Source organism: Ranitomeya variabilis, chromosome 3 (assembly GCF_051348905.1).
Source record: "Ranitomeya variabilis isolate aRanVar5 chromosome 3, aRanVar5.hap1, whole genome shotgun sequence".
In the NCBI taxonomy this organism is placed as follows: domain Eukaryota; kingdom Metazoa; phylum Chordata; class Amphibia; order Anura; family Dendrobatidae; genus Ranitomeya; species Ranitomeya variabilis.
The window spans coordinates 15,452,251-16,605,683 of record NC_135234.1 but is presented as its reverse complement, the minus strand read 5'-3'; the positions used below and the strand labels follow the sequence as shown (position 1 = coordinate 16,605,683).

The 1,153,433-nt window shown below is 43.1% G+C and overlaps 1 protein-coding gene and 5 long non-coding RNA genes across 7 annotated transcripts; 2 read left to right on the top strand and 4 right to left on the bottom strand.

Annotated features, from left to right (window-relative positions):
• Positions 1 to 203,272: 203,272 nt before the first annotated feature.
• LSAMP (limbic system associated membrane protein) lies at positions 203,273 to 1,109,768 on the top strand. Of its 2 annotated transcripts, XM_077293713.1 has the most exons (9): positions 203,492 to 204,183; positions 637,661 to 637,893; positions 824,283 to 824,408; positions 1,044,060 to 1,044,194; positions 1,048,382 to 1,048,502; positions 1,049,149 to 1,049,297; positions 1,069,434 to 1,069,469; positions 1,085,061 to 1,085,093; positions 1,105,666 to 1,109,768. In XM_077293713.1, exons 1-9 carry the CDS (start codon positions 204,026 to 204,028, stop codon positions 1,105,761 to 1,105,763), a joined length of 1,089 nt encoding a protein of 362 aa, XP_077149828.1. In that variant the 5' UTR covers positions 203,492 to 204,025; the 3' UTR covers positions 1,105,764 to 1,109,768. The 2 variants fall into 2 exon arrangements, with proteins under 2 accessions (XP_077149829.1, XP_077149828.1); XM_077293714.1 differs by lacking the exons at positions 1,069,434 to 1,069,469; positions 1,085,061 to 1,085,093 and having other exon boundaries at positions 203,273 to 204,183.
• Positions 373,614 to 374,669, bottom strand: LOC143817890 (uncharacterized). The gene is made up of 3 exons (XR_013224195.1): positions 374,567 to 374,669; positions 374,159 to 374,446; positions 373,614 to 373,907 (listed from the first exon to the last, which is right to left on the bottom strand). It is a non-coding gene; the product is annotated as an uncharacterized LOC143817890 (long non-coding RNA).
• LOC143817889 (uncharacterized) lies at positions 633,738 to 635,718 on the bottom strand. The gene is made up of 3 exons (XR_013224194.1): positions 635,667 to 635,718; positions 633,958 to 634,083; positions 633,738 to 633,870 (listed from the first exon to the last, which is right to left on the bottom strand). It is a non-coding gene; the product is annotated as an uncharacterized LOC143817889 (long non-coding RNA).
• LOC143814971 (uncharacterized) lies at positions 877,471 to 936,510 on the bottom strand. Its single transcript, XR_013223648.1, has 4 exons — positions 936,449 to 936,510; positions 923,707 to 923,780; positions 879,547 to 879,671; positions 877,471 to 878,066 (listed from the first exon to the last, which is right to left on the bottom strand). It is a non-coding gene; the product is annotated as an uncharacterized LOC143814971 (long non-coding RNA).
• On the top strand, positions 882,305 to 889,797 carry LOC143814973 (uncharacterized). The gene is made up of 3 exons (XR_013223650.1): positions 882,305 to 884,110; positions 885,525 to 887,090; positions 887,231 to 889,797. It is a non-coding gene; the product is annotated as an uncharacterized LOC143814973 (long non-coding RNA).
• LOC143814972 (uncharacterized) lies at positions 979,430 to 1,039,072 on the bottom strand. Its single transcript, XR_013223649.1, has 3 exons — positions 1,038,989 to 1,039,072; positions 1,010,794 to 1,010,857; positions 979,430 to 980,054 (listed from the first exon to the last, which is right to left on the bottom strand). It is a non-coding gene; the product is annotated as an uncharacterized LOC143814972 (long non-coding RNA).
• Positions 1,109,769 to 1,153,433: the final 43,665 nt, after the last annotated feature.

Below are 1,153,433 nucleotides of genomic sequence, written 5' to 3'. Positions count from 1 at the left end.
CAGTGGTTTCCTAGCAGCTATTTTACCATGAAGGCCTGCTGCACAAAGTCTCCTCTTAACAGTTGTTGTAGAGATGTGTCTGCTACTAGAACTCTGTGTGGCATTGACCTGGTCTCTAATCTGAGCTGCTGTTAACCTGCGATTTCTGAGGCTGGTGACTCGGATAAACTTATCCTCAGAAGCAGAGGTGACTCTTGGTCTTCCTCTCCTGGGGCGGTCCTCATGTGAGCCAGTTTCTTTGTAGCGCTTGATGGTTTTTGCCACTGCACTTGGGGACACTTTCAAAGTTTTCACAATTTTTCGAGCTGACTGACCTTCATTTCTTACAGTAATGATGGCCACTCGTTTTTCTTTACTTAGCTGCTTTTTTCTTGCCATAATATAAATTCTAACAGTCCATTCAGTAGAACTATCAGCTGTGTATCCACCAGACTTCTGCTCAACACAACTGATGGTCCCAACCCCATTTATAAGGCAGGAAATCGCACTTATTAAACCTGACGGGGCACACCTGTGAAGTGAAAACCATTCCCGGTGACTACCTCTTGTAGCTCATCAAGAGAATGCCAAGAATGTGCAAAGCAGTCATCAAAGCAAAAGGTGGCTACTTTGAAGAACCTAGAATATAAGACATAATTTCAGTTGTTTCACACTTTTCTGTTAAGTATATAATTCCACATGTGTTAATTCATAGCTTTGATGCCTTCAGTGTGAATGTACAATTTTCATAGTCATGAAAATACAGAAAAATCTTGAAATGAGAAGGTGTGTCCAAACTTTTGGTCTGTACTGTATAAAGCCAAAATATATTTTTAAAAATGTATGTAACAAAAAATCTGATTTACATAATAGGTCACATTTGCTATAAACAGATTGTTACCTTCTCCCTCCCCCGCTACTTGCATGTAATACAGAGCAGACTGTTACATGGTGCACACAACACTGTATCATTGCCAGAGATAACATTGCTCCTAAGTAATGCAGTATTTTCCTTCAGGGCTTTTGTGCATCTTCCTTCCTGCTATTGTACAACAGATGGGCTTTTTTTTTCTTTCTTTCTTTTTCTTTTATACTTATTTTATTCCGTCAAAAACCATGGAAGCAGAAATAGCAACAAAAAAAAAAAAGAAAAAGATAATTCCGAGAGCAATGAAAGAAAAGTTTGAATTTTTATGTGAAAAGGAAATCTTCTTACTTGTTATCTGTGCCTTCCACTCCACAATAGAGCAAAGTGGGGGAGACATGAGGGAAAGGAAAGGGCACCTTCCTCCTGTCCTTGTGTCAGCACCTGAGGTTCTGCTGAGTCCCTACTTTTGTATCTCACAAGGTATCCTAAGTTTTGACAGTCATACGGGTTCTTGACACATCGTCTATGGAATCAAGTCAATGAGCGTCTCAGTCTGTAGACGTTAACATCACCGTTAGCTCAGGCCATAAATCTCCACCGCTCAACCCAAGATCTGTCCAGAAAAAATTCTACACAGAGAGATAACTACCATGAATCACCCTAGAAGTCAATCAAACAGAAGGTAAGAGATGGATTTAAGGACCTAGAGGGAATCGGCCAAATCCTCAAATGATGTCAGACAGGTCCAAGGTCGACTAATGGTATCCAACCCCACCGATGTCAGTGGACTAGGCTGTCAGTCTAATGAGGATGTGGGCTCTGGACAAGTGATTGTTGGGAATGTCCGATTCTGATTTCTGACGGACGATTCTTCTTCACCAGAGATGTCTCTCTTAGAGCATGCAGGAGCACTTGGCCAAGTGAACGTTCCGTGTTTAGTAGACACGACCCGAACTATCATTCAGACAACATTTATCTAATGTGATTAACTCAGATAGAAAAAAGTCTTCTGTACTGTAATGATGGTGGACATTTTAGACAAACTGGATGATTCATGGTCTTTCCCAAAACACTGAGAGCAAATGATGGCTGTAGGCTCAACTGATGGTCCATTTCCTTCCATGGCAAGGTTCCAATATGCCGGCAACACAGAAAGTCTCTCTGGAAGGCATCACACAAAGTTGCTTGAGCGGGGTCCATAACTTGGTCACTGGAAGGCAACTGAAGATCCATCTCACTGCAGCATCAAGCACTGGTGGGGTGAAAGGACCGTCGCTGACGTCATGTCACTTGGCCAAGTGAACATTCCTGTGTTTAGTAGAGACGGCCCGAACTATCGTTCAGCCAACATTTATCTAATGTGTATGGCGGCTTTAGAACAGTGTCAGGTCTACGATCTAGAGCACCCACCAATGCTCTTAATAAATGGGTCCTTCCCATCATCCATAATACATGTCTGACGTTGTCTCCACTCTAATAAACCTACAAGACGCTCATCAGTACAGAGAAGTCTTCTAGACGTTGCTTCTCCTTCATTTAGATACATAGTTATTTTTTCAGAAACTTTTGAGCTTCTCCAAAACTTTTTTTGATGTTCCCACCTGTTGCACTTCTTTAACTCCTAAGCGAACCTGGCATTTAGGCTTTGTCTTATCAGGATTGTTGGAGTAGAAGGTTCTGTGTCCAAGTAGTAGGATTATTCTAAAAGAAAAAAATCCCTGGTAAAGACTATGCTCAGGGTATGAGTCCAGTCTTTATTTGGATGGAGCCACCCCTGTGCCGTGTCTGACGCCTCTGCAGGCAGTTAATAGATATAAATGGACGATTATAGCACGGACGTTAGTTATTACCCTGCCATATATTTACAATAAGATGCAAAGATGGCGGCGACTATCGATCTTAATGACGAAGTGGAGGAAGCGATTCATCATCTCTATTGGGATTTATTAGCTGCATGTAGCATCGCCATGATCAGGAGCCGCACTTCGTGAGTTACTCACATTACTGCTCCTTAATGGCAGAACTTAATCATCTTGGAGGCTCATTAACCACACTCCTAGGTTTCCATTGCTTCCTGGATGCATTTTTCCAATTAATTCCTACATTTTAAGCCGAAAGAGAAGACTATGACCAAAGGTTGTAGAAGAGATGGCCGTGAAGTTCCCCACTCCAAAGGTGACATTTGCAATGGCCTGAGATGGAGAAAGCAAAATGGAGGTCAGATGTTATACTGACTTGTAGACGGTCATGCAAGATGTAAAGAAAAATAACTTGCCCTTCTCATCACTACCTGTTATGATCCCAGTGGCTTAGGATCACAAATCTAACCAGCTAAGTCAGAGATAATAAGACGAGCTCTGGGGATGTGGTAACTGGACTGACCGCAAAACCTGATCCTAACCAAACACACTAAAGGTAGCCGTGGAACGTTTCCTGAAATCCTAGACATCTCTTCACGGCCTGAGAAACTGACTACCCCTAAAGAGAAAGTACAGACCTCACTTGCCTCAGAGAAATAACCCCAGAGATATAGAAGCCTCCCACAAATAATAACGGTGAGTTAAGAGGAAAAGACAAACGCAGAGATGAAACAGATTAAGCAAATGAGGATCTGTGCGGTCAGTAAAAAACCCTATGCAAAAATATCCACGCAGAGAATGCGAGAACCCCCACACCAACTAACGATGTGGGGGGAGCAACTCAGCACCCCAGAGCACCAGCAAGCCGGGAAATCACATATTAGCAAGCTGGACTAAACACATCATATACTAGGACACATCTTGAACACAGATGAGCAAAAATAAGCAAACAAAACTTAGCTTCTCTTGGAGAGACTGATAACGGATGTAGACAGGAGCAATCAGAATAGCACTCAATACAACGACAGCAGGCATGAACTGAGAGTCCAAGTGAGCTTAAATAGAAACCCAGACCACAGATAATGAGACAGCTGATGCCGGTTACAAACCTGCAGAAAGACAGCACTCACACAGTACCACTTGTGACCACAAGAGGGAGCCCAGAAATAGAGTTCACAACAACTACCTATCTCAAAAATAGGACAGTATCCTATTACTGGAGATCCAGAATCCGGAACCTCCAACGACCATCTGTTTGCAGCTTCGGAATGGAACTCCACAGCTCCATACACCGCGCAGTGGTCGTTCTCAGGTACTGCAGCTCAGCAGCCATGAAGTGAATGTGATCTGGTCTGCAGGACCTGAGGACGGCCACTACACAGAGTGAGGAGCTTTACTTCTAGCTCCATACAGTGTTTCCTTCCGTCCGTCTCAAGATCTGCAGTCACCAGGCACTCCACCAATCTGGTATTGACCTGTCCTGTTGATAAGTCATCAATAGCTAAGCCGCAAACTATCCCTTTAAGAGCCTCAAATTGCCAACTTCTGCTATAAGGAGTAAGGAGGATAGTCGCATTGATACATTTGTTCTTATAACGTCACATTAACCAATTATCCCTTTTAGGTAGGCCTGTGAAAACAACCACAAGGAGCAGAAGAAACAATTACATAAAATTATAAAAAGTTACAAAGTTGGAAAAGTCACATAGAACTTTGCATCTTACCCACTTTTCAATCCTTTTTACATGAAATGGAGGAAACAAACCTGCAAAAGCTGTGGCCGTGCCCCAAACCGAACCTCTGAGGACATGATGTGCTCTTGTGGGGTCCCAGGGACAATAGAGAGGGGTCTGTATCCAGGGTGATTAACCCATTGTGCAGAGAGCACGGAGCGATCAGAGGTGCTGCAGTCAGGGTGCTCTGGTCCCAGGGTCCTGCGGCTCCAGCACTTCACTTTTTGGCTCATCCATGTTGGTTCCTAGATGTTCCCAGTCGCAGATATCGTTACATGATTAATAACACTGATCTCTTGCACTAAAGGCTGATTTTTCTTCTGCCTCGGTAGCGATGTCATGTAGTTTGATATTTTGTCACTAGATGGAAGCAACATCTTAACCTTTATACCGTGTGTTGTTGATACAGTCTGTTTACCACAACCTGATATGTGAGAGATCATAGATCTACTGTCTATCGGAGTCCTGCAAGACCTACTGCCCATTACCGGTGCCAACGGCCAGACATAGAGACTTCACACCAGTCATTTGTTTATTACATGTATGCTGGGTGTAAAGATAGATAGATAGATAGATAGATAGATAGATAGATAGATAGACAGATAGATAATAGATGATAGACAGATAGATAATAGATACATAATAGATAGATACGATAGATATACTGTATAATAGATAGATAATGGATAAATGATAGGTAATAGATAGATAATAGATAGATAGATAGATAGATAGATAGATAGATAGATAGATAGATAGATAGATTCAAAACCAAAAATTTTCATGATGTTCTTAGGCTTCCAAGCTTCTCCCTTTTTCCTCCAAATGTAACAATGGTCATTATGCCCAAAAAGTTCAAGTTTAGTTTTAGTTGTGTGCTTTTGCAAACATAAATCTGGCCTTTTTTATGTTTCTTTTGGAGTAATGGTTTCTTCCTGGCAGAGTTGATACAGTACTTGTTACACTGAGGATAGTGACACAATCTTACCAGTTCCGCCATCATCTTCACAAGGTCTTTTGCTTTTGTCCTTGGCTTGATCTGCACATGACAGACCAAAGCATGTTCATCTCTGGGACACAGAACCCATCTCCTTCCTGAGCGGCATGATGTTTGAACATTCCCATCTTGTTTGTACTTGTGTATAATTGTTTGTACAGATGAACGAGGCACCTTCAGGTATCTAGAAATTGTACCCAAGGATGAGCCACAATTTTCTTTCTGATATCTTCGCTGATTTCTTGAGACTTTCCCATGATGCTACACAAAGAAGCAGTGTGTTTCAGGTGTGCATTACAATACATCCACGGGTGTGTCTGTAGTTAACTCAGATATTGCCAAAAAAAAACAGAAACTTCCAAACACATGACCTCATCATACCTGCAGTCCCGAATTGGTTAAAGGCATAGTAATCTTAGTGTATGTAAACTTCTGACTTTGCAGTAAGTAATAAAATGCCTTAAACATTCTCTCTCTCTCTCATTATTCTGGCATTTGGCAAATATTAATTACTATGGTAATCCTAATTAGCTTAAAACAGGAAAGGTTTATTCTGATTTAATGTCAGATATTGAGAAACATGCAAATGTGTCTTTATATATAGTGGATGGAAACTTCTGTAGATAATGCAAAGAAATGACGCAGCACTCCAATAATAGTGCAAATGAAAGAACTTTAATGTTCCATGTCATGTGACGACGTTTCGCTCCATAGAATATTTAAGTCTTGATGCAAAAGCTTTTTTTGTACATTACACCCATCACTTGTGGATCTTTGATTGATGACAGGAATGTATCATTATTTCCGCTGTGTCTACAGTTATTCTATCACTGTCCTGAGATCATGGCGGCCGCTCGCCTCGGCCCATCCAGTGCTGCTTCCTATTGGGGTTCCGGCCCCGGCTGTGCCCAGTAAGTGCCCCGATGTTTGGTCTGTACCCGCCCTGGTTGTGGTACAGATGGTCCTATCTTTGCTCCACTTCTTCCCTGTGTTCCTGGATCTCAGTTTTCGCTCTTTCTTTCTCTGCCGTTCTTTGGGTTATCGCCAGCGATCCAGCTGGTCCAGAGCAATGGGGAAGCATCCAATGCTTTTCATCAGCCACCGCCGATGTTTGGATTTTCCCGTTTGCAACTTATTATTATTATTATTGTCAATGTTTATTTATAAGCGGCCAGAAAAGATGAAAGCGGAATGTGCATCCATAATGAATGTGTGAGCTGGCAGGAGCGCGGCCGCGGGGAAGACGCTCCCAAATGAAGTGATTGTCATCTTTTCATATATTAAACGTTGGGTTAAGGAGAACACAGACAGAAGCAGGAGCCGTGATGACATCCTGCAGGAGCCCCTTCCCCAGGTAGAGGCTCTTCGTTTTCCTCATTCATCTTTATTTCTGCATCAGAGGAAAAAAAGTCTGGAACTAAAGATGATTGAACCTTTTGAAATCAAAATTCGAAAACTTTGACTGAATTTTCCCCAAAAATTAGATTGACTGTGAATAAATGTGTCATGAATTGCAGGTACTCTCCAACTGGTCTTGAAAGATGTATGTAACACTCTGAGGTCTCCTAGGACTGAATCCAGCCCCGCTCAAGATCTATACCATAAACAACGCAGCCGAAATAATGTCAAAGTGACTCCAGATTGGTTGTACTAAGGGGTGTCAAAGCTGCGGGTCCTTTTAGGACAGCCCCCAAGGTCATGTCTGAGCTCATGTGAACCTTCGGATGCCATGTTCTGCATTGTGTTAAATAATGGCAGAATTTCTTTTTTTTTTGCGATTAGCACAAGTTGAATTGCAAATTTCCAAAAATTTGACCCAAAGTCAGGTTGCATCAAATTGATTCACTTACCTCTATGTAGCGCACATCCCCCCTCCTGCATGAAGAATAATACAGTGGTCTTCAACCTACAGCAGAACTACAAGTCCCAGCATGCTTCGATAAGACATATAGGAACCAGAAGGTAGCGATATCCAAAATGTGGCTCTAAAGCTATGCAAAAACTATAATTCCTCGTCTGCTCTGATAAAAAGTGGAAGACGAGGGGAATAGTCTCAAAGATGTAGTTTGCAAACTTTTGCAAAATTGATAGTCTTAGTAAACTGTGGCTACAACTCCTGACAAAAAATGTATATGACAACTATAGGGCAGGGCACAGGTGTCTCCACCCATATCTTTCTAAAATCTTCATTAAAGGGGTTGTCCGGTCACGTAATATTGATGACCTACCCATAGGAAAGGAGCTGTTCTGCGATACCCGGCAGTGGCTGCTACATATTGAATGGAGCTGCATTCTTCAATGCCATTCCATGTGTTCACATTAATGTCATAAGTATTATTACCACCTAGCTGCAGAATAGATGATAATATGATTATGGGGGAAGGGGTAATGATTGGGACCCATGTCGATTTCTTAAATTGGACCTTGATATTACCTGTCGGAGCCAAGGTTGTGCACGTGCGCCACCACTCCATTCACTATTGGGCGACAGGAAAAGTCAAGGTAAAACTCTTTGTTCAGCCGTCTCATGGAGAATGAGTAACGTGTGGTGCACAGGCGCTGCCACCGATCCTTCCATCTGGCATTTCAGAGCCTATTCTTTTGATTAGTAGGGGGTCCCAGGAGCTGTACCCTCAATAATCCGCTAGTTATCACATACTCTGTGTTAGGATTAGCATTGAATTTTTACGATAAAAATTCAATACATTGTCACAACCTGCTAGAAAATCCATCACTGGGCTGCAATTCACATGTCAACCACCGGGTGACCAAAGATGGACACGTATGACATAAACATCTCCCAACAGAGTACCCCAAAATCATGTTGTTTTTTTATTTTAATTTCAAAGCTATTCATCTCGAGTCCAAAGTAAAGGTAAGGAAGGACATATCTGTACATAGTTAAACTGTTCACGTGGATCTTCTCAATTACTTATTCTCCTCCAGGGGTTGAACAAACAGGACAACTTTTTAAAGAAAGGCCATCTTGGTCTGTCTAAAGTACCGGCACTTAAATCCTATAAAACTAAGTAGCGGTGACAGGAAGGAAAGAGTTGCAGGAGGATCATGGTGTTTGCTTTCTCTTTTGTTGGTAGTGGCATTACAAGAAGGACAGCAGGAGTCTTCATCCTTCCTTCTGCTCTGGGGCTGCTTGGACCGGACTTGTGGCATCTTCCAGATCCTCCTCGGACTAATGCTGTGTCAGGATCTGTATTTCGGGATGGACTGGCCCATCAGAGCAGAGGAGGATGGTTTGGTCACCAAGACTTTGACTCAATAATGGTCTCCAAAGCACCAGCTGAGGACTGTCCCATTTGGAGGTGACTTTGGGGCAATTATTTGTGGTTATGGTCCACATCTTCTGATACCTATTCATATGCCTTGAGATGAATGCTCTTCAACCTTCTGGTGGGACCTAAGTTGTAGAGACACAGGGGGTCTGTGGGCACCCAGGTCCACTAGCCGAAACCGCATGACCAGGGATCGTCCCGCCTAATGCCGACTCTCCCGATAACGTTGGCAGAACGCTACTCAGACAACACAGGGTGAGGGTAAAACAGTGTGGCAATGCTTTATTGAACCACAAAACAGGCAGATAACACATGGAACAGTCCCAGCAAAATACTCCAAGATTATGCAAATTACAGGGTCTCACCCTTCAGCTGACTCACCAGGATAATGGCAGATGTTTCTTCAGATCTTCCAGGGTCACTACCCCACCTGTGACCCTCACACAGAGAGGAGGTAACAACAAGCGTAGGAAGATGAAGTACAAGGCCAGTTAACCCGAGAGTCACAAACTGGCTTCTCCGAACATCTCCATGGAGCCAGGTGACCAGCGGGTCCCAATCCTGGCTTTCTCCAAACGTATCCATGGTCAGCAATGGTCAGTGGAGCAGATCTGTATCCTTCCAACCGGAGCTGAAAACCCCGAGGTTGTTTCCTGTACAATGATAAATCCGTGTTCCTCGTGACGGAGCCATGATGTAAAATGGCTGCTGTCCTGCTTCTGGTTCTTTGGATGTATGGAAGTCTTGGCAGAATCTCTGGCTGTCTCTCAGTCTCTCTGTCTCTGAGTCTCTTTATACAGAGGCATGTAACCTAATTTTAGATTTAACAAGAGTCCTTCAGTCCAGCATCAAGATAAAGGGAACAATGGTGATGAGATCAAGTAGCATTACTTGATTATTTAAACTATTTGCATAGATGTTCCTCCTGTTTAGAATGCAAACTAACTGGCAGGCAAGGACAATGCATCTAGTTAACATATCAGCAAACATCATTGTTCAGTGACCATGCCTAATTGTTTTGCAAAGATAACAGAAAATACACTGTAAGAGATAATATTATAGGTAAATATTCATCCTACAAAAAGAGTCAATACTCAGTTTATGATTCTGGGCCTACACAATTTACATCTGGCTAATTAAGATACAAGGCTGTGTCTTCACATGAGTCCTTGAGCTTGAGCCCTGTAAGTCCTAAGCCTCCTCACGTTTCAATGTTCAGCCTGTGCCTCCTGCTTCACATATAGAATGTGAAAATTATGGAACTTACAGAAAAACTCTAGGATACGGGTCGCATTCTATTTATGAAGCAGGCGGCTCAGGCTGAACATCGCAATGTGAGGAGGCTTAAAGCTCAGCATTACAGTGGGTTAGAGGGAAGCTCTCGGCCAGGCTCACATGATGCCCAGTCTAATCCTGCTGGTTGTAAACATGGTGGCCATAAGCCGGAGGTCTGTCCTTGCTCTCCCCTCAATAAGATCTCGTCATCTCTTCTATCCCTCGTTCTTCTCCTTCCTTTATTGCTTCTTCTGTAATATTATCCCGGTAATTGAGCGATCACAGAGTCAGAGACGCGGATCCCTGGACAGTTCACACACAGAACCTCAGCTTGCTAGGAAATGGCAGGAGACACATCCAGAGCTGCCCATCACCGGCACAGGCGCTGCCGCCCATCACACCAGCGCTGCCACCCATCACACCGGCCTCACTCACATCAAGTCTTCTCCATTCACATCATCTGCAAAAATGAGAAGACTCTCTGCAGAGCGATGGCGTACTGTAAAGCTTGTGGGGCCAATGCAAGATCCCCACCACGACCCCCCAACTATCACAGGTGTTTAATAGTAATAGTCTTTTCATATGGAGCTAAGGGACCTCTTGGGCCCCCCTAGGCTCCAGGCCCGGGTGTGATCGCAGCCCCTCCTGGAGAGTGATGACTGGGGAAGGGAAAGTTCCGGTATTGTATGGGTCCAGTTCTGGGTACTGGGGGGTGATGATCAATTTCACTCCCAGGACTTTAATGCTGGAGTCATAAACCAGTAAGATATGGAATATTGTGAGTAGTGTGGCCACCACATGGATGTTACCATCCTGACACATGTGTCATCTATGAGTACCAGGGGCGGTCGGAGGGTCCGGTATGGGAGCTGCAGTATTAGGGCTATCTTTCCTGGACTCTCTGATGGACCTCTGTGGCTCAGGCGTTTGTACAGCTGTGCCAGACATCAGTGGTGGGCACTTCTGGACGATACGGGGGGCTGCATTCTCAGGGTAATCTGCATCCAGCAATTTGGGGTGCACCCATAGGGCGCTGCACAGGGACCTCCAATGGTGGTACAGACGTGTCACGTTTTGCTTTTTATAGGATTGTCCAGTGATGTATGAACTCAATGTAGCAGTCATTGTCACTGCAGCGTGGCGCCATATGTGGTCTTCATAGTGCGCCTCTGCACAGTGCAGCACATTTATTATGGATGGTGTGGCGGCACTATGCGGCTGCCTATGAACAATCGGCACGTCACACAAACAATTGTGGCAAATCGGTCATTGGTTTTATCTTTTCTGTAGATGTTGGATTTGCAGCTCAGCCCTTGATAGACTTGTTTTTATAAATTGTGCAATGTCATGTGTGTACATACGACGCTGTGCATGGACGAACCAGGGGGCGTAAGGAGACTTATAGGCCATGCAATGCACCTCTGGAAAATCAAATATACAGTACAAATAGCCTCTTCAGAGACGGGAGAGGACTGGACCTCCAGACCACTCACCCAGCCAAATCCCCAGCCTTGCACTGAAGAGCGGCATAGAATCTGAAACACGTGTCTGCAATTGGCTTCTTATCCCAAGTCATGTAACAAAGGGTCGATACTGACTTTTAGGACCGTCATCATCAATATATGACAATAGAGATGAAATCCTTTTCTCTTCTCTGAGGGGCTATGTGCACGGATGAACCATGAAGCAGTTTTTCTTTTCTGGGGGCCGGGCAGTGAGACCCCTGCTGCATATGCATTGATGGCCGATCCCATGGAATAAGTGATATTTCCTGCTATCTGTGAATCATGGCTGTAATTATAGCACAGATCATGCCTAAGGGACACCTATACTGTAAATGTCTCCCGTTCGGCGGCAGCTGGTGCAGGTTTTGCGTTGCTTCCCGCTCGCCTTCCCTCTAGGATGGAGATTGGCAGAAGTAGAGTTAATCCGATGACATCAGAGCCATTACAGATGGAATGCTAATATTCGGAGCGGCCATTTGTGTGCATAGCCGGCAGCCAAGTAACACTTTATTTTTTTTTTTCATCTCCAAAGCAAATAACCATTGGAGATGTTTTTCCACCTTTTAGATTTAATTGCTGGCCGCGCTTTTCCTTGGTAATTAGCCGGAGCATTGCTAACTGCATGTCAGCCATTAGCGCGGGATGCCAACGTGTCCGCTATTACCCGGTGCCAGGATGGAGGCTCGGCAGACACACAATGTACTCACACGGGCTGATTAGTGACAATATGTATGCACATTGCTGAGGGGCTCCGGTGCCCCCTCGCTGCTCGCGAAAAAGAAATGTTGCTCTGCTTAGTCTGGAATGTCGCTAATAATGGAGGGTTATCTCGCAAATGACCCGCGGACGGAGGAAAACGCCGGTGCCAACTGACTTTCTGCTGACCTAAAGCAGGCAGCAGTCCTATGTAAACACAAGGACATAATGAGGAAATCTATGTACTCCAAGGAACGGCCATGGGGGGAAGCCTGTAACCTGGCAGGCGACTGGAGCTGCTGCATTGTAAGGTTCTAGAATGAGAATAATAAGAAATGATTGATACAAAAGTGACTTCTCTGTCACAAAATTACATTTTTTATTACTGTATCATTCCGTCCATCCCAGAGTGAACACATCCTGGCAGGGGGCGTAGCATTAGGCTGTGTGCACATGGTGCCTTTCTGTGGTGTGTTTATTTCTGCACAAATTTGGTACATAAATTAATCAGCATTTTACAGTAGCAGCAAAGTGAACGAGGTTTCTGAAATCTCATGCAAATGTTGCACATTTTTTTCCTTGCAGATTTGCAATAAAACGAAATATGCAGGCAATTATTTTTGCAGCAGATTTCACCCAAACTTAATAATTGGGGAAAAATACATAAGAATGACGCATCTTAAAAACGAGAATATTTTAGGTAGCGTTTTTCCTGCCAATGCGTCAGGATTTGCAGAGGAATTTTCTTACTGTCTTCTAATCACTGCATTATTTCTTCAGAAATTGTCGTTTTATCCAGTATGTTCTTAAAGTAGCTTGGTGCACCTTAGGTGTGGCCAACAGACCCAGCGCACCGATCCATTCACTGGTTTTGCTTGCACCAGTGCTGGCCTGCCTGGAATAAGCAGTGTCTGCCAAAAAATATCTCAGGTCAATGCTGTCAATCATTAGTGAGGGAGGTGGGACATGCAAAACTATTGGAAAGGTGTCCTAATACTTGATGCACACAAATCTGTCCATTTTTCTTACCTTTTGGCAACATACATTAGTAAGAAAGATATGTCCGGTTTTGAAAAAAAAAACGGATTCTGAGATATTCTGTCTGGAGAGGTATATGCTATATGTGTCTATATGTTGCCACCTAGTGGTTGTGATGTGAGTTACAGTCTATCAAGGATTTTTTTAGCATGTTGAAACAAAGTATTGATTTCATGAGTGGGGACTTAAATGGGCTATCCACCTTTAAGGAAATTAACTTTAACTCAAACACATGCATTTGGGGCTAAAAATAATTTTTGAGATTGGGTTTTCATTAAAACGCTGCCTTCTATAGTGTCTGTGTGTTGCACTTTGTATTGCTGATAGCAGAATGAGTAAACTGAGAATGTGTCAGTGAGCTTGTTCTGATGGAGGAGTTTGTCTTTCTTGTATCCGTGCTTATATATGACCATAGACCACATCAAAGCCAAACTGTGCAAAATTGTTAAGGAAACCTAATTACAAAACTGAAACTTAGACCAAACTACATGTTTTTAAGTTGAAAATAAAATCCCCAAAGGTGAACAATCCCTTAAAGAAAACGTGCAGAAAACGTAATGGTGTAGAGTCTCCGATTTCCAGAGTCACCATGCAAAAGATAATTTGAGAGCTTCACATGCCAGAATTTTGACAGCTGTGCAATTTCAGGAAAGTCCACCTAAAAGTTTTTACTTTTTATAAACTTGATACAATTATATGCTGCAGTTCATATTGCAACCACTGGGTGGCTACATAAAATATTAAACACGTATAGCGCAGACGTCTCCCGGTAGAGTATTGCAAATATATATATTTTTTAAAGCTGGAAACTTTGTGTCATTCATCTATGTTGAATCAAGTGGAAAGTTCCAGGTGGACACAAATGTATTTCACTTTTCACTCCAGGCAGAAAAATGGGAAGATGGCGCCTGCTTGCAGCATAATAGGTGCAAAATTAAATATATGACACAAGGTGAAGGATCGGGTCCAGTCTCTCCGTTCTGTGCGCTCACACTCTGTGCAGTCCGCGCACATTCTCCTTCCAGGATTTTATGAGGAGCGACGCACAGGAGCCGGAGCATTCTGCATTCCAGGCTGTTGAGATTCATCCAAACATCTTTATCGCAACAACAGTAAACATTAAAAATGTTTAATTACTGAAATCCAGACAATATTGTGAATCCACAATTCAACCCACTGACGGCTTCCAAGTTCACATACGATATGACATGAGCTCTGGATAAACAAGAGCCGCATCAGTCTCTATAATTCATGAACTATGTTTGTGGATTATTTTTCTAAAAGTAGCAGCTGATGGTGATTGTTATTAGAAAAGCCGGAAAAGGTTCATTTAATTAGGTGGAAATGGTCAACAAGCAGGCGAGGGCCAGATGATTATTTTATACCTACTAGAATGTACATAGTCGCATTGTAGCACTCGGAGTGCCTGTGGGTGTAATTAGCTGAATATGATGTGGTCTCAATCAAACATCTGCTGGTCTGTATTGGAAAGAGTCAGCATGCATGTCTACAAAGGAGCCGGACAGGATCGCAAGAGCAAATCCCGAAGAATTAATGATATTCTACATATGACTCTACCAGCAGAATAGTGAGTGCAGCTCTGGAGTATAATACAGGATGTAACTCAGGATCAGTAATGTAATGTATGTACACAGTGACTGCACCAGCAGAATAGTGAGTGCAGCTCTGGAGTATAATACAGGATGTAACTCAGGATCAGTAATGTAATGTATGTACACAGTGACTGCACCAGCAGAATAGTGAGTGCAGCTCTGGAGTATAATACAGGATGTAACTCAGGATCAGTAATGTAATGTATGTACACAGTGACTGCACCAGCAGAATAGTGAGTGCAGCTCTGGGGTATAATACAGGAGGTAACTCAGGATCAGTAATGTAATGTATGTACACAGTGACTGCACCAGCAGAATAGTGAGTGCAGCTCTGCAGTATAATACAGGATGTAACTCAGGATCAGTAATGTAATGTATGTATACAGTGACTGCACCAGCAGAATAGTGAGTGCAGCTCTGGAGTATAATACAGGATGTAACTCAGGATCAGTAATGTCATGTATGTACACAGTGACTGCACCAGCAGAATAGTGAGTGCAGCTCTGGAGTATAATACAGGATGTAACTCAGGATCAGTAATGTAATGTATGTACACAGTGACTGCACCAGCAGAATAGTGAGTGCAGCTCTGGGGTATAATACAGGATGTAACTCAGGACCAGTAATGTAATGTATGTACACAGTGACTGCACCAGCAGAATAGTGAGCTCAGCTCTGGAGTATAATACAGGAGGTAACTCAGGATCCGTAATGTAATGTATGTACACAGTGACTGCACCAGCAGAATAGTGAGTGCAGCTCTGGAGTATAATACAGGATGTAACTCAGGATCAGTAATGTAATGTATGTACACAGTGACTGCACCAGCAGAATAGTGAGTGCAGCTCTGGAGTATAATACAGGATGTAACTCAGGATCAGTAATGTAATGTATGTACACAGTGACTGCACCAGCAGAATAGTGAGTGCAGCTCTGGAGTATAATACAGGATGTAACTCAGGATCAGTAATGTAATGTATGTACACAGTGACTGCACCAGCAGAATAGTGAGTGCAGCTCTGGAGTATAATACAGGATGTAACTCAGGATCAGTAATGTAATGTATGTACACAGTGACTGCACCAGCAGAATAGTGAGTGCAGCTCTGGAGTATAATACAGGATGTAACTCAGGATCAGTAATGTAATGTATGTACACAGTGACTGCACCAGCAGAATAGTGAGTGCAGCTCTGGAGTATAATACAGGATGTAACTCAGGATCAGTAATGTAATGTATGTACACAGTGACTGCACCAGCAGAATAGTGAGTGCAGCTCTGGAGTATAATACAGGATGTAACTCAGTATCAGTAATGTAATGTATGTACACAGTGACTGCACCAGCAGAATAGTGAGTGCAGCTCTGGGGTATAATACAGGATGTAACTCAGGATCAGTAATGTAATGTATGTACACAGTGACTGCACCAGCAGAATAGTGAGTGCAGCTCTGGGGTATAATACAGGATGTAACTCAGGATCAGTAATGTAATGTATGTACACAGTGACTGCACCAGCAGAATAGTGAGTGCAGCTCTGGGGTATAATACAGGAGGTAACTCAGGATCAGTAATGTAATGCATGTACACAGTGACTGCACCAGCAGAATAGTGAGTGCAGCTCTGGTGTATAATACAGGATGTAACTCAGGATCAGTAATGTAATGTATGTACACAGTGACTGCACCAACAGAATAGTGAGTGCAGCTCTGGAGTATAATAAAGGATGTAACTCAGGATCAGTAATGTAATGTATGTACACAGTGACTGCACCAGCAGAATAGTGAGTGCAGCTCTGGAGTATAATACAGGAGGTAACTCAGGATAATGCAGGAGGTATTTTTTTCAAGAGCCTCCCAAACTGCCAATCTTGATGGAGAACTTGTGGACCCTCCTCCCTGTGAGATGAGATGTTCTATGTCTCTAAGGAAACTGAAACCTCCATGTTTATAGTAATATTTAATATAACTATAGAGCAGAAGGAAGATGCTATAGAAGCTGTGCCCTTCTCCCCCGAGACTCGTCTTCTGCGCCATGGTCCCTTGTCTGTCACTTCAAAGCATGAAGAGAACTTTCATGTGCAAATATTCTTTGTAGAAGCAATGGAGAGCGGTCCACACAAAGGGGAGGTGTCACCACTTAGCACTGGGTGCCACATGGGATTAGGCAAAAATAAAGACCCAATTTAAGCTGGCAGTCACCTGAAGGGACGAGCAGAATGATAAATATATTTGTTAATTTTATCTAAACAGAACATCACATCTCATTATCTGGTGGGAGATATAGAAGGGTGATATCACAGGCGGCACCGGAGCGGAGGGCGAAGAGGACCAAGATCGCTGATATGGAAATTCTGCCTATTTGGTCTGTAGGCTTCACAAACACTGAAAGTTCTGTACATCTATTATCTATCTATTATCTATCTATTATCTATCTATATATCTATATATTATCTATCTACTATCTATCTATTATTTATACACTGTGTTCCAAATTATTATGCAAATTGGATTTAAGTGTCATAAAGATTTAATTATTTTATTTTTCAAATAAACTCATGGATGGTATTGTGTCTCAGGGTTCAATGGATCACTGAAATCAATCTTAAACACATGTGATAATTAGTTTTCCAGGTGATTCTAATTAAAGGAAAACTACTTAAAAATGATGTTCCACATTATTAAGCAGGTCACAGGTTTCAAGCAATATGGGAAATAAAAAGGATCTCTCTGCTGCTGAAAAACGCTAAATAGTGCAATGCCTTGGACAAGGTATGAAAACATTAGCTATTTCACAAAAAAGAGTGATCATCATATTGTGAAGAGATTTGTGACTGAAACAGAGCACAGAGTTCATGCAGATAAAGGCATAATGAGGAAGGTTTCTGCCAGACAAGTTCATTGGATTAGGAGAGCAGCTGCTAAAAAGCCATTACAAAGCAGCAAACAGATATTTGAAGCTGCTGGTGCTTCTGGAGTCCCTCGAACCTCAAGGTGTAGGTCCTTCAAAGGCTTGCTGTGGTGCATAAACCTACTATTCGGCCACCCCTAAACAGTGATCACAACAGAAACAGTTGCAGTGGGCCCAGACATACATGAAGACTAATTCTCAAACAGTCTTGTTTACTGATGAGTGTCGAGCAACCCTGGATGGTCCAGATGGATGGAGTAGTGGATGATTGGTGGATGGCCACCATGTCCCAACAAGGCTGTGATGTCAGCAAGGAGGTGGAGGAGTCATGTTTTGGGCCGGAATCATGGAGAAACAGCTGGTGGGGCCCTTTAAGGTCCCTGAAGGTGTGAAAATGACTTCTGCAAAGTATATAGAGTTTCTGACTGACAACTTTCTTCCATGGTCTAAAAAGCAGAAACGTGCCTTGAGGAGCAAAATCATCTTCATGCATGACAATGCACCATCTCATGCTGCAAAGAAAACCTCTGAGTCATTGGCTGCTATGGGCATAAAAGGAGATAAACTCATGGTGTGGCCACCATCTTCCCCTGACCTCAACCCTATAGAGAACCTTTGGAGAATCATCAAGCCAAAGATCTATGAGGGTGGGAGGCCGTTCACATCCAAACAGCAGCTCTGGGAGGCTATTCTGACTTCATGCAAAGAAATACAAGTAGAAACTCTCCAAAACTCACAAGTTCAATGGAGGCGAGAACTGTGAAGGTGATAATAAAGAAGGGTTCCTATGTTAACATGTAACTTGGCCTGTTAGGAGGTTTTGGAGTTAAATAGCTTTTTTGTTCAGTGAATGTGACCTCCTAATGCTGCAAATTCCACAAATGAGCATTTTCAGTTCTTTATATTGAATATTTAGAAATTCTACTGAGCCTAATAATTTGGAACAGTGCATTGTGGGGTTTTACTCATTTTGGAGATTATACTGTTATCATTGGGAGGTTTCTTCAATAAAATTTGATGTATACTCTAACGGGTGATGATGACTTTTATTAGACTGACTGTCATTTGCATTTAGGAAAATCCGAGAAAAATATCATTTGTATAATAATTTGGAACATGGTGTCTATCTATGTATCTATTATCTAGTATTTATCTATATATCTATATATGATCTATCTATCTTCTATCTATTATCTATCTTTGTATTTGTTTTTTTTTTTTACCTTTTCTCTTGGCTCAACATATCTTGAGATGCATGGTGCAAGATCACTAGCACTGGGAGAAAAATAAATGATTTTGTGAGATTCTGTCACTGGATATTTAGGTTACAAGGGTTCAGTGGGTACAGAAAGTATTCAGACCCCTTTATATTTTTCACTCTTTGTTTCATTGCAGCCATTTGGTAAATTCAGAAAAGTTCATTTTTCTCATTAATGTACACTCTGCACCCCATCCTGACTGAAAAAAACTGAAATGTAGAAATTTTTGCAAATGTATTAAAAACTAAACCTGAAATCTCCCATGGCCATAAGTCTTCAGCCCCTTTGCTCATTATTGAGTAGAAGCCCCTTTTGATAGTACAGCCATGAGTCTTCTTGGGAATGATGTAACAAGTTTTTCCCCCCTGGATTTGGGGATCCTCGGCCATTCTTCCTTGCAGATCCTCTCCAGTTCCGTCAGGTTGGATGGTGAACGTTGGTGGACGCCATTTTCAGGTCTCTCCAGAGATGCTCAGTTGGGTTTAGGTCAGAGCTCTGGCTGGGCCGGTCAAGAATGGTCACTGAGGTGTTCTGAAGCCGCTCCTCTGTTATTTTAGCTGTGTGCTTAGGGGCATTGGCTTGTTCGAAGGTGAATCTTCGGCCAAATCTGAGGTTCAGAGCACTCTGGAAGAGGTTTTCATCCAGGATATCTCTGTACTTGGCCGCATTCATGTTTCCTTCAATGACAACCAGTCGTCCTGTCCCTGCAGCTGAACAACACCCCCATAGCATGATTCTGCCACCACCATGTTTCACTGTAGGGATTGTATTGAGCAGGTGATGAGCAGTGCCTGGTTTTCTCCACACATACCGCTTAGAATTATCACCAAAAAGGTCTATCTTCATCTCATCAGAGCAGAGAATCTTATTTCTCATAGTCTGGGAGTCCTTCATGTGTTTTTTAGCAAACTCTATGCGGCTTTTATATGTTTTGCACTGAGGAGAGGCTTCCGTCCGGCCACTCTGGCATAAAGGCCTGACTGGTGGAGGCTGCAGTGATAGTTGACTTTGTAGAACTTTCTCACATCTCCCTACTGCATCTCTGGAGCTCAGCCACAGTGATCTTGGGGTTCTTCTTTACCTCTCTCACCGAGGCTCTTCTCCCATGATTGCTCAGTTTGGCTGGACGGCCAGGTCTAGGAAGACTTCTGGTGGTCCCAAACTTCTTCCATGTAAGGATTTTGGAGGCCACTTTTCTCTTAGGAACCTTGAGTGCTGCAGAAATTCTGTTGTAGCCTTGGCCAGATCTGTGCCTTGCCACAATTCTGTCTCTTAGCTCCTTGGCCAGTTCCTTTGGCCTCATGATTCTCATTTGGTCTGACATGCACTGTGAGCTGTGAGGTCTTATATAGACAGGTGTGCGCCTTTCCTAATCAAGTCCTATCAGTTTAACACAGCCGGACTCCAATGAAGGAGGAGAACCATCTCAAGGAGGATCACAAGGAAATGGACAGCATGGGACTTAAATATGAGTGTCTGAGCAAAGGGGCTGAAGACTTATGACCATGTGATATTTCAGTTTTTCTTTTTTAGTACATTTGAAACAATTTGTAAATTTCTGGGTTTCTGGGTCAAGATGGGGTGCAGAGTGTACATTAATGAGAAAACAAATGAACTTTTGTGAATTTACCAAATGGCTGCAATGAAACAAAGAGTGAAAACTCTAAAGGGGTCTGATACTTTTCAAAGCCACTGTAGATAGATAAAAGATAGATCGATAGATAATAAACAGATAAATAGATAATAAATAGATAATAGATAGATAGATAGATAGATAGATAGATAATAGATAGATAATAAATAGATAGATAAATAGGTAATAGATAGATAACACTGGGGAACACAATTTTTTAAGAGTTAGGTCAGACAACTGTTCTTAATTAATTTTTGGATGCTGAATCCAGAAATGATCTCAGTTTTTCTCTATCACGTCAAGTTTTTGAACTATAGGATTTTTGTCTTCTCAAAAATATGTAAACTACTGTACTTAAAAAGTGTTTGTTTTTTTAAATAGTACAAATATGAACAAAAAATGAAATATATAAGAAATAGGCATGACAAATATGTTTTTTAACACTATCATGTTTTTTACAAAGGATATATATATATGCAAGTATTTAAGGTAAAAATGTACATTTATAGCTTTTTCTGGAGTGTTTAACTTGAGGACAATCACGTTTGATGCTCCAGCAATAGTCAGCCATCATATGTACATCCCATCTACCCTGGTAACGGTCTTCCATAACCTTCAAATCTTGGTGAAATCGTTCACCTTGCTCATCGCTAACAGCACCAAGATTTTCCGGAAAGATGGCAAGATGCACTGATGTTTGCCCTTTGAACTGGAATGGTGAAAACACCACAAATATAGCAGAAGGAGTCAGGGTTGTTTAGGCATTTACGACGAGAGGAAATATGTACATATGTAAATAAAACACTGAGATGGAAAGTTACAAGCTTTGAAAACTAACAAAGAAAAAAATCATAAAAGATATATAAATTACAACTAAGCGCCCAATGTAAAGAGAAAAGCTATCACAAATCCTATTTATTCCTACTATGATACATTTTTTGTGTAAAGATATTGATAATTATGACGTATTGGGAGCTGCACACACCTCTCACCACACTGTCTCAGTTGTGACTACTCTTACAAGTTGCCACGTAGCTCTATATGAGTCGAATTGTAATCAGATAATAAGTCTTATTACAGATAGCAGTGCAATTGTGCTTCTCTGGCAGGTAAGTTGTGGAGGAAAAACTTGACGTGCTAGAAAAAAACTGACTACATTTTTGGAATCAGCATGCCAATATTAGTATAAATCAGCTCAAAAACCTAACTCAACAGAAAATGTTTTTCAAATTGTTCCCCAGTGTAATAGATAGATCATTAATAGATAGATGATAGATAGATAAAAGATACATAATAGATAATAGATGGATAATAAATAGATAATAGATAAATAGATAATAAATCGATAGAACTGCATAAAAATAATACTCTGACCAGCTCTTCCATACAGAATAAAACCTATTCAGCAGGGCTTTACACACATCATCATCACTATTAGCAGCCATCCGAGCTTTGCCCTAATCCCCCCTTTTGTCCTCACTTTCTTTGTTTGTTTTTTTCAATGATTTTTCCCCCCCTATTTATTGATTCCAATGTCTTTGATTCCGGTTGATTGAATTAGTGTGATGACTCCTGCAGGATCAGTAATAATGGAGAGTGGGCGCTGAAATACAGAAATCCGGGCTCCCTGCGAGGAGTGACTGCGTCATACAGGAAAACCAGCAGAAACGTCTTTTTCCAACCTCACAATGTGACACTGTATCAGGCCCAGATCTGCTCCATAGATGATAAGAATTAGTTTCTGATCTTCCCCGGATGATTTGCTCGCTATCCCGAGATATTCTGCTGCAATTAATCTTCCTCCCATCTTACGATCCACCCGGTGCGTTAGGCTAAGTGCACACACTTGGCTACACAGGGCGAGGGTGCACACGCACGTCGTTAGCGCGGGCAGAACCGGCGGCCACCGCTCAGCTGCTATGGGGATTAATGCAGAGAGAACAGCAATTATTTAGACTCGTTCTCTTGAAACTGAGAGCGGTGATAAAGGTAATTCTAAGATGCTGTGTACACGGGATGCTGTAAATCAGCACTTAAAGCCTTGGGTCTGGAGAAGTCGCGTGCTCCCGTCATCTCTTCATATTTGCACTCAAGGACCTGGAGCTGTTGAGAAGAGAATAGAGAAGATCATGCAGGAATATTAACTCTTGCAGCCAGTAATGTGCAATAATAAAAATGAAGCCCCTTTCAGGAGCTGCCTGACACAGAGGCACATGGAGCCTCACAGGGGCCCAGCAGGTAAGGGGGCCACTACTGTCTCCAAACCAGAAGAAATGGTGCATTATGGGGACTTGGACTGCAAGGGGCCCGTATATTGTTCTTGCACAGGGACCCTCTTCTGTCTGTGTCTGCCACCAGCCTGACACTCACCCATTTACACCCATTTTCATAACTCTGTGCCGCACCCGTGTAGACCGTACGCCCATGTAGTGTCTCGTAAATTGGCCCCCTATCTCTGCCGCCCCCATATTATCTCTATAGATCTTTTATTGTGTTATTAATAAAAGCCATTTTCTATGGCAAACAGCATAACAGTGTGCAAAACTAATCTGGAACGTTGCGGCACGTTGCGCTATTCAGAATCAATAATGCCAGTGCTGCGGATCTGTCATGGCCACATGTATCTGCCTTATACCGGCATCTTCTTTATATCGGATTCTAAAGCCTTAAGGCAGATGCCAACTTTACTCACATTCTTTATACAGATGTAGCAGCCACCAACATGATAGCGGCCATGCTACTTTAACAGCGGCGATCCGCGCTATGCTCCTGCCATAATACGCCGCAGCCTTCAGGTCGGCCGGCCCTACATCTGTATATCAGGCTCAACTGTAATTTCTTCCATCAGGGCTCAGAGGAAGTGCAGATGACCCTTGAGAAAGTCAAAATCTCTATTTATTTTGCTGGGAGTTTGGGGAGGGGGTGAAATTTACATTAATCGCTGCCACCCGGCTGAGCCCTGCTATTTGTTACTGGTGATAAGTGCGGACAGTTGCTATTACTTCCTCTTCTGCTTAAATGTGCTGGAAGGAGACAGCGAGATTTATGGAGGATGCATTATTCAACACCCAAAGCCTCAGATCAGATGGCGTTGACTTTACAGGAACTTTCTGCCGTCTTTGTTTCTTTTTGTATTTTCTCTATTCTTCCTGACTCTAGAATGTCAGAATCTTACTCTACATTTTCATAGCGAGTGTTCGTCTACAAGACCAAGGCAAATGTTCTTTAGTCTGGGGCCAGGAGCGATCACTCAATCCCATCATCTTCATTGCCCCCCATGATTCACCGAAGCTGCCTCTGCTTGTGACTTGTCCAATCTGTCATTCAAACAGCAATGCACCACCCCTCAGCAAGCAGGAGGCAGAGAAACATTGCCATTCTGAATGTAAAAAAATGAGAAAGCACCTGTAATATGACATGCTCTATTATCATAAGTCATAAATGGTAATTGTTTAGCACATGGAAACTAGACTGTTAGTTTAAGATTCACAGAGACTGTTTATCCTGCCATTCATTGATGTAGGGGCTCACTTTTAGTGCATGATAGGTGGTCTTCCAGGAACTTTTAGCAATACCCGGTAATCTCTTGTCAATTGGCAGGAGAAATTAAAGGGAATCTGACACCACTTTTTTGGGCTACCAGGTAAAAATACCATTCAATTCAGTGCCCCCTATGCATTACACAAGTACTTCTGATACCCCCTGACTCCCCACATATGATCCATAAATACCTTTTTATTCCTCCAGTGCTGTATGTTAATATGGTCGGTCCGGTCCAATGGGCGGGGCTTAGTGTCCGTCTCTCCCCCCCTCCTTGCTTGCTTCTACGCATTTCTTGAGGTGAATTTTGGCGATTTTGTAGTTTTCGCATGTGCGCATTCCAAAGGCATCCCGTACGTGCGCAGTATGCTTTGCCCAACAGTGAGCAAAGCAGAAAAGCTGTATTGTGCATGCGCCAATACTGCATTAGAGACCGTTTTCTGATAGTGCCCTTTAAGAGAATTCAGTAGGTTTACCAATGGAGGACAGAAATAACAATGCCTATGCAATGCATTGGATGATTCTGCTACAATGTATCTGTCCTCCGTAACAATAGGTGTCGAGTAACAATGGCTGCATAGACAGAACATGGAGATGGATGATTGACATTGGACGTTTCTAGAGCTCTCCATACCAGGCAAGGAGTGAGGTTGGTTTAGGAAACTAAGACTTGGAACATCTGACACAATGAATCAATGAATCAAGTGATAAGGAGGCGGCGGATGTATTGACTTCCCTTTACCTGTCAGTCCTGTAATAATCCCACAGTCTCCTATAATCTGCCTGTCAGGACTGATAATACCAGAAGATGCCCGAAGTAAGAAAAACAATTATATACATTTTACAAGTTGATCAAAAAGCAAAAAGTTAATTTTTTTCTCCGGAATGTTGTTTATTTATTTTTTTACCTGCTTGTTGAAGCTTCAAGATCTGACTCTGAGACTTCCATGTGTCGGTGAGTTCCCGTCTTAGGGCCACGCTACGAAAGTCCTTAATTATGTAAATGAGGAGGTTTCTCAGCCTCGTATACTGATGACACTGTGGATAACTCTGTCCATTCGTTTGGAGGAGCCTCCTGACGAGTCTTTCTAGCCTCTCCTCTGACCATGTGAAGATTAGAATTCATTACCCTTAATTAATTTTCTTAAAAAATATCTTAGAAATCATTTTTGAGAACAGACTGTAAGAACGTCTAGTCTGACTCATTGATCCCCTATGTTGTTTTTTTGTGTTGGTGTCATAAAGAAAAAGTACATAATTGTTTATTATATTCGTTACTGACATTCGATAAATTAACTAAATTAACTCATAGTTGACTCTTTGGAAAATGAAAAAGAAGGATGTTTCAATTTTTATTTTTATTTTTTTTACAATTTTTGGGTATTTTTTTCTCATTTTATTATCTACATGAGAAAAGGATAACACAGTCTTGCAGTTCGCACCTTGGTCGCGGAGCATCGGGAACAGACTGACACATCATGTGCTGCAGAGTCATTCATTATATTATCACAGGTTGGATTTCACATTAGAGATGAGAAATTCCCTTAAAATCACCAAAATTCAGTACGTTTTTTTTTTGTGCAATTTGTCTTCTTGCAACCCTGCCAGTTTGCTGGATAAAAGCAGAAAGGAAGTTTTTAAAAAAAAGTACTCACGAGTCCTCGTTTTTTTTTATTTGGTTCCGTCAAAAGTGTGGTGCTCAGTGGGCCATGTTTGGTGTCATCCGTCACACACCATCTTCTGTTTCTTCTAGCATTTCTGGTGTTTCAAGTAGATACTAATCCATGACACATGCTACATGACGGCATAACATGCAACACACAACAGCATAACATCACAGCTTTATCAGAAGATGCTAAGAGGAGACCAAAAATGCCGGATGCCGTAAGATGCCAAATTTGGCCCAGTGAAGACAACGCCAGTGACCGAATGGAAAAAGACAACTGGACAAAATCAGGACAACACAGTAGAACAGGTCAGGAATAGGTGAGTAATTTTTTTTACATACAGTCCCAGAACATTATTACAATTCCCCATATTTTGTTATACACATGTTTCTTTCCTTTGCACAAAAAAAGCAGAGAAAAAAGGCGAATTGGACATAATTTCATGCGAAACTCCAAAAATGATCCGGACAAAATTGCTGGCACCTTTCCAAAATTGTGGGTACACAACTTTATTTCAAGCATGTGATGCTCGTTCACACTCACCTGCGGCAAGTAACAGGTGTTGGCAATATGAAAATCACACCTGAAAGCATATAAAAAGAAGAGAAGTTGACTCAATCTTTGCATTGTGTGGTCGTTTGTGCCACACTAAGCATGGTGAACAGAAAGAGGGAAAGAGAACTGTCTGAGGACAGTATTTCCCCAGAACATTATTACAATTCCCCATGTTTTGTTATACACGTATTTCTTTCCTGTGTGTGCATTGGAACAACACAAAAAAAACCTGAGAAAAAGGCAAATTGGACATAATTTCACACAAAACTCCAAAAACAAAATTGTTGGCACCTTTCCAAAATTATGGGTAAACAACTTTGTTTCAAGCACGTGATGCTCGTTCACACTCACCTGAGGCAAGTAACAGGTGTGGGCAATATGAAAATCACACCTGAAGCCATATAAAAAAAAGAGAAGTTGACTAAATCTTTGCATTGTATGGTCGTTTGTGACACACCAAGCATGGAGAACAGAAAGAGGAGAAGAAAACGGTCTGAGGACAGAACACTGTCACCCAAAATGTTGAAAGGGAATATCACAGCATACTTCCTCTGCACAATGACCTTTGTAAAAATCAAATAGAATCTCTGCAACACTATTCTATGAAGAGTTATAGCCGATGGTCAGAGCTCATCTTCTCTCCCTCCCTGTGCACAGGTCAAAGACTATTTCCACAACACTCTTCCATAGAAGTCGATATGTTATGGTCATAGATAATCTCCTCCTCATCTCTGCACAATGACCTCTGCGCTGGTCACAGAGCATGCCAACATCACTCACTAATAGAAGTCAATCAGTCCTCTCCAGTCTGTTGCTTCCTAATGGTTTATGTGGCTGCCATAAAGCAGACCTTTGAAGTCTGTAACCAGCAGCCCAGGTAAATTGAAACCCTCTCCATCCGTAGCCATGTTCAGAAAATAGAAAAAATTTAAAACATTTTCAATCAGAAAATGAAAACAGATGAGAAAAAAATGACTGTCTAATTAGGACTAGTGGCATTTAGCAAGACTCAGCTGGCAGCCTTCCACAAAATGCCTTGCAGCTATAGCATCACATGGGATAGCACAACCAATCAGGAGAAATATAGACAGTATAAAAGCTGAGGCAGGGAATGCAGCAGCCCTGTGCTGAACCTGGATAGTGAGAAGACATCACTGTTCTCCTATAAACACAGGGTGAAAAAGTCATAAAACACTGAATAAACATTTAGTTTGTGACAGCGCAGCAGTGAACAACAACCATCCATGTACAAATAGCCAGATATGTTACTTTGACATTACTTAGACTGTGTCTGTTATAAAGAGCTTGTAAGGTGTTGGATAAAGTCATGGGAGACCGCAGAATATTACACGTCTTTTATATGAAATTGAAGTCCCTGCAATCACCACAAACTAATTTTTTTAGACTTTGAATTTCATAAGATTCGCTCATCTTTAACCATGCTAAATAAGTAAAAGGGGTTTTTAGAGATCAAATAATAAATTGTCTCAAATGCAAAATTAATACACTTTAGAATGGATTCTTTACTGTTTAGTCATTACGACATTTGGATGTGAAGGCCAGAACTTTCAGTAAAAATTATTATTATTTATTTTTAAGTCTGTAAAAATCTCCTGCAATGGGACACAAAATAAAAAAAAATGTTTGCTATAGGGTTGATTTCCATTTATTGCCCCCTGTCCATCGTGCTTAATTCTGCCCTGTCTATCGTCCCCTGTCCTGGGTGCTGAATTTAGTCCTGTCTCTCGTCCCCTGTCTGTGGTGCTGAATTTTGCTCTGTCTATCATCCCCTGTCCTGGGTGCTGAACTTTGCATAGTTATTATTTATTTTTATCTGTCTATTGTCCCCTGTCCATCATGATGAAATTTGCCCATCTATCATCCCCTGTCCATGGTGCTGAAATTTGCCATATCTATCATCTTGGTCTATCATCATCTGTCCATGGTTTTGAATTTTGCCCTGTTGATCGTCCCCTGTCCGTTGCCCTGAACTTTGCCCTATCTACCCCTATCCGAGGTGCTGAATTTTGCCATGCCTTTTGTCATCTGTTCGAGGTGCCTAATTTTGCCCGTCTATTATCATCTGTCCAGGGTGCTGAATTTTGCCCTTTCTATCGTCTCCTGTCTGTGGTGCTGAATTTTGCCCTTTCTATTGTCCCCTGTCTGGAGTGCTGAATTTTGCCCTTTCTATTGTCCCCTGTCTGGAGTGCTGAATTTTGCCCTGTCTATTGTCCCCTGTTTTGATACAGGAAATATATTTATCTTGGTACCGTGTTAGCCAGTAGATAGAAAAATATTTAGAATTGAGAGTCCTCAGTGGTTGATACCTTTTAATGGCTGGGGTAATCAGATGACAATAAAACATTCCTTATCTAAGAACTGGCCCAATATTTATGGACATAACTGTTTATCACCCATGGTAATTCTGCTTCATGTCACCTGTCTCATCCATGTTTTTTTTTTTTTTGTTCTATACTATGTTGTGTATAAATATGTGATTCTTCAGAATTTCTTTTAGTCTTTGCCTGATGAAGAGACCTATGTAGTCTCGAAAGCTGCAATTTGTTCCCATCTTTTCAGTTAGCCATTAAAAGGTATCAACCACTGAGGACTCTCAATTCTAAATATTTTTCTATTGTCCCCTGTCCATTGTCCCCTGTCCAAGGTACTGTATTTTGCCCAGTCTATCGTCCCCTGTCCGGACTGTTGTACTCTTTATTTCTATGAAAAATCAAAATTGATGGCTGCACCCTGAGAGTTTCTCTGCCTTGTCTCGGCCAGCTCAAATCCTTCCCTGCCTTCTATGTTGCCAGTCACACAGTAAGCGGGTGCATAACTTACTGAGATTCCAATATTTTGTCTGAAAACTGCACATTTGTCATTTTCTACCAGTCCCAAGAGCCGAGATAGAAAAGCTTTTTCTGCCTCATCTATGGAGAGGTTGTCAGCTCTGCTCACTCAAGGGGGTCCGGCTAAAAGACCACCTACAGGGCACACTTCAATGCCACCGATGCCACTGTCACTACTTCAGCATTTTCTGGGAAACAGAATCTTATGTTTGGTGTTTACTTACTTATTGTGTGTAATGATAATTAACACTAAAGACAACAAACAATCCCGGACCGTCACTTTCTGCGACATCCCATGTAACGCCACGGTGCGGCCTGGTGTCTGTAACCTCTGCCAGTAGCTGCCTATTAGATGCACTGGATATTGTGGGACCATTGTGCTTGTTGGGTCTTTTCATCTAATGTCACATAAATTACTGTAAATATAAAAAGTGACCCTTTTATCCTATTAATGTGCAGTTCACGGATTATTATGCATCAACAGGGTCAAAGTCACGGGCGGCCATAGACAGGAGAGACCCCTGTGCAAGAACAGTATATGGGCCCTTAGCTGCCAAATAACTCATCATAATGCACAAGTTCCCCTACTATGGAGCTAGTAGCGGCCCCCTGACTCCTTGGGCCCCTGTGTGGCTGCACAGGTTGCACCAATGATATGTCCACCCTGGTCAAACTGGAATAGTACACCATGTCCCACCCTAGTAGATCTCTATAGCTATGATGGGAAACTCGACATGATACATCTATGATCGTGGCAATACTATTTGTGGAACAAGTGGACAATTCTTCTGGCTTTAATACTAATACTGTATTCACGATATAGAGCTCATACATTCCCTCCTCACAGCATGAGTACCATAGACAGAGAGAGAAAAACTGCAGCTGCATCCCCCTCTGTTGTGAATTTACTTTTTGCTCCCTCTAGTGGTTACTAGTTTTTTGACTCTGGTTTTTCTGTCATTCCTTTTATCCGCACCTGGGTCGTTAGTTAAGGGTGTTGCTATTTAAGCTCCCTGGACCTTCAGTTCAATGCCTGGCAACGTAGTTATCAGAGCTAGTCTGCTGTGCTCTTGTCTACTGATCCTGGTTCCAGTTATATCAGCTAAGTCCGCTTTTTGCTTTTTGCTATTTTGTTTTGGTTTTGTATTTTTGTCCAGCTTGTTCCAAATCTATATCCTGACCTTTGCTGGAAGCTCTAGGGGGCTGGTGTTCTCCCCCCGGACCGTTAGACGGTTCGGGGGTTCTTGAATTTCCAGTGTGGATTTTGATAGGGTTTTTGTTGACCATATAAGTTACCTTTCTTTATTCTGCTATCAGTAAGCGGGCCTCTCTGTGCTAAACCTGGTTCATTTCTGTGTTTGTCATTTCCTCTTACCTCACCGTTATTATTTGTGGGGGGCTTCTATCCAGCTTTGGGGTCCCCTTCTCTGGAGGCAAGAAAGGTCTTTTGTTTTCCTCTACTAGGGGTAGCTAGATTCTCCGGCTGGAGCGTGTCATCTAGAATCAACGTAGGAATGATCCCCGGCTACTTCTAGTGTTGGCGTTAGGAGTAGATATATGGTCAACCCAGCTACCACTGCCCTATGAGCTGGATTTTTGTATTCTGCAGACTTCCACGTTCCTCTGAGACCCTCGCCATTGGGGTCATAACAGTTTGCCAGGCCAGTATTAAATGTTTAATGCATTGCAGAAGAGGGATTATAAGAAAGAAGATTCTGAGTTTTTTTTTTTTCTTTCTTCTTCCCCTTTACCTCAGAGTGGCTATGCTTGCTGCAGACATGAATGTCCAGACCTTGATTACAAGTGTGGACCAGCTGGCTACTCGTGTGCAGGGCATACAAGACTATGTTGGTAATTTGCAACCTAAATTTATTCTGTCTGTAACTTTGATTTGCTCACTGTCGTCTTTTCCTGTCATGGCGTTTGTAGATTCAGGTGCTGCCCTGAGTCTCATGGATCTCTCATTTGCTAAGCGCTGTGGTTTTACTCTTGAACCATTAGAAAATCCTATTCCTCTTAGGGGTATTGATGCTACGCCATTAGCAGCAAATAAACCGCAGTATTGGACACAGGTTACCATGTGCATGACTCCTGAACACCGCGAGGTGATACGTTTCCTGGTTTTGCATAAAATGCATGATTTGGTTGTTTTGGGGCTGCCATGGTTACAGACCCATAATCCAGTCCTGGACTGGAAGGCTATGTCAGTCTCAAGTTGGGGCTGTCGTGGTATTCATGGGGATTCCCTGCCTGTGTCTATTGCTTCTTCTACGCCTTCGGAAGTTCCGGAGTACTTGTCTGATTATCAGGATGTCTTCAGTGAGTCTGAGTCCAGTGCACTGCCTCCTCATAGGGACTGTGACTGTGCTATAGATTTGATCCCAGGCAGTAAATTTCCTAAGGGAAGACTGTTTAATCTGTCGGTACCTGAACATACCGCTATGCGTTCATATATCAAGGAGTCTCTAGAGAAAGGACATATTCGTCCGTCTTCTTCCCCTCTTGGTGCGGGATTCTTTTTTGTGGCAAAAAAGGACGGATCTTTGAGACCTTGTATTGATTATCGGCTTTTAAATAAGATCACTGTCAAATTTCAGTATCCTTTACCGCTGTTGTCTGACTTGTTTGCCCGGATTAAGGGTGCCAAGTGATTCACCAAGATAGATCTTCGTGGTGCGTACAACCTTGTGCGCATTAAGCAAGGTGATGAATGGAAAACCGCATTCAATACGCCCGAAGGTCATTTTGAGTACTTGGTGATGCCTTTTGGGCTCTCCAATGCGCCTTCAGTTTTTCAGTCCTTTATGCATGACATTTTCCGGAAGTATCTGGATAAATTTTTGATTGTTTATCTGGATGATATTTTGGTTTTTTCTGATAATTGGGATTCGCATGTGGAGCAGGTCAGGTTGGTCTTTAAAATTTTGCGTGAAAATTCTTTGTTTGTCAAGGGCTCAAAGTGTCTCTTTGGTGTACAGAAGGTTCCCTTTTTGGGGTTCATTTTTTCCCCTTCTGCTGTGGAGATGGACCCAGTCAAGGTCCGAGCTATTCTTGATTGGACTCAGCCCTCGTCAGTTAAGAGTCTACAGAAGTTCTTGGGTTTCGCTAACTTCTACCGTCGTTTTATCGCTAATTTTTCTAGCATTGTGAAACCTTTGACGGATATGACCAAGAAGGGCTCCGATGTAGCTAACTGGGCTCCTGCTGCCGTGGAGGCTTTCCAGGAGTTGAAACGCCGGTTTACTTCGGCGCCTGTTTTGTGCCAGCCCGATGTCTCACTTCCCTTTCAGGTTGAGGTGGATGCTTCAGAGATTGGAGCAGGGGCCGTTTTGTCGCAGAGAGGCCCTGGTTGCTCTGTTATGAAACCTTGTGCCTTTTTCTCTAGGAAGTTTTCGCCTGCCGAGCGAAATTATGATGTGGGCAATCGGGAGTTGTTGGCCATGAAATGGGCATTTGAGGAGTGGCGTCATTGGCTCGAGGGTGCTAAGCATCGTGTGTTGGTCTTGACTGATCACAAAAATCTGATGTATCTCGAGTCTGCTAAACGCCTTAATCCGAGACAGGCCCGCTGGTCATTGTTTTTCTCCCGCTTTGATTTTGTTGTCTCGTATTTACCAGGTTCAAAGAATGTGAAGGCCGATGCTCTTTCTAGGAGCTTTGTGCCTGATGCTCCTGGAGTCGCTGATCCTGTTGGTATTCTTAAAGATGGAGTTATCTTGTCAGCTATTTCTCCGGATCTGCGACGTGTGTTGCAGAGATTTCAGGCTGATAGGCCTGAGTCTTGTCCACCTGACAGACTGTTTGTCCCGGATAAGTGGACCAGCAGAGTCATTTCCGAGGTTCATTCCTCGGTGTTGGCAGGTCACCCGGGAATTTTTGGCACCAGAGATCTGGTGGCCAGGTCCTTTTGGTCGCCTTCCTTGTCAAGGGATGTGCGGTCATTTGTGCAGTCCTGTGGGACTTGTGCTCGAGCTAAGCCTTGCTGTTCTCGTGCCAGCGGTTTGCTCTTGCCCTTGCCTGTCCCGAAGAGACCTTGGACACATATCTCCATGGATTTCATTTCTGATCTTCCGCTATCCCAGGGCATGTCCGTTATCTGGGTGATATGTGATCGCTTCTCAAAGATGGTCCATTTGGTTCCTTTGCCTAAGCTGCCTTCCTCTTCCGATCTGGTTCCTGTGTTTTTCCAGAACGTGGTTCGTTTGCACGGCATCCCTGAGAATATTGTGTCAGACAGAGGATCCCAGTTCGTTTCCAGATTCTGGCGATCCTTTTGTAGTAGGATGGGCATTGATTTGTCGTTTTCGTCTGCTTTCCATCCTCAGACTAATGGACAGACGGAGCGAACCAATCAGACTTTGGAGGCTTATTTGAGGTGTTTTGTCTCTGCTGATCAGGACGATTGGGTGACATTCTTGCCGTTGGCTGAGTTTGCCCTTAATAATCGGGCTAGTTCCGCCACCTTGGTTTCGCCTTTTTTCTGCAACTCTGGTTTCCATCCTCGCTTTTCTTCGGGTCATGTGGAGCCTTCTGACTGTCCTGGGGTGGATTCTGTGGTGGATAGGTTGCAGCGGATCTGGAATCATGTGGTGGACAACTTGAAGTTGTCACAGGAGAGGGCTCAGCGCTTTGCCAACCGCCGCCGCGGTGTGGGTCCCCGACTACGCGTTGGGGATTTGGTATGGCTTTCTTCCCGCTTTGTTCCTATGAAGGTCTCCTCTCCCAAATTTAAACCTCGTTTTATTGGGCCTTACAAGATATTGGAAATCCTTAATCCTGTATCTTTTCGTCTGGATCTTCCTGTGTCGTTTGCTATTCACAATGTATTTCATAGGTCCTTGTTGCGGCGGTACATTGTGCCTATAGTTCCTTCTGCTGAGCCTCCTGCTCCGGTGTTGGTTGAGGGCGAGTTGGAGTACGTGGTGGAGAAGATCTTGGATTCTCGCCTCTCCAGGCGGAGGCTTCAGTACCTGGTCAAGTGGAAGGGCTATGGTCAGGAGGATAATTCCTGGGTGGTCGCCTCTGATGTTCATGCGGCCGATTTAGTTCGTGCCTTTCATGCCGCTCATCCTGATCGCCCTGGTGGTCGTGGTGAGGGTTCGGTGACCCCTCACTAAGGGGGGGGGTACTGTTGTGAATTTACTTTTTGCTCCCTCTAGTGGTTACTAGTTTTTTGACTCTGGTTTTTCTGTCATTCCTTTTATCCGCACCTGGGTCGTTAGTTAAGGGTGTTGCTATTTAAGCTCCCTGGACCTTCAGTTCAATGCCTGGCAACGTAGTTATCAGAGCTAGTCTGCTGTGCTCTTGTCTACTGATCCTGGTTCCAGTTATATCAGCTAAGTCCGCTTTTTGCTTTTTGCTATTTTGTTTTGGTTTTGTATTTTTGTCCAGCTTGTTCCAAATATATATCCTGACCTTTGCTGGAAGCTCTAGGGGGCTGGTGTTCTCCCCCCGGACCGTTAGACGGTTCGGGGGTTCTTGAATTTCCAGTGTGGATTTTGATAGGGTTTTTGTTGACCATATAAGTTACCTTTCTTTATTCTGCTATCAGTAAGCGGGCCTCTCTGTGCTAAACCTGGTTCATTTCTGTGTTTGTCATTTCCTCTTACCTCACCGTTATTATTTGTGGGGGGCTTCTATCCAGCTTTGGGGTCCCCTTCTCTGGAGGCAAGAAAGGTCTTTTGTTTTCCTCTACTAGGGGTAGCTAGATTCTCCGGCTGGAGCGTGTCATCTAGAATCAACGTAGGAATGATCCCCGGCTACTTCTAGTGTTGGCGTTAGGAGTAGATATATGGTCAACCCAGCTACCACTGCCCTATGAGCTGGATTTTTGTATTCTGCAGACTTCCACGTTCCTCTGAGACCCTCGCCATTGGGGTCATAACACCCCTCCTCCCCGTTGCATGCCGTATATTGCAATCATGTAAATGATTTTTCTAGGGGGAGAAAAGTTGTTGAATATACAAGCTATTCAATATGGGTCACTTCATTATCTTACAATCTGGATACATGTCCCACAAACATCAGACGCACACAATGATCACATGCAACCAGGCAGTTTGTGACAGTATTGTATTCCTCCTCCATACATCTACCACTAAAAGGGTTAAAGGGTTGTGCCGTTATTTTATTTACTTAAATGCACATCATTAGGGCTAAAAATCATTTTTGCAACTAGTTTTCGTTAAAATTTTTGCAACATTTGCCTTCTACAGCTTCTGTGTTTCACTGTGTATTTGCTGGCTGCAGAATGAGTTAACTGAGAACCTGGCAGAGCCTTTAAAAGTCAAATGGTGAAAATGTTTTAATCCAAAAATGATATTTAGCCCCAGATACATGCAAAAAATGCAAAAAAACCTTAATCCTGAAACAATCATAGAGCTACAAAAGACCACTTCTTTCTTCTGCAGACTCAGGAGGACCCACACTTGCATCTCTCCATTATAGACCGATCCTCTCCCCTTCCATTGGGGTCCATAGACGGCTTTGTTTTGTAAGGAATTCTAAGGATTGTGATGAGAAATATATAGATAAGAAATGGTCACATGAGAATTGAGCAACCAATGGGTGAAGATAAGCACCAGGAGGAATTTGACGCTCAAATATTAACAGATACATATATTTGTAGCAACACGAGATGATGACTGCTACTATAAGCCAAGCCTTCGTATAAGGAGATTGCTTATACAGAGAGCGGCTCAAGGAGGCTCCAGTCCTGCTCCAAAGTCTCCTTGTAGCTAAATCCACATGTAATATTCATACATCTCATTCTTCTGTAACAGCAGAGCCGCAATTTAATCCCCACTGGATACAAAGAGAATGATGAAATGCGCTGCCGATGTTCTGTACACAGTGCAATATGGACCCGCGTGTATACAGAGTAGGTCAGAACACGGCTCTTATGTGACTGATAAATATACATGGAGCGAGCATTGTCAGTAATGACGTCTTCTACAGCCGGGGGTGAGCCGAGCAGGTAGCATCCTATTCTCAGCCTCGTCGTGTCACTTCCCCAGTGAAGAGATCCATTAAAGCAGTTATTATGATGATGATGATTGTCGCTTCTTGTATCTATCAGAAGAATCGCTGTGCCCTGTGTATCATATTCCCCGAAGACAGAAGTGCAGCCATTCCCCCATTCCTTGCCAGAAGCAAAATCTTCTCTAAAATAGCTGCTTAAAACCAGGGCGTCAGGCGCCATTATACTGCAGCCGTAAATAGGAAACAGAGAATTAATGGCACCACAAAGACCAATCAGACGATTAAAACAATGCGGCATATCACAAACGTAAAGATACAATGAACAGGAAAAAGACAATACAACAGTCAGAGCGAGAAACAAGGTCACTAAGAGTGATGAAAGCAGTGGAAGTTTACCGAGGCAGTATTATAGTAGTTATATTCTTGTACATAGGAGCAGTATTATAGTAGTTATATTCTTGTACATAGGGGGCAGTATTATAGTAGTTATATTCTTGTACATAGGAGCAGTATTATAGTAGTTATATTCTTGTACATAGGAGGCAGTATTATAGTAGTTATATTCTTGTACATAGGAGCAGTATTATAGTAGTTATATTCTTGTACATAGGGGCAGTAGTATAGTAGTTATATTCTTGTACATAGGGGCAGTATTATAGTAGTTATATTCTTGTACATAGGTGCAGTATTATAGTAGTTATATTCTTGTACGTAGGAGCAGTATTATAGTAGTTATATTCTTGTACATAGGAGGCAGTATTATAGTAGTTATATTCTTGTACATAGGGGCAGTATTATAGTAGTTATATTCCTGTACATGGGAGCAGTATTATAGTAGTTATATTCTTGTACATAGGTGCAGTATTATAGTAGTTATATTCTTGTACATAGGAGCAGTATTATAGTAGTTATATTCTTGTACATAGGGGCAGTAGTATAGTAGTTATATTCTTGTACATAGGGGCAGTATTATAGTAGTTATATTCTTGTACATAGGTGCAGTATTATAGTAGTTATATTCTTGTACGTAGGAGCAGTATTATAGTAGTTATATTCTTGTACATAGGAGGCAGTATTATAGTAGTTATATTCTTGTACATAGGGGCAGTATTATAGTAGTTATATTCTTGTACATGGGAGCAGTATTATAGTAGTTATATTCTTGTACATAGGTGCAGTATTATAGTAGTTATATTCTTGTACATAGGAGCAGTATTATAGTAGTTATATTCTTGTACATAGAGGCAGTATTATAGTAGTTATATTCTTGTATATATGAGCAGTATTATAGTAGTTATATTCTTGTATATAGGAGCAGTATTATAGTAGTTATATTCTTGTACATATGGGCAGTATTATAGTAGTTATATTCTTGTACATAGGGGCAGTATTATAGTAGTTATATTCTTGTACATAGGGGCAGTATTATAGTATTTATATTATTGTACATAGGGGCAGTATTATAGTAGTTATATTCTTGTACATAGGAGCAGTATTATAGTAGATATATTCTTGTACATAGTAGCAGTATTATAGTAGTTATATTCTTGCATATAGGGGCAGTATTATAGTAGTTATATTCTTGTATATAGTGGCAGTATTATAGTAGTTATATTCTTGTACATAGGAGCAGTATTATAGTAGTTATATTCTTGTACATAGGAGCAGTATTGTAGTAGTTATATTCTTGTACATATGGGCAGTATTATAGTAGTTATATTCTTGTACATAGGGGCAGTATTATAGTAGTTATATTCTTGTACATAGGGGGCAGTAGTATAGTAGTTATATTCTTGTATATAGGAGCAGTATTATAGTAGTTATATTCTTGTACATAGGAGCAGTTCTATAGTAGTTATATTCTTGTATATAGGGGCAGTATTATAGTAGTAATATTCTTGTACATAGGAGCAGTATTATAGTAGTTATATTCTTGTACATAGGGGCAGTATTATAGTAGTTATATTCTTGTACACAGGAGCAGTATTATAGTAGTTATATTCTTGTACATAGGAGCAGTATTATAGTAGTTATATTCTTGTAGACAGTTGCAGTAATATAGTTGCTATATTCTTGTACATACGGGACAGTATTATAGTAGTTATATTCCTGTTGTTTGAATGCAGTATTGTAATAGATGCGTTCTTGTCCATATGAGCAGTATTCTAATACTTTTATTCTTACATATAATGGGACATATTATAATGTACCATTTCTGGTTACGAATCATTATTACTGACTTTGTTTCTTTGTTTTTTTAAATTAATGTTCTTATTGATTGTAGTGTAATACTAAGTTCACAAACAATATCTTCTTCCGGTCGCACATCATTATCTGATCTACATATGTTGAATTATATAACAGCGAACTATGGGAAGACACCGCTGTGTACGTATCAGAAGTGTGACTCAGCCGCCTTTGCTCTTAATAATGGCTGTCGCTACATTTTTCCTAAGCGCTCGTCACTGTCATTCTTTTGGTATTGTAGGCCTACGTCTAGATGAATATTTTATTTGTAATAATGGAGGGAAGCAGAGCATGATTTTAATGATCTCGTCGTTTTTGTGTTTGTGATTTTGGAAGAAGAGCTGATTGACAGGTCTACACCCGGCCAGGACAGCAGCCATTATCATAATGTTGTACAGTTTAGATTCAGTCTCACTACAGATGCCTTTGGCTACTGCTCCAATGCAGAGGGATAACTGAGCGGGTGACACACTGAAATAGCAGCTCTTCTCTGCTCGCTGTTCCTCAGCTCGTCTATATTATATTTTATTTTAGAAAACAATACAGAGAAGAATGCGTGCAGAATACAGTATATATAATGAAAGGTCTGAGAGAGAATGGAGATAGAATGATATATTCTTATATATAAGAAAAATAGATTAATGGATAATAGATAGATGGAATATTGATAGATAAAAGATATATAATAGATAGATAATAGATAGATGATTGATAGATAAATAAAAAATAGATATTAGATATATAGATAATAGATAGATGATAGATAATAAATAGATAGATAATAGATAGATGATAGATAATAAATAGATAGATAATAGATAGTTGATAGATGGATAGATAACACAATCTAACAAATTTTATACATTTTTTGGTCCTGGGTCCAAAGTGTGTTTTCCTAACACGTTATGCCTAAAACTAATAGAAAATAGTTGTTGTTCCACAAAAACGTTGCTCCTGTGATCAGGACAATGAAGACTACTCAGTATTGAATACGAATGGAAAATTTTCCCGAAAACAGACAAATTTCAAAATTTCATTGTCCTGATCACAGAAGGAAAGATTTTGTGGAACAACTATTTTCTATTTGTTTTAGGCATAACGGGTTAGGAAAACACACTTTGGACCCAGGAACAAAAAATATAGAAAAATTTGTTATATTGTAATCTCCTTTTTTTGACAATATATACAAAATTGTTCTGCCCTGTGGTCATAAAATCAAAGTTTGTGCTAAATGAAGTCGTTTTTCCATAGTCTTTAAACATAGGTAGCTGAAATATTACACTTGGAAGCCAGGAACAAAAATTGTGTTGCATAATGTAATAGATAGATAACAGATAGATAGATAGATAGATAGATAGATAGATAGATAGATAGATAGATAGATAGATAATATATAGATAATAGCTAGATAGATAATAGATAGATAGATGATACATAGATAATAGATAGATAGATAATAGATAACAGACAGATAGATAATAGATAACAGACAGATAGATAATAGATAGCTAATAGATAAATAGCAGATATACAATAGATATATAGATGAATTGATCTATCAATTATTGATTATTTGAATGTGATCCCTGTGCAGTTCCTGCCTCCTCGCTCTCTCCATTAATTAGACGACCTTTTAGCTGCATTTAATTCTACTCATTCTCCACCATAAATATATTCCTCTCCCTAATTATAGAGGGCAGCCAGGTACAAGCTGAGTGTTTGTCACTAGTGTATAGTATGTAATTATTATATACATATAGATATAAGGGTTTTTGCATTACAAAGTATCTAATCGTTTGGAGAGTTTAAGCAGCATCGATTGACTTATTACTTACTGACTGGAGACTTTGTTCACTGTAAACTCTTCCCCACAAATAGTTCAAAACAAAGTCATTGTATAGTAAAAGACTTCCCTTAAAAAAAAAGTTGGGGGATAGTGGGGGTGGTTGTGGTGCATGAAATGATTCCATTCTGAAAACTTTAAAACCGCAGTTGGGGCATTTTTTATTATCAATAAATTGGTGCACAAAGAGCAGGCGTCAGTAAGATGCAGTAGGAGATGGTGGGGGGTCTATCTGGATAAATCATATAATTGCGAGGGTGAAAGTGTCATTAATCAAAATGAAGGAGCACAAAACCTCACTAATCAAAATATCCCCTATATTCATCCGATCCACTTAAGATACTAGAATGTAATAGGATTGTGTTGTCTTCCAAGCTAAACAATGTGATATTTTATATAATTATCTAATTTGCACTTAGGGTTTAATTACTTGGTATTATATTTCCTGATAATAGCTTTTATATAAATCTATTTTAAAGAATCTGTTCTACCTCTGCCTGGAAAACCTTAGTGTGCTGCAGTGCTGTCGATGGTGCTGATAACAGGGGCATGCCCATTATACTAGTGGTGATATTCTGTAATCTCAGGGCTCCAGCAGGGCTGTCCATGGTGCTGATCTCAGGGGCATTCCCATTATACTAGTGGTGATATTCTGTAATCTCAGGGCTCCAGCAGTGCTGTCCATGGTGCTGATATCAGGGGCATGCCCATTATACTAGTGGTGATATTCTGTAATCTCAGAGATCCAGCAGGGCTGTCCATGGTGCTGATATCAGGGGCATGCCCATTATACTGGTGGTGATATTCTGTAATCTCAGAGATCCAGCAGGGCTGTCAATGGTGCTGATATCAGGAGCATGCCCATTATACTAGTGGTGATATTCTGTAATCTCAGGGCTCCAGCAGTGCTGTCCATGGGGCTGATATCAGGAGCATGCTCCTTATACTAGTGGTGATATTCTGTAATCTCAGGGCTCCAGCAGTGTTGTCCATGGTGCTGATATCAGAGGCATGCCCATTATACTAGTGGTGATATTCTGTAATCTCTGGGCTCCAGCAGGGCTGTCCATGGGGCTGATATCAGGGGCATGCCCATTATACTAGTGGTTATATTCTGTAATCTCAGGGCTCCAGCAGTGCTGTCCATGGTGCTGATATCAGGGGCATGCCCATTATACTAGTGGTGATATTCTGTAATCTCAGAGATCCAGCAGTGCTGTCCATGGTGCTGATATCAGGGGCATGCCCATTATACTAGTGGTGATATTCTGTAATCTCAGGGCTCCAGCAGTGCTGTCCATGGTGCTGATATCAGGGGCATGCCCATTATACTAGTGGTGATATTCTGTAATCTCAGAGATCCAGCAGGGCTGTCCATGGTGCTGATATCAGGAGCATGCCCATTATACTAGTGGTGATATTCTGTAATCTCTGGGCTCCAGCAGTGCTGTCCATGGTGCTGATATCAGGGGCATGCCCCTTATACTAGTGGTGATATTCTGTAATATCAGGGCTCCAGCAGTGTTGTCCATGGTGCTGATATCAGAGGCATGCCCATTATACTAGTGGTGATATTCTGTAATCTCTGGGCTTCAGCAGGGCTGTCCATGGGGCTGATATCAGGGGCATGCCCATTATACTAGTGGTTATATTCTGTAATCTCAGGGCTCCAGCAGTGCTGTCCATGGTGCTGATATCAGGGGCATGCCCATTATACTAGTGGTGATATTCTGTAATCTCTAGGCTCCCGCAGTGTTGCCCATGGTGCTGATATCAGCGGCATGCCCATTATACTAGTGGTGATATTCTGTAATCTCAGAGATCCAGCAGTGCTGTCCATGGTGCTGATATCAGGGGCATGCCCATTATACTAGTGGTGATATTCTGTAATCTCTGGGCTCCAGCAGTGCTGTCCATGGTGCTGATATCAGGGGCATGCCCATTATACTAGTGGTGATATTCTGTAATCTCTGGGCTCCAGCAGTGCTGTCCATGGTGCTGATATCAGGGGCATGCCCCTTATACTAGTGGTGATATTCTGTAATATCAGGGCTCCAGCAGTGTTGTCCATGGTGCTGATATCAGAGGCATGCCCATTATACTAGTGGTGATATTCTGTAATCTCAGGGCTCCAGCAGGGCTGTCCATGGTGCTGATATCAGGGGCATGCCCATTATACTAATGGTGATATTCTGTAATCTCAGGGCTCCAGCAGTGCTGTCCATAGTGCTGATATTAGGAGCATGCCCATTATTCTAATGGTGATATTCTGAAATCTCAGAGCTCCAGCAGTGCTGTCCATGGTGCTGATATCAGAGGCATGCCCATTATACTAGTGGTGATATTCTGCAATCTCAGGGCTCCAACAGGGCTGTCCATGGTGCTGATATCAGGGGCATGCCCATTATACTAGTGGTGATATTCTGTAATCTCAGGGCTCCAGCAGTGCTGTCCATGGGGCTGATATCAGGGGCATGCCCATTATACTAGTGGTGATATTCTGTAATCTCTGGGCTCCAGCAGGGCTGTCCATGGGGCTGATATCAGGGGCATGCCCATTATACTAGTGGTGATATTCTGTAATCTCTGGGCTCCAGCAGGGCTGTCCATGGTGCTGATATCAGGGGCATGCCCATTATACTAGGCGTCATATTCTGTAATCTCAGGGCTCCAGCAGTGCTGTCCATGGTGCTGATATCAGGAGCATGCCCATTATACTAGTGGTGATATTCTGTAATCTCAGAGCTCCAGCAGTGCTGTCCATGGTGCTGATATCAGGGGCATGCCCATTATACTAGTGGTGATATTCTGTAATCTCTGGGCTCCCGCAGTGTTGCCCATGGTGCTGATATCAGCGGCATGCCCATTATACTAGTGGTGATATTCTGTAATCTCAGAGATCCAGCAGTGCTGTCCATGGTGCTGATATCAGGGGCATGCCCATTATACTAGTGGTGATATTCTGTAATCTCTGGGCTCCAGCAGTGCTGTCCATGGTGCTGATATCAGGGGCATGCCCATTATACTAGTGGTGATATTCTGTAATATCAGGGCTCCAGCAGTGCTGTCCATGGTGCTGATATCAGGGGCATGCCCCTTATACTAGTGGTGATATTCTGTAATCTCAGGGCTCCAGCAGTGCTGTCCATGGGGCTGATATCAGGGGCATGCCCATTATACTAGTGGTGATATTCTGTAATCTCTGGGCTCCAGCAGGGCTGTCCATGGGGCTGATATCAGGGGCATGCCCATTATACTAGTGGTGATATTCTGCAATCTCAGGGCTCCAACAGGGCTGTCCATGGTGCTGATATCAGGGGCATGCCCATTATACTAGTGGTGATATTCTGTAATCTCTGGGCTCCAGCAGGGCTGTCCATGGGGCTGATATCAGGGGCATGCCCATTATACTAGTGGTTATATTCTGTAATCTCAGGGCTCCAGCAGTGCTGTCCATGGTGCTGATATCAGGGGCATGCCCATTATACTAGTGGTGATATTCTGTAATCTCTGGGCTCCCGCAGTGTTGCCCATGGTGCTGATATCAGCGGCATGCCCATTATACTAGTGGTGATATTCTGTAATCTCAGAGATCCAGCAGTGCTGTCCATGGTGCTGATATCAGGGGCATGCCCATTATACTAGTGGTGATATTCTGTAATCTCTGGGCTCCAGCAGTGCTGTCCATGGTGCTGATATCAGGGGCATGCCCATTATACTAGTGGTGATATTCTGTAATCTCTGGGCTCCAGCAGTGCTGTCCATGGTGCTGATATCAGGGGCATGCCCCTTATACTAGTGGTGATATTCTGTAATATCAGGGCTCCAGCAGTGTTGTCCATGGTGCTGATATCAGAGGCATGCCCATTATACTAGTGGTGATATTCTGTAATCTCAGGGCTCCAGCAGGGCTGTCCATGGTGCTGATATCAGGGGCATGCCCATTATACTAATGGTGATATTCTGTAATCTCAGGGCTCCAGCAGTGCTGTCCATAGTGCTGATATTAGGAGCATGCCCATTATTCTAATGGTGATATTCTGTAATCTCAGAGCTCCAGCAGTGCTGTCCATGGTGCTGATATCAGAGGCATGCCCATTATACTAGTGGTGATATTCTGCAATCTCAGGGCTCCAACAGGGCTGTCCATGGTGCTGATATCAGGGGCATGCCCATTATACTAGTGGTGATATTCTGTAATCTCAGGGCTCCAGCAGTGCTGTCCATGGGGCTGATATCAGGGGCATGCCCATTATACTAGTGGTGATATTCTGTAATCTCTGGGCTCCAGCAGGGCTGTCCATGGGGCTGATATCAGGGGCATGCCCATTATACTAGTGGTGATATTCTGTAATCTCTGGGCTCCAGCAGGGCTGTCCATGGTGCTGATATCAGGGGCATGCCCATTATACTAGGCGTCATATTCTGTAATCTCAGGGCTCCAGCAGTGCTGTCCATGGTGCTGATATCAGGAGCATGCCCATTATACTAGTGGTGATATTCTGTAATCTCTGGGCTCCAGCAGTGCTGTCCATGGTGCTGATATTAGGGGCATGCCCATTATACTAGTGGTGATATTCTGTAATCTCTGGGCTCCAGAAGTGCTGTCAATGGGGCTGATATCAGGGGCATGCCCATTATACTAGTGGTGATATTCTGTAATCTCTGGGCTCCAGCAGTGCTGTCCATGGGGCTGATATCAGGGGCATGCCCATTATACTAGTGGTGATATTCTGTAATCTCTGGGCTCCAGCAGGGCTGTCCATGGTGCTGATATCAGGGGCATGCCCATTATACTAGTGGTGATATTCTGTAATATCAGGGCTCCAGCAGGGCTGTCCATGGTGCTGATATCAGGAGCATGCCCATTATACTAGTGGTGATATCCTGTAATCTCAGGGCTCCAGCAGGGCTGTCCATGGTGCTGATATCAGGGGCATGCCCATTATACTAGGGGTAATATTCTGTAATCTCTGGGCTCCAGCAGTGCTGTCCATGGTGCTAATATCAGGGGCATGCCCATTATACTAGTGGTGATATTCTGTAATCTCAGGGCTCCAGCAGGGTTGTCCATGGTGCTGATATCAGGGGCATGCCCATTATACTAGGGGTAATATTCTGTAATCTCTGGGCTCCAGCAGTGCTGTCCATGGGGCTGATATCAGGGGCATGCCCATTATACTAGTGGTGATATTCTGTAATATCAGGGCTCCAGCAGGGCTGTCCATGGTGCTGATATTAGGAGCATGCCCATTATACTAGTGGTGATATTCTGTAATCTCTGGGCTCCCGCAGTGTTGCCCATGGTGCTGATATCAGGGGCATGCCCATTGTACTAGTGGTGATATTCTGTAATCTCGGGGATCCAGCAGGGCTGTCCATGGTGCTGATATCAGGGGCATGCCCATTATACTAGTGGTGATATTCTGTAATCTCAGGGCTCCAGCAGGGCTGTCCATGGTGCTGATATCAGGGGCATGCCCATTATACTAGTGGAGATATTCTGTAATCTCAGGGCTCCAGCAGGGCTGTCCATGGTGCTGATATTAGGAGCATGCCCATTATACTAGTGGTGATATTCTGTAATCTCTGGGCTCCCGCAGTGTTGCCCATGGTGCTGATATTAGGAGCATGCCCATTATACTAGTGGTGATATTCTGTAATCTCGGGGATCCAGCAGGGCTGTCCATGGGGCTGATATCAGGGGCATGCCCATTATACTAGTGGTGATATTCTGTAATCTCTGGGCTCCAGCAGGGCTGTCCATGGTGCTGATATCAGGGGCATGCCCATTATACTAGGCGTCATATTCTGTAATCTCAGGGCTCCAGCAGTGCTGTCCATGGTGCTGATATCAGGAGCATGCCCATTATACTAGTGGTGATATTCTGTAATCTCTGGGCTCCAGCAGTGCTGTCCATGGTGCTGATATTAGGGGCATGCCCATTATACTAGTGGTGATATTCTGTAATCTCTGGGCTCCAGAAGTGCTGTCAATGGGGCTGATATCAGGGGCATGCCCATTATACTAGTGGTGATATTCTGTAATCTCTGGGCTCCAGCAGTGCTGTCCATGGGGCTGATATCAGGGGCATGCCCATTATACTAGTGGTGATATTCTGTAATCTCTGGGCTCCAGCAGGGCTGTCCATGGTGCTGATATCAGGGGCATGCCCATTATACTAGTGGTGATATTCTGTAATATCAGGGCTCCAGCAGGGCTGTCCATGGTGCTGATATCAGGAGCATGCCCATTATACTAGTGGTGATATCCTGTAATCTCAGGGCTCCAGCAGGGCTGTCCATGGTGCTGATATCAGGGGCATGCCCATTATACTAGGGGTAATATTCTGTAATCTCTGGGCTCCAGCAGTGCTGTCCATGGTGCTAATATCAGGGGCATGCCCATTATACTAGTGGTGATATTCTGTAATCTCAGGGCTCCAGCAGGGTTGTCCATGGTGCTGATATCAGGGGCATGCCCATTATACTAGGGGTAATATTCTGTAATCTCTGGGCTCCAGCAGTGCTGTCCATGGGGCTGATATCAGGGGCATGCCCATTATACTAGTGGTGATATTCTGTAATATCAGGGCTCCAGCAGGGCTGTCCATGGTGCTGATATTAGGAGCATGCCCATTATACTAGTGGTGATATTCTGTAATCTCTGGGCTCCCGCAGTGTTGCCCATGGTGCTGATATCAGGGGCATGCCCATTGTACTAGTGGTGATATTCTGTAATCTCGGGGATCCAGCAGGGCTGTCCATGGTGCTGATATCAGGGGCATGCCCATTATACTAGTGGTGATATTCTGTAATCTCAGGGCTCCAGCAGGGCTGTCCATGGTGCTGATATCAGGGGCATGCCCATTATACTAGTGGAGATATTCTGTAATCTCAGGGCTCCAGCAGGGCTGTCCATGGTGCTGATATTAGGAGCATGCCCATTATACTAGTGGTGATATTCTGTAATCTCTGGGCTCCCGCAGTGTTGCCCATGGTGCTGATATTAGGAGCATGCCCATTATACTAGTGGTGATATTCTGTAATCTCGGGGATCCAGCAGGGCTGTCCTTGGTGCTGATATCAGGGGCATGCTCATTATACTAGTGGTGATATTCTGTAACCTCAGGGCTCCAGCAGGGCTGTCCATGGTGCTGATATCAGGGGCATGCCCATTATACTAGTGGTGATATTCTGTAATCTCTGGGCTCCAGCAGGGCTGTCCATGGTGCTGATATCAGGGGCATGCCCATTATACTAGGGGTAATATACTGTAATCTCTGGGCTCCAGCAGTGCTGTCCATGGTGCTAATATCAGGGGCATGCCCATTATACTAGTGGTGATATTCTGTAATCTCAGGGCTCCAGCAGGGATGTCCATGGGGCTGATATCAGGGGCATGCCCATTATACTAGTGGTGATATTCTGTCATATCAGGGCTCCAGCAGGGCTGTCCATGGTGCTGATATTAGGAGCATGCCCATTATACTAGTGGTGATATTCTGTAATCTCTGGGCTCCCGCAGTGTTGCCCAATGTGCTGATATCAGGGGCATGCCCATTATACTAGTGGTGATATTCTGTAATCTCGGGGATCCAGCAGGGCTGTCCATGGTGCTGATATCAGGGGCATGCCCATTATACTAGTGGTGATATTCTGTAATCTGAGGGCTCCAGCAGGGCTGTCCATGGTGCTGATATCAGGAGCATGCCCATTATACTAGTGGTGATATTCTGTAATCTCAGGGCTCCAGCAGGGCTGTCCACGGTGCTGATATTAGGAGCATGCCCATTATACTAGTGGTGATATTCTGTAATCTCGGGGATCCAGCAGGGCTGTCCATGGTGCTGATATCAGGGGCATGCCCCTTATACTAGTGGTGATATTCTGTAATATCAGGGATCCAGCAGTGTTGTCCATGGTGCTGATATCAGAGGAATGCCCATTATACTAGTGGTGATATTCTGTAATCTCAGGGCTCCAGCAGGGCTGTCCATGGGGCTGATATCAGGGGCATGCCCATTATACTAGTAGTGATATTCTGTAATCTCAGGGCTCCAGCAGGGCTGTCCATGGGGCTGATATCAGGGGCATGCCCATTATACTAGTGGTGATATTCTGTAATCTCTGGGCTCCAGCAGGGCTGTCCATGGTGCTGATATCAGGGGCATGCCCATTATACTAGGGGTAATATTCTGTAATCTCTGGGCTCCAGCAGTGCTGTCCATGGTGCTAATATCAGGGGCATGCCCATTATACTAGTGGTGGTATTCTGTAATCTCAGGGCTCCAGCAGGGATGTCCATGGGGCTGATATCAGGAGCATGCCCATTATACTAGTGGTGATATTCTGTAATCTCAGGGCTCCAGCAGTGCTGTCCATGGTGCTGATATCAGGAGCATGCCCATTATACTAGTGGTGATATTCTGTAATCTCTGGGCTCCAGCAGGGCTGTCCATGGGGCTGATATCAGGGGCATGCCCATTATACTAGTGGTGATATTCTGTAATCTCTGGGCTCCAGCAGGGCTGTCCATGGTGCTGATATCAGGGGCATGCCCATTATACCAGTGGTGATATTCTGTAATCTCTGGGCTCCAGCAGGGCTGTCCATGGTGCTGATATCAGGAGCATGCCCATTATACTAGTGGTGATATTCTGCAATATCAGGGCTCCAGCAGGGCTGTCCATGGTGCTGATATTAGGAGCATGCCCATTATACTAGTGGTGATATTCTGTAATCTCGGGGATCCAGCAGGGCTGTCCATGGTGCTGATATCAGGGGCATGCCCCTTATACTAGTGGTGATATTCTGTAATATCAGGGGTCCAGCAGTGTTGTCCATGGTGCTGATATCAGAGGAATGCCCATTATACTAGTGGTGATATTCTGTAATCTCAGGGCTCCAGCAGGGCTGTCCATGGGGCTGATATCATGGGCATGCCCATTATACTAGTGGTGATATTCTGTAATCTCAGGGCTCCAGCAGGGCTGTCCATGGGGCTGATATCAGGGGCATGCCCATTATACTAGGGGTAATATTCTGTAATCTCTGGGCTCCAGCAGTGCTGTCCATGGTGCTAATATCAGGGGCATGCCCATTATACTAGTGGTGGTATTCTGTAATCTCAGGGCTCCAGCAGGGATGTCCATGGGGCTGATATCAGGAGCATGCCCATTATACTAGTGGTGATATTCTGTTATCTCAGGGCTCCAGCAGTGCTGTCCATGGTGCTGATATCAGGAGCATGCCCATTATACTAGTGGTGATATTCTGTAATCTCTGGGCTCCAGCAGGGCTGTCCATGGTGCTGATATCAGGGGCATGCCCATTATACTAGTGGTGATATTCTGTAATCTCTGGGCTCCAGCAGGGCTGTCCATGGTGCTGATATCAGGGGCATGCCCATTATACTAGTGGTGATATTCTGTAATCTCTGGGCTCCAGCAGGGCTGTCCATGGTGCTGATATCAGGGGCATGCCCATTATACTAGTGGTGATATTCTGTAATCTCAGGGCTCCAGCAGGGCTGTCCATGGTGCTGATATCAGGGGCATGCCTATTATACTAGTGGTGATATTCTGTAATATCAGGGCTCCAGCAGGGCTGTCCATGGTGCTGATATCAGGGGCATGCCCATTATACTAGTGGTGATATTCTGTAATCTCAGGGCTCCAGCAGTGCTGTCCATGGTGCTGATATCAGGGGCATGCCCATTATACTAGTGGTGATATTCTGTAATCTCAGGGCTCCAGCAGGGCTGTCCATGGTGCTGATATTAGGAGCATGCCCATTATACTAGTGGTGATATTCTGTAATCTCAGGGCTCCAGCAGTGCTGTCCATGGTGCTGATATTAGGAGCATGCCCATTATACTAGTGGTGATATTCTTTAATCTCAGCGCTCCAGCAGTGCTGTCCATGGTGCTGATATTAGGAACATGCCCATTATACTAGTGGTGATATTCTGTAATCTCAGGGCTCCAGCAGGGCTGTCCATGGGGCTGATCTCAGGGGCATGCCCATTATACTAGTGGTGATATTCTGTAATCTCAGGGCTCCAGCAGGGCTGTCCATGGTGCTGATATTAGGAACATGCCCATTATACTAGTGGTGATATTCTGTAATCTCAGGGCTCCAGCAGGGCTGTCCATGGGGCTGGTCTCAGGGGCATGCCCATAATACTAGTGGTGATATTCTGTAATCTTAGGGCTCCAGCAGGGCTGTCCATGGGGCTGATATCAGGAGCATGCCCATTATACTAGTGGTGATATTCTGTAATCTCTGAGCTCCAGCAGTGCTATCCATGGTGCTGATATCAGGGGCATGCCCATTATACTAGTGGTGATATTCTTTAATCTCAGGGCTCCAGCAGGGCTGTCCATGGTGCTGATATCAGGGGCATGCCCATTATACTAGTGGTGATATTCTGTAATATCAGGGCTCCACTAGCGCTGTCCATTGTTCTAATATTAGGAGCATGCCCATTATACTAGTGGTGATATTCTGTAATCTCAGGGCTCCAGCAGGGCTGTCTATGGGGCTGATATCAGGGGCATGCCCATTATACTAGTGGTGACATTCTGTAATCTCAGGGCTTCAGCAGTGCTGTCCATGGTGCTGATATCAGGAGCATGCCCATTATACTAGTGGTGATATTCTGTAATCTCAGGGCTCCAGCAGGGCTGTCCATGGTGCTGATATCAGGGGCATGCCCATTATACTAGTGGTGACATTCTGTAATCTCAGGGCTTCAGCAGTGCTGTCCATGGTGCTGATATCAGGGGCATGCCCATTATACTAGTGGTGATATTCTGTAATCTCAGGGCTCCAGCAGTGCTGTCCATGGTGCTGATATCAGGAGCATGCCCATTATACTAGTGGTGATATTCTGTAATCTCAGGGCTCCAGCAGGGCTGTCCATGGTGCTGATATCAGGAGCATGCCCATTATACTAGTGGTGATATTCTGTAATATCAGGGCTCCAGCAGTGCTGTCCATGGGGCTGATATCAGGTGCATGCCCATTATACTAGTGGTGACATTCTGTAATCTCAGGGCTCCAGCAGTGTTGTCCATGGTGCTGATATTAGGAGCATGCCCATTATACTAGTGGTGATATTCTGTAATCTCAGGGCTCCAGCAGTGCTGTCCATGGTGCTGATATTAGGAGCATGCCCATTATACTAGTGGTGATATTCTGTAATATCAGGGCTCCAGCAGTGCTGTCCATGGGGCTGATATCAGGAGCATGCCCGTTATACTAGTGGTGATATTCTGTAATATCAGGGCTCCAGCAGTGCTGTCCATGGGGCTGATATCAGGAGCATGCCCATTATACTAGTGGTGATATTTTGTAATCTCAGAGCTCCAGCAGGGCTGTCGATGGTGCAGATCTCAGGGACATGCCCATTATTCTAGTGGTAATATTCTGTAATCTCTGGGCTCCAGCAGGGCTGTCCATGGTGCTGATATCAGGGGCATGCCCATTATGCTAGTGGTGATATTCTGTAATCTCAGGGCTCCAGCAGTGCTGTCCATGGTGCTGATATCAGGAGCATGCCCATTATACTAGTGGTGATATTCTGTAATATCAGGGCTCCACTAGCGCTGTCCATTGTTCTAATATTAGGAGCATGCCCATTATACTAGTGGTGATATTCTGTAATCTCAGGGCTCCAGCAGGGCTGTCCATGGGGCTGATATCAGGGGCATGCCCATTATACTAGTGGTGACATTCTGTAATCTCAGGGCTTCAGCAGTGCTGTCCATGGTGCTGATATCAGGAGCATGCCCATTATACTAGTGGTGATATTCTGTAATCTCAGGGCTCCAGCAGGGCTGTCCATGGTGCTGATATCAGGGGCATGCCCATTATACTAGTGGTGACATTCTGTAATCTCAGGGCTTCAGCAGTGCTGTCCATGGTGCTGATATCAGGGGCATGCCCATTATACTAGTGGTGATATTCTGTAATCTCAGGGCTCCAGCAGTGCTGTCCATGGTGCTGATATCAGGAGCATGCCCATTATACTAGTGGTGATATTCTGTAATCTCAGGGCTCCAGCAGGGCTGTCCATGGTGCTGATATCAGGAGCATGCCCATTATACTAGTGGTGATATTCTGTAATATCAGGGCTCCAGCAGTGCTGTCCATGGGGCTGATATCAGGTGCATGCCCATTATACTAGTGGTGACATTCTGTAATCTCAGGGCTCCAGCAGTGTTGTCCATGGTGCTGATATTAGGAGCATGCCCATTATACTAGTGGTGATATTCTGTAATCTCAGGGCTCCAGCAGTGCTGTCCATGGTGCTGATATTAGGAGCATGCCCATTATACTAGTGGTGATATTCTGTAATATCAGGGCTCCAGCAGTGCTGTCCATGGGGCTGATATCAGGAGCATGCCCATTATACTAGTGGTGATATTCTGTAATATCAGGGCTCCAGCAGTGCTGTCCATGGTTCTGATATCAGGAGCATGCCCATTATACTAGTGGTGATATTTTGTAATCTCAGAGCTCCAGCAGGGCTGTCGATGGTGCAGATCTCAGGGACATGCCCATTATTCTAGTGGTAATATTCTGTAATCTCTGGGCTCCAGCAGGGCTGTCCATGGTGCTGATATCAGGGGCATGCCCATTATGCTAGTGGTGATATTCTGTAATCTCAGGGCTCCAGCAGTGCTGTCCATGGTGCTGATATCAGGAGCATGCCCATTATACTAGTGGTGATATTCTGTAATATCAGGGCTCCACTAGCGCTGTCCATTGTTCTAATATTAGGAGCATGCCCATTATACTAGTGGTGATATTCTGTAATCTCAGGGCTCCAGCAGGGCTGTCCATGGGGCTGATATCAGGGGCATGCCCATTATACTAGTGGTGACATTCTGTAATCTCAGGGCTTCAGCAGTGCTGTCCATGGTGCTGATATCAGGAGCATGCCCATTATACTAGTGGTGATATTCTGTAATCTCAGGGCTCCAGCAGGGCTGTCCATGGTGCTGATATCAGGGGCATGCCCATTATACTAGTGGTGACATTCTGTAATCTCAGGGCTTCAGCAGTGCTGTCCATGGTGCTGATATCAGGGGCATGCCCATTATACTAGTGGTGATATTCTGTAATCTCAGGGCTCCAGCAGTGCTGTCCATGGTGCTGATATCAGGAGCATGCCCATTATACTAGTGGTGATATTCTGTAATCTCAGGGCTCCAGCAGGGCTGTCCATGGTGCTGATATCAGGAGCATGCCCATTATACTAGTGGTGATATTCTGTAATATCAGGGCTCCAGCAGTACTGTCCATGGGGCTGATATCAGGGGCATGCCCATTATACTAGTGGTGACATTCTGTAATCTCAGGGCTCCAGCAGTGTTGTCCATGGTGCTGATATTAGGAGCATGCCCATTATACTAGTGGTGATATTCTGTAATCTCAGGGCTCCAGCAGTGCTGTCCATGGTGCTGATATTAGGAGCATGCCCATTATACTAGTGGTGATATTCTGTAATATCAGGGCTCCAGCAGTGCTGTCCATGGGGCTGATATCAGGAGCATGCCCATTATACTAGTGGTGATATTCTGTAATATCAGGGCTCCAGCAGTGCTGTCCATGGGGCTGATATCAGGAGCATGACCATTATACTAGTGGTGATATTTTGTAATCTCAGAGCTCCAGCAGGGCTGTCGATGGTGCAGATCTCAGGGACATGCCCATTATTCTAGTGGTAATATTCTGTAATCTCTGGGCTCCAGCAGGGCTGTCCATGGTGCTGATATCAGGGGCATGCCCATTATGCTAGTGGTGATATTCTGTAATCTCAGGGCTCCAGCAGTGCTGTCCATGGTGCTGATATCAGGAGCATGCCCATTATACTAGTGGTGATATTCTGTAATATCAGGGCTCCAGCAGTGCTGTCCATGGTGCTGATATCAGGAGCATGCCCATTATACTAGTGGAGATATTCTGTAATATCAGGGCTACAGCAGGGATGTCCATGGTGCTGATATCAGGGGCATGCCCATTATAGTTTTGGTGATATTCTGTAATCTCAGGGCTCCAGCAGGGCTGTCCATGGTGCTGATATCAGGGGCATGCCCATTATACTAGTGGTGATATTCTGTAATCTCAGGGCTCCAGCAGGGCTATCCATGGGGCTGATATCAGGAGCATGCCCATTATACTAGTGGTGATATTCTGTAATATCAGGGCTCCAGCAGTGCTGTCCATGTGGCTGATATCAGGGGCATGCCCATTATACTAGTGGTGATATTCTGTAATATCAGGGCTCCAGCCGGGCTGTCCATGGTGCTGATATCAGGGGCATGCCCATTATGCTAGTGGTGATATTCTGTAATCTCAGGGCTCCAGCAGGGCTGTCCATGGTGCTGATATCAGGGGCATGCCCATTATACTAGTGGTGATATTCTGTAATATCAGGGCTCCAGTAGGGCTGTCCATGGTGCTGATATCAGGGGCATGCCCATTATAGTAGTGGTGATATTCTGTAATCTCAGGGCTCCAGCAGGACTGTCCATGGTGCTGATATCAGGGGCATGCCCATTATACTAGTGGTGATATTCTGTAATCTCAGGGCTCCAGCAGTGCTGTCCATGGGGCTGATATCAGGGGCATGCCCATTATACTAGTGGTGATATTCTGTAATCTCTGGGCTCCAGCAGGGCTGTCCATGGGGCTGATATCAGGGGCATGCCCATTATACTAGTGGTGATATTCTGTAATCTCTGGTCTCCAGCAGGGCTGTCCATGGTGCTGATATCAGGAGCATGCCCATTATACTAGTGGTGATATTCTGTTATCTCAGGGCTCCAGCAGTGCTGTCCATGGTGCTGATATCAGGAGCATGCCCATTATACTAGTGGTGATATTCTGTAATCTCTGGGCTCCAGCAGGGCTGTCCATGGTGCTGATATCAGGGGCATGCCCATTATACTAGTGGTGATATTCTGTAATCTCTGGGCTCCAGCAGGGCTGTCCATGGTGCTGATATCAGGGGCATGCCCATTATACTAGTGGTGATATTCTGTAATCTCTGGGCTCCAGCAGGGCTGTCCATGGTGCTGATATCAGGGGCATGCCCATTATACTAGTGGTGATATTCTGTAATCTCAGGGCTCCAGCAGGGCTGTCCATGGTGCTGATATCAGGGGCATGCCTATTATACTAGTGGTGATATTCTGTAATATCAGGGCTCCAGCAGGGCTGTCCATGGTGCTGATATCAGGGGCATGCCCATTATACTAGTGGTGATATTCTGTAATCTCAGGGCTCCAGCAGTGCTGTCCATGGTGCTGATATCAGGGGCATGCCCATTATACTAGTGGTGATATTCTGTAATCTCAGGGCTCCAGCAGGGCTGTCCATGGTGCTGATATTAGGAGCATGCCCATTATACTAGTGGTGATATTCTGTAATCTCAGGGCTCCAGCAGTGCTGTCCATGGTGCTGATATTAGGAGCATGCCCATTATACTAGTGGTGATATTCTTTAATCTCAGCGCTCCAGCAGTGCTGTCCATGGTGCTGATATTAGGAACATGCCCATTATACTAGTGGTGATATTCTGTAATCTCAGGGCTCCAGCAGGGCTGTCCATGGGGCTGATCTCAGGGGCATGCCCATTATACTAGTGGTGATATTCTGTAATCTCAGGGCTCCAGCAGGGCTGTCCATGGTGCTGATATTAGGAACATGCCCATTATACTAGTGGTGATATTCTGTAATCTCAGGGCTCCAGCAGGGCTGTCCATGTGGCTGATATCAGGGGCATGCCCATTATACTAGTGGTGATATTCTGTAATATCAGGGCTCCAGCCGGGCTGTCCATGGTGCTGATATCAGGGGCATGCCCATTATGCTAGTGGTGATATTCTGTAATCTCAGGGCTCCAGCAGGGCTGTCCATGGTGCTGATATCAGGGGCATGCCCATTATACTAGTGGTGATATTCTGTAATATCAGGGCTCCAGTAGGGCTGTCCATGGTGCTGATATCAGGGGCATGCCCATTATAGTAGTGGTGATATTCTGTAATCTCAGGGCTCCAGCAGGACTGTCCATGGTGCTGATATCAGGGGCATGCCCATTATACTAGTGGTGATATTCTGTAATCTCAGGGCTCCAGCAGTGCTGTCCATGGGGCTGATATCAGGGGCATGCCCATTATACTAGTGGTGATATTCTGTAATCTCTGGGCTCCAGCAGGGCTGTCCATGGGGCTGATATCAGGGGCATGCCCATTATACTAGTGGTGATATTCTGTAATCTCTGGTCTCCAGCAGGGCTGTCCATGGTGCTGATATCAGGAGCATGCCCATTATACTAGTGGTGATATTCTGTTATCTCAGGGCTCCAGCAGTGCTGTCCATGGTGCTGATATCAGGAGCATGCCCATTATACTAGTGGTGATATTCTGTAATCTCTGGGCTCCAGCAGGGCTGTCCATGGTGCTGATATCAGGGGCATGCCCATTATACTAGTGGTGATATTCTGTAATCTCTGGGCTCCAGCAGGGCTGTCCATGGTGCTGATATCAGGGGCATGCCCATTATACTAGTGGTGATATTCTGTAATCTCTGGGCTCCAGCAGGGCTGTCCATGGTGCTGATATCAGGGGCATGCCCATTATACTAGTGGTGATATTCTGTAATCTCAGGGCTCCAGCAGGGCTGTCCATGGTGCTGATATCAGGGGCATGCCTATTATACTAGTGGTGATATTCTGTAATATCAGGGCTCCAGCAGGGCTGTCCATGGTGCTGATATCAGGGGCATGCCCATTATACTAGTGGTGATATTCTGTAATCTCAGGGCTCCAGCAGTGCTGTCCATGGTGCTGATATCAGGGGCATGCCCATTATACTAGTGGTGATATTCTGTAATCTCAGGGCTCCAGCAGGGCTGTCCATGGTGCTGATATTAGGAGCATGCCCATTATACTAGTGGTGATATTCTGTAATCTCAGGGCTCCAGCAGTGCTGTCCATGGTGCTGATATTAGGAGCATGCCCATTATACTAGTGGTGATATTCTTTAATCTCAGCGCTCCAGCAGTGCTGTCCATGGTGCTGATATTAGGAACATGCCCATTATACTAGTGGTGATATTCTGTAATCTCAGGGCTCCAGCAGGGCTGTCCATGGGGCTGATCTCAGGGGCATGCCCATTATACTAGTGGTGATATTCTGTAATCTCAGGGCTCCAGCAGGGCTGTCCATGGTGCTGATATTAGGAACATGCCCATTATACTAGTGGTGATATTCTGTAATCTCAGGGCTCCAGCAGGGCTGTCCATGGGGCTGGTCTCAGGGGCATGCCCATAATACTAGTGGTGATATTCTGTAATCTTAGGGCTCCAGCAGGGCTGTCCATGGGGCTGATATCAGGAGCATGCCCATTATACTAGTGGTGATATTCTGTAATCTCTGAGCTCCAGCAGTGCTATCCATGGTGCTGATATCAGGGGCATGCCCATTATACTAGTGGTGATATTCTTTAATCTCAGGGCTCCAGCAGGGCTGTCCATGGTGCTGATATCAGGGGCATGCCCATTATACTAGTGGTGATATTCTGTAATATCAGGGCTCCACTAGCGCTGTCCATTGTTCTAATATTAGGAGCATGCCCATTATACTAGTGGTGATATTCTGTAATCTCAGGGCTCCAGCAGGGCTGTCTATGGGGCTGATATCAGGGGCATGCCCATTATACTAGTGGTGACATTCTGTAATCTCAGGGCTTCAGCAGTGCTGTCCATGGTGCTGATATCAGGAGCATGCCCATTATACTAGTGGTGATATTCTGTAATCTCAGGGCTCCAGCAGGGCTGTCCATGGTGCTGATATCAGGGGCATGCCCATTATACTAGTGGTGACATTCTGTAATCTCAGGGCTTCAGCAGTGCTGTCCATGGTGCTGATATCAGGGGCATGCCCATTATACTAGTGGTGATATTCTGTAATCTCAGGGCTCCAGCAGTGCTGTCCATGGTGCTGATATCAGGAGCATGCCCATTATACTAGTGGTGATATTCTGTAATCTCAGGGCTCCAGCAGGGCTGTCCATGGTGCTGATATCAGGAGCATGCCCATTATACTAGTGGTGATATTCTGTAATATCAGGGCTCCAGCAGTGCTGTCCATGGGGCTGATATCAGGTGCATGCCCATTATACTAGTGGTGACATTCTGTAATCTCAGGGCTCCAGCAGTGTTGTCCATGGTGCTGATATTAGGAGCATGCCCATTATACTAGTGGTGATATTCTGTAATCTCAGGGCTCCAGCAGTGCTGTCCATGGTGCTGATATTAGGAGCATGCCCATTATACTAGTGGTGATATTCTGTAATATCAGGGCTCCAGCAGTGCTGTCCATGGGGCTGATATCAGGAGCATGCCCATTATACTAGTGGTGATATTCTGTAATATCAGGGCTCCAGCAGTGCTGTCCATGGGGCTGATATCAGGAGCATGCCCATTATACTAGTGGTGATATTTTGTAATCTCAGAGCTCCAGCAGGGCTGTCGATGGTGCAGATCTCAGGGACATGCCCATTATTCTAGTGGTAATATTCTGTAATCTCTGGGCTCCAGCAGGGCTGTCCATGGTGCTGATATCAGGGGCATGCCCATTATGCTAGTGGTGATATTCTGTAATCTCAGGGCTCCAGCAGTGCTGTCCATGGTGCTGATATCAGGAGCATGCCCATTATACTAGTGGTGATATTCTGTAATATCAGGGCTCCACTAGCGCTGTCCATTGTTCTAATATTAGGAGCATGCCCATTATACTAGTGGTGATATTCTGTAATCTCAGGGCTCCAGCAGGGCTGTCCATGGGGCTGATATCAGGGGCATGCCCATTATACTAGTGGTGACATTCTGTAATCTCAGGGCTTCAGCAGTGCTGTCCATGGTGCTGATATCAGGAGCATGCCCATTATACTAGTGGTGATATTCTGTAATCTCAGGGCTCCAGCAGGGCTGTCCATGGTGCTGATATCAGGGGCATGCCCATTATACTAGTGGTGACATTCTGTAATCTCAGGGCTTCAGCAGTGCTGTCCATGGTGCTGATATCAGGGGCATGCCCATTATACTAGTGGTGATATTCTGTAATCTCAGGGCTCCAGCAGTGCTGTCCATGGTGCTGATATCAGGAGCATGCCCATTATACTAGTGGTGATATTCTGTAATCTCAGGGCTCCAGCAGGGCTGTCCATGGTGCTGATATCAGGAGCATGCCCATTATACTAGTGGTGATATTCTGTAATATCAGGGCTCCAGCAGTGCTGTCCATGGGGCTGATATCAGGTGCATGCCCATTATACTAGTGGTGACATTCTGTAATCTCAGGGCTCCAGCAGTGTTGTCCATGGTGCTGATATTAGGAGCATGCCCATTATACTAGTGGTGATATTCTGTAATCTCAGGGCTCCAGCAGTGCTGTCCATGGTGCTGATATTAGGAGCATGCCCATTATACTAGTGGTGATATTCTGTAATATCAGGGCTCCAGCAGTGCTGTCCATGGGGCTGATATCAGGAGCATGCCCATTATACTAGTGGTGATATTCTGTAATATCAGGGCTCCAGCAGTGCTGTCCATGGTTCTGATATCAGGAGCATGCCCATTATACTAGTGGTGATATTTTGTAATCTCAGAGCTCCAGCAGGGCTGTCGATGGTGCAGATCTCAGGGACATGCCCATTATTCTAGTGGTAATATTCTGTAATCTCTGGGCTCCAGCAGGGCTGTCCATGGTGCTGATATCAGGGGCATGCCCATTATGCTAGTGGTGATATTCTGTAATCTCAGGGCTCCAGCAGTGCTGTCCATGGTGCTGATATCAGGAGCATGCCCATTATACTAGTGGTGATATTCTGTAATATCAGGGCTCCACTAGCGCTGTCCATTGTTCTAATATTAGGAGCATGCCCATTATACTAGTGGTGATATTCTGTAATCTCAGGGCTCCAGCAGGGCTGTCCATGGGGCTGATATCAGGGGCATGCCCATTATACTAGTGGTGACATTCTGTAATCTCAGGGCTTCAGCAGTGCTGTCCATGGTGCTGATATCAGGAGCATGCCCATTATACTAGTGGTGATATTCTGTAATCTCAGGGCTCCAGCAGGGCTGTCCATGGTGCTGATATTAGGGGCATGCCCATTATACTAGTGGTGACATTCTGTAATCTCAGGGCTTCAGCAGTGCTGTCCATGGTGCTGATATCAGGGGCATGCCCATTATACTAGTGGTGATATTCTGTAATCTCAGGGCTCCAGCAGTGCTGTCCATGGTGCTGATATCAGGAGCATGCCCATTATACTAGTGGTGATATTCTGTAATCTCAGGGCTCCAGCAGGGCTGTCCATGGTGCTGATATCAGGAGCATGCCCATTATACTAGTGGTGATATTCTGTAATATCAGGGCTCCAGCAGTACTGTCCATGGGGCTGATATCAGGGGCATGCCCATTATACTAGTGGTGACATTCTGTAATCTCAGGGCTCCAGCAGTGTTGTCCATGGTGCTGATATTAGGAGCATGCCCATTATACTAGTGGTGATATTCTGTAATCTCAGGGCTCCAGCAGTGCTGTCCATGGTGCTGATATTAGGAGCATGCCCATTATACTAGTGGTGATATTCTGTAATATCAGGGCTCCAGCAGTGCTGTCCATGGGGCTGATATCAGGAGCATGCCCATTATACTAGTGGTGATATTCTGTAATATCAGGGCTCCAGCAGTGCTGTCCATGGGGCTGATATCAGGAGCATGACCATTATACTAGTGGTGATATTTTGTAATCTCAGAGCTCCAGCAGGGCTGTCGATGGTGCAGATCTCAGGGACATGCCCATTATTCTAGTGGTAATATTCTGTAATCTCTGGGCTCCAGCAGGGCTGTCCATGGTGCTGATATCAGGGGCATGCCCATTATGCTAGTGGTGATATTCTGTAATCTCAGGGCTCCAGCAGTGCTGTCCATGGTGCTGATATCAGGAGCATGCCCATTATACTAGTGGTGATATTCTGTAATATCAGGGCTCCAGCAGTGCTGTCCATGGTGCTGATATCAGGAGCATGCCCATTATACTAGTGGAGATATTCTGTAATATCAGGGCTACAGCAGGGATGTCCATGGTGCTGATATCAGGGGCATGCCCATTATAGTTTTGGTGATATTCTGTAATCTCAGGGCTCCAGCAGGGCTGTCCATGGTGCTGATATCAGGGGCATGCCCATTATACTAGTGGTGATATTCTGTAATCTCAGGGCTCCAGCAGGGCTATCCATGGGGCTGATATCAGGAGCATGCCCATTATACTAGTGGTGATATTCTGTAATATCAGGGCTCCAGCAGTGCTGTCCATGTGGCTGATATCAGGGGCATGCCCATTATACTAGTGGTGATATTCTGTAATATCAGGGCTCCAGCCGGGCTGTCCATGGTGCTGATATCAGGGGCATGCCCATTATGCTAGTGGTGATATTCTGTAATCTCAGGGCTCCAGCAGGGCTGTCCATGGTGCTGATATCAGGGGCATGCCCATTATACTAGTGGTGATATTCTGTAATATCAGGGCTCCAGTAGGGCTGTCCATGGTGCTGATATCAGGGGCATGCCCATTATAGTAGTGGTGATATTCTGTAATCTCAGGGCTCCAGCAGGACTGTCCATGGTGCTGATATCAGGGGCATGCCCATTATACTAGTGGTGATATTCTGTAATCTCAGGGCTCCAGCAGTGCTGTCCATGGGGCTGATATCAGGGGCATGCCCATTATACTAGTGGTGATATTCTGTAATCTCTGGGCTCCAGCAGGGCTGTCCATGGGGCTGATATCAGGGGCATGCCCATTATACTAGTGGTGATATTCTGTAATCTCTGGTCTCCAGCAGGGCTGTCCATGGTGCTGATATCAGGGGCATGCCCATTATACTAGGCGTCATATTCTGTAATCTCAGGGCTCCAGCAGTGCTGTCCATGGTGCTGATATCAGGAGCATGCCCATTATACTAGTGGTGATATTCTGTAATCTCTGGGCTCCAGCAGTGCTGTCCATGGTGCTGATATTAGGGGCATGCCCATTATACTAGTGGTGATATTCTGTAATCTCTGGGCTCCAGAAGTGCTGTCAATGGGGCTGATATCAGGGGCATGCCCATTATACTAGTGGTGATATTCTGTAATCTCTGGGCTCCCGCAGTGCTGTCCATGGGGCTGATATCAGGGGCATGCCCACCCATTATACTAGTGGTGATATTCTGTAATCTCAGAGATCCAGCAGGGCTGTCCATGGTGCTGATATCAGGGGCATGCCCATTATACTAGTGGTGATATTCTGTAATCTCAGAGATCCAGCAGGGCTGTCCATGGTGCTGATATCAGGAGCATGCCCATTATACTAGTGGTGATATTCTGTAATCTCAGGGCTCCAGCAGTGCTGTCCATGGGGCTGATATCAGGAGCATGCCCATTATACTAGTGGTGATATTCTGTAATCTCTGGGCTCCAGCAGTGCTGTCCATGGTGCTGATATCAGGAGCATGCCCCTTATACTAGTGGTGATATTCTGTAATATCAGGGCTCCAGCAGTGTTGTCCATGGTGCTGATATCAGAGGCATGCCCATTATACTAGCGGTGATATTCTGTAATCTCTGGGCTCCAGCAGGGCTGTCCATGGGGCTGATATCAGGGGCATGCCCATTATACTAGTGGTTATATTCTGTAATCTCAGGGCTCCAGCAGTGCTGTCCATGGTGCTGATATCAGGGGCATGCCCATTATACTAGTGGTGATATTCTGTAATCTCAGAGATCCAGCAGTGCTGTCCATGGTGCTGATATCAGGGGCATGCCCATTATACTAGTGGTGATATTCTGTAATCTCAGGGCTCCAGCAGTGCTGTCCATGGTGCTGATATCAGGGGCATGCCCATTATACTAGTGGTGATATTCTGTAATCTCAGAGAACCAGCAGGGCTGTCTATGGTGCTGATATCAGGAGCATGCCCATTATACTAGTGGTGATATTCTGTAATCTCTGGGCTCCAGCAGTGCTGTCCATGGTGCTGATATCAGGGGCATGCCCCTTATACTAGTGCTGATATTCTGTAATATCAGGGCTCCAGCAGTGTTGTCCATGGTGCTGATATCAGAGGCATGCCCATTATACTAGTGGTGATATTCTGTAATCTCTGGGCTCCAGCAGGGCTGTCCATGGGGCTGATATCAGGGGCATGCCCATTATACTAGTGGTTATATTCTGTAATCTCAGGGCTCCAGCAGTGCTGTCCATGGTGCTGATATCAGGGGCATGCCCATTATACTAGTGGTGATATTCTGTAATCTCTGGGCTCCCGCAGTGTTGCCCATGGTGCTGATATCAGGGGCATGCCCATTATACTAGTGGTGATATTCTGTAATCTCAGAGATCCAGCAGTGCTGTCCATGGTGCTGATATCAGGGGCATGCCCATTATACTAGTGGTGATATTCTGTAATCTCTGGGCTCCAGCAGTGCTGTCCATGGTGCTGATATCAGGGGCATGCCCATTATACTAGTGGTGATATTCTGTAATCTCTGGGCTCCAGCAGTGCTGTCCATGGTGCTGATATCAGGGGCATGCCCCTTATACTAGTGGTGATATTCTGTAATATCAGGGCTCCAGCAGTGTTGTCCATGGTGCTGATATCAGAGGCATGCCCATTATACTAGTGGGGATATTCTGTAATCTCAGGGCTCCAGCAGGGCTGTCCATGGTGCTGCTATCAGGGGCACGCCCATTATACTAGTGGTGATATTCTGTAATCTCAGGGCTCCAGCAGTGCTGTCCATAGTGCTGATATTAGGAGCATGCCCATTATTCTAGTGGTGATATTCTGTAATCTCTGGGCTCCAGCAGTGCTGTCCATGGTGCTGATATCAGGGGCATGCCCATTATACTAGTGGTGATATTCTGTAATCTCTGGGCTCCAGCAGTGCTGTCCATGGTGCTGATATCAGGGGCATGCCCCTTATACTAGTGGTGATATTCTGTAATATCAGGGCTCCAGCAGTGTTGTCCATGGTGCTGATATCAGAGGCATGCCCATTATACTAGTGGTGATATTCTGTAATCTCAGGGCTCCAGCAGGGCTGTCCATGGTGCTGATATCAGGGGCACGCCCATTATACTAGTGGTGATATTCTGTAATCTCAGGGCTCCAGCAGTGCTGTCCATAGTCCTGATATTAGGAGCATGCCCATTATTCTAATGGTGATATTCTGTAATCTCAGGGCTCCAGCAGTGCTGTCCATGGTGCTGATATCAGAGGCATGCCCATTATACTAGTGGTGATATTCTGCAATCTCAGGGCTCCAACAGGGCTGTCCATGGTGCTGATATCAGAGGCATGCCCATTATACTAGTGGTGATATTCTGTAATCTCAGGGCTCCAGCAGTGCTGTCCATGGGGCTGATATCAGGGGCATGCCCATTATACTAGTGGTGATATTCTGTAATCTCTGGGCTCCAGCAGGGCTGTCCATGGGGCTGATATCAGGGGCATGCCCATTATACTAGTGGTGATATTCTGTAATCTCTGGGCTCCAGCAGGGCTGTCCATGGTGCTGATATCAGGGGCATGCCCATTATACTAGGCGTCATATTCTGTAATCTCAGGGCTCCAGCAGTGCTGTCCATGGTGCTGATATCAGGAGCATGCCCATTATACTAGTGGTGATATTCTGTAATCTCAGGACTCCAGCAGGGCTGTCCATGGGGCTGATATCAGGAGCATGCCCATTATACTAGTGGTGATATTCTGTAATCTCTGAGCTCCAGCAGTGCTATCCATGGTGCTGATATCAGGGGCATGCCCATTATACTAGTGGTGATATTCTTTAATCTCAGGGCTCCAGCAGGGCTGTCCATGGTGCTGATATCAGGGGCATGCCCATTATACTAGTGGTGATATTCTGTAATATCAGGGCTCCACTAGCGCTGTCCATTGTTCTAATATTAGGAGCATGCCCATTATACTAGTGGTGATATTCTGTAATCTCAGGGCTCCAGCAGGGCTGTCCATGGGGCTGATATCAGGGGCATGCCCATTATACAAGTGGTGACATTCTGTAATCTCAGGGCTTCAGCAGTGCTGTCCATGGTGCTGATATCAGGAGCATGCCCATTATACTAGTGGTGATATTCTGTAATCTCAGGGTTCCAGCAGGGCTGTCCATGGTGCTGATATCAGGGGCATGCCCATTATACTAGTGGTGACATTCTGTAATCTCAGGGCTTCAGCAGTGCTGTCCATGGTGCTGATATCAGGGGCATGCCCATTATACTAGTGGTGATATTCTGTAATCTCAGGGCTCCAGCAGTGCTGTCCATGGTGCTGATATCAGGAGCATGCCCATTATACTAGTGGTGATATTCTGTAATCTCAGGGCTCCAGCAGGGCTGTCCATGGTGCTGATATCAGGAGCATGCCCATTATACTAGTGGTGATATTCTGTAATATCAGGGCTCCAGCAGTGCTGTCCATGGGGCTGATATCAGGTGCATGCCCATTATACTAGTGGTGACATTCTGTAATCTCAGGGCTCCAGCAGTGTTGTCCATGGTGCTGATATTAGGAGCATGCCCATTATACTAGTGGTGATATTCTGTAATCTCAGGGCTCCAGCAGTGCTGTCCATGGTGCTGATATTAGGAGCATGCCCATTATACTAGTGGTGATATTCTGTAATATCAGGGCTCCAGCAGTGCTGTCCATGGGGCTGATATCAGGAGCATGCCCATTATACTAGTGGTGATATTCTGTAATATCAGGGCTCCAGCAGTGCTGTCCATGGGGCTGATATCAGGAGCATGCCCATTATACTAGTGGTGATATTTTGTAATCTCAGAGCTCCAGCAGGGCTGTCGATGGTGCAGATCTCAGGGACATGCCCATTATTCTAGTGGTAATATTCTGTAATCTCTGGGCTCCAGCAGGGCTGTCCATGGTGCTGATATCAGGGGCTTGCCCATTATGCTAGTGGTGATATTCTGTAATCTCAGGGCTCCAGCAGTGCTGTCCATGGTGCTGATATCAGGAGCATGCCCATTATACTAGTGGTGATATTCTGTAATATCAGGGCTCCACTAGCGCTGTCCATTGTTCTAATATTAGGAGCATGCCCATTATACTAGTGGTGATATTCTGTAATCTCAGGGCTCCAGCAGGGCTGTCCATGGGGCTGATATCAGGGGCATGCCCATTATACTAGTGGTGACATTCTGTAATCTCAGGGCTTCAGCAGTGCTGTCCATGGTGCTGATATCAGGAGCATGCCCATTATACTAGTGGTGATATTCTGTAATCTCAGGGCTCCAGCAGGGCTGTCCATGGTGCTGATATCAGGGGCATGCCCATTATACTAGTGGTGACATTCTGTAATCTCAGGACTTCAGCAGTGCTGTCCATGGTGCTGATATCAGGGGCATGCCCATTATACTAGTGGTGATATTCTGTAATCTCAGGGCTCCAGCAGTGCTGTCCATGGTGCTGATATCAGGAGCATGCCCATTATACTAGTGGTGATATTCTGTAATCTCAGGGCTCCAGCAGGGCTGTCCATGGTGCTGATATCAGGAGCATGCCCATTATACTAGTGGTGATATTCTGTAATATCAGGGCTCCAGCAGTACTGTCCATGGGGCTGATATCAGGGGCATGCCCATTATACTAGTGGTGACATTCTGTAATCTCAGGGCTCCAGCAGTGTTGTCCATGGTGCTGATATTAGGAGCATGCCCATTATACTAGTGGTGATATTCTGTAATCTCAGGGCTCCAGCAGTGCTGTCCATGGTGCTGATATTAGGAGCATGCCCATTATACTAGTGGTGATATTCTGTAATATCAGGGCTCCAGCAGTGCTGTCCATGGGGCTGATATCAGGAGCATGCCCATTATACTAGTGGTGATATTCTGTAATATCAGGGCTCCAGCAGTGCTGTCCATGGGGCTGATATCAGGAGCATGCCCATTATACTAGTGGTGATATTTTGTAATCTCAGAGCTCCAGCAGGGCTGTCGATGGTGCAGATCTCAGGGACATGCCCATTATTCTAGTGGTAATATTCTGTAATCTCTGGGCTCCAGCAGGGCTGTCCATGGTGCTGATATCAGGGGCATGCCCATTATGCTAGTGGTGATATTCTGTAATCTCAGGGCTCCAGCAGTGCTGTCCATGGTGCTGATATCAGGAACATGCCCATTATACTAGTGGTGATATTCTGTAATATCAGGGCTCTAGCAGTGCTGTCCATGGTGCTGATATCAGGAGCATGCCCATTATACTAGTGGAGATATTCTGTAATATCAGGGCTACAGCAGGGATGTCCATGGTGCTGATATCAGGGGCATGCCCATTATAGTTTTGGTGATATTCTGTAATCTCAGGGCTCCAGCAGGGCTGTCCATGGTGCTGATATCAGGGGCATGCCCATTATACTAGTGGTGATATTCTGTAATCTCAGGGCTCCAGCAGGGCTATCCATGGGGCTGATATCAGGAGCATGCCCATTATACTAGTGGTGATATTCTGTAATATCAGGGCTCCAGCAGTGCTGTCCATGTGGCTGATATCAGGGGCATGCCCATTATACTAGTGGTGATATTCTGTAATATCAGGGCTCCAGCCGGGCTGTCCATGGTGCTGATATCAGGGGCATGCCCATTATGCTAGTGGTGATATTCTGTAATCTCAGGGCTCCAGCAGGGCTGTCCATGGTGCTGATATCAGGGGCATGCCCATTATACTAGTGGTGATATTCTGTAATATCAGGGCTCCAGTAGGGCTGTCCATGGTGCTGATATCAGGGGCATGCCCATTATAGTAGTGGTGATATTCTGTAATCTCAGGGCTCCAGCAGGGCTGTCCATGGTGCTGATATCAGGGGCATGCCCATTATACTAGTGGTGATATTCTGTAATCTCAGGGCTCCAGCAGTGCTGTCCATGGGGCTGATATCAGGGGCATGCCCATTATACTAGTGGTGATATTCTGTAATCTCTGGGCTCCAGCAGGGCTGTCCATGGGGCTGATATCAGGGGCATGCCCATTATACTAGTGGTGATATTCTGTAATCTCTGGTCTCCAGCAGGGCTGTCCATGGTGCTGATATCAGGGGCATGCCCATTATACTAGGCGTCATATTCTGTAATCTCAGGGCTCCAGCAGTGCTGTCCATGGTGCTGATATCAGGAGCATGCCCATTATACTAGTGGTGATATTCTGTAATCTCTGGGCTCCAGCAGTGCTGTCCATGGTGCTGATATTAGGGGCATGCCCATTATACTAGTGGTGATATTCTGTAATCTCTGGGCTCCAGAAGTGCTGTCAATGGGGCTGATATCAGGGGCATGCCCATTATACTAGTGGTGATATTCTGTAATATCAGGGCTCCACTAGCGCTGTCCATTGTTCTAATATTAGGAGCATGCCCATTATACTAGTGGTGATATTCTGTAATCTCAGGGCTCCAGCAGGGCTGTCCATGGGGCTGATATCAGGGGCATGCCCATTATACTAGTGGTGACATTCTGTAATCTCAGGGCTTCAGCAGTGCTGTCCATGGTGCTGATATCAGGAGCATGCCCATTATACTAGTGGTGATATTCTGTAATCTCAGGGCTCCAGCAGGGCTGTCCATGGTGCTGATATCAGGGGCATGCCCATTATACTAGTGGTGACATTCTGTAATCTCAGGGCTTCAGCAGTGCTGTCCATGGTGCTGATATCAGGGGCATGCCCATTATACTAGTGGTGATATTCTGTAATCTCAGGGCTCCAGCAGTGCTGTCCATGGTGCTGATATCAGGAGCATGCCCATTATACTAGTGGTGATATTCTGTAATCTCAGGGCTCCAGCAGGGCTGTCCATGGTGCTGATATCAGGAGCATGCCCATTATACTAGTGGTGATATTCTGTAATATCAGGGCTCCAGCAGTGCTGTCCATGGGGCTGATATCAGGTGCATGCCCATTATACTAGTGGTGACATTCTGTAATCTCAGGGCTCCAGCAGTGTTGTCCATGGTGCTGATATTAGGAGCATGCCCATTATACTAGTGGTGATATTCTGTAATCTCAGGGCTCCAGCAGTGCTGTCCATGGTGCTGATATTAGGAGCATGCCCATTATACTAGTGGTGATATTCTGTAATATCAGGGCTCCAGCAGTGCTGTCCATGGGGCTGATATCAGGAGCATGCCCATTATACTAGTGGTGATATTCTGTAATATCAGGGCTCCAGCAGTGCTGTCCATGGGGCTGATATCAGGAGCATGCCCATTATACTAGTGGTGATATTTTGTAATCTCAGAGCTCCAGCAGGGCTGTCGATGGTGCAGATCTCAGGGACATGCCCATTATTCTAGTGGTAATATTCTGTAATCTCTGGGCTCCAGCAGGGCTGTCCATGGTGCTGATATCAGGGGCATGCCCATTATGCTAGTGGTGATATTCTGTAATCTCAGGGCTCCAGCAGTGCTGTCCATGGTGCTGATATCAGGAGCATGCCCATTATACTAGTGGTGATATTCTGTAATATCAGGGCTCCACTAGCGCTGTCCATTGTTCTAATATTAGGAGCATGCCCATTATACTAGTGGTGATATTCTGTAATCTCAGGGCTCCAGCAGGGCTGTCCATGGGGCTGATATCAGGGGCATGCCCATTATACTAGTGGTGACATTCTGTAATCTCAGGGCTTCAGCAGTGCTGTCCATGGTGCTGATATCAGGAGCATGCCCATTATACTAGTGGTGATATTCTGTAATCTCAGGGCTCCAGCAGGGCTGTCCATGGTGCTGATATCAGGGGCATGCCCATTATACTAGTGGTGACATTCTGTAATCTCAGGGCTTCAGCAGTGCTGTCCATGGTGCTGATATCAGGGGCATGCCCATTATACTAGTGGTGATATTCTGTAATCTCAGGGCTCCAGCAGTGCTGTCCATGGTGCTGATATCAGGAGCATGCCCATTATACTAGTGGTGATATTCTGTAATCTCAGGGCTCCAGCAGGGCTGTCCATGGTGCTGATATCAGGAGCATGCCCATTATACTAGTGGTGATATTCTGTAATATCAGGGCTCCAGCAGTACTGTCCATGGGGCTGATATCAGGGGCATGCCCATTATACTAGTGGTGACATTCTGTAATCTCAGGGCTCCAGCAGTGTTGTCCATGGTGCTGATATTAGGAGCATGCCCATTATACTAGTGGTGATATTCTGTAATCTCAGGGCTCCAGCAGTGCTGTCCATGGTGCTGATATTAGGAGCATGCCCATTATACTAGTGGTGATATTCTGTAATATCAGGGCTCCAGCAGTGCTGTCCATGGGGCTGATATCAGGAGCATGCCCATTATACTAGTGGTGATATTCTGTAATATCAGGGCTCCAGCAGTGCTGTCCATGGGGCTGATATCAGGAGCATGCCCATTATACTAGTGGTGATATTTTGTAATCTCAGAGCTCCAGCAGGGCTGTCGATGGTGCAGATCTCAGGGACATGCCCATTATTCTAGTGGTAATATTCTGTAATCTCTGGGCTCCAGCAGGGCTGTCCATGGTGCTGATATCAGGGGCATGCCCATTATGCTAGTGGTGATATTCTGTAATCTCAGGGCTCCAGCAGTGCTGTCCATGGTGCTGATATCAGGAGCATGCCCATTATACTAGTGGTGATATTCTGTAATATCAGGGCTCCAGCAGTGCTGTCCATGGTGCTGATATCAGGAGCATGCCCATTATACTAGTGGAGATATTCTGTAATATCAGGGCTACAGCAGGGATGTCCATGGTGCTGATATCAGGGGCATGCCCATTATAGTTTTGGTGATATTCTGTAATCTCAGGGCTCCAGCAGGGCTGTCCATGGTGCTGATATCAGGGGCATGCCCATTATACTAGTGGTGATATTCTGTAATCTCAGGGCTCCAGCAGGGCTATCCATGGGGCTGATATCAGGAGCATGCCCATTATACTAGTGGTGATATTCTGTAATATCAGGGCTCCAGCAGTGCTGTCCATGTGGCTGATATCAGGGGCATGCCCATTATACTAGTGGTGATATTCTGTAATATCAGGGCTCCAGCCGGGCTGTCCATGGTGCTGATATCAGGGGCATGCCCATTATGCTAGTGGTGATATTCTGTAATCTCAGGGCTCCAGCAGGGCTGTCCATGGTGCTGATATCAGGGGCATGCCCATTATACTAGTGGTGATATTCTGTAATATCAGGGCTCCAGTAGGGCTGTCCATGGTGCTGATATCAGGGGCATGCCCATTATAGTAGTGGTGATATTCTGTAATCTCAGGGCTCCAGCAGGGCTGTCCATGGTGCTGATATCAGGGGCATGCCCATTATACTAGTGGTGATATTCTGTAATCTCAGGGCTCCAGCAGTGCTGTCCATGGGGCTGATATCAGGGGCATGCCCATTATACTAGTGGTGATATTCTGTAATCTCTGGGCTCCAGCAGGGCTGTCCATGGGGCTGATATCAGGGGCATGCCCATTATACTAGTGGTGATATTCTGTAATCTCTGGTCTCCAGCAGGGCTGTCCATGGTGCTGATATCAGGGGCATGCCCATTATACTAGGCGTCATATTCTGTAATCTCAGGGCTCCAGCAGTGCTGTCCATGGTGCTGATATCAGGAGCATGCCCATTATACTAGTGGTGATATTCTGTAATCTCTGGGCTCCAGCAGTGCTGTCCATGGTGCTGATATTAGGGGCATGCCCATTATACTAGTGGTGATATTCTGTAATCTCTGGGCTCCAGAAGTGCTGTCAATGGGGCTGATATCAGGGGCATGCCCATTATACTAGTGGTGATATTCTGTAATCTCTGGGCTCCCGCAGTGCTGTCCATGGGGCTGATATCAGGGGCATGCCCATTATACTAGTGGTGATATTCTGTAATCTCAGAGATCCAGCAGGGCTGTCCATGGTGCTGATATCAGAGGCATGCCCATTATACTAGTGGTGATATTCTGTAATCTCAGAGATCCAGCAGGGCTGTCCATGGTGCTGATATCAGGAGCATGCCCATTATACTAGTGGTGATATTCTGTAATCTCAGGGCTCCAGCAGTGCTGTCCATGGGGCTGATATCAGGAGCATGCCCATTATACTAGTGGTGATATTCTGTAATCTCTGGGCTCCAGCAGTGCTGTCCATGGTGCTGATATCAGGAGCATGCCCCTTATACTAGTGGTGATATTCTGTAATATCAGGGCTCCAGCAGTGTTGTCCATGGTGCTGATATCAGAGGCATGCCCATTATACTAGCGGTGATATTCTGTAATCTCTGGGCTCCAGCAGGGCTGTCCATGGGGCTGATATCAGGGGCATGCCCATTATACTAGTGGTTATATTCTGTAATCTCAGGGCTCCAGCAGTGCTGTCCATGGTGCTGATATCAGGGGCATGCCCATTATACTAGTGGTGATATTCTGTAATCTCAGAGATCCAGCAGTGCTGTCCATGGTGCTGATATCAGGGGCATGCCCATTATACTAGTGGTGATATTCTGTAATCTCAGGGCTCCAGCAGTGCTGTCCATGGTGCTGATATCAGGGGCATGCCCATTATACTAGTGGTGATATTCTGTAATCTCAGAGAACCAGCAGGGCTGTCTATGGTGCTGATATCAGGAGCATGCCCATTATACTAGTGGTGATATTCTGTAATCTCTGGGCTCCAGCAGTGCTGTCCATGGTGCTGATATCAGGGGCATGCCCCTTATACTAGTGCTGATATTCTGTAATATCAGGGCTCCAGCAGTGTTGTCCATGGTGCTGATATCAGAGGCATGCCCATTATACTAGTGGTGATATTCTGTAATCTCTGGGCTCCAGCAGGGCTGTCCATGGGGCTGATATCAGGGGCATGCCCATTATACTAGTGGTTATATTCTGTAATCTCAGGGCTCCAGCAGTGCTGTCCATGGTGCTGATATCAGGGGCATGCCCATTATACTAGTGGTGATATTCTGTAATCTCTGGGCTCCCGCAGTGTTGCCCATGGTGCTGATATCAGGGGCATGCCCATTATACTAGTGGTGATATTCTGTAATCTCAGAGATCCAGCAGTGCTGTCCATGGTGCTGATATCAGGGGCATGCCCATTATACTAGTGGTGATATTCTGTAATCTCTGGGCTCCAGCAGTGCTGTCCATGGTGCTGATATCAGGGGCATGCCCATTATACTAGTGGTGATATTCTGTAATCTCTGGGCTCCAGCAGTGCTGTCCATGGTGCTCATATCAGGGGCATGCCCCTTATACTAGTGGTGATATTCTGTAATATCAGGGCTCCAGCAGTGTTGTCCATGGTGCTGATATCAGAGGCATGCCCATTATACTAGTGGGGATATTCTGTAATCTCAGGGCTCCAGCAGGGCTGTCCATGGTGCTGATATCAGGGGCACGCCCATTATACTAGTGGTGATATTCTGTAATCTCAGGGCTCCAGCAGTGCTGTCCATAGTGCTGATATTAGGAGCATGCCCATTATTCTAGTGGTGATATTCTGTAATCTCTGGGCTCCAGCAGTGCTGTCCATGGTGCTGATATCAGGGGCATGCCCATTATACTAGTGGTGATATTCTGTAATCTCTGGGCTCCAGCAGTGCTGTCCATGGTGCTGATATCAGGGGCATGCCCCTTATACTAGTGGTGATATTCTGTAATATCAGGGCTCCAGCAGTGTTGTCCATGGTGCTGATATCAGAGGCATGCCCATTATACTAGTGGTGATATTCTGTAATCTCAGGGCTCCAGCAGGGCTGTCCATGGTGCTGATATCAGGGGCACGCCCATTATACTAGTGGTGATATTCTGTAATCTCAGGGCTCCAGCAGTGCTGTCCATAGTCCTGATATTAGGAGCATGCCCATTATTCTAATGGTGATATTCTGTAATCTCAGGGCTCCAGCAGTGCTGTCCATGGTGCTGATATCAGAGGCATGCCCATTATACTAGTGGTGATATTCTGCAATCTCAGGGCTCCAACAGGGCTGTCCATGGTGCTGATATCAGAGGCATGCCCATTATACTAGTGGTGATATTCTGTAATCTCAGGGCTCCAGCAGTGCTGTCCATGGTGCTGATATCAGGGGCATGCCCATTATACTAGTGGTGATATTCTGTAATCTCTGGGCTCCAGCAGGGCTGTCCATGGGGCTGATATCAGGGGCATGCCCATTATACTAGTGGTGATATTCTGTAATCTCTGGGCTCCAGCAGGGCTGTCCATGGTGCTGATATCAGGGGCATGCCCATTATACTAGGCGTCATATTCTGTAATCTCAGGGCTCCAGCAGTGCTGTCCATGGTGCTGATATCAGGAGCATGCCCATTATACTAGTGGTGATATTCTGTAATCTCTGGGCTCCAGCAGTGCTGTCCATGGTGCTGATATTAGGGGCATGCCCATTATACTAGTGGTGATATTCTGTAATCTCTGGGCTCCAGAAGTGCTGTCAATGGGGCTGATATCAGGGGCATGCCCATTATACTAGTGGTGATATTCTGTAATCTCTGGGCTCCAGCAGTGCTGTCCATGGGGCTGATATCAGGGGCATGCCCATTATACTAGTGGTGATATTCTGTAATCTCTGGGCTCCAGCAGGGCTGTCCATGGTGCTGATATCAGGGGCATGCCCATTATACTAGTGGTGATATTCTGTAATATCAGGGCTCCAGCAGGGCTGTCCATGGTGCTGATATCAGGAGCATGCCCATTATACTAGTGGTGATATCCTGTAATCTCAGGGCTCCAGCAGGGCTGTCCATGGTGCTGATATCAGGGGCATGCCCATTATACTAGGGGTAATTTTCTGTAATCTCTGGGCTCCAGCAGTGCTGTCCATGGTGCTAATATCAGGGGCATGCCCATTATACTAGTGGTGATATTCTGTAATCTCAGGGCTCCAGCAGGGCTGTCCATGGTGCTGATATTAGGAGCATGCCCATTATACTAGTGGTGATGTTCTGTAATCTCTGGGCTCCCGCAGTGTTGTCCATGGTGCTGATATCAGGGGCATGCCCATTATACTAGGGGTAATATTCTGTAATCTCTGGGCTCCAGCAGTGCTGTCCATGGGGCTGATATCAGGGGCATGCCCATTATACTAGTGGTGATATTCTGTAATATCAGGGCTCCAGCAGGGCTGTCCATGGTGCTGATATTAGGAGCATGCCCATTATACTAGTGGTGATATTCTGTAATCTCTGGGCTCCCGCAGTGTTGCCCATGGTGCTGATATCAGGGGCATGCCCATTATACTAGTGGTGATATTCTGTAATCTCGGGGATCCAGCAGGGCTGTCCATGGTGCTCATATCAGGGGCATGCCCATTATACTAGTGGTGATATTCTGTAATCTCAGGGCTCCAGCAGGGCTGTCCATGGTGCTGATATCAGGGGCATGCCCATTATACTAGTGGTGATATTCTGTAATCTCTGGGCTCCCGCAGTGTTGCCCATGGTGCTGATATTAGGAGCATGCCCATTATACTAGTGGTGATATTCTGTAATCTCGGGGATCCAGCAGGGCTGTCCATGGTGCTGATATCAGGGGCATGCTCATTATACTAGTGGTGATATTCTGTAACCTCAGGGCTCCAGCAGGGCTGTCCATGGGGCTGATATCAGGGGCATGCCCATTATACTAGTGGTGATATTCTGTAATCTCTGGGCTCCCGCAGTGTTGCCCATGGTGCTGATATTAGGAGCATGCCCATTATACTAGTGGTGATATTCTGTAATCTCGGGGATCCAGCAGGGCTGTCCATGGTGCTGATATCAGGGGCATGCTCATTATACTAGTGGTGATATTCTGTAACCTCAGGGCTCCAGCAGGGCTGTCCATGGGGCTGATATCAGGGGCATGCCCATTATACTAGTGGTGAAATTCTGTAATCTCTGGGCTCCAGCAGGGCTGTCCATGGTGCTGATATCAGGGGCATGCCCATTATACTAGGGGTAATATTCTGTAATCTCTGGGCTCCAGCAGTGCTGTCCATGGTGCTAATATCAGGGGCATGCCCATTATACTAGTGGTGATATTCTGTAATCTCAGGGCTCCAGCAGGGATGTCCATGGGGCTGATATCAGGGGCATGCCCATTATACTAGTGGTGATATTCTGTAATATCAGGGCTCCAGCAGGGCTGTCCATGGTGCTGATATTAGGAGCATGCCCATTATACTAGTGGTGATATTCTGTAATCTCTGGGCTCCCGCAGTGTTGCCCAATGTGCTGATATCAGGGGCATGCCCATTATACTAGTGGTGATATTCTGTAATCTGAGGGCTCCAGCAGGGCTGTCCATGGTGCTGATATCAGGAGCATGCCCATTATACTAGTGGTGATATTCTGTAATCTCAGGGCTCCAGCAGGGCTCTCCATGGTGCTGATATTAGGAGCATGCCCATTATACTAGTGGTGATATTCTGTAATCTCGGGGATTCAGCAGGGCTGTCCATGGTGCTGATATCAGGGGCATGCCCCTTATACTAGTGGTGATATTCTGTAATCTCTGGGCTCCAGCAGTGCTGTCCATGGTGCTGATATCAGGGGCATGCCCATTATACTAGTGGTGATATTCTGTAATCTCTGGGCTCCAGCAGTGCTGTCCATGGTGCTGATATCAGGGGCATGCCCCTTATACTAGTGGTGATATTCTGTAATATCAGGGCTCCAGCAGTGTTGTCCATGGTGCTGATATCAGAGGCATGCCCATTATACTAGTGGGGATATTCTGTAATCTCAGGGCTCCAGCAGGGCTGTCCATGGTGCTGATATCAGGGGCACGCCCATTATACTAGTGGTGATATTCTGTAATCTCAGGGCTCCAGCAGTGCTGTCCATAGTGCTGATATTAGGAGCATGCCCATTATTCTAGTGGTGATATTCTGTAATCTCTGGGCTCCAGCAGTGCTGTCCATGGTGCTGATATCAGGGGCATGCCCATTATACTAGTGGTGATATTCTGTAATCTCTGGGCTCCAGCAGTGCTGTCCATGGTGCTGATATCAGGGGCATGCCCCTTATACTAGTGGTGATATTCTGTAATATCAGGGCTCCAGCAGTGTTGTCCATGGTGCTGATATCAGAGGCATGCCCATTATACTAGTGGTGATATTCTGTAATCTCAGGGCTCCAGCAGGGCTGTCCATGGTGCTGATATCAGGGGCACGCCCATTATACTAGTGGTGATATTCTGTAATCTCAGGGCTCCAGCAGTGCTGTCCATAGTCCTGATATTAGGAGCATGCCCATTATTCTAATGGTGATATTCTGTAATCTCAGGGCTCCAGCAGTGCTGTCCATGGTGCTGATATCAGAGGCATGCCCATTATACTAGTGGTGATATTCTGCAATCTCAGGGCTCCAACAGGGCTGTCCATGGTGCTGATATCAGAGGCATGCCCATTATACTAGTGGTGATATTCTGTAATCTCAGGGCTCCAGCAGTGCTGTCCATGGGGCTGATATCAGGGGCATGCCCATTATACTAGTGGTGATATTCTGTAATCTCTGGGCTCCAGCAGGGCTGTCCATGGGGCTGATATCAGGGGCATGCCCATTATACTAGTGGTGATATTCTGTAATCTCTGGGCTCCAGCAGGGCTGTCCATGGTGCTGATATCAGGGGCATGCCCATTATACTAGGCGTCATATTCTGTAATCTCAGGGCTCCAGCAGTGCTGTCCATGGTGCTGATATCAGGAGCATGCCCATTATACTAGTGGTGATATTCTGTAATCTCTGGGCTCCAGCAGTGCTGTCCATGGTGCTGATATTAGGGGCATGCCCATTATACTAGTGGTGATATTCTGTAATCTCTGGGCTCCAGAAGTGCTGTCAATGGGGCTGATATCAGGGGCATGCCCATTATACTAGTGGTGATATTCTGTAACCTCTGGGCTCCAGCAGTGCTGTCCATGGGGCTGATATCAGGGGCATGCCCATTATACTAGTGGTGATATTCTGTAATCTCTGGGCTCCAGCAGGGCTGTCCATGGTGCTGATATCAGGGGCATGCCCATTATACTAGTGGTGATATTCTGTAATATCAGGGCTCCAGCAGGGCTGTCCATGGTGCTGATATCAGGAGCATGCCCATTATACTAGTGGTGATATCCTGTAATCTCAGGGCTCCAGCAGGGCTGTCCATGGTGCTGATATCAGGGGCATGCCCATTATACTAGGGGTAATTTTCTGTAATCTCTGGGCTCCAGCAGTGCTGTCCATGGTGCTAATATCAGGGGCATGCCCATTATACTAGTGGTGATATTCTGTAATCTCAGGGCTCCAGCAGGGCTGTCCATGGTGCTGATATTAGGAGCATGCCCATTATACTAGTGGTGATGTTCTGTAATCTCTGGGCTCCCGCAGTGTTGTCCATGGTGCTGATATCAGGGGCATGCCCATTATACTAGGGGTAATATTCTGTAATCTCTGGGCTCCAGCAGTGCTGTCCATGGGGCTGATATCAGGGGCATGCCCATTATACTAGTGGTGATATTCTGTAATATCAGGGCTCCAGCAGGGCTGTCCATGGTGCTGATATTAGGAGCATGCCCATTATACTAGTGGTGATATTCTGTAATCTCTGGGCTCCCGCAGTGTTGCCCATGGTGCTGATATCAGGGGCATGCCCATTATACTAGTGGTGATATTCTGTAATCTCGGGGATCCAGCAGGGCTGTCCATGGTGCTCATATCAGGGGCATGCCCATTATACTAGTGGTGATATTCTGTAATCTCAGGGCTCCAGCAGGGCTGTCCATGGTGCTGATATCAGGGGCATGCCCATTATACTAGTGGTGATATTCTGTAATCTCTGGGCTCCCGCAGTGTTGCCCATGGTGCTGATATTAGGAGCATGCCCATTATACTAGTGGTGATATTCTGTAATCTCGGGGATCCAGCAGGGCTGTCCATGGTGCTGATATCAGGGGCATGCTCATTATACTAGTGGTGATATTCTGTAACCTCAGGGCTCCAGCAGGGCTGTCCATGGGGCTGATATCAGGGGCATGCCCATTATACTAGTGGTGATATTCTGTAATCTCTGGGCTCCCGCAGTGTTGCCCATGGTGCTGATATTAGGAGCATGCCCATTATACTAGTGGTGATATTCTGTAATCTCGGGGATCCAGCAGGGCTGTCCATGGTGCTGATATCAGGGGCATGCTCATTATACTAGTGGTGATATTCTGTAACCTCAGGGCTCCAGCAGGGCTGTCCATGGGGCTGATATCAGGGGCATGCCCATTATACTAGTGGTGAAATTCTGTAATCTCTGGGCTCCAGCAGGGCTGTCCATGGTGCTGATATCAGGGGCATGCCCATTATACTAGGGGTAATATTCTGTAATCTCTGGGCTCCAGCAGTGCTGTCCATGGTGCTAATATCAGGGGCATGCCCATTATACTAGTGGTGATATTCTGTAATCTCAGGGCTCCAGCAGGGATGTCCATGGGGCTGATATCAGGGGCATGCCCATTATACTAGTGGTGATATTCTGTAATATCAGGGCTCCAGCAGGGCTGTCCATGGTGCTGATATTAGGAGCATGCCCATTATACTAGTGGTGATATTCTGTAATCTCTGGGCTCCCGCAGTGTTGCCCAATGTGCTGATATCAGGGGCATGCCCATTATACTAGTGGTGATATTCTGTAATCTGAGGGCTCCAGCAGGGCTGTCCATGGTGCTGATATCAGGAGCATGCCCATTATACTAGTGGTGATATTCTGTAATCTCAGGGCTCCAGCAGGGCTCTCCATGGTGCTGATATTAGGAGCATGCCCATTATACTAGTGGTGATATTCTGTAATCTCGGGGATTCAGCAGGGCTGTCCATGGTGCTGATATCAGGGGCATGCCCCTTATACTAGTGGTGATATTCTGTAATCTCTGGGCTCCAGCAGTGCTGTCCATGGTGCTGATATCAGGGGCATGCCCATTATACTAGTGGTGATATTCTGTAATCTCTGGGCTCCAGCAGTGCTGTCCATGGTGCTGATATCAGGGGCATGCCCCTTATACTAGTGGTGATATTCTGTAATATCAGGGCTCCAGCAGTGTTGTCCATGGTGCTGATATCAGAGGCATGCCCATTATACTAGTGGGGATATTCTGTAATCTCAGGGCTCCAGCAGGGCTGTCCATGGTGCTGATATCAGGGGCACGCCCATTATACTAGTGGTGATATTCTGTAATCTCAGGGCTCCAGCAGTGCTGTCCATAGTGCTGATATTAGGAGCATGCCCATTATTCTAGTGGTGATATTCTGTAATCTCTGGGCTCCAGCAGTGCTGTCCATGGTGCTGATATCAGGGGCATGCCCATTATACTAGTGGTGATATTCTGTAATCTCTGGGCTCCAGCAGTGCTGTCCATGGTGCTGATATCAGGGGCATGCCCCTTATACTAGTGGTGATATTCTGTAATATCAGGGCTCCAGCAGTGTTGTCCATGGTGCTGATATCAGAGGCATGCCCATTATACTAGTGGTGATATTCTGTAATCTCAGGGCTCCAGCAGGGCTGTCCATGGTGCTGATATCAGGGGCACGCCCATTATACTAGTGGTGATATTCTGTAATCTCAGGGCTCCAGCAGTGCTGTCCATAGTCCTGATATTAGGAGCATGCCCATTATTCTAATGGTGATATTCTGTAATCTCAGGGCTCCAGCAGTGCTGTCCATGGTGCTGATATCAGAGGCATGCCCATTATACTAGTGGTGATATTCTGCAATCTCAGGGCTCCAACAGGGCTGTCCATGGTGCTGATATCAGAGGCATGCCCATTATACTAGTGGTGATATTCTGTAATCTCAGGGCTCCAGCAGTGCTGTCCATGGGGCTGATATCAGGGGCATGCCCATTATACTAGTGGTGATATTCTGTAATCTCTGGGCTCCAGCAGGGCTGTCCATGGGGCTGATATCAGGGGCATGCCCATTATACTAGTGGTGATATTCTGTAATCTCTGGGCTCCAGCAGGGCTGTCCATGGTGCTGATATCAGGGGCATGCCCATTATACTAGGCGTCATATTCTGTAATCTCAGGGCTCCAGCAGTGCTGTCCATGGTGCTGATATCAGGAGCATGCCCATTATACTAGTGGTGATATTCTGTAATCTCTGGGCTCCAGCAGTGCTGTCCATGGTGCTGATATTAGGGGCATGCCCATTATACTAGTGGTGATATTCTGTAATCTCTGGGCTCCAGAAGTGCTGTCAATGGGGCTGATATCAGGGGCATGCCCATTATACTAGTGGTGATATTCTGTAACCTCTGGGCTCCAGCAGTGCTGTCCATGGGGCTGATATCAGGGGCATGCCCATTATACTAGTGGTGATATTCTGTAATCTCTGGGCTCCAGCAGGGCTGTCCATGGTGCTGATATCAGGGGCATGCCCATTATACTAGTGGTGATATTCTGTAATATCAGGGCTCCAGCAGGGCTGTCCATGGTGCTGATATCAGGAGCATGCCCATTATACTAGTGGTGATATCCTGTAATCTCAGGGCTCCAGCAGGGCTGTCCATGGTGCTGATATCAGGGGCATGCCCATTATACTAGGGGTAATTTTCTGTAATCTCTGGGCTCCAGCAGTGCTGTCCATGGTGCTAATATCAGGGGCATGCCCATTATACTAGTGGTGATATTCTGTAATCTCAGGGCTCCAGCAGGGCTGTCCATGGTGCTGATATTAGGAGCATGCCCATTATACTAGTGGTGATGTTCTGTAATCTCTGGGCTCCCGCAGTGTTGTCCATGGTGCTGATATCAGGGGCATGCCCATTATACTAGGGGTAATATTCTGTAATCTCTGGGCTCCAGCAGTGCTGTCCATGGGGCTGATATCAGGGGCATGCCCATTATACTAGTGGTGATATTCTGTAATATCAGGGCTCCAGCAGGGCTGTCCATGGTGCTGATATTAGGAGCATGCCCATTATACTAGTGGTGATATTCTGTAATCTCTGGGCTCCCGCAGTGTTGCCCATGGTGCTGATATCAGGGGCATGCCCATTATACTAGTGGTGATATTCTGTAATCTCGGGGATCCAGCAGGGCTGTCCATGGTGCTCATATCAGGGGCATGCCCATTATACTAGTGGTGATATTCTGTAATCTCAGGGCTCCAGCAGGGCTGTCCATGGTGCTGATATCAGGGGCATGCCCATTATACTAGTGGTGATATTCTGTAATCTCTGGGCTCCCGCAGTGTTGCCCATGGTGCTGATATTAGGAGCATGCCCATTATACTAGTGGTGATATTCTGTAATCTCGGGGATCCAGCAGGGCTGTCCATGGTGCTGATATCAGGGGCATGCTCATTATACTAGTGGTGATATTCTGTAACCTCAGGGCTCCAGCAGGGCTGTCCATGGGGCTGATATCAGGGGCATGCCCATTATACTAGTGGTGATATTCTGTAATCTCTGGGCTCCCGCAGTGTTGCCCATGGTGCTGATATTAGGAGCATGCCCATTATACTAGTGGTGATATTCTGTAATCTCGGGGATCCAGCAGGGCTGTCCATGGTGCTGATATCAGGGGCATGCTCATTATACTAGTGGTGATATTCTGTAACCTCAGGGCTCCAGCAGGGCTGTCCATGGGGCTGATATCAGGGGCATGCCCATTATACTAGTGGTGAAATTCTGTAATCTCTGGGCTCCAGCAGGGCTGTCCATGGTGCTGATATCAGGGGCATGCCCATTATACTAGGGGTAATATTCTGTAATCTCTGGGCTCCAGCAGTGCTGTCCATGGTGCTAATATCAGGGGCATGCCCATTATACTAGTGGTGATATTCTGTAATCTCAGGGCTCCAGCAGGGATGTCCATGGGGCTGATATCAGGGGCATGCCCATTATACTAGTGGTGATATTCTGTAATATCAGGGCTCCAGCAGGGCTGTCCATGGTGCTGATATTAGGAGCATGCCCATTATACTAGTGGTGATATTCTGTAATCTCTGGGCTCCCGCAGTGTTGCCCAATGTGCTGATATCAGGGGCATGCCCATTATACTAGTGGTGATATTCTGTAATCTGAGGGCTCCAGCAGGGCTGTCCATGGTGCTGATATCAGGAGCATGCCCATTATACTAGTGGTGATATTCTGTAATCTCAGGGCTCCAGCAGGGCTCTCCATGGTGCTGATATTAGGAGCATGCCCATTATACTAGTGGTGATATTCTGTAATCTCGGGGATTCAGCAGGGCTGTCCATGGTGCTGATATCAGGGGCATGCCCCTTATACTAGTGGTGATATTCTGTAATATCAGGGGTCCAGCAGTGTTGTCCATGGTGCTGATATCAGAGGAATGCCCATTATACTAGTGGTGATATTCTGTAATCTCAGGGCTCCAGCAGGGCTGTCCATGGGGCTGATATCAGGGGCATGCCCATTATGCTAGTGGTGATATTCTGTAATCTCAGGGCTCCAGCAGGGCTGTCCATGGGGCTGATATCAGGGGCATGCCCATTATACTAGTGGTGATATTCTGTAATCTCTGGGCTCCAGCAGGGCTGTCCATGGTGCTGATATCAGGGGCATGCCCATTATACTAGTGGTGATATTCTGTAATCTCTGGGCTCCAGCAGGGCTGTCCATGGGGCTGATATCAGGGGCATGCCCATTATACTAGTGGTGATATTCTGTAATCTCTGGGCTCCAGCAGGGCTGTCCATGGTGCTGATATCAGAGGCATGCCCATTATACTAGTGGTGATATTCTGTAATCTCTGGGCTCCAGCAGGGCTGTCCATGGTGCTGATATCAGGAGCATACCCATTATACTAGTGGTGATATTCTGTAATCTCAGGGCTCCAGCAGGGCTGTCCATGGTGCTGATATTAGGAGCATGCCCATTATACTAGTGGTGATATTCTGTAATCTCGGGGATCCAGCAGGGCTGTCCATGGTGCTGATATCAGGGGCATGCCCCTTATACTAGTGGTGATATTCTGTAATATCAGGGTTCCAGCAGTGTTGTCCATGGTGCTGATATCAGAGGAATGCCCATTATACTAGTGGTGATATTCTGTAGTCTCAGGGCTCCAGCAGGGCTGTCCATGGGGCTGATATCATGGGCATGCCCATTATACTAGTGGTGATATTCTGTAATCTCAGGGCTCCAGCAGGGCTGGCCATGGGGCTGATATCAGGGGCATGCCCATTATACTAGGGGTAATATTCTGTAATCTCTGGGCTCCAGCAGTGCTGTCCATGGTGCTAATATCAGGGGCATGCCCATTATACTAGTGGTGGTATTCTGTAATCTCAGGGCTCCAGCATGGATGTCCATGGGGCTGTTATCAGGAGCATGCCCATTATACTAGTGGTGATATTCTGTAATCTCAGGGCTCCAGCAGTGCTGTCCATGGTGCTGATATCAGGAGCATGCCCATTATACTAGTGGTGATATTCTGTAATCTCTGGGCTCCAGCAGGGCTGTCCATGGTGCTGATATCAGGGGCATGCCCATTATACTAGTGGTGATATTCTGTAATCTCTGGGCTCCAGCAGGGCTGTCCATGGTGCTGATATCAGGGGCATGCCCATTATACTAGTGGTGATATTCTGTAATCTCTGGGCTCCAGCAGGGCTGTCCATGGTGCTGATATCAGGGGCATGCCCATTATACTAGTGGTGATATTCTGTAATCTCAGGGCTCCAGCAGGGCTGTCCATGGTGCTGATATCAGGGGCATGCCCATTATACTAGTGGTGATATTCTGTAATATCAGGGCTCCAGCAGGGCTGTCCATGGTGCTGATATCAGGGGCATGCCCATTATACTAGTGGTGATATTCTGTAATCTCAGGGCTCCAGCAGTGCTGTCCATGTTGCTGATATCAGGGGCATGCCCATTATACTAGTGGTGATATTCTGTAATCTCAGGGCTCCAGCAGGGCTGTCCATGGTGCTGATATTAGGAGCATGCCCATTATACTATTGGTGATATTCTGTAATCTCAGGGCTCCAGCAGTGCTGTCCATGGTGCTGATATTAGGAGCATGCCCATTATACTAGTGGTGATATTCTTTAATCTCAGCGCTCCAGCAGTGCTGTCCATGGTGCTGATATTAGGAACATGCCCATTATACTAGTGGTGATATTCTGTAATCTCAGGGCTCCAGCAGGGCTGTCCATGGGGCTGATCTCAGGGGCATGCCCATTATACTAGTGGTGATATTCTGTAATCTCAGGGCTCCAGCAGGGCTGTCCATGGTGCTGATATTAGGAACATGCCCATTATACTAGTGGTGATATTCTGTAATCTCAGGGCTCCAGCAGGGCTGTCCATGGGGCTGGTCTCAGGGGCATGCCCATAATACTAGTGGTGATATTCTGTAATCTTAGGGCTCCAGCAGGGCTGTCCATGGGGCTGATATCAGGAGCATGCCCATTATACTAGTGGTGATATTCTGTAATCTCTGAGCTCCAGCAGTGCTATCCATGGTGCTGATATCAGGGGCATGCCCATTATACTAGTGGTGATATTCTTTAATCTCAGGGCTCCAGCAGGGCTGTCCATGGTGCTGATATCAGGGGCATGCCCATTATACTAGTGGTGATATTCTGTAATATCAGGGCTCCACTAGCGCTGTCCATTGTTCTAATATTAGGAGCATGCCCATTATACTAGTGGTGATATTCTGTAATCTCAGGGCTCCAGCAGGGCTGTCCATGGGGCTGATATCAGGGGCATGCCCATTATACTAGTGATGATATTCTGTAATCTCAGGGCTCCAGCGGTGCTTTCCATGGTGCTGATATTAGGAGCATGCCCATTATACTAGTGGTGATATTCTGTAATCTCAGGGCTCCAGAAGTGCTGTCCATGGTGCTGATATCAGGAGCATGCCCATTATACTAGTGGTGATATTCTGTAATCTCAGGGCTCCAGCAGGGCTGTCCATGGTGCTGATATCAGGGGCATGCCCATTATACTAGTGGTGACATTCTGTAATCTCAGGGCTTCAGCAGTGCTGTCCATGGTGCTGATATCAGGAGCATGCCCATTATACTAGTGGTGATATTCTGTAATCTCAGGGCTCCAGCAGGGCTGTCCATGGTGCTGATATCAGGGGCATGCCCATTATACTAGTGGTGACATTCTGTAATCTCAGGGCTTCAGCAGTGCTGTCCATGGTGCTGATATCAGGGGCATGCCCATTATACTAGTGGTGATATTCTGTAATCTCAGGGCTCCAGCAGTGCTGTCCATGGTGCTGATATCAGGAGCATGCCCATTATACTAGTGGTGATATTCTGTAATCTCAGGGCTCCAGCAGGGCTGTCCATGGTGCTGATATCAGGGGCATGCCCATTATACTAGTGGTGACATTCTGTAATCTCAGGGCTTCAGCAGTGCTGTCCATGGTGCTGATATCAGGAGCATGCCAATTATACTAGTGGTGATATTCTGTAATATCAGGGCTCCAGCAGTGCTGTCCATGGGGCTGATATCAGGGGCATGCCCATTATACTAGTGGTGACATTCTGTAATCTCAGGGCTCCAGCAGTGTTGTCCATGGTGCTGATATTAGGAGCATGCCCATTATACTAGTGGTGATATTGTGTAATCTCAGGTCTCCAGCAGTGCTGTCCATGGTGCTGATATTAGGAGCATGCCCATTATACTAGTGGTGATATTTTGTAATCTCAGAGCTCCAGCATGGCTGTCGATGGTGCAGATCTCAGGGGCATGCCCATTATTCTAGTGGTAATATTCTGTAATCTCTGGGCTCCAGCAGGGCTGTCCATGGTGCTGATATCAGGGGCATGCCCATTATGCTAGTGGTGATATTCTGTAATCTCAGGGCTCCAGCAGTGCTGTCCATGGTGCTGATATCAGGAGCATGCCCATTATACTAGTTGTGATATTCTGTAATATCAGGGCTCCAGCAGTGCTGTCCATGGTGCTGATATCAGGAGCATGCCCATTATACTAGTGGAGATATTCTGTAATATCAGGGCTCCAGCCGGGCTGTCCATGGTGCTGATATCAGGGGCATGCCCATTATGCTAGTGGTGATATTCTGTAATCTCAGGGCTCCAGCAGGGCTGTCCATGGTGCTGATATCAGGGGCATGCCCATTATACTAGTGGTGATATTCTGTAATATCAGGGCTCCAGCAGGGCTGTCCATGGTGCTGATATCAGGGGCATGCCCATTATAGTAGTGGTGATATTCTGTAATCTCAGGGCTCCAGCAGGGCTGTCCATGGTGCTGATATTAGGAGCATGCCCATTATACTAGTGGTGATATTCTGTAATCTCAGGGATCCAGCAGGGCTATCCATGGGGCTGATATCAGGAGCATGCCCATTATACTAGTGGTGATATTCTGTAATATCAGGGCTCCAGCAGTGCTGTCCATGTGGCTGATATCAGGGGCATGCCCATTATACTAGTGGTGATATTCTGTAATATCAGGGCTCCAGCCGGGCTGTCCATGGTGCTGATATCAGGGGCATGCTCATTATACTAGTGGTGATATTCTGTAACCTCAGGGCTCCAGCAGGGCTGTCCATGGGGCTGATATCAGGGGCATGCCCATTATACTAGTGGTGATATTCTGTAATCTCTGGGCTCCCGCAGTGTTGCCCATGGTGCTGATATTAGGAGCATGCCCATTATACTAGTGGTGATATTCTGTAATCTCGGGGATCCAGCAGGGCTGTCCATGGTGCTGATATCAGGGGCATGCTCGTTATACTAGTGGTGATATTCTGTAACCTCAGGGCTCCAGCAGGGCTGTCCATGGGGCTGATATCAGGGGCATGCCCATTATACTAGTGGTGATATTCTGTAATCTCTGGGCTCCAGCAGGGCTGTCCATGGTGCTGATATCAGGGGCATGCCCATTATACTAGGGGTAATATTCTGTAATCTCTGGGCTCCAGCAGTGCTGTCCATGGTGCTAATATCAGGGGCATGCCCATTATACTAGTGGTGATATTCTGTAATCTCAGGGCTCCAGCAGGGATGTCCATGGGGCTGATATCAGGGGCATGCCCATTATACTAGTGGTGATATTCTGTAATATCAGGGCTCCAGCAGGGCTGTCCATGGTGCTGATATTAGGAGCATGCCCATTATACTAGTGGTGATATTCTGTAATCTCTGGGCTCCCGCAGTGTTGCCCAATGTGCTGATATCAGGGGCATGCCCATTATACTAGTGGTGATATTCTGTAATCTGAGGGCTCCAGCAGGGCTGTCCATGGTGCTGATATCAGGAGCATGCCCATTATACTAGTGGTGATATTCTGTAATCTCAGGGCTCCAGCAGGGCTGTCCATGGTGCTGATATTAGGAGCATGCCCATTATACTAGTGGTGATATTCTGTAATCTCGGGGATTCAGCAGGGCTGTCCATGGTGCTGATATCAGGGGCATGCCCCTTATACTAGTGGTGATATTCTGTAATATCAGGGGTCCAGCAGTGTTGTCCATGGTGCTGATATCAGAGGAATGCCCATTATACTAGTGGTGATATTCTGTAATCTCAGGGCTCCAGCAGGGCTGTCCATGGGGCTGATATCAGGGGCATGCCCATTATACTAGTGGTGATATTCTGTAATCTCAGGGCTCCAGCAGGGCTGTCCATGGGGCTGATATCAGGGGCATGCCCATTATACTAGTGGTGATATTCTGTAATCTCTGGGCTCCAGCAGGGCTGTCCATGGTGCTGATATCAGGGGCATGCCCATTATACTAGGGGTAATATTCTGTAATCTCTGGGCTCCAGCAGTGCTGTCCATGGTGCTAATATCAGGGGCATGCCCATTATACTAGTGGTGGTATTCTGTAATCTCAGGGCTCCAGCAGGGATGTCCATGGGGCTGATATCAGGAGCATGCCCATTATACTAGTGGTGATATTCTGTAATCTCAGGGCTCCAGCAGTGCTGTCCATGGTGCTGATATCAGGAGCATGCCCAGTATACTAGTGGTGATATTCTGTAATCTCTGGGCTCCAGCAGGGCTGTCCATGGGGCTGATATCAGGGGCATGCCCATTATACTAGTGGTGATATTCTGTAATCTCTGGGCTCCAGCAGGGCTGTCCATGGTGCTGATATCAGGGGCATGCCCATTATACTAGTGGTGATATTCTGTAATCTCTGGGCTCCAGCAGGGCTGTCCATGGTGCTGATATCAGGAGCATACCCATTATACTAGTGGTGATATTCTGTAATCTCAGGGCTCCAGCAGGGCTGTCCATGGTGCTGATATTAGAAGCATGCCCATTATACTAGTGGTGATATTCTGTAATCTCGGGGATCCAGCAGGGCTGTCCATGGTGCTGATATCAGGGGCATGCCCCTTATACTAGTGGTGATATTCTGTAATATCAGGGGTCCAGCAGTGTTGTCCATGGTGCTGATATCAGAGGAATGCCCATTATACTAGTGGTGATATTCTGTAATCTCAGGGCTCCAGCAGGGCTGTCCATGGGGCTGATATCATGGGCATGCCTATTATACTAGTGGTGATATTCTGTAATCTCAGGGCTCCAGCAGGGCTGGCCATGGGGCTGATATCAGGGGCATGCCCATTATACTAGGGGTAATATTCTGTAATCTCTGGGCTCCAGCAGTGCTGTCCATGGTGCTAATATCAGGGGCATGCCCATTATACTAGTGGTGGTATTCTGTAATCTCAGGGCTCCAGCAGGGATGTCCATGGGGCTGTTATCAGGAGCATGCCCATTATACTAGTGGTGATATTCTGTAATCTCAGGGCTCCAGCAGTGCTGTCCATGGTGCTGATATCAGGAGCATGCCCATTATACTAGTGGTGATATTCTGTAATCTCTGGGCTCCAGCAGGGCTGTCCATGGTGCTGATATCAGGGGCATGCCCATTATACTAGTGGTGATATTCTGTAATCTCTGGGCTCCAGCAGGGCTGTCCATGGTGCTGATATCAGGGGCATGCCCATTATACTAGTGGTGATATTCTGTAATCTCTGGGCTCCAGCAGGGCTGTCCATGGTGCTGATATCAGGGGCATGCCCATTATACTAGTGGTGATATTCTGTAATCTCAGGGCTCCAGCAGGGCTGTCCATGGTGCTGATATCAGGGGCATGCCCATTATACTAGTGGTGATATTCTGTAATCTCTGGGCTCCAGCAGGGCTGTCCATGGTGCTGATATCAGGGGCATGCCCATTATACTAGGGGTAATATTCTGTAATCTCTGGGCTCCAGCAGTGCTGTCCATGGTGCTAATATCAGGGGCATGCCCATTATACTAGTGGTGGTATTCTGTAATCTCAGGGCTCCAGCAGGGATGTCCATGGGGCTGATATCAGGAGCATGCCCATTATACTAGTGGTGATATTCTGTAATCTCAGGGCTCCAGCAGTGCTGTCCATGGTGCTGATATCAGGAGCATGCCCAGTATACTAGTGGTGATATTCTGTAATCTCTGGGCTCCAGCAGGGCTGTCCATGGGGCTGATATCAGGGGCATGCCCATTATACTAGTGGTGATATTCTGTAATCTCTGGGCTCCAGCAGGGCTGTCCATGGTGCTGATATCAGGGGCATGCCCATTATACTAGTGGTGATATTCTGTAATCTCTGGGCTCCAGCAGGGCTGTCCATGGTGCTGATATCAGGAGCATACCCATTATACTAGTGGTGATATTCTGTAATCTCAGGGCTCCAGCAGGGCTGTCCATGGTGCTGATATTAGGAGCATGCCCATTATACTAGTGGTGATATTCTGTAATCTCGGGGATCCAGCAGGGCTGTCCATGGTGCTGATATCAGGGGCATGCCCCTTATACTAGTGGTGATATTCTGTAATATCAGGGGTCCAGCAGTGTTGTCCATGGTGCTGATATCAGAGGAATGCCCATTATACTAGTGGTGATATTCTGTAATCTCAGGGCTCCAGCAGGGCTGTCCATGGGGCTGATATCATGGGCATGCCAATTATACTAGTGGTGATATTCTGTAATCTCAGGGCTCCAGCAGGGCTGGCCATGGGGCTGATATCAGGGGCATGCCCATTATACTAGGGGTAATATTCTGTAATCTCTGGGCTCCAGCAGTGCTGTCCATGGTGCTAATATCAGGGGCATGCCCATTATACTAGTGGTGGTATTCTGTAATCTCAGGGCTCCAGCAGGGATGTCCATGGGGCTGTTATCAGGAGCATGCCCATTATACTAGTGGTGATATTCTGTAATCTCAGGGCTCCAGCAGTGCTGTCCATGGTGCTGATATCAGGAGCATGCCCATTATACTAGTGGTGATATTCTGTAATCTCTGGGCTCCAGCAGGGCTGTCCATGGTGCTGATATCAGGGGCATGCCCATTATACTAGTGGTGATATTCTGTAATCTCTGGGCTCCAGCAGGGCTGTCCATGGTGCTGATATCAGGGGCATGCCCATTATACTAGTGGTGATATTCTGTAATCTCTGGGCTCCAGCAGGGCTGTCCATGGTGCTGATATCAGGGGCATGCCCATTATACTAGTGGTGATATTCTGTAATCTCAGGGCTCCAGCAGGGCTGTCCATGGTGCTGATATCAGGGGCATGCCCATTATACTAGTGGTGATATTCTGTAATATCAGGGCTCCAGCAGGGCTGTCCATGGTGCTGATATCAGGGGCATGCCCATTATACTAGTGGTGATATTCTGTAATCTCAGGGCTCCAGCAGTGCTGTCCATGGTGCTGATATCAGGGGCATGCCCATTATACTAGTGGTGATATTCTGTAATCTCAGGGCTCCAGCAGGGCTGTCCATGGTGCTGATATTAGGAGCATGCCCATTATACTAGTGGTGATATTCTGTAATCTCAGGGCTCCAGCAGTGCTGTCCATGGTGCTGATATTAGGAGCATGCCCATTATACTAGTGGTGATATTCTTTAATCTCAGCGCTCCAGCAGTGCTGTCCATGGTGCTGATATTAGGAACATGCCCATTATACTAGTGGTGATATTCTGTAATCTCAGGGCTCCAGCAGGGCTGTCCATGGGGCTGATCTCAGGGGCATGCCCATTATATTAGTGGTGATATTCTGTAATCTCAGGGCTCCAGCAGGGCTGTCCATGGTGCTGATATTAGGAACATGCCCATTATACTAGTGGTGATATTCTGTAATCTCAGGGCTCCAGCAGGGCTGTCCATGGGGCTGGTCTCAGGGGCATGCCCATAATACTAGTGGTGATATTCTGTAATCTTAGGGCTCCAGCAGGGCTGTCCATGGGGCTGATATCAGGAGCATGCCCATTATACTAGTGGTGATATTCTGTAATCTCTGAGCTCCAGCAGTGCTATCCATGGTGCTGATATCAGGGGCATGCCCATTATACTAGTGGTGATATTCTTTAATCTCAGGGCTCCAGCAGGGCTGTCCATGGTGCTGATATCAGGGGCATGCCCATTATACTAGTGGTGATATTCTGTAATATCAGGGCTCCACTAGCGCTGTCCATTGTTCTAATATTAGGAGCATGCCCATTATACTAGTGGTGATATTCTGTAATCTCAGGGCTCCAGCAGGGCTGTCCATGGGGCTGATATCAGGGGCATGCCCATTATACTAGTGATGATATTCTGTAATCTCAGGGCTCCAGCGGTGCTTTCCATGGTGCTGATATTAGGAGCATGCCCATTATACTAGTGGTGATATTCTGTAATCTCAGGGCTCCAGCAGTGCTGTCCATGGTGCTGATATCAGGAGCATGCCCATTATACTAGTGGTGATATTCTGTAATCTCAGGGCTCCAGCAGGGCTGTCCATGGTGCTGATATCAGGGGCATGCCCATTATACTAGTGGTGACATTCTGTAATCTCAGGGCTTCAGCAGTGCTGTCCATGGTGCTGATATCAGGAGCATGCCCATTATACTAGTGGTGACATTCTGTAATCTCAGGGCTTCAGCAGTGCTGTCCATGGTGCTGATATCAGGGGCATGCCCATTATACTAGTGGTGATATTCTGTAATCTCAGGGCTCCAGCAGTGCTGTCCATGGTGCTGATATCAGGAGCATGCCCATTATACTAGTGGTGATATTCTGTAATCTCAGGGCTCCAGCAGGGCTGTCCATGGTGCTGATATCAGGGGCATGCCCATTATACTAGTGGTGACATTCTGTAATCTCAGGGCTTCAGCAGTGCTGTCCATGGTGCTGATATCAGGAGCATGCCCATTATACTAGTGGTGATATTCTGTAATATCAGGGCTCCAGCAGTGCTGTCCATGGGGCTGATATCAGGGGCATGCCCATTATACTAGTGGTGACATTCTGTAATCTCAGGGCTCCAGCAGTGTTGTCCATGGTGCTGATATTAGGAGCATGCCCATTATACTAGTGGTGATATTGTGTAATCTCAGGTCTCCAGCAGTGCTGTCCATGGTGCTGATATTAGGAGCATGCCCATTATACTAGTGGTGATATTTTGTAATCTCAGAGCTCCAGCATGGCTGTCGATGGTGCAGATCTCAGGGGCATGCCCATTATTCTAGTGGTAATATTCTGTAATCTCTGGGCTCCAGCAGGGCTGTCCATGGTGCTGATATCAGGGGCATGCCCATTATGCTAGTGGTGATATTCTGTAATCTCAGGGCTCCAGCAGTGCTGTCCATGGTGCTGATATCAGGAGCATGCCCATTATACTAGTGGTGATATTCTGTAATATCAGGGCTCCAGCAGTGCTGTCCATGGTGCTGATATCAGGAGCATGCCCATTATACTAGTGGAGATATTCTGTAATATCAGGGCTCCAGCCGGGCTGTCCATGGTGCTGATATCAGGGGCATGCCCATTATGCTAGTGGTGATATTCTGTAATCTCAGGGCTCCAGCAGGGCTGTCCATGGTGCTGATATCAGGGGCATGCCCATTATACTAGTGGTGATATTCTGTAATATCAGGGCTCCAGCAGGGCTGTCCATGGTGCTGATATCAGGGGCATGCCCATTATAGTAGTGGTGATATTCTGTAATCTCAGGGCTCCAGCAGGGCTGTCCATGGTGCTGATATCAGGGGCATGCCCATTATACTAGTGGTGATATTCTGTAATCTCAGGGCTCCAGCAGGGCTGTCCATGGTGCTGATATTAGGAGCATGCCCATTATACTAGTGGTGATATTCTGTAATCTCAGGGATCCAGCAGGGCTATCCATGGGGCTGATATCAGGAGCATGCCCATTATACTAGTGGTGATATTCTGTAATATCAGGGCTCCAGCAGTGCTGTCCATGTAGCTGATATCAGGGGCATGCCCATTATGCTAGTGGTGATATTCTGTAATCTCAGGGCTCCAGCAGGGCTGTCCATGGTGCTGATATCAGGAGTGTGGATAAACGGGGTCAGTGGGTGCTCTTGTCCGCTGGCTTAGCTGTCTTTAGCAAGACTGCATGGACCAGGGCTCATACCCCTGAACGCCCACTCTATCTCCCGGTGGGCAATACACTACACAGACAACACAGAGTTAAGGTAAAACAGTGTGGCAATACTTTATTGAACCACAACACACAATAGCAAACAGAAAAATCTCAGCAATTACCCCAAGATGGTGCACATTACAGGGCCTCACCCTTCCGCTGACTCACTAAGATAATGGTAGATGTTATGTCAGAGCTCCCAGGGTCACTACTCCATCTGTGGTATGCACGCAGAGGGGAGGTAACGACAAGCGTAGGGAGATATCCGAGAGCAGTCCTGTGTTCTTCTGCCGGGTCCAACAGACCCTCGGCTAAGATCCTGAAGAGATTCTGGCTGGTAGCTCTGTATTACTTCAGTCTCCCAGGATGTGATCTCTGAGGCTTTTTATACTCAAGGCAGGTAAGTTATTTTTAGATTTACCCAGGGTCCTTCAGTCCAACATCAAGAAAGGTAAACAATGGTGGTGTGATCATGTAGCACTACTTGACCATTCAGTCACCAAGCTGGTTCCTGGTTTCAATGCGCACTTGGCATATCAGTACACATCAATAAACAAAGATAAACACACACTATGTACAAGTCACTATTACAGACTTCAGTTGGGAAGTCTGTCTTCTTGACCGACCAGCCATAAATACTTAAATTCACAAGCCAGTGTACAGATAAAAAGTCAGGGAAATTAAGATACCATCTGGTTTCTTCACATTGAGCATGCCCATTATACTAGTGGTGATATTCTGCAATCTCAGAGCTCCAACAGGGCTGTCCATGGTGCTGATATCAGGGGCATGCCCATTATACTAGTGGTGATATTCTGCAATCTCAGAGCTCCAACAGGGCTGTCCATGGTGCTGATATCAGGGGCATGCCCATTATACTAGTGGTGATATTCTGTAATCTCTGGGCTCCAGCAGGGCTGTCCATGGGGCTGATATCAGGGGCATGCCCATTATACTAGTGGTGATATTCTGTAATCTCTGGGCTCCAGCAGGGCTGTCCATGGTGCTGATATCAGGGGCATGCCCATTATACTAGTGGTGATATTCTGTAATCTCTGGGCTCCAGCAGGGCTGTCCATGGTGCTGATATCAGGAGCATGCCCATTATACTAGTGGTGATATTCTGTAATCTCAGGGCTCCAGCAGGGCTGTCCATGGTGCTGATATTAGGAGCATGCCCATTATACTAGTGGTGATATTCTTTAATCTCAGGGCTCCAGCAGTGCTGTCCATGGTGCTGATATTAGGAGCATGCCCATTATACTAGTGGTGATATTCTTTAATCTCAGCGCTCCAGCAGTGCTGTCCATGGTGCTGATATTAGGAACATGCCCATTATACTAGTGGTGATATTCTGTAATCTCAGGGCTCCAGCAGGGCTGTCCATGGGGCTGATCTCAGGGGCATGCCCATTATACTAGTGGTGATATTCTGTAATCTCAGGGCTCCAGCAGGGCTGTCCATGGTGCTGATATTAGGAACATGCCCATTATACTAGTGGTGATATTCTGTAATCTCAGGGCTCCAGCAGGGCTGTCCATGGGGCTGGTCTCAGGGGCATGCCCATAATACTAGTGGTGATATTCTGTAATCTTAGGGCTCCAGCAGGGCTGTCCATGGGGCTGATATCAGGAGCATGCCCATTATACTAGTGGTGATATTCTGTAATCTCTGAGCTCCAGCAGTGCTATCCATGGTGCTGATATCAGGGGCATGCCCATTATACTAGTGGTGATATTCTTTAATCTCAGGGCTCCAGCAGGGCTGTCCATGGTGCTGATATCAGGGGCATGCCCATTATACTAGTGGTGATATTCTGTAATATCAGGGCTCCACTAGCGCTGTCCATTGTTCTAATATTAGGAGCATGCCCATTATACTAGTGGTGATATTCTGTAATCTCAGGGCTCCAGCAGGGCTGTCCATGGGGCTGATATCAGGGGCATGCCCATTATACTAGTGATGATATTCTGTAATCTCAGGGCTCCAGCGGTGCTTTCCATGGTGCTGATATTAGGAGCATGCCCATTATACTAGTGGTGATATTCTGTAATCTCAGGGCTCCAGCAGTGCTGTCCATGGTGCTGATATCAGGAGCATGCCCATTATACTAGTGGTGATATTCTGTAATCTCAGGGCTCCAGCAGGGCTGTCCATGGTGCTGATATCAGGGGCATGCCCATTATACTAGTGGTGACATTCTGTAATCTCAGGGCTCCAGCAGTGCTGTCCATGGTGCTGATATCAGGAGCATGCCCATTATACTAGTGGTGATATTCTGTAATCTCAGGGCTCCAGCAGGGCTGTCCATGGTGCTGATATCAGGGGCATGCCCATTATACTAGTGGTGACATTCTGTAATCTCAGGGCTTCAGCAGTGCTGTCCATGGTGCTGATATCAGGAGCATGCCCATTATACTAGTGGTGATATTCTGTAATATCAGGGCTCCAGCAGTGCTGTCCATGGGGCTGATATCAGGGGCATGCCCATTATACTGGTGGTGACATTCTGTAATCTCAGGGCTCCAGCAGGGCTGTCCATGGTGCTGATATCAGGGGCATGCCCCTTATACTAGTGGTGATATTCTGTAATATCAGGGGTCCAGCAGGGCTGTCCATGGGGCTGATATCAGAGGCATGCCCATTATACTAGTGGTGATATTCTGTAATCTCAGGGCTCCAGCAGTGTTGTCCATGGTGCTGATATTAGGAGCATGCCCATTATACTAGTGGTGATATTCTGTAATCTCAGGTCTCCAGCAGTGCTGTCCATGGTGCTGATATTAGGAGCATGCCCATTATACTAGTGGTGATATTCTGTAATATCAGGGCTCCAGCAGTGCTGTCCATGGGGCTGATATCAGGAGCATGCCCATTATACTAGTGGTGATATTCTGTAATATCAGGGCTCCAGCAGTGCTGTCCATGGGGCTGATATCAGGAGCATGCCCATTATACTAGTGGTGATATTTTGTAATCTCAAAGCTCCAGCAGGGCTGTCGATGGTGCAGATCTCAGGGGCATGCCCATTATTCTAGTGGTAATATTCTGTAATCTCTGGGCTCCAGCAGGGCTGTCCATGGTGCTGATATCAGGGGCATGCCCATTATGCTAGTGGTGATATTCTGTAATCTCAGGGCCCCAGCAGTGCTGTCCATGGTGCTGATATCAGGAGCATGCCCATTATACTAGTGGTGATATTCTGTAATATCAGGGCTCCAGCAGTGCTGTCCATGGTGCTGATATCAGGAGCATGCCCATTATACTAGTGGTGATATTCTGTAATATCAGGGCTCCAGCAGGGCTGTCCATGGTGCTGATATCAGGGGCATGCCCATTATAGTTTTGGTGATATTCTGTAATCTCAGGGCTCCAGCAGGGCTGTCCATGGTGCTGATATCAGGGGCATGCCCATTATACTAGTGGTGATATTCTGTAATCTCAGGGCTCCAGCAGGGCTATCCATGGGGCTGATATCAGGAGCATGCCCATTATACTAGTGGTGATATTCTGTAATATCAGGGCTCCAGCAGGGCTGTCCATGTGGCTGATATCAGGGGCATGCCCATTATACTAGTGGTGATATTCTGTAATATCAGGGCTCCAGCCGGGCTGTCCATGGTGCTGATATCAGGGGCATGCCCATTATGCTAGTGGTGATATTCTGTAATCTCAGGGCTCCAGCAGGGCTGTCCATGGTGCTGATATCAGGGGCATGCCCATTATACTAGTGGTGATATTCTGTAATATCAGGGCTCCAGCAGGGCTGTCCATGGTGCTGATATCAGGGGCATGCCCATTATAGTAGTGGTGATATTCTGTAATCTCAGGGCTCCAGCAGGGCTGTCCATGGTGCTGATATCAGGGGCATGCCCATTATACTAGTGGTGATATTCTGTAATCTCAGGGCTCCAGCAGGGCTGTCCATGGTGCTGATATTAGGAGCATGCCCATTATACTAGTGGTGATATTCTGTAATCTCAGGGATCCAGCAGGGCTATCCATGGGGCTGATATCAGGAGCATGCCCATTATACTAGTGGTGATATTCTGTAATATCAGGGCTCCAGCAGTGCTGTCCATGTGGCTGATATCAGGGGCATGCCCATTATTCTAGTGGTGATATTCTGTAATATCAGGGCTCCAGCCGGGCTGTCCATGGTGCTGATATCAGGGGCATGCCCATTATGCTAGTGGTGATATTCTGTAATCTCAGGGCTCCAGCAGGGCTGTCCATGGTGCTGATATCAGGGGCATGCCCATTATACTAGTGGTGATATTCTGTAATATCAGGGCTCCAGCAGGGCTGTCCATGGTGCTGATATCAGGAGTGTGGATAAACGGGGTCAGTGGGTGCTCTTGTCCGCTGGCTTAGCTGTCTTTAGCAAGACTGCATGGACCAGGGCTCATACCCCTGAACGCCCACTCTATCTCCCGGTGGGCAATACACTGCACAGACAACACAGAGTTAAGGTAAAACAGTGTGGCAATACTTTATTGAACCACAACACACAATAGCAAACAGAAAAATCTCAGCAATTACCCCAAGATGGTGCACATTACAGGGCCTCACCCTTCCGCTGACTCACTAAGATAATGGTAGATGTTATGTCAGAGCTCCCAGGGTCACTACTCCATCTTTGGTATGCACGCAGAGGGGAGGTAACGACAAGCGTAGGGAGATATCCGAGAGCAGTCCTGTGTTCTTCTGCCGGGTCCAACAGACCCTCGGCTAAGATCCTGAAGAGATTCTGGCTGGTAGCTCTGTATTACTTCAGTCTCCCAGGATGTGATCTCTGAGGCTTTTTATACTCAAGGCAGGTAAGTTATTTTTAGATTTACCCAGGGTCCTTCAGTCCAACATCAAGAAAGGTAAACAATGGTGGTGTGATCATGTAGCACTACTTGACCATTCAGTCACCAAGCTGGTTCCTGGTTTCAATGCGCACTTAGCATATCAGTACACATCAATAAACAAAGACAAACACACACTATGTACAAGTCACTATTACAGACTTCAGTTGGGAAGTCTGTCTTCTTGACCCACCAGCCATAAATACTTAAATTCACAAGCCAGTGTACAGATAAAAAGTCAGGGAAATTAAGATACCATCTGGTTTCTTCACATTGAGCATGCCCATTATACTAGTGGTGATATTCTGTAATCTCAGAGCTCCAGCAGTGCTGTCCATGGTGCTGATATCAGGGGCATGCCCATTATACTAGTGGTGATATTCTGCAATCTCAGAGCTCCAACAGGGCTGTCCATGGTGCTGATATCAGGGGCATGCCCATTATACTAGTGGTGATATTCTGCAATCTCAGAGCTCCAACAGGGCTGTCCATGGTGCTGATATCAGGAGCATGCCCATTATACTAGTGGTGATATTCTGCAATCTCAGAGCTCCAACAGGGCTGTCCATGGTGCTGATATCAGGGGCATGCCCATTATACTAGTGGTGATATTCTGCAATCTCAGAGCTCCAACAGGGCTGTCCATGGTGCTGATATCAGGGGCATGCCCATTATACTAGTGGTGATATTCTGCAATCTCAGAGCTCCAACAGGGCTGTCCATGGTGCTGATATCAGGAGCATGCCCATTATACTAGTGGTGATATTCTGCAATCTCAGAGCTCCAGCAGTGCTGTCCATGGTGCTGATATCAGGGGCATGCCCATTATACTAGTGGTGATATTCTGTAATCTCAGGGCTCCAGCAGTGCTGTCCATGGTGCCGATGGCAGGGGCATCTAACAGCATGTAAACTGCAGTTCTCTGACTGGCGGTAGTGTTCCTACTGCTGTTCAAAGCCTTTGTTTGCCATGCTGTCATGCAGTTCTGGTACCAAAACCAAAATTTTAGATGTTTGCTGAACCCCCGGACTTGAACATCCATGGGTTCTCCCATCACTCCTAAGTAGTAATATCTGTTATTCCGGTGTTGTCATGCTATAATTCTGGGGATCAGGCATTGCTGTCCATGGTGTTGAACTAAGGAGTAATATCTGTTATTTTGGTGGTGGCGTCATGCTGCAATTCTGGGGATCAGGCATTGCTGTCCATGGTGCTGAACTAAGGAGTAATATCTGTTATTTTGATGGTGGCATGCTGCTATTCTGGGGATCGGGCATTGCTGTCCATGGTGTTGAACTAAGGAGTAATATCTGTTATTTTGGTGGTGGCATGCTGCTATTCTGGGGATCGGGCATTGCTGTCCATGGTGCTGAACTAAGGAGTAATATCTGTTATTCTGGCGGTGGCATGCTGTAATTCTGGGGATCTGGCATTTCTGTCCATGGTGCTGAACTAAGGAGTAATATCTGTTATTCTGGCGGTGGCATGCTGTAATTCTGGGGATCTGGCATTGCTGTCCAAGGTGCTGAACTAGGGAGTAATATCTGTTATTCTGGTGTTGGCATGCTGCAATTCTGGGGATCTGGCATTGCTGTCCATGGTGCTGAACTAAGGAGTAATATCTGTTATTCTGGTGGTGGCATGCTGCAATTCTGGGGATCTGGCATTGCTGTCCATGGTGCTGAACTAAGGAGTAATATCTGTTATTCTGGTGGTGGCATGTTATAATTCTGGGGCTCTGGCATTGCTGTCCATGGTGCTGAACTAGGGAGTAATATCTGTTATTCTGGTGTTGGCATGCTGCAATTCTGGGGATCTGGCATTGCTGTCCATGGTGCTGAACTAAGGAGTAATATCTGTTATTCTGGTGGTGGCATGCTATAATTCTGGGGCTCTGGCATTGCTGTCCATGGTGCTGAACTAGGGAGTAATATCTGTTATTCTGGTGGTGGCATGCTGCAATTCTGGGGATCTGGCATTGCTGTCCATGGTGCTGAACTAAGGAGTAATATCTGTTATTCTGGTGGTGGCATGCTATAATTCTGGGGCTCTGGCATTGCTGTCCATGGTGCTGAACTAGGGAGTAATATCTGTTATTCTGGTGTTGGCATGCTGCAATTCTGGGGATCTGGCATTGCTGTCCATGGTGCTGAACTAAGGAGTAATATCTGTTATTCTGGTGGTGGCATGCTATAATTCTGGGGCTCTGGCATTGCTGTCCATGGTGCTGAACTAGGGAGTAATATCTGTTATTCTGGTGTTGGCATGCTGTAATTCTGGGGATCAGGCATTGCTGTCCATGGTGCTGAACTAGGGAGTAATATCTGTTATTCTGGTGGTGGCATGCTGTAATTCTGGGGATCAGGCATTGCTGTCCATGGTGCTGAACTAAGGAGTAATATCTGTTATTCTGGTGGTGGCATGCTGCAATTCTGGGGATCAGGCATTGCTGTCCATGGTGCTGAACTAGGGAGTAATATCTGTTATTCTGGTGTTGGCATGCTGTAATTCTGGGGCTCTGGCATTGCTGTCCATGGTGCTGAACTAAGGAGTAATATCTGTTATTCTGGTGGTGGCATGCTGTAATTCTGGGGATCTGGCATTGCTGTCGATGGTGCTGAACTGAGGAGTAATATTTGTTATTCTGGCGGTGGCATGCTGTAATTCTGGGGATCCGGCATTGCTGTCCATGGTGCTGAACTGAGGAGTAATATCTGTTATTCTGGTGGTGGCATGCTATAATTCTGGGGATCCGGCATTGCAATCCCAAGGATATAGCAGCACTAGGATTTACATCCCCAGAACAGGTCTCCAGAGAGATCTGCATAATCCAGGAACATATGACACATGTCTATAAATGTCACATAGGAAGAAGCGTCTTCTAAATTTAAAGAATAAACAAGACTTTGTGTACCAAAGAAATCTTCTTTATCCTGAAGCAATAACTCGGGAAGCCTCAATATATTCGCTCCAGCTGACCTCTAGAATTCTGCAGAGTTTCTTCGAATATAGTTCCCCCGACAGAAATGTAATGAAAAACTGAGCTCCATATATTTATTAAATAAACGGTAACAATAATGGCTGAAATACTAATAGAAGAAATTGTTCTAGAGCAAAGGTCTCCACCTCGTGGCTCTGCGGCTGTTGAAGATCTGCATCAAGCAGTGTAAGATTGTAGCATTGCAATAGCTACAATTAGTCTCACCCTATAGATTTAATTATAGTTTCAGATGTTTTTAAGCTATGGGACCTTAGGGTCAAAGACCAACAATCCAGATAAGTCAATAAAACCAGGAAATGTGATATTTCCCCATCATTTAGGGAGCAGAAGGTTAACATTGGCGATGGCAGAACACGTCTTATCATATGTAATTACACTAGTGTTTGCACACTGAATAGTCAAGGCTCTGTGTCCATGTGGTTAGGCTTAAATACATTGCACCCCTATTTATCTTCCATTCAATGTCAATTTGGGCTTAAAGAGGTCTTTTTTGAGCTTTTGGCTATATTTGTTTCTTACAAGTTGTATGAAGTTGGTGCTAAAAATCATTTTTACAATTTGGATTAATTAAAAATGTTGCACGGTTTGCGTTCCACAGCCTTTGAGTTGCACCGTCTATTGCTATGAGCAAACTGAGATTCCATCAGTAAGCCAGCTATTATGATGGTAAATCATGAATAAACCTTTCATATTTCTTTTACTGAGCTCTTTTCAGCAGATTTATGACCACAGACCACACCAAAGTTGAATGTGGAGACAAGCAAAGATGCTCTAAGAGCCACAATGTGAAATTTTTCTTTGGAAACCGAATTGCAAAAATGAATTTTTAAACCACAAATATATGAATTTAAGTAACAAAAAATGTCCCCAAAGGTGGACAACCACTAAACATTGAAAATGAGCAGAAGTATCAATGCCAAGCAGATCGTCATCATCATCACTCATTATATTGCAGGCAGCCATGCTTGCCATCATTAGACATCACTTATAGTTTAGGTACCGGCTCTATGTTTGCTTAATGCATTCCTTCAAATCAGCGAAGAGGAAGAGGAGAGGAAGAAGTGATTGACTGATGGACGGAAGAGACGAGAAGCCTTGGAGAGCTGCCTGCGTGTGGGAATAGCATGGATGAATTGTCATAGGCGTGTGTCAGTGAGGCATGGATATCACTAATTATTATGGAGAGACTCCTTTAAGAAGAGGTTTATAGCCAATGATTAATGATTTGATTGTTCAATGACAATGCAATGATTTATAACACCATTTACATTTTCTGCAGAACATCTACATAAATTCATAGCTGCCCTAGTAACAACTCGCTGCTGTGACCGAGGGGCCACGGACAAGGGGGTTGTACCTGTTCATAAGACTTTTATGTGACTGTTGTCTCATTCATTTACTCTTCTACTTTACAAATGTATAAAGTGCAAAGTAATATGTGCATCATCAACAGTAACGTCTTCCCATCCATTTCATGTTTTATTGTAGCGGCTGGCATGTCTTGGGCAAAATGAGGGTTCTTATAAGTCAACATGTAACATTTATGTGTTCTGCTACATCTGGATACAGTCCTAGACAATGTGCCTTCTTCTAGACTATGTACCTCCTCCTGGACAACGTACCTGCTCCTAGACAATGTACCTCCCCCTAGACAATGTACCTCCTCCTAGACAATGTACCTCCTAGACAATGTACCTCCTCCTAGACAATGTACGTCCTAGACAATGTACCTCCTCCTAGACAATGTACCTCCCCCTAGACAATGTACCTCCTAGACAATGTACCTCCTCCTAGACAATGTACCTCCTAGACAATGTACCTCCTCCTAGACAATGTACGTCCAAGACAATGTACCTCCTCCTAGACAATGTACCTCCTCCTAGACAATGTACCTCCTAGACAATGTACCTCCTCCTAGACAATGTACGTCCTAGACAATGTACCTCCTCCTAGACAATGTACCTCCTAGACAATGTACCTCCTCCTAGACAATGTACGTCCTAGACAATGTGCCTCCCCCTAGACAATGTACCTCCCCCTAGACAATGTACCTCCTCCTAGACAATGTACCTCCTAGACAATGTACCTCCCCCTAGACAATGTACCTCCTCCTAGACAATGTACCTCCTAGACAATGTACCTCCTCCTAGACAATGTACCTCCTCCTAGACAATGTACCTCCTCCTAGACAATGCACCTCCTGCTGGACAATGTACCTCCTTCTAGACAATGTGCTTCCTCCAAGAAAATTTACCTCCTCCTACACAATACACCTCCTGCTGGACAATATGCCTCCTCCTAGACAATGTACCTCCTCCTAGACAATACACCTCCTCCTAGACAATGTACCTCCTCCTAGACAATGTACGTCCTAGACAATGTGCCTCCCCCTAGACAATGTACCTCCCCCTAGACAATGTACCTCCTCCTAGACAATGTGCCTCCTCCTAGAAAATGTACCTCCTCCTAGACAATGTACCTCCTCCTAGACAATGTGCCTCCTCCCAGACAATGTGCCTCCTCCTAGACAATGTACCTCCTGCTGGACAATGTACCTCCTAGACAATGCACCTCCTCCTAGACAATGTACCTCCTCCTAGACAATGCACCTCCTGCTGGACAATGTACCTCCTCCTAGACAATGTACCTCCTCCTAGACAATGTACCTCCTGCTGGACAATGTACCTCCCCCTAGACAATGCACCTCCTCCTAGACAATGTACCTCCTCCTAGACAATGCACCTCCTGCTGGACAATGTACCTCCTAGACAATGTGCCTCCCCCTAGACAATGTACCTCCTGCTGGACAATGTACCTCCCCCTAGACAATGTACCTCCTAGACAATGTGCCTCCACCTAGACAGTGTACCTCCCCCTAGACAATGTACCTCCTAGACAATGTACCTCCTCCTAGACAGTGTACCTCCCCCTAGACAATGTACCTCCTAGACAATGTGCCTCCACCTAGACAATGTACCTCCTCCTAGACAGTGTGCCTCCTCCTAGACAATGTACTTCCTCCTAGACAATGCACCTCCTCCTAGACAGTGTGCCTCCTCCTTATCCAGAAAACTGGAAATCGCGCTTCTTGCAATATTCGGTAACATTGTATTTCTCAGTCCTCATTGTCAAGTGTTTGGGCGCTGCTGGGCTGCAGGACATGGATCCAGTTTCCCTCCTTCATACTCTTTCCTTCTTTCAGTAATCTTCAGCCACTTATAGCCTTAGAGTAGTTTTAATTCTCATTTGCTTTTATAAGACCAGTGATGAGAAACCACCCGGATCATTCTCAGATTTCTTCTTCACTTGTTATACTGTTGCTTCCATTTTTATTTTTCACATTTCAAATTCTCTTATTGTTTTTGCTGTTTTTTTTTAAATGTAGCAAAAATTTAAAAGGCTTTTTACAATGTAAGGGGGTAATTCCCAAGCCACATGATGGGTCATACTGAAAGCTGGGGGTCTGATCACTGGATCCTCAACCACCAATCCTAACAATGAGAATCAGATGCATCTGATCAGAGTGGCCGATCTGCAGGGTGAGCCACGCGGCTCTAAAAGTGGACAATCCCTTTAAGCACTTCTTGTCAGCTCCTCTGTGACACCACGCGCCCTAAGGGTATGTGTCCACGTTCAGGATGGCCGGCGGTTTGGACGGAGCGCCAAACCCGCTCCGCCCTAAGCCCCGCCCCCTTCTGTGACGCGATGATGCCGGATGTGTTCATTGCACACATCTGGCATCATCGCACCCCACACATAGGGCCCTGTGATATACCTTGCAGCGGCACAGCGTCCGTCGCCACAAGGTATACGGACATGCTGCGATCTAAAAAGACGCACCGCATGTCCAGAATCGCAGGGCCGCCGGGTGCGTGTTACCATGCATAGTGGAGAAGGGATTTGATAAAATCCCCTCCACTATGCTGTAACATCTGGACGCTGCGTGTTTGACGCTGCGGCTCTGCACAGCTTCAAACACGCAGCGTTTCCTGCACGTGGACACATACCCTTATACTGCCTGTCTGGTGTGGATGTATCAGTATATATCACCTGCGCCCGTCCTCTGTATACGGATATACAATCCTGGCATCTAACGATGATGCAAAATATAAGAAATGTAACATTTTGAAAACATATTCTGCCGTCTATGAAATAAATAAAGAAGTTTCCGTCTGCTTGGTTTCCAGAGACAGTTTATACTGAAGGTGAGTCTGACTAATGGGCCTGTCATAGGAGCGAGACAACATGTCATCAGTCAGGAGAGCCGCACATGGGCTCATAATGGTCCTGGGGTCCATGCATCAGTTACCCCTCGAATGGGAAGTCTGTCATCACAGCACAGGGTCCGGCCAAGCATGGCAGCCCCCCCACCCTGCGGATGGATGCCCCTCTATACGTTATAATGTATGGATCCGCTCACCCCTCCAGTTATTATATTAACCCTTTGCCTCCACAGCCAGTTTTGCAATTCTTAAGCCATAACTTTTCTATTTTGACATCTACATCGACCATACAAGGGTTTGTCTTTTCTGGGACGAATTGTAGTTTTAAATGGCAACATTCACTTTACCCTATAAAGGACTGAAAAATGGTGAAAAATTCCAAATGGAATAAAATGATGAAAAAAAAATGCAATTACGGCATTGTTTTTGGGGGGTTTAGTATTCACAGTGTTAATAATAATAATAATAATTATTATAATCTGTTTATTATATGGTGAAAAAACCTTGATAATATTATACTCCAGGTCATTACGATTACGGTAATGGATACATTTAAATACATACATGAATACAACTTGAGTACATTTTTTTAAATTTTTTAATTAGTAAAAAAAAAGAGAAGTTTGTAAAGAAAAAAAATAATTTTGCGTTGCCATTTTCCGAGACCCGTAACATTTATATGTTTTTTTTCTAATTGAGATGTTTGAGGTCTTGATTTTTTGCGCGGAGAGGTCACGGATTTTTTGCTACCAATTTGGGATACATAAGACATTTTGATTGCGGGACTATTTATTGCATTTTTTTAGCATGGCATGGTGATAAACAAACACAATTCTAATGTTTCGGTTTATTTTTATTCATGACATTTATCGTAGGGGTTAATTACTTTTATGTTTTGATAGATTCGACTTTTATAGACTCTGGCGATGGGTGGGATCCATCACACGTCACCCTCAACAATCAGCTGTGTGTAGGTGCCATAAACTGCACAGTACTGAGCTGGAGCCCCACAGCTCATACTAGTGGCCGTTCTTGGGTACTGCAGCTCAGCTCATATTCACTTCCATTGGAGCTGAGCTGCAGTACCTGAGAGCGGCCACTGCACGGTGTATGGCGCTGTGCTGTTACACCTCTATGCTGTTCAGTTGATTGATGAGGGTGTTGGATGTCGGACCTCTACCTATACCGGAAATCCTAGGTCATCACTGTCTAAGTACTGGACAACCCATGTAAATGTTAGCAAGAATAACATTTAGACTGGTTCTGCTATAATAGCCCAGCAATAGAAAACATTTTCCTTATCTCTACAGCACCCCCACCAGGAGACATGAAGCATTGCACCATTGCTCCGCAGCCGCTCTTCCCTTTGGCTAATAGATGAGCATCATGCGTCTCTTTATTTTTGTAATAGCGGCTCATGCATCGCTGTAGGGCCCCTGTAGCTCATTACACAAATAATAATAAAAAAAATCGATTAATGTTATGGATGAATTAGAAATGAGCCCTCAGATCAATATGGGAACATGAAAGTGCATTAGGGGATGATACATTCACTTTATTAATTATATTTCTACTGCAGTTATAGGCATATGACAGAATACCAGAGAAATGGAGGCGAGCCTACAGGAATCTGAGCTCATCTGTAAATAATCCGGAATGAATGTTATTGTTAACTTCCAAAGAATTCAAATTGATCTCGACCTTTTCTTGCTGTAAGTGAATAGAAACTCTTTTTTTTTTTAATTATGTCCTAGGGCGATGGCATCGGTGCAGAGAAAATATTCTTCACGTCTGGGAAAGGTTTCTAGCTCCTGAAAACCAACCGTGAGGGTTTCCATTCACTGAAAGCAAGAATAGATTTCAGCAACCTGCGGTCAGTTATTGGAAACTTACCACATGTAGGAACACTTTCTGCTCCTGTGATGATGGCACTGATGCCCGGGAAAGAACCTAACCTCTAAAAGTAAACCATGAGAGGTTCCATTCACTGAAAGCAAGAAAAGATCTCAACAACCTGCGGCCAGTGAGTGGAATCATTTTTGGTAATGTGGTGATGGAACAGGGGCCCAGGAAAAATTATTTTCCTCTAAAGTAAACCATGAATGTTTCCATTCACTGACAGCAAGGCAAGATCTCAGCAGCCTATTATCAGTGAGTGGAATCCTCCAATAAGTAAGAATCTGTTCTGGCCATATGATGATAGCACATCCTTGAAGGTTTCCATTCACTGACAGCAAGAAAAGATGAGGAAATGATCCACAAAGGGTCCTGCAGAACAATGTATACAATGTATCACCTCTGGTTAACCCTTCATTGATTGATTCATTGTATGATAGAACATCTGCTGAGACTGATGGAGGCGCACGGGCAGAAAGTCCTCATTATACCATCAGATAAAGACTCAACATTAAAGGAAACACTGCAGTCCCCAGCAGGGAACCCTCCTAATGAAGCCGGGTCTGCGGAAAATGCTGAAAAGCGGATGACTTCCAGCACGGAACGGGTTAATCGCTTTCATTATCCAGAAACTTTGCTGCTTAAAGGATATTCCATGAGCTCATTTTTGCATTTGGTGTCCGCAGCTCCTCTGCAGACCTATGTGCTCCTCTGCAGACCTATGTGCTCCTCTGCAGACCTATGTGCTCCTCTGCAGACCTATGTGTTCCCCATTCTCCTACCTTCCCGTACAGCTTCCTTTTCATAGTGGAAGGCGGGACCAGACTACACTCTGCCTGCTTGTAGTCTGTAACCATGGAGACACATTGATCTGCATAGGAGAGGAGTCCACAAAACGATTGTTAATCATGGATTCCCTCATGGTTTTCCTAAAACATATAAATGGGGATTGTAAGCTCTTGCGTCCAGGGACTGATGTGAGTGATTATAACCTACCGGTGCTAAATCAATGGGACGTAATGGTTTTGAATTGTCATCGCAGAGGAACAGATAATCTGTGAATCCTCTAGTTGCATTGGGAATGGATTTGCTGGGATTTGTAGTTCCTCTGCCTTGTTTCCCAATGTAAGTGAGCTGAAGGTGCGGTAACGACGGCGCGCGCTTCTCCCGGCAGAAACATTTCATCAGGCGGCCGATATTCCCCATAATTACAGCGTGACTTAAAGAATAACACACAGAAGTGATTAGGAGCAGATGGAAGCGACTTACACAAAAACCACAGAAAATAATTCCCCAACTTAATTCTGCGTCACAGGAATATATCAATCTTTGGAGCTCGTTAGCCGGAGAGTATTCGCCGGGGTCCCTGACACATGCAAAACAGCCGAGAACTGCAAACATTGTTCCATGTCGCCGGAGTCTCCGCGGCTTTAGATTACATTCACTTTATGCTCATTTGCTTGTTTTTGTCGGTTTCCTTTGGAAAATGGAAGGAAACTGTTCCCTGGTCCCAGGTCACGTAAAGAAGACGCTCGGGTGCCATACTAATTGTGGTATTACCTGTGCCACACTACAAGGACCAGCGAGGCCTCCAGTGCTACCTCCTGGGCAAAGGCCCAACTGGTCAGCGTCTCTAACATGGACCTCCTGCCGACCTTTAGCCTACCAGGGCCGTGTGTTCTTTTACTTTGGTCCCTCAAATGCAATTTTTCAAGCTGATCTCTAGTTCATGGCCCCACGGGAAATTACTGCTAGAGTGCTAAACAGTTTGGTAGCAATTCTACTCCCATGATAGTGGTCCCCTTACTTTTTGCTTTGGAGATGATAGTGGTCCCCTTACCTTTTACTTTGAAGGTGGTAGTCGTCCCCTTACTTTTTGCTTTGGAGTTGGTAGTCGCCCCCTTACCTTTGGCTTTGAAGGTGATAGTCGCCCCTTACTTTTTGCTTTGGAGATGATAGTCGCCATCTTACTTTTTACTTTGGAGGTGATAGTCGCCCCTTACCTTTTGCTTTGGAGGTGATAGTCGCCCCTTACCTTTTGCTTTGGAGGTGATAGTCGCCCCCTTACCTTTTGCTTTGGAGGTTGTAGTGGTCTCCTTACCTTTTGCTTTGGAGTTGGTAGTCACCCCCTCACCTTTTGCTTTGGAGGTGATAGTCGCCCCTTACCTTTTGCTTTGGAGGTGATAGTCGCCCCCTTACTTTTTGCTTTGGAGATGATAGTCGCCCCCTTACTTTTTGCTTTAGAGGTTGTAGTGGCCCTCTAATCTTATGCTTCGGAGGTGGTAGTGTCCCCATTACCTTTTGCTTCAGTTTCAGAGGTGGTTGTTGCCCCCTTACCTTTTGCTTTGGAGGTGGTAGTCGCCCCTTACCTTTTGCTTCGGAGTTGGTAGTCACCCCTTACCTTTTGCTTTGGAGGTGGTAGTCGCCCCTTACCTTTTGCTTTGTAGGTGGTAGTCGCCCCTTACCTTTTGCTTTGTAGGTGGTAGTCGCCCCTTACTTTTTGCTTCGGAGGTGGTAGTCGCCCCCTTATCTTTTGCTTTGGAGGTTGTAGTAGTCCCCTTACCTTTTGCTTTGGAGTTGGTAGTCGTCCCTTACCTTTTGCTTTGGAGGTTGTAGTAGTCCCCTTACCTTTTGCTTTGGAGTTGGTAGTTGTCCCTTACCTTTTACTTTGGAGGTGGTAGTCGCCCCGTTACCTTTTGCTTCAGAGTTGGTAGTTGCCCCTTACCTTTTGCTTCGCAGTTGGTAGTCACTTCTTACCTTTAGCTTTGGAGGTGGCAGTTGCCCCTTACCTTTAGCTTTGGAGGTGGTAGTCACCCCTTACCTTTTGCTTCGGAGTTGGTAGTCATCCCTTACCTTTTGCTTCGGAGTTGGTAGTCACTTCTTACCTTTTGCTTTGGAGGTGGTAGTCGCCCCTTACCTTTTGCTTTGGAGGTTGTAGCAGTCCCCTTACCTTTTGCTTTGGAGTTGCTAGTTGTCCCTTACCTTTTACTTTGGAGGTGGTAGTCGCCCCTTACCTTTTGCTTCGGAGTTGGTAGTCGCCCCTTACCTTTTGCTTTGGAGGTGGTAGTCGCCCCCTTACCTTTAGCTTTGGAGGTGGTAGTCGTCCCTTACCTTTTGCTTCGGAGTTGGTAGTTGACCCTTACCTTTTGCTTTGGAGGTGGTAGTCGTCCCTTACCTTTAGCTTTGGAGTTGGTAGTCGCCCCTTACCTTTAGCTTTGGAGGTGGTAGTTGCCCCCTTTCCTTTTGCTTTGGAGGTGGTAGTCGCCCCTTACCCTTTGCTTTGGAGGTGGTAGTCGCCCCTTACCTTTTGCTTTGGTGGTGGTAGTCACCCCCTTACCTTTTGCTTTGGAGGTGGTAGTCGCCCCTTACCTTTTGTTTTAGAGGTGGTAGTCACCCCTTACCTTTTGCTTTGGAGGTGGTAGTCGCCCCCTTACCTTTTGCTTTGGAGGTGGTAGTCGCCCCTTACCTTTTGCTTTGGAGGTGGTAGTCGCCCCTTACCTTTAGCTTTGGAGGTGGTAGTTGCCCCCTTACCTTTTGCTTTGGAGGTGGTAGTCGCCCCTTACCCTTTGCTTTGGAGGTGGTAGTCGCCCCTTACCTTTTGCTTTGGTGGTGGTAGTCACCCCCTTACCTTTTGCTTTGGAGGTGGTAGTCGCCCCTTACCTTTTGCTTTGGAGGTGGTAGTCGCCCCTTACCTTTAGCTTTGGAGTTGGTAGTCGCCCCCTTATCTTTAGCTTTGGAGGTGGTAGTTGCCTCCTTACCTTTTGCTTTGGAGGTGGTAGTCGCCCCTTACCTTTTGCTTTGGAGGTGGTAGTCACCCCTTACCTTTTGCTTTGTTGGTGGTAGTCGCCCCTTACCTTTTGCTTTGTAGGTGGTAGTGGCCCTTTACCTTTAGCTTTGGAGGTGGTAGTCACCCCTTACCTTTTGCTTTGGAGGTGGTAGTCGCCTCCTTACCTTTTGCTTTGGAGGTGGTAGTCGCCCCCTTACCTTTTGCTTTGGAGGTGGTAGTCGCCCCTTACCTTTTGCTTTTGGAGGTGGTAGTCGCTCCTTACCTTTTGCTTTGGAGGTGATAGTCACCCCTTACCTTTTGCTTTGGAGGTGATAGTCACCCCTTACCTTTTGCTTTGGAGGTGATAGTCACCCCTTACCTTTTGCTTTGGAGGTGATAGTCACCCCTTACCTTTAGCTTTGGAGGTGGTAGTCACCCCCTTACCTTTTGCTTTGTTGGTGGTAGTCGCCCCTTACCTTTTGCTTTGTAGGTGGTAGTGGCCCTTTACCTTTAGCTTTGGAGGTGGTAGTCACCCCTTACCTTTTGCTTTGGAGGTGGTAGTCGCCTCCTTACCTTTAGCTTTGGAGGTGGTAGTCGCCCCCTTACCTTTAGCTTCGGAGTTGGTAGTCGCCCCCTTACCTTTTGCTTTGGAGGTGATAGTCACCCCTTACCTTTTGCTTCGGAGTTGGTAGTCGCCCCTTACCTTTAGCTTTGGAGGTGGTAGTCACCTCCTTACCTTTTGCTTTGGAGGTGGTAGTCACCCCTTACCTTTTGCTTCGGAGTTGGTAGTCGCCCCTTACCTTTAGCTTTGGAGGTGGTAGTCACCTCCTTACCTTTTGCTTTGGAGGTGGTAGTCGCCTCCTTACCTTTAGCTTTGGAGGTGGTAGTCGCCCCCTTATCTTTAGCTTCGGAGTTGGTAGTCACCCCTTACCTTTTGCTTTGGAGGTGATAGTCATCCCTTACCTTTTGCTTCGGAGTTGGTAGTCGCCCCTTACCTTTTGCTTTGGAGGTGATAGTCACCCCTTACCTTTTGCTTCGGAGTTGGTAGTCGCCCCTTACCTTTAGCTTTGGAGGTGGTAGTCGCCCCCTTACCTTTAGCTTCGGAGTTGGTAGTCACCCCTTACCTTTTGCTTTGGAGGTGATAGTCACCCCTTACCTTTTGCTTCGGAGTTGGTAGTCGCCCCTTACCTTTTGCTTTGGAGGTGATAGTCACCCCTTACCTTTTGCTTCGGAGTTGGTAGTCGCCCCTTACCTTTAGCTTTGGAGGTGGTAGTCACCCCTTACCTTTTGCTTTGGAGGTGGTAGTCACCTCCTTACCTTTTGCTTTGGAGGTGGTAGTCACCCCTTACCTTTTGCTTCGGACTTGGTAGTCGCCCCTTACCTTTTGCTTTGGTGGTGGTAGTCACCCCTTACCTTTTGCTTTGGAGGTGGTAGTCACCTCCTTACCTTTTGCTTTGGAGGTGGTAGTCGCCCCCTTACCTTTAGCTTTGGAGGTGGTAGTCACCTCCTTACCTTTTGCTTTGGAGGTGGTAGTCACCCCTTACCTTTTGCTTCGGAGTTGGTAGTCGCCCCTTACCTTTAGCTTTGGAGGTGGTAGTCACCTCCTTACCTTTTGCTTTGGAGGTGGTAGTCACCCCTTACCTTTTGCTTCGGACTTGGTAGTCGCCCCTTACCTTTTGCTTTGGTGGTGGTAGTCACCCCTTACCTTTTGCTTTGGAGGTGGTAGTCACCTCCTTACCTTTTGCTTTGGAGGTGGTAGTCGCCCCTTACCTTTAGCTTTGGAGGTGGTAGTCACCCCTTACCTTTTGCTTTGGAGGTGGTAGTCACCTCCTTACCTTTTGCTTTGGAGGTGGTAGTCACCCCTTACCTTTTGCTTTGGTGGTGGTAGTCACCCCTTACCTTTTGCTTCGGACTTGGTAGTCGCCCCTTACCTTTTGCTTTGGAGGTGGTAGTCACCCCTTACCTTTTGCTTTGGTGGTGGTAGTCACCCCTTACCTTTTGCTTTGGAGGTGGTAGTCACCTCCTTACCTTTTGCTTTGGAGGTGGTAGTCGCCCCTTACCTTTAGCTTTGGAGGTGGTAGTCACCCCCTTACCTCTTTGGGTGCTGTGTGGCTGCACAGCTTACACCAGTGATATGTCCACCCCTATGTGGCCATTCTGTGGTTATGATGTGAATTGCAGCCGAGTGGTAACAGACTCCAAATTTTTCCTTAACTTAATCCCCCAAAAATAAAGGTAAGAGTGGACATATCTTTGAACAGGACACACGCCAGTAGCACAAGCTGCATTACTGAAAGGCTCCTTTAATAATGGATGAACTACTCCAAATATAAAGTTAATGACATAAAACCATTATCCGTCTTCCTCAAACATCAAAATCTCCAGATGTATTTATTTTCATTTGGTTCGGGGATGAAATAAAGATTTATTTCAGCTAAAGCCTTAAAGCCGAGCGCTCAGGAAGGCTAAGCATCCAATTCTTATTCAGAACAGATTAACCGGCCCCAAAAAACCATATGATAAATAATGATAGGACGGATCTCAGCAGTAACGAGCGCCCGCTCTGCAGACGATGAACCCCCGGATCCCAAATGACATCAGTTCAGGCCAATAATACTTCATAAATCACAGTCGGCTTTTAATAAATATTTATCTGCTTGTAATCAGCGTCCTTCTGCCGCCGCGTTACACAGTGCGCCGCTCCCGAATTATAGTTATAAAGTAATCGATAAATCCTTATTAATTTCATGTATAGCGCTGCATATCACCAGATTTAATTAAGATTAAGGCTTGTTCTTCACTTTAGGACTTTGACGAGGGTCAGCGGGAGAAAAATAACATTTTTTTTTTTTTTTTTTTAATTCTTGTTTTTTTTATTTTATTTAACCTTTATAGGATTTTTTTTTAATTAGCATTCCTGTTATTTTTATTAGCATAATGCTCAGGAGATTAAAGGAGCGATCACATGAAGATCTCTATAGATCATCATCAGTCATTATTCAGAAACCCCCCGCAGTCTAACACTCATGCACATTCCCTGCAATCTCTGCTGTATAAGAAATGTGTAATAACAACACAGCACAGTTAAGGCATACTTGCCATTTCAGGGAACTGTGTGTCCATGAGGAATAACATTATTTCTGGCCATTGTATGACTTGTATTCTGCATTTTTCACCATCTTTACCCTTTGCAGACTCTATGACTATTTTTAGTTGTCTCTGAGCTAGTGAGTGGAGACTAGTGGCTATGATATCTTCCATACACAGCACACACAAACATGAGGGATTCCTGCTCTCTTTTCCTATGCAGCTTATGTTCTGAGCCAGCAACAGAATGGAGGATATTATATAGAAGTACTGAGCAGTGTAGCTGTGAATATAGCTCCGAGGTGAAATAAACACAGTATGAGTGGAGTCTAGTGGCTATGATATCTCAGATACACAGTGCACACAGACATTAGGGATTCCTGCTCTCTTTTCCTATGAAGTTCATGTTCAGAGCCAGCAGCAGCATGGGATATACTATACAGAAGTACTGAGCAGTGTAGTTGTGAATATAGCTCTGAGGTTAAATAAACACTTAGTGTGAGTGGAGACTAGTGGCTATGATATCTCAGATACACAATGCACACAGATATGAGATATTCTTGCTCTATTTTCCTATGCAGTTCATGTTCAGAGCCAGCAGCAACTTGGAGTATATTATACAGAAGTACTGAGCAGTGTAGCCGTGATTATAGCTCTAAAGTGAAATAATCACGTGTGAGTGGAAACTAGCTGCTATGATTCCTTCCACAATATAAATGAGGGAATACTGCTCTCTTCTCTGTTTCTAACAAACATTCAAGATGTTATATAGGAGTACTGAGCAGTGCAGTAGTGAATACAGCTCTGAGGTGAGACACTTAGAGTGACTAGCTGAAATTTGTAGATTGTAAGCTCTCACGAGCAGGGTCATCTTGTGTTGCTTTAATTATTGTATTGTTAACATTGTTACTTATGACTGTTGTGTTTGAAGCTGTTAAACTGCAAAGCGCAGCGGAATATGTTGGCGCTATATAAATAAAGATTATTATTATTATTATTATTAAATTATGTATTTCACAGACAGAAATGAGGGACTCCTGTTCTCCTCTCTATTTCTAGCACATATTCAGAAGCAACATTGAGTACATTATACAGCAGTACCAAACAGTGTATCTGTGAATCCAACACTGAAGGAGATTTTCTTTCACTTTGTATGTGTATTTCTGCCTTTCTTTTACTTTGCTTCTCCTCATGAGTTCTCCATAGACTTCAATAGGCAAATGTAATCTGATCCCTCAGTTGGCTGTCAGAAAGTCTTGTCTTGAGCAGGACAGATTCTGTTTTTCAGAGTGGATAATGAGTTCAGAAGTTGAGGTTGATGACGAAGTGGATGAAGAAGCATATTTCTCTAATAAGATAGGGACCCCAGGGAGCAATAAAATCAATATTTCATTATAACATATTACATAGTTAAATAGGTTGAAAAAAGACCTTGGTCCATAAAGTTTAACCTTTCTCCACCAATCGTATATATTGTCACTAATTTTAAAAATAACTCACAATGTTATGTGTATCAAGGAAATCATCTGGCCCTTGTATAAAGGCTGTTATAGTGTCGGCCATTACTACCTCTTGTGGTCGGCATTCCATATTCTGACTGCTCTAACTGTTAAGAACCCTTTCCTATTTAGCTGTCAGAATCGCCTGTCTTCTACCCGTAATGATTTCCCTCCGGTCCTTAGTATGGCCTTCGGAAGGAATAAGTCCTGTGCCGTTCTCTGTACTGATCACACATATATTATACATGTGAATTAGATCTCCTTTGATGCATCTTTTTTCAAAGCTAATCAAGCCCAACTTTTCAAACCTTTAATCATATGAGAAGCCTCCATCCTGTGTAATATATGAGAGGCCTCATCCTTTGTAATAATCTAGTTTCCACCTTTGAACTGACCCTAATGTCTGAATATCTGTCACGACCCACACGGGTCGGTCCAGCAGACGGCACAGGAAACACCAACAATGGGATGGAAAGAGGGAGAGGAAGGCCCTAACAGTAGGGACCGAGGGATGGGGCACCTCCTAACACAGCCTGTCCCTTTCCCTAAGCTTGCCTAACGCCCTATGCGGGTCCTTCCCCCCGCTGTCGTCATGTGCCTCATTCCTAGCTGTCACCTTACTATACCCTGGCTAGTGAACTAGCCAGAAAGGACGCTATCCTCACCACTGCAGATGGTGTAAACACAGAGGGTAGTGACAAGCACGAGACAGATAAGGTAAATAAACAAGTAACTTAGCTCCAGGCTCCTCTGCCAAGCTCCACACCACAGAAGATGTGGAAACAGGACCCCGAACTCCACACAAGTAGCAGATACAGCACTGACACCAGGGAGCTGCAAAACTCCTAGGCTGGTCTCAATAGAATAACTCTATTACCAACAGTCAGCTGATGTGTCATGTGATTATTTAAAGGATGGTGGGAGTGGTCACAACCCACATCAGCTGACCAGCATCAAAGCAGCTTCCAGCAAGAAAACTGACATTAACCCTTGCTGGCACGAAAGCTAAAAACAATGTTTAAATTAAAGCAGAGCCAGAGCTGTCATGAATCCACAAATCAATTGTGACAATACCCTTCTTAAATTGTGGAGCCCAAATTTGGATCCCATATTCTAGATGTGGCATCACCGGTGATTTATAAAGGGGTAATAATACGTTGCGATCATGGGATTTTATCCCTCTTTTTATACATGCTAAAATCTTTTTTTGCTTGTGTGGCTGCTGCGTGACCTTCAGTGCTGCTGCTCAGCTTACTTGTAACCAGAATCCCCCGTCCTCTTGTTCTGTGGTCCTGAGTATTTTCCCATATAATCTATATGCAGCTATAGGATTACTCCATCCTCGGTGCATTACTCTACATTAATCTAGATTAAATCTCATCTGACAAGTGTTTGCCCATCAGACGTCTTATCCAGATCGTTCTGTAATATTGTAATGTCAGGGTCAGATTTTATATCCTATATAGTTTGGTGTCGTCAGAAAAAAATAAGAATCAGACTGACACTACTCTCAATCCCATCCAAAAGGTCATTAATAAAGAGATTAAAAATAATCAATCCTAGCACAGATCCCTGCGGTCCCCACTGCTCCCTGTGGTCTCCACTGCTCCCAGTACAGATTCCTGCGGTCCCCACTGCTCCCAGCACAGATCCCTGTGGTCTCCACTGCTCCCAGCACAGATCCCTGTGGTCTCCACTGCTCCCAGTACAGATCCCTGGGGTCCCCACTGCTCCCAGCACAGATCCCTGTGGTCTCCACTGCTCCCAGTACAGATCCCTGTGGTTGTTGTCCTTGCTGCTCTCAGTACAGATCCCTGCAGTCCCCACTGCTCTCAGTACAGATCCCTGTAGTCCTCACTACTCCCAGTACAGATCCCTGTGGTCAGGGCCGGACTGGCCATAGGGCACTTCTGGCAAATGCCAGAAGGGCCGGTGCCAGTGGTGGGCCGCTCAATCCGCCGCCCCCGCCGTCGCATTCAACTATACCGGCGTATAGACGCCGGTACAGTTGAATGCAATGATGGAGGAGAGAGCGTCTACAGACGCTCCTCTCCCATCATTCCCCGCTCTGCCTCTGACACTGCGGGTGCGCGATGACGTCATATCATCGCGCACCTGCTGTGTCCCGGGCAGACTGCAGCTGCTGAGACAGGAGCAGGAACCAGGAAGCAACGCTGGGCACGAGGAGAGGTGAGGAGAGTTTTTTTTTTTTCCTGGACTGTGGGGCCATTCTCGGAGGAGGTGAGGGGAGGAAGAGAAGAGATGTGGGCTGTATATAGTTCTCTGTGGGCTGTGCTCTGTGCTGTATACTGCTGTGGGCTGTATATAGTTCTCTGTGGGCTGTGCTCTGTGCTGTATACTGCTGTGGGCTGTATATAGTTCTCTGTGGGCTGTGCTCTGTGCTGTATACTGCTGTGGGCTGTATATAGTTCTCTGTGGGCTGTGCTCTGTGCTGTATACTACTGTGGGCTGTATATAGTTCTCTGTGGGCTGTGCTCTGTGCTGTATACTGCTGTGGGCTGTATATAGTTCTCTGTGGGCTGTGCTCTGTGCTGTATACTGCTGTGGGCTGTATATAGTTCTCTGTGGGCTGTGCTCTGTGCTGTATACTACTGTGGGCTGTATATAGTTCTCTGTGGGCTGTGCTCTGTGCTGTATACTGCTGTGGGCTGTATATAGTTCTCTGTGGGCTGTGCTCTGTGCTGTATACTACTGTGGGCTGTATATAGTTCTCTGTGGGCTGTGCTCTGTGCTGTATACTACTGTGGGCTGTATATAGTACTCTGTGGGCTGTGCTCTGTGCTGTATACTGCTGTGGGCTGTATATAGTTCTCTGTGGGCTGTGCTCTGTGCTGTATACTACTGTGTGCTCTGTGCTATATATAGTTCTCTGTGGGCTGTGCTCTGTGCTGTATACTACTGTGGGCTGTATATAGTTCTCTGTGGGCTGTGCTCTGTGCTGTATACTACTGTGGGCTGTATATAGTTCTCTGTGGGCTGTGCTCTGTGCTGTATACTACTGTGGGCTGTATATAGTTCTCTGTGGGCTGTGCTCTGTGCTGTATACTACTGTGTGCTCTGTGCTATATATAGTTCTCTGTGGCTGTGCTCTGTGCTGTATACTACTGTGGGCTGTATATAGTTCTCTGTGGGCTGTGCTCTGTGCTGTATACTGCTGTGGGCTGTATATAGTTCTCTGTGGGCTGTGCTCTGTGCTGTATACTACTGTGGGCTGTATATAGTTCTCTGTGGGCTGTGCTCTGTGCTGTATACTGCTGTGGGCTGTATATAGTTCTCTGTGGGCTGTGCTCTGTGCTGTATACTGCTGTGGGCTGTATATAGTTCTCTGTGGGCTGTGCTCTGTGCTGTATACTACTGTGGGCTGTATATAGTTCTCTGTGGGCTGTGCTCTGTGCTGTATACTGCTGTGGGCTGTATATAGTTCTCTGTGGGCTGTGCTCTGTGCTGTATACTACTGTGGGCTGTATATAGTTCTCTGTGGGCTGTGCTCTGTGCTGTATACTACTGTGGGCTGTATATAGTACTCTGTGGGCTGTGCTCTGTGCTGTATACTGCTGTGGGCTGTATATAGTTCTCTGTGGGCTGTGCTCTGTGCTGTATACTACTGTGTGCTCTGTGCTATATATAGTTCTCTGTGGGCTGTGCTCTGTGCTGTATACTACTGTGGGCTGTATATAGTTCTCTGTGGGCTGTGCTCTGTGCTGTATACTACTGTGGGCTGTATATAGTTCTCTGTGGGCTGTGCTCTGTGCTGTATACTACTGTGGGCTGTATATAGTTCTCTGTGGGCTGTGCTCTGTGCTGTATACTACTGTGTGCTCTGTGCTATATATAGTTCTCTGTGGCTGTGCTCTGTGCTGTATACTACTGTGGGCTGTATATAGTTCTCTGTGGGCTGTGCTCTGTGCTGTATACTGCTGTGGGCTGTATATAGTACTCTGTGGGCTGTGCTCTGTGCTGTATACTACTGTGGGCTGTATATAGTACTCTGTGGGCTGTGCTCTGTGCTGTATACTACTGTGGGCTGTATATAGTACTCTGTGGGCTGTGCTCTGTGCTGTATACTGCTGTGGGCTGTATATAGCTCTCTGTGGGCTGTGCTCTGTGCTGTATACTACTGTGGGCTGTATATAGCTCTCTGTGGGCTGTGCTCTGTGCTGTATACTACTGTGTGCTCTGTGCTATATATAGTACTCTGTGGGCTGTGCTCTGTGCTGTATACTACTGTGTGCTATATATAGTTCTCTGGGCTGTGCTCTGTGCTGTATACTACTGTGGGCTGTATATAGTACTCTGTGGGCTGTGCTCTGTGCTGTATACTACTGTGGGCTGTATATAGTACTCTGTGGGCTGTGCTCTGTGCTGTATACTACTGTGGGCTGTATATAGTTATCTGTGGGCTGTGCTCTGTGCTGTATGCTACTGTGGGCTGTATATAGTTCTCTGTGGGCTGTGCTCTGTGCTGTATACTACTGTGGGCTGTATATAGCTCTCTGTGGGCTGTGCTCTGTGCTGTATACTACTGTGTGCTCTGTGCTATATATAGTACTCTGTGGGCTGTGCTCTGTGCTGTATACTACTGTGTGCTATATATAGTTCTCTGGGCTGTGCTCTGTGCTGTATACTACTGTGGGCTGTATATAGTACTCTGTGGGCTGTGCTCTGTGCTGTATACTACTGTGGGCTGTATATAGTTATCTGTGGGCTGTGCTCTGTGCTGTATGCTACTGTGGGCTGTATATAGTTCTCTGTGGGCTGTGCTCTGTGCTGTATATAGTTCTCTGTGGGCTGTGCTCTGTGCTGTATACTACTGTGGGCTGTATATAGTTCTCTGTGGGCTGTGCTCTGTGCTGTATACTACTGTGGGCTGTATATAGTACTCTGTGGGCTGTGCTCTGTGCTGTATACTGCTGTGGGCTGTATATAGTTCTCTGTGGGCTGTGCTCTGTGCTGTATACTACTGTGTGCTCTGTTCTATATATAGTTCTCTGTGGGCTGTGCTCTGTGCTGTATACTACTGTGGGCTGTATATAGTTCTCTGTGGGCTGTGCTCTGTGCTGTATACTACTGTGGGCTGTATATAGTTCTCTGTGGGCTGTGCTCTGTGCTGTATACTACTGTGGGCTGTATATAGTACTCTGTGGGCTGTGCTCTGTGCTGTATACTGCTGTGGGCTGTATATAGCTCTCTGTGGGCTGTGCTCTGTGCTGTATACTACTGTGGGCTGTATATAGTACTCTGTGGGCTGTGCTCTGTGCTGTATACTGCTGTGGGCTGTATATAGTTCTCTGTGGGTTGTGCTCTGTGCTGTATACTACTGTGTGCTCTGTGCTATATATAGTTCTCTGTGGCTGTGCTCTGTGCTGTATACTGCTGTGGGCTGTATATAGCTCTCTGTGGGCTGTGCTCTGTGCTGTATACTACTGTGTGCTCTGTGCTATATATAGTTCTCTGTGGGCTGTGCTCTGTGCTGTATACTACTGTGGGCTGTATATAGTTCTCTGTGGGCTGTGCTCTGTGCTGTATACTGCTGTGGGCTGTATATAGCTCTCTGTGGGCTGTGCTCTGTGCTGTATACTACTGTGGGCTGTATATAGTACTCTGTGGGCTGTGCTCTGTGCTGTATTCTACTGTGGGCTGTATATAGTACTCTGTGGGCTGTGCTCTGTGCTGTATACTACTGTGGGCTGTATATAGTACTCTGTGGGCTGTGCTCTGTGCTGTATACTACTGTGGGCTGTATATAGTACTCTGTGGGCTGTGCTCTGTGCTGTATACTACTGTGGGCTGTATATAGTACTCTGTGGGCTGTGCTCTGTGCTGTATACTGCTGTGGGCTGTATATAGCTCTCTGTGGGCTGTGCTCTGTGCTGTATACTACTGTGGGCTGTATATAGCTCTCTGTGGGCTGTGCTCTGTGCTGTATACTACTGTGTGCTCTGTGCTATATATAGTACTCTGGGCTGTGCTCTGTGCTGTATACTACTGTGTGCTATATATAGTTCTCTGGGCTGTGCTCTGTGCTGTATACTACTGTGGGCTGTATATAGTACTCTGTGGGCTGTGCTCTGTGCTGTATACTACTGTGGGCTGTATATAGTACTCTGTGGGCTGTGCTCTGTGCTGTATACTACTGTGGGCTGTATATAGTTATCTGTGGGCTGTGCTCTGTGCTGTATGCTACTGTGGGCTGTATATAGTTCTCTGTGGGCTGTGCTCTGTGCTGTATACTGCTGTGGGCTGTATATAGTTCTCTGTGGGCTGTGCTCTGTGCTGTATACTACTGTGTGCTCTGTGCTATATATAGTTCTCTGTGGGCTGTGCTCTGTGCTGTATACTACTGTGGGCTGTATATAGTTCTCTGTGGGCTGTGCTCTGTGCTGTATACTACTGTGGGCTGTATATAGTTCTCTGTGGGCTGTGCTCTGTGCTGTATACTACTGTGGGCTGTATATAGTTCTCTGTGGGCTGTGCTCTGTGCTGTATACTACTGTGTGCTCTGTGCTATATATAGTTCTCTGTGGCTGTGCTCTGTGCTGTATACTACTGTGGGCTGTATATAGTTCTCTGTGGGCTGTGCTCTGTGCTGTATACTGCTGTGGGCTGTATATAGTACTCTGTGGGCTGTGCTCTGTGCTGTATACTACTGTGGGCTGTATATAGTACTCTGTGGGCTGTGCTCTGTGCTGTATACTACTGTGGGCTGTATATAGTACTCTGTGGGCTGTGCTCTGTGCTGTATACTGCTGTGGGCTGTATATAGCTCTCTGTGGGCTGTGCTCTGTGCTGTATACTACTGTGGGCTGTATATAGCTCTCTGTGGGCTGTGCTCTGTGCTGTATACTACTGTGTGCTTTGTGCTATATATAGTACTCTGTGGGCTGTGCTCTGTGCTGTATACTACTGTGTGCTATATATAGTTCTCTGGGCTGTGCTCTGTGCTGTATACTACTGTGGGCTGTATATAGTACTCTGTGGGCTGTGCTCTGTGCTGTATACTACTGTGGGCTGTATATAGTACTCTGTGGGCTGTGCTCTGTGCTGTATACTACTGTGGGCTGTATATAGTTATCTGTGGGCTGTGCTCTGTGCTGTATGCTACTGTGGGCTGTATATAGTTCTCTGTGGGCTGTGCTCTGTGCTGTATACTACTGTGGGCTGTATATAGCTCTCTGTGGGCTGTGCTCTGTGCTGTATACTACTGTGTGCTCTGTGCTATATATAGTACTCTGTGGGCTGTGCTCTGTGCTGTATACTACTGTGTGCTATATATAGTTCTCTGGGCTGTGCTCTGTGCTGTATACTACTGTGGGCTGTATATAGTACTCTGTGGGCTGTGCTCTGTGCTGTATACTACTGTGGGCTGTATATAGTTATCTGTGGGCTGTGCTCTGTGCTGTATGCTACTGTGGGCTGTATATAGTTCTCTGTGGGCTGTGCTCTGTGCTGTATATAGTTCTCTGTGGGCTGTGCTCTGTGCTGTATACTACTGTGGGCTGTATATAGTTCTCTGTGGGCTGTGCTCTGTGCTGTATACTACTGTGGGCTGTATATAGTACTCTGTGGGCTGTGCTCTGTGCTGTATACTGCTGTGGGCTGTATATAGTTCTCTGTGGGCTGTGCTCTGTGCTGTATACTACTGTGTGCTCTGTTCTATATATAGTTCTCTGTGGGCTGTGCTCTGTGCTGTATACTACTGTGGGCTGTATATAGTTCTCTGTGGGCTGTGCTCTGTGCTGTATACTACTGTGGGCTGTATATAGTTCTCTGTGGGCTGTGCTCTGTGCTGTATACTACTGTGGGCTGTATATAGTACTCTGTGGGCTGTGCTCTGTGCTGTATACTGCTGTGGGCTGTATATAGCTCTCTGTGGGCTGTGCTCTGTGCTGTATACTACTGTGGGCTGTATATAGTACTCTGTGGGCTGTGCTCTGTGCTGTATACTGCTGTGGGCTGTATATAGTTCTCTGTGGGTTGTGCTCTGTGCTGTATACTACTGTGTGCTCTGTGCTATATATAGTTCTCTGTGGCTGTGCTCTGTGCTGTATACTGCTGTGGGCTGTATATAGCTCTCTGTGGGCTGTGCTCTGTGCTGTATACTACTGTGTGCTCTGTGCTATATATAGTTCTCTGTGGGCTGTGCTCTGTGCTGTATACTACTGTGGGCTGTATATAGTTCTCTGTGGGCTGTGCTCTGTGCTGTATACTGCTGTGGGCTGTATATAGCTCTCTGTGGGCTGTGCTCTGTGCTGTTTACTACTGTGGGCTGTATATAGTACTCTGTGGGCTGTTCTCTGTGCTGTATTCTACTGTGGGCTGTATATAGTACTCTGTGGGCTGTGCTCTGTGCTGTATACTACTGTGGGCTGTATATAGTACTCTGTGGGCTGTGCTCTGTGCTGTATACTACTGTGGGCTGTATATAGTACTCTGTGGGCTGTGCTCTGTGCTGTATACTGCTGTGGGCTGTATATAGCTCTCTGTGGGCTGTGCTCTGTGCTGTATACTACTGTGGGCTGTATATAGCTCTCTGTGGGCTGTGCTCTGTGCTGTATACTACTGTGTGCTCTGTGCTATATATAGTACTCTGTGGGCTGTGCTCTGTGCTGTATACTACTGTGTGCTATATATAGTTCTCTGGGCTGTGCTCTGTGCTGTATACTACTGTGGGCTGTATATAGTACTCTGTGGGCTGTGCTCTGTGCTGTATACTACTGTGGGCTGTATATAGTACTCTGTGGGCTGTGCTCTGTGCTTTATACTACTGTGGGCTGTATATAGTTATCTGTGGGCTGTGCTCTGTGCTGTATGCTACTGTGGGCTGTATATAGTTCTCTGTGGGCTGTGCTCTGTGCTGTATACTACTGTGGGCTGTATATAGCTCTCTGTGGGCTGTGCTCTGTGCTGTATACTACTGTGTGCTCTGTGCTATATATAGTACTCTGTGGGCTGTGCTCTGTGCTGTATACTACTGTGTGCTATATATAGTTCTCTGGGCTGTGCTCTGTGCTGTATACTACTGTGGGCTGTATATAGTACTCTGTGGGCTGTGCTCTGTGCTGTATACTACTGTGGGCTGTATATAGTTATCTGTGGGCTGTGCTCTGTGCTGTATGCTACTGTGGGCTGTATATAGTTCTCTGTGGGCTGTGCTCTGTGCTGTATATAGTTCTCTGTGGGCTGTGCTCTGTGCTGTATACTACTGTGGGCTGTATATAGTTCTCTGTGGGCTGTGCTCTGTGCTGTATACTACTGTGGGCTGTATATAGTTCTCTGTGGGCTGTGCTCTGTGCTGTATACTACTGTGTGCTGTATATAGTTCTCTGTGGGCTGTGCTGTATATAGTACTCTGTGGGCTGTGCTGTATATAGTACTCTGTGGGCTGTGCTGTATATAGTACTCTGTGGGCTGTGCTGTATATAGTACTCTGTGGGCTGTGCTGTATATAGTACTCTGTGGGCTGTGCTGTGTATAGTACTCTGTGGGCTGTGCTGTATATAGTACTCTGTGGGCTGTGCTGTATATAGTACTCTCTGGGCTGTGCTGTATATAGTACTCTCTGGGCTGTGCTGTATATAGTTCTCTCTGGGCTGTGCTTTATATAGTACTCTGGGCTGTGCTGTATATAGTACTCTGGGCTGTGCTTTATATAGTTCTCTGTGGGCTGTGCTGTATATAGTTCTCTGTGGGCTGTGCTGTATATAGTTCTCTGTGGGCTGTGCTGTATATATTACTTTGTGGGCTGTGCTGTATATATTACTTTGTGGGCTGTACTGTATATATTACTCTGTGGGCTGTGCTGTATACTACTGTGTGGACTGTGCTGTATACTTCTACGTGGGCTGTGCTGTATACTACTGTGTGGTCTGTGCTGTATACTACTGTGTGGTCTGTGCTGAATACTGCTGTGTGGGCTGTGTTATCTACTACGCGAGCTGTGCTATAGTATGCAGGCTGTGCTGTATACTATGCGGTTTGTGCTATATAATATGCGGGCTTTGCTATATACTATGGGGAGTATATTATATTCTATGGGGGAGGCTGCGTTATATACTATGGGGGGCTGCATTATATTCTATGGGGGGCTACATTATATATTATGGGGAGGTGGGCTGAATTATATTCTATGGGGGTTACATACTCTGGGGTGGCTGCATTATACTCTGGGGTGGCTGCATTATACTCTGGGGTGGCTGCATTATACTGTATCGAGGACTATGGGGAATACGTTGTACTATATGAAGAACTATGGGGTGCATTATACTATGGGAAGTGAATTGTACTACATGGATGACTGGCGGTGCATTATACTATATGGAGCACTATGAGGATTGTATTATGCTATATGGAAGACTATGAGGATTGTATTATGCTATATGGAGGACTATGAGGAGTGTATTATACTATGTGGAGGACTATGGAGCACATTATAATATATGGAGGACTATGGGGTGTATTTTACTAAACAAGTAAAATGCTGCATATTCGGATTGTTTTTGCTGGAACAAAAAGCCTTGTTGTCAGCAGCACATTGCCAGTGTAAACTGTAGATGTGCTGCTGAAAACATGATACTGTATGGTGATCTGTTAGTGATCTATTAGTGATCGTTCTGTCTCATCATTATTCCTCAGCTGGTGGAAAGAGGCCGGGAAACAAGCGTTGAACAACTTCAGTATTGTCGATCAAACTCGTTTAGCGGCCTGAACTCAGCGCACGTAAATACAACAGAAAGGCTTCTGTGTGATGTGCAATATGTTAGCATTTGGGGACCCATTTTAAACTTTGCCCACTTTGCCTAAAACCGGCCCTGCCTACAAGTGTACAAAGATATTATACAGTCACCATGTGACAAGTGGGCCTGTGTAACTTCAAATGCCAGGGCTGAATTTTAGTCCCAGTCCGGCCCTGCCTGTGGTTGTGGTCCTTGCTGCTCCCAGTACAGATCCCTGTAGTCCCCACTGCTCCCACTACAGATCCTTGCAGTAATCACTGTTCCCAGTAAAGGTCCCTGTTGTCACCACTGTTCCCAGTATAGATCCCTACTGCGGTCTGTCAAGTACTGAGCTAAATTCCCTCAGTATCCGTGGATGAATGCCATCTGGGCTGGGGGATTTGTCAATGTTTAATTTGCTCAGATGCAGGGGTAATTCTTCTTGTGTTAAACTATTTATATCAGGTGGTGAACTTTGATTTTTGCCTTGTGGAACGATCCCTGGAACAATTAGTTCATTGATGATCATGGATGAGACGTGCCTGTTTAATATCTCAACCTTTTCTTTGTCCTCTATAATTATCTTGTTATTATAGTCTTATAAGGAGCCGATACCATCTGGTTTTTTTTGGACATTGATGTATTTATAAACATTGGGGGGGGGGATTTATTTTAATGTTGCTGGTGATTTGTTTCACTGTAGATAACTTTGTAGCTTCATTTTTTTACGTTTCTTGTTTAGATCTTTATACTCCTGAAATGCTATTTCTGTATTCTCAGCCTTCAAGATTTCGAATGCCCTTTCTATTTTGTCTTATTAAACTTTTATAGATTACAAATACGGAGGTTGGTCTTGGGAAATGCGGGATAGCCAGGGTTCTCTATTTTTCTCCTCTTCTACATGTCCTCTGTGGCAATCTCGCAGAAATTCTCCTAATGATATGGGCCATTGGGGTTATTGAGGAACTTTGTGGTGAGCACAGGTTACAATGAGGCATCTGTGTTAGCTTCAGACTAAAAACTTGACCTTCTGCTACTGGAGTATTCTGTAAAGATTAGTAGCTGAGGCCAGTGCTCCGACAACCCCAGTATATAGTCTCATGAACCTTGAATAAGAAAATTAAAGGGGTATTCCCAGAATTGAATGTTATCCCCTATCTATAGGGTATAACTGAGAATAGTTCTCTGAAGTTCGAGACTGAATCTCTGCAGATCTCCATCTTGAATAGAGCAGAGGTGCATATGCTCAAATTTTTGCCCAATGTCTATGGGACGGTTTGAGGAAGCCAAGTGCTTCTAAAGGACAATAAATTGATTTGAGTTTGAGCATTCGCACCCCCATTTCATTCAAGCCTGATCTCAGAGTTTAGAGCCCTGTTCTCAGGATCACCAATAGTGACACAAGTAGAGACTGATTGGCCCCTGGTGCATAATTTGGACCTGGGCCCACACCTGCATGTTGGTCAGATGTATGGGCCGTTGTAGCATTCTAGATCATATAAAGACCCACGTGCTCACTCCCCATGTCATAGTGTCCCCCATCCTGACCCCTTCCTTTAATAATGTGCTACATTCTGAGCCCCTTCCAGGAATAATGTTCCCCATCATGGACCCCTTCCAGTTATAATGTCAACATTGTGGCCCCTTCCAGTGATAATACCCTCATATAATACCCCATTCTGGCCCCTTCTAGTCATAATGTTCCCCATCCTGGGCCCTTCATTTAATAGTGTCCCCCATCCTGTGCCCCTTCCTATAATAATGTCCTTCGTCTTGGACAACTTCCAGCAATAATATCCCATCCTAGGTCCTTCTAGTCCACTGCTATGCACCACCCGCCACTGAGAAGCCGACGACTTCCACATGAACCCGGTTGTGGTCGTACCCTCTGCGACCGTGATCATTATGCCCCTGATCACCACGCTGAGACCTCCAGTGATCACTAATTGCTCCCTATCCAATAAAGAAGGATAACTTTTCAATTCTTGGAATACTCCTTTAAGGTTCTCGGTTTACATTGCCCTAACTCGCGATGAGCCGCATTACATTGTCTGCCTATTATTTTTGCTCCTCAGGGGCCGGTTCCGTTTATTGTGATTGGTTGAATACTTTCCTCCTACTTGATAAATAGTAGCCTGCATAATTATATGCCGGGACGAACCTCCTCCGTCTCTCCATAGGGTTGGATTTTTCCTATGAAATTTACATTCTTAGCTTCGTGGAACATTTTACAAAAGCGCTTGACAAAGTCAATCATTTTTACAAAGAAAATTCAACGTTCGGCTCATGGTGTTATTAAATCAAATTATTATTGCCATAATAACATTACACCAATCAATATTATAACAGCCTAGCAATTATACCGCTGCTAGAGCAGCCAGGAAATGAGTGTATGAGTGAAGAAATGGATGACAATAGCAGTTACACAAACAAAAGCAGATTTTCCCCCTAATTTAGCCTCTCAGGCGGCCATTATGAGCAGACAATCGGCGAGCTTTATCAAACCCGACTAAATCGTACAACTGCCGTGTCACTGAACAGCTTGACTTCTTCTTTCCTTATATATAATGGGCAAGTGTGTCCCGGCCATCATAACGAGCATATTTTTATATATATTTTATAAAATGTCAATCCAGGAGTCAATGCTGGGTGGGGGTGGGGGGGAGCGGAGAGGTTCCATGCAACGAAGCAAATAATTGAAAAATAAGGACTTTTGTTGTATTCTCACAAAACATTAATAACTAAAGTCAAAATGTCATTTTCCGGAAGCACCAGGTATTTGGCACAAGTTTATTGCAATTTCGTAAATTGTGTTGAGTCGACAAAAGGACAAAAGATTTCTCTTTTTTAATAATTTCCAGCAGGGATTTTTGAGCCATTCTAATATTGTTTTAACTCCTGGCTAGTAACATTTTGTATCAGGGCTAAAGAAGTATGAAATACGATAACCATAAGGTTTATCCCTAAACTGTATTTGGGGGAGTCCCACTTTAATAATTCTTTCAACTAACATGGAGATTGAAAGAAACCCCAAAACTTGCCAACATACTTGGCTTGTGTCCACCAATTCTTGTCTCCATTGGGTCCATCTTTGGCCTCATTCATGTAACTTTACGCATTTGTGTCTTCCAATGGCAACCAAATAAGTCTCGTGACTGTCCCTTGAGTGAAAATGGCACAGAGGTCTAGTGTTATCGAGGAACACAGGAAGATCTCTTTTGACAATCAACCCTTGTCCACCGATGTCGGTCTCCTTCACAATCTTAGACATTCCTGTTGTGGTTCTTCATTCAAGTTTTTCTCGTAGTTTTATTACCTCTACTTTTTAGAGGACAGAAGATTTTTGAAGGTGAGTACAAGAAGATTCATGCAAAAGTGACCCAAATATTCTGTAATAACTCTTCTGCAGATATGCAATTTGCTCCTCAGTATAGGAGCATTGAACAAGACTCCTCACCGGAGCGATGAAGTAGGTGCCGTACAGCCGTTATTATGTTTAACCTCCGAAATATGGTGTCTGTGACGTACCCTCCCCACAAAGAGTGCTATTCAGAAGATGATATGGAAACTAGGATGGTGGGATCCTTGATCCCTTCTCAACGTGGAGGTCATCCGTTAGTGTGGCTGACCACTACCCATCACTTCAGGTAAAGGTTTCAGGTCGCAGATGTCACCTTAGCAGCTCCTTACATGTCTCAATGGCACATATAATCAACCATTTGGTAGGTCCCAAACCTTGAGCAAGGGGTCCCGAAACTTAATGTATAGTAGAGCCAATTACTTCTGACTGAAAGAGTTCTCCACCTGTTCATACATCGATGTCCTCAGTAAATCTTCACACATGACTGATCAAATATATAGAAGTGGCATAGATTAAAGTTTCAGTAGTTTGGCAAGTCTTGGCATTGGAAGTTCTGGTAAAATTCTTGACTTCTATCATTAATATTTGGACTATTTATCTAGCTGATTATGGTCAGACCATTGCTAATCATGGCTTTACTCAGTGGCATGTGTTCCTTGTGCTCTGTGTTCTGCTTGCTTTGTGTTCTGCTCTTCTGATCTTTGTTGTCTGACCTTGGACTTTGCCTTTTGACTATTTGTTTGTCTTGCCCCTGCTCTGATCTTTGTTGCCTGACCTCAGACTTTGCCTTTTGACTATTTGTTTGTCTTACCCCTTTGCCTTTGACATACTCTGATCTTTGTTGCCTGACCTCAGACTTTGCCTTTTGACTATTTGTTTGCCTTGCCCCTTTCCCTTTGACGTACTCTGATCTTTGTTGCCTGACCTTGAACTTTTCCTTTTGACTATTCACTTGTCTAGCCCCTTTGCCTTTGATGTACATTCCTGGTATTTGATCCCAGACACCTTTACTCCTCTGTCTCATGGCTTCTCCATGAGAAGTGACTAGCCAGCTTCACAGGAACTGGACCTTTTGGACTGCCAGAAAAATTGTCCCGGGTGCCTCAAAAATCACTTGAAATCTGCTGAGTCGTCCAAATTACTATTTCTAAAAGGATGGGCCTGTCTACAATGCAAGATGGAAGCACCTACATCAGTGACATGATATATAATTTTTTATCTCTATCCAAAAACAGCGCCCCACTTTCTTTGTGTTTGGTATTGTAGCCCACTACAATATAAGTGAGGCAGATCCCTCCTTATTAATCCCAGTCTACCCATGATAGTATAAGTTCATTGTAAATTAGTTAAAAGAAGAAAGATTAGTCTTCTCAACATTGTCTTAAACAGCCGAGACACAAAGTATCCTTCCGATTTGACTTTTCACTCCCCTTCTCCCATCCAGCAGTTGGGGGTCTTGTGTGGTTTATACATGTAGCACAGAATATCCCTCAATCATACACATCGTGGACGGGGTAATAGAAAGTCTAAAATAATTTGTGCTTAACTCCCATTAGCCGGACGTCTGCCTGGGATAAAACGCTCTTGAACAGAGGATTTGAGCTAAATGTTGAATCCAGGGCCGAGAAGGAAATATATTTAATCCATGGAGTTATTTTAAGGCTCAGTCAGGTAATGTTAAAAGAGAAGGGTGGGAAGGGTCAAAGAAGAGCTGGAGATGGAAGATAAGAAAAATGGGAAAAAGACATTGGAGAGCTCCTCTTTACCTCTGCGGGGAATCCGAAGCGAGACAGGTGATCCCAGCATCACACACCAGCAGACTAAAGCACACCAGTATAAAGAAGAACCACAGCTGAATTCATACTGGTCCATCAACAGGGAAATAAAAATGTGTATGAAATAAGAACAATGGAAGATCTTAAAGAGCCGGTCACACAGGGGCTGCGGAGGTTGCTGTTACATCCGGCCAGAGGACCAGCAAGGGTTAAAGAACCTCTAGCACAAAACCTCAGCAATGCAGTAAACTGCAATGGATGAATGGCTCCAGTGCAGATTTTTTTTTATTGGAGCTACATCCTCATAAATTACAGTCGCTGCTTATTTACTGAGCTCTGTGTTTTAGTTTGGAGTCATCTGAAGCTTTCTTCCAGCTTATGATTCCTTCCACAATGCTGCATTTATTTTACTACCAAGATACACATCTGTGTCTTGATAGTAAGATTTTTAGTTTGATTATGCACAGTACCCGGTTTGTGGCCTTCCAGGACGTCACCTGTCTGCCTGCGGCTTCCATTCCCCCAGCTATCTGTTTGCCTGTGCCTTCCAGTACCTCAGCTATCTCTCTCCAGCGTGCCTCACCTGTCTGTAGCACTGATGCCTAAGGCCAGGTGGCTTGGAGGATCCAACTCACCAGGTGTCCCTTAACACTGAAGAAATAGATGTTGGCCACTTAAGGTCAAAATTGTACATTGTTACCTAAGTGCTCATAAACGTTAAATGTTTATAGGTCAAACTTGTTAATGTTTTTGGGATTGGCTATATAATGAGTCACGTGCTGTTCTGACTCCACCAACAGAAGATGTTGGGGGAAAAAAGGGTCAGGCATATTGCATTTCATCATGTCCGATCCATGGTTGCTGTGGGAGATAAAGAAATCTTGCAATTACTTCTTTCCTCATTGAAAAGCATGCAAGATCCATGTACGACGATCAGGAAGAATGGCTGTTGGCTGAAAGAGCATTCGGCAGTCGGCAATGTATGATGCATGACTATCAAGTATCTCAACTGGAGGGCCATAAATTTGGTACAAGGAGTAGTTTTTGCAATCTACAACCCATATTTGTGTGCACTTGGCCTTTGCTATGTGTATTAATGATGCCCCAGTGGTCATTATCAGCTGTAAATGAGCCGATAGTACAGTCTGTGATTTGCTATGAGCCTCGATTGTGCCTATACGCAGAGGACAATGAGCGCGGATGGAGCCACGGACTGTTTTTAGGGTCATGCATCTATTACATCTCTGCGGTCTACGGCAGTGTTAACCTCTCATCCCAACTTGTGTGCACTAGGCAAGATTACAGGTTGAGAACCCCTTGAAGCAAATCTGGTAAATATCATTTTCCTGATACTATTCTGTGTCGCACCAGCAAAAAATGTTCCGTCTATGACTCAATTTGACCATGACGCCTTGGATGATCATTACCACCCAGAAGGAAACAAGCACAGACTAACATTCACTTTCCGACAACGCAGCGACACCCAACCGGCATAATAAGTAGGTTATCCCCCTATGAAATCAGAACGCTCCGGCCCCCAGCTATAATTTATCAGTTATTCTTCCTGCTCCTAATGAGACAGGACGTTTCGACAAGAAAGTCATTAGAACACAAAATTAAATACGCATTCTTCATCAGCTGTAATGTACAAAGAGAAAGGCAGAGTGAAACGGCATGGACGGGTATGGACGCCCGCATTCGAGCACAAATACCCGTATAAGCATGAAATGGGATCAGAATGCCCGATTGTTACCTCAAATTTAAATGGCTATAGATAAGCATTGTAAATGGAATGAAAGTGGGGAACTTAGGAACTCCGACCCTCCGGCACTCCAACCATTGAGAACATTGGTTAAATTTGGTCAGAATATCAGATAATGGCCACAGCCATCTATACCAGTCCCTTACGCATCTACACTGGGCATCCATACGGTCAGAACTAAGGGAGTAGAGTAAGTTACCTCTAAACTCCTCTGTCCCCTCCAGATACCTCTACGTCCTGTAGATACTTCTCCTCTCCAGATACCTCTGTCTCACCCAAACTCCTCTGTCCTCTCCAGATACCTCTACCTCCTGTAGATACTTCTCCTCTCCAGATACCTCTGTCCACCCAAACTCCTCTGTCCTCTCCAGATACCTCTACCTCCTGTAGATACTTCTCCTCTCCAGATACCTCTGTCCACCCAAACTCCTCTGTCCCCTCCAGATACCTCTACCTCCTGTAGATACTTCTCCTCTCCAGATACCTCTGTCCACCCAAACTCCTCTGTCCCCTACAGATACCTCTATCTCCTGTAGATACTTCTCTCACTTATCCTCTCCAGATACCTCTGTCCCACCCAAACTCCTCTGTCCCCTCCAGATACCTCTACCTCCTGTAGATACTTCTCTCACTTATCCTCTTCAGATACCTCTGTGCCACCCAAACTCCTCTGTCCCCTCCAGATACCTCTACCTCCTGTAGATACTTCTCCTCTCCAGATACCTCTGTCCCACCCAAACTCCTCTGTCCCCTCCAGATACCTCTACCTCCTGTAGATACTTCTCTCACTTATCCTCTTCAGATACCTCTGTCCCACCCAAACTCTTCTGTCCTCTCCAGATACCTCTGCCTCCTCTGGACACTCCTGCTCTTTTACAGACACCGCTGTCCCACCCAAACTCCTCAGTCCCTCCAGACAACTCTGGTCTCCTTTAACCCCTATGTGCTCCTTGAAACACTTCTTTTACCTCCAGGCCTCTCTGTCCCCCATCAGATGCCTCTGTCTCCTCCATACCCTTTACTTTCTCCAGACACCTTTGCTCCCTACACACACTTCTGATCTCTACTGACTCCTCAGTACTATGGTTGAGCGAAACGGGTCGGCAATTTTCAGAAGTCGCCGACTTTTGGCAAAGTCGGGTTTCATGAAACCCGACCCGACCCCTGTGTGGGGTCGGCCATGAAGTCGGCGATCTTCTGAATCTGGAATCGGAATTCCGATACCGATTCCCGATATGTTTAAGATATCGGGAATTGGTATCGGAATTCAGATTTAAGTGTAAAATAAAGAATTAAAATAAAAAATATCGCTATACTTACCATCTGATGCGCCCTGGTACTAACCGGGAACCTTCCTTCCTTAGAATCAGCCTTCCAGGACCTTGCGGTGACGTCGCGGTGACGTCGCGGCTTGTGATTGGTCGCGCGAGCGGTCACATGGGCGGCCGCGCGACCAATCGCAAGCCGCGACGTCACCGCGACGTCACCGCAAGGTCCTGGAAGGCTGATTCTAAGGAAGGAAGGTTCCCGGTTAGTACCAGGGCGCATCAGATGGTAAGTATGGCGATATTTTTTATTTTAATTCTTTATTTTACACTTAAATATGGATCCCAGGGCCTGAAGGAGAGTTTCCGCTCCTTCAGACCCTGGGAACCATTGGAAACCCAATGCACTGCATTGGGTTTCGAGTTTCGGCCGACCCCAACCCCGACTTTTTTATAGGATCGGCCGATTTCACTCGACCCGACTTTTGAAAAAGTCGGGTTTCGTGAAACCCGACCCGATCCTATAAAAGTAAAGGTCGCTCAACCCTACTCAGTACCCTCCAGAGTCCTCTGGTCTCCTCCAAAACCTCTCTGTACTCCTCCTGTACCCACTAGACATCCTGCCCCCCCTACAACCATCTTTGTTCCCTACAAACACCTCTGATATCGACTGACTTCTCTGTACTCCCCAGACACATTTACCCCATTCCACACTCCTCAGCCCCCCTCCAAACCTACCTATCTCCACCAGGTCCAGACCATCCTGTCCTTCTCCTGATGCCTCTGACCCCTTCATGTCTCTCTCTTTCCAAACCCTGGGTTAGTATATATATATATATATATATATATATATATATATATATATATACAGTTTAAAGTTCGGACTGGCTAACAGGAAAACAGGGGACTTCCCTGGCGGGCCCTCACTCCACCTATATGAGCTGTAATTGGCACAAAACACTTGTGATTCCCTGTGTATAAAAGACGGAAGCTCATCATTCATTTATCAGACTATATACAGTGTATATACACTCACTGGCCACTTTATTAGGTACACCATGCTAGTAACGGGTTGGACCCCTTTTGCCTTCAGAACTGCCTCAATTCTTCGTGGCATGGATTCAACAAGGTGCTGGAAGCATTCCTCAGAGATTTTGGTCCATATTGACATGATGGCATCACACAGTTGCCGCAGATTTGTCGGCTGCACATCCCTGATGCGAATCTCCCGTTCCACCACATCCCAAAGATTTCATGTTGTTTACGCCAAATTCTGACCCTATCATCCGAATGTCGCAGCAGAAATCGAGACTCATCAGACCAAGCAACGTTTTTCCAATCTTCTACTGTCCAATTTCGATGAGCTTGTACAAATTGTAGCCTCAGTTTCCTGTTCTTAGCTGAAAGGAGTGGTACCCGGTGTGGTCTTCTGCTGCTGTAGCCCATCTGCCTCAAAGTTCGACGCACTGTGCGTTCAGAGATGCTCCTAGGCCTACCTTGGTTGTAACGGGTGGCGATTGGAGTCACTGTTGCCTTTCTATCAGCTCGAACCAGTCTGCCCATTCTCCTCTGACCTCTGGCATCAACAAGGCATTTCCGCCCACAGAACTGCCGCTCACTGGATTTTTTTTCTTTTTCGGACCATTCTCTGTAAACCCTAGAGATGGTTGTGCGTGAAAATCCCAGTAGATCAGCAGTTTCTGAAATACTCAGACCAGCCCTTCTGGCACCAACAACCATGCCACGTTCAAAGGCACTCAAATCACCTTTCTTCCCCATACTGATGCTCGGTTTGAACTGCAGGAGATTGTCTTGACCATGTCTACATGCCTAAATGCACTGAGTTGCCGCCATGTGATTGGCTGATTAGAAATTAAGTGTTAACAAGAAGTTGGACAGGTGTACCTAATAAAGTGGCCAGTGAGTGTATTGTATATATATATATGAAACAAATGTGTGGTGCACACAATGATTTTGCCTGGGACGCCTTCGCATGTTGCTTCTTCTGAACACTCCTCTGCTCACAGTTTCCTACATGACCTTCAGAGTGTTTGGACCTGCTGATTCCAGAGGTAGGTGTCCACATAATGCTGCCGCTACAAATATCTCCAGATTAGACATGGGCATTATCAAGGACAATCCCTAAACAGCAAAGTAGGAAGTTCGCGATCCGCTGTCGGAGCAGCTTCGTGAGTCACAATGCGCCGCGCGACCTTACACTCTCGCTGTGAGTCACAAACCTTGATACATTTTATCCATTTTCCTGGTTAATGGATTCTTTTTGCAAACAAGGTTTTGTTCTTTTGTTGCTTTCACCAAGGAGTCAATTCCATTTTTGTTAAGCTTGTTCCATTTTTATGCATTTTAACAACTGCGACAGAGGGGGGCATGCAGAAATATTTAACCTGTTGTAGACCCTCTATCGGAAAGAGATAGGGAGATTATGGAAATCCTTCCACGGGTCTCAGAGGTTCCACATTAGGGTTCTAAATGTTACGATCTGATACATATACATATACAGTACAAACAAAATTTCACCTATGAGCCCCCCATTATTGTGAGATAAAGCACTGACATAAACCTAGGACCTGGGTGCCTTTAGCTTGTAGGGGGTGATCACTGGGGACTGACCAACACCTTGAGTCTCCTGATTGGAGAAGTACTGAGCATGTGCAACCTTTGCTCTATGTACCGTGTATAGAAGTGTTGGTTGCACATGCTCAGTACTGCTCCAACTACAAAGAAGGATTTTGGATCCTCGATCTGGGAATCATTGGGGGTCCAAGTTTCCAACTCCCAAAGATCATGCACTTATATATCTAGCCATTGGGAACAGAATGTTGTTTATGGGGAGATCCCTTTAATAAATGTCATTGACCCGGTACATGGGTTTTCTAGCATCTTCTAATAAGTCTTAAGGCAGAAGGGGGAAAGAAATGAAGGAGGGTAAGTACAAATATGATGGAATATTGAGTCCAGACGTGGGAGGAATTCTACATGAATTCTATTCAACATTTCTCAAACATCTATCTACACAAGAACCACTGACCCCAGCATTGATTTGGTGGTCCACTATTACAAAACATAGCTGATTTCTTCTAAAACAGAGCCAAACCTGTCTGCAGGTCATACGTAGTGTGCTAGTTGTGCCCCATATTTAAAGGGTACCTGACTTTGCAGCTAACTGGTCAGAAGAAGCTGTCATTTGCGTGCACATGAAGAATAACACTATTTGTAACCATTATATCAATTGTATCCTGCAGTTTTCATCAGTTTCCCCCCTTCAAGTTCTACCTGTACTTTTTTTTAATATCTTTGAGCTGGTGGGTAGAGATTAGGTGCTGTGATCTCTCCCATAAACAGCACACACAGACGTGAGGGATTCCGGCTCTTGTCTCTCTATGTAGCAGATGTTCAGAACCAGAAGCAAAATGGAGGACAATATACAGCGGTACTGAGCAGCGTATCTGTGCCTGCAGCTTTGAGGTGAGATAAACGCTTATTAGAAAGCAGCCTCATGGTGAACATTACACAGCAGGACAACTGAGCAGTGTATCTGTGAATACAGCTCTGAGGTGCAATAAACACTTTCTAGAAAGCAGCAGTATGGAGGACATTATACAGCAGAATTGAGCAGTGTAACTGTGAATACAGCTCTGAGATGATATAAGCATTTATTATAAAGCAACATCACTGGGGACATTATATAACAGTACTGAACAGTGTAGCTGATCATTTAGCTCTGGAATGACATAACCTTACTAAAAAGCAGCAGTGGCATGGAAGACAATTTTACATCATTTGGATATTCATTTCTATTTTTAGTACACTGTATGGTTAAATTAATGGAGTAATTAAAATTATTATTCAGCCCGTAACAAAACACAAGCCCTCATACAGCTTATATTCATGCATAAATATTATATATAGTGAGGAAAATAAGTATTTGATGAACTGCCAATTTAGCAAGTTTTACCACCTACAAAGAATGGAGAGGTCTGTAATCTTTATCGTAGGTACACTTCACCTGTGAGAGACAGAATCAAAAAATAAAAAAACAGGAAATCACATTGCAGGATTTTTATATAATTAATTTGCATTTTATTGCATGATAAAGTATTTGATACAATTGAAAATATTTGGTCCAGAAACCTTTGTCTGTAATTACTGAGTTCGGATGTTTCCTGTAGTTCTTGACCAGGTTTGCACACACTGCAGCAGGGATATTGGCCCCCTCCTCCATACTGATCTTCTCCAGATCTTTCAGGTTTTGGGACTGTCGCTGGGCAACATTGAGTTTCAGCTACCTCCAAAGATTGTCTATTGGGTTCAGGTCTGGACACAGGCTAGGTTATTCCAGGACCTTGAAATGCTTCTATGGAGCTGCTCCTTAGTTGCCTTGGCTGTGTTTGGGGTCATTGTCATGCTGGAAGACTGAGCCACGACCCATCTTCAATGCTCTTACCAAGGGAAGGAGGTTGTTGGCCAAAAATCTTGCGATACATGACCTCATCCATCCTCACTTCAATACGGTGCAGTCGTCCTGTCCCCTTTGCAGAAAATCACCCACAAAGTATGATGTTTCCCCCACCATGCTTCTTTGCTGGGATGGTGTTCTTGGGGTTGTATCATCCTTCTTCTTCCTCCAAACACGGCGAGTGGAGTTGATTCCAAAAAGTTCTATTTTGTTGTCATCTGACCACATGACCTTCTCCCAGGTCTCCTCTGGACCATCCAGATGGTCATTGGCGAACTTCACATATGCCTGGACATGTGCTGGCGTGAGCAGGGGGACCTTACGTGTCTTCCAGGATTTTAACCCATGACGGCGCAGTGTGTTACTAACAGTAATGTTTGAGACTGTGGTCCCAGCTCCCTTCAGGTCATTGACCAGGTCCTCCAGTCTAGTTCTGGGCTAATTACTGACCTTTCTCGGAATCATCCTTACCACATGATGCAAATTAATTATGTAAGAATCCTACAATGTGATTTTCTGGTTTTTATTGTTAGATTCTGTCTCTCACAGGTGAAGTGTACCTACGATAAAAATTACAGACCTCTCCATTCTTTATAGGTGGGAAAACTTGCAAAATCGGCAGCGTCTCAAATACTTATGGTATTTTCCCAACTGAATATATATATATAATATGGCTCAGAAAAAAGCAAAAGAAAAACAAAAACGCAAAAAAACAAAAAATGGCCAAGTGTGTAAGGGGCTCAATATTAATGGCCCACCAATGTTACATTAGACAGGATCCAACAATGTGACCATTGTCCATTGATGAAGGGGTCATGTCTGTAGCCCGCCCAATAGATGTAGCTCCAGAAATTCACATTAATGGGACTAAAATGGACATGTTGGTACTAGGACCCTTGCTGATTTGTGAGGGTCCCAGAACTTCAGAATAAGAAAACCCGTAAGTAAATAAAGAAAATTCTAAATTATAGAGTAGGGCGAGTGTTTTTAGGATCCATCAAAATGATGTAAGTGACTTGGCCAACGGTTCTGTGCGCTTTGGTGCAATATTATCCATAAAATGTCTCAATAATGTAAAACAGTCTCCTGGTTAATAAGAAATGGAAATAGTCCCATATGCCAGTAACACGCAGCACTTCCCCGCTCTCGCGTCTCCGCTCTTTTATCAAATACCCATCGAGAAATTACAGCCAAGACCCTCAGACAATGGATCCAAGGCGAAGGCTCCATACTGAGCAGCATTCACAGCCCTGCGTGCGGCCCAAATACCGCATAAAAGGCCCACGTAGTACTGCACTCATACGCCCAGCCCGAAAATGATAAAGGGCTGAAAGTACAAAGTCGTGTATTTAGAGTAAAGAACGGAACGCTAATGGGAACCCCGCCAGCTCGGGTTAAGGCAGAGCTTTAGTTTTATTGGAGACGATGTCTTAAGCCTTAATTTGTGCTTTATTTTTACCTTGTTAGAAACTTCCAAAGAACAAAGAGAAGGAAGAACAATGCCACAAATCTAAAAAAATGAAGATTCGTATTTCCTACATTTCTAATGCTAAAATAATAAAAAAGGAACATCATCTTATAAAGTGTGAAAGTATGTGCACCTCACAGGATAGATGGATGGATAGATAGAAAGATATAGATAGATAGATATATAGATAATAGATAGATAGATAGATAGATAGATAGATAGATAGATAGATAATATATATATAATAGATGATAGATAGATAGATAGATATAGATAGATAGATAGATAGATAGATAGATAATTGATGATATATAATAGATTGATAATAGATAGATAGATAATAGATAGATAAAAGATAGATGATAGATAATAGATAGATAATAGATAGATAGGTAATAGATAGATAATAGATAGATAATTGATGATAGATAGATAATAGATAGATGATAGATAGATCCTGAGAATTGAGGCCTCATAACTCTATGTGAGTGAAGTTCAAGTGAGTATGTGTGTCCGTTCGCCTCTCCATTCACATCTATGGCAGCAGTAGTGCGCATGCTCGACCGCAGCTGCCACATTGAATGGAGAGGCATGCGCACTGACATCCTATTCAGGTGGAGCCATGAGATACCTGTTCTCAGGATTCATGGGGACCCCATTGGTCAAATCTCCGTTTATATTTAGCATCCTTTCTATGGATAGGTGATACATTTTGTTGGTGGGAAACTCTATTTTTTTACATTCCTGTCATTTCACGTGACTTTTCAGAACAAGCCGTCACGTCTCATATATTCAGTTTGTCTCTGAGCTAATAGGTGGAAACTAGCTACAAGTATGTCTCCCATACACTGAACCCTTCAAAAATAGGAACTCCAACGCTCCTATGTCTCTGAATATGTCTCTCAATAATAGAAGCATAATTATCACGTATTGAGACGTGTAGCTGTGAATCCAGATCTGCAGTGAAATCAGCACTAACTAGAATTAGCAGCAGCACCGTCTCTGCATCTGTGTCTCTCTTGAGCTCTTCCCACCCTCTCTGCTTTTCGTAGACTTCCAGCAAGATGATATGGATAGGAAGGGGCTTTGTGCTGCTAATTGTGGGGTACAATCCCCCTCCCCCATTATTATCCAAATATTGATGTCCTCACATGCAAAACGCAGCTTATTTTTCTGCTGCAGTTTTTAAGCAGGTTCTACAGCAGCAATTTGCTCTTATTACTGTGGTTTTGTTGTGTAATTTTACTACTTTGTCCCGTTTTTTTAAACAATTTTGGTGCAGATTTGAAAATGTGTTTTTCTGAGTGTTCTTTTTTAGCAGTGCAGAAATTCTGCACCCAAAAACGCAAACACGAGCGTTTTTTTTTAGGCTGCCCTTCAAAGCCCTTGTCTATTTTCCTATGTGGCAATAAATAATGCAGTTTTTTTCCACTATATATTTTTTTGCGCTGTGTTTAAGGCTTTGTTCACAAGTCGCGTTTCTTCCATATTAAAAACTGTTCTTTTATAAATGCAGGATCACAGTTTGTGCGCTAAAAAATGCATTAAAAACACAACTTTTAGGGCTCATTTACATGTCAGTTTTTCTTGTGCGGATGCTATCTGTTTTTTTATTCATAGCGATCGTACCTGTCATAGTCTATGGGGTTGTTCACATTTCCCCGGACACAGTAGTTTGCAAAAAATATCGGCGGCATATTCTATTTTGATCTGAGTGTTGGATCAAAATTATCAATGCAAGTCTATGGGTCCGTGAAAAAAAATCGGGCAGCACTCGGATGACATCCGAGCGCAGTCTGATTTTCCCGAACTGTCAGAATATGGAGAAGGTGGATAAACTTTTATTTTTTCACTCCTCGTCTGTGAAAAACTCGGATCAAACTGTGATCAGGATAATGGGGTCGTTTTTCTCGGATGTTGAAAATACTGATGTGTGAATGAGGTCTAAATCTGCACAAAAAATGCCTATAAGGCCGGTTTCACACGTCAGTGTCTCCGGTACGTGAGGTGACAGTTTCCTCACGTACCGGAGCCACTGACACACGTAGACCCATAAAAATCAATGCATCTGTTCAGATGTCATTGATTTTTTGCGGACCGTGTCTCCGTGTGCCAAACACGGAGACATGTCAGTGTTCGTGGGAGCGCACGGATTACACGGACCCATTAAAGTCAATGGGTCCGTGTAAAACATGGACCACACACGGACCTTCTCCGTGTGCTGTGCAGGAGACAGCGCTACAGTAAGCGCTGTCCCCCCCACATGGTGCTGAAGCCGCCATTCATATCTTCTGTGCAGCAGCGTTTGCTGCATAGAAGATATGAATAATAGTGTTTAAAAGAAAGATCTATGTGTCCGCCGCCCTCCCACCCCCTGTGCGCCCCCCCGCTGTTCTGAAAATACTCACCCGCCTCCCTCGCAGTGTTCTGTGCTGGCCGCCCCTTCTACTGTATGCGGTCACGTGGGGCCGCCGATTACAGTCATGAATAGGCGGCTCCACCTCCCATAGGGGCGGAGCCGCCTATTCATGACTGTAAATGATCGGCCCCACGTGACCGCATACAGGAGAAGATGGGGCCAGACCAGGAAGCATCGACAGCCAACGAGGGAAGCGGGTGAGTATTTTCAGAACAGCGGGGGGGCGCACAGGGGGTGGGGGGGCGGCGGACAGATAGATCTTTCTTTTAAACACTATTATTCATATCTTCTATGCAGCAAACGCTGCTGCACAGAAGATATGAATCGCGGTTTCAGCAGGATGCAGTGTACCACACGCGTGGGTACCACACGCTCCGTGTGGTACCCACTCGGCACACGGGCGGCACACGTGTGCCGCACGTATGGCCTACGTGAGCTCACGGGCACACGGACACGGATAACTCCGGTACCGATTTTTTCCGGTACCGGAATTATCTGGACGTGTGGGACAGCCCTAAAGGATAAATGCATAATAAAAAAAAATCTGCAAAAACTGAATAATCAGAGCAGATTGCTATTGTGAATTTTTTTTGAAAAGACGTGCAAAAAAAAAACATCTGTCAGAACACCAAAAATGTGTTTAGCGCAGACTTGGAAAAGAAAAGAGTTAAAAAAATTTTCCAAAAATTGAAACTCAGCACAAAAAGATACAGCAGAAAAAAATGCAACATTTACACTGCATGAAAACATTAATGTGTGTTCCTTCACGCAGAAGGTTATAATGTTACACATTGAATGTGGAGGATACTGGGAGTTGTAGTTCCTGCCCCCCGCCTGGGCTGGCCCTGTATGTTCTAAGAGCTGCCCCTCCGTCTCCGCCATGACTCAGGGGCGGCTCCCATGGCGGCCTCATTTGTATCCGGTTATTATTTGTGAGCGCCGCTCATTTGGGTTCACATTATCCTTTCCTCTGCGCCTTTCTGCAGCTTCCAATTAGTAACACTTAGCAGCTGCTAAATGGCAGAATTGCCTGTTGTTCGCATCCACCCAGATTTTAATTGAATGCAATTTACTGCGCACAAGTCCAAAAAACTCAAAGGAAAGGAGAGAAAATCCATGATCTCCACACAATTTTTCTTTTTGCCAAGCCGGAAAACTCGTTCAATAAAATTGGCCTCCACAGTTCGCTGGAGATGGCGCCGAGGCTGCGAGTTAAAAGAAAGTATTTGCACATGAAAGTTGAAAGGATTTATCTGGTGGGTTTGTGTCGGTGGAAATTTACCAAGCAGATATCGGGGGCCGGCGGTACGCAACTTTCCGAGGGTGGAATTGGATTTGTGTTTTTGTCTTCTCCTTCCCTTGTGCAAACGCGACGTCTGGATGCAGAAAGTTCTTGTTATTAAATTGTGAAATGTCCCACGGCCAAAAGAGACGAATAATAATAAAAAAAGGTAATAAAATATGTTAGAGGTAGTGGTGGAAATATAAGTGTGAGATAGCTAGTGTTAGGAGTAATAGTGCAGTGTTATTATTATTATTATTACTATTACTAGTATTACTATTATTATTACTACTAGGAATGGTAATAATACTAGTCTCAGTATATTCATTATTTTTATATAAAGATTATTTGCAGTAATAATAGCAGTAATAAAATACTGTAGTAGTAGTAGTAGTAGTAGCAGTGGTGGTTGTAGGAGAAGATGTAGAAGTAATATCTTATTAATAATAATAATAATAATAATAATAATTTTATTTATATAGCGCCAATATATTCTGCAGCGCTTTATCTTAGGCCAGTCTCACACGTCCAGATAATTCCGGTACCGTGTGCCGCCCGTGTGCCGACTGAGGACCACACGGACCGTGCAGGAGACAGCGCTAGAGTTAAGCGCTGTCCCCTGCTTTTGGTGCTGAAGCCGGCATTCATTCCTTCTCCCCAGCAGCGTTCGCTGAAGAGAAGGAATTAAAAAATAAAGGTTTTTTTATTTAAATATTAATTTTTTTGTTAAGAATAAAGTTCGGGGTCACCTCCTGCCTCCCACCCCCTGTGCGCCCGCCCGTTTGCATTAAAATACTGACCCAGCTCCCACGATGTCTCCTCTCAGCGCCGGCAGCTTGTCCTGTGTGAGCGGTCACGTGGTACCGCTCATTACAGGGATGAATATGCAGCTCCACCCCTATGGGGTAATTATTATGAATAATAATAAAAATAGCAATACATAATAATAATAATGTCGTGATCCAGTCTGGGCTTTGAGTCCTGTCTGCCCTTTTCCCGGGCTGATCATATTAAGGGTTAACTTTGCTCTGCCTCATGCTGGGTTCAAGTTTGTTATTTAGCTCCGCTGTATCCTGCAGGTGGTGTGAGTTATAGTTTCTGCCTACGGTGTGTGTAGTGTTGTGAATTCCGTTCTTGGGCTCCATCCTGTGGTTACGAATGGTATTTTTGGGAGTTCTGCTCTTGGGCTCCCTCTGGTGGTTTCGAGTGGAACTTAGCAGCTGCTTTCACTAATCGGTTCCCTGGCCTTGTTATTTAACTGGGCTTTTGGCTGTAGTTGATGCCAGCTGTCAATGTTTTTCCTGTGGATTCAGTTCTTTCCTGGAAGTTCTCTGTTGGCCAGTTCATCTCAGCTTAAGATAAGTTCTGCTAGTTTTTGGGTGTTTCCCTGCTTATGACCTTCTGTTCAGTTTGTTATGTCTCTTTTGTCCAGCTTGTCATTATGAAATATTCCAGCTAGTTGGAAGCTCTGGGGTCGCAGATTTGCCCCTCCACACCGTGAGTCGGTGTGGAGGTTATTTTTGTAAACTCTGCGTGGACATTTAGTTTTTATACTGACCGCACAGTAGCCTTTTCTATCTCTGTCTATTTAGATAGTACTAGCTGTACTACCCGGCTTCGCCCGGGTTAATGACTGCTGTTAGCAAAATAGAATGTGTTAACAAAAATTTATTCTGCACACAAAAACCACAAAACAAATAGATAGAAATGTAATTATTAAAAGGCAAAAACTAAGCAAATAGAAGCATTTCACAACATATATTAGCTTTGTTATACTGAGAATGTCTTTGTTGCCTATATTAACCAATCAGAGCTCAGGTTAATTAACTGTAGCAAAATAGAAGCTGAGCTGTGATTGGTTGCTATTGGCAGCCTGATAAATCCCCAGCCAACAGGAAGCCCTCCCCCCTGGCAGTATATATTAGCTCACACATACACATAATAGACAGGTCATGTGACTGACAGCTGCCGTATTTCCTATATGGTACATTTGTTGCTCTTGTAGTTTGCTTATTAATCAGATTTTTATTTTTGAAGGACAATACCAGACTTGTGTGTGTTTTAGGGCGAGTTTTATGTGTCAAGTTGTGTGTGTTGAGTTGCGTGTGGCGACATGCATGTAGCGACTTTTGTGAGATGAGTTTTGTGTGGCGACATGCGTGTAGCAACATTTTGTGTGTTGAGTTGCATGTGACAGGTTAGTGTAGCAAGTTGTGTGCAGCAAGATTTGTGCATGGCGAGTTTTGCGCGTGGCGAGTTTTATGTGTGGTGCATTTTGAGTATGTGCAAGTTTTGTGTGAGGCAACTTTTGCATGTGGTGCAACTTTTGTACATGTGGCAATTTTTCTGTGTGTGCAAGTTTTGCATGAGGTGAGTTTTCCATGAGGTGAGTTTTGCACGTGTGGCGAGTTTTGCGTGAGCCTAGTTTTGCATATGGCGAGTTTTGCATGTAGCGAGTTTTGAGTGGTGACTTTTGTGTTTCGACTTTTATGTGGCGAGGTTGGTGTGTGTGTGTGGTGAAATGTGTGCTGAGGGTGGTATATGTGTTCAAGCACGTGGTAGTGTGTGGCGCATTTTGTGTTTGTGTTCATATCCCCGTGTGTGGTGAGTATCCCATGTCGGGGCCCCACCTTAGCAACTGTACGGTATATACTCTTTGTCGCCATCGCTCTCATTCTTTAAGTCCTCATTGTTCACATCTGGCAGCTGTCAATTTTCCTCCAACACTTTTCCCTTCACTTTTTCCCCATTATGTAGATAGGAGCAAAATTGTTTGGTGAATTGGAACGCGCGGGGTTAAAATTTCACCTCACAACATAGCCTATGACGCTCTCGGGGTCCAGACGTGTGACTGTGCAAAATTTTGTGGCTGTAGCTGCGACGGTACAGATGCCAATCCCGGACATACACACATACATACATACACACATTCAGCTTTATATATTAGATATACCTGTATGTAATCTCCTGTATATAGTATATACCTGTGTGTCATCTCACCTATATATAGTATATATCTGTGTGTCATCTCCTGTATATAGTATATACCTGTATGTCATCTCCTCCTATACATAGCATATACCTGTGTCATCTCCTCCTGTATATACTATATACCTGTAGGTAATCTGCTCCTGTATATAGTATATACCTGTGTGTCATCTCCTCCTGTATATAGTATATACCTGTATGTCATCTCCTCCTGTATGTAGTATGTACCTGTATGTCATCTCCTCCTCTATATAGTATATACCTGTGTGTCATCTCTCCTGTATATAGTATATATCTGTGTGTCATCTCCTCCTGTATATAGTATATACCTGTGTGTCATCTCCCCTGTAAATAGTATATACCTGTGTGTCATCTCCTGTATATAGTATATAGCTGTATGCCATCTCCTCCTGTATTAGCCCTTGTTCACACGTTATTTGGTCAGTATTTTTACCTCAGTATTTGTAAGCTAAAATGGCAGCCTGATAAATCCCCAGCCAACAGTAAGCCCACCCCCTGGCAGTATATATTAGCTCACACATACACATAACAGACTGGTCATGTGACTGACAGCTGCCGGATTCCTATATGGTACATTTGTTGCTCTTGTAGTTTGTCTGCTTATTAATCAGATTTTTATTTTTGAAGGATACCAGACTTGTGTGTGTTTTAGGGCGAGTTTCGTGTGTCAAGTTGTGTGTGTTGAGTTGCGTGTGGCGACATGCATGTAGGGACTTTTGTGAGATGAGTTTTGTGTGGCGACATGCGTGTAGCAACTTTTTGTGTGTCGAGTTGCATGTGACAGGTTAGTGTAGCAAGTTGTGTGCAGCAAGTTTTGCGCATGGCGAGTTTTGCGCGTGGCGAGTTTTATGTGTGGTGCCTTTTGAGTATGTGCAAGTTTTGTGTGAGGCAACTTTTGCATGTGTTGCAACTTTTGTGCATGTGGCAATTTTTCTGCGTGTGGCAATTTTTCTGCGTGTGCAAGTTTTGCGTGTGGCGAGTTTTGCACGTGTGGCGAGTTTTGCATGTGGAGAGTTTTGCGCGTGGCGAGTTTTGAGCGGCGACTTTTGTGTTTCTACTTTTATGTGGCGAGGTTGGTGTATGTGTGGTGAAATGTGCACTGAGGGTGGTATATGTGTTCGAGCACGTGGTAGTGTGTGGCGCATTTTGTGTGTGTGTTCATATCCCCGTGGTGGTGTGATTATCCCATGTTGGGGCCCCACCTTAGCAACTGTACAGTATATACTCTTTGGCGCCATCGCTGTCATTCTTTAAGTCCCCCTTGTTCACATCTGGCAGCTGTTAATTTGCCTCCAACACTTTTCCTTTCATTTTTTCCCCATTATGTAGATAGGGGCAAAATTGTTTGGTGACTTGGAAAGCGCGGGGTTAAAATTTCACCTCACAATATAGCTTTGACGCTCTCAGGGTCCAGACGTGTGACTGTGCAAAATTTTGTGCCTGTAGCTGCGACGCCTCCAACACTTTTCCTTTCACTTTTTCCCCATTATGTAGATAGGGGCAAAATTGTTTGGTGAATTGGAAAGCGCGGGGTTAAAATTTCACCTCACAACATAGCATATGACGCTCTCGGGGTCCAGACGTGTGACTGTGCAAAATTTTGTGGCTGTAGCTGCTACGGTTCAGATGCCAATCCCGGACATACATACATACATACATACATACACACACACACACATTCAGCTTTATATATTAGATTGGCCTCCTTTGCTAAAATCTAGTTTCATTTCTGAGTTTGTCATTTCCCTCTCCACTCACCGTCAATATTTGTGGGGGGCTATCTTCCTTTGGGGGTTTCTCTGAGGCGAGATAGTTTTCCGTTTCCATCTTCAGGGGTAGCTAGTTCTTAGGCTGTGAAGAGGTGTCTAGGCAGAGATAGGAACGCTCCACGGCTATTTCTAGTGTTGGTGTTAGGAGTAGGGATTGCGGTCAGTAAAGCTACCACCTCCTCAGAGCTTGTACATTATTTGTTTTACCCACCAGGTCATTTCAGTGCTGCTCCGTATTCACTAGGTCATATCAGTGATTACTGTCGGTGGAGCTGCTACCTCCTCTGAGCTTGTCCATGATTAGTTTTACCCACCAGGTCATCTCAGTACCGCTCCGTAACCACCAGGTCATAACAGTACAGCTGGCCCACAATGTGTTAAATGCATCTCAAAAGAGGGAAGAGAAAGTTCTGAGTCATTGTTTTTTTTTTCTTGTTGCTTGTTTCGTCTTTTTTCTTCCCCTTGATTTTTGGATGGTGCAGGAGCTTGGTGCTGATATGGAGGTTCAGGGTCTGTCTGCGCGTGTTGATCATCTCGCTGCAAGGGTATAGAGTATCCAAGACTATGTTGTTCAAACTCCTGTTTCTGAGCCTAGAATTCCTATCCCTGATTTGTTTTCTGGGGATAGATCTAAGTTCTTGAACTTTAAAAATAATTGCAGATTGTTTTTTGCTCTGAGACCCCGTTCCTCTGGTGACCCCATTCAGCAGGTGAAGATTGTTATTTCTCTGCTGCGTGGCGACCCGCAGGATTGGGCATTCTCCCTGTTGTGAACTGTGTTTCTGGGCTCCCTCTGGTGGTCACTAACGGTATTGTGTTAGGCATGTCTTGTTGCAGGCCTGAGCTCCAGCTGTGTAGTTAAGCAGCGGGTGTTCCCTATTTAAGTCTCCTCTGGACTCAGTCTCTTGCCTGGCATCGTTGTATCCAGACCTATATGGTCTCCTCCGGATTCCTTTCAGTCTGCCTCATGCAAGAAAAGCTAAGTCTGTTTTGTACAATTTGGATCGTTTGCATTATTCAGTGTTTTTGTCCAGCTTGCTTTACATTTGGTTTTCTGACTCGCTGGAAGCTCTAGGGGGCTGATATTCTCCCTCCACACCGTCAGTCGGTGTGGGAGTTCTTGAATGTTCAGCGTGGATGTTTTTGTAGGGTTTTCTGCTAACCGCATAGTCCACTATCTATTTTCTGCTATTTAGACTATTGGGCCTCACTTTGCTGAATCTAGTTCATCTCTACGTTTGTGCTTTCCTCTTGCCTCACCGTTATTATTTGTTGGGGGCTTTCTATATCTTTGGGGTTCAATTTCTCTAGAGGCAAGTGAGGTCTTATTTTTTCTCTCTAGGGGTAGTCAGTTCTCCGGCTGGCTCGAGACGTCTAGAACCAACGTAGGCACGTTCACCGGCTACTTTTAGTTGTTTGTGTTAGGATCAGGTATGCGGTTAGCCCAGTTTCCACCTCCCTAGAGCAGTATTTATATTTTTGCTATCTTGCCGGAATATCAGAGATCCTCTGCCATTGGGATCATAACAGAATGCCAGACCGAAAGAAAATGTTTAATGCATCGCAGAAGCGGGATTAAAAAGAAGTTCTGAGTTTTTTTTGTTTTTTTTTTGCTGCAGTTTGCCTAGCTTCTTCCATCCCCTTTTTCTCTGAGTGGCTGAAACTCTGCTGCAGATATGAATGTCCAGACTCTGACTTCTAGTGTGGATCAGCTTGCTGCTAGGGTGCAAAGCATTCAGGATTTTGTTATCCATAGCCCTATGTCTGAACCAAAAATACCTATTCCTGAGCCGTTTTTTGGAGATAGATCTAAATTCCTGAATTTTAGGAATAATTGTAAATTGTTTCTGTCTCTGAAACCTCGTTCCTCTGGTGATTCCGCTCAGCAAGTTAAGATTGTTATTTCCTTCTTGCGCGGCGACCCTCAGGATTGGGCCTTCTCTCTGGCGCCAGGAGATCCTGCATTGGTGAATGTTGATGCGTTTTTCCTGGCGCTTGGTTTGCTTTATGAGGAGCCTAATCTTGAAAATCAGGCTGAAAAGATGTTGCTGGCTATCTCTCAGGGTCAGGACGAAGCTGAGGTATATTGCCAAAAATTTCGGAAATGGTCCGTGCTTACTCAATGGAATGAGTGTGCACTGGACGTAAATTTCAGAAATGTTCTTTATGAAGCCATTAAAGATGTGATGGTGGGGTTTCCTATCCCTACAGGTCTAAATGATTCAATGGCTCTAGCCATTCAAATTGATCGACGTTTGCGGGAGCGCAAATCTGTTAATCCTTTGGCGGTGCTGTCTGAACGGTCACCTGATTCTATGCAATGTGACAGAATTCTGACCAGAGCCGAGCGACAAAATCATAGACGTCAAAATGGGTTGTGTTTCTACTGTGGTGATTCAACACATGTTATCTCAGCATGCTCTAAACGTTTAAAAAAAGAAGATAATCCTGTCGCCATTGGTACTTTTCAGCCTAAGTTTATTTTGTCTGTGACTTTAATTTGTTCATTATCTTCTTACTCAGTTATGGCTTTTGTGGATTCTGGTGCTGCTTTAAGTCTGATGGATTTGTCGTTTGCCAAGCGCTGCGGTTTTGTCCTGGAGCCTTTGGAAAATCCTATTCCTCTTAGAGGAATTGATTCTACGCCATTGGCAGAGAATAAACCTCAGTATTGGACGCAGGTGACCATGTGCATGACTCCTGTACATCAGGAGGTGATTCGTTTTCTGGTACTGCATAAAATGCATGATGTTGTCGTTTTGGGTCTGCCATGGTTACAGGCCCATAATCCAGTTTTAGATTGGAAAGCTATGACTGTGTCTAGTTGGGGGTGTCAGGGGATTCATGGCGATTCTCCATTGGTGTCTATTGCCCTTCCTCCTCATAGGGACTGTGATTGTGCTATAGATTTGATTCCTGGTAGTAAGTTTCCTAAGGGACGACTCTTTAATTTATCTGTGCCAGAGCATGCCGCGATGCGGAGTTATATAAAGGAGTCTTTGGAGAAGGGACATATTCGCCCGTCCTCGTCCCCTCTTGGTGCGGGATTCTTTTTTGTGGGCAAGAAAGACGGGTCTCTGAGACCTTGTATTGATTATCGTCTTCTGAATAAGATCACTGTTAAATTTCAGTATCCTTTGCCATTGTTGTCTGATTTGTTTGCTCGGATTAAGGGATCCAGTTGGTTCACCAAGATAGATCTTCGTGGTGCGTATAACCTTGTGCGCATAAAGCAGGGAGATGAATGGAAAACGGCATTTAATACGCCCGAGGGTCATTTTGAGTACCTGGTGATGCCTTTTGGATTATCGAATGCCCCTTCTGTGTTTCAGTCCTTCATGCATGACATCTTCCGAGAATATCTGGATAAATTTATGATTATTTATCTGGATGATATTTTGTTTTTTTCTGATGATTGGGAGTCCCATGTGAACCAGGTCAGGATGGTGTTTCAGGTTTTGCGGGAGAATGCTCTATTTGTGAAGGGCTCAAAATTTATCTTTGGGGTACAGAAGGTTTCTTTTTTGGGTTTTATTTTTTCTCCTTCTACTGTGGAGATGGACCCAGTTAGGGTCCGTGCCATTCATGACTGGACTCAGCCCACGTCTGTTAAGAGCCTGCAGAAGTTCTTGGGCTTTGCTAATTTTTACCGTCGTTTTATCGCTAATTTCTCCAGCGTGGTTAAACCTTTGACGGATATGACCAAGAAGGGTTCTGATGTTGCGAACTGGTCTCCTGCGGCCGTGGAGGCCTTTCGGGAGCTGAAGCGTCGGTTTACTTCAGCGCCAGTCTTGTGCCAGCCGGATGTCTCTCTTCCCTTCCAGGTTGAAGTTGATGCTTCTGAGATTGGTGCAGGGGCTGTTTTGTCGCAAAAAAGTTCTGATGGCTCCGTGATGAAGCCATGCGCCTTCTTTTCAAGGAAATTTTCGCCTGCTGAGCGGAACTACGATGTTGGTAATCGGGAGTTGCTGACTATGAAGTGGGCATTTGAGGAGTGGCGACATTGGCTCGAGGGAGCTAGACATCGTGTGGTGGTCTTGACTGATCATAAAAATCTGATTTACCTCGAGTCTGCCAAGCGCCTGAATCCTAGACAGGCTCGTTGGTCGTTATTTTTCTCCCGTTTTGACTTTGTGGTCTCGTACCTGCCTGGTTCGAAGAACGTGAAGGCTGATGCACTTTCTAGGAGTTTTGTGCCTGACTCTCCGGGAGTCTCTGAGCCGGCTGGTATTCTCAGAGAGGGAGTGATTTTGTCTGCCATTTCCCCAGATTTGCGACGAGGGCTGCAAAAATTTCAGGCTGATAGGCCTGATCGTTGTCCACCGGAGAGATTGTTTGTCCCTGATGGATGGACCAGCAGAGTTATTTCTGAGGTTCATTCTTCGGTGTTGGCGGGACATCCTGGGATTTTCGGTACCAGAGATTTGGTGGCTAGGTCCTTTTGGTGGCCTTCCTTGTCGCGGGATGTGCGTTCTTTTGTGCAGTCCTGTGGGATTTGTGCTCGGGCTAAGCCTTGCTGTTCTCGTGCCAGCGGGTTGCTTTTACCCTTGCCTATCCCAAAGAGGCCTTGGACGCACATTTCCATGGATTTCATTTCGGATCTTCCGGTGTCTCGGAAGATGTCTGTCATCTGGGTGGTGTGCGATCGTTTTTCTAAAATGGTCCATTTGGTGCCCTTGCCTAAGTTGCCTTCCTCCTCCGATCTGGTTCCTTTGTTTTTTCAGAATGTGGTTCGTTTGCATGGCATCCCTGAGAATATTGTGTCTGACAGAGGATCCCAGTTTGTGTCCAGGTTCTGGCGATCCTTTTGTGCTAAGATGGGTATTGATTTGTCTTTTTCGTCGGCTTTTCATCCTCAGACTAATGGCCAGACCGAGTGAACTAATCAGACGTTGGAGACTTATTTGAGATGTTTTGTTTCTGCTGATCAGGACGACTGGGTTACCTTTTTGCCACTGGCCGAGTTTGCCCTTAATAATCGGGCTAGTTCTGCCACCTTGGTTTCACCCTTTTTCTGCAACTCTGGTTTTCATCCTCGTTTCTCCTCGGGCCAGGTTGAACCTTCTGACTGTCCTGGGGTTGATTCTGTGGTGGATAGGTTGCAGCGGATTTGGAACCATGTGCTGGACAATTTGAAATTGTCACAAGACAAGGCCCAGCGTTTTGCCAACCGCCGCCGCGGTGTGGGTCCCCGACTTCGTGTTGGGGATTTGGTTTGGTTGTCTTCTCGGCATGTTCCTTTGAAAGTCTCCTCTCCTAAGTTCAAGCCTTGCTTTATCGGTCCTTATAAGATTTTGGAAATCCTTAACCCGGTGTCTTTTCGCTTGGACCTTCCAGCGTCATTTGCTATTCATAATGTGTTCCATAGGTCCTTGTTGCGGCGGTACGTGGTGCCTATGGTTCCTGCTGTTGAGCCTCCTGCCCCGGTTTTGGTTGAGGGCGAGTTGGAGTACGTGGTGGAGAAGATTCTGGATTCTCGTATCTCTAGACGGAAACTCCAGTATTTAGTTAAATGGAAAGGCTATGGTCAGGAGGATAATTCCTGGGTTGTCGCCTCTGATGTTCATGCGGCTGATTTGGTTCATGCCTTTCACGCTGCTCATCCTGATCGCCCTGGGGGTCTTGGTGAGGGTTCGGTGACCCCTCCTCAAGGGGGGGGTACTGTTGTGAACTGTGTTTCTGGGCTCCCTCTGGTGGTCACTAACGGTATTGTGTTAGGCATGTCTTGTTGCAGGCCTGAGCTCCAGCTGTGTCGTTAAGCAGCGGGTGTTCCCTATTTAAGTCTCCTCTGGACTCAGTCTCTTGCCTGGCATCGTTGTATCCAGACCTATATGGTCTCCTCCGGATTCCTTTCAGTCTGCCTCATGCAAGAAAAGCTAAGTCTGTTTTGTACAATTTGGATCGTTTGCATTATTTAGTGTTTTTGTCCAGCTTGCTTTACATTTGATTTTCTGACTCGCTGGAAGCTCTAGGGGGCTGATATTCTCCCTCCACACCGTCAGTCGGTGTGGGGGTTCTTGAATGTTCAGCGTGGATGTTTTTGTAGGGTTTTCTGCTAACCGCATAGTCCACTATCTATTTTCTGCTATTTAGACTATTGGGCCTCACTTTGCTGAATCTAGTTCATCTCTACGTTTGTGCTTTCCTCTTGCCTCACCGTTATTATTTGTTGGGGGCTTTCTATATCTTTGGGGTTCAATTTCTCTAGAGGCAAGTGAGGTCTTATTTTTTCTCTCTAGGGGTAGTCAGTTCTCCGGCTGGCTCGAGACGTCTAGAACCAACGTAGGCACGTTCACCGGCTACTTTTAGTTGTTTGTGTTAGGATCAGGTATGCGGTTAGCCCAGTTTCCACCTCCCTAGAGCAGTATTTATATTTTTGCTATCTTGCCGGAATATCAGAGATCCTCTGCTATTGGGATCATAACATCTCCCTTGAGCCAGGGAATCCTGCATTGCTCAATGTAGATTCATTTTTTCAAGCACTTGGACTGCTTTATGACGAACCCAATTCTGTGGATCAGGCAGAAAAAATTTTGCTGGCTCTGTGTCAGGGTCAGGAAGCGGCAGAGATATATTGCCAGAAATTTAGAAAGTGGTCTGTGCTTACAAAATGGAATGAGGATGCCCTGGCGGCTATTTTCAGAACGGGTCTTTCTGAAGCTCTTAAAGATGTTATGGTGGGGTTTCCCACGCCTGCTGGTTTGAACGAATCAATGTCTCTGGCCATTCAGATTGATCGGCGCCTACGTGAACGTAAGGTAGTGCACCATATGGCGGTGTCCTCTGGGCAGAGTTCTGAGCCTATGCAATGTGATAGAATTTTGACGAGAGCAGAACGGCAGGAGTTCAGACGTCAGAATGGGCTGTGTTTTTACTGTGGTGACGCTACTCATGCTATCTCTGACTGCCCGAAGCGAACTAAGAGGGTCGCTAGGTCGGTTACCATCAGTACTGTACAGCCTAAATTTCTCTTGTCTATTACCCTGATTTGCTCATTGTCGTCCTTTTCTGTTATGGCATTTGTGGATTCTGGCGCTGCCCTGAACTTAATGGACTTAGAATTTGCCAAGCGCTGTGGTTTTTCCTTGGAGCCTTTGCAGAGTCCTATTCCCTTAAGGGGGATTGATGCTACGCCATTGGCCAAGAATAAACCTCAGTACTGGACACAGTTAGCCATGAACATGGCTCCAGCACATCAGGAAAATATTCGCTTTTTGGTGTTGCATAATTTGCATGATGTGGTTGTGCTGGGTTTCCATGGTTACAGGTACATAATCCAGTGCTGGATTGGAAATCTATGTCTGTGACTAGTTGGGGTTGTCAGGGGATACATAGTGACATTCCTCTGATGTCAATTTCCTCGTCCCCTTCTTCTGAAGTTCCTGAGTTTTTGTCGGATTTCCAGGATATATTTGAGGAGCCTAAATCCAGTCCTCTGCCTCCTCATAGGGACTGTGATTGCGCTATTAATTTGATTCCTGGCTGTAAGTTCCCTAAGGGTCGACTTTACAATCTGTCAGTGCCAGAGCATGCCGCTATGCGGACTTATGTAAAGGAGTCCTTGGAGAAGGGGCATATTCGCCCGTCTTCATCACTGTTGGGAGCGGGGTTCTTTTTTGTTGCCAAGAAGGATGGCTCCTTGAGGCCCTGTATAGATTATCGCCTTCTCAATAAGATCACGGTCAAATTCCAGTGCCCTTTGCCTCTGCTCTCTGATTTGTTTGCTCGGATTAAAGGGGCTAGCTGGTTTACCAAGATTGACCTTCGAGGGGTGTATAATCTGGTCCGCATCAAACAGGGTGATGAATGGAAAACAGCATTTAATACGCCCGAAGGCCATTTTGAATATCTTGTGATGCCTTTCGGGCTCTCAAATGCTCCATCTGTGTTTCAGTCCTTTATGCATGATATTTTCCGGGAGTATCTGGATAAATTTATGATTGTATATTTGGATGATATTTTGTTTTTTTCCGATGATTGGGAGTCTCATGTGAAGCAGGTCAGGATGGTATTTCAGATTCTTCGTGCTAATGCTCTGTTTGTGAAGGGGTCTAAGTGCCTTTTTGGAGTTCAGAGGGTTTCTTTTCTGGGGTTCATTTTTTCTCCCTCGGCTATTGAAATGGACCCTGTTAAGGTCCAGGCCATTCATGATTGGACTCAACCCACATCTGTAAAGAGCCTTCAGAAATTTTTGGGCTTTGCCAATTTTTATCGCCGCTTCATTGCTAATTTTTCTACTGTGGTTAAACCTCTGACCGATTTGACCAAGAAAGGTGCAGATATGGTGAATTGGTCCTCTGCGGCTGTGGAGGCCTTTCAGGAGCTTAAGCGTCGTTTTACTTCTGCCCCTGTGTTGCGTCAGCCGGATGTTTCTCTTCCTTTTCAGGTTGAGGTTGACGCTTCTGAGATTGGGGCAGGGGCCGTTTTGTCTCAGAGAAATTCTGATGGCTCTTTGATGAAACCATGTGCTTTCTTCTCCAGAAAGTTTTCGCCTGCTGAGCGTAATTATGATGTCGGCAATCGGGAGTTGTTGGCTATGAAGTGGGCATTCGAGGAGTGGCTACATTGGCTTGAGGGAGCCAAGCATCGTGTTGTGGTCTTGACCGATCATAAGAATTTGATTTACCTTGAGTCGGCCAAGCGGTTGAATCCTAGACAGGCTCGGTGGTCTTTATTTTTCTCCCGTTTTGATTTTGTGGTCTCGTATCTTCCGGGATCTAAGAATGTGAAGGCTGATGCCCTGTCTAGGAGTTTTTTGCCTGATTCTCCGGGAGTCCGTGAGCCGGCTGGTATTCTCAAGGAGGGGGTGATTCTTTCTGCTATCTCCCCTGATTTGCGGCGGGTGCTTCAGGAGTTTCAGGCTGATAGACCCGATCGCTGTCCTGTGGGGAAATTGTTTGTTCCTGATAGATGGACTAGTAAGGTGATTTCTGAGATTCATTGTTCGGTGTTGGCTGGTCATCCTGGGATCTTTGGTACCAGAGATTTGGTTGCCAGGTCCTTTTGGTGGCCTTCTCTGTCACGGGATGTGCGTTCTTTTGTGCAGTCCTGTGGGACCTGTGCTTGGGCTAAGCCTTGCTGTTCTCGTGCTAGTGGGTTGCTTTTGCCTTTGCCTATCCCTGAGAGGCCCTGGACGCATATTTCCATGGATTTTATTTCTGATCTTCCTGTTTCTCAGAAGATGTCTGTCATCTGGGTGGTTTGTGACCGGTTTTCTAAAATGGTCCATTTGGTATCTTTGCCTAAGTTGCCTTCCTCCTCTGATTTGGTTCCTTTGTTTTTCCAGCATGTGGTTCGTTTGCATGGTATTCCGGAGAATATTGTGTCTGACAGAGGTTCCCAGTTTGTTTCTAGGTTTTGGCGGTCCTTTTGTGTTAGAATGGGCATTAATTTGTCTTTTTCTTCGGCGTTTCACCCTCAGACAAATGGACAGATGGAGCGAACCAATCAGACCTTGGAAACCTATTTGAGATGCTTTGTGTCTGCCGATCAGGATGATTGGGTGACCTTCTTGCCGTTGGCCGAGTTTGCCCTTAATAATCGGGCTAGTTCGGCTACTTTGGTTTCGCCTTTTTTTTGTAACTTCGGTTGTCATCCTCGCTTTTCTTCAGGACAGGTTGAGCCTTCGGACTGTCCTGGGGTAGATTCTGTGGTGGACAGGTTGCAGCGGATTTGGACTCATGTGGTGGACAATTTAACATTGTCTCAGGAAAAGGCTCAACGTTTTGCTAAACGCCGTCGGTGCGCTGGTCCCCGGCTTCGGGTTGGGGATTTGGTCTGGTTGTCTTCTCGTCATGTTCCTATGAAGGTCTCTTCCCCTAAGTTCAAACCTCGTTTTATTGGTCCTTATAGGATTTCGGAAATTATCAATCCGGTGTCTTTTCGTTTGTCCCTTCCAGCTTCCTTTTCCATTCATAATGTGTTCCATAGATCTTTGTTGCGGAGATATGTGGTGCCCATGGTTCCCTCCGTTGACCCTCCTGCTCCGGGGTTGGTTGAGGGGGAGCTGGAATATGTGGTGGAGAAGATTTTGGATTCTCGTCTTTCAAGGCGGAAACTTCAGTATCTGGTCAAGTGGAAGGGTTATGGCCAGGAGGATAACTCTTGGGTTTTTGCCTCCGATGTCCATGCTGCTGATTTGGTACGTGCTTTTCATTTGGCTCGTCCCGATCGGCCTGGGGGCTCTGGTGAGGGTTCGGAGACCCCTCCTCAAGGGGGGGGTACTGTTGTGAATTCCGTTCTTGGGCTCCATCCTGTGGTTACGAATGGTATTTTTGGGAGTTCTGCTCTTGGGCTCCCTCTGGTGGTTTCGAGTGGAACTTAGCAGCTGCTTTCACTAATCGGTTCCCTGGCCTTGTTATTTAACTGGGCTTTTGGCTGTAGTTGATGCCAGCTGTCAATGTTTTTCCTGTGGATTCAGTTCTTTCCTGGAAGTTCCCTGTTGGCCAGTTCATTTCAGCTTAAGATAAGTTCTGCTAGTTTTTGGGTGTTTCCCTGCTTATGACCTTCTGTTCAGTTTCACCAGGTTATTTCAGTGCTGCTTCGTAATCACTAGGTCATATCAGTGATTTCTGTCTGTGGAGCTGCCACCTCCTCTGAGCTTGTCCATGATTGGTTTTACCCACCAGGTCATCTCAGTACCGCTCCGTAACCACCAGGTCATAACAGTGTAGCTGACTCTGTGTACCCTGATTCATCCTGCTGCTTTTGCTGATTGTACCCGTGTTTGTTTATTCCCCTCTTCTCGTCTCGACTCTGTGTTCCCCTCTTGTGTTTGGATTCCCTGGTACCTGACTTGGCTCAGACTCTGACCTGCTGTTTCATTTCTTCTCTTTGGCATATCTGCTCCTGACCGGTATTGACCCATTTGGCTTGTTTCTGACTCTGTGCTTGGATATTCCTTTTGAACTGCGCTACAGACTAATATCGACCCGGCTTGTTTTACTATTCCGCTGCCACCTGGTGGTGACCTCCCTGCAGCGCTGCAGGTCTGCTCCTGCTGTGTGCAGTCCTCCCTCCACTCTATCGCCATCTAGTGGAGCTGCTTCTACCGACATTGCAGCAGCATGACAAATAATAATAATTTTAAAAAAAAGTATACAGACATTACAGCACAGGATTACAGATGATTCTTTTTGTGAGGTAAAACATTTTCCTGCCTGGTTTTCAAAAATGGTTTTACCACAAAAAATAATTTGCGATCCCCGGCTGTAATGTCTGTGTCCTCTTTTCCTTCCTCTCTTGTCCAGGAGCTGTGGTATGATCAGGCCATGCTCCTGCACGGTCAGACGCGGCCATTACACAGTACACAGGGGGGCACATTTATAAGATTATCTCAGCACAGGAACATTTTATATAAACATCCAATTCTGGAAATTATTATTATTCATAACATTTATGGATTAAAATGAACTTTTGTTCCTGGGAAAACCCCTGTGACGGCTGATTGTAATCTTCCCCGATGTAAATAGAAGGTGAAACTGCTGCGCTCTGTACAGTATGGAGATAAGTGAGCGCCACTGACCTAGATTACAGCGTGAATGGCTCCCAGCGGCTCTATTCACATGATGGACTGGCAGCGCGACGCTGCGCAGTATAGACTCTGCATGTCCGTATATAATCACCGAGGACACACTGTGATCATAGGAAAGAAAAGGAAAAGGCCAGGGAGAAAGCTGTGTATTGTATCTGATCTATATACAGTACTATCTACTATCTATTATCTATATATCATCTATTATCTATTATCTATCTATTATCTATTATCTATCTATTATCTATCATCTATTATCTATTATCTATCTATTATCTATCATCTATTATCTATCATCTATCTATTATCTATTATCTATCTATTATCTATCATCTATCTATTATCTATCATCTATCTATTATCTATCTATTATCTATCATCTATCTATTATCTATCTATTATCTATCATCTATCTGTTATCTATTCATTATCTATCTTTCTTTATATCCATTATATATCTATCTCTTTCTAGCTTTATCAGCATGATGTCACTCTGCTCTATCATTATGATGGAACCGGGAAGGAGGTGTCACTCATGCGCTGCTGCTGATGTATCCAATGGAATATATTAAAATATTTATTGTACAGGTTTACAGAGTCAACGAGGACAAAAACCTCTAATGAAGAGGTTCTGCGTGACCTCGAAACGTGTTGACTGTGTAAACCTGTACAATAAATATTTGACTATATTCCATTGGATACATCAGCAGCAGCGCATGAGTGACACCTCCTTCCCGATTCCGTCATCCAGTTTGGTCCATCTAACGACTGGTGTCGTTATATATATATATATATATATATATATATATATATATATATATATACTGTATATATGCCAGCTACATGTTGCTTTGGAGCAACCATTCCAGGTGAGTGGATACATTTCATTTGACACCCCATTGTTATCGGATTAGACGCTCTGCTCCATCATTATGCGGTCACTCTGCTCCATCATTATGAGGACGCTCTGCTCCATCATTATGCGGTCGCTCTGCTCCATCATTATGAGGTCGCTCTGCTCCATCATTATGCGGTCACTCTGCTCCATCATTATGAGGTCGCTCTGCTCCATCATTATGCGGTCGCTCTGCTCCATCATTATGAGGTCACTCTGCTCCATCATTATGTGGTCACTCTGCTCTATCATTATGCGGTCACTCTGCTCCATCATTAAGAGGTCGCTCTGCTCCATCATTATGAGATCACTCTGCTCCATCATTATGAGGTTACTCTGCTCCATCATTATGAGGTCCCTCTGCTCCATCATTATGAGGTCGCTCTGCTCCATCATTATGAGGTTACTCTGCTCCATCATTATGAGATCACTCTGCTCCATCATTATGCGGTTACTCTGCTCCATCATTATGAGATCACTCTGCTCCATCATTATGCGGTCACTCTGCTCCATCATTATGAGGACGCTCTGCTCCATCATTATGCGGTCGCTCTGCTCCATCATTATGAGGTCGCTCTGCTCCATCATTATGCGGTCACTCTGCTCCATCATTATGAGGTCGCTCTGCTCCATCATTATGCGGTCGCTCTGCTCCATCATTATGAGGTCACTCTGCTCCATCATTATGTGGTCACTCTGCTCTATCATTATGCGGTCACTCTGCTCCATCATTAAGAGGTCGCTCTGCTCCATCATTATGAGATCACTCTGCTCCATCATTATGAGGTTACTCTGCTCCATCATTATGAGGTCCCTCTGCTCCATCATTATGAGGTCGCTCTGCTCCATCATTATGAGGTTACTCTGCTCCATCATTATGAGATCACTCTGCTCCATCATTATGAGATCACTCTGCTCCATCATTATGCGGTCACTCTGCTCCATCATTAAGAGGTCGCTCTGCTCCATCATTATGAGATCACTCTGCTCCATCATTATGAGGTTACTCTGCTCCATCATTATGAGGTCACTCTGCTCCATCATTTTGAGGTCCCTCTGCTTCATCATTATGAGGTCCCTCTGCTCCATCATTATGAGGTCGCTCTGCTCCATCATTATGAGGTCACTCTGCTCCATCATTATGAGATCACTCTGCTCCATCATTATGAGGTTACTCTGCTCCATCATTATGAGGTCGCTCTGCTCCATCATTATGAGGTCACTCTGCTCCATCATTATGAGGTCGCTCTGCTCCATCATTATGAGGTCGCTCTGCTCCATCATTATGAGGTCGCTCTGCTTCATCATTATGAGGTCCCTCTGCTCCATCATTATGAGGTCGCTCTGCTCCATCATTATGAGGTCGCTCTGCTCCATCATTATGAGGTCACTCTGCTCCATCATTTTGAGGTCCCTCTGCTTCATCATTATGAGGTCCCTCTGCTCCATCATTATGAGGTCGCTCTGCTCCATCATTATGAGGTTACTCTGCTCCATCATTATGAGATCACTCTGCTTCATTATGAGGTTACTCTGCTCCATCATTATGAGGTCGCTCTGCTCCATCATTATGAGGTCACTCTGCTCCATCATTATGAGATCACTCTGCTCCATCATTATGAGGTCACTCTGCTCCATCATTATGAGGTCGCTCTGCTCCACCATTATGAGGTCCCTCTGCTCCATCATTATGAGGTCGCTCTGCTCCATCATTATGAGGTCGCTCTGCTCCATCATTATGAGGTCGCTCTGCTCCATCATTATGAGGTCGCTCTGCTCCATCATTATGAGGTCCCTCTGCTCCATCATTATGCGGTCACTCTGCTCCATCGTTATGAGGTCACTCTGCTCCATCATTATGCGGTCACTCTGCTCTATCGTTATGAGGTCACTCTGCTCCATCATTATGAGGTCGCTCTGCTCCATCATTATGAGGTCACTCTGCTCCATCATTATGAGGTCGCTCTGCTCCATCATTATGAGGTCACTCTGCTCCATCGTTATGAGGTCGCTCTGCTCCATCATTATGAGGTCACTCTGCTCCATCATTATGAGGTCCCTCTGCTCCATCATTATGAGGTCACTCTGCTCCATCATTATGAGGTCCCTCTGCTCTATCATTATGAGGTCGCTCTGTTCCATCGTTATGAGGTCACTCTGCTCCATCATTATGAGGTCGCTCTGCTTCATCATTATGAGGTCCCTCTGCTCTATCATTATGAGGTCGCTCTGCTCCATCATTATGAGGTCGCTCTGCTCCATCATTATGAGGTCTCTCTGCTCCATCATTATGAGGTCTCTCTGCTCCATCATTATGAGGTCGCTCTGCTCCATCATTATGAGGTCGCTCTGCTCCATCATTATGAGGTCGCTCTGTTCCATCATTATGAGGTCGCTCTGCTTCATCATTATGAGGTCACTCTGCCCAGTCATCATTGTTCCACTTTGTTACAGTACCTAACCTCTTCTCTCTCAGCGGGGTGTTAATTTGTGCCATTTTCTTGTTGTTAATCTTCATTTTTTTTTGTGTCATCCCTTTCTGCTGTCCTGGTGGCATCACAGCATTTGCACTTGTTATCCAACCATAGAAATTATGATACAATTGTGCTAAGTATAAATCCGATAGTGACTGCACCATTAGTAATAATTACAGTCAGCATTATGACATTTGGCGGTATACGCTGCGGACATCGCCCCACGCTCCCGCCCTGGTGTTCCACCCGCCTGATGTCAGCCGCCATCAATATTTCGGACTATCCATTTGTATCATATGCAGGAACTTGTATCCCGTACATTTTGATACAATCGCAAGTCTAAAATAGAGCAATGCATCATACAGACATCTGTGCGGAGATCTCGACTGTTGATCCATCACTTCCTGCAGAAACTGGAGGGCATCACTGAGGGCAATATATCAAGCAGGGCAGCGCAACTGTGCGTGAGGGAACATTAGTATTCTCCTGCTCCTACATTGGGGATAGGGAGATTAACTCTTCCTGCCTGAGAACCTGGAATATGTCAGGAGAGGTGAATGTGGAGATACATGGAGGAATAGTCTATTGTCTGAGGCTGGGGCAGCACATAGCCAAGGTCATATGTCCAAAAGACAGCATGGTGGCCATGGGGTCCTTGGAGAGAAGGGGCCCGGCCCTGGTTGGCCTCATCTCCGTACCCCATGAGTATCAGAAGAACTGTTTTGTTAGTAAATTGACTCAAGAGTCATGTAAAGGAGCATGAAGTGCTTATATGTTTGACCAAAATCATCAGATTGTGTCAATAATTGTGTCAGTATTCCGGGTTTTCCAAATCACCTTGTGAGTGATCTTGCCCTTTGTTAAGATGGAGTTTGCTGTTTTTGTCTGCCCTACTTCCTGTTTGTTTGTTTAAAACCCGGCTCAGGTGTCAGCTTCCTTGCTGGAGTATTCTGCTTCTGTTCTCCTTCAGCTCAGCTGCTTGTTCTGAGTGTGCCTCTACCCCTGGCTCTGGACATTCTCTGCATATGTAAGCTACACTCTCTATGTTATCATTAGTCTGTTGACTTTGGAACTTAACCCTTGAACTCACATTTTCTTCATCATCAACTTCGAGTCACATCCCAAAAACAAATAGCCATAGTTATTATATCCCAGTTGGATTGATTTAAACTTTTGGGGAAACCTAATCCAAAAAAATCAATCTCCAGTGCCATGTTCACATCTGATTATGGGTTGTCACTGCCACTGTAATCCAGACGCTGGACACACCCTATTCAGCTCCATATCCTTAGGCAGGGGCGGGCTTGGTCATATTTACATATTTAATCAGGGGCGGATCTTTTTTTCTGGAAAGCTAGAATGCATAGCTTTTGAAAAGCTGAATGGGCTAATTTGATGATACAAAGAATGGATATGTAAAACTAGACTGTTCTGTCATTCTCGGCTGAAGTGGTGACAACTCCTATCAGAGCAGCTACAATGGTTACCAACTAGAAATCAAGAACAATCTTGTATTAGGGGTCTGCAGATCATTCAGAGAGCTGGGGAATAAAACCTCCAAGCCCCCTTTCACCTGTAGGTGGCGCCTCTGTTCTAATGTCCTGACTGCCCGGCCTGATGACCTCAGTGCTTTTATTTTACTGCTCTGTGTTCCCAGCTGTCCGGTCATATACCATAATAACATCCAGTGAAGTGAATTGTGCTGAGCTCAGACGCGTTTCTCTTCTCTTAGCTGAGTACAGGCCCCGGTGTATATGGAGCTCTTAAAAAAGCAGTGAATGAGTCTGGTGCAAAGCTCTCCACAGTGCGGCACCCCCTTACATCTCCTCCCTCATTTCTGTCTATCGGCCTAGCCGACCACTGCGCTCTGCAAATGACTTTCGACTAACCTCTGCACTAATCCGTACCTCACACTCCCGACTCCAAGACTTCTCCCGTGCTGCGCCAATCCTCTGGAATGCTCTACCCCAAGATATTAGGACCATCCACAATTTGCATAGTTTTAGGCGCTCGCTCAAAACTCATTTGTTCATAGCAGCCTATCACGTTCCCTAATCAAAGTAATTTTATGTTTGTGTGTGTGTAGCCCATTCACTATCCTCATCTACCCCCCACCCCCTGAAGATGGCCGGACCATCACTGTAAATACACACCTGTACTTTGTATCTCCCCACCTCATTGTAGATTGTAAGCTCTCACGAGCAGGGGCGGCTTATTTTGTTTTATTCTGCTTTATTACTGTATTGTTAACATTGTTACCTATGACTGTTGTGTTTGAAACTCTTAAACTGTAAAGCGCTGCGGAATATGTTGGCGCTATATAAATAAAGATTATTATTATTATTATTATTGTGTGCAGTTGTGGTGTCTTCATCATGAGGTATAATTGGCATTAGAATCACAGCGTGAAGCGGAGAGATTGGAGGCCCGTGGACTTAACATTATCGAGCATATTACCATTTACAATCTGCTGCATGGCCGCAGTTATTTTTGCAATCTGCCTGAGATCTTTCCTCCCTTCCCAGTATCCCAGCAGCCCTTGCTTCCCACTATCCCCTCCTTCCCAGTATCCCAGCATCCCTTCCTTCCCAGTATCCCAGCATCCCTTCCTTCCCAGCATCCCTTCCTTCCCACTATCCCTTCTTCCTAGTATCCCAGCATCCCTTCCTTCCCAGTATTGCAGCATCACTTCCTTTCCAGTATTACAGCATCCCTTCCTTCCTAGAATCCCAACATCCCTTTCTTCCCAGTGTCTCAGCATCCCTTCCTTCCCAGTATCGCAGCATCCCTTCCTTCCTAGAATCCCAGCATCCCTTTCTTCCCAGCATTCCTTCCTTCCCAGTATCGCAGCATCCCTTCCAGTATCCCATCATCCCTTCATTCCCAGTAACCCAGTATTCCTTCCTTCCCAGTATCCCAGCATCCCAGCATCCCTTCCTTTCTAGTATCCCAGCATCCCTTCCTTTCCAGTATCCCAGCATCCCTTCCTTCACAGTATCCCAGCATCCCTTCCTTTCCAGTATCCCAGCATCCCTTCCTTTCCAGTATCCCAGCATCCCTTCCTTTCCAGTATCCCAGCAGCCGTTCCTTTCCAGTATCCCAGCATCCCTTCCTTCCCAGTATCCCAGCATCCCTTCCTTTCCAGTATCCCAGCATCCCTTCCTTCCCAGTATCCCAGCAGCCGTTCCTTTCCAGTATCCCAGCATCCCTTCCTTCCCAGTATCCCAGCATCCCTTCCTTCCCAGTATCCCAGCATCCCTTCCTTTCCAGTATCCCAGCATCCCTTCCTTCCCAGTATCCCAGCATCCCTTCCTTCCCAGTATCCCAGCATCCCTTCCTTTCCAGTATCCCAGCATCCCTTCCTTCCCAGTATCCCAGCATCCCTTCCTTTCCAGTATCCCAGCATCCCTTCCTTCACAGTATCCCAGCATCCCTTCCTTTCCAGTATCCCAGCATCCCTTCCTTTCCAGTATCCCAGCATCCCTTCCTTTCCAGTATCCCAGCATCCCTTCCTTCCCAGTATCCCAGCATTCCTTCCTTCCCAGAATCCCAGCATCCCTTCCTTTCCAGTATCCCAGCATCCCTTCCTTCCCAGTATCCCAGCATCCCTTCCTTTCCAGTATCCCAGCATCCCTTCCTTCCCAGTATCCCAGCATCCCTTCCTTCCCAGTATCCCAGCATCCCTTCCTTCCCAGTATCCCAGCATTCCTTCCTTCCCAGAATCCCAGCATCCCTTCCTTTCCAGTATCCCAGCATCCCTTCCTTCCCAGTATCCCAGCATCCCTTCCTTTCCAGTATCCCAGCATCCCTTCCTTCCCAGTATCCCATCATCCCTTCCTTTCCAGTATCCCAGCATTCCTTCCTTCCCAGTATCCCAGCATCCCTTCCTTTCCAGTATCCCAGCATCCCTTCCTTCCCAGTATCCCAGCATCCCTTCCTTTCCAGTATCCCAGCATTCCTTCCTTCCCAGAATCCCAGCATCCCTTCCTTTCCAGTATCCCAGCATCCCTTCCTTCCCAGTATCCCAGCATCCCTTCCTTCCCAGTATCCCAGCATTCCTTCCTTCCCAGAATCCCAGCATCCCTTCCTTTCCAGTATCCCAGCATCCCTTCCTTCCCAGTATCCCAGCATCCCTTCCTTTCCAGTATCCCAGCATCCCTTCCTTCCCAGTATCCCAGCATCCCTTCCTTTCCAGTATCCCAGCATTCCTTCCTTCCCAGAATCCCAGCATCCCTTCCTTTCCAGTATCCCAGCATCCCTTCCTTTCCAGTATCCCAGCATCCCTTCCTTCCCAGTATCCCAGCATCCCTTCATTGCCAGTATCCCAGCATCCCTTCCTTCCCAGTATCCCAGCATCCCTTCCTTCCCAGTATCCCAGCATCCCTTCCTTTCCAGTATCCCAGCATCCCTTCCTTTCCAGTATCCCAGCATCCCTTCCTTTCCAGTATCCCAGCATCCCTTCCTTCCCAGTATCCCAGCATCCCTTCCTTTCCAGTATCCCAGCATCCCTTCCTTCCCAGTATCCCAGCATCCGTTCCTTTCCAGTATCCCAGCATCCCTTCCTTTCCAGTATCCCAGCATCCCTTCCTTCCCAGTATCCCAGCATCCCTTCCTTTCTAGTATCCCAGCATTCCTTCCTTCCCAGAATCCCAGCATCCCTTCCTTTCCAGTATCCCAGCATCCATTCCTTCCCAGTATCCCAGCATCCCTTCCTTCCCAGTATCCCAGCATTCCTTCCTTCCCAGTATCCCAGCATCCCTTCCTTTCCAGTATCCCAGCATCCCTTCCTTCCCAGTATCCCAGCATCCCTTCCTTTCCAGTATCCCAGCATCCCTTCCTTCCCAGTATCCCAGCAACCCTTCCTTTCCAGTATCCCAGCATTCCTTCCTTCCCAGAATCCCAGCATCCCTTCCTTTCCAGTATCCCAGCATCCCTTCCTTTCCAGTATCCCAGCATCCCTTCCTTTCCAGTATCCCAGCATCCCTTCATTGCCAGTATCCCAGCATCCCTTCCTTCCCAGTATCCCAGCATCCCTTCCTTCCCAGTATCCCAGCAACCCTTCCTTTCCAGTATCCCAGCATCCCTTCCTTCCCAGTATCCCAGCATCCCTTCCTTTCCAGTATCGCAGAATCCCTTCCTTCCCAGTATCCCAGCATCCCTTCCTTTCCAGTATCCCAGCATCCCTTCCTTTCCAGTATCCCAGCATCCCTTCCTTTCCAGTATCCCAGCATCCCTTCCTTCCCAGTATCCCAGCATCCCTTCCTTTCCAGTATCCCAGCATCCCTTCCTTCCCAGTATCCCAGCATCCGTTCCTTTCCAGTATCCCAGCATCCCTTCCTTTCCAGTATCCCAGCATCCCTTCCTTCCCAGTATCCCAGCATCCCTTCCTTTCTAGTATCCCAGCATTCCTTCCCAGAATCCCAGCATCCCTTCCTTTCCAGTATCCCAGCATCCATTCCTTCCCAGTATCCCAGCATCCCTTCCTTCCCAGTATCCCAGCATTCCTTCCTTCCCAGTATCCCAGCATCCCTTCCTTTCCAGTATCCCAGCATCCCTTCCTTCCCAGTATCCCAGCATCCCTTCCTTTCCAGTATCCCAGCATCCCTTCCTTCCCAGTATCCCAGCAACCCTTCCTTTCCAGTATCCCAGCATTCCTTCCTTCCCAGAATCCCAGCATCCCTTCCTTTCCAGTATCCCAGCATCCCTTCCTTTCCAGTATCCCAGCATCCCTTCCTTTCCAGTATCCCAGCATCCCTTCATTGCCAGTATCCCAGCATCCCTTCCTTCCCAGTATCCCAGCATCCCTTCCTTCCCAGTATCCCAGCAACCCTTCCTTTCCAGTATCCCAGCATCCCTTCCTTCCCAGTATCCCAGCATCCCTTCCTTTCCAGTATCGCAGAATCCCTTCCATTCTAGAATCCTAGTATCTCTTTCTTCCTTCCCTGTATACCAATATTATGTCCTTGACAGTATCCTATTATCCTTTCGTTCCCAGAACTCCTTTATTCTTTCCCAGTATTTTAGTGTTTCTTTCGTCTCCGAATTCTAGTATTTCTTCCTTCCCAGTATCCTATTGTAATTTCCTTCCTAGTTTCTCAGTATCCCTTTATACCTTTCTATTATCCCTTTCTTCCTTTCAGTAACCATTATCCCTCCTTTCCCAGTTTACCATATTTCTTTCTCATTATCCCTCCTAGATCCTTACTCTAGCCTTCATATCAGATAGCTTCTGCTTGTACCTCCTGGCCTCGATGCTCCTGGAAATACAACTCATCGAATCGCCCTCTTTTTTTATGGGAATGTTGGTTGATGATGATGATGATGATGGCCAATATTGTGGCCATTGCAGCAATGAAGGATTGTCTCCCAGAATAATCAGACCCCTGAAGGCGATCTCAGTCAGTTGTGTGAGCAGAGGATATATCATCTCCAAATCATAGAGTCATATAAAGAGGGGTGACAATCCCTTAAGAGAAGCTATAGTGACTGGACTGGTTGTCATCAAGCTTTCTGAGATGGTGACATTTTAAGAAGCGGAATCAATGATTCATATTTATTGGAGGGTCATTTATATTAAGAATGGGACATCGTCATTGTACAAAGATGCCAGAATCAGGAGGCTGTGCCATAAAAATCCATTTGAAACCTGGAGGGGAACATGTGACGAGGAGGGGATCTGCCCCTTTTGTCTAACCTCTTAGATGATGTGGATGCAATCGACTTTTCTTGCAGCTCGAGTCTTTGCTCGCTGCTGTGGCCACTTCTCAGATTGATAGAGTCGCTCTCCGAGCCGCTGAGTCTCAAGGCTTTTCTCATTCCACTTAGAACGGCCTCCGTGGCTTTCTGTATAACATTCTTTCTTTTTCTATCCGTCTCCTATAATTGTTTAGCCGCCTTCTTGGCTTCATAAGGATGCGATCTGCACATTTTTTTTTACATTGTAAAACATTTGGCTTTTTTAAGATCTTAACAAACCAGAAATAAAAAAAATAAAAAACACGGGGGAAAAAAATACATCAATCTCTCATTAATATTTCTCTTTTGCCTTCATGTGAGTCGCAAGGAACGCAGATTAAAACAAGTGTTTCTTTTGAGATACGTTCTTTGGATTTTATTAATTTTAATTAATATTTATAATCTGTGACTATGGAACATGGCGATCTCTCCGAGCAGCTACCGGGGTCGGTCTGAACCCCTTTTGAAAGCGAAACACAACAATGTCCCCGAATGGGTCAACCACAATGTGCCGGGAAGAGATTATTACACGATGCAAGAAGCAATGATACAATGTTTCAATTTTGTCTTTAAAGGGGCTGTCTACTTTTTGGTAAGGCTACGCTCAAGTGATCATTCTCATTATTTCACTGCACTGGTGGTGGATGCAAGGGATAGAATTGAGACATGACACAATTGTAGCAAGTGTTGCCACCACAGTTCCGTACAGATGGCACACCGCTCTGCTTGGATGTTGAGCCTTGGTGCCTATGCTATTTTACAAAGTGCCGCCGCCAGCCGCTGCAATAACGCAATAGCGCCTCATGCCGGCAATGTTAGCTTTGCATTGGAAGTCAAGAACTTAGACCCAGATTTATCAAGGCTTGTGTTTTATTTGCCAGTCTTTATGAACAATGCTCCAAGTTCATTACGAATTGTGCACATCTTCATTAATTTGGCACATTTTTCACCTGCCTTTGCTCGTCCATGCCCGTCGCTGCTAGTTTCTTCCGTCTGCTCGAAAAGTTGATGGAGTCAAAAGTCACAGAATTTTGTGCACAGTTAAATCTGCAAAAAATTTGCAATATTTCAAGCAGTTTTACTCCAGAAAATGATGAAAAACTAAAATTTAATTCTGGGCTTGTAACGTTTCACGTCTAGGTGGTGACATGGAAACCTTCACTTTTGGCTATACGTCCTGTAGTGAGGGATATCTGTAGACACTTCTAGAGTTGATGCTTTTGGCTAATAGAATGGGATTCTGGCTAGAGGAGACCTGACCATTAGCTACAAACACCCAGTATGTGTAAATGATAAATGACAGACCTCTTTTTCTACGTCCCTATTTTTTTATATATATTTTTTCCATCTCTTCCTCCTAGTTCTATATTCTATCTTTCTAGATTTGGTGATCCAGTCTAATGAGAAGGTCTCGGATCTCTGGACCCGTCATACCCCTTTGTATAAATCCCGTCTGTCAGGGTCATCCTGTTCTCGCTGGTTTCTGTAGCTCTGAGACTCAGCGCTGAACATGCTGTGCAAGATATAATCACCGAGCCTGCGGTCACTGAGCAATGTAAGGAAAGGAAAAATCCAACATTCGGCCTCCTTTGACTCTCTGAGTATTTTTTTTACTCTCTCAAATAAATGCTAGGTTTGACAAAGTCAGTCCGGTACCCCCTCTATCAGCGGGAGCCGTCCTATCGGTCATGGTTCCCTACGGAAAAATCGTCGATGTACAGTCCGCTGCATAAACAAGCGTCAGACAGCTACAATCCCGCGCTCTTTACATAAACACTCCAATAAGAGGCATCCGGGGAGCACAAACAGACTTAAGGCCATGCCAAAGAAACACCGTTTATTTCATCGTTCAGGAAATAATGCTTGCCGGAGAATACGCTATTTAACCGGCCACGGCGTAGCGATAAAACATCCGGCGGAATACAAAAGGAGACGTTTAACTTAAACTTTGTCAATCTAGGAGAATTGATATTGTTTGCTGTGTTGAATTTTATATTTATTTTGTATTCCGTATGCATTATTCCAAAGTCACGGCATATTGCAAGTCTGCAAGAATGAGCGAGCGCTTGGAAGCTCCAGATACGACGCCCTAATCTTACATCCCCTTATGCCACAAAAGCACTTTTAATTCAGCGATAAAGTAGAATGTATTTACCCGAAATGTGCAAGAGAACGGAGAAGGGGAAGCTCGGGCCGAGGAGGAACATAATCCCATCTTTTCATGGGGTCGCTGTGATAAAGAATACCTGCTTCTTTTCACACTTGCTCGTACTTTGCGCTTTATCATTATATTATGTGCACATACCGCGCGCTATACAGGAGGTTAGGAAAGGAGGGGGCTTCTCCATGATGCTGCCCGAAACTGTGTTATTTCTGGAGGGACAGTAAGGTAAAGGAGACTTTGTAACATTGTTGCAAGTTGCAATTGGAAAGGATTGAAAGTAGAGATGAATGAATCGATGAGCCGGATCCTGGTAGTCCATGGTCAATAGGCAAACCACCTGTTACCGGCCGGCATCCCGGGGGCCTATTTGTTACCTAGATCCATGACAACATCATTGTTTTAGCATGAAGATCATATTACGTTTTCCTGGCCTACTGATCAGAGGAGGCACCAGAGACATCTACAAGTAGATGGTGCTTCACAGGGCTCCTCTGCCGTGGATGTACGCTACCGACGTGGAGACGGGGCCAAGGTTTAAATGAAAGCCAATGAAAATGCAAGAAAGTGGAATCTATTGATTCTGAACTCCCCGAAGGATCTGAAAAGATCATATTCTGTCCAAAGGGAAGCCCATGCAGTTCCTCTGGCGTGCCTGAAGCCAGGAGACCCCTCCCTGGTTAGTCTGTAGTGAGAACCTATGGTCTCTGGGTGGTTAGTACCAGGCCGGTGTCAGGCCGCTCCTCGAAGTGGCCACATTTTTATCTTAGCTTTGAGACCCCGTCTCCTCCATGAAGGTAGCTGCTGCTAACCCTACTAAAATACTTTGAAATCTTGTCATTTCTGAGGCTTCCATCATTGGACTATGACATTTCCAGGCAAGCAGTTTTGGAGAACACAATGTCTTATGTTGGTTCCCTGATCAGCTTGGTCTCTTCCCCCCTCGGTCTTTTCTCATTTGCCCTGTTACTCTTTATTCTCTGTCTTTACCTTTCATCCCTCTCTTCCTCATTCCACCCCTCCCTCTTCTCATGTCTTCTCTTTTTGCAGCTCCTCCTCTCTCCTTATCTCTCTCCCTCTCTCTCTCTCTTTACACTTACACATCATAAATCTGTAATCTATTCTCTCTGGTCCTCAATGCTTTGCCTATGTCTCCTGCACACTCTCCTTCCTCCTATGAGCATCACCTTATTTCCCCCTCTTACTTTCCTCATGTTTCCCCATTTTTGTTTCTCCCCTCTCCCTTTCCTAGTCTTTCTCTTTTCTCCTCTCACTTCCTCCCATTTCCTCTTTACCTCTTTCTACTTCTACCTATGGAAATCTTGGTGTTCTCCGTTTTCCCCCCTTTCCGGGATTTCTCTACCTACAAAACTTGTTGCCATTGCCCATTTCTGGATTGGTTTTGGGTATGGCATGGCAGTTTTCAACAGAGAACAATTCAAATTTTCTGGGACTGCATCCCAAAAATCCTGAAATTCCCAGGAAATTTGGGGCAGTCGCAACTAATGGTAACCCCTTATAGTTGCTTTCTCTACCTCCCCTTCTCATTTCTCCTCCCGACTCTTCCAAAACCTATTCTTACTCTGCACCCCTATAACAGCTAGATTACTCCTCCACCCTTGATCCTCTCCCTGCCTTTGCTCTGCCTTTGTTTCCACCCTCCTATACTTACCCTGCACCCCTATAACTACCCTTACTCCCCCACCCTCTAGCCTCTTCTTCCATTTGCTCTTTTCTTGTTTCCCCCTGACTTTTCCACCTCCTATACTTACCCTGCACCCCTATAACTACCCTTTCTCCCCCACCCTCTATCCTCTTCTTCCATTTGCTCTTTCCTTGTTTCCCCTGACCTTTCCACCTCCTATACTTACCCTGCACCCCTATAACTACCCCTTGCTCCCCACCCTCTATCCTCTTTTTCCATTTGCCCTTTCCTTGTTTCCCCCTGACTTTTCCACCTCCTATACCTACCCTGCACCCTATAACTACCCTTACTCCCCCACCCTCTAGCCTCTTCTTCCATTTGCCCTTTCCTTGTTTCCCCCTGACTTTTCCACCTCCTATACCTACCCTGCACCCCTATAACTACCCTTACTCCCCCACCCTCTAGCCTCTTCTTCCATTTGCTCTTTTCTTGTTTCCCCCTGACTTTTCCACCTCCTATACCTACCCTGCACCCTATAACTACCCCTTGCTCCCCAGCCTCTATCTTCTTCCATTTGCTCTTTTCTTGTTCCCCCTGACTTTTCCACCTCCTATACCTACCCTTTACCCCTATAACTACCCCTTGCTCCCCAGCCTCTATCTTCTTCCATTTGCTCTTTTCTTGTTTCCCCTGACTTTTCCACCTCCTATACCTACCCTACACCCCTATAACTACCCCTTGCTCCCCAGCCTCTATCTTCTTCCATTTGCTCTTTTTTTGTTTCCCCTGACTTTTCCACCTCCTATACCTACCCTACACCCCTATAACTACTCCTTGCTCCCCAGCCTCTATCTTCTTCTTCCATTTGCTCTTTTCTTGTTTCTCCCTGACTTTTCCACCTCCTATACTTACCCTGCACCTCTATAACTACCCTTGCTCCCCCACCCTCTATCCTCTTCTTTCCTTTCTCTTTTCTCTCCCCCTCCGACTCCTCCATTACGTGTTCTATCTCAGCACACAGGTACGGCAACACAATAACACACAAGGGTACAGAATCCCCAGTCTGTCTCTGCAGCTCGCCCATTACCCTTCTGCCATTGCTTCAGACCTTCTGTTCTTTGCAGGGGTATGTAATGACTATGGATCTCCTGCGTCCCCCAAACATACGTCTGACAGATTCTCGGGATGCTCTGATGCAAAACATGGTCATTTCACATAGGAGGCAAAAAATAAATGAGGTCTTCAGTCACTTTCTTACTCCGTAGGGCTAAGTACATGTGTGCATCAAATCAATCAAAGAGCATATTTTACCTAGTAAACATTTAAAGGGGAACTCCTGCAAGGAAAAAGCAAAGGATTTCCCAAAAAAATAAAACAGCAGAAAGTCTCCCAAATTTCCTAGGATCTAGCCTGCCACCTCCATCTCCTGGGAGTACCGGACTCACATGTGTCTCCTGTCAATCATCCTCTTTTGATTGACAACAAGGAATCTACACAAGAAAAAGCATCTGTAGGGTTGTCACTCATGAGCCACATCTTGGAGGGAAAGATGGACACTTACTGTAGGAATCTCCATTACTTCCCTTAATACATGGAGGAAATAAAGAGCATTGCTGCAAAACAATGCATCGTGCGAATGCAGACTTAGAGAGAGGGAATAAAGGGTACAAACACTTTTTCTATGGAGGACCCAGCATTAATGAAGAGCCAATTGAATTCATGAAAGGACTGTGTAATCCTCACTATCACCTCTGGGAGTGCTGCAGGGAAACTGAATAGTCTGGTAAAGCCTCTGTAAGACTCGTAATGAAACACTGATTGGATTTCTAGCGACATGTGTTTCCATATTCTGTTCCTGCCTCAATATCAGAATGGATACCAAGTAACCAAAGAAATGATATAAAATCTGAAAGTTGTAGCCGTAAAGACTTAAGTGAGCTGAAAAAGTGCAATTTCCGCCTCTCAAATGTATGCGGGGGAGGGAAACATATCGGCCATAGAAAAAACTCATTCCGAATGTCAGGAAAGGTCGAACTGTTACAATGTGTCATGTTTCCGTGGCAATCCGCTACAAATAAACATCATGTCCTCTATTATTTTGCAAGAGGGATTTCATTAATAATGGAGCCCCATGCGGGCAGCGCGGCCCGGTCTGCACACTCATTACTTGACCTATATAGATTTATTTTAATCCAAACGGTTGAGCGTTGTTACTTATTTATATCGGCGTTCCAGGTAATGAGCTCACCGGGAATAGTGGCCTCGTGCCATTCACTAATGTTAAAGATGAAGGCGACACTGCTGCCACCGCCGGGGAGAGGACAGCCGGAGCGCGGTGAACTGAACAGGGCAAACTTACAGGCAGACAGAAGGACAAGGACACGGCGGGAAGAGCTGGAAATGGCATCAAATCTCAACCATGCGGAGGAAAGATGTCCTTTCTGAGGCGCCATAATACCCATGTCCCTGTGTACAGCATAAAAACCTGTAATCCGCTATCTGGTAATCCAGAACTTCAGATTTCTCTTATACCACAGAGTGACTGTCCCCATATTATATAGGGCCAGCTACAGATCTGCTATGTTCAACCCTGAATATCATTTTTAGATGGATGGATAAATGGGTGGATTGAAGGATGAACAGACCAGACAGATGGACAACAAGAAAATATCTGATGGCTTTAGGCCGGATCTTACCAAGTATCTCTGTATACAGGGAGCTCCCCCTAGTGGTGGCTGCAGACAGGATCTTATCATGTATCTCTGTATACAGGGAGCTCCCCCTAGTGGTGGCTGCATACAGGATCTTATCATGTATCTCTGTATACAGGGAGCTCCCCCTAGTGGTGACTGCATACAGGATCTTATCATGTATCTCTGTATACAGGGAGCTCCCCCTAGTGGTGGCTGCAGACAGGATCTTATCATGTATCTCTGTATACAGGGAGCTCCCCCTAGTGGTGGCTGCAGACAGGATCTTATCATGTATCTCTGTATACAGGGAGCACCCCCTAGTGGTGGCTGCAGACAGGATCTTATCATGTATCTCTGTATACAGGGAGCTCCCCCTAGTGGTGGCTGCAGACAGGATCTTATCATGTATCTCTGTATACAGGGAGCTCCCCCTAGTGGTGACTGCAGACAGGATCTTATCATGTATCTCTGTATACAGGGAGCTCCCCCTAGTGGTGGCTGCAGACAGGATCTTATCATGTATCTCTGTATACAGGGAGCACCCCCTAGTGGTGGCTGCAGACAGGATCTTATTATGTATCTCTGTATACAGGGAGCTCCCCCTAGTGGTGGCTGCAGACAGGATCTTATCATGTATCTCTGTATACAGGGAGCTCCCCCTAGTGGTGGCTGCAGACAGGATCTTATCATGAATCTCTGTATACAGGGAGCTCCTCCTAGTGGTGGCTGCAGACAGGATCTTATCATGTATCTCTGTATACAGGGAGCTCCCCCTAGTGGTGGCTGCAGACAGAATCTTATCATGTATCTCTGTATACAGGGAGCTCCCCCTAGTGGTGGCTGCAAACAGGATCTTATCATGTATCTCTGTATACAGGGAGCTCCCCCTAGTGGTGACTGCAGACAGGATCTTATCATGTATCTCTGTATACTGGGTGCTCCCTCTAGTGGTGGCTGCAGACAGGATCTTATCATGTATCTCTGTATACAGGGAGCTCCGCCTAGTGGTGACTGCAGACAGGATCTTATCATGTATCTCTGTATACAGGGAGCTCCCCCTAGTGGTGGCTGCAGACAGGATCTTATCATGTATCTCTGTATACAGGGAGCTCCCCCTAGTGGTGGCTGCAGACAGGATCTTATCATGTATCTCTGTATACTGGGTGCTCCCTCTAGAGGTGGCTGCAGACAGGATCTTATCATGTATCTCTGTATACAGGGAGCTCCCCCTAGTGGTGACTGCAGACAGGATCTTATCATGTATCTCTGTATACAGGGAGCTCCCCCTAGTGGTGACTGCAGACAGGATCTTATCATGTATCTCTGTATACAGGGAGCTCCCCCTAGTGTTGGCTGCAGGATCGTAGACACTTGTATGAATACTTATGTAAATCTGTGCAGCTTGCAGTGAAATATAGCTTAGCACTGAGCTACTGTAAATTGTCATCAGTAGAAAACATTTAAGAAAAATGATTTTGTACATGAAAAAGTACCATATTTTGATCAGCTGTCACTACACGTAAGGCGATGCTTAGCATTGCAGGGCCAAGCCTGTCTTTATATCCTGCAGGACAGAACCTTTGCGCTACCTGAATATAAGGGTCACTACGCAGGTGAGGAAAAGCAGAAAACATCCGAATAATTGGATCTGGAGGGAGGTACGCGGCTCTCGGCTACTTTCCCGTAAACACAGATTTCGTACCTTCCGGGCGCAGAGGTACTAAATAAGACATTTCCCTTCAAAGCATTGAGTAAGTGAAAGGTCCCGGCATTGGCATCCTAAAGTGCCGCCCCTCATCGCACGGTGCCCATGACGGAATTTTCAAAGAACATTCTATTTTGTTACATTGTTGCATAATTGACGGATGTGTTACTGGTCTGGGTGAACAGTTTGGCCTCCGGGTCTTTGCTGCCGAGTTGATTGGCTACAGGATTTGCTCTCGGTCTCATTATTTTCAGCTAAATTAATAATTTTTTAGTGAACAATGAAATGTCGGCAAGGTTTTTGGGATATCGCAGGAGGAGGTGGAGGAAATATTTGGTATTTAAGTGACTGAAAGGGCAGAAAGCTACAAAATGAAAACGTGAATTACAGGTGAAAATAACACTATAATAGGAGAAATAGATCTGTTCATCCTGGGCCCCCTGGTTCCAGAATATACAGGTGCTTCTCACAAATTAGAATATCATCAAAAAGTTAATTTGTTTCAGTTCTTCAATACAAAAAGGCAATTAGCTGAATTTTGAATGCTGCTCTGGATGAGACTAGAGTATACCGGATGGTTTTTAGAAGTTTTTGAGACATTTCGGTAGCGGATGTGGAAACAAGATTTCAGTTCCTCTATGATTGAGGTTTCCTTTAAGGCCGGTTTCACACGTCAGTGGCTCCGGTACGTGAGGTGACAGTTTCCTCACGTACCGGAGACACTGACACACGTAGACCCATAAAAATCAATGCATCTGTTCAGATGTCATTGATTTTTTGCGGACCGTGTCTCTGTGTGCCAAACACGGAGACATGTCAGTGTTCGTGGGAGCGCACGTTTTACACGGACCCAATAGAGTCAATGGGTCCGCGTAAAACACGGACCTCACACGGACATTCTCCGTCTGGGGTCCGTGTGCGTGCAGGAGACAGCGCTACAGTAAGCGCTGTCCCCCCCACATGGTGCTGAAGCCGGTATTCATATCTTCCCTGCAGCAGTGTTTGCTGTAGAGAAAATATGAAGAATAGTGTTAAAAATAAAGATTTAGGTGTCCGCCGCCCCCCCACCCCCTGTGCGCCCCCCCCCCCCCCCGCTGGTCAGAAAATACTTACCCGCTCCCTCGCTCCTTCCTGGTCTGGCCGCGCCTCCTACTGTATGCGGTCACGTGGGGCCGATCATTTACAATCATGAATAGTCGGCTCCGCCCCTATGGGAGGTGGAGCCACATATTCATGACTGTAAATGATCGGCCCCACGTGACCGCATGCAGGAGAAGCCGCGGCCAGACCAGGAAGCAGCGAGGGAGGCGGGTAAGTATTTTCTGACCAGCGGGGGGGCGCACAGGGGGTGGGAGGGCGGCGGACACATAGATCTTTATTTTAAACACTATTCTTCATATTTTCTCTGCAGCAAACGCTGCTGCAGGGAAGATATGAATCGCAGCTTCAGCACCATGCAGAGTGGGTACCACACGCTCCGTGTGGTACCCACTCGCCATACGGGCAGCACACGTGTGCCGCACGTATGGCCTCCGTGAGTTCCCAGGCACACGGACACGGATAACCCCGGGACCGATTTATTCCGGTACCGGAATTATCTGGACGTGTGGGACAGCCCTAAGACAAATGATCCAGGTGCCTTCTAAGGAAGTCAGGCGTGACATGATACAACAGTGATTAACCCTGTGATTGCAGGGTGCGCCGTACGGACTGTATCAAACCGTCTGCCGCTTTTTAAAATAGATGTTATTAATTTTACTCTGTATAAAGCGACAAGAGAGAAGGCAACAAACAATTAACCTGTGAAGCCGAGAAACTGACATCGCTCCGGAGGACAGCGGCAAACACATTACTGGAAACCAACTGCAGAAAGAACGCGATCTACAGAGGTTATCACAGTCCTGACCGCAAAAGAGAACCACAGATTGTAACACTGCAGACACGCGAGATTACTGAAAAAGAACACGTATGTAAAAGAGCTGCATTCACAATTCAGCTTCAGAGATTAAATCACCAGCCAAGTTCTGCTTGTTCAGTCTCTGCTCTAAGAACTGAAGTCTTTACAGGATCAGTAATGTAATGTATGTACACAGTGACTGCACCAGCTGAATAGTGAGTGCAGCTCTGGAGTATAATACAAGATGTAACTCAGGATCAGTAATGTATGTACACAGTGACTGCACCAGCAGAATAGTGAATGCAGCTCTGGGGTATAATACAGGAGGTAACTCAGGATCAGTAATGTAATGTATGTACACAGTGACTGCACCAGCAGAATAGTGAGTGCAGCTCTGGAGTATAATACAGGAGGTAACTCAGGATCAGTAATGTATGTACACAGTGACTGCACCAGCTGAATAGTGAGTGCAGCTCTGGGGTATAATACAGGGGGTAACTCAGGATGAGTAATGTACTGTATGTACACAGTGACTGCACCAGCAGAATAGTGAGTGCAGCTCTGGGGTATAACATAGGATGTAACTCACGATCAGTAATGTAATGTATGTACACAGTGACTGCACCAGCAGAAAAGTGAGTGCAGCTCTGGGGTATAATACAGGATGTAACTCACGATCAGTAATGTAATGTATGTACACAGTGACTGCACCAGCAGAATAGTGAGTGCAGCTCTGGAGTATAATACAGGATGTAACTCAGGATCAGTAATGTAATGTATGTACACAGTGACTGCACCAGCAGAATAGTGAGTGCATCTCTGGAGTATAATACAGGATGTAACTCAGGATCAGTAATGTAATGTATGTACACAGTGACTGCACCAGCAGAATAGTGAGTTCAGCACTGGAGTATAATACAGGATGTAACTCAGGATCAGTAATGTAATGTATGTACACAGTGGCTGCACCAGTAGATTAGTGAGTGCAGCTCTGGGGTATAATTCAGGATGTAACTCAGGATCAGTAATGCAATGTATGTACACAGTGACTGCACCAGCAGAGTAGTGAGTGCAGCTCTGGGGTATAATACAGGATGTAACTCAGGATCAGTAATGTAATGTATGTACACAGTGACTGCACCAGTAGATTAGTGAGTGCAGCTCTGGGGTATAATTCAGGATGTAACTCAGGATCAGTAATGCAATGTATGTACACAGTGACTGCACCAGCAGAGTAGTGAGTGCAGCTCTGGGGTATAATACAGGATGTAACTTAGGATCAGTAATGTAATGTATGTACACAGTGACTGCACCAGCAGAATAGTGAGTGCAGCTCTGGGGTATAACATAGGATGTAACTCACGATCAGTAATGTAATGTATGTACACAGTGACTGCACCAGCAGAAAAGTGAGTGCAGCTCTGGGGTATAATACAGGATGTAACTCACGATCAGTAATGTAATGTATGTACACAGTGACTGCACCAGCAGAATAGTGAGTGCAGCTCTGGAGTATAATACAGGATGTAACTCAGGATCAGTAATGTAATGTATGTACACAGTGACTGCACCAGCAGAATAGTGAGTGCAGCTCTGGAGTATAATACAGGATGTAACTCAGGATCAGTAATGTAATGTATGTACACAGTGACTGCACCAGTAGATTAGTGAGTGCAGCTCTGGGGTATAATACAGGATGTAACTCAGGATCAGTAATGCAATGTATGTACACAGTGACTGCACCAGCAGAATAGTGAGTGCAGCTCTGGAGTATAATACAGGATGTAACTCAGGATCAGTAATGTAATGTATGTACACAGTGACTGCACCAGTAGATTAGTGAGTGCAGCTCTGGGGTATAATACAGGATGTAACTCAGGATCAGTAATATAATGTATGTACACAGTGAGTGCACCAGCAGAGTAGTGAGTGCAGCTCTGGGGTATAATACAGGAGGTAACTTAGGATCAGTAATGTAATGTATGTACACAGTGACTGCACCAGCAGAATAGTGAGTGCAGCTCTGGGGTATAATACTGGATGTAACTCAGGATCAGTAATGTAATGTATGTACACAGTGACTGCACCAGCAGAATAGTGAGTGCAGCTCTGGGGTATAATACAGGATGTAACCCAGGATCAGTAATGTAATGTATGTACACAGTGACTGCACCAGCAGAATAGTGAGTACAGCTCTGGAGTATAATACAGGATATAGCTCAGGATCAGTAATGTAATGTATGTACACAGTGACTGCACCAGCAGAATAGTGAGTACAGCTCTGGAGTATAATACAGGATATAGCTCAGGATCAGTAATGTAATGTATGTACACAGTGACGGCACCAGCAGAATAGTGAGTGCAGCTCTGGGGTATAATACAGGATGTAACTCAGGATCAGTAATGTAATGTATGTACACAGTGACTAATGCAGTTTTGTAAATGACATAAAGCAGCTCTGAGAATATTTAAGGACAGCTTCACCTATAAGTAATATTTATGGAGGCCGATTTCTCGAGAACGTCCTCGGGATAATGTTTCTGTACAGAATCCAAACATCATCAAGATTAAAGGCAGAACACAAATTTCCTGTGGGTGCCATGAGCTGAGGAGCAGCGTTATGTTCTCTGCACAATTTCTGGACATTCATTCGTTCTGGAGAATTATACTAGTGACAGTGACTTATTCGTGAGGTTTTTATTGCTGGATTTCATGAGAATCTTTTACCAGCTCCAGCGCTCCACACTAGAAAGTGGTGAGGATGTTGGTTTACAGCGAGGAGTAAAGTGCTCCTCCAGGAAGGGGGTCCCTTCTGCTCCCTCTTATAGCACTCGACTGCAGTCATTAACAGCACAAAGACCCCTCAGCTGTACTTTAGACTTGTCTGACATTCAGCAGAGTCAGGGGCTGTTTTCTGTCTATGGATCACATAGAGGGTCTTTCTCGCTCCCTCTAACAGCACTAGACTACAGTCAATCACATACAGAAAACTCTTTGCATTTCCAGACTTTTGTGACTTCACCTTCTAACAGAAGTGTTGGACTGTGAGGGAGTGGCAGGGCCGTAGCCATGGCTGAGACTAAGGGTATGTTTCCACGGTCAGGAAACGCTGCTTGTTTGACGCTGCGCAGAGCTGCAGCGTCAAACAAGCAGCGTCCATATGTTCCAGCATAGTGGAGGGGATTTTATGAAATCCCGTCTCCACTATGCGTGGAAACCCGCACGCGGCGGCCCTGCGACTCCGGACATGCTGCGCGTCTTTTCAGATCGCAGCATGTCCGTACACCTTGCGGGGACGCAGCGTCCCCGCAGGCATATCACAGGGCACTATGGGAGAGAGCGATCATCCCGGATGTGAAGAGTTAACACATCCGGCATGATCGCGTCCCAGAAAGGGGGTGGGGCTTAGCGCCGAGCGGCTTCGCTGCTGCGTCGATACCGCCGGCCATCCTGAACGTGGAGACATAGCCTAATGGCTCTCGTGCACCCTGGTCTCCCACCACATACAAACAATGTCCCTGTTTCAATGCACTTGCCTCTCTGCACCTACAGGGTCTCCTCTGATTTGCTAAAGACCACCTCCATTTGATTGGGCACATACAGAGACACAATCCAATTTCAACTGTGAACAAATAACTTCTTTCTTTTCGCAGCACGTCCATATCAGAGTCAACATCAGTGTAGGGCCCCATACAATTCACAATCTTTGCTTTCCCTGTACTCTTCCCTACGCTTTTCAGTTGGTGCCGGGATCGTACCGTTCCATCCGGTACCGCAGCATCCTCCCTATTCAGCTTTACTGCGTTCACGAATTCTCTCGTCCGCTTCGCGTCAGACAAGAGGGCATCTGCCCATGAAGTAAGCTGCCACATGATGAGCGATCTTTGTCCCTGTACTGCTGTGGCTTTGGCCACAGCATCTATTCCCACTGCTGCTGTCACTGCTGCCCTTCTGGCCCATTGGTTCCTGGACGTCTGGGCTTCTAATGTTGTAGAGGCAACTGCACTGTACGGGCTCTAAGGACCTTCTGACTAAAAACAGGAAAAACCCTCTTTCATATGCACGGTTGGCTCCTCCTAAATAACTATGTTCACTAATGTACCCCCATCTAGTGTAATAACTGAGATACTGCACTTTCCCTATTAAAAACTGTACAAAGAGCTAGATACAGCAATATTACATGCAAGGTAATATATGCAGAAAGGGAGTGGGGCATCACATGGTCCTGGTGCACCCCTTACAGCACACTCCATCTCACCAGGCTCCGGGGCCAAATGGCTCTGCTGACAGCTGCAGCCCCCCTGACTGAGTGAGTGGTGCTGACAGTAATGTAGGAGGTGATAGCACCATCACTGGTCACTAATTCCTCTCTGATCATTTCCCCACCTGGCAACACCTCCTTCTGCATCTCCTCGCACTGAGCCCTCCGAGCTCTCTCCTCGAGGGCCGGACGTGGACTCTCAGGGGCTGGTCACACTTTCCATAATTGCAGTGTTATTTGCTGCACTAAAAAGCTGAGTGATGGCAAGAAAAGTGCTGCAGGCAATATTCGCATTTTGTTGCATTTTTTTACCTGGATCTGTGCAGCGTTCTTAATTGCGTTTTTTCCCAATTCATTTGAAAAGGTGAAAATTGAAGCAAACAAGCTGTAATAATTGCTGTACTGCATCTTGGCAATATCTCAGCAGGGCTCAAAATAAGAATGGAAAAGAAAAAGCAGCTTGATCCCGAGACTTCAGATATCTCATTGATTATGCTGTTACTGTAAAACGCTGATCATGATAAACTGCAAAAAAACGCTGCAAAAACTCTTTGTGTGAATATCCCCTTAGGCTCTTCTTTACCTGCTGATTCTGTCATTTTCTGCATTTTGGGGGTAAGGCTGCTTTCACACTAGCAGCGGCATGGGGCCGTCGCTATGCATCGGCCCGACGTGCCGACGCGCGTTGTGAAAGAAATGCCCGACGTGGGCAGCGGTAGCAGTCTTACGACGCTTCCGCTACCCCATTGTAAGGTCCGGGGAGGAGGGGGAGGAGTTTCGGCCGCGCATGCGCAGTCGAAAATGGCGGACTCGACGCACAAAAAAAGTTACATGTAACTTTTTTTGTGCCGACGGTCCGCCAAAACACGACGCAACCGTTGCACGACGGTTGCGACGTGTGGCCATATGTCGAAATGCGTCGCTAATGTTAGTCTATGGGGAAAAAACGCATCCTGCAGACAACTTTGCAGGATGCGTTTTTTTCTCCTAAACGACGCATTGTGACGTACAGCCAACAATAGGGTTGAGCGAAACGGATCGTTCATTTTCATAAGTCGCCGAATTTTGGCAAAGTCGGCGTCTCATGAAACCCGACCCGATCCCTGTGTGGGGTCGGCCATGCGGTACGCGATCTTGGCGCCAAAGTCGCGTTTCGTATGACGCGTTTAGCGCCATTTTTTCAGCCAATGAAGGAGTGTGGGCAGAGTGATGACATAGGGGTTAGGGGCATGCACGGCTATCATCATTTTATCGCTTGTGCGCAGTAGGGATTTGCAATGTGTAACACGAGATTTTCTGTGCTGGGACGGAGGGAAATATGGGACGGAGGGGGAGAGAGAGAGAGAGAGAAAAAAACAAATATCCCCATTGACGTGCATAGGGTTTCGTGTTCCGGCCGATCCTCGACTTTTCGCAGTAATCGGCCGATTTCGCCCGACTCGACTTTTCAAAAAGTCGGGTTTCGCAAAACATGAGTCGACCCTAAAAAGGTCAAGGTCGCTCAACCCTAGCCAACAACGCTAGTGTGAAATAAGCCTAAGTTAACAATTCCACTGGAAACCTTCTCCACCTGCCCACAGCTACTCACAGGACTCAAACCGGGAGCCTTTGCAGAAAAGTTCATATCCCTGGAAAGGGGCGAAAGGTGGACCCCAAAGCTCTCCCTGGGACATGCTAAATGGAGTGCACTGTTCAAAGTCCGATCGTGGAAATCCCTCCACCTGGAAATCTCCACTCGTCTGGATACATCACACATGGAGCAGTTGTATTGTCCACAATGGTCTTTGGAATGCGGAATGCAATGTACCCTGAAAACGATACACAATGTATCAATCAAGTGAAAAGTTTCTGGAAAGTTTAATCTCCAAAGTGAAGAAAATTTAGAGCAGGAACCTAAATTCTGCCTCAGCTGTGAATAATATTCTGCAGGTATGATGCTATGAAGGTTAACATGCCAGCGTGAATAGTAATTAGCGGCATTATCTCGCTAGTGAGGAGCCAGTCTATCCATACAAGGCCCATTAGCTAAAGTGTTTATTGCTTTATTGATTACACCTTGTAAAAACAAGGGAAGAAGGAGGAAGCCACAGAGCGGCTGTGGACATGTCCTAATGATTCTAGGAAGCACAGAGGAGCCGCTTCCCAGGATCCTCTGCAGTTTTATCCCCGGACTTTATATATAAGAGAACTGAGAGGAGATATCAAACACACAGTGGGAGCAGCAGGAGAAAGAAAGTGACCACGCCAAACCCCGAGAGACCACCCGCAGGAGAAAGACCCCACTAAATCCCGAGAGACCACCCGCAGGAGAAACACCCCACTAAACCCCGAGAGACCACCCGCAGGAGAAAGACCCCACTAAACCCCGAGAGACCACCCGCAGGAGAAACACCCCACTAAACCCCGAGAGACCACCCGCAGGAGAAAGACCCCACTAAACCCCGAGAGACCACCCGCAGGAGAAAGACCCCACTAAACCCCGAGAGACCACCCGCAGGAGAAAGACCCCACTAAACCCCGAGAGACCACCCGCAGGAGAAAGACCCCGCTAAACCCCGAGAGACGACCCGCAGGAGAAAGACCCCACTAAACCCCAAGAGACCACCCGCAGGAGAAAGACCCCACTAAACCCCGAGAGACCACCCGCAGGAGAAAGACCCCACTAAACCCCGAGAGACGACCTGCAGGAGAAAGACCCCGCTAAACCCCGAGAGATGACCCACAGGAGAAAGACCCCACTAAACCCCAAGAGACCACCCGCAGGAGAAAGACCCCACTAAACCCCGAGAGACCACCCGCAGGAGAAAGACCCCGCTAAACCCCGAGAGATGACCCGCAGGAGAAAGACCCCACTAAACCCCAAGAGATAGTGTCTATCAAGCCATATATATTTGTATGAAGATAATGGAGTAACTCTACACTTATATTCATCAATCTTATAATGTAAATCTTTATACAGCGACCTCCCCCAAGGGGCAAAACTAGAATCTGATGGAGCCCCAGTGCAAAATTTTGACCTTGGCCCCACCTGCATGGTCAGATGTGTGGGCCCTGGTGGCATTCTAAAGACGTAAATCCTGTAAAGACGTATGTGTTCACCCTCATGAAATAATGTCCCTCATCCTGTAGTGATATTCCCCATCCTGGGACCCTTCCTGTAATAATGTCCCCCATCCTTGGCCTCTTTTTATACTAATGTACTCCATCATGATCCCATTCCAATAAATGTTCCCCCATTCCTTGTCTCTTCTAGTAACAATGGTCCCATCATGAGCCACTTCCTGTAATAATGTCCTACACTCCCTGACAGAAGTTATGTCGCTTATCCATGTTATGTAAATAAAAGCTTATAACCTGACGTTAAATTCATCCATTGGTTATATAAATTATTATTTTGAAAGCTGAAACCCTCCGAAATGTGGTTTAGGTTAAGAAAATAAATTGGCATCGATGCAGAAATATTGATCAGTTAATGGACACAGAATGGTCAGATTTTGGCAAGACAAAAGTTGTGTCACCCACAGAAAGTAATGTGATACTCAAACAAATAATTAACTTAAAATACAAATGTCTGTTGCATAACATTGGTGAATGAAGTTGTGGTGCTATTAGAGTCATATTTAATATTTTGTGTGACTTCCATGAGCTTGAAGGACTGCATCGATGCGGTTCAACAATGATTCATACAATTTATTAATGAAGTCATCAGGAATAGCACAGAATGCGGTGTTACATGCCTCCCAGAGCTCATCTAGATTCTTTGGTTTTGTCTTCCAAGCTTCCTCTTTCATCCTTCCCCAAACATGCTCAATGATGTTCATGTCTGGTGACTGGGCTGGCCAGTCCTTGAGCACCTTGGTCTTTTTTGCCTGGAGGAACTTTGTTGTAGAGATGGATGGATGAGATGGAGCACCATCCTGCTGCAGAATGTGACCCCTTTTATGATTTTGAATATAAGAGGTAGCTAATACTTCTTGATATTTTAGGCTATTGATATTGCCTTCCACCTTGCAAATGTTTCGCACACCCCCATACTGAATGTAACCCCAGACCATGATCTTTCCACCACCAAATGTAACTGTTTTCTGGGTGTATTTTGGATCCATACGGGCTCCAGTAGGTCTCCTGCAGTATTTGCGGTCGCTGTGGTGTAATTCTACTGAAGATTCATCATAGAAGTCCACCTTCTGCCACTTTTCCAGCATCCATCTGTTTAGCAGGCTGTGGGACTTTGCAAATGCCACACGGTTTTTTATTTGCCTTTTGTTTAGTGCTGGCTTCTGGGCACTGATTCCACCATGGAGGCCATTTCGAGACAGAATCCTACAAACTGTTCTAGTTGACACAGGGACTTGAGGAGACCAGGCCTGTTGGAGCTCTGCTGCAGTGGAAGAAGGGCTTGCTTTGGATTTTCTAACCAGCTCAAGTTGCAGTTCAAGTGAAGGTCTGGGGTGCTGGGTTTCTTTTTATACACACACACTAATTAACCAATCATTTACTGAGCACAGTTGAGGATGTAAACTAGGATTGGGTGCATTGTATAACCGGGCGACAAGACTTTTGTCTTGCCAAAATCTGACCATTCTGTGTCCATTAACTGATCAATATTTCTGCATTGATGCCAATTTATTTTCTTAACCTAAACCACATTTCGGAGGGTTTCAGCTTTCAAAAGAATAATTTACACAACCAATGGATGAATTTACCATCAGGATATAAGCTTTTATTTACTTAACATGGATAAGCGACATAACATCTGTCAGGGAGTGTACATCATTTGTCAATTCCATTATTAATGTTCCCCATCCTGGTCCTTTCCTGTAAAAAGGTCTCCCATTTTGGGCTCCTTCAAGTAATAATACCCCGTATTCTGGGCCATTCAAGTATGAATATCCTCCATCCTGGAGCCCTTCCTGTAATAATTGCCTCCATCATGGGTCCCTTCCTAGTATATTGTTCCACACCTTCAGCCACTTCCAATAATAATGTCCCCTGGGCCCTTTCCATTTACCGTATATGCTCGAGTATAAGCCGACCCGCATATAAGCCGAGACCTTTAATTTTTCCACAAAAAACTGGGAAAACTTAATGACTCGAGTATAAGCCTAGGGTGGGAAATGCAGCAGCTACCGGTAAATTTCAAAAATAAAAATAGGTACCAATAAAAGTAAAATTAATTGAGACATCAGTAGGTTAAGTGTTTTTGAATATCCATATTGAATCAGGAGCCCCATATAATGCTCCATACAGTTCATGATGGGCCCCATAAGATGCTCCATAGGATAAAATGCTCCATATAATACTCCATAGAATAATATGCCCCATATGCTGCTGCAATTTAAAAAAAAAATTACATACTCACCTCTCGTTGCTGAGGACCAGATGCCGGAGTCACCGCTGGCTCAGGCCCCCGACACTTGCGATATTCACCTGTCCCTGTTCCACCACCGCGAGCCGCTCTGTCTTCCGGGTCTCTTCAGAGACTGTTCAGGCAGAGGGCGGCACACACACTAACCAAGTCATCGTGCCCTCTGACCTGAACATCACAGCCAGAGGGACAGGTGAATATCGCAATGCTCACCCTCCCCATCATACTCACCCTTCCGGCGCGGTCACTGCTTCTCCGATGGTCTCTCCGGCGCCGGCAGCTTGTTCCTGTATTCAGCGGTCACATGGTACTGCTCATTAAAGTAATGAATATGTGCTCCGTCTATGGGAGTGGAGTCGCATCCATATTCATTCATTTAATGAGCCGTATCACGTGACCGCTAAACACAGGAAGAGGTGCCGTAGGGACGTGCAGAGACTGCGCCAGGAGCAGGTGAGTATGATGTGACAGCCGCTTGCTCCTGCCGCTCCCCCCTCCAACCCCCTGGGACAACGACTCGAGTATAAGCCAAGAGTGGCACTTTCAGCCTAAAAAAAGGGCTGAAAATCTCGGCTTATGCTCGAGTATATACGGTCTAATGTCCTCCATCCTGCTGCTCTTTTCTATCACATTAAAAATAAACAATTCTTCTTACTTCCCCTACTCCACAGAGGTAGTAAGATTACTTCATTGTGCCAGCCACAGGCACACCGTCGTCATTTCCCGGACTCTGATGGGTCGGCAACACTTATTGCAGTACGAGGAGCTGGCGATTCTATAAGCCGCAATACATATAAGCTGAAAGTGTGTACTCAAATGCAAAACCAGCCGAAAGAGGGACTGGTATCAGCGAGCCCCCTCCCGTGCGAGCGTGGTCATACCCATTGTGACCGCGAACCTTATGCACTAGATCCCCAGACAAAATATTATCCTGTATCTCTGTATACAGGGAGCTCCCCCTAGTGGTGTCTGCAGACAGGATCTTATCATATATCTCTGCATACAGGGAGCTCCCCCTAGTGGTGGCTGCAGACAGGATCTTATCATATATCTCTGCATACAGGGAGCTCCCCCTAGTGGTGGCTGCAGACAGGATCTTATCATGTATCTCTGTATACAGGGAGCTCCCCCTAGTGGTGACTGCAGACAGGATCTTATCATGTATCTCTGTATACAGGGAGCTCCCCCTAGTGATGACTGCAGACAGGATCTTATCATGTATCTCTGAATACAGGGAGCTCCTCCTAGTGGTGGCTGCAGACAGAATCTTATGTATCTCTGTATACAGGGAGCTCCCCCTAGTGGTGACTGCAGACAGGATCTTATCATGTATCTTTGTATACAGGGAGCTCCCCCTAGTGGTGGCTGCAGACAGAATCTTATCATGTATCTCTGTATATAGGGAGCTCCCCCTAGTGGTGGCTGCAGGCAGGATCTTATCATGTATCTCTGTATACAGGGAGCTCCCCCTAGTGGTGACTGCAGACAGAATCTTATCATGTATCTCTGTATACAGGGAGCTCCCCCTAGTGGTGACTGCAGACAGGATCTTATCATATATCTCTGCATACAGGGAGCTCCCCCTAGTGGTGGCTGCAGACAGGATCTTATCATGTATCTCTGTATACAGGGAGCTCCCCCTAGTGGTGGCTGCAGACAGGATCTTATCATGTATCTCTGTATACAGGGAGCTCCCCCTAGTGGTGACTGCAGACAGGATCTTATCATGTATCTCTGTATACAGGGAGCTCCCCCTAGTGATGGCTGCAGACAGGATCTTATCATGTATCTCTGTATACAAGGAGCTCCTCCTAGTGGTGGCTGCAGACAGAATCTTATCATGTATCTCTGTATACAGGGAGCTCCCCCTAGTGGTGGCTGCAGACAGGATTTTATCATGTATCTCTGTATACAGGGAGCTCCCCCTAGTGGTGGCTGCAGACAGAATCTTATCATGTATCTCTGTATACAGGGAGCTCCCCCTAGTGGTGGCTGCAGACAGAATCTTATCATGTATCTCTGTATACAGGGAGCTCCCCCTAGTGGTGGCTGCAGACAGGATCTTATCATGTATCTCTGTATACAAGGAGCTCCCCCTAGTGGTGACCGCAGACAGGATCTCATCATGTATATCTGTATACAGGGAGCTCCCCCTAGTGGTGGCTGCAGACAGGATCTTATCATATATCTCTGTATACAGGGAGCTCCCCCTAGTGGTGGCTGCAGACAGGATCTTATCATGTATCTCTGTATACAGGGAGCTCCCCCTAGGGGTGGCTGCAGACAGAATCTCATCATGTATCTCTGTATACAGGGAGCTCCCCCTAGTGGTGGCTGCAGACAGGATCTTATCATGTATCTCTGTATACATGGAGCTCCCCCTAGTGGTGACTGCAGGCAGGATCTTATCATGTATCTCTGTATACAGGGAGCTCCCCCTAGTGGTGGCTGCAGACAGGATCTTATCATGTATCTCTAAATACAGGGAGCTCCCCCTAGTGGTGGCTGCAGACAGGATCTTATCATGTATCTCTGTATACAAGGAGCTCCCCCTAGTGGTGACCGCAGACAGGATCTTATCATGTATCTCTATATACAGGGAGCTCCCCCTAGTGGTGGCTGCAGACAGAATCTCATCATGTATATCTGTATACAGGGAGCTCCCCCTAGTGGTGGCTGCAGACAGGATCTTATCATATATCTCTGTATACAGGGAGCTCCCCCTAGTGGTGGCTGCAGACAGGATCTTATCATGTATCTCTGTATACAGGGAGCTCCCCCTAGTGGTGGCTGCAGACAGAATCTCATCATGTATCTCTGTATACAGGGAGCTCCCCCTAGGGGTGGCTGCAGACAGAATCTCATCATGTATCTCTGTATACAGGGAGCTCCCCCTAGTGGTGGCTGCAGACAGAATCTTATCATGTTTCTCTGTATACAGGGAGCTCCCCCTAGTGGTGGCTGCAGACAGGATCTTATCATGTATCTCTGCATACAGGGAGCTCCCCCTAGTGGTGACTGCAGACAGGATCTTATCATGTATCTCTGTATACAGGGAGCGCCTCCTGGTGGTGGCAGCAGGAAGCATGTATAATGTTGCTTTGTTCATACAGTAGATTTATAACTATATTTAGTAATTGTAAAAACAAAGCTGATGATTTATAAAGTCTCATGGTTTAGTGATGCAGCAGATGGGTCTTTCGTAGTGCTCTCTGGGAAAACAGAGTTGTATGAAATTAATCATGCAGAATTTTAGTCCTAGAAAATAACAAAATGGAAAAGATGGAGATTTACACTGCATTTCAATTGTTTCACTTTGTATAAGCAGCTGCTTTTCTCCTTCTCTCAAAACACTTTTACATTGCAATAACCAGTTGTATCCCAGCGCTGTGCAGTGGGTTATTATGATGCAATTTCAGCCATTTATAAGATTTAGCCATAACTTGCCTAATCTACTTTTCAGAGTTTCAGTTATCAGTTGTGTAACTTTCTCTGGTTCTTTATGTTTCAATCCTTCATCATTTTCAAGATTTCTTCTTGCTGTCAGTCAATGGGAACATAAGTCAATAATGACATCCCAGCTGAGCTTGTTACAATTGTATCCAGTGCAGGCAATCATCTGTGATCGGCGCAGCGGTTTAGACTCCATGAAGACTATTTACCTTTTCTTATACACTGCAACAATATTCAGACTCCGCTGCTAACACCACACAGAGAATTGTCTTCCCTAGATAAAATTGATAAAGAGGAAGAATTTTTTCTGTATGAGGTCTTTTATTCTATTTATTAATCAACAATGTTTCAATTCACCAACGCCAAGGAGGGATCCTGAAAATAGGGAGCTGCAGAAACGTCAAATGCAATGGCGTATTACAAAGTTGCAAAAGTGTCCAGTGTGTAATAAAAAAAATCTTTAGTTACACAGGACTTGATGCAATAATTCAGCGCCAAATATTATACATTTTCAAAGAAAGGTTTGTTTGCACAGGATTCCAGTCTGGGTGTAATGCGCGCAGCAACCAGCAGATGGCGCCAGACTGAGCCTTAGATTCTTCCTAGAAGGTGTCATGTCTGCTGTTTTCTGGAGGAAGCAGCAAAAACACAGTGATCCTGATAGGAAAGAGTCAGAGCTGCTTCCTCCAGCATCAAATATACCACAGCCATGTAATCAAAGCATAGGGCGCAGCCACAGCTGTCCTGGAGCCTAAGGGGGCCCATAGTGGCCCCTCTGGGATATAAGAAGACACCTGGTGCATGCAGAAAAGACCCAAGATGGTGAAGTTACAGCTCTGCAAACTGTTCTGACCCAGGGAAAGGCACCGGAGACAGGCCAAAGTCACAATAAATCAATGTGCAATGTTCTCTGCAGTATAGCGCCCCCTATGCCATATTATCTGCAGTATAGCGCCCCCTATGCCATGTTCTCTGCAGTATAGCGCCCCCTATGCCATGTTCTCTGCAGTATATCGCCCCCTATGCCATGTTCTCTGCAGTATAGTGCCCCCTATGCCATGTTCTCTGCAGTATAGCGCCCCTATGCCATGTTCTCTGCAGTATAGCGCCCCCTATACCATGTTCTCTGCAGTATAGTGCCCCCTATGCCATGTTCTCTGCAGCATAGCGCCCCTATGCCATGTTCTCTGCAGTATAGCGCCCCCTATACCATGTTCTCTGCAGTATAGCGCCCCCTATGCCATGTTCTCTGCAGTATAACGCCCCTTATGCCATGTTCTCTGCAGTATAGCGCCCCTATGCCATGTTCTCTGCAGTATAGTGCCCCCTATGCCATGTTCTCTGCAGTATAGCGCCCCCTATGCCATGTTATCTGCAGTATAGCGCCCCTATGCCATGTTCTCTGCAGTATAGCGCCCCCTATGCCATGTTCTCTGCAGTATAGCGCCCCCTATGCCATGTTCTCTGCAGTATATCGCCCCCTATGCCATGTTCTCTGCAGTATAGTGCCCCCTATGCCATGTTCTCTGCAGTATAGCGCCCCTATGCCATGTTCTCTGCAGTATAGCGCCCCCTATACCATGTTCTCTGCAGTATAGTGCCCCCTATGCCATGTTCTCTGCAGTATAGCGCCCCTATGCCATGTTCTCTGCAGTATAGCGCCCCCTATACCATGTTCTCTGCAGTATAGCGCCCCCTATGCCATGTTCTCTGCAGTATAACGCCCCCTATGCCATGTTCTCTGCAGTATAGCGCCCCCTATGCCATGTTCTCTGCAGTATAGCGCCCCCTATGCCATGTTCTCTGCAGTATAGCGCCCCCTATGCCATGTTCTCTGCAGTATATCGCCCCCTATACCATGTTCTCTCCTGTATAGCGCCCAGTATGCCATGTTCTCTGCAGTATAGCGCCCCCTATGCCATGTTCTCTGCAGTATAGCGTCCCCTATGCCATGTTCTCTGCAGTATAGCGCCCCCTATGCCATGTTCTCTGCAGTTTATCGCCCCCTATGCCAAGTTCTCTGCAGTATAGCGCCCCCTATGCCATGTTCTCTGCAGTATAGCACCCCCTATGCCATGTTCTCTCCTGTATAGCGCCCCCTATGCCATGTTCTCTGCAGTATAGCGCCCCCTATGCCATGTTCTCTGCAGTATAGCGCCCCCTATGCCATGTTCTCTGCAGTATATCGCCCTCTATACCATATTCTCTGCAGTATAGCGCCCCCTATGCCATATTCTCTGCAGTATAGCGCCCCCTATGCCATGTTCTCTGCAGTATAGCGCCCCCTATGCCATGTTCTCTGCAGTATAGCGCCCCCTATGCCATATTCTCTGCAGTATAGCGCCCCCTATGCCATATTCTCTGCAGTATAGCGCCCCCTATGCCATGTTCTCTGCAGTATAGCGCCCCCTATGCCATGTTCTCTGCAGTATAGCGCCCCCTATGCCATGTTCTCTGCAGTATAGCGCCCCCTATGCCATGTTCTCTGCAGTATAGCGCCCCCTATGCCATATTCTCTGCAGTATAGCGCCCCCTATGCCATGTTCTCTCCTGTATAGCGCCCCCTATGCCATGTTCTCTGCAGTATAGCGCCCCCTATGCCATGTTTTCTCCTGTATAGCGCCCCTATGCCATGTTCTGTGCAGTATAGCACCCCCTATGCCATGTTCTCTGCAGTATAGCGCCCCCTATGCCATGTTCTCTGCAGTATAGCGCCCCCTATGCCATGTTCTCTGCAGTATAGCGCCCCTTATGCCATATTCTCTGCAGTATAGCGCCCCCTATACCATGTTTTCTCCTGTATAGCGCCCCTATGCCATGTTCTGTGCAGTATAGCACCCCCTATGCCATGTTCTCTGCAGTATAGCGCCCCCTATGCCATGTTCTCTGCAGTATAGCGCCCCCTATGCCATGTTCTCTGCAGTATAGCACCCCTTATGCCATATTCTCTGCAGTATAGCGCCCCCCCATGCCATGTTTTCTCCTGTATAGCGCCCCTATGCCATATTCTCTGCAGTATAGCGCCCCCTATGCCATGTTCTCTGCAGTATAGCGCCCCCTATGCCATGTTCTCTGCAGTATAGCGCCTCCTATGCCATGTTCTCTGCAGTATAGCGCCCCCTATGCCATATTCTCTGCAGTATAGCGCCTCCTATGCCATGTTCTCTGCAGTATAGCGCCCCCTATGCCATGTTCTCTGCAGTATAGCGCCCCCTATGCCATGTTCTCTGCAGTATAGCGCCCCCTATGCCATATTCTCTGCAGTATAGCGCCCCCTATGCCATATTCTCTGCAGTATAGCGCCCCCTATGCCATGTTCTCTGCAGTATAGCGCCCCCTATGCCATGTTCTCTGCAGTATAGCGCCCCCTATGCCATGTTCTCTGCAGTATAGCGCCCCCTATGCCATGTTCTCTGCAGTATAGCGCCCCCTATGCCATATTCTCTGCAGTATAGCGCCCCCTATGCCATGTTCTCTCCTGTATAGCGCCCCCTATGCCATGTTCTCTGCAGTATAGCGCCCCCTATGCCATGTTTTCTCCTGTATAGCGCCCCTATGCCATGTTCTGTGCAGTATAGCACCCCCTATGCCATGTTCTCTGCAGTATAGCGCCCCCTATGCCATGTTCTCTGCAGTATAGCGCCCCCTATGCCATGTTCTCTGCAGTATAGCGCCCCTTATGCCATATTCTCTGCAGTATAGCGCCCCCTATACCATGTTTTCTCCTGTATAGCGCCCCTATGCCATGTTCTGTGCAGTATAGCACCCCCTATGCCATGTTCTCTGCAGTATAGCGCCCCCATGCCATGTTCTCTGCAGTATAGCGCCCCCTATGCCATGTTCTCTGCAGTATAGCACCCCTTATGCCATATTCTCTGCAGTATAGCGCCCCCCCATGCCATGTTTTCTCCTGTATAGCGCCCCTATGCCATATTCTCTGCAGTATAGCGCCCCCTATGCCATGTTCTCTGCAGTATAGCGCCCCCTATGCCATGTTCTCTGCAGTATAGCGCCTCCTATGCCATGTTCTCTGCAGTATAGCGCCCCCTATGCCATATTCTCTGCAGTATAGCGCCTCCTATGCCATGTTCTCTGCAGTATAGCGCCCCCTATGCCATGTTCTCTGCAGTATAGCGCCCCCTATGCCATGTTCTCTGCAGTATAGCGCCTCCTATGCCATGTTCTCTGCAGTATAGCGCCCCCTATGCCATGTTCTCTGCAGTATAGCGCCCCCTATGCCATGTTCTCTGCAGTATAGCGCCTCCTATGCCATGTTCTCTGCAGTATAGCGCCCCCTATGCCATATTCTCTGCAGTATAGCGCCCCTATGCCATGTTCTCTCCTGTATAGCGCCCCCTATGCCATATTCTCTGCAGTATAGCGCCCCCTATGCCATGTTCTCTGCAGTATAGCGCCCCCTATGCCATATTCTCTGCAGTATAGCGCCCCTATGCCATGTTCTCTCCTGTATAGCGCCCCCTATGCCATGTTCTCTGCAGTATAGCGCCCCCTATGCCATGTTCTCTCCTGTATAGCGCCCCTATGCCATGTTCTCTCCTGTATAGCGCCCCTATGCCATGTTCTCTGCAGTATAGCGCCCCCTATGCCATATTCTCTGCAGTATAGCGCCCCTATGCCATGTTCTCTCCTGTATAGCGCCCCCTATGCCATGTTCTCTGCAGTATAGCGCCCCCTATGCCATGTTCTCTCCTTTATAGCGCCCCTATGCCATGTTCTCTCCTGTATAGCGCCCCTATGCCATGTTCTCTGCAGTATAGCGCCCCCTATGCCATATTCTCTGCAGTATAGCGCCCCCTATGCCATGTTCTCTGCAGTATAGCGCCCCCTATGCCATATTCTCTGCAGTATAGCGCCCCCTATGCCATGTTCTGGTTTAATAGAAATACGCACTTTCGTTTGCAATCATTGTACTGTGAATTCTGCCATTTTCCAATGTCCGTTCCTTCTAGTGGTCAGTACCTCTGCTTGCTGTCCTTTCTTGGTGACCGTCAGTCATCACTTCTGGAGGAGGAGAATCTTGGATCTATTATTTCTTATTGTAACGACTGATCAGCTACATAGTAACATATAACAGCTTGGAATCTACTTTGTGAACATTGACCTTAGTGCGATGTAGCAGAGCTGAACGTGTTGTTTTTGGGTTGAGGCTGCACAGATCGCATGGAGACCCACAAGGTGCAGCAAATGCAACAAGTATGTGGCGACAAAATGCAGCAGGTCTGACATGTCTGAAAGTTTCTGATGGCGGCCGCCTTGTTTTCTGGCGATGTTCCAGTGTTTCTTGCCCTAATCGCCCTGTAGGCTAACAAGCAGTCCTATGCAAAATGGACGTGACAATGGGGCCAAATAGCAAACTGAGCTCTGCTGCATCTCACAGGCAATGACTAATCCCCTGGCTGTTTTCTTGCATTCTTGGCCATTAAGAATAACCCAGCAACTTGTAGGTGGGGGAAGAGGGAACCATGGCAGCCTAAAACCACTCATCTCTTCCTTCAGGGTGACCCAGGAGGAGGGTCAAGGATTGTTCTCTTGTCAGTGACTATATCCATTTGTCACAGCAAAGGTCGAGAGGTCGGTCTGCGTGACCCCGACATGTCATCAGTCTCCCCCCACTATTGAGCCCTTGTCTGCTGTCTACATGTGCTGAACAGCCCTGATGACTTATAATCAATAGCATCATACTGATCCTGAATGGTGTCATGTCTTACGCTCCAGTCACATCCAAAGCTGCATTCGAAATCTTATTCTAGTTGCTGCTAATACTGGTCAAAATGTATCAGTAGAATTGGAAATGCAGCTATGGATGTATTTCCTGCAGCCACCACTAGGGGGAGCTCACAACATGCAGATTTATCCAGTCCTGTTGTAATGAATTATAAATCCACTAAGTAGCTCCCTCTAGTGGCTGATCCAGGCAGGCAGCATTTTATCATTTACCATTGTGCGCGGCATGATATGAAGGTTATTATGTGGACAATAAGGCAGCTTGGGAATGATGGGAGATTTACAAGATGCAGAAATGAGAATTCAGCTCTGGAAGGGACTAGAGTACAGAATATGATTCATATATCCTGCAGTCACCACTAGGGGGAGCTCACAACATGCAGATTTAAACAGCGCCCTAAGGGTATGTGCACACGATGCAGATTTAGTGCAGAATTGGTGCAGAACTGCGCTGTGATTTACAGTACAATGTAAATCAATGTGAAAAAAAAAAAGCTGTGCACATGGTGCAGAAAAATCTGCGCAGAAACGCTGCAGATTTCAAAGAAGTGCATGTCACTTCTTTTGTGCATTTCTGCAGCGTTTCTGCACCCCTCCATTAATAGAAATCTGCGGTGGTAAAATCTGCACAAAAACTAAACAAAAACCGCACTAAAAATGCATAAAAAACGCACCCGCGGATTCTGCCAGGAGATGCAGATTTAGTGCAGAAAATTCTGCATCACATTTCCTACGTGTGCACATAGCCTTAGAAATTAGCTTCCTCTTGCCGTTGCAGCTGATAGGCTGCGTTTTTATCATGGGCAGATTGGGGGGATGTAAGGATTATTTACTCCACTAGAGGGAGCTGTGACACCACAACTTCTACTGCGCTCCATCAGTAAACTGCAAAGCTCCCCCTAGTGGTGGATGCAGACGGTCAGATTTTTATCATGTAATTCCACAGGAAGCGGAGATGTTGAAAATGGCGAGGAAGTAAAAAGGACTTTAGAAAGTTGCGGATCTTTGTATTATCCATTGATCAAGCTCAATTTACATAGGACTGACCAAGCATAGTAGTAGGAAGACGCCCACCATTACAACCCGACTGGTGAGGGGTAGATGTAGCAGAGCTCAGTTTGGTGGCACCTCACGCCTCTTACCTCTTATCCATGGTGCATTCATAGAAGTCTATCATAAAGTGGGCACATAGTCATCCCATCAAAGCGTGATGCAGCAGAGCTGAGTTGGCTGGGTGTATGTCTTTAGTCTTCCATTACAGTGATATTGAACCAGAACTTAAAAATATGTGGCATCATGTTCCACAGTCCAAGATTGTGTTATCTGCGGTCTTACATGGGACTGCCAACACAATGACAAAGCTATGTATCAATGTTGAATATTCCTTAATTTAGGAGAGTCCTGATGCCCATTCAATGTCGCAGAGATTAAATTGTCAAGCACTTCTTTATATTCTTACATGGGACTGCATATAAGGACCTACCAGATCAACTTGCAAAGAAGCAGAGCTGAATTTGTTGTCCTTCATGTTATTACATAGGACTGCATGCGAACTCTCTGCATTTCCTTTGCTATTCCACTGCAGACGGGACAATGTTTCACAACCTCAAAAAGCATCAGATGTGTGTTTGCATGGGACTGCAAGAGGATCTACTACCTTATTTGAAAAGAGCACGATGCTCCATAACAGCACATAGGTCTGTAGGTGAATCTGATGCTTTAGCTCAGAGCCATCAACATTTACATGTAATGCGGTTGTGATGAGTTTGTCATTTGGCTCAATATTTCCCAATCCATCTTTTTTACATAGGACTGCATCAGAAACTACTTTATTACAGTTCAGAAAGTTTACGCTGCAGGACTGAGTTAATAAATTGGCCACAAATATATCTCGAACATGGTCTGTGGCGCAGTACAGAGCTTGTTATCACTTATATCAGTCCCTGTCCCTATTTGAGTTCATAGTCTGAGATTTATGGATTTTTTTAAAGATCTTTTCCTTGGCTGGATTCGAACCCACAACCTCGGCGTCCAGGTCGTGGGTTCGAATCTGACCGTGGACAATATCCGGATGGAGTTTGTAAATTTTTCTGGTGTTGGTGTAAGATTCATCCTCACATCCCCGGCTTCCTCCCACGCTCCAGAATCCTACAGATAGGTAATTATGATACATTATTTCTGTTTTTACACAGGACTGCAGGCGAAGCTATGGCATAGTAATAGCTGAGTTCTCACGACGCCGCGCAGGTCTCAGATCCACAACAACACCCCAGAAAACGTGCGAGGCACAAGAGTCTCTGGCGCTGCCTTCCTATTGGGAGAAGCAAGTGTTTCCCAATGAATTGGTGGCGGGAGGGGGGTTGTTGTGGGAGAAAAGCCGGATCCAGTGTTCTTCCCCTTACAATCCAGGCAGGTTTCTGCTCTTCTTTATGGAGATCCGCCTCCATCCCCCTCCCTTCCCTTCGCTCTCTCCATCCATCTCTGTGAGCTTGGGAAAGTGGGTTAGTGAAGGAACCTTGTGTACACAATCTCGGTCCTGGCAGCAGCGGCAGCCGCACGTCCCCTCCGCTCCGCTCCTGCTACTTGTAACTCTGGGATTGTTGTTCTGGATTTCCTCCTCTGGATCATCCTAGAAAAACAAAAAAACAAAAATCCAAAAACAGCAAAAACTGCAGAATCCAAACATCCCCCCCTCCTCCATCTCTCCGCTTACTTTGGGAAACTGCATGAAGATCCTGATCTTCTCCGATCCTTGGGATTGATTAACTTTGGGATTTAAAACAAACAAACTGATTTTTGGTTGGATTTTTTTTTTTCATGGTTTTTGGCAAAAATTTGTTTTTTTGGGAGCAAGTTCTAGATATTTTTTTTTAAGTCTTTCTCTAGATTTGATTGTTGTTTTTTTTCTTCTCGCGTTGTGATTGTAAAGTGGTTGACCATGGTTTGGAGGTGGCAAGCAGCAGACAGGAACCAGTTGCCTCTTCTGCTTCTAAGACTCCTTTGCCTTCTCCCAACAGGATTGCCTGTCCGCAGCGTGGATTTTAACCGAAGCACAGATAACATCACTGTCCGGCAAGGGGATACAGCTGTACTCAGGTAGGGGGCGCTCCGCCTGCTTCTTCTTCTTATGCTCTTTTTGTTGACATGTTGGGGGCTACTTGAGTCATCTAAGATGCTGGACTACACAAGAGTGGAGGAATGGTACCAGGAGGTGTCCACCACAAAGGTCTTCTCCTACTTCCCTGCTTACTCCTTGCCCTCCATTCTACAAGGATGTGCAATTGCGGTGCTACCATTGACACCTAACGTCCTCCTCCACTCCTGGTGTCAGTATTTTCTAAAGTCTACCTTGCTCGATTGACTCATCTCATCATGTGAGGATAATCGAAGGTTCATCACGTGCTCATTGCAACCTCCATCCGTCCCTTGCACAGTAGTCACATTGCAGTCCTCCTGGTGGAACGGATGAGGACTTGGAAGCTTCTAAAATGTCCATGTTTATTGAGATGCAGGCATGGATTGGGTTGGGATCCTGTGTGATACGGTTGGAGGAGCTGGCACGGTACCTAGATCTAGTGCGACACTAGATGGCTTCCCAGGCATGGAGGGAGTTAAGCGTTCTGTTGCTGGGAACATAGGCATGCTAGGATTTGCTGACACCTCATAGCTGCTAGCGTTCACGTCAAGGAGCCACTAGTAGTTGTAAGGGCACATCTTCATCATGGCCGTAGGGAATGGTCCATGCCATGACACAGGACTATCTTCAGAGCCAAGCCTGCCCCGTAGACTTCACTATCTACCAGAGCTTACGTCGTGGTGGCTGCAGTGACACCAAGGTACACACTGGACAAGGCTAGGGAGCACTGCAGCATTCTGCGTAGAGGGACACGAGGAGCCAAATTTATTAACTCCATAGTTGTCGTAGGCTCCATCTTCTTCTCTTTGACCAGGTCTAGTCCTTAGAGGCTCCTTAGAGAATCACGTTAAAGACAGTCAGGTTAATTAGTGCTGTGCGTTAACGTCTGCATGTAAAAGGCAGGATAGGCTGGAAACGGGCTGCGTTATTGGTCCTTGGAGGACCGGGATGGAGAAGCAGGAGTTAACCCGTTAAACGTCATGTTCTTGATGGAGCTTGAGGTCTTCTAAAGCTTACTGACCTTGCACATCCCATAGAGCGTCATTAACACACTGAAGCATGCTCCATCCAGGTGTGAGCGCAGTGAAGTGGAGCGAAGGAGCATTGTAACTTGACGAGGGCATGCAAAACGCCACGGTGGCGGTGTCAATGGTGGTTGAGTCATTGTGATGACGGCTCGTGGTCAATTCATTGAGTAGAGCAGGATATTAACCTATGCCAGCGTAAACTGCATGTCATCGTGGTCTATGAAACCAACCCATGCAATGATTAGATGGAGATGCACGTTCATGCTTCCACCCGTGACGATTGTGATACCTTGGCTTCTGTGAAGCCCCATCTAGTGCTACATTTTGGCCATGTATGATGGTCTTCTCGATAGACTATTGCCCTGCAGATACACACATCTCATGGATTGTCATCCATAAAACTGATACTGCAGCTAGTTCAACCTAACACACAGTGTCCTAGTGGTCGTTCTCCAGGTTCTGGAGCAGCGCACTGTGTACTGGGGTGGACAATGCTCGACGCTGAGTGTTTGTGGGATGTCTGGGGATTATCACACCATGTCCCCATCCACTTAGCATGTTGCACTTGGACCTCAGGACATGTCCCATCTACAGGTCATGTGTAAAGACATTGCATCTGTGGAACTTCTAATCTGGTCGGCTGCTTAAAGGGATTGTCTACGTCTTGTTAAAACCTTTCCAAAATTGACAAGAGTGGGATGATCAATGGCGAGGAATCTCTCTGAGAAGATTAGAAAGGTTTTTGCAAAGTCTTGTAAGATCTTAGACTCATGGTATAATTTTCGATGGAATTTATAGTCATCGCGTAAATTGATTTTATGGATTATTCCACATCTTCGACTTGATTACGATAAAGCCCCCAAATTTCTGGCTCTCAAGCTGGTGCAAAAACTGCAATTCCTATGGTGCCCTAATAGATTGTGGCCAGGGAAGTTTTGCAAGAGCTGGAGAGCCATTGTTTGGAGACCACTTGATTATGACATGGTGGGACTTGTAGCCTTACTCTAGTTGAAGAGTCACAGGACCATGATGAAAATTATCGAGGGTCCCTGGAACCAGAATTGTAGATATAAGTGATTGCTTTGTTTCCAAAGACCTTTTAGACCTTCTTGGCTTTAATCAAACACAATGTCGTAGAGTCCTGAAAATACCGGATATCAATGGTTCTGTACTGACTGGTCTGATAGGAGTGAAACATTGTATAAGAATGAGGACACTTAGAACAGAAGAAGGGTCATCATAAATATCACATGAGGCCCAAAAAAGAACGTCTCCTCTCCGTACACCATGAACTTTATGGCTCCCCTAAAATCACCAAGCACCAAGAAGTGGAGGGGGTCCCAGTGGTTATACTGCCCCCCAGTGTCGGAGGCAAGAAATCTGCATGCGTTTTTGCCTCGGTTTTGATACGTTTTTGCTGCGGTTTTGACGCGTTTTTGCATTTTATAGTGGGAAATCCGCAAAAAAACCCGCAAAATTAATGAACATGCTGCGTTTTTTACCGCGATGCGTTTTTTTTGCGGAAAAAAACGCATCATGTGCACAAAAATAGCGGAATTCATTCTAAATGATGGGATGCATATTGTATGCTGTTTTTTTTGCGGTTTGATAGCGTTTTTATGGGGAAAAACCACGAAAAAAACACGAAAAATCAGCAATGTGTGCATTGGGAAATGTCCGGAAAAAAACGCGGCAAAAACGCGTAAAAACCGCATGCAGATTTCTTGCAGATTTCTTGCAGAAAATTTCAGGTTTTTCTCAGGAATTTTCTGCAAGAAATCCTGAATGTGTGCATATAGCCTATAGTCTGACTGCAGCGGTATGAAGGTGCGTATTTATATCTAGCATAAATCCCCCATTTTCTTAGTTGCACGGGGGGGCTACGTAAAGTAAAACTTCAGTCCTAAAACTTTGGCAAGCGCTACTGGTGGGAGTTGGTTACAAAAGGTAAAAAAAAATCGAAACGACGTTTTGGCTGCATGGGGCCTTTTTCAAGCCACATAAATGTATGTACACCTCTTATTATATTTGACTTGAAAAAGGCCCCATGTGGCCGAAACGTTGTTTCCATTTTGTACCATTTTGTAAGCATTAGACGATAAAAAGATTCCTTGGAGGAGAACGTCTGGTGCCTTGGACCTTCTTCCATTTTTAATGATCTGGCGACATTGTGCGCAGCTTCTCCATGACTGCATGGACCATGGAGTGGTGCATGGGAGAAGAAATTTTTCTAAACTGGTGGGAGCCAATTGGAGGTCATCGTCAATACTACAACGGCAGTGGTCAAGGCATAAGAGACTCAGATGTCAGCAGTGGACTTATATATTGTGTCCTATCAGAACATGGGGGTCCGATACCTGGCATCACTGTCTATTACCCAATAGGTCATTAGTCATTGATATATATTGAAGTCCATAGGAGCTGCAGTACCCAATTACACCACTATGCTGTGAATGGAGCTGTGCCATCATTCCATGGCGGCTGGATCTGGTCACGGCGCATCAATGGGGGAGTCATGTGTCAGATCTGGTATTGATGATGGGTCCACCACCATAGTCCTGGACATCCCCTTTAATTTACAGTAATCGCCATTTAAAGACAGTCTCTTAAATCACGGCTTATTATGGGCGACTTGGACAATGAAAGTATCATTTTAATTTTCCCGTCTCTTAAGACTCACGATTTCCTTCAATTCATATCATCTTTCAAAAAGAAAAACATGCGCCATCAAACTCTTAAAAGCCGTAAGCGCAGGTTCCCGGCTCGCGAACACGTCTACTCCAAGGATATTCTCAACTACCTGCGGAGAAAAAGAAGTTTTATCTCACGGATTACTTCAAAGGATGAAAGTGAATATTCTTAATTAAGGTTTTATTGTTTCTGCTCAAAAATGAAGAATCCTGTAAAAAAAAAAAAGAAGAAAAATAGAAAAAAGTCAGATGATTGCAAAAAGTTTCAAAAATGTAAGGGGAAATGCCTGGTTCTGATTACACTGGTCGCCCCATAAGTGTAGCCAATGGCCGCTCCATAGGGCCACAGATCCTTATTGCACATCTTCATTATAAAACCAGTCTGGTGGGCTTCTATTGTGACGTACTGTTCCCAGCAGGAGATTAAACCACCATGAGACCCTCCGGGGGAACCGTCTGGATATTGTTGGACAGTACATAGGATTCCTACCCTGTGTAGTCCACAAATTACATGTGCTGCCAACTAGTGGTCGCAAGTGGAGCTGCAACAATTTTTACATTGCTACAATACTTTACTTGGATGCTTAGAATCATGTTTATTTTTTGTGTTAATTTTTCTTTTCTCTATGTTATGATCTTTATTAAAAATTAAAAAAAAAGAAATCTTGCAATTTTCACAGTGACCATTTTTTAGACTCCTCCGTTTCAAGAAATTCACACGCACATTAGCAGCAATGAACAGACTCATACACTATATAGTCTATCAAAGCATCTAATGGACATGTGCAAACGAGGAGGAGGTGAGCTGTGATATCATCTATTGTGAATGGTGGATCCTGTGTTATCTACTGTATATAGAGGTGTTATCAGTCATTGTACAGGAGGAGGAGGTGAGCTGTGACATCACCTACTGTGAATGGTGGATCCTGTGTTATCTACTGTATATAGAGGTGTTATCAGTCATTGTACAGGAGGAGGAGGTGAGCTGTGACATCACCTATTGTGAATGGTGGATCCTGTGTTATCTACTGTATATAGAGGTGTTATCAGTCATTGTACAGGAGGAGGAGGTGAGCTGTGACATCACCTATTGTGAATGGTGGATCCTGTGTTATCTACTGTATATAGAGGTGTTATCAGTCATTGTACAGGAGGAGGAGGTGAGCTGTGACATCACCTATTGTGAATGGTGGATCCTGTGTTATCTACTGTATATAGAGGTGTTATCAGTCATTGTACAGGAGGAGGAGGTGAGCTGTGACATCACCTATTGTGAATGGTGGATCCTGTGTTATCTGCTGTATATAGAGGTGTTATCAGTCATTGTACAGGAGGAGGAGGTGAGCTGTGATATCACCTATTGTGAATGGTGGATCCTGTGTTATCTGCTGTATATAGAGGTGTTATCAGTCATTGTACAGGAGGAGGAGGTGAGCTGTGATATCACCTATTGTGAATGGTGGATCCTGTGTTATCTGCTGTATATAGAGGTGTTATCAGTCATTGTACAGGAGGAGGAGGTGAGCTGTGACATCACCTATTGTGAATGGCGGATCCTGTGTTATCTGCTGTATATAGAGGTGTTATCAGTCATTGTACAGGAGGAGGAGGTGAGCTGTGACATCACCTATTGTGAATGGCGGATCCTGTGTTATCTGCTGTATATAGAGGTGTTATCAGTCATTGTACAGGAGGAGGAGGTGAGCTGTGACATCACCTATTGTGAATTGTGGATCCTGTGTTATCTTCTGTATATAGAGGTGTTATCAGTCATTGTACAGGAGGAGGAGGTGAGCTGTGACATCACCTATTGTGAATGGTGGATCCTGTGTTATCTACTGTATATAGAGGTGTTATCAGTCATTGTACAGGAGGAGGTGAGCTGTGACATCACCTATTGTGAATGGTGGATCCTGTGTTATCTACTATATATAGAGGAATTATCAGTCATTGTACAGGAGGAGGAGGTGAGCTGTGACATCACCTATTGTGAATGGTGGATCCTGTGTTATCTGCTGTATATAGAGGTGTTATCAGTCATTGTACAGGAGGAGGTGAGCTGTGACATCACCTATTGTGAATGGTGGATCCTGTGTTATCTGCTGTATATAGAGGTGTTATCAGTCATTGTACAGGAGGAGGAGGTGAGCTGTGACATCACCTATTGTGAATGGTGGATCCTGGGTCCCGCTGTAGGTTGAGGTGTTATCAGTCATTGTAGTTTTGCCTTTAATGATAAAGAGCCTGCCAAAAACTCTTCCTGAGTTATGTAGCTTGAGCCTAAATTAGCCCCAGTGGCCAGAGTGAAAATTGCAAGATTACTATTGTTTTCTATTAAATAGCGGGATTTAAACAATAAGCGGTTTTCTAAGTGCACATTCCCTCTATCTACACAGAGCGTGGACCTTTCTTAGTTACATATCTTTGCTGTTCCCATTGTACATACAGGACAGATCATCAATGAGATCTAATGGGGAATCTGTTCTCATCGTACAATAGACACAAAGTCGCCCCCACGCTCATTGTCTTTACTGGATCTTTGGATATTCTGGTGTCAGATCATTGTCCATTGCTGGATGCTTTGTTACTCTGCTGGGTATTTCCATTTTTGAGTTTTTGTTTTTTGCTCCCCTTCTTCCCAGAGCCATAACTTTTTTATTTTTCCATCAATACGGTCATGTGAGGGCGTGTTGTTTGCGGGATGAGCTGTACTTTTGAACAACACCATTGGTTTTAACATATCCTGTACTGGAAAACGTGAAAACGTTACGCCGTTTAACGATTGTTTTTTTTATATTGATAGATTGGGCGATTCTGAATACGGTGATACCAAATATATGTATGTGCGATTGATTCTTTTATTGTTTTATTTTGAATGGGGTGAAAGGGGGGTGATTTGAACTTTTATATTTTTTCAATTTTTTTAAATATTTTTAAAAACTTTTTTTTTTAACTTTTTGCATGCTTCACAAGCCTCTATGGGAGACTAGAAGCTGCCTTAACCCGATTGGCTCTGCTACATACAGGCAAGGCTGCCACTAGGAATTTTGGGGCCCCATACTGGCATAGTTTTCAGGGCCCCCTGGAGACTCCGCCCAGGCTCCACCCCTTGATCTGTCCACAGTCCCACCGCTCTCTCTTGGAAAAACTCCACGTTCTCACCAATCACTCATTATCAGTTCCCATCACTAGATCACACATATATCCAGCAGCTTTTGTTTTGACCAAAAGATTTTTTAAGCCACCACCACAACAAGGTAGACTGTTTTAGCCAGGCCCTACTCTACTCTATCCTTTTAACCATTTGTTAAAATATGCAATACAATTTTGGTATATTTTTATTTATTTTTCAATTTTTAAAATGACCAATAATGTCACATACAAGGGACTAATACCACCGCACCATGACCAGGCACCATATTACCACCACATAGTGACCTATAATACCTCATACAAGAAACAAATACCACCACAATATGTCCAGACCACATATTACCACCACATAGTGACCAAATAACAGCACATACAAGGAACAAATGCAGCCCCACCATGGCCAGACAACATATTACCAACACATAGTGACCTATAATACCACATACAAGGAACAAATACCGCCACACCATGTTCAGACCATATATGACCACCATATTGTGACCAAATAACAGCACATACAAGGAACAAATACTGCCACACCATGGCCGGACAACATATTACCACCACATAGTGACTGAATACTACAGTACTGATCATTAATAAAAAACAATACTAATATCACCATAAGTGCCATTATACACAGGTGATCGGTACTTAGCATGCAGTGTCTGTGTACAGGTAATATAGTGATTACCAGTGACATTATACACACGAGAGCTGTATATATTGTACAGGTTATATAGTGATCAATGACATTATACACAGGAGCTCTGTATATAGTGTCAGTGTAAAGGTAATACAGTGATCAATGGTGACATTATACACAAGAGCACTGTATATAGTATACAGTGTATAGTGTCAGTGTACAGGTAACACACTGACTCACCAGGGACGTCTCTAGGTGAAGTCCTTCATCTTTGCTTTTCATCTTCATCCAGCACAGACTGCCATCACTTCTTCCAGCCAGGGCTCATCTCAGCAGAAAATAACAGTTATCAAGAGCACAGCTTGCAAAACACATTACTTAATTCTATGCCAACTTCTACACTACAGCAGATGAAAAAAAAAAGGTGATATAGTGTCACGCTGCACAGTAACAGGAATGCTCCCCATTTAAAACAGTATCCTCAAAAAAATAAAGTAAATACATGACTGCAGTATAATATCCCTTAATTAACCCCTATGGTAATAATATCTCCCATCCTGGCGCCCGTGTGTCTTATTCCTGGCTTCAGCCATATGTTCTCCCATCCCGCCCTCATCAGTATTCTTTCTGCCCCCATGTGATGTCCCGTGATCCTCCTCATCTGTCCCGTGATCCTGCCCCATCTGCCCCATGATTCTGCCCCATCTGTCTCCATTGTATCCATCCTGCACCATGTGTCTCCATCCTGCCCCATGATCCTGTACCATGTGTCTCCATACTGCCCCATGATCCTGCCCCATCTGTCTCCATCCTGCCCCATGATCCTGCCCCATCTGTCTCCATCCTGCCCCATGATCCTGCCCCATCTGTCTCCATCCTGCCTCATGATCCTGCCCCATCTGTCTCCATCCTGCCCCATGATCCTGCCCCATCTGTCTCCATCCTGCCCCATGATCATGCCCCATCTGTCTCCATCCTGCACCATGATCCTGCCCCATCTGTCTCCATCCTGCCTCATGATCCTGCCCCATCTGTCTCCATCCTGCACCATGATCCTGCCCCATCTGTCTCCATCCTGCCCCATGATCCTGCCCCATCTGTCTCCATCCTGTCCCATGATCCTGCCCCATCTGTCTCCATCCTGCCCCATGATCCTGCCCCATCTGTCTCTATTTTGCCCATGATCCTGCCCCCTGTGTCTCCATCCTGCCCCCTGTGTCTCCATTATAATTCCCTATGTCTCCATTCTTGCCCCCTGTGTCTCCATTCCTGCCTCCTGTGTCTCCATTCTTGCCCCCTGTGTCTCCATTTCTGCCCCCTGTGTCTCCATTCCTGCCTCCCGTGTCTCCATTCCTGCCTCCCGTGTCTCCATTCTTGCCCCGTGTCTCCATTCTTGCCCCCAGTGTCTCCATTCTTGCCCCCCTGTGTCTCCGTTCTTGCCCTGTGTCTCCATTCTTGCCCTGTGTCTCCATTCTTGCCCCCTGTGTCTCTGTTCTTCCCCCGTGTCTCCATTCTTGCCCACTGTGTCTCCATTCCTGCCTCCCGTGTCTCCATTCTTACCCCCCGTGTTTCCATTCCTGCCTCCCGTGTCTCCATTCTTGCCCTGTGTCTCCATTCTTGCCCCGTGTCTCCATTCTTCCCCCCAGTGTCTCCATTCTTCCCCCCAGTGTCTCCATTCTTGCCCCCCTGTGTCTCCATTCTTGCCCCCTGTGTCTCCATTCTTGCCCCCCTGTGTCTCCATTCTTGCCCCCCTGTGTCTCCATTCTTGCCCCCCTGTGTCTCCATTCTTGCCCCCCTGTGTCTCCATTCTTGCTCCCCTGTGTCTCCATTCTTGCTCCCCTGTGTCTCCATTCTTGCCCCCCCGTGTCTCTATTCTTGCCCCCTGTGTCTCTATTCTTCCCCCCTTGTCTCCCATCCTGCCCTCCTGCCGCTTTCAATAAAATTTTAAAAAAACGTTCCCCTTACCTGGCCGCGCTCCTGCAGCGACGTTCCTTCCATGCCGGGCACTCGCCGGCTAATGACGATGACGTGATACGCCGGTGACATGCGCGTGCCTCTGATCGGCTGGCGGCTTTTAACTATTGCCGTGCGTCTCGGATGCAGGTTCAGTTACTGCACTGGCAGAATCCAGCCAATGGGGCCGATGAGCAGAAGAGACGGGGCCTGATGCAGCCCCCTCTGGGCATCGGGCCCCATACGTCAGTCAGGGCAGTAATGCCCTGATAGCGGCCCTACATACAGGTGATGATCGCCTGTATGTAGCAGAATTGGTGGTCGGCGCTCATAGCAATCCGGCAGTGAAAACCATAGAGGTCTGCTGTCGACCTATTGGTGACCCACAATCATGTGACATGGTCACCGCTGGGCAGGATTAGCAATGTGTTTCTGGGAAGTGTGAGTTAAATGCCACTGTCAGAAATTGACAATGGCATTTAAGTAGTTAACAGCCGCAGGTGGATCACGATTCCTCCCGCAGCTGTTGCGGGTACATGTCGGCTGTATATATCAGCTGTCATGTGCCCAGAAAGATGCTGTCTCAGCGCTGGAGCGCGCACCAAACTATTACTATTACGCCCAACATCGGAAAGGGGTTAATATTGTATGCCTCTATACACCTGTGTCCTTTCATACCTTCCTCTGGGCTTAACACATCCCAGGATCCATGGCACAAAATGACGAGCTTGTGAAAATACAAAAAATGATTTTGTGATACTCTGTCAGGAGATGTTTGTGTTATGTGTCTGTCTGCTGCCATCCAGTGTCCGTGTTGTGAATTGCAGCTGAGCGTTTTCTAGCACGTTGCGATGTAGCCAGAGGCGTAGCTGGGGTTTTGGTTCGGGAGGGTGAAGCTTCTGAGTGGGCCCCTAACCCTGACCACCTAACCCTGATACTGGAGGAGAACCTCAGCAGATGACCGCGCTGCTACTGAAGATAATCTCTATATAACGCCCAACATGGATATTACCGCCATATGGTCAGTGGTAGATACCAGCCCTGCAGAACACAGATCACAGCACAGTTACAGATAATGACTTACCGCTGACGTTCATTATGATGGAGTCGTCACTTTTCCCGTCTTTTCCATCTGGCCCAGACCGACATGACAACTTCTTGCAGGTAGGACCTGTCTGCAGAGAATACAACAAAGACATATATCATTTCTCATATTTAACGCTCCTTCTCTCATCAATGTTGTCAGCTGTGTTGCATCCAGCCGCGATGACGGGTGGGAGGGGAGCACTGCTGGCACGGGGGGCCCTCATGCTCAGGGGCCCCATAGCAGCCGGGTGGCAGAGTAGGGAGGTCGATGCAGTTACTGTAGCCAGGCTCTGGATGGGCCCCTCAGAGTGCGGGGCCCGCAGCGACCGCCCCCTCTGCCCCCCCAGTAGCTACACTACTGGATATAGCATCAAATTAGCATCACGAGAAATCAGAACCACTAGCAGAATTCACAAAGGAGGACACTTTAGTATCTTTCCATCTACTTATTCTGGTGCCCGGCTCTCATCTCCCCGATGTCCTATTACTAAAGTTTCACCTCCAGCTTCCAAATAAAAGATTCATTGTTTTCTCTTAGGACAATAACATGTTCACCTCCTGGTCCTGAAAACAAAATCTTTCTCTTTTTTTTTTTTTTATATATTTCGAGATGTTGCATTTTTCTTTTATTTACTCCTAGAAGACGCATTATCGCCTGGTAATGTAACCCCCGGACCCGCCATCTCAATTTATGGATAATTTAGCACTTTCATGAAAAACGAAATGATGGATCAATACCAGCTGTATATTTAATGCCTGGCCGCGATATTGTGAAGCCGTTCCACCATTCAGGAGCTGATGTGAGAAAATAAATTGGCTTAAAATGTGGGGACCTGAGAAATACTATTCCCAGAGAAACAATTACCCAGAATATATATGATATGATTGATTTAATGGCAACTATTTGCCCATCCCAAGAACCGGGTGAACTTTCCAGGCAGCTTAACCATTACTGCGCTGTCTCAAGATGCAACATTGTATCTCATCGCCATGGAAAGTGTCTATTCGTCTTCAGGCTGATTCAGAAAGTTGCCTCTGTCTATAGACACATTGATACATATTTACACTGATGTCCGGGCTGTTACCATGATGGAGAGCCGGCCGGGGGAGGTGGATTTGTAGCCTCTTATCTCTCATAATAGCAGGTTATGTCTGGGAGGAAACAAAGAGACCAAAGTGATGGATTTATGATGGATTCTCCATCAAATGTAACATCTCGGTGCCGACCATAACGAAGATTCGGAAGTGTAGATAAATCAGAGCTGTTCCTGGGATGGAAGAACCATCATGGCTTCATTACTAAGTCAATGGCTTCGACCATGACTCTCAGTATAGAAAAGTTTTCCAAGTTTTTACCAAACTTTTTTGCTTCTCCCAATTGAGCGGAATGTGAGCTGGAATTGAGTCAGTCGATGAGATTTACATTTTCCATTGTTTATGTAAAGAACACTATTTCTATGGGATATTTTGTATAACCTAATAATTATAAATATTATGTGGAAGTAGAGCTAGATGTTGTCACCAAAGTTCCCTTGGTCTATCATCATCATAGACTGAAAAAAAAACGGAAAATGAATTTTAGATGTTGGAGTTTGCCAATGATTTGGAGTTTTGAGGTATAGTTTAAATATTGGACAAGTTGTCGGAACCTCAGTAAAGGATGTCTCATTAAAAAAAGCCATTGTGTTTACCATATTAAATGATTATTCACCCAAAAATCAAGTTATAATCTACTGATGGCTATGAATCTGAACACTGCAATGCTAAGAATTGGGGCTATGGAAGCCTGATAATGGGTGTATGGAGCACCATCATATATGGAGCGGAGATGCATAGGCTCAGCCTCTGCTCAATTCATTGTCTATGGGACTGCCAGAAATAGCGGAGCTCTGTTCTCAGCAGTCCCATAGACAATGAATGGAGCAGAAGCTGCACATGTGCACCTCTGACTCATTCCAAATGGGACCTCACCCTCATGGTTCCATATCCCCATTCTCAAGATCATTGGGGGGCCTAATGGTCAGACCCCTAGCAATCAGCAGATTAAATGGATAGGGAACAATTTGATTTTTTGGGAATAATCCTTTAAGGGACTGAGTCTTTTGACCAAATTTGAGGGCAGTTACAAAAAATGTCTCTCGCTCTAGCAGAACATGCATTTTACAGATAAACCACTAATATCAATGGACGCTGTGTAATACTGCATTTGCCCTGTGGTGGCGCTGCAGGGAAACTGAACACTACAGATCACCGATGATTACTGTAGGACCTTCTGTGATCAACTGCTTGTCACATGACCTTTCCAACAAGTAGGGACTGTGCAAAGTGGAAACATCCTTAAAGATAGAAGGTCTGCAGTTAGATTTCTTAAAAAATAGTTTAGACTTAGCAAATCCTAAATCATGAACTGAATGAAAATTCTTCATGAGAACAAGAATTCCAACATATAAAACCCATCTAGATACTCGGAGGCCCCAGGGGTGACTCTAAGACTCGCCATGTCCACAAGTGAATGATGCTCTACAAGCCGGTGCAATAGTTGTTACTGGGGACAACTTGTTTCTTTCACTGAGAGGTTGGAACAGTTTTGGTCAATATTGCTGTTGGCTTTGAACTATTTTGATCTTATTCTGCTCCTAATTCTGATATTTTCTCCTAAAAAGCCTCACGAGGATCCACTTCTTAGCGCTGAAAATAGTAAAGGACACAGTAGAAGCGAGGCTGTGAGGAGCGGCAGCCACCTCGTGAATGCAGACACCATCCCGGCTCCTAATCCCGGCTTAGTGAAGGGATTCAGTGGCCACAGGCTTCATTCCGAGAGAGAAAATGGGCTTATTTCACAAAGATACAGAAAACACAATGGAGAGGAAACCCCGAGTGTACGGCTTGGTCTGTGCCGGGGTTTGCACCATAGACTCGGGATTTAGTGTTCGCCTCACAAGTTCTATAAGGTTAAAGCAGAGAAATAAAAGTGGGAGAATTAAAATTGTGCACAGTGATAATAGCGAGTGATGCGGCATACTTCATACTTTCTTTCCTACCTTCCTTCCTCTTTATTTCTCTTCTAGCCTTTCTTTTTTCCTTCTTTTTATTTCCATCCAAATTCTTTCACACTTTTATATCATCCTTCTATTTTTCTCCCTTCTTTCCTCTTCTTTCTTACTCCTTCATTTAGCTCTTTCTTCTTTCCTTCTGTTTCCCGTCTCTTTAACTTTCTCTCTTACATCCTTCTTTCCTCTTTTCCTTTATTATTCCTTCCCTGCTTCCTCTTTCTCTTTTTCTCTTTTCATTAGTTCCTTTCTTTTGGTCTCATTTAATTTCTTGTTCTATCTCTTTTTCCTTCCTTCCTTCCTTCCTTCCTTCCTTCCTTCCTTCCTTCCTTCCTTCCTTCTTTACTTCCTTCCTTCCTTCTTTTCTTCCTTTTTCACTCCTTACTTTCTCTCTTTCTCATTTAATTTCTTGTTCTCTCTTTTTCCTTCCTTGCTCTTTCCCCTTTTCACTCCTTCCTCTTTCCCTTTTTCATTCCTTCCTCTTTCCCCTTTTCATTTCTTTCCCATTTCCCTTTCTCATTTCTTCCCTGCTTCCTTTCTCTCTGACTTTCTTCTATATTTCATACTTTGTTCCTCTCTTTCTCTTTATTTTTTCTCTTTCTGTCTTCCCTTCTTTGTTTTTTCTCTCTGCACAGACCACCCAAGATGCGACATATCTCTTTAGATGCCTGCTCTTAATACGTTTGTGGCCCTGTCAGCAGTGCACCATCGGTAATGGCCGCAGTCTGCCCTGGGGTGTTGGGTAAATGCGTTGTCCCATGAGATTTCTCGGCCCCACTTGCCCCTCGCCATTTCCCCTCCGAGCCCTGATTTGCTGTCGGGCAGTAGACGACGTGTTCCGCGGTCTCATGGCGGCAGTGATCGTACCTGTGCACGTCTCTTCGCTTTCCTTTGGCTTTGCATTGGATTATTGACATTGCCGTGGACCCGCGGTGAAGACGCCCGGATCAAAGTCTGTCAGGATATAAAGATGATTCCTTGGCAGTTACTGGAAGGGATTTGTCATGTTTCAGAGACCTGTTATTAACCGCGAGGACTTATTGCGCAAAACCCCTCGGCTGTCAGTCACTCGGCGATCAGCACTAAACTCCGCGAATTCTGTTGGCTGAGTAAAATCTGGTAAATTCAGTGATCGCTCCGTTATTCTCAGATGATTGATGCATCTCAGGCTTCTAAACATTGTAGGCTTAGATGCAGCAACTGAATGGAGAGTATCGCACATGAATGGCTTGGATACAACTCATCAATAGAGAGTATCTCAGATTACAGGCTTAGATACAGTAACTCAATAGAGAATATCCCATATGATTGGCTCGGATACAACACAACATTATAGAGTATTCCACATGATACATTTAGACACAGTAGCACAATAGATAGTTTTTCATATGACTGGCTTGGATACAGCAGCTTAATAGACATTATTTTATATGATTGACTTGGATACATCAAGTCATTAGAGAGTATCCCACGTAATAGATTTAGATACAGTAGCACAATAGATAGTATTTCATATGACTGGCTTAGATGCAGCAGCACAATAAAGAGTATCCCACATGATTGGCTTGGATACAGCACGTCATTCAAGAGTATCCCAATGACATGCTTAGATACAACAGCACAATAGGGCGTATCCCACATGATTGGCTTGGATACAGCAGCTCACTTGAGATTATTTCACATGATGGGCTTAGATACAGCAGATAGTAAAACAAAATCATAGGCTTAAATGCATCATATTAGCAAACAGTATCTCACATTATAGAGTTAGATACATCATCTCCGTGTACGGTTTCTCACATTTGAGGCTTAGATACAGCAGCTCAAGAGATAGTTTAGCATATGATAGACTTAGATAATTGGCACAGTATCAGAGATTTCTGGCTTAGATACATTGAATCAAAATATAGTGTATCACAAATTACTCCCTTGAATACATTGTCTCAAAAGCAAGGTCACAGATGACTGGCTTAGATACAGTAGCTCAACAGCACAATGTCTACGGCAATGTATTTTGGGTGAAACTGGACAGATTTACCCAGAGGAGACTTGGGGATCAGAGGTGACACTTTTAATTCTTGTCGTTTCCTATGATTTTCGTTATTTAATTACTCTTAATTATTTTGAACGTCTTTATTTTTCCCTGGGGGCTCGGAGGCGCGGGGCACTAAATAATGTAAATGTGTACATACTGCTGCACAAGGCAGAATATATGAGCGCATTGTAAATAAATAATACAGTAATAACAAATGCAATATAATCCGGCAAATTTATCCTCCCCGCTCGCTGCCGCAGATAACGCTGCCACTGACAATAAGTCGTTTTGCTTAGCTCATAAAATAGGTCAGCAACAGGTAGAGGCAATCTGTCACTCCCGAGCCGGAGACCACATGGTGCAGGGTCTGTCCACGGAAGAATTCAGCATAAAAGATCACGGCACTGAGAAAAAATAACATTTCCACATTCCCCGTAACATATTATATAAAAAGATATATGAATACAATAGTATATGCATGCAAGCAAAAGAAACGGATCAGAAAGGACAGGAAGCTTAACGGAAAATCCGGAAAGATTACAGAGTTCTGCTACAATGTCATCAGGATAGAACAGTAATGGTGTGCAAGACAAAAGGCTATATCCAGGATATGGTTCAGTTTCAGTTCTAAACATACTATAATAGCTATTATCTGACACAAAGGTCCAAATCTCCTACAAAGACGTAGATAAACTTCTGTATTCAGTCACCACTAGGGGGAGCTCCCTGTATACAGAGATACATGAGAAGATCCTGTCTGCAGTCACCACTAGGGGGAGCTCCCTGTATACAGAGATACATGATAAGATTCTGTCTGCAGTCACCACTAGGGGGAGCTCCCTGTATACAGAGATACATGAGAAGATCCTGTCTGCAGTCACCACTAGGGGGAGCTCCCTGTATACAGAGATACATGACAAGATCCTGTCTGCAGTCACCACTAGAGGGAGCTCCCTGTATACAGAGATACATGATAAGATCCTGTCTGCAGCCACCTCTAGGGGAAGCTCCCTGTATACAGAGATACATGATAAGATCCTGTCTGCAGACACCACTAGGGGGAGCTCCCTGTATACAGAGATACATGATAAGATCCTGTCTGCAGCCACCACTAGGGGGAGCTCCCTGTATACAGAGATACATGATAAGATCCTGTCTGCAGTCACCACTAGGGGGAGCTCCCTGTATATAGAGATACATGATAAGATCCTGTCTGCAGCCACCACTAGGGGGAGCTCCATGTATACAGAGATACATGATAAGATCCTGTCTGCAGCCACCACTAGGGGGAGCTCCCTGTATACAGAGATACATGATAAGATTCTGTCTGCAGCCACCACTTGGGGGAGCTCCCTATATACAGAGATACATGATAAAATTCTGTCTGCAGTCACCACTAGGGGGAGCTCCCTGTATACAGAGATACATGATAAGATCCTGTCTGCAATCACCACTAGGGGGAGCTCCCTGTATACAGAGATACATGATAAGATCCTGTCTGCAGTCACCACTAGGGGGAGCTCCCTATATACAGAGATACATGATAAGATCCTGTCTGCAGCCACCACTAGGGGGAGCTCCCTGTATACAGAGATACATGATAAGATCCTGTCTGCAGCCACCACTAGGGGGAGCTCCCTGTATACAGAGATACATGATAAGATCCTGTCTGCAGCCACCACTAGGGGGAGCTCCCTGTATACAGAGATACATGATAAGATCCTGTCTGCAGCCACCACTAGGGGGAGCTCCCTGTATACAGAGATACATGATAAGATCCTGTCTGCAGCCACCACTAGGGGGAGCTCCATGTATACAGAGATACATGATAAGATCCTGTCTGCAGCCACCACTAGGGGGAGCTCCCTGTATACAGAGATACATGATAAGATTCTGTCTGCAGCCACCACTTGGGGGAGCTCCCTATATACAGAGATACATGATAAAATTCTGTCTGCAGTCACCACTAGGGGGAGCTCCCTGTATACAGAGATACATGATAAGATCCTGTCTGCAATCACCACTAGGGGGAGCTCCCTGTATACAGAGATACATGATAAGATCCTGTCTGCAGTCACCACTAGGGGGAGCTCCCTATATACAGAGATACATGATAAGATCCTGTCTGCAGCCACCACTAGGGGGAGCTCCCTGTATACAGAGATACATGATAAGATCCTGTCTGCAGCCACCACTAGGGGGAGCTCCCTGTATACAGAGATACATGATAAGATCCTGTCTGCAGCCACCACTAGGGGGAGCTCCCTGTATACAGAGATACATGATAAGATCCTGTCTGCAGCCACCACTAGGGGGAGCTCCCTGTATACAGAGATACATGATAAGATCCTGTCTGCAGCCACCACTAGGGGGAGCTCCATGTATACAGAGATACATGATAAGATCCTGTCTGCAGCCACCACTAGGGGGAGCTCCCTGTATACAGAGATACATGATAAGATCCTGTCTGCAGCCACCACTAGGGGGAGCTCCCTGTATACAGAGATACATGATAAGATTCTGTCTGCAGTCACCACTAGGGGGAGCTCCCTGTATACAGAGATACATGATAAGATCCTGTCTGCAGTCACCACTAGGGGGAGCTTCCTGTGTACAGAGATACATGATAAGATCCTGTCTGCAGCCACCACTAGGGGGAGCTCCCCGTATACAGAGATACATGATAAGATCCTCTCTGCAGCCACCACTAGGGGGAGCTCCCTGTATACAGAGATACATGATAAGATCCTGTCTGCAGTCACCACTAGGGGGAGCTCCCTGTATACAGAGATACATGATAAGATTCTGTCTGCAGTCACCACTAGGGGGATCTCCCTGTATACAGAGATACATGATAAGATTCTGTCTACAGCCACCAGTACGGGGAGCTCCCTGTATACAGAGATACATGATAAGATCCTCTCTGCAGTCACCACTAGAGGGAGCTCTGTCATGATCTCAATGGCAAGAGAACATAGCATAAGCATATATAGGAACTAGCTCTTGGAAGATGGGAACTGAGCTGACCATGAACTAAACCTAACGCACAACTAGCAGTGGCCGGGTAGCATGCCTACGTTGATTCTAGATGCCCAGCACCAGCCGGAGGACTAAATAATGCTAGCAGAGGAAAATATTAGTCCTAGCTCACCTCTAGAGAAATACCCCGAAAGGAGACAGAGGCCCCCCACATGTATTGGCGGTGAATTAAGATGAAATAACAAACGTAGTATGAAAATAGGTTTAGCAAATTTGAGGTCCACTTACTACATAGCAGAAGACAGAAAGGACACTTTCATGGTCAGCTGAAAACCCTATCAAAACACCATCCAGAAATTACTTTAAAACTCTGGCATTAACTCATAACACCAGAGTGGCAATTCCTGTTCACAAGAGCTTTCCAGACACAGTAACGAAACTACAGCTGTGAACTGGAACAAAAATGCAAAAACAAACATGGACAAGAGTCCAACTTATCTAGTAGTTGTCTAGGAGCAGGAACAAGCACAGAGAGGCTTCTGATAACATTGTTGACCGGCAAGCAACTAACAGAGCAGCAAGGTTATATAGCGACTCCCACATCTTGATGGGAACAGGTGAACAGAGAAGATGAAAACACCAGTTCAATTCCACCAGTAGCCACCGGGGGAGCCCAGAATCCAAATTCACAACAGTACCCCCCCCTCAAGGAGGGGGCACCGAACCCTCACCAGAACCACCAGGGCGATCAGGATGGGCCCTATGAAAGGCACGAACCAGATCAGAGGCATGAACATCAGATGCATTCACCCAAGAATTATCCTCCTGGCCGTATCCCTTCCACTTGACCAGATACTGGAGTCTCCGTCTGGAAACACGAGAGTCTAAGATTTTCTCCACAACGTACTCCAACTCACCCTCAACCAACACCGGAGCAGGAGGCTCAACGGAAGGCACAACCGGTACCTCATACCTGCGCAATAATGACCGATGAAAAACGTTATGAATAGAAAAGGATGCAGGGAGGTCCAAACGGAAGGAAACAGGGTTAAGAATCTCCAATATCTTATACGGGCCGATGAACCGAGGCTTAAACTTAGGAGAAGAGACCCTCATAGGGACAAAACGAGAAGACAACCACACCAAATCCCCAACACAAATCCGAGGACCAACACGACGGTGGCGGTTGGCAAAAAGCTGAGTCTTCTCCTGGGACAACCTCAAATTGTCCACCACCTGCCCCCAGATCTGATGCAATCTCTCCACCACAGCATCCACTCCAGGACAATCCGAAGATTCCACCTGACCAGAGGAAAATCGAGGATGAAACCCCGAATTACAGAAAAACGGGGACACCAAAGTGGCAGAGCTGGCCCGATTATTGAGAGCGAACTCCGCCAATGGCAAAAAAGCAACCCAATCATCCTGGTCAGCAGACACAAAACACCTCAGATATGTCTCCAGGGTCTGATTAATCCGCTCGGTCTGGCCATTCGTCTGAGGATGGAAAGCGGACGAAAAAGATAAATCTATGCCCATCCTAGCACAGAATGCCCGCCAAAATCTAGACACGAATTGGGTCCCTCTGTCAGAAACGATATTCTCAGGAATACCATGCAAACGAACAACATTTTGAAAAAACAGAGGAACCAACTCGGAAGAAGAAGGCAACTTGGGCAGAGGAACCAAATGGACCATCTTAGAGAAACGGTCACACACCACCCAGATGACAGACATCTTCTGAGAAACAGGCAGATCTGAAATAAAATCCATCGAGATGTGCGTCCAAGGCCTCTTAGGAATAGGCAAGGGCAACAATAATCCACTAGCCCGAGAACAACAAGGCTTGGCCCGAGCACAAACGTCACAAGACTGCACAAAGCCTCGCACATCTCGTGACAGGGAAGGCCACCAGAAGGACCTTGCCACCAAATCCCTGGTACCAAAAATGCCAGGATGACCTGCCAACGCAGAAGAATGAACCTCAGAGATGACTCTACTGGTCCAATCATCAGGAACAAACAGTTTATCAGGTGGGCAACGATCAGGTCTATCCGCCTGAAACTCCTGCAAGGCCCGCCGCAGGTCTGGAGAAACGGCTGACAATACCACTCCATCCTTAAGGATACCTGTGGGCTCAGAGTTACCAGGCGAGTGAGGCTCAAAACTCCTAGAAAGGGCATCCGCCTTAACATTCTTAGAACCCGGTAGGTATGACACCACAAAATTAAACCGAGAGAAAAATAATGACCAGCGCGCCTGTCTAGGATTCAGGCGCCTGGCGGTCTCAAGATAAATCAAATTTTTGTGGTCAGTCAATACCACCACCTGATGTCTGGCCCCCTCAAGCCAATGGCGCCACTCCTCAAAAGCCCACTTCATGGCCAAAAGCTCCCGATTCCCAACATCATAATTCCGCTCAGCGGGCGAAAATTTACGGGAAAAGAAGGCACAAGGCCTCATCACGGAGCAGTCAGAACTTTTCTGCGACAACACTGCCCCAGCTCCGATCTCAGAAGCGTCGACCTCAACCTGAAAAGGTAGAGCAACATCAGGCTGACGCAACACAGGGGCAGAGGAAAAACGGCGCTTAAGCTCCCGAAAGGCCTCCACAGCATCAGGGGACCAATCAGCAACATCAGCACCCTTCTTAGTCAAATCGGTCAATGGCTTAGCAATATCCGAAAAACCAGCAATAAATCGACGATAAAAGTTAGCAAAGCCCAAAAATTTCTGAAGACTCTTAAGAGAAGAGGGCTGCGTCCAATCACAAATAGCTTGAACCTTGACAGGATCCATTTCAATGGAAGAGGGAGAAAAAATATATCCCAAAAAGGAAATCCTCTGTACCCCAAAAACACACTTAGAACCCTTCACACACAAAGAATTAGACCGCAAAACCTGAAAAACCCTCCTGACTTGCTGGACATGAGAGTCCCAGTCATCCGAAAAAATCAGAATATCATCCAGATACACAATCATAAATTTATCCAAATAATCGCGAAAAATATCATGCATAAAGGACTGGAAAACTGACGGAGCATTAGAAAGACCAAAAGGCATCACTAAATACTCAAAGTGGCCCTCGGGCGTATTAAATGCGGTTTTCCACTCATCCCCCTGCCTGATTCGCACCAAATTATACGCCCCACGAAGGTCAATCTTAGAGAACCACTTGGCCCCCTTTATGCGAGCAAACAAATCAGTCAGCAACGGCAATGGGTATTGATATTTAACAGTGATTTTATTCAAAAGCCGATAATCAATACATGGTCTCAAAGAGCCGTCTTTTTTTGACACAAAGAAAAAACCGGCTCCTAAGGGAGATGACGATGGACGAATATGTCCCTTTTCCAAGGACTCCTTTATATATTCTCGCATAGCAGCATGTTCAGGCACAGACAGATTAAATAAACGACCCTTTGGGTATTTACTACCCGGGATTAAATCTATGGCACAATCGCACTCTCGGTGCGGAGGTAACGAACCAAGCTTGGATTCTTCAAAGACGTCACGATAGTCAGACAGGAACTCAGGAATTTCAGAGGGAATAGATGATGAAATGGAAACCACAGGTACATCCCCATGAGCCCCCTTACATCCCCAGCTCAACACAGACATAGCTCTCCAGTCGAGGACTGGGTTGTGAGATTGCAGCCAAGGCAATCCTAGCACCAAATCATCATGTAGATTATACAGCACCAGAAAGCGAATAATCTCCTGGTGATCCGGATTAATACGCATAGTTACTTGTGTCCAGTATTGTGGTTTATTATTAGCCAATGGGGTGGAGTCAATCCCCTTCAGAGGAATAGGAGTCTCCAAAGGCTCTAAATCATACCCACAGCGTTTGGCAAAGGACCAATCCATAAGACTCAAAGCGGCGCCAGAGTCGACATAGGCGTCCGTGGTAATAGATGACAAAGAGCAAATCAGGGTCACAGATAGAATAAACTTAGACGGTAAGGTGCAAATGGAAACAGATTTACCAAGCTTTTTAGTGCGCTTAGAGCATGCTGATATAACATGAGTAGAATCACCACAATAGAAACACAACCCATTTTTCCGTCTAAAATTCTGCCGCTCGCTTCGGGACAGAATTCTATCACACTGCATACTCTCTGGCGACTTCTCAGTGGACACCGCCAGATGGTGCACTGGTTTGCGCTCCCGCAAACGCCTATCGATCTGAATAGCCATTGTCATGGACTCATTCAGACCCGCAGGCACAGGGAACCCCACCATAACATCCTTAATGGCATCAGAGAGACCCTCTCTGAAAGTCGCCGCCAGGGCGCACTCATTCCACTGAGTAAGCACAGACCATTTACGGAATCTTTGGCAGTAAATTTCCGCTTCATCTTGCCCCTGAGATAGGGACATCAAAGTTTTTTCTGCCTGAAGCTCCAAATGAGGTTCGTCATAAAGCAACCCCAAGGCCAGAAAAAACGCATCCACATTGAGCAACGCAGGATCCCCTGGTGTCAATGAAAAAGCCCAGTCTTGAGGGTCGCCCCGGAGCAAGGAAATCACAATCCTGACCTGCTGTGCAGGGTCTCCGGCAGAGCGAGATTTCAGGGACAAAAATAATTTGCAATTATTTCGAAAATTCTGAAACCCAGATCTATTCCCCGAGAAAAATTCCGGCAAAGGAATTCTCGGCTCAGATACAGGTGCATGACAAACAAAATCTTGCAAATTTTGTACCTTCGTGGCGAGATTATTCAAACCTGCAGTTACACTCTGAAGATCCATTACAAACAGGTGGACACAGAGCCATTCAAAGATTAGAAGGAGAGAAAAAAAAAAAAAATTTCAGCAGACTACTTATTTCTCTCCTTTCTCAGCCAAGGATTTTAACCCTTTAGTGGGCCGGTCAAACTGTCATGATCTCAATGGCAAGAGAACATAGCATAAGCATATATAGGAACTAGCTCTTGGAAGATGGGAACTGAGCTGACCATGAACTAAACCTAACGCACAACTAGCAGTGGCCGGGTAGCATGCCTACGTTGATTCTAGATGCCCAGCACCAGCCGGAGGACTAAATAATGCTAGCAGAGGAAAATATTAGTCCTAGCTCACCTCTAGAGAAATACCCCGAAAGGAGACAGAGGCCCCCCACATGTATTGGCGGTGAATTAAGATGAAATAACAAACGTAGTATGAAAATAGGTTTAGCAAATTTGAGGTCCACTTACTACATAGCAGAAGACAGAAAGGACACTTTCATGGTCAGCTGAAAACCCTATCAAAACACCATCCAGAAATTACTTTAAAACTCTGGCATTAACTCATAACACCAGAGTGGCAATTCCTGTTCACAAGAGCTTTCCAGACACAGTAACGAAACTACAGCTGTGAACTGGAACAAAAATGCAAAAACAAACATGGACAAGAGTCCAACTTATCTAGTAGTTGTCTAGGAGCAGGAACAAGCACAGAGAGGCTTCTGATAACATTGTTGACCGGCAAGCAACTAACAGAGCAGCAAGGTTATATAGCGACTCCCACATCTTGATGGGAACAGGTGAACAGAGAAGATGAAGACACCAGTTCAATTCCACCAGTAGCCACCGGGGGAGCCCAGAATCCAAATTCACAACAGAGCTCCCTGTATACAGAGATACATGATAAGATTCTGTCTGCAGTCACCACTAGGGGAAGCTCCCTGTATACAGAGATACATGATAAGATCCTGTTTGCAGCCACCACTAGGCGGAGCTCCTTGTATACAGAGATACATGATAAGATCCTGTCTGCAGCCACCACTAGGGGGAGCTCCCTGTATACAGAGATACATGATAAGATCCTGTCTGCAGTCACCACTAGGGGGAGCTCCCTGTATACAGAGATACATGATAACATTCTGTCTGCAGTCACCACTAGGGGGAGCTCCCTGTATACAGAGATACATAATAAGATTCTGTCTACAGCCACCACTAGGGGGAGCTCCCTGTATACAGACATACATAAGGTTCTGCCTACAGCCACCACTAGGGGGAGCTGTAGATTATATTAGCATTTTTGCTATGAAAGTGTTCACTTTTTCAAATTGCTGTCTTCCCCACTGGTTTCTCTCCCTGGGGAAACTGTGGAGCTCTGCTTCAGTGAAATGGTGCTATAAACAATACAAAAATACATTTTGTAAGTCAATAGCCCATATGGACATTTGCACCACAGAGGCCCAGGCTTTATAGTAGAAGGACCGTGCAGACATGTGACTTTCATTTTCATGTGGATAGATTGTATCACAGAACTCTTCTACAATCAGGCGCGTGACATCACACTGCTGAATATTGAGCCATACATTACTGGATATTTTGATGTCGTGTTTCTGGATAGAATTTATTGTCTGCGATTTTATTCCTTCTCACATGTGCTGATGGAGCCTGAAGCTGAAGCTCAATCATTTTTCCTTCCTGGCATCTTGAATCACTTACTAGGCTCAGGAGCACAGCATGGAATCTGCCGGGTCTGTGGGGAAATTAGGAATCTACATAATGCATAAAGCGAGCGAGCAGCCACTAATGACAAGTGCATATGTTCTGTATATTCATGGGGCGATTAAAACAATAGGGGGGTGATTTATTAAAGTGATACAAATTGTGGTGCACTGATAATAGATGAGGTGACAAGACGACTTCTCAACCTGAACATCAAGAGATGGCACCAGCCAGGTAGATGGTTCACAGACACCATCATTACACACGTTCTCAAGTTCATAGAACACAAAGTGGCAATCACTTAACCAATCTGAGCTAAAACCATTTTTTTAGTTATATTCTTGTATATAGGAGCAGTATTATAGTAGTTATATTCTTGTACATAGGAGCAGTATTATAGTAGTTATATTCTTGTATATAGGGGCAGTATTATAGTAGTTATATTCTTGTACATAGGAGCAGTATTATAGTAGTTATATTCTTGTACATAGGAGCAGTATTATAGTAGTTATATTCTTGTACATAGGAGCAGTATCATAGTAGATATATTCTTGTACATAGGAGCAGTATTATAGTAGTTATATTCTTGTATATAGGGGGCAGTATTATAGTAGTTATATTCTTGTATATAGGGGGCAGTATTATAGTAGTTATATTATTGTACATAGGAGCAGTATTATAGTAGTTATATTCTTGTATATAGAGGCAGTATTATAGTAGTTATATTCTTGTACATAGGAGCAGTATTATAGTAGTTATATTCTTGTACATAGGGGCAGTATTATAGTAGTTATATTCTTGTATATAGGGGGCAGTATTATAGTAGTTATATTCTTGTACATAGGAGCAGTATTATAGTAGTTATATTCTTGTACATAGGGGCAGTGTTATAGTAGTTATATTCTTGTACATAGGAGCAGTATTATAGTAGTTATATTCTTGTATATAGGGGGCAGTATTATAGTAGTTATATTCTTCTACATAGGGGCAGTATTATAGTAGTTATATTCTTGTATATAGGGGCAGTATTATAGTAGTTATATTCTTGTATATAGGGGGCAGTATTATAGTAGTTATATTCTTGTATATAGGGGGCAGTATTATAGTAGTTATATTCTTGTACATAGGAGCAGTATTATAGTAGTTATATTCTTGTACATAGGGGCAGTGTTATAGTAGTTATATTCTTGTACATAGGAGCAGTATTATAGTAGTTATATTCTTGTATATAGAGGCAGTATTATAGTAGTTATATTCTTGTATATAGGGGCAGTATTATAGTAGTTATATTCTTGTACATAGGGGCAGTATTATAGTAGTTATATTATTGTACATAGGAGCAGTATTATAGTAGTTATATTCTTGTATATAGAGGCAGTATTATAGTAGTTATATTCTTGTACATAGGAGCAGTATTATAGTAGTTATATTCTTGTACATAGGGGCAGTATTATAGTAGTTATATTCTTGTATATAGGGGGCAGTATTATAGTAGTTATATTCTTGTACATAGGAGCAGTATTATAGTAGTTATATTCTTGTACATAGGGGCAGTGTTATAGTAGTTATATTCTTGTACATAGGAGCAGTATTATAGTAGTTATATTCTTGTATATAGGGGCAGTATTATAGTAGTTATATTCTTGTATATAGGGGGCAGTATTATAGTAGTTATATTCTTCTACATAGGGGCAGTATTATAGTAGTTATATTCTTGTATATAGGGGCAGTATTATAGTAGTTATATTCTTGTATATAGGGGGCAGTATTATAGTAGTTATATTCTTGTATATAGGGGGCAGTATTATAGTAGTTATATTCTTGTACATAGGAGCAGTATTATAGTAGTTATATTCTTGTACATAGGGGCAGTGTTATAGTAGTTATATTCTTGTACATAGGAGCAGTATTATAGTAGTTATATTCTTGTATATAGGGGCAGTATTATAGTAGTTATATTCTTGTATATAGGGGGCAGTATTATAGTAGTTATATTCTTGTACATAGGGGCAGTATTATAGTAGTTATATTCTTGTATATAGGGGCAGTATTATAGTAGTTATATTCTTGTATATAGGGGGCAGTATTATAGTAGTTATATTCTTGTATATAGGGGGCAGTATTATAGTAGTTATATTCTTGTACATAGGAGCAGTATTATAGTAGTTATATTCTTGTACATAGGGGCAGTGTTATAGTAGTTATATTCTTGTACATAGGAGCAGTATTATAGTAGTTATATTCTTGTATATAGAGGCAGTATTATAGTAGTTATATTCTTGTATATAGGGGCAGTATTATAGTAGTTATATTCTTGTACATAGGGGCAGTATTATAGTAGTTATATTATTGTACATAGGAGCAGTATTATAGTAGTTATATTCTTGTATATAGAGGCAGTATTATAGTAGTTATATTCTTGTACATAGGAGCAGTATTATAGTAGTTATATTCTTGTACATAGGGGCAGTATTATAGTAGTTATATTCTTGTATATAGGGGGCAGTATTATAGTAGTTATATTCTTGTACATAGGAGCAGTATTATAGTAGTTATATTCTTGTACATAGGGGCAGTGTTATAGTAGTTATATTCTTGTACATAGGAGCAGTATTATAGTAGTTATATTCTTGTATATAGGGGCAGTATTATAGTAGTTATATTCTTGTATATAGGGGGCAGTATTATAGTAGTTATATTCTTCTACATAGGGGCAGTATTATAGTAGTTATATTCTTGTATATAGGGGCAGTATTATAGTAGTTATATTCTTGTATATAGGGGGCAGTATTATAGTAGTTATATTCTTGTATATAGGGGGCAGTATTATAGTAGTTATATTCTTGTACATAGGAGCAGTATTATAGTAGTTATATTCTTGTACATAGGGGCAGTGTTATAGTAGTTATATTCTTGTACATAGGAGCAGTATTATAGTAGTTATATTCTTGTATATAGGGGCAGTATTATAGTAGTTATATTCTTGTATATAGGGGGCAGTATTATAGTAGTTATATTCTTGTACATAGGGGCAGTATTATAGTAGTTATATTCTTGTATATAGGGGCAGTATTATAGTAGTTATATTCTTGTATATAGGGGCAGTATTATAGTAGTTATATTCTTGTATATAGGGGCAGTACTATAGTAGTTATATTCTTGTATATAGGGGGCAGTATTATAGTAGTTATATTCTTGTACATAGGGGCAGTATTATAGTAGTTATATTCTTGTATATAGGGGCAGTATTATAGTAGTTATATTCTTGTATATAGGGGCAGTATTATAGTAGTTATATTCTTGTACATAGGAGCAGTATTATAGTAGTTATATTCTTGTATATAGGGGCAGTATTATAGTAGTTATATTCTTGTATATAGGAGGCAGTATTATAGTAGTTATATTCTTGTACATAGGAGCAGTATTATAGTAGTTATATTCTTGTACATAGGGGCAGTATTATAGTAGTTATATTCTTATACATAGGAGCAGTATTATAGTAGTTATAATCTTGTATATAGGGGCAGTATTATAGTAGTTATATTCTTGTATATAGGGGGCAGTATTATAGTAGTTATATTCTTGTACATAGGAGCAGTATTATAGTAGTTATATTCTTATACATAGGAGCAGTATTATAGTAGTTATAATCTTGTATATAGGGGCAGTATTATAGTAGTTATATTCTTGTATATAGGGGGCAGTATTATAGTAGTTATATTCTTGTACATAGGGGCAGTATTATAGTAGTTATATTCTTATACATAGGAGCAGTATTATAGTAGTTATAATCTTGTATATAGGGGCAGTATTATAGTAGTTATATTCTTGTATATAGGGGGCAGTATTATAGTAGTTATATTCTTGTACATAGGGGGCAGTATTATAGTAGTTATATTCCTGTACATAGGAGCAGTATTATAGTAGTTATATTCTTGTACATAGGAGCAGTATTATAGTAGTTATATTCTTGTACATAGCGGCAGTATTATAGTGGATATATTCTTGTACATAGGAGCAGTATTATAGTAGTTATATTCTTGTACATAGGAGCAGTATTATAGTAGTTATATTCTTGTATATAGGGGGCAGTATTATAGTAGTTATATTCTTGTACATAGGGGGCAGTATTATAGTAGTTATATTCTTGTACATAGGAGCAGTATTATAGTAGTTATATTCCTGTACATAGGAGCAGTATTATAGTAGTTATATTCTTGTACATAGGGGGCAGTATTATAGTAGTTATATTCTTGTACATAGGGGCAGTATTATTGTAGTTATATTCTTGTACATAGGGGCAGTATTATAGCAGTTATATTCTTGTACATAGGGGCAGTATTATTGTAGTTATATTCTTGTACATAGGAGCAGTATTATAGTAGCTATATTCTTGTACATAGGAGCAGTATTATAGTAGCTATATTCTTGTACATAGGAGCAGTATTATAGTAGTTATATTATTGTACATAGGAGCAGTATTATAGTAGTTATATTCTTGTACATAGGGAGCAGTATTATAGTAGTTATATTCTTGTACATAGGGACAGTATTATAGTAGATATATTCTTGTACATAGGAGCAGTATTATAGTAGTTATATTGTTGTACATAGGGGCAGTATTATAGTAGGTATATTCTTGTTCATAGGGACAGTATTATAGTAGTTATATTCTTGTACATAGGGGCAGTATTATAGTTATATTCTTGTACATAGGAGCAGTATTATAGTAGTTATATTCTTGTACATAGGGGCGGTATTATAGTAGTTATATTCTTGTACATAGGAGCAGTATTATAGTAGTTATATTCTTGTACATAGGAGCAGTATTATAGTAGTTATATTCTTGTACATAGGAGCAGTATTATAGTAGTTATATTCTTGTACATAGGAGCAGTATTATAGTAGTTATATTCTTGTACATAGGAGCAGTATTATAGTTATATTCTTGTACATAGGAGCAGTATTATAGTAGTTATATTCTTGTACATAGGGGCAGTATTATAGTAGTTATATTCTTGTACATAGGAGCAGTATTATAGTAGTTATATTCTTGTACATAGGGGCAGTATTATAGTTATATTCTTGTACATAGGAGCAGTATTATAGTAGTTATATTCTTGTACATAGGGGCGGTATTATAGTAGTTATATTCTTGTACATAGGAGCAGTATTATAGTAGTTATATTCTTGTACATAGGAGCAGTATTATAGTAGTTATATTCTTGTACATAGGAGCAGTATTATAGTAGTTATATTCTTGTACATAGGAGCAGTATTATAGTAGTTATATTCTTGTACATAGGAGCAGTATTATAGTTATATTCTTGTACATAGGAGCAGTATTATAGTAGTTATATTCTTGTACATAGGGGCGGTATTATAGTAGTTATATTCTTGTACATAGGAGCAGTATTATAGTAGTAATATTCTTGTACATAGGAGCAGTATTATAGTAGTTATATTCTTGTACATAGGAGCAGTATTATAGTAGTTATATTCTTGTTCATATAGGCAGTTTTTTTAGTAAATGTCTTAAGTTTCAGTCACTTACTGACTTTCTTTACATGACACTTCATGGTAACTCTTACAGATATAGCAAAGTTTATCAAGCTTTACATCAGACCGAATTCATAACTTTCTACAGGTTATCTTTACTTAAAGAGGACCTATCATTAAAATTTTCATGCTGACCTGCACTCATGATTTAATAGTCCCTGTAGATCGGAATCGGAATAAGAAATATTATTTATTTTTTATTTAACTTCTTCTTTAATGGGATATAAGCAACTCAAGTTTTTTGGCACCTAATGAGTTAACTTGTTAAGTGGGTGTTTTCAGACAGTATTCACTGGGGGTGTGTATATTTTCTTCCTCTATGATATTGTCCAATAATAACCAGGCAGCAACACAGCAAGAAAAGAGCACTCCCCCATCATAGATTAGAGTGGGTTCGTCAGTGTGTGAGATTTATGACGGGCAGCCCTGATCTCCTGCTCTAACATCCTGCAGGACACAGTGTGGGTTGAGGGGCGGCACAGCTGTGTTTAACTGTATCACATTACAAACCCTTCTGAATAATGGGTCATATGTGTCAAACTCCCAGCACTTTCTACTCATGCAGGAGGTTAGACCAGGAGATCAGGACTGTAGCATTAGGTCTCGCTCACTGAGAATTAAATTACAAACGCCCACTTAAATAAAAAAATAAAAAAAAGTCATTAAGTGTCAAATATTTTGATATCTAAATATCTCAGCAAAAGAGAGGCAAAATAAAAATTAAAAAGCAATTGTATTCTACTCTACATCCTGTGTCCAGTACAATATGAAAAATTTGGCAGAAGGTCCTGTTTTAGAGAATTAGGATAAATTAATATTATAAAAGCCTCTGACCATTGTTAAGTTAGTCGTGAAATTTCACATATTGTTTCGGCAATTTCCTACTGCTGTTTTGCCAGAATCAAGGTTACTTTTCACAGGTCTGTACACAGCTTTATAGTCATCAGGTGACAACAATGAGCACAAGAGAAAGCTCCATCCATTAAATAAAAACAATGAAGCAAATGCTTCACTGAAGATGGGCGACATTATGATGATATTCTAAAAATGTTAAAAAAATAAAAGTGTCAAAGCTTATGGAACGATTGTAGCGGTGTTTACAGTCAGGCCTCTGTCTTTCATCTGTCACATTGGAATCTTTTAATCTGATGCTTTTAATTCAACAATCGACCCTGACACATTGTTACAGAATCATTCAGAAAGAAGCAGTGAGGGACTCATCAAATATTCATTGTAACGAGTTTGTTTTGGAAATGTCTTATGTACGTTTAAATAAACAAGAAAATCCATTTCAGCAGAATCGGAATTTATTTGTCACTGGTGAGAGGAAAGTGTGACCGACCCTGAAAAGCGACACGTGATACTTATCCTGTCAGCATATCGCATAGCGCAGTTCTAATGTTTTTATATTTTACACGATTCACATGATTTACATTATTATCCAGGACCCCGATACTACACAACCATAATGAAAAGTCAATCTCATTTTTTACAGGAAAATTTGAAATCCATTACTTAAATCTTTAAGTAGCTATATTCTTACATAGGGGGCAGTATTATAGTAGATATATTCTTACATAGGGGGCAGTATTATAGTAGTTATATTCTTGTACATAGGAGCAGTATTATAGTAGTTATATTCTTGTACATAGGAGCAGTATTATAGTAGTTATATTCTTGTACATAGGAGCAGTATTATAGTAGTTATATTCTTGTCCATAGGAGGCAGTATTATAGTAGTTATATTCTTGTACATAGGAGCAGTACTATAGTAGTTATATTCTTGCACATAGGGGCAGTATTATAGCAGTTATATTCTTGTACATAGGAGCAGTATTATAGCAGTTATATTCTTGTACATAGGAGCAGTATTATAGTAGTTATATTCTTGTACATAGGGGGCAGTATTATAGTAGTTATATTCTTGTACATAGGAGCAGTAGTATAGTAGTTATATTCTTGCACATAGGGGCAGTACTATAGTAGTTATATTCTTGCACATAGGGGCAGTATTATAGCAGTTATATTCTTGTACATAGGAGCAGTATTATAGCAGTTATATTCTTGTACATAGGAGCAGTATTATAGTAGTTATATTCTTGTACATAGGGGGCAGTATTATAGTAGGTATATTCTTGTACATAGGAGCAGTATTATAGTAGTTATATTCTTGTACATAGGAGCAGTATTATAGTAGTTATATTCTTGTACATAGGAGCAGTATTATAGCAGTTATATTCTTGTACATAGGAGCAGTATTAGAGTAGTTATATTCTTGTACATAGGAGCAGTAGTATAGTAGTTATATTCTTGCACATAGGGGCAGTACTATAGTAGTTATATTCTTGCACATAGGGGCAGTATTATAGCAGTTATATTCTTGTACAGAGGGGCAGTATTATAGTAGTTATATTCTTGTACATAGGGGCAGTACTATAGTAGTTATATTCTTGCACATAGGGGCAGTATTATAGCAGTTATATTCTTTTACAGAGGGGCAGTATTATAGTAGTTATATTCTTGCACATAGGAGCAGTATTATAGTAGTTATATTCTTGTACATAGGAGCAGTATTAGAGTAGTTATATTCTTGTACATAGGAGCAGTATTAAAGTAGTTATATTGTTGTACATAGGGGCAGTATTAGAGTAGTTATATTCTTGTACATAGGGGCAGTACTATAGTAGTTATATTGTTGTACATAGGGGCAGTATTATAGTAGTTATATTCTTGTACATAGGAGCAGTATTATAGTAGTTATATTCTTGCACATAGGGGCAGTATTATAGTAGTTATATTCTTGCACATAGGAGCAGTATTAAAGTAGTTATATTGTTGTACATAGGGGCAGTATTATAGTAGTTATATTCTTGTACATAGGGGCAGTATTATAGTAGTTATATTCTTGCACATAGGGGCAGTATTATAGCAGTTATATTCTTGTACATAGGAGCAGTATTATAGTAGTTATATTCTTGTACATAGGAGCAGTATTAGAGTAGTTATATTCTTGTACATAGGAGCAGTATTAAAGTAGTTATATTCTTGTACATAGGGGCAGTATTATAGTAGTTATATTCTTATACATAGGAGCAGTATTATAGTAGTTATATTCTTGTACATAGGGGCAGTACTATAGTAGTTATATTCTTGCACATAGGGGCAGTATTATAGTAGTTATATTCTTGCACATAGGAGCAGTATTATAGTAGTTATATTCTTGTACATAGGAGCAGTATTAAAGTAGTTATATTCTTGCACATAGGAGCAGTATTATAGTAGTTATATTCTTGTACATAGGAGCAGTATTAAAGTAGTTATGTTCTTGTACATAGGGGCAGTATTATAGAAGTTATATTCTTGTACATAGGGAGCAGTATTATAGTAGTTATATTCTTGTACATAGGAGCAGTATTAAAGTAGTTATGTTCTTGTACACAGGGGCAGTATTATAGTTATTATATTCTTGTACATAGGAGCAGTATTATAGTAGTTATACTCTTGTACATAGGAGCAGTATTATAGTAGTTATATTCTTGTACATAGGAGCAGTATTATAGTAGTTATATTCCTGTACATAGGGGCAGTATTATAGTAGTTATATTCTTGTACACAGGGGCAGTATTATAGTTATTATATTCTTGTACATAGGAGCAGTATTATAGTAGTTATACTCTTGTACATAGGAGCAGTATTATAGTAGTTATATTCTTGTACATAGGAGCAGTATTATAGTAGTTATATTCTTGTACATAGGAGCAGTATTATAGTAGTTATATTCCTGTACATAGGGGCAGTATTATAGTAGTTATATTCTTGTACATAGGAGCAGTATTATAGTTATTATATTCTTGTACATAGGAGCAGTATTATAGTAGTTATACTCTTGTACATAGGAGCAGTATTATAGTAGTTATATTCTTGTACATAGGAGCAGTATTATAGTAGATATAGTCTTGTACATAGGGGCAGTATTATAGTAGTTATATTCTTGTACATAGGGGCAGTAGTAGTTATATTCTTGTACATAGGGGCAGTATTATAGTAGTTATATTCTTGTACATAGGGGCAGTATTGCAGTAGCTATATTCTTATACATAGGGCAGTATTATAGTAGTTATATTCTTGTACATAGGGGCAGTATTATAGTAGTTATATTCTTGTATATAGGAGCAGTAGTAGTTATATTCTTGTACATAGGGGCAGTATTATAGTAGTTATATTCTTGTACACAGGGGCAGTATTATAGTTATTATATTCTTGTACATAGGAGCAGTATTATAGTAGTTATACTCTTGTACATAGGAGCAGTATTATAGTAGTTATATTCTTGTACATAGGAGCAGTATTATAGTAGTTATATTCTTGTACATAGGAGCAGTATTATAGTAGTTATATTCCTGTACATAGGGGCACTATTATAGTAGTTATATTCTTGTACATAGGGGGCAGTATTATAGTTATTATATTCTTGTACATAGGAGCAGTATTATAGTAGTTATACTCTTGTACATAGGAGCAGTATTATAGTAGTTATATTCTTGTACATAAGGGCAGTATTATAGTAGTTATATTCTTGTACATAGGAGCAGTATTATAGTAGTTATATTCTTGTACATAGGGGCAGTATTATAATAGTTATATTCTTGTACATTCGAGCAGTATTATAGTAGATATAGTCTTGTACATAGGGGCAGTATTATAGTAGTTATATTCTTGTACATAGGGGCAGTAGTAGTTATATTCTTGTACATAGGGGCAGTATTATAGTAGTTATATTCTTGTACATAGGGGGCAGTATTATAGTTATTATATTCTTGTACATAGGAGCAGTATTATAGTAGTTATACTCTTGTACATAGGAGCAGTATTATAGTAGTTATATTCTTGTACATAGGGGCAGTATTATAATAGTTATATTCTTGTACATAGGAGCAGTATTATAGTAGATATAGTCTTGTACATAGGGGCAGTATTATAGTAGATATATTCTTGTACATAGGGGCAGTATTATAGTAGTTATATTCTTGTACATAGGGGCAGTATTATAGTAGTTATATTCTTGTACATAGGGGCAGTATTATAATAGTTATATTCTTGTACATAGGAGCAGTATTATAGTAGATATAGTCTTGTACATAGGAGCAGTATTATAGTAGATATATTCTTGTACATAGGAGCAGTATTATAGTAGTTATATTCTTGTACATAGGAGCAGTATTATAGTAGTTATATTCTTGTACATAGGAGCAGTATTATAGTAGTTATATTCTTGTACATAGGAGCAGTATTATAGTAGTTATATTCTTGTACATAGGGGCAGTATTATAATAGTTATATTCTTGTACATAGGAGCAGTATTATAGTAGTTATATTCTTGTACATAGGGTCAGTATTATAGTAGTTATATTCTTGTACATAGGAGCAGTATTATAGTAGTTATATTCTTGTATATAGGAGCAGTATTATAGTAGTTATATTCTTGTACATAGGAGCAGTATTATAGTAGTTATATTCTTGTACATAGGGTCAGTATTATAGCAGTTATATTTTTGTGCATGCATGCATTTTAATACATGATTTTTTTGTCTTTTACATAATGAGCAGTATTTTATTTGATTTTGCTTTGGCTTTAATTAGAAGTTTCATAGCAAAATTCTAATATTTTTACCAGATGATTGTGTTTCTTATTAATTTTACTTAGTAATTCTTTGAAATCAGAATGTTATGGTTCTAACCTTTCCCTACTGCTCATAAACACAAACCTGAACTTGAAAACTCTTATAGGAATTCATTCTCTATCATTGGAGGGAATGTTGCGTCTCTCCCGGTGGATTTGGAGGACTTGCCTTCCTAATTTACTAATAAGCATCTAAATGACTTATTTCCAGCCACCAGACCGGCGCGCAGCATATGTTCCTGCTCCGTAGTATAGAGATATACTTCTGTCACTTGAAGCCTCTGAATTATGGGAACAGATTTGCTTAACAGTCCTAGCATTTCAGAGCAGCAGTTTTCTAAAAACGCCCCAAGGACCGTTCTCCTGGTTCAGCCAAGTTGTGCGCAGCATGTTCTGAATCCTCCTGTAGCCTGCGGGAGAGGGGGTGTCGATATGTTGTGTTCCTGAAGCAGCGTATACCACCCGCGGGGACAACTTACCCTGTGTTTTCTGGGGAGGGCTGGAAACTTTCAGGAGTTTTTGTTTGAACAATGAAGCAGGAAGAAAAGTATTATTCTGTATCATTCTTACATAATAGAAGTGATTCTTGATGTAGCAGAGCTGTGTTTGTCAATGGTAATGTGCTGTAAGGGACCTTGGTTTCTAGCCGCAGTACACACAGGCACAAAGTTCTTGTGATCAACATAGGATAAAGCTTATTTTCTTGCATAATCTTTCAAAACCAAAATAAACATCTTATCTTCAGTCACCTTCTTCAAAACAAAGTAAATCATACTTTCTAAGGGCTGACACAGTCAAATGGCACAGGTAGATAGTTTCCACTCACCTGAGATGTAACAAGACCTGATGAGACACAGTCTGTCCGACATTATCGGTCTTTCCACCTCCCGCACACAGACAGCACTGAAGAGTCCCATCAAAACCTGGAATGGTGGTATTGGAGCGGCCAGTCCCACCAAGCTCTTCTGGTCTTTCCTAAAACCTGGATCCAATAATCTAGGCCCATTGAAAAAGCCTGCTCAGCAACTTACAGCTGCTAGAGCCTTCATTTCCGGTATTGGAGCAGCCAGTTTCACCAAACTCTTCTGGTCGTTCCTAAAACCTGGATCCAGTAATCTAAGCCTATTGAAAAAATCTGCTCAGCAACTTACAGCTGCTGGAGCCTTCATTTCTTGTATTGGAGCAGCCAGTCCCACCAAGCTCTTCTGGTCATTCCTAAAACCTGGATCCAATAATCTAGGCCCATTGAAAAAATCTGCTCAGCAACTTACAGCTGCTGGAGCCTTCATTTCTTGTATTGGAGCAGCCAGTCCCACCAAGCTCTTCTGGTCATTCCTAAAACCTGGATCCAATAATCAAGTCCCATTGAAAAAATCTGCTCAGCAACTTACAGCTGCTGGAGCCTTCATTTCCGGTATTGGAGCAGCCAGTCCCACCAAGCTCTTCTGGTCATTCCTAAAACCTGGATCCAATAATCTAGGCCCATTGAAAAAATCTGCTCAGCAACATACAGCTGCTGGAGCCTTCATTTCTTGTATTGGAGCAGCCAGTCCCAGCAAGCTATTCTGGTCATTCCTAAAACCTGGATCCAGTAATCTAAGCCCATTGAAAAAATCTGCTCAGCAACTTACAGCTGTTGGAGCCTTCATTTCCGGTATTGGAGCAGCCAGTCCCACCAAACTCTTCTGGTCATTCCTAAAACCTGGTTGAAAAAATCTAGACCCATTAAAAAAAACTCTTCTAGGCCCAAATTGTGCTTAGTGACCAACTTAGCTCTGCTACATCTAAGCTCTACTATATTAACATATGTGTAGGAGAAGAAACACAAACTCTCCCAATACACTAGACTAGACATGAATTCTCCTCAGACAGAGGGGAAAACTTATCTAGGCTCAAATTGTGTATAGTAACAATCTCAGCACTGCTGCATATAATCACTGCTTTATTAATATGGGTAGAGAGAGAGTAAACACAACCTCTCCTGGGATAGGAAATTATGGATCATTAACCAATTGGATGTTCTTGAGATTGATGAAGCAGAGCCGACTATGTCACTGAGTTTGCGTTGCTACTTGTGTGTGTGTATCAGATACACAGATATAAGAGCTGAAACCTTCCCAATATACATGGCTTTTCCTGCACTGTTCGCCACACATTCATCTCTGCTACACCAGGCTGGATCCTTGTTATCCCCATTATTCATGGTACTCACTGTTCTGCACACTGTTGTGTAGTCAGCTCACACTGTGATTGTCTGCTGTGTAGCTGTTACTATGTGTCACCTTGTGGTCGGGAACAGATTGATGATTGTGTAGCTGTTACTGTGTGTCACACTGTTACATTCCGTGTATGAGATAATTGTAGCTGATTACCGTACATTGTCTGAACTGTGCCATTACATCAGGTTTATGTTCTGTATAATAGCCGGCTGATTATCTATTGTGCCCTGCATTGTGTACAGGATTTCTATGCGCCGGGTTGTGTTCTGGATTGTGTAGAAATGATCTAAATATCTAGGATTTATCTATAATTTCATCTTTGCTAACCCAGAGAAAACCTTCTATTCCGCGTCCCTGTGTACAGCGCTGTGTATACTGATATCAGACGTATGTGAATGTAGTTTTTTATTGCAGTATGTTTTATAGATCTCGGCATTGTATCCGGCACATCCCTGCGCTGCCCTATTCTTTTCCCATATTCCACATCTGAAATGTTGAATTGAATGGATTTTCTTGCCTGGTATGTACCAGGGACAATTGTGCCTTTTATTATAGATCCATATGGTATAGAATGAAACCTCTTATACTCTATAACTATATTGTGTTACATACTGTTCTGCATTCTGCACCGATATCCTAGACGTGTGCACAGCAGACTATGTGTAGCAGTCATAGTACAGTCATGGCTGAAAGTGTTGGCACCATTGAAATCCTTCCAGAAAATGAAGTATTTCTCCCCCGAAAATTATGACAATTTCAGATGTTTTGTTATACACATGTTAATTTCATTTGCGTGTTTTGGGAAAAAAAAAAAAAAAACTGAGAAAAAAATGAAAAATTTGACATAATTTCACACACAACCGCAACTTAATATTTGGTTGCATCCTTTGGAATAAATAACTGCAATCAATCGCTTCCTATAACCATCCACAAGCTTCTTCTCTCCTATTTGAAGGGTGTTTTCTCCCAAGAGCAATTTTAAGAACTCTCCACAGGTGATCAATGGGATTTAGATCCAGACTCATAGCTATCACTTCGGAACTCTCCAGCACTTTGTTTTCATCCATTTCTGGGGGCTTCTTGAAGTATGTTTGGGGTTTTTGTCCTGGTGACCAAGGACACAATCCAAGCTCTGACACCTGGGCAATAGATTGCCACCTAAGATCCTCTGGTAATCTTCAGATACATGATGCCTTGCACACAATTAAATAGCCAGTGCCAGAGGCAGCAAAACAACCGCAAAACATCTCTGAACCTCCACCATATTTGACTGTAGGTACTGTGTTCTTTTCTCATTCTGTTTTTGGTAAACAGTAGAATGACGTGCTTTACCAAAAAGCTCTATCTAGGTCTCATCTGTTGTACATTTTGGTAAACTGCACTCTAGCTTTTTATGTCTCTGTGTCAGCAGTGTGTTCGTCCTGGATCTCCTGCCATAGCGTTTATTCCATTCACATGTGGACGGATAGTTTGCACTGAAACTAATGCACCCTGAGTCTGCAGGACAGATTGAATTTCTTGGGAACTTGTTTGGGGCTGTTTATCAACCATCCGGACTATCCTTCGTTGCAATCTTTCATCAATTTTTCCAGGGAGATTAGCTACAGGGCCATGGGTTGTAAACTTCTTGACTATTTTGCGCAGTTTGGACAAAGGAACATCAAGATCACCGGAGATGGACTTGCAACCTTGAGATTGTTAATATTTTCCAACAATTTTGGTTCTCAATTCCTCAGACAGTTCTTGTCCTCTTTCTGTGCTCCATGCTTAGTGTGACACACACAGACATACAATGCAAAGATTGAGTAAACATGTACTCCAGACAATAATATATTTTATAACTGCAGCAGTGAAGAAAATGAGAGATATTAATACAGGGAGATATATATAATACAGGTTCCAATAGCAGTGCCAGACTCAGTTTGATGGATCAGTGATATTTTTAGTTGTATCTATCCTGCTACATTAATATAACATTTTTTTTCTTTTTAATGCACTAGAAAGCATCAGCATGGCAGCACAATAGTTTGTACAGAAAAAAACATATTAAAACAGTGTTAAACTTTGTGCTGAATTTTCACTTTTCTTGTGCAATTGTTTTTGTGAAGGGGGTTAGTTGATTGCTAAAAATAAAAAATAAAATTCTTCCAAAATCCAGACCTTTAATCATGACTGTTTATCTCAGAAAGTGTGCGTGTCACAAACATTTTTGTTTGCATATCTATTATATTAGTCAAATTATATATTCATACATGCTATATGGTATTTTTCAACGTGTACCTGCCTAACATTTCTTATTTTGTCATTTTTGGGAAGAAGGTTGAATTCTGTTGACAGTTTTTTAGACCTTTAACTATACATGTCTGTTCTTTCATACTTGTTGTACTAGTCCAATTTGACATCAGTACATGCCACAACTATACTGCAGCCTCACACCGCATTTTGTTTTCTGTGCATGTACCTACCTAAGGCCGGTTTCACACGTCAGTGGCTCCGGTACGTGAGGTGACAGTTTCCTCACGTACCGGAGACACTAACACACGTAGACCCATAAAAATCAATGCATCTGTTCAGATGTCATTGATTTTTTGCGGACCGTGTCTCCGTGTGCCAAACACGGAGACATGTCAGTGTTCGTGGGAGCGCACGTATTACACGGACCCAATAGAGTCAATGGGTCCGTGTAAAACACGGACCTCACACGGACATTCTCCGTCTGGGGTCCGTGTGCGTGCAGGAGACAGCGCTACAGTAAGCGCTGTCCCCCCCACATGGTGCTGAAGCAGCGATTCATATGTTCCCTGCAGCAGCGTTTGCTGCAGAGAAAATATGAATAATAGTGTTTAAAATAAAGATCTATGTGTCCGCTGCCCCCCCACCCCCTGTGCGCCCCCCCGCTGGTCAGAAAATACTTACCCGGGTCCCCCGTCGGCTGTCGCTCCTTCCTGGTCTGGCCGCGGCTTACTGTATGCGGTCACGTGGGGCCGCTCATTTACAATCATGAATAGTCGGCTCCGCCCCTATTGGAGGTGGAGCCACATATTCATGAGTGTAATCGACCGCATACAGTAGAGAAGCCGCGGCCAGACCAGGAAGGAGCGACAGCCGACGGGGGACCCGGGTAAGTATTTTCTGACCAGCGGGGGGGGCGCACATGGGGTGGGAGGGCGGCGGACACATAGATCTTTATTTTAAACACTATTATTCATATTTTCTCTGCAGCAAGCGCTGCTGCAGGGAACATATGAATCGCGGCTTCAGCACGATGCAGAGTGGGTACCACACGCTCCGTGTGGTACCCACTCGCCATACGGGCGGCACACGTGTGCCGCACGTATGGCCTACGTGAGTTCCCAGGCACACGGACACGGATAACTCCGGTACCGATTTATTCCGGTACCGGAATTATCTGGACGTGTGGGACAGCCCTAACGGGCACTTTTTAATATGTCCTTTTTGACAAGGGTTGAGTAACTGGGGGTTGAAAAGATTGTAAAAAGTTTATTATAATGGTATAACAAATGAACGGTAAAAGATAAAAGAAAAGAAATGTCAATGGACAGGGTAGCGTAGAAGACAAAACTCATATTACAGCTAATAACGTGGTAGCTGCTAGCCACATAGCACCATCATCACTATCACTGGCAGCAGCTGTCCAGGCAGTAGTACTGCGAAACACTGGCCAGATTAAGCCTCTTTTGCCTTTGACAAGGATATTATTGGGGAGGAGGCTGCAGAGGGCTTCATGATATACATGGCATATAACGTGTCTCAGTCACAGAAGGATAATGTTACCTCTGGCAACGACACTGTCAGCTTGAGTCAGAGTTTTGCAGGGGGGTTGAATACAGACAGGAGACCTCAAAGTGTAATACATATTTTCATGGAAAAGAGAATCAAATTAAGCATGAGTCATAAATATAAGATTTTGGCTTTTTCTAAATGAGGAAAATAAATGTGTGTGATTGGCACAAATATGTTCTTTAAAGGGAACTTGCCTGTCCTCTGCTAATCCTAAAGGTTCACAGACACCTGAAAATGGATTTTTTTCCTCAATACAAATAGACTTGGAGTCTGATTCATCATTTGCATTTTTTGTCATTTTCCTTTTTTGGTTTGTACTATTAGTTGTTGTTTTTTGCAGCCAAATTGATCAAAAAGGTGCATGTGATTTATGAATTTGGCATCAAGTAAAAAACAAGATTTCTTCCTGTCTTAAAATATGTGCCAAAATTTGGAAGTTGGCACCAAAAAGCTTAAAATTTGCACCAAAATGTTAGCGAACTCAAAAATACACCAAAGGGGGACTGAAGTAAAGTTGTGCCAATTTGCATGACTTTTTTTTTTAATTTTATTAAAACAGGAGAAAAACGAGTCACATTAAGCCTGGATATAATCAAAATATCCTTTATTATAAGACTAGTATCAATTCCATTTAAAACAGATATATAATACAGTACATGAATATGAATAAATTCACTAGGTAGCTAAACGGTGATTATTAAGGTGCAACCCATAAACCGGGACACATGACAGGACATAGGTATTAGGGAGGTTAAAAATTAATACACAAGCGAGTCCAATTCATGCAAACAAAAGTAAAGGCCCAAAATCAGCAGCACATGGCAGAATTAAACGTCCTTGCACGGCCAAAATGCCACAGTATATACCGCCATCATGTGCCACATAATAATGTCCATACTAATTGTGTAAACATAGATAGGTGTATCAATTACCCATTTCTGGTAAGGTGTCCTGAGCTGGGTCCCGGTCCCGTACCCCAACGCGCGTTTCGCGTTTACGTGTGCCGCTTCCTCAGGGGGCGTGGCTTAATCCGGCTCTTCTTCCGGTATAAATACTAATTCAGTGGAGTCCCATGTGATATAAGGGGGCGTACGCGTGCGCTGCGGTGAACCGCAGATGACCATCACGTGCAGCGCCTCAAGCCTCGATCTCAGCAGACAAGCCCGGGTCACATGAGCGGGTTAGCGCCACGCCCACTACATATGACACCGGACCGCCGGCGAGAAAGAGGGAATCAGAGGCAGCTGGTATGTGCGAAAGATAAAGGGGCTATGAATAATAAAGTGTTTGATGATTACACATACTGTTACATATGCAAATAAAAAGTGAAAAGTGCAATAAAGTGACTGGTGCTGGTATAAAAACCTAGTGATTTAACACACTTAAGAGAAATATAACCACTTTATTTATACAATATTAAAAATGTATTGATCACTGCATCCATTAGATATACAACACGGCAGTCATATTGGAGAGGGGAGGGGAGTGGAATCCCGTAATAGCCATATAATATATCCCAAAGCATAAAATTCAAAGATGAAATCCATCCCTTTAACACCAGATGTCATATACTTTTCTTATAGCTGGAACAATCCATGGACAGATGTACCATCACTCATATGTCCCCACGTAGGTAAGTAAAATCCATTAGTGATGTGTTTTGTGCCAAATGTTTTTTTCTCTTTTCCACTGTTCTCTATCACACGAATGCTGACATACCAGTGAACACACATCAAAAAAGCATCAGGATCATCCCAAGATACGTCGTTTAGTTGTGATGGCCATATTTGTCCACGTGCTTTGTAATGTATGTTTAAACTGACTTTTACTGCAGATGTCATCTCCTTTTCTTATAGCTGGAACACTCCAGATGTCACCATCACTCCTCAGTCCCCACATAGGTAAGTAGAATCCATTAATAATGTATTTTGTGCCATATGTCTTTCACCGTTCTCTATCACATGGATGCTGACATACATATACACACCCTAAAATTAAAAGAAAACAAAGAACCAAATTAAAACCAATGATCAGAGGCAAGGACAACAAAGAAACCCTACTACAAATTACAAAAATGATGAGAATCCATGTGCTTCATTGAGACCCTTAGGTGTCATGGTTCCCAAGGTGGAAATCCAACGACATTCCCTTTGCGCCAAAAGCCGCCTAACATCTCCGCCTCTTATACCACATTGTACGTGATCAATCCCACGTACCATAAAGGACCTGGGATTGCAATCATGAAATAATTTGAAGTGTCGTGGTATAGTTTTCAATTTTACCAGATCAATTTCTTTCGCTGAAGCTACTATATCACGTACATGTTCACGCACACGGGTTCCGAGGCGACGAGAGGTGAGTCCAACGTAAACTTTGGGACAACTGCATACAGCATAATATATAACCTGTGTAGTATTACAGGTTATATGATAATTTATGGTGAAAGTCCTCTCACCATTTACTGCATCAAATGAAGTACTGCGGCTGATGTTAGGGCATGAAATACAATTGCCGCATGGAAAGCAGCCCCTCACTGGACCCCTAGACCCGAAGTTATATTCCTGTAGCTGAGGGACATAATGGCTAGATACCAACAGGTCCCTCAGGCTTTTACTACGCCTGGCAGTCATTGAGGGGTATGTATTCAGAAATTTAGAAAGTGATGGGTCACTTTTAAGAATGCCCCAGTGTTTCTGAAGACAATTTCTCATGGTGGACCATTCACCATTGAACGTGGAAATGAACCTAACCAGGTCCTGTTGTTCTACCTTTCTTTTATTCCATCCTTTTCCATGGCCTAATAATTCCTCACGTGATGTATACTTGGCCCTCAAGTAGCCTTTTTTGATACATCGGTTGCTGTATCCCCTATTCTGGAACCTAGACCTAAGATCCACAGCCTGCGCTTCAAATTTACTTACAGAAGAGCAGATCCGCCTCATCCTGAGGTGCTGACCAACTGGGATAGCCTTGATAGTACTTTGAGGGTGACCTGAATCAGCATGCAGAAGAGAGTTGACCGACGTGGACTTTCTGAATACGTCCGTCTGCAAATATCGCTCAGCATCCACCTCAATTTTAATATCCAGGAAGTCCACCTCGGTCTTACTCATCTGATATGTTAGTTTGATGTTATATGAATTATTGTTAAGTTGCCGCATAAACTCGTGCAATGCGTCATCAGGTCCCTGCCAGATAATGAACAAGTCATCTATATAACGCAGCCAGCACTGCACATGGTCCGCGGCCGGTGGGCCCCCCCCGCCAAAAATCTCCCTCTCCCAGTATCCCAGGAAGAGATTGGCGAAGGAGGGCGCACAGGCCGCGCCCATGGCAGTGCCGCGCTGCTGTAAGTAAAAAATGTCCCTAAAGACAAAAAAATTCCTAGTAAGGATAAAGGTTAATAATTCCATGACTAGTTCACAAATGGCACCATCCCAGTTGCTTGCACCCAGGAAGAAGCGGACCGCTTCCAATCCATCATTGTGACCAATGCAGGTATACAGTGCCTGTATGTCTGCCGTAACAAGACACATGTTATCCTCCAACTGTATCCCGTTGATCCGACGCAGGACATCCGACGTATCCCTGGCATAGGAGGGGAGCGACTCAACTAACGGTTTTAGATAGTAATCCACGAATTTACATATGGGGTCACTCAAGCCTCCCATGCCAGAGACTATCGGACGTCCAGGTGGATCAACGGGATTTTTGTGGATCTTAGGTATAAAGTACAATGTAGGTACCTTGGGGGATACAGTAAGCAACCCATCCAACACACGTTTAGGAATTATGCCCCTATCATGGGCATCAATCAAAATATGCTCCAGTTCATCTGAGAATTTCTCCATCGGGTTGGAATCCAGTTTTTTGTATGTGTTTCTATCCCTTAAATGCTTGTTGGCCTCCCTCTCATAGAGTACAGTAGGCCATAATACCACATTTCCCCCCTTGTCCGCCGGTTTAATAACTATGTCCTTGTAGTTCCTGAGTTGCTCCAGGGCTACTCTTTGGTTACGAGTTAGATTATCATGTACCCGTTTGGTGGATATCTTTTTAAAATCTTCGATAACCATCCTGGTGAATATTTCCACAGCAGGACATAGGGACAAGGGGGGAAATGTGGTTGACTTAGGGCGACAGTTATGTGGGAAAGTACTCACTGTATCTGATGTTTGCTCCTCCAGGAGATCCTCCAGTGCCATCAAAGCCTCCTTTTCAGCATCCGCATCACTCAGTTCCTGGTCACCCCTCTCAAATAATTTTTTCAAGATTAATTTTCTTGAGAAGAGGTGGAGATCTTTGGTAGCTGTAAATAGATCAAATTTATTAGTGGGGGAAAAGGTTAAACCCCTTTCTAACACTCTTAATTGATCCATAGTAAGGACATGTTGGGAGAGATTGATTACCTCCAAACCTTTTTTCTCTTTTTTATTTTGTTGATTGGTCAGAGTGTTCTTACGTTTTCCACCATTCCTCTCACGGTTGAAACCAGAGTTACGTAAATCATAGAATCTAGGCTGTGTTTTTGTAGATTCCTCGCTGGATGCAATAGACACTGTGGAGGCAGATCTGGCACGGGAGGATCCCCTCGAGCGATTACCCCTCCTATTCCATCTATAGACGGTGTTGGTCTTCTGATCGTTTACATCTCGTTGGAATTTCCTGGATTTACTCTCACAAATACTTTTTTCCCACTTAGCAAACTCACTCTCCAACTCCATGTTGAATTGGGCCAGTGCTTCATTAGACAAATCTGTTTTTAATTTGATTTGGAGTTCCTCAATATTTTTATCCAGAATTTCCAAGTCATGTTGGTTGTTCTGAGACAAAAGTTCCATAAAGCCTCTGGAACATCCAGTGGCCAGATCTTCCCATTTTTGTCTAAACATGACATCATCTACATCAAAAGAGGGAAATACTTGTATCCTAAGTCCCCTGGGTATAAGACCCCTTTCCAAATACTTATTGAGAAATGCCCGGTTCCACCAAATCCTAAGGCGTTTATTCAAATTGTCCTTTAGTTGTCTGAAGATTTCCTGCTTGTCCCTGCCACTGACCATCAGGGGAGCACCAGGATCATCACAGAATACGTCATTTAGTTGTGATAGCCACGTTTGTTCACGTGCTTTGTAGTCCATATTTAAACTGACTTTTACTGCTGTAAAATATACAGAGAAGAGCATGAACATAAATAAAGCGTCAGAGAATTTCTTGTACATTTAAAGCCACTCGATCATAAGCTTATTAAAACAGGAGAAAAACGAGTCACATTAAGCCTGGATATAATCAAAATATCCTTTATTATAAGACTAGTATCAATTCCATTTAAAACAGATATATAATACAGTACATGAATATGAATAAATTCACTAGGTAGCTAAACGGTGATTATTAAGGTGCAACCCATAAACCGGGACACATGACAGGACATAGGTATTAGGGAGGTTAAAAATTAATACACAAGCGAGTCCAATTCATGCAAACAAAAGTAAAGGCCCAAAATCAGCAGCACATGGCAGAATTAAACGTCCTTGCACGGCCAAAATGCCACAGTATATACCGCCATCATGTGCCACATAATAATGTCCATACTAATTGTGTAAACATAGATAGGTGTATCAATTACCCATTTCTGGTAAGGTGTCCTGAGCTGGGTCCCGGTCCCGTACCCCAACGCGCGTTTCGCGTTTACGTGTGCCGCTTCCTCAGGGGGCGTGGCTTAATCCGGCTCTTCTTCCGGTATAAATACTAATTCAGTGGAGTCCCATGTGATATAAGGGGGCGTACGCGTGCGCTGCGGTGAACCGCAGATGACCATCACGTGCAGCGCCTCAAGCCTCGATCTCAGCAGACAAGCCCGGGTCACATGAGCGGGTTAGCGCCACGCCCACTACATATGACACCGGACCGCCGGCGAGAAAGAGGGAATCAGAGGCAGCTGGTATGTGCGAAAGATAAAGGGGCTATGAATAATAAAGTGTTTGATGATTACACATACTGTTACATATGCAAATAAAAAGTGAAAAGTGCAATAAAGTGACTGGTGCTGGTATAAAAACCTAGTGATTTAACACACTTAAGAGAAATATAACCACTTTATTTATACAATATTAAAAATGTATTGATCACTGCATCCATTAGATATACAACACGGCAGTCATATTGGAGAGGGGAGGGGAGTGGAATCCCGTAATAGCCATATAATATATCCCAAAGCATAAAATTCAAAGATGAAATCCATCCCTTTAACACCAGATGTCATATACTTTTCTTATAGCTGGAACAATCCATGGACAGATGTACCATCACTCATATGTCCCCACGTAGGTAAGTAAAATCCATTAGTGATGTGTTTTGTGCCAAATGTTTTTTTCTCTTTTCCACTGTTCTCTATCACACGAATGCTGACATACCAGTGAACACACATCAAAAAAGCATCAGGATCATCCCAAGATACGTCGTTTAGTTGTGATGGCCATATTTGTCCACGTGCTTTGTAATGTATGTTTAAACTGACTTTTACTGCAGATGTCATCTCCTTTTCTTATAGCTGGAACACTCCAGATGTCACCATCACTCCTCAGTCCCCACATAGGTAAGTAGAATCCATTAATAATGTATTTTGTGCCATATGTCTTTCACCGTTCTCTATCACATGGATGCTGACATACATATACACACCCTAAAATTAAAAGAAAACAAAGAACCAAATTAAAACCAATGATCAGAGGCAAGGACAACAAAGAAACCCTACTACAAATTACAAAAATGATGAGAATCCATGTGCTTCATTGAGACCCTTAGGTGTCATGGTTCCCAAGGTGGAAATCCAACGACATTCCCTTTGCGCCAAAAGCCGCCTAACATCTCCGCCTCTTATACCACATTGTACGTGATCAATCCCACGTACCATAAAGGACCTGGGATTGCAATCATGAAATAATTTGAAGTGTCGTGGTATAGTTTTCAATTTTACCAGATCAATTTCTTTCGCTGAAGCTACTATATCACGTACATGTTCACGCACACGGGTTCCGAGGCGACGAGAGGTGAGTCCAACGTAAACTTTGGGACAACTGCATACAGCATAATATATAACCTGTGTAGTATTACAGGTTATATGATAATTTATGGTGAAAGTCCTCTCACCATTTACTGCATCAAATGAAGTACTGCGGCTGATGTTAGGGCATGAAATACAATTGCCGCATGGAAAGCAGCCCCTCACTGGACCCCTAGACCCGAAGTTATATTCCTGTAGCTGAGGGACATAATGGCTAGATACCAACAGGTCCCTCAGGCTTTTACTACGCCTGGCAGTCATTGAGGGGTATGTATTCAGAAATTTAGAAAGTGATGGGTCACTTTTAAGAATGCCCCAGTGTTTCTGAAGACAATTTCTCATGGTGGACCATTCACCATTGAACGTGGAAATGAACCTAACCAGGTCCTGTTGTTCTACCTTTCTTTTATTCCATCCTTTTCCATGGCCTAATAATTCCTCACGTGATGTATACTTGGCCCTCAAGTAGCCTTTTTTGATACATCGGTTGCTGTATCCCCTATTCTGGAACCTAGACCTAAGATCCACAGCCTGCGCTTCAAATTTACTTACAGAAGAGCAGATCCGCCTCATCCTGCACCGGCCGCGGACCATGTGCAGTGCTGGCTGCGTTATATAGATGACTTGTTCATTATCTGGCAGGGACCTGATGACGCATTGCACGAGTTTATGCGGCAACTTAACAATAATTCATATAACATCAAACTAACATATCAGATGAGTAAGACCGAGGTGGACTTCCTGGATATTAAAATTGAGGTGGATGCTGAGCGATATTTGCAGACGGACGTATTCAGAAAGTCCACGTCGGTCAACTCTCTTCTGCATGCTGATTCAGGTCACCCTCAAAGTACTATCAAGGCTATCCCAGTTGGTCAGCACCTCAGGATGAGGCGGATCTGCTCTTCTGTAAGTAAATTTGAAGCGCAGGCTGTGGATCTTAGGTCTAGGTTCCAGAATAGGGGATACAGCAACCGATGTATCAAAAAAGGCTACTTGAGGGCCAAGTATACATCACGTGAGGAATAATTAGGCCATGGAAAAGGATGGAATAAAAGAAAGGTAGAACAACAGGACCTGGTTAGGTTCATTTCCACGTTCAATGGTGAATGGTCCACCATGAGAAATTGTCTTCAGAAACACTGGGGCATTCTTAAAAGTGACCCATCACTTTCTAAATTTCTGAATACATACCCCTCAATGACTGCCAGGCGTAGTAAAAGCCTGAGGGACCTGTTGGTATCTAGCCATTATGTCCCTCAGCTACAGGAATATAACTTCGGGTCTAGGGGTCCAGTGAGGGGCTGCTTTCCATGCGGCAATTGTATTTCATGCCCTAACATCAGCCGCAGTACTTCATTTGATGCAGTAAATGGTGAGAGGACTTTCACCATAAATTATCATATAACCTGTAATACTACACAGGTTATATATTATGCTGTATGCAGTTGTCCCAAAGTTTACGTTGGACTCACCTCTCGTCGCCTCGGAACCCGTGTGCGTGAACATGTACGTGATATAGTAGCTTCAGCGAAAGAAATTGATCTGGTAAAATTGAAAACTATACCACGACACTTCAAATTATTTCATGATTGCAATCCCAGGTCCTTTATGGTACGTGGGATTGATCACGTACAATGTGGTATAAGAGGCGGAGATGTTAGGCGGCTTTTGGCGCAAAGGGAATGTCGTTGGATTTCCACCTTGGGAACCATGACACCTAAGGGTCTCAATGAAGCACATGGATTCTCATCATTTTTGTAATTTGTAGTAGGGTTTCTTTGTTGTCCTTGCCTCTGATCATTGGTTTTAATTTGGTTCTTTGTTTTCTTTTAATTTTAGGGTGTGTATATGTATGTCAGCATCCATGTGATAGAGAACGGTGAAAGACATATGGCACAAAATACATTATTAATGGATTCTACTTACCTATGTGGGGACTGAGGAGTGATGGTGACATCTGGAGTGTTCCAGCTATAAGAAAAGGAGATGACATCTGCAGTAAAAGTCAGTTTAAACATACATTACAAAGCACGTGGACAAATATGGCCATCACAACTAAACGACGTATCTTGGGATGATCCTGATGCTTTTTTGATGTGTGTTCACTGGTATGTCAGCATTCGTGTGATAGAGAACAGTGGAAAAGAGAAAAAAACATTTGGCACAAAACACATCACTAATGGATTTTACTTACCTACGTGGGGACATATGAGTGATGGTACATCTGTCCATGGATTGTTCCAGCTATAAGAAAAGTATATGACATCTGGTGTTAAAGGGATGGATTTCATCTTTGAATTTTATGCTTTGGGATATATTATATGGCTATTACGGGATTCCACTCCCCTCCCCTCTCCAATATGACTGCCGTGTTGTATATCTAATGGATGCAGTGATCAATACATTTTTAATATTGTATAAATAAAGTGGTTATATTTCTCTTAAGTGTGTTAAATCACTAGGTTTTTATACCAGCACCAGTCACTTTATTGCACTTTTCACTTTTTATTTGCATATGTAACAGTATGTGTAATCATCAAACACTTTATTATTCATAGCCCCTTTATCTTTCGCACATACCAGCTGCCTCTGATTCCCTCTTTCTCGCCGGCGGTCCGGTGTCATATGTAGTGGGCGTGGCGCTAACCCGCTCATGTGACCCGGGCTTGTCTGCTGAGATCGAGGCTTGAGGCGCTGCACGTGATGGTCATCTGCGGTTCACCGCAGCGCACGCGTACGCCCCCTTATATCACATGGGACTCCACTGAATTAGTATTTATACCGGAAGAAGAGCCGGATTAAGCCACGCCCCCTGAGGAAGCGGCACACGTAAACGCGAAACGCGCGTTGGGGTACGGGACCGGGACCCAGCTCAGGACACCTTACCAGAAATGGGTAATTGATACACCTATCTATGTTTACACAATTAGTATGGACATTATTATGTGGCACATGATGGCGGTATATACTGTGGCATTTTGGCCGTGCAAGGACGTTTAATTCTGCCATGTGCTGCTGATTTTGGGCCTTTACTTTTGTTTGCATGAATTGGACTCGCTTGTGTATTAATTTTTAACCTCCCTAATACCTATGTCCTGTCATGTGTCCCGGTTTATGGGTTGCACCTTAATAATCACCGTTTAGCTACCTAGTGAATTTATTCATATTCATGTACTGTATTATATATCTGTTTTAAATGGAATTGATACTAGTCTTATAATAAAGGATATTTTGATTATATCCAGGCTTAATGTGACTCGTTTTTCTCCTGTTTTAATAAGCTTATGATCGAGTGGCTTTAAATGTACAAGAAATTCTCTGACGCTTTATTTATGTTCATGCTCTTCTCTGTATATTTTACAGCAGTAAAAGTCAGTTTAAATATGGACTACAAAGCACGTGAACAAACGTGGCTATCACAACTAAATGACGTATTCTGTGATGATCCTGGTGCTCCCCTGATGGTCAGTGGCAGGGACAAGCAGGAAATCTTCAGACAACTAAAGGACAATTTGAATAAACGCCTTAGGATTTGGTGGAACCGGGCATTTCTCAATAAGTATTTGGAAAGGGGTCTTATACCCAGGGGACTTAGGATACAAGTATTTCCCTCTTTTGATGTAGATGATGTCATGTTTAGACAAAAATGGGAAGATCTGGCCACTGGATGTTCCAGAGGCTTTATGGAACTTTTGTCTCAGAACAACCAACATGACTTGGAAATTCTGGATAAAAATATTGAGGAACTCCAAATCAAATTAAAAACAGATTTGTCTAATGAAGCACTGGCCCAATTCAACATGGAGTTGGAGAGTGAGTTTGCTAAGTGGGAAAAAAGTATTTGTGAGAGTAAATCCAGGAAATTCCAACGAGATGTAAACGATCAGAAGACCAACACCGTCTATAGATGGAATAGGAGGGGTAATCGCTCGAGGGGATCCTCCCGTGCCAGATCTGCCTCCACAGTGTCTATTGCATCCAGCGAGGAATCTACAAAAACACAGCCTAGATTCTATGATTTACGTAACTCTGGTTTCAACCGTGAGAGGAATGGTGGAAAACGTAAGAACACTCTGACCAATCAACAAAATAAAAAAGAGAAAAAAGGTTTGGAGGTAATCAATCTCTCCCAACATGTCCTTACTATGGATCAATTAAGAGTGTTAGAAAGGGGTTTAACCTTTTCCCCCACTAATAAATTTGATCTATTTACAGCTACCAAAGATCTCCACCTCTTCTCAAGAAAATTAATCTTGAAAAAATTATTTGAGAGGGGTGACCAGGAACTGAGTGATGCGGATGCTGAAAAGGAGGCTTTGATGGCACTGGAGGATCTCCTGGAGGAGCAAACATCAGATACAGTGAGTACTTTCCCACATAACTGTCGCCCTAAGTCAACCACATTTCCCCCCTTGTCCCTATGTCCTGCTGTGGAAATATTCACCAGGATGGTTATCGAAGATTTTAAAAAGATATCCACCAAACGGGTACATGATAATCTAACTCGTAACCAAAGAGTAGCCCTGGAGCAACTCAGGAACTACAAGGACATAGTTATTAAACCGGCGGACAAGGGGGGAAATGTGGTATTATGGCCTACTGTACTCTATGAGAGGGAGGCCAACAAGCATTTAAGGGATAGAAACACATACAAAAAACTGGATTCCAACCCGATGGAGAAATTCTCAGATGAACTGGAGCATATTTTGATTGATGCCCATGATAGGGGCATAATTCCTAAACGTGTGTTGGATGGGTTGCTTACTGTATCCCCCAAGGTACCTACATTGTACTTTATACCTAAGATCCACAAAAATCCCGTTGATCCACCTGGACGTCCGATAGTCTCTGGCATGGGAGGCTTGAGTGACCCCATATGTAAATTCGTGGATTACTATCTAAAACCGTTAGTTGAGTCGCTCCCCTCCTATGCCAGGGATACGTCGGATGTCCTGCGTCGGATCAACGGGATACAGTTGGAGGATAACATGTGTCTTGTTACGGCAGACATACAGGCACTGTATACCTGCATTGGTCACAATGATGGATTGGAAGCGGTCCGCTTCTTCCTGGGTGCAAGCAACTGGGATGGTGCCATTTGTGAACTAGTCATGGAATTATTAACCTTTATCCTTACTAGGAATTTTTTTGTCTTTAGGGACATTTTTTACTTACAGCAGCGCGGCACTGCCATGGGCGCGGCCTGTGCGCCCTCCTTCGCCAATCTCTTCCTGGGATACTGGGAGAGGGAGATTTTTGGCGGGGGGGGCCCACCGGCCGCGGACCATGTGCAGTGCTGGCTGCGTTATATAGATGACTTGTTCATTATCTGGCAGGGACCTGATGACGCATTGCACGAGTTTATGCGGCAACTTAACAATAATTCATATAACATCAAACTAACATATCAGATGAGTAAGACCGAGGTGGACTTCCTGGATATTAAAATTGAGGTGGATGCTGAGCGATATTTGCAGACGGACGTATTCAGAAAGTCCACGTCGGTCAACTCTCTTCTGCATGCTGATTCAGGTCACCCTCAAAGTACTATCAAGGCTATCCCAGTTGGTCAGCACCTCAGGATGAGGCGGATCTGCTCTTCTGTAAGTAAATTTGAAGCGCAGGCTGTGGATCTTAGGTCTAGGTTCCAGAATAGGGGATACAGCAACCGATGTATCAAAAAAGGCTACTTGAGGGCCAAGTATACATCACGTGAGGAATTATTAGGCCATGGAAAAGGATGGAATAAAAGAAAGGTAGAACAACAGGACCTGGTTAGGTTCATTTCCACGTTCAATGGTGAATGGTCCACCATGAGAAATTGTCTTCAGAAACACTGGGGCATTCTTAAAAGTGACCCATCACTTTCTAAATTTCTGAATACATACCCCTCAATGACTGCCAGGCGTAGTAAAAGCCTGAGGGACCTGTTGGTATCTAGCCATTATGTCCCTCAGCTACAGGAATATAACTTCGGGTCTAGGGGTCCAGTGAGGGGCTGCTTTCCATGCGGCAATTGTATTTCATGCCCTAACATCAGCCGCAGTACTTCATTTGATGCAGTAAATGGTGAGAGGACTTTCACCATAAATTATCATATAACCTGTAATACTACACAGGTTATATATTATGCTGTATGCAGTTGTCCCAAAGTTTACGTTGGACTCACCTCTCGTCGCCTCGGAACCCGTGTGCGTGAACATGTACGTGATATAGTAGCTTCAGCGAAAGAAATTGATCTGGTAAAATTGAAAACTATACCACGACACTTCAAATTATTTCATGATTGCAATCCCAGGTCCTTTATGGTACGTGGGATTGATCACGTACAATGTGGTATAAGAGGCGGAGATGTTAGGCGGCTTTTGGCGCAAAGGGAATGTCGTTGGATTTCCACCTTGGGAACCATGACACCTAAGGGTCTCAATGAAGCACATGGATTCTCATCATTTTTGTAATTTGTAGTAGGGTTTCTTTGTTGTCCTTGCCTCTGATCATTGGTTTTAATTTGGTTCTTTGTTTTCTTTTAATTTTAGGGTGTGTATATGTATGTCAGCATCCATGTGATAGAGAACGGTGAAAGACATATGGCACAAAATACATTATTAATGGATTCTACTTACCTATGTGGGGACTGAGGAGTGATGGTGACATCTGGAGTGTTCCAGCTATAAGAAAAGGAGATGACATCTGCAGTAAAAGTCAGTTTAAACATACATTACAAAGCACGTGGACAAATATGGCCATCACAACTAAACGACGTATCTTGGGATGATCCTGATGCTTTTTTGATGTGTGTTCACTGGTATGTCAGCATTCGTGTGATAGAGAACAGTGGAAAAGAGAAAAAAACATTTGGCACAAAACACATCACTAATGGATTTTACTTACCTACGTGGGGACATATGAGTGATGGTACATCTGTCCATGGATTGTTCCAGCTATAAGAAAAGTATATGACATCTGGTGTTAAAGGGATGGATTTCATCTTTGAATTTTATGCTTTGGGATATATTATATGGCTATTACGGGATTCCACTCCCCTCCCCTCTCCAATATGACTGCCGTGTTGTATATCTAATGGATGCAGTGATCAATACATTTTTAATATTGTATAAATAAAGTGGTTATATTTCTCTTAAGTGTGTTAAATCACTAGGTTTTTATACCAGCACCAGTCACTTTATTGCACTTTTCACTTTTTATTTGCATATGTAACAGTATGTGTAATCATCAAACACTTTATTATTCATAGCCCCTTTATCTTTCGCACATACCAGCTGCCTCTGATTCCCTCTTTCTCGCCGGCGGTCCGGTGTCATATGTAGTGGGCGTGGCGCTAACCCGCTCATGTGACCCGGGCTTGTCTGCTGAGATCGAGGCTTGAGGCGCTGCACGTGATGGTCATCTGCGGTTCACCGCAGCGCACGCGTACGCCCCCTTATATCACATGGGACTCCACTGAATTAGTATTTATACCGGAAGAAGAGCCGGATTAAGCCACGCCCCCTGAGGAAGCGGCACACGTAAACGCGAAACGCGCGTTGGGGTACGGGACCGGGACCCAGCTCAGGACACCTTACCAGAAATGGGTAATTGATACACCTATCTATGTTTACACAATTAGTATGGACATTATTATGTGGCACATGATGGCGGTATATACTGTGGCATTTTGGCCGTGCAAGGACGTTTAATTCTGCCATGTGCTGCTGATTTTGGGCCTTTACTTTTGTTTGCATGAATTGGACTCGCTTGTGTATTAATTTTTAACCTCCCTAATACCTATGTCCTGTCATGTGTCCCGGTTTATGGGTTGCACCTTAATAATCACCGTTTAGCTACCTAGTGAATTTATTCATATTCATGTACTGTATTATATATCTGTTTTAAATGGAATTGATACTAGTCTTATAATAAAGGATATTTTGATTATATCCAGGCTTAATGTGACTCGTTTTTCTCCTGTTTTAATAAGCTTATGATCGAGTGGCTTTAAATGTACAAGAAATTCTCTGACGCTTTATTTATGTTCACACTTTTTTTTTTAAGTTGCAACTGATGAATCAGGGAAGCCGGGATTACTAGACTCTGCGCACAAAGAGAGCACGCATAAAGTAGACATAAGAAAACGTGCAAATAGTATAACAAATTAGGTGCAAACAAAAAAAAGGGTCTAAAAGCACAAAACTAAATAAAAAACAATTACAACAGCAATAATGTATTGTGGCCAAAGTTAAGTATTTTTTTTAGATTTCGTTCTTTATCTACTTTTCGCACTTGTGTGAAGATCTCATGTAGATTTGGGTCTAATTTTTGCAGAAATGCGGAACATTTGGAAAGGTTCACAAACTTTCAAGCACCCCTGTATATGAGATTGTATGTTCTAGAGCCATCTATTGGTTTCCATATTGTTTGCATATATTGTGTGTGCTAAGAAAACTCCATCCTGGATATGTCTTAGGCCGGTTTCACACGTCAGTGATTCCGGTACGTGAGGTGACAGTTTCCTCACGTACCGGAGACACTGACACACGTAGACCCATAAAAATCAATGCATCTGTTCAGATGTCATTGATTTTTTGCGGACCGTGTCTCCGTGTGCCAAACACGGAGACATGTCAGTGTTCGTGGGAGCGCACGTTTTACACAGACCCAATAGAGTCAATGGGTCCGCGTAAAACACGGACCTCACACGGACATTCTCCGTCTGGGGTCCGTGTGCGTGCCGGAGACAGCGCTACAGTAAGCGCTGTCCCCCCCACATGGTGCTGAAGCCGGTATTCATATCTTCCCTGTAGCAGCGTTTGCTATAGAGAAAATATGAAGAATAGTGTTAAAAATAAAGATCCATGTGTCCGCCGCCCCCCCACCCCCTGTGCGCCCCCCCGCTGGTCAGAAAATACTCACCCGCTCCCACGTTGGCTGTCACTCCTTCCTCTCTGCCCCGCGTCTCCTACTGTATGCGGTCACGTGGGGCCGATCATTTACAATCATGAATAGTCGGCTCCGCCCCTATGGGAGGTGGAGCCACATGTTCATGACTGTAAATGATTGGCCCCACGTGACCGCATGCAGGAGAAACCGCGGCCAGACCAGGAAGCAGCTCGGGAGGCGGGTAAGTATTTTCTGACCAGCGGGGGGGCGCACAGGGGGTGGGGGGGCGGCGGACACATAGATCTTTATTTTAAACACTATTCTTCATATTTTCTCTACAGCAAACGTTGCTGCAGGGAAGATATGAATCGCAGCTTCAGCACCATGCAGAGTGGGTACCACACGCTCCGTGTGGTACCCACTCGCCATACGGGCGGCACACGTGTGCTGCACGTATGGCCTCCGTGAGTTCCCAGGCACACGGACACGGATAACTCCGGTACCGATTTATTCCGGTACCGGAATTATCTGGACGTGTGGGACAGCCCTTATACTGTGTGTTCTAGATAAACTCATAAATATGTAGATCTGGAACATACGGGTTTATCCATAAGGGCTCAGCATAAACAATACAAGCACGGGATATAGAAATCTTTGGGATGGTCTAGAAATAAAGCAGGTACATTTATATATCTGCACCCTGGTCCATTTGACGGCCGCTGGAGCGGGAAGACGACAGATGATACAATTTAGAATGCTGAGGTTGCAATGTTTCTAACCTACATCTGTCTGCGCGGCGAGTTCAATTTCCTCATTTCCATCTCTCGCGCTCATTTCGCATTCTGACTTCTAACAAACACACATTTATATGGAAATGATGCGACGGCTATTGAATTAGACCGGCAATGCGGGAAAATAAATTCTAACTTGTTATTGATAATGTTGCTGTTTGGTGGAGCAGCCGTCGGCGAGGGGAATCGCTTCTGAACTAAGGGAGAACTTTCTGGACAATCCCGGCCGCGCTGTGTCTTTAAATAAAAGGATAATCTGTGATTTACAGCAAGAGGCATAAAGCGGGGAATCGGCGGATCGGTCTACAGGGAACATTGGGCAAATAAAGAAAAGGGGACGGAAAAATCAAACCTGCCCCATCTTTCTGCCATCACTTATTGTAACTCTAAGACCAGCCTCATTTTTATCAAAACGTCACAAGAGCAGATTAACACAAAGAGCAGCAGATTTGTGCACAATTTTGCGGAGTGATCAATGTCTTGTGTTGCGGCTTGGCCATCTTTCATCTTTTTAAATCCTTCTGTTATTCTCTGCTCCCTTAGATCATACACCAGGGAATACATGTGTGGATCGTGCCTTTAAACTTCTAGAAATGTTTATGTCATATCATAATCTGGATTAAAAAAAAGAAATATTGTATATCTCACAATATGTTATATTGTACAATGGGTTATTTGAGACTCACAATTGCTGTCTGTTTAGGAAGTTTACAACAGTCTCATTATCTATACTGGCAGAAATACATAACTGATAACTATAAATAATAATAATAATAGTAATAACACCTCTATATACAGTACATAACACAGGATCCACCATTCACAATAGGTGATGTCACAGCTCACCTCCTCCTCCTGTACAATGACTGATAACACCTCTATATACAGTAGATAACACAGGATCCACCATTCACAATAGGTGATGTCACAGCTCACCACCTCCTCCTGTACAATGACTGATAACACCTCTATATACAGTAGATTACACAGGATCCACCATTAACAATAGGTGATGTCACAGCTCACCTCCTCCTGTACAATGACTGATAACACCTCTATATACAGTAGATAACACAGGATCCACCATTCACAATAGGTGATGTCACAGCTCACCTTCTCCTCCTGTACAATGACTGATAACACCTCTATATACAGTAGATAACACAGGGTCCACCATTCACAATAGGTGATGTCACAGCTCACCTCCTCCTCCTGTACAATGACTGATAACACCTCTATATACAGTAGGTAACACAGGATCCACCATTCACAATAGGTGATGTCACAGCTCACCTTCTCCTCCTGTACAATGACTGATAACACCTCTATATACAGTAGATAACACAGGGTCCACCATTCACAATAGGTGATGTCACAGCTCACCTCCTCCTCCTGTACAATGACTGATAACACCTCTATATACAGTAGAGAACACAGGATCCACCATTCACAATAAGTGATGTCACAGCTCACCTCCTCCTCCTGTACAATGACTGATAACACCTCTATATACAGTAGAGAACACAGGATCCACCATTCACAATAGATGTCACAGCTCACCTCCTCCTCCTCCCTTTTGCACACACTCATTAGATGTTTTAAAGTATAGTGTTTGAGTCAGTAATCTTGCTGCTAATGTACAAGTGAATTTCCTGAAATAGGAGTGGCCGCAGTGCCCGGTGTAAAAATTGCAAGATTTCAATGTTTTATTTTAATCCAGCTTATGATATGGAGAAAAATAAACATTGACAAATTTTAAAAATCAAATTAAATTTAAAACAAAAATGTAACTTAGACAATATTTTCTTTTCTGGAGACGTTCTCTATAAATGCAGATCTGGGCCTCGCAGTCTCTACGTCCGGTTAAATGATCCCATGTATATTTCAGCTTGCTATTGATTTTCTCTTAAGAATGAGACAAACTGTGCAATAAATTGTGGTTGTGTCTGGGAGAGGCAAGGCCGCAGCGGGTGATTTGTGAGTCGTCCTCTCCTGGCTGATGGGCCCGTCTGCTCCCCGCGCTCCGGCTTCTCTCTGAGCGGTTGGGAATACCATTACACATGCAGTAGATGACGGATTTGTTTTGTTTCCCTGGCATTTCACTATGTGTTACCAAGGAGAAGGCTGTGAAGGTGAAAGATCTAACTGAGAAATATCAGTGAGCTCTCCTGTAAAGTCATATTAGAAGATTCTATTGCATATACCACTTAAAGAAGGAGATCACTGGACTTAATGAGGCCATCGTCAGGGAATGTACCCTATAAGGGCACGTAGACATCAAAGAAGGGGTACAGGTCCATTTAAGGGAGATACCCTTATGGTGGCTTCGGTCACGGTCTCGTCATCTGATCCATTCCCACACACAAACAACCCACTGAGATTATCAGCGAAAAATGACATAATAGGCTCCCTTTAATTTCGTTTCACACCAATAATATCAAAATAGTTACTAATGGATAATCAGATACATTGTGAACGACTAATATATAGGGCACGTCCTGATAAGCTGCACTACTGCCTGGCAAATCCCACTGCACTCAGGATGCTGAGGATCATAGCAGCAAGAATCTAAAGGAAAATCATGCCTTATCCACACTTTTGATTTGACTTATGAATTATACCACAATGTAAAATAACATAACTACTATAATAAAGCCCCCTATATACAAGAATATAACTACTATAATACTGCCCCTATATACAAGAATATAACTACTATAATACTGCTCCTATGTACAAGAATATAACTACTATAATACTGCCCCTATGTACAAGAATATAACTACTATAATACTGTTATGTACAAGAATATAACTACTATAATACTGCCCCTATGTACAAGAATATAACTACTATAATACTGCCCCTATGTACAAGAATATAACTACTATAATACTGCCCCTATGTACAAGAATATAACTACTATAATACTGCCCCCTATGTACAAGAATATAACTACTATAATACTTCTCCTATGTACAAGAATATAACTACTATTATACTGCCCCTATGTACAAGAATATAACTACTATAATACTGCCCCCTATGTACAAGAATATAACTACTATAATACTGTCCCTATGTACAAGAATATAACTACTATAATACTGCCCCTATGTACAAGAATATAACTACTATAATACTGCCCCTATGTACAAGAATATAACTACTATAATACTGCCCCTATGCACAAGAATATAACTACTATAATACTGCTCCTATGTACAAGAATATAACTACTATAATACTGCTCCTATGTACAAGAATATAACTACTATAATACTGATCCTATGTACAAGAATATAACTACTATAATAGTGCTCCTATGTATAAGAATATAGCTACTATAATACTGCTCCTATATACAAGAATATAACTACTATAATACTGCCCCTATGTACAAGAATATAACTACTATAATACTGCCCCTATGTACAAGAATATAACTACTATAATACTGCTCCTATGTACAAGAATATAACTACTATAATACTGCCCCTATGTACAAGAATATAACTACTATAATACTGCTCCTATGTACAAGAATATAACTACTATAATACTGCCCCTATGTACAAGAATATAACTACTATAATACTGTCCCTATGTACAAGAATATAACTACTATAATACTGCCCCTATGTACAAGAATATAACTACTATAATACTGCCCCTATGTACAAGAATATAACTACTATAATACTGCCCCTATGCACAAGAATATAACTACTATAATACTGCTCCTATGTACAAGAATATAACTACTATAATACTGCTCCTATGTACAAGAATATAACTACTATAATACTGATCCTATGTACAAGAATATAACTACTATAATACTGCTCCTATGTACAAGAATATAACTACTATAATACTGCCCCTATGCACAAGAATATAACTACTATAATACTGCTCCTATGTACAAGAATATAACTACTATAATACTGCTCCTATGTACAAGAATATAACTACTATAATACTGATCCTATGTACAAGAATATAACTACTATAATACTGCTCCTATGTATAAGAATATAGCTACTATAATACTGCTCCTATATACAAGAATATAACTACTATAATACTGCCCCTATGTACAAGAATATAACTACTATAATACTGCCCCTATGTACAAGAATATAACTACTATAATACTGCTCCTATGTACAAGAATATAACTACTATAATACTGCCCCTATGTACAAGAATATAACTACTATAATACTGCCCCTATGTACAAGAATATAACTACTATAATACTGCCCCTATGTACAAGAATATAACTACTATAATACTGCCCCTATGTACAAGAATATAACTACTATAATACTGCTCCTATGTACAAGAATATAACTACTATAATACTGCCCCTATGTACAAGAATATAACTACTATAATACTGCTCCTATGTACAAGAATATAACTACTATAATACTGATCCTATGTACAAGAATATAACTACTATAATAGTGCTCCTATGTATAAGAATATAGCTACTATAATACTGCTCCTATATACAAGAATATAACTACTATAATACTGCCCCTATGTACAAGAATATAACTACTATAATACTGCCCCTATGTACAAGAATATAACTACTATAATACTGCTCCTATGTACAAGAATATAACTACTATAATACTGCCCCTATGTACAAGAATATAACTACTACTAGACTGTGGCCCGATTCTAACGCATCGGGTATTCTAGAATATGCATGTCCCCGTAGTATATGGACAATGATGATTCCAGAATTCGCGGCAGACTGTACCCGTCTCTGATTGGTCGAGGCAACCTTTATGACATCATCGTCGCCATGGCAACCATTAAGACATCTACGTCATAGAACTTAACACAATTGAATGAAATTATGAAACAGATCATCCAAATATATAAACCACATTACATGAACTGTAACTGTATTTAAATAAATCATCGGACAAAAGAAGGACATTGACACTATAATATATTTATTAACAATATCAAGCCAAAATATTTTTGTACACCACATTTCTTGTGAATACCTTTGTACTACCTATAAGCAACTTTCCTTGTAAAGGGGTAGGAAGAACTTGCACCTTGACGTTGGATCTCATTTTAACTCTTGAAAATGCAACGTAGAGTTGTCCATGACCAAAAACGGGCTGCGGTAGATATATGCCAACACGGTGTAGAGTTTGACCTTGGGACTTGTTTATTGTCATGGCAAAAGCTGGTTTTAGTGGAAACTGTCGACGCCGAAGCCTAAATGGAAGACCGGTGTCTGAAGGACATAAATCAATGCGTGGAATGAACACTTCATCTCCTTTTGCTGATCCAGTGATCACTCTTGCTTGAATGACGTGAGAATGGAGTCCAGTAACAATAAGGCGAGTTCCATTACATAGACCATTTTTCGTATTTAGATTCCGCAGCAACATTATGATTGTTCCAACTTTCAGTTGAAGTCTATGGGATGGCATTCCTGATGGCGTAAGACTATTTAAAAATTCAACTGGATAATGCTCTCGTTCATCTTCATTGTCTACATCCACTGAATCATCACTTTTATACAACTTATAGTCACCAGGCATTCTATCCATCACCTGGGAATTTAGCAGAGCCACGTCATCATTCTTCGGACAGAGAATTGCATGAGAAGAGGCCCTCTCAACACTGCTTTGGTCATTCACATCAATTTCAATGCATTGTCCAAAAACATCAGTTACGATGCAGTCAGTGCACAACATGTCTTCTGGTATTTCAATAATATCTTCTCCAAGGTTGTATTCGTTGCTAAGTTCACCGTTGCCAAGTTTAAGAAGCCAGTTGCTATACTCTGGGTCCGAAGATCGCATATTGTTAATTAGTTGGAGTTTATTGAACTGTTTCCAAAGGTCAGACATTTTTAAGCTGGACTCGATAACATCTGTTCTTGTTCCATTTGGTATGACTGGAAGGCATTGCCTAAAATCTCCGCCGATGACAAAAACTTTACCTCCAAACGGAATTTTATTTTTTTCAGCAACATTTGTAGTCATTACTTCACGCAGAAGTCTGTCAATTAAGCTCAAAGCATATTTGGGTGCCATGGTGCACTCGTCAAGTATGAAAACATGTGCATTTTTTAACAGTCTTCCTGCAAATGTGTCTTGTTTTATTCTGGAAATAGAGATTTCATTGACTGGAACTGGTATCCCAAAGAGTGAATGGATAGTGCGACCTCCTCGTAAAAGGTTTCCTGCAATCCCTGTTGTAGCCGACGGCAATACGACTTTTCCCAACCCTCTAACGTGATGCATTATAACTTCATAGAGGTATGTTTTACCGCTCCCTCCTGGACCGTCAATAAAGAAACATTTTGGCCTTGCATCTGCTTGGTTTTCTATAGCGCTCACAATAGTGTCATATGCAATCCGTTGTTGTTCATTTAAGGAGTTTGTCTTCTCTGTTGCCAACAATAATTCGTAAGCTTCGTCATACTCTGGAACTTGTGGAACTTGAATGGCAGGCTGGGGCAAATTAAAGTCTGAAAACGTTTTTCCATGTAGTAGTAAGATATTTTGGACATCTTGCATGGCATAAGATTCGCAATTTTGACAACTTCCACTTCTGTTGTGAAGACGTAAGCAGTAGTCCTCGATTAGATGTTCTTTAAAATTTGTCCAAAGTTGAGCTGGATTTGTAGGCGGTCCAAATACACAGATGTAGGCAAACAATTCACGAAGTTGCTTAGGCATATGTAGGGTAACTGCATCTTCTAAAGTAAGTTTCCACACAGTATCATCCAATAGAAGTCCTAAAGCCAAAGCTGCAGCTTAAAATGTATCGTGCAATACTCCGTTAACTGTTTTCAAATCGTCATAAGTTTTAGCTCCTTTGATATGTAGTAGTAACAGCCGAAGGCAATATCTTTCTTGATCCTTGACACTAACAGTATACATGCGTCCAATTATTCTGCTAACTCCTCGTTGTCTTGGATTCCAAGTTTTATTCCAAACGTAATGCTCTGGAATCTCTCGGTACAAATACTGCCTTGCGTTTTCGTCACGTTGGTTCAGCAAAAACCATTCCATTAATGTTGATGTCGTGCTTAAAGTTTTTGAGACATCTTTGACTTCAGCATCTTCAAAGAAATAAAGCTGCTGTTGATTTGGTAAATGAATAGCTAAACGTATAATGGCATGGGACTGTGAATGCATTGGAAACGCAAATATCCTCCAAGCAGCTTCTGGAGCACTGACATATCTTGAGTCAACAAAAGTTGATGATTCATCGTGATTGACTGTTTTCTGTTGTATTTCGATGTTAGCTTTGTCATGCCCCTTGTAGATGTACTTGAAGAGATATTTTACACTTTTTATTGAAGCACAGATTTCTACGTTGATGTGACAGTTGTAGCATTTTGATAAGTACGGGTTGTATGGGACTATCCATGAGTTATTTATAATTTTATTGTTGCAAGCTATGTTATCAATGTGTTGTCGCCGATAGGATGGGTAGCCATCCAAGTCTTTAACAGTGTGCTGTTTCAACTCCTTTGGAAACCCTTTTGTACACTTTCCGTTTTCCATGCATGGACTTTTTGGATTTGCTACACCGCATGGGCCATGAATCATATGAGAGACAACAATATTATACAGTTCAGGATACTTTTCTTGGTTAGGAATTTCAGCCCACACTATATTGTCGATTTCTTCCTCCGTACGAATCTTGGAATCCGTGTCTAAGATAATTAGTATATGCGCATGTGGGAGACCTCGTTTCTGAAACTCTATGACGTGTACCATTGCTACGACTGTTCCAAAAAGCCCATTTTTGATGTCTTTCAAAAGGCTGATGAGTTTCAGTCGAAATACGCGTGCGACTAAGTCCGGCCTGTGTTCAACTTTTTGCCAGGGTTCTAGATTTTCGGTAATTTCTGGCCATTTAGGATTACAGGTCATTGTCACAAAAATGTCAGGTCTTCCAAACTTTGTTACTATTGCCATTGCATCTTGATAACGCTGTTGCATGTTGCGGGGGCTACCTTCAAACGACGACGGGAGGATTACTGTTTTTCCAATTGGAATTCCCTTTTCAATTGATTGTTTTTGCAAATGTTCTTGAAGAACGCAGTAGTCTTCGACTTTAAGTTGTTTTTGGCTCATTCTTATGAAATTTAGACGATTAGCTTCAATTTTAACATATGCGTCAACTAAGTACTGTTGTGTCAGTTTCCCACCGTTTAAAATAGGATTGAAGTAATTTCGGACAGACAGACGAAAACTGTAGTATTGCAGTTGTGTAATTCTTCTTGAAGTTCCTTGTTGGTTTAAGTTTTCATGCCACCCTTGTTCACCTCTTGGAAAGAATAGCGGATACAGAAGAGCATCAAGGTTGCTGTGCAAAATGCTAATTCGTTGTGTCTTAGGAACCAAAGGGTTGTTTTGGTCTGGCTTAAGATGGACTAATATATCCCTTTGAAAAGGAGGTTCTCCATCATCGTTTTGAAAAACAACTGCGACCTCACTTACACGTGGTTTGTTGTAAAGTCGAGGATTCTGTTTACGTTCTTGTTTAATGGCCATGACAATAGAAGGCATTTCAGTACCATTTTGTATAGCCCTCTGTTCCTCCTCAGCTTGAACGTCTTTTAGCATGCGATATGCGGCAGCAAATGGGCTTATTTTTTGTAAATGTACAGCAATTTGGTTCATCAGTTCAGCATCACACTTTTCGTTTTCTTTTAGGTTCATTCTTTGTTCTGTAGCCTCATTTGTATCAATGATGTATAATTGTGCAAATTTTGGTGGTTGTCCTATTTCTGGGTGAAGTGTTCCAGTGCGATGGTAGATCTGGCCGTGAATTTTAAAACAATACGGTCCGAATCCAGGGGGCGGTGCAATGTTGGCACCGAATGAAGCAAACGCATGAGAACTGTTGATGCTTCTGATATTTTCCATAAAATTTCTACTGTGTTGATGCATTCCTTTCATTAACTGCTCAAACAGATCTGAGTAGTGAGGTCTCGGTAGCATAACTTTTCCTTTTTGGCAGCATTGAGTAAACTGATTGTCAGATGGTTTTTCATCAATGAAATTCAGAGAGTCGCATTTAGAGCAAACTGCATTCATATTCCCACAGTAGTGTTCATGAATTGTACTTTCATTGTCTGTTACGTAATGTGCAAGTTGTTGAATATTGTCCTGTTCGTGCCTTAGTTGGTAGAGCATTCGTTTTTTATGAATTTGGCGATCATGTTGTTCCTGTCGTACAACAGTTTGTTGTGGTGTCTCCTGTTGGCGAAATTGTCTGTGAGATTCCGCATCCTGGGCTTGTCTGGCGGCGGTTTGTTGTGGTGTCTCCTGTTGGCGACATTGTCTGTGAGATTCCACATCCTTGGCTTGTCTGGCGGTGGTTTGTTGTGGTGTCTCCTGTTGGCGACATTGTCTGTGAGATTCCACATCCTGGGCTTGTCTGGCGGCGGTTTGTTGTGGTGTCTCCTGTTGGCGACATTGTCTGTGAGATTCCACATCCTGGGCTTGTCTGGCGGCGGTTTGTTGTGGTGTCTCCTGTTGGCGACATTGTCTGTGAGATTCCACATCCTGGGCTTGTCTGGCGGCGGTTTGTTGTGGTGTCTCCTGTTGGCGACATTGTCTGTGAGATTCCACATCCTGGGCTTGTCTGGCGGCGGTTTGTTGTGGTGTCTCCTGTTGGAGACATTGTCTGTGAGATTCCACATCCTGGGCTTGTCTGGCGGCGGTTTGTTGTGGTGTCTCCTGTTGGCGACATTGTCTGTGAGATTCCACATCCTGGGCTTGTCTGGCGGCGGTTTGTTGTGGTGTCTCCTGTTGGCGAAATTGTCTGTGAGATTCCACATCCTGGGCTTGTCTGGCGGCGGTTTGTTGTGGTGTCTCCTGTTGGCGAAATTGTCTGTGAGATTCCACATCCTGGGCTTGTCTGGCGGCGGTTTGTTGTGGTGTCTCCTGTTGGCGACATTGTCTGTGAGATTCCACATCCTGGGCTTGTCTGGCGGCGGTTTGTTGTGGTGTCTCCTGTTGGCGACATTGTCTATGAGATTCCACATCCTGGGCTTGTCTGGCGGCGGTTTGTTGTGGTGTCTCCTGTTGGCGACATTGTCTGTGAGATTCCACATCCTGGGCTTGTCTGGCGGCGGTTTGTTGTGGTGTCTCCTGTTGGCGACATTGTCTGTGAGATTCCACATCCTGGGCTTGTCTGGCGGCGGTTTGTTGTGGTGTCTCCTGTTGGCGACATTGTCTGTGAGATTCCACATCCTGGGCTTGTCTGGCGGCGGTTTGTTGTGGTGTCTCCTGTTGGCGAAATTGTCTGTGAGATTCCACATCCTGGGCTTGTCTGGCGGCGGTTTGTTGTGGTGTCTCCTGTTGGCGAAATTGTCTGTGAGATTCCACATCCTGGACTTGTCTGGCGGCGGTTTGTTGTGGTGTCTCCTGTTGGCGAAATTGTCTGTGAGATTCCACATCCTGGGCTTGTCTGGCGGCGGTTTGTTGTGGTGTCTCCTGTTGGCGACATTGTCTGTGAGATTCCACATCCTGTGCTTGTCTGGCGGCGGTTTGTTGTGGTGTCTCCTGTTGGCGACATTGTCTGTGAGATTCCACATCCTGGGCTTGTCTGGCGGCGGTTTGTTGTGGTGTCTCCTGTTGGCGACATTGTCTGTGAGATTCCACATCCTGGGCTTGTCTGGCGGCAGTTTGTTGTGGTGTCTCCTGTTCCCGATGTTGTCGTTTTCTTGCTGCTGCTGCTCCTTTTCTGTCATCCTCATTGGCGTATTTTCGTTTACGACCCATTCTAAGATAGAAACACAGGGAGATGCCGCCTATCCAGGCACTTGACAGCAGTGGAGGACATTGATGACTGTGCCCGTCGCTGATTGGTCGAGGCAACCTTTATGACATCATCGTCGCCATGGCAACCATTATGACATATAGGTCGATACTGTGCCTGTCGCTGATTGGTCGATTCTAAAGCATCGGGTATTCTAGAATATGCATGTCCCCGTAGTATGTGATTCGTGGCAGACTGTGCCCGTCGCTGATTGGTCGAGGCAACCTTTATGACATCATCGTCGCCATGGCACCTATAAGGTATGGACCTTATATGGCTATAGGTCCATACCTTATATGGCTATAGGTCCATACCTTATATGGCTACAGGTCCATACCTTAGGGCTATGCGTCCATACATTATATGGCTATAGGTCCATGCCTTATATGGCTATGCGTCCATACCTTATATGGCTATAGGTCCATACCTTATATGGCTACAGGTCCATACCTTAGGGCTATGCGTCCATACATTATATGGCTATAGGTCCATGCCTTATATGGCTATGCGTCCATACCTTATATGGCTATAGGTCCATACCTTATATGGCTATGCGTCCATACCTTATATGGCTATGCGTCCATACCTTATATGGCTACAGGTCCATACCTTATATGGCTACAGGTCCATACCTTATATGGCTATAGGTCCATGCCTTATATGGCTATGCGTCCATACCTTATATGGCTATAGGTCCATACCTTATATGGCTATGCGTCCATACCTTATATGGCTACAGGTCCATACCTTATATGGCTACAGGTCCATACCTTATACGGGATTTCCAGGACAGACAGACAGACAGACAGACAGACAGACAGACAGAAAGACAGACAGACAGACAGACAGACAGAAAGACAGACAGACGGAAAAACCCTTAGACAATTATATATATAGATACCTTATATGGCTATAGGTCCATACCTTATATGGCTACAGGTCCATACCTTAGGGCTATGCGTCCATACATTATATGGCTATAGGTCCATGCCTTATATGGCTATGCGTCCATACCTTATATGGCTATAGGTCCATACCTTATATGGCTACAGGTCCATACCTTAGGGCTATGCGTCCATACATTATATGGCTATAGGTCCATGCCTTATATGGCTATGCGTCCATACCTTATATGGCTATAGGTCCATACCTTATATGGCTATGCGTCCATACCTTATATGGCTACAGGTCCATACCTTATATGGCTACAGGTCCATACCTTATACGGGATTTCCAGGACAGACAGACAGACAGACAGACAGACAGAAAGACAGACAGACAGACAGACAGACAGAAAGACAGACAGACAGACAGACAGACGGAAAAACCCTTAGACAATTATATATATAGATAATACTGCTCCTATGTACAAGAATATAACTACTATAATACTGCTCCTATGTACAAGAATATAACTACTATAATACTGATCCTATGTACAAGAATATAACTACTATAATACTGCCCCTATGTACAAGAATATAACTACTAAAATACTGCCCCTATATACAAGAATATAACTACTATAATACTGCTCCTATGTACAAGAATATAACTACTATAATACTGCCCCTATGTACAAGAATATAACTACTAAAATACTGCCCCTATATACAAGAATATAACTACTATAATACTGCCCCTATATACAAGAATATAACTACTATAATACTGCCCCTATATACAAGAATATAACTACTATAATACTGCCCCTACATCCAGGAATATAACTACTATAATACTGCCCCTATGTACAAGAATATAACTACTATAATTCTGCTCCTATGTACAAGAATATAACTACTATAATACTGCTCCTATGTACAAGAATATAACTACTATAACACTGCCCCTATGTACAAGAATATAACTACTATAATGCTGCTTCTATTTACAAGAATATAACTTCTATAATACTGCCCCTATGTACAAGAATATAACTACTATAATACTGCTCCTATGTGCAAGAATATAACTACTATAATACTGCCCCTATGTACAAGAATATAACTACTATAATACTGCTCCTATGTGCAAGAATATAACTACTATAATACTGCCCCTATGTACAAGAATATAACTACTATAATACTGCTCCTATGTACAAGAATATAACTACTATAATACTGCCCCTATGTACAAGAATATAACTACTATAATACTGCTCCTATGTACAAGAATATAACTACTATAATACTGCTCCTATGTGCAAGAATATAACTACCATAATACTGCTCCTATGTACAAGAATATAACTACTATAATACTGCTCCTATGTGCAAGAATATAACTACTATAATACTGCTCCTATGTGCAAGAATATAACTACTATAATACTGCTCCTATGTACAAGAATATAACTACTATAATACTGCTCCTGTGTACAAGAATATAACTACTATAATACTGCCCCTGTGTACAAGAATATAACTAGTATATACTGCCCCTATGTACAAGAATATAACTACTATAATACTGCTCCTATGTACAAGAATATAACTACTATAATACTGCTCCTATGTGCAAGAATATAACTACCATAATACTGCTCCTATGTACAAGAATATAACTACTATAATACTGCTCCTATGTGCAAGAATATAACTACTATAATACTGCTCCTATGTGCAAGAATATAACTACTATAATACTGCTCCTGTGTACAAGAATATAACTACTATAATACTGCCCCTGTGTACAAGAATATAACTAGTATATACTGCCCCTATGTACAAGAATATAACTACTATAATACTGCTCCTATGTACAAGAATATAACTACTATAATACTGCCCCTATGCACAAGAATATAACTACTATAATACTGCTCCTATGTACAAGAATATAACTACTATAATACTGCCCCTATGCACAAGAATATAACTACTATAATACTGCCCCTATGTACAAGAATATAACTACTATAATACTGCCCCTATGTACAAGAATATAACTACTATAATACTGCTCCTATGTACAAGAATATAACTACTATAATAGTGCTCCTATGTACAAGAATATAACTACTATAATACTGTCGCCTATGCAGGTGACTACTCCTTTGAGCTTCTGTTCTGTCTCAGTTACCCCTGTCAGGTTACTATTTCTGTCTGTACAGTTAGTTTTGGACTTTCCTCCATCTTTTCGGTTTCCGGCTGTCTCTCTCTTCTCACCTGCTGGATCCATTTAGGAATTAATCTTCACTTTTCAGCGGCTTCAGGAAAGTAATGGCTTGAGCGGATCTAATAGACGACGACTCTTCTTGTGCTTAGGACAGACGAAGTGTGAATATAATTCAGCGAGGGAGACATCCGTTATGATGAGGGAGCGCTATCTCACAGGACTGTGCGGACGCAGAGAGCCAGCGGCGGTCGGGCTTTTATCATCGGTCGTCTGACATCACTCACCTCATCCTTGAAAACCGTTCAGGACAGTTTAGTGAAATCTGGCAAATCTTCAGAATTCACAGCACCCATCGAGGATGTGAACCAGCGAAATACCCAATAATCCATCTTCCCATGTACCGACGGTCATTAAGGAACCCGAAAAAAGTTCACTGAGAGAATTCCACCTAACTAAACCTTTTATTAGTAGCTGTCTTTTAAATCAGTTGGGTAAAGACTGAAGACATACGGACTTTATAGACTGAACTCTTCCGACTTATGGGGCACTCCTTTTTATTTCCAATTATTTTATTTATGCTTTTCTTCCCCTTTTTAGTTATTTTGACAACTATTTTACTTTTTAAAAGTGATTCACAAGTTGCTGAAGTCGTGTCCCTTATATATTTCCAGTGTTATTAAGGATAAAATTTGAGGAACATATTTACGATACTTTGTTTCAGTTTTATTTGTTGCGTCCACATCAGTTTTTAGATTCAACTAAGTTTTTTGCACTGACTTCACCTTTCCACGGCTGCTCTTCTGGTTCAGTGTCTGCTCATATACATTCTGGGTAGTTTGTAGTACGAGCTAATGCAGACGGCTCAGGTTATAGTCACATGGAGTTTTTAGAGGTTTCCTTTTTTTTCTCTCTAAAATCCGTACAAAAACTTACTCAGAAAGATTTTAAAACCTCTTTGTAACTTCTTTGAAACAGATGCTGATAGAATCAACTCCAAACTAAGTACTATCCAATTAAGGCCTGTTTCACATGTCAGTGGCTCCGGTACGTGTGGTGACAGTTTCCTCACGTACCGGAGACACTGACACACGTAGACATGTCCACGTTTCTCTGGCAGCACGGTCCGCAAAATGTCCCGCACACATGCACACGGAGAACAGTGTGCACTCTCCTCCGTGTGCACGTACCGCCGGAGGAGAAACAGCACTAGAGTTAAGCGCTGTCCCCTGCTTTTGGTGCTGAAGCCGGCATTCGTTCCTTCTCCCCAGCAGCGTTCGCTGGAGAGAAGGAATGAAAAATCAAGGTTTTTTTATTTTTTTTTGTTAAGAATAAAGTTCAGGGTCACCTCCCACCTCCCACCCCCTGTGCGCCTGCCCCTTTGCATTAAAATACTCACCCAGCTCCCGCGATGTCTCCTCTCAGCGCCGGCAGCTTGTCCTGTGTGAGCGGTCACGTGGTACCGCTCATTACAGGGATGAATATGCGGCTCCACCTCCAAAAAAAAAACCTTGATTTTTCATTCCTTCTCTCCATCGAACGCTGCTGGGGAGAAGGAATGAATGCCGGCTTCAGTACCAAAAGCAGGCGACAGCGCTTAACTCTAGCGCTGTCTCCTGCACTGTCCGTGTGGTCCTCAGTCGGCACATGAGCGGCACATGGCTACCGCATGTGTGCCACACTCATGTGCCACATGAGCACACGGACACACGGACACGGATAGCTCCGGTACCGGAATTATCTGGACGTGTGAGACTGGCCTAAAAGGCTTCAAAGAACACTACAAGTAAAAAAAAAAAATTCTCCAGACTATTTCAGGAAAAGAAAAACTCTTCTGAAAAAGGAACATTTCCTGAAGTCGTTTAAGCTTGCTAAAACGTTTGTAGTTTACAAACAATTCAAAAGATTCTTTCTAAAAATAGTCTAAAAAGGGTAAAGAAAATATACCAGAATTAAGTGCAAAACTTCATCAAACTGAGCAGAAGGTGTTTAGTTCTTTGGATGCCGAGTAATAGGAAGGAGAATTGTGAATGCAGCTCTGGAGGCAACTAGAAAAGGTGTGACAACTCGAGAACGAGGTAAAGCTCTGTATTGTAAATATTAATAATATGGATTTAAGAGGGAACCTGTCAAGTTTGTAAAATACTCTTTGCTACAATGCTTGTTTCCCGCCATGTGAAGAGTCTTATTCTCACTCTATAAAGCCTTCCTCACCTGTCACTCCTACAACTGCTGCCTTGTTACAATATTTCAGTTTATATCAGGTTGTAACAGAGGTTTATTTCTCATTGATACAATGTAACAAACCCCCAACTAAAAGAGCATTACTCTTGATACAGATATCATCTGCTGCAGCTCGCAGCCACTTTGCCTGTTATTGGCTGTGGGCCCTTTAATTCTGCAGGGGTGCACGCGGACGGCCGCTCTGTGGCCCAACAGCACCCCCATCGCTCATCCAATTCATGCCGATACAGTTGAAAACAGTGATGGAGGAGTTTTAGACGCGCCCTCTCCCATCACTCCCCCTGTGCTTGTGACTCAGCAGACACGCTATTATGTCACTTCATTGTGCGTCATACTGTTCCAGCAGTGGAGCCAATGAAACCAGAGCAGAAGAGCCTGAAGCATCGCGGGGAGCAAAGAGGAGGGGTGACCGTATTGTGTGAGTAGAGGGGCTGCACTATTCTGTGCATTGGGGGAGCTGCGCCTGCATTGTACTGTGTGTTGGGGGGAGCTCCACAATAGTGTATGGTGGGGGAGCTGCACTGTACTGTGTGTTGAGAGAGCTGCACTGTACTGTGTATTGGGGAGCTGCACTATACTGTGTGTGGGGGGAGCTGCACTATATTGTGTATTGGGGAGCTGCACAATAGTGTATGTTGGGGGGAGCTGCACTGTACTGTGCATTGGGGGAGCTGCGCCTGCATTGTACTGTGTGTTGGGGGGAGCTGCACAATAGTGTAAGGTGGGGGAGCTGCACTGTACTGTGTGTTGGGAGAGCTGCACTGTACTGTGTGTTGGGGAGCTGCACTATACTGTGTGTGGGGGGAGCTGCACTATATTGTGTATTGGGGGAGCTGCACAATAGTGTATGTTGGGGGGAGCTGCACTGTACTGTGCATTGGGGGGAGCTGTGCCTGCATTGTACTGTGTGTTGGGGGAGCTGCACAATAGTGTATGGTGGGGGAGCTGCACTGTACTGTGTGTGGGGGGGTAGCTGCACTATACTGTGTGTGTTGGGGAGCTGCTCTATACTGTGTGTGGGGGGAGCTGCACTATATTGTGTATTGGGGAGCTGCACAATAGTGTATGTTGGGGGAGCTGCACTGTACTGTTTGCTGGAACAGCTGCACTGTACTGTGTGTTGGGGGAGCTGCACTATACTGTGTGTGGGGGAGCTGCACTATACTGTGTATTGGGGAGCTGCACAATAGTTTATGTTGGGGAGCTGCACTATACTGTGTGTGTGGGGAGCTACACTATACTGTGCATTGGTGGTGCTGTGTCTGCACTGTACTGTGTGTTGGGGGAGCTGCACAATAGTGTATGTTGGGGGGAGCTGCACTGTACTGTGTGTGGGGGGAGTTGCACTATACTATGTGTGGGCGGTAGCTGCACTATACTGTGTGTGGGGGGAGCTGCACTATATATGCACTGTATTGGGGGAGCTGCACAATAGTGTATGTTGGAGGGAGCTGCACTGTACTGTGTGTTGGGAGAGCTGCACTGTACTGTGTGTTGGGAGAGCTGCACTATACTGTGTGTGGGGGGAGCTGCACTATACTGTGTATTGGGGGAGCTGCACAATAGTGTATGTTGGGGGGAGCTGCACTGTACTGTTTGCTGGGAGAGCTGCACTGTACTGTGTGTTGGGGGAGCTGCACTATACTGTGTGTGGGGTGAGCTGCATTATACTATGTATTGGAGAGCTGCACAATAGTTTATGTTGGGGAGGAGATGCACTATACTGTGTATTGGGGGAGCTGCACTATACTGTGTGGGGAAGCTGCACTATACTGTGCATTGGTGGAGCTGTGCCTGCACTGTACTGTGTGTTGGGTGAGCTGCACAATAGTGTATGTTGGGGGGAGCTGCACTGTACTGTGTGTTGGGAGAGCTGCACTGTACTGTGTGTTGGGGAGCTGCACTATACTCTATTGGGGGAGCTGCAAAATAGTGTATGTTGGGGGAGCTGCACTGTACTGTGTGCTGGGACAGCTGCACTGTACTGTGTGTTAAGTGAGCTGCACTATATTGTGTGTGGGGGAGCTGCACTATACTGTGTATTGGGGGAGCTGCACAACAGTGTATGTTGGGGTAGCTGCACTGTACTGTTTGCTGGGACAGCTGCATTGTACTGTGTGTTGGAGGAGCTGCACTATATTGTGTGTGGGGGAGCTGCACTATACTGTGTATTGGGGGAGCTGCACAACAGTGTATGTTGGGGGAGCTGCACTGTACTGTTTGCTGGGACAGCTGCACTATACTGTGTGTTGGGGGAGCTGAACTATACTGTGTGTGGGGGAGCTGCACTATACTGTGTATTGGGGAGCTGCACAATAGTTTATGTTGGGGGAGCTGCACTATACTGTGTATTGGGGGAGCTGCACTATACTGTGTGTGTGGGGAGCTGCACTATACTGTGCATTGGTGGAGCTGTGTCTGCACTGTACTGTGTGTTGGGGGAGCTGCACAATAGTGTATGTTGGGGGGAGCTGCACTGTACTGTGTGGGGGGAGTTGCACTATACTGTGTGTGGGCGGTAGCTGCACTATACTGTGTGTGGGGGGAGCTGCACTATATATGCACTGTATTGGGGGAGCTGCACAATAGTGTATGTTGAGGGGAGCTGCACTGTACTGTGTGTTGGGAGAGCTGCACTGTACTGTGTGTTGGGAGAGCTGCACTATACTGTGTGTGGGGGGAGCTGCACTATACTGTGTATTGGGGAAGCTGTACAATAGTGTATGTTGGGGGGAGCGGCACTGTACTGTTTGCTGGGAGAGCTGCACTGTACTGTGTGTTGGGGGAGCTGCACTATACTGTGTGTGGGGTGAGCTGCACTATACTATGTATTGGAGAGCTGCACAATAGTTTATGTTGGGGGGGAGCTGCACTATACTGTGTGGGGGAAGCTGCACTATACTGTGCATTGGTGGAGCTGTGCCTGCACTGTACTGTGTGTTGGGGGAGCTGCACAATAGTGTATGTTGGGGGAGCTGCACTGTACTGTGTGTTGGGAGAGCTGCACTGTACTGTGTGTTGGGGAGCTGCACTATACTGTGTATTGGGGGAGCTGCACAATAGTGTATGTTGGGGAGCTGCACTGTACTGTGTGCTGGGACAGCTGCACTGTACTGTGTGTTGGGTGAGCTGCACTATATTGTGTGTGAGGGAGCTGCACTATACTGTGTATTGGGGGAGCTGCACAACAGTGTATGTTGGGGGAGCTGCACTATACTGTGTATTGGGGGAGCTGCACTATACTGTGTGTGGGGGGAACTGCACTATACTGTGTGTGAGGGGAGCTGCACTAGACTGTGCATTGGTGGAGCTGTGCCTGCACTATACTGTGTGTTGGGAGGAGATGCACTATACTGTATGTGAGGGGTAGGTGCACTATACTATGTGCGGGGAGCTGCACTATACTGTGTGTGGGGGAACTGCACTATACTGTGGGTATGGGGAGCTGCACTGTACTGTGTGAGGGGAGCTGCAGTATACTGTGTGGGGGGAACTGCACTATACTGTGTGTGGGGGGAGCTGCACTATACTGTATGTGGGGGGAGCTGCAGTATACTGTGTGTGGGGGAACTTTACTATACTGCGTGGGGGAACTGCACTATATGTGTGTGGGGGAGCTGCACTGTACTGTGCATTGGTGGAGCTGTGCCTGCACTATACTGTGTGTGGGGAGCAGCACTATACTGTGCATTGGTGGAGCTGTGCCTGCACTATACTGTGTGTGGGGGTGGGGGCTGCACTATACTGTGTGTGGGGGAACTTCACTATGCTGTGTGTATGGGGAGCTGCACTATACTGTATGGGGGAGCTGCAGTATACTGTGTGTGGGGGAACTGCACTATACTGAGTGTGGGAGCTGCACTATACTGTGTGTGTGGGGAGCTGCACTATACTGTATGTGGGGGAGGAGCTGCAATTTACTTAAATCTTTGAATCAATATAGTTTGTTAATTTTTAAGTTAATATTTGTATACAGCCCCTGAACGCTATTATAAAATTCCAAATGGCCCTTTGCAAAAAAAAGGTTCCCCACCCCTGCTCTTAATATGAAACAGATGTTTTCATTCACTGATAACAAGCAGAGTTATTAGGTAATACGTTGTACAGTATATCCAGAATGCTTTCTATTTTACAAAATCATTCCTGCAATCAGAAGCATTCTGCGCCGGTATTTTGGGATAAGTTTACATGTGGGGGTGTCATTAATTTAAATGCAGCTCACTTTTATTTTCAGGTCTATATTTATAATTCAGAAGTTCTGGCAAAATGTAGCAGCGAATTGTTAGTGCAGTAAACAGAAATCTGGGTGAATTAATAATGGATCTCAGGGTTTGTTAGCAGCTAGCTAGGGGCCATTGTCTGCCGCAGAAATCCACAGCACAGCACAATGTGCTGTCTAATCATCAGGATTTACAGCGTTTCACTTATCCACAGAAATCAGCGATACAACAAAAACTGCAAAGTGTCTTCTGACATGGAAAATACACACTTAAAGGAACCTCTGACAACTGGGTAGGATCAGGACCATCAGCAATCAATTGTATGCTAGATTGTTAATTTCCCTGCAGCACTCCTACAGGAAAAATGACGTATTACAATTATTTAATTAAATTAATGTAGAGTGAAATTTATGGATATATTGGGGCTAGCAGTGTGAGAGGTGCTCATTATAGCCCCCTAACAAAAAGATGGGGAAAATCGGAACCTTCGGCACTTTTCTAACCCCAAAAAACTTTATGCGATTCTTCTATCACACAGACAGGAAAAATGTAGTGATTCGCACTAAGGGTACTGTCACACAGTGCCATTTTGATCGCTACGACGGCACGATCCGTGACGTCGCAGCGATCGTATGATTATCGCTCCAGCGTCGTAGACTGCGGTCACACGTTGCAATCACGGCGCTGGAGCGATGCCGAAGTCCCCGGGTAACCAGGGTAAACATCGGGTAACTAAGCGCAGGGCCGCGCTTAGTAACCCGATATTTACCGTGGTTACCAGCGTAAAAGTAAAAAAAACAAACAGTACATACTCACATTCCGGTGTCTGTCCTCCTGCGTCTCAGCTTCTCTGCACTGTGTAAGCACAGCGGCCGGAAAGCAGAGCGGTGACGTCAGACGTCACCGCTGTGCTCGCTTTCTGGCTGGCCGGCGCTCACAGTGCAGAGAAGCTGAGACGCCGGAGGACAGACACCGGAATGTGAGTATGTACTGTTTTTTTTTTTTTACATTTACGCTGGTAACCAGGGTAAACATCGGGTTACTAAGCGCGACCCTGCGCTTAGTTACCCGATGTTTACCCTGGTTACAAGCGAACACATCGCTGGATCGCTGTCACACACAACGATCCAGCGATGTCAGCGGGTGATCAAGCGACGAAAGAAAGTTCCAAACGATCTGCTACGACGTACGATTCTCAGCAGGGTCCCTGATCGCTGCTGCGTGTCAGACACTGCGATATCGTAACGATATCGCTAGAACGTCACGAATCGTACCGTCGTAGCGATCAAAATTGCACTGTGTGACAGTACCCTAACAGGAGTGATTCTCAAACAGCAACCCTTCTTTCTGGGTCAAGAGTGGGTGACTCCTCGTTAAGAAATTTCCATCCCCTAATTAGATGTAAGGGAAAGAGTTGTATATACAAGACTAGAGGGATTAGAAGCTTTAATGCCCATCATGCTAGTTGTCATCCAGATTTCCCAGTATTAAAAATAAATAATTAACACCCAAATAGTATTTTCAATAAAATAAAAATTAGGTTGCAGAGGAAAATGCTGTTTAAGAGACATGTAGTCAGTTGGTGGGGTTCCCCTTTAAATAAGCAAATTGATGTAAACACTTTGATACATTGGTAACAGTATGAATAACAATGTAACACATGGAAAGCAAGAATATAAGAGAAGACGAAGAAGAAAGTGACGTAGCACAAGTTGTTGCTATAGTAACTGACAAATATTACATTCGCCAAATAATTAAGATAAAGCAAAATGTAAAAGGTAAAAAAAAGCATATTTGGTGCAGCGTTAATGGATTATCAGATTACGTCGGCATTTGAGGATTTATATTATAAAATTAGACACAGTTAGAAAACGTTCTCTGAGTTCTACAAGGATAATTAGCAGAAAATGTATCCTTCCTTTAAGGCCTCTTTCACGCGTCCAGATAATTCCGGTACCGGAGAAATCGTTACCGGAGTTATCCGTGTCCGTGTGCTCAAGTGGCACATCAGTGTGGCACACGTGCGGCATCCGTGTGCCGCCTGGGTACCACACGGACCGTGCAGGAGAGACAGCGCTACACTAAGCGCTGTCCCCCCCCGCTGTGGTGCTGAAGGCGGAATTCATCTCTTCTCCCCCAACGTTCGTTGGAGAGAAGAGATGAAAGATCATTTTTGTTTGTTTTTTTGTGAAAAATAAAGTTTGCATGTGCCCCCCGCCTCCCCCCCAGTGCGCCGCCTGGCCCCTTGCAGAAGAAATACTCACCTAGCTCCCGCGATGTCTCCTCTCTCCTCTCAGCGCTGGCAGCTTCTCCTGTGTGAGCGGTCACGTGGTACTGCTCATTACAGTCAGTGAATATTCCCACGTGACCGCTCACACAGGAGAAGCTGCCAGCACGGAGAGGACAGAGGAGACATCGCGGGAGCTAGGTGAGTATTTCTTCTGCAAGGGGCCGAGCGGCGTACTGGGGGGGGAGGCGGGGAGCACATGCAAACTTTATTTTTCACAAAAAAAAAACTTTCATCTCTTCTCTCCAACGAACGCTGGGGGAGAAGAGATGAATTCTGCCTTCAGCACCACATGCGGGGGGGACAACGCTTAGTGTAGCGCTGTCTCTCCTGCGGGCGGTACGTGCACACGGAGGAGAGTGCACACTGTTCTCCGTGTGCACGTGTGCAGGACGTATTGCAGTACGTGCTGCCGGAGAAAAACGGACATGTCTCCGTGTTTTGCACACGGACACACGGTCCGTGAAAACACAGAAACATGTGCATAGACCCATTCATTTGAATGGGTCTACGTGTGTCAGTGTCTCCGGTACGTGAGAAAACTGTCACCACACGTACCGGAGACACGGACGTGTGAAAGAGGCCTAAAAGAGTTGTTTCAAAACTATAACTCTCATTATGCTTTGACTTCTTTTGGCTGTCAGAGTAAAAATGGGAAAACCACAGATGGGGAAATGTAAATTTAAAATGCACACAGCATTTGTAAAACCAGTCATCCGACTCTCTTGACAAGACAGACATACATGATAAGATCCTGTCTGCAGCCACCACTAGGGGGAGCTCCCTGTATACAGAGATACATGATAAGATCCTGTCTGCAGCCACCACTAGGGGGAGCTCCCTGTATACAGAGATACATGATAAGATCCTGTCTGCAGCCACCACTAGGGGGAGCTCCCTGTATACAGAGATACATGATAAGATCCTGTCTGCAGTCACCACTAGGGGGAGCTCCCTGTATACAGAGATACATGATAAGATTCTGTCTGCAGCCACCACTAGAGGGAGCTCCCTGTATACAGAGATACATGATAAGATCCTGTCTGCAGTCACCACTAGGGGGAGCTCCCTGTATACAGAGATACATGATAAGATTCTGTCTGCAGCCAACACTAGGGGGAGCTCCCTGTATACAGAGATACATGATAAGATCCTGTCTGCAGCCACCACTAGGGGAGCTCCCTGTATACAGAGATACATGATAAGATCCTGTCTGCAGCCACCACTAGGGGGAGCTCCCTGTATACAGAGATACATGATAAGATCCTGTCTGCAGCCACCACTAGGGGGAGCTCCCTGTATACAGAGATACATGATGAGATTCTGTCTGCAGCCACCACTAGGGGGAGCTCCCTGTATACAGAGATACATGATAAGATCCTGTCTGCAGCCACCACTAGGGGGAGCTCCCTGTATACAGAGATACATGATAAGATCCTGTCTGCAGCCACCACTAGGGGGAGCTCCCTGTATACAGAGATACATGATGAGATTCTGTCTGCAGCCACCACTAGGGGGAGCTCCCTGTATACAGAGAAACATGATAAGATCCTGTCTGCAGTCACCACTAGGGGGAGCTCCCTGTATACAGAGATACATGATAAGATCCTGTCTGCAGCCACCACTAGCGGGAGCTCCCTGTATACAGAGATACATGATAACATCCTGTCTGCAGCCACCACTAGGGGGAGCTCCCTGTATACAGAGATACATGATAAGATCCTGTCTGCAGCCACCACTAGGGGGAGCTCCCTGTATACAGAGATACATGATAAGATCCTGTCTGCAGCCACCACTAGGGGGAGCTCCCTGTATACAGAGATACATGATAATGGCCTGTCTGCAGCCACCACTAGGGGGAGCTCCCTGTATACAGAGATACATGATAAGATCCTGTCTGCAGTCACCACTAGGGGGAGCTCCCTGTATACAGAGATACATGATAAGATCCTGTCTGCAGACACCACTAGGGGGAGCTCCCTGTATACAGAGATACATGATAAGATCCTGTCTGCAGCCACCACTAGGGGGAGCTCCCTGTATACAGAGATACATGATAAGATCCTGTCTGCAGCCACCACTAGGGGGAGCTCCCTGTATACAGAGATACATGATAAGATCCTGTCTGCAGACACCACTAGGGGGAGCTCCCTGTATACAGAGATACATGATAAGATCCTGTCTGCAGTCACCACTAGGGGGAGCTCCCTGTATACAAAGATAAATGATAAGATCCTGTCTGCAGCCACCACTAGGGGGAGCTCCCTGTATACAGAGATACATGATAAGATCCTGTCTGCAGCCACCACTAGGGGGAGCTCCCTGTATACAGAGATACATGATAAGATCCTGTCTGCAGTCACCACTAGGGGGAGCTCCCTGTATACAGAGATACATGATAAGATCCTGTCTGCAGCCACCACTAGGGGGAACTCCCTGTATACAGAGATACATGATAAGATCCTGTCTGCAGCCACCACTAGGGGGAGCTCCCTGTATACAGAGATACATGATAAGATCCTGTCTGCCGTCACCACTAGGGGGAGCTCCCTGTATACAGAGATACATGATAAGATCCTGTCTGCCGTCACCACTAGGGGGAGCTCCCTGTATACAGAGATACATGATAAGATCCTGTCTGCAGCCACCACTAGGGGGAGCTCCCTGTATACAGAGATACATGATAAGATCCTGTCTGCAGCCACCACTAGGGGGAGCTCCCTGTATACAGAGATACATGATAAGATCCTGTCTGCCGTCACCACTAGGGGGAGCTCCCTGTATACAGAGATACATGATAAGATCCTGTCTGCAGCCACCACTAGGGGGAGCTCCCTGTATACAGAGATACATGATATGATTCAGTCTGCAGCCACCACTAGGGGGAGCTCCCTGTATACAGATATACATGATAAGATCCTGTCTGCAGACACCACTAGGGGGAGCTCCCTGTATACAGAGATACATGATAAGATCCTGTCTGCAGCCACCACTAGGGGGAGCTCCCTGTATACAGATATACATGATAAGATCCTGTCTGCAGCCACCACTAGGGGGAGCTCCCTGTATACAGAAATACATGATAAGATCCTGTCTGCAGCCACCACTAGGGGGAGCTACTTCACTTGATCATATTTCTTATATTTCACAAATCTTAATATATTAAAGCAAATTTGCAATTACTTTTTCTGTTTATTACACTGGTCCTTATTGGCAAAATGTTAGATAAATCCTGAGAAATTTACTGGACATTGTCTGCTGGGCACAATACTGGATACTTGTGGATTTGTGTAGGACAATAGGCAGACATATTTCTTAGCCTTCTTGCTGTTCATCTTTCAGTTCATGTCACTGCCCCCTAGTGGTTACAATAACAAGCACTATACCACAATGTTAGCAGAGTGTGGAGCGTCTGGGTGACATCTTCTGCAGGAGCCGCAGTCGTAATTCTTTTCTTTTACTTTTTTCCACACCTTTGAAAATTAGTATCATGTAGTTGTAAAAGCTGAGAATAAATCTCCTCCAGGGAGATTTGACACCACTAATAAGGGGGGATCCACCAAGCCGCTGTCCCCCATGTCGAGGTTCACTCCAATCAATGGGACTTGCAGGAGAATCTCGTAGCCAGAAAGAGTCCGTGAGGAGCGCGGAGGAATACTAACAGAAGCCGCCATTCAGCCGCAGCTTCACAGGGCTCTCTGCTGCCTCAATCCAGGCTTTGTGTTCCCAGCGCCACCATTGTACGCCGCACACAGGCTGCCATTGAGAAGAGGGGAAATAAGAGGAGCAGCCAAAGTAGGAGGGAGAAGAGGAGCGAAGGCTCAACAGCCCCCGGCGTCTCCTCTACACAGGCCTCAGCTCGGCCCAGCACAAAGAGGGTTAATGACGAGCGAATTATTACTGTGTCCTGCATCACTGTGGTTATGCTTAAAGCGTCACAAGGGGCCCCGGGGCCACAGATGGGTGGGTAGGACTCTGACGATGCATCTTGACCCCTAATTAAATTTTTATGTTCTAGGACAGAATGTCAGCGCTACCTGCTGACTGTGATAGTGAAGCCCTCCCTGTATACAGAAATACAGGATAAGATTCTGCAGAATAGTGAGTGCAGCTCTGGAGGATAATACAGGATGTAACTCAGGATCAGTAATGTAATGTATGTACACAGTGACTGCACCAGCAGAATAGTGAGTGCAGCTCTGGAGTATAATACAGGATGTAACTCAGGATCAGTAATGTAATGTATGTACACAGTGACTGCACCAGCAGAATAGTGAGTGCAGCTCTGGAGTATAATACAGGATGTAACTCAGGATCAGTAATGTAATGTATGTACACAGTGACTGCACCAGCAGAATAGTGAGTGCAGCTCTGGGGTATAATGCAGGATGTAACTCATGATCAGTAATGTAATGTATGTACGCAGTGACTGCACCAGCACAATAGTGAGTGCAGCTCTGGAGTATAATACAGGATGTAACTCAGGAACAGTAATGTAATGTATGTACACAGTGACTGCACCAGCAGAATAGTGAGTGCAGCTCTGGAGTATAATACAGGATGTAACTCAGGATCAGTAATGTAATGTATGTACACAGTGACTGCACCAGCAGAATAGTGAGTGCAGCTCTGGGGTATAATGCAGGATGTAACTCATGATCAGTAATGTAATGTATGTACGCAGTGACTGCACCAGCAGAATAGTGAGTGCAGCCCTGGTGTATAATACAGGATGTAACTCAGGATCAGTAATGTAATGTATGTACACAGTGACTGCACCAGCAGAATAGTGAGTGCAGCTCTGGAGGATAATACAGGACGTAACTCAGGATCAGTAATGTAATGTATGTACACAGTGACTGCACCAGCAGAATAGTGAGTGCAGCCCTGGTGTATAATACAGGACGTAACTCAGGATCAGTAATGTAATGTATGTACACAGTGACTGCACCAGCAGGATAGTGAGTGCAGCTCTGGGGCATAATACAGGATGTAACTCAGGATCAGTAATGTAATGTATGTTCACAGTGACTGCACCAGCAGAATAGTGAGTGCAGCTCTGGGGTATAATACAGGATGTAACTCAGGATCAGTAATATATGTACACAGTGACTGCACCAGCAGAATAGTGAGTGCAGCTCTGGGGTATAATACAGGAGGTAACTCAGGATCAGTAATGTAATGTATGTACACAGTGTCTGCACCAGCAGAATAGTGAGTGCAGCTCTGGAGAATAATACAGGATGTAACTCAGGATCAGTAATGTAATGTATGTACACAGTGACTGCACCAGCAGAATAGTGAGTGCAGCTCTGGGGTATAATACAGGAGGTAACTCAGGATCAGTAATGTAATGTATGTACACAGTGTCTGCACCAGCAGAATAGTGAGTGCAGCTCTGGAGAATAATACAGGATGTAACTCAGGATCGGTAATGTAATGTATGTACACAGTAACTGCACCAGCAGAATAGTGAGTGCAGCTCTGGAGGATAATACAGGATGTAACTCAGGATCAGTAATGTAATGTATGTACACAGTGACTGCACCAGCAGAATAGTGAGTGCAGCTCTGGAGGATAATACAGGATGTAACTCAGGATCAGTAATGTAATGTATGTACACAGTGACTGCACCAGCAGAATAGTGAGTGCAGCTCTGGAGGATAATACAGGATGTAACTCAGGATCAGTAATGTAATGTATGTACACAGTGACTGCACCAGCAGAATAGTGAGTGCAGCTCTGGAGAATAATACAGGATGTAACTCAGGATCAGTAATGTAATGTATGTACACAGTGACTGCACCAGCAGAATAGTGAGTGCAGCTCTGGGGTATAATACAGGATGTAACTCAGGATCAGTAATGTAATGTATGTACACAGTGACTGCACCAGCAGAATAGTGAGTGCAGCTCTGGGGTATAATACAGGAGGTAACTCAGGATCAGTAATGTAATGTATGTACACAGTGACTGCACCAGCAGAATAGTGAGTGCAGCTCTGGAGTATAATACAGGATGTAACTCAGGATCAGTAATGTAATGTATGTACACAGTGACTGCACCAGCAGAATAGTGAGTGCAGCTCTGGAGTATAATACAGGATGTAACTCAGGATCAGTAATGTAATGTATGTACACAGTGACTGCACCAGCAGAATAGTGAGTGCAGCTCTGGGGTATAATACAGGATGTAACTCAGGATCAGTAAAGTAATGTATGTACACAGTGACTGCACCAGCAGAATAGTGAGTTCAGCTCTGGGGTATAATACAGGATGTAACTCAGGATCAGTAATGTATGTACACAGTGACTGCACCAGCAGAATAGTGAGTGCAGCTCTGGCGTATAATACAGGATGTAACTCAGGATCAGTAATGTAATGTATGTACACAGTGACTGCACCAGCAGAATAGTGAGTGCAGCTCTGCGGTATAATACAGGATGTAACTCAGGATCAGTAATATAATGTATGTACACAGTGACTGCACCAGCAGAATAGTGAGTGCAGCTCTGGAGTATAATACAGGATGTAACTCAGGATCAGTAATGTAATGTATGTACACAGTGACTGCACCAGCAGAATAGTGAGTGCAGCTCTAAGGTATAATACAGGATGTAACTCAGGATCAGTAATGTAATGTATGTACACAGTGACTGCACCAGCTGAATAGTGAGTGCAGCTCTGGAGGATAATACAGGACGTAACTCAGGATCAGTAATGTAATGTGTGTACACAGTGACTGCACCAGCAGGATAGTGAGTGCAGCTCTGGGGCATAATACAGGATGTAACTCAGGATCAGTAATGTAATGTATGTACATAGTGACTGCACCAGCAGAATAGTGAGTGCAGCTCTGCGGTATAATACAGGATGTAACTCAGGATCAGTAATATATGTACACAGTGACTGCACCAACAGAATAGTGAGTGCAGCTCTGGAGTATAATACAGGATGTAACTCAGGATCAGTAATGTAATGTATGTACACAGTGACTGCACCAGCAGAATAGTGAGTGCAGCTCTGGAGGATAATACAGGACGTAACTCAGGATCAGTAATGTAATGTATGTACACAGTGACTGCATCAGCAGAATAGTGAGTGCAGCCCTGGTGTATAATACAGGACGTAACTCAGGATCAGTAATGTAATGTATGTACACAGTGACTGCACCAGCAGGATAGTGAGTGCAGCTCTGGGGCATAATACAGGATGTAACTCAGGATCAGTAATGTAATGTATGTTCACAGTGACTGCACCAGCAGAATAGTGAGTGCAGCTCTGGGGTATAATACAGGATGTAACTCAGGATCAGTAATATATGTACACAGTGACTGCACCAGCAGAATAGTGAGTGCAGCTCTGGGGTATAATACAGGAGGTAACTCAGGATCAGTAATGTAATGTATGTACACAGTGTCTGCACCAGCAGAATAGTGAGTGCAGCTCTGGAGAATAATACAGGATGTAACTCAGGATCAGTAATGTAATGTATGTACACAGTGACTGCACCAGCAGAATAGTGAGTGCAGCTCTGGGGTATAATACAGGAGGTAACTCAGGATCAGTAATGTAATGTATGTACACAGTGTCTGCACCAGCAGAATAGTGAGTGCAGCTCTGGAGAATAATACAGGATGTAACTCAGGATCGGTAATGTAATGTATGTACACAGTAACTGCACCAGCAGAATAGTGAGTGCAGCTCTGGAGGATAATACAGGATGTAACTCAGGATCAGTAATGTAATGTATGTACACAGTGACTGCACCAGCAGAATAGTGAGTGCAGCTCTGGAGGATAATACAGGATGTAACTCAGGATCAGTAATGTAATGTATGTACACAGTGACTGCACCAGCAGAATAGTGAGTGCAGCTCTGGAGGATAATACAGGATGTAACTCAGGATCAGTAATGTAATGTATGTACACAGTGACTGCACCAGCAGAATAGTGAGTGCAGCTCTGGAGAATAATACAGGATGTAACTCAGGATCAGTAATGTAATGTATGTACACAGTGACTGCACCAGCAGAATAGTGAGTGCAGCTCTGGGGTATAATACAGGATGTAACTCAGGATCAGTAATGTAATGTATGTACACAGTGACTGCACCAGCAGAATAGTGAGTGCAGCTCTGGGGTATAATACAGGAGGTAACTCAGGATCAGTAATGTAATGTATGTACACAGTGACTGCACCAGCAGAATAGTGAGTGCAGCTCTGGAGTATAATACAGGATGTAACTCAGGATCAGTAATGTAATGTATGTACACAGTGACTGCACCAGCAGAATAGTGAGTGCAGCTCTGGAGTATAATACAGGATGTAACTCAGGATCAGTAATGTAATGTATGTACACAGTGACTGCACCAGCAGAATAGTGAGTGCAGCTCTGGGGTATAATACAGGATGTAACTCAGGATCAGTAAAGTAATGTATGTACACAGTGACTGCACCAGCAGAATAGTGAGTTCAGCTCTGGGGTATAATACAGGATGTAACTCAGGATCAGTAATGTAATGTATGTACACAGTGACTGCACCAGCAGAATAGTGAGTGCAGCTCTGGCGTATAATACAGGATGTAACTCAGGATCAGTAATGTAATGTATGTACACAGTGACTGCACCAGCAGAATAGTGAGTGCAGCTCTGCGGTATAATACAGGATGTAACTCAGGATCAGTAATATAATGTATGTACACAGTGACTGCACCAGCAGAATAGTGAGTGCAGCTCTGGAGTATAATACAGGATGTAACTCAGGATCAGTAATGTAATGTATGTACACAGTGACTGCACCAGCAGAATAGTGAGTGCAGCTCTGGGGTATAATACAGGATGTAACTCAGGATCAGTAATGTAATGTATGTACACAGTGACTGCACCAGCTGAATAGTGAGTGCAGCTCTGGAGGATAATACAGGACGTAACTCAGGATCAGTAATGTAATGTGTGTACACAGTGACTGCACCAGCAGGATAGTGAGTGCAGCTCTGGGGCATAATACAGGATGTAACTCAGGATCAGTAATGTAATGTATGTACATAGTGACTGCACCAGCAGAATAGTGAGTGCAGCTCTGCGGTATAATACAGGATGTAACTCAGGATCAGTAATATATGTACACAGTGACTGCACCAACAGAATAGTGAGTGCAGCTCTGGAGTATAATACAGGATGTAACTCAGGATCAGTAATGTAATGTATGTACACAGTGACTGCACCAGCAGAATAGTGAGTGCAGCTCTGGGGTATAATACAGGATGTAACTCAGGATCAGTAATGTAATGTATGTACACAGTGACTGCACCAACAGAATAGTGAGTGCAGCTCTGGGGTATAATACAGGATGTAACTCAGGATCAGTAATGTAATGTATGTACACAGTGACTGCACCAGCAGAATAGTGAGTGCAGCTCTGGAGTATAATACAGGATGTAACTCAGGATCAGTAATGTAATGTATGTACACAGTGACTGCACCAGCAGAATAGTGAGTGCAGCTCTGCGGTATAATACAGGATGTAACTCAGGATCAGTAATGTAATGTATGTACACAGTGACTGCACCAGCAGAATAGTGAGTGCAGCTCTGGAGGATAATACAGGACGTAACTCAGGATCAGTAATGTAATGTGTGTACACAGTGACTGCACCAGCAGGATAGTGAGTGCAGCTCTGGGGCATAATACAGGATGTATCTGAGGATCAGTAATGTAATGTATGTTCACGGTGACTGCACCAGCAGAATAGTGAGTGCAGCTCTGGGGTATATTACAGGATGTAACTCAGGATCAGTAATATATGTACACAGTGACTGCACCAGCAGAATTGTGAGTGCAGCTCTGGAGTATAATACAGGATGTAACTCAGGATCAGTAATGTAATGTATGTACACAGTGACTGCACCAGCAGAATAGTGAGTGCAGCTCTGGGGCATAATACACACAATGTGCTTTGCCTTCTAGCGTTATTATAGGATGGCAGTGAATTGAGTATCTCACGACTATCGATCTTTCTTTGTGTTCCTATGTCAACTGAACCGCAGCAAACCAAATGCCCCTCTTTCTTCTTATGATATCTCGGAGTTGTGTGCGCGTCGCGGTGTCAGGAATGATCTATGACTTTATTTTATATTCCATGAGTTGCTGTTAATGGATCCGGAGCTGTTTATAAGATACTTATTGAATTTTATTTTCCTTCTGTAATGGCTCCTCAGGGTCCTGACCTTTGTCTACAGAACTGACCAACCATCGTGTTCCGTTTCCACAGCTCCTCTGGGGTCCTCCGACACGTTGAGATGTTTTTCTGGCAGACTCCCCCCTTCCATCCTCACAAGACACTGAGCTTCTGAATGAAATGTCTGCCAGATCTGCTGACCTATTACTGAGGCTGGACCCGGAGGAGCGCCTGGGCCTGTCCGCCATGCTGGATATGACTGGGGGCCCTAACTTGGTCTTAACTAATTCTCCAAGAAGCCCCTCCACAGTCTCCGGCCACCTGGGCGTCACAATGACCTCTTCCACCCCAATAGGTGAACACAATGTTTCATTGGATTTTATTTATTTTATTTATTTTTTGAGTGTTTTTATTATTGTTTGTGCTGTTTTTTTCTTTTAGCTTAATTTATTATTTTTCTCCCTTTTTCAGCTTTTTGCCATTTTTTTGTTACTGTGAATTTGATCATGGTTTGTTAGCCAATTCTATTTCTTTTTGCCTAAGAGACTTTTTTTTTTAAAGAAAATATCATTTTTTTCCGCTAAAAAGAAACAGATGAAACAAAGTTAACTTAGAAAATGGTGCAAATGAAATCGTGAATGAGGTACAAACAAAAAAAAAAGCAGCATGATTTTAGTAGTAATGTGGTCCATAACCTTCCTGGTGGAACCTTTGATTTTTTTTTTTGAATGTGTAACATTTTAAAGAATCATGAAACTTTTTACTCTAAAGAGGAAAAAACTAAAGTAAAATCACCTCTGAATTTGCACAAAGCCAATCACACACTGTTTGGATGAATGAGGTGTGAAAAAAGTGATAAAATAATTAAAAAAAAATGAATCAAGGCTTTTCTAAGTCTTTTTTTGTCTTGTCTTTTTCTTTTTTCTGCATTAAATTCATCAAAGCAAACGTAAAGTTTCATGAATTGGCGGAAAATCAAATATGTTATTTTTTGCTGTTTGCTTGGATAAAAAGCTTTAAAATGTTGCACACTGGTCTCTTCACCTCTAGGGTTGAGTGCAATTCCCAATAATAATTTGGGGACATTTAAGAAATTAGGTTAAAATATCTGTGTAACAAAACCAGGCACATAATACCAAACAAAGAAAAACAAAAAAGGCAGACGAATCCAAAAACAAAAATGAGATAATGAATGAGGGGCAAAAAAAACATCTAGAAACATTTTACCCCCAAAAAAGTAACAATGAATCATCCCCAATGTATTCAATGTAACAAATGTCGGAGTTTTCCTTACATGTTGCCCAGTGGCAGATTTTTTTTTATTCTTAGTTGTGCCTGTTCCCACTATGAGTTTTTGCCAAGTTTTTTTGATGTTGCAGATTTTCTGCACTATTTCTGCATCCATTAAGTAAGAAAGGTTACTTGCATTTTAAAAAAAAAGCATCAAAAGCTCATTGTGGGAATGTAGCTTTATACACAGAAGAAATGTATCATTGCTTGCACCACCTATGTATACAACATATGAAAAAAGATCAGACACTCTTAAAGGGGTTTGTTCATCTTATTAAAGGGAATCTGTCAGCAGATTTTTGCTATTTAATCTGAGAGAAACATGATGTGTGGGCTGAGACCCTGATTCCAGGGAAGTGTCACTTATTAGGCTGTATGCTGTAGTTTCAGTATAATCAGTGTTTTATCAGCAGGAGATTTTCACTGCTGGACTAGGTCTCACATGTAGGCCAGTCAGGCTAATTTGTGAAACTCCGCCCACACCACTGATTGGCAGCTTCCTGGGTACATTTTCAGCAAGCTGCCAATCAGTGGTGTGGGCGGGGTTATACAGAGCTCAGCATTTGAGCTCTGTGAGATCTACAGCAGAGAAAACAGAGATTCACTGCAGTCAATGAGGAGCGGCTTGTTTCCTAGGCAAGGAGTGTGAGCTGTTTTACTGGTTCCAGCATGTGTTAGTGCCCCGCACTACTTGCTGCACAGGAGATCACGCAGTTCAGACACACGGCGCGACCATGACACTGCTGATCCATCCCATTGCAAGCAGGAAACAGGGTTGTCCCAAATAATGTAAGTTTCAACAACCCCTTTAAGTGCTGACAATTCTGTTACTGCATCAGGCTGCCCAGGATGAGCACAGTGGATGAGGTATTTTTACACTGAATGGAGGGAGGAAAGAAGAAATAATAAGCCAATCCATTGCATAAAATATTTGCGCTGGTACCTCTACCGTCCCTTTATCTACAGGGTGACAATGTTGCCCTATTATAAGGCGCATTTAAGGAAAATAAAAGACCCTTTCTATCTGCAGAACACAGAACACTGCAGCAGAGTCAGGTCCGGCCCAGACTGGTGCAGTAGCCCATTGTAACGACATCCCAGCACAGGTAGGCAGCCAGTCACCCTTCCCCCGCTTGGCCGGTTTTACTGGGCTGCGTCCCCTGCAGCATAAGGAGATGAATCAATGTGGGCCGACATCTGTCAGACTATTGAGCTCCTCGCTGTCGTTATCGGCTGCCTGCACTTCAGGCAAAGCGTCTGTGTAATATTCAGCCTCATTATCTGCCTCTCTCCACACAGGCGCACCAAGCACAGCGACGCTAAGCTCGCCACCAGCACAGGGGTTGGCAGCCATTCAGCCGCGCTTGCCAACTCTCCTTGAACTTCACTGAGACTTTTGAAAAATTCGTAATGTTCCCCTGGTAATAAAAGACCCAAAACATGAGCTGTTGAAATAATAGCGCCATACCAGACCAACACATAGTGCTGCACAGGGCCAAAAAGGAAACCTAGATAACAGCACCATGCTGTGCAAAAAGGAGACGATGGAGAAGAGCTCAAATCCGTGTCAAAAGGAGTGTAAATAACAGTCTGTACAGTACAAGGAGTGCAAAATAGGGCCATACAGTGCCAAATGTCAGAGCGCCAAACAGTGCCAAAAGGAGTGCAAATAACAGTCTGTACAGTACAAGGAGTGCAAAATAGCGCCATACAGTGCCAAATGTAAGAGCGCCAAACCGTGCCAAAAGGAGTGTAAATAACAGTCTGTACAGTACATGGAGTGCAAAATAGCGCCATACAGTGCCAAATGTAAGAGCACCAAACCGTGCCAAAAGGAGTGTAAATAACAGTCTGTACAGTACATGGAGTGCAAAATAGCGCCATACAGTGCCAAATGTCAGAGCGCCAAACAGTGCCAAAAGGAGTGTAAATAACAGTCTGTACAGTACAAGGAGTGCAAAATAGCGCCATACAGTGCCAAATGTAAGAGCGCCAAACAGTGCCAAAAGGAGTGTAAATAACAGTCTGTACAGTACAAGGAGTGCAAAATAGCGCCATACAGTGCCAAATGTAAGAGCGCCAAACAGTGCCAAAAGGATTGTAAATAACAGTCTGTACAGTACAAGGAGTGCAAAATAGGGCCATACAGTGCCAAATGTCAGAGCGCCAAACAGTGCCAAAAGGAGTGTAAATAACAGTCTGTACAGTACAAGGAGTGCAAAATAGGGCCATACAGTGCCAAATGTAAGAGCGCCAAACAGTGCCAAAAGGAGTGTAAATAACAGTCTGTACAGTACATGGAGTGCAAAATAGGGCCATACAGTGCCAAATGTAAGAGCGCCAAACAGTGCCAAAAGGAGTGCAAATAACAGTCTGTACAGTACAAGGAGTGCAAAATAGGGCCATACAGTGCCAAATGTCAGAGCGCCAAACAGTGCCAAAAGGAGTGCAAATAACAGTCTGTACAGTACAAGGAGTGCAAAATAGCGCCATACAGTGCCAAATGTAAGAGCACCAAACCGTGCCAAAAGGAGTGTAAATAACAGTCTGTACAGTACATGGAGTGCAAAATAGCGCCATACAGTGCCAAATGTAAGAGCGCCAAACCGTGCCAAAAGGAGTGTAAATAACAGTCTGTACAGTACATGGAGTGCAAAATAGCGCCATACAGTGCCAAATGTAAGAGCGCCATGCAGTGCCTAAAGGAGTGCAAATAACAGTCCGTACAGTACAAGGAGTGCAAAATAGCGCCATGCAGTGCCAAATGTAAGAGCGCCAAACAGTGCAAAAGGAGTGCAAATAACAGTCTGTACAGTACAAGGAGTGCAAAATAGCGCCATACAGTGCCAAATGTAAGAGCGCCAAACCGTGCCAAAAGGAGTGTAAATAACAGTCTGTTCAGTACAAGGAGTGCAAAATAGTGCCATACAGTGCCAAATGTAAGAGCGCCAAACAGTGCCAAAAGGAGTGCAAATAACAGTCTGTACAGTACATGGAGTGCAAAATAGCGCCATACAGTGCCAAATGTAAGAGCGCCAAACCGTGCCAAAAGGAGTGTAAATAACAGTCTGTACAGTACATGGAGTGCAAAATAGCGCCATACAGTGCCAAATGTAAGAGCACCAAACCGTGCCAAAAGGAGTGTAAATAACAGTCTGTACAGTACATGGAGTGCAAAATAGCGCCATACAGTGCCAAATGTCAGAGCGCCAAACAGTGCCAAAAGGAGTGTAAATAACAGTCTGTACAGTACAAGGAGTGCAAAATAGCGCCATACAGTGCCAAATGTAAGAGCGCCAAACAGTGCCAAAAGGAGTGTAAATAACAGTCTGTACAGTACAAGGAGTGCAAAATAGCGCCATACAGTGCCAAATGTAAGAGCGCCAAACAGTGCCAAAAGGATTGTAAATAACAGTCTGTACAGTACAAGGAGTGCAAAATAGGGCCATACAGTGCCAAATGTCAGAGCGCCAAACAGTGCCAAAAGGAGTGTAAATAACAGTCTGTACAGTACAAGGAGTGCAAAATAGGGCCATACAGTGCCAAATGTAAGAGCGCCAAACAGTGCCAAAAGGAGTGTAAATAACAGTCTGTACAGTACATGGAGTGCAAAATAGGGCCATACAGTGCCAAATGTAAGAGCGCCAAACAGTGCCAAAAGGAGTGCAAATAACAGTCTGTACAGTACAAGGAGTGCAAAATAGGGCCATACAGTGCCAAATGTCAGAGCGCCAAACAGTGCCAAAAGGAGTGCAAATAACAGTCTGTACAGTACAAGGAGTGCAAAATAGCGCCATACAGTGCCAAATGTAAGAGCACCAAACCGTGCCAAAAGGAGTGTAAATAACAGTCTGTACAGTACATGGAGTGCAAAATAGCGCCATACAGTGCCAAATGTAAGAGCGCCAAACCGTGCCAAAAGGAGTGTAAATAACAGTCTGTACAGTACATGGAGTGCAAAATAGCGCCATACAGTGCCAAATGTAAGAGCGCCATGCAGTGCCTAAAGGAGTGCAAATAACAGTCCGTACAGTACAAGGAGTGCAAAATAGCGCCATGCAGTGCCAAATGTAAGAGCGCCAAACAGTGCAAAAGGAGTGCAAATAACAGTCTGTACAGTACAAGGAGTGCAAAATAGCGCCATACAGTGCCAAATGTAAGAGCGCCAAACCGTGCCAAAAGGAGTGTAAATAACAGTCTGTTCAGTACAAGGAGTGCAAAATAGTGCCATACAGTGCCAAATGTAAGAGCGCCAAACAGTGCCAAAAGGAGTGCAAATAACAGTCTGTACAGTACATGGAGTGCAAAATAGCACCATACAGTGCCAAATGTAAGAGCGCCAAACAGTGCCAAAAGGAGTGCAAATAACAGTCTGTTCAGTACAAGGAGTGCAAAATAGTGCCATACAGTGCCAAATGTAAGAGCGCCAAACAGTGCCAAAAGGAGTGCAAATAACAGTCTGTACAGTACATGGAGTGCAAAATAGCGCCATACAGTGCCAAATGTAAGAGCGCCAAACCGTGCCAAAAGGAGTGCAAATAACAGTCTGTTCAGTACAAGGAGTGCAAAATAGTGCCATACAGTGCCAAATGTAAGAGCGCCAAACAGTGCCAAAAGGAGTGCAAATAACAGTCTGTACAGTACATGGAGTGCAAAATAGCACCATACAGTGCCAAATGTAAGAGCACCATGCAGTGCCAAAAGGAGTGCAAATAACAGTCCGTACAGTACAAGGAGTGCAAAATAGCACCATACAGTGCCAAATGTAAGAGCGCCAAACAGTGCCAAAAGGAGTACAAATAACAGTCTGTACAGTACAAGGAGTGCAAAATAGCACCATACAGTGCCAAATGTAAGAGCGCCAAACAGTGCCAAAAGGAGTGTAAATAACAGTCCGTACAGTACAAGGAGTGCAAAATAGCGCCATACAGTGCCAAATGTAAGAGCGCCAAACAGTGCCAAAAGGAGTGCAAGAAGGACTGCCTAATGATGGCTACAAGCACAGCAGTGCATCGAGTGGTCATGTCGTGTTATTGCACCAATACATAGAACAGAAGGATGTAATTGGCACAAAAAAGTTTTTTTTTTTTTTTTTTATGTGAGCTTATCTTGTCCTACTGCCTACCATCAATAAACATTTTCTATAACTTTGATACTTTCTATAACTTTTTGTATAATGTTACACAAACACAAAAATTCGAAAAAAAAGTAACTTTTTGTATTATTTTTCTCCTACTAGTTCGCTCAGTGTAGCTTTGAAAAATAAAATAATGAAAAACTTTTTTGTGCTGCTTGGAGTAGATTTTTATTCAACAGCACCCCACATGGCCAGACCTGGTACTGCATGTAAAACAGATATTTGGAGTTTATGGGGAACATTCTCAGTCATTACTTGTCTTGGAGCATTTCACATTTGTAGCATGCTCGGATACAATGCATCATATAAATTCCTGAGAGATGACCTTGAGACAAGAGGCACTTTACAACCATAGGAGATGAGAACAGTAGGGGGCTTTATGTCTATTGGGGGGAGACATGATATTGAATGCACACGTGCCTCCCAGAGACAGGCGGTTATAGACTGACTCCCTACTTCATGGATCCCATTATGTTCTTATATAGAAGCCTTCTGTAGTGATGCTGCACAGATGGGGACGTGGCTGCTCGTTTACAGGCCTCCTCTTATAATCCCAGGTCACAATGATAGGAGGATGGGGCAGAGGAGTCACTTCATTCTCCGGGGTCTCAATGTAATGGGACCCCCATCTGCCATGTGCACCTGTCCTGGGGCCTGCCACCCTCTACGGATATCGGGATGGTGGATGCTGGAATCTTCCTTATCCCGGGACTCGGCGCTTGGAGCTCGTCTTACTCTGGAGAACACAATTCTTACTGAGAAAAGACAAATAATGTTCTGCAAACAAGAGGGATTCCATCCGCTGCGGCTGAAGCCGATTATTCTGCCAAGATGTTTATGGCCAAGAATAAGGAGCCAAGATCTCCATGTTTTGGGCTTCACTTGCTTTATGTGGGTTCAGATTTTTTTCATAAAATTCAATATTTATCTTTAGAATCAAAAACATAATTCCTGTAAACTGAAAGGTGGAGAAACACAGGGGCATAGATATTGGGAGATGGGGCAGTAGTCTCCAGGGGTCCCTGTACCATCGCTCTAAGGGGCACACGAGAGGAGGAGGTCCTAGCCCAGATGTACTCGGGCCTAGGAGCTCCGGGTTACATCTTCAAGGATTAATAACGAGGGACGACGAGAGATTTACTGATTTCTATCTACAACTTATGTATTGGCTAGAGTTTAATGAGAATGTCTACGGCTACAGTCAGTGCATGAATGGATAATAGATAGATAAATAGGTAATAAATTATAGATAATAAATAGATAACAGATAGATAATAGATAGATAGATAATAGATAGATAGATAATACATAGATAATAGATAGATGATAAATAATAAATAGATAATAGATGATAGATATAAAAAATGGATAATAGCTAATACAGTAGATAATGTATACAGAATAGATAGAGAATAGATAAATAATAGATGAATAGTTAGATGGACAATAGATAGATAATAGATAGATAAGAGATAGATAGATAGATAGATAATAGATAGATTGATAGATAATAGATAGATAATAGATAATAGACAGATAATAGAGAGATAATGTGTAGATAATTGTCAAAAATCCATTTTGTACCTAGAAATTCTGAACTGACTCTTAGAGAACAATCTGCTTTGTGGTCGGTTTTGTGGTCGGTTTTGTGGTCGGTTTTTTGGTCGGTTTTTGTGGTCGGTTTTGTGGTCGGTTTTTGTGGTCGGTTTTGTGGTCGGTTTTGTGGTCGGTTTTTTGGTCGGTTTTTGTGGTCGGTTTTGTGGTCGGTTTTTGTGGTCGGTTTTTTGGTCGGTTTTTGTGGTCGGTTTTGTGGTCGGTTTCGTGGTCGTTTTTTGTGGTCAGTTTTGTGGTCATCCTGCGGAGCTCGGCCCCAGGTTTCTGTAGCTCCTCGGTGTCGCAGTGACCTCCGGCCGCACACAATCTTTGCCTGTTCAGATGACATAAACCGTCTGACACTACATTTATTATTCCACGTTACTGACCTGCAGTTCTATAAGAAGAACCACTACTAACGTGCGATATCGCTGCTGCACATCTCCCCAGCTCTGCTACATCTGCTTCACTTTAGAACAGACAATAAAGTCCATTTCTTCTCTAGTCTTCGGCTGATCATTTCCTGGCACTGAGGACATGACATTTTCTCGGTCTATAAATGTCACCCTGTGATCCTCCGGACGTGATCCGTAGAGCTGAAGTGTATCAGGCTTCATACAATGGCGGCGCGTTATCTCGGCAGATACAAGTTGTCAGCCTATTATTGGTCAGGACAATACCCGGCCCGCTGCTCCCGCCGAGCACCAGCGCCTGGCTGCTTGTGGTGCGGTGTAAAGCCTTGAGAAAATGTCATTGTTTCTTTGTATCGAGCTGCTGTTGACTTTCTGCTGCTTCAGGTAACAAACAATGATTCCCCGGCTGCTTCCAGATTGTTGCAGATCAGATCCCCTGAGATAAATAAATTAGATAGGTTCCGCCCCTGAGTACTCTGGACACTCCCTTTAAATTGCTACTGCACAAATCCTTAGAAAGGACCTGTCACTAAAATATGTAACTTTTCCATAACAGGTGTTAATGCCGCTGTTCTCCTGAATCCGGCGATGTCTTTCATTCATTTCTGCACCTCCCCATTCCTGAGATAGGACCCTCTCTTCCCTTTATATATATATTAAGCCAAGTGGGTGTGGTCCAATTGTGAGCCTCTTTAGAATCACGCCCAATTGGATAAACAACCAGATTTCTGTACAGGAAAGAGAGTTCCATATCTCAGGAACGGAGAGGCTCAGGAACAAAAGAAGAGCATCGCCAGATTCAGGAGAATAGCGGCAACAATTGCAGCAAGCGAAAGGTCCTATTTAAAGGGGTTGTCCACTTCATAACAAGTATCTTCAAATATGTTTAATGTAGTAAATTGTACCTTTTACTAATATTCTGCTGACTTAGAGGTGCCCGTTTTCAGTTATAAGCGTTGGGCCCTGGAACTCCTGTTAAAGCCCGCTGCTCTCTGTGAAGGGGGCTGGCTGACTGCTTATTTCAAAAACTCAGCCAGCCCCCTTCTCTGTCTATGCATTGTATTGGCTGAGGTGTTGAAAGTAGAAGTCAGTCAGCCCCCTTCACAGCCAGCTCTGGTCTTCATGGGGTGGCCTTGGTGCTGCCCCTATAATCGGGGAATGGTAATGCCACTCCCTTCCTTTGAACTGGGCACACCCCTGCTTATGTGAAACTGACCAATCCCAAACATCATCACATTCTCTACTTACTGATCCTCTCCATCTTCAGCAGGTGACTAGTATGGATGTAACTAGAGTGTAGTAGTGGTTTTATCCCAGTCCTGTAGAAAATGTAAAGTTACCACTAATCCACCATAAATCTGAATTACATGGATGATAAGTGGCTGCCCTAGCTCTACGGTGCCGCCTGTCTGTACAAGGAAGCCTTAGAATTAGACAGTCTTAAAGAAATCAGAAGATCTGGATTATTTTTTGGGGGGGAGATTTTGGGATTTTTTTCCTGTAATTTCTAGATAATATCCATCATATAATAAGTCAGAACCCTGAGATAAAACATCAGTGCTCTTGGAGATTGCGATCGTCCGCTTTGGATGTGTGTTGGGTCCCCCGTCCCTTTAATTTGCTGCAGGTGGAATGGTTACACGGTGCATCCCTCATTCCGTTTTAATCTCGCTGAATACGATGTAACATAATATATTATTTAATGCCTCCTTTTAATTTGGGAACAGAAGAAAACGAGCTGTCTGGGAGGACGCTGCGGAGCTGAACTCTGCAGAGAATTCTCCGGAATAATTAGACGCACGCCGTGTATTGCAGGACGCCGCTTTCTCCCATCCCTCACACATTTTATAAGGTGCCGTTATTACAGTTTTAATATGCCTTGTAAAATTAATTATAATTAACTTTTCAGTTGGAGAAAAAAAAAACCCTGATTGTAATTAGATTTATAGTTTGGTTATAAATCTTGCTCACCTTTATTTTCCTTATGCTTTAGCTGCGTTTTATGGGATTTGATCTTCCTTAGCATTCCTTAGATACTTATCCAGAAATAGCGCCACGCTTCCCTAGTGGTTCTGTCTGGTATTGCAGCTCATTTCCACTGCGGAATCTTTAGCAGTGCCCCACAACTTCATATTATTATTATTATTATTTTTTTTTTAAATACTGCTCATTTCCTCTTCCGTGGCTAAGCGGTCATTTCTTACTTTCTAAATATCAAGGCGGGGGGAGTGACAACAACTTCTGTCCCCTATAGTTGCATCATTGAGTTGAGGACATGGAAATTGTGGGCTTTTCTGTAGATAAAAAAGTGGCTGATTTCTTCAAAAACAGAGCCCCCTTGTCTACAGGTTGTACTTGGTATTGCAGCTCATCTCCATTCACTTCGATAGAGTTGTGCTGCAATACCACACACAACCTGTAGACTGGAGGCGGCGCTGTTTTTGCAAAAAAATAGTAGCCAATTTTTTTTTCTAACTTTTTACAACTCTTTTAAAGAGTTTGTCTTATATCATGTCACCAAACTCTTTTCCTTTTTGTTTTCTTTCTTGACATTGTTCTGCAAAATGACTCGGCAGGCTTTTGCTAATGTGCCTACAGAGGGTTTTTATTTTAAAGGATGTTTTATGAGAATTTCTGGAATATTGGAGGGAGGTCTTAAAATGGTCAATCAATGAATGTTGGGGAAAAGGTTCTCTACTATGGCTGGTCCACTGCTGGGGAAATGATGGCGGACATGGCTACCAGTGAAACCAGTGGGAACTCAATGAAATGCTGGGATATTAAGGTTTCTGCTTTGAAGCAGGGGTTTCATTGGAACCCCCAACTACTAACTTGTCTAGTGAAATGACCAGATCTAAAAAAAACAAGACAAAAAACATGACTTTGTGTCACTCTGTTGGGCGATGTTTCTTCTCTGTGTGTTTTATGTCACGAGGATTGTGGCCTGTTAAGGGTTTTACCATCATGTTGTCATTAATATTTTGAATTTATATTATTAAATATGGAAATCTATAACAAATCTCATGGAAAGGTCACTGGAATAATGGAGGACTCAGATATGTAAACACTATGTCTTATTTCCAATGGTGGAGTCATCAAGGTTTTCTTAGGCTTAGGCTTTTCTTCAAGTGGCTTCATTGTTCCAATACTTTCAAACTATGAGACAAATAATAATAATCTTTATTTTTATATAGCGCTAACATATTCCGCAGCGCTTTACAATTTGCACACATTATCCTCGCTGTCCCCGATGGAGCTCACAATCTACATTCCCTATCAGTATGTCTTTGGAATGTGGGAGGAAACCGAAGGACCCGATGGAAACCCCTGCAAACACGGGGAGAAGATACAAACTCCTTGCAGATAAACAAAGACTCCGAAGAATAAACAAGATACTTCTTGTAACTGTTTCTCAATCCTGAAGCAGTGAAATAAGTAACAAAATGTTCACCTGAAAAACAGATGTTGTGCACAGACTCACATTCCGTCATTTGCAACATTGTAGTCACGGTTTGCAACATTGTAACCAAAACTTCCTATGCTTCTTTCATAAAATGTCTTCTTGTCAGTGTTTAGAGGAACGCCACGTCGCACATTCTTGAGTCGCCCTCGTGACATTGAAGCCGGTGGAGCAGTTGGCAGAGTCCTGGCGGCATCTAAAATTTCGCTTTATCAGTGGGTCCCGGATAATCCCAACAGCAATTAAAGCCTCCCAGTCTCGGCCGGACGGTCACCTTCAATTATTTTGTTTTCTTTTTTATATTTTTGTTCTTCAGTAACTGGAGGAGGAAAATGAATGACAAAAATGGCGGAACAGCGAATCTTGATACAGTGACGCTGAGGACACAAAGGTCTGATGCTTTGATGTTTTTGTGTAGATTTTGGGGGGCTTCACAGACACCCTGTGAGCACATGGAGATTATTTTTACATACAGGAGAGATTCCAATGACTTTCATTCGTTTTATTGATCCGTTTCTGGCCTGGAACCAATTTTCAATGACTATTTTAGCAGCCCTGTTGGACACGCGATATCTAATGGTGGCTTCTCCTCGTAAATGAAGCGTGAGACCTCTGAGTTATACCTGAGCGCCCCACCGATGGTGACCCCCCCGGGTGATCACTGAAGACGGGGTGCCTAGAATAACGCAGCACAGATGTAGCAGGGCTGAATGTATTACCCGCGTTTGGACTGAAATGCATGCATCCATCTTTACAGATCACTAACTGCGTCTATGTGAACTTGAGGTGCTGCACGGTTACTAGTTGTGAAAAATCAGCGATTGTAAATATTACGGCTTGTTTACGACATAAAATTAAAGCAATTAACAAATTCCCTTATTCTCTGAATGTCACAGAGTCTATTGTAGCAATACTGCGCTGTTCTGCTGCAGCAGGGGCGCTGGGCTCAGTGCTTGGGCTACCGGCGCCCGAGGCAAGAATTAAGCTCCCCTAACAATGGACGATTGGCGCTGTCATGAACCCGTTATCCTCCAAGCACAAGTCTTGCAATTTACCTTTTGGCCCTGTGTGTTTTTTCCTGCATTTTGATTAAATCTAGCATGACATTAAAAAAAGTTATACATTGCTAAAAAAAAACCTTTTCACCTTTTATTTTTGTGTTTAATTATTTTATTAACCTAGAACTAACCCTAGCACTAATTCTAGCCCTAACCCTAGGCCTACCCTATAGCAATGATTCTAGTCCTAAATTTAGTCCTAAGCCTAGCCCTAATTCTAGCTCTAACCGTAGCACTATCTCTAGCCCTAATTCTAGCACTAAGCCTACCCTATAACAAGCCCTAACGCAAGCAATAATTCTAGCCCTAAGTCTACCTTATAACAAGCTCTAACCCTAGCAATAATTCTAGCCCTAACCCTAAGCCTACCTTATAACAAGCACTAACTCTAGCAATGATTCTAGTCCTAAATTTAGTCCTAAGCCTAGCCCTAATTCTCACTCTAACCTTAGCACTATCTCTAGCCCTAATTCTAGCACTAAGCCTACCCTAAAACAAGCTCTAACCCTAGCACTAATTCTAGCCCTAATCCTAAGCCTACCTTGTAACAAGCTCTAACCCTAGCAATGATTCTAGTCCTAAATTTAATCCTAAGCCTAGCCCTAATTCTAGCTCTAAACTTAGCACTATCTTTAGCCCTAATTCTAGCACTAAGCATACCCTATAACAAGCTCTAACCCTAGCAATAATTCTAGCCCTAACCCTAAGCCTACCTTATAACAAGCTCTAACCCCAGCAATAATTCTAGCCCTAAATTTAGTCCTAAGCCTAGCAATAATTCTAGCCCTAAGCCTACCCTATTAAAAGCTCTATCCCTAGCACTAATTCTAGCCCTAACTTTAGTCCTAAGCCTAGCCCTAATTCTAGCTCTAACCCTATCACTAACTCTAGCCCTAAGCCTACCCTATTGAAAGTTCTAACCCTAGCCCTAACTTTAGTCCTAAGCCTAGCCCTAATTCTAGCCCTAACCCTAGCACTAATTCTAGTCCTAAGCCTACCCTATTAAAAGCTCTAACCCTAGCACTAACTTTAGTCCTAAGCCTAGCCATAGTTCTAGTTCTAAACCTAGCACTAACTCTAGCCATAACTTTAGTCCTAAGCCTAGCCCTAATTCTAGCTCTAACCCTATCACTAACTCTAGCCCTAAGCCTACCCTATTAAAAGCTCTAACCCTAGCACTAATTCTAGCCCTAACTTTAGTCCTAAGCCTAGCCATAGTTCTAGCTCTAACCCTAGCACTAACTCTAGCCCTAAGGCTACCCTGTTACCAGCTCTAACCCTACCTGTAACCCTGTTGCCAACCCTGGTTTCAATCCTAGCCGTAAGGGAGACATATTATGCTCCCATAGAATTTGGTGACTGAGACGGTCACCTCTGAGCCCCCACTCCACGACTATGCCACTGCCTGGGGCCTTCAGTCTTCAGGGCTATCAAGAAGATTTTTTTAACTCTGAAATCAAGGTTGAGGGGGAACACCACACCTTTTTTTGTTCTAGAAAAAAGAACTTGGCGGAGGGTGAAATAGGCTCACATAAATCTTGGGACCCTGTGAGTGGCATTTCTGCCCCCGCCATAGATGATACTTTTTTTGAGCCCTGGATGAGGGAAAGCCGAGCTACAGCTCATGAGAAGATCTTCTTCACGCATGAGTCTTTTTCACTAGAAGAACCCTGGTACTAGAGTCAATGTCAAGTGCAGAAAAGTCGGCGATGTGCTTCATCTTGAGATTTGAAGAGAAGAAAAGGAAGATGGACAGCGATGGTTGAGCCTCGTAAGGCTGGGAAGTGGGAGCGACGCTCAGGCTGAAGACAGTTGCCTCATTAGGATGTCAGGACTGGAAGTGACAGAGCTCTTTGTCCTCAATTCGAGACAATTGAATTAAGAAGCTCCCTGTCCACCCCATCACTCCTAATTATGATCTATGATGAGACTGTCGCTCTTGTGTCTCCTGGCAGACGCTTCCGTTGGATGTCTACAGCTTGACCTGTTCACTGCTGGAAACCTCTCCTCTCCGGTGTACAGGAGGACTGGCCATCAATGCCAGGCTGGTAGTTAATAAGCCTCAGATTGCTGTGATCCAGAGATGCGGACAACCTCAGCGTTAGTGGGACACGTCTCCCAAATGTACAGTTCTCCTGCTGACACGATGATTGATGAAGGAAGATGAGGTGCTACTGACTAGAATTTTCAATTACCTTTTTTCAGAGGCCCAGAAAGCACCAGGCAAACTATATATAGATCCATCGCCCATGAACGCCTGGTGAGATATTCCGTCATTGGCTTCAGTTTCATCTCCATCAATCAATCCTTTTAGAATAAACACCACAAGCATCAGAAAGAACAGAGGAAATATAGGAGCAGTGAAAAGCAGAAATATCGCAGAACAATCAAGACTTGTTTTGTAAAATGTTGTCGGATTTTAATTTAAAATTCTTTTAATTTATGTATTAATATGGCAGTATTATTGTAGTTATATTCTTGTACATAGGGGGCAGTATTATAGTAGTTATATTCTTGTACATAGGGGCAGTATTATAGTAGTTATATTCTTGTACATAGGAGCAGTATTATAGTAGTTATATTCTTGTACATAGGGGCAGTATTATAGTAGTTATATTCTTGTACATAGGAGCAGTATTATTGTAGTTATATTCTTGTACATAGGAGCAGTATTATTGTAGTTATATTCTTGTAGATAGGGGCAGTATTATAGTAGTTATATTCTTGTACATAGAGGGCAGTATTATAGTAGTTATATTCTTGTACATAGGAGCAGTATTATAGTAGTTATATTCTTGTACATAGGGGCAGTATTATAGTAGTTATATTCTTGTACATAGGAGCAGTATTATTGTAGTTATATTCTTGTACATAGGAGCAGTATTATTGTAGTTATATTCTTGTACATAGGGGCAGTATTATAGTAGTTATATTCTTGTACATAGAGGGCAGTATTATAGTAGTTATATTCTTGTACATAGGAGCAGTATTATAGTAGTTATATTCTTGTACATAGGGGCAGTATTATAGTAGTTATATTCTTGTACATAGAGGGCAGTATTATAGTAGTTATATTCTTGTACATAGGAGCAGTATTATAGTAGTTATATTCTTGTATATAGGGGGCAGTATTATAGTAGTTATATTCTTGTACATAGGGGCAGTATTATAGTAGTTATATTCTTGTACATAGGAGCAGTATTATAGTAGTTATATTCTTGTACATAGGGGCAGTATTATAGTAGATATATTCTTGTACATAGGAGCAGTATTATAGTAGATATATTCTTGTACATAGGGAGCAGTATTATAGTAGTTATATTCTTGTACATAGGAGCAGTATTATAGTAGTTATATTCTTGTACATAGGGGCAGTATTATAGTAGTTATATTCTTGTACATAGGGGCAGTATTATAGTAGATATATTCTTGTACATAGGAGCAGTATTATAGTAGTTATATTCTTGTACATAGGGGCAGTATTATAGTAGATATATTCTTGTACATAGGAGCAGTATTATAGTAGTTATATTCTTGTATATAGGGGGCAGTATTATAGTAGTTATATTCTTGTACATAGGAGTAGTATTATAGTAGTTATATTCTTGTACATAGGAGCAGTATTATAGTAATTATATTCTTGTACATAGGGGGCAGTATTATAGTAGTTATATTCTTGTACATAGGAGCAGTATTATAGTAGTTATATTCTTGTACATAGGAGCAGTATTATAGTAGTTATATTCTTGTACATAGGGCAGAATTATAGTAGTTATATTCCTGTACATAGGAGCAGTATTATAGTAGTTATATTCTTGTACATAGGAGCAGTATTATAGTAGTTATATTCCTGTACATAGGGGCAGTATTATAGTAGTTATATTCTTGTACATAGGGGCAGTATTATAGTAGTTATATTCTTGTACATAGGAGCAGTATTATAGTAGTTATATTCTTGTACATAGGAGCAGTATTATAGTAGTTATATTCTTGTACATAGGAGCAGTATTATAGTAGTTAAATTCTTGTACATAGGGGCAGTATTATAGTAGTTATATTCTTGTACATAGGAGCAGTATTATAGTAGTTATATTCTTGTACATAGGAGCAGTATTATAGTAGTTATATTCTTGTACATAAGAGCAGTATTACAGTAGTTATATTCTTGTACATAGGAGCAGTATTATAGTAGTTAAATTCTTGTACATAGGGGCAGTATTATAGTAGTTATATTCTTGTACATATGAGCAGTACTATAGTAGTTATATTCTTGTACATAGGAGCAGTATTATAGTAGTTATATTCTTGTACATAGGGGCAGTATTATAGTAGTTATATTCTTTTACATAGGAGCAGTATTATAGTAGTTATATTCTTGTACATAGGGGACAGTATTATAGTAATTATATTCTTGTACATAGGGGCAGTATTATAGTAGTTATATTCTTGTACATAGGAGCAGTATTATAGTAGTTATATTCTTGTATATAGGAGCAGTATTATAGTAGTTATATTCTTTTACATAGGAGCAGTATTATAGTAGTTATATTCTTGTACATAGGGGCAGTATTATAGAAGTTATATTCTTGTATATAGGAGCAGTATTATAGTAGTTATGTTCTTGTACATAGGGGCAGTATTATAGTAGTTATATTCTTGTACATAGGGGCAGTATTATAGTAGTTATATTCTTGTACATAGGAGCAGTATTATAGTTGTTATATTCTTGTACATAGGGGCAGTATTATAGTAGTTATATTCTTTTACATAGGAGCAGTATTATAGTAGTTATATTCTTGTACATAGGGGACAGTATTATAGTAATTATATTCTTGTACATAGGGGCAGTATTATAGTAGTTATATTCTTGTACATAGGAGCAGTATTATAGTAGTTATATTCTTGTACGTAGGAGCAGTATTATAGTACTTATATTCTTTTACGTAGGAGCAGTATTATAGTAGTTATATTCTTGTACATAGGGGACAGTATTATAGTAGTTATATTCTTGTACATAGGGGCAGTATTATAGAAGTTATATTCTTGTACATAGGAGCAGTATTATAGTAGTTATATTCTTGTACATAGGAGCAGTATTATAGTAGTTATATTCTTGTACATTGGAGCAGTATTATAGTAGTTATATTCTTGTACATACGAGCAGTATTATAGTAGTTATATTCTTGTACATAGGAGCAGTATTATAGTAGTTATATTCTTGTACATAGGAGCAGTACTATAGTAGTTATATTCTTGTACAGAGGGGCAGTATTATAGTAGTTATATTCTTGTACATAGGGGCAGTATTATAGTAGTTATATTCTTGTACATAGAGGGCAGTATTATAGTAGTTATATTCTTGTACATAGGAGCAGTATTATAGTAGTTATATTCTTGTATATAGGGGGCAGTATTATAGTAGTTATATTCTTGTACATAGGGGCAGTATTATAGTAGTTATATTCTTGTACATAGGAGCAGTATTATAGTAGTTATATTCTTGTACATAGGGGCAATATAATAGTAGATATATTCTTGTACATAGGAGCAGTATTATAGTAGATATATTCTTGTACATAGGGAGCAGTATTACAGTAGTTATATTCTTGTACATAGGAGCAGTATTATAGTAGTTATATTCTTGTACATAGGGGCAGTATTATAGTAGTTATATTCTTGTACATAGGGGCAGTATTATAGTAGATATATTCTTGTACATAGGAGCAGTATTATAGTAGTTATATTCTTGTACATAGGGGCAGTATTATAGTAGATATATTCTTGTACATAGGAGCAGTATTATAGTAGTTATATTCTTGTATATAGGGGGCAGTATTATAGTAGTTATATTCTTGTACATAGGGGCAGTATTATAGTAGTTATATTCTTGTACATAGGGGCAGTATTATAGTAGTTATATTCTTGTACATAGGAGCAGTATTATAGTAGTTATATTCTTGTATATAGGGGGCAGTATTATAGTAGTTATATTCTTGTACATAGGAGCAGTATTATAGTAGTTATATTCTTGTACATAGGGGCAGTATTATAGTAGATATATTCTTGTACATAGGAGCAGTATTATAGTAGTTATATTCTTGTACATAGGAGCAGTATTATAGTAGTTATATTCTTGTACATAGGGGGCAGTATTATAGTAGTTATATTCTTGTACATAGGAGCAGTATTATAGTAGTTATATTCTTATACATAGGAGCAGTATTATAGTAGTTATATTCTTGTACATAGGGCAGAATTATAGTAGTTATATTCTTGTACATAGGAGCAGTATTATAGTAGTTATATTCTTGTACATAGGGGGCAGTATTATAGTAGTTATATTCTTGTACATAGGAGCAGTATTATAGTAGTTAAATTCTTGTACATAGGAGCAGTATTATAGTAGTTATATTCTTGTACATAGGGCAGAATTATAGTAGTTATATTCCTGTACATAGGAGCAGTATTATAGTAGTTATATTCTTGTACATAGGAGCAGTATTATAGTAGTTATATTCTTGTACATAGGGGCAGTATTATAGTAGTTATATTCTTGTACATAGGGGCAGTATTATAGTAGTTATATTCTTGTACATAGGAGCAGTATTATAGTAGTTATATTCTTGTACATAGGAGCAGTATTATAGTAGTTATATTCTTGTACATAGGAGCAGTATTATAGTAGTTAAATTCTTGTACATAGGGGCAGTATTATAGTAGTTATATTCTTGTACATAGGAGCAGTATTATAGTAGTTATATTCTTGTACATAGGAGCAGTATTATAGTAGTTATATTCTTGTACATAAGAGCAGTATTACAGTAGTTATATTCTTGTACATAGGAGCAGTATTATAGTAGTTAAATTCTTGTACATAGGGGCAGTATTATAGTAGTTATATTCTTGTACATATGAGCAGTACTATAGTAGTTATATTCTTGTACATAGGAGCAGTATTATAGTAGTTATATTCTTGTACATAGGGGCAGTATTATAGTAGTTATATTCTTTTACATAGGAGCAGTATTATAGTAGTTATATTCTTGTACATAGGGGACAGTATTATAGTAATTATATTCTTGTACATAGGGGCAGTATTATAGTAGTTATATTCTTGTACATAGGAGCAGTATTATAGTAGTTATATTCTTGTATATAGGAGCAGTATTATAGTAGTTATATTCTTTTACATAGGAGCAGTATTATAGTAGTTATATTCTTGTACATAGGGGCAGTATTATAGAAGTTATATTCTTGTATATAGGAGCAGTATTATAGTAGTTATGTTCTTGTACATAGGGGCAGTATTATAGTAGTTATATTCTTGTACATAGGGGCAGTATTATAGTAGTTATATTCTTGTACATAGGAGCAGTATTATAGTAGTTATATTCTTGTACATAGGGGCAGTATAATAGTAGTTATATTCTTTTACATAGGAGCAGTATTATTGTAGTTATATTCTTGTACATAGGGGACAGTATTATAGTAATTATATTCTTGTACATAGGGGCAGTATTATAGTAGTTATATTCTTGTACGTAGGAGCAGTATTATAGTACTTATATTCTTTTACGTAGGAGCAGTATTATAGTAGTTATATTCTTGTACATAGGGGACAGTATTATAGTAGTTATATTCTTGTACATAGGGGCAGTATTATAGAAGTTATATTCTTGTACATAGGAGCAGTATTATAGTAGTTATATTCTTGTACATAGGAGCAGTATTATAGTAGTTATATTCTTGTACATAGGAGCAGTATTATAGTAGTTATATTCTTGTACATAGGAGCAGTATTATAGTAGTTATATTCTTGTACATAGGAGCAGTATTATAGTAGTTATATTCTTGTACATAGGAGCAGTATTATAGTAGTTATATTCTTGTACATAGGAGCAGTATTATAGTAGTTATATTCTTGTACATAGGAGCAGTATTATAGTAGTTATATTCTTGTACATAGGAGCAGTATTATAGTAGTTATATTCTTGTACATAGGAGCAGTATTATAGTTGTTATATTCTTGTACATAGGGGCAGTATTATAGTAGTTATATTCTTTTACATAGGAGCAGTATTATAGTAGTTATATTCTTGTACATAGGGGACAGTATTATAGTAATTATATTCTTGTACATAGGGGCAGTATTATAGTAGTTATATTCTTGTACATAGGAGCAGTATTATAGTAGTTATATTCTTGTACGTAGGAGCAGTATTATAGTACTTATATTCTTTTACGTAGGAGCAGTATTATAGTAGTTATATTCTTGTACATAGGGGACAGTATTATAGTAGTTATATTCTTGTACATAGGGGCAGTATTATAGAAGTTATATTCTTGTACATAGGAGCAGTATTATAGTAGTTATATTCTTGTACATAGGAGCAGTATTATAGTAGTTATATTCTTGTACATTGGAGCAGTATTATAGTAGTTATATTCTTGTACATACGAGCAGTATTATAGTAGTTATATTCTTGTACATAGGAGCAGTATTATAGTAGTTATATTCTTGTACATAGGAGCAGTACTATAGTAGTTATATTCTTGTACAGAGGGGCAGTATTATAGTAGTTATATTCTTGTACATAGGGGCAGTATTATAGTAGTTATATTCTTGTACATAGAGGGCAGTATTATAGTAGTTATATTCTTGTACATAGGAGCAGTATTATAGTAGTTATATTCTTGTATATAGGGGGCAGTATTATAGTAGTTATATTCTTGTACATAGGGGCAGTATTATAGTAGTTATATTCTTGTACATAGGAGCAGTATTATAGTAGTTATATTCTTGTACATAGGGGCAATATAATAGTAGATATATTCTTGTACATAGGAGCAGTATTATAGTAGATATATTCTTGTACATAGGGAGCAGTATTACAGTAGTTATATTCTTGTACATAGGAGCAGTATTATAGTAGTTATATTCTTGTACATAGGGGCAGTATTATAGTAGTTATATTCTTGTACATAGGGGCAGTATTATAGTAGATATATTCTTGTACATAGGAGCAGTATTATAGTAGTTATATTCTTGTACATAGGGGCAGTATTATAGTAGATATATTCTTGTACATAGGAGCAGTATTATAGTAGTTATATTCTTGTATATAGGGGGCAGTATTATAGTAGTTATATTCTTGTACATAGGGGCAGTATTATAGTAGTTATATTCTTGTACATAGGAGCAGTATTATAGTAGTTATATTCTTGTACATAGGGGCAGTATTATAGTAGTTATATTCTTGTACATAGGAGCAGTATTATAGTAGTTATATTCTTGTATATAGGGGGCAGTATTATAGTAGTTATATTCTTGTACATAGGAGCAGTATTATAGTAGTTATATTCTTGTACATAGGGGCAGTATTATAGTAGATATATTCTTGTACATAGGAGCAGTATTATAGTAGTTATATTCTTGTACATAGGAGCAGTATTATAGTAGTTATATTCTTGTACATAGGGGGCAGTATTATAGTAGTTATATTCTTGTACATAGGAGCAGTATTATAGTAGTTATATTCTTATACATAGGAGCAGTATTATAGTAGTTATATTCTTGTACATAGGGCAGAATTATAGTAGTTATATTCTTGTACATAGGAGCAGTATTATAGTAGTTATATTCTTGTACATAGGGGGCAGTATTATAGTAGTTATATTCTTGTACATAGGAGCAGTATTATAGTAGTTAAATTCTTGTACATAGGAGCAGTATTATAGTAGTTATATTCTTGTACATAGGGCAGAATTATAGTAGTTATATTCCTGTACATAGGAGCAGTATTATAGTAGTTATATTCTTGTACATAGGAGCAGTATTATAGTAGTTATATTCTTGTACATAGGGGCAGTATTATAGTAGTTATATTCTTGTACATAGGGGCAGTATTATAGTAGTTATATTCTTGTACATAGGAGCAGTATTATAGTAGTTATATTCTTGTACATAGGAGCAGTATTATAGTAGTTATATTCTTGTACATAGGAGCAGTATTATAGTAGTTAAATTCTTGTACATAGGGGCAGTATTATAGTAGTTATATTCTTGTACATAGGAGCAGTATTATAGTAGTTATATTCTTGTACATAGGAGCAGTATTATAGTAGTTATATTCTTGTACATAAGAGCAGTATTACAGTAGTTATATTCTTGTACATAGGAGCAGTATTATAGTAGTTAAATTCTTGTACATAGGGGCAGTATTATAGTAGTTATATTCTTGTACATATGAGCAGTACTATAGTAGTTATATTCTTGTACATAGGAGCAGTATTATAGTAGTTATATTCTTGTACATAGGGGCAGTATTATAGTAGTTATATTCTTTTACATAGGAGCAGTATTATAGTAGTTATATTCTTGTACATAGGGGACAGTATTATAGTAATTATATTCTTGTACATAGGGGCAGTATTATAGTAGTTATATTCTTGTACATAGGAGCAGTATTATAGTAGTTATATTCTTGTATATAGGAGCAGTATTATAGTAGTTATATTCTTTTACATAGGAGCAGTATTATAGTAGTTATATTCTTGTACATAGGGGCAGTATTATAGAAGTTATATTCTTGTATATAGGAGCAGTATTATAGTAGTTATGTTCTTGTACATAGGGGCAGTATTATAGTAGTTATATTCTTGTACATAGGAGCAGTATTATAGTAGTTATATTCTTGTACATAGGGGCAGTATAATAGTAGTTATATTCTTTTACATAGGAGCAGTATTATTGTAGTTATATTCTTGTACATAGGGGACAGTATTATAGTAATTATATTCTTGTACATAGGGGCAGTATTATAGTAGTTATATTCTTGTACGTAGGAGCAGTATTATAGTACTTATATTCTTTTACGTAGGAGCAGTATTATAGTAGTTATATTCTTGTACATAGGGGACAGTATTATAGTAGTTATATTCTTGTACATAGGGGCAGTATTATAGAAGTTATATTCTTGTACATAGGAGCAGTATTATAGTAGTTATATTCTTGTACATAGGAGCAGTATTATAGTAGTTATATTCTTGTACATAGGAGCAGTATTATAGTAGTTATATTCTTGTACATAGGAGCAGTATTATAGTAGTTATATTCTTGTACATAGGAGCAGTATTATAGTAGTTATATTCTTGTACATAGGAGCAGTATTATAGTAGTTATATTCTTGTACATAGGAGCAGTATTATAGTAGTTATATTCTTGTACATAGGAGCAGTATTATAGTAGTTATATTCTTGTACATAGGAGCAGTATTATAGTAGTTATATTCTTGTACATAGGAGCAGTATTATAGTAGTTATATTCTTGTACATAGGAGCAGTATTATAGTAGTTATATTCTTGTACATAGGAGCAGTACTACAGTAGTTATATTCTTGTACAGAGGGGCAGTATTATAGTAGTTATATTCTTGTACATAGGGGCAGTATTATAGTAGTTATATTCTTGTACATAGGAGCAGTATTATAGTAGTTATATTCTTGTACATAGGAGCAGTATTATAGTAGTTATATTCTTGTACATAGGGGCAGTATTATAGTAGTTATATTCTTGTACATAGGAGCAGTATTATAGTAGTTATATTCTTGTACATAGGGGCAGTAATATAGTAGTTATATTCTTGTACATAGGGGGCAGTATTATAGTAGTTATATTCTTGTATATAGGAGCAGTATTATAGTAGTTATGTTCTTGTACATAGGAGCAGTACTATAGTAGTTATATTCTTGTACAGAGGGGCAGTATTATAGTAGTTATATTCTTGTACATAGGGGCAGTATTATAGTAGTTATATTCTTGTACATAGGAGCAGTATTATAGTAGTTATATTCTTGTACATAGGAGCAGTATTATAGTAGTTATATTCTTGTACATAGGGGCAGTATTATAGTAGTTATATTCTTGTACATAGGAGCAGTATTATAGTAGTTATATTCTTGTACATAGGGGCAGTATTATAGTAGTTATATTCTTGTACATAGGGGGCAGTATTATAGTAGTTATATTCTTGTATATAGGAGCAGTATTATAGTAGTTATGTTCTTGTACATAGGAGCAGTATTATAGTAGTTATATTCTTGTACATAGGAGCAGTATTATAGTAGTTATATTCTTGTACATAGGGGACAGTATTATAGTAGTTATATTCTTGTACATAGGAGCAGTATTATAGTAGTTATATTCTTGTACATAGGAGCAGTAGTATAGTAGTTATATTCTTGTACATAGGGGCAGTATTATAGTAGTTATATTCTTGTACATAGGGGCAGTATTATAGTAGTTATATTCTTGTACATAGGGGCAGTATTATAGTAGTTATATTCTTGTACATAGGAGCAGTATTATAGTAGTTATATTCTTGTACATAGGAGCAGTATTATAGTAGTTATATTCTTGTACATATGAGCAGTATTATAGTAGTTAAATTCTTGTACATAGGGGCAGTATTATAGTAGTTATATTCTTGTACATAGGAGCAGTATTATAGTAGTTATATTCTTGTACATAGGGGATAGTATTATAGTAGTTATATTCTTGTACATAGGAGCAGTATTATAGTAGTTATATTCTTGTACATAGGGGCAGTATTATAGTAGTTATATTCTTGTACATAGGAGCAGTATTATAGTAGTTATATTCTTGTACATAGGGGCAGTATTATAGTAGTTATATTCTTGTACATAGGGGCAGTATTATAGTAGTTATATTCTTGTACATAGGAGCAGTATTATAGTAGTTATATTCTTGTACATAGGAGCAGTATTATAGTAGTTATATTCTTGTACATATGAGCAGTATTATAGTAGTTAAATTCTTGTACATAGGGGCAGTATTATAGTAGTTATATTCTTGTACATAGGAGCAGTATTATAGTAGTTATATTCTTGTACATAGGAGCAGTATTATAGTAGTTATATTCTTGTACATAGGAGCAGTATTATAGTAGTTGTATTCTTGTACATAGGAGCAGTATTACAGTAGTTATATTCTTGTACATAGGAGCAGTATTATAGTAGTTAAATTCTTGTACATAGGGGCAGTATTATAGTAGTTATATTCTTGTACATATGAGCAGTACTATAGTAGTTATATTCTTGTACATAGGAGCAGTATTATAGTAGTTATATTCTTGTACATAGGGGCAGTATTATAGTAGTTATATTCTTTTACATAGGATCAGTATTATAGTAGTTATATTCTTGTACATAGGGGACAGTATTATAGTAATTATATTCTTGTACATAGGGGCAGTATTATAGTAGTTATATTCTTGTACATAGGAGCAGTATTATAGTAGTTATATTCTTGTATATAGGAGCAGTATTATAGTAGTTATATTCTTTTACATAGGAGCAGTATTATAGTAGTTATATTCTTGTACATAGGGGCAGTATTATAGAAGTTATATTCTTGTATATAGGAGCAGTATTATAGTAGTTATGTTCTTGTACATAGGGGCAGTATTATAGTAGTTACATTCTTGTACATAGGGGCAGTATTATAGTAGTTATATTCTTGTACATAGGAGCAGTATTATAGTAGTTATATTCTTGTACATAGGGGCAGTATTATAGTAGTTATATTCTTTTACATAGGAGCAGTATTATAGTAGTTATATTCTTGTACATAGGGGACAGTATTATAGTAATTATATTCTTGTACATAGGGGCAGTATTATAGTAGTTATATTCTTGTACATAGGAGCAGTATTATAGTAGTTATATTCTTGTACGTAGGAGCAGTATTATAGTAGTTATATTCTTTTACATAGGAGCAGTATTATAGTAGTTATATTCTTGTACATAGGGGACAGTATTATAGTAGTTATATTCTTGTACATAGGGGCAGTATTATAGAAGTTATATTCTTGTACATAGGAGCAGTATTATAGTAGTTATATTCTTGTACATAGGAGCAGTATTATAGTAGTTATATTCTTGTACATAGGAGCAGTATTATAATAGTTATATTCTTGTACATAGGAGCAGTATTATAGTAGTTATATTCTTGTACATAGGAGCAGTATTATAGTAGTTATATTCTTGTACATAGGAGCAGTACTATAGTAGTTATATTCTTGTACAGAGGGGCAGTATTATAGTAGTTATATTCTTGTACATAGGGGCAGTATTATAGTAGTTATATTCTTGTACATAGGAGCAGTATTATAGTAGTTATATTCTTGTACATAGGAGCAGTATTATAGTAGTTATATTCTTGTACATAGGGGCAGTATTATAGTAGTTATAATCTTTTACATAGGATCAGTATTATAGTAGTTATATTCTTGTACATAGGGGACAGTATTATAGTAATTATATTCTTGTACATAGGGGCAGTATTATAGTAGTTATATTCTTGTACATAGGAGCAGTATTATAGTAGTTATATTCTTGTACATAGGGGCAGTATTATAGTAGTTATATTCTTTTACATAGGAGCAGTATTATAGTAGTTATATTCTTGTACATAGGGGACAGTATTATAGTAATTATATTCTTGTACATAGGGGCAGTATTATAGTAGTTATATTCTTGTACATAGGAGCAGTATTATAGTAGTTATATTCTTGTATATAGGAGCAGTATTATAGTAGTTATATTCTTTTACATAGGAGCAGTATTATAGTAGTTATATTCTTGTACATAGGGGCAGTATTATAGAAGTTATATTCTTGTATATAGGAGCAGTATTATAGTAGTTATGTTCTTGTACATAGGGGCAGTATTATAGTAGTTATATTCTTGTACATAGGGGCAGTATTATAGTAGTTATATTCTTGTACATAGGAGCAGTATTATAGTTGTTATATTCTTGTACATAGGGGCAGTATTATAGTAGTTATATTCTTTTACATAGGAGCAGTATTATAGTAGTTATATTCTTGTACATAGGGGACAGTATTATAGTAATTATATTCTTGTACATAGGGGCAGTATTATAGTAGTTATATTCTTGTACATAGGAGCAGTATTATAGTAGTTATATTCTTGTACGTAGGAGCAGTATTATAGTACTTATATTCTTTTACGTAGGAGCAGTATTATAGTAGTTATATTCTTGTACATAGGGGACAGTATTATAGTAGTTATATTCTTGTACATAGGGGCAGTATTATAGAAGTTATATTCTTGTACATAGGAGCAGTATTATAGTAGTTATATTCTTGTACATAGGAGCAGTATTATAGTAGTTATATTCTTGTACATTGGAGCAGTATTATAGTAGTTATATTCTTGTACATACGAGCAGTATTATAGTAGTTATATTCTTGTACATAGGAGCAGTATTATAGTAGTTATATTCTTGTACATAGGAGCAGTACTATAGTAGTTATATTCTTGTACAGAGGGGCAGTATTATAGTAGTTATATTCTTGTACATAGGGGCAGTATTATAGTAGTTATATTCTTGTACATAGAGGGCAGTATTATAGTAGTTATATTCTTGTACATAGGAGCAGTATTATAGTAGTTATATTCTTGTATATAGGGGGCAGTATTATAGTAGTTATATTCTTGTACATAGGGGCAGTATTATAGTAGTTATATTCTTGTACATAGGAGCAGTATTATAGTAGTTATATTCTTGTACATAGGGGCAATATAATAGTAGATATATTCTTGTACATAGGAGCAGTATTATAGTAGATATATTCTTGTACATAGGGAGCAGTATTACAGTAGTTATATTCTTGTACATAGGAGCAGTATTATAGTAGTTATATTCTTGTACATAGGGGCAGTATTATAGTAGTTATATTCTTGTACATAGGGGCAGTATTATAGTAGATATATTCTTGTACATAGGAGCAGTATTATAGTAGTTATATTCTTGTACATAGGGGCAGTATTATAGTAGATATATTCTTGTACATAGGAGCAGTATTATAGTAGTTATATTCTTGTATATAGGGGGCAGTATTATAGTAGTTATATTCTTGTACATAGGGGCAGTATTATAGTAGTTATATTCTTGTACATAGGAGCAGTATTATAGTAGTTATATTCTTGTACATAGGGGCAGTATTATAGTAGTTATATTCTTGTACATAGGAGCAGTATTATAGTAGTTATATTCTTGTATATAGGGGGCAGTATTATAGTAGTTATATTCTTGTACATAGGAGCAGTATTATAGTAGTTATATTCTTGTACATAGGGGCAGTATTATAGTAGATATATTCTTGTACATAGGAGCAGTATTATAGTAGTTATATTCTTGTACATAGGAGCAGTATTATAGTAGTTATATTCTTGTACATAGGGGGCAGTATTATAGTAGTTATATTCTTGTACATAGGAGCAGTATTATAGTAGTTATATTCTTATACATAGGAGCAGTATTATAGTAGTTATATTCTTGTACATAGGGCAGAATTATAGTAGTTATATTCTTGTACATAGGAGCAGTATTATAGTAGTTATATTCTTGTACATAGGGGGCAGTATTATAGTAGTTATATTCTTGTACATAGGAGCAGTATTATAGTAGTTAAATTCTTGTACATAGGAGCAGTATTATAGTAGTTATATTCTTGTACATAGGGCAGAATTATAGTAGTTATATTCCTGTACATAGGAGCAGTATTATAGTAGTTATATTCTTGTACATAGGAGCAGTATTATAGTAGTTATATTCTTGTACATAGGGGCAGTATTATAGTAGTTATATTCTTGTACATAGGGGCAGTATTATAGTAGTTATATTCTTGTACATAGGAGCAGTATTATAGTAGTTATATTCTTGTACATAGGAGCAGTATTATAGTAGTTATATTCTTGTACATAGGAGCAGTATTATAGTAGTTAAATTCTTGTACATAGGGGCAGTATTATAGTAGTTATATTCTTGTACATAGGAGCAGTATTATAGTAGTTATATTCTTGTACATAGGAGCAGTATTATAGTAGTTATATTCTTGTACATAAGAGCAGTATTACAGTAGTTATATTCTTGTACATAGGAGCAGTATTATAGTAGTTAAATTCTTGTACATAGGGGCAGTATTATAGTAGTTATATTCTTGTACATATGAGCAGTACTATAGTAGTTATATTCTTGTACATAGGAGCAGTATTATAATAGTTATATTCTTGTACATAGGGGCAGTATTATAGTAGTTATATTCTTTTACATAGGAGCAGTATTATAGTAGTTATATTCTTGTACATAGGGGACAGTATTATAGTAATTATATTCTTGTACATAGGGGCAGTATTATAGTAGTTATATTCTTGTACATAGGAGCAGTATTATAGTAGTTATATTCTTGTATATAGGAGCAGTATTATAGTAGTTATATTCTTTTACATAGGAGCAGTATTATAGTAGTTATATTCTTGTACATAGGGGCAGTATTATAGAAGTTATATTCTTGTATATAGGAGCAGTATTATAGTAGTTATGTTCTTGTACATAGGGGCAGTATTATAGTAGTTATATTCTTGTACATAGGGGCAGTATTATAGTAGTTATATTCTTGTACATAGGAGCAGTATTATAGTAGTTATATTCTTGTACATAGGGGCAGTATAATAGTAGTTATATTCTTTTACATAGGAGCAGTATTATTGTAGTTATATTCTTGTACATAGGGGACAGTATTATAGTAATTATATTCTTGTACATAGGGGCAGTATTATAGTAGTTATATTCTTGTACGTAGGAGCAGTATTATAGTACTTATATTCTTTTACGTAGGAGCAGTATTATAGTAGTTATATTCTTGTACATAGGGGACAGTATTATAGTAGTTATATTCTTGTACATAGGGGCAGTATTATAGAAGTTATATTCTTGTACATAGGAGCAGTATTATAGTAGTTATATTCTTGTACATAGGAGCAGTATTATAGTAGTTATATTCTTGTACATAGGAGCAGTATTATAGTAGTTATATTCTTGTACATAGGAGCAGTATTATAGTAGTTATATTCTTGTACATAGGAGCAGTATTATAGTAGTTATATTCTTGTACATAGGAGCAGTATTATAGTAGTTATATTCTTGTACATAGGAGCAGTATTATAGTAGTTATATTCTTGTACATAGGAGCAGTATTATAGTAGTTATATTCTTGTACATAGAGGGCAGTATTATAGTAGTTATATTCTTGTACATAGGAGCAGTATTATAGTAGTTATATTCTTGTATATAGGGGGCAGTATTATAGTAGTTATATTCTTGTACATAGGGGCAGTATTATAGTAGTTATATTCTTGTACATAGGAGCAGTATTATAGTAGTTATATTCTTGTACATAGGGGCAATATAATAGTAGATATATTCTTGTACATAGGAGCAGTATTATAGTAGATATATTCTTGTACATAGGGAGCAGTATTACAGTAGTTATATTCTTGTACATAGGAGCAGTATTATAGTAGTTATATTCTTGTACATAGGGGCAGTATTATAGTAGTTATATTCTTGTACATAGGGGCAGTATTATAGTAGATATATTCTTGTACATAGGAGCAGTATTATAGTAGTTATATTCTTGTACATAGGGGCAGTATTATAGTAGATATATTCTTGTACATAGGAGCAGTATTATAGTAGTTATATTCTTGTATATAGGGGGCAGTATTATAGTAGTTATATTCTTGTACATAGGGGCAGTATTATAGTAGTTATATTCTTGTACATAGGAGCAGTATTATAGTAGTTATATTCTTGTACATAGGGGCAGTATTATAGTAGTTATATTCTTGTACATAGGAGCAGTATTATAGTAGTTATATTCTTGTATATAGGGGGCAGTATTATAGTAGTTATATTCTTGTACATAGGAGCAGTATTATAGTAGTTATATTCTTGTACATAGGGGCAGTATTATAGTAGATATATTCTTGTACATAGGAGCAGTATTATAGTAGTTATATTCTTGTACATAGGAGCAGTATTATAGTAGTTATATTCTTGTACATAGGGGGCAGTATTATAGTAGTTATATTCTTGTACATAGGAGCAGTATTATAGTAGTTATATTCTTATACATAGGAGCAGTATTATAGTAGTTATATTCTTGTACATAGGGCAGAATTATAGTAGTTATATTCTTGTACATAGGAGCAGTATTATAGTAGTTATATTCTTGTACATAGGGGGCAGTATTATAGTAGTTATATTCTTGTACATAGGAGCAGTATTATAGTAGTTAAATTCTTGTACATAGGAGCAGTATTATAGTAGTTATATTCTTGTACATAGGGCAGAATTATAGTAGTTATATTCCTGTACATAGGAGCAGTATTATAGTAGTTATATTCTTGTACATAGGAGCAGTATTATAGTAGTTATATTCTTGTACATAGGGGCAGTATTATAGTAGTTATATTCTTGTACATAGGGGCAGTATTATAGTAGTTATATTCTTGTACATAGGAGCAGTATTATAGTAGTTATATTCTTGTACATAGGAGCAGTATTATAGTAGTTATATTCTTGTACATAGGAGCAGTATTATAGTAGTTAAATTCTTGTACATAGGGGCAGTATTATAGTAGTTATATTCTTGTACATAGGAGCAGTATTATAGTAGTTATATTCTTGTACATAGGAGCAGTATTATAGTAGTTATATTCTTGTACATAAGAGCAGTATTACAGTAGTTATATTCTTGTACATAGGAGCAGTATTATAGTAGTTAAATTCTTGTACATAGGGGCAGTATTATAGTAGTTATATTCTTGTACATATGAGCAGTACTATAGTAGTTATATTCTTGTACATAGGAGCAGTATTATAGTAGTTATATTCTTGTACATAGGGGCAGTATTATAGTAGTTATATTCTTTTACATAGGAGCAGTATTATAGTAGTTATATTCTTGTACATAGGGGACAGTATTATAGTAATTATATTCTTGTACATAGGGGCAGTATTATAGTAGTTATATTCTTGTACATAGGAGCAGTATTATAGTAGTTATATTCTTGTATATAGGAGCAGTATTATAGTAGTTATATTCTTTTACATAGGAGCAGTATTATAGTAGTTATATTCTTGTACATAGGGGCAGTATTATAGAAGTTATATTCTTGTATATAGGAGCAGTATTATAGTAGTTATGTTCTTGTACATAGGGGCAGTATTATAGTAGTTATATTCTTGTACATAGGGGCAGTATTATAGTAGTTATATTCTTGTACATAGGAGCAGTATTATAGTAGTTATATTCTTGTACATAGGGGCAGTATAATAGTAGTTATATTCTTTTACATAGGAGCAGTATTATTGTAGTTATATTCTTGTACATAGGGGACAGTATTATAGTAATTATATTCTTGTACATAGGGGCAGTATTATAGTAGTTATATTCTTGTACGTAGGAGCAGTATTATAGTACTTATATTCTTTTACGTAGGAGCAGTATTATAGTAGTTATATTCTTGTACATAGGGGACAGTATTATAGTAGTTATATTCTTGTACATAGGGGCAGTATTATAGAAGTTATATTCTTGTACATAGGAGCAGTATTATAGTAGTTATATTCTTGTACATAGGAGCAGTATTATAGTAGTTATATTCTTGTACATAGGAGCAGTATTATAGTAGTTATATTCTTGTACATAGGAGCAGTATTATAGTAGTTATATTCTTGTACATAGGAGCAGTATTATAGTAGTTATATTCTTGTACATAGGAGCAGTATTATAGTAGTTATATTCTTGTACATAGGAGCAGTATTATAGTAGTTATATTCTTGTACATAGGAGCAGTATTATAGTAGTTATATTCTTGTACATAGGAGCAGTATTATAGTAGTTATATTCTTGTACATAGGAGCAGTATTATAGTTGTTATATTCTTGTACATAGGGGCAGTATTATAGTAGTTATATTCTTTTACATAGGAGCAGTATTATAGTAGTTATATTCTTGTACATAGGGGACAGTATTATAGTAATTATATTCTTGTACATAGGGGCAGTATTATAGTAGTTATATTCTTGTACATAGGAGCAGTATTATAGTAGTTATATTCTTGTACGTAGGAGCAGTATTATAGTACTTATATTCTTTTACGTAGGAGCAGTATTATAGTAGTTATATTCTTGTACATAGGGGACAGTATTATAGTAGTTATATTCTTGTACATAGGGGCAGTATTATAGAAGTTATATTCTTGTACATAGGAGCAGTATTATAGTAGTTATATTCTTGTACATAGGAGCAGTATTATAGTAGTTATATTCTTGTACATTGGAGCAGTATTATAGTAGTTATATTCTTGTACATACGAGCAGTATTATAGTAGTTATATTCTTGTACATAGGAGCAGTATTATAGTAGTTATATTCTTGTACATAGGAGCAGTACTATAGTAGTTATATTCTTGTACAGAGGGGCAGTATTATAGTAGTTATATTCTTGTACATAGGGGCAGTATTATAGTAGTTATATTCTTGTACATAGAGGGCAGTATTATAGTAGTTATATTCTTGTACATAGGAGCAGTATTATAGTAGTTATATTCTTGTATATAGGGGGCAGTATTATAGTAGTTATATTCTTGTACATAGGGGCAGTATTATAGTAGTTATATTCTTGTACATAGGAGCAGTATTATAGTAGTTATATTCTTGTACATAGGGGCAATATAATAGTAGATATATTCTTGTACATAGGAGCAGTATTATAGTAGATATATTCTTGTACATAGGGAGCAGTATTACAGTAGTTATATTCTTGTACATAGGAGCAGTATTATAGTAGTTATATTCTTGTACATAGGGGCAGTATTATAGTAGTTATATTCTTGTACATAGGGGCAGTATTATAGTAGATATATTCTTGTACATAGGAGCAGTATTATAGTAGTTATATTCTTGTACATAGGGGCAGTATTATAGTAGATATATTCTTGTACATAGGAGCAGTATTATAGTAGTTATATTCTTGTATATAGGGGGCAGTATTATAGTAGTTATATTCTTGTACATAGGGGCAGTATTATAGTAGTTATATTCTTGTACATAGGAGCAGTATTATAGTAGTTATATTCTTGTACATAGGGGCAGTATTATAGTAGTTATATTCTTGTACATAGGAGCAGTATTATAGTAGTTATATTCTTGTATATAGGGGGCAGTATTATAGTAGTTATATTCTTGTACATAGGAGCAGTATTATAGTAGTTATATTCTTGTACATAGGGGCAGTATTATAGTAGATATATTCTTGTACATAGGAGCAGTATTATAGTAGTTATATTCTTGTACATAGGAGCAGTATTATAGTAGTTATATTCTTGTACATAGGGGGCAGTATTATAGTAGTTATATTCTTGTACATAGGAGCAGTATTATAGTAGTTATATTCTTATACATAGGAGCAGTATTATAGTAGTTATATTCTTGTACATAGGGCAGAATTATAGTAGTTATATTCTTGTACATAGGAGCAGTATTATAGTAGTTATATTCTTGTACATAGGGGGCAGTATTATAGTAGTTATATTCTTGTACATAGGAGCAGTATTATAGTAGTTAAATTCTTGTACATAGGAGCAGTATTATAGTAGTTATATTCTTGTACATAGGGCAGAATTATAGTAGTTATATTCCTGTACATAGGAGCAGTATTATAGTAGTTATATTCTTGTACATAGGAGCAGTATTATAGTAGTTATATTCTTGTACATAGGGGCAGTATTATAGTAGTTATATTCTTGTACATAGGGGCAGTATTATAGTAGTTATATTCTTGTACATAGGAGCAGTATTATAGTAGTTATATTCTTGTACATAGGAGCAGTATTATAGTAGTTATATTCTTGTACATAGGAGCAGTATTATAGTAGTTAAATTCTTGTACATAGGGGCAGTATTATAGTAGTTATATTCTTGTACATAGGAGCAGTATTATAGTAGTTATATTCTTGTACATAGGAGCAGTATTATAGTAGTTATATTCTTGTACATAAGAGCAGTATTACAGTAGTTATATTCTTGTACATAGGAGCAGTATTATAGTAGTTAAATTCTTGTACATAGGGGCAGTATTATAGTAGTTATATTCTTGTACATATGAGCAGTACTATAGTAGTTATATTCTTGTACATAGGAGCAGTATTATAGTAGTTATATTCTTGTACATAGGGGCAGTATTATAGTAGTTATATTCTTTTACATAGGAGCAGTATTATAGTAGTTATATTCTTGTACATAGGGGACAGTATTATAGTAATTATATTCTTGTACATAGGGGCAGTATTATAGTAGTTATATTCTTGTACATAGGAGCAGTATTATAGTAGTTATATTCTTGTATATAGGAGCAGTATTATAGTAGTTATATTCTTTTACATAGGAGCAGTATTATAGTAGTTATATTCTTGTACATAGGGGCAGTATTATAGAAGTTATATTCTTGTATATAGGAGCAGTATTATAGTAGTTATGTTCTTGTACATAGGGGCAGTATTATAGTAGTTATATTCTTGTACATAGGGGCAGTATTATAGTAGTTATATTCTTGTACATAGGAGCAGTATTATAGTAGTTATATTCTTGTACATAGGGGCAGTATAATAGTAGTTATATTCTTTTACATAGGAGCAGTATTATTGTAGTTATATTCTTGTACATAGGGGACAGTATTATAGTAATTATATTCTTGTACATAGGGGCAGTATTATAGTAGTTATATTCTTGTACGTAGGAGCAGTATTATAGTACTTATATTCTTTTACGTAGGAGCAGTATTATAGTAGTTATATTCTTGTACATAGGGGACAGTATTATAGTAGTTATATTCTTGTACATAGGGGCAGTATTATAGAAGTTATATTCTTGTACATAGGAGCAGTATTATAGTAGTTATATTCTTGTACATAGGAGCAGTATTATAGTAGTTATATTCTTGTACATAGGAGCAGTATTATAGTAGTTATATTCTTGTACATAGGAGCAGTATTATAGTAGTTATATTCTTGTACATAGGAGCAGTATTATAGTAGTTATATTCTTGTACATAGGAGCAGTATTATAGTAGTTATATTCTTGTACATAGGAGCAGTATTATAGTAGTTATATTCTTGTACATAGGAGCAGTATTATAGTAGTTATATTCTTGTACATAGGAGCAGTATTATAGTAGTTATATTCTTGTACATAGGAGCAGTATTATAGTAGTTATATTCTTGTACATAGGAGCAGTATTATAGTAGTTATATTCTTGTACATAGGAGCAGTACTACAGTAGTTATATTCTTGTACAGAGGGGCAGTATTATAGTAGTTATATTCTTGTACATAGGGGCAGTATTATAGTAGTTATATTCTTGTACATAGGAGCAGTATTATAGTAGTTATATTCTTGTACATAGGAGCAGTATTATAGTAGTTATATTCTTGTACATAGGGGCAGTATTATAGTAGTTATATTCTTGTACATAGGAGCAGTATTATAGTAGTTATATTCTTGTACATAGGGGCAGTAATATAGTAGTTATATTCTTGTACATAGGGGGCAGTATTATAGTAGTTATATTCTTGTATATAGGAGCAGTATTATAGTAGTTATGTTCTTGTACATAGGAGCAGTACTATAGTAGTTATATTCTTGTACAGAGGGGCAGTATTATAGTAGTTATATTCTTGTACATAGGGGCAGTATTATAGTAGTTATATTCTTGTACATAGGAGCAGTATTATAGTAGTTATATTCTTGTACATAGGAGCAGTATTATAGTAGTTATATTCTTGTACATAGGGGCAGTATTATAGTAGTTATATTCTTGTACATAGGAGCAGTATTATAGTAGTTATATTCTTGTACATAGGGGCAGTATTATAGTAGTTATATTCTTGTACATAGGGGGCAGTATTATAGTAGTTATATTCTTGTATATAGGAGCAGTATTATAGTAGTTATGTTCTTGTACATAGGAGCAGTATTATAGTAGTTATATTCTTGTACATAGGAGCAGTATTATAGTAGTTATATTCTTGTACATAGGGGACAGTATTATAGTAGTTATATTCTTGTACATAGGAGCAGTATTATAGTAGTTATATTCTTGTACATAGGAGCAGTAGTATAGTAGTTATATTCTTGTACATAGGGGCAGTATTATAGTAGTTATATTCTTGTACATAGGGGCAGTATTATAGTAGTTATATTCTTGTACATAGGGGCAGTATTATAGTAGTTATATTCTTGTACATAGGAGCAGTATTATAGTAGTTATATTCTTGTACATAGGAGCAGTATTATAGTAGTTATATTCTTGTACATATGAGCAGTATTATAGTAGTTAAATTCTTGTACATAGGGGCAGTATTATAGTAGTTATATTCTTGTACATAGGAGCAGTATTATAGTAGTTATATTCTTGTACATAGGGGATAGTATTATAGTAGTTATATTCTTGTACATAGGAGCAGTATTATAGTAGTTATATTCTTGTACATAGGGGCAGTATTATAGTAGTTATATTCTTGTACATAGGAGCAGTATTATAGTAGTTATATTCTTGTACATAGGGGCAGTATTATAGTAGTTATATTCTTGTACATAGGGGCAGTATTATAGTAGTTATATTCTTGTACATAGGAGCAGTATTATAGTAGTTATATTCTTGTACATAGGAGCAGTATTATAGTAGTTATATTCTTGTACATATGAGCAGTATTATAGTAGTTAAATTCTTGTACATAGGGGCAGTATTATAGTAGTTATATTCTTGTACATAGGAGCAGTATTATAGTAGTTATATTCTTGTACATAGGAGCAGTATTATAGTAGTTATATTCTTGTACATAGGAGCAGTATTATAGTAGTTGTATTCTTGTACATAGGAGCAGTATTACAGTAGTTATATTCTTGTACATAGGAGCAGTATTATAGTAGTTAAATTCTTGTACATAGGGGCAGTATTATAGTAGTTATATTCTTGTACATATGAGCAGTACTATAGTAGTTATATTCTTGTACATAGGAGCAGTATTATAGTAGTTATATTCTTGTACATAGGGGCAGTATTATAGTAGTTATATTCTTTTACATAGGATCAGTATTATAGTAGTTATATTCTTGTACATAGGGGACAGTATTATAGTAATTATATTCTTGTACATAGGGGCAGTATTATAGTAGTTATATTCTTGTACATAGGAGCAGTATTATAGTAGTTATATTCTTGTATATAGGAGCAGTATTATAGTAGTTATATTCTTTTACATAGGAGCAGTATTATAGTAGTTATATTCTTGTACATAGGGGCAGTATTATAGAAGTTATATTCTTGTATATAGGAGCAGTATTATAGTAGTTATGTTCTTGTACATAGGGGCAGTATTATAGTAGTTACATTCTTGTACATAGGGGCAGTATTATAGTAGTTATATTCTTGTACATAGGAGCAGTATTATAGTAGTTATATTCTTGTACATAGGGGCAGTATTATAGTAGTTATATTCTTTTACATAGGAGCAGTATTATAGTAGTTATATTCTTGTACATAGGGGACAGTATTATAGTAATTATATTCTTGTACATAGGGGCAGTATTATAGTAGTTATATTCTTGTACATAGGAGCAGTATTATAGTAGTTATATTCTTGTACGTAGGAGCAGTATTATAGTAGTTATATTCTTTTACATAGGAGCAGTATTATAGTAGTTATATTCTTGTACATAGGGGACAGTATTATAGTAGTTATATTCTTGTACATAGGGGCAGTATTATAGAAGTTATATTCTTGTACATAGGAGCAGTATTATAGTAGTTATATTCTTGTACATAGGAGCAGTATTATAGTAGTTATATTCTTGTACATAGGAGCAGTATTATAATAGTTATATTCTTGTACATAGGAGCAGTATTATAGTAGTTATATTCTTGTACATAGGAGCAGTATTATAGTAGTTATATTCTTGTACATAGGAGCAGTACTATAGTAGTTATATTCTTGTACAGAGGGGCAGTATTATAGTAGTTATATTCTTGTACATAGGGGCAGTATTATAGTAGTTATATTCTTGTACATAGGAGCAGTATTATAGTAGTTATATTCTTGTACATAGGAGCAGTATTATAGTAGTTATATTCTTGTACATAGGGGCAGTATTATAGTAGTTATAATCTTTTACATAGGATCAGTATTATAGTAGTTATATTCTTGTACATAGGGGACAGTATTATAGTAATTATATTCTTGTACATAGGGGCAGTATTATAGTAGTTATATTCTTGTACATAGGAGCAGTATTATAGTAGTTATATTCTTGTATATAGGAGCAGTATTATAGTAGTTATATTCTTTTACATAGGAGCAGTATTATAGTAGTTATATTCTTGTACATAGGGGCAGTATTATAGAAGTTATATTCTTGTATATAGGAGCAGTATTATAGTAGTTATGTTCTTGTACATAGGGGCAGTATTATAGTAGTTACATTCTTGTACATAGGGGCAGTATTATAGTAGTTATATTCTTGTACATAGGAGCAGTATTATAGTAGTTATATTCTTGTACATAGGGGCAGTATTATAGTAGTTATATTCTTTTACATAGGAGCAGTATTATAGTAGTTATATTCTTGTACATAGGGGACAGTATTATAGTAATTATATTCTTGTACATAGGGGCAGTATTATAGTAGTTATATTCTTGTACATAGGAGCAGTATTATAGTAGTTATATTCTTGTACGTAGGAGCAGTATTATAGTAGTTATATTCTTTTACATAGGAGCAGTATTATAGTAGTTATATTCTTGTACATAGGGGACAGTATTATAGTAGTTATATTCTTGTACATAGGGGCAGTATTATAGAAGTTATATTCTTGTACATAGGAGCAGTATTATAGTAGTTATATTCTTGTACATAGGAGCAGTATTATAGTAGTTATATTCTTGTACATAGGAGCAGTATTATAATAGTTATATTCTTGTACATAGGAGCAGTATTATAGTAGTTATATTCTTGTACATAGGAGCAGTATTATAGTAGTTATATTCTTGTACATAGGAGCAGTACTATAGTAGTTATATTCTTGTACAGAGGGGCAGTATTATAGTAGTTATATTCTTGTACATAGGGGCAGTATTATAGTAGTTATATTCTTGTACATAGGAGCAGTATTATAGTAGTTATATTCTTGTACATAGGAGCAGTATTATAGTAGTTATATTCCTGTACATAGGGACAGTATTATAGTAGTTATATTCTTGTACATAGGGGCAGTATTATAGCAGTTACATTCTTGTACATAGGAGCAGTATTATAGTAGTTATGTTCTTGTACATAGGGGCAGTATTATAGTAGTTATATTCTTGTACATAGGGGACAGTATTATAGTAGTTATATTCTTTTATATAGGAGCAGTATTATAGTAGTTATATTCTTGTACATAGGGGACAGTATTATAGTAGTTATATTCTTGTACATAGGGGCAGTATTATAGTAATATTCTTGTATATAGGGGCAGTATTATAGTAGTTATATTCTTGTACATAGGGGCAGTATTATAGTAGTTATATTCTTGTACATAGGAGCAGTATTATAGTAGTTATATTCTTGTACATAGGAGCAGTATTATAGTAGTTATATTCTTTTACATAGGAGCAGTATTATAGTAGTTATATTCTTGTACATAGGGGCAGTATTATAGTAGTTATATTCTTGTACATAGGAGCAGTATTATAGTAGTTATATTCTTGTACATAGGAGCAGTATTATAGTAGTTATATTCTTGTACATAGGAGCAGTATTATAGTAGTTATATTCTTGTACATAGGGGCAGTATTATAGTAGTTATATTCTTGTACATAGGAGCAGTATTATAGTAGTTATATTCTTGTACATAGGAGCAGTATTATAGTAGTTATATTCTTTTACATAGGAGCAGTATTATAGTAGTTATATTCTTGTACATAGGGGCAGTATTATAGTAGTTATATTCTTGTACATAGGAGCAGTATTATAGTAGTTATATTCTTGTACATAGGAGCAGTATTATAGTAGTTATATTCTTGTACATAGGAGCAGTATTATAGTAGTTATATTCTTGTATATAGGGGCAGTATTATAGTAGTTATATTCTTTTACATAGGTGTTATGATCCTGGTGGCAAGGATCGCAAACTGACCTGCTAAGTAACAGAAATCCTTAGGACAAGCTCTGGGGATGTGGGAGCTATACTGACCGCAACCCTGATTCTATCAATACACACTATAGGCAGCCGTGGAGCGTTACCTAAAATCCTAGACGCCTCGTCACAGCCTGAGAAACTAGCTACCCCTAGAGAGAAAGCAAAGCCTCACTTGCCTCAGAGAAATCACCCCAAAGTTTAGACAGCCCCCCACAAATAATAGCAATGGTGAGTTAAGGGGAAAACACAAACGTAGAAATGAAAACAGGTTTTTAGCAAATGAGGCCCGCTAACACTAAATAGTCAGAAGATAGCAAGGGATCTGTGCGGTCAGTATAAAATGCTATCAAAAACAATCCACGCAGAGATTACAAGAACCCCCACACCGACTCACGATGTGAGGGGCGCAACTCTGCACTCCAGAACTTCCAGCAAGCGAGAATATTACATATAAGCAAGCTGGACAGAACTCATCATATACAGAGAAACATTTTCAAGGAAATAATGAGCAAACATGAACTAGCAAGACTTAGCTTCTCAGGAGGAGACAGGTCACAAGGAAAGTCCAGAGAGATCAGAACCAGTACTGAATACAACGACAGCAGGCAAAAAGTGAAGGTCCAGGTGGAGTTAAATAGAGGCCAGACTAGCAGAAAACGAGGCAGCTGGATTCCAGCTACAGACCCGCAGTAAGCACTAAAGGCCACCAGAGGGAGCCCAAGAACAGAACTCACACAATACCACTCATGACCACAGGAGGGAGCCCCAGGATGGAATTCACAACACATAGGAGCAGTATTATAGTAATTATATTCTTGTACATAGGAGCAGTATTATAGTAGTTATATTCTTGTACATATGGGCAGTATTATAGTAGTTATATTCTTGTACATAGGAGCAGTATTATAGTAGTTATATTCTTGTACATAGGGGCAGTATTATAGTAGTTATATTCTTGTACATAGGGGCAGTATTATAGTAGTTATATTCTTGTACATAGGGGCAGTATTATAGTAGTTATATTCTTGTACATGGGGGCAGTATTATAGTAGTTATATTCTTGTACATAGGGGCAGTATTATAGTAGTTATATTCTTGTACATAGGGGCAGTATTATAGTAGTTATATTCTTGTACATAGCAGTATTATAGTAGTTATATTCTTGTACATAGGAGCAGTATTATAGTAGTTATATTCTTGTACATAGGGGGCAGTATTATAGTAGTTATATTCTTGTATATAGGAGCAGTATTATAGTAGTTATGTTCTTGTACATAGGAGCAGTACTATAGTAGTTATATTCTTGTACAGAGGGGCAGTATTATAGTAGTTATATTCTTGTACATAGGAGCAGTATTATAGTAGTTATATTCTTGTACATAGGAACAGTATTATAGTAGTTATATTCTTGTACATAGGGGCAGTATTATAGTAGTTATATTCTTGTACATAGGAGCAGTATTATAGTAGTTATATTCTTCTACATAGGAGCAGTATTATAGTAGTTATATTCTTGTACATAGGGGCAGTATTATAGTAGTTATATTCTTGTACATGGGGGCAGTATTATAGTAGTTATATTCTTGTATATAGGAGCAGTATTATAGTAGTTATATTCTTGTACATAGGAGCAGTATTATAGTAGTTATATTCTTGTACATAGGGGACAGTATTATAGTAGTTATATTCTTGTACATAGGAGCAGTATTATAGTAGTTATATTCTTGTACATAGGAGCAGTATTATAGTAGTTATATTCTTGTACATAGGGGCAGTATTATAGTAGTTATATTCTTGTACATAGGAGCAGTATTATAGTAGTTATATTCTTGTACATAGGGGCAGTATTATAGTAGTTATATTCTTGTACATAGGAGCAGTATTATAGTAGTTATATTCTTGTACATAGGAGCAGTATTATAGTAGTTATATTCTTGTACATAGGGGCAGTATTATAGTAGTTATATTCTTGTACATAGGGGCAGTATTATAGTAGTTATATTCTTGTACATAGGGGCAGTATTATAGTAGTTATATTCTTGTACATAGGAGCAGTATTATAGTAGTTATATTCTTGTACATAGGGGCAGTATTATAGTAGTTATATTCTTGTACATAGGGGGCAGTATTATAGTAGTTATATTCTTGTATATAGGAGCAGTATTATAGTAGTTATGTTCTTATACATAGGAGCAGTATTATAGTAGTTATATTCTTGTACATAGGAGCAGTATTATAGTAGTTATATTCTTGTACATAGGGGACAGTATTATAGTAGTTATATTCTTGTACATAGGGGCAGTATTATAGTAGTTATATTCTTGTATATAGGAGCAGTATTATAGTAGTTATATTCTTGTACATAGGAGCAGTATTATAGTAGTTATATTCCTGTACATAGGGACAGTATTATAGTAGTTATATTCTTGTACATAGGGGCAGTACTATAGCAGTTACATTCTTGTACATAGGAGCAGTATTATAGTAGTTATGTTCTTGTACATAGGGGCAGTATTATAGTAGTTATATTCTTGTACATAGGGGACAGTATTATAGTAGTTATATTCTTTTATATAGGAGCAGTATTATAGTAGTTATATTCTTGTACATAGGGGACAGTATTGTAGTAGTTATATTCTTGTACATAGGGGCAGTATTATAGTAATATTCTTGTATATAGGGGCAGTATTATAGTAGTTATATTCTTGTACATAGGGGCAGTATTATAGTAGTTATATTCTTGTACATAGGAGCAGTATTATAGTAGTTATATTCTTGTACATAGGAGCAGTATTATAGTAGTTATATTCTTGTATATAGGGGCAGTATTATAGTAGTTATATTCTTTTACATAGGTGTTATGATCCTGGTGGCAAGGATCGCAAACTGACCTGCTAAGTAACAGAAATCCTTAGGACAAGCTCTGGGGATGTGGGAGCTATACTGACCGCAACCCTGATTCTATCAATACACACTATAGGCAGCCGTGGAGCGTTACCTAAAATCCTAGACGCCTCGTCACAGCCTGAGAAACTAGCTACCCCTAGAGAGAAAGCAAAGCCTCACTTGCCTCAGAGAAATCACCCCAAAGTTTAGACAGCCCCCCACAAATAATAGCAATGGTGAGTTAAGGGGAAAACACAAACGTAGAAATGAAAACAGGTTTTTAGCAAATGAGGCCCGCTAACACTAAATAGTCAGAAGATAGCAAGGGATCTGTGCGGTCAGTATAAAATGCTATCAAAAACAATCCACGCAGAGATTACAAGAACCCCCACACCGACTCACGATGTGAGGGGCGCAACTCTGCACTCCAGAACTTCCAGCAAGCGAGAATATTACATATAAGCAAGCTGGACAGAACTCATCATATACAGAGAAACATTTTCAAGGAAATAATGAGCAAACATGAACTAGCAAGACTTAGCTTCTCAGGAGGAGACAGGTCACAAGGAAAGTCCAGAGAGATCAGAACCAGTACTGAATACAACGACAGCAGGCAAAAAGTGAAGGTCCAGGTGGAGTTAAATAGAGGCCAGACTAGCAGAAAACGAGGCAGCTGGATTCCAGCTACAGACCCGCAGTAAGCACTAAAGGCCACCAGAGGGAGCCCAAGAACAGAACTCACACAATACCACTCATGACCACAGGAGGGAGCCCCAGGATGGAATTCACAACACATAGGAGCAGTATTATAGTAATTATATTCTTGTACATAGGAGCAGTATTATAGTAGTTATATTCTTGTACATATGGGCAGTATTATAGTAGTTATATTCTTGTACATAGGAGCAGTATTATAGTAGTTATATTCTTGTACATAGGGGCAGTATTATAGTAGTTATATTCTTGTACATAGGGGCAGTATTATAGTAGTTATATTCTTGTACATAGGGGCAGTATTATAGTAGTTATATTCTTGTACATGGGGGCAGTATTATAGTAGTTATATTCTTGTACATAGGGGCAGTATTATAGTAGTTATATTCTTGTACATAGGGGCAGTATTATAGTAGTTATATTCTTGTACATAGCAGTATTATAGTAGTTATATTCTTGTACATAGGAGCAGTATTATAGTAGTTATATTCTTGTACATATGGGCAGTATTATAGTAGTTATATTCTTGTACATAGGAGCAGTATTATAGTAGTTATATTCTTGTACATAGGGGCAGTATTATAGTAGTTATATTCTTGTACATAGGGGCAGTATTATAGTAGTTATATTCTTGTACATAGGGGCAGTATTATAGTAGTTATATTCTTGTATATGGGGGCAGTATTATAGTAGTTATATTCTTGTACATAGGGGCAGTATTATAGTAGTTATATTCTTGTACATGGGGGCAGTATTATAGTAGTTATATTCTTGTATATAGGAGCAGTATTATAGTAGTTATATTCTTGTACATAGCAGTATTATAGTAGTTATATTCTTGTATATAGGGGCAGTATTATAGTAGTTATATTCTTGTACATAGCAGTATTATAGTAGTTATATTCTTGTATATAGGGGCAGTATTATAGTAGTTATATTCTTGTACATAGGGGCAGTATTATAGTAGTTATATTCTTGTACATAGGGGCAGTATAATAATAGTTATATTCTTGTACATAGGGGCAGTATTATAGTAGTTATATTCTTGTACATAGGGCAGTATTATAGTAGTTATATTCCTGTACATAGGGGCAGTATTATAGTAGTTATATTCTTGTACATAGGAGCAGTATTATAGTAGTTATATTCTTGTACATGGGGGCAGTATTATAGTAGTTATATTCTTGTACATAGTAGGCAGTATTATAGTAGTTATATTCTTGTACATAGGGCAGTATTATAGTAGTTATATTCCTGTACATAGGAGCAGTATTATAGTAGTTATATTCTTGTACATAGGAGCAGTATTATAGTAGTTATATTCTTGTACATAGGAGGCAGTATTATAGTAGTTATATTCTTGTATATAGGGAGCAGTATTATAGTAGATATACTCTTGTACATAGGGGCAGTATTATAGTAGTTATATTCTTGTATATAGGGGCAGTATTATAGTAGTTATATTCTTGTACATAGGAGCAGTATTATAGTAGTTATATTCTTGTACATAGGGCAGTATTATAGTAGTTATATTCTTGTACATAGGGGCAGTATTATAGTAGTTATATTCTTGTACATAGGGCAGTATTATAGTAGTTATATTCTTGTACATGGGGGCAGTATTATAGTAGTTATATTCTTGTACATAAAAATAAACCAAAAAGCACCAACACCAGCTTTTTTGTCCAAAATAGCAAATAATACTTTATTAAAGATAATAGAATAAAAACAGATAAACGGGGAATATGGGGAAGCATGCAACAGTGCAGCACAAACCGTGCCTACTAAGAGCCGTGGACGGCATATCTCTATAATATAAATGAACAATGCATAGATGGAATAGGCATATTACAGCATAGACAGATATATAGCCACTGTTGGCTTTATTCAGATGCCATAAGGATATAGGGCATTTACCATAAATACATAGGGGGCATTTGGTAATATAACATACAAACTGACGTAAAAAACATACCCAGGTATATGTGCCCGTCACCACGCCGTACACCGCTGACCCCGACGCGCGTTTCGGTTATGTAAACCTTCCTCAGGGGGCGTACATAGTAGGCAGTATTATAGTAGTTATATTCTTGTACATAGTAGGCAGTATTATAGTAGTTATATTCTTGTACACTGTGGCAGTATTTTCATTCTTTTAGCTATGGTCAGCATTGTTGTACAATAGTAGAATATTAGGGTAGGTGCACACAGTCAGTAATTGGCAGTGCTTTGGATGCATTACATGTCCTCTGCGTCCAAGGCGCTGATGGCTTTTGAACGTAGGTGTATCTGCATCTGATGATTGAACCGTGTGGAATGATCGTGTCCAATACATTGTTCTGGTAAAGTTTATCTTGCGGAGGTTTGCGGCTTCGTAAGAGAAATAGGCATGCTGCGGTCTGGAAAGACGCCCCGCATGTCCGACTCCATGGGTAAACCGCAGGTGTTTCTGGATGCATAGTAAATATGGTGATTCTTGAAATCCCATCACTATGCTGTAACCTCTGGATGCTGGGTGAGTACACAACGTTCAGCCCGCAGCGTTTACTGATCGTGCGCACTTACTCTTTTAGTAGCCATACTTGTTTCTATGTGACGTGAAGGTTTATTACATTCAACCTTTGAATTTCTGGAAGGGCAGTATTATACCATTTATATATATAGTTTTGTATTTCCAGATTACTTTTTATACAGTACAGACCAAAACTTTGGACACACCTTCTCAGATTTTTCTGTATTTTCATGACTATGAAAATTGTACATTCACACTGAAGGCATCAATACTATGAATTATCACATGTGGAATTATATAGTTAACAAAAAAGTGTGAAGCAACTGAAAATATGTCTTATATTCTAGGTTCTTCAAAGTCGCCACCTTTTGCTTTGATGACTGCTTTGCACACTCTTGGCATTCTCTTGATGAGCTTCAAGAGGTAGTCACCGGGAATGGTTCTCACTTCACAGGTGTGCCCTGTCAGGTTTAATTAGTGGGATTTTTTGCCTTATAAATGTGGTTGGGACCATCAGTTGTGTTGAGCAGAAGTCTGGTGGATACACAGCTGATAGTCCTACTGAATAGACTGTTAGAATTTGTATTATTGCAAGAAAAAAGCAGCAAAGTAAAGAAAAACGATGCCATCATTACTTTAAGAAATGAAGGTCAGTCAGTCCGAAAAATTGGGAAAACTTTGAAAGTGTCCCCAAGTGCAGTGGCAAAAACCATCATGCGCTACAAAGAAACTGGCTCACATGAGGACCGCCCCAGGAAAGGAAGACCAAGAGTCACCTCTGCTTCTGAGGATAAGTTTATCTGAGTCACCAGCCTCAGAAATCGCAGGTTAACAGCAGCTCAGATTAGAGACCAGGTCACTGCCACACAGAATTCTAGCAGCAGACACATCTCTACAACAACTGTTAAGAGGAGACTTTGTGCAGCAGGCCTTCATGGTAAAATAGCTGCCAGGAAACCACTGCTAAGGACAGGCAACAAGCAGAAGAGACTTGTTTGGGCTAAAGAACACAAGGAATGGACATTAGACCAGTGGAAATCTGTGCTTTGGTCGGATGAGTCCAAATTTGAGATCTTTGGTTCCAACCACCGTGTCTTTGTGCAACACAGAAAAGGTGAACGGATGGACTCTACATGCCTGGTTCCCACCGTGAAGCATGGAGGAGGAGGTGTGATGGTGTGGGGGTGCTCTGCTGGTGACACTGTTGGGGATTTATTCAAAATTGAAGGCATACTGAACCAGCATGGCTACCACAGCATCTTGCAGCGGCATGCTATTCCATCCGGTTTGCGTTTAGTTGGACCATCATTTATTTTTCTACAGGACAATGAACCCAATCGAGATGGTTTGGGGTGAGCTGGACGCAGAGTGAAGGCAAAAGGGCCAACAAGTGCTAAGCATCTCTGGGAACTCCTTCAAGATTGTTGGAAGACCATTCCTGGTGACTACCTCTTGAAGCTCATCAAGAGAATGCCAAGAGTGTGCAAAGCAGTCATCAAAGCAAAAGGTGGCTACTTTGAAGAACCTAGAATATAAGACATAATTTCAGTTGTTTCACACTTTTTTGTTAAGTATATAATTCCACATGTGTTAATTCATAGTTTTGATGTCTTCAGTGTGAATGTACAATTTTCATAGTCATGAAAATACAGAAAAATCTGTAAATGAGAAGGTGTGTGCAAACTTTTGATCTGTACTGTGTTCTGTACTGAATGGCCGTTACACACCCTGTTCTTTTTCTCTTTAGTTTAATAGTCGTCCTTCGTTTGACCATGAAATACGTGTTTGTCATGTACCAGAATAACTGAGATTACCCTGTAGAGATTTACTGATCCTATATTCAGTTTAGGTCAAGAAGCATAAGATTAGGGGGAGTAGGATCTGTCTGTACAATAATCCCATGTAATCATTGCCTTCCTCTTCAATCACACAGGATTCTTTTTTCCTTATTATGTATCTATTGATTATTTTACTTTTGCATTGAAAGGTGAATAATTTACTTTTATACTTTTTGATTCCCACAATATTTCACATATATCTATTATATTAATGATCAATTGACCATTGGGCGTAAGAGCGTTCACTTTGTTACATTTGTGTCCAGCCATTATTATATAAATGTGGGTTTTCCAACCTTTTGGTAGAGTGATACAACCAGTGATACCCCAATAGACACCACACTTAATCCCGCAGTGTAGGATACTGTATGAAGCCACTTTGGTGTCCGTGTGAGTTCTGCTGTCCCTTCTCTTTTCCTCCATCAATGATACATTGAAGTTCCATCATTAACATGGGTAATTATATAATATCCCTATCAAATAGGGGGAGGCGTTGGCAGGTCAGAAATGGAGGCTATTTTGATATGTGGCTCTTAGGTTGGTGTCCTGGTTAAAGAAACCCAATTTATGATGTCTACAAACCTTATTACAGTGCAGTGATCTTAAAGGGGTTGTCCATCACTTAAAGGGGGAGAGGCACAACTGACATGCCGTTCATTTACATTCAGACCCTGGCGTCCCCTTGTAGGGATCAGGAGGTGTCGATGTGTCCGTGGAAGGTTAAGTAACAACTTTCATCGCCACAGAAAAGACACTAAATAACCCCTTTAACGAAGAAACCTCTTTATTAAAAGCCTTTATTGTCACCATCAGGCATAAAAAAATGTCATACAAGGAGCCCCAGAAATTGTGGGGTTCAGTTTAGAAGATGGGAGACTCCATGTTAAAGGTCTATGCGGGAGATTAGAATCCCGCAGAAAGAAGTAATTACTTTAAGCCAAAGACTAAACGCGGGCGCTCCATAAGGGTCAGAGGAAGGCGAGTGCTACTGAGCTAATAATTAATTACCGGGGATTTCACCGGCAATCCGTTTAGCCCTGATCTTTGAGGAGGTGATACAGTAGATAGCTCGGACCAGTCTTAATTAACAGTTGGACCATGCGTCAGAAGGGATTTAGAGGGGAAACTTAAAATTACTTTTTCCAAGCTGAGGAAGATTGACGGGCTGATAATATGTCCGAGATAGAAGATCCGTGTTTATTAAAATCCGTGGAAATATCAATATGGAGATCGTTTAGAAAGCCGGCGCCCCCTGACTGCCGGGACACGAGGCCCGGACTCCCGTAATTCAAGAGCATGAGATTGTGGGTGAAAAAAAGCCGAAAATGTTTGATTATTGAAAACTCCCAGGACACAGGCAGCTTTTTAATGAGATCATTTTCCGTGCGCTTTGAAGGAGTCTGGCAGCGCGGAGCTGATAGTTGGAGAAATAGATTAATTAAACTCGATAAAAAAAAGGGAAAAATACAATTTCAAACAAAGACGTCGAGAATTCATCTCCTTCTGCAGCCATTTTTAATCACAGTTTTTTAGGGGGAAAGGATATTGTGGGGCTGCTGATGCATTGTTTCTGCATTTTAGTCATCATTCGACGCGTTTCTTGGACTTTCATTAAATCTGAGACTAATATGAATTGCAAAAGAGTTTTAATACTAATCTCCTTAGAGCTTCTGCATGCGGGAGCGTTACCGGCCAGGGTGCACTGCGCAATGACGCCTGCTGCACAATACAGTGCACATATAAGGCCTTCCCAGATCTCCGGACTTCGCCATTTGTATGAGGTTACATTTTATTAAATACGTGGAGGGTTCGCTGGATTTGTACCATGGATTCATTGACTTTCTGGTCATTCAGATCTGCTGGCAGCGCTGCAGACATAAAGCATCATTCCCATTGTATCCAGTTATATATATTGTACGATTGCAGCAACCATCAGAGTGATACATTGTAACAATATTCAAAGAGGAAACCAAGGAGTAACTGGCTGACAGTGGACTTCTCTTGGGCTTCTCCTCAACTGTCTTCATTATTCTGTACGTCCAACCTGCCAAACTAACAATATTTCCCGATAACAAACTTCTTCAGATAAGCCCCTACCCCGCTCTAAAGAGGTTCCACCTTCACCTGATACGTCTTGGTCTGCAGGGCTCAGGTCACACTTTCTTTTGCACTTTTCATGTAGAGGAACAATGAAATGGACTTCATATGCGAATTGTATCTGTTGTTACTGATATAAACAGAAATAAAAGGCCCCATTGATTATTACGGGGTTTGTTAGGAGTCTGTTTTTACAACAGAAGGAAAAGCACAGCAATGTTCTAAAAATGGATACAAATTGGAACCCAGACGGATCCTATAATAATGATATTTGTATTAGGCTTCTTTCACACATAAGTTTTTTGCCATCAGTCACAATCCGGCGAATTTAGAAAAAAAAACGGATCCGGCAAAAGCTGGTGCCGGATCCGTTTTTTTTCTCATAGACTTGTGTTAGCCACGGATTGCAACGGATGGTCTCATTTTTCATTCAGATCCATCGAAAATTGGTTTTCTGGCAGCCGCAGAAAATGGACATAGTAACGTTTTTTGTGTCCATCGAAAAAACGGACGGTGGCGGATCCGTCGCTGTCCATCGTTTGCTAGAATGGAACCCTATGGGCGACGGATTCCGTTTTTTTAACTGAGCATTCTCCGATTTTTTTTTCTATCCGATTAGCTGGATCAGCTAGTCGGATCCATTGAAAAAACGGATCCATCGCATCAGTTTTTAACAGTCTGCAACAGATCGTTTTTTTTCAAGATTCGACGGATTCTGCCTGATGCCAAAAAACTGATGTGTGAAAGCAGCCTGAGTGATGTAATGTATTATTTTTGGAAATTAATTCTATTTATTCCTCAAAATTGTACAGACAAACATGAGAGTTTTGGATCAGTATGTCATTAGTGTTTGACCCGTGTGCCCTTTTTGGTCCGTGTGCCCATTTTTACTATCAATGTCACCAGTGTTTTTCATGGATGGACAGATGAATGGATGACAGCTTCTCTTCTCTTCTGCAGTGTTAAATACAGATATCACGTAGATTGCACACTGGTGCCAGCCATGCGCTGCGCATGTTTTTCTCGGAATCGGAGACTTGTATTGGCCCTGGTCATCAATGCTGCCTGCAAAAAACAGTCCAGGAAATAGCATAGACATGTTATTATTACTGTAGATTATAATAGGGAACGTCTTCTATCCATGAAAAGCACAGAACCTGGAGAGGAGAGCTAGGCAGGAGGATATTTAAATACATTTTTTACCCATTAACTTGTTAAGTTGTAATATCCAAAGCAGCCTGTGGACAGGAGTGGTACTGTTGGTGGAGGAAAGAAATCATATTTTTCATATACACAACCTCATTAAATGTTTATTTTTTTAGGGGAGACTCTTTTAAGAGCCCCCAGTGCTGTCAGTATACAAGGTGAATTTGGGTCACCGCCCCTTTAAGACGCTCCAGTTGTTAATGTTCTACGATGGTCTTGAGATCTGCCAGTCATCGGCTCGTCTTCTCACAAAGGCTTGTAGATCAGCGGGGACAGCCAGGAGGCTGAATGTCTTCTTTCCCTTTAATCATCTGGTTTAACCCCCTGCGGTGCAGATGGTCGCCGCACTGCAATGATGACTTGGGCGCTCATCACCTGACAGCTCCAAGAAGCGTCATAGACGGAGATTGAAATGAAATCTTGTTCCCCCTCTTATTCACCCGTCATCCGTCATGTCACTGAATGGACATCAGCTGGAAGAAAAAGAGATTAAAAGGTTAAGATTGGATTACCGGGTCAGAAAAAATCACTTTATCACTGCTGCAGCAGCGCAGAGGGGCCCAGACAATGTGCACAAGAGCCCCCTACTCATGTCTTATGGGGGGGTGCAAAGTCATAAAAAGGCACCGTGCCCCGCAAAGACGAGACCACCGAGGATCGCGAGATGGAAATAAGCTGAAGAACGGCTTTCCTTCCATCAGAAATGACAATTCTCATTATACCTTCATAATCCTAATGGCTACTTTCACTGATTCATCCTATACTCTACTCACATCCGAAGCTGCAGCAAGGAGTGTAAAGCAGTGGTTTACCTGCAAGAATCCACGTGCAATGACTGCTTTGGCCTCCAGTGAGCTGATGACTATTGGGGAAGGTCATGGAGGAGATTAGTGCCAGGGCTGTGTGGGGGCCATTACATTGTGTAGTGGGCTGTTTTGGAGCCATCATACTGTATATGGGGCCATCATACTGTGCTGAGGCCACTGTGGGGCCATCATACTATAAGGATGGCTGTGTGTGGGCCATTACATTGTGTAGAGGGCTGTGTTGGGGCCATCTTACTGTGTGTTGGGGCCATCATAGTGTGTAGAGGCCACTGTGGGGCCATCATGCTGTATAGATGGCCATGTTGGGGTCATTACATTGTGTAGTAGGCTGTGTTGTGGCCACCTTACTGTGTATTGGGGCCATCATAGTGTGTAGAGGCCACTGTGGGGCCATCATGCTGTATAGACGGCCATGTTGGGGTCATTACATTGTGTAGTAGGCTGTGTTGTGGCCACCTTACTGTGTATTGGGGCCATCATAGTGTGTAGAGGCCACTGTGGGGCCATCATGCTGTATAGACGGCCATGTTGGGGTCATTACATTGTGTAGTAGGCTGTGTTGTGGCCACCTTACTGTGTATTGGGGCCATCATACTGTGTTGAGGTCACTTTGGGGCCATCATACCGTATGGAGGACTGTGTGGGGGCCATTACATTGTGTAGAGGGCTGTGTTAGGGCCATCTTACTGTGTGTTGGGGCCATCATAGTGTGTAAAGGCCACTGTGGGACCATCATACTGTATGGAGGGCCATGTTGGGTCATTACATTGTGTAGTAGGCTGTGTTGGGGCCATCTTACTGTGTGTTGGGGCCATCATAGTGTGTAGAGGCCACTGTGGGGCCATCATGCTGTATAGATGGCCATGTTGGGGTCATTACATTGTGTAGTAGGCTGTGTTGTGGCCACCTTACTGTGTATTGGGGCCATCATACTGTGTTGAGGTCACTTTGGGGCCATCATACTGTATGGAGGACTGTGTGTGGGCCATCATACCGTATGGAGGACTGTGTAAGGGCCATTACATTGTGTAGAGGGCTGTGTTGGGGCCATCTTACTGTGTGTTGGGGCCATCATAGTGTGTAGAGGCCACTGTGGGACCATCATACTGTATGGAGGGCCATGTTGGGGTCATTACATTGTGTAGTAGGCTGTGTTGTGGCCACCTTACTTTGTATTGGGGCCATCATACTGCGTTGAGGCCACTGTAGGGCCATCGTGCTGTTTGGAGGACTGTGTGGGGGCCATTACATTGTGTAGTGGGCTGTGTTGGAGCCATCATACTGTATATGGGGCCATCATTCTGTGTTGAGGTCACTTTGGGGCCATCATACCGTATGGAGGACTGTGTGGGGGCCATTACATTGTGTAGAGGGCTGTGTTGGGGCCCATCTTACTATGTGTTGGGGACTCTAGGGGCCATCATACTGTGTTGGGGTCACTCTGGGGTAATCATACTTTGTGGTGGGCACTGCAGGGTCATCGTACTGTGCGAGTGGAGGGTACTGTGGAGGAATTCACTGTGTTTATATCTTACTGTTTTGGGGGATACATTTTTTGGCATCGTACTTTATGGGGGCCATGAAAGGAGTATGGTAGTGAGTGGAAACACAAGGGGCTTCAGTAGGGGCAGCATTACTTTGCAAGGGCTAAAAAGTTGTGCGATATGTTCTTCTGTAAACCCAACAAATGTTTTTTTAGAGCCGGTGGGGATCCCATAAGTTTCCTAGACATTGTGCTGAACACAGCAGCTGCCATTTCAAGTAACATTTTATTATTATTATTATTATTATTATTATTATTATTTGTAAACACTGTTGGTTCCACGTTGCCGCACATGTGAAGGACCTGGCTGGTGACCATTATTTAGTAAAGAGCAGGACACATCGTCATCTCTCTGCAGTCATGCCATTGCTGCCATTTGAATAGTCATGGCGTGGTGGCGTCTTCCAGGAGGGCACTAGATTCCCTTAGCAAGGTGACATATAAAAAATAAAAGTTTAATACTGAGTTAACCCTCTGGATAATTATAGGTCAGAGCCATTTTTTCTCCTCCAATCAGTGATGTGTATGAGGAGGCTGAAAGCAATAACAAAAATGGGGTCCCTTTACAGGAGCTGCTTGACGCTGTTACACTCCGGACACTATCACATTTTATAGAGAGTCCCCAGCAGAGTCAGATTATCTGTGTACGGGGGTCACAGGAGCCAACCCCAAAACCTTACACCCTTCTTGGGTGGAATATTCTAGATGTTGCCATCACTGCAGAGAATTTAGGCTTCTCATAAAAATGGTGCATATCCAATAAGATTATACTGGTATCACTTAAAGGGGTAATCCAGTCTTATGCATAGAATGTGATCACGGGGGGGCCGCCCATGGATCCCGAGTAGAGCACTCAGCTGTTTCCCACTGTCTTCTAGACAATGGGCAGAGTGGTGCTTTATTCTACTGTGGCCTATTAGAGCCCTATTTTGGGCATTATTGGGGGTCCTAGGATTCAGACCCCATCCATCAGTAAGTTAATACCTATCCAGTTAAGTTCCTACAATGGGAAAGTCTCCATCTAAGATCTCTGTATCTACACTACTGTAGCCAGAGCTGCACTCCGCAGTCAGGGTGGGTACAGGGGTGCTGTAGGGCAGAGGTGTCAAACTGCATTCCTCGAGGGCCGCCAACAGGTCATGGTTTCAGGATTTCCTTAGCATTCCACAAGGTGCTGGAATCATTCTGTGCAGGTGATTAAATTATCACCTGTGCAATACAAGGAAATCCTGAAAACATGACCTGTTGGCGGCCCTCGAGGAATGCAGTTTGACACCTCTGCTGTAGGGAGTATGGCGGCAGCAGTTATGGTGCATAAGGGTATGTGTCCACGTTCAGTTTTGCTTCAGGCTTTGGTCAGGATTTTATGCAGGTAAAATCCTGACCAAAACTGCACCTGAGGTCACTGGCAGGTCACCTGCGGTGTACCTGCGTGTTTTGCTCATAGTAGCAACATGCTGCGTTTTGAAAAAACGCACCGCATGTGCGTTTTCGCGGCAAAACCGCATGCGTTTTTTAACGCACAGTGGAGTCAGGATTTCATGAAATCCCCTCCACTATGCTGTAACATCTGGACGCTGCATTTTTAACGCTGCGGAAAAACGCAGCGTCAAAAACGCAGTGTTTCCTGAACGTGGAAACATACCCTAAAGGGGTTCAAGGCTCCTCCGTCTTCCTGTAATTTGCTCGTCTGTTCTGAACATTCTATGGAAATCAGATTTTTCTTCCGATCTTGAGATTTTGGAGACCTGCATCTTGTGAATCTGCACTAATTGCAGTGCAGACAGGCGGCGCAGAAGCTTCCTCTGTGCCCACCTGTAACGTCTGGTCCAACTAATGCCCAGCCACAAAAGTCAGAAGAAGCATATACTGTAGGGCCTGATTAGAAATGAACGGAGAACGTTCCTAAACTGGGGACACTTCCTAAACCGCACGGTGCAGAATGCCGCCCAGCTGTGCTGTCTGCCCACCGGAACATACGACGCCATCACCAGCCGGTCTGGGAGGCCCACAGATCAGCGCGGCGTGCAGGATGCAAAATGTAACCGTTTGTAGGAAGCGATAACATTTATGGGATCCACATAAACACTTTACCTGCAGGAGTCCGGGAGTGACACATGCGCCTCCGCTGCCGGGGCTGGAATGATGGATGGCATCAGTGGGCGACGACCGCACTTGGTGCTGCCCCCGCGGTGACTCTACCCGGGGCAAACTGGCACCGTCCAGACCGTAAAGTGCAATGATGGATTCTATCCCTGAGAACATTCTGTCACTTTGGAAATGATCCATTTTGTCATTAAATGTAGCGAATCGTCTGCACCGAACCTGCATGGCGAAGTTAACCCTTCATGGTGATATATAACAGGCACAATAATCTCCGTGACTGCCTGCAAACTCTACAGTGAAAATTACAGGGATCACAAAACTGTGATTCTCCAGGTGCTGCAAAACTACACACCCCATCATGTCCTGACCAAGCACACTGGGAGTTATGGTTCTGCTATTTACTAACTCAGGATCAGTAATATAATGCATGTACACAGTGACTGCACCAGCAGAATAGTGAGTGCAGCTCTGGGGTATAATACAGGATGTAACTCAGGATCAGTAATGTAATGTATGTACACAGTGACTGCACCAGCAGAATAGTGAGTGCAGCTCTGGAGAATAATACAGAATCAGTAATGTATGTACACAGTGACTGCACCAGCAGAATAGTGAGTGCAGCTCTGGAGTATAATACAGGAGGTAACTCAGGATCAGTAATATAATGTATGTACACAGTGACTGCACCAGCAGAATAGTGAGTGCAGCTCTGGAGTATAATACAGGATGTAACTCAGGATCAGTAATATAATGTATGTACACAGTGACTGCACCAGCAGAATAGTGAGTGCAGCTCTGGAGTATAATACAGGAGGTAACTCAGGATCAGTAATATAATGTATGTACACAGTGACTGCACCAGCAGAATAGTGAGTGCAGCTCTGGAGTATAATACAGGATGTAACTCAGGATCAGTAATGTAATGTATGTACTCAGTGACTGCACCAGCAGAATAGTGAGTGCTGCTCTGGAGTATAATACAGGATGTAACTCAGGATCAGTAATGTATGTACACAGTGACTGCACCAGCAGAATAGTGAGTGCAGCTCTGGGGTATAATACAGGATGTAAATCAGGATCAATAATGTAATGTATGTACACAGTGACTGCACCAGCAGAATAGTGAGTGCAGCTCTGGGGTATAATACAGGATGTAAATCAGGATCAGTAATGTAATGTATGTACACCGTGACTGCACCAGCAGAATAGTGAGTCCAGCTCTGGAGTATAATACAGGATGTAACTCAGGATCAGTAATGTAATGTATGTACACAGTGACTGCACCAGCAGAAAAATGAGCGCAGCTCTGGAGTATAATACAGTATGTAACTCAGGATCAGTAATGTAATGTATGTTCACAGTGACTGCACCAGCAGAATAGTGAGTGCAGCTCTGGAGTATAGTACAGGATGTAACTCAGGATCAGTAATGTAATGTATGTACACAGTGATTGCACCAGCAGAATAGTGAGTGCAGCTCTGGAGTATAATACAGGATGTAACTCAGGATCAGTAATGTATGTACACATTGACTGCACCAGCAGAATAGTGAGTGCAGCTCTGGGGTATAATACAGGATGTAACTCAGGATCAGTAATGTAATGTATGTACACAGTGACTGCACCAGCAGAATAGTGAGTGCAGCTCTGAGGTAAAATAGAGGATGTAACTCGGGATCAGTAATATAATGTATGTACACAGTGACTGCACCAGCAGAATAGTGAGTGCAGCTCTGGAGTATAATACAGGAGGTAACTCAGGATCAGTAATGTAATGTATGTACACAGTGACTGCAGCAGCAGAATAGTGAGTGCAGCTCTGGAGTATAATACAGGATGTAAGTCAGGATCAGCAATGTAATGTATGTGCACAGTGACTGCACCAGCAGAATAGTGAGTGCAGCTCTGGGGTATAATACAGGATGTAACTCAGGATCAGCAATGTAATGTATGTGCACAGTGACTGCACCAGCAGAATAGTGAGTGCAGCTCTGGGGTATAATACAGGAGGTAACTCAGGATATGTAATGTATGTACACAGTGACTGCACCAGCAGAATAGTGAGTGCAGCTCTGGGGTATAATACAGGATGTAACTCAGGATCAGTAATGTAATGTATGTACACAGTGACTGCACCAGCAGAATAGTGAGTGCAGCTCTGGGGTATAATACAGGATGTAACTGAGGATCAGTAATGTAATGTATGTACACAGTGACTGCACCAGCAGAATAGTGAGTGCAGCTCTGGAGTATAATACAGGATGTAACTCAGGATCAGTAATGTAATGTATGTACACAGTGACTGCACCAGCAGAATAGTGAGTGCAGCTCTGGGGTATAATACAGGATGTAACTCAGGATCAGTAATGTAATGTACTGCAATACCCTATGAGTACGGTATATCTGATGGCTGATTAATTTTTTGGTGTATTTGCTCCTTTTCCAGCTTTTTATGATTTTCCCTGTGTCACAGCTGCAGTCTGAGAATAGATATAACAGGGACACAGCGCAGTGATTTTTACATTTCTACGGCCCATTCAGTGCCCTTTATTTAGTAACATGAGGGTTAAGGATTCGGCCCGGGAATAATGTGCATTCTGTGTGATGACACTGGATCTGCTTCATCTTTACCTTTGCTGACAGAGCAGCGGTGAGATCTGAGCCCCTCGGTCCGGACTCTCCGGGGGATCGTGTTCTCCTACATCAGACTCTCACAGAATCCATGAACGGTGCGGCAGAGATCAGAGCTCAGTGTTTCCTGCACCATATAAAAAACAGCAATCAAGACTTTTACAGAAGAGGATTTTTTAAAGATTTTTTTCTAGAGGTTTTGTTGTTGTTTTTTAGATCTCTTTTAAGTTATCACTAGTTTTGTGCATTGTTTTAAGGACATTTATTCTGATGAGAAGGTGACTACTCACATCCACTGTTACTTTTCTTCCTAATTTGGGGAGTTTTACCCCTGATAGACCCTCATCACTTCCTAGGTTGCAGTTCTAGGCCATGAAAACCAATGGTCCCCCATAAATTACATTTGAGAGCTGTCAGGTGCTCCCATTACACAGGATTCACCCACGACCTCCTCTCGGTTTGCAATTTCTCCTCAATATGGGGGTCGACATCATACGGCTCATTTCTGTATCAGAGGGGTAGCTTCTCCCATTTCTGCCTTACCCTTTTCTTGCATGTTCACCCAAAACACCTTGTGACCCCCAAAGTCCAACATTCATTGGATTCTCTAAATCTGACTACTTAAAGGGGTTGACTCACACAAGACATCCCCTTTAATCGGCGGGCTGCATGGGACAGGTTCTTGATTACTGCAAGGAATTTTAGTGATACATGGCGGCCACTCAGATCAAAAGTCACTGTGGCTCAAAAAGGGATAATTAACCCCCAAATTGTGACCTCCAACTGAGATAATAGCGCACATAGACTGTGGGTGTCCTGATGTCCCTTTAAGAAGGGGTATAGGAACTGGGATATCATTTACTTATAGAGCTAAACCCTTGAGTCATGAGATCGTCTCCTTGGGTAATCCTGTATTTGAGGTCATTTCTCCTTTAAATCCCTGCTGTATCCCCAGGTTGCTACATTGTATTTCCTCCTTGTCTGGATCCATGTGACAGTGGACCATCTATGACGCGACACTGTGACCGCGGATCACTAAGTGGTTGTCACATCTCATCTTAGGTGACCAAGTGTAAAAACCGCCGCTATGTCATCTGTACCCAAGTAATAATGGCGGACGCCCCGGTGTGACCCGAATCTGCGCCGATCTACTGCGGCTTCATATTTTATCACTTTGGAGAATACAATGTTGCAATCATCCGTGTAAATAGTCCGAGCTGTCAATACCTGCATTATTCATGGTCACTATAAGAGAGGAGGGGAAATGATGCATTTTTTGGATGTAGCAGAGCTCAGCGGGTCAGATGGGTTTGTCATGACGCACAATTCCTTTTGGGTCTTATGCTCCAGTCACAACCAGAACTGCACTCACAGTTCTGCCAATTTATGGTTACATCTCAATCTGCAAGGTGGGTTACCTCTCTACTGCCCCCTGATGGTTAGTTGTGTGTATTACATAGGTGCTGTCCTTGCAGGATGTGGTGCTGAAGTTGCAGAGACCTTTCCCTTACTAGCAGAATCAGTGACCCAGCCCAGTGACAAACACGGTGCTCAGTGATATGAAATGCAAGCTGGAGAGATGTAGCAGAGCTGAATGTGCTACTTACTGTGCCTCTTTGTGCCTTGTAAGGACTAAGTGATGGAAAATATCATCTGCAGTGCTATAATATTGCATTGGAAAGCGTCAGTGTGCACCTGAGCATGGGTGGACCAGATGACCAGCACAGCTCTGCTATATCTGCTGTGCAGTCTGTAGATTAGTTTTGGGTCAGTGCTCTCTCAGGGAAGCCTCCTCTTTCCTATCCCGCGCTCACTTATGGCGTTCGGTGAGATTCACTCTGTAGTCGGCCATTTCTCGCCTCCTTCCAAACTCAATTCTTGAATAAAAGATGTGGAATCTTCAGGCCATTTACACCCAGAAAACCTTTCTACCAATTACTTGCATGTGGCTGCCCCGGCCCGGGATGCGTTTCGCTGGGAGATTGCGTGATTCCTTTAAGAAAGGGCTCTGCGCTAATGGTGGTCAGGAAGCCGACCGACTATCAATTATTAAAATCAGACTTGGCTGCTTTCGAGAGGGATCCAACAGTAACCGTATGACTGCTGGATGGAAGAAGACAAGTCTCGGGATTCTAAGCCTGAACAATGACACATGCACGACACCATGGGAGGTGTAGTCTTGGGACCAACAGGTGGAAGAGCTTCCAGTGGATGAGGTGCAATCTGGGCCATCGAGAAAGCTTTGACCCTTGAATGTCAGAGGAACGGTATTACATAATAGGGTTCCTTTATGATGTCCAATCTTGCGTCCTCATGATTGCTCTGGTTCTCCCCACACATCTTCATGTTACTCCTTATCTTTCTCTTTTTGTTTCCTTTCTCCATTTAGTTGATTCTTCTCACAATATGCAAGGAATAAGATATTGGGTTTGGTCCATGGTGATCTGGCCCTGTCTTGTGTTGAAGTCTTTAAGAGGAACGACCCTCTAGTCAAGGATTGTTTGGTTCTTTTCCTTTCTGGCTTTGTCAAATCTATGTCAACACCAAAGGTCAATGACTTCATACTTTTCACGCGTTGTCTCTTTATTGTCCGCTTTTAGCATCTATTGTAGATCTTTTCTGTGTTTCTTATGTCTATCATGGGACCAAAGGTTCTCCAAAATGCTTTATCTCATGAATTTTGTTGCTTTCTCCATCCACATTGCTGCCACTTCTGGTCTTCATTTCCTTTCTCCATTATTGTCTTCTCCAATGAGCAGGAGAATTCTCTTGATATATGATGAAGCTTCAGTCAGATCATTTGTGATTTAAGGGAAAGATCAAAGATCCAACCTGATCTTCTTTAAGACTTTTCCTCATTTTCCAACATTTAGATAAGTCTGAGCCAACCCTAAGAGGTCAACTAGGTCAATACATTTTGCTACATTTGGATAAAATATCATTACTATGTTCTATTGTGTTTTCTGGTCTTCAGGCTTTATGACTTCATGATTCCTGATGTTGTCTCCATCCATCTTGTTGCTACGTCTCATCTTAGTTGTTTCTTTTGCTGCCCCTATAAGCTAGACCTAAGTACAATATTTGATGAAGCTTAAGTCTTCTCCTTTGACCTAAAAAAGTAAGCTTACATTTTATCTTCTAAATTATTTTCATGAATTAAAAGGTCAATGACAACACCAGAGGCTAAATGCTAAGTATTTTTTCTCTGACTCCATTATTTTCTAGATTTTGTTTTAATATCACTTGTGTATTTCTGATGAATCCCATAGTAACGATGTTCCTCTAGAATACCCTCCCTTGTGTGCCGAGGTCTTCATGCTTCATCACGATGTCATCATTCTTGTGGTGGTCTTCATCCATTTTGCTGCTACTCTTCCTCTTTGATTTTTTCTTTATGATTGTCTTATTCACTAGAAATGATCTTCTTATTATGTCTAGGAGTAAGATGAAGCTTCATGCTGGTTACTTGAGGAGTTCCAGCTCTATGTGTTCAAGGATTCACCAGTTCCTTTCTCTTGCTCTCCAAGTCTTTGCCAGGTCTACACCAACACCAAAGGTCAACACCATCAATACATTTTTTAGGTTTCATTTGAGGTTACGTACAGGCTCCATAGCCATGATTACTTAATTTTTCTTATTGCTAGTCACTTCATTTTGTTTCCTTTCCTCCTAATTGTCTTCTCCGGTAATCTGGACCTTCTCAAATTCAGTTTGGTCTTGGTTTGGACTTTTGATGTGAAGATCTGTTTGGATGTAGTTAAGAATTTTCATTATCCATGAATTAAAAGGTTAATGATAATACTTGAGGTCAAATACCTAATATTTCTTCCTCACATTTTTCTTTATTGTCCAACACTTAGTTTAACTTCTCTTCTATGTTTCTCTTGGCTCCTTATAGACCAATGTTCCTCCAGAACGCTAAGTATGGTGCTCTGGCATCTTCAAGCTTCTCACTGTCATCTTCTCGATTCCTGTGGTTGTCTTCATCTATCTTGCTGATACTCTTTTTTATTTCCTTCTGTTTCTCTCCTCTGTTGGACTAGATCTTCTTACTATATGTCAAAAGTGAGCAGAAGCTTCATTCCGGTCACTTGAGAAGGTCCAGCTAGATCTGATGAAGCATCTACTTGTTTCTTTCCCTTTCTGTCCAAGACTTTGTCGACTCTACAAAAACACTAGAAGTCCCTGGCTTCTTTTTTTCTATCTTTGGGTTGAAGATGTTCTTTCCTCCTCTAAATACCAGGTGGTGTCGCAGAGTAGAACTTATTGGACACAATGTATCCATGGAGGCTTTCCACCTTCAACTGTAGGACATCCTTCTGTGTCATCTGTGGTCACAATGCAGAAAAGAAACCAAGAAACTTTTACTATTTCTTATGTTCTTACCATTATAACTCTACATAATAAGGTAATAAAGCAGATTTTTCTGAAATCCCATGTAAAACCACAAAGAAAAGGAACTCTTAGGAATGGCAAACTAAGCTTTCCTCCATGGCTGATAAATGCCTCTTTTATAAAGATGTAGCGGAGCTCAGTTTGTCATGCACAGCTCATCATGGCATATTATGGTTTCTTATGGGATTGCAATAAAAACTGTTTCATAGTCTCCAGTTCCTTGACGCAGAGGATAGACCTAGTACGTTCAGCTCTGCTACATCAGTAGATAATAATGGACATTAAGCTCCTGTTCCTGGCTCCGTATAACCATAATAATGGTAGTAATAATAATAATCATGATGAATGATACAAATACCGCTACAAAGTGCCGTAAATCCTAAACTACGGAGCTTTCTTCTCCCCAAGACATCCAGAATTTCCTCCTAACATTTCTAACTAGATCTGGGATATCATCCAGTAATTACGGAGCGCACAACCATCGGATCAGCCTCTCCGCGGCGAGCTAGCCAACAAAAGGGAATTAGCCCCAGGAAGCGGAAAGTGCGGAGCGCTGCACATCCCAACCTCAGGTATCGCGGGCGGTGACGCCGGATTTCAGGCCGCAGATTGAGTGTCAGGACTCAGGACTGATAAAGCGCCATGAAATAAATGGCGCTATAATAATAAATAATAATAACAGAAGCAACAAATTACAAGAAATCGCTCAGTGATGACTCAGCGACCGAAGAACACCGAGAACCGCGCAGATCCCAAACTCCGGCTACCAGAAGGCGCCACATTATTGTAGACACCTATTACACAAGTCAGATGACATAATCTGGCAACAATCAGATAACAATGTCATTCACGTGTCCTCTATCTATCCAGCTCTACGGTATCCAGTGGCGGAACTAAAGTCTGACAGGCCCAAAAGCAAAATTTGGATGTTAGTTCCCACTAGCAAGTTGATCAAAAATAAGGGACCCTGTAATAATGTCCTCCATCTGGGCCTCTATTTTGTAAAAATGTTCTCCCTCCCGGCCCCATCCTGTAATAATGTCCTCCGTCCTAGCCCCATCCTGTAATAATGTCCTAAATCCTGGCCCCATCCTGTAAAAATGTCCTCCGTCCTGGCCCCATCCTGTAATAATGTCCTTCAGCCTGGCTCCATCCTGTAAAAATGTCCTCCGTCCTGGCCCCATCCTGTAATAATGTCCTTCAGCCTGGCTCTATCCTGTAAAAATGTCCTCCGTCCTGGCCCCATCCTGTAATAATGTCCTTCAGCCTGGCTCCATCCTGTAATAATGTCCTCCATCCTAGTCCCATCCTGTAATATTGTCCTCCGTCCTGGCCCCATCCTGTAATAATGTCCTCCGTTCTGGCCCCATCCTGCAATAATGTCCTCCGTCATGGCCCCATCCTGTAAAAATGTCCTCCGTCCTGGCCCCATCCTGTAATAATGTCCTTCAGCCTGGCTCCATCCTGTAAAAATGTCCTCCGTCCTGGCCCCATCCTGTAATAATGTCCTTCAGCCTGGCTCCATCCTGTAATAATGTCCTCCATCCTAGTCCCATCCTGTAATATTGTCCTACGTCCTGGCTCCATCCTGTAAAAATGTCCTCCGTCCTGGCCCCATCCTGTAATAATGTCCTTCAGCCTGGCTCCATCCTGTAAAAATTTCCTCCGTCCTGGCCCCATCCTGTAATAATGTCCTTCGTCCTAGTTCCATCCTGTAATAATGTCCTCCGTCCTAGTTCCATCCTGTAATAATGTCCTCCGTCCTGGCCCCATCCTGTAATAATGTCCTTCGTCCTAGTTCCATCCTGTAATAATGTCCTCAATCCTAGTCCCATCCAGTAATAATGTCCTCCGTCCTGGCCCCATCCTGTAATAATGTCCTCCGTCCTAGTTCCATCCTGTAATAATGTCCTCAGTCCTAGTCCCATCCTGTAATAATGTCCTCCGTCCTGGCCCCATCCTGTAATAATGTCCTCCGTTCTGGCCCCATCCTGTAATAATGTCCTCCGTCATGGCCAAAACCTGTAAAATGTCCTCCGTCCTGGCCCCATCCTGTAATAATGTCCTTCAGCCTGGCTCCATCCTGTAAAAATGTCCTCCATCCTGGCCCCATCCTGTAATAATGTCCTTCAGCCTGGCTCCATCCTGTAATAATGTCCTCCGTCCTAGTCCCATCCTGTAATATTGTCCTCCGTCCTGGCTCCATCCTGTAATAATGTCCTAAATCCTGGCCCCATCCTGTAATAATGTCCTTCGTCCTAGTTCCATCCTGTAATAATGTCCTCAGTCCTAGTCCCATCCTGTAATAATGTCCTCCGTCCTGGCCCCATCCTGTAATAATGTCCTTCGTCCTAGTTCCATCCTGTAATAATGTCCTCAGTCCTAGTCCCATCCTGTAATAATGTCCTCCGTCCTGGCCCCTTCCTGTAATAATGTCCTCCGTTCTGGCCCCATCCTGTAATGATGTCCTCCGTCATGGCCCCATCCTGTAAAAATGTCCTCCGTCCTGGCCCCATCCTGTAATAATGTCCTTCAGCCTGGCTCCATCCTGTAAAAATGTCCTCCGCCCTGGCCCCATCCTGTAATAATGTCCTTCAGCCTGGCTCCATCCTGTGATAATGTCCTCCGTCCTAGTCCCATCCTGTAATATTGTCCTCCGTCCTGGCTCCATCCTGTAATAATGTCCTTCAGCCTGGCTCCATCCTGTAATAATGTCCTCATCCTAGTCCCATCCTGTAATATTGTCCTCCGTCCTGGCCTCATCCTGTAATAATGTCCTCTGTCCTGGCCCCATCTGGTAAAAATGTCCTCCATCCTGTAATAATGACACTCGGCCTATAATACTATCCCCATCCTGACCCTTTTCTTTAATCATGTCCTCTGTCCTGATCCTTTTCATTAATAATGTCCCCTGTGCAGGTCTCTGTCTTGTAAATATCTTCCCCGTCCTGTAATAATGCCTCCATCCTATTAAAATGCCCCCATACTCTAATAATGTTGCTATAACCTGTCCCCACTCCCAGGGTGAGCAGTGTCCGCCTCCTCCTTCATCACCAACTACCAGGCTCGGGGTAGGCAGTGCATGGCAGTTTCTTTTATCCCTCTGTATCTATAGATAGAATTCTATTTTGTATATATGATGTAGACAGAATGGCCGCTTTGCGTTACTTTGTAACCTCTCTGTTATTGCTTTGCTCCTGTGATGCCAGCAGTCAAATTATGTTACAAAGTCTTTAGGGGAGAAGATTAATTCTGAATGAAATTATTCTTACACTTGTGATGCCCCCGATGACTTTGGAGATGAATAATCCGAAATATTTGATTAAATTAAACTTTTCACAGCCTTTTACTTATAGAAATAAAACTGTGGTGCACTTGGACATTTTCATATTAAACTTAGGAAATTCAGGTCTGCCGTTGGAGACACGTATAGGTCATGGAGACGAGCGTCTCAAGATGTTACAATGTAGAAACCATTCTGTAACACAGACCTGTGCAAACTGTGGCCCATAGACTGAGACAGCCAAAGGGCTGAAACAGTGGCCCACGGGCCGCACCATGCCCCAGCCCACCATCCATCCACCGCCACCCGCTGTCATCTGCATCCTCAAGATACAAACAATGGTGAATACATTGGTGGAGGACAGGGCCACCGGCTCCATCTTCCACAAATCAGCGTGAGACAGCAGACACGAGTACGTCATTGCATTGCTCTGCTGCTGAGCCTCAGCGCCCAGGAGTGAGGAGCAGAGCCGGGGGGACGGGCGATAGCTGAGTATGTGGGGATGTTTTTTTCGTCTGTATGGGATATTTGTATGTATATAGAGAGGCTATATGGGGCTCACACTGTATATATGGAGGCTATGTGAGGCTCACACTGTATATATGGAGGCTATGTGAGGCTCACACTGTATATATGGAGGCTATGAGGGGCTCACACTGTTTATATGGAGGTTATGTGGGGCTCACACTGTATATATGGTGGCTATGTGAGGCTCACACTGTATATATGGAGGCTATGTGAGGCTCACACTGTATATATGGAGGTTATGTGAGGCTCACACTGTTTATATGGAGGCTATGTGAGGCTCACACTGTATATATATGGAGGCTATGTGAGGCTCACACTGTATATATGAAGGCTATGTGAGGCTCACACTGTATATATGGTGGCTATGTGAGGCTCACACTGTATATATGAAGGCTATGTGAGGCTCACACTGTATATATGGAGGCTATGTGAGCCTCACACTGTATATATGGTGGCTATGTGAGGCTCACACTGTATACAGGTCCTTCTCAAAAAATTAGCATATAGTGTTAAATTTCATTATTTACCATAATGTAATGATTACAATTAAACTTTCATATATTATAGATTCATTATCCACCAACTGAAATTTGTCAGGTCTTTTATTGTTTTAATACTGATGATTTTGGCCTACAACTCCTGATAACCCAAAAAACCTGTCTCAATAAATTAGCATATTTCACCCGACCAATCAAATAAAAGTGTTTTTTAATACCAAACAAAAAAAAGCATCAAATAATAATGTTCAGTTATGCACTCAATACTTGGTCGGGAATCCTTTGGCAGAAATGACTGCTTCAATGCGGCGTGGCATGGAGGCAATCAGCCTGTGACACTGCTGAGATGTTATGGAGGCCCAGGATGCTTCAATAGCGGCCTTAAGCTCATCCAGAGTGTTGGGTCTTGCGTCTCTCAACTTTCTCTTCACAATATCCCACAGATTCTCTATGGGGTTCAGGTCAGGAGAGTTGGCAGGCCAATTGAGCACAGTAATACCATGGTCAGTAAACCATTTACCAGTGGTTTTGGCACTGTGAGCAGGTGCCAGGTCGTGCTGAAAAATGAAATCTTCATCTCCATAAAGCATTTCAGCCGATGGAAGCATGAAGTGCTCCAAAATCTCCTGATAGCTAGCTGCATTGACCCTGCCCTTGATGAAACACAGTGGACCAACACCAGCAGCTGACATGGCACCCCACACCATCACTGACTGTGGGTACTTGACACTGGACTTCAGGCATTTTGGCATTTCCTTCTCCCCAGTCTTCCTCCAGACTCTGGCACCTTGATTTCCGAATGACATGCAAAATTTGCTTTCATCAGAAAAAAGTACTTGGGACCACTTAGCAACAGTCCAGTGCTGCTTCTCTGTAGCCCAGGTCAGGCGCTTCTGCCGCTGTTTACCTGGGGAATGCGGCACCTGTAGCCCATTTCCTGCACACGCCTGTGCACGGTGGCTCTGGATGTTTCCACACCAGACTCAGTCCACTGCTTCCTCAGGTTCCCCAAGGTCTGGAATCGGTCCTTCTCCACAATCTTCCTCAGGGTCCGGTCACCTCTTCTCGTTGTACAGCGTTTTCTGCCACATTGTTTCCTTCCAACAGACTTACCATTGAGGTGCCTTGATACAGCACTCTGCGAACAGCCGATTTGTTGAGAAATTTCTTTCTGGGTCTTACCCTCTTGCTTGAGGGTGTCAGTGATGGCCTTCTTGACATCTGTCAGGTCGCTAGTCTTACCCATGATGGGGGTTTTGAGTAATGAACCAGGCAGGGAGTTTTTTAAAGCCTCAGGTATCTTTTGCATGTGTTTAGAGTTAATTAGTTGATTCAGAAGATTAGGGTAATAGGTCGTTTAGAGAACCTTTTCTTGATATGCTAATTTATTGAGACAGGTTTTTTGGGTTATCAGGAGTTGTAGGCCAAAATCATCAGTATTAAAACAATAAAAGACCTGACAAATTTCAGTTGGTGGATAATGAATCTATAATATATGAAAGTTTAATTGTAATCATTACATTATGGTAAATAATGAAATTTAACACTATATGCTAATTTTTTGAGAAGGACCTGTATATGGAGGCTATGTGAGGCTCACACTGTATATATGGAGGCTATGTGGGGCTCACACTGTATATGTGAAGGCTATGTGGGGCTCACACTGTATATATGAAGGCTATGTGAGGCTCACACTGTATATATGGAGGCTATGTGGGGTCTCACACTGTATATATGGAGGCTATGTGAGGCTCACACTGTATATATGGAGGCTATGAGGGGCTCACACTGTATATATGGTGGCTATGTGAGCCTCACACTGTATATATGGAGGCTATGTGAGGCTCACACTGTATATATGGAGGCTATGTGAGGCTCACATTGTATATATGGAGGCTATGAGGGGCTCACACTGTTTATATGGAGGTTATGTGAGGCTCACACTGTATATATGAAGGCTATGTGAGGCTCACACTGTATATATGGAGGCTATGTGAGCCTCACACTGTATATATGGTGGCTATGTGAGGCTAACATTGTATATATGGAGGCTATGTGAGGCTCACACTGTATATATGGAGGCTATGTGAGGCTCACACTGTATATATGAAGGCTATGTGAGGCTCACACTGTATATATGGAGGCTATGTGAGGCTCACACTGTTTATATGGAGGTTATGTGAGGCTCACACTGTATATATGAAGGCTATGTGAGCCTCACACTGTATATATGGTGGCTATGTGAGCCTCACACTGTATATATGGTGGCTATGTGGGGCTCACACTGTATATATGGTGGCTATGTGAAGCTCACACTGTATATATGGAGGCTATGTGGGGCTCACACTGTATATATGGTGGCTATGTGGGGCTCACACTGTATATATGGAGGCTATGTGGGGCTCACACTGTTTATATGGAGGTTATGTGAGGCTTACACTGTATATATGGAGGTTATGTGAGGCTTACACTGTATATATGGAGGCTATGTGAGGCTCACACTGTATATATGGAGGCTATGTGAGGCTCACACTGTATATATGGTGGCTATGTGAGGCTCACACTGTATATATGGAGGCTATGTGAGGCTCACACTGTATATATGAAGTCTATGTGGGTCTCACACTGTATATATGGAGGCTATGTGAGGCTCACACTGTATATATGGAGGCTATGTGAGGCTCACACTGTATATATGGAGGCTATGAGGGGCTCACACTGTTTATATGGAGGTTATGTGAGGCTTACACTGTATATATGGAGGTTATGTGGGGCTCACACTGTATATATGGAGGCTATGAGGGGCTCACACTGTTTATATGGAGGTTATGTGAGGCTTACACTGTATATATGGAGGCTATGTGGGGCTCACACTGTATATATGGAGGCTATGTGAGGCTCACACTGTATATATGGAGTCTATGTGGGGCTCACACTGTATATATGGAGGCTATGTGAGGCTCACACTGTATATATGGAGGTTATGTGAGGCTTACACTGTATATATGGAGGTTATGTGAGGCTTACACTGTATATATGGAGGTTATGTGGGGCTCACACTGTATATATGGTGGCTATGTGAGGCTCACACTGTATATATGGAGGCTATGTGGGGCTCACACTGTATATATGGAGGCTATGTGAGGCTCACACTGTATATATGGAGGCTATGTGGGGCTCACACTGTATATATGGAGTCTATGTGGGGCTCACACTGTATATATGAAGGCTATGTGAGGCTCACACTGTATATATAAAGGCTATGTGAGGCTCACACTGTATATATGGAGGCTATGTGAGGCTCACACTGTATATATGGAGGTTATGTGAGGCTCACACTATTGAGGCTATGTGGGGCTCACACTGTATATATGAAGGCTATGTGAGGCTCACACTGTATATATGGAGGCTATGTGAGGCTCACACTGTATATATGGAGTCTATGTGGGGCTCACACTGTATATATGAAGGCTATGTGAGGCTCACACTGTATATATGGAGTCTATGTGGGGCTCACACTGTATATATGGAGGCTATGTGGGGCTCACACTGTATATATGGAGGCTATGTGGGGCTCACACTGTATATATGGAGGCTATGTGAGGCTCACACTGTATATATGGAGGCTATGTGGGGCTCACACTGTATATATGGAGTCTATGTGGGGCTCACACTGTATATATGAAGGCTATGTGAGGCTCACACTGTATATATAAAGGCTATGTGAGGCTCACACTGTATATATGGAGGTTATGTGAGCCTCACACTGTATATATGGTGGCTATGTGAGCCTCACACTGTATATATGGAGTCTATGTGAGGCTCACACTATATATGGAGGTTATGTGAGGCTCACACTGTATATATTGAGGCTATGTGAGGCTCACACTGTATATATGGAGGCTATGTGAGGCTCACACTGTATATATGAAGGCTATGTGAGGCTCACACTGTATATATAAAGGCTATGTGAGGCTCACACTGTATATATGGAGGTTATGTGAGCCTCACACTGTATATATGGAGTCTATGTGAGGCTCACACTGTATATATGGAGGTTATGTGAGGCTCACACTGTATATATGGAGGTTATGTGGGGTTCACACTGTATATGTGGGGGCTCATACTGTATATAGTAATGGTATTTGGGGGTTCATACAGTATATGGTGAGGCAATGTGGGGCACCTGTTTTATATCAGAGGCTATATGCGGGCTCATACTGTATATAAGAGTCTAGGTGGAGGCTCACACTATATATATGGAGGTTATGTTGGTTCTGATACTGTATATAAAAGGCTATGTGGGGGCTTATACTGTATATGGTGGCTATGTGGGGGATCATACAGTATATAGAGGACTGTGTGTGGGCTCATACGGTATATATGGGGTTGTGTGTGGACCCATACGGTATATAGGGGCAATTTAGGGTTTCATGCTGTATATTGGAGGCTATGTGGGGGCTCAATACTGTGCATAGAAGGCTATATGGGGCTTATACTGTATATAGTGGCTGTGTGTGGGCTCATACAGTATATAGTGGACTGTGTGGGCTCATACGGTATATAGGGGAGGTCAGCATACTTAATGCTGTTCAATATTAAGTGATGCAATTAATTTTAATGTAAATAATTCTAATTAATATGTTAATATTAATATTGAGCAGAAAAATAATTTCAGCCTATTAGTCCTCCACAACAGTCATGGTCTTTCTTGTGGCCCCTTGGGAAAACTAATTGCCCACCACTGCTGTAACATCAGGTAGATATAGAACATGGGCATCATCATATCATAGACTGACAAAATTTCACTTGACTTTTCCTTGAAGCATTTTTCTAGAAAAAACAAATGTGATAAACCTGGGCATTGTCTGGATCATCAAAGAGGACCATGGGCAGGTGGGACGGAAAAAGTCAGGACAAAGAAGACAAATTCAGATCTGATGAAAATTTCACTTTAGAGAGATGGCCTTTCTGGAGTTACCTCGCACCTAGCCCATCCATCAGCAGTGGTCGGAGGGAGCTGTCAGCGCCCAACACAGCCGGCGAGAACACAACGTGCCGGACGCATCCTTTGTTTTATAGAGCTCCACACAAGGGTGAAGGAGATGGCGATATTTCTAACCGTGAAAGGTCTGATGAGTTAGGCGAGAAACAGATCCTGAAGTCAGTACATTACCAGAGAGCCCAGAAAGCTGCTCTACCAGACGGCGCTATGCTCACTACACAGCTCATCAGCTACACAGGACCAGAGACCGGGGCCTGAACCAGGAACCGAAACTAGAGACAATGTAAGAAAGGAGAAACCATGAGGGTTTAATAATGGTTTAAGGTGTTTTAATAGGATTTTATGTGATACCAACACAAAGTAGCAAGTATTTGATCATGGAAATTATGCGATACTTTCTAAATAATTTATAAATGTAAATCTGAAAATTGCAAGGTGTATTTGTGTTGAGACCCTGAGTCAGTGCTTTGCTGCCACCATGTGTGACGGTGGGGATGGTGTTTTCAGGGTGATGTGCTGTGCTAATTTTCTGCCACACATAACGTTTTGTATATACATGAAAATGTTCTTCTTTGGTCTCATCTGACCAGAGTTCCTTCTTCCACATGCTTTCTGTGTGCCCTACATGGCTTTTTAAAAAAACTGCAAATGGGGCTTCTTATGGTTTGCTTTCAATAATATCTTTTTTTATTGTCACTCATCCATAAAGGCCAGATTTATGGAGTATACCACTAATAGTTGTCCTGAGGACAGATTCTCTCACCTGAACTGTGGATCGCTGCAGGTCCTCCTGACTGACCATGGACCTCCCAGCTGCTTCATCTTTTAGTGCTCTCCTTGCTTGGGATGTCTGGTTAGCTGGACGGCCATGTCTTGGTAGGTTTTCAGTTGTGTCATACTCTTTCATTTTTGGATGATGAATTTAATAGTGTTCCTTAAGGCGTTCAGAGCTTGGGCTATTTTTTTTTTTTACCTACGGTAGGTCTGCTTCTCTCTTCTTCACAACTTTATCCCTGACCTGTCTGGTGGGCTCCTTGGTTTTCATAACCTTGTTTGTTCTCTAATGTTAATCAAGCATCAGTCTATGCCTCTTATATTGTGGAGGAGATATCAGAGTACCCCGGACTTCATTAGACGATGGAGTCACTGATCATAGCTGTTTCCTTATGGAATAAAACTGAAACTACACATAAAATTAAAGAGTGGAGAAAATTTTTTTTTTGAAATATTCAAAAGCAAATCCATGTGCTGCACATTCTCATATATTTCTGCTGAGGTTTCTTCTCAAATTGCGCCCAGAACACGATTTTCTGCTCGTTATCTGGAATGTGAAGGGTTAATGTGTAGCATAATGAGTCTAAATGGCGTGAAATCTTCATTTAATTGTTTTTTTTTCCTTCCCGCCGTCATAATTGTTGGTTTTGTTCCCGCGCCTGACGCTGCATACGAGGGCTCACTTTTCAGGTGGCGCTTGCCCCTCCGCAGGTTGCAGCGAAATGATGCGGGCAGCGAGAGGGAGGCTAAGTGGCGCTTTTAGATGCCGATATGCTAACGAGCACAAGATGGCACGTAATCAATGTGTGAAGAATGGGTAATTCTCACTAATGCCTGCTAATGTTCTCATAATGATCTGTCAGAGCACCGCAGCTAATTACCATCATGGAAATTTGGCACTCATCCGGTGAAGGTATCGCCAATGCTGTTCAACGTGAAATGCGCATTGTCCTCCGTCTCCCCCGTGGCACCATGTCTCCTCTTCTCATCCTTTTCTTTTGCGCCCATGTTTCATTGTACTGTATCAATAGGTAACTTGTTTCTTCTTATGGGGTCCACCACTCCTGGGCCCACTCAGGAGACACCTGGAGAAATGCAGCCACCCACGAAAGCGTCCAGAATTGTCTTCATGAAGCTCTATAGGATACAATAGAAAAAGGCTTTTTTTTGACCAATGCAGGCGGCTGTATGTAGACCCTCCGGTGGCCATTTCGAGCCTTCACAATGATAAATTAACATCTTCACTTTCTTCAGATGCACAAACGGATGTGACAAGATAATGAGATACAATGTATTCCCAGCAGGTCTCATGTGTTAGTCAAATATACAGGTAATAAGCAAAAGGCACCTGGTTATTACCATCAAATGTGTGATCGAGATGATACAAATGACTGCTGTATCCAATATAGAGAGGAGAACTATGCAAACACCAACGTGAAAGATAAAGGATGGAACAAATGGTCAATGCTTTCAGGGAATGATGACAGAAGTGGTAACAAACCAGCAAATTGTTGGTCTTCTAAACCAAGCCAATTATTTTATCCATATCAGTATTATTATAATGCTGCCTGCCAGTGCCAGACACGGGCAGAAAAGGGCCCCTGTGCAAGAACAGTATATGGGCCACTCTTTAGAAAACGCTGGTTACTGTTTCAGAGTTGGAAGTGAGACCCCTTACGTCTTGGGTCCCTGTGCAGCTGCCAAGTATCACCTATGGTATATCCACTCTGCTGCCAGTATACACAAGCATATATGTTATAGCAAAGCTTAATTTCTATGTATATAACTACTAAGTCATTGCACCCTATATACAAGAATATAACTACTATAATACTGCCCCTATGTACAAGAATATAACTACTATAATACTGCCCCTATGTACAAGAATATAACTACTATAATACTGCTCCTATGTACAAGAATATAACTACTATAATACTGCTCCTATGTACAGCAATATTACTACTATAATACTGCTCCTATGTACAAGAATATAACTACTATAATACTGCCCCCTATGTACAAGAATATAACTACTATAATACTGCTCCTATGTACAAGAATATAACTACTATAATACTGCCCCTATGTACAAGAATATAACTACTATAATACTGCTCCTATGTACAAGAATATAACTACTATAATACTGCTCCTATGTACAGCAATATTACTACTATAATACTGCTCCTATGTACAAGAATATAACTACTATAATACTGCCCCCTATGTACAAGAATATAACTACTATAATACTGCTCCTATGTACAAGAATATAACTACTATAATACTGCCCCTATGTACAAGAATATAACTACTATAATACTGCCTCTATGTACAGGAATATAACTACTATAATACTGCTCCTATGTATTAGAATATAACTACTATAATACTGCTCCTATGTACAAGAATATATCTATTATAATACTGCTCCTATGTACAAGATTATAACTACTGTAATATTTAATATTGTCTTTTATATTCTACCGTAATAATGCTGCTATAATCCAGGAGTACATCATAGCTGACTGGGTTGGATGAGTCCTCCATCAATCTTGCTGGCAGAGAATATATAATAATATAATAGAATGTCAAGGTCTTAAAACGTAATGAATCTGCTCTTGCTTTTTGTGTGTTTCTTTGCCTGATCTTCAGGACTCCTCGTCGCTCTTCATTTTGGTATAATTTCTCCTTTTATGTTCGCTTCTCCTCTTTAGATGGACGTTGCCTCCAGCTTTCTTGGCGCTTCTTCGTGCTTCCCGCTGTAAATTTTCCTAGCAGGAGCCGATCACGGAGGAGACCGCAGAGTGTTGTCTGTTTGAAAATTCACATTGTTGTTATGAAAATTCCTTGTGATTCTCGAATTGTCGAGAGCGACAGGGTCGTAAAATGCCGAGGGGTAATAATCAGAGAATAGAGGATATGTCACCCCCCACTTCGTCATGTGCAGGAAGGGATGGAAAAGTGAAAAATAGTGGAATTTTCAATCACTGGGATAATTTGCGACGTCAGTTCAGTACATAGGAGTGAATTGCTAATAAATGCACAACAAACTTTTCTTTTACCGTTTTTTCCATGTGCCGGTGTTTCCTGGTGCGAGGAGCGGAGATTTGTGCTGTCGTTGACCCCAGCGTCTCTTACACTGTGTCTGCTCTCTGGCGTTGGAGCTCCCAGTAATATAATATTAGCTCCCAGGTAGCAAAGAAGAGCGAATCTGCCAAAAATCAGAGTTTGGCAAATTGACCTCAACTCAGCCAGAAAATTTGATTTGCATCAGATTTATTGGATGTGACTTTAATGAGCTCCGATTGCCATGAAAGCTCTTGTATTTTATACCATGAAGTCTCCTGACACTGGTGGGTTAAAAAAAAAAACAAGCAATTTAGAATTTTTGGTTAATTCGACAAATCCAATTTTTTCTTTATTTATAAGGACCAGGAAAGAGTTAAAATACAATAAAGTAAATTAGTCACCTCGTCCGTCTCCTGTTTCTGCCGCCTCAGCTCCCCGCCAGTTCTCCGCTCACTCCCTACGGCTCCCGTCCGCCTCTGGTCTTCTCTGCTTTCCTCGTCAACCCTAGCCCTTGACGTTCATTTTGATTGTCCCTTTTGACTGTGATGTCATAATGTAATGTAAGAGGAGCGAAGTGGAGACCAGATCCGGAGTGGGAGCCGGTGGAGAACTGGGGGTCACGGCGGTGGCAGAGTCAGGTGAAGATTGAGCGTAGTGTGATTTTTTTATAGATTTTTAATCCACTATGGTCTATAAGAGTCCAGCAAAATTATGGCATTCTGGATTAAGTGATTCCAATTAATCAAAAATTTGTATTTGCAAGAATCCACAAATTTTTGGAAATTTCAAACAAAATTGCCTCTTTTTTTATCGATTTGCTCATCCGTACCTGATACAGTTATGAAATAATACAATGTCAGGAAGATATGAATTAGTTTCCATTGTTTGGGGGATACAACCAGAGCTGGCCTACTCCTCCTCCCATGATTGGTTTCTGTAGGACCAAGACCTACTCTCTCTCTCAGTGAATTTCCACCCCCCTCCCTTCAGGCAAATTGTCAGTGTGGAATTTGAGCTTTTATTAACTGCCAGCTAGCAGAGCTGAATGTGTTTTCCTTCCGAAAATCCCTTTGTCTTCTAGGCATGACACTCAAAGTCCAATTCAATAACACACATTAATCCCAGAAACATGAAAATTAGATTTCCAGGATCTGGGCATTTGGGGTTACGCATGGCAGCGTTTTGCGGCATTTAGGGCCATCAGAAATCTGGGAAATGAATTTATATCCACCAGCAAATCACAGACATATACTAGGTTTGGACTCTAAAGAACGGTAAAATCGCGGGGGGAAAACTAATGCCAATATCGTTGGGCTGTGAGCTTCCAGGCACCAAAGATATGAAGAAAAGGAGTTATTAGTAACTTTCCTAGCTATGTGTACCCCAGAAAACAGCCCATATGTGAGCTCAGCAAAGTGGGAGTACCTAATTTTATGGCCCAAGCACAAAACAAGAACGTCCATCTTTGGCATTTATCCAGAGCCAGGACAGACAGCTAGACACCATCCTGTGGTACTGGATCATTTCTTTGGGATCTTTCCTCCCCTTCATCAACACGTCATACCTGTGACTGAGATTTAGCAAGTTTCGTATTTTCATCCCTTTTATTTCATAACTGTCTGTACATACTTGTATTTTGTCTCTTTTGTATTATCATTTGTATCTTTTGTAAACACTGATTATTTTTTTCTGGAGTAAACTTATAAATTCGCTAGTTTTTTTCTTCTTGCTCTATGAGCGATCTGTCATGTACTTCGTGCAAATTTATACCAACTGGTGTCCGATCCAACTACAAGAGGGCAGTGGTGGCAGCATAGTTTTCGTATTTATGTGGTGCTGGGGGCTTGATGATGACTGGATCGTGGTATGTATATGTTCCAATCAGGAACTGATGGTATATATACATCCCGTCACATCATGCGCCACAATACTCAACATAAATTAGAGCAGCTGCACCCTTTTTCTTATCCTCTGTCAGTACCCTTATTGGCCAGCAGGATAGGGGGGCACCAGAGAACTGCAAGTCCCTGACTAAAAGAGAAGTGTTTCCTGAGATGCAACATTTGTGATACAGTGCTATGTAGAAGACATTGTTTAGGCCCCTCTGACCTTCCTGACGGCCGTCCAGGAAGCTTAGGTTTGGGGTGCTGTTTTGTGCCGTCGTTGTACATGATATCAGGCCGTGCATTCTGAGTTTTCAGCTGTCTTCCTATAGGGAATATAACATAATTCTAGCCCCCTCATGTTGTGGATCGCACTTTCCCCACCCCATTCACTCCAGGCGCCGCTGATCCCCCATCACGTTCCCACGTCAATGTGTAGCAGCTTCATTTTTCCGACATATGTGCTGCAAGGTTACAGAAGGCAGGATTAATATTTGCTCAGCAATGTCATGACTTTGTGAGACCCAACAGAGAGTGGCGCAGCATGGCGCAGCGGGGATTAACCCCTTCCTGCCTCCACCTGTCAGGGGCAGGATTATCCCCCAGCTTCTCCCCACAGGTCACACTGAGGATTAGATTTGACTGTTTATCTCCTGATCTCCGGGGCAGACCCCATCATTCTAGAACAGCTCCTCGGATTAACCCATTTACAGCCCACTGAGTTTTACTCCATTGCAACCCAAAACAAGCAAACGACCTTGGACTTTTTGAGACTTGCTTATTGTGATTGCGGTGCTGTCAGGGTTGCAGCGCGAACCCATTCGCTAGTATTGTGCTGCGGTGGAAGAGTAACACATTGAGGACTTTGACCGTGCGACAGGTCTCATGGGCAAAGTCATCTAACACTTTCCCACCTGTTCAAGGTCAAATTCCCTCATGCAACAAGTTTGCAAAGAGCTGTTTGTTTTTTTTTAGCAGATCCTCTCAAAAATCCATCCCCAAAACTGTTTGAATAACACTTGGATAGCTCTTCCACTTCACTTCCGTGAGAAATCCACTTTGCTTTTCCTACAAAGAGTTCCAGACTTATTTTGCAACTTTTATGCAGAAATCGAATCATCTCTATATCCTACTGTGCAGGTTAACCTTGTCATTTTCAAGTTTTGATGCAGGAACTAAAGATGGAGTAAAAACAGTGATAAATTTAGGTCAGGAATTAACAACAATGAAACGTAAAAGATTATTGCAAATGCAATCGTAAATATCCAAGACTTTGATGCCTTCATAATCATTAGAACCTTCTACTGCTCGTTGACTGAAGTGAAATCTTTGAGATATCCACCCAACATTGCAAGTGGACTTCTAGGAGGAGGTCTTCTAAAAGAACATTGCCAGTATATATATATATATATACAGTCATATGAAAAAGTTTGGGCACCCCTATTAATCTTAAGCTTAATGTTTTATAAAAATTGTTTTTTTTGCAACAGCTATTTCAGTTTCATATATCTAATAACTGTTGGACACAGTAATGTTTCTGCCTTGAAATGAGGTTTATTGTACTAACAGAGAATGTGCAATCGGCATTCAAACAAAATTTGACAGGTGCATAAGTATGGGCACCCTTATCATTTTCTTGTTTTAAATACTCCTACCTACTCTTTACTGACTTACTAAAGCACTTTTTTTGGTTTTGTAACCTCATTGAGCTGTGAACTTCATAGCTAGGTGTATGCAATCATGAGAAAAGCTACTTAAAGTGGCCACTTGCAAGTTGTTCTCCTGTTTGAATCTCCTCTGAGGAGTGGCATCATGGGCTCCTCAAAACAACTGTCAAATGATCTGAAAACAAAGATTATTCAACATAGTTGTTCAGGGGAAGGATACAAAAAGCTCTCAGAGATTTAACCTGTCAATTTCCACTGTGAGGAACATAGTAAGGAAATGGAAGAACACAGGTACAGTTCTTGTTAAGGCCAGAAGTGGCAGGCCAAGAAAAACATCAGAAAGGCAGAGAAGAAGAATGGTGAGATCAGTCAAGGACAATCCTCAGACCACCTCCAGAGATCTGCAGCATCAACTTGCTGCAGATGGTGTCACTGTGCATCGGTCAACTATACAACGCACTTTGCACAAGGAGAAGCTGTATGGGAGAGTGATGCGAAAGAAGCCGTTTCTGCAAGCACGCCACAAACAGAGTTGGCTGAGGTATGCAAAAGCACATTTGGAGAGCCAATTTATTTTTGGAAGAAGGTCCTGTGGACTGATGAAACTAATATTGAGTTGTTTGGTCATACAAAAAGGCGTTATGCATGGCAGCAAAAAAACACAGTGCGTTGTATAGTTGAGCGATGCACAGTGACACCATCTGCAGCAAGTTGATGCTGCAGCTCTCTGGAGGTGGCCTGAGGATTGTCCTTGAATGATCTCACCATTCTTCTTCTCTGCCTTTCTGATGTTTTTCTTGGCCTGCCACTTCTGGCCTTAACAAGAACTGTACCTGTGTTCTTCCATTTCCTTACTATGTTCCTCACAGTGGAAATTGACAGGTTAAATCTCTGAGACAGCTTTTTGTATCCTTCCCCTGAACAACTATGTTGAATAATCTTTGTTTTCAGATCATTTGACAGTTGTTTTGAGGAGCCCATGATGCCACTCTTCAGAGGAGATTCAAACAGGAGAACAACTGGCAAGTGGCCACTTTAAGTAGCTTTTCTCATGATTGCATACACCTAGCTATGAAGTTCAAAGCTCAATGAGGTTACAAAACCAAAAAAAGTGCTTTAGTAAGTCAGTAAAAAGTAGGTAGGAGTATTTAAAACAGGAAAATGATAAGGGTGCCCATACTTATGCACCTGTCAAATTTTGTTTGAATGCAGATTGCACCTTTTCTGTTAGTACAATAAACCTCATTTCAAGGCAGAAACATTACTGTGTCCAACAGTTATTAGATATATGAAACTGAAATAGCTGTTGCAAAAAAAACAATTTTTATAAAACATTAAGCTTAAGATTAATAGGGGTGCCCAAACTTTTTCATATGACTGTATATATATATATAATATATAGTGGAAGTGAATATCTACTGTTGTGAATTTGGATTCTGGGCTCCCCCGGTGGCTACTGGTGGAATTGAACTTGTGACATCATCTTCCCTGTTCACCTGTTCTGATTAGATCTGGGTGTCGCTATATAACCTGGCTTCTCTGTTAGATGCTTGCCGGTCAACAATGTTATCAGAAGCCTCTCTGTGCTTGTTCCTGCTCCCAGACATCTACTAGATAAGTTGGACATTCGTCCATGTTTTGTTTTTGTATTTTGGTTCCAGTTCACAGCTGCAGTTTCGTTACTGTGTCTGGAAAGCTCTTGTTGATCAGGAATTGCCACTCTGGTATTATGAGTTAATGCCAGAGTCCTAAAGTAATTTCTGGATGTGTTTTGTTAGGGTTTTCTACTGACCATGAAAGTATGCTTTCTGTCTTCTGCTATCTAGAAAGCGGACCTCAAATTTGCTAAAACTATTTTCCTGCTGCGTTTGTTGTTTCATCTCATATCACCGCCAATATATGTGGGGGGCCTCTGTCTCCTTTTTGGGCATTTCTCTAGAGGTGAGTCAGGTCTTATATTTCCCTCTGCTAGCATTATTTAGTTCTCCGGCCGGCGCTGGGCATATAGGGATAAAAAGTAGGACATGCTACCTGGCTACTTCTAGATGATGCGGTAGGTTTAGTTCATGGTCAGTATAGTTACATCTTCCAAGAGCTTGTTCCTATTGAGGCTTATGCTAGTTCTCTGGCCATGGAGATCATGACAGTTTGACCGGCCGGCTAAAGGGTTAAAATCCTTGGCTGAGAAAGGAGAGAAATAAGAAGTCTGCTGAGAGTTTTTTTTTTTTTTTTTTTTTTTTTTTTCTCTGTGCTCTTAATTGGATCACTTGCCAGTCTGTCTATGCTGCAGTCTTTCTTTTTTTTCTCTCTCCTTCTAATCTTTGAATGGCTCTATGTTCACCTGTCTATAATGGATCTACAGAGTGTAACTGCAGGTTTGAATAATCTCGCCACGAAAGTACAAAGTTTGCAAGATTTTGTTGTTCATGCTCCGGTATCAGAGCCGAGAATTCCTTTGCCGGAATTCTTCTCAGGGAATAGATCTAGCTTTCAGAATTTTAGAAATAATTGTAAGTTATTTTTGTCCCTGAAATCTCGTTCTGCTGGAGACCCTGCACAGCAGGTTGGGATTGTGATTTCCTTGCTCCGCGGCGACCCTCAAGATTGGGCTTTTGCATTGGCACCAGGGGATCCTGCGTTGCGCAATGTGGATGCGTTTTTTCTGGCCTTGGGCTTGCTGTATGAGGAACCTCATTTGGAACTTCAGGCAGAAAAAACTTTGATGTCCCTATCGCAGGGGCAAGATGAAGCTGAAATTTACTGCCAAAAATTCCGTAAATGGTCTGTGCTTACTCAGTGGAATGAGTGTGCCTTGGCGGCTACTTTCAGAGAGGGTCTTTCTGATGCCATTAAGGATGTTATGGTGGGGTTCCCTGTGCCTGCAAGTCTGAATGAGTCCATGACAATGGCCATTCAGATCGATAGGCGTCTGCGGGAGCGCAAACCAGTGCACCATCTGGCGGTGTCCACTGAGAAGACGCCAGAAAACATGCAGTGTGATAGAATTCTGTCCAGAAGCGAGCGGCAGAATTTTAGACGGAAAAATGGGTTGTGTTTCTATTGTGGGGATTCTACTCATGTTATATCAGCATGCTTTAAGCGCACTAAAAAGCTTGATAAATCCGTTCCCATTGGCACTTTACAGTCTAAATTTATTTTGTCTGTGACCCTGATTTGCTCTTTGTCATCTATTGCTACGGACGCCTATATCGACTCTGGCGCCGCTTTGAGTCTTATGGATTGGTCCTTTGCCAATCGTTGTGGGTATGATTTAGAGCCTTTGGAGACTCTTATTCCTCTGAAGGGGATTGACTCCACCCCATTGGCTAATAATAAACCACAATACTGGACACAAGTAACTATGTGTATTAATCCGGATCACCAGGAGACTATTCGTTTTCTGGTGCTGTATAATCTACATGATGATTTGGTGCTGGGATTGCCATGGCTGCAATCTCACAACCCAGTCCTTGACTGGAGAGCTATGTCTGTGTTGAGCTGGGGATGTAAGGGGACTCATGGGGACGTACCTTTGGTGTCCATTTCATCATCTATTCCCTCTGAAATCCCTGAGTTCCTGTCTGATTATCGTGACGTCTTTGAAGAACCCAAGCTGGGTTCACTACCTCCGCACCGTGAGTGCGATTGTGCTATAGATTTAATTCCGGGTAGTAAATACCCAAAGGGTCGTTTATTTAATCTGTCTGTGCCTGAACATACTGCTATGCGAGAATATATAAAGGAGTCCTTGGAAAAGGGACATATTCGTCCATCGTCATCTCCCTTAGGAGCCGGTTTTTTCTTTGTGTCAAAAAAAGACGGCTCTTTGAGACCATGTATTGATTATCGGCTTTTGAATAAAATCACGGTTAAATATCAATACCCATTGCCGTTGCTGACTGATTTGTTTGCTCGCATAAAGGGGGCCAAGTGGTTCTCTAAGATTGATCTCCGTGGGGCGTATAATTTGGTGCGGATCAGGCAGGGGGATAAGTGGGCGTTTGAGGAGTGGCGCCATTGGCTCGAGGGGGCCAGACATCAGGTGGTGGTATTGACTGACCACAAAAATTTGATCTATCTTGAGACCGCCAGGCGCCTGAATCCTAGACAGGCGCGCTGGTCATTATTTTTCTCTCGGTTTAATTTTGTGGTATCGTACCTACCGGGTTCTAAGAATGTTAAGGCGGATGCCCTTTCTAGGAGTTTTGAGCCTGATTCACCCGGCAACTCTGACCCCACAGGTATTCTTAAGGAGGGAGTTATCTTGTCAGCCGTTTCTCCAGACCTGCGGCGGGCCTTGCAGGAGTTTCAGGCGGATAGACCGGATCGTTGTCCGCCTGATAGGTTGTTTGTTCCTGATGATTGGACCAGTAGAGTCATCTCTGAGGTACATTCTTCTGCATTGGCAGGTCATCCTGGAATTTTTGGTACCAGGGATTTGGTGGCAAGATCCTTCTGGTGGCCTTCCCTGTCACGAGATGTGCGAGGCTTTGTGCAGTCTTGTGACGTTTGTGCTCGGGCCAAGCCTTGTTGTTCTCGGGCTAGTGGATTGTTGTTATCCTTGCCTATTCCTAAGAGGCCTTGGACACACATCTCGATGGATTTTATTTCAGATCTGCCTGTTTCTCAGAAGATGTCTGTCATCTGGGTGGTGTGTGACCGTTTTTCTAAGATGGTCCATTTGGTTCCCCTGCCCAAATTGCCTTCTTCTTCCGAGTTGGTGCCCCTGTTTTTTCAAAATGTTGTTCGTTTGCATGGTATTCCTGAGAATATCGTTTCTGACAGAGGGACCCAATTCGTGTCTAGATTTTGGCGGGCATTTTGTGCTAGGATGGGCATAGATTTGTCTTTTTCGTCCGCTTTTCACCCTCAGACTAATGGCCAGACCGAGCGGACTAATCAGACCCTGGAGACATATCTGAGGTGTTTTGTGTCTGCTGACCAGGATGATTGGGTTGCTTTTTTGCCATTGGCGGAGTTCGCCCTCAATAATCGGGCCAGCTCTGCCACCTTGGTTTCCCCGTTTTTCTGTAATTCGGGGTTCCATCCTCGATTTTCCTCCGGTCAGATGGAATCCTCGGATTGTCCTGGAGTGGATGCGGTGGTGGAGAGATTGCATCATATCTGGGGGCAGGTGATGGACAATTTAAAGTTGTCCCAGGAGAAGACTCAGCTTTTTGCCAACCGTCACCGTCGTGTTGGTCCTCGGCTTTGTGTTGGAGATTTGGTGTGGTTGTCTTCTCGTTTTGTCCCTATGAGGGTCTCATCTCCTAAGTTTAAGCCTCGGTTCATCGGTCCGTATAAAATATTGGAGATTCTTAACCCTGTTTCCTTCCGTTTGGACCTCCCTGCATCCTTTTCTATTCATAACGTTTTTCATCGGTCGTTATTGCGCAGGTATGAGGCACCGGTTGTGCCTTCCGTTGAGCCTCCTGCTCCGGTGTTGGTTGAGGGTGAGTTGGAGTACGTTGTGGAAAAAATCCTAGACTCCCGTGTTTCCAGACGGAGACTCCAGTATCTGGTCAAGTGGAAGGGATACGGCCAGGAGGATAATTCTTGGGTCACTGCATCTGATGTTCATGCCTCTGATCTGGTTCGTGCCTTTCATAGGGCCCATCCTGATCGCCCTGGTGGTTCTGGTGAGGGTTCGGTGCCCCCTCCTTGAGGGGGGGGTACTGTTGTGAATTTGGATTCTGGGCTCCCCCGGTGGCTACTGGTGGAATTGAACTTGTGACATCATCTTCCCTGTTCACCTGTTCTGATTAGATCTGGGTGTCGCTATATAACCTGGCTTCTCTGTTAGATGCTTGCCGGTCAACAATGTTATCAGAAGCCTCTCTGTGCTTGTTCCTGCTCCCAGACATCTACTAGATAAGTTGGACATTCGTCCATGTTTTGTTTTTGTATTTTGGTTCCAGTTCACAGCTGCAGTTTCGTTACTGTGTCTGGAAAGCTCTTGTTGATCAGGAATTGCCACTCTGGTATTATGAGTTAATGCCAGAGTCCTAAAGTAATTTCTGGATGTGTTTTGTTAGGGTTTTCTACTGACCATGAAAGTATGCTTTCTGTCTTCTGCTATCTAGAAAGCGGACCTCAAATTTGCTAAAACTATTTTCCTGCTGCGTTTGTTGTTTCATCTCATATCACCGCCAATATATGTGGGGGGCCTCTGTCTCCTTTTTGGGCATTTCTCTAGAGGTGAGTCAGGTCTTATATTTCCCTCTGCTAGCATTATTTAGTTCTCCGGCCGGCGCTGGGCATATAGGGATAAAAAGTAGGACATGCTACCTGGCTACTTCTAGATGATGCGGTAGGTTTAGTTCATGGTCAGTACAGTTACATCTTCCAAGAGCTTGTTCCTATTGAGGCTTATGCTAGTTCTCTGGCCATGGAGATCATGACAATCTACAGTATCTGGATGAGGAGTTGGTCTCCTGGGGAAATTGCATATTTTTTATCTTCAAAATCAGAGGAGAGATACAATGTATCTTTGTGATTATTCGCTCCTTTCTCTCCTCATTGGCAGTAATAGTAGTTGGTGTTCTGGGACATGATGCAGAGCAGGACCTTCCCCATTGAAGCGGTGAAGAGGCGTCCATATCTACCCTACCGGTGTGTAGTGGACAGATGGATCACTGACCTAGATTTTCTCTCCGATGACGACGATGAGCACAGATGATGTTTGGCCGACCCAATCATTGGCATGTTCATCCCTTCTGTACTGTCAGGTGTGGTGTGACATGTCCTACTGTCAGAAGTTCTGCCAATTAATCTAGGTCACGTTATAAAATAAGCAATTAAAATGAACAAAATCTAAAAATAACTGACTATAGAAAACCATTGGAATGGAGTGACTAAATAATGTTCTCCTTTTCTCCATGCGTATTACTTTGGGCATTCACCATCCTTATCTGCCGGTTTATTATTTGTTTTCCTTTTTTATTTGTTTATTTTTTTCGTTAGATTTACAAACAACGGTTCAAAGCAAAACATAAAATAATTCAATATAAAACAAGCCCCTGTTCTGAATAATGGAGAGAGGAAGATAAAAAAAAATCAAATATTATTGTCCATTTATTAAGGGTCTTACACTAACTTGTGCAAACATGTAGCAACTTTTGGATTTTTTTCTTTTAGCCAAGTAACTTTTCTGAAAAAGTTGATGGAGGCCAACTGCATCCCGAGAGATTCACTATAGATTACGCAAGAAAAAGGCGTAAATTACAGCAAAAAATTAACTCCAGCTCATAGCTGGCACCCAACATAGATTCTGGCATGCGGGAGGCCGGAGAAATACGCTCCAAATTCATTAAGTGGTTTTCGGCTTTTAATAAATTTGGCGCATCATACGCCTGCAGAATATGTTTTATTTTAGATGAATTGGTCCTTAAGGTTGAGAACGAGTAAATGCATCCCCAAATATACACAGAAATGGTCACTTAATTCTGATACATAAAGTACTGACTGCAGATTCGGAAACCCCATTCATCTCCATGTGTTAGTTTTTACACGGATTAAACGCACCACAATGAATCCAGTTTTTAGGTTTAAACATAACGCACATGGACGCTGTAGATTTGTTTAAAAAATAGTTTATGACTCACATTTTGGAAATAGTTTGAATAATGCGCTGCAGTTTACCAGGGAGGAGGGAGATGCAGCTGCAGGAAATTAGACAAGATGGAGATTATCCCATTTATACTGTAAGCATGGACGGGGTCCGAGTTTGCTCAGCGAGAAGTAGTAAATTGTCCACATTATGACATGACTATGGCGCTTATACTATGGAGGGGAATGTCTGTAGTAATATCATAATTCCATCCACCAGAAAAAGTAAGTCTTTTGTGAGCCACCTTGATTCACAGACACTTTTTCCATCCAAGACTATAATAAATGCTGAGGTCAACATACGCCAGGAAATACTACCAGTACAAATAGGGACTGTGATCCCTTTATTTGCAAAATGGGGGACATTAATTGCAATTTTTTTGGAAGCAATTGATGACGCCCATCTAAGAGAAGGCTACATTTTGATTTTGTAACTTTTATCTAACTATTATAGGTCCAAATATGATTCCCAAGTCATGCCTAAGGGATTATCGAATTTATAAAAAAGCTTGTTCTTATACAATATTAATACATTTCGGAGTTAATAGGTCTGTGATCAGGATCCTAATTTTTTTAGACAAAATGTAGAGACGTTGAAAAGACCATCTCTCTGGAGGACCCATACTGTCATTTGAATGGGTGCTGTGTAATACCCGAGTTTGCCTGCGGGAGTGCTGTAGAAAGCGTAACCACTTACTAATTAAAGCTGATTGCAGATGGTCTCAGCAGTTTGACACTTAACGAATAGATTGTTGACGGTGACCCTTCCAAACAGTTGAGATTGTCCAAATTGGAGAATGTCCTTTAACACCTCTGTTAATGCTTGAGATGGGATTTATGGGAATTATCTATACTTCTGAGCAATCATCTTGTACAGAAGGATTAGACCTGTACACGACTCGTGGTATCAACAGGTGCTGTAAGAAAACAATTAAAAACAATCATTACGTGAACAGTGCGCTGCTCTCTGTTCGTTAATTAGCGGAGTTAGTGCGCTGCCGTAGGAGGTTTAAACAGTAGGTGTTTGGTCTTTACTCTCGTCTTCACGAGATATCGTGCCACTTTTGCAAAGAAATAATACCGCACTTCTGCACTTCCCTGCCGAGTTCTGCGATCATCTTCTGGAACATAATCACCATTATCCACTCAAGACCCTCTGTGCAAAATAAAGAGAGAAAAAAAAGAAAAAAAAAAAACAACAACTCTTCCCCGTTCATTTCACAATTCCCTCTCAAACGCTACTTCTCTCTTCCATCTGTTGTCTCTGGCAGATTTCTGCATCCAATTAGTCACATTTAATGCTGCTGTCAAGTTTTCGGAAGGGCTGTAGTTTGGAATAAATTATTAGTAAAGGCTTTACAGACGTTTGGGGCGATTTAGAGTTTACTCGTAACTGTAAAAATAAAGGCTTGTAAAATGCTGGCGAGGAGGAGGGAGAGGAGGAGGGATGTGTGATCATGAAGATGGGGGAATAAACTGGAAAAGTTCATATGTGCAACTAGAGAAGAGATCAAGTGCTGGACAATGGATTATATTCATAGAGGTGATACAGTATAATGATTGTGCTACTATGTAACTGTCACCGTATTGTAGCAGTTATATTCTTGTACATAGGGGCAGTATTATAGTAGTTATATTCTTGTACATAGGGGCAGTATTATAGTAGTTATATTCTTGTATATAGGGGGCAGTATTATAGTAGTTATATTCTTGTACATAGGGGCAGTATTATAGTAGTTATATTCTTGTACATAGGAGCAGTATTATAGTAGTTATATTCTTGTACATAGGGGCAGTATTATAGTAGTTATATTCTTGTACATAGGGGCAGTATTATAGTAGTTATATTCTTGTACATAGGGGCAGTATTATAGTAGTTATATTCTTGTACATAGGGGCAGTATTATAGTAGTTATATTCTTGTACATAGGGGCAGTATTATAGTAGTTATATTCTTGTATATAGGGGGCAGTATTATAGTAGTTATATTCTTGTACATAGGGGCAGTATTATAGTAGTTATATTCTTGTACATAGGAGCAGTATTATAGTAGTTATATTCTTGTACATAGGGGCAGTATTATAGTAGTTATATTCTTGTACATAGGGGCAGTATTATAGTAGTTATATTCTTGTACATAGGGGCAGTATTATAGTAGTTATATTCTTGTATATAGGGGGCAGTATTATAGTAGTTATATTCTTGTACATAGGAGCAGTATTATAGTAGTTATATTCTTGTATATAGGGGGCAGTATTATAGTAGTTATATTCTTGTATATAGGGGGCAGTATTATAGTAGTTATATTCTTGTACATAGGGGGCAGTATTATAGTAGTTATATTCTTGTACATAGGAGCAGTATTATAGTAGTTATATTCTTGTACATAAGGGCAGTATTATAGTAGTTATATTCTTGTACATAGGGGCAGTATTATAGTAGTTATATTCTTGTACATAGGAGCAGTATTATAGTAGTTATATTCTTGTACATAGGAGCAGTATTATAGTAGTTATATTCTTGTACATAGGAGCAGTATTATAGTAGTTATATTCTTGTACATAGGAGCAGTATTATAGTAGTTATATTCTTGTACATAGGGGCAGTATTATAGTAGTTATATTCTTGTACATAGGAGCAGTATTATAGTAGTTATATTCTTGTACATGGTAGGCGGTAATACTAGGGACAAGAGTTAACTCTAATCAGTGTGTAGGTGATTGTCTTCTGACATCTGAGTTCTTGCTGACGGACAGCTCCTGGTGTGTGATTGGCTAATTTATTACATTATAAACCTCCCTGAACCTGAATTTACTCTCCACTGTTCGGTCAGTTAGGGAAATACTAGTGTGCTGGATTTATTTTTTTCTCTGTGATGTTTTGTCATGTTTTCTCGTGTAACATATTATTCTCTCTACAAACAGCAGAGACTGCGTGATAATTACCAGAAAATGGGCAAGTTCCCTTCTGTCCGCTGGATGAGACTCATTAATATTGTAAGGAGCCCAGATGTTTACGATGAGACACCAAGGACCTTCCACAGAGCTGCCGCCATGTGATCACGCACCTCTGTCACTGACCCATCCAGCGTCCTCTACTGTGTGTATAACATGCAATATTCCGCTCATCTAAGGTTCCGTATAGTGTTGAGCAATACCGTCCGATACTTGAAAGTATCGGTATCGGAAAGTATCGGCCGATACCGGCAAAGTATCGGATCTAATCCGATACCGATACCCGATACCAATACAAGTCAATGGGACACAAGTATCGGACGGTATCCCTGATGGTTCCCAGGGTCTGAAGGAGAGGAAACTCTCCTTCAGGCCCTGGGAACCATATTAATGTGTAAAATAAAGAATTAAAATAAAAAATATTGATATACTCACCTCTCCGACGCAGCCTGGACTTTACCGCCGTAACCGGGAGCCTTCTTTGCTTAAAATGCGCGCGTTTAATGGTTTCCGTGACGTCACGGCTTCTGATTGGTCGCGTGCCGCCCATGTGACCGCGACGCGACCAATCACAACAAGCCGTGACGTAATTTTCAGGTCCTGAATGCCTAGAATTAGGCATCAGGACCTGAAAATTACGTCACGGCTTGTGATTGGCGGATGCTTGGCCAAGAAAAAGGGTCATGGTTTCAGCTAATGGTTGTGAGCCGTATGGGATATTAGCACTGATGTCTACAATGATGGTCCAGACTTGGTCGCCTTTAGAAGTGGCATTGCGTAAAATATTGAACACTGATGGTCTGGATGAGTTCACTTTGTGCAGGTTTTTATTTATTTTCTAGAGAATTTAGGGGATTTTTCACCACTGTCCATCTCAAATACAATACTACGCGATTTCCGTAAACCTTTCAATACTAATTGTTGACCAAATATGATTGCGAGTTTTAAAGACATTATGGTCATTGGAGTTGGAGGAGAGAACAATGCTTGTACTACAGAAGCGCCAGACAGCTGCAAAAAGTGTTTATGGGGGGTTTCACGGATTACAAATTGGCTTCATTGGTTAAGAAATGTTACTTCTTTGGTGGAAAGTAGTCTAATATTTGCTTTGGATGTAACCAGAGAAGAATTCAGGATGTAAAAAATGATCAGTTCGAGATCAGAAACACAAAGTATTTGCAAAGTTACTTAAAAGTCATTAATGTAAAGTTCACCTTTAAATTCCCCCGAGGCCCAGCAGCACCGAGGACGTCCAATCCTCGTTTTTGACTTTTGATTTCAGTCCCCTCCAACGTTAACTTCACGGTTTAATTTTCCACCTTTAAATATTTTAATATTCATTTAAAAAAAAAATCCTTAATATTTAATATTCCTCTTAAGTAGCGCAGACTTGTAATATTCATGTTTAATAAGGATTGCTACAATGTATGTTATAGACATTTTAAATGTCTGTCTTTTTTTTTTTAAGGCGAAAGTGCAAAGAATGTAAATCATTTTCAACCTTTTCGGGAAGACGCGGAGCTGAGGAAACTTGTAAAATACCTGCCTGGCTCCAAAGTCACATTGAATAAGAATCGATCTATAAGAAGAAAGTATCAATGAATAGATCTGATTTTTTGGGAGAATTGTTTTTTATAGTGAAATTCCAATGGAATTTTCTCTTGTGTTCAGCAGGAGGGATGATGGGAGTCATGGATGTCTACTCTTAAAGAACTCGCAAATGGGACTCTGAAATGGTGGTCTGACCTCTGAGTCTGAGTTCAACATTATGTGAAAAAAGCACAAAAGTTCTAAAAGTAGTCATCTATGTCGGCTAACACAACAAATATGGAAGAGGGAGGAGGGGGATGAAGCTGCATCTTCTCGGTTTCTCAGCATGTTGTAAGAGAGAAACAAATATAAAAAAGTCTCTGATTGGCTCAAATGGCTGTAAATTGTGTTCGACTTGATGTGGGCAGCAAGAAACAAGATGCAGGTAATGGCAGACAACACTTAAGAAAGTGCTTGACCACTCAGAAAGCATGCTCGGAAAAGTAATCCGAGGTAGGATAGACAAAAGTGCGCAGGCTTGTCTAAAAATCATCAGCTGCCCTGCCACTCCTATACACGTACAGCTGCAAAATGAGGGATTGGGATTCTTCCCGAATTTGTTAACTTTCATGTTGGATTTCTAGAAACTTTGTACTAGTGCAGCGCCCCCACTGCCGCAGGGCCGAGGGGTACCCGGTACCGGGCCTCTGAGTCTCTGCTCCGGGGTTGTCATGGTGGCTAGGCCCGGTCCGTGACGAGGGGCGTACAGTAATTGATGGTAGTGAATGTGGATAGTGGTGGTGGTGCGGTGCAGGAAATAACGAGGACACCAAGTTGCAGTCTCTTTACCTCTTTACTGAAGGTCTCTGGGTCCTCAGTCCGGAATATGAATCACCAGGCTGCGCAAGTCCGGCCGGTCCAATGGCACCTCCAGAGTTCTCTTCGCAGGTGGAGATCTGTGCCTTCCTACTTGCGCTATGTGTTGCGGTCCTCCCCTGCTGTGCTTACGGAAAGTCCCCACAACTGTTGTGTCCATTTCTTAAGTTCCCTCACAACTCGATTAGATGATGCTCTGCTAATCCTCCGTCCCTCCCTGATGTTACGGTTAGGACGGCACCCGTATGACAGGTAGGCTCGGAGCTCTTCCGGGACCCTAGAGTCGCCCCTCTCCACAAGTTGCCCCCCAAGACTGCATAGGTGATTTAGGTGAGACAGCCCGCCTTAGACTGACTGTCCTGCCGTTGGTTTGAAGTATTGCCTGAAGCTGAATATAGTAATACTTCCTCGGCGTTCCGGCCGCCGGTTGTGCGCCTCAGTAGGATGTTGCCTCGGTCTTACAGCACGACTCCTACTGGTATTCTCCTTGTTGCTTTGATCTCGTTTTTCACTCAGCACAATATATCTCGCTTCTGTTCCTTTCTTAGGGCACCACCGCTATACTGAGCAGGCACGGTCCCGTGACGTTCCTTCTTGTAGCCAGGCCTCTGTCAGGGTCCCAAACCTGACAGGGACCCTACCGAATCTTTCCCCACAACACCCCCTGCCACAAGGTGTTGCCTGGTCCAACCCAGTCAGCTTTCTGCCTAACTTCCTGCCTGACCCCCAGTTTTTACCCACAGTGGTGAGGAGTGGCCTAATAAATAGCACCCTTAGCTCCCCCTGGAGGCCCGACTGTGAAATGTATTGGTGTATGTGATACCTGGTCAGATGAACTCCTTCAGTGCCATCAGACGTACCATAGCCCCCCTTAGCGGCGGAGCCACAGTACTGCAACGACCAGGACTCTGGGGCGCTGCACTCCCCCCCGGTTAAATCCAGTACTCCGGGACTGGGAAGAAAACAACAATACATGTCAGCAAAAAGACACACAATTTTTGTGAGTGCAATAACAATAAGCATACTTGAACAGAGCTTCCCTTTATGGGAGGTGAGGACACTTGAACGTTACAAACATGGTTAAATACTTTTAAACAACTTTTCTATAAATAACTCTTCTTACCCAACCGGGTATTCTACTAAGTGCAAAATTTTAAACATTAATTCAACATTGCCTTTAAGGATGTACACTCTAAATCCACTAAAGACCTTCTTATACTCATTATAAGGCTTGAGCAACTGTGCTACATTCTCCTACTTTACATCTGCAGGACCGCCTGTCCTAACGGCTCCAGACCTACTGCCTCTCCTTTCTATTACAGGACCACCCCTTTCCGCCCGAGCCTTCTGTCCTTCCACTACTATACACAGTATAGAACATGTTTTTCTTTCAGTTGGAGATTACTGAGCCATCCCTATATGGCTCCTAAGAGGACTCACCACTAACCCCTACGGGTTCACTTCCTGTCCTCATCCTTCCATTAACATTATTGAACATTTCCTACAATCAACTAGTTGGATACATATAACTTTTACACGTGAGCATCATCATCATTTTCTTTTTGTCAAGACATTATTGCCATCTATCTGTCTTAAAGCAATAACATTCTTTAAGTGCAACAAGTGAACATCCCCTTTAGGAGGGGATCCAGTCTGTATGAGGTAGCACATCTTCTCAAGCTACCAGTCCGTACTCAGCAAAGGCTCCGGTGCAGTATCTTCGCAAAGAGTCCTTCTTTAAGTAAAACCAGTAGGGAGCACCTTTAAGAAGGTGCAAACTATTTACAAGCAGTTTGTATCATGCACTGTTCATGATTGCGGCAGTTCTTGGTAACGGAACAAAAGGTAGAAACACAAACAAAAAGCAGAAACAATAGGGATCCCGGGTCAACAAAGGGATCCCTTTAAGAGTTAACCCTGGACGGGTTTAGCAGCAACATAGCAGAAAAACAATGAACTATTTACAATCATTAAAGCATTCTTGCTTACTCGAACCACTCAGGAGGCAGCACCGGCGGAGGCAACCCCTTTGGGTATTGCGAGCCGCCCGGTACTGCATAAGGGGGTCTGTTGTCCCATCTGGGGGTCTGCGTACCCACATTCTTCAATTCTGGAGCAGCACGGGCACCACCCCCCTGAAGAGGTGCCTCCTTGGCCACGAGGGTGGTGGAGGTGACAATACTGCATGTCGTGGTCTTAAACATAGTGCACGTACGGGTGACCTCGGTGGTCCTGGTAATGACCATGGGCTGACCACAAGGGGGCACCTTGGCTACAGGGGTTAGCTTCATTGGCACCTTAATCGGGGGTTTCACAGGGGTCTGCCTCTTGCGGACATTCAGGGCAAACCACCCCTTTTTCCCAAAGTGCCTGGTGTACGAGACTTCATCCCCCGGGTAGAGATCCCGGTCTGGGTGGCCCTCTCTGAGATGCGACTCGACATCTCTGCGGTTTACAAACACCTCCGCATACAGACCCGGCTCTTTAATGAAGCCCCAGCCTCCGCGGAGCTTGAAGGTGGTGATGATGCCCTGCCTGCGCGGGGCCTGGTGAGCGGTGGGGTCCTTGCGGGCCGGTCCTTGACCGCCACGTCTTTCTGATGGTAGGCCTCCAGCCCGGCCTGGTACTCCTTTTCTCTCTCCTTCCACTGCTGTTCCAGCTGGGCCTGGTATTCTTCCTAGCTCAGAGCCTGCACCATCTCCCCTTCCCGTGTCTTCACCCCGGGGAACCCCATGAGATCAGATCCCGGGTTCACCCAGCGGCATACCGTGCGCTCCGCACGGGTCTCACACAACAGGGTGGTTGGCGCAATCGGGGCCTTCAGGCGGTGTTCCATGCCCGTTGCCTCCTCCCATGGTAACAGGCGTTGGAGTCTATGGGTCCCAGGGAGAGGGGGTGCAGCGACGGGGCCTATCAGCAGGTCCTCTGCTGGCGGAGCAGGGTCGACGGACTCACCAGCCAATGCAAGTTCCTCCTCCGCGGCGGGTTCCGCTAACGGTGTCGGCGAGGGCCTCAGCAACAACTCCGGTAGCGGTACAGGATCCGATGTCAGAGGATTTCCTTCCGGCGCTACCTGGTGCGGAGCCTGGGCCCCCGTGTTCAGCTGAAGGAGCTGGTGAATCAGGTCTCCCATCTCAGCCTGCAAAAGATCAGCGTTGTCTGTGGAGTAGTGGCTGCGGTACTCGTCCGGGTAGTTGGGGGAGACTTCTGCTTCCACCCCGCATTCGGGTTCCGAGCTGCTGGCCATGGCATCATCCACGTGAGTCGCTTCCTGGTTCTTTTCCCGCTCTCTCCTTCGTGGGCGGTTTCGCTTTCTCTGTTTCCGCCCACCATTGAGAATCAGGAGGTGGATCTCTGCTGCTGACGGACACATCCTCACGGTGCAGAAATATTTAGACTGGGCGGCCATTGTCTTTCGCGCTCTCCAGCTTGTCCATGCCTACTCCACGCCCCTCTTCTCCTGCGCTCTCCTCAGCGCTGTAATGGCGGCGGATTTTGGCGGCAAGTGGCACCGCACAGTCTTTTTAATAAAGTACAGTCCAAGCACAGTAAATTACAGTTCCAAGGCACACATGACCCGATTCCTCAGGCTTAAGTAGATCCTGTTCGTGACGCCAAGTTTGCAGCGCCCCCACTGCCGCAGGGCCGAGGGGTACCCGGTACCGGGCCTCTGAGTCTCTGCTCTGGGGTTGTCACGGTGGCTAGGCCCGGTCCGTGACCCTAACGAGGGGCGTACAGTAATTGATGGTAGTGAATGTGGATAGTGGTGGTGGTGCGGTGCAGGAAATAACGAGGACACCAGGTTGCAGTCTCTTTACCTCTTTACTGATGGTCTCTGGGTCCTCAGTCCGGAATATGAATCACCAGGCTGCACAAGTCCGGCCGGTCCAATGGCACCTCCAGAGTTCTCTTCGCAGGTGGAAATCTGTGCCTTCCTGCTAGCGCTATGTGTTGTGGTCCTTCCCTGCTGTGCTTGCGGAAAGTCCCCACAACTGTTGTGTCCGTTTCTTAAGTTCCCTCACAACTCGATTAGATGATGTTCTGCTAATCCTCTGTCCCTCCCGGTGTTATGGTTGGGACGCACCCGTATGACGGGTAGGCTCGGAGCTCTTCCGGGACCCTAGAGTCGCCCCTCTCCACAGGTTGCCCCCTATGTCTGCATAGGTGATTTAGGTGAGACAGCCCGCCTGAGACTGACTGTCCTGCCGTTGGTTTGGAGTATTGCCTGAAGCTGAATATAGTAATACTTCCTCGGCGTTCCGGCCGCCGGTTGTGCGCCTCAGTAGGATGTTGCCTCGGTCTTACAGCACGACTCCTACTGGTATTCTCCTTCTTGCTTTGATCTCGTTTCTCACTCAGCACAATATATCTCGCTTCTGATCCTTTCTTAGGGCACCGCCGCTATGCTGAGCAGGCACGGTCCCGTGACGTTCCTTCTTGTAGCCAGGCCTCTGTCAGGGTCCCAAACCTGACAGGGACCCTACCGAATCTTCCCCCACAACACCCTCTGCCACCAGGTGTTGTCTGGTCCAACCCAGTCAGCTTTCTCTCTAACTTCCTGCCTGACCCCCAGTTTACCCACAGTGGTGAGGAGTGGCCTAATGAATAGAACCCTTAGCTCCCCCTGGAGGCCCGACTGTGAAATGTATTGGTGTCTGTGATACCTGGTCAGATGAACTCCTTCAGTGCCATCAGACGTACCATAGCCACCCTTAGCGGCGGAGCCACAGTACTGCAACGACCAGGACTCTGGGGCGCTGCACTAGCAGAAGTATAAAAACAAAGGAAAAAGTAGAATTTATGAACAATAGTTTGACAATGACATAGTCATAGTCATCCATAGTTAGACAATGGATCTTGTCTCTTTTTAGGAATCTGTCAGCAGATTTTGGTTTGTAATCCGAGAACAGCATGATGTAGGGGCTGCAACAATGTATTACTTGCTGGGCTGCTTGCTGTCATTTTGATACAATCACGGTTTTCTCTGCAGATCTAGCGTTGCTCAGAATGTTGAGCTCTGTGTAACCTCGCCCCCACACCACTGATTGGCTGCTTTCTGTGTACACTCTGCATAGGCAGAAAGCTGCTAATCAGTGATGGGACGGGGTTATACAGAGCAGGAGGACTAGGCGTGATAATCTACTGCTGATAAAATACTGATTGTATTGAAACAACAAAACCAAACCCAGTAAGTGATACATTGCTGAAATCAGGACTCTGCCCCTACATTGTGCTGTTCCCAAATTACGTTAAGTAAAAAAAACCTGCTAACGGATTCCTTCCATTTTTTAATTATGTTTTTGGAGCACAAAACTACAAATCTTGAAGTTTCTACACTTAAAGGTTTGTTGTCATGATATTGTCTTCTCAATCTTAAAAACATAGCAGAGACCACAAGCCCCCTTTACAAAGAGGCAGAATTAAGAAGGGGCATTGATATCACTCCATCATTTGGTCTTGTCCCCAGGATGTCCCACCTGATCTTCCACCACATATTGTCCATATTACTGACGTATATTGGGAGAGCTCAGTAATGGCCGCCGTGTCTTCTCATCACTACATAAAGAACATATAAAAGAATACAATTACGTTCAGGATATTTCTTCCATGTCCAGTAACCTGAGGTCACCATCTTTCGGCCCGTCGGCTTGGTTCCCTTCCCAGTCGATGGTCCGATTCTCCCACTTTGTAGACCACACGTGACTCAGAGATCAGGGTTAATGGTTCCAGCGCCTCGTCTCCGTACAGTCTTGGCATTGGAACGACTGTCACAGCTGTGTTTATGTTCGGGAGGCGACGTGGGTGTCTTCGTTGGAGCCTCGAGACGACTTTGTTTTTGTAGTTTTTTTTTTCTTTCTAATTAACCAGCAGTAAAACTATCCATATGTTACCAAAGTGATAGAGTGAGATTGATATATGTATAAATTACCTCCGAGACTCTAATTAGGCTCCTCAGAAATAAAATATCTTTATAAAGCTATGGAGGCTGACCTTCTGCTTTACGACGTCTCGGAGGCACCTCCCGAGCTCTGCGGGAAGGATATATGGATGCTAATGGAAAAGCCAAGACCATGTGCGGCTCGCAAACGGTTTTCAAGTGTATTGTATTTTATCCCATTACGTCCGTTGATTATTGAGTCATTCGGAAAGTAGACATTGTCCAAGAAAATACATGGTACGAGCCACCGAGGAGGAACTGCTGAGAATGTAGACATGGAACAAGATCCAAGACCCGAGACCTCAGGTGTTGGGAAGTCTCATCTTAGAGATGCTTCCTCGGGAAACACCGTCCATAGAAATGCAATAGATGGCGGCACACCGGAGGACTGCGGTAAGGCTTCTGTAACCCACTCATCTCCTCTACTTTTGAGGTCCTCTGAAATCTAAGTGATGGGCAAAACTTGTTGAATGATGGGGGTCCAACCATTGGGAACCTCACGATTGGCAGAACGAGGCTCTTAAATCCCTGTTAGAACGGAGTATTCGACTGCCGCTCCATTCATCCCTTATAGGACTCTCTACTTAGCTTTTTTACCAGAATGGAGCGATGGTCAAGGGTCTGACCTTCCATGCCATGATGCAACAGAGATAAAATCGCCATCACTCTCCATACTAAACCCCATGGAGTTGAGCTGCAACACCAGTCACGACCTGCGGAGAGTTGTGGCGCTATCTTTTTTTTGGAATATAGCCATTTTGTTTTTATATCTGGACACAATCATTCCATTGATAATTGTCAGATCTCTGGGGTAAAACTGCTTGAACCCCCAACGATCCCGATAAAAGTGGGAATAGACCACTCCACCATATATTATAATATCAATGAAAACAAATAATGAACAGTGACCCCTGTATCATTCAACGACAAACTTTCTCAACTTTACTAAAATCATAGTGAAGAACATGATCTGAGACGTGGTCATCGGGGTCCTTGAAAGAAAATGGAGCAGGATTGGTTGCAAATGTCCTGAGGAATAACAGCACCATGAGGGTTTATGCTGCCGAGACCTTGATGCCCTGGAGACGTAAACCCAAAGACGTTCTGCCATCGAGGCTTCTGGTTCCGCTGGACATAAACAGCCGGTCGTAACTCATCCGTGGAAATGGACACAACGTATCCTGGATGGACGCAGTAATGACAGAGGATTGTTACTAAAGAGACGGATGCAGCTACTCTGTTAACCTTAATGAGCGGCTCCAGCTGAGAGCGATGTCTTAATGCTCCGTCCATCGACTGTTAGGGGGTCAAAGATTATTAATATCGTCATTTATTGACTAAAGATTGTACATTAACAAGGCCTCCTGCAGGGAAAGGACAGTCAATTTATAGCCACGGAATATGACATGTTACGGGATTTATAGGGGTCTTTTTATTGATCAGATGAAATGTAAAGTATAAAAAGGAACCAATTAGAAAATTGATATTCTGCAAACACAGATTGTTACCCACAATTACTCCATGTAAAGGAATCGATGGCTATATATCTTATGACTAAGAAATCTGGGTACACAGTGTTAATAGGTATGCAGAAAAAATAAAAATAATTCTCTGTTAGTGCAATTATAAAACTACTATACTGCCCCTAAGTGTAAGAATATACCTACTATAATACTGCCACCTATGTACAAGAATATAACTACTATAATACTGCTCCTATGTACAAGAATATAACTACTATAATACTGCTCCTATGTACAAGAATATACCTACTATAATACTGCCACCTATGTACAAGAATATAACTACTATAATACTGCTCCTATGTACAAGAATATAACTACTATAATACTGCCCCTATGTACAAGAATATAACTATTATAATACTGCTCCTATGTACAAGAATATACCTACTATAATACTGCCCCTATGTACAAGAATATAACTACTATAATACTGCTCCTATGTACAAGAATATAACTACTATAATACTGCTCATATGTACAAGAATATACCTACTATAATAATACTGCCCCTATGTACAAGAATATAACTACTATAATACTGCTCCTATGTACAAGAATATACCTACTATAATACTGCCCCTATGTACAAGAATATAACTACTATAATACTGCTCCTATATACAAGAATATAACTACTATAATACTGCCCCATGTACAAGAATATAACTACTATAATACTGCTCCTATGTACAAGAATATACCTACTATAATACTGCCCCTATGTACAAGAATATAACTACTGTAATGCTGCCCCTATGTACAAGAATATAACTACTATAATACTGCCCCATGTACAAGAATAAAACTTCTATAATACTGCTCCTATATACAAGAATATAACTACTATAATACTGCCCCATGTACAAGAATAACTACTGTAATACTGCCCCTATATACAAGAATATAACTACTATAATACTGCCCCTATATACAAGAATATAGCTACTATAATACTGCCCCTATGTACAAGAATATAACTAATATAATACTGCTCCCATGTACAAGAATATAACTACTATAATACTGCTCCTATGTACAAGAATATAACTACTATAATACTGCCCCTATGTACAAGAATATAACTATTATAATACTGCTCCTATGTACAAGAATATAACTACTATAATACTGCCCCTATGTACAAGAATATAACTATTATAATACTGCTCCTATGTACAAGAATATAACTACTATAATACTGCCCCTATGTACAAGAATATAACTACTATAATACTGCTCCTATGTACAAGAATATAACTACTATAATACTGCCCCCTATATACAAGAATATAACTACTATAATACTGCCCCTATGTACAAGAATATAACTACTGTAATACTGCTCCTATGTACAAGAATATAACTACTATAATACTGCCCCTATATACAAGAATATAACTACTATAATACTGCCCCTATGTACAAGAATATAACTACTATAATACTGCTCCTATGTACAAGAATATAACTACTATAATACTGTCCCCTATGTACAAGAATATAACTAATATAATACTGCCCCTATGTACAAGAATATAACTACTATAATACTGCTCCTATGTACAAGAATATAACTATTATAATACTGCCCCTATGTACAAGAATATAACTATTATAATACTGCTGCTATGTACAAGAATATAACTACTATAATACTGCCCCTATGTACAAGAATATAACTACTATAATACTGCTCCTATGTACAAGAATATAACTACTATAATACTGCCCCCTATATACAAGAATATAACTTCTATAATACTTCTCCTATGTACAAGAATATAACTACTATAATACTGCCTCTATGTACAAGAACATAACTACTATAATACTGCCCCTATGTACAAGAATATAACTACTATAATACTGCCCCTGTGTACAAGAGTATAACTTCTATAATACTTCTCCTATGTTCAAGAATATAACTACTATAATACTGTCCCTATGTACAAGAATAAAACTACTATAATACTGCTCCTATGTACAAGAATATAACTATTATAATACTGCTCCTATGTACAAGAATATAATTACTATAATACTGCTCCTATGTACAAGAATATAACTACTATAATACTGCTCCTATGTACAAGAACATAACTACTATAATACTGCTCCTATGTACAAGAATATAACTACTATAATACTGCCCCTATGTAGAAGAATGTAACTACTATAATACTGCTCCTATGTACAGGAATATAACTACTATAATACTGCTCCTATGTGCAAGAATATAACTAATATAATACTGCCTCCTATGTACAAGAACATAACTACTATAATACTGCCCCTATGTACAAGAATATAACTACTATAATACTGCCCCTATGTACAAGAATATAACTTCTATAATACTTCTCCTATGTACAAGAATATAACTACTATAATACTGCTCCTATGTGCAAGAATATAATTACTATAATACTGCCCCTATGTACAAGAATATAACTACTATAATACTGCTCCTATGTACAAGAATATAATTACTATAATACTGCCCCTATGTAGAAGAATGTAACTACTATAATACTGCTCCTATGTGCAAGAATATAACTAATATAATACTGCCTCCTATGTACAAGAATATAACTACTATAATACTGCTCCTATGTACAAGAATATAACTTATATAATACTTCCCCTATGTACAAGAATATAACTACTATAATACTGCCCCTATGTACAAGAATATAAGTACTATAATACTGCTCCTATGTACAAGAAAATAACTACTATAATACTGCCCCTATGTACAAGACTATAACTACTATAATACTGCCCCCTATGTGCAAGAATATAACTACTATAATACTGCCCCTATGCACAAGAATATAACTACTATAATACTGCCCCTATGTACAAGAATATAACTACTATAATACTTCTCCTATGTACAAGAATATAACTACTATAATACTGCCCCTATGTACAAGAATATAACTACTATAATACTGTTCCTATATATAATATAACTACTATAATACTGCCCCTATGTACAAGAATATAACTACTATAATACTGCCGCTATGTACAGGAATATAACTACTATAGTACTGCTCCTATATACAAGAATATAACTACTATAATACCGCCGCTATGTACAAGAATATAACTACTATAATACTGCCCCTATGTACAGGAATATAACTACTATAATACTGCTCCTATGTACAAGAATATAACTACTATAATACTGCCCCCTATGTACAAGAATATAACTACTATAATACTGCTCCTATGTACAAGAATATAACTACTATAATACTGCCGCTATGTACAAGAATATAACTACTATAATACTGCTCCTATGTACAAGAATATAACTACTATAATACTGCTCCTATGTACAAGAATATAACTACTATAATACTGCTCCTATGTACAAGAATATAACTACTATAATACTGCCCCTATGTACAAGAATATAACTACTATAATACTGCTCCTATGTACAAGAATATAACTACTATAATACTGCCCCTATATACAAGAATATAACTACTATAATACTGCTCCTATGTACAAGAATATAACTACTATAATACTGCCCCCTATGTACAAGAATATAACTACTATAATACTGCTCCTATGTACAAGAATATAACTACTATAATACTGCTCCTATGTACAAGAATATAACTACTATAATACTGCCCCTATATACAAGAATATAACTACTATAATACTGCTCCTATGTACAACAATATAACTACTATTATACTTGCCAACATGTGAAAGAACATGGATTTTAATTAGTAATTAATTTCCTTTCTAGGTGGGAAATATTATAAAATGATATGCTAATGACATTCTTACATGCGGTGTTTTCAGTCATATTCTCCATGAACTCTATAGGATGACAGTTTTCTGATAGCCCGTGTGGACAGGAGATCACGGTGTATTATCATGGTGTGTATAAAGATTGGTGCTTTGTCTCTCTGAGCTTCTGCAATGTCTCTACACTTTTCTCCTCTCATTATCTTCTTCTTCAAGCCTCACGCTGTTCTCTGTAACTTTGGGCTTAGCTGGTGAGATGCTCTTGGATCTTTGCAGGTAACCTCCAAGGTTTGCCATTGTGTTAATGGTTTGGGATTCTTAGTCTTTGAACCCTTTGTATTTCTTTGGAACTGTGAACATATTAGAACAACACTAAACAATGTTTCATCTGCAACAATGTATCTTTGTCATCTCTGTGATGTTAAATTCCTTAAACTGCCAGGGCCCAATTGTAGTCTGTGAGTCTAGACTAAGAGTTAAAGAGTTTCATTATGGGAATAAAGCCTAATTAGTGCATGTCGACTTCCTAGAGAATGGACCCAACAATGGAACCTAAGTTGAGTTCTGCTAAATTAAAGTTTGAGTGGATGTGACCATACATTGAAAACAATCTTTTTGTTTACCAAGTTAAAAATATTTTTTTCTGGCCCCTTGTGACATATTTGTGGTTGGCTTTGTGCAAGTTCTTAATAGTCTATGGGTACTACCCCATTGTAGATGTTTTTTGAGATTCGGCATGTTCTATTTTAATGTAATTACGATCTAGTCTGTGTTAGGCACAGCAGTGGTCCTTGTGGTCACAGTGGCCATGAGCATTGGTGCAGCATAAGCATTTACAAATATACGAGAGGGTCTGTAAACCACAGACTATAGCAGATGTACTGGAAGCCGCAGGCAAATAGAAGATGTCTTCCTGAATACTGCAGACAGGTTACAGAGTTATTGAGAGCTGCAAGCAGACTGGAAGCTCAAGAACTGGAAGCTGCAGGAAAACAAATATGTCCTGGAGACCGCATACATGTTACAGAGATACTGGAAACCACAGGCAGGCAGGAGACTTCCTGAAGATGCAGACAGGTAGCAGAGATACTGGTAACCACAGGCAGGAGACATCCTGGAGATGCAGACAGGTAACTAAGATACTGGAAACCACAGGCAGGCAGGAGACATCCTGGAGATACAAACATGTAGCTGATATACTGGAAATCACAGGCAGGCAGGAGACATCCTGAAGATGCAGACAGGTAACTGATATACTGGAAACCACAGGTAGGCAGGAGACATCCTGGATATGCAGACAGGTAGCTGAGATACTGGGAACTGCAGGCAGGCAAGATGCATCCTGAAGATGCAGACAGGTAACTGAGATACTGGAAATCGCAGGCAGGAGACATCCTGGAGATGCAGACAGGTAGCTGAGATACTGGAAACTGCAGGCACTCAAGAAGACTGAAGACTGCAGACAAGTACTGTCAAGGTGCACAGACAAACATAGAGTCTTAATAACAAGACCTAGGTGTGTGTCTTTGTAGGCCTTATATAAGCCTAGGAAGCATATTACCTAGAAGCACACAAAGCTACTCGCAAAACCCAAAGTGATGCACAAGAAAGTCTAGAGGACCGGGATAAAGAGTGCAAAGCCCAGACCCAGGACAGATGTGTAATATTTTGGATATGAGTGCATCTAACCTGGCTTCCTGTTTGGTGACACCCTTTGTAAAAGCATTTTATAGGGTATTAAGCAAAAGTAAGCGATGCTAAACTACTCCTTCAAGAATTTCCAAGTTTATACTGATGATCCTCCATTCAGCATTCCATCACACTTTTGTAGAACTTGGGAGGACTTGGCATGTTCCGCTTGTTTTTTAATGACCAAAATGTATGGTTTCACTTCCCCTCTGGAGCAAACTATAAGGAAATTAAAAATTAGCTATAAAGTTCATCCTCCTGGTCAGACTAATTGCTGAAGGTTCCAGCAGCAGCAGGGAATCGTGAGATCCTTTTATCACTTAGGGATTCCTCTCATTCATTTCCCCAACAATTTTATTTATAGGAGTTTTGATATTTTTCCTTCCTTGTATCACCATGTGTTACACATTTACCATCGTCACTTCTTTATTTCTGCACATAGTAAGGCGACCAGGAGCATTTCCTCTCTCAGTTCTATAGAGATACTTTGTGGTTGTAGAGGAGGGAAGGTAATTGTATGCGGGGTATTAACACCTTCCGCCTGATAAATAATTTATACTTTCTCCAGCAGATTTAGCAAATTCAGCACAAGTCAGACCCAGCAGAACCTATTAATTGAAGACCACAGATATTTTGGAAACCAAAGATGGAATAACAAAAATGAACGTGGGATAGAACTGTTTACAGACATCCATTATATTATATGAGAATAAGTCGTTGTGGTCTGGTGTATCGGGCATCTGACGGCACATCACATGTTGGCTTAAAAGGGTTTCCGTCAATCAGAATTGATACATTCCTAGATCCGTTTTGCTCTTTTATCACTTTGGATGTGATTATAATAGATTGATTTAAAGGTAATTTACATTAACTCTTCCCACTTCCTCCTTTACTATACATACACAGGAAAAAGCTCATATCCAGACCTTAACCTTAGATACATTTCTATGATGTAGTAAATGAGATTGGCATTAATGAAGACCAATAAGTTATTTTCAATCTTTTTTTATGTCTCCGGTGACATCGGGTATTACATAAATGGATGACTGTCTTTCAGATAAGTTAAGATCGCGCTGACACTGATGAATAACTTGAACCTGTCATTTCGGATGACAGTTCACACTAAGTGTATATCGTATATATAACAACAGTATTTCTAGTCATTATATGATTTGTAACCTGCATTTTTCACTAATTCTTCACGTTGATGGTTCTATCTCTAATTTTCACTTGTCTCTGAGCTGGTGGGAAGGCACTAGCTGCTGTGATGTCTTCCATACAAAGTGCTCAGAGACATGAGTGATTCCTGCTCCCTTTTCTTTGTAGCACCGTTTCTGCAGCAGCATGGAGGATATGATAGAGCAGCACTGAGCGGTGTAGCTGTGAATCCAGCTATAGGGTGAGATTATTGCGAAGTATCAGCATGGAGGACAATATAAAGCAGTCCTGAGCAAAGTAGATGTGAATCCAGCAATATTCCTACAAGAAAATGGTGAACATATGACAGGATTATTAAAAAACATGCCTGTCCATACAGTGTATGGAAGTCACATTTACTCCATAGGGTCTGTTTAACCTTAAGCTGGTAAATACAGAGGATCAATAACATGTAAAGACATAATACCTCCTGCCAGGGTGGCACAGTTGAACCCATTAAACGCAGCTGCGTGAAACAGCCGCCATTCTCTGTTTATCCACTGAACACTCCATGCCCTTCGCTCTGCTAGTCTCTGTTCCAATGAATTGGAAATAAAGGACTTTTCATACCTGGTGTGTGCAGCTTTTCATTTTTTTCTTGGATGCACTATGTAAACACATAATACCTCCTGCCGTTGAGGCGCAAAGTCCCGATGCAAATTTTGGTACTATACCTCCATCTGCTGTGAGATTGAGATAAAACAGTTCATAAAAAGCAGCAGCTTCAAACTGAAAGACTGAGCAGTGTAGATGTGAAACCAGCAGTGGGGCTAAATAAGCACTTACAGGAAACAGATACACAGAGTGCATTATAAAGCAGTGTTGACTAATGGAGCTGTGAATTCAGCTCTGATTGAGAAATACACACTAAGTAGAAAGCAGCATTTTGGACATTTTAAAGCAGTACTGAACAGTGTGGTTGTGAATCTAGCTTTAAAGTGAGATAATACACTTAATAAAAAGCTTCAAAATGGAGGCTATTGTACAAGAGAACTCTGCTGCGCAGTTGTGAATCCAGCTCAGGGGTGAAATAAAACACTAAGTAGACTAGAACAGCATGGAGGAATAATAAACAGAAGTACTGAGTAGTGTGGCTAAGAATCCAGGACTGAAGTGACATAAAACATTTACTAGAATGCATCAGGGAGGAAATTACACAACAGAACTGAGCAGGGTATGTGTGCATCCTGCACAGGTAATGCAAAGGGCTTACGTGTATTTTTTTCTGTCTCGCCCTTACCCTCTCTCTTCATAGACTTGAGGGGACAGTTTATACGTTGAGGAAGTGGGAGGAGAAATGGCTCATAAACGGAGAAAGAAAGTGATTTTTCTGAACAAAGATATTGTAAAGTCACTTTTATTTGCTTTAATTTATAGTGTTCTACAAGTGAGACAAAAAAAGATCAGAACTTCTGTTTTTCTACACATATCTCACCAAAAGTGATTGTATCTCATTATACAGATCCTGAGTAATGTGCACAACTTGCACAATGTGCCAATTAAAGAGCATGCCCCTCCCCAGCAATCTGTGAGTTGATAACATTTTTTGGATGAGGCGGAGGAGGGGCAGAATGAGACTCATTACAGGTCTCTATGGAATGAAAAAGAATAAAAGTCACACAGACTCCCCGACGCGCGAAGGTCTGCGGATGAAAGTCACTTTGTGAGAGGAAGACTTTCCCGATGCATAATTTCCAGGTCACATCTGCTCCTATACAATCAGCCGAGCGGTTAATGGCTCGTCCTATGGAGGCTGCTCTATATGGAGGCTGAGGACTTTCCTCAATGGCCCTGCAGCCATCACCATTGTATCCCTGCAATGTGCCACATATTATATAGATGGGAACACCAGTGGCCATCAGTGTCCTGATCATCCAGGGATAATAACACCATGTATGAGCCCAGTGTACAATGGAAAGGGAATGTTACAAAACATCTATTAGCAGCAAAAATAAAAAACAGAAAATCCATAAACAACAAGGTTGAATCGCATTGTTAATCATAGACTGCACCCAGACCGCCTGCTGATGCCGTCCATGTGTTAGTGATTTTCACAGATCCATAGACTTATATGGATAATTTTGATTCATGACTTCACTCAAACCCGGACATATCTCTGGGACGCACAGTCCACAGTAAAACACAGATATATGATTAAGACCATAGGCTAGAATGGGAACATGATTTATCCGTGAAATTTACGAATAGAAAACATCAGCGATTTATGGATGTCTGAATGAGGTCTAGGACTGAGGCAGGTGCAACATTGTATCAAAGGTCTGAGGCTGGTGCAACATTGTATCAAAGGTCTGAGGCTGGTGCAACATTGTATCAAAGGTCTTCGGCATGTGCAACATTGTATCAAAGGTCTGAGGCTGGTGCAACATGTATCAAAGGTCTGAGGCTGGTGCAACATTGTATCAAAGGTCTGAGGCTGGTGCGACATTGTATCAACGGTCTGAGGCTGGTGCAACATTGTATCAAAAGTCTTAGGCAGGTGCGACATTGTATCAAAGGTCTGAGGCAGGTGCAACATTGTATCAAAGGTCTGAGGCAGGTGCAACATTGTATCAAAGGTCTGAGGCTGGTGCAACATGTATCAAAGGTCTGAGGCTGGTGCAACATTGTATCAAAGGTCTGAGGCTGGTGCAACATTGTATCAAAGGTCTGAGGCAGGTGCAACATTGTATCAAAGGTCTGAGCAGGTGCAACATTGTATCAAAGGTCTGAGGCAGGTGCAACATTGTATCATAGGTGTGAGGCAGGTGCAACACTGTATCAGGTCTGAGGCAGGTGCAACATTGTATCAAAGGTCTTAGGCAGGTGAAACACTGTATCATAGGTCTGAGGCAGGTACAACATTGTATCAAAGGTCTGAGGCAGGTGCAACATTGTATCAAAGGTCTGAGGCTGGTGCAACATTGTATCAAAGGCCTGAGGCGGGTGCAACATTGTATCATAGATGTGAGGCAGGTGCAACATTGTATCAAAGGTCTGAGGAAGGTGCAACATTGTATCATAGGTCTGTGTCCGGTGCAACATTGTATCAAAAGTCTGAGGCTGGTGCAACATTGTATCAAAGGTCTGAGGGAGGTGAAACATTGTATCATAGGTCTGAGGCAGGTGCAACTTTGTATCATAGGTCTGAGGCAGGTGCAACATTGCATCAAAAGTCTGAGGCAGGTGAAACATTGCATCAAAGGTCTGAGGCAGGTGCAACATTGTATCAGGTCTGAGGCAGGTGCAACATTGTATCATAGGTCTGAGGCAGGTCAACATTGTATCATAGGTCTGAGGCAGGTGCAACATTATATCATAGGTCTGAGGCAGGTGCAACATTGTATCATAGGTCTGAGGCAGGTACAACATTGTATCAAAGGTCTGAGGCAGGTGCAACATTGTATCAAAGGTCTGAGGCTGGTGCAACATTGTATCAAAGGCCTGAGGCGGGTGCAACATTGTATCATAGATGTGAGGCGGGTGCAACATTGTATCAAAGGTCTGAGGAAGGTGCAACATTGTATCATAGGTCTGTGTCCGGTGCAACATTGTATCAAAAGTCTGAGGCTGGTGCAACATTGTATCAAAGGTCTGAGGGAGGTGAAACATTGTATCATAGGTCTGAGACAGGTGCAACATTGTATCAAAGGTCTGAGGGAGGTGAAACATTGTATCATAGGTCTGTGTCCGGTGCAACATTGAATCATAGGTCTGAGGCAGGTGCAACATTGTATCATAAGTCTGAGGCAGGTGCAACATTATATCTTAGGTCTGAGGCAGGTGCAACATTGTATCATAGGTCTGAGGCAGGTGCAACATTGTATCATAGGTCTGAGGCAGGTGCAACGTTATATCATACGTCTGAGGCAGGTGGAACATTGTTTCATAGGTCTGAGGCAGGTGCAACATTGTATCATAGGTCTGAGGCAGGTGCAACGTTATATCATACGTCTGAGGCAGGTGGAACATTGTATCATAGGTCTGAGGTAGGTGCAACATTGTGTCATAGGTCTGAGGCAGGTGCAACATTGTATCATAGGTCTGTGTCCGGTGCAACATTGTATCAAAAGTCTGAGGCTGGTGCAACATTGTATCAAAGGTCTGAAGGAGGTGAAACATTTTATCATAGGTCTGAGGCAGGTGCAACATTGTATCAAAGGTCTGAGGCAGGTGCAACATTGTATCATAGGTGTGAGGCAGGTGCAACATTATATCATAGGTGTGAGGCAGGTGCAACACTGTATCAGGTCTGAGGCAGGTGCAACATTGTATCAAAGGTCTTAGGCAGGTGAAACACTGTATCATAGGTCTGAGGCAGGTGCAACACTGTGTCAGGTCTGAGGCAGGTGCAACACTGTGTCAGGTCTGAGGCAGGTGCAACATTGTATCAAAGGTCTGAGGCTGGTGCAACATTGTATCAAAGGTCTGAGGAGGGTGCAACATTGCATCATAGGTGTGAGGCAGGTGCAACATTGTATCATAGGTCGGAGGGAGGTGAAACATTGTATCAAAGGTCTGAGGAAGGTGCAACATTGTATCATAGGTCTGTGTGCGGTGCAACATTGTATCAAAAGTCTGAGGCTGGTGCAACATTGTATCAAAGGTCTGAGGGAGGTGAAACATTGTATCATAGGTCTGAGGCAGGTGCAACTTTGTATCATAGGTCTGAGGCAGGTGCAACATTGCATCAAAAGTCTGAGGCAGGTGAAACATTGCATCAAAGGTCTGAGGCAGGTGCAACATTGTATCAGGTCTGAGGCAGGTGCAACATTGTATCATAGGTCTGAGGCAGGTCAACATTGTATCATAGGTCTGAGGCAGGTGCAACATTATATCATAGGTCTGAGGCAGGTGCAACATTGTATCATAGGTCTGAGGCAGGTGCAACATTATATCATAGGTCTGAGGCAGGTGCAACATTATATCTTAGGTCTGAGGCAGGTGCAACATTGTATCATAGGTCTGAGGCAGGTGCAACATTGTATCATAGGTCTGAGGCAGGTGCAACGTTATGTCATACATCTGAGGCAGGTGGAACATTGTATCATAGGTTTGAGGCAGGTGCAACATTGTATCATAGGTTTGAGGCAGGTGCAACATTGTATCATAGGTCTGAGGCAGGTGCAACATTGTATCATAGGTGTAAGGTAGGTGCAACGTTATATCATACGTCTGAGGCAGGTGCAACAGTTTATTACGGGACTAAAAAATGTGCAAAATGGTAACAAGTCTGTAAAAGGTGCAGCATTGTATCAGAGGTCTGAGGAAGATGTAACATTGTGTTTCTTAGGTCTAAGGAAGGTGGAACCTTGTATCAATACTGAGCCAGATGCAACAATGTGTGATAAGTCCGAGGTACATAGGTGAGGCAGATATCACATGCACATTACAAAGAATGATCCGTTATAATGAGGAGAGTTATCAGAATTAATACTGATGGCTACGAGGACTTGTGATTTTTGTAGTTCTCCTTGTTTTGCTTCCAGTACACAAGTCATCCGAGCAGCCGGGTGATCAGCCAGAAGCCGCCACCACCGCTGTTCCTGACATGCAGTTATATGACCCACTTCTTGCAGACTCCGAGAAAAAAGGGCCTGTGTTTAGGCCTTTGGAAACTGCCTTTAATAAGACCATTCGTTTCCCCTGTCGCATGGGTCCTACTAAGCCATTGCTCATGTTCTGTGTCTCTCAGCTGAATTCCCTGCAGCCAGCCATTAGTGTGGGAGGTATAGGGGGATAATGAAGCCGTCTGGTTCAGTAAATATTGCCCAGCTCCTCGGAGGCAGCAGGGCCCATTATTTAGGTTGTGGAGTCCAGGAGGAGTTTATATTATTGCATTGGAGAAAGGGAGGTGGAGGACGTGTTGGATTGAGGCCAGGAACCGCTGCTCCTTGTTTAATGCTCTCCAGCTCTCACAGGGAAGATTGAGGCAACTTCTCATGACCCCGGTGTCAGCAGGTGCATTGCAGAACGTATAACTTGATTCATACATCAAGTAGACAAGTAAAGAGCATGGAATATGGAGCTGGGGACAATATATTGAACACTGTACCCATACAGAATGCAGACAAGAAGGGGACTATTGAGTCTCATCGAGGCAAGGAGGTGACCACTGAGTTTTATCAAGGCAGGAAAATGGCCATAGACTTTTATTGTGGCAGGAAGGAAAAACAGAGAAGATATCATTGACCTATCAAGGCATTGAGGTGACCATCAATTCCTATTGAAAAGAGGTGACTATTGAGTCCTATTAATGAAGGGAAGTGACCACTGAGTCCTGTTGAGGCACGGAGTTGGCAATTGAATCTCCTCAAGGCTGGAAGGCAGCACTTGGGCCCTTTTGAGGCAGATGAGATGGTCATTGAGTTCCAACGAGACAACAACTGAGTCCTGTTGAGTTGACCATTGAGACTTATCAAGGTAGGAAGGTGACTATTGAGTCCTGTTGAGTTAGAAAGGCAACTATTGGGTCTTACCAATGTGGTAAGAAGACCGTTGAGTCCTGTTGAAGCAAGGAAGTGACAATTGATTCCTGTTGAGAAGACCGTTGAGTCTTAGCAAGGCAGGAAGGTGACTATTGAGGCCTACTGAAGTAGGAAGGTGACCATTGACTTATATTGAGACAGGCAGTTAATAGTTGGGTCCTATAAATATATTAGTATGACCATTGTGTCCTATTGAGGCAAAGGCGGGACAACTGAGTCTTATTGAGTCAGAGAGGCTACCATTGAGTCCTGTTTAGTTGATCATTGAGCCATTTTTAGGTCATATCAATGTAGTAATATGAACATTGAGCCCTATGAAAGCAAGAAAGTGACAATTGCTCCTTGTTGAGATGACCATTCAGTCTTATCAAGATAGGGAGGTGGCTATTGAGTCCTATTAAAGTACAAAGGTTACTATTGAGTCCTATTGAGGCAAGGAGGCAACTATTGTGTTCAATCAATGCAGTAATATGATCATTGGGTGAGGGTTCTACTGAGGCAAAGAGGCAACCATTGAGTCCTGTTGAGACAGGGAGACAACCATTGAGTCCTGTTGAGACAGGGAGACAACCATTGAGTCCTGTTGAGTTGACCATTGAGTTTTATCAAGTTAGGAGGGTGACTATTAAGCCCTACTTAGTAGGAAGGTGACAATTGAGTGTTATCAAGGAAGAGAGGCAACTATTGGGTCTTATCAGTATAGTAATATGGCCACTGAGCCCTATTGAAACAAGAAAGTGACAAGTGAGTTCTATTGAGATGACCATTGAGTCATCAAGGCAGGAGACTACTAAGATCTACCAAAGTATGAAGGAAGGCAATAGTTGGGTCCTATCAATATAGTAATATGACCATTCGGTCCTCTTGAGGCACAAAGGTGACCATTGAGTCCTGTCTTCATGGATTGTATGCTTCGATAAATGAATTGGTGTCCTCGGACATTCCCACCCCTGATACCTTCAATAGTCTGGATTAGTTTTTGCCACAGATAATTGATAATCTAACCTGCTCACCGGTCTGTTGACATCACTAGCCTAAAAACAAAGGAACTGGTCATCTGCTCTTGTTTTCGGGAGAATGGTGAATGGAACGATATTGCAAAGCAAAAATACAGATTTTTAGGAAACTTAAGTTAAAAGATATATATGGAATAATCATATAATCATCATTTTATATTGATGGTGTAAAGATGTTCACATAAAAACCATTGCCCACGAATCAAATAGTATTAGTGGTGGTTATCTGGTCCTTGCTGATCCGCCGGGACAGTATATCCCATATATCTCCAGCCCTAATAAGATGGAGACAGACTGAGCTAAACCTTTACATCTGTAGTACCCGGTATTTGGGTATTAATTTCTATATTTTTTGTTTTTTATTTTGCAATATTTTTATTATTTTTTTCTATTATTCGGGATTTGAGTTTATCAGCATAGCACAATCTCCTTCTTTACCACCTCTCTTGGGTCTGAGGCAGCGTGACACTCATGAGCATAGGATTTGGCATGGGGGAGGAAAAGCTTCGTATTTTTGACAGGAAAGGGAGGAGGGCCGGAGACTTGTAACCAACCTGCCAAAAAATAATCTCCGGGCCTCCCGGAGTAATCAGTCTCTGTAATAGGTTGGGACTGTCCATGAGATGCCGCGCTCTGCCGAGGGATTCCTCAAGCAGCTGGTCAAGGACAAGCAAAATCTCATAAGAGGAGATGAGAGATCAGATGGAGATGGGATCTTTAATGTTTTGGGCTAAATTTAGGTACTTTTTATAGATGTATTGCCGAGAAAACAGTCCGGGCAGCCGAGCGAGAGGTTTGGGATGGATGATAGAAGAGCCACTAATAATTAATCTATTCTTACATTTTCAGGGTTTAGGCCAAGTTGTCTAAATAAAAAAAAAAAGTCCCCAAATTCCTGGGGGGCTAATTAAGGTTATTTGTAAATCCACTAGTGGACTAAGGGTTTAATGTCACGCTTGCTGATGGTCTAGGGCAGCGAAGAGGTCATTAGTAAATTTAGGTTGCTTCTGAGGGTCCTTTTCTAGATGGGACCCCAAGAAAAAGTGATCCTGAAAATGTCCCAGTTTTCCACCTACGAATGTCGACCTCAATGCGGAGAAAAGATAAAGAAGCAAAGTTGAAAAAAGTGAGGAGAGATTGCAACCTTCTAGAAAGTGAAAGGGTGTCCCAAGATTGGAGATGGTAGAGGTCAACCCGAACATGTAGCACCCCCTTCTTCATATGTAAGCCCTTTTCCTGGAATATGAAGGTTTTTTTATTGGAATAGAGTCCCTCATGGGTGGGGGATCGGAGGAACAGGGGACGGTTGATTGCAGGTTTGGCTCTTGAAGGTGTGTGGATGCAAGAAAGGAGAAAAGGAAGTAAGTCCTTTCTGAAAAAATGCTGCTCACTTGCAGTCGAGATGGGGAACTTGCAGTTATTTTTGGGGTTCGGCTTTCAGATAAATCTTCAGAACATAAGAAAGGTCATTTGTATCAGAAATGTTGTTCTTTGCATTGATTATAAAATAATAACTCAATTTAGAATTAAAGTAAAAAAAAGAGCAAATAGAAAGAACGGATCCACGAGTAGATGTGATAAAAAGGGGAAATTATCACATCATTATAAGTTTTACTAATTATACTTCAACAACGCGCCCACGTGGGCGACGCACTAATTATGCTAATGGGTTTCCAATTGATACAAGATTGCCGAGGTTCATTCACACTTTATATTAAAAGTTAAAAAAGTCTCGATTGAAGAATGTTTCCCACTTGGTCGGATTGTTTTCTGCATTCGCTTTAGGATTAGGATTAGGATATCGCTGCATCCTTTAGAAATGTTTGTCACTAGGTTTGATCGGTTGAGGATCTGGGGGCCGAGATCATGTCTGAGCGCTAAAATGAGGGTGCAGAATCGCTCCTCCAAGTGCTGCTCCTGAAGATGAAGATGGGCGCGTCTCAAGGGAACGGCAAAAGTGCAAAAAAATGTTTTTTTCGGACTGACTGACCTTCATTTCTTAAAGTAATGATGGCCACTCGTTTTTCTTTACTTAGCTGCTTTTTTCTTGCCATAATACAAATTCTAACAGTCTATTCAGTAGGACTATCAGCTGTGTATCCACCAGACTTCTGCACAACACAACTGATGGTCCCAACCCCATTTATAAGGCAAGAAATCCCACTTATTAAACCTGACAGGGCACACCTGTGAAGTGAAAACCATTCCCGGTGACTACCTCTCGAAGCTCATCAAGAGAATGCCAAGAGTGTGCAAAGCAGTCATCAAAGCAAAAGGTGGCTACTGTGAAGAACCTACAATATAAGACATAATTTCAGTTGTTTCACACTTTTTTGTTAAGTATATAATTCCACATGTGTTAATTCATAGCTTTGATGCCTTCAGTGTGAATGTACAATTTTCATAGTCATGAAAATACAGAAAAATCTTTAAATGAGAAGGTGTGTCCAAACTTTTGGTCTGTACTGTACTTCTCAGTACTGATATAGAATATCCTCCATGTTTCTGATTTCTAGTAAGTGTTTGATGTCACACCAGTGCACGATATATAGCTACACGCTTCAGTACTGATATTTAATATCCACTAATTTGCTGGTTTCTAGTAAGGGTTTTATTTCATCCAGTGCAGGATTTGCAGCTACATTGCTCAGTACTGCTGTTTAATATATTCTATACTGGTGGTTTCTGATAAGTATTTTATCTCACTCAGTGCAGGATTATAACTACACTGCTCAGGACTGCTGTATAATATCCTTCATGTTCCTAGTTTTTATTAAGTATTTTATCTCGCCTAGTACAGGATTTGCAGCCACACTGCTCAGAACTTCTGTATAATATCCTCAAGAATGCTGCAAATCAGTAGGTTGAACACAATGGTCTTTTCTCAACCTCAAAACTATGAAGCATGAACCATGTAGGGACAAGACAACAAGAGCCCTGAAAGTCTGTGTGCTGAGCATAGGAGACATTATAGCAACTAGTCTCCACCCACTAGCTCAGAGACAACTGAAAATAGAGCCTTCAGAGGGTAAAACTGGTAAAAAATGCAAAATACAAGGAGCATAATGCTCTTTTATCTCCATTACTTGAAGTAAAGTAATGGGTTTTCCCTTCAGCTAAATTAACATGCATGCTCAGCCGAGCTGAGTGTGCATGTGCAAGGGGATTTTGGGAGGAATAGCTGTCAGATGAACAGCTAAGTTAAATATGAAAAAAGAGAACCTTGGATGATCAACATGTTAACATCCAAACCCCAAGTACAAGGAAGTAATATGTATATTGTGCCGCTATAACATAAGCGCCTCATAAGCAATAGGATTTATAGAGATAATGGGATTATCCATTCAGATCCCAAATAACAACGTAAAATACTTCAGTCACGAAGCTCAGACTCCAGGGCCAATGTCTTATGAGAAGAACTCTATTATAGTACCTTTCATCGGACCTCCTAGAAGAATCCTCAGCGAGCGCCAGAGGAGTTTCTATATCGCCCTCTACTTACCTTTCTTCCCTCGGGCTAAGTGTGTGTGACTTTCAATGAAGTTTTTGCGAGTCCCTGGAGACTTTCTAATGTATTCCTCAGCATTACTTCCATCATCCTATCACTATAAATCTGAAATGTGAGGACCTTATCTGTCCGGTTGTAGCCCTCCGTCTATGTGCATGGAGAGGCCAGGAGGACCCACAATGTGCAGTGATTAAAGGGGGCAACAATATAAAACCTTACAATATAGAATCACTAATTTTACAAAGTTGGTTCATACCCTATAAAACATAATCAGCATTTTATTTATTTTTTTCATAAATCCATGTTACATGTGATAATATGAGAATTTGTAAGATATGTTCATAGAGAAACTTGCTGGATTGATCACGTATTCTCTAAATTCTCAAATCATGGGTAAAAATCTGTCTGAGGCGAATACAGGTTTTCCCATTACTGACATAGAAGCTCACGGTTGGTGCTCATAACATTCTATGGAGAACTGTAACTGTTGCTTGCAGTAGAATGTCTGTATCTGCTCCTCCTCCATAGAATTTTACAAGCACCAACTGTCATCTCCTGTCTTAGGAATGGGACAGCCTGACTTTACTGAACACAGATTTGACTGATTTTACCCACAAATTGATGATCAGTCCGGGAGAAGAAAGAAGCAGATTTCTTTGATGAGATACATTACAAAGTTTCTTATTTTTACTTGTACTATCATTTTATGAACTAAAAAAGTAAAGCGAAGGTTACCCTTGTGTCGGACATGAGGACGGAGCTGTTTATCTTCTTTTCTTACAATTAGAGGGAACGTATAGTCCTAAAATAAAAGCTTAAGTTGCTGAATATTTTTTTGGGACTTTCTATGCCATTAAAATGCTTGGGGGGGAACTTAACCCTTTGAGTGTATGAAAGAATTAGAAGGGGGGATGTGACTCAAATCTTGAAATATGAAGAGTATTTGACCAGAGTTCAGAAGGTCAGAAAGTAGCCGAGGTCGCGAACAAGGAGACGTTGTCTGAGCCGAGACCCGAGTGTGGAGCGAGGAGGCCAATATTCCTGGGTAGTTAGTGGATACTTTGTAACTTTCTTCTCTGGTCACAAAGATGATGCTGAGAATTATGAAGTCTATTCTCAATGTATCAGTTCGCTGTAAATTGCTAATTTGTAACACGCTGAGGTCTCGTATGAATGTATCCAGCCGCCTTCAAGCGTTAAGTCCAACACAGCCTTTGTAATGTCCAAGTTACCTCCACATTTATGGTTTTGGGTCAGTGGATGGCGATGATTTTTCACTGCTGTAATGTTTATTCAGGGTTTTATGGCTTTCTCCTCCCCTTCTCTATTGCTGAGCTGTGACGTCCTCTCACTATGCAGATTCACCTTACAATGGCTGCTGCATTCCCTGCCTTGGTTTTTATGCAGGCTTATACTAGTAGCCCATATAAAAGCTGCAGGGCATTAAAGGATAACCACCCGGCCGCGCCCAATGTTATGTGAGCCTTCTCTGACTGATGGAATCTTCTGCATTTTGTATAATGTTTTCAGGCATTTTTGGCGATTTGTGAAAGTCATTTGAATTCGCCAAATTATCAAAACAACTCAATTTACATCAATCCACCCACCTCCGGTATCTACAGTATAGAGCTGCAGAGGAAGCCGGGCGTCTGTGTCCGATCTATGAAAGCAAAGTAGACGCTCAGCAGTGGCTCATTGCAGGTAGGAGCAGAATTGGTGATTTTTCATTAAGGAACAGTCATTTTTCAGGGGTCCTCCTGAGGAGAGAACCCCCTTATGTCTGATTACAGGTTTCATTAGCTCCTGTTCCTGGAGATTCAAACTGTCCTTGTGTTATGGAGTCTTAGCAAATGTCCTGTCCTGGCCGCACATATAATCCACCCTGAGATACTGTCCGGCCACCGTCGCTCATGGTGCGGAGGTTGGATCTGACATTATGCCCTTGGGGTAACTCACAGGGTATGTTCCTAGGACCAGCCCTCCATAATACATGGACAGTAGCACATCCGGAGCAGATGTCTCATGAGTCATTTATGTGAAGGATCTGATTAACTTTGCTTTCAGCAATTTGTCGTCTCCGTCTCTCAGATTCTCCATTAACGACCTCATAAAAGCGCCTGCTCTGTAACGGTCCGGGTGCTCTGCACAAACCAGTAAAACCCTTTCATTTGCCGTAGTGAAGATGTCATTAATGCGCCATCTCTGTCAATCCTTCTGTTAGTAATTTATGCTCCATACAGAAGGCTACGAGAACGGATTAGGGGTCATTGCACTGGCGAGGTCACATGGTGCTCATTACCTCTGGCAGATCTGGGGACTCTGAAATAGCGGTCCTAACTTCAGTAGAGGTCATCTCATACCACTTGGAACATCTATGAGGCCTCCGCTTCCCAAAAGTGGCAACTGTATGGTGGTGTAATCCAGGATCGGCACACAAATTGACATTTGCTCTGCCTTTCTTGTGAGCATGTTAAACTCACCAGGTAAGGTGGATCCCCAGGTCCAAAGTTTGGGTGGGCACATAGGCCACATGCATTGGGGCAGCAGATAAGTGGGGCACTCGGGATTCAGGCAGCCCAAGGACAAGGACACCACAGGCAGGTAGGCTGAATGTAGGAAACCACAGGCAGATAGATGGGGTGTAGAAAACTGCAGGCAAGCAGACGACATGCAGGAAGCTGCAGGCAGGGGGGAGACGTGTGGAGACTGCGAGTAGGCCAGCGAAGTTCAGGGAACCACAGGCAGTCGGAAGACATCCAGGAGACCACAGGCAATCAGGCAATAGATTTCCAGGAGAACGCAGCTAGGAAGCTGGGAACCGCTGGCAGGCAGGAGACATCAGGCAAGTGGGTGGGAGATGTCCAGGAGACCAAAGGCAAGCAGGCGGGATGCTGGAAATGGCTGCAGGTAATAGACTTCCAGAACACAACAGGCATGCAGGAGGGGGACGTACAGGAGACCGCAGGCAAGCAGGCAGATACTGGAGACTGCAGGCAGGTGGGAGACATCAAGGAGACTGCAGACAGCAGCTGAGCAGGTCAAGGTGTGCAGAACAAGTTGTGTAGCAGCACTAAAGTCTTAATACCAAACACAACCCATAGGAAGAGGAGTCACTGTTTCTGGAAAAAATCCTGGAAAGGAAGGTGAAATTTGCAAATGAGCTTCTTTCTTGTAATTGAGGGGCACTCCCTTTAACCTTCCCAAATGACGCATTATCCGCCGGGCCCCGAGGCTCGCTATGAGGAATCAGCGCCCTCCTCGGCTATAGACCCGTCTATTAAGCTCTGAATAGGTGGTAATTGTGCATGAAATCACCATTTCAATTCCCCAAATCTGAGTTTGCCTGTCGTGTCCCCTGCACCTATCTGAGCGCCCGGATTGTGTAATTTAATTTGTATGCAATTCCGCGACATACATGAGATTGATTGCCGGGGATGCGGGAGGAATAAATATACATTCACAATCGCTTTCCATCTTAGTAAATTGGGCCCATAGTCAGAAATCACAGGATTGGGAAGAATTGTTATTAACCGAGTTCATGTAAATCATCGCAAGTTCCTGAGCGGATTCTGCCGTCGCCTGGATGATGGGATTGACACGTGTCCGGAGCGGCGAGTGATTGATTAAGGGGAGAATAAGCTGCAATAACGCCGAGCGATCAAAGCGCTGCACAATCACAACATCAATAGTCCCTGGAAAGCTCTTACCTGCATTGTCGTAGAATGTCAGGACAGATGTAGCAGATCTAGGTTTGCTTCTAACCAACCTTTATATTTACATTAGGTTTTATCCATCATTAACAATGTAACAATGTAACACATGTATCTACAAAGAAAGAAATATGTCCTTACCCTTCTATACAAATGTATTACTGTGTCTTAAAGTTCAGTGTTTTTCTTCTGCCTTCATAATTAGCCACATTCCCTCTTAATCAGATGCAAATCAATGCAGCGTTTCCTAATGGATACATTCACCTCTGGGTTTGGTTTCGCACCTGCTGTTGTGTCACATAATGTTATCAGAATCAACTCTTTCCCATTATAAACTTTAAAGACTTGGTGTTTATAAACATATAAATAGCTTGATGATTACTTCTAATGACAAGATGACAATGTATCATATGTGACAGAAGACGTCTCTACCCGACTGCTGCAGAGCCAGTTATTAATCACCGCCACTAACAGGAAAGTGCCTGCTCGTTAGACGACACTGGTACTTATGTCGAGTGGCTGGTTGTGCCATTTGTTAATTTGGTGCATGATACATCTCTGCTATGTTTGCACACGTCATTGTATACAGTACATGTACTCTCCATTTATTTTCATAACTTGTGGATTGTGACTTAATACAAATCCGGTGTTCGGGAGACTACACTGAAATGATTGGATCCTAATCCATAATAGTAACCATGCTCTCTACTCCCTTTATTAAAATTGGCATTCACTATTAGGTTTTTAGGTCCAATTTTCTGTGCTCATTCATTTAATAAATCCTGAGTAGATATGCGCGACTAGAGAGTCCACACTGAATGCAAGGTGCTTAGATGATAAGATCCTGTCTGCAGCCACCACTAGGGGGAGCTCCCTGAATACAGAGATACATGATAAGATCCTGTCTGCAGCCACCACTAGGGGGAGCTCCCTGTATACAGAGATACATGATAATATTCTGTCTGCAGCCACCACTAGGGGGAGTTCCCTGTATACACAGATACATGATAAGATCCTGTCTGCAGCCACCACTAGGGGGAGTTCCCTGTATACAGAGATACATGATAAGATCCTGTCTGCAGCCACCACTAGGGGGAGCTCCCTGTATACAGAGATACATGATAAGATTCTGTCTGTAGTCACCACTAGGGGGAGCTCCCTGTATACAGACATACATGATAAGATCCTGTCTGCAGTCACCACTAGGGGGAGCGCCCTGTATATAGAGATACATGATAAGATCCTGTCTGCAGTCACCACTAGGGGGAGCGCCCTGTATATAGAGAGATACATGATAAGATCCTGTCTGCAGTCACCACTAGGGGAAGCTCCCTGTATACAGAGATACATGATAAGATCCTGTCTGCAGCCACCACTAGGGGGAGCTCCCTGTATACAGAGATACATGATAAGATCCTGTCTGCAGTCACCACTAGGGGGAGCTCCCTGTATACAGAGATACATGATAAGATTCTGTCTGCAGCCACCACTAGGGGGAGCTCCCTGTATACAGAGATACATGATAAGATCCTGTCTGCAGCCACCACTAGGGGGAGCTCCCTGTATACAGAGATACATGATAAGATCCTGTCTGCAGCCACCACTAGGGGGAGCTCCCTGTATACAGAGATACATGATAAGATTCTGTCTGCAGCCACCACTAGGGGGAGCTCCCTGTATACAGAGATACATGATAAGATCCTGTCTGCAGCCACCACTAGGGGGAGCTCCCTGTATACAGAAATACATGATAAGATCCTGTCTGCAGTCACCACTAGGGGGAGCTCCCTGTATACAGAGATACATGATAAGATCCTGTCTGCAGCCACCACTAGGGGGAGCTCCCTGTATACAGAGATGCATGATAAGATCCTGTCTGCAGCCACCACTAGGGGGAGCTCCCTGTATACAGAAATACATGATAAGATCCTGTCTGCAGTCACCACTAGGGGGAGCTCCCTGTATGCAGAGATACATGATAAGATCCTGTCTGCAGCCACCACTAGGGGGAGCTCCCTGTATACAGAGATACAGGATAATATCCTGTCTGCAGCCACCACTAGGGGGAGCTCCCTGTATACAGATATACATGATAAGATTCTGTCTGCAGCCACCACTAGGGGGAGCTCCCTGTATACAGAGATACATGATAAGATCCTGTCTGCAGCCACCACTAGGGGGAGCTCCCTGTATACAGAGATACATGATAAGATCCTGTCTGCAGCCACCACTAGGGGGAGCTCCCTGTATACAGAGATACATGATAAGATTCTGTCTGCAGTCACCACTAGAGGGAGCTCCCTGTATACAGAGATACATGATAAGATCCTGTCTGCAGCCACCACTAGGGGGAGCTCCCTGTATACAGAGATACATGATAAGATCCTGTCTGCAGCCACCACTAGGGGGAGCTCCCTGTATACAGAGATACATGATAAGTTTGTCTGCAGCCACCACTAGGGGGAGCAGAGCTTCAGAGAGTAGCAATGACGTCATTGAAGCTGCGCTGACTCACAGCCTGAACTCAAATGAACTCTTGAGAATAGGAAAATCAGCTGGTATATTGTTGGTTTGTTATTTTATCATTTATTACAGGAGATCAAGGGCATCGTTTGGAATGGCAGACGAATAAAGATGGCAAAACTGTGTGTTCTTTCATTTCATTAAAATACTGTATTCTGCATGTGTGTGTTTATGTATCCCTGTACAAACTTTAGGATAAGTAATGGATAGGCGTCTTATTGACTCCTCTCCATTACTAAGCCAGGCTTAATGTCACCTGACAATAGCAAGGTGACATTAACTCCTATTTACCCCATATCCCACCGCTACACAGGAGTGGGAAGAGAGAGGCTAAGTGCCAGAATAGGCGCATCTTATAGATGTGCCTTTTCTGGGGTGGCTGGGGGCAGATGATTTTAGCCGGGGGTGCAATATCCATGGACCCTCTCTAGGATATTAATTTCTGCCCTCAGTCACTGGCTTTCCCACTCTGGTGCAGAAAATTGCGCGGGAGCCCACGCCAGTTTATTCCGTGAATACATTCTTTTAGTAAATACATACAGGTCCCAAATTTTGCACACACAAACTACTAACAGTATAAGACACTGGCATCTATAAATCTAAGTGTTCTGCAATGGTTTACTGTATGTAAACCATGTCTCATATCCTGTGGGGTTCTGCAATGATTTTACAGAAGCCGACAAATGAATTACCGGCTGTTCTACTATTTCTCTATGAAATATAAAGCTATAGATATGTCAATGGCAAATATAGGCAGAGAAAACAACGGATGGTAGGAGCTGCCCCATAGATTAACGTTGTGCTGTGCGATTTCTTATGGCTGAGCTTTCGTCCGTATCCCTCTCTAGTGTGACTCCGGCCTTACCTGTAGGATGATGGTAAGAAAGTTACTATTTGTGAGTCTTTACATATTGGATATCTGCTGACATTAGTAGAAGTATCCAAACCTCCTCTTCAGTTGAAGACGCGACTGAACTTCTTTAGGGCTCCAGTGGAAGGCAGCGTTTTTATAGCTTTTATCTCCTATGTCTGGATTATTGACATGGCCACAAATTTACCTCTCTCCTCAAGAATGAAAACTTCCGCACATTTCCTACAATGATGGCCCGTGGTCCTACTTACACAGATAAAATAAATGGGATTTGTCAGAAGTGGCTGCGCGGAGAGAGGGAAGTCATTTCCTACGCCGGCTCCTATCCCCCCGTGGTGATAATTGTGTGGGGATCTTGATTAGACATTTTCATCTTTGTTTTTACTTGTGATTTTTATGTTCATGTAAAAGAAGCCTGTGAAATCGAAGCCTCCGCAAATCACATTATCTCTAATGGGAAATCTCTGCGCTGGATGACAGAACAGATGCCATGCCGGGAACCTACTAACCTTTCATTTTAAATTATTAGAGGCGTCTTTGTCATCTTCTCAGCAATGAAGGAGTGCGGAGGGGCAAATCCTTCATGTGGAAGCAACGGGGGCAACATCTGTCTCCATGATGAGCTGCTACAAGTGACATTTCTAGCAGAATTATTGGGACCGAAGCTGATCAGACATTGCTAACTATAACCCATCAAGGTGTATTACACTCCCTGCAAGAATATGTAATGAGAGGATATACTGAGGTCGGGGGAGAAAAACCATACAGAGAGGTGGAGGAGAGAACATCAGCCACAGAAACTGCAACGCACTCTATGGAAGGCAATATATGCATACATTACATTACTGATCCTATATTATACTCCAGAGCTGCACTCACTATTCTGCTGGTGCAGTCACTGAGTACATGCATTACATTACTGATCCTGAGTGACATCCTGTATTATACACCAGAGCTGCACTCACTATTCTGCTGGTGCAGTCACTGTGTACATACATTACATTACTGATCCTGAGTTACATCCTGTATGATACCCCAGAGCTGCACTCACTATTCTGCTGGTGCAGTCACTGTGTACATACATTACATTACTGATCCTGAGTTACATCCTGTATTATACTCCAGAGCTGCACTCACTATTCTGCTGGTGCAGTCACTGTGTACATAGATTACATTACTGATCCTGAGTTACATCCTGTATTATACCCCAGAGCTGCACTCACTATTCTGCTGGTGGAGTCACTGTGTACATACATTACATTACTGATCCTGAGTTACATCCTGTATTATACTCCAGAGCTGCACTCACTATTCTGCTGGTGCAGTCACTGTGTACATACATTACATTACTGGTCCTGAGTTACATCCTGTATTATACCCCAGAGCTGCACTCACTATTCTGCTGGTGCAGTCACTGTGTACATACATTACATTACTGGTCCTGAGTTACATCCTGTATTATACTCCAGAGCTGCACTCACTATTCTGCTGGTGCAGTCACTGTGTACATACATTCCATTACTGATCCTGAGTTACCTCCTGTATTATACCCCAGAGCTGCACTCACTATTCTGCTGGTGCAGTCACTGTGTACATACATTACATTACTGATCCTGAGTTACATCCTGTATTATACCCCAGAGCTGCACTCACTATTCTGCTGGTGCAGTCACTGTGTACATACATTACATTACTGATCCTGAGTTACCTCCTGTATTATACCCCAGAGCTGCACTCACTATTCTGCTGGTGCAGTCACTGTGTACATACATTACTGGTCCTGAGTTACATCCTGTATTATACTCCAGAGCTGCACTCACTATTCTGCTGGTGCAGTCACTGTGTACATACATTACATTACTGATCCTGAGTTACCTCCTGTATTATACCCCAGAGCTGCACTCACTATTCAGCTGGTGCAGTCACTGTGTACATACATTACATTACTGATCCTGAGTTACATCCTGTATTATACCCCAGAGCTGCACTCACTATTCTGCTGGTGCAGTCACTGTGTACATACATTACATTACTGGTCCTGAGTTACATCCTGTATTATACTCCAGAGCTGCACTCACTATTCTGCTGGTGCAGTCACTGTGTACATACATTCCATTACTGATCCTGAGTTACCTCCTGTATTATACCCCAGAGCTGCACTCACTATTCTGCTGGTGCAGTCACTGTGTACATACATTACATTACTGATCCTGAGTTACATCCTGTATTATACCCCAGAGCTGCACTCACTATTCTGCTGGTGCAGTCACTGTGTACATACATTACATTACTGATCCTGAGTTACATCCTGTATTATACCCCAGAGCTGCACTCACTATTCTGCTGGTGCAGTCACTGTGTACATACATTACATTACTGGTCCTGAGTTACATCCTGTATTATACTCCAGAGCTGCACTCACTATTCTGCTGGTGCAGTCACTGTGTACATACATTCCATTACTGATCCTGAGTTACCTCCTGTATTATACCCCAGAGCTGCACTCACTATTCTGCTGGTGCAGTCACTGTGTACATACATTACATTACTGATCCTGAGTTACATCCTGTATTATACCCCAGAGCTGCACTCACTATTCTGCTGGTGCAGTCACTGTGTACATACATTACATTACTGATCCTGAGTTACATCCTGTATTATACCCCAGAGCTGCACTCACTATTCTGCTGGTGCAGTCACTGTGTACATACATTACATTACTGGTCCTGAGTTACATCCTGTATTATACCCCAGAGCTGCACCCACTATTCTGCTGGTGCAGTCACTGTTTACATAGATTACATTACTGATCCTGAGTTGCATCCTGTATTATTCTCCAGAGCTGCACTCACTATTCTGCTGGTTGTTGTGAATTAGACTTTTTGGCTCCCTCTTGTGGTCACTAGTGGTATGACTCTGGGATTGTCTTTTTTCTGTTTGGCACTCACCTGGGTCGTTAGTCCAGGGGTGTCGCTATATTAACTTCCTGGATCCTTAGTCCAGTGCCTGGCATTGTTGTAATCAGATCCTTCTGTTGCTCCTGTCTGCTGGTCCTGGCTCTTGCAAAATTAAGCTAAGTCCTGCTTCTTTGTTTTTTGAGTTACTTGCTTTGCTACTATTTTTGTCCAGCTTGTACTAAATGTGATTTCTGACCTTGCTGGAAGCTCTAGGGGGCTGGTGTTCTCCCCCCGGCCGTTAGACGGTTCGGGGGTTCTTGAATATCCAGCGTGGATATTTTAATAGGGTTTTTTGCTGACCATATAAGTCATCTTGCTATATTCTGCTATTAGCTAGTGGGCCTCTCTTTGCTAAATACCTAGCTCATTCTTATGTTTGTCTTTTCCTCTTGCCTCACCGTTATTATTTGTTGGGGGCTTGTATCCTACTTTTGGGGTCTTTTCTCTGGAGGCAAGAAAGGTCTTTCTTTTCCCTTCTAGGGTTAGTTAGTTCTCCGGCTGGCGCGAGACGTCTAGAACCAACGTAGGCACGTTCCCCGGCTGCTTCTATTTGTGGTGCTAGGATTAGATATATGGTCAGCCCAGTTACCACTGCCCTATGAGCTGGTTTTTTGTGTTTGCAGACTTGGTAGTTATTCCTGAGACCCTCTGCCATTGGGGTCATAACAGTATGCCAGGCCAACATTGAATGTTTAATGCATTGCAGAAGTGGGATATAAGAAAGGAAATTCTGAATTTTTTTTTTTTCCTCTCTTCCTCCCCTTTACCTCTGAGTGGCGTGAGCTTGCTGCAGACATGAATGTCCAGACCTTGATTACAAGTGTGGACCAGCTTGCTGCTCGTGTGCAAAGCATACAAGATTTTGTTACCAGTAGTCCTATGTCTGAACCTAAAATACCTATTCCTGAACTGTTTTCTGGAGACCGATTTAAGTTTAGGAATTTCAGGGATAATTGTAAATTGTTTCTATCTCTGAGACCCCGTTCATCTGGAGACTCAGTTCAGCAAGTTAAAATTGTTATCTCTTTTTTACAGGGCGACCCTCAGGATTGGGCTTTCTCGCTAGCGCCAGGAGATCCGGCATTGGCAAATATTGATGCGTTTTTTCTGGCGCTCGGATTGCTTTACGAGGAACCCAATCTTGAGGCTCAGGCAGAAAAAGCCTTGCTGGCTATTTCTCAGGGCCAGGATGAAGCTGAAGTGTATTGCCAAAAATTTCGGAAATGGTCCGTGCTTACTCAGTGGAATGAGTGTGCTCTGGCCGCAAACTTCAGAAATGGCCTTTCTGAAGCCATTAAGAATGTGATGGTGGGTTTCTCCATTCCTACAAGTCTGAATGATTCCATGGCGCTGGCTATTCAAGTTGACCGGCGTTTGCGGGAGCGCAAAACCGCTAATCCTCTGGTGGTGTTGTCTAAACAAACACCTGATTTGATGCAATGTGATAGAATTCAGACCAGAAATGAGCGGAAAAATCATAGACGTCAGAATGGGTTGTGTTTTTACTGTGGTGATTCTACACATGTTATATCAGCATGCTCTAAACGCCTAACAAGGGTTGTTAGTCCTGTTGGTAATTTGCAACCTAAATTTATTTTGTCTGTGACTTTAATTTGCTCATTGTCCTCTTACCCTGTTATGGCGTTTGTGGATTCAGGTGCTGCCCTGAGTCTTATGGATCTGTCATTTGCCAAGCGCTGTGGTTTTGTTCTGGAGCCTTTGGTTAATCCTATCCCTCTTAGAGGTATTGATGCTACGCCATTGGCGGAAAATAAACCGCAGTTTTGGACGCAGGTGACCATGTGCATGACTCCTGAACATCGGGAGGTGATTCGTTTTCTTGTTCTGCATAAAATGCATGATTTGGTCGTTTTGGGTCTGCCATGGTTACAGACTCATAATCCAGTCTTGGATTGGAAGGCTATGTCTGTGTCAAGTTGGGGCTGTCAGGGAATTCATGGTGATTCCCCGCCGGTGTCTATTGCTTCCTCTACTCCTTCGGAAGTTCCTGAGTATTTGTCTGATTATCAGGATGTGTTCAGGGAGTCCAGGTCCAGTGTTCTGCCTCCTCATAGGGACTGTGACTGTGCCATAGATTTGATTCCAGGTAGCAAATTTCCTAAGGGAAGACTATTTAATCTGTCTGTACCTGAGCATACCGCAATGCGTTCGTATATCAAGGAGTCTCTGGAGAAGGGGCATATCCGTCCATCCTCTTCCCCTCTTGGTGCGGGATTCTTTTTTGTGGCCAAGAAGGACGGATCTTTGAGACCTTGTATTGACTATCGGCTTCTGAATAAAATCACTGTTAAATTTCAGTATCCTTTGCCTCTGTTGTCAGACTTGTTTGCCCGAATTAAAGGTGCCAAGTGGTTCACCAAGATAGATCTTCGTGGTGCGTACAACCTTGTGCGCATTAAGCGAGGAGATGAATGGAAAACCGCGTTTAATACGCCCGAAGGTCATTTTGAGTACTTGGTGATGCCTTTCGGGCTCTCTAATGCTCCTTCAGTGTTTCAGTCCTTTATGCATGATATTTTCCGGAAGTATCTGGATAAATTTATGATCGTTTATCTGGATGATATTCTGTTTTTTTCTGATGATTGGGACTCGCATGTAGAGCAGGTCAGGATGGTGTTTCAGATTTTGCGTGAGAATGCTTTATTTGTTAAGGGCTCAAAGTGTCTCTTTGGAGTACAGAAGGTTCCCGTTTTGGGGTTTATTTTTTCCCCTTCTGCGGTGGAGATGGACCCAGTCAAGGTCCGAGCTATTCATGATTGGACTCAACCCACGTCGGTTAAGAGTCTTCAGAAGTTCTTGGGTTTTGCTAACTTCTACCGTCGTTTTATTGCTAATTTTTCTAGCATTGCTAAACCTTTGACGGATATGACCAAGAAAGGTTCTGATGTTGCTAACTGGGCTCCTGCAGCCGTGGAGGCTTTCCAGGAGTTGAAGCGCCAGTTTACTTCGGCGCCTGTTTTGTGCCAGCCTGATGTCTCACTTCCCTTTCAGGTTGAAGTGGATGCTTCTGAGATTGGGGCAGGGGCCGTTTTGTCGCAGAGAGGCCCTGGTTGCTCTGTGATGAGACCTTGTGCCTTTTTCTCGAGGAAGTTTTCGCCTGCTGAGCGGAATTATGATGTTGGCAATCGGGAGTTGTTGGCCATGAAGTGGGCATTTGAGGAGTGGCGTCATTGGCTCGAGGGTGCTAAGCATCGTGTGGTGGTCTTGACTGATCACAAAAATTTGATGTATCTCGAGTCTGCTAAACGCCTGAATCCTAGACAGGCCCGCTGGTCATTGTTTTTCTCTCGTTTTGACTTTGTGGTCTCGTATTTACCAGGTTCAAAGAATGTGAAGGCTGATGCTCTTTCAAGGAGCTTTGTGCCTGACTCTCCGGGAGTCGCAGAACCAGTTGGTATTCTTAAAGAGGGAGTTATCTTGTCAGCCATTTCTCCGGATTTGCGTTGTGTGTTGCAGAGATTTCAGGCTGGTAGACCTGACTCTTGTCCACCTGACAGACTGTTTGTTCCTGATAAGTGGACCAGCAGAGTCATTTCCGAGGTTCATTCCTCGGTGTTGGCAGGGCATCCGGGAATTTTTGGCACCAGAGATCTGGTGGCTAGGTCCTTTTGGTGGCCTTCCTTGTCATGGGATGTGCGGTCGTTTGTGCAGTCCTGTGGGACTTGTGCTCGAGCTAAGCCTTGCTGTTCGCGTGCCAGCGGGTTGCTCTTGCCCTTGCCTGTCCCGAAGAGGCCTTGGACACACATTTCCATGGATTTCATTTCAGATCTCCCGGTGTCTCAGGGCATGTCTGTCATCTGGGTGGTATGTGATCGCTTTTCTAAGATGGTCCATTTGGTACCTTTGCCTAAGCTGCCTTCCTCTTCCGATCTGGTTCCTTTGTTCTTTCAGAATGTGGTTCGTTTACACGGCATTCCTGAGAATATCGTGTCTGACAGAGGATCCCAGTTTGTTTCCAGGTTCTGGCGATCCTTTTGTGCTAAGATGGGCATTGATTTGTCGTTTTCGTCTGCCTTTCATCCTCAGACTAATGGACAAACGGAGCGAACTAATCAGACTCTGGAGGCTTATTTGAGGTGTTTTGTTTCTGCGGATCAGGATGATTGGGTGACCTTCTTGCCGTTGGCTGAGTTTGCCCTTAATAATCGGGCTAGTTCCGCTACATTGGTTTCGCCATTTTTCTGCAACTCTGGTTTCCATCCTCGTTTTTCCTCGGGACATGTGGAGCCTTCTGACTGTCCTGGGGTAGATTCTGTGGTGGATAGGTTGCAGCAGATCTGGAATCATGTGGTGGACAACTTAAAGTTGTCACAAGAGAAGGCTCAGCGTTTTGCCAACCGCCGCCGCGGTGTGGGTCCCCGACTTCGTGTTGGGGATTTGGTATGGCTGTCTTCTCGATTTGTTCCTATGAAGGTCTCCTCTCCTAAATTTAAGCCTCGCTTCATCGGTCCTTACAAGATATTGGAAATCCTTAATCCTGTGTCCTTTCGCTTGGATCTTCCTGTGTCGTTTGCCATTCACAACGTGTTCCATAGGTCTTTGTTGCGGCGGTACGTTGTACCTGTGGTTCCTTCTGTTGAGCCTCCTGCTCCAGTGTTGGTTGAGGGCGAGTTGGAGTACGTGGTGGAGAAGATCTTGGATTCTCGTCTCTCCAGGCGGAGGCTTCAGTATCTGGTCAAGTGGAAGGGCTATGGTCAGGAGGATAATTCCTGGGTGGTTGCCTCTGATGTGCATGCGGCCGATTTAGTTCGTGCCTTTCACGCTGCTCATCCTGATCGCCCTGGTGGTCTTGGTGAGGGTTCGGTGACCCCTCAAGGGGGGGGTACTGTTGTGAATTAGACTTTTTGGCTCCCTCTTGTGGTCACTAGTGGTATGACTCTGGGATTGTCTTTTTTCTGTTTGGCACTCACCTGGGTCGTTAGTCCAGGGGTGTCGCTATATTAACTTCCTGGATCCTTAGTCCAGTGCCTGGCATCGTTGTAATCAGATCCTTCTGTTGCTCCTGTCAGCTTAATTTTGCAAGAGCCAGGACCAGCAAAGTCTTGCTTCTTTGTTTTTTGAGTTACTTGCTTTGCTGCTATTTTTGTCCAGCTTGTACTAAATGTGATTTCTGACCTTGCTGGAAGCTCTAGGGGGCTGGTGTTCTCCCCCCGGCCGTTAGACGGTTCGGGGGTTCTTGAATATCCAGCGTGGATATTTTAATAGGGTTTTTTGCTGACCATATAAGTCATCTTGCTATATTCTGCTATTAGCTAGTGGGCCTCTCTTTGCTAAATACCTAGCTCATTCTTATGTTTGTCTTTTCCTCTTGCCTCACCGTTATTATTTGTTGGGGGCTTGTATCCAACTTTTGGGGTCTTTTCTCTGGAGGCAAGAAAGGTCTTTCTTTTCCCTTCTAGGGTTAGTTAGTTCTCCGGCTGGCGCGAGACGTCTAGAACCAACGTAGGCACGTTCCCCGGCTGCTTCTATTTGTGGTGCTAGGATTAGATATATGGTCAGCCCAGTTACCACTGCCCTATGAGCTGGTTTTTTGTGTTTGCAGACTTGGTAGTTATTCCTGAGACCCTCTGCCATTGGGGTCATAACAGCTGGTGCAGTCACTGTGTACATACATTACATTACTGACCCTGAGTTACCTCCTGTATTATACTCCAGAGCTGCACTCACTATTCTGCTGGTGCAGTCACTGTGTACATACATTGCATTACTGATCCTGAGTTACATCCTGTATTATACTCCAGAGCTGCACTCACTATTCTGTTGGTGCAGTCACTGTGTACATACATTACATTACTGATCCTGAGTTACATCCTGTATTATACTCTACAGCTGCACTCACTATTCTGCTGCTGCAGTCATTGTGTACATACATTACATTACTGATCCGGAGTTACCTCCTGTATTATACTCTACAGCTGCACTCACTATTCTGCTGGTACAGTCACTGTGTACATACATTACATTACTGATCCTGAGTTACATCCTGTATTATACTCCAGAGCTGCACTCACTATTCTGCTGGTGCAGTCACTGTGTACATACATTACACTACTGATCCTGAGTTACATCCTGTATTATACTCCAGAGCTGCACTCACTATTCTGCTGGTGCAGTCACCGTGTACATACATTACATTACTGATCCTGAGGTACATCCTGTATTATACTCCAGAGCTGCACTCACTATTCTGCTGGTGCAGTCACTATGTACATACATTACATTACTGATCCTGAGTTACATCCTGTATTATACTGCAGAGCTGCACTCACTATTCTGCTGGTGCAGTCACTGTGTACATACATTACTGATCCTGAGTTACATCCTGTATTATACTCCAGAGCTGCACTCACTATTCTGCTGGTGCAGTCACTGTGTACATACATTACATTACTGATTCTGAGTTACATCCTGTATTATACTCCAGAGCTGCACTCACTATTCTGCTGGTGCAGTCACTGTGTACATACATTACTGATCCTGAGTTACCTCCTGTATTATACTCCAGAGCTGCACTCACTATTCTGCTGGTGCAGTCACTGTGTACATACATTACATTACTGATCCTGAGTTACATCCTGTATTATACTCCAGAGCTGCACTCACTATTCTGCTGGTGCAGTCACTGTGTACATACATTACATTACTGATCCTGAGTTACATCCTGTATTATACTCCAGAGCTGCACTCACTATTCTGCTGGTGCAGTCACTGTGTACATACATTACATTACTGATCCTGAGTTACCTCCTGTATTATACCCCAGAGCTGCACTCACTATTCTGCTGGTGCAGTCACTGTGTACATACATTACATTACGGATCCTGAGTTACCTCCTGTATTATACTCCAGAGCTGCACTCACTATTCTGCTGGTGCAGTCACTGTGTACATACATTACATTACGGATCCTGAGTTACCTCCTGTATTATACTCCAGAGCTGCACTCACTATTCTGCTGGTGCAGTCACTGTGTACATACATTACATTACTGATCCTGAATTACCGTATATACCCGAGTATAAGCCGACCCCCCTAATTTTGCCACAAAAAACTGGGAAAACTTATTGACTCGAGTATAAGCCTAGGGTGGAAAATACAGCAGCTACCGGTGAATTTCAAAAATAAAAATAGATGCTCCATTCCGTTCATTATTGCCCCAAAGGAGGTTCCATATAAAGCTGTGCCATATATAATGCTCCATACCGTTGATTATTGCCCCATAGATGTGCCATATAAATCTGTGCCATATAGTGCTCTGCACCGTTGCCCCATAGATACTCCACATAAATCTGTGCCATATATAGTGCTGCTGCTGCAATAAAAAAAAAACAACACATACTCACCTTTCTTGCTTGCAGCTCCTCAGCGTCCGGTCCCGGCGTCTCTCTGCACTGACTGATCAGGCAGAGGATGGCGCGCACACTATATGCGTTATCGCGCCCTCTGACCTGCACAGTCAGAGCCAGAGGACGGGAAGACTGAGCGGCGCCCGGCGGGTGGAACGTGGACAAGTGAATATAAAATACTCACCTAGTCCCGGCGCTCCTGACGCTCCCCCTGCCTGACACACTGTCTTCGGGTGCCGCAGCTCTTCCTCTGTCAGCGGTCACCGGCACCACTGATTAGAGAAATGAATATGCGGCTCCACCCCTATGGGAGTGGAGTCCATAATCATTTCTCTAATGAGCGGTCCCACGTGACCGCTGAACAGGGGAAGAGCTGCGGCACCCGGAGACAGTGTGTCAGGCAGGGGGAGCGTCAGGAGCGCTGGGACTAGGTAAGTATGCCTCAGCGCCCTCTCACCCTCACCCGCCGACCCTGCCACAGACCGTGACTCGAGTATAAGCCGAGAGGGGCACTTTCAGCACAAAAATTTGGGCTGAAAATCTCGGCTTATACTCGAGTATATACGGTACCTCCTGTATTATACCCCAGAGCTGCACTCACTATTCTGCTGGTGCAGTCACTGTGTACATACATTACTGATCCTGAGTTACATCCTGTATTATACTCCAGAGCTGAGCTCACTATTCTGCTGGTGCAGTCACTGTGTACATACATTACATTACTGATCCTGAGTTACATCCTGTATTATACTGCAGAGCTGCACTCACTATTCTGCTGGTGCAGTCACTGTGTACATACATTACATTACTGATCCTGAGTTACCTCCTGTATTATACTCCAGAGCTGCACTCACTATTCTGCTGGTGCAGACACTGTGTACGTTCATTACTGATCCTGAGTTACATCCTGTATTATACTCCAGAGCTGAGCTCACTATTCTGCTGGTGCAGTCACTGTGTACATACATTACATTACTGATCCTGAGTTACATTCCGTATTATACTCCAGAGCTGCACTCACTATTCTGCTGGTGCAGTCACTGTGTACATACATTACATTACTGATCCTGAGTTACATCCTGTATTATACTCCAGAGCTGCACTCACTATTCTGCTGGTGCAGTCACTGTGTACATACATTACATTACTGATCCTGAGTTACCTCCTGTATTATACTCCAGAGCTGCACTCACTATTCTCCTGGTGCAGTCACTGTGTACATACATTACATTACTGATCCTGAGTTACATCCTGTATTATACTGCAGAGCTGCACTCACTATTCTGCTGGTGCAGTCACTGTGTACATACATTACATTACTGATCCTGAGTTACCTACTGTATTATACTCCAGAGCTGCACTCACTATTCTGCTGGTGCAGTCACTGTGTACATACATTACATTACTGATCCTGAGTTACGTCCTGTATTATACCCCAGAGCTGCACTCACTATTCTGCTTGTGCACTCACTGTGTACATACATTACATTACTGATCCTGAGTTACATCCTGTATTATACTCCAGAGCTGCACTCACTATTCTGCTGGTGCAGTCACTGTGTACATACATTACTGATCCTGAGTTACATCCTGTATTATATCCCAGAGCTGCGATCACTATTCTGCTTGTGCAGTCACTGTGTGCATACATTACTTATCCTGTACAGAATATATATTTGGTCGTACCAAACACGTAGCTTATGGAGCAGGATACTCTCTTTTTGGAGTGACGTTAGAGTCCCCTTTTCCTTCAGCTAAAAAGAAGTAAGCAGCTATAATTGTATGTTGCTGCACTTGTGGACGGCCGGCACCGGGCGCCGCTCATCTTTCATGGACGTTTTGAATTAATTTCTCCTTATTTATTTTTGCCACATGTAATATAACCTATAATGTTTCTTACTGTATGACTAAGGGCAGATCTGTACTCCGGAGGCCGAGTACGAGATGGTGAGGAGACCTTGGGAGTAATGTGACTCTTTGAATTATTTTCGCACTCGGTCTGTCGGACAAGCACAAGACTTTTGGGATTTTATTCTACGGCGCTGTAGAGGAAATCAGCCACATAATGGAAGGAATGATAAATCCATTGTTACATTCCTGTGTTCTATCGGATATGGCCCCGTGTTTACTGTTCTCAGCCGGGATAAAGATACTTATGTGGCTGCAATGGAGAGGTGTTTGCTCTATGTGATCTCCTGCAGGGTCTGTGCACCCATCTCCTGAAATACTCTGTGCTTCTTTTGACATGCATTGCGAGGACACTGCTTATTTAACTATGTAACTATCAGTCTGTGACTTCCAAAATGATCAGCTCGCAATATCTGTAGAATTGCTGCAGTCTTTATATGCAGTGGATTTTCCTGATATCTGGTGGACAGTCCCGATATCCGGTGGGCCAACCATCCTGATATCCGGTGGACCGTCCTGATATCCGGTGGGCTGAACATCCTGATATCCAGCGGACCGTTCTGATATCCGGTGGACCGTTCTGATATCCAGCGGACCGTCCTGATATCCGGCAGACCATCCTGATATCCGGCGGACTGTCCTGATATCTAGCGGGCCATCCTGATATCCAGTGGATCGTTCTGATATCCGGCGGACCGTTCTGATATCTGGCGGGCCGTCCTGATATCCGGTGGACCGTTCTGATATCCGGCGGACCGTCCTGATATCCGGCGGACCGTCCTGATATCCGGCGGACCGTCCTGATATCTGGCGGGCCTTCCTGATGTCCAGTGGATCATTCTGATATCCTTTGGACCATTCTGATATCCGGTGGAGCATTCTGATATCCAGCGGGCCGTCCTGATATCCGGTGGACCGTTCTGATATCCAGTGGACTGTTCTGATATCCGGTGACCGTCCTGATGTCCAGTGGGCTGAACATCCTGATATCCAGTGGGATGAACATCCTGATATCCGGCGGACCGTTCTGATATCTGGCGGGACGTCCTGAAATCCAGTGGACCGTCCTGATATTCGGCGGGCCGTCCTGATATCCGGTGGACCGTCCTGATATCTGGCGGGCTCTCCTGATATCCAGTGGATCGTGCTGATATCCGGTGGACCGTTCTGATATCCGGTGGACCGTTCTGATATCCGGTGGGCCGTCCTGATATCCAGTGGATCGCTCTGATATCCGGTGGACTGTTCTGATATCCGGTGACCGTCCTGATATCCGGTGGGCTGAACATCCTGATATCCAGCTGACCATCCTGATATCCGGTGGGCCATCCTGATATCCGGTGGACCGTTCTGATATCTGGCGGGCTGTCTGATATCCAGTGGATCGTGCTGATATCCGGTGGACCGTTCTGATATCCGGTGGACTGTTCTGATATCCGGTGACCGTCCTGATATCCGGTGGGCTGACCATCCTGATATCCGGCGGGCCGTCCTGATATCCGGTGGACTGTTCTGATATCCGGTGACCATCCTGGTATCCATTGGACCGTTTTGATATTCATCAGATCGTTCTGATATCCGGCGGACCGTCCTGATATCCGGCGGGCCGTCCTGATATCCTGCAGACCGTCCTGATATCTGGCGGGCCGTTCTGATATCCGGCGGACCGTCCTGATATCCGGCGGGCCGTCCTGATATCCAGTGGATCGTTCTGATATGTGGTGGACCGTCCTGATATCCGGTGGACAGTTCTGATATCCAGCAGACCGTCCTGATATCTAGCGGGCCGTCCTGATATCCAGTGGATCATTCTGATATCCGGTGGACTGTTCTGATATCTGTTGGACCATCCTGATATCCGGCGGGACGTCCTGATATCCAGCAGACCGTCCTGATATCCGGTGGGCCGTCCTGATATCCAGCAGACCGTCCAGTGGATCGTTCTGATATCCAGTGGACCGTCCTGATATCCGGCGGGCCGTCCTGATATCCAGTGGATTGTTCTGATATCCGGTGGACTGTTCTGATATCCGGTGACCGTCCTGATATCCGGTGGGCTGAACATCCTGATATCTGGCGGGCTGTCCTGATATCGAGTGGATATCTGGTGACCGTCCTGGTATCCATTGTACCATTTTGATATTCATCAGATCGTCCTGATATCCGGTGGGCTGAACATCCTGATATCCAGAGGACTGTCCTGATATCCGGCGGGCCGTCCTGATATCCGGTGGGCTGAACATCCTGATATTTGGTGGATCGTCCTGATATCCAGCGGACCGTCCTGATATCCAGAGGACTGTCCTGATATCCGGCGGGCCGTCCTGATATCCAGTGGATTGTTCTGATATCCGGTGGACTGTTCTGATATCCGGTGACCGTCCTGATATCCGGTGGGCTGAACATCCTGATATCTGGCGGGCTGTCCTGATATCGAGTGGATATCTGGTGACCGTCCTGGTATCCATTGTACCATACATCAGATCGTCCTGATATCCGGAGGGCTGAACATCCTGATATCCAGAGGACTGTCCTGATATCCGGCGGGCCGTCCTGATATCCGGTGGGCTGAACATCCTGATATTTGGTGGATCGTCCTGATATCCAGCGGACCATCCTGGTATCCATCGGACTGTCCTAATAGTCAGTGGACCGTCCTGTGAACAAGGCTGCAAAGGGAATTTACTGGTCAAAATTAAGTGGCGCTTCTGCCTAGGAGCCGGACTGGGATCTCGAATTCTAACAACCTCAAATTACAAATACTGGAAAGTATCAGCACATTTCAGAGTATTTCAGGAAAGGAGCGGATTCAAATTCATGTACAGTGGAAGGGGCAGGGTTTTCCCAGCAGCACAGAGTATTTTAGAAGAGCATTGTGCTGATCTTAAGGGATGTGACAGAGTGCAAGAAGCAGGGTCTCCAGCAGCACTATATTATATAACACTATAGAGTATTTTTTGGAGCTGAAATCGCTGATCTTCTGGACAGTCACAGGCTAACATCACAGAGTATTTTAGAAGAGAAGAGTATCAGGATAAAAAAGGAGTTATACAGTGTAATGCAGTCCTAGCAGCACAGAGCACTTCAGGAGAGGTCAGAAATACAGATGAGTGAGCCAGAAAGTAAAAGTTCAGCTAAACCCCGAACTCAGACTTCACCCGGAAGAGAAATATATACAGGTGCTTGTCACAAAATGAGAATATCATCAAAAAGTGAATTTATTTCAGTTCTTCAATACAAAAAGTGAATCTCCTATATTCTATAGAGTCATTACATACAGTGATCTATTTCACGTGTTTATTTCTGTTAATGATTATGGCTTACAGCCAATGAAAACCCAAAAGTCATTATCTCAGTAAATTAGAATACTTTATAACACCAGCTTGAAAAATACTCCTGTTCTGAAATCCTCTGTGCTGCTGAGAATATAATGTTTCTATCACTGCACAACAGTTCTGAATGACAACGTCCATTAATGGTACAAATAAGACAATGTGAATGTGTTACGAGGTTATTTCAGCAGTTATTGATCCCGATAATGATGTGTATGTGATGTATGTGGTTGTGACGCCCACCGATGTGTCAGAAGCCCAACTCTGAATGATTGGTATGAATTATGTGGACGTCAATTATCACCTAACTAAAACCTAATATATAACTCAACCAGGTAACATTGTGTGCATTGGTACGAGCTTGTTTCGAGGAGGAGTAACAAGGGACAATCCCTCTACTAAATATAAATGTTCAGATACAATCACAATTCTGGGCAGAATGTTCCATATCACAGTGGAAGCCGTATTGTGATGTATCAATATTGTAACATGGGTCGTAATGGTAGATATAGGCAAGGGCAATAATGGTGATAATCGAGGCTCTTTCCTGCCATTACAGTCAGGATCATTCCTCCATATCCTGACTCAGCCGGAGCCGGTAATTTGCATCTTGCTCGCTCAATCTTACACTTATCACATCGTCATTAAGTAACTAAAGTTGTGATTTTACTTCTACAGTTTATGGTCTTAAACATTAAGATGTGAAAATAATCCTCTCCAGACAGTAAATACAATTAGATAGGAGCGAATTTGATCGGGTCAGGGCTTATTCGGCAATATACAGCACTTACCGAATAATCTGCAATAATCTGCAGAGGGATCCCGGATATATGGATCGCTCCGGCTGATCCGCTATCTGGTGCTGCAGCTGCACGTGTCGCATCTGTATGACAGTGACAACAAGCAGGCTCTCCATGGATGTCACACGGCCGCGACACATGCAGCTGCGGAGCCGAACAGCGGATCAGCCGGAGCCATCCAGGAAGCCACGTTCCCTCTGCAGATTTTTTGGTGTTATATCGTGCAAATAAGAGAGAACCTGAACAAATTCGCTCACCTCTAAATAAAATCTCCTGATAATCAAACAATATCTGCCACTTCACATGAAAAGCTAATTCATCTTTTTATGGTTTCTTCAAAATTCTCAGAGCTGATAAGCGCAGAACATAGTACTACACAGCACAGGTAAACCGTACATCATACATGGAAGATACTCTTCTACTATGATAAAATAGCTCTCCTTTTCGTTAAAATCAATATGTATCACTAACTACTGCCGTCTGTATAAGAACTTAACTACTATAGTACTGCTCCAATGTACAAGAATATAACTGCTATAATACTGCCCCCTATGTACAAGAATATAACTACTATAATACTGCTCCTATGTACAAGAACATAACTACTATAATACTGCCCCCTATGTACAAGAACATAACTACTATAATAGTGCTCCTATGTACAAGAATATAACTACTATAATACTGCCCCTATGTACAAGAATATAACTACTATAATACTGCTCCTATGTACAAGAATATAACTACTATAATACTGCTCCTATGTACAAGAATATAACTACTATAATACTGCCCCTATGTATAAGAATATAACTACTATAATCCTGCTCCTATGTACAAGAATATAACTACTATAATACTGCTCCTATGTACAAGAATATAACTACTATAATACTGGTCCTATGTACAAGAACATAACTACTATAATACTGCTCCTATGTACAAGAATATAACTACTATAATACTGCTCCTATGTACAAGAATATAACTACTATAATACTGCTCCTATGTACAAGAATATAACTACTATAATACTGCTCCTATGTACAAGGATATAACTACTATAATACTGCCCCTATGTACAAGAATGTGACTACTATAATACTGCCTCTATGTACAAGAATATAACTACTATAATACTGCTCCTATATACAAGGATATAACTACTATAATGCTGCTCCTATGTACAAGAATATAACTACTATAATACTGCCCCTATGTACAAGAATATAACTACTATACTACTGCCCCTATGTTCAGGAATATAACTACTATAATACTGCCCCTATGTACAAGAATATAACTACTATAATACTGCTCCTATGTACAAGGATATAACTACTATAATACTGCCCCTATGTACAAGAACATAACTACTATAATACTGCTCCTATGTACAAGGATATAACTACTATAATACTGCTCCTATATACAAGAATATAACTACTATAATACTGCCCCTATGTACAAGAATATAACTACTATAATACTGCTCCTATGTACAAAAATATAACTACTATAATACTGCCCTCCATGTACAAGAATATAACTGCTATAATACTGCTCCTATGTACAAGAATATAACTACTATAATACTGCCCCTATGTACAAGAATATAACTACTATAATACTGCCCCTATGTACAAGAACATAACTACTATAATACTGCTCCTATGTACAAGAATATAACTACTATAATACTGCTCCTATGTACGAGAATATAACTACTATAATACTGCCCCATGTACAAGAATATAACTACTATAATACTGCTCCTATGTACAAGAATATAACTACTATAATACTGCTCCTATGTACAAAAATATAACTACTATAATACTGCCCTCTATATACAAGAATATAACTACTATAATACTGCCCCTATGTACAAGAATATAACTACTATAATACTGCCCCCTATGTACAAGAATATAACTACTATAACACTGCCCCTATGTACAAGAATATAACTACTATAATACTGCTCCTATGTACAAGAATATAACTACTATAATACTGCCCTATGTACAAGGATATAACTACTATAATACTGCTCCTATGTACAAGAATATAACTACTATAATACTGCCCTCTATGTACAAGAATATAACTACTATAATTATCTTTTTATTTAAAAACTGACAACCATATATTACAGAATATTTACACTGAAATCGCAACATTACCAAATCCCAACAGTTTCCTCCGCTTTTTCATGGTCTATAGAACATAAATGTTTATCTCTCTATAATGGACGGAGTCCACTATAAAGTTCAGCATCAGACAGCGGCCGGACATATCTCCAGGACTCTGTCCACTTGGACTTCCATGGTATTACACAGAATCCACACGCCGTCATTTCTCTCCAGCCCGAAGGACCAAAATGACGGACCCAGTCTTTAATCTCTCTTTGCTGCAGCCACATGGGCATTGTCCTTCAGACACTGTTCACATTACTGGAGCTTATTCTCTGCCACATCCTGGTCACTTAGACTTTCTGGTCTTCTTCCTCCTTCCACTGCTGTCACCTGCAGTGCCCCACCTCTTCGTGGACACGGGAGGGTCAGGATCCATCTCATCAGAGGCATTTTCTATGGTGTATGAAGGACCTTGCTCCATCTGTGCCTCCTCATCTTTGTCTTCTCCCAATACATTGTAACGTCCGGGACTTACCTCCAGCACTGGAGACTCAGAGGTTTTCTGCTCTGCTATGATTTTTCTGATGGAATCCACAAAGGGTTTTTTCCTTCTTACAGTCACATACCCGTCCACAGCCACACTGGACACTGCGGACAGATTAACGGCTTCTACAGATGTACTGGGCTGCTGCTCAGGCGGTTTGGAGACAGGTTTTCTGGACACTGTAGGTCTCTCTTTAGTTACTGGTATTTTAGACCCTACTTTAACCCCTTCCCGACCTTTGACGCCACGTAGGCGTCATGAAAGTCGGTGCCAATCCGACCTATGACGCCTATGTGGCGTCATGGCGGGAATGCTTCCCTGCGGGTCCGGTGACCGGGGTCATTCAAATGTCACCATACCCGCAGGTGCAGGGGGACCTGTACTTCACCCCAGGGGGGGTGGCTTTGCCCCCCCGGGTGTACGATCGCTCCCGGTGACCTTTTTTTAACCCCCTCCAGCTCTGATTGGAGCTAGCGTCCTTGTGACACTAGCTCTCCAATCAGACCTGGAGGGGCGGAGTAAAATAGCTCTGTCCTCGTTCTCCATACTCATCCCGTTGCTGGAAGCTGGAGAACGAGGACCCTCCCCTCATATCTCCCGCCGATCGCCGCCGCTGCCGCTCCTCTTGCCGCGTGTGCCGCCGCCGCTTGTGTTCCTGCCGCCGCCGCCGCTGCCGCCTGTGCTCCTGCTGCCGCCGCCAGGTACTCCCCTCTCTGCCATCTACCTCTGCGCTCTGCTCCCCTGATCACCCTCCCCCCCGATCTTACCCCCTGCCCCCCTTTTCAACCCCCCCCTGCTGCTGCTGCCAGCTCCATCATCCCAGCTCCCCTAGCTCCTGACAGCCCCCGCCTGCCCCCTGGTGATCACCCCCTGCCCCGGTGATCACCCCCTGCCCCCCTGATCACCCCCCCACCCCCCTGATCACCCCCCCCCGCCCCCCTGATCACCCCCCCCTGATCACCCCCCCGCCCCCCTGATCACCCCCTGCTGCTGCCGCAGATTTCATCTGCTCCTGCTGCATTGCTTCAGCCCCCCCGTGCCTGACAGCCCCCTCCTGCCCCTCGGTGTTCACCCCCTGCCCCCCTGATCACCCCCTGCCCCCCTGATCACCCCCTGCCCCCCTGATCACCCCCGATCACCCCCTGCTGCTGCCGCTGATTCCATCTGCTGTTGCATCGCTTCTGCCCCCCCGCACCTGACAGCCCCCTCCTATCCCCCAGTGATCACCCCCTGCCCCCCTAATCACCCCCTGCCCCCCTAATCACCCCCTGCCCCCCTGATCACCCCCCCGTCCCCCTGATCACCCCTGCTGCTGCCGCTGATTCCTTTTGCTGCTGCTACTGCATCGCCTCTGCCCCCCGCGCCTGTCAGCCCCCTCCTGCCTCCCCTGATCACCCCTACCCCCCTGATCACCCCCCGTCCCCCTGATCACCCCCCGTCCCCCTGATCACCCCCCGCTGCTGCCGCAGATTCCATCTGCTGCTGCTACTGCATCGCCTCTGCCCCCCCACGCCTGACAGCCCCCTCCTGTCCCCCGGTGTTCACCCACTTCCCCCCTGATCACCCCCTGATCACCCCCTGCTGCTGCTGCCGCCGATTCCATCTGCTGCTGCATCGCCTCTGCCCCCGCGCGCCTGACAGCCCCCGCGCGCCTGACAGCCCCCGCGCGCCTGACAGCCCCCGCGCGCCTGACAGCCCCCTCCTGCAGTGGAAAGTTTCACCAAACACTCGCACATACACACACGCACACTATAATAAAGTTTATTTTACACACACCACACACACAATGTCCCGCTCATCCCAGTCCCAGTCACAAAGGCTGTACTCAGCTGAGGAGGCATATTCCTTTCTTGCCTCCGAAGCTGATAGTTAGGGTGAGGACCCCACTTTTCTGTATTCCTCCCCCTCTTCCTCCTCCAGTGACACGGACTCGCCACCCCCAAGATGTCGCAGGACGAGAAATCGCCCGGAGCCCAGCGGAGGAGAGCCGGAGCCCAGGGGAGAAGACACACAGCCAAGGGTGAGTATCCCCCAACCTAGTGCTAGTCACGCCCAACCTAGCACTAGTGCCCCCACCTGGACCCCCGTCCCTCAAAACTTTGCTCCACGGATTCCTGATTTCATTCCCCAATCAGGAATCCAATTTGAGACTGCCAACCTCAGGGAAATAGACTTTTTCAAAGTCTTTTTCTCCGAGTCAATTGTCAGTCTCATGGTGGAGCAAACAAATTTGTACGCCCTGCAATTTTTTGCCGAAAACCCAAGTTCATCATTTACTACTTGGAATCCCGTTGACTCCGTAGAAATGATGAAATATTGGGGACTGGTCCTTCACATGGGGATTGTGAAGAAACCAGAAATTCGCCAATACTGGAGTACTGATATTTTATATCAAACTCCAGTATATGGCATGGTTATGATTCGCAAACGCTTTGAGGCGATTCATAAATTTCTTCATTTTAGGGACAACACTGACATCCTTCCCCGCGATGACCCGAATTTTGACAGACTGTTCAAAATTCGGCCTGTCATCGAACACTTCAGCAACAAGTTTGCTGAAGTGTACATTCCCCAAAGGGAAATTTGTGTGGATGAATCCCTCATCCACTTCAAAGGGCGGCTTCAGTTCCGTCAGTACCTGCCCAGCAAAAGGGCGAGGTACGGGATAAAGCTCTATAAGCTCTGCGAGAGTACCTCAGGGTACACTCTCAGCTTTAGAGTTTATCAAGGAAAGGACAGCAGTATACAGCCCCCAGAATGTCCACCCGCTCTGGGGGTGAGTGGGAAAATAGTGTGGGATTTGGTTCACCCACTGCTTGATAAAGGTTACCATCTGTACGTTGATAACTTTTATACAAGCATCCCACTCTTTCAATCCCTCTCTGCCAGAGCTACCGTCGCTTGCGGTACAGTGCGCAGAAACAAGAGGGGTCTCCCTTTGTCGCTAATTGAGCAGGCTCTCCCAAAGGGTGAGAGCCGGGCCCAATCTAGCGGCAACATGCTTGTGGTCAAGTTCAAAGACAAAAGGGACGTCTTTTTCTTGACCACAATCCATGGTCCCGGCACCACGGCCACCACCGTTCGAGGTACCCCAGCACGTTGGTCAAATTTTAACCCTTATAACTTCCTAGCAAAAAAAAATTTTGTTTCCAAAATTGTGCTGATATAAAGTAGACATGTGGGAAATGTTATTTATTAACTATTTTGTGTCACATAACTCTCTGGTTTAACAGAATAAAAATTCAAAATGTGAAAATTGCGAAATTTTCAAAATTTTCGCCAAATTTGCATTTTTTTCACAAATAAACGCAAAAATTATCGACCTAAATTTACCACTAACATGAAGCCCAATATGTCACGAAAAAACAATCTCAGAATCGCTAGGATCCGTTGAAGCGTTCCTGAGTTATTACCTCATAAAGGGACACTGGTCAGAATTTCAAAAAACGGCAAGGTCATTAAGGCCAAAATAGGCTGGGTCATGAAGGGGTTAAGGGCTGAACATTGTTTAGATCTTAGTTTCATGGTCAATGATGGTAATTTACGTCTTTCCTTAACGACTGAATGTACTTTATATGGTCCTTCAGTGGCTGGTGGTACTTTATATGGTTCTTCAGTGGCTGGTGGTCCTAGTAGTGCAGCATCCGTTAGTAATATCCCACTCTTTGGAGCATGTTGGCTGCTACTATGGCTTGTCACCTCATCAGTGCCGGCTTCTTGGACAACATCTGCACCTTTGGTGACTTTCATAATTTCCAAGGAGGTCTGGCCATTATATTTATTGTGTTCTGCATAAGGGCAATTCCGGAACGTATGTCCGGGTCCTGAGCACAAGTTACAGATAACGGGCCCTGTGCATGTATCCCTTGTATGCCCGGACTGTCCACATAATGAGCACGTGATACGAGAGCAGTTCATGGCGAGGTGCCTGCCCCCACATCTATGGCACAGACGCGGCTGACCGGGGTAGTAGCATATCCCCCGCTCTGAGCCCAGGTAGAAGGAGTGCAGCAGATGTCTGGTTACACCATTCTCTTGTAGAAGCTCGATTTTCACAGAATATCCTCCATTCCATATATGCTCCTCATCATAGATCTTCTCGGGATGACTTCTCACCATGCACTGCCGGCTCAGCCAGTGCTGCAGATCCGCCAGCGCCACCACCTCAGACTGGAACAGAACAGTGGCCGTTATTTCCTGCGGCTTAGACAGCTGGATACACTGGAGATAATCCCAGATCTCATCTCCTCTGGTGTCATTATAGATGTTCCAGAACATATCTAGATCACACTGGAGCTTAAAGCTGATGTCATAGATCCTGCTGGATGGGACATGGATCAGAGCATAGACCTCAGACGCCTTAAACTTCATAAACTCTTTCAGGAGAACTTTTCCAATATAGATTCTGGATGGGATCTTCTCCTCTGGTCCTGTGTACTTTATCCTGACTGCGTTCCTCCTCTGAGGTGGAGGGTTCACTAGTCTTGTGACATTGGAGAACAGTCTCCTGAACTGATGTTGGTCAGCAGAAGGGTCAGTGCCGGAGCTTTCCCCAGGTAGAGGTGGATCAGTGCTGGAGCTTTCCCCAGGTAGAGGTGGATCAGTGCTGGAGCTCTCCCCAGGTAGAGGTGGATCAGTGCTGGAGCTTTCCCCAGGTAGAGGTGGATCAGTGCTGGAGCTCTCCCCAGGTAGAGGTGGATCAGTGCTGGAGCTCTCCCCAGGTAGAGGTGGATCAGTGCTGGAGCTTTCCCCAGGTAGAGGTGGGTCAGTGCTGGAGCTCTCCCCAGCCCCATGATTACTGACACCTGTTTGTGCTGCAAAAACGCCCAGATCCACTACTGATTGTTGTACAATGCGGTCTCCATTCACTGACATGGAGGGTTCAGAGTCCATTACCACTGACGACTCACAGTCCATTATTACTGCAGTGTGGTCTCCATTCACTGACATGCATGACATAGACTTCATTATTACCACTGACTGATGTACAATATTGTCTCCATTCACTGACATGGAGGGTTCAGACTCCATTATAATGTTTGTATCTGTTGCAGGCAGGCAAGCACCAGTGAGCGGGGTCTCACACACAGCACTGAGCGGGGTCTCACACACAGCACTGAGCGGGGTCTCACACACAGCACTGAGCGGGGTCTCACACACAGCACTGAGCGGGGTCTCACACACAGCACTGAGCGGGGTCTCACACACAGCACTTAGCGGGGTCTCACACACAGTGTCAGTACAGGGGGCACTTTCTTCATCATACACAGGAGCTGTGCTCACTTCATTGCTGCATACAGAGTCCACTGCAGTTAACCCTTCGTTTGCCGAGACATTTTCCTCTGCAGCGATCCCTGCATTATCTGCTGCCTCAGACCCCTCACATTGTGCGGCTGATATGGGGGCTGCATTTCTTTCTGGACTTCCTTGCTCCACACTCTGCACAGTTTTATTTTTAATGTCCTTTTTATCAATGAAGCTTTTTCCACTCACCTTCGGGGCTCTGGATCGCCTCTTTTTCTCCATAGTGCAAGTTACCTTTCTAGGCACAGAGTTTACATCTTTCACCAGCTTTCGTTTGCAATCATCCAGTCTCTCACTTTTCATCAATTTTAGCTTTGGATCAGTTTCATTCCTAATTTCATCTTTTAATTTGCTGATTTGCAATTTAAGCTTAAAAATACTTTGCCTTGTAACTTCATCACTCAATCCAGCACCATAGCAAGCAGGTCTAGAAGACTCACCAGCCACCATTTCCAGCTTTCCATTACCATCAGGTCCATGCTGCAGGCCACACTCCAGGCTGGGAGCTTCCCCTGGATCATCAGCCCAGCTTCCCTCCCCTCCACCTGGGTCAGAAGCCGAGACCTCCGCCCTGCTGGGAGCTCACAAACACACGTCTATCCTCTCCTATGGACAAGAATAGAACTACTATAATACTGCCCCCTATGTACAAGAATATACTAGAATACTGCTCCAATGTACAAGAATATAACTACTATAATACTGCCCCTATATACAAGAATATATCTACTATAATACTGCTCCTATGTACAAGAATATAACTACTATAATACTGCCCCTATGTACAAGAATATAACTACTATAATACTGCCCCTATGTATAAGAATAAAACTACTATAATATTGCCCCCTATGTACAAGAATATAACTACTATAATACTGCTCCTATGTATAAGAATATAACTACTATAATACTGCCCCTAGCTACAAGAATATAACTACTATAATACTGCTCCTATGTACAAGAATATAACTACTATAATACTGCCCCCTATGTACAAGAATATAACTACTATAATACTGCTCCTATGTACAAGAATATAACTACTATAATACTGCCCCCTATGTACAAGAATATAACTACTATAATACTGCCCCCTATGTACAAGAATATAACTACTATAATACTGCCCCCTATGTACAAGAATATAACTACTATAATATTGCCCCCTATGTACAAGAATATAACTACTATAACACAGCTCCTATGTGCAAGAATATAACTACTATAATACTGCTCCTATGTACAAGAATATAACTACTATAATACTGCCCCCTATGTACAAGAATATAACTACTATAATACTGCTCCTATGTACAAGAATATAACTACTATAATACTGCCCCTATGTACAAGAATATAACTATTATAATACTGCTCCTATGTACAAGAATATAACTACTATAATACTGCCCCTATTTACAAGAATATAACTACTATAATACTGCCCCTATGTACAAGAATATAACTACTATAATACTGCCCCTATGTACAAGAATATAACTACTATAATACTGCTCCTATGTACAAGAATATAACTACTATAATACTGCCCCTATGTACAAGAATATAACTATTATAATACTGCTCCTATGTACAAGAATATAACTACTATAATACTGCCCCTATTTACAAGAATATAACTACTATAATACTGCCCCTATGTACAAGAATATAACTACTATAATACTGCCCCTATGTACAAGAATATAACTACTATAATACTGCCCCCTATGTACAAGTACAAGAATATAACTACTATAATACTGCTCCTATGTACAAGAATATAACTACTATAATACTGCTCCTATGTATAAGAATATAACTACTATAATACTGCCCCTATGTACAAGAATATAACTACTATAATACTGCCCCTATGTACAAGAATATAACTACTACTAGACTGTGGCCCAATTCTAAAGCATCGGGTATTCTAGAATATGCATGTCCCCGTAGTATATGGACAATGATGATTCCAGAATTCGCGACAGACTGTGCCCGTCGCTGATTGGTCGAGGCAACCTTTATGACATCATCGTTGCCATGGCAACCATTATGACATCTACGTCGATACTGTGCCCGTCGCTGATTGGTCGAGGCCTGGCGGCCTTGACCAATCAGAGACGTGGGATTTCCATTATGACATCATCGTCGCCATGCTGTGCCCGTCTCTGATTGGTCGAGGCCGCCACGCCAGGATTTCCAGGACAGACAGACAGACAGACAGACAGAAAGACAGACAGACAGACAGATGGAAAAACCCTTAGACAATTATATATATAGATAATACTGCTCCTATGTACAAGAATATAATTACTATAATACTGCCCCTATATACAAGAATATAACTACTATAATACTGCCCCTATGTACAAGAATATAACTACTATAATACTGCCCCCTATGTACAAGAATATAACTACTATAATACTGCTCCTATGTACAAGAATATAACTACTATAATACTGCCCCCTATGTACAAGAATATAACTACTATAATATTGCTCCTATGTACAAGAATATAACTACTATAATACTGCTCCTATGTATAAGAATATAACTACTATAATACTGCCCCTATGTACAAGAATATAACTACTATAATACTGCCCCTATGTACAAGAATATAACTACTATAATACTGCTCCTATGTACAAGAATATAATTACTATAATACTGCCCCTATATACAACAATATAACTAATATAATACTGCCCCCTATGTACAAGAATATAACTACTATAATACTGCCCCTATGTAAAAGAATATAAGTACTATAATACTGCCCCTATGTACAAGAATATAACTACTATAATACTGCTCCTATGTATAAGAATATAACTACTATAATACTGCCTCTACGTACAAGAATATAACTACTATAATACTGCCCCCTATGTACAAGAATATAACTACTATAATACTGCCCCTATGTACAAGAATATAACTACTATAATACTGCTCCTATGTATAAGAATATAACTACTATAATACTGCCTCTACATACAAGAATACAACTACTATAATACTGCTCCTATGTACAAGAATATAACTACTGTAATACTGCTCCTATGTATAAGAATATAACTACTATAATACTGCCTCTACGTACAAGAATATAACTACTATAATACTGCCCCTATGTACAAGAATATAACTACTATAATACTGCTCCTATGTATAAGAATATAACTACTATAATACTGCCTCTACGTACAAGAATATAACTACTATAATACTGCCCCCTATGTACAAGAATATAACTACTATAATACTGCCCCTATGTACAAGAATATAACTACTATAATACTGCTCCTATGTATAAGAATATAACTACTATAATACTGCCTCTACATACAAGAATACAACTACTATAATACTGCTCCTATGTACAAGAATATAACTACTGTAATACTGCTCCTATGTACAAGAATATAACTACTATAATACTGCCCCCTATGTACAAGAATATAACTACTATAATACTGCCCCTATGTACAAGAATATAACTACTATAATACTGCTCCTATGTACAAGAATATAACTACTATAATACTGCTCCTATGTACAAGAATATAACTACTATAATACTGCCTCTACGTACAAGAATATAACTACTATAATACTGCTCCATATGTAAAAGCATACAACTTCTCATATATTACAGATATAATTGAAGTACTTTTTTCCATTGATTTTTCTTCTATTTCAGGTTTATTTTTGACTTTCACCATACATACTATATATATAATTTTTTTCTTCCCTTCATTATAAATAAATCCCCATTGGAAAGGTAAACAATTATTAGATCGGTTGGAATCCCTCAGCTGAACTCTCTGTGACTTCTCCAGGGTTGTCTCTTTTTCTCTTACAAGAAAGATAAAATTCATTAAATATTTGCTCACATCTTTACGTGCTGCCTGTCGATCATTCCAAGGTCGTCGTCATCTCCTAGGTTTCTGCAGAACGGGGCTGCTCCGGTATATAGAGGACGGGGCTGCTCGGGTATATAGAGGACGGGGCTGCTCGGGTATATAGAGGACGGGGCTGCTCGGGTATATAGAGGACGGGGCTGCTCGGGTATATAGAGGACGGGGCTGCTCGGGTATATAGAGGACGGGGCTGCTCGGGTATATAGAGGACGGGGCTGCTCGGGTATATAGAGGACGGGGCTGCTCGGGTATATAGAGGACGGGGCTGCTCGGGTATATAGAGGACGGGGCTGCTCGGGTATATAGAGGACGGGGCTGCTCGGGTATATAGAGGACGGGGCTGCTCGGGTATATAGAGGACGGGGCTGCTCGGGTATATAGAGGACGGGGCTGCTCGGGTATATAGAGGACGGGGCTGCTCGGGTATATAGAGGACGGGGCTGCTCGGGTATATAGAGGACGGGGCTGCTCGGGTATATAGAGGACGGGGCTGCTCGGGTATATAGAGGACGGGGCTGCTCGGGTATATAGAGGACGGGGCTGCTCGGGTATATAGAGGACGGGGCTGCTCGGGTATATAGAGGACGGGGCTGCTCGGGTATATAGAGGACGGGGCTGCTCGGGTATATAGAGGACGGGGCTGCTCGGGTATATAGAGGACGGGGCTGCTCGGGTATATAGAGGACGGGGCTGCTCGGGTATATAGAGGACGGGGCTGCTCGGGTTTATAGAGGACGGGGCTGCTCGGGTTTATAGAGGACGGGGCTGCTCGGGTATATAGAGGACGGGGCTGCTCGGGTATATAGAGGACGGGGCTGCTCGGGTATATAGAGGACGGGGCTGTCAGGATGTGGCGAAGAGGATGTGTAAAAAGAGAGAAGATACAAAGTATAGACCGGTGACGTTACATAAGTAGGAGGTGATTCGTTGAATGAAACGTTCCATGTTTTCAGAATTCTTTCTGTCTCGTTCCTGGAGGTTTTTCAGGATCTCTACTTGCCATCATTTAAGAGCAACCTTCATTCTTCATCCACACAGGATAGACCCCCGTCCTGGCCATATGGGGGCTCCTGAGCTGTGATCTGTGTGCACAGAACCAGGACGGATTTTAGTTAAATCACAACAAATATTTGGTAAACCTTAAAGGGACCTGTCATTAGGATTTTACATATGACGGTAAAGGAATGGCTGGATTCATATTTTCTCCTCCTATAAAATTGATACTTTTTTGTAGAGATTCCAGGTGCCAGTAATCAAGTATAGAAATCATATGCAAATTAGTCAGGATGTGCACTGGGGGCGTGTCACTATATGCAGGCAGCTACTTACAAGTGCACTGACACGCCCCTTGGGCACTTCCAGCCTCATCTGCATATGGCTCATACATTAGATGACTCAGATCCAATCTCTACAGAAAAGGAATCATTTTAATTAGTGGACAAGGCTTTACATTGTGGTTCTGCATCGCCTAGAAGTGGCCCAAAACCTTTCCAGGACCCGGCTCCTGTGGTCCCATAGCTCGTCCGCTACCTCCGGGCCAGCGCCCTATGAATAATAATGTCATTGATGTGGTGATTGTGTGCTCCGCTGGCTGTCGTTATGTTTGGGGGGTCCTCTTAGTATCACTGATCTGGTGCTTTGGTCTCTGTGATGGTCTCCTTTTGCAGACTCTATTTTGCGGGGTATCCTTGATGTCACTGTTATGGGGTCCAATGGCAGACCCTGTATTCAGCTGTACTCTTGCCATCACTGTTATGAGGTAGCAGTAGCAGACCCTGTATGTGGGGGTCTCCGTTGATGTCACTGTTATGAAGGTACGGTGGCAGACCCCTGTATGTGGGTGTTCCACTGATGTCACCATTATGGGGGTCTAGTAGTAGACCCTATATTTAGGGGTACTTTTGATGACCATTATGGGGGTGTTGTAGTAGACTGTGTGTTTGAGGGGTTCCCTGAATGTCACTTTTGGGGGGTCGAATAGCAGACCTTGTATTTGGTTGTCCCCATTGATGTCACTGTGATAGCTGTCCAATAGCAGACCCTGCATTTAGTGGTACCATTGATGACCCTATTATGGGGGTGCAGTAGTAGACCGTGTGTTTGAGGAGTCCCCTGGATGTTACTTTTGGGGGTCCAGGAGCAGACCTTGTATTTAGGGGTACCCTTGATTATCCTGATATGGGGGTGCAGTAGTAGACCATGTGTTTGAGGAGTCCCCTGGATGCCACTTTTGGGGTGCAGTAGCAGACACTATATTTGGTTATCCCCATTGATGTCATTGTTATAGGGGTCCAATAGCAGACCCTGTATTTAGGGGTACCCTTGATGACCCTGATATGGGGGTGCAGTAGCAGACACTATATTTGGTTATCCCCATTGATATCATTGTTATAGGGGTCCAGTAGCAGACCTTGTATTTAGGGGTACCCTTGATGACCCTGTTATGGGGCTGCAGTAGTAGACCATGTGTTTGAGGGGTCCCTTGGATACCACTTTTGGGGGTGCTGTAGATGACCCTGTACTTGGGGTTCTCTTGATGTCACTGTTATAGGGTTCCAATAGAAGACCCTTTATTTAGGGGTACCCTTGATGACCCTGATATGGGGGTGCAGTAGCAGACCCTATATTTGGTTATCCCCACTGTTATAGTAACAAACCCTGTATTTGGGGTTGATGATCCTGTTATGGGGGTGCAGTAGCAGACCGTGTATTTGAGGGGTCCCTTGGATGTCACTTTTGGGGGTGCTGGTGCAGACCCTGCATTTGGGGGGTCTCTCGCTGTCCCCCTGTTGGCATCACTATTACTGAGTAACATTTCCTCCATGTCACTATTTCCTTTCCAGACAATCTCAGGACCTTTCTCGCTGTGTTCGCTCTTTTGCGGTGACCTTACCCTCCTTGGGACGTCGGCTCTCTAGAGAATCTCTGTGCGACTCTTTGGTGTTGTTTATCAGGTGACATTAACCAACTAATGGACCCAATTTCGGATGACGAAGCTTCTGAGGAACGTTCTGCCCCTCATTTTAGTGTTCCTGTTAGGTGTGCTTTTCCTTTGATCTGCCGCTTTATCTGTTGCTCGGCTCATTTGACCTCGTCGTCTCAAGGTCGGGGATGTTGGATGTCTTGGAGCCTTGTCGCTGTTCCCGTTGGCCGCTTCTTTCTTCTGTCCTTCCGCGTTGAACATCACCAGCTACATAAAACATTACAAATTGCTTTCAGATCTTGAGCGGTTGCGCTCGGCTTTGTGCGTTAGAGGCAGAGAACAGATTGTGCTGATCCCCCGACCTTATCAAGCCTTCAGGATCAGGAACCCAACCGGCCGGCCGCCTTTTATCACTCGCTCCGCCGGGGCCCAAGGAACTTCATCTACATTATCGTGTTTAGTTTCTTTCTTTCGTCATCCTTGATACTACGAATATAAAGAAAAACGCAAGGACAGCGGAAATCTAAGTGGTAGACGTCCGATGGTGCCGCTATCTGTCACTGGCCGGCGGCTCGTCAGCAGCTCTGCGGTAGATCTGTTTAACCACCTAAATGCCATTAAGTTGCGCATTCCAGATTGAGGGTCCATTCCGGCACCAATTTCCCCCCCATTTCACAATGAGAATCTTCTGTTGCCACCATCTTGGTACACCTAAGATGCTCAACCAGGGACTTACAGGTTCGAGTCCCTAATGTGGAAATTAAAGACACAAAAAAGTTTTAAAATCTTCAAAAAATAAAGAAATTAAAAAAAATCAACAAACTTGTTATTGCGCCACATAAGTTTCATCCATCAGCATTTTAATTTAAGACGTCCGCTACATGATTTAAAGGGGTTGTCCACTACTGGGAGAACCTCTTGTCAATCTGTATGTTAGTAACATAATAACGAGGTTGTTCCAGCGGTCGTTTCTTCCAGGGCTCATTGTTACGTCCCTTGTGGCCAATCAGCGACAGTTTCTCTTTCCTCGCCTTCACACTTCATCCAGAAGACAATCCCTTTAAAGAAAATCGAAGGTCAAAATTGTCCCTTTCTTTGTCGCCGCAAATCTCCTAGAAAAGTACAAAATCAAAATGTCATAAACGCTGCAAAATGAAGTCAATAAAAAACTACTGCTCGGTCTGAAAAAAAAAAAAAAACATGCCCGAAAGAAAAATAAAAAGTAACAGGTCTTGGAAAATTGGCAACATAAACGACCTTTTTTATATAAAGTTCAGACATTTTTAACTATTAAAATCTAAAAAAAAATGATACAACCTTGTTCTTGTTATTGCCGTTATGGTACTGACCTGAAGGTTATTTTTACCGCATAGTGAGCACAGGAAAAAATAAAACAAAAGGCATTAAACAATGACGGAATCTTGTATTTGAACTTCTATTTTCATGGCACAAAGTGAAGGTGGCATCTGCTGTAACTGGAGGTGTGAAGGGTGTGATGGTGCCCAAAGATCTCCAACATTGAAGAGAATCTGTCAGCAGGTTTTTCTGTGTAATCTGACAGCAGCATAATGTAGAGGCAGAGACCCTGATTCCAGCGATATGTTGCTTAGTTTTCTGGGTGCAGCAGGTGTGATAGAAAACTCCTTGTTTTCTCTGCTGCTGATCTAGCAGAGCTCAGAATGCTGCGCCCTGAATGACCCCACTTATAAAAGTGATTGGCAGCTTTCTGTGTACATTGTACATTGACAGAGGGAAGCTAACCAGTGCTAAGGGGCGAGGTTGGACTAGGAGGCATGAGACACCTAGTCCTGTACTGATAATCTCCTGCTGATAAAACGCTGATTGTATTGTACCATCGAAACAGCCCAGTAAGTGACACATCACCGGAACCAGTCAATCATCCCTTAAAACATGCTGATCTCAGCTTACACAGCAAACACCTGCTAAAAATGCTAAGGTAAATGTTTTAACCCCTTCAGCATGTGGTCAATGTTTATTTTTTTGTGTTATTTTCCGAAGCTGTATCATTTTTATTTTTACATCTATAGAATCTGGGTAAGGGCTTGTTTTTTGCGAGTCTGCAAATTACTGAACCATCAGAGAGAAAAGAAGAGTCTATGTATCAACACTAAATGACCATGGAGGGGAATGAGTTCCTGAAAATCTATGTACAACTCCTCATATACTGATTAGCGTAGCTTATATGCCGGTGTCTTATGTGATTTCCATCTTTGTTGGCGACAACTGGGCCTCTTGTGTTGGCTTCACTTCTGAGGTGACCTTCACAATTTTGGTGGATTTCCACTTTAGAGGCAATGTGTCGTCAGAAAATTACCTATTGTTTAAATAAGGCTTTTTGTGTTACATTTATTTTTTTTAAATTGCCATCTTTATTAAAAACAAAACTTAGTAACTATCTTGCAATTTTTACAGTGGCCACTGGAGCTTTCTTACACTCATACTTTCCTTTAAGAAAGAGTTTACAACAGGAGCATTATCCTAAGAGGCAGGTTTACAATGATCGGAATTACTTCTACATACAACTGATAGGATCAACATTTACAATAGGTGATGTCACAGCTCACCTCCTCCTCCTGTACAATGACTGATAACACCTCTATATAGAGTAGATAACACAGAATCCACCATTCACAATAGGTGATGTCACAGCTCACCTCCTCTTCCTCCTGTACAATGACTGATAACACCTCTATATACAGTAGATAACACAGGATCCACCATTCACAATATGTGATGTCACAGCTCACCTCCTCCTCCTGTACTATGACTGATAACACCTCTATATACAGTAGATAACACAGGATCCACCATTCACAATAGGTGATGTCACAGCTCACCTCCTCCTCCTGTACAATGACTGATAGCACCTCTGTATACAGTAGATAACACAGGATCCACCATTCTCAATAGGTGATGTCACAGCTCACCTCCTCCTCCTGTACAGTGACGGATAACACCTCCATATACAGTAGATAACACAGGATCCACCATTCACAATAGGTGATGTCACAGCTCACCTCCTCCTGTACTATGACTGATAACACCTTTATATACAGTAGATAACACAGGATCCACCATTCACAATAGGTGATGTCACAGCTCACCTCCTCCTGTACTATGACTGATAACACCTCTATATACAGTAGATAACACAGGATCCACCATTCACAATAGGTGATATCACAGCTCACCTCCTCCTCCTCCTGTACAATGACTGATAACACCTCTATATACAGTATATAACACAGGATCCACCATTCACAATAGGTGATGTCACAGCTCACCTCCCCCTCCTGTACAATGACTGATAACACCTCTATATACAGTAGATAACACAGGATCCACCATTCACAATAGGTGATATCACAGCTCACCTCCTCCTCCTCCTGTACAATGACTGATAACACCTCTATATACAGTAGATAACACAGAATCCACCATTCACAATAGGTGATGTCACAGCTCACCTCCTCCTCCTGTACTATGACTGATAACACCTCTATATACAGTAGATAACACAGAATCCACCATTCACAATAGGTGATGTCACAGCTCACCTCCTCCTCCTGTACAATGACTGATAGCACCTCTGTATACAGTAGATAACACAGGATCCACCATTCTCAATAGGTGATGTCACAGCTCACCTCCTCCTCCTGTACAGTGACGGATAACACCTCCATATACAGTAGATAACACAGGATCCACCAGTCACAATAGGTGATGTCACAGCTCACCTCCTCCTGTACTATGACTGATAACACCTCTATATACAGTAGATAACACAGGATCCACCATTCACAATAGGTGATGTCACAGCTCACCTCCTCCTGTACTATGACTGATAACACCTCTATATACAGTAGATAACACAGGATCCACCATTCACAATAGGTGATATCACAGCTCACCTCCTCCTCCTCCTGTACAATGACTGATAACACCTCTATATACAGTATATAACACAGGATCCACCATTCACAATAGGTGATGTCACAGCTCACCTCCCCCTCCTGTACAATGACTGATAACACCTCTATATACAGTAGGTAACACAGGATCCACCATTCACAATAGGTGATATCACAGCTCACCTCCTCCTCCTGTACAATGACTGATAACACCTCTATATACAGTAGATAACACAGGATCCTCCATTCACAATAGGTGATGTCACAGCTCACCTCCTCCTCCTGTACAATGACTGATAACACCTCTATATACAGTAGATAACACAGGATCCACCATTCACAATAGGTGATGTCACAGCTCACCTCCTCCTCCTGTACAATGACTGATAACACCTCTATATACAGTAGATAACACAGGATCCACCATTCACAATAGGTGATGTCACAGCTCACCTCATCCTCCTCCTCCTGTACAATGACTGATAACACCTCTATATACAGTAGATAACACAGGATCCACCATTCACAATAGGTGATGTCACAGCTCACCTCCTCCTCCTCCTGTACAATGACTGATAACACCTCTATATACAGTAGATAACACAGGATCCATCTATCACAGCTCACCTCCTCCAACTTCCTTCACAATGGCCTTTGCACATGTTTATAAGATGCTTTAATATAAAAGAAAGTCTAAATTTGTTCCTAGCTGATAATTTAAAATAAAATGTCTTCAAACAACAGGAAATTTGAGTCTGAAAAAGCGTCAGTGACCGGGGAGAAAATTGCAAGATTTATATATGTCAAAATTACATTTAACACAGAAAGTTGATTTAAACAATAGGTAATTTTCTGGTGACACCTTCTCTTTAAATTCCCTCCACCTAACTAATATCCATACGCTGTAATCCGGGATATGCGCAGTGCTGGACCGTCACCACATCTCCTCTGGAAGGATCGCTAATGAGCAGACGGAGAACATCTACGTAGATGTCACTTCTGAGAACTTACTTACGGTAATCCGCTTCCATATGTCAAGTATTTAGGCGTTTTCTCCAATTTAATGTGATCGCCGCGATCTTGGGACGAGTGGTGGTAGCACCTGGGACCGCCACAGGAACGTTCTCTCCTCCTTAATTGAGAGCGACTTAACTAATATTTCAATTCTTAATTAGTTCTTGTCAGTTGCTGGAAGGCCAAGTACGCAGCTGGCTCCGCGCCCGCCGCCCTCTTAACTCAACACTTCTCGACATATGTTGGAGAGTAACCCTCTATAGTACAGTATGGTAACGTTGTATTTGGCGAGGGTCCGACCTCAGGACACTTCTCCCTCTATTTATTACACTTTGGGGTCTCCTTCTATCCCAAGAAACGATGAGTCTTAATTAGCGATAAGTGAATCGATTAATAACAAATTCCTTGTTGAAATTCCTTAAAAATTCCAATTTCTGCTGAATCCAAAAATGTTTCCTGTTTGGGGGTCTGGAGAAACCTCCGATTACAGGAAACGTCACTTCATGGCAATCGCGGAACTCAGAGCTTGGACTGAATTTATTCCAACTGGACCAAATCTGCCCAAGATGAATTTTGGGTGATTGACTGATCGCTGAGATCTCTGATCCCTCCTCTGACATTTGTGGACGAGTATTTTATGTTGCGGAATCTGCAGATTTGATTTATTTACTAACAATCATTTCTGGTTTCTTTCTTTTTGATTGGCCAGCAGGTTCTTCCTGTGCCACGTGCTCTGAACCAATGAGATTTTCCCACTGCTGTTACCTCTTCCTTTGCTGTTTACAGTGAAATGTTGCAGCCACATCTCCCTCCTCTCCCTGTTACTCATCCATTATTAAGCTGTAGCCTGCCTGATACTTTATGTATCTTTTTCTCCAGCCCCCACATACACATATATTCTCAGTTCAGCAGAGCATACATGTTTTCAGAATAAGGGAGGGTATATCAGTATTATTTATATACAGTATTTTGGTAATATTCACTTAGTATATCACAGTAATGTTCATGTACAATATTGCTGTATTTATGTACAATACAGTGGAAATATTTCAGTATGTTACGGTGGTATTATCCACATAGAGTATAACAGTAATATTTGTGCACAGTATTGCGGTAATATTCATTTACTGTATAACAAATATTCCTGAACAGTATGATTAAAAAAAAATTGTACAGTATGGTGTTAATCACATATTTAAGTATAGCGGTAATATTTCTGTACAGTATAGTGATAATATTTACAGGCTATAGCAGTAATATTTATGTAGAGTATGGTAATCATTCTTATAAGGTGCAGTTTAGCGGTAATTTTACATAGTATTGTGGTAATATTCATTTATAGTGTGGCAGTAATATTTATGTAGAGTATAGTAATCATTCTTATAAGGTACAGTTTTGCGGTAATTAAACATAGTATTGTGGTAATATTCATTTATAGTGTGGCAGTAATATTTCTGTACAGTATAGTGATAATATTCACAGGCTATAGCAGTAATATTTATGTAGAATATGGTAATCATTCTTATAAGGTACAGTGTAGCACTAATTAAACATAGTATTGTGGTAATCATTTATAGTTGTGGAGGTAATATTTATTTACAGTATAGTGATAATAATCACCTAGGGTAGAGCAGTAACATTTGTGTACACTATGGTGATAATCCCACAGTATAGCAGTAATATTTATGCATAAAATGTGATAATAATTACTTACCGGAGAGCGGTAATATTTATGTACAGTATGGTGATAAACTTCATATGGCTATTGCAGCAATACTTATGTAGTGTATGGTAGTCATATTCATATAAGGTGCAGTATAGCAGTAATTAAACACAGTATGGTGGTAATATTCACTTAAAGTATTGCAGTAATATCTGTGTACAGTAAATTGATAATCTCATGAGGTTGATTATACCAGTAATATTTATAATCAGTATATTGCTATCTTCACACAGGCTATAACACTGATGTTTATGTAGAGTATAGTAATCATAGTCACAAAGTACAGTATGGCGGTATTTATGCACAGTATGGTGGTAGTCACTCACAGTATGGCGGTAATTGTGTACAATATGGTGATGATATTCTCATACAGTATCAGTAATATTTAGATATTGAAAGGTATAATATTCACATTGGGTATAGCAGGAATATTTATGCACAGCATGGCAGTAATATGCACTGATGATGAGGGTAACATGCACAGGCTATTTATGTGTTATCTTTATGAAAGCTCAGAAACAAATGTGCCCTGACAATAATTGCTCAGTGTAAATGAAACTTTCATGGCAATGTATTTGTATTGAACACCCATAGGATGGCGTGTATAGGACAGTTTTTTTTTATTTTATAAATTTGCCAAAATTACTACATTTCTGTTTTTTTTCAGTGACGATACGGTGCAGAGTGAACATTAATGAGGAAAAAATTAACTTTTTTCAATTTACCAAATGGCCGCAATGAAACAAAGTGAAAAATGCAAAGTGGTCTGAATACTTTCTGTACCCACTGTATATGTTTAGTAAATGCAAAAAAAATTCTTCATAAATCTTCAGCTCCGATGCTTTAATAGATTATGTTGTTCCTCTGTTTCTCCTCTTGGAAATGTATGAACAAATTAATATCTAGGTGTAATTGATTATCGGGGTGTCAACTCTTGTCTACCGTAATCTGGGCACTTAATGTGAGACCGTGCAGGAACATAACCCAAACTGCAGGCAGAGAGAGATTAATGTCCTCATACGTTACCAGGAGGAACAGCAGAGGGACTGTGAATAGTAATCAGAAAGGAGAGAGCAAAGTTGTTATTTTATGGGGAATACATATATGCCATTTATTGTGAGAAATCGCGGATCTTAATGAAATTCAAGGCAAATTAAGGAAGAGCACATGTGTAAAGTTTATTTGGGCATATTATGTATATACACTGCTCAAAAAAATAAAGGGAACACTAAAATCCCACATCCTAGATATCACTGAATGAAATATTCCAGTTGTAAATCTTTATTCATTACATGGCAATGGTACCATGGGAATGGGAAAAATGGTAACAAAATTCTCATTGGGGTCTGTTACAAACCCCCAAATATAACAGAAATCATGGAAAGTCTACTTCTAAGGCCGGTTTCACACGTCAGTGGCTCCGGTACGTGAGGTGACAGTTTCCTCACGTACCGGAGACACTGACACACGTAGACCCATAAAAATCAATGCATCTGTGCAGATGTCATTGATTTTTTGCGGACCGTGTCTCCGTGTGCCAAACACGGAGACATGTCAGTGTTCGTGGGAGCGCACGTTTTACACGGACCCAATAGAGTCAATGGGTCCGTGTAAAACACGGACCGCACACGGACATTCTCCGTCTGGGGTCCGTGTGCGTGCAGGAGACAGCGCTACAGTAAGCGCTGTCCCCCCCACATGGTGCTGAAGCCGGTATTCATATGTTCCCTGTAGCAGCGTTTGCTGTAGAGAAAATATGAAGAATAGTGTTAAAAATAAAGATTTAGGTGTCCGCCGCCCCCCCACCCCCTGTGCGCCCCCCCGCTGGTCAGAAAATACTTACCCGCTCCCTCGCTCCTTCCTGGTCTGGCCGCGCCTCCTACTGTATGCGGTCACGTGGGGCCGATCATTTACAATCATGAATAGTCGGCTCCGCCCCTATGGGAGGTGGAGCCACATATTCATGCCAGACCAGGCCAGACCAGGAAGAAGCGACAGCCGACGGGGGACCCGGGTAAGTATTTTCTGACCAGCGGGGGGGCGCACAGGGGGTGGGAGGGCGGCGGACACATAGATCTTTATTTTAAACACTATTATTCATATTTTCTCTGCAGCAAACGCTACTGCAGGGAAGATATGAATCGCAGCTTCAGCACCATGCAGAGTGGGTACCACACGCTCCGTGTGGTACCCACTCGCCATACGGGCGGCACACGTGTGCCGCACGTATGGCCTCCGTGAGTTCCCAGGCACACGGACACGGATAACTCCGGTACCGATTTATTCCGGTACCGGAATTATCTGGACGTGTGGGACAGCCCTAAAGCAGATAGATGAAGCTGCAACCCATAATGAGGTCCTGGTTATGGGGGACTTTAACTACCCGGATATTAACTGGGAAACAGAAACCTGTGAAACCCATAAAGGCAACAGGTTTCTGCTAATAACCAAGAAAAATTACCTTTCACAATTGGTGCAGAATCCAACCAGAGGAGCAGCACTTTTAGACCTAATACTATCTAATAGACCTGACAGAATAACAAATCTGCAGGTGGTCGGGCATCTAGGAAACAGTGACCACAATATTGTACAGTTTCACCTGTCTTTCACTAGGGGGACTTGTCAGGGAGTCACAAAAACACTGAACTTTAGGAAGGCAAAGTTTGAGCAGCTTAGAGATGCCCTTAATCTGGTAGACTGGGACAATATCCTCAGAAATAAGAATACAGATAATAAATGGGAAATGTTTAAGAACATCCTAAATAGGCACTGTAAGCGGTTTATACCTTGTGGGAATAAAAGGACTAGAAATAGGAAAAATGTGGCTAAACAAAGAAGTAAGACAGGCAATTAACAGTAAAAAGAAAGCATTTGCACTACTAAAGCAGGATGGCACCATTGAAGCTCTAAAAAACTATAGGGAGAAAAATACTTTATCTAAAAAACTAACTAAAGCTGCCAAAAAGGAAACAGAGAAGCACATTGCTAAGGAGAGTAAAACTAATCCCAAACTGTTCTTCAACTATATCAATAGTAAAAGAATAAAAACTGAAAATGTAGGCCCCTTAAAAAAGAGTGAGGAAAGAATGGTTGTAGATGACGAGGAAAAGGCTAACATATTAAACACCTTCTTCTCCACGGTATTCACGGTGGAAAATGAAATGCTAGGTGAAATCCCAAGAAACAATGAAAACCCTATATTAAGGGTCACCAGTCTAACCCAAGAAGAGGTGCGAAACCGGCTAAATAAGATTAAAATAGATAAATCTCCGGGTCCGGATGGCATACACCCACGAGTACTAAGAGAACTAAGTAATGTAATAGATAAACCATTATTTCTTATTTTTAGGGACTCTATAGCGACGGGGTCTGTTCCGCAGGACTGGCGCATAGCAAATGTGGTGCCAATATTCAAAAAGGGCTCTAAAAGTGACCCTGGAAATTATAGGCCAGTAAGTCTAACCTCTACTGTTGGTAAAATATTTGAAGGGTTTCTGAAGGATGTTATTCTGGATTATCTCAATGAGAATAACTGTTTAACTCCATATCAGCATGGGTTTATGAGAAATCGCTCCTGTCAAACCAATCTAATCAGTTTTTATGAAGAGGTAAGCTATAGGCTAGACCACGGTGAGTCATTGGACGTGGTATATCTCGATTTTTCCAAAGCGTTTGATACTGTGCCGCACAAGAGGTTGGTACACAAAATGAGAATGCTTGGTCTGGGGGAAAATGTGTGTAAATGGGTTAGTAACTGGCTTAGTGATAGAAAGCAGAGGGTGGTTATAAATGGTATAGTCTCTTACTGGGTCACTGTGACCAGTGGGGACCGCAGGGGTCGGTATTGGGACCTGTTCTCTTCAACATATTCATTAATGATCTGGTAGAAGGTTTACACAGTAAAATATTGATATTTGCAGATGATACAAAACTATGTAAAGCAGTTAATACAAGAGAAGATAGTATTCTGCTACAGATGGATCTGGATAAGTTGGAAACTTGGGCTGAAAGGTGGCAGATGAGGTTTAACAATGATAAATGTAAGGTTATACACATGGGAAGAAGGAATCAATATCACCATTACACACTGAACGGGAAACCACTGGGTAAATCTGACAGGGAGAAGGACTTGGGGATCCTAGTTAATGATAAACTTACCTGGAGCAGCCAGTGCCAGGCAGCAGCTGCCAAGGCAAACAGGATCATGGGGTGCATTAAAAGAGGTCTGGATACACATGATGAGAGCATTATACTGCCTCTGTACAAATCCCTAGTTAGACCGCACATGGAGTACTGTGTCCAGTTTTGGGCACCGGTGCTCAAGAAGGATATAATGGAACTAGAGAGAGTACAAAGGAGGGCAACAAAATTAATAAAGGGGATGGGAGAACTACAATACCCAGATAGATTAGCGAAATTAGGATTATTTAGTCTAGAAAAAAGACGACTGAGGGGCGATCTAGTAACCATGTATAAGTATATAAGGGGACAATACAAATATCTCGCTGAGGATCTGTTTATACCAAGGAAGGTGACGGGCACAAGGGGGCATTCTTTGCGTCTGGAGGAGAGAAGGTTTTTCCACCAAAATAGAAGAGGATTCTTTACTGTTAGGGCAGTGAGAATCTGGAATTGCTTGCCTGAGGAGGTGGTGATGGCGAACTCAGTTGAGGGGTTCAAGAGAGGCCTGGATGTCTTCCTGGAGCAGAACAATATTGTATCATACAATTATTAGGTTCTGTAGAAGGACGTAGATCTGGGGATTTATTATGATGGAATATAGGCTGAACTGGATGGACAAATGTCTTTTTTCGGCCTTACTAACTATGTAACTATGTAACTATGTAACATAGTGGAATGTGTTGAGAACAATAAAACCTAAAAATGATCAACGTAAATCACAACTAATATCCCACGGAGGTATGGAGTTGGAATGATGCTCAAAATCAAAGTGGAAAATTAACTTACAGGCTGATCCAACTTCAGTGGAAATGCCTCAAGACAAGAAATGATGCTCAGTAGTGTGTGTGGCTTCCACGTGTCTGTATGACCTCCCTACAATGCCTGGGCATGCTCCTGATGAGGCAGCGGATGGTCTCCTGAGGGATCTGCTCCCTGACCTGGACTAATGGCAGTCAGGCTACCTCTGGCAAACACATGCAGGGCTGTGCGGCCCTCCAAAGAAATGCCACCCCACACCATTACTGACCCACTGCCAAACCGGTCATGCTGAACGATGTTGCAGGAAGCAGATCGCTCTCCACGGTGTCTCCAGACTCTGTGACGTCTGTCACATGTGCTCAGTGTGACCCTGCTTTCATCTGTGAAGAGCACAGGGCGTCAGTGGTGAATTTGCCAATCCTGGTGTTCTGTGGCAAATGCCAAGCGTCCTGCACGGTGTTGGGCTGTGAGCACAACCCCCATCTGTGGACGTCGGGCACTCAGACCTTCCTAATGGAGTCGGTTTCTAACTGTTTGTGCACACACATGCACATTTTTGGCCTGCTGGAGGTCATTTTGCAGGGCTCTGGCAGTGCTCCTCCTGTTCCTCCTGCACAAAGGCTGAGGTAGCGGTCCTGCTGCTGGGTTGTTGCCCTCCTACGGACCCCTCCACATCTCCTGGTGTACTGGCCTGTCTCCTGGTAGCGCCTCCAGCCTCTGGACACTACGCTGACAGACACAGCAAACCTTCTTGCCACAGCTCGCATTGATGTGCCATCCTGGATGAGCTGCACTACCTGAGCCACTTGTGTGGGTTGTAGAGTCCGTCTCATGCTACCACGAGTGTGAAAGCACAACCAACATTCAAAAGTGACCAAAACATCAGCCAGAAAGCATTGGTACTGAGATGTGGTCTGTGGTCCCCACCTGCAGAACCACTCCTTTATTGAGTGTGTCTTGATAATTGCCAATAATTTCCATCTGTTGTCTATTCCATTTGCACAACAGCATGTGACATTGATTGTCAATCAGTGTTGTTCCTAAGTGGACAGTTTGATTTCACAGAAGTTTGATTTACTTGGAGTTAGATTCTGTTGTTTAAGTGCTCCCTTTATTTTTTTGAGCAGTGTGTATATATATATATATATATATATATATATATATATATATATATATATATATATATATATATATATATATATATACCCCGGTACAGTCACTGCTGGCTCCGCAATAACCCAGGAAAAACTACTAGCTGCCACCACCAATCGTTTATACGGGCCGATTGGATGCCCGTTACAGGTAACGTATGGCTTCAAGGGTGTGGTTCACAGAGCAAAAGGAACAGAGCTGTTACATTTTTATCTACTTAACCTGAAAAGTAGGCAGTGTTTATAAAAAATATTCAAAAGATTTTACAACGGGGACAAAATAGTACGATATATACAATTAAATAAAAAATCATTTTTTTGAGCAGTGTATTTTTGTATTAATATTGATAATATAATGTGTAGTTTATTATTGTTATTATTAATACAGCCGGTAATAAAACACTACTACAATTGATTATAATTACAAATACTATTATTATTAATAATAATAGTAATAATAATACATTATAAATATACATTCGATTATTATTAATACTACTTATTAATAATAATTTGTAGTAGTATTAATAATAATAATAATAATCATCATCATCATCAGTACTAGTAGTGTTTCTATTACCGGCTGTATTTGCTGGACGTGTCATATAACTCTGGATGAAGCATCCCATGGGTGATACACACAGTCCCTATAAATACTGCATGAAACATATCCGCCCTCCGGAAATAATCAATACATGAGAAATCCCCTTTATCAACCATGTAGAAGGGGCTTGTGTATCACGACAACCTGAATTACCGCGCAATGAGCAGACTTGGGAGATGAATACATAACTTCTCGCCGTCTGTAGTCTAAACCCCAGAAATGCTGAGAACATCAGCTTTCCCGGAGAGGAAGAAAAGGCTAATTTCCAGCGAATGTTACACGGTGGCTTTACGTGGCGGTGGAAAGCTCTGACAGATGCTTTAAATTCTCTTTACAGTTTAAGTTACTTATGATGATGACTTTGGAAACATAACGCTGGGATCCGGAGAACGGCAGACAAATAAAACCGTCTACATATGCACGCTATTACCGAGCCGAGCATTATACCTGACACATCTAGGCAAACAGAACGAGAAGTGTTTATGGCCCGAATCATTGCTGGATGTGAGAGCGAATGCTGCTCCTCCATCCTGGAGACTATTACCGCGCTCCCCCGCCATATAAACAGCCACCGCACCCCGCGGTGAGGAAGACTGTAGGTACAAGCGCGCCAGGGTGGGCGCCAGACTAGTATCACCTCATTATGTGATCTGCAGACAGGGCCGTATTTACAGCGCACACAGTGCTAGGTGTGTAATACAGCTATACCGCCATTAGTGGCTCATTTACACTGGACGAATACTACCATGACATTTTTGTTTCTGAGATTTCATAATGATAATATATAATAGAAAAGGATAGCTGCACAGTGAACGTTCCCATCATAGTCTGCATGAATATTACCGCCATACTATACATGAATATTACCGCCATACTGCCCATGAATTTTGCTGCGGTACTGTAGATGAATATTACCGCCATACTGTACCTGAAATTACCACCATGCTGTATATGAATATTACCTCCATGTTGTACGTTAATATTACCGCCGTGTTGTATCTGAATATTACTGCCATACTTTACATGTATAGTTGTGCTCAAAAGTTTACATACCCCCGTAAAAATGTTGCTTTCTTGGCCTTTTTTTATGAGAATATGAATGATAACACCAAAACTTTTCCTCCACTCATGGTTAGTGGTTGGGTGAAGCTATTTATTGTCAAACTACTGTGTTTTCTCTTATTAAATCATAATGACAACCCAAAACATCCAAATGACCCTGATGAAAAGTTCACATCCCCTGGTGATTTTGGCCTGATAACATGCACGGAAGTTGACACAAATGGGTGTGAATGGTTACTAAAGGAAACATCTTCACCTGTGACCTGTTTTCTTGTAATCAGTGTGTGCATAAAAGCTGAGTGAGTTTCTGGGATCCAGACAGACTCTTGCATCTTTCATCCAGCCACTGACATTTCTGGATTGTGAGTCATGGGGAAATTTTGGCAAATTTTAATTTTGATTCTTTCATCTCTAATACTAAGGCTTAGCACAGTGACACAAAATGGTCAAAAACAGGAGGTCTGCGGAGTATTTTCCTTCTGCAGCCTGGACACATGGGATAAAATTAATCTTCGTGACTCTACCCCTCTTACAGTTTCTATTAGTCCAATTAGACGCGCCAATTTTGGCCAGCTGACGAGCACCAATCAGATAAGTTGTCCAATTACTGGCCATTTACACTGATAAATGTGGACTGTATGGGGAAGTACAATGGCTGAGGTTGATACATTTACACTTTACTTTGCCATTCTTCATCCAGACCACAATGGCTGCTTCTGAATATCTTAAAGAATGGGGGGTCCGACACCCCCATTCCTCGGCTGTTCCTCTCTAGATGTATACTCATTAAACAGAGCTGCAAAGTGTTCTGCAGAGCAGTCTCTGTGTCCGGCAGCGGCCACTACACACTGAATGGCGAAAATAACAGCTGATCAGTCGGGGAAACTAGGGGTCGGATCCTACCGATCTCATATTGGTGACTTATCCTGTGCACAGGGTCATAGATATGATGTGACCCCACCATTCCTTTAATCCCGAGGGCACTAATGTGGCTGACTATGATGGATGCCAAAAAGCCAACCTCTTATTCCAAAAAAATTAGGGCTGGAAAATTCTGCGCACAGACAAGTTATGACAATCAAAGAAAAGGAAGACGCTAGTGATGAGCCCCAAAAGCAAAGGGATTTAGGCGGAGGGGGGGGGGGGGCTTTTTTTTCTTTTTCTGTTTCTTTTATTATCTCTGGAAGTGTATGAACAAAAGACATTGTAAGGACTCATCCCCAAATCTGTTACACCCAGTTGTCAATTAATTAAAGAGGAGGAATAGCACAATGCAAAATGATACAAAATGATACTTAAGAATTCCGGGGGGATACAAAGGATAAGTCTGGACTGAGGATGATGGGAGTTGTTGTTACACAATGAGCCGCTTGTTCTCTTTTCATCCCTCCTTCTATGAGGATGGTCAGAATTAATTACAATGTATCTTCCGTTATCTCATTAATAAATGCATCCTAATGAAACGGCTGAGAATTCCGGAGGAATCGCTTCATCTAGGTACGGCCTGACAGCGGATAACAATTAGGCAATTACTGTATGTACCGGTAACGCCACTTAATTGGCCGTGCGGGGAGACAGCCGCGCTCTCCTTTCAGACGCGGGCCAGAGGTCGGCCATATTTCTTAAGAAGCTGGAATTGTACATGAAATTGTTACCCGAGGCCGTGAAGGAATAGATCATAGGACTGTTTAACTATGCCATGAGATTCGATGCAGCGGCGGCCGGCGGGCGCCCGGGGACCAAACGCATTATATAACCGCTAATATTCCTGGGATGTGACCCTATGGTGCATTCCCATGACAGTACGACGCAGCTGGGGGCGCTCTGCTGTAATCATACACTCATGACCAGCACCGCACATGAAATACACCGGTGATCAGCCAGTGGGGCGAGCGGCATATGTGTGCCCGTGACTAGTCAGGGTCAGAGTACCGTATGTGTGCGAGGATCCCAGCGGACAAGGTCCTATAATACATAGGCTACATGAAGGCTATAGAAATATCCAAGATAAAGGGGCGCTCATCTGACCTCCTTGGGTAGAAGAATTGCCCCAACTCCTGCCATAATACCACCCGGCACTGGACACAATCTGTAGTTCTTATGGTAAATTTTCTCTCTTAAACTCAATCTGCACAAGTCCGAGGGGTTACTGGCCCTTATTACGGAGATCCAACAGGTGTATGGAATTCTGGGAAAAAAATATGCTAATGAGCTGCATCCCAGGAGGAAATAAACCTTTCTCTCTAGTGCCACCTATAGGCAACCGCCATGTATGTCGATGTGCAAATAAATCCAAATGTTGGTGAGTGCAAGGACTTTCATGATACAAATTCAATACATTGTCACTATCTATAGGCTGCAATACACATCACAACCACTGGGTGGCCGCATATAGACACATATAGCATAATCATCTCCTGGCAGAGTATCACAGTCATTTTTTTTTATGCAGCTACAGTATCTCAGCGGCACTCATTTTGGAAAATGTTGGGCCAATAACTGGAAAGCAGCTTCCTTTGTAGTCTGGAGGTCGAGCGTCTGGAAGTGTTTTCTTGATACAGTTTTCATTGTTAAGCCTGGTGATCTGGGTGTCATAGAGTCATCTCACCCGCAGAAGCTGTTTTTGTTTTTCTTCTGTATTATTATTAGTTTACTATCAGTCTCTGACTTGTTCCCACCTTTTTTTTGTAGTTCTAGACTACAAAAATAGAAACACTCCCTTACGCTAAAGGAGAGCCCCATCCATATGGATATTTACATAGACAGTCTCTTCTCTACCAAAACTAATTATTTTCCTTAAAGACTTTTATGAATAAGGATTTAATTTAAAAAAAAATCAGAACAGCGCCACCCCTGTCCCAAGGTTGATCTTTGTATTACAGGTCAGCCCATTCCCTACAGTGGAGCGGAGCTGTATTATCAGCCATTGAGTCATTGCTTTTCTAATCCTGGAATGATACAAGATTCCATATATTTGTAATATACTTTATTCTTTATATATACCATTTCCAGTATCTCCGCTTGCTGTCAGTAAAATGAAACATTGTTTACATCCAGAGGCTGAGAATGTTACACTTGACAAGTGGATTCCTCTGTGAGCAAAACATTGTGAACTTCTGCTCCCATCAGATACATTCTACCTGCAGAGATACAATGTAACAATCAGGACAGAAGGGAGATTTGTGCCTTTGATGTGTTTTGCTCACAGAGGATTATTATCAAAACAGGCAACAAGCAATTGTAACGCACCCTCAGCTGTGACAAGTGTTAGGTCTGCACTGATTTTTTTTTTTCTTTTGAATGCAAACAAGATTATTCCCTTTTATTGACAGCAAGCAGAGATCTATAAAATGGTGAGACGTTAAAGCACATATTATGTTAGATAGTTCCAGGACCGGGCAAACATCTCCCGATACATATTTTTCAGAGGAGGCAGAGAATATAATATAATAAAAGGTGTTAGTCGCAGCGCTGAACTTCTCCGCACCCCGCTGTACGCCGCCCTGATGGAAGCAATTTCCCAAATGCAGAAATCCAGCACTCGGCCATCACCAACTTGCTCCACTTCAATAATCTCCCAAAATCGAGGAGAACGGAGAATAGTGATGAGCGCACAGTCATTTCCAAAATGCATTTATTCTGCATTATCCGGGAAAATATTCTTTCCTTCCGCGTTCAGCTCCATCTCCCTCCGAGGAGGAGAGAAGTCTCACAGTCAGCAAATTAGTGATGTAAGAAAACAACCAAAAAATGGCTTCTTATATCGAGGGGCACAGTTGCATCCAGATCCTAGATTTTGGGAACCTGTTCCCTTAGCTTTATTTATTCCGATGCACACATATACAGGACCCCCTCTGCAAAAGAACCTCAAATACCACATTAGTGCCCCCTACATGGTGCCCAAAAAGTAACTCCATATTTCTGATGCAGCAGGCGCCATTTGTATGGATGGGTATACTTAGAGAAATCTCTTCTTGGTGATGTTCCCACCACCCACGGTCACCTAAGTGCTGGCAGACACAGCTAACAGTAATGTGCATATTACACTGCAGAACATCTATGTAATATGTGACATCCATAGAGCATCATCAGCCGCTTAGATGCAGTATCTGACTGGTTATAAAGAAAAATTTATAGGTAGAGATTTTCTTTTTATCAAATACACAAATTGAGCCCCTGCCTTTAATGGCGCTCTAGGCAACTGCCCGCCATGCCCACCCCTTATCTTGAAATTGCATAGAACGCAGTGCTACTTTGGGTAGCGGATCAACTTATTTTGGGTGTTACCGCCCTTATATTTCTGCGGTCTCCGCATCCATGACTTTTCCCCCGTTCCTGAACCATAATGCAGCGCCACCTGCTGGCCGCACTTAGAAAGACAGTGTCTGTTGTAAAAATTAGAAATAGATGATGACAGGCGCCGAATACAACCTCGACACCGGATATATTGGTCTGTGATAATTATGGATAAATATATATATAGCTTCAATTCAGCCTAATGCCTTGTGGGCAGAGAGAAGAGGTGGCTCGATAGCGGATGTGGACCGCCGACAGGCATACTGAGCCAGCGAATTGCTGCCCCATTATTGCCGGCAATGAGACGCTTTACTGTGAGTTTAAAATGGCAAATAAAAAGAGAAGATTCACATCCATCAGATGTAAACACCGGTTCCATCACCCAAAATAATAGCTTTTCTCCAAATACAAATAACGTCGTCCAATTTCGAGAGCAGGTTTGGTGATGGGTTGTGAAGGCTGTTATTAAATAGAGAGTCGATGTATCATCTCTGCATTAAATGTCGGCTCAACTCCAGAGGAACAGTACAAAGCGTAAACCCCCCCAAAAAACAAAAAAGTTTAATAAATAGTTAAAAATACCAAAGGGGTCTGTTATGATCCAAGAATCCTTGCATCCTTCCCGAAGCAGAAGACCTTAATTGTTCCGTGTCCTCACTGTGTGCCATTGCATGTTCTCCGCGTCCCTGATCTGATCGTTGCAATTAACCAACTTAATTAAGCAAAGAGGAAAAGAAAACATAAATCTGGATGGTTTTAGAGAGGGGGCGAAAAAAGACCTCAGAAGATATTACAAGTACGTCTCTGTTTGGGAAGGAGAATAGAGCAGAAGAGACTAATTAGCTGTCACCAGTATAATAAGCGTGAAATCCCCGGGCAGCACATGACCAAACACCGCAGACACATATTCCCTGACACATAGAACTAGGCGCGACAAAAGATCCTCATATGTTCTGTACATTATACACAGCAAAGAAACTCAAGGTCCAAAAGCATGAAAGTGATTTTAAAACTTAAAATCAATTACATCATCATACTGCCCCTATGTGCAAGAATATAGCTACTATAATACTGCCCCCTGTGTACAAGAATATAACTACTATAATACTGCCCCTATGTGCAAGAATATAGCTACTATAATACTGCCCCCTATGTACAAGAATATAACTACTATAATACTGCTCCTATGCGCAAGAATATAACTACTATAATACTGCCCCTATGTGCAAGAATATAGCTACTATAATACTGCTCCTATGCGCAAGAATATAACTACTATAATACTGCTCCTATGTACAAGAATATAACTACTATAATACTGCTCTTATGTACAAGAATATAACTACTATAATACTGCCCCTATGTACAAGAATATAACTACTATAATACTGCTCCTATGTACAAGAATATAACTACTATAATACTGCCCCTATGTACAAGAATATAACTACTATAATACTGCCCCTAGGTACAAGAATATAACTACTATAATACTGCCCCTATGTACAAGAATATAACTACTATAATACTGCCCCTATGTACAAGAATATAACTACTATAATACTGCTCCTATGTACAAGAATATAACTACTATAATACTGCTCTTATGTACAAGAATATAACTACTGTAATACTGCTTCTATGTACAAGAATATAACTACTATAATACTGCTCTTATGTACAAGAATATAACTACTATAATACTGCTCTTATGTACAAGAATATAACTACTATAATACTGCCCCTATGTACAAGAATATAACTACTATAATACTGCCCCTATGTACAAGAATATAACTACTATAATACTGCTCCTATGCGCAAGAATATAACTACTATAATACTGCCCCTATGTGCAAGAATATAGCTACTATAATACTGCTCCTATGCGCAAGAATATAACTACTATAATACTGCTCCTATGTACAAGAATATAACTACTATAATACGGCTCCTATGTGCAAGAATATAACTACTATAATACTGCTCCCTATGTGCAAGAATATAACTACTATAATACTGCCCCTATATACAAGAATATAACTACTATAATACTGCCCCTATGTACAAGAATATAACTACTATAATACTGCTCCTATGTACAAGAATATAACTACTATAATACTGCCCCTATATACAAGAATATAACTACTATAATACTGCCCCTATGTGCAAGAATATAACTACTATAATACTGCCTATGTGCAAGAATATAACTACTATAATACTGCTCCTATATACAACAATATAACTATTATAATACTGTTCCTATGTACAAGAATATAACTACTATAATACTGCCCCTATGTACAAGAATATAACTACTATAATACTGCCCCTATGTACAAGGATATAACTACTATAATACTGCCCCTATATACAAGAATATAACTACTATAATACTGCCCCTATGTACAAGAATCTAACTACTATAATACTGCTCCTATGTACAAGAATATAACTACTATAATACTACCCCCTGTGCACAAGAATATAACTACTATAATACTGCTCCTATGTACAAGAATATAACTACTATAATACTGCCCCTATGTACAAGAATATAACTACTATAATACTGCTCCTATGTACAAGAATATAACTACTATAATACTGCTCCTATGTACAAGAATATAACTACTATAATACTTCTCCTATGTACAAGAATATAACTACTATAATACTGCTCCTATGTACAAGAATATAACTACTATAATACTGCTCCCTATGTATACGAATATAATTACTATAATACTGCTCCTATGTACAAGAATATAACTACTATAATACTGCCCCTATGTACAAGAATATAACTACTATAATACTGCCCCTATATACAAGAATATAACTACTATAATACTGCCCCTATGTACAAGAATCTAACTACTATAATACTGCTCCTATGTACAAGAATATACCTACTATAATACTGCCCCTATGTACAAGAATATACCTACTATAATACTGCCCCTATGTACAAGAATATAACTACTATAATACTGTCCCCTATCTACAAGAATATAACTACTATAATACTGCCCCTATGTACAAGAATATAACTACTATAATACTGTCCCCTATGTACAAGAATATAACTACTATAATACTGCCCCTATATACAAGAATATAACTACTATAATACTGCCCCTATGTACAAGAATATATCTACTATAATACTGCTCCTATGTACAAGAATATAACTACTATAATACTGTCCCCTATGTACAAGAATATAACTACTATAATACTGCCCCTATGTACAAGAATATAACTACTATAATACTGCCCCTATGTACAAGAATATATCTACTATAATACTGCTCCTATGTACAAGAATATAACTACTATAATACTGTCCCCTATGTACAAGAATCTAACTACTATAATACTGCTCCTATGTACAAGAATATAACTACTATAATACTGTCCCCTATGTACATGAATATAACTACTATAATACTGCCCCTATATACAAGAATATAACTACTATAATACTGCCCCTATGTACAAGAATCTAACTACTATAATACTGCTCCTATGTACAAGAATATAACTACTATAATACTGCCCCTATGTACAAGAATATAACTACTATAGTACTGCCCCTATGTACAAGAATATAACTACTATAATACTGCCCCTATGTACAAGAATATAACTACTATAATACTGCTCCTATGTACAAGAACATAACTACTATAATACTGTCCCTATGTACAAGAATATAACTACTATAATACTGCCCCTATGTACAAGAATATAACTACTATAATACTGCTCCTATGTACAAGAATATATCTACTATAATACTGTCCCCTATGTACAAGAATATAACTACTATAATACTGCTCCTATTTACAAGAATATAACTACTATAATACTGTCCCCTATGTACAAGAATATAACTACTATAATACTGCCCCTATGTAGAAGAATATAACTACTATAATACTGCCCCTATGTACAAGAATATAACTACTATAATACTGCCCCTATATACAAGAATATAACTACTATAATACTGCCCCTATATACAAGAATCTAACTACTATAATACTGTTCCTATGTACAAGAATATAACTACTATAATACTGCCCCTATGTACAAGAATATAACTACTATAGTACTGCCCCTATGTACAAGAATCCAACTACTATAATACTGCTCCTATGTACAAGAATATAACTACTATAATACTGCTCCTATGTACAAGAATATAACTACTATAATACTGCTCCTATGTACAAGAATATAACTACTATAATACTGCTCCCTATGTACAAGAATATAACTACTATAATACTGCTCCTATGTACAAGAATATAACTACTATAATACTGCTCCCTATGTACAAGAATATAACTACTATAATACTGCTCCTATGTACAAGAATATAACTACTATAATACTGCCCCCTATGTACAAGAACATAACTACTATAATACTGCTCCTATGTACAAGAATATAACTACTATAATACTGCCCCCTATATACAAGAATATAACTACTATAATATTGCTCCTATGTACAAGAATATAACTACTATAATACTGCTCCTATGTACAAGAATATAACTACTATAATACTGCTCCTATGTACAAGAATATAACTACTATAATACTGCTCCTATGTACAAGAATATAACTACTATAATACTGCCCCCTATATACAAGAATATAACTACTATAATATTGCTCCTATGTACAAGAATATAACTACTATAATACTGTTCCTATGTACAAGAATATAACTACTATAATACTGCTCCTATGTACAAGAATATAACTACTATAATACTGCTCCTATGTACAAGAATATAACTACTATAATACTGCCCCCTATATACAAGAATATAACTACTATAATACTGCTCCTATGTACAAGAATATAACTACTATAATACTGCCCCTATGTACAAGAATATAACTAGTATAATACTGCCCCTATGTACAAGAATATAACTACTATAATACTGCCCCTATGTACAAGAATATAACTACTATAATGCTGCCCCTATGTACTAGAATATAACTACTATAATACTGCCCCTATGTAGAAGAATATAACTACTATAATACTGCTCCTATGTACAAGAATATAACTACTATAATACTGCTCCTATGTACAAGAATATAACTACTATAATACTGCCCCTATGTACAAGAATATAACTACTATAATACTGCCCTTATGTAGAAGAATATAACTACTATAATACTGCTCCTATGTACAAGAATATAACTACTATAATACTGCTCCTATGTACAAGAATATAACTACTATAATACTGCCCCCTATGTACAAGAATATAACTACTATAATACTGCTCCTATGTAGAAGAATATAACTACTATAATACTGCTCCTGTGTACAAGAATATAACTACTATAATACTGCTCCTATGTAGAAGAATATAACTACTATAATACTGCTCCTATGTACAAGAATATAACTACTATAATACTGCCCCTATGTACAAGAATATAACTACTATAATACTGCCCTTATGTAGAAGAATATAACTACTATAATACTGCTCCTATGTACAAGAATATAACTACTATAATACTGCCCCTATGTAGAAGAATATAACTACTATAATACTGCTCCTATATACAAGAATAGAACTATGATAAAACTGTTCCCTATGTTCCGGAATATAATAAATCTTTGAAGGTGATGAGACGTTGTCATGTTGCTGTAGATATCTTTTATTTTTCGAGTTCTCGGTGGTAAGTGTGTGGATTGGTGCAGACTGATCTCCTCCATGGTGAACATTTTTTTAAGATTTCCAGCATCTTGATAAATACACCCTACAGATGTGTCTCCCTTCCAGCAGGGCTGGGGCTCTATAATTGCTTGGCTGTTATCTAGACTCATTAGCGCAATGCGTGCAGGATCTGAACTGTTAATTAGAGATGTGCTGTTATAATTAACTGATTCTTCTATGAGATTCACCCACCACTTCACCCCCACTAAGTGAGTGCTGGGAATATTGATAAACAATTCGATACGTGACGTGCTGCAGAGAAGCTTAAAGTCTTTGCCGAACCATGTCAGGATTTGTGGGACACATCTTTAAGTTTCAATATAAAAAAATGTATATTTTGATACAAAAATATGTATCAATTGCCCAAGGTTTTGGCAGCATTTATTGACTTGTCCTGTGTTGTATGCACCAGAAGGAGAACAGGTTCGCTTCATAATTAAAAGTTCTGGAACATTTCAATTTACTTTTTTGTATTTGTTCCTTTTTTTTCCCTTTGTTTCTTGTATCTTTTATGTCAATGAGTTGAAAAATTCTTACAGTAACTGAATTGTAACTGCTCAAACATCTTTTGTCTCAATGTATCAGGCCAGACAATTTGATTGCTTTGCTTGGTTACAATTGAAACAAACCCTCAGCTGTTAACAGTATTGTGTTTCAGGTTTTAAAGCCTTTGTATGTAAACTAGACTAGTTCCATTCACTAAAATAAGCACAGATATGGAAAATATTTTGCAAAACATCATCACTATCTAGGCAGCTGCAGTTGTATATTATATATAATGCATCATGAAATATAAATGCACCAGTGGGTGGGTTTTCTCTGGGTGGGTGTGATGGAAAAGCTTTGCTGTGTGCTCTGAGCAATCCAATCTTTCCCCATGTATTTAACAGATTGCAGCCTCACTGCCACAGAGAGAGAAAGAAGCTGCAGCTGCATCCCCCTCCTCTCCTCCTGCCTGTCACCTACTAACTGTAGAAAAACAATGCCTCAAAAAATGATGCAAAAATGGCTCAGGCTTCATTCTGAAAATTTGCACCAATGGTGCCGGCAGAGAAATAGGAATTACATGCTGTTGGTTGATATTTTTACAAATGTAACAAAAATGTGATAGGGACAATGTGATTGTCATCGTTTGGGGTGAGGAGGAGCATGAGATCTGAGAACATAAATCCTTCCCTTACATCTATCTCTCTATAACCTTTTGATGTTCTGTAAATACCTTGATCTGTTCCCTTGTGGATACATCTGAGTGATACATGACACTAGGATGTAACCAGTGTATCAGATCTGTGAATGCCCCCGAGTGATACATTTATAGCAGATCGTAATGATTTTCTGTCTTCAAATTCATCATACAGCGAATGTCTAAATTGACTGGATGACAGCGTGTTTAAAAAAAATGTAAATGATATTAGTATCACGTATGTTACACGTCTGTCATGGTATCTATCAGAAAAGAGAATTTGGCCAACGGCAACCTTAGAAATAATGTTTTTTTAAATAAAAAAAATGAATGTTGCAAATATCTATCGTATTGTGTGTCAGTACAGACCTATGCAGTTTTGCCTGTAGCTGCTCTTTGGTTACAGACTACAAACAAACTTTAGTATAATATGAACCTGCAGTTGAAAAATTTCAAGAGCTAAGTTGATTTAATAGTAACACCCGCTGCGGCACAAGCAGCACCTAGAAACTCTGGATAAAATATGCACCTGCAGTCATATATCAGAAGTAGAGCAAATTAATAGGTAACACCCACTGAGCTCTAAACCTGCAGCTCTACATGCATCATTCATGTCCAAAACCTATGTATAGTATGAACATGTAGCTATATACCAAAAGGAAAGAGGGCAATTCCACAGGTTACATCCACCAAACTTTAAACCTGCAGCTCCATAACCATGATGTCCAAACTCTGTTTACATTATAAACCTGCAGTCGTATATTAGAAGAGAGAGTATATTCACAGGTGAAACCCACTGAGCTCTGAACCTGCAGCTTAACAAGGACATATCCAAACCTTGGGCATAGTGTGACCCTGCAGTTATATACCAGTAAGAGAGAGCAAATCCATAGGTACTCCAACTGAGTTCTGAATCTGCAGCTTTAAAAGCAGCAAGTCGAAAACCTGTGTAGATTATAATCTTGCTGTCATATACCAGATGAGAAACAGTATATTTCCAGGTGATAACCACAAAGTTCTAAACCTGCAGCTCAATAAACAACATGTAAAAAACCTTGTGTCAAATATGAGCATGCAGTCATATAGCAGAAGAGAGAGCAAATCCAAAGGTAACAACCACCGAGCTCTGAACCTGCAGCTCCATAAGCATTATCTCCAAACTTTGTTTATAATATAAACCTGTAGATATACAGGTCATACCCACTGAGCCATGAATCTGCAGCTCAACAAGCAGATGGATAGTATGAGACGGCAGTTATATACCAGGAGAAGAGAGAGCAAATCCAGAGGTAATACCCACTGAGTCCTGAACCTGCAGCTCAACAAGCACACGTATAGTATGAGACTGCAGTTATATACCAGGAGAAAGAGAGCAAATCCAGAGGTAACACCTAACGAGCCCTGAACTTGCAGCTCCATAAGCACCATTTCCAAACTTTGTTTATGATATAAACCTGTAGATATACATCAGAAGAGAGAGTTTATTCACAGGTGAACCCACAGAGCTCTTAACCTGTAGCTCAACAAACACATGTATAGTATGAACCTGTAATTATATACCATGAGAACTAGAGCGAGCAAATCCAGAGGTAACACCTACTGAGCCCTGAACCTGCAGCTTCACAAGGAGCATGTTCAAAAAAGGGTATCTTAAGAAACTATTAATTTAATTGTAAGTGTTAACAAAAATGTAACAAGCAGAAAAATTAAGCAATTTAAATTTTTTAATCCATTGTTCCTGTTAGCAGACATAGGGACATCCTTAAAGGGTTTGTCCACCTTCAGTGACATTATTTATAATATATATATATATATATATATATATATATATATATATGTAATAGGGGCTAAAAATAATTTTTGTAGTTGGGTCTCTCTAAAGTTTGGCCCAATTTGCCTTCTACAGACTCTATGTTGCATTATTATTGCTGGCTGCAAAATGAGTCAACTGAGAATCTGTCAGTGAGCCCGCTATGATTGTCTGACAGTGCGTTTGTAACTCTTTTATCTGTATTTTTCTGTGCTCCTCTCAGTTGATTTGTGACCAAAGACCAGGAGGGAAATTAAAAAAATCTTGTAAAAGCCAAACAGTGCAACATTTTTAGTGAGACCCAATAGCAAAACTGATTTTTACTCCAAATACATGCAGATAAGTGAAAGGAAAATGTCCCCTTTAAATCTCTTTCCTACAGTAAACAGTATATCCTATAGGAATAGTAATGTCTGGAATGACCCGCTGTGCTGGATCAATATATACTGCTAATACAAACCACCCTGGGTGTCCTTTCGGGGCTGAAACATCAAGTATAAATTTTCATAATATTCCGTAATCCAGTGAATAAATTTTAGACCCGGTCAGTGGCAAATCCCTTTTTTGTAATCGTTCTTCTAGGAATACTCCATAGTCAATACAATATACTTGAGTCAGGACGTGTTTGTGCTTTACTGTAAAATCCTTTAATCCTGGCAAAAAATAGCTTTAAAATAGGATCATGAAACATTGATTGACCTCCGCGTCCTCCATCGAAGAGGCCCACGTGTCAGGAGGCCTCCAGATGTTATGTAATACCAGATCATCGGGAGATATTTCTGCGTCCACGATGAGCGCAGCTCTTGTCTTACTTTCGGCTCAGTTTGGTAATGTATTGATCCGGCTATTGGAAATGGCAGCCTGTGGAGTCGAAGATTGAGTCTTGGAAGGAGTAACGAGCTCTTCACATATACAGCACAATTACTCAATGCATGAGCGCCGGTGATTATATTGGTGACATTGTCGGCTTCTGGCTCATTTTTAATGACTTCTTGTTACCGCGGCGTATTCGACGCGCTTCAGTCAATACTTTCATGTGAACAGAAGCATTGAGGCTGATAGAAGACCCTATGGGGTCTGGCAACAATGGGATGATTCATTACTGGAGACTTTATACAAAAGAAGTGGATAACAGAAAAAAAAAAAATTGTAGTTTTGCCAATATCCAATTTATTAAATCCTTAATAAAGTGAAATCTGGCCCAGGATTGGTTGCTAGAAAAGATGATCTGTTTAGAAGTGCAAGAAGTGCAATCGCATTAGCCTCCAATTTCACCAAAAATTCTGATTTGCCAGAATTCTGATTTTTAGTGATTCGATTTGCAAAAAACTTCCAAAAAAAAGTGTGTTTGTCCTTTGCTGGATTCAAACCTGGCAAAAAGGGGTTACAAATTAGTGGAAATTAATACTCCTCTGATCCTCATCTGTTTTCTGCTTGGATGGTGGGTCGACATTGGGCCATCTTCACCATCCTCCAGATCACAAGTCAAGTCACCTGCCAAGTTTGCACAGTAGATATTGAAGATGTCGGGTACTGGGAGAGGCTGAAAATGGCCCAGTGAAGACCGGACGGCCGGACAAGAGTCAGTCTGTGCGGGAGACAAGTACTAGGATACGCTGAAGATGGCCCAGTGAAGACCGGACGGCCAGACAAGAGTCAGTCTGTGCGGGAGACAAGTACTGGGATACTATGTACAGGAGAAACACAAGTCAAAAAATGGCTAAGAAAATGAAAAGTACCATGAGATTGTATTTTATTTAGAATCCATTAAAAACACATCATATGCAATAATATGCAAAAAGTGTCAAAAATAGTGATTAGTGACTACATACAAGGTGCATCATATGTTCCAGGAACCATGAACGGAGCATTGAATAACATATTATTGCGGTGCTTTATAGTCTGTATACATGTGCAAACTAGCACTTGGTAGCGATGTGTAGAAAGGTATAGCTATATCAATGGTGCACCCTCGCTGTATCAGCCGCACATCGCATCCCAGCTATCCGCAGAATAAGTGTATAAATAGTGTACAAAAGGTTATTTACCCATAGATATCTGTAACCGTCCGTCCAGGTCCTGGAAACTACCCCGACGCGCGTTTCGCGTTTAAATGTGTGACCGCTTCCTCAGGGGGCGTGGCTAATAAGGGATCAACGTCCATCTTATATAGTGACTACATCCGGTCATGTGACTTTAAAAGAAGTAACCGGTGCGCATGCGTGAACCGCAGAGAGACGCCAACGCTGAATTCCAAGCCTCCCTCCCAGCAAGAGGTCCCCGTCACGTGAGCGGGCCGGTACCACGCCCACACCACGCAGCGGGGAACCGCTACCAAGAGACAGGCAAGCAACAGCGCACGGCGTATATCAGCGCATAAAATGACAAGTGCTTTGTGCCAGTGAAAAGATATCGATCAATAGAACGAAAAGAAAATAATGAAGTAAATGCTGCGCATAACAAATGCATTAATCTAGTATAACACTGCCCGATGACACACATCGTTCAGATAAACCAGATCATATAGAAAATGGGCCGCGCAGCAGATGTCCTAAAATTCTAAATTAGTGAATAAATGATTAAATACGATATCATACATATGATGAGTTACACAATATAAATTATATAAACAACAATTAACAAAACACTAAAATATGCTAAAGACCAGCACATACATATTCAGCATGAGGGCAGTATATGGGGGCAAAAAACTTCAGTAGAACACATCTCATAAATAAATAATACTCAATGTCCATTAATAAATATCTTCTGAAAAGGGAATCCATTTTCATCCATTAATATTCATCCAGAGACTTTTTAAGTATCCTTCCATATTGCATTCTCCCCAATGCCTCCTCCCAACATCGAGAATGGTATGGGCATGATCAGAAACATAAGCACACTAAAATTGGAACAAAGATACCAAATTAAAAACTGACAAGAATGCAACAGAGACAATTAGAACATATTATTCCTGGGCAATAATCTAGAGGAAAGAGGAAAATCCATGTGCCTCATTTAAACCTTTTGGTGTGAGGGTGCCAAGAATAGTAATCCAGCGACATTCCCGTTGTGCCAAAATACGCTTCACATCCCCACCTCTAATGCCACATTGGATGTGATCAATTCCACGTGCTTTGAAGGATTTAGGGTTGCAGTCATGGAATTGCCTATAATGGCGTGGTATAGTTTTCAATTTTGACGGATCCAACACCTCCCTAGCTGCCACTATGTCGCGTATATGCTCCCGTATTCGTGTACCTAGTCTGCGAGATGTTAGTCCGATATATATTTTAGGACATCCACATACGGCATAATATACAACTTGTTGCATTCTTGTCAGTTTTTAATTTGGTATCTTTGTTCCAATTTTAGTGTGCTTATGTTTCTGATCATGCCCATACCATTCTCGATGTTGGGAGGAGGCATTGGGGAGAATGCAATATGGAAGGATACTTAAAAAGTCTCTGGATGAATATTAATGGATGAAAATGGATTCCCTTTTCAGAAGATATTTATTAATGGACATTGAGTATTATTTATTTATGAGATGTGTTCTACTGAAGTTTTTTGCCCCCATATACTGCCCTCATGCTGAATATGTATGTGCTGGTCTTTAGCATATTTTAGTGTTTTGTTAATTGTTGTTTATATAATTTATATTGTGTAACTCATCATATGTATGATATCGTATTTAATCATTTATTCACTAATTTAGAATTTTAGGACATCTGCTGCGCGGCCCATTTTCTATATGATCTGGTTTATCTGAACGATGTGTGTCATCGGGCAGTGTTATACTAGATTAATGCATTTGTTATGCGCAGCATTTACTTCATTATTTTCTTTTCGTTCTATTGATCGATATCTTTTCACTGGCACAAAGCACTTGTCACTTTATGCGCTGATATACGCCGTGCGCTGTTGCTTGCCTGTCTCTTGGTAGCGGTTCCCCGCTGCGTGGTGTGGGCGTGGTACCGGCCCGCTCACGTGACGGGGACCTCTTGCTGGGAGGGAGGCTTGGAATTCAGCGTTGGCGTCTCTCTGCGGTTCACGCATGCGCACCGGTTACTTCTTTTAAAGTCACATGACCGGATGTAGTCACTATATAAGATGGACGTTGATCCCTTATTAGCCACGCCCCCTGAAGAAGCGGTCACACATTTAAACGCGAAACGCGCGTCGGGGTAGTTTCCAGGACCTGGACGGACGGTTACAGATATCTATGGGTAAATAACCTTTTGTACACTATTTATACACTTATTCTGCGGATAGCTGGGATGCGATGTGCGGCTGATACAGCGAGGGTGCACCATTGATATAGCTATACCTTTCTACATATCGCTACCAAGTGCTAGTTTGCACATGTATACAGACTATAAAGCACCGCAATAATATGTTATTCAATGCTCCGTTCATGGTTCCTGGAACATATGATGCACCTTGTATGTAGTCACTAATCACTATTTTTGACACTTTTTGCATATTATTGCATATGATGTGTTTTTAATGGATTCTAAATAAAATACAATCTCATGGTACTTTTCATTTTCTTAGCCATTTTTTGACTTGTGTTTCTCCTGTACATATTATGTGCTATTGAGTCGTGGCATATGGCAATTTACTGACGCCCCTTGTTTATAAGTACTGGGATACGCTGAAGATGGCCCAGTGAAGACTGGACAGCCAGACAAGAGTCAGTGTGTGTGGGATACAAGTACTGGGAAACGAAACGCTGAAGATGGCCCAGTGAAGACTGGACGGCCAGACAAGAGTCAGTCTGTGCGGGAGACAAGTACTGGGATATGCTGAATATGGCCCAGTGAAGACCGGACGGCTGGACAAGAATCAGTCTGTGCGGGAGACAAGTACTGGGATATGCTGAAGATGGCCCAGTGAAGACCGGATGGCCAGACAAGAGTCAGTCTGTGTGGGAGACAAGTACTGGGATATGCTGAAGATGGCCCAGTGAAGACTGGACGGCCAGACAAGAGACAGTCTGTGCGGGAGACAAGTACTGGGATACGCTGAAGATGGCCCAGTGAAGACTGGACGGCCAGACAAGAGTCAGTCTGTGCGGGAGACAAGTACTGGGATACGCTGAAGATGGCCCAGTGAAGACCGGACGGCCAGACAAGAGTCAGTCTGTGCGGGAGACAAGTACTGGGATATGCTGAAGATGGCCCAGTGAAGACCGGACAGCCAGACAAGAGTCAGTCTGTGCGGGAGACAAGTACTGGGATATGCTGAAGATGGCCCAGTGAAGACCGGATGGCCAGACAAGAATCAGTCTGTGCGGGAGACAAGTACTGGGATATGCTGAAGATGGCCCATTGAAGACCGACGGCCAAACAAGAGTCAGTCAGTGTGTGAAACTAGTAACGTCCGGATTAATATATTTATTTATTTATTTTTTTACAGTATTGTATTATAGTCTGGAGAGAGATCAATGTATAATAATGTATATTAGATTGACCTTGAATAAATGTGATATTAATCGACCAAATTAGATCAAGGAATTTGGATTTCGGCAGATTGACTCATCACTGGTTTCTATCAGCAACCTCATATATAATTAATAGTCTCATGAAATGTAAACATTTTAATACCAACAAGTATCAGTATTAATCTGAAGAAATGACGATGCTGCATTGCAAAATTTTGCCTCTAGGCAGTATTATGAGCTAATCAATTTATGAGTATCACCTCCTCTTCCTTCCTTCCTCATCTGGAGCAATGTTAGAAGGTTTCATTTATAGAGTAGTAGTAGCTTGGAATAAGGGCCTTGCTGATGGAGCAGAGAGATCAACAGATTTGTACAGTATGTTTAATAGGAAATCCCAATTTTTTTTGAAGGGTCCTTCAGACGTGAGCTTATAAACTCCAACAGTTTTATACTTCTGCTAGGAATAGAGCAAGTGTTACATTTCCCTACCACCATGGCGGAGTAAGGAATTACACAGGATGCATGAACATGAGTGACCGCTCTGTGTAATGTACAGGTGTCCTGTGTAGTGATGGGCGAACGCCAGGATGTTCGGGTTCTGCCGAACATGTAAAAATAAGTTTGGTTCGGGTATCCGAATAGTACCAAAACCCAAACCTGGACCCCATTCAGACAAATGGGAGGCCCACACATCCATGGTTTGCCACCATGTCATCTCTATGAAAGCGTGGTAAACACTGCCTCTGATTGGTGGCGAAATCAACCCCAAAAATATTAACCCCACTTGCCACCGCCACAGGAAGGCGGGCAAAGCACCAGAATTAGCTAATCTATTAGATGTGCCTTGTCTGGTCGGTTGCGGGCTGCTATTTTTAGGCTTGGGGGGTCAATATCCATGGCCAGCCTGAGAATACAAACCCCCTGCTGTCTTCTTTAGCTTGGTTGGTTGTCAAAAATGGGAGGGACCCCACAGCGTTTTTTAAAATTATTTATTCAAATAATAACAAAATACAGTGTGGGGACCTCTCTATTCTTGATAACCAGCCAAGATAAAGCTGACAGCTGAGGGTTGCAGCCTGCACCTGTCAGTTTTGCCTGGCTGGTTATCAAAAATAGAACAGGCCTCACATCATTTTTTTTTTAAATTTATTTATAACGCAGGCGATAACTGATGGCGTAGGCTAATGGGAGTAGTACTCTCTCATCAGCCAACGCCTTTGTGACCGGAGGTAAACTTTTCACTGACTGGCGATAATGATCTTACAGCAAATCAGAGCCGCCGGTGTTTCTCGCACTATCATGCAGATGAAACACCCGATGTTTGGGGTGCCGAACCCGAACAGTAACACATACTTCCTTGAGAAGGCCGTGTTTGGGGTGTGTGCCCTAAAGGAAGGTGTTCAGTACAGTCCCCAAACTTTACTGTTTAGGTTTGCCCATCACTAGTCCTGGGTCTTCCAAAAGGGGAGAAGTTCTTTGTTTTATCTCCATAAGGGTCTTGAATCCTTCTCAGCTATCATTTTGGCTATGTGAACATCGTTCCTTATTCAGATACTTAAGACCTTTTCTGCATTTCCTTTTTCTCAAGAATAGCACTTAGCAAAATGTAAAACTAAGCAGTTCTCATCCGGAATGGAAAAACACTCGAGCGCGTAAAGCGTAGAAAGAACAGTCCGCGGCATTTTAATTCTCAGAGCTGCATACATTTGATGCCAACTTTCCCGAAGAACCATTAACAGATCGCACAGAGATCAAATACTCAATGTGCGAGGACTTAAATCAGATTCTGTCAAATTGTTTGGAGCAAGGAGGAAATGTATCCCTTTATTTCCAAGCAGAAAAATAAAAAGTATCAAGTTTGAGAAGTCACGGACTCCCGGTACCTCTGCTTGAAGGTCTGCTGCACATCAGGTCTGGGATATCTCCTCTCCCTGTGTCTTTCTTGATGAAAAGGGGGATTATACGATGGCTCTGGGTGTAAGTGGGACACAGTTTGTCTTCTTTTTGACCAAAAAATACAAATCACATGATAGTTGAAAAAAAGGAAACAGACTGAAACTTTTTGTATCAAAGGCTCTAGGGAGAGAGGAAAACAAAAAGGAAAATCATATTGAAACAATAGGAATAGAGAAAATAAACATTCTCTAACTTTTCTTCTTAAAGTAGGATAGAATTGTAGCAAAAGGATGAATGGAAATATTATGTAGCTTCAGTAGAATCATAGCACAAGAAATAGGCAAAGTTTTCCCTAACATTTTAATCAAGAAGAATATAATATCATAAATTCACAACACTAAGTAAAGGGGAAACATTTCTCGTTTGTATTTCTTAAATCAAGGGGTTGATCGTGTGGCAACAAAAGGGGAAGTTCGATTTTTTTTTTACGGTCAATTAAATATAGCATTTTTGCAAAGGAAGAATTGACAAAGTATCTGAGTTTTTTAATCAAAGGGAGAAAAAAATTGTGGCACAAGGGAAAAAGGAAACATTCCCTAACTTTTTGCATCTAAAGGTGGATACAATCATAGTACAGGGAAGAAGAGAAATATTTCCTGGCTTTTAAGACAAGAGCAATGTAATATCAGAGGAGGCAACATTTCCTTATTTTTTTGGATCAAGATAAGGATGATGTGGTAACAAAAGGAAGAGGGAACATATTCCCTAACTATGAGTCTATGAGAACATAGAACGAAGAAGGCAACAATCTCCTGACTTTTCGGATCATAGGGAGGATAGAATTGTGAAACAAAAGAAAAAGAAAACTACTTGAATTTTGGGGTCTAAAGGAGGATAAAAGAAAGGGGGTTTGATTCCCTGACTTTTTGGGTCAATGAGAGCATATGATTGTGGCACAAAGAAGAAAGGAAAAAGTTTTTAGAATTTTTAGATCAAAGGGAGAACAAAATTGTGACACTAGGGAAAGAGGAAACATTCCCTATTTGTTGCATCTAAGGGCCAATAAATCATAGTGTAGGGAAGAAAGGACATATTCCCTGACTTTATAATTGAGAGGAGTTTACTATCAGGGGCGGCATCACTTCTTTGGGTTTGGATTAAGATGAGGACCATTTGTGGCAAAAGGAAGGGGGAACCATTCCCTGAGTATTCGAATCAAAGGAAAGAGGATTGTGGCACAAAGAAAAGAGAAAACTTAAGTTGTTGGATCTAGAGGAGGATACATTAATGGAAGGAAGAAGAAAAGCATTGATTAACTTTTCAGTCAAGTGTAAGGCGAGATAATTCATTTTTGGATCATACGGTGGCAAAAAGAGGGGGAAAAGTTAAGTTTTTTCTTCCGTCTATAATAATATAGATCAGTGGAGGTGCATGGGGCATTTCTTTATTTTTGGAACAAAAAGAAAATCACGTGGTGGTAAAAGGAGGGAAAAAACATTTCCTGACTTTTTAAAGTTTCCATGAAGATAGGATCATGGCGCAAGGAAGGGGAAAACAATCCCTGACATTCTGGATAAAGAAACCCAAGATGGAGGAAAACATTTTCTATATATTTCTTTTATAAACAAGAAGAATATAATATCACAATAATAGGTAACACGGAACCATTCCTCTACTGCTAGATATAGTTGGGGATCATAAATAGGGAAACGTAATGAGGAAACATTTGTAATTTTTTTAAATCAAAAAGTAAAGGGGAAACATTTTCAGAGTCTTTTATCGCTTGAGTGAAAATATCACAGATTAACAGAGAAGGAAAACGTTCAACTTTTTTCGATCAAAGAGAAAAAATGATCACGGCATAATAGAAAGGGAACGCTAGGGAGAAAAAATCAAAGCGGGAACATATTACTGTACGAGGTAAACATTCCTGTCTTTTTGTAGAGGATACGATGATGGCGCAAGGAAATGTTTTTAATCGAGATGAGTATGTAATTAGAACAATACATAATTAATTTTTGTATCACGGGGTGGCAAAAGCTTACAGAGGACTGTGCAATTTAGAGACACCCGGGGAAGGTGTGACTTCATGATAGCTCTATAGGTAAGTCTGCAATGTAGATTTTCCCCAGATCCAGTTATAAGTGGAAGTAAAGGTCAAGGGCAGAACTGAGAAACAGGAAAGAGACCATAGAAAATGTAGCATGTAGTGATGGAGCATGAAGAGCTCTCGGCTCCGTTTAATTCTGATGTTTGAGCCATAACTCAGCGCCATTAATCACCCTGTCATGGGTGCATGTATTCATAAAGCAATCTTATAAAAGACCTTGTCCTCCCGAGTGAAATTAATGTACAATATAAATCATATGATTATAGTTTACATAAAATCCTCACATTCTCGTTGCCATTTCAATGGCCAACAAATAATGCAAGTAGCTCTACGGCATGTGTCATGGTGGGAAGAGTGGAGCAGAAAGGAAAGATACCTACATGGCTAGGCCAACAGAAAAATATATCTATACCCCATGTGATAGAAATCAATGATTTGGATGACCCCAAACTAATCCGGATTCAATCCAGGAAAGAAAGCGCAATCATTGTTAAGTTCATCGGTAAAGGAAACCTCTCACCTGATTCAGGCTGTCCGTGGTTTGGACACACTTGCAACCAGGTATGTTCTTCTCTGAAACTCTCCAATGTTAAAGACCCGGCCAAAATACCATAGCCATAGATGAGACTAGACCAGGTCTACCCCTGGCCGGCTACATATCTGGCCAAATAACTATCACCGGAGATGAGACTAGACCAACTCTACCCCTGGCCGGCTATATATCCAGCTAAAAGACTATAGCCGGAGATGAGACTAGACCAACTCTACCCCTGGCCAGCTACAGATCCAGGCAAAGAACTATAACAGGAGATGAGACTAGACCAAGTCTACCCCTGGCCGGTTCCAGAGCCAGGCAAAGAACTATCACCGGAGATGAGACTAGACCAAGTCTACCCCTGGCTGGTTACAGATCCAGGCAAAGAACTATAACTAGAGATGAGACTAGACCAACTCTACCCCTTGTCGGCTTCAGATCCAGCCAAAGGACTATAGCCGGTGATGAGACTAGACCAAGTCTACCCCTGGCCAGCTACAGATCCAGCCAAAGAGCTATATCTAGAGATGAGACTAGACCAAGTCTACCCCTGGCCGGTTACAGATCCAGCCAAAGAACTATAACTGGAGATGAGACTAGACCAAGTCTACCTCTGGCTGGCTACAGATCAGGCAAAAAGACTATAGCTGGAGATGAGACTAGACCAACGCTACCCCTGGCCGGCTACAGATCCAGCCAAAGGACTGTAGCCGGAGATGAGTCCAGTTGAGTCTCTTTTCTGGCTATAGTCCTTTGGCTGGATCTGTAACCAGCCAGGGGTAGAGCTGGTCTAGTCTCTTTTCCGGCTATTGTCTTTTGGCTTGATCTGTAGCTGGCCAGAGGTAAAGCTGGTCTGGTCTCTTTTCTGGCTATAGTCCTTTGGCTGGATCTGTAGCCAGCCAGGGGCAGAGCTGGTCTAGTCTCTTTTCTGGCCATTGTCTTTTGGCTTGATCTGTATCCAACCAGGGATAGAGCCAGTCTAGATTTTCTTCAGATATGTTCCTTTAGCTGGATCTGTAGCCGGTCAGGGGTAGAGTTGGTCTAGTCTCATCTCCGGCTATAGTCTTTTTGCTGGATCTGTAGCCGGTCAGGGGTAGAGCTGGTCTAGTCTCTTTTCTGGCTATGTTCCTTTGGCTGGATCTGTAGCCGGCCAAGGGCACAGCTTGTCAGGTCTCTTTCCCAGCTAATTTCCTTTGGCCAGATTTTCAAACAATATTAGCTTTGAAACTCTCCGGCATTAGAGAAACTATAGTTTAAAGATTGAGCCAAAGGACTATAACTGAAGCTGTGAATAGACCGACTCTGCCCCTGGCCGGCTTCTCCCAATGCTGCAGCAGGTGAAACATATGTCTCTTGCTATATGAAAGACCTGTCAATCATTTCCTGCAGCACTGTGTGTAGCCGGCCAGGGGCAGAGACGGTCTAGTCTATATTCCGGCTATGATCCTTTGTCCGGACCTTTAAATGTTATTTTCTTAGGCTCAGATACATGCTGCCTGTGTTATTTAACAGGTTTCCTTAAAGTTTTGCATCTTTATAAAGTACTTTGGGGTTCAATTCCTCTCTGTGTTCAAGACCTCTGCCTGCTGTGAATTTGAAGATTTTCTTTTACAAGTAGAAGCTGAAAATCCATGCTGGCCTTCTCCTGCTCATACGGCTGCATGGTCTGTCTAGTAAAGAGATTGTCCGGGATTATTTTAGAATAGGTCATCAACATCAAGTTGGTGGAGGTCCAACACCTGAAGCTGATTTTTTGCCTCCTCTTTCCACAAAAATCCCCTTAGCAAAAGAGTAAAGCAGAAACAAAAACTTTTGCTTCATTAATTTCTTTTTGCCACTTTTCTTGTGCTATGTGGAGCCTAAAGATAAGATATACAGGATCTGTTTTTTCTGCCTCTTTATGTTCCTCGGTAATTACCCAGTCCTCCGGAAACTTGTTTTCCACATCGAGTTTTCCTATTAGTGAACAGTAACTGTAATAATGCATTACTTAACTGAACAAAACACGTCTCCGAAATGTAAGATGTGGTGGGAGGGGGACATCTACCAAGAGGCTGGTAATGAATAGTGTCTGCAGGTGGCTTCTCGGGAGCATTAAAGATTCATCGCTAGCAAAAATCTAAATTAATTACATTTTGCTGCCGATGACTTCCAAAGATTAGAAAGTCTTAAGTTTCTTAGATGTTAAAAGGCCAAATGATTCACTTATTAACATGCTGACACCCGCCGCGCGCCGTTCTGTGATGGGGGTTGTGTGCGTTTGTGTATTTTTCCATATCGGGGGTAATAATAGGGAATCTCTTGGGATGTTTGTCTGTGAGGAACCAACAGGATTAAATGAGGTCAGAAATTCTAGAATAAATTATCACGTTCTATCTACGACTTCACCAAGTAAGTGCAAGATGCATCTCGAATGCAAAGCAAGTCTGGACCCCAAAAATAATGTATTCATCGTTTTATTTTCTGATGTTCTGGCTGCCCATGAACCTTCAAATTATTTTACAAACATATCATGGTGGGTAGGTCTCTCCTTTGACTTTGAGACTTGGTGCCTAAAGAAGACCATTTATTTCTGGTAACTATTTTGAATAAGCCGTCCTGTGTGTGCGCATGAGGAATAATATTATTTCTGGCCATTACCTGACTTGTATCCGGCATTTTCACCAGTTTTCCCCTCTGCAGTCTCCGTCTGCAATTTTCAGTTGTCTCTTAGCTAGTGGGTGAAGATTAGCCACTATGCTGTCTCCAAAAAACAGCACACACAGACGTGAGGAATATCTGCTCCCATGTCTCTATTTAGCACACATTCCTCAACTGCAGTAGGGAGGTAATTATTCAGTAGTACTTAGCAGTGTAGGTGTGAATCCAGCACTGGGGCGAGATAAAGATTTACCAGCAGAAGCATTGAGGATATCAGCATTGAACAGTATAGCTGTGAATCCATCACTGAGGTTAGATAAAACAAGAAGCAGTAGCAAAGAGAACATTATACAGCTGTACTGAGCAGTGCATCTGTAAATCCAGCACTCAGTAGAGACCATAACTTGAAAGCAGCAGCATGGTGTACATTATACAGCAGTACTGAGCAGTGTTTCTGTCAATCAAGCACTCAGTAGAGACCACGACTTACTTGAAAGCAGCATCATGGAGTACATTATACAGCAGTACTAGTCAGTGCAGTTGTGTGTCCAGCTCTGGGATTACATGCATATGGCATGTTTTTTTTCACCCCTGGTCAGAATAACTGTTATTGTGAAGAGTTAAACAAATTGAAGATGCAATTATCTCTAAAAGGCCTAAAGTTACAGATGACACATTTCCTTTACATTTTAGGCAAAAGAAATATGTATTTTCATCATTTACATTTTAAAAATTACAAAAAAGGAAATCGTTTGGGCGCCCTGCAAGGTTAGTACCTAGTAGCGCCTTCTTTTGCAAGTATCACAGCTTGTAAACACTTTTTGTAACCAAACGAGTCTTTCAGTTCTTGTTCTCAAGAACTTCCTAGGAGAATTCCTCCAGTTCTGTGAGATTCCTGGGGTGTTTTACTTCCTCTGCTATTTTGAGGTTTAGCCACAGATTTTCAATGATGTTTAGATCAGTGGACTGTGAGGGCCATTGTAAAACCTTCAGTTTGCATCTTTTGAGGTCGTCTGTTGTGGATTTTTCTGCGTGTTTATGATCATTATCCATTTGTAGAAGCCATCCTCTTCCTCTCTTCACCTTCAGTTTTTTACAGATGGTGTTATGTTTGCATCAAGAATTTGTTGAAATTTTATTGAATCCATTCTTTTTTTCCTGCTTTGCCATTGCTGATTTTACAGCGTACCCATGCGGACTGACCTACAGACCATACTGACTGGTCATCAAACAGTGTATCTTCTTTCAGTAGGGTACTGTTCCCATGTAGGTCACTCAGTTCTGTAGAATTGACCATTATGCCAATCTACATAGGAGGGGGGTGACTTTACTGTTAAAACGAGCAGTCAACCAGCCCCCTTCATCACAGCTCCTGCCATGTTGAGACACAAGAAGAAGTGATTTCTGATATCAAGCACATGACTGAAGATCCATGAGCCCAGATGTAGGAATGCAAAGATACCAGAAAATTGGAGCACCAGAGCTAAGTTCTAAAATTTGTTATTTCAAGCCCCTTTTACAATCCTGCGGCCTGTACTATAACTTGGCATGCGTCATCCATTTATAGGTTACTATATATTGTTCGTCAAGTCCTTCACTAAGTTTAAGTCATTGTCATCTCCAGCTGGAAAAAGATTGATGTCTTCAAACTTTCCTACAAGGTCACTCTTGAAGACCAAGCATGATGTCACGATGTCCTACAACAAGGTTAATCTTCCATAAAATTCTGGGATTTGAGACTGTTGATATAATATTGGATGGAATGCAGATTTTTCTTGAATTCACAAATGTATCAAAATACAGAAAAGTATAACACAGCATAACCTATACAAATTCAATGGTTATTATTGGGTAAGGTGTGAAGCTACCATTTGCCTTGTGTTATCTTGTTTGAGTGTTAGTTTAGGAACAGCCTCATCCATAGTTCTGGCATCATGGTTGACCTCATTGAAAAATGATTGGGTTTCAAATCAATTATATACAATTGAATGATGTAGTAGGACATCAGGACAACATGGCTGACCTCGTGGAAAACTAGGGATTTGAACCATTGATGTACTAATGGATGGTGCACTAAGTGATTGTCACATCTTGGTTGACCATGTAGTAAATTCTTGGGTTTCAAATCATTGATATACTAATGGATGATGTAGTAAGATTCTGATATCATGGTTGACCTTGTTGAACCTTGGATTTGCTAATGGATGATGTAGTAGGACATAAAGACATCATGACCTACCTTTTAGATGTTCATGCATTTTGAAGCATAATGTCAAAATCTCCTTCTACATCATCAAATAAAATATAAATGGTTCTAAGCCTAGGAACATCTACAGAATGAACATGATGCTTTAATGTCCCATTACATCATCAATTAGCCAATCCAAGATTCAAAACCCCAAGAATTTTCCAAAAAGGTCAACCTTGATGTCATAATGTCCAACTACATCATCCATTAGTATATCAATGGCTCAAAGCACAATAGTTTCCTAACAACGTCAGCCATGATGTCTTGATAACCTACTTAATCATTCATTAGTAAACCCAAGGTTGAAAACACCAAGAATTTCTGAACAAGATCAACCATGATGTCACAATCTCTTACTACATCGTCCAACATTATATTAATTGTTTTAAACATATTATTTTCCAACAACGTCAACCTTGATATCATAATGCTCTATTATATCATCCATCTAATTTTATATTAATAGATTGAAACACAAGAATTTTCCAACAAAGTAAATCATGATGTCATAGTCTTCTACATCTCCTACTGCATCATCCAATATCCACCATCAATGGTCTGAAACACAAGAATTTTCCAACAAGGTCAACCATGATATCATAATGTCCAACTACATCATCCAATAGTTTATCAATTATTCGAAATCCCCCAAATTTACTACCTGGTGAACCATGATGTCATAATGTCAAACCACACCATCCATTAGTATTTTAATTGTTTGAAACCTAAGATTTTCCTTTCAAAGTCAACCTCTATATCATAATGTCCCATTATATCATCCATTCAATGGGGTATCAATGGTCCGAAACTCAATAATTTTTTTTAACAAGGTCAACCATGATGGTCATCCAGGGGTGGATTAAGGGTAGCCAGGGCCCCGGGCTGTCCAGACACTGTGGGCCCCCCCCCGGTCATGTGACGGGGGGTCATGTGACGGGGGGTCATGTGACGGGGGGTCATGTGACGGGGGGTCATGTGACGGGGGGTCATGTGACGGAGGTCATGTGACGGGGGGGGTCATGTGACGGGGGGGGTCATGTGACGAGGGGGTCCATATTATACCCGAGCCAGATTATTCTAGAAAAATGGCCGGGCCCTACTCTACTGTAACCTATTAAATATTTGTTAAAATCTGCAATATAATTTAGGTATATTTTGACCAATAATATCACATACAAGGAACAAATACCACCGCGCCATGACCAGACCACAAATTACAAACACAGTGATCGAATAATATCACATACAAGGAACAAATACCACCGCACCAGGTCAAGACCACATATTACCACCACTTGGTGACCAAATAGCACATTCAAGGGACAAATACCACAACACCATTTCCAGACCACATATTATCACCACATAGTGACTGAATACTACAATACTGATCAGTAATAATAATAAAAAAAACCCACAATACTATCACCATAAGTGCCAGTATTCACAGGAGATCTATACTTAGTATGCAGTGTCTGTGTAGAGGTAATACAGAGATCACTGGTGACATTATACACAGGAGCTCTGTATATAGTGTATAGGTAATACAGTGATCACTGGTGACATTGTACACAGGACCTCTGTATATAGTATAGTGTATAGTGTCAATGTATAGGTAACACTGACTCACCAATGATGTCTCTAGGTGAAGTCCTTCATCTTTCATCCAGCACAGACCGCCATCATTTCTTCCAGCCAGGACTCGTTTCTGCAGGAAATAACACAGTTATCTCGAGCTCTGCTTGCAGAACACATTACTTAATTTTTCACAACTTCTACATTACACCACATGAAGAAAAAAAGGCGATATAGAGTCACTCTGCACAGTAACAGGACTGCCCCCCCATTTAAAACAGTATACTCAAAAAATAAAATAAATACATCACTGCAGTAATAATATCCCTTAATTAGCCCCTATGGTAATAATATTCCCCACCCTGGCCCCGTGTGTCTCATTCCTGGCTCCTGCCATATGTTCTCCCATCCTGCACTCATGAGTATCCATTCTACCCCATGTGATCTCCCCATCCTGCCCCATCTGTCTCCATCGTATTCTCCTGCCCCATGATCCAATCCTGCCCCATGTCTTTCATTCTGCCCCGTGTCTACATTCTGCCCATGCCTCCAGTCCTGCCCCCAGTGTGTCCAGCAATCTGCCCCAGTGTGTCCAGCAATCTGCCCCAGTATGTCCAGCATATTGCCCCAGTAACCAGCAATCTGCCGCAGTGTGTCCAGCATTGCCCCCAGACAGTGTCTCCAGCAATCTGCCCCAGTGTCTGACTCCAGCATATTGCCCCCAGACAGTGTGTTCAACAATCTGCCCCAGTATGTCCAGCATATTGCCCCAGTGTGTCCAGCATATTACCACCAGTGTGTCCTGCAATCTGCCCCAGTATGTCCAATTGTCCAGCATTGCCCCCAGTGTGTCCAGCAATCTGCCCCACTGTCTCCAGCATATTACCCCCAGTGTGTCCAGCAATCTGCCCCAGTATGTCCAGCAATCTGCCCCAGTGTCTCTAGCATTGCCCCAGTGTCTCCAGCAATCTGCTCCAGTGTGTCCTCCAGCATTGCCCCAGTGTCTCCAGCAATCTGCCCCAGTGTGTCCTCCAATCTGCCCCAGTGTGTCCTCGAGCATTGCCCCAGTGTGTCTCCAGCAATCTGCCCCAGTGTCTCCAGCAATCTGCCCCAGTGTCTACAGCATTGCCCCAGTGTCTACAGCAATCTGCCCCAGTGTCTACAGCATTGCCGCAGTGTCTCCAGCATTGCCCCAGTGTCTCCAGCAATCTGCCCCAGTGTCTCCAGCAATCTGCCCCAGTGTCTCCAGCAATCTGCCCCAGTGTCTCCAGCAATCTGCCCCAGTGTCTCCAGCATTGCCCCCAGTGTGTCCAGCAATCTGCTCCAGTGTTTACAGCAATCTGCCCCAGTGTCTACAGCAATCTGCCCCAGTGTATCCAGCAATCTGCCCCAGTGTCTCCAGCAATCTGCCCCAGTGTCTCCAGCATTGCCCCCAGTGTGTCCAGCAATCTGCTCCAGTGTTTACAGCAATCTGCCCCAGTGTCTACAGCAATCTGCCCCAGTGTCTACAGCAATCTGCCCCAGTGTCTACAGCAATCTGCCCCAGTGTCTCCAGCATTGCCCCCAGTGTCTACAGCAATCTGCCCCAGTGTCTACAGCAATCTGCCCCAGTGTCTCCAGCAATCTGCCCCAGTGTCTCCAGCATTGCCCCAGTGTGTCCAGCAATCTGCCCCAGTATTGCCCCAGTGTCTCCAGCATTGCCCCAGTGTCTCCAGCAATCTGCCACAGTGTCTCCAGCAATCTGCCCCAGTGTCTCCAGCAATCTGCCCCAGTGTCTACAGCAATCTGCTCCAGTGTCTACAGCAATCTGCCCCAGTGTCTACAGCAATCTGCCCCAGTGTCTACAGCATTGCCCCAGTGTCTACAGCAATCTGCCCCAGTGTCTACAGCAATCTGCCCCAGTGTCTCCAGCATTGCCCCCAGTGTGTCCAGCAATCTGCCCCAGTGTCTCCAGCATTGCCCCAGTGTCTCCAGCATTGCCCCAGTGTCTCCAGCATTGCCCCAGTGTCTCCAGCAATCAGCCCCAGTGTCTCCAGCAATCAGCCCCAGTGTCTCCAGCATTGCCCCAGTGTGTCCTCCAGCATTGCCCCCAGTGTGTCCACTGTCCACCGTTAGCTTATTAAAACACAAAACAAAAAAAAACCAAACAGTCTCCTCACCTTACCAGCGCTCCACGCGGCGAGCTCCCTCCAGCCGCGCACACTCGCCGGCGACTGACAATGACGTCAGACGCCGGCGACGTGTGAGCTGCGGCCGACTTCAGCTGCCAGCCTCCAATTGGCTGGCTGGCGGCTGTTGTTAACTATTGAGGTGCGGGCGCGCGCACGCACCTCAATAGGAAAGCGCCGCAGCGCCGGAAGGGGCCCGGTGAGCAGATGAGAAGGGGCCCGATGCGGACCCCCTCTCTCTGCCCACCGGGTCCGGGGGGCGGGGCACATAAATGGCGGCAGGCCGGGCATTCAGTCACACTCCGGCGGATTATCAGAGGGTCAATCTGCGGTGGCCCAGGGCCCCCCCAAGCCACTGGGCCCTGGGCTACCGCCCATATTGACCCTCTGATAATCCGCCCCTGTGGTCATCTCCTTCATCACCTACTACATCATCCAATAGTATATTGATCTTCAAAACTCAAGAATTTTCTAACAACGTCAACCATGCTGTCAATCTCCAACATCTCCTACTACATCATCCAATAATTTATTGATCTTTGAAACCCAAGAATTTTCTAACAACGTCAACCATAGTTTTATAATCTCCTACTACATCATGCAACAGTTAATTGAGGGTTTAGAAACCCAAGAATTTTCCAAGAAGGTCAACCATGATGTCATCATCATCTCTTACTACATCATCCAATAGTTTATCAATGATTCAAAACCCAAGAATTTACTCAACAATGATGTCATAATGTCTTACCACATCATCCATTAGTATATTAATTGTTTGAAACCCCCAGAATTTTTCACTTTCCTCTTCATGCGAAGCAATTAATGAAGGAAGAGTAAACACCTTTCAATAAACAGTTTCGTACTTACTGGAGAGAATAAACCTTTATCAAACATTTAATCCGAAACCTGGCTTTGAACCAAGAAGGCATACAATTCCATAATTAATTTTTTTTATACCTCCTTTTGCTAATCACTGATAAAAAGCTTAATTCTATTAACAACTCGACTTGACAAATTGCACGGCTCAACAGAACCGTTTAGAAATTAATTACGCATTTTATGGCATTAGATAGGATAGACGCAGGAGTCGGACAGTGTTGGGAAGAGCCTACATATGGATTATGGCAGCATCCTGGACTGGGAAGAATGACAAAAGCAACAGATAAGAAAAGGTTACAAAGATGGCTTCAAACGCCGGCTTTGCGCAGGTGAAGGCTGTAAGTTGTAAATACGGAAATATCTTATGCTTGGGGCAAGTTGAACTGCGCCAAGTAATTAGAGGCTGAGAAGGTATGCTAATGGAGTCTTTAAGACAATGTTTTACATATTTGCTTCCTTAAAGCAAAAGTCTAGAATATTAGACTCAACCATTAGACTTCTCAATCTCACTCAAAACAACTTCAAATGTAAAGTTCATCTGTCCAAAGATGGAGCTAAAAGATGACACTATGCATGCAGTGTGTACTTCTACACTTCATTTTTGGGGGCAATCAGCAGTGTAGAAAGAGCTCACATTAATGTTGACCCCATGGCTGCTTGGCAGAAGTATTTCCAGAAATTACAGATGTCTCCTTCCTTAACTTTCCTCTGGGTTTGACATATTCGGAGGTGAGTGGAGAGAGTTGACCATTTTTGCAACAAAAAAAAACCCAACCCAAAACTTGACTTTGTGATCATGCTTGTAGAGAAGAGGACTTGTAGATCCCAGACTAAATAACTGCATGCAATGTCAATCAGCAGCTTCTAAAGCCAGCAGGATATTGTCATGTACAGGCATGGACTTGTGGTACAACCACTTTACAAAGCGGTAGTACAACCTCATCTGAAATATGCTCTTCAGTTCTGGCACCAGTTCCTAGAAAGGATGCACTGGAGCTCGTAAAAGTACGAAGAAGAGGGTCTTAGTTACAAGGAAAGATAACAGAATTACATTTATTTAGTCTAAGGAGGATATGATTAACTTGTACAAGTACATAAATGGCCCATACAAAAGTGTGGTCAAAGATGGTTCATGTAAAGTCCTCCTCTAAGGACAAGGGACATTGCCTTCATCTCAAGAAAGAAGGGTTCACTCTCCAGAGGATACAATGACTCTTTACCATAAGATCCATTAATCTGAACAATAGTCAGCCTCAGCAAGAACCATGGATGGTTTTTAGTAGAAAAAAACCCCATAAATTCTTATCCTCTCACACAGCCAAACCAGATCTCCACTTTGCACTGACGAGGGGCAGTACCCCGAAACACAGTGTCTGCAAATTGAGATTCTGCTTTGGGTTTTATCCTAAGTCATGTGCCAAGGCTCGTTAAAGGGTCGACATTGACTGTTAGGATCGCTACTTCCAATAGGTGGCACTAGAGTTCTCGTCCTCTTCCTCTCTGAAGAGACAATTTATATATAAAAAGTATAAAATTCTTGTTCTAAATGTTGATCCAGTTGTTTGACATTCAAGATCAGGAGGCAAATATCTACTTGTTTTAGGGTAGACGGGATCATGTACTATAGTTGTACCTATACCCCATGTCTATCCCTTGGTTGAGCTTGATATACATGTGTCTTCATCAGTTGTGCTAATTCTGATACCCAGTGGGTGTGATATGAACGGCTTATCAAACATGTTGCAACAATGTATCAAATTTTTAAATTGACAGACCAGAATTTGAACCAAATTGGTAGAAAGACATGAATGGTCACATGTGTATGGTTCATTGTGGAACGCAACAAATAGTGACACAGAAAATCATCTCTTTCTTCAATAACTATAACTATTGATAGAAGGAATAAATATTTTGTATCACTGATCAATGAGGTTAACAAGGAGTCAGTCGTTCTCTAATATTATAAGCTTAGTTTAATATTTATTTGTTTTTTGTTTCTTTTAAAGTCCATCAAAATAAGGTATTCTCAGAAACCCCCTGGAGATCCAGAAGAAGGCAGGAAGCTACCGATAAAGTAAAAAAAAATTCTGAGATTCCTGGCAATGACGGAGATCTCTGGATCCACTTTCTACATTGGTGACAATAACTCTGTTACTTTATAAATGATAACATATGTTCCATAATTCTCGTACTAAACAGAGATTACACCTCAAAGTAAATAACATGATGTAGGAGGAATCTTGCAGGATCATGAACTTTTTAAAAGGTCAAAACGTTTTCTGGACTCACTTTGTCATTTGCATACTTTCAGTCACATTCTGACTAGACGTGACCAGCGTCTCTCAATACAAAAGAGCTGGGAGAAGTCGAGCACGTCTAGTCAGCATGTGACCGCATGAATGCAAAGTCACATAACCACCCACTCTCACCGGCAATATCAGAGAAGCCTGCACACCACACAGTGTCAGGATTCAGAAGTCTGCAGTCACATAGAGTGTCAGCAGCTGTTTATCACATGACCGGACAACCCCTTTAAGGAAACCGACTGAATATGGGAGTCATCCCCACCCAAAAAAAATTATGCAAATGAGCTTTCTCCAAAACAAAACTATCTCACAAGTGTCATTTAGTAGTGAGGATACCCAACTAATCAATGTCTGACCCTTTACGGTACCTTACAACATCACTGGGAATCAAAGCCATGCCAACAACTCAGCTGCAGGCGTCTGTTTCAGGGCGCTTTCCTCTCACCATAGCGGAGGTTTGGCTGGCTGAATGAGCTGTCCTTGACTCATCTTTGAGGTGAGACTGACTCTCCTTAAGGAGTTTTTCTCTTTTTGGACATTTCTAGAATATCCATGGGATATGCCATTTGGACCATCATTCATCCTCGAAAAAGGGTTCCCCGTTGTGTGTCATCAGATGCTGGTCCTAGCTGTTGGACCTTCAGTCATTTATGGTCTCTGCTGTGAATGTACCGTAAATGCCATATGTGGAACAACACCTTTATAGAGGACCTATCACTTGCCATAAATATGTAATTGTGATGCAGCTGCAGTGCAGTTTAGCGCAACCTCCACCAGGGGGTGCTGGTGAGGGAAGAGAGGTTGCACACTCACAGGGTAGCAACACTGAGCAGCCGCACAGGTGTCACATGTAACGAAAGAGTGGTCAGACGAGTCAGAAACTGTCAGGAGAAGAAGTACCAGAGGTCACAGCAATGCACGTAGTCAGACACAAGCCAGAAGTCAGAGCCAAATGGGAGTGCGGTATCCAAAACGTGAGACGTAAGACGAAGTCGGGGTACAAGTCAGAAGTCAAAGCCGGTAGGGGAACGAGGTATCAGAGATGGAAAGCAAGAGACGGGTTCAGAGATCAGACCGAGTCATACACTGTACGGAAAATCATCAGACGAACACTAAATCAGGGATAGGGAGCGGGTCTCACACAAATACGGGAAGTCAGAGGCAGAAGGATCACCAGGGTATACGGGTCAGCTGCTCTAGCCTGGAAGCATGAACTATCACTGACGCTGGCCAGCAGACTGCAGAGGACTGAAAAAGCCCAGCCAGCTCCAGAATGTGGCAGAAGGGGTTAACCCCCACATGACCAGTCCAGAGAGAGGAAAGCAGAAAACAAACTCTGGACTGGATCATGACAGTAATCTTCTTTATCTGGTGTAAATGCCGCTGTTCTCCTGAATCCGGTGATGTTTTTCTCTTGTTCCTGCCCCTCTCCTGTCCTGGGATACGGCCTCCTTTTTCCTATATCGAAATCTACTTTTGTTTAACAGGGCGTGACCCTGCTCTTCTCTGTGGGTATATTCTTGATGACCACGCCCAGTTGGCTTAAAAGACTAGATTTATATACAGTGAAGAATTGGCCATAATTCCCGAACAGAGAGGCGCAGGAACAATAGAAAAATATTGCCAGATTCAGGAGAACAGCGCATTTACACCGGGTATAAAAATTACATATTTATGGCCAGTGATGGATCCTCTTTTGATTGCACTATTAACCCCGATCATTTTGCAAGGCAACACACATTGACTGAAAGGATATCAAAGGCACTTTAATTCTGGGCTCAGTTTTTAGGAATTATCATCTAAGCTCTCTGCTAGAACATGACCATTGACCTGAAGATCGTACGATCATGACTACTGAAGCAATGAAATTCCAAAATTTGGTCTGAATTGTAAACAGATTTTTCCGAGATGTATTTATTTCCCTTGATAAATGTCTTAATTTCCTGTAAGATCTTAGAATCCTCCTATAAAACATAAAGGGATATGCATTTTATAGCACAAGATACATATTTAATCTCATCATCACGAACAGTTCAAGAGGAACAATATTGTTTCCAGCGACTCAAAGAAACGATGAAGCAGCTTGAGCCGGAAAGGTCGGGTATTAGTGAAGCATGAAATGCGTCAAGATTCCCACGAGCCAAGCCATATGTTCTCCCGAATACTCTAATAATAGCCCCTCGTGACTCATTGTGACTGGATCAGACGATTCTACCTTCTTGATCAGATGTTACTTCTTCATTTAAGCAAATGGTAAATGTTATCATCTTCTGTGAGGGTTGTTTTTTATTGAGGGCATTTGTTTGGTTTTAATACCAAATTTTGCGCCGGCTCCATGTCTGATGGGATTGACTAATGTGTAAAAATGCTGAAAATGGTTTAATGATCTTAATTGTTGTTACCAATTATTTTTTAATTTCTGGAAATGTCCAAGAAGAAACATGAAGCAAGTTAAAAAAAAAAAAAAAGTTTTGAAAGTTTCTTAAAAGTTTCAAACTTTATATTGGTAAACTTAAGTTATTTCCGATTTCTTTGTTTACAATTAGTTATTTCCTATTTATTTATTTTCCTATTTACCTTATTTCTAATTGAAGACAGTAAAGGCTAAAATAATAACACATTTCTTAAGCTTGATTGGTTTCATCAGGTTAAATAATGCCTGGAGTATAATTGATTGATTTGAGATTTTTTTTTGTAGATTTGAGAATTAATTGATTTGAGGGTTTTTCTAATTGGTAAATTAGTAAAAAAAACAAGCAAACAATAAAAACTAAAAATTACATTCTCTAAGGTGTCTTTTTTGCATTATGGTTGAGCGTACATGACAACAGTTTTGCTTTTGGTTGGGCAACCCCAATAAAACAGACCAAAAAATTGCCTGGGATTATATAAATCCTCCCTAAAACTTGGTATTTGGGGGTTTCCTGGTCTCCTGACTTTCTCGTTCAGTCTAGTCTGAATTTATTTGGGGGTTTTCTGCTTCTATACTACAAGCATAACTCTATGGAGTTAAGGGGCATGTGCCCAATATGTCTTGGGGACCCCAAGAAGTCATTTAGCCTTGGCCAGAGTATTTACAGAATGGGTTGGGGTATTGGATTTTTCATGTAGGCTATGACCACGTGATGCCACATTGAGGGGCACCCATCTTATGCCCTTGGATGGGTCAGTAGAGGACACTTGGTGAGCTGTCGTAGAACTAAACACAACCGTAAAACCTCTTCTTGATCTCTATATCCTCCCTGGCCTACATTTCTATGAATAACTCTAAGAACCCAAGGGTCGATCTTACTAAAAAGCATAATTACTATAGCATAAGATATTCTGCAGTAATAGAAGATGTTACAGGAGTGGGAATGAATTTTTGTTCCAGGGAATTATCTTTTCCTTTCTAGCTTTAGGCTTTCTGATCATAGAAGGACAGGCAGCCGAGTAGAAAGCTGATTGGCTACGCTTGATGATCACCGTTTTCTAGGTGTCGCTTGGAGCGAGATGTGCCGAGTCCGTGTCTCTGTTTTATTTAAGTGAGAAATTTTTCGAGCCAATGATCCACATTCTTGGCCAGAGTTGCGCAAACATCATCAGCCACAAATAATGCAGGAATTAGATGTTTTCATAATTTTCTTACAGTTCCCACCCTAAGCTGGTCTCGGAGTAAACATCTTATTTGTTCCGGCAACCTTCATTCTTGTTTTGCGCATTTTCTTATCTTTTTATGGAGTGATTGTTTTCTTTCTCATACTTCCAATTCATAGAATCGAAAACTCTGGGTTGGATTGGAACATCAAAATATCAGAGGGTCCCACATGCATCCAGACTCCGGTATCAAAGGTCCAACATAAAGCAATTCCATTTGTAGTTGACTTACGGCCAATTTTAGACCATGAGTCTGCTTAGGGGGCTTTAAGAATACAAACTGAACTCTGGCAGGTCCAATCCCATTTGGAATTGACTTTGAATCTAATATTAAACTATCTGTCTACTTAGGGGTCTTTGAAAAGAGAAACTAAACTCTGGTAAGGTCAAATTTCATTATTTGGTGACTTTGGAACCCATGCTAGGCCATGTGTTTGCTTTGCGATCCTTGGAAAAAGGAAACCGATCCCTCATAGGTCCAATCCCATTTAGAGTTTACTTTTGAGACAATTCTAGACCATGGGTCTACTTAGGGATTCTTGGAGGAGAAAAACTGAACCCTCACAGGTCTAATCCCATTTATAGTTTACTTTGGAGACAATGTGAGAGCATGTATCTGCTTTGCCATCCATGGGGATGGAAACCAAACCCTCATTAGTCCAATTCCATTTGGAGTTTACAATAGAGCCTATGCTAGATGAAGTGTCTGCTGAGGTGTCCTTGGAAAAGGGAAGCAATCCCTCATAGATTCAATCCCTTTTGAATTTACTTTGGAGCCAATGCTGAACCATGTGTCTGTTTTAGGGTATTTGGAGAAGAAAAACTGAATTTTCATAGGTCCAATTCCATTTAGAATCAAAAAAAGAAAAACTGAACCCTAGTAGATCTTATCCCATTTATAGTTTACTTTAGAAACCGTGCTGGACCATATGTCTGCTTTAGGGTTCTTTGAGAAGGAATAGGTCCAATCGCATATTGAGATTACGTTGGAGCCAATGCTAGACCACATGTTTTCTTAGGGGTCTTTAAAGAATAGAAACTTAACTTTGGTAGGTCCAGTCCCATTTGGAATTGACTTTGATGACAATACTATACCATGTTTCTCCTTTTCAGCACCATGGAGAAGGGGAAATGAACCATCGTAGGTCCAATCCCATTTACAGTTTACTTTGATGCCAATACTAAATCATGTATTTACTTTTGGGTCCTTAAAAAAGGAAAACAAGCCCTCATAGGTCCAATCCCATTTGGAGTTTACTTCAGAGCCAATGCTTGACCATCTGTCTACTTAGGGGTCTTCAGAGAATAAACAATGAACCTTCATAGTTCCAATCCCATTTATAGTTTACTTTGGAGATAGTGCTAGACCATGTGTCCATTTTGGAGTCCTTGGAGAATGGAAACCAAACCCTCATTAGGTCCAATCCCTTTTAGAGTTTGTTTTGGAGCCAATACTAAACCATGTGTTCTCTTAGGGGTCATTGGAGAAGAGAACCTAAACCCTCATAGGTATTTGGAGTTTACCATGGAGCCAACACTAGACCATTTGTCCGATAATGGTAGCTAGAGAAGAAAATCTGAACCCTTGTTGGTCCAATCCCATTTGGAGTTGACTTTGTAGTCAATACTATATCATGTGTCTGCTTTGGGCTCCATGGAGAAGTGGAACCCAATTGTTATAGGTCCAATCTCATGTGGAGTTTATTTTGGAGCCAATGCTAGACCATTTGTCCGATAATGGTAACTAGAGAAGAAAATCTGAACCCTTGTTGGTCCAATCTCATTTGGAGTTTATTTTGGAGCCCATGCTAGACCATGTGTCTGCTTTGGGGTCCTTGGAGAAGGGAAATTGAACCCCCAGAGGTCCAGTCCCATTTAGAGGTGACTTTGGAGCCAATAGGGAGAAATCAAGTCAAATCCTATTTTCCAATGAGGGCAAATATTGAGGCAAGATTCCCCTATACAAAAGAACAAAGAAAAAGAGGTTGGGATTTGGGTCAATTATTGTGGAAAGGACACAATGGGGCAATGATAATTGAGTTTATGGTGCAATGAAAAGTGGATGTGCACAGAGATGAGATTTAAGGTTCATGTACCCATTATAAGATATTTAATGGTGTTCAATCTACTATTTGACCTTCCTGTTACTGGTGGCTGAGTATGAGGCCCAAGGACCCTATTATTATAGCAGAGGGGCTTTGGGCTTCTTAGGAACTAGGGCCCAGATGCAACTTCTACCTTGCCCCCCTATAGTTACCCTACTGTGTGCGTCTTCTGTACAGATGGAGGATTTGCCAAATCAACCCAAACCTGACACCAAGCCTGACCAGCCCGAAGAGAAAGTGTTCATCATTCCTTCGAATGTCGACCAGGCAGGAAAGTAAGGGGTTATACCTCGACTGGAGCTAAAACAGCCTTCTGAATACACTAAAGGGGAGCTACAAGACATGAATTCAGCATTCCCTGAGGCTGTGCATAAGAACTCTGTAATCCTTGGATATGAAAATGTATTTTATCATCATAAAGGATAAAGAGAAAAATAATGCAGACTCAAGCAAAGCCGGCAGTTCCCAGAAGGCTTCATATTGGAAAACCAAGTCTGAAGAACTTGTTCTTGATGATTAAAAGTAAGTTGATTGTGAGAAATATAGGATCGCAGCTGTAAGGGGGAGAGGGATTGTGGTTGTAACCGTGGTTGTACCGTGGTTGTGGGGGAGAGGGATAGTGGTTGTACCGTGGTTGTGGGGGAGAGGGATTGTGGTTGTACCCGTGGTTGTACCGTGGTTGTGGGGGAGAGGGATAGTGGTTGTACCGTGGTTGTGGGGGAGAGGGATAGTGGTTGTACCCGTGGTTGTACCGTGGTTGTGGGGGAGAGGGATAGTGGTTGTACCGTGGTTGTGGGGGAGAGGGATAGTGGTTGTACCCATGGTTGTAACGTGGTTGTGGGGGAGAGGGTTAGTGGTTGTACCCAGGCCTTGCGGATGCGTCCCCATGCGGCGTTTTGATGTGCCCGCCAAACGCAATGTAACGGGGGCCAGGATGGTCGCCGTACCGAGGGATTGCTGCTGCTGCTTCCTCATCACACCCCGACGCTCCGCTACAGAAATATCATGTCCATTTTGTGGTGTGCTGTGTGTGTCACATGTTTCACCAACCTGTGGGTCAGAATCCTTCACAGCATACAGGGCTCCAATCCGTTGCAGACACACACAAATGTTATCAAAGTCCAAGTTCATTTTCAATAAGACTTTACTTAACTCGTGCATCTTCATAACAGTTACAGTCCATCCACTTTCCCAATACATGAGTAATCCATCGCCTGCGTTTTCCCTGGTCTGCTCCCTCAGCTTTTCTTCCTGCACCATAGCTCCCAGGCCCGCAGCTTCCTGAACCATCCAGCTAGCTGATACTGAGTGCTCCCCGTCCACTTTCCCCATCTTGGGTGAAAATTCAGGTTGCCTCCGCAATTCCTGTTTGGACCGTAAGTCCCGGACGTCACGGGAGGTAACCCACAGACTAGCCACTGATTCTTCCAGGCTGCCTTGATCTCTTAACTCTACACTGTTGCGCTCTTCAGCTTTCTGTCACAACTCCTTCTAGAACAATTCCTCTCACTCTGCTCTAGCTCCTCCCACTAACTGAAAATTACCTCAGGGAGGCCCTCTCCCTGCCACTATTTTGGCTCCGCCCCTTTCTCAACTGTCACTACTCTGACTGAAACCAGTTCTCAACACAATCTAATCTCCTACTCTACAGCGCCCCCCTTATCACTAACCTGTAACTACACTGCCATAACCCTTACCAGTGCTGAGCTACCACTGCCACTGACTGTCCCTATTCCTGTCCCTAACACACAGATATCAGAACAATGTCAGCCATTATCATATTAAACAGTGTCAGCTATCATAAACTACACAGGGCACACAGCAAACACAAAACATACCCAGTTTCATTAGGTAGGCATGCACAGGAATGCAGGGCTCAAACCAGCCGCCTGCACACCCCCTTACACACAACATACAACGCATGACCATACATGTCCCTGCGTACACAATTGTTAAAGATAGGTACGCAGGATGGATGCAGATCTGAAGGTAAGAAGTATGCAGCCCTATGCTACGTACACAAACACTACTGTGAACCTAGCCTAACAAAATGTCTTTTTGTTGATTTTTTTTCCTTTAAGAACTCTCCCAAAAGTATTATGGAAGGTATGGCATGGAACTGAAAATCTGTCACTGGAAATTTGGTCTTGATACAGAAGTTAAGTTCTTAATGGTTGGTATTTTGATGGAAATGCCACAAATAGGCTTAGGCTGGCCGACAGGAGAACAGGAGAATCCTCCGGTGGGCCTCTGTGCAGGATTGGACCACCACCTATTTATATGAGCTATATAACCTGACTCCGTATGTACAGACCAAGGCGGCATCTTTGTAATTTCACAATCCACCTGGTTTATTGCTATAATAATTTGTGAGTGATAAAGTGATATTTGCATGTAGCTAAAAAGTGGCTCCCCGGAGTTTGTCACTGGTGGGCCCTCTGGCCACAAAAATCTGCATATCCCACCACATGCATCTCAAGAATGGGTGCTTTTCCTGCACTGGAGAGGTGACCTCTCTACATTCATTGTCGTTGGGGTTCCAAAAATTCCCGTGTCCCATGTACACTTACTTGGAAATCCGCATTCGTGGCTACCTCAGTTCTCAAATCTGGAATCTTTTAGAGAATTGTGGAACATCTTATAAATACGTCATAAATGTCCTTTTTGGGACAACCCCAGTGAGTGACATCGGGACCCGGTCTATGAGCCAGTATGAAGGTCTCTCATTCTGCCAGTCTTAGATACATGGATACCGTTCCTCTAAACAATCGCCGTGTGATATTACATTTTTCTATCCTCAAATGCAGCAGGGAAGATATCTAGCTGTCCGCGGCTTTCAATCGTTAAAATCTACCCTTTGCCCCGGAATAAAACCCTTCAATAGTTTATCGTTACCTTCCAAACTTCGAGTAAACTTTGAGCAAACTTTCTAAACTCTGAGGATACTTTTTTTTTTATCCCATCCAGCCACTTCATAACGCTTTTCAGCTTAGCTTCCCGGAGATTTGCAGAGGATTTCATCTGAAGCAACAAAATAAAAAAAAAAGCATATTATCCTGATTTTGAAGCAGTGCAGGTATCGCGGATAGAAACCTTTAATCTTTCAATGTTGCCAATAAACTCAGCCGGTGGAAGACGCCTTCTGCTGAGCGATATGGAAAGAAATGCAGAACGCGGCTGATTTTTTTCCTATTTTTTTTTTTGCTTCAATCTTCTCTATTGTCGGGGAGATGGCGTCTAACGGCCGCGTCTCCTGCAGAACGTGTAAATATCTCCGCTATGAAGTCGTTTAGTATTTTAGCTCTACATAAGCCCTATATCCAGCGACGTCTATGAGTTCTCTCCACTTAGAGATATAAATTGTCTCCATACACTGATGTGGTGAAAATTGCTCTCGGACCCCCGTGGCTACGAGCAGAGGGAGAGATGAGATAATACCAGCTATGGATAGATAATAAGATGATTCGCAGGTGGGGGATCAGAAATGGCTACAAAATTACCTCTGAGCACAAACTTGTTGTCAGCAGCGCTCATCGGGGAGATGAGTGAATCCGCCATGATCGGAGCGCTGGATCTTTTTACATATGGAACGCAACACTTGCATTTTTTATGACTATGCACAACGTATAAACTATAATTTCTGCTATTTAAAAAGAACGAGTCGGCAGGTCAAAAGTGGTCGATTTTTTTTTTCCTATGTTATTCTCTCTGCTTCCCTGAGTATTAAGATTTTTTTTTTTAATCTTTTATAAATCCACCATATGGTTCCCAAAATAATAGTCTTTTTATGTCTTGCTAAACATTATGGTTTTAAACCAACGGGGTGTGGTTCACAGGGTGAGTATGCAAAGCAGCCTAAAGACACGCCCATGAGGAGCCTCCTTGGTAAAGATGATTAAAAATTAGCACTAGAGTAAAGGAATCATATCTTTGGAAGCGTACGGCGGATATAAAAGAAACAAAAAAAACGGGATACTTGGGGGAGCAGCAGGTTTATAATTGGTCAAAACTTGGTCACTTTTGACCTGTCGACAAGTCTTCTTTAAAGCAGATTTTACACCCTGTTTTGGAGATCGCATGATCATGAAGCAACATCCAATAGTTGCCTTTATAGCAGCAGTGAACGAGCGCATTGTGTTTGCTCAGCCGGTGGATGTGACACAGGCAGAAAATGGAGAGAACAAGGAGGGTTGTAGACAATCACCATGTACCCGGGCGGCAGGCAGGCCGGTACACTGGCACCAAGGCCTCCCGCTTGCCTTCATCTAGGATTCTGTGCTGCAATTTTGAGCTAATTTTCTTTTTCTTGTTTTAAGCTTAAAAGCTGACGGAGCATGGCTGCCATTGACAGCAAGCAAAACGCAGAAAAATGAAAGCCTGAAACATATTTATAGCAATAGTAAATTTTCTGTTTTCCATTGAGATCTACCCATCCGGACGCTCGGCGTCTCCTGCCCCGGTGACCAGATAGAATCAGAGAGCGAGGATGTTACACCGCGACCACCAGAGCTCTGGAGATCCAACATACTATCCTCCTCTCTGATGGCCACCTAACCTACGACTGAGCCGCCGGCAGAACCGTAAGAAGGAACCAGTCGCAACAGAGAATGGGCTTTATGGTTCACTTCATTGGTGCTTTACGCCATCTACAAATGTTGCAATTTGTAATTATTTCCATTCCAATTAGTTTTCTGCAAATATGTCATGTAAATGTGCCGCTCCTTCCAATACTTCCATTGATTTACTGCCTGGTGATAATGGCTACGTGACCAGCAGCCAGGAGAGGGGTCAGGGGACTTCAGTTTTGGAGATGGATGTGGTTACAGCAGTTTGGCCCAAATCTATCAAACATTTATCGCATATTCTGTGCACAGGCCATTTATGTCTAAGGTGGAGATGCCCCATTAAATCCAGTTGCCATTGGCCTCCTATTGATGCTAAGGTGTAATTTCAGGGTCCTCATCCCGGCGCACTTATAATCTAATGCCCTTCACCTACCATGTGATTAGATTACCGTAGATCAGATTAGATTAGGGGGCCATGTGTTCCCCTTAAACACTAGGACTTAGGTGCAACTGTTGCCTTACATCTTTAGCTATGCCAGGTAGGGGGTCGTCAGCGTAAATGAGGTTTTTTCCAAGGTTCCACACTGAGTTCCTATAAATTGGGTCAACATCTTCTAAGAAAGTATCACACCCACCTCTAAAAGATTTTTTTTTGCAGTGGTTTCAAGTTCTCGTCTTATACAAGTCCTATGATGTAAATGAGACTGATGAGAACCCAACATCAAGAACGGCATTTCTATAGACAACTGAGCTGGATACATTGTTCCAAATCATTTAATTCATGAATTAATTAAACATTTAGGACATTGAAAACACAGTGATTAGATCTCAGATGTTTTGGGAATAAAGTAGTTTAACAGGCTCGTCCGATGGAGATGGTTCAATAAGACATGGGTCAGTGAAGCACAGACCTGAGACAGCGATGCACTGGAGTAGGACAGCCGAACATTACAACAGGTAGAAGCAGAGAGGCACAGAGGCAGGTGGATCACTGGAGTTGAAAGTATTAGATGCAGCTGTCACGCAGGCAGGTAGGTGCAGGCTCCACTAGATGGCAGTAGAGTGGAAGCAGGACTGCACCTAAACAAAGCTGGCCTGCAGTGCAGCAGTGACGCTACCACAGGTGTCAGCAGAATAGTCAAAAAATCCGGGTCAGATCCTAGACTGTAGCACAGTACCAAAGGAATAAGCAAACTCACGGTCAGAGGCAAGCCAGGGAGTCAGTAATGGTTAGGAGCGGATAAGACAAAAGACAGAAGCAGGTCAGGATACAAGTCAAGTCAAAACCAGGTAGTCAGCACACTAGCAGGAAACAAAGAGTCAAGACGGGAATAGGGGAATACAGAGACACAGGTTCAGACAGCAACGCAGCAGGATAAATCAGAGCAATCAGAGTCAGCTACAGCAGCACTAGGCAAAAACTATAGCTGACATCGCCTGCAGGAAGCAGCGGCAATAAATAGCCAACCTGAACCCAGACAGAGGCTGAGAAAGGTTAACTCTTGACATGACCAGACTGGGAAAAAAGGAAAACAGGACTCAAAACCCAGTCTGGATCATGACAGCAGCAGAGCCAATACAAGGAGAGCACACAGGAATAGCAGAGTTGAGTAGGCAGTCAGATACCTTGTTACAGGAGTGTGTGAGTATTACGCAGAAATACAAAACCAAGGAAATTAAATCCCTATTTTTCCTTGTTGTATCGTGGACAGCAGTGTGGGTCAGCCAAATCAAACGCATTGTATGTTGTGGTTTCACAGCCCAACAGGGTGAGAAATTCCCTGTACCCCAATATCCTAGTTACCCCGGATAAGACACACTTACGCCATTGTTTTATCACACAGGAATGGCAGTGCCTAGTATGCTGGTAGTTCCTTGAGACAGCAAAAGAAAAGGTGCAGACAGCCACTGGAAATTAGTACGTTTATACCTTCATTTAGAAGAATTTCATGTGTGTACAGCACGAAGAATAGCGGAGAGGAGCTGGTTATCCAGTACCTTGATAGCAGAGATGATGGTGGAAGCATCACCAGGATTAGCAGGACAGAGCATAGAGTAGTTGTCATGATCCAGGCCAGGTTTTGAGTCCTGTCTTCCCTTTTTCCAGTCTGATCATGTCAGGGGTTAACCTTTCTCAGCCTCAGTCTGGTCTCAGGTTTACTATTTATCTCCGCTGCATCCTGCAGGCGGTGTCATTTATAGCTTCTGCCTACGGCATGAGTAGCTGACTCTGGTTATATCCTGATTTGTCCTGCTGCGATTCCTGACTGTTCGCATGTCTGTTCATTCCCCTCCCCCGTTCTGACTCATTGCTTTCTCTTCATCTTTGGACTCTCTGGTACTTGACTCGGCTTTGACTCTGACCTGACTCTGTCTTTTGCTCCTGGTACTTCTGCTTACATCTCTCTGAGTTGATATTCCCCTTTGTTCTACGTTACTCTCCTGGTTTTGATGCGGCTCGTTTGACTACCCTGTTGCCACCTAGTGGTGGCCTCGCTGCAGGTCTGCTCTGGCAACTGTCGCAGTCTTCCTTCCACTCTACTGCCATCCAGTGGAGCGTGCACCTACCTGCATAGCTGCGGCGTGACAGTAGTTGGTTGTAGGTGCAGCTGAGGAGACAGTCAGGTACATGGATGATTTGCCAGATAGGAGGTATGCTTTGCCTTTTGGAAAGTATATAGTAGCAGCATGTACTACTACCTGAATACTGCTGCGGCACACAGCTATCTGAGCCGGCCTGAATAGGTCTTGGATGATGAAATCAGAGGTGCGTGCGGGGTTAGCAGGGTTAGCAAAGCAACCCGATGTGGACTATTAAAGAGGGAGCTGGCCACAGAGGAACAAAGCAAAGACCGATGCTGGAGCCAGGACACGTAAGTAGGTAGGTAAAGTAAAAACAATCATAAGGCATGCGCCTACTTGTCGTAGGGGGTGACAATTTTCATCCAGGACCTTGATGGTGATCAAACTATACCTTGAATGGCTCTATACAGTCACACACTGGTCAGATTGGTGGAGTTCGGGCATCTAGAACATATAAATATTCAGACAAGAAGCTTCCTGTTGTCCCAAGGAAATCGCAACATCAGGTAAAGGTAGGTTAGAAGAGGGAGGAAACACCAGAAGTTCCGTTTTGGAAAGATTCCGTTTTAGATAGAGGGAGGACATGACGATAGCGGACAGACAGACAACATAAGTGAAAAAAATGTAAATAGTAAGTATCTTAAATATGTACAAAACTGACATAAAATACATGAGAGATAAAAAAAAAGCAAATAAAATATGCAAAAAACTAACAAAGATAAATGAAACATCTAAAGAAAACTGGTCAAGACAAAATATAAATAAAACGTATATACAATGTGCCTAAAAGTATGGAAAATTAAGTGTAAAAAATGAAAAGGAATAATAATTAAGTAAAATGATGTAAATAAAGAAGTAAAATGATGTAAATAAAGAAGGGTTAAATGACAATTCAATTCCCAGACAAATGCTGAGTGATTCTGTCATTCTCTAATCCAGTGCGCACTGTCACCTTCTTACGCCTGTGGCTTTGCTGTCTTATTAAGTTCTTACTGTTGCACCTAATTCCCTTTCAATAATTACTATTTTTTGGACTTTTATAAAATTACGGTATGTCTTCATTTTTTTTTTTTTACTAAGCTCCTTAAAATCAGGAGCTCATTAACATAATCTTCTTGCCGTTCAGACTGTTCTAATTAAAATCATTCATCTGTGCTCGTCCGCCTCCTTCCTCGTTCCCCCGCTTTTCAGTCCCAAATCTTGCTTCTGTCTTTGTGGAGATCACAGAGCGTCTTTTCTCCCTCCACATAAATAAAGGTGTGTGATTTCTTCTGCCCGCGCTGCCTTTGATGTATGTCTGCTTGCCACAAAGTTTCCTTACAGAAACTCAATTAAGAATTCCGTCCCTCAAAAAAAAAAAAAAAGAGGAAAAAAACTTAAAAAATGAAATACAAATAATACATCTTCCTTCTCTCTACTGATCTGAAAGCAAAATTAACATCAAACATTGAAAGTAAAAAAAAAAAAATCTGAATGAATAAAAAAAAAATCACAAAAGACATAAATTACAGCTGCATATCCAAAATAAATGAATATTGTCTGAAGATCAAGAAAAAAATGAAATTTCTGTAATCTGCCATTGGGTAATAGAGAAGTCCTGATTGTATGAGAGATATACGGGCGCAAGCTTTTATTCACTGATTGTTTGATCATTGGTCACATATCACAAATGTTCTCACTTTTTTTTTTCCAAATTAAAATTAGGGCAAATTGAGAGCTTTTGCCATTTATAAATGTTTGTATCTCTTCTTGGTTGGATACTATTATAATCGTGAGTGAACCGGTCATATCAGGTGTCTGTTCAGAATAAGCTGTTACATGTGTACATCTGGAATAACATTATATCTGACCCATTACACGACTTGTATCCTGCATTTTTCACCTTAGCAGTTCTTCTCTGAGCTGGTGAGTGGATACTAGCAGCTGTGATGTCTCCTATACACAGCACATAGAGAGAGAGAGGAGCGGGAATTCCTCTTGTCTATGTAACACGTGCAGAAAAAGCAGCATGAAGGACATTATACAGTAGTACTGAGCAGTGTAGCTGTGAATTCAACATTATACAGTAGTACTGAGCAGAGTAGCTGTGAATTCAACATTGGAGTGAGATAAACATTAGCAAGCAGCAGCATGGGAGACATTATACAATCATTCTGAGCAGTGTAGCTGTGAATTCAACATTGGAGTGAGATAAACATTAGGAAGCAGCAGCATGGAAGACATTATACAATCATTCTGAGCAGTGTAGCTGTGAATTCAACATTGGAGTGAGATAAACACTAGGAAGCAGCAGCATAGAGGACATTATACCGAAGTACTGAGCAGTGTTGCTGTGAATTCAACATTGGAGTGAGATAAACACTAGGAAGCAGCAGCATGGAGGACATTATACAGAAGTACTGAGCAGTGTTGCTGTGAATTCAACATTGGAGTGAGAGAAACACTAGGAAGCAGCATCATGGAGGACATTATACAGTTGTTCTGAGCAGTGTAGCTGTGAATTCAACATTTGAGTGAGATAAACACTAGGAAGCAGCAGCATAGAGGACATTATACAGTAGTACTGAGCAGTGTTGCTGTGAATTCAACATTGGAGTGAGATAAACACTAGGAAGCAGCAGCATGGAGGACATTATACAGCAGTACTGAGCAGTGTAGCTGTGAATTCAACATTGGAGTGAGATAAACACTAGGAAGCAGCAGCATGGAGGACATTATACAGTACTACTGAGCAGCGTAGCTGTGAATACAGCTGCGCAGTTGCATCTATCGCTTACCGATATCTATGACCAATCTATAACGTGTTATATCTATTATCTATGACCTGTTTTTTATCTTCTTGCAGAACATGATGTCACATTCACCTTTATTGCAGTGTGCTGCAGCTGCGCTCCGTGTGTAGCCAGAGTCTGACATCCACTCCCGTCTCCCTTCTATCTGTGTATATCACTACTTAATCAGATACTTCCGCGGGTTCATGACTTATCGACACGCGGCAGATATAAGACTCTCTCCATAGTCCTTACATTTAAACATGTGCAATTACCCGTCAGATAAAACTGCAGTTTTACACTTTTTTGGTAAATTGAGCTCGATTTGCTGGGAGGCAGCTCCGCGGATGATGTGAGCACAGACCTGTTATTGTCTTGTCTTCTTCTTGTCATGGGAAGAAACTCAGAGAACAGTGGGAAGGAATGAAATATGCAGCGAGATTAACTGCTCTGAAATTATCCCCAGCCTGTCATGTGGAAGGACAAGCGTACCCAAAAGGAGGAAAAAGCCAGAATATGCCTCGTGTAACCATTGCATGCACCTGTGTCCCCATGATAACACTTACTGTACTGTAGGCTTTCCCAGACTGGATGTGTTCCGGAGTTTAGTCCTGGAATAGTTGTCAGTAAGGTTTCTTGCTTGTTGTGTCAGGGTCAGATATGGTCTCTGAGTCCCTGACTGTAATATTTGGGTATTGTATTATTTGGATACGGTGTAACTATTTTTTTCATCACTATATGATGATGATATTATTTAGGCACTCACTGTATGACTACATTATTGTAGCTCTGTATGACAGCACTTTTTGGACACAGTATTGTTATAATATTTGGAGATTATATGTTTGTTTTATCTGTGCAAGTTAAGATTGTATTAATTGAGCACTATGATTATAATTTTTGGACACAGCATGATAATTTTTAGGCACAATATGATAGTAATTTGGGCACTATGAATGTTATATTTAATTACTGTATAGTTATAATATTTGAGAACTGTATGACTATTATATTTTTACTGTATGACCAGGGCCGTATTTGCCACTAGGCATTCGAGGGCACGTGCCTAGGGCGGGGACGATGCGGGGGGCGGCACCTGAGCAAGTGAGCAAGGTTTTTTTTTTTCACCTCCCGACCGCCCCAACCCCCGCCCGTCCCCCCCCGGGCCCAGAATCCCACCCACCCTCCGACCGCCGCCCCCCCGCCTCCCCCTGACCTCCTTGAAGACGATACTCACCCTGCTCCAGCGATGCCTGGTCTCAGCTTCTGTAGCGCGTCCTGAGTGAGCGGTCACGTGGTACCGCTCATTAAGGCTCATGAATATGCGCATATTCATAAGCCTTAATGAGTGGTATCACGTGACCGCTCACGCAGGAAGAAGGTGCTGCGAGCCTGCGCCTGTGCGCCGGGAGTCGGGACAGAGCCGGAGGGATGTCGGCGCACCCACTCGGTGTGAGACAGCTGACAGGTGAGTATGAGGGACAGGGGGGATGAAGGAGGATGGTAAGCCACCCGCGCCATGGGAGAAGGAGCGGGGAGCGGAGAGCGGAGGGGGGTGGTGGAGTGATCAGCCATGCATGGGGGGGAGGGTGGAGTGATGAGCCATGCATAGGGGGGAATATGAGTCATGCATACAAGAGGTGGGGGGATATGAGCCATGTATACAGGAGGGCTGGGGGGGGATGATATGAGCCATGCATACAGGGGGGGAATTATGAGCTATGCATACAGGAGGTGGGGGGGAATTATGAGCCATGCATAGGGGGATATGAGCCATGCATACAGGAGGTGGGGGGGAATTATGAGCCATGCATACGCGGGGGGATATGAGCCATGCATATGGGATGGGAGGAAGATGAGCCATGCATACAAGATGGGAGGGGGGCATTATACACTATTGAGCATCATATGGGGTCATTATACAGTATGGAGCATCATGTGTGGTCATTACACAGTATGGAGCATCATGTGGGGTCATTATACAGTATTGAACATCATGTGGGGTCATTATACAGTACGGAGCATCATGTGTGGCCATTATACAGTATGGAGCATCATGTGTGGCCATTATACAGTATGGAGCACTGTGTAGCCATTATACAGTATGGAGCATCATGTGTGGCCATTATACAGTATTGAGCATCATGTGGGGTCATTATACAGTATTGAACATCATGTGGGGTCATTATACAGTATGGAGCATCATGTGGGGTCATTATACAGTATGGAGCATTGTGTGGCCATTATACAGTATGGAGCACTGTGTGGCCATATTTTTTTGGTTATAATTATTGTATATGAAACAGTGTGATCAGCAGTGCTAAATGGCTGTGGTTGGGACTTGGATATGGGTGTGACTAGTTGTGAAATGGGTGTGGTCAGAGGCGTGGCCTAAAATTTGCCGCGGCGCACTACGTGCGCCGCAACCTTTATGCCTCTTTCCCTTCAAGAGTTGGGAGGTATGGTACCGCATTTGCCAGATCATGGCAAGTGCCGCAAATCCCATAGGGAATGAATGAAGCCAAACGCAGTGTTGCCGTAAGTGATCCGTTACGCGGCAGATGCGAAAAAACTGCCGGATCTGCTGCAAAAGGCGACTTTCACAACAGCGATTCTTGCCAAAGTCACTGCCGATAGTGTCATACTCACCAAAGGGGGAGGCAGAGCTAAAAGTGCCTAGGGCAGCAGAAACTCTAAATACGGCCCTGGGTGTATGACTATTATTTAGGTAGATAATGATTGTACTATTTGGGGACTATATGGTTATAATACTGGGACATTGTATGACTATTATCTGTTTACTGTATGAATGTAGTATTTAGTTACAATATTTGATTATTATATAGTTATATTTGGGCACAGTGTAAATGTATTACATGAGCACTGTGACTGTATTATTATGGCACTGTATGGCTGTAGTACATGAGCACTGTATGACTATTATAGGAGTACTGTATTGCTGTAATATATGAGCACTGTATAACTGTATTTTATGGACACTGTATGGCTGTAGTATATGAGCACTTTATGACTATTATATGGGTACTTTATGGCTGTAGTATGTAAGCACTGTATGACTTTATTATTTGGGCACTGTATGGCTGCATTATATGAGCACGGTATGACTATTATTTGGGCACTACAGGACTGTATTATGTGAGCACTGTATGACTGTACTTTTTGACCACTGTATAACTGTATTATATGGGCACTATATCACTATTATATGGACACTGTTTTTTTTTGGTGCGTATTTGGTGCGTTTTTTGGGTAAGTTCACACAGGACTTTTTTGCTGCGTATTTTTGCTACTTTTTTTATGCTAATTTAGGTGCGTTTTTTTGGTGCGTATTTGGTGCGTTTTTTGGGTAAGTTCACACAGGACTTTTTTGCTGCATATTTTTGCTGCGTATTTTTGCTGCGTATTTTATGCCAATTTTCAGCTGCTTACAGATGCGTGTTTTGTGCGGTTTTGGTGCGTTTTTTGTCTATTTGTGCATGATAATAAAGTTGAGTGACCCCAGTGGAGCTTAGCATCGCCTTCATCCCAGCGGGGGAACAATTTACGGCGAATTACATGCCATGCATCGGCCTTTTTTTGACGATCACTGTAGTTTGGGCAAGCTACATCCCAAATTACAGGCATTGCTTCCACCTTGGAAAAATAAATGAAAAAGTAATTACCAAATGCAAGATGAAATGAAGCCAACATTCATGACAAGGAAGATACAAACATGCACATGAACATGTAGATAACAGCACATGAGCATCGCAAAGTGTACCACTGCAAACAATCGGATAGATAAATATATCACAAATTAAAAAAAATATTACCTCCATGATTAGTTGGGAAACATTAATGCTCATCCTCCTATACCAAGACATGGCTAACACCTCACTACCAGGAACTCCCTCACAATAGATCACAAACAGGACACCTCACAATGGCTCCTCACACCTCACTAACCACACCCCTAAGCTCTTGGCTGTGAGATCACTTCCTGCTGGCCATGATTTTTCTGCACAAAAAACGCAGCAAATAATGCTACATGCGTTTTTGCAGCGTTTTTTCCATCACCCATTCAAGTCAATGGGTGAAAAAACGCTGCAAAAACGCAGCAAAAACGCTGAAAGAAGTGACATGCCCTATGTCCAAAAAACGCAGCAAAGCAGAAAATACTGATCAAACAAAAAACCCAATGTGTGTGCATGAGATTTCTGAAATCTCATAGGCTTTGCTGGTACTGTAAAAAGCAGCTGAAAATTAGCATAAAAAAACGCAGCAAAAGTACGCAGCAAAAAAGTCCTGTGTGAACGTACCCTATGACTGTATTTGGGCACTGTATGACTGTTTTTGGGCACTGTATAACTGTATTATATGAGCACTGTATGACGGTATTCTATGGCCACTGTATGACTGTATTATATGAGCACTGTATGACTGTATTATATGGGCACTGTATGACTGTATTATATGAGCACTGTATGACGGTATTCTATGGCCACTGTATGACTGTATTATATGAGCACTATATGACTGTATTACATGAGCACTCTATTACTGTATTCTATGGCCACTGTATGACTATTATATGAGCATTGAATGACTGTATTATATGAGCACTGTATGACTGTATTATATGGCCACTGTATGACTATTATATGGACACTGTATGACTATTACATGGCCATTGTATGACTATTATATGGACACTGTAAGACTGTTATTTGGGCCCTGTATGACTTTATTATATGGCCACTGTATGACTGTCTTATATGGACACTGTAAGACTGTATTATATGGCTACTGTATGACTGTAGTATATGGACACTGTATGACTGTAGTATATGGGCACTGTATGACTGTATTATTTGGCCACAGTATGACTGTATTATATGAGCATTGTATGACTGTATTATTTGGCCACTGTTTGACTGTATTATATAAGCAATGTATGACTGTATTATATGTGCATTGTATGACTGTATTATATGAGCACTGTATGACTGTATTCTATGGGCATTGTATGACTGTATGAGGCCGGTTTCACACGTCAGTGTCTCCGGTACGTGAGGTGACAGTTTCCTCACGTACCGGAGACACTGACACACGTAGACCCATAAAAATCAATGCATATGTTCAGATGTCATTGATTTTTTGCGGACCGTGTCTCCGTGTGCCAAACACGGAGACATGTCAGTGTTCGTGGGAGCGCACGGATTACACGGACCCAATAGAGTCAATGGGTCCATGTAAAACACGGACCTCACACGAACGTTCTCCGTGTGGCGTGCCGGAGACAGCGCTACAGTAAGCGCTGTCCCCCCCACTGGTGCTGAAGCCGCGATTCATATCTTCTCTCCAGCAGCGTTTGCTGCAGAGAAAATATGAAGAATAGTGTTTAAAATAAAGATCTATGTGTCCGCCGCCCTCCCACCCCCTGTGCACCCCCCCGCTGTCCTGATAATACTCACCTGCTCCCACGTTGGCTGTCGCTCCTTCCTGGTCTGGCCGCGGCTTCCACTGTATGCGGTCACGTGGGGCCGCTCATTTACAATCATGAATAGTCGGCTCCGCCCCTATGGGAGGTGGAGCCACATATTCATGACTGTAAATGAGCGGCCCCACGTGACCGCATACACTAGAAGCCGCGGCCAGACCAGGAAGCAGCGAGGGAGGCGGGTAAGTATTTTCTGAACAGCGGGGGGGCGCACAGGGGGTGGGGGGGCGGCGGACACATAGATCTTTATTTTAAACACTATTCTTCATATTTTCTCTGCAGCAAACGCTGCTGCAGGGAACATATGAATCCGCGATGCAGGGTACCACACGCGTGGGTACCACACGTTCCGTGTGGTACCCACTCGCCATACGGGCGGCACACGTGTGCCGCACGTATGGGCTACGTGAGTTCCCAGGCACACGGACACGGATAACTCCGGTACCGATTTATTCCGGTACCGGAATTATCTGGACGTGTGGGACAGCCCTTATATGGTCACTGTATGACTGTATTATATGGCCACTGTATGACTATTATATGGACACTGTAAGACTGTTATTTGGGCCCTGTATGACTTTATTATATGGCCACTGTATGAATGTCTTATATGGACACTGTAATACTGTATTATATGGCCACTGTATGAATGTCTTATATGGACACTGTAATACTGTATTATATGGCCACTGTATGACTGTAGTATATGAGCATTGTAAGACTGTATTATTTGGCCACAGTATGACTGTATTATTTGGGCACTGTATGACAGTGTTATATGAGCATTGTATGACTGCATTATATGGGCACTGTATGACTGTATTATTTGGGCACTGTATGACTGTAATATTTGGGCACTGTATGACTGTATTATATGGGCACTGTATGACTGTATTATTTGGGCACTGTATGACTGTATTTGTGCATGTCATGTCCATTTCATCCACCACTCTCCATAATCTAGACTCTAGAGTGTGCTTCTTTGGTCCGGGCTATGGCCCAGTTCCTTCAGACACTTCTTCTGACCTTACGTCCTTGGGATACATGTGTTGCTCTCTACGTCTCTTGGAAGCAATTACTTCAGGGCTTATTTGAATAGTGCAGGAATATTAAAAAGGTCAACTCCGCTGATTACAATTGTCAAATAGATTGCTGCAACTTGGTACTCACTGAACCTTCCCTATCAAAATGTCAGGGAGACTTGCCTGTAGCCCAAAGACAGAAGAAACAAGGGTGAGAAAATGAGCCACGTTGTTCCTCGGAAGGTCAGGAGGCTGCTGCACCTGCGGCAGATACACATGGTGCGGGCGCTGTAATTGCTGCATGCATGAACCGCGTCATTAATGGCTTGTACGTCCCTGATGGGATTAGGCTTCTATACCTGCCGCCATAATGATAAAATACAGATGTAGCAGAGCAGAGATTGTCCTGGGACAAAAGTCATTATAAAACGTAGCAACCAAAATGGCAACATTGTAACCTCTCCAAGACATTGCCATCCACTTAATTATGTGATTTCACATCTATGACCGTACGACTAAATGAAATCTTTATTCAGAGTTCTAGAAAAAAAAAGAATGCTAAATTTTGTTTCAAGATTTTAGGGGTTGGCAAATTAGTAAACTACAACCGTCCAGTATTTAGTACCATTGTGTGGCGGTATTAATATGGAAGCAAATTACTGTTTTTTGTAGCAAGTATCTGCCGGTATGATGTTGGCGCTAACAAGTAAGGAATAATTGTTTAGATTGTTTCGTATATTACTTGTATACTGTATGGCGGTATTCAATGATCTGTATATTGCAGTATTACCTATTCACAATTTGGTGGTGTTAATACAGGACCAAATTGAAAATTTATGTAGGAATTATTTGGCTGTATGATGTTGGCGCTAATAACTAAATTATTATTTTTTTCTTATTTCGGTATATTATTTGGAAATTATATGATGGTGTTATATGAGCTGTATGTTTTACCTTGAGCTTTATGAAGGAAGTATATGGCAGCATGATTTGGGTGCTAAAGAACAAGATCATTTTTCTTATTTATGTGTATTATTTAGCCACTATATGGTGGAATTATTTGAGCTGTATAAGGCAGTATTACTTTTATCAGTTTATGGCAATATTTTATGGTATATATTACCATTGTATGATATGGTGGTATTATATGAGCTGTATATTGCAGCATTAACTTTGCACTATATGGCAGTATTATATCATCTGTATTCTGCAGTATTACCTATGCACTATATGACAATATTATATGATCTGTATACTGCACATTTGCACTGTATGGCAGTATTCTATGATTGCTATTCTGTAACATTACCTTTGCACTATATGGTCGTATTTTATTACCTGTATACTGCAGTGTTATATTTGCACTATATGGCAGTATTCTATGATCTCTTGTCTGCAATGTTATCTTTGCACTATATGGTGGTATTATATAATCTGTATAATGCAATATTAACTTTGCACTATATAGCGGTATTATATTACCTGTATACTGCATTGTTACATTTGCACTATATGGCAGTATTCTGTTATCTCTATTCTGCAGTATTATCTTTGCACTATATGGCGGTTTTATATAATCTGTATACTGCAGTATTAACTTTACACTATATAGTGGTATTATATGAGCTGTGTACTGCAGTGTTACCTTTTCACTATTTGATGGTGTTAGCATAAGATTGAATTGCAGATTTATGTTGGAAGTATATGGCAGTATGATGTATGGCCGAGGGCGTGTTTTTTGGGTTCTGTTTATTATTTAGGCACTATAGGGTGGTATTATATGAGTAGCAATAATAATATGAGCGGCACATGAATATTACCTCTGAACTGTATGGCGGTATTAATAGCTGAAAATGTATATAAGTTGAAAATATGAATAAATGGCAGGTGGTTGCTATAAAATAAGTCCTAGCGTGTGAAAGTTTTTTCCTTCTTGTTTTGGGCAGGGGTCACACAATACACTGTTTGCTGTATACAGCACTTGTTAGATTTACCACGGTGATTATGTCCCAAGAAAACAACAAAAAACCCACTTAAAATAACAAAAGGATCTTTTAGAACTTTCTACAACGTTCGGAAGTTTAGAGCAGAGATAAATAGAAGGTTGCAGCCGCTGACCTCACAAAGGGTAATTCACATTATCAATTCACATCAGAATTGTCTTGTAATGAAATTCCCATCCTGTCCTCTTATAACGCCGAAAACTCTAAGAAATCCAGCAGGACATGACTACAATTACAATGTGATCAAGGCAAGGAAACAAAGTTGGATGGAGTTGATGAGTGCTGATTAAAATGAAGCAGCTATTCCGAAACTGACTTAATTAACTCCTGGGGAAAACGGCTTTCTGCCGAAGGAAAAGTGATTGTTGGCGCGGCTACAGAACCGGCCACCGGGGGAATGTTTCAAAGTTTTGCTTAAGTTTTCAAATCTGGGGTACAGACGGAGGACCGGACCGTGCCGGGCTCCCCAGGGCGCTCCACGTAGATGTTATTATCACCTCTTCTCTTGTCCTGATTTCAAAAACAACAAACTTCTGCTTTGTAGCAAAAATTGCAGTAATTATAAAGATAAAAAAACAAAAACTGATACAAACCTGAAAAAGATACAAATATGAAATATTGATACAAATTCTACATCAATGGTTTCCTGAGAAGCCCGAGGGTGCGACGCCTGGTATAAACATTACGTTTCATGCATACTTGGTGACTCCAATGGTGTACCTTATTACATTGCATTCTAAAGTACATTAACTGGCGCACGGTATGGCGGTACATTATATCAGAAGTCATCAATGCAGGATACTGCACAAGGCTTTCAGTGTGGGAAACTCTTCAGTACTAGTTTTATTGCTCCCTATGTCCTATCAGTAGTTAAGTGGTGTCTCAAGTTTCCAACACCCCATAACTGAATGAGAGGAGGAATTTCTGTCCAGGACAACAATCGGCACTGTAAAGGGAAAACCTATAGAGATAAGCAGGGCTTCGTGTTCTGCTATTCTCCTGATTCAATAAGTTGTCAAAGTATCAAACTGATTTGTCCAATGTAACTAAATGTTGAGTATATGCTTTATTTGCTATATGTTGCAGATTTTGGACCTGAAAATCTTTGCATTAGTCTTGGACTACATATAGTAGTGCGATGTAATTTCTAGATTGCAATGAATCCTCTAGATGTTTTTGCACTATGAAGACATGAGGAGCTATTAGGCTCACTAGTGAGGTGGATCCTAAAAACCCAAAGTCCTGGTGGGCACAAGGGCCACGGGTGAGGCAAGCAAGAAACAGGTAGGAGGGGTACTGGAGACCACAGTCAGACAGGAGACCCGAAACAGGTAGTAGAGGTCTGGAGACCGCACACAGGTGGCAGAGGTCCTGGAAGACCGGGAACAGATAGCAGAGGTCATGGAAGGTGCAGGGTGATGGGAGATATCCTTAAAGCCGCAGGCGGACAAAAGACCAGGAATAGGTAGCAGAGGTCTTGGAAGCTGGAGGTTGACCGGAGATGTCCTGTAAGCCACAGGCAGACAGAAGACTGTGAATAGGTAGCAGAGGTCCTGGAAGCTGCAGGGTGACCGGAGATGTCCTGTAAGGCAGAGGTGGACAGAAGACCAGGAATAGGTAGCAGTGGTCCTGGAAGCTGGAGGTTGACCGGAGACGTCCTGGAAGCCACAGGTGAACAAAAGATCAGGAATAGGTAGCAGAGGTCCTGGAAGCTGCAGGGTGACCGGAGATGTCCTGTAAGGCAGAGGTGGACAGAAGACCAGGAATAGGTAGCAGTGGTCCTGGAAGCTCGAGGTTGACCAGAGATGTCCTGTAAGCCACAGGCGGACAAAAGACCGGGAATAGGTAGCAGACATTCTGGAAGCTACAGATGACCAGAGATGTCCTGTAAGCCAGAGGTGGACAAAAGACCGGGAATAGGTAGCAGAGGTCCTGGAAGGTGCAGAGTGACCGGAGATGTCCTGTAAGCTGCAAGCAGACAGAAGACCAGGAATATGTAGCAGAGGTCCTGGAAGCTGTAGGCAAAAAGATGACTGTTTTTATGCCATGACCATAACTTCGATGTAAGAAGTGGAAGAACAGGTGGATAAAAAAAAATTTTTTTGCACCCATTTGTCTTCCCAGCAATTAGACAACTTTCGATTCAGATCAAATGGAATCTGCTTCAGTTGAATTTTAGGAGTTTTCCTCATCTCTCATCCTGGCCATTCTAGCAGACTGCAGTCAAATCAAAGCCTTAAAATTTGTGACTTGGCTGTGTATATTAGAATTTAGCAGCTGCGGGAGATCTTTCATTTAACGAGCTTGACCTTCAGGTCACCATTTGCTTTGGAGGACCCGGTGTGTGTAATGCTTTATTTAACCTGCGGAGGTGCTACATTGGATTGAACAACCACTGGTAGGTTCTATAATCTGATCGCAAGGGGTTTATTAGGAGGATACCTTGTGATTAGCCTAACCAGTATAACATAAAAGGGACTGGTAAAAAATAAACTCTCCCTTTAAGATGCTAGGCTTACATCTCAACCCAGATAATAAGACTTCTATCAAAACACCAAGTTCTAAAGACGATGTGTGAATATTTATTAACCCCCAACTGCATTGAAAGGTTTGGTCACCTCTACGCCATCGAGGCTTTTGCTGTGGTGGTAATTACTGCCTTTAGCTTTCTAATTAAAAATAATAATTTTAGGACTAGTGGCAGCTGGGAGAATTCATTAAAACGAGATGAATCGCCTTCAGAAAAAACGTACAGACAGAAAGAATATGAAGAATAGAGACAGAAGATAAAGGGAGGTGCAAAAACATGGGAGACAGTTTGTAAAAAGAGACGTATGTAAAAATAGCAGAAAACAGTGGACTGCATCCATAACCAAGGGCCCGGCAGCTGAAGGGCCCCACGACCCTCCCTAGAGCCCCACTGTAAGGTAGTGTGGGTTACTGATTGTTACAATGTTTAACCTTCTTCCCAGTGAGGTTGTAGCACTACCTAGGGGTAACATGTAGCTTACGGGGCCCAATTGGGGCCCCCACAACTATCAGGTGCTATTTATAATGCTGGTTTTGGGGTCAGGGCTTCTTATCTCTCTCTGTAGCTGTCCCTCAAGGTTGGTTTCGCACTATTGTTGTTACTTTTCTGAAATATTAGGAAGGCAGTAAAGCGTCTTATTCTTTACTCTTCAGCATTCTTTCCTTTTGCTTTTCCTGTTTACAGTCTATAAATCTTCAGAAACCTCCTCAGTTGTCATAAAGTAAAAACATATATATATATATTTGTAGGTAGGAGGGAGATGCAGCTGCAGATTCTCTCCCTCAGTGCTGTGACTGCTTGCTGTGAGAGGGGACGAGGAGCAGTCTCCTCTGACTGTGAGGCTGTGAGAAGGCAGGCCGCATTTCCCGCTGCTCCACATCTGATACACCTCCACGTAATGAGGGCATGATGGCTACGCTTTATATGAAGTTGTTCCATTTTTTATTTTCTGCCGTGATTTGCAGCCATTAGACGTATATTTCGCTTGTCAGTTGTGGAGAACCATTAAAATGTATGCATGCACTAATACTTTTTCTGGTTTTAGTCAAGAACTGGAGGAATGAAGATGTAAATGTCACATAAGAGAAAATGGCTTTGATTTATGGATCTCGCGGCAGTCGTAGCTGTTACTCGGGGAAGATATAGCGGTTCGGAGATCTGCTCGCCCTACGTGTGACTGTATTTCTTGTATGTGCAGGAAACAGTTGCACAACGTATATTGGGAAGCTGTGGAGACAGTCAGCGCAGCCAGGATGGTGACCGGAGTATAATATTAGGGGTTGGGTGACTGCGGTGCCCGGGGCGGGGGCCTTCACTGCACATTGACCATTATAATCCGGAAATCTAATGCTGTTCTTTATCACTTACTATTGACACATTATTTACCTTTGTTTTTTTGGTGAATCGGACGAGTTGTTATACCAGGTGCAGCCAGGAGTGGCGCTGTTTCTGACAACAAATCAGACCCTTTTTTTTACGAATGGTTCCCAAAACTGTATGACATGTTGGTCAAATATGGAATTGTCTAAATAACAATGTCTCTTTCTCTGTGCTCTGCAAAAATAATATAATGTATACTGTATACTACATACACAACGCCAGATAAACATACAGTGCTTAAATAATAACGCCATATAGTGCTCTAATAATAATACTGCTCAGTGCTAAAGTACTGCTATCATACAGTGCCTAAATAACACAACTGCTCAGTACTTAAATAAAACCAAACATACAGTGCTCTAATAATACCGCCACTCAGTGCTCAAATACTACTAACATAAAATGCTCAATTAATGCCACTGTTTACTTCCAAATAATGCCATCATACAATATTCTAATACTACCAACATATACAGCTGAAAAATTACCAGTGGTCAAATAACAAAACCATTTAATGCCCAAATAATACCAACATATAGTGCTCAAATAATACAACTATACAGTGCTCAAATAATACAACTATACAGTGCTCAAATAATACCACTATACAATGCTTTAAACAATCTGATCTTGGTGCTGGAATAATATCACCATGTAGTACTCAAATAATACCACCATACAGTGCTTATTAATACAATAATACAGTACCCTAATTATATCACCATATAGTGCTCATATAATACCATTGTACAGTGGTTTAAGTAATACGGTAATACAGTGTTCAAATAATACCGTGTGACCGTCATAGCCTGTCGTGGGTCCAGACTACAGGGTCCTGCTGTTTCTTTCTCATGTTTTTGTGCTCTATTATTGAAGCGCCATATACTGATGGGCAGAGAGTATAGAGAATGTTTGCACGGTTTTCTGTTGTGCCACCATATACGATATATGTATCCCCCAATTCCATGTATATGACCCTCTAAATACATATAACTGCCTGATTCATTATTACACTTGTAAGACTTTTTCGGTTTGGCGCTAATTTCCTCTTTCACTTATAACCCAAAAACATATGAAACAAATTCATAATTTGCAACTATTGTATTTACAAAACTGCAACTTTGTATTCCAAGAGTGGTGTCATGTATGGCAGAAATCTTTGCATAAATGATACAGTTGTATGTGACATTTGTAACAAATCATGCAACATTTTGCTACAAGAAGGTGCAAAAAAAAAAAGGGAAAAATAAAAATTATTTTTGATTTGCACGAAAAACTCATGAGCCTGCATGCGCAATATTGAAGAAGAAGAAGAAAAAAAAAATGATAAATTGGGCTCTAAGTTTTTGACATGAGCCCAGTTTACTGTAGATTGGGAAAAGGTTTTGAAAGTCTTCCAGAGGTAAGAGAGAACAGGTGAAGTATCATTTCATTCCCAGCTCCAATCCCAGCTGAAAGCAGAATAACATTATTTTGACTTGTGGATATTTCCAGTCGGCAAGACTTTAATAGAACCAGGATTTATTGGAAGTCTCTTTATGGTTATAAGTCCAGGTAAAGCCGTAAGAAGAGACCGCGGCAGATGATTTGTTTGACGCGGTCTGAGGGCATTGTATACTGATAATTTCCTCAATGCTGAATATTTCTCTATGCGGCAGAAAAAATTATAACTGAGGAATAAATACTAGAATGTCCCAAATTATCAGTAATTTACAATGTTTCCAACAGTTTGACATTAAGAATGTCCTGGTTTTGATTATATATCTGTAAGTACGAAGCAGGAAAATTAAAGTTATATTATTGTACATAGGAACAGTATTATAGTAGTTATATTCTTGTACATAGGAGCAGTATTATAGTAGTTATATTCTTGTAAATAGGGGCAGTATTATAGTAGTTATATTCTTGTACATAGGGGCAGTATTATAGTAGTTATATTCTTGTACATAGGAGCAGTATTATAGTAGTTATATTCTTCTACATAGGAGCAGTATTACGGTAGTTATATTCTTGTACATAGGAGCAGTATTATAGTAGTTATATTCTTGTACATAGGGAGCAGTGTTATAGTAGATATATTCTTGTACATAGGAGCAGTATTACGGTAGTTATATTCTTGTACATAGGGGCAGTATTATAGTAGTTATAATCTTGTACATAGGGGCAGTATTATAGTAGTTATATTCTTGTACATAGGGGTAGTATTATAGTAGTTATATTCTTGTACATAGGGGCAGTATTATAGTAGTTATATTCTTGTACATAGGAGCAGTATTATAGTAGTTATATTCTTGTACATAGGAGCAGTATTATAGTAGTTATATTCTTGTACATAGGGGCAGTATTATAGTAGTTATATTTTTGTACATAGGGGCAGTATTATAGTAGTTATATTCTTGTACATAGGAGCAGTATTATAGTAGTTATATTCTTGTACATAGGAGCAGTATTATAGTAGTTATATTCTTGTACATAGGAGCAGTATTATAGTAGTTATATTCTTGTACATAGGAGCAGTATTATAGTAGTTATATTCTTCTACATAGGAGCAGTATTACGGTAGTTATATTCTTGTACATAGGAGCAGTATAATAGTAGTTATATTCTTGTACATAGGGAGCAGTGTTATAGTAGATATATTCTTGTACATAGGAGCAGTATTACGGTAGTTATATTCTTGTACATAGGGGCAGTATTATGGTAGTTATATTCTTGTACATAGGGGCAGTATTATAGTAGTTATAATCTTGTACATAGGGGCAGTATTATAGTAGTTATATTCTTGTACATAGGGGTAGTATTATAGTAGTTATATTCTTGTACATAGGGGCAGTATTATAGTAGTTATATTCTTGTACATAGGAGCAGTATTATAGTAGTTATATTCTTGTACATAGGGCAGTATTATAGTAGTTATATTCTTGTACATAGGAGCAGTATTATAGTAGTTACATTATTGTACATAGGAGCAGTATTATAGTAGTTATATTCTTGTACATAGGAGCAGTATTATAGTAGTTATATTCTTGTACATAGGGGCAGTATTATAGTAGTTATATTCTTGTACATAGGGGCAGTATTATAGTAGTTATATTCTTGTACATAGGAGCAGTATTATAGTAGTTATATTCTTGTACATAGGGGCAGTATTATAGTAGTTATATTCTTGTACATAGGGGCAGTATTATAGTAGTTATATTCTTGTACATAGGAGCAGTATTATAGTAGTTATATTCTTGTACATAGGGGCAGTATTATAGTAGTTATATTCTTGTACATAGGGGCAGTATTATAGTAGTTATATTCTTGTACATAGGAGCAGTATTATAGTAGTTATATTCTTGTACATAGGAGGAGTATTATAGTAGTTATATTCTTGTACATGTGGGCAGTATTATAGTAGTTATATTCTTGTACATAGGAGCAGTATTATAGTAGTTACATTATTGTACATAGGAGCAGTATTATAGTAGTTATATTCTTGTACATAGGAGCAGTATTATAGTAGTTATATTCTTGTACATAGGGGCAGTATTATAGTAGTTATATTCTTGTACATAGGGGCAGTATTATAGTAGTTATATTCTTGTACATAGGAGCAGTATTATAGTAGTTATATTCTTGTACATAGGAGCAGTATTATAGTAGTTATATTCTTGTACATGTGGGCAGTATTATAGTAGTTATATTCTTGTACATAGGAGCAGTATTATATTAGTTACAATATTGTACATAGGAGCAGTATTATAGTAGTTATATTCTTGTACATAGGAGCAGTATTATAGTAGTTATATTCTTGTACATAGGGGCAGTATTATAGTAGTTATATTCTTGTACATAGGGGCAGTATTATAGTAGTTATATTCTTGTACATAGGAGCAGTATTATAGTAGTTATATTCTTGTACATAGGGGCAGTATTATAGTAGTTATATTCTTGTACATAGGGGCAGTATTATAGTAGTTATATTCTTGTACATAGGGGCAGTATTATAGTAGTTATATTCTTGTACATAGGGGTAGTATTATAGTAGTTATATTCTTGTACATAGGGGCAGTATTATAGTAGTTATACTTTGTATATAGGGGCAGTATTATAGTAGTTATATTCTTGTACATAGGGGCAGTATTGCAGTAGTTATATTCTTGTACATAGGGGTAGTATTATAGTAGTTATATTCTTGTACATAGGGGCAGTATTATAGTAGTTATACTCTTGTATATAGGGGCAGTATTATAGTAGTTATATTCTTGTACATAGGGGCAGTATTGCAGTAGTTATATTCTTGTACATAGGAGGCAGTATTATAGTAGTTATATTCTTGTACATAGGAGCAGTATTATAGTAGTTATATTCTTGTACATAGGTGCAGTATTATAGTAGTTATATTCTTGTACATAGGGAGCAGTATTATAGTAGTTATATTCTTGTACATAGGTGCAGTATTATAGTAGTTATATTCTTGTACATAGGGGCAGTATTATAGTAGTTATATTCTTGTACATAGGGGCAGTATTATAGTAGTTATATTCTTGTACATAGGGAGCAGTATTATAGTAGTTATATTCTTGTACATAGGTGCAGTATTATAGTAGTTATATTCTTGTACATAGGGGCAGTATTATAGTAGTTATATTCTTGTACATAGGGAGCAGTATTATAGTAGTTATATTCTTGTACATAGGTGCAGTATTATAGTAGTTATATTCTTGTGCATAGGGGCATTATTATAGTAGTTATATTCTTGTACATAGGGAGCAGTATTATAGTAGTTATATTCTTGTACATAGGGGCAGTATTATAGTAGTTATATTCTTGTGCATAGGGGCAGTATTATAGTAGTTATATTCTTGTACATAGGGAGCAGTATTATAGTAGTTATATTCTTGTACATAGGGGCAGTATTATAGTAGTTATATTCTTGTACATAGGGGCAGTATTATAGTAGTTATATTCTTGTACATAGGAGCAGTATTATAGTAGTTATATTCTTGTACATAGGAGGAGTGTTATAGTAGTTATATTCTTGTACATGTGGGCAGTATTATAGTAGTTATATTCTTGTGCATAGGGGCATTATTATAGTAGTTATATTCTTGTACATAGGGAGCAGTATTATAGTAGTTATATTCTTGTACATAGGGGCAGTATTATAGTAGTTATATTCTTGTGCATAGGGGCAGTATTATAGTAGTTATATTCTTGTACATAGGGAGCAGTATTATAGTAGTTATATTCTTGTACATAGGGGCAGTATTATAGTAGTTATATTCTTGTACATAGGGGCAGTATTATAGTAGTTATATTCTTGTACATAGGAGCAGTATTATAGTAGTTATATTCTTGTACATAGGAGGAGTGTTATAGTAGTTATATTCTTGTACATGTGGGCAGTATTATAGTAGTTATATTCTTGTACATAGGAGCAGTATTATAGTAGTTATATTCTTGTACATAGTGACAGTATTATAGTAGATATGATAATAATCTTTGTTTACTGTTTTTCCTAATTCTGGTGCCGCTATCAGTGCCCAACTTCTACCTCCCTCCTTCCACTTCGTACCTCCCAAAACGACCATTTCGGCTATGTGCACACAATGCTTATTTAGTGCGGATCCGCAGCGGATTTTTCCGAGCAGAAAAGCTACAGATCCGCACTGTGATTCACAGTACAATGTAAATCAATGGGTAAAAAAAAAAAGCTGCGCAGATGGTGCGGAAAAATCAATGCGGAAATGCGGCGGATTTAAAAGAAGTGCATGTCACTTCTTTTGTGTGAATCTGCAGCGTTTCTGCACCCTTCCATTATAGAAATCCGCAGTGGGAAAAACCGCAGAAAATCCGCACAAAATCTGCATCAATTCCGCGGCAAATCCGCACAAAATTCGCATAAAAACTGCGGCAAATCCGCAGCTGTGGATTCTGCCAGGAGATGCGGGTTTTGTGCAGAAAATTCTGCACCCCATTCCCTACGTGTGCACATAGCCTTACAGTTTCCTATGTTACAGAATTATAATGTATGCAAAAAAACGGACATTAATCTGTGGCTGTGCACGACATCCGACTACCTCTTGAAGCTCATCAAGAGAATGCCAAGAGTGTGCAAAGCAGTCATCAAAGCAAAAGGTGGCTACTTTGAAGAACCTAGAATATAAGACATGTTTTCAGTTGTTTCACACTTTTTTGTTAAGTATATACAGTAATTCCACATGTGTTAATTCATAGTTTTGATGCCTTCAGTGTGAATGCACAATTTTCATATTCATGAAAATACAGAAAAACCTTTAAATGAGGAGAAAGGATTGTATGCGAAACGGCGCCACGCCATTTGGGCAAATAAACATCACTTTTTTTCTTGAAGTCTTTTGTGCTGTTTTCCCCTTTTTTTATGCTATATATATATATATATATATATATATATATATATATAAATTACAAAAACGGGCAGCACTCCATATTCAAAGGAAAAACAGCAGGTCTTTATTGAGCCCACATCTCCACGCAACGTTTCGGCTCTGACTGAGCCTTTCTCAAGCTTGAGAGTGCTGCCCGTTTTTGTAATTTATATGGACTGAGAGCAACCAAGGGATGGGTTGCTTGGGCTTTGCACCCGAAGATAAGTATAGACTTTGTGCTGTTCCTTCTTTTTTTCCATTATATATATATGTATATATATATATATATATATATATATATATATATATATATATACACACCCCAGTACAGACAGTCACTGCCGGCTCCACAATAACCCAAGAAAAACCACTAGCTGTCACCACCAATCATTTATACAGGCCGATTGGATGCCCATTACAGGCAGCGTATGGTTTCAAGGGTGTGGTTTACAGAGCAAAAGGAACAGAGCTGTTATATTTTTATCTACTCAACCTGAAAAGTAGGCAGTGTTTATAAAAAATATTCAAAAGATGTTACAAACGGGACAAAATAATACGATATATACAATAAAATAATACGATATATACAATAAAATAAAAAGGAATAACAAAAGAAAACGACTAAACTTGGGTCACGGAGATGGCTCAGATTTATGGAGGGAAGCATGGATCAATCCAACACAGCAATGTATCTTCCTAGCACTGAACAAAGATGATAATTTGTTATTTGCCTTTTATTAACACAAGTTACTCCCACACGCCTCCCCTCCGGTTACTTATAACAGGGCTGGACTTCAGAAAAACTATGGGATGGGTCTTTATCATAAAAAATTATGAGATTCTCAGCTTTTATGATATCTTCGCCCCTGAAGGTCCTCGGAGGGAGATCTCACCATCATCTTTCCAATCATGATTTTATATGTTCAGAAAGGGAACATGGCAAATATATTGTCATCTATCTGGCGGCACATCGGCCATCACCCAACCATGCTTGGCGTTCGCCATTACATCACGTTTCCAAAAATATGACTTTGCTACCTATTGTATTGACGTAGTTCATAAAACCTCACTTCATAATTTCTATAAGGTGGGCAAGGGATGCTCTTGTACTAAATGTCATTATATTCATAGTTCAGCATTTAAGCATTTCCTGTGTACAATATGGCGTCGTTATTTGTTTTACTTAATAGCACTCTAATGTATTTTTTGTATGGCAGCACAGTTACTTTGCACTAAGTGTTGGTATTATTTTGGCAGAGCATTTAGGAAGCGTTCTTTCTCATTATTTTCCATTGAGTACGCATTTATATTTTGTCTTCTGCCTAGCTCGAATCTTCATCTGTCCCTAGTGGCAGCAGAACTTCAAATCCTCAGTTCTTTTCATGGTGACATTTTTAGAGAAGGTATAGAATTCCCAATCTGCGGTGAAGACTGACACACAATGGAGAAAGGATGCTCGGACGGGCGGTGTAACTCTGGCTAGAATATAACATAACAATATTCACCCATGCCGATAGCCAAATTCTGAAGCGTTGATCCTCAGGCCTACCTGGAACTTGTAGTTCCCCAAAAACTGATATATCCTCCCCACTCTCCTCCTCTTTTCATTTGCATTAATGAAACTCACATTTCCGACATTAGAAATTAGGTCACATAGCAGTTGGGGAACATTGATCAACATCCCGTTCTCCTTTCATTTTAAATTAGAAAGATAAATATGCAAATTGATAGTGAAATGTTAATAAATGTAATTAAAATGTTATTTTCCATTCCACTGCTTAAGGGGAAAAAAATCTAATTGTTATAAAATAGAATGTGTTTAGCATAAGGTTACGGAGAACGAACGTGATGGAATGAAATAACAGATGAAAGCCGAGAATTCAGTGAAATGAAAGTTTGTTTCCTCATGGAAAACTCCGGACGTCACAGAAGTTACATGGTTACATCGATGATCTCTCTGTGAAGAGTCTGGAGCATTGATACCTCCATGCAACATTTTCTGGTGATATTTCTTAAAGTGATTGCCCTATGATGACAGACACTTATCTATAGATAGTAATCCAGCTTTTAGCACCCTTAATCGGCTACTTTTACTATAAGGATTACTTAGGTTGTGGTCGCACCTTGTCCCTGAAGAACCTGGGATCCAAAAGTATAGTAACTACCATCATCTTACTCCTTGAGGCTTTCAAATGTAGTATCCCAAGACAGTCATTCATACATAGTGGCGGACCCTTAGAGAGGGATTACTGCTGGTGGATCCCTCCATGGAGTCATATGCACCAACAGGATATATGGATTCATATTGTGTTTATGAAACAAAAACCCCTTCAAATCTTCAGACAGTGAACACAGCCTGTTTATTACATGGCTGCATGCACCTGTCCATTAACGCTATTGTGGAGAGAGAGAAAGAAGACCATGCAGTGCTCAAATAATACCAACATACAGAGCTCAAATAATATCACCATACAGTGATCACATAATATCACTATACAGTTCTCACAAAATACCACCATACAGCACTCAAATAATATAACTATACAGTGCTCAAATAATATAACCATGCAGTGCTCAAATAATACCACCATACAGAGCTCAAATAATATAACCATACAATGCTAAAATAATACCACCATACAGAGCTCAAATAATACCACCATACAGTGCTCAAATAATATCACTATACAGTGCTCAAATATTACCACCATACAGTGCTCAAATAATATCACTATACAGTGCTCAAATATTACCACCATACAGTGCTCAAATAATACCACCATACAGTGCTCAAATAATATCACTATACAGTGCTCAAATATTACCACCATACAGTGCTCAAATATTACCACCATACAGTGCTCAAATAATACCACCATACAGAGCTCAAATAATATCACTATACAGTGCTCAAATATTACCACCATACAGTGATCAAATAATACCACCATACAGAGCTCAAATAATATCACTATACAGTGCTCAAATATTACCACCATACAGAGCTCAAATAATACCACCATACAGAGCTCAAATAATATCACTATACAGTGCTCAAATATTACCACTTTACAGTGCTCAAATAATACCACCATACAGAGCTCAAATAAAATCACCATACAGTGCTCAAATATTACCACCATACAGAGCTCAAATAATATAACCATACAATGCTAAAATAATACCACCATACAGAGCTCAAATAATACCACCATACAGTGCTCAAATAATATCACTATACAGTGCTCAAATATTACCACCATACAGTGCTCAAATAATACCACCATACAGTGCTCAAATAATATCACTATACAGTGCTCAAATATTACCACCATACAGTGCTCAAATAATACCATCATACAGAGCTCAAATAATATCACTATACAGTGCTCAAATATTACCACCATACAGAGCTCAAATAATACCACCATACAGAGCTCAAATAATATCACTATACAGTGCTCAAATATTACCACCATACAGTGCTCAAATAATACCACCATACAGAGCTCAAATAATATCACTATACAGTGCTCACATATTACCACCATACAGAGCTCAAATAATACCACCATACAGAGCTCAAATAATATCACTATACAGTGCTCAAATATTTCCACTATACAGTGCTCAAATAATACCACCATACAGAGCTCAAATAAAATCACCATACAGTGCTCAAATATTACCACCATACAGTGCTCAAATATTACCACCACACAGAGCTCAAATAATACCATCATACAGAGCTCAAATAATATCACTATTCAGTGCTCAAATATTACCACCATACAGTGCTCAAATAATACCAGCATACAGAGCTCAAATAAAATCACCATACAGTGCTCAAATATTACCACCATACAGAGCTCAAATAATATCACTATACAGTGCTCACATATTACCACCATACAGAGCTCAAATAATACCACCATACAGAGCTCAAATAATATCACTATACAGTGCTCAAATATTTCCACTATACAGTGCTCAAATAATACCACCATACAGAGCTCAAATAATATCACTATACAGTGCTCAAATATTACCACCATACAGTGCTCAAATATTACCACCACACAGAGCTCAAATAATACCACCATACAGAGCTCAAATAATATCACTATACAGTGCTCAAATATTACCACCATACAGTGCTCAAATAATACCAGCATACAGAGCTCAAATAAAATCACCATACAGTGCTCAAATATTACCACCATACAGAGCTCAAATAATACCACCATACAGTGCTCAAATAATATCACTATACAGTGCTCAAATATTACCACCATACAGTGCTCAAATATTACCACCATACAGTGTTCAAATACCACCATACAGAGCTCAAATAATATCACTATACAGTGCTCAAATATTACCACCATACAGTGCTCAAATAATACCACCATACAGTGCTCAAATAATATCACTATACAGTGCTCAAATATTACCACCATACAGTGCTCAAATATTACCACCATACAGTGTTCAAATAATACCACCATACAGAGCTCAAATAATATCACTATACAGTGCTCAAATATTACCACCATACAATGCTCAAATATTACCACCATACAGAGCTCAAATAATATCACTATACAGTGCTCAAATATTACCACCATACAGTGCTCAAATAATACCACCATACAGAGCTCAAATAAAATCACCATACAGTGCTCAAATATTACCACCATACAGGGCTCAAATAATACCACCATACAGAGCTCAAATAATATCACTATACAGTGCTCAAATATTACCACCATACAGTGCTCAAATAATACCACCATACAGTGATCAAATAATACCACCATACAGAGCTCAAATAATACCACCATACAGTGCTCAAATATTACCACCATACAGGGCTCAAATAATACCACCATGCAGAGCTCAAATAATATCACTATACAGTGCTCAAATATTACCACCATACAGTGCTCAAATAATACCACCATACAGTGATCAAATAATACCACCATACAGTGCTCAAATAATACCACCATACAGAGCTCAAATAATATAACCATACAGTGCTCAAATATTACCACCATACAGAGCTCAAATAATACCACCATACAGAGCTCAAATATTACCACTATACAATGCTCAAATAATACCACCATACAGTGCTCAAATAATATCACCATACACTGCTCACAAAATACCTCCATTCATTGCTCAAATAATACCACCATACAGTGCTCAAATATTACCACCATGCAGAGCTTAAATAATGCCACCATACAGTGCTCAAATAATACCACCATACAGTGCTCAAATAATACCACCATACAGAGCTCAAATAATATAACCATACAATGCTAAAATAATACCACCATACAGAGCTCAAATAATATCACTATACTGTGCTCAAATAATACCACCATACAGAGCTCAAATAATATAACCATACAATGCTAAAATAATACCACCATACAGTGCTCAAATAATACCACCATACAGTGCTCAAATAATACCACCATACAGAGCTCAAATAATATAACCATACAATGCTAAAATAATACCACCATACAGTGCTCAAATAATATCACTATACTGTGCTCAAATAATCTCATCTTAGTGCTAAAATAATCCTACCGTGGGTTAGTTGATTTATTACCCAAAATGGTTGCAAGCCGACCCTTCTTGTTAATAAACCAAATATTTCGCACAAATTTGATGTGAACGTGACCCAATTGCCACTAGAAACTATAAATAATAATCTAAGAATTATAAATAAATACATATTTTAACTGAAAACTAAAAATACAATAAAAACAAATATAAACACAACAGAGCCTGTTAAGAACAGATGTGTAGGCCGACATCTAATTGTGTTATGTATAATTAAAGACTAAATTCACGGCCACAGAAAACTAATAAATAAAACAATCATAAAGTATAATGTTTACATGTGATCCTGTGATCCCAGAATTTTCCTCTTCACCCCAAAGTCTGTTCCCCTTGCCTGAAACAATTAGTGTTGGTGGCGGGTAGCCGGGACTGTCTCCTCCTGTAATTCTGTCGCTTTTTATGAAGCTGATTACAGTATTTTTATTTATTTCTGGCAGATCTGTTCCGCTTAACTGTGATTTATTTTCCTTTACAGCGCGGCATAAATAACCCGTCACTCCATTGTCCTCATTTCTATGAAATATATTCCTGCCTGGCTCCAAACTTTGTAATTATTGTGGCCACAGATTGTGTTTTTATGTCTGAGCCGGGAAAAATGTGAAAAATCCCTTTTATGTTACATTTCTGGATGAATATTTTGAAACAAAGGAAATGTAAAAATCTGAAAGTTATTGCTTTAATTTGTATAATAGGCCAGCTGTGTGAATGAGGCGCTAAATGGTAAATATGGCAGTATACAGTAGTGTGCGGCACTATTACATGGTCACAATATGGCGTTATAAATAAGGCAGTGTACTGTGATCCTATCTGGTCAATGTAGTGTGATATGTTTGCTACATGATGATGTTATAGGACACTATATAGTAATGTTACAATGTTACACGTTGGGATTCCTCTCTTGTGATGCTTTGCCGGCATTTACTGCACTGCACTTCCACCACCCATACTTATCAGACATTGATGACCTATGCTAAGGATAGGCCATCAATGTTAAAGTCACAGACAACCCCTTTAATAAGACCCTCTATGGAGTATTATCAGAGAATTAAATAGTACTTTTATGCATTTACAGATAGCCATCATCAATACTGTTCTATATGGAAGTATTATGAGGGCAATACATAAATAATTGCCTCACACGTCTGCCATATAGTGCCTTATAGATAATGGCACTATATGAAAGTATTTATATTGGCACTACATGGCACACTGTATATAAATATATATTGGCGCTATGCGACATACGTTCATTATAAGGCACTATATGTTACTACAGTGGAGAAAATAAGTCTTGGATTCACTGCCGATTTGGTACATTTTCCCACCTACAAAGAATGGAGAGGTGTGTAATTTTTATCGTAGGTACACTTCACCTGTGAGAGACACAATCTAAAAATAAAAAACAGAAAATCACATTGTAGGATTATTACATAATTAATTAGCATTTTATTGCATGAAATATGTGTTTGATACAATAGAAAACAAAACTTAATATTTGGTCCAGAAACCTTTGTTTGCAATTACAGAGGTCAGACGTTTCCTGTGGTTCTTGACCAGGTTTGCACACACTGCAGCAGGGATTTTGGCCCCCTCCTACATGCAGATCTTCTCCAGATTGTACAGGTCTTGAGGCTGTCGCTGGACAACATTGCGTTTCTGCTCCTCCAAAGATTATATATTGGGTTCAGGTCTGGAGACTGACTAGGCCACTCCAGGAACTTAAAATGCTTCTTATGGAGCCACTCCATAGTTGCTCTGGCTGTCTGTTTTGGATCATTGTCATGCTGGAAAACCCAGCCATGACCCATCTTCAATGCTCTTACTGAGGGAAGGAGATTGTTGGCCAAAATCTCATGATACAGGACCCAATCCATCCTCCCTTCAATATGGTGCAGTTGTCCTATCCCCTTTGCAGAAAAGCACCCCCCAAAGTATGATGTTTCCCCCACCATGCTTCACAGTTTGGATGGTGTTCTTGGGGTTGCACTCATCCTTCTTTTTCTTCTGAAGTAGTAATAGCATTATCTTGGCACTGTGCGGTATATGTTCACTATAAGGCACTATATGATAGTATTATATTGGCACTGTGCAGTATATGTATGCGGTATGATAGTATTATCTTGGCAATGTGCAGTATATGTGCTCTATAAGGCAGTGTAATTAATTCTCTAAATAAGGACAATGTAGCAGTCCTCTGCTCGGATCTTTCCCGATATCCTGAGTAAACATTCCGTTATGTTTAGACAATGATCTGAGAACGTCGTCGGTCCCCGGAGTCCGGTGAGACATTTGCATGTTCTGTTCTCTGCTGAAGTTTGGCTGAACCTGACCGGCGCCTCCCCGGAGGGATCGCTGATGCTGGAGGGGCCGCACACCTGAAAGGAAGGAAACAACACTGACATGTTGATGCTTATCTAGATGTCCGGAACATTCACAGGGAAATCTCCAGAGAGACACAAACGATTTACCAGTCTGGCAGCAAGTTATGGAGAGTGGTAGGATCTGCACAACTTCCCAGGTAGTTCTGTAGACATTTCCACCACATTACAGGTGAGACTCTGGAGACTGCGGAACATTGCGGATATGGCTGCAGAACATTCCGGCTGCAGATCTGCGGAACATTCCAGGTGCAGCTCTGATAGAACATTTCCAAAGCTGAATCGTTCAATGGTGAAAATATAAATTACATTTTCAATATCTCTTGTAGTTACTGAATGAAAGCATCGGGTGTCCGCCTAGAACTAAATCTATGGACATTGGTTACTGCTCACTGTGCAGAAACATCTAGATTGTCGGAGAGAAAATGATGGTGGATGATCCTCCACAATTCACCATGGCCATAAAATGCAGTACTACAAATCTCTGACCACAGACAAAAGGGGCCCATGTGGAAGAACAGTATATGGACCCTGTGCATATACAGTATGTTAGTGCACAGGTTGCATCAATGATATGTCCACCCCTGCTCTCACTACCTATGACTATGGAATATCAAGGATAGACAGACAGACAGATAGATAAATAGATAGATAATAGAGAGATAGATAGATAGATAGATAGATAGATAGTAGATAATAGATAGATATTTGATAGATAATATAGATAGATAAGAGATATATATAGATAGATAATAGATAGATAGATAATAGATAGATGATGGATAAAAATAAATAGATAATAGATATATAATAGATAGATAGATAGAGTACAGAGCAAAAGTTTGGACACACCTTCTCTCTTCTCTTTAAAGGTTTAAGTGTATTTTTCATGACTATGAAAATTGTACATTCACACTGAAGGCATCAAAACTATGAATTAACACATGTGGAATTATATACTTAACAAAAAAGTGTGAAACAACTGAAATTATGTCTTATATTCTAGGTTCTTCAAAGTAGCCACCTTTTGCTTTGATGACTGCTTTGCACACTCTTGGCATTCTCTTGATGAGCTTCAAGAGGTAGTCACCGGGAATGGTTTTCACTTCACAGGTGTGCCCTGTCAGGTCTAATAAGTGGGATTTCTTGCCTTATAAATGGGGTTGGGACCATCAGTTGTGTTGTGCAGAAGTCTGGTGGATACACAGCTGATAGTCCTACTGAATAGACTGTTTGAATTTGTATTATGGCAAGAAAAAAGCAGCAAAGTAAAGAAAAACGAGTGGCCATCATTACTTTAAGAAATGAAGGTCAGTCAGTCCGAAAAATTGTGAAAACTTTGAAAGTGTCCCCAAGTGCAGTGGCAAAACCCATCAAGCGCTATAAAGAAACTGGCTCACATGAGGACCGCCCCAGGAAAGGAAGACCAAGAGTCACCTCTGCTTCTGAGGATAAGTTTATCCGAGTCACCAGCCTCAGAAATCGCAGGTTAACAGCAGCTCAGATTAGAGACCAGGTCAATGCCACACAGAGTTCTAGCAGCAGACACATCTCTACAACAACTGTTAAGAGGAGACTTTGTGCAGCAGGCCTTCATGGTAAAATAGCTGCTAGGAAACCACTGCTAAGGACAGGCAACAAGCAGAAGAGACTTGTTTGGGCTAAAGAACACAAGGAATGGACATTAGACCAGTGGAAATCTGTGCTTTGGTCTGATGAGTCCAAATTTGAGATCTTTGGTTCCAACCACCGTGTCTTTGTGCGACGCAGAAAAGGTGAACGGATGGACTCTACATGCCTGGTTCCCACCGTGAAGCATGGAGGAGGAGGTGTGATGGTGTGGGGGGGCTTTACTGGTGACACCGTTGGGGAGTTATTCAAAATTGAAGGCATACTGAACCAGCATGGCTACCACAGCATCTTGCAGCGGCATACTATTCCATCCAGTTTGCGTTTAGTTGGACCATCATTTATTTTTCAACAGGACAATGACCCCAAACACACCTCCAGGCTGTGTAAGGGCTATTTGACCAAGAAGGAGAGTGATGGGGTGCTACGCCAGATGACCTGATGGTTTGGGGTGAGCTGGACCGCAGAGTGAAGGCAAAGGGCCAACAAGTGCTAAGCGTCTCTGGGAACTCCTTCAAGATTGTTGGAAGACCATTCCTGGTGACTACCTCTTGAAGCTCATCAAGAGAATGCCAACAGTGTGCAAAGCAGTCATCAAAGCAAAAGGTGGCTACTTTGAAGACCCTAGAATATAAGACATATTTTCAGTTGTTTCTCACTTTTTTGTTAAGTATATAATTCCACATGTGTTAATTCATAGTTTGATGCCTTCAGTGTGAATGTACAATTTTCTTAGTCATGAAAGTACAGAAAAATCTTTAAATGAGAAGGTGTGTCCAAACTTTTGGTCTGTACTGTAGATAGATAACAGATATATAGATGATAGATAGATAACAGATATATAGTTATAGGGTCCCACCCCGTAATTCTAGTAGAGAAGAATCCTGCACTCCAATTCTAAGGATATCTTGTTTTATTCTAAACAATCCAGAAATGTGCAGAATGTGACGTTTCAGTAATTATGACCTTTCTCATACATGCACAAGGTTGCTGGAGTTCTGTACATGGGTAAAGCTTAAAGCGTTACAATAACGCGACCTCCGTCACTATAGAAATGTGTGTATTTGGCATGTGAACCAACCCTGTTACTACATTATAAGAGCAGGATGCAGCTTGAGATGTGACTGGAGTATTTGATACAATGTAACTTGTTGAGGGATAAATAGTAAATCAAGCACTAAAATGAGTTAAGAAATAACGATACAGTTACAATTGTATCTTGTGCTGTAGGTAGTCGGGGCAATTTACCTATACACACAAGAATGAACCAGGAGGCTCAGGATGCACAGTAGCACTTAAGCTCCAGGTGCCCCTCCAGACACAACATCCACCATATATTAGGGGCCTCAGCCTGATTCTTCCCCTCAGATTAGATTATGTAGGGGATGATCTGGTGATGGGCCCGTTGACCTTCCGCCATGTGTTAATCCTCCTGGTGCCACCTTGGTTTACGCTGTCACAGCCGGGCCCGTTATGTAAATGTATAGTAGTTACGGTGACAGCATTTCTTCAAGTGTTCGACAAGACAAGCTCTTCCCCTCGGCCCCGATCCCTTTATTTCCTGCAAGCGGACAAATCCCATCATGGAGACATGTACGCGGCCGGATACTGTAATTCTCGCTGCCTCGCATTCTACTTGTTGAGTCCTTGTTCTGTCATTCCTGGGAACGTTGTCGTCGTGTATCGGAGCAGAGGAGTCCGGCAGTATCCTGTGACTAAGATCTTCTGATGGTTTCCCATCTTCATGCTTCCAACAATGAGACTCGATACCCCTTATATTTCGTCAGACGCCTCTCACCGAGTGAACCAGAAACCTTCTTTACACTGATGAGAGGTGAGAACCCCGAAACAGCTGGATGGTGGAGCTTCTGGCTGAGCTGAATCTTCTAAGTCATGTGCAAGGTTCTTTAAAGGGAACCTGTCACCACGTTTTTGGAAGATGGGATAAAAATAGCGTTAAATAGGGGCAGAGGTGGGCGTTACATTAGTGTGTGTGTTATGCGTTTATTACCCACCTAAGTTGCCGAAATAACTTTGCAAAGTCTCCGTTTTCGCCTGTCAATCAGGCTGGTCAGGTCACATGGGCGTGGTGTCTTCACCCAGATTTGGCGTAGTTTTCCGTTGGTGGCGTAGTGGTGTGCGCATGCCCAAAGTCCGGAATCCTCTTCCAGGGGATTTAAAAATAGCGCGGTGTTCGTTATTGCATTGGTGATCGGTGGGCGCGGCCATCTTCCTTTGGCCGCGCGTGCGCAGAAGCGGCGCTCTGCTGGCCGCGGCTTCAGGAAAATGGCCGCGGGATGCCGCGCGTGCGCAGATGGATATCGCGGCGGCCATTTTCCTGAAGCCGCGGCCAGCAGAGCGCCGCTTCTGCGCACGCGCGGCCAAAGGAAGATGGCCGCGCCCACCGATCACCAATGCAATAACGAACACCGCGCTATTTTAAATCCCCTGGAAGAGGATTCCGGACTTTGGGCATGCGCACACCACTACGCCACCAACGGAAAACTACGCCAAATCTGGGGGAAGACAACGCCCATGCGACCTGACCAGCCTGATTGACAGGCGAAAACGGAGACTTTGCAAAGTTATTTCGGCAACTTAGGTGGGTAATAAACGCATAACACACACACTAATGTAACGCCCACCTCTGCCCCTATTTAACGCTATTTTTATCCCATCTTCCAAAAACGTGGTGACAGGTTCCCTTTAAAGAAAACCTGTCAGGAGACTCATGCTGCTCAATGCACGGGCAGCACAAATTGTAGCCTAGCGGCATGATTACAGCCAGGTATATTATTAGATTTGGTCAGAGACCAGACTAGTCCAGTATTGCCTTACTGTGTCTTCCCTGCGCCACTGTAGGTGATTGGCAGGTCATTCCCTCGCAGATGTGAACACAGACAGAAGCACTGGCAAGAGCCGGCTTGGGGCGGCTTAGAACTGTTCTGGCCTTTGCACCCTGATCTTCAAAGTATAATTTTTCTCAAATGCTGGTGACAGTATAAAAGCAGAGGCAGGGAATGCAGCAGAGATTCTGTGGTGTATCTGAATAGTAAGAGGACGTCACAGGTCACAAGGCAGCCATATAGATAAATGGAGAAAAAGCCATAACACATGGACAAATACTTCAGATAGTAATGTTTACCAAACTGCAGCAATGAAGAAGATGAGAGTCTGTGAATAATACAGAGATTTAATTGATAGGTGGAGAGAGAAATAGGAGAGGTGGCAGCAGCATCATTGCAGTACTGTCTGATTACAAAGTAATACAATGTAGCTGGCAGCTGCTGCATGTGAATTACACTTATTTTTCGATCTTTATACACTAGAAAGCAGCAGCAAGACAGCGCAATATAAAGCAAAAAGACTTTGTCGCAAAAAGGACAAATTACTGTACTTTGTTTTTGCATTTTTTTCTTCTATCCTTTTTATGAAGGAGGGGTCTCTAAATGTGTAAAAAAATAAACATAAGACATTTAACCTCAACTGTTTATCCCACAAAATGTGCGTGTCACAAACTGTTACCATCCATTTACCAACAGCCATATATGTGAAGGTCACTTTGACATTAGTAAAGCTGCAGTGGTGTTAAAGAGATTGAAAGGGATTGGATACAGTCATAGGAGACCCTAGAGGGTTCTTTTCAGGCCAATTGGAAGCTTTACAGTATTTACAATTCACAGAAAATCTAATTTTTGTGAAGAATTAGGTGAACTCACATTGTAAACAATTCACCCATCTTTAATTGCTGATAATAATAGGAGACTTTAGAGACAATTCACTTATCCCATATGAAGAGATTGTGTGCACTGCTGATAATAATAATAATAATAATAATAATAATAATAATAATAATAATAAATGTATCAGAACATCGGAACATTCCGAGGCCGCGGTGCCAACCATAAGGTGTCCTAGAATGAGGGGGACCCAGCTGAAGTTTCTTATGTCCTGGTTCACCCTGCAATGTGGGCTCCAAAGAGGTGTAATTTGTTTCCACAGAATAGCTAATAATATAATGATTGCTGGGGCCCCGGATCCAGGGAACCCAATCAACAATAAATTTAAACACCTCAGCAGATGGGATTAGATACACAGCTCAGCAGACAGCATCACACAGGATAGGATTAGATACACAGCTCAGAAGTCAGTATCACACAGGATAGGATTAGATACACAGCTCAGCAGACAGTATCACACAGGACAGGATTAGATACACAGCTCAGCAGACAGTATCACACAGGATAGGATTAGATACACGGCTCAGCAGACAGTATCACACAGGACAGGATTAGATACACAGCTCAGCAGTCAGTATCACACAGGAGAGGATTAGATACACAGCTCAGCAGACAGTATCACACAGGACAGGATTAGATACACAGCTCAGCAGACAGTATCACACAGGATAGGATTAGATACACGGCTCAGCAGTCAGTATCACACAGGATAGGATTAGATACACAGCTCAGCAGACAGTATCACACAGGATAGGATTAGATACACGGCTCAGCAGACAGTATCACACAGGACAGGATTAGATACACAGCTCAGCAGTCAGTATCACACAGGATAGGATTAGATACACAGCTCAGCAGACAGTATCACACAGGGTAGGATTAGATACACAGCTCAGAAGTCAGTATCACACAGGAGAGGATTAGATACACCTCTCAGCAGACAGTATCACATGGGTTACAATTAGATACAGCCAGGGGTGGATTAAGGGTAGCCAGGGCCCCGGGCTGTTCAGACACTGTGGGCCCCCCCGGTCATGTGACGGGGGGTCATGTGACGGGGGGGTCATGTGACGGGGGGGTCATGTGACGGGGGGGGGTGTCATGTGACGGGGGGGGGGGTCATGTGACGGGGAGGTCATATTATACCCGAACCAGATTATTCCAGAAAAATGGCCGGGCCCTACTCTACTGTAACCTATTAAATATTTGTTAAAATCTGCAATATAATTTCGGTATATTTTGACCAATAATATCACATACAAGGAACAAATACCACCGCGCCATGACCAGACCACAAATTACAAACACAGTGATCGAATAATATCACATACAAGGAACAAATACCACTGCACCATGTCAAGACCACATATTACCACCACTTGGTGACCAAATAGCACATTCAAGGGACAAATACCACAACACCATTTCCAGACCACATATTACCACCACATAGTGACTGAATACTACAATACTGATCAGTAATAATAAAAAAAACAAAACACAATACTATCACCATAAGTGCCAGTATTCACAGGAGATCTATACTTAGTATGCAGTGTCTGTGTAGAGGTAATACAGAGATCACTAGTGACATTATACACAGGAGCTCTGTATATAGTATAGTGTATAGTGTCAATGTGTAGGTAACACTGACTCACCAATGACATCTCTAGGTGAAGTCCTTCATCTTTCATCCAGCACAGACCGCCATCATTTCTTCCAGCCAGGACTCGTTTCTGCAGGAAATAACACAGTTATCTCGAGCTCTGCTTGCAGAACACATTACTTAATTTTTCACAACTTCTACATTACACATGTAGAAAAAAAGGCGACATAGACATAGTATCACTCTGCACAGTAACAGGACCGCCCCCCCCATTTAAAACAGTATACTCAAAAAATAAAATAAATACATCACTGCAGTAATAATATCCCTTAATTAGCCCCTATGGTAATAATATTCCCCACCCTGGCCCCGTGTGTCTCATTCCTGGCTCCAGCCATATGTTCTCCCATCCTGCACTCATGAGTATCCATTCTATCCCATGTGATCTCCCCATCCTGCCCCTTCTGTCTCCATCGTATTCTCCTGCCCCATGATCCAATCCTGCCCCATGTCTTTCATTCTGCCCCATCTCTACATTCTGCCCATGCCTCCAGTCCTGCCCCCAGTGTGTCCAGCAATCTGCCCCAGTGTGTCCAGCATATTACCCCCAGTGTGTCCAGCAATCTGCCCCAGTATGTCCAGCATATTGCCCCAGTAACGAGCAATCTGCCCCAGTGTGTCCAGCATTGCCCCAGACAGTGTCTCCAGCAATCTGCCCCAGTGTCTGACTCCAGCATATTGCCCCCATACAGTGTGTTCAACAATCTGCCCCAGTATGTCCAGCATATTGCCCCAGTGTGTCCAGCATATTACCACCAGTGTGTCCTGCAATCTGCCCCAGTATGTCCAATTGTCCAGCATTGCCCCCAGTGTGTCCAGCAATCTGCCCCATTGTCTCCAGCATATTACCCCCAGTGTGTCCAGCAATCTGCCCCAGTATGTCCAGCAATCTGCCCCAGTGTCTCTAGCATTGCCCCAGTGTCTCAAGCAATCTGCCCCAGTGTCTCCAGCAATCTGCCCCAGTGTGTCCTCCAGCATTGCCCCAGTGTGTCCAGCAATCTGCCCCAGTGTCTCCAGCAATCTGCCCCAGTGTGTCCTCCAGCATTGCCCCAGTGTGTCCAGCAATCTGCCCCAGTGTGTCCTCGAGCATTGCCCCAGTGTGTCCTCGAGCATTGCCCCAGTGTGTCCAGCAATCTGCCGCAGTGTCTCCAGCATTGCCCCAGTGTCTCCAGCATTGCCCCAGTGTCTCCAGCATTGCCCCAGTGTCTCCAGCAATCTGCCCCAGTGTCTCCAGCAATCTGCCCCAGTGTCTCCAGCATTGCCCCCAGTGTGTCCAGCAATCTGCCCGTGTCTACAGCATTGCCCCAGTGTCTCCAGCATTGCCCCAGTGTCTCCAGCAATCTGCCCCAGTGTCTCCAGCAATCTGCCCCAGTGTCTCCAGCAATCTGCCCCAGTGTCTCCAGCATTGCCCCCAGTGTCTCCAGCATTGCCCCCAGTGTCTCCAGCATTGCCCCCAGTGTGTCCAGCAATCTGCCCCAGTGTCTCCAGCATTGCCCCAGTGTCTCCAGCAATCTGCCCCAGTGTCTCCAGCAATCTGCCCCAGTGTCTCCAGCAATCTGCCCCAGTGTCTCCAGCAATCTGCCCCAGTGTCTACAGCAATCTGCCCCAGTGTCTCCAGCAATCTGCCCCAGTGTCTCCAGCAATCTGCCCCAGTGTCTCCAGCAATCTGCCCCAGTGTCTCCAGCATTGCCCCCAGTGTGTCCAGCAATCTGCCCTTGTCTACAGCATTGCCCCAGTGTCTCCAGCATTGCCCCAGTGTCTCCAGCAATCTGCCCCAGTGTCTCCAGCAATCTGCCCCAGTGTCTCCAGCAATCTGCCCCAGTGTCTCCAGCAATCTGCCCCAGTGTCTCCAGCAATCTGCCCCAGTGTCTCCAGCATTGCCCCCAGTGTGTCCAGCAATCTGCCCCAGTGTCTACAGCATTGCCCCAGTGTCTACAGCATTGCCCCAGTGTCTACAGCAATCTGCCCCAGTGTCTACAGCAATCTGCCCCAGTGTCTACAGCAATCTGCCCCAGTGTCTACAGCATTGCCCCAGTGTCTACAGCAATCTGCCCCAGTGTCTACAGCAATCTGCCCCAGTGTCTACAGCAATCTGCCCCAGTGTCTCCAGCAATCTGCCCCAGTGTCTCCAGCATTGCCCCAGTGTCTCCAGCAATCTGCCCCAGTGTCTCAGGCATTGCCCCCAGTGTGTCCAGCAATCTGCCCCAGTGTCTCCAGCATTGCCCCAGTGTCTCCAGCAATCTGCCCCAGTGTCTCCAGCATTGCCCCCAGTGTGTCCAGCAATCTGCCCGTGTCTACAGCATTGCCCCAGTGTCTCCAGCATTGCCCCAGTGTCTCCAGCAATCTGCCCCAGTGTCTCCAGCATTGCTCCCAATGTGTCCACAGTCCACCGTCGAGTGTGCGCGGCGACTGACAATGACGTCAGATGCCGGCGACGTGTCAGCTGCGGCTGACTTCAGCTGCCAGCCTCCAATTGGCTGGCTGGCGGCTGTTGTTAACTATTGAAGTGCGGGCGAGCGCCCGCACCTCAATAGGAAAGCGCCGCAGCGCAGGAAGGGGCCCGGTGAGCAGATGAGAAGGGGCCCGATGCGGACCCCCTCTCTCTGCCCACCGGGTCCGGGGGGCGGGCCGGGCATTCAGTCACACTCCGGCGGATTATCAGAGGGTCAATCTGCGGTGGCCCAGGGCCCCCCCAAGCCACTGGGCCCTGGGCTACCGCCCATATTGACCCTCTGATAATCCGCCCCTGGATACAGCAGATAATCACACAGTATAATATTCTATAGAAACTGATCAGATTATATAAAACCTACTTTGCTTGGATACGACGGCTGAACACGTCCCGTTATAGTTCTGTGCAGATACAGGGGCCGGTTTTCAATCAGAGTTTGTCTCTGAGCCGCGTTTAATAAGTTTCTGAAAACATAAAACCTTGAGTTTATGAAGAGCGCAAATGTTTAATTAAATATCACATTAATTGCCTGTAGATCAGGCAGGATTTCATTTGTTTAAAACGGCGGCAGCGAGAAACATTGTTAAGAGGACAACATTTAAAGGAAAGTGTCGGAGGAGAGCGCGGAGCATACGGAAAGAGCGAAATAACACTCCGCAATGATGCTAACGAAAAATTATATTTAATTAAAGGATAATCTTGTTCTGTGTGTTGAATACATAGCAATTAACTACATTTAGGCTCATTAAATACCAAATCTCAGCTAAGACATTATTACTTTTGTACCTGAGACACTTTCTGCTGCATGAGAAAGTCAGAGCCAAGATAATTACTGCACCACATTCTGCTTTACGGTTCAGTCATTTACTGGTTTTAGAGGCAAACATAGAAAATACTGCAGTTCTCATAAATATTACTATAACACTGTCTTCTATGTACAGGAATATAACTACTATAATACTGCCCCTATGTACAAGAATATAACTACTATAATACTGCTCCTATGTACAAGAATATAACTACTATAATACTGCCCCTATGTACAAGAATATAACTACTATATTACTGCTCCTATGTACAAGAATATAACTACTATAATACTGCTCCTATGTACAAGAATATAACTACTATAATACTGCTCCTATGTACAAGAATATAACTACTATAATACTGCTCCTATGTACAAGAATATAACTACTATAATACTGCTCCCATGTACAAGAATATAACTACTATAATACTGCCCCTATGTACAAGAATATAACTACTATAATACTGCTCCTATGTACAAGAATATAACTACTATAATACTGCCCCCTATGTACAAGGCTATACCGACTATAATACTGCTCCTATGTACAAGAATATAACTACTATAATACTGCCCCTATGTACAAGAATATGACTACTATAATACTGCTCCTATGTACAAGAATATAACTACTATAATACTGCCCCTATGTACAAGAATATAACTACTATAATACTGCTCCTATGTACAAGAATATAACTACTATAATACTGACCCCTATGTACAAGAATATAGCTACTATAATACTGCCCCTATGTACAAGAATATAACTACTATAATTCTGCTCCTATGTACAAGAATATAACTACTATAATACTGCCTCTATGTACAAGAATATAACTACTATAATACTGCTCCTATGTACAAGAATATAACTACTATAAGGGTATGTGTCCACGTTCAGGAAACGCTGCATTTTTGACGCAGCGCTGAGCCGCAGCGTCAAAAACTCAGCGTCCAGATGTTACAGCATAGTGGAGGGGATTTAATGAAATCCCGTCTCCACTGTGCATTAAAAAACACATGCGTTTTTCCCGCAAAAACGCACATGCGGTGCGTTTTTTTCAGAACGCAGCATGTTGCTACAATGAGCAAAACACGCAGGAACACTGCAGGTGACCTGCCAGTGACCTAAGGTGCATTTTTTATCAGGATTTTACCTGCATAAAATCCTGACCAAAGCCTGAAGCAAACCTGACCGTGGACACATACCCTCATACTGCCCCTATGTACAAGAATATAACTACTATAATACTGCTCCTATGTACAAGAATATAACTACTATAATACTGCTCCTATATACAAGAATATAACTACTATAATACTGCCCCTATGTACAAGAATATAACTACTATAATACGGCTCCTATGTACAAGAATATAACTACTATAATACTGCACCTATGTACAAGAATATAACTACTATAATACTGCCTCCTATGTACAAGAATATAACTACTATAATACTGCCCCCTATGTACAAGAATATAACTACTATAATACTGCCCCTATGTACAAGAATATAACTACTATAATACTGCTCACTATGTACAAGAATATAACTACTATAATACTGCCCTCTATGTACTAGAATGTAACTACTATAATACTGCCCCTATGTACAAGAATATAACTACTATAATACTGCCCCTATGTACAAGTATATAACTACTATAATACTGCTCCTATGTACAGGAATATAACTGCTATAATACTGCTCCCATGTACAAGAATTTAACTACTATAATACTGCCTCCTATGTACAAGAATATAACTACTATAATACTGCTCCCATGTACAAGAATTTAACTACTATAATACTGCCTCCTATGTACAAGAATATAACTACTATAATACTGCCCCCTATGTACAAGAATATAACTACTATAATACTGCCCCTATGTACAAGAATATAACTACTATAATACTGCCCCTATATACAAGAATATAACTACTATAATACTGCCCTCTATGTACTAGAATATAACTACTATAATACTGCCCCTATGTACAAGAATATAACTACTATAATACTGCCCCTATGTACAAGACTATAACTACTATAATACTGCTCCTATGTACAAGAATATAACTACTATAATACTGCTCCTATGTACAAGAATATAACTACTATAATACTGCCCCTATGTACAAGAATATAACTACTATAATACTGCCCCTATGTACAAGAATATAACTACTATAATACTGCCCCCTATGTACAAGAATATAACTACTATAATACTGCCTCTATATACAAGAATATAACTACTATAATACTGCTTCTATGTACAGGAATATAACTACTATAATACTGCTTCCTATATACAGGAATATAACTACTATAATACTGTCCCTATGTTCAAGAATATAACTACTATAATACTGCTTCTATGTACAGGAATATAACTACTATAATACTGCTTCCTATATACAGGAATATACCCGCTATACTACTCATACTGTACAAATTCAGCAGAGCATACATTTGATAACTCTCCGATATGTATCTGCTGTTTTCTCTTTTACGGGAGCTGTATTTGTATACTGAGATCGCCCCCTAGTGGTAGCCGTTGTTACCTTTTTCACCTCCTCACAACAAGCAGAGGTGACAGTTCAGCGCACAGCCCCCTGGTATTCACCTGTTGTGCTGTTATGTAAATTAGATGCAATCTAGTAAATTCTAAAGCATTTTTGACAAATCTGGGTTTATGGGGGAGGATATGAATCCTAAATAATATCTTTGTCCTTAATATCTGAGATGCAGAATGATTAGCCGTCTTTTACTTTCTTCTACAGGGGGTTGCTTTTACCTATTTCCCTGTGACAGGAGGTAGTCGCTCTGACTGCAGGGATTATTATAATAGGAATATGTATATGCATGAGTTCTCACTGCACATTGAGCACCCTCCATTGTCAGGCCGCGGATACAATGTATCATTCTCTGTAGAACCAGGATTTGTTTGTTTATCTGTTTGAGGAGAAGGTGAAAGAAGTGAATAGGTTCTGATTGGAAGGAGGCGAGGTACAGACCCGAGACTGAGCCCCATTGTAGTGTCACGTAGCGGGCACAATGTGCGTTATGGCTGATGCTTGCCTGCATAGAAAAAATGCAAACTAATATAGAACAAGTAGAAGTTTAGAGACCTAGAGGTTTACGGATCACTGAAAGACATCTGAAGTCCAAGTAGTTATCCCTTACCTTCTCAAAAAATAAAGACAGACTATGAATTCTGGCGCCATGGACCAGGACCCTCCCAACAAAGCGCCCAGGTGGAAATTCTAGTGACTTTGGCGCTACCTACTTCTACTCTATAGATGAAGACCATGTCATCAAGAGCATGGAGATTACCAGGATCACCTTTGCTCATTTCTTGGCATCACTTCCACTCACAAGAAGGGTGACCCTGCTGACCTTCATGATTGACCACGGACGCCTTCTATAAAGTAGAACTTGGTCTTGGGAAAGTGTATTATTTAGGGTATTAGTCTCCAACATGTGGCTCTCCAACTGGAGGATCTGAAGATCCACAGATTAGAGTCCAGAACATTACGGAGTGGAACAGGCGGCCACGAGAGGTGGTGAGTTCTCCTTCCATGGAAGTCTTCAAACAGAGGCTGGACAGACATCTGTCTGGGATGATTTAGTGAATCCTGCTTTGAGAAGGGGCTTGGAGCAGATGACCCAGAAGGTCCCTTCCAACTCTACCATTCTATGACTCTACAAGGAAAAGAGTCTAAAGAGGCTCAAAATTCTTGGGGTAACATTTGGGATATCCTCACACTAATGACATCATACATAATATTACATGACATTTTTTACACAATTGATCATGGGGTGGTGGCCACCAAATGTCTTCAATGGATGTGACAGGTTGGACTGTCAGCTGTTTTTAGGAACCGCCACCAGTGGAAATGTCCATCAACATCCGCCATCACTCCTTTATGGATGGAGCCAGGACCCATCTTAAGTGGTCTACAGAGTCATTAAAGGGTCATTCTACCAGGAGATGAATCTCTGTTTCTCACCTTTACATAACTTTAACCCTTGTTGCATTTTTTTTTACCATGGAGACCAATTTCCATTTCCATATTCTTCAATGCTGTAGTATTTCAATTAGAGTAGAAAAGGAACATGTGCTGCCCGTTTCGTGTCTTATCTGACCAATGGAAGTGATCGATCCTGATTCTGATCTATTCGCTCTTGAACAAATCCCTTTGTAGTGAACCGAACCAGGTCCTTCACTCATTGCAAACTCTTGGAGTTCCTCATGACCTCAGGTCCCATAGGGCCCAAAGGTGTAAAACTGGTTTCAGAGCAATTACTGACTATGGGAATGATAATCACACTTCACCATAGTAGGGTCTGGGGTTATAGGGGCCTCTTTTTACCCAGCTTGCCCACCCCCAGCATCGGCCCTGGTGTTTAGCGTGGGTCATGGTAATTCATGGGTTCCACTCCACCACCAGTGTCAGGCTCCAAGGACCCCTCATTTTCAGGATCATCCTGTGATACTAGTTCTTTGTCGGAGAGCCTCCTTCATTCCCCGTTCCTTTACCATAGTCATGAAGTTCAGGACGAAGATAGGACATTTCTGGCCGGGGCTCTGCTGCGCCGCGGTGACTGCAGAGCGGGGGATGCATTATTTATGTCTCATTTTACTATGCAGATTCATTACAGTATAATGAATGCATTATTAATATCATTGATATTTTATGTCAATACCATTATACATTCATAGACTGTGAAGATGATTGGTGGCTTCTCGGGCTCCTGTGTCACTTACTTAGAGGTCACCACTGTAGCCCAAGTCATAGCGTGAACTACCAGCCATAGAGGATACTAAGGGGTGGAGAGATGACCCAGAGGCGGACTGAATCTAACCCAGATCTGCTCTCACAGCAGAGGGTTTGTTACAATGTGTCCGTTCTGTGCAATTCTGTTCAACTCATCCTTTCTCCTGTTCTAAAAGTCAGTCCAGGTAAGATGAAGCCACCAAAGCATGGCCAAGACCTGATACAATGTAACAAACCCTCACTCCAATCCCAATCCTAATGAAGCTTGACCCTCGTTCCTCCTTTTTCGCAAGAGGGGTGTTTTTATGGTTTTTACCCCCATCATATAGGGCCCCATGGTGGCATATAGGCTTCCTCTATGGTACAGTGTGTAAACCCTTGGTCCCAGGGGGTGCAGAAGGAGTGGTCACATTCAGGTGCCTGATGGAGACAGTGGCGTAACTTGAAGCTCGTGGGCCCCAAGTCAAAACCTCCAACGGGACCCCTAATTATCACAGATCTTTATTAGCCCAAATGGACCTGTAACCCCTGCACCTATTCTGGTTATGCCGCTGTTTGGAGCATGAAAAGATCCCAAAATGATACAGATGTAGCAAGTGCCTCCGAATGTTCATAAATGGTGGCCACTGGTGGGCTTCTTTTCCGCGTTTTGCACTGGGGTCCGGCACTTCATTGTGTGACCCGAGTTGTGATGACCCTGGTGGCGGCCACTTTTCGTGTTTGCTGAGCTCGGCGTTAGTTTGGTAAACTCCTGTTTTCTTCTTTGCCGGCTGCCAGCGCTGATCCAGCAGCTGTAACTCTTCATGTGGCGAGCGAGAAGCTTAGCTTGCAATAAGATTTAATTAGGATACAGCGACCTGAGAATGTCTCAGAAAGTCTCGGAAAGTCTCAAAGTTTCAGAAAGTCTCAAATTCTCAGAAAGTCTCAAAGTCCCAGAAAGTCCCAAAAAGTCTCAGAAAGTCTCAAAGTCTCAGAAAGTCTCAGAAAGTCTCAAAGTCCCAAAAAGTCCCTGAAAGTCTCAGAAAGGCTCAAAGTCCCATAAAGTCTAAGAAAGTATCAGAAAGTCCCAGAAAGTATCTGAAAGTCTAAGAAAGTCTCAAAATCCCAGAAAGTCTCAGAAAGTCCCAGAAAGTCCCAGAAAGTCTCAGAAAGTCTCAGAAAGTCTCAGAAAGTGTGACATTTGTTGCAGCTCCGATACAGCAACAAACGTGGCACAAAATGACATTTTCATTACAATCTCTTTCTCCCCCTATTTATAAAAGACAGAAATATTCTAACAGACGCTATAATGGTCTCCGATAATCACTTTGACTCCAAAGTGGGCACAGAAAATATCAAATGCCTCTTCCATCACAGATCCCTGAGTCAGGATTTCCAAAAGACGCATAAAATAGTCAAATGGAAGATCAGAGCTGACTTTGTCATGGATAACTCGAAGCCTCGGATTCTGACAGCATGGCCTTTACACAATGCCTTACATCTCATTATAAAATGTCACTTTATTATTGATGTAGCTGAGGTGACTATGCCACTGAAGTGTTTCTTTTATGAAACTTTGAAGCCCCAGATTGTGGGAGTGTGACCAAATGATAGTCAGCTCTGATACATGCATACAATTGTACTCAAAAGTTTACATACCCCAGCAGAATTTTTGCTTTCTTGGCCTTTTTTCAGAGAATATGAATGATAGCACCAAAACTTTTTCTCCACTCATGGTTAGTGGTTGGGTGAAGCCATTTATTGTCAATCTACTGTGTTTTCTCTTTTGATGGTGGCCACCCCCTGATGAAGGCAGACGCCGAAACGCGCGTCGGGGTGGACGCATACAAGTAACAGACACTACGTGCACCAGGTAAACCACCTGAGGTCCTTATTTACTTCCACAGCGTTATTTGTTTTTTGTACCTTGTTACTTATCAATTACCATCTGAGGTTGTGGTCCTTTACTGAAAATCCTCTTGCACATTGCACTTTCTGCCCTAATATTTGCACGTATTTATTGTTTTCTTCCTGATAGCCGTACATTAAGCCATCAATGACTATTTAGCACTAAGACACTTTATTCCTTTTTAATGTATTTGTTATTAGTTTTGTGCAGCACTAATTGTACTGGATCTATTGATAGATATTGCAATCATCTTTTTCGTCCCTTGTGGTGCGTCTTTACTTTGTTATTCTTACCCCCACCCTTACCTCACCTGCTGTTATATATCTTTTAATTAATAAAAATATTTATTTCACCTTAATATCGGACTGTTATATCCTGTGTTTTCTTCATTTTTCGGTTACATCCATATGTGCACAATGCATTACATCCCAGTATACAATGACTATTATGATTGATGTAGCAGGGCTGACTTTGTCATTAAGTTGTTTCTTTATTGATCAGTTAAAGCCCCACACTGTGACAGCATGCCACAATCCAATAGGCAGACTCAGCTCTGCTTCATTACACAATAAACTATATTACGCTCCTCTAACAGTACAAAACTGGGTGTAGCAGAGCCGACTATGACTTTGGCTGATTTTGTCCCCTGTGATCACATTATGTTGCAGTTTACATACGATTTCCATTCATACATTTCCACACTGCGCTCTGCTACATCGGTTGATGACTTGTCTGTCTTTTAAGAATGATTGATGTTCACCAAATACAATGATTACTGATACAATACTCTTATAGTTATCAGTCAGTGATATATTGATATAGCAGAGCTGAGTTTGTCATTTATCATTGCACATGCTGAAATTGATATTTAGTATTTGCTGTCTTCCAGTCTAAACTTAACAAAAGTTTCCAACTTGTTTCAAAAGTTTTGAGCACCCCGCCCTTCATCCGCATACTTTATACACAGTAACTTGTGAAGAAATAAGAAAAGTAAAGTAGAGACCATCATGTGAGTAAGGTGCACCTATGCAGAGGGTCTCTATGTCTGGAGGGGTCCACTATACTCCATTGATATTTATAAGCACGGTGTAATACTTTGTTTCTCCTGTGGGGGCACTGTAGGGAAAGCCAACACTTGATGCCAGATTTCTTTGCAGATTACAGTTGATCATTGAGGGTCTCTTCAGCAGGAGGGCATGTGATTAGCCATTTTTGGGGGCAAAAAATAAAGGATTTTCCTTTCCCTATACTACAGCATGTAAAATAAAGGGGAGTCCCTAATTTTAGCCCACTATTGTTTCTAATTCTGTAGGATCTGGTACATGCATCAATTAAACTCCAGCGCACTGAAGATTACGGGCATGTAATACTTTTTTTCTCCAGTGGGGGCACTGCAGGGGAATTGAACACTTGCTGCCAGGTTTCTCTTGCAGATTAGAGTTGATCATTGGGGATCTCAGGATCGGGAACATCTGTGAACAGCTTATATTTGGGAGATCTTTATGATACAAAGGGATGTGTGTCCCTTACCCCTATGTAATTGATGTAGAGTGTAGAAAAATAAAAGGGATTCTATTGTTTGGGTTCACTTCTTATTAGATACGCCTAAATAAAAAGAGTCTCTCTGGAGGACCTAGCACATCTATTAGATTTATTAGCATGTAATTCTCTTTTTCTCCTCTGGGGGAGCTGTAGGGAAATGCAACAAGTCTTTTATAGATTATAGCTAATTGCTGGGGTTCTCAGCAGTGGGACCACCTTTGATCGGCTTATTTATGGAGGACCTATAAACCGACCAATAGATGAGTCTCCTCCTTTGGGTGTCCTCTTTCTCAGTAGAGTTCCCCTGCAGGCTCACCTTGCTGTCAGCCTTGGTTTAACCTCCTGCAGAGTTGACCATTGATTTATTGATGGGAATGTCGAGCTTTGGCAGGTTCCTCATATTCTGTATGATGGAGCCGAGGCTGCGAGGGATGTAAATGTCTCCCCTCCCTCCATTCTTCGTGTCCATAAATGATCTGGTGTTCGGACGGATGGAATTAAGGATGTTTAACCTTAGAGCGGGCTGCCGCTAGTGCTGCTGACTCGATGAAATATTATGTGGGAGCGGACTCCGCTACGCCGCGCAGCGCCGTATTGATTTGCTGCTCTCGTGCTGACTGCAGCGTATTTAATATGAAAGCTGAGATGCGGTTACTCGTGATTTCTGGCGGGATGATGAGCTCCGGGTTATCGAGACTGGACGGGTCTGTGCGGAGGGCAAACATTAATAGGCTACTGCCAAGAACGGGACCAAGATTGGGGCAGAGACTTTAGTAGATGAATAGGACTCCTTAAAGGGGAATTCTACCTATAGCCGCAGATATAAGGTACATTCAGAGGTGCCATCTAGTGGTGACAATGGGTAATGCATCGCCCTTTGTGCTTTTCCGCCCAGCATTCACATTTTCCACTATTTAGGTGATTAAAGACCTTCTCTAAGACTTCTGTAAGATCAGAACACTTCTCTCCTAAAATACTCTGCGCTGCTGGGGTAACTCCTGCCTTTCCCACTACATATCTTAGTCTATGACCTCTGTAAGATCAGAACACTTATCTCCTAAAATACCCTGTGCTGCTGGGGATCCTACATATTTCACTATGTAACTTTTAGTCTATAACCTCTGTAGGATCAGCACACTTCTTGTCATGATCCTATGGTAGCTTTTGGACTGACACGCCAGGGGTTAATTATTGTGGCCTCTTTCTGGATTTGGGAGGGCTTTTTATATCCTCGGTTAGCTCCAATCATTGTCAGTTATACTCCTGCCCTTGGAAGAGTTAGTTGACCCTGGTGTATTTCCGTGCTTGTGCCTTGTGCCTGCTTTGTGAGATTATATGCTGTTGCTGACCCGGTCTGTCCCCCACATTGCTCTTGCCTGTTGATTTGGTACTGTGCTGTTTGCTTCTATAGTTGATTGACTCTGGCTTGATCCTTGACTACCCTTCTGTCTCTGCACTTGGTAACCGTATTGCCCGCTCTTTTTCTGACTTCTGCCTGTACCGGTTTACCCCTCTGTGTGTGTGCTTGTTGGCTTCCTTTCTTCTTCTTCTTTCTTACCTTTCCCGTTAGTCTCCACTGCGTTCCGCTCAGCTATCCGTTAGCTCCTATGGCTGGCCCTGCCTCAGCCCCTCCCCCTTCGGTCATGTGCCACAGGTCCTGCGTGTCGGCGGTCAGGCTACCTCGTCCTCCGGACGCCGCCATCCACGTCCAGCATTGCACCATACCGGACACGTGTACTGTCTGTGACAGGTCGGTCACACAGTCATTGACATTATAACTGACCCGAACATTTTTCTCTTCTGTAGCATGGACCCAATGCATACTCTGCCTGAGCAGGAGAAGCACCTGACTCAGATGCTGCAGAAGTTAAACTTGGAGCAGCGTGCCCTGGCCCAGTCCCACACGCAGGTTGCAGATATGGTTCAGGGGGCTCTGGCCTTGGGGATTCAGACGTTGGGCTGCTGAGGTTTCTTGGGATGATGCAGCCCTCCGGGGTTTCTATCATAGAGGAATGTCTGAACATCTGAAGGATGCCTTGGCATTTCATCCTCCACCTGACTCTCTGGAACCCAAGCAGTTTGTATTGATGACAGACTATGGGCAAGGGGAGTAATGCAACTGAAACACCACTGTTCTCCAGTGGAGGTGAGGCCAGGGCTACTTCTGAGGCTATGGAGGTGGGCGCCATCACCTTTAAGGAAAAAGAGAGAAGATGCCACTGCGAGAAGTAGTTGTGCTTCTATTGTGGGGAATCAGGACACAGGAGGAAGGACTGTCCCTCCTGCCCTTCATCATCCAAGGTGGCGGGAAACGACTAGGTCTGGGTAGTAGTCAAGGAGGCTATCCAGACCTTCAGGTACACTTTTCCTCATGTTTCAAAGATTTGCTGCAGGTGGAACTTCTAGTGGACGATTGTCCTTCTTTTTCTACAGCTTTTGTGGATTGCAGGTCATCTATCAACTTGGTCAGCCCTCATTTGATTTCCCAATGCAAGATAGGGACAGTTAGACTCCAGACTCCTGTTAAAGGGGTGGCCATTGACTCTTCTTCCCTCACCAAGGAAGGGATTTGTTTAGTCTCGGAAGTCTTCTCGTTCAAAGTTGGCTCTGTTCACATTGAGAAAATAAGTTGTTTTGTTTTGGAGAATTTGCCGGCTGGGTTGGTGTTGGGTATGCCCTGGTTACAACGCCACAACCCTATCATCAATTGGGAGACGGGGGAGATTGTCCAATGGGGTCCTAATTGCGTTAACCATTGTGGAAATAGTCAATAAAGTGGCATTTAGGTTGCGTCTCCCCGCCTCGTTTAAAATATCCAATGTATTCCATAAATCTCTGTTGAAACCATTGGGGTCAGTCAAAGAGGATCCTGGGTCCGTGGTTCCTCCAGTGTTGGTGGAGGGTCGCATGGAGTATGAGGTTGGAGATATTGTGGATTCTCAGCTGGTGCATCGCTCCTTGCAGTATCTGGTTCACTGGAAGGGGTATGGGCCAGAGGATCGCTCGTGGGTCCCTGCTCACTTGGTACATGCGGATCGTCTGGTTTGGTCATTTCATGCCTAGCACCCAGGGATGCCTGGGGGTCCTTGGGCCCCCCATTGAGAGGGGGGTACTGTCATGATCCCATGGCTGGCCCCGCCTCAGCCCTCCCCCTGCGGTCAAAAGCCACAAGTCCTGCGTGTCAGCCGTCAGGCTACCTTGTCCTCCGGGCACCACCTTCCGAGTCCAGCGTTGCACCATACCCGGATGTGTGTACTATCTGCGACAGGTCGGTCACGTGGTCCTTGACACTTCTCTCCTGAAATACTATGTGCTGCTGGAGACATTTGTCGTCCACTATGTATATCACAGTCTGCGACCCACCACTTGTCTCCTTCCCCATCCTCCCCCTTGTACGTACAAGACTGACATTGTAATTTCCATGAAACACTCTGTGCTGCTTTGAGATCTCCACTCAGCTCATAGTCCTCTATGATGGCACTCATTGCTCAGGATTCATTTCTGCTCTGTAGTTTATGGATTTATTGGAGCAGAGAGCTGGAAACATACAGAAAAGTAATAAGCGATGGCTGTTTACGAGGGATCAGTGGGACTTGTGCGACTACGGAGCCAAATATTTGTTTTCAGTGATCATGCAGTGAATGTAAAATAAATACTCATCCTCCAGGGTTATGATCTAGGGTTATGCTCTATGGCAGGGGTGGGGAACCTCAGGCCCCAGGGCCATTTACAGCCCTAGATGACCTTTTATCAGGCCCCGGGTAGATTCTCAGGGATCACATTCTTGGGCAGGGAGGTGTATTTTGATTACAGCCAGCTCATTAATTTCTTCTTGCTCTGTTAGCACACATGCAGTGTTCACTACTGAAAACTGAAGTGCATGCAACAAAAGATTATGTCCTGGCACCAGTGCCAGAGTCAGGATGTACTTTGTGGGCGGAGATTGTACGGCCCCCGAAGGATGGTATAAATATCCAAATGACCCTTGGCAGAATAAAGATTCCCCACCCCTGCTCTAGGGTAATACTCCAGGGATATGCTCCAGGGTAATACTCCAGGGTTATGCTCTGATTATTCTCCAGGGTTATCCTCCAGGATAATGCTCCAGGGTTATCCTCCAGGGTAATGCTCCAGAGTTATCCTCCAGGGTAATGCTCCAGAGTTATCCTCCAGGATTATCCTCAAGGGTAATACTCTATGATTATTTTCCAGGGTAACGCGCCAGGGTTATCCTCCACGGTAATCCTCTACGGTAATGCTCCAGGGTTATCCTCCATGATTATACTCTATGGCTTTTCTCCAGTCCAGGGTAATGCTCCAGGAGTATCCTCCAGGGTTATCCTCCATGATTATACTCTACGATTATCCTCCATGGTTATCCTGCAGGGTAACATTTTAGTATTTTGTGGAGCGCCCCCACACCGCCGCAGGGCCGAGGGGTACCCGGAGCCGGGCCTCTGAGTCTCAGTCCTGGGGTTATCACGGTGGCTAGGCCCGGTCCGTGGCCCTGTCTGTCAGTGGGGGACGTCCGATGCGATAAGTGGGGTTAATGGTGGTGTAGCGGTGCAGGTCGCGGCAAATAACGAGGACACCAGGTTGCAGTCTCTTTACCTCTTTACTGGAGATCTCTGAGTCCTCAGTCCAGAATACGGTTCACCAGGCTGCGCAAGTCCGGCCGGTCCAATGGCACCTCCAGAGTTCTCCTCACAGGTGGAAATCAGTGCCCTCCTTCTAGCGCTGTGTGTTGTAGTCCTTCCCTGCTGTGCTCACGGAAAGTCCCCCACAACGGTTGTGTCTGTTTCTTAAGTTCCCTCACAACTTGATTACTTGATGTTCTTCTCTCCTTGATGTACTGCCTCTCCTTTCTGTTACAGGACCGCCCCGTTCAGCCAGGGCCTACTGCCTTTTCAACTACTATACACAGTATAGAACATAACTTTTTCTTTCAGTTTGAGAACACTGAGCCGGCTCTACTTGGCTCCTAGAAGGACTCATTCACTAACCCCTACGGGTTCACTTTCTGTCCTTAGTAACACATTATTAACTTTCAATGGGGAACGCAGGGTCTACCTTCTATCCCCCCCTTCTTTTTCTTACCAACATTATTAACTATCTTCTTTTCATAACGTTAAACTTGCTCTCTACTATGCATGCTGGACACCACATCTACCTCTACGGGTCCACTGCATCCTTCTATTACCTTTCACTTTCTTCTTTCCGAAAACATCATCAGCATTTCTTTACATTTAACTAATTGCATACACATAACTTTTACATGTGAATGTTATCATCATCACTTTTCTTTATCAGCATTATAGCTATTGGCCTTAAAGCATTATCAACAAATGAACATCCCCTTTAAGAGGGGATCAAGTCTTTCTGAGGTAGTTCGTCTTTTCAGACTACCAGTCCATGCTCAGCAAAGGTTCCAGTGCGGGATCTTCGCAAAGAGTCCTTCTTTAAGTATTACCAGCAGGGAGCTCCTTTAAGAAGGTGCAAACTATTTACAAGCAGTTTGTATCATGCATTGTTCATGATTCAGCAGTTTTTATAACATTGTGGAACAAAAAGCAAAAATGAAAGTGAAAGCAAAAATAAAAAGCAATAGGGATCCCGGGTAAACAAAGGGATCCCTTTAAGAGTTAACCCAGGACGGGTTTTAGCAGCAAAACAGCAAGGAAATAAACAGTTAACTATTTACAGTTTCAGGTTTCCGAGGCTTAGTTGGACGGCTCCCAGGGCTGCACCTGGCACTTAACCCTTCTCGGCCTGGGAAAAGTGAGGTCCAGGGTTGCACCCAGTGCTGGACAAACGCCGTTAATCCGTCTTGCATGTATGGTTAAGTCATGCGCAGCGATGGAGATCTGCGCAGCTTGAGTAGGGGCATTTGTTGCAGCAGAGGTAGAGGCTGCTGCAAGATCAGTCACTGGAACGGGGTCAGCAGCTGTGGCACCAGCAGTCACGGGAGTGGTGTCAGTCATCAGGGCAGGGTCGTCCTTCATACCTGCTTCAGATGCGGTCCCTCCGGTGCCGGTCTGCTCCGTCTCCGCTGGGGTCTGGAACGCTGGTTGCGGGACCTTGTGCTGCGGCGTTGTCATCTCTGCTCGCAGCATACCCCTTCCCGGCAGCGCCTTGCTTTCCAGCTTCGGAGCGCTGGGACTTCTTCCCTGCTCCGGACCAGATGAGGCTGCCGACAGATGTCCGGTGAGGCTCCTGATGATGGCCTTCTTCCACCCGGCCTCGGTGCTCAGCTGCGTCCGCCGGGGTCGGTCGCTGAGCTCGTCCACTCCGGCCTGCAGGAATTCAGCATCAGCGGTGGAGGCCTGGTTGCGGTGCCCCTCCGGGTAGCTGGGGGGGTCCTCGGCTCCGACCCCACGCCCCGGCTCCGGGTGGCTCGCCAGGGCGTCCTCCATGTCTCTGACTTCTTCTTCCTGGTCCTTTTCCCGCTCTCTCCTTCGTGGGCGGTTTCGTTTTCTCTGTCTCTGCCCACCATTGAGGATCAGGAGGCGGATCTCAGCTGCTGACGGACACGTCCTCAAGGGGCCGAGATATTTAGACTGGGCGGCCATTGTCTTTCGCGCTCTTCAGCTTGTTCACGCCCACTTCCACGCCCTTCTTCTCCTGCGCTCTCCTTAGCGCTGTAATGGCGGCGGTTTTGGCGCGAACTTTTGGCGGCAAGTGACAATCCACAGTCTTTGCAATAAAGCACAGTCCAAGCACAATAAATCACAGTCTCTAGGCAAATCCAGGAAAAAGATGTGCACACTGTCACTGGGTTGGTGCAGGCATGAACAAAAATAGTCCAAGTATAGGAAAAATCAGCCGCACTCAATTGGTTGAAAGTTCAGCAAACTGTGTAGTTTCTTTATTAACATATACAATAAACATCACCAGGTGCTTTTTTAGGAGGTAAATGGGTGGCGGACTATTCAATTCGGGTAACGTTTCACCCACCAGGCGGACGCGCTTCCACACAACTCCACCAGAGCTGTGAGGTTTTGATAAAGACCCGCTGGGGTCGAAACGTTACCCGAATTGAATAGTCCGCCACCCATTTACCTCCTAAAAAAGCACCTGGTGATGTTTATTGTATATGTTAATAAAGAAACTACACAGTTTGCTGAACTTTCAACCAATTGAGTGCGGCTGATTTTTCCTATACAGTCTCTAGGCACACATGACCCGATTCTTCAGGCTTAAGTAGATCCTGTTCGTGACGCCAAGTTGTGGAGCGCCCCCACACCGCCGCAGGGCCGAGGGGTACCCGGAGCCGGGCCTCTGAGTCTCAGTCCTGGGGTTATCACGGTGGCTAGGCCCGGTCCGTGGCCCTGTCTGTCAGTGGGGGACGTCCGATGCGATAAGTGGGGTTAATGGTGGTGTAGCGGTGCAGGTCGCGGCAAATAACGAGGACACCAGGTTGCAGTCTCTTTACCTCTTTACTGGAGATCTCTGAGTCCTCAGTCCAGAACACGGTTCACCAGGCTGCGCAAGTCCGACCGGTCCAATGGCACCTCCAGAGTTCTCCTCACAGGTGGAAATCAGTGCCCTCCTTCTTAGCGCTATGTGTTGTAGTCCTTCCCTGCTGTGCTCACGGAAAGTCCCCCACAACGGTTGTGTCTGTTTCTTAAGTTCCCTCACAACTCGATTACTTGATGTTCTTCTCGTATTCCATCCCGCCCTGTTATTCAGGTTGGAACGGCACCCGTTTGTCAGGTAGGCCTGGAGTTCTTCCGGGACCCTAGAGACGCCCCTCTCCCGCAATTGCCCCCCAAGACTTCATAGGTGATATGTGGTAGACAGCCCGCCTTAAACTGACTGCCCTGCCGCTGTTTGGAGTATGGCTTGAAGCTGTATGCTATTCCACTCCCTCGGCGTTCCGGCCACCGGTAGTGCGCCTCAGTAGGATGTTGCCTCGGTCTTACAGCATGACCCCTACTGGTATTCTCCTTTCGCTTGATCTCGTTTCTCACTCAGCACAATCTATCTCTCTTCTAATCCTTCCTTGGGTACCGCCGCTACCCGGAGCAGGCACGGTCCCGTTACGTTCTTTCCAATGCCAAGCCTCTGTCAGGATCCCACCCCTGACAGAGACCCTACTGTCTCTTCCTCCACAACACCCTCTGCCACAAGGTGTTGCTTCGTCCAATCCAGTCAGCTTTCTCTCCTAACTTCCTGCCTGACCCCCAGTTTACCCACTATGGTGGGGAGTGGCCTAATGAATAGAACCCTTAGCTCCCCCCCGGAGGCCCTGCGGTGAAATGTATTGGTGTCTGTGATACCTGATCAGACGAACTCCTTCAGTGCCATCGAACGCACCATGGCTCCCCATAGTGGCGGAGCCACAGTACTGCAACGACCAGGACTCTGGGGCGCTGCAATTGTACTCCACAATTATGCTCTAGGGTCTGTGTTTCAGTCCTGTAGTTATACAACACTGTATCACTGGATAATGGATCAGTGCAGCAACTTCAGCTCTGCTATTTCTATTATTTGCTATGGACCGATATTTTGTTGATATCTTATTAGTTCCAAAATGTATCATGAGAAAATATTTACATTTCTGACTCTACAAATAAAATGGTAGAACCTCAAAAATGGAATTCTACAGTTTCTACATCTCCTCCCTGGTCTCAGCCTACCACCCTACCCATGCTCTCCGTTCTGCTAATGACCTGAGGTTAGCATCCTCAATAGTCAGAACCTCCAACTCCCGTCTCCAAGACTTTTCACGTGCTGCGCCAATTCTTTGGAATGCTCTACCCAGGTTAACCTCTTAATCCCCAAGGGTGGTTTGCACGTTAATGACCGGGCCAATTCTTACAATTCAGACCACTGTCCCTTTATGAGGTTATAACTCTGGAACGCTTCAACGGATCCTGATGATTCTGACACTGTTTTCTCGAGACATATTGTACTTCATGATAGTGGTAAAATTTCTTTGATAAGACTTGCGTTTATTTGTGAAAAAATAGAAATTTGGCGAAAATTTAGAAAATTTCGCAATTTTCCAAATTTTTATGCCCTTAAATCACAGAGATATGTCACACAAAATACTTAATAAGTAACATTTCCCACATGTCTACTATACATCAGCACTATTTTGGAACCAACTTTTTTTTTGGTTAGGGAGTTATAAGGGTTAAAAGTTGACCAGCAATTTCTCATTTTTACAACACCATTTTTTTTTAGAGACCACATCTCATTTGAAGTCACTTTGAGGGGTCTATATGATAGAAAATACCCAAGTGTGACACCATTCTAAAAACTGCACCCCTCAAGGTGCTCAAAATAACATTCAAGAAGTTTATTAACCCTTCAGGTGTTTCACAGGAATTTTTGAAATGTTTAAATAAAATGAACATTTAATTTTTTTTCACACAAATTCACTTCAGCTCCAATTTGTTTTATTTTACCAAGGGTAACAGGAGAAAATGGACCCCAAAGTTGCACTGATGTGCCTAAACATTGAAACCCCCACAAGTGACACCATTTTGGAAAGTAGACCCCCTAAGGAACTTATCTAGAGGTGTGGTGAGCACTTTGACCCACCAAGTGCTTCACAGAAGTTTATAATGCAGAGCCGTAAAAATAAAAAATCATATTTTTTCACAAAAATGATCTTTTCGCCCCCAATTTTTTATTTTCCCAAGGGTAAGAAAAGAAATTGGACCCCAAAAGTTGTACAATTTGTCCCGAGTACGCTGATACCCCATATGTGGGGGTAAACCACAGTTTGGGCGCATGGCAGAGCTCAGAAGGGAAGGAGCGCCGTTTGACTTTTCAATGCAAAATTGACAGGAATTGAGATGGGACGCCATGTTGCGTTTGGAGAGCCACTGATGTGCCTAAACATTGAAACTCCCCACAAATTAAACCATTTTGGAAAGTAGAACCCCTAAGGAACTTATCTAGATGCGTGGTGAGCACTTTGACCCACCAAGTGCTTCACAGAAGTTTATAATGCAGAACCGTAAAAATAAAAAATCATATTTTTTCACAAAAATGATCTTTTCGCCCCCAATTTTTTATTTTCCCAAGGGTAAGAGAAGAAATTGGACCCCAAAACTTGTTGTGCAATTTGTCCTGAGTACGCTGATACCCCATATGTGGGGGTAAACCACTGTTTGGGCGCATGGCAGAGATCGGAAGGGAAGGAGCGCTATTTGACTTTTCAATGCAAAATTGACTGGAATTGAGATGGGACGCCATGTTGCGTTTGGAGAGCCACTGATGTGCCTAAACATTGAAACCGCCAAAAAGTGACACAATTTTGGAAAGTAGACCCCCTAAGGAACTTATCTAGATGTGTTGTGAGAGCTTTGAACCCCCAAGTGTTTCACTACAGTTTATAACGCAGAGCCGTGAAAATAAAAATTATTTTTTTGCCCACAAAAGTTATTTTTTAGCCCCCAGTTTTGTATTTTCCCAAGGGTAACAGGATAAATTTGTTGTCCAATTTGTCCTGAGTACGCTGATACCCCATACGTGGGGGGAACCACCGTTTGGGCACATGGCAGAGCTCGGAAGGGAAGGAGCGCCATTTGGAATGCAGACTTAGATGGAATGGTCTGCAGGCGTCACATTGCGTTTGCAGAGCCACTAATGTACCTTAACAGTAGAAACCCCCCACAAGTGACCCCATATTGGAACTTATCTAGATGTGTTGTGAGAACTTTGAACCCCCAAGTGTTTCACTACAGTTTATAACGCAGAGCCGTGAAAATAAAAAAATTATTTTTTCCCACAAACAATGTTTTTTTAGCCCCCCAAATTTTTATTTTCCCAAGGGTAACAAGAGAAATTGGACCCCAAAAGTTGTTCTCCAATTTGTCCTGAGTATGCTGATACAACCTTTTGTTGGGGTAAACCCCTGTTTGGGCACACGGGAGAGCTCGGAAGGGAAGGAGCAATGTTTTACTTTTTCAATGCAGAATTGGCTAGATTGAGATCGGACGCCATGTCGCGTTTGGAGAGCCCCTGATGTGCCTAAACAGTGGAAACCCCCAATTCTAACTGAAACCCTAACCCTAGCCCCAACCCTAACCCTAGCCCCAACCCTAGCCTTAGCCCTAGCCCTAACCCTAATCCTAACACTAGCCCTAACCCTAGCCCTAGTCCTAACCCTCACCCTAGCCCTAGCCCTAACCCTAATGGGAACATGGAAATAAATACTTTCTTTAACTTTATTATTTTTCCCTAACTAAGGGGGTGATGAAGGGGGGTTTGATCTACTTTTATAGCGGGTTTTTTAGCGGATTTTTATGATTGACAGCTGTCACAGACTAAAAGACGCTTTTTATTGCAAAAAATAGTTTTTGCATCTCCACATTTTGAGAGCTATAATTTTGTTTTTTGCGGGACAAGTTGACGTTTTTATTGGTAACATTTTTGGGCACGTTACATTGGCAGAATGACAAAAACCAGCTACTCATGAATTTCTTTTTGGGGGAGGCGTTTATACCGTTCCACGTTTGGTAAAATTGCTAAAGCAGTTTTATTGATCGGGTCAGTACGATTACAGCGATACCTCATTTATATCATTTTTTTATGTTTTGGCGCTTTTATACGATAAAAACTATTTTATAGAAAAAAATAATAATTTTTGCATCGCTTTATTCTGAGGACTATAACTTTTTTATTTTTTTGCTGATGATGCTGTATGGTGGCTCGTTTTTTGCGGGACAAGATGATGTTTTCAGCGGTACCATGGTTATTTATATCCGTCTTTTTGATCGCGTGTTAGTCCACTTTTTGTTCGGCGGTATGATAATATAACGTTGTTTTTTGCCTCGTCTTTTTTTTTTTACACCGCGTTCACTGAAGGGGTTAACTAGCAAGATACTTTTATAGGTGGGGACATTACGGATGCGGCGATACTAAATATGTGTACTTTTATAGTTTTTTTATTGTTTAGATAAAGAAATGTATTTTTTTGGGAACAATATATATTTTTTTCTTTATTTAGGATTTTTTTTTTTTTTTTTACACATGTGAATATTTTTTTTTTTACTTTACAACACTGCCCCATGGGGAGCATCATGTTATAGGGTCAGATTGCTGATCTGACATGCAGGGCTCCTGGCTTACCAGCGACTGCTCTGAGCAGACACTGGTAAGCCACCTCCCTGCAGGACCCGGATGCAGCCCCGCGGCCATTTTGGATCCGGGGCCTGCAGGGAGAAGAAGGTAGGAGACCCTCGGAGCAACGCGATCACATCGTGTTGCTCCGAGGGTCTCAGGGAAGCCCCCTCCCTGCGCGATGCTTCCCTATGCCGCAGGAACACTGCGATCATGTTTGATCGCAGTGTGTCGGGGGTTAATGTGCCGGGGGCGGTCCGTGTCCGCTCCTGACACATAGTGCCGGATGTCAGCTACGATAGTCAGCCGACATCAGGCCGCGATCAGCTGCTTTCCCCTCGTGAGCGCGGCTGATCGCATATGACGTACTATCCCGTCACTGGGAATTAAGTCCCAGGTCACCTCGACGGGATAGTATGTCATATGGGATTAAGGGGTTAATAGGATTAATCCCCAATCCCCACAGCTTTAAGCGTGCCCTAAAAACGCATTTGTTCAGACTGGTCTACCACCTCAACGCATTAACCTAACTATCCCTGTGTGGCCCATTCAAAAAACTTAAACCATAATCAGGTTCCTCGCATCATGTTCTCATACACTTTATGCAGTTAATAGCCCTCTGTGTCTGTAATGTTACATATTTAGGCTGTTAACTGCATACCTCCCAACTTTTGAAGAAGGGAAAGAGGAACAAAGCTTGCAGCGCGCACAGTGCGCTGTGGCAAATTTTAGGCCACACCTCTGACCACAACCATTTCACAACTTGTCACACCCATATCCACGCCCCAACCACACCCATTTAGCACTGCTGATCACACTGTTTCATAAACAATAATTATAAACAAAAAGAAATATGGCCACACAGTGCTCCACACTGTATAATGGCCACACATGATGCTCCGTACTGTATAATGCTCACACAGTGCTCCATACTGTATAATGCTCACACAGTGCTCCATACTGTATAATGGCCACACATGATGCTCCATACTGTATAATGGCTACACATGATGCTCAATACTGTATAATGGCCACACATGATGCTCAATACTGTATAATGGCCACACATGATGCTCCATACTGTATAATGGCCACATATAGTGCTCCATACTGTATAATGGCCCCACATGATGCTCCATACTGTATAATGGCCACGCATTATGCTCCATACTGTATAATGGCCACACATGATGCTCCATACTGTATAATGGCCACACATAGTGCTCCATACTGTATAATGGCCACACATGATGCTCCATACTGTACAATGGCTACACATGATGCTCCATACTGTATAATGGCTACACATGATGCTCCATACTGTATTATGGCCACACAGTGCTCCATACTGTATAATGGCCACATATGATGCTCCACACTGTATAATGGCCACACATGATGCTCCGTACTGTATAATGGCCCCACAGTGCTCCATACTGTATAATGGCCACACATGATGCTCCATATTGTATAATGCTCGCACAGTGCTCCATACTGTATAATGGCCACACATGATGCTCCATACTGTATAATGGCCACATATGATGCTCCATACTGTATAATGGCTACACATGATGCTCAATACTGTATAATGGCCACACATGATGCTCAATACTGTATAATGGCCACACATGATGCTCCATACTGTATAATGGCCACATATAGTGCTCCATACTGCATAATGGCCACACATGATGCTCCATACTGTATAATGGCCACACATGATGCTCCAAACTGTATAACGGCCCCACATGATGCTCCGTACTGTATAATGGCCACACAAGATGCTTCATACTGTATAATGGCCACACATAGTGCTCCATACTGTATAATGGCCACACAGTGCTCCATACTATATAATGGCCATACAGTGCTCCATACTGTATAATGGCCACACATGATGATCCATACTGTATAATGGCCACACATGAAGCTTCAAACTGTATAATGGCCCCACATGATTCTGCATACAGTATACTGGCCCCACGTGATGTTCCATACAGTATAATGGGCTCACATAATGCTGCATACTGTATAGTGGCCTCACATGATGATTTATACAGTATAATGGCCCAATGTGATGCTGCGTACTGTATAATGGCCCACATGATGCTGCGTACAGTATAATGGCCTCACATGAAGCTCCATACAGTATAACGGCCTCACATGATGCTGTGTACAGTAAAATGGCCACACATGGTTACCCCACCCCATCATTGCCCTCACACCCCCATAATTGCCTTCTCCATCACTACAGACACCTACACACACACACACCTCTCACCGCGCTCCCTTGCAGCAGCCGGCAGCTTCCACTCCCACGGTGCTGAATGATGTCATCCAGCCGCGCCATGCCGCTGACTGCTCACGTCGCTGCAGCTCCAGTACACCACTGATAAAGACCTCTCCGTGTCTCCTGTGCCAGTCAGTATCGGAGCGAGGAGCAATATCTGCTCCAATCCGACACAGCTAGCGTCCGCTCCGTACACTTCGTACACACACACGACTCCGCTCCGTACACCTTGCACACACGGCTCCGCACCATACACCTCGTACACACATGGCTCCGCTCTGTACACCTCGTACACACGCGGCTCCATGACGTACACCTAGTACACACACAGCTCTGTGCCATACACACACCTCGTACACACACACGGCTCTACTACATCCACACTGAAACCTCTCCTGACCCCACACATAAATGTACCCTCAACCAGCAGTCCTGCATACACGGAGCCCCTGATCATGTGACCCCTGACTCCTCCCCTCCTGTGACCTCACCACAGGTCCTGTGTGCACAGAGCAGCCATATATGTGGTGGGCTGCTCTGCGGGTGATGGGATGACTTGCAGACCTCCAAACCGTCCCAGATCCAGCAGGGCAGTCCCGATGAGGTTGAGGCTGAGATTCAGTGCGGAAAGACTGCTGTCCCGCCCGTGACCGCGGGGCAGACTATCAAAATCGTGTCTGCCCCTCCGGATCCGGGTTGGTTGAGAAGTATGGTTAAGTGGTTCATGCAGCTTTACATGAACACCCGAGCCTTACACTATGGCTGGTCCGAACAATGAAAGCAATTGTTACCATCCACCTCTCGTGTCTCCCCTTTTCCTCATAGATTGTAAGCTTGCGAGCAGCAGGGCCCTCATTCCTCCTGGTATCTATTTTGAACTGTGAATTCTGTTATGCTGTAATGTCTGTTGTCTGTACAAGTCCCCTCTATAATGTAAAGTGCTGCGGAATATGTTGGCGCTATATAAATAAAAATTATTATTATTATTATTGTTATTATTATTAGAACGTACTATGATACCTGCCAGGAGTTGTGTAATGTGCAGCATAACAAACTCGGCTCTGCTGCATTGGTCAGGGTGAAATCCCCCTTTAATCATTGTTAGATAGAGCAGAGTAGGGACCCTTGGCTCATGCTTTGTCCTCCTCCTGCCATTATGCCTGCACTTTCCATCACCTCCTGGCCGTAGACATAGTGGAGAACACTAATGAAGGTGGACGAGCTGATTACCCAATTACGGGCATGTGCCAAATCCATCCTGGCAAATCTACCGACTCCAGCAGAATCCTGCATGGCAGCCACCGGGCAGAGCGCGGCGCAGACTCCGATAATCACCGAAGAAAAAAGTCATATGTAGTGCGAAGCACAGGAGCGGAGACGTCACAGTGTGACAGTGCCGGTGGCCAGGAAACGGTTAATTAGAAACTTTACCACTGACACTCGGGGTACAGGATAATGACACTGACCCTGGGGTACAGGATAATGACACTGACACTAGGGGTACAGGATAATGACGCTGGGGGTACAGGATAATGACTGACACTCGGGGTACAGGATAATGACGCTGACACTGGGGGTACAGGATAATGACACTGACACTGGGGGTACAGGATAATGACACTGACACTGGGGGTACAGGATAATGACACTGACACTGGGGGTACAGGATAATGACACTGACACTGGGGGTACAGGATAATGACACTGACACTGGGGGTACAGGATAATGACACTGACACTGGGGGTACAGGATAATGACGCTGACACTGGGGGTACAGGATAATGACGCTGACACTGGGGGTACAGGATAATAACACTGACACTCGGGGTACAGGATAATGACACTGACACTCGGGGTACAGGATAATGACACTGACACTGGGGGTACAGGATAATGACGCTGGGGGTACAGGATAATGACTGACACTCGGGGTACAGGATAATGACGCTGACACTGGGGGTACAGGATAATGACACTGACACTGGGGGTACAGGATAATGACACTGACACTGGGGGTACAGGATAATGACACTGACACTGGGGGTACAGGATAATGACACTGACACTCGGGGTACAGGATAATGACACTGACACTCGGGGTACAGGATAATGACACTGACACTGGGGGTACAGGATAATGACACTGACACTGGGGTACAGGATAATGACACTGACACTCGGGGTACAGGATAATGACACTGACACTTGGGGTACAGGATAATGACACTGACACTTGGGGTACAGGATAATGACACTGACACTGGGGGTACAGGATAATGACACTGACACTGGGGGTACAGGATAATGACACTGACACTGGGGGTACAGGATAATGACACTGACACTGGGGGTACAGGATAATGACACTGACACTTGGGGTACAGGATAATGACACTGACACTGGGGGTACAGGATAATGACACTGACACTGGGGTACAGGATAATGACACTGACACTGGGGGTACAGGATAATGACACTGACACTTGGGGTACAGGATAATGACACTGACACTGGGGGTACAGGATAATGACACTGACACTGGGGGTACAGGATAATGACACTGACACTGGGGGTACAGGATAATGACACTGACACTGGGGGTACAGGATAATGACACTGACACTGGGGGTACAGGATAATGACACTGACACTGGGGTACAGGATAATGACACTGACACTCGGGGTACAGGATAATGACACTGACACTGGGGGTACAGGATAATGACACTGACACTGGGGGTACAGGATAATGACACTGGGGTACAGGATAATGACACTGACAGTCGGGGTACAGGATAATGACACTGACACTCGGGGTACAGGATGATGACACTGACACTGGGGGTACAGGATAATGACACTGACACTCGGGGTACAGGATAATGACACTGACACTCGGGGTACAGGATAATGACACTGACACTCGGGGTACAGGATAATGACACTGACACTGGGGGTACAGGATAATGACACTGACACTCGGGGTACAGGATAATGACACTGACACTGGGGGGTACAGGATAACGACACTGACACTGGGGGTACAGGATAATGACACTGACACTGGGGTACATGATAATGACACTGACACTGGGGGTACAGGATAATGACACTGACACTGGGGGTACAGGATAATGACGCTGACACTCGGGGTACAGGATAATGACACTGACACTGGGGGGTACAGGATAACGACACTGACACTGGGGGTACAGGATAATGACACTGACACTGGGGGGTACAGGATAACGACACTGACACTGGGGGTACAGGATAATGACACTGACACTGGGGGTACAGGATAATGACACTGACACTGGGGGGTACAGGATAACGACACTGACACTGGGGGTACAGGATAATGACACTGACACTCGGGGTACAGGATGATGACACTGACACTCGGGGTACAGGATGATGACACTGACAGTCGGGGTACAGGATAATGACACTGACACTGGGGGTACAGGATAATGACACTGACACTCGGGGTACAGGATGATGACACTGACACTGGGGGTACAGGATAATGACACTGACACTCGAGGTACAGGATAATAACACTGACACTGGGGGTACAGGATAATGACACTGACACTCGGGGTACAGGATGATGACACTGACACTGGGGGTACAGGATAATGACACTGACACTCGGGGTACAGGATAATAACACTGACACTGGGGGTACAGGATAATGACACTGACACTGGGGGTACAGGATGATGACACTGACACTGGGGGTACAGGATAATGACACTGACACTGGGGGGTACAGGATAACGACACTGACACTGGGGGTACAGGATAATGACACTGACACTCGGGGTACAGGATGATGACACTGACACTCGGGGTACAGGATGATGACACTGACAGTCGGGGTACAGGATAATGACACTGACACTGGGGGTACAGGATAATGACACTGACACTCGGGGTACAGGATGATGACACTGACACTGGGGGTACAGGATAATGACACTGACACTCGGGGTACAGGATAATAACACTGACACTGGGGGTACAGGATAATGACACTGACACTGGGGGTACAGGATAATGACACTGACACTGGGGGTACAGGATAATGACACTGACACTGGGGGGTACAGGATAACGACACTGACACTGGGGGTACAGGATAATGACACTGACACTCGGGGTACAGGATGATGACACTGACACTCGGGGTACAGGATGATGACACTGACAGTCGGGGTACAGGATAATGACACTGACACTGGGGGTACAGGATAATGACACTGACACTCGGGGTACAGGATGATGACACTGACACTGGGGGTACAGGATAATGACACTGACACTCGGGGTACAGGATAATAACACTGACACTGGGGGTACAGGATAATGACACTGACACTGGGGGTACAGGATAATGACACTGACACTGGGGGTACAGGATAATGACACTGACACTGGGGTACAGGATGATGACACTGACACTCGGGGTACAGGATAATGACACTGACACTGGGGGTACAGGATAATGACACTGACAGTCGGGGTACAGGATAATGACACTGACACTCGGAGTACAGGATGATGACACTGACACTGGGGGTACAGGATAATGACACTGACACTCGGGGTACAGGATAATAACACTGACACTGGGGGTACAGGATAATGACACTGACACTGGGGGTACAGGATAATGACACTGACACTGGGGTACAGGATAATGACACTGACACTCGGGGTACAGGATAATGACACTGACACTGGGGGTACAGGATAATGACACTGACACTCGGGGTAGAGGATAATGACACTGACACTGGGGGTACAGGATAATGACACTGACACTGGGGGTACAGGATAATGACACTGACACTGGGGGTACAGGATAATGACACTGACACTGGGGGTACAGGATAATGACACTGACACTTGGGGTACAGGATAATGACACTGACACTCGGGGTACAGGATAATGACACTGACACTGGGGGTACAGGATAATGACACTGACACTGGGGGTACAGGATAATGACATTGACACTCGGGGTACAGGATGATGACGCTGACACTCGGGGTACAGGATAATGACACTGACACTCGGGGTACAGGATAATGACACTGACACTCGGGGTACAGGATAATGACACTGACACTGGGGGTACAGGACAATGACACTAACACTCGGGGTACAGGATAATGACACTGACACTGGGGGTACAGGATAATGACACTGACACTGGGGGTACAGGATAATGACATTGACACTCGGGGTACAGGATAATGACACTGACACTGGGGGTACAGGATAATGACACTGACACTCGGGGTACAGGATAATGACACTGACACTCGGGGTACAGGATAATGACACTGACACTGGGGGTACAGGATAATGACACTGACACTGGGGGTACAGGATAATGACACTGACACTCGGGGTACAGGATAATGACACTGACACTGGGGGTACAGGATAATGACACTGACACTCGGGGTACAGGATAATGACACTGACACTCGGGGTACAGGATAATGACACTGACACTCGGGGTACAGGATAATGACACTGGGGGTACAGGATAATGACACTGACACTGGGGGTACAGGAGAATGACACTGACACTCGGGTTACAGGATAATGACACTGACACTGGGGGTAGAGGATAATGACACTGACACTCGGGGTACAGGATAATGACACTGACACTCGGGGTACAGGATAATGACACTGACACTGGGGGTACAGGATAATGACACTGACACTGGGGGTACAGGATAATGATACTGACACTGGGGGTACAGGATAATGACTCTGACACTGGGGGTACAGGATAATGACACTGACACTGGGGGTACAGGATAATGACACTGACACTGGGGGTACAGGATAATGACACTGACACTCGGGGTACAGGATAATGACACTGACACTGGGGGTACAGGATAATGACACCGACACTGGGGGTACAGGATAATGACACTGACACTCGGGGTACAGGATAATGATACTGACACTGGGGGTACAGGATAATGACTCTGACACTGGGGGTACAGGATAATGACACTGACACTGGGGGTACAGGATAATGACACTGACACTGGGGGTACAGGATAATGACACTGACACTCGGGGTACAGGATAATGACACTGACACTCGGGGTACAGGATAATGACACTGACACTGGGGGTACAGGATAATGACACTGACACTGGGGGTACAGGATAATGACACTGACACTGGGGGTACAGGATAATGACACTGACACTGACACTGGGGGTACAGGATAATGACACTGACACTGGGGGTACAGGATAATGACACTGACACTCGGGGTACAGGATAATGACACTGACACTCGGGGTACAGGATAATGACACTGACACTCGGGGTACAGGATAATGACACTGACACTCGGGTTACAGGATAATGACACTGACACTGGGGGTAGAGGATAATGACACTGACACTGGGGGTACAGGATAATGACACTGACACTCGGGGTACAGGATAATGACACTGACACTAGGGTACAGGATAATGACACTGACAGTTGGGGTACAGGATAATGACACTGACAGTTGGGGTACAGGATAATGACACTGACACTCGGGGTACAGGATAATGACACTGACACTAGGGTACAGGATAATGATACTGACACTGGGGGTACAGGATAATGACTCTGACACTGGGGGTACAGGATAATGACACTGACACTGGGGGTACAGGATAATGACACTGACACTCGGGGTACAGGATAATGACACTGACACTAGGGTACAGGATAATGACACTGACAGTTGGGGTACAGGATAATGACACTGACAGTTGGGGTACAGGATAATGACACTGACACTCGGGGTACAGGATAATGACACTGACACTAGGGTACAGGATAATGATACTGACACTGGGGGTACAGGATAATGACTCTGACACTGGGGGTACAGGATAATGACACTGACACTCGGGGTACAGGATAATGACACTGACACTCGGGGTACAGGATAATGACACTGACACTCGGGGTACAGGATAATGACACTGGGGGTACAGGATAATGACACTGACACTCGGGGTACAGGAGAATGACACTGACACTCGGGTTACAGGATAATGACACTGACACTGGGGGTACAGGATAATGACACTGACTCTGGGGGTACAGGATAATGACACCGACACTGGGGGTACAGGATAATGACACTGACACTCGGGGTACAGGATAATGATACTGACACTGGGGGTACAGGATAATGACTCTGACACTGGGGGTACAGGATAATGACACTGACACTGGGGGTACAGGATAATGACACTGACACTGGGGGTACAGGATAATGACACTGACACTCGGGGTACAGGATAATGACACTGACACTCGGGGTACAGGATAATGACACTGACACTGGGGGTACAGGATAATGACACTGACACTGGGGGTACAGGATAATGACACTGACACTGGGGGTACAGGATAATGACACTGACACTGACACTGGGGGTACAGGATAATGACACTGACACTGGGGGTACAGGATAATGACACTGACACTGGGGGTACAGGATAATGACACTGACACTCGGGGTACAGGATAATGACACTGACACTCGGGGTACAGGATAATGACACTGACACTCGGGTTACAGGATAATGACACTGACACTGGGGGTAGAGGATAATGACACTGACACTCGGGGTACAGGATAATGACACTGACACTAGGGTACAGGATAATGACACTGACAGTTGGGGTACAGGATAATGACACTGACAGTTGGGGTACAGGATAATGACACTGACACTGGGGGTACAGGATAATGACACTGACACTCGGGGTACAGGATAATGACACTGACACTAGGGTACAGGATAATGACACTGACACTCGGGGTACAGGATAATGACACTGACACTAGGGTACAGGATAATGATACTGACACTGGGGGTACAGGATAATGACTCTGACACTGGGGGTACAGGATAATGACACTGACACTGGGGGTACAGGATAATGACGCTGACACTCGGGGTACAGGATAATGACACCGACACTGGGGGTACAGGATAATGACACCGACACTGGGGGTACAGGATAATGACACTGACACTCGGGGTACAGGATAATGACACTGACACTGGGGGTACAGGATAATGACACTGACACTGGGGGTACAGGATAATGACACTGACACTGGGGGTACAGGATAATGACACTGACACTCGGGGTACAGGATAATGACACTGACACTTGGGGTACAGGATACTGACACTGACACTTGGGGTACAGGATACTGACACTGACACTGGGGGTACAGGATAATGACACTGACACTGGGGGTACAGGATACTGACTCTGACACTGGGGGTACAGGATAATGACACTGACACTGGGGGTACAGGATAATGACGCTGACACTGGGGGTACAGGATAATGACGCTGACACTCGGGGTACAGGATAATGACACTGACACTCTGGGTACAGGATAATGACACTGACACTGGGGGTACAGGATAATGACACTGGCACTGGGGGTACAGGATAATGACACTGACACTGGGGGTACAGGATAATGACACTGGGGGTACAGGATAATGACACTGACACTGGGGGTACAGGATAATGACACTGACACTCGGGGTACAGGATAATGACACTGACACTCGGGGTACAGGATAATGACACTGACACTGGGGGTGCAGGATAATGACACTGACAGTCGGGGTACAGGATAATGACACTGACACTCGGGGTACAGGATAATGACACTGACACTGGGGGTACAGGATAATGACACTGACACTCGGGGTACAGGATAATGACACTGACACTGGGGGTACAGGATAATGACACTGACACTCGGGGTACAGGATAATGACACTGACACTCGGGGTACAGGATAATGACACTGACACTCGGGGTACAGGATAATGACACTGACACTGGGGGTACAGGATAATGACACTGACACTGGGGGTACAGGATAATGACACTGACACTGGGGGTACAGGATAATGACACTGACACTGGGGGTACAGGATAATGACACTGACACTGGGGGTACAGGATAATGACACTGACACTCGGGGTGCAGGATAATGACACTGACACTCGGGGTACAGGATAATGACACTGACACTCGGGGTACAGGATAATGACACTGGGGGTACAGGATAATGACACTGACACTGGGGGTACAGGATAATGACACTGACACTCGGGGTACAGGATAATGACACTGACACTGGGGGTACAGGATAATGACACTGACACTCGGGGTACAGGATAATGACACTGACACTCGAGGTGCAGGATAATGACACTGACACTTGGGGTACAGGATAATGACACTGACACTGGGGGTACAGGATAATGACACTGACACTCGGGGTACAGGATAATGACACTGGGGGTACAGGATAATGACACTGACACTGGGGGTACAGGATAATGACACTGACACTCGGGGTACAGGATAATGACACTGACACTCGGGGTACAGGATAATGACACTGACACTCGGGGTACAGGATAATGACACTGACACTCGGGGTACAGGATAATGACACTGACACTGGGGGTACAGGATAATGACACTGACACTGGGGGTACAGGATAATGACACTGGCACTGGGGGTACAGGATAATGACACTGACACTGGGGGTACAGGATAATGACACTGACACTCGGGGTACAGGATAATGACACTGACACTCGGGGTACAGGATAATGACACTGACACTCGGGGTACAGGATAATGACACTGACACTCAGGGTACAGGATAATGACACTGACACTCGGGGTACAGGATAATGACACTGACACTGGGGGTACAGGATAATGACACTGACACTGGGGGTACAGGATAATGACACTGACACTCGGGGTACAGGATAATGACACTGACACTGGGGGTACAGGATAATGACACTGACACTGGGGGTACAGGATAATGACGCTCACACTCGGGGTACAGGATGATGACGCTGACACTGTGGTACAGCATACTGGCACTGATATTGGGGTCCTTGATAGTGAAATTGAACTTGGGTTAATAAATCACTTGATGCCTCAGAACTTTGTTTTTCGGTTGGACGTTTTCTGGATTCCACAACCTTCTCAATGACGTCCTCTGAGCGGTGCGGAGATCTGATGTGTGATTTATGCCGTGCGATTGTGTCCATCATCAGAGTCTTCCCCAGGACTGGAGACAATGTGATTTATCATCTTGGCCTTAACTCTGTGATTGCCAAAGCAGCAGATATTGACCGTGGTGAGAGCGAGGTACAATGTAAGGACGGACATGACAAGTCTCATCTTCCTGATGTGAGGACACAGCAGCTGCTTAGACCTGATGATCTGAAGAAGCCCCCAGGAGAGATTGTGAAGGGGAATGCCACATTCCTTATCTTCTGACCTGGCACAGAGTCCATCACAAACGGCCAAGACCTGGGACCACCACCGCTCCTCAGGAGATGCCTTGTTATTAGTGTAAGCCCCTCAGAGAAGGTCTGAGATCTTAGGACCCTGGAATCTCTGACGCAATTTTCTGTACAGTCAAATCAATCTTGTTACTTTGGTCACAGATTTTCTTACTGGAGGCATCTGCCCAGTGTGTCCTGCAGTATGGGGGAAATAGCAGACCTCCCAACCGTCCCGAATCCAGTGGGGCAGTCCCGATTTTGAGAGTCTGCCCCAGGGTCACGGCCGGGATCTTACTTGTCCCGCACTGCACTGACTGTGATTCACTGACTAAGAGACGTCGGGAAACTTCCTCTGCAGCTTTTCTTTGTACAACAGATCCGGAATCCCAGATGGCTGCTCTGTGTGCACAGGACCTGTGATGAGCCTAGTCTCCATTGTCTGTAATGTGTGGCACGAAGAATTCATCCGCCAAACTAAAGCGATCAATAAGGGAAGTCAGGTGATTCAGTGTGGACCAGGGGTGGACATACTGTATCGTCGGTATAGCTGCATCGGGGCCCGGTGTTGGAGAGAGGCCCGCCGGCACTAGCAACTATTTCACCTGGAGGTGCGTCCAAGGATGAACATTCAGCTGAAATGTCTTGTGGCGCAAGGAACCTACTGCATAACTGTGCTGCAATACAGCTGACGTCAGCCTGCCCAGGACTGGGCACATGGAAGTGCTGACATGAACCATGGCGAGGAAGCAAAAGTCAGCTGCCGACTATAAAAGAGGACCCCACATGGCAGGATGGGGGACATATATACCAATATGGGGCACAATATACCAGGATGGGGATATACAGTGGGGAAAAAATGAATTTAGTCAGCGACCAATTGTGAAAGTTTTCCCACTTAAAAAGATGAGAGAGGCCTGTAATTGATATCATAGGTGACCACAACTATGAGAGTCACAATGAAAATGCCACGCCGCATTAATGCAGTAATTGATGCAAAATGAGCCACAACCAAGTATTGAGGGCATTTACTGAACATACATTTCAGAAGGGAACATTTCTGATTATAAAATCATTTCTCAAGCTGGTGTTATTAAGTATTCTAATTTACTGAGATAATGACTTTTGGGTTTTCATTGGCTGTAAGCCATAATCATCAACATTAACAGAAATAGATCACTCTGTGTGGAATGACTCTATAGAATATAGGAGATTCACTTTTTGTATTGAAGAACTGAAATAGATTAACTTTTTGATGATATTCTAATTTTGTGAGATGCACCTGTATACACCGGGATGGGGGAACATTATAGCAGAATAGGGACGTGTATTACTGGATGGGGCACAGTACAGCAGGATGGGGACAAATACAGTTGTGCTCAAAAGTTTACATACCCCGGCAGAATTTTTGCTTTCTTGGCCTCTTTTCAGAGAATATGAATGATAACACCAAAACTTTTTCTCCACTCATGGTTAGTGGTTTGGTGAAGCCATTTATTGTCAGACTACTGTGTTTCCTCTTTTGAAATCATAATGACAACCCAAAATATCCAAATGACCCTGATCAACAGTTCACATCCCCCATTTTTTAATGCTGTCTATTGCCCCCTCTAACATCAATGACAGCTTGAAGTCTTTTGTGGTAGTTGAGGATGAGGTTCTTTATTTTCTCAGATGGTAAAGCTGCCCAATTCTTGGGCTGTCTAGCATGAACTGCGCGCTTGAGACCTCCCCAGAGTGGCTCAATGATACTGAGGTCAGGAGACTGAAATGGCCACTCCAGAACCTTCACTTTGTTCTGCTGTAGCCAATGACAGGTCAACTTGGCCTTGTGTTTTGGATCGTTGTCATGTTTGAACATCCAAGTACGTCCCTTGCGGCTTGGCGTTTCATGGGTGATTCCTTGGACCCCGGCTGGGATTTGCCCCCTCCCTCCTCATCTATCTGGATTTCTTCTAATTAGTGACACTATAATAATCAGGACTTGCATGAAGATAATCTGCGGCATTAACACTGATCCGCGACAGGTGACGAGGTGCCGCTCGCTGGCGGCTTTTCCAGGCTTCTGCACCTGAAGGATGTCATTATGCCGTTGATGAAATGGCTCTCGGAAGGCGCTGATGCATTTTAAGTCACAGGTGACAGCGATGGATGCGGTGGAAAGGCGTCATTTTAATGAAAGGTCATGTACCCGTCACGCTACTTACAGGAGGCTTTTATAGCAACACAGTGCAAAATGTTGACAACGCGTAATGATTAGAGAGTGAGAGAGAGTGAGTGAGAGAGAGAGGGAGCGAGACAGAGAGTGAGAGAGTGAGAGGGAGCGAGAGAGATAGTGAGAGGGAGCGAAAGAGAGAGCGAGAGAGTAAGTGGGATCGAGAGAGAGAGTGAGAGGGATCGAGAGCGAGAGGGAGCAAGAGAGAACGAGAGGGAGAGAGCGAGAGAGAGTGAGAGAGCGAGAGGGAGTGAGTGAGAGCGAGAGAGAACGAGAGAGAGCCAGAGAGAGAACAAGAGAGAGTGAGAGAGTGAGAGCGAGAGGGAGCGAGAGAACAAGAGAGAGTGAGAGAGCGAGAGAGAACGAGAGGGAGCCAGAGAGAGAAAGCGAGAGGGATCGAGAGAGAGAGCGAGAGGGATCGAGAGAGAGAGAGAGAGAGTGAGACAGAGCGAGAGAGAGAGAGGGAGAGGGAGTGAGCAAGAGGGTGCCAGAGAGAGAGAGCGAGAGAGAGAGCGAGAGGGATAGAGAGAGAGAGCGAGAGAGAGAGAGAGAGAGGGAGCAAGAGAGAACGAGAGGGAGAGAGCGAGAGGGAGCGAAAGAGCGAGAGGGAGCCAGAGAGAGAGTGAGAGAGAGCGAGAGGGAGCGAGAGAGAGTGAGTGAGAGAGAGAGGGAGCGAGACAGAGAGTGAGAGAGTGAGAGGGAGCGAGAGAGATAGTGAGAGGGAGCGAAAGAGAGAGAGCGAGAGGGAGCGAGAGAGAGGGATCGAGAGAGAGAGCGAGAGGGAGCGAGAAAGAGTGACAGAGAAAGATAGAGAGGGAGCGAGACAGAGAGTGAGAGAATGAGAGGGAGCGAGACAGAGAGTGAGAGCGAGAGGGAGCAAGAGAGAGACTGATAGGCAGCGAGAGAGAGAGCGAGAGGGAGCGAGAGAGAGTGACAGAGAAAGATAGAGAGGGAGCGAGACCGAGAGTGAGAGAATGAGAGGGAGTGAGAGAGATAGTGAGAGGGAGCGAAAGAGAGAGCGAGAGAGCGAGTGGGATCGAGAGAGAGAGTGATGTTAGTAAGGAAGGGTCTGCATGTTACAGGGGGTGATGCAAGGAGGTTAATTCACACAAGTGGAAAGTGTCAGTACTGCAGCACAGAGTATTACAGAGCGCCAATGGGTGGTGTTGGTGAGGCCAGGAACATGGCGCTGCAATGCTAAGATTTTCATATCTTGAAAGTAACATTTAGATAATAGATAAGACACAATAATAACACTGAGATGAGATACTTTCAGGAGATGAAGACAGTTTCACAGAAGAACCTGCCGTCTCATAAACTGTGAGCGAAGGAAGATAAAAACGCACAAAATGTTTTCTATGAAGAACAATATTTCTTTTGCAACATACGACACACAGAGACCTGTTTGATGAGCGGCGCCTTGAGAGAAAGAACATCTCTTTGTTCCTAGAAAAACTGTGAAAATTGCTCCAGAGACTCAGTCTTGTCTGTCACTGAACCTGGATCCTGGAGATTGCAGGAGAAGCTTAATTGACGTAAATGCCACTGATCACACAGGATACACGCACCGCGCACTCCTAATACTACAGAAAATATCACACAATGACATAAAATATTACCAGAAACAGGGTTCATCATGAGACTTATGTGTCTGTTCATAAAAAAATCTAAACTATTGTAGTTTTCTGAAGCTCATTTTTTACCTGTATAGACTGTGCCAATATCAGCAGAGTCCTCTCATTGTTATTAGAAAATCAGGTGAGCAAAATCATGGAGTCTTTATTAGAAAGCAGTCTCATTATCATTACATGACATGGTCAGCAGAGTCATCTCATTATTATTAGAGGGCAGGGTCAGCAGGGTCATCTCATCCTCATTAGAGGGCAGGGTCAGCAGGGTCATCTCATCATCATTAGAGGGCAGGGTCTGCAGAGTCATCTCATTATCATTAGACGGCAATGGCAGAGTCAGCAGAGTCATTTCATTCTCATTAGAGAGTAGGGTCAGCAGAGTCATCTCATTATCATTAGAGGGCAGGGTCAGCAAAGTCATCATTCACATTAGATGACAGGGTCAGCAGAGTCATCTCATTCTCATTAGATGGCAGGGTCAGCAGAGTCATCTCATTATCATTAAAGGGCAGGGTTAGTAGAGTCATCTCATTCTCATAAGACGGCAGGATCAGCAGGGTCATCTCATTATCATTAGAGGGCAGAGTCAGCAGAGTCCTCTCATTATCATTAGAGGGCAGGGTTAGCAGAGTCATCACATTATCATTAGAGGGTGGGGTCAGCAGAGTCATCTCATTATCATTAGAGGGTGGGATCAGCAGAGTCATCTCATTATCATTAAAGGGCAGGGTTAGCAGAGTCATCACATTGTCATTAAAGGGCAGGGTCAGCAGGGTCATCTCATCATCATTAGAGGGCAGGGTCAGCAGAGTCATCTCATTATCATTAGAGGGCAGGGTCAGCAGAGCCATCTCTTTATCAATAGAGGACAGGGTCAGCAGAGTCATCTCATTATCATTAGACGGCAATGGCAGATTCAGCAGAGTCATCTCATTCTCATTAGAGAGCACGGTCAGCAGAGTCATCTCATTATCATTATAGGGCAGGGTCAGCAGAGTCATCTCATTCTCATTAGATAGCAGGGTCAGCAGAGTCATCTCATTATCATTAGAGGGCAGGGTCAGCAGGGTCATCTCATTATCATTAGAGGGCAGGGTCAGCAGGGTCATCTCATTATCATTAAAGGGCAGGGTCAGTAGAGTCATCTCATTCTCATAAGATGGCAGGATCAGCAGGGTCATCTCATTATCATTAGAGGGTGGAATCAGCAGAGTCATCTCATTATCATTAGAGGGCAGGGTAAGCAGAGTCATCACATTATCATTAGAGGGTGGGATCAGCAGAGTCATCTCATTATTATTAGAGGGTGGGATCAGCAGAGTCATCTCATTATCATTAGAGGGTGGGATCAGCAGAGTCATCTCATTATCATTAGATGGCAGGGTTAGCAGAGTCATCACATTATTATTAGAGAGCAGGGTCAGCAGAGTCATCTCATTACCATTAGAGGGCAGGGTCAGCAGAGTCATCTCATTATCATTAGAGGGCAGGGTCAGCAGAGTCATCACATTATCATTAGAGGGTGGGATCAGCAGAGTCATCTCATTATCATTAGAGGGTGGGATCAGCAGAGTCATCTCATTATCATTAGATGGCAGGGTTAGCAGAGTCATCACATTATTATTAGAGAGCAGGGTCAGCAGAGTCATCTCATTATCATTAGAGGGCAGGGTCAGCAGAGTCATCTCATTATCATTAGAGGGCAGGGTAAGCAGAGTCATCACATTATCATTAGAGGGTGGGATCAGCAGAGTCATTTCATTATCATTAGAGGGTGGGATCAGCAGAGTCATCTCATTATCATTAGATGGCAGGGTTAGCAGAGTCATCACATTATTATTAGAGAGCAGGGTCAGCAGAGTCATCTCATCATTAGAGGGCAGGGTCAGCAGAGTCATCTCATTATCATTAGAGGGCAGGGTTAGCAGAGTCATTACATTGTCATTAGAGGGCAGGGTCAGCAGAGTCATCACATTATCCTTAGATGGCAGGGTCAGCAGAGTCATCTCATTATCATTAGAGGGCAGGGTCAGTAGAGTCATTTCATTATCATTAGATTGTGGGGTTAACATACTTATTTTGTTTTCCTCTTGAAATTTCACATGCATGATAATCCCTTCTTCCAAGAGATAAGCATTGCCAAATTTGATTGACTGCTGCTTAGATCAATTTTCCCAAGGCAATAAAAATGCACCATTGTTATTTCTAGTTCGCAGAGCTCAGAAAATTCTACAATAAAGTGTGAACGTTTAGTTGGAGTTTCAGTACATTAATTATCTTCAATTGGAAATGTGTTGCAGGGAATTGGAGGAAATCTGAAGTTCATGGGGCCGTGCTGGGGGCAGCCTGAGATAGTCAACAATTAAATGCTTGCACTATAACCAGAATCAACCTGCACCCCTAGTGGTCATCTGGAATATAGCAGGTTGAATCTTTCATACAATTGATTTTCAGCTGTGACTTTCCAGCTTATTGTGAAACTATTACTCCCAGCATGCTCTGTACACCCTTAGAGATGAATGTTGCTTCAAGTCCTGGAGATATTTTATACTTTGCTCTCAATGACAGGGCAGGGGTGGAGTGGGGCTACTGCTGTGATTCTGCTTATTTCTTATCTCTGTCCACATAATGTAGTAATCTTTGCACAGGCCGCAGCTTCAGAGGACAGAGCGCCTCTAAATCATCGTTATGAACTGCAAGCGCCGCTTAACATAATGAGAAACAACGGCAGCATCTGGATGGTACATTACATTTCATATGTCATCCATCATCCGACGAGGTCAGCACCACCGTGATGCTATGGGGAAGACAGGAGGGAAGTGGCGGAAAACACAGCTGAGGATCTAGGCCTGGAAAACATGGACTTTCAGGACTTACCTAGATATATAGATAATTGATAGACAATAGATAGATGATAGATAAATAATAGATACTAGATAGATAATAGATAGATAGATAGATAATAGATAGATAATAGATAGATAGATAATAGAATAGATAGATAGATGATAGATAGATAGATAATAGATAAATGGGTACATAATAAATAGATAATAGATAGATAATAGATAAATAGGTAGATAATAAATAGACATTGTGCATTGTTCTGATCGGGTTTATTGAGTTGATCTGAGCTGTAGATATTTGTGTTATTATTTGTGATGTTTTGTGTTTCTTTCCGCTCTTCGCGCCCGGGCAGTGGTTCCCAGCACAGATGCCTTGCAGTCAGTGGGACGTGCCTGGACGTTGAATTGTGCTGTTCTACCCCCTGGTGCACTTACTCTACTGGATAAAACTGTCAGAAAAATCAAGTGGGCTTCCTTCAAACCTGACAGATCAGGAACTGGAGGATTGTAAGAAGGCTGAACTCATCTGGAAAGTAAAATCTCGCTCGCAGCATTGTTGGGCTATTTCTGTAGGGACATGTACAGTCCAAGCACCGCAGACAGACATAAGACTAGATGTCTCCTGGATGTCTGGAAAAGGAAAGACTTCAAGTTTCTCATATTTTTTTTACTTTATTTTTGAACAGGCAGTAACAACCAGATATTATTATAGGAATCAGACATAAGAGCAGATATAGCACAATAACAGATACATTGATATAATAGAATGCCACATTGAAAGGGAAACTGTCATTAGAATAAAATGCATATGTCAGCAGCCACTCACACATTTGTCAGTCTGACTTGATGTTTAGCTGCAGGAAGAGATGAAGTTTTATTCTCCCTGCAGCTGGCGGCACCGATGTCAGAGAGCACTGAGATCATTCTGTACATTGTAGATTCTGTACTTTGAGAAAGGTTCACCTCTTGAATCAAAATATTACATAGTTAAATAGTTACATAGGTTGAAAAAAGTCCTATGTTCTTCAAGTTCAACCTTCCTCCAATTGTACATTTCACCGCTAATTTAACTATAACCCAGATCATTGGTGAACACTGATGAAAAGTGCCTGTTTAATATCTGAGCCTTTTCTTTGTCCTCTATAATTATCTTGTTATTGTTTTCTTTTAAGGGGCCGATACCATCTGTTTTTTTCTTTTTGGTATGTTGCCGCATGGGCTAATAAAGTCCACTTATATTGCACTTTATTTGTTGATGTGTTACCTCTATCTATCTATCTATCTATCTATCTATCTATCTATCTATCATCTAACTATTGTCTATTATCTATCTATTATCTATTTATCTATCATCTATCTATTATCTATCTATCTATCTATATCTATCTATTATCTATCTGCCTATCATCTATATATTAATAATAATAATTTTTATTTATATAGCACCAACATATTCCGCAGCTATTTATCTATCTATCTATCTATCTATCTATCTATCTATCTATCTATCATCTATCTATTATCCATCTATTTATCATCTATCTAGCTATCTATCATCCATCTATTATCTATCTATTATCTATCGATTATTTTTCTATTATCTATCTATTATCTATCATCTATTATCTATCTATTATCTATCGATTATTTTTCTATTATCTATCTATCATCTATCTAGCTATCTATCATCCATCTATTATCAATCTATCTATTACACTGGTCAACAGCATTTTTGGTGCCAAAGATATTTCATCGAATTTGGGGTATTTTTGGGGTGCTGATTCTGAATATGTCATCAGTTTTGCCAGATTGGCTCAAGTTTTTGAGATTTTTGGTATCTTATTTATAGCACTTGTTGGTAAATGCGACGCATCATCTCATTAATTTCTTTGGATTAGTACTTGAACTGAGCAGTTCTCAATATAGTTTTGTGTTAATTAGTGTTCTAAAAGTTTGTTCATAGCTTGATTTTTGCACTAACTTTATGTTGTTGTCTGTTTTCCAGTGAAAAGCATGAACTCATCAAGAAGAAATTGTCTTAACGATCCAGACTCATTCTGTTACATTTGTGGTGAATACACACTGCCAAAACATAGAAGAAACATAACAGACTTCGTAAAAAAAGTGTATTTTGCCTATTTTGGGGTTATGCTTGGGGACCAAGACAAGTTTTGGGCACCACACATAGTGTGCAAAGCATGTATCGAATTATTACGAAAATGGAGCAAAGGACAAAGAAAAAGCTTCAAATTTGGTGTTCCAATGGTGTGGAGAGAGCCAAAAAATCATCATGATGACTGTTATTTATGGTAACCACAGGTACAGGCACATCTTCACAATGAGGGACAGGCCTTCTTGCAGATTCCATGTTACTCCCATTTTCGTTTCTTATGCTTATTGAATCCTTGCACTTGCACTGCACAGAAATAACAGTCATCATGATGATTTTTTGGCTCTCTCCACACCATTGGAACACCAAATTTGAAGCTTTTTCTTTGTCCTTTGCTCCATTTTCGTAATAATTCGATACATGCTTTGCACACTATGTGTGGTGCCCAAAACTTGTCTTGGTCCCCAAGCATAACCCCAAAATAGGCAAAATACACTTTTTTTTACGAAGTCTGTTATGTTTCTTCTATGTTTTGGCAGTGTGTATTCACCACAAATGTAACAGAATGAGTCTGGATCGTTAAGACAACTTCTTCTTGATGAGTTCATGCTTTTCACTGGAAAACAGACAACAACATAAAGTTAGTGCAAAAATCAAGCTATGAACAAACTTTTAGAACACTAATTAACACAAAACTATATTGAGAACTGCTCAGTTCAAGTACTAATCCAAAGAAATTAATGAGATGATGCGTCGCATTTACCAACAAGTGCTATAAATAAGATACCAAAAATGTCAAAAACTTGAGCCAATCTGGCAAAACTGATAGCATATTCAGAATCAGCACCCCAAAAATACCCCAAATTCATTAAAATATTTTGGACACCAGAAAATTTTTTTTTTTTGTTGACCTGTGTTATCTATATATTATCTATCTATCTGTTATCAATCTATCTATTATCTATCTATTATCTATCGATTATTTTTCTATTATCTATCTATTATCTATCATCTATTATCAATCTATCTATCTATCTATCTATCTATCATCTAACTATTGTCTATTATCTATCTATTATCTATCTATTATCTATTTATCTATATCTATCTATTATCTATCTGCCTATCATCTATATATTAATAATAATTTTTATTTATATAGCACCAACATATTCCGCAGCTATTTATCTATCTATCATCTATCTATTATCTATCTATTATCCATCTATCTATCATCTATCTATCATCTATCTAGCTATCTATCATCCATTATCTATCTATTATCTATCGATTATTTTTCTATTATCTATCTATCTATCTATCTATCTATCTATCTATCTATCTATCTATCTATCTATCTCTCTCTTTGAGGAGCCCCTATGTAAGCCACTGTAATTAATGTCCCTTTAAAAAACAAAATAACTGTAATGAATTTAATGAAGAACTCAAACAAAGACTCGTTGACCTTTCTCCGAAATTATAGAAAGCAGTCCCCCTCTTTCCCCTCTCACAACCCCCTCTGTCTCATCAGCCGCTTTGAACACATTTAACAAACTGTAAAAAAATGAAATAATTTTTGAAAAAAAAAATCGATTGTGAGAACGCGCGGCTGACATCACCGGCCGTGACCTTCGGAATGTCATGTAAAAAGAGGCGCAGAACAAAACATAACGAGAGCGTGATAATAACGTGCAATTATACCTGTGATTACAGTCATAATAGACAGAACCAGGCGGGAAGTTCAGCTCCGCTCCTCCGAGCCACCATGCAATTTTCAGAAGTTCTGCAGTGGACACAGTGTTGCCAAGTAACTGAAGAAAAAGTTATTTTGTTTGTATTCTATTTTTTTTTTATTACTATTCCTCATCAGCTCAGTGGTTTATGCAACATATTATACAAAACTGTCTGGGGTCCAGGTATATTCATACATTGTGATAATACAGTAAGGGGGGCAGAGCTTAAAAAAAAAAGCAAAAAGATCCCTGGCCCAGTGCCCCATCTTGTAGCCCATGGGAGCAGACCAGAGCCCTTGGCACCTGCTACTACCAGTGACATCCCAGACATTTCTTCTGATTAGCAGGCTGCCTCAATTTAAAGTCTGCACGGCTCTGTTCTGGCAGCCACAGACCAGTGGACGAGGGTCCCACAAATGTTTGCTGGAAAGTTGCAACCTTAACTTAATTACCTTGGTTGCTGATCAGGGACCTTAAATCAATTCACTCTTGTACCTGTAACAAAGAAAAAAACATAAATATTTTATGGCCCTGGTTGCCAGATTTAAAGGGCTTGTCTCCTTGCAAGTCTTTTATCTGGTGGGCTGAGTTTTGTGCAAAATAAAAATCTGAGCGTTTCTCACAGTGCCTGCCTTTGTTGATCGGCTGCAGCTGTGACATCAGCGCTGCAGCCAATCACTGAACTCAGTGGCTTGCGCCATTTACATCAACAGGACATTCTTTTTAAGCCCCTCTCAGATTGACCCTTTAGGCTATGTTGCGTTTTTGCTGTGTTTTATTTTTTTTGCAGGTAAAACAGCTCTCTTGGCAGTAAAGAAACTGCTTAAAAAATAGTACGTTTTGCTGCTTATTTTGCTGCTTTTTTGGTGCATCGTTTAATGCAGATTACATGTGTCATTTGTCTACACTACATGTTTAATAAAATTAGTTTTCTTCACCAAAAGTTAACTCAGGAAAAACACAGTGTTGCGTTTTTTCCCCCAGCATTTTTGCACTTTTTCATCTGTTTTCTAAGGTGAAAAAACGCTGCAAGAAAACGCAACAAAAATGCTGCAAGAAAACACAGCAAAAGCGCTGCAAGAAAACACAACAAAAACGCTGCAAGAAAACAACAAAAACGCTGCAAGAAAACGCAACAAAAACGCTGCAAGAAAACGCAACAAAAACGCTGCAAGAAAACACAGCAAAAATGCTGCAAGAAAACACAACAGAAACGCTGCAAGAAAACGCAACAAAAACGCTGCAAGAAAACGCAACAAAAACACTGCAAGAAAACGCAACAAAAACACTGCAAGAAAACACAACAAAAACGCTGCAAGAAAACAGCAAAAACGCTGCAAGAAAGCACAACAAAAACACTGCAAGAAAACAACAAAAACGCTGCAAGAAAATGCAACAAAAACGCTGCAAGAAAACGCAACAAAAACGCTGCAAGAAAACACAGCAAAAACGCTGCAAGAAAACACAGCAAAAACACTGCAAGAAAACACAGCAAAAACACTGCAAGAAAATGCAACAAAAACGCTGCAAGATAACAGCAAAAACGCTGCAAGAAAACACAACAAAAACGCTGCAAGAAAACACAACAAAAATGCAGCAAGAAAACGCAACAAAAACGCTGCAAGAAAACACAACAAAAACACTGCAAGAAACAGCAAAAACGCTGCAAGAAAGCACAACAAAAACACTGCAAGAAAGCGCAACAAAAACGCTGCAAGAAAACACAACAAAAATGCTGCAAGAAAACACAGCAAAAACGCTGCAAGAAAACACAGCAAAAACGCTGCAACAAAACACAGCAAAAACAGTGCAAGAAAACACAACAAAAACGCTGCAAGATAACAGCAAAAATGCTGCAAGAAAACACAACAAAAACACTGCAAAAAACCACAACAAAAACGCTGCAAGAAAACGCAACAAAAACGCTGCAAGAAAACACAGCAAAAACGCTGCAAGAAAACACAGCAAAAACACTGCAAGAAAACACAACAAAAACGCTGCCAAAATGCTGCAACAAAAACGCTGCAACAAAAACGCTGCAAGAAAACAGCAAAAACGCTACAAGAAAACACAACAAAAACGCTGCAAGAAAACGCAACAAAAACGCTGCAAGAAAACAGCAAAAACGCTGCAAGAAAACACAGCAAAAATGCTGCAAGAAAACACAGCAAAAACACTGCAAGAAAACACAACAAAAACGCTGCAAAAAAGCACAACAAAAACGCTGCAAGAAAACTCAACAAAAACGCTGCAAGAAAACGCAACAAAAATGCTGCAAGAAAACACAACAAAAACGCTGCAAGAAAACAGCAATAACGTTGCAAGAAAGCACAACAAAAACACTGCAAGAAAACAACAATAACGCTGCAAGAAAGCACAACAAAAACACTGCAAGAAAACAACAAAAATGCTGCAAGAAAACACAGCAAAAACGCTGCAAGAAAACACAGCAAAAACACTGCAAGAAAACGTAACAAAAACGCTGCAAGATAACTGCAAAAACGCTGCAAGAAAACACAACAAAAACGCTGCAAAAAAACACAACAAAAACGCTGCAAGAAAACACAGCAAAAACGCTGCAAGAAATCACAGCAAAAACACTGCAAGAAAACACAGCAAAAACGCTTCAAGAAAATGCAACAAAACGCTGCAAGAAAACGCAACAAAAATACTGCAAGAAAACGCAACAAAAACGCTGCAAGAAAACACAGCAAAAATGCTGCAAGAAAACACAACAAAAATGCTGCAAGAAAACGCAAAAAACACAGCAGAAACGCTGCAAGAAAATGCAACAAAAACGCAGCAAAAACGCTGCAAGAAAACGCAACAAAAACGCTGCAAGAAAACACAGCAAAAACGCTGCAAGAAAACGCAACAAAAACGCTGCAAGAAAACACAACAAAAATGCTGCAAGAAAACGCAACAAAAACGCTGCAAGAAAACGCAACAAAAATGCTGAAAGACCAAACGGCAGATTTTAAAAACCAGCAGTTTTCTAATTCATTCAGCTAAAGAAACACAGCAAAAAAAAAAAAAAGCGCAACATGTGAACAAAGCCTTACTCTACTCATAAATTGGACTGTGCTGTCAAAATTAGGAGGGACTTTAGTCTGGCAGACTGCATATATATTTTACACTCACCTTTGCAATGATATTATTTGTGGTTATCAGTTGACCCAAGCTATAGCGTTTCTATAGTTTTCTGCAATTTCCACTTTAGGCTAACATTTTTTTTATACTATCTCAAGATTTCCCTAATTTTAGTACATATTTTGGGATTAATGTTACATATTGTAGCAATCCTGGCCAACTCCGTGCACAAACACTTTTTGGATTTCCATCTTGCATGTTGACCGTCAATATCTAGTTGTATCATTTACTACAACTCCTAATCAAGATTTTGTGCAAACTGGATAATGGAAAAGTAGTTGATACTGACGGTCGCTGATTGACCTGTCATTCTTTATAGGACTGAGGAAGAAATATTCTAAGTATTTCAGATTGCTTCATGGTACATAAGAGACGTAATTTCTGCCCGGACATGACCCTTAACATGAGTGGAGATCAGCGCCACATATCATTTACATATAATCATAATATGTGACCTTTCCAATGAGTATGACCCCCCCACCAATTTCCAGAACAAAAGGGTCTTGTTCTACTTATGGCTCGCCACTCTCCAATGTTGGCTTCTATGCGGTATACACTGACTGTACCTCCTGCCGAATAGCCTATCTGCTCCATAAATCATTAATTCAGATGGATAAAGCAATTATAGGATCGTTAGAGTCAGAAAGCGTCAGCGCTCATGGCCCGTGCCACTAAATGTGACTCCTGCTGTAATTATAATGATATTAACTCAGCCTGTATTATTATCTGAAATCACAAGGATCAGCAGAAATGTGTCATGGATCCAGGCAGATTTCTTCATCAGAAGATCTCCCTGAGGGAAAAACCTGACCTGGAAAAAAGTCCACACTAAATATTAGACAATTAGCGTCAGGAATCATTTTTACATTTTAATTATTTATTTTTTATCTGCAGTTGACACATTCATTTTATTTGTTTATGATTTCATTTATTTACATTCCTCATGTTTTATAAAACTTAATTTACTGATTTATTAGTATCTTTTTTCAGATTTTAAAAGAAATCTTTGTAATACTTTTTAGTTAATTTTTTTAATATGCTGTAATTTATGTTACTTTTTTCCTTAGAAGACAAACCCTTTACACATACTCTGTTTTAGACATATGGATGCCATCAAAGACGTTCATGGTATGGGATCCCTTCATGAACGAGAGCAGTAAGACGATAAAAAAAAGTATGTTTTACTCTGGAAGACTAAAATGTCAGTGGAAAATTCCTCCAGAGATACTTGCTGATTATTGGTAGTTTCTGAGGACGGACTTGTATATCATACAAGTGAATATAAAAGTCTTTATGATGCATCCGATCAGAGAAATTAGCTTATTTCTCCACTTGTGAGCCACTTCTCCCATTTACCTCCTGAGCTCATCTTTTACTCTGAAAAAGAAGCAGAAACCTATCTTGGTCAGGACAAAATAATATCAGCTGATTGAGGGATCAGACTTCAGCATCATATTAAAGTCTATGGAGAGGGCAATCAAATATACCCAAGCTGTTGTTTTTTAGTAAGTGGTTTTATCTAATTCCAGAGCTGGATTCACAGCAACACTGCTTACTATTACTAAATAATGTAATCTAACTTACAGTTGTCTAATAAGTGTTCTATTGTACCTCAGTGCTTAATTCACAGCCACACTGCTCAGTACTACTGTATAATTTCAGGCTAGAACTTTCTTGTAAATGTTCTATCTCACGTCAAAGCTGGAATAACTTATATTGCTCAGTATTTCTACAAATTGTCTTCAATATTGCTGTTTTTAGTAAGTGTCCTTGTCACGGGGCCCTTCTCCGGTACCACACTATCAACAGATTTATTTGAAAAAACTGACCATCACATCCATACATAGACTAAGTGTGAACAGGTGCTAAACCTAGAGTCGCCAACTCCTATATATTCAAGCAAATAAGGCAGCACACTGTAGCGCTGAAACATGCAAACATGAAACATGAAAATTTAACTTCATTACTGCACTAGAAATATGAAAAATCAGAGCGTTTAGCTTATAAAAAAGGCCAATTTTATGTGTACCTGGTAGCCACTTTACGGCATCTCTCTTATACCAGGTCCTACGCTTTCCTTCCTCCCTGAGAATAAACGTCTCCATCTGAATGGGTGCCTATGAAAACCTCTTATGAGACTAACATTCTCTCTCTCTGTGGAGGGGTACTGGACCTGCTGTAATTAAAACACCTGTGACTAGGAGGCGGAGTGCTCGGTCAGAAGGCAAAATAATACATTTGAAAAAACTGACCGTCACATCCAAACATAGACTAAGTGTGAACAGGTGCTGAACCTTAGAGTCACCAACTCCTATACATTCAAGCAAATAAGGCAGCACACTGTAGCGCTGAAACATGCAAACATGAAACATGAAAATTTAACTGCATTACTGCACTAGAAATATGAAAAATGAGAGCGTTTAGCACATAAAAAAGGCCAATTTTATGTGTACCTGGTAGCCACTTTACGGCATCTCTCTTATACCAGTTCCTACGATTTTGCCTTCTGACCGAGCACTCCGCCTCCTAGTCACAGGTGTTTTAATTGCAGCAGGTCCATTACCCCTCCACAGAGAGAGAGAATGTTAGTCTCACAAGAGGTTTTCATAGGCACCCATTCAGATGGAGACGTTTATTCTCAGTGAGGAAGGAAATCATAGGACCTGGTATAAGAGAGATGCTGTAAAGTGGCTACCAGGTACACATAAAATTTATGCGCTAAACGCTCTCATTTTTCATATTTCTAGTGCAGTAATGCAGTTAAATTTTCATGTTTCATGTTTGCATGTTTCAGCGCTACAGTGTGCTACCTTATTTGCTTGAATGTATAGGAGTTGGCGACTCTAGGTTTAGCACCTGTTGACACTATCAACAGAGCCAGCAAAAAATATGAAAGGTCCATATATAATCCACCACACAAAGGATAAAATAGTCCAGAATCCGAATGCAATTCAGTAACAGGATAAAAGTCCAACAATCCAGCAGACAAAGGATAGCATAGTCCATATATTCTTCTTTCTCTCTGAGGTGCTGTGAACACATCATCACTCCACACAGGACTGATCTGAGTCTCACCTCCCCGACATTCTCAAAAGTCTCCCTCCTCATTCACAGGTCAGGAGGGGGAAGGTCGCAGGGGCTCATTGTTTCAACAAGCTAGGTCAACATGTCATTAGCATATTAGCAAACAATACTGTGGGGGCTGATATCAGATGGCAGCAACAGCCATTCATCAATTAGCAAATATCACCTTCTACAAGAGAACACCATGAAAATAAGTAAAATAGAAATATACACAAAAATGATCCACATAGCATATCACACCATCACAACCTCTCCCCCCTCATAATAAGTGAGCATGCTATGAGGTCTACACAGACCTCTGGCCTGCTCACTTTAGTCCACATTGCTCAATAGTTTATAGTTCCTTGTACAGTGGCAGGGGTTGCAATAATCATGAGCACTTGTCCATAAATTCCCGGGTCCTGGCTTTATGGTCATACCAGGCTTTTTGACTGGACTGGGCCGTTCACTGATGTACATTAGCCAAGGTAGATAGCTGGGCAAGACAGTCTCTGAACTCTAGAACGTAGGGAATGATGGGCGTTCCGGTATCTGCGATATCTCCCTCCAATTGTTCTTTCAGAAGAAGGAGAGGCCCACGGACCTTCTGCTCCCACAATATGACTTTGTAACTCCCCAATGTCATTTCCAAGGAGGATATCTGCAGGAAGTCCTCCCATAACTCCAATCCAACACAGTTTTTCTCCAAAACCATAATCCAAACGTACCAAAGCTCGCTGTATATATTTGCGGACACCCCCTGCCAGGACAATGTGAATACCGGGCCCTGGTGAATTGCCTTGGGTCGAACCATACGGGGGTCAGCAATAGTCAGGAATGACCCTGTGTATCTAAATCCTGACACTTTGTATCCATCAATTAAGACATCCTGCAGGTGGCAATGCTGTTGTTCTGTATTTTTGATGGACAAAGGCCGGAGTCCGTACACTCCAGGAGGGGTATCTATGGTGCCGTGGTCGGTGGTCCACTCTGGTGGGGGTGGTGGTAGCTCTTCCTCAGGCGGGATGGAGTGCACAAGATGCACTGGACGAGGTGGGGCTGCGTAGGGCTCCCTCCGAATCCTTGAGGGACAGCCAGACTGCAAATGTCCAGGTTGCCCACACCCGTAACATCTCCTCTCTGTGATACCCCCAGGTCATGGTCGGAACTGTTGGGGCCCAGGATTGTGAGGCGTGATTGTCCTCTGCTTACAACTAGGTGGAAGGGCAGATATAATCGGAGAGGGATGGGGCGCAGGAGAAGGCCGTGATTCATTATCCAGAAGCCTCCTCCATTGCGGTCGGATAGCAAGGGCTTCATCGGCCAGGGCTGCAGCTCTATCCACGGTGCACGGCATGCGCTCCCGGACCCATTCCCGTACCTCTGTGGGGCACTTGGCAAGAAATTGTTCTATAAGGAACGCCTGTATAACATCTTCCACAGTAAAGGCGTTTTCTGCTTCCAGCCATCTCCTACATGCCTGGGACATCTTATGTGCATACATCCTAAACGATTCCCCCGTAGTGCATGGGAGGTCTCGGAACTTGGCCCTATATGAGTCTGGGGTGATACCATGGTAATCCAGGATAGTCCGCTTTATAATATTATAATCCCGATTCCGCTGTGAGTCAATGGTTCGGTAAGCCTCCGCCAGGCTACCGTTCAGGAGTCCCACTAATAAATGCATCCAGCTAGAGTGGGGCACCTCCATCACAGCACAGTGCTGCTCAAAGTCCTTGAAGAAGGAAGGGGTCCTCATCTCCTGGGCTTGTCCTTCAGACATATGGGAGTAGGTGGTCTGGCTATCACCCACCAGTAGGTCAATTAAGGCCTCTTTAGGCCTGGTTCACACTGCGTTATTGGCGTCAGTTAGACGGACTACGTTACACCGCAGCATAACGCGGTGTAACGTAGTCTGTTAACGCCGCCATTAATTCCTATGGCAGACGCATGGCTAGCGCACGCCCACAATGGAGGTGTGCTAGCTATGTGCCATCATTGAGTGACGGACCCTGGGACGCGGGCTGCAGTGTTTCCGGGTCCGTCACTGCTAGTGCAGATAGAGCTAGCAGATGCTCTATCTTCGCTAGCGCGATGACAAATTGGCACTTGCGTTAACAGCAGCTCTTTAACGCATGTGTAGAATGGGCTGCTGTTAACGCAATGTGAACCTAGCCTTAGTCAGTCCCTGGTAGTTCAGGCCCAGGTCTCTGGCTCTCTCCTGTAAACTGGATATAGTCCAATTTCTGTACTCACTCTGTGGGTGGTTCTCCATTAGGTTACACTCTGTTGATCCCGCTGCTTGCCAAAAGTTGTCATGGTGTCCTTCTCCGATACCACACAATCAACAGAGCCAGCGAAGAGTGAACAATCCCAAGACCTTTATTTAGGCAAAAAATATGAAAGGTCCATATATAATCCACCACACAAAGGATAAAATAGTCCAGAATCCGAATGCAGTTCAATTACAGGATAAAAGTCCAACAATCCAGCAGACAGAGGATAACATAGTCCATATATTCTTCTTTCTCTCTGAGGTGCTGTGAACACATCATCACTCCACACAGGACTGATCTGAGTCTCACCTCCCTGACATTCTCAAAAGTCTCCCTCCTCATTCACAGGTCAGGAGGGGGAAGGTCCCAGGGGCTCATTGTTTCAACAAGCTAGGTCAACATGTTATTAGCATACAATACAGTGCTGTGGGGGCTGATATCAGATGGCAGCAACAGCCATTCATCAATTTGCAAATAACTCCTTCTACAAGAGAACACCATGAAAATAAGTAAAATAGAAATATACACAAAAATTATCCCCACATAACATATCACACCATCACAGTCCTATCTAATCCCCAAGCTAGATTCATACTAACACTGCTCAGTAAAATGTTATCAACGCTGCTACTTTCTAGAATGTGTTCTATCTCACACCAGTGCTTTCATAATTCACAGCAACACTGGTCAGTACCTATGTATAATGTTTCTTGATGTTGTCACTTTCTAATATGTGTTATTGCTCACACCAGAGCTTGTGTAATTCACAGCAACACTGGTTAATACATATGTATATGGTCCTACATGCCGCAGCTTTCTACTAAGTGTTCTATTTTATCTCAGTGATAAGTTCACAGCTACACTTCTAGCCATGTATTACTGAGAGACCAGGGAACAGGAATCTCTTGTGTCTGTACATTGTGTATGTGATTCCAATCATTAGCTCATGATTATTATTATTAATAACACCAATAATCTCATACATTTTTGGTTATATTCTTATGTTTTTGTTTTCTGCTCTTCATTCTTAGATCTGCCACAGTTATCATGTATCATTTTTTTTTATTTTCAGAATACAGGGCTTCAAAGTCAATGTTGAATTTCGATATTGCCTTCCAAATATTCATAGCGTGTGCGTGTAGTGTCTATCCTCTAATTTTAGTCAGTAGCACACTGCTCCTCCTGCTTCAGATGAGTCGCAGTATTATTTTTTTTTAAGAGATGCTCCCCATCACTGTGGCCTTTCGGTGACCCAAGTTCAGGTGATTTGGACAGTGAGGGGTCTGAGTGTTGAGAACGTATTACAGACATTACAATGTAGCCACATTACATCCATCAGAATGTAACAGAATGTAAAGTGTCTAAATATTACCTTTCCGGATAAATATGTCAGCTAGTGTGACAATACAGGAATACGAATGTATCACTGCTGTAAACTCCATGTTGCATTATTTACTGTAGAATAAAAATGAAAAAGTAAAAGATGTTTTAGAGTTGATAACTGATAAGGGGAAATAAAGAAACAGAGTCAGCTGTTAGGATTTTAACATAATATGGAAAAACAGGGGTCGGTCCATTTCCAGATCACCCTTGTGAATGATATACAAAGGTGATAAGATGAAGCATATCCAAATCTATAGAGAACTGCAGTAAGAAAAGCAACAAAAATGTCTGCATTCTAAACTGATGAGCAATCTCTAGTTTCAAAAGCAGTTGTTGAATTTTCTCCTCTTACAAAATTTTCTGACTGTACATAGAGAATGTTCTCGTTTGGTCACAGGTCCCAAGACATTGTCTCTGCTGCCTCTATGAGGAGTTTCACACTCACTTTTAAAGGATGAACTAAAGTATGATTTCCAAAATGTCTGCCAGAGGTCAGTCCTAGCTAGATAACCGCAAAAGGAAGAGGGCGGAGGTCAATAATGTCAATACATAGTTAAAGGGATTGTCTAATATTTGGCAGACCCTTTTTCAATTGCCATATTCCCCCCTTCTAAAATAACAATAGCCTATACCCACCTCTGGTGCCGATTGTGATAGAGAAGGATGAGTCTGAGTAATGAAAAATACCTTTAATCTGTACATTTGCATTATAGTAGTAATATTCTTGTACATAGGGGGCAGTATTATAGTAGTTATATTCTTGTACATAGGGGCAGTATTATAGTAGTTATATTCTTGTACATAGAGGCAGTATTATAGTAGTTATATTCTTGTACATAGGAGCAGTATTATAGTAGTTATATTCTTGTACATAGGAGCAGTATTATAGTAGTTATATTCTTGTACATAGGGGGCAGTATTATAGTAGTTATATTCTTATACATAGGAGCAGTATTATAGTAGTTATATTCTTGCACATAGGAGCAGTATTATAGTAGTTATATTCTTGTACATAGGAGCAGTATTATAGTAGTTATATTCTTGTACATAGGAGCAGTATTATAGTAGTTATATTCTTGTACATAGGAGCAGTATTATAGTAGTTATATTTTTGTACATAGGAGCAGTATTATAGTAGTTATATTCTTGCACATAGGAGCAGTATTATAGTAGTAATATTCTTGTACATAGGAGCAGTATTATAGTAGTTATATTCTTGTACATAGGAGGCAGTATTATAGTAGTTATATTCTTGTATATAGGAGCAGTATTATAGTAGTAATATTCTTGTACATAGGGGCAGTATTATAGTAGTTATATTCTTGTACATAGGAGCAGTATTATAGTAGTTATATTCTTGTACATAGGAGCAGTATTATAGTAGTTATATTCTTGTACAATAGTAGTTATATTCTTGTACATAGGAGCACTATTATAGTGGTTATATTCTTGTACATAGGAGCAGTATTATAGTAGTTATATTCTTGTACATAGGAGTAGTTGTATAGTAGTTATACTCTTGTACATAACAGCAGTATTATAGTAGTTATATTCTTTGTACATAGGGGCAGTATTATAGTAGTTATATTCTTGTACATAGGAGCAGTATTATAATAGTTATATTCTTGTACATAGGAGCAGTATTATAGTAGTTATATTCTTGTACATAGGGGGCAGTATTATAGTAGTTATATTCTCGTACATAGGAGCAGTATTATGGTAGTTATATTCTTGTACATAGGAGCAGTATTATGGTAGTTATATTCTTGTACATGGGCAGTAGTATAGTAGTTATATTCTTGTACATAGGAGCAGTATTATAGTAGTTATATTCTTGTACATAGGGGCAGTATTATAGTAGTTATATTCTTGTACATGGGCAGTAGTATAGTAGTTATATTCTTGTACATAGGAGCAGTATTATAGTAGTTATATTCTTGTACATAGGGGCAGTATTATAGTAGTTATATTCTTGTACATAGGAGCAGTATTATAGTAGTTATATTCTTGTACATAGGGGCAGTATTATAGTAGTTATATTCTTGTGCATAGGAGCAGTATTATAGTAGTTATATTTAGAGTTGAGCGACTTTTGCTTTTTTCGGATCAAGTCGGGTTTCGTGAAACCCGACTTTGTCAAAAGTCGAGTCGGGTGAATTCGGCCGATTATTGCGAAAAGTCGGGGGCCGACTGAAACACGAAACCCAATGCAAGTCAATGGGGAATCAAAGTCGGCATTGAGTGGAGGACAGGAACACACCTACAGTGCCCATTTTAATGCCAAAAATATCAATTCTTATTACTGAAGCTTGTCAATCTTAATTTACCTTATAATAATAGTTGAGCATTGGAAATTGGGGGTCATTTGGCTAAAGTTGTGGGGGGGGTAGGGCTGGTTCAAGATTTTCGTGGGCCCAGGACACGCGGACTACGTCACAGCGGTGGAGCAGGTAGAGGTCAGTATTTCAACTTTGCAAGTGCTGTGATCCTGAGCAAGCAGGGGGCCCACTCGTTCGCATTGGCACTGGCACAGGGCCCCTCAAAGTACGGCGGTGTGTTTGACGGCGGGGGTGCCTCCCACCGGCAGCGACACTTTTGCGTACTATAAGGGGCCCTGTGACAGTGACGTCGCCAACGAGTATGCCCCCCACCTGATGAAGAAACCTGCACTTTCATCTGTACCTTCCTCTTTGTCCCCGTGTAAGGTGGTATAGTATGCGGGAAGGGGAACCTGACTTTCAGCAGGGTCAGATTGTGGCTGTGTAGAGTGCAAGGGGAATGTAGTGGTCTGGGTCAATGTACCAGCAGACTCATCTAGCACTGGCTGGGCAGTGGGCAGGATGAGGAGGAAACAGATATAGGCCCAAAGAATAAAGTGGGCTAAATGCAGTTCAAAATTGGTAACAGGACTAACCAGGCGGCACTGCTTTGTTCAGTGGAGGACAACTGTAAGGAGTGTCTGACACAGTGAGTAGGCCCAAATAATAAAGTGAGGTTAATGTCTGGCAAAAAATTGTTCATAAATAAACAGGTGGCATAGCTAGGTACAGGGGTGGGCTCCTCTGCTGACTTGCAGACAGTGGTAGTTGGCGCACAGTATTAACTGGTCTAAATGGAGGCCAGGGCCCCTGAATATTTTTACTAGCATCTATCATGTCAACAAATTTGTATTGGCAGTGCCATTGAAGGATTTAACAGCACAGACTACACAGTGGTGGAGCAGGGAGAGGTAAGTATTGCAAGTGGTAGAGCACTGTTTGAGCTGAGGAGGGGAACACTCTCTCGTGGGCGGCGGTACTGGCCCAGGGCCCCTCATGTTACGACGGTGTGTCTGACGTTGGGTGTGCACCACCACCGCCAGAGACACTTCATTGTACTATGAGGGACCCTGTGCCAGTGCCGTTGCCCAAGAGTGGGCACACCCACCTGTCCAGGCAAACGGCACTCGCACGGGTGCTTGCGCCAGGTGGTGACCACGGCCCTGTGGGGGAGTCAGCCCATTTAGGGAGGTGTAAAAATGGTCTATGGTGGACATACAGCAGCTGCAAATGGAGGAATTGGAGCAGTCAGTAAGAGGAGGCCAAAAGCAAGACATTTTCCAGGCAAGCTAGGTGTCAGCAGGGGAAGGTGGGGCAAAATAATTAGAAATCCATGATTGGTTCATTTTAATGAAGGTTAGATCATCAACATTTTGGGTAGCCAGACGAGTCCTTTTTTCGGTCAGTATTGAACAAGCAGCACTGAATACTCTTTCTGATAGCACACTAGCTGCTGGGCAAGCAAGCTCCTGTAATGCATATTCTGCCAATTCAGGCCAGGTGTCTATTTTAGATGCCCAGTAATCAAAGGGGAATGACGTGTGAGGGAGAACATCGATAAGGGAGGAAAAATAGTTAGTAACCATACTGGACAAATGCTGTCTGTCACTTTGAATAGATGCTGCAGTACCTGTCGTGTCAGCGGTCATTGCAAAATCACTCCACAACCTGGTCAGAAAACCCCTCTGTCCAACGCCACTTCTGAGTTGTGCACCTCTAACACCTCTGCCATGTTGCCCCCTACGGCTCGTGTGAGAACCATCACCGCCGCTGTGTGCTGGGAATGCCTGAACCAAACGGTCTACAAGAGTTGCTTGTTTGGTAGCCAATATTTGCTCAAGGTTCTCATGTGGCATAATATTTTGCAATTTCCCTTTATAGCGAGGATCCAGGAGGCAGGCCAACCAGTAATCGTCATCGGTCATCATTTTGATAATGCGGGGGTCCCTTTTTAGGATACGTAAGGCATAATCAGCCATGTGGGCCAATGTTCCAGGTGTCAATTCACTGCTTGTGCTGGGTTGAGGAGCACTTTCTGGCAAATCAACATCACTTGTGTTCCGCAAAAACCTGTACCTGACCTTGCAACGCCACCAGTTTCTATTGCCCCCTGAGAAGCTTCCTCCTCCCATAAATATTCATCCCCATCATCCTCCTCCTCCTCCTCTTCGTCCACCACCTCGTCCAGGAGAGTTCCCTGAGAAGGCAATGGCTGACTGTCATCAAGGCTTTCCTCTTCCTCGGCTGCAGACGCCTGCTCCTTAATGTGCGTCAAACTTTGCATCAGCAGACGCATTAGGGGGATGCTCATGCTTATGATGGCGTCATCTGCACTTAGCCGTGTGCATTTTCTCAAAACACTGAAGGACTTGACACAGGTCTTGTAGCTTCGACCACTGCACACCAGACAACTCCATGTCTGCCATCCAACTGCCTGCCCGTGTATGCATATCCTCCCACAAATAAATGACAGCACGCCTCTGTTCACACAGCGTCTGAAGCATGTGCAGTGTGCAGTTCCACCTTGTTGCAACATCGATTATTAGGCGGTGCTGGGGAAGCTTCAACGATCGCTGATTGTTCTGCATATGGCTGGAGTGTACGGGCGACCGGCGGATGTGCGAGCAAAGTTTTCGCACCTTCAGGAGCAGGGCTGGTAACCCCGGATAACTTTTCAGGAAGCACTGTACCACCAGGTTCAAGGTGTGAGCCAGGCAAGGAAAGTGTTTCAGTTGTGAAAGGGCTATGGCAGCCATAACATTCCTTCCGTTATCACTGACTACCTTGCCTGCCTCAAGATGTACACTGCCCAGCCATGACTGAGTTTTTTGTTGCAAGTACTCGGCCAGTATTTCCGCGGTGTGTCTGTTGTCGCTCAAACACTTAATTTCCAACACAGCCTGCTGACGCTTACTGCTAGCTGTTTGATGATGGGACACCTCGTGTGCAACACTGGCAGCTGCGGATGGGGTGGTCATGCGACTGCGCTCTGTGCACGAGCTTTGGCTTCTGGAGGAGGAGGGCGAGGAGGAGGAGGGGTGGCGAATGCCTACAGCCAACTGTTTCCTGGACCGTGGGCTAGGCAGAACTGTCCCACTATGGCTGTCCCCTGTGGACCCTGCATCCACCACATTAACCCAGTGCGCCGTGATGGACACGTAATGTCCCTGGCCATGCCTACTGGTCCATGCATCTGTTGTGAGGTGCATCTTTCCACTGACTGATTGCCTCAGTGCTTGGACAATGCGGTCTTTGACATACTGGTGGAGGGCTGGGATGGCTTTTTTCGCAAAGAAGTGTCGACTGGGTAGGTCATAGCGTGGTACTGCATAGGCCATCAGGTCTTTGAAAACTTTGCTTTCAACCAACCGGTAGGGCATCAACTCTAACGAGATTAGTCTAGCAATGAGGCCGTTCAAACCCTGTGTACGTGGATGAGAGGACGAGTACTTCCTTTTCCTAACGAGAGTCTCTTGTAGGGTGAGCTGGACTGGAGAGCTGCATATGGTGGAACTAGCGGTGGTGGTGGTGGTGGACATGGCGGATTGAGAGAGGGTTGGTGATGGTATTCTTGATGTTGGCCTACATACAGTGTTTCCTACCAATAACCTTGTGATTCCCTGACTGCTTTGTCCTTGCGACGATACCTCCACATTTGCTGCTGGTGGTGTCCTAACCAGTGGGCTTACAGTGAGGGAAGCAATGTAGCGTTGCTGACTACCTTCATTCTGAGCAGGTGCACCAACGGTATGGGACGTTTGGTAGTTAGTCCAGGCTTGCAAGTGCATGCTGGTTAAATGTCTACGCATGCACGTTGTATTTAAATTTTGGACATTCTTCCCTCTGCTAAAGGTCTTTGAGCATTTCTTACAGATAACTTTTGACTGATCATTCGGATCTTGGTTAAAAAATTGCCAGACTGCACGCTTCCTACTATCGAATACCTTTTCAGGCATTGCACGCTGTGCTACTTTCACCAGATGGCCACGCTGTCCTAAAACTGTTTTTGTTTTTGACACACGTTTTTAGCCTGATACGGACCTGCCAGATGACAGCTGTTGCTGTCAGTGGCACCCTCTTCCCCCAATGGCTGCCAATCTGGGTCAACAACTGGGTCATCTATCACCTCCTCTTCAATGTCCTGTGCACCGTCCTCTGTGTCACCGTGTAAGGTGCTATAGCGTTCGGGACGGGGCACCATAGTCTCATCAGGGTCAGATTCTGGCTCAGTACACTGCGAGGGCAATGTAGTGATCTGAGTCAATGGAACAGCATAATAATCTAGCTGTGGCTGTGCATCAGTGCACTCCATGTCCGATTCATCTTGTAATGGGCTGTTAACAATTTCCCTTTCTAACCCTGGCACGGTATGTGTAAAGAGCTCCATGGAGTAACCTGTTGTGTCGCCTGACGCATCCTTCACTTTTGGTTTGGGTGAAGGACACAAGGAAGCGACTTGTTCCTGACCGGGAGCATCCACTGACGACACGCTGCTTTTATATTTGGAACTTTCTGAAGAGGAGGCGAAAGAGCTAGAGGCTGAGTCAGCAAGGAAAGCCAAAACTTGTTCCTGCTGCTCCAGCTTTAAAAGCGGTTTTCCTACTCCTAGATAAGGGAGCCTTCGAGGCCTTGTGTAGCCAGACGATGACGCAGGCTCAACACCTCCAGCCTTAGGTGCTATTTTGCTTTTCCCACTACCACCAGATGCTCCACCACCACCACCACCATCATTACCAGCTGGCAACGACCACCCACGGCCTCTTCCACCAGACTTCCTCGTTTTTGGGAAAATCTAACCAAAATAACAACCGTTATATGGTACTGTAAAACAAGGTAGAAGGTGTATATAAACTTGTTGAGAATTTAATTCTCCCTTTTTTGGGGGGAGACTGAACCAAAACTCAGGTCCTGTGCATAACACAACACAATGTAAGTGGCAGACAGTGGCTGGAAGATATATGAAAAAATCCAAGGACTGTAGTACAATTTCAATCTCCTACAATGATCTCAGGACAAGTATGGCAGCAACAAAAAGGACTGCTGCACACAAAAGTGTGGACAAATAAACAAGATAACTGCAGAAAGGAGCAACAGGATTTTTGCTTTTAAAAAAGCAGTTGGTTTGCACAGCGGCGTAAAAACAGCAATGCAGCTATCAGGGAGCCTTATAAGCTACAGAGCTGATGCACAGAAATCGAGCCTCCACTGTCCCTGCAAAGAAAAGGTGGTGTGGGACAGTGGAAATCGCTACAGCACAAGTGGTTTGGGGTTAATCTTCCCTCCCTAACTATATCCCTTCTTCTGACGAAGCTGCAGCAACCTCTCCCTACGCTCAGATCGGCAGAAGTAAGATGGCGGTCGGCGTGCACGCCCCTTTATAGCCCCTGTGACGCTGCAGAAAGCAAGCCAATCAGTGTCATGCCCTTCTCTAAGATGGTGGGGACCGAGACCTATGTCATCACGCTGCCCACACTCTGCGTCCTCCTTCATTGGCTGAGAAATGGCACTGAAAGCGTCATAGGAAACGCGTATGTTTTTAATGTTTGGACTATGACTTTATTGTTTTAATGTTATCTGAAGCTATGGAATAAAAGAAAATGGATTTTATGGACAAACAGCGCTGGACTTATTCCTATCCAGTATTATAGTATTTATATTTTTGTACATAGGGGACATTATTATAGTATTATTCTTGCATATAGGAGCAGTATTATAGAGATACATAGCAATCTCTAGCCACCACTATGTGGAGCTCCCTGTATACAGAGATACATGATAAGATCCTGTCTGCAGCCACCACTAGGGGGAGCTCCTTGTATACAGAGATACATGATAAGATCCTGTCTGCAGTCACCACTAGGGGGAGCTCCCTGTATACAGAGATATATGATAAGATCCTGCCTGCAGCCACCACTAGGGGGAGCCCCCTGTATACAGAGAAACATGATAAGATCCTGTCTGCAGACACCACTAGGGGGAGCTCCCTGTATACAGAGATACATGATAAGATCCTGCCTGCAGCCACCACTAGGGGGAGCTCCCTGTATACAGAGATACATGATAAGATCCTGCCTGCAGCCACCACTAGGGGGAGCCCCCTGTATACAGAGAAACATGATAAGATCCTGCCTGCAGCCACCACTAGGGGGAGCTCCCTGTATACAGAGATACATGATAAGATCCTGCCTGCAGCCACCACTAGGGGGAGCTCCCTGTATACAGAGATACATGATAAGATTCTGTCTGCTGTCACCACTAGGGGGAGCTCCCTGTATACAGAGATACATGATAAGATCCTGTCTGCAGTCACCACTAGGGGGAGCTCCCTGTATACAGAGACACATGATAAGATCCTGTCTGCAGCCACCACTAGGGGGAGCTCCCTGTATACAGAGATACATGATAAGATCCTGTCTGCAGCCACCACTAGGGGGAGCTCCCTGTATACAGAGATACATGATAAGATTCTGTCTGCAGCCACCACTAGGGGGAGCTCCCAGTATACATAGATACATGATAAGATTCTGTTTGCAGCCACCACTAGGGGGAGCTCCCTGTATACAGAGATACATGATAAGATCCTGTCTGCAGCCACCACTAGGGGGAGCTCCCTGTATACAGAGATACATGATAAGATCCTGTCTGCAGACACCACTAGGGGGAGCTCCCTGTATACAGACATATATGATAAGATCCTGTCTGCCGCCACCACTAGGGGGAGCTCTCTGTATACAGAGATACATGATAAGATCCTGTCTGCAGCCACCACTAGTGGGAGCTCCCTGTATACAGAGATACATGATAAGATCCTGTCTGCAGCCACCACTAGTGGGAGCTCCCTGTATACAGAGATACATGATAAGATCCTGTCTGCAGCCACCACTAGGGGGAGCTCCATGTATACAGAGATACATGATAAGATTCTGTCTGCAGCCACCACTAGGGGGAGCTCCCTGTATACAGAGATACATGATAAGATCCTGTCTGCAGCCACCACTAGGGGGAGCTCCCTGTATATAGAGATACATGATGAGATCCTGTCTGCAGTCACCACTAGGGGGAGCTCCCTGTATACAGAGATACATGATAAGATCCTGTCTGCAGACACCACTAGGGGGAGCTCCCTGTATACAGACATATATGATAAGATCCTGTCTGCCGCCACCACTAGGGGGAGCTCCCTGTATACAGAGATACATGATAAGATCCTGTCTGCAGCCACCACTAGTGGGAGCTCCCTGTATACAGAGATACATGATAAGATCCTGTCTGCAGCCACCACTAGTGGGAGCTCCCTGTATACAGAGATACATGATAAGATCCTGTCTGCAGACACCACTAGGGGGAGCTCCCTGTATACAGAGATACATGATAAGATCCTGTCTGCAGACACCACTAGGGGGAGCTCCCTGTATACAGAGATACATGATAAGATCTTGTCTGCAGCCACCACTAGGGGGAGCACCCTGTATACAGAGATACATGATAAGATCCTGTCTGCAGACACCACTAGGGGGAGCTCCCTGTATACAGACATATATGATAAGATCCTGTCTGCAGCCACCACTAGGGGGAGCTCCCTGTATACAGACATATATGATAAGATCCTGTCTGCAGCCACCACTAGGGGGAGCTCCCTGTATACACAGATATATACTTTAGTCATTGATGAAATAATATGTACTCATTTTCTTCGTGATTGACTACCAATAAATATTCATATCACAATGTATCTCAATGCAGGAAATTTGTAGCTTTGTTTGAGAATAACTGGTCCCTAAATGTAATATTAATATAGAGATTTGTCAATGTTTTATCTGCAGATTACATGGCGAGTATTCATTAGGGGGATAATTACTCTGCAGTAGAATTTTTCTCCTTTTTGCCTTTTTTATTTGTTCTTTTTCCTTTCTTTTGTGTATTTGGTGAGTTTTAATCTATTATATGAGACCAAAAGACTGAATTAATAAATTCTAATGAAGGCGATAAATACAAATCCGGGGTCGGTACCGTCCATCCCCCGCTGTGAGTGCCCCCTTAGTCTGTCTGCGGTAAACAGTCTGGGGTCCGGGCCACCTCCTCTCGCCTGTGATCTCCTTCCGTTCTCCGGCAGCCGGCGCACGTCTCGCCATCACTGATCTCCTGTGTTTGTAGCATCAAGGAGGACATCTTTGAAGTTCCCTTTAGCATGTGTGTGTGTCACTCTCGCTGTCGCTTTTATACCTTCTCTTTGCATTTCTAATCTGTCTCTTTATGTTTGGGGCATTTGATGTGCGCGGCGTCTCGTCACTGATCTTGCTCTCGTGTCTTGTTCCTGCCTTTAACCATCTGTCTGTGTTTTACATTTCATGTGCCGCTCATTGGGGAAGCAGAGGTAGCGGTGCTGCAGGAGTAATTGCTGAAGGTTCCTACAGTCACCGCTGATTGCTAATGGTAGAAATGACAGTATCCAGAGAGGTGCTCACCCAGCTTTCCCTGACTCTGAATGGCTAGAGTCCTGCTGAAATCTTGGCTTTATATTGATGACACTTGATGGAAATCTGAATACAGCAGCTATTCTGGATGGCGCATCCTTATAAGAGCTGTATACAGATCGCCCACTAGTGGTCAGCACAAGGAAAAGGAAAAAGAGACACAGTGCTATTAGATTCTTTTAGGTTGTAATGCTCCATAAGTAAAAATTTGAGAAATGATGACATTATTTAAAGTAACATGCATACATCCATGTTCATACTGTGCTCCCCCTAGTGGTGACTGCTGACAGAATGTTATCATGTATCTCTGTATACAGGGAGCTCCCCCTAGTGGTGGCTGCAGACAGGATCTTATCATGTATCTCTGTATACAGGGAGCTCCCCCTAGTGGTGGCTGCAGACAGGATCTTATCATGTATCTCTGTATACAGGGAGCTCCCCCTAGTGGTGGCTGCAGAGAGGATCTTATCATGTATCTCTGTATACAGGGAGCTCCCCCTAGTGGTGGCTGCGGACAAGATCTTATAATGTATCTCTGTATACAGGGAGCTCCCCCTAGTGGTGGCTGCAGACAGGATCTTATCATGTATCTCTGTATACAGGGAGCTCCCCCTAGTGGTGGCAGCAGACAGGATCTTATCATGTATCTCTGTATACAGGTTGCTTCCCCTAGTGGTGGCTGCAGACAGGATCTTATCATGTATCTCTGTATACAGGGAGCTCCCCCTAGTGGTGACTGCAGACAGGATCTTATCATGTATCTCTGTATACAGGGAGCTCCCCCTAGTGGTGGCTGCAGAGAGGATCTTATCATGTATCTCTGTATACAGGGAGCTCTCCCTAGTGGTGACTGCAGACAGGATCTTATCATGTATCTCTGTATACAGGGAGCTCCCCCTAGTGGTGGCTGCAGAGAGGATCTTATCATGTATCTCTGTATACAGGGAGCTCCCCCTAGTGGTGGCTGCGGACAAGATCTTATAATGTATCTCTGTATACAGGGAGCTCCCCCTAGTGGTGGCTGCAGACAGGATCTTATCATGTATCTCTGTATACAGGGAGCTCCCCCTAGTGGTGGCAGCAGACAGGATCTTATCATGTATCTCTGTATACAGGGAGCTCCCTCTAGAGGTGGCTGCAGACAGAATCTTATCATGTATCTCTGTATACAGGGAGCTCCCCCTAGTGGTGGCTATAGACAGGATCTTATCATGTACAATGCCTACAAGTAGTATTCAACCCCCTGCAGATTTAGCAGGTTTAATAAGATGCAAATAAGTTAGAGCCTTCAAACTTCAAACAAGTGCAGGATTTATTAACAGATGCATAAATCTTACAAACCAAAAAGTTCTGTTGCTCAGTTAAATTTTTATAAATTTTAAACATAAAAGTGTGGGTCAATTATTATTCAACCCCTAGGTTTAATATTTTGTGGAATAACCTTTGTTTGCAATTACAGCTAATAATCGTCTTTTATAAGACCTGATCAGGCCGGCACAGGTCTCTGGAGTTATCTTGGCCCACTCCTCCATGCAGATCTTCTCCAAGTTATCTAGGTTCTTTGGGTGGCTCATGTGGACTTTAATTTTGAGCTCCTTCCACAAGTTTTCAATTGGGTTAAGGTCAGGAGACTGACTAGGCCACTGCAACACCTTGATTTTTTGCCTCTTGAACCAGGCCTTGGTTTTCTTGGCTGTGTGCTTTGGGTCGTTGTCTTGTTGGAAGATGAAATGACGACCCATCTTAAGATCCTTGATGGAGGAGCGGAGGTTCTTGGCCAAAATCTCCAGGTAGGCCGTGCTATCCATCTTCCCATGGATGCGGACCAGATGGCCAGACCCCTTGGCTGAGAAACAGCCCCATAGCATGATGCTGCCACCACCATGCTTGACTGTAGGGATGGTATTCTTGGGGTCGTATGCAGTGCCATCCAGTCTCCAAACGTCATGTGTGTGGTTGGCACCAAAGATCTCGATCTTGGTCTCATCAGACCAGAGAACCTTGAACCAGTCAGTCTCAGAGTCCTCCAAGTGATCATGAGCAAACTGTAGACGAGCCTTGACATGACGCCTTGAAAGTAAAGGTACCTTACGGGCTCGTCTGGAACGGAGACCATTGCGGTGGAGTACGTTACTTATGGTATTGACTGAAACCAATGTCCCCACTGCCATGAGATCTTCCCAGAGCTCCTTCCTTGTTGTCCTTGGGTTAGCCTTGACTCTTCGGACAAGCCTGGCCTCGGCACGGGAGGTGTCATGGTTCCCAATGGCAAGGGAACGTCAGAGAACTTAAATAACAGACTAGCTCTTGGGTGATGGAATCTCGAGCTGACCGTGAGCTAAACCTACCACACAACTAACAGTGGCCGGGTGACGTACCTACGTTTTATCCCTAGACGCCCAGCGCCAGCCGGAGAACTAACTAACCCTAATAGAGGAAAAAACAGACCTGGCTTACCTCTAGGGAAATTCCCCCAAAAAGGAGACAGAAGCCCCCCACATATATTGACGGTGAGTTCAGAGGAAAAGACATACGCAGTATGAAGGTATGTTCAGCAAAGCGAGGTCCGCTTACTAGATAGTAAGAAGATACAATAGGGAACTTCACGGTCAGCTGAAAACCCTATTAAAATACCATCCAGAAATTACTTTAAGACTCATGTGTCAACTCATGACACCGGAGTGGTAATTTCGGCCCACAAGAGCTTCCAGCTACAGAAACATAACATAACTGTGAACTGGAACAAAAATGCAAACAAACTTAGGACTAAGAGTCCAACTTAGCTGATAGTAGTCTAGAAGCAGGAACATGCAACAGAAAGGCTCTGGTTACATTGATGGCCGGCACTAGAATAACTGAGCAGCAAGGCTAAATAGGATACTCCCATATCCTGATGGAAACAGGTGAACAGAGAAAGTGAAGCACACAAGTCCAGTACCACCAGCGACCACCGGGGGAGCCCAAAAACCAAATTCACAACAGGGAGGAAACTTTCAAAGGCTGTCCAGGCCGTGGAAGGCTAACAGTAGTTCCATAAGCCTTCCACTTCCGGATGATGCTCCCAACAGTGGAGACAGGTAGGCCCAACTCCTTGGAAAGGGTTTTGTACCCCTTGCCAGCCTTGTGACCCTCCACGATCTTGTCTCTGATGGCCTTGGAATGCTCCTTTGTCTTTCCCATGTTGACCATGTATGAGTGCTGTTCACAAGTTTGGGGAGGGTCTTAAATAGTCAGAAAAGGCTGGAAAAAGAGATAATTAATCCAAACATGTGAAGCTCATTGTTCTTTGTGCCTGAACTACTTCTTAATACTTTAGGGGAACCAAACAGAATTCTGGTGGGTTGAGGGGTTGAATAATAAATGACCCTCTGAAAAGACTTTTCACAATTTAAAAAAAAAAAATAAACAAAGAAATAACATTCTTTTTTGCTGCAGTGCATTTCACACTTCCAGGCTGATCTACAGTCCAAATGTCACAATGCCAAGTTAATTCCAAATGTGTAAACCTGCTAAATCTGCAGGGGGTTGAATACTACTTGTAGGCACTGTATCTCTGTATACAGGGAGCTCCCCCTAGTGGTGGCTTCAGACAGGATCTCATCATGTATCTCTGTATACAGGGAGCTCCCCCTAGTGGTGACTGTAGACAGGATCTTATCATGTATCTCTGTATACAGGGAGCTCCCCCTAGTGGTGACTGTAGACAGGATCTTATCATGTATCTCTGTATACAGGGAGCTCCCCCTAGTGGTGACTGAAGACAGATTCTTATAATATAACACTATGTCAATGTTTTTAGTATTTTTCTATCAGAAAAGTGAAATTTTATGTTTTTTGAGTGATGAACCTAGACTTGAATCCATTTTTGCTTATAACGTATATTCTTCTTTTCTGCACCAGCCTTCTGTCTGATACTAATATCATCCCAGCAGGAACCAGATTAAAATTCCGTTTCAGGCGTCTGGGGGTTGAAACCACCTGCTGTAGCTACAAGGTTGTCCTATATACAGAATAGGGTCAGGTAGGAGACAGGTGTAATGATAGAGCAGCGCTGTCAGCACTTATACCTCACATCATCGCTTCTTATATTATCTTCTCAGCAGTGCCTTCATCTTATGACCTTCTTCTGAGGATGTTGTCAGCAGCTGGATAATGGTCCCATTCCCCTCTATATCTTGAGATGTCCATTGTACTACCATTTATACTTTATAATGTCTATCTTAAGCACTTACGCAGCATCTACAGTCTACTGGGAATTATTGGTTTGGCAACAATGTATCAACATTGAAGAGATATGCTAAGGGGAAATTGCGTTGCTTTACTTTACCATAAAGGAATCAAAGTTTCCATTGAAGTCCACAAATTGTGTGTGTGTATGCCTTTAAAAGAGAAATCTGCATAAAAGGCTCTTTAGGGAGGTTATCTAATGAAATCGGGTTTTCTTCATGGCTCCTGTCCTCATATGTGACTCATTGATCCGAATCTTCTCTATACAATTGATCCTCTGCAATTTCAGTGACTTTTCATATAAAATCCTCAAACCTATTAGTGGGCTAAGTACATGAGGACAGAGCAATTCGTCTGGGTTCTCCTTTATATAAGGTCTGAAGAAAAGTAACTAGTACATTCCGTGGTCTGAAAACAAAATCTGTAACAACCCTCCGTTCCCTCTAAATACTACTAATAATAATGATGTCTTCTTATATGGCAGAAGGGTAATTAATCTCCCCTAAGGCCTGTCCCACACATCCAGATAATTCCGGTACCGGAAAAATCGGTACCGGAGTTATCCGTGTCCGTGTGTCCGTGAGCTCACGTGGCACATCAGTGTGGCACACGTGCGGCAGCCGTGTGCCGCCCGTGTGCTGACTGGGTACCACACGGACCATGCAGGAGACAGCGCTAGAGATAAGCGCTGTCCCCTGCATCTGGTGCTGAAGCCGGAATTCATTCCTTCTTCCCAGCAGCGTTCGCTGGAGAGAAGGAATGAAAAATCATTGTTTCTTTTTGTTAAAATAAAGATCCTTGTCACCACCCCCCTCCCACCCCCTGTGCGCCCGCCCGCTGTTAATAAAATACTCACCCAGCTCCCTCGATGCTTCCTCTCAGCGCCGCAGCTTCTTCCTGTATGAGCGGTCATGTGGTACCACTCATTACAGTGATGAATATGCGGCTCCACCCCTATGGGAGGTGGAGCCACATATTCATCACTATAATGAGCGGTACCATGTGACCATTCATACAGGACAAGCTGCGGCGCTGAGAGGAAGCATCGAGGGAGCTGGGTGAGTATTTTATTAACAGCGGGCGGGCGCACAGGGGGTGGGAGGGGGGTGGTGACAAGGATCTTTATTTTAACAAAAAAAACAATGATTTTTCATTCCTTCTCTCCAGCGAACGCTGCTGGAGAGAAGAAATGAATGGCGGCTTCAGCACCATGCTGGGGGGACAGCGCTTACTGTAGCGCTGTCCCCTGCACGGCACATGGACGTCACACGGACAGCATCCATGTGCGGTACGTGTTTTACACGGACCCATTGACTTTAATGGGTCTGTGTGATCCGTGCACTCCCACGAACACTGACATGTCTCCGTGTTTTGCACACGGACACACGGTCCGCAAAAAATCAATGACATCTGCAGAGACACATTGATTTTAATGTGTCTACGTGTGTCAGTGTCTCCGGTACGTGAGAAAACTGACACCACACATTCCGGAGCCACTGACGTGTTAAACCGGCCTAAGACACCAGGGCTACTGTTACACCCCTGGTCCTGTGAGGAATCGTAAAACGGTCACCGTCATTGCAACAGAATTTACATAAATCAGTGGTACAAACGAATATAACAAGAAATGTTGTAATAGATCTTATAAGAGAAAAAAAAAGTGTTTTCTTTTCTCCACTTATGAGCCACTTCCATCAATTTGGTCAGGAAGTGGTTGTCAGATGACAACTCTTCCATCCGTTCCGGTAAAGAGATGGATGTGGGAGAGTAAGAAAATTGGCTTCCTAGAATAGAAGACTTGAAGTGCCAATGGATTGTTATGGCAGCCAAAAACCTGCTGAAGACCCAGTGTCTGCCAATACGAAACCCAACGAAAGTCCAGGCAATTCTGCATACAAGTGATTGAAGTCCCCTAAAACTAAAAAATAAAGTACCGTAAATGTATATATTTTTTTAAGATATTGAAAATAAAAGATTAAAATAATCTAAATTACCCCATTAAAAATACAGCATTAATACCACTTAATATACACATTTATGGCATCTCAGTGTCTGTTAAAGTCCAATCTATCAAAGTATAAAATGAATGAATATGATCCATATTCGCCTCTGAGAGATAAACGATCAAAATCTCAAATTTACATTATTTTGGTGACTGCAACAGCGCAAAAACTGTAACAAGAAATGATTAAAATGCCATATCTGCTCCAAAATATTATCAATAAAAAACTACAGGTCAGTACACAGAAATAAGCTTTCACGTCGCTGCAAAGAATCATCAAAATGTTACAAGTCTTGGAAAATGGCGACACAAGCAAAGGACTCCAAAGGAGTTTTGTTGCAATTTCCAGAAATTTTTTTTATCACTTACAAAACAAAAAACTGCATGTGTTTGATATTTCGGTAAATGTAGAATTCTATGGTCAGTGTCATGAATCCCAATGGCTAGGGATAGCAAGGGACAAGCAAAGTAATACAAAATATCGGACGAGCTCTAGGGTGATGGAACCTGGGCTGACCGCTGCCCTACGCCTGACAAACGCAACTAGAGATAGCCAGGGAGCGTGCCTACGTTGGTTCTAGACGCCACGCACCAGCCTAAGAGCTAACTAGTACTGCAGAGAAAATAAGACCTCACTTGCCTCCAGAGGAATGAACCCCAAAAGGTATAGTTGCCCCCCACATGTATTGACGGTGAAATGAGAGGAAGGCACACACATAGAGATGATATATATAGGTTCAGCAAATTGAGGCCCGCTGTAAACTAGAAAGCAGAACGATACAAAAGGGGTCTGAGCGGTCAGCAAAAAACCCTAATCAAAAAACCATCCTGAGATTACAAGAACCCATGTGCCAACTCATGGCACATGGGGAGAACCTCAGTCCACTAGAGCTACCAGCTAGCATAGAGACATAATACGCAAGCTGGACAAAAAACCAAACAACTGAAAATCAGCACTTAGCTTATCCTGAAAGATCTGGGAGCAGGTAGGCAGGAACCAAACAGAGCACATCTGAATACATTGATAGCCGGCAAGGGAATGACAGAAAGGCCAGGTAAAATAGGAAACACCCAGCCTCTGATGGACAGGTGGAAACCAAAGGCCGCAACCCACCAAAGTCACCCAGTACCAGCAGTAACCACCAGAGGGAGCCCACAAACAGAATCCACAACAGGTCAGGTCACTTTAATGAATTTTTTTTTTTTGCACACTGTCACCCAACCTGGGTTTTGTTTCTCATTGTCCAACATTGAATGGTAAAATTAATGGTTCATCCTGCAAAAAACAATCTCCCATTTGTCTGTGATAATGGACAAATTATAAAAAAAAGTTCTAGCTTTCGGAAGGAGGTGGAGAAACAATAACGGAAATCATGTAGGGAAGGGGTTAAAGGAACTAACGACAACCCCATCACCCGGCGATGAGACTCTGTCCCGCACATCTCAGGCCCGGTGATCCAGCCGCACAAGTGACATTATGTATCACCGCACCGCTCTGCTACTACTCATGTACACAGGCCCCTAACGAGCTCATGAATATGCAAATGTGCTACATTCAGCCGTCTCAGTCTAGTAAATCAGTGCCACATAGTGTTTATTCTTCTGGACAAAAGGAAAAATCTGCTGACTGCTATATAGAACAACAAAACAAGAAAAAAAATATATTGTGCAGTAAATTCTAGAGGTTTGGATAAAGTCACGGACTACAAACTGCACATAGTCGTATAGTAAGATAAGGCGAGAAATAAAACTCAATCAATAGCACAATGTTACTGCTCTATCACCATAAGATCAAATATTCATACACCAAGAGGAATGGAAAGAAAGTCTGTGTCCACAGATGTACTGGAGTCTGAGCAACAGCAACATAACTGCCCAAATACTGCCAACTATATGCAAAAGAATAACTACTATAATACTGCCCCTATGTACAAGAATGTAACTACTATAATACTGCTCCTATGTACAAGAATGTAACTACTATAATACTGCTCCTATGTACAAGAATATAACTACTATAATACTGCCCCTATGTACAAGAATATAACTACTATAATACTGCTCCTATGTACAAGAATATAACTACTATAATACTGCCCCCTATGTACAAGAATATAACTACTATAATACTGCCCCTATGTACAAGAATATAACTACTATAATACTGCCCCCTATGTACAAGAATATAACTACTATAATACTGCCCCTATGTACAAGAATATAACTACTATAATACTGCCCCCTATGTACAAGAATATAACGACTATAATACTGCCCCTATGTACAAGAATATACCTACTATAATACTGCCCCTATGTACAAGAATATAACTACTATAATACTTCTCCTGTGTGCAAGAATATAATTAATATAATACTGTCCCTATGTACAAGAATATAACTACTATAATACTGCCCCTATGTACAAGAATATAACTACTATAATACTGCTCCTATGTACAAGAATACAACTACTATAATACTGCTCCTATGTACAAGAATATAACTACTATAATACTGCTCCTATGTACAAGAATATAACTACTATAATACTGCTAATATGTACAAGAATATAACTACTATAATGCTGCTCCTATGTACAAGAATATAACTACTATAATACTGACCCTATTGTCATCGGTTTTACTGATTGGACTTGTCCTGTAAATCTATGGGGATCTCTGGAAAAAGTGATATTGAGGAAATAAAAAGAAGCATCTTGGATGACACTTTAGCAAACAATGTTTCCATTTCTCTGTGGTGGCCGCACTTACACGGATGTGTCGCTCTTACAGTGTAGCCTCAACATCGCAGTCTCCCAGCCTGATATTCTCCCATACGTCGGATGCCGCCGGCCATCAGTACCCGTTTCTGGAGATCTCGGCAGGGCCGGCCCGGACGTATAGGCGAACTAGGCGGCCGCCTTGGGCGCTGACCCTAAGGGGGCGCCAGAGAAAAAATAGAAAAAATTATAAAAAATCTTTTCAAAAGGCAAAAGGTGTATGGAGCGGAGCTGAATGTGTATGAGGTGTATGGATCGGAGCCGTGTGTGTATGAGGTGTACGGAGCGGAGTCGTGTGTGTATGAGGTGTACGGAGCGGAGTCTTGTGTGTATGAGGTGTATGGAGCGGAGTCGTGTGTGTATGAGGTGTATGGAGCGGAGCTAAATGTGTACGAGGTGTACGGAGCGGAGCGCGTGTGTAGGAGTAGCTATGTGTGGCCATTATATGGTACGAAGTATCATGTGCGGCCAATATACAGTATGGAGCATCATGTGCAGCCAGTATACAGTATGAAGCATCATGTGCGGTCATTATACAGTATGAAGCATCATGTGCGGTCATTATACAGTATGGAGCATCATGTGCGGCCAATATACAGTATGGAGCATCATGTGCGGCCAATATACAGTATGGAGCATCATGTGCAGTCATTATACAGAATGGAACATCACGTGTGGTCATTATACAGTATGGAGCATAATGTGTGGCCATTATACACTATGGAGCATCATGTGCGGTCATTATACAGTATGGAGCATCATGTGTGGTCATTATACAGTATGGAGCATCATGTGTGGCCATTATACAGTATGGAGCATCATGTGTGGCCATTATACAGTATGGAGCATCATGTGTGGCCATTATACAGTATGGAGCATCATGTGTGGCCATTATACAGTATGGAGCATCATGTGTGGTCATTATACAGTATGGAGCATCATGTGTGGTCATTATACAGTATGGAGCATCATGTGCGGCCAATATACAGTATGGAGCATCATGTGTGGCCAATATACAGTATGGAGCATCATGTGCGGTCATTATACAGTATGGAGCATCATGTGTGGTCATTATACAGTATGGAGCATCATGTGTAGTCATTATACAGTATGGAGCATCATGTGTGGCCAATATACAGTATGGAGCATCATGTGCGGCCAATATACAGTATGGAGCATCATGTGTGGTCATTATACAGTATGGAGCATCATGTGTGGCCAATATACAATATGGAGCATCATGTGCGGCCAATATACAGTATGGAGCATCATGTGCGGCCAATATACAGTATGGAGCATCATGTGTGGTCATTATACAGTATGGAGCATCATGTGTGGTCATTATACAGTATGGAGCACTGTGTGGCCATATTTTTTTGTTTATAATTATTCTTTATGAAACAGTGTGATCAGCAGTGCTAAATGGGTGTGGTTGGGACGTGGATATGGGTGTGGCTAGTTAAGAATGGGTGTGGTCAGAGGCGTGGCCTAAAATTTGCCGCGGCGTGCTTCGCGCGCCGCAAACTTTGTCCCTCTTTCCCATCTTCAAAAGTTGGGAGGTATGTTAAAAGTAGTAGGAGCGCAACAAAATAGTTTTGCCTAGGGCGCCATAATCTCTCGGGCCGGCCCTGGATCTCGGCTTTCTGTGCTGTGGTCGTGGTTGCGGTTTTTCTGCACTTACAGATTCTTTCTTGCTCCACTTTCCGCTTCTGCCATTATTACACCATCCGGCCATTTTACCGCTGGGGATGATTAGTGTAATTTTTCAGTATAAATATTTATTAGGTGACCCGGGTCGCCCCGTTAAAGAGCACACGCTGCCCTCATTTTTGTAGAGTGCACAGGGCGGATCTGCAGAAAACCTAAAATATTCCCTTGGCGACTTTTCTCCTCTTTGTGCTCAGCAGGTGGGACCTAAAATGCTAACGCTGTACAGTTATCAAGTAGAAGGGGCGCCTGGGATGGGGCAGGGGGCTTCTGCATCGACAATGCTGCCAAGTTAAAAAGGCTTTATGGTTCCATCTCCATGACAACCATGGGGAAGCATTCGGCCGGCTTGACCCCGCTGTTTGATAGTTTACTGCTAATGGCGGCCTCGGAGAATTTCACACTTCGTTGATTCCAAATTTTCTTTTTTTTTTGTAACATTTTCCTACAGAACTTGCTGAAATCCGCTGCATAAATTCTTGAATTAAAAGGTACAATATGATACAATGAATCTAAAACATGTAAACGATCACTTACAGGGGAAATGCACCAACTGCGGAACGGTGCACATTAATGGAAAATATACTGTCCACGATCTGCATCCAATAACTGAGCCCCGATCGTGCAGATGGAGGGTTACTCATTGCTTCATAAGTGTCAGGTCGTAAACGTTGGGGTCAGACCTATTAAGCTAAATGCAACGCAAGACTTAGAACTGATGTCCAGACTTTGGGCTTAATTTATTTTATGAGTGGCTTAAAGAAAAGGAAATGGGCTTATGGAAAGGAGCGTGGCTTCAAGGGAATCTGTGCAGGTTTTACTATGTAATCCGAGAGCAGCATAATGTAAGGGCAGAACCCATAAGTGTCACCTACTGGGCTGTTTACATAGAATCAGTGGTTTACCAGCAGGAGATTATCATTGTAGGACTAGGCGTCTCGTGCGTCCTAGTCCAACCACACCCCTACCACTGATTAGCAGCTTTGTCTCATGATACAATGTACACAAAGTTGTGGTGATGGTGGGTTGCACAACATCGCAGCCCTGCTAGATCTGCAACAGTGAAAATTCTGATTCTGTCATAACTGCTTCACTCTGGAAGCTAAGTGACACATCGCTAGAAGCAGGGTCTCTGCCCATACCTCATGCTGCTGTCAGATTTCATAGCAAAAAATATCCTGCTGATAGATTCTATTAAAATTATGCTACATTGAAACATAACTTTTTGATGCAAAAATTGATTGAAAGTAAAGAGCCAACCAAAAAGTGGGAAAAAGACCCTTAAAATGAATAATTTGGGCAACATTTGTAGCATCTAGTTCCGAGGCTATTTTTTTGATTTGTGTTTTTCATTCCATTGTTTTTTGTTTTCCATTCGGAGCAGAAAAATTGACGGCAGCAACAATTTTGATATATCCCAGACATAAATGGCGCCCAATGGACCTCATTGACCATAATTGTGTTAATTGGGTTTCCGTCATTGGAGCCAAAGGGGCAATCAGCCGATCTCAGCGTGTCTCCATAGAAATCTTTACTTCTGCTCAAAATGACTGCCCAGGTTCATAACGAGGGGTCATCCTGAGCCAGAGACATTGAGGCGTCATGTTTGGTCACATGCAGATGTATTTTGATGAGAAAGACCCTTCAGTATTTTCTAGTTCCCTAGAAGACATTATTGATATGGGTAGTGTATACACAGCTCAGTTTGGGGACCCTCATGACCTTCTCAGGTCATCTAATGATGTTGCCATCGAGCTCTAAAAAGTCAGTGGATAGTGCCATGTGAATGGCGCCCAATGTGGCCACAATAGCCTTCTAGAAAGGTCCTTCAGGAACTACATGGTTGAGCACAAGTGTTTAGCTGCCTTTCAAGATATTGCTGGATGGATTTGAGAATTCTTCTGGGGTCTGAGATTTCTTTCCTTTTTCTGGTATCTTTCTACACATTCTGGAACATTTCTGAATAGAGGGTTTGGTGCGGCACATAGCCTTCTAGAAAGGTCCTACAGGAACTACGTGGTTGACCTCAAGTCTTTAGCTGCCTTTCGAGATATTGCTGGAGGGATTTGAGAATTCTTCTGGGGTCTGAGAGTTCTTCGCTTTTTCTGGTATCTTCCTACACATTCTGGAACATTTCTGAATAGAGGGTTTGGTGTGGCACAGGTCCCTTAAACAGATTTCTTACCCGGTGCCCTCCTTTCCTTCACCTTCACTGGAGTTTACCTGGACCCCCTTTTTCTAATTCTCAGCATTTTCTGTTTTTTCTTTTTCCGCACTTTTCCGCTGCTGAGTTTACTGAAAAGATAACAATTACTTTTCTGTCTGCGAGCCGCTCTGCTTGAGTAGGAGAAATATTGATGCGGATATTATCTATAGAAGGCGCTCGGCTCTGGCTTCACTTTCTTCAGAATTAACAAGACGAGTGCAAGTGATGGAAAGGCAGCGAGAACATCAGATAGACTCAACATAAAATATTACAAGCACAAAACAGCCAGAAATTAATCCAGACAATGGCCCCATCCAACAAGAACAACACAAGAAAAAGCGAATGAGCCGAGCAGCGAAGAAAAAAAAAACCTCCCGTTCTTGTGATGTGGGGAGACGGTGATTTATGGTTTCCTCATGGGCGATCTGTCAGTGTCTTGTCTGTTCCGGGGCAGACGCTCTGAATCCACCATAGTAATTAAAGTAACAAGCTTCCTCGGATTGTTCTGTAGATGGAAGAACAAGTCACCATCAACTCATTTATTTATTATCGTGAGGTGCAAAGTGCAGCACTTGTGGGGGAAGAACGTCACCTTGTCTGTGTCCTTGAGATCCTAATGATGCCCAATTATCTTGTGAGATGGAAGGAGTTCTTGTTTTGTAGCCTTTCCATAATGTTCGTCATATCTTGTTATAGATATAGATTATGCATAAAGTTGCTGTGGAGACATAGAAAATATAGAATCCATAGATAGGATACAAGACCTGGCTCTAAGCAAGGTTGGAGATCCATTGTGACAGCCATGTGGCTTGACGTGGGGTTCTTGGGGTTCCACTAAGGCTGTCTACATTCTTATTTCCATAGAGTTCCCATTTCTGTGAACACAGTAGAAACACTAGAAGTTTATGGGACGAGCCTCAGAGCAACATTGTCATTCTCTACTGCACCCCATCTGCTAGGTCCTACACCTCTTCTGCTAGGCCATACACCTTTTCTGTTAGGTCCTACCCCAAATCTATTTTTTTCACATCCCTTTATAAAGTCTTACACAGCTTATATGAATTTCTATACCGCCTCACATATGTTTTACACCCCTTCTGTTAGATCATACACTTCTGTTAAGTCATACATCGCCTCTGTTTGGTCCTACTCCTCCATCAGAGCCTACATATTTTCTTCTAGGTTCTACATCTCTTATGTTAGGTCCAACACGTCTTCTGTTAAGTTCTACATCACTTCTGTTAAATCATATACACCCTTTATTAGGTCCTACTCCACTTCTGTTAGGTCCTATACTCCCCTTGTTAGGTACTACATCTCTTATGTTGTGTTAAGTCGTAAATCCTTTTCCATACCTGTTTTTCTTAGTCCTGACCTCACTTCTCTTAGCTCCTACACCATTTTTTGTTAGGTCTTACTCCTCTTCTGTTAGGTCCTATTCTCCCTCTGTTAGGTCCTACTCCTTTTCTGTTAGGCCCTACATCTCTTCTGTTAGGACCTACATCCCTTATGTTCAGTCTTACTTCTTTTCTGTTAGGTCCAACATCCCTTATGTTAGGTCCTACTCCTCTTCTGTTAGGTCCTACATCCCTTATGTTTGGTCCTACGTCTCTTTTATTATGTCCTATTTCCCTTCTGTTAGGTTCTAAATATCTTCTGTTAGGTCCTCCATCCCTTGTGTTAGGTCCTACTCCTCTTCTGTTAGGTTCTACACCTCTTATGTTAGGTTCTACACCCCTTATGTTAGGTCCTATGCCTCTTCTTTTAGGCCCTACTTCTTTCTGTTAGGTCCTACATCCTTTGTATTAGGTTCTACACCTCTTATGTTAGGTTCTATACTCACCTTGTTATGACGTACTCCTCTTTTATCAAGTAACTAAAGTCTTTGTATAAGGTCTTCTATCTGTTTTTCTTAGTTCCGACATTACGTTTCTTAGCTCCAATGCTCTTTCTGTTACTTCCTACAACCTATAGGTCTAACGCCTCTTCTACTGGGCTGAACTACACTTTTGTAGGTCCTACACCCCCTAGTTTAGGTCCAACCATTTCAATTTGATCATACACTTCCTCTGTTAGGTCCAACCCCTTCTATTACATCCTTCAAGCCTTCTCTTAGGACCAATAACCCTTTTGACGGATTTTGATAACATTGAGGTGCTTGTTATACAACATTCTATCCATGACTTTCATGAAAACTCTTATTCCATGTATCAGTCCACCAGTAATTGTGAGATCTACACGCGATGACTGTAGCCTTTAACTAGCTGTGACATCCCAACAGTTTACTTGAGAGTAACTAACTTATGACGTCACAATACTTGACCAAACTCTTGGTATGTCACGATGATGTCACAGCTGCTTATGTCCTGGTGAAGTCACAGTAGATTACACAACCGAATTGCAGTTTGGATATTGTAGAAGCTCAGAAGACTGAACCTCAATTGTGATGTCACTGCGGCTGACCAGTGTGACTCCTCTTGTGATGTCATAGTTTCTTTGTATACCGCCTCTGATGATGTCACAGCAGTATATAACCCCTCTCATGATGCTGCAGATCATTAGATGACAGTCACACAATGGAATATTACCTATGATTTGTAAACTTCGGCACAAGGCAGGAGATGAGTTTTCATATACTAGCCATTTTATCTCAATGAATAGAAACAACACGTGTCCATCAGGACAGGACCTCTGGTCTAGACGACTCCCTCTGTAACGGTTGCAGTGCCTTATATTGTCTAGTCACCGTGGCCAGGCCATATAATTATATGTTGTTCATCAATGGTGGGCACTGGGAGTGATGCGCTAAGTGCATCCTGTGGAGAACGTCCATGAGCTGCCGCTGCTGGCGGGGGGCATTTACACTTTGTTATGCAGGGACGTATTCTGCTGCTTTTTCGTCCTTTGTATGTCATTTTCCAGCAATTATAGAAATGTTTTTCACAGCAGAGGCAACATTAATATAAAATGTCAGGCCTAATTATATGACATCATCAGGGATGAGGCGAATCGATTAGATGCCAATCAAATTAGTGTTGAATTTTAGAAAAAATAGCTGGACCCGATGAATCAAAACAATTTACTGCATCTGCCACAGAAGAAGGCTCACAACATCTCATGCATGACCGGGTGGGATTCGCCATAATGCCTTGCAGTTATCACAAGATATAGTACAGCCAATCTGGACTTTCATAGCCAGTATAAAAGCCGAGGCAGGGAATGTATAAATGTATCAAAATGGTTCTCTGGTTTTGACAAACAATCTGCAGTTTACTCCTTTCTCCCAGGTCCAGCACCAATTCTCTGGTCTCTGATATTGTCTGCAGTGCTGATGTCACGTTGACAGCACTGCAGGCTATCAGTGAGCTCAGTAGCTCGTGCTGCCAACTGAGACAGAGCCGTTGAGCTCAGTTATTGGCTGCAGCGCTATGAGGTTACAGAAAATACCATACACCAGAGGAAACAATGGTGGAGACCCGGGAGTGATGAGTACACTATAGCTTGTAATTTTAAACTGCAGCCAGGAGATGGGAGTTTTCAAAAACTGGAAAATCTTTTTCAGTTATGTTAATAAAAGACTAGTGTGTATGCTATGCAACAAAAAGTTTACTCACTCTATATGTCTCTTTGAATAGCCAAAAAATCTGAGTTTTAGAGTGCGCATGCTCCAACATAAGAAAGCAGTGCCGATTGGTGGACATATATGGCTATAAGTAAATGGACGGTGACCATTCTTTATTCCTGTCATGTTACACAGAGACATCTGTTTGTTAAATGATTTATGGCTTCTTTCCTATCTCTAATGCTGAGCAGTGATGTCCTCTTAGCCAGATTCACCCTAAAATGGAAACTGCATTTCTTGCCTTGACTTTTATACTGGCTATTGTTCCTTTTGATTGGCTATGCTTTACCATGTGATGTAATAGCTGAAAGGCATGAGTGTTGTACAGGAGGTGTAAATGACAAGGATACCAAATATGTCCTCATTCTTTATTTGTGATATTTATTTTAAAAACTGTATTATGCAAATGTCATTATTGAAATTGTTTTTGTGCCATTATTCTCTAGCAGCCTTATGGAAAAAAAAAATCTGACTTTTCAGCTTTTTTTTTCCATAGATAAATGGCTGTATATACCACTACATTATGCTGCTCATAAGATAGATTGAGGATTTTAGGTAGATAAAAGTCACTCAAATATGCATTAAATATATGAATGATATAATTTTTACTATACTTTTTATATGACCTTTTTATGTCACTTTTCAATATATCTTGTTTCTATTTTTCCTCCAGATGTTTCATAGAAGACAAGAGCTCCAAAGTGGCATGGTTGAACCGCTCAGGCATTATATTTGCTGGACAGGACAAATGGTCTCTTGACCCCCGAGTAGAACTAGACAAGAGAAGCATTCTCGAATACAGTCTCCGCATCCAGAAAGTAGACGTCTACGACGAGGGACCTTATACCTGCTCAGTGCAGACGCTGCATCACACCAGGACAACCCAGGTTTATCTGATCGTCCAAGGTAAGGGCAGACTTCATTGTGGCTTCTTTGTTCATATTTTTTTGAGCGGGTTTCTCCCACTCTGGCCGTAAACAGACTGGAAGTTGTTATTGGCCATGATAGTTGAAGCATTTCTTAGGCAAAAAGTGTAATTGCTTCGGGACTTCTGCCGTTTATAGTCTTCCACCACCCAAGGATTTCGAAGCTGCTTGACCCAAATGGCGCTGGCTGAGGACATTATTTTTCAGGGCAGTGGTATGGTATTACGTTTTGAGAGGTATTATCACATTTGCCTCTTTCCGAAAAGAATCGGGTGGAAGTCCAAAGATGTTTTGTCCAATAACAGGACTAGTATGAGCACTAGGTGCCAGCACCCTCATGGCCTTGGGCAATCATTAAACACAATTGTATAGTATAATAAATAGGGCACCCAACGGTTTACCTAGACCTGGAATTGGCCCATGAGCCTCGAGAGACTTTGATTTAGTATTTCTGGGTATTATTTCTCTTGATTCTCACATTAACATGCCTGTCTATTTGGCAAAAGAGATGTGGTATCATAAAGGGCACCAAGAGGTCCAGATACACCTAGAACTGGTCAATGTGATTAAGTCCATGTTGTTATTATTAATCTTAATCTCCATATTAACTTGTCTGGCAACTTGGTCAATGAGAAGTGGATAAGCAAACAACTAATATACAGGTGCCATTTGGCTTTTCCACCTTGAGAAAAGCACCGAAATGCGTTGGTGTGAATAAAAAAACCTTGCTTATACGCTCTGGATTTTCATCCTTTCCATTGATTTGGTGGTCACACTCGAAAGTGTACAATCCTATTAATTGTCTGCTGCCAAAGCTAGCTTACACATTGTGATAATCTCCGCTGCACCAAAAACAACCTGGAGTTGGGCCATGACGCACCATAGACTGTGATTAAGTCCTTCTGGCAAATATTACTCTTGATCCTCACAATAACAAATCTGTAAACCAAGCCAAAAAGGAACGATATGATACAAGGCACCCTGAAACTGACCCATGAGCCCTGACAAATGTTATTAAGCCCCATTGGTCATCATTACTCGTAATCCTCACAATAATATTCCTGTCAACTTGGCGAAAAGGATGATACGGGACCCTCAGGGGTCCACATATTCCTGGACCTGGCTCATGAGCCCCTACATACTGTGGTTAAGTCAAGCTGGGCATCTAACTGTGACCCTCACATTAACATGCTTGGCCACTTGGCCAAAAAGAGGTGGTTGTCTGAGAACCCCAATCAGAAAATCAAGCGGGGATAGACCAATTCAAACCTTATCCATCAAAAAAAAAAAGAAAATATATATCACTTCCTCAATTTTCAGGCTAAAAAATCATCAATATGGAAGTTTACGTGGGTCTTGTGCTTGGAGAATCTGCATTGTAACTTTTTAGACTTTTTTTTTCTCTTCGGCTTTTCTAATAAAACCCCAGTGATACTTTCTCCGCTACGGATCAAATTGAAATGAAATTTAATCTAATCTAAAATGTAATCTGCTGATTTGGGATTAATATTTAATGGGCAGGAGATGAACAAAAAGACTTTGTGTGGAAAGTTTCTGGCCGGCCGGGGTCCTCTCATTAGGTTTAGAATAATAACCGCGCTGAGAAAAGTTACTTTTTGCCCTAAATTGTTACTTTAATGGAATCTAACTCTCGGAATGCGACAATCTCATTTATCATCTCTCAAGGGAAGGCTTTAAATGTCACATTATCCAACCGGACTGATGTTTTTAGGTCTTGTAACATGAATATTTTACGATAACTCATCAAAAAATTACAACGTTTTGTATTAAAGGGGTTGATTGCCGACAGATGACTTTTATAACTCGTCAATTAGACAGGTCATAAAAGTTAATATAAGTGGTGGTCAAACCCCTGCTACTCCACCATTACCAAAAATGACAGACCCTATATCTCTCGGTACCAACATGTGGTGTCCCTCTACCAAAAGGTGGATGAAAGCGACTGATGCAGCTAAGAGTGCAATCGTTCCCATTCACGTCAATGGAGTTGAGCGGTGCTCATGGTGCGCTCTAGCTGAACCTGTGGATTTAGGTCTCTTTAGTAATGACACTTGTTTTTGGTTTGGAAACGTCAGATCTAATTGCGCTTTTTAATCTATTGTAACCTGTTAATTCTCAGTCAACCACCATAAAATAAAATTTACACTTACAGTGGGTGAAATAAGTATTGAACGCGTCACCAATTTTCTAAGTAAATCTATTTCTAAAGGTGTTATTAGCATGAAATTCTCACCAGATGTCGGTAACAAATAACAACCCATCCAATTCGCACAGGAACAAAGAAATCAAACCATAGTTATACTAACATATGTGTAACGATGAGAAAAGAACAACTCTTCTAATAATTCTTTCCACTCCTCTGTCTGACATCTTGTGGGGAGCACCTGGTTGGGGCTGGTTTATGGTCAAATTATGTTTTTTCCACTTCCAGATTATGGCCTAACAGTGCTCACTGGATCCTTCAACAGTTTAGAAATTCTCCTGTAACCAATGTTTTGTTTTTGCAACAATAAGGTTGTGCAGGTCTTGAGACAGCTCACTGGTTTTACCCATCAGGAGATTTTTCTTGTGTGGCATCTTTGTAATGAGACACCTTTTTATAGGCCATCAGTTGAAACGGCTGATATTATTTATCACTAAGTGGCAGGATAAATAGATTTACTTAGAAAATTGGTGACACTCTCAATAGTTATTTCACCAGCGGGTTTATATAAATATCTCTGCAAGGAATTTCTATGTTCTCCTCGTGTTTATGGTGGTTTCTCTGAGGTTCTCCGGATTCCTCCCTCACTCCAAATACATAGGGTACATAGGGGACAGTGATGATGATGATGTCTATAAACCATTGATGAATTAAATGTCGTTATGTAAGTAAAATAATAAACATTGTGCTGTTTCCTAAAATAGTGTCCAAAAAAGCCCTAGTGGCCAGAGTGAAAATAGCAAGACTTCTATTTTTTATTTGTAAAATAGATTGTGATACGTAAACGTAAAAAAACATTGCCAAATTAATAAAATGAATACATTTTGTTCAGAATTAATAGAAATTTTGAATTTTTGAAGATTACTTTTATTATTGCACATCTCCAGTGCTGTCATCAATCTAAAAGGTTAATATATAAACCTGAAACCTGAATATTGAAGAAATTAACATTGTAGTTTTTGTCTTTCTTAGGAGAGAATATCTGTGTGAGCAGAATTATTGGGCAATTAAATGAAAAATGTAAATTTTCCATCTCAGTTGTTTCTTTCCATCTGTTACAGTGAGAATTAGAACCGAACACCTGAATGTATGAAATACATTTCTGACATTTTCCGTAAAGAATCTCAGTAACAGATATAGCAATATTGTCAGCTTAAACCAGTCAAATTGACATATTATAAAGATAAAATTTGCACTGGTGATTTTTTTTCTGCTGCGTGTGGGTCAGGTTTTGTAAAATTAGTGGCTGCATTTCCACCACGGATCATAACGTTGTGCTGTAGAATGATGGGACCCTCAGACAACACAGAAGTAGGGGTACGACAAGTCACACAGAAAGTGATACAAATGTATCTATATTCCGTCTATAGAATAAGCTGCGATGCATTTCGGGTACAGTTCACAGTCCCCTCGGCTCTCTGCAGTTGGGAGTAATAACATTGGTGTGATTTTTTTTTTCTTTCGTCTTCCTCTTTATTTTTAGTATAATTTTTGCAGGTCTCCCAGGAGTTTCACAAACAAAACAACCCAAGCAGTAGATTATATATATTTTTTAAGCATTGCACAATTTGGCTGAGAACCTCCTCTCACCGGGGCCTTGAAGTTCTCCGGCACAGAATTGAGTTCACCGGCTCCTCTGTACGAGAATGAATTATTAACATTATTATTTCAAGGTAACTCAGTGGCGCTCGGTCATATTTCAAGGCTTGAGATGGATTCATAAGAGCCGCGACTGAGCCCCCGCCGGTGATTACCTAAGAACAATGTATATTGAAAAGTCATCTGTGGTGATGGGAAAGGAAGGGAAATGTGAGCTGGACATTTTGATAAATTCAGACATTGTCAAGTTGAAGAAAGAATTTGAAACAGGACCAAACATAAGCCCAGGCAGGGCTGAAAAAGCCGAATGGGCCTAATGTCACGGAGGCTTAGCTAAACTTCCACTCCACTGAGTGGTGTCATTACACCCAAGTGGTGATGTCAATTCTGCTTCTAGCCAAGTGGTGATGTCACTTCTGCTTCTACCCAAGTGGTGACGTCACTTCTGCTTCTACCGAAGTGGTGACGTCACTTCTGCTTCTACCCAAGTGGTGACGTCACTTCTGCTTCTACCCAAGTGGTGACGTCACTTCTGCTTCTACCGAAGTGGTGACGTCACTTCTGCTTCTACCGAAGTGGTGACGTCACTTCTGCTTCTACCCAAGTGGTGACGTCACTTCTGCTTCTACCCAAGTGGTGATGTCACTTCTGCTTCTATCCAAGTGATGATGTCACTTCTGCTTCTACCCAAGTGGTGATGTCACTTCTGCTTCTATCCAAGTGGTGATGTCACTTCTGCTTCTATCCAAATGCAGACGTCACTTCTGCTTCTACCCAAGTGGTGATGCCACTTCTGCTTCTACCCAAGTGGTGATGCCACTTCTGCTTCTATCCAAATGCAGACGTCACTTCTGCTTCTACCCAAGTGGTGATGTCACTTCTGCTTCTAGCCAAGTGGTGATGCCACTTCTGCTTCTACCCAAGTGGTGATGTCACTTCTGCTTCTATCCAAGTGGTGATGACACTTCTGCTTCTACCCAAGTGGTGATGTCACTTCTGCTTCTACCCAAGTGGTGACGTCACTTCTGCTTCTACCCAAGTGGTGATGTCACTTCTGCTTCTACCCAAGTGGTGATGTCACTTCTGCTTCTACCCAAGTGGTGATGACACTTCTGCTTCTACCCAAGTGGTGATGTCACTTCTGCTTCTATTCAAGTGATGATGTCACTTCTGCGTCTACCCAAGTGGTGATGTCACTTCTGCTTCTAGCCAAGTGGTGATGCCACTTCTGCTTCTACCCAAGTGGTGATGCCACTTCTGCTTCTATCCAAATGGAGACGCCACTTCTGCTTCTACCCAAGTGGTGATGACACTTCTGCTTCTACCCAAGTGGTGATGGTACTTCTGCTTCTATCCAAGTGGTGATGACACTTCGGCTTCTACCCAAGTGGTGATGTCACTTCTGCTTCTACCCAAGTGGTGATGTCACTTCTGCTTCTACCCAAGTGGTGACGTCACTTCTGCTTCTACCCAAGTGGTGATGATACTTCTGCTTCTACCCAAGTGGTGATGTCACTTCTGCTTCTATTCAAGTGATGATGTCACTTCTGCGTCTACCCAAGTGGTGATGTCACTTCTGCTTCTAGCCAAGTGGTGATGCCACTTCTGCTTCTACCCAAGTGGTGATGCCACTTCTGCTTCTACCCAAGTGGTGATGATACTTCTGCTTCTACCCAAGTGGTGATGATACTTCTGCTTCTACCCAAGTGGTGATGTCACTTCTGCTTCTATTCAAGTGATGATGTCACTTCTGCGTCTACCCAAGTGGTGATGTCACTTCTGCTTCTAGCCAAGTGGTGATGCCACTTCTGCTTCTACCCAAGTGGTGATGCCACTTCTGCTTCTATCCAAATGGAGACGCCACTTCTGCTTCTACCCAAGTGGTGATGACACTTCTGCTTCTACCCAAGTGGTGATGGTACTTCTGCTTCTATCCAAGTGGTGATGACACTTCGGCTTCTACCCAAGTGGTGATGTCACTTCTGCTTCTACCCAAGTGGTGATGATACTTCTGCTTCTACCCAAGTGGTGATGACACTTCTGCTTCTACCCAAGTGGTGATGACACTTCCGCTTCTATCTAAGTGGTGATGACACTTCTGCTTCTATCCAAGTGGTGATGACACTTCTGCTTCTACCCAAGTGGTGAGGCCACTTCTGCTTCTATCCAAGTGGTGATGACACTTCTGCTTCTACCCAAGTGTTGATGACCCTTCCGCTTCTACCCAAATGGTGATGCCACTTCTGCTTCTACCCAAATGGTGATGCCACTTCTGCTTCTACCCAAGTGTTGATGACCCTTCCGCTTTTACCCAAATGGTGACGTCACTTCTGCTTCTATCCAAGTGGTGATGACACTTCTGCTTCTATCCAAGTGGTGATGACACTTCTGCTTCCACCCAAGTGGTGATGTCACTTCTGCTTCTACCCAAGTGGTGACGTCACTTCTGCTTCTACCCAAGTGGTGATGTCACTTCTGCTTCTACCCAAGTGGTGATGTCACTTCTGCTTCTATCCAAGTGGTGAAGTCACTTCTGCTTCTACCCAAATGGTGATGTCACTTCTGCTTCTACCCAAGTGGTGATGCCACTTCTGCTTCTAACCAAGTGGTGACGTCACTTCTGCTTTTTGCCAAGTGATGATGTAATTTCCACGTCAAGGTCATGGTGATTCACTACTCGTTGACCAACTTATCAGAGCATAAATAGTCCTGTCAAACTATGGCACACGTGACACACTATTTTGGATACAGAAGAGAACGTTAATTAACTTTTTGCAGTGCCTCAAAAGCAATGGGCCGCTCATATGTATTGTGCCCAGGGGTTTGCCCAGCTTTGCCAGGGTGCTGATGCCATCCCTGTATCTGGCATTCTTCCTACCAAAAGTTAACTGGTAAAAAAAAACTGAAAAAAGCAGATTCCTATCCGGAGTCTAATTTATCCACCTATGTGCCTCGCTCCCTCACCAGATCAGACACATCGCTTATTATTAAATCTGCTGCCATTCAATTAATTTACCGCTGGAAAAAAAAAAACCTTTGTGAAATGAGAACTTTACTTAAGCGTCCATGAAATAATAATAATAGAAGAAGACTGATAATTATTTTCCCCAGAAACCTTCAGATCATCCCATTTTCATTAGTTCTCACATAAAAGTTGAGCCGTCTGGCCTAATTAAACTCCCATCCTGTCTGGTGTACGGCACTCGTGCCCGGCCGGCATTACGTTTCCCGCGCACGCACTCTCATATTATATCGTATATCACTACTGTTTCATGTTTGTAAGAAGGAGGAGATCAGAAACAGGGAATGTTTTAATGATGTGTGAGTCCGGCAGCGGTGAGGGGCAGCAGCCTGATTAATTTGAAGCTCTTCTGAGCTGTCGGTTTTGTCAAGGCTCTTACGAAACCCCTCTAATTTATTTCTCTTTAAAGTTAACCACGTCAAAAGTGACCACGCTGTGGGCTCAACCGGACCGGCATTAGCTTCCCATTACTGCTCCACACCCTTCTTTTATCATGTCGTGGGGGTGCAAATTGTTTTAAAGGGGGCGTTGGTTATGAAAGCATTCCGAATGTGTTCATAGACGGAGTTGGGTTGGTCAACTTAGGAATGACAGAGACTTTTGCTTATGTCATTTACCCAATCAACAAAATAAATTTCCAAGTTTAGAAAATCTGTCAGATCTCAAACTCATGTGAGCCGCTTCTTAAAAGAATTTTATAAAACGTGGCAGGTTTACCAGAAGTGTCAGAAGTGAGAAATAGAGCTGTAATATCATATTGGTTGGATAATATGGGTGACATTGACTGTGATGATATTGGTGACCAGTGGTGTTAGGAGTCAAGTTCCTGCCGCTGCACAGGGGGAATCTCGAACCATGTCTCCCATTCTTCTCCAGCCACAGTGGAGCCTGCTCAGCAGAGACGTCGGTCCCAGCGTCTGGCTCAAGCTGATACTGTGCGCTTGGTTACTGCTGCCTTTCCAGGCTCTACCTTTGTAGCCAGTACTCATCAGCAGCAAGCAGGCGTTTCAGGGACTAACTCCTGCTTTTCCCATACTGAGCGTGCCCACAGGAGGACCTCCCATTGGAGGTCAGGGGTCACACGCTCAGGTCCTGCAGCAGCTCCTATTGGACCACTAGGAAGGTCCTTGAGTGCTACAGCTATAAAAGGTTTGCATGGCTGCACGGCCATGCGCTAGTATAGACTTGATATGTGTGTGTGTAGATGAATGTCTGTCGATGGATGAAAGCTCCTTAATCATTCCCATTCCTTGTGTTGATGACTGCTCGCGAATGGTGGAAGCTACCTAGCGCCCGACAGTGCTACCTGCACATTAAGCACACGTTTCAGTATCTATTTGCAGTGCCCGTCTTTATGGCACCGTGCGCAGTCAGTGCGCTTTCCTGACAGCCGGTCAGAGTAGGGTGGGAATTCCTGCTTGGACTCTGCATCTGACTCAGAGCGTCCTCAGGCGCGGGCTCAAAAGCCACCAAGGGTCAGAGCGAGTCCAATCATCAGTTTAGTGGGGGTGATTCATAGGAATTCCACTAGTGTTTTTCAGCTGCACCCTGTGACTGCTAACAGGGCTCAGCGTAATTACGGCGACTCTGTGAAGCAACAGAGTTCACTTCCATTCACACTGGGTGAGGTCTAACCTACGTGTGAGCAAGCGTCCATCCGCCATTACTCAGCAGCAGGTGCCATCTCTGCACGGTGGACTCCGGACTGCGAACGCACCTCATATTCTTTAATATTATTATTTGGTGCGTTCCGCCAGTCCTAACAAGTGGTGTAACTAGAGTCTGCTGGGCCCCAGTGCAAAATTTGGACATGACCCTCCACCTGTATGTTGGTCAGATATATTAGCAATGTAGCATTCTAAATCCTATAAAACATATGTTGACAATCCACCTTAATGTAATAATGTCCCCCATTCTGGTCCCTTCCTGGTATAATGTCATCTATCCTGTGTCCTTTCTGATAATTATATCCCCCATCCTGTGCCTCTTCCAAAAAGAATGTTTCCATCCTGCTCCCATTCCTGTAATAGTTTCCAACATTCTAGGTCCCATCCTGCTATAAAGTCACCCATCCTGATCCCCTTCCTTCCATAATGTACCTTATTCAGAGTCCCTTCCTGCCATAATGTCCCCATCCAGAGCCCTTTCCTGTAATAATGTCTGTCAAAGATGCACAGCCAGGGAAGTTACACAGATCCACCCGCTGTTCCCTTTTTTGTCAAGGGAATGCAACTCCGATGCCTCTAATGAGCAAGACAATTACGCAATTGACAGAGTATTAACGGACAAGACTGTGGCTGCCTCCACTACTAGGCCGGATTTCAGCTAGCGGAATATATATATATATATACATATATATATATATATATATATATATATATATATATACCCTGATGCAGTCACTGCCAGATACACAATAACAAAAAAGGCACTGCCACTCGCTGCTACCAACAATCATTGATTCAGGCTGACTATGGCTTCAGAGGTGCGGTTTAGAGAACAAAAGGAACAGAACTATTAAATTTATATATTTAGTCCAATGTGATTTTCTGGATTTTATTTTTCATAGTCTATCTCTCAATGTTAAAATTAACCTACCCTTAAAGTTACAGACTGTTCATGTCTTTGTCAGTGCATCCCAAACCCATCAAGGGATCAAATACTGTACTTATTTCTCCCACTGTAGATAACAGATAGATAGGTATATTGATAGATAATAGAAATATATAGACAGATAGATACAGTAAAAAGATAAATATGAGATATAGATATAGTAGGTAGATTGATAATAGATGATAGATAATAGATGATAGATAATAAATATATAATAGATAGATACAGTAGATAGATAAATGTGAGATATATATATGACATAGTAGGTAGATAGATAATAGAGAGATATTTTAATACACAGGACTATAAAGAAAACGATGTTTTGTGATAGTTTATTTTGATCTTTGCCTTCAGTTTTCCTAGCATTGAGTAAAGTGTCAGCCGTGATGTCTGGCTGTGAGGGGTTTTTAGCAAGGGTATAATTTTCTCAGTAAAAAAGCTGTTTACAGACCGGAGAATTAAGTCGCCTTAATGAACTGCGACAACTACTACACCCATTAATAACCTCTCTGCCAACCAGTTAAGTGAATGCAAAACAGCCATTAGTAATGTAGTCAGCGCCAACCATAAGTGATCGCGCCCGTGCAGAATACATCATTTAGTATCGCACTGAGTGCAGAGATTTCCCCGCAATGAACATTTATATCTGATATGTGTTTCCCATTGAAGGACTAATCGACAGAAAACTTCATTTTACAAGGAGTGAAGGACCCATCTTGTCCATCATGGAGACATATGATACTTACCTCTGAATTTTAAGAATTAGGATATTGGAAATACAAGATGTATCTCTTGACTTGATACATTGTAGCGAGTAATAACACAATCATGGTAAATGAATGCGAGACGATTTCCTCCAAAGATCTAATAAAAGCCTTCAAGAATGAAATGTTCCTTCTGTGTACTGCAGATAATGTCTGCAAGAAAAATAAATATTCATCTTCTGGTGACCCCCAATGAAGTTTTCTGATATTAAATGAGTGTGGTAACATACTAATGAGGTCTGTGTCCTTCAGGGTCTAGAGAGTTTATTTTACTGGTGGCCTCCATGATCTACTAAGCATTGACCTTCTCAAACATGTGTTTGATGATAGGAGCAGAGTCTTCCAAGGCATAGATAAGGCAACGAGGATTATCCACCCCATGTTTTCTTCATTTGTCATCGCACAAAACAAGTATGGAGAAATAATATAGATCATAGTGTCTAACTAAACCTCAGCGCACAAACTTCCATGCATGAAGACCCAAAGGTCTTGCCCTATGAAAAGAGAAGAGATTGACTTGACTTCGATCCTTTGGTTGGTAATGTTCTTCTGTGGCTGCCAGATGTCCTTTCTGGGTCTGAATGCCTATTATGAAGCTTTGGTATATATAGAATATGTCTTTTTGGAACCTTTTGTAGCTGCGGAGTGGTCATTATACCCTTGCTAACAAGATACAACTGTGATCCCCTAATGTGAGCCCCTTTGCCATTGAGACCTTATAGTGGTACACATATCAATGATCTATAAACATGGCAGAGACAATATGAGCCAGGAACTGGGGTGGGCTAGTAACATGCCATATGACTCACAGAGGTCTCAAGGTGTTACACATGCCCAAATAATATGCAACAACTTTGATTCCTGTGTGAAATCATAGTACTCCAATCACCATGCACGACCACTGCTGTACAGATGCTCTTGATTTTATTGTACAACCGTAGTTCCACCATGAGGGTGGTATTAAACTGATGAAACTGATGTTCCCTGTTCCTGGACCCTATCGTAGTTGCAGTGCGGCACAAATGCCCTTGGTCAGAAGTTGGGTTGATGAGTAGTGTTGAGCGATACCTTCCGATATCGGAAAGTATCGGTATCGGAAAGTATCGGCCGATACCGTCAAAGTATCGGATCTAATCCGATACCGATACCCGATCCCAATGCAAGTCAATGGGACGAAAATATCGGAATTAAAATAAACCCTTTCTTTCCTTGTAGGTTAATTCTACATGAAGGAAAACAACTAAGAATAATGTAGGATGTATTGGGGGACGTGGCGGAGACATTAAAGGCACAGAGGTTTAGCCCAATGTAATAGAATAGCAGGTTTTTTTGTTTTTTTTATGACGTTCGGCGTTAGAAAGATTTTGACTATGTTTTTTTTTTGTTTTTTTCTTCAGATATTGATGTTTCACTACTTCCACGTCCTTCACTTTCTTTTTTACTTCTCCCACTTTCTTCTTCATTATCCTCATCATCAGCTTCTTTGACATCAACTATCTTCACCTTATTCATCTTCTTCTTCTTCTACCTATATTTTTTTTTTTTTACATTGTTCATATTCTTTTTATTTAACTATTATCTTTTTCATATTCAACTTCTTCATCATATTCTTATTTGTGACAGGCATTCCCGTAGTTGTTATCTATAAAAGTTTGAAGATTACACCTTCCGTTCTGCCTGTCACAAAAGAGTCACATTTGTCCGCGTTCAGATTGGCCTGCAGCATCAGGCTTTATCCAGGGGCACCACGAGGAGGAACGGACTCACCCCCATACACTGCTTAGTCTTCTTCTGCTTATAATTTAGATAATATCTTTTGCTCTGATATTTAGTCTTATGCTTAATGTTCTTCTGCTCTTTGTTCTGCAGCCTCTTGTTCTTCTGCTTCTCGGTCTCCCATGTCGTCGTCGTCTCCAGGGTCGTCGTCTCCAGGGTCGTCGTCTCCGGGGTCGTCGTCATCGGGGTGGTCTGCAGGGTCATCGTCTCCAGGGTCATCGTCATCTCAGTGGTCGTCGTCTCTGGTGTCGTCGTCATCTTTGGGGTGGTCTTCCGGGTCGTCGTCTTTAGGGTCTTGAACTTGGAAATGTAGCAGAAGGTACAAGAAGGCTGAGAAAATGCCGAGAAACAGCTGATGGAACTGGAACTCGGATGGCTACCCGAAGGTCCAAGAGCCAATGGAACTACCGAGGACCAGCTGACGTTACTGGAACCCGGTTACTAAGCAGGAGGTACCCGTGCCTGAAAGCACTACCAAGGACCACCTGACGTTGGTGGAACTCGGATACCCACAGGGAGGCACCTAAGCCAAAGGCTCTGCCCGGACCTAGCTGACGGTACTGGAACCAGGATGGGGAGCAGAAGGTACAAGAGCAAAAGACACTGCCGAGAACCAGCTGACGGTACTGGAACCCGGATGGGTAGCCGAAGGTCCAAGAGCCAATGGAACTACCGAGGACCAGCTGACGTTACTGGAACCTGGTTACTAAGCAGGAGGTACCCGTGCCTGAAAGCACTACCAAGGACTACCTGACGTTGGTGGAACTCGGATACCCAGAGGGAGGCACCTAAGCCAAAGGCTCTGCCCGGAACCAGCTGACGGTGCTGGAACCAGGATGGGGACCTATTCAAGCTTGTCTTCCTAGAGCCCCAACTAGCGGTGTTGGAGCAAAGGGTCAGCAGGGGGAGAAGAGTGTAGGCCGAAGCCTGCACTGGAGGCATTTGTAGGTCTGTTGTGTCTGCGTGGCTGTTGCAGGACACGTTGCCGGCTGCACAGCAGGGGAACAGCTGGCGGTGCTGAACCCCACTGACACATTGGCTGGTGTTTTTCTCTGTGCAGCTAGCAGTACCGGGCCCCAACTGGCGGTGTTAGAGCCCAGGCTCTGCAGGGGGAGCAGAGTGTAGGCCGAAGCCTAATTGAACCAATTTCAAAGGTAACCTTTAACCCCCTGTTGTGAAATTGGATTCTGGGCTCCCCCGGTGGCCACTTGTGGAATTGAACTTGTGTGCATCATCCTCTCTGTTCACCTGCCCCTATCAGGATGTGGGAGTCGCTATATAACCTTGCTCCTCTGTCAGTTTCTTGCCGGTCAACAATGTAATCAGAAGCCTTCTGTGCTTGTTCCTGCTACTAGACAACTCCCAGCTAAGTTGGACTTTTGTCCTTGTGTGTTTTTGCATTTTGTTCCTGTTCACAGCTGCTGTTTCGTTACTGTGTCTGGAAAGCTCTAGTGATCGGAAATTGCCACTCTGGTGTTATGAGTTAATGCTAGAGTCTTAAAGGAATTTCTGGATGGTGTTTTGATAGGGTTTTCTGCTGACCATGAAAGTGTCCTTTCTGTCTTCCTGCTATCTAGAAAGCGGACCTCGATTTTGCTAAACCTATTTTCATACTACGTTTGTCATTTCATCTATAATCACCGCCAATATATGTGGGGGCCTCTGTCTGCCTTTTGGGAAAATTTCTCTAGAGGTGAGCCAGGACTGTCTTTTCCTCTGCTAGGATTAGGTAGTTCTCCGGCTGGCGCTGGGCATCTAGGGTTAAAAAACGTAGGCATGCTACCCGGCTACTTCTAGTTGTGCGGCAGGTTTAGTTCATGGTCAGTATAGTTTCCATCTTCCAAGAGCTAGTTCTCATATATGCTGGGCTATGTTCTCTCGCCATTGAGAAGCATGACAGTTTGACCGGCCCAAAAAAGGGTTAAATTACTGGCTGAGAAAGGAGAGAAAAAAGAAGTCTGCTACAATTTTTTTTTTTTTTTCCTCTAGTTCTGAGTGTGCTCTTAATTGAATCTCTTGCTAGTCTGCCTATACTGCAGCCTTCCTCTCTTTCTCTCCTTCTAATCCTTGAATGGCTCTGTGTTCACCTGTTTCAAATGGATCTTCAGAGTGTAGCTACAGGTTTGAATAATCTCGCCACAAAGGTACAAAATTTGCAAGATTTTGTTGTTCATGCACCTGTGTCTGAGCCTAGAATTCCTTTGCCTGAATTCTTCTCGGGGAATAGATCTCACTTTCAAAATTTTAAAAATAATTGCAAATTGTTTTTGTCCCTGAAGTCTCGCTCTGCCGGAGACCCTGCACAGCAGGTCAGGATTGTGATTTCCTTGCTCCGGGGCGACCCTCAGGACTGGGCTTTTGCATTGGCACCAGGGGATCCTGCGTTGCTCAATGTGGATGCGTTTTTTCTGGCCTTGGGGTTGCTTTATGAGGAACCTCATTTAGAGCTTCAGGCGGAAAAGGCCTTGATGTCCTTGTCTCAGGGGCAAGATGAAGCTGAAATATACTGCCAAAAATTCCGCAAATGGTCTGTGCTTACTCAGTGGAATGAGTGCGCCCTGGCGGCGATTTTCAGAGAAGGTCTCTCTGATGCCATTAAGGATGTTATGGTGGGGTTCCCTGTGCCTGCGAGTCTGAATGAGTCCATGACGATGGCTATTCAGATCGATAGGCGTCTGCGGGAGCGCAAACCTGTGCACCATTTGGCGGTGTCTACTGAGAAAACGCCAGAAAATATGCAATGTGATAGAATTCTGTCCAGAAGCGAGCGGCAGAATTTTAGACGAAAAAATGGGTTGTGCTTCTATTGTGGTGATTCAACTCATGTTATATCAGCATGCTTTAAGCGTACTAAGAAGCCTGACAAGTCTGTTTCAATTAGCACTTTACAGTCTAAGTTTATTCTATCTGTGACCCTGATTTGTTCTTTGTTTTATTACCGCGGACGCCTATGTCGACTCTGGCGCTGCTTTGAGTCTTATGGATTGGTCCTTTGCCAAACGCTGTGGGTATGATTTGGAGCCACTGGAGGCTCCGATACCTCTGAAAGGGATTGACTCCACCCCATTGGCTAGTAATAAACCACAATACTGGACACAAGTGACTATGCGTGTTAATCCGGATCACCAGGAGGTTATTCGCTTTCTGGTGCTGTATAATCTACATGATGTTTTGGTGCTGGGATTGCCATGGCTGCAATCTCATAACCCAGTCCTCGACTGGAGAGCTATGTCTGTGTTAAGCTGGGGATGTAAAGGAACTCATGGGGACGTACCTTTGGTTTCCATTTCATCATCTATTCCCTCTGAGATTCCTGAATTCTTGTCTGACTTTCGTGACGTTTTTGAAGAACCCAAGGTTGGTTCACTACCTCCGCACCGGGAGTGCGATTGTGCCATAGACTTGATTCCGGGTAGTAAATACCCTAAGGGTCGTTTATTTAATCTGTCTGTGCCTGAACACGCTGCTATGCGAGAATATATAAAGGAGTCCTTGGAAAAGGGACATATTCGTCCTTCGTCATCTCCCTTAGGAGCCGGTTTTTTCTTTGTGTCTAAGAAAGACGGCTCTTTGAGGCCGTGTATTGATTATCGACTTTTGAATAAAATCACGGTTAAATATCAATATCCGTTACCACTGCTTACTGATTTGTTTGCTCGTATAAAGGGGGCCAAGTGGTTCTCTAAGATTGATCTCCGTGGGGCGTATAATTTGGTGCGAATCAAGCAGGGGGATGAGTGGAAAACCGCATTTAATACGCCCGAGGGCCATTTTGAGTATTTGGTGATGCCTTTTGGTCTTTCAAATGCCCCTTCAGTCTTCCAGTCCTTTATGCATGACATTTTCCGCGATTTTTTGGATGGATTTGTGATTGTGTATCTGGATGATATTCTGATTTTTTCGGATGACTGGGACTCTCATGTCCAGCAGGTCAGGAGGGTTTTTCAGGTTTTGCGGTCTAATTCCTTGTGTGTGAAGGGTTCTAAGTGTGTTTTTGGGGTTCAAAAGATTTCTTTCTTGGGATACATTTTTTCCCCCTCTTCCATCGAGATGGATCCTGTCAAGGTTCAGGCTATTGGTGATTGGACGCAACCCTCTTCTCTTAAGAGTCTTCAGAAATTTTTGGGCTTTGCTAACTTTTATCGTCGATTTATTGCTGGTTTTTCTGATGTTGTAAAACCATTGACTGATTTGACTAAGAAGGGTGCTGATGTTGCTGATTGGTCCCCTGGTGCTGTGGAGGCCTTTCGGGAGCTCAAGCGCCGCTTTTCTTCCGCCCCAGTGTTGCGTCAGCCTGATGTTGCTCTTCCTTTTCAGGTTGAGGTCGACGCTTCTGAAATCGGAGCTGGGGCGGTGTTGTCGCAGAGAAGTTCCGACTGCTCCGTGATGAGACCTTGTGCTTTTTTTTCCCGTAAATTTTCGCCCGCCGAGCGGAATTATGATATTGGGAATCGGGAGCTTTTGGCCATGAAGTGGGCTTTTGAGGAGTGGCGTCACTGGCTTGAGGGGGCCAGACATCAGGTGGTGGTATTGACTGACCACAAAAATTTAATTTACCTTGAGTCTGCCAGGCGCCTGAATCCTAGACAGGCGCGCTGGTCGTTGTTTTTCTCTCGGTTTAATTTTGTGGTGTCGTACCTACCGGGTTCTAAGAATGTTAAGGCGGATGCCCTTTCTAGGAGTTTTGAGCCTGACTCCCCTGGTAATTCTGAGCCCACAGGTATCCTTAAAGATGGAGTGATATTGTCTGCCGTTTCTCCAGACCTGCGGCGGGCCTTGCAGGAGTTTCAGGCGGATAGACCTGATCGTTGCCCACCTGGTAGACTGTTTGTTCCTGATGATTGGACCAGTAGAGTCATCTCTGAGGTTCATTCTTCTGCGTTGGCAGGTCATCCTGGAATCTTTGGTACCAGGGATTTGGTGGCAAGGTCCTTCTGGTGGCCTTCCCTGTCACGAGATGTGTGAGGCTTTGTGCAGTCTTGTGACGTTTGTGCTCGGGCCAAGCCTTGTTGTTCTCGGGCTAGTGGATTGTTGTTGCCCTTGCCTATCCCGAAGAGGCCTTGGACGCACATTTCGATGGATTTTATTTCGGATCTGCCTGTTTCTCAGAAGATGTCTGTCATCTGGGTGGTGTGTGACCGTTTCTCTAAGATGGTCCATCTGGTTCCCTTGCCTAAGTTGCCTTCTTCTTCCGAGTTGGTTCCTCTGTTTTTTCAAAATGTTGTTCGTTTGCATGGTATTCCTGAGAATATCGTTTCTGACAGAGGGACCCAATTCGTGTCTAGATTTTGGCGGGCATTCTGTGCTAGGATGGGCATAGATTTGTCTTTTTCGTCTGCTTTCCATCCTCAGACTAATGGCCAGACCGAGCGGACTAATCAGACCTTGGAGACATATTTGAGGTGTTTTGTGTCTGCGGATCAGGATGATTGGGTTGCTTTTTTGCCTTTGGCGGAGTTTGCCCTCAATAATCGGGCCAGCTCTGCCACCTTGGTGTCCCCGTTTTTCTGTAATTTGGGGTTTCATCCTCGATTTTCCTCCGGTCAAGTGGAATCTTCGGATTGTCCTGGAGTGGATGCTGTGGTGGAGAGGTTGCATCAGATTTGGGGGCAGGTGGTGGACAATTTGAAGTTGTCCCAGGAGAAGAATCAGCTTTTTGCCAACCGCCGTCGTCGTGTTGGTCCTCGGCTTTGTGTTGGGGACTTGGTGTGGTTGTCTTCTCGTTTTGTCCCTATGAGGGTTTCTTCTCCTAAGTTTAAGCCTCGGTTCATCGGCCCGTACAAGATATTGGAGATTCGTAACCCTGTGTCCTTCCGTTTGGACCTCCCTGCATCCTTTTCGATTCATAATGTTTTTCATCGGTCATTGTTGCGCAGGTATGAGGTACCGGTTGTGCCTTCCGTTGAGCCTCCTGCTCCGGTGTTGGTTGAGGGTGAGTTGGAGTATGTTGTGGAAAAGATCTTAGACTCTCGTGTTTCCAGACGGAGACTCCAGTATCTGGTCAAATGGAAGGAATACGGTCAGGAGGATAATTCTTGGGTCACTGCCTCTGATGTTCATGCCTCCGATCTTGTCCGTGCCTTTCATAGGGCTCATCCTGATCGCCCTGGTGGTTCTGGTGAGGGTTCGGTGCCCCCTCCTTGAGGGGGGGGTACTGTTGTGAAATTGGATTCTGGGCTCCCCCGGTGGCCACTTGTGGAATTGAACTTGTGTGCATCATCCCCTCTGTTCACCTGCCCCTATCAGGATGTGGGAGTCGCTATATAACCTTGCTCCTCTGTCAGTTTCTTGCCGGTCAACAATGTAATCAGAAGCCTTCTGTGCTTGTTCCTGCTACTAGACAACTCCCAGCTAAGTTGGACTTTTGTCCTTGTGTGTTTTTGCATTTTGTTCCTGTTCACAGCTGCTGTTTCGTTACTGTGTCTGGAAAGCTCTAGTGATCGGAAATTGCCACTCTGGTGTTATGAGTTAATGCTAGAGTCTTAAAGGAATTTCTGGATGGTGTTTTGATAGGGTTTTCTGCTGACCATGAAAGTGTCCTTTCTGTCTTCCTGCTATCTAGAAAGCGGACCTCGATTTTGCTAAACCTATTTTCATACTACGTTTGTCATTTCATCTATAATCACCGCCAATATATGTGGGGGCCTCTGTCTGCCTTTTGGGAAAATTTTTCTAGAGGTGAGCCAGGACTGTCTTTTCCTCTGCTAGGATTAGGTAGTTCTCCGGCTGGCGCTGGGCATCTAGGGTTAAAAAACGTAGGCATGCTACCCGGCTACTTCTAGTTGTGCGGCAGGTTTAGTTCATGGTCAGTATAGTTTCCATCTTCCAAGAGCTAGTTCTCATATATGCTGGGCTATGTTCTCTCGCCATTGAGAAGCATGACAACCCCCCCTCAGGTGTTACAAAGTAGAAGAGCCACAGCTTATGCAGCAGTAGTGCTGCACAAGTCAAAGGTTGCTCTTTTAATTTTGCTCCTTGCACACGCTGAATGAAACACGTATAACATTTAGCCCTTTATACAGTCAAACTGTGTTGGAGGCGCGAGTTCCCTTCGTAATGAGACGCAGCACAGATGTCAAGAATCCCACCTTGGTGCTGGGCGCAGCCTCCTGAGCGTTGTTATTTGCTGTACAGGAGTCTGCGCTGTCGTTTTATCCCTTGGCCTTGCGCTGTTAGCGCTGCCCATCTTCTGGCATCATTTTATGTCGGCCGTTGTGGTTTGCGATGACCATGAATCCCAGCCCCGCAGTGTCTTGACATAGTTAAAACACTGCGGGGCTGGGATTCATGGCCTGGCGCAGCACATATGTTCGCCTCTCACACTCGGGTCCTTACACCCGCTTCAGACTGTGCGGCGTCAGCTGATCCCTTATCGCATGCCGCGGCCATGAAGCCGCACAGTCTGAAGAAGGCGGAAGGAGATGAGGGACAGGCGAACTTATGCACTGCTCATGCCCATCAATCACACCCTCGCAGTCCCAATAAATAAGACACCGAGGGGCGTTGTGTCAGGCAGGGCGGCCGCAGAGGCGCAGGCAGCCAAACAATGATGCCAGAAGATGGGCAGCGCTACCAAGGGGGTTGCAGCGTGTCATTACAAAGGAAAGTCACACCTCCGGGACGGTTAAATGGTCACACAGAGGACACATTTTAGACGTGTTTTCAGTTCCACATGTGCGAGGAGAATACGTTTATGAGCCACCTTGCACACATGCAGCATTACCGCTGTACAAGGTGGCTGTAAAACATAGAAACGCCTGGGGGAGGGGGGACAGGTTCCCTTCAATTTCAGTTCTTGTGTCTGCGTGGCTGTTGCAGGACACGTTGCCGGCTGCACAGCAGGGGAACAGCTGGCGGTGCTGAACCCCACTGACACATTGGCTGGTGTTTTTCTCTGTGCAGCTAGCAGTACCGGGCACCAACTGGCGGTGTTGGAGCCCAGGGTCAGCAGGAGGAGGAGAGGGAGCAGAGTGTAGGCCGAAGCCTGCACTGGCGGCAGCTTTTGGGTCTGTTGTGCCTGCGTGGCTGTTGCAGGACACGTTGCCGGCTGCACAGCAGGGGAACAGCTGGCGGTGCTGAACCCCACTGACACATTGGCTGATGTTTTTCTCTGTGCAGCTAGCAGTACCGGGCCCCAACTGGCGGTGTTAGAGCCCAGGCTCTGCAGGGGGAGCAGAGTGTAGGCCGAAGCCTAATTGAACCAATTTCAAAGGTAACCTTTAACCCCCCCTCAGGTGTTACAAAGTAGAAGAGCCACGCCTTATGCAGCAGTAGTGCTGCACAAGTCAAAGGTTGCTCTTTTAATTTTTCTCCTTGCACACGCTGAATGAAACACGTATAACATTTAGCCCTTTATACAGTCAAACTGTGTTGGAGGCGCGAGTTCCCTTCGTAATGAGACGCAGCACAGATGTCAAGAATCCCACCTTGGTGCTGGGCGCAGCCTCCTGAGCGTTGTTATTTGCTGTACAGGAGTCTGCGCTGTCGTGTTATCCCCTGGCCTAGCGCTGTTAGGGCTGCCCAACTTCTGGCATCATTTTATGTCAGCCGTTGCGGTTTGCGATGACCATGAATCCCAGCCCCGCAGTGTCTTGACATAGTTAAAACACTGCGGGGCTGGGATTCATGGCCTGGCGCAGTACATATGTTCGCCTCTCGCTTGGTTTCTTACACCCGCTTCAGACTATGCGGCGTCAGCTGATCCCTTATCGCATGCCACGGCCATGAAGACGCACAGTCCGAAGAAGGCGGAAGGAGATGAGGGACAGACGAAGAAATGCACCGTTCATGCCCATCAATCACACCCTCGCAGTCCAAATAAATAAGACACCGAGGGGCGTTGTGTGGGGCAAGGCGGCCGCAGAGACGCAGGCAGCCAAACAATGATGCCAGAAGACGGGCAGCGCTACCAAGGAGCTTGTTGCGTGTCAATACAAAGGAAAATCACACCTCCGGGACGTTTTAATGGTCGCAGAGGACTCATTTTAGACGTGTTCAGTTCAACATGGGCAAGGAGAATAAGTTTCTGAGCCACCTTGCACACATGCAGCATTACTGTCGTACAAGGTGGCTGTAAAACGTAGAAACGCCTGGGGGAGGGGGGACAGGTTTCCTTCAATTTCAGTTTTTGTGCCTGCGTGGCTGTTGCAGGACACGTTGCCGGCTACACAGCAGGGGAACAGCTGGCGGTGCTGAACCCCACTGACACATTGGCTGGTGTTTGGCTCTGTGCAGCCAGCACATCTGGGCCCCAACTGGCGGTGTTAGAGCCCAGGGTCAGCAGGAGGAGGAGAGGGATTAGAGTGTAGGCCGAAGCCTGCACTGGAGCAAGTTGAAAGGGAAACTTTAACCCCCCCCCCCAAGCGTTTGTAGCTGAAAGAGCCATCGTGTACAGCACTAATGCTGGAAAAGGTAAACTTAGCTCTTTTAATTATGGTCCTTGCACATGCTGAACCTAACACTTATGAAAAGTGTCCCCTCCTACCGTGATACCGTCCGGTTGATGGAACTTTCCTTTGTGATGTGACGCAGCACAGCCGTCATTCTTACCCCCTTGGCGCCGTGCGCCGCCTCCTCAGCGTTGTTTGAATCAGTCCCGGAGCCTGCGCTGTTAGGTTAGCCCTTGGCCATGCACACATTTTGCGCTGCCCGTCTTCTGACATCATTTGGTGTCAGACTGGCTGCGCCTGTGCGGCTGCGCTGGCCGAGAGCCCGCCTCGCAGTGTCGTCTAATGTAATCCCACCGCGGGCCTGGGATCCGTGGCCATGCGCAGTGCATATCCTCGCCTCTCACTCCCCTCCCTATGGCTTCTTCAGACTATGCGGCGTCACGGCCGTGGCATGCTATTAGGGATCAGCTGACGGCGCACAGTCTGAAGAAGGCGTAGGGAGATGAGTGAGAGGCGGAGGTTCAGATATGCACTGCGCATGTCCATGGATCTCAGGCCCCCAGTGGGATTAAATCAGAAGACACTGCGAGGCGGGCTCTCGGCCAGCGCGGACGCACAGGCGCAGCCAGCCTGACACCAAATGATGTCAGAAGAGGGGCAGCGCTAAGTGTGCCTGTCCAAGGGATAACTTAACAGCGCAGGCTCCGGGACGGAATCAAACAACGCTGAGGAGCCGGGGCACGGCGCCAAGGGGGTAGGAATGACGGCTGTGCTGCGTCATATTACGAAGGAAAGTCCCACCTCCGGGACGGTTTTACGGTATCAGTGGACACATTTTATAAGTGTTAAGTTCTGCGTGTGCAAGGAGCTAAACAAAAATAGCTACCTTTTCCTCGTGCAGCATTACTGCTGCACAAGGTGGCTCTTTCAGTAACAAACGCCTTGGGGGGGGGGGACAGGTTCCCTTACATTTCAGTTGTTGTGTCAGCGTGGCGGTCGCAGGACACATTGCCGGCTACACAGCTGGGGATCAGCTGACGTTACTGAAACCCAATATCACTGGGTCGTATGTTTTGACTGTGCAGACGGCACTTCTGAGCCTCAACTGGCGGTGTTGGAGCCCAGGAATTAAAGTTCAGGTGGTAGAAAGATGAACACAACAGCAGACCTGGATAACGTATACAGTGACCTAATTATTTAATCAGGAAGAGGAGTGGCAAATTCCTGCGAGATCCAGGCCTTGTTCATTTTCAGGAAAGTAAGCCGGTCAACGTTATCGGAGGATAGTCGCATGCGACGGTCAGTTAGTACACCACCTGCAGCACTAAAGACACGTTCCGATAATACACTAGCCGCAGGGCAAGACAGCACCTCCAATGCATACTGGCTTAGCTCTGGCCATGTATCCAGCTTTGAGACCCAAAACTTGAAAGGTGAAGAGCCGTCTGGGAGTACAGCAAGAGGGCAAGACATGTAGTCTGTCACCATCTGACGGAACCGTTGCCTCCTGCTGACTGGAGCCGTCTGTGATGGTGTAGACTTTTGTGGGGGGCACAGAAAACTGTGCCACAGTTGGGCCATACTGGTCTTGCCTTGGGCAGAGGCACTGCTTCTGCTCCCTCTTTGTGCAGAGCCTCCACCACTGCCTGGACGCACTGAGCTGCTTTGGAATGCACTAGCAGCACTTCTCTCAGTTGGAATGGAGAAGATGATGGAATTGACCAGTGTGTCTTGGTACTCCCGCATTTTTCGCTCCCGGTTCAACGGTGTGATGAGGCTTTCTACGTTGTCCCGGTAGCGAGGATTGATGAGGGTGAACACCCAATAATCAGACATGTTGAGAATGTGGGCGATGCGGCGGTCGTTTCTCAGGCACTGCAGTATGTAATCCCCCATGTGCTGCAGACTGCCAACTGCCCAAGAAACGCTGTCCCCTGCTGGAGGCGTGATCTCTGCCCGCTCGTCATCACCCCACCCTCGCTGTACACACTGAGTACTGGACAATTGTGTAACTCCCTCCTCTGGACGGATGTCTTTCTCCTCCATTGACTCCTCCTCATCCTCCTCACAAACTGTCCCCCGCCTACGCATTTGTGAGGAACCACGTGGCGCTGACTGTCCAGAAGATGATGGAAATGCTGAATCCTCATCCTCCACCTCTTCCACAACATCATCCCTTAGCGCTTGCAGTGATTTTTCAAGCAGGCAGATAAGGGGGACAGTCATGCTGACTAGTGCATCATCTGCACTCGCCATCCGCGTGGAATAATCGAAGGGATGCAAAACCTGGCAGACGTCCTTCATAGTGGCCCACTCTGTGGTTGTGAAGTCTGTACGGTGCGGAGTGCGACTTCTTTGCGCCTGATGCAGCTGGTACTCCATTACAGCTTGCTGCTGCTCACACAACCGCTCCAACATATGTAACGTGGAATTCCACCTGGTAGGTAGGTCACATATGATGCGATGTTCCGGCAGGCGGTGTCGGCGCTGGAGAGCCGCAATGCGCGCTTTTGCCGTGCTGGAACGCCGCAAGTGAGCACACTCTAGGCGGACCTTGTGCAGCAGTGCATCAAGATCCGGATAGTCCCTCAAAAAACTCTGCACCACCAAATTGAGCACATGTGCCAGACATGGGATGTGAGTGAGGTTGCCGAGGCCCAGAGCTGCCACCAGATTTCGGCCATTATCACACACTACCATGCCTGGCTGGAGATTCGCTGGCACAAACCACACATCGCTCTCCTGCTTGATGGCATTCCAGAGCTCCTGCGCTGTGTGGCTTCGATTCCCCAAATAAATTAATTTCAAGACGGCCTGTTGATGTTTGGCCACGGCTGTGCTCATGTCGGTCGTAACAGGTAAACGTTCATCACGGGTCCATGTGGAGGTGGACTGTGACGGCTCCTGCAGCGATGATTCTGAGGAACTGGTGTAAGAGGAGGAGTCAATGCGTACAGAATGGATTCCTGCAATCCTTGGAGTGGGCAGGACACGTCCTGCGCCACTCGCACGGTCTGTACCCGGCTCAACGACATTAACCCAATGGGTAGTGAGGAAAAGGTATCGCCCCTGTCCATGTTGACTGGTCCACGCATCGGTGGTGAGGTGGACCTTGCTACTGTCGGCGTTCAGTAGCGCGTGTTTTATGTGTCCCTCCACATGCTTGTGCAGGGCAGGGACGGCTTGCCTGCTGAAGTAAAAGCGGCTGGGCACATTGTACTGTGGGACTGCCAATGACATCAAGTCATGGAAGCTGTCAGTCTCCACCAGCCTGAATGACAGCATTTCCAGTGACAGAAGTTTGGCAATGCCTGCAGTCAGAGCCTGTGCTCGTGGGTGGTTTGACGAGAAAGGCCGCCTTTTCTCCCATGCCTGTACTACCGATGGCTGTAGACTGGGCTGGGAGTGTATGGATGACTGGGAAAGTGGTGCTGCGGGTGGAATTACAGCGGGTCTCTGGACAACAGGGCCAGAGGTTCTTCCACGGCGATCCTGGGAGGAAGCCGAACCAGCTGCGTGTGAGCTGGAGGAAGAGGCAACACGAGCTGAAAAGGTGGTAGCTGCCGCTGTTGGTTGGCCTAGCTCTTCAGTGCGTTTCTGTAACTCCGCCGCGTGCCTGGTGCGCATATGTTTCCATATATTTGTGGTATTGAGGTTGCTGACACTTTTCCCTCTTTTCACTTTGTGATGACACACCTTGCATTTGACATAGCAAATGTCATCTGCAACTGTGTCAAAAAAGGACCAGGCACTGCAAGTCTTGGGAGCGCCCTTTTTGGCTTTTGGAAGAGACATGCTCCTAACGGGTGCCAAAGCGGAGGCTGCAGGATCCGCAGTCTTCCCCCTCCCTCTCCCTCTTTGGGCCATACGGGGAATCTCTTCCTCAGAGCTGCTCCCACCACCTTCCTGTCCCTCACGCCAAGATGAGTCAAGGACCTCATCATCTACACTACCCTCTGCCCCCAACTGCTCCTCCTGGGTAGTCTCAGCAGCAGAGCACGCACCAGAAAGTGGCACCTGAGTGTCATCATCAGCGGATGCGGCCTGCGATGTGGTGACCGGAAGCACTGGCCCACCCGCCTCTTCAGACTCAGAGAGAAAAAGCTGTTGGGCATCACTGCACCCTGCCTCTTCTTCCATTTCTCCAATGCTGCTTGGCTGGCCCCCTGTTTCCAAGCCAAGAGATTCAGAGAACAGAAGTAGAGACGGCTTCTGTCCTGGGCTCTCTGTCTGCCTGGGCAATTTGGCAGGTGGTGAAGAGACAGATGGCTGCTCTCCAGTGCTCTGTGTCTGAGAGGATGTGGCACTAATTGAAGTTGATGCATTAGCTGCCATCCATCCGACAACGGCTTCAATTTGTTCTTCACGCAGCAGCGGTGTACGGCGCTCTGCGACAAAGCTGCGCATGAATGACTGTTCCCTGGTGAAAGTGGGTGCTGATGAGTCACCGGTGCCCGCAGCAGGCACAGAATCCCCACGTCCCCTCCCTGCTCCGCGCCCATGCCCACGTGCCTTACTCCCTGCCTTCTTCATCTTGGTTGACTGATAAAGATAAGCAGAAAAGTACTAACGGTTTTGTGTGCTTATTCCTGAACAGCTCCTAACAGGTATAAGAAACACTAATTTTCTAAAGTGTGGACTAGACTTTAATATGAGCTAATGTGGCCTACACAAATGTAAAGTGGTGTCACTGGTGTGTTTGGTGAACTTTATTATTTATTTATTTTTGGGGGGCTGAACTGACAACAGATAGAGCTGCAGTCACACGGAGACCGTGCAGACAGCCGTAAACGGCGCTGCAAGGCCCAAAAACCCTCCTCTACGTTATCCTATGTAGTGTTTTTCCACAAATTAGCTGGAGACGGGTGGAAAGACACTAATAGGATTTTTTTGAAAAAATTTGCAGCAGACTACACTACTTGGAAAAAAAAAAAAAAGAACAGTATGAGGCAATGAACCACCCTCCCTGAACTGAATACAACCAGCTATGGATGGCCTATGTGGCTGCTCTCAGACTAGAGAGTGGGCTGCACTCACACACACACACACACAGACCTTGCAGATCGCTGTGAAAACAGCGCTACAAGGCAAAAGCAAGGTGAATAGTAGGTGAACACAGCGGTTGCTAAATTAGCCTTGGAAAAGCACAAAGAAGCAAATCGCTATCTCTAAACTGGCCCTCAGTCAGCAAACAGCGTCCTGTCACTAACTGAATTCACAGCAGAGTGAGCGCAAAATGGCGCCAGCGACTTTTAAACTGCATCATGACATCATTTCAGCAGCCAATCACAGCCATGCCAGTAGTTTCATGCCCTCCATGCTGAACAGGATGTGCCCACACTTGGAATCATTCTCATTGGCTGAATTTGTGCAGTTTGAATCTGGGAACTTCCGATTCCGGTATCCGATACGCGGCAAGTATCGGAATCCCGGTATCGGAATTCCGATACCGCAAGTATCGGCCGATACCCGATACTTGCGGTATCGGAATGCTCAAAACTATTGATGAGTGCTTCATGGATTCGGTATGACATTACACAATTAAGCTCCGCTCTCCATTTCCTGTGCCCCATATAAGCTATAAGGTGACTCCTTTTAGGAAGTAGGTGAGATGTTAAGGCTTAATTGTTGGATTAACAAATATCAGAAGAGCATTTGACCTTCACATATCATGTGACCATTTCATTATCGGAAGTCCATAAATAAAAACTTTACACTGAACTTTTTCAACTTTTCAATATGTTGCTGTATCACATAGTCTGTTAGAATAGCATAATCCACTGTTATTAGCTTTCAGCTTAAAGGAGTTCTCCAGTTTGTCTAAACCCTTTTTGTTATAAGGGTCCTGTGAAGACACAGCGTCAATCTGGTCACTGGTGCGGGGGTGAATTATTCTTATTTTTGCCTGACGTATTGTTCATTTGTTCAGTAGGTCAAGGAACATGAGCAATTTTCTCTTGTGAGTCTGTCCATTGATTCTTGTATGTTAATTTGTGGAATGTCTGCTGATTACACGTTGTATCAGTACCCTGCAGTGTACTAGTCTGCACAACTTGGAGAAAAAATATGCAGTCTAAACGAACAATTGAACAATGAGAGATTAGCTTGCACCACCTTCCCAGATCCTTTGGGAGAATGCCCCGAATAAGACCTGTGGAATATAAAAGGGGCATCCTCTGTTTCCAGATCGACTTTACAAGACATCAGCCGAGGAACCACGGCTCCAGCTGTTGGAATACAGATCTGCTTCACTGCCCATCTCTAAACCCATGAAGACATTTATCTCAACGTGAGTTCTCCAATCAGGTCACCTGGCAACAAACCTCACTGTGCTCCTTCAGCTTCATACCTCCTCTCTGTGGGTGCCCTGCAAAAGCAGGGTGCTACTGGTTGGAGTAGCTGGCCCTGGATGCCCCACAGTTGCAGAGGTTCCAATCCACAGTGAGCCAGCAGACTGTCATTTGCACAATTTGTGGACTTGCTGGGATGTACTCTATCTTGTTGTTTGTTTGTGATCTAATAAAGTATTACCGCATTGTATTACCCCCACCCTGTATTGTGTGAGTAGTATTCTACCCACTGGGAAGAAGTACGGGCGTTCAGTGGGATGAATCCTGGTCCGTGCGGTCTTTCTACAAACAGCCGGACCAGAGGATGAGAACACCTACTGACCCTTGTGTCTCCACAGGTCCTGTACAACATTAGGGTGCTCTTATATCATTGGGATACCTGATGCCAAGTCTGCCTTTTATTATTGGGGCGTCCAGTGCCAAGGTTCCCTTATAACATTGGTGCACCCAGTGCCAAATTCCTTTTGGGCACCCGGTACTAAAGTTCCCGTATATCACTGGGGTACCAAATGCCAATTTTCTCTTCCATCATTAGGGTACATTGTATCAAGGTTCTCTTTATATCATTGGGGCACCCAGTGGCAAAGTTCCCTTATGTCATTGAGGCACCCAGTGGCAAAGTTCCCTTATATCATTGGGGCACCCAGTGGCAAAGTTCCCTTATATCATTGGTGCACCCAGTGGCAAGGTTCCCTTTATATCATTGGGGCACCCAGTGGCAAAGTTCCCTTATGTCATTGAGGCACCCAGTGGCAAAGTTCCCTTAAATCATTGGGGCACCCAGTGGCAAGGTTCCTTTATATCATTGGGGCACCCAGTGGCAAAGTTCCCTTATATCATTGAGGCACCCAGTGGCAAAGTTCCCTTAAATCATTGGGGCACCCAGTGGCAAGGTTCCTTTATATCATTGGGGCACCCAGTGGCAAAGTTCCCTTATATCATTGAGGCTCCCAGTGGCAAGGTTCCCTTATATCATTGGGGCACCCAGTGGCAAAGTTCCCTTATATCATTGAGGCACCCAGTGGCAAAGTTCCCTTAAATCATTGGGGCACCCAGTGGCAAGGTTCCTTTATATCATTGGGGCACCCAGTGGCAAAGTTCCCTTATATCATTGAGGCACCCAGTGGCAAAGTTCCCTTAAATCATTGGGGCACCCAGTGGCAAGGTTCCTTTATATCATTGGGGCACCCAGGGGCAAATCTCCCTTATATCATTGGGTCACCCAGTGGCAAAGTTCCCTTATATCATTGGGGCACCCAGTGGCAAAGTTCCCTTATATCATTGGGGCACCCAGTGGCAAAGTTCCCTTATATCATTGGTGCACCCAGTGGCAAAGTTCCCTTAAATCATTGGGTCACCCAGTGGCAAAGTTCCCTTATATCATTGGGGCACCCAGTGGCAAAGTTCCCTTATATCATTGGGGCACCAAGTGGCAAAGTTCCCTTATATCATTGGTGCACCCAGTGGCAAAGTTCCCTTATATCATTGGGGCACCCAGTGGCAAAGTTCCCTTATATCATTGGGGCACCCAGTGGCAAAGTTCCCTTATATCATTGGGGCACCCAGTGGCAAAGTTCCCTTATATCATTGGGGCACCCAGTGGCAAAGTTCCCTTATATCATTGGGGCACCCAGTGGCAAAGTTCCCTTATATCATTGGGGCACCCAGTGGCAAAGTTCCCTTATATCATTGGTGCACCGGGTGCCAATTTCCTTTTGGGCACCCGGTACTAAAGTTTCCTTATATCACTGGGGTACCTAGTGCCAATTTTATCTTCCATCATTGGGGCACCTTGTGTCAAGGTACCCTTATATCATTAGGGCACTTGTTACTATTGTTCCCTTATGTCATGAGGGATGCCAATACCACTTTTGCCTTGTATCATCGGGGCTCCAGATGCCACGTATAAACGGTCTGCTCTGTAAAGTGCGGCCATACCTCATTGGACCATAGTACAAGGATCCCTTTTTATACCATGTACCTTCGGGGCTATATGTAGCACAGGTGGAGTATCTAAACTTCTAGAGACCTTCCCTGTAGTGGTTTTTTACTTTGACTGCCCAAATAGCTGACCTGAGAGTCAGGCGGGGTAGAATATGCACTTTTGTGCTGCGGTGGAGTTCTGTAGACTTCAGTATTTTCTTGAAGTCAGAACTTTTGTAGACGCGTCTAATTCATCTCCCTGTGGGACTCGGAAACAGATGTTCAACGTCTTCCATTGATCTCGATAGGACAATTAAGATAAATATATTGTCCATGCACTTGTGACTTCCAGATTTTACTACACAATCAGCCACAGTGGGGGAATACATGTGAGACTTCAACCCTACAGGGTATAAAGCCCAGCGCGGGGAGACGAAAGTTACGGCACACACCTATCTACTTACAGCAAGATGTTATTATACGCTTCATCTGCTTAACTTCCTTCTACTGGTAACTATATGGATACATTTCTACTTATGAAGAGTGCGGCTGCTTCTTTTTTGATGACTTAAAGGGAACTTTTCACACTGAGAATTCTTTCCGACCGGCAGTTAGCTAGTTACAGAGCATGAAGAGCTGAGCAGATTGCTATATTGTTTGTGGGAATCTATTCGATATAGCTTGTAAGTTTTCATTGTAACTCCTGCTAATGCTGAGCTTAAGGGTCCAGGAGGCGGTCCTAGTTAATAAGACCACCTATTGGACTCTCAAGATTTATAAAACACAGGAATTACAAGAAAAAATACAAACCATATCGAACCTTTTCCCACATTATCCTGTAGAGCACATCGTTGATGTTAACTATGAACACATCATGTGGACCCTCAAGATTTAAGGATGTACGGGTGTCATTGAGGTACGTGATGGCTTATGAGACATTGTGGGGCCCAATCTGGAGAGGTGCCCTAGAAAAGGAGAAGAAGAATAGGGGAGACTATCAGAGAAGGAGGCATGGAAGAGGTGATGTTGGGAGGATCCTTCCCTTGGCCCTCAGAATCTGGCAAAATGTTGGCCAACTAGCTGCCATTATGCTGGACTATCATGGAGCGGATCAAGTCAAAATTTTGGATTTAACTGAATCCCTGAATTTTGGAAAATTGGTTTAGAATCATTTTGCACATCTTTAATGGTCACTAATGTATTTACAGTGGGTCTGATGTCCATGAACTTCCCCCCCCCCATCCCAATGGGCACAGAAGACCAAAAGAATCAGAGTGATCATTGACCATTTTATCCAGGCATAGCGGTATCCAGAGGTCTGATAAAAGTATCATAGGTGACAGCAGCTCTTTAAGGAGTTTACTCACAAAGGCAGTCCGTTTCCTACAAAAATAATCTGATTGAGTCCCACTGGTAAAGAGAAACTTCTTTCTTCCAAGCTCGTATTTCCAAACAGTGGCCACTGCTGGAGAACTGAAGTATTACACTATATATAATTAAGTGAATGGATGCTCATGTCATTTACAGTGGTTTTCCCTTCTCTATGACATCCATATCCAAGGGCCGGCATGATGAAACAACACTTTTAATATAGCACAAGTATTTTAGACTCATTTTAGTAAACGATAGAATCGGCCAGTTGGTGCCACATCAATGAAGTCTTTCCAACCCATTGTACTCAACATTGTCATAAGAAGTCAATAATCATCCCAAGATGGCAGCTACTTTCCATCATTGGTACAGTATCGACTTCTCCCTGTCTTCCCATAACTTGACATATATTAAATGACGACTCCTGAAAATTTCCCCCAAAAATAAGTGAGTCTTCAAGACTCCTTGGTAACATTAAATGGCAGCGAAGATTTGATTTACCAAATTCTGACCTCACAAACACAGAGAGGCTGACAAATGTTGTGCTGTCTCCTTCTAGCCACATAAAAGTTATAAAGCCCTTGTCTGAAATGTTTATTTCAGTCGTTAAAAAGTCAGTTCTTGTGATGTGCCCTGGGTGCCGCGGACAGGGAGTTGTTTATCCTTAATAGGGCTGTCATTAAAGCCGGGAACATCTCCGAAAAGTGTTTCAGAAAAGGGATTTTATGCATGGTGGACTGAAGCCTGGCAGGAAATAACACAGTACAAACCCACCGCTTAATAAGCGCATGTTCTGGTCAGAACGCTAAAAAACTGACTTTATATTATCATCTCATTAGACTAGACGGACAGAATCTTCCAAAAGGGCAAGGCAGCCTGAAAAAAAAGGAACGACCAGTATTTTTATGGCATGTTATTCTTAAAGGCAACCTTTCAAGATGATTTTTGCGAATCCAACTAGTGCATTGATGACGTTGGGTAAAGAAAAGCAAAAAAAAAAATTATTCCAGTCTTGTAGCAATCCGATGTGCCAGCCCTGAGAAATCAATCTCTGAACCCACATTCACATTACCAGGAAGTGCATTGAGGATGGATTGATGCACTCAGAGTGCATTGACACACCCCCAGTGCACTTCAAGACTAATTTGCATGTTGTTTTAGAGCTCTATTTCACAGGGCTGGCATATCGGATTGCTAAAAGACCGGTATCATTTTTATTGGTTTTCTATGCCCTATACAGACATAGTGATAGTTTGATACATGCAGTCGTCGGACAAGTTCCCTTTAAAGGGTTATCTGGCACCTCTTATGTCTGCTTTGGGTAGGGACATGTTCTAATTAATGGGACACCTACCTGATGAGACTTCTTACAGTACCTTTCTCGTTCCAATGCAGAAGTGAAAAACACTGAATTATCTCTTTAAATGTACATTAATCTGGGCGACTGCCAATAAAAGACATATGGCCTCATATCAAAGATCAAAATGTCACCACATTTTACCCCCAGGACAGAAGGGAAAAGATTCCATCTAAGTAATTAATTAAATCATTTTGGTAATAATTTTGACACTCAAAGGGGAAGAGTCCAGTTTCTCCTGTCAGAGACCATATGTTAGGGCAACCACAAGCTCTGCTTCCATTGTATGGATACTCTTGGTACCTCCAAAGATTCCGCTCTAGAATATTCTTCAGAACTTGCAACCACCAATGAAGCCATATGATAACCTATCCACAACTATTGGAGCGCCAGTCAACAGGGGATACTCTTTGTCCCCCTTAGTCTCAGCCCAGCCTACAACTTATACTATCAAATCCAACCAAAGACAAAAAAAATGTTTCTCTTACCATCTCTTCTATTCACTAATTCTTAGATTGATCCTTGACCTGCACCACTGTTGACAACACCCGTCAATACTGAGAGTTCACACTGCATTTTTATCGACTGGTGTTACGGCCCAGTTGGTATCACTCTACTAAAGTCTGTCTAACACTTTGCTAATCTACTGAACAATGACCAGTGATCAAAGATGAGTGAATCTGATGAAATATGATTGGCAAAATATGCTCTAATTTGGTCACAAAATGCAATTTGACCTGAACTTTTGCCGCAAATCGAATTACTGGTAAAGTCCATTTGAAGTCTCTCCAAACACCAGATCATAATAAACCAAATTGGTGCAGTATACTCAAATCTCTCCTCACCGTTCCTGGCACCTCAATTCTCCAACCGGACTTCTCCTGGCTTCCTTTTTCCATCCTAGACTCGAATCTCTCCTCACCGTTCCTGGCACCTCAATTCTCCAACCGGACTTCTCCTGGCTTCCTTTCTCCATCCTAGACTCGAATCTCTCCTCACCATTCCTGGCACCTCAATTCTCCAACCGGACTTCTCCTGGCTTCCTTTCTCCATCCTATACTCGAATCTCTCCTCACCGTTCCTGGTACCTCAATTCTCCAACCGGTCTTCTTCTGGCTTACTTTCTCCATCCTATACTCGAATCTCCCCTCACCATTCCTGGCACCGCAGTTCTCCAACTGGTCTTCTCCTGGCTTCTTTTCTCCATCCTGTACTCAAATCTCTCCTCACCATTACTGGCACTGCAGTTCTCAACCGATCTTCTGCTGGCTTACATTCTCGATCCTATACTCGAATCTCCCCTCACAATTCCTGACACTGCAGTTCTCCAACTGGTCTTCTCCTGGCTTCCTTTTTCCACCCAATACTCGAACCTCCCCTCATCGTTCCTGGCACTGCAGTTCTCCAATCGTCTTCTCCTGGCTTACATTCTCGATCCTATACTCGAATCTCCCCTCACAATTCCTGACACTGTAGTTCTCTAACTGGTCTTCTCCTGGCTTCCTTTTTCCACCCAATACTCGAACCTCCCCTCATCGTTCCTGGCACTGCAGTTCTCCAATCGTCTTCTCCTGGCTTGCTTTCTTCATCCTATACTCGAATCTCCCCTCACCATTCCTGACACCACAGTTCTCCAACCAGTCTTCTGCTGGCTTGCTTTCTCCATCCGTCTCCAGTCTTTACTCCTTGGTGCCTCTAGTAGACCTCACGTGACGTAATACTGGGTAAACATCCCAAACCATTGTGACGTATCTGAAAGAGTGAAGAAGACTAAAGAGAGACAAGAAGATCAGAGCTGGAGAGAGGAGGCGAGCCAGTGGAGGTCAGGGTGAGGAACTGCGGTGTCGGGACAGGTGAGAAATGAGCAGAGTATAATGGTATTTATTATAAAACTCCTTGATTTGAGTGAATAAAATCACAAACATTTCTGGTTCTGGAAAATACAATTATATTGCAAAGTTTGAAATTTTTTAGATTTGCCTAGATTCGATTTGCTCCACTCTACTGATGGTGTCATCAAGAACTAATCCTGAGGAGTCTATAACGTAGGATGAAGAATTTTAAAGTTTTACTGAAGGTCCTGTTCTGAAATACAATCTATAGATCTAGCTCTATAAAGAATTTTTCTAAAATCTGACCATGTAAAATGTTTCTCGTACCATTTATGGCCAGCACAAGTATCTAAGTCTAGGCCATCGACAGTCATTTTCTTGGTCTCCAGCACCAGTGAGGAGCAGGTTGGTGTGAGCAGTATCAGTAGATCACACGGGTAGTTTTGTAATTATGCAGAAATTACCTTTCAGCAGACGCTGTCATTCTGGTTCTGTTATCTGGTGACAGGTGAAAGCCCAGACTCCGCCGTGGGTCAGAGGACAGACGGTAAATAAAGTTTTTGACAGTGTTCATTTGGTAGATGAGAAATGTGGGCCTTTCCTCAAAGAGCTGGCACACAGATCCCAGGAGAGATAGCAGATCCGGCCGTTTATATATTGACTTTTCTTTAGTAGCACAGTAATGAGTTTCTGTAAACTCCACGCATCTCTCTCCTCTAAAAATAGGGAAATTTGTGTGTTATCGAAAGCAGCAATGTGGCCTCCAGAACATCAAATGAATTCCACGCTAAAGGAGAAAAGAGCTGTCAACCATCAATGGCGAAAGTCTATGTCTACTATAATCATAGCACTGCATGACAGCTGCAAATTATACAATCCCACCAGCCCAGGCGGAGAACAACGCAAGTGGTCAAATGCCCAGTCTACACATATATAACTATATACATACACAGTGCGTCCATAAATAGCACGCCCCTTTAATAGTGCTGCTAAAATGGTGACATAAAAGCAAGACTGAGCAGAAAATTACACATCTAAGGCCAATTTTGCTTAAGCTAGCCAGATACATAGAATATCGGTACTTTAGATATTTTTTTTCATGAGAGCAATATTATAGGAGCTATATTCTTGTACATAGGAGCAGTATTATAGTAGTTATATTCTTGTACATAGGGACAGTATTATAGTAGTTATATTCTTGTACATAGGGGCAGTAATATAGTAGTTATATTCTTGTACATAGGAGCAGTATTATAGTAGTTATATTCTTGTACATAGGGGCAGTATTATAGTAGTTATATTCTTGTACATAGGGGCAGTATTATAGTAGTTATATTCTTGTACATAGGAACAGTATTATAGTAGTTATATTCTTGTACATAGGGGGCAGTATTATAGTAGTTATATTCTTGTATATAGGAGCAGTATTATAGTAGTTATATTCTTGTACATAGGGGGCAGTATTATAGTAGTTATATTCTTGTATATAGGGGCAGTATTATAGTACTTATATTCTTGTACATAGGGGGCAGTATTATAGTAGTTATATTCTTGTATATAGGAGCAGTATTATAGTAGTTATATTCTTGTATATAGGGGCAGTATTATAGTACTTATATTCTTGTACATAGGGGGCAGTATTATAGTAGTTATATTCTTGTATATAGGAGCAGTATTATAGTAGTTATATTCTTGTATATAGGAGCAGTATTATAGTAGTTATATTCTTGTACATAGGAGCAGTATTATAGTAGTTATATTCTTGTACATAGGAGCAGTATTATAGTAGTTATATTCTTGTACATGGGGGCAGTATTATAGTAGTTATATTCTTGTACATAGGGGCAGTATTATAGTAGTTATATTCTTGTACATAGGGGTAGTATTATAGTAGTTATATTCTTGTACATAGGGGCAGTATTATAGTAGTCATATTCTTGTACATAGGGGTAGTATTATAGTAGTTATATTCTTGTACATAGGGGCAGTATTATAGTAGCCATATTCTTGTATATAGGAGCAGTATTATAGTAGTTATATTCTTGTACATAGTGGCAGTATTATAGTAGTTATATTCTTGTACATAGGGGCAGTATTATAGTAGTTATATTCTTGTACATAGTGGCAGTATTATAGTAGTTATATTCTTGTACATAGGGGTAGTATTATAGTAGTTATATTCTTGTACATAGGGGCAGTATTATAGTAGTCATATTCTTGTACATAGGGGTAGTATTATAGTAGTTATATTCTTGTACATAGGGGCAGTATTATAGTAGTCATATTCTTGTATATAGGAGCAGTATTATAGTAGTTATATTCTTGTACATAGTGGCAGTATTATAGTAGTTATATTCTTGTACATAGGGGCAGTATTATAGTAGTTATATTCTTGTACATAGTGGCAGTATTATAGTAGTTATATTCTTGTACATAGGGTCAGTATTATAGTAGTTATATTCTTGTACATAGGAGGCAGTATTATAGTAGTTATATTCTTGTACATAGGAGCAGTATTATAGTAGTTATATTCTTGTACATAGGGGCAGTATTATAGTAGTTATATTCTTGTATATAGGAGCAGTATTATAGTAGTTATATTCTTGTACATAGGAGCAGTATTATAGTAGTTATATTCTTGTACATAGGAGCAGTATTATGGTAGTCATATTCTTGTACATAGGAGCAATATTATAGGAGCTATATTCTTGTACATAGGAGCAGTATTATAGTAGTCATATTCTTGTACATAGGGGTAGTATTATAGTAGTTATATTCTTGTACATAGGGGTAGTATTATAGTAGTTATATTCTTGTACATAGGGGCAGTATTATAGTAGTTATATTCTTGTACATAGGAGCAGTATTATAGTAGTTATATTCTTGTACATAGGGGCAGTATTATAGTAGTTATATTCTTGTACATAGGGTCAGTATTATAGTAGTTATATTCTTGTACATAGTGGCAGTATTATAGTAGTTATATTCTTGTATATAGGAGCAGTATTATATTAGTTATATTCTTGTACATAGGAGCAGTATTATAGTAGTTATATTCTTGTACATAGGAGCAGTATTATGGTAGTCATATTCTTGTACATAGGAGCAATATTATAGGAGCTATATTCTTGTACATAGGAGCAGTATTATAGTAGTCATATTCTTGTACATAGGGGTAGTATTATAGTAGTTATATTCTTGTACATACGGGCAGTATTATAGTAATTATATTCTTGTACATAGGAGCAGTATTATAGTAGTTATATTCTTGTACATAGGAGCAGTATTATAGTAGTTATATTCTTGTACATAGGGAGCAGTATTATAGTAGTTATATTCTTGTACATACGGGCAGTATTATAGTAGTTATATTCTTGTACATAGGAGCAGTATTATAGTAGTCATATTCTTGTACATAGGGGTAGTATTATAGTAGTTATATTCTTGTACATACGGGCAGTATTATAGTAGTTATATTCTTGTACATAGGAGCAGTATTATAGTAGTTATATTCTTGTACATAGGAGCAGTATTATAGTAGTCATATTCTTGTACATAGGAGCAATATTATAGGAGCTATATTCTTGTACATAGGAGCAGTATTATAGTAGTCATATTCTTGTACATAGGGGTAGTATTATAGTAGTTATATTCTTGTACATACGGGCAGTATTATAGTAGTTATATTCTTGTACATAGGAGCAGTATTATAGTAGTTATATTCTTGTACATAGGAGCAGTATTATAGTAGTTATATTCTTGTACATAGGGGGCAGTATTATTGTAGTTATATTCTTGTACATAGGGGCAGTATTATAGTAGTTATATTCTTGTACATAGCGGTAGTATTATAGTAGTTATATTCTTGTACATAGGAGCAGTATTATAGTAGTTATATTCTTGTATATAGGGGCAGTATTATAGGAGTTATATTCTAGTACATAGGGGTAGTATTATAGTAGTTATATTCTTGTACATGGGGCAGTATTATAGCAGTTATATTCTAGTACATAGGGGCAGTATTATAGGAGTTATATTCTAGTACATAGGGGGCAGTATTATAGTAGTTATATTCCTGTACATAGGAGCAGTATTATAGTAGTGATATTCTTGTACATAGGGGGCAGTATTATAGTAGTTATATTCTTGTACATAGGAGAAGTATTATACTAGTTATATTCTTGTACATAGTGGCAGTATTATAGTAGTTATATTCTTGTACATAGCGGTAGTATTATAGTAGTTATATTCTTGTACATAGGAGCAGTATTATAGCAGTTAAATTCTTGTACACAGGGGCACTATTATAGTAGTTATATTCTTGTACATAAGGGCAGTATTATAGTAGTTATATTCTTGTACATAGGGGCAGTATTATAGTAGTTATATTCTAGTACATAGGGGGCAGTATTATAGTAGTTATATTCTTGTACATAGGAGCAATATTATAGCAGTTATATTCTTGTACATAGGAGCAGTATTATAGTAGTAAAATTCTTGTACATAGGAGCAGTATTATAGAAGTAATATTCTTGTACATAGGGGCAGTATTATAGTAGTTATATTCTTGTACATAGAGACAGTATTATAGTAGTTATATTCTTGTATATAGGAGCAGTATTATAGAAGTTATATTCTTGTATATAGGAGCAGTATTATAGTAGTAATATTTTTGTACATAGGGGGCAGTATTATAGTAGTTATATTCTTGTACATAGGGGGCAGTATTATAGGAGTTATATTCTTGTACATAGGAGCAGTATTATAGTAGTTATATTCTTGTATATAGGGGCAGTATTATAGTAGTTATATTCTTGCACATAGGGACAGTATTATAGTAGTTATATTCTTGTACATAGGGCAGTATTTTAGTAGTCATATTCTTGTACATAGGGCAGTATTATAGTAGTCATATTCTTGCACATAGGGACAGTATTATAGTAGTTATATTCTTATACATGGGAGCATTATTATAGTAGTTATATTCTTGTACATAGGGGCAGTATTATAGTAGTCATATTCTTGTACATAGGGGTAGTATTATAGTAGTTATATTCTTGTACATAGGGGGCAGTACTATAGGAGTTATATTCTAGTACATAGGAGCAGTATTATAGTAGTTATATTATAGTACATAGGGGGCAGTACTATAGGAGTTATATTCTAGTACACAGGAGCAGTATTATAGTAGTTATATTCTTGTACATAGAGGCAGTATTATAGTAGTTATATTCTTGTACATAGGGGCAGTATTATAGTAGTAGTATTCTTTTACATAGGGACAGTATTATAGTAGTTATATTCTTGTACATAGGGCAGTATTATAGTAGTAATATTCTTGTACATAGGGACAGTATTATAGTAGTTATATTCTTGTATATAGGGAGCAGTATTATAGTAGTTATATTCCTGTACATGGGGGCAGTATTATAGTAGTAATATTCTTTTACATAGGGACATGTCATGATTCTCAATGGCGAGAGAACATAGCCCAGCATATATAAGAACTAGCTCTTGGAAGATGGAATCTAAACTGACCATGAACTAAACCTGCCGCACAATTAACAGTAGCCGGGTAGCGTAGCCTGCGTTTTATCCCTAGACGCCCAGCGCCAGCCGGAGGACTAACTAATCCTAGCAGAGGAAAATACAGTCCTGGCTCACCTCTAGAGAAATTTCCCCAAAAGGCAGACAGAGGCCCCCACATATATTGGCGGTGATTTTAGATGAAATGACAAACGTAGTATGAAAAAAGGTTTAGCAAAATCGAGGTCCGCTTACTAGATAGCAGGAAGACAGAAAGGGCACTTTCATGGTCAGCTGAAAACCCTATCAAAACACCATCCAGAAATTACTTTAAGACTCTAGTATTAACTCATAACACCAGAGTGGCAATTTCAGATCACAAGAGCTTTCCAGACACAGTAACGAAACAGCAGCTGTGAACTGGAACAAAATGCAAAAACAAACAAGGACGAAAGTCCAACTTAGCTGGGAGTTGTCTAGTAGCAGGAACATGCAAAGAAAGGCTTCTGATTACATTGTTGACCGGCATGAAACTGACAGAGGAGCAAGGTTATATAGAGACTCCCACATCCTGATGGGAACAGGTGAACAGAGAGGATGATGCACACAAGTTCAATACCACCAGTGGCCACCGGGGGAGCCCAGAATCCAATTTCACAACAGTACCCCCCCCTCAAGGAGGGGGCACCGAACCCTCACCAGAACCACCAGGGCGATCAGGATGAGCCCTATGAAAGGCACGGACAAGATCGGAGGCATGAACATCAGAGGCAGTCACCCAAGAATTATCCTCCTGACCGTATCCCTTCCATTTGACCAGATACTGGAGTTTCCGTCTGGAAACACGGGAGTCTAAGATCTTTTCCACAACGTACTCCAACTCACCCTCAACCAACACAGGAGCAGGAGGCTCAACGGAAGGCACAACCGGTACCTCATACCTGCGCAATAATGACCGATGAAAAACATTATGAATAGAAAAAGATGCAGGGAGGTCCAAACGGAAGGACACAGGGTTAAGAATCTCCAATATCTTGTACGGGCCGATGAACCGAGGCTTAAACTTAGGAGAAGAAACCCTCATAGGGACAAAACGAGAAGACAACCACACCAAGTCCCCAACACAAAGCCGAGGACCAACACGACGACGGCGGTTGGCAAAAAGCTGAGTCTTCTCCTGGGACAACTTCAAATTGTCCACTACCTGCCCCCAAATCTGATGCAACCTCTCCACCACAGCATCCACTCCAGGACAATCCGAAGATTCCACCTGACCGGAGGAAAATCGAGGATGAAACCCCGAATTACAGAAAAACGGGGACACCAAGGTGGCAGAGCTGGCCCGATTATTGAGGGCGAACTCCGCCAATGGCAAAAAAGCAACCCAATCATCCTGATCCGCAGACACAAAACACCTCAAATATGTCTCCAAGGTCTGGTTAGTCCGCTCGGTCTGGCCATTAGTCTGAGGATGGAAAGCAGACGAAAAAGACAAATCTATGCCCATCCTAGCACAGAATGCCCGCCAAAATCTAGACACGAATTGGGTCCCTCTGTCAGAAACGATATTCTCCGGAATACCATGCAAACGAACAACATTTTGAAAAAACAGAGGAACCAACTCGGAAGAAGAAGGCAACTTAGGCAAGGGAACCAAATGGACCATCTTAGAGAAACGGTCACACACCACCCAGATGACAGACATCTTCTGAGAAACAGGCAGATCCGAAATAAAATCCATCGAGATGTGCGTCCAAGGCCTCTTCGGAATAGGCAAGGGCAACAACAATCCACTAGCCCGAGAACAACAAGGCTTGGCCCGAGCACAAACGTCACAAGACTGCACAAAGCCTCGCACATCTCGTGACAGGGAAGGCCACCAGAAGGACCTTGCCACCAAATCCCTGGTACCAAAGATTCCAGGATGACCTGCCAACGCAGAAGAATGAACCTCAGAGATGACTCTACTGGTCCAATCATCAGGAACAAACAGTCTACCAGGTGGGCAACGATCCGGTCTATCCGCCTGAAACTCCTGCAAGGCCCGCCGCAGGTCTGGAGAAACGGCAGACAATATCACTCCATCCTTAAGGATACCTGTGGGCTCAGAATTACCAGGGGAGTCAGGCTCAAAACTCCTAGAAAGGGCATCCGCCTTAACATTCTTAGAACCCGGTAGGTATGACACCACAAAATTAAACCGAGAGAAAAACAACGACCAGCGCGCCTGTCTAGGATTCAGGCGCCTGGCAGACTCAAGGTAAATTAAATTTTTGTGGTCAGTCAATACCACCACCTGATGTCTGGCCCCCTCAAGCCAGTGACGCCACTCCTCAAAAGCCCACTTCATGGCCAAAAGCTCCCGATTCCCAATATCATAATTCCGCTCGGCGGGCGAAAATTTACGGGAAAAAAAAGCACAAGGTCTCATCACGGGGCAGTCGGAACTTCTCTGCGACAACACCGCCCCAGCTCCGATTTCAGAAGCGTCGACCTCAACCTGAAAAGGAAGAGCAACATCAGGCTGACGCAACACAGGGGCGGAAGAAAAGCGGCGCTTAAGCTCCCGAAAGGCCTCCACAGCATCAGGGGACCAATCAGCAACATCAGCACCCTTCTTAGTCAAATCACTCAATGGTTTAACAACATCAGAAAAACCAGCAATAAATCGACGATAAAAGTTAGCAAAGCCCAAAAATTTCTGAAGACTCTTAAGAGAAGAGGGTTGCGTCCAATCACAAATAGCCTGAACCTTGACAGGATCCATCTCGATGGAAGAGGGGGAAAAAATGTATCCCAAGAAGGAAATCTTTTGAACCCCAAAAACGCACTTAGAACCCTTCACACACAAGGAATTAGACCGCAAAACCTGAAAACCCTCCTGACCTGCTGGACATGAGAGTCCCAGTCATCCGAAAAAATCAGAATATCATCCAGATACACAATCATAAATTTATCCAAATAATCGCGGAAAATGTCATGCATAAAGGACTGGAAGACTGAAGGGGCATTTGAAAGACCAAAAGGCATCACCAAATACTCAAAGTGGCCCTCGGGCGTATTAAATGCGGTTTTCCACTCATCCCCCTGATTGATTCGCACCAAATTATACGCCCCACGGAGATCAATCTTAGAGAACCACTTGGCCCCCTTTATACGAGCAAACAAATCGGTCAGCAGTGGTAACGGATATTGATATTTAACCGTGATTTTATTCAAAAGCCGATAATCAATACACGGCCTCAAAGAGCCATCTTTCTTAGACACAAAGAAAAAACCGGCTCCTAAGGGAGATGACGAAGGACGAATATGTCCCTTTTCCAAGGACTCCTTTATATATTCTCGCATAGCAGCGTGTTCAGGCACAGACAGATTAAATAAACGACCCTTAGGGTATTTACTACCCGGGATCAAATCTATGGCACAATCGCACTCCCGGTGCGGAGGTAGTGAACCAAGCTTGGGTTCTTCAAAAACGTCACGATAGTCAGACAAGAATTCAGGAATCTCAGAGGGAATAGATGATGAAATGGAAACCAAAGGTACGTCCCCATGAGTCCCTTTACATCCCCAGCTTAACACAGACATAGCTTTCCAGTCGAGGACTGGGTTATGAGATTGCAGCCATGGCAATCCTAGTACCAAAACATCATGTAGATTATACAGCACCAGAAAGCGAATAATCTCCTGGTGATCCGGATTAATACGCATAGTTACTTGTGTCCAGTATTGTGGTTTATTACTAGCCAATGGGGTGGAGTCAATCCCCTTCAGAGGTATAGGAGCTTCCAAAGGCTCCAAATCATACCCACAGCGTTTGGCAAAGGACCAATCCATAAGACTCAAAGCGGCGCCAGAGTCGACATAGGCGTCCGCGGTAATAGATGATAAAGAACAAATCAGGGTCACAGATAGAATAAACTTAGACTGTAAAGTGCTAATTGAAACAGACTTGTCAAGCTTCTTAGTACGCTTAAAGCATGCTGATATAACATGAGTTGAATCACCACAATAGAAGCACAACCCATTTTTTCGTCAAAAATTCTGCCGCTCGCTTCTGGACAGAAATCTATCACATTGCATATTTTCTGGCGTCTTCTCAGTAGACACCGCCAAATGGTGCACAGGTTTGCGCTCCCGCAGACGCCTATCGATCTGAATAGCCATTGTCATGGACTCATTCAGACCCGCAGGCACAGGGAACCCCACCATAACATCCTTAATGGCATCAGAGAGACCTTCTCTGAAAATCGCCGCCAGGGCGCACTCATTCCACTGAGTAAGCACAGACCATTTACGGAATTTTTGGCAGTATATTTCAGCTTCATCTTGCCCCTGAGATAGGGACATCAAAGCTTTTTCCGCCTGAAGCTCTAAATGAGGTTCCTCATAAAGCAACCCCAAGGCCAGAAAAAACGCATCCACATTGAGCAACGCAGGATCCCCTGGTGTCAATGCAAAAGCCCAATCTTGAGGGTCGCCCCGGAGCAAGGAAATTACAATCCTGACCTGCTGTGCAGGATCTCCGGCAGAGCGAGACTTCAGGGACAAAAACAATTTGCAATTATTTTTAAAATTTTGAAAGCAAGATCTATTCCCTGAAAAAAATTCAGGCAAAGGAATTCTAGGTTCAGACATAGGTGCATGAACAACAAAATCTTGCAAATTTTGTACCTTTGTGGCGAGATTATTCAAACCTGTAGCTACACTCTGAAGATCCATTTCAAACAGGTGAACACAGAGCCATTCAAGGATTAGAAGGAGAGAAAGAGAGGAAGGCTGCAGTATAGGCAGACTAGCAAGTGATTCAATTATGAGCACACTCAGAACTAGAGAAAAAAAAAAAATAAATTTTCAGCAGACTTCTTTTTTCTCTCCTTTCTCAGCCAATAATTTAACCCTTTTTGGCCGGTCAAACTGTCATGATTCTCAATGGCGAGAGAACATAGCCCAGCATATATAAGAACTAGCTCTTGGAAGATGGAATCTAAACTGACCATGAACTAAACCTGCCGCACAATTAACAGTGGCCGGGTAGCGTGCCTACGTTTTATCCCTAGACGCCCAGCGCCAGCCGGAGGACTAACTAATCCTAGCAGAGGAAAATACAGTCCTGGCTCACCTCTAGAGAAATTTCCCCAAAAGGCAGACAGAGGCCCCCACATATATTGGCGGTGATTTTAGATGAAATGACAAACGTAGTATGAAAAAAGGTTTAGCAAAATCGAGGTCCGCTTACTAGATAGCAGGAAGACAGAAAGGGCACTTTCATGGTCAGCTGAAAACCCTATCAAAACACCATCCAGAAATTACTTTAAGACTCTAGTATTAACTCATAACACCAGAGTGGCAATTTCAGATCACAAGAGCTTTCCAGACACAGTAACGAAACAGCAGCTGTGAACTGGAACAAAATGCAAAAACAAACAAGGACGAAAGTCCAACTTAGCTGGGAGTTGTCTAGTAGCAGGAACATGCAAAGAAAGGCTTCTGATTACATTGTTGACCGGCATGAAACTGACAGAGGAGCAAGGTTATATAGAGACTCCCACATCCTGATGGGAACAGGTGAACAGAGAGGATGATGCACACAAGTTCAATACCACCAGTGGCCACCGGGGGAGCCCAGAATCCAATTTCACAACAGGGACAGTATTATAGTAGTTATATTCTTGTATATAGGGAGCAGTATTATAGTAGTTATATTCCTGTACATGGGGGCAGTATTATAGTAGTAATATTCTTTTACATAGGGGCAGTATTATAGTAGTTATATTCTTGTACATAGGGGCAGTATTATAGTAGTTATATTCTTGTACATAGGGACAGTATTATAGTAGTTATATTCTTATACATGGGAGCATTATTATAGTAGTTATATTCTTGTACATAGGGGCAGTATTATAGTAGTTATATTCTTGTACATGAGAGCATTATTATAGTAGTTATATTCTTGTACATAGGGGCAGTATTATAGTAGTTATATTCTTGTATGTAGGGACAGTATTATAGTAGTAATATTCTTGTACATAGGGCAGTATTATAATAGTCATATTCTTGTACATAGGGCAGTATTACAGTAATTATATTCTTGTACATAGGAGTAATATTATAGTAGTTATATTCTTGTACATAGGAGCAGTATTATAGTAGTTATATTCTTGTACATAGGGACAGTATTATAGGAGTTATATTCTTGTACATAGGGGGCAGTATTATAGTAGTTATATTCCTGTACATAGGGGCAGTATTATAGTAGTAATATTCTTTTACATAGGGACAGTATTATAGTAGTTATATTCTTGTACATAGGGCAGTATTATAGTAGTAATATTCTTTTACATAGGGACAGTATTATAGTAGTTATATTCTTGTATATAGGGAGCAGTATTATAGTAGTTATATTCCTGTATATGGGGGCAGTATTATAGTAGTAATATTCTTTTACATAGGGACAGTATTATAGTAGTTATATTCTTGTATATAGGGAGCAGTATTATAGTAGTTATATTCCTGTACATGGGGGCAGTATTATAGTAGTAATATTCTTTTACATAGGGGCAGTATTATAGTAGTTATATTCTTGTACATGAGAGCATTATTATAGTAGTTATATTCTTGTACATAGGGGCAGTATTATAGTAGTTATATTCTTGTATATAGGGACAGTATTATAGTAGTAATATTCTTGTACATAGGGCAGTATTATAATAGTCATATTCTTGTACATAGGGCAGTATTACAGTAATTATATTCTTGTACATAGGAGTAATATTATAGTAGTTATATTCTTGTACATAGGAGCAGTATTATAGTAGTTATATTCCTGTACATAGGGGGCAGTATTATAATAGCTATATTCTTATACATTGGGTGTAGTATTACAGTAGTTATATTCTGTACATAGGAGGAGCAGTATTTTGGTATTTATGTGTACAAGAATATACTGTAACTACTGTAATACTGCTCCAAAGTACAAGAATATAACTACTATAATACTGCCCCTATGTACAAGAATATAACTACTATAATACTGCCCCTATGTACAAGAATATAACTACTATAATACTGCTCCTATGTACAAGAATATAACTACTATAATACTGCCCCTATGTACAAGAATATAACTACTATAATACTGCTCCTATGTACAAGAATATAACTACTATAATACTGCCCCTATGTACAAGAATATAACTACTATAATACTGCTCCTATGTACAAGAATATAACTACTATAATACTGCCCCTATGTACAAGGATATAACTACTATAATACTGCTCCTATGAACAGGAATATAACTACTATAATACTGCCCCTATGTACAAGAATATAACTACTATAATACTGCTCCTATGTACAAGAATATAACTACTATAATACTGCCCCTATGTACAAGGATATAACTACTATAATACTGCCCCTATGTACAGGAATATAACTACTATAATACTGCTCCCTATGTACAAGAATATAACTACTATAATACTGCTCCCATGTACAAGAATATAACTACTATAATACTGCTCCCATGTACAAGAATATAACTACTATAATACTGCTCCTATGTGCAAGAATATAACCACTATAATACTGCTCCCATGTACAAGAATATAACTACTATAATACTGCTCCGATGTACAAGAATATAACTACTATAATACTGCTCCTATATACAAGAATATAACTACTATAATACTGCCCCTATGTACAAGAATATAACTACTATAATACTGCTCCCATGTACAAGAATATAACTACTATAATACTGCTCCTATGTGCAAGAATATAACCACTATAATACTGCTCCCATGTACACGAATATAACTACTATAATACTGCTCCTATGTACAAGAATATAACTACTATAATACTGCTCCTATATACAAGAATATAACTACTATAATACTGCCCCTATGTACAAGAATATAACTACTATAATACTGCTCCTATGTACAAGAATATAACTACTATAATACTGCTCCTATGTACAAGAATATAACTACTATAATACTGCTCCTATATACAAGAATATAACTACTATAATACTGCCCCTATGTACAAGAATATAACTACTATAATACTGCTCCTATGTACAAGAATATAACTACTATAATACTGCCCCTATGTACAAGAATATAACTACTATAATACTGCTCCTATGTACAAGAATATAACTACTATAATACTGCTCCTATGTACAAGAATATAACTACTATAATACTGCCCCTATGTACAAGAATATAACTACTATAATACTGCTCCTATGTACAAGAATATAACTACTATAATACTGCCCCTATGTGCAAGAATATAACCACTATAATATTGCTCCCATGTACAAGAATATAACTACTATAATACTGCTCCTATGTACAAGAATATAACTACTATAATACTGCTCCTATATACAAGAATATAACTACTATAATACTGCCCCTATGTACAAGAATATAACTACTATAATACTGCCCCTATGTACAAGAATATAACTACTATAATACTGCTGCCATGTACAAGAATATAACTACTATAATACTGCTCCCATGTACAAGAATATAACTACTATAATACTGCTCCTATGTACAAGAATATAACTACTATAATACTGCTCCTATATACAAGAATATAACTACTATAATACTGCTCCCATGTACAGGAATATAACTACTATAATACTGCCCCTATGTACAAGAATATAACATATGAGCAATGCTTGCAACTAGTTTCTCCATACATGAGGCGTCCTGAAGCTTCAACAAACCGCTGTATGTGCTACCTGTAATACTGGAATATTTTAGGCTTCCTGCATGGATTTAGGTAGGGTAGAAATGGTAACATCGCATTCCTGTTGTAACTTAGAAAATAACCAGTTGACTCAGTCTTGCAATTTTCTTATTTGAGCAGCTGGATACATTGTTTTTCTACGCTCGCTAGGTCTACAATATTTTCTCCTTTATAAGAGGGTAAAAAGTTATTTATATTCAAAGTTAAAACATATTCACAGAAGCAACAGAATATGTTCAATATTAACGATGATATTTGCTCATGCGTTTTGCTTCAGAGATTGCACTGGCAGATGCCGTTGTGAGCGGCTCTTAGTCTTTGGGAATATTCTTAACATTTGGCAAGAATCTGCAACCAGACAGATCTCTTTGTCCTTGCTCCAAATCCCCCCATGAAGTTCTGATCCTGGCAGAATGTCCCCAGCCCACGGGCATCATTAGGTACCGGGGAAAAGACATAAATCAGGAAATCCAGTAGATAAATTGGTTATTTGCATGCAGTTGGAGACTTAGCAGCTGTGTCTGTCCCTGTAGAAGACGCGGAAAGAAAGAGGACACTTCTCAATGTGACACCCTGAGGCCTGATCTGGGAGAGGCCCGACCGTACCCTGCGCTGCGAGGAAACAATGCGTCGCCACACAATAACAATGTGCGGAACGTCATCTCACAATGATCCAGATCTGTAAACCATCATTTACTGGCAAACAGGAAAATAGTCACTGAAGCTGCAGGGGTCGTAACATGGAGACGAAATGTAGCAAAGCAAAAGCTGCAAACACCGTCCAGTAAGTAACCTGAAACTTCACCACATAGGAAAGTTCAGCAAAGTTTTTGAAAATTTTAAACTGGTCAATTCCACAGGAAGGCTATATTATATGGAAGAAAAGGACTTTGTGGAGTAACCTGAGAGTTCAGAATGTCCACCCTCACCGCTCTAGACCACCAGGGACACTAACATTAATCAGAAAAACTAATATACTGCCTATATTATCATATGGAGAAGCACTATGACTGTACTTACTGTATATTACTAGGACAGTATTATAGCGGTTTTATTCTTGTACATAGGGGCAGTATTATAGTAGTTATATTCTTGTATATAGGGGGCAGTATTATAGCAGTTATATTCTTGTACATAGGGGCAGTATTATAGTAGTTATATTCTTGTACATAGGGGCAGTATTATAGTAGTTATATTCTGTATATAGGGGACAGTATTATAGTAGTTATATTCTTGCACATAGGAGCAGTATTATAGTAGTTATATTCTTGTACATAGGAGCAGTATTATAGTAGTTATATTCTTGTATATAGGGGCAGTATTATAGTAGTTATATTCTTGTACATAGGAGCAGTATTATAGTAGTTATATTCTTGTACATAGGGGCAGTACTATAGTAGTTATATTCTTGTATATAGGGGACAGTATTATAGTAGTTATATTCTTGTACATAGGGGCAGTATTATAGTAGTTATATTCTTGTATTTAGGAGCAGTATTATAGTAGTTATCTTCATAAATGATTTATTTTGGGTTAGATATAAGCGAAATTCTTGCTTGAAGTTGTGAAATGTTCCTGTCCTCGCACTTGGCTTATGTTTAGGCCAACTCTCTCGCATATTATAGGCTATATAAATGTGTGTATTAGTATCTTGTCCTGTTGCTAAAAAGTATCACATAATCGACACGTCTACTCAGAAGTCGTTGAGTCTTTTTACAGTCTCGCAATTATAATCGCAGGTGGTGTTTAAAGTTTAAACAGCTAATGAGATTTCACAGTTTGACATCTTGTTTTAAGATGCTCTCATTAGGCACAACATTGTAGATGACAGTGAACGGTAATCTAAGAACATTTCACTTGTTCCTGTCGTTAGTATTTAAATAAGTTTTTCTTTCCCTTTGTGAATGACGGAGAATCGAACCTATGGCGATGCTCAGACAAATCCTACGATACACTGATACAAATGTTACTTTTACAAGACTCACTGTAGAGCTCACTGTTCTCATCATTCCCCTTGGTAAGAAGTAGACAATGAACAGTAGAGCCAAGAGCTGAAGGTAAGTGGAAGAGATCCAGTGTGGAGATGACTGTTCTCTTCCCTCCTGCCTTTGTCACTGGTGGAGGGAACCTTCTACCATTATAAGCACTGGATGCACCAGTGACCTTCCTATGCAAAAAAGGGATGAGCTTCCATTGCACAATAGTTCTAAGTTTAACCACCAGTAAAATGAGACAGTAGAGGACCCTTCTCATGTCCTCTAATTGTACAAAGTGTTAGTGCGGCCATTACAAAGAGAAAAGGAACCAGCCCTGCCCTACATTTTTTTAAATGCTATTAAAAAAAGGTTTCATTCTACACATAGGATAGAAAAAAATTGGAACCCCCAGTGGGCACTGGTACCCCAAAAATATGTACAGTGAAGGAAATAAATATTCGATCCCTTGCTGATTTTGCAAGTTTGCCCACTGTATATAATTATATATGTACAGCTGATGTAACCTGGGCATCTTCTGTTTTAATTACAGTGGGGGAAATAAGTATTTGACCCATTGCTGATTTTGTAAGTTTGCCCACTGACAAAGATATGAACAGTCTATAATTTTAAGGGTGGGTTAATTTTAACATTGAGAGATAGAATATCAAAAATAAAATCCAGAAAATCACGTTGTATAAATTATATAAATATATTTGCATTTTGCGGTGAGAAATAAGTATTTGATCCCCTACCAACCATTAAGAGTTCTGGCTCCTACAGACCAGTTAGACTCCTAATCAACTCGCTACCTGCATTAATGACAGCTGTCTTACATAGTCACCTTTATAGAAGACTCCTTTCCACAGACTCAATAAGGCTACGTTCACATTTGCGTTGTGCGCCGCTGCGTCGGCAATGCACAACGCAAACAAAAAATGCAACAAAACGCACGCTAAAACGCTGCGTTTTGCGATGCATGCGTCCTTTTTCGCCGAAAGTTGGACGCAAAAAAAATGCAACTTGCTGCGTTCTCTGCGCCCAACGCTTGCGGCCAAAAAACCGCATGCGTCGCAAAACATGTTAAATATAGGGGCGCATGACGCATGCGGCGACGCTGCGGCGCCGAACGCTAATGTGAACGTAGACTTAATCAGTCAGACTCTAACCTCTACAACATGGGCAACACCAAAGAGTTTTATAAGGATGTCAGGGACAAGATCATAGACCTGCACAAAGCTGGAATGGGCTACAAAACCATAAGATGCTGGGTGAGAAGGAGACAACTGTTGTGCAATAGTAAGAAAATGGAAGAAATACAAAATGACTGTCAATCGACATCGATCTGGGGCACCATGCAAAATCTCACCTCGTGGGGTATACTTGGTCATGAGGAAGGTGAGAGATCAGCCTAAAACTACACTTGTTAATTATCTCAAGGCAGCCGGTACCACAGTCACCAAGAAAACTATTGGTAACACATTACACGGTAAAGGTTTAAAATCCTGCAGTGCCGGCAAGGTCCCCCTGCTCAAGAAGGCACATGTGCAGGCCCGTCTGAAGTTTCCCAATGAACATCTGGATGATCCTGTGAGTGATTGGGAGAAGGTGCTGTGGTCAGATGAGACAAAAATTGAGCTCTTTGGCATTAACTGAAGTCGCCGTGTTTAAAGGAAGAGAAATGCTGCCTGTGACCCAAAGAACACCATCCCCACTGTCAAGCGTGGAGGTGGAAACATTATGTTTTGGGGGTGTTTCTCTGCTAAGGGCACAGGACTACTTCACCGCATCAATGGGAGTATGGATGGAGCCATGTACTGTAAAATCCTGACTGACAACCTCCTTCCCTCCGCCAGGACATTAAAAATGGGTCGTGGCTGGGTCTTCCAATGACCCAAAACATACAGCCAAGGCAACAAAGGAGTGGCTCAAAAAGAAGCACACTAAGGTCATGGAGTGGCCTAGCCAGTCTCCAGACCTTAATCCCATAGGAAACTTATGGAGGGAATTGAATCTCGGAGTTGCCAAGCGACGGCCTCAAAATCTTAATGATTTAGAGATGATCTGCAAAGAGGAGTGGAGCGAAATTCCTCCTGACATGTGCGCAAACCTCATCATCAACTACAGAAAACAAAGTCTTGTTTACCAGAGGGATCAAATACTTACTTCTCACTGCAAAATGAAAATAAATGTATATAATTTATACAATGTGATTTTCTAGATTTTATTTTTGACATTCTATCTTTCAATATTAAAAACTAACCTACCCTTAAAATTATAGACTGTTCACGTTTTTTTTTAGTGGGCAAACTTAAAAAATCAGCAAGGGATCAAATACTTATTTCCTTCACTGTATGTGCAGCCCCTTTTTGAATGGAGATGCATTTGCTCGTCTCATCTCAATTCTTCGTCAGCGGGACTGCCGGAAATTGCAGATGAGCCGGTAGAGTGCTTTTTTTCAGGGTTCCAAAGTCCCTTTGTGGCATTTCTGAGGGTCCCAGCATTTGGACACCCTATGGCAGGGCCGGACTGGCCATAGGGCACTTCTGGCAAATGCCAGAAGGGCCGGTGCCAGTGGTGGGCCGCTCAATCCGCCGCCCCCGCCGTCGCATTCAACTATACCGGCGTATAGACGCCGGTACAGTTGAATGCAATGATGGAGGAGAGAGCGTCTACAGACGCTCCTCTCCCATCATTCCCCGCTCTGCCTCTGACACTGCGGGTGCGCGATGATGTCATATCATCGCGCACCTGCTGTGTCCCGGGCAGACTGCAGCTGCTGAGACAGGAGCAGGAACCAGGAAGCAACGCTGGGCACGAGGAGAGGTGAGGAGAGTTTTTTTTTTTTCTGGACTGTGGGGCCATTCTCGGAGGAGGTGAGGGGAGGAAGAGAAGAGATGTGGGCTGTATATAGTCCTCTGTGGGCTGTGCTCTGTGCTGTATACTGCTGTGGGCTGTATATAGTTCTCTGTGGGCTGTGCTCTGTGCTGTATACTGCTGTGGGCTGTATATAGTTCTCTGTGGGCTGTGCTCTGTGCTGTATACTGCTGTGGGCTGTATATAGTTCTCTGTGGGCTGTGCTCTGTGCTGTATACTACTGTGGGCTGTATATAGTTCTCTGTGGGCTGTACTCTGTGCTGTATACTACTGTGGGCTGTATATAGTTCTCTGTGGGCTGTGCTCTGTGCTGTATACTACTGTGGGCTGTATATAGTTCTCTGTGGGCTGTGCTCTGTGCTGTATACTACTGTGGGCTGTATATAGTTCTCTGTGGGCTGTGCTCTGTGCTGTATACTGCTGTGGGCTGTATATAGCTCTCTGTGGGCTGTGCTCTGTGCTGTATACTACTGTGTGCTCTGTGCTATATATAGTTCTCTGTGGGCTGTGCTCTGTGCTGTATACTGCTGTGGGCTGTATAATAGTTCTCTGTGGGCTGTGCTCTGTGCTGTATACTACTGTGGGCTGTATATAGTTCTCTGTGGGCTGTGCTCTGTGCTGTATACTACTGTGTGCTGTATATAGCTCTCTGTGGGCTGTGCTCTGTGCTGTATACTACTGTGGGCTGTATATAGTTCTCTGTGGGCTGTGCTCTGTGCTGTATACTGCTGTGGGCTGTATATAGTTCTCTGTGGGCTGTGCTCTGTGCTGTATACTGCTGTGGGCTGTATATAGTTCTCTGTGCTCTGTGCTGTATACTACTGTGTGCTCTGTGCTATATATAGTTCTCTGTGGGCTGTGCTCTGTGCTGTATACTACTGTGGGCTGTATATAGTTCTCTGTGGGCTGTGCTCTGTGCTGTATACTGCTGTGGGCTGTATATAGTTCTCTGTGGGCTGTGCTCTGTGCTGTATACTACTGTGGGCTGTATATAGTTCTCTGTGGGCTGTGCTCTGTGCTGTATACTGCTGTGGGCTGTATATAGCTCTCTGTGGGCTGTGCTCTGTGCTGTATACTACTGTGTGCTCTGTGCTATATATAGTTCTCTGTGGGCTGTGCTCTGTGCTGTATACTGCTGTGGGCTGTATAATAGTTCTCTGTGGGCTGTGCTCTGTGCTGTATACTACTGTGGGCTGTATATAGTTCTCTGTGGGCTGTGCTCTGTGCTGTATACTGCTGTGGGCTGTATATAGTTCTCTGTGGGCTGTGCTCTGTGCTGTATACTGCTGTGGGCTGTATATAGTTCTCTGTGGGCTGTGCTCTGTGCTGTATACTACTGTGGGCTGTATATAGTTCTCTGTGGGCTGTGCTCTGTGCTGTATACTGTTGTGGGCTGTATATAGTTCTCTGTGGGCTGTGCTCTGTGCTGTATACTACTGTGGGCTGTATATAGTTCTCTGTGGGCTGTGCTCTGTGCTGTATACTGCTGTGGGCTGTATATAGTTCTCTGTGGGCTGTGCTCTGTGCTGTATACTACTGTGTGCTCTGTGCTATATATAGTTCTCTGTGGGCTGTGCTCTGTGCTGTATACTGCTGTGGGCTGTATATAGTTCTCTGTGGGCTGTGCTCTGTGCTGTATACTGCTGTGGGCTGTATATAGTTCTCTGTGGGCTGTGCTGTATACTGCTGTGGGCTGTATATAGTTCTCTGTGGGCTGTGCTCTGTGCTGTATACTGCTGTGGGCTGTATATAGTTCTCTGTGGGCTGTGCTCTGTGCTGTATACTGCTGTGGGCTGTATATAGTTCTCTGTGGACTGTGCTCTGTGCTGTATACTGCTGTGGGCTGTATATAGTTCTCTGTGGGCTGTGCTCTGTGCTGTATACTGCTGTGGGCTGTATATAGCTCTCTGTGGGCTGTGCTCTGTGCTGTATACTACTGTGTGCTCTGTGCTATATATAGTTCTCTGTGGGCTGTGCTCTGTGCTGTATACTACTGTGGGCTGTATATAGTTATCTGTGGGCTGTGCTCTGTGCTGTATGCTACTGTGGGCTGTATATAGTTCTCTGTGGGCTGTGCTCTGTGCTGTATATAGTTCTCTGTGGGCTGTGCTCTGTGCTGTATACTACTGTGGGCTGTATATAGTTCTCTGTGGGCTGTGCTCTGTGCTGTATACTACTGTGTGCTGTATATAGTTCTCTGTGGGCTGTGCTGTATATAGTACTCTGTGGGCTGTGCTGTATATAGTACTCTGGGCTGTGCTGTATATAGTACTCTGTGGGCTGTGCTGTATATAGTACTCTGTGGGCTGTGCTGTGTATAGTACTCTGTGGGCTGTGCTGTATATAGTACTCTCTGGGCTGTGCTGTATATAGTACTCTCTGGGCTGTGCTTTATATAGTACTCTGGGCTGTGCTGTATATAGTACTCTGGGCTGTGCTTTATATAGTTCTCTGTGGGCTGTGCTGTATATAGTTCTCTGTGGGCTGTGCTGTATATAGTTCTCTGTGGGCTGTGCTGTATATATTACTTTGTGGGCTGTGCTGTATATATTACTTTGTGGGCTGTGCTGTATATATTACTCTGTGGTCTGTGCTGTATACTACTGTGTGGTCTGTGCTGTATACTACTGTGTGGTCTGTGCTGAATACTGCTGTGTGGGCTGTGTTATCTACTACGCGAGCTGTGCTATAGTATGCAGGCTGTGCTGTATACTATGCGGTTTGTGCTATATAATATGCGGGCTTTGCTATATACTATGGGGAGTATATTATATTCTATGGGGGAGGCTGCGTTATATACTATGGGGGGCTGCATTATATTCTATGGGGGACTACATTATATATTATGGGGAGGTGGGCTGTATTATATTCTATGGGGGTTACATACTCTGGGGTGGCTGCATTATACTCTGTGGGGTGGCTGCATTATACTCTGGGGTGGCTGCATTATACTCTGGGGTGGCTGCATTATACTCTGGGGTGGCTGCATTATACTATATGTGGGCTGCATTATACTGTATCGAGGACTATGGGGAATACGTTATACTATATGAAGAACTATGGGGTGCATTATACTATGGGAAGTGAATTGTACTACATGGATGACTGTGGCGGTGCATTATACTATATGGAGCACTATGAGGATTGTATTATGCTATATGGAGGACTATGAGGAATGTATTATGCTATATGGAGGACTATGAGGAGTGTATTATACTATGTGGAGGACTGAGCAGTGTATTTTAATATATGGAGGACTATAGGGAGTGTATTATACTATATGGAGGACTATGGAGCACATTATAATATATGGAGGACTATGGGGTGTATTTTACTAAACAAGTAAAATGCTGCATATTCGGATTGTTTTTGCTGGAACAAAAAGCCTTGTTGTCAGCAGCACATCACCGGTGTAAACTGTAGATGTGCTGCTGAAAACATGATACTGTATGGTGATCTATTAGTGATCGTTCTGTCTCATCATTATTCCTCAGCTGGTGGAAAGAGGCCGGGAAACAAGCGTTGAACAACTTCAGTATTGTCGATCAAACTCGTTTAGCGGCCTGAACTCAGCGCACGTAAATACAACAGAAAGGCTTCTGTGTGATGTGCAATATGTTAGCATTTGGGGACCCATTTTAAACTTTGCCTAGGGCCCCACTTTGCCTAAAACCGGCCCTGCCTACAAGTGTACAAAGATATTATACAGTCACCATGTGACAAGTGGGCCTGTGTAACTTCAAATGCCAGGGCTGAATTTTAGTCCCAGTCCGGCCCTGCCCTATGGTCAGCAACTTGCCCCCTATTTGGATATTGAATTACTTGCTTCTTGTCCCAAAGAAAGGACACACCAAACCCTACTGGGGGTTAACATCTTCTCCATCTCTATAGAAGAATGGAGCTTATCTTATGAATGAGAATAAGGTGAGGGCGGTGTTACTTTCATTGGGATTAGGACACACCTTTCTTGGGGTTTGATGAAGTTTTCCACCCCCAGCAGTGGATCCCATTTTGGTTATTAATATGGCTTCTCCTTAGTTCAACAGCAATAATACTAATGCATGAATGCATATCATCTCTGAATGCGCTGACTCCTGCCCACTCCTACTCATTGTCCCCCAATCAATCTAATTATTCCAGTTTTAGTTTTTATTTAGAATGGTACAAAGTTTAAAAAAAAAACTTTATAAAAAGTTTTCCTGGCCGAACCCCACTCCCGAGAGATGCCGGCTGCTATGGAGATTCTCACATGAGCCTCTCATTCCCTTCCTTAAATACCTTCTAAATTGATTTTGTGTGTTGCCCATTACAAGTACTGAGAATGTGAGAAGGATTTGATGCCAATTTGAGAAGGTCCCATGGCTCAGTTCTGCGGATATGATCAACTCGTCCTGGGCAGAAGGAGCTGTGTGCTAATTAAATCAGAGTTTTCAGCCGCCACCACAGATATATTGAATGGCGGGATAGGCAAGTCCGAATTACCGAGGTAATTCCATAAGGGGATTCAGCAACGTTTCTCAAATCAAATGAAGCTAAAATCCATTCTTACAGCTACAAGGGCGAGGGGAAGCGGTTTGGTAAAAGACAGATGTGGTGTCACTGAACTTCAGTCTTCAGTCTTAGCTGACATGTTAAGGGTAATGGTGACCCACGGGGTCGTTCTCCTGTATCACACTATCAACAGAGCAAGAGAAGAGTGAACAGTTCCAAGAACCTTTATTACATGCAAACCGAAAGGTCCATAAAACAATCCACCACACAGAGGATAAAATAGTCCAGGAACAAGGATACAGTCCAGTAACGGGATAAATACCCCTGGAGATGAGAGTCACAATCCTCCAGGAGTAGTTTCCAGGGTAATCATGGTTTCTCCAAGTCTCTCTTGGGTGCTGGCGTTAACATTAGAAGGGTCATGAATGGAGAGTCAGGAAATGTCAGCAGGGGTTCATCAGGAGGCATGGGCACATTCAGGCTGCAGGTGGTAACTGAGCTTATTCAATTATTGGACCTTTTGTAAGGTAATTTAAGACTCTAGACGAGACGGGGAATACACAGAATGTTACAGAGTAACAAGAAGAAAAATATGAACATAGACAGAATGATAGCCACACACCATATCACACCATCACAACCTCTCCACCCTTTTAATAATTGAGCAAGCCATGAGGTCTACACAGACCTCTGGCCACCTCTTTTTAGTCCACATTGCTTAACTGTTGATAGTTCGTTTTCAATAGTGGCACATTCTACTTCCCGATCAAGTAGCTTCCGACTGGCAAAAGCAACAGGATGTTCATCCCCAGCGGCATGCACTTGGCTAAGAACTGTGCCAATCCCAAAGGTGGATGCATCGGTCTGCATGAGGAACCTGAGCTTATAGTAAGGGACAGCCAAGACAGGAGCAGTGATGAGGGTGGTCTTTAATGCTGAAAAGGCATCCTCGCATGCAGTTGTCCACGTCACATTCCTAGGCATGTTCTTGTGGGTCAGGTTGGTTAAAGACTTGTCCAAGGTGCTGAAATGAGAAACACATTTTCAATACTAAACAGCAGTTCCCAAAAAAGAAAGTACCTGCATCTTAGTCTGGGGTCTACCCCCTGCACTCTATACTAGTAAACTGGCAATTATCCGGGCGAATGGTCAGTCCTGCAGTCATGATATGGTCTAGCACTATGCTCAAGTGTTTAAGATGTTCCTCCAGGCTGTGCTGAAAATGGCAATGTCATCCAAGTAAGCACAGGCAAAGTCCTGATATTGTTCTAGTAGTCAATGTACCAGCCTCTGGAAAGTAATCGGGGCTTTTCCCATCCCGACGGGCATTCCCAGGAACTCAAAAAGTCCTAATGGAGTGATGAAGGCCGAATGCTCCCAATCGTTCTCTGTTAGGGGTATCTGCCAGTACCCCATTCTCAAGTCTACTGTGATTACCAATTGGACACTAGCTAGATGATCAAATAGATCATCAAGCCTGGGCATGGGCTAAGCTTCACTCTTAGTGGCATAATTTAATCTCCTGTAATCGACTCAGAACAGTGTTGTACCATCCTTCTTGGGGACTAGGAAGACAGGAGAGGCCCAAGAACTGTGAGTTTTCTGAAATCCACCAGTTGTTTAATCTCTTCCCGGTCATTCTTTATCATACCTTGAACAGCCTGCTCGATGGGGCATTGTCCTCATGGTGGCTGGTGAAAGTAGTCCGCCCCGGCTTTGAGGAGAGAGCAAAAGCCGTCACTTTCAGTAAGAAGAAAATATCTTCCTTTTGTATATCCATTAAATGGGAGCCCAGGGACACTTGTTCCAGGGATCCTCCCACTTGGGTGACCTGGAGAAGATGGAGATACTCGTCCTTGGAGGTATCACTTGGGGGTGGCAGACCGCTAGAACAGGCAGAGATCGGTCGTGATATTCTTTCAGATTGTTGATGTGGACGGTCTTCTGTCGTTGACCACTAGGGTCCAGGGCAATAATGTAGTTAGTGCCACTAAGTTTCTTGACAACCTGATAAGGGCCTTCCCACATTGCTTGAAGCTTGTTGATAGGGGAGGCAATAATCATGAGCACCTGTTGTCCTTCCATAATTTTTCAGGTCTTGGCTCTATGGCAGGGTAGAGGGGCAGGCATAATTGGAGGGGGCTGGTGCATGGGAGCAGGCTGTGGTTTATTTTCCAGAAGTCTCCCCATTGCAATTGGATAGTAAGAGCATCATCGTACAGGGCTGCAGCTCTATCCAAAGTGCACAGCGTGCTGTCCTGGACACATTCGTGTATTTTTGAGGGGCACTTGGCAAGAAAGTTTTTTTTATAAGGAACGCCTGTACAACATCTTACACAGTGAAGGCAATTTGCACTTTCAGCCTTCTCCGACATGACTGGGACATCTTTTGGGCATACATCCTAAATTATTGCCCCGTGGTGCATGAGATGTCTTGGAACTGGACCCTATATCAGTCTGGGGTGATAGCATGGCAATCCAGGATTGTCCGTTTTACAATGTTATAATCCCAGTTCTGCTGGGAGTCAATGGTTCGGGTAAGCCTCCGCCACGCTTGTATTCAGGAGTCCCACTAACAAACACATCCAGGCAGAGTGGGGCACCTCCATCACGGCACACTGCTTCTCAAAGCCCTTGAAGAACCCCTCCACATCTCTGGAAGCCGCATCAAATGGCTTAAAGTCTGTCCGGGTGATCCGTACAGGCTCCTGGATCGTTGAGAGTACAATCCAAACCACATTACTCCCTCTTCTGGACTCCATTGCTTCCAGTCTCCGATGTTCTCGGCGAGCAGCTTCTTCCTTATACTCCTGAGAGATGACTGTGACCAAAACTACCTTCATTTCTTCGTACCACACCACCCACTGGCTTTTTGGGGTGGGGATCCCCGTCTCCAGTGCTTGTCCGTTAGATATCTGGGAACACGTGGCCTGGCTAGCACCAAGTAGATCAATTAAGGCCTCTTTAGTCAGTCCCTGGAAGTTCAGGCCCAGAACTCTGGGCCTCTCCTGTAGACTGGATATGGGCCAGTTTCTGTATTCACTGGATGGTTCTCCATTAGGTTGCACTTTGTTGATCCCACTGCTCTGAAGAGACTGGAGCCTTAATCCAGCACCTAGGACTGCTCAGCCATGCTATGACAATACTTATAATAGTGAAATAAGACATTTAGTTGTATTCTACCTATAGGTGATGATTACCGGTGACCTTGGGAGCTTTTAGCTCTGCTCCATTAGGACAAAGTTATGGTTAGTAACTCCAGCAAAGGAAGGAAAATGAGGGGGATGTAGCTGCAGATTTTCTTTCTGATTGTTTGAGACTATTTATTTATTATTATTTGATGGCCTTCGGCTCGATCTTGAGCCATGACGACTTGTTGGATGAACGCTCTGCAGGAAAATCAATCTTCTGCAAGCCTAGCTAGGTCCACCAGGGTCTTTTCTTCCATTATTTTGATTGTATAAAGCCATTGGGTTGCTGGTCTTCCTCTTCGCCTTGTTCTTTCTATTCTTCCAACCATGATGTCCTTCTCCAGTGATTGCTCTCTTCGTGTGATGTGTCCACATTAGATAAGTCGTATCTTGGTGATTCTTCATTCGAGTGACATGTCTGGCTTGATTTTTTTTCCAAAATTGATTTGTTTGTTCTTCTTACCATCCATGGTATTGATAACATCCTTCTCCAGCACCAGATTTCGAGGGAGTCGATCCTTCTTCTCTCATTTCTTTATCGTTCAGGTTTCACTTCCATATGTCGCCACAGAAAGACCAAACTACATGCGAGTCGTGTCCTTGTCGCCAGTGAAATGTTCCTCGATTTGAAGACCTTCTCCAGTGTCTTCACTGTTGATTTGCCCATAGCTATTCTCCTATTGACTTCCGGTGTTGTCACTGTATCTCGAGTTATCATCAACCCAAATAAGTTTAAGTCATTTACAACTTCCAGTTCATCGCTGTCCATCTGTGTCCCGGTCCTACCTAGCAGTGGTAATTTGAGACAACACAGTGTAAAAGGAGACAGCGAGAAACAGAGAAAAACTTCTAATTGGCTCAGAGGGAAAAGCAAAGCTCTGACTTTTGACCTTGTATACCCTGCAAGAACATGGAGTGGATTTATGCACATTTATAGAAACTAATGGAGCGAAGGAGCTGAATTTTTCAGTGATCTTTAAGGTGTTTGGAAACTACTAAACAGATTGCATTAAAGTCAAATGAGACCCAGGTGCTGGCTGCCATCCTGGGCATTAACAGGGGTCCTCCAGCTGACATCTCCCTGCTATACACCCAGACCTATACTGTATATATGTATGTATGTGATATCTTCATTTTCCTGACACTGAAAAGCTAAGAATTGTTTAGGAAATTTGCTTTTTTTATTTATGCAAGTGTCTAATTGGCATTCCCAAGCCAGGTAAGTGCTCTGGCACTCTGGTCATTAAACCCTCCAGTAACTCACCTTTGGAGTTGGCTGACAGGTGACATCACCTGAGACTATTCTGGGGCATGTCATGCTCAGTGACTTATGTGCATGGACCCTAGTAAAGAACAGCATATGCGTCATCCCAAAAAGTGCAAGGTGCATCTGAAGGGATAAAGTGTTACATCGGTCAATACCAAGGTGGAGCTTTTGTGAGTGCACTTAAGAGGCCAAACATGCACATGTCCTATCATTGGGCAATAGCCCCACTGGAATCCATGACGTTGTTGCAGAATCAGTGTGTCATGCTGGGTGAGGGAGAACCAAGATGCCCAACAATGGGGAGAGGGAGAGGAAGCCCAAACGCTAGGGAAGGGGGGAGTGGAGACTCCTAGGCAGATCTAACAACACTTTGTCTCTCCTAACGTCCCTAAATAGGTTCTGCACCTATTTCCAAGCAGGAACCTAATCCCTGCCTGACCCTAGCGACCCTGGATAGGGAGGGGATGAGGCTGGCGCTAGTCAGCCCTCACTACAACTAAAGACAGAGATGGTGGACAAATGAGGGGATACACTTAGATTGAGAAGACTACCGAGATATCACGCCAGCAATCCTCCAAGAAAACACTAGCCAACTGCTAGTACTTCCATCCAGACAGAGAGAAATTGAGCTAGCACGAGCACCTTGCTGAAGAGACTGAAGGTATTTAAACCTTCAGCAAAGGTGTGTTAATTAGCAGCAGAAGGTGGAGGTAACTATTGGGTTCTAAAGGGAGAAGGATATCACTCCATAACAGATATCCAAAAATCAAGAAGGTGCTTGTAGAGCTAATCGCAATGACCTTCTACAGCCGGATCCAGGATGACTGCCTGTCACACCTGACACACCTGTGACATATTGTTTTAAATGATCACTGGACGACGAGTCATCACCAAAGGAGAGCTGTTGGGTAGGATGTTACTGATGAGAGTGTGGGTACTGGCATGGGCTGTGAATGCCCATCAAGCATTTATAAACTAATTTGCATGAAGAATAATAGCTTTTTGTGTTTTTTTTCTGCTCATGTGCCAATAAAGGTATTTTCCAAACTTAGTCTTTGTGCTAACCTTGTTCCGTGCAGTGATCCACTCCTACAGGACGCCAACTAAGCGGATCGGTGCTGTTGCCCGTTACGGTCATCACTTACTATAATAGTCGTGATAAGGGCAGGTGGTGTTGACGTTGACAATCCCTACCGGTACTTCAGCTCATAAGCTGCTACATGACCCAACGCGTTTTTGCATTTAAAGGCTGGAGGCTGTGGGACAAGAGGATGAATTGTCGCCATAATTGACTGGTCATGGACTAGATAATTGCGCTCAATTGAAGTAATGACACGGTCAATGGACACCACCACCACCAGCTCTCAGTGGTTGCTCCTCTTTACGGCTATTGTAGCTGGATTGTGTCTGGAGACGGTGTCCTATAGACTGCTGCCCTCAAATAAAGGCCCACATCCTATTACATCTTATTCAGATAACCAATGAGATGTGAAATAGGTTCCTCTGTGTCTGATAAGCCCGATGCCGTTGACTTGTTGAGTCTGGTAATATAGCACCGCTCACTTTGCCTTGAAGGCCCTCTGTGTAATTGAGTCACTCGGCACCCAAGAAGGAAGCAATTCCAGCCTAACGGAGGTTAAACAACGTGCCGCAGCCGCCGCTCCCATCTCGCTGTGAAGAGATTGTTCTTCTATTAGCTCTTCACTTTCCAGCCACAAGCTGCATAGGAAGATATGTGCTGACCTGAAAGTTTTCATGTTTCTGAACTCCATTCTTAAGAAGTCGAGATTTACCTCTGACCTAGACTCAGTAAGTGCAAACCCTGGGAGAAGCCTCCCAAATAAATGCAGACTCAAGACCAGACCCCTAAATGTGTACAACTCCCATATTAAACCATCTTAACTAATATTGGCGCTAGCCTAAACCCCTTAAAATAATTCAGAACCAAACCAGACCCATCTAAGAAAACAAACCCATGGCAAGATGCCCTAAGCTAATTAATTCCCTACGTTAATACAACCCACCCATATAAAAACAGAAATCCAATCACACCTTCTAAACTGATACAGACCCCCAAATAAGATCTGATAAATAAATACAGACCCCAGATTAGACCCCTAACTAAATACTCTTCACCTCCTAAATAAATCATGACACCAGACCCTCTGAGCAAATGTAGACCCCTGATGTAAAGTCCTTTGAAAATCCAAACCATATGCCCAATACAAACACAGACCCAAGACAAGCCCCCTAAATATATACAGACACCAAACAAGACCCCCAAAATATAGATACCAGACCTACTAAATAAATAAAGACAGAAGACCAGATCTCATAAATAAATACAGACCCCGTAACAGATCACAACATATATATATACAGATTCTAGACCAAACCTTGTGAACAATGGAGACCCCAAAAGTAGAGCCCTTTGAAAATACAGGTCCAAACATATCCCAAATAAAAATACCAACACTAGACTTCAAACCGGACTTCAAATAAACCCCCTAAATAATCACAGACCTTAGACCAGATTCTCCCCAAGATAAATACGGACCCCAGGTTAGACCTTCTAATTAAACACAGACCCCTAATATAGACACCAGACCTTAGAATACAGACCCCAAACCAGACGCTCTAAATAAGAACAGACTCCAGACCCCCTAATTGTGTATAAATCCCAGGCCAGACTTTCTGAATAAAGACAGATCCCGAGACCATACCTTCTAACCAAATATAGGCTGTTTAGAAATACTGACCCTATTAAGAGACACACGGTCATGCTGCTGCAGTGCAGTATAACGCAACCTCCACCAGAGGGAGCTTGAAAGGGAGAGGAGACGGCGTACTTAGAGAAGCACCACAGAGCAGCAGCACAGGCACCACTAACTGGCGAGAGAGTGGTCAGACTAGCCGAGTCAAAATACAATCAGAGGCAGAAGTACCAAAAGGGATAAGCAGTAAATGTGGTTAGAAACAAGCCAGGAGGTTCAGCAACAGTCAGAAGTGGATAAGACAAAGAAGTCTGAAGGCAGAAGCGAGTCTGAATACGAGCCAAGTCAGGAACCAGAGAAACAAACAGGAAAACGCTGGGAAAAGGGCATTACAGAAACTGACAAAACCAGTTCAGGCTCATTCCAGCTGAGCTCCTCACACAGAACATGTGCCAAACAGAAGAAACTTCATTACATAGCCTACTGGTGAGGTACCTACCATATGGGCTCATCACGTGATCGTGACATCACTGTAGGTCCTCAACCTTTAGGAAAAAAACAAGCCAAATCTTAATTTACTGGGAGAAATATATCTTCCGTCCAGCACTACACCTTTTACTGCACCACAATATATATATATATATATATATATATATATATATATATATATATATATATATATATATACTGTATATTCATCTTTTAAAAATTACAGAAAGAAAAATGGGCCAATGTAAAACACTCTTGCGCCTTTTGAGGTCATCTATTGTGGATTGTGACGTGTGTTTAGGATCATTCTCCATTTGTAGCAGCCATCCTCTTCCTCTTGTCACCTTCAGCTTTTTTACAGATGTGTTATGTTTGCATCAATAATATGTTAAATTTAATTGAATCCATTCTTCGCTCTACCCGTGAAATGTTCCTCGTGCCATTGGCTGCAACACAACCACAAAACATGATTGATCCACCACCATGTTTAATAGTTGGCGTGATGTTCTTTTCTTGAAATTCAGTGCCCTTTTTTTCTCCGCGCATACCTTTGATCATTGTGGCCAAAGAGTTCTATATTATACTCATCGGTCCAGAGGACTTGTTTCCAAAATACATCAGGCTTGTTTAGATGTTCTATTGCACACTTCTGACTCTGAATTTTAAGGTGAGGAAGCAGGAGAGGTTTTCTTCTGTTGACTCTTCCATGAAGGCCATATTTATGCATATCTGAACAGTAGAACAATGTACCACAACTGAGGGTGCGGGTCAGGGAGCACGTGCATGGCATAGAGGCGGCCAGTGAACAGGAGGATATATCCCTCCTGAAAACAATACCAAAACATTTTAAGCTGCACCATATGTGTAATAGTAGAGGCCTACGTGTTAAAGGCATCGACTTAATTCATCTGGGTATTCGGGGGGGCAATATCTCTCAGCGTCTCTCTCAATTAGAGTCCCGATGGATTTGGACACTGGACACGGTCCATCCACGGGGTCTTAATGAGCATTTTAATTTCTCGTCCTTCCTGTGATTTCTCCCTGCTGTACAACTGCGCAGGGCACCGCTTCAGTTCATTTTGGTTGTTGTTTTTAACTTTTTATCATTTATGTTGTTTCTAATTTTTTATTATTGATTAATTTATTCCACATTTAGGTTTAGTTGTGCTGTTTTGTGTCTCATCTGATTCTTGATACGTGGATGTTGATATATGGACATTTCTAACTTCGGACTCACTGTCATTTTGATGGCCATTTCTTCATGAACACTATACATCAAACGTCCTGACGTATTGTGGAGCCCATCACAGACTGAATACCCGGAACTATTATATGACTATAAGCTTTTTGGCTAAATGTATAGATCATTATTAGGCTCTATTCGAACATTTTTTTGCATTTTACATAGTCTATGCATGTAATGTATTATATATGTCTTTTCATGTATTTTATATGGCCGCAATTGGTAAAATCAAATGATGGTTTGTTTCTCTCTTTAGTCGGTACATATTGCCCATATTTGCACATCCATTATATGTTTTTGTTTATTTTGCTTTTTATATGTATATTGTCTTATTATGTTGTTTATATGTTATTCCCTGTTATATGTATCATATTTGCTTTGTTTTCGTCCTGTTATCCCCTTTATTTTTGTTGCTGTAACTTGCGGTGATGTTTCCCTCTTCCAATATGGTGGCTCTATATCTGCAAGCCCCTTTGCGCATGCGCGGCTCTTTTCCCTGCCCTGCCTCGCACTGCGCTTGCGCCGCTATGCGCTCACCGCCGAGCGACACAGGGCCCTGTGCCGGCTCGGTGTGTGGCGACGTGTGGCGCATTTGTTGGTGTCCGGTATGGTCGGGTATAAGCTGCTGTATAGCGCTTGATACTTTGGGACGCGTACATCCCGTTTCTATAGCAGCAATGAATGATTTCCGGTTTTCATTCCGGTCACTTCCGGTCACTGGCGTCTATAAAACGGCACATCTGACCCCTCTTATTATTCCCCCTGAGGAAGGTCGTATCACCGAAACGTGCGTCGGGGAGGGCGCACGGACCCTGGATATACTCTGCCCATCTGCTCTTTGAGGTAATATTTATCTATTATATTTTGGCACTTTGGCCTGCTGTCCATCTATATAGCTGTCTGGGTTTCCAGCAGTATGTTACTAGGGCATAATATACTATGCAGTCCATTACCATTAACTATGTTTGTGTATTGATGGGTTTATGCTTTTATCCCGGCTCCGTGCCCCCTTAGTATGCTCCTGTGGTGGTGTCTGTGCACACCCTGCGGCATTATGCCTCACCTGTTCCTTATATGTTATGTCTTTGTTATTATTATATACTAATAAAGTTGATATTTTTTGGATATATATTGGGATTTTTTGGTCGTTTTTGGGTCCTTGTGACCCACAGTTCTTTCTTTTTTCACAACTCCAGAGTCTGCTAAATCTCTCTGAAGGTCTTTTGCAGTCCAGCGGGGGTTTTGATTTGCCTCTCTAGCAATCCTATGAGCAGCTCCCACTGAAATTTTGCTTGGTTTTCCAGACCTTATCTTGCTCTCCACTGTTCCTGGTAACGGCCATTTCTTAATTACAGCAAACTGAGTAAAGGGCAACTTGAAAACACTTTGCCATCTTCTTGCTTTGTGAGCCTCCGTTATATTCATTTTCAGAGTGATCGGCAGTTGCTTAGAAGAATCCATGGCTGCTGTTTTTTGGCACAAGGTTAGAGGAGTTTTTATAAAGCTGGGAAATTTGCATCACCTGGCCTTTAATAACGTCGATAGTGAACAAGCCATAACCCTAACAGGCTAATTAAGGTTTGAAACCTTAGTCGAAGTTATCTGTGCAAACAAATCTCCAAGGGTGCTCAAATATTTGCACCGGACCATTTTCCTTTTTGTAATTTTTAAAATGTAAAAGATGAAAATATATATATATATATATATATATATATACGGTATTTATTTGCCTAAAATACAAAGGTAATGTGTCATCTATAACAGTAATTGTGACCAGGGGTGCACAAACTTTTACACGCCACTGTACGTGGTCTGTTTGTGATATTAAAGCCCAATACCACACACACATAGTTCATGGACAGTGGAGGCCCCATTTCTGGAAGGAAGGGGCCATTTTTTCATTCTCACATATACCCTTTAAGGAAATTAGAAAAATGCAATATTTTAAAGTAACAGTAATTACCGTACATTTTTCTTTAAGCCGAAAACCACTTAACAACAGTTTAAGTACCACCCTAAAAATTTGCCAGGCTCCCTGTGTTTACTGCGATAATACCGCTAAACAAGGCGTGATTTATAACGTCGTTACATGTTTAAAATGAAAAATCTGTCTTTAATTCTCTAAAAGCATATCTGAAATTAATTTTTACTTCATTTTCTTGCCTTTCATTATATTCAGATTAATTATAATAAGCAGCGGAATGCATTAGGAGCAGAGCAGTATCATGAATATTAAGAGGATGCCGAGCCGCGGAAGAACTCAGCCATTGTGCTTTATGCACATTATGCAGCATTAGGACGGCGGGGTTTACTGGCCCCTGATATAAAGCTAAAGGTCGTTGTTTGCAGTCAGAAGTATGTTGGTAATTTACATATTGTAAGTCGTTATGTGACTCCCGAACGTCCAGTAACACGTATCCAATGCCGTTTGTAAAATCCCATCCACATTCCCAATTTACACTTCACAGCTGCATTCACAGTTCTGCAGAGTGAAATCTGTAAGCATTCCTGCTTTATTACTGCTCAGGAAATGGATGCAGGTGAAATGAACGGACCCCGTGCATTTTAAGAACTCAACTAATATGTTCATGTGGCACTAATGGCAAACAATTTCAAATAACAGCCGAAAAATAGTGAGTGCAGCTCTGGAGTGTAATACAGGATGTAACTCAGGATCAGTAATGTAATGTATGTACACAGTGACTGCACCAGCAGAATAGTGAGTGCAGCTCTGGGGTATAATACAGGATGTAACTCAGGATCTGTAATGTATGTACACAGTGACTGCACCAGCAGAATAGTGAGTGCAGCTCTGGGGTATAATACAGGATGTAACTCAGGATCAGTAATTTAAGGTATGTACACAGTGAATACACCAGCAGAGTAGTGAGTGCAGCTCTGGGGTATAATACAGGATGTAACTCAGGATCAGTAATTTAAGGTATGTACACAGTGACTGCACCAGCAGAATAGTGAGTGCAGCTCTGGAGTATAATACAGGAGGTAACTCAGGATCAGTAATGTAATGTATGTACACAGTGACTGCACCAGCAGAATAGTGAGTGCAGCTCTGGGGTATAATACAGGATGTAACTCAGGATCAGTAATGTAATATATGTACACAGTGACTGCACCAGCAGAATAGTGAGTGCAGCTCTGGGGTATAATACAGGATGTAACTCAGGATCAGTAATGTAATGTATGTACACAGTGACTGCACCAGCAGAATAGTGAGTGCAGCTCTGGGGTATAATACAGGATGTAACTCAGGATCAGTAATGTAATGTATGTACACAGTGACTACACCAGCAGAATAGTGAGTGCAGCTCTGGGGTATAATACAGGATGTAACTCAGGATCAGTAATGTAATCTATGTACACAGTGACTGCACCAGCAGAATAGTGAGTGCAGCTCTAGGGTATAATACAGGATGTAACTCAGGATCAGTAATTTAAGGTATGTACACAGTGACTACACCAGCAGAATAGTGAGTGCAGCTCTGGGGTATAATACAGGATGTAACTCAGGATCAGTAATGTAATGTATGTACACAGTGACTGCACCAGCAGAATAGTGAGTGCAGCTCTGGGGTATAATACAGGATGTAACTCAGGATCAGTAATGTAATGTGTGTACACAGTGACTACACCAGCAGAATAGTGAGTGCAGCTCTGGGGTATAATACAGGATGTAACTCAGGATCAGTAATGTAATGTATGTACAGTGACTGCACCAGCAGAATAGTGAGTGCAGCTCTGGAGTGTAACACAGGATGTAACTCAGGATCAGTAATGTATGTACACAGTGACTGCACCAGCAGAATAGTGAGTGCAGCTCTTGGGTATAATACAGGATGTAACTCAGGATCAGTAATGTATGTACACAGTTACTGCACCAGCAGAATAGTGAGTGCAGCTCTGGAGTATAATACAGGATGTAACTCAGGATCAGTAATGTAATGTATGTACACTGTGACTGCACCAGCAGAATAGTGAGTGCAGCTCTGGGGTATAATACAGGATGTAACTCAGGATCAGTAATGTAATGTATGTACACAGTGACTGCACCAGCAGAATAGTGAGTGCAGCTCTGGAGTATAATACAGGATGTAACTCAGGATCAGTAATGTAATGTATGTACACATTGACTCCACCAACAGAATAGTGAGTGCAGCTCTGGGGTATAATACAGGATGTAACTCAGGATCAGTAATGTAATGTATGTGCACAGTGACTGCACCAGCAGAATAGTGAGTGCAGCTCTGGAGTATAATACAGGATGTAACTCAGGATCAGTAATGTAATGTATGTACACATTGACTCCACCAACAGAATAGTGAGTGCAGCTCTGGGGTATAATACAGGATGTAACACAAGATCAGTAATGTAATGTATGTACACAGTGACTGCACCAGCAGAATAGTGAGTGCAGTTTCTGGGGTATAATACAGGATGTAACTCAGGATCAGTAATGTAATGTATGTACACAGTGACTGCACCAGCAGAATAGTGAGTGCAGCTCTGGAGTATAATACAGGATGTAACTCAGGATCAGTAATGTAATGTATGTACACAGTGACTGCACCAGCAGAATAGTGAGTGCAGCTCTGGGGTATAATACAGGATGTAACTCAGGATCAGTAATGTAATGTATGTACACAGTGACTGCACCAGCAGAATAGTGAGTGCAGTTTCTGGGGTATAATACAGGATGTAACTCAGGATCAGTAATGTAATGTATGTACACAGTGACTGCACCAACAGAATAGTGAGTGCAGCTCTGGGGTATAATACAGGATGTAACACAGGATCAGTAATGTAATGTATGTACACAGTGACTGCACCAGCAGAATAGTGAGTGCAGCTCTGGAGTATAATACAGGATGTAACTCAGGATCAGTAATGTAATGTATGTACACAGTGACTGCACCAGCAGAATAGTGAGTGCAGCTCTGGAGTATAATACAGGATGTAACTCAGGATCAGTAATGTAATGTATGTACACAGTGACTGCACCAGCAGAATAGTGAGTGCAGCTCTGGAGTATAATACAGGATGTAACTCAGGATCAGTAATGTAATGTATGTACACAGTGACTGCACCAGCAGAATAGTGAGTGCAGCTCTGGAGTGTAATACAGGATGTAACTCAGGATCAATAATGTAATGTATGTACACAGTGACTGCACCAGCAGAATAGTGAGTGCAGCTCTGGGGTATAATACAGGATGTAACTCAGGATCAGTAATGTAATGTATGTGCACATTGACTCCACCAACAGAATAGTGAGTGCAGCTCTGGGGTATAATACAGGATGTAACTCAGGATCAGTAATGTAATGTATGTGCACAGTGACTGCACCAGCAGAATAGTGAGTGCAGCTCTGGAGTATAATACAGGATGTAACTCAGGATCAGTAATGTAATGTATGTACACAGTGACTGCACCAGCAGAATAGTGAGTGCAGCTCTGGAGTATAATACAGGATGTAACTCAGGATCAGTAATGTAATGTATGTACACAGTGACTGCACCAGCAGAATAGTGAGTGCAGCTCTGGAGTATAATACAGGATGTAACTCAGGATCAGTAATGTAATGTATGTACACAGTGACTGCACCAGCAGAATAGTGAGTGCAGCTCTGGAGTATAATACAGGATGTAACTCAGGATCAGTAATGTAATGTATGTACACAGTGACTGCACCAGCAGAATAGTGAGTGCAGCTCTGGAGTGTAATACAGGATGTAACTCAGGATCAATAATGTAATGTATGTACACAGTGACTGCACCAGCAGAATAGTGAGTGCAGCTCTGGGGTATAATACAGGATGTAACTCAGGATCAGTAATGTAATGTATGTGCACATTGACTCCACCAACAGAATAGTGAGTGTAGCTCTGGAGTATAATACAGGATGTAACTCAGGATCAGTAATGTAATGTATGTGCACATTGACTCCACCAACAGAATAGTGAGTGCAGCTCTGGAGTATAATACAGGATGTAACTCAGGATCAGTAATGTAATGTATGTACACAGTGACTGCACCAGCAGAATAGTGAGTGTAGCTCTGGAGTATAATACAGGATGTAACTCAGGATCAGTAATGTAATGTATGTGCACATTGACTCCACCAACAGAATAGTGAGTGCAGCTCTGGAGTATAATACAGGATGTAACTCAGGATCAGTAATATAATGTATGTACACAGTGACTGCACCAGCAGAATAGTGAGTGCAGCTCTGGGGTATAATACAGGATGTAACTCAGGATCAGTAATGTAATGTATGTACACAGTGACTGCACCAGCAGAATAGTGAGTGCAGCTCTGGAGTATAATACAGGATGTAACTCAGGATCAGTAATGTAATGTATGTGCACATTGACTCCACCAGCAGAACAGTGAGTGCAGCTCTGGGGTATAATACAGGATGTAACTCAGGATCAGCAATGTAATGTATGTACACAGTGACTGCACCAGCAGAATAGTGAGTGCAGCTCTGGGGTATAATACAGGATGTAACTCAGGATCAGTAATGTAATGTATGTGCACAGTGACTGCACCAGCAGAATAGTGAGTGCAGCTCTGGAGTATAATACAGGATGTAACTCAGGATCAGTAATGTAATGTATGTACACAGTGACTGCACCAGCAGAATAGTGAGTGCAGCTCTGGAGTATAATACAGGATGTAACTCAGGATCAGTAATGTAATGTATGTACACAGTGACTGCACCAGCAGAATAGTGAGTGCAGCTCTGGGGTATAATATGAGGTGTAACTATGGGTATGTGGTTCAGTCAATGGTGCTACATGTTGGCAAACAATATATTGAATTGTTAAGGAAAACTAATGAAAAGATAACGCTTTTGAATATTATGTGAAGGATGTAACAATCACCAGGTGGAATGACAGACAGGTTTAATATCAGGCTTTTAATATGCTTTGCTATAAGCTCTTCCATCATTATTGAGGATAATTATAGTATTTTGCATATGCATTAATTAGTTTATAGGATATGTAACACAATCAACAGAAAACTCATCTCAGTGCCGCTCTCGTCGATGTCCCCGGGAGATTAGAAGACAATTTATAACTCCGTAGAGACAGAGAACGCTGAACCTCGGCTCTCTCCTATCCCCCGGATTGCCTCGGAGCGAGATTGTACAGATAGCGCCTCTCGTACAGATTTTCTGGCATTGTGTTGTCTGCTGTCCTAGTGACATCGGAGTATTCGGGCCATGTGTGTCAGGAAGGGAAGTGCCACAAACTGCTACAATGTATCATCGCTGAACTCCGGCCGCTCATATGTAGTGCGGTGCGAGGCAGTAGCCACGGTCGAGGTCTCCCTCTGCGCCCCAGCGAGCTACATGAAAGTGCGGGTTGTGGCTGGGTGTGGACTGTGCTGTGAGGACATCACGCCCGTGGAGGCCCCATGTAGCCTATGGTGGAGGCTGCACTGTTCAGTGAGGGACACTTCCCTTCCAAAACAAACTCTTTACTGGGTGGTAACTTGGTAATCATTATATACCAGGGACAGCGGGTGCCAGGGGCTGATAGGCTGAGCTGTCCTTCCCTCCTGTGTGTCAAGAGATACCAAGAAATTGTGACACATGGGGAACCCAGGAAGCGGCGGAACAGGAATGGCGGGGGAAACTATGAAAAAAAATATTCAGAAATGGACGATCCGTTTAAGCAGCTCCCATAAACACACTGTGATTGCTCAATGTCTGGTTAGGATGGAGGTTTCCTTTATTCTGCTGTCATGATGGATGTAAGTCTTGTTAGTCTTGCTCTAAATAAAGCAGCAGTAAAAGCTGAGGCGGTGGATCCACAACAGAGCCTGGCGTGCCGCTAATGACATATGCTGATGTATGGTAACAGATGTCTCCGGAAAATTAGCTGTAATGTCCAAATCAATTAAACCAAAGTTGCTTTGCGAGTGGTTGGTGCGCTGGCGGTGCGCGGTCCTCTGGGCATCTGTACGACTATATTTATAGGGGGGATGATTGACTGCCTGGCTTATTTCTCCAGCCTGCCCAGGTATAAAGAGCCTCCGCTCATCCTCCGATCCTGGCGGGGCTGGGGCTCATTACACAGCGAGGAGTCTCTGTCCTTCCCACATGTAACCAGTGCAACATATTGACCCATTTTTCTCAATGACCGGCGGTGTCACATGACCTTGAGGATTGTTCCTGTGATACTACATTCTAGTGAAGGATGTATCAACACAACTGCACGTTACAGCGGCACATCCCAGGAAAGAGGCTGCGGAGATGAGTGGTTCCATGCCGGACACTGTAGCCCCAAGCTGTCCCTACTATCTAGAATCCTGTTTTGGCATTATATGGCAGTACTATTTAAATACAGAATGACTGAATTGTGCAGGTATTATATTATTTCGCTGTTGTATGACAGTGAATTGTGTAGGCGTTGAGTGTAGGTATTATTTAGGCATTAATTGGCGGTATGATCTGGGCACTAAATGGCAGTACTCTGTGGGCACTATATGGAGGCATTATAAGTCTTTTTTTACAATTGTTTCTTTGAATTCTACACTAAAGAACTGTATTATGTGGGCATTGAATGGCGGTATGATTTATGTATTGTACAGCAGCTTGTTTGGGAACTTTCAAGCTGCCATATAATATGAATAAACACATAATCTACCAAAACGGTACAAAGTGACTAAAAAAGTAGTGAGATAAAACACAAAAGTTAAAAACTATGGTTAAAAAGACAGAAAAAAGAAAATAACCTCCAAAAAATATCAGGGAATGGTACAGTCAGATAGAATGAAATAACAACATCTACAATTAAGAAAGAAGATGTTTGAAAAAATGTCAGCCTGCATGGTGGGATAGAAAAAGTCACTGCATATGTCGACAAAACCTCGGCAATGAAGGTGACTATATTGTCACATTAATATCCATACATGGGTGCAGCAAAGTAACAACATGAATAATGGAACAAATAGGATGAATGCGTTACATAGATGAGGTTTGCTTCATCTGGGAAGACACAGTAGACAATTTACATTTTCCAATGGAGAAATTGAATAAGAATAATCTCAATATCAAATTACCCTATAAGGTCGATAAAGAATTGGAATTTCTTGATCTAAAAATTACAACAACTTCAGACGGTATAATCACCACTGATCTCTACAGAAAACCGACCTCAACAAATTCTCAACTCCACCAAGCAGGCTGCCATTTTTTCAAACACCTTCTGTCTTGATTGCAGATGTTTTATTTCATTCTATCTGACTGTACCATTCCCTGATATTTTATGGAGGTTATTTTCTTTTTTTCCCTGTCTTTTTAACCATAGTTTTTAACTTTTTGTATTCAATAAAAATAATCTTTTTATCTCACTACTTTTTTTAGTCACTTTGTACCGTTTTGGTAGATTATGTGTTTATTGGAAAATTGAGGTGCTTTTCGCCTATTTAAAATAGGATTATGGGATTAATGCCATATAAAATGGCAATATTATGTAAACATTAAGGGGGTGTTCCGGTCCAAATCGATAAGACTGCAGTTAGTTGATAAGTCTGCAGTCACTGGAAGGCTGTGTCTCTAGTCAGGGTGCGGCCTCGTTCTATACAAGTGTATGGAGTGAGTCTTCGCCAACTACATGACCCCTGGCTGGGAGTATGTTCAATGCATACATACCCTCCACTCCCAGCCCATGGCGCTCTGTGCTGGGGGGATTCATAAGTCCGCAGTCACAGAGAATAATTGCAGACTTATCAATTTGGACTGGACAACTCCTATAAATGGATGAAAAATCTGGACAGATATTATATAGCCATTGTATGACAGTATTACTTGAACACTTGCATTGTATACAGTGTAGCAAAACCAGGTAGGACATGATTAAATCCTAGCACTGCAGGTATTAATTAGATGCACCTGGCTAGCATTGACTAAGAACCAGGACAGGGGTTCACCCTGTGTCAATGTGATGGATGTGGAGCATAATGTGTTGATGCTGGTGAGTGACCAGCCAAAATGTGAGCTGTAGCTGAGAGAGAGGCAAGCCAGGATCTCTCTCTGAATGGAGACTGAATGGGTCAGCTAGGAAAGCCGAGCAGTCTGTGTGTTGAAGCTGCAGAGTAATATGTGGAAGTTGCCTAGACTTGACGCCTTCTATTTAGCCCTGGAAGGAGCTGGAGCTCCAGCTGAAGGAGATACTGAGACAGGTGGGACCGTATCTCTCCTGGAGAAAGGACACTTATCTGTTGCGGTGAGCTAACATATAAGTGCAGCCGAATGAACTGTTTATTTGTTCTGATACCTTTTGTTTTTGGTTTAGAATAAACAGTTTCAATAAATGATTAAAGCCCTTATAAAACTTGCTAAGCTTCATGATTATAAGCAACCAACTTGCCTAATGCATCCTTGGGTGAAAAAAGTTGTTACTTTAAAAAAACACTTTTGTAACTTAAGACAAGAACCATCAAAGAACCAGCGTAATCTTCCAATAAAAGAGTTTGAGTGGAGACCCTCGGAGGGGTCACCGGTGCCGATCGTCTGCATAAAAGGATCTTGATTCAGAAGAAGAAAAGCAATTAAAAACCATCTCCTGCCTATTGTCTGCAGAAATCATCAAAAGGAGGCCGATTTCCCACCCACCATGGCCAAAATCGAATGTTCCCAACAACGGGAGATCGAAAGACACAATAGAGTTCCAACTACTCGAAGACAAAGAAATTCAGGCACAACCGAGGACTTCCAATGCTTCTCTGTGGAGTCCTGCTGAGCGCAAGAATTGCAATCAAGTAAATTGTATACCTTTAAGTACAGAAAAAAAAGAACCGATGCTCCATGTATCAAGGATCCGAGCAGCACAATCTGTTGTCAGTCTTTGGTGGAGAAGACATTAGGATAATGGATACAGGTGCACAAATTAAGAATAGTGCACTTTATCCACAGTTGGCAAATTACATGTAATTCTTTGACAGGCGCTGCTCTCCCTACATTTGTCAGCTGCAGTGAGAAGGGATGAGAAGTGTTCAGATGGAAAATATGTCAGAAAAGTTTTAGAATTGATATATCTCTGGATATTGGTGAAGAAGAAGAAAAATCTAGAAGTGTGAAATAAATTGAGAAAACACAGCGGCTATATGGTGAAATAATACAACACTAATCAGAAGAAAACAATACTAAAAGGACTTAAAAGTATTTACACTTATGGAAATGTGTAACATTGAGTACAAGTACAAAACTGTGATAATACTGCCCCTATGTACAAGAATATAACACTATAATACTGCCCCTATGTACAAGAATATAACACTATAATACTGCCCCTATGTACAAGAATATAACTCCTATAATACTGCTCTTATGTACAAGAATATAACTACTATAATACTGCCCCTATGTACAAGAATATAACTACTATAATACTGCCCCTATGTACAAGAATATAACTACTATAATACTGCCCACATGTACAGGAATATAACTACTATAATACTGCCCACATGTACAGGAATATAACTACTATAATACTGCCCACATGTACAGGAATATAACTACTATAATACTGTCCCTATGTATAAGAATATAACTACTATAATACTGCTCCCTATGTACAAGAATATAACTACTATAATACTGTCACTATGTACAAGAATATAACTACTATAACACTGTCCCCTATGTACAAGAATATAACTACTCTAATACTGCCCCTATGTACAAGAATATAACTACTATAATACTGCCCCTATGTATAATATAACTGGTATAATACTGCCACCATGTATAGGAATATAACTACTATAATACTGTCCCTATGTATAAGAATATAACTATTATAACACTGCTCCTATGTACAAGAATATAACTACTATAATACTGCCCCTATGTACAAGAATATAACTACTATAATACTGCTCCTATGTATAAGAATATAACTACTATAATACTGCTTCCTATGTACAAGAATATAACTACTATAATACTGCTCCTATGTACAAGAATATAACTACTATAATACTGCTCCTATGTATAAGAATATAACTACTATAATACTGCTCCTATGTACAAGAATATAACTACTATAATACTGCTCCTATGTACAAGAATATAACTACTATAATACTGCTCCTATGTACAAGAATATAACTACTATAATACTGCCCCTATGTACAAGAATATAACACTATAATACTGCCCCTATGTACAAGAATATAACACTATAATACTGCCCCTATGTACAAGAATATAACTCCTATAATACTGCTCTTATGTACAAGAATATAACTACTATAATACTGCCCCTATGTACAAGAATATAACTACTATAATACTGCCCCTATGTACAAGAATATAACTACTATAATACTGCCCACATGTACAGGAATATAACTACTATAATACTGCCCACATGTACAGGAATATAACTACTATAATACTGCCCACATGTACAGGAATATAACTACTATAATACTGTCCCTATGTATAAGAATATAACTACTATAATACTGCTCCCTATGTACAAGAATATAACTACTATAATACTGTCACTATGTACAAGAATATAACTACTATAATACTGTCCCCTATGTACAAGAATATAACTACTCTAATACTGCCCCTATGTACAAGAATATAACTACTATAATACTGCCCCTATGTATAATATAACTGGTATAATACTGCCACCATGTATAGGAATATAACTACTATAATACTGTCCCTATGTATAAGAATATAACTATTATAACACTGCTCCTATGTACAAGAATATAACTACTATAATACTGCCCCTATGTACAAGAATATAACTACTATAATACTGCTCCTATGTATAAGAATATAACTACTATAATACTGCTTCCTATGTACAAGAATATAACTACTATAATACTGCTCCTATGTACAAGAATATAACTACTATAATACTGCTCCTATGTATAAGAATATAACTACTATAATACTGCTCCTATGTACAAGAATATAACTATTATAATACTGCTCCTATGTACAAGAATATAACTACTATAATACTGCTCCTATGTACAAGAATATAACTACTATAATACTGCCCCTATGTACAAGAATATAACTACTATAATACTGTCTCCTATGTACAAGAATATAACTACTATAATACTGTCTCCTATGTACAAGAATATAACTACTATAATACTGTCCCCTATGTACAAGAATATAACTACTATAATACTGCTCCTATGTACAAGAATATAACTACTATAATACTGCTCCTATGTACAAGAATATAACTACTATAATACTGTCCCCTATGTACAAGAATATAACTACTATAATACTGCTCCTATGTACAAGAATATAACTACTATAATACTGCTCCTATGTACAAGAATATAACTACTATAATACTGCTCCTATGTACAAGAATATAACTACTATAATACTGCCCCCTATGTACAAGAATATAACTACTATAATACTGCTCCTCTGTACAAGAATATAACTACTATAATACTGCCCCCTATGTACAAGAATATAACTACTATAATACTGCCCCCTATGTGCAAGAATATAACTACTATAATACTGCTCCTATGTACAAGAATATAATTACTATAATACTGCCCCCTATGTACAAGAATATAACTACTATAATACTGCTCCTCTGTACAAGAATATAACTACTATAATACTGCCCCCTATGTACAAGAATATAACTACTATAATACTGCCCCCTATGTGCAAGAATATAACTACTATAATACTGCTCCTATGTACAAGAATATAACTACTATAATACTGCTCCTATGTACAAGAATATAACTACTATAATACTGCCCCCTATGTACAAGAATATAACTACTATAATACTGTCTCCTATGTACAAGAATATAACTACTATAATACTGCTCCTATGTATAAGAATATAACTACTATAATACTGCTCCTATGTACAAGAATATAACTACTATAATACTGCTCCTATGTACAAGAATATAACTACTATAATACTGTTGCCTATGTACAAGAATATAACTACTATAATACTGTCTCCTATGTACAGGAATATAACTACTATAATACTGCTCCTATGTACAAGAATATAACTACTATAATACTGCTCCTATGTACAAGAATATAACTACTATAATACTGCTCCTATGTACAAGAATATAACTACTATAATACTGCCCCCTATGTACAAGAATATAACTACTATAATACTGCTCCTATGTACAAGAATATAACTACTATAATACTGCTCCTATGTACAAGAATATAACTACTATAATACTGCCCCCTATGTACAAGAATATAACTACTATAATACTGCTCCTCTGTACAAGAATATAACTACTATAATACTGCCCCCTATGTACAAGAATATAACTACTATAATACTGCCCCCTATGTGCAAGAATATAACTACTATAATACTGCTCCTATGTACAAGAATATAACTACTATAATACTGCTCCTATGTACAAGAATATAACTACTATAATACTGCTCCTATGTACAAGAATATAACTACTATAATACTGCCCCCTATGTACAAGAATATAACTACTATAATACTGCTCCTATGTACAAGAATATAACTACTATAATACTGCTCCTATGTACAAGAATATAACTACTATAATACTGCCCCCTATGTACAAGAATATAACTACTATAATACTGCTCCTCTGTACAAGAATATAACTACTATAATACTGCCCCCTATGTACAAGAATATAACTACTATAATACTGCCCCCTATGTGCAAGAATATAACTACTATAATACTGCTCCTATGTACAAGAATATAACTACTATAATACTGCTCCTATGTACAAGAATATAACTACTATAATACTGCTCCTATGTACAAGAATATAACTACTATAATACTGCCCCCTATGTACAAGAATATAACTACTATAATACTGCTCCTCTGTACAAGAATATAACTACTATAATACTGCTCCTATGTACAAGAATATAACTACTATAATACTGCCCCCTATGTACAAGAATATAATTACTATAATACTGCTCCTCTGTACAAGAATATAACTACTATAATACTGCCCCCTATGTACAAGAATATAACTACTATAATACTGCCCCCTATGTGCAAGAATATAACTACTATAATACTGCTCCTATGTACAAGAATATAACTACTATAATACTGCTCCTATGTACAAGAATATAACTACTATAATACTGCTCCTATGTACAAGAATATAACTACTATAATACTGCCCCCTATGTACAAGAATATAACTACTATAATACTGCTCCTATGTACAAGAATATAACTACTATAATACTGCTCCTATGTACAAGAATATAACTACTATAATACTGCCCCCTATGTACAAGAATATAACTACTATAATACTGCTCCTATGTACAAGAATATAACTACTATAATACTGCCCCCTATGTACAAGAATATAACTACTATAATACTGCTCCTCTGTACAAGAATATAACTACTATAATACTGCTCCTATGTATAATAATATACTGTAGCTATCACTATATGAATACCTGCATTGTGTCATTATTGTGTAGTTTTTGGACTTACAAATTGTACAGTAATCTATATTTCAGTATTGCTGTTTCCTCACCTCCCTTCTGTGGAGAACAGAGAATCAAAATTTTGGCAATATCATTCCTTCTAGACACGTCCTCTACTGCCGTTCAATCTTGTCACTTGCTGAAGAAGCAGTAAATTTTACTAAAGCATTTTTATTAGGTGAAATGAGCAACAATTCTCTTTTTGAAATGTAGATCTGAGGTTTCAAATATTACAACCGCTCTGCACTTTCTTGATACTTTGTAATTTGTGACAATAGAAAAGTTATGTTATTTGATTAATTAGTAATATTATTGGTTTTAGCCTTTTATTATCAGGCAGTGACACCACCTGGGAGTTTATGTAGATGTCTTTTCACCTGGGACATAGATTTCACCCTAGTTCTTTCTCCGGCTTGCAGATTGTTGGGGTCTGTTTTGCACCCCTTTAGACCCCATCACTTCAGGAACATGCCTCCTTCTAGATGTGTATGTGCGCACATCCTTATTGTTTCCTTGCATGGTGGAACCAATGCAAAAAATAAAATAAATTAAGCACTTTGTTCCCATATGTTTTAAAAAACTTCACAAAGTTTTTGTCAATTTTTGCCAATTGTTTCCTTATTCGAAGCAGATACATTTTTGCTATGTATTAACCGTTTCTGATCAGGAACAGGAAAGCTTCCGCTCTGCCCCGGATTGTCATGTCAGTCCTGACTGCCCTTATTTTAGTCTCCCATACTTACCACTTATTCTTCCGCGTCCCCCGCCCGCTTCTGTCACGCTGACTTTATGCCGCCATTTATCACAATTACCCTTGCAAGCCAACAGATGTGAAAGAGATTTGTCTTGCTTTATAGGTCTTCTGCAGTTTTTCTTACATTTTTCCTCTATTCTGCCTTAAAAGAAATTCCAAAAATCTTTGAGCGGTTCTAGTAACTATTTCTGTGCCGGCGTAAATCTTGTTGGTTTTAGTGAAATTATGAAAAATTTCATAGAGACATTTTATAGTTACAAATATGTGATTATAGAATGTGCCACATTATTACTAGGAAGATTTGCCATTGGGAACCATAGTACAAAAATGGGTAGCCCCTCTCTTCCTCCACCATCAGGGGTACCACTGCTTGGCTGCTGAAGGAAGAAAAGTTTTGGAATCTTAGAAAAAGACTTGGAAGATGTTTCAGACTTCAATGGAGTTTTCTAAGCTTGTTATTGAGACGGACTCGCTGGCAGCGCCAGTGACAGATGACAGGTGGCTAGGACTGGTCTGCTGTTATGTCTTTGTACTGGATGTGACAATTCCCGTCACACACAAACACTGAAAAATAGAAACTTCTGACTGATAAAAATAATAACTTGAAGAATATAGAAGTCTATAGAGCTCCGACGGTAAACTGAGGCGGTAAGCCAAGAAGAAAGCCTTACTCCTACACAAAAACAGTGTGTTGCAAATGTTTTCAAACCCCTAACCGAAGCTTTCATTATACGGAACCTCAAATCTTAAAACCTCCATTATTTATATTCATAGTGATTTACTGTTGCATTGTTTTGTGTTGCAAAAAATGTCAACCAAAAAGTTCTCATATTCGACCCCGATAGTTGAATGTTTTGTACAGGCGTCTTGGACGAGGTGAGCGAATTAATTGACGTCGAATTTGCCAGCTTTGTCCAATTTTTCGCAAAAATTCGATTCATATTGAATTGATTTGTTGGAAATTGTAAGTGCGGCAAATCTTCCAGTTGCCATGAAAACGCATTTGTATCGCTCTGAGGTCTCCTAGTTCTGTAACGATTATCGAGCATTTTTCAAGCTCTTTTACCCAAATTGTTATGGTTCTCAATGGCAAGAGAACATAGCCCAGCATACATAGGAACTAGCTCTTGGAAGGATGGAAACTTAAACTGACCATGAACTAAACCTGCCGCACAACTAACAGTAGCCGGGTAGCGTAGCCTGCGTTTTATCCCTAGACGCCCAGCGCCGGCCGGAGGACTAACTAATCCTGGCAGAGGAAAATATAGTCCTGGCTCACCTCTAGAGAAATTTCCCCGAAAGGCAGACAGAGGCCCCCACATATATTGGCGGTGATTAAGATAAAAATGACAAACGTAGTATGAAAATAGGTTTAGCAAAATCGAGGTCCGCTTACTAGATAGCAGGAAGACAGAAAGGGTACTTTCATGGTCAGCTGAAAACCCTATCAATACACCATCCTGAAATTACTTTAAGACTCTAGTATTAACTCATAACATCAGAGTGGCAATTTCAGATCACAAGAGCTTTCCAGACACAGAAACGAAACTGCAGCTGTGAACTGGAACAAAATGCAAAAAACAAACAAGGACAAAAGTCCGACTTAGCTGGAAGTTGTCTGGTAGCAGGAACATGCACAGAAAGGCTTCTGATTACAATGTTGACCGGCATGGAAGTGACAGAGGAGCAAGGTTAAATAGCGACTCCCACATCCTGATGGGAACAGGTGAACAGAGGGGATGATGCACACAAGTTCAATTCCACCAGTGGCCACCGGGGGAGCCCAAAATCCAATTTCACAACAGTACCCCCCCCTCAAGGAGGGGGCACCGAACCCTCACCAGAACCACCAGGGCGATCAGGATGAGCCCTATGAAAGGCACGGACCAGATCGGAGGCATGAACATCAGAGGCAGTCACCCAAGAATTATCCTCCTGACCGTATCCCTTCCATTTGACCAGATACTGGAGTTTCCGTCTGGAAACACGGGAGTCCAAGATTTTTTCCACAACGTACTCCAACTCGCCCTCAACCAACACCGGAGCAGGAGGCTCAACGGAAGGCACAACCGGTACCTCATACCTGCGCAACAATGACCGATGAAAAACATTATGAATAGAAAAAGATGCAGGGAGGTCCAAACGGAAGGACACAGGGTTAAGAATCTCCAATATCTTGTACGGGCCGATGAACCGAGGCTTAAACTTAGGAGAAGAAACCCTCATAGGGACAAAACGAGAAGACAACCACACCAAGTCCCCGACACAAAGCCGAGGACCAACCCGACGCCGGCGGTTGGCAAAAAGCTGAGTCTTCTCCTGGGACAACTTCAAATTGTCCACCACCTGCCCCCAAATCTGATGCAACCTCTCCACCACAGCATCCACTCCAGGACAATCCGAAGATTCCACCTGACCGGAGGAAAATCGAGGATGAAACCCCGAATTACAGAAAAAGGAGACACCAAGGTGGCAGAGCTGGCCCGATTATTGAGGGCAAACTCCGCTAAAGGCAAAAAAACAACCCAATCATCCTGATCTGCAGACACAAAACACCTCAAATATGTCTCCAAAGTCTGATTCGTCCGCTCGGTCTGGCCATTAGTCTGAGGATGGAAAGCAGACGAGAAAGACAAATCTATGCCCATCCTAGCACAGAATGCCCGCCAAAATCTAGACACGAATTGGGTTCCTCTGTCAGAAACGATATTCTCCGGAATACCATGCAAACGAACCACATTTTGAAAAAACAGAGGAACCAACTCGGAAGAAGAAGGCAACTTAGGCAGGGGAACCAAATGGACCATCTTAGAGAAACGGTCACACACCACCCAGATGACAGACATCTTCTGAGAAACAGGAAGATCCGAAATAAAATCCATCGAGATGTGCGTCCAAGGCCTCTTCGGGATAGGCAAGGGCAACAACAATCCACTAGCCCGAGAACAACAAGGCTTGGCCCGAGCACAAACGTCACAAGACTGCACAAAGCCTCGTACATCTCGTGACAGGGAAGGCCACCAGAAGGACCTTGCCACCAAATCCCTGGTACCAAAGATTCCAGGATGACCTGCCAACGCAGAAGAATGAACCTCAGAAATGACTTTACTGGTCCAATCATCAGGAACAAACAGTCTACCAGGTGGGCAACGATCAGGTCTATCCGCCTGAAAATCCTGCAAGGCCCGCCGCAGGTCTGGAGAAACGGCAGACAATATCACTCCATCCTTAAGGATACCTGTAGGTTCAGAATTACCAGGGGAGTCAGGCTCAAAACTCCTAGAAAGGGCATCCGCCTTAACATTCTTAGAACCCGGTAGGTATGACACCACAAAATTAAACCGAGAGAAAAACAACGACCAGCGCGCCTGTCTAGGATTCAGGCGTCTGGCGGACTCAAGATAAATCAAATTCTTGTGGTCGGTCAATACCACCACCTGATGTCTAGCCCCCTCAAGCCAATGACGCCACTCCTCAAAAGCCCACTTCATGGCCAAAAGCTCCCGATTCCCAATATCATAATTCCGCTCGGCGGGCGAAAATTTACGAGAAAAAAAAGCACAAGGTTTCATCACGGAGCAGTCGGAACTTCTTTGCGACAAAACCGCCCCAGCTCCGATTTCAGAAGCGTCGACCTCAACCTGAAAAGGAAGAGCAACATCAGGCTGACGCAACACAGGGGCGGAAGAAAAGCGGTGCGTAAGCTCCCGAAAGGCCTCCACAGCAGCAGGGGACCAATCAGCAACATCAGCACCCTTCTTAGTCAAATCAGTCAATGGTTTAACAACATCAGAAAAACCAGCAATAAATCGACGATAAAAGTTAGCAAAGCCCAAAAATTTCTGAAGACTCTTAAGAGAAGAGGGTTGCGTCCAATCACAAATAGCCCGAACCTTGACAGGATCCATCTCGATGGAAGAGGGGGAAAAAATGTATCCCAAGAAGGAAATCTTTTGAACCCCAAAAACGCACTTAGAACCCTTCACACACAAGGAATTAGACCGCAAAACCTGAAAAACCCTCCTGACCTGCTGGACATGAGAGTCCCAGTCATCCGAAAAAATCAGAATATCATCCAGATACACGATCATAAATTTATCCAAATAATCACGGAAAATGTCATGCATAAAGGACTGAAAGACTGAAGGGGCATTTGAAAGGCCAAAAGGCATCACCAAATACTCAAAGTGGCCCTCGGGCGTATTAAATGCGGTTTTCCACTCATCCCCCTGCTTAATTCGCACCAAATTATACGCCCCACGGAGATCTATCTTAGAGAACCACTTGGCCCCCTTTATGCGAGCAAACAAATCAGTCAGCAGTGGCAACGGATATTGATATTTAACCGTGATTTTATTCAAAAGCCGATAATCAATACACGGCCTCAAAGAGCCATCTTTCTTAGCCACAAAGAAAAAACCGGCTCCTAAGGGAGATGACGAAGGACGAATATGTCCCTTTTCCAAGGACTCCTTTATATATTCTCGCATAGCAGCATGTTCAGGCACAGACAGATTAAATAAACGACCCTTAGGGTATTTACTACCCGGAATCAAGTCTATGGCACAATCGCACTCCAGGTGCGGAGGTAATGAACCAAGCTTAGGTTCTTCAAAAACGTCACGATAGTCAGACAAGAATTCAGGAATCTCAGAGGGAATAGATGACGAAATGGAAACCAAAGGTACGTCCCCATGCATCCCCTTACATCCCCAGCTTAACACAGACATAGCGTTCCAGTCGAGGACTGGGTTATGAGATTGCAGCCATGGCAATCCAAGCACCAACACATCATGTAGATTATACAGCACAAGAAAGCGAATAATCTCCTGATGATCCGGATTAATTCGCATAGTTACTTGTGTCCAGTATTGTGGTTTATTACTAGCCAATGGGGTGGAGTCAATCCCCTTCAGAGGTATAGGAGTTTCAAGAGGCTCTAAATCATACCCACAGCGTTTGGCAAAGGACCAATCCATAAGACTCAAAGCGGCGCCAGAGTCGACATAGGCATCCGCGGTAATAGATGATAAAGAACAAATCAGGGTCACAGATAGAATAAACTTAGACTGAAAAGTGCCAATTGAAACTGACTTATCAAGCTTCTTAGTGCGCTTAGAGCATGCTGATATAACATGAGTTGAATCACCACAATAAAAGCACAACCCATTTTTTCGTCTAAAATTCTGCCGTTCGCTTCTGGACAGAATTCTATCACATTGCATATTCTCTGGCGTCTTCTCAGTAGACACCGCCAAATGGTGCACAGGTTTGCGCTCCCGCAGACGTCTATCGATCTGGATAGCCATTGTCATGGACTCATTCAGACCCGCAGGCACAGGGAACCCCACCATAACATCCTTAACGGCATCAGAGAGACCCTCTCTGAAATTCGCCGCCAGGGCGCACTCATTCCACTGAGTAAGCACAGACCATTTACGGAATTTTTGGCAGTATATTTCAACTTCATCTTGCCCCTGAGATAGGGACATCAAGGCTTTTTCCGCCTGAAGCTCTAAATGAGGTTCCTCATAAAGCAACCCCAAGGCCAGAAAAAACGCATCCACATTGAGCAACGCAGGATCCCCTGGAGCCAATGCAAAAGCCCAATCTTGAGGGTCGCCCCGGAGCAAGGAAATCACAATCCTGACCTGCTGAGCAGGATCTCCAGCAGAGCGAGATTTCAGGGACAAAAACAACTTGCAATTATTTTTGAAATTTTGAAAGCAAGATCTATTCCCCGAGAAAAATTCAGGCAAAGGAATTCTAGGTTCAGATATAGGAACATGAACAACAAAATCTTGTAAATTTTGAACTTTCGTGGTGAGATTATTCAAACCTGCAGCTAAACTCTGAATATCCATTTTAAACAGGTGAACACAGAGCCATTCCAGGATTAGAAGGAGAGAGAGAGAGGAAGGCTGCAATATAGGCAGACTTGCAAGTGATTCAATTGAAAGCACACTCAGAACTGAAGGAAAAAAAAAAAAAAAAATTTTCAGCAGACTTCTTTTTTCTCTCCTTTCTCTGCCAATTAATTTAACCCTTTGTGGTCCGGTCAAACTGTTATGGTTCTCAATGGCAAGAGAACATAGCCCAGCATACATAGGAACTAGCTCTTGGAAGGATGGAAACTTAAACTGACCATGAACTAAACCTGCCGCACAACTAACAGTAGCCGGGTAGCGTAGCCTGCGTTTTATCCCTAGACGCCCAGCGCCGGCCGGAGGACTAACTAATCCTGGCAGAGGAAAATATAGTCCTGGCTCACCTCTAGAGAAATTTCCCCGAAAGGCAGACAGAGGCCCCCACATATATTGGCGGTGATTAAGATAAAAATGACAAACGTAGTATGAAAATAGGTTTAGCAAAATCGAGGTCCGCTTACTAGATAGCAGGAAGACAGAAAGGGAACTTTCATGGTCAGCTGAAAACCCTATCAATACACCATCCTGAAATTACTTTAAGACTCTAGTATTAACTCATAACATCAGAGTGGCAATTTCAGATCACAAGAGCTTTCCAGACACAGAAACGAAACTGCAGCTGTGAACTGGAACAAAATGCAAAAAACAAACAAGGACAAAAGTCCGACTTAGCTGGAAGTTGTCTGGTAGCAGGAACATGCACAGAAAGGCTTCTGATTACAATGTTGACCGGCATGGAAGTGACAGAGGAGCAAGGTTAAATAGCGACTCCCACATCCTGATGGGAACAGGTGAACAGAGGGGATGATGCACACAAGTTCAATTCCACCAGTGGCCACCGGGGGAGCCCAAAATCCAATTTCACAACACCAAATATAGGCATAAGGTCAATTAACTCGTAGGAACATTCACTTCACGATAATCATGGAGCCTAAATTGGCTGCCGATCACCTGACAAAACTGTTCATTTATCAGGTGAAATTATCTGTTGCACATACAATCATCCTTCTCGGCAGCACATCATCCAAACCAAACAGTATATGCTGCCGAGAACAATGGTAGCCTCTGCAAACCGAATAATTGTTGTCGGTCAGTAAATGCATCTTTATTAGTGTCTAAGTGCCCTCCCGATATTTGGCTTTGGGTAAACAGATAATATTGCTGTGCTGTCACACACTATCTGAAATGTTTATTCAGTCTTTTATGGCTTCTCTTCCGATCTTTATGACTAAAGTGTAAGCTCTGACGTCCTCTCACTATCTAGATTCCCCACAAAAATATCTGCTGCATTCCTTGCCTTGGCTTTTATACAGGCTATGATAAAAGAATAGTTCCTAACTAGGGAATGACTGAGAAAGACTCCATCTTCTTTGGTGCTGGAGAGCAGTAGTGAGTGGGCTCTGGTGTGGACTCTAGAGAGGCCTCTATCTTTCTTTCTATTTTTAATAGTTTCATGGACTGTTATATAGATGAAAATCGGCCATGATGTAGCTCTGCCGAGCATGCATGTTAAATCTCCCGACTCCGTCCCTCCGTTTACTTCTATCCCGTCCGCAGAAAAAGTCTGTTCTTCTGTGACAGATTCTCTTCTGACCCCAATGAGAGCTTTATTGTTACATTGTATCCTTGTACCTACACAATTATCAGTCACAAAGGGAAAATCATTAAAGCGGTATTACAATTTTTTTTTTTCCAAAATCATAAATGGGTCCTTCTTCTTGGCAATGACGCACGCTGCCTACTGTTCCGTGGTTGGGTAAGATTCTGGTTCTAAAGTCTATGGGAACTTCACTAAAATCATTATTGTTCATTTGCAACATAAGTGAAAAATTAAGCAACATTCTAAGTAGCCCAAGAAATTCCTATGTCCTTTATTTGTTTCTTAGTTTCTAACTCCTTCATACAGCTGGTTGTCCTGCTGCTTCTTACATGGATCTGATTGCATCCCCAGGTTACAATCTAGATACATTGTTCATCTTTTTTTGTAATCCAGAAAGTATGTCATTTTTGGGTCAGGACTGGAAAAAAAAAAACCTTCCCACTTACCACATCCCCGGCTGCCCACCGACTACCATCCCATCCTCTTCTCTCCATCATCTCTGACCTTTTGACTATGGGCCAGAACTTACATCCACATCCTAGCCTCGAAGCTCACTGCGCCTCATAGGATGGCAACATAAATTTTGGGTCCTATTGACGCACAGTGACCTCCAGGACCTGGATGTGGCCGGAAGTATTGGAGATGTGGCGCGCGACAGCAGAAAGAAAAGAACCAGATTGCGAGCAGCGGGGCCACCGGAGAGGTATATATTTTTTTCTTTTTAATTATTTGCGGCAGTACCTAGTCCTCATTTTACCACCATCATGTGCGCCTCATCTCTGTCCTCTCTACTATAGGAAAAGTCACATCTGGGGCAAAATTTACAATGTGTCATAATATTGCGATGATGATAATGCCTGGAGGCCTGGTCTATATTGAAGAGATGAAAAGAAGAGGACCTGACAGAGTCTGGAGAAGTCAGCAGTGAGATGAGTGTACTAAGGGGTTCCTTTTACATTTGACATTAATAAATAGGGATAAGTCAGATGTTCTTAATTCGTGGACTCCATGTACGTCTCCAGGCTGTATTTACTCTTTTTTCTGCCTCCTTCATTCTTTTGGTCTTAGTGAGAGCATCACTGAGGAGGAAGATGATAGAGAGGGAGGAAAGCATCCAAGTTATCATGGAAGGTAGATAACACAGGTTGCAAGTAGGAAGGAAAGCACACAGACTGTATGAGGTAATGTGCTGAAACCACCTAATTTATCCCTATAAAAACTGTGCTTCTTGACCAATAAAATCAGAAATCATTTGAGAGACGACTTGTTCTTGTCCTGTGTATTTCTCCGACCGTAAACCTCCAAGATAACAATTTGGTAGCAGACCATTAAGATGACAACACACGCATCTCGTGTGCCATAAAAGAGGGAGAAGTTGTGCATGTATACAGGCTGTGTATTTACGTAAAAAAAAGAGCGAGCACCCACCGCAGCTTCTGCAGGGAGAGGATGGGGGGATCACATACTAATATCAGGACACAAGAGAAAGAGAAGGATTTATGTATTTTTTTAAGGGAGACAAATAATACCATACAAGTCAAAACACAGCTAAATTAAATTCATAACCGGTTCTCATGGGTTTATTAAATCAGCGGCGTTCCGGGAAATCGATCATTTGGTTAAAGGAAAAATAAAACTCCGAGCACTATTTTTCTTAACCCTGTTTGATTTGCTGAGCTTAAGAGGGAAAGTAGTTAAGACCAGGGGGTCAGTGGCTTCTAAGAAGCAAATTATATGTAATTAAGGACTTATCAACCTCAGTAAGTTCCTTGCGCGCAGCTGATGTATCCGTGTAATGAAACATCTGCTGACGCGCGCGGAGCAGACAGCAGCGCCGGCACATTCTGGATGGCTTAATATAAGGAACTCAAATGAGATTTACTGAAAAAATTGCAGCTTTCACGTTAGAGATTGAAGCCATGCAAACTTCACTTTCCTTTTTATTAAATTCGCACACATGGCGAGGCCGTAAGAGACTTTACCAATGTCTCTATTATCCATCATTAGAAACATAAAGGACCTCAAACATCATCTTTCTTTTTTTTTGTACTGTGCAATGATCTGGTTCTTGCCTTTACCCTGCAAAAAAAGCCAATGTGAATGGCTTCCTGTGAGATACAGTTATATGAAAAAGTTTGGGCACCCCTATTAATCTTAGGCTTAATGTTTTATAAAAATAGTTTTTTTTGCAACAGCTATTTCAGTTTCATATATCTAATAACTGTTGGACACAGTAATGTTTCTGCCTTGAAATGAGGTTTATTGTACTAACAGAAAATGTGCAATCTGCATTCAAACTAAATTTGACAGATGCATAAGTATGGGCACCTCACCAGAAAAGTGACATTAATATTTAGTAGATCCTCCTTTTGCAAAAATAACATCCTCTAGTCGCTTCCTGTAGCTTTTAATGAGTTCCTGGATCCTGGATGAAGGTATTTTTGACCATTCCTCTTTACAAAACAATTCCAGTTCAGTTAAGTTTGATGGTCGCCGAGCATGAACAGCCCTCTTCAAATGATCCCACAGATGTTCAATGATATTCAGGTCTGGAGACTGCGATGGCCATTCCAGAACAGTGTAATTGTTCCTCTGCATGAATGCCTGAGTAGATTTGGAGCGGTGTTTTGGATCATTGTCTTGCTGAAAGATCCATCCCCTGTGTAACTTCAACTTTGACACTGATTCATGAACAATATTGTCAAGAATCTGCTGATACTGAGAGAAATCCATGCGTCCCTCAACTTTAACAAGATTCCCGGTGCCGGCATTGGCCACACAGCCCCAAAGCATGATGGAACCTCCACCAAGCTTTACTGTGGGTAGCAAGTGTTTTTCTTGGAATGCTGTGTTTTTTTGCCGCCATGCATAACGCCTTTTTGTATGACCAAACAACTCAATCTTGGTTTCATCAGTCCACAGGACCTTCTTCCAAAAAGAAATTGACTTCTCCAAATGTGCTTTTGCATACCTCAGCCGACTCTGTTTGTGGCGTGCTTGCAGAAACGGCTTCTTTCCATCACTCTCCCATACAGCTTCTCCTTGTGCAAAGTGCGTTGTATAGTTGACCGATGCACAGTGACACCATCTGCAGCAAATTGATGCTGCAGATCTCTGGAGGTGGCCTGAGGATTGTCCTTGACTGATCTCACCATTCTTCTTCTCTGCCTTTCTGATGTTTTTCTTGGCCTGCCACTTCTGGCCTTAACAAGAACTGTACCTGTGTTCTTCCATTTCCTTACTATGTTCCTCACAGTGGAAATTGACAGGTTAAATCTCTGAGAGCTTTTTATATCCTTCCCCTGAACAACTATGTTGAATAATGTTTGTTTTCAGATCATTTGACAGTTGTTTTGAGGAGCCCATGATGCCACTCTTCAGAGGAGATTCAAACAGGAGAACAGCTTGCAAGTGGCCACTTTAAGTAGCTTTTCTCATGATTGCATACACCTGGCTATGAAGTTCAAAGCTCAATGAGGTTACAAAACCAAAAAAAAGGGCTTTAGTAAGTAAGTAAAAAGTAGGTAGGAGTATTTAAAGCAAGAAAATGATAAGGGTGCCCATACTTATGCACCTGTCAAATTTTGTTTGAATGCAGATTGCACATTCTCTGTTAGTACAATAAACCTCATTTCAAGGCAGAAACATTACTGTGTCCAACAGTTATTAGATCTATGAAACTGAAATAGCTGTTGCAAAAAAAACAATTTTTATAAAACATTAAGCTTAAGATTAATAGGGGTGCCCAAACTTTTTCATATAACTGTACATAGCTTGGCCCAAATCTTTGTCCACCCCATTTTTTTTCTAAAACAGCGCACAGCATGGCCAAAACCTAAAAAAAATTATACTCACTTACCAAATGCTCACATCTCCTCCACCGTCCTTTAGTGCTTCCTCCTAGTTTTCCCCGCCGGTCTAGATTTATTCAATGTCGATTTTTTAGGAATCTGAAACTAAAATTGATCAGGCAGAGAAGGTTCACGCTATCACATCACATGGTATAGCACAGCCAATCAGGAGGGACTGTCAGCCCATATAAAAGCCATGGCAAGGAATGCAGCAGCAGTTTTATGGTGAATCTGGATAGTTAGTGGATGTCAGAGTTTATAACTCAGCAATAGAGACAAGGAGAGAAAATCTTAAACACTAAACAAACATTACAGATAGTGTGTGACAGCGCAGCATGCGCAGCATTGAAGGACTGTTATCATCTATTTATCGATAGCAGTATATGTTTATTATTTTTTTATTTATTAGGCGTACTTATAGATTACAAACCATATATATGGAACAAGACCTATTGAGGTACTTTGAACACTACTAAGCTTGTGTTTGCATTAAATAGAATGAAAGGGGTTGGATACAGTCCTAGGAGACCTCAGAGTGTTACACACATCTCTTTTGGGCAATTATTGGCTTTGCAATACTTTCAATTTGCCGCAAATTACATTTTTTAGAAAACGTTGCCAAAACATGCTCTACACACGTGCTTCCAAGATTTGTATTCCCATTTCTTTAATAAGTTTGAACTTAATAACCTAAGTTAAATTTTGTGGTTTGATTGATGCCTTTTACTGGTGACATTACAAGGCTCGTTTCACACCAAGTTTTTGTCATTTTTAACCCATTGCCAAATTAGCAATTTTCATTTTTTTTTTTTTCTTTTTTTTTAAATAACAGATTTTAACGATTTGGGTCCCAATGAATCAGAAACATAATATGCAAAATTTTTGCAACTACGTATTTTTCAGAAAAGGGCGTCCCAATATTCAATTAAAAATGACAATGACATGATTTCCTACTTTGTAAACATTCATTTTACAAACACAACACAAAAAATTGGACCTAATTATAAAAATTATAAAATCTTAGTTGCTAGAAGCTAAAGATTAAGCTTCCCCAAAAAAGGACATTGGTAGATAATGGGTTAACAGCCTCACTATTTTTATATTATAAACAAAAAACCTGTTCTGGTGTAAAACTGATACAAACGGATTCATTCTAAAGTTAGTTTATTCGTCTTTTTACATAATTTTTTATTTACAGTGAGGAGTGTAAGGAGATCATGTTCCTAATATTCTGGACAAAAAAAAAACCATCAATAAAATGATGAAAAACGGATGCAAACATATTTCAATATTTTTGCTTACATCTTCCATAAACTTCAATCGTAGAAATAGCGGATCCGTTCTTCATTCATTTTTTAATGGATGATAAAGCGCAAGCAGCAGATTGTGGTTTTTTCATCCCGTAAAAGAAAACAAATCGGAACGGATATGTGCGCGAGTTTATGTCAGATAGGACATACGTTATTCCTTTTGTCTTCTATATTTATATAAACGTATCTCTTTAACCCCTTCACCCCCAAGGGTGGTTTGCACGTTAATGACCGGGCCAATTTTTACAATTCAGACCACTGTCCCTTTATGAGGTTATAACTCTGGAACGGTTCAACGGATCTTGGCGATTCTGACATTTTTTTCTCGTGACATATTGTACTTCATGATAGTGGTAAAATTTATTCGATATAACTTGCGTTTATTTGTGAAAAAAACAGAAATTTGGCGAAAATTTTGAAAATTTCGTCATTTTTCAACTTTGAATTTTTATGCCCTTAAATCACAGACATATGTCATGCAAAATACTTAATAAGTAACATTTCCCACATGTCTACTTTACATCAGCACAATTTTGGAACCAAAATTTTATTTTGTTAGGGAGTTACAAGGGTTAAAATTTGACCAGAAATTTCTCATTTTTACAACACCATTTTTTTTTAGGGACCACATCTCATTTGAAGTCATTTTGAGGGGTCTATATGATAGAAAATACCCAAGTGTGACACCACTCTAAAAACTGCACCCCTAAAGGTGCTCAAAACCACATTCAAGAAGTTTATTAACCCTTCAGGTGTTTCACAGTAATTTTTGGAATGTTTAAATAAAAATTAACATTTAATTTTTTTTCACACAAAATTTATTTCAGCTCCAATTTGTTTTGTTTTACCAAGGGTAACAGGAGAAAATGGACCCCCAAAGTTGTTGTACAATTTGTCCTGAGTACACTGATACCCAATATGTGGGGGTAAACCACTGTTTGGGCGCATGGCAGAGCTCGGAAGGAAAGGAGCGCCATTTGACTTTTCAATGCAAAATTGACTGGAATTGAGATGGGACGCCATGTTGCGTTTGGAGAGCCCCTGATGTGCCTAAACATTGAAACCCCCTACAAGTGACACCATTTTGGAAAGTAGACCCCCTAAGGAACTTATCTAGATGTGTGGTGAGCACTTTGACCCACCAAGTGCTTCACAGAAGTTTATAATGCAGAGCCGTAAAAATAAAAAATCATATTTTTTCACAAAAATGATCTTTTCGCCCCCAATTTGTTATTTTCCCAAGGGTAAGAGAAGAAATTGGACCCAAAAAAATGTTGTGCAATTTGTCCTGAGTACGCTGATACCCCATATGTGGGTGTAAACTATTGTTTGGGCGCATGGCAGAGCTTGGAAGGGATGGAGCGCCATTTGACTTTTCAATGCAAAATTGACTGGAATTGAGATGGGACGCCATGTTGCGTTTGGAGAGCCTCTGATGTGCCTAAACATTGAAACCCCCCACAAGTGACACCATTTTGGAAATTAGACCCCCTAAGGAACTTATCTAGATGTGTTTTGAGAGCTTTGAACCCCCAAGTGTTTCACTACAGATTATAACGCAGAGCCGTGAAAATAAAAAGCCTTTTTTTTTCACAAAAATGATTTTTTTAGCCCCCAGCTTTTGTATTTTTACAAGGGTAACAGAATAAACTGGACCCCAAAAGTTGTTGTCCAATTTGTCCTGAGTACGCTGATATCCCATATATGGGGGGAACCACTGTTTGGGCGCATGACAGAGCTCGGAAGGGAAAGAGCGCCATTTGGAATGCAGACTTAAATGGATTGGTCTGCAGGCGTCACGTTGCATTTGCAGAGCCCCTGATGTACCCAAACAGTACAAACCCCACACAAGTGACCCCATATTGGAAACTAGACCTCCCAAGGAACTTATCTAGATGTGTTGTGAGAACTTTGAACCCCCAAGTGTTTCACTACAGTTTATAACGCAAAGCCGTGAAAATAAAAATTCTTTTTTTTTTCACAAAAATGATTTTTAGCCCCCAGTTTTGTATTTTCACAAGGGTAACAGGATAAAATAGACCCCAAAAGTTGTGGTCCAATTTGTCCTGAGTACGCTGATACCCCCTATGTGGGGGGGAACCACTGTTTGGGCGCATGACAGAGCTCGGAAGGGAAGGAGCGCCATTTGGAATGCAGACTTAAATGGATTGGTCTGCAGGCATCACGTTGCATTTGCAGAGCCCCTGATGTACCCAAACAGTACAAACCCCACACAAGTGACCCCATATTGGAAACTAGACCTCCCAAGGAACTTATCTAGATGTGTTGTGAGAACTTTGAACCCCCAAGTGTTTCACTACAGTTTATAACGCAAAGCCGTGAAAATAAAAATCCTTTTTTTTCACAAAAATGATTTTTTAGCCCCCAGTTTTGTATTTTCACAAGGGTAACAGGATAAAATAGACCCCAAAAGTTGTTGTCCAATTTGTCCTGAGTACGCTGATACCCCCTATGTGGGGGGGACCACTGTTTGGGCGCATGACAGAGCTCGGAAGGGAAGGAGCGCCATTTGGAATGCAGATTTAAATGGATTGGTCTGCAGGCATCACGTTGCATTTGCAGAGCCCCTGATGTACCCAAACAGTACAAATCCCACACAAGTGACCCCATATTGGAAACTAGACCTCCCAAGGAACTTATCTAGATGTGTTGTGAGAACTTCGAACCCCCAAGTGTTTCACTACAGTTTATAACGCAGAGCCATGAAAATAAAACATATTTTTTTTCCCACAAAAATGATTTTTAGCCCCCCCAAATGTTTATTTTCCCAAGGATAACAAGAGAACTTGGACCCCAGAAGTTGTTGTTCAATTTGTCCTGAGTACGCTGATACCCCATATGTTGGGGTAAACCCCTTTTTGGACGCACGGGAGAGCTCGGAAGGGAAGGAGCACTGTTTTACTTTTTCAACGCAGAATTGGCTGGAATTGAGATTGGACGCCATGTCGCGTTTGGAGAGCCCCTGATGTGCCTGAACAGTGGAAACTCCCCAATTCTACCTGAAAGCCTAACCCAAACACACCCCTAACCCTAATCCCAACGGTAACCCTAACCACACCCCTAACCCTGACACACCCATAATTCTAATCCCAACCCTAATCCCAACCGTAAATGTAATCCTAACCATAACTTTACCTCCAACCCTAACCCTAGCCCTAACCCTAGCCCTAACCCTAACTTTAGCCCAAACCCTAACCCTAGCCCTAACCCTAACCCTAGCCCTAATGGGAAAATGGAAATAAATACATTTTTTTAATTTTATTATTTTTCCCTAACTAAGGGGGTGATGAAGGGGGGTTTGATTTACTTTTATAGCGTTTTTTATATCGGATTTTTATGATTGGCAGCTGTCACACAATAAAAGACGCTTTTTATAGCCAAAAAGTTTTTGCGTCTCTACATTTTGAGACCTATAATTTTTCCACATTTTGGTCCACAGAGTCATGTGAGGTCTTGTTTTTTGCAGGACGAGTTGACGTTTTTATTGGTAATATTTTCGGACACATGACCATTTTTGATCACTTTTTATTCCGATTTTTGTGAGGCAGAATGACCAAAAACCAGCTATTCATGAATTTCTTTTGGGAGAGGTGTTTATACCGTTCTGCGTTTGGTAAAATTGATAAAGCAGTTTTATTCTTCGGGTCAGTACGATTACAGTGATACCTCATTTATATCATTTTTTTATGTTTTGGCGCTTTTATACGATAAAAACTATTTTATAGAAAAAATAATTATTTTGGTATCGCTTTATTCTCAGGACTATAACTTTTTTATTTTTTTGCTGATGATGCTGTATGGTGGCTCGTTTTTTGCGGGACAAGATGACGTTTTCAGCGGTACCATGGTTATTTATATCCGTCTTTTTGATCGCGTGTTATTCCACTTTTTGTTCAGCAGTATGGTAATAAAGCGTTGTTTTTTGCCTCGTTTTTTGTTTTTTTTCTCTTACGTTGTTTACTGAAGGGGTTAACTAGTGGGGCAGTTTTATAGGTTGGGTCGTTACGGACGCGGCGATACTAAATATGTGTAATTTTATTGTTTTGTTTTTTTTATTTAGATAAAGAAATGTATTTATGGGAATAATATTTTTTTTTTTTATTATTATTTATTTAGGAATTTTTTTTTATTTTTTTTTTACACATGTGGAAAAATTTTTTTTTACTTTTTTACTTTTTCCCAGGGGGGGACATTACAGATCGATGATCTGATAGTGTGCATAGCACTCTGTCAGATCACCGATCTCACTTACATCGGTGCAGGCTTACCAGCGTCTGCACTGAGCAGGCGCTCGGTAAGCCACCTTTCTCCCTGCAGGACCCGGATGCCGCGGCCATCTTGGATCCGGGACCTGCAGCGAGGAAGGAGGTAGGAGACCCTCGGAGCAACGTGATCACATCGCGTTGCTCCGGGGGTCTCAGGGAAGCCCGCAGGGAGCCCCCTCCCTGCGCGATGCTTCCCTATACCGCCGGTACACTGCGATCATGTTTGATCACAGTGTGCCGGGGGTTAATGTGCCGGGGGTGGTCCGTGACCGCTCCTGGCACATAGTGCCGGATGTCAGCTGCGATATGCAGCTGACACCCGGCAGCGATCGGCCGCGCTCTCCCCGTGAGCGCGTCCGATCGCGTATGACGTACTATCCCGTCGGTGGTCATACGGGCCCACCCCACCTCGACGGGATAGTACGTCAGATGTCAGGAAGGGGTTAAGACTGTGTACACACGTTGCATTTTTCAATGCCGGTTTGTCACAAAACCTGATTCCAGCAATCCTGAAGTCTCGTGCACACGTTGCTTATTTGCGACTTGCAGATTTGGTGCAGATTTATATTTGCAGTCAATTCTTACAGCATTTTTTTTGCTGAAGATTAATGAGTGGGGAAAAATCGTCACCAAAAATGCAAAAGTAAAAGACGAGCAAAAAAATCGCGTTTTTGCCGCTGCATTTTTCCTGATGCAGAAATGGTGCAGAAATTTCTGCACCAAATAATTATCTTGTGCACATACCCTAAACATGTTTTTTTAAGTGTACAAATGGATACATCCAGTACCCCAAAAAAGAATTGTGTGGAAAAGGTTTTATGCCCTGATTTTTGGGAAGCAAATAGGGACTAACAACTGATGCACCTCAGCCAGGAAAAATGAGTCTTTACAGAGAAGGAAGCCTGGCCACGACTCTAGTGCAGACTTGTGCATTAGTACATGTCCTAACCTAATCATATGAAACAAACTCTATTAATAACCTAAAAACTGCAATATTTTCATCAGGACTGTGTGGTCATTTTTCATTCGAGAACACCTGGAACGCCATGGATGGTTTGAGCCTTCTACACCACTTACCAGTCAGGCATCATTTGCCGGTAGCACAAACTGGGTCAAAATGCCACCAGTGATTTGTCTTCCAGGTCATGGGTTTGTTATTGCAACAAATGTTGTCTCCAGGTCCTGGTTCGCCGTATATTTCCCTTTCTTTTTATATCACCCTCCTGGGTCTGTATGAGTTATAGTAGCAATCAGAAGACGAGGAGAGCAGGGCTACATCTGCATCTCCTGTCCTAGTCATTTCACAAGTCAAGGGCACCGTCACCTCCCTGATTATATATTCTAGAGATTTGCTGGAAGTATCGAGCTTTATGGGGGAAAGTAATAAGTGTCTAGGAGCAGCATGATCAAGTTCTTAGGGACTTCACAAGGTAAAGAAGGCAAAATAAAAAATTCCGATACAAGAGATTCTTGACCCTGATCTCTTGATTTGCTTCTCTCCTATTTTTCCATCCAAGGAAACACAATGCAAGATTCCTAATCGTGTGAAATACTTTGTGCAGCAATCCATTGGGATTACATGGCTGTAAAAATGAAAAAGGAACTTGGATAATCCATTTAGGACAATGTAGAATTATCAGCAGGTTCACACATTCGTGCACTAGTGACAGCCATGGGATTCACCCAGTTGACGATGGCCTTCTCCTCCTTTCCTATGGTCTACGTGAATCTATATTGGGAACTTCTTATTTCTATCATTATTGGCAAACTTATCACATTATCCCTGTATGATTAGGTTCATCAATGAGTGGAACAGGCGGCCACAAGAGGTGGTGAGTTCTCCTTCAATGGAAGTCTTCACACAGAGGCTGGACAGACATCTGTCTGAGATGGTTTATTGGCTCCTGCATTGAGCAGGGGGTTGGACACGATGACCCAGGAGGTCCCTTCTAACTCTACCATTCTAGGATTCTATATTCATCCCCTACCTTTATATTGTCATTATTCTCACATTTTTATAATTTGTAAGACTGGTGATCGTGATATTTGTTAGTCCTGGTTACATTATATCATCCATACAATGTAGCTAGGGTAAAGTCAAATATTGTTAAGAATAGTTTCTGAATCATGACCCAAGTGATTTTTAGGACACTGGCTAGCCTACAGGTGGCCATGCCCATTAGATTAATGATAATAGAACCCAACGATTTATGTGAGGCTGACCAACCATCTAAGGTCTATTAGTCTGCCCCAACATTCCCTAGATGGCAGATGTCGGGGAAAGAAGGATCAGGTGGTTGATTTCTTGGTGCCTGATCTCTTTGCTCTATAAGTCTTTCCCAAACACGTCTGGAGGAAGCAGAGGTGTCTGGAGAAGAACCAAGGGGTTTGTAAAAGGACAAGGGTATCTGGACAGAAAAGGGTAAAGTATATACGGGCGGAGAGGAGTTGAGAGAAGAGTTTGGATTGGACAGAGGCATCTGGAGGAGGAAGGTTTCTGGTCGTGGATATAAGTGTATATAGGGGAGAGAGGAGACTAGGTGTGGCAGAAAGTCTCAAGTGGAGGAGTTGTCTGGAGAGAAACAGGGGTCTTTTGGAGGGCATAAGTGTCTGGGGAGGACAAAGGTGTCAGGTTAGGGAGAAAGTTGTCTGATGGGATGGAATAGTCTAGAGGGGGACAGAAAGTTCTGAAAGGGGACAGAGATGCTTGAAAGAGGACAGAGATGTTTGGAGGAGGAAAACAGTGTCTGGAGGAAGACAGAGATATCTGGAGATGACAGAGGAGGACATGTTTGGAGGAGGAAAAAGATATCTGAAGGAAGTCATAGGTATTTGGAGATGACATCGGAGGACAGAGGTGTTGGGTTGAGATAAAGGAGTGTCCAAAGTGGGAAGGGGAGTCTTCAAGCGACAGAGGAATGTTAAGAGGACAGATGTGCCTGGAGAGGACAGGGACAGAGGAGTCTGGAAGGGATAGAGTCTAAGGGGTGGAGAGGAGTCTTTAGGCAACAAATGTATATTAAGAGGATATAGGCGTCTAGGGGGAAAGGTGTTCTGGAGATGACAGACGTGTTTGGAGAGGACAGAGGAGTTTGGAATTCAAACTGGGGTCTAAAGTAGAACAGAGGTGTCTGGAGGGAAGAGACAAGTTTTGAAGGGTCATAGGAGTCTAGTGATAGAATTGAGAAGTCCAGAGGGTACAGGGGGGATCTGACGGAAACACAGGGGTCTGTGGAAAGATTGAGAGAGATGCAGGAGAAGATGCAGGAGTCTGGAGGGGTCAGTGGGGCTTGGAGGGGACAAATGGGCTGGAAGAGACAGAGGAGTTTGGAGGAGATAGAGGGGTCTGGAGAAGGAGAGACATTTCTGGAGTAGGACAAATGTGTCTGGAAGAGACAGAGAAGTCTAGATGGGACAGGGAGGTCGGCAGGTGTCTAATATTTTTGCTGACCTTCATCCCCATCCCTAGACTTCAGAGTGACACAATTGTACTCATTTCCTCTAATAGGAACATATTAAAGGGTTATTCTTATAATAATGTACATATATATTTATTAATTTGTGCCAATATAATTACATTTGCTCCGTTTTGCACATTACAATCCTCTAAGGATGACCTTCTAGGTTCTATTTACCCTCCAGTTACCTTTCCAATCATCCTGTAGTTCCATCTCATGGTCTATTCTGCACGGAGCTGTCTCTCAACTGCTTCTTGCCAATATTGTTGTGCCTGTGTATAGGACGGAGCTAATAACAAAAAGGAATAATCTACTGCAGGATGGGCTGTGTACAGAGGGCTGAGAGGTGAGATATACTGCATGATGGGACTGTGTATAGAGGAGCGGAGTGAGGTGTTGCTGTATGGGTTATGTATTACACAGTGAAGTGATATACTTCAGAAGGGGGCTTAAAAGAGCAATGTTCTGCAGGATGGGGCTCTGAATAGAGGAGCTAAGAAGATATACTGCATGATGGTGCTCTGTATAAAGGGGCTGAGAGGATATACTACAGGTTAGGGCTTTGTATGGAGGAGATGAGAGGACATACTGCAGGATGGGTCTCTGTAGAGGGACAAAAAAACACTGCAGGATGGGACTCTGTATAGAGGGACCAAATACTGCAGGATGGGGCTCTGTATAGGGGAGCTGAGAGGATATACTGAAGAATAAAGATTTGTATGGAGGGGCAGAGAGGATATACTACAAGATGGGCCTCTGTATAAAGGGTATGAAAGGATATACTGCAGGATCAGGCTTTGCATGGAGTGGCTGAAAGGATATACTGCAGGAAAGGGCTGTATAGAGGGGCTGAGATTAGTTGAGTTGTGTTTGTTGCTTGCTGCCGAGAGATCAGTTTTGTGAAATTGCATGTTCTGCTCTTTGGATGTAAATAAAACCGGGATCACATTTGCGTATCTGTGCACAGCATTTGATCTGCATAGATCCGCATGAGTCATGTGTACATATCTTTAACATGGTGTACGCAGGGACATGCTTTTGCATGTGTTCGCATGCGGATGAGTACGCATGCGTCACTTTGCGGTGTGCGGCAGTGTCCGGAAAACGCAACATGTTGCATTTTTTCAGGTGTAAATTATGCGCAGCCATGCGCATGTTGATGGTTGTGGATTGAGTGCATCAAAAAAACGCATTACTGTCTATGGCAACGCATTGTTACGCAAGGTCATATGTATGCATGCGTTCGATGCGCATGCGTACTTCGGACTGCTCATGTCCAGAAACTGTTTTGAGACACGCCCAATGAGACATGCCCTCCTGGAAATATCGAACGCATGCGCATAAACAGTGCAAATGCAGGCAAAAAAAGCATACAAGTGCATGCACACACTGCGTTTTTTTGCCGTCATGCGTAAGCTGATGCGGACAAAAAATGCTGCGTAAACATGTGTTTGCATGTGTTTTGGCATGCGTTTGCACATGCAGATGATACGCTGCGCACATATACGCAAATGTGAACTTAGCCTAAGTATTGTATTATGCCATATGCATCAAGAGAGGAACATTTTCAGTTTCACAAAAATGATCTATCAGCAGCAGGCAAGAAACACAGCCTTGCAGCTATTGTGGAAGAGGGCAGGAGAGTGGAGCTGCGCTGCAACCAGCTATGGATGTAAAACCACACCGGCAGCTACTGTGATGTAGATGGTCGAAGATAAAATGGGTCAGGCAGGGTCCTGAACAGGAACAGACAGTGTGTGCTCAGGTGAATTCTGTACTTAGATTAGCACACAAGAAAGGGGGAAGGGGTCTGCAGCACCGAGGAGAAGCAAGTACTGCGGGGAAATGTAGTTAGCAAATAATAACGGGACCACCCATTCTGTTATGGGACCCTGGATGCACAGAGGGACAGATGAATATGAAAAAAAACACAAAGTTACAAGAAAGAAACGTTATAGAATCATAGAATAGAATCATAGATTATTCACACTTTGTGAATAATGGTGCGGTTCTGGGAACAACCCTTTAAGGCGTTGCTATTTTTGCAGTCTTCTGTATCAGTGTACACTTGGAGGAGTCTATCACTCAGGACGAGCTGATCCTCGTCATTAATTGCCAGCTGCCGGAAACCATTTCTAACGCTGCCAGCAGGAGTAACAGGAAGGCTTGACAAGGCATTTCTCTCCTTATGTGTTACTGGGTGATAATGCAGCAAAGTAAATCACAGGGAAAACAAATCTAGAAATTGTGCAGAATATGTAATTTTCTGCTGCAGGGCGGAAGGGGTTGTTGTGTGCATGGAGCCGAGCGCGTATTAGTGCAGAACTAGATACGATGCTTCGCTGAGCTCGAAATGGAAGGTGCGAGGAGAAAGCGTTGGCTTTGTCTATATTGATCTGCCGCTCTTCAGGGAGAGGAGACACATTGTCACTTGTCAATGCCGCGTATTCTTCACGCTCTTATGTTGTTTACCTGGAAGCTTGAAGATGAGAATCTGAGAGAAGGCTACATGGTGTGGGAGCAAACCTCAGACATTCCTACAATATTGACCCGAAGAGCAAGCAACCTGTACTGAGCCATCGAAAAAATACGCTTTGTGTTGTAGGGTTCTTCAAGGATCTTCTTCAAGGATCTGTGCCAAAATAGCTATACTAGTGATAAAAAAGGTCCTTATCATATAAAAATGCATGAAAAATGTAATATATGATGCAATATTAGATTTAATCCATGCAGAAATGGCTCCTAATGTGGCTAATGCTCCCTGGAGAAAGGTGGAAGCCAACGCAGATTGATCCATTCTCCATCCACATGGGCATTGATTTGTTCAGAAATCTCTTCTCTACAAGCAACATGGAAAGGAGAAGCCGCCTGACCATAGGATCATTCATCTGTAGCACATGAGCCATGACCAATAGATAGCACACCCTACTGTACCAGGATGACATCCGAGATACGCCGCAGAACTCGCTGTAATATGTCAACTGTCATGATCTCCATGGCCGGAGAACTAGCATAAGCCTCTATAGGAACAAGCTCTTGGAAGATGTAACTATACTGACCATGAACTAAACCTACCGCATCATCTAGAAGTAGCCAGGTAGCATGTCCTACTTTTTATCCCTATATGCCCAGCGCCGGCCGGAGAACTAAATAATGCTAGCAGAGGGAAATATAAGACCTGACTCACCTCTAGAGAAATGCCCAAAAAAAAGGAGACAGAGGCCCCCCACATATATTGGCGGTGATATGAGATGAAACAACAAACGCAGCAGGAAAATAGTTTTAGCAAATTTGAGGTCCGCTTTCTAGATAGCAGAAGACAGAAAGCATACTTTCATGGTCAGTAGAAAACCCTAACAAAACACATCCAGAAATTACTTTAGGACTCTGGCATTAACTCATAATACCAGAGTGGCAATTCCTGATCAACAAGAGCTTTCCAGACACAGTAACGAAACTGCAGCTGTGAACTGGAACCAAAATACAAAAACAAACATGGACAAGAGTCCAACTTATCTAGTAGATGTCTGGGAGCAGGAACAAGCACAGAGAGGCTTCTGATAACATTGTTGACCGGCAAGCATCTAACAGAGAAGCCAGGTTATATAGCGACACCCAGATCTAATCAGAACAGGTGAACAGGGAAGATGATGTCACAAGTTCAATTCCACCAGTAGCCACCGGGGGAGCCCAGAATCCAAATTCACAACAGTACCCCCCCCCTCAAGGAGGGGGCACCGAACCCTCACCAGAACCACCAGGGCGATCAGGATGGGCCCTATGAAAGGCACGAACCAGATCAGAGGCATGAACATCAGATGCAGTGACCCAAGAATTATCCTCCTGGCCATATCCCTTCCACTTGACCAGATACTGGAGTCTCCGTCTGGAAACACGGGAGTCTAGGATTTTTTCCACAACGTACTCCAACTCACCCTCAACCAACACCGGAGCAGGAGGCTCAACGGAAGGCACAACCGGTGCCTCATACCTGCGCAATAACGACCGATGAAAAACGTTATGAATAGAAAAGGATGCAGGGAGGTCCAAACGGAAGGAAACAGGGTTAAGAATCTCCAATATTTTATACGGACCGATGAACCGAGGCTTAAACTTAGGAGATGAGACCCTCATAGGGACAAAACGAGAAGACAACCACACCAAATCTCCAACACAAAGCCGAGGACCAACACGACGGTGACGGTTGGCAAAAAGCTGAGTCTTCTCCTGGGACAACTTTAAATTGTCCATCACCTGCCCCCAGATATGATGCAATCTCTCCACCACCGCATCCACTCCAGGACAATCCGAGGATTCCATCTGACCGGAGGAAAATCGAGGATGGAACCCCGAATTACAGAAAAACGGGGAAACCAAGGTGGCAGAGCTGGCCCGATTATTGAGGGCGAACTCCGCCAATGGCAAAAAAGCAACCCAATCATCCTGGTCAGCAGACACAAAACACCTCAGATATGTCTCCAGGGTCTGATTAGTCCGCTCGGTCTGGCCATTAGTCTGAGGGTGAAAAGCAGACGAAAAAGACAAATCTATGCCCATCCTAGCACAAAATGCCCGCCAAAATCTAGACACAAATTGGGTTCCTCTGTCAGAAACGATATTCTCAGGAATACCATGCAAACGAACAACATTTTGAAAAAACAGGGGCACCAACTCGGAAGAAGAAGGCAATTTGGGCAGGGGAACCAAATGAACCATCTTAGAAAAACGGTCACACACCACCCAGATGACAGACATCTTCTGAGAAACAGGCAGATCTGAAATAAAATCCATCGAGATGTGTGTCCAAGGCCTCTTAGGAATAGGCAAGGGCAACAATAATCCACTAGCCCGAGAACAACAAGGCTTGGCCCGAGCACAAACGTCACAAGACTGCACAAAGCCTCGCACATCTCGTGACAGGGAAGGCCACCAGAAGGATCTTGCCACCAAATCCCTGGTACCAAAAATTCCAGGATGACCTGCCAACGCAGAAGAATGCACCTCAGAGATGACTTTACTGGTCCAATCATCAGGAACAAACAGCCTATCAGGCGGACAACGATCCGGTCTATCCGCCTGAAACTCCTGCAAGGCCCGCCGCAGGTCTGGAGAAACGGCTGACAAGATAACTCCCTCCTTAAGAATACCTGTGGGGTCAGAGTTGCCAGGTGAATCAGGCTCAAAACTCCTAGAAAGGGCATCCGCCTTAACATTCTTAGAACCTGGTAGGTACGATACCACAAAATTAAACCGAGAAAAAAATAATGACCAGCGCGCCTGTCTAGGATTCAGGCGCCTGGCGGTCTCAAGATAAATCAAATTTTTGTGGTCAGTCAATACCACCACCTGATGTCTGGCCCCCTCGAGCCAATGGCACCACTCCTCAAACGCCCACTTCATGGCCAAAAGCTCCCGATTCCCAACATCATAATTCCGCTCAGCGGGCGAAAATTTACGGGAAAAGAAGGCACAAGGCCTCATCACGGCGCAGTCAGAACTTTTCTGCGACAACACTGCCCCAGCTCCGATCTCAGAAGCGTCGACCTCAACCTGAAAAGGAAGAGTCACATCAGGCTGACGCAACACAGGGGCAGAAGAAAAACAGCGCTTAAGCTCCTGAAAGGCCTCCACAGCATCAGGGGACCAATTAGCAACATCAGCACCCTGTCTAGTCAAATCGGTCAATGGCTTAACGACATCCGAAAAACCAGAAATAAATCGACGATAAAAGTTGGCAAAGCCCAAAAATTTCTGAAGACTTTTAAGAGAAGAGGGCTGCGTCCAATCACAAATAGCTTGAACCTTGACAGGATCCATCTCAATGGAAGAGGGAGAAAAAATATATCCCAAAAAGGAAATTCTCTGAACCCCAAAAACGCACTTAGAACCCTTGACACACAGAGAATTAGACCGCAAAACCTGAAAAACCCTCTTAACTTGCCGGACATGAGAGTCCCAGTCATCCGAAAAAATCAGAATATCATCCAGATACACTATCATAAATTTATCCAAAAAATCGCGGAAAATATCATGCATAAAGGACTGGAAGACTGAAGGGGCATTAGAAAGACCAAAAGGCATCACCAAATACTCAAAGTGGCCCTCGGGCGTATTAAATGCGGTTTTCCACTCATCCCCCTGCCTGATCCGCACCAAATTATACGCCCCACGGAGATCAATCTTAGAGAACCACTTGGCCCCCTTTATGCGAGCAAACAAATCAGTCAGCAACGGCAATGGGTATTGATATTTAACCGTGATTTTATTCAAAAGCCGATAATCAATACATGGTCTCAAAGAGCCGTCTTTTTTTGACACAAAGAAAAAACCGGCTCCTAAGGGAGATGACGATGGACGAATATGTCCCTTTTCCAAGGACTCCTTTATATATTCTCGCATAGCAGTATGTTCAGGCACAGACAGATTAAATAAACGACCCTTTGGGTATTTACTACCCGGAATTAAATCTATAGCACAATCGCACTCACGGTGCGGAGGTAGTGAACCCAGCTTGGGTTCTTCAAAGACGTCACGATAATCAGACAGGAACTCAGGGATTTCAGAGGGAATAGATGATGAAATGGACACCAAAGGTACGTCCCCATGAGTCCCCTTACATCCCCAGCTCAACACAGACACAGCTCTCCAGTCAAGGACTGGGTTGTGAGACTGCAGCCATGGCAATCCCAGCACCAAATCATCATGTAGATTATACAGCACCAGAAAACGAATAGTCTCCTGGTGATCCGGATTAATACACATAGTCACTTGTGTCCAGTATTGTGGTTTATTATTAGCCAATGGGGTGGAGTCAATCCCCTTCAGAGGAATAAGAGTTTCCAAAGGCTCTAAATCATACCCACAACGATTGGCAAAGGACCAATCCATAAGACTCAAAGCGGCGCCAGAGTCGATATAGGCGTCAGTAGTAATAGATGACAAAGAGCAAATCAGGGTCACAGACAAAATAAATCTAGACTGTAAAGTGCCAATGGAAACGGATTTATCAAGCTTTTTAGTACGCTTAGAGCATGCTGATATAACATGAGTAGAATCCCCACAATAGAAACACAACCCATTTTTCCGTCTAAAATTCTGCCGCTCGCTTCTGGACAGAATTCTATCACACTGCATGCTTTCTGGCGTCTTCTCAGTGGACACCGCCAGATGGTGCACTGGTTTGCGCTCCCGCAGACGCCTATCGATCTGAATGGCCATTGTCATGGACTCATTCAGACCCGCAGGCACAGGAAACCCCACCATAAAATCCTTAATGGCATCAGAGAGACCCTCTCTGAAAGTAGCCGCCAAGGCACACTCATTCCACTGAGTAAGCACAGACCATTTACGGAATCTTTGGCAGTAAATTTCAGCTTCATCTTGCCCCTGCGATAGGGACATCAAAGTTTTTTCTGCCTGAAGTTCCAAATGAGGTTCCTCATACAGCAAGCCCAAGGCCAAAAAAAACGCATCCACATTGCGCAACGCAGGATCCCCTGGTGCCAATGCAAAAGCCCAGTCTTGAGGGTCGCCGCGGAGCAAGGAAATCACAATCCCAACCTGCTGTGCAGGGTCTCCAGCAGAACGAGATTTCAGGGACAAAAATAGCTTACAATTATTTCTAAAATTCTGAAAGCTAGATCTATTCCCTGAGAAGAATTCCGGCAAAGGAATTCTCGGCTCAGATACCGGAGCATGAATAATAAAATCTTGCAAATTTTGTACTTTCGTGGTGAGATTATTCAAACCTGCAGTTACACTCTGAAGATCCATTATTAACAGGTGAACACAAAGCCATTCAAAGATTATAAGGAGAGAGAAAAAAAAGAAAGACTGCAGCATAGACAGACTGGCAAGTGATCCAATTAAGAGCACAGAGAAAAAAAAAAAAAAAAAAAAAAACTCTCAGCAGACTTCTTATTTCTCTCCTTTCTCAGCCAAGGATTTTAACCCTTTAGTGGGCCGGTCAAACTGTCATGATCTCCATGGCCGGAGAACTAGCATAAGCCTCTATAGGAACAAGCTCTTGGAAGATGTAACTATACTGACCATGAACTAAACCTACCGCATCATCTAGAAGTAGCCAGGTAGCATGTCCTACTTTTTATCCCTATATGCCCAGCGCCGGCCGGAGAACTAAATAATGCTAGCAGAGGGAAATATAAGACCTGACTCACCTCTAGAGAAATGCCCAAAAAAAAGGAGACAGAGGCCCCCCACATATATTGGCGGTGATATGAGATGAAACAACAAACGCAGCAGGAAAATAGTTTTAGCAAATTTGAGGTCCGCTTTCTAGATAGCAGAAGACAGAAAGCATACTTTCATGGTCAGTAGAAAACCCTAACAAAACACATCCAGAAATTACTTTAGGACTCTGGCATTAACTCATAATACCAGAGTGGCAATTCCTGATCAACAAGAGCTTTCCAGACACAGTAACGAAACTGCAGCTGTGAACTGGAACCAAAATACAAAAACAAACATGGACAAGAGTCCAACTTATCTAGTAGATGTCTGGGAGCAGGAACAAGCACAGAGAGGCTTCTGATAACATTGTTGACCGGCAAGCATCTAACAGAGAAGCCAGGTTATATAGCGACACCCAGATCTAATCAGAACAGGTGAACAGGGAAGATGATGTCACAAGTTCAATTCCACCAGTAGCCACCGGGGGAGCCCAGAATCCAAATTCACAACAGTCAACTAACTCTCCTACCGAAGGAAGAAAACAGTGTCACCTCTATGGAAGTCAATGTCCGAGCCAACAAAGAGCAGGAGACTAGGTGGGAAGTTCCAACAGTACGACAGGTGAAGCTAGTAACTTTTTATATACGTAATCCAGAAAGTAGGCAGTGTTTATAAAAAATATACAAAGATGTTACAAAATGTATAAAAAATGACCTAAAATAAACAGAAGTAATGTTCTAAACCTTTTGTCGGAGAGTTGGCTCTGGCTCTTATGAAGGAGAACTCTTAGTTTTTGGGGACTAACGGTACAGAATCATAGCGCACTGTGTCTCCCAGGACTGACACAGATCATAGTTCAGCATTTGCTTTTATTAACATAAGTTATGAACACATACCTTAGCTCCGGTGATTCGTAACATGGCAGGTCAGGGGATGTGCCTATTCTTTTTAAAAAATTAAGGGATCCCCAACTTCTATGATATGTTTGACCCTGGAGTTCCCAGGCACGAAATATGACTGTAATTTCCTATTACGATCTCACCTTTCTATAGATAGGCATGGATAGCATCATTCATCTGACCTGTATTAATTTGGGAAGTGTTGCCGCAATCATCCAGTGACATAAGACAATGTGTTACGTTCTCCACTTCATCACAATTCCGAAAATATGACTCCAATATCTCTCATGTCTGTGCTGGTCATAAAAACCTCAATATTCATAACTTGCAAAGCAGAACAGACAGGAAAGTGCCAGAAATTCATCACCTCCCCCCCATTCTTCTGAAAGGTGAGGAATGGAATAGTGTCTGTGATCAACTTTAATTACCCGTTTGCAGAGGGGAAGTTAGAGTATCAGACGCACTCAAGGGTTATCTGAAGGTTATGGAGCTAAATTTTGCTCCATGTAATTCATTCTTCAATGGGAATATGAGAACTTTGTAGATTTTACAATTACATCTATGACTTGGACCTCTCAAAATTTGATTTTCAGGAATACTTAAATGGCTATTCCCATGTTCATAAATGGGTTTTGTCAGAAAGAGCTTGTAAATACAAGCAATTTACAGCTTTTTAAAATTTACAGCGATTCTTGAGATATTAACACTTTTGTTTACAATTAGTAGCCTTGGAGACCGACCACTGTTGCTAGATAGCAGAATATGTGCAGTGCTTACAAGCTCTTTTCTTTTGAGCTTGTAAGCACTCTTTTGAAGTTGGCCATCATCGCTGGAGTATGCTGTTACCTCCTCCTGGCCAGCTTCAGCACAGGCAAGGCTTACAAAAGAGACTGCAGCAATGATTGGTCCCCTAGACAGCAAAATTAAAAGAAAAGTGTTAGTATCTCTGAAACAACTGCAAATTTTAATAAGTATTTTTGCAAGCCAGATCCAACAACATCCATCTATGAAGATGGGAGTAATCCTTTAAAAATGTGGATGTTAGGAATTAGCTTGATTTTGTTGGGAAGCGCGTTCTAGGAAACTAATGCAGCACAAAAAAGTCTGGGAGACAGGAATGGGAGATTTGGAATAAAAAGAACCTTAATGGTGAAGATTTGGAGACAAGATGTAAAATCAATGACTAGAAAAAGGAACGTAAAGATTTTTGACAAGCAGAAGGTAAGGTCAATAGATGGGAAATAAATATTACTATATGATTAGTCTCTGGCTTCAGGACCAGATAATGAGTGGAAGACCCCCAATAATTGTGAGGATAAATTGCTGTTTACGCTTTACCGAAGTACAATCGCGGCTTAGCAGAAAATTGCCTATTAATTATCTTTCAGCCCATACAACTCTCTGAGTCAGGATATTCACATCTAGTTAAACATGTCTAAACCATTAAGGAGCATTACTCACTCTCCGGACCCCAATCTCTTATTATTTGCTGTCAATTTTTACAAAGACATTGACCTCAGATAGAAATAAGGCAATATTGGCTCATGGTGGAGGCAATTCAGCCCCGTAAGCTCTGGCGTGATACATTGTAGATCCGGACACTGGAAATGGAATCATTCTTTGTCTCATCACTCAGGATTCAGGAATAATGTCTGTCAGAGTGCAACATTTAAAAACGGCAGAAAACCCGAGGATCACAAATGTATCATAATCATGTAGCTATTAGATACAGTATATTATCCGCTTCTCCAAATGGTATCACTGCATTTTTAGCAAAATACAAAGAGCGCCTTTTATGCAAAATGATAAGTTATACAGGAACACAAGGGAATAAAGCACTTCTGTCCATATCTGTCACATAATAACGATGGAAAAGTGATGACACCTATACTGGATAATAGGATCGCCATATACTGCTCAATGCTAAGGAAAAGGAGCTTTTATGTTCTAGTACTTATATTCTTGTACATAGGGGCAGTATTATAGTAGTTATATACTTGTACATAGGAGCAGTATTATAGTAGTTATATTCTTGTACATAGGGGGCAGTATTATAGTAGTTATATTCTTGTACATAGGGGCAGTATTATAGTAGTTATATTCTTGTATATAGGGGCAGTATTATAGTAGTTATATTCTTGTACATAGGAGCAGTATTATAGTAGTTATATTCTTGTAGATAGGGGACAGTATTATAGTAGTTATATTCTTATACATAGGAGCAGTATTATAGTAGTTATATTCTTGTACATAGAAGCAGTATTATAGTAGTTATATTCTTGTACATAGGAGCAGTATTATAGTAGTAATATTCTGGTACATAGGAGCAGTATTATAGTAGTTATATTCTTGTATATAGGGGCAGTATTATAGTAGTTATATTATTGTACATAGGAGCAGTATTATAGTAGTTATATTCTTATACATAAGGACAGTATTATAGTAGTTATATTCTTGTACATAGGGGCAGTATTATAGTAGTTATATTCTTGTATATAGGAGCAGTATTATAGTAATGTTCTTGTACATAGGAGCAGTATTATAGTAGTTATATTCTTGTACATAGGAGCAGTACTATAGTAGTTATATTCTTGTATATAGGAGCAGTATTATAGTAGTTATATTCTTGTACATAGGAGCAGTATTATATTAGTTATATTCTTGTACATAGGAGCAGTATTATAGTAGTTATATTCTTGTATATAGGAGCAGTATTATAGTAGTTATATTCTTGTACATGGGAGCAGTATTATAGTAGTTATATTCTTGTATATAGGGGACAGTATTATAGTAGTTATATTCTTGGACATAGGAGCAGTATTATAGTAGTTATATTCTTGTACATAGGAGCAGTATTATAGTAGTTATATTCTTGTATATAGGAGCAGTATTATAGTAGTTATATTCTTGTACATAGGAGCAGTATTATAGTAGTTATATTCTTGTATATAGGGGACAGTATTATAGTAGTTATATTCTTGGACATAGGAGCAGTATTATAGTAGTTATATTCTTGTACATATGAGCAGTATTATAGTAGTTATATTCTTGTACATAGGAGCAGTATTATAGTAGTTATATTCTTGTACATAGGAGCAGTATTATAGTAGTTATATTCTTGTACATAGGAGCAGTATTATAGTAGTTATATTCTTGTACATAGGAGCAGTATTATAGTAGTTATATTCTTGGACATAGGAGCAGTATTATAGTAGTTATATTCTTGTATATAGGAGCAGTATTATAGTAGTTATATTCTTGTACATAGGAGCAGTATTATAGTAGTTATGTTCTTGTACATAGGAGCAGTATTATAGTAGTTATATTCTTGGACATAGGAGCAGTATTATAGTAGTTATATTCTTGTACATAGGGGCCGTATTATAGTAGTTATATTCTTGTACATAGGGGCCGTATTATAGTAGTTATATTCTTGTACATAGGGGGCAGTATTATAGTAGGTATATTCTTGTACATAGGAGCAGTATTATAGTAGTTATATTCTTGTATATAGGGGGCAGTATTATAGTAGTTATATTCTTGGACATAGGAGCAGCATTATAGTAGTTATATTCTTGTACATAGGAGCAGTATTATAGTAGTTATATTCTTGTACATAGGGGCAGTATGATAGTAGTTATTTTCTTGTACATAGGGGCAGTATTATAGTAGTTATATTCTTGGACATAGGGGCAGTATTATAGTAGTTATTTTCTTACATATTGAGCCTCATAGCCCAAAGCAATATCTCCTTTTTTCCTAAAACTGAGAATCATCGCTTGTAAGACAAACCCTTTATTCCAGTGATTTTTTGCTGCGGCACCACTGAGCCCAGTCATTATATTTTCCCCCTTAAGTTTTGGTGATGTTTTTCTTGGAGTCTGTGTTTGCTCAAATTGCAACAATAGACAAATAAGAGTAACATAATAAGTGATATCTTTTTCATTTTGACTCCTGAAACCTATGAAAGTTATCCCCCAGCATTCAGAAATGTTTACATTGTATCTTTGCGCTACAAGTCGAGATGCCATAGCGCGTAAGGTTCGTGCCATTGACTACTTTGAAAAAAGATAAAGTAGCTATGCAGAGAAGACATATTGTTCCGTGTTCCCAGTAATTGCGACATGACTCACAAATAAGTTGCGTTTATTGATGCCGGTCCTCGCGGCTTGTCTGCATGACAAGATATTCTGAGACAAAACATTATAGCATCTGATGGTGGGGAAATGCACTAAAGCGAAATCACTCTTCTGCGCTCCGGACCTTGTTTCCTTCCGTGGCTCATATATTGTCCAAGCTTCTAAATTGGTGTGGCAGGCCAATTACCGCATGGTGGCACAAATCTGCTTGTGATGGCGGAGATGACATCTTCACAGCTCTTTCATCACATAGTAATGGCTTCTCCAAGAGAAGATTACCTGTGCCATGAAAGACAAGAAGACGAATAGCAGCTCTGAGGAAGGAAAATGACCGAGCAGATCATCTTAAAGATCCTCTTAGAGAAAGATGGAGGTAATTAAGAAAACATGCAAAAAGTCAGGAATTACAGTGGGAGAATGGATGGAGCCATGTACCGTAAAATCCTGAGTGACAACTTCCTTCCCTCCGCCAGGACATTAAAAATGGGTCGTGGATGGGTCTTCCAGGAAGACAATGACCCAAAACATACAGCCAAGACAACAAAGGAGTGGCTCAAAAAGAAGCACATTAAGGTCATGGAGTGGCCTAGCCAGTCTCTGGACCTTCATCCCATAGAAAACGTATGGAGGGAGTTGAAGCTTTGAGTTGCCAAGAGACAGCCCCAAAATCTTAATGATTTAGAAATGATCTGCAAAGAGGAGTGGACCAAAATTCCTCCTGACATCTGCGCAAACATCATCAGCTACAAAAATGTCTGACTGCTGGGCTTGCCAACAAGGGTTTTACCACCAAGTATTAAGTCTTATTTGCCAGAGGGATCAAATACTTTTTTCTCAATGCGAAATGCAAATAAATGCATATAATTTATACAATGTGATATTTCTGGATTTTATTTTTAGATTCTGTCTCTCACAGGTGAAGTGTACCTACGATAAAAATTACAGACCTCTCCATTCTTTGTAGCCGGGAAAACCGGCACTGTATCACAGTGTCGAATGTTGCGGAGAGATCCAAGCGAATTAGCATGGAGTAGTGACCATTAGATTTAGCTGTTAGTAGACCATTAGAGACTTTAGTGAGGGCAGTTTCAGTAGAGTGTAAAGAGCGGAAACCGGATTGAAGAGGGTCGAGAAGAGAGTTATCTGAGAGATAGCGGGTAAGACGGGAGTAGACCAGGGGTTCGAGGAGTTTAGAGATGAAGGGAAGATTAGAGTAAGGTCTATAGTTGGCACAGTTTTGGTCGAGGGATGGTTTTTTAAGTAATAGACGTATGATGGCATGCTTAAATGAGGAGGGAAAGATACCAGAAGAGAGGGAAAGGTTGAAAAATTTTGTTAGGTGAGAGGTGACAGCAGGGGAAAGGGACTGGAGGAGATGTGACGAAATGGGGTTACTGGTGCAAGTGGTCGGGCGAGAAGATGCAAAGAGCCTGATTACTTCTTCTTCTGTAACTGGTTCAAAGTCAGAGAGTGAACTAGATGCAGTGGGGGAGGGAGGACAGTGCATGGTATGAAGGGATTGGGAGATAATTTCCTGTCGGATGTGGTCAATTTTTTCTTTGAAATAATTGGCCAGATCGTCAGGGCAGAGATCCATGGTTGGGGCCTGCACTCTTGGGTTGAGGCGGGAATGAAAAGTGTCAAAGAGAAGTTTAGGGTTATTGGACAGTGAGGTGATGTGGGTGTTAAAATAGTTTTGTTTGGAGAGGTGAAGGGCAGAGTTGTATGTTTTAAGCATGAACTTATAATGGATGAAATCTTCGAGTAGATTAGATTTTCTCCATAGACGTTCGGCGCACCTGGAGCACCGCTGCAGGAAACGTGTTTTCAGCGTGTGCCACGGTTGTCGCCGTCTGTGCCGAGTTGTTCTATGTGTAGGGGGTGTAATTTCATCCAGGGCACTTTGCTGGGTTTCATTGTAATGCTTCAGTAAAGAATCAGGACATGAGATGGAGGAGATTGGGGCCAATGAGGACTGCAAGTTCTTCATAAGTTTCTGGGTGTTAATGGCCTGTATGTTTCTATAAGTGTGGGAAATGGGGGTGACCTGAGCGGGATGGCAGTTCTTGATAGAGAATGAAAGAAGGCTGTGGTCAGAGAGCGGGAGAGGGGAGTTTGTGAAATTGTCCACTGAGCAAAGCCGGGAGAAGACCAAGTCGAGGGAGTTTCCATCTTCATGCGTTGGAGAGTTACTATGCTGCGAGAGGCCGAAAGAGGAGGTTAGAGATAAAAGGTGAGAAGCCATGGGGAGAGGGGAAAAGCAATGGGGATGTTGAAATCACCCACGATGAGGGTGGGGGTGTCACAGGAGAGAAAGTGTGTAAACCAGGTGGCAAAATGATCCAGGAACTGATGAGAGGGGCCGGGAGAACGATACACCACCGCCACTCGCATGGAGAAGGGGACGTAGAGTCTGACAGCATGGACCTCAAAGGAAGGGAATACAAGTGAGGGTACTTGGGGGATAACTTGGAAGGTACATTTGGGTGAAAGGAGCAGACCAACGCCTCCACCTGCTCTGTTGTCCGATCTTGGGGTATGAGAAAAGTGTAGTCCACCATAGGAGAGAGCAGCAGCAGCGGTTGTGTCTGACTGCTGGATCCAGGTTTCAGTAAGAGCCAGGAGGTTAAGAGAATTAGATAATTATATACAGTAGATGCCCGGGTTATACAAAGAATTTGTGAAATGTTAAGGAATTCATACAGGGTTTTGTAATTATTTGAAAAGCATAAATCTGATAATTGTGCCTTGCATTTGTATTCAGCCCCTGTAGTGTGATACTTTATAAAACCACCTTTCTCTGCAGTTACTGCTGCAGTCTTTCGGGATCTGTTTCTCCAGCTTTGTACATCTAGAGGTGGTATTTTGCCCCTTCTTCTTTGCACAATCGTTCTCGCTCAGTGAGATTGGATGGAGACGTCTGTGATCAGCACTTGACACGTCTTGTCACAGATTCTCACTAGGATTTGGGTCTGGACTGTGACTGGGCAGATTATACACAAGAATATGCTCTAATCTTGACCCTCCATTGCAGCTCTGACATGATGTTTACAGTCTTTGTCCTGCTGGAAGATGAACCTACGCCCCAGTCTCAAATCTTTTACAACTTGGAACAGCTTTTCCTCAAGGATTACCCTGTATTTAGCTCCATCCATTTTCCTATGAACTCTGACCAGCTTCCCTGCCCCTGCTGAAGAAAAGCCTCCCCACATCATGATTATGCAACCACCATGTGTGACGGTGGGGATGGTATTTTCAAAATATTGTGCAATGTTAGTTTTCTGCCAAACATAGCCTTTTGTAGCCCAAAAAGTTCTCCTTCTGTCTCATCTGAGCAGAGCCCCTTCTTTCACATGCTCACTGTGTCCCCTACTTGGCTTTTTGCAAACTGCAAATGGGACTTCTTATGGCTTTCCTCTTCCTACTCTTTCATAAAGGCCAGATTTGTGAAGTATACGTCTAATAGTTGTCTTGTGGACAAATGCTCCCACCTAAGCTGTGGATCTCTGCAGCTTCTCCAGAGTGACCATGGACCTCTGCTTGGAATGTCAGTTTAGGTGAACGGCCATGTCTTGGTAGGTTTGCAGTTGTGCCATACTCCTTCCATTTTTGGATGATGGATTGATGCTCTGTAAGATGTTCAGAGCTTGGGGTATTTTTTATAACCTAATCCTGCTTTACTCTTCTCTACAACTTTATCCCTGACTTGTCTGGTGAGCACCTTGGTTTTCGCAATGTTGTTTGATCTCTAATGTTCTCACACAAAACTCAGGCCTACACAGAACAGCTGTAGTTATACTGAAAAGAAATCACACCCACATGGACTCAATGTAACAATTATGTGACTTCTGGAGGGAATTGGTCACTCCAGATTTTATTTAGAGGCATCGGACCGCAAGGGGTTGAATACAAATGCACCTCACAATATTCAGATTTATAGTTTTAATTGATTAGAAAATCATGTATCATTTCATTACACGTCACAACTACTTGTAACTTTGTGTTGGCGTCACATAAATTCCTAATAAAATATATTTAAGATTCTGGCTGTAATATGAAAAAATGTGGGTAAGTTCATGGGGTATGAAGACTTTTTCAAGGCACGGTATATAACTATAATATACCAGCATGATGATGTACATTTTCCATTTGGTCATAACTTAATTGTTAAGGCTATGGATATTTCACATGATTAGTCTTATCTAAGGTAGATGACATTTCCCGGCATTGTGTGTTTCTGGTGAGGATCTGGTGACGCTATGATTCGCTGGATACAGCCGATCTCCATCTTTCCTGCCCGGCTGCTTCTTTCTACATTTCTGCACTTGAAGACCAGAATTGTATAGAATCATTTCAAAAAGTTTTAAAAAATTCTGGGATTTTTTTTTTACAGTGATTTTGTTCCTTTACCATGGCTTGGCACAAGCAGAAGATAGATGTTGAATTGTCTCCATGGCGGAGCGCGCGGCAGCGCCAGGGAACAAACACAAACTGTTCTCTGGATCAGTAGGCAAAGTGTTACAGCCCGAGCCAAGCGCAGCTAGGCACACACTGCTGCCTGCCGTCCAGTAGTCACTGGCACAGATTGTCGGTGGTTGTACATTTATACATTTGTTGTCACAGCAAAACAGGGACAGGAGGCGCCCTGAATAAACTGGCATCACCGAGCCTGTGAGGAAGCGAGTCAGCCAGGGAAATGTATCAACAGAATAAATATATGTCTGCAATAAATCATGAGCGGCTTTAAAGGGCCAGACATAAAGGGAAACGCTCAATCTACATCCTTCATCACTGTTACAGTATGTTTCAATGTGGCAGTTTAGGGTTAATGTCCCCAGTGTATAACATCCGGCCCCATTGTCCCCAGTGTATAACATCCCGCCCCATTATCCCCAGTGTATAACATCCGGCCCCATTATCCCCAGTGTATAACATCCGGCCCCATTATCCCCAGTGTATAACATCCGGCCCCATTATCCCTAGTGTATAACATCCAGCCCCATTATCCCTATTGTATAACATCCAGCCCCATTATCCCTAGTGTATAACATCCGGCCCCATTATCCCCAGTGTATAACATCCGGCCCCATTATCCCTAGTGTATAACATCCAGCCCCATTGTCCCCAGTGTATAACATCCGGCCCCATTGTCCCCAGTGTATAACATCCGGCCCCATTGTCCCCAGTGTATAACATTTGGCCCCATTGTCCCCAGTGTATAACATCCGGCCCCATTGTCCCTAGTGTATAACATCCAGCCCCATTATCCCTAATGTATAACATCCGGCCCCATTATCCCTAGTGTATAACATCCAGCTCCATTGTCCCTAGTGTATAACATCCGGCCCCATTGTCCCTAGTGTATAACATCCGGCTCCATTGTCCCTAGTGTATAACATCTGGCTCCATTGTCCCTAGTGTATAACATTCAGCCCCATTGTCCCTACTGTATAACATCCAGCCCCATTGCCCCAGTGTATAACATCCAGCCCCATTGTCCCTAGTGTATAACATCTGGCTCCATTGTCCCTAGTGTATAACATCCAGCCCCATTGTCCCTAGTGTATAACATCCGGCCCCATTATCCCTAATGTATAACATCCGGCCCCATTGTCCCTAATGTATAACATCCGGCCCCATTATCCCTAGTGTATAACATCCGGACCCATTATCCCCAGTGTATAACATCCAGCCCCATTATCCCTAGTGTATAACATCCGGCCCCATTGTCCCTAATGTATAACATCCAGCCCCATTATCCCTAGTGTATAACATCCAGCCCCATTGTCCCCAGTGTATAACATCCGGCCCCATTATCCCTATTGTATAACATCCAGCCCCATTATCCCTAGTGTATAACATCCAGCCCCATTATCCCTAGTGTATAACATCCGGCCCCACTATCCCTAGTGTATAACATCCAACCCCATTGTCCCTAATACATAATATACAGCCCCATTATGCCCAGTATATAACATCCAGCCCCATTATCCCTAGTGTATAACATCCGGCCCCATTATCCCTAGTGTATAATATACAGCCCCATTATCCCCAGTGTATAACATCCAGCCCCATTATCCCTAGTGTATAATATCCATCCCCATTGTCCCTAGTGCATAATATCCAGCCCCATTATCCCCAGTGAATAATATCCAGCCCCATTATCCCTAGTGTATTACATCCAGCCCCATTATCCCTAGTGTATAACATCCAGCCCCATTGTCCCTAATGTATAACATCCGGCCCCATTATCCCTAGTGTATAACATCCAGCCCCATTATCCCTAGTGTATAACATCCAGCCCCATTGTCCCTAATGTATAACATCCGGCCCCATTATCCCTAGTGTATAACATCCGGCACCATTATACCTAGTGTATAACATCCAGCCCCATTATCCCTAGTGTATAACATCCAGCCTCATTATCCCTAGTGTATAACATCCAGCCCCATTATCCCTAGTGTATAACATCCAGCTCCATTATCCCTAGTGTATAACATCCAGCCCCATTATCCCTAGTGTATAACATCCGGCCTCATTATCCTTAGTGAATAACATCCAGCCCCATTATCCCTAGTGTATAATATACAGCCCCATTATCCCCAGTGTATAACATCCAGCCCCATTATCCCCAGTGTATAACATCCAGCCCCATTATCCCTAGTGTATAACATCCGGCCCCATTATCCCTAGTGTATAACATCCGTCCCCATTGTCCCTAGTGTATAAGATCCAGCCCCATTATCCCTAGTGTATAACATCCAGCCCCATTATCCCTAGTGTATAACATCCAGCCCCATTGTCCCTAATGTATAACATCTGGCCCCATTATCCCTAGTGTATATCATCTAGCCCCATTATCCCTAGTGTATAACATCTGGCACCATTATCCCTAGTGTATAACATCCAGCCCTATTATCCCTAGTGTATAACATCCAGCCCTATTATCCCTAGTGTATAACATCCAGCCCCATTATCCCTAGTGTATAACATCCGGCACCATTATCCCTAGTGTATAACATCCAGCTCCATTATCCCTAGTGTATAACATCCAGCCTCATTATCCCTAGTGTATAACATCCATCCCCATTATCCCTAGTGTATAACATCTGGCACCATTATCCCTAGTGTATAGCATCCAGCCCCATTATCCCTTGTGTATAACATCCAGCCTCATTATCCCTAGTGTATAACATCCGGCCCCATTATCCCTAGTGTATAACATCCAGCCCCATTATCCCTAGTGTATAACATCTGGCCCCATTATCCCTAGTGTATAACATCCATCCCTATTATCCCTAGTGTATAACATCTGGCACCATTATCCCTAGTGTATAGCATCCAGCCCCATTATCCCTAGTGTATAACATCCGGCCCCATTATCCCTAGTGTATAACATCCATCCCCATTATCCCTAGTGTATAACATCTGGCACCATTATCCCTAGTGTATAACATCCAGCCCCATTATCCCTTGTGTATAACATCCGGCCTCATTATCCCTAGTGTATAACATCCGGCCCCATTATCCCTAGTGTATATCATCTAGCCCCATTATCCCTAGTGTATAACATCTGGCACCATTATCCCTAGTGTATAACATCCAGCCCTATTATCCCTAGTGTATAACATCCAGCCCTATTATCCCTAGTGTATAACATCCAGCCCCATTATCCCTAGTGTATAACATCCGGCACCATTATCCCTAGTGTATAACATCCAGCTCCATTATCCCTAGTGTATAACATCCAGCCTCATTATCCCTAGTGTATAACATCCATCCCCATTATCCCTAGTGTATAACATCTGGCACCATTATCCCTAGTGTATAGCATCCAGCCCCATTATCCCTTGTGTATAACATCCAGCCTCATTATCCCTAGTGTATAACATCCGGCCCCATTATCCCTAGTGTATAACATCCAGCCCCATTATCCCTAGTGTATAACATCTGGCCCCATTATCCCTAGTGTATAACATCCATCCCTATTATCCCTAGTGTATAACATCTGGCACCATTATCCCTAGTGTATAGCATCCAGCCCCATTATCCCTAGTGTATAACATCCGGCCCCATTATCCCTAGTGTATAACATCCATCCCCATTATCCCTAGTGTATAACATCTGGCACCATTATCCCTAGTGTATAACATCCAGCCCCATTATCCCTTGTGTATAACATCCGGCCTCATTATCCCTAGTGTATAACATCCGGCCCCATTATCCCTAGTGTATAACATCCAGCCCCATTATCCCTAGTGTATAACATCCGGCCCCATTGTCACAAGTGTATAACATCCGGCTCCATTATCCCCAGTGTATAACATCCAGCCCCATTGTCCCTAGTGTATAACATCTGTCCCCATTGTCCTTAGTGTATAACATCCAGCCCCATTGTCCCTTGTGTATAACATCCGGCCTCATTATCCCTAGTGTATAACATCCGGCCCCATTATCCCTAGTGTATAACATCCAGCCCCATTATCCCTAGTGTATAACATCCGGCCCCATTGTCCCAAGTGTATAACATCCGGCCCCATTGTCCCTAGTGTATAACATCTGTCCCCATTGTCCTTAGTGTATAACATCCAGCCCCATTGTCACAAGTGTATAACATCCAGCCCCATTGTCCTTAGTGTATAACATCCAGCCCCATTGTCACAAGTGTGGCAATCACTGATACCAGCGCGGTCCTGTAATAGAAGCCGCAAGGGTAATAAGTCTTTTCATGACATTTCTTGCTCCTGAATCTTCCTCCATTACCTGTGAGTGATATTACTGAGAAATGGAAGGACTCGCAGCAACCCAGCCACGAAGTGGAGACTCTGTAACGTTACCAAGGCGGGGACTAAGTGCTGAGGAGGCTGGAGCAGAGGGCAGAAAAGTCACCACCGCTCTGCTGACCCCATAACTGCAGAGTCCAGACCTCCTCTGGTATCAGCACAAACACTGCGCACTGAGCTTCATGGCCGAGCAGCTGCATGCAGCCGTACATCACCAAGCACAATGCCGAGTGTCGGATGGAGTGGTGTAAAGCCGCCACCACTGGACTCTGGAGGAGACGTGTTCTGTGCAGTGATGGGTCACACTCCTCTACATCTCTACTATCTACATCTGATGGAGGAGTCTGGGTTTGGAGATAATGCTTTGGACTTATTATTATGGGGCGGCCTCAGCCTCCTTGTTCCGATGAATGGAAATCTTAAGACATTGTGGACAATTGTAGCTTCAGCTTTGTGGGAACAGTTTGCAGTTCTTCCTTTGCTGTTCCCCATGACTGAGCCCAGGGGATAAGTTCCATACAGATATGGAGGGGGGGGGGTACATGAGCCGCAGCACAGAGCCCGGAGGCTCCTGGAGGAGGATATGTGTAAGGAAGATTTTAAAAATTTGGCACCTGAAAGAAGAGCATCAAGGGAAAATAATTGTTTCAAATGTATAAATAATATATAGCTTATACAATTTGAAATTGGCTTTTATTGAATTTTATATCAATTTACCCTTTACACAATGGCAAATCCACAGACAAAAATGCAATATTAACAATATTAAAAATAAATATATATAAAAGTTTAAATCACCCCCCATTTGCCCCATACAAACCAAAACAATAAAAAAATACATAATTGGTATTGCCACATTCAGAATCGCCCGATCTATCAATATAAAAATAATTAATCCGACTGGTAAACGGAGTAGCAAGAAAAAAAGTAAAAACATTAGAATTACGATTTTTTTTTTTGGTTGCCACAACGTTGAATTAAAATACAATAATGGGCAATCAAAAGATCGTATCTGCACCAAAATTGTATCAATAAAAATATCAGCTCGGCTTGAAAAAAATAAGCCCTCACTCAGACCGAGATCACGAAAAATGGAGACGTTACAGGTCCCGGAAAATGGTGTTATTTGGGGGGGGTTTTAGCAAAATTTGGGATTTTTTTTCCTACCACATAAATAAAAAAGAACCTAGACATGTTTGGTAACTACAAACTCATAATGACCCCCCCAAAAAAAGTTGTGGAATTGCACTTTTTTTTTTCCAATTTCACCGCACTTGGAATTTTTTTCCAATTGTCCAGTACAGGATATGGTAAAACCAATGGTGTCGTTCAAAAGTGCAACTCGTCTCGCAAAAAAGCAAGCCATCCCATGGCCATATTGACAGAAAAATAAAAAAGTTATGGCTCCGGGAAGCAGGGGAGCAAAAATCAGAAACGCAAAACGGAAAATGGCCCGAGGGTGAAGGGGTTAAAGCATCCGTGAACAGAGAGAGCGCGCAATACTAAATGATTCCACTGTTGTTGTGATTTTGTCCTACCTAAAGTCACCACTAGGGGGAGCTCAATGAGAAATATATGTTGTTAGCGCCCTCTAGTGGAGGCTGCAGGCAGGAAAAATGTCATCTGTTCTCAGGCTAGAAGAGCAGAGCTGCTCTGCACAGATATGGTGGAAATTAATGTTATCTGCAATAAGTTCAGAATTTTTCAATTCTGACCTATGATTTCTGTGTAACAGAGCTGTAAGAAATCAAATGGTTCTCATACTGTATCTTGGAAAAGAAGGAAAAACTGTGAATAGAGACCCTCGAAAGTCCAATAATTCATGTCTCAAAATGATACCTAGAAAGTCCCGGTGTCCGTATTATACAATGCGTCCTGTTATCTGCTGACACTTGTGTTTGAATCAGCGCTTCCTTCAGTCGCCTCCTCCCACGTCCTTTGTGGGGCTGTAACAAAACTTCCTTTTCTTCCTCTCTCTTCATCTTTGAGAAACATAATTACAAAAGATAAACTGACCGTATAAGAGGAGAACGACTTCACAACTTCCTTTTGATTTTAATAAGAGGAGAGTGAGCGGTTTATGGAGAAGAGCTTGTTGGTGAGCGGTTTGCGGATTTATGAAGCTCTTGAGAACACAATGGACCACAGGCGTTATTGTCTTCATCCATCTCGTAGCCACACTTCAATTTTCACAACAGACATAAAAGAAGCATGTGTCTCCTGTCCTAGTAGTGTCGCCCACACTCTGCCTCCTTCACGCTTCGCTGGATCTCAGCTCTTCCTCAGGTGTCACTGCCATAAGAGAAATATATTCAGAGCTGAGAGGACAAGAAACCAACAGAGTCCTGACACCCGGGAAATAAATCCACCGGGAGAGCTGCCCTTCTGCTGCTTCTCTCCACAGGCTCCATCTCCTTCCCACCTTTATGATGCCGTATTATTCTCCTTCCACTTAATGCTCCGTTTTCTTCCTCTCCTACTGATCGTTTATTCTTCCTCTTCTTCTCCTTTACAGCTCCAACATCCTTCCTTTTCTGACCATCCATATTCTTCCCTATACTGCTTCTCTTTTTCTTCTCTTTTCCTGATCATCTTCCTTTTCATTATTTTCATCTTCTTCTTCTGTTTATGATTCTTCTCCTTTCCTCCTCCCTTTTATTTCCTTTCTTATCTTATCCTTAAAATTATTTTTCTCTTTTCAATTCCTATTCCTCTTTTTCTCCTACCACCTTTTGATAATGTTTTCTCTTCCCTCTTCATCGCTTTTCTATCATTATTCTTTTTATGTTTCATCTTCTTCTTATTCTCCTTTTATGACCTTTTCTTGTTCTATTTCTCATTGTTCTCCTTTTTATTTTCATTTTACTTCATTTCTTTACTTTTGTTTATTATTCTCCTTCCACTTAATCCTCCTTGTTACCTCTTTCTATTTCTCTTTTTATCATTCTTCTACTTTCCAACTCCAACTTACATTCTTTTCTTCTCCTTGATCTTCTCCTTCCACATACTGTTCCCTTTTCTTTTGTCTCTTTTCACTTCCTCTTTCTTTTACTTCCTGATCATCTTTTTTTGTCTTTTTTTATTTTCCTTCCATTTCCTCTTCCCTTTTTTCTTTGTTTGTTTCTCATTCCGATTCTACGCCTTTCCATCCCCCTTTTATTTCCTTTCTTATCTTTGATATTCTCCTTTCACTTAAACTTCCTGTATTTTTCTCTTTTCATTTCCTGCTCCTCTTGCACTTCCACTTTTAGATCATCTTTGTCTCATCCCTCTTCATCACCTTTCTTTCATTGTTCTTTCTGCAGCGCCCCAGAGTCCTGGTCGTTGCAGTACTGTGGCTCCGCCGCTAAGGGGAGTGATGGTACATCTGATGGCACTGAAGGAGTTCACCTGACCAGGTATCACAGTCACACATTACACTTCACACTCCGGCCTCCAGGGGGAGCTAAGGGTGCTATGTATTAGGCCACTCCTCACAGTCTGGTAAAACTGGGGGTTAGATAGGAAGTTAGTCAGAAGCTGACTGGGTTGGAACCAGGCAACATCCTGTGGCAGGGGGTGTTGCAGGGGAAAATTCAGGGGGGTCCCTGTCAGGGGTGGGATCTTGACAGAGGCCTAGCGAACAGAAAAAAATGTTAAGGAACCGAGCCTGCACTACATCGCGGCGGTATCTCAAGAAGGGACAAGAAGCGAGGTTTATTGTGAAGCAGTGAGAAACGAGATCGCAGCAATAAGGAGATAATACCAATAGGAGTCGTGCTGTAAGACCGAGGCAACATCCTACTGAGGCGCGTAGCCGGTGGCCAGAACGCCGAGGAAGTATCAGACTCCAAGCAATACTTCAAACAGAGGCAGGACAGTTGATTATAGGTTGGCTGTCTCACCAAAATCACCTAAGAAGACATAGGGGGCAACTGTGGGAGAGGGGCGACACTAGGGTCCCAGAAGAACTCCAGGCCTACCCGTCATACGGGTGCGTCCTAGCCATATCATCTGGGGGACGGAGAAGAATATCAGAACAGACATAACTTGTGGGAAATAACATCAGAAACAGACACAACAGTTGTGAGGACTATCCCGTGGTGCTCAGCAGGGAAGTACTACAACACCCAGGCGCTAGAAGGTAGGCACAGATTTCCACCTGCAAAGGGAACTCTGGAGGTGCCATCGGACCGGCCGGTCTCTTCCAGCCCTGTTAACCGTACTCCGGATTGAGGACTTTGAAGCCTTCAGTAAAGAGGTAAAGAGACTGCAACCCTGTGTCCTCATTATTCATTGCGACCTGCACCACGCACCACCACCTACACCTTTTATTGGACGCCCCTTAGCAGGGTCACGGACCGGGTCTAGCCACCGTGACAACCCCAGAACTGAGACCGAGAGGCCCGGTACCGAGTACCCCGCGGCCCTGCGTCTGGGGGAGCTCCAAACTTGACGTCACGAACAGGATCTACTTAAGCCTGAAGAAGCAGGTCATGTGTGCCTTGGAACTGTGATTGAACTGAGCTTGAACCGTGATTTATTACAAAGACTGTGTATTTCTGTTATCACCAAGAGTTCCCGCCAAAAACCGCCGCCATTGCAGCGCTGAGAGGAGCGCAGAAGAAGAAGAAGGGCATGAAGTGGGCGTGAACGAGCTGAAGAGCGCGCAAGACAATGGCCGCCCAGTCTAAACATTACTGCATTCTGAGGACGTGTCCGTCAGCTGCTGAGGTCCGCCTCCTCATTCTCTATGGAGGGTGGACACAATGGCGACGGGACCGCCAACGAAAGAGAGCGCGGGAAGAAGACATGGAGGAGGCAAAGATGGCAACGTCGGAAGCAACGCATGGGGACGACCCGATCCAGCGTGAGACTGCATTACCTGTTACAGCCCCAGATTCGCCATCGTTACAGGGACTGGCCTTTACGGAGTTACCGCTGGGCAGACCCAACTGGCCGCCATCCGAGGAGTGTGTGGCTGCAGCTGAGGCTCGGCGGGTAGCGCGCCGCCGGGAGGCCGACGACCGTGTGCTCTCTCGGCTGGGCCAGCCCACGGAGGTCCGCCTATCTCCGGTGTCCCCGGCTTCCTTCATCCCGGCCGCGGCAGAGTGTGAGCTGCAGGCACAGGGCCTGAGAATCCTGCCGGAGGCAGAACATCTGCTGCACCTGATGATGGCATGGAGAAATAGACCCCAACCTGCGGTCCAGATCGACCTGACGAGTGCTGAGGCGGTCCCACCGTCGCACTGGGGTGGGGTGGTATTCTTTAACCCTCGGGAAGGAAGGGGAGTCATTCAAGAAATTGGAGAGCCGCTGCGGGTCCGTGTTGACCGGAAGGAAGTGGAGCCCTGCGGCGGAAGATATGACAAAGACCGCTATTTGGAGCCCGGAGATGCAGTGACCTATACCCGGTGGAGGAGGGAGGTCGGCTGGATGGCTCGGGGCATTCAGGGGTGTGTTGCTCTCCAGGCTGCCGCCGGAACATCAGAGGACGGACCCCCTGCAGAAAAGGTAGCGGAACCTGTCCCCGCGGAACCCCAGGAAATCCTGACCCACCATGGATCCATAGGCCGGGGCCACTCTCGGCTGAGGAGGGTGGCCCAAAGAGGAGTGCTGCCGCTGCCTTGACGAGGACCGGGCCTTTCTACACCGCAACGGGTCGTTTGCCAGGTGAGGCCCGGAAGGAGGCCACCTCCGGATCAGCCAGAACCTGAATAAGCATAAATGCTTTACAGAATGTATATAGTTAACTGTTATGACCCCAATGGCGAGGGTCTCAGAGATATCAGCAAGTCTGCGAAGTACAAAAATCCAGCTCATAGGGCAGTGGTAACTGGGTTGACCATATATCTACTCCTAACGCCAACACTAGAAGTAGCCGGGAAACATGCCTACGTTGGTCGCTAGATGTCTCGCGCCAGCCGGAGGACTAACTACCCCTAGAAGAGGAAAACAAAGACCTCTCTTGCCTCCAGAGAATAGACCCCAAAAGTAGGATACAAGCCCCCCACAAATAATAACGGTGAGGTAAGAGGAAATGACAAACACAGAGATGAACTAGGTTTAGCAAAGAGAGGCCCGCTTACTAATAGCAGAATGTAAACCACTTAAAAAGAAAACGATGAAATAACGGTCCAACAAGTAATATTCCGAAAAATGAATATACTTTATTACGTGATTAACATGACCAAAATGTAAGGAGGGAAAATGACACCTCAGGAAAAATGCTGGACAAAGAGCAGGAGGCGCGTGCCCAGGATAATGTCCAAACCAGATAGATAATAATAAAAAATTAGCAAAAATGCGAACTAAACTATAAAAACTAAATAAACATAACGAAAAAACCTGGATTAGACATGGTAAAGGTGCGGAACATATATTATCGTAGTAATCTATAGTGATCAATAGTCAGCCAATTAGCTAGTGTACAGAAGCTGCTGCAAGTAGCACAAAGTAAAGATGGTACATATTAGCAATATGAAAACAATATGCCCGCTCCTGCAAACATCATCACCATATAGTGGCTGGCAGTCACTTACCGCACTAAGGACAGTTATACCTGGGACCGCGCCTCCGCCCCTACGCGCGTTTCGGCAGAAACACCTTCGTCAGGGGGCAGGACCCCTGCCCCCTGACGAAGGTGTTTCTGCCGAAACGCGCGTAGGGGCGGAGGCGCGGTCCCAGGTATAACTGTCCTTAGTGCGGTAAGTGACTGCCAGCCACTATATGGTGATGATGTTTGCAGGAGCGGGCATATTGTTTTCATATTGCTAATATGTACCATCTTTACTTTGTGCTACTTGCAGCAGCTTCTGTACACTAGCTAATTGGCTGACTATTGATCACTATAGATTACTACGATAATATATGTTCCGCACCTTTACCATGTCTAATCCAGGTTTTTTCGTTATGTTTATTTAGTTTTTATAGTTTAGTTCGCATTTTTGCTAATTTTTTATTATTATCTATCTGGTTTGGACATTATCCTGGGCACGCGCCTCCTGCTCTTTGTCCAGCATTTTTCCTGAGGTGTCATTTTCCCTCCTTACATTTTGGTCATGTTAATCACCTAATAAAGTATATTCATTTTTCGGAATATTACTTGTTGGACCGTTATTTCATCGTTTTCTTTTTAAGTGGTTTATGTAACTGATGATAGGCCCTGTGGGTCTTGGTCACTAGTGGTATAGATTGTTGTCTTATTATGTTCTACCATGGTGACTAGTTCTATAAGTGGCTATTTAATAGCAGAATGTAGTAAGATAACTTATATGGTCAACAAAAACCCTAACAAAATTCCACACTGGAGATTCAAGAACCCCCGAACCGTCTAACGGCCCGGGGGGAGAACTCCAGCCTCCCTAGAGCTTCCAGCAAGGAAAGGATACAGATAATGAACAAGCTGGACAAAAATGCAAACAAAAACAAATAGCAAAAAGCAAGAAAGCGGACTTAGCTTAATCACGCAGGAACCAGGATCAGTAGACAAGAGCACTACAGATTAGCTCTGATATCAACATTGCCAGGCATTGAACTGAAGGTCCAGGGAGCTTATATAGCAACACCCCTGACCTAACGACCCAGGTGAGCATACAAGGGATGATAGACATACCCAGAGTAAAATCACTAGTAGCCACTAGAGGGAGCCAAAAGGTAAATTCACAACAGTACCCCCCCCCTTAGTGAGGGGTCACCGAACCCTCACCAAGACCACCAGGGCGATCAGGATGAGCGGCGTGAAAGGCACGAACTAAATCGGCCGCATGCACATCAGAGGCGACCACCCAGGAATTATCCTCCTGACCATAGCCCTTCCACTTGACCAGGTACTGAAGCCTCCGCCTGGAGAGACGAGAATCTAAGATCTTCTCCACCACGTACTCCAACTCGCCCTCAACCAACACCGGAGCAGGAGGCTCAGCAGAAGGAACCACAGGCACAACGTACCGCCGCAACAAGGACCTATGAAATACGTTGTGAATGGCAAACGACACCGGAAGATCCAGGCGAAAGGACACAGGATTAAGGATCTCCAATATCCTGTAAGGACCAATGAATCGAGGCTTAAATTTGGGAGAGGAGACCTTCATAGGAACAAATCGAGAAGACAGCCATACCAAATCCCCAACACGAAGTCGGGGACCCACACCGCGGCGGCGGTTGGCAAAACGCTGAGCCTTCTCCTGTGACAACTTCAAGTTGTCCACCACATGATTCCAGATCCGCTGCAACCTATCCACCACAGAATCCACTCCAGGACAGTCAGAAGGCTCCACATGTCCCGAGGAAAAACGAGGATGGAAACCGGAGTTGCAGAAAAATGGCGAAACCAAGGTGGCAGAACTAGCCCGATTATTAAGGGCAAATTCAGCCAACGGCAAGAAGGTCACCCAATCATCCTGATCAGAAGAGACAAAACACCTCAAATACGCCTCCAGAGTCTGATTAGTTCGTTCCGTTTGTCCGTTAGTCTGTGGATGAAAAGCGGAGGAAAACGACAAATCAATGCCCATCCTACCACAAAAGGATCGCCAGAACCTGGAAACAAACTGGGATCCTCTGTCCGACACAATATTCTCAGGAATGCCGTGCAAACGAACCACGTTCTGGAAGAACACAGGAACCAGATCAGAAGAGGAAGGCAGCTTAGGCAAAGGAACCAGATGGACCATCTTGGAGAAACGATCACATATCACCCAGATGACAGACATGCCCTTAGACACCGGAAGATCCGAAATGAAATCCATAGAGATGTGTGTCCAAGGTCTCTTCGGGACAGGCAAGGGCAAGAGCAACCCGCTGGCACGAGAACAGCAAGGCTTAGCTCGAGCACAAGTACCACAGGACTGAACAAATGACCGCACATCCCTTGACAAGGAAGGCCACCAAAAGGACCTGGCCACCAGATCTCTGGTGCCAAAAATTCCCAGGTGCCCTGCCAACACTGAGGAATGAACCTCGGAAATGACTCTGCTGGTCCATTTAGCAGGCACAAACAATCTGTCAGGTGGACAAGAGTCAGGCCTACCAGCCTGAAATCTCTGCAACACACGTCGCAGATCTGGAGAAATAGCTGACAAGATAACTCCTTCCTTAAGAATACCCTCAGGTTCAGCGACTCCAGGAGCATCAGGCACAAAGCTCCTAGACAGAGCATCGGCCTTCACATTCTTAGAACCTGGTAAATACGAGACCACAAAGTCAAAACGGGAGAAAAACAATGACCAGCGGGCCTGTCTAGGATTCAGGCGTTTAGCAGACTCGAGATACATCAAATTTTTGTGATCAGTCAAGACCACCACACGATGCTTAGCACCCTCGAGCCAATGACGCCACTCCTCAAATGCCCACTTCATGGCCAACAACTCCCGATTGCCCACATCATAATTTCGCTCTGCCGGCGAAAATTTCCTAGAGAAAAAGGCACAAGGTCTCATAGTAGAGCAACCAGGGCCTCTCTGCGACAAAACGGCCCCTGCCCCAATCTCCGAAGCATCCACCTCAACCTGAAAGGGAAGTGAGACGTCAGGCTGGCACAAAACAGGCGCCGAAGTAAACCGGCGTTTCAACTCCTGGAAAGCCTCCACGGCAGCAGGAGCCCAGTTAGCTACATCAGAGCCTTTCTTGGTCATATCCATCAGCGGTTTAACAACGCTAGAGAAATTTGCGATAAAACGACGGTAGAAGTTAGCAAAACCCAAGAACTTCTGAAGACTCTTAACTGACGAGGGTTGAGTCCAATCATGAATAGCTCGGACCTTGACTGGATCCATCTCCACTGCAGAAGGGGAAAAAATGAACCCCAAAAAGGGAACCTTCTGTACACCAAAGAGACACTTTGAGCCTTTTACAAACAAAGAATTTTCACGCAGAATCTCAAAAACCATCCTGACCTGCTCCACATGCGAGTCCCAATCATCAGAAAAAACCAGAATATCATCCAGATAAACAATCAAAAATTTATCCAGATACTTCCGGAAAATGTCATGCATGAAGGACTGAAAAACTGAAGGTGCATTAGAGAGCCCAAATGGCATCACCAAGTACTCAAAATGACCTTCGGGCGTATTGAATGCGGTCTTCCATTCATCGCCCTGCCTAATGCGCACAAGGTTGTACGCACCACGAAGGTCTATCTTGGTGAACTACTTGGCACCTTTAATCCGGGCAAACAAATCTGACAACAGCGGCAAAGGATACTGAAATTTGACAGTGATCTTATTTAAAAGCCGATAGTCAATACAAGGCCTCAAAGATCCGTCCTTTTTGGCCACAAAAAAGAATCCCGCACCAAGAGGGGAAGAAGAAGGACGGATATGCCCCTTCTCAAGAGACTCCTTGATATATGAACGCATCGCGGTATGTTCAGGTACCGACAGATTAAACAGTCTCCCCTTAGGAAACTTACTGCCAGGAATCAAATCTATTGCACAGTCACAGTCCCTATGAGGAGGCAATGCACTGGACTTAGACTCGCTGAAGACATCCTGATAATCAGACAAATACGCCGGAACTTCCGAAGGCGTAGAAGATGCAATAGACAAGGGCAGGGAATCTCCATGAATTCCATGGCAGCCCCAGCTTGACACTGACATAGCCTTCCAGTCCAAGACTGGATTATGGGTCTGTAACCATGGCAAACCCAAAACAACCAAATCATGCATTTTATGTAGAACAAGAAAACGTATTACCTCCCGATGTTCGGGAGTCATGCACATGGTAACCTGTGTCCAAAACTGCGGTTTATTTTTTGCCAATGGCGTAGAGTCAATGCCCCTAAGAGGGATAGGATTTTCCAATGGCTCAAGCACAAATCCGCAGCGCTTGGCAAATGACAGATCCATAAGGCTCAGGGCAGCACCTGAGTCCACAAACGCCATGACAGGATACGATGACAGTGAGCAAATCAAAGTTACAGATAGAATAAATTTAGGTTGCAAATTACCAATGGCGACCGGACTAACAACCTTAGTAAGACGTTTAGAGCATGCTGAGATAACATGTGTAGAATCACCACAGTAGTAACACAAGCTATTCTGGCGTCTATGAATTTTCCGCTCATTTCTAGTCAGGATTCTATCACATTGCATTAAATCAGGTGCCTGTTCAGACAACACCATGAGGGAATTAGCAGTTTTGCGCTCCCGCAACCGCCGGTCGATTTGAATAGCCAGGGCCATAGAATCATTCAGACCTGTGGGAATGGGAAAACCCACCATCACATTCTTAATGGCTTCAGAAAGGCCATTTCTAAAATTTGCAGCCAATGCACACTCGTTCCACTGGGTCAGCACGGACCATTTCCGAAATCTTTGGCAATACACTTCGGCCTCGTCCTGGCCCTGAGACATCGCCAGCAAGGCTTTTTCTGCCTGAATCTCAAGATTGGGTTCCTCATAAAGCAAACCGAGCGCCAGAAAAAACGCATCAATGTCAGCCAATGCCGGATCTCCTGGCGCCAGCGAGAAGGCCCAATCCTGAGGGTCGCCCCGTAAAAAAGAAATAACAATTTTTACTTGCTGAGCGGAGTCTCCAGATGAACAGGGTCTCAGGGACAAAAACAATTTACAATTATTCCTGAAATTTCTAAATTTAAATCGGTCTCCGGAAAACAGTTCAGGAATCGGTATCTTAGGTTCTGACATAGGACTTCTGATAACATAATCTTGTATGCCCTGCACACGAGCAGCAAGCTGGTCCACACTTGTAATCAAGGTCTGGACATTCATGTCTGCAGCAAACACAAGCCACTCAGAGTTAAAGGGGAAAAGAAAAAAAAATGAGAAAGAGAAAAAAAACCTCAGAACTTTCTTTCTTATAATCCCGCTTCTGCAATGCATTTAACATTTAATACTGGCCTGGCAAACTGTTATGACCCCAATGGCGAGGGTCTCAGAGATATCAGCAAGTCTGCGAAGTACAAAAATCCAGCTCATAGGGCAGTGGTAACTGGGTTGACCATATATCTACTCCTAACGCCAACACTAGAAGTAGCCGGGAAACATGCCTACGTTGGTCGCTAGATGTCTCGCGCCAGCCGGAGGACTAACTACCCCTAGAAGAGGAAAACAAAGACCTCTCTTGCCTCCAGAGAATAGACCCCAAAAGTAGGATACAAGCCCCCCACAAATAATAACGGTGAGGTAAGAGGAAATGACAAACACAGAGATGAACTAGGTTTAGCAAAGAGAGGCCCGCTTACTAATAGCAGAATGTAGTAAGATAACTTATATGGTCAACAAAAACCCTAACAAAATTCCACACTGGAGATTCAAGAACCCCCGAACCGTCTAACGGCCCGGGGGGAGAACTCCAGCCTCCCTAGAGCTTCCAGCAAGGAAAGGATACAGATAATGAACAAGCTGGACAAAAATGCAAACAAAAACAAATAGCAAAAAGCAAGAAAGCGGACTTAGCTTAATCACGCAGGAACCAGGATCAGTAGACAAGAGCACTACAGATTAGCTCTGATATCAACATTGCCAGGCATTGAACTGAAGGTCCAGGGAGCTTATATAGCAACACCCCTGACCTAACGACCCAGGTGAGCATACAAGGGATGATAGACATACCCAGAGTAAAATCACTAGTAGCCACTAGAGGGAGCCAAAAGGTAAATTCACAACAGTTAACTGTTCATCTTTTTGTGTTTCTCTGCTGCTATAACCCGACTAGGGTTATCTCTTAAAGGGATCCCTTAGTTGACCCGGGATCCCTATTTTTGCCTTTTTGATTGGTTCATCACTGTTTTAAAGACTACCGAATCATGGACGGTGAATGATTCACAAACTGTTTTGTACATAGTTCGCACCTTATTAAAGGTGCCCCCTACTGGTTTTACAAGAGAAAGAACTCTTTGCGAAGAAACTGTTCCTGGAAACAGTACAGGAGTTCCTGCCTTACACGAACTTGCAGCTTGAGAAGTTGGGTTACCTCCAAGAGACTTGGTTCCCTCTTAAAGGGAACGTTCACTAATAGCACTTAAAGTATAATGTTGCCTTAAGAGAATTAGCAATAATGTTTATATGTAGAAGTAATATGTAGTTAGTTAGTTATAAGAAAATGTTTGATGTTGCTAGAGATTGAGGACAGGGAAGTGAACCCGTACGGGGTTAGATGGTGAGTCCTCCTAGGAGCCATAGATAGATGGTTCAGTGTTACTGTACTAAGAAAAGAGGCAGTAGGCCTGGGCAGGTAGACAGGCGGTCCTGCATAAGACAAATCAAGAAGAAAGTGTTGCACTTAGAAAAGAGAAGTGATAAAAGTTAATTTATATTTTAGAAGTTTTTATAGTAAGCCTTTAGTGGATTCAGCTTATACGTCCTTAGAGGCAGAGTTAAATTATTGTTGAGAATTTGCACTAAGTAGAATACCCGGCTGGGTAAGAAAAGTTATTTATAGTCTGTTATTTAAAATATTTAACCATGTTCTGTTTGTAACGTTCAAGTGTTCTCACCTCCCATAAAGGGAAGCTCTGTTCAAATTTACTTGTTTCTGCATTTCTAAAAATTGTATGTCTTTTTGCTGACATGTATTGTTGTTTTCTTCCCAGTCCAGGAGTACTGGATTTAACCGGGGGGGAGTGCAGCGCCCCAGAGACCTGGTCGTTGCAGTAACATCGCTCTGCCACTAAGGGGAGCTATGGTACGTCTGATGGCACTGAAGGAGTTCACCTGACCAGGTATCACAGGCACCAATACACTTCACACTCCGGCCTCCAGGGGGAGCTAAGGGCGCTATATATTAGGCCACTCCTCACAATCTGGTAAAACTGGGGGTTAGATAGGAAGTTAAAAAGAAAGCTGACTGGGTTGGAACCAGGCAACATCCTGTGGCAGAGGGTGTTGCAGGGGAAGATTCAGGGGGGGTCCCTGTCAGGGGTGGGATCCTGACAGAGGCCTAGCGAACAGAAAAGAACGTTAAGGAGCCGCACCTGCACTACATCGCGGCGGTATCTCAAGAAGGGACAAGAAGCGAGGTTTATTGTGAAGAGTGAGAAACGAGATCGCAGCAATAAGGAGATAATACCAATAGGAGTCGTGCTGTAAGACCGAGGCAACATCCTACTGAGGCGCGTAGCCGGTGGCCAGAACGCCGAGGGAGTATTGGGCTCCAAGCATTACTTCAAACAGCGGCAGGACAGTTAATTATAGGTTGGCTGTCTCACCAAAATCACCTAAGAAGACATAGGGGGCAATTGTGGGAGAGGGGCGTCTCTAGGGTCCCAGAAGAACTCCAGGCCTTCCCGTCATACGGGTGCGTCCTAGCCATATCATCTGGGGGATGGAGAAGAACATCAGAACAGACATAAGTTGTGGGAAATAACATCAGAAACAGACACAACAGTTGTGAGGACTATCCCATGGTGCTCAGCAGGGAAGTACTACAACACACAAGCGCTAGAAGGTAGGCACAGATTTCCACCTGCAAAGGGAACTCTGGAGGTGCCATCGGACCGGCCGGTCTCAGCCAGCCCTGTTAACCGTACTCTGGATTGAGGATCCTGAAGCCTTCAGTAAAGAGGTAAAGAGACTGCAACCGTGTGTCCTCGTTGTTCACCGCGAACTGCACCACGCACCACCACCTACACCTTTCATTGGACGCCCCTTAGCAGGGTCACGGACCGGGTCTAGCCACCGTGACAACCCCAGAACTGAGACAGAGAAGCCCGGTACCGAGTACCCCGTGGCCTTGCGTCTGGGGGCGCTCCATTTCTATGTTTCATTTTCTTCTTATTTTTTTATTTCCTATTCTTCTTCTGTTTCTCATTACTATTTTCTCCTTTTATAGTTCATTTCTTTACTTTTGTTTATTATTCTCTATATACTTCCTGTTCCTCTTTTTCTTCTATTTTCAATTCCTGCTTGAATTTTTTCTCCTTCTTCCTCCACATTTCTCTCCTTTCCCACTTGCTGACCTCGCCTTTCTTACCCTTCTTATTCTATTCACCATCTTTCTCCTTCTTATCATTATTCTTTTCCCTTTCTTCTCTTTCTTGTATTATTGTCCTTGCACTTCTTGTTTTCTGCTTTTTATTCTGTTTCTCATCTTTCTTTTTCCTATTGTCATTCCACTTCTGATCCTTTCTTGCTCTTATTAGTTTCCTTCCACTTCATGATCGTTTTTTTCTTTTCCCTTCAATACCTGATCCTTATTTTCTTCTCCCTTTCATTCTCTGCTCCATCTTCCCTCTTGTTATTAATCTCTTCATCTTTACCATTTTACATCTTTATTTTCTATTTTTAATTCTCATCTTTTTGCTTATTTTTTTCATCATTTTTCTCTTCTATTTATTGTCTTTCTCTCGTCTTTTTACTTACCATCACCATTCTACTTCCTATTTTTTGTCTCTTATTCCTTCTGTTATTCTCTTCTTATTCCTTGTGTTGTTAAGTTGACTTATTTGCCTTCCGTGTGGCTGCCCTCCATTTCTTTATCTCCCTTCTTTTTTTCCTTGCAGTTCTTATTTGCTTTCCACGTCCAGTTCTTCCTCTTCTTTCCTATTTCTTCTATTTTTGACACATCTTTAGTACTCAGCAGGAGAAGCCATGAAGTAGAGTGATGTTGCACTTGGAGAGATTTCTGATTCCAGTCACCTAGTCGAAAACATTCAATTGACAAATCACTAGTGGTATCATTACCAAGTCCATACATCTCGGGCAGATATACAAGAAAGAGCTGCATCCTCTGCGGCCCCCTGCTGATTCAGTGTCTGCACAGAGCATCATCTAATGGGGATAATTTTGATGGGGGAAAGATTTACTAAAGCAAATGTTCCAGAATGCTGTTCCAAATTGTGCCACAAACGTGGAGCATATGACGTGCAGAAAGTTTATTACTTGGGGCTACATGGAGACTTTTTGCAGCATGACTACCCAGTTTTAACTATTGAGTGACTGGAGCACAGTTGAAATAGTTAACATATAAGCTTAGCCTAAGATCTACCTGGGAAATGTATGAAAGGTGTCTAGATGAAGGAAGCTAATAAATGGAGGAAACATCGCACTTCCATGCATGTAATGCATTCTACATCAGCACTTTATGGGATCACAGCTAAGCTTCTTAAAAATGTATCATCAGCTCCGTGCTGCCAGATTCTAAGCAAAAATTTGAATGCAGACCTGTGCGCAACGGGAGAAAAAGATATGACGTTTTATAGGTGGCTTGTGTTTGTCATGATAAGAGTCATCTGTCATAGACCTACATCTCCAAACTCCAGCACTGCATCTTTTCATGGCCAACACTGCAATAAGTCAAGGGGTAGGTGCATAGAGATGAGAGGTTGTGCCATCTTCTAGACAAAAATGTCATTCAACCTAATTAAATAAGTGACACTTTGCTTTCTCCAGGCTTGTCACTTGCTGGGGACAGTGTGCTCTGCTTTATTGGCAGTTTGGATCAGTGGCAAAGATGTACCTCTGGCCGAACCTGTGCTCTTGTAAGAATGGCGGACTGTGTTTCAGTGTTATTTGTGTGTTATGTGTGTTTGGCTCTTCCAAATGTATTAGGATGGTCGAGGACGACTATCGCTAAAGAAGGGGAGAATGTAAGGATGGTGGAATATGTTGCAGTGTTCCTACCCCTGAAGACACCAATCTCTTCATGTGTAATGTGAGTTGTGTCTTTTGTAAATACTGTGTCATGCAGTTTTATAAGCAATGTGAAGTATAATATGTATATTGTAGGATGTAATAATGTTAGTAGTGTACAGTGTAGGGCATAATGTATAAGATAGGTGGTATAGGAATGTAGACAGATGACTATAGTATGAGTAGTGTCATTAGGATAAGTTAGGAGACAGTTTATGTTTGGGACTAGCCCACGGGGGTAGGGTTAGTGTTAGGGGTAGCGACTGCTTCCTTTTTAGTCAGATAGGGTTTGGAGAGTAAAACAAGCAGAGCTGCACAGAAGAGTGATCCAAAGTAAGAGGAGACTTGAGATCCCCAAGAAGAGGTGGCCTTTGGGAGGAGGCATCCATGGATAAGATGCCAAGTCACAAACCCTTGAGCTTGCAACCCTGAAGTTAACAGACCTAAACAGGATTCAGTTTAGGAGGACTTAGAGGAGACCCGAGCAGTAGATCCGGGTCACGAGTAGTGATAGAAATAACTTGTGGAACCGTTGAGCAAGTCGTCTATGTGGGTATGTAGGTCATAGGAAGCTGAATAAAATGATACATTGATATCTGTGATCTGATTATTTAATCCTGAGAAATCCACATTATATTTAATATGTCAATGAGCTGTTAAGATCTATGGGCGGGACACAGATCTCCCTCACAATTTGCCTCCAGAGCTTATTATAAATAACAGGGGGGTGATGCCAGTGCGAGACATGTAATGACTAAAAGTCTGTGCTTCTGATCTACATGTCTCACATTGGTAATTCCCCTATCATTTATTATAATGTCTCACACTGGTAATTCCCCTATCATTTATAATAATCTCCGGAGGCAGATTCTTGGGGAGATCTATGTCCCGGACCATAGATCTTAAGAGCTCATTTACATATTAAGAAAAAATTGATTTCTTGGAAGTAAGAGCATATCTCAGATATGGGGGTATCATTTTATTCAGCTTCCTATGACCTACATGCCCATATAGACGGGTACCGACAGATTCCCTTTAAATCCTGGAGCCAGCTCTGTACCTCAACTCAAACCTTATCCATAATGAAGGGGGTGATAAATGTGAATTGTGCCAATCAGGAGGGATAGAAAAAGGAGGCCTCGGTCGTAATGTTTAAGGCTTCAGCTGATAGGTTTGTGTTTGTACAGTATACTATAGAGACACTTGTATTATTGAGCAATAATGGATAATTGATAGCTTATTAAAAGACGCCACAGATGAAGCCTTTATTACCTTTCCAATTTGCGTAAAACATCCCACAATTTTTGGCATGAGAAACCAGTTTTTTTTATTAAAAAAAAAACGATTTTTTTTTTTAATATATTATACTTATTTATTTTTGGTTTTCATGTGAACTGCAACTTTTCCAGTCTAACCAGTGTGTCGCGATAATGTATTACATTTGTATCATGATAAATTCTCTATCAAAATTGTAATAAAGTAGATGGTGGACAACAGAAAAATATCAACTATATATTCCTTCCTTGACCAGTAATTGCAGGAGGTCTTGATCTCAAACAAGAATCTAGAACTTCACAAGTAGAAAGGTCAAGTGTGTTCCATGGGGAGACGTAGTCATCGGGGATCCTTCCCTTCACACTTCACCAACCTTTTAGGTCTTTTCTAAACTTTTGCCATTAGCAACAGTCACATCCAAGCGAAGGCTCGCCTCCGCTATCCAAATCCGATCGTTCGGAGCAAAGGGAAGCTTGGCTGGGTCTGTCTTGTCGCATCATCGCAAACATCTTCAAAGTAGAGAGATACCGACCTGGCAAGTCCCAGACTCATGTGCAAAGTGATAGGAAATTTTCTTTTTATTGTAATCTCCTGAGAGACTGCAAGCGACGGAGCAGATGTGAGAGATTTGCACTCATACTTTGCTGGCTTCCTTCAGTACAGGTGTCGCTATCCGTGGTCCTGAACGCCTCCGGGGAGCACGCGGTGATTGTTTTAGTCAGCGAGTCTCCTGGGGAGCATAATACTAACACCGTCCTCCTATAGATGTCGTGAGGAACAAACATTAGCGAGATGAATCCTCAACTGCAAAATCATACATTGGTTATTGTGGAAGCCGAGGATTATTTATAGTCAACAGCGCAGACACCTACAGCCGCGGAGGGAATATCATCTCGGGTTTCGGAAGAATTTCTGAATTAGTGGGTCATATGAGATGGAAGAAGGGTTCATGGAGTTAATCGTTTGGCGCATTTCAGTTTTAAGTATGTGCATGAGTTACCGCAATCTTAGAAAGTACACTAAAAACCACCATCAATCCATGTCATGATGTACTCCTCTTCTTTGATCCTGTGCATTCTCAAAGTGCTACCAAAATTGAGAAAAATTTAAAGAAATCTTCTCAATGTGTAGATTGACCATGAGTCTGGCTGTGAGGCAACTGGCTTCAGCAGAAGTTCTTCCCCACTTGTCAATTTGCAGCAGGAAACCAGAAATGCTAAACTTCGCCATTTGCAAGGTTTAATTCCTTTGTTGAAGGGGGTTGTCTACTTTCAGGAAAGTGAGCCTAAAACTGTGTAAAATACCAAGTTCAGCAGGATTATTTATAGTCAATAGCGCAGACACCTACAGCCGAGGAGGGAATATCGTCTCGGGTTTCGGAAGAATTTCTGAATTAGTGGGTCATATGAGATGGAAGGAGTGCTCGTGGAGTTAATCGTTTGGTGCATTTCAGTTTCAAGTATGTGCATGAGTTACCGCAATCTTAGAAAGTACACTAAAAACCACCATCAATCCCTACCATGATCTCCTCCTCTCCCTTGATCATGTACATTCTCAAAGTGCTACCAAAATTGAGAAAAATTTAAAGAAATGTTCTCAATGTGTCCCAGCAGATCAGCCATGAGTCTGGCTGTGAGGCAACCTGCTATAGCAGAAGCTCTCATCCACTTCTCTTTTTGCAAGAAACCAGATTTGTTGAACCTCGCCATTTTGCAAATTTTAATTCCACTTTCTGGAAAGTGAGTCCAAAACTCTGAAAAATACCTTAAAATAGAAAAATCAGCAGGTGCTCACCTTCCCTTGGTCCAAAGTCAGCTTCCAATTGCTGCTCTGGTCTCATCGTCTTCGCTCTGAGCTCAGTGGTTGACTTCATTGGTGACGTGACATCAGCATTGGAGTCAAGACACCAAGACCGGAGCATCGGCTAGGAGCTGCCACTGTACCCAGGGAGAGTGAGTCCTGCTGAACTTGCTATTTTAGGTATTTTACAGAATTTTGGGCTCATTTTCCTGAAAGTGGAATTAAACTTTGTAAATGGTGGGATTTAGTGAATATGGTTCCCTGCTGCAAAAAAAAAGTGGGAAAGAGCTTCTGCTGAAGTCAGTTGTCATGCAGCCAGACTCATGGCTAATTTATTGGGTGTAGTGCAGTGCAGGACAGTCCACCTCCGGATCGCAGCTGGGAACAAGACAGTCTACCTCCGGTTTGCAGCCGGTAACAAGACAGTCCACCTCTGGTTCGGAGCCGGGCACATATCCTCTGGATTACAGTCACTAAACACGCCAGTCCACCTCTGACCGGTTGTCGAGGGCTACTGCATCGCCGTGTTAATGTCTGTTTACTCACAGCAATACACAGTACACTATATCCTTCAATTTACAGGCACTAAACACATTAGTCCTCCTCTTGAGACCAGTTTCTGTGGACGATTGCATCACCATTCTACTCACAGCTTTACACTGTAAACGATATCCTCTGGATCGCAGCCGGGAACCATATCCTCCAGTTTACAGTCACTAAACACGCCAGTCCACCTCTGACCGGTTGCCGTGGGTGACTGCACTGCTGTGTATGCTTTGGGTACTAGGGGTCTCCGCTCCCCTGGCCTGTACTGCCTCACACAAATGGAGCTCTGCAAAGCCGACTGCTCTTTACTCCTCCAAATACCAGACTGACACTGACTCACCCTGACACACCCAAACCCTATACTGCAGGGTTTTCAACTTGAATATGAGGCCTTCAGCTACATGGAAAACCCAGCCCAGATAGAAACGGACTGCACGACTACCATTCTGCAGTCTGTTTCAAAACACAAAAGCCCAGAGCAGGTTTTCCCTAAATCTGCCTTGGACAACCAGCATGACCAAGACCTATACTCACTTTAGTCTGCATTGCAACCACAGCTACACCTGTGACTGCAATGCCCTCTCATGGCCTCAATACGCCTCCGTGAGCAACCTGGGGGGGGACATACAGTGACCCTCACATGTAACACCAGTCACTGCCTCACATGGGACACAATAAAAAGATTTCTTTTAATTTTTCTCAATTTTGATAGCATTTTGAAAATGTAAAGGATCAAAAGAGAGGAGGAGATCAGGCCCCAGTGAGGGTGAGTATCTGGTAAGTTTGTTTTTTGGGGTAATTTTCAGAGTTTGGGAGACTTTTTCCTAAAAATGTACAACCCTTATAAACCCTGCCTTTCCTTGTTATTCTCGGGATGAGAAGAAAATTACCAGTCTTATCTGAAAGATTTTTATAACATTTGTTACAATTTTGTCTCAGATCCAAATTTGTAACGCTTGCAGTTCATTTAGGTTTTACGGTTACTTAGAACATCAGGAATAAAATGAACAACACATCAGACTGCAAAAAGTATAAGACGAAAAGAAAACAAAGACACAAAAATAAAATCTCAGATCGTTCACGTATCTCTAAGCTTCTTCAGTGTAACACCACCTGCCCAACATCAGCGGACATCTTCCCAAGGAGTTTATGTGCCAGACTTACTGTCAATCGACATATTTCAATGTGATTCTCTAGGACCCAACAACGGCTTCTACGACCTAAAGAAGATTTTTGCAATTTGCTGCCACCTAATGTCAAGCGTGAATTCTGCAAACTTCTGAACCCATGCTGGAGCTGTGGGAATCCATCCTCTCCAGACATTATTCCTTGATGAGTTACTAAACTTTTATGTTATTTTTTAATAATTTTTTTCATCATGGAAAGTTATGAAACTTTGCACATCACTTTATTAGGGCAATGTGACTTAACACCTGTAAAAAATAAAATAAAATTGCATGTAGGTGACTTCTAAACCCCGACTTTTCCTCAGTCTATTTGCCTGCCTTCAGCTGCATTAATATCAGAATGTACTCATTGGGAGCACAGATGATTGCAGTGATGGGTCAGCACCTGAGTCTCGCTAACTCTGGGGACAAGGGTGTTCCATATCCTGCACGACCTGCTTCTACAATCAGGGGGAAACCATATTTATTCTTTGGGTGGCACTGGGGATGGGAGAGACGTTGGGAACAAAAGATGTGGGCAGTGCAGGCTCTGTCCAGCCAGTGAGACTGGAGTGGTTGGGACTTGTAGTGCCATTGTGACATCGATGGGTGTGGACCCATTGCACAATGGATCGGGCTTACCCTGGAGGGCCATGAGTAAGAGGCTACCTGGTTTTCGCAAACACCTCTGATGTTGAGGTTAGGCTAGAGGTAGTCACCATGTGTCGCTCCATGGCAATCCCTGGACATACAGCAGCTAACTGATGGGTATGTGAAGTACAGAAGGGTGAAGACAGGAGCATAGTCAGATGGACCAAGGTCGGGGCAGACAGCTGTGGTCAGGAGTGAAGAGGTCAGACAGAACAGGTAAACTTGCCGGGTGAGAAACAGGGAAAACGACAGAAAACACAATGTCTGAACATTGGAGACTGACAGGAACAGGTGGGGAACAATAGGAGGAGCAGCCTAATATTTCCCCTGCTGGCGGGTGATAGGCTGGGAAACCAAGCATTACAGGACACAGCAGGGTTAAACTGCAGAATCTGGCAGCACCTCCCTATAGCCAGGTGCATAGATATGCAGCAGAGTTGGAAGTGCTGCATGAGGACTCAGCATGACAGCCTGACATGGGAAGGAGCAGAGCGGACAATGCAGTGAGCAGCACGGTGCTTGGAACGTGTGCAAGTTACCACCATGACAGCTATCTCCTCTGGAAGTATGGGTGCGTGCTGCCCAGTTGGAATGATCAGCTCCTTCCTTGGTCCATTGGGACAGGCCTGCACCCTACAAAATTTCGCAACGTCTCGCTGGAATGAGATGCCCCTGAAAAAGCTTTGGGGGCAAGAATAATTGGCTTTCCTCACGGTGACCGGCTGAGTATTGGGTCATATTTGCATTGGTGCACTGGAAAAACATGCAGATTAAATGTTTCCCAGAGTTTATATCTGGGTCTATTTTGGGGGAAAGTATCTTTTTTATTGAGTGATGTACCAAAGTCATTTTGCATAAGAAGTTGACTAAAAGTTTTACCCACTATTCTAGAGATTCCTCTGGTGTTCTGACTATGAGAACAGACCAACCAAGGAGCACTGGCAGGGAACATAGGAAACAACTACAAATCCCAGCAACTTCATTGGAAAGTGTAGTATTTCTTGTGCTGCGACCAATATCCATTGCTCTTTGGAGGTTGAAAGTAGCAACTGTCTACTGAAGTTTCGCCTGGGACTCCGGGGAATCAGTAGAGCAGTTTAGGTCTGGTCGGTAAAGTTTGGAGAGACGTTGATCTTCGTAGACCAGCACCAATCTCATTTCCAACTTCTTCTTTATCCAGCGCACAGTCTTACATTTCTAGCCATGGTTGTCCAAGCTCTGCTCACTGGTCTGTTGGAGTTGGTTCTTTGGTCTGGATATCGGTGGATCCTGTGGTGTCCATTTTGGATAGATGTGTCTATGAATGTTATGGTAGTCATCCAAATAAAGAACCTCCAACACTCAGAATATGACAGGCGATGATGGGAATTCATTTCCTGGCAGTAATCCATGACACATATGGCCAACATCGTATTAATTAGCATTCCCGGGAAGTTCCCCCCCTTTGTCTAAGACTCTCAGCTCCAGATCTCCAGCACTGTGGGTGCTGCACCGCATTAATATCCCAGTCCCAGAGGGCGGAATTACTCACAAATAACACCAGGTAGCCACCGAGATGAAAAGAGGCCGGGAAATAGGATTGTTCGCAGGCAGAGCAGAGGGAAGATTATTTAATTAAAGCTGACAAAGCTCCTCCGCGATCGTCAATTCTGGCAACGTGAAATTAAAGTGTGTTTTGGCTTATAATTGAATTATTTACTACAAGCCGCCTGCATTGTACTTGGCAGGCGATGGAGGCAAATGTGCTCCGTAGACTTCAGTTCACACTAAGTTCATCATATCCACTGTTCTATTAATGGGGGGATGGGTTTCATGAAATACATCACAAATACAGTGCCTTGCAAAAGTTTAAACCCCCTTAAAAGGCAAAAGATTTGTATGGCTTATGAAAGATGCCTGTAGCATTAAAAAGTTATTCACCGTCCAAAAAAATCAAGTTGGCACCCATCCACGAGGGCTTGACCGCTGGGACCACCAGAGATCCTGAATGGAGTGGATGTGTGTATGATCAACCTCCATTCATTGTCTATAGGACTGTAGGAGAAATTACAGCAGTCCGAAATTTCTGGCAGTCTCATTCACCATGAATGGAGTTGAGCATACGCAACTCCACTCCAATCATGACGGAGCTGCAAACCCTGATCACGGGCTTTCAATGCCCCAATCTCAAGATGACTGGGGGTCCCAATGGTCGTAGCTCCAGGAATCAACGAGTATGGAATAAGAATAGAACACTGGCTTGTAATGCAGAACTCTGTCTAGAACAATTTGTGTAAGTGTTATTTTTCATTCAGTCAGGGAGGGGATTGAACACTTTTGCAATAAAGTTTTTTTTCTCTTGCAATCTATAAAATGCATAGTAATGTGCACTGCTGACTTCTGAGTGGTCTGCGCCGGGCCCTGGGGGGAACTAGAAGGTGATTATGCCTTCATTTATGATTTTTAATTAATCCATATCTAAAAAAAAAATGTTTTACTGTCAGACAACCCCTTTAAGAAACCGCAATGCATCCACAGATGGCATTAAGATCACGTTGTGAATTTTCTAATAAATGATACCGTCTCACTTTCCAGATGAAAATAGAAATGAGACATAACATCATCTGTCAGGTTCTGCTTCTCTGGCAAATCTCAGCGTTGTTTTCACTCAACAGCTTGTCTTGTTTAACTAGAGGAGCGGCGTGCCGACATATGGAACGTGTCCATCCACGCTTTCTTTTTGTCTCACTGTAACAAAGTCTACGAAGAAGTTAGAAAGTTCTGATCAATTTTCTTAAGGTCATAAAGATAATTTTTTAAATTTATTTGCACTGAATTTGATAAAAGATTAATATGGAATTACTTTTTACACATCGCACCACTTTTACTGGTGTGGGGGGTAACATGGAGGGTACATCGGCTTTAATTCTCAATCTCTGACTTTAGAGTGGCTCTAAGATGCATCGAATGTATTTATAGGCACATGCCTTCCTGCCGGCAAATCTGGGGCTGAATTTCAAAAACTCTGTTGTAGAAAATTTCCTTAAAGGGGACGTTTCGCTAAGGCAACACTGGCCATGTTTTTTGCTTTATTTTATTTCCGCCGCTCCCTTGAATGTTCTGTTTTTGTTTTTTTCAAAATCCGCCGTACGGTTCCCGAGATATGAGTCTTTATATTTAGTGCTATTTTTTATGGTCTTCACTAAGGAGGCGGTGCTCGCATGTAATTATGCAGATTAGCCTAAATACACGCCCCAAACGTTATGTCAGCCATGCCCCCTCGGAGTAACATAAAAATGTTAGATAAACAAACCTCATATCTTTGGTATCGTATGACGGATTTTAAAGGAATAAAAAACGTAATACTCAGGGGAGCTGTGGGAATAAAATAGGAGCAAAAACTGTCCACTTTTTTTTTCCCAACTGAATTTTTATTTAACCCTAGAACGCATACCTGGGGCCTCGGAGGCCGGCCAGGTTACTTTTTTTCTATTTTCTGTAAAAGTGCTTTAGTTAGAATTTTGAAAATCTAGGTATTCCTCAGGTATATAGTTGTTAGTAATTTCCAGTTATTCATATATTTTTATGTTACAGACATTTCGGTATAACAACCTTTTTTTGGGACTACCCCATATTCACGCACCTGGGGCCTTTTAGGCCTGTACTAGGTTTACATGTGATACTCAGTCTTTTTGTCTGTATTGTTGCTGGGGAAGAAAAATAAGAAAAATAAGAAAAAAAAAAAGAATAAAAATAACACAATGGATAATTACTTTACCAATTTTGAAATGGCCAACTTTTTGCTTCAAAAGCAACTTACACTTGTTGGTACTATGAGGCCAAACCGCCGCGAAATTCCTCCAATCATGAAGCACAATGCACAGCGAACAATCTACGAGAGTGTATTCGGTTTCTGCAATCAAGCAACAATGGTGTCTTATAAAGCCAAGAAAGAAAAATCCGTGATATTACTGAGTACAATGCATCATGATGGAAGTATTGACACCTAGGGTTGAGCGACTTTCATTTTTTTAAGATCGAGTAGGGTTTTGGGAAACCCGATTTTGTCCAGAGTCGAGTCGAGTGCAGTCGGCCGATTATCGCTAAAAGTCGGGGATCGACCGAAACACGAAACCCAATGCAAGTCAATGGGGAAGCATAGTCGGCAGTGAGTGGAGGCCAGGAAAACACCTACAGTGCCCATTTTAATGCCAAAAACATCCATTCTTGTTTCTGAAGCTTGCCAATCTTAATTAACTGTATAATAATAGTTGGGCATAGGGAATTGGGGGAAAGTTGTGGGGGGAGTAGGGCTGGCTCAAGTTTTTCGTGGGCCCAGGAAATGCGGACTACGTCACGGCGGTGTTGCAGGGAAAGGTAAGTATTTAAACGTTGCAAGTGCTGTGATCCTGAGCAAGCAGGGGGGGGCCCACTCGTTCGCATTGCCACTGGCACAGGGCCCCTCAAAGTACGGCGGTGTGTTTGCATGGCGGGGGCGCCTCCCACCAGCAGCGACACTTTTGCGTACTCTGAGGGGCCCTGTGCCAGTGACGTCGCCAACGAGTATGCCCCCCCACCTGATGAAGGAACCTGCACTTTCATCTGCACCTTCCTCTTTGTCCCTGTGTAAGGTGGTATAACATGCGGGAAGGGGAACCTTACTTTCAGCAGGGTCAGATTCTGGCTGTGTAGAGTACAAGGGGAATGTAGTGGTCTAGGTCAATGTACCAGCAGACTCATTTAGCAGTGGCTGGGCAATGGGCAGGATGAGGAGGAAACAGATATAGGGCCAAAGAATAAAGTAGGCTACATGCAGTTCAAAATTGGTAACAGGACTAAACAGGCGGCATTGCTTTGTTCAGTGGAGTAGCAAACCCAAGAGCAGCAGACACTGTTTCAAGGGCATAACCACACTACTAGGCCAAATGCAGTTCAATATCTGATAGTATAGGGCGAAAGCCAGAATGTGGAAGCTCAGCTTTGTTCAGTTGAGGACAACACCAGGGAGGGGCAGACACCTTTAGTAGGCCGGAAAAGCCTATTGCATTTTTTAAAATGGTAATTTGGAGCAGAAGGTTGAAGCTCAGCTTTATTTAGTTGAGGGCAACACCAGGGAGGGGCAAAAGCCGTTAGTAGGCCCTAACCACCATTTTTTTTTTTTAAAACCACTTAATGAGAGCCGGAAGGTTGAAGCTCAGCTTTATTTAGTTGAGGACAACACCAGGCAGGGGCACACAGACAGACACCTTTAGTAGGCCGGAAAAGCCTATTGCATTTTTTAAAATGGTAATTTGGAGCAGAAGGTTGAAGCTCAGCTTTATTTAGTTGAGGACAACACCAGGCAGGGGCACACAGACAGACACCTTTAGTAGGCCGGAAAAGCCTATTGCATTTTTTAAAATGGTAATTTGGAGCAGAAGGTTGAAGCTCAGCTTTATTTAGTTGAGGACAACACCAGGCAGGGGCACACAGACAGACACCTTTAGTAGGCCGGAAAAGCCTATTGCATTTTTTAAAATGGTAATTTGGAGCAGAAGGTTGAAGCTCAGCTTTATTTAGTTGAGGACAACACCAGGCAGGGGCACACAGACAGACACCTTTAGTAGGCCGGAAAAGCCTATTGCATTTTTTAAAATGGTAATTTGGAGCAGAAGGTTGAAGCTCAGCTTTATTTAGTTGAGGGCAACACCAGGCAGGGGCACACAGACAGACACCTTTAGTAGGCCGGAAAAGCCTATTGCATTTTTTAAAATGGTAATTTGGAGCAGAAGGTTGAAGCTCAGCTTTATTTAGTTGAGGACAACACCAGGCAGGGGCACACAGACAGACACCTTTAGTAGGCCGGAAAAGCCTATTGCATTTTTTAAAATGGTAATTTGGAGCAGAAGGTTGAAGCTCAGCTTTATTCAGTTGAGGACAACACCAGGCAGGGGCACACAGACAGACACCTTTAGTAGGCCGGAAAAGCCTATTGCATTTTTTAAAATGGTAATTTGGAGCAGAAGGTTGAAGCTCAGCTTTATTTAGTTGAGGACAACACCAGGCAGGGGCACACAGACAGACACCTTTAGTAGGCCGGAAAAGCCTATTGCATTTTTTAAAATGGTAATTTGGAGCAGAAGGTTGAAGCTCAGCTTTATTTAGTTGAGGGCAACACCAGGCAGGGGCACACAGACAGACACCTTTAGTAGGCCGGAAAAGCCTATTGCATTTTTTAAAATGGTAATTTGGAGCAGAAGGTTGAAGCTCAGCTTTATTTAGTTGAGGACAACACCAGGCAGGGGCACACAGACAGACACCTTTAGTAGGCCGGAAAAGCCTATTGCATTTTTTAAAATGGTAATTTGGAGCAGAAGGTTGAAGCTCAGCTTTATTTAGTTGAGGACAACACCAGGCAGGGGCACACAGACAGACACCTTTAGTAGGCCGGAAAAGCCTATTGCATTTTTTAAAATGGTAATTTGGAGCAGAAGGTTGAAGCTCAGCTTTATTTAGTTGAGGACAACACCAGGCAGGGGCACACAGACAGACACCTTTAGTAGGCCGGAAAAGCCTATTGCATTTTTTAAAATGGTAATTTGGAGCAGAAGGTTGAAGCTCAGCTTTATTTAGTTGAGGGCAACACCAGGGAGGGGCAGAAGCCGTTAGTAGGCCCTAACCAAAGTTGAAGGCCAAATGCAGTTTAATTTCTGATACTATAGGCCGAAAGCCAGAAGGTGGAAGCTCCGATTTAGACAGTGGAGGACAATTTGAATTAGGGACTGCAGACAGACTTAGTAGGCTGTCCCCTGTGGACCATGCATCCACCACATTAACCCATTGCGCCGTAATGGACACGTAATCTTCCGTGGCCATGCCTACAGGTCCATGCGTCTGTTGTCAGGTGCACCTTTGTACTCACAGATTGCCAGAGTGCATGGACAATGCGGTCTTCTACATGCTGGTGGAGGGTTGGGATGGCTTTTCTCGCAAAAGAAGTGTCGACTGGTTAGCTTGTAGCGTGGTACAGCGTAGTCCATCATGGCCTTATTAATAGTAAATAAAATATATAACTAGGCTCTATGAACTTTTAAATAGGTTCCAGGGGTACACGGGCAGCATTGGTGTGGTCAGTGGAGGAGTATTGCAAGTAGGGGCTGCAGACAGGCTATCAAAGGCCTAAAATAACAAACAGTAGGCAGTCATGGCAGTTTTACATCGGTTACATGGATACACAGGCAGGCACTCCAGGCAGCATTGTGGTCAGTGGAGGAGTATTGCAAGTAGGGGCCGCAGACAGGCTATCAAAGGCCTAAAATAACAAACAGTAGGCAGTCATGGCAGTTTTACATCGGTTACATGGATACACAGGCAGGCACTCCAGGCAGCATTGTGGTCAGTGGAGGAGTATTGCAAGTAGGGGCCGCAGACAGGCTATCAAAGGCCTAAAATAACAAACAATAGGCTCATTGCAGTTTTACAGCGGTTACATGGATAGACGGGCAGGCAGCTTGGTGGTCAGTGGAGGAGTATTTAAAGTAGGGACCGCAGACAGGCTTCAAAGGCCTAACATAAGAAAATGGGCTGGCTGTAGGCACTTTATAATTGGTTCCAGGGGTACACGGGCAGCAGTGGTCTGGTCAGTGGAGGACTAGTGGAAGGAGGGACCGCAGACAGGCTTCAAAGGCCTAACATAAAAAAATGGGCTGGCTGTAGGCACTTTATCATTGGTTCCAGGGGTACACGGGCAGCAGTGGTCTGGCCAGTGGAGGACTAGTGGAAGGAGGGACCGCAGACAGGCTTCAAAGGCCTAACATAAAAAAATGGGCTGGCTGTAGGCACTTTATAATTGGTTCCAGGGGTACACGGGCAGCAGTGGTCTGGTCAGTGGAGGACTAGTGGAAGGAGGGACCGCAGACAGGCTTCAAAGGCCTAACATAAAAAAATGGGCTGGCTGTAGGCACTTTATAATTGGTTCCAGGGGTACACGGGCAGCAGTGGTCTGGCCAGTGGAGGACTAGTGGAAGGAGGGACCGCAGACAGGCTTCAAAGGCCTAACATAAAAAAATGGGCTGGCTGTAGGCACTTTATAATTGGTTCCAGGGGTACACGGGCAGCAGTGGTCTGGTCAGTGGAGGACTAGTGGAAGGAGGGACCGCAGACAGGCTTCAAAGGCCTAACATAAAAAAATGGGCTGGCTGTAGGCACTTTATAATTGGTTCCAGGGGTACACGGGCAGCAGTGGTCTGGTCAGTGGAGGACTAGTGGAAGGAGGGACCGCAGACAGGCTTCAAAGGCCTAACATAAAAAAATGGGCTGGCTGTAGGCACTTTATAATTGGTTCCAGGGGTACACGGGCAGCAGTGGTCTGGTCAGTGGAGGACTAGTGGAAGGAGGGACCGCAGACAGGCTTCAAAGGCCTAACATAAAAAAATGGGCTGGCTGTAGGCACTTTATAATTGGTTCCAGGGGTACACGGGCAGCAGTGGTCTGGTCAGTGGAGGACTAGTGGAAGGAGGGACCGCAGACAGGCTTCAAAGGCCTAAAATAACAAACAATAGGCTCATGGCAGTTTTACAGCGGTTACATGGATACACGGGCAGCTTGGTGGTGAGTGGAGGAGTAGTGCAAGGAGTGTCTGTCCCAGTACTCCCAAAATATAAATAGATGTTAATGTCTCGCAAAACAACCAAAACAAAAAAAAAGGTGGCATACTTAGGTACAGGGGTGGGCTCATCTACTGAGTTTCTGACATAGTAATTTGGCAGTAACTATTTAATGGTGCCAATATAGGACACAGACACAGACTACTTTAAGTTGCATCATAGATGTCTACAAATTTGTATTGTCAGTGCCAGACATTGAATGATGTCAGCGAATAGACTAAAGATTGGTGGAGCTGTGCGACATAATTTTGCATGTGGTAGAGCACATTTTGAGCTGGGGTAGGGGGGAACTCTCTAGAGGCCGGCGGGACCGCCCCAGGGCCCCTCATGTTACAACGGTGTGTCTGACGTTGGGTGCGCACCACCACCGCCAGAGACACTACATTGTACTATGAGGGACCCAGTAGCAATGCCGTCAACCAAAAGCGAGCACACCCACCTCTTCAGACAAACAGCAGTCTCACGGGTGCTTGCGCCAAGTCGCGATACCACGGCCCCGTGTGGGGAGTTTGGCCATTTAGGGAGGTGTAAACATGTCGTATGCTGTACAATCAGCTGCAGCAAATTAGACATTAGAAAAGTAATTCACAGGCAAGAGCTTTTCATAGGAAAGCTAGGTGTCGGCCGGGCAAGGTGGGGCAAAAGATTTCGAAATCCAGTTGTGGTTCATTTTAATGAATGTTAGATCGTCAACATTTTGGGTAGCCAGACGAGTCCTTTTTTCGGTTAATATTGAACCTGCAGCACTGAATACTCTTTCTGATAGGACACTTGCTGCCGGGCAAGCAAGCTCCTGCAATGCATATTCTGCCAATTCTGGCCAGGTGTCTAATTTGGAGGCCCAGTAATCAAATGGGAATGACGGTTGAGGGAGAACATCGATAAGGGATGAAAAATAGTTAGTAACCATACTGGACAAATGTTGTCTCCTGTCACTTTCAATTGATGCAGCAGTACCTGTCCTGTCTGCGGTCATAGCAAAATCACTCCACAACCTGGTCAGAAAACCCCTCTGTCCAACGCCACTTCTGATGTGTGCACCCCTAACACTCCTAGTCTGCTGCCCCCTGGAGCTCGTGTGAGAACGATCACGTGCGCTGTGTGCTGGGAATGCCTGAAGCAAACGGTCAACAAGAGTTGATTGTTTGGTTGCTAATATTAGTTCCAAGTTCTCATGTGGCATAATATTTTGCAATTTGCCTTTATAGCGTGGATCAAGGAGGCAGGCCAACCAGTAATCGTCATCGTTCATCATTTTCGTAATGCGTGTGTCCCTTTTTAGGATACGTAAGGCATAATCCGCCATGTGGGCCAAAGTTCCAGTTGTCAAATCTCCGGTTGTGATTGGTTGAGGGGCAGTTGCAGGCAAATCTACGTCACTTGTGTCCCTCAAAAAACCAGAACCCGGCCGTGACACGCAACCAATTTCCTGTGCCCCCGGGAAAGGTTCGGCATTAAAAATATACTCATCCCCATCATCCTCCTCGTCCTCCACCTCCTCTTCGCCCGCTACCTCGTCCTGTACACTGCCCTGACCAGACAATGGCTGACTGTCATCAAGGCTTTCCTCTTCCTCTGGTGCAGACGCCTGCTCCTTTATGTGCGTCAAACTTTGCATCAGCAGACGCATTAGGGGGATGCTCATGCTTATTACGGCGTTGTCTGCACTAACCAGCCGTGTGCATTCCTCAAAACACTGAAGGACTTGACACATGTCTTGTATCTTAGACCACTGCACACCTGACAACTCCATGTCTGCCATCCTACTGCCTGCCCGTGTATCCTCCCACAAATAAATAACAGCACGCCTCTGTTCGCACAGTCTCTGAAGCATGTGCAGTGTTGAGTTCCACCTTGTTGCAACGTCTATGATGAGGCGATGCTGGGGAAGGTTCAAAGACCGCTGATAGGTCTGCATACGGCTGGCGTGTACAGGCGAACGTCGGATATGTGAGCAAAGTGCACGCACTTTGAGGAGCAGGTCGGAGAACCCAGGATAAGTTTTCAATAAGCACTGCACCACCAGGTTTAAGGTGTGAGCCAGGCAAGGAATGTGTTTCAGTTGGGAAAGGGAGATGGCAGCCATGAAATTCCTTCCGTTATCACTCACTACCTTGCCTGCCTCAAGATCTACTGTGCCCAGCCACGACTGCGTTTCTTGTTGCAAGAACTCGGACAGAACTTCCGCGGTGTGTCTGTTGTCGCCCAAGCACTTCATAGCCAATACAGCCTGCTGACGCTTGGCAGTAGCTGGCCCATAATGGGACAACTGGTGTGCAACAGTGTCATCTGCCGATGGAGTGGTTGGCAGACTGCGTTCTGTGGAAGAGCTGTAGCTTCTGCAGGAGGACGAGGAGGAGGAGGAGGAGGGGGTGCGAACGCCTACAGCCAACTGTTTCCTAGACCGTGGGCTAGGCACAACTGTCCCTAAATTGATGTCGCCTGTGGACCCTGCATCCACCACATTCACCCAGTGTGCCGTGATGGACACATAACGTCCCTGGCCATGCCTACTGGTCCATGCATCTGTAGTCAGGTGCACCTTTGTACTCACAGATTGCCTGAGTGCATGGACGATGCGCTGTTTAACATGCTGGTGCAGGGCTGGGATGGCTTTTCTGGAAAAAAAGTGTCGACTGGGTAGCTCGTATCGTGGTTCAGCGTACTCCATCAGGGCTTTGAAAGCTTCGCTTTCAACTAACCGGTAGGGCATCATCTCTAACGAGATTAGTCTAGCTATGTGGGCGTTAAAACCCTGTGTACGCGGATGCGAGGATAAGTACTTCCTTTTTCTAACCAGAGTCTCATGTAGGGTGAGCTGGACTGGAGAGCTGGAGATCGTGGAACTTTCGGGTGTGCCGGTGTACATGGCAGACTGAGAGACGGTTGGAGACGGTATTGTTTCCGCCGGTGCCCTAGATGCAATATTTCCTCCTACAAAACTGGTGATTCCCTGACCCTGACTGCTTTTGGCTGGCAAAGAAACCTGCACAGATACTGCCGGTGGTGCGGAAAATGGTGGCCTTACAGTGACGGAAGGGATGTTGCGTTGCTGACTAGCTTCATTGGCCGAGGGTGCTACAACCTTGAGGGACGTTTGGTAGTTAGTCCAGGCTTGAAAATGCATGGTGGTTAAGTGTCTATGCATGCAACTAGTATTTAGACTTTTCAGATTCTGACCTCTGCTTAAGCTAGTTGAACATTTTTGACAGATGACTTTGCGCTGATCAGTTGGATGTTGTTTAAAAAAATGCCAGATTGCACTCTTCCTAGACTCGGATCCCTTTTCAGGGATTGCAGACTGAGCTTTAACCGGATGGCCACGCTGTCCTCCAACAGGTTTTGGCTTTGACACGCGTTTTGGGCCAGATACGGGCCCGGCAGATGGAACCTGTTGCGATGTTGATGCCTGCTGCGGCCCCTCCTCCACCTCCGCTTCTGAACTACTGCCGCCTGCACCCTGTTCCCCCAATGGCTGCCAATCGGGGTCAATAACTGGGTCATCTATTACCTCCTCTTCGAGCTCGTGTGCAACTTCGTCTGTGTCACTGTGTCGGTCGGTGGTATAGCGTTCGTGGCGGGGCAACATAGTCTCATCAGGGTCTGATTGTGGATCTGTACCCTGAGAGGGCAATGTGGTGGTCTGAGTCAAAGGAGCAGCATAGTACTCTGGCTGTGGCTGTGCATCAGTGCACTCCATGTCAGAATATACTTGTAATGGGCATGGCCTGTTAAATGTTTCACTTTCTAAGCCAGGGACGGTATGTGTAAAGAGCTCCATGGAGTGACCCGTTGTGTCGCCTGCTGCATCCTTCTCTCTTGTTGTAGTTTTTGCTGAGGAGGACAAGGAAGCGACTTGTCCCTGACCGTGAACATCCACAAGCGACGCGCTGCTTTTACATTTACCAGTTTCGGAAGAGGAGGCAAAAGAGCTAGAGGCTGAGTCTGCAATGTAAGCCAAAACTTGCTGTTGCTGCTCCGCCTTTAAAAGCGGTTTTCCTACTCCCAGAAAAGAGAGCGTTCGAGGCCTTGTGTAGCCTGACGACGAAACTGGCTCCACAGCTCCAGACTTAGGTGGAATATTTTTATCCCCACGACCACCTGATGCTCCACTACCACTACCATCATTACCAGCTGACAATGAACGCCCACGACGACCTCTTGCACCAGACTTCCTCATTGTTTTAAAATCTTAACCAAAGTAACTTTATTTGTTGCTGTCAAACAACTTACACGGTGAGCTATAACTTCAGTATGATTTCAATATCCCTTAACAGGTTGGTGAGACCACAAGGAAAATCAGGCACAATGTTACACACTCTGTTTTCTGTGGCACAAAATCACAGAGATGACACACACGCAGGACTGTCACTCAAGCACTAATGTCAATATTAATCTCCCACCTAATTTATTTTTTTTTTTTTCTCAGGGAGACTTTAGAAACCAAATAATATTAAAAAAAAAAAAAAAAAAAAAAGGCTTTCTATGGCCCACAATTAGAGAGAGAGAGGTGGCACACCCAGGAGTCAAGACTGGCGCACAAGCTGAAAGGGCAATATTACTCTCCCACTGTTTTTTTAAGTTTTTTTTTTATTTCAGGGAGACTTTAGAAACCAAATAATATTAAAAAAAAAAAAAAAAAAAAATAGGCTTTCTATAGCCCACTGAATGAGAGAGAGAGGTGGCACACCCAGGAGTCAAGACTGGCACACAAGCTGAAAGGGCAATATTACTCTCCCACTGTTTTTTTATTTATTTATTTTTTTTTTCAGGGAGACTTTAGAAACCAAATAATAAGAAAATAAATAAATAAATAAATAGGCTTTCTATAGCCCACTGAATGAGAGATAGCACACACAGCAGTGGCACACAAGCCATGACTGAGGCCAATATTTTTCTCCCACTGATTGATGTAGTGTTTTTGTGTTGAGGTAGATTTTAGAACACAAATCAAGGAAAAAAAAAAAAATTCTTTCTATGGCCCACTGAATGAGAGAGAGGTGGCACACCCAGGAGTCAAGACTGGCACACAAGCTGAAAGGGCAATATTACTCTCCCACTGTTTTTTTATGTATTTTTTGTTTTTTAAGGGAGACTTTAGAAACCCAATAATATTTAAAAAAATAAATAAATAGGCTTTCTATGGCCCACTGAATGAGAGGGAGAGAGGTGGCACACCCAGGAGTCAAGCCTGGCACACAAGCTGAAAGGGCAATATTACTCTCCCACTGTTTTTTTATGTATTTTTTGTTTTTTAAGGGAGACTTTAGAAACCCAATAATATTTAAAAAAAAAAATAAATAGGCTTTCTATGGCCCACTGAATGAGAGGGAGAGAGGTGGCACACCCAGGAGTCAAGACTGGCACACAAGCTGAAAGGGCAATATTACTCTCCCACTGTTTTTTTATGTTTTTTTTTTTTTTTTCAGGGAGACTTTAGAAACCAAATAATATTAAAAAAAACAAAAAAAAAATAGCCTTTCTATGGCCCACTGAATGAGAGAGAGAGGTGGCACACCCAGGAGTCAAGACTGGCACACAAGCTGAAAGGGCAATATTACTCTCCCACTGTTTTTTTATGTTTTTTTTTTTTTTTTTCAGGGAGACTTTAGAAACCAAATAATATTAAAAAAAACAAAAAAATAAATAGGCTTTCTATGGCCCACTGAATGAGAGGGAGAGAGGTGGCACACCCAGGAGTCAAGCCTGGCACACAAGCTGAAAGGGCAATATTACTCTCCCACTGTTTTTTTATGTATTTTTTGTTTTTTAAGGGAGACTTTAGAAACCCAATAATATTTAAAAAAAAAAATAAATAGCCTTTCTATGGCCCACTGAATGAGAGGGAGAGAGGTGGCACACCCAGGAGTCAAGACTGGCACACAAGCTGAAAGGGCAATATTACTCTCCCACTGTTTTTTTATGTATTTTTTGTTTTTTAAGGGAGACTTTAGAAACCCAATAATATTTAAAAAAATAAATAAATAGGCTTTCTATGGCCCACTGAATGAGAGGGAGAGAGGTGGCACACCCAGGAGTCAAGCCTGGCACACAAGCTGAAAGGGCAATATTACTCTCCCACTGTTTTTTTATGTTTTTTTTTTTTTTTTTCAGGGAGACTTTAGAAACCAAATAATATTAAAAAAAACAAAAAAATAAATAGGCTTTCTATGGCCCACTGAATGAGAGGGAGAGAGGTGGCACACCCAGGAGTCAAGCCTGGCACACAAGCTGAAAGGGCAATATTACTCTCCCACTGTTTTTTTATGTATTTTTTGTTTTTTAAGGGAGACTTTAGAAACCCAATAATATTTTTAAAAAAAAATAAATAGGCTTTCTATGGCCCACTGAATGAGAGGGAGAGAGGTGGCACACCCAGGAGTCAAGACTGGCACACAAGCTGAAAGGGCAATATTACTCTCCCACTGTTTTTTTATGTTTTTTTTTTTTTTTTCAGGGAGACTTTAGAAACCAAATAATATTAAAAAAAACAAAAAAAAAATAGCCTTTCTATGGCCCACTGAATGAGAGAGAGAGGTGGCACACCCAGGAGTCAAGACTGGCACACAAGCTGAAAGGGCAATATTACTCTCCCACTGTTTTTTTATGTATTTTTTGTTTTTTAAGGGAGACTTTAGAAACCCAATAATATTTAAAAAAAAAATAAATAGGCTTTCTATGGCCCACTGAATGAGAGGGAGAGAGGTGGCACACCCAGGAGTCAAGCCTGGCACACAAGCTGAAAGGGCAATATTACTCTCCCACTGTTTTTTTATGTATTTTTTGTTTTTTAAGGGAGACTTTAGAAACCCAATAATATTTAAAAAAAAAAAAAATAGGCTTTCTATGGCCCACTGAATGAGAGGGAGAGAGGTGGCACACCCAGGAGTCAAGACTGGCACACAAGCTGAAAGGGCAATATTACTCTCCCACTGTTTTTTTATGTTTTTTTTTTTTTTTTCAGGGAGACTTTAGAAACCAAATAATATTAAAAAAAACAAAAAAAAAATAGCCTTTCTATGGCCCACTGAATGAGAGAGAGAGGTGGCACACCCAGGAGTCAAGACTGGCACACAAGCTGAAAGGGCAATATTACTCTCCCACTGTTTTTTTATGTATTTTTTGTTTTTTAAGGGAGACTTTAGAAACCCAATAATATTTAAAAAAAAAATAAATAGGCTTTCTATGGCCCACTGAATGAGAGGGAGAGAGGTGGCACACCCAGGAGTCAAGCCTGGCACACAAGCTGAAAGGGCAATATTACTCTCCCACTGTTTTTTTATGTATTTTTTGTTTTTTAAGGGAGACTTTAGAAACCCAATAATATTTAAAAAAAAAAAAAATAGGCTTTCTATGGCCCACTGAATGAGAAGGAGAGAGGTGGCACACCCAGGAGTCAAGACTGGCACACAAGCTGAAAGGGCAATATTACTCTCCCACTGTTTTTTTATGTTTTTTTTTTTTTTTTCAGGGAGACTTTAGAAACCAAATAATATTAAAAAAACCAAAAAAAAAAATAGCCTTTCTATGGCCCACTGAATGAGAGAGAGAGGTGGCACACCCAGGAGTCAAGACTGGCACACAAGCTGAAAGGGCAATATTACTCTCCCACTGTTTTTTTAGGTTTTTTTTTTTTTTTCAGGGAGACTTTAGAAACCAAATAATAAGAAAAAAAAAAATAATAAATAGGCTTTCTATAGCCCACTGAATGAGAGATAGCACACACAGCAGTGGCACACAAGCCCTGACTGAGGCCAATATTTTTCTCCCACTGATTGATGTAGTGTTTTTGTGTTGAGGTAGAATTTAGAACACAAATCACGGAAAAAATAAATAGGCTTTCTATGGCCCACTCAGTGAGAGATGGCACACCCAGGGATGGCACTGTAGCAGAAATGCCAATCTTAATCTCCCACAAAAAAAAAAAAAAAAAAACAGGGACTGTCCTACAATTACTATCTCCCTGCAGTAATGTAAGCCAGGTATGGCAGGCAGCAATAGGAGTGGACTGATGCACAAATTAAATAAAAAGTGTGGACAAACAAAAAAGATAGCTGTGCAGAAAGGAACAAGAGGATATGTGCTTTGAAAAAAGCAGTTGGTTTCCACAGTGGCGTACACACAGCAATACAGCTATCACGGAGCCTTCTAGGGCAGCCCAATGAGCTACAGCGCTGAGGGGAAAAAAAAAAAAAATAGCTTCCACAGTCCCTGCACACCGAAGGTGGTGTTGGACAGTGGAAATCGCTGCAGCACAAGCGGTTTGGTGGTTAGTGGACCCTGCCTAACGCTCTCCCTGCTTCTGACGAAGCGGCAGCAACCTGTCCCTAAGCTCAGATCAGCAGCAGTAAGATGGCGGTCGGCGGGAACGCCCCTTTATAGCCCCTGTGACGCCGCAGACAGCAAGCCAATCACTGCAATGCCCTTCTCTAAGATGGTGGGGACCAGGATCTATGTCATCACGCTGCCCACACTCTGCGTTCACCTTCATTGGCTGAGAAATGGCGCTTTTCGCGTCATTGAAACGCGACTTTGGCGCGAAAGTCGCGTACCGCATGGCCGACAAGCACAGGGGTCGGATCGGGTTTCATGAGACGCCGACTTAGCCAAAAGTCGGCGACTTTTGAAAATGATCGACCCGTTTCGCTCAACCCTATTGACACCAATGACAGGAAAAAAAAACCTGAAACCATACTGCATTATAATAAGACAAAAGGAGGTGTCGACAAGATGGACGAAATGATTGGAGAGTATTCGTGCAAAAGGCAGACTAAACGTTGGCCTGTTGCCCTTTTTTCCAATATCCTTGATGTGTCAGCCCTCAATAGCTACATTGTTTATTGTCAAACTAATCCAGAATTCCATGCCAACAGGAAGGACAAGAGACGTCTATTTTTGACAGAACTTTGTTATGAACTTTTGATGCCTACTATGATGGAGAGAAGCAGCATGATATGCTTATCAAGGCAAATTACGGAGGCAATGATCCGATGTGGAATACGCTTTCTGGAACATCCAGAGCAAAGAGAAAAAAAAAGAAAGCGCTGCTATATTTGTACAGCAAAGAAGGAAAGAAAATCGGAGCGTTTCTGTTCTACTTGCGGACAAAATTGTATGCAAGGAACATTCAGCCGAAAAAATAATATGCGAGAATTGTCGGGGGAATATGTAAAGTTACAAATAAATATTCCTGCACCAAGTTTGCTACAACCAAAAAATGTTTTCATAAAAAAATTGCATATAGAATGCCTATATTTGGCGTGCCCATTTACTTACTTTTTTGTTGTTTTATGCACATAATTATGTTTTGAAATATACACATCTTAGGCTGTGTTCTCAGTAGCGCTGGGGTTCGCCAGAAGGGGATCCATAATGGATCTGACCTCCTGGTAACTCCAGGATTCCGCCAGGCTTAGCTGGGGTCACCAGGAGGTCAGATCCATTACGGATCCCCTCCTGGCAGACCCCAGCGCTAGTGGGAATGCATCCTTACCTTGCAATTGTAAAATAAATTTTGAAAAGTATTTTTATTTGAGTTATTCCGTGTTATTTGCACACAGGCCTAAAAGGCCCCAGGTGCGTGAATATGGGGTAGTCCCAAAAAAAGGTTGTTATACCGAAATGCCTATAACATAAAAATATATGAACAACTGGAAATTACTAACAACTATATACCTGAGGATTACCTAGAGTTTCAAAATTTTTACTAAAGTAATTTTACAGAAAATAGAAAACAAGTAACCTGGCAGGCCTGCGAGGCCCCAGGTATGCGTCCGCCAGCCTTAGCCGGGGTCACCAGGAGGTCAGATCCATTACGGAATGGTGCGTGAATGTGTAGATTTCTATGGGTATGCGTTCTAGGGTTAAGTTTTTTTTTTATAATACAAATACAATACCAACCTGTCCACTTTTGACCTGGTGACATGTCCTGTTTAATGGGAGTTTCCCATATTTATTGAGGTTCCAAAAGAACTCATCAAAGGTCGTTTTCTACCACTCTTTGTCCTACCATCATCGGTGGATTACATACTGGAGCAGTAGAATGAGCACAATAGTAAGGATACATGACTAAAGTCACCTTTATCACTCACTCCGATTTTTAATTCCATTGATTGGGTCTGACTGGGGGCTTAATGAAGGAGTTTTCATCTTTAAGATGGTGAAGAAAGAAGTGATTCCAAGAAGTAAACAGACTTTACATGGCACCTATCAACGCGCATCCATTGGAAGACCCAATTTAACTTTCGGAGCAAGATGTATTCTTTGCAATAGCTCAATGCTATTGCAGGTTGTAGTAGATCCCCCCAAAATATGAAAGATATTGGGCCACAGAGAACAACCCACGTATGCAAAATCTTCCAAAAATTGTTGCCACAAAAGCAATTATAAGAAATGTATCAAAAACTTAGGGACCAGGTAATTTTTCATTTTTGCAATTTTGTTTTTTCCGCCTCTTCTTTCAAGAGCCATGTTTTCTTTCATTTTACTATAAAAAAAAATAGACGTACGCCTGTTGCTTTTTTGCAGGACAAGTTGTAGTTTTGAATGACACCATTCACTTTACCATATAATTGACTGAAGAATGGGAATCAAATTCCAAGGGGAAATGAAATGGTGAAAGAAAGCAATGTTGCAAACGTTTTGTTTTATGGTATCATAAAAATGGAAACTTGATTCTCCAGGTCAATACATTAACGGAAATACCAAACTTGTATAGTTTTTTTTTTTCATTTAAGTGGTTAAAAAGTTAAAGAATAAAAAAATGGGGGTCTGCATAACCCTTCTCGATACCCGTAACATTTTTTTTGTCTATGAATAGAGCTGTGTGGGACTCGTTTTTTTCTGTGGTGAGCTGTTACCCATTTTGCGATGTTGTGATTACTTTTATTGTAATATAGAAAGTAGAGTTGATCGAAAATATCTAATTTTGACTTTTCGAGTTTTTTTTTCTCTTTTTTAGCATTTACAAAAAACGTTAATGTTATACTTTGGTAGATTTGACTTTTCTGGATATGGCTATACCACTTAGGTTTATTTTATTTTAGATTTTTTTTGTTACTTTATTTAGAATGAGGAATAGGAGGGAGTGATTGATGTTTTTTTTTTTTAAATTTAAAAAGCTTTTTTTTTTTTACTATAATTTTTATTTTCCTTTAAGTACATGAACCTGCGATCATCCAATGGCTTATAACAGAGTATTGCAGTACATAATGAAATTGCGGTCTCCTGTGATGCTCAACCTATAACTGAGTTTCACGGTAGGTCCAAGATTGCAGATTGGGCTTTCTTGTGGAAGGAGGCTATGTGGCAATGCCATAATTTAAATGCCATCATATAAATGGCTGACAGCAGCGATCGGAGTTCTGCTCTGGACACTGCTGGTAGAATCGGATACCGGCTATGTAACATGCCTGGCATCTACTGCAGGTGGAGGAAACTCAGCTCCCGAGCCCCCTACATACACAGTCGCCCCACCGCAAGATGTACAGTTATGTCGATATACGTAAATTAATGAAAAATAAAAAAGATGGATTTTTTTTTAGAAAAATCGTCTTCCCTATAAAGCTCAGCAGAATTGGTGTTTGTAGCTGTCTCAGTCATGAAGACATAGCCATGCCAATAAGATGTGCTGTAAAAGAAAAAAATAAGTTTCTCAGGTGGGCTCTGAAGATTAGAATACATTTCCCAGTTTAGATCTGCTGAAAATCTAAGCGGATTTGATGTGCCATTTGGGATTTCATCACAAGAGAAGCCCCAGATGTTCCTCCATTGATGTGGCCAGCCAGTGTGTCTCGCTCAGCAGTAGGCTCCTTTCCACTAAGTTGAGTTTTACTGTCGAGAATAACATGTTAATTGAGCCGCTGACGTCAATTCGCACTTCGCTTCAACTGGAAAATCTGGCAAAATAGGACACATTTATCAAGGTGTTAGATTGTATCTGAATCTTCTATAGGAGAGTGTTTCCACTAATGGTGGGAGAGACCGGGTCTAGAAGATGCTTCCATCAACTGCATGGGTCATCGCAAGATGTGGATGTGAAGAAAGACATCAGGTACTTGACTGTCTTTGTAGCACAACTAAGGTTGATGGCATGTGTTCACCTAAACTGGATCTGGAAACCTGGTCTAGCGAATGGACCCTTAGGGCAGAGTCAACACCCTCTAGGATGGTGGTATTGGTAGAGCGGTGTCTAGGAATGAAATGAATGTACTTTTGGTGCTAACTACATCTTCATCCATTTTGTTGCAGGCATTGTTTGTGCAGCGCCCCAGAGTCCTGGTCGTTGCAGTACTGTGGCTCCGCCACTATGGGGAGCCATGGTGCGTTCGATGGCACTGAAGGAGTTCGTCTGATCAGGTATCACAGACACCAATACATTTCACCGCAGGGCCTCCGGGGGGAGCTAAGGGTTCTATTCATTAGGCCACTCCCCACCATAGTGGGTAAACTGGGGGTCAGGCAGGAAGTTAGGAGAGTAAGCTGACTGGATTGAACGAAGCAACACCTAGTGGCAGAGGGTGTCGCGGAGTAAGAGACAGTAGGGTCTCTGGCAGGGGTGGGATCCTGACAGAGGCTTGGCAACGAGAAAGAACGAAAAGGGACCGCGCCTGCTCCGGGTAGCGGCGGTGCCCAAGAAAGGACTAGAAGCGAGATAGATTGTGCTGAGTGAGAAACGAGATCAAGCAATAGGAGAATACCAGTAGGGGTCGTGCTGTAAGACCGGAGCAACATCCTACTGAGGCGCATTACCGGTGGCCGGAACGCCGAGGGAGTGGAATAGCATACAGCTTCAAGCCATACTCCAAACAGCGGCAGGACAGTCAGTCTCAGGCGGGCTGTCTAACACATATCACCTATGAAGTCTTGGGAGGCAATTGCGGGAGAGGGGCGTCTCTAGGGTCCCGGAAGAACTCCAGGCCTATCCGACAAACGGGTGCCGTTCTAACTGTAACATCAGGAAGGGACGGAAGATTAGAAGAACATCATTTAATCGAGTTGTGAGGGAACTTAAGAAACAGACACAACGGTTGTGGGGTACTTTCCGTAAGCATAGCAGGGAAGGACTACAACACATAGCGCTAAGAAGGAAGGCACCGATTTCCACCTGTGAAGTGAACTCTGAAGGTGCCATTGGACCGGCCGGGCTTGCGCAGCCTGGTGAACCGTATTCTGGACTGAGGACTCAGAGATCTCCAGTAAAGAGGTAAAGAGACTGCAACCTGGTGTCCTCGTTATTTACCGCGACCCGCACCCCACAACTGCACCGTTACAACACCATTATTGCACCGGACGTCCCCCACTGACAGACAGGGCCACGGACCGGGTCTAGCCACTGTGACAACCCCAAGACTGAGACTCAGAGGCCCGGCTCCGGGTACCCCTCGGCCCTGTGGCGGTGTGGGGGCGATCCAACTTGGCGTCACGAACAGGATCTACTTAAGCCTGAAGAATCAGGTCATGTGTGCCTAGAGACTGTGATTTGTTGTGCTTGAACTGTACTTTATTGAGAGACTGTGTACTGACATTGACCAAGAGAAGTTCCCGCCAAAAGCCGCCGCCATTGCTACGCCAGCGAAGAAGGAGGGCGTGCCATGGGAGGAGACTATCAGAGTGGCGCGAGAAATGGCTACCGCCCCCTGTGTTTCTGGCTGCAAAGCGATGACCTGCCTCGGAGTACAAGACCACCCCCTGATTTGCAAAGGCGGGAAGCAGGAGATGGAGAAGCCCGGCCCAGGAGAAATGGCGGAGTCAGGTGCATGCACTGCCACCGACTATCAGGCAGCGATGACGAGCAGCAAGTACCTGAACGAGGAAGAAGCGATTCCGGCTTGCCCTCCTTCACCAGAGGCGGACCTATGTCCACTGCAGCGGAAAGATCCGAATTCTTTGGAACCGGCCGCGGAGCTGAGCTTACCCATCCCGTCCTCGGAGCCAGCGGAGGAGGAACCATGGTGGGCGGAGCCGCACCCGGGGACCCCATTGGAGGAGCCGCGGTCCGAGCAGCAGCCGACTCCAGCGTTCTTGTCAGCGGACCGGATCGCCATCGGTGGAACCACATCAGGTGTAGGTACGGAAGACACCCCTGCCTCCCCGCTCGATCCCGCTCCCGCGACCGACCCCCCTCACAACAGTAGCCGCCTCTTCATGGCGGGAATGGTGGCATCATCCCTCGAAGTGATGAAGGGTCTGGTACCCCCGCCACCGACCGCAATGGGAGAGTTCCTAGATGTGAGCTCGGAGGGAGTGATTCTCCGGTGGGAGGCCCCTCGGATTGAGCCGAATGGGGTTTGGAGAAGAGGTCACGCCATTGCCGTGCTCACTTGGGAACAATATAAACAGTGCCTGATTTCCCAATGGAAAGACTGGAAAGAGATGGGACAAACCCCCGCCGCATCAGCCGTGAACCAGGGTTTGAAGCCTGTACGGTCAGGAGATACCCGCCATCGGAGTGCCCAGGAAGGGTGTCCCCGTAACGTTCGCCGACGTGGACCTGAGAGAGTGTCATCTACTACTTCAGCTGTGATTGAACCAAATGTAGCAGAGCTTACCAACATTGCCACCGCACATGTTATTGCAGCAACTGAGCTGGCAGCTAGGATCCGTCTTCAGGTTCAGGCATCAAGCGGTCTGACTGCACCGGGAAGACCCACCAGTGACACTGGCGCGACATTAGCCGGGAGCCAGGGGCCAAGGCCACCTGAATAAGAATAAACCTCGGAAACCTGAAAATGTATATAGTTACTGTTTCCCTGTTTACTGTTTGCTGCTAAACCCGTCCGGGGTTAACTCTTTATGGATCCCTTTATTGACCCGGGAACCTTGCCGTTTGTTTATGCTATTCAAGTTTGCACAAAGTTTAAAGAACTGCAGTAATCTTGGACCGTGCATGATACAAACTTTTCCCTTGTAAATAGTTTGCACCTTATTAAAGGCGCTTCCTACTGGTTCTACTCAAAGAGACTCTTTGCGAAGATACCGTACCGGAGCCTTTGCTGAGTATGGACTGGTAGCTAGAAAAGACGCGCTACCTCACAGAGACCTGGCCCCTCTTAAAGGGGATGTTTATTTGTTGATAATGCTTTAAGGCCAATAGCTATAATGCTGATAAAGAAAAGTGATGATAACATTCACATGTAAAAGTTATGTGTATGCAATTAGTTAAATGTAAAGAAATGCTGATGATGATGTTTTCGGAAAGAAGAAAGTGAAAGGTAATAGAAGGATGCAGTGGACCCGTAGAGGTAGACGTGGTGTCCAGCATGCATAGTAGAGAGCAAGTTTAACGTTATGAAAAGAAGATAGTTAATAATGTTGGTAAGAAAAAGAAGGGGGGGATAGAAGGTAGACCCTGCGTTCCCCATTGAAAGTTAATAATATGTTACTAAGGACAGAAAGTGAACCCGTAGGGGTTAGTGAATGAGTCCTTCTAGGAGCCAAGTAGAGCCGGCTCAGTGTTCTCAAACTGAAAGAAAAAGTTATGTTCTATACTGTGTATAGTAGTTGAAAAGGCAGTAGGCCCTGGCTGAACGGGGCGGTCCTGTAGCAGAAAGGAGAGGCAGTAGGTCTGGTGCCGATAGGACAGGCGGTCCTGCAGATCCAAAGTAGGAGAATGAAAAAGTTAAAGTGCCTTATAATGTGATTATAGGAAGTGTCATGATTCTCAATGGCGAGAGAACATAGCCCAGCAAATATGAGAACTAGCTCTTGGAAGATGGAAACTGTACTGACCATGAACTAAACCTGCCGCACAACTAGAAGTGGCCGGGTAGCATGCCTACGTTTTCTTATCCCTAGATGCCCAGCGCCAGCCGGAGAACTACCTAATCCTAGCAGAGGAAAAGACAGTCCTGGCTCACCTCTAGAGAAATTTTCCCAAAAGGCAGACAGAGGCCCCCACATATATTGGCGGTGATTTTAGATGAAATGACAAACGTAGTATGAAAATAGGTTTAGCAAAATCGAGGTCCGCTTACTAGATAGCATGAAGACAGAAAGGGCACTTTCATGGTCAGCAGAAAACCCTATCAAAACACCATCCAGAAATTACTTTAAGACTCTAGCATTAACTCATAACACCAGAGTGGCAATTTCCGCTCACAAGAGCTTTCCAGACACAGTAACGAAACAGCAGCTGTGAACAGGAACAAAATGCAAAAACACACAAGGACAAAAGTCCAACTTAGCTGGCAGTTGTCTAGTAGCAGGAACATGCACAGAAAGGCTACTGATTACATTGTTGACCGGCATGAAACTGACAGAGGAGCAAGGTTATATAGCGACTCCCACATCCTGATAGGAGCAGGTGAACAGAGGGGAGATGCACACAAGTTAAATTCCACAAGTGGCCACCGGGGGAGCCCAGAATCCAATTTCACAACAAGGAAGGTCTTTAGTGGATTTAGAGTGTGAGTCCTTAAAGGCAATGTTAAATTATTGTTCAACAATTTTGCACTTAGTAGAATACCCGGTTGGGTAACAGGAGTTATTTATAGCCTGTAATTTATAATGTTAACCATGTTTGTAACGTTTAAGTGTCCTCACCTCCCATAAAGGGAAGCCTGTTCAAGTATACTTATTGTTTTGCACTCAACAAAATTGTATGTCTTTTTGCTAACTTGTATTGTTGTTTTCTTCCCAGTCCCGGAGTACTGTGTTTAACCAGGGGGGAGTGCAGCGCCCCAGAGTCCTGGTCGTTGCAGTACTGTGGCTCCGCCACTATGGGGAGCCATGGTGCGTTCGATGGCACTGAAGGAGTTCGTCTGATCAGGTATCACAGACACCAATACAATGCACCGCAGGGCCTCCGGGGGGAGCTAAGGGTTCTATTCATTAGGCCACTCCCCACCATAGTGGGTAAACTGGGGGTCAGGCAGGAAGTTAGGAGAGTAAGCTGACTGGATTGAACGAAGCAACACCTAGTGGCAGAGGGTGTCGCGGAGTAAGAGACAGTAGGGTCTCTGGCAGGGGTGGGATCCTGACAGAGGCTTGGCAACGAGAAAGAACGAAAAGGGACCGCGCCTGCTCCGGGTAGCGGCGGTGCCCAAGAAAGGACTAGAAGCGAGATAGATTGTGCTGAGTGAGAAACGAGATCAAGCGATAGGAGAATACCAGTAGGGGTCGTGCTGTAAGACCGGAGCAACATCCTACTGAGGCGCATTACCGGTGGCCGGAACGCCGAGGGAGTGGAATAGCATACAGCTTCAAGCCATACTCCAAACAGCGGCAGGACAGTCAGTCTCAGGCGGGCTGTCTAACACATATCACCTATGAAGTCTTGGGAGGCAATTGCGGGAGAGGGGCGTCTCTAGGGTCCCGGAAGAACTCCAGGCCTATCCGACAAACGGGTGCCGTTCTAACTGTAACATCAGGAAGGGACGGAAGATTAGAAGAACATCATTTAATCGAGTTGTGAGGGAACTTAAGAAACAGACACAACGGTTGTGGGGTACTTTCCGTAAGCATAGCAGGGAAGGACTACAACACATAGCGCTAAGAAGGAAGGCACCGATTTCCACCTGTGAAGTGAACTCTGAAGGTGCCATTGGACCGGCCGGGCTTGCGCAGCCTGGTGAACCGTATTCTGGACTGAGGACTCAGAGATCTCCAGTAAAGAGGTAAAGAGACTGCAACCTGGTGTCCTCGTTATTTACCGCGACCCGCACCCCACAACTGCACCGTTACAACACCATTATTGCACCGGACGTCCCCCACTGACAGACAGGGCCACGGACCGGGTCTAGCCACTGTGACAACCCCAAGACTGAGACTCAGAGGCCCGGCTCCGGGTACCCCTCGGCCCTGTGGCGGTGTGGGGGCGATCCATTTGCATCATCCTAGTGCACCGAAATAAATGAATTGATGACACACTGATATCCAAGGGATATAATGTAGTATGAAGCTTGGAAAGTCACAAATTCTATTCGATCTAAATGTAGTTTAGCTGGATACATTGTTGCATTTGAATTTAAAAGGGTTGTCGAGAACAGGGCTCTGAAATGCTCCTTTACAATGGAGTTGTGGCATTAATGCCATCAATCCATTTGTCCATGGGACTGACTGAGTCTGTTCTCTGCTTTCTACACCAGTCCTATAGACAATGAATAGATCAAAGGCTTTCATGCTTAGTCATTGCTTCATTCCAACAGAGCATTTCAGAGTCCTGGGATCGGTAGGATCCTCACCTGTCAAGAGGTGATAACTTACCAAATTGCGACAAACCTTTAATGATTAGTCAAGGTTCATATTAATGTCAGAGGATGGTCTCCTTCATGCTGCTTACCATGTTGTATTCTCTAAATATTTGCTATTTTTAGGACTCCCATTGGTTTTACAACAAGACAATGGGCTGTTTTGCTTTTCTAGGGCATCATGGGTTAGATACAAGCCTGGACTTTTCAAAAGGGGTGATGGTGGGACCCCAGTACGGTTCCCAACACTCTAAAATTGAGAATGTCATAAATATGCAAAGCTTGTAAGATATTTGTTTGTGTATCATGACTAAGTGTTTATGTTGGGTGGATGAAACCATTCTGCATTTTGGTATCGTGCAAAGCCTGGAATGTTTTGTCATTCTGGATGCAGTGCTGACCCACATAGCCCCATCGGGCCTTTTGTGTGATTTGCACTGCAGTTGCCTTTGCCTTTAGACACATGCAGACTTGTCAGTAATTATTCCTCTTTGCCTCATGCAATGAACAAAAAAATTGCTAATCGAATGTGGCAATGAAAGTGGAAAGAGGCGTAAGAAAATGATGTGAGATGGAAATATAAAGTAATGTTAATATTTTGAATAATTCAGAACATTTGAAACCAGTTTTACCCCCGGGCGGTGAGCATAGAGAACAATGTAATTATGCTTAGTATCAGTATATAATTGAAATTCCTTAGGGAAGAGTAAAAAGTGTCCTTTATATTGCAGAACTCAGCAGGGCATTGCAGAGCGCATAATGGAAATGTTAGGCTCACTTTTTCGCATTGGGTTGGTATAGTTTATTCCTCCTGAGTTATCTGTCTATAAAGCAGATTTATTTGGTGTCACTCTTTGGGGGTGTTGAGATTCGTTACATAACACACATTGACTTCTATTGAGGCCACATATTGATGTGTCCATCATTCATTTTCCCCAATTAATCACTTTTTATATACTATGTGTCCCAGTGTAAAATAACAATACCTTATCCCCTTTCTGACCTCGGATGGGTCAGAAGCCCCGCTTTGATGCGGGCTCCGGCGGTGAGCCTGCATCAAAGCTGGGACATGTCAGCTGTTTTGTACAGCTGACATGTGCCCGTAATAGGCGCGGGCAGAATCGCGATCTGCCTGCGCCTATTAACTAGTTAAATGCCGCTGTCAAACGCAGACAGCGGCATTTAACTACTGCATCCGGCCGGGCGGACGGAAATGATCGCATCGCCAACCCCCGTCACATGATCGGAGGTCGGCGATGCTGCAGAATAGTAACCATAGAGGTCCTTGAGACCTCTATGGTTACTGATCGCCGGTAGCTGTGAGCGCCACCCTGTGGTCGGTGCTCACAGCACACCTGATTTTCTGCTACATAGCAGCGAACATCAGATCGCTGCTATGTAGCAGAGCCGATCGAGTGGTGCCTGCTTCTAGCCTCCTATGGAGGCTATTGAAGCATGGCAAAAGTAAAAAAAAAAGTAAAAATAAATGTGAAAAAAAAAAATATATAAAAGTTTAAATCACCCCCCTTTCGCCCCAATCAAAATAAATCAATTAAAAAAAATCAAACCTACACATATTTGGTATCGCCGCGTTCAGAATCGCCCGATCTATCAATAAAAAAAAAGCATTAAGCTGATCGCTAAACAGCGCAGCAAGAAAAAAATTCGAAATGCCAGAATTACGTTTTTTTGGTCGCCGCGACATTGCACTAAAATGCAATAACGGGCGATCAAAAGAACGTATCTGCACCGAAATGGTATCATTAAAAACGCCAGCTCGGCACGCAAAAAATAAGCCCTCACCCGACCCCAGATCATGAAAAATGGAGACGCTCCGGGTATCGGAAAATGGCGCAATTTTTTTTTTTTTAGCAAAGTTTGGAAGTTTTTTTCTCCACTTAGCTAAAAAAGAACCTAGTCATGTTAGGTGTCTATGAACTCGTACTGACCTGGAGAATCATAATGGCAGGTCAGTTTTAGCATTTATTGAACCTAGTAAAAAAGCCAATCAAAAAACAAGTGTGGGATTGCACCTTTTTTGCAATTTCACCACACTTGGAATTTTTTTCCCGTTTTCTAGTACACGACATGCTAAAACCAATGATGTTGTTCAAAAGTACAACTCGTCCCGCAAAAAATAAGCCCCCACATGGCCATATAGATGGAAAAATAAAAAAGTTATGGCTCTGGGAAGGAGGGGAGCGAAAAACGAACACGGAAAAACGGAAAATCCCAAGGTCATGAAGGGGTTATACCTGCCTCCCGAACCAGTGATGTCGGTGCTTCTCTCGGGGCCATTGTTGTGCCACATGATGGCCTCTGCAATGTTGTTGTGGCATAATAATGTCACATGAGGCTTGGGCTACCCGGCCCTAGCTTTGCTGGACCGATGCCGGTGCAGAAGGTGAGTATCTGCTTTTTCTTATTTTTATTTTACTGAGGAATACAGCAATTAAGAAGGAGTTGTCCAAGTAGTTCATAACCCCTTTAAAAGATCTAGCTCAAGATACAAAGTGGAACCAGGGTACAAACTCTAATTCTCCCAGAATATTTCTGAATTGTTGTCTTTCTTTTCGAAAGGTTTCACATCGATGACTACTTGAAAGAACTTTCTGGCAAAGATGGACACGTTGATAGACTTACTCAGACTTTTCTGATCTAAGGGGCAACAAGGTTTCTCCTTGTGGAGAGTGACAAGCCAGGCCTGGCATGTCAGAGTGAGGAGACTTATAAGCCATACGTTCTCCTCTGGGAAATGACATATGCAAATTGCCTCTTCAGAGAGGAAGAGGATTAGAACTCTAGCGCCACCTATTGAAAGTAGCGATCCTAAAACTCAATATCAACCCGTTAACGAGCCTTGTCACGTGAGTTAGGATAAAAGCCAAATCAGCATCTTAATATTCAGACATTGCACTGACGAAAAGCAACACAACGAAACACAAAGTATGAGATCTGATTTGGCTACGTGAGAGGCTTAAGACTGGGATTTAAGGGGTAACGTTTCTTCTTGTAGAGAGTGACATTCCAGGTCTGGCATGTCAGTGTAAGGAGACTTATACACCATGCATGCCACGCCTGCAAATTGAGATTCTGGTTTTGGCTTTTATCCCAAGTCATATAACAAGGCTCGTTAGAGAGTCGATATTGACTTTCAGGATTGCTACTTCCAATAGGTGGCGCTAGAGATCTAGCCCTCTTCCTATCTGAAGGGGCAATTTGCATATCAAGCTTTTGTGAAATGGCCATATGGTTTCTTCACGTTCTCCTTACGATCAACAGTTTTCACACGGAATTGTGGTTTCTTTTTTCTACTCCAACAAACTCCATGTCAGAAAAAAAATAAACTATAGATGATTTCTGTGGTTGTGCTTCTTGGCACCAGTTGGATTCTAAGAAGTTTAACTTGTGCCAATAAGTTTTAGCAGAAAGCAAATAAGCCAAAAGCATCTCCATCCCATCGAAAGAGAATGAGAAAATAACAATAATCCTCCAGTTCTCAGACTCTTGGTCTTTTTTTTGTTGTGTTGTCTACTTTGGAGCTAAAGGGACAGAAGAATAATTGAAGAGTGGAAGATCGGAGGAGTGTGTAGATCCTGTTGTGTCATGGCCTCCACTGGCTGCATGCCCATAGCCCTGTATGCCCATATGTGACCCACCTGAGCTAGAGCCACAATAAGGCATAACTTCATCCTCTTCCCAATGGAACCAATGACCCTGGACCACCCTTATAAATGGATAAAACCCCAACTCTTTTTGATACTACTCTTTTAATAAAACTTTCTGGTGCTTTTTCTATTATTTTGGTTGTTCCATCCAAGTCCACCCCAGTATATGAAATCCTCTACCCAACTACATGTGAAAGAGGGATGTGGTCCATCCAAGGTGGGGTCATCACGGGCTACCAGGTAGGTCACAATGCTGCTGCATAATGCCATCCTCTTCCCAATGGAACCAATGCCCTTAAACCACCCCTTTAAATGGACCGTAATTTCATATATTAAAATGGTCTTGAATTTACATTTTAACAACTCTTCATTTTAAGGACTATAAACCTCGTTCTTTGCTTTTCTCATCGTTTGCACTGGATGTGATATTTCATACCTGGGTCTTTACCATAATAACACATGTGCGGCGTCCCATACCGGCGTCATTAGGAAGCACCAGGCAGGTACCAGCTCCTCTGTTTACTCTGCAGCAAGTAAAGCAGAAAATGATTTTGTTTCATTCCTGACTAAACACGGATTCTGGAATCGAGAAACTGAGAATAAGAAACACCAAATAAAAGAAATGATTTTGTCAGAGGCCCAGGAGAGCAGCCGGAGCTGAGGCTGTTGTAAAAGAAGCCATCTAGAAAAGAGCCAGCGAGGAGCGGGGACGAGTGCGGGCGTATGGATGGTAAACGCTGCAATTGGATGGATATTTGTGTTAGGAAGAACTGCTCCTAAAAAATAGAGCCCCTGACATTCCTAGTAGAAGCAGTGCCCCCAATATTCCACGTAGTAACATTGCCCCCAATAATCTCATTAGTAACAATCCCCCAATAATCTCAGTAGTAACAATACCCCCAATATTCTCAGTAGTAACAATACCCCCAATATTCTCAGTAGTAACAATACCCCCAATATTCTCAGTAGTATCAATCCCCCAATATTCTCAGTAGTAACAATCCCCCAATAATCTCAGTAGTAACAATCCCCTAATAATCTCAGTAGTAACAATCCCCCAATAATCTCAGTAGTAACAATACCCCCAATATTCCCAATAGTAACAATACCACCTGTCACGAACCCCTGACCGCTTCCACCAATATGTCAGGGATCCACACCGTGACCGTCACCCCTACGTCACGGATCGGGGTGACTTTAGGCCAACAGACAGCTATCACATGTGCAGGGGGGCTTATCTTCATTATCCCTCCACTCCACAATGTGATAAAAAGACACACACGAGGCTATTGACCTCTTAGTTTACAGCAGGGGCTTATTCTAGGTATCCCACTGCTCTTCAATATACCACGACCTGCAGGGACTTATGTATCCCGCTTACAGTTCCACTTAACACTTGCAGCTCTCTGGCGCCCCCCTTACTCTCAGGTCAGATTAGGTACTTCACCTAGGGTAATTGGTCGCAAGAACGGCAACCTGCGATGTACTGGCTATTGGGCACGCTGCAGCGATGCGATAACTACTCCCACTCAAGTAGGAACAATAATTATTAACGCCGCAGTCGCTACAACATCACCCCAGGTCCAGTGCACACGTTTTTGCTGCCACCAGCTCCGATTAAACGGGTCCGAAGCTAACCCAACACAGTAGCGTAATTCCCTTCAGGAGACTTAGGGTACGTTTTAGAGCATGGAGAAAGAACTAGTATTAAATATTATACCCCACAAAATTTAGGCAGTGCTTTATCAAAATATTTTACAAAGATGTTACAAATGAGACAATTGCAAATATGTACAAGGTAATTATATAAAAGAAAACAAGGATTACATGAGAATAACACTTACATGTGTTCAAAGCATTGCAGCAACCAGGCTAGTGGAGTTCCCATACGTCAAAATGCATCAGTAGGTCTGGATAGACAGCAGAGAGACAGCTCAGGTAAAAACTGAAAAACTGACTCCTGGAAGCCTGGTTGAAACTTAAAACCTACAGCCTGTGACATCACAGAAAGGGCTGGCTTTTCCAAACCCTCCTACCTCTTCAGTTTTACTAACTGTGCATTTAAATATATCTGATGCCCGTAACTTCGCTACAGAACATGTCATAATCATACCACACCCAGCATTCATCTCGTATTATCACTGGCATTCTAGTGAGATCAAATATGTCCTATTTGGGATGTATATTTACAGAGAAATCCCTACTTCTTTACCTGATGGAGTTAGAAGCTCATGTTTAGAGTGTTGGATAGATGCTTCGATGGAGATTAAGAATATATATATCCGTGTTCCTATCTTAAATGGTTGGCCTAATATCTTACAAAAACAGAACAAAGAACTTTCATGATTCTGGAAGTTTCTAATCCAGTTAAAGCTGGTCACTTTCCACTACAGGAAATGCCGGTTGTAAATACCTTGGCGAGGGGGATGAGGGCTTGTGAGCTGAAAGTCAGGAATTTGCAGCTACAAGCTGTTGCAGAATCACTCCAAGAAGGGGGGCTTAGCCCACAGCATGCTAGCAAGAGAACTAAACTTATATGATATTTCATACCATATCGTGACACCACCAATATTCCCAGTAGTAGCACTGCCCCCAATATTCTCAGTAGTAACACTGCCCCCAATATTCTCAGTAGTAACACTGCCCCCCATATTCCCAGTAGTAGCACTGCCCCCAATATTCCCATTAGTAACAATACCCCCAATATTGTCAGCAGTAACACTGCCCCAATATTCTCAGTAGTAATAATAATACCTCCAATATTCTCAGTAGTAACACTGCCCCCAATATTCCCAATAATAACATTGCTCCTGATATTCTTGGTGGTAACGATGCTAACAATATTCCTAAAAATAATGCTGCAGTCAATATTCCTAGTAGTAACGGTGCTCCTGATATTCCCAGTAGTAAAAGTGATCCGAGTAGTAACAGTGCTCTCAATATTCCCAGTAGTAAAAGCAGTTCCAGTAAAAACAGTGCTCCCAATATTCCCAGTAGCAAAAGTGATTCCAGTAGTAACAGGGCTCCCAGTATTCCCAGTAGCAAAAGTGATTCCAGTAGTAACAGGGCTCCCAGTATTCCCAGTAGTAAAAGTGATTCCGGTAGTCACGGTGCTCCCAATATTCCCAGTAGTGAAAGTGATCCCAGTAGTAACAGTGCTCCCAATATTCCCAGTAGTGAAAGTGATCCCAGTAATAACAGTGCTCCCAGTATTCACCTGTAGTAAAAGTGATCCCGCTAGTAAAGGTATTCCCATTACTTCCAGTAGTAAAAGTGATCTCAGTAGTAACTGTGCTCCCAATATTCCCAGTAGTAAAAGCAGTTCCAGTAATAACAGTGCTCCCAATATTCCCAGTAGTAAAAGTGATTCCGGTAGTAACAATGTTCCCAATATTCCCAGTAGTAAAAGTGATTCCAGTAATAACAGTGTTCCCAATATTAACAGTAGTGAAAGTGATCCCAGTAGTAACAGTGCTCCCAATATTCCCAGTAGTGAAAGTGATCCCAGTAATAACAGTGCTCCCAATATTCACCTGTAGTAAAAGTGATCCCGCTAGTAAAGGTATTCCCATTACTTCCAGTAGTAAAAGTGATCTCAGTAGTAATGGTGCTCCCAATATTCCCAGTAGTAAAGGTGATCTCAGTAGTAACAGTGTTCCCAATATTCCCTGTAGTAAAAGTGATCTCAGTAGTAACAGTGCTCACCAATATTACCTATAGTAAAAGTGATTCCGGTAGTAACAGTGTTCCCAATATTCCAAGTAGTGAAAGTGATCCCAGTAATAACAGTGCTCCTAATATTCCGAGTATTAAAAGTGATTCCAGTAGTAACGGTGTTCCCAATATTCCCAGTAATAAAAGTGATTCCAGCAGTAACGGTGCTCCCTATATTCCCAGTAGTGAAAGTAGTTCCAGTAATAATAGTGCTTCCAATATTCCCAGTAGTAAAGGTGATCTCAGTAGTAACAGTGCTCCCAATATTCCCAGTAGTAAAGGTGATCTCAGTAGTAACAGTGCTCCCAATATTCCCAGTAGTAAAGGTGATCTCAGCAGTAACGGTGCTCCCAATATTCCCAGTAGTGAAAGTGATTGCGATAGTAATGGTGCTCTGAATATTCCCAGTAGTAAAAGTAGTTCCAGTAATAACAGTGCTCCCAATATTCCCAGTAGTAACAGTGATCCCAGTAGTAAATGTGTACCATTACTTCCAGTAGTAAAGGTGATCTCAGTAGTAAAGGCGCTCCCAATAATCCCTGTAGGAACTGTGCCCCCAATATTCTCAGTAGTATAAGTGATCTTAGTAATAACAGTGCTGCCAATATTCTCAGTAGCACCAATGCTCCCAGTTTCCAAGTACTAGTAGTCCTCCCAATGTTCCCAGTAGTAGCACTGCTCCCAATGTTCCCAGTAGTAACAGTCCTCCCAGTCTTCCCAGTAGTAGCGATGCTCCCAATATTCCAGTACTGATGCTGGTGACAGTATTTCTAGAAGCAGTGGAGGAGGGGAGGTGGAGTTCAGCACGACCTTCCAGGTAATAAAAATGTAATTTTATTGGAAATCAAAACAAAAAAATCGTTAAAACAAACCTGACGCGTTTCTGGCACATTAGAGCCCTTGGTCGTAGGATTAAGATTTCTGGGGTGCCAGAAACATATCAGGTTTTGTTTTAACAATTTTATGTTTTGATTTCCAATAAAATTAAATTTTATTACCTGGATGGTCGTGTTGAACTCCACCTCCCCTCCTCCACCCCTTTTATTTGGCCACAATCATGGGCTGGACTAGCACCTGCTTTTATTTGGCCACTATCATGGGCTGGACTAGCAGCCTCCAGGATTATACTAACTGGGACTTCTCATCGTACGGCGTGGGAAGCTGAGCTCACTTTCCATACTTTTGGTGACAGTATTTCTAGTGGTGATGGGTCCCCACAGGGACTGCACTATGCGCATTGCTGGTAGTGATCAGGTTCCCAGGACCCCACATAGAGCCGCTGATCCCATAATTTCTATTGGTCCTGCTGATCACAGTGCTCTATGCATAATATCAGTGACTACTGTCCTGATAGCCCAAGTACTGGTGGTACTCCCAGCATCTGCAGTAGTGGCAGTACTCCTGGCACTACTGAGGCTCATAGGTACATAGGTCTGCGCCTGAGCTGTGTACACAAAATGGTGGGAGATATTTTTCAGTTGACTGTTTGCAGTATTATGATTCCAGCTCCTAATTAATTACTTTTATAACCGTACAAGACAAATAATTCTTTTATGTAGCGATGAAACGTCTCCAACAAACAGACGTCCATGTAAGATATTGTCAGAGGTCCACACCTGCCTGCAAATGGTGGTTTCCAGAATGGGCGGTGGAAGACGCTGCTGCGATGATGCCTGGGAAGCCGGCGCTCCGCCTGCCAGCTGTGATTTATTGGCCGACGCGTTTTCTGTTTTCTTTTAATATCCCGCATCTATAATACATGACCTTGTCAGAGGCGCTCAGTCACTGGGATTCATCCTTGTGTCCTCTCACCTGACGGCTGGAGGAATCTGCAGCCAGGATCCTAATGGTGAGGGGAACAGGGGAATTAATATAGAAAGTAGGCTGTAGTACCGCATCTGTACTGTAGGGCGGCGCAGGTGAGCTGTTTTTAGAAACTCAGGAAAGATGGAGGAGATGTGTCAAAGTTCAGTAATATAGGGGACATGTAACAAAATAGGAATCCCGACTTATGGGAAAAGTCAGGGTATGCCAAACAGTATCTGATGTAAGACATTGTAAATGGCTGATCTAAGGTCTGTATACATGACCAGACTTGGGTCTGCTTATATAGGACTGGACTGGAGTCTGTATACAGGGATGGTCCGGGGTCTGTATACAGGGCTAGTCTGGGGTCTGTATACAGGGCCGGTCTGGGGTCTGTGTACAGGACTAGTCTGGGGTCTATACACAGGGCTGGTCTGGGGTCTGTATACAGGGCCGGTCTGAGGTCTGTATACATGGCTGGTCTGGGGTCTGTATACGGGACCGGTAAGGGGTCTGTTTACAGGGCCGGTCTGGGGTCTGTACACAGGGATGGTCTGGAGTCTGTATACAGGGCCGGTCTGGGGTCTGTATACAGGGCCGGTATGGGGTCTGTATACAGGGCTGGTCTGGAGTCTGTATACAGGGCCGGTCTGGGGTCTGTATACAGGGCCGATCTGGGGTCTGTATACGAGGTTAGACTGGGGTCTATACACAGGGCCGGTCTGGGGTCTGTATACAGGACTGGTCTGGGGTCTATACACAGGGCTGGTCTGGGGTCTGTATACAGGGCCGATCTGGGGTCTGTATATGGGGCCGGTCTGGGGTCTGTATATGGGGCTGGTCTGGGGTCTGTATACGGGGCTGGTCTGGGGTCTGTATACAGGGATGGTCCGGGGTCTGTAAACAGGGCTGGTCTGGGGTCTGTACACAGGGCCGGTCTGGGGTCTGTATACGGGGCTGGTCTGGGGTCTGTATACAGGGCTGGTCTGGGGTCTGTATACAGGGCTGGTCTGGGGTCTGTGTATGGGGCTGGTCTGGGGTCTGTATACAGGGCTGGTCTGGGGTCTGTATACAGGGCTTGTCTGGGGTCTGTATACAGGGCCGGTATGGGGTCTGTATACAGGGCCAGTCTGGGGTCTGTATACAGGGCCGGTCTGGGGTCTGTATACGGGGCTGGTCTGGGGTTTGTATACGGGGCCGGTCTGGGGTCTGTATACGGGGCTGGTCTGGGGTCTGTATACAGGGCTGGTCTGGGGTCTGTATACAGGGCTGGTCTGGGGTCTGTGTATGGGGCTGGTCTGGGGTCTGTATACAGGGCTGGTCTGGGGTCTGTATACAGGGCTCGTCTGGGGTCTGTATACAGGGCCGGTATGGGGTCTGTATACAGGGCCAGTCTGGGGTCTGTATACAGGGCCGGTCTGGGGTCTGTATACGGGGCTGGTCTGGGGTTTGTATACGGGGCCGGTATGGGGTCTGTATACAGGGCTGGTCTGGGGTCTGTATATGGGGCTGGTCTGGGATCTGTATACAGGGCTGGTCTGGGGTGCGTTATGTGCAGACTTTATACTGGGAGTGGGAGGAGCAGAAAGTCTCAGCCAATAGCTGCAGATCAGGAAGTGATGTCAGAAAAGGGGGCGTGGTTTGGAGTCTCCTATACAGTTGCCTTTTGATGCAGTTTTTACATTTTAGCCAAATCTAGCAATGGAATTCACAAGTTTTAATTTCATTTTTTCACATTTCTGTCTTCATTCTTATACTGAGAGAAAACTGCAGAGAAACCTGTGATGTGTGAATACGATCCATGCCCAGCGAGCCCATATGGCGGCACATGTACTGCACGGTTGTACCGCCGCAGATTCCTCCGTATAGCAGCATATTAGTCTAAATGAACTTTTCTGCAGATTTCACCCCGCGCTTTACAAAATGTGAATTTTATGGTGAAAATCTGCAGAGTAAGGCCGGCCTCACACTCAGCGTTTAAAACTACGGTACGTTTTTTACGGCCGTAATATGCAGAAAAGTCCCCAAAATAGTGATCCGTATATCATCCGTAGTCAGGGTGTGGCAGCGTATTTTGCGCTTGGCATCCTCCGTATGTAATCCGTATGGCATCCGTACTGCGAGATTTTCTCGCAGGCTTGCAAAACCGACATCTAATGGATTTATGGCCTCAAATGTTCGTTAAAACATATATACAGTATATATATATATATATATATATATATATATATATATATATATATGTCATTGAGACACATATATATATATTCTGTATGTATGTTTAATTCAGCGCGAGATATGTGAAAAGCCGGTAATTCAATTACCGGCTTTTCACTAACACCGCTGCGTATTTCTCGCAAGTCACACTGCTGGTCCGTGTGGAATCTGTATTTTTCTCGCCCCCATAGACTTTCATTGGCGATTTTTTTGCGCAATACGGTGACAAACGCAGCATGCTGGGATTTTTTACGGCCGTACAAGACCGTATATTACGGATGCGTAATATACGGCAGATAGGAGCGGGGACATAGGGAATCATTGGGCCGTGTGTAATGCGAATTTTACGGACGTAGTTTATGCGCTCATACGTCCGTAAAACTCGCTAGTGTGAGGCCGGCCTAACATGACGTCCTGCGAATGTTGCATCTCGTCCACGTTGTGGTTTTGGATCGCGCTGCTCAGTTGATGCGCAGACAGTGTGCAGCGCCGGCGGTAGGAGAACGTGGTCTAGAGGTGGCGCGGTATAAACTGCTCACAATGTATCAGGTGTGAGATCTATGTTATATATGATGTAAGGGAACATTGATACATTATGCTTCTATTCTTCCGTTCCTTTCAGTTCCACCAAAGATCTCCAACATCTCTGCAGACATCACTGTGAACGAAGGCAGCAACGTGACCCTGGTGTGCATCGCCAATGGACGCCCGGATCCCATCATCACCTGGAGGCATCTGAACCCAACAGGTAGACAAATACTGGGGAGCGATCAAGAGGTCACACACCAGGCAAAAAAAAATCCCTATGAAAATGTATTGATGTAAAATGAAAAATTCTGCAACTTTACTGAATTCTTTGGGTTTCATTCATCACCACTTTCAAGACCTCTGATTGCTTTCAGTGAATACAAACATTCCTGTTTACCTCCAGGGGCTCAAATACCCTTCAGATCTATTACTGAGATTTCAGTATAATGGTAAGAAGTCAAGTCCTGGGCTTCACAATATTCTTTAGCAAAGTGCAAATTACATTAAAGGGGTTGTCTGGACAAAGTGCATTGTATACATTGATTATAATTGTATCGGTCTTAGTTAGATACATCCAGTTAGGAAAGGTTTTCCGCCTGTTAATATACAGAAGAATGTTTCCATCCGCTGACAGCAAGCAGAGCTATCAGGAATGGTGGGGAAGTTATATCACAAAGCTGCAGAACCTTTTATGATACATACAACGCTCCTAGTTTATCTACTTTTTTGGGACTGACAATGTTCTTATTGGAAGAGTTTCTGTGATCCGTGCTGCATTTATCCGCAGGGTTTTGTATATTTTTCTTAATGTTTTGCTACACTTGGACATTCCGTCCACAGGTCAGTGATGTGCGGTCGCCCCAGCCTCTATTCCTTCTTTGCTCTCTTACTCCATTAGGGCTGTCCCACACGTCCAGATAATTCCGGTACCGGAATAAATCGGTACCGGAGTTATCCGTGTCCGTGTGCCTGGGAACTCACGGAGGCCATACGTGCGGCACACGTGTGCCGCCCGTATGGCGAGTGGGTACCACACGGAGCGTGTGGTACCCACTCTGCATGGTGCTGAAGCTGTGATTCATATCTTCCCTGCAGCAATGTTTGCTGTAGAGAAAATATGAAGAATAGTGTTTAAAATAAAGATCTATGTGTCCGCCGCCCCCCCACCCCCTGTGCGCCCCCCCGCTGGTCAGAAAATACTTACCCGGGTCCCCCGTCGGCTGTCGCTCCTTCCTGGTCTGGCCGCGGCTTCTCCTGCATGCGGTCACGTGGGCCCGATCATTTACAGTCATGAATATGTGGCTCCACCTCCCATAGGGGCGGAGCCGACTATTCATGATTGTAAATGATCGGCCCCACGTGACCGCATACAGTAGGAGGCGCGGCCAGACCAGGAAGGAGCGAGGGAGCGGGTAAGTATTTTCTGACCAGCGGGGGGGCGCACAGGGGGTGGGGGGGCGGCGGACACATAGATCTTTATTTTAAACACTATTATTCATATTTTCTCTGCAGCAAACGCTGCTGCAGAGAGGATATGAATACCGGCTTCAGCACCATGTGGGGGGGACAGCGCTTACTGTAGCGCTGTCTCCTGCACGCCACACGGACCCCAGACGGAGAATGTCCGTGTGAGGTCCGTGTTTTACGCGGACCCATTGACTCTATTGGGTCCGTGTAAAACGTGCGCTCCCACGAACACTGACATGTCTCCGTGTTTGGCACACGGAGACACGGTCCGCAAAAAATCAATGACATCTGCACAGATGCATTGATTTTTATGGGTCTACGTGTGTCAGTGTCTCCGGTACGTGAGGAAACTGTCACCTCACGTACCGGAATCACTGACGTGTGAAACCGGCCTTAGAGGAGTTAGTCATTTAGTAATTTTGGTTGGGAAATGCTGTTACCTGGAGCCATTGTTCACACCCTGCAATCTGCATGTCATGGTCGGACATAGTCATGTTGGGGTCAGTCCTGGAGTTCTTCTTGAAGAATCTTCAGTTTCACAGTAATAGGTTCTAATTCTAAAATGGAATTTAAAACATGAGTGAACCGAGCACAATGCAAACCCCAAAACAGCAATCTGAGTGCAAAAACTGGATGTGCGCCAATGGTTATGGATTAAATTCTGTCTGCTTGATATCAGTCTATCGCATGGTAATAAAACGAACCTGGCACTAATGCAATTTGTGATATTTTCAGAATCTTGGTTATTCTGCACTCGGTAGTAATAATTTATGAGCGCTGTATTTCATCAAGGTTTGAGATGGATAAAATATCAATGTTTGCTATTTATTTGAGATTTTTTTTTCTTTTTTTCAAAATGTTTTGTAACTGTGACCAATTGTAAGCCAGATACAGATGTGTCCACTGTTACCTTTCCACAAATATGATTAAAAACTCCAGTATCCCAGTATTATTTTTATTGTAACCTGGTAGTAACATCAGTGGCTGGCCGCATACAGAAATATATAGAATAAATATCTCCCAACAAAGTATCAGGAAATTCTTTTTTATTAGGGATGGTCAATTCTTACTATTAGGGATATGCTGAGTACAAAGGAAACATAAGGAAAGACTAAATCTGTAGTTCATTCAGTCTCTATAAATTATTTATTTTATATATGTATCTTTAATTACCGTACATGACAGATCTATGTTTCTGCTACAAAGCTCCAAATATCATGCATAGACATAACGTTATATAATATAATTATGACTACAGCCACCACTAGGGGGAGCTCCCTGTATACACAGATACATGATAGGATCCTGTCTGCAGCCACCACTAGGGGGAGCTCCCTGTATACAGAGATACATGATAAGATCCTGTCTGCAGCCACCACTAGGGGGAGCTCCCTGTATACAGAGATACATCATAAGATTCTGTCTCCAGCCACCACTAGGGGGAGCTCCCTGTATACAGAGATACATGATAAGATCCTGTCTGCAGCCACCACTAGGGGGAGCTCCTTGTGTACAGACATACATGATAAGATCCTGTCTGCAGCCACCACTAGGGGGAGCGCCCTGTATACAGAGATACATGATAAGATCCTGTCTGCAGCCACCACTAGGGAGAGCTCCCTGTGTACAGACATACATGATAAGATCCTGTCTGCAGCCACCACTAGGGGGAGCTCCCTGTATACAGAGATACATGATAAGATCCTGTCTGCAGCCACCACTAGGGGGAGCTCCCTGTATCCAGAGATACATGATGAGATCCTGTCTGCAGCCACCACTAGGGGGAGCTCCCTGTATCCAGAGATACATGATGAGATCCTGTCTGCAGCCACCACTAGGGGGAGCTCCCTGTATACAGAGATACATAAGATTCTGTCTGCAGTCACCACTAGGGGGAGCTCCCTGTATACAGAGATACATAATAAGATCCTGTCTGCAGCCACCACTAGGGGGAGCTCCGTGTATACAGAGATACATGATAAGATCCTGCCTGCAGTCACCACTAGGGGGAGCTCCCTGTATGCAGAGATACATGATAAGATCCTGTCTGCAGTCACCACTAGGGGGAGCTCCCTGTATACAGAGATACATGATAAGATCCTGTCTGCAGTCACCACTAGGGGAGCTCCCTGTATACAGAGATACATGATAAGATCCTGTCTGCAGCCACCACTAGGGGGAGCTCCCTGTATACAGAGATACATGATAAGATTCTGTCTGCAGCCACCGCTAGGGGGAGCTCCCTGTATACAGAGATACATGATAAGATTCTGTCTGCAGCCACCACTACGGGGAGCTCCCTGTATCCAGAGATACATGATACAATTTTGTCTTTAGTCACTACTTAAAGGAACTCCTTCTTATGCATGATGCTCTGCATCAAAGAAAACAATTAATTCTGGTCACTATACGGTGGCATGTAAAAGTTTGGGCACCCCTAGTCAAAATTACTGTTATTTTGAACAATTAATCAAGTTGAAGATGAAATGATCTCCAAAAGGCCTAAAGTTTAAAGATCAAAATAAATATTTTGTAATTTTTTACATTTTAAAAATTATAAAAAGGAAAATGGGCCGATGCAAACGTTTGGGCATCCTTGGAAATTTGTGTCCTCAGATAAACTTGACCAAGGTTTCAGACCTTAATCAGCCTGTTAGGATTATGACTTGTTCACTATCATCGTTAGGAAAGGCCATGTTATACAAATTTCCCAGCTTTATAAACACCCAGCCTCCTCCAACCTTGTGCCAAAAAAACAGCAGCCATGGGTTCTTCTAAGCAGCTGCCGATCACTCTGAAAATGGTGAAGGCCCACAAAGCAGGAGAAGGCTATAAGAAGATGTCAAAGCATTTTCAAGTTGCCCTTTCCTCAATTTGGAATGTAAATAAGAAATGGCAGTTACCAGGAACAGTGGAGGTCAAGAAAAGGTCTGGAAGACCAAGCAAAATTTCAGTGAGAGCTGCTCATAGGATTACTAGAGAGGCAAATCAGAACCCCAGCTTGACTGCAAAATAACTTCAGAAAGATTTAACAGACTCTGGAGTTGTGGTACATTGTCCTACTGTTCAGAGACATCTGCACAAATATGGCCTTCACGGAAGAGTCATCAGAAGAAAATCTCTCCGGTGTCCTCACCATAAAATTCAGCATCAGTATTATGCAAAAGAACATCTAAACAAGCCTGATGCATTGTGGAAAAAGTCCTGTGGTTATGAGGTTAAAATAGAACTCTTCGTCCACAATGATCAAAAGGCATGTCTGGACAAAAAAAGGGCAGAGAATTTCAGGAAAAGAACATCTCGACAACCACTAAATATGGGGGTGGATTAATCATACTTTGGGGTTGTGTTACAGCCAATGTCACAGGGAACATTTCACAGGTAGAGGGAAGAATGGATTTAATGAAATTTCAACAAATTCTTGATGCAAACATAACACATCTGTAAAAAAGGTGAAGGTGAAAAGAGGAAGAGGATGGCTGCTACACATGGATACTGATCCTAAACACTCATCACAATCCACAATAAAAGACCTCAAAAGGCACAAGCTGAAGGTTTTACAATGGCCCTCACAGTCCCCTGATCTGAGCATCATTGAATATCTGTGGCTAGACCTCACAATAGCAGAGGAAGCAAGACGCCCCAGGAATCTCACAGAACTGGAGGAATTCTCCAAAGAAGAATGGAGGAAAATCCCTCAGAGAAGAATTGAAAGACTCTTGTCTGGCTACAAACAGCGTTTACAAGCTGTGATACTTGCAAAAGAGGGCGCTACTAGGTACTAGCCGTGCAGGGTGCCCAAACTTTTGCTTTTTCCTTTTTATAATTTTTTTAATGTAAAAAATTCAAACATATATTTTTTTTTTGCCTAAAATAGAAAGTAAATGTGTCATCTGTAACTTTAGGCCTTTTAGAGATTAGTTCATCTTCAACCTGCTTAACTGTTCACGATAACAGTAATCTTAACCATGGGTGCCCAAACTTTTACATGCCACTGTATGTAAATTATGACATTAATCAGTAGTAATGGTAAATATACAGTTGTGCTCAAAAGTTTACATACCCTGGCAGAATTTTTGCGTTCTTGGCCTTCTTTCAGAGAATATTAATGATAACACCAAGTCTTTTTCTCCGCTCATGGTTAGTGGTTGGGTAAAGCCATTTATAGTCAGACTATTGTGTTTTCTCTTTATAAATCATAATGAGAACCCAAAACATCCAAATGACCCTGATCAAAAGTTCACATACCCCATTTCTTAATGCCGTATATTGCCCCCTCTAACATCAATGACAGATTGAAGTCTTTTGTGGAAGTTGTGGATGAGGTTCTTTATTTCCTCAGATGGTAAAGCTGCCCACTCTTCTTGGCATAAAGCCTCCAGTTCCTGTAAATTCCTGGGCTGTCTAGCATGAACTGCGCGCTTGAGATCTCCCCAGAGTGGCTCAATGATATTGAGGTCAGGAGACTGAGATGGCCGCTCCAGAACCTTCACTTTGTTCTGCTGTTGCCAATGACAGGTCGATTTGGCCTTGTGTTTTGGATCATTATCCTGTTGGAACGTCCAAGTACGTTCCATGCGCAGCTTCCAGCCTGATGATTGCAAATTTGCCTCCAGTATTTGCTGATAACATGCTGCATTTATCTTTCCTTCAACTTTGACCAAGTTTCCTGTGTCTTTGTAGCTCACACATCCCCAAAATGTCAGCGATCCACCTCCATGCTTTACAGTAGGAATGGTGTTCCTTTTATCATAGGCTTTGTTGACATTTCTCCAAATGTAACATTTATGGTTGTGGCCATGATTTGATAAAAGGATCAGACTTTCTATAAGGCCGGGATCCCACATGCGAGAAACACGGCCGAGTCTCGCATGTCAATACCCGGCGCTGCAGGCGGCACTCGGGAGCGGAGGGTGCGGCTCCATTTATTGCTATGTGGCCGCACGCTCCGATCCAAGTGCCGGCGGCAGTGCCGGATATTGACGTGTGAGACTCGTCCAAGTTTCTAGTAAGTCTGATCCCGGCCTAAGGAAGTATTTACGTGCCGTGATTGTGGTGGAGCAGCACACAGCCATATCACTACTACATCCCCAAAAAGATGCAAAATCATCACATTTACTATGGACTTGTATTCATTTACAGAAATTTGCATTTATTATTCCTGGGGGTTACAGAATATTTGACATTACCCCAAAAATATGTTGTGTGTTCTTCTTTCATAAATTGTGCCTCTCATAAATGTACTTGCTACGACAGTATCAATTTGTATTGCATTTCTTTTATACCAATACTCAATCAAATTATGGAAACACCTATTGCCTGGATCTGAAACAAGTCTGTACAGCCTGGAGAGGCAGTGTGTTGTTTAGCAGATAAAACTTCCTGTGTTAGACAAAATGAAAATAAGCTAGTTTGCAATTGACTTGCTTTTTCTATCTGCTATTGTTCTTCTGCTATGAGAGCTTTTATCTGACATAGTGTAAAGCTTTTCTTCAAGTAATATAGCCCCTTGCTGAGTATATGTGGTGGTTACATTTTAGGAGAGGAGTTAACTCATGAGATCCCACTCAGCTCTTTCCAGCCCATTGCATTATATACAGTAGTTAGCTGCTCACTAATCTCTCCTTCCCTCTCAGCTCCTGACAAGCTGCTGTTATTTAATTTGCAAAGTCACCAGCCCCAACCATCTGCAGCTTCCAGAGCAATTTGTTCAAATGCCCTGTTACCTCTAAATGCAAATACAGTGATAACAGTGTAGACGCCCACATTCTGATAATACTATAGCTCTGCTGCCCCCCAGAACTCTCACTCCTCCCTGATGCCAGTAAACAAGGTGAGTGCAGAGCTGTGAGCTGCTGACTACACAAGGTGAGACTATCCCTTTAAATGTAAATGCTTTCACTAAATGATCACCTAGAATAGCAAGAGAAATTATTAATATTCCACCTGAAGTCACCCAACATGTAAAATATACTAAAGGGGAGAGAAATAGTCGTATAATCTTCTGTCGGATGTGGTGCCACGTGCGCTGTATGGAAGGCTTCACTGCACTGGGATTTCAGCTCTGGATAATTAAAATGTAGTATTTCTTAATTCTCGCAACCTGCGATCAGTCTGATTTATTATCCGGCATGAAAATGAGAATATTATATAGTTATCAATTCATGGGATGGAAGTGTGGAATTTACGGTTCAAGGTGTTTGTCCTCATACATGTCCCGGTAAACAGAGGGGGAATTACACTAATGGAAAACTGTAATTCTGCAATGAATCATAAGATGACAGCCTCGCTATGTGCAGAATACGAGAGAGCGGCAACGGGAAAGCCAGTGTAATAAGACTTGGGATTACTGAAAGAATGTATTAAAAAAGGACAAGAGATAAAATATATGAGAAAGTAGAGAGATAGATAGATGAATTCACAGCTACAATGTTTAGTTTTCTATATAATGACCTCCATGCTACTGCTTTCTAGTAAGTGTTTTATCTCCTCCCTCCCCAGATCTGGATTCACATGTACAAAGCTCAGTACTACTGTATCTCCTCCATGCTGCTAGTAAACGTTTTATCTAACACCAGTAACAGATTTACAATTACACTGCTCAATACTGTTTTCAGTTGTCCTCCTTGATGCTTCTACTTTATATTAAGTGTTTCATTCCCACCCCAGAGCCAAATTGACAGCTACACTGCTCAGTACTGCTGTATAATGGTTTCATATTGCTGCTTTCTAGTGAATGTTTTATCTAACCACAGATGTGGATTCACGGTTACATTGCTCAGCGCTGTTGTAACTTGTCCTCCATGATGCTGCTGATTTACAGAGTTTTATACCCCCAGATCTGGATTCACAGCTACACTGCTCAGTACTGCTGTATAATGGCTTTCATGTTGATGCTTTCTAGCGAATGTTTTTTTCTAACCCCAGATATGGATTCACAGTTACATTGCTCAGTGCTGTTGTAACTTGTCTTCATGATGCTGCTGATTTATAGTAAGTGTTTTATACCCCCACATCAGGATTCACAGCTACCCTGCTCAGTACTGCTGTATAATGTCTGGATATGTGCTACATTGAAACAAAAGAGCAGAATTAATTCATGTCTGTGTGTACAGTGTACGGGAGACATCGCAGTGAGCCTCCACTTATTAGCTTGGGAAACAACTGAATGGTTCTTATTTTTTTTTCCTGTTGCGGAGCTGATTTTGACATTTTTCAGTCTAGTAATTATCTGACAACTGCAATGAATAAGTTAAAACTTTGCAGAAAGGAAACATATTGTAGAGTGACTTCAGCTCTGCTACATGTGGATATTACATGGCTGGTGTCTCATCCCTATTCTACAGGCGTTGCTCCAGTTTTCCATTCTCTGCCCTCCCTCTCTCTGATTACCGCAGAATAGAGTCATTATGTGGCGGCTCTTTACAGAGAAGGATGAGTGACAGCAGTAAATGGACAGTGTCAGTATTAGGAGGGCGCCGCTCATCTCTGCACTCACCGCACGTTATGTATCAGTGGATGGAATGTAATGTCAGTACCGGTGCCGGAGCTGGAGATGTATCTGCAGGTGACAATCCGCATCAAGAAGCACAAAGGTGCCCGGAGTCATCCATCCCACCCGCCCCCAATGTTCTGGTTCCAGCTTCCATGTCCTTGTGGTTGAAAGGATGAAGCTTGACCAGAAATGGGTCTACCTCCATGATAAGCCGCATAGATGCACTTTGAATTTGTCACTATAAGGCACTTACCCCTTGAGGGTTATTTCTAGAGACTTAAAGGCCCTGATGGGCACAGACTGTTCTTGCACAGGGGCCCTTCTTAGTCTAAGGGCTCTTTACAGTCCAATTACTCCTCATAATGCACAATTGCTTTGGGGGGTGATAGTGGCCCCCTTACCTCCTGGGCCCCTGTGCCAGGTTGCATCAATGATATGTCGGCCCCTGCTTTAAGGGCACTGTGATTGGTAAAGGTATTTTATGGGCCCATATTGCACTGATGGGGGATATATTATGGCATCATTACCCTTAGGCATCGTGGACGGCACTATTTCCTGGCATTACCTGGTCCTCGGCACAGGGGGCATTTTTCAGGACACTGCTTGGCCCCATTGTGGTTGAGGACATTGCTTGTTGCCCTGATTACAGGTGGGGGCATCATCTGATCCCAGGTTTTTTTTTTTTTACTATTAGGCTACGTTCACACTGGGCGTTTTTTTCAGCATTCTTTTTTATGCAAATTTTCAGCTGCGTTTTAGGCCGGTTTCACACGTCAGTGGCTCCGGTACGTGAGGTGACAGTTTCCTCACGTACCGGAGACACTGACACACGTAGACCCAGAAAAATCAATGCATCTGTTCAGATGTCATTGATTTTTTGCGGACCGTGTGCGGACCGTGTCTCCGTGTGCCAAACACGGAGACATGTCAGTGTTCGTGGGAGCGCACGTTTTACACGGACCCAATAGAGTCAATGGGTCCGCGTAAAACACGGACCTCACACGGACATTCTCCGTCTGGGGTCCATGTGGCGTGCCGGAGACAGCGCTACAGTAAGCGCTGTCCCCCCCACATGGTGCTGAAGCCGGTATTCATATCTTCCCTGTAGCAGCGTTTGCTATAGAGAAAATATGAAGAATAGTGTTAAAAATAAAGATCCATGTGTCCGCCGCCCCCCCACCCCCTGTGCGCCCCCCCGCTGGTCAGAAAATACTTACACGCTCCTTCCTGGTCTGGCCGCGCCTCCTACTGTATGCGGTCACGTGGGGCCGATCATTTACAATCATGAATAGTCGGCTCCGCCCCTATGGGAGGTGGAGCCACATATTCATGACTGTAAATGATCGGCCCCACGTGACCGCATACACTAGAAGCCGCGGCCAGACCAGGAAGGAGCGACAGCCGACGGGGGACCCGGGTGAGTATTTTCTGACCAGCGGGGGGCGCACAGGGGGTGGGGGGGCGGCGGACACATAGATCTTTATTTTAAACACTATTATTCATATTTTCTCTGCAGCAAACGCTACTGCAGAGAGGATATGAATCGCAGCTTCAGCACCATGCAGAGTGGGTACCACACGCTCCGTGTGGTACCCACTCGCCATACGGGCGGCACACGTGTGCCGCCGGTATGGCCTCCGTGAGTTCCCAGGCACACGGACACGGATAACTCCGGTACCAATTTATTCCGGTACCGGAATTATCTGGACGTGTGGGACAGCCCTTACAGTGCCAGCAAAGTCTATAAGATTTCAGAAACTCAATGCACACACCTTTGTTATTTTTGTCCTCAGAATTTTGTGCTTCGCGTGGTTTTTTGGACATAGAGCATGTCACAGCTATCAGCGGTTTTTCAGCATTTTTCACCCATTTATTTGAATGGGTGGTGAAAAAACGCTAAAAAAAGCCAAAACCTGATTCTATGGAATAGGACTTTGTTTTCAACATCAAACTTTATCAGGATGAGAAAGTAACAAATCTAGCATGCCAAAACTGCCGCACAAAAAAGGCATAAAAACGCTGCAAAAAAACCCCAAGGAAAATGTGCTTTTTTTCTGCAGCTTCTTTCCTGCCAAGAGATCAGGTTCTGCTGTATAAAAAAACGCTGGAAAAAAATGCCTAGTGTGAACCTAGCCTTACTGACAGTATTGCAGCACTATTGCTCTCTGTGCACTCTAATGGCTGTGCTCTAATTACTGTCACCGTGTGTTCACGTATCTTTCTGGGCATTATTGTATCAGTATTACTGTCAGTGCCGCAGCTCACTGGCACCATTACAGTTGTGGGCATTGCATGTTGCACTGATCCCGTAAGCGGCACCCTCTGATCACATGTATTTTTTTGGGCATTACTACTAATGAAGGGCAGTGTCGGGGGTCTCTTACTCTAAGGTGCACCATCTGTTTGGCGGCATTATAGTGCAGGCATTTGGGGGCATTATATGTGACGGGGGCACTATCTGTTCATAATAATTCCCATGGGCACTGTTACTGATAATGGAGAGTATTGGAGCACTATTACACACTATTTTCTGTTGGTAACTGTTATTGCAATTCCTACTCAGCACCACTATGATTGGGGGCGCTGTATATGGCTCTAAGTACTGTCAGGGGCACTGGTCTTAATTATTTTGTGGCGCTATTATCCAAGATATTGCGGCTATGGAGAAAAGATATCAAGGAAAATTGAATCCATCACGGATTGCAGATTACTGTGGACAATTGTAAGAGGTCATCCGATGCAGGAGTACAAGAGACAAGCAAAAACGTTACTGAACGAGGAGCAAATGTTGTTGTAACTAATTATATTTCACAATGGTATTCAGACGTTTGACTTATTGTAATTGTTGCTAAGTTTCCTCAAAATAATTATCAGAAAATCGACAGCAAAATATTCTGCATCTTTATATTTGCAAAAATGTTTCAAAGTACTGAAACTTTTATTCATTAATTATTATGTAGCAGTAAAAATAAAACTCTGATATCACAGAAACAAGAGACAACTGAAAAGTGTTAGTGAGAATTCAGAAAGGAGCTGCTCATTCCAGAACTGAAGGTAATGTTTGTAAAGATGTCATTGACGTCCGGTGCAGGAACATCCTTGGCAAAAAGTTTTCTGCTTCAACTTTTGAAGACTTCAAGTTTCTGCTTCTGGACCTAGAACTTGTCTGAAAGAACAAACAAAACATAAAACAAATAAAAAGTAAAATTGCAGTTTCTTTCCACAGTCATTTGACACTTCTGAAAATGTCCAGCAATGAAGAGAACATGGCGTTTCCTTAGTGATGGACGCTCCCCGGGTAGAATCGCCTCTTCTTGACCAATGCTCTAAATTCTGATTTAGTTTCAGAGAAAAACTGATTTTTCTTTTCACATTTTTTTTTTTTATTGTCGTGAATTCGAGCAAAACAGTTTAAATTGAAGCCGGTCGGATTGTTATCATAGGCGAGAAATGGTGAATAATTTATGGGCGTCTCGCAGCAGATGCCGCTCATCCAAGTCGGCCGTAATTACCGTGCCCCTGACTGAGGCGCTGAACTTTGAAAGTAGGACACGTTGCGCCTTACCGGGGCTCGTCCTACTGCTTCCCGCACAGGGGGAACCTCATTCTGTCCTCTACCATGATATGTAGCGAGGCTTAAAGAGCGACCTCGATTTATCACAGAAATGTCAGGCCCTCCGCTATACGCCCCATATCCGTGTGCTGTATGGTGATGCCATGTATAGTACTATCACATGTGAGACGGGTAGGACGAGAACTGGGGGACACAGACGGCTCCTAGGGGCCTCTCCCAGTCCACCAGGTAAACGTCTCTGCTTGCCGTCAGTGAATGACATCACTCAGAAGACATAATCCTGTCCACACCCCGTCCTGCTCTCAGCTGAGAAGTGGATACATTGTATCCAGTGTGCACTCCCAGACTGATACATTGTTGCAAACCAGCAGAGAGATCTGTGCAGCTGCTGCGATATGAGCTGCTCACAGAGCATTGTCTGCAGCTCACAGAGCATTGTCTTCAGTTCACAGGGCATTGCCTGCAGCTCATAGAGCATTGTTAGCAGCTCACAGAGTATTGTGCTCAGCTCACAGAGCATTGCCTGCACCTCACAGAGCATTGTTAGCAGCTCACAGAGCATTGTCTTCAGCTCACAGAGCATTGTCTTCAGCTCACAGAGCATTGCCTGCAGCTCACAGAGCTTTGTTAGCAGCTCACAGAGCATTGCCTGCAACTCACAGAGCATTGTCTGCAGCTCACAGAGCATTGCCTTTAGCTCACAGAGCATTGTTAGCAGCTCACGGAGCATTGTCTGCAGCTCACAGAGCATTGCCTGCAGCTCACATAGCATTGCCTGCATCTCACATAGCATTGCCTGCAGCTCACAGAACATTGTCTGCAGCTCACAGAGCATTGTCTTCAGCTCACAGAGCATTGTCAGCAGCTCACAGAGCATTGCCTTCAGCCCACAGAGCATTGTCAGCAGCTCACAGAGCATTGCCTTCAGCCCACAGAGCATTGTCAGCAGCTCACAGAGCATTGCCTTCACCCCACAGAGCATTGTCTTCAGCTCACAGAGCTCCAGTGAAAGCAGAACTAGCTATGTACAGGATTACTGCCTCAGAATAGAAATGTGTTCTCATTCAGTGACAGCAAGAGATCTTGTCATGAATTAATACTTGTAAATAATAAAGGGAATCTGTCAGCAGATTTCAGACTGCACACAGTTGGAGCATACCTCGCAGTGCTGCTTCCAAATGCAGACCCAACCAAACTGTGAACGCAGCTTTGGATGTGACTGGAGTATGAGAGGTGACACTATGTAATATAGGTATATGATAGGATATGAAGATGTAAATGATAACATGTCGCTTTGCTATGTGGACTGGCAGCATTGTGTACCGCACCAGACCCTGCGTGTCCCCCGCATTCTGTATGATCTCCTGCCAGATCTCCTCTGCACCCAGTGTATGGGTCCTGTGGTTGCTCCTGTCTACATACATTATGCTCCAGTCACATCCAGAGCTGCATTTACATTTCTCCGGTCTGTCCCTTGTCCCTCTGGGCATGGCGCCAGCAGACACACACTTAGCAGCTGATCCTGTATTCTGTATTTTCTACATTCCTTCTGTTATACTCCAGTCACATCCAGAGCTGCAAAGCAAACCAGTTTGTTGCCATTTGCAATCAGTGCCCGCTTTGCTCACTTATTAGCCTTAGTTTACTTTTGGTTGCTGCTCAGTATCAGTTTGCTATTCTGCGGACCCCCACAGGCATAAATCGGGGTCTTATATCTGTAGCAGCTGCCGGATGAAGGACTCGGTCACTTGATCCGGCGGTGTGCGCTCGCGGAGCATGGCTCTGTTCTGTGCGGATGCAGCTCTCGCTGTGAGGGGTTACCGCTCCGTCCTGAGGGGCCTTTTGACAAGAACAATCAGCGTTGTTTTCCGCCATAATTGATTTTAAGCCTTTTTTTCGGCTCCCGCTGTGTTTTCCTGGCAGCCGCTCCTGCGCTGGCACTCGCACCGTATTGAAAAGGACATTTTCTTTCTGCCATCCTTGGGAAATATGTATCATCTGGCAGATTTGTGTCATTCCGAGTGCCCGCCGGCTGCAAGTCTTCTGGCCACCAATGAAAGGGATGCGATTTGTTTGTGAGGCGCTGGTGGGCACAGGGGGCGCCGGATGGAGGGGGGTGCTGATTGGAATGTGATCATGTGTCAGTAAGTAGCTACTTTATAAGAGGCTCAAAGTGCGGCACGGTGATAGAGCGGCGCGGTGATAGAGTGGCACGGTGATAGAGCGGCACGGTGATAGAGCGGCACGGTGGTAGGGCGGCACGGTGATAGGGCGGCACGGTGATAGGGCGGCACGGTGATAGAGCGGCACGGTGGTAGGGCGGCACGGTGATAGGGCGGCACGGTGATAGGGCGGCACGGTGATAGGGCGGCACGGTGGTAGGGCGGCGCGGTGGTAGGGCGGCTCGGTGATAGGGCGGCACAGTGATAAGGCGGCACGGTGGTAGGGCGGCACGGGGATAGAGTGGCACGGTGATAGGGCGGCACGGTGATAGGGCGGCATGGTGGTAGGGCGGCACGGTGATAAGGCGGCACGGTGATAGGGCGGCACGGTGGTAGGGCGGCACGGTGATAAGGCGGCACGGTGATAGGGCGGCACGGTGATAGGGCGGCACGGAGGTAGGGCGGCACGGTGGTAGGGCGGCACGGTGGTAGGGCGGCACGGTGATAAGGCGGCACGGTGGTAGGGTGGTATGGTGGTAGGGTGGTATGGTGATAAGGCGGCACGGTGGTAGGGCGGCACGGTGATAAGGCGGCACGGTGATAGGGCGGCACGCTGGTAGGGCGGCACGGTGATAGGGCGGCACGGTGATAGGGCGGCACGGAGGTAGGGCAGCACGGTGATAAGGCGGCACGGTGGTAGGGTGGTATGGTGGTAGGGTGGTATGGTGATAAGGCGGCACGGTGGTAGGGTGGTATGGTGGTAGGGTGGTATGGTGGTAGGGTGGTATGGTGATAAGGCAGCACGGTGGTACGGCGGCACGGTGATAGGGCGCCAAAGTGATAGGGTGGCACGGTGATAGGATGGCACGGTAATAAGGCGACACAGTGGTAGGGCGGCACGGTGGTAGGGCGGCACGGTGGTAGGGCGGCACGGTGATAGAGCATACTGTATAATGGCCCCACATGATGCTCAATACTGTATAATGACCACACAGTGCCCCATACTGTATAATGACCACACATGATGCTCCATACTGTATAATGGACTGCACATGATGCTCCATACTGTATAATGACCACACATGATGCTCAATACTGTATAATGACCACACATGATGCTCCATACTGTATAATGACCACACATGATGCTCCATATTGTATAATGACTGCACATGATGCTCCATACTGTATATTGGCTGCACATGATGCTCCATACTGTATAATGGGCCCACATGATGCTCCATACTGTATAATGACCACACAGTGCCCCATACTGTATAATGACCACACATGATGCTCCATACTGTATAATGACTGCACATTATGCTCCATACTGTGTAATGACCCCACATGATGCTCCATACTGTGTAATGACCGCACATGATGCTCCATACTGTATAATGACCCCACATGATGCTCAATACTGTATAATGACCACACATGATGCTCCATACTGTATAATGACCACACATGATGCTCAATACTGTATAATGACCACACATGATGCTCCATACTGTATAATGACCACACATGATGCTCCATATTGTATAATGACTGCACATGATGCTCCATACTGTATATTGGCTGCACATGATGCTCCATACTGTATAATGGGCCCACATGATGCTCCATACTGTATAATGACCACACAGTGCCCCATACTGTATAATGACCACACATGATGCTCCATACTGTATAATGACTGCACATTATGCTCCATACTGTGTAATGACCCCACATGATGCTCCATACTGTGTAATGACCGCACATGATGCTCCATACTGTATAATGACCCCACATGATGCTCAATACTGTATAATGACCACACATGATGCTCCATACTGTATAATGACCACACATGATGCTCCATACTGTATAATGACTGCACATTATGCTCCATACTGTATAATGACAACGCATGATGCTCCATACTGTATAATGGCCCCACATGATGCATGATGCTCCATACTGTATAATGACCACACATGATGCTCCATACTGTATAATGGCCCCACATGATGCTCCATACTGTAAAATGACCGCACATGATGCTCCATACTGTATAATGACCACACATGATGCTCCATATTGTATAATGACTGCACATGATGCTCCATACTGTATATTGGCTTCACATGATGCTCCATACTGTATAATGGGCCCACATGATGGTCCATACTGTATAATGACCCCACATGATGCTCCATACTGTATAACGGCCACACATGATGCTCCATACTGTATAATGACTGCACATGATGCTCCATACTGTATAATGGCCACACGTGATGCTCCATACTGTATATTGGCCGCACATGATACTTCGTACCGTATAATGGCCACACATAGCTACTCCTACACACGCGGCTGCGCTCTGTACACTTTGCACAAACGGCTCCGCTCCGTACACACGGTTCCGCTCCATACACCTCATACTCACACTGCTCCGCTCCATACACCTCGTACACACACGGCTCCGCTCCATACACCTCGTACACACACGGCTCTGCTCCGTACACCTCGTACACATTCAGCTCCGCTCCATACACCTCATACACACACGGCTCTGCTCTGAACACCTTGTACACATTCAGCTCCGCTCCATACACCTCGTACACATTTAGCTCCATACACCTCATACACACACGGCTCCGCTCCATACACCTCATACACACACTGCTCCGCTCCGTACACCTTGTACACACATGGCTCCGCTCCATACACCTCATACACATTCAGCTCCACTCCGTACACCTTGTACACATTCAGCTCCACTCCATACACTTCATACACGCACTGCTCCGCTCCATACACCTCATACACACACGGCTCCGCTCTGTACACCTCGTACACACACGGCTTCGCTCTGTACACCTCGTACACACACGGCTCCGCTCCATACACCTCATACACACACGGCTCCGCTCCATACACCTCATACACACACGGCTCCGCTCCATACACCTCGCACACACACGACTCTGCTCCATACACCTCGTACACATTCAACTCCGCTCCATACACCTCATACACACACGGCTCCGCTCCATACACCTCGCACACACACGACTCTGCTCCATACACCTCGTACACACTGTCTGCTACATCCACACTGTACACCTCCTGACCCCACACAAGGCAGCTTACTTACCTCATCCAGCAGCACCATGTGGCAAGTTGGCAACAGCACAGCCGAGTCCTGCAATCCACGGAGGTCACGATCAGGTGACCCCTGACTCCTCCCCTCCTGTGACCTCATCACAGGTCCTGTGCGCACAAAGCAGGCAGCCAATATGTGGTGTAAGGCTCTGTGGTGCAGGGATGACCGGCTGATACGTACTGCACTGCATATGGCAGGGTAAGGGGCGTGGCTTAACACAAGGGGGCGTGTCAGCTGCTTCTCCTGCTGTCTGCGGGAAGCAGAGCGTCCCGTGCTGGACAGCGGGGCAAAGCATCAAAACCGGGACAGTCCCGCACAATGATGGATGGTTGGGAGCTATGTGTCTGTTGGAGTCTAGCGTAGACTGATGTCCAGATTTTTCTCATGGAAGCTCAGACTGTCGTCGCCTTTAATCTATCCCAATGCTTTACATTACAGCACTGCTCCATGGCCCAACCATGTTGTATCACTTCTGTTTAGATGCAATGTCAGGACTCCGATATCCTCTAAAGCTCATCCATGGTTCCTCCATGCTTTACACTCTAGCTTTTCTTGTAGGCTTATAGGCATAATTCCACCATATCTCACACTGTTGCTTTTTCTCTCCCTAGTGCTTTATATTGCAGCTCTGCTCTAACACAGCACTATAGATGTATCTCTATAATATTCCATCTGAGGCTGTGTTTCCTCCATGCTTTACACTGCTGCAGCCTCAATTGTAGGGAACATTTTGTACGCTGTATTGATGAGTGGAGGGGAGAGGCTGCACATTGTGCCCCGCAGCGGCAGCCATCTGATATTCTCCAGCATTGTGAGATCTGTTATGGGGTCACTAATTGGGCGCTGCCACTACTTGGGCCACAATCTAATATAGACCGCAGCACAGTGTAAGGAGCTGAGCGACACGGAGGGGCATCGGGGGACGTGATCCGGGGGCGGCCGGGCCCCTCATGTATTATACACGTGTGCAGTGAGCCAAGCACCGAGCGGATGTGACATTGCATTGTACACAGTAGCTCTGTAATAGGCTGAGAAATTAATACTTCATTCATTATGTAAATAATTTACATGTATTAAAACAGTGCATGACGCAGAGTAGCGCCGCCACCGAAAGCCGCCTGTCAACCCTTCCACTGCCGGGAGTCAGCGTCATTCTACAGAGATATCAATTAGATAGGAGGCGGCGGTGAAGACCCTACAAGCCGGGGCAGAAGGAGGAAAGAGGGTCTCCAGCTCTGATGGAGACAGATCTGGGTGAACAAACCCCCTCATCCCAAGACTTAGGGGAAACTTGTTTCATTGCGTCCACTATACAAGTGCATGAAGCTACATGTCTTGTTATATATATTGTAGGAAATCCAGGTAGGACGGGGTTAAATCCTAGCACTACAGGTGTTAATTAGATGCACCTGACCAGCTTTGACTAAGAACCAGGACATGGGTTCAGCCTGCGTCTGTCTGTCTGCTGAATGTTGAGCTCAGTGTATGGACAGTGCTGGAGCTGGTGAGTGACCAGCCAAAATGTGAGCTGACAAAGACACATCCTGGGGTCTCTCTCTGATTGGAGATTACACAGGTTAGCTAGAAGTTCTGAGCAGTCTGTGTGTTGGAACTGTGAGGACGCTGCAGCCTGTTCTGTGTGAACGGTGCCCGTACTTGAACACTTCTGTTTGATGCTTGAGGCTGCTGGAGCTCAGGCCGAAGGTGATAGTGAGACTGGTGAGATCGGGCCACTTCTATGTGTAAATGCTCCAGGAGAAAGGACTGTAATCTGTACGGTGACTCCGTGCTGACACATAAGTGCAGCTGGATGATCTGTTTATTTGCTGTGATACCCTTTGTTTTTGGTTTAGAATCATTTGCAGTTTTATGAAAGCAAATAAAAGCTGCACATGTTTGGCCCAAACCACATTGCCTGTGTGAACGCCACCTAATACCGACCTGCGAGCATGAATTGCATATATATATATATATATATATATATATATATATATATATATATATATATATATATAGCACCACGGGATAGTCCTCACAACTGTCGTGTATGTTTCTGTTCTCTCTCTCCGTCCCCCAGATGATATGGTTAGGACGCACCCGTATGACGGGTAGGCCTGGAGTTATTTTATAGGGACCCTAGAGACACCCCTCTCCCACAATTGCCTCCGTTGTCTTCGTTAGGTGTAAAGGTGAGACAGCCAACCTATAGTTAACTGCCCGGCCGTAGTTCAAAGTAATGCGTAGAGTCTCTTACTTCCTCGGCGTTCTGGCCACCGGCTACGCGCCTCAGTAGAATGTTGCCGATCTCAGGGCACGACTCCTACTGGTTCTATCGCCTTTGTGCTGTGATCTCGTTTCTCACTTCTCCACAATATACTTCGCTTCGTGTCCTTTCTTAGGAGTCTGCCGCTATAAGGTGCAGGCACGGCTCCGTAACGATCTGTCTGTGTTAGGCCGCTGTCAGGATCCCACCCCTGACAGGTCCTCTCTCGAACTCTCCCCAGCTACTTTCTCGCTAACTTCCTATCCAACCCCCAGTTTTACCCAAGTGTGAGGAGTGGCCTAGTAGATAGGACTTTTTGCTCCCCCTGGTGGCCGGAGTGTGAAGTGTAATGTGTGACTGTGATACCTGGTCAGGTGAACTCTTTTAATGCCATCAGACGTACCATCACTCCCCTTAGTGGCGGAGCGACAGTACTGCAACGACCAGGACTCTGGGGCGCTGCACAGTCACTATTCTGCTGGTGCAGTCACTGTGTACATAGATTACATTACTGATCCAGAGTTACCTCCTGTATTATACCCCAGAGCTGCACTCACTATTCTGCTGGTGCAGTCACTGTGTACAGACATTACATTACTGATCCTGAGTTACCTCCTGTATTATACCCCAGAGCTGCACTCACTATTCTGCTGGTGCAGTCACTGTGTACATACATTACATTACTGATCCTGAGTTACATCCTGTATTATACTCCAGAGCTGCACTCACTATTCTGCTGGTACAGTCACTGTGTACAGACATTACATTACTGATCCTGAGTTACCTCCTGTATTATACCCCAGAGCTGCACTCACTATTCTGCTGGTGCAGTCACTGTGTACATACATTACATTACTGATCCTGAGTTACATCCTGTATTATACTCCAGAGCTGCACTCACTATTCTGCTGGTGCAGTCACTGTGTACATACATTACATTACTGATCCTGAGTTACATCCTGTATTATACTCCAGAGCTGCACTCACTATTCTGCTGGTGCAGTCACTGTGTACATACATTACATTACTGATCCTGGGTTACATGTTGTATTATCCCCCAGAGCTGCACTCCCTCTACAGGTGACTTCAGACAGACAGTATTTGGTGCTTTGTATCAGAAGATCAGCTCCATCCTCTGTGATATGTTGCTGAGTGATCTCTCCAGTTTCTTGATAGAACCTTTTTAGCACTGTATGTGATTGGGGGTGAGATACACGAGGCCCCGATCATGTGACCCCTGACTCCTCCACTCCTGTGACTCTATCACAGGTCCTGTGCACACAGAGCAGCTGTATATGTGGTGTGCTGCTCTGCGGGTGGAGGGATGAGACTGAGGCTGACATTGCAGAGCGGGAAAACTAATGTCCCGCCCATGATCGCTGGGGAGACTGTCAATATCGGGACTGCCCCGCTGGATCCGGGACGGTTGGGAGGTTTGGGACACGCTCAGGTGCAGTAATATCGGGGCATGAAATCTACATTCCAGAACATTCCATATGTCGTTAATGGGTGAGTAATTCTGCCGCTGTTACACTGGCACGGTGATTCATTAACGAGTCGTGGCATTATGTGAGGGAAGCGTCGTCCATTTCCTCAGACGAGTTCTATCTCCTGATGCTTCAAGTGCCACAAGATATCTCATTATTCATTTCTCTCCAGTATTGAGAGTATGGCTGTCGGCTCATTCATTACAGGCGGCGATGACACAGCGCGGCGGCATTATGAAGTGACTAAGGGCCCCGCTCCCACACTCTCCGCCATACACTGTGTGCACCAGGATCCTGTGTAATGTTCCAGGATCCACAGAGGAGCGGCGGAGATACATTCATCATACTCACTGGATACAAGTGTGAGATGGAAAGACTGAACCTTCTAGAACTGATAGCTAACATCACCGAGTGTCCTGGAGAAAGCAGCTCTGCGCTTTGTTGCTGCACATTTAGGTGCATATATACAGTGGCATGTAGAAGTCTGGGCACCCCTGGTCAAAATTACCGTTATTGTGAACAGTTCAGCAAGCTGAAGATTAAATGATCTTTAAAAGGCATAAAGTTACAGATGACGCATTCCCTTTGTATTTTAGGGAAAAAAAATCCATATAGTGTATATATTTTCATCTTTTACATTTTAAAAAATATGAAATGGGCCGATGCAAAACAGTGGGCACCCTGCATGGTTATTACCTAGTAGCGCCCCCTTTTCCATGTATCACAGCTTGTATACACTTTTTATAGCCAGACAAGAGTCTTTCAGATCTTGTCTGAGGAATTTTCCTCCATTCTTCCTTGGAGAATTCCTCCAGTTCTGTGAGATTCCTGAGTCGTCTTGTTTCCTCTGCTATTTTGAGGTCTAGCCACAGATTTTCAATGATGTTCAGATCAGGGGACTGTGAGGGCCATTGTAAAACCTTCAGCTTTTGAGGTCGTCTATTGTGGATTGTGACGTGTGTTTAGGATCATTATCTACTTGTAGCAGCCATCCTCTTCCTCTTCCTCCTTTCACCTTCAGCTTTTTAACAGATGGTGTGATGTTTGCATCAAGAATTTGTTGAAATTTCATTGAATCCATTCTGCCCTCTACCCGTGAAATGTTCCCTGTGCCATTGGCTGCAGCACAACCGCAAAGCATGATTGATCCTCCCCCCATGCTCAAGGGTTGGTGAGATATTACTTTCCTGAAATTCTGTGCCCTTTTTTCTCCACATGTAGATAAGTTCTAAGCAGGAGAAATAGAGGAAAATAGAGGAAAGCGCTATCTGAGCGTAGTAAATAGTAGTATACTAGTTTGTGTGGATATATATTTTGCTCACCTGAGCAGATTGTGCTGAATAGGCAAAACACTAGGAGTCACTTTTGATAGGTGGGAATCCTTTCAATGGCATGCAGCTCCTCCGATGACCGTGGTGAATTGCTTTCCTTGCCCAAAAACGCTCCTCCACAAGGACATGATGAAAAAATGGATATCCCGAGGTGCTTCCAAGGTTTGCTGTGCATTGTTTCAGCACCTCGGTCGGGGCTGGGATCCCTCCTACAAATGGAAGCATCTCTGGATATCCATTTTTTTCTCTTTTTCTCCGCACATACCTTTTAATCATTGTGGACAAAGAGTTCTATTTTACCTCATCTGTCCACAGGACTTGTTTCCAAAAATGCATCAGGCTTGTTTAGATATTTTGCCTACTTCTGATGCTGAATTTTATGGTGACGGTGCAGGAGAGGTTTTCTTCTGATGACTCTTCCATGAAGACCATATTTGTGCAGGTGTCTTTGAAAAGTAAAATAATGTACTACAACTCCACAGTCTGCTAAATGTTTCTGGAGATCTTTTGCAGTCAAGCGGGGGTTCTGATTTGCCTCTCTAGAAGTCCTATGAGCAACTCCCACTAAAATTTTGCTTGGTCATCCAGACCTTATCTTGACCTACAATGTTTCTGGTAACTGCCATTTCTTAATAACATTTCAAACTGAGGAAATGGCAATGTGGAAACTCTTTGCTCTCTTCTTATAGCCTTCTCCTGCCTTGTGGGCCTCCACCATTTCCCTTTTCAGAGTGCTACGCAGCTGCTTAGAACCCATGGCTGCTGTTTTTTGGGCACAAGGTTAAAGGAGGCTGGGTTTTGATAAAGTTGGAAATTTGCTTCTTTTGGCCTTCCTTAATGATCACACAAATCTCCAAGGGTGCCCAAATTTTGCATCTGCCCATTTTCCATTTCTTAATTTCTAAAATGTAAAAGATAATAAAATAAAAAGTGAAGTGTGTGTGTGTATATATATATGTATATATATATATATATATATATATATATATATATATATTAAAATACAAAGGAAATGTGTCATCTGAAATTTTAGGCCTTTTAGAGATCATTTCTTCTTAAACCTGCTTAACTGTTTACAATAACAGTAATTTTGACCAGGGGTGCAAGAAACTCTTACATTCCACTGTCTAACAGTTATTTATATAAAAGTCAAAATGTAAGTAACAATATGATTAATGAAGCAGCATGCTGATTGTTTCCTGATTTTCATCGTAAACAGCAAATGTAAAGAATAAATGTAAGAACAGTAAAGTGATAAAGACGGAATACAAGGTGCTTGGGGCATTGTATGTGATGTCTAAAATGTTACCAAGATGGAGCGGCCCTTTAATTTGTCATCACTGTCACTTTACTGGGGGACGCGATAGATTGATGTCCAATAAGATTGGATAAATGATCCTAAAGTGTTAATTATACCAGGAGGCCTGGACAGAGGTGATTATAGTGCCCGCATTACTGTCTGTGCTGCATATTCATCATCATTATTGCTGTTTTCCTTCCAGCATTTAAAGGAGTTTGTGTTTGTTGTTTCTGCAGAATCAGCGGAAAGCAAAGTCCGGAAAAATCCGAGGGTCACTAGAAAGTACTGATACCGGTTACCTAAGTGTAGCGGGAGACAAGACTAATCACCAAAACTACATTATCCATTATCTATGTATTATCTATCTATCTATCTTATTATCTATTTTCTATCTATTATCTATTATCTATCTTTTTATCTATTATCTATCTATTATATATTATCTAGCTATCTATTATCTATTATATATCTATCATCTATTATCTATCATCTATTATCTATCTATCTATCATCTATCTATCAATCTTATTATCTATCCAACTATTATCTATCTATTATCTGTCTATCTATTATCTATCTATTAGCTATCTTATTGTCTATCTATTATCCATTATATATTTATCTTATCTACTATCTATTATCTATCTATATAATTTTATTTAAATTTAAAAAAGCTTTATTGTCAGTAGCAAATTAACATTAGTTTTGCCAAAACAATTACAATAAGGAGTAGGGACTGTAGGAGCTATGGATGGGGCACATCCAGGGTGGACGCTGTGGAAGTTTGTGGCATATCATATAATACCAATTTTTCAAAGCCAATGACACAATGCTCACAAACTGTGCTGCTCTCTCCCCTGTGCTCACAAACTGTGCTGCTCTCTCCCCTGTGCTCACATACTGCGCTGCTCTCTCCCCCGCACTCATATACTGCGCTGCTCTCTCCCCTGTGCTCACATACTGCGCTGCTCTCTCCCCCGCATTCACATACTGCGCTGCTCTCTCTCCTGAGCTCATATACTGCGTTGCTCTCTCCTCCATGCTCACTTACTGAGCTTCTCTCTCCTGTGCTCACATACTGCGCTGCTCTCTCCCCCGCACTCATATACTGCGCTGCTCTCTCCCCTGTGCTCACATACTGCGCTGCTCTCTCCCCCGCATTCACATACTGCGCTGCTCTCTCTCCTGAGCTCATATACTGCGTTGCTCTCTCCTCCATGCTCACTTACTGAGCTTCTCTCTCCTGTGCTCACATACTGCGCTGCTCTCTCCCCTGTGCTCACATACTGCGCTGCTCTCTCCCCCGTGATCACATACTACGTTGCTCTCTCCTGTGCTCACATGCTGCGCTGCTCTCTCCCCTGTGCTCACATACTGCGCTGCTCTCTCCCCCGTGATCACATACTACGTTGCTCTCTCCTGTGCTCACATGCTGCGCTGCTCTCTCCCCTGTGCTCACATACTGCGCTGCTCTCTCCCCTGTGCTCACATACTGCGCTGCTCTCTCCTCTGTGCTCACATACTGCGCTGCTCTCTCCCCCGTGATCACATACTGTGTTGCTCTCTCCCCCTGCTCATATACTGCGCTGCTCTCTCCTCTGTGCTCACATACTGCGCTGCTCTCTCCTCTGTGCTCACATACTGCGCTGCTCTCTCCTCTGTGCTCACATACTGCGCTGCTCTCTCCCCCGTGATCACATACTGTGTTGCTCTCCCCTGTGCTCACATACTGCGCTATTCTCTCTCCTGTGCTCACATACTGCGCTGCTTTCTCCCCCTGCTCACATACTGCGCTGCTCTCTCCTCTGTACTCACATACTGCGCTGCTCTCTCCTCTGTGCTCACATACTGCGCTGCTCTCTCCCCCGTTATCACAAACTGCGTTGCTCTCCCCCCCGTTATCACATACTGCGTTGCTCTCCCCTGTGCTCACATACTGCGCTATTCTCTCTCTTGTGCTCACATACTGCGCTGCTCTCTCCCCTGTGCTCACATACTGCGCTGCTCTCTCCCCTGTGCTCACATACTGCGCTGCTCTCTCCTCTGTACTCACATACTGTGCTGCTCTCCCCGCACTTATACTGCGCTGCTCTCTCCCGTGCTCATATACTGAGCTGCTCTTTCCCCTGTGGTGCTCACATACTGCATTGCTCTCTCCCATGCTCACATACTGCGCTGCTCTCCCCCTGTGCTCACATACTGCGCTGCTCTCTCCCCTGTGCTCACATACTGCGCTGCTCTCTCCCCTGTGCTCACATACTGCGCTGCTCTCTCCCCTGTGCTCACATACTGCATTGCTCTCTCCCATGCTCACATACTGCGCTGCTCTCCCCCTGTGCTCACATACTGCGCTGCTCTCTCCCCTGTGCTCACATACTGCGCTGCTCTCCCCCTGTGCTCACATACTGCTCTGCTCTCTCCTCTGTACTCACATACTGTGCTGCTCTCCCCGCTTATACTGCGCTGCTCTCTCCCGTGCTCATATACTGAGCTGCTCTCTCCCCTGTGGTGCTCACATACTGCATTGCTCTCTCCCATGCTCACATACTGTGCTGCTCTCTCCTCTGTACTCACATACTGTGCTGCTCTCTCCTCTGTACTCACATACTGTGCTGCTCTCTCCTCTGTACTCACATACTGTGCTGCTCTCTCCTCTGTACTCACATACTGTGCTGCTCTCTCCCCCTGTGCTCACATACTGCACTGCTCTCTCCTCTGTACTCACATACTGTGCTGCTGCTCTCCCCGCTTATACTGCGCTGCTCTCTCCCGTGCTCATATACTGAGCTGCTCTCTCCCCTGTGGTGCTCACATACTGCATTGCTCTCTCCCATGCTCACATACTGCGCTGCTCTCTCCCCTGTGCTCACATACTGCGCTGCTCTCTCCCCTGTGCTCACATACTGCGCTGCTCTCTCCCCTGTGCTCACATACTGTGTTGCTCTCTCTCCTCCGTGCTCACATACTGCGCTGCTCTCTCCCCGTGCTCACATACTGCACTGCTCTCCCCCTGTGCTCACATACTGCACTGCTCTCCCCCTGTGCTCACATACTGCACTGCTCTCCTCCTGTGCTCACATACTGCGCTGCTCTCTCCCCTGTGCTCACATACTGCGCTGCTCTCTCCCCTGTGCTCACATACTGCGCTGCTCTCTCCCCTGTGCTCACATACTGTGTTGCTCTCTCTCCTCCGTGCTCACATACTGCACTGCTCTCCCCCTGTGCTCACATACTGTGCTGCTCTCTCCCCTGTGCTCACATACTGCGCTGCTCTCTCCCCTGTGCTCACATACTGCGCTGCTCTCTCCCCTGTGCTCACATACTGTGTTGCTCTCTCTCCTCCGTGCTCACATACTGCGCTGCTCTCTTCCCGTGCTCACATAAGGCGTTGCTCTCCCCTGTGCTCACATACTGCGCTGCTCTCTCCCCGTGCTCACATACTGCGCAGCTCTCCCCGCACTTATACTGCGCTGCTCTCTCCCCCGCACTCACATACTGCGCTGCTCTCTCCCCTGTGCTCACATACTGCGCTGCTCTCTCCCCTGTGCTCACATACTGCATTGCTCTCTCCCATGCTCACATACTGCGCTGCTCTCTCCCCTGTGCTCACATACTGTGTTGCTCTCTCTCCTCCGTGCTCACATACTGCGCTGCTCTCTTCCCGTGCTCACATAAGGCGTTGCTCTCCCCTGTGCTCACATACTGCGCTGCTCTCTCCCCGTGCTCACATACTGCGCAGCTCTCCCCGCACTTATACTGCGCTGCTCTCTCCCCCGCACTCACATACTGCGCTGCTCTCTCCCCTGTGCTCACATACTGCGCTGCTCTCTCCCCGTGCTCACATACTGCGCAGCTCTCCCCGCACTTATACTGCGCTGCTCTCTCCCCCGCACTCACATACTGCGCTGCTCTCTCCCGTGCTCACATACTGCGCTGCTCTCTCCCCTGTGCTCACATACTGCGCTGCTCTCTCCCCTGTGCTCACATACTGCATTGCTCTCTCCCATGCTCACATACTGCGCTGCTCTCTCCCCTGTGCTCACGTACTGTGCTTCTGTTTAGTATCTATCTATTATCTATATATACAAGTGCTTCTCACAAAATTAGATTATCAAAAAGTGAATTTATTTTAGTTCTTCAATACAGAAAGTAAAACTCATATTATATAGTCACTAGAAACAGAGCGATCTATTTCAAGTGTTTATTTCTGTTCCAGAAATTGAAGTATTTCTCCAAGAAAATGATTGAAGTTGCATGTTTTGTTATACACATGTGTATTTCCTTTATGTGTATTGGAACAATGCAAAGAAAACAAAGAAAAGAAGGCAAATTGAACATAATTTCAGACAAAACTCTAAGGGTATGGCTCCACGGTCCGGAGGGGCGGCGGTATCGCCGCAGCGGCAAAGCCGCTCGGCGCTAAGCCCCGCCCCCTTTCTGGGACGCGATGGTGCCGGATGCGTACAGTACACATCCGGGATCATCGCACCCCTCGCCATAGGGCCCTGTGATATGCCTTGCGGGGACGCTGCGTCCCCGCAAGGTGTACGGACATGCTGCGTTCTGAAAAGACGCGCAGCATGTCCGGAGTCGCAGGGCCGCCGCGTGCGGGTTTCCACGCATAGTGGAGACGGGATTTCATAAAATCCCCTCCACTATGCTGGAACATCTGGACGCTGCTTGTTTGACGCTGCAGCGTCAAACAAGCAGCGTTTACGTACCGTGGAAACATACCCTAAAAATGGTGAGGACAAAATTGTTATCACCTTTCCAAAATTGTGGGTAATCAACTTTGTTTCAAGCATGTGATGCTCGTTCAGACTCACCTGTGGCAAGTAACAAGTGTGGGCAATATGTAAATCACACTTGAAACCAGATAAAAAGGGGAGAAGTTGACTCAGTCTGTGCATTGCGTATCTGTGTGTGCCACACCAAGCACGGAGAACAGAAGGAGGAGAGGAGAACAGAAGGAGGAGAAGAGAACTGTCTGAGGACTTGAGAACCAAAATTGTTGAAAAATATCAACAGTCTCAAGTTTACTAGTCCATCTCCAGAGATCTTGATGTTCCTTTGTCCACATTGTTAAACATATTGAAAAAGTTTACAACCCATGGCACTGTAGATTATCTCCCTGGATGTGGACGGCAAAGAAAAACTGATGAAAGGTTGCAGCACAGGATAGTTCGGATGGTGGATAAGCAGCTCCAATACTTCATTTTATGGAACAATTTCAAGGGTGCCAACACATTGTATCTGCCTATCAAAAGAAGGCAGCACTTTTCTGTCTCATCAAGAATTTATTCTTTCCTTCCTCCTTCTATTTTGGATAAACAATATTGGGGGCAATACAGCAGCATATGGGGGTAGGCAACGGATGGGGGCAGAATAAAGCAGGCGCCATTGTAATTTACCAGAAGCAGAAACCACAGGAAAAGCAAAGCAGAACAGGACCCAAGGGGCAGTCATTAGGCTACGTTCACATTTGCGTTGTGCGCCGCTGCGTCGGCAACGCAACGCACAACGCAAACAAAACCACAACAAAACGCACGCTAAAACGCTGCGTTTTGCGACGCATGCGTCCTTTTTTGCCGAACGTTGGACGCAAAAAAAAAGCAACTTGTTGCGTTCTCTGCGCCCAACGCTTGCGGCCATGCGTCGCAAAACGCAGCACAACGCATGTCCATGCGCCCCCATGTTAAATATAGGGGCGCATGACGCATGCGGTGACGCTGCGGCGCCGAACGCTAATGTGAACGTAGACTTAGAAAGCGAGGATCAGAGGGCCAGCACCAGGAGAATGGTGGCATTGGGAGGGTTCTATGGTGCTGTCCACACCTGGACTGGTGCTGTCTGCAGCAGAATGGGGATCCATGGATTATTTGGCCATGTTAGGAGATACAGGGCCAGCAGGCCGACATGTAAAGATTCCTATACATGCAATTACCTTCTCGGCAGGAGACTCACTTGTAATCATGTGCTCCAAATTAAACTGCGCTCACCGCACGCTGCTTTATACTGATCGTTTGTTTTCATGTTATTATAACTGCTGTGTAGGAGCCGGTACATAGGAGAAGCCGGTACATAGGAGAAGCCGGTACATAGGAGGAGCCGGTACATAGGAGAAGCCGGTACATAGGAGGAGCCGGTACATAGGAGGAGCCGGTACATAGGAGGAGCAGGCAGGTAATACCAGGGTGAGGGTCTGTCCAGAGAGGAAGGATATAGTGCTGTACACTGCAACTTCAGAATGAGAACATGCGAATATGATACAAAAGTAACAAATGCATTCAGTATCCCTTCCCTCTCCGGACGTTCCCTGTGGCATCGCTTCCTTCAGCCTCCTGCCCGTGAACTCTCAATCACCCAGGCGTACAGCATGCTGACATCATCATCATCGCCGCGTGCCCCTGCGTCATTGACAAAGCACAGGGCAGGAGCTGAGGACGGCGTCTTGTGGTTCCACTGCCACCTTCTACTGTAAACAATGGAGCTGCAAAAATGCTCCATGTCACTAATGTTGCGAACAATCTGGCCCTGGACCCCCGGAGCCTCAGCTCTGAGTGACAGGTCACATTGCCTTCATAAGCCGCCTCTTCATGGGATGGGTCCCCTCCGCCCCTGGGGTCTGGTGCATCTGCACCGGCAGTGTGTCTGCCCCTGCACTGACACTGTGTGCGCCCCTGCTCCGGCAGTACGTGAGCCCCTGCAACGTCACTGTGTCCGCCCCTGCATCGGCAGTGTGTCTGCCCCTGCACTGGCTGTGCGTGCCCCTGCACTGGCTGTGTGCCCCTGCACTGGCTGTGTGTGCCCCTGCACTGGCAGAGTGTGCACCCCTGCATCAGCAGTGTGTCCGCCCCTGCATCGGCAGTGTGTCCGCCCCTGCATCGGCAGTGTGTTTGTCCCTGCACCAGCAGTGTATGGGCCCCTGTAGCGGTAGTGTGTGCGCCCCTGCCCCTGCACCTGCAGTGTGTGCACCCCTGCACCGACAGTGTTTGTGCTCCCCTGCACCAGCAGTGTTTGTGCTCCCCTGCACCAGCAGTGTTTGTGCTCCCCTGCACCAGCAGTGTTTGTGCTCCCCTGCACCGGCACTGTGTCCGCCCCTGCACCCTACACTCCATGTCTACACCATTTTGGATGTACGGTTGCAATACAATGATTCCCCGTGACATTATGCAGGACGAGCAGCGATGGTTTCCGCTGATTCCAGGCTCACGCGGGTAGGACATTCTCTGATCTGCATTGTTCCCGGTGTTATAGAGCCGCGTCCTCTGTCTTAGCTGGACGACCATTCATCCAGACAACACGCTCCAATCGACTTTCTCCAATATCCATTGGAAACAAACACATGTTTTCTTGTAGATAACAGCGGACTGGAAATGGCTGGAGCATTGATCACACATTGGCTTCAATTAACGTCGCGTCGCTGGGGATAATTGTGGATTTGCAGAAGAGTCGGAGGGCCGGACAGGTCCCCTTTATCATGAATGATTTCTCCCACTTAGTAGGGCGACCATGAAGCGCTCGCACAACCAGACGCGTTCGATGCTGTTAATAGACATCAGCTGGGGAGATGGAGAAGCGGCGACTCCATGATAAGTGAGCGAGAGAAATGCTTTACAATAACCCTTACCTGCCTGCATCACACCGATGGGGGACATGGACATGTTGGGCATCTGCTGACGACTACTCTCAATCAGCAGGGGTCCGGAAGGCCGTAATCACAATTATTACCTGTCAGCAGATACATTTATCTGGTTGGCCCCAGTACACACTGATTCCATCCTGCGCCTTTTATATTACCAGTACCCTTTCTTTGGCAGAGAGCACCAGGTTTCATGTGTATTTTCAGCATATGCTCCCCATATTGATCTCCTTAGGGGACCCCAAAACCTTGATTTGTATTTTAAGGGAGGGGATCCCCCATGTCTGGCGTGATGCCCATTTCCTATAGGCGCAGAATACACATTAGGGGGTAGTTTGTTGCATTGACACTTCATTCTAATGATTGGGGCCTTCACAGCTCTAAGAGGAGTATCATAAAATTGAAAATCTTAGACAGGGCCCCTAAATATAATGGCTCTGTGATAGTATTTGCCAAGGAGACTTTTTTGGGTCCCTTAGACTCCAAGGGACTGAATGTGACTGCAATCCCTCCACCAACTAAAACTTCCATGTCTCAGGCAGTAAAGCACTGGTATGACAGCTACTCCTAAACTTGAGGATTTTGATACAGTCTCATCTTGAGTAATGCAAATACTCTTGATTCATGTTATAAACATTGATACATTGTAGGAAACACAGAACTGATACAGAGCCCCACTTTCTCCTGGGGCCACATAGCAGCCTCTGCGTCTGACTGCATGGCACATGCGTCCTTGTTGCAGATAGACACAAGACTAATTGGATTGGATACAATTGTATCAAACCATCAGCTGTGATATATTCAGTCTGAACAGAGTTTTTATCCTGTGAATGTAGAGAAGAGTTTCCATCCACTGACAATAAGCAGAGATTTCGATATTAGTAAACAGGAACTATATTATTAAGTTGCTGTACATTAATAAACTTGAAGGAAACTTTTACTAAAACCTGTGACAATGGGACAGAATGTGATAAAACCTTCTCAGGTCATTTGGTTTTATGGTTTTTAGATGAATCTTGCACAGAGCAACTTCTCCTTGCAGATCATTGAACAGCTGTATTAAGTTGATAAAAGCGGCATAAATATGTCCTCCAAATTAGCAGAGTGAGGACGCGGAGACATGACTTATGTCAGTGCTGGCTGACTGGCATGTTTATGTGCTGTCACTGTGTTTTATGGACACATTCAGCTCTGAGCAGAGAAACATCTGAAATCCAGCAGCTGATAACCATATACAACTTCTGTACCTTTAAATGGTCTAAAATATTCACATGATTGACTTAGAAGAAATAAGAGGCCAGAAAACCCAGCAGCAAGAAAGACTGTGCCCTAAGGAAGAAGCAATCCATTACAGCCAGTCTGGGCTGCACCAAAGACATAGCATCACATCTCTCTGGTATATCATGGCATTTATTTACCATTTGGAAAAATACTATCTTAGTTGCTTCCCTCTATATAAACATAGCTGCTATGATACTGCCCCATACGTACAAGAATAAAACTACTATAATACTGCTCCTATGTACAAGAATATAACTACTATAATACTGCCCCTATGTACAAGAATATAACTACTATAATACTGCCCCTATGTACAAGAATATAACTACTATAATACTGCCCCTATGTACAAGAATATAACTACTATAATACTGCCCCTATGTACAAGAATATAACTACTATAATACTGCCCCTATGTACAAGAATATAACTACTATAATCCTGCCACTATGTACAAGAATATAACTACTATAATACTGCCCCTATGTACAAGAATATAACTACTATAATACTGCCCCTATTTGCAAGAATATAACAACTATAATACTGCACCTATGTACAAGAATATAACTACTATAATCCTGCCACTATGTACAAGAATATAACTACTATAATACTGCCCCTATGTACAAGAATATAACTACTATAATACTGCCCCTATATACAAGAATATAACTACTATAATACTGCCCCTATGTACAAGAATATAACTACTATAATACTGCCCCTATGTACAAGAATATAACTACTATAATACTGCCCCTATGTACAAGAATATAACTACTATAATACTGCCCCTATGTACAAGAATATAACTACTATAATACTGCTCCTATGTACAAGAATATAACTACTATAATACTGCTCCCTATGTACAAGAATATACCTACTATAATACTGCCCCTGTGTACAAGAATATAACTACTATAATACTGCTCCTGTGTACAGGAATATAACTACTATAATACTGCCCCCTATGTACAAGAATATAACTACTATAATACTGCTCCTATGTACAAGAATATACTATAATACTGCCCCCATGTACAAGAATATAACTACTATAATACTGCCCCCTATGTACAAGAATATAACTACTATAATACTGCTCCTATGTACAAGAATATAACTACTGTAATACTGCCCCTATGTACAAGAATATAACTACTATAATACTGCCCCCTATGTACAAGAATATAACTACTATAATACTGCTCCTATGTACAAGAATATACTATAATACTGCCCCCATGTACAAGAATATAACTACTATAATACTGCCCCCTATGTACAAGAATATAACTACTATAATACTGCTCCTATGTACAAGAATATAACTACTGTAATACTGCCCCTATGTACAAGAATATAACTACTATAATACTGCCCCCTATGTACAAGAATATAACTACTATAATACTGCCCCTATGTACAAGAATATAACTACTATAATACTGCCCCCTATGTACAAGAATGTAACTACTATAATACTGCTCCTATGTACAAGAATATAACTACTATAATACTGCCCCTATGTACAAGAATATAACTACTATAATACTGCCCCCTATGTACAAGAATATAACTACTATAATACTGCCCCTATGTACAAGAATATAACTACTATAATACTGCTCCTATGTACAAGAATATAACTACTATAATACTGCTCCCTATGTACAAGAATATACCTACTGTAATACTGCCCCTGTGTACAAGAATATAACTACTATAATACTGCTCCTGTGTACAGGAATATAACTACTATAATACTGCCCCCTATGTACAAGAATATAACTACTATAATACTGCTCCCTATGTACAAGAATATAACTACTATAATACTGCCCCTATGTACAAGAATATAACTACTATAATACTGTTATGTACAAGAATATAACTACTGTAATACTGCCCCTATGTACAAGAATATAACTACTATAATACTGCCCCTATGTACAAGAATATAACTACTATAATACTGCCCCCTATGTACAAGAATATAACTACTATAATACTGCTCCTATGTACAAGAATATACTATAATACTGCCCCCATGTACAAGAATATAACTACTATAATACTGCCCCCTATGTACAAGAATATAACTACTACCCGTGCCCTCCGCTCTGCTAATGACCTCAGGTTAGCATCCTCAATAATCAGAACCTCCCACTCCCGTCTCCAAGACTTTACACGTGCGGCGCCGATTCTTTGGAATGCACTACCTAGGTTAATACAATTAATCCCCAATCCCCACAGTTTTAAGCGTGCCCTAAAAACTCATTTGTTCAGATTGGCCTACCGCCTCAACGCATTAACCTAACTATCCCTGTGTGGCCTATTAATAAAAAAACAACAACATAATCACGTTCCTCCATCATGTTCTCATACACTTTATGCAGTTAATAGCCTCTGTGTCTGTACTGTTACATACTTAGGCAGTTAACTGGTTCATGCAGCTTTACATGAACACCCGAGCCTTACACTATGGCTGGTCCAAACAACTAAAGCAATTGTTACCATCCACCTCTCGTGTCTCCCCTTTTCCTCATAGATTGTAAGCTTGTGAGCAGGGCCCTCATTCCTACTGGTATCTGTTTTGAACTGTGATTTCTGTTATGCTGTAATGTCTATTGTCTGTATAAGTCCCCTCTATAAGTTGTAAAGCGCTGCGGAATATGTTGGCGCTATATAAATAAAATTATTATTATTATTATTACTATAATACTGCTCCTATGTACAAGAATATAACTACTGTAATACTGCTCCTATGTACAAGAATATAACTACTATAATACCGCCCCCTATGTACAAGAATATAACTACTATAATACTGCCCCTATGTACAAAAATATAACTACTATAATACTGCCCCCTATGTACAAGAATATAACTACTATAATACTGCCCCTACGTACAAGAATATAACTACTATAATACTGCCCCCTATGTACAAGAATGTAACTACTATAATACTGCCCCTATGTACAAGAAAATAACTACTATAATACTGCTCCTATGTACAAGAATATACTATAATACTGCCCCTATATACAAGAATATAACTACTATAATACTGCCCCTATGTACAAGAATATAACTACTATAATACTGCCCCTACGTACAAGAATATAACTACTATAATACTGCCCCCTATGTACAAGAATATAACTACTATAATACTGCTCCTATGTACAAGAATATAACTACTGTAATACTGCTCCTATGTACAAGAATATAACTACTATAATACTGCTCCTATGTACAAGAATATAACTACTGTAATACTGCCCCTATGTACAAGAATATAACTACTATAATACTGCCCCCTATGTACAAGAATATAACTACTATAATACTGCCCCTATGTACAAGAAAATAACTACTATAATACTGCCCCCTATGTACAAGAATGTAACTACTATAATACTGCTCCTATGTACAAGAATATAACTACTATAATACTGCCCCTATGTACAAGAATATAACTACTATAATACTGCCCCCTATGTACAAGAATATAACTACTATAATACTGCCCCTATGTACAAGAATATAACTACTATAATACTGCTCCTATGTACAAGAATATAACTACTATAATACTGCTCCCTATGTACAAGAATATACCTACTGTAATACTGCCCCTGTGTACAAGAATATAACTACTATAATACTGCTCCTGTGTACAGGAATATAACTACTATAATACTGCCCCCTATGTACAAGAATATAACTACTATAATACTGCTCCCTATGTACAAGAATATAACTACTATAATACTGCCCCTATGTACAAGAATATAACTACTATAATACTGTTATGTACAAGAATATAACTACTGTAATACTGCCCCTATGTACAAGAATATAACTACTATAATACTGCCCCTATGTACAAGAATATAACTACTATAATACTGCCCCCTATGTACAAGAATATAACTACTATAATACTGCTCCTATGTACAAGAATATACTATAATACTGCCCCCATGTACAAGAATATAACTACTATAATACTGCCCCCTATGTACAAGAATATAACTACTATAATACTGCTCCTATGTACAAGAATATAACTACTGTAATACTGCTCCTATGTACAAGAATATAACTACTATAATACCGCCCCCTATGTACAAGAATATAACTACTATAATACTGCCCCTATGTACAAAAATATAACTACTATAATACTGCCCCCTATGTACAAGAATGTAACTACTATAATACTGCTCCTATGTACAAGAATATAACTACTATAATACTGCCCCTATGTACAAGAATATAACTACTATAATACTGCCCCCTATGTACAAGAATATAACTACTATAATACTGCCCCTATGTACAAGAATATAACTACTATAATACTGCTCCTATGTACAAGAATATAACTACTATAATACTGCTCCCTATGTACAAGAATATACCTACTGTAATACTGCCCCTGTGTACAAGAATATAACTACTATAATACTGCTCCTGTGTACAGGAATATAACTACTATAATACTGCCCCCTATGTACAAGAATATAACTACTATAATACTGCTCCCTATGTACAAGAATATAACTACTATAATACTGCCCCTATGTACAAGAATATAACTACTATAATACTGTTATGTACAAGAATATAACTACTGTAATACTGCCCCTATGTACAAGAATATAACTACTATAATACTGCCCCTATGTACAAGAATATAACTACTATAATACTGCCCCCTATGTACAAGAATATAACTACTATAATACTGCTCCTATGTACAAGAATATACTATAATACTGCCCCCATGTACAAGAATATAACTACTATAATACTGCCCCCTATGTACAAGAATATAACTACTATAATACTGCTCCTATGTACAAGAATATAACTACTGTAATACTGCTCCTATGTACAAGAATATAACTACTATAATACCGCCCCCTATGTACAAGAATATAACTACTATAATACTGCCCCTATGTACAAAAATATAACTACTATAATACTGCCCCCTATGTACAAGAATATAACTACTATAATACTGCCCCTACGTACAAGAATATAACTACTATAATACTGCCCCCTATGTACAAGAATGTAACTACTATAATACTGCCCCTATGTACAAGAAAATAACTACTATAATACTGCTCCTATGTACAAGAATATACTATAATACTGCCCCTATATACAAGAATATAACTACTATAATACTGCCCCTATGTACAAGAATATAACTACTATAATACTGCCCCTACGTACAAGAATATAACTACTATAATACTGCCCCCTATGTACAAGAATATAACTACTATAATACTGCTCCTATGTACAAGAATATAACTACTGTAATACTGCTCCTATGTACAAGAATATAACTACTATAATACTGCTCCTATGTACAAGAATATAACTACTGTAATACTGCCCCTATGTACAAGAATATAACTACTATAATACTGCCCCCTATGTACAAGAATATAACTACTATAATACTGCCCCTATGTACAAGAAAATAACTACTATAATACTGCCCCCTATGTACAAGAATGTAACTACTATAATACTGCTCCTATGTACAAGAATATAACTACTATAATACTGCCCCTATGTACAAGAATATAACTACTATAATACTGCCCCCTATGTACAAGAATATAACTACTATAATACTGCCCCTATGTACAAGAATATAACTACTATAATACTGCTCCTATGTACAAGAATATAACTACTATAATACTGCTCCCTATGTACAAGAATATACCTACTGTAATACTGCCCCTGTGTACAAGAATATAACTACTATAATACTGCTCCTGTGTACAGGAATATAACTACTATAATACTGCCCCCTATGTACAAGAATATAACTACTATAATACTGCTCCCTATGTACAAGAATATAACTACTATAATACTGCCCCTATGTACAAGAATATAACTACTATAATACTGTTATGTACAAGAATATAACTACTGTAATACTGCCCCTATGTACAAGAATATAACTACTATAATACTGCCCCTATGTACAAGAATATAACTACTATAATACTGCCCCCTATGTACAAGAATATAACTACTATAATACTGCTCCTATGTACAAGAATATACTATAATACTGCCCCCATGTACAAGAATATAACTACTATAATACTGCCCCCTATGTACAAGAATATAACTACTATAATACTGCTCCTATGTACAAGAATATAACTACTGTAATACTGCTCCTATGTACAAGAATATAACTACTATAATACCGCCCCCTATGTACAAGAATATAACTACTATAATACTGCCCCTATGTACAAAAATATAACTACTATAATACTGCCCCCTATGTACAAGAATATAACTACTATAATACTGCCCCTACGTACAAGAATATAACTACTATAATACTGCCCCCTATGTACAAGAATGTAACTACTATAATACTGCCCCTATGTACAAGAAAATAACTACTATAATACTGCTCCTATGTACAAGAATATACTATAATACTGCCCCTATATACAAGAATATAACTACTATAATACTGCCCCTATGTACAAGAATATAACCTCTATAATACTGTCCCTATGTACAAGAATATAACTACTATAATACTGCTCCCTATGTACAAGAATATAACAACTATAATACTGCCCCTATATACAAGAATATAACTACTATAATCCTGCCACTATGTACAAGAATATAACTACTATAATACTGCCCCTATGTGCAAGAATATAACTACTATAATACTGCCCCCTATGTACAAGAATGTAACTACTATAATACTGCTCCTACGTACAAGAATATAACTACTATAATACTGCCCCTATGTACAAGAATATAACTACTATAATACTGCCCCCTATGTACAAGAATATAACTACTATAATACTGCCCCTATGTACAAGAATATAACTACTATAATACTGCCCCTATGTGCAAGAATATAACTACTATAATACTGTTATGTACAAGAATATAACTACTATAATACTGTTATGTACAAGAATATAACTACTATAATACTGTTATGTACAAGAATATAACTACTGTAATACTGCCCCTATGTACAAGAATATAACTACTATAATACTGCCCCTATGTACAAGAATATAACTACTATAATACTGCCCCCTATGTACAAGAATATAACTACTATAATACTGCTCCTATGTACAAGAATATACTATAATACTGCCCCCATGTACAAGAATATAACTACTATAATACTGCCCCCTATGTACAAGAATATAACTACTATAATACTGCTCCTATGTACAAGAATATAACTACTGTAATACTGCCCCTATGTACAAGAATATAACTACTATAATACTGCCCCCTATGTACAAGAATATAACTACTATAATACTGCCCCTATGTACAAGAATATAACTACTATAATACTGCCCCCTATGTACAAGAATGTAACTACTATAATACTGCTCCTATGTACAAGAATATAACTACTATAATACTGCCCCTATGTACAAGAATATAACTACTATAATACTGCTCCTATGTACAAGAATATAACTACTATAATACTGCTCCCTATGTACAAGAATATACCTACTATAATACTGCCCCTGTGTACAAGAATATAACTACTATAATACTGCTCCTGTGTACAGGAATATAACTACTATAATACTGCCCCCTATGTACAAGAATATAACTACTATAATACTGCTCCCTATGTACAAGAATATAACTACTATAATACTGCCCCTATGTACAAGAATATAACTACTATAATACTGTTATGTACAAGAATATAACTACTGTAATACTGCCCCTATGTACAAGAATATAACTACTATAATACTGCCCCTATCTACAAGAATATAACTACTATAATACTGCCCCCTATGTACAAGAATATAACTACTATAATACTGCTCCTATGTACAAGAATATACTATAATACTGCCCCCATGTACAAGAATATAACTACTATAATACTGCCCCCTATGTACAAGAATATAACTACTATAATACTGCTCCTATGTACAAGAATATAACTACTGTAATACTGCTCCTATGTACAAGAATATAACTACTATAATACCGCCCCTATGTACAAGAATATAACTACTATAATACTGCCCCTATGTACAAAAATATAACTACTATAATACTGCCCCCTATGTACAAGAATATAACTACTATAATACTGCCCCTATGTACAAGAATATAACTACTATAATACTGCCCCCTATGTACAAGAATGTAACTACTATAATACTGCTCCTATGTACAAGAATATAACTGCTATAATACTGCCCCTATGTACAAGAAAATAACTACTATAATACTGCTCCTATGTACAAGAATATAACTACTATAATACTGCCACCTATGTACAAGAATATAACTACTATAATACTGCCCCTATGTACAAGAATATAACTACTATAATACTGCCCCCTATGTACAAGAATATAACTACTATAATACTGCCCCTATGTACAAGAATATAACTACTATAATACTGCCCCCTATGTACAAGAATGTAACTACTATAATACTGCTCCTATGTACAAGAATATAACTACTATAATACTGCCCCTATGTACAAGAATATAACTACTATAATACTGCCCCTATGTACAAGAATATAACTACTATAATACTGCTTTTATGAACAAGAATATAACTACTATAATACTTCCCCCTATGTACAAGAATGTAACTACTATAATACTGCTCCTATGTACAAGAATATAACTACTATAATACTGCCCCCTATGTACAAGAATATAACTACTATAATACTGCCCCTATGTACAAGAATATAACTACTATAATACTGCTCCTATGTACAAGAATATAACTACTATAATACTGCTCCCTATGTACAAGAATATACCTACTATAATACTGCCCCTGTGTACAAGAATATAACTACTATAATACTGCTCCTGTGTACAAGAATATAACTACTATAATACTGCCCCCTATGTATAAGAATATAACTACTATAATACTGCTCCTATGTACAAGAATGTAACTACTATAATACTGCTCCCTATGTACAAGAATATAACTACTATAATACTGCTCCCTATGTACAAGAATATAACTACTATAATACTGTCCCTATGTACAAGAATATAACTACTATAATACTGCCCCCTATGTATAAGAATATAACTACTATAATACTGCTCCTATGTACAAGAATATAACTACTATAATACTGCCCCCTATATACAAGAATATAACTACTATAATACTGCCCCTATGTACAAGAATATAACTACTATAATACTGCCCCTATGTACAAGAATATAATTACTATAATACTGCCCCTATGTACAAGAATATAACTACTATAATACTGCTCCTATTTATACAAGATTATTGGACCCTAGTAGGCAGCATACGGTATATATGAAGCATCTTGTGGTGGATACTCGTACTCTTGCTCTTTATGTGTGCAACATGACGGTGAACACTAGAATTGATAACACATTGGGATATTACATTTCACAGTACATTGCCTGCACAGCTCTCCACTTACTTCTCGAGTCTCCTGCTTCATATTGACATTTGCAGACTACATATAATCACCACCCTAAAACCTGAAGATTAATTGTGATTTGTAAAAATTTCAGCTCAATTAATTTGACGAAATTTCTTGCGACTTGAATGTAGGTTACAATGTGGTTTATATATTATGGAAGCGAGCGCCTGGAATCTCTCCAGGGTCGTATTATTTCTTGTATCACAAGTTCAGAATTAGACAGTAAACTGCGGAGAGCAGCCAGAGCCGATGGTGTCGCCAAAGGAAGAAAAGGCAGAAAAAGATACAGGAGTATTGTAAAACTAGAGAGTGTGAACAGGTAAATATCTGATATCTGCACAGACCATTACTTGTCATTTATTAGTTACAAATGTGAAACTACAACTGACAGACAAGCAAATAAGTGAGAAAAGTCATCACCGCACACAGCAGCCGAGTGCAGCAGACAGTTTAATAAAGGAAGCGAGGGAATGCACTTTCCAAAAATGTATCTATATACCAGAAGCTTAGGTTATACCAGCTGTACATATATCATTATATACAGGAGATGCCCAGGTTATACCAGCTGTACATATATCATTATATACAGGAGATGCCCAGGTTATACCAGCTGTACATATAGAATTATATACAGGAGATGCCCAGGTTATACCAGCCTGTACATATATAACTATATACAGGAGATGCCCAGGTTATACCAGCTGTACCTATATAATTATATACAGGAGATGCCTAGGTTATACCAGCTGTACATATATAACTATATACAGGAGATGCCCAGGTTATACCAGCCTGTACATATATAACTATATACAGGAGATGCCCAGGTTATACCAGCCTGTACATATATAACTATATACAGGAGATGCCCAGGTTATACTAGCCTGTACATATATAACTATATACAGGAGATGCCCAGGTTATACCAGCTGTACCTATATAATTATATACAGGAGATGCCTAGGTTATACCAGCTGTACATATATAACTATATACAGGAGATGCCCAGGTTATACCAGCCTGTACATATATAACTATATACAGGAGATGCCCAGGTTATACTAGCCTGTACATATATAACTATATACAGGAGATGCCCAGGTTATACCAGCTGTACCTATATAATTATATACAGGAGATGCCCAGGTTATACCGGCTGTACATATATAATTATATACAGGAGATGCCCAGGTTATACCGACTGTACATATATAATTATATACAGGAGATGCCCAGGTTATACCAGCTGTACATATATAACTATATACAGGAGATGCCTAGGTTATACCAGCTGTACATATATAACTATATACAGGAGATGCCCAGGTTATACCAGCCTGTACATATATAATTATATACAGGAGATGCCCAGGTTATACCGGCTGTACATATATAATTATATACAGGAGATGCCCAGGTTATACCAGCTGTACCTATATAATTATATACAGGAAATGCCCAGGTTATACCAGCCTGTACATACAGTATATACAGATGCCCAGGTTTTATCAGGGCCATTATAAACAGTTTTTACAGATTGGCCTATAGATTTCGGCAGTAGTGGAACCTCTGCAGGACTATGTGAGGAACGTTTCCTGCTTCTTAGGCCTCTTTCACACTTCTTTGTAGCCCCGTCGAGATACGTTGTTTTTTGAGAAAACAGGATCCTGCATTTTCTCATAGACTTGTATTATGGATGGCCGCTCTCTCTTTCTCTCCTCCAGAATCTTATATTATAACATTCGGCCAGGAACTATGTTGATGCATCCGTCATAATACTGGATGCGTCACACGTTTTCCTTTTTTTCACAACGTCTGTTGACGCGTCATTTCACTGCACTATGACGCACCGCCTTACTCACACTAAGGAGGCCTTACTCACACGTTTCGCTGCTCAGATACATTTTATCGGCTCATTGTATCACTGTGTGACACGTTGAGTGAATGTTCTGCAGGATTCTTCTCCCCAGAAATGACTCTGCAGACTTCACCCCTGTGATTTACTAATGTTAGAACTAGTCCCGTCTTGAATTTCTTTCCGGCATCTTGTCCGCCCGGAATCTGCTGCGTCCTCTTAGGATTTATTCCCGGCTTTTTTTCCATCTGTTTATAGGAGATATTTGCATCTGATCAACATATCATTGCAGCCAAGAGAAGGGTTTTCGTGGCTGGAGACTTGGCGTTTCCTTCTGAACAACTACGTTTGTCTCCTTGGAGTTTCCTTGCCTTCTGATAGAACATAATAAGCCTTTACAGGGGTCTTTGGGGGGGTTCTAAAGTACAGAATTGGGGATGGGGTGTCAATCAACTGGACCATATTCTATTCAGCTTTCTGTACCTTCTACCTATTTAGCCTAAACCAAGTTCACAAAGTCTACTGGACCGTGCACCTTCTGCCCTATAGCGGGGGCGCCGCTTATCTCCATAGGGTACATTAATTGGAATCTATTAATTGTAATCTATCCAAACTTTACAGGGTTTGATCAGTAGCTAGAAGGACTATTATACTGTATCTATGGTCAGCAATTGGGTACCGGACCAAGCTGCCGACCACTCTGCCCTGGACAATCCCTTTAATTTCCAATAAGCAGACAAATAACAAAGCATAGGTATAATCCCCCTCCTCATCATCTTAATATTTATTATCAAGGGACATGATAAAGGATTAAGAGGTTCAATGATAGGAGAAACCCTATAAACAGCGCCACTCCTGTCCAAAGGTTGTATACAGTATTGCAGCTCTGCCCCATTCACTTCCATGGAGCAGAGTTGCAATACCTGACACAACCAATGGACTGGTGTGGCGCTGTTATTTTCTGATCCTGGCTGCTTTCATGTCTCAGTCTTGATACTTTTCCCCAGCTGATATTTATAATAATGAATGTTTTAAGAAAAGTCAGTGTGAATTCTTGTCGAGCTGCAATTTCTGGAGTTCGCAGACAATCCCCTGTAGCTAACACTCTGCCGCAGGCGCTAATAGGAAATCTCCATTTAGGTTCTTGCAATTACAAGATACCATAAATAAATGGATGGAGTAAGATGAGACCCCCCCAGTGATACCTGCCTGATAACACACAAGGAAAACATAGTAAGTAGCCTGAAGTAGGGCAGGACCCCTCTACTATATAGAATGAGACCACTCATGCCTATAGCTGTACCAGAGCTGAATTTGTAACGGTTCATTTGTACAACTTTTGCACCAACAATTGTTTTGAAAAGCTTGTAAAAATGCTACTATGAATACTACAAAATAACAAAAAGCATCATTCACTACTTACCTGCAGATTTCCCCAGAGATCCATCACTGAGCTGAATATCTACACAGTGACTGCACCAGCAGAATAGTGAGTGCAGCTCTGGGGTATAATGCAGGATGTAACTCAGGATCAGTAATGTAATGTATGTACACAGTGACTGCACCAGCAGAATAGTGAGTGCAGCTCTGGGGTATAATGCAGGATGTAACTCAGGATCAGTAATGTAATGTATGTACACAGTGACTGCACCAGCAGAATAGTGAGTGCAGCTGTGGAGTATAATACAGGAGGTAACTCAGGATCAGTAATGTAATGTATGTACACAGTGACTGCACCAGCAGAATAGTGAGTGCAGCTCTGGAGTATAATACAGGATGTAACTCAGGATCAGTAATGTATGTACACAGTGACTGCACCAGCAGAATAGTGAGTGCAGCTCTGGAGTATAATACAGGATGTAACTCAGGATCAGTAATGTAATGTATGTACACAGTGACTGCACCAGCAGAATAGTGAGTGCAGCTCTGGGGTATAATACAGGATGTAACTCAGGATCAGTAATGTAATGTATGTACACAGTGACTGCACCAGCAGAATAGTGAGTGCAGCTCTGGAGGATAATACAGGATGTAACCCAGGATCAGTAATGTAATGTACTTACACAGTGACTGCACCAGCAGAATAGTGAGTGCAGCTCTGGGGTATAATACAGGATGTAACTCAGGATCAGTAATGTAATGTATGTACACAGTGACTGCACCAGCAGAATAGTGAGTGCAGCTCTGGAGTATAATACAGGATGTAACTCAGGATCAGTAATGTATGTACACAGTGACTGCACCAGCAGAATAGTGAGTGCAGCTCTGGGGTATGATATAGGATGTAACTCAGGATCAGTAATGTAATGTATGTACACAGTGACTGCACCAGCAGAATAGTGAGTGCAGCTCTGGAATATAATACAGGATGTAACTCAGGATCAGTAATGTAATGTATGTACACAGTGACTGCACCAGCAGAATAGTGAGTGCAGCTCTGGAGTATAATACAGGATGTAACTCAGGATCAGTAATGTAATTTATGTACACAGTCACTGCACCAGCAGAATAGAGAGTGCAGCTCTGGGGTATAATATAGGATGTAACTCAGGATCAGTAATGTAATGTATGTACACAGTCACTGCACCAGCAGAATAGTGAGTGCAGCTCTGGGGTATAATACAGGATGTAACTCAGGATCAGTAATGTAATGTATGTACACAGTCACTGCACCAGCAGAATAGTGAGTGCAGCTCTGGAGTATAATACAGGATGTAACTCAGGATCAGTAATGTAATGTATGTACACAGTGACTGCACTAGCAGAATAGTGAGTGCAGCTCTGGAGTATAATACAGGATGTAACTCAGGATCAGTAATGTAATGGATGTACATAGTGACTGCACCAGCAGAATAGTGAGTGCAGCTCTGGGGTATAATACAGGATGTAACTCAGGATCAGTAATGTAATGTATGTACACAGTGACTGTACCAGCAGAATAGTGAGTGCAGCTCTGGGGTATAATACAGGATGTAACTCAGGATCAGTAATGTAATGTATGTACACAGTGACTGTACCAGCAGAATAGTGAGTGCAGCTCTGGGGTATAATACAGGGTGTAACTCAGGATCAGTAATGTAATGTATGTACACAGTGACAGCACCAGCAGAATAGTGAGTGCAGCTCTGGGGTATAATACAGGATGTAACTCAGGATCAGTAATGTAATGTATGTACACAGTGACTGTACCAGCAGAATAGTGAGTGCAGCTCTGGGGTATAATACAGGATGTAACTCAGGATCAGTAATGTAATGTATGTACACAGTGACTGTACCAGCAGAATAGTGAGTGCAGCTCTGGAGTATAATACAGGATGTAACTCAGGATCAGTAATGTAATGTATGTACACAGTGACTGCACCAGCAGAGTAGTGAGTGCAGCTCTGGGGTATAATACAGGATGTAACTCAGGATCAGTAATGTAATGTATGTACACAGTGACTGCACCAGCAGAGTAGTGAGTGCAGCTCTGGAGTATAATACAGGATGTAACTCAGGATCAGTAATGTAATGTATGTACACAGTGACTGCACCAGCAGAGTAGTGAGTGCAGCTCTGGGGTATAATACAGGATGTAACTCAGGATCAGTACAGGATATATAATTAGTGATGAGCGAGTGTACTGGTTGCTCGGGTTTTCCAGAGAACGCTCAGTTGACCTCCAAGTATTTTTTAGTGTTCGGAGATTTAGTTTTCATCACCTCAGCTGAATGATTTACAGCTGCTACCCAGCCTTGTACATGTGGGGGTTGCCTGGTTGGTAGGGAATCCCCACATGTAATCAAGCTGGCTAATAGCTGTAAATCATTCAGCTGCCGCGATGAAAACTAAATCTCCGAGCAGTCATTCATAAATACTCGGAGGTCACCCGAACGTGCTCTGGAAGACCCAAGCAACGAGTATACTCGCTCATCACTATATATAATGTAATGCATGTACACAATATTTTGGAGTATCTTTCCAGAACCCACATAATGCCCTTTTTTTATAGTCCAGATCTAGGACCTCTGAGCGCTATTAATAAAGGTCCGGGCTCCGGAGTAGCAGTCGCTCGTCCTAGTAAATAAGAGATTTATACCGGTATAAAGCTGCTCAGCCAGAGCTGCGACCAGTGACGATGTGGAAGGTCCAATATCAGCTGCTCTCGCTCCGCCGTATGTTATCCGGATGGAACGTATCCGTCACTCCCTCCGCGCTGACATTTATATAGATGCTACGGGAGCCGCAGTAAATTGTTTTGTGTTCTGCTTATATCAATATATTTATTCAAAAATAACCATAACTCAGCGATGATCCATCTGCCGGAGCCCACAGTGCCCGAGTGTAAGTGCGAAGCTGTAATCACATCCTGATTTGTGGGGATATTGATTTACAACGAGGAGATGTTTGGTTTCACTTACATGATTTGTGGTTTTTCTTGGTGGATGGTGACACTAGAAGTACCAGCATGCCTCCAGGGTGGAGTCAATGTGCTTTAATGCAAATGTGTCAGAACGGGTGTGCTGCTATGCTAAATGTCAGAATATAATAAAGGGCAGAAGATGGGGAGATGCAGGACTCACAGGCTTTCTATATGAGTAGGGGAGAAGCAGGACTCACAGGCTTTCTATATGAGTAGGGGAGAAGCAGGACTCACAGGCTTTCTATAAGAGTAGGGGAGAAGCAGGACTCACAGGCTTTCTATATGAGTAGGGGAGAAGCAGGACTCAGGCTTTCTATAAGAGTAGGGGAGAAGCAGGACTCACAGGCTTTCTATAAGAGTAGGGGAGAAGCAGGACTCACAGGCTTTCTATATGAGTAGGGGAGAAGCAGGACTCACAGGCTTTCTATATGAGTAGGGGAGAAGCAGGAATCAAAGGCTTTCTATATGAGTAGGGGAGAAGCAGGACTCACAGGCTTTCTATATGAGTAGGAGGAGATGAAGGACTCACAGGCTTTCTATATGAGTAGGGGAGAAGCAGGACTCACAGGCTTTCTATATGAGTAGGGGAGAAGCAGGACTCACAGGCTTTCTATATGAGTAGGGGAGAAGCAGGACTCGCAGGCTTTCTATATGAGTAGGAGGAGATGAAGGACTCACAGGCTTTCTATATGAGTAGGGGAGAAGCAGGAATCAAAGGCTTTCTATAAGAGTAGGGGGCAAGCAGGACTCATAGGCTTTCTATATGAGGAGGAGATGAAGGACTCGCAGGCTTTCTATATGAGTAGGGGAGAAGCAGGACTCGCAGGCTTTCTATATGAGTAGGAGGAGATGCAAGTGCAGCACCCCAGGTTCCTGGTCGTTGCAGTAATAATCTCCTCTAGGGGGGAGTGAAGTTACGTTTGGAGGCAAAAGAAGGACAACCGAATCCAGGTATCACAAACATGCAACACATTTTGTACTCCAGTCCACCAGGGGGAGCTATGCTCCTATTTATTAGGGCACTCTTCACACTTAGGTAAAACTGGTTGCCTGGGGAGGAAGTTAGTTAGTTGCTGGCTGAGCTTTGCTCAGGTAGTTGGTCCCTGGCAGGGGCGGGAGCCTGTCAGAGCCCGAGACAGAAGGATACAAGGCTGTGTCTGCCCTAAGTGCGGCAGTTCCTAAGAAAGGACACAAAAAGAGAATTGTATTGTAGAGAGGGTGAAGAAGTCGTAGCAACGGAGTGGGTACCAGAAGGAGTTCTGCCCTGCACAGGCTGCCTCCTTCTGAGGCGCAGGATCCCGGTAGCCGGAACACCGAGGGAGCAACAGTCCTTTATGCCTTGCTCCAGAGACCGGCAGGACAGCTAATTGCAAGTTACTGATCCACCCCTACACCCAGGAGGCACGGTGGCACCCATGAGAGGCCGGGGCATGATAGAGTCCCTGTAAAAAGCCTCAGGCCACCGGTCATACGGGTTTGTCCTATCCATCTGGGGGACAGAGTGAGAGAGATATAACACCAATAACATCTACAACATCTGTGAGGACCTTATGAGAGGCTCAGCAGGGAGGTACTACAACACCCAGGCGCTAGAGGAAGGCTACTGATTTCCACCTGGATAAGGGGACTCTGGATTTGACTCCAAACTGGCCGGACTCTGCCTGCCCTGTGGTCCGTACCCTGGACTGTGGATGCTGAAGTCTTCAGTAAAGGTAAAGAGACTGCGACCTTGTGTCCTCGTTATTCACTGCGCCTCTCACCATGTCTATATAAGCAGGTGGGAGAAGCAGGACTCACAGGCTTTCTATATGAGTAGGAGGAGATGCAGGACTCACAAGCTTTCTATACGAGCAGATGGGAGAACCTGGACTCACAGGCTTTCTATATGAGTAGGTGGGTGATAAAAGACTCACAGGCTTTCTATATGAGTAGGAGGAGATGCAGGACTCACAAGCTTTCTATACGAGCAGATGGGAGAAGCAGGACTCACAGGCTTTCTATATGAGTAGGTGGGTGATAAAAGACTCACAGGCTTTCTATATGAGTAGGAGGAGATGCAGGACTCACAAGCTTTCTATACGAGCAGATGGGAGAAGCAGGACTCACAGGCTTTCTATATGAGTAGGTGGGTGATAAAAGACTCACAGGCTTTCTATACGAGTAATGTGTTGTTTTTTCTCCTAAATGGGATTGGATTGATGAAGGGATTGATGTTTGTTGAAGTAAAAATAAGCAGAGCCGATGTGCTGCACATGATCTCAGCCTCTGACCAGAAACTCATCCTACAGCCCCTCAGCTCTGCTACATACAGCTGGATGTTAGGTCCTGAAGGGCACAGTACAGCTACTCACTCTCCCTGGTGGTCTTTGTGTTGTAGTGGGGGCAGCACATGTGAACTTTCATCATGACTCTGTCTAATCTCACATTGTGAGGACGGATCTGCTAATCTGTAAGTGCTGTAAAGATCACTGAACTTTCCATTTAAAGGGAATGTGTCTTCGGAAACTGGCCTATATTTTTTATATCAGGTTTTTGTTTTATCTGTTTTTTTACAATATTTTGGGCAATGTTTATTTTCCCAAATCACGATTTTTACTGAAAATAAAAATGAAAAGTCTTGCAATTTTCACTCGGGAGGACTGGGGCTAATGGGTGTGTGGCCACAATACATGGAATTCCCATCAGTATTTGTAAGATAAGACCAGGAGGGTGATAAATGCAGAAGTAGTGATGAGTTTCTATGATATTTTCCTGATTGTTCCCCTCCTGGTTTTGGCTACAAATACTGAGGTAAAATACTGACCGAATACTGAGCGTGTGACCGCGGCTTTACACTAAGAAGTGGAGCCGCACAAACTTGGGATTGATATCAGGGGTAAAGTGTGATGTGTCCGCGCGTCTTCCTGTACATTCTCCAGGACTTCGGCCCCATTTACTTTTCTTCTCTCGATGTCAGCGCAGAAAGTGAGAAGTAATTGAATATCTGTGAGACGCGGCCGGACGAGTCCCCAGACACCGGGGATCACGCCGGACCCGGGCGCACTGACAGACGGGTGACTGGGGTTGGATGCAATCTCAATTTACAGAGATGGAGAATGGATTGCTAAAAAGTGTCAGGGAGAGAATTGTGAGCGACCAATGACAGCGCAGGATTCTCCCCGACAGGTAACTGACAGCGATGTGACAGCTCCGGCGCCGGCCGCTCAGCCAAAGGCCAGTCTGAGACCCTCGTGAAAAACTCACAATGCATCAGCCTGAGTCTCCAGGATCAAAAATGGGAAACAAAAAGAATATTCCCTGAGCAACCAGTGTATCTGAGCCCGTCATGTGTGATACCATCTGATGTTCCATTATATCTGAGCCCGTCATGTGAGATACCATGTGATGTTCCATTGTATCTGAGCCCGTCATGTGTGATACCATGTGATGTTCCAGTGTATCTGAGCCCGTCATGTGAGATACCATGTGATGTTCCAGTGTATCTGAGCCCGTCATGTGAGATACCATGTGATGTTCCAGTGTATCTGAGCCCGTCATGTGAGATACCATGTGATGTTCCAGTGTATCTGAGCCCATCATGTGTGATACCATCTGATGTTCCAGTGTATCTGAGCCCGTCATGTGTGATACCATCTGATGTTCCATTGTATCTGAGCCCGTCATGTGAGATACCATGTGATGTTCCATTGTATCTGAGCCCGTCATGTGTGATACCATGTGATGTTCCAGTGTATCTGAGCCCATTATGTGTGATCCCATGTGATGTTCCAGTGTATCTGAGCCCATTATGTGTGATCCCATGTGATGTTCCAGTGTATCTGAGCCCGTCATGTGTGATACCATCTGATGTTCCAGTGTATCTGAGCCCATCATGTGTGATACCATCTGATGTTCCATTGTATCTGAGCCCGTCATTTGTGATACCATGTGATGTTCCATTGTATCTGAGCCCGTCGTGTGTGATACCATGTGATGTTCCAGTGTATCTGAGCCCGTCATGTGAGATACCATGTGATGTTCCATTGTATCTGAGCCCGTCATGTGTGATACCATCTGATGTCCCATTGTATCTGAGCCCGTCATGTGTGATACCATGTGATGTTCCAGTGTATCTGAGCCCGTCATGTGAGATACCATGTGATGTTCCATTGTATCTGAGCCCGTCATGTGTGATACTGTTGAGGGAGGATTTAAAGTGATCCTTCACGGTTAACCCAGTGATTTCCAAATTAATATATAAGGTGTTGCCGGCAACTGAAAATGACCAGACGGAGACGTGTGTCTCTGTATGGGGGATCGAGCTGATCTCTAGCCCCCGTTTATTCTGCATGACTTTATCATAGTCATAGAAATTACACTTCAACCAATCAGCATAAGAACACGCTCACGGCTCTTAGCCTATAAGAATGCAGGAACAATCTGTGCGTCAAAGTTTTGTAGAACAATACACCCTCAGTCTCATGTTCTACCGAGGTTGCAACAATCAACGTCTCATCAAAATCTCATAACAGCTGTAACCTTTAGCCTACTAACAAAATTTATATCAAAACAACAAAATGGAGTCGAAAAGCACAAAATGGAGATTCTTTCTTAATTTCTTCCTTCACATTCCCCCCTAGATAAATTTTGTTAATTAATGTCCAGCATCAGAGGTACTATCCCAAGCTATAAGCTCGAGGGATACTGGTCTTCACATGACTGGTGCCATGTTACCAGCCATGGCTGTTGCGGCGTACCCGTCCCCCCTGTATACTAGAATTTACGAATAACAATTATTGATAACAGTAGTGGGGATCCTTTGAAGATAGCCATGCGCTTGGCTTCAACATCTTCATCAGATAACTTTGTGAAATCGGTGTAGAGAAGAGCAGAGGTGGCAACGCTTTCAGTTTCATCACTAGTTATCCTAGTGCAGAATTTCCTAATACACACAGAAATACACCAAAAAACAAGTTTTAGTATTACATACATGACAAAGATAAAGGTGAATACTGGCAGCCATTTTAAATACAGTTATATCTGCAAACATAGGAAAAAGTTATTGTTTCACAGTATGAGAGTATAGCAGTACAAAAAAGGTATAAAGATATATATTTTCACCTTGACAATCCCCCCTAAACACTAAGTTTTTTTCCCTAAAGAAAGATCCTTCGAGACTGTCCATGTGATGGGAAAAGGGGAGGTGGATTTCTTCATCCAGACACCTCAGAAACTCTCCCCTAGCGAGAGGCCTCCAGGCAGCTGAACCCTTCACTAACCTCACATGGAGTTCTCCCACTGTCCCTAAACTAAATCTCTTAGCATCATCTGAGAATGGGGGGGGTTTGTTTACTCTCTTGAGGGGGACATACTTAGGGATCTCCCCTGGATCAGTACCATCATACTCTGGTGGGTCTACTTCTTGATTGAGGAAGGTGCCAGTCGGGATTGCTTTTACTAACTACCTAGGCCTGCCCAGGTGTACTTATACGTCCATCATATTATCATTGTTTGTTTGTAAAATGAGAGAGGTTGGTTCTCAGGGTCAGCCAATTGTTTTTGCATAGCTAGCTAGTCAGAGGGCCTCCAGGGATAATACTCCTGTATCTGTCTTACCCTACCTGATGTGGTTGGTTCTCTGGTGGTGGGGGCGACATGACATGCTGGTCTACAGCTCCTTCCCAAAAGGATTACTGTCAGCCTACTCCTAAAAGTTAATGTCTCCAGTATCCACCAACCACAATCCTGTGTCAGCTTCTTATGTCACTACATGTGATCTTGTCTGGACAGGATTCAGTGTAATTCTCTTAGGTCGGGTTGCAGCACGGGTCATACAAGTGTTAGGGCCCAAATCCTCAACTATATCCTAAAAGGCATCACAGCTATAATTGACAAATCTTTGTTCACTGTAATATATACATATATATATTTGATCCATTCAACATTTTTTATTAATCTGCACCTGTGGGATTATAGAAGCAAAGCCAGCATAAATCTGGTTCTGGGCTTTAAACTGGTCAGGCACCCCCCTTGGCACCCCAATAGCATCAATATATACTAGTGGATCTTCTTCATAACTCATGTGGAGCTGATCGAGACTTCTCCTCTTTCTGGTAGGTTCATCAGTAGTGTTGAGCATTCCGATACCGCAAGTATCGGGTATCGGCCGATACTTGCTGTATCGGAATTCCGACACCGAGATCCGATACTTTTGTGGTATCGGGTATCGGTATCGAAACAACATTAATGTAAAAATGTGTAAAAGAGAGAATCAAAACAAAAAATATTGCCACACTCACCTCTATATGATTCCACCCAAGAATCATCCCACTCCGGGGACAAACCTCAGATCCTCTTTGCAGCAACAAACACAGGAAAACCACACCAAACGGTCAGTCTGGACAGTATAACTGCCAACTTACCGTGGTTGTTGTGGGGATGATCAGTCCCAATTTTCCAGTGCCTGTGTCCGGTCCGAGGGTCCTTTGTCTTGTTGTCCTCCGGGCGGCAGAAGCGTTCCTGCTTGGATCCCGGGTTTCGGCACCAACTGTTGAGGGAGGATTTAAAGTGATCCTTCACAGTTAACCCAGTGATTTCCAAATTAATATATAAGGTGTTGCCGGCAACTGAAAATGACCAGACGGAGACGTGTGTCTCTGTATGGGGGATCGAGCTGATCTCTAGCCCCCGTTTATTCTGCATGACTTTATCATAGTCATAGAAATTACACTTCAACCAATCAGCATAAGAACACGCTCACGGTTCTTAGCCTATAAGAATGCAGGAACAATCTGTGCGTCAAAGTTTTGTAGAACAATACACCCTCAGTCTCATGTTCTACCGAGGTTGCAACAATCAAGGTCTCATCAAAATCTCATAACAGCTGTAACCTTTAGCCTACTAACAAAATTTATATCAAAACAACAAAATGGAGTCGAAAAGCACAAAATGGAGATTCTTTCTTAATTTCTTCCTTCACAATACCATGTGATGTTCCAGTTTATCTGAGCCCGTCATGTGTGATACCATCTGATGTTCCATTGTATCTGAGCCCGTCATGTGAGATACCATGTGATGTTCCATTGTATCTGAGCCCGTCATGTGAGATACCATGTGATGTTCCAGTGTATCTGAGCCCATCATGTGTGATACCATGTGATGCTCCAGTGTTTCTGAGCCCGTCATGTGTGATACCATGTGATGTTCCAGTGTATCTGAGCCCGTCATGTGTGATACCATGTGATGTTCCAGTGTATCTGAGCCCGTCATGTGTTATACCATGTGATGTTCCATTGTATCTGAGCACGTCATGTGTGATACCATCTGATGTTCCATTGTATCTGAGCCCATCATGTGTGATACCATCTGATGTTCCATTGTATCTGAGCCCGTCATGTGTGATACCATCTGATGTTCCAGTGTATCTGAGCCCGTCATGTGTTATACCATGTGATGTTCCATTGTATCTGAGCCCATCATGTGTGATACCATGTGATGTTCCAGTGTATCTGAGCCCGTCATGTGTGATACCATCTGATGTTCCAGTGTATCTGAGCCCGTCATGTGTGATACCATCTGATGTTCCATTGTATCTGAGCCCTTCATGTGTGATACCATCTGATGTTCCATTGTATCTGAGCCCGTCATGTGTGATACCATCTGATGTTCCAGTGTATCTGAGCCCGTCATGTGTGATACCATGTGATGTTCCAGTGTATCTGAGCCCATCATGTGTGATACCATGTGATGTTCCAGTGTATCTGAGCCCGTCATGTGTGATACCATCTGATGTCCCAGTGTATATAAGCCCGTCATGTGTGATACCATGTGATGTTCCAGTGTATCTGAGCCCGTCATGTGTGATACCATCTGATGTTCCAGTGTATCTGAGCCCGTCATGTGTGATACCATGTGATGTTCCATTGTATCTGAGCCCGTCATGTGTGATACCATCTGATGTTCCAGTGTATCTGAGCCCGTCATGTGTGATACCATGTGATGTTCCAGGTATCTGAGCCCGTCATGTGTGATACCATCTGATGTTCCATTGTATCTGAGCCCGTCATGTGTGATACCATCTGATGTTCCAGTGTATCTGAGCCTGTCATGTGTGATACCATGTGATGTTCCAGTGTATCTGAGCCCATCATGTGTGATACCATGTGATGTTCCAGTGTATCTGAGCCCGTCATGTGTGATACCATCTGATGTCCCAGTGTATATAAGCCCGTCATGTGTGATACCATGTGATGTTCCAGTGTATCTGAGCCCGTCATGTGTGATACCATGTGATGTTCCAGTGTATCTGAGCCCGTCATGTGTGATACCATCTGATGTCCCAGTGTATATAAGCCCGTCATGTGTGATACCATGTGATGTTCCAGTGTATCTGAGCCCGTCATGTGTGATACCATCTGATGTCCCAGTGTATATAAGCCCGTCATGTGAGATACCATGTGATGTTCCAGTGTATCTGAGCCCGTCATGTGTGATACCATGTGATGCTCCAGTGTTTCTGAGCCCGTCATGTGTGATACCATGTGATGTTCCAGTGTATCTGAGCCCGTCATGTGTGATACCATGTGATGTTCCAGTGTATCTGAGCCCGTCATGTGTTATACCATGTGATGTTCCATTGTATCTGAGCCCGTCATGTGTGATACCATCTGATGTTCCATTGTATCTGAGCCCGTCATGTGTGATACCATCTGATGTTCCATTGTATCTGAGCCCATCATGTGTGATACCATCTGATGTTCCAGTGTATCTGAGCCCGTCATGTGTGATACCATCTGATGTTCCAGTGTATCTGAGCCCATCATGTGTGATACCATCTGATGTTCTACTGTATCTGAGCCCGTCATGTGTGATACCATGTGATGTTCCAGTGTATCTGAGTCCGTCATGTGTGATACCATCTGATGTTCCAGTGTATCTGAGCCCGTCATGTGTGATACCATGTGATGTTCCATTGTATCTGAGCCCGTCATGTGTGATACCATCTGATGTTCCAGTGTATCTGAGCCCGTCATGTGTGATACCATGTGATGTTCCATTGTATCTGAGCCCGTCATGTGTGATACCATGTGATGTTCCAGTGTATCTGAGCCCGTCATGTGTGATACCATGTGATTATCCATTGTATCTGAGCCCGTCATGTGTGATACCATATGATGTTAGTGTATCTAATCCTGTCATATGTGATTTCATCTGATGTGCTAATATATCCAAGTCCGTAATGTGTGATACCATCTTATTTCCAAGTGTATCAAAGTTCATCATATGTGATACCATGTGATGTTTCAGTGTATCTAAACCCATCATGTGTGATTCTGTCTGATGTCCTCCTGTGCCCAAACCGGTCATCTATGATACCATCTAAAGTTCCAGCGTATCTATGTCTTTCCTGCAGGGTACTGTCTGATGAGCCAAAGTATCTAAACCTGGCAAGTTCGATACTGTCTGAGGAGCCCCTGTATCTAAGCATATGACATGTGATATTGCATGATGAGCTGGTGTATCACAGTCCTCAATGTCTGATATTATCTTGCCTGTAATATGTATCTAAGCCTATAAGGTGACACTATGTAATAAGGTAGTGTATCTAAGCCTATGTATGATACTGTTTGAGGAGCTGGTGTATCTGAGCATATCACAGCCTGAGAGATGGCTCGGTTCTACACCCTACATTATGTAATGGTGCTGGATCCACGATATGACAGGGGCGGTGCGTGTCTCAGCCCCGAATCCTGATGTTTCCTGTCTTGTAGCAGAGTCATTAGGGGTTGAAGACTTCTGCACGCTCTCCACTGTCACCTCCATGAGTGATATGAATGGGCTGGGAGCTGAGAACAGAGCGTCCGGTCCGGGGATGATGAAGGGGCCATTTATCTCGCACATTATTCTGCCCATCTGGGGATAGCACTAATGCTTCTCCTAACGTATCAGGCGGTGATGGCGACATTGCCGGAAATCAGCGCCTGTCACTTCACGCTAATTGCTGAGCTCAGGCTTCGTGTTTCCACTAGTGATGGGCGAGGACTAAAATGCTCGGGTGCTCGTTGCATTGAATTCAAGGCCTGCCCTGCTGCATAATCATATGCACCCCAATAAGCCTTGGAACCCACATACTGGATGCGCCCCTGAAAATCCACTTCACAATATGCATTTTGTACATCCATAAGTCGCCAATGATCGACATAAAAGGTCTAAGTTACCCAAGTGATTAATAATGAGGCTTCAGTGCAAGATTTCCAACATATCAAAGTAAATGGCATTTCCACGCCAAAAAAATGAATTACACCTCCATGCAAAGTGTGCGTTTTCTCCACAGAAACACTTGAAGATCATGATAATTTTTTTTCGACTGTTATTGTATCAGATAAAGAAAATAATGTTGCTTCCCTGGAATCGTCTTCTGATGGAAAAGAAAAGCATTCAGTGAACTGTTAAACTGTAGGCAAAGATCGTACATCGCAAGATGGTGGACGTTAAACAAGGCATGGTTCCAATTTTTTTTTCAAATGTCAAAAAAGTGCGTTCTTCCCCTACAAAATCCATTTCTCAATGTTCAAATAACCCCCGCACCCTCCTGTACCCCTGATGTATTACATGGACATGTAACAACGTTCTCATGTCGGTCCAATAAAAAGAGCATGATTCCACGAGCACAAAAGGGTGAGTGCCGCATTTCTTTCTAATTTTTCTTCAAATAAAAAATCACAAAAAATATCACACAGAGTTAAGGAGAACTGACTGCAAGGGAAAAAAAGGAAAGAATCTGTGTCTCTTCCACCTAAACTTGCTAACACTTCAGAGTTGTGGCTGATAAAAATATCACCACCAGTCCAAAAGCGAGTGAAGCAGATTACTTTAAATCCTTGCAAGACTATAAAGTTTACTAGTGTGACACCAAATGATGTCTGTTTTCAGTTAAGCTTCTGAGAATACCCAACAATGCAGTCTGAAGGACGTGATTGGAGACAGGCAGGGCCGGCGTCAGCGGACGGCAGGGTCGGGCAGATGCCGGGGCCCCCTGACTTCTGGGGGCCCCCCGGCCCCCAGGATCCGACGGCAATTTTTTTTTATTTTTTTTTTCTTACTTGGGACTGGCCGCCGACTCGCCGATCCAGAGACAGAGGGGACGGAGGAGACGGAGTCCCCGCTGAAAGCCCCGCCCAGCCATATGTTGCCCGGCCCCTCCACGCGGAACGTCCTTCAGCCGTTGCTTGCTGGACCCGGAAGCGAGCCACTGCTGCACCCCGGCGGAATTCCGGACGCAGAACCCGCCGGCTCGCAGGACACAGGTGACTCTGTCTGTGTCACAGTCACAGAGCCACCGGCTCCAGACCACGGCCGTCGGCCGTCCACTTGCCCATCTCGATCTCCCCATCTCCCCTCGTATCGGCAGGTTCATCGCCGCTGGCCCGCTGCACACCACTGTCACCACACCTGCCCGCCAGAACCAGCAGACAGCAGCCAGTAAGTACTCAATTAACGTCCACTATGTATATACATATGTGTTACTGTGTATATATCATATGTATTTGTATATATGTGTGAGTGTGTGCAGTCATTATACAGTATGGAGCATCATGTGCAGCCAGTATACAATATGGAGCATCATGTGCAGTCATTATACAGTATGGAGCATCATGTGCAGCCAGTATACAGTATGGAGCATCATGTTGTGCGGTCATTATATAGTATGGAGCATCATGTGCGGTCATTATACAGTATGGAGCATCATGTGCGGTCATTATACAATATGGAGCATCATGTGCGGTCATTATACAGTATGGAGCATCATGTGCGGTCATTATACAGTATGGAGCATCATGTGCGGCCATTATACAGTATGCATGCGGTCATTATACAGTATGGAGCGTCATGTGTGTTCATTATACAGTATGGAGCGTCATGTGTGGCCATTATACAGTATGGGGCATCATGTGTGGTCATTATACAGTATGGAGCACTGTGTGGCCATATTTTTTTGTTTATAACTATTGTATATGAAACAGTGTGATCAGCAGTGCTAAATGGGTGTGCTTGGGACGTGGATATGGGTGTGACTAATTATGAATGGGTGTGGTCAGAGGCGTGGCCTAAAATTTGCCGCGGCGCGCGAAGCGCGCCGCAAACTTTGTCCCTCTTTCCCATCTTCAAAAGTTGGGAGGTATGTATAAGGGGCTGACTTATATAAAGCCCCTCTGCTGTATGGTTTTATAGAATTTACAATAGCTATCATTCATGTAAGAAGTGAATTCTGGCATTGTACTATACCTATATTTCTCTGCTGTATCTGTGCATCATGAATTGTGGTGTGTGTTAAAGGGGGAGGCCACTGAGACTTTTTCGCCCGGGGCCCTCAAAAACCTGGAGCCGGCCCTGGAGACAGGAGACTGTTACTTCGGAAAAAAAAAAAAATTGTGTACAATGAAACCTCAAGCTGTCAAACCCTTTCTTGGTTTTCAAATGGTAATGGAATCCCGACAATATGTTGAGAGCAGGATGCACTACATTGAAGGACAATCAACTTTCTGTCTTTTTTAATGGTATGATGGTTACCTCTTTGCAGAATAATTTACAGGAGAATTTGGCAATTTTGTTTGCAAAATTTTTAACACTAAGGTTCAGATACGGCTTTAAAGAAGGCTAATACTTGCAATACAACGCAATTTTTGTTTTAAAATTCAAGGAATAGTATGATTGAATAGTGTGAGTGCATACACGTTTGTATGTGTTAACATACAAAGGTTAAGTACATATTTGGATTAAAAACATATAATGATTAAGTATATATAAAGATGAACTACCGTATACTTACATCTCCAAGAGGCTTTTAAACATCATCCGCCTGGAATATCAGAGAAGCAACACTAAGACAGAGAACCCCTGGGAGATTACATACACTGCATGGGCGTCCCCAATTATGCAGGTATAAGCACACTGTACATGTACAGGTACCCCAGTTTTGGCATCTGTCTTAGTCGTGTTTCTCTGCTCTTATATAGTGATTTACACTATGTAGTAACTCTAGTTTCACCCACACCTTCAAGTGGCCAGCTTTCAAGGTCGGATGAAACTGAGATATCATGGAGTCATCAGACGAGGGGCCATAAACCCTTAGAATATAAAAGCCACAAAGATTTAGATAAAACCACCATAGGCAGAGGTTCAGTAAACCGTAATGTTTTACAATGACGAACAACAAACATATAAATAGAAGCTTAGAACTGTTTTTGAAGTGAATAAACAAACATTTCTCAAAATTGTGTCACTACGAGCATTGTCTGTCACATCTGTAAATGTTTTACAGGAAATGCAGCTATGTGATTGTCTGAATGCATTCGGTGTATTTCAATCTGGATTCAAAATTGCCATTTGTAGCAATCATTTCTATATTCAGCCTTTCTAGAAAGACTTAAGCTTAACCCATTCAGTACTCTGGATAATCATGACAATCTTCTTGAGCAGTATCTGTAGGTAAGTAATGTTAAAAATAGCTGCTGGAGGAAGGAGGGTCAGGGTGAGGAATATCCGGGCCACACTCACGGCTACTCAGACTTGACTGTGTGGAAGACATGGTGGTGGTGGTGGTGGTGGCTGAGTGACTGAAAGTATTATCCGCTATCCAACCAACAACCGTTTCACACTGCTGTGGCTTCAATAGTGGTGTGTTGCGAGCCCCTAGAAAATGGGACAGGAAGGTCAAGCGAGAAGATGTGGGTCTTTGTTGTGGCCCACTTTCAGCTTGGCCACAGCCTTGCCCTCTACATGCACCATCAGCACCGCGTCCACTTCCCCGTCCCTTGCCCCTTGCCTTGCCCATTTTAAATGGACTACTGCACTATTTCAAAAGCTCAACACAAATGTATTTCTTTGGAGCTAAATTATATCTGATCAGTATGCCTGCAAAGCTACGATTTTTCAAACACCAGGCCTCAGCCGGACATAACAGACTGTATTAACTTTTTTTTAGGGTTTTGTAGAATTTTTAAAATAAAAAAAGAACAAGGCTAGCAGAGAGAACTATGAAACTTATGCCTGTCAAGCTACGATTTTTCCGACACAGATACAACAGGCCTCAGCCTGACATAACAGACTGTATTATCTTTTTGGGGGGGTTTTAAAGAATTTTTAAAATAAAAAAATTGAGTGTAACAAGGCTAGCAGACAGAACTATGCTACGTATGCCTGTGGAAATACGATTTTTCAAAAACAGAAACACTAGCCCTCAGCCTGACATAACAGACTGTATTTTTTTTTTCTTGCTTTGGGTGAATTTATTTAAAAAAAAGCGTAGAAGAGGGCTAGCACACAGAACTATGCTACGTATGCCTGACAAACTATGATTTTTAAACAGATACACCAGGGCTCAGCCTGACATAACAGACTGTATACATTTTTTTGGGGGGGATTTGGTAAATTTTTGGGAAAAAAAAAAAAGAAAACTGCAGCTAGATATATAGTAAATAAGCAGCAGCAGCAGTTATGGAGCTTTGGGAAGGATGCAGTGGGAGCAATGGACGCACATACAGTGCCTGCAGGCCTTGCACTGTTGTGGATATGCTGTGCCCTGCCTGCCTAGCGCTGCAATATCGGGACCCATGAATTAGCCCTAAAAAGGACTGTTGGTTTCTGAGGAGTTGTGGATGTAACAGTTGCAGACCTGCACTAACTGTAAAACCGCGATTCTGACCCTATCTCGGCAGCAGCTCTCCCTACTCTCGCTGAATCCGGAGCAGAATGTGGCGAGCAGGGCGGCGCCAGGTCTCTTATACTCGGGATGATGCTGTACGACCCAGCCAATCAATGCACGACCACAACAAAGATGGCTGCGGCATTTCATGGCCTGGCAGACAATCCCTGCAGCGTGGTTGGGTCTTTATAGTCTGCCAAAACTGCTGGGTGGAGACACCAGTTACCGCCGAATAATCCTGGAAATGCTCGCTGCTCACCGAGTACACCGAGCATAGCGATTCTCGGGCGAGTAACAAGTAGTGGCGAGAACGTCCGCTCATCACTACTTGAGACACATAGAGGAGAATTCGATTTTCCTGGTCTCCTACTGCTGACGGCTGATGGGGAAAGCTTCTGCTGCAGCTGGTTGTCTTACAGACAGACATGATTCAGATGTAAGATTTAAAGAAGGAAATAAAGGGGAGAGATGACTGATGTCCTGGAGAGACATGTAGGAGAATGTTATTTTCCTGCTCTTATATTGCAGGACAGGAGGCGGAGATGGGGGGGGGGTAGATTCTGCTGCAGCTAGTTGCCTTGCAGACAGATAAGGGTCAGGTGTAAGGTTAAGAAAGAAAGAAGAGAGAGATGTCTGTTCTCCTAGAGATACATCTATAACCATTCTATCTTCATGGTCTATTGTAGGTAAAAAGGTGGGAAGAGATTCTACTGCAGCAAGTTGTCTTACAGACAGATAAGGGTCATATGTAAGATATTAGGAAGGAAAGAAGAGGGGGCATGGCCGATCTCCTAGAGACACACATAGGAGACTTCTATATTCCTGGTCTCCTATTGTAGATGGTGGCAGAGAGCTTCTGCTGCAGCTAGTTGTCTTACAGACAGACATGGGTCAGATGTAAGATTATAAGAAGAAAGCAGAGAGATATGACTGATCTCCTGGAGATACATGTATCAGAACTTTATGTTCCTGGTCTTCTATTGCAGGCAGAGAGGTGGGGAGAACTTCTGCTGCAGGTAGTTGTCTTACAGACAGACAGACAAATATGGGTCAGATGTAAGGTCATGAGAAGGGAAAATTTCTGATATCTGGTTACACATATTGGAGATTTCTTTCTATTTTATCACTGTTTTTAGACTGAGTGGGATGAAAGTTGAGAGGTTAAAGGTGGAATTGTGATTTTTTTTTTTATCTAGTTCCATATTGTTTCATGCAGTCTACCATTAAATCATTGTTGCTCTAATTTTCTGATTTTATAAGCACAGAGTTTAAAATCTAAGAAAAAAAAAGTACGAGGGCACAAAAATCATAAAATGTAGAAGTCACAAGTGGGCTAATAATGACACTGACTTGCTATTTTGAGTAGGAAATCATCTCAGAGGAAGTGGAGAAATATTTTGGTGTAGAATTGTAATTGATAGTTTAGGTGTTAATGTATCTTTAGGAGGCTGCGGTAATGAGGGCTATATATTTACGTGATGAACCAGCCTCTGACACCAATACTTTATTACCCATCAGATTTCCTTGCTAAGCAATTTGGAAAACATCTGTTAGCCTGCGGCAGAAAACCTTCTCCCCCCCAGCACCGGCAGCACGAGGAAACATGACATGATGAGCGCTGTCTCCAGGTAGCCGTCTCTTCAGGAGGCCACAGGCGCGAGATCGGTCCTCGCTTAGCCACTAATGTATCACGGAATACGCCAGTGTGTAATATGACCGCTGCATCGCCGGCTGCTCCTGCTGTTTCCATGCGTTACAAGGACGACCATTCACTTGGATAGATGACGTGACATTTTTTGGACTAATTCCCCTGCTCACAAAGCATAGGAAACCCTAGTCTGGCCTTTTCAATGTAGAAAGAGGTTGATGAGACAACCCTTTAAGGCTGTATATAATTTGTTTACCAGTCCACAAGCAATGTGAAGCAGAATGAAGCAGATCTCGCTCTCCTTACTTTTCCTCTTTGCACAACTTTAAACCAAAAAAAAATCCATAGTTTTGTGATACTGTTGGGAGACGTGTATCCTGTATGTGTCTATATGTCGCCCCCCAGTGGTTGGGATTTGCATTGCTGCCTGTCGAGGGTTTGTTAAGATTGTATTATGTTTGTACCTGGGTGTCCCAAAGTTGGAGAACAGTAATAGTGGACACATCTGTATGGCACAAATCTGCTTCCTACCTGCGGCTCTCTAGCTATTGAGAAACTACAACTCCCAGCATGCCTCCCCGTCTGCCGCTATAAGATGAGCCCTTTTTAATATCTTTATTGCCCACGTCAGTTCCTGTGCAAGGTTCTGTCTTCACCTTTTATTCCAATGCCCTTACAGGAGCCCCCTTATGTATTTGCTCCAATCTCGCTTTAATGATTACATCACTTGCCCCTTTATTTCTGCCCTCTTTTGTGATTTGTCCCCAGTATTTAACCCCTGCCCAAACAGCCAGTTTTCCAGTTTTTCCTCATTTGTTTTCCCTATTCCTTCTTGCAAAAACCAGAACTTTTATACATTATTTTTTTTTAATGGCATAGCCCTATAAGCCCTTTGCATGATGTCTTAGTTTTGAATGACCCCATCCTCCATCCAACGTACTTAAAATCGGAGGAAAAAATTCCAAGTGAGCTGAAATATTGAGAAAAAAATGCAATTCTGCCATAGTTTTGGGGGTTTTGCATTTTCCTCTTTTATTGTATGGTAAAATGACCCTGCAGGGATTTTTTTATTCAAGCGATTTAAATAAATTCAAAATTTTGTAAATCGAAATAAAAAAAATGCTGAAACCCATAACTTATTTATTAACCCATTGGAGCTGTGTGAGGGCCCCAATTTTTTTGTGTAGCAAGCTGATGTCTTTATTGACACCAATTTGGGAACCATACAATGATTTCATAACTTTTTATTGTATTTTTTAGAGAACTGAAAAATCACAGTTTTGTCATTTTGATTTTTTTATTGTTTTAATGTGTTTAAGATACATGTTGTTTAGTTTCATATTTTGATACATTGTTCTTTTATGGAGATAGAAATACCAAATGTGTTTATGTAGCACAGAATTAGTGAAAAGGAAGGCCTGAGACCTCATAATCGCATGAAAGCTTGGCAGCAGTAATCGATCAAAATGGTTAACAGCAGCAATCTAAATTGTTAAGAGCATCTAAATGGTTAACAGCAACGATTGAAATGATTAACAGCAGCAATCTAAATTGTGAAGAGCATCTAAATGGTTAGCAGCAATGATCTAAATGATTAATAGCAGCAATCTTAATGGTTAACAGCATCTAAATGGTTAACAGCAACTATCTAAATGATTAACAGCAGCAATCTAAATTGTGAAGAGCATCTAAATGGTTAACAGCAACATTCTAAATGATTAACAGCAGCAATCTTAATGGTTATCAGTATCTAATTGGCTAACAGCAACGATCTAAATGATTAACAGCAGCAATTTTAATGGTTAACAGCATCTAAATGGTTAACAGCAATGATCTAAATGATTAACAGCAGCAATCTAAATTGTGAAGATCATCTAAATGATTAACAGCAACGATCTAAATGATTAACAGCAGCAATCTTAATGGTTAACAGCATCTAAATGGTTAACAGCAACGATCTAAATGGTTAACATCAGCGATCTATATGGTTAACATCATCGATATGGTTAAAAGCAGCTATATAAATGGTTAACAGCTTCGACCACTGTTATTAGTGACAGATACTTGCTATCTAACACAGCTGAACCTCAGTTCTTCAGCAAATGAACCCCCTCCACAAATGCAGAATCCCAGCATAGGTTACTGACCAACATATATTTACTTTTGACCCCGTCTCACTGCACTAGACCAACAGGGAATATAGAATTTACCCTTTTACTGCCCTGCCCCAGGAACCAATTGAGCAGAAATATCCTCCGTTGTAGGACTATTGTATTAATATCCCCCTTTTGTAGGACCTTTTTTTCTCCACTTTTATTTCTTTTTGCTGTAGAGTTGTCTCTCGGATCAGGGGGCGTAGTATTTATCCTCGTTTGGCCAGAACATAACAACTTGTTTTGTATTTTATACTCTTGATCTTGAACTTGTCATTTCAGACGCTACATACAGTATATGGCCAGATAAAATCAGGCGTCCCAGAGAACTTAGTAACCATCTCATAGTTTGCTGTTTTCCTGGATGAGGTCAGGACATTAAAGGGCTGTGTTAACCTGCGGGTCTACAATAGATGGTCGCATTTCTTTATTTTACTGCATAATAAGGATTATTATTCTTCCTATCACTCATTAGTACAGATGAGCGGTTGGCCTGATGTGTCAGCGTGCCCACCCACAGGATACATGGGGGGAATAAACGAGCTCGTTATTTGCTGAAACAAATCCTATGTGTCTGTGGTCAGAGCAGATAATGGGCCGCTCCAGTCATTGGTCTCCAGTCAGTTTATTCAGGTATTATACCTATAGCCAAAGGTGTATGTACCATACGGACAGTATATGTGGCCACCATGTGGCTCGTGAAAGCTTTGTCTAGCTCAGATTGGTTAGTGCCAAACTATAAGGTATAAATCTGTTATAGTGTTTGACCTGGAATATTATATTGAGGATCTGTCCTTGGGATGGGCTGTCAATGTCAGATCTGTGGTGTCCGTCACCCAGCTGTTAGCAGGACCTATGGCAAAGTGTAGAAAGTGTCCTTCAGAAAGTAGAGTAAGCTGCAGTACCAGACAATGGCCACTACACAATGACTGGCGCTGTGGTGCCCCCGCTGCAAACAGCAGATCTGTGAAAGTGCTTCTTATTGGACCTGCACCACATTCCTGGACTATCCCTTAAAAGCCGTCAACTGAAGAAGGTCTTAAATATTGGAAAATCCCTTTAAAAGCCACAATATAAGCAAACCAAGGATGGAGTAAAGCAGTGTTCCCCAAGTCCGGTCCTCAGGAGCCACCAACAGGTCATGTTTTCAGGATTTCCTTAGTATTGCGCAGGCAATGGACTTGTTGTCTGTGCAGGTTCTGCAATGATCACCTGTGCAATACTAAGGAAATCCTGAAAACATGACCTGTTGGTGGCTCTTGAGGACCGGACTTGGGGAACACTGGAGTAAAGCATAGGTCATCAATATCATAACCCTGAGCAATCCCTTTAAGAGCCACCACAGACTAAACCAAGGATGGAGGAAAGCACCTGGGGGTCTTTTTTTGGGCCACTATGTCCCATAATTTTTTGGAAGGAACCATAATGGAGGTCTTGTTTCATTTCCAAACAATGTAGAGGAAGCAACCTGAGATCATGAGGACCTTTACCCCCACAATTGATGGCAAGAACATCAGCAGCCCCCATTAATCTGAGCCCACCTGTTAGCTGAACACGTCTCTGAGCAGGATTAATTTAGTCGAGTTAATGACCTATTGATCCCTGATGTGACTAATGTTATTGATCATGCTTTTTAGGGTTAATGAGCCCTTGCACCTAACAACCGTCCACTCTCCAATTAGCGGAATGTATCGATGTTCGGCCTCTCGTTTTATATCCAGTTTGTGATGCAGAAATATGGAGAGACATTTAGAGACCCGCACAGTGACGCCATTATATGGACCTTCATATATGTAGTAATAACCTGGGGAAAAGCAATGTGTGAACTGTACGTAAAAAAAAAGAAAAATTTACAGTTTATTTTATTAATTTATTGCAACTTTGTATTTTGTGTTTCAAATTCTTGCTCTCAGTCAAGATCTCTGCTTGCTGAAAACTTTAACAGAATTAGTTTTATTATTATTTAACGGCCTTCGGCTCAGTCTGGATGAAAGATTTGTAGGAACATCGATCTTGTGCAACCAAAAAAGGTCCAACAGGGTCTCCTCTGACTCAATATACAGTAGAGAACACAGGATGCACCATTCACAATAGATGATGTCACAGCTCACCTCCTCCTCCTGTACAATGACTGATAACACCTCTATATACAGGAGATAACACAGGATCCACCATTCACAATAGATGAAGTCACAACTCACCTCCTCCTCCTGTACAATGACTGATAACACCTCTATATACAGTAGATAACACAGGATCCACCATTCACAATAGGTGATGTCACAGCTCACCTCCTCCTCCTGTACAATGACTGATAACTCCTCTATATACAGGAGATAGCACAGGATCCACCATTCACAATAGGTGATGTCACAGCTCACCTCCTCCTCCTGTACAATGACTGATAACACCTCTATATACAGTAGATAACACAGTATCCTCCATTCACAATAGGTGATGTCACAGCTCACCTCTTCCTCCTGTACAATGACTGATAACACCTCTATATACAGAAGATAACACAGGATCCACCATTCACAATAGATGAAGTCACAACTCACCTCCTCCTCCTGTACAATGACTGATAACACCTCTATATACAGTAGATAACACAGGATCCACCATTCACAATAATGATGTCACAGCTCACCTCCTCCTCCTGTACAATGACTGACAACACCTCTATATACAGTAGATAACATAGGATCCACCATTCACAATAGGTGATGTCACAGCTCACCTCCTCCTCCTGTACAATGACTGATAATAACTCTGTATACAGTAGATATCACAGGATCCACCATTCATAGTAGGTGATGTCACAGCTCACCTCCTCCTCCTGTACAATGACTGATATCACCTCTATATACAGTAGATAACACAGGATCCACCATTCATAGTAGGTGATGTCACAGCTCACCTCCTCCTCCTGTACAATGACTGATAACACCTCTATATACAGTAGATAACACAGGATCCACCATTCATAGTAGGTGATGTCACAGCTCACCTCCTCCCCCTGTACAATGACTGATAACACCTCTATATATAGTAGATAACACAGGATCCACCATTCATAGTAGGTGATGTCACAGCTCACCTCCTCCTCCTGTACAATGACTGATAACACCTCTATATACAGTAGATAACACAGGATCCACCATTCATAGTAGGTGATGTCACAGCTCACCTCCTCCCCCTGTACAATGACTGATAACACCTCTATATATAGTAGATAACACAGGATCCACCATTCATAGTAGGTGATGTCACAGCTCACCTCCTCCTCCTGTACAATGACTGATAACACCTCTATATACAGTAGATAACACAGGAGCCATCATTCACAATAAGTGATGTCACAGCTCACCTCCTCCTCCTGTACAATGACTGATAACACCTCTATATAAAGTAGATAACAGAGAATCCACCATTCACAATAGGTGATGTCACAGCTCACCTCCTCCTCCTGTACAATGACTGATAACACCTCTATATACAGTAGATAACACAGGATCCACCATTCACAGTAGGTGATGTCACAGCTCACCTCCTCCTCCTGTACAATGACTGATAACACCTCTATGTACAGTAGATAACACAAGACCCACCATTCACAATAGGCGATGTCACAGCTCACCTCCTCCTCCTGTGCAATGACTGATAACACCTCTATATACAGTAGATAACACAGGATCCACCATTCACAATAGGTGATGTCACAGCTCACCTCCTCCTCCTGTACAATGACTGATAACACCTCTATATACAGTAGATAACACAGGATCCACCATTCACAATAGGTGATGTTACAGCTCACCTCCTCCTCCTCCTGTACAGTGACTGATAACCCCTCTATATACAGTAGATAACACAGGATCCACCATTCATAGTAGGTGATGTCACAGCTCACCTCCTCCTCCTGTACAATGACTGATAACCCCTCTATATACAGTAGATAACACAGGATCCACCATTCATAGTAGGTGATGTCACAGCTCACCTCCTCCTCCTCCCATTATGACTTTTGCACACATTCATTCGGTGCATCGATACAGAAGAGTCAGTCTGTTGCTGCTAATCTCCATGTTGATGTCTTGAAACATCAGGAAGTTAGAGTGTAAAATAGTCCGGTGTTCAGAGTGAAATTTGCTGGATTTTATTTATTTATTTTATATTCTGATCTGGAATGAAACATTGGCAAAAAATGTAAATACAACTCCATTAAACACGAAAACCTGATTTAAATACCAGGTCACTGTCTCTTGTAGCTATTGTGGTGCAGCGTGATGATTAGGAATGACTATGAATGAAGTCACCCGGCTTTCCTTGCTATATTTATACAGTCGGTTTTTAGATGGACACGTACACGAGCCCCCGTGAACACCCGTTTTTTTGATGAGGCCATCAGAAAATACAAAGTGTGAGTCGTATATGGCACTCCGGATCCTATGACTGTATTGTAGGACAAAATATAACGTCTCATCCTATTAAAGCATAAAGAGCTGCGGATGAGTCCCACTTGGATACATTGTGTCAAGCTGAATGGAACACACGTTGCAACATTATTACAGCGCGCGGCTCCCGCTGTTCCCGAGATGCTGTTTGCCGAGCGGCTGTAATAGTATAATAATGTGCGACAATACAGTCAGCGGCGCTCTCGCAGGGTCACAGAAGAATTACCACTAAACTATTAGACCTTGAAAACGCGAAAGATAGAGAGCGGCTCGCAGGCTGCAAAATAAAATCTATTTCATTTTTCTTTGCTGGACTTTGTCACCGGAGATATTACATTTTAACCCTCTTCATCCTCCTGCTCATTGTTCTGGTCTATTGTGAAAAGATGAAACACTGTGGGATGAAGAATGAGGGTGCCGAGGAAATGAGAATCCCCCTCCCTGCCTCTATTTGCTTGAGAGTTTTATTATTTCACTTTTGCCGCTTCTCTATTAGCCGTTTAGTTTTTTTTTTGTGTGTTTTGGTTTTTCTTTGTCTCCTCAGGCCTTTGTGACCTCTTGTGATTTTTCTCATCATTTCCCTTTTATTTGTGCAGGACACAATGAGTACAATGTAGAGTACAGGAGCAGAATACCTATCAGGCTGCGGGGAACATGGCGACAGCGCGCCTGCACTGGGGACACACACTGACTATAAGGACATGGCATAAAACATAGTGGAACGTGCCGTCATCTGTGCTGTGGAGGACAGTGAGGAGCGGCCATCACTAGTACAGGCCTGCTGGTAACACCCCACAAGTTTGTAGGTGGGGATTCAAGGATCTCCATGCATGGTAATGATCATGGGACAACTCTGGCACTGTTCTAAGGGACACTCTGCTTGGCACCGTACAGGCCATTGCACCATTGATCAAAGGAGCACTCTGCGTGGCACTGCTCATGGGTGTACTCGGCCATTGATCATAGGAGCACTCTGCTTGGCACTGCTCATGAGTGTACTTGGCCATTGATCATAAGAACAGTTTGCCTGGCACTGTTCATGAGTGTACTCCTCCATTGATCATAGCAGCACTCTGCTTGGCACTGTTCATGAGTGTACTCTGCCATTGATCATATGAGCACTCTGCTTGGCACTGTTCATGAGTGTACTCCTCCATAAAAAATAGGAGCACTCTGCTTGGCACTGTTCATGAGTGTACTCTGCCATTGATCATAGGAGCACTCTACTTGGCTCTGTTCATGGGTGTACTCCGTCATTGATCATAGGAGCACTCTGCTTGGCACTGTTCATGGGTGTACTCCGCCATTGATCATAGGAGCACTCTGCTTGGCACTGTTCATGAGTGTACTCCGTCATTGATCATAGGAGCACTCTGCTTGGCACTGTTCTTGAGTGTACTCCTCCATTGATCATAAGGACACTCTGCGTGGCACTGTTCATGAGTGTACTCGGCCATTGATCATAAGAACACTTTGCCTGGCACTGTTCATGGGTGTACTCCTCCATTGATCATATGAGCACTCTGCTTGGCACTGCTCATGAGTGTACTTGGCCATTGATCATAAGAACAGTTTGCCTGGCACTGTTCATGAGTGTACTCCTCCATTGATCATAGGAGCACTCTGCTTGGCACTGTTCATGAGTGTACTCTGCCATTGATCATATGAGCACTCTGCTTGGCACTGTTCATGAGTGTACTCCTCCATAAAAAATAGGAGCACTCTGCTTGGCACTGTTCATGAGTGTACTCTGCCATTGATCATAGGAGCACTCTGCTTGGCTCTGTTCATGGGTGTACTCCACCATTGATCATAGGGACACTCTGCTTGGCACTGTTCATGAGTGTACTCCACCATTGATCATAGGAGCACTCTGCTTGGCACTGTTCATGAGTGTACTCTGCCATTGATCATAGGAGCACTCTGCTTGGCACTGTTCATGAGTATACTCCGCCATTGAACATAGGAGCACTCTGCTTGGCACTGTTCATGACTGTACTCCGCCATTGATCATAGGGACACTCTGCTTGGCACTGTTCATGAGTGTACTCCGCCATTGATCATAGGAGCACTCTGCTTGGCACTGTTCATGAGTGTACTCCTCCATTGATCATAGGAGCACTCTGCTTGGCACTGTTCATGAGTGTACTCCTCCATTGATCATAGGAGCACTCTGCTTGGCACTGTTCATGAGTGTACTCCGTCATTGATCATAGGAGCACTCTGCTTGGCACTGTTCTTGAGTGTACTCCTCCATTGATCATAAGGACACTCTGCTTGGTACTCTTCATGAGTGTACTCCTCCATTGATCATAGGAGCACTCTGCTTGGCACTGTTCTTGAGTGTACTCCGTCATTTTTCATAGGGGCACTCTGCTTGGCACTGTTCATGGGTGTGCTCCGTCATTGATCATAGGAGCACTCTTCTTGGCACTGTTCATGAGTGTATTCCTCCATTGATCATAGGGACACTCTGCTTGGCACTGTTCATGGGTGTACTCCATCATTGATCATAGGGGCACTCTGCTTGGCACTGTTCATGGGTCTACTCCGCCATTGATCATAGGAGCACTCTGCTTGGCACTGTTCATGAGTGTATGGAGCGCCCCCAGACGCAGGGCAATGGGGTACTCAGTACCGGGTCCTTCTGTCGCGGTTCTGGGGATGTCACGGTGGCCCGACCCGGTCCGTGGCCCTGCTAAGGGGCGTCCAATTAAAGGTGTAGGTGGCGGTGGTTTAGGTCGCGGTAAATAACGAGGACACAGGGTTGCAGTCTCTTTACCTCTTTACTGAAGGCTTCGGCATCCACAATTCAGAGTACTGCTAACAGGGCTTGCTGAGACCGGCCGGTCCGAAGGCACATCCAGAGTTCCCTTTGCAGGTGGAAATCAGTAGCCTTCCTACTTGCGCCTGTGTGTTGTAGAACCTCCCTGCTGAGCACCACGGGATAGTCCTCACAACTTTTGTATCTGTTTCTGATGTTCTCTCTCTCCGTCCCCCAGTTTGGATAGGACGCACCCGTATGACGGGGTAGGCCTGGAGCTATTTTATGGGGACCCTAGAGACGCCCCTCTCCCACAATTTGCCTCCGTTGTCTGCTTAGGTGAAAAGGTGAGACAGCCAACCTAAAGTCAACTGCCCTGCCGTGATTGAAGTAAAGCGTAGAGCCAGTACTCCCTCAGTGTTCCGGCTACTGGCTACGTGCCTCAGAAGGATGTTGCCACGATCTTAGGGCACGACTCCTCCCGGTATTATCTCCTTTGTTGCTGTGATCTCGTTTCTCACTTCTCCACAATATACTTCGCTTCTTGTCCTTTCTTAAGATACCGCCGCAATGAGGTGCAGGCGCGGCTCCGTAACGATCTGTCTCTTGCTAGGCCTCTGTCAGGATCCCACCCCTGACAGGGACCCCCCTGAATCTTTCCCCGCAACACCCTCTCTCACTGGATGTTGCCTGGGCAAAACCCAGTCAGCTTCTCCCTAACTTTCTATCCAACCCCCAGTTTTACCAGAGTGTGAGGAGTGGCCTAGTAAATAGAACCTTTTGCTCCCCCTAGTGGCCGGAGTGTGAAGTGTAATGTGTGACTGTAATACCTAGTCAGGTGAACTCCCTTAGTGCCATCAGACGTACCATCACTCCCCTTAGCGGCAGAGCGACAATACTGCATGACCAGGACTCTGGGGCGCTGCATGTACTCCTCCATTGATCATAGGAGCACTCTGCTTGGCACTGTTCATGAGTGTATTCCTCCATTGATCATAAGGACACTCTGCTTGGCACTGTTCATGAGAGTACTCCATCATTGATCATAGGGGCACTCTGCTTGGCACTGTTCATGAGTGTGCTCCATCATTGATCATAGGAGCACTCTGCTTGGAACTGTCCACGGGTGTACTCCTCCATTGAACATAGGAGCATTCTGCTTGGCACTGTTCATGAGTGTGCTCCATCATTGATCATCATAGGAACGCTTTGCTTGGCACTGTTCATGAGTGTACTCCGCCATTGAACATAGGAGCACTCTACTTGGTAATGTTCATGAGTGTACTCCATCATTGATCATCATAGGAACGCTTTGCTTGGCACTGTTCATGAGTGTGCTCCGCCTTTGAACATAGGAGCACTCTACTTTGTAATGTTCATGAGTGTACTCCATCATTGATCAGAGGAGCACTCTGCTTGGCACTGGTCGTGGGTGCACTCTATAACAGCTTATCAGGGCTCTCTTGCACTGTACATCAGTGTACTTTGATACTGTCCATAGTTGTTCCATTCACTACACTATTCTGTAAAATCTGTCTGGCACTGCTTTTTGGGATTTTCATATGGGCAGAACACAGTTGCACACATCAACAACACTAACAAACTATTGTTTGCTCAAGCACCCCATTATTGGGGATTGTGCCATATACAAGATGCCCCCTGTCACGGGTTCCTTCTCCAGTATCACACAATCAACAGAGCAAGAGAATAGTGAACAATTCCAAGACCTTTATTTAGGCAAAACACGAAAAGTCCATATATACGATCATCACACAAAGGATTAAATATTCCAGAACACAAATGCAGTTCAGTTTACAGAATAAAAGTCCCACAATCCAGCACAGAGGATAACAGTCCATATTCCCTTCTTTCTCTCTGATGTGCTGTATTCACCTCATTCCACACAAGACTGGTCTCTGTGTCTCACCTCCCTGATATTTTAAGTCTCCCTCCTCATTCACAGGCCTGGAGGGGGAAGGTCTCAGGGGCTCATTGTTTCAACAAGCTAGGTCAACATGTCATTAGCATATTAGCAAACAACATTATTCACTGACCCTGTGAAGAGATAACAATACAGAACTGTGGGGAGAATATCAGATGGCAAATAACAACTCATCCTACAAGATACAGTAAAGGTACCTTCACACTAAGCGACTTTGCAGCGAGAACGACGACGATCCGTGACGTTGCAGCGTCCTGGATAGCGATCTCATTGTGTTTGATACGCAGCAGCGATCTGGATCCCGCTGTGATATCGCTGGTCGGAGCTAGAAGTCCAGAACTTTATTTCGTTGCTGATCACCCGCTGTCATCGCTGGATCGGTGTGTGTGACACCGATCCAGCGATGTTTTCACTTGTAACCAGAGTAAATATCGGGTTACTAAGCGCAGGGCCGCTCTTAGTAACCCGATATTTACCCTGGCTACCATTGTAAAAGTAAAACAAAAAACACTACATACTCACCTTCTGATGTCTGTCACGTCCCCCGCCGGCGGCTTCCCTGCACTGAATGTGTCAGCGCCGGCAGTAACAGCGGTGACGTCACCGCTGTGCTCTGCTTTACGGCCGGCCGGCGCTGACAAATTCAGTGCAGGGAAGCCGCCGGCGAGGGACGTGACAGACATCAGAAGGTGAGTATGTAGTGTTTTTTTTTACTTTTACAATGGTAACCAGGGTAAATATCGGGTTACTAAGTGCGACCCTGCACTTAGTAACCTGATGTTTACCCTGGTTACCCGGGTGCTGCAGGGGGACTTCGGCATCGTTGAAGACCATTTCAACGATGCCGAAGTCGTTCCCCTGATCGTTGGTCGCTGGAGAGAGCTGTCTGTGTGACCGCTCCCCAGCGACCTAAACAGCGACGCTGCAGCGATCGGCTCGTTGTCTATATCGCTGCAGCGTCGCTGAGTGTGACAGTACCCTAACACCATGATAATCAGTAAAATAGAAATATACACAAAAATGATACCCACATAGCATATCACACCATCACAACCTCTCCCCCCTCATAATAAGTGAGCACGCTATGAGTTCTACACAGACCTCTGGCCTGCTCACTTTAGTCCACTTTGCTCCACTGTTTATAGTTCCTTGTACAGTGGCAGGGGTTGCAATAATCATGAGCACTTGTTGTCCATAAATTCCCAGATCCTGGCTTTATGGTCATACCAGGCTTTTTGTCTGGACTGGGCCGTTCGCTGATGTTCATTAGCCAAGGTAGCTAGCTGGGCGAGACAGTCTCTGAACTCTAGAGCGTAGGGAATGATGGGCGTTATGGTATCTGCGATATCTCCCTCCAATTGTTCTTTCAGAAGAGGGAGAGGCCCACGGAACTTCTGCTCCCACAAAATGACTTTGTAACTCCTCAATGTCATTTCCAAGGAGGATATCTGCAGGAAGTCCTCCAATAACTCCAATCCAACACAGTTTTTCTCCAAAACCGAAATCCGAACGTATCAAAGCTCTCTGTATATATTTGCGGACACCCCCCCCTCCAGGACAATGGGAATTCCCGGGCCCTGGTGAATTGCCTCGGGTCGAACCACACGGGGGTCAGCGATAGTCAGGAATGCCACCGTGTCTCTAAATCCCGACATTTTGTATCCATCAATTAAGACATCCTGCAGGTGGCAATGCCCTTGCTCTGTATTTCTGAAGGACAAAGGCCGGAGTCCATACACTCCAGGAGGGGTATCTATGGTGCCGTGGTCAGTGGTCTACTCTGGTGGGGGTGGTGGTAGCTCTTCCTCAGGCGGGATGGAGAGCACAAGATGTACTGGACGAGGTGGGGCTGCGTGGGGCTCCCTCCGAATCCTTGAGGGACAGCCAGACTGCAAATGTCCAGGTTGCCCACACTTGTAATATCTCCTCTCTGCGATACCCCCAGGTCATGGTCGGAACTGTTGGGGCCCAGGATTGTGAGGCGTGATTGTCATCGGCTTGCGACTAGGTGGAAGGGCAGATATAATCGGAGGGGGACGGGGTGCAGGAGAAGGCCGTGGTTCATTGTCCAGAAGCCTCCTACATTGCGGTCGGATAGTAATGCTTCATCGGCCAGGGCTGCAGCTCTATCCACGGTGCACGGCGTGCGCTCCCGGACCCATTCCCGTACCTCTGCGGGGCACTTGGCAAGAAATTGTTCTATAAGGAAAGCCTGTATAACATCTTCCACAGTAAAGGCATTTTCTGCCTCCAGCCATCTCCGACATGCCTGGGACATCTTATGTGCATACATCCTAAACGATCCCCCCTTGGTGCATGGGAGGTCTTGGAACTTGGCGCTATATGAGTCTGGGGTGATAGCATGGTAATCCAGGATAGTCTGCTTTACAATGTTATAATCCCGATTCCGCTGTGAGTCAATGGTTCGGTAAGCCTCCGCCAGGCTACCGTTCAGGAGTCCCACTAACAAACGCATCCAGCCAGAGTAAGGCACCTCCATCACAGCACACTGCTGCTCAAAGTCCTTGAAGAACCCCTCCACATCTTCAGAAGCCTCATCAAATGGCTTAAACTCTGTCCGGGTGATCCGTACAGGCTCCCGAATCATTGGGTTTACATTCCACATTGCGTTACTCCCTCTTTCAAGCTCCTTTGCTTCTTGTCTCCAGCCTCCTTGTACTCCTGAGAGATGCCTGGACCCAGAAACGCCATCTCTTCTTTGTACCACACCACCCACTGGCTTTTTGGGGTGGGGGTCCTCGTCTCCAGTGCTCGTCCTTCAGACAGATGGGAGTAGGTGGTCTGGCTGGCACCCACCAGTAGATCGATTAAGGCCTCTTTAGTCAGTCCCTGGTAGTTCAGGCCCAAGTCTCTGGCTCTCTCCTGTAAACTGGATACAGTCCAATTTCTGTACTCACTCTGTGTGTGGTTCTCCATTAGGTTACGCTCTGTTGATCCCACTGCTTGCCACCAGTTGTCACAGGGTCCTTCTCCGGTATCACACAACAGAGCAAGAGAATAGTGAACAATACTGAGACCTTTATTTAGGCAAAACACGAAAGGTCCATATATACGATCCATCACACAAAGGATTAAATATTCCAGAACACGAATGCAGTTCAGTTTACAGAATAAAAGTCCAACAATCCAGCACAGAGGATAACAGTCCATATTCCCTTCTTTCTCTCTGATATGCTCTTCTCATCCAGGTTCCACACAAGACTGATCTCTGTGTCTCACCTCCCTGATATTTACAAGTCTCCCCCCTCATTCACAGGCCAGGAGGGGGAAGGTCTCAGGGGCTCATTGTTTCAACAAGCTAGGTCAACATGTCATTAGCATATTAGCAAACAAAATGATACCCACATAGCATATCATACCATCACAACCCCCTTCTATTGGTATCTTTGTAGGTGTGTGTGCTGCCCCTTTAAGAGCAGGGGAGTGTGAGCAAGATACACTCAACATCAGAAGACAGTGTAGAGTGTACAAAGGGAGGAGAAGCCCGAGGACGCTGCTGTGGCTGGGGCGGTGGGGCGGCGTCCCTGCATCCAGAGAACAGGGGAACCTGGGAACATTATAGCAGCTAATCTATACCCACCAGCTCAGAGACAACTGAAAATTACAGATTAGGGTTTTTTGTTTGAAGGTGTGAACAAGAATTCTCCTATTTATTGTCAGGAAGCAAAGATTCTGAAAACGCTCAAGAGATAAAATGCAAAATATTAATGACAAAGTTTCTGCATGTTTCAGTATGAGGTGACCCGAGTATATAGGTCCTTTTGGTAAAACTTTCTTTTAAAACTTCTTCAAAACGTACAAGTGTCGGTGCCACCACCTCACCTCCCTGCTGTCCAATAATTAGTGCCGCAGAGATAATATCGGATCCCGTCTGCAGACTTCGCTGGAGAGCAGACCTGAGTGCCGCGTTCTTGAAGTGTAAAGGTTGTCACCCCGTCCCCGGGTCCAGACTGTCAGACATCGGACTGATCCTGTCTGGTTCAGGACCCGATGTGACTCTGGGGTTTTTTTTCTTTCAGGCATTGAAGGTTCTGTGTCTTGAAGGGAACGTTTCATCCTGTGTGTCAGAATCCTTTATCTGCCGCGGTGCTTGGTGCTGGGCTCGGACCTGGGGCTTCCTTTACAGCCATCGCTTCCTTTTGAACCTGCTCTGAACTCTCCCTGCAGAATCTAAGGCAGGATTTCTGTAAATGGCGAATCCCATCAGAAGAAAAAACAAAGTAGATTTCACAGTTAATAATGCAGAGGGTGAAATCTGCAACATCCCATAAAAAATGACAATAACTATAAAAGGGGGAGATTGATTCCTTACAAAGTCTCCGTCGTATTCCCCTATACACCTTCATACATCCGAAGTTCAACGGGTGACAGAAAGTTCAGACCGAGACAAGGGCATAAAACTCCCGGGAGAGATGGATCTGACTTTGGTGTTCTGCTTCTGCAAACACTTAAATTGGGAATCTTTTGTCCTTTTCATTTTGCAGGTAATTAAACTATTCCTCAATTTGAGAAACGATGGTGGAGAGTGACTTACATGAAACCATTTTAATTGGTAATTTCAGAGTGGAATTTATCACTCCTCATGTAACTAAATGAGGCCGTGAATCTCTTACTACTTCTTCCTGCTATACTATTTTCTTAATATTGACTGGCCAGACAAGGCTTACATCAAAGCGCTTTAATTAAGGAGCACTGGACGATAGAATTAATCAGTTCACAAAAAGGTGTTAAATACTTCAATGTGGAAAAGAAGTCACTGCTCATTCACTTAGTGTATATCTGCTGCAAATTTACATAGACATGTCTGCCCAAAAGGGAACCAACCTTTATCTATAATCTACTATAATACTGCTCCTATGTACAAGAATATAACTACTATAATACTGCCCCTATGTACAAGAATATAACTACTATAATACTGCTCCTATGTACAAGAATATAACTACTATAATACTGCCCCTATATACAAGAATATAACTACTATAATACTGCTCCTATGTACAAGAATATAACTACTATAATACTGCCCCTATGTACAAGAATATAACTACTATAATACTGCTCCTATGTGCAAGAATATAACTACTATAATACTGCTCCTATGTACAAGAATATAACTACTATAATACTGCTCCTATGTACAAGAATATAACTACTATAATACTGCCCCTATGTACAAGAATATAACTACTATAATACTGCCCCTATGTACAAGAATATAACTACTATAATACTGCCCCTATGTACAAGAATATAACTACTATAATACTGCTCCCTATGTACAAGAATATAACTACTATAATACTGCCCCTATGTACAAGAATATAACTACTATAATACTGCCCCTATGTACAAGAATATAACTACTATAATACTGCTCCTATGTACAAGAATATAACTACTATAATACTGCCCCTATGTACAAGAATATAACTACTATAATACTGCTCCCTATGTACAAGAATATAACTACTATAATACTGCCCCTATGTACAAGAATATAACTACTATAATACTGCTCCTATGTGCAAGAATATAACTACTATAATACTGCCCCTATGTACAAGAATATAACTACTATAATACTGCTCCTATGTACAAGAATATAACTACTATAATAGTGCTCCTATGTACAAGAATATAATTACTATAATCCTGCTCCTATGTACAAGAATATAACTACTATAATACTGGCCCTATGTACAAGAATATAACTACTATAATACTGCTCCTATGTACAAGAATATAACTACTATAATACTGCTCCTATGTACAAGAATATAACTACTATAATACTGCCCCTATGTACAAGAATATAACTACTATAATACTGCTCCTATGTACAAGAATATAACTACTATAAAACTGCTCCTATGTATAAGACTATAACTACTATAATACTGCCCCTATGTACAAGAATATAACTACTATAATACTGCTCCTATGTACAAGAATATAACTACTATAATACTGCTCCTATGTACAAGAATATAACTACTATAATACTGCCCCTATGTACAAGAATATAACTACTATAATACTGCTCCTATGTACAAGAATATAACTACTATAATACTGCTCCTATGTACAAGAATATAACTACTATAATACTGCCCCTATGTACAAGAATATAACTACTATAATACTGCTCCTATGTACAAGAATATAACTACTATAAAACTGCTCCTATGTATAAGACTATAACTACTATAATACTGCCCCTATGTACAAGAATATAACTACTATAATACTGCTCCTATGTACAAGAATATAACTACTATAATACTGCCCCTATGTACAAGAATATAACTACAATAATACTGCTCCTATGTACAAGAATATAACTACTATAATACTGCCTCTATGTTCAAGAATATAACTACTATAATACTGCCCCTATGTACAAGAATATAACTACTATAATACTGCCCCTATGTACAAGAATATAACTACTATAATAATGCCTCTATGTTCAAGAATATAACTACTATAATACTGCTCCTATGTACAAGAATATAACTACTATAATACTGCCCCTATGTACAGGAATATAACTACTATAATACTGCCCCTATGTACAAGAATATAACTACTATAATACTGCCCCTATGTACAAGAATATAACTACTATAATACTGCTCCTATGTACAAGAATATAACTACTATAATACTGCTCCTATGTACAGGAATATAACTACTATAATACTGCCCCTATGTACAAGAATATAACTACTATAATACTGCCCCTATGTACAAGAATATAACTACTATAATACTGCTCCTATGTACAAGAATATAACTACTATAATACTGCCCCTATGTACAAGAATATAACTACAATAATACTGCTCCTATGTACAAGAATATAACTACTATAATACTGCCTCTATGTTCAAGAATATAACTACTATAATACTGCCCCTATGTACAAGAATATAACTACTATAATACTGCCCCTATGTACAAGAATATAACTACTATAATAATGCCTCTATGTTCAAGAATATAACTACTATAATACTGCTCCTATGTACAAGAATATAACTACTATAATACTGCCCCTATGTACAGGAATATAACTACTATAATACTGCCCCTATGTACAAGAATATAACTACTATAATACTGCCCCTATGTACAAGAATATAACTACTATAATACTGCTCCTATGTACAAGAATATAACTACTATAATACTGCTCCTATGTACAGGAATATAACTACTATAATACTGCCCCTATGTACAAGAATATAACTACTATAATACTGCCCCTATGTACAAGAATATAACTACTATAATACTGCTCCTATGTACAAGAATATAACTACTATAATACTGCCCCTATGTACAAGAATATAACTACTATAATACTGCCCCTATGTACAAGAATATAACTACTATAATACTGCCTCTATGTTCAAGAATATAACTACTATAATACTGCCCCTATGTACAAGAATATAACTACTATAATACTGCTCCTATGTACAAGAATATAACTACTATAATACTGCTCCTATGTACAAGAATATAACTACTATAATACTGCTCCTATGTACAAGAATATAAGTACTATAATACTGCTCCTATGTACAAGAATATAACTACTATAATACTGCTCCTATGTACAAGAATATAACTACTATAATACTGATCCTATGTACAAGAATATAACTACTATAATACTGCCCCTATGTACAACAATATAACTACTATAATACTGCTCCTATGTACAAGAATATAACTACTATAATACTGCTCCTATGTACAAGAATATAACTACTATAATACTGCTCCTATGTACAAGAATATAACTACTATAATACTGCTCCTATGTACAAGAATATAACTACTATAATACTGCTCCTATGTACAAGAATATAACTACTATAATACTGCTCCTATGTACAAGAATATAACTACTATAATACTGCTCCTATGTACAAGAATATAACTACTATAATACTGCTCCTATATACAAGAATACAACTACTATAATACTGCCTCTATGTACAAGAATATAACTACTATAATACTGCTCCTATGTACATGAATAGAACTACTATAATACTGCCCCCTATGTACAAGAATATAACTACTATAATACTGCTCCTATATACAAGAATACAACTACTATAATACTGCCTCTATGTACAAGAATATAACTACTATAATACTGCTCCTATGTACATGAATAGAACTACTATAATACTGCCCCCTATGTACAAGAATATAACTACTATAATACTGCTCCTATATACAAGAATATAACTACTATAATACTGCCCCTATGTATGAAGAATATAACTACTATAATACTGCTCCTATGTACAAGAATATAACTACTATAATACTGCTCCTATGTACAAGAATATAACTACTATAATACTGCTCCTATGTACAAGAATATAACTACTATAACACTGCTCCTATGTACAAGAATATAACTACTATAATACTGCTCCTATGTACAAGAATATAACTACTATAATACTGCTCCTATGTACAAGAATATAACTACTATAATACTGCTCCTGTGTACAAGAATATAACTACTATAATACTGCTCCTGTGTACAAGAATATATCTACTATAATACTGCTCCTATGTACAAGAATATAACTACTATAATACTGCCCCTATGTATGAAGAATATAACTACTATAATACTGCCCCTATGTACAAGAATATAACTACTATAATACTGCTCCTATATAGAAGAATATAACTACTATAATACTGCCTCTATGTACAAGATTATAACTACTATAATACTGCTCCTATGTACATGAATAGAACTACTATAATACTGCCCCCTATGTACAAGAATATAACTACTATAATACTGCTCCTATATACAAGAATATAACTACTATAATACTGCTCCTATATACAAGAATATAACTACTATAATACTGCCCCTATGTATGAAGAATATAACTACTATAATACTGCCCCTATGTATGAAGAATATAACTACTATAATACTGCCCCTATGTATGAAGAATATAAGGGCTACATTTTTCCTTAAGTAAAACTTGAAATTCCTTTCCGTTGGATGGAGCCTTAAACTTTGAACAAGGGTGCCAATGATCTGTCATCCATGACCTCATGTGACTGTGAAGTGCACGTTGGTGTTTTCAGCATCTCTCCAGACCCTTCACTTTAGATACTTTTCCAGCCTTGCAGAGAGATTTGTTACATTTTGTATCTTTCCAGCCTTGTAAATAACAAAGACAGAATATTACATTCCTGAAGGTGTGAAATGCGTTGCGTGGTATCATATCTCTAATTCTCCATCCCGTGTCTGTCCCCATGGATACACGGTTCTCAGGGTCATATCTTCTACTCGCGTGGAGACCGTGGGAACAGGTGACGTCTGACTCGCCGGGGCTCAGGTCACTTCGGGCAGTGAATGATTCACTATCTGAAAATCGGACTCGCTTTGTGCAAACACGAATGTTCAGAAATGATCGGTTCAGATGTCACAGGGACCAATTTCCAAGTCAATTGCAGCTTTCGGGTGATGATACACAGAGGGATCACGGCTGAATTGTAATATAAGTTTTTGTGTTTTTGTTTTTGTCCATAAGAGACCAATGTCTTTGTGTGTCCTAAAATAATGCATTGACTTAAGTTCTCTTCTTGGTCCTCCGTCTATCCTGTAGACCTGAGAGGGGCTTCGTTTCTTGCTCCTCTCTATGGAGGACCACTCTCTACCATTGCACCAGTGGGCGCCCGTTGTTTTTAGGAATTGTTTGTAGTCCCACAGTGGATTATTGAATCTCCTACATTTTTCTTCCTTGATATGTCTCGAATGGGACCAAAAATAGAGATGTAACGTAGGTCTGTCCGGCGTTCTGAAACCCGAGAATTAGCGATGAGCAAATCAATTTTGATGATTACCTTTATGATTGAATGTCTCCAGTGTCGTCAGTCCAAATGAGTAATAAACATGAAACCTGAATATTTAAGAAATTTGAGCTGCAATTTTTTCTTAGCAGATCATCTCTGTGTGCAGAAATATTGGGCAACGTAACGATAAATGTAAATTTTCCTTCTCAATTGTTTATTTTCATCTGTTAAAGCGAGAATAAGAATTTAACAATGTACAAAATACATTTCTAACATTTTAAAAACAATATCAGTGTTCTTCGTGCTTCATCATACCCATGGTAAGTCTGTATAGCAAACAGAGGCAGTGTATTGTGCAGCAGCCACGGTGACCACCTTAAAGGATATCGGCACAGTTGACATGGAAAAAAATATTTTTACATATGTTAATGGTTTCCTTCAGGTAATAAATTAACTCTAAGTTTCAGTCTGCAATCAATTTCATGCCATCATTCATTCTCAGAAACCCTCTCATATCTAATTTGCAGTCTGATTCAAGATTCAGATTATTCCCTTGTAGGTGGCTCCCTTTCAGTAAAGTAGGCTGAATGTGAGGTCTGTGTGTCTCTCCCAGAAATATAGGCTGGATGGGAGGTCTGTGTGTTTCTCCCAGTAATATAGGCTGGATGGGAGGTCTGTGTGTCTCTCCCAGTAATACAGACTGGATGTGAGGTCTGTGTCTTTCCCAGTAATATAGGGTGGATGTGAGGTCCATGTGTCTCTCCCAGTAATATAGGCTGGATGTGAGGTCTGTGTGTCTCTCCCAGTAATATAGGCTGAATGTGAGGTCTGTGTGTCTCTCCCAGAAATATAGGCCGGATGTGAGGTCTGTGTGTCTCTCCCAGTAATATAGGCTGAATGTGAGGTCTGTGTGTCTCTCCCAGAAATATAGGCTGGATGTGAGGTCTGTGTGTCTCTCCCAGTAATATAGGCTGAATGTGAGGTCTGTGTGTCTCTCCCAGAAATATAGGCCGGATGTGAGGTCTGTGTGTCTCTCCCAGTAATATAGGCTGGATGTGTGGTCTGTGTGTCTCCCAGCAATATAGGGTGGATGTGAGGTCCGTGTGTCTCTCCCAGTAATATAGGCCGGATGTGAGGTCTGTGTGTCTCTCCCAGTAATATAGGCTGGATGTGAGGTCTGTGTGTCTCCCCCAGTAATTTAGGCTGAATGTGAGGTCTGTGTGTCTCTCCCAGAAATATAGGCTGGATGGGGGTCTGTGTGTCTCTCCCAGAAATATAGGCTGAATGTGAGGTCTGTGTGTCTCTCCCAGAAATATAGGCTGGATGTGAGGTCTGTGTGTCTCTCCCAGTAATATAGGCTGAATGTGAGGTCTGTGTGTCTCTCCCAGAAATATAGGCCGGATGTGAGGTCTGTGTGTCTCTCCCAGTAATATAGGCTGGATGTGAGGTCTGTGTGTCTCCCAGCAATATAGGGTGGATGTGAGGTCCGTGTGTCTCTCCCAGTAATATAGGCCGGATGTGAGGTCTGTGTGTCTCTCCCAGTAATATAGGCTGGATGTGAGGTCTGTGTGTCTCCCCCAGTAATTTAGGCTGAATGTGAGGTCTGTGTGTCTCTCCCAGAAATATAGGCTGGATGGGGGTCTGTGTGTCTCTCCCAGTAATACAGACTGGATATGAGGTCTGTGTCTCTCCCAGTAATATAGGGTGGATGTGAGGTCCATGTGTCTCTCCCAGTAATATAGGCTGGATGTGAGGTCTGTGTGTCTCTCCCAGTAATATAGGCTGTATGTGAGGTCTGTGTGTCTCTCCCAGTAATATAGGCTGGATGTGAGCTCTGTGTCTCTCCCAGTAATATAGGCTGGATGTGAGGTCTGTGTGTCTCTCCCAGCAATATAGGGTGGATGTGAGGTCTGTGTGTCTCTCCCAGTAATATAGGGTGGATGTGATGTCTGTGTGTCTCTCCCAGTAATATAGGCTGGATGTGAGCTCTGTGTGTTTCTCCCAGTAATATAGTCTGGATGTGAGGTCTGTGTGTCTCTCCCAGTAATATAGGCTGGATGTGAGGTCTGTGTGTCTCTCCCAGTAATATAGTCTGGATGTGAGATCTGTGTGTCTCCCAGTAATATAGGCTGGATGTGAGGTCTGTGTGTCTCTCTGAGTAATATAGGCTGGATGTGAGGCCTGTGTCTCTCTCCCAGTAATATAGGCTGGATGTGAGTTCTGTGTGTCTCTCCCAGTAATATAGGCTGGATGTGAGCTCTGTGTGTCTCTCCCAGTAACATAGGATGGATGTGAGGTCTGTGTGTCTCTCCCAGTAACATAGGATGGATGTGAGGTCTGTGTGTCTCTCCCAGTAATATAGGCTGGATGTGAGGTCTGTGTGTCTCTCCCAGTAATATAGGTTGGATGTGAGGTCTGTGCGTCTCTCCCAGTAACATAGGATTGATGTGAGGTCTGTGTGTCTCTCCCAGTAATATAGGCTGGATGTGAGGTCTGTGTGTCTCTCCCAGTAATATAGGCTGGATGTGAGGTCTGTGTGTCTCCCCCAGTAATTTAGGCTGAATGTGTGGTCTGTGTGTCTCTCCCAGTAATATAGGCTGGATGTGAGCTCTGTGTGTCTCTCCCAGTAATATAGGCTTGATGTGAGCTCTGTGTCTCTCCCAGTAATATAGGGTGGATGTGATGTCTGTGTGTCTCTCCCAGTAATATAGGCTGGATGTGAGCTCTGTGTGTCTCCCAGTAATATAGGCTGGATGTGAGGTCTGTGTGTCTCTCTGAGTAATATAGGCTGGATGTGAGGCCTGTGTGTCTCTCCCAGTAATATAGGCTGGATGTGAGTTCTGTGTGTCTCTCCCAGTAATATAGGCTGGATGTGAGCTCTGTGTGTCTCTCCTAGTAATATGGGCTGGATGTGAGGTCTGTGTGTCTCCCAGTAATATAGGCTGGATGTGAGGTCTGTGTGTCTCTCCCAGTAATATAGGCTGGATGTGAGCTCTGTGTATCTCTCCCAGTAATATAGGCTGGATGTGAGTTCTGTGTGTCTCTCCCAGTAATATAGGCTGGATGTGAGCTCTGTGTGTCTCTCCTAGTAATATGGGCTGGATGTGAGGTCTGTGTGTCTCCTAGTAATATAGGCTGGATGTGAGGTCTGTGTGTCTCTCCCAGTAATATAGGGTGGATGTGAGCTCTGTGTGTCTCTCCCAGTATTATAGGCTGGATGTGAGCTCTGTGTGTCTGTCCCAGTAATATAGGCTGGATGTGAGCTCTGTGTCTCTCCCAGCAATATAGGCTGGATGTGAGCTCTGTGTGTCTCTCCCAGTAATATAGGCCGGATGTGAGCTATGTGTGTCTCTCCCAGTAATATAGGCTGGATATGAGCTCTGTGTGCCTCTCCCAGTAATATAGGCTGGATATGAGCTCTGTGTCTGTCCCAGTAATATAGGCTGGATGTGAGGTCTGTGTGTCTTTCCAGGTAATATAGGCTGGATGTGAGCTCTGTGTGTCTCTCCCAGTAATATAGGCTGGATGTGAGCTCTGTGTATCTCTCCCAGTAATATAGGCTGGATGTGAGGTCTGTGTCTCTCCCAGTAATATAGGGTGGATGTGATGTCTGTGTGTCTCTCCCAGTAATATAGGCTGGATGTGAGCTCTGTGTGTCTCCCAGTAATATAGGCTGGATGTGAGGTCTGTGTGTCTCTCTGAGTAATATAGGCTGGATGTGAGGCCTGTGTGTCTCTCCCAGTAATATAGGCTGGATGTGAGTTCTGTGTGTCTCTCCCAGTAATATAGGCTGGATGTGAGCTCTGTGTGTCTCTCCTAGTAATATGGGCTGGATGTGAGGCCTGTGTGTCTCTCCCAGTAATATAGGCTGGATGTGAGTTCTGTGTGTCTCTCCCAGTAATATAGGCTGGATGTGAGCTCTGTGTGTCTCTCCTAGTAATATGGGCTGGATGTGAGGTCTGTGTGTCTCCCAGTAATATAGGCTGGATGTGAGGTCTGTGTGTCTCTCCCAGTAATATAGGCTGGATGTGAGCTCTGTGTATCTCTCCCAGTAATATAGGCTGGATGTGAGTTCTGTGTGTCTCTCCCAGTAATATAGGCTGGATGTGAGCTCTGTGTGTCTCTCCTAGTAATATGGGCTGGATGTGAGGTCTGTGTGTCTCCCAGTAATATAGGCTGGATGTGAGGTCTGTGTGTCTCTCCCAGTAATATAGGGTGGATGTGAGCTCTGTGTGTCTCTCCCAGTAATATAGGCTGGATGTGAGGTCTGTATACAATAAACAAGTTGAGTGGCGCTACGTATTACGGGGTTCTTATTTCTGCTGCGAATAGAACAATCTCCACCAATGATTGTATGTGCAGTAAATGAATTTAAAAATTGGATATATGTTATATCCGTATTCGCGCTAATAAAAACCCAAGGAAAAAAGACATAAAAAGCTTGCTCTTAGATGTAGCCTATAATGAATTACTCCATTGCTACGAATAAGGAGTGATATAATACAATCTGAAGGTAACTCCAAATTTCTAAGTGATAATAAGAGTCTTACCCTGCACCAGCGTTCAGAATGGCGTATAGGGTGCCTGATTGCAGACTAAGATCCTCACGCTGGATGAGACGCTTGGTTGCAGGCTGTATTTGTCCAGCATCGGCTGTCAGCGTTGTGCTGAGGGAGTAAGTCACTAGTTCTGCCCGCATGCGGCGGTTGCCTCGGCCGATGGCAGCTCACCGTTGTGCTCAGCTTGCGCTTGCGGTAGTTGGTACTCGTGCGTGCAGGTGAATGTCCCTCTAGGTGCGCGGAGTGAGAGCAGCTTTTACGGAAGGACCTGCGTGCCGATGTAGGTAACGTGACCACCCACGTGAATAGAAAGTGCACTACGGATGGCGGTAGGGACCACAAAAGATCAACGCGTTTCGGAGACGTCTGTCTCCTTCCTCAGGAATGGGCCCTACCCCATAATCATTGTCCTTATAACCGCCATCCGTCCATTCAAATCACTGGAATCCAAAAAGCTCCACCCCGCTGTTCAGTCCATTGGGAACAATAGTGTTTAGGGTGAAGATCCATCTTGTCTCCGCTCTTGACATAGCTTTAATAAAATTGCCACCCCTCCAGTGTGGAATTATTTTCTCAATGCCTATGACCTCTGTACCCCACATGGATCCATTATGTTGTTCAGAAAGATGCTTTGAAAGAGGATGCCCCATGAATTTCTTCTTTATGTTCTGGATATGCTCACTAATCCTTATTTTTAGCGGTCTTTTTGTACGACCTATATATACCTTATTGCATGGACATCTAATAGCATATATAACCCCTTTGGTTGAGCAAGTAATGAAATCCTTTATAATAAATTCAGCCTCATCTTTACAAAACTTGCTTTGTTTTCTAGTTAGTCCCTGTTTGCACATGGTGCATTTCTGACATGGAAAAAAGCCTTTTAGCAGCTCCCGAGATAAGGTAGTTTGTTTGAAGTCAGATTTATTTTGTGTGGTAGGAGCTATAAGGTTGCCTAAATTCCGGCATTTTTTATATATAAAGCGAGGTTGATTTGATATTATATCCCCCAAAATTTTGTCGTTTTTTAAAACGTGCCAGTGTTTTTTTACTATTTTTCTCAGGATATGTGAATTGGCATTAAACTGAGTAATAATTGGGGTAAAATTTAGTTCATCCTTAATTTTACTGCTCGGGTTAAAAAACTCTTGACGGGGTTTAGAAAAAGCATCTTTCATAGCTTTCTCCAACATTTCCTCATTATATCCTTTTTGGCGAAATTTTTTGGTGAGGATTTCTGCCTCTTTATCGAGGTCCAGAGATTTTGAACAGTTTCTATGGATTCTCATATATTGGCTTTTGGGGATATTCAGCAGCCATTGGGGGAGGTGACAACTGTCTAGAGGAATAAAACTGTTGAAATCTGTCGGTTTATGAAAGGTACGTGTATGAATAGTACCTTCCTCTATAAAAATGGTAAGATCCAAAAAATTAATTTCACGGTTGCTAATATTACTACTAAAATTAAGATAAAAATCATTTTTATTTAGATCAATTAAAAACTTATTCAGTGTTTCCCTACCCCCAGACCAAATAAAAACCACATCATCTATGAAACGTTGCCAGAGGACCAGGTTCGCGCGCAGGGTACCTTCCTGATAGATGAAGGACTCTTCCCATTTCCCAACATATAAGTTAGCATAACTGGGCGCGAACCTGGTCCCCATAGCAGTACCCCATTGCTGGGAGTAGTAGTCCTCCTGATACATGAAGTAGTTATGTGTTAAAATGAATTTCATACATTCCCCTAAAAATTCAACTTGTTCAGTTGGCGTATTAGAATATTTATCTAAAAAATATTTGGCAGCGTTACACCCCTTAGTGTGGTCGATCACTGTATAAAGGGAGGCTATATCAAGAGTGCCCAATATGTAATTTTCCTGCCGTTTGATGTTCTGTAAAATTTTTAAAATGTGAGCGCTATCTTTAAGATAAGCCGGAAGGTGTGTCACTAATTTTTGGAGATGGCAGTCAACAAGTTTAGACAAATTAGATGTAAGGCACTGGATCCCTGAAATGATGGGCCTCCCAGGTGGATTCTGAATATCCTTATGTATTTTAGGTAGATAGTAAAAGACAGCCAACCTGGGAGGCCCATCATTGATAAATTTAAATTCATGCTCATTGATCAAACCCTCATCGAACCCTCTTTGTGTTAGAGATTTCATTTCTCTACTAAATTTGTTTGTAGGGTCTTTATTCAACTTCTTATACGTTTTGGAATCGCTTAACATACGCATAGCTTCAGAGTGGTATGCTGACTTGTCAAGGATAACCACCCCTCCCCCTTTATCTGCAGGACGTATAACGAGTTCTTTTTGTTTTTGCAGGGAAAAAAGGGCTTGTTTTTCCTTCCTTGTAAGATTGAATTTAAATTTCCTGCAACGATTTTCATTAATTTTACGGATTTCTTGGATTACGTTATTCTGAAAAGTGTCCATTTGTGCTGAGTATTCGTTGATAGGGTGGAAATTAGATTTCTTTTTAAGATCTGTATGGACATAGATACTATTGGCAGATTGATCAGGGCTCCTGCCAATAAGATTTTTTTAAAAATGTCTCTGAATCGCCAATTTTCTCATGAATAATTTTATGCCTATATAGGTTTGAAATTTATCAAATTTCCTCGCAGGGGCATATTTCAAGCCTTTCTGTAAGAGAGATATCTGGTCCTTATTCAAGGGTTGATTACTTAAATTGAAAATAGTTGTTCCTGTATTATTCTGAGAGCTTAGTGACCTTTTCTTTTTTTGGGCGAGTTTCCCGCCCCGGCACCCTCTCTTATGGATTTTTTTGGGTCTAGCTGAAAAAAAGGATGTCTGTTTGTTTTTGGCATATTTTTATGATTACTACATTTAGATTCCCCTATTGTGTTTTTCGATTTAGCCTTAGTATTCCCTTTACCAGCGGTTGGTTTTTTCGGGTTGGCTTTATTAAGGATAACTGATCGAGACTGACTCGTACCTTCTAGAGGTGATTGAATACTATCCATAAGATTTTGGAATCGATTGTTTGTAGTAATAGATGATGGTGTTATATTAGGTGATGTGTTTATCCTAATATTGAACTACTACTCCCAGCAATGGGGTACTGCTATGGGGACCAGGTTCGCGCCCAGTTATGCTAACTTATATGTTGGGAAATGGGAAGAGTCCTTCATCTATCAGGAAGGTACCCTGCGCGCGAACCTGGTCCTCTGGCAACGTTTCATAGATGATGTGGTTTTTATTTGGTCTGGGGGTAGGGAAACACTGAATAAGTTTTTAATTGATCTAAATAAAAATGATTTTTATCTTAATTTTAGTAGTAATATTAGCAACCGTGAAATTAATTTTTTGGATCTTACCATTTTTATAGAGGAAGGTACTATTCATACACGTACCTTTCATAAACCGACAGATTCCAACAGTTTTATTCCTCTAGACAGTTGTCACCTCCCCCAATGGCTGCTGAATATCCCCAAAAGCCAATATATGAGAATCCATAGAAACTGTTCAAAATCTCTGGACCTCGATAAAGAGGCAGAAATCCTCACCAAAAAATTTCGCCAAAAAGGATATAATGAGGAAATGTTGGAGAAAGCTATGAAAGATGCTTTTTCTAAACCCCGTCAAGAGTTTTTTAACCCGAGCAGTAAAATTAAGGATGAACTAAACTTTACCCCAATTATTACCCAGTTTAATGCCAATTCACATATCCTGAGAAAAAAAGTAAAAAAAACACTGGCACGTTTCAAAAAACGACAAAATTTTGGGGGATATAATATCAAATCAACCTCGCTTTATATATAAAAAATGCCGGAATTTAGGCAACCTTATAGCTCCTACCACACAAAATAAATCTGACTTCAAACAAACTACCTTATCTCGGGAGTTGCTAAAAGGCTTTTTTCCATGTCAGAAATGCACCATGTGCAAACAGGGACTAACTAGAAAACAAAGCAAGTTTTGTAAAGATGAGGCTGAATTTATTATAAAGGATTTCATTACTTGCTCAACCAAAGGGGTTATATATGCTATTAGATGTCCATGCAATAAGGTATATATAGGTCGTACAAAAAGACCGCTAAAAATAAGGATTAGTGAGCATATCCAGAACATAAAGAAGAAATTCATGGGGCATCCTCTTTCAAAGCATCTTTCTGAACAACATAATGGATCCCTGTGGGGTACAGAGGTCATAGGCATTGAGAAAATAATTCCACACTGGAGGGGGGGCAATTTTATTAAAGCTATGTCAAGAGCGGAGACAAGATGGATCTTCACCCTAAACACTATTGTTCCCAATGGACTGAACAGCGGGGTGGAGCTTTTTGGATTCCAGTGATTTGAATGGACGGATGGCGGTTATAAGGACAATGATTATGGGGTAGGGCCCATTCCTGAGGAAGGAGACAGACGTCTCCGAAACGCGTTGATCTTTTGTGGTCCCTACCGCCATCCGTAGTGCACTTTCTATTCACGTGGGTGGTCACGTTACCTACATCGGCACGCAGGTCCTTCCGTAAAAGCTGCTCTCACTCCGCGCACCTAGAGGGACATTCACCTGCACGCACGAGTACCAACCACCGCAAGCGCAAGCTGAGCACAACGGTGAGCTGCCATCGGCCGAGGCAACCGCCGCATGCGGGCAGAACTAGTGACTTACTCCCTCAGCACAACGCTGACAGCCGATGCTGGACAAATACAGCCTGCAACCAAGCGTCTCATCCAGCGTGAGGATCTTAGTCTGCAATCAGGCACCCTATACGCCATTCTGAACGCTGGTGCAGGGTAAGACTCTTATTATCACTTAGAAATTTGGAGTTACCTTCAGATTGTATTATATCACTCCTTATTCGTAGCAATGGAGTAATTCATTATAGGCTACATCTAAGAGCAAGCTTTTTATGTCTTTTTTCCTTGGGTTTTTATTAGCGCGAATACAGATATAACATATATCCAATTTTTAAATTCATGGATGTGAGGTCTGTGTGTCTCTCCCAGTAATATAGGCTGGATGTGAGCTCTGTGTGTCTCTCCCAGTAATACCGTCTGGATGTGAGGTCTGTGTGTCTCTACCAGTAATATAGGCTGGATGTGAGCTCTGTGTGTCTCTCCCAGTAATATAGGCTGGATGTGAGGTCTATGTGTCTCCCAGTAATATAGGCTGGATGTGAGGTCTGTATATCTCTCCCAGTAATATAGGCTGGATGTGAGGTCTGTGTGTCTCTCCCAGTAATATAGGCTGGATGTGAGGTCTGTGTGTCTCTCCCAGTAATATAGGCTGGATGTGAGCTGTGTGTCTCCCAGTAATATAGGCTGGATGTGAGGTCTGTGTGTTTCTCCCAGTAATATAGGCGGGATGTGAGGTCTGTGTGTCTCTCTTAGTAATATAGACTGGATGTGAGGTCTGTGTGTCTCTCTGAGTAATATAGGCTGGATGTGAGGTCTTTGTGTCTCTCCCATTAATATAGGCTGGATGTGAGGTCTGTGTCTCTCCCAGTAATATAGGCTGGATGTGAGGTCTGTCTGTATCTCCCAGTAATATAGGCTGGATGTGAGCTCTGTGTGTCTCTCCCAGTAATATAGGATGGATGTGAGCTCTGTGTGTCTCTCCCGGTAATATAGGCTGGATGTGAGGTCTGTGTGTCTCTCCCAGTAATATAGGCTGGATGTGAGCTCTGTGTGTCTCCCCCAGTAATATAGGCTGGATGTGAGCTCTGTTTGTCTCCCAGTAATGTAGGCTGGATGTGAGGTCTGTGTGTCTGTCCCAGTAATATAGGCTGGATGTGAGCTCTGTGTGTCTCTCCCAGTAATATAGGCTGGATGTGAGGTCTGTGTGTCTCTCCCAGTAATATAGGCTGGATGTGAGGTCTGTGTGTCTCTCCCAGTAATATAGGCTGGATGTTAGGTCTGTGTGTCTCTCCCAGTAATATAGGCTAGATGTTAGGTCTGTGTGTTTCTCCCAGCAATATAGGCGGGAAGTGAGGTCTGTGTGTCTCTCCCAGTAATATAGGCTGGATGTGAGGTCTGTGTGTCTCTCCCAGTAATATAGGCTGGATGTGAGGTCTGTGTGTCTCTCCCAGTAATATAGGCTGGATGTGAGGTCTATGTGTCTCCCAGTAATATAGGCTGGATGTGAGGTCTGTATATCTCTCCCAGTAATATAGGCTGGATGTGAGGTCTGTGTGTCTCCGAGTAATATAGGATGGATGTGAGCTCTGTGTGTCTCTCCCAGTAATATAGGCTGGATGTGAGGTCTGTGTGTCTCTCCCAGTAACATAGGCTGGATGTGAGGTCTGTGTGTCTCTCCCAGTAATATAGGCTGGATGTGAGGTCTGTGTGTCTCTCCCAGTAATATAGGCTGGACGTGAGGTCTGTGTGTCTCTCCCAGTAATATAGGCTGGATGTGAGGTCTATGTTTCTCTCCCAGTAATATAGGCTGGATGTGAGGTCTGTGTGTTTCTCCCAGTAATATAGGCTGGATGTGAGCTCTGTGTGTCTCTCCCAGTAATATAGGCTGGATGTGAGCTCTGTGTGTCTCTCCAGTAATATAGGCTGGATGTGAGGTCTGTGTGTCTCTCCCAGTAATATAGGCTGGATGTGAGGTCTGTGTGTCTCTCCCAGTAATATAGGCTGGATGTGAGGTCTGTGTGTCTCTCCCAGTAATATAGGCTGGATGTGAGCTCTGTGCATCTCTCCCAGTAATATAGGCTGGATGTGAGTTCTGTGTGTCTCTCCCAGTAATATAGGCTGGATGTGAGGTCTGTATGTCTCTCCCAGTAATATAGGCTGGATGTGAGCTCCGTGTGTCTCTCCCAGTAATATAGGCTGGATGTGAGCTCCGTGTGTCTCTCCCAGTAATATAGGCTGGATGTGAGGTCTGTGTGTCTCTCCAGTAATATAGGTTGGATGTGAGGTCTGTGTGCCTCTCCCAGTAATATAGGCTGGATGTGAGGTCTGTGTGCCTGTCCCAGTAATATAGGATGGAAGTTGGAAGAAACGACGGTTATCTAGGGTGCATGGGTGGTATAGGTCATCCAGGCTGTTGGGTGCCAGGCCACCGGCACTAAAGCAACCTACAAGCCTCAATTTTGGGGGCAGCAGGAGGAAACTATGTCTGCCATTACAGCGGCGGAGTAAGAACATAAATCCTCGAGCACACAGTATAGTCAGACTCACTTTAAAGTCTGCAGCAGATTTTATACCCTTCTTTCTAAATATTAAAGCTCTTTTTCCAAGGAAAACGTATCTAGACTGACTGCCATCCATTATGCATACAGGCTCTCGCGTCGTGTACGACAGGTGACATTTTTTTTTTATTACTGTCTATAAAAGATCAATGCATATTCCTGGTATTAAATAAAATATGCACATCCGTCCTGGTGACATGTCAGCGCTTTATGATGTGCCGCACTGACGGAGGATACGGAGGCTCTGGCTGATATATTCTCCAACTTGTTGAAATTGTAGGGTTACTTTTCAGGTAATGATGAGACAATTTGAGAGATAATGGCACCAAGGATATTTATAGGTCGCTCTTCACGCGGGGACGGGCTGGGAATATCTCATGGCTGACGGATCAGGAGTGACGGAGGCTCCCAATAACACAGTAGGGAGTCAGAGGAGACTCTCCAGCACCAAAGGGAAGCAATGACCGGCAGCCCCTGTGGGTGTCCGACTATTCCAGAGCAGTGAGCAGGAAAGCGCACTGACACTGACAGCTGCTTTACTTTGCTTGGGAAGGGGGTGACAGTAAGAGGTGATCACTGTGCGAGGGTCCGAGGATTGTGCTGGGAGGTGAAACTGGGTTTAGAGCAGAGTAGCAGATTCCCATGTGACAGTAGAAAAAAAATGATTTAGTATGTATACATTTCTAAAGGTGCTATTGACATGAAATTCTCACCAGACGTCAGTAACAACCCATCCAATCCACACAGGCAAAGAAATCACCAGAGATGTCCATAAATTAAGTCATGTGTAAGAGTGAGGAATGACACCGGGAGCAGGTATGGAACGCATGAGAATAGAGTGGTGAAAAAAACCTGACACCATCTGAAATATATTAGTAATTAGAAAGCAATCCTGCCACTTACAAATAATATCAGCTTGCTTACCTGATAATAACTTATAAAAAGGTGTCTCATTAGCAAGGTGCCACACAGGAAACATTTCATGAAGGGTAAAACCAGTGAGGTGTCACAAGACCTTTGCAACCTTATTGTTGCAAAACATACTGATGGAATTGACAGTAGAATTTCTAAACTACTGAAGATTCCAGTGAGCACTGTTGGAGTCATAATCTGGAAGTGGAAAGAACATCATTTCACCATAAACCGGCCACGACCAGGTGCTCCCCACAAGATTTCAGACAGAAGAGTGAAAATATTTATCAGAAGAATTGTCCTAGAGCCGAGGACCACTGTTAGAGAGCTACAAAAAGATCTAAAATAAACAGGTACAGTTGTTGCAATGAAAGCTATAAGTAATGTGTTTACCTCACATCCTGTATGCAGTCTCACCAAACAACCTCCATGGCCTCTATGAACGATTGCTACACAATACTCCATTGCTGAAAAAAAAGCATGTTCAATAGTGTTTACAGTTTGATCAACAACATTCAGACAAGCTTGTGAAATACTGGAAGAATATAGTCTGATCAGATGAGACCAATACTGAATTCTTTGGATCACATATTACACACCATGTTTGGAGGCAAAAAGGCACTACATGTCACCCCAAAAACACCATACCAACAGTGAAGTGTGGAGGTGGGAACATCATGGTGTACAGCTTTTTTTGCAGAGTACAGCACTGGAAAATTTCATATAATTGAAGGAGTGATAAATGGACAAATGTACCGAGACATTCTGGATAAAAATCTGCTGCCATCTACCAGGATGATGAAGATGAAACAAGGGAGGACACTTCAACAAGACAATGATCCCAAACACACAGCCAAGGAAACTCTCAATCGTTTTCAGAGAGAGAAAATAAAACAGCTAGAATGTCCGAGCCGATCACCGGACCTGAATCCTAGAGAAAATGTATGGAAGGAACTAAAGCTCAGAGTTCATAGAAGGAGTCACCGAAACGTACAGGATGTGAAGAGAGTTTGCGTGAAATAGAAAAACTCTGAGCAATGCCTGTGACTAGTTTCCCCATACATGTTGCCAGGTCCAGAACTTTTAGTAGACTAAATCCTTTCTCCTCTTCCCGTAAAACATTCCCTCTAGGGTTGTATTTACCATAGGGTGTAAGTTTAAGGGTGATCATACACGATACAACAGCTGCTCCTCACGATCCGGCCTGATCTATTGCACTTGCAGTTGAAATAATTTTGTAAATTGCGGGTGCCCAAATTCTATGCATTTTATGCCTGGAGCATCTACAATAGCACAGAAAAAACTGCCAAAACCAATGGAAATGAAGAATGGAAGGTCATCATAAGCATCTGAATAAGACCAGAAAAATAATCAGAGAGCACAAATATTTATTAAAAGCTGTTCACACATAGCTGGGACTTTACCGTCTGCTCACATAGGCACTTAGAGGTTCACGAGAGGTCACCCGACCCCGCAGTAAGCTGCTGTACCCAATAAATATTTTATTCATCCTCTGCGCTGCCTGTTACACTCCTGTTCTTTTTCTATGTAGAATGTTTTGCTTTATGAATTCTGTCCTTACTCTAAACCCTCCGGTGATGTACGGGGCGAGAGACTTAAATGAAGTCTAATTTGCCAGATCGCTGAGTTTGTTAATAATTTGTGTGTGCATTAAATGTTATTACTTGGACACTTCTGTAGATATGAGATTGTACAGACTCCAAAATAAATGGTAGTGGGTAGTTAAAGGGACCAATACTTATTATCATGTGTGTACAGGAACATAACTACTATAACACTGCCCCTGTGTAGAAGAATATAACTACTTTAATACTGCTCCTATGTACAAGAATATTACTGCTATAATAATAATAATAATTTTATTTATATAGCGCCAACATATTCCGCTGCGCTTTACAACTTATAGAGGGGACTTGTACAGACAATAGACATTACAGCATAACAGAAATCACAGTTCAAAACAGATACCAGGAGGAATGAGGGCCCTGCTGCTCGCAAGCTACAATCTATGAGGAAAAGGGGAGACACGAGAGGTGGAGGTGGTGCTATAATATTGCCCCTATGTACAAGAATATAACTACTATAATACTGCCCCTATATACAAGAATATAGCTGCTATAATACTGCCCCTATATACAAGAATATAACTACTATAATACTGCCCCTATGTACAAGAATATAACTACTATAATACTGCTCGTATGTACAAGAATATAACTACTATAATACTGCTCCTATATACAAGAATATAACTACTATAATACTGCTCCTATGTACAAGAATATAACTGCTATAATACTGCCCCTATATACAAGAATATAGCTGCTATAATACTGCCCCTATATACAAGAATATAACTACTATAATACTGCCCCTATGTACAAGAATATAACTACTATAATACTGCTCGTATGTACAAGAATATAACTACTATAATACTGCTCCTATATACAAGAATATAACTACTATAATACTACCCCTATGTACAAGAATATAACTACTACAATACTGCTCCTATGTACAAGAATATAACTACTATAATACTGCTCCTATGTACAAGAATATAACTACTGTAATACTGCCCCTATGTACAAGAATATAACTGCTATAATACTGCTCCTATGTACAAGAATATAACTACTATAATACTGCTCCTATGTACAAGAATATAACTACTATAATACTGCCGCTATGTACAAGAATATAACTACTATAATACTACCCCTATGTACAAGAATATAACTACTATAATACTGCTCCTATGTACAAGAATATAACTACTATAATACTGCTCCTTATGTACAAGAATATAACTACTATAATACTGCTCCTATGTACAAGAATATAACTACTATAATACTGCCCCTATATACAAGAATATAACTACTATAATACTACCCCTATGTACAAGAATATAACTACTATAATACTGCCCCTATGTGCAAGAATATAACTACTATAATACTGCTCCTATGTACAAGAATATAACTACTATAATACTGCCCCTATGTACAAGAATATAACTACAATACTGCCCCTATGTACAAGAATATAACTACTGTAATACTGCTCCTATGTACAAGAATATAACTACTATAATACTGCTCCTATGTACAACAATATAACTACTATAATACTGCTCCTATGTACAAGAATATAACTACTACAATACTGCTCCTATGTACAAGAATATAACTACTATAATACTGCTCCTATGTACAAGAATATAACTACTATAATACTGCTCCTATGTACAAGAATATAACTACTATAATACTACCCCTATGTACAAGAATATAACTACTATAATACTGCCCCTATGTACAAGAATATAACTACTATAATACTGCTCCTATGTACAAGAATATAACTACTATAATACTGCCCCTATGTACAAGAATATAACTACTATAATACTACCCCTATGTACAAGAATATAACTACTATAATACTGCCCCTATGTACAAGAATATAACTACTATAATACTGCCCCTATGTACAAGAATATAACTACTATAATACTGCTCCTATGTACAAGAATATAACTACTATAATACTGCCGCTATGTACAAGAATATAACTACTATAATACTGCTCCTATGTACAAGAATATAACTACTATAATACTACCCCTATGTACAAGAATATAACTACTATAATACTGCCCCTATGTACAAGAATATAACTACTATAATACTGCTCCTATATACAGGAATATAACTACTATAATACTGCCCCTATGTACAAGAATATAACTACTATAATACTGCCGCTATGTACAAGAATATAACTACTATAATACTGCTCCTATGTACAAGAATATAACTACTATAATACTGCCCATATGTACAAGAATATAACTACTATAATACTGCCCCTATGTACAAGAATATAACGACTATAATACTGCCCCCTATGTACAAGAATATAACTACTATAATACTGCCGCTATGTACAAGAATATAACTACTATAATACTGCCCCTATGTACAAGAATATAACTACTATAATACTGCTCCTATGTACAAGAATATAACTACTATAATACTGCTCCTATGTACAAGAATATAACTACTATAATACTGCCGCTATGTACAAGAATATAACTACTATAATACTGCTCCTATGTACAAGAATATAACTACTATAATACTACCCCTATGTACAAGAATATAACTACTATAATACTGCCCCTATGTACAAGAATATAACTACTATAATACTGCTCCTATATACAGGAATATAACTACTATAATACTGCCCCTATGTACAAGAATATAACTACTATAATACTGCCGCTATGTACAAGAATATAACTACTATAATACTGCTCCTATGTACAAGAATATAACTACTATAATACTGCTCCTATATACAAGAATATAACTACTATAATACTGCCCCTATGTACAAGAATATAACTACTATAATACTGCTCCTATGTACAAGAATATAACTACTATAATACTGCCCCTATATACAAGAATATAAATACTATAATGCTGCCCCTATGTACAAGAATATAACTACTATAATACTGCTCCTATGTACAAGAATATAACTACTATAATACTGCCCCTATGTACAAGAATATAACTACTATAATACTGCCCCTATGTACAAGAATATAACTACTATAATACTGCCCCTATGTACAAGAATATAACGACTATAATACTGCCCCCTATGTACAAGAATATAACTACTATAATACTGCCGCTATGTACAAGAATATAACTACTATAATACTGCCCCTATGTACAAGAATATAACTACTATAATACTGCTCCTATGTACAAGAATATAACTACTGTAATACTGCCCCTATGTACAAGAATATAACTGCTATAATACTGCTCCTATGTACAAGAATATAACTACTATAATACTGCTCCTATGTACAATAATATAACTACTATAATACTGCCGCTATGTACAAGAATATAACTACTATAATACTACCCCTATGTACAAGAATATAACTACTATAATACTGCTCCTATGTACAAGAATATAACTACTATAATACTGCTCCTTATGTATAAGAATATAACTACTATAATACTGCTCCTATGTACAAGAATATAACTACTATAATACTGCCCCTATATACAAGAATATAACTACTATAATACTACCCCTATGTACAAGAATATAACTACTATAATACTGCCCCTATGTACAAGAATATAACTACTATAATACTGCTCCTATGTACAAGAATATAACTACTATAATACTGCCCCTATATACAAGAATATAAATACTATAATGCTGCCCCTATGTACAAGAATATAACTACTATAATACTGCTCCTATGTACAAGAATATAACTACTATAATACTGCCCCTATGTACAAGAATATAACTACTATAATACTGCCCCTATGTACAAGAATATAACTACTATAATACTGCCCCTATGTACAAGAATATAACGACTATAATACTGCCCCCTATGTACAAGAATATAACTACTATAATACTGCCGCTATGTACAAGAATATAACTACTATAATACTGCCCCTATGTACAAGAATATAACTACTATAATACTGCTCCTATGTACAAGAATATAACTACTGTAATACTGCCCCTATGTACAAGAATATAACTGCTATAATACTGCTCCTATGTACAAGAATATAACTACTATAATACTGCTCCTATGTACAATAATATAACTACTATAATACTGCCGCTATGTACAAGAATATAACTACTATAATACTACCCCTATGTACAAGAATATAACTACTATAATACTGCTCCTATGTACAAGAATATAACTACTATAATACTGCTCCTTATGTATAAGAATATAACTACTATAATACTGCTCCTATGTACAAGAATATAACTACTATAATACTGCCCCTATATACAAGAATATAACTACTATAATACTACCCCTATGTACAAGAATATAACTACTATAATACTGCCCCTATGTACAAGAATATAACTACTATAATACTGCTCCTATGTACAAGAATATAACTACTATAATACTGCCCCTATGTACAAGAATATAACTACTATAATACTGCCCCTATGTACAAGAATATAACTACTGTAATACTGCCCCTATGTACAAGAATATAACTACTATAATACTGCCCCTATGTACAAGAATATAACTACTATAATACTGCTCCTATGTACAAGAATATAACTACTATAATACTGCCCCTATATACAAGAATATAACTACTATAATACTACCCCTATGTACAAGAATATAACTACTATAATACTGCTCCTATGTACAAGAATATAACTACTATAATACTGCTCCTATGTACAAGAATATAACTACTACAATACTGCTCCTATGTACAAGAATATAACTACTATAATACTGCTCCTATGTACAAGAATATAACTACTGTAATACTGCCCCTATGTACAAGAATATAACTGCTATAATACTGCTCCTATGTACAAGAATATAACTACTATAATACTGCTCCTATGTACAAGAATATAACTACTATAATACTGCCGCTATGTACAAGAATATAACTACTATAATACTACCCCTATGTACAAGAATATAACTACTATAATACTGCTCCTATGTACAAGAATATAACTACTATAATACTGCTCCTTATGTACAAGAATATAACTACTATAATACTGCTCCTATGTACAAGAATATAACTACTATAATACTGCCCCTATATACAAGAATATAACTACTATAATACTACCCCTATGTACAAGAATATAACTACTATAATACTGCCCCTATGTGCAAGAATATAACTACTATAATACTGCTCCTATGTACAAGAATATAACTACTATAATACTGCCCCTATGTACAAGAATATAACTACAATACTGCCCCTATGTACAAGAATATAACTACTGTAATACTGCTCCTATGTACAAGAATATAACTACTATAATACTGCTCCTATGTACAACAATATAACTACTATAATACTGCTCCTATGTACAAGAATATAACTACTACAATACTGCTCCTATGTACAAGAATATAACTACTATAATACTGCTCCTATGTACAAGAATATAACTACTATAATACTGCTCCTATGTACAAGAATATAACTACTATAATACTACCCCTATGTACAAGAATATAACTACTATAATACTGCCCCTATGTACAAGAATATAACTACTATAATACTGCTCCTATGTACAAGAATATAACTACTATAATACTGCCCCTATGTACAAGAATATAACTACTATAATACTACCCCTATGTACAAGAATATAACTACTATAATACTGCCCCTATGTACAAGAATATAACTACTATAATACTGCCCCTATGTACAAGAATATAACTACTATAATACTGCTCCTATGTACAAGAATATAACTACTATAATACTGCCGCTATGTACAAGAATATAACTACTATAATACTGCTCCTATGTACAACAATATAACTACTATAATACTGCTCCTATGTACAAGAATATAACTACTACAATACTGCTCCTATGTACAAGAATATAACTACTATAATACTGCTCCTATGTACAAGAATATAACTACTATAATACTGCTCCTATGTACAAGAATATAACTACTATAATACTACCCCTATGTACAAGATTATAACTACTATAATACTGCCCCTATGTACAAGAATATAACTACTATAATACTGCCCCTATGTACAAGAATATAACTACTATAATACTGCTCCTATGTACAAGAATAATACTACTATAATACTGCCCCTATGTACAAGAATATAACTACTATAATACTGCCCCTATGTACAAGAATATAACTACTATAATACTGCTCCTATGTACAAGAATATAACTACTATAATACTGCCCCTATGTACAAGAATATAACTACTATAATACTACCCCTATGTACAAGAATATAACTACTATAATACTGCCCCTATGTACAAGAATATAACTACTATAATACTGCCCCTATGTACAAGAATATAACTACTATAATACTGCCCCTATGTACAAGAATATAACGACTATAATACTGCCCCCTATGTACAAGAATATAACTACTATAATACTGCCGCTATGTACAAGAATATAACTACTATAATACTGCCCCTATGTACAAGAATATAACTACTATAATACTGCTCCTATGTACAAGAATATAACTACTATAATACTGCCCCCTATATACAAGAATATAACTACTATAATACTGCTCCTATGTACAAGAATATAACTACTATAATACTGCCCCTATGTACAAGAATATAACTACTATAATACTACCCCTATGTACAAGAATATAACTACTATAATGCTGCCCCTATGTACAAGAATATAACTACTATAATACTGCTCCTATGTACAAGAATATAACTACTGTAATACTGCCCCTATGTACAAGAATATAACTGCTATAATACTGCTCCTATGTACAAGAATATAACTACTATAATACTGCTCCTATGTACAATAATATAACTACTATAATACTGCCGCTATGTACAAGAATATAACTACTATAATACTACCCCTATGTACAAGAATATAACTACTATAATACTGCTCCTATGTACAAGAATATAACTACTATAATACTGCTCCTTATGTATAAGAATATAACTACTATAATACTGCTCCTATGTACAAGAATATAACTACTATAATACTGCCCCTATATACAAGAATATAACTACTATAATACTACCCCTATGTACAAGAATATAACTACTATAATACTGCCCCTATGTACAAGAATATAACTACTATAATACTGCTCCTATGTACAAGAATATAACTACTATAATACTGCCCCTATGTACAAGAATATAACTACTATAATACTGCCCCTATGTACAAGAATATAACTACTGTAATACTGCCCCTATGTACAAGAATATAACTACTATAATACTGCCCCTATGTACAAGAATATAACTACTATAATACTGCTCCTATGTACAAGAATATAACTACTATAATACTGCCCCTATATACAAGAATATAACTACTATAATACTACCCCTATGTACAAGAATATAACTACTATAATACTGCTCCTATGTACAAGAATATAACTACTATAATACTGCTCCTATGTACAAGAATATAACTACTACAATACTGCTCCTATGTACAAGAATATAACTACTATAATACTGCTCCTATGTACAAGAATATAACTACTGTAATACTGCCCCTATGTACAAGAATATAACTGCTATAATACTGCTCCTATGTACAAGAATATAACTACTATAATACTGCTCCTATGTACAAGAATATAACTACTATAATACTGCCGCTATGTACAAGAATATAACTACTATAATACTACCCCTATGTACAAGAATATAACTACTATAATACTGCTCCTATGTACAAGAATATAACTACTATAATACTGCTCCTTATGTACAAGAATATAACTACTATAATACTGCTCCTATGTACAAGAATATAACTACTATAATACTGCCCCTATATACAAGAATATAACTACTATAATACTACCCCTATGTCCAAGAATATAACTACTATAATACTGCCCCTATGTGCAAGAATATAACTACTATAATACTGCTCCTATGTACAAGAATATAACTACTATAATACTGCCCCTATGTACAAGAATATAACTACAATACTGCCCCAATGTACAAGAATATAACTACTGTAATACTGCTCCTATGTACAAGAATATAACTACTATAATACTGCTCCTATGTACAACAATATAACTACTATAATACTGCTCCTATGTACAAGAATATAACTACTACAATACTGCTCCTATGTACAAGAATATAACTACTATAATACTGCTCCTATGTACAAGAATATAACTACTATAATACTGCCCCCTATATACAAGAATATAACTACTATAATACTGCTCCTATGTACAAGAATATAACTACTATAATACTGCCCCTATGTACAAGAATATAACTACTATAATACTACCCCTATGTACAAGAATATAACTACTATAATGCTGCCCCTATGTACAAGAATATAACTACTATAATACTGCTCCTATGTACAAGAATATAACTACTGTAATACTGCCCCTATGTACAAGAATATAACTGCTATAATACTGCTCCTATGTACAAGAATATAACTACTATAATACTGCTCCTATGTACAATAATATAACTACTATAATACTGCCGCTATGTACAAGAATATAACTACTATAATACTACCCCTATGTACAAGAATATAACTACTATAATACTGCTCCTATGTACAAGAATATAACTACTATAATACTGCTCCTTATGTATAAGAATATAACTACTATAATACTGCTCCTATGTACAAGAATATAACTACTATAATACTGCCCCTATATACAAGAATATAACTACTATAATACTACCCCTATGTACAAGAATATAACTACTATAATACTGCCCCTATGTACAAGAATATAACTACTATAATACTGCTCCTATGTACAAGAATATAACTACTATAATACTGCCCCTATGTACAAGAATATAACTACTATAATACTGCCCCTATGTACAAGAATATAACTACTGTAATACTGCCCCTATGTACAAGAATATAACTACTATAATACTGCCCCTATGTACAAGAATATAACTACTATAATACTGCTCCTATGTACAAGAATATAACTACTATAATACTGCCCCTATATACAAGAATATAACTACTATAATACTACCCCTATGTACAAGAATATAACTACTATAATACTGCTCCTATGTACAAGAATATAACTACTATAATACTGCTCCTATGTACAAGAATATAACTACTACAATACTGCTCCTATGTACAAGAATATAACTACTATAATACTGCTCCTATGTACAAGAATATAACTACTGTAATACTGCCCCTATGTACAAGAATATAACTGCTATAATACTGCTCCTATGTACAAGAATATAACTACTATAATACTGCTCCTATGTACAAGAATATAACTACTATAATACTGCCGCTATGTACAAGAATATAACTACTATAATACTACCCCTATGTACAAGAATATAACTACTATAATACTGCTCCTATGTACAAGAATATAACTACTATAATACTGCTCCTTATGTACAAGAATATAACTACTATAATACTGCTCCTATGTACAAGAATATAACTACTATAATACTGCCCCTATATACAAGAATATAACTACTATAATACTACCCCTATGTCCAAGAATATAACTACTATAATACTGCCCCTATGTGCAAGAATATAACTACTATAATACTGCTCCTATGTACAAGAATATAACTACTATAATACTGCCCCTATGTACAAGAATATAACTACAATACTGCCCCTATGTACAAGAATATAACTACTGTAATACTGCTCCTATGTACAAGAATATAACTACTATAATACTGCTCCTATGTACAACAATATAACTACTATAATACTGCTCCTATGTACAAGAATATAACTACTACAATACTGCTCCTATGTACAAGAATATAACTACTATAATACTGCTCCTATGTACAAGAATATAACTACTATAATACTGCTCCTATGTACAAGAATATAACTACTATAATACTACCCCTATGTACAAGAATATAACTACTATAATACTGCCCCTATGTACAAGAATATAACTACTATAATACTGCTCCTATGTACAAGAATATAACTACTATAATACTGCCCCTATGTACAAGAATATAACTACTATAATACTACCCCTATGTACAAGAATATAACTACTATAATACTGCCCCTATGTACAAGAATATAACTACTATAATACTGCCCCTATGTACAAGAATATAACTACTATAATACTGCTCCTATGTACAAGAATATAACTACTATAATACTGCCGCTATGTACAAGAATATAACTACTATAATACTGCTCCTATGTACAACAATATAACTACTATAATACTGCTCCTATGTACAAGAATATAACTACTACAATACTGCTCCTATGTACAAGAATATAACTACTATAATACTGCTCCTATGTACAAGAATATAACTACTATAATACTGCTCCTATGTACAAGAATATAACTACTATAATACTACCCCTATGTACAAGATTATAACTACTATAATACTGCCCCTATGTACAAGAATATAACTACTATAATACTGCCCCTATGTACAAGAATATAACTACTATAATACTGCTCCTATGTACAAGAATAATACTACTATAATACTGCCCCTATGTACAAGAATATAACTACTATAATACTGCCCCTATGTACAAGAATATAACTACTATAATACTGCTCCTATGTACAAGAATATAACTACTATAATACTGCCCCTATGTACAAGAATATAACTACTATAATACTACCCCTATGTACAAGAATATAACTACTATAATACTGCCCCTATGTACAAGAATATAACTACTATAATACTGCCCCTATGTACAAGAATATAACTACTATAATACTGCTCCTATGTACAAGAATATAACTACTATAATACTGCCCCTATGTACAAGAATATAACTACTATAATACTACCTATGTACAAGAATATAACTACTACAATACTGCCCCTATGTACAAGAATATAACTACTATAATACTGCCCCTATGTACAAGAATATAACTACTATAATACTGCTCCTATGTACAAGAATATAACTACTATAATACTGCCCCTATGTACAAGAATATAACTACTATAATACTACCCCTATGTACAAGAATATAACTACTATAATACTGCCCCTATGTACAAGAATATAACTACTATAATACTGCCCCTATGTACAAGAATATAACTACTATAATACTGCTCCTATGTACAAGAATATAACTACTATAATACTGCCCCTATGTACAAGAATATAACTACTGTAATACTGCCGCTATGTACAAGAATATAACTACTATAATACTGCCGCTATGTACAAGAATATAACTACTATAATACTGCTCCTATGTACAAGAATATAACTACTGTAATACTGCCGCTATGTACAAGAATATAACTACTATAATACTGCCCCTATGTACAAGAATATAACTACTGTAATACTGCCGCTATGTACAAGAATATAACTACTATAATACTGCCGCTATGTACAAGAATATAACTACTGTAATACTGCCGCTATGTACAAGAATATAACTGCTATAATACCGTATTTTTGCCATGTGTTGCCCACTTTCTTGGTTGTGTTACTGAAGTCTGTATGATTTTCCTTCCTCTCATTATGGTTCTGATGTAAGATCCTGTGATTCCTTGTGCTGAGCAGAGAAGGGGTTGGATGGACAATACATAACAATGGACAGTCTTAAAAGTCCTTGAAGCTTGGATTCCTCCTGGAACAGATTTCTACTGTAACATTGAACAATGAGACGTCTGATCGGAATGAAATGTGTTCTCTGCTGAAAGAGATTTTTTTTAAAGAGGTGAAACAATAGATGAGTAAAGTTTCCCTTGAGATGTCACCCTGGATTGATGCTTGGTCCTGTGGTATTTCAGTACGTTGTACCTTTAATATTAATGTAGAACTTATTTATAAGAAATGATAGAATTCTGTTGTCCTTGTATGAAGAGGTCTCATCATAAGACAATGATTCCCAATTCACTGAGCCTTTATGAGGTTTTACAACCCTGGACCCGGCCTTCTACCAGGTCCTGCAGCATTCTTCTCCCATTAGTAAGGCCTCTCATTCATTCTGATGGGTTACATAACAGAGCACTTTGTTCCTTAGAGTAGGATCTAGATTCTGTAGATACTTTGACCATTGCGGAATTATATAACCTGCAAATTGTAATCTTTTTGTGGCACTCTATGGCGGTATTATAGGCTTACAATTACTGAAACTTATTAAAATTTCAAGTACGGTAGTACTGGTACACTTTTCTGTGTTTTTTTTTTTACCTGATACCTCCTTTTCTATAATTTTTTACAAAACTTTAATTACTATTAATAAATCCTTGTCGAATTGAATCCCTTTGCTCCTTTTTCCATCATGGATTCTGTTCCCACTGATAACAGCTTATTTGGGGAAGTAGAGGGTCTCTCAATTGTTGGACATATCAGGTTCTCTGAAGGAAAATGAATAATATTATTGTTTTATTTAATCACTATATGGCGGTATTATAAAAACAGTAAATTCATCATTTTCCATATGGCAGTATTACTTGGGCTAAAATTATTCAGCTAGTTAAAAAATAGCTAATGGTGGGAATGCTCTTCTTTGCTTGCTACCCAGGAACTAAATAGTAATTACTAAAAGCTTGTGTAATTGAAACATTTTGCCACAGTTAGCATTCTGGAAAACTAATATCCAGTGGTAAAAGCTAATAGCTTCACTGGTCAGATTTTGTAATCTAGTCTTATTTAGTTTCTATTTACTTCTTCAGCACTACATGGCGGTATTATACAGGATGAAAATGACAGTATTATATTAGCACTACATGGCAATATTCTAAGAAATGAAAATTATTGTATTATGTTAGCACTATATTGTGATCTTATAAAGGATTTTTCATCCAGTCATTTCATTTGTCAGTATAATGTTAGCAATACATGGTGGTATTATAAAGAGTGAACGTGAAAGTATTATGTTAACACTACATGGTGATATTATACAGGATGAAAATGACAGTATTATGTTAGCACTGCTTGGCGGTATTATAAAGGATGAATGTGACAGTATTATGTTAGCACTGCTTGGCGGTATTATAAAGGATGAATCTGACAGTATTATGTTAGCACTACAGGGTGATATTATACAGGCTGAAAATGACAGTATTATGTTAGCACCACATGGCGGTATTATAAAATATGGAAATGACAGTACTGCAGTATGTTAGCACTACATGGCGGTATTATAAAGGATGAAAATGACCATATTATGTTAGTGCTTTATGGTGGTATTATATATAAAATATGAAAATTACAGTATTATGTTAGCACTACATGGCGGTATTATAAAATATGTAAAATTACAGTACTGCAGTATGTTAGCACTACATGGAGTTATGCTAAATGATGAAAATGACCATATTATGTTAGTGCTTTTTGGTGGTATTATCTATAAATTATGAAAATGACAGTTTTATGTTAGCACTACATGGCGGTATTATAAAAGATGAAAATGGCAATACTACAGTATGTTAGCACTACATGGCGGTATTCTAAGGATGAAAATGTTAGTGCTTTATGGTGGTATTATAAATTATGAAAATGACAGTATTATGTTAGCACTACATGGCGGTATTTTTTGGCAGATTGAAATTATAAAAGGGAAGAAATAGTTTAAATAAATGAAGCTTCCAATGTTGATTTTGAGGATTCTTGTAGCTCCTGATGCCAACATTTTCTCTCAATTAACCAGTGCTGAAGACTAAAAATCTTAACGTTAATGAGACTCTAAATGTATTTGCATTAATAATAGTTACATCTGGTCAAATTGAAACATTTTGATTCTTTTTCCTTTCTGAAATACTTAAGAGTAGACACAGAAGAACGCTCCCCGGCCGCCTCCACATCCCATAATCCCAGCTCTCCCTCCGGATTCTTCCATCCCAGTATACAGATTATTTGAGGACGATGCAGAAAATACTGAACAAACATCGACGCCCAGAAATATCTGTATTTCCGTAATGAGTGTTGCTTCTCGACACCAGCAAATGTGTCAGCAATTTAAATCTTCACCCCGGCCACATTGTGAAATCCAAACGTCCCCTAATAAGGGTCCATCTGCTCATCTCGGCACATTAGATGGCACAGTGGTTTCTTAAAGGCCAGCAGCTGTTTTCTGTGGCTCCGGGCTCTGAGCACAACATGCTGGGTGACAGAAGGATGGACAGGACTGAAAGTTTGTTTGTATCAAAGAGATGCCATCAACACAATGTTTAACCGTCCTCCTGGGAGATCGCAGCCGAGGTTTAAGGCAATTCTGTATTAGAAGAAGGCATTTTCCAATGAATGTGTTGGCATTTATCTCCACAATTGGAATGGTTCAGTCACATGAAAGCACAGCTGCCTCCCCAAAAGCATCCTCCAGATATAAGGGTAAGAGGAACCCCATTAGAGAGAGGAGTATTCTACTGTCTCATCTACTCACCTGATGATCAAAACAATAGATTAAAGGAGATCTTTAATAGTGACTAATATAACAGTCATGTATAAAACTATTACTACTGTAATACCGCCCCTATGTGCAAGAGTATAACTACCATAATACAGCCCCTATGTACAAGAATATCACTACTATAATACTGCCTCTATGTACAAGGATATAACTACTATAATACTGTCCCCTATGTACAAGAATATGACTACTATAATACTGCTCTTATGTGCAAGAATATAACTACTATAATACTGCTTCCTATGTACAAGAATATAACTACTATAATACTGCTCCTATGTGCAAGAATTTAACTACCATAATGGTGCCCCTATGTACAAGAATATAACTACTATAATACTGCCCCTATGTACAAGAATATAACTACTATAATACTGCCCCCTAGGTGCAAGAATATAACTACTATAATACTGCCCCTATGTACAAGAATATAACTACTATAATACTGCCCCCTATGTACAAGAATATAACTACTATAATACTGCCCCCTATGTACAAGAATATAACTACTATAATACTGCCCCCTATGTACAAGAATATAACTACTATAATACTGCCCCTATGTGCAAGAATATAACTACCATAATACTGCCCCTATGTACAAGAATATAACTACTATAATACTGCCTCTATGTACAAGAATATAACTACTATAACACTGCCCCTATGTACAAGAATATAACTACTAAAATACTGCCCCTATGTACAAGAATATAACTACTATAATGCTGCCCCCTATGTACAAGAATATAACTACTATAATACTGCCGCTATGTGCAAGAATATAACTACCATAATACTGCCCCTATGTAAAAGAATATAACTACTATAATACTGCCTCAATGTACAAGAATATAACTACTATAATACTGCCCCTATGTGCAAGAATATAACTACCATAATACTGCCCCTATGTACAAGAATATAACTACTATAATACTGCTCCTATGTACAAGAATATAACTACTATAATACTGTCCCCTATGTACAAGAATATAACTACTATAATACTGTCCCCTATGTACAAAAATATAACTACTATAACACTGACCCTATGTACAAGAATATAACTACTATAATACTGCTCCTATGTACAAGAATATAACTGCTATAATACTGCCCCTATGTGCAAGAATATAACTACCATAATACTGCCCCTATGTAAAAGAATATATCTACTATAATACTGCCTCAATGTACAAGAATATAACTACTATAACACTGCCCCCTATGTACAAGAATTTAACTACCATAATACTGCCCCTATGTACAAGAATTTAACTACTATAATGGTGCCTCTATGTACAAGAATATAACTACCATAATGGTGCCTCTATGTACAAGAATATAACTACTATAATACTGACCCTATGTACAAGAATATAACTACTAAAATACTGCTCCTATGTACAAGAATTTAACTACTATAATACTGCTCCTATGTACAAGAATATAACTACTATAATACTGCCCCCTATGTACAAGAATATAACTACTATAATACTGCCCCTATGTGCAAGAATAATACTACCATAATACTGCCCCTATGTACAAGAATATAACTACTATAATACTGCCCCTATGTACAAGAATATAACTACTAAAATACTGCTCCTATGTACAAGAATTTAACTACTATAATACTGCTCCTATGTACAAGAATATAACTACTATAATACTGCCCCCTATGTACAAGAATATAACTACTATAATACTGCCCCTATGTGCAAGAATAATACTACCATAATACTGCTGCTATGTACAAGAATATAACTACTATAATACTGCTCCTATATACAAGATTATAACTACTATAATACTGCCCCTATGTACAAGAATATAACTACTATAATACTGCTCCAATGTACAAGAATATAACTACTATAATACTGCCCCTATGTACAAGAATATAACTACTATAATACTGCCCCTATGTGCAAGAATATTACTACCATAATACTGCCCCTATGTACAAGAATATAACTACTTTAATACTGCCCCCTGTGTACAAGAATATAACTAATATAATACTGCCCCATGTACAAGAATATAAATACTATAATACTGCCTCTATGTACAAGAATATAACTACTATAATACTGCCCCTATGTGCAAGAATATAACTACCATAATACTGCCCCTATGTACAAGAATATAACTACTATAATACTGCCCCTATGTGCAAGAATATAACTACCATAATACTGCCCCTATGTACAAGAATATAACTACCATAATACTGCCCCATGTACAAGAATATAACTACTATAATACTGCCTCTATGTACAAGAATATAACTACTATAATACTGCCCCTATGTACAAGAATATAACTACTATAATACTGCCCCTATGTACAAGAATATAACTACTATAATACTGCCCCTATGTACAAGAATATAACTACTATAATACTGCCCCATGTACAAGAATATAACTAGTATAATACTGCCCCCTATGTACAAGAATATAACAACTATAATACTGCCCCTATGTACAAGAATATAACTACTATAATACTGCTCCCTATGTACAAGAATATAACTACTATAATACTGCTCCTATGTACAAGAATATAACTACTATAATACTGCTCCTATGTACAAGAATATAACTACTATAATACTGCCCCTATGTACAAGAATATAACCACTATAATACTGCCCCTATGTACAAGAATATAACTACTATAATACTGCCCCTATGTACAAGAATATAACTACTATAATACTGCCCCATGTACAAGAATATAACTAGTATAATACTGCCCCCTATGTACAAGAATATAACAACTATAATACTGCCCCTATGTACAAGAATATAACTACTATAATACTGCTCCTATGTACAAGAATATAACTACTATAATACTGCTCCTATGTACAAGAATATAACTACTATAATACTGCCCCTATGTACAAGAATATAACTACTATAATACTGCCCCTATGTACAAGAATATAACTACTATAATACTGCTCCTATGTACAAGAATATAACTACTATAATACTGCTCCTATGTACAAGAATATAACTACTATAATACTGCCCCTATGTACAAGAATATAACTACTATAATACTGCCCCTATGTACAAGAATATAACTACTATAATACTGCCCCATGTACAAGAATATAACTAGTATAATACTGCCCCCTATGTACAAGAATATAACAACTATAATACTGCTTCTATGTACAAGAATATAACTACTATAATACTGCTTCTATGTACAAGAATATAACTACTATAATACTGCTCCTATATACAGTGGGGCAAAAAAGTATTTAGTCAGTCAGCAATAGTGCAAGTTCCACCACTTAAAAAGATGAGAGGCGTCTGTAATTTACATCATAGGTAGACCTCAACTATGGGAGACAAACTGAGAAAAAAAAATCCAGAAAATCACATTGTCTGTTTTTTTTATCATTTTATTTGCATATTATGGTGGAAAATAAGTATTTGGTCAGAAACAAAATTTCATCTCAATACTTTGTAATCTATCCTTTGTTGGCAATGACAGAGGTCAAACGTTTTCTGTAAGTCTTCACAAGGTTGCCAGACACTGTTGTTGGTATGTTGGCCCATTCCTCCATGCAGATCTCCTCTAGAGCAGTGATGTTTTTGGCTTTTCGCTTGGCAACACGGACTTTCAACTCCCTCCAAAGGTTTTCTATAGGGTTGAGATCTGGAGACTGGCTAGGCCACTCCAGGACCTTGAAATGCTTCTTACGAAGGCACTCCTTCGTTGCCCTGGCGGTGTGCTTTGGATCATTGTCATGTTGAAAGACCCAGCCACGTTTCACCTTCAATGCCCTTGCTGATGGAAGGAGGTTTGCACTCAAAATCTCACGATACATGGCCCCATTCATTCTTTCATGTACCCGGATCAGTCGTCCTGGCCCCTTTGCAGAGAAACAGCCCCAAAGCATGATGTTTCCACCACCATGCTTTACAGTAGGTATGGTGTTTGATGGATGCAACTCAGTATTCTTTTTTTTCCAAACACGACAAGTTGTGTTTCTACCAAACAGTTCCAGTTTGGTTTCATCAGACCATAGGACATTCTCCCAAAACTCCTCTGGATCATCCAAATGCTCTCTAGCAAACTTCAGACGGGCCCGGACATGTACTGGCTTAAGCAGTGGGACACGTCTGGCACTGCAGGATCTGAGTCCATGGTGGCGTAGTGTGTTACTTATGGTAGGCCTTGCTACATTGGTCCCAGCTCTGCAGTTCATTCACGAGGTCCCCCCGCGTGGTTCTGGGATTTTTGCTCACCGTTCTTGTGATCATTCTGACCCCACGGGGTGGGATTTTGCGTGGAGCCCCAGATCGAGGGAGATTATCAGTGGTCTTGAATGTCTTCCATTTTCTAATTATTGCTCCCACTGTTGATTTCTTCACTCCAAGCTGGTTGGCTATTGCAGATTCAGTCTTCCCAGCCTGGTGCAGGGCTACAATTTTGTTTCTGGTGTCCTTTGACAGCTCTTTGGTCTTCACCATAGTGGAGTTTGGAGTCAGACTGTTTGAAGGTGTGCACAGGTGTCTTTTATACTGATAACAAGTTTAAACAGGTGCCATTACTACAGGTAATGAGTGGAGGAAAGAGGAGACTCTTAGGGTATGTTTCCACTGTCAGGATGGCCGGCGGTATCGCCGCAGTGGCGAAGCCGCTCGGCGCTAAGTCCCGCCCCCTTTCTGGGACGCGATCATGCCGGATGTGTTAACTTTTCACATCCGGGATGATCGCTCGCTCCCATAGCACCCTGTGATATGCCTTGCGGGGACGCTGTGTCCCCGCAAGGTGTACGGACATGCTGCGATCTGAAAAGACGCGCAGCATGTCCGGAGACGCAGGGCCGCCGCGTGCGGGTTTCCACGCATAGTGGAGACGGGATTTCATAAAATCCCCTCCACTATGCTGGAACATCTGGACGCTGCTTGTTTGACGCTGCAGCTCTGCGCAGCGTCAAACAAGCAGCGTTTCCTGACCGTGGAAACATACCCTTAAAGAAGAAGTTACAGGTCTATGAGAGCCAGAAATCTTGATTGTTTGTTTCTGACCAAATACTTATTTTCCACCATAATATGCAAATAAAATGATAAAAAAACAGACAATGTGATTTTCTGGATTTTTTTTTCTCAGTTTGTCTCCCATAGTTGAGGTCTACCTATGATGTAAATTACAGACGCCTCTCATCTTTTTAAGTGGTGGAACTTGCACTATTGCTGAATGACTAAATACTTTTTTGCCCCACTGTAACTACTATAATACTGCCCCTATGTACAAGAATATAGCTGCTATAATACTGCCCCTATGTACAAGAATATAACTGCTATAATACTGCCCCTATGTACAAGAATATAACTACTATAATACTGCTCCTATGTACAAGAATATAACTATTATAATACTGCCCCTATGTACAAGAATATAACTACTATAATACTGATCGTATGTACAAGAATATAACTACTATAATACTGCCCCTATGTACAAGAATATAACTACTATAATACTGCCCCTATGTATTAGGATATAACTACTATAATACTGCTCCTATGTACAAGAATATAACTACTATAATACTGCCCCTATGTACAAGAATATAACTACTATAATACTGCTACTATATACAAGAATATAACTACTATAATACTGCTCCTATGTACAAGAATATAACTACTATAATACTGCCCCTATGTACAAGAATATAACTACTATAATACTGCCCCTATGTACAAGAATATAACTACTATAATACTGCCCCTATGTACAAGAATATAACTACTATAATACTGCCCCTATGTACAAGAATATAACTACTATAATACTGCCCCTATGTATTAGGATATAACTACTATAATACTGCCCCTATGTATTAGGATATAACTACTATAATACTGCTCCTATGTACAAGAATATAACTACTATAATACTGCCCCTATGTACAAGAATATAACTACTATAATACTGCTCCTATGTACAAGAATATAACTACTATAATACTGCTCCTATATACAAGAATATAACTACTATAATACTGCTCCTATGTACAAGAATATAACTACTATAATACTGCTCCTATGTACAAGAATATAACTACTATAATACTGCCCCTATGTACAAGAATATAACTACTATAATACTGCCCCTATGTACAAGAATATAACTACTATAATACTGCTCCTATGTACAAGAATATAACTTCTATAATACTGCTCCTATGTACAAGAATATAACTACTATAATACTGCTCCTATGTACAAGAATATAACTACTATAATACTGCACCCTATGTACAAGAATATAACTACTATACTACTGCCCCTATGTACAAGAATATAACTACTATAATACTGCCCCCTATGTACAAGAATATAACTACTATAATACTGCCCCTATGTACAGGAATATAACTACTATAATACTGCCCCTATGTACAAGAATATAACTACTATAATACTGCCCCTATGTACAAGAATATAACTACTATAATACTGCTCCTATGTACAAGAATATAACTACTATAATACTGCTCCTATGTACAAGAATATAACTACTATAATACTGCCCCAATGTACAAGAATATAGCTACTATAATACTGCCCCTATGTACAAGAATATAACTACTATAATACTGCCCCAATGTACAAGAATATAACTACTATAATACTGCTCCTATGTACAAGAATATAACTACTATAATACTGCCTCCTATGTACAAGAATATAACTACTATAATACTGCTCCTATGTACAAGAATATAACTACTATAATACTGCCCCAATGTACAAGAATATAACTACTATAATACTGCCCCTATGTACAAGAATATAACTACTATAATACTGCCCCTATGTATTAGGATATAACTACTATAATACTGCCCCTATGTATTAGGATATAACTACTATAATACTGCCCCTATGTATTAGGATATACTTCACCTATAATTATTGTTTGTTTTCCGCCTTTTGTTTGTTTCTCACCGTTCCTTCAGGCAGACGCTTCCCTGTAGCTGCAATGGGTGAAACTATCCGCCATTGATATTGCATCATAACCAGAGAGGAAGATGAGCTATTTGCAGGCTGTAATGCATCAGGATACAGGAAAATAACCAATTATTGGAGAGAGATTTGCCTTTATAGGCAGCAAACACTGAGATGCTAAACTTCATCTCCGGTGAGAATTTTCAGTCTGAACGCAGACGATTCTCTGCAGCGAATCCTCGGAAATATACATTATCTGCATCACAACGCTGGAACATGGACAATTAGTAGAAATGTTGGGAAGTATGTGTAAAATACAGAGTAGAATGGGGGATAAGGACCATACAAGTATTCTGCTCCGGCATTGAAGCCCAGGGGCCTGACGCCAAGGGCCCCCCAGCTGGATAATCCCCCCAGAGTCATTGTCAGAGATTCGGCTGCTCTGGGCTTCCTCCTGGTGCAGGGTAATTCCCGGCCTCGTGTATGGAATCTATTGTTGGTGATATTAATATCATATGAATTTCCATTTTAAACCAATTTTCCAAGATTCTAAAAGTGCGACTACTTTAAAAGACAGCGCCACCCCGTCTACAGGTTGTGTCTGGTATTACAGCTCAGCTCCATTAAACTAATCGAAGCCCAGTTGCAATACCACATACACCCTGTGCTCAAATATGGCGCTGTTTATAAAATATTTGCAGTTATCTTTTTCTAATCCAGGACAATCCCTCCAACAAATGCAGAACATGCTGCCTGATTATCGTAAAATCCTTTTAATCCGGGATCACGAATTGCAGATCATCTGCCATAATCTGGAATCTCCTAAAAATCAAAGATTCTGTTTAGACCAGATCCTATATTAGCATTTTTGGGCCATGCAATAATCCAGAATATCTGATAATCCGCCACCTATCAATTCTGGTTAATCTCAGTATTATAGCAATTATATTATGGACGGTAAATCTTAATCCTGGGCAGTAAATCCTGCGTCTTCTGATACCAGATAGGACCTCGTCCGGGAGATGATGCACATGGATCAGTGGATAAACTGCAACGTTTTCTTTCCTTTAAAGAGAAAAAAGAAAAACAAAACGAGAAATTGTCATTTTTATCTGATCTCCTGCGATGCATTATCCCCAATGTACAGAAAATAAACAGAGATAAAAACTAAGTGTTATTGTAGCCGGGCGATCACTTCCCTGTCCCTCGGGATAAGATCCTTCATTTCTTACTGTCTGGATCAATCTCCATTCTATATTTCACCATCCCGGAGTGCGGGGCGGCCGCGTTAACCGATGTTGTGCCTCAGCCGGGAGACGCACGCTGGGGCCATTATCAGGCATATACAAGGCAGAAGAAGGCGATTATCCTGTAAAAATGATACAGTTTTATTATTTGGTTACACAGGGGAGCTATTACTTACGCAATGCAGAAAACACACGCAGAACGCCCTCCTTTTGGCCATAAGGCCTTTACTTTAATTACTTGTTGCCAATTTAGGTCTATAAAATGATTGCAGGGGGGTGCCAATACTTATGCAACACAGTCACCGACCGTCCTCATCGTCTGCCTTCCTGTAATCTGCTCCCTGATAAATGGTTTTTCTATACAGTAAGGGTTGTCATTATCGTTTGGGGTATGCAGCCCGGTGTGTGGGGTCCCAGCGCCGATAATTCCGGGGCCTATTGTGACATTCTGAGGTTTTTCCAATATTATCTCAGCTCTGATTTTGTCATAAACTCCTAGAATGCACCATCCTCTACCAGGACCACCAGACTGGGTCACCATATCAGAGCCCCCCACTAGCCATCATCATGGATCCTCGATTAGTCACGCACTGATGATTTTCCTCCACCTCGGGCCAGTGGCATAGCGTGTAGGTGGGCCACAAATCCCCCAAACTATGAAATGATTCAGAAGGACCAGTGGCCATCTCCTTCTTCAACCAGTGCTACTTTGTTATCTTTGTTACTGAAGCTAGTCCCAATGCAGGGAGAAGGCAAAATGAGTTTCTCATCAGTTGCTGCGCTCTGCATAGGCAGCAACTGAGATAACATAGGTCTCAGGGTAAAGAAGTGAGTGATCTCGGTTACAGCACAGCAGAGAATACTACTCATCTTGACTCCTGCACTCTGCATAGGCAGTAACCAAAATGAGTGCGGTTGCACTGTACTCTTAGTTCCTCACTTCCCTCTCAGTTGTAATTTTTCAAGAGACCTGCTGGTGGTGCTGTCATTTTCCCTTTTAAAGAAACCTCAGTAATAAGTTTTATGTTTTTAAAGGGAATCTGTCAGTAGGTCTTTGCCAGCTTATTTGGAAGCAGCATATTGTAGGGACAGAGATCCTGATTCCAGTGGGCTTTTTGCTGTAGTTTCTATAAAATCAGTGTTTTATCAGCAGGAGATTTTCACTAGAGGACTAGTTATCTTTTGCCATGTAGTCCTCCTGCTCTGTGTAATCCAGCCCCCACCACTTAGTGGCAGTTTTCTGCCTATGCACAGGGTATACAGCTGCCAATCAATGCTGTGGGTGGTGTTATACAGATATAAGCATTCAGAGAGTAGTAGATCTGCAGCAGAGAAAACGGGTTTTATTAACTGTAACAAACAAGTGACAGCACTGCAAGTCTTCTTTATTCTATATAGAAGTACATTACAAGAACATAAACCATTCAATACATAAATAATGCATGTATTAACACAACAGAACAAGACAGAAATACATTTCCATCAACCATAATCATGCAAAAACAAGGTAACGTGATAACATGTATAATCATGTGCAAATCACAAAACGGAATAATTCAAATAAACAAATAAATATAAATAAATACAAATCAAGTGGAAACCAAATAAACATAACGAAAGAAAAAATCTTAATAATAATAATAATAATAATTTTATTTATATAGCGCCAACATATTCCGCAGCGCTTTACAACTTATAGAGGGGACTTATACAGACAATAGACATTACAGCATAACAGAAATCACAGTTCAAAACAGATACCAGTAGGAATGAGGGCCCTGCTCGCAAGCTTACAATCTTGACCTATCTCCGAAAGAAAAGAAAAAAGAATAATTAGAACAAATAATAAAGAAACAAAATACAAAGCAAACAAAACAATACAGAAAACAAAAATGAAGAAACCAAATAATGAATAAAATAAGTGACATCTCTGGAATCAGGGTCTCTGCCCCTGCATCATGCTGCTGTCGGATTACATAGCAAAAAAAAAAGGTGATAGATCCCATTGAAACAATTTTACCAAGGTTAGGACTAGGACTGGGACTTGAGTTTTCCTGCATTTTTTTTCTGCAGAATATCTGCTCTCATGGCAGTAAAGAAGCTGCAGAAAAAAAACAGGTTTTGCTTGTTTTTTCTTGCGTCTTGTATACATTTTTTGTGCATTTTTTGTGCATTTTTTGCTGCGTTTTTGACATGCTACATTTGTCTTTTGTGCATGCTGATAAAGTTTAGAGACAAAAAAAATAATCATAGTGTATTTCATAAGGTTTTGGTGCAAAAATGCAGCAAGACATGATACCTGTGTTTATTCAGTGTTTTTTCCCCATCCATTTTTTTCAATGGGTGAAAAACAATGAAAAAACAATGAAAGAAGTGACATGCAGCATTCTGCAAAAAACCAGGCAAAGCACAAAATACTGAGGACAAAAAAAACCAAGCTGTGTGCATGACATTGTCTGAAATATCATAGACTTTACAGGTAGTGTAAAACGCAGCTGAAAATTTGCATTAAAAAAGCATTGAAAAAAATGAAGCAAAAATGCCACATGTGAACATTACATAGCCTTAGAGTTGAGGTTGATAAAATAGTTACATAGAAAAACATTAACATTAACATTTTAGGTCGGATTTCAGAAAAAAAGCAGAAAAATAACTAAAGATCAAAAAGGTCAAATTATCATTACATCAGTGTTAAAAAAAAAAAAAAAAAAAAAAAAAAAAGAAATGCAGTATGTCTGTGTAAGGGCTAAGGGGGCGCAATCCACTTGATCCCCTGCGCAGGACCACCGTGCTCCATCTTCTGCACCTCATCCGTCAGCAGTACTCACTTTATGATGCTTTTTTACGTTAGCATTTTATTACCTTTTTTCTGTAGCACCAGTGAAGGGAAGCAGCGCAGATGATTGTCCGCCGCTCAGTGCATTATTTAGTTAGATTTATGTGTAACGTAATTTACTGCAAATCAACAAAAAAACATGTAAACCGAAAACAAATATGAGCGAGCGGATCTGCTAACGAAGCAAATCACCAGAATGAACAATTAGATGCAGTGTGGATGTGCTGATGTCAGGACACGGAGTCACACAGATGAGTCAGTGACAAGCCAAAGGGTCTGCGACGAGAGATTTAATGGGGCCATTAAAGGGGAAATCAACTCCCTGGTGAATGTGACAAGTTACAAAACTTTGTAACGCAGGGCGATATCTGGTTGCTAAATTAAAAACCTCCAGAACCCTACAAAAAGTTCACCTACGAATAGCTGAAACTTGATACTAAATCCTTAAAGAGCTGAAGACAGGACATATTGTCAATTAGATACTTTGTGTCTAGGCCACTAAGGGGGTCCAGAAGAAAGACCACTGTCCCTGTACAAAGCTGTTCGGTCCTGGTGCTTTATGGGGCGCCATTCAGCCAATAGAGCCTTGAGTACTATGACATTTTAGGGGAATATAGGTGATCGTCTGCATCAAGGGAAAACACCTCTAGTGTATGAAGTCAAAGCACTCCTGTGTAAAGCTACATATTGGATACATCATAGTTCCCTGGCACCATGTAAAGCTACATATTGGATACATCATAGTTCCCTGGCACCACGTAAAGCTACATAGTGGACACATCATAGTTCCCTGGCACCATGTAAAGCTACGTACTGGACATATAATAGTTCCCTGGCACCATGTAAAGCTACATAGTGGACACATCATAGCTCCCTGGCACCACATAAAGCTACATATTGGATACATCATAGTTCCCTGGCACCATGTAAAGCTACATATTGGATACATCATAGTTCCCTGGCACCATGTAAAGCTACATATCGGACACATCATAGGTACCTGGCACAATGTAAAGCTACATATTGGATATGCAGCGCCCCAGAGTCCTGGTCGTTGCAGTGCTGTGGATTCGCCGCTAAGGGGAGCCATGGTACGTTCGATGGCACCGAAGGAGTTCCTCCAATCAGGTATCACAGACACCAATATGTTTCACAGCTGGGCCTCCGGGGGGAGCTAAGGGTGCTATTCATTAGGCCACTCCCCACCATAGTGGGTAAACTGGGGGTCAGGCAGGAAGTTAGAGAGAGAACGCTGACGGGATTGAACGGAGCAACACCCTGTGGCAGGGGGTGTTGTGAAGGGAGAGACTGTAGGGTCTCTGCCAGGGGTGGGATCCTGGCAGAGGCTTGGCATTGAAAGAACGTAACGGGTCCGCGCAGGCTCCTGGAAGCGGCGGGACTCAAGAAAGGACTAGAAGCGAGATAGATTGTGCTGAGTGAGAAACGAGATCAAGCAGAAGGAGAATACCAGCAGGGGTTGTGCTGAAAGAGGCAGCACCTTACTGAGGCGCAATACCGGTGGCCGGAACGCCGAGGGAGTGGATTAGAATACAGCTTCAAGCCATACTCCAAACAGCGGCAGGACAGTCGGTCTCAGGCGGGCTGTCTACCACACATCACCTATGAAGTCTTGGGGGGCAATTGCGGGAGAGGGGCGTCTCTAGGGTCCCGGAAGAACTCCAGGCCTACCTGACAAACGGGTGCCATTCCAACCTGAATACAGGGAAGGGGTGGATTACAGAGGAACATCAAATCGAGTTGTGAGGGAACTTAAGAAACAGACACAACCGTTGTGGGGTCACTTTCCGTGAGCACAGCAGGGAAGGACTACAACACATAGCGCTAAGAAGGAAGGCACAGATTTCCACCTGAGAGGAGAACTCTGGAGGTGCCATTGGACCGGCCGGACTTGCGTAGCCTGGTGAACCGTATTCCGGACTGAGGACTCAGAGATCTCCAGTAAAGAGGTAAAGAGACTGCAACCTGGTGTCCTCGTTATTTACCGCGACCTGCACCCCACAACCGCACCGTTACATCGCTACCATTACTACCACCTATTGCACCGGACGTCCCCCACTGACGGACAGGGCCACGGACCGGGTCTAGCCACCGTGACAACCCCGAGACTGAGAACTAGAGGCCCGGCTCCGGGTGCCCCTCGGCCCTGCGGCGGTGTGGGCGCTCCGCAACTTGGCGTCACGAACAGGATCTACTTAAGCCTGAAGAATCAGGTCATGTGTGCCTTGGAACTGTGATTTATCGTGCTTGGACTGTGCTTTATTACAAGGACTGTGTGTTGCCACTTGCCGCCAGAAGTTCCCGCCAAAACCGCCACCATTACAGCGCTAAGGAGAGCGCAGGAGAAGAAGAAGGGCGTGGAAGTGGGCGTGAACAAGCTGAAGAGCGCGAAAGACAATGGCCGCCCAGTCTAAATATCTCGGCCCCTTGAGGACGTGTCCGTCAGCCGCCGAGATCCGCCTCCTGATCCTTAATGGTGGGCAGAGACAACGAAAACGAAACCGCCCACGAAGAAGAGAGCGGGAAAAGGACCAGGAAGAAGGAGCGAGCGACATGGAGGACGCCATGGCGAGCCGCCCGGAGCCGGAGCGTGGGGTCGGAGCAGAGGACTCCCCCAGCCACCCGGAGGGGCACCGCAACCAGGCCTCCACCGCTGATGCTGAATTCCTGCAGGCCGGAGTAGACGAGCTCAGCGACCGACCCCGGCGGACGCAGCTGAGCACTGAGGCCGGGTGGAAGAAGGCCATCATCAGGAGCCTCACCGGACATCTGTCGGCAGCCTCATCTGGTCCGGAGCAGGGAAGAAGTCCCAGCGCTCCGAAGCTGGAAAGCAAGGCCCTGCCGGAAAGGGGTATGCTGCAAGCAGAGATGACAATGTCGCAGCACAAGGCTCCGCAGCCAGCATTCCAGACCCCAGCGGAGGCAGAGCAGGCCGGCACCGGAGGGACCGCATCTGAAGCAGGTATGAAGGACGACCCTGCCCTGATGACTGACACCACTCCCGCGACTGCTAGTGCCACAGCTGCTGACCCCGTTCCAGTGACTGATCTTGCAGCAGCCTCTACCTCTGCTGCAACAAATGCCCCTACTCAAGCTGCGCAGACCTCCATCGCTGCGCATGATTTAACCGTACATGAAAGACGGATTAACGGCGTTTGTCCAGCACTGGGTGTAACCCTGGACCTCACTTTTCCCAGGCCGAGAAGGGTTAAGTGCCAGGTGCAGCCCTGGAAGCCGTCCAACTAAACCTCGGAAACCTGAAACTGTACATAGTTAACTGTTTGTTTCCTTGCTGTTTTGCTGCTGAAACCCGTCCTGGGTTAACTCTTTAAGGGATCCCTTTGTTTACCCGGGATCCCTATTGCTTTTTATTTTTGCTTTCACTTTCATTTTTGCTTTTTGTTCCACAATGTTATAAAAACTGCTGAATCATGAACAGTGCATGATACAAACTTCCTTTGTAAATAGTTTGCACCTTCTTAAAGGTGCTTCCTACTGGTTTTAGCCAAAGACACTTTGCGAAGATACTTTTCCTACTGGTTTTAGCCAAAGACACTTTGCGAAGATATCAATGCTGGAACCTTTGCATGGACTGGTAGGCTGAGAGAACGAGCTACCTCAGAGAGACTTGGTCCCCTCTTAAAGGGGATGTGAAGAATTGAACTTGAGAGAGATACTGTTGCAGAACAGTAAAGCTATAATGATGCTTGAAAAGAATGTAACTGTTTTCCATGAAAAGTTAAATGTGTTCAATTTGTTTGAAATGTGAAACCTGAATAATGTTTTGAAAGGTGCAGAGAGCCCGTAGGGGTAGATGTAGAGATCTGCATAGCTGAAAGTAAGGAAGTAATGATGAAGGTGAGGATAGAAGGTCAACCCTGCGTCCCCATAGAAAGTTACTTTGTTACTAAGGACAGAAAGCGAACCCGTAGGGGTTAGAGAGTGAGTCCTTAAAGGAGCCGAGTAGAGCGGGCTCAGAGTTCTTTAAATGAAAGGAATGTTATGTCTATACTATGTATAGTAGCGAAAGGCAGTAGGCCCTAGCTGAACGGGGCGGTCCTGTAAAAGAAAGGAGAGGCAGTAGGTCTGGTGCCATAGGGACAGGCGGTCCTGCAGGTTCAAAGTAGGAGAATGTGAAGTTACCTTAACCTGTAATGTGATTATAGGAAGGCCTTTGGTAAACTAAGAGTGTATGTTTCTTAAAGGCAATGTTAATTTATTGTTCCAGAATTTGCACTAAGTAGAATACCCGGTTGGGTAACAGGAGTTATGTATAGCCTGTAATTTATAAAGTTGACTATGTTTGTAACGTTAAAAGTGTCCTCACCTCCCATAAAGGGAAGCCTGTTCAAGTATACTTATTGTTTTGCACTCAACAAAATTGTATGTCTTTTTGCTAATCTGTATTGTTGTTTTTCTTCCCAGTCCCGGAGTACTGTGTTTAACCAGGGGGGAGTGCAGCGCCCCAGAGTCCTGGTCGTTGCAGTGCTGTGGCTTCGCCGCTAAGGGGAGCCATGGTACGTTCGATGGCACCGAAGGAGTTCCTCCAATCAGGTATCACAGACACCAATATGTTTCACAGCTGGGCCTCCGGGGGGAGCTAAGGGTGCTATTCATTAGGCCACTCCCCACCATAGTGGGTAAACTGGGGGTCAGGCAGGAAGTTAGAGAGAACGCTGACGGGATTGAACGGAGCAACACCCTGTGGCAGGGTGTGTTGTGAAGGGAGAGACTGTAGGGTCTCTGCCAGGGGTGGGATCCTGGCAGAGGCTTGGCATTGAAAGAACGTAACGGGTCCGCGCAGGCTCCTGGAAGCGGCGGGACTCAAGAAAGGACTAGAAGCGAGACAGATTGTGCTGAGTGAGAAACGAGATCAAGCAGAAGGAGAATACCAGCAGGGGTTGTGCTGAAAGAGGCAGCACCCTGCTGAGGCGCAATACCGGTGGCTGGAACGCCGAGGGAGTGGATTAGAATACAGCTTCAAGCCATACTCCAAACAGCGGCAGGACAGTCGGTCTCAGGCGGGCTGTCTACCACATATCACCTATGAAGTCTTGGGGGGCAATTGCGGGAGAGGGGCGTCTCTAGGGTCCCGGAAGAACTCCAGGCCTACCTGACAAACGGGTGCCATTCCAACCTGAATACAGGGAAGGGGTGGATTACAGAGGAACATCAAATCGAGTTGTGAGGGAACTTAAGAAACAGACACAACCGTTGTGGGGTCACTTTCCGTGAGCACAGCAGGGAAGGACTACAACACATAGCGCTAAGAAGGAAGGCACAGATTTCCACCTGAGAGGAGAACTCTGGAGGTGCCATTGGACCGGCCGGACTTGCGTAGCCTGGTGAACCGTATTCCGGACTGAGGACTCAGAGATCTCCAGTAAAGAGGTAAAGAGACTGCAACCTGGTGTCCTCGTTATTTACCGCGACTTACACCCCACAACTGCACCGCTACATCGCTACCATTACTACCACCTATTGCACCGGACGTCCCCCACTGACGGACAGGGCCACGGACCGGGTCTAGCCACCGTGACAACCCCGAGACTGAGAACTAGAGGCCCGGCTCCGGGTGCCCCTCGGCCCTGTGGCGGTGTGGGCGCTCCGCAGATACATCATAGTTCCCTGGCACCATGTAAAGCTACATATTGGATACATCATAGTTCCCTGGCACAATGTAAAGCTACGTATTGGACTCATCATAGTTCCCTGGCACCATGTAAAGCTACACATTGGACACATCATAGTTCCCTGGCACCACGTAAAGCTACATATTGGACACATCATAGTTCCCTGGCACCATGTAAAGCTACGTACTGGACACATAAAAGTTCCCTGGCACCATGTAAAGCTACATATTGGACACATCATAGTTCCCTGGCACCATGTAAAGCTACATATTGGATACATCATAGTTCCCTGGCACAATGTAAAGCTACGTATTGGACTCATCATAGTTCCCTGGCACCATGTAAAGCTACACATTGGACACATCATAGTTCCCTGGCACCACGTAAAGCTACATATTGGACACATCATAGTTCCCTGGCACCATGTAAAGCTACATATTGGACACATCATAGTTCTCTGGCACCATGTAAAGCTACATATTGGACTCATCATAGTTCCCTGGCACCATGTAAAGCTACATATTGGACAAATCATAGTTCCCTGGCACCATGTAAAGCTACGTACTGGACACATCATAGTTCCCTGGCACCATGTAAAGCTACATATTGGACACATCATAGTTCCCTAGCACCATGTAAAGCTACACATTGGACACATCATAGTTCCCTGGCACCACGTAAAGCTACATATTGGACACATCATAGTTCCCTGGCACCATGTAAAGCTACATATTGGACACATCATAGTTCTCTGGCACCATGTAAAGCTACATATTGGACTCATCATAGTTCCCTGGCACCATGTAAAGCTACATATTGGACACATCATAGTTCTCTGGCACCATGTAAAGCTACATATTGGACTCATCATAGTTCCCTGGCACCATGTAAAGCTACATATTGGACACATCATAGTTCCCTGGCACCATGTAAAGCTACGTACTGGACATATAATAGTTCCCTGGCACCATGTAAAGCTACATATTGGATACATCATAGTTCCCTGGCACCATGTAAAGCTACATATTGGATACATCATAGTTCCCTGGCACCATGTAAAGCTACGTACTGGACATATAATAGTTCCCTGGCACCATGTAAAGCTACATATTGGACACATCATAGCTCCCTGGCACCACATAAAGCTACATATTGGATACATCATAGTACCCTAGCACCATGTAAAGCTACATATTGGACACATCATAGTTCCCTGGCACCATGTAAAGCTACATATTGGACACATAGTTCCCTGGCACCACGTAAAGATACATATTGGATACATCATAGTTCCCTGGCACCATGTAAAGCTGCATATTGGATACATCATAGTTCCCTGGCACCATGTAAAGCTACGTACTGGACACATCATAGTTCCCTGGCACCATGTAAAGCTACATATTGGACACATCATAGTTCCCTGGCACCACGTAAAGCTACATATTGGATACATCATAGTTCCCTGGTACCATGTAAAGCTACATATTGGATACATCATAGTTCCCTGGCACCATGTAAAGCTACATATTGGATACATCATAGTTCCCTGGCACCATTGCTGAGACCACTTCGTTCCTTACCTTTTCTCCTGGTGCAGGTGGCAGGAGATAATCATAATTTTCTGATACTCTGTTAGGAGATGTGTATGCTATATTTGTCTTTATGACTGTGATGTGGATCGTGGTCAGTTTGTTTGGGCTATTAGAAGATCTTGTGGTACTACTCTTTATAATCCACGTCCATGAGGTGTGTGGATATTTAGTATAATCACCTGGCTGTACCTTTGGACTTCAGAATCCTTTTTCCCTGATTGACCTACATACTTTGGTCCTACTCCTACTACCTTTGGCTGACACGACTTCCAGCTAGGGCTGGCGTTAGGGACATGCAGATCAGGCAGCTGCTTAGGGCCCCCGCTCCTCCAGGGGCCCCCAGCCAGTGGCGTGCCACTAATAGCGGCACACCACGCGGCCACTATGGGGCCCATAAGAGGGACCCGTCACTGCACACCCCCATCGCGCATTCAACTTATCAGCATCATAGACGTCGATACAGTTGAAAGCAGTGATGGAGGAGAGAGCGTCAGAGCAGAGCATGGAGCAATGCGGAGAACAATGAGAAGAGGTGAGTATTGTGTGTGTGTCTGTATTATATGTGTGTATTGTGTGTGTGTCTGCATTATAGTCTGTGTGTCTCTGCATTATATTATATGTGTGGGGGGCAGCAATACACTGTGTGGGGGGCTGCACAATACTGTGTGTGTCTGCATTATATTATGTGTGTGGGCTGCATTATACTCTGAGGGGGTGGCATTGTTCTTTGAGGGGGACTGTATTATACTCTGAGGGGGGCTGCATTATACTCTGTGTTAAACAGAAACACGACTTTGATCAGCATAGTGAAAACCACCCTAAAAATTCAGGGGGCGGATATAAAAAGTGTAACTCTGCTGATACGAATAAAGGACTAAATATACGGACCGGTCTCTAATGCACAATAAAGAGAGATGAGTGGCTCAAAAGAGGCCCGAAGAAAACGACCCAAAAGTCCATAAGTAGCAATGTATAAATAATCTTTATTAATTAAAATACAACAGACCGGTTAGGGCACAACGCCGCATGGCGTATAAAAACACCGCACAGTCGTGTAGTGACACCAGGGGCGCACGGAGCCAGGGATCCAGGACCGCCCACATCCCATTCAAAAAGTCATCAGAGGACCATTCATTCCCCACCCAGGGGGTAAATAGAGTGTAAACAACATAGATGCACTAAAGGGAAGAACCTCCCATACAGAGTATCAAAAGGAGTATAAACCTATTTCAATATAGAAATATAATGTGTATGAGCTAAATATTCCCATCTGGCTAAAAGACAATAGTTGTGGAGAAGTATAAGAATGCTAATTAGCTCCAATGAGATGTAGGGCACCAGGTTCCCAGAGTCTGTGCACCCATCCTGACACACGTTTCGGAAGCACTCCTTCTTCAGGGGGCATGGCAAAAAATGCCATGAGCGGTACTTTATAATCTGTGTGTGGGGCTGCATTATACTCCGTGTGTGGGGCTGCATTATACTCTGAGGGGGGCTGCATTATACTTTAAGGGGGCTGCATTATACTCTGTGTGGGGTTGCATTATACTCTATGAGGGGGCTGCATTATACTCTGTGTGAGGGGTGCTGCATCATACTCTGAGGGGGGCTGCATTATACTCTGAGGAGGCTGCATTATACTGTGTGTGGGGCTGCATTATACTCTATGAGGGGGCTGCATTATACTCTGTGTGAGGGGTGCTGCATCATACTCTGAGGGGGGCTGCATTATACTCTATCAAGGACCATGGGACCTGCATTATTCTGTATCAAGGACTATCTGTCCCCATCATTCTTCCTCAGCCGGTGTAAAGAAACTCGGGAACAAGTGTCAAACGACTTCAATATCGTCGATCACACTCGTTTAATGGCCTGAGATCAGCCCATGTGAATGCAACCGAAATGTTTCTGTGTGATGGTGCAATATGTCAGCATTTGTGGCCGCACTTTAAACTTTTGCTCAGGGCCCGACTTTATTCTAAAACCGGCCCTGCTTGCAGCACAAAAGATTTCTTTACTTCAGACGACTTTAAATGACCATCAAGCGGTAAATATTTACAGTCACTTAAATACCTGTTCACACAGAAAGACCGTGGTTCAGACGTGCACTTAGCGATCTGCAGTGGACCCTGCAGTGCGCACAGGCTGTGATTGTTCTCGGCTGCACATGTCCTGTTTACAGAGGATGAAGCGCTGCCGAGGATGATGATCTGATGAGTAACACCATGGGCGTAACTATAGTAGGTGCTGGGGTTGCAATTACACCCGGGTCCTGTTGCCTTGGGGGGCCCAAAAGGTTCCTATGAGACAATAGAAAACACTTTTACAATTGAAGACCTGTGATAATTGTGGGCCCTGCTGGAGATTTTGCATTGGGGCCCACAAGCTTCAAGTTATGCCATTGAGTAAAACACTCAATCGAGAAAATTAGACTGCATGAATATCGCGAAAAGTGTGTCCCTAGGAATCCTCAATCACGATAAACCTGCAGTGTAAATTGATCTTTTAGAGTTTTAATATGGAGTCTGGTGGAAGTGCACTTTATCTATGCACTAAGCAAGAATGAGGCTACAGATACAAAGTATCCAAAACAAACTTCATAGCTGCACAGGAAACGAATCCTTTCTGTACGGAGCATCATTGTCCTCTGTAAGCGCCCTCCTATGATACAAGACCAGAGCCAGTACAATGTGGGTGCTCGTCTAGTCTCTGCTATTATCAGCCGTGTATTGTTACATTCTTCATTTTGTTGAAAAATAATGTATACAATGTTCCAAGCGCACATTTATCTCTCAGCTTTCCATGTCCCTATTTCTCCTCTGTTATCTGCATTTTTAAAGGGAATCTAACAGCAGTTTTTTACTATGTAATCTGACAGCAGAATGATGTAGGGACAGACACCCTGACTCCAGTCATGTATAACTTACCGTAGTTTTCTGGGTGCAGCAGTTGTGATAGAATCTCTGTTTTCTCTGCTGCAGATCTAGCAGGACTCAGAATGTTGATCCCTGTATAACCCTTCCCACATCACTGATTGGCTGCTTTCTGTGTACACGGTATATTGACAGAGGTGCTAATCAGTGGTGGCGGTGGGTTTAGACCAGAAGACATGAGACACCTAGTCCTGTAGTGATAATCTCCTGCTAATAAAACACTGATTGTATTGAAGCAGCAAAACACACTTTAGCAAGTGATACATGACTGGAATCAGGAAATCAGCCTCTACATCACATTACATACCAAAAATCTGCTGACAAATTGCTTTTAATGTTTTTACAAAACTTGACATTGTTACATTTCTCACCCGAGAAGTGGACCTTCCAGTTTGGGCTTGACTATTCTGAGTGCAGAAGCTTAGAAATCCCTCTTTAAAGATGACCTGTCCATTGCCATAAATATATATTATTCTTTGACCTGATCGGAATCTGGCACCGTTTTTTCTGAATTTATCCATTTCTGAGATATGACCCCCTCTTCCTTGTATGTTAGTCGAGCCTTCTTAGCCATCTGGGCGTGTAACTCAGGAAGATACCCATAGAAAACATGGATTTTCAGACTTTGACATCAAGCAGAGATCTTACAAATATTGAAGAATTGAAGCAAGTAATTATAAAACTCTGGACGAGCCCTTTAATAATTATCGTTATCTTTCATTGTGCTATGAAGCGAGGAGTAAACTAGGGCGACGCAGAGTAACACCCGGCTGATACAGTGTAACGCTGCTCTGTGTGAACTTGTCAAAGGCTCGATTTATCATCCCTGGGAGGAACAGAGAATTCAATTTACTCTGTCAGCTTCTCTGCAAATCAACTTACAGCAAAGTTTCTTTGCAAAGAAACAATGTTATCTTCAATCAGGAGTTTTATATGGGGAGAATCTATTGTCCGGGGGTATATAAGAAGCACTGGAGGGGGGTGCAAAGTATTTTCCCCTAAAATCCCGGCCGGTGCAGTGGATTTTGGTCGGCGGGAAATCTGATTGTATTGCCTTACTCCATTTACAATGGAACCGGTCCAATAAATGTAGCAGAGTTAGGTTTGTAATTTTGCTTTTGGAAATTTTCGGAGCTGCTATAGAGACGAATGGAGAAAGCCACATGGTCAGCCATTTCTCCCATCCAAACAGCAGCATACATGGCTTCTCAATTCTTTATACTCCTTTAGTTCTCTTTCCACATGACCCAGAGTGAACCGATTTATCCAGTGGTGTCACTAGAATCCGATAGAACCTAGTGCAAAATTTACACCTGCACCCCCACCAGCATGTTGGTCAGATGTATGGGCCCTTGTCGCCTTCTAAATCCTATAAAGACGTATGGGTTCACCCCCCATGTAATCACGTCCTTTATCCTGTACTAATGTCACCCATCCTGGGTCCCTTCTGGTACTAATGTCCCCCATCTTGTGCCCTTTCCAGTGATAAAGTCCCCTACCCTGGTGTAATGTCCCTTATCAGTAATATACCGTATGTCTCTCATTCTGGGCACTTTGTTGGAATAATGTCCCTAATTTTGGTACAATGTCCCCATCCAATAATAATGACCCCCATTCCTGGTAAAATGTCCTCCACCCTTATCCCTTCCTGCAATAATGTTTTCCATTTTAGCCACTTCCAGGTATAATGTCTTTCATCAACATCCCTTCCTGTAATAATGTCCTCCATCCTGGCCCCTTCCAGGTATAATGTCATCCATCCTCACCCCTTCCTGTAATAATGTCCCCATCCTGGCCCCTTCCAATAATAATGCCCCCAATACTGGGCCCCTTCCTGGTGCAATGTCCTCCATTCTGTGCCCCTACCAGTAATAATGTACCCCATCCTGTTACAATGGCCCCTTTCAGTGCCCTTCCAATAATAATGACCCCCATGCTGGGCCCCTTCCTGGTATAATGCCCTCCATCCTCACCCCCTCCTGTAATAATGTCCTCCATTTTGCTTCCTTCCAAGTATAATGTCCTCCATCCTCACCCCTTCATGTAATAATGTCCCCAATCCTGGCCCCTTTCAGATATAATGTCCTCCATATTCACCCGTTCCTTTAGTAATGTCCCCATCCTGGCTTGTTCCAGGTATAATTCCCTCCATCCTCTCCCCTTCCTTGTATAATGTCCCCCCTGGCACCTTCCAGTAATAATGCCCCCCATCCTGGGCCCCTTCCTTGTATAATGTCGCCACTCCTGGGAACATCCTTTAATAATGTCTCCATCCTCGTATCTTCCAGTTATAATGTCCCTCATCCTGGACCCCATCCTTGTATAATGTTGCCACTCCTGGGCCCCTTCCTTGTATAATGTCGCCACTCCTGAGCCCCTTCCTTGTATAAAGTCACCACTTCTGGGCCCCTTCCTTCTATAATGTCGCCACTCCTGGGTGCATTCTTTAATAATGTCTCCATCCTGGTATCTTCATTTGCCCCTTTCTGGGCCCCATCCTTGCATAATGTCCCCACTCCTGGGCCCCTTCCTTGTATAATGTCTCCATCTGGGCCCCTTCCTTGTATAATGTCTCCATCCTGGTATCTTCCAGTAATAATGTCCCTCATCCTGGGCCCCTTCCTTGTATAATGTCACCAGTCCTGGGCACATCCTTTAATAATGTCCCTCATCCTGGACCCCTTTCTTGTATAATGTCACCACTCCTGGGCCCCTTCCTTGCATAATGTCTCCACTCCTGGGCCCCTTCCTTGTATAATGTCTCCATCCTGGTATCTTCCAGTAATAATGTCCCTCATCCTGGGCCCCTTACTTGTATAATGTCACCACTCCTGGGTGCATCCTGTAATAAAGCTCCCTGTTCTGCTGCTGTCTGCTAACACATTTAAAAATAAAATAATATTTTTCTTACCTTTCCCACAACGCGCGCTGTCCTCTACCATAGCCGGCACAGAGGCCAGCAGCTGACTTTGGCATGCCTGCTATGGGCGATTCTTGACATCACTGGTATGCGCCGCCTGTGAGTGGCACGCTGACGTCAGCTGCTGACATCTGATTGGTCGGCGGACTGTATTGGGGTGCAGGGACCCAGCGGATGCACAATAGACCCTGGTGTCAGCGGCCCCCCTCGCACAGAGCCCAGTCACGGTCTCACCCTCTTTGACCATGATCGTTACACCCCTGCACTTATCTCAGAGTTAATAAGACACAGGAGTAACATTGAAAATTCAGTGATGTCTGTAAAGTGCTGTTTAATTTATTGACGCTACATAAGTGTATAAAACAAATAAAAATAAGTAATATTCTGGACAAACATTCTGTTTTCTGCCTTAGCCTAATGTCTAACTTCCCTGGCAAAGATGCAGTGGCTTGTTGACACCTTCTTAGGGCTGTCCCACACGTCCAGATAATTCCGGTACCGGAATAAATCGGTACCGGAGTTATCCGTGTCCGTGTGCCTGGGAACTCACGGAGGCCATACGTGCGGCACACGTGTGCCGCCCGTATGGCGAGTGGGTACCACACGGAGCGTGTGGTACCCACTCTGCATGGTGCTGAAGCTGCGATTCATATCTTCCCTGCAGCAACGTTTGCTGTAGAGAAAATATGAAGAATAGTGTTTAAAATAAAGATCTATGTGTCCGCCGCCCCCCCACCCCCTGTGCGCCCCCCCGCTGGTCAGAAAATACTTACCCGCTCCCTCGCTCCTTCCTGGTCTGGCCGCGGCTTCTCCTGCATGCGGTCACGTGGGGCCGATCATTTACAGTCATGAATATGTGGCTCCACCTCCCATAGGGGCGGAGCCGACTATTCATGATTGTAAATGATCGGCCCCACGTGACCGCATACAGTAGGAGGCGCGGCCAGACCAGGAAGGAGCGAGGGAGCGGGTAAGTATTTTCTGACCAGCGGGGGGGCGCACAGGGGGTGGGGGGGCGGCGGACACATAGATCTTTATTTTAAACACTATTCTTCATATTTTCTCTATAGCAAATGCTGCTACAGGGAAGATATGAATACCGGCTTCAGCACCATGTGGGGGGGACAGCGCTTACTGTAGCGCTGTCTCCTGCACGCACACGGACCCCAGACGGAGAATGTCCGTGTGAGGTCCGTGTTTTACACGGACCCATTGACTCTATTGGGTCCGTGTAAAACGTGCGCTCCCACGAACACTGACATGTCTCCGTGTTTGGCACACGGAGACACGGTCCGCACACGGTCCGCAAAAAATCAATGACATCTGAACAGATGCATTGATTTTTATGGGTCTACGTGTGTCAGTGTCTCCGGTACGTGAGGAAACTGTCACCTCACGTACCGGAGCCACTGACGTGTGAAACCGGCCTTAGGCAGACGGTCACTGGGGTTCATTTCCCACCAGTCCCTCCAGAAGTTCCACCTTTTATGCCAAAATATCTATTTGTCTTCTGGGCCTTAACTCAAAGTGACAAAGTGTTTTCCATATTTGTATCTACAGTAAATGCTCTGCAGTCTCCAAATATTTACTGTTCAGGTTTATTACAATTGTATCCAGTCTATGTGAGCAAAACATAATGGACTCCAGACTGATACTAAGTATTTCTGCACTAATAAACTGTTGCAAATCAGGAAAGAATTGATACAAAGCGACAGCTGTGAAACGTTTTCATTCTGTACAGGTTTTCTACCTTGATGCAAGAAGCAAAGATTCTGAAAATTATAAATTGATACAAAGTATGTTAGAACGTTGTAGAACTTCTCATTATCCATTCAATTCAGTGTTATTTACATAAACCAGGAAAATCCCTTTAAATGTTTTATTCAGCTCTGCTACATCTGCAGCCCCTAGCTAGTTCATAGTAACAATGTTAATTAGTATGCGACTAGAGAAGCTTAAAGTCTCCTAATCAGAAATATTCAGATGTCTTCTATACTAATAGCAGCAGAACATTCTGTAATTCGCTTTATCACATGCAGCTGCTTGTAATGTCACCACGACCCCAAGTATCGGAGGATTCGGAACATTCATTAGAGCGCCTCTTACAACCCAGTAATCCCAACATCGCAGCATCTTATTTTCTAATATTAAAAGTATCTCTGCGAGAGGCGCGACGTGAGCGCAGAGCCGGCAGGATGTGTCTTGGTGACTTAGCACAACAAGCCGTATTTATCTTATTAAGTATACCACATTAACCTTGCAAATATGCTAATGAAATAATTCTGCTGCTTCAACAAGTATGGAAGGATTCGCATTTGCATTTTTTTTTTACATTATTAATACTTGAGGCTTTTGGGGGGGATAATGTTGCAGAGTATGGAAAACAACAAATTAACATTATGTTATCCCCTGGTCCCAGTGTGGCCAGTCCTGTACCTCATCCCCTGGTCCCAGTGTGGTCAGGGCCTGAACCTTGTCCCCTGGTCCCATAGCAGCCATCACCTGAACCTTGTCCCCTGGTCCAAAGGACAGAGCCTGAAACTTGTCCCCTGGTCCTGGAGCGGCCAGTGCCTAAACCTTGTCCCCTGGTCCTGGAGCGGCCAGGGCCTAAACCTTGTCCCTTGGTCCCGATCGGCCAGTGCCTAAATCTTGTTCCCTGGTCCTGGAGCGACCAGTGTCTGAACCCTGTCCCCTGATCCCGGAGCGACAAGTGTCTGAACCCTGTCCCCTGATCCCGGAGTGGCCAGTGCCTGAACCCTGTCCATCGGTCCCGAAGCAGCCTGTGCCTGAACATTGTCCCCTGATCCCGGAGCGACCAGTGTCTGAACCCTGTCCCCTGATCCCGGAGTGGCCAGTGCCTGAACCCTGTCCATCGGTCCCGAAGCAGCCTGTGCCTGAACATTGTCCCCTGATCCCGGAGCGACCAGTGTCTGAACCCTGTCCCCTGATCCCGGAGTGGCCAGTGCCTGAACCCTGTCCATCGGTCCCGAAGCAGCCTGTGCCTGAACATTGTCCAGAGCTCCTGGAGCGGCCAGTCCTGTTCCCGAAGTCCCCTGGCCTCAGTACTGCCAGTGCATGAAAATAATTCCCTGTCCATGAGTGGCCTGACCCTGATCCTGAATCCTAGACCGGTGTGTCTGAACTAAGTCCTAATGTAGTGTCAGCCTACTTGATCCCTGGGTTAGCAGCTGCAGTACCGGCTTCTGGTGGAATTGGGCTAGGATGTAGGATTTGGACATAGACATTAATTTCCCAGGATGAGAAATTAGATCAGCTATTTGGTCTTCTTGATCTGTGGGGGAAGGTTCATCCAGCACTGGCCCTTCTTGTCCTTGGATGGAGATGTGGGATAAAAATTTGGTTTTCATGTCCTAAATTGAAAAGATAAGTGTTTTTGGCCAGTGATGATACATTGAAACAATAGCTTATTGTTTTGGGATTGAGTGGTGAGACAAGTAGTTGTAACTCACATCCTTGGATGGAGAGATGTATAAGCAATTGGTTTTTATCTCCAAAATTAGGAATGTAGGACAATGAATAGGTCTTTATGGCCTGGGATGGGATATTAAAACATGCTTGTCGCCATTATATTTGGACAAGCACTGGCCACTGATTTGCTTTTGATAGAAAAGAGGGATAATCATTGGATTTTCATGTAACAATGTGACTTCGTGCACTGGGATGGAAATTTAAGACAAGCTCCATATCTTCATGTCCTGGGATGGAGACATGGGACATTTAATAAGGGCTACTCATGTCCTTGAATGAAGAAGTGGGATAAGTAACTGGTTTTCTTTCATGTCCTAGATTGGGGAGGTGCAATAAGTCATGGGTCTTTTGGATGTGACTTGGTGGGACACTGGGATGGACATTGAGACAATCTCTGTTCCTCCGTGTTCTGAGATGGAGATGTGAGATAAGCACTGGTCACTAATGGATGGAGCGATGGGATTACATTGAGTTTTCATCTCCTAGATCAGGGAGTCATAGCAATTAACCCCTTTACCCCCAAGGGTGGTTTGCACGTTAATGACCAGGCCAATTATTACAATTCTGACCACTGTCCCTTTATGAGGTTATAACTCTGGAACGCTTCAACGGATCCCAGTGATTCTGACATTGTTTTCTCGTGACATATTGTACTTCATGACAGTGGTAAAATTTCTTTGATATTACCTGCATTTATTTGTGAAAAAAAACGGAAATTTGGCGAAAATTTTGAAAATTTCGCAATTTTCCAACTTTGAATTTTTATGCAATTAAATCACAGAGATATGTCACACAAAATACTTAATAAGTAACATTTCCCACATGTCCACTTTACATCAGCACAATTTTGGAACCAATATTTTTTTTTTTAGGGAGTTATAAGGGTTAAAATTTGACCAGCAATTTCTCATTTTTACAACACCATTTTTTTTTTTAGGGACCACATCACATTTGAAGTCATTTTGAGGGGTCTATATGATAGAAAATAACCGAGTGTGACACCATTCTAAAAACTGCACCCCTCAAGGTGCTCAAAACCACATTCAAGAAGTTTATTAACCCTTCAGGTGTTTCACAGGAATTTTTGGAATGTTTAAATAAAAATGAACATTTAACTTTTTTTCACAAAAAATTTACTTCAGCTCCAATTTGTTTTATTTTACCAAGGGTAACAGGAGAAAATAGACCCCAAAAGTTGTTGTACAATTTGTCCTGAGTACGCCGATATCTGGGGGTAAACCACTGTTTGGGCGCATGGCAGAGCTCGGAAGTGAAGGAGCGCCATTTGACTTTTCAATGCAAAATTGACAGGAATTGAGATGGGACGCCATGTTGCGTTTGGAGAGCCACTGATGTGCCTAAACATTGAAACCCCCCACAAGTGACACCATTTTGGAAAGTAGACCCCCTAAGGAACTTATCTAGATGTGTGGTGAGCACTTTGACGCACCAAGTGCTTCACAGAAGTTCATAATGCAAAGCCGTAAAAATAAAAAATCATATTTTTTCACAAAAATGATTTTTTTCGCCCCCAAGTTTTTATTTTCCCAAGGGTAACAGAAGAAATTGGACACCAAAAGTTGTTGTCCAATTTGTCCTGAGTACGCTGATACCCCATATGTGGGGGGGAACCACCGTTTGAGCGCATGGCAGAGCTCGGAAGGGAAGGAGCGTCATTTGGAATGCAGACTTAGATGGATTAGTCTGCAGGCGTCACATTGCATTTGCAGAGCCCCTAACAGGGGCGTAACTACCGCGGTCGCAGCGGTCGCCATTGCGACCGGGCCCCGCAGGTCAGGGGCCCCGGGCCGGCAGGTCTGAGCAGGGCCAGGCTGGCCATCGGGCACTTCTGGCAAATGCCAGAAGAGCCGATGCCAGTAGTGGGCCGCTGCACTGTTCCTCCCCCGGAACCCCCCCAGTGCCGCCGCCGCCGCATTTAACTATACCGGCGTCTATGACACCGGTATAGTTCAATGCAATGATGGGAGGAGAGAGCGTCACCTGACGCTTCCTCTCCCATCATTCCCCGCTCTGCCTCTGACAGTACACTGCGGGTGCGCGATGACGTCATATCATCGCGCACCTGCAGTGTCCTGGGCAGACTGCAGCCGCCAGGAGCAGCGCGGGCAAAAGGAAAGGTGAGGAGAGTTTTTTTTTTTTTTTCTTTTTAACCGGACTGTGGGGCCATTATCGGGGGGGGGGGGGGAGATGAGATGAGATGTGGGCTGTGCTCTATATATCCCTGTGCGGGCTGTGCTGTATATACCCCTGTGGGGGCTGTGCTGTATATATCCCTGTGCGGGCTCTGCTGTATATACCACTGTGCGGGCTCTGCTGTATATACCACTGTGCGGGCTCTGCTGGATATACCACTGTGCGGGCTCTGCTGTATATACCCCTGTGCGGGCTCTGCTGTATATACCACTGTGCGGGCTCTGCTGTATATACCACTGTGCGGGCTCTGCTGTATATACCACTGTGCGGGCTCTGCTGTATATAACACTGTGCGGGCTGTGCTCTATATACCACTGTGCGGGCTCTGCTGTATATAACACTGTGCGGGCTGTGCTGTATATAACACTGTGCGGGCTGTGCTGTATATAACACTGTGCGGGCTGTGCTCTATATACCACTGTGCGGGCTCTGCTGTATATAACACTGTGCGGGCTGTGCTGTATATAACACTGTGCGGGCTGTGCTGTATATACCACTGTGCGGGCTCTGCTGTATATACCACTGTGCGGGCTGTGCTCTATATACCACTGTGCGGGCTGTGCTCTATATACCACTGTGCGGGCTGTGCTCTATATACCACTGCGGGCTGTGCTGTATATACCACTGTGCGGGCTGTGCTGTATATACCACTGTGCGGGCTCTGCTGTATATACCACTGTGCGGGCTGTGCTGTATATACCACTGTGCGGGCTGTGCTGTATATACCACTGTGCGGGCTCTGCTGGATATACCACTGTGCGGGCTGTGCTCTATATATCCCTGTGCGGGCTCTGCTGTATATACCACTGTGCGGGCTGTGCTGGATATACCACTGTGCGGGCTGTGCTGTATATACCACTGTGCGGGCTGTGCTGTATATACCACTGTGCGGGCTCTGCTGTATATACCACTGTGCGGGCTCTGCTGTATATACCACTGTGCGGGCTGTGCTGGATATACCACTGTGAGGGCTGTGCTGTATATACCCCCTGTGCTGGCTGTGCTGTATATACCCCTGTGCGGGCTGTGCTGTATATACCCCTGTGCGGGCTGTGCTGTATATACCCCTGTGCGGGCTGTGCTGTATATACCCCTGTGCGGGCTGTGCTGTATATACCCCTGTGCGGGCTGTGCTGTATATACCACTGTGCGGGCTGTGCTGGATATACCACTGTGCGGGCTGTGCTGGATATACCACTGTGCGGTCTGTGCTGGATATACCACTGTGCGGTCTGTGCTGGATATACCACTGTGAGGGCTGTGCTGGATATACCACTGTGCGGTCTGTGCTGGATATACCACTTTGCGGTCTGTGCTGGATATACCACTGTGCGGTCTGTGCTGGATATACCACTGTGCGGGCTGTGCTGGATATACCACTGTGCGGTCTGTGCTGTATATACCACTGTGCGGGCTGTGCTGGATATACCACTGTGCGGTGTGTGCTGGATATACCACTGTGCGGGCTGTGCTGGATATACCACTGTGCGGTCTGTGCTGGATATACCACTGTGCGGTCTGTGCTGGATATACCACTGTGCGGTCTGTGCTGGATATACCACTGTGAGGGCTGTGCTGTATATACCCCCTGTGCTGGCTGTGCTGTATATACCCCTGTGCGGGCTGTGCTGTATATACCCCTGTGCGGGCTGTGCTGTATATACCCCTGTGCGGGCTGTGCTGTATATACCCCTGTGCGGGCTGTGCTGTATATACCCCTGTGCGGGCTGTGCTGTATATACCACTGTGCGGGCTGTGCTGGATATACCACTGTGCGGGCTGTGCTGGATATACCACTGTGCGGTCTGTGCTGGATATACCACTGTGCGGTCTGTGCTGGATATACCACTGTGAGGGCTGTGCTGGATATACCACTGTGCGGTCTGTGCTGGATATACCACTTTGCGGTCTGTGCTGGATATACCACTGTGCGGTCTGTGCTGGATATACCACTGTGCGGGCTGTGCTGGATATACCACTGTGCGGTCTGTGCTGTATATACCACTGTGCGGGCTGTGCTGGATATACCACTGTGCGGTGTGTGCTGGATATACCACTGTGCGGGCTGTGCTGGATATACCACTGTGCGGTCTGTGCTGGATATACCACTGTGCGGGCTGTGCTGTATATACCACTGTGCGGTCTGTGCTGGATATACCACTGTGCGGTCTGTGCTGGATATACCACTGTGCGGTCTGTGCTGGATATACCACTGTGAGGGCTGTGCTGGATATACCACTGTACGGTCTGTGCTGGATATACCACTGTGCGGGCTGTGCTGTATATACCACTGTGCGGTCTGTGCTGGATATACCACTGTGCGGTCTGTGCTGGATATACCACTGTGCGGTCTGTGCTGGATATACCACTGTGCGGTCTGTGCTGGATATACCACTGTGAGGGCTGTGCTCTATATACCCCCTGTGCTGGCTGTGCTGTATATACCCCTGTGCGGGCTGTGCTGTATATACCCCTGTGCGGGCTGTGCTGTATATACCCCTGTGCGGGCTGTGCTGGATATACCACTGTGAGGGCTGTGCTGGATATACCACTGTGCGGTCTGTGCTGGATATACCACTGTGCGGTCTGTGCTGGATATACCACTGTGCGGTCTGTGCTGGATATACCACTGTGCGGGCTGTGCTGTATATACCACTGTGCGGTCTGTGCTGGATATACCACTGTGAGGGCTGTGCTGGATATACCACTGTGAGGGCTGTGCTGGATATACCACTGTGAGGGCTGTGCTGGATATACCACTGTGCGGGCTGTGCTGGATATACCACTGTGCGGTCTGTGCTGGATATACCACTGTGAGGGCTGTGCTCTATATACCCCCTGTGCTGGCTGTGCTGTATATACCCCTGTGCGGGCTGTGCTGTATATACCCCTGTGCGGGCTGTGCCGTATATACCCCTGTGCGGGCTGTGCCGGATATACCACTGTGAGGGCTGTGCTGGATATACCACTGTGCGGTCTGTGCTGGATATACCACTGTGCGGTCTGTGCTGGATATACCACTGTGCGGGCTGTGCTGGATATACCACTGTGCGGGCTGTGCTGGATATACCACTGTGCGGGCTGTGCTGGATATACCACTGTGCGGTCTGTGCTGGATATACCACTGTGCGGGCTGTGCTGGATATACCCCTGTGCGGGCTGTGCTCTATATACCACTGTGCTGTCTGTGCTGGATATACCACTGTGCGGGCTGTGCTGTATATACCCCTGTGCGGGCTGTGCTGTATATACCACTGTGCGGGCTGTGCTGGATATACCACTGTGCGGGCTGTGCTGTATATACCACTGTGCGGGCTGTGCTGTATATACCCCTGTGCGGGCTGTGCTGGATATACCACTGTGCGGGCTGTGCTGGATATACCACTGTGCGGGCTGTGCTGGATATACCACTGTGCGGGCTGTGCTGGCACCCAACACCATGTTGCAGTGCAGGAGATTCCTGCAACAGTCCGAGGCGTATCTAGGGGAAGCGGGGCAGGGGAAGGTGGGGGGGTTGTGGGGGCGGGGGAAGGTGGGGGGGGGTAGGGGGGGGGCCCCATTTGGAAGTTCGCACCGGGGCCCATAACTTTGTAGTTACGCCACTGGCCCCTAATGTACCTAAACAGTAGAAACCCCCCACAAGTGATCCCATTTTGGAAACTAGACCCCCCAAGGAACTTATCTAGATGTGTTATGAGAACTTTGAACCCCCAAGTGTTTCACTATTTATAACGCAGAGCCGTGAAAATAAAAAATCCTTTTTTTTCCACAAAAATTATTTTTTAGCCCCCAGTTTTGTATTTTCCCAAGGGTAACATGAGAAATTGGACCCCAAAAGTTGTTGTCCAATGTGTCCTGAGTACGCTGATACCCCATATGTTGGGGTAAACCCCTGTTTGGGCGCACGGGAGAGCTCGGAAGGGAAGGAGGTGTTTATACCGTTCCGCGTTTGGTAAAATGGATAAAGCAGTTTTATTCGTCGGGTCAGTACGATTACAGCGATACCTCATTTATATCATTTTTTTATGTTTTGGCGCTTTTATACGATAAAAACTATTTTATAGAAAAAATTATTATTTTTGCATCGCTTTATTCTGAGGACTATAACTTTTTTATTTTTTGTTTCATGATGCTGTATGGTGGCTCGTTTTTTGCGGGACAAGATGCCATTTTCAGCGGTACCATGTTTATTTATATCCGTATATTTGATCGCGTGTTATTCCACTTTTTGTTTGGCAGTATGATAATAAAGCGTTGTTTTTTGCCTCGTTTTTTTTTTTTTTTTTTTTTTTTTAACGGTGTTCACTGAAAGGGTTAACTAGTGGGACAGTTTTATAGGTCGGGACGTTACGGACACAGCGATACTAAATATGTGTACTTTTATTGTTGTTTTTTTATTTAGATAAAGAAATGTATTTATAGGGACAATATATATATATATATATTTTGAATTTTTGGGGGGATTTTTTTAAATTTTTTTTACACATGTGAATTTTTTTTTTTAACACTATAACATTGCCCCGGGGAGGGGCATCATGTTATAGTGTAAGATCGCCGATCTGACACTTTGCTGTGCACTGTGTCAAATCGGCGATCTGACGTGCACAGCTCCTGGAGGCTTCCCGGCGCCTGCTCTGAGCAGGCGCAGTGAAGCCACCTCCCTGCAGGACCCGGATGCTGCGGCCATCTTGGATCCGGGCCTGCTGCAGGAAGGAGGAGGTAAGAGACCCTCGGAGCAATGCGATTACATCACGTTGCTCCGGGGGTCTCAGGGAAGCACGCAGGGAGCCCCCTACGCAATGCTTCGCTATACCGCCGGAACACTGCGATCATGTTTGATCGCAGTGTGCCGGGGGTTAATGTGCCGGGGGTGGTCTGTGACCACTCCTGGCACATAGTGCCGGATGTCAGCTGCGATAGTCAGCTGACACCCGGCTCCAATCGGCCGCGCTCCCCCGTGCTGATCGGTGATGACGTACTATCCCGTTGGTGGTCATACGGGCCCACCCCACCTCGACGGGTAGTACGTCTAATGTCAGAAAGGGGTTAATGGATCTTTTGGATGAGATGTTGAGATGGGACATTGAAGCAAGCTCTGTACCCTCGTCTTGGGATGGACAGGTGGAATAGGTGTTGGCCACTCATCTCCTTGTACGGGAAGAGAAGACAAACACTAAGTGTTAAAGTTTTAGGACAAAGAAAGCGTGCACGAGAGACGTGGACAAGGGATGGCCACAGGACAAGGGGTACAGCAGCAGCCAGCAGGCACACACAAAGATAACAATAACACTGACTAAGAATATACACAGGTACAGTTAAACAGAATTAACAGTTATATGCGTGCAAAGTACAATGTGATTAACCCTTTCTATGCATAAATCAATAAAATGACAATGTTGTGCCAGTTCTTTAGTAATCGCCTACTCGGAGCAGTTTTTGAATTGTCTCTTACAGAAGAGGCCTTTGCTCCTAGCTATACTCAGATGTAAGATGTTACCGGTATGTCCTGAGATTAAATTAAAAGAGTCCTTGCTGGACTGAGTCCCAATCAGAAACACCTTCTTGAAGCTGTTAGGGAATGCCGATCTCTCCAACACAGGGCTTCCCTAAGTCCTTTGAGATAGAAATGCCATCTTTAAGCTTATAGGGAATGCCGATCTCTCCAACACAGGGTTTCCCTATGTCCTTAGAGATAGGAGCGCTTTCTTGAAGCTCTTAGGGAATGCTGATCTCTCCAACGCATGACTTCACTAAATCCTTAGAGATAGAAACGCTGTATTGAAGCTCTTAGGGAATGCCGATCTCTCCAATGCAGGGATTCCCTAAGTCCTTAGAGATAGAAACAACATCTTGAAGCTCTTAGGGAATGCTGATCTCTCCAGTGCAGGGCTTGCCTAAGTCCTTGGAGATAAGTTTACATCATGAATATCGAACAGTACAGTAAACTGTGATTAACCCTTACACATGGACCTGGAATAAGTATGTGGCACAAGTACTATGTCTTCCTATTTTGGGATGGAGAATGTTGGTAAAAGCATGGACTAGTAAGGACCAAAAAGCACAATACGCTCGAACAGAGAAAGTCCTTGGAGGGAGTAAACTTTTACCCCCACTCCTTCTACAAGACGGGGTTAAATAAAGTTGGGTACCACGTCTCTGGGCAACATTGTTCTCAGACTTAAGACGATGATTTATTTTACACTTGTTAAATGGAAAGAGAAAAGAAAAAGAGTAAACGTCGGTGTAAGACATTGTGCAGCCGAGATGCAATCATAGCTCCGCGCCCTCCCGGCAGCCCTGGGCTAGGTAAGGATAATGATTAGCAGTGAGAGAGCCCTTGTGAACCTAATGGCTTCTTCTCCTTGCCTTCTGCCAGAGAGATTGCTTTCTCAGACGGTTTAATAATATACACTAAAAGCAGGCAAGTGCTGCGATAAATCAGGATGCAGTTGGAGTGGAAGGTGCACAGCAAACGTTTCTCAACTCTCCCAATAATAATTCAGTCCTCGCCGCTTCTTTCCCTCACTCCTGAGATAATATCAATCCTCTGCCGGAATTATCACCCAGGTTGTCCCGGCCCCATCCGCAGAGGCATTCATTCCGGCGGGGAGCAATGAACATTCCTCCCGACATCGCCTTCACTTTTTCTTCTCTTCTGATAAATTCCATTTCCTTTCCAGATCCCCCTCCTCTCAGCTCCAACATTTAAAGCTGGTCCAACGTTGTAGGATTTGATTGTTTTTTTGAGTCTTTGATTTCATCCTTGGATGGAGGATTTAACTTCTTATAAGTTTTTTCTATGGAAAAAAGTTGGGTAAAGTCAAAGTTTTGAAGACGTAGAAGACACATTGCAAAAGAAATATTAAAGGCTTCTAGGACATTGATGACCTCCACTGGTGCCAAGCTGCAGTACTGATGAACGGCCACTACACAGTGAACGGCGCTCTGTTGTGGCGGCGCTATACGTTGCGTCTTTCCCTATTGGGTGTAGGACCTCCTTTTTTTAACTAGCATCATACCTGTCATAGCCATGGACAACCACTTTAAGGATATGTTTGGCTGAATACCTTTACACTGACATTATGGTTTCCATTGTTACAGGCCAGGCCAGAGGATGGGAGCCCTCTTCTTCTCTGGTTCACTGGGGAAGAGGAGAGTATAGTTTATTTTTATATTTATTCACATTTTCTGCTTTTTTTTTTATAAGCCTGGACCATCCCTTTAAATCTTTTTGTTGGTGTTGATAAAGGGAGTGGTCGGCGGTATACATAACGCTAGGCACTACCTCCCCCTGTTGGGCATCTTGTGCTCCTGCATGCCATAGTAGAAACTACTTTAGTTACTTTTAGAAGTTTTGGAAGATTTTAAGAAAGATTTCTACTTGCCATTATTTTGAGCAGAGACTTCACCCACTAGGAAAGTGATTGACTTTTACTAAGAAAATCCGCCAAAATATCTGGCTAAGGGGCAGAAAGTTTTGCTACTGCACCAAAGTCAGTAACTATAAGCGCGGGGGGGGGGCCCATCAGATGTCCCCTGCAACAAATAGGACCACCATAATGTCTGTCTGTATTCTCAATGGAGAAAGGGACATAAAAATAAGTATCTCCCTAAAGATGTAAGGCTTGGGCATGCTGACCTCTAATATGCCCAATCCTTCTATCCCCTAGCATCTGCCATTGGGGGATGATTATTATTCCCCATACACACTAGCTGGAAATCCACAGGACTGGCTGACTCCTATCTCACATCAAGGGCACCATTAGCCCACCGTAGGGCATCTAATGCCTATGTGGAAAAGCTCCCCAACAACATCACCTGACACGGAAACATGGGTCAGAAAGTTCCGGCTCTCACCCATCGGATCACACTGCATTCCATTAGGCAGAGTTTTTCAGATCTTAGGACTCAGACACAGAAAGCACCAGACTAGTTTTCATAACAGCTTATGCCAGTGGCGTGTTGGGGCCCCATACTGTGTGTGGTGGGGAAACACAACAGGGCAGCAAACTGGGGGCAACATAATGTGTGTGGAGGTGGGCACTCTGGAGGCATCGTAATGTAAGGGGCATCATACTATGTGTGTGGAGGTGGGCACTCTGGGGGCATCGTAATGTAAGGGGCATCATACTATGTGTGTGGAGGTGGGCACTCTGGGGGCATCATAATGTAAGGGGCATCATACTATGTGTGTGGAGGTGGGCACTCTGGGGGCATCGTAATGTAAGGGGCATCATACTATGTGTGTGGAGGTGGGCACTCTGGGGCATCGTTATGTAAGGGGCATCATACTATGTGTGTGGAGGTGAGCACTCTGGAGGCATCGTAATGTAAGGGGCATCATATTATGTGTGTGTGGAGGTGGGCACTTTGGGGGCATCATACTGTGGGGGAATTTTGGAGCATCATATTATTTGGGGGGGACACCATTGGGGCATCAAATTTTGTGTATGGTAGCCATCATTCTGTGGGAGTGAATTAATTGTCCGGGCATTATAATGTGTCTTTTTTTGGGCATCTCTGGGCATTATATTATGTAGAATGGCATTATTGGGGCATCATGCTTTTTGGGGAGTCAGCAAGTTTAGAGGTAGCAGTAAAAATAAATGCTGCAATACATGTCCCCTCTTTCCTGTCCTTCAAAACTGGGGGGCTAATTTCAGATGTATGCCCCTCTTCCGACTTCTGCATGCACTTTGCATTCTCAATTCTTCTGAGGGTGCATGTGTTCTTAATAGTGAGTAGAAAAAAAATCTGCTCCTCATCACCTCATTTTCCTTGAGAAAAGATTGGGCATATTAAACCCCACCATGCTCAATCCTTCTTACCCCCAACATCTTGAGGAAAGTCCGGACGCCCCAATATACACTGGATGGTTGGAAATCGGTGATTTCAGCCTATGTTCATCTAACATCTGTGACTTAAGACTGGTGAAGCTGCAGGAAGTAGAGGAGGAGGAGGAGGAGGGGGACGGAGCTGCAGGGGAGGATGATGAGGAGCAGGAATATCTTGTATTTGGAGACTGCTGAGCTGGGCTGCAATGTGATGCTTCAGTGGAGAAGGGAATTACTGCAACAGTCTGAGAGTGCAAAGACATGCAAATGGTGGAGAAGGATTTTTGCTGGTGCAGCATCTGCCAGAAGATAAGGGGAGAGAGGGAGCCAGCTGCGAGATAGGAGAAGTAGTGGAATTATGATAGGAGTCTGCTTTTTTCTGAACATGAAGCAGGTTAGTAGTTAAATGGAAGCTGAAGAGCAGAAAAGCTCCAAAGAGCCGTAGTGACTTGGCCTCCGCTGCGCAGCAGAATTTATTGTAACGCTCACATGGGAGGTCTGTGCTGTCCGCCGGCATTGCATCTGACTGCAATCTGCTCGCCATTTCCAGATACAATGTAATTCCAGCTAGTAGTGTTCATCCTTCCTCATATCAGCACCCCGACTCTGCGATGTGCATCCGTCACCACTGTCCATCGAAAGGAAGACGAGGCAATCAGCTCACCACGACCCCCGCGTCTACCGACGAAGCCGAGCCCAGTTCATCACAGGCATTGATGAATTGTTTTTTTTTTTGTATTTTATTAGAACTGAGAGCAAAATGTTTTCAGATGTAGTCGTTATAAGGCTACGTGCACACGGAGATTTTTGGGGAGTTTTTTGGAGCAGATCCATTCCAAAAAATGCCTGAAAAAAAAATCAAAAATGCTTAAAAGGCTGAAAAAAAAAACACTGAAAAAAAATAATCTTCAGGAAATGGAAAACTCCTCCAGACGGTATGAGTGTCATTTAGATGATAGTGCACCTGCCAAGTTTTCCCATGCAGCAGTGATTTTGTAGAGGCGGCTTCACTAGGGGCCAGAACATGTGCACTTGATGCCTTGACGTTGCTCTATCTTTCATGTGTCGCTTTTGTGGTACTTTTTCAGCTATATTCCGGGCGGCATCCACCTGAAAAAAAATGCCATGTGCACATCCAACAAAGGAGCATTTCCTTAAGTAATTTCCATTAGAAAACTTGTCATTTTTGATCCCCCAGAAAAAAATCAATTCTGAGTGCGCATAGCCAAACTTAGCCAAATGTCGGACAGCTGTAATTCATCACAAGAGGAGTTTATTAGTTTATTAGATGACGTAGATTTTTGCAGAATGAACAAAACTAAGTCCCAAAACATCATTTGCATTTTTTTAAGTAATTTTTTTTTTAAATTGTTGCTTGTTGTAGTTTTTCATTCTTCATAACGGCGCAGGCAGTTCATGAACAAAATCAAAACAGCTCCTTCTTTGTGCCTTGAGATATTCTGCTACTTTTTAGTCCAAAAAAAGTCTGTTCTCAAAATTGGGCTGAAAATGCGCAAAAATAATCAGTGTAAATAAGAGAGTTCCAGGGTGAGGACTGGGGTAAATTCACGCCAAACTTTGCTACATTTTAAAAAGTTGGTTTTTATGAATCTGGACATAAAAATCAACAAAGCAAACAACTTCAGAAAAAATGCAAATGAATTTATCACAAATCAAAAAGTCACTAAATGAGAGTTATTCACACCCAAAAACTGGCCAAGATGCTGGACTTTGCCTTTGCGGCACCGCACTGGGTGCAGGATGCCGGTGTGAAGAGGCTTCTGGATGAGCTGAAATTTCCGTTCCTTGCCTTTCCCAGGCCTCAGCAATTACTTTCCGCAACTCATAATTCCCATGCAGAGGAAAATGTCTTCTCCCTCCAGCAGCCGATTTTATAACCTGGAGACAGCGGCGTGTTATCACTGCCTGCGGAGAGAGAAAACGATTTCCATATTAACAATGGCGCTGCCGCAACTGCCGCTTCACCGCCCGGGTAAATGCATGCCTGCCAAAAGCTGATTACTGCTCATTGCCCATCTTCATCCATTCACCACCACGGTGTATAGCAAGTGAAAATGTACGAAGCCTTCACTGTAATCCCCCTGCAACCCTAGTGACAGCTTCTTCTCATCATTGTACATCACTTACTCATTGTCACCACCAGCCTCCCTGGGACTATACTGCCAGTCTCTACCCTTGTCCATCACCTCCTCCTTGCCACCACCAGCTGTCCTGAGACTATACTGCCAATCTCTAACCTTGGCCATCACCTCTTCCTTGCCACCACCAGTCGTCCTAAGACTATACTGCCAATCTCTAACCTTGGCCATCACCTCCTCCTTGCCACCACCAGTCATCCTAAGACTATACTGCCAATTATTTTTATTTATTTTTTTATATAGCACCATTAATGCCATGGTGCTGTACATGAGAAAGGGGTTACGTACAGAGTTATAGATATGGTTTACAGTAGACAAATTTACAATGACAGACTTGTACAGAGGGGAGAGGACCCTGTCCTTGCGGGCTTACATTCTACTGGATAATGAGGAAGAGACAGAAGGTCTGGGGTGCGGCAGCTCAGGTGGTGGTGAGGCGGCAGCTCGGGTGGTGGTGAGGCGGCAGCTCAGTTCTTGGTGAGGCGGTAGCTCAGGTGGTTGGTGAGGCGGCAGAATGGTTATTGCAGGCTGTAGACTTTCCTGAATAGATGGCTTTTCAGGTTCCATCTGAAGGATCCGAGGGTGGTGGATAGTCGGACGTGTTGAGGTGTGGAATTCCAGAGGATGGGGGATATTCAGGAGAAATCTTGGAGGCGGTTGTGTGAGGAACGAATAAGTGTGGAGGAGAGTAGGAGGTCTTGGGAGGACCGGAGATTACGTGAGGGAAGATAGTGGGAGATTAGTTTAGAGATATAGGGAGGGTACAGGCTTTGTAGATCAGTGTTAGTAGTTTGAACTGGATTCGTTGGGGAATTGGGAGCCATTGGAGGGATTTGCAGAGGGGAGAAGCAGGGGAGTAAGGAGGAGAGAGGTGGATTAGGCGGGCAGCAGAGTTGAAGACAGACTGGAGCAGTGCAAGAGAGTTAGCGGGGAGGCCACAGAGGAGGGTGTTGCAGTAATCCAGTTGGGAGATGATGAGGGCATGCACAAGAGTTTTGGTAGATTGTGGGCTGAGGAAGGGACAGATTCTGGCAATATATTTGAGTTGGAGGCGACTGGAGGTTGCAAATGTTTGGACGTGCAGTTTGAAGGACAGGGCAGAGTCAAGAGATACCACGAGGCAGCGGATTTCAGGTGCGGGAGAGAGCGTGATGCCGTTTACCATAATAGAAAGATCGGGTAGGGGGAGTAGGCGAGATGGAGGAAAGATGATGAGCTCGGTTTTGTCTACATTGAGTTTTAGGAAGCGAGAGGTGAAGAAGGAGGATATGGCTGACAGGCACTCTGGGATTCTGGACAGAAGAGAGGCGACATCTGAGCCAGAGAGGTAGATCTGAGTGTCGTCCGCATACAGGTGGTACTGGAAGCCATGGGACTTTATGAGTTGTCCTAGGCCAAGGGTATATATGGAAAAAAAGTAGGGACCCCAGGACAGAGCCTTGAGGGACTCCAACAGAGAGAGAATGGGATGAGGAGGTAGTGTGGGAGTGGGAAACACTAAATGTGCGGTCGGAAAGGTGTGAGGCAATCCAGGACAGGGCGAGGTCTTTGATGCCAAGGGAAGAAAGAATCTGTAGCAGTAGGCAGTGGTCAACTGTGTCGGTAGAGGACAGGTCGAGAAGGAGGAAGATGGAGAACTGTCTGTTAGCTTTGGCTGTGAGTAAGTCATTAGTAATTTTTGTCAGGGCAGTTTCGGTGGAGTGGTGGGGGCGGAAGCCAGATTGGAGGTTGTCAAGGAGAGAGTTAGATGAGAGGTGGGAGGAAAATTGGAACCAAAAATTGACAGCTGGCGCACTACCAGGTAAATATCAGTATTGTTTAAATGGGGGTGCTGACACTAGTGGCTGAAGTGAATATCGAAGCAAAAAGAAAAAGAAGCCACTAAATTATTGTGAGCACACCACCGATTCTATATCAAAATATATATATTTTTTGATATAGAATCGGTGGTGTGCTCACAATAATTTAGTGGCTTCTTTTTCTTTTTGTGGGAGGAAAATTGAGCATGGACATGCTGCTCAAGGAGTTTGAAAGCAAACGGGAGCAGTGATATGGGGCGATAGCTGGGCATAGCAGTTAGGTCAAGGTTAGTTTTTTTGAGGATGGGTGTGATGGTGGCATGTTTGAAGGCAGAGGGGAAGGTACCAGAATATATCGATAGGTTGAAGAGATGGGTTAGGGCTGGAATGAGCTTGTTAGTGAGGTTGGGGAGGAGGTGGGAGGGGATTTTGTCAAGTGCACAGATGGTGAGGTGTGATTTGGAAAGGAGGTGCGTAAGCTCTCCTTCAGTGATGTTGGAGAGGGAGGTTATTAGGGAAGGGCAGAGGTCTTGTATATATAGTGGTTGGGGTGGTGGAACAGTAAGGCTATGTGCACACATCAAGATTCCTTGCAGAAATTTCCTGAACAAAACCGGACATTTTCGGCAAGAAATCCGCATGCATTTTTTTCGCGTTTTTTGCGCTTTTTTTTGCAGATTTTTTGCGTTTTTTTCCGGAGGTTCCCAATTTAATAATATAGTGGGAAATCCGCAAAGTTAATGAACATGCTGCGTTTTTTTATCGCGATGCGTTTTTTTTGCAGAAAAAAACGCAACATATGCACAAAAATTGCGGAATGCATTATAAATGATGGGATGCATATGTATGCATTTTTAAGGCATTTTTATCGCGTTTTTCTAGCAAAAAAAACCCCCAAAATCCTGAACGTGTGCTTGTTTGGTCGATCTTGTTTTTGAAGTAGGTGGCAAAGTCCTCGGAAGAGATGAGGGGAGTTGGAGGTGGCAGTGGTGGGCGGAGGAGAGAGTTAAATGTGCTGAACAGTTGTTTTGGGTTGTAGGATAATGAAGATACAAGGTTTGTGAAATACAGTAGGTCTGTTTAGCAGAGGTGAGGGCTAATTTGAAGGCAAATGTAGCTTGTTTGAAAGCAGTGAAGTCGTCTGGCAGGCGTGTTTTCTTCCAATGCTGCTCCGCGACCCTGGATGCGTATCTAAGTTTCTGCCAATCTCTACCCTTGGCCATCAATTCCTCATTGTCACCACCAGCCTCCCTGGGACTATACTGCCAGTCTCCACCATTGTACATCACCTCCTTATTGTCACCACCAGCCGTCCTGAGACTATACTGCCAATCTCTACCCTTGGCCATCACCTCCTCATTGTCACCACCAGCCTCCCTGGGACTATACTGCCAATCTCTACCCTTGGCCATCACCTCCTCATTGTCACCACCAGCCTCCCTGGGACTATATTGCCAATCTCCCCCATTGTACATTACTATTATCACTAATCATTTTCATCCTCATCACCAACCTCACCATTTTTTACTTCATCATCATCATCATCATCATCATCATCATCATCTGTTTTTATTACCATCATCATCGGTTTCATGAACATTATCCTCACCATGATTAGTTCCATTATCACAATTAGCTCAATAGTTTTCATCATCACCCTCATCATCCAATCATCTTCACCACCATCGTAACTGTCATCCTCATCATCCTATCACCACCACTATCCTCATCATCCTTCCCCAGCTACCACCATCATCCTCCTCATCGTCCTTTCCTGTATTTTCGGATGTGGATTTCTTCTCTGTTTGCCTTTTGTTGCATTTCTAGAACCATTCTTCAGGCTTCTTGTTGTCGCTGTCGTTCTGTGGCTTTTTGCTGACACCGCAGACACAAGCAGAGAGTGAACGTGTCATTCTGTACAGCGCAGCTCACACAGCGTAACTAATAACCCTGACCCAGCGGCGTGCCAGCAGTGCCGGAGGCACAGAGAGGAGTCACTGCAAATAGTCTGCACCCGGACTACAGCACGTACCCCCAGCTGATCACCCCTCCAAACAGCCACACCCTAAAAGGAACAGAAGTCCTTGAGATGACCTCTGCTGGAAAGTTACTAAAAAGTTGAGAATTTTTTTTGTAGGGGTGAAAATGCTGGGAAAAAAATCGAGACACTTTCCTGTTTTGGTTCTGCTCATTCAGTGCCCCAGAGTCCTGGTCGTTGCAGTACTGTGGCTCCGCCGCTAAGGGGGGCTATGGTACGTCTGATGGCACTGAAGGAGTTAATCGGATCAGGTATCACAGACACCAATACACTTCACAGTCTGGCCTCCAGGGGGAGCTAAGGGTGCTATGTATTAGGCCACTCCTCACAATCTGGTAAAACAATCTGGGGGTTAGATAGGAAGTTAGACAGAAGCTGACTGGGTTGGAACCAGGCAACATCCTGTGGCAGAGGGTGTTGCAGGGGAAGATTCAGGGGGGTCCCTGTCAGGGGTGGGATCCTGACAGAGGCCTAGCGAACAGGAAGAACGTTACGGGACCGCACCTGCACTTCATTGCGGCGGTGCCCTAAGAAAGGACAAGAAGCGAGGTATATTGTGCTGAGTGAGAAACGAGATCAAAGCAGAAAGGAGATAACACCAATAGGAGTCGTGCTGTAAGACGAGGCAACATCCTACTGAGGCGCGTAGCCGGTGGCCGGAAACACCGAGGAAGTATTGAGCTCCAGGCCTTACTTCAAACCTACGGCAGGACAGTCAGTTCTAGGCAGGCTGTCTCACCCAAAATCACCTAAGCAGACACAGGGGGCAACATTTGGAGAGGGGTGACTCTAGGGTCCCGGAAGAACTCCGAGCCTACCCGTCATACGGGTGCGTCCTAGCCATATCATCTGGGGGGACGAAGAAGAACATCATAATCGAGTTGTGAGGGAACTTCAGAAACAGACACAACAGTTGTGAGGACTATCCCGTAAGCACAGCAGGGAAGGACTACAACACACAAGCGCTAGAAGGTAGGCACAGATTTCCACCTGCAAAGGGAACTCTGGAGGTGCCATCGGACCGGCCGGACTCAGGTAGCCCGGTTAACCGAATTCCGGACTGAGGATCCTGAAGCCTTCAGTAAAGAGGTAAAGAGACTGCAACCTGGTGTCCTCGTTATTCACCGCGACCTACACCGCACCACAACATCCTCACATTCTCAACTTTCACTGGACGCCCCTCAGCAGGGTCACGGACCGGGCCTAGCCACTGTGACAACCCCAGAACTGAGACACAGAGGCCCGGTACCGGGTGCCCCTCGGCCCTGCGGCAGTGGGGGCGCTCCAATTTGGTGTCACGAACAGGATCTACTTAAGCCTGAAGAATCAGGTCATGTGTGCCTTGGAACTGTGATTTATTGTGCTTGGACTGTGACTTATTGCAAAGACTGTGCATTGCCGATTCCCGCCAAAACCGCCGCCATAACAGCGCCACGAGGAGCGCAGGAGAAGAAGAAGGGCGTGGAAGTGGGCATGAACAAGCTGAAGAGCGCGAAAGACAATGGCCGACCAGTGCCACCGAGGAAGGTAACTGGCCCATAAGTAGCAATGCTCCTGAGGTAATGGGGGTGGATGGGGAGGTAGAGCCCATAGCAGCGTCGGCTGATGGGTCTGTAGAAATCCCCGGGGAGACAGCCTACGTAGCTGCTGTCACGCGCAGTCAGAGTGCCCGGAACGCAGATAACTGTCTGCCTCCCGGACCCTCCTCTGTCATCAGTATGACTGAACCAGAGGTGGACCCAGAGCAGGTCCCAGAGGGCTCCTGTGGGGAAGGGACCCTGATGTCGCTTCTGGCTTCCCCTAGCCAGGAGTTTCAGGCCGCTCTGCACACAGATGCGAGCCTAGAGAGTTTGAGGCAACTCGCCGGGACGCCATTCTCCGAGACTGATAAGGAGAAGGTGTTCTGGGAAGGAGGAAGGTTGTACCGGGAGACAGTACCCGGAAAATCACAAAAGGAGTGGTTGAGGGAAAGACAGCTGGTCGTCCCGCAGCAATTCCGGGGTGAGTTGTTGTGGATTGCCCATGAGATCCCGCTAGCTGGACACTTGGGGATCAGCAAAACTAAGGCCCGGCTGTCTCAACACTTCTATTGGCCTAAGATGGGGACAGATGTGTCAAACTACTGCCGCTCCTGTGTCACCTGTCAAAGAGTGGGGAAGGCGAGGCCTGCTCTTAAGGCTCCCCTGATCCCTTTGCCAGTGATAGAGGAGCCTTTCCAGAGGATTGCGGTGGACATTGTGGGCCCGCTGGCCGTCCCCAGCAGCTCTGGAAAGCAATATATCCTTACTGTGGTAGACTACGCTACGCGGTACCCAGAGGCAGTAGCTCTGTCTTCAACTAAGGCAGATAAGGTGGCGGATGCGCTGTTGGCCATCTTTTCACGTGTAGGATTTCCCAGGGAAATGCTTACTGATCAAGGGACCCAATTTATGTCTCGCCTAATGGAGGCTCTCTGTAAGAGACTTCAGGTGAAGCACCTGGTATCGAGTGCGTATCACCCACAGACCAATGGCTTGTGTGAACGCTTCAATGGTACCCTCAAACAGATGCTACGCATGCTGGTTGAGACACAAGGGCGCGACTGGGAGCGGTACCTCCCACACCTGCTATTCACTTACCGAGAGGTTCCGCAGGCCTCGACGGGGTTCTCCCCCTTCGAGCTCCTGTACGGCAGGCGAGCCCGGGGACCCCTTGGGTTGGTAAGAGAATCCTGGGAAGAGGAGCCGAACCCTTCTGAAGTGTCCATAGTGGAGTATGTCATGCGCTTCCGTGACAAGATGCAGACCTTGATGCAGTTGGTGCATGACAACATGACGCAGGCTCAGGCTGATCAGAAGTACTGGTACGACCAAAACGCCCAGGAGCGGACCTACCACGTGGGTCAAAAGGTGTGGGTGCTGGTCCCCGTACCAATGGATAAGCTTCAGGCAGCCTGGGAGGGCCCGTACGTCGTCCACCAACAGCTCAACCCGGTCACCTACGTGGTCACGCTTGACCACGCTCGGGGTAGGCGAAAGGCCTTTCACGTCAACATGATGAAGGCTCATCACGAACGTGAACCTTTCGTCCTACCGGTCTGCAGCGCACCCGAAGACGGGGAGGAAGACGAACCTCCTGGACATGCTGGCCCAAGCCAAGGCCTGTGGGTCCATTGAGGACGTGGAGGTAAGCGCCTCGCTAGATGAACCACAGCGGTTGCAGTTGCAAACCACACTGGAACCCTTCCGGGTCGTGTTCTCCAACCGACCTGGGAGGACTGAGTTAGCCGTCCATGAGGTGGACACCGGGAATCACGCCCCACTACGGCGAACACCCTATTGAATCTCTGACCAGGTGCAGCAGATTATGCGCCAGGAGATCGATGAGATGTTACAGCTGGGGGTGATTCGACGGTCAAAGAGCGCGTGGGCCTCACCTGTAGTTCTCGTGCCAAAAAAGGACCGGACCACCCGGTTCTGCGTGGACTACAGGGGGCTCAACGCCATTACAGCCTCTGACGTGCACCCAATGCCGCGCATCGAGGAGCTGCTTGAGAAGTTAGCTGGCGCAAAATGCCTGACAATAATGGATCTGAGTCGCGGATACTGGCAGATTCCCCTGAGCCCCGATGCACAGGATAAGTCCGCCTTTATCACACCCTTTGGACTGTACGAGTCCACGGTCATGCCCTTCGGCATGAAGAATGCCCCTGCCACTTTCCAGCGGATGGTCAACCTCCTGCTTCAGGGACTGGAGAAGTACGCAGTGGCGTACTTGGATGACATTGCCATCTTCAGTCCCTCCTGGGGGGAACACCTGCAGCATCTCGAGGAGGTGCTCAGGTGAATTCACCGAGCAGGACTGACTATAAAGCCGGGAAAGTGCCAGATGGGCATGAGGGAGGTCCACTACCTGGGGCACCGGGTAGGCGGAGGCACCCTAAAGCCAGAGCCTGAGAAAGTGGGCGCGATCGTGAACTGGCCAACTCCTGGGACCAAGAAACAGGTGATGTCCTTCCTGGGCACTGCAGGGTACTATAGGCGCTTCGTACAGCACTATAGTAGCCTGGCAAAACCTTTGACAGACCTCACCAGGAAGAAGCTACCCCACATCGTCAACTGGACAGATGGCTGTGAGGGGGCCTTCCAGGCATTGAAAACTGCACTGTGCAACGCCCCTGTGTTGAAAGCAGTTGACAGCAGTCGACCGTTCTTGGTACAGACTGACGCCAGCGAGTTTGGCCTCGGTGCTGTGCTCAGCCAGGTTGACTCGGAGGACCAAGAGCACCCCGTGTTGTACCTGAGCTGGAAACTTTTGCCGAGGGAAGTGGCCTACTCCACCATTGAGAAGAAGTGCCTGGCCATAGTCTGGGCCCTGCAGCGCTTGCAGCCCTACTTGTATGGTCACACCTTCACTGTGGTGACCGACCACGACCCTCTACTCTGGCTCAACGCCATGTGTGGAACCAACGGCAGGTTGCTACGCTGGAGCCTTGCCCTTCAGCAATTTGACTTCACCATTGAACACAAAACGGGCAGGAAGCATGGGAATGCAGATGGACTGTCCCGCCAGGGTGAACCTGCTGAGGTGCGCATGGAGGAGAACCATCAGGTCCTGCCTCCGTAGCGCACACCTGAAGGGGGAGGTGTGAGGAAAATGTATAATATAAGTAGTAGTTTCCCTGCCTGTTAGCACCAGCTGAGGGATTTTTGCACTTCTGACCATGGTCCCCAAGAACACATGGCAGACACTGGGCTCAAAACCCCCCCTTCCCATTACTTCAGGATTTAGCTTTCCTTCTCAGAGAGTGTGGGGGTTTTATGAGAGCCAAGGTATTTACGACCGGCATTTCCTGCCGTGTAAGCTCTTGTCCAGCTATAACTGGACTAGCAACTTCTAGAATCCATGAAAGTTCTTTGTTTGGTTTTTGTAAGATATTAGGCAAACCATTTAAGTTAAGAACACGACAATATATATTCGCAAAGTCCATCGGAGGATCTATCCATCACTCTAAGCACGGGCTTCTAACTCCATCTGGTGAAGAAGTAGGGATTGCTCTGTAAATAATAGGACATATTTGATCTCATTAGAAAGCCCACGTTAATCCGAGATGAATGCTGGTTTTGTTAGGACTATGACATGTTCGGTAGTGGAATTACAAGTCTTAGAAAATTTAGCTTACACTTAGTCAGATGGAAAAGGTAGGAGGGTCTGGGATAGCCAGCCCTTTTTGGTGATGTCACCAAGCTGAGCTATAACTGTTTTGGCCAAACTCCAGCGGTGAGTCTGCTGCTGGAAGAACATGTGAGTCTGATCTGAAGAGCTGTACCTCATGCATTGGGATTTTTTGGAGCTCCGCCCACCAGCATGGCATTTGCCTGAACTGATATGAACTAAGAACATGTGAGTGTTATCTTTTCTGTTGTGAACTGTGTTTCTTGGCTCCCTCTTGTGGTCACTGGCGGTATTACACTTGGATCATCTTTCTCCAGGTTGGTACTCACCTGGTTCGTTAGGCCTTGGGTATTCCTATTTAGACTTCCTGGAAACTCAGTCTAGTGCCTGGAATCGATGTAGTCAGTCTATGTCTGTTTGCTCCTGACTCCTGGTCTCCTGTTCTTTGCAAGATAAGCTAAGTCCTGCTTTCTTATTTTTGTTTATTCGCTTTGCTTCTATTTTGTTCCAGCTTGTTCATAATGTGATTCCTGATTTTTGCTGGAAGCTCTAGGGGGCTGATATTCTCCCCCCACACCGTTAGTCGGTGCGGGGGTTCTTGGATTTTCAGCGTGGATATTTTTGTAGGGTTTTTGCTGACCGTATAAGTCTCCTTCCTATTTTCTGCTATTAATTAGTGGGCCTCTCTTTGCTAAATCAAGTTCATTCTTACGTTTGTCTTTTCTTCTTACCTCACCGTTATTATTTGTTGGGGGCTTGTATTATAACTTTGGGGTCCTTTCTCTTGAGGCAAGTGAGGTCTTATTTTCTCTGAAAGGGTTAGTTAGTTCTCCGGCTGGTGCGAGACGTCTAGAATCAACGTAGGTACGTTCCCCGGCTACTTCTAGTTGTTGTGCTAGGATTAGATATACGGTCAGCCAAGTTACCACCTCCCTATGAGCTGGTTTTTGTGTTTGCGGACTTAGCTGGAACTTCTGAGATCCTCTACCACTAGGATCATAACACTTTTCTCCTTTAATCCTCTTTATGTTATAATTACCTTGTACATATTTGCAATTGTCTCATTTGTAACATCTTTATAAAATATTTTTGATAAAGCACTGCATAATTATTACGGGGTATAATATTAATACCAGTTCATTCTCCATGCTCTAAACGTACCCTGTCTCCTGAAGGGAATTACGCTACTGTTTTGGGTTAGCTTCGGACCCGTTTAATCGAAGCTGGTGGCAGCACTACCGTGTGCAGGCCTTTGGGTGACATTGCAGCGACTGCGGCATTAATAATTATTGTTCCTGCCTGAGCGGGAGTAGTTTATCGCGTCGCTGCAGTGTGCCCAATAGCCAGTACATAGCAGGCAGCCTTTCTGGCGACTAATTACCCTAGGTGCAGTACCTAATCTGACCTGACAGTAAGGGGGGCGCCAGAGAGCTGCAAGGTTTAAGTGGAACTGTAAGCGGGATACACAAAAATCCCTGCAGTTCGTGGTATATTGAAGAGCAGTGGGATACCTAAAATAAGCCCCTGCTGTAAACTAAGAGGTCAATAGCCTTGTGTGTGTTTCTTTTTCATCACATTGTGGCAGTGGAGGGATAACTACGATAAGCCCCCTGCACATGTGATAGCCGTCGGTTGGTCTAAAGTCACCCCAATCCGTGACATATTGGTGACAGTGGTCAGGAATCCCTGTGGATTTCGTGACCAATTGGTGGCAGCGACTAAGGGATCGTGACACCTTCTGACACTTCTTCTAAATTCTTGGCATCTTTGAAAGCCAGAAGATAAAGAGCAAGTCTTTCTACATACATCTTTAGAGGACAGTTCTTCTATGTTTTTTTCCAACATTTTTGGAGAGAAGGCTCACTCAAGAAATTGCAGAAAGAAATGCAGTGTGAACAGTGTCCTAATGCTATGTGGACATAGAGTGTTCCAAACTGGGCATTGTCCAATCAAAAAAAGTTTCAAAAACTTTTCAAAAGCTTTTCAAAACAGCCCCAGGAAAAGAAAAACTCATCCAAAAATTCCCCAAAGAAGGAGCGTATACGGAAGAGATTTTCATTAGAAAACTCCATCATTTTTGACCATCTGCCAGGAACATTCTTGGATTCTCCTTAAGATCTATGTCCCGCCTATAGATCTTAATAGCTCATTTACATATTATAAAAAAGTGGATTTCTCTGGCATAAAACATCAGATCTCAGATATCAAGGTAACATTTTTTTCAGCCTCCTATGACCTACATGGCCATATAGATGGCTCAGGAGGGACGATCCTACTGACAGGTTCCCTTTATCATGTGAGTTGGCATGAGCTGTATCTTTGGATTTCCGGGCGGACTGACCATTTCCCATAACCTGGCTTATGATCAGGTTTACCTAAGGCCGCGGCGGCCACGACTCGCACTTTTCCCTTTTATATTAGGTTTTGAAAAGATTACTATTAATAATTTAAGGGACTCAAAGGCGGACAACATTTTACCATAAGGGGCTTTCATCAAGAATGTGGCGCGTACGTAGGAATCTATATAATAGCACAGAGCAGCGGTCTGAACTTACAAGGAAAAACACAGGAACTCAGAGTTCGGCTCAGGTCACATTCATTCTGAACAAGGTTTTGGAAGATGGGAATTTTCTGCCTTTTTGCCGCCAAAATTTTTCCTACAATCACAAAGTGGTTGTCATTGATGTCCAAATGGTGACCAAAGGGATGAGCTCATCAGTTTTGCCCCCAAGACAGGGTTGTTTAGGATTTTTATACAAGGCCAGTCTGGGGTCTGTATACAGGGCCGGTCTGAGGTCTGTATACAGGGCTGGTCTGGGGTCTGTATACAGGGCTGGTCTGGGGTCTGTATACAGGGCTGGTCTGGGGTCTGTATACAGGGACGATCTGGGGTCTGTATACAGGGACAGTCTGGGGTCTGTTATACAGGGACAGTCTGGGGTCTGTATACAGGGCCGGTCTGGGGTCTGTATACAGGGACGGTCTGTGGTCTGTATACTGGGCCATTCCGGGGTCTGTATACAGGGCTGGTCTGGGGTCTGTATACAGGGACGGTCTGGGGTCTGTATACAGGGCTGGTCTGGGGTCTGTATACAGGGCTGGTCTGGGGTCTGTATACAGGGACGGTCTGTGGTCTGTATACTGGGCCATTCCGGGGTCTGTATACAGGGACAGTCTGGGGTCTGTATACTGGGCCGGTCTGGGGTCTGTATACAGGGATGGTCTGGGGTCTGTATACAGGGCCGGTCTGGGGTCTGTATACAGGGATGGTCTGGGGTCTGTATACAGGGACTGTCTGGGGTCTGTATACAGGGCTCGTCTGGGGTCTGTATACAGGGACGATCTGGGGTCTGTATACAGGGATGGTCTGGGGTCTGTATACAGGGACTGTCTGGGGTCTGTATACAGGGCTCGTCTGGGGTCTGTATACAGGGACGATCTGGGGTCTGTATATAGGGCTGGTCCGGGGTCTGTATATAGGGATGGTCTGGGGTCTGTATACAGGGATGATCAGGGGTCTGTATACAGGGCTGGTCTGGGGTCTGTATACAGGGCCAGTCCGGGGTTTGTATACAGGGCTCGTCTGGGGTCTGTATACAGGGCCGGTCTGGGGTCTGTACACAGGGCTGGTCTGGGGGTCTGTATACAGGGCCGGTCTGGGGTCTGTATACAGGGCCGGTCTGGGGTCTGTACACAGGGCTGGTCTGGGGTCTGTACACAGGGCTTGTCTGGGATCTGTATACAGGGCTCGTCTGGGGTCTGTATACAGGGCCGGTCTGGGATCTGCATACAGGACTCGTCTGGGGTCTGTATACAGGGATGATCTGGGGTCTGTATACAGGGATGATCTGGGGTCTGTATACAGGGCCGGTCTGGGGTCTGTATACAGGGACGATCTGGGGTCTGTATACAGGGCCGGTCTGGGGTCTGTATACAGGGACGATCTGGGGTCTATATACAGGGCTGGTCCGGGGTCTGAATATAGAAATGGTCTGGGGTCTGTATACAGGGCCGGTCTGGGGTCTGTATACAGGGCTGGTCTGGGGTCTGTATACAGGGCTGGTCTGGGATCTGCATACAGGGCTCGTCTAGGGTCTGTATATAGGGATGGTCTGGGGGTCTGTATACAGGGCCGGTCTGGGGTCTGTATACAGGGCTGGTTTGGGGTCTGTATACAGGGCTGGTCTGGGATCTGCATACAGGGCTCATCTGGGGTCTGTATACAGGGCTGGTCTGGGGTCTGTATGCAGGGCTTGTCTGGGGTCTATATACAGGGACGATCTGGGGTCTGTATACAGGGCTGGTCTGGGGTCTGTATACAGGGCCGGTCTGGGGTCTGTATGTAGGGCTGGTCTTGGGTCTGTATGTAGGGCTGGTCTGGGGTCTGTATACAGGGCTGGTCTGGGGTCTGTATACAGGGCTGGTCTGGGGTCTGTATACAGGGCTGGTGTGGGGTCTGTATACAGGGCTCATCTGGGGTCTGTATACAGGGCTGGTCTGGGGTCTGTATACAGTGGTGGTCTGGGATCTGTATACAGGGCTGGTCTGGGGTCTGTATACAGGGCCGGTCTGGGGTCTGTATACAGGGCCGGTCTGGGGTCTGCATACAGGGCTGGTCTGGGATCTGTATACAGGGCTCGTCTGGGGTCTGTATACAGTGCCGGTCTGGGGTCTGTATACAGGTCCAGTCTGGGGTCTGTATACAGTGCTGGTCTGGGATCTGTATACAGGGCTGGTCTGGGGTCTGTATACAGGGCTGGTCTGGGGTCTGCATACAGGGCTGGTCTGCGGTCTGTATACAGGGCCGGTCTGGGGTCTGTATACAGGTCCAGTCTGGGGTCTGTATACAGTGCTGGTCTGGGATCTGTATACAGGGCTCGTCTGGGGTATGTATACAGGGACAGTCTGGGGTCCATATCCCAGGGGTTCTTATCTGTATACAGGGTTTCTCAGGGCAATTAACAAATGCAAACAATTCCGTCACGTAAGCCGATTAGATACAATTTTGGCCATTAAATACTATAAATGAAACATGTAGATCAGGGTCGTAACCCGTTCGTCCGAATATCCCATAGAAAGCTTTTATCTGGCGAGAGGTGACGGAGCTGGCAGAACTTGGTGCAAATGACGGGTGTTGCTGGAGGAGGTAGGGGACGTGCGAGCTGAGGAGCGGGAAGGCGGCGACCCCGGCTCATCACAACGGAGGAATTAGTGTCGCACTCTCACCTTACAGCACTTACTGCTAAAATCTACACTTGTTGCCCCGATGCAAAGATTCATATTTTATAATTTAGCATTTTTATTAAAGAAGAAGATCTGTGATAGACCCAGGGTTGGATCTACCATGGAGGCTGCATTGTAGTCTGAGATAGGGATGAAGACGGGGACATAATAGTTATTGGATATCAAAGTCTAAGCGGGGGTGGGTCTATCAGAGTGGGCGGGGGCAAGTATTGGTGGATCCAATTGAGAAGCTTTGCATTGACTGTTTACACTTTACAGAACATTGGTTGGAACTGGTCATCTGTTAGCATCATGGAGCTCAGAGCTGCCGACCTACCCTTCATTTTATATGGTCATCTGGACTCCATATGGGAGAAATATGACGGGACTTGATGGATTCCAGATGGGGGCATAGAAGTACACTTCAAGATACACATGTGGCTGCCCCCCATATAGGTATTCATGGCTGCTGTTGTAGTCATACATGGCTACACTCTGGTCGGGGGCCTGCTGGGTGTACAAAGCTGCTCTTCAGGGGCAGATCTTGGTGGGTGCACGTGGCTGGGACTGCAAATGAGTGTGAAGTGACTACATTTGTGGTTATTCTTACTTATGGGGGTGGGTAGCTCTGGTGGTATCTGGTGGTGGCACTTTGACTTTGCATTTTGTAGCCAGGACTCGTACTAAAAAAAGTAGTTGTACTTTCTAGGGGCGTTCACTTAACGAGGGAGGAACCAAAATGAGGAGGTTCTTAATCAGCTCCACCAATGATTGACACCTACCCACCCCCAAAACCCCACCCCTGCTCAGGACTCCGCTATACTCTTGCTGGCATTCAGAGATTTCGATAAAACTAGAGGATTCTGGGACACGCAGCGAGCCGCCAGCACTGTGGGAAAGTTACTAATCTTGCAATCTCTTCTGAGCAGTGACTCTATTAAGAAAAGTTCCTTCTCGTGAAGAGTTGTCACAGAAGTTCAGGACTACTAACGATTACATTAATGCCTTTAGAAGTATGAAGAATAAAGCAGCAACTGTCAGGGCGCTTTAATAAAGTGTCCCTCTCTCCAAGATTGCACATGAATAATTGAGCCGAGATTGGACATTTTACAAACATTTTTTTTCTCCCCCTCACCCACCCGTCGGAGCTTTGCTGCTATTTATTCTCCCATCCTAAAAAAAAAACAAAAAAAAGAAAGAAAAGTGTTATCGTTTCCTCCTTAAAATCAAATAGCGATCTGTCAGGATAAAAGTAAAAAACAATTCATCTCCGTGGCTCCACCTGTACAGGTCCATTTTTTTTTATAGACTCATGCGCTTTCTTCTCAGTTTGATCAATAGAGGAAAATGTCATCAATTTGGGAAATGTTACACCATGAAATCAAGAGCAAAAAGGTGGAACAGATCGGCATCGGTAATGAGCATTGGAGACGAGGAATTACTGTGTTGTAGGGTTGTCATCTCCATACTTCATCTTCAGGGTGATTATGATCTTTTCTGGTATTTGGCAACTTTTTGAAATTAGATCAAGAAGATAAAAAGTCTTGGTGAAGCGTGAAGGAAGGAGAAGCTAGAAGATCAGGCATGACAACAGGTGATGGACTCGTTATCCCAGATCCATGGCCAAAAGTGTTCATTTATCCTCTATTCCTTGGTCGCGTCCTGTCATCCAACAGACCAGAGGCCAACGATCCATTGACAATGGTCTTTCTGTCGGATTGTTTGGCCAACAATTGCCAGAATCTGAAGTTTGTTTTGGAAATTGCTGATGTGACCTCAGAACGGAGCAGACACATGGATGGTGGACTTTTACGTACATTGACCAAATTTGTCTATAATGCTATTGGCCAAAAGTAGAGGTAGATGAACGACTGGTAATCCTACAGATGACTGATGGCTTCCATCTCATGTCTTTAGCAAATATTGACACAAAGACATAACTATCTACATCATTACCTTACTGGTCAAGTGTAGACTTTATCTCCTCATTTCGATCTTCAGATTTTACCAAATTGTTTGTCTTGACTTTTCTTTAGGAGTTGGAGTGGCACGACTTATGGAGACCAGCTGAGCATAGAGTCCTATTGGCAATGCGCTATGGGAGAAAAGTATGTAAATTAGCTCTCTCCAGTGACACCTAATGGAGGTCTCTTTATAAGTCTATGACTGAACCATCAAAGAGCAACATGATGATGGATAATCGCCAAACCATCTACAGACAGCTATTTCGGGAGCTAACTCCAATAGTTATCACTTAATAGATCATTTATTTCCAGTGAAGAGAGCAAATTTGCATTTCTTAGTTCCATGGAGCATTGCCAATAGGAGAAGATCCACTTATTCCTCGAATCTGGATCAAGCTATCCAAACCCTGAAATACAGTAACAAACACCCCCAAAACAGCTGTCCATAGATGGGTCTCCATTTCGGCTAATATTCCTAGTCATGTTGCAAGACTTCAAGACTTCTGGAAAAGTTGGACAGTAACTTATAGTGAACGACTTCCAATAGTTGGGACTTGTGAAATAGTTTTTCTTTCCTCTAGAGATAGCTTATTGGCAAACTTTTATTGACTTTGCCATATTGATCTTGGTTGATCTTGCTACTCTGCCTCACTGTGATTTATCATTGCCCATGGCTGGTTATTAATTCTAATCAAAGGCATTGATGTACACTTTACCACCTTCTAGAGTCTGGACCAAACAGAAATGATTCATTGGTATGGAAAGTCAAATAGTCCAGCTTCATTTCCCCTACATGTTGCGAAGAGTCGATGTGTGAATTTTTCTACAAATCTTTCGTTCACCATAAGTGGATTCTGATGATTAGTGAGGTCCACCAATAAATGACCACATTGGAAAGATCAAAATGGGATCTTTATTATGATGCTAGATTTTGACAAGACAGATCTTCGTGTTTGTCTATCCTCTGTGCCATACTTTCCTTGAATCTTGAGCCAATTCACCAATGCATTGGTTGCTAACCTTGGAATAATCAAAGAGAATTCTGCACATAATTTCACCAGTCCGCAGCCAAGTTGTATGATTCTAGAGTAGATATATTACTTTGTAACTATTTCATCTCTTCCAGTACTTCTTTTATGCTCCTATATAATAAAACACAAGACTTCATGCTGTGTATTATTAATCCATATATACTGTGTCCTCCTGGGTGTGACCAGATCCTCATGGGCTGTCCATGTGAAAGAAAACTTAAAAAAAGCAACAGCAACAAAAGAAAACACAGTATGGCCGTAATTCTAATCTGCATCAAGGAAGTGTTTGAGGTTTAAAATGTAACATCGACCTCTTAAAAATGTTGTGTAAACTTCTTAAATAACTTAAATTTTATTATTGTTGATTGTAAAAGACAAACAACTTTACAAAGTGCATCATATTAAAAATTCTCTGTCATCAATAACAGAAGATGTTTTTTAATTGTACAGTTGTTGCCTAGCTTTCCAACCACCTCTGTAGTCCATCAGGGGTGGTCGGTATCTTAGAGAAGAAGTGCATGCTTGCACGCTCTTTGTGTAGGGCTTGAAATCACTGCTATGAAGTGGCCCTCATTGGATCCAGCTAGCTTTACGCCCCCGCGGTCCTCTGTTGAGCTCCACTGCTTTCATTATTGCAGCCAGACCACTGATCTGAATTGACATCTGGAGTACACAGCCTTCTGGCAAGTAAAAAACCAGAAAGATAGAAGATAGGAGATGCCAATAAGACTTTAACCTACAACTTGTTGCAGTAACACAAAGTGTTACTATCTTATCAATGTACACTGTGTCCTCGTGGGTGTGGCCAGAACCTCATGGGCTGTCCTTATCATAAGAACTCGAAACATACAGTAAACCAGGCTGTAAATCTACCCTGAATGTAACACTTATCCCCTTTATCTAAAGATGAAATTTGGAATTTCTGTTAGTGTTTATGTTATTTTTCTAACATTTAAAAAAATAATTCTGAAACAATATCACTTTAAGCTGTAATATTCTCAACTCCCTATATGGGGTCATTTCTTAGACTCATTAGCATTAGTAAATTAAATTTAAATATCGTAAGTACAATAAATTATTGAAACCGGCATTTGTTTACATATTTTGTTAATTAAATATTTAACATTTTAAAATTTGGCACCAATTAGAAGAATGGATTTAAAAAAAATTACACCTTCTTAACTGGAAAAAAATTATGAAACATGATTCCCAATATCTGACAATTTTGAGTTTATCATCATCACCATGATATAGATAGGAGGCGATGTGGCAGCACAAGGCTCCGCTATAAGCCGCTCCTGTCACTCACTCACATTATGAGCAAATTAATCTCTCCATCTGCAGATTAAATGCTATTTCTCATCACTGAAGAAGATGTTTCACCTTCAGCAAATGGCTATCAACATTTTAATCAGGTTGCGTATTTTACCCACCCATCCTCCAACTATCTCCAAGTCAGGGGATTAAATTGTATTATTTTTGCCTTCATAAGATTGAAAAATATAACTAGTGGGAAAACAAAAATCATTACCGACCCCAGATCTGTAATTATAACATATTTAATCTGCTGTCATTAGGACCTGTAGCAACATCACAACAGAGGAGACACATTGATCTGAATATTTGTGCAGAACGATCCAACGATCACTAAGATATATAGGTCCCCTGACTACAATTACTGATTAATGCCAGTGGGGGAGGGGGAGAATGATTATAGAGAAAAAAAAACTCTGGTTGCTACACTCAACTCTCACAATGTGTCAGGGAAGATCACAAACGGCGGTGTATGAGCAGATATTTATTGTGCTGATTAATAAAACAAGTAGCATTATACTTATATTCTTGTACATAGGGGCAGTATTATAGCAGCTATATTCTTGTACATAGGAGGCAGTATTATAGTAGTTATATTCTTGTACATAGGGGGCAGTATTATAGTAGTTATATTCTTGTACATAGGGGCAGTATTATATTATATTCTTGTACATAGGAGCAGTATTATAGTAGTTATATTCTTGTACATAGGGGCAGTATTATAGTAGTTATATTCTTGTACACAGGAGCAGTATTATAGTAGTTATATTCTTGTACATAGGAGCAGTATTATAGTAGTTATATTCTTGTACATAGGGGCAGTATTATAGTAGTTATATTCTTGTACATTGCAGCAGTATTATATTAGTTATATTCTTGTACATAGGGGGCAGTATTATAGTAGTTATATTCTTGTACATAGGAGCAGTATTATAGTAGTTATATTCTTGTACATAGGAGCAGTATTATAGTAGTTATATTCTTGTACATAGGGGGCAGTATTATAGTACTTATATTCTTGTACATAGGAGCAGTATTATAGTAGTTATATTCTTGTACATAGGAGCAGTATTATAGTAGTTATATTCTTGTACATAGGAGCAGTATTATAGTAGTTATATTCTTGTACATAGGGGCAGTATTATAGTAGTTATATTCTTGTACACAGGAGCAGTATTATAGTAGTTATATTCTTGTACATAGGAGCAGTATTATAGTAGTTATATTCTTGTACATTGGAGCAGTATTATAGTAGTTATATTCTTGTACCTAGGAGCAGTATTATAGTAGTTATATTCTTGTACATAGGGGCAGTAATATATTATATTCTTGTACATAGGAGCAGTATTATAGTAGTTATATTCTTGTACATAGGGGCAGTATTATATTAGTTATATTCTTGTACATAGGAGCAGTATTATATTAGTTATATTCTTGTACATAGGAGCAGTATTATAGTAGTTATATTCTTGTACACAGGTGCAGTATTATAGTAGTTATATTCTTGCACATAGGAGCAGTATTATAGTAGTTATATTCTTGAACATAGGGGCAGTATTATAGTAGTTATATTCTTGTACATAGGAGCAGTATTATAGTAGTTATATTCTTGCACATAGGAGCAGTATTATAGTAGTTTATTCTTGTACCTAGGAGCAGTATTATAGTAGTTATATTCTTGCACATAGGAGCAGTATTATAGTAGTTATATTCTTGCACATAGGAGCAGTATTATAGTAGTTATATTCTTGTACATAGGAGCAGTATTATATTAGTTATATTCTTGTACATAGGAGCAGTATTATAGTAGTTATATTCTTGTACATAGGGGCAGTATTATATTAGTTATATTCTTGTACATAGGAGCAGTATTATATTAGTCATATTCTTGTACATAGGAGCAGTATTATAGTAGTTATATTCTTGTACATAGGAGCAGTATTATAGTAGTTATATTCTTGCACATAGGAGCAGTATTATAGTAGTTATATTCTTGTACATAGGAGCAGTTTTATAGTAGTTATATTCTTGCACATAGGAGCAGTATTATAGTAGTTATATTCTTGCACATAGGAGCAGTATTATAGTAGTAATATTCTTGTACATAGGGGCAGTATTATAGTAGTTATATTCTTGTACATAGGAGCAGTATTATAGTAGTTATATTCTTGTACATAGGAGCAGTATTATAGTAGTTATATTCTTGTACATAGGAGCAGTATTATATTAGTTATATTCTTGTACATAGGAACAGTATTATAGTAGTTATATTCTTGTACATAGGAGCAGTATTATAGTAGTTATATTCTTGTACATAGGGGCAGTATTATATTATATTCTTGTACATAGGAGCAGTATTATAGTAGTTATATTCTTGTACATAGGGACAGTAATATATTATATTCTTGTACATAGGAGCAGTATTATAGTAATTATATTCTTGTACATAGGGGCAGTATTATAGTAGTTGTATTCTTGTACATAGGGGCAGTATTATAGTAGTTATATTCTTGTACATAGGAGCAGTATTATAGTAGTTATATTCTTGTACATAGGAGCAGTATTATAGTAGTAATATTCTTGTACATAGGGGCAGTATTATAGTAGTTATATTCTTGTACATAGGAGCAGTATTATATTAGTTATATTCTTGTACATAGGAACAGTATTATAGTAGTTATATTCTTGTACATAGGAGCAGTATTATAGTAGTTATATTCTTGTACATAGGGGCAGTATTATATTATATTCTTGTACATAGGAGCAGTATTATAGTAGTTATATTCTTGTACATAGGGACAGTAATATATTATATTCTTGTACATAGGAGCAGTATTATAGTAATTATATTCTTGTACATAGGGGCAGTATTATAGTAGTTGTATTCTTGTACATAGGGGCAGTATTATAGTAGTTATATTCTTGTACATAGGAGCAGTATTATAGTAGTTATATTCTTGTACATAGGGGCAGTATTATATTATATTCTTGTACATAGGAGCAGTATTATAGTAGTTATATTCTTGTACATAGGGGCAGTAATATATTATATTCTTGTACATAGGAGCAGTATTATAGTAGTTATATTCTTGTACATAGGGGCAGTATTATAGTAGTTATATTCTTGTACATAGGAGCAGTATTATAGTAGTTATAGTCTTGTACATAGGGGCAGTATTATAGTAGTTATATTCTTGTACATAGGGGCAGTATTATAGTAGTTGTATTCTTGTACATAGGGGCAGTATTATAGTAGTTATATTCTTGTATATAGGAGCAGTATTATAGTAGTTATATTCTTGTACATAGGAGCAGTATTATAGTAGTTATATTCTTGTACATAGGTGCAGTAATATAGTAGTTATATTCTTGTTCATAGGGGCAGTATTATAGTAGTTATATTCTTGTACATAGGAGCAGTATTATAGTAATTATATTCTTGTACATAGGGGCAGTATTATAGTAGTTGTATTCTTGTACATAGGGGCAGTATTATAGTAGTTGTATTCTTGTACATAGGGGCAGTATTATAGTAGTTATATTCTTGTACATAGGGGCAGTATTATAGTAGTTATATTCTTGTACATAGGGGCAGTATTATAGTAGTTATATTCTTGTAAATAGGAGCAGTATTATAGTAGTTATAGTCTTGTACATAGGGGCAGTATTATAGTAGTTATATTCTTGTACATAGGGGCAGTATTATAGTAGTTGTATTCTTGTACATAGGGGCAGTATTATAGTAGTTATATTCTTGTACATAGGGGCAGTATTATAGTAGTTATATTCTTGTACATAGGAGCAGTATTATATTAGTTATATTCTTGTACATAAGAGCAGTATTATAGTAGTTATATTCCTGTACATAGGTGCAGTAATATAGTAGTTATATTCTTGTACATAGGGGCAGTATTATAGTAGTTATATTCTTGTACATAGGAGCAGTATTATAGTAATTATATTCTTGTACATAGGGGCAGTATTATAGTAGTTGTATTCTTGTACATAGGGGCAGTGTTATAGCAGTTGTATTCTTGTACATAGGGGCAGTATTATAGTAGTTATATTCTTGTACATAGGAGCAGTATTATAGTAGTTATATTCTTGTACATAGGAGCAGTATTATAGTAATTATATTCTTGTACATAGGGGCAGTATTATAGTAGTTGTATTCTTGTACATAGGGGCAGTATTATAGTAGTTATATTCTTGTACATAGGAGCAGTATTATAGTAGTTATATTCTTGTACATAGGGGCAGTATTATATTATATTCTTGTACATAGGAGCAGTATTATAGTAGTTATATTCTTGTACATAGGGGCAGTAATATATTATATTCTTGAACATAGGAGCAGTATTATAGTAGTTATATTCTTGTACATAGGGGCAGTATTATAGTAGTTATATTCTTGTACATAGGAGCAGTATTATAGTAGTTATAGTCTTGTACATAGGGGCAGTATTATAGTAGTTATATTCTTGTACATAGGGGCAGTATTATAGTAGTTGTATTCTTGTACATAGGGGCAGTATTATAGTAGTTATATTCTTGTATATAGGAGCAGTATTATAGTAGTTATATTCTTTTACATAGGAGCAGTATTATAGTAGTTATATTCTTGTACATAGGTGCAGTATTATAGTAGTTATATTCTTGTACATAGGGGCAGTATTATAGTAGTTATATTCTTGTACATAGGGGCAGTATTATAGTAGTTAAATTCTTGTACATAGGAGCAGTATTATAGTAGTTATAGTCTTGTACATAGGGGCAGTATTATAGTAGTTATATTCTTGTACATAGGGGCAGTATTATAGTAGTTATATTCTTGTATATAGGGGCAGTATTATAGTAGTTATATTCTTGTACATAGGGGCAGTATTATAGTAGTTATATTCTTGTACATAGGGGCAGTATTATAGTAGTTATATTCCTGTACATAGGTGCAGTAATATAGTAGTTATATTCTTGTACATAGGGGCAGTATTATAGTAGTTATATTTTTGTACATAGGAGCAGTATTATAGTAATTATATTCTTGTACATAGGGGCAGTATTATAGTAGTTATATTCTTGTACATAGGAGCAGTTTTATAGTAGTTATATTCTTGTACATAGGGGCAGCATTATAATAGTTATATTCTTGTACATACAGTAGGGGCAGTATTATAGTAGTTATATTCTTGTACATAGGAGCAGTGTTATAGTAGTTATATTCTTGTACATAAGAGCAGTATTATAGTAGTTATATTTTTGTACATAGGAGCAGTATTATAGTAGTTATATTCTTGTACATAGGGGCAGTATTATAGTAGTTATATTTTTGTACATAGGAACAGTATTATAGTAGTTATATTCTTGTATATGGGGAGCAGTATTATAGTAGTTATATTCTTGTACATAGGGGCAGTATTATAGTAGTTATATTCTTGTATATAGGGCAATATTATAGTAGTTATATTCTTGTACATAGGAGCAGTATTATAGTAATTATATTCTTGTACATAGGGGCAGTATTATAGTAGTTGTATTCTTGTACATAGGGGCAGTGTTATAGTAGTTGTATTCTTGTACATAGGGGCAGTATTATATTATATTCTTGTACATAGGAGCAGTATTATAGTAGTTATATTCTTGTACATAGGGGCAGTAATATATTATATTCTTGTACATAGGAGCAGTATTATAGTAGTTATATTCTTGTACATAGGGGCAGTATTATAGTAGTTATATTCTTGTACATAGGAGCAGTATTATAGTAGTTATAGTCTTGTACATAGGGGCAGTATTATAGTAGTTATATTCTTGTACATAGGGGCAGTATTATAGTAGTTGTATTCTTGTACATAGGGGCAGTATTATAGTAGTTATATTCTTGTATATAGGAGCAGTATTATAGTAGTTATATTCTTGTACATAGGAGCAGTATTATAGTAGTTATATTCTTGTACATAGGTGCAGTAATATAGTAGTTATATTCTTGTTCATAGGGGCAGTATTATAGTAGTTATATTCTTGTACATAGGAGCAGTATTATAGTAATTATATTCTTGTACATAGGGGCAGTATTATAGTAGTTGTATTCTTGTACATAGGGGCAGTATTATAGTAGTTGTATTCTTGTACATAGGGGCAGTATTATAGTAGTTATATTCTTGTACATAGGGGCAGTAATATATTATATTCTTGTACATAGGAGCAGTATTATAGTAGTTATATTCTTGTACATAGGGGCAGTATTATAGTAGTTATATTCTTGTACATAGGAGCAGTATTATAGTAGTTATAGTCTTGTACATAGGGGCAGTATTATAGTAGTTATATTCTTGTACATAGGGGCAGTATTATAGTAGTTGTATTCTTGTACATAGGGGCAGTATTATAGTAGTTATATTCTTGTATATAGGAGCAGTATTATAGTAGTTATATTCTTGTACATAGGAGCAGTATTATAGTAGTTATATTCTTGTACATAGGTGCAGTAATATAGTAGTTATATTCTTGTTCATAGGGGCAGTATTATAGTAGTTATATTCTTGTACATAGGAGCAGTATTATAGTAATTATATTCTTGTACATAGGGGCAGTATTATAGTAGTTGTATTCTTGTACATAGGGGCAGTATTATAGTAGTTGTATTCTTGTACATAGGGGCAGTATTATAGTAGTTATATTCTTGTACATAGGGGCAGTATTATAGTAGTTATATTCTTGTACATAGGGGCAGTATTATAGTAGTTATATTCTTGTAAATAGGAGCAGTATTATAGTAGTTATAGTCTTGTACATAGGGGCAGTATTATAGTAGTTATATTCTTGTACATAGGGGCAGTATTATAGTAGTTGTATTCTTGTACATAGGGGCAGTATTATAGTAGTTATATTCTTGTACATAGGGGCAGTATTATAGTAGTTATATTCTTGTACATAGGAGCAGTATTATATTAGTTATATTCTTGTACATAAGAGCAGTATTATAGTAGTTATATTCCTGTACATAGGTGCAGTAATATAGTAGTTATATTCTTGTACATAGGGGCAGTATTATAGTAGTTATATTCTTGTACATAGGAGCAGTATTATAGTAATTATATTCTTGTACATAGGGGCAGTATTATAGTAGTTGTATTCTTGTACATAGGGGCAGTGTTATAGCAGTTGTATTCTTGTACATAGGGGCAGTATTATAGTAGTTATATTCTTGTACATAGGAGCAGTATTATAGTAGTTATATTCTTGTACATAGGAGCAGTATTATAGTAATTATATTCTTGTACATAGGGGCAGTATTATAGTAGTTGTATTCTTGTACATAGGGGCAGTATTATAGTAGTTATATTCTTGTACATAGGAGCAGTATTATAGTAGTTATATTCTTGTACATAGGGGCAGTATTATATTATATTCTTGTACATAGGAGCAGTATTATAGTAGTTATATTCTTGTACATAGGGGCAGTAATATATTATATTCTTGAACATAGGAGCAGTATTATAGTAGTTATATTCTTGTACATAGGGGCAGTATTATAGTAGTTATATTCTTGTACATAGGAGCAGTATTATAGTAGTTATAGTCTTGTACATAGGGGCAGTATTATAGTAGTTATATTCTTGTACATAGGGGCAGTATTATAGTAGTTGTATTCTTGTACATAGGGGCAGTATTATAGTAGTTATATTCTTGTATATAGGAGCAGTATTATAGTAGTTATATTCTTTTACATAGGAGCAGTATTATAGTAGTTATATTCTTGTACATAGGTGCAGTATTATAGTAGTTATATTCTTGTACATAGGGGCAGTATTATAGTAGTTATATTCTTGTACATAGGGGCAGTATTATAGTAGTTAAATTCTTGTACATAGGAGCAGTATTATAGTAGTTATAGTCTTGTACATAGGGGCAGTATTATAGTAGTTATATTCTTGTACATAGGGGCAGTATTATAGTAGTTATATTCTTGTATATAGGGGCAGTATTATAGTAGTTATATTCTTGTACATAGGGGCAGTATTATAGTAGTTATATTCTTGTACATAGGGGCAGTATTATAGTAGTTATATTCCTGTACATAGGTGCAGTAATATAGTAGTTATATTCTTGTACATAGGGGCAGTATTATAGTAGTTATATTTTTGTACATAGGAGCAGTATTATAGTAATTATATTCTTGTACATAGGGGCAGTATTATAGTAGTTATATTCTTGTACATAGGAGCAGTTTTATAGTAGTTATATTCTTGTACATAGGGGCAGCATTATAATAGTTATATTCTTGTACATACAGTAGGGGCAGTATTATAGTAGTTATATTCTTGTACATAGGAGCAGTGTTATAGTAGTTATATTCTTGTACATAAGAGCAGTATTATAGTAGTTATATTTTTGTACATAGGAGCAGTATTATAGTAGTTATATTCTTGTACATAGGGGCAGTATTATAGTAGTTATATTTTTGTACATAGGAACAGTATTATAGTAGTTATATTCTTGTATATGGGGAGCAGTATTATAGTAGTTATATTCTTGTACATAGGGGCAGTATTATAGTAGTTATATTCTTGTATATAGGGCAATATTATAGTAGTTATATTCTTGTACATAGGAGCAGTATTATAGTAATTATATTCTTGTACATAGGGGCAGTATTATAGTAGTTGTATTCTTGTACATAGGGGCAGTGTTATAGTAGTTGTATTCTTGTACATAGGGGCAGTATTATAGTAGTTATATTCTTGTACATAGGGGCAGTATTATAGTAGTTATATTCTTGTACATAGGGGCAGTATTATAGTAGTTATATTCTTGTACATAGGAGCAGTATTATAGTAGTTATAGTCTTGTACATAGGGGCAGTATTATAGTAGTTATATTCTTGTACATAGGGGCAGTATTATAGTAGTTATATTCTTGTACATAGGGGCAGTATTATAGTAGTTATATTCCTGTACATAGGTGCAGTAATATAGTAGTTATATTCTTGTACATAGGGGCAGTATTATAGTAGTTATATTTTTGTACATAGGAGCAGTATTATAGTAATTATATTCTTGTACATAGGGGCAGTATTATAGTAGTTATATTCTTGTACATAGGAGCAGTTTTATAGTAGTTATATTCTTGTACATAGGGGCAGCATTATAATAGTTATATTCTTGTACATACAGTAGGGGCAGTATTATAGTAGTTATATTCTTGTACATAGGAGCAGTGTTATAGTAGTTATATTCTTGTACATAAGAGCAGTATTATAGTAGTTATATTTTTGTACATAGGAGCAGTATTATAGTAGTTATATTCTTGTACATAGGTGCAGTATTATAGTAGTTATATTCTTGTATATGGGGAGCAGTATTATAGTAGTTATATTCTTGTACATAGGGGCAGTATTATAGTAGTTATATTCTTGTATATAGGGCAATATTATAGTAGTTATATTCTTGTACATAGGGGCAGTATTATAGTAGTTATATTCTTGTACATAGGAGCAGTATTATATTAGTTATATTCTTTTACATAGGGGCAGTATTATAGTATTTATATTCTAGTAGATTGAGGCAGTATTATTTATGTAATGGATGAAAACTAATTTAGAATAAATTATAATTATTGCTAAGATTCTGGTGTAGCAGAGGGAATCCATTTGGCTGAATAATTCTGTCTTATTGGTGGGTCTCTTGCGCTCTCCTTCATTAATGAATCTATTTTTTCAGAGATAATCTGCTTTATTTATTTGCGTTAGCAGAAATGTTTTTGCGTTTATAGTCGAGAAGCGTAACTCCAACCCAAACACTGCGAGTTGTGAAGACAGACGCGCTCCACCACCAGCCGTCCCTCTGCCAAATAAATCATTAATGTAAAACAGCTTGCGAAAGGAAAACACAGCCATTTATTAAAGCGATGCCACCGCGCGCGTTCCCCGTCTCAGCCGTATGCAGCTCCACAGCGCCGGCTGATAAAAATTGTATCTGTGGAAAACACATTTCCGCATTCGGAGTCCTCCTCCTTTCCTTCCTCTCGGACGGCAGAGGATCCGGCGTTGGCATCCCTTTTAAGTGGCGGCATTAGCAGCCGTTCTCTTGTTCTGCGACTTTCTAGTTTAAGGCCTCCAGAGTTTTTGATATTTTTTGTTTCTTTCGTTGCTCTTATTTCCACTAAAACTTATTGATTTGTTGTTATTGATCTGAAAAAGGAAGCTTCTGTTGGGTAATTTGTCAAAGATTTGCTGTGGTCGAAGTTATTGCAAAAGTGGAAAATAATGGAGTCATTTTAAGCATCATTTGAACATACAGAAAAACTCTTAGAGAACAAAGAACCATGGGAAATTTATGCAAATAAGCCATTTAGAAAGGTGCTCTTAGTTTCAAATGAATTACATCGCCCTCTAGAGGCAGAAACAGATATTACCCATTGTGTTTAATATTAGGACGGATTGTTACATTGTAGCTACTTTCTATTCCTTGCAGCGGCCACTACAGGGAAAATTTGGTATTGTATGCGGCCAGTTAAATTGCAGGATAATAAGGTTTTAGCAACTTTAAGTTGGTCTTGAGGGGGGTTTCCATTGGAGGTGGTATTTTTGCCATAATAATTCATATGAAAAGGAGTAATGTAGACAACCCCTTTATGTCTAAAGCTGTAGACCCTTACCTACCACCTTGATTATTTTTTCAGATTTAACCTATGCTTTAATTTCACTAATGAAATGTTATGCTCCCTTTCCCTTCAGAGCTGCATTTACAATGCTGAATTGCTGTTCTATAAGGATGTACACATGCACATGGGATGTATAAAGTATGTATAACGAATGGAGATGCAGGCTCTGATGTATCATCTTTGTTTCCCCAGTTTTCTAAATTAATTTGCTTTTTTTTTTGCTTTTTTACGGTTTATTATAAAATTTTGCCCCATTTTTCTAAGTTGTCTTTTTTCTCTCCCGTTTTATATTTTCTCTTGACAACTTTGCTTATCCAGATGTTTTAGACAAATTCACAAAATGCAACTTTTACCAAATGTCTCATTTTTTTCCCTGTATCATCTCACTCCAGTCCCAGACTAAAGTCAGGTTTCTGTTGAAATTTTTTATTTGGATAATTTTTAGACAAATGTTCAATTTTTGAAATAATTAGTATTATTTTGCTCTTAAAAGTTGCAAAGAATGGTTAAAGACAAAAATAATGAGCAATTTTTTGGGGGGCAAAAAAAAATCACGAACCTCGTGTACCATGTTTAACAATTCGGCTCACAAAACTATCTGCGATTGGCACAAGACAAAAAAAAAAAAGAAAAAGAAAAGGGACTTTGATAAATTGTAAATGACGAATCAGGGCAGTAATGTTTGCACCAGATATTGCTCTTAAATCTGATATAAGGATGAAATATCCTGCAATGCTGTTTAATAAACTCTTATAGTCTTGGGGTGCAGATATAACAGTCATACATAAGCCCCAGTTAGTGTTGTGACCCAGGGGGTTTAGATTATCCCTTTATTTGCACTCTTTTTAGCAACTCTGGAGAAGAAAGTACTGTATGTGTTTTTGACAACCAGGTTTGGGCCCCTTCTTTCTAAGGGCCCATAGCTGTCACATGGTCAGTTAACTAGTTTGCTCAAACTCATGTCAAGACTGCATAATTTCCTTCACCCTCCAGTACTAACTCCCAGGTCTCTCAAGGGATTTGTCAGGTGTCTAAATTACATTATCTTCCCCAGTCCCCAGGTGATCAGCTGTTTATATAACAGGCGCCATTTAACTGCCCCTGGAGTATAATATTCCTCATCAGCGTTTATCTGGAGGTTGCAGGGAGCGCGGTAATGAGTCGCGGCCGTGCTGCAGAATCAATAACCATTTGTAGAGCAGATCTCGGACGCAGGGCGATTATCCTCCTCGCAGAAAACAGTGGGATCAATAACAGATAGAAGCATTGATCATAAAAGAACAATCGCCTCTACAAAGAATAAGAACGCAGGTTTACTTACTGTACACGCCGGATATCGAGGGGAAGACGGCGGGAAATCTGCTCATTGCTTTGTCCTAATTCTTCTGATAAAAAGTAAATAAAAAGATACAAAGTAACCAAAACAATAAACAGAGAAACAAAACATTGCTACAACTATAAACAAACATTTGTGGATCTGATCAGAATAAAACACATTGATTGATTCCTGCAGTCTGGTTCCGGGCTATTCTTTGGTCTGAGGTGGTTTAAGGTATTAATGCCGAACCTCGAAATTCCAAAAATTCCACTTTTTGGGTAGATATTTGCAAAAAAAACCCAAAACATCCTTGTTGCAGGAGGAATGGCATTTAGGATGGATCATGTAGAAGGGTTACATTTGTGGCGATGCTATACTTAGGGACAACAAGGCAAATATTAACATTAGGCTGTCTTTTAGGAACCGCTTGATATCCAGATTTGGGGCTACAGGCAGTGGCGTAACTTGACGCTCATGGGCCCTAACGCAAAAGATGCAACGGGGCCCCTAATTACTGCAAGTCTTTAATTGAATTGGTTAAAGATCTCTAGTGGTATGCCGGCTAATGGGATGGCATCGTGGCCTGAAAAGTACCGACACCAAACAAATGATGCAACTTGTTTAGATCTTTTGGGACTTTCTTGGACCACAATCACTTGCATATTTTCAATCTTTCCTAGCAGTGGGACACCCGTGCAGACCTCCTCCCTATGCAGTTTGTCACTTACCATTGAAATACAGACCAAAGTAAACTGAAATGTGTCTCTGCTCTCTAAGTACCCATAGCTGCTTCATAGGCACATTCATCCTCGGGTTGTTGGGGTATTTAGATACTTTATGATACTATTACGCTGACACTGTTGTAGTTGAACTGCTTTTGCATGGTGGTAATATATTGACACCATTAAGCAAGCCGTATATTCACATCCTTACCTTCATGTTATCTAAAACACTGTAGGGGGCTCTGCTGGTTTCCTGAGTCTGTTAGTTGTACAGCCCCTGGGCTGATGTCTGCCTTACACATTGGTCACAGGTTACTATCCATGATGACCTGTTGCCTTTTAGATTTTCTGCCTTTTTTTCTCTGCTTGCATCCAAAGCTGTTTTCAAAATTCTTCCATTTGTGGGGGGTTCACATGGAGATATCATAGGTAACACTAAATTCCTTGGTTACGCTTGAAGCTGCACAGCAGTAGATAAAAGTCACGTGCACATGGAATTTTTTCGAGAAATGAAAACGTTTTTTGAGTTTTTAATTTGCTAAAGTGTTTTTTGAGGAGTTTTTGAAGCAGTTTTTTACTGTTTTCCCTTTTGATAGGTCAGTGATTTGTTTGATAGGGATTCGATCAGGAGCAAAGAAGTCACGTGCGTGTCAACTGCAAAGTGGTTTTAATGAGTAGGAAAAGTCTTCTAAGTATTTTTTACTTTGTTTTTTTTTTTATCAGACTCGTTCCAAAATACCATGAGTAATTATATTCTGCTTTACTAATATTGCATGCGGCTCTGGTTATATCTAGAGGAGTTTTGTACAGTACAGGCATAGCAGGATTATATGCAAATGTCTACGGCGTGTGGACACGTTCCCCGTCCTGGGCTGATGGGGTCGTCCCACGGATTTGGATCATCTGCCGACGGAGCAGAAAAATGTGCAGCTTCTGCAGCGTTAATTAGCTGAAGAAAACAAACCTGTTTAGTGAGAGGAGAGGAGCGAGTCTGCGGGAGAACACGGCGGCCTGTCTGCTCGCGCTCAGTGAGGAGCAGCTCGCGTCATGAATAAAGCATAGCGTGCTACCGACAGCAGCGGAGCCGGGAAACTGACAGTCTCCAAATATTGGCAGAAGCAGGCGGCAACTGTTGTGTTTTAATGTTTAATGAGCAATATGTTACTTATCCCTGTAATAGGCCTGTGTTAGCCGAAGCTTCCCTCAGCCTCCAGTCTCTGCGGCCTTACAGCTGGACGGCATCCAGAACAGGGCAGGAGATGGCGGTGCGGCATCCAAATAGTGATCTCCAGGTGATGGCAGCAAGGCCCGCAAACAAGAGACGGAGGCGTAATCCTGGATTACACAGGATAAGGCTGCTCGCATCTGTATCATATCTATCTGTGTATGTCTCCTCAACTATCTATTATCTGTCCAATCTATAATAATATATAGATAATAGATAGATAGATAATAGATAGATAATAGATAGATAGATAGATAATAGATGATAATAGATGATAGGTAATAGATAACTGAATATAAAGCAACTAGATGGTAGCCCGATTCTAACGCATCGGGTATTGTAGAATATGTATGTAGTTTATTTATGAAGATTTTAGAATAATACATTGAATACACAGGATTCGGCCGGCCACGACCAATTAGCGAAGCGTGGTTCAAATCCCGTGCCTGTTGCTGATTGTTCACGGCTGGCCACGTAGTATATAGCACAGCCACATAGTATATAACAGCCCACATAGTAAATAGCACAGCGACGTAGTATATTGCACAGCCACGTAGTATATTGCACAGCCACATAGTATATAGCACAGCCACGTAGTATATAGCACAGCCCACAGAGTATATAGCACAGCTCACGTAGTCTATAACAGCCCACATAGCATATAACACAGCTCACATAGTATATAACAGCCCACGCACACAGTAAATAACACAGCCCACATAGTGTATAACACAACCCACTTGGTATATAACACAGCCCACGTAGTGTATAACACAGCCCACGTAGTGTATAACACAGGCCACGTAGTGTATTGCACAGCCCACATAGTATATTGCACAGCCCATGTAGTATATAGCACAGCCCATGCAGTATATTGCACAACCAACGTACTACATAGCACAGCCCACGTAGTATATTGCACAGCCTATGTAGTACATTGCACAGCCCATGTAGTATATTGCACAGTCCACGTAGTATATAGCACAGCCCACGTAGTATATTGCACAGCCCACGTAGTATATTGTACAGGCCACGTAGTACATTGCACAGCCCACGTAGTATATTGCACAGCCTATGTAGTACATTGCACAGCCCATGTAGTATATTGCACAGTCCACGTAGTATATAGCACAGCCCACGTAGTATATTGCACAGGCCACGTAGTACATTGCACAGCCCATGCAGTACATTGCACAGCCCATGCAGTACATTGCACAGCCCACGTAGTATATTGCCCAGCCCACGTAGTATATAGCACAGCCCACGTAGTATATTGCACAGCCCACGTATTATATTGCACAGCCCACGTAGTATATAGCACAGCCCACGTAGTATATTGCACAGCCCACGTATTATATTGCACAGCCCACGTAGTATATAGCACAGCCCACGTAGTATATTGCACAGCCCACGCAGTATATTGCACAGCCCACGCAGTATATTGCACAGCCCACGTAGTATATTGCACAGCCACGGAGTATATTGCACAGCCCATGCAGTACATTGCACAGCCCACGTAGTATATTGCCCAGCCCACGTAGTATATAGCACAGCCCACGTAGTATATTGCACAGCCCACGTATTATATTGCACAGCCCACGTAGTATATAGCACAGCCCACGTAGTACATTGCGCAACCCACGTAGTATATTGCACAGCCCACGTAGTATATTGCACAGCCCACGTAGTATATTGCCCAGCCTACGTAGTACATTGCACAGCCCACGTAGTATATTGCACAGACCACGTATTATATTGCACAGCCCACGTAGTATATTGCACAGCCCACGTAGTATATTGCCCAGCCCACGTAGTATATTGCCCAGCCCACGTAGTATATAGCACAGCCCACGTAGTATATTGCACAGACCACGTATTATATTGCACAGCCCACGTAGTATATTGCACAGCCCACGTATTATATTGCACAGCCCACGTAGTATATTGCACAGCCCACGTAGTATATTGCCCAGCCCACGTAGGATATTGCACAGCCCACGTAGTATATTGCACAGCCCACGTAGTATATAGCAATGTGGGTACCATATCCCTGTTAAAAAAAAGAATTAAAATATGAAAGAGTTATATACTCACCTTCCGGCGAAGCGGTTACCGATGCTCCTCGCTCGCTCCGGTCCCAAGAGTGCATTGCGGTCTCATGAGATGATGACGTAGTGGTCTCGCGAGACCGCACGTCATCATCTCGCGAGACCGCAATGCATGGAGCGGTCACCGGAGCGTCGCGAGGAGCGGGAAAGGCCTGTTTTCGATGCTGGGGGTGACGGACGGTGAGTATATAACTATTTTTTATTTTTTTTTTATTATTTTTAACATTAGATCTTTTAACTATTGATGCCGCATAGGCAGCATCAATAGTAAAAAGTTGGCTACACAGGGTTAATAGCAGCGGTAACGGAGTGGGTTACCCGCGGCATAATGCGGTCCGTTACCGCTGCCATTAACCCTGTGTGAGCGCTGACTGGAGGGGAGTATGGAAGGGGCCCTGACTGCGGTGAGGAAGGAGCGGCCATTTTGCCGCCGGACTGTGCCCGTCGCTGATTGGTCGTGGCCGTTTTGCCGCGACCAATCAGCGACTTGGATTTCCATGACAGACAGAGGCCGCGACCAATGAATATCCGTGACAGACAGACAGACAGAAGGACAGACAGACGGAAGTGACCCTTAGACAATTATATAGTAGATTTGTCCATTTTTAGATTTTCAGACAGTAACGTAATCGGTGACTTTCCATCTTACATCCCAGTTGATAAGAATCACCCCCATCATCCTCTGTGCACTGTGATTACCGCGCTGTCTGAGCTGTGACTACATTATCCGTACACTTTGCATATCTCATGTGTACGTTGCTCGCGCCCCGGACGGATCTGATAATTACAGAGTGCAGTTATGGCGCGGATCTCGCACATTATCACCTCCTGCTCCCGGTGTCCGTCCTCCTCGCAGATCTTTTGCTACTTTTGGTTTCCCCCCGTAGACTGTCATAGGTGCAAGTGTTATCCGTGAAAAATACATATAGAACTTGTGCGCAAAAATCAGATGTGTAAATGAAGCCTTAATCTGATACTTCATATTGATACTTTTTATGCTTCATCTCATGGCACATTCTGTAAATGGGGCTATAGCCCCTCATAGACACAACAGATGTCGTAGGGTCGATCTTCTGGAACCTGCTATAATATGGCGGGATACCTTGTGTTGTAACACGTCACCTCCTGCAGTCTGATATATATACGTTTTACTATATATACCGTATATTTATGCATAATCTAGGCATTCCTGCATTATTGAGTCTTTCGGGGTAATTTCTAGGGTGATAATGACATCACTGGTGACATCAGTGTACATTTCTGATATCCTCCAGAGCTGCATTTATAATTCTGCTCATGGTTCAGTAAAATAAATGAACTGCAGTACCGTTCTCAGCCTGTGGGCAGGTGTGGCGCTGTTCATCTCTTTTTTGTAAGGTGGCATTCTGCAGAACCTCTGAGCATCCGAAATGTTAATTAAGTCAAGTTATGGGTAGATTTTGGGGTAGGAGGAAAAAAAGACTTTATTCTGATCCAAATGATGTGATACAGCGCCAAGGACCCCGGGGAGCGTCCACTCCAGGCAGGACGCAGTACAAAGTATGGCAGGAGAACCAGATAATCCCGTCAGTAAGGAGCTATGGAAATGCACAAGAAGAACAATGAAAGCACCCGCCTGCCATGAAGAGCTTGGACGGCACGGACGGATCTGGTGCCAGATGCTGGCGGTCTACAGTGGAATCATCTGCGGAGGGAATGAATGGCGCTATAACCTCTCCACATGTGCAATGTGCGGAGCCGAGATATACCGCCGCTCTATAGAGAGCACCGTGCAGACGATTCATGGCCGCCAAGCAGAACCCTGACCCCATTCCTCCTTCTGGCCCGGAGACCGGTCAACAAGCGTGCCATTCTCCACTGCTCCAGACTGCATGTATGACCGAGGTCCTCAGATTATGGCCGTCCTCGGAAATGGAAAAAGCTGGCGGTGCGGCCCTGACACCACGCTGATTCCCCCCCGTCTGTGGTCCATGACCTCCATCACTTGGTGATGGCTTCTCTCAGAATTTTCCATGGACGGCTTCTCTTCTAGGTAACGGTTGCTAGGCACTGGCTTTGGACGGCGGAGTCCGGGGTCAGCGTTTAGCAGCGAGGAAACGCGGACAGACGTGATGTTCAGCGATGCGACCTCTACTTCCCGCTGCGATGTTCTCACCTCATGTAAACCGCGCTCTTCTGCCGCGGAAATGTCACCGGGGCTCCGATACTGAACTCTGCTGTGTTATGTACAAGAGAAATCTCCTCCGTGCCGCCATATGTCTCAGAACTGTCTATCCACATTAACTATCTATTATCTATCTACACCTGCACAGTGCATGCGAAAAAATCTACACACCCCTGGTAAAATACCAGGCTTTCATCTTGTAAAGAAAAATCATTTCAGAGCTTTTCCCACTATTAATGTCGCCCATAATCTGTAAAAATCCATTGGGAAACAAAACATATGAAGAACAGAAGTAGAATAATGTAGTTGCATAAGTTTGTTATATATAACACATATTGATCACATTTACCTTCATGATACATAGTAGTCAGCGCTCAGCCGCCATCATACCCAGCAATTCTGATTAACACCAGATAATGTGTCGCTGCTCTAGGAGGAGTTTCCTGATATTTTCTGGTCTGTAAACAGCTGACAACACAGCAAAGGGTCTCATTGTGGAAAGATATCAGTCAGAAGGTACAAAAAAACATTTCCCAGGAGTTAGATCTACCATAGACACTGTGATGATGTCATCAGGGGCTGAAATTTGGAACAACTGTGACATTACCTAGAACTTGACATCCATCAAAAACTGATGAAAAGAAGAAAGTTGGTGCTGGAGTCTTCTGACAGACCTACAGCAACATTGATGGAGCTGCAGGAGTTGCTGACCAGTCCTGGCTGTCTTTTACAAGTGACAACTATTTCCTGTATTCTTCATATGTCCATCCTGTGGGGTAGGGGAGATACACAGAGAAGACTTTTCTTACAAAAAAAAAAAATGATCCAAGCCTGGCTAAGTTTTACCAAAACCTCCATCAAATCTGCCAAAAGCCGAAATGTGTTATGTCTGATGAGGCCTAGGAGAACATTTTGGCAAAGGTGCAAAGCCAACAATAAGCATCACCAGAAGATCAAGATCCCCACTGTGAAGCATGGTGGAGGCAGCATTGTGCTTTGGGGCTGTTCTTCTGCATCTTGGACTGGAGCTTTATTCAAGGTGGAGCAAATTATGAGCAGTTCCAAATATGTCAAGTTTGCAACAGAAACCTTCAGGCCTCTGCTAAAAAGTCAAAGATGGTGAGGAATTTCAAACTTTCAGCATGACGACACTACTTGACCTCCAAACCACCAAAAGAAAGGCTTCTTCTTCAGAAAAATTACATTCTGGAATACCCCAGCCTGGGTCCAGACTTGAACCAAAGTTGCAAACTCTGGTGACCTGAACAGGGCGCTGTACACAAGAGACGCCCCCGCAATCTGACAGATGTGTGCTGTTGCAAGGAGGAGCCAGCAAAGATTGCCAATTCTAGATGTGCTGCACATACAGTGTGGAAAAAAGTATGTAGTCAGCCCCCAATTGTGCAAGTTCTCCGACTTAAAAAGATGAGAGAGGCCAGTAATAGACATCATAGGTAGACCACAACTATGAGAGTCAAAATGAGAAAACAAATCCAGAAGATCACCTTGTCTGATTTGGAAGATTTATTTTGTAAATTATGGTGGAAAATAAGTATTTGTTCATTACAAAAGTTCATCTCAATATTTTGTTACATTTCCTTTGTTGGCAATGACAGAGGTCAGGCGTTTTCTGTAAGTCTTCACAAGGTTGCCACACACTGTTGGTGGCATGTTGGCCCATTCCTCCATGCAGATCTCCTCTAGAGCAGTGATGTTTTGGGCCTGTCGCTGGGCAATATGGACTTTCAACTCCCTCCAAATATTTTCTATGGGGCTGAGATCTGGAGACTGGCTAGGCCACTCCAGGACCTTCATATGCTTCTTATGAAGCCACTCCTTCGTTGCCCTGGTGGTGTGCTTGGGATCATCATCATGCTAAAAGACCCATCCACGTTTCCTCTTCAATGCCCTTGCTGATGGAAAAAGGTTTGCACTCAAAATTTCACGATACATGACCCTATTCCTTTTTTCATGTAAATTCATCAGTCATCCTGGTCCCTTTGCAGAGAAACAGCCCCAAAGCATGATGTTGCTACCCCCATGCTTCACAGTAGGTGTGGTGTTCTTTGGATGCAACTCAGCATTCTGTCTCCTCCAAACACGACGAGTTTTGTTTCTACCAAACAGTTCTATTTTGGTCTATCAGACCATATGACTTTCTCCCAATACTCTTCTGGATAATCCAAATGCCCTCTAGCAAATTTCCGACGGGCCTGAACATGTACTGGCTTAAGCAGGTGGACACTCCTGGCACTGCAGGATCTGAGTCCCTGGCGGTGTAGTGTGTTACTGATTTTAGCCTTTGTTACGGTGGTCCCAGCTCTATGCAGGGCATTCACTAGGTCCCCCGTGTGGTTCTGGGATTTTTGCTCGCCATTCTTGTGATCATTTTGACCCCACGGGGTTAGACCTTGCGTGGAGCCCCAGATCGAGGGAGATTATCAGTGGTCTTGTCTGTCTTCCATTTTCTTATTATTGCTCCCACAGTTGATTTCATCACACCAAGCTGCTTGCCTATTGCAGATTCAGTCTTCCCAGCCTGGTGCAGGGCTACAATTTTGTTTCTGCTGTCCTTCGACAGCTCTTTGGTCATCTCCATAGTGGAGTTTGGAGTGTGACTGTTTGAGGTTGTGGACAGGTGTCTTTTATACTGATAATGAGGTCAAACAGGTGCCATTACTACAGGTAATGAGTGGAGGACAGAGGAGCCTCTTAAAGAAGAAGTTACAGGTCTGTGAGAACCAGAGATCTTGCATGTTTTTAGGAGACCAAATACTTATTTTCCACCATAATTTGTAAAATAAATCTTACCAAACCAGACAAGGTGATTTTCTGGATTTGTTTTCTCATTTTGACTCTCATAGTTGTAGTCTACCTATGATGTCAATTACAGACGCCTCTCATCTTTATAAGTGGTGGAACTTGCACAATTGATGGCTGATTAAATACTTTTCTCACTACTGTATTTAAAAAAAGTGAAAATCTCAACACATATCTGCTGCATCAAGGATGTGGAATGTGACAAGTCCTTTAAACGTGACACTTGAATGTCAGCAATGATCACATGACCTTCTCCATGAGATGAATGATCACATAATGAGTTCATTAAAATCCTGTCATCCAAATCACAGATCACACAGAGTCTGAGATCAGCAGCTGTCCGCTGTCCTGTTATATGGCCACAAGGAGGACATTATATGGCTGATCCTGAGTCATATACTGAAGACCATTCCTGCTAAAATATATTCTGAAATGTCATTCCTATTGTGCACAAAGAAGGAGCACAAATTGTAAGTCCTTTTCGACCTAATTGAAAAGATCATCTGTGCTCAATGCTGTTCACTGACTATTATCTTAGAAAATAAAAATCTGCTCTTTGTACTGACAATGAAAATACTGCCCCTGTGGCCTTGAACATATATTTTTAAATAACACTGCCCCTCTGTACAAGAATATAACTATTATAATACTGCTCCTATGTACAAGAATATAACTACTATAATACTGCTCCTATATACAAGAATATAACTACTATAATACTGTCCCTATGTACAAGAATATAACTACTATAATACTGCTCCTATGTACAAGAATATAACTACTATAATACTGCCCCTATTTACAAGAATATAACTATTATAATACTGCTCCTATGTACAAGAATATAACTACTATAATACTGCCCCTATGTACAAGAATATAACTACTATAATACTGCTCCTGTGTACAAGAATATAGCTACTATAATACTGCTCCTATGTACAAGAATATAACTACTATATTACCGCCCCTATGTACAAGAATATAACTACTATAATACTGCTCCTATGTACAAGAATATAACTACTATAATACTGCCCCTATGTACAAGAATATAACTACTATAATACTGCCTCTATGTACAAGAATATAACTACTATAATACTGCCCCTATGTACAAGAATATAACTACTATAATACTGCCCCTATGTACAAGAATATAACTACTATAATACTGCCCCTATGTACAAGAATATAACTACTATAATACTGCCCCTATGTACAAGAATATAACTACTATAATACTGCTCCTATGTACAAGAATATAACTACTATAATACTGTCTCCTTCTTTGTGGAATGTGGCGGTGGCCGTGAACTACTGTTTCACACCCCGGCACACTATATGAAGATGGGGGTCTTGATTGGGTGTGTTGACTTTGTCTACGGGGTGTTACATCCTTGTAGGCCGCATGATGCCTGTGACTTCAGCTGGCCTGGACCAGATGGCGAGAGGTTCAATGAGGGAGACCGGTAGTCAGCAATAAACAGTTTTTTTACTGATCAATAACTCGGTGTGAACTGTGTACTATATATAGCTGGTGCATAACTTGACGAACGTTTCCTTTACAACATGGGGCATCTTCACATGGTTTCTCTATCTCTTCCAAGATTATGTGTTCCTGTCCCCCAATTCCTCTGCCTTCACCACAACCCAGCACCGTATTACAGTCCAGTAAGTGAGAGTCCTGTCCTCAACCCTCGGTTCCGCGTCCTTTTTCCCCCTTGGGGAGGTAGTTTGCCTCTATGGCCGGTACTTAGCTTCTCTGCTTGCTGACACCTTAGAACTCCTGCCTGGAGCACTCTCTTCATCTCACTTTCTCTGTCTCATCCTGGCCCGTTACCGCTCTGAGTTGCAGACTCGGGCCGTGTTGGGAGAAGGCCTGAACCAGGCGTAGCTTGTCCATGACGGGTCTGGAACCAACGGGGCTGTCACCCAGGTTGCAAGGGGGAAAACAAAAAACCTCGAAGGAAGGGGAGGCGGCAAAGATAAAAGGGTTACAGCGCGCGGTAAACCAGTCAGAATTGGCGGGAAGGCAGAGCGTACGGCTGAGGAGAAGACGGGATGGAGCTAGAGAGACCGTTGGCAGAGGGGACACGCGTCAGGCTGAGGGAAGGACGCTTCGCTGGGACTCTGACAAGAAACCCGCTGTATTCAAGTTGTCTCCGTTATATCGAGGTGTAAAACGCTCGGTAACAGCTAGGGCAGCGTGTGTACCTCTTCACAGAGGCTGCCGACAACAACGTACCTGGTTCCCGCCGACATCATTGACTGTGAGAGAAAGGTCACTGAGACAGGACATAAACGCGTGCAGACTTGGATGGGAGAATCTAGGTTACGTCTGTGAGGTGCTTTCTCCTGTGGTAGTTAAAACGGGTGTAACGTTGTCCAGGTACACTGACACAGAGAAAAACTGCATTTCACCCGACTGGTCGCTTCTTCATGCACCGTACGCAGACTGGTCCTCGAGGAATTACTGTCGCCGCCAGAAGTCTGGCATCATCTTTAACAGGACTACACCGGACCCCGTGGAATCAACATCATCACCCGGATCCGTGACGCCATTTTATACAGACCCCTTACTCGTCTCAGTTTTGACGCCAACATTCACTACTTATAAGATTGGAGTCAACGGACGATTATGTTTTCTTTATAACCCTGGACTTCCTACTTTACTCTACACACCTGTTTTTCTTTGTTTCCTCACCTCATATTTCTGTTCACTGTTTTCCATGTGCTTTTTTCCTCACCTTCAGAGAAGTAGCTGTTGTAAAATTTAAATTTCGTGTTAACCCTTGTTCTGCCTCCGGTCCGTCACTGCATCCCGCTACCTGCTTACTGCCGTACGCCAGGCGTTCTGTCCCAGGACCCATCTGCGGTGCATCACTCTGACTTTCTGTTGACTTTCCTCATCTCTACTCCGGATCTCGCTATCCATTACCTCGGTCTCCACTCATGACAAGGACACCCACGTCATGCAGCTCTTTGGACTATTCTGACCTTAGGTCTGCTTTTACTGCAGGCTGAGCCCTATCTCTCTTACAAAAAGGAATCCGTCTCTGTCCCGGCACTTTAGCCATTCCTACTCTAGGCTAGTCCCAAACATTAACCCTAACTCTCCCTGCGTCATCATTGTCACTAATAAAGCATGTCACAATACACATTACACATTACAACAATACGCGTGTCTTCAAGAAGAATGTGGGCAGCACTTCCATCTTCCTACATTAGTGTAGTAAATGTCACCCCTGTGCCAGGAGTCGTTCCCCAGACATTGCTCCTTCTTCCTTCACACTTTGTACATAGTGATGAATACATCCCTCTCTATCTGGAGCAATTATTTGCTACTTTACAATAATCTTTCTCATTGGGGAGACATTTTACTTGCACGCTGTGAGCACCAGCGTGGCCTCCTCTAACGTGTCCATGCCGTGTCTGAAAGCTCCGGAATTAATCAGGGCTCTTGTCCTAAAAGAAAGAGCCTGGAGCCATTTGTGCTTTTAGAGAGAGATCCAAGTTTTCCGCGGCTGCTGTATCTGCGCGGGGCCGGCGTCTCCCAGGAGCCTCGTCTCTTCACACTCTGCCTACAGGATCACAAAGTTTAGACGCTCAACACATATTTTACACAGAACCCAGCGCCTGTCATCCCAAATACCTGTCTGCCATAATACATACTGCAAACTGGAGACGTCGCTCAGGGCTCACGGGGCCTCGCACAAAAGATGACGAGCCCCCATGGGTAAAAGCACGATTGCAACTGTTACCAATACAACACGACTCCGATGAGAATGTCACAGTCTGCACAGATCAGGATTTGCAGCAGTCGTTCTGCTTTTACATAGTAAATTAAACTATTCTTCCGGTATTATACTTCACAGCTGCATTCGTAGTTCTGCAGGCATCAGTGATGAAATCTCCAAGTATTCCCTGCTTCTTCAGTGTCTGCACAGAAAGTTTTTTTGCTAATTTGCTTTCTGGATAAATTCATCTTAACAGCAGACAAAATCATCCGATTTAGGAAAAGTATCTGCTTCTCTTCTGCATTAAGTTTACTGACAATTTACAATGACCAGAAACATAAGTCCTCATTCACACATCACTAATGGAATAGTAAAGAAACTGCAAACCGTATCCTACACAATGCAATGTTAATCACAAATAGCTTCTTTAAAGTGAGTGCAGCTGTGGAGGATAATGCAGGAAGGGACTCAGGATCAGTAATGTAATGTATGTACACAGTGACTGCACCAGCAGATTAGTGAGTGCAGCTCTGGGGTATAATACAGGAGGTAACTCAGGATCAGTAATGTAATGTATGTACACAGTGACTGCACCAGCAGATTAGTGAGTGCAGCTCTGGGGTATAATACAGGATGTATCTCAGGATCAGTAATGTAATGTATGTACACAGTGACTGCACCAGCAGATTAGTGAGTGCAGCTCTGGGGTATAATACAGGATGTAACTCAGGATCAGTAATGTAATGTATGTACATAGTGACTGCACCAGCAGAATAGTGAGTGCAGCTCTGGAGTATAATACAGAAGGTAACTCAGGATCAGTAATGTAATGTATGTACACAGTGACTGCACCAGCAGACTAGTGAGTGCAGCTCTGGAGTATAATACAGGATGTAACTCAGGATATGTAATGTATGTACACAGTGACTGCACCAGCAGAATAGTGAGTGCAGCTATGGAGTATAATACAGGATGTAACTCAGGATCAGTAATGTAATGTATGTACACAGTGACTTCACCACCAGAATAGTGAGTGCAGCTCTGGAGTATAATACAGGATGTAACTCAGGATATGTAATGTATGTACACAGTGACTGCACCAGCAGAATAGTGAGTGCAGCTGTGGAGTATAATACAGGATGTAACTCAGGATCAGTAATGTAATGTATGTACACAGTGACTGCACCAGCAGAATAATCAGTGCAGCTCTGGGATGTAATACAGGATGTAACTTAGGATCAGTAATGTAATGTATGTACACAGTGACTGCACCAGCAGAATAGTGAGTGCAGCTCTGGAGTATAATACAGGATGTAACTCAGGATCAGTAATGTAATGTATGTACACAGTGACTGCACCAGCAGAATAGTGAGTGCAGCTCTGGGGTATAATACAGGATGTAACTTAGGATCAGTAATGTAATGTATGTACACAGTGACTGCACCAGTAGAATAGTGAGTGCAGCTCTGGAGTATAATACAGGATGTAACTCAGGATCAGTAATGTAATGTATGTACACAGTGACTGCACCAGCAGAATAGTGAGTGCAGCTCTGGAGTATAATACAGGAGGTAACTCAGGATCAGTAATGTAATGTATGTACACAGTGACTGCACCAGCAGACTAGTGAGTGCAGCTCTGGAGTATAATACAGGATGTAACTCAGGATATGTAATGTATGTACACAGTGACTGCACCAGCAGAATAGTGAGTGCAGCTATGGAGTATAATACAGGAGGTAACTCAGGATCAGTAATGTAATGTATGTACACAGTGACTTCACCACCAGAATAGTGAGTGCAGCTCTGGAGTATAATACAGGATGTAACTCAGGATATGTAATGTATGTACACAGTGACTGCACCAGCAGAATAGTGAGTGCAGCTCTGGAGTATAATTCAGGAGGTAACTCAGGATCAGTAATGTAATGTATGTGCACAGTGACTGCACCAGCAGAATAGTGAGTGCAGCTCTGGGGTATAATACAGGATGTAACTCAGGATCAGTAATGTATGTACACAGTGACTGCACCAGCAGAATAGTGAGTGCAGCTGTGGAGTATAATACAGGATGTAACTCAGGATCAGTAATGTAATGTATGTACACGGTGACTGCACCAGCAGAATAGTGAGTGCAGCTCTGGGGTATAATACAGGATATAACTCAGGACCAGTAATGTAATGTATGTACACAGTGACTGCACCAGCAGAATAGTGAGTGCAGCTCTGGAGTATAATTCAGGAGGTAACTCAGGATCAGTAATGTATGTACACAGTGACTGCACCAGCAGAATAGTGAGTGCAGCTCTGGAGTATAATACAGGATGTAACTCAGGATCAGTAATGTAATGTATGTGCACAGTGACTGCACCAGCAGAATAGTGAGTGCAGCTCTGGGGTATAATGCAGGATGTAACTCAGGATCAGTAATGTATGTACACAGTGACTGCACCAGCAGAATAGTGAGTGCAGCTGTGGAGTATAATACAGGATGTAACTCAGGATCAGTAATGTAATGTATGTACACGGTGACTGCACCAGCAGAATAGTGAGTGCAGCTCTGGGGTATAATACAGGATATAACTCAGGATCAGTAATGTAATGTATGTACACAGTGACTGCACCAGCAGAATAGTGAGTGCAGCTCTGGAGTATAATTCAGGAGGTAACTCAGGATCAGTAATGTATGTACACAGTGACTGCACCAGCAGAATAGTGAGTGCAGCTCTGGAGTATAATACAGGATGTAACTCAGGATCAGTAATGTAATGTATGTGCACAGTGACTGCACCAGCAGAATAGTGAGTGCAGCTCTGGGGTATAATGCAGGATGTAACTCAGGATCAGTAATGTATGTACACAGTGACTGCACCAGCAGAATAGTGAGTGCAGCTCTGGAGTATAATACAGGATGTAACTCAGGATCAGTAATGTAATGTATGTGCACAGTGACTGCACCAGCAGAATAGTGAGTGCAGCTCTGGGGTATAATACAGGATGTAACTCAGGATCAGTAATGTATGTACACAGTGACTGCACCAGCAGAATAGTGAGTGCAGCTGTGGAGTATAATACAGGATGTAACTCAGGATCAGTAATGTAATGTATGTACACGGTGACTGCACCAGCAGAATAGTGAGTGCAGCTCTGGGGTATAATACAGGATATAACTCAGGATCAGTAATGTAATGTATGTACACAGTGACTGCACCAGCAGAATAGTGAGTGCAGCTCTGGGGTATAATGCAGGATGTAACTCAGGATCAGTAATGTATGTACACAGTGACTGCACCAGCAGAATAGTGAGTGCAGCTCTGGAGTATAATACAGGATGTAACTCAGGATCAGTAATGTAATGTATGTGCACAGTGACTGCACCAGCAGAATAGTGAGTGCAGCTCTGGGGTATAATGCAGGATGTAACTCAGGATCAGTAATGTATGTACACAGTGACTGCACCAGCAGAATAGTGAGTGCAGCTCTGGGGTATAATGCAGGATGTAACTCAGGATCAGTAATTTATGTACACAGTGACTGCACCAGCAGAATAGTGAGTGCAGCTCTGGGGTATAATGCAGGATGTAACTCAGGATCAGTAATGTATGTACACAGTGACTGCACCAGCAGAATAGTGAGTGCAGCTCTGGAGTATAATTCAGGAGGTAACTCAGGATCAGTAATGTATGTACACAGTGACTGCACCAGCAGAATAGTGAGTGCAGCTCTGGAGTATAATACAGGATGTAACTCAGGATCAGTAATGTAATGTATGTGCACAGTGACTGCACCAGCAGAATAGTGAGTGCAGCTCTGGGGTATAATGCAGGATGTAACTCAGGATCAGTAATGTATGTACACAGTGACTGCACCAGCAGAATAGTGAGTGCAGCTCTGGAGTATAATACAGGATGTAACTCAGGATCAGTAATGTAATGTATGTGCACAGTGACTGCACCAGCAGAATAGTGAGTGCAGCTCTGGGGTATAATGCAGGATGTAACTCAGGATCAGTAATGTATGTACACAGTGACTGCACCAGCAGAATAGTGAGTGCAGCTCTGGAGTATAATACAGGATGTAACTCAGGATCAGTAATGTAATGTATGTGCACAGTGACTGCACCAGCAGAATAGTGAGTGCAGCTCTGGAGGATAATACAGGCTGTAACCCTGGATACGTAATGTAATGTTTTGCATTCTAATCTGATTTGTGATGAGTGAATGTCCTGGGATAAGGTGCTATTATGTTTTAATGCTAACTGAATGTCTTCGGCGTGCTCCAATAATATGTACAAGTCTCACCGCTGTTTGACAGTCCCAGCACATGCATCGATTGCCTAAGAAACCGTCTCCAGTTTGTAGGTTGTACGCTGTAAAATGTCAGGTTCTGAATTCTGCATAGTTAAATTCATTTCTGGCATTTTGTTGTGGCAGCGGTTGCAGAGTGCGGAGCTTTATCGGACCCCAATGTCGGTGTGAGCACAATGCTGACAAATTCCATTTGACAACCAGTATTTTGGCTGCTGGTCTCGTGACCTAAATCTCTGTTTGGGACAGATCTCAGCATTCAGGTTTTTTAAGATGGAAGCTGCGTCACCGGGATGGAGGTTATTTTGTTGCTCTCGACTTAAATGTTTCTCCAAAGTTTCTCTTACAGGTGTGAATTTATGACCTATCGGGAGAAACACTTCTGAGTGGAACGTGTCACATTCTTAGATGCCCTTTCTGTCATTCTGAGACGTTCTTCGCCAGTTTTATATATTCTTTCAATTTTTCCCTTGTCGTTATCTATTTTTCACAATCTGTTACAATAAAATAGATAGCGAAGTCTGAAAAAAAGACCTGAGAAATCGTCAAATTTTACCAAAAAGACTGAAAATGATTCCATTTTTTATACTTGTATTATCATCAGGGCGTTGGTGCCTGCATTGTCCTCCAGTCAGTAAGTCAAGGACATTCGCTGGACTTAATCAGCGCATATACAAAATATGTCTTTAAAGACTTGTGACCAGTAAATTGTACTACTGTTGAGGGAGGATCTAAAGTGATCCTTCATGGTTAACTCAGTGATTTCCAAATTAATCTACAGGGCGTTGTCGGCAACTGAAAATGACCAGACGGAGACGCGTGTCTCTGTTTGGGGGGGGATCAAGCAGATCTCTGGCCCCCGTTTATTGTGTATGACTTTTCATAGTCAGAGAAATTATACTTCAACCAATCAGCATAAGAACACACTCACAGTTCTTAACCTATAAGAATGCAGGAACAGTCTGTGCGTCAAAGTCTCGTGGAACAATACACCCTCAGTCTCATGTTCTGTTCAGATTGCAGCAATCAAGGTCTCATAACAGCTGTGAACTTTAGCCTAGTTACAAAATTTATCTTAAAACAGCAAAATGGAGTCGAAAAGCACAAAATGGAGAATCTTTCTTAATTTGTCCCTTCACACTACATCCTAATAGGGCTGGTTGATTATGGACAAAAAGGAGAATTTTAATTAATAGTAACCAACTGGTTGTCTTGGGAAGGATCATTTTACACCCTTAAAGTCTTATCTTGTATTTAAGCAGGGGCGTGCACTGTAGAGGAGGAGGAGCTATATCAAACTGCACTTGCTCCACCCACGAGGAGTCAATCTGTACTTATTCCCATTCTGGTCTATGCATTGACAACACCTTTTGCCGAGGGAGTAGAATGCTTTTTTTCTTATTATATTTGTCTTTATTTTAGAGTTTTCAGTGTTGTATACAAATGTTTTAAAAATAGAGATTCCCTGCTGGCACGGCTCTTGTAATCGCTCCATTTATACAGTTTAAAATAGAATATAAAAATGCTTTATTTTCCCATATTCCTTAGAACAGCACATTTCCTTGGACTTGGACATAAATTGCTCAATACAAGCATCATGAATGTACATTGAAAGTCAGGGGAGACATTAATGTTGGCACAAGAAGCGATGAATGCAGATAACTAGGTGCTTAAAACCCAGTTCTTAGCTCCATACATAATTAAGCAGAAAATAAATAGTCAGAAAGCACCTTTTGTGTTTCTCCTCGTTCCCATTCCCTCAGATGCATTGTTTGAAGAGCGCACATGAAAGAACGCCGAACCCGTGCCAGCAAAATACTTGCTTGCAAATTTCCAAGGCTTTTCACGAGTCAGAAACTCTTTCGCTGCTCCCTCTTTACAATATCCATTAGGCTGACATGACCGGATTCTGAATTTCAAACGCTTAATGGAAATAAAGGAAGCGTAATGCTTTATTATTTAACGCTACTATTCTCGTTGGTGCAGTCTGCGGGGGTAACAATAGTCCGTTCAATATCGTGAACTTACAAGGGTATTGATCAATGTATGGTCAATGCATCTGACATGCGACCACCTTGGGTCCACTCCCCAATGAGCGCCCTCTACAGGTCGTCATAATTACGTCTTCTGAGTTTCTTCCCTTTTTCCTTAGCATCTCAGAGCTCCATGTTTCATTATCTTTGGATGTAACGATGGAGCTCAATTGCAAAACTTGACCACCACCCAACAGAAATCCAGGTCATGACATAAAATGCTGATGATTCCATCAGTCTTTTATAGAAGAGTGTAGAGTTGTAGTGCCAGACACAACCTCTAGAGTGGGGTGGCGCTGTTTTGTGGATGATGGCCGTCTTTTATTATTTCCACACAAACACTTTTCAAGAGCAATTCTCAAAAGTTGCATAGTTCTCCTAACAACTTGCAACTTTGCATTTTACTTGGTCTTTGTTCTCAAGATTGGAGGAATTTTTAATTGTATTGTTTACTGTTTGCTGCCGATGTTACTGGTCTCCACCGCTGCTGTCTATCCATTAGAGCTGCTCTAAAGTTGGAGTGCTCAGTTAGGCTTCTATTCTGGTCAGCTTCAGTGCCCATGTGCTCCTACAATGCTGCAGTGGTCACTCTGCCTCTGCTTGTAACAAGGTAAAGTGCACATTTTGTGCCATCGGAGCAGGTCTGGACTCTCAGTAAAGCAGGAGCCTAGAGTTGTTCCCCAGCAAGCAGGGAGTTTTGTCCACCTGAACATTGATGATGAAACAACCCCTATCAGATACTGAATAATGTATAGCTTAGATGGGTGGAGAAAGTGTCAAAAAAGTGGAATCGAGATCTTTGCAAGTCTACGACACAAGAAAGTGAAGCAGAAACACCGCTATCATTGGGAAAAATGTTCTTAGCACTGCATGTATTCAAGGTGTGGGGCAAAGAAGCCATGTCTGAGGTTGTGTAACACCAAGACTTAGCACCTTGCTGCTGCATCAGCGACCGGCTTCTGTCCACCTCGTGATAACCGGACATTGCTCTCCTGTCAAGACCGAACTCGCCAACTGGAAAGAATCAGCAGGACGAGCTGAAGTGCAAATGATGCTGCTTGTTCCATGTCGGGCTAACCTTTACCAACCTTGTGTCTCAGGGGCTCTCGTCCCCCCAGACAGCCTTCCCCTGAGAATGGATTATTTTTTATCTCTCCTAAATATTCACCATCCCATCACTCATCCCAAGTCCCAGAGACAGGAGGACGCCGAGCCGCTGTCCAGGGTGCTGAACATTCCAAAGCTCTGAAAACCCTTTTCTGGAAGTATGAATGATTTCCAGTAGAGAGTGAAGAAGATAAAGGGTCTGAGCTGCGGAATACATATGAGCACAGCCCCGGTATCATCATCTCTCTTCATCCGGAGTTTACTGTGTTACTTTGTATCACAGACTGGAAATAACAAAGAAAAAGATACAAAGTAACTCCGTAAACTCCGGATGAAGAGCGATAATAATAACATTACAAAAATGTTACTATGTATTACATGATACAGTGGTCGCCTTAACCCCTTCGCTATAAAACTACAACTCCCAGCAAGAAATAGTGCTGACACTCACTACGTGGCTTCCTATTGTAATAGCTATTTAAGGAAGGTAGGAGACAATCACAGGTCATAGCGGTGACTTATCATCAGTAGTTTCATCATCGTGACATCACTACTGTGTTATGCAAGTGGAATGAAGCATTCATTACGCATCAATGCAAACAGAGAGGAGCAGCCATGGATCAAACGATTAAGAGGCACAAAAGTGTCCTTCGTTAACTTTATTCTTGGCTTGACGGGTCTTGAGATGACTGGCCTTTGAAAAATGGAGAAAAAAAATGATTTCCTGGATACTCTGTCAGGAGATGTTTATATTATACTAGATGGTGGCCCAATTCTAACGCATCAGGTATTCTAGAATATGCATGTCCACGTAGTATATTGCACAACCCACGTAGTATATTGTACAGCCCACATAGTATATAGCACAGCCCATGTAGTATATTGCACAGCCCACGTAGTATATTGCCCAGCCCATGTAGTATATAGCACAGCCCACGTAGTATATTGCACAGCCCACGTAGTGTATAGCACAGCCCACGTAGTATATAGCACAGCCCATGTAGTATATTGCCCAGCTCACGTAGTATATTACCCAACCACGTAGTATATTGCCCAGCCACGTAGTATATTGCCCAGCCACGTAGTATATTGCCCAGTCACGTAGTATATTGCCCAGTGATGTAGTATATTGCCCAGTGATGTAGTATATTGCCCAGTGATGTAGTATACAGCACAGAGCCTCGTAGTATATTGCCCAACCACATATGTCACAGGTTAAAAAATAAAAAATAAACATATACTCACCTTCCGAGGGCCCCTTGTAGTTCTGTCGCCTGTGTGCGGTGCAGGTGGCAGCTTCCGGTCCGAGGGTGTGATGACGTCGCGGTCACATGACCGTGACGTCATGGCAGGTCCTTCTCGAAGACCATCCTTGCCACAGGAACCTGCCGCTTGCATGGAGCGGTCACCGGAGCGTCGCCAGGAGCGGGAAAGGTAGCGGAAGGTGAGTATATAATGATTTTTTATTTTTTTAAATTATTTTTAACATTCGATCTTTTTACTATTGACGCTGCATAGGCAGCATCAATGGTAAAAACTTGGTCACACAGGGTTAATAGCGGCGGTAACAGAGTGAGTTACCCACGGCATAACGCGGTCCATTACCGCCGGCATTAACCCTGTGTGAGTGCTGACTGCGGGGAGAATGGAGCGGGTGCCGGGCAGTGACTGCAGGGGAGTAGGGAGGGACTAATCGGACTGTGGCCGTCGCTGATTGGTCGCGGCAGCCATGAAAGGCAGCTGGTGAGACCAATCAGCGACTTGGATTCCATGACAGACAGAGGCCGCGACCAATGAATATCAGAAAGAAAGACAGAAGGAAGTGACCCTTAGACAATTATATAGTAGATGTTGCCTGAATGTTGCCACCAAGTGGTTGTGGTGAGAATTACAGCCTGAAATGGATTTTGCTAACAAGCTATTATGATTATTATTATTATTATTATTATTATTTATTGTTATAGCGCCATTTATTCCATGGCGCTTTACATGTGAGGAGGGGTATACATAATAAAAACAGGTACAATAATCTTAAACAATACAAGTCACAACTGGTACAGGAGGAGAGAGGACCCTGCCCGCGAGGGCTCACAGTCTACAAGGGATGGGTGAGAATACAGTAGGTGAGGGTATTATGATGATATATATGGCATAATTAACATCCTTGGGAAATTGAGGTTGGAGATCCTTTACACTATTCCACAATCCTATGGAACATATGGCATCCGCTGGTTTTATTACACCAATATCTACACTTCATTCCATAATAACCCCATGCTAATGATTCTTCTATAATTAGTGGGGGGAGACCTGACGAAAGTGATGAGGCTCTTCCCAAAGTCATTGGCGGGTAAATTGCAGATGTATACACGCGCCATCACTCACTGTCACTCACTTCCTACAGATATGCTATTAAACAACAAACTTCACTTAATTTCCCGCATATTAATGGCTTTGTTGGAAAACACTGGATTTAATAAGAGCCGGGAGAAAGACAAGACTCAAGGTGAAATTCCCTGCCAGAGGATGGGGTGATGGAGAATCTTCCATCAGTCTACCGGCAGATGGACCGTTATTAATCAGTATCTTATACCCCAATCCTATAATGCTTGTAGCCGGCATGAATATGCAAATAGCAACACATTAGCTAATTACTTCACCTTAGACATACACCCATATAATCTTCTGCTAAGGAAGGATAATCTGTGGCTCCACCGACTACATTCACCTCCTCTGATAATACCATACAAGAATTCGACATTTTGGTCCATTTTGAGTTAATTATACTGTCTTTTCCTCAACATGTCTTTGTAGTAGATGTTAATGTGCAGGATTATGAAAATACCTATTGGAAGATGGAAAATAAGGCTAGATCTTGTTATGGAGAGCATAAAGCTTGTACAAGAGAGCAGGGATCCTAAACTGAAGAGCAGTTAACCTGTGCTGGAGAGCAGCGAGCCTGTGCTGGAGAGCAGGGAGCCTGTACTAGAGGGGGAGAAGCCTGTACTGGAGAGCATGGAGCCTGTACTGGAGAGCAGCGAGCCTGTGCTGGAGAGCAGCGAGCCTGTGCTGGAGAGCAGCGAGCCTGTGCTGGAGAGGGGGGAGCCTGTGCTGGAGAGGGGGGAGCCTGTGCTGGAGAGCAGGGAGCCTGTACTAGAGGGGGAGAAGCCTGTACTGGAGAGCATGGAGCCTGTACTGGAGAGCAGCGAGCGTGTATTGGAGAGCAGTGAACCTGTGCTGGAGAGGAGGGAGCCTGTGCTGGAGAGCAGAGAACCTGTACTGGAGAGGAGGGAGCCTGTGCTGGAGAGCATGGTGCCTGTACTGGAGAGCATGGAGCCTGTACTGGAGAGCATGGAGCCTGTACTGGAGAGCATGGAGCCTGTACTGGAGAGCAGGGAGCATGTACTGTAGACCATGGAGCCTGTACTGGAGAGCATGGAGCCTGTACTGGAGAGCAGGGAGCCTGTACTGGAGAGCATGGGGCCTGTACTGGAGACCAGGGAGCCTGTACTGGAGAGCAGGGAGCCTGTACTGGAGAGCATGGAGCCTGTACTGGAGACCATGGAGCCTGTACTGGAGAGCAGGGAGCCTGTGCTGGAGAGCATGGAGCCTGTACTGGAGAGCATGGAGCCTGTACAGGAGAGCAGGGAGCCTGTACTGGAGAGCATGGAGCCTGTACTGGAGAGCATGGAGCCTGTACTGGAGAGCAGGGAGCCTGTACTGGAGAGCAGAGAACCTGTACTGGAGAGGAGGGAGCCTGTGCTGGAGAGCATGGTGCCTGTACGGGAGAGCATGGAGCCTGTACTGGAGAGCAGGGAGCATGTACTGGAGAGCACGGTGCCCTTACTGGAGAGCATGGTGCCTGTACTGGAGAGCATGGAGCCTGTACTGGAGAGCAGGGAGCCTGTACTGGAGAGCATGGAGCCTGTACTGGAGGGCATGGAGCCTGTACTGGAGAGCATGGAGCCTATCCTGGAGGGCATGGAGCCTGTACTGGAGAGCAGGGAGCATGTACTGGAGAGCAGGGAGCCTGTACTGGAGACTATGGAGCCTTTCTGGAGAGCATGGAGCCTGTACTGGAGAGCAGGGATCCTTTCTGGAGAGCATGGAGCCTGTACTGGAGGGCATGGAGCCTGTACTGGAGAGCAAGGAGCATGTACTGGAGAGCAGGGAGCCTGTACTGGAGGGCATGGAGCCTGTACTGGAGAGCATGGAGCCTGTACTGGAGAGCATGGAGCCTATCCTGGAGGGCATGGAGCCTGTACTGGAGAGCAGGGAGCATGTACTGGAGAGCAGGGAGCCTGTACTGGAGACTATGGAGCCTTTCTGGAGAGCATGGAGCCTGTACTGGAGAGCAGGGATCCTTTCTGGAGAGCATGGAGCCTGTACTGGAGGGCATGGAGCCTGTACTGGAGAGCAAGGAGCATGTACTGGAGAGCAGGGAGCCTGTACTGGAGAGCATGGTGCCTGTAATGGAGAGCAGGGAGCCTTTCTGGAGAGCATGACACCTGTACTGGAGAGCATGGTGCCTGTACTGGAGAGCAGGGAGCCTTTCTGGAGAGCATGGAGCCTGTACTGGAGAGCATGGAGCCTGTACTGGAGAACATGGAGCCTTTCTGGAGAGTATGGTGCCTGTACTGGAGAGCAGGGAGCCGTTCTGGAGAGCATGGTGCCTGTACTGGAGAGCAGGGAGCCTTTCTGGAGAGCATGGAGCCTGTGCTGGAGAGCAGGGAGCCTGTATCAGGGAACCTGTATCAGGGAGCATGGAACCTGTATTGGAGAGCATGGAGCCTGTACTGGAGAGCATGGAGCCCTTACTGGAGAGCATGGAGCCTGTACTGGAGAGCAGGGAGCCTGTACTGGAGAGCATGAAGCCTGTACTGGAGAGCAGGGAGCATGTAGTACTGGAGGGCATGGAGCCTGTACTGGAGAGCATGGAGCCTGTACTGGAGAGCATGGAGCCTGTACTGGAGAGCAGGGAGCATGTACTGGAGAGCATGGAGCCTGTACTGGAGAGCAGGGAGCATGTACTGGCGAGCATGGTGCCTGTATTGGGGAGCATGGTGCCTGTACTGGAGAGTATAGAGCATGTACTGGAGAGCATGGAGCCCTTACTGGAGAGCATGGAGCCCTTACTGGAGAGCACGGAGCCTGTACTGGAGAGCAGGGATCATGTACTGGAGAGCAGGGAGCCTGTACTGGAGAGCATGGAGCCTGTACTGGAGAGCAGGGAGCTTGTACTGGAGAGCATGTACTGGAGAGCACGGAGCTTGTACTGGAGAGCATGGAGCCTGTACTGGAGACCATGGAGCCTGTACTGGAGAGCAGGGAGCATGTACTGGAGAGCATGGTGCCTGTATTGGGGAGCATGGTGCCTGTACTGGAGAGCAGGGAGCCTGTATTGGGGAGCATGGTGCCCTTACTGGAGAGCATGGAGCATTTTACTGGAGAGCAGGGAGCCAGGACGGGAGAGCATGGAGCCTGTGCAGGAGAGCAGGGAGCCAGGACTGGAGAGCATGGAGCCTGTACTGGAGAGCATGGAGCCTGTACAGGAGAGCAGGGAGCCTGTACAGGAGAGCATGGTGCCTGTACAGGAGAGCAAAGTGCCTGAATTGGGGAGCATGGTGCCCTTACTGGAGAGCATGGAGCCTGTACTGGAGAGCATGGAGCCTGTACTGGAGAGCATGGTGCCTGTACAGGAGAACATGGAGCCTGTACTGGAGAGCATGGAGCCTGTACAGGAGAGCATGGTGCCTGTACTGGAGAGCATAGTGCCTGTATTGGGGAGCATGGAGCCTGTATTGGGGAGCATGGAGCCTGTATTGGGGAGCATGGAGCCTGTACTGGAGAGCATGGTGCCTGTACTGGAGAGCATGGAGCCTGTGCTGGAGAGCATGGAGCCTGTATTGGGGAGCATGGAGCCTGTATTGGGGAGCATGGAGCCTGTACTGGAGAGCATGGTGCCTGTACTGGTGAGCATGGTGCCTGTACTGGAGAGCATGGAGCCTGTACTGGAGAGCATGGAGCCTGTACTGGAGAGCATGGAGCCTGTACTGGAGAGCAGCGAGCCTGTGCTGGAGAGGAGGGAGCCTGTACTGGAGAGCATAGAGCTTGTACTGGAGAGCAGCGAGCCTGTACTGGAGAGGAGGGAGCATGTACTGGAAAGCATGGAGCCTGTACTGGAGAGCATGGAGCCTGTACTGGAGAGCATGGATCCTGTACTGGAGAGCAGGGAGCCTGTACTGGAGAGCACAGTGCCCTTACTGGAGAGCATGGAGCCTGTACTAGAGAGCACAGTGCCCTTACTGGAGAGCATGGAGCCTGTACTGGAGAGCATGGAGCCTGTACTGGAGAGCAGGGAGCCTGTACTAGAGAGCATAGCCCCTATACTAGAGAGGTTTGAGCCTGTACTAGATAGCAAGAAGTACATTTGGAGCAGGGCTGGCAGTAGGGTCAATATATGGGGTAGGGACACTACAACCAGCCCTGGTCCGAATCCCCTCCTATCATAGGGCGGAATTTAAATGCTCGGTTCTTCTCGGTTGGGTGAAAATCTCTAAGTGTTAAGTAAAAGGCGAGTAAATATGATGTAAAGGCAGAGGAGTGTGCTGGATCATAATGAGGAGACAGATCTAGTATTTATCTCCTCCATCTGCTGCACTGTATCTGCTCGCTGTGCAGTCGTTACAGAAAGTGGAGCATTTAGCGAGGCCTCACTTAGCCTGACAACCTGTCTGCACACATGAGGACTAAATAGCAGAGTAGACAAATCAGCGCTGTTTTCAATTGTGCCTTCCATGCGTCCAGTTTATTTACATCCCGCTTGTCAGGGACGTTTGGTCTGCAGACTGCACTGTGGTCTCACAGGTTCGGATAGACAAGCTGGCATTAACACCAATATAATCAACTCCGGCAGCAAGAACTTGGCGAATGCAGAAAACGTATCATGTCAGGAGAGCGCACTCCTAAATTCCTGAAATATATTATTTTACCACTAGAGGGAGCTTTAGCGTATAGTGTCTCATAATTGTGCTTTTTTATAACAGCACACCTTGTGGTCAGGTGATGTACTGCAGCAACTTGGTGTGTCTGTGTCTAGGAAATGGATTACAGAGGGCGCATATACTTATAAAATCTACCATAGGACACCTATAAGGCTCTACAATAGGGCACTAACATATTTCACATAGCAAAAACCTAACTTAAAAAAATTTACAGATGAGGGATACATGAAATGTATATTATCCATTAATTCTTGTATTAATGATGCATGGATAGTTATTTGTAGACCAGAAAATGTAGCTTTCTGAAATACATAATTTTACCACTAGAGGGAGCGCTAGAGTATTGTGTCTCATAGACATTTATGTGGATGTTATTAATTATTTATTGTGTTTTTTGAGCCTTTTGATGGTTTTTGTAAGGCGGGAATTTATTATTATTTATTATTTCACCACCAGAGGGAGCTTCAGAGTATTGTGCGTTAAGCACTTATATTTTCCTAACAGCAAACCATGTGGTAAAGTGAGGTACTGCAAGTTTTAAAAAATCAGTGTAATTGAATATACATCTGAATGTACATAGATGTGAGGTTAGGGCTGGGTGATCTGCGGAAGCTCCGTAAAGAGTGCTAGCAATATTGTTAGCCAAACCATCAATAGTATGGAGGCTTTTAGGATTTTGCTCCAGAGACCTCTGTGTTGGTGGTTATCTCTGCACCTCCCTTCTGTAATTATCACTTCCACATAGGGAGTCTGTCTCAGGAAAGATAAAAACTCTCTTGTGTTTGGGAAGAGCTCCCTCTCGAGCCAAGTATGTCACCGCATTAGCATACAAATGGGAATTATAGATTTCAGGTTTCTCTCCTTATTCTGCTAAAATACCACAAAAGATTATTATATGTTTCCAGATAATCTGGTTTCCTGGGGAGGAATAAGACACATTGTAGCTGTAAATAAGATGGAGTTCGCTACCTGCACGGGCGGCCGGCGATCTAAATACCTGATGGTATCACTGTGTATTGTTGTTCCTGTTAATCCTAATGCCAGACACAATTCATATTACTTCTACACAGTAAATAATAAGTGAGGCCGGCGCTCCGCGGTGACATTCCGAGAATCCGTCCGTCACACGACCTCATAATACGGGACAATGGGGGGAAAGACAATCACAAGAATTGTAACATCTTCGCTACTTTTCCTTTTATATGGAAACATTACAGTCACCGCAATCTGGACGCGACCAAAACTCGCCACAAAGTGTCAGATCCAAAAAGTAATGAGAGAAAATAACAACGGACAGAGGAGCAGAAACTAAAAATCTAAACCAGCTGCTTGGGCGGACAATAAGTAAAATAAGTCATGTATTAGGACCACACTCCATTCCTACAGCTGTATCTTAAGGATCGCACTCCAGCTCTTCAGTTTTATCTTGGGGACCACAGTCCAGGCCTACAGTTGTCTCATAGGGACCACACTTCAGGTCTTTAGTTGTATCTTAGGGACCACACTCCATCCATTCAGTTGTACTTTAGAGACCACAGTCCAACCCTACAGGCATATCTTAGAGACCACACTCCAGCTCTACTGTTGTATCTTATGAACCACACTCCAGCTATACTGTTGTATCTTATGAACCACACTCCAGCTATACTGTTGTATCTTATGAACCACACTCCAGCTCTGCAGTTGTATCTTATGAACCACACTCCAGCTATACTGTTGTATCTTATGAACCACACTCCAGTCCTACAGTTCTATCTTATGAACCACACTCCAGCTATACTGTTGTATCTTAGAGACCACACTACAGTGCTACAGTTGTATCTTTTGAACCACACTCCAGCTATACTGTTGTATCTTAGAGACCACACTCCAGCTCTACTGTTGTATCTTATGAACCACACTCCAGCTATACTGTTGTATCTTATGAACCACACTCCAGCTCTACAGTTGTATCTTAGAGACCACACTACAGTGCTACAGTTGTATCTTTTGAACCACACTCCAGCTATACTGTTGTATCTTATGAACCACACTCCAGTCCTACTGTTGTATCTTATGAACCACACTCCAGCTATACTGTTGTATCTTAGAGACCACACTACAGTGCTACAGTTGTATCTTTTGAACCACACTCCAGCTATACTGTTGTATCTTATGAACCACACTCCAGTCCTACAGTTGTATCCTATGAACCACACTCCAGCTCTACAGTTGTATCTTATGAACCACACTCCAGCTCTACAGTTGTATCTTATGAACCACACTCCAGTCCTACAGTTGTATCCTATGAACTACACTCCAGCTATACTGTTGTATCTTATGAACCACACTCCAGTCCTACAGTTGTATCTTATGAACCACACTCCAGCTCTACAGTTGTATCTTATGAACCACATCCCAGCCCTACAGTTATATCTTAGGGACCATATTTCAGCCGTACAGTTGTCCCTTAGGGACCACACTCCAGTCCTACTGTTGTACCTTTGAGACCACACTCCAGCCCTACAGTTGTATCTTATGAACCACACTCCAGCTATACTGTTGTATCTTATGAACCACACTCCAGCTCTACAGTTGTATCTTATGAACCACACTCCAGCTATACTGTTGTATCTTTTGAACCACACTCCAGCTCTACAGTTGTATCTTATGAACCACATTCCAGCCCTACAGTTATATCTTAGGGACCATTCTCCAGCCGTACAGTTGAACCTTAGGGACCACACTCCAGTCCTACTGTTGTACCTTTGAGACCACACTCCAGCTCTACAATTGTATCTTAGGGACCACACTCCAGATCTTCAGTTGTATCTTAAGGACGACACTCCTGTCCTACAGTTGTACCTTAGGGACAACACTCCACATCTTAAGTTGTATCTTAGGACCACACTCCAGCCCTCTTGTTTTATTGCATAGTTACCAACCGTCCTGAATTTTCCCAGAAACTAAAGGAACATGATTTATGTAACCCTGCCCAAAAGTGGTCATTCTTTTGTCGACTAGGGTGCTACTAGTAGAAACCAGGCATTCTGGGAAATCATGGGGTTGAGTTTGTCCCCAGAAATGTTTTCATCTATTGTAATGATCACTCTCCAGCCATTTAGTTTAATGCCAACACCTGTCCTTTATCAATTTCAGAGGTCCCACGCTAACAATGCCCCAATACTAATATTCTATGTGTCTCTGGGGCCCTTACTCCAGTCCGTCAGCTGTTCTAGAGGGCCTGCACTGCATCTTTGCAGTTGTTCCATTTATTGTGGTCGTATCAGATCATGTAATCAGAAAATAAACATTGTTAGGTAATTAGTTAAGAATAGCTTGCTGTTTGCACGGATCCCTCATCTAATATATAAAAATGAATGTGTGTATGTATGTGTGTGTATGTCCGGGATTGGCATCTGCACCGTCGCAGCTACAGCCACAAAATTTTGCACAGTCACACGTCTGGACCCCGAGAGCGTCATAGGCTATGTTGTGAGGTGAAATTTTAACCCCACGCGTTCCAATTCACCAAACAATTTTGCCCCTATCTACATAATGGGGAAAAAGTGAAAGGAAAAGTGTTGGAGGCAAAGTGACAGCTGCCAGATGTGAACAAGGGGGACTTAAAGAGTGAGAGCGATGGCGCCAAAGAGTATATACTGTACAGTTGCTAAGGTGGGGCCCCGACATGGGATAATCACCACACCACCACGGGGATATGAACACACACACAAAATGCGCCACACACTACCACGTGCTCGAACACATATACCACCCTCAGCGCACATTTCACCACACATACACCAACCTCGCCACATAAAAGTCGAAACACAAAAGTCGCCGCTCAAAACTTGCCACGCGCAAAACTCGCCACATGCAAAACTAGGCTCACGCAAAACTCGCCACACGTGCAAAACTCACCTCATGGAAAACTCGCCACACGCAAAACTTGCACACGCGGAAAAATTGCCACATGCACAAAAGTTGCAACACATGCAAAAGTTGCCTCACACAAATCTTGCACATACTCAAAACGCACCACACATAAAACTCGCCACGTGCAAAACTCGCCATGCGCAAAACTTGCTGCACACAACTTGCTACACTAACCTGTCACATGCAACTCGACACACAAAAAGTTGCTACACGCATGTCGCCACACAAAACTCATCTCACAAAAGTCGCTACATGCATGTCGCCACACGCAACTCAACACACACAACGTGACACATGAAACTCGACCTAAAACACACACAAGTCTGGTATTATCCTTCAAGAATAAAAATCTGATTAATAAGCAGACAAACTACAAGAGCAACAAATGTACCATATAGGAAATACGGCAGCTGTCAGTCACATGACCTGTCTATTATGTCTATGTGTGAGCTAATATATACTGCCAGGGGGTGGGCTTACTGTTGGCTGGGGATTTATCAGGCTGCCAATTTAGCTTACAAATACTGAAGTAAAAATACTGACCAAATAACGTGTGAACGAGGTCTAATACAGGAGGAGATGACATACAGATATATACTATATACAGGAGGAGATGACACACAGGTATATACTATTTACAGGGGAGATGACACACAGGTATATACTATTTACAGGAGTAGATGACATACAGGTATATACTATATACAGGGGAGATGACACACAGGTATATACTATATGCAGGAGATGACATACAGGTATATACTATATACAGGAGAGATGACACAGATATATACTATATACAGGAGGAGATGACACACAGGTATATACTATATACAGGGGAGATGACACACAGGTATATACTATATGCAGGAGATGACACACAGGTATATACTATATACAGGAGGAGATGACACACAGGTATATACTATATACAGGAGGAGATGACATACAGATATATACTATATGCAGGAGGAGATGACACACAGGTATATACTATATACAGGGGAAATGACACACACACATATATACTATATACAGGGGAGATGACACACAGGTATATACTATATACAGGAGGAGATGACATACAGGTATATACAGGGGAAATGACACACAGATATATACTATATACAGGAGAGATGACACACAGGTATATACTATATACAGGAGGAGATGACACACAGATATATACTATATACAGGAGGAGATGACACACAGGTATATACTATATACAGGGGAGATGACATACAGGTATATACTATATACAGTAGGAGATGACACACATATATACTATATACAGGGGAGATAACACACAGGTATATACTATATACAGGAGATGACACACACACATATATACTATATACAGGGGAGATGACACACAGGTATATACTATATACAGGAGGAGATGACACACAGGTATATACTATATACAGGGAAGATGACACACAGGTATATACTATATACAGGGGAGATGACATACAGGTATATACTATATACAGGAGAGATGACACACAGATATATACTATATACAGGAGAAGATGACACACAGGTATATACTATATACAGGTGTATACTATATATAAGGGAGATGACAAACATGTATATACTGAGGGGAAAATGAGAGGTGTGAGGTGAAAATGAAAAGTTGTGAGTGCAAAATGACAGGAGTGAGGGAAAATAGTGGAGTGATCGGAAAATGACAGATGTGAAGTCAAAATGACAAGTGTTAGGGGGGAATGATAGGAGGGGGAAAATAAGCGGAGTGAGGGGGAAAATGAGAGGTGTAAGGGAGAAAATGAGAGATGTGAGGGGGAAAATGAGAGGCATGATGGGAAAATAAGAGAAGTGAGGTGCTATAACTAACCACCGATATTGACTATGCCCAGGCAATGCCGGGCTCTTCAGCTAGTCTTCTATATAGAGTGATGTCTTGCTCATCGTTTTTCCTGCACTCGCGGATTCGTAGTGAAGTTGTCATTCAGCTTTGTCCAATGAGCAGAAATTTGTAGGCGAATATTTTTATTTTAAAATTGTATTATGTCTTCTGCAAATTACATCATAAGGTGAAATCTATATAGAAATTAATGGATTGCTCATGGTCAGGTTTTTTTTTACTTTCTTGCAGCCAGAGATTTTGAAGGAGAAGAGGAATATCTGGATATCCAAGGCATCACAAGAGAACAGTCCGGAAAATATGAGTGCAAGGCGGCCAACGAAGTATCTTCAGCTGATGTCAAACAAGTCCGGGTCACTGTGAACTGTGAGTAATGAGAGAGAGGAGAGCAAAGGAAGGAGGCAGAGGAGGTAGATAGCGCCCGCACCCAACCATGGAGCACGCAGTGTAATGATGGCGGGAATGCCGGGAAATCTGACACTGCTGAAAGCTTCTACCCATCCAATAGTGAGCGCAGCTCTGGGGTATAATACAGGAGGTAACTCAGGATCAGTAATGTAATGTATGTACACAGTGACTGCACCAGCAGAATAGTGAGTGCAGCTCTGGAGAATAATACAGGATGTAACTCAGGATCAGTAATGTAATGTATGTACACAGTGACTGCACCAGCAGAATAGTGAGTGCAGCTCTGGAGTATAATACAGGATGTAACTGTGGATCAGTAATGTAATGTATGTACACAGTGACTGCACCAGCAGAATAGTGAGTGCAGCTCTGGGATATAATACAGGATGTAACTCAGGATCCGTAATGTAATGTATGTACACAGTGACTGCACCAGCAGAATAGTGAGTGCAGCTCTGGAGTATAATACAGGATGTAACTGTGGATCAGTAATGTAATGTATGTACACAGTGACTGCACCAGCAGAATAGTGAGTGCAGCTCTGGGATATAATACAGGATGTAACTCAGGATCAGTAATGTAATGTATGTACACAGTGACTGCACCTGCAGAATAGTGAGTGCAGCTCTGGAGTATAATACAGGATGTAACTCAGGATCAGTAATGTAATGTATGTACACAGTGACTGCACCAGCAGAATAGTGAGTGCAGCTCTGGAGTATAATACAGGATGTAACTGTGGATCAGTAATGTAATGTATGTACACAGTGACTGCACCAGCAGAATAGTGAGTGCAGCTCTGGAGTATAATACAGGAGGTAACTCAGGATCAGTAATGTAATGTATGTACACAGTGACTGCACCAGCAGAATAGTGAGTGCAGCTCTGGAGTATAATACAGGATGTAATTCAGGGTCAGTAATGTAATGTATGTACACAGTGACTGCACCAGCAGAATAGTGAGTGCAGCTCTGGAGTATAATACAGGATGTAACTCAGGATCAGTAATGTAATGTATGTACACAGTGACTGCACCAGCAGAATAGTGAGTGCAGCTCTGGAGTATAATACAGGATGTAACTCAGGATCAGTAATGTAATGTATGTACACAGTGACTGCACCAGCAGAATAGTGAGTGCAGCTCTGGAGTATAATACAGGAGGTAACTCAGGATCAGTAATGTAATGTATGTACACAGTGACTGCACCAGCAGAATAGTGAGTGCAGCTCTGGAGTATAATACAGGATGTAACTGTGGATCAGTAATGTAATGTATGTACACAGTGACTGCACCAGCAGAATAGTGAGTGCAGCTCTGGGATATAATACAGGATGTAACTCAGGATCAGTAATGTAATGTATGTACACAGTGACTGCACCTGCAGAATAGTGAGTGCAGCTCTGGAGTATAATACAGGATGTAACTCAGGATCAGTAATGTAATGTATGTACACAGTGACTGCACCAGCAGAATAGTGAGTGCAGCTCTGGAGTATAATACAGGATGTAACTGTGGATCAGTAATGTAATGTATGTACACAGTGACTGCACCAGCAGAATAGTGAGTGCAGCTCTGGAGTATAATACAGGAGGTAACTCAGGATCAGTAATGTAATGTATGTACACAGTGACTGCACCAGCAGAATAGTGAGTGCAGCTCTGGAGTATAATACAGGATGTAATTCAGGGTCAGTAATGTAATGTATGTACACAGTGACTGCACCAGCAGAATAGTGAGTGCAGCTCTGGAGTATAATACAGGATGTAACTCAGGATCAGTAATGTAATGTATGTACACAGTGACTGCACCAGCAGAATAGTGAGTGCAGCTCTGGAGTATAATACAGGATGTAACTCAGGATCAGTAATGTAATGTATGTACACAGTGACTGCACCAGCAGAATAGTGAGTGCAGCTCTGGAGTATAATACAGGAGGTAACTCAGGATCAGTAATGTAATGTATGTACACAGTGACTGCACCAGCAGAATAGTGAGTGCAGCTCTGGAGTATAATACAGGATGTAATTCAGGGTCAGTAATGTAATGTATGTACACAGTGACTGCACCAGCAGTATAGTGAGTTCAGCTCTTGAGTATAATACAGGATCATATTCATCTTTTAGGTACCAACACCAGGACTCTGATCATCAGTTATCCTTTCTAACAAAAATGGGTTGATGTGAATAAGGAAGTCTTGTAATTTATTTCCCTTTATCCTAATCATGAAGACGGGGAGTCTTAACCTGCAGCTTTATAACTTGATACATTTTGTTATCTTCAGGTTTTTTGTTTTCTGCTCCTCAGTAGTTTCCTATATTTATCTATGTAACTCTAAATGGAGACGATCATTACTAATAGACCTAGCGTCTGAGGTCAGGTAGTGGCTCTAAAGGCCTCCTATTTGTGTAGGTCACACATGGTTTCCATTTTCCCCGCTAATATGGAACATGAGCTGGAGGTGAAGTTGCTTAATTGGCTCCAAGAGTTTGTGACAGATTTTCTCTGGGGAAAGTAAATTTGATTATATCCATCTGTAACATTTCAAGACACAAATGTGCATCGTCTGCAAGATCAGAAACAGAGAAAACAAGATCCAGGAATTAAAAGCCATTGTAGGCAGAAATAGCAAATATCTGTCGTACAGCTACAAATAAGAACATTGCACATAAGACCAGTGGGGTCCATACCCTGTAATACAGCACTGTACATGGGACACACTGACTTTCCAGTGGAATGGATGTGACAGTCACCGCAGTTCCTGCTTGTTCAGTGTCTGCACATTAGTGATCAATTGCATTTTTGGAAGACAGACTCCATTATGAATCTACAATTCAAGGAACAGAAAAATGGAATTCATGCGGAGGACGGATCCGTTACATGGCGGATGCAAGTGACATCTGAAGGACCCCGATGACTATAATGAGGTGTCTGGTTTCAGTTATGGTGTCTCTTATTGTACTAGAAACACAGTGCAGCACATGTATGAGCCATGATGAAGATTTCTGCAGTCATCCATCGCATGCACATCATGGCGGTTCGGTTCTTTTACCTGTCAGGATTGTTAGTCACTACAAAGATGTCACATCGCACAGAAGGACAGTTCCTGAAAGGCGGATAACTAATGTATCTCCCAACTGTGCTCTGCAATAAGGCCCTGTACAGTGCTGGATATTTTATAGAGAGGTTTATAACTGTGGAAAATGATGAAATCAGGGTGCAGTCGCTGTGTACATACATTACATTACTGATCCTGAGTTACATCCTGTATTATACCCCAGAGCTGCACTCACTATTCTGCTGGTGCAGTCACTGTGTACATACATTACTGATCCTGAGTTACATCCTGTATTATACCCCAGAGCTGCACTCACTATTCTGCTGGTGCAGTCACTGTGTACACACATTACATTACTGATTCTGAGTTACATCCTGTATTATACCCCAGAGCTGCACTCACTATTCTGCTGGTGCAGTCACTGTGTACATACATTACATTACTGATCCTGAGTTACATCCTGTATTATACTCCAGAGCTGCATTCACTATTCTGCTGGTGCAGTCACTGTGTACATACATTACATTACTGATCCTGAGTTACCTCCTGTATTATACTCCAGAGCTGCACTCACTATTCTGCTGGTGCAGTCACTGTGTACATACATTACATTACTGATCCTGAGTTACATCCTGTATTATACCCCAGAGCTGCACTCACTATTCTGCTGGTGCAGTCACTGTGTACATACATTACATTACTGATCCTGAGTTACATCCTGTATTATACCCCAGAGCTGCACTCACTATTCTGCTGGTGCAGTCACTGTGTACATACATTACATTACTGATCCTGAGTTACCTCCTGTATTATACTCCAGAGCTGCATTCACTATTCTGCTGGTGCAGTCACTTTGTACATACATTACATTACTGATCCTGAGTTACATCCTGTATTATACCCCAGAGCTGCACTCACTATTCTGCTGGTGCAGTCACTGTGTACATACATTACATTACTGATCCTGAGTTACATCCTGTATTATACTCCAGAGCTGCACTCACTCTACCCTCCTCCTGTACTTTTCTATGATACATAATTCCCAGCTGGTTTCTCTCTCGCTTTATACAGGACTTTGTTTTTTTATAGACCCTCCTATCATAACCGAGTCCAAGAGCATTGAGGCCATAACAGGCAAGCAGGCGTACCTGCGCTGTGAGGCTGCGGCTGAGCCCAAGCCGGACTTTGAGTGGTACAAGGATGACACAAGGTAAGGCTTCCTGCTAATCATCGACCACTAGATACAAGGGGTTAATCTCACGAATGTTCCAGGTTATTGTAACAATTGCAGAATAATAATGTAACAGTGAACTCCTGAGTGTAAACATCTGACGACTGAAGCTAGGACAGGAGCAGCCCGGCAGCGGTGTCATGCTCCAGACCTGCAAGTTGGCATCCAGACCCGTAGTTTCACGTGGACAAGGATTACAAATGTCGCTTAATTTTCTATTCCAGTGCTTGTTAGTGTGTTATGTCTTTTCAAACATTATGAAACAGTTTTTCCCAGAGGTTTTTTAACGTTTGTATATAATAAAAAAAAAAATCTTTTATCAAGCAGATTTGGCAACTTAGCACTAGCAAAGTTGGATAATGGCCAAACTCCCATAGCTATCTATGGAAACATTGCTTATGTGATCATGGTGGGGCGGTATACACATGAGAACGTACAAACAGCTGATACCACTTGCCCAACACAACTACGAACAACCTCAAAGAAAAGGACAGGAAGTGTTGTCATAGGCACACAAGTTCTGTCACTATGATCAATGCTATATCTAGACAAAATTGGGATACAATGTTTTGCCTTTATTGGCTGACCTTGAACACAATGTTACTTTATTTTCTGACTTTTCCAGGATAAACAGCGCACAAGGTCTGGAGATCAAGAGTATGGGAAACCGATCCACTCTGGTGGTTGCAAATGTCACTGAGGAGCACTATGGAAACTACACCTGTGTGGCCACCAATAAGCTGGGAGTCACCAACACCAGCCTATTCCTCTACAGTGAGTATAAGAGCGTAGATATATATATATACCCCAGCCTATTCCTCTACAGTGAGTATAAGAGCGTAGATATATATATATACCCCAGCCTATTCCTCTACAGTGAGTATAAGAGCGTAGATATATATATATACCCCAGCCTATTCCTCTATAGTGAGTATAAGAGTGTAGATATATATATATATATATATATATATATATATATATACCCCAGCCTATTCCTCTACAGTGAGTATAAGAGCGTAGATATATATATATATTATATACCCCAGTCTATTCCTCTACAGTGAGTATAAGAGTGTAGATATATACACTCACTGGCCACTTTATTAGGTACACCTGTCCAACTTCCTGTTAACACTTAATTTCTAATCAGCCAATCACATGGCGGCAACTCAGTGCATTTAGGCATGTAGACATGGTCAAGACAATCTCCTGCAGTTCAAACCGAGCATCCGTATGGGGAAGAAAGGTGATTTGAGTGCCTTTGAACGTGGCATGGTTGTTGGTGCCAGAAGGGCTGGTCTGAGTATTTCAGAAACTGCTGATCTACTGGGATTTTCACGCACAACCATCTCTAGGGTTTACAGAGAATGGTCCGAAAAAGAAAAAAAATCCAGTGAGCGGCAGTTCTGTGGGCGGAAATGCCTTGTTGATGCCAGAGGTCAGAGGAGAATGGGCAGACTGGTTCGAGCTGATAGAAAGGCAACAGTGACTCAAATCGCCACCCGTTACAACCAAGGTAGGCCTAAGAGCATCTCTGAACGCACAGTGCGTCGAACTTTGAGGCAGATGGGCTACAGCAGCAGAAGACCACACCGGGTACCACTCCTTTCAGCTAAGAACAGGAAACTGAGGCTACAATTTGTACAAGCTCATCGAAATTGGACAGTAGAAGATTGGAAAAACGTTGCTTGGTCTGATGAGTCTCGATTTCTGCTGCGACATTCGGATGGTAGGGTCAGAATTTGGCGCAAACAACATGAAAGCATGGATCCATCCTGCCTTGTACGGAGCATCTTTGGGATGTGCAGCCGACAAATCTGCGGCAACTGTGTGATGCCATCATGTCAATATGGACCAAAATCTCTGAGGAATGCTTCCAGCACCTTGTTGAATCTATGCCACGAAGAATTGAGGCAGTTCTGAAGGCAAAAGGGGTCCAACCCGTTACTAGCATGGTGTACCTAATAAAGTGGCCGGTGAGTGTATATACCCCAGCCTATTCCTCTACAGTGAGTATAAGAGCGTAGATATATATATTTATATACCCCAGCCTATTCCTCTACAGTGAGTATAGCACACACATATATATATATATATATATATATATATATATATATATATATATACCCCTGCCTATTTCTCTACAGTGAGTATAGGAGCGCATATATATTTATACCCCAGCCTATTCCTCTACAGTGAGTATAAGAGCGTAGATATATATATATATATATACTCCAGCCTATTCCTCTACAGTGAGTATAAGAGCGTAGATATATACATATATATATACAGTATATATACCCAGCCTATTCCTCTACAGTGAGTATAAGAACGTAAATATATATATACCCCAGCCTATTCCTCTACAGTGAGTATGAGTGTAGATATATATGTATATATATATATATATATATATATATATACCCAGCCTATTCCTCTACAGTGAGTATAAGAACGTATATATATATATATATATATATATATATACCGCAGCCTATTCCTCTATAGTGAGTATAAGAGCGTAGATATATATATACCGCAGCCTATTCCTCTACAGTGAGTATGAGTGTAGATATATATATATATATATATATATATATATATATATACCCAGCCTATTCCTCTACAGTGAGTATAAGAACGTATATATATATATATACCCCAGCCTATTCCTCTACAGTGAGTATAAGAACGTATATATATATATACCCCAGCCTATTCCTGTATAGTGAGTATAAGAGCGTAGATATATACATATATATATATATATATATATATATATACAGTATATATATCCAGCCTATTCCTCTACAGTGAGTATAAGAACGTAAATATATATATACCCCAGCCTATTCCTCTATAGTGAGTATAAGAGTGTAGATATATATATACCCCAGCCTATTCCTCTACAGTGAGTATGAGTGTAGATATATATGTATATATATATATATATATATATATATATATATACCCAGCCTATTCCTCTACAGTGAGTATAAGAACGTATATATATATATATATATATATATATATATATATATATATATATACCGCAGCCTATTCCTCTATAGTGAGTATAAGAGTGTAGATATATATATATATATATATATATATATATATATACCCAGCCTATTCCTCTACAGTGAGTATAAGAACGTGTATATATATATATATATATATATATATATATATATATATATACCCCAGCCTATTCCTCTACAGTGAGTATAAGAACGTGTATATATATATATATATATATATATATATATATATACCCCAGCCTATTCCTCTACAGTGAGTATAAGAACGTGTATATATATATATATATATATATATATATATATATATATACTGTAGAGGAATAGGCTGGGGTATATATATATATATATATATATATATATATATATATATACCCCAGCCTATTCCTCTACAGTGAGTATAAGAACGTGTATATATATATATATATATATATATATATATATATATATATATATATATACCCCAGCCTATTCCTCTACAGTGAGTATAAGAACGTGTATATATATATATATATATATATATATATATATATATATATATATACCCCAGCCTATTCCTCTACAGTGAGTATAAGAACGTGTATATATATATATATACCCCAGCCTATTCCTCTACAGTGAGTATAAGAACGTGTATATATATATATATATATATATATATATATATATATATATATACCCCAGCCTATTCCTCTATACTGAGTATAAGAGCGTAGATATATATATACCCAAGCCTATTCCTCTACAGTGAGTATAAGAGCACATAATATATATGCTTTTGATGACTCTTCCATGACGGCCAGGTTTGTACAGGTGTCTCTGAACAGTAGAACAATGTACCACAACTCCAGTCTCTGCGAAGTTCAGATTTGCCTCTCTAGCTCCTACGAGTTAAGGTACCTTCACACTAAGCGACTTTACAACGATAACGATAGTGATCCGTGACGTAGCAGCGTCCTGGATAGCGATATCGTTGTGTTTGACACGCAGCAGTGATCTGGATCCTGCTGTGATATCGCTGGTCGTTGCTGAAAGTTCAGAACTTTATTTGGTCGTCAGATCGGCGTGTATCGTTGTATTTGACAGCAAAAGCAACGATGCCAGTGATGTTTTACAATGGTAACCAGGGTAAATATCGGGTTACTAAGCGCAGGGCCGCGCTTAGTAACCCGATATTTACCCTGGTTACCATTGTAAAAGTAAAAAAAAAAACACTACATACTCACCCTCTGATGTCTGTCACGTCCCCCGGCGTCCGCGCTGCTGCTCAGAGCTTCCTGCACTGAATGTGTCAGTGCCGGCCGTAAAGCAGAGCACAGCGGTGACATCACCGCTGTGCTTTAGGGCCGGCGCATACACAGTGCAGGGAAGCTGAAGGCGAGGGACGCGACAGACACGGCAATGTAAGTATGTAGTGTTTTTTTTTTTTTTACATTTACACTGGTAACCAGGGTAAACATCGGGTTACTAAGCGCGGCCCTGCGCTTAGTAACCCGATGTTTACCCTGGTTACCCGGGGACTTCGGCATCGTTGGTCGCTGGAGAGCTGTCTGTGTGACAGCTCTCCAGCGACCACACAGCGACGCTGCAGTGATCGGCATCGTTGTCGATATCTCTGCAGCGTCGCTTAATGTGACGGTACCTTAACTCTCACTGAAATTTTGCTTGGTCTCCCAGTCATTATCTTGACCTCCACTGTTCCTGGCAGCTGCCATTTCTTATTTACATTTCAAACTGAGGAAACGGCAACTTGAAAACTCTTTGCCATCTTTTTATAGCCTTCTCCTGCTTTGTGAATCTCCACCATTTTCCTTTTCAGAGTGCTCGGCAGCTGTTTAGAAGAACTCGTGGCTGCTGGGTTTTGGCACAAGGTTAGAGGAGGCTGGGTTTTTATAATGCTGGGAAATTTGCATCTCCTGGCCTTTCCTAACGATGATCGTGAACAAGCCATAACCCTAACAGGATAATTAAGGTCTGAAATCTTGGTCAAAGTTATCTGAGCACACAAATCCCCAAGGGTGCCCAAACTTTTGCATCGACCCATTTTCCTTTTTGTAATTTTTAAAATGTAAAAGATGAAAGTATTTTTTTTTTTCCTAAAATAGAAAATAAATATGTCATGTGTAGCTTTAGTCCTTTTAGAGATCATTTCAACTTCAACTTGCTTAACTGTTCACAATAACAGTAATTTTGACCAGGGGTGCGCAAACTTTTACATGCCGCTGTATATCTACACCGTACTATTCCTCTATAATGAGTATAAGAGTACATATACAACAGGTGAAATAAGTATTGAACCCGTCACCAGTTTTATAAGTAAATCTATATCTAAAGGCACTACTGACATTCTCACGAGATGTTGGTAACAACACATCCAATCCACCCAGACAAGCAAATCACCATAGATGTTTAAAAATGAAGCTATGCGTAATAATAAGAAATGACAGAGGGAAAAAGCATTGAACAGATGAAGAAAGTGAGGTGCAAAAAGCCGTGGAAAGTCCTGACACCGGCTGAAATCAACAGTAATTAGAAAGCAATCCTGCTACATAGTGACAAATAATATCAGTTGGTTCACTAATGGCCTATAAAAGATGTCTCATTACCTCAGGGGGCTACACAAGAAACATCTCATGATGGGTAAAAAAAAAGTGAGCTGTCTCAAGACCTTCATAACCTTATTGTTGAAAAATATACTGATGGCATTGGTTACAGAAGAAGTTCTAAACTGCTGAGGGTTCCAGTGAGCACTGTTGGGGTCATAATCTGGAAATGGAAAGAACATCACTTCACCATAAACCGGCCACAACCAGGTGTTCCCAGCTATTTTTCAGACAGAGGAGTGAAAGGAATTTTCAGAAGAGTTGTCAAAGAGGCAAGGACCAATGTGGAGAGCCAAGGACCATCTGTGGAGAGCTACAGAAAGACCAGGAATCAGCAAGTACAATTGTTTCACAGATATTATCACAGTTATAAGTAATGCGCTCACCCATCATGGCCTGTATACACGCTCACCACATAAGATCCATTGCTGAACAAAAAGCATGTTTAAGCACATTTACAGTTAGAGCATCAACTTTTAGACAAGCTTCTGAAATGCTGAATGTAGTCTGGTCACATCAGACCAAAATTGAACTCTTTGGATGCCATAATACACACCATGTTTGGAGGCCAAAAGGCACTACTATTACTCCAAAAACACCATACCAACATGCAGCTGTGTCAACAAAAACTAAATCTCCGAGCAGTCATAAATACTTGGAGACCACCCAAGCGTGCTCGGGAAAACCCGAGCAACGAGTATATTTGCTCATCACTATACAAGATGTGAAGAAGGTTTGTGTGAAAGAAGAGGACAAAATCACACCTGAGCAATGCCTGCAACTAGTTTCTCCATACAGGAGGCATCAATAGCACCTTAAGAAATATATTTACTTAGAAAATGTGTGACTTGATTAATGCTTATTTAACCCGTTGTGTATATATACCATCCTGTACCTCTATAGTGAGTATTACAATACACATACATACATATACACCAGACTATAACTCTATAGGGAGCATACACATACATATACATGTACACTCCAGTCCATATTTCAATAGTGCAAATAACGAACAAACCTCAAAAATCACCTCCATATGGTCCGTTTGAATGTCTATATTAAAGGGATTCCTCATTATTTTTCTTTGCTCAGATTTTTTTATCAAAATTTCTGATTTATTGGACGCTGGATTAATAGCATTTTATATAGTGTAATTCTACGATACGATACCCAATGTGTGTAACATAGTAAGCCGTAAATACAGTTCCCTATAAATAAATGACACTCGCTCGATACATTTGGTGAATACAATTTCCGTAGAACAATAAGTTCCGCCAAGTGTGATGAATAAAATAATGCTGCTCTCTGGAGATTTAAAGATACAGTTGTTTGTCGGAGTCATAAATAATGTATTTTGCGGGTTATTAAATATTCATGATGCGGACGGCTTCACCGACGCTCCGTGACATGGGATTTTTTTTTTTTTAAAGCCCTAAATGTTTGAGAAGCTTTTAAATGTCTCTATAACTTGTCCGATGCTTAAAAGTGCAATTGAGTTTAATGCGCTGAGTGCTTTGCAGCTTGTATTAAGTGGCAGCATGTCATTAGGTTAAGGAGGACGAAGACGCTTTGGAACACCGATCTCGGGAAGCATCTTTATGTGAAGCAGTTTATGTGTTAAGAAGAAGAGGAATCTTACTGAACAGTGAACCACACTACTGGGGGGGAATGTGCGACTGACTATCAGGGATACAAATACTGTGGTGCAGGAGCAGACATATCATTGGTCCAACCTATGCAGCCCAAGAGGACCAAGAGGTAACGGGGCCCTTATATTGTTCTTGCACAGGATCCCTTTTCTGTCTGCGTCCGCCAGTGCTGCGGTGGTCTCATACGTACAAATCTGCCAACAAAACCCATTCACAATGACTCCAAAATTCCTAAGGAACACCTCTATCACAGCAAAGTCATAGTCTGCTGAGCACCATCATGTAAAGAGACTCCCATTATCACATGGAAAATAATGCCGCCTAGAGATGAGCGAGCACTAAAATGTTCGGAAATTGGAAATTCCAGTTTGAAGGAAGCAAGAACTGCCAAAAATATGATGGAAGAGGGACTGTATTAGATATAAAGGAGGCCTCATGCATATTCTGTTTACATTGTCATGTAGTGGTACTACTAGACTCATAAAGGCTATGCACTAAATACAAAGCCTGCCAAAAATTACAAGCAGGGTCATCTATGCACCACTGAAAGCACCAACTGGACAGCCTCATAAAAAATTAAGAAATTGTAGTTGTGGTACTTCTATACTCATAAAGGCTTTGCACAAAGTGCAAAGCCCGGTAAAAATTATAAGTAGGGTCATCCATAGACCCTAGAAGGCAACAACTGGCGCACCTCATTCAAATATTGAACATGAAATTCACGTTATGTACTTCTGTCATCAGGTAGTGTGGAAAAGTTGGGGCTGATCCAAGCTTTGTGCATTTTTATCAGAGTGAGCCTGTCAGCATTTTCTGTTGACAGGCAAAAGTGTCTGTCTGTTATGATCCCCCCACACCAATGGCACTAAAACCTTGCTTCTACAAGATGCTAACAGCAGGGCAGCACAACACCTCCAAGGCATAGAGGGACAGCTCATACCAGGTGTCCAGCTTTGAGACCCAAAAGCTGAAGGTGGCAGAATAATTAGGGAGTACGCTGGTTTTGTTGGCCAGGTATTGCGTGACCATCTTTAAAAACTTTTCCCTCCTTGTCAAAATTTCCCAGTCATCGGGGTCTGGACGCTGGGAGGGTGTCATGAAATTGGCCCAGGCCTTTGACAGTGTACCCCTGCATCTGCTGTACCTATGTGGGTCTCACTCGCCTCTCCCCCATGGTTGGCCAGGGAAGCTTGGCCCCTGCCGCTAGCATTGTCTGATGGGAAGGGATTCTTTCAGAACCTCCAGATTTTGCCTCATCGCAGTCAGCCTTTCCTCCACTGCCGGAACCGGAGAATTAATTGGAGACCTAGGTAAGATACACGGATGATAACCCAGATTGGCAAAGAAAGGTGTAAATTTAGTGGAGGCGCTCTGAGAATTGTTATATGAAAATTCGGCTAACGGCAGCAACTCCAACCAATCATCCTGGAGATGGCTGACATAGCATCTTAGATATTGTTCCAGCGTCTGGTTGGTACGCTCAGTCTGACCATTTGTCTGGGGATTGTAAGCGGAAGAGAGACAGACATTAATATTGAGTGCAGAGCAAAACCCCTTCCAGAATCTTGAAGTGAACTGCACTCCACAGTCAGAGATGATCTCATCCGGAACCCCATGCAACCGAAAGACATTCTGTATAACCAAGTTCACTGTATCTTTAGCTGAGGGGAGGCCGGTGCACGGAACAAAATGAGCAGCTTTAGGCTACGTTCACATTTGCGTTGTGCGCCGCAGCGTCGGGCACTGCAGCGTCGCCGCATGTGTCAGGCGCCCCTATATTTAACATGGGGGCGCATGGACATGCGTTGTGTTGCGTTTTGTGACGCATGCGTCTTTTTGGGCGCACGCGTCAGGGCGCAGAGGACGCAGCAAGTTGCATTTTTTTACGTCCAAAATCATGCAAAAAAAGGACGCATGCGTCACAAAACAATGCGTTTTGCATGTGTTTTGCATGCGTTGTGCGTTGCGTCGCCGACGCAACACACAGCAACGCAAATGTGAACGTAGCCTTAGTCAGGCGATCAACTACCACCATGATTGTATTCATGCCCCCCGATGTAGGCAGCTCCACAATAAAGTCCATTGATATAGACCCCCAAGGGCGGGAGGGAACAGGTAATGGTTGTAGAAGACCCATAGGTGCTACATGAGGAGTCTTGTAACGAGCACATACCTCGCAAGAGAGAACATAGTCCTTGGTATCCTTCAGGCAAATTGGCCACCAGAAGAATCGTCTCAGGAACTCTTGTGTCTTCTGTACCCCCTGTGACCAGCCAACTTGGAGTCATGTACCAACTTGAGGATCTGCAGACGGATGACCTCAGGGATGTAGATACGTCGATATCTGAACCTCATGCCACCCTTAAAGACAAGATTAATATCCACAGGTGGGTTGGCCAGAAATACATCACCTTCATAGGCCTCCCTGCACTCCTTCCACAAGTCCTGATCGTGGATAACTCCGATGAAATTGGCATCAGATAGAATGGTCTTGGACGGGGCTCCAGGTACGGAATCCGCAGCATGGATTCGGGATAAAGCATCAGCCTTCCCATTACGAGAATTACGAGAACCTGGACTTTACGAGATAACAAAGTTAAATTTTAACCGCAATAATTGCCAGCAATTCCTTGTCTCCCACGTCATAATTCTTCTCTGCTGAGGTTAGTCTACGGGAAAAGAAAGCACAAGGATGTAGCAGACCCTTCTCTCTAGTTCTTTGGGAGAGAATAGCCCCAAAGCATTATCAGAAGCGTCCACCTCCACAATGAAAGAAAGTGTTGGGTCTGGGTGTATCAACAGCGGTGGTGATGTGAAACAGATCTTAAGCCGATCAAAAGCTTCTTGAGCCTGTGATGACCACTTAAAGGGCTTTTCCTTCTTTGTCAAGGAAGTAATGGGACGGGCAATATCAGAAAAAGTTCGAATGAAGCGTCTGTAGAAATTTGCAAAACCAATAAAACATTGGACCTCCTTAACGTTCTTGGGTACCGGCCAGTCAAGGATAGCCTGAATCTTACCAGATTCCATGTTCAGCCCCTGGGTAGAGATGATATAACCTAAGAACTGTATCTCAGAACAATGGAACTCGCATTTCTCCGGCTTAATATACAGATGGTTCTCTTTCAGACGTCTTAACACAGTTTTGACATGTTCTTCATGTTCCTGTAGAGAGTCAGAAAAGATTAGTATATCGTCCAAATAGATCACTACAAACTGGTCCAACAAATCTCTGAAAATGTCATTAGCAAGGTGTTGAAACATTGCAGGGGCGTTACAAAGCCCAAAGGGCATCACAAGAGATTCAATGTGTCCATACCGGCATCTGAATGCTGTCTTCCACTCATCCCCTGGACGAATATGCACCAAATTATAAGCCCCACGAAGATCCAGTTTAGAGAACACCTTAGCAAGGCGGACTCTTTCCAGTATTTCGGGAATCAGAGGCAAAGGGTAACTGTTTCGTACGGTTACCTTATTGAGTTCCCGATAGTCAACACAGGGTCTCAGGGTCCCATCCTTCTTCTTTACAAAAAATATAGGTGCCCCTGCTGGTGAGGAAGAAGGATGTATGAAGCCTTTGTCCAGATTTTCATCAATATACTCCTTTAAGGCTTGAAGCTCAGGTGCCGCCAAAGGGTATATGTTACCAAAAGGAATAGCTGCCCCAGGAAGCAACTCAATGGGACAGTCATAATGCCTGTGTGGAGGAAGCTGATCTGCATTCTTGTCACAGATGTCAGAGAACTCTTTATATGCTGGAGGTAAAGAAAATACCTGTACATGTGGTTCCGTAGCCGTGGACTCAGGGACAGCTTCTGTTAACACTGAGTTGCTCCTTGTTGGAAAGATAATCTCCTTGGTCTCCCAGTTGATAATTGGGTTCTGAGAACGCAACCAAGGAATGCCTAAAATCACAGGAAAATGAGGAGAAGAAATGAGCAAAAAAGAAAGTTGCTCCTGATGATTAGGCTCCAACAAAATTCAAGGGGTACGATCTCCTGATCCACAGGCCCAGAGATTAAAGGTGACCCATCCACTGTTTCCATGGTAATTGGAGAGGCTCTTTGCTGAATTTCAATACCATGTTCCTTGGCAAATGCGATATCCATGAAATTGCCACCTGCACCAGAGTCAATCATAGCTGCACTGGAAATCCACTGTCCTGAACACAGGATCTTAATAGGGAGAGAACAGTGACAGTTCTTTTCCTTAAGCTGCTTGGGGGGTGAAGTCATAGAAAGTGAATGGAATACAGCATTTAAAGGCAGGCTACATTCAGAGATGTCAGATTCATCATCACAGTTGTCATACTCCCCTACTGCTGCTAGCACCTTGTTAGGCCGTCTAGGACACTTAGGACAATTGATCAAGAAGTGGTCAGACTGGCCGCAGTAGAAACATAGACTTTCACGAAGACGATGCTCCCGGCGCTCATTGATCTCGCGCCTCTGAACGGAATCAATTTGCATGGGCACCTCCTCCACCTCCCGAGATGTTTTACCTGCAGGCTCTTTGGAAGGAAGGGAAAAGTTAGAAATACGGTTATATGCAGCAAATTTCTCCTGCCTACGCTCAGTAAGGCGAATGTCTATGCGCACACAATGCTGTATAAATGTCTCTAGCTCTTGTGGTGACTCTGAGCGAGCTAGTACATCTTTTACAATACTAGACAGACCCCTTTTAAAAATAGGCAATTGTGCATAACTGTCCCAATTGGTATCTACCGCTAATCTCCTGAATTCAGTAGCATACTCAATAACAGAACGTTTAGCCTGGCGTAAAGACAATAAAGCAGATTCAGCGGTTGCACGGCGATTAGGATCATCAAACATTAATGCCATAGCGGCCAAGAAATCATCCAAGTTATTTAACCGTGGGTCACGAGGCTCAATCATTGGATTTGCCCAGGTGAGCGCTCGTGCGGTCAGCAGCATTATTACACACAATACTTTGGATCTATCATTAGGAAAACGGTCAGCATGCACATCAAAATATAGCATACATTGATTCACAAAGCCACGAAATTTGTTGCGATCACCATTAAATCTGAATGGGGGCAACTTAGGTGGGCTAGCTGGTGGCGGTTGCCCAGAGGGAAAAGTCGCTTGTGCAGCTATTTACGTGCTTATGTCCTGAAAAGCCCGTGCATACTGGGACTCTATGCCAGCAAGTTTGTTTTCCTGGGCTGCCATGCGGTTGCTCAAGTCCTGCAAAGTTTGTCCAAACACTTGTTGATTGTGTTCAAAGCTTCCAAACTTCTTTTGCATACCTTTCACATCTTTCTGCAGTGATCTAAATATGGAAAACACCTGCTCTAGTCTGCTTTCTGCAGTCATTGTTCCAGCAGTCTCCTTTTTTTTTTTTTTAGGCTACAGTATCCTGTAATAATTATAGGGGATAACTCAGGAGACTCTTTGCGTGTAACAAGACAACTACAGGACACAGTTTTATAAGTGGTAAAGTCTATATTATCACACGGTGATTCAAACAGGTGCAGAGAGAATCTCAAGTCCACAACACTTCGAGTAAATATTAAATGCAGCTTAGCAGTCTATAGGAAACTTCAGAGGAAAATGCAATCACGCAGAAAGTCTATGAAGCACAATTATTCTTGAGGATACTTGACACGAATAAGTCCTTGCTTAGTCCAAAACACAGATAGATATGCTTATTAGGCAGTTCAAATAATATCTTAGCTCAACCAGGGAGGTCTGGGTAATAGTCTCAGGTTCTTGCAGAGCAGAAACAGCTTACATGTCCAGCAAATGCAGATGGAAGCAAACACGAGCAGCAGATGAAGGAGGATTACTGGAAACTGGTGTATGCAGCAGGAACTCAGAGCAGAGTAGCAGGATAACCCCACAGGTTCACAGGAGCAGGTATATAGCCAGGGAGTCACCAGAGGTCAGGAGCTGGATGCAAGGCAGAATACTCTAGCACAGACTGAAGGCTGGGGTGGAGTTTTATAGCAGGAAGATACAGTGCACATGAGACCAAAGACGCCATCTTGGAAAAGGGCAGTAATGCACAAAAGGTAAAAAATGTTCAGAGTCCTGACACTTTTTTTGGTTCAAGATGAATGCAACTCAAGGGTCACGGAAAAAGCAGCATTACAAAAAGCGGTCATATGTGCCAAGGTCCCTACAGCCAACACTTCCCTGTCTGCACCATAATGATGACTCTCCATCTCCTTCTCCCTCTCTTACGCCTCATTCCTCTTCTCAGCCCATCCATGTAGCAGAGACAGGACGAAGCTTATGTGGCTACTATCCTCTGTTGCGTCAGCTCTTATTCCTCCTCCTCCTCTTCCTCAGCTTCCACCTCCTTGTTGTTACCAAGTCTGCCCTGAGCAGATGAGATGAGGCTGGGCTTGGTAGTATTTCCCTGCCTTATCTCTTCCTTCTTCTCCACCTGGTTTGCATGCAAAGCTTCATGTTTAATTGCCGTTAGCGACTATTTAAGTAGGCACAGAAGCGGGATCTTTGCGCTGATAATGGCATCGTCGCTGCACACCATCTTTGTGGAGTCCCCAAATTCTTGGGGAACCGCACGGTCAGACATCCATGCCCACTCTTCAGTTGTTATGTGTAGAGGCTGACGAGTATACCAACGGGCGAGTTGAAGCTGATATGCCACAACTTGGCTCTGCTGCTCACAGAGCCTTGCCAGCATGTTCAGTGTGGAGTTCCAGCACATGGTTATGTCGCGCACCAGTCGTTGAGCTGGCACTTCCAGGCACTTCTGCAGCACTGCCAGAGCTGCGGCAGGTGTAACAGACTTGCAGAAATGGGTGCTGATGCTGCATACCTCGACCAGACGCTCTGGCAAATCTGGGTAGGTTTTCAGTAACCGCTGAACTACCAAGTTGAGCACTTGTGCCGAGCATGGTATGTATGTGAGCTTGCCAAGCTTCACAGCTGCCTCCAGGTAATGGCCATTATTGCACACGATCATGCCTGGTTGTAGGTCCAGCAGCAAAAACCACAGATCTGACTGATCTGTTATTCCTTTCAATAACTCTGCCACAGTATGCAGTTTATCTTGTAGACAAATTAGCTTCAGCAGAGCCTGTTGCTGCTTTTCTGAGGCAGTGCTGTATGGATAACTAATTGAATCCAAACTAATTTTTCAATGCTTTTTTGGTGGGTTTTATACCATCAAAATGTACCGCACTAGCACTTAATACTCTATGGATGAGCAATAGAATACCAAAAAAATATTGAACGCTTTTTTGGAACGTTATATACTATGGAAATGTACCACAGATTATGTAACAGTATATAGATGAGTAAATGAATGCTGACAATTTTTTCAATGCTTTTTGGAGTCTTTTATATCACAGAAATGTCATAGAAAGCACCTAATACAGTATGGATGAGTAAGTGAATCCAGACAAATTTTTTAATGCTTTTGAGTTTTATACACCAATGTAGCCTAGAGCATGTAACATTTATCACCGCTTTTTTGGAGGGTTATATACCACCGAAATGTGCCACAGAGCACATACAGTTATATGAAAAAGTTTGGGCACCCCCTATTAATCTTAAGCTTAATGTTATATAAAAATTGTTTTTTTTGCAACAGCTATTTCAGTGTCATATATCTAATAACTGTTGGACACAGTAATGTTTCTGCCTTGAAATGAGGTTTATTGTACTAACAGAAAATGTGCAATCTGCATTCAAACAAAATTTGACAGGTGCATAAGTATGGGCACCTCACCAGAAAAGTGACATTAATATTTAGTAGATCCTCCTTTTGCAAAAATAACAGCCTCTAGCCGCTTCCTGTAGCTTTTAATGAGTTCCTGGATCCTGGATGAAGGTATTTTTGACCATTCCTCTTAACAAAACAATTCCAGTTCAGTTAAGTTTGATGGTCGCCGAGCATGGACAGCCCTCTTCAAATGATCCCACAGATGTTCAATGATATTCAGGTCTGGGGACTGGGATGGCCATTCCAGAACAGTGTAATTGTTCCTCTGCATGAATGCCTGAGTAGATTTGGAGCGGTGTTTTGGATCATTGTCTTGCTGAAAGATCCATCCCCTGCGTAACTTCAACTTTGTCACTGATTCATGAACATTATTGTAAAGAATCTGCTGATACTGAGAGGAATCCATGCGTCCCTCAACTTTAACAAGATTCCCGGTGCCGGCATTGGCCACACAGCCCCATGATGGAACCTCCACCAAGCTTTACTGTGGGTAGCAAGTGTTTTTCTTGGAATGCTGTGTTTTTTTGCCGCCATGCATAACACCTTTTTGTATGACCAAACAACTCAATCTTGGTTTCATCAGTCCACAGGACCTTCTTCCAAAAAGAAATTGGCTTCTCCAAATGTGCGTTTGCATACCTTAGCCGACTCTGTTTGTGGTGTGCTTGCAGAAACGGCTTCTTTCGCATCACTCTCCCATACAGCATCTCCTTGTGCAAAGTGCGTTGTGTAGTTGACCGATGCACAGTGACACCATCTGCAGCAAGTTGATGCTGCAGCTCTCTGGAGGTGGTCTGAGGATTGTCCTTGACTGATCTCACCATTCTTCTTCTCTGCCTTTCTGATGTTTTTCTTGGCCTGCCACTTCTGTCCTTAACAAGAACTGTACCTGTGTTCTTCCATTTCCTTACTATGTTCCTCACAGTGGAAATTGACAGGTTAAATCTCTTAGACAGCTTTTTGTATCCTTTCCCTGAACAACTATGTTGAATAATCTTTGTTTTCAGATCATTTTACAGTTGTTTTGAGGAGCCCATGATGCCACTCTTCAGAGGAGATTCAAACAGGAGAACAACTTGCAAGTGGCCACTTTAAGTAGCTTTTCTCATGATTGCATACACCTGGTTATGAAGTTCAAAGCTCAATGAGGTTACAAAACCAAAAAAAGTGCTTTAGTAAGTCAGTAAAAAGTAGGTAGGAGTATTTAAAACAAGAAAATGATAAGGGTGACCATACCTATACACCTGTCAAATTTTGTTTGAATGCAGATTGCACATTTTCTGTTAGTACAATAAACCTCATTTCAAGGCAGAAACATTACTGTGTCCAACAGTTATTAGATATATGAAACTGAAATAGCTGTTGCAAAAAAAAACAATTTTTATAAAACATTAAGCTTCAGATTAATAGGGGTGCCCAAACTTTTTCATATAACTGTAATACTCTATGGATGAGTAATATAATACCAAAAAAATTTGCATGCTTGTGCCAGTCATTACATTGGCTACCCATCCACTCCAGAATCCAGTACAAAACTACTACCCTCATCCACAAAGCACTCCATGGCTCAGCACCACCCTACATCTCCTCTCTGGTCTCAGTCTACCACCCTACCCGTGCCCTCCGCTCCGCTAATGACCTCAGGTTAGCATCCTCAATAATCAGAACCTCCCACTCCCGTCTCCAAGACTTTACACGTGCTGCGCCGATTCTTTGGAATGCACTACCCAGGCTAATACGATTAATCCCCAATCCCCACAGTTTTAAGCGTGCCCTAAAAACGCATTTGTTCAGACTGGCCTACCGCCTCAATGCATTAACCTAACTATCCCTGTGTGGCCTAATTAAAAAAAAACAAAAACATAACCAGGTTCCTCGCATCATGTTCTCATGCACTTTATGCAGTTAATAGCCCTCTGTGTCTGTACTGCTACATACTTAGGCTGATAACTGGTTCATGCAGCTTTACATGAACACCCGAGCCTTACACTATGGCTGGTCCGAACAAGGAAAGCAATTGTTACCATCCACCTCTCGTGTCTCCGCTTTTCCTCATAGTTTGTAGCTTGCGAGCAGCAGGGCCCTCATTCCTCCTGGTATCTGTTTATGTGGTTATTGTTATCCTGTAATGTCTATTGTCTGTACAAGTCCCCTCTATAAGTTGTAAAGCACTGCGGAATATGTTGGCGCTATATAAATAAAATTATTATTATTATTATGTTATATATGACAGAAATGTACCACAGAGCACACAATAGTATATGGATGAGTAATTGAATACTGAAAAATGTTTCAAAGCTATTTTGGACACTTATATAATAATGACATTTTCCACAAAGCACCTAATATTCTATGGATAACAATATAGTCAATTTTTTTATCCAAAAAATAAAGATGTTAGTGTTAAGGCTGGGGTTAGGGTGATTGTAAGGGCTGAGACTAGTGTTAGGACTAGTGTTAGGGTGCATGTTAAGTCTAGGACTAGTGTTAGGGTGAGTGTTAAGGCTAGGACTAGTGTTATTGTGAGTGTTAAGGCTAGGACTAGTGTTATTGTGAGTGTTAAGGCTAGGACTAGTGTTAGGGTGAGTGTTAAGGCTAGGACTAGTGTTAGGGTGCATGTTAAGTCTAGGACTAGTGTTATTGTGAGTGTTAAGGCTAGGACTAGTGTTATTGTGAGTGTTAAGGCTAGGACTAGTGTTATTGTGAGTGTTAAGGCTAGGACTAGTGTTAGGGTGAGTGTTAAGGCTAGGACTAGTGTTAGGGTGCATGTTAAGTCTAGGACTAGTGTTAGAGTTAAGGCTGGGGTTAGGGTGATTGTAAGGGCTGAGACTAGTGTTAGGGCTAGTGTTAGGACTAGTGTTAGGGTGAGTGTTAAGGCTAGGACTAGTGTTAGAGTTAAGGCTGGGGTTAGGGTGATTGTAAGACTAATCTTAGGGTTAGGGTTAGAACTAGGATTAGGATGAATTCCTGATATATGTTACAGTGGCGAGCAGTACCTTAATAACAACATAAAAGAGATAAACAAATTAAGTGCCCCCCTAATAGTGCCATACGGTGCCATAACACTCAGTGCCTTGATACCAACAACATATTGCAATCCCCAAGTACAGAGGCAAACCACATTCATATACTGTATATAGAGCCATAGACTTCTGACATAGCAGTGCCATACAGTGCCCCTATGATATCACTGGGTCTAAATATTAATGTTACAGTGGAAATATTACGATTTATAAAACACAGTAGCACAGCATCTACCGTCACACGTTTGCCATGCATCCCACACTTTTCCCAGTAGGATTTATAGGGGATGTGCACTACAAGTAACTGCAAACCTTGAAGTAGTAGGGCAGCGCAGCGTATGTCGGGCAGCTGAGCAGTCTGTGTGCAGCTCTGCTCTTCTCAACCTGTGCGAGATTTCTATTGGGCTGCATCGCCACCTAGTGGTCAATTTTGCTGCTGCAGCTCAGTTGTCATAAGACCGTTCCCCTGCCCCCAGAATATGGATATAACCTTAGAGATGGAATTGATGTAATCTGTGTGGATGGCGCACATCTCTCTTACAGCAGTCGGTGCCTACAGCTTAGAGGCTTAATACAAATGCCATTATACGAGGGGTCGGGGCAGGCCGGGACCTGAGAGCCGCCATCCGGTCAGCTCTGAGCCGTACGTTACTCTATTATACAGTGACCTATATCCACTGCACTTTATAGAAGGATTATATTACGGCTGCCTATTACGGATGGCATTAATGTGATAATCTACATTTGCTTTTCACTGAATATGTATTTTGCCGGGTTAAAAATCTCGTAAATCAATGAACTTTGCGGGTAATTATATCTTGTGGGTTATTGACGTCAAGAACTGAGGAAGTTCTTAAATAAATGTAAAGCTGGAAAAAGATTATGGACGTATGTGTTAACCCCTTCCCACCCGTCTCATCTAAATTATGGTCCCCTCTGCCATGTACAGCGGCAGGAAAACGCCTCCAAACTACAATCATACTGATCGCTGCTTTCTTGGATGCAGGAGATGCTTCTTTTGCACTTAGTCCATTGCCACTGAAGCCAATGACATCTTTAATGACTTTACAGTCCACCATACTGGGCCCCGTCCTGTAATAATGTCTCCCATTCTGGCCCGTTCCATTAAGAATGTCCCCCTTCTTGAGCCACTTCCTGGCATAATGTTCTTCATCCTGGCCCCTTCCAGGTATAATGTACCCCATCCTCGCCCCTTCCTGTAATAATGTCCCCCATCCTGGTCCCTTCCTGTAATAATGTCCCCATCCCAAGCCCTTCCAGGTATAATGTCCCCCATTTGCATCCCCTTACTGGTCTTATGTCCTCCAACCTGACCCTTTCCTGGTATAATGTTCACTGTCCTCTCCCCTTCCTGTAATACTGTCCCCCATTTTCAACCCCTTCCTGTAATAATGTCCTCATCCCTTGGTGGGATAATGTCTCCCTTTCCTGGTTTTATGTCCTCATCTTGGGCTCCATCCGGTTATAATGTCTCCATGGGCAACGTATGATGTCACTGCCATGTGCCGCCCGATACTAGTACACTAGCATTAGCTGCCGATGTTGGATTGACCGGCGGCATGTGTCGCAGTGTAGGGATCCGGCGGGTCTCTGCACCGCAATACATTTCAGCTGAGTGACATAAATTCAGCTTTAATAGCCCCTGGTGTCGGCGACTCTCCCTACATCCTGCACCTTTCTTCTATTATACAGAGATTGTGTGTTTCCTGACACTCGTCTTTTACCCCAAATTTAAAGCAATGTATCGAAATTAGGTGCAATTTCAAACTAAATTCCCCCCGGCCAGCACATTTTCTCTGTTTTACCCCCATCCTTTCTGGTTCTGCACCTTTTCTATTTGTTTTTCTTTATTTTTTACCCAATGCCCAGAGGAAATTCCCTCCTGACCCCTCGTTTCTGCCATGATCTGTATCTTTGTCACAAATGTCAGGGATGTTTTTAAAGGGATTGTATTGGTTTCATATAAATGAATTTGAATCAATGTGTAATAAATCGTTCTGCAACTTTCCGCTAGAGTTTGTGGTTGAATTCAAGAAGGCGAACAATCTGCGGAGGATAGAAATATGGATAGACTTACTATCGGCACGGTGAGGGTTTGTTACAATTGTTTCTAACCTAAACAATTCTCTGTGAGTTCACCATCTGTGATACATTGTATCAGGCTGGAGTCCCGGCTGTTGTCTCGATTGTATAGACAAACCCCCTAGGTGGATGTAAACCGAGAACGCCTGCTCCATTCACTGACAGCAAACAGAGGTCTTAAATGTGTAAAAAAACCACCCAAAACTTGACAAACGTACTTTTTTCTTACACTGGAGGATTTGGGGCTCCATCGCAGAGTCCGCGCACCATTATTTTATCAACACAAATCCAATGTAGAGGTGCTGTTTAATTCCTATAATTCCACAGATTAAATTTTCCCTGTGAAAAGGGAAGAATCCCCATGACAACACTTCTTGACTCTGGAAACCTTTTGCTATCAACATGGGCGTTAATACAAAATAAAGGATTTTAATAGTTGTGAAGGCGAATGTCTCTGTAACACAAGAGCAGGAAGTGTTATCATAGGGCCCGAGCATTACAGATACTGAAGTTTGTGTTGTACGTTCTTACAATCCACTCGAGGGCTTAGATGTCTACGATAGTTACGTGTTGTTCCATGAAATGCTCCCCGGTAGATAGTGGAGAACCATACACCCCTGGCAGTTTCCGTCCCGCACCCGGGCTGGTGGTAAGTAACATTTTTCTCCCATGATTATAGCTTACGTTTCCGCTGGACGTCGTTTACACCGATCCCTTGTCTTGTCTCCTTTTATTTTTCTTGCCTTTGTTTATTATTTCTTTTTTTCCCCAGAACGTGTCATACCCACAAAACCTAACCCTGCCGCAGGTCAGTATGATGTGTACGGACTAGAGACAACGCCTGGGTCATCATCCAAAGCGTAGCGGACCTACTGTGGATCTATGGAGAGATCTAAAGCACAAAAGACCTTCTACAGATCTACTATAGATCCAAAGCATAAAAGATCTACTATAGATCCAAAGCCTAAATGATCTACTAAAGATCGAGAGCATAAAAGACCAATCATGGATCTAAAGCATAAAAAATCTACTATAGATCCAAAGCATAAAATACCAATTATAGATCTACCAAAAGATCTAAAGCATACGATAGATCCAAAGCATAAAAGATGTACTATAGATCTAAAGCATAAAAGATCTACTATGGATCTACCAAAAGTTCTAAAGCATACCATAGATCCAAAGCATAAAAGATCTACTATGGATCTACCAAAAGATATGAAGCATACCATAGATCCAAAGCATAAAAGATCTACTATGGGTCTACCAAAAGATCTAAAGCATACTATAGATCCAAAGCATAAAAGATCTACTATGGATCTACCAAAAGATCTAAAGCATACTATAGATCCAAAGCATACAAGATCTACTTTAGATCCAAAACATTAAAAGATCTGCTATAGATACAAAGCATAAACAATCTACTACTGATCTACTATAGATCCAAAGCATAAAAGATCTACATTAGATCTAAAGCATAGGATCCATACAGGACATATTCCTGATCTGCTACAGATTTACTAAAGAATCTAAAGGGTAGATGACCGATAGTAGATCTATTATAGGATCCAAATCATAGAAGATCTACTGTAGATTTACTAATAGATCTAAAGCATTGAAGATGTACTATAAAGATTCCTCCGATGCCCTCGAGCAGGTTATTACATTTAGGTTCTTTTGTTCCTCTTTATAATTGAATAATTCTCCAATATTAGTCCATCGATGGATCAGTGATGTAAGAGCGACTATAAATCTACTATAGGAATAGAAGACTTACTATAAACCTATATAGGATCTCCAGCATAGAACATCTTCTATAGATCCTGAGTTCACTGCTGATTCTTTTATATTTTTCGCTTGCATTTGGCTTTTCTGATGCTGCAGAATTGCGGATCTCTTGTGTAAAGCTTTTGAAACATGATACAATGCATTCAGTCGCCACTAGGGGGAGCTCCTTACACATGGATTTAAACAACATTGTTTTTTAAAGGGAAACTGTCAGCAGGTCTTTGACTGAGACCCTGATTCCATTGATATCTCGTAGTAAGCTGTGTTGCTATTTCAATAAAATTAGTGTTTTATGAGCAGGAGATTATCACTACAGGACTAGGTGTCTTGTGCCTTCTGGTCAACTGCTGTGTATAACCCCAGCCCCTTCACTGATTGATATCTTTCTCCTATGTGCAGTTAATACAGAAGTTGCCAATCAGTGGTGTGGGAGGAGTTATAGAAAGCTCAGCATTTGAGCTCTGCTAGATCTGCAGCAAAGAAATCAGTGATTGTATCAAAATGACAACATACAGACAAGCAAGTGACACATCGCTGGAATCAGGGTCTCAGCCCCTACATCATGCTGCTCTCAGATTACATGACAAAAACCTGTTGACAAATTCCTTTTAAAGTTTTTCTGATACAAAACTCCATATCCCCTGCACAGGCAAAGCTAAATGATAGTACTCAGACTGCCTGCAGCCACCACCGGAGGACGCTCATTACAAAGAGATTTTCTGATTTCACCAATCTTCTATGTCCACTTGTACAGCATCAGTTAGGTGTAATAACAAACAGCTTTAATTACCTCCCTTGGTCTTTGTTGTGTGGCTGCAGCCATGAAGTCATGTCATCAGCGCTGCAGCCAATCATTGAGCAGGACTGGACCTGGATACAGTGTATCTCTACACCTAACTGAGCCTCTGCGCAGAAGACTGGTGAAACTGGACAACCCCATTGTAGTGAGCTCCCTCTAGTGGTGGCTGCCGGCGGTCTGAATTCTATCATGCTGCTTCGCCTCTGCTGGGGATTTGGAGCTTTGTGTCAGAACAACTAAGTTCCAAACTTCACAAACAGAAATTATAAAATGAAGCAGCTGAGTATTTTGGATCTATGGAGATGGTCTTAGAAGGTGGCTGTGCCTCCTAAGATCATGAGATGCCTCCAACCCTGTAGAGCGAATGTGGAAGGAGGTCATTGCCCCGCTGCACGCACGAAGAAGCCGCGGCCATTTATCAGAACTTCCTCTGTCATCCAGGAACCGATCCTGAATAATGCAGAGAAGATAATGAAATCTGTGCACCGATGTAAATGACCTCTAGTCACTGCAATAACATGGAGGGGGCGTCAGCTCATTAATTATAAGGCTTAATTAGTCAGGAGGCCAACGTCACTCCTGGATAGGAGGTCATCAGCACCAGAAGCTTCTACATCTGAGCAGACAGGGAACATTACAGCAAGCAGAGATGGTATATAGAGTTACAGAACTGTGCGGGATCCCATTCACTTCTATGGGAATCGCGTGCAGAGCCGCGTCACGTTGTGTCATCAGTCAATGCTTTTCTGTTTATTTAGACCATAGATCTATAGATCATGGGAATCCTGTAAGTAGGGGATTTTTGCATTGGAGCTCGGGAGCTTTAAGTTAAATCTCTGCTTCAAAAATGTGAATGCAGCTCTGGATGTGAATGGAGAACAGCCATTAGACAGCACAGCAAGGAACGTCTTCACTTGTACTTAGGACCAAGACTAAGTTCATGGACTTCGGCTAAACACGTGTGTCGGGATTTGGAGTATGACCCAGGCTTGTCCTTCTCTGCAGTAGATCCTCTCTGTAGCAGTAGATCACTAGATGGTTTCTTACTAACACACGAGATCAATCACGGATCATCTAACCAGAGTCATCATTTCCATCTCACTAGAGTAGAAACCTTGTCATCTGCAGATGTTCTCCTGGACTGTGATCACCGCTGTCCATGGTCCTGAACCTCTGGAGAATCCTATGAGGTGGACACTTGGGGTCTCAGCACTGGAATCTGTAATGTGTTCCCACCTAGGTGCAGGTCCATACCCAACCCCACATATCACCATAGACATTGGATAATTGCTGGCAGATGCCACCAGTGGATCTCCTAATATCTCTATGGTTGAGCTTCACTGGGAGGAATTGAGGGTCCTGCATGGATCATTCTTGGATCTCATCACAAATGTATCCTGGTTGGTCTCAAGAATTGCTTAGAAAACCCCAGTGGAGCCGGCACCACGTGTATATTAATGGAGAACTAACCAAGATACGTCCAATTTACAACAGAGGAAAGTCTCGTAGAAGAGATCCGTTACACTTCCTAAATCTTAGCTACATAAATCTGTATCACGCAACAAACACAAAAGCCCAATCACGACATATAAAAAACCATTTCAGAACGTGCCCAGTGTGCCAGGACCTGTTGCCTAAGCCAAAATCTGGCACTGGGATATAACCCACGTTATGTAAGAGACACGGCCAGCAATAAAGAAAGTGCAATGCCCTCGTAGAGATATGACTCAGAATCAGAAAATATAAAAGAGGTGACACTGTGCACTAAGGTGCCATGTGCAAAGTCACCCCGGGGAATTGGTTCATTGGAAAAGCATCATGTGGGAATAAGGACCTCAAGTGTATCGCCAAAGGAGGTGGCTTCTTCAGGGGTTCTGTGGCAATCTTGTGGGGTCCTGAGGAAGCGATACATGTGAGGTCCTCATTCCCACATGATGCTTTTCCAATTAACGCCTGATTTTGCACTTTAATGCACAGCGTTGCTTCTTTTATGCTATTTTGATACTACATTGCTTTTATACTATTCCCCCTACATCGTTACTGACCACTATCTGACATGGCTTTATGGGTAGTGCCCATCTTTAGCTTTCTCAGATATTCATTAGATCTGCCATATTCTATGTGTTATATTACCCCAGTCATGTGGGTTACATCTCTGTGCCAGATTTCAGGTAGGAAATAGGTTCTGCCGCATATTAAATGTTTTTCTCTCTCTTGTTTTGGCTTTTTGTGTTTGCTGCATAATACAGATTTATTTGGTTACAACTTAGGAAATGTAACCGATCCTTTGTACAAGCCTTTCTGAATTGCTAGAATTGACCCAGTGGAGCCTCCGATGGCAGTGTGAACGCAGCCTTACCTTAGATTGCAAGTGTTGGGGCTCAGACACGGTGTTTGTTTTACATTTTTGCCACGTTTACACGGTCAATATTTGGTCAGCATTTTACATCAGGATTTGTAGCCAAAATCAAGAGAGGAACAATCAGAGGGAAAGTCTTATAGAAACATGTGCACCACTTCTGTATTTATCACCCACTCCTGGTTTTATCATACAAATACTGATGTAAAATACTGGCCAAATCCTGACCGTGTGAACGTGGCCTTATGGGTGTAAGTCTGAGTATAAACATTTACAAAAGTTTTTTTCTGCCTAACAACCAGAGCAGTCTCCCGCCGCTCTCATCCACCGCAGTTCTTATGGAATCTGGATGTTCTGCCCCGGCTCAATATCTGCCTCCTGGAGGACAGGGAGGGCCGCTGCCGAGATGGAAGCGCCTATCAGTATAATTCGATCTTCACATTAATGTGAACTAATGTCATTCGCCCCATAATGGACGCTAATACGATCCTCAGACCTCTATCATTATCGTAATGGCTGCCGAGGGTCTAGAATAAGTCTCCTCGCCTCCAAAGACTTCACCATTGGGACATGAAGAAAGATATTACAGCGTTCAATTTCCTCCTGACAGTAATCATCAGCTTTACCCTGGCCGGGGCGAGCGGACTATGAGAGAAGCGCTGAGAACGCCGCTCTGCGCCTCCCCCGCTCGCCCTCTCCTCCTCCCTCCGCTCATTTGTTTTCATTTAGATTTATTTATTTACAAATGAGGAGTAAATTGCAGCCGTTTCCATAAGTGCGAGCGCTAAGCATCGCGGCGCGGGAGGGGGCGAGGCGGGACACGGTGGAGAAATATCAGCAGCGCACAGAACGTTACAGAACGGAACCATATACATTGTATCAATTACAAAGTGTCAGGTTCTTAAAGTGACGCTGACACTAATTCCTCATCGCCCTGTGCGGTTCTCCATTTCCTGTCACAAGAATTAGTGATTGTCACTTTAAATCTGTCACGTTTTATTTCGTTGCTTCCTCTGCAGCATTGGAGGGGGGATGGTAACCGCTATGAGAAATGCATTATGAGCCCTAATTAGCTGATACTATTCATAAAGCCTGAGTCTAAGATGTCACATGTGTCACACCCTGCACGTGGCGCACATTGTTCGTGGACCCGCTGTGCCACCGGGCCGGCCTGCCTAGGAAGGGGCATAGCTAAGAGGCCACCTGCTGTTCACTGGCGCCTCTGATGGTGGAGACTGACTGGGCTGCAGGTGGCCGCCAGGAACCTCTTCCAGGTAGTCTCCGGTACTGCAGCTGCTGACCCCGGCGGACTAGGGCTACGTTCAGACTGGACTGATTCGGATACAGGTTTTAGCAGTCCGAATGCACGGAATAATCGGAGGCAAACATACAGACAAATGGGTCTCGGATACTGGTACTGGCACCGGCCGCACACATCCAGGGGACGAGGTTCAGGGACTGATCGGACTAGGATTAGCGACTTTGACTTCAGGACTGGCCACACTGGGACCAGTGATTCACATACAGGACAATGGCTGCACTGGGACCAAGGATTTGGATACAGGACACTGGCCACATTGGGACCAGGGATTCGGGTACAGGACACTGGCCACATTGTGACTAGGCTGGGAGCCATCTTGCAGATAAACATTAACACTAAATGCCTCTCAGTCTCAGCTATAGGCTGAGGGAATTTCAATATATGTGCGCTACCCCTTTAAGAGCAGGGGAGCGTGCACACTAGGCACTCCTCCGGGAGACATAGAAACAGGGAGGAGACATGGAGCATGCTGGGACCATGCTGCGCGTCCGGGGCCGGTGAGTATGCCGGCGTTCCTGCGTGGAGGGGGAAGGGGTGCTGGTCATAGCGTTACAACATACTTTATCAAGGGCACTATATTCAAAATATTATCAGCTTCTTCAATAAGGACCTGTCATTAAAAATGGCCAATTTTTAGCAGATTTTTTTGGCCCTGTTGCTCCCCTGAGAATGTTTTTTTTTTTCAAATCCGCCATATGGTTCCAGAGATCGGTGCCCTTTTATTAAGAGGGAATATTTATGGTCTTTGCTAGGAGATCCTCGGGGGCGTGTCTTCAGGCTCCTCTGCATTATTAACTTGTCAACCATGCCCCCTTGTAAAGGCCAAAAAATGAGCACTAAATAAAAAGGTCCATATCTCTGGAACCGTATGGTGGATTAAAATAAAAAAAGAGAAGTGGATTACTCAGGGGATCAATAGGTATATAATAAAAGAACTTTGTACCAGGTGACAAGTCTTCTTCAAAAAGTTTGTCTACATTCTGCAATCCATTTAAAGTATGTTGTTTGCCCCAAAAATAAGCTGAGCACAGGGTGTTTGTCTGCAGGGGCGCTCAGTGATCAGCTGTGATCTATAGAGGAATCTATCAGCAAGTGATCAAATTAAAGATAGCTCCCCTAGAGGACAAATGGAGCATTGCATGTTGTAATGAGAGGATGTGCTGGTTGCAGAGCAAGGACAGACACATTATTGGTGCAACCTGTGCGGATGTATAGGGCCCCAAGAGGTAAGAGGGCCACTATCCGCTCCAAAGCAGGAGGAATCGTGCATTATGATGAACTATTGGGCTGCAGAAGGCCCTTATATTGTTCTTGCACTTCTCTGTCTGTGTCCACCAGTGTTCCAGAGAGAGACCTCGCTAGATAAAGCCACGGAAGTCTGATTAGCAGAGGTTAAGTTTACCTTTACTGGGCAGAAATACAGACGACCAGTTACTATAATGACCATTAACACAGGCAGCTGGAAAAATCCCAAAAAACAAGTAGCGGGACGGAGTGACGTTGCGTTTCCTTTGCTTTTTCCCCTTTTTCTGGCAGTTACACAACTCTAGAGAAATCCCAGAAAGAAAACCATTTCTAATAGAACAATGTTGCTACAATTGTATCCAGAACAAATAATCATCTTTAACCCCTTAAACCATTTTAGTTGTCGGGTTTTTGCTTTTTTCCTCCTCTTCTCCCAAGAGTCATAACGCTTTTCTTTTACGTGGTCGGAGAGGTACGAGGACTTGTTTCTGGCTGGACGAGTTCCAGTTATTAGTGACATTATTCACTTTATTGTACAATGTACTGAAAAAGAGTGAAACAATTCCCAGGGGGGTGAAGTATTATTCTCCAGGTCCGTACGAAATATAGTTTGTTTTTTTAGATATTTGAACACTTAAAAAAAGTTTAACTTTGTAACAATCTTTTTGTTTTGTGTCACTTTTTTTCTGAGGCACGTAACACGCTGGAATGTTTATTGCTACCATTTTGGGGAATATACAATGTTCCCAGTATTTGCCATTTATCGTAATGGTTAAATAATGTTATAATTTCTTAAACTTTTATGGCTTATTTTTTCTTTCAAGATTATATGATTTGAAAAAAAAAAAAAGTCTTTAACTTTGTCTTGCAACTTATCTTTACTCCCCGTAGGGAACTTGAGCTTGCAATCATTTGATTGCTTGTGCTATAAAGTGCAAAACTTCAGTATTGCAGTATATAGCAAAAGTTACAATCTCCTATAAAGCCCAGGATTCACCCGCAAACGATATTACGTGCTTTGTCAAGAAGGGGTTAAATAATCTGCACATCACACTGATACATTGTAGCAAACTATGAGCAGAGGCATGTGTGCTGCTGATGTGTTTAGCTCACAGAGGATTGTCAAGAATGGATACAATTGTAGCAGACCCTCAGCTGTGAAAATGATGAGGTCTATAAAAGGTTTGCAGTTTGTTTATATAAACTAAAATATTTCCATTCGCTGACAGCAAGCAGAGATACAGAGAGGTGTGTGGAAACACAAAGTGTGCTAAAAGGTGTCAGAAATGTGAATGATACAAAGGTTGCACAGGATTAGAAAAACCAAAACAGTGCCCCCTCTGTCCATGGCGGTATCTGGTATTGCAGCCTCATTCTATACCAATCTCTCCGCATTACTCATCTGCAGTGTAATCAGAAGCCAAATAGAAGGCAACAGAAATTTCTTATGGACTAATGTATAATTCAACTCTGGATGTTTAGGATCAGTTCACTTTGTGTCTTCCACGAAGGTAAAAAAAAACTTCTGGAGATGATAAGCTTTCTTGTAATACCAAGTCTGACCACATGGTGCGCTGTGATCCACACAGAGAGCAAAGTTCTAACTGGTGCAATGGAACTTCAGCTTCTTGTGCTACAAATGCCTGATAGAAAGATGAATGTGATTAGCTGGAAAACACTTTGCATTCCAGATAGAAACGAGGGGGCTCATGTGCACCCATGGTGGAGCCACGAGCTTGGTGTCATGGCACTAACACTTGCTTCTACACTCAGAAGTGTAGGAAGAGGCTTCACAGGGGAGGAGATATCGGTTACCTGCTCCACCTGTCTTCTGTGTCGCAGAGTAGGACTACATTGTCTGGGTGTAGAAGCATCTGTGCCATAACTGGAGGCCATGATTTCTCATAAATTCAGCTCACAAAAACATGAGCGATTCCTGCTCCTTGTTCAGATCAGATTTAGCACGCAGAAAATTATCTAGCAGTACTGATCAGTGTATATGTGAATCCAGCTTTGTGACTAGGTAAAAGACTTGTTAGAAAGCTCAGAATGATCTTTCTGTGTCTCCCTCTCCTTTTCTCTCTGCTCCACCTCAATACCTCTCCACAGAGTATATTAGGAGGGGTAATGTGACTCTACAGTGAGCTGATAGTCCGTCTTCTGATGAACAAGATGGATTTGTGCTATATTTTTACAGAGAATGATAAGTTCAGGAAACACGGGGAAGGGGAAGAAGTGGCTCATAAGAGGAGAAAGAAGCAGATTTCCCTGATAAGATACATTACAAAGTTTCTTTTATTTGCCTGTTCTATTGACTTTTGCAAAATGTGTTGAAAGTCCAGTTCCCTTTCATATTTGTTCCTTCACAGTCATTTGCTACATAGTAAATTCGGCTTTGGATGTCCACTTTTTGGGGACCCATATGATCAGCTGGTGACTAGACTGCTCAGGATGTTTATCTTGGCTTCAAAAATTCAATGATATTATAGTCACAAATCCAATTCATTGATTTCCATGGACGCTGACTAATGCTTTATTTCCTGCAGTGGTGAAGTCTAGCTACTTCATTACGAGAACATTGGGGGGTCCTGGCAGTCAGACTCATAAAAAAGTGATCTCAGTTCTCAGAAAAACCCTTTAGTGTCCAAAATGCTCAACCCCCAAGGAACCCAAAACTCAGAGTTTGGTGGAGACCTGGATAAACATTGCTGCCTCCCAGGACCCATCGCTTGTTCTACGGCAGGTACATCATCGTTCTATGTCCGGATCATTTGGGGAAGAAGCCGCGGCCATTGTCTCCTAAGGTTCCAGCCCCTTTTCCTGCCAGGATATCTCTCCAATCTCAGCACCGGGGGCACAGTAGACCCCATGTCTCTTCATCATTAGTGTTCTTCTGAGTAATGGATTGTCTGGTGGAGGAACCAGCCCTGGATACAACTTCTGCATCCCCCGTAAACAGTTAACGATGTGCATTAATGACAGATCCCATTTACATTATTGCTGCCCCATTAGTTAGAGCTGAGACCCCCGGCGCTCTCCTCGTCTGTCTCTTCTATTTATCTGCCAGAGGCTGGAAACATAGACCATCGTCATAAATCACTATTCAGTCAAAGTGATGGAAGTGTCAGTGCAGCATCTGCACCGATCGTGGGAGGGGTATACGGGGGTATATAGATATATGGGGTATCGTGTAATATAATGGGAGGTGGACGATCTGTACTGAGCTGGGGAGGGGTATACGGGGGTATATAGGTATATGGGGTATCATGTAATATAGTGGGGGGTGGACGATCTGTACTGAGCTGGGGAGGGGTATACGGGGGTATATAGATATATGGGTATCATGTAATATAATGGGGGGTGGACGATCTGCACCGAGCTGGGGAGGGGTATACGGGGGTATATAGGTATATGGGTATCATGTAATATAATGGGAGGTGGACGATCTGTACTGAGCTGGGGAGGGGTATACAAGGGTATATAGATATATGGGGTATCATGTAATATAGTGGGGGGCGGATGATCTGCACTGAGCTGGGGAGGGGTATACGGGGGTATATAGATATATGGGTATCATGTAATATAGTGGGGGCGGACGATCTGTACTGAGCTGGGGAGGGGTATACGGGGGTATATAGCTATATGGGGTATCATGTAATATAGTGGGGGGCGGACGATCTGTACTGAGCTGGGGAGGGGTAAACAAGGGTATATAGATATATGGGTATCATGTAATATAATGGGGGGGTGGATGATCTGCACTGAGCTGGGGAGGGGTATACGGGGGTATATAGATATATGGGTATCATGTAATATAATGGGGGGTGGATGATCTGCACCGAGCTGGGGAGGGGTATACGGGGGTATATAGCTACGGCTCGCTGACTTTGGTCTTGATAAAACACAGTGGACCTACACCAGCAGATGACATGGCTCCCCGAACCATCACTGATTGTGGAGACTTCACACTAGACCTTGGAAATCCAGGTCCCAGAGTCTGGAGGAAGAGCGGAGAGGCCACAATCCAAGCTGCTGGAGGTCTGGTGTGAAGTCTCCACAATCAGTGATGGTTTGGGGAGCCATGTCATCTTCTGGTGTAGGTCCACTGGGTTTTATGAAGACCAAAGTCAGCGCAGCCGTCTACCAGGACATTTTAGAGCACTTAATTCTTCCCTGTGCCGACAAGCTTTATGGAGATGGAAATGTCATTCTCCAGCAGGACTTGGCCCCTGTCCACACTGCCAAAAGTTTACAAGGTGTGATACTTGCAAAAGGGGATGTTTCCAGGTACTAACCATGCAGGGTGCCCAAAGTTTTGCATCTGCCCATTTTGTATATATATACACTGTTCAAAAAAAATAAAGGGAACACTAAAATCCCACACCCTAGATATCACTGAATGAAATATTCCAGGTGCAAAACTTTACTCATTACATAGTGGAATGTGTTGAGAACAATAAGACCTAAAATTATCAACCTAAATCACAACTAATATCCCACGGAGGTCTGGAGTTGGAATGATGCTCAAAATCAAAGTGGAAAATGAAGGTACAGGCTGATCCAACTTCAGTGGAAATGCCTCAAAACAAGATGATGCTCAGTAGTGTATGTGGCCTCCACGTGCCTGTATGACCTGCCTACAGCGCCTGGGCATGCTCCTGATGAGGTGGCGGATGGTCTCCTGAGGGGTCTCCTCCCAGACCTGGATTAAAGCATCCGCCAACTCCTGGACAGTCTGTGTTGCAACGTGACGTTGGTGGATGGAGCGAGACATGATGTCCCAGATGTGCTCAATCGGATTCAGGTCTGGGGAACGGACAGGCCAGTCCATAGCTTCAATGCCTTCATCTTGCAGGAACTGCTGACACACTCCAGCCACATGAGGTCTGGCATTGTCCTGCATTAGGAGGAACCCAGGGCCAACCGCACCAGCATATGGTCTCACAAGGAGTCTGAGGATCTCGGTACCTAATGGCTGTCAGGCTACCTCTGGTGAGCACATGGAGGGCTGTGCGGCCCCCAAAGAAATGCCACCCCACACCATTACTGACCCACTGCCAAACCGGTCATGCTGAAGGATGTTGCAGGCAGCAACGGCAGCAACGGCGTCTCCAGACTCTGCCACATCTGTCACATGTGCTCAGTGTGACCCTGGTTTCATCTGTGAAGAGCACAGGGCGCCAGTCGCGAATTAGCCAATCCTGGTGTTCTGTGGCAAATGCCAATCGTCCTCCACGGTGTTGGGCTGTGAGCACAACCCCCATCCTCATGGAGTCGGAGTCTAACCATTTGTGCAAACACATGCACATTTGTGGCCTGCTGGAGGTCATTTTGCAGGGCTCTGGCAGTGCTCCTCCTGTTCCTCCTTGCACAAAGGTGGAGGTAGTGGTCCTACTGCTGGGTTGTTGCCCTCCTACGGCCCCCTCCACATCTCCTGGTGCAATGGCCTGTCTCCTGGTAGCTCCTCCAGCCTCTGGACACTATGCTGACAGACACAGCAAACCTTCTTGCCACAGCTCGCATTGATGTGCCATCCTGGATGAGCTGCACTACCTGAGTCACTTGTGTGGGTTGTAGAGTCCATCTCATGCTACCACGAGTGTGAAAGCACAACCAACATTCAAAAGTGACCAAAACATCAGCCAGAAAGCATTGTTACTGAGATGTGGTCTGTGGTCCCCACCTGCAGAACCGCTCCTTTATTGAGGGGGTCTTGATAATTGCAAATCATTTCCATCTGTTGTCTATTCCATTTGCACAAAAGCATGTGAAATTGATTGTCAATCAGTGTTGCTTCCTAAGTGGACAGTTTGGTTTCACAGAAGTTTGATTGACTTGGAGTTAGATTCTGTTGTTTAAGTGTTACCTTTATTTTTTTGAGCAGTGAATATTTTTGCCTCAACTGCAAAGAAAATGTGTCATCTGTATCTTTAGTCCTTTTAGAGATCATTTCATCTTCAGCTTGCTGAACTGTTCACAGTAACGGTAATTTTGACCAGGGGTGCCCAAACTTCTACATGCCACTGTATATATATATATATATATATATATATATATAATATACTGTATTTAAACATATACACCTAGAGGTGCATCTCACAAAATTAGAATAACAACAAAAAGTGAATTTATTTCAGTTCTTCAATACAAAAAGTGAATCTCCTATATTCTATAGAGTCATTACACACAGAGTGATCTATTTCACGTGTCTATTTCTGTTAATGTTGATGATTATGGCCTACAGCCAATGAAAACCCAAAAGTCACTATCTCGATAAATTAGAATACTTTATAACACCAGCTTAAAAAATTATTTTAATATCCAAAATGTTGTCCTATTGAAATGTATGTTCATTAAGTGCCTGACCTTAACCCCATAGTGAATCTATGGAGTATTGTCAAGATGAAGATGAGACACCAGACCCCACAATGCAGACGAGCTGAAGGCTGCTATCAAAGCAACCTGGGCTTCCATAACCCCTCAGCAGCGCCACAGGCTGATCGCCTCCATGCCACGCCGCATCGATGCAGTAATTGAAGCAAAAGGAGCCGCAACCAAGTACTGAGTGCATTTACTGAACATACATTTCAGTAGGACAACATTTCGAATGTTAAAATCATTTATCAAGCTGGTGTTATAAAGTATTCTAATTTACTGAGATAATGACTTTTGGGTTATCATTGGCTGTAAGCCATAATCATCAACATTAACAGAAATAAACACGTGAAATAGATCACTCTGTGTGTAATGACTCTATAGAATATAGGAGATTCACTCTTTGTATCGAAGAACTGAAATAAAGTAACTTTTTGATGATATTCTAATATTGTGAGAAGCACTTGTATATGGGGTATCATGTAATATATTAGGGGATGGACGATCTGTACTGATCTGGGGAGGGGTATACGGGGATATGTATAATAATCTGTCCGATTCTGAAGTATTCTGATCGCCATGAGATGAGGTTTATTATACTCTGAGGTTTTTCCTGAACCCAATGAGGGAAGGGGTTAAAAATAATAAAACACATTATAATCCCCTGTTTTTATGCCGCCCCCACTGCAGCTACGTGGGCTTCGGCTATTCCGATGATTGACTGCAGCAGCTTTGGCATAAGGAATGGTCCTCAAACCCAATGCTGGTCCTCAGACTTGCACATGACTCCACCCTTGAGGAACAGGCTTATTAGCCAATAGGAAGTAGGGAACTAATTCAAGGGTCATAGAGGGGCAATAAACGCCAAGTCCTCATGTTTTGGATGACCTTGCACTTCTTTAGGAGACCGCTGCCCATGGAGTCCCATTGGCAATGATCCATGGGAAAAAACATGCAAATGAGCTCTTTACCAGAAGGAAAGAAAATCATCTCGCTAGTGCCACCTGTTGTAGATGGCAGTGTCTGACTTTTCAATGAGTCTCATATCATTATTCTTAGTGGCAAGGCTCATTAAAGGGACTGACTGACTTATGGGTCTAGGCGTCCTCCAGTAGGGGAGAACTTGCTGTAAGCCCTTTCTGGTAGCGGGACATCCTGCTATAATTGGGGTATTTCGTTCCTTGGCAAAGGCAGCAAACAGGTTTTTGCCACAATTCTGTCATAAATCTTTTTGAAAAGTCACAAAAGATTTTGCAACTTTTCATTGTTTGATTCCAAGTAGCTTCATGTTCACCCGAGCCAAAGGCGGTGTGTTGTCCTGGTGAAGGGATCTGCCTCAGTGCACCCAAGGAATCAGAGGTGCAAAAAGCTGTTTTCTCCTCTGTGCTCCATAATTAGCAATGATTGATTATATGCACTGCAGGGTTTCCCACTTTTTCCTTTTCCGTGCCTGTAATACATACAAATGGCCACTAGATGGCAGGAACTGCACATAGGACTTCAGTTGGCGGTAAACATCTATAAGGCACCTCCCTATACCGCTGCGGTGCTGATCGGTCCGGGCATGCGCTCCCTAATTTTTCTTTTTCTTGTAATTTCTAAATATGCTTACTGTCAGTGAATGGGAACATTTCTGATTATATTCTGAGGCTTATAACCTGTACAGACCTTACAGTATGTTCACACAGTGCTTTTTTTTTAGCACGAAAAACTTGTTTTTAATACATTTTTAATGCGTTTTTCGAGCAATTTTTTATAAATGTATTCAGTTGAAAAAAATTGTAAAAATAAACAAAGCCTAACAGCTGAAAGAATGGATAAGTAGCTCTAAAAACACAAGGAAAACAATGCAGCGTGAGATTTGTGAGATTTATTTATTTACTTTCATCTATTTTGCTGCTAATGTAAAATGCACGAAAAATACATAGCAAAAATGTGTCGGCAATCTCTTCCGTTTGTAAGCTTTGTTACAATTGTATCCACCCTACAATATCCTCTGTGAGCGAAGCTGTCCCCCAGACCGATACATTTATCTGCACTGATACATTGTAACAAACTGTCATGGAGAGAGGTTTGCCGCTGAGTCTCTGCCTGAAAATGGGGAATGGTAGAAAGTTGCAGAACCTACGATTCTATGTTATTTACATAGGACTGCAGCAGCCCTTCTATCCAAGCTGTGACTGCATATGTGGATACAGTGTGATTATGGAGCGCCACCTGCTGGACACTTATGAGTAGAGGGACGCTTTAGGTTTTCTATGCAGCATCAGGGACCTCCAAGAGGTGGCGCCACCCCTGTATATATAGGTGTATACCCATATACATAGGTTTCAGGGAGACCCCCTCGGGGGCCGGACCGGCTGTATTCCCCTCCTCCTTAGAGGTCACTAACTTACTGTAGATATCATGGTGCTTAGTAATTAACCAGTTCATGACTATTCATTACTAACCCGTTAACCTTATCAGTGCCAGAGCCGGATAATGATGTATAATAATCATATTTCCCTCCTAGAAAGAGACAGCAACAGCCGCTTCAAGCAGAAAGGTACAGTACAATAAGAGCGCCCCCTGTCTGCTCCACGTCACGTAGCAGCGTGGGAGTTCTATCTCTCTCCTGCCTTTATCCTACCCAGAGGTCCAGGGGTTAATTCACAATTGTCTGATTTCATCTGTATATGTAATGTCACAGACTGAGAGCAGCACAGAGGATTTTAGAAAAGTAATATGTCTGTCTTCTGGGAGGCCACCATTCTAGGAAGCATTTTATTTAAAACAAAATGTAATTCTGGCGTTTTGGTTTTTTTTCTCATTATGCTATTTGCCAAGTGGATTAATTTGTTTTACATACTGAAAGATTGGACATTTCTGAATACAGCGAAACCGAATTGTAAATTAAAAAAAAAAAAATGGTTTATATTCAATGGGGCAAAAGAGGGGGAATTTGAACTTTTGTGTTTTTTTTTAAATTTTTTTTCATATTTTTAAACTTTTTTTCTGCTTTAAATAACAGTCCGATCACCGGTGCTACACACACAGCAGGGCTTCAGCACTGCTACATACACTGACGGGTAGGGATGAGCGGACACGTGGAAGATCGGGTTCTGGTTCCCGACTGATCTTCAGTCCATAGTTTGGTTAGTTTACTAGAACTTTACCTGAACTTCAACCTGAACCCCACTGAAATCAATGGGGACCCGAGCTTTGAAGCTGGAAAATCAATCTCTCTCCACCCCGGACTCCCGAACTGTAAAACAGACATCCAGGATAAGTCCGTGTTCAGCACCGGACGCCGGGTGTTTGGTGCGATCCCCGAACTTTACAGCTCAGGTTCAGTCATCTCCACTGATGAGCAAAAGGTAACAATGTTCCATATCTCCCAATTCACTACAGCTTCTAACGAGAGACCACCATCATTTTATAGACAACCATCTTTTCTATATCGTGCATAAATGTGACTTGTTGTAACTATTTAGCATATGATCAGTTATGCAGATTCTCGTCATGTTGCTACATTGTTACTCTTTTGCTCCTGGTGGTGGAAAAATCTTTTTCTTCCTGAATATTACAAATTACAACCTGTTGTCACATTCCCTGATAGCTCAATGTGTAAATTAAGATGATTCCCAAGTGAGAGGTCAGTGGTTGGAATTGAGGAGCCGCCATGAAGACGATTTCCCAAGAAAAGAGAAACATCATCATCCAGCTCATCGATAGTCATCTCTCGGCCAAGAAAACTGCCAAACTGCATCATGCGAGCGCCATGATGATTGAAAGAATACAAAATACGAAATGAAGTCCGTCCATCCATTCAAAAGCCAAAAGGTGGACGTCCAGGAAAAATATCAGAGTCACCAAGTCGCCTCATCACAAGGTCTATCAGTTCAGTACGAAGAGGCTCCTATGCTCCATAATGGTGAGATCACAGACGTCCATGGAAGCACCGTGTGACGCACATTACACAAGTCTGGAATGGTGGCCCGAAAAAAGGTGAAGAAACCTCAACTTCAATATTATCATAAGAAGCGTCAGCACGAGTTTACAAAAAAGAATGAAAAGTGGACGGTAGAAGATCGGAAACGGGGGAGCGATGAGATGAAAGTCAATAGACTAAGCTCTGATGGGGGCAAATGGGTCTGGAAGAAACAATGGAAAAGGGGCTAATGGATGGAGAAATTGAAGGAACTGTCAAGTTCGGTGGAGGAAGCCTGATAATATGAGGATGTTCACAGCCAAAGGTGTTGGATACTTGACCAGGATCGATGGAGGTCTCAGTGCTGAGATATATGTGAGGGTCCTACAAGATGAGTTACTTCATACACTCGAGTACTATGGGTATGAAAAGGACAACAGTGTTCCAGCAGGACAAGGAACCGAAGCATACGTCGAGATTGGTGAAGAAATGGATCAATGACAATGAAGTAGAGGAGCTGGATTGTCCCCACAGTCCCCGGACCTCAACCCAATCCAACACTTGTGAGTGAGGCGACCAGTGTGCAACAACATGGGGAACGTGGAGAAGAGGCCTGGGATCAGATTTTAGTAGACACATGCTTGAATCTGATGGAGAGCAGCCCAGAAGGATTCAGGCCGTGGTGAAAACCAAAGGTGGATTATAAAATACTAACAAAAAATAAAAATGTAGAATTTTAGGAGCAAAACAGAAACAATGCAGTGACAGGACAAGAGTCTGCATAACTAATCATACGCTAAATAGCTGCAAGTCACATTTATGTATGAGATAGCCCAGATGATTGTCTATAACATGATGGCAGTCTCAAGTTCAAAGCAGAAGTGGATGGTGAGATATGGAGCCTGAAAGTCAGAAGGTCAGAACATTGTTGCCTTTAACTCATCAGTGTAAAGCAGAAATCAACATCCCCCTGGCCACAGGCCGGTGTTCACATGAGTATCGTGATGACAGGCTCAGGGTTCACCCGAAGACCGCAATCACATGACAGGGGCGCTGATGGGTGAAATTAATGACGTGCTTCTTGACGGCACATGTAAAATCCCACTGTCAGTTGCAGGGGGATTTAACTGGTATCAGCTGTGGGTGGAGCTCCAATCCATCCACGGCTATTGAAGAGATATGACAGCTGATTAAATATTGTGTGTGTGTGCTGTGGGGACATCATACTGTGTGTGGGAGCTGTGGGGACATCATACTGTGTGTGAGAGCTGTGGGGACATTATGCTGTGTGTGGGAACTGTGGGGACATCATACTGTGTGTGGGAGCTGTGGGGACATCATACTGTGTGTGGGAGCTGTGGGGACATCATGCTGTGTGGGAGCTGTGGGGACATTGCACTGTGTGTGGGAGCTGTGGGGACATCGTACAGTGTGTGGGAGCTGTGGGGACATCATACTGTGTGGGAGCTGTGGGGACATTATACTGTGTGTGGGAGCTGTGGGGACATCGTACAGTGTGTGGGAGCTGTGGGGACATCATACTGTGTGGGAGCTGTGGGGACATTATTCTGTGTGTGGGAGCTGTGGGGACATCGTACAGTGTATGGGAGCTGTGGGGACATCATACTGTGGGAGCTGTGGGGACATCGTACAGTGTATGGGAGCTGAGGGGACATTATACTGTGTGGGAGCTGTGGGGACATCATACAGTGTGTGGGAGCTGTGGGGACATTATACTGTGTGGGAGCTGTGGGGACATCATACTGTGTGGGAGCTGTGGGGACATTATACTGTGTGTGGGAGCTGTGGGGACATCGTACAGTGTGTGGGAGCTGTGGGGACATCATACTGTGTGGGAGCTGTGGGGACATCATACTGTGTGGGAGCTGTGGGGACATTATACTGTGTGTGGGAGCTGTGGGGACATCGTACAGTGTGTGGGAGCTGTGGGGACATCATACTGTGTGGGAGCTGTGGGGACATCGTACAGTGTATGGGAGCTGAGGGGACATTATACTGTGTGGGAGCTGTGGGGACATCATACAGTGTGTGGGAGCTGTGGGGACATTATACTGTGTTGTGAATTCTGTTTTTGGGCTCCCTCTGGTGGTTACTGGTGGTACTGGCTGACATTTGTCTTGCACCTGTTCCCATCAGGAAACTGGGAGTTTCCTATTTAGTCTGGCTTCTCAGTCATTCTAGTGCCGGCAATCAATGTTACCAGAGCACCTCTGTTGCTTGCTACCTGCTCCAAGTCTGCAATTCAGCTAAGTTGGATCTTTGGCTTTTTTTTGTGTTTGTTTGTCCAGCATGCATTTATATTTCTCTTGCTGCTGGAAGCTCTAGTGATCTGAAATTACTACTCCGGTGTCATGAGTTGATAACGGAGTTAAAGTAATTTCAGGATGGCTGTTTAGGGTTTTGAGGTGACCGCGAAGTCCTCTTTTGTATTTTCTGCTATCTAGTCAGAGGGCCTCTCTTTGCTGAATCTATATTCATACTGCGTACGTGTTTTCCTCTTACCTAACCGTTATTATATGTGGGGGGCTACTATCACTTTTGGGGTTTCCCTGGAGGCAAGCCAGGTCTGTGTATTCCTCTACTAGGGGGTAACTAGATCTCCGGCTGGTGCGAGGTGTCTAGGGATAATCGTAGGCACACCCCCTGGCTACTATTAGTTGCGTGTTAGGTTCAGCGTCGCGGTCATCTGAGATTCCATCATTCCTAGAGCCAGTCCGTTTTTGCCTGAGTCCCTGCCATTGGGAACCATGACAGTATTGCCGGCCGCAAATGTATTAAAGGTATTGGCTGAAGAAAGAGAGAAAAGAAGAAATTTCTGACACTTTTTTTTTTTTTTTTACTCAGAAGTTCTGTCTAGCCATAATTGCAATCTGCTGCTTTTTTCTCTCCTCTTAACCCCTGAATGGCTCAGATCTCAGCTGTTGAGAAATGGATATCCAGAGTTTAGCTACAGGCCTGAGTGCTCTTGCTTCTAAGGTTCAAAATATCCAAGACTATGTTATACATGCTCCTATGTCAGAACCCAAGATCCCTATACCTGAGTTCTTTTCTGGAGATAGATCTCGTTTTTTGAATTTTAAGCACAATTGTAAATTGTATCTTTCTCTGAGATCTCGCTCCGCTGGAGACCCCGCTCAGCAGGTTAGAATTGTTATTTCCTTGTTGCGGGGTGACCCCCAGAATTGGGCATTTGCATTGGCACCAGGGGATCCTGCGCTGCTCAATGTGGATGCGTTTTTTCTGGCACTGGGGTTGCTCTATGAGGAACCTAATTTGGAGATTCAGGCTGAAAAGGCCTTGATAGCCCTCTCTCAAGGGCATGATGAAGCTGAAATATATTGTCAAAAATTTCAAAAATGGTCTGTGCTTACTCAGTGGAATGAGTGCGCCCTGGCGGCGAATTTCAGAGAAGGTCTCTCTGACGCCGTTAAAGATGTCATGGTGGGGTTTCCTACGCCCACAGGTCTGAATGAATCCGTGACTATGGCTATTCAGATTGATCGGCGTTTACGGGAGCGCAAACCTGTGCACCATTTGGCGGTGTCTTCTGAGCAGACACCGGAGATTATGCAATGTGATAGAATTCTGTCCAGAAGTGAACGGCAGAATTATAGGCGTAAAAATGGGTTGTGCTTCTACTGTGGTGATTCTGCTCATGTTATATCAGCATGCTCTAAACGCACAAAAAAGGTTGATAAGTCTTTTGCAATTGGCACCTTACAGTCTAAGTTTATGTTGTCTGTAACTTTGATCTGTTCATTATCATCTATTACTGTGGATGCCTATGTGGATTCTGGCGCTTCCTTGAGTCTTATGGATTTGTCCTTTGCCAGACGCTGTGGGTTTAGCCTAGAGCCTTTGGAAGTTCCTATCCCTCTGAAGGGTATCGACTCCACACCATTGGCTAGGAATAAACCACAGTTCTGGACACAAGTGACTATGTGTATGACTCCTGACCATCGGGAGGTGATTCGCTTCCTTGTGTTGCATAACTTGCATGATGTCTTAGTGCTTGGATTGCCATGGTTGCAAACTCATAATCCAGCCCTTGACTGGAAAACAATGTCTGTATTAAGCTGGGGATGTCAGGGGGCTCATGGGGAAGTACCTTTGGTTTCCATTGCTTCATCTACTCCCTCTGAAATTCCGGCATTTTTGTCTGATTATGGTGATGTTTTTGAGGAGCCCAAACTTAGTTCTCTCCCCCCTCACCGGGATTGCGATTGTGCTATAGACTTGATTCTGGGCAGCAAGTTTCCCAAGGGTCGTTTGTTCAATCTGTCTGTGCCTGAGCATGCTGCTATGCGAGAGTATATTAAGGAGTCCTTGGAAAAGGGACATATCCGTCCATCCTCATCCCCTTTAGGAGCAGGTTTTTTTTTCGTGGGTAAAAAAGATGGCTCCCTGAGGCCCTGTATTGATTATCGCCTGTTGAATAAGATTACAGTCAAATACCAGTATCCTTTGCCACTACTGACTGATTTATTTGCTCGTATTAAAGGGGCAAAGTGGTTCTCTAAGATTGATCTCCGTGGGGCGTATAATTTGGTGCGAATTAAGCAGGGGGATGAGTGGAAAACTGCATTTAATACGCCCGAGGGCCATTTTGAGTATTTGGTAATGCCTTTTGGTCTTTCTAATGCTCCTTCAGTCTTTCAGTCCTTTATGCACGATATTTTCCGTAAATACCTGGATAAATTTATGATTGTGTATTTGGATGATATTTTGATTTTTTCGGATGACTGGGAGTCGCATGTTCAACAGGTTAGGAAGGTTTTTCAGGTTTTGCGGTCCAATTCTCTGTTTGTAAAGGGTTCAAAGTGTATCTTTGGGGTTCAGAAGATCTCCTTTTTGGGGTATATTTTTTCCCCTTCTTCTGTTGAGATGGATCCTGTCAAGGTTCGGGCTATTTGTGATTGGACGCAGCCTACTTCCCTGAAGAGTCTTCAGAAGTTCTTGGGCTTTGCTAATTTCTATCGTCGATTTATAACTGGGTTTTCAAGTGTTGCTAAACCTCTGACTGATTTGACTAAGAAGGGTGCTGATGTTGCCAATTGGTCCTCTGCAGCTGTGGAGGCCTTTCGGGAGCTTAAGCGCCGCTTTTCTTCCGCCCCTGTGTTGCGCCAGCCTGATTTTTCGCTCCCTTTTAAGGTCGAGGTTGATGCTTCCGAGATTGGAGCGGGGGCGGTTTTGTTGCAGAGAAGTCCCGATTGCTCAGTGATGAGACCATGTGCATTCTTCTCTCGAAAATTTTCGCCCGCCGAGCGAAATTATGATGTCGGTAATCGGGAGCTCTTGGCTATGAAGTGGGCATTTGAGGAGTGGCGTCATTGGCTTGAGGGTGCTAGACATCAGGTGGTGGTCTTGACTGATCACAAGAATCTGATTTACCTTGAGTCTGCCAGGCGTCTGAATCCTAGACAGGCTCGTTGGTCGTTGTTTTTCTCTCGGTTTAATTTTGTGGTTTCATACTTGCCGGGTTCAAAAAATGTGAAGGCAGATGCCCTTTCTAGGAGTTTTGAGCCTGACTCCTCTGGTGATTCTGAGCCTACGGGTATCCTTAAGGATGGGGTGATTTTGTCTGCTGTCTCCCCAGACTTGCGACGTGCTTTGCAGGAGTTTCAGACTGATAGGCCTGATCATTGTCCGCCTGGGAGACTGTTTGTTCCAGATGAATGGACCAGTAGAGTCATCTCAGAGGTTAATTCTTCTGTGTTGGCAGGTCACCCTGGAATTTTTGGTACCAGAGATTTGGTGGCCAGGTCCTTCTGGTGGCCTTCCCTGTCTCGGGATGTGCGTGCCTTTGTACAGTCTTGTGATGTTTGTGCTCGGGCCAAGCCTTGCTGTTTAGTGGATTGTTGTTGTCCTTGCCTATACCGAAGAGGCCGTGGACGCACATCTCTATGGACTTTATCTCGGACCTCCCGGTTTCTCAGAAAATGTCCGTTATTTGGGTGGTGTGTGACCATTTTTCTAAGATGGTTCATTTGGTACCCTTGCCCAAATTGCCTTCTTCATCTGAGTTGGTTCCTTTATTTTTTCAGAATGTGGTTCGTTTACATGGTATCCCGGAAAACATCGTTTCTGACAGGGGGTCTCAATTTGTGTCTAGGTTCTGGCGAGCGTTCTGTGCCAGGATGGGCATTGATTTGTCTTTTTCGTCTGCATTCCATCCTCAGACTAATGGCCAGACGGAGCGAACTAATCAGACCTTGGAGACGTATTTGAGGTGTTTTGTGTCTGCTGATCAGGATGATTGGGTCGCCTTTTTGCCGTTGGCAGAGTTTGCCCTCAATAATCGGGCCAGTTCTGCCACTCTGGTTTCTCCTTTCTTTTGCAATTCAGGGTTTCACCCTCGTTTTTCATCTGGCCAGGTGGAATCTTCGGATTGCCCTGGAGTGGACACGGTGGTGGATAGACTGCACCGGATTTGGAGTCATGTGGTGGACAATTTGAAGTTGTCTCAGGAGAAGACTCAGCAGTTTGCTAATCGTCATCGTCGTGTGGGTCATCGTCTTCGTGTTGGGGACTTGGTGTGGTTATCTTCTCGTTTTGTCCCTATGAAGGTCTCTTCTCCTAAGTTTAAACCTCGGTTCATAGGTCCTTATAAGATTTTGGAGATTCTTAATCCTGTATCTTTTCGTTTGGACCTACCAGCATCTTTCACCATTCATAATGTCTTCCATCGGTCGTTGTTGCGGAGGTACGAGGTACCGGTTGTTCCTTCTGTTGAGCCTCCTGCTCCTGTGCTGGTGGAGGGTGAATTGGAGTATGTTGTGGAGAAGATTTTGGACTCTCGCGTTTCCAGACGGAGACTTCAATATTTGGTTAAATTGAAGGGATACGGTCAGGAGGATAATTCTTGGGTGACTGCCTCTGATGTTCATGCCTCTGATTTGGTTCGCGCCTTTCATAGGGCACATCCAGATCGCCCTGGTGGTTCTCATGAGGGTTCGGTGCCCCCTCCTTAAGGGGGGGTACTGTTGTGAATTCTGTTTTTGGGCTCCCTCTGGTGGTTACTGGTGGTACTGGCTGACTTTTGTCTTGCACCTGTTCCCATCAGGAAACAGGGAGTTTCCTATTTAGTCTGGCTTCTCAGTCATTCTAGTGCTGGCAATCAATGTTACCAGAGCACCTCTGTTGCTTGCTACCTGCTCCAAGTCTGCAATTCAGCTAAGTTGGATCTTTGGCTTTTTTTTGTGTTTGTTTGTCCAGCACGCATTTATATTTCTCTTGCTGCTGGAAGCTCTAGTGATCTGAAATTACTACTCCGGTGTCATGAGTTGATAACGGAGTTAAAGTAATTTCAGGATGGCTGTTTAGGGTTTTGAGGTAACCGCTAAGTCCTCTTTTGTATTTTCATCTATCTAGTCAGAGGGCCTCTCTTTGCTGAATCTATATTCATACTGCGTACGTGTTTTCCTCTTACCTAACCGTTATTATATGTGGGGGGCTACTATCACTTTTGGGGTTTCCCTGGAGGCAAGCCAGGTCTGTGTATTCCTCTACTAGGGGGTAACTAGATCTCCGGCTGGTGCGAGGTGTCTAGGGATAATCGTAGGCACACCCCCTGGCTACTATTAGTTGCGTGTTAGGTTCAGCGTCGCGGTCATCTGAGATTCCATCATTCCTAGAGCTAGTCCATTTTTGCCTGAGTCCCTGCCATTGGGAACCATGACAATACTGTGTGTGGGAGCTGTGGGGACATTATACTGTGTGTGGGAGCTGTGGGGACATTATACTGTGTGGGAGCTGTGGGGACATTATACTGTGTGGGAGCTGTGGGGACATTATACTGTGTGTGGGAGCTGTGGGGACATCGTACAGTGTGTGGGAGCTGTGGGGACATCATACTGTGTTTTGGAGCTGTGGGTATATCATGCTGTGTTGGTAGCTGTTGATCATGGAGCAAGGGTTGAATAACATGTGGTATGATTTATAAACTTTATAAAAAGCAGTAAATTCTTTGGATTTGATCTGCTCAATAATAAGCAATAATCATTTGTTAATATTGAATATAATTAATTTCAGCCCATTGGTTCGGCCTCCAGAACAGTCACAATCTTTCATGTGGCCACTCCGGAAAATGATTTTCCCACCTCTGCTGATGAGCAATAATCCCCTCTAATATCAAACTTCAGAACAGTCACAAAGAAAGAATCTTCTCAGCCCTGAGGTTTTTCTTACTAGAAGGATCTTTTCTATCCTGACCATCCGCACCTCCAGGCAGTATGATAGATGACTTGCAACAAGTCATAAATATATCTAAAAAAGATCCACAAAAGCAAATCTGGTCTCCATTTTCTGGTAAAAATAAAAAAACCCTGAACTCTCTGTACTGGTGCAAATGTTAGGAAAATTGTGCAATAAAATGTAAAATTTTGCACACGCAGGAAAAAGCCAAAACAAAAAGTGCAAATTAGTACAAATTCCTTCCTTAGTAGTTATCAGGTGTCAAAAAGTTGCACAGTTGTCACAAAGAATGTGACTTTATGCTTTTTGTACTGTCACAAATACTTCTGGAATTGAGCAATAATGGGGAGTGATAAATGTATTAACATTTTTGGCAGAAAACTGTAGACATTGTATCTGGTGTCTGAGCCGACTCCTCGCTGGCATTATAGTCATTATGTACTAAAAGGTGTGAATTGAGGTCTGAACACCCCATAATAATAAAATGGCACAATTAAAGCATGTGCTTACTTATGGGTGCAGTATCATAGATATATACAACCCACAGGTTTTTTGGTGCCATTATAGGGTCAGGGGCATAGGAGACAAATACTGGGAGCTCTTCTCAGTCCACCTTGTCCTACTGAGGAGTCATAAAAGCATCAGTAATGATACTTTACACATTCAGTTGTAATTCCACACTTTGCCCACCTGATGGCAGCAGAGACTAAGCTATACTCTCTGCACCAAGCCTCATAATTAGGCAGGAGATGCATATTAACAGGGGAACTGATTAAATATACACCTGGACTTATTAAAATGGATAAGCCCTAACCTTCCAACCTTCCAGTGGATCTGGAGATTTAGTGTCCAGCAGACGCGATTACGTGTCCAAATTATCAATCAGCGCTCCCATTCGTTATTCCAGGTTTCCTCTTCTTCCCCATATAGTCTAGCAGAGGACGATTACTGATGTCTGGTAAATTTACCTGAACGCAATCACTTAATAAAAGGGAAGGGGGCACACCTTGGGAGAAATCCCCTCTATAGAGCCTAAGGTGGTAAAGCTATAGCATCTAGGATTCCCTGACTAGTCCAAGTGTGGGCAGGAAAATGGGCAAATAAGTCCACATTTAGGGCTTGTTCACACTGTTCTTTTTTCGCTGCGGATTTTTCAGGTCCTGATTTGTGAAAACCGCAGTGCAAAACCTGCAGTGGTTTTCACTGCGGTTTTCAGTCCTTTTTCTACTGCGGATTCCACTGCGGGTTTCCAGCTGCATTTTCCTATTGGTGCAGGTGGAAAACCGCTGCGGAATCCGCAGAAAGAATTGACATGCTACTTCTTTTTTTCCGCTGAAAATCCGCACTGATTTTCAAGCCGAAAAAAGGATAGTAGGCACAGCGGATTTCGTTTTCCATAGGGTAACATTGTACTGTACCCTGCATGGAAAACGTCTGCGGATCCGCAGCGAAAACCGCATCGTGTGAACATAGCCTTATGGTTATGGAGACTCCAGGCACGTTACACTTCAAAAACTCAGTAATCCAGCAATGTTCTGCTGAATGTGAAACTTACAGCTCTGCTACTAAATGGTGAATTTGCAGAATATCCAGTGCGGTATGTACAGTATGCAGCGTAGTATCCAGTGTAGTATGTAGAGTATCCAGTGAAGTTTGTAGTATGCCATGCAGTACGTAGGCTGTGCAGTGTAGTATATATAGTATGGAGTGTAGTGTGTAGTATGTACAGTATGCAGTGTAACATGTAGAGTGCAGTGTAGTAATTACAGTGTGCAGTGTAGTAACTACAGTATGCAGTGTAATATGTAGAGTGCAGTGTAGTAATTACAGTGTGCAGTGTAGTAAGCACAGTATGCAGTGTCATATGTAGAGAGTACAGTGTAGTATGTAGAGAGTGCAGTTATGTGGAGTATGCAGTGTAGTATGTAGAGAGTGCCGTGTAATATGTAGAGTGCAGTGTATTAAGTACAGTATGCAGTGTAGTATGTAGTGTGTGCAGTGTAGTATGTAGAGTGGCACTGCAATATGTAGTGTGCAGTGTAGTATGTAGAGAGTGCAATGAAGTATGTAGAGTGTGCAGTGTAATATGTAGTGTGTGCAGTGTAGTATTTAGAAACTGCAGTGTAGCATGTAGAGAGTGCAGTGTAGTAGAGTGTGCAGTGTAGTATTTAGAGCGCGCAGTGTAGTATGTAGAGAGTGCAATGTAGTATTGAGAGTGTGCAGTGTAATATGTAGAGTGTGCAGTGTAGTATGTAGAGAGTGCAGTGTAATATGTAAAGAGTGCAGTGTAGTATGTAGAGTGTGCAGTGTAGTATGTAGAGAGTGCAGTGTAGTATGTAGAGAGTGCAGTGTAGTATGTAGAGAGTGCAGTGTAGTATTTATAGAGTGCAGTGTAGTATTTAGAGAGTGCAGTGTAGTATGTAGAGAGTGCAATGTAGTATGTAGAGAGTGCAGTGTAGTATTTAGTGTGCAGTGTAGTATTTAGAAAGTGCAGTGTAGTATGTAGTGTGCAGTGTAATATGTAGTGTGTGCAGTGTAGTATTTAGAAACTGCAGTGTAGCATGTAGAGTGCAGTGTAGTATTTAGAGTGTGCAGTGTAGTATTTAGAGTGTGCAGTGTAGTATGTAGAGAGTGCAGTGTAGTATGTAGAGTGTGCAGTGTAGTACGTAGAGAGTGCAGTGTAGTTTGTAGAGTGTGCAGTGTAGTATTTAGAGAGTGCAGTGTAGTATGTAGAGTGTGCAGTGTAGTATGTAGAGAGTGCAGTGTAATATGTAGAGTGTGCATTGTAGTATGTAGAGTGTGCAGTGTAATATGTAGTGTGTGCAGTGTAGTATTTAGAAACTGCAGTGTAGCATGTAGAGAGTGCAGTGTAGTATTTAGAGTGTGCAGTGTAGTATTTAGAGCGTGCAGTGTAGTATGTAGAGAGTGCAATGTAGTATTGAGAGTGTGCAGTGTAATATGTAGAGTGTGCAGTGTAGTATGTAGAGAGTGCAGTGTAATATGTAAAGAGTGCAGTGTAGTATGTAGAGTGTGCAGTGTAGTATGTAGAGAGTGCAGTGTAGTATGTAGAGAGTGCAGTGTAGTATGTAGAGAGTGCAGTGTAGTATTTAGAGAGTGCAGTGTAGTATTTAGAGAGTGCAGTGTAGTATGTAGAGAGTGCAATGTAGTATGTAGAGAGTGCAGTGTAGTATTTAGTGTGCAGTGTAGTATTTAGAAAGTGCAGTGTAGTATGTAGTGTGCAGTGTAATATGTAGTGTGTGCAGTGTAGTATTTAGAAACTGCAGTGTAGCATGTAGAGTGCAGTGTAGTATTTAGAGTGTGCAGTGTAGTATTTAGAGTGTGCAGTGTAGTATGTAGAGAGTGCAATGTAGTATGTAGAGTGTGCAGTGTAGTACGTAGAGAGTGCAGTGTAGTTTGTAGAGTGTGCAGTGTAGTATTTAGAGAGTGCAGTGTAGTATGTAGAGTGTGCAGTGTAGTATGTAGAGAGTGCAGTGTAATATGTAGAGTGTGCATTGTAGTATGTAGAGTGTGCAGTGTAGTATGTAGAGTGTGCAGTGTAGTATGTAGTAGAGTGTGCAGTGTAGTATGTAGAGTGTGCAGTGTAGTATGTAGAGAGTGCAGTGTAATATGTAGAGTGTGCATTGTAGTATGTAGAGTGTGCAGTGTAGTATGTAGAGTGTGCAGTGTAGTATGTAGAGTGTGCAGTGTAGTATGTAGAGAGTGCAATGTAGTATGTAGAGTGTGCAGTGTAGTATGTAGAGTGTGCAGTGTAGTATTTAGAGAGTGCAGTGTAATATGTAGAGTGCAGTGTAGCATGTAGAGTGTGATTTGTGTTATGTAGAGAGTGCAGTGTAGTATGTAGAGAGTGCAGTGTAGTATTGAGAGTGTGCAGTATAGTATGTAGAGTGTGCAGTGTAGTATGTAGAGAGTGCAGTGTAGTATGTAGAGAGTGCAGTGTAGTATGTAGAGAGTGCAGTGTAGTATGTAGAGTGTGCAGTGTAGTATGTAGAGTGTGCAGTGTAGTATGTAGAGTGTGCAGTGTAGTATGTAGAGTGTGCAGTGTAGTATTTAGAGAGTGCAGTGTAATATGTAGAGTGCAGTGTAGCATGTAGAGTGTGCTTTGTGTTATGTAGAGAGTGCAGTGTAGTATGTAGAGAGTGCAGTGTAGTATTGAGAGTGTGCAGTATAGTATGTAGAGTGTGCAGTGTAGTATGTAGAGAGTGCAGTGTAGTATGTAGAGAGTGCAGTGTAGTATGTAGAGAGTGCAGTGTAGTATGTAGAGTGCATTGTAGTATGTAGTGTGCAGTGTAGTATGTAGAGTGTGCAGTGTAGTATGTAGAAAGTGCAGTGTAGTATGTAGAGAGTGCAGTTTAGTATTTAGAGAGTGCAGTGTAGTATTTAGAGAGTGCAGTGTAGTATGTAGAGAGTGCATTGTAGTATGTAGTGTGCAGTGTAGTATGTAGAGAGTGCATTGTAGTATGTAGTGTGCAGTGTAGTATGTAGAGAGTGCAGTGTAGTATGTAGAGAGTGCAGTGTAGTATGTAGAGAGTGCAGTGTAGTATTTAGAGAGTGCAGTGTAGTATTTAGAGAGTGCAGTGTAGTATGTAGAGAGTGCATTGTAGTATGTAGTGTGCAGTGTAGTATGTAGAGAGTGCAGTGTATTATGTAGAGAGTGCAGTGTATTATGTAGAGAGTGCAGTGTAGTATGTAGAGAGTGCAGTGTAGTATGTAGAGAGTGCAGTGTAGTATGTAGAGAGTGCAGTGTAGTATGTAGAGAGTGCAGTGTAGTATGTAGAGAGTGCAGTGTAGTATTTAGAGAGTGCAGTGTAGTATTTAGAGAGTGCAGTGTAGTATGTAGAGAGTGCATTGTAGTATGTAGTGTGCAGTGTAGTATGTAGAGTGCAGTGTAGTATGTAGAGAGTGCAGTGTAGTATTTAGAGAGTGCAGTGTAGTATGTAGAGAGTGCAGTGTAGTATGTAGAGTGCAATGTAGTACGTAGAGAGTGCAGTGTAGTATTTAGAGAGTGCAGTGTAGTATTTAGAGAGTGCAGTGTAGTATGTAGAGAGTGCATTGTAGTATGTAGTGTGCAGTGTAGTATGTAGAGTGCAGTGTAGTATGTAGAGAGTGCAGTGTAGTATTTAGAGAGTGCAGTGTAGTATGTAGAGAGTGCAGTGTAGTATGTAGTGTGCAGTGTAGTATGTAGAGTGCAGTGTAGTATGTAGAGAGTGCAGTGTAGTATGTAGAGAGTGCAGTGTAGTATGTAGAGAGTGCAGTGTTGTATGTAGAGTGCAATGTAGTACGTAGAGAGTGCAGTGTAGTATTTAGAGTGTGCAGTGTAATATGTAGAAAATCTTAGTAGAAAAAATCCATCTCACTGCAGTAGAACCCAGTGGCTGTGCACGGAAAGTTTTTTGTGTTAGCAGCAAACGAGCAGTATGAAAGCAGGAGAGGTTTCCAGCAACAGATCCATCAGTGACTAATTATTTAAAAATAAAAATCTTTAATGTATAACATGGTTAAAGTTATGGTATAAAACCATTAGTCTAGAAAAGGCAAATAACCGGGAAACTCCTGGCCTGACGCATTATCAAACCGACTGGTTCTTAATCATAGTACAAAGGGTGTGTCAGCGTATGCGGTCTGCCGCGCCTCGCACCTCCATGGCTCCAATATAGTGTGAGGCCTCCATGGCTCCAATATAGTGTGAGGCCTCCATGGCTCCAATATAGTGTGAGGCCTCCATGGCTCCAATATAGTGTGAGGCCTCGCACCTCCATGGCTCCAATATAGTGTGAGGCCTCGTGCCTCCATGGCTCCAATATAGTGTGAGGCCTCGCGCCTCCATGGCTCCAATATAGTGTGAGGCCTCCATGGCTCCAATATAGTGTGAGGCCTCGTGCCTCCATGGCTCCAATATAGTGTGAGGCCTCGCGCCTCCATGGCTCCAATATAGTGTGAGGCCTCGCGCCTCCATGGCTCCAATATAGTGTGAGGCCTCGTGCCTCCATGGCTCCAATATAGTGTGAGGCCTCGCGCCTCCATGGCTCCAATATAGTGTGAGGCCTCGCGCCTCCATGGCTCCAATATAGTGTGAGGCCTCGCGCCTCCATGGCTCCAATATAGTGTGAGGCCTCCATGGCTCCAATATAGTGTGAGGCCTCCATGGCTCCAATATAGTGTGAGGCCTCGCGCCTCCATGGCTCCAATATAGTGTGAGGCCTCGCGCCTCCATGGCTCCAATATAGTGTGAGGCCTCGCGCCTCCATGGCTCCAATATAGTGTGAGGCCTCGCGCCTCCATGGCTCCAATATAGTGTGAGGCCTCGCGCCTCCATGGCTCCAATATAGTGTGAGGCCGCGCTCCTTCTATTGTCCTGTATTGAATGTCGGGGGCTCCAGCGATGGTCTGTGCTCTGGCGGAGGAGGGTTGGAGATGGTGGAGAATCCTCCTCTGCTGCTGTCTGTCCCCTGGAGTCTCCTCGCTGCTCCACATAATCTGGATGGAAAATGTAAAGTGTGGAGCAGCAAAGAGGGAAAATGAGTCGGCTCCGCTCCGCTCCTGGGCTTCACCTTATTCCTGGACCAGTCCCTGCTGCGAGGCCGACGCATCACACTCCCGGAGTCACGTAGCTGGAAAACTGCGCCCCTGAGGGGCCGGGACCCCGATAGTGCACAGATTACAGAAAATATACTGAATGGCGGCACCATATGTACTTTTAGTTATTTATGTAAATGTCATTCAGCTCAGCCAATCAGATTCCAGGACCTTAGAGACTCTTCAGTTTATCAGCTGAGGCGTCTATTAGTCAGAATGTTGGGTTCAACCCTAAACCTGCCCACAGCGGCCCAACGTTATAAATGATGACATGTAAAGCTATGTAATGTAATGTTGTTTATGATTGAAGAAAAAATAGTAGAAATGTGAGACTTGCACACAGACACACACTACCAGGTCACTGAGGGATCACATTACAGCTGCCTATAGTGTGTTACATCTCACCCCGGATATGAGAATAAAGTTACATTGCCCAATACTGATATATAATTTCCACCATACTGATGCTTTCTAGTAAGTGTTTATCTCAGTTACTGATGTATGATATCTTCCATGCTGTTGATTTTTTACTAAGTCTTTTATATCAAGCTAGAACTAGATTCACAGCTACACTGCTTACTACTGCTGTATAATTTCCTCCATGCTACTAGTTTCTAGTAAGTAATCTCACTAGAGTTCTGAATTCACAGCTACACTGTTGAGTACTGCTGTATAATGTCTGCCAAGCTGTTACTTTCTAGTAAGTGTTTACCTCTCCCCAGAGCTGTATTCAGAGCCACGCTGCTCTTTACTGCTGTATCTGCATAGTGCTGCATAGAGTAAGGAGAGTATGAATCCCTCATGCCTGTGTGTGCTGTATACAGTAGGGAAAATAAGTATTTGTTACGCTGTCGATTTTGAAAGTTTTCCCACCTACAAAGAATGGAGAGGTCTGTAATTATTATTGTAGATACACTTCACCTGTGAGAGACAGAATCTAAAAATTAAAACCAAAAAATCACATTCTAGGATTTTTACATAATTAAATTGCATTTTATTACATGAAATAAGTATTTGATCACCGACCAACCAGCGAGAATTCTGCCTCTCACAGACCTGTTAGTTCATCTGTAAGAAGCCTCCTACTCTGCACTCATTACCTGTATTAATTGCACCTGTTTGATCTTGTTACCTGTATAACAGACACCTGTCCACACACTCAATCATACGCCAACCTCTCCACCATGGCCAAGACCAAAGAGCTGTCTAAGGACACCAGGGACAGAATTGTAGACCTGCACAAGGCTGAGATGTGATACAGGACAATAGGAAAGCAGCTTGGTGAGAAGGCAACAACTGTTGGAACAATTATCAGAAAATGACAGAAACACAAGATGACTGTCAATCTTCCATGGTCTGGTGCTCCATGCAGGCTCTGACCTCGTGGGGTAAGGATGATCCTGAGAAAGGTCATGAATCAGCCCAGAACTACATGAGAGGACCTGGTCAGTGACCTGAAGAGAGCTGGGACCACAGTCCCAAACATTACTGTTAGTAACACACTACACCATCATGGATGAAAATCCTGCAGGACACGCAAGGTCCCCCTGCTCACACCAGCACATGTCCAGGCCCGTTTGTAGTTCACCAACGACCATCCAGGTGATCTAGAGGAGGCATGGGAGAAGGTCATGTGGGCAAATGAGACCAAAATAGAACTTTTTGGTATCAACTCCACTCGCCATGTTTGGAGGAAGAAGAAGGATAATAACAACCCAAAGAACACCATCCCAAATGTAAAGCATGGTGGGGGAAACATCATACTTTGGGGATGCTTTTCTACAAAGGGGACAGGACAACTGCACCATATTGAAGGAAGGATGGAAGGGGTCATGTATCGCAAGATTTTGGCCAACAACCTCCTTCCCTCAGTAAGAGCATTGAAGATGGGTCATGGCTCGGTCTTCCAGCATGAGAATGACCCGAAACACACAGCCAGGGCAACTAAGGAGTGTCTCCGTAAGAAGTATTCACAGTCCTGGAGTGGCCTAGCCAGTCTCCAGACGTGAACCCACTAGAAAATCTTTGGAAGGGGCTGAAACTCAATGTTACCCTGCGACAGCCCCGAAACCTGAAAGATCTGGAGAAGATCAGTAAGGAGGAGGGGGCCAAAATCCCTGCTGCAGTGTGTGCAAACCTGGTCAAGAACTACAGGAAACATCTGACCTCTGTAACTGCTAACAATGGTCCAAATATTAAGTTCTGTTTTTCTATTGTATCAAATACTTATTTAATGCAATAAAATGCAAATTAATTATGTAAAAATCCTACAATGTGATTTCCTGTTTTTTATCTTTAGATTCTGTCTCGCACAGGTGAAGTGTACCTACGGTAAATGTTACAGACCTCTCCATTGTTTGTAGGTGGGAAAATGTACCAAATCGGCAGTGAATCAACTACTTATTTCCCTCACGATGTGACCCTTCTATGCGTCTGGATACTTCTCGGCTGATACTTGGTAACAGGAGGATTGTAACATTTACTTTATGTGATCGGGGCGTATCGGGAGGATCATCCGATCTGTGACTGCGCCATAATATCGGACATTGCTGCTGCCTCTATTCTACAATCTGCAGAATTTACTTCTCCGCCGTCTGTTTATGCTTCCCCCACTCCCATCTTCCAAGTAATCACATCTCTTGTCATTGATCCCATTGATTGGATGAGGCTGATAAACAGGACCCCGGAGAGCGACTCCAGATCTGTTCCCCTGATTGACCTGAGAGGAGCGCTGACCCGCCAGATGTGCAAATGTGACGCTCCTCTCCGTGATCAATGACTTCCTCGAGGTTGGCCAGTTTAAGGGTGGTCTCAAAAATAGCAGTTTTTTCCGAAATTGCCATGTTTTCTTCGGCGTTTTTGCCCTTGTTCTTTGCCCGCTGTCTTTTTTTATAAAGTGGTAATGACATGGTTACGTGTAGTGCAGCGTGCCATTTACAGCCTGTTACTGGTGCCCATTCTGAGGATTGTTGCTGGGGGTCCCAGAAGTCGGTGATGTCTTTTTACTTTCTACATTGGGAAAGTTCTTTAAAGGGAACTCATCAACCATATAGATTTTTAACAAATTAGAATCAGAGATTGAAACATATTTTTCATTTGTTTTTATTTTATGATTATTGATTTATTGTATTTGATATTTTGCGCTTCATTATGGTGTCGGCCATATTGCCTACGATGAATCATTTACTTCTTCTGACCTTGAAATCATTGACTACTATGGTAAAGTGTTGTGGGCACGCTCAGTAATCTGGGGAGATTATGTATGCGGTCTCCTTCCATTGACTTATTTAGAAGAGTGTTGTGGCCATGCTCTGTCACCTGTGCAGAGGTCATTGATCAGGTAGAAGGAGGAGGGGGACTGTGACCATCACCTATAGACCATCACCTATAGACCATCACCTATAGACTTCAATGGGGAAGTGTTGTGGCCATGCTCTGTCTCATGTACAGAGGTCACTGATCAGGTAGTAGGAGTAGGGGAACTGTGACCATCACCTATAGACTTCAATGGGGAAGTGTGGCCATGCTCTGTCACCTGTACAGACGTCATTGATCAGGTAGGAGGAGGGGAACTGTGACCATCACCTATAGACTTCAATGGGGAAGTGTTGTGGACATGCTCTGTGATGTGACTTGTATAGAAGTCCTTGATCAGGTAGTGCGAGGAAGAGAATTGTGCCTATCACCTGTAAACTTTTTCAGGAGAGTGTTGTGGACATGCTCTGTGATCTGTGCAGAGGTCATTGATCAGGTTGTAGGAGGAAGAAAACTGTGACCATCACCTGTGGTCTTTAATAGGAGGGGGTTGTGGACATGCTCTGTGATTTATGCAGATGTAATATTTATTAGGGAGTGAGACGACCTATAACCATCACCCGTACAATTTTTAGAATAGTGTTGTGGGCATGCTCTGTGACCATGTGCAGAGGTAGTAAGAAGAGAACTGTGACCATCACCTACACGATTTTTAGGATTGGTGTGTGATCGGTGCAGATGTCATTTTTATTAGTGAGTGAGAGCAGGGGAGCTGTGACCATCACATTTACAAATTATAAGTGTTGTGGGCATGCTCTGTTACCTGTGCAGAGGTCATTGTTCAGGGAGTGGGTGGAGGGGAGCTGTGACTATCATCTATAAAATTGTGTGGGAAACTATTTTGGTCATGCTTATACAGAATTCATTGTGCAGGAAGGATGAGGAGGTGAGCTGTGACTATCATCTATAAAATTCTGTGGGAAACTATTGTCGTCATGCTTTGTGACTCGCACAGAATTTATTGTGCAGGAAGGATGAGGAGGTGAGCTGTGACTATCACCGTCGGCTTGGAATAAACTATTAAGCATTACACAAGGAGGCTTTATGAAAAGTACTGACCTTCTTTGTTTTGTCTTTCTAACAGGACCTGGGACGGTGATAGCAGACAATGGATCCACCAACCTGGCTGCTTCCATCTGGCTTATGGCTCTTTCCCTCTTCTGCCTAATTTGCAAATGTTAATAAAAATACATATATACAAGAAAAAAAAAAGAAAATACAGAAAAAAATGTAATATGGGATAGGAGGAGAGAGAGACGGGACTGTTTCCTTCACGAAGCGTGTTGGGAAACAATGGAAAAATATACATTGGGGAAAAATAAAATCTATAAATACCAAGAAGACGAGAAAATTCTACAAGAAACCCAAACAACATGCAAGACGAAGGGACTGAAATCTGTGTCAAGAACCAATTAACGCTGAGAACATTGAAATGTTGTAAAAATTTTGTTTTTAATTTTCCTGTCTTTTTGTTTCTCAGAAATTCTTTTTTCATGTAATTGTCTTATCTCTGGTGTTCCAGCCTCTCTCTCTCGCTCATTCCCGATGGACTATTGTTAATGATAAGATTTACCCTGGTTTTCTGGTGTCCCTCAGCCTTTTTGGAGTAGGAAACTTTTTTTTTTTTGAGTTCCTCCTACCACAAACAGGTTCTAGCATCGGCTCGACCGCGTGGTCCAGTAGATGGTGCACTCTGGAGGACACGCGTTTCACGTTGACGACCTCACTACCTATAGGACGTGCTACCACATTGGGTTTGAGTTTTGTAGACACATCTGGGCAACCACTCCTGACCCTACTAAGGACACATGACTATTAGAAGATATATATAGATTAGTTTTGTAAATTTTGATCTTTTCGAGGTCTTCACCACTGGTGTCCTCCACGTGACATCTACCTTCTCCACAAGTTGAGCGTCCGTCTTTAATCCCTTTGCCTCTACTCCTGTTGCGAAAGGCACAACCTCTTTCTATTTGTTGGGTTTTGCGCTCAACAGTTTAATCCTTTTCCCTTTTTTTTCTCGATTTTAGAGACAACCGGGGAATTTGATCCAAGTTCACCAGCGCACAGCCAGAATGAAAAATAAAATGCTATATAGGGGCAAAGGGTTTAAAACTCTTTTCGGGGCTCAAATCTTACAGGGACTGCTTTTCTTGCCTGCTTTTCGTGTGTGTGCGTGAGTGTGTGCAAAGCTTGCCGTAGGGACACTAACACATATCAAAGCAAACAGGGTTTTGTTCATAGAGAGCCAATTGCCGCACTATTAAATACTTTTTTGCATGATAGGGTAAGGAGCCTATAGGCACTAGGAGAGCATCCAACCAATAGCCATAGGGTATAAATTGTATAATAATTGCTCTCGTTCCCACCAGGGTGCTTTATCAGTCAACCATATACTTAGGACCTTGCAGATCACAGACGACCAGCCAAACTTATGTACTGCGAAATTTAGAGAAATCACCTGGATATTAGGGGAGCAGCTACTGACTCTGCATACAGGTTAATGGGGTGTCGATAACATTGGTTTTACAGGGTTTTCGTGAAAAAAACAAAAATCATTTTCATACCTCAGATTGGTCGGAAAAGCAACACAAAATAAGTCTGCAGTTAGTTTGCCTTGGCTTGAGGTGGTGACGTGATTTTCCGATGACACATATCGATCCAGGTGTGATGGAGTCTTCAATATATGAGTTATAGATGGTGGGTTAAACAATCACTTAATAATGGACATGAGACATTGAGGTCAAGATCGCCCACATTTCCTATCGAAGCAGAGTTTTTGGATTATGTAAGGTAAAGTAGAGATGATATTTTTAGGGTAAAGGACACAGCTGGTGGCCCAGTGAGTCAGCTCTTGACATGGAGTTTTATTTTTCATGATGTATCAAAACTTGACTTTTTGTGTCCTTCTGGCAGATGATGGTTTAAGCCCCTCGACAAGTTAAATATTCCATATTGATCACTGTATTTCTTATTGAACCCTACAGTTTTGGACACCAGTAAGTACTTCTTGATATAATTGATGTCCAGTTGAGTGACTCATCCACTCCTTGGGTGGTCAAAGTACTTGAGATCCCAAGTCAACTTCATAAAGAAGATAGTTCCCAGAATTATCCTTACTTTTCACACCCATGGTCAATGGCGGCCCTTTCCTGTTCAATTGTAGTCAAATTGAAGTAATTTCAGCAATGCCATAAGGAATAAACGAGCATCTCATTAATTCCGCTTACCCCATCATTTCCTTGAACTCTTTGGGAAGAGTTAGAGAGATGTTTATGACTATTTTTTGCCCCCTTAGTAGGAAGTAGGACATAGATAGTGGCCAGTTGAGTCATGGCTCGTTGGGTAGTCAGAGCTTGGACTTTTCTAGGAATAGTCCTAATCTACATCACTTTTCCTGAAAAGGACTATTTCATTTTCTCATCATCACCACGTCTATCAATTACGGTGCAGAAATCTTTTTGGCAGTATCTGCTACAAGACGAAGATTTACAGTTGTGAAATGAATCTCAATCCATTCAGCTCTAAGTTGTTCCCTTTCGATCCATGTTGGTCCATTAAAAACAATGGGGGAATCTTTATGCCAATTTTCTTTCTTCTACTTCTCAAGAACGTATCATAAATAAAAACATCTTATGGATTTTGCCCCAATTTTTTTTTCCCGATGATGGATCTGTTGGTGTAACCAGATCAGAACTGATCGATCCGATAAAACACAGTAGTCCTTCTTCCTCCATCCCATTTTCCTGGTTGTTTTTACGTCAACTCGCCAGGTCTGAATTGTCAACATCGCACATTAGAGACACATGAAATCTATGTAACTATTGTGAAACGTGTGTTTTTTCTTTTCTTTTACGGTGCATGAAGGAACAAATGTTAATTGTAGAAGGGGGTTTACTTTCGAGAGTCATTCTATCTCCTGCGCTGTAGAACTGTCATTGAATAAAGTTGATGTCATCTCTATATTCCACTAGTTTCGAGGACCGTGGGAAATGATTTTTGCTCTATATTCAGTATGTAGTGCCTTTGAAGTGACATTATAATGAAGCATTACTAAAAAATGATTATACGTATGGTTGAGTCCTATAAGGGAGGCGCCATGACCGTGTGCTTTGTCAAAGAGTTATTTCTTGGTAAATGTATGTTTCACGCCATTTTTCACCCAAAATTTTAACCAATGGCCAATATTTATAGAAGTTCATGAGTGGGAACAGTTTTTTGGATGATAATATTATGACTTTATCTTAGCTCCTGTATTATGGCATCAACACTTGGACCCTCCCCCGCGGTTCTACTGAACTAATTTTATAGGGCTATTTCCATCTTTGGATGGTTTTACATTGGGACCCATTCGATTGAGATTCCCGCTGAATGCAAGCATTAAGAACCCATTCAAGTGATTGGGGCTGGCAGGAAAAAAAACAAACGTCAAGATGTTAAACCGAGAGACATCGTCTTTATTCTCAGGATTAGTGTGGATCTAAGGAAATGGACCACCATTGATCATAAAGAGATCAAATCAATCCCTATTAAAGTGGTGATACATTTATAACAATCATCAAATCTCTCCCAACACAACCATTCACATGCTCTCTTAACTCCCCATTATGGCACCGGCGTACCTCCTCATGTCCAACTTTTCTGGTCTTTTCTTCCCCAGACATCGACGGTTTGGACAGAGGGTCATGTATCCCCCTAACACATTAGATCATCAGCCCATCCTGATAATAAAAATGGCTTCTTTCGAGTTTCATCTTGGATAGATCACAATGGTTTTTGGAACCACTTGGGTCCAGGTGTTTCGGCTGTGATATGGGAGCTAAAATATGTCCACATTGTGACCCCCCTGAAACTGTACTTTCACGAAATCCACCCCCTGCCCTCCATTCTCTAAGGCAACAGTTGTACAATAAGAGAATTATCCACCCACTGTATCCATAGGTCACTCCCCTCCTTCCCTTTTAATAGTGATTTGATTGGGATCCACTTTGGGAAAATTCTGTTTTGCACATTCTCTGAATAACGTCATCTGTATTGTTTGCGAATGGAATCACTCATCGAGAGAAATGTTACAAAGTATTCCCAATAATGTAATCTGAATATTCTTTCTATATAATCTGATTCATGATGAGTAATACTTATTCTGCCATAATCTCCAGTAAATGGTATTGTTTTAATCAAAGAGTAGTGAGTGATGTAATTAATTATAACCATGCGATCATCGTCACCTCGCGACTACACCTACAAATGTGCAGACGCCATAAAAATGGCAGGGGGCACAATGCACGAAGAATACAGTTGTAGAGTCACTCTGCGTGCCGCCATATTGCACCATAGTAAGTATATTTTCTTCAGTGAAGTAGTCCTGGAAATTCGTCATTTTTTCTGTGAAATTTGAACAAAATTTCAGAGAAATAAGTCTCTACTTAAGGGTTTTTCAGGGCTAAGATGTTTGGATAGGTCATCAAATTCAGATCGTTGGGTATCCAACACCTTCTTTACCCAATAAATCAGCTAACGCCGCAGTTCTATGCATTGTGTGGCGGTGGTTTTTGGGTACGTCAGCTAAGCTCCCAATGTGATTGGAGATGCAGTACCCAAGAACGACCACTACTGAGGGTGTGGCGCTGTGGTGTTCTGGCTTTGTGCACTGTGATCAACTGATCGTAGGGATCTCGGGCCGCAATGGGTATCATTTTGTTGACCTGTCCTTAGGATCAATCCCTTTAAATCACAGTCACACAGTGGTAAGATAGGTCCAAATATACCTCAGTTGTCTAGGTGTCTCACTTATTAAACGAGTTGAACCATTCCATAGACTTAAAATAAAAAGAATCCCTTAGATTTTACAGTCATAGAATCCTAGAATATCAGAGTTGGAAGGAACCTCCAGGGTCTTCAAGTCCAACCCTCTGCTCAATGTTTCAGTGATATGTTGCTCCACCGTTGCTCGGTTCTTTGGTGATGAGCTGCAGCGGTCACGCTATATCTAAAACAATCATATAGATGACATGAGTGATTGGCTGCAGCGCTGTAGATGTGATGCCACCGGTTCTACCTACAAAGACTTGAGCAGCATTGGAGAGCCATCGCGGGACGTCGAGTAGATGAGTAAAGTCTGTTTGGGGTTTTCAAGTCCTTGGGCCAATGGACAATTAATCTTTTAAAAGGCACAACTCCTCTAAAGGATTATTTTATGTGGATTATCTTTAAAAAAAAAATATTCCAGAAAACAAAATCCTCGGTTCACCTCTTGTACTATTCTAACATCGATGCTTTAGGCTAGTTTCACACTAGCGTTAACTGCAATACGTCGCAAATGCGTCGTTTTGCCGAAAATACGCATCCAGCAAAAGTTCTTGCTGGATACGTTTTTTCGTCATAGACTAACATTAGCGACGCATTTGCGACGCATTGCCAAACGTCGCGTCCATTTTGCGACGCTTGGGCGTGTGGTAGCGGACCGTCGGGAGAAAAAAACGTTTTTTGCTCCCGACGGTCCACTTTTTCCGACCGCGCATGCGCGGCCGGAACTCCGCCCCCACCTCCCCGCACTTCCCCGCACCTCACAATGGGGCAGCGGATGCGTGGGAAAAATGCATCCGCTGCCCCCGTTGTGCGGCGGAGACCACCCTAGCATCGGGAACGTCGGCCCGACGCACAGCGACGGGTTGTTCCCGACGCTAGTGTGAAACTAGCCTTACCGGGACCTTGTTTATGACCGTGGTGGCTGGAATTAGAAACATTGTATTCCGCTAAGACCTCCACTCAATGTGAGCTGATGCGGGATGTCTGCCTGACCACAGAGATGAAGACGTAACGACGACGTATGTTTATAAGTTTTGTTACCAAACGGCTAAAACTTTTCTCAGCACATTCTTGAAAACTGTTCTCCCTCATACAGACATACAATTTAATTCCGGCATGTTTCTTTTCACTCTGAATCAGTATTTGTTCCACCTTCAACAAAATCTGAAATGTCCAATAATAGATAGTGTTAAAACTAATTTTATTTTATTTAATCTTTTCTTAAAAAAAAAAATTACAACAGAACTTAAAATATTCTTAGAGGTCAAACAGACAAAATGAGGATCCGAAGCATTGGATTAACTATAAAATACTAAATGTTTAATAGGAAAACAAAAAAACAAATATGTTTTATTATTTGTACACAATTTTGAACATGGAAATAAAAAGTTCATCATTTCTATACTGCAGTTTATAACTTTCTGATAACACTGGTCAACAGCATTTTTGGTGCCAAAGATATTTCATCGAATTTAGGGTATTTTTGGGGTGCTGATTCTGAATATGTCATCAGTTTTGCCAGATTGGCTCAAGTTTTTGAGATTTTTGGTATCTTATTTATAGCACTTGTTGGTAAATGCGACGCATCATCTCATTAATTTCTTTGGATTAGTACTTGAACTGAGCAGTTCTCAATATAGTTTTGTGTTAATTAGTGTTCTAAAAGTTTGTTCATAGCTTGATTTTTGCACTAACTTTATGTTGTTGTCTGTTTTCCAGTGAAAAGCATGAACTCATCAAGAAGAAGTTGTCTTAACGATCCAGACTCATTCTGTTACATTTGTGGTGAATACACACTGCCAAAACATAGAAGAAACATAACAGACTTCGTAAAAAAAGTGTATTTTGCCTATTTTGGGGTTATGCTTGGGGACCAAGACAAGTTTTGGGCACCACACATAGTGTGCAAAGCATGTATCGAATTATTACGAAAATGGAGCAAAGGACAAAGAAAAAGCTTCAAATTTGGTGTTCCAATGGTGTGGAGAGAGCCAAAAAATCATCATGATGACTGTTATTTATGGTAAACACAGGTACAGGCACATCTTCACAATGAGGGACAGGCCTTCTTGCAGATTCCATGTTACTCCCATTTTCGTTTCTTATGCTTATTGAATCCTTGCACTTGCACTGCACAGAAATAACAGTCATCATGATGATTTTTTGGCTCTCTCCACACCATTGGAACACCAAATTTGAAGCTTTTTCTTTGTCCTTTGCTCCATTTTCGTAATAATTCGATACATGCTTTGCACACTTTGTGTGGTGCCCAAAACTTGTCTTGGTCCCCAAGCATAACCCCAAAATAGGCAAAATACACTTTTTTTACGAAGTCTGTTATGTTTCTTCTATGTTTTGGCAGTGTGTATTCACCACAAATGTAACAGAATGAGTCTGGATCGTTAAGACAACTTCTTCTTGATGAGTTCATGCTTTTCACTGGAAAACAGACAACAACATAAAGTTAGTGCAAAAATCAAGCTATGAACAAACTTTTAGAACACTAATTAACACAAAACTATATTGAGAACTGCTCAGTTCAAGTACTAATCCAAAGAAATTAATGAGATGATGCGTCGCATTTACCAACAAGTGCTATAAATAAGATACCAAAAATGTCAAAAACTTGAGCCAATCTGGCAAAACTGATGACATATTCAGAATCAGCACCCCAAAAATACCCTAAATTCATTAAAATATTTTGGACACCAGAAAAAAATTTTTTTTTTGTTGACCTGTGTAATCTTTGTAAATGGTCTCAATGATGACAGATATCAGCAGTAGGTAAAAATGTGCCGAGTTTAGGTTCCGGGATATTCAAGTTGCAGCGGGAGGAGTAGCTATTGTTACCCCCGGTCTTGTGTACCGGAAGTGAGGCACATATCGGCCGCCTGGAACGCAGATTCATACAGGCGTTTTGGGGATGACGCATAAAGCGGGCGTATGTATGACGCTGCTAGTGAGGGGTTGATCCACTATGGCATCTCCCAGAAGAAACGCATGTGGAGCCTTTATTCCGGAAATGAAGAGGTGGGTTCTTTTGGATAAATGGTGGAGACAAGAGCGGCGGCAGACCGCAAGATGAATTCAAATAGGAAGGCTGTTTATTCCCTGTGAGGAAAACACCTTCTCCCCGAGTTGGCAGTTTATTTATTCCTCCCCTGATGATGAAAGGAAACGCGTCGGGAGGCCAGGGGGTTAACAATTACCTCGAGTTGAGGATCCAACTGGTGGGTTGAAAGTTGGTGGTGTGCACGTCCATCCCCCATCTGTGGACCAACAGAGGAATTGTATGGAGCATTTCTCGAGACTAGGAGAGTCTGCTGAGCATGATAATCGGGTGAGACTGTTCCATTTTTTATAGATGCTTCTTTGTACGAAATTAATATCACCATGCGGCAATTTATTTAGCAATATGGTTCAGATTTAACATAAACAACATTTCTACATGGTGCCAATTGACAGTTGTAGACTATTGAAAATATCTGGTACAATCACATATGGTTCAGCAAGAATCAGCATGGTGAAAAAGAGCATCTGTCTTTATATTGCTTTGATATATTACATATGAGGTTATCTTCTGAGAGATAAAAAGTACTCAATTAAGCAATATTAGTGCCCACACCTACCATTAATGATTGGGTATAGTGGGTGTCTTCTATTTTTATGTTTGTTGGTTTGTTGTTCTTGTCCTAATTGGTTTTAATAATATAATTAAAAGTTACTTTTTAGCCCAATTTATTACCACTACTACCTTGCTGGCAGCAGATATCAGCAGGGAATCGATTCCAATCAGGGTAGGGTACCGTGATGTTTATTTCTGATTTTTCTGATAAGATCCTGCTCAGAGTTTGATCAGAGTGGTATCAACTTTTCTCTTAGGCAGAGAGAAAAAAAAGGTTCTCCGCCTTCTCTATTATGTCAGTCCATGGAAATCAGACCATGCTCGGGTGTCATCCAAGTGCGGTCTGATGTTGTCCACAGACCCATAGAATTTGCCGTTATTTCCCGGTAGTCACATTTTGGCTCTTTGCATGACACTTTTATGGTATGTTCTCTTTATAGGGTTCCTCCGGAATATTGACTCATTAATGTTTGATTGTTGAGGGTCCGATTTCAGGCACGTCCTCCGATAAACACAATAAAGATGTCCCCACAAATTCATTGTTTGCATAGGCACAGTGGCCGAGCATGTCGGCAGCGGATCCCGGTACTGAGGCTCATCCCATTAACTTGAATGAGCCTCAATAAGGTTGAGTTGTGGCACCAGGAACAAGAACTAGTGATAATGAAGAGGGAGCCACGGCCTCTTCATTGTGCCAATCGTCAGGAGTTTTAGAAGTCAGATTCCTACTGATCAAACATGGATGAGACTAGACCCACAATGATGAGCCCCGGGAACTTCTTAGGGTTTTATAGGTGAACCCTATAATTTAGGTGGAATAGAAAGTGATAGAAGAAAAAACATGAGGGTAATTCTGTAGATTCAAGAATTGGGGTCAAGTTGTGAATGAAACCTCGAAAGTGTAGAAAGGCACATGCAGTGATCGGAGGATTCTATGGTCTGGAGACATTTTCTGCAACTTGTATTTCACCCAATCTTAACAATCATCATAGACTTAAGTGAATGGATCCACACTGACCTCTGAAATTGGGGTCCTGTTGGCTGGGCATTCGGGTGGATAATGAATGGAGACGTAAATATCCGTATGGTCGCTCTCCCTTTTCGCGTCTATGGAATTTTGTGAAGTTCTATAAATAAAGCGCATGCCCTCCAATCTCTCCATAATGTGTCTAGATACGGTGCCCAGCGGCTGACTCACCAGGAAGTCAAGGGTGACAAGACCCTCATTCTGCTGGAAGACATGGATCCCAATGTCTACCAGTGTTCCTGGCATTACTTGTACATATGCCATAAAACTTTCTTAAATCTCTCAATACCTGATGCAGAGTTTTGGCCCTACACATATAACACATCTATTTTTTTAATATTAGCCTCCTCCTATGAGACAAGGGGGTCTCTCGGGATTTAGGGTTCTGGTGCCACCATAATCAATGCAACAAAAACCTTTCCGACTTCTGAGCGACCAATCAGGGCATTAGAATAACAAAATAACATTAAAAAAATATTGGGTCAAATCAAAAAACGTTTTAAGTCAAACCCAAAATATTACTTGTAATATTTGTCACTTTCTTTTCTTAGCTACAAAGATTTAAGTAAGAAGGGAATATCAAGATGAACCCCACCGAGGCATTAACCCCGGTCTCTGTAACAAATACTGTAAACGTTGTCAATGTACCGGACAGACAATACATTGTATCTACAGACCCATCTGATGTCTGAGGTGCAGGTGATTTCTGCTCAAAGTTAGGAGTGATTTAAAAAACAAATGATTTAATAAAATCTTAAAATAAACCCTAAAGAATATGGACACCTTCAGTGAAAAATTGCTTGACTCAAATGATTGTATTTTTTTGGTTGAAAATCACTTTTCATAAAAGTTTTGGATGATTTACATTTTACAAACTCTCTGTTTCAGTCCACATTACTGGCTGCAGAACAAGTTTACTGGGAACCTGTCAGTGAGTTCGCGCTCACATCATGGTTTATCTCTCTTATTTTTCTTCCAAGCTCCTCTTAGCTCATTAATCACCACATTAAAGTAAAGCTCAGCTTTGATCAGTGCATAAATCCGCAAGGGAGTTAAAGAGGTTGTCCGGCTTTAGGCTACAAGTCTGCAATGACTCTATGTGACTGCAGACTTGTGAATCCTCACATCGTGAACTCTGTGTGCTGTGAAAATTCAGGAGCAGCGGGCATGCTAATTGCATGCATGCAGTCACATGCCAACTAGAATCAGCCACACTCAATGAACGAGTCTAGTTGGAATGTGGCTGGAAGTGTGCAAACTACACAGACACTGGAGAATCTTCCCACGATGTAAGGATTAACAAGTCTGCTTACTTGTAGCCTAACGCTGGACAACCCTTTAAATGCAAAAAATTATTTTTAAGCCAAAAATACACTCATCTAATTACAAAAATGCACCTAGAGGTGTCACAGGCATTTAATCTTTTCATAGGTCCAGGATTATTTGGCAGTAAATGCATTTATCTCCCAGTTCTAGCGTTTAAACTTTGAAAAAGAAACGAGTTCCAGTCTTTATCAAAGACACAGTTACAATTACAGCAGAGAACAAAGAACAGAAGCTCGAGAGAAATCGGATACATTGTTTCCTAAGCCCACTGTAATCAAAGTGCCGAACTGAGTGGATAATAACGAGCTCGGTCTACTGGAGGCCGACCAGGGTTAGAATCATCTGCGCTGCTTGGCGGTAATTTACACTGCGCGGGTGACACTATTGTACAACAGGTTTGCACTTTGACATTTCAATGACCTCAATATCCAATCAAGTAAAACCAACCAATGCTCGTGGGTAACTTTAATAGAAAGGGAACATTACTTACAGAAAATCTACCAGATTTGTCCAGATACCGTGTCTGCTGTTCACACTCACTTTAATGATGTTGAGCTGCAATGCCAAACATTGTCTGTGTTTATGGGGGGAAAATAAGTGGACGACAATGAGATGATGATTAGTAATGGATGGTCCCTTTCAGAGACGGGTAAATTAATTCGGAAATAATAAAACTTGAATTTTTTTCAAAAGTTTCAGGATTTAAAGAAACACCACAAGATGGCATCCAGCCAACTGCCAATTTACTGGATTCTTTTTAGGGCTGGGAATGGCTTAAAATAAGTAAAAAAAAAATGCATTATGCTCAACTGTCCAAAGTCCTTACTTGACTCCTTACCCAGCCACCTGCAGATTCCTTCATCCTCTGCACGAGTCTTTGGTTCTTCTGACATTGCTGCCCACGCGGTCAGGACCGGGGTATCTGAGGCAGTGAGATGAGGTAGCATAAGGGGTGAGGTGAGAGCGTAGGACAAGTGAATACAATGCTTGTTTTTATTCCTTCCCTCCCCTCCAATCATTATGCTTTGGTGACTGGGTAGGTAACGGACCATAATAAACATGTTTTCACAGGAATCGGGGCACATTGGATTTGGACCGAATTTTATTTGGGCATAACCTTTGGAGCAAATCTGATTGAAATGAATTTTGAGACTCGCTCATTTTTAGTCTCTTTACCAGACTTAATGGCAGCGCTACAATATAATTGGCCTATCTTTATATATAAGATCTGTGAGGTCCATCTTTTCGCACCTTTGCTGGTCAGCTGTATGTGGATAAAATGCAATACCAGAAATAGACGACTTTCGCACCCTCATCAAACCCCTTGAGGATTCCAGAGCATAGGGTTAGGAGATACAGAAGTAGCAATCGATTTTGGGTGTTGGTACTTGGGACAGTCAATGGACCACCTAAGAGGACATCTGTACTACAAATGGTGCACGATAGTCCATGGACCCAATCACTGACTTTGCATTGAAGCTGACGGAGTTGCACGTTACGTCTCTTCGTGGGAAATTACTGTTGTCTGTTATAGTGAATGATTGGCAATCTATTTCCAGTAGATGAAAGTCTTAACAAGGACGTAACTTAAACTCTTGGCATTTTTACAAGATCTGTATTGGATCATCCACCTAACATGTGCCATTTATAATTCTGGGGTCTTCCTATGTATCAGAAATGCTTTTGCCCACTTTTAAAGGAACATGTCATTCAATTCCTGCTGTCCAAACCACAGGCAGCATAAACCAAAGTCTTGATGTACAATTGCACCATTTTTCAGAGAAGATCTAGATGGAGATTATAGGAAGAGACCTTGAAGAAACTAGCCTCTTTCCGGCTTCTCTCCGCCCACTTTAGTTGATTGACGGGTCTCTCCCTTTTCGACACACATGGTAGAGACCTGTTGTCACGGGGTCCTTCTCCGGTAACACACAATCAACAGAGCCAGCGAAGAGTGAACAATCCCAAGACCTTTATTTAGGCAAAAGTACGAAAGGTCCATATACGATCCACCACACTGAGGATATAGTATTCCAGAACCCGAATGCAGTTCAGTTACAGAATTAAAGTCCAACAATCCAGCACAGAGGATAACAGTCCATATTCCCATCTTTCTCTCTCTGACGTGCTGTCTTCACATTATTCCACACAAGACTGATCTGAATTCCCCCCAGCTCCTGTCCTCTCCTTATGTCCAGGAGTAGTCAGACAGGTTGGGGTGGTTTTCAGGCCTCCCACACCTGACAAAGGTGCCTGGTGGATTAAGGCACTACAGGGGGTCATTGTTTCAACAAGCTAGTTCAATATATCATTAGCATATTAGCAAACAGGTTTATTCACTGACCCTGTGGAGAGATAACAGTACAGGAATGTGGGGGCTGATATCAGATGGCAAATAACAGCAATTCATCAATTGGCAAATAACTCATACTACAAGAGAACACCATGATAATCAGTAAAATATAAATATACACAAAATGATACCCACATAACATATGCCACCATCACACCTGTCAATCACCTGGAACAGAGCTAGGAGGTGTCAGCTGGGGATGTCCTCAGACTAGTAGTCACGTCTATTCCTTTAGTCCCCGGTCAGCTCTTTCAAGCAATGAAGAAAGTGACAAGTTTCTTTTAAGGGGTCGTCCAACAGAAAAAAAAAATGGCTGTCCTCTACCAAAGCAATGCCGTCTCTGTCTACAGGTTGTGTCTGAAGCAACAACTCAGCTCCATTAAACTACAGAGCTGTAGTACCACGCACAACCTATAGTCAATGATGGCGCTGTTTCTGGAAGAAGTCAGCCATGTTTTCTCATCCTGGATAACCTGTTTCAGCTCCAGTGCTATTCTGCAACCTACATAGAGTTAATAATATTTTGATACCAGTGATATATTGCCTTGGACTAGGAATAAACCAGCCAGCACATTTTTTGCTTCAAATACTCGATGACATAAAATAACCAATTTTGCTTACTAAATAGTCTGCTGCAAATAGAAAATCATTTGTTCCAGACCTATCCCTTCTCGCGGCTGTAATTTATTTTTCCAATGTGTCTGCAGGTCTCACACTTTATGAATCAAATTAATCAATGGTAATATAACAAGTAGGACAATAACCACCAGAACTGCGACTGCGGAGGAGTAATTGGATTTTATGGAGGTTGGGAAACATTATCTTTTATTAAAACAACTTTATAATTGTTTGGCGCTGTCTGAAGATGAGCCGCTCAGTTTGCGTTTTACTCCAGACTTTGATGTTGGAAATTCTGACACTTTATTGCTTCTTGGGGTAGTTTTATCTATTCAACCTTTGGAGCAAATTTTCACCATGTAAAGATATATTCTAAAAAAAATGAACAAATCAATCTGAGGTGAATAGAATTTGCCTTGTATTTTCCCCCAAATTTTGATTTTCCTGAATCCAAAAATACGGAATTAAAAAAAAAATCTAAATTTGGTGGAAAATTCAAGGCAAATTCTGTTCACCTCAACAACATTCTCCTTTGTTTTTAACTTTTATGAAACCAATGTACACAACGACTTTAAGATGCCGATGCATCTGCCAAGATTTTCCAAGGCAAAACCGCTTAAGGGAAAAATTGGGGCAGTCTTTTAACTGTAGCGGCTTTACCGTTGTTCTTGCAGTCGCCGCCATCTTCTTTCTATTGCGTAAACTCTGACTAGCGGAAGCCGCCTGAACAATGACAATGAACATGATACTTTTTTTACAGTATCAAAACCCTAAGTGGTTAAAATAAGCAACAAAAGATTGAACATGCGCACGGCAATGACGTTTTGCTATGATTTTCCAGGCGGGTTCCAGGCGGAATCTACCCACAGACGCCTGGGAAAACCCTAAGAAACAAATTACATTACTCAAGCGCTAACATAGGCTTAATTTTGCTAAAAATACACAAAAAAAAACTTCCATAAGGTCAGAATAACTTGCAAAAAATAAAATTTCATTTTTTTAATTTTTATAAATAAAATTGTCATAATAGATAAAAAATTGTGTTACATGTGAAAAAGAAACACTTGCAAAGTATTCGGTGACGACCGCATATCTAAAAAAAAAAAAATGAATGGTGCATAAAATGAGTACGGTCAACAATTGTCAAAAACTTCTAATGTTTTAAAAACTGTGCTCCATTTTTGTTATTATTGATGAAATTGGCCATTTTAGTCTATGGGCACATTTATGAAAAAGTTGTAAAAATCCAAAAAGTGTCATGCGTGACCTACGTGGGGAAGTTTACAGAAAAACCCATTGTGTCGTATTCAGTGTTGTCTGCAATTATGAAAAACGTTGGGCATTTTTTCAGAATTTTGGGCATAATTTTGAAACGTTTGTTACATTTTTGTCAATTTTCATGACTGATAATTTATTTATTTTTGTTCAATAGAATTGAAAACCTACATATAGTTGGACCATAAAGGCAGCTGTCATCACACATAATAATTAGCCAAATGGCTTAAAACATTATGGTGCTATAAATTCATTAAAAAAAAAATGTTTTCTTAATTTTTTAAAAAAATATTACTTATCTCATCCAAATGTTTCACACCACTTCCACTTGTGATTGCATGTTGCACATTTGTAATTGCTTAGCATTGATAGATATTGCAACTTACATTGGTCCAGAAAAACAGTGAAAAATATTACAATTTCTACTGGTCAATGGATGTTCACAAATATTGTACACAGAGATGTAGCTGGTTGAACGGTTCTGGTATTTGGCTGTTTCGTGATGCGTTGTCTCCTGCTGCTCCTCTCTTTGCCTCTTCTCTTTAATATCTTTACCCACCTTTCAAAAAAAAAAACAAAATAAAACAATTAATAATGAGGGCGTCAGAAAACAACCTGGGGCACCAGATTAATCAATGTGTTTTGTCAATTGAAACAAACTAAAAAATAAATAATTTAATGTACAAATAATAAAAATCTTCCTCTTCTCTACCCCCAACTGTGACTATCGTGGCTCTCTGTGCAGCAAAAGCTCTACAAATTGTCATGGAAGACTAGCTTTCTGCAATATTCATCACTTCATTCAATGTCAGACCTCTGATATAAGCAGTGTACGATCTGCCGATTTTCAGACTTTACTTCTTACGAACACTTCACATGGGTGGCACTGATACTGAGGATTAAGAAAAGGGTCTAGTCCAGTGGGAGGCAGAATCTTCCATTAAAAAGCAATATTTATTAATCCATAAATAAAAAGTGATGTGTTGGTGTACCACAAAAGTGAGATAATATCTCGCACGTCACAGCGTAATGCACATATGCAGTGTTAACCAACGCATTTCGACAAAAGTCTTAATCATGCCATGATGCTGAGGATTGTGTGGTTCATCCTCACCCTGCAGAGTCTCCCATGGGTGCTCTTTTCTGACACTTCTCTCTTTCTATACTGATACACAACCTGTGTGATCCTTTGTACAGTAAACTGCCTTACATGCTTTCCCTTCTCGATAATCTCTGATACTGTGCAGTCTGTGTGATATGCTGTCTCTCAAGACTGGAATGCTTTCCTCCCTTTCCACACTCCGATCTCCTAACGCTTTATAATGAATGGATGATTTGAAGTAGCTATGGTTAGAGGTGCGCGTGGTTGACCTGTGTTCCATTCAGACTGGGCTCTTCAGAACTCTGTTGTATGGATTGATGGGGGTCTGAGCCATGAGACGTTCATTAATCTTCAACTTATTCCATGGATGAGGGATTGCTTCCAATTTTGAGACACATTCTTTAAGATCTGAGTAACTGGGAGGAAAGAATAACTTGCTGTCATTCTCCAAGAACAAGTCCATGACTATATGACCCTTTTGGGGGCATTGTCCTTCTACCTAAGGGGAAATTAAAACTAATGTCATGAAGGAATAAACTTGGTCGGCGTTGATGCTTAGGTAAGCCCAACTCTCCAAACAGTCAGCGTTGATGCTTAGGTAAGCCCAACTCTACAGATGGTCGGCGTTGATGCTTAGGTAAGCCCAACTCTACAAATGGTCGGCGTTGATGCTTAGGTAAGCCGAACTCTACAAACAGTCAGCGTTGATGCTTAGGTAAGCCCAACTCTACAAATGGTCAGCGTTGATGCTTAGGTAAGCCCAACTCTACAAATGGTCGGCATTGATGCTTAGGTAAGCCCAACTCTACAAACGGTCGGCGTTGATGCTTAGGTAAGCCCAACTCTACAAACAGTCGGCGTTCATGCTTAGGTAAGCCCAACTCTACAAACGGTCGGCGTTGATGCTTAGGTAAGCCCAACTCTACAAACAGTCAGCGTTCATGCTTAGGTAAGCCCAACTCTACAAACGGTTGGCATTGATGCTTAGGTAAGCCCAACTCTACAAACAGTCGGCGTTCATGCTTAGGTAAGCCGAACTCTACAAACGGTCGGCGTTGATGCTTAGGTAAGCCCAACTCTACAAACAGTCGGCGTTCATGCTTAGGTAAGCCCAACTCTACAAACGGTTGGTGTTGATGCTTAGGTAAGCCCAACTCTACAAACGGTCGGCGTTGATGCTTAGGTAAGCTCAACTCTACAAACGGCCGGCGTTGATGCTTAGGTAAGGTCAACTCTACAAACGGTTGGTGTTGATGCTTAGGTAAGCCCAACTCTACAAATGGTCGGCGTTCATGCTTAGGTAAGCTCAACTCTACAAACGGTCGGTGTTGATGCTTAGGTAAGCTCAACTCTACAAACGGTTGGTGTTGATGCTTAGGTAAGCCCAACTCTACAAACGGTCGGCGTTGATGCTTAGGTAAGCTCAACTCTATAAACGGTCGGCGTTGATGCTTAGGTAAGCCCAACTCTACAAACGGTCGGCATTGATGCTTAGGTAAGCCCAACTCTACAAACGGTTGGCATTGATGCATAGGTCAGCCCAACTCTACAAACGGTCGGCGTTCATGCTTAGGTAAGCCCAACTCTACAAACGGTCGGCGTTCATGCTTAGGTAAGCCCAACTCTACAAACGGTCGGTGTTGATGCTTAGGTAAGCCCAACTCTACAAATGGTCGGCGTTCATGCTTAGGTAAGCTCAACTCTACAAACGGTTGGTGTTGATGCTTAGGTAAGCCCAACTCTACAAACGGTCGGCGTTGATGCTTAGGTAAGCTCAACTCTACAAACGGTCGGCGTTGATGCTTAGGTAAGCCCAACTCTACAAACGGTCGGCGTTCATGCTTAGGTAAGCCCAACTCTACAAACGGTCGGCGTTCATGCTTAGGTAAGCCCAACTCTACAAACGGTTGGTGTTGATGCTTAGGTAAGCCCAACTCTACAAACGGTTGGTGTTGATGCCTAGGTAAGCCCAACTCTACAAACGTTCATACTGAGGTCTTATAGGACCCTGTGTGGGCTAAGAAAACATTCCCCCAACAATGCTACACGTCCACTAGCCTGACAGGAAGGATTCGTCCATTCATACTATTTGTCCTACCATCAGCATGGTGCCACAGAAATCCAGATTCCTCAGAACAGGCAAAGTTTTTCTGCTGCTCAATTGTTTCATTGTGTTGTCTGCTGGAGTAGCCCCTTTTTGTTTCTCTTAGACAAATATGGTGCAAGAGCTGTAATAGCCGCACATGAATAAGTAACAATGAGTTAGAAACTCAAACACGTTAGTTGGCCGCTGGAGCTCCAATCAGCTGCAGTTGTTTGGCCATATCTTTGATCGATTAACAAGAACATCACTGGCATGAATCCACAAATTTTGGAAAATTCCAAATAAATATGCTTTGTTTAGACTCAATTTACTTATATCTAGCGGAGGAACATTTTCGTACCTGCAGAGCTGTCCATGGTCCTGCAGAACTGGATCATAAACCTCCACAAGCTGCAGTCTAATCTTCCATTAACATACTTCAACCTTTCTACTGAGGCTTTGAAAATGTACATCATATAATTCAAAGAGCCGGCAAACATCTGCAAAGACTTTAGCAAAGCCTCGCACTCCCTGCTGAGTTGTCTTGACACATCTTTAAGGAAAGGAAATAACGAAATCTTCTGTGTAGGCCCCACTGAAAATCCTTATGACATTTTGACAATCAATTTACAACAGTTTGAGGTCAAGGAAGGTGTTTAGAACATTAGAAAATTGTGAATTTAAGGTCTATCACCTCAATACCCAGATTTATTTTTTTTAATGCTTCTATTCTAAATAAACATCAAAGAAAAGGTACCTGCACAAAAATATATTGTATAGCTACTATAATACTGCTCCTGTGTACCAAAATATACCTGCTATAATACTGTCCGTATGTGCAAGAATATAACTACTATAATACTGCCCCTATGTACAAGAATATAACCACTATAATACTGCCCCTATATACAAGAATATAACTACTATAATACTGCCCCTATGTACAAGAATATAACTACTATAATACTGCCCCCTATGTACAAGAATATAACTACTATAATACTGCCCCTATGTACAAGAATATAACTACTATAATACTGCCCCTATGTACAAGAATATATCTACTATAATACTGCCCCTATATACAAGAATATAACTACTATAATACTGCCCCTATGTACAAGAATATAACTACTATAATACTGCTCCTATATACAAGAATATAACTACTATAATACTGCCCCCTATGTACAAGAATATAACTACTATAATACTGCTCCTATGTACAAGAATATAACTACTATAATACTGCCCCTATGTACAAGAATATAACTACTATAATACTGCCCCTATGTACAAGAATATAACTACTATAATACTGCTCCTATGTACAGGAATATAACTACTATAATACTGCCCCTATGTACAAGAATATAACTAATATAATACTGCTCCTATGTACAAGAACATAACTACTATAATACTGCTCCTATGTACAAGAATATAACTACTATAATACTGCCCCTATGTACAAGAATATAACTACTATAATACTGCTCCTATGTACAGGAATATAACTACTATAATACTGCCCCTATGTACAAGAATATAACTAATATAATACTGCTCCTATGTACAAGAACATAACTACTATAATACTGCTCCTATGTACAAGAATATAACTACTATAATACTGCCCCTATGTACAAGAATATAACTACTATAATACTGCTCCTATGTACAGGAATATAACTACTATAATACTGCCCCTATGTACAAGAATATAACTAATATAATACTGCTCCTATGTACAAGAATATAACTAATATAATACTGCTCCTATGTACAAGAATATAACTACTATAATACTACTTCTATGTACAAGAATATAACTACTATAATACTGCTCCTATGTACAAGAATATAACTACTATAATACTGCTCCTATGTACAAGAATATAACTACTATTATACTGCTCCTATGTACAAGAATATAACTACTATAATACTGCCCCCTATGTACAAGAATATAACTACTATAATACTGCTCCTATGTACAAGAATATAACTACTATAATACTACTTCTATGTACAAGAATATAACTACTATAATACTGCTCCTATGTACAAGAATATAACTACTATAATACTGCTCCTATGTACAAGAATATAACTACTATTATACTGCTCCTATGTACAAGAATATAACTACTATAATACTGCCCCCTATGTACAAGAATATAACTACTATAATACTGCTCCTATGTGCAAGAATATAACTACTACAATACTGCCCCTATGTACAATAATATAACTACTATAATACTGCTCCTATGTACAAGAATATAACTACTATAATACTGCTCCTATGTACAAGAATATAACTACTATAATATTGCCCCTATGTACAAAAATATAACTACTATAATACTGCCCCTATGTACAGGAATATAACTACTATAATACTGCCCCTATGTACAAGAATATAACTACTATAATACTGCTCCTATGTACAAGAGTATAACTACTATAATGTAGCTACTATGTACAAGAATATAACTACTATAATACTGCTCCGATGTACAAGAATATAACTACTATAATACTGCCCCTATGTACAAGAATATAACTACTATAATACTGCTCCTATGTACAAGAGTATAACTACTATAATGTAGCTACTATGTACAAGAATATAACTACTATAATACTGCTCCGATGTACAAGAATATAACTACTATAATACTGCCCCTATGTACAAGAATATAACTGCTATAATACTGCCCCCTATGTACAAGAATATAACTACTATAATACTGCTCCTATGTACAGGAATATAACTACTATAATACTGCCCCTATGTACAAGAATATAACTACTATAATAGTGCCCCTATGTACAAGAATATAACTACTATAATACTGCCCCTATGTACAAGAATATAACTACTATAATACTGCTCCTATGTAAAAGAATATAACTACTATAATGCTGCTCCTGTGTACAAGAATATAACTACTATAATACTGCCCCTATGTACAAGAATATAACTGCTATAATACTGCTCCTATGTACAAGAATATAACTACTATAATACTGCCCCTATGTACAAGAATATAACTGCTATAATACTGCTCCTATATACAAGAATATAACTACTATGATACTGCCCACTATGTACAAAAATATAACTATGCTCCTATGTACAGTAATATAACTACTATAATACTGCCCCTATATACAAGAATATAACTAATATAATACTGCTCCTATGTACAAGAACATAAGTACTATAATACTGCTCCTATGTACAAGAATATAACTACTATAATACTGCCCCTATGTACAAGAATATAACTACTATAATACTGCTCCTATGTACAAGAATATAACTACTATAATACTGCCCCCTATGTACAAGAATATAACTACTATAATACTACTTCTATGTACAAGAATATAACTACTATAATACTGCTCCTATGTACAAGAATATAACTACTATAATACCGCTCCATATGCACAAGAATATAACCACTATAATACTGCTCCTATGTAGAAGAATATAACTACTATAATACCGCTCCATATGCACAAGAATATAACCACTATAATACTGCTCCTATGTAGAAGAATATAACTACTATAATACTGCCCCTATGTACAACAATATAACTACTATAATACTGCCCCTATGTACAACAATATAACTACTATAATACTGCCCTTATGTACAACAATATAACTACTATAATACTGCTCCTATGTACAAGAATATAACTACTATAATACTGCTCATATAAACAAGAATATAACTACTATAATACTGCTCCTATGTACAAGAATATAACTACTATAATACTGCTCCTATGTACAAGAATATAACTACTGTAATACTGCCCCTATTTACAAGAATATAACTACTATAATACTGCTCATATAAACAAGAATATAACTACTATAATACTGCCCCTATGTACAAGAATATAACTACTATAATACTGCCTCCTATGTACAAGAATATATCTACTATAATACTGCTCATATGTACAAGAATATATCTACTATAATACTGCCCCTATGTACAGGAATATAACTACTATACTACTGCTCCTATGTACAAGAATATAACTACTATAATACTGCCCTCTATGTACCAGAATATAACTACTATAATACTACTCTTACGTACAAGAATATTGGAGCAGCAGGGAATGGAGAGAGGTGAGTATATGAGTGGGGGCGGTGCCAACGTTGGCATGAGGCTCCTCTGACTCATGGACCCCATAGTGTGCCAGTGTTCCTGATGGCTAGTGGGCCCCCCGTTCGTCCAGGGCCCTGGCACTTGCCCTGGTGCATTGGGTGGTGAACTTGGCCCTGCCTATCGCCTCTCTGTACATCTTCCCTTGGTAGTCTGGTACTCAAGTTAAGTTAAGACACTTCTCATCCTGACTGTCTGAATAGTACCATGTAGGGAGTGTAACCAGTAGTGCTATGCACTTGGTTATTGTAGGCCCAGAGCAGTTCAGGCTAATAATCCAGCCATCGCAATGTCTTGTCTCCATCCAGGGTTTGAAGCATCTGCAGCAGTGTTTGATTAAATCACTCACAGGCGCCATTTCCCTGTGGGTGATATAGTATTGTTTGGGACCTCCAAATCCCATAGCTGTCCAAACACTTTTCCATGATTTTTCCTTGAAAACATGTTCCTCGGAAATCCATATACCTGAATGAAGTGTCTGCTTACGACCCGAGCTGCCATCTCTGCAGTTTGATTGGGGGTCGGTACGGCCACAGCAAACTTTGAAAAGTCATCCGCCATTACTTAACAGTACTGTAACCCTCCTGTGGCATGCCCAACCAGTAGATATTCGATCATAAAGAATTCCAGGGTTCCAGTTAAACCAGATAACTTGAGCCGGCGCCCTCTGCTCCAGTGTCTTCACCACTTCACAAGCTCTGCATTGCTGGCAGACTTCTCTGATGATCTGCTCCAGCTGAGAACAGTGCGCAAATCATTGAACCCATTTGTAAGTTTTTGATGGACCGAAATGGACACTTTTCTCATGGCCCTCCTTAGACACACTATGAGCTAAGCTACTAGGAATCACGACTTGCCACTTCTTTTCTCTCGCTGATGGCAAATACACTGTCTGGTACATTACGCCATCTTTAACATTGAGTCTTTCCAACTGATGCAGAATCTTCCAGCCATCTGAGGTCAATTCAGCCCAAGCCATCACTGAAGGCCATTCCCCTTCTAGTAGCCTGCCACTGATCATCTTGGATATGGGCCCATTTGGCCACTGTCCTGCTGAGAAAAACCATCTGGCCTGCTGTTATTCTATTAGTCGTGGTTATGGAGGCCACGGGTTTTGCTTGACCTAAGTCTGGTATCTACATCTCTTCTTCTTCTTCTGCATCCACCTGTCTGGAGGAAATGGATAGGGTGATTAGAGACAAAGCATCAGCATTCTGTTTAGTAGAATGATACTTGATAGAGTAAATACACTTCCCCATTCAGGTGACTCAACTCTGTTCCGGGGCCCCCAGCTTCGTACTTTGCAGATGAGCCAGTGGATTATTGTCAGTTCGTGCCAATTTGGCGAACTTCTCGGTCATAGCTCAGACGACTGCCAATAACTCCAGTTTAAAGAAACTGTAGTTATCTGAGTTTCATTCAGAGTTCTCAAAGACCAACTGCCATACGCTATTACTCATTCCTGGCTCCCCTGCCCCAGGGCCAGCACTGCTTCCAATCCATGAAGACTTCCATCCATATATAGAAGCAATGGACAATCATATTGAGTGTATGCCAAAACCGGGGCATTGGTGAAAGCTTCTTTCATCTGATACAAGGCTCATTGTTGCATGGGTCCCCAGGCAATGGGCCTATTCTTTGGGCCTTTTGCAATCCCCTTCAGTAACTTGTGAAGAGGCTCAGCTATCTTAGCGAAGTTTGAGATGAAATGTTGATAATATCATGTCAGCCATGGGAAGGCGCACAGCTCTCGAAAAGTCTGTGGTGGAGGCCAGTTCCTTACAGCTTCCACTTTAATTCCAGCTGGGCTGACTCCAACCGAAGACACCACGTGCCCTAGATATTCAATTTCTGCTTGAAACAAATGACGCTTTCGGGGCTACAATTCAGATTGTGGACCTGTAGACAAGCCAGAACTTGTCGTAACCTTCGGAGATGTTGCTTGTAAGAGGGTGCATGAACAATGATGCCATCCAGCTGGATCAAGATGGATTCAAAATTCAGTTCTCCCAAACAGTGCTCCATTAACCGCTGAAACATCCAAGATGCATTGTTGAGTCTGCATTCTATTGAACTCGTACAGTGCCATTTTTAAAATGAAAGCTGTTTTGGACTTGTCTCTTTCAGTCACCAGAACCAGTAGCCACTTGCCAGATTTAAGGTGGAAAAATACTTGGCCTGTTGAAGCGCCATCAGGGACTCTTCTGCTCTATGCAATAGGTAAGCGCATTGTACGTGGACACTATTCAACTTGCGAAAGTCAACACAGAATCTCAAGTTTCAATTCCTCTTTCAGATGAGCACTATGGGTGCAGCTCATGGACTCTGACTCTACCACACTACTCCACTACTCAGCATCTGCAATAGCATGCCTTTTATTTCTTGGTACAGGTTAGGGGTAATTTGTTGATATCGGTCACGGATCGGAGGTGTGTTTCTCTATGGAATCTCATGTTCAATGCAGGTTGTACATCCAAAATCATCTTCATTTCTGGAGAAAGCAGCTTAACACTCCCATAATTGGTCTTCTATCAGCTGAATTTGTTCGGAGTAGAACTCATATTTAGTGTTGAGCGATACCATCCGATACTTGAAAGTATCGGTATCAGAAAGTATCGGCCGATACCGGCAAAGTATCGGATCCAATCCGATACCGATACCCGATACCAATACAAGTCAATGGGACTCAAGTATCGGACGGTATCCCTGATGGTTCCCAGGGTCTGAAGGAGAGGAAACTCTCCTTCAGGCCCTGGGATCCATATTAATGTGTAAAAGAAAGAATTAAAATAAAAAATATTGCTATACTCACCTCTCCGACGCAGCCTGGACCTCACCGAGGGAACCGGCAGCGTTGATTGCTTAAAATGCGCGCGTGTCCTGCCTCCCGTGACGTCACGGCTTGTGATTGGTCGCGTCGCCCATGTGACCGCGACGCGACCAATCACAAGCCAGAACGTAATTTTAAAATCCTGAAGGACCTAAAATTACGTCACGGCTTGCTGTGATTGGTCGCGTCGCGGCCACATGGGCGGCACGCGACCACTCACAAGCCGGGACTTCACGTAAGGAAGTAAACGCGCGAATTTTAAGCAAACAACGCTGCCGGTTCCCTCGCTGAGGTCCAGGCTGCGTCGGAGAGGTGAGTATAGCAATATTTTTTATTTTAATTCTCTCTTTTACACATTATTACATTAATGTTGTTTCGATACCGATACCCGATACCACAAAAGTATCGGATCTCGGTATCGGAATTCCGATACCCGCAAGTATCGGCCGATACCCGATACTTGCGATATCGGAATGCTCAACACTACTCATATTATTTTGAGGATCATCCGGCCATTCCACTCCAGAGCCGGCTCTGTCCTTGGAGCTTCGGACAAAGTCACAGTCCACGGTTCCTGTTTCACAGTAATCAGGGCCAGTTGGATTTCGGGGACTGTCTCTCCTCCATAAACATACAAATCCGTAACTTTTTCGCATGCACGAAGCACGACAGGTAAATTATGTACATTGGCACACCAGATGGCTACTTGTCCATCCACCACTATCGCCATAGTATGTGCACTCATCAGGACTTGTCCAGTTCCTATTGTCTTCTGGAGCTTCAAATTCTGGAGTCTTCTGGAGTCTTCGGTGGCTTCAAATATCCATCTGTACAATCTGCTCCAGATGAGGCAAGATAATATTTCAACTCCATGGTCCAAATCCCCACCACTTTATCTTCGGGAACACTGTACCGAATCACACATACCTAACTCAGTCTTTGGAATGCCTTCTATGTAGGCCAATGTTTGGTGACTCTATGCCAGCATTTCAGGCCATCTTTGTGGAACATCAACCGGTCTAGATCACACAGAATATTAATTTATAATATATTCGAGGTTCCTGATTATGAATCCCCATGCACTATCACGACCCCTTTTTGACCCACATAAAGGTCTCCAACCTTCACGTGCATCCACACTATCCTGTGGACTGGAATCTTTGTCTAGTTAGCGGCTGTCAGCTTATTCAGTTTTCCTCGCTCGGCTTTGATAAAGTGACCGAAATGGGTCTCCAAGTACTTCAGTGGCATTGTGGAGACTTTGGCTCCTGGATCTAACAGGATGTGCACGGTCTCGTCTTCAAGTGCTATGTGACGATCACTGGACTTTGGGACACCAAGTTCTTAGGTCATTTCAGGCCTTGTCTACATAGGGCATTGCCTCCAGTGCGCCCTGGAGGAGGTCCTCGCTTAAATGTCCTGGCTCGCACTCTACCACTGTTGTCTGATCTGGGGGCAGTCCCGTGAGACATGCCCACTTTTTTGCACCTCCAGGCTCTTTCTCGGCACCTCCAACATATTAAACCCCGGGGGGGTAAGAAGTGTTCAGGTGTTCTCAGGTTTGGTCCTAAGTTGTCCGTGGGGGTGGGTCAAGCTGTGCTGGGGGTCCTCCAGTTTCGGGTCTCTTCTTGTGACTGATACGAAGGTCAGATGTCTCAGTTTTTCCCACTCCAACAGTTGGGGAGATGGGTCATGGACCGGCTTCCCTCACCACTTTTGACAGGGCGACGGGGCATGAGACTTTCGTAGCTGATCCACTTTCCAGGTCAGTTCATGGATTGCATCCCTCATCTCAGCCAAGGAGTCGGACTGCTGATTTTCAGACTGGACTCCCTGTCCTCTAGGGCTATACATGTGCACAGTGCTGGAGCCCATATCATCATCATCTTCACGTGCAAAAGCTTATGCGGCAACCTGGGCAAACTTACTCTCAAGCAGTTACTCTGAATAACATTGACTAAGAGTAAACGCAGGTAGTTAATCAGAATTAGCAGTTATATGTGAACAAAATACAATGCGATTAACCCTTTCTATGCATAAATCAATAAAACAACAGTGTTATGCCAGTATTTTAGTAATTGCCTACTTGGACCAGTGTTCGAAGTGTCTTTTACAGGAGATGCCTTTTCTCCCGGACCTCTATAAGGCTATTTATATAGACACATACTGTATATATTCAGATGTAAGATTGTACAAATTTGTCCTGAAACTGAATTAGAAGGGTCCTGGCTGGGCTGAGTCTCTAATAATTAGAAATGCCATCTGCAAGCTCTTAGGCAATGCCGAATTCTCTGATGCAGGGGTTTCCTAAGTCCTTAGAATTAGAAACGCCACCTTTAAGCTCTTAGGGAATGCCAATCTCTCCAACGCAGGGCTTCAAAGTCCTTAGAGATAAGGCCCTACGTGGCCTAGCCCAAGATGCTGCATACTTGGATGTCATCACCGAGTCGGCTCATGTCAAGCCAAACAACGCATCTCAGAGTCGCCAACAACAAATCCAAAGTTGCACCACCCTATCCAGACCTTCTCCAAGCATCCACAGCTTCACTTCCACCAGGACTTTCCTTCAACTCCTCCCAACCACCCACCACAAAAAACAGTGCTCCAACCCCAGCCTCTCTCCGCTGCCCTCTACCTGCCAGATCATATATTACATCACAAATCTCCAACAATAAAGTAAACTGTGATTAACCCTTACACAGCTATAGAGAATAACTGTATAAAGCAATGGTGGGGAATTTTATAATAAAGAAAATTATAAAAATGGTTAGGACTTACAGACAGATATTTACATAGCTTGTACATTTCAGGTAATAGTTGTTTTTTTGCACAATATGTCATCCACTGGTCTGCAGTAGCCTACAAAGTGAGATTCATAGGGAAAATAATTTTGGTTACCCTCCGGGTACAGTGTATCCAGGGGCGTAACTACCGCGGTCGCAGCGGTCGCCATTGCGACCGGGCCCCGCAGGTCAGGGGCCCAGGGCCGGCCCCTGACCTGCGGGGCCGGACTGGCCATCGGGCACTTCTGGCAAATGCCAGAAGAGCCGGTGCCAGTAGTGGGCCGCCCGCTGTACTGTTCCCCCCCCGCCCCCCGCCAGTGTCGCCGCCGCATTTAACTATACCGGCGTCTATGACACCGGTATAGTTCAATGCAATGATGTCGGAGAGAGCGTCTCCTGACGCTCCCTCTCCCATCATTCCCCGCTCTGCCTCTGACAGTACACTGTGGGTGCGCGATGACGTCATATCATCGCGCACCTGCTGTGTCCTGCGCAGACTGCAGCCACCGAGACAGGAGTAGGGACGAGCAGCGCAGGCAAAAGGAAAGGTGAGGAGAGTGTTTTTTTTTTTTCTTTTTAACCGGACTGTGGGGCCATTATCGGGGGTGGTGGGATGAGATGTGGGCTGTGCTCTATATACCCCTGTGCGGGCTGTGCTGCATATACCCCTGTGCCGGCTGTGCTGTATACATCCCTGTGCGGGCTGTGCTGTATATACCCGTGCTGGCTGTGCTCTATATACCCCAGTGCGGGCTGTGCTGTATATATCCCTGTGCGGGCTGTGCTCTATATATCCCTGTGCGGGCTGTGCTCAATATACCCCTGTGCGGGCTGTGCTCTATATACCCCTGTGCGGGCTGTGCTGTATATACCCCTGTGCGGGCTGTGCTCTATATATCCCTGTGCGGGCTGTGCTGGATATACCACTGTGCGGGCTGTGCTCTATATACCCCAGTGCGGGCTGTGCTGTATATATCACTGTGTGGGCTGTGCTGTATATATCCCTGTGCTGGCTGTGCTGTATATACCCCTGTGCGGGCTGTGCTGTATATACCCCTGTGCGGGCTGTGCTGTATATACCCCTGTGCGGGCTGTGCTGTATATATCCCTGTGCGGGCTGTGCTCTATATACCCCTGTGCAGGCTGTGCTGTATATATCCCTGTGCGGGCTGTGCTCTATATACCCCTGTGTGGGCTGTGCTCTATATACCCCTGTGTGGGCTATGCTGTATATACCACTGTGCGGGCTGTGCTCTATATACCCCTGTGTGGGCTGTGCTCTATATACCCCTGTGTGGGCTGTGCTGTATATACCACTGTGTGGGCTCTGCTCTATATACCCCTGTGCGGGCTCTGCTGTATATATCCCTGTGCGGGCTGTGCTCTATATACCCCTGTGTGGGCTGTGCTCTATATACCCCTGTGCGGGCTGTGCTGTATATACCACTGTGCGGGCTGTGCTCTATATACCCCTGTGTGGGCTGTGCTCTATATACCCCTGTGCGGGCTGTGCTGTATATATCCCTGTGCGGGCTGTGCTGTATATATCCCTGTGCGGGCTGTGCTCTATATACCCCTGTGCGGGCTGTGCTGTATATATCCCTGTGCGGGCTGTGCTGTATATACCCCTGTGCGGGCTGTGCTGTATATATCCCTGTGCGGGCTGTGCTGTATATACCCCTGTGTGGGCTGTGCTCTATATACCCCTGTGCGGGCTGTGCTATATATACCCCTGTGCGGGCTGTGCTCTATATACCACTGTGCGGGCTGTGCTGGATATACCACTGTGCGGGCTGTGCTGGATATACCACTGTGCGGGCTGTGCTGGATATACCACTGTGCGGGCTGTGCTGGATATACCACTGTGCGGGCTGTGCTCTATATACCACTGTGCGGGCTGTGCTCTATATACCACTGTGCGGGCTGTGCTGTATATACCCCTGTGCGGGCTGTGCTGTATATACCCCTGTGCGGGCTGTGCTGGATATACCACTGTGCGGGCTGTGCTGGATATACCACTGCGGGCTGTCCTGGATATACCACTGTGCGGGCTGTGCTGGATATACCACTGCGGGCTGTCCTGGATATACCACTGTGCGGGCTGTGCTCTATATACCACTGTGCGGGCTGTGCTGGCACCCAACACCATGTTGCAGTGCAGGAGATTCCTGCAACAGTCCGAGGCGTATCTAGGGGAATGTGGGGGGGGGGGGGGCCCATTTGGAAGTTCGCACCGGGGCCCATAGCTTTGTAGTTACGCCACTGAGTGTATCCCTTTATTTAAGGTTTCTGGAGAAGTCCAACACGTCAACATTTCTTTATGTTTTTGTACTAAATCTAGGAATAAATAATTCAGAATAACTAGTGGGATTAGGAAAATCATGTTGGGAGGGTGGTGCAGTGGCACTGGCTGATGACAGTAATGAAGATTAAGTAGATTAATGAGGTTAATAGAGTTTATGATGAATCATGTAAACCTGATCTAAAAAAAAGAATTACTGGACATGAAAGAGTTAATACTGACTCCGCAGCTTCGTGTAAGGGACAGGAGTCAGTGATTTTCCTAATGGGAGAGACTGAAAATACTGCCACTACATACAAGTAGAAGCTTTATCCAGAAGACGGCGGAGGAGGAAATATAAGTGCAAGAATCTGCGAGCAGCACCCAGGGGAATGAGCACAGGTAAAGGGAAGCATCTTATTCTCTGGATGGAGGCAGCAGCATGTTCCTGCGTCTGTCTCTGATGAACAGGTTTCAGCATTTTCTGATAAAATATGTTAGAAATGAGAGGAGAAAGTTAGAGATGCCGCACGAAGCAGCCACTGAAACATGGAGTGCTATTGTAATGATCGTTAATGGCTCCTGACTGCTGTATACCTGCAAAGTCATCAAACTGAAGAGTTCACCAGCCTGTCTGTGCAGTATTTATCATTGACAATTTGGCAGCTGGTACGAGAGAACATACCTACGGTATATTCTTCTGACTCAAATTCTCATATGACTACAACCTCTGATGATAATGAGATGACTCTTCTGACCCTGGATTCAAAGGTGAATAAAATGACACAGCTGACCCTGCCCTCTATTCAAATTGAGGTGACTTTGCTCACCCTGCCCCCTAATGATAATGAGATGACTCTGCTGATCCTGCCCTTTAATGATAATGTGAAGATTCTGCGGATGCTGCCCTCTAATGACAATGAGATGACTCTGCTGACCCTGCCCTCTAATGATAATGTGATGACTCTGCTGACCCTGCCCTCTAATAATAATGTGACGGCTCTGCTGACCCCACCCTCTAATAATAATAATATGACTCTATTGACCCCATCCTTTAATCATATGATGACTCTGCTGACCCTGTCCTCTAATGATAACGTGATGACTCTGCTGACCCTGCTCTCTAATAATAATGAGATGACTCTACTGACCCTGCTCTCTAATAATAATATGATGACTATGGTGACCCTGCCCTTTAATGATACTATGATGACTCTGCTGACCCTGCCTTCTAATGCTGAGATTACTCTGCTGACCCTGCCCTTTAATCATAAAGTGATGACTCTGTTGACCCAGACCCCTAATAAGATGACTCTGCTGACACTGCCCTCTAATGATGATTGGATGACTGTTGGCCCTGCCCTCCAATAAAAATGAGAAATCTATGCTGACCGTGGCCTCAAACATAAAAAAATATATTCTGCTGACTTTTCACTGTTTGAAATTTTTCCTTTTTCATTTCAGGGCGATGATACAAAAGTGTTACATAAAAATTCTACCAATGGCTTTAACATACATTTTACCCCATGTGTAATAGGCAGGATTCAATTAGATTTTAATGTTACAGAAAACTGTCTGTATTCCTTTAACCCCAGAGGGAAGTGCTTGGAAGCCTTGTATGCCTGGCTCCTCCAGAGTGATCCTCTGTAATCTTGGCCTGGAGTCAGAATCTGCAGCTGTAATGGAGCTGAACAAACAGCGAGAAAACACTGAAAAGATTCTAAATGCAAAATCCGTAAAGAGAAGATTCTCTGACAGTTCCGGCAGCTCGGACTCAGTCTTGTCCAAGTTGCATCTTCCTGGCGCAGGGTCATTTGTCAGTTCTGTGTTTTTCTAATACATGAATAATAAAATATTAAAACACTGGAAATGCAGGATATAGTTCTGCTCCTTCTGCGCCCAAGTCTCCAGCTCTACTCCATAAATGCTCTAATTGCTGCACAATTATTATTTTTTATTTTTTAGCCAAATTTCCTTTGCCGTCCCTTGGACCTGGATGATATATAAAGAAGGGATTCTGCGTCTGAAATCTGCATGATTCGTCTTCACTGTATTTCATCTTTTCTGCAGGGAAGCAAGAATTCAGGAGCCTTGGTGGCTGGCAGGGGGCTCCATACATTCTAGAAATAGAGACAGCGCAGCAATCCATCATTAATAAAGAATTTCCTGAAATCCCCCCCCCCTCCGAGCTGCGATATAACGCTGAGCGTAAGCTCCATATGGCGCTCTTGCCCATTTGTTGAGACAGCAGTCATATGGTCTGGCAGACATGTGAAAAAATATCTGCGCTGTAGTATTGCTTCTTATCACATTAAAAACCTGAGAGGAGAAGCAAAACAGAGGCCGGGAGCAGCTTCTGTCACCGGGACGTCCATGTGCTTCTGTGTCATCCTGTACCAACTAGGGAGAGAAATGCATGCCCGGCCAAACCCTGCCACATATCTGTGTTTCCCCCCTTAATATGACGACATCATTTATGAATGTTTCATGCAGCTGGTGTTTTCATGGATGAATGCTTTATAACCCCCATCCTCCTGGGTCCATTAAGATGAGAGACTATTCAGCTGCAGCATACGGTTATAGCAGATAACTGGGCTCGAAGAATGGTCCGGGCTGTCCTGACCTGTAGAGAGGAGCGAATTGTGGAGAATGACATGTAACAGAGTCCTTCACTAACATTCACACATTTCACTATCCCGTTCCTATGTACAAGAATATAATTACTATAATACTGCCCCTATGTATAAGAATATAACTACTATAATACTGCCCCTATGTACAAGAATATAACTACTATAATGCTGCCCCTATGTACAAGAATATAACTACTATAATACTGCTCACATGTAAGAATATAACTACTATAATACTGCTCCTATGTATAAGAATATAACTACTATAATACTGCTCCTATATACAAGAATATAACTACTATAATACTGCCCCTATGTACAGGAATATAACTACTATAATACTGCCTCTATGTACAAGAATATAACTACTATAATACTGCTCCTATGTACAAGAATATAACTACTATAATACTGCTCCTATGTACAAGAATATAACTACTATAATACTGTCCCCTATGTACAAGAATATAACTACTATAATACTGCCCCTATGTATAACAATATAACTACTATAATACTGCTCCTATGTACAAGAATATAACTACTATAATACTGCCCCTATGTATAAGAATATAACTACTATAATACTGTTCCTATGTACAAGCATATAACTACTATAATACTGCTCCTATGTACAAGAATATAACTACTATAATACTGCCCCTATGTACAGGAATATAACTACTATAATACTGCCCCCTATGTACAAGAATATAAATACTATAATACTGCTCCTATGTACAAGACTATAACTACTATAATACTGCTCCTATGTACAAGACTATAACTACTATAATACTGCCGCTATGTACAAGAATATATCAACTATAATACTGCCTACTATGTACAAGAATATAACTACTATAATACTGCTCCCTATGTACAAGAATATAACTACTATAATACTACCCCTATGTACAAGAATATAACTACTATAATCCTGCTCCTATATACAAGACTATAACTACTATAATACTGCCCCCTATGTACAAGAATATAACTACTATAATACTGCTCCTATATACAAGACTATAACTACTATAATACTGCTCCTATGTACAAGAATATAACTACTATAATACTGCTCCTATGTACAAAAATATAACTACTATAATACTACTCCTATGTACAAGAATGTAACTACTATAATACTGCTCCTATGTACAAGACTATAACTACTATAATACTGCCGCTATGTACAAGAATATAACTACTATAATACTGCTCCTATGTACAAGAATATAACTACTATAATACTGCTCCTATGTACAAGACTATAACTACTATAATACTGCCTACTATGTACAAGAATATAACTACTATAATACTGCTCCTATGTACAAGAATATAACTACTATAATACTGCTCCTATGTACAAGACTATAACTACTATAATACTGCCGCTATGTACAAGACTATAACTACTATAATACTGCTCCTATGTACAAGAATATAACTACTATAATACTGCTCCTATGTACAAGACTATAACTACTATAATACTGCCTACTATGTACAAGAATATAACTACTATAATACTGCTCCCTATGTACAAGAATATAACTACTATAATACTGCTCCTATGTAAAAGAATATAACTACTATAATCCTGCTCCTATATACAAGACTATAACTACTATAATACTGCCCCCTATGTACAAGAATATAACTACTATAATACTGCTCCTATGTACAAGAATATAACTACTATAATACTGCCTACTATGTACAAGAATATAACTACTATTATACTGCTCCCTATGTACAAGAATATAAATACTATAATAATGCCCCTATGTACAAGAATATATCAACTATAATACTGCCTACTATGTACAAGAATATAACTACTATAATACTGCTCCCTATGTACAAGAATATAACTACTATAATACTGCTCCTATGTACAAGAATATAACTACTATAATCCTGCTCCTATATACAAGTCTATAACTACTATAATCCTGCCCCTATGTACAAGAATATAACTACTATAATACTGCTCCTATGTACAAGAATATAACTACTATAATACTGCCTACTATGTACAAGAATATAACTACTATTATACTGCTCCCTATGTACAAGAATATAACTACTATAATACTACCCCTATGTACAAGAATATAACTACTATAATACTGCTCCTATGTACAAAAATATAACTACTATAATACTGCCCCAATGTACAAGAATATATCAACTATAATACTGCCTACTATGTACAATAATATAACTACTATAATCCTGCTCCTATGTACAAGACTATAACTACTATAATACTGCCCCCTATGTACAAGAATTTAACTACTATAATCCTGCTCCTATATACAAGACTATAACTACTATAATACTGCCCCCTATGTACAAGAATATAACTACTATAATACTGCTCCTATATACAAGAATATAACTACTATAATACTGCCTACTATGTACAAGAATATAACTACTATAATACTGCTCCCTATGTACAAGAATATAACTACTATAATACTGCTCCCTATGTACAAGAATATAACTACTATAATACTACCCCTATGTACAAGAATATAACTACTATAATACTGCCCCTATGTACAAGAATATATCAACTATAATACTGCCTACTATGTACAAGAATATAACTACTATAATACTGCTCCTATGTACAAGACTATAACTACTATAATACTGCCCCTATGTACAAGAATATAACTACTTTAATACTGATCCTATATACAAGAATATAACTACTATAATACTGCCTACTATGTACAAGAATATAACTAACATAATACTGCTCCCTATGTACAAAAATATAACTACTATAATACTACCCCTATGTACAAGAATATAACTACTATAATACTGATCCTATATACAAGAATATAACTACTATAATACTGCCTACTATGTACAAGAATATAACTACTATAATACAGCTTCTATGCACAAGAATATAACTACTATAATACTGCTCCCTATGTACAAGAATATAACTACTATAATACTACCCCTATGTACAACTATAATACTGCCCCATATGTACAAGAATATAACTACTATAATACTGCTCCTATGTACAAGAATATAACTACTATAATACTGCTCCTATGTGCAAGAATAGAACTACTATAATACTGCTCCTATGTACAAGAATATAACTACTATAATACTGCCCCTATGTACAAGAATATAACTACTATAATACTTCCCCATGTACAAGAATATAACTATTATAATACTGCTCCTATGTACAAGAATATAACTACTATAATACTTCCCCATGTACAAGAATATAACTATTATAATACTGCTCCTATGTACAAGAATATAACTACTATAATACTTCCCCATGTACAAGAATATAACTACTATAATACTGCTCCTATGTACAAGAATATAACTACTATAATACTGCTCCTATGTGCAAGAATAGAACTACTATAATACTGCTCCTATGTACAAGAATATAACTATTATAATACTGCTCCTATGTACAAGAATATAACTACTATAATACTTCCCCATGTACAAGAATATAACTATTATAATACTGCTCCTATGTACAAGAATATAACTACTATAATACTTCCCCATGTACAAGAATATAACTATTATAATACTGCTCCTATGTACAAGAATATAACTACTATAATACTTCCCCATGTACAAGAATATAACTATTATAATACTGCTCCTATGTACAAGAATATAACTACTATAATACTGCTCCTATGCACAAGAACATAACTACTATAATGCTGCTCCTATGTACAAGAATATAACTACTATAATACTGCTCCTATGTACAAGAATATAACTACTATAATACAGCTTCTATGTACAAGAATATAACTACTATAATACTGCTCCCTATGTACAAGAATATAACTACTATAATACTACCCCTATGTACAACTATAATACTGCCCCATATGTACAAGAATATAACTACTATAATACTGCTCCTATGTACAAGAATATAACTACTATAATACTGCTCCTATGTGCAAGAATAGAACTACTATAATACTGCTCCAATGTACAAGAATATAACTACTATAATACTGCCCCTATGTACAAGAGTATAACTACTATAATACTTTCCCATGTACAAGAATATAACTATTATAATACTGCTCCTATGCACAAGAACATAACTACTATAATACTGCCCCTATGTGCAAGAATAGAACTACTATAATACTGCTCCAATTTACAAGAATATAACTACTATAATACTGCTCCAATGTACAAGAATATAACTACTATAATACTGCTCCTATGTACAAGAATATATCTACTATAATACTGCCCCTATGTACAAGAATATAACTACTATAATACTGCTCCTATGTACAAGAATATAACTACTATAATACTGCTCCTATGTACAAGAATATAACTACTATAATACTGCTCCTATGTACAAGAATATAACTACTATAATACTGCTCCTATGTACAAGAATATAACTACTTTAATACTGCTCCTATGTAGAAGAATATAACTACTATAATACTGCCCCTATGTACAAGAATATAACTACTATAATACTGCTCCTATGTACAAGAATATAACTACTATAATACTGCCCCTATGTACAAGAATAAAACAACTATAATACTGCCCCCTATGTGTTATGATCCTAGAGGCAAGGATCGCAGGTCGGACTAGCTAAGTAACTGAACAGACTACTAGCTCTGGGGAAGTGGTAACTAGATTGACCACAACCTGATCCTATCCGCAAACAACTATAGGCAGCCGTGGAACGTTACCTAAAAATCCTAGACGTCTCGTCACGGCCTGAGAAACTGACTATTCCTGGAGGGAAAGTAAGTCCTCACTTGCCTCAGTGGAATGACCCCAAAGGTATAGAATAGCCCCCCACAAATATTAACGGTGAGTTAAGGGGAAAGCACAAACGCAGAGATGAAATCAGATTTAGCAAATGAGGCCTGCTAATACTAGATTGCAGAAATTAGGAAGGAAACTGTGCGGTCAATAAAAAAATATTCAATATATCCACGCAGAGATTGCTCAAGCCCGGGGCGGGGGGGGGGGGAAGCAACTCCGTACCCCAGAGCTTACCAGCAAAAAGAAATCACATGTTAGCAAGCTGGACTAGACTCATCATACACAGAAATCATATTGCAGGCAGATGAGCAAAAAATATTCAAACAGAACTTAGCTTATCCTGAAGAGGCAGAAAACGAGATAATCAGGAGTAATCAGAATAGCACTGAATACATTGACAGCCGGCAACAAGTGGAAGTGAAGCAGAGCTAAATAGGAGCCTCCCTGGTGAATAACGAGGCAGCTGATCCAGCAGACCCGCAGGATAATAAACCAAACCACCAGGGGGAGCCAAAAAACCAAAGTCACACAATACCATCTGTGACCACAAGAGGGAGCCTGAAAACGGAGTTCACAACACCTATGTACAAGAATATAACTACTATAACACTGCCCCTATGTACAAGAATATAACTACTATAACACTGCCCCTATATACAAGAATATAACTACTATAATACTGCTCCTATGTACAAGAATATAACTACTGTAATACTGTTACCAGTAGACCAGTAATGACAACCAGTAATGACAACAATTAGTTACCATAAATTCAGCTACAGGTATGTAGGTGACCCAATCCTCCTGATTCTCAGACACAAAACACCTAAGGCTAGGTTCACATTGCGTTAGGGCAATTCGTTTAGCGCTAGCGCTAGCGGATTGCGCTAACGCAATGTTTATTTAGGGGCCGCGTTCAGGGGTCGCGTTAACGTCCCCGCTCTCGCAGATCCCCGATCTGCGAGAGCGGGGAACGGACCTCGGGCGCGCCGCGGACGCTGCAAGCAGCGTCCGAGGCGCGTCACAGAAGAACGGCACATCACTAGCGCAAGCCGAAAAAGGCACGCGCTAGTGATGCGCTGCAGGCGAAATTTACATTGCTGTCAATGGGTGCGCTAACGGACCCGTTGCACGGCGTTAATTGCGACATTTTCGCCGTGCAACGCTGTCCGTTAGCGATCACCCACTAACGCAATGTGAACCTAGCCTAAGATAAGTCTCAAGATTCTGGTTAACCAGTTTGCCCATTAGACTGTTGGTGAATTGCTGAAGAGAACGACAGATGGATCTCCAAACAAGTGCAAAATGCCCTCCAAAATTTGGAAATAAACTGCACTTCGGTTCTCGGCGGGGATGTCACGGTGGCTGACCCGGTCCGTGGCCCTAGGGGACGTCCGTTGTAAATGGGGGAAAGGTCTTTAAAGGGATAGTGTTCGTGACGCCACCTGTGGTATTCGGTCAGGGTGACCAACGCTGCTTAGGGGTCCGCTGGGGTGATGTTATGGCAGCTAGATGGTAGACCTTCCCACAGGTGAAGTGTATCCCCAGGGCTTCCCAGAGTGTAGATGGTGGATGGTGTGAGGCGCATTGAAGAACGAGGACACAAGGTCGCAGTCTCTTTACCTTTACTGAAGGCTTCAGTGTCCACAGTCCAGGGTACAGACCACAGGGTAGGCAGAGTCCGGCCGGTCTGAAGGCAAATCCAGAGTCCCCTTATCCAGGTGGAAATCAGTAGCCTTCCTCTAGCGCCTGGGTGTTGTAGTACCTCCCTGCTGAGCTTCTCGGTAAGGTTCTCACAACAGATGTTAGTGTCTCTTTCTCTCTCTGTCCCCCTGATGGAAGGATAGGACAAACCCGTATGACTGATGGCCTGAGGCTTTTTACAGGGACTCTAGCATGCCCCAGCCCCCACAAGTTGCCACCCTGCCTCCTCGGTATAAGGTCTGGCAGCTAATGTGGAATTAACTGTCCTGCCGGTCTCTGAAGTAAAGTGTAGAGATCCTTACTCCCTCGGTGTTCGGCTACCGGATTCCTGCACCTCAGAAAGGAGGCAGCCTTTTGCAGGGCAGAACTCCTTCTGGATTCCTCTCCTTTTGCTATGACTTCATTTCTCACCCTCCGCAATACAATACCCTTCTAATGCCTCTTCGTTAGGATGCTGCCACACGTGGGGCAGGCGCAGCTCCGTGGCCTTCTGTCTAGGCCTCTGACAGGATCCCACCCCTGTCAGGGACCCACTGCCTGAGAGGAGCTCAGATAGCAGCTCACTGGGTGAAGCCCAGCTCGCTTCTGCCTAACTTCCTGTCCAGCCCACCAGTTTTACCTAATTGTGAGGAGTGCCCTAATAGATGGCGGCCTGGAGTGTGAAGTGTGTTGTGTGGTTTGTGATACCTGGTAAAGAGATCTCCTTTATTGCCTCCAGACGTAATATCACTTTCCCTGGTGGAAGAACGACATTACTGCAACGACCAGGACTCTGGGGCGCTGCACCTGAGTCTGCCAATTTGCCACAGGATTGTGCAGAGCAAGCCAAGGAAGTCCAAGAACCACAGGAGAGGGCAGACCCTCTAGCACTTAACAGGCAATACCTTCTGAGTGCATGGCCCCTACCTGTAGATGTAACTCTCGGATGACTCGAGTAAAATACTCCTGTCTCAAGGGTGCAGAGTCGATGGCGATTATGGGGATAGGTCTGGACAGAGAATGTGGATTGAGGTCCGGGACCTAGACAAACCTATCGTCGATCAAGTTAAACTCGCCCCACTGTCCAGAAAAGCTGAAATATCCACCTTCGATTTGCCCAGATGGATTTCAGCAGGCAGAAAAAATTGTGTCCTACCCACCGAGGAAATATGTACCTGGGTTGATAACCTACCCTCAACATCGGGCTCCTTAGTTTTCCGTGACTGTTTACAGTGTGGTAGGGAAGGACACATGTCCTTTCTACCACAGTAAAAATATCTTCCCCTTTGCGCCAAACAACAGACAGTTCTCTAGAACGTGTTGCCCCACCCAACTGCATGGGTTCCTCAGATGACTCATGTAGCGCCCCCACTGCCGCAGGGCCGAGGGGTACCCGGTACCGGGCCTCTGAGTCTCTGCTCTGGGGTTGTCACGGTGGCTAGGCCCGGTCCATGACCCTGCTGAGGGGCGCCCAATGAAAGGTGTGGATAGTGGTGGTAGTGCGGTGCAGTGCTGGTCACAGTAAATAACGAGGACACCAGGTTGCAGTCTCTTTACCTTTTTGTTTACTGAAGGTTTGGAGGTACCCAATCCAGAGTACTGTTAACAGGGCTGGCTGAGACCGGCCGGTCCAACGGCACATCCGGAGCTCCCTTTTCAGGTGGGAATCAGTGTCTACCTTCTAGCGCCTGTGTGTTGTAGTCCTTCCCTCCTGAGCACCCCGGGATAGTCCTCACAACTGATTCTGTCTGTCTCTGATGTTCGTTCTCTCTCCGTCCCCCAGATGATATGGCTAGGACGCACCCGTATAACGGGGTAGGCCTGGAGTTCTTCCGGGACTCTAGAGTCGCCCCTCTCCCACAGCTGCCTCCGTTGTCTGCTTAGGTGTTTAAGTCAGACAGCCAACCTATAATTGGCTGCCCTGCCGTGGTTTGAAGTAATGCTTAAAGTCCCTTACTTTCTCAGCGTTCCGGCCACCGACTGTTTGTGCGGCGCCCCCTCCACCGCCGCAGGGCCGAGGGGTACCCGGTACCGGGCCTCTGAGTCTCTGCTTCTGGGGTTGTCACGGCGGCTAGGCCCCGGTCCTGCAACGACCAGAACTCTGGGGCGCTGCACTCCCCCCTGGTTAAACACAGTACTCCGGGACTGGGAAGAAAAACAACAATACAGATTAGTAAACAGACATACAATTTTGTTGAGTGCAAAACAATAAGTATACTTGAACAGGCTTCCCTTTATGGGAGGTGAGGACACTTTTAACGTTACAAACATAGTCAACATTATAAATTACAGGCTATACATAACTCCTGTTACCCAACCGGGTATTCTACTTAGTGCAAATTCTGGAACAATAAATTAACATTGCCTTAAGAAACATACACTCTTAGTTTACCAAAGGCCTTCCTATAATCACATTACAGGGTAGGGTAACTTCACATTCTCCTACTTTGAACCTGCAGGACCGCCTGTCCCTATGGCACCAGACCTACTGCCTCTCCTTTCTTTTACAGGACCGCCCCGTTCAGCCAGGGCCTACTGCCTTTCGCTACTATACATAGTATAGACATAACATTCCTTTCGTTTAAAGAACTCTGAGCCAGCTCTACTCGGCTCCTTTAAGGACTCACTCTCTAACCCCTACGGGTTCGCTTTCTGTCCTTAGTAACAAAGTAACTTTCTATGGGGACGCAGGGTTTACCTTCTATCCTCACCTTCATCATTACTTCTTTACTTTCAACTACGCAGATCTCTACTTCTACCCCTGCGGGCTCTCTGCATCTTTTCCTTTCACAAAACATTATTTTCAGATTTCACAGTTCAAACAATTTAAACACATATAACTTTTCATGTAAAACAGTTACATTCTTTTTCTCAAAGCATCATCATATTACCGTTCTAAAACAGTATCGCTTTCAAGTTCAATTCCACGCATCCCCTTTAAGAGGGGACCAAGCCTTTCTGAGGTAGCTCGTCTTCTCAGCCTACCAGTCCACGCAAAGGCTCCGGAATGGCATCTTCGCAAAGTGTCTTTTAACTAAAACCAGTAGGAAAGGTATCTTCGCAAAGTGTCTTTTAACTAAAACCAGTAGGAGGCACCCTTAAGAAGGTGCAACTATTTACAAGGAAGTTCGAATCATGCACAGTCCATGATTACTGCAGTTTGTGTAAAACTTCTGGAAAACAACAATAGTGACCCCGGGTCAACAAAGGGGTCACCTTTTAAAGTTTACCCTGGACGGGTTTAGCAACAAACAATCAGGAACAGTTAAAGGAAAACTATTTACATTTTTATAAAGCAATAAAATCTTACTGGGGTTCTGCGGAAGGCGACCTCTTATCCGGCCTCACCAGGCCAACAGATCGCACCGGTGAGCCAGGACGCCGTTCCGGTCCCAGTAATGATAAAATCCCTCGCCGGGAGGTCCTCCTTACTGGCAGACGCACACGTCCCTCCGGGGCACGGCAAGGCTGGGCTTCTCGGGGTTCCGTGGGGCCGGGCTCTGCTGCTTTCCCCACTGAATCAGCTCCTTCTGGTGTTCCGGCAGCAGCCTGGAGGGCAATGCATCGCTGCACGCCCCGCGCCATCCAGCCAGCGTCTCCCGTAGCCCTCCTCCAACGAGTGTAGGTGACGGCATCACCCGGCTCCAGATCGCGAGCGATCCTCCCGCTGCAAGGCTCCACCTCCTCCCGGTCTACGCGGACCTGTATCGGCTCCCCGATCTCTTGGATTACTCCCCTTCCGCACTGGGGATTAAAGGCCACCACCACACCCCAGTGTGATGGCGGGATCTCTGGAGCACTAACTAGGTCGACCGGTTCTGTAGGATGGGGCCGGCTCCGCCATGCTGCTATCAGACGCCGTAAGTGCTCAGCATCCGGCATGATTTTCAGGCCCGGTGCGGGTAGCGTACCTTCCGCCGCGGCCGGGTAAGCAGCAACAGGAGACAACTTGATCTCAGTGGGCTGGCCCACCCGGGTGAGGACACGGGCATCAGCCTTCAGGCGGCGGGCCAGCTGTCGGGCCTCGGCTGCAGCCACACATTCTCCGGACAGTGGCACAGGGGGTCGGCCCAACAGTGGCTCGGTGAGGGTCAGACCCCGCAGCGTTGGCGTTTCAGAGCCTATCCCAGCTTGTGCGGCCTCGGACTGGGCCGGGTCAGCTCCGCGCTGTGCTCCTGGTGCCGCCATTTCTTGTTCTTTTCCCGCGTCTTCCTCCCACGGTCTCTTCCGTGGGCGGCCCCGTCCCCATGGTCTCCACCCTCCGACCAAGATCAGGAGGCGTACCTCGGCTGTTGACGGGCACGTCCTCAGGACACAGAAATACTTAGACTGGGCGGCCATTGCTGTTCGCGCTCTCCAGCTTGTCTACGCCCACTCCACGCCCCTCTTCTCTTCCTGTGCTCTCCTCAGCGCTACAATGGCGGCGGATTTTGGCGGCAAATGGCACAACACACAGTCCTCTCAATAAAGTACAGTTCAAGCACAGTAAATCACAGTCTCTAGGCACACATGACCTGATTCTTCAGGCTTAAGTAGATCCTGTTCGTGACGCCAAGTTCTGCGGCGCCCCCTCCACCGCCGCAGGGCCGAGGGGTACCCGGTACCGGGCCTCTGAGTCTCTGCTTCTGGGGTTGTCACGGCGGCTAGGCCCCGGTCCGTGACCCTGCCGTGGGGGGCGCACAGTAAAATGCAAGGTGTGGATGTTGGTAGTAATGATAGCGGTGCAGTTGTGGGGGTGCAGGTCGCAGTAAATAACAAGGACACCAGGTTGCAGTCTCTTTACCTCTTTACTGGAGATCTCTGAGTCCTCAGTCCAGAACACGGTTCACCAGGCTACGCAAGTCCAGCCGGTCCAATGGCACCTCCAGAGTCCTCCTCTCAGGTGGAGATCTGTGCCTTCCTTCTAGCGCTATGTGTTGTAGTCCTTCCCTGCTGTGCTCACGGAAAGTGACCCCACAACGGTTGTGTCTGTTTCTTAAGTTCCCTCACAACTCGATTTGATGTTCCTCTGTAATCCACCCCTTCCCTGTATTCAGGTTGGAATGGCACCCGTTTGTCAGGTAGGCCTGGAGTTCTTCCGGGACCCTAGAGACGCCCCTCTCCCGCAATTGCCCCCCAAGACTTCATAGGTGATATGTGGTAGACAGCCCGCCTGAGACCGACTGTCCTGCCGCTGTTTGGAGTATGGCTTGAAGCTGTATTCTAATCCACTCCCTCGGCGTTCCGGCCACCGGTATTGCGCCTCAGCAGGGTGCTGCCTCTTTCAACAAAACCCCTGCTGGTATTCTCCTTCTGCTTGATCTCGTTTCTCACTCAGCACAATCTGCCTCGCTTCTAGTCCTTTCTTGGGCACCGCCGCTAAGCTGAGCAGGCACGGTCCCGTTACGTTCTCTCAATGCCAAGCCTCTGCCAGGATCCCACCCCTGGCAGAGACCCTACAGTCTCTCCCTTCACAACACCCTCTGCCACAGGGTGTTGCTCTGTTCAATCCCGTCAGCGTTCTCTTCTAACTTCCTGCCTGACCCCCAGTTTACCCACTATGGTGGGGAGTGGCCTAATGAATAGCACCCTTAGCTCCCCCCGGAGGCCCTGCTGTGAAACATATTGGTGTCTGTGATACCTGATTGGAGGAACTCCTTCAGTGCCATCGAACGTACCATGGCTCCCCTTAGTGGCAGAGCCACAGTACTGCAACGACCAGAACTCTGGGGCGCTGCATTTGCGCCTCAGAAGGATGTTGCCTCGATCTACAGCACGACTCCTTCTGGTCCTATCACCTCTTTGCTGTATTCCTGTTTCTTCTCACTTTTTGTCCTTTCTTGGGAATCTGTCAGGATCCCATCCCTGACAGGTCCTCTCTCTAGCTCTTCCCAGTTACTTCTCCCTGTCTTCCTGTCCAACCCCCAGTTTTACCAGAGTGTGAGGAGTGGCCTACTAGATAGAACCACTCCCCCTGGTGGCCGGAGTGTGAAGTGTAGTGTGAGTGTTACCTGGTCAGGTGAACTCCTTTAGTGCAGTCAGACATAACATCACTCCCCTTAGTGGCAGAGCGACATTACTGCAACGACCAGGACTCTGGGGCGCTGCACTCCCCCCCGGTTAAATCCAGTACTCCTGGACTGGGAAAACAAGAACAACAATACGTGTTAACAGGAAACACACAACAATTTGAAATATCATACACAATTAAACGTAACAGTGCTTCCCTTTATGGGAGGTGAGGACTTCTTGAACGTTACGAAAGTTAGGTCATGCACAGTTTATGACTCTCTGTTCAGTGGTTGAAACAGCGGGGACCCCGGGTAAACAAAGGGGTCTCCTTTTAGAAGTTTTTGGAGCAATTCACTGTCCATTACTCTGTTGTCCATTTTTAAAACCTGTAACAGAAGATATGCACACAAACATTTTCAACTAAATAGCAGCCCTCATTAATACCTCCAAGTTTTGTAGCGGAGGGGAGTTTGATTCTGAGTGCTGCGTGTGGACCTTCGCAGCGCAGTGGTCGCTATTGACCTAACAGGGCCCGCTATGCTTGCTACCGCTGGTGTAGTGCACTGTCTTCTGGCTACACTTCTAGTGAGTCTGGGTAGCACTGGCAGGCTAGAGCTCTCAGGGCTGCTGCCACCAACAGTGGGTACGGCAGGCTCGCCGATAGCAGAGGGAGGATTTGCCATTTCAACGGTCGGCACAGCATCTTCAGGTAGGGCTTGTTGGCTGCGGGGCCAGATGATCTGGTACCACCATTGTTTCTGGTGGGTTCGGCTGGTGGAACGTTAGAACAGGTACCACGACGGCCTGATTTATCTGAGTCCAGGACTGGGGAAAGTCACCAAGGACAGTGTGGATCATCTTCTCCTTTTCTACAGGTGGGGAGGTTCCTGGATCCATTTCCCTCGCTCTCAGCTTATCAGGGCAGGCTTTAAGGTGGTCCCTGGATATCACCGTCGAGGTCTCCCCTCCATCCTTGCTGATGAGGCAAACCTTCGTGTTGTCAAAATCGGATGGCAGGACGGTATACGGTTCTGCTTCCCATTGGTCGTCGAGTTTGTGTAGCCTCCTCTTTCGTTTGAGTACGTGCTCACCAGGTGGCAAAGGAATTGCAGGGGCATGCTGGTTGTAGTCCCATTCCTGCTTCTGCCTGGCCTGAGCAAGGCTTCTTTCCACGCATTCTTGTACCTTGCGGTACCTTTGCCGCCTCTCGGTATCCCAATCGGCATCTGGCGATGTGTCTTCGGGGGTTAGGACCCCCATGTCCAGATCAACGGGTAACTTGCTAGACCTTCCTCGCATTAGGTATGCTGGAGTGCAGTTGGTGGAATTTACTGGGATGTGATTATATATGTCCACCAAGTCAGGCAACTTCGTTGGCCACAGGCTCCGTTCCTCTACGGGCAAGGTCTTTAGTAAGTCGATCACCACCTGGTTCATCTTTTCGCACATCCCATTGGTTTGGGGATGGTATGGTGTGGTTCTGATCTTCTTACACCCGTACAGTTGGCAGAACTCTTGGAACACCTCCGCTTCGAATGCTGGTCCCTGATCGGTCAGTACCTTCTCCGGGTAGCCATGGGGCCTACAAAAGTACTGCTGGAAAGCCTTGGCGGCCGTCCTGGCCGTTAGATCCTTGACAGGCACAACCACCAAAAATCTGGAGTAGTGATCCACAATGGTAAGAGCGTAGACATAGCCTGACCGGCTAGGTGTCAGCTTCACATGGTCCAGCGCGACCAGTTCGAGCTGCTGCCTGGTGATGATAGGCTGCAAGGGAGCCCGTTGGCTGCCACGGTCCCTCCTGCGTAGGCTACATGGACCGCACTCTCGACACCACTTCTCAATGGCTCTCTTCATGCCAATCCAATAGAACCTCCCTCGGAGTAGCCTCTCCAGCTTCTTCCACCCGAAGTGTCCGGCTACATCGTGGTAGGCTCCTAGAACCATGGGCGCATCTCGCCTTGGCACTACTATCTGCCATACCAATTCATGAGTACGTGGGTCGATGCTTCTCCGGCACTGCTTGCCATCATGGATAAACAGTTTGCTTCTCCCCTTCTACAGCTGTTGGGTCTCCTGTAGATCATCTGGGCCGGGATGCAATCCTGCCTGCGTCAAGAGCTCTTTCACCCGACGGACCGCGGGGTCACCATCCTGGGTTTCCGCCTATCCGTGATGGGGCAGGGGATTCAGCATGGCATCCGGTTGATTCTTGTGCCTGTCCTTCACATGATGGGAGTTCTGAGTGGCTTTGGGGCAATGGAATACAGGCAGCTCCACCTCTTCAAGTGCCTCCGGGTCTTCCCCCGTTTCTGGCCAATTGGGCATTCGAGACAAGGCATCGGCATTTGCATTCTTGCGTCCTGCCCGGTACTTGATGGTGAAGTCGTA

Coding starts and splice junctions, on each gene's coding strand:
- LSAMP (XM_077293713.1), top strand. CDS start 204,026: ATGGTTTGGAGGTGGCAAGCAGCAGACAGGAACCAGTTGCCTCTTCTG. Junction 204,184..637,660: donor GGGGATACAGCTGTACTCAG/GTAGGGGGCGCT, acceptor TTTTTCCTCCAG/ATGTTTCATAGAAGACAAGA. Junction 1,048,503..1,049,148: donor TGGTACAAGGATGACACAAG/GTAAGGCTTCCT, acceptor TGACTTTTCCAG/GATAAACAGCGCACAAGGTC.